This window comes from Chiroxiphia lanceolata, chromosome 1 (assembly GCF_009829145.1).
Source record: "Chiroxiphia lanceolata isolate bChiLan1 chromosome 1, bChiLan1.pri, whole genome shotgun sequence".
Taxonomy (NCBI): domain Eukaryota; kingdom Metazoa; phylum Chordata; class Aves; order Passeriformes; family Pipridae; genus Chiroxiphia; species Chiroxiphia lanceolata.
In genome coordinates, this window is record NC_045637.1 from 54242107 (window position 1) to 55395539 (window position 1153433).

Genomic DNA, 1153433 nt, shown 5'->3' on the forward strand with positions numbered 1-1153433 from the left:
TAAAGAGTCCCTCCTCTTTTGGGGGACCTCTATATTAGCACTTTTCTAGCTAAAATAATAGGACTTAGGCCCTAAATAGGCTTTAAGCCAAGCACTTCAAACATTCAGACACTTTGAAGGTGAAACTGATCTCAGCACTATAGACCACACCCTTAACTCCGTGTAAATCTTGCTAGCCAAAGAGTTAATAACTTCATTGCTCAAAGCTTGGAAAGAGGGAGAGAACGAATTAGGCAGGCTTATTGATGACTAAAGAAAAAGTTTTAAAGAAAACTAACATTTCACTCATACCTAATGTTATTTTTAGACTTACAAGGATAAAAAACTCTCTTCACAGAGTCCAGATCTCAAGACTGTAGTTAAACAAGCATAGTTATACAGACACAGATCTTTTAAATAAGTTAGCTCTGTTCCTAACTTATGAAGTCTCCCGGGAGTTCTTTTTCAATTCTCAGGAACATAATGGATGTGTTAATGATACTCTCATGTAGCTTGGCTATATTTCCCTTTATTAAAGTTATATCATCCAATTCAGACATAGTTCACTCTAAATCCCAAACTTAAAGCTCTACAATCAATTAAAAATATATTTAGAATGAGTGGAATCCAAATTACCTAGTTTCTCAAAGCCAATGTGCTTACAAAATGAACCCTCTAATTGCAGCAGGGATAAGTGAAGCTTAAAATGACATTATAAAGAAAATGCATTTTTGCCCTGTGTGGATCAACTATTTTGTGAAATATTCCCTCTCTTCTGAAGAGAGAACAAAAACTGCTGTTTCTGTGAAAAATATGGCTGATTTCACCTAGGGCAGTACAAGATGGGGACAATGGAGGGAAGACTATATGAACTTTCAAGCCCAGTATGGCAGCATCTGAGCAGTTCCCAAGTCACTAAAGAGCCAACTGCAAGGGAAGGACATGAAATGAGAGACAATAATTAGAGGACTCAATCCTTTCAAATTAAAATCAACGAGAAAATGCCTTACATTTTCTTTTTTAATTTCCTACTAGTAATTGTTTGGGCTACTTTTGTCTTATGAAACCCTCCTTTGAGTTTAAGTTGGCCCATGACCAGGCTTTCAGTTTGGTGACCCTCCAACTGAAGACTCTGTTCCTCTTTGAGATCCAGATCATCTCTGCCACATTTTTAACAGAATCAGAGGTCTTTCTGTCTTCTTGTGTGTGTTTTAAGCAGTTACCACTGACTTACAGTTAGAACTTTTTGGCATGCCTCCTTAGAGTGCAAGAGATAAGTGGGGTCTATATAAATTTTGCAGGGGGTGGAACAAGTGTAGGAAAATTTTAACTTGGAAACAAGCATATCTACGTGTATAACATTATCGGAGGGGAAATACCCTTACCTGAAACAAAGGTAATAAATTTTTAAAAAAAACTTTAAAAAAAATCTACAGAACAATTCCAGAGGAATCCACAAACCAGTAAATTAGACATGAATTTGTAAAGAAATAAGGTAACAGAAAATCAGATCAGTCTGCTCTCTCTGAAGGATTCTTGTGATCTACATGTTTAATCTTTGTGCCTCTCTCTCTGGCCCTGGTAAATAGTTTTCAGAATTAAATGGCTCCTAACTAGAAAAACACCATAAATTTCTTCAGAATTACAGAAATTTTAAAAAGATGACGAAAGGATAGAATTTTGTAATTTTCGAAAACAAAATCAGAGAGATTCATGTAATATGACTGAAAAAGAACACGGCAAAGAAAAAAATATGCAATTAAGTTTTCTGAGTGTAAAATACTAGGATGTAAAAAGAATAATTACTGCCTTTGAGGAAAATAATTCATTCAGTGAGGTATAAGTAAGAGTAATTAGAAATCAGAATGGAGAAAACCTGGGGGTAAGGCTTTTGACGAGAAGCTGTCCAAAGGTGTGAAACAGCATCCCAAAGGCAACACTGACATCCCACCACTTTACCTTTCCCATTTGCCCTGGACAAAGCAATTGAAATGCAAAAAAAAAATAAACTTGCAGTTTCAGAGGGAAAGTAACTACTGAGGAGAGGGTTGACATCAACTTCTTATCCTGTCTCAGTAGTCCCATCATAGGAAGACTGTCTGCAGGTTAGGAAAGCCATATCCAGGGCAGCAGAAGGTGGTGCACCTGGAAAAGAAGAGTTTCATGAGGCAGATTTAACACCTTCCATGCTTTATATTCTAGGACTGCATGACTGAAGCACCTGTTACTAGACAAAGGACTGTGGATTGACTATCCCTTCTGTTTCAGGCCATGCACACTGTTAGCATTGTTCTAGACAGAAATTTAAATTTGTGTGAAACATCTTTTTCAGTAAGATTTTAAAAATATTGTGCTAAGGACTGTATCAACCGTTAAGCTGTACCCTGCAGCTAACACTTTCAGCAGCAAAACACCATTTGTTAAATCTATTGTTTAACTAGATTGGGGCTGGAGGATGGAGGAAGAGTTCTATATCTGTATTTTTGTCAGGTACATACTTATTGGAAGTTTTAAAGCAAGCCCTTATGGCTATGGCTAATGGGCTTGAAGCCAAGCATCCTTCTTGAAATATACATATATTGTTTTTAAATCACTGACTGTGAATTGACTATTCAAATAACAATCTAATATTCAGTATGAAATAATAGCAGCAAAAGCTATGTTAGCTAAAACTCATCACAGCAGCTCAGCAAGATGCCTGAGTTGACTACCAAACAAGTTAGTATACAATCAATTACATCCAGATTGGTAAGTTACATTACAGTGAATTTGGTTTTATGTTATTTTTAATAATTAGTTGCCCTCCACTAAAAAAAGATGTATATAGTGATCAGATAATAGGTGATACAGTACTCCAGCTCAGAATGAATGTTATGACACTTCAAGCAAATTTTATCTAAATATCATAAAGCATCAAAGTGATTTTGGTAGAACTACTTCATTCATGTTTGTATCTCCAGATGCTCACAAGTTAATGGAGGAGTTACACGCACCATATCCTTTGGTGTAGTGCATCTTCCAAATAGCTTTAATTACAAGAGCACCAGTCCTTGAAAGCAATTTGAAAATTTATTCCATTCCTGTCTCCTTTATTCCATCACATTTTAAGTATACAGATGATTTTCGTGAATGGTCTTATTGCATGGGTTATGTTAATCAAAGACTGCCATATTAATGATTAGGTCAAGCATTATTACTGGCAGGCATTTTTGTCTTTTTTTTAAATTGGTTTTAACTGATGAATGACAAGCCTACTCAAAGAGCTTTTATATTTTATTGCTGTGATTTTTATCCAGTTCTGCTGTCTTTCCAAGTATCATTGACTATTAACAATGGTCTCTACACAGAGAACTGTAAAGAGCAGCTAATGATTCACTTTAAAATATTTTCTTTTCCTTTACCAAGAAGAGATGTAATCATCCAAATAATGGTATTTATATTGCCTCTAAATCTGCTATATATGAAATACTTTTATACTAAGGGACTTTCACTGGGATTTCATCCATTTTAAAAGAGGTAAAAGCTGAACTAATTCATAGATCTGGCTTTAGTTCAGTAGCAAAAGAAGCCAAAAGAGTCCAGCTACGGAGTATTCATCCAATGTATTGGAGAAAGTGACTGAAGGCAGAAAGAAAAAAGTCTAGCTCTTTCCAATATTTGATGCAATTTCATTTTTGAGAATTGGAAGCAAAATCCAGGCTGAAGTGACACATATTTCTATAATCTATAAATATAATTATCCTGCAGTAAAATTATGTAGATAATAATTTGTCTAGTTCATAAATATGACACAGTGTTGTAAAGCTGCATTCATAAGTCTCACAACATTTTACACCAAACCAGGTGCTTTCAGTAACTTTTGCTGGTAGTAAAAAGGACATTTCTACATATTAGATAATGGCACAGCCTCCAAGATGAATGAAGAACAGCTTTAACTAGATAGTAAATAAAAAAATTATATCATTAAAAAAAAATAAAAATCTGTCCATACATTCATGGTATGAAGCTGTCTCAGAGAGCATTTTGACAAATAATTGAAAGAAATTGAAATACAGACACTAACAGAACAGTTTCATTTCATACAAATGAGGTTTCTTAGGGAGATGATTCATTGATGCTGTACACCAGGCAGTCTCACAAATAATCTTTTGCTTCTCTCCCTTTATTTACCATTTTTGCAGGTTAGTTATCTTATTATAATGTTACAAGCTGTTATCCTCTTAAGAACCATGAATGTCTCAAGAAAGAATTAAATTATTCAAGTAAGCATACTGAGAAAAAAAGGAAAGATGGTATAATTTCAACTGCGAACCCACTAGTGGGATATAATATGCATGCAGGAGAGAAATACTATAAAAATACGGAAAGAAGGAAAATAGAGTGAACTATAATCGTAAAACTAGTGTGATAACTGCACTTGATAAGGCAGACAAAATTTGGTCTGCATAGAGAGCTAAAAATCAATAGAAAACGGAAGATTTAATAGCATTTGGAATGCATTTTAAACTAATTAAAGGGAAAAGAGTAATGAACTGCGCTGAAAGCAAAAACCATTAAAATGTGAGGACATTACAAATGGCCTTCTGGAGCTGGCTATTTCATATTTTCAGTAATCACTCTGTCCCGCAAACATAAAATAGCAAGTTAAATGCACTCATAATAAAGTTAAGCTTCAGTGCAAACATAGGGCAGGACTGCAAAATGATACAAAAATACAGATTTGAGAAATTGAGTTAGAGAAAGCCAATAAAATTTAGTAAATAATGACAACCATTTGTGCTATGAAATAAGATCTCATCATCTGGCAAAAACACAGTAAAAGAAGATCTACTGGATCCCCTCAGTATCCAACATCAGGATAGCTCTTGGAATACAGAAAGGCATGTTAGGGAAATTAGGGATTGTGGTATACCAGAACAACAACTACAAAAAAGTCTAGTTTGTTTAATCCAGAAAAATGAAAGCTGGCAGTAAACACAAAAACACAAATACAATAGAGAAGGTATTACGTAAAGAACAATTTTGTCTACTAGAAAGTAGACTAAAAATCATTCATGAAAATATTTAAAATAGAGACTAGTAGGTTCTTCTCATCAAATGAAACCTTGGAGAAATGAGGAAAAGCAAAAACAAAATTCTTTTACAGTCACCACCAAAACTTACATCTAAATTACAGTTCTTCAGTCCCTACCCTGATAGTGTTTACATGTTTACTAGGAAAGGTCGATGTCACCATATTAATTCCTCTAATCCTATTGAAATTCCTAGAATAAGATTTATGGCATCTAAGTTTAAACCTTGTAGTAGAAATATTTGCTTGTCATCTAGTCATCTAATTTCATCATCAAAGAAGAGAAATGCAAAATTCTAGAACAAGATTTATCTGGTCAGTTTGAGTGTCTGTGTGAGACAATTTTCACCCTCAAAACTATTATTCCTTTCTGTTGTTTGCAAAGAGTCCAGACAAGGAGATCAGATATTGTCTGGACTGTAGAAATGTATGTTTGATACATTGTTGGCACTGTAAAAGGATCTAAGGACTAAAATGGGAGGACTGTCTTACCATTTTCAGGACACCACATCAAAATTCAGGAAAGATAAACAGAGAAAAAACTATTTCCTTGTACAGAATCCATTTCCTTCTTAATCAATGTATCTGCTTTTACAGCTGGAAAAGAGCACATATTATTGTAATTTTACCAACTAAGATAATATTGAATTTGGAAGTCCATTGTGCCACCTCTGTGACAGGGTATAAGAGAAAGCTGTGAACAAATGATTGAAGGCTCGTTTCCAGAAATGTCAAAAATTGTTTTTTCTTGCAATATTTCCAAACTTTGTCACTAGAACTAAGACTTCATCATGACTTTTATAGCAAATTTTTATCTCTAAGTTTAAAGAAGCTTGAAACGAAATCTTTCTGTACCATGAACCACTCAACAGATTTAATTTAAAAGAATTCAGAACAAACACAGCACAATAGGTTCAACCTGCAAGGTGCTGTCAGGAAGCAGCGCTTGTTCACCACTTAAATGAGAAAAATATTATTTCAAGTGTATACAGTCCCTTCGGCTTGATAGTTCTTATTTCGTTAGGATGGTTCTAAGGACTAGAATCCCCATATGGAAAATTCATTTGATCCTAAAGATTTTCCTAGGAAACGTGATCTCCCAAGTGTATGTGTGAAGATTCCAAAAGCACATTTGCAAATGTTAGCCTAGAAAGTCAAAGTAAAAGAAATTAAAGCAATGTGGTTAAAACTTCCTCTTCAACTGGTTTGAGACAATCAGAGTAGACTGCAAAAGATTCCATGGACAGTGTTAAAGCAATCATGGTTCAAACAAACCCAGAAACTATGTAGTTTGACAGTATATCCTAACCAACTTAATGGGTTTTGTGTCCAGGGGATATTGGCTTTTGACATGCAAGCAGAGCACTCACATTTGATGAGCCAGTTTGTCATCCTCCTATGTCCCGCTCCCAAATTTCATGGCGCTGTGTGCTTCAGCACTGCCAAGTCCCACTTCTCTTGTGGCAGCAATGGATTTAAAGATAATAAGCTCAAAAAGTCTGGAAAGAAGACCAATGGCCATGATGCATTTGAAACCATTTCAACAGGTTTCTACAAAATACTGTCCCACTGGATACAGAGAGAGAAGAAATGTTCACACAACAGAGCTGCATTGTTACACATGTGCTCCAAGATTCCGAGTCAGTTTGCTAAAATAAAGGGTTACCATGCTTTCTCAGGAACAATTTGAGATTATTTTAGTGCAAATAAATACATACATGCTTATTGGGGACATGAATATCATCATGTCACTAGAGAATCTTGATCTGGTCAATGACCTTTGGTACAACTGCAATATATGGCAGTGCAATAAATCATCACAATCTGTACATTTTACAGTGACATATCAGTTAGTGGCAAAGAAAGAGGGAGTCAAGTCCAAAATCTGGCTTTTGAGTCTCTGCATAAAAGACCATCAGCATCTTGATTCACACATGCCCTGGTAGCAAACAAAGGGCTTCCCTTGGTACTTTTCAAACTCTGAGTTAATTCAAAGCTTATTTCAAGACAGCTGCAGCTGAGGAAGGAACTGCAGAAACAGATAAGGAGTGCTGATGGAAAAAATAAATCTTAAAATGGAATTTGAAGCAAAGGACCTTCTTCCTTCACTCAGCTGCTGGGAAGAAACTTAGAACAAAGTACATGCAAACCTGATGGGCTTTGCAGAGATTTAGAATTCAAGCAATATTAGAGGTACAAATCCATCAGAAATAAAAGTAAGATCTTCTGTATATCCTCTGCTCCTGTTTTATATTGCAATTTTCGAGGTTATTTTACATCCTCATTAACACATACTTATGCATAAATGCAATATTTCAGCCATTTGCTAAGTAGACTTATGTCCTATTCCATCTCATGCCCTACACCTATAAGCAAAAGTTAGAGCCAAGCTCTTTCCAAAGCACAGCACATGATAAGGAAATTCACGTTCTTTTTGTTTTCTTATTCCAAAACAAGTCACTAGGATGCATTTCTTTTAATCAGCATATTTATCTTAGGTTTTGCTAATTGCAAAATATTTTGAGCATGAAGCAGAAAGTACTCAGAGATCCATGACGATTCTTAGTGTAGTCTCCAGGAGATTTTCTTGGATTATTTTCCTTGATGGAACCTTGTGAATTCTATCTAGGGGATTTTTAATGTTTTCCTTACATGTCATAGCCTAAGCAGATCAGTAGGTAAGCCCAGTTAACTCCTGCCTGTTACCACACCTTCTGGCATGCCTGGGGTTATAGTGCAGAACTCCATAAAATGCAATTTGTTCAGGATGCCTCAGAGTTACAACATAGCTGCACACCATGCACTCTCTTGGAAGCACTGGACTTACTGCACTCCTGCTGCCTGAGCATGAACTCTACATATCTAACATGTCGATGGAGGATCAGATTTACCACACATCTGCAGGCCACTTGTGCTGTGCAAATACAATGAGCTAAAAAGTCATAATATAAAGCTTATTTCTTAGACATTTAACCCATGCTTGTGACACTGTTGTCCACAAAATTTCACTTGGCAAATGTGCTGGGAAAGGGGGGAAAGCTTTAGGTGATACTACACCTTCTCCTAAGCATAGCACAATATATTGACAGAGGGTAAAAAAGAGTTAAGGCCTCATTAGTGTTTCTCAAATGAAGGGCCTTTGTTTTTCATAAAAACTCACAATCTTGATGTGTTACACAGATGAAGTTACAGAAGTGAGAAAAACACAAGGCTTACAAGATTTTGAAGTCCATAAGCATACACTATCTATGCTTAGGAACGAAGCTGCAAACAGCAGTTACATCTGTGCAGTTTCAAATGAGAGTAGAGATGCCAGTCCTACTCATCCTGCCCTATAGTCATCCTACTCATCCTGCGCACAGAGACCGGTGTGCCTGGGACTGCTGCTCAGGTGACAGTGAGAAGACTAGCCCACTCTCCTCCACTTGTCAGGGAGGACTGCTGCCTCCAAAACTGGGGCTGCTGTCCAAAACATGCCTTGGCTAAACCAATTGCAAACCCAATACACTCCCCCACCCCTAAATATGTCATCCCTCATACCTGCTAATGTATTTTTCTCTCTGTTACAGCACCTATCAACTCTAAACCTACTTCTTTTTGTTACAGCATGACAGCTATCAGAAGTTATATGATGAGTTTTAGGGACTCCCTAAGATTAGGGAGACCATACTGACCATCAACTGAAGGCTCAAATCAGTTGCCATTTGTGCACTGGAGCATAATAAAAGATCAGTTCCTGACAGTCTTCTTTTTGTTCTTTATTGAGCATTAAGGCCACAATACAATTTTGTCCCATGGAAAAATAATACTTTTTAAATGCAAAATTTCAGTTTTACTCTATTTTACTAATTACTTTCAGTTGAGGAAGCCAAGCCTTTTAGAAGAGAACATGTACATATTGCCAAAATGTAGTTCAGGAGTTCATTAGCAGATAGGCACAGGTGTAGACCATACAATGGCTAAAATTACATTTTTAAAGGGCAACATAAAGTGATCTTTTTAGACTTTCTGAGGCTCACCCATCTTCTAAAAGCTCAAGTTTAAGGGTCTGAAGAAGTGGTCTAGTCATTTTTTTGGGGAAGATCACAAAAACCACTGTGACTAAATTCCCAGAAGCTGCAACATGTGAAACGCTAGACTTGACAATACCTTCTGAGCTTCCATTGACAAGTGGAAATGGAAAGCAGGATTCATCACATTACTTCCCAAGAGGCTTCTATGGCACAGTAAGAAAAATCTTCAAAGTGTGGGCAAAAATCCTAGTTCTTGTGAAAGCTGCACTGTAACTTCACAGTCAACATCTGTGCTGTGCTTGCTTTGGTAGCTGCCAGCAGGGACCTAAAAAGCAGCATTTCCAAAACCTTGCTTCCAAGTTCTTATTTGCCCTGTAACCAGCCTGGTTCAATCTGATTGCTGATTTTCCTTTCCTGAAGACAATACCATAGCCTTTCAAGAAATGGTGTTGGAGTGTTTGTCTGCCTAATATCCATCTTCCAGCGCTGTCAGACACCAGCACAAACCCATGTAAGAAAACAGCTCACCAAGCATGGAAAGGCAGAACCCATCCAAACTGCAAGTAATGTGGCCCAAGCAGTGTGCAGATGTGCTGGAGGCTTTTCCCCCAAGTGAACTAGATGTCTAGCTAAGAGATACCCCAACAGATAAGCAGTGCAGTTCATCTGCAGATTAGTTTGTTATAAGCCTTGCCCTCAGTCTTAAAAACACTATCAAAAGACACTGCAGACTTAAGCTTATTCTATTACACACATCTTTTTTATGCGTTATCTCCATTCAAAGAACATGTGGACACAATTTGGAAATTGTTTTAAATCTGGAAAACCCTGAGAGGCTTATGGTGTAGGTGTTATTTTGTTTCCAGAAATTACTGTAACTTATTTCAGGCATATCTTGAGACATAATAGCAGTCATGTTAAAATGAAATTGTTTTAGCTCCAGCGGACAAGGATGTATTTTTTGCATGAAGGGTGCAAGGCACCTTGACAATGCTGGTAAAAAAATAAAAAGAGATCGAGTCCTGAAGACTCTACTTAAACAAAAATTCCCCTGGATTCCATTATGTGTTGTGATACAGTAGTTTTATAACATATATTGACTTATTCCGAGTTTTCTTGCATATTATACACTTGAATGCATTTTTAATGTTAACTGCATTTTCTAATTTTGATTTTGATCAATTCTATACAACTCCTAAACTATAGCTTAGGAATTTTTGATATTACACATTTAAGGAGAATAAGGAAAACTAGAATTAAACACAGTTTCATCAAAAGTATTTTAATTCTTTTCAATCAAAAAAGTAATAGTATAAAAGATAGCTGAGACTGGTCATTTACCCATTACTGAAATGTGGATGGAACTGAGCTAGAACTTATTTTCTACAACAATTTTTTACAAGGTTGTTTTAGAAACCACCATTTAACAAAACAAAACAGAAAAATATTTTCCAATTCAAACTACTTCTACCGTGTTCTGCAGAAGGCGGGGTATAATTACTCATATACGCATTTGGCCAGTTTACAGAGTTAACACCCAGTGCCATGAAAAGAGCCCTGGAATTCTGAGAAGGTTGTGAGACCTTGGGTTTTAACACATCTTCCGACACACACAGCACCTCCCACAGCTGCATGCTGCTCAGTGCAGAGCTATGGCAGGCTCAAAGGAAGGAAAGCTGCCTCCCAAATGCAGAAGAATCACCTTCCCAGCACCATGCCTCGTGGTGATTTGTCTTCACCTTGGTATAATCTGGGTTCTTTTTATAGTAATGTCATAAAACAGAAGCTTCAAAACATATCAGGCTAACATTCAGGTTTTCTGCTCACAGTAAATGACAAAAATCACAGATGGTTCATTCCCTTTCCTCATAATATTATTCCACATGAGGATCCCAACTGCATATCCCCTTGAAAGAAAATCCAGATTCCGCTGACAACATTGCAGCTTAACAATAAAAAAACCCTCAGCCTTCATTTCCTATGACTCTGCTTCTTTCTTTCCTTTTTCTTGCCTCCCTATCAGCCCCTCCTAATGCTGACTCCTCTGTGCACCCTCCTCCCTGGCATTCCTTTCCTCTGCAGATGAAGTGGCAACCTCCTTCACCCTCTCTACACACCACTGAGGGTTTCTCTTGGAATTAGTTCTGTTTGCTTTCCTCACACTCATGCACTGTCTCTCTGATCTTTTGTATCATCTCTTTTAAGAGAATAGTTTCCTAGCAGCTTTTATTTTGGGCTAGTTACAAGAGTTAGAGGAAGGCACAAGTACTTCTCCTTTGCTTTCTTTTCTTGGCTCTGGTCTCAGTGGCACAGAGAAGGCAGCTGTAAAACTGGCTGAGGGACTATGAGGGTTTCAAATCATTTAATAAATAAGACATTCAATCAATGCAACTTCAAGAAAAACAAATAATTGTTTTTGAAAACAGTATAGAATATTCCCAATGATACAACAATGACAATTCATCTCTCTCTGTTTTCTGAAAGTATGTACGAATACGTCAAATTAGCTATTTTCTACCACCTTGGTAACAATTATGTTGAATTGATGAAACAACGTTTCTTGAGAACCAGCATGGCAGCTTTTTGGTACAGTCAAACACAGGGGTTTTATATTAAATGGCTGTAGTGAGTTGATCCAAATGTCTGCTATGCATGCATAACAGTGTGAAAGAAAAGGAAAAAATAATCAAGACTTTTTTATTTTATTTCTTAGCAGGAATGCTAGAAATTCATGGAAGAGAGATTTATACCTCATTGAATTCCGGATTGAAAGGGAAAATATAAATTAAAATGTGTAAAAAGTGTGACCCAACAGCTGCTATAAAGTTTGGAAATCACTGCATATTTCTAATGTAATTATGAAGTTTATGAAAGCTATGACATTCCCTGGGCTGGAATCAGGATGAAAAAATCATTATATACCATCTGGTAGACTCACAACTTTAGTTAAGTAAATTGATGAAAAGTCAGCCCTCCTGTGAAGCAGTTCTATGACAAAGTAGCTCTTTGCTCTTTATGAAATCGGTGTTACTTCTAGCCTTAGGTATGGCATTTAGTTAGACTGAGGGCAAGAGAAAAATTCTCTTTCTAAGGCCGACATTGCCCCCTTCTGCTATAATGGAGCCAAGACATGTAACTCTCCAAAAGTTTGCAGGCGGCTGGGCTTACCTACACAGTAAGGTGAACAACCACCTTTTTGCCTTATTCCATTGTTAAAATAATACTTGCAGTAGTTACTTTTTAGTATTTTTTCGTGTTCTTTGAATTTTCAATTCAGAAATTTTAAAAAATATTTCCTTCTCAAAAACACTTATTCTCTTTCCAGATCAGAGACCAATTACACAGGAAATGGTTTCTCCCCCTACACTTTTCTATATCTCTAAGGTCCACTACCAAATGACCTATGTAAAGATGGAGAAAAAACAGTGGGAATCCACAAAGGTGTTGTATGAAAGAGAAAATCAAAATACTCATAAAACTTTTTGAGTTTTCACAGTTGAAAAAGGGCTGGATATTTTGGAAATAATATTTTAATAGTGGATAATAATAGCTAAAGCTATGGTACTATTTGACAGAAAATCTTGATTTCATGCCTATTTTAGTTTACCACATAAAAAGTGGGCTCAAAACCCACTCAAGCTCAAAGTGCTGGGCTCAAAGTCCCCAATAGCAAGTATCATTCCACAAAAAAAGGTCTATAAATATTTCAAAATAATAAAAAAAAATGTGGAGATGGAGCTATTATTAATAAAAATAGCTATTAAATATCAACTTTCCTGACCACTTTTTTCCAATTTCTTCCTAAAGATGCCAGGAAACCTGCCCACAAACTTCCTAAGAAAGGGACCTTATCTCTTTTAACACTAGAAATGAAAACCAAAAAAACATAAGGTTCATCTGGATTAACTAGGCTGCTAAGGCAAGTTAAAATGCTGAAAATTCAGTGAACCATAGAAAGTCATTGTCTTTCTTCTAAGAAGAAGCTGATGTAGTCATCAATCCAATGTTGTTGGGTTATTCTTAATAAAGCATGATCATGCTGCTTCTGTGGATTTTAATTTAGCTAGCAACAGTAGTCTTCTGCAATTCTCAATTGTTTTAAATCTTCTGTATCTCAGATAATTTCAGTTGGTCTAATTACTGATATCTTTTCATTTGCATAAATAGAAAAATGAGGATGAAAATGTTTTGCACTTGGAGTATTCGGTCAAACCCAGACAGAGAATTAAGTATCATTTTATATTATTTATAATATAATTATTATATTTTATAATTATTATATTATTATATAATTTATAATATAATTATTTATATTTATAGGAGAAATATGAGTGTTTATAACACATCTAAAAACTGGGGCATTTTGCTATGCATTCAAAGATGATGTAAAGTTGATCCGTGGTCACTTTCATAACTAAAAAAAATCTAGTAACTCATCCAGAGTCCAATAGCAAATATTTTTCCTAAATCCATGAAGAGAAATTAATGATTGAATTGCTTTCACGCAGATGTACTGATATTTTCTTTCTTTTTCCTTGTCTATATTTGGTCACCCTCAAAGACATGTAACATTCCTGGCATATTAATATAGACAAGTTGGATGGATAAAGTTGATCCAGTGAATAAGCACACAATAACTTTTATCTGGGAGTATGGTTGAATCCTGCTGCCTGAGTCACACCGCTAGACACAATATATCTGAACAATTACTTCTGCCCACTCGTTCTTTAATGATAACAGTTGCCAGTCCACTCCACCAATATTTTTCCTGCTTAGTATCTCCTCTTCTGCTGCTTAGATCCTCCATGGTATTGCTGAAGTCTCTAAAGGTATATATAGGAACTCAAGTCAAAGATCATTTTTAAGTCTGCACATTACCAAGAAAGTCTGAAAGCCTTGCAACTAGTACGTGCAGAAGGCTGTAATCACGAAAGTGACATTGGATTTATGTGAGCATGGAATTCAAGCTAAACTGGGTAATTCATAACAAAAAAAAACCAGCTAATCACCTAATTTTAAATGTGGATTCTAAATTTTGAACGTGTATCTAGTAGGTTCTGTAGTAAGCTGGGCTGAACATTTCTTTCCTCGATCTCACTCATATAGGTTGCTTCAGCACGACTGCTATTTTTTAGAATACCTTATCAGAGAGTGACAGAAGGGCAATATACTGAAGATGAATGTACCCTACCTGAACGCAGTGTAGAGCACTAAGTTAACAAAGCACAATGGTTTGTAAATTTGAACATTCTATTTTTAGACCTGGGGTTAGTTCAGAGTATCAGTTACGTTCCTTGTAAATAACCATATCACTGAAGCTACAAGCACCAAGTAAAAAACATCATTTTAAAAGAGAAACACATTAAAATGCTGAGTACGATGTAATCAATGAATTGTAAAAAATAAATGCATGTGAAAAATGGAAATTGATTCTTTCAGTCAATTAAGAAGCAACAGGGGTAATGACGTGCACACTTAACCCTGTTCTTTCATTGCAGTAACAGAGTGATTATTAAGGTAAGATGCTATGATATGGCATATTATGTCATGATACAATCCCTAGGTTTTGCCCTCAGACAACACTAAGTGCTCAACCTCAAGAGCTGAGATGGACAGACCTGCACCAGTAAGCTGACAATAAAGATGAAATAAGCAAAGCTGGAAGAAAGCTAGTATAGAAAAATGTCCCAAACAGTACTGCATCACCTGTGTGACTGCTGGAGCAGAGCCCAGGCCTCACAGACAGCCATGTGGGGTGTCCAAACAGCACCTCCCAAAATGGCTTTTTTTTTCCGCTCTGACACAAACTCCCATTCTGGATGGGATAGGGGGACAGTAAGACCTTGTTGAGGTTCAACAAGGCCAAGTGCCAGGTCCTGCACTTTGGCCACAACAACCCCATGCAGCGCTACAGGCTGGTGACCGAGTGGCTGGAGAGCAGCCAGGCAGAAAGAGACTTGGGAGTTTGGATTGACAAAAACCTGGATTGAACATGATCCAGCAGTGTTCCCAGGTGGCTAAGAAGGCCAATGGCATCCTGGCCTGGATCAGGAACAGTGTGGCCAGCAGAAATACTTGGCACTAGTTAGGTCACACCTGGAGTACTGTGTCCAGTTCTGGGCCCCTCAGTTCAGGAAGGATATTGAGGTGCTGGAGCAGGTCCAGAGAAGAGCAATAAGGCTGGTGAAGGGACTTGAGCACAAGTCATAGAATCATAGAATCATAGAATCATAGAACCATAGAATTATAGAATCATAGAATCATAGAATCATAGAATCGATTGGGTTGGAAAAGACCTCCGAGATCATCGAGTCCAACCCTTGGTCCAAATCCAGTCCATTTACTAGATCATGGCACTCAGTGCCACGTCCAATCTGCGTTTAAAAATCTCCAGGAATGGTGAATCCACCACCTCTCTGGGCAGCCCATTCCAATGCCTGATTACTCTCTCTGTAAAGAATTTTCTCCTGATATCCAACTTAAATTTCCCCTGGTGGAGCTTAAGTCTGTGCCCCATTGTCCTATTGCTGAGTGCCTGAGAGAAGAGACCAACCCCCACCTGGCTAGAACTTCCCTTCAGGTAGTTATAGACAGTGATGAGGTCACCTCTGAGCCTCCTCTTCTCCAGGCTAAACAGCCCCAGCTCCCTCAGCCTCTCCCCATAGGACTTATGCTCCAGGCCCTTCACCAGCCTTATTGCTCTTCTCTGGACCCGCTCCAGCACCTCAATATCCTTTCTGAACTGAGGGGCCCAGGACTGAACACAATACTCAAGGTGTGGCCTCACCAACGCAGAGTACAGGGGAAGGATCACTTCCCTGGTCCTGCTGGCCACGCTATTTCTGATACAGGACAAGATCTCATTGGCCTTCTTGGCCACCTGGGCACACTGTTGGCTCATGTTCAGCTTCCTGTCAATTAGTACCCCCAGGTCCCTCTCTGCCTGGCTGCTCTCCAGCCACTCTGTGCCCAGCCTGTAGCGCTGCAGGGGGTTGTTGTGGCCAAAGTGCAGGACCCGGCACTTGGCTTTATTGAACTTCATCCCATTGGAATCAGCCCATCTCTCAAGTCTATCCAGATCCCTCTGCAGAGCCCTCCTGCCCTCCAGCAGGTCGACACTCCCTCCCAATTTGGTGTCATCAGCAAATTTGCTGATGATGGACTCAATCCCCTCATCTAAATCATCAATAAAGATGTTAAACAGGACTGGACCCAACACAGACCCCTGGGGAACACCACTAGTGACTGGCCGCCAGCTGGATGCAGCTCCATTTACCAGCACTCTCTGGGCCCGACCCTCCAGCCAGCTCCTAATCCAGGAGAGGATAGACTTGTCCAAGCCATGGGCTACCAGCTTTTCCAGGAGTATATTATGGGAGACAGTGTCAAAGGCCTTGCTGAAAGTCCTATGAGAAACAGCTGAAGGGAGCAGGAGTTGTTTAGCTTGGAGAAGAGGAGGCTCAGGGGAGAACTCATCACTCTCTACAAGTACTTGAAAGGAGGTTGTAACCAGGTGGGCATCAGTCTCTTCCCCCAGGCAACTATCAGCAGCAGGACAAAAGGGCACAATATGCTCTGCCAGGGGCAGTTAAGGTTGGACATTAGGAAGAAATTTTTGTTACAGAGAGAATAATCAGACATTGAAATGGGCTGCCCAGGGAGCTGGTGGTGTATTCGCCGTCCCTGGAGGATTTTAAGATGAGACTGGATGTGGCACCTAGCGCAATGGTCTAGTAATCACAGCAGTGTTGGATCGAGGGTTGGACTTGATGATCTTGTAGGTCTTTTCCAACCTGGCTGATTCTATTCTATGATTCTATGACTAAAACAAGCCCCAGTAGAACTCCAGCAGCTCTTTTCCCTGTAGGATCGTACCCCCGACTTTGGAGCCCTGCTGCTGCTCCAGGAAGACTGCAGGGTGCTTGCCGCTCCATCAAAGCTGAGACAGGCAAAGTGCCAAAGCGCAACAGGGAGTCTTTTTTTTTTCTTTATTTCCTCTCTAAAATAAAAATAAACACTTCTTCCGACACCAGCTTTCAGCATATACAAGGTTTGAAAACCTGCAGCTATCTTACTCTGCTTCCTTTCGCAGTGTATGTTGGCATGCCTTGTCCTTGCATATTTGCTCGCATATGAAGAGGTCAAATCCCAGATTAATGGTTGCTCCTTGCACACCATAACAAAAACAATAACAAAAATGTGGCATCCAGCTAGACTAAGTATTTGGAGTTTTATAATATTTAAATCTATATTATTTCAGTCAATAAATACTAATATATTAAATGTTACTACTAATGATAGCCATAATTAATAATTCTATTGCATCATGTTATATATTATAATGTATACTGATACTATTAATAAGTTTAATGAAATCAATATTAATATTACCTCTCGATTAAAATAATTGGCTTTTTATGTTTTAGGGTTTTTAAGTTACTTATGTAAAAACTGTTCATTCTTTGATGTCATTGTAGATGTTATGATCCTGTGTCCTGAGAATGTCTAAATAGCTGAGCTAAGTTGCCACAGACTATAAAAAAAGGCAAAAGAGAGCACTATTCCCCTTTTCGTTTTGTTGTGTGCCAAACAGAAATAGTTTGGGCCCAAAATCCTTCTAGTGTCCAAAGGTACGTACACAGATGTTTTTACCACAAATATGTTTTATACAAAATGACATTTTTGCCTAGTCGGTTTTCCACTGTTAGTTGAAATTGTTCCCAGATGCTTTGCATAAATTACAAGCTATAATTATTTTCCCTGAAGCTGATCAAAGACAGTCCAGAGAACATAGAGCATGTTTCCTGTGTCTTATTTGAGTACAGGAACAGCTAAAAGCAATCCCATTGGTGTTATGGCTCTGCTCCAAAGCAGAGATTTCTAATCATTCCAGCAGAATTTGGCACCTCAGAGGCTGTGGACACTCACACCTACGACACAGTTGCGCAATGAACATCTAGAGAAAAGATTTGGTCCCCAGCAGTGATCAGAGCCATCTTGCTGACAGGGGAACAAGGACATACATTTTATAGCTTCTTATGGCAGCCTCGTCCCCTACAACAACTTATCTGCAAGGAGAACAGAAGAAACTGTCTTGTGTCCTCTGCCTTGGTAGTTGTTGATGGTTGAGTTTTGTTTATCAGAGGCTCCATCCAAAAGATAACATACTGTGTGTAAGGAGATATGGATGATGGTTTTTGGGTAACCTTTGCACATCTGGCTATCGCTGACAGCTTTCTCTTCTCCTGCAAGTTCAGCTAGCATTGGCTGGTTTTGCCTGGCTATTGGACATTGCTTCTCATGTACTTTCAACACCATGAGCTAGTCTTCATGAAAGAAAAGTCAGCACCAAATGCCCCTTCTTTATTTTATGGTCCAGATCTCACCTTAATCAGTTACTAAGGTTCAGCTTCCTCCTTATTACATTTAACCTGACCCATCAATACAACTCCTACTCTGGAGATGTTAAAGTTCCCTTTGCCTTGTTTAAGAGTGACATTTACCAAACAGGCATTTCATATTATTATTGCACTGGCAAATATAGTACAAAAACCTAAGTTTTCAAGTGGCATGGTGCTTTTAGTCTTGAATTTGAGACATATTCACACTTTGCTATGAACTCTCTTCATAAACTACTTGATGCATTTCATATAAACATGCATGAAAGGACACAGGACAACAATGCTACTTTACACATATGTTAATCCTATTCATACTTTACACATATGAATAGGATTAACATATATCAGACTTCTGACAATAAGTAGTCACTTCCAAGTGACAGTGGATTCTAGATGAACTGACCTCTTCCCCCTTATTTTAGGGATATTGTGATAGATTCAAAGAAACCATTTTGCTTTACTTATATCTCAAGGATGTTTCGGAAACATCCGGTGCAGAATCTTCTGTTATCCCAATAGTTACCTTGTAAATGCCCTTGTCAAGAAGAGGCGTGTGCTGAAAAATTAAGCAGTCCATTAAGTCATCTAAACAGACAAAATTTTAACTAGTACAATTAAAAAGTGCAGTATGACATCAACTTTATATGGTGTACATGGGCATATTTCTGGAAAAGACTGTGCATTTATGTTGTGCAGCATGCTGCATAAGATATGTGATCAAAATGACAGGAAAGTGTGAACATGAAGAGACATACTGTAGATGCTTTTGAAAACTATCTCACAGACATCACTTTTACTCTATAATGTAATTTTTTATTCATCAAAAGAAATAAGAGAGAAAGACAAGGACATCTTGGTAGTTTAGAAGTAAAGGAATTCATTTCCTCAAACAAGGGCTAATCTCCAACTAAGAGTAAGGTCTGTCTAGAGATTTCAAGTAGGAACAGAGCATCCTTCTAAAGAAATTACTTTCCTTGCCATTCACTGCTTGCACTGGCTGGCACTGGGCTGGACTTAGTCACCACCCCACTGTAGAAAAATGCACATGTACAGTCCTACCTCCTTCATTCTACAAAGGCTTTTCTCCAAGTTGGCCTTATTTGATAGAAGAAATTGCCAAGAACAGTATAGAAAGTTGTTTGCTGCCAGCTAGGATGATGCAATTTTAGAGAGTTTGCTTGTTGTTTGAGGGGTTTTTCAACAAAAAATCACATATGAAATAGTGTAATGGAAGATTCTGACTTACAATCAGGATGCAAATATATCTAGCAAGATTTATAATAGCCCAGCACAAATGAAAACCTAGGATTTTTTAAAGTTTTGATTTTGAGCTCTCTCCTAATTCTCACTATGGAAACGTATCCAATGTACGTATGAAAGCACTGCAAGTTTATGGTAAGTGATGGAACTTTAGTCTTGAGACCTACATAGTCAACACTAGATTAATGATTTTCAAATCATTATCCTTTTCAGCCTTCCAAACCACTCTACCCACACAACCTTCCAGAACACTTTTGTTCTCCACATACTATTTTCTTTCCTTTTCTTCTGGCCCTGTCTTTGGAGCCAAAGACTCTGATAGTCTCCTTCATTCAGTATCCAAAATCCAACTGAGCAGTAGTCACTTCTCTGTACTGACAACTTGCATATATCTCAGTTTCTTGAAAGGCACATCTCTTTGCAGGATCAAGTGAAGGGACAATTTAACAAAGCCCTGAGAAACTGTATTGTATAAGAAGTTGGAAAAGAGTAAGGCTGTCTTTCATACAAGAGCAGGAAAAAACAGAGTTTTCCCATACTACTGAGTCTCTCTTATAGATCTGGAACTTCTTATTTCTTATAGAAACAGCATCAGCTGCTCTGTTCCCACAGGCATCACCAGACTCCTAAAATGATGGGGAAAGAAGGCAAAAGAGCTCTGAGTACCTCCTCTGGATTCTGTGACCATCTGTTTTTCCCAGAAGACAGGAGAGACAGTGGATTAGAGTCCTTATCCCACATCAGCATTCTTAAAACTCTTGAAGTCTATAGTTTCCAGTTCCAAAAGCAGCAGACATAATTCTAATCAAAATTGTTGACTACGGTGATTGGCAAGTGCAAAGTGTCTTCAGCTGCAAAAAGAAGTCTATCACTGTCACAGAGGTACACAAAAACAACTTCACAAAGACAACAAACACAGATGAACTTTAATTTGCAACCAAAACCAGTGGCCAAAACTAACAAACAAGAGCAGTAACTATAATGACGCTCCACTGACATTTAACAAGTTACAGGTTTGGTGTACCAGTTAGGGAGATTGTCACTACACAGACAAGAAAGATGACCCAAAGTGCACATGTACTCACTCACACACACAGGGGAGGCCTCTCACTCAGGGGTATCCAGAAGATCAATTCGCTTCACCCAAAGGGTCAAAGAATCCCTCAAGGGTGTCCAGCAGTAAAATGGTCACTCAGGAAGAGGGGTGGGGGTGAGGGCACTCAGTACTGGGAAATGTCCTTTGGTATCATCCCAAGGGGAGGGCTTCCCCTCACAGAACCACTGCTCCAAGGAAAACCACACCCAGGCCATTTCTGGCCATTTGCATCTCTAAAGAAGGGCTATGAATCTGGTGGTCTAGAGCACAAGTCTTAAGAGGAGAAGCTAAGGGAGCTGGGATTGTTTAATCTGGAGAAAAAGAGGGTTAGGGGAGACCTTAGTATTTTCCACAGCTACCTGAAAAGAGGATGTAGCAAGGTGGGGGCCAGGTCTCTCCTCCCATGTAACAAGTGACAGAACAAGAGGAAACGGCCTCAAATTGCACCAGGGGAGGTTTCAATTGGATATTAGGAAAAATTTCTTCACCAAGAGGGTGGTGAGGCATTGGAATAGGCTGCCCAAGCAAGTTGTTGAGTCACCAACCCCGGAAGTGTTCAAAAAATGTGTACATGTGGCATTTGGGGACCTGGTTTAGTGGTGAACAGAGCAGTGTTGGGTTAATGGCTGGATTCAATGATCTTGGAGGTCTTTTCCAACCTTAATCATTCTACGATTCTACAACCTGGTTGGATCAGGGCTCGTGGTCACACATGGTAATGGCCCAGAAACTTCTCTGGATCAAGGCTTCTCATTGGCTGGGGACCCAGTCTGTTCATCAAGAGGTCCTGCCTTTGTTCCTGCCACTGAGCAGGGACAGGGTGAGGTGGTGGAGGTCATGTTGTGCATGCCACAGCCATGGTGTGGTGCTATAAGGGGAGAAAATACGGGCACGAAAGGCTGAGGTCCACCATGTATCGGCTGGGAGTGAATGCGGTGTGTGTGTGCACCTGCCACAACCACAAGTATGAAACCCTGTCCCAGGATCTCTGACCCCTACATGGGCACTGAAGGCACTAGAAATAGTTACAAACTTGTCTGAACTTCAGACCTTGCCCTCGTGCCCAAGCATAGCCATTAGAAAATGTCGAACAGGCCTGGGCCATGCATGCTATTTGTTCAAGCAGCTGGGCAGCTTCGGAACATATCCTAGAGGCAGGAATGGTAGAAAAGCCCTAGGACCCATCTCTGCCTACATCATCTAGGCAGAAGTTCAGCAGAATGGTGGATGCTTTGCTCCCTAATTTTGCTTCTAACAGCCTGATTTGACCTTGCTACCAAGAAAAAAAAAATCAAATTTATTATTAATATTAATTAATAATAAAGAAATTAGACAGAGGGAACATAATCCGCTTGAAACTGATACATGTGATTCCCTCACTGACATCACAGGAAGTTATTAAGCATTAGCAGAGGAAACTAACCATAGCCTGATGAACCTCCCAGAATTTTGAGCTATAGTGTTTTCTGGCTATAGTGTTCACAATTAAAAATGTCCAAGACACTTTCCAGTGGTGGCCTTGCTACTCACCACTATTATAGAAGAGAAAAGGTCTGTAGCCACAATGCAAGAAATAGAACAGTGACTCCTGCCCATGCTAGTACTACACTTTTTACCAGTCTTTTCCTGCCTGTACACCCTGGTTTCAGGGTATTAATAACCTCATGACCTGCATAATCTAGGACTAGAGAACAGTGCTGAAAGCTATGCACTCTACATTAAGTACAAAAATATGTCCCTTTTAGAGAAGAATGACTGAATTCTACATTTGCATAATAGGAAAGCCTTCATTAAGGCCATTTAGGCATGAAAAATGGTATAATTTTTTTCAAGATCCTACTGTAAGACCCAAACTAACAACTGTTTAGTTAAATCTCACGTTTGACCTGAAGTTCCTCATAATGGCCACTGGAGGAAAACTAATATCCAGAAAGTGGAAGCCCACTGTTATACAACCCGGAAGCTCTATTTGTCACAGCACTGCTTTTTAACATACCTTAAGTGAAATCAGATAGAGATTAGTGACACTGTCAGCTAAAGCATAGTAAAACTAAAGTATACAAGCCATTATTAAGAGTAGAAATATGTAGGGGTTTTTTAAATTACATACTGATGATATTTATCACCCTTTGGGATTCAAATGTTCCTCCAAAACTGCTTATGTGAAATTGGGTTTTCTGTAATTTTCTTCTCTTTTCTAAATATGAAGTCCTTTTGTATATTCTTAAGCATAAGGTTCTCTGCATCGTTTCACATCTTCACATCACCTCTGCTACTAGCACATAAAAAATATTACCTAACAGCTACATAAGTTTGTGTTAATAAACTTTTGCCATAAGCAGGCACCTATGTAAGAGAAACTGTGGTATTCAGAGACTCTGCAGCACCTTTGTGTCACAGAAGTATTTAATAATAAGCATGCAGATTTAATGAAAATCTTTAGCAAAAAACGGTCAAACCTTTCTATTATATTACCTGGGTACAACCTCTTTAAAATAAGAACTAGAAAGATGAAAGGCTTCATTCTAGCTTGCTGTCAAGGAGCTACCAACAACTCACTTGCAGGATTTCATTTGTGGGAGATCTTCTGTAAGGCTGGAAACTTTTCCTTTGTGAGAAATCGTAGAAATCTAATGCCAATGTCACCTGAAACTAAGCAATGCAGGGGAATGCATGTTGTCCTGAGGAACAACCAGGCATGCGCAGAGGATTAACGAGACAGTAGGACTAGTTACAGCCTATTTTTAGTAGTACTTTGACTTTAAACGTATTTGTATTCTTGAAAGCTGCCTGGTATTTCTATTCAAAGAAGAGAATGAAGGCTAAAAAGCAGAGAAAAGCAGAAGATGAGGAAAGCAGATGATCCTCTCTGTTTACATTCTCTAAGGAGAGGAAACCTTGTATCAGTCTAGATTCCGGGGTTTTCATAAAGCTGCTTAAAAGGGACAGTCTCTCCCCAGCAATGAGAAATGTAGAAGAGGCCATATTTTTTGAGGTATTCAAACTTCTCTGCTGGGCCAATCCTGAGAAGTCTAGGAAGGCTGCTGAGAATTCAGGTTCCCAATTTATTTCCTTGACAACAAATCAAAAAATGAATAAGAGTAAGATGGGAGAAGAAATGAATGGGAAAGTTTCTTCTGTGTTGATGCACAGGCCAATTAAATTAAATTAGTACTAGGAATCTAGAAAACAAGGGACTAAAAAAATATTATAACAATTGTAAAAATTGCTCTGGGGTTTCCACCACTGAGTGGATTTCTCAGTAAAAAGAAATAACAATTAATTTTGCTACCCATAAAAATACAAGAACATTTATCTTCTGTTAGAACTACTTCAATATTTTTAACCTAAGACGAACATCATGTTTGCATATTTTTATAAAGGCTGCACTACATTTAATATTTCTTCCTGCATTTTCTCTTTGATTTCTACAATAAGCATTGATTAATTATTTCCTATTTTCACTGGTTTCCCTAGTATAATATATTTCAGTCCTGTTAAGTGGCTAGTCTTGGAAGGAACTGTCAATCCTGATGTAGTCTAATTTAATTTTTGGATTGAGTATTCTGATTTTAACAATTCTGCCAATTTTCACTAAAAAAAAAAAAGTATTGCAGAAAATAATTACTTTATGAACCAATTTTTTTTGTCAATTCCTATTTATATTGTTGTTATCTCTTTTTATTAGCCTCCAAAATTCATATTTGAACTACGATACCCAGAGTTCCTTTCCAAACAAGACTTTTCTATTATTCTATTATTCAGTATATTTTAGGTTGATTCTCAGTTGAAATGGAAAGAATAATTTGCCTAATATTAAAATGAAAGGCAAAGTTTGTATGATGATCTACGTTTATGCACCAGCTCACCTGTTTTTTGTTCTCTTGCCTCAATTTAGTTTTTGCATTGAAGCAGTAGTCTAAAAAGATATTCCAAAATAAAATACTTTTTCCAGTTATCCAGAAGGTTCCAGAAATCCCTATACCTAAGACTTCTTTTACAGATCTGCTGGCTGCTCATATCAAGAGCAGAGAGTCCCCAAAACAAACAGCTCAGTCTGGAGAAGTTGTTTGTGTGAAGTTGAAGACTGCATCATGATGAATATTTATATGGAAATGAATTGAGGTTGCACAGATAAAGCATGCTTCCCTGACTTAAAAGAAATGCGGTACGTGATAGATACATACATTATTCACACACAAAATAGGATCAGAATCTTTTAATAGAAATGTTCCTGAAGCCGTGTCCTTTCCCTCCGCCTAGATCAGGTCTGTAACAAGTAGGACTGTTCCTCATTGCAGAAGAAATCCGTGATGGTTTTCTGCTCTGTGTTTCAGATTGTTCAAGTCACAGTTTTAAAAGTGCTACAATTTGTTCAGATTCGAACAGTTTTTCTCAGAGTCAAAACCATATTCATGACACAAAAAAATATTACAAGCCCCTGATTCAATGCCACGGGTCAGCAGACTTTTTAAAGAAATCTTTACAAAGATATTTGAAAGAGATCATTAGGACCCTCATTGCTTTAGAGGTAGCAACAAGCTCAATGCTACAGAGAAATCAACAGTTATGCCTCTGACAACAGTGCATTATGTTATCTGATAGTACTGCTAACCATACAAAAACTTCAGTTTGGTTTGTTTTGCTTCTGCCCTTCCCTGTTTAATACAGTACCACAGAAAATTACCTTATCCCACAATTTGCATTTTAAATCTCATTCTAACTGTTTTCGTACTTCACTTGCTCAGAACCTAGTTTTCAAGCAAGCTGACCTACTTTATCTTATTTTGGTACTTCCAGTAAATTCCCTTAAGCTTCTCTATTCCGACATTGCTTAAAATGTCTTCTATATACTGGTAATCACTTCTCTTAAAGCAAAAAGAGCTACCATGACTGATGCAAGAAAGATAATCTATTAGTCCTTCTGAAAGTCAGTAAGATGGTTTTACATGGCAACAGTATGTTTCTCATTAAACGTTTCGTGAAAAATGGCTGATTTATTTTGGAAGTTAAACCAAACAAAAACATTCATGTTGAGACAGGTTTCTTTCCACAGATGCTGAACTCTAGACCAAATCCCATTTTTGCACAGTTTTAAGCAAAGACAAATACTGTCTAATAATGGGAGGTACAAGGCATCTTTAATACAAGTGGCACTAATGGCCCCACTTTTAATAAACCTATATCCTTTTTTTCATCAGGATACTTTAAGGAGACTACTCTAAGGGCTGCTATTTTTTTAACAGTATTTATATGAAAGAAGCTCTCCAAAAAAGAAGTGGTAGATGGTTTCACTGCTATCATGCTCAGATATGAGAAGTTGCAAAAAAATACCATGGTGATGAGTGAGAGATGATTTGATAAAATTAGGTTTGAATAACTGTTGTTGTACAACTATTACTTTTGTAGCTGAATTCCCACTATAAGGCTTATTTTCCCACTTTAAAAATCTTCAAGCAGCCAGTAAAAGTGGCATATAAAATTTGTGGTGAAGGTTGGAGTTCTGTGAAAACAGAGCGAGGGGGGATGGAGAGAGTTTGTATCTGTGTCTCTGTGTGTAGGAGGGTCGAGTTATAAATCCTGCAGTGTCCTGTAAAGAAGACCAGGGGAAAAGAGACAATTTTCTGTCTTTTGAGTGGTCTTCTTTGGATGACTTGAGATTTGTAGGAGGTCAGGAGATTTATCTAATCTCTGTATATTTCGCATAGAGATTTGTTATTGTAGGCTGTGCTTACTGGTAAATTTTCTATCAGCAACATAGATTCCAGCCTTTAGAGAGCAAAGCATGTATCAAAGAGCAGTATTTTCTTCTTCCCATATACTTGCAATGATACAGTAGGGCAGCACAGGCATACTAGTGTTTATTGTAAATCTTAAGAACAAGAATAATAGTATTTGTCCCACAAGAAGCAAGTAGGCTTTCGACAAGTGCCTATCAAAGAAGAAAAGAGATGTTCATCATCTGATAAATGATGATAAATCCTAGACCTGGATAAATCTTAGACCCTTTATCCGTGAGGAAAATTAACCTCGACAGGAGTTTTTCAAATATCTAATACTTGTCACAGCATGTTTTTCTATTTTTTTTTTATTCTATTGCATAGCTTTCCTCTTTAATCATCACTGAGTTCCTGAAAAATCTTGAGGAAAATATATCAAAATAATTTAGAGAAAATATCTCACTGCAGGTTCTGGGTTTATAGGTTCTGACCTCATAGCATTATACTGACCAAGATACAGAAAAACAATACGGCAAAACTGAAGTCAGAATAAACTCATTGACTGATACAGTGACTAATCAGAGCAAGAAAAGGAACGAATATCCAGCCCCAGAACAGCTTTTCCTTGTCTTTAGGATCCTTGCCGTGTCACAATTCTTACAGATTCATTTAACTGAGTCTCTTTAAGTCCCACACAGTTACATTTTCAAGGCAACTGCATTTACTACATTTGTTTGAGTTTGATCAAAAACTTATTTCTTGGTTAGAACTTGGAACATTGTATAAATCCCAAAAAGCTACATAGTATAGGTAAATATTATCAAATCAAAATTATTATAAAACTGTGAAAAGAACACAAAACATTTTCATATGAGTGTTCAGTAAATCCATAATTTCCACTCCTTTTTAAGAAACAGGGAAGACACTTCTTCATAGGAATAATATTTACAGATTTATTTTCTAGACTCGTATTATTCCTAGAAGTAGAGCCATCTCATGGACCTACCCTGCTGCTGCCAGATATGACTGGATACCACATCTAATTATTTATTTCTTAGGTAGAACTATGTATTGAAAGCAAGAAACAAAAAGCTGTTTAAAGTGTTTTACTTCAAGTTCAGATCTAAATATTCATTAGCTGTTCCCACAATTGGATGGACTCAAGAGGGTCCAAGAGAGGGCCACAGAGATGGTCCAAGGGCTGGAGAACCCACCCTGTGAGGAGATCAAAGAACTTAGGTCTCTTCTCCCTGGAGAAGGCTCAGGAAGGACCTTCTCCCTGGAGAAGAGAATGCTCAAGAGGAACATCATCACAGTATTATTGTATTTAAAGGGCAGTCACAAAGAGAAAAGAGGAGCAGACAAGAGAAGACAAGAGACAATGAGTGCAAGTTGCACCAGGACACATTTCATTTCAATGTAAGAAATAATTTTTTTAAAGACAGAGCAACCATTCACTAGAACAACGTCCCCAGCACTGGAGGTTTTCAGGATATGGCTAAACAAGGTGATAGGCTACCTTTCCCATGAAAGGTTGGACAAGAGGAACTTTTAAGGATCCCTTCCCCAGAGAACAGTCCTGAGCTGTTCTATGATTTTATGGTTCTAATTTCAGTTACCACAATGAGAATCATAGCTAATAAGTATTACTGAAAAACAAAGCCAGTCATTAAGTTCTGGTTTGGATGACTAACCCTAGAAAATGCTGAATATTTCTCCATGAAAGATTCTCCAAAGAGTATTCAGATCAGAAAACTGCATCATACTGACTTTCTCACTTGAAATTCTTGAAAATCTCAGTCCATGGTAATCCAGAAGTAGTGATGATTACTGTTCTTCTGGGGAAAGAGAGAAGACAGGCTACTTACTGTTCTTTATGAGAAGTCCGAAGAAAAAAATCATGGAATACTTCTCCCTAAAGATCCAATTTACTCTTGTAGCTCACCGAAGGATCTTTCAATGAACATACTTTATTTGACATTTGATAAGGTAGAGCATCTATATCAGTGTTTGTCAGTTCAAGGATGCTACCTATCCATAGTTGTTAATACACTGGCTGCTATTTCAAAATTTTTTATAAAGCATGCGATTTTACAGAGCATATTCTGCCAGGTCTCTTCTCTAACCCTGAATATATCACTCACCTTCCCTCTTACTCACTGAGCATACACTGTACATGCTCAGGAGCACTTTAGTAGAATAAATTTTACCTAATCTGGACTCATTTGGACAGATTATGGCATTTCTTCCGCTATTTGAAAAGCAGCTCATGATTCTGCAAATGTTGTTGTATGCATTGAGCTCTATGGATCAGCTTCAACAAACTAGGTATGTGCATTGACATTTGGGCATTAAATCCCTGACTTTCACCACTACTTTGGGTTGGGGGTTTTTTCCATGGTTTTATTGTATTGTTGGATGAGTAGCAAATTCTCTTATGTGATCCAATTACATTGGAAACTATACAGCCACTAATCCCAGGATCCTGGCTATTCAGTCCACATTGAACATTCAGATTCTTCTGATCCCAATTCCCACTCTGTTTTCAGCTGAAAGCTGAAATCTTTCACTCGCAGCCTAGAAGATAGTATATTCCTGTGGTCCATAAAGGCTTCTAGTGAAGGCACAGCAGCACTGCAATAGTGGTGAAACATCCTCTGCTATGATGTAACCGCTTACATGTTTTGCAAGAAGATCGCAACAAGTACACTATAGAGTCATGTATGAAAACATACAATAGAAGCAACAGCTGTGGGGTGGTCTTCTTGGAGCTAAGGCATCTGTCCATCTGTCCAATCTGGAAAGCATTTTGAAGAGCATAAGTGAACGTCTACAGTGTGCTGGATCCTGCTAATATTTTCTTTATATATTTCTTTTTTGTGGTGCAATCACAGACAGTTGATGCTTTCAGTTAAAAGGTTTATTATTTATTTTATGCCTAGGTAGGGTGATGTTTGGGTTCTTTTCCCAGTAAATGTTAACACACAACTCACTGTTTAGTAAGTACATATTTTACAGGATGTTTGCTAAACCATTTGACACAAATAGATCTGTCACAAAACCAATTCTGTTTCCCATAGCCAGAAACTAAAAACCATGCCCAATTTGCTCTAATTCGTTAATTGTAAAGAAGTACAGGAATGATACCTCCTTCCATTTCATCATACAGCAGTATATATAAATAGTGGCATCTATTAATACAATATTGGTCACTGGAAAAAATAGAAGATAAAACCAATGACCTAATAAGACAGGTCATTACAGAATCCAATGAATAAAGAGGTCCCTGAATGTGGTCCATGCTACTGAAGTAGGAGACTAAATTATGTCAAGGTACACGTCGCTCATAAGAGTGAACACACGACCTGACCTTTGCTTTAAGATTCAGAAACACTGTTTCATCCAGCAGCCACATGCTGCTGAAAAAGGACTGCTGAGCTTATGAAGAACATAGCGATGGATGAAGCAGAAGGAGAGCCTGTTTGAGACACGTTCCAAGTAACCCGAATTTGTCCAGGACTTCTCGTGAGAAGGGCTGCCAATGCCGTGGAACCATCTGACTTCAAGCACCAGCCTTCCTTCCAGAGCCCACAGCAGCACGCTGCTGGAGTACTACTGCTGCCAACACTGACTGAGACAGCGAGCAAACCCCAACATTGCCTATTATTTTCTCCTACCGTCGCACCCAAAGCCTTCCTCCCACGGCATCCTTAGTCAGCGCGTGGGCGCAGAGCCGCGTGTGTGTGCTCAGGGGCTGGAAGTCGCGTTGTAGCTGCGAGGATGCCGATGCTGGCGGGGGCTGCCTCGGCCTCTTCGGGGCCGCTGTCACCGTGCGGGTCCCTCTCCGCGAGAGGCCTCCGCCTCGGCTTGTCCCCCAGCGATGCCGGGGGAGAGGATGTCTGTCTGTCAGGGGCTTAACCTCGGGGAGGTGTGCGTGCACCTCCCGGGGCTCACACAGGAGGCACGGCGGCCCTTCCAGAAGGAAGGAAACAAGAAGGGAAGGAGGAAACAAGGAGGGCGGGTGGTGTAGGCAGCGAGGGGGCGAGGGTCTCCCAGCCAGGGCGCGGAGCGGGAGGTTTGGGAGACCCTGGACCCCCGAGGCGAGGTGGCGGAGAGGGGGCGGAGGGGCGGACGGGGAGGGGGCTGCGAGCGTGTGTGCGCCTGTGTGTGGGCGCGGGCGCCCCCGCCCTTCCCCCGGCGTTGCTGCGCGGTGGGCTGGCGCTGGGGTATTTACGGTAACGTGGACCCGGCGGTGGCAGCTCGGTCGGTGTCAGGTGATCGGCGCCGAGGAGCCGCCGCCGCCCGGGAGGAAGATGCAAGATGGCCCAGCGGGGCCGTGAGGGGCTCCGCGTCGCCCCTTCCCCGCCCGCCGCCTGCCCGGCCGGCGGGAAGCGCTGAGGCCAGCGCCGCCGCGATACAGCCTGTCCCCGGCGGCGGCACCGAGCCATGGGGCTCTGCTACAGCCTGCGCCCGCGGCTCTTCGGCGACGCCGGCGGCGGCGGCTCCATCTCCAGCGCCGGCGCCGCCTCGGAGCCCGAAGTGCCGGCGGAGCCTCACGCCACCCCGCAGCCGCAGCCTCTCGGCGTCCCGCTCCGGCCCGGCGGTAAGCCTGGCGGGGAGGCGGACGGGCCGCCGCTGCTGCTGCAGAACGGCGGCGGCAACGGGGCGGCCCCCGAGCGGCAGCCGGCACTGCCCAAGGCCGGCGGCCCCGGCCTGGGCGGCGGGGGAAAGGCGGCGCGGCAGCAGGCGCTGCACCAGCCGCCGGCGCTGCAGAGGACCTGGGAGAAGCTGCGCCTGGAGGAGCGGGAGGCGGAGAAGGAGGCGAGGAAAGTCAGCAAGAGCATCGACCGGGCGCTCAAGGAGCAGAAGCGGGAGTACAAGCAGACGCACCGCCTGCTGCTGCTCGGTACGTGTGTGTGTATGCGGGGGTGTGCCGGGGCGGGCAGGTGCCCCGCGGGGCTCCCCGGCAGCGCCCCCTCCGCGGCTTCCCCTATTTTCTTTGGGCACCCTCCATCCCTCCTTTGTCTCCCCGCTGCCCTCTCCCCGGCCCGGCCCTGCCCTCCCGCCCCCCGGCCGTGGCCGTCCCCGGGCTTTCTCTTTAGACAGGTTTACACCTTCTTTTCCTTTCCTCCTCCCCCTCGTCTCTTCTCCTCCCTTCTGGCTCTGGCAGTGGTTTTGCAATGGAGAACACGATCGGCGCTTGTCCTGCGAGGGCGAGCGGCTCCACCCAGGCCGGCGGGCGGGAGCGATGCGGGAGGGGGAGCGGCGGGGTCTGCCCGGGGACGGGAACCCTGCCCGGGCCGGGGGCTGCTCCCATCGCCCCCGGGGCGGGAAGTTCGCTCAGAAACATTGACCCAGAGAAAAAAAAAAAAACACAGTAGAAAGGAGGAAAAATGGCCATGCACAAGATGTGTGTAGCCTGTGGATGGTCCTACTCTGCTGCGTGTGACCAGGGATGGTTTAGTGAAGAGCGGTACAGTGGGCTTGAGGCTCCTAAATGAGAGAAGTGCTGATGAGCAATAGGCTCCTTATTTAAAGAATCAGCGAGCGGAATAAGGGGAAATAAGCGGGTGTAGGTATGTACATTCCTCAGGCATCGCCTCAACTACAAGATGTGTTCTTCAGCTGTTGGCTCTCAGATTTTATTTTTTTTTTAAGGATGATTTGTCAGCTTTTTTCCCCTCTTCTCTGAGGTGCTACGTGTGGTCTGTTATTGCCACTGCTCTTTCTAAGCATTAGTTAATAGTCCTCTCCAGAGGATTTGTACCAGCTGATACATTTACAGTATGAAAACCACAGGGGTATCTAATACAAGCATCTCATTTCCTGCAGGAAACAGAACAGTCATACTGCAGGGCTTTTTTTTTTTTTTAATGGTCTGAGCAGAGGGCTTATTTGGCCTCTTAGCTGTGGTCATAAACCTCTGTTTTCTGTCAGCATGAAAATACTGATTTGCTTTTGCATTAGCTTGCTTTGCGTGTTTTTGTAAAGTTGCGTGGTACGAAGTTTTGGTGCTTATCTATGTGCATTCCAGATTTGGGGTAGTCTTTGCATCTTTCTTTATGAAGCTCTGTTTTCATGTTACTGGACTCCCTCATTCCTGTTGGTGGGTAAGGGGAGGAGAAAATATGAATACAGCAGCACATAAAAGGTATGAGCAACGTTCGCCAGAACTGTAGTGCTCCACTTCCAAAAATGTGCTAGTACTGTAGGATACTAGTACAGCCAGTAAAAGGGAAGAGGAAGAAGATGTAATTCTCCATGGAGTTAGTAATATTATTTGTAAAATGTCTCTTCTGATTCTCAAACTGTTACAGTAATTAACTCTTAAAAATGTGCCTTTTTAAATGGAATATTAATAATTTTAATGTTTTTTCCTCCTGTAACATCTGAAAATGTGTTGTGACTAGTATGGCTACAAGAAGGCAGAGATACTGGTTGGTGGCCTTCCTCTAGAGAGCATTGTAATTGCTTGAACAAAGGGATCCTAACAAATAGATATTATGTGTATTCTATAACATGAGTGGTTGTCATAGTAAACCAGAACAGTAAACACCTGTTCAGAAACAATGCCATTTGAAAAATAAACCATCTGTGACCCTTGGCACCCTGAAAGAAACTCAACACTCTTGAGACTGTCTGTGTTGAATTTTGTATTAAATCTGTATCATAATCAAAAAAGATTCTCTTGATCTCCATATCGCTGGGAGGAAATGTTAGATTATTTTTTCAGCCCTGGCAGATCAGGGCCTGATATAAATGTTTGATTTGGAGGTAGGGAGAGCTGCAGGTGCTTTGTGTTGCTGTTTGAAAGAAGTGGAAACGCTGCTCCAGATAACAGGAAATTATTTAGAACGCGGAAGGGTTTATTTGTCAGAGAAGGAGTAAAGCAAAATTGCATTGCATAAGGCAATCTTTTTCAATCTTTCACAGAGGAAAAGACTTAGGATGTATACAGAGGCCTCTTAGAATAAAGAATATTATCATCCTGACATTTTATAACATTTCAGGTGGTAAAGAACTGGATCCCTGTCCCTAAGGTCTTCCTGGCAGAGTGAGCCTGAACAGCATACCTTTGCTAGAGAGAGAAGGAATATTTTTGTAGATCAACATGGAGGAAATGCATAGCAGAGATGAAATGGTGAATGCAGTGACAGCAGAGTACTGTCACAGAGCAAACAAAGTTGAGCAACAGCGTTGGCGTGGGCTTTGTGTTTCTTTTTTTAAACGCAAGTTTGTAAATAATAGCCTCATATGTGTTTGTCCTTGTATATCTTCTATACTATCTGGGGCAAGTTTAGAGGATATTATTGAAATTTTAGAGAAAAACACAGACTATATTTTAAGAAGCTACTACTAGATATCAAAAGGGTATGCAAATAAATGCCCTAATATAAGAACACTAAGAATCTCTAGAGTCTAAATAAGTAGTGTATTAGAAGAGAAGCTTCTTTAAATGTTTGAAAGCTACCTTTCCTTAAAAGCACACTGATTCTTTTATTCTGTGAAAACAATCAGCTTTGTGATGAGCTGTGCATGTAAGTTACCAAGATATTATGAAGTCTCAAAGGCTTTTTTTTTTTAGTGTATGTTGGTAAATATCTCTCAAAGAGCCTGTTCTTGCCTGTCACAGCTTCCCCCCAACTAATGTCTCGTGCTGCACATGATGTTTTGATGCTCTCCTCTAGCCTACATTTGGAAACACTTAACGTGTTTTGTCATAACCAGCAGTTGTGAAAGGGAGGGTGTGTGCAGTAAGTCCTCAAGATCAGCTCTGTCTGTGCCTCCCACATTAACAGATGTGTATATATCAGGTGACCGTAAAGGTGATGTAGAGGCTTTACTGCTGCACTGGAATAACAGCAAATGCTGTTCGGGTCTATTTGTTTTTCTTCTGCAAGAAAAAGAATCCACAAGAAATGGAAACCGGCTTTCCACCACAGTTGGCTCTTTCTTGCTTAATGTCCACTTTAAAAAAATCAGAAATTGTATGATTATTGAATTGATTGTTGTGCACTTGTATTATTTGTGGGGGTTTTATTTCCTTTTCTTTTTTTAAGTGAAAATGCTCACCTGTGCAGAATTTCTAGAATGCTTTTACTAACCCTGAGATGAAGATTATTTTAGGTGTACATGTTTATTGCACAGATTTACAGGGCTTGATCGTAGTCTCGTAGCTTTGATTTCTGTCTGTTTTCTGTTTGGTCTTTTTTTCTAGAGAATTGCAATCACTCTCTTCTACAGGACTCTTTTTAGCTGCTGATTTCCTAGAAACTGTAGAAACACTACAAATCACTTTATAGAAGCAATTTACGTTCTCATTTCCAGTCTCATATTTTAAACTATTTTGTGAGTAAGTGTGGTGAAGGGGAATTGGCTTTAAACAAAGTGTTAACCATTGTGGTATAATTAAGGCTCATCTAATGTTGAAGTAAGCCATAGATAGAGTTTTTTTTACTAGGTAGCTCTTGTCTTCTAACCTCTGGCTCCTCTTTCTTCCATTTATCCTGACTCTTGGTTGCTGTCCTAAGTTCAGATGACTTTCTCAAGCAGAACACATTATTTTACACTTCTCTGCTAAACTGAAACTGAAAGTGTTCTGGGTAAAAGCTTTTCTGTTCAACAGAAACTGAAAGTAATGATGTAGGGATTGAGAGAGGGAAAGTGGAGATAGTAATTTTCTTCACTTAAAAGCTACTGTAACTGCTTACCTGATATTTAAGTATTGACTTTATAGTGAAATTTAGATATATTTGGTGATGTTTATGTACAAAAGTATGTAAAACATCAAGAAACGTAACTCCCCTGAACCAATGGAAATCAAACGCAAGGATGCCTTGTCAAGCTTGGGAAACTGCTAAACAGGAGATCCCAGAAACTCAGAGATGTATAGTAAAAGTAATGCTCTTTTAGTTTTCCTAACTATACACCTAAGGACTGTTGTCAGAAATAAACTTTGTTGCAAAGAGGGTTTCTGATCTTACAGTGGCTTTTAGACTTTCCCTGTGTCTGCATAAGGCTGTGTGCTTGAGGTGTTTTTCTGTTACCACCAGAGATGATGCCCTCCTTTGTCTGTAAATGAGACTGGCAGATTTAGGATCCCTACAGCCAGGTAGTCTCAACATGGAGATAATGGATATATAATTGGTAGGAACAGATATTTCCAGGACTTTGAAATAATGGGCTGCAAATACTGACCAATGTAATAAAGTAAATGGGTTCTATAATCCCCAATCCTTTGCATCATTTGTATTTCTTCCAAAATGCTCTTCTGCTTTGGTTGCAACTTATGGCATCACAAGAAGTGGTGTATGCACTCCTCCAGGTGAGGAAACCAGTAGGTGGGAGACACCAGGAAGAGTTTAATTAGTTCTTAACTTGGGAGTTTAAGTGTACTGAAAGCAATCCCTGATTTACAATACTTAGCTTTTCTTTTTCCTGTAAACTAACAACTAGCTGCGTTTAGCCCGTATTTAGATGTTTTAACTGATTTCCGTTCTTTGGTTGATTTTGCTTGTCTTTAATCACTTAATATTTAAGAAAAAAGAACTATTTTCTTTTTCCCATGTTAAGTGTAGCAGTGCTGTGAGGCTTTCCCTGCTGTGCAAGGATGGGTTCTGCAGCTGCTACTTAGGTAGTATGAACTTTCAACTAGTAGGCAAGTTTTGTATATCAGTGTGTATTCCACAAATACTTACTGTAATATAGTGTCTTAATTAAGCAAACTATGCTGGTGTGTTCTTTGTCATTTTAAGGTCCCATTACCATTTGTAACTTATTGACTGCAGAAATTTTAAAGAGTATGTAGAACTGCTAGATTTGAATATTTGTTTTCCCTTTCTCCATGCCTTTCCCCCCCAATTTAGAAGAAATACAGTTTGAAACAGTGTTCCCATGCTCATCCCTTTCCACTGCTCAACACACACATAATTTTTTTTTTTTTTTCATTTTATTTTCTTTGACTCAGTGAAACTACAAATTTAGGGAAATACTTACTGGTGGGGGTTTTTTCCTAAAGTCATGGCTTCCTTCAGCTTACTTTTTCAATTCGGGTACCATTTGAGTTTAGAAAGTTGAATTAATTTTTTAAAAAATTACTCTTTTTAATCCAGCAGCCTGTCTGAGCTGTGGCAGAAACCTGGCCTGCCCTCTGCATACCAAGTTTAGCTTATTTGATAGTTAAACCTGTTCTAGAAATATTTTCCTTTTGCTGAATGGTGTGGAAATGGTTCTTCTCCATGGATTTTTAATAGTAGTAGAGAAACAAAATGGTGCAAATAAGATAAGAGCTTTTGCTTACCCCCTTTATAGAAGGAGTAGCAACTTCTGAGTTACCATTTTGTGTTGGAGAAGTCTTGACAATACCTTTCAGGGTTTTCTTAAATTTTGTGTGGTTTGGATCTCTTGTAGTGGCCAATAAGAGGCTCTTCTTAAAGTAGATGCTTGATGGGTTGAACAGATTAGTAAAACAAAGCACAGAGCGGGAGTTACGCAGCCTGTTGGCTGGTACCACAGTCCAAAAAAGTCCTTATGTGGCCTTCTGTTGAAGGTATAATCTATTTTTAGAGATGGAAATGTATGTCAGTAGTTATTACTTAGTATAGTCTTAATAAAATCAGCCTTCTGTAGGTACTTAAAATAGGTTGGTTATGGTTAAGATTTGCAGCCTTGTGTGGTTATTCAACCCTGGGCTACAGTCATCAACCCAGGTTTCACTTCATGGGTAGAAGCTTTGTCTTACTGTGCCATTACTTACAACTGTCTGACACAAGTGTTCTGAGTGGGGTTTTTTTTTAATACTTGGGATGTTTTCTTTTGACTGATAATAAATCAATAAGGTGTTGTGGTTTGTTTGTTTGCTTTTTAAATACCCAGGAAGGGAGGATCTGGAAGAAAGGCAGCTTCGTACCTGGCCTGTGCACATCATATTTATGCCTTTTCCAAGAGTGGATGAACATGTTCAGGACACTGACTAGCAGTATTTCGTGTTATCCCTGTAGCTGTGTGTGAAACTCCAGTGTCTTGTGGTTTGTCTGCCCATGAATATTGAAGAAAAGTATGAGAACTTAGAGCCTTGCTGAATTAGCTGTACGAAGAAGGACACACAAGTCCCACGCTTGCTGCCTGGGACAAGAATAAGTAAAAGCTACTTAAGAAAATATTTATTATTTTCTTTTTCTGTGTTCACGTGTGGAAGATCAAAAAATACAAGAAAAAAGCTACCAATTAATGTCTGTAACATAAGGCATAACATCAATCACCTGTAGTGGAAGATCTTAGTTGATAAGATCTCTTTGAAGTCAAACTTGAATTGCTTCCTCATAATCTGGTATTTTACATTTGTTTGTTTTTAAACTTAAGTTTGAAGAATTATAAATTTCACTTATATTAAAAGTAATGTCAGGTTTAAGAATAATAAATTATTCTTGCTGAAAATACCAGCAATACTGTTGTAATACTTACTGTAGTAAGTCAGTCTTCCTGGTATCTTTATTTTAGAGAAGAATTTACATCATGTGGGAACAACACGCATTTTGGAGCTTAAAAGCTGTTTAAAAGCAGAAGGCTTTTGTTTTCCCAAGTATTTAAAATAAAAAGAAAAAAAATTGAAAAGTCTTTCACTTATTCTATGATAGGCAATACAATTTTGACAGTTTCTTTTTTGAAGACTTCGTTCCTTTAAGGGGCAAAAAGGAAGCTCTTTTCAGCAATCAACTCAACCAAATTGTCTAGTTGGTCTTCAGTAAAAGAGAACATTGCTTCTCTAATTTGGGTTAGTGCATGCAATGGAGATAAGTAGCAGGCTTAAAAACATCTGTAATAAAAGTCTGACAATAAACTGAGTCCTCACTCTCTGTGGGTATCATTTCCTCACCCCCATCCTCTCTTCTTTTAATTTGAAAATACATACTTTTTGATACATGTAATATATTCTGTATTTAATTTGCCATATATGGATTAAAATGGATAGAAAGAGTTACATTTTTCCACCATGAGGAATGAAGGCTGTGTTAAACTGCTGGAAGTGTGGATGAACATGGATCCTTAGTATCAGGTGCAAGTGGAATTTATAACTTATTCACAACAGTTTTCAATAAAAGATTGTTGCTGGAGACATTACCAACTCTGTTATGCTACAGTTCTCTTCTTTTTGGAAAATTGGTCATTCTGCATCTTGACAAAAATGTAGATGCATTTTATGGTGTAAGGCTGTGCCTTCTTCATAATCATCTTTATTTTTCTGAATGCCTTACATCACAGAATATGCTGAGCTGGAAGAGATCCACAAGGATCATCAAGTCCAACTCTCAGCTCTGCACAGGATAGCCCCAAGAGTCATGCCATGTGCCTGAGAGTACCATCCAAATGCTTCTTGAATTCTGTCAGGCTTGGTGCTGTGACCACTGCCCTGGGGCGCCTGTTCCAGCCACTGGATGAAGAACCTTTTTCTAATATCCAACATAAACTTCCCCTGATACAACTTCAGGCCATTCCCTTGTGTTCTACCACTGGTCACCACAGAGAAGGGGTCAGTGCCTGCCCCTCCTCTTCCTCTCATGATGAAGTTGTAGACTGCAATGAGTTCTCCCCTCAGTCTCCTCTTCTCCAGGGTGAACAGACCTCAGCTGCTCCTCATACAGCTTCCCCTCAAGGCACTTCACCGTCTTTGTTGCCCTCCTTTGGAAACTCTCTAATAGCTTAATATATTTCTTATATTGCGGAGGACTAAGCTACAACAAAAGCAAGTTGCTCTTTTTTCTTGGGTGAGAGCACTTATTCCTAATTCACAGGTTTGAATTAATTTCATGTTAACTGTAGAATCATTTTCTATGCCAGCTGATATTTTTTCAGACAGAGGTGCACACGTGTGTCTCTCTATGCCCACAGATGACCACCAACGTTCTTGTAAAACGTAGCTGATTGCTCAGAGGAGTCTGGGTGAGTTAAACAAGCCTTCAAAAGTATGTGGTTGGATTATGTCCTGGCATATCTCATAGGCTTAAATCTTCGTAAGAACAGAGCAAGTGTAATGGATTCTGTAACAAGATTGCGTTTTTTTCATCCTTTGACTCACTGGACATTTGAATTACAAAATAGACTTGTGGTGTTATCTGCTGCCTGTTCTGAGCTTCCTGTACTTGTCTAATTCACTGTCTAGGAGAGATATGAACAAGATATTAAGCACTTCTAACGTGTACCAGCCTTTGCAAAAAATTGTTCCTTTTTTAATATTCTTATACAAATTATAATCCTAAAATACCAAAGAATATAATAATTTGTATAAAGGACATATGCAGAAATAACTAGTTCGTAATCTGAAAAGATATGAATTTAAAGAGTTTGATGAGAGGTTTTTGGGGTTTGGTTTGTTGTTTACATTTTTTTTAAGTTAAAATTTAATTTTAATTTAGTTTAAAAAAAAATCCTTCTTTCCTTTCTAAGTAGCAAGATGCTGTGGAAGGTATTTATATCTCATAATGTGTCCATTTTCCCCCAGTTACCTAATATTAAAAACTGAACAAATTAAGAAGTCCTTGATGTGTATGAGACGTTTTTCTGCTTCAGCTATGCTTAAAAATCTCATAGTGCACCGTAAGTATGCTACTGTTATGTGTGATGCTGTGCAACCTAGTTATTTACAAACAAGCAGGAAAACTGCATGAGGGATAGGCTATAACTTAAGATGACTTCCGTATCCTTTTATTCACTGGGTCTACTGACTTGTGAGCATGGCTTAATGCAGAAGAGTAACTGTTAAAACTGTTTTGCTTTTATCCCTTGAAAATATTTCCATGAAGGAAACCAGATGGGAACGACAGGATAATAATTCTGGTTTAGATTAAATAGTTGATCTTTCTTTGATTTTACATTTTGAATGAAAAGCAGAAATCTCATTCTTTAGAGTATTTTCTTAATCTTGGGATATGGTGAGAGGAGCAAAAAAACCTAACTCAACCAACGAACCACCCATTTTTCATGTAAATTTTCATGGCTTTGGTGTGTTTAGCAGAACTGTACTTCAAGTTAATATTAATCTGGATTGTCTTTATAGATGAAATAGCACTGAGAGGGGAACACAACTATCTGGCCCTTAGAGAAAGACTGGATAACAAACTGCATTTAAATAACTGCCATGCATTGTTTCTTTTAGTAAATACATTTTTCTTCTTAATTTGGGGGATATTTTGAACAGCTTTACGCTTTCTGCGATTCTTTGGTTCTCTAAAGCGTTTATTTTCTTTTAATGAAAGACAATACAGAAGCAGTAGAATTGAGCATGATGTTCCCATCATCTTGCTTTCAGATCAGGTGCAGTAGCAGTCCCCCTACCATGAGGTTCCAGGTGCAGCCAGAGTGTATAATGCTGTTATTCCAAATTCTATTGCTGCTTCTTCAGGTTTTCTTATTCTACTCAATGTCTGGATTCATGAGCTTGTTTGTTCAGTAGTGTCTTTCTTTTTTTTTTTTGATAGGGAAACTACGGTAATTATTGGGGGGCAACATATTCACTCCAGGAGCCTTCTGCTTCTTAACTCAATATATAGAGGTGAGGATGTTGACTCAGCAGAGGAGAGAGGGAAAAGAACAAAAAAACTGCCTACAGTGGTGTTTGGCTTGTGATATGCAAAACTCTCTTCTGTCAGGGGATTCTGGCTCTGGGTATATTTCAGCTATGTCTTTGAACTACCAGAGGTGGAAGGAAAACTGTTTCATGGAAAAGCTGAAATGGAGAGAATAATTTTTTTGATACTTGAAGGTACTCATCATTTAATGAAGAAGGGATCACCTGAAGAGCAGTCGACTCCAAATCAACTCCCATTTGGCAGTAGTCCTTGTCTAATTAAAGCAGATTCACAGATATGTGAATGTGCCAGAGATTGAATAATGCTTTCTAATATGTCAGGAAAAGCTAAAGCAAAGCAGTAAAAGGTCAAACAGGCTTTCAGATGTGTTACAGAAGGATTTGGAGGGTGGGCAGGGAAGACGGGACTGTCTTTCATGCTACTTCACACTATGCACAAGTATCACTGCTGGTGTTCCTAGTCCAGCATTTTCAGGAAAAGGAAACAGCGGCTCTGATGCTCGGAAATAGAATGACCAGATGTTTCACACTTGGTCTCTCTCCCTATACAATGCTTAAGAACAAGTTCTTACCTTGTTCTGCTCCAGGGGGGGACCATTCATCTTAATACCACAGTTTCTGAGGGGTTTTGTGCATTGATTGTATGAGCAATGACCCAATCTGCCAAGGTTCTGCAGCACCTCCTCTCATAGCACATGTAGACTGTGTGCAGGACAAAACAAATACGTAAACTTTTCAAGCCTGAGCAGCGTAACATTAGTACTATGTTGACTGCCACTGAAATGTAACCTTTTCTTAGTGACAGTATTTCTCTTAATACAAAGATGGCTCAACAAGTATGAGAATGAAAGTTTTCTTTTTTTTTTACCCTCCTACCTTTACTCTTAAAAGTAAGAACTTCTCTGCTGTTTTGAGATTGTTGGTTTTTTGCTTTTTCTCCCCTATATATCTGTATCCTGATAGCCTGATAAAAGGATAATTAGATAATCTGATAAAAGAGTAATTAGAAATTTAAATTAACTGTCTGTTCACATGATGTGCAAAGAAATGCTAAATTAATCTCTTGTAATCTTGTGTCAGACAAAAGCAATTTGATGATACTACTGAATGCCACATAAATAAATAGACAACAACTTTTGAGTTCAGTCCTTTATCCCCTAATGCAGATCTCTCTAAAGTTAGGGTGATAGAGACTTTGGTATTGGTAGCTGCTTCATCAGCATGAGGTAAGTAATCAAACAACAGAGCAGACTTTAGGAATTTATGAATGATTAGGCTGAAAGTCCAGAAGTGACTAGTAAGATTTTTCCATTTGACTGTCTGTGTAACCAAGAAATTTAACTTCCTTGTAATCTCTGTGCTCTAAATTAATAAGTTGCTTGAATTTTAACATATTACACTACTACTTCATACCAAGTGTTCAAGCAGTGGTCTTTTTTGGGACCCTAGTACGGAATAGGACATGCACTGTCCCACCAACCAACTTCATCTTTTGCTGGGTTGGAATTCGTACTACACTGGCTTTCTCTGGCTTGTTTGTAGCTATAAGTCAGTTATTCCATTCCTTGAAAGAAAACAGTCTGGAAAATATTCCTTAAAAGCTAAATGTGTTCACCACCTATTGCTTTTGTCTGCCTGTTTTTCCAGCATGTCAGAAGTGGGCAGTGCCTGCTTTTAATGGTGTTTTTATTAGTATTTATTTTTTGGAGGAATTATTTTTTGGCCTCATTCATCAGACAGTTCATAATATTATATATCCACGTCTTTCTGAAACTGGCAAATAAAAATCTTTGTACTCTGCCTCTGCTGATTCCAGAGATATGACCTCGCAGTGGCTCCTTGAAGAATATTATTTCACTGTACCATGCTTATCAGGGTTGCTGTTCTGCAAAGTTGATGCTCATCCACACTTCGGTCTTTTGATAAGATAGCATATTCACAGTGGTGTCTTTAATCAGTGACTAAAAGTTTACTGTAACTAGTTGATGATTCACAATTAGTTCTTGAAAACCATCTCTTATCTGATTCCCAATTCATTTAGACTCTGTTGTATCAATCATTTGTAGAATAACATCAGGCATACATGTGCTGCTTATTTATAAGATCAAATGTCCTATATTGACATAAGCCTTCAACTTAATCAACTGTGTTTGGTATCAATATCCCTCAAATATTTATTTTTAATTAGGCAAATAACTTATTACTGATTCATTGACTTTAGATAGCAGACACCAGTCCTGTGCTTGGAACATGATTTTTCTCAAGCTGTGTGTAATTTAAAAAATGGGATATCATACCTGAAAAAACCCTTTGTTTTCCAAAGCCCTTTGGTTATTTCATGGCGTAACAGTAAATGTGATTGACATTCTTTATGCTGTTATCTGTGGTGATTTGCAGAACATGCCTGGATCTTTGCTGTAAGGAGTTCTCCTATAAATATTAAGAAAAGAACTGTTTAGATCACATTGTGAAGAAAGAGGGCCAGAATCTCTCTGTTAACACAAGAGTTAACTTGTGTTGACACACAGGGCAGTATTTTCTGTTTCTGTTTTAATGTAAAGAATGTAACCTGACATTTCTGGGTGAATGTTTTTATTAAAGAATGAGGCTGCTTAATCACGTCTTGATCTAGCATGGTGTAGAAGAACATGGTTCTGTCGTGATTTCTTGCAAACTTGAAATACTTCGGAAACAGCATTATTTTACTTGGTCCTTTTCATCCCTGTATAGTATAGTATAGGGTAGTTGAAACTGTCCACTTCTCTCTCCTTTTCTTAAAAAAGAAACAAGCCGCTTATTTAAATTGATAGTTGCAACAAGCTGGAAATGCTTTATCAAAATCAAATATTAGGCCAGTTGAATATTTACTGCTACTACAGTCCAGCACGGGAGAAAAAAAGAGTATCTTATGATGTGGGGGGGTTTTTGGTTTTATGTTTTTACTGGCTGTGATCCAAAAGTGTCTTCTGTACTATGTTAGATCTTACAGGCAGTGGATTGGACCTTTTATGAACTCTGGCTTTCAAATCAACTGACTCTTGTTACTTTTTGCCTTCTTTGTTTATGGCTGGAAAGTTACTTATCATTCAGGTTTTGAAACAGTCTTAACCATGAAAGAGTCCAGCTCAAAATGTAAAACTCTTAAATCCAAACACTTAGTAAATTAACACTTATTTTGGGTCACCTGTTTGGTGGCTTTTTATTTTTATATAGCAGTTAGGAAGGATAACATCTGTTACAAAAATTGCTTATTTTCAGAATTGTTATATATGTTACATGTTGGAAATCAACTCTTATTCTAACCTTTTACTAACATAAAGGAAGAATTCTTACCTTTGTAGTCCTCTTCTTTATTAATAGGTATTTGACTGAAGAATTAAGTCTCTGTGAATGCATTGCGGTATTCTTGTTCTTTAACTCATCTTAAATGTGCACTAACAATTATCTCAATTTATAAAATACTGGACTGTCATCCCATCATAAACAGTATGGGTTTTTTTTATTCTGAGGTGTATACATTTTTTTTCAGTCTGTCAGATGGCTTGGAAAATCTTTCTTGACCCCCATCCGAGGTTGACAGTGTATTTAACATTTCAAAGGATAGCCGTTCCTCTCTGGGTGTTCTGATAAATGCTCTAACTGGAACCAGGTCTTCTAGTATTTTAATTAACTCTCCACACAGGGATCCTTCCTGTGGAGAAAACATGCATTTTCCTTTAAAAGCATTTCCAAAATAGATTGCAAGCATAAATTGTTGTGCTGATTTAAAAGTAAACTGGCGGGAGAAATGAACCCAGCTCAAGAGAGATTACAGGTCGGAGTTACAATTTACTAAAAATACAATGATACAGAGAAAACTGGTTCTAACCCCCAAAGACAGCACCCTGGGACAAGACCAGAAGAGTGTTCCTTAGCCCCTGTGCTGAGGACCACGTGGACCCCCTCCTCGGTGCAAAGTAAAAGGAAGGGAAACCTGTTGGTCTGGATGATGGTCATAGTTCTGTTGTAGTAATGATCGCCGTCCTGTCGACAGTGGCAGTTGCAGTCCTGCTGAAATTCTGGTCCGCCTTTCGATCCAACAAGTGGTACCAGAAGTCCCAAAACCTGAAGTTTATATATGCTCAAGTTCAGGTGGGAATGCCCAGTACCTGCCCCAGGGCAGGGAGTTTCTCAATGGGTGATTCAACTCTGTGAGTCATGGGGTATTTTTGGAATCTTTGATGGTCTAGGTCATTGCAGCCACCTATTATGCCAGTCCAAGGTGGCCCACTAGCAAAGATGCACCCTCAGGCTGGGTATGAAGGTGTTAATGCCTTTCTGGGGGGAGTTATCACAGCTGAGTCATTGATGTGGAAACAAAAGAATGCTCTAGTGCCTCCAGGGTTTTTTTAACACCAGTCTTGTAGCCTGAGGTGTCAGGTGTGCCCTGGGCAGCTGCTGCAAACAATCTGTTTATTAACAGTCCATCAGAAATGACATAGAGGGTGTAGAATACACAGTTTTGGTTATACCCACATAATAATAAACTGGTTCCAGCCCCTGTAACTAGGACAACTGTGGAGGAGAAAAAATAACTTTTAAGTATAGGAGCAGTTGTGTTACTGAATTTGCTGTAGTATATAAAGGTCTGAAGTTCTAACTCGGTGTACATGTGCGAGTATGTAAAACACATGCTTACACTGACAGCATAGTAAGTCTTGCTGTGACTGCAGGAATCTCAAATGTGAACTTAATTCTACAGTGTCATCATTCTGGAATTTACTGTTCAAGTTGGAAGAGGGAGCTGAAGACCAGAGGAATGGCAGAAAATGATCTTCTTGAATGTCTGATTTTTCAACTTGATTATGGTACAAGTCATCAAAAGTGCTTAAAAAGTTCTGAGTGGTTTTGTCTTCTATCATCTTCACTTGGAGTCAGATGGTCAGCATCAACAAAGACTTACATGCAGAAGTGTTGCATAGTCTGAATATGTTCCTTCAAGGACAATATTCTTTTTTTTGTTTTAGTCATGTTTGTACCTGGTTCAGTCCTTGGATATGCATTTAAATGATGGTAATAATTCGTTTATTTTATTTGAGTTAATGTTATATTTTTAAGGGCACTTTTATTCTGAACCTTAAAACTGAAAATGCAGTTTCTTTCATGAAGCCCATGAAATGCAGTGTGCAACCCCTGACTCAACAGCAGGATGCTGAAAAAATTAAGGTAGATTCAAAGCAGCAGACTACTTAAAATATTGGCAAACACTTACTTGTTTGTTTTCTTAATTTTCACTTCTGATCATAATTGTCCACTGGTATTCATCATGGAAAACTTTAGGCTGAGAGGTTAAAACATAATAAAGTCAGCTAAATAGTGTCATACAATGAAAGTCATTAGGAAGACTCAACAATAGCAATCAGTAATGTATGATTGTTCCAACTATGGTCAAGCTGTCAAATACATATGCAAAAGTTAGGCAATTCCAGCATGAAGGGTATCTGTCCAAACTTTGGGACATATGCTTTATTGCTTTATTTCAACATGTGTTATGTTGTCTTTGATTAAATGACTGTGCTTCCTTTCTCCATTCCTCATAAGTCTATGCCTACTTTATAGTATATACAGTATAGAATAAATAAGAGCAAATGAATGACATGTTGACTGCATGTCATCCTTTCTTTTTCTTTTTTGTTGTGGAATAATTCTTGCATTGTATACAGAAGTCTTTAGTGTCTTGTATGGATTTTTCCAAGGTGTGAACCACTGATATGGTTCCTCTTTTTCAGATGGAAAATCTAAATAGAAGTGGATCATGCTCAAATATACATATCATCTAATTTTCAACTATTAGTTTCAATTATTAGTTTAGATGTCTACAGGCTGGCCTACTTCTAAAATTATTTTAGAGAGCTGTTACAATAAGCTACTACCTTTGGTGTCCAAATTATTATGTTAATATTTATTAGAATTTCTGAAAACTTCTTCTCAAATTAAATAATATTGAGAGTAGGGAAACGTAACCATAAAGCTGCAGCTGTATGGCCTCCTCTGATGGCTATGCATCCAAGATGTGAAAACTCAGCTGTGAAGAAACTGAACTTTCTGGTACTAGTTTTATATCCCAGTGCCAGCCTAATGATCTAGGCCTCTTAGGTACTGGTCAAACAGGTTCCCCATTTTCACAGCACAAGAATGTCTTCAAGTTTTAAAAGTATACTGTTCCTGGTTTTCTTGTATGTGACATCCATTTCTAGTCCAGTGAAAAATGGTGACTTGTAGCAGCTGTTGATATCCCTTTGTCTCACTTCAGATAAGCATGAGATGCAGTATAGTGGCAGCAGCATGCCATGTTGGGATAACTGCCTCATGTTGTAAAAATTATCAGACTACATTGCTGCTGCAGATTTTGAGAACTGAAAAGTCTCCATCTGACCGGCTTTGGGAGCAAGAGGATAAATGAAGAGTAATGAGAGGCCCTTACTGCACCAAGCAAAGGTCTCTGACAGATGGACAGCCATGTTCCTGTGAGAGAAAATTTTGTCCCTGCTCCTTGCTGCTAATGCATGACAAGAGTGCACGGGAAAAAAAGGAAGAAAAGCTTGTTCTTGCAGTCAGTAGTCTGATTTACCCCAAGCTGAAGCAGACTACTAGTTAGTGAACTGGATGTTACTGGGTTTTTCTTGTATGGTCAAACTCCTTCATAATACTTACTGCTTTGATTTACCACCTCTGGTGATAGAACTGTTCATGTAGTGGTACAATTTTTTGTGTAGAGTTTCTGTATAATTATTAGGTTTCACTTATTTCCTTAAAAAAGTGTGATTGTAAAAAACGCGTGACTTCAGAAATATTTCTGTGAGCAGTATAAGTAATTGAAGGTGTCATCAGTGGGCTTGATAACAGTGTAGATTGGAACAAACTGGGGTCCAAATCTCATTCAAAACAAGATGCATTTTTATCTTATTATTTGAGATCCCACATCTATTCTGTTGCTCAGTGCTTGTCTTCTATCTGTGATACTATGCCAGAACTAATGAATCCTGTGGGATCTTATTTAAGCTGAGGTCAGTGTTGGATAAACCATGTCAGTAATTCAGAAATAACTGAATCACACACTGTTGTAACTTCTGGGTATTACTGGTTGCTCTAAAAAAGCCAGAGGAATTATGAATAAAGTTCAGTGACTTATCTACAAATATGGAATAAATTTAGGCAGAATTTGAGTGATTATCTAAGCAGGTGTGTAGCCAAAAAGAAGCTAGGACATGAACTGCAACTAGAGTGTAAGACCTGCATCATAATACTTAAGGTGCCAAAAGACTTCTGTAGTAGCACTCAGAAAGCTTTTTCCACCTGTATTACCAATTACCTGCTAGGTCAGATGTGAAGAACGGTGCTGCTGGATATAAAGTCACTTGTCTATGTGACCTGCTGTGCAGTCAGATGTGCAGTGAAGCAAACTTCTCTGCAGCAAAAAAAAGACATATGGTTCCTGTTTCTTAAAGAAAACTGTAACAGCCTTTTTGCTGTGTCAAATATCTTTCTTTACATCAGTTTCACCAGTTTGTAGGTACCATTGTATCATTTCTGTTTGCTCTTTTTACTCACCATTTGCTTTGCACTGAATGAAGCAGGATTCTGTAGCTAAAGTGTAGCCTTATCCCACAGCATAATTAAAACTGTTAATGCTATCTTTGCAATTTGGTGAATTGAAGGTAAACTTGAAAAGAAAACTTGTGTTAATTTTATTATAAAGGCAGCATGGAATTTTATTTTTTTAAACATGGGGTGTGCATGGTGGTTAATTTCAGGATTAGCTCATAAAATACCATATTCTGATGAAACTTGTGAACAACACAGAGGCTGGTCTGGCATTTTCATAATGGTAATCATTGTTTTTATTTCACATTGAAGTAATTTCTCAGCTTCCTGATGCTTCTTTAATAAAGAGCTGCAACCTTCACATGGCTTAGTGGATGTTCTTTATCAGTTTCCCCATCTTGCCTATGAGTGGGAATATGCAAAAGTCGACTTCTGTTTATGGTTGTTTATTTTTCAGGCCCATGTATTTTCAGTCATCTTCTGCCAGATTTAAGTTAAAATTTCTGCAAGACATTTTCCCTACTAACAGTAGGGAGTAGTTCCTTTTGGAAGGCCAAATGAAACAGAGCACTTTGATGGAGTGAGGTGCACTGGATTGGCACTCATGCATCACACCATGTTACAGTAGATGCAGATGATATGCTGTGGTTTTCCCCCAGAAAAGCAGATGCAATATTGATAGATCCCAGAATGTGAAGACATATGTCTAGAGCCTTATATTTGATGGTATTTCACTATGTAATACTCACATATTGACTGTTAACTCCTTTAAATGATTCTTGAGCTATTCTGTGACAATATATGAGGAAGATTGCTTCTTCTGTCAACAGCTCAAGGCACAGATAAACCTGTTGCCACCAACACAGTAATTGCAAAGACCACTGTGAATAGTAGTGGCGGTCTGAAAAATAAAAGCTAAACACGATCCCAGTATGGGGAAACTGGAATACTTTATTGAACACAAGAACACTATTTTAAAGGCATCTGGGGCTGGACATGTTAATGAAGGGGACAAGCTATGTTAATTAGGGAATTACACAAGTTTTTACTACCGTTGCCCAATGGGTTAAACATTTCCTTCAACCAAGATTACATAGGGGGAAAGGATTAAGGGGTTTAGACATGGTTTGATACAATCATCTCAAAAGTCTTTTCTGATATCTGCTGGAGCCAGGCTTGATCAATGAGGTAGAACTTTAACAGGTCTTGTGAGAAGGGTCCAGCTCCTTCAGATCACGAGGTTTTTGTCAGCCCTTGTTTTCCTTTGCTGAAAGCTGGGTTTGGGCTCCCACATCTGCCCCTTCTTTTTTTATTTTTCTAAAAACCAAAAAACTCAGAAAAAACTTTGATCAAACATTTGCCAATGCAAGACAAAATACAAGGGAATATAAATATTACCTTAAATGTTTTCTTTTAACTTATCATGCTAACTAAACATGAAATCTAAGCTTTGATTACTATTTTTTCTGCAACTTATCAATGCTTTGACGTATCAGTTCCGACTGAGGTAATAACAAATTCTATAGTTGCATTTTAGAAGCAAAGGTGTTCTTAAATGGATCTAACAAGAAACATTGCAGTCTTACTTTTAATACCACAAGTGAAATTAATTTTAGCAGGGAGGCTTCTTTTTTCAAGGTAATGTACAGCCTTTTACATACCTGAGATGGAAAGTATGATTATGCAAAGGCCACAGAATAGCTTGGGCACAAGGTTTGGCACTATAAAGGCATGTGAAGGAATCATAGCTGTTTTAAGGCATTCTGCATATTGCTACATAAATTATTTTTTTAAACTTAGCATTAACATTAAAAACATTTAACCAATCAAAAAGACTATCAGACATTTTTGGATATAGAAAAGTAAACAAGGAACAAAATGCAAGAAGGAAAAATTCCCAACAATGCTAAATTAAATAACCCTGGATTAATATAAAACTTGTTTAAACAACTTAACTCATTCCCATTATTTCTTATTAGAAATTACTCTTATAAAATCTTATTTAAGCTATCCTCTAAAAATCCTATTGACTTATAGGCAATTGATTTTGAACCGAACTTAATAACTTGATGACTTCAGGGTTTGTGTGCTCCTGATTTTTACTGAAAGTGGTTTTTAGTGTTTGTTTTTGAAAACTTTTATTTAACCTAAGACGTCTCTGCAAATGAAATTCTATTCAACTCAGGGTGATATGTTTTCTGTTTTTTATCTGAGTGTTTGTGCATATGTGAGGTAATGCACATTTGTGTATAAATCAGAACATATTAATTATTATGTATTCACATGCATGTATACATTCACACATTCACACTCGATGGCCATCGAACACACATCATACAAACATACCTTTGGGTTTCATTTTACAGTGTCTTTTGGTTATGCATTGGCATTTTTTGTTTCTCACCCTTAGATTACTAATATAACTATGTTTTCTGTTTTGATGATAGTATAACCTGTAAAAACATAATCATATTTTACTTCATGTTCAATTTAAATTTCAAATACATATAAACATTCTTATAGTTCAAGGATAAATTATATACTTCTTCTATTTTTAAGGCAAATATATGTCTTTCTGTGTTAATTTGGCTTTTGGACTTAGGGAAAACTGTTATTGCAAAGACTTAAAAATTTTCAAAAATACAGCTATGCATACATTTAAAAACTATTTTGGCTATTACTTATGGAAGGGTATCTTCATTCAGCAAAGGTTCTTTGCTTTCCCCACCTTCCCCCCCCTTTTTTTTTGTTTGTTTGTTTGTTTGCGGGGTGTGGGGGGACAATCTCTCCATTGGTAGCGTTTTGTTCGCCTTATACTGTGAAACTGAAACAGGTTAATAAACAAAATGGGTTTGCAAAAAAGATCAGTTCATAGTTCAGGCTGCAAACAAAAAGGAAAAAATATCAAGGAAGGGGGTTTTTGCTGCTCTGATTACTGCTGAAGTCGGCAGCTTTGTGTTTGCCCCACTTCGTTTGTCTCTGAGGTCACTGTTCCTGGGTTTCTCTCGTGCTGTTGCTCCCGGGTTTCCGCTCGCTCCCTCCTTCGCTGACGGTCCCGCTCGGGCTGTTTCCTCCCTCGGACCTTTCCCGGAGCCCCTCAGGGACTCTGTGGGATCCTCTCCGCCGCCCACGCTCCATAGCCCCGGTTTTTGCGTACCTCGTGCGCTGTTTGTGTTTGTCTTTCCCGGTGCCTCTTTCGTTTCCGGGTTCCTCCTGCCTTCTGAGTGGTTCCCGCTCGGGTCCCGCTGCTGCTTCCTCCGGCGCGGGTCTCTCGGTCTCGTTGTTTGCTAGGGCGCCGGAGGTGGTGGCCCTTCTTCAGGGACCTGCTCTGGGGTGTTGACCTCGCGCCTATGGCCGCTGCTTGGCTGCTGCTGCTGAGAGCGGTAGCGGGCGGTGACACAGGGACTTGCCGAGGCAATGCGGCAGTTTGCTGGCGCTGGCTCGCACCCTGACCCTGCATGGGGTGGCTGCAGCGGCGGTGGCCATGGTTCTGTCTCACACGGCTCTCTCCGGGCAGCGTGTGTCGGGCTGCAATGTGCCTGTGCGCTCAGCTCGGCGGGTGGGGCCCGTCCCGGGCAGCAGCTGCTGAGGTTTATTCGGGCGGTTGCCGAGTCCCACAAGCGCGTACCAAGAAGGTTGGTAACCTTCAGTTCTGACATGTGACGTTGGGCCCACAGCAACAGGTTCTGCAAGGGCTGTTCGTCAATTTTCGCGCTGTGCTGCTTAAGCTCGCGTTTTAAGATTAAATAAATGTGGTTTTGTTCAGAAGATATTTGAGTCCCCATTGTACCCTACTTATCGTTACAAAGTCTTTAAAATAATTACCCAATCCGGAGTTCGTAGTCAGCTCGCTCAGCAGTTCCCGCCTGCTGAGGACAAGTTTCCGTGCACGTCTTCCGCTTTCTCTCAGTTCTGACTACGCACACACCACCGAAACACAAGGAGTGCTGCTTCCCTTGGTCCAGCCAGCCGATGGCCGAGGAATCTTCTAAATGTTAGAAGGTTCTCAGCCCCACGGTTGTGGCGACATTAGTGGCGGTCTGAAAAATAAAAGCTAAACACGATCCCAGTATGGGGAAACTGGAATACTTTATTGAACACAAGAACACTATTTTAAAGGCATCTGGGGCTGGACATGTTAATGAAGGGGACAAGCTATGTTAATTAGGGAATTACACAAGTTTTTACTACCGTTGCCCAATGGGTTAAACATTTCCTTCAACCAAGATTACATAGGGGGAAAGGATTAAGGGGTTTAGACATGGTTTGATACAATCATCTCAAAAGTCTTTTCTGATATCTGCTGGAGCCAGGCTTGATCAATGAGGTAGAACTTTAACAGGTCTTGTGAGAAGGGTCCAGCTCCTTCAGATCACGAGGTTTTTGTCAGCCCTTGTTTTCCTTTGCTGAAAGCTGGGTTTGGGCTCCCACAAATAGTCTCTGTGAAGACGTATTCTACAGGTTGCATTCAAGATTTGTAGTTCAACAGTGATAACTGGTCAACTGTAGACATGGAAACCACAACTCTGAAGATATTTGCCAAAGTTTATTACAGCTTGTTATTTACTTTTCTTCAGTTTCCCACTCCCACCATGCACCCCTCCAGTTTATACCACATTTGGGATGAAATGCATACACTTCTCTATTGATTGTGAAATTATATTAGATGTTTGGCTAGCAAATAACAGCCATGCAATTCACTTATTTCCTTCCTGTCTCTCACTTTCTCCAAATTGCCCATTTTTCAGCAACCCCTTTTAAGGAGAATCTTCTCTGCTTAAAGATAAATAGTGAAAACATTGAGAGCTTTAAAGCCAATTCATGTACCCTTCATGTTTTCTGCAGCTGCTGTTTCTGAAGCCATATGGGAAGGAAGGAAAATTGGTGACTGTCTTTGACTTAGTGGAAATCATTGGAGTGGTGGCAGTATCTAATGATATTCAGATTTATAACTGCCTTGCTCCATTTTTTCTAAAGCAGTAAGTCTAACCAACTTTGTCTTCTTAGACAAGATTGGTATTGATTCAAGGTGCACCTGATTCCTCCTTTGCAAGCTGTTCACCTTTATGCCTTGAGCCTTCCTCTGATTTTTGGGTTGCTGAATGCATCAGATATATAGGTGAGATCAGCTTTACTCATGTAGAAAATCAGTTGATCAAGCAAACAGACCCTTTTGCTGACTGGTGCCTGAGCTTCCCTTCTGATATCCTGATTTGGTCCTCATACCATCACAAACAGTGGAATTTGCTGAAGGAATTATCCGTGCTTTAGAGATGGAGAGATTCCCATCCACTAAACTGTATGTTGCAATAAATCTCTTAGCCAGGATGTGATGCTAAAATCACATTACTTTTCAAGACACGTGACTTTGTATGTGCGATGCCTTATACCTCTCATTGCCCTGGTGGAAAAGGAGGAAGCATAGAGGTTAGGTAGTTTCTGATGTGACTGGTCTGTGGGTTCAGTGGATTTTTCTCCTGTTAATTGTTCATCAAACTGTGAAACAATCCTGTCGGTTTTCAATGGCTACACTCTCTTTTGGGTGTGGAGCTCACCTAAGCAGTTTTGTTATTGCAAAAATTATTATCTTGGGAAGAAATGAAGCTTCACACTGGCTTCTTTAGCCATTCAAAGGCCACACAAAACGCTGTGTGTTCACTTTCTCCTCTACTTGTCACCTCTCTTAGTCATTGTTTCTCCCTGTCTGCACATCTGCTTTGCTTTGTGCTTTGAGGAAAGCTTGAGTACAAGTGTTCCTATAGGTTTCTCCTCTTTGAGATATACTATTGTGCATTTACAGTACTAGTGTGCATATTAACTGCATACATCATTAATAACGAATAAATAATAAACTTGCAGGTCTTCAGTGTGATGGGGGATGTTCCTAACTTCATGAAACCTCCCTAGAGAGTTTTCTTTGAACATTGTTTTCACCTTAAATTTTGACACAGAAATAACTCGAACTGAATAAGGGATGTCAAGTTTTGAGAGAAAAAGTAAAGCTGAGAAACTTTTCCATTTTTGGATGCAAAAGGGGTAGCATATTATAACTGATATTCAAATACAGGGGATGTCATGTTTCCCTAAAAATGTTGGAAAAGCAGCGGTCTACCTTGGTATTGTTATGAGTGAATGAATATTGTCATTACATGTTTTTTCTCTTCAGGGGACAATACATCCTTGACTACTACAGTTTTGTGTATATATCAACTTGCCAGCACTATAAATGGTGTTCTGATGCACACTTGTTCTGCTACCAAAAGTCTGTCCACTCTGATAATCCATAAAATTACCACTGCATTGATGTTCTGATTTAAAAAAAGTAAGATGTGGTTGTCCTGTTACATTTTGAGAAAATGAAATAATTGATTACTTGAGACTTTTTTTTTGTTGTTGTAAATTTGTGAATAGATTTGTTTATCAAAACAGCATGCATGGCATTTAATGGTGTGGTGTTAATGAAGTACTGCTACTGTCACTAGGTATACTGGACACTTTACCAAAATTTTTATGGTTGTGTGGACTAGTAAGAAGATTAGAAGGGGACCTTTTTTTTCAATAAGACTTGGATGCGTAAATACTGTGTAAATGTGGCAGGAGGGATGAGAGCAGTGTGGAATCTCAGCTGTATACTCTCAGCAGAGGACATCTTTGCTGGTTTGGAGAGTTTCCGTGCTTGACTTGTCACTGACTTCTCCTTACTGTCACCTTTTCAAGGCTTCCAGAGGGGACAAGGAGCAATAGTCTGGAAGGGGGTAACAAACCCCAAAGTGGGACTGACCACAGAAGGGGTTGGAATTGAATAGTACTCTTCAAAAGGTGTTCTTGAGGAATTCCTGTATTCTTTGCATTTTGTCTTTGATCCTCGTGGTGGCAGCACACACCAAGAGAAAGGGAGCCAGCCTATTGCAGCTGACCTGAGTTTTTTACACTTAAAAAGAATGTGCTCGTACTTAACATTTTTAGCTTTTGTTTCCAGTGGGGCAGCTCAAAAACAGGTCAGAGCTTCATCATCTGCAACATCAGTTCGTATAAACTGCTGAGAGCCATTTAGTTGGGAGAAATATTTCCTCTCCTCCTCCCCAACCTCATACCAGCAGGTAAAGGTAGCATTCATGAAGGTCCTCAGCTATTGAGAAAACTTATGTGGCAGGGTTAGAGTTTCAGTTGTCTAAAATGTTATCCAAAGACTGTTGTAGTTGTTGAATGGAGAGATTTTTTGTTAACCACAGCACGGGTGCCAGGACTCTGTTATTACAGGCACTGCACTGCAGTGCCATAAGGTTTCCTAAATTTGCAAAGGAAGTCAGGATCTGAAGTACACCAGTTGGAAGCAGGAACGCAGTAGCAGCCTGAATGAGCGATAGAGGTGTAACTGTTGTCAAATTCATAGGTCAGGCATCCAGTGAAACTTATCAACACAAGGCAAAGAAAGAAATACTGGATGTTAGTAATAAGGTACTGGTAACCCAGTAACTGAAAAGAGCAATCACTAACACATTGAAGAGTTGGCTGCAGTTTTAATACTGTGCTAATTAAAGAAGGTAGGTGGAACTACCTTTTGATATCTGAAACAGCCTTTTCCAAAGAAGCATCACTTGGCTTGACCGTAGGCAGTCAAATTTCTTGCATTAGTCTTATTTGTTTATCTGTGAGTGAACAGTTATTTCAGGGTAATAGTGTTGGTTTGTAAGCCAGCACAGAGATGAGTTCACTTCATGTTATCTACCTGACCTCAGAATCACACATCAGTTTCTTGAGATCTGACCAAAGTTGCCAGTTATTTGTTCTGTCTTCTGTGTTTCGTTGGCGTACTGTGAAGCTCTCATCATCTATCAAACTGAAACCAATACTGTTGAAGTTCAGAAAATACTAAGAAGAAGGAAATAACATAGGAAAGGAAACAGCAGTTTATATGGAAAATGGGTAAACGTAGACTGTACGCATTTTTTGCAGGACTGCTTCTGGTATCTGAGCTTACTTTGTTTCAAACTAGTTCAGGTGTCCCTCACTCAAGTAAAGATAAAAATACGCTCTGTCTGCACTGTATTCCAGTTAGAAGAGTCAAGAAGTGGGAGATGGGTAAGAAATATTTATATGAGGTTATTTCCTGTATTTTAGAAGTGAGATAAAAGGCCAATTTATTGTCTCTACCTTCCTGAGCTGCTTAGGATAGAATGCATTTAAAAAGCAATAAAAATTGAAAGGATAGACCACTGTGCCTCTAGACATCTGCTTCTTTATCTTTGAGTCTTTATTTTAGTTGTTTGAAATCTTTTTTCAAATAAATTTGAGAGCTCAAGATGGAAATCTCTGCAGAACTAGTTATAGGACCAGGATAAACTGTTACTGTATGAGAATCAAGAGTAGGATTTTTCACTTCTTATTCTGTAAAGAACTTTAAAATACTACTAGGAAAAAAAATATCTTTTCCATATTTTTATATTGGTCCTACAAGGACCATCAAGTGCAACTCAACTAAAACAGGAGCATACTTTCTAATATGAGATAACTTGTGTATGAGCTCAGGTTGATGGCTCCTGAAGAGGACAGGCTGATGTGTGCAGCTTTTCATTTGCAGTCATGCAAGTTTAAGATGTCAGCCAGCAATTCTCCAGAAAATCACAGTGTTAGATCTTAAACCTACAGTGTTATTGAACAACTGGCAGACCTCCTTGCTTTTTTTGTAATACTTATTTTGCTTTCTTGCCACTGTCTTGTTCAAGGAAATTTTTTAAGCTCAATAGCCCTGTTTTATGTTGTTAAATGTGGTAGATTTACGAACTTCCATTCCTCAAATCACTACTCGTGTTGTAAGTGTTAATGATGGGATTGCCCTTTCATGTAAATATAAATAAATACAGTTGACTGACCTTCACTGCTGAAAAAACACTATTTGATGCAGTGTGGTTGTGGAACAGAGGTCAAATAAAGTACTCTTTCTTTCTTGGTCACTGAGATGGATATTCTTTTCCTTTGTTCATCTTGTTAATTACACAGAGTAAAACAAGTTTGTGGAAAGAGAACTTACATTAGACCAGTCAGTATAATTGGAAGTGGGCAAACTGGTGTGTACATAAAGTTTTGTGTGTTTTATGGTAGGAGCATATGTATTACAAAAGCTGAACCACCTTTAAAGAATGCAAGAGTGTGGATGGTTTTTTCTGTGTGATCAGAAAAGGAGGAATTATTTGATAGCGGGATTTTTTTTTTATCGTTGTTTGTGCATATTGTTTGTTTTGCTTTTTTTTTTCCTGAGAGTTTTGAAAAAGTAGGGTTCTACCTGCAGGGCAGCCTGGGTGTGTATTCAAGAACACATCTGGTAATAGAAAATGCCCTGAGCAAGGACTGTGTGACATTAAGTGTCCTAGACTGAAAATTCAGTGGGAAAATGACAAGATGTAAGAATTCAGAAAAGTAAGTATTTCTTGAATTTTGGGAGAATTGACTTCTCTGTAAAGCAGGTTGGTACATATACTGAAATGGGTTACTTGCTGTGTAGAAAATGCTGTTGCTGTGTAGTTGGGAGAGAAGGGAATGCTTGTGGATTCATTAAAACTAGGCCAGCAGTCTGTGCATTTATCAAATAGTGGTGGTTTTAATGTGTGCTTGATGTTGTGTGAAAAATTGAAAATTGCAGAAAATAAGATGTAATTGTTGCAGTCACTTATAGGTACTTGTGTTTATACAGTCTTTGGAAATTGTATGGTTTCTGCAGATGGGCCATAGCACTTCAACCTGTTATATGAAATTACATACTTAGTTGACTACCTTACATCAAAATGTGACTTTATAGCCCTTTGATGCTTTTATTTTAAGACTGTGCAACATACGTAACTGCTAATTGTTGAACGACACTGATTCGCAGTATTTGTAGGACGGATCATATAAGAAACAATTCCCAAGTACAGTAGGTGTGTGCTACACAAAGAGTAATTGCTTAAGAAACAGGCTGGTTGCTTCATCTGTTACATATTTTGCATTTAAAACTTTGTGGTTTCCAAACCACAATGTTTCAGTGGTACTGGCAATGTTCAGAGACTAATATTGCTTATGGATGGAGTCAAAAAGATTTCTGTACAAAATATTGGCAGCTGAGATTGGCAAGATTTACTTTCCAGACTTAGTAAGCAAATCCATATTAATTGGCACATGATGTTATGTCTTCCTTGGCTTACAGAGTATGTTACCAAAGTGTTAAGGGCAAATGTAATGGTTCCCTACTTTGTTACTATATGGTAACAAAGTATACAATAAAGTGAATATAGACTCTTTTTAATTTACAGAGTCTCCCTGTGTCCAAGAATAAATTTTTGAACATATTATCCTTTCCTATATTGTGTTGCATGGAGAGAGAACCTGTTGAACCTCCCCTCTGCTGTTCAGCTATTGAGAGTTTTGTGGAATAAAGATCTAAACTACATCCTCATGCCACGTGTCCATCTCTAAGTAGAAAATGCTTATATATAGCATTTGACAGTACCTACCTAAAGATCTCTCTCACTTTCTTGGGCTATTCCTTTGGAGAGGATGAGTTTATGAGTAAGTAAACAAAGGCTTTGGGTCTATTTTGAAATCTCTTTATAAACATATGGTCTTCTGTGTCTTTAAGATTCTTTGAGGCATAAGTTGGGACTTTAGTGTAAGAAATGAAAATGTTTTTGTTGGGTAGGAGTGATTCAGAGTGGAGTAGTTTTTTCCTATAGTGAATTGTTGCAAAATATATATATGTATATACAAAATTCTGTTTGTATATGCATAAAATATATATATATATGTAAGCGTATTGGATATAGTAAACTAATTTCTGTTTAAAAACGTAATGAAAATCCATAAGAGGCCGTTTAACTGCATCGTTTCTGAAGGACAAAAAAAAATTCAGACTAACATTAAGAAATCTGTTTTAGGTTATCTGTGTCACAGTCACTGAGCTCATGTCCTTTCCCCTTCCTTTTTGTTAATCATTCCCTCATGAGCTCCAGTCATCCATTTGGTACCAGGAGAGATCGGTCAATTCTCCCTTAGTTAAAATGCTGGATCTATAAACTGCAACTCTTAACATGTCTGTCTTGCCTCCAGATTTTTGAGACTATGTTCCCTGTAGAAGAAAGAGGATTCCTAATCCCTGACTGAAGAGTCTATCTAAGGCACAGCGTTGTCTGCTACAAAGAAAAAAAAATCTTGGAGAATGTCTTTTTAAAACCGTGAACATACCTACCAGTCTGCTTGTCTCTTTTCTGGATTGGAGAGGTCAAAACAGCTGTCTTTTGCAACCCTCTTCTTCCATGTTAGGCTGTTGGGGTTTTTTACAATCAGCATGTATCATCTTGCTTTCTTTTTTTTTTTTTTTTTATTTCAGTTTTCCTGCAGAGGAACTTTTCAACTCCAGACTGTGCTTTCTAATCTTTTTTGGAAGAATGCCTTTTCCAAATCCACATGGCACATTGCTGAATGTAGAGCAGAGATTTACTGAACTCTGCAGCTTCCTTGGCACTCCTTTACCTGCGTTTGAATATTTCTGTCTAGTAAGCCATTTTGGTAGTCTTGTGAACAGACTACAGCATTAGAGCATAAGCGGCTGTAAGCTAGATCAGTAGAATCAGCTATACAGGATGATTTGAGTAATCCATTTAAATTTACAGAAGCTTTACCTTTTAGGGGATTATATGCAGTGTTCCTATAAATATTGTGTTTTGGTGTTTTTCAGTGATGACAGTACTAAAGCAGTCAGTCTGGTTGTATTTCTCATTATTGTTGAGTCATATATTTTAATAATAGCTGTTTGTTTAGAATTTCCTAGAGTTTTTACTTTCTAAAGAAAGCATGGATAGGCAAATTAATTTTTACTTTGATTATGGGGCTATAGAGCTCAGATAAATTTTTTAGTTAAACTGTATGTGTTACGAGAGTGCTGTATTTTTCTTATGTAATCATGAAGTTGCTGTTAGTGCTTGTTACAAAAAGGTATTTTTAAAGAGTTGATGTCTCTAGAACGTACATTCAAATAAATACACAAAAAACACTGCAGGTGCAGTTTGGCAAAATGTGAAACTGTGAAGAAATGGTACCATTTTAATTTTTCTAGGTAAATTTTTCACAAAATGCCTCCTTTTTTTCCCTTTTTTTTTGACACCTCCACTCTCTTCCCCTCTCCCCAATATTATAACACATGCATTTCAACTTTTTTTGGATCCTTATAATTTGTGAACACTTGCACTATTCACACTTCCCACACTTGTCAATCTTTAGTAAAAACGCCTTCATAAGGTAGATATTATACAATTTGAAACATAAAATCCCCTTTACAATTATTTGTTATAGCTGTCTTCATCTTCATTGGGATAGCAGCGGTGAAATATTTCCCACTTACTGATTTCTCATGGTAGGGCTCTAGCAGTAACAAAATCCCTAAGACCAGATTTAGCAAGGGTGGCTGGGACTGGGGGAGGTGGGGAAGGGGAAGATGTTCAAGGAGCACCTGGGGTTGTATGAGACAGCAGTGTTTCTTTGTTTGGTTGATGGGGTGCTGCTTTTTTTGGTCTTGGAAAGACCTGGAATTCACAGATAAATTCACAGATAAAATTATGGTAGAGGAGACAGTGAACTGAGAGCAACATAGGTAATATTAAAACCAGAAAAAGCTAGTCTTGCCTTTTTCCCAGGATATTGCTTTGTTCCTATTTCTTCACATAATGAGAAGGAGGTGAACTGTATCCGGAAAAGTCTCTTCTGCCTAAAAATGGTTGTTTAAAAATCCTGGTTGGCAACCCGTGAATTCACTGTAGTTAATGGAAAACATCTTCCCTGGTGTTGGTAAAGTGAGCTCGTTTTTCTGCTACAGCCTGAGCTTTTTCTTGTGCTCGCTAGAAATGTGACACTCATTCTAATGACGTGACTAAGTGAACTAATCTCTTTAATCAACTAGTCAGATGAAATCCTGCCTACTTAGGACCTTTGGGAGAATAGTATGTGCTGAAGCCTGTTTGTGAACGTGCAAAAAGATGTGGTTTATAATGCTTTTCTTCGTTAAAATCCGTGCCAGTGAATGCAGGTGGTGTTACCCAACTTCTACCTCCTGTTATATGCAGTTGAGCAGCGTGTGTTTTAAGTAACAAGGGTAGTGCTGTTACCAGCACTGTGGGAATTCAGACTGTAGATCAGTTTTCCCTTCCAGACTTTAATGACAGCTAAATGCACTTTCCTGAAATCTTAGTGGTGTCTTATCATATCTGCAGGATGTTCTTTTTTTTCTTTTGTATGTGTGTGTGTGTGTACACCCCCTTCTTTTAAATACACTCTCATACTATTTTACTTCACTTTCTCCACTAATACAGCCCACCTCCGGTGGGTTTCCAGAACCAGATTGCATTTGTATCTCTAAGATCTTCCGGCATTCGCTGCTGCGAGAGAACTGGTGTGATGATTCTTAGGGAGCTTAAAGGCAGTCTTGAAGGGGAAGTAGGTCTATTATAAGAATAGCTTAAATGTTGCAAGAAGATCCTGAAATCATTTTATGTTCTGGAGCACTCAACACCAGTGAGGCAAAACTGAAGGCTTAAGGATTGCAACAGCCTTGGTGGGAATAGTATGTACGGGTGGGTATTAAGAAGATTTATAAAAGGTCATGGGAGACCCGAGACAGCCCATCAAACGGCAGTGACTAAGGACTGCTGAGAACCCCCCTGTGAAACTACTGCCTTAGACAGCTTTTCTTAACTGCTCTACCTTCTACCCCAAGTTTCCTGAGAGAATTCAAAATGGGCAACAAAGTAATTCCCATGCTTTGGGAATTAATAACTCTTGACTGCATGTTAAGTGCCTGGGGGTGCAGAGAGAACAACTGAAAATGGCAGTAAGTCATCGTATCAGGATTTCATAACTGGTTTTTTTTGTGAGGTGCCTCACTGTCAGGAGGGCTGGGCATCAAAACTGCCTTTAAGAAAGACACTAGCCTGTGCTAAGCCATGTACTAGCTAGAAAACTAGATTGCGTTGTGCTATGTGACATATGCCATGATTTGAGAATACTGGTCTGTGATTAAGCTGTAATGTTTTACTGAAACGAAGACTTTCTGGCCATTCAAGAATATTTCAGTTCTGCCACAAGTTAGTATTGTAACTTTTAATGAATGTGAAACTGGGGTGGTATCCTTCCATGAATTACATGAGAAAGCTATTATTGGTACTGTTACTGTATTCAAGTTTTGAAAATAAGTCTAGGAGTTGCGTTTAGTTAGCAGCATGATAGTAAATTTTCTGTTTATGAAGGACACTTGTCTCGTACAGCTCTTTCATCGTATTCTGCAAAATTGGCTAAAAATCTCTTATGGAAATAGTATGAAAATTAATATTATTAAGGCTAGGGTTTGCTTTTTTTGGGAAATAGTGTGGGTTTGCAAGGCCCTGCATAAATACATAATACATCTAGTGCTATGGTTTTGTCAGTTTTTAAACGTATGGTATTGCTCTACGGTCAATGGGCTCTATGGGCTGACTCAGCTTGTTCCCACATTATTGTTCATGGCTAACATTCCTTTTCAATAGGAAATAAAATTATCTTTTATATACATTTCTACTGTGAGAGGTTCATCTTTGTAGTCTTACACAGAAAAGCAATAATTATAAAGACTGAATAATTTCAAACTTTATGTCCTATTTTCCAAAAGAGAAGTTGCTAATAGTCCTCCGACTTAATAGATGGGGTTAATGTGTATTTTTTAATGGGACAGATTTATTTTTATCAGAGCCAAAGTTCTTTCTTGCTTAGACTGTGAATTCCATAAGGGAATAGTAAGGAGTTAAGAAGGAAACATGATGAAATGTTGGTCTTTGCATCCAAAAGAGGATTTGAGTCATGAACTCCTGACCTTGTGATCCTCAATTACTTATCCCGGGTGAGGGAAATCTGTTCTACTTTAATGTTTTTATTAATGTGACTTGGAATGAATGCAAGCATTCTTTTCTCTTAGAATGTGTTTAAAGAAAATAACTCCAGATTAAAAAATACTAGATCTTTTAATTTTTAATCTAATTTTTTTACACAGTCAGTTTCTAACAAAAAGAAAAGTTCTTAGAGAGGATTGGTTGTTGTTTTACAGTGTATGAGGAACCTTGACGGTGGTATGCTGAGAGCTGATGGCCAAGCATATTGGAATGTAACCTAATAAATAATATATGTAAGTCACTGTTATGTCCTTGCTTTTCCTTAGAGTGCCATGAAGGCTCAGTGCAAGGGTTTTAGCCAGTGGTTGCACTAACCCATCTTCTGTGGTTATAGCAAACCATCCAAACACACCACCAATTTTTAACAGACTTCCTACAAACAGTAGGTTTTGTCTTTGTTTCTAATGTATCTTCTCTTTTACCACAAAACAGGGAAAAATCAGACTCATGTTTTATGTTCCTAAATGTCTTTCTGCTAACCGTTTTTGAACACGAGGGCTGTTTCCAGGTACCGTGCCATGTTTGCCTTTATTATTTGAAACGGGAAATTTCTGTGAAGGGGTGAAGTGTAGGAAAAGCAGTGCAGATATGTTTATGCAGCTGCAAATTAGTCCCCACTTTAGAGAACTCATTTGTAGGTCTCAGGGTTCAGAGCTTTTTTAGTAAAATGTGAACTCACATGAGCATGGAAGAAGGCAAATGGAAATGAGTGCTAGAGCAATACGCTTTAGTATCACTGAAAGCTAACTCCTGACCTAGCAAAGCACCCAATTTTTAAATCTTGTTTTTCAAATTATTAATAATGCTGTTGTAAAAGCCAAATATATTTTTTAGTGTGCTGTAGCTCAAGGTCTGCTTTAAGTTAAGGTTACTTAACTTGTCATTCTGAATGCTTGTGTCATGCTTCATAAAATGTTTTAGAATTCACTAAGCATCACGTGCATTCACTTTACAGAGCTGTGGAAATCTCTGCAGGAAAACAAGTGAAGAGAGAAAAGGAAATGAAATTGTCAGATCCTGGGATCTGACCTGATGTGACCAATTGGTAGTTCCATCGATCAGGTTGCAGATAGCGTTTGCAAGGCATACTGTTGGATTTTTGCTTTGGACTGGGAATCTCGTGATTTTGTGTCTAAGATAGCAAAGAACTCTTGTGTTTGGATTCTTTGTTTCATAATATTAATGCAGTAGATTTGCATGTATTTTAGCAAATATCACTGGTCTGAAAGCTATTTTTGTCAAATGCTGGAAATGTGTTTTAACAATTCCCGAAGATTGCTTTAGAAGAAGTTTATATGGGCTGTCATAACTCACATGTCAGTTAACAACTTAACATCCTTGAAGTCTTTCTTTAATCATTTTTGCATGAAAAACTTAACTTTCATGAACAGAAATAAGCGAAATTGTTCTCATCTGAAAAGTCAAATGAACATAAGCATGAGAAACAACTCCCTAAGGGGCAGCACATCTCTAGTAGAAGAGTGCCAGTATGCTGCTGTGAATACTTAGGGCAGTGATAAGCTCTTCCTAACTCATTTTCACATTCATAAATTGAACTTAATGACATTTTCTCACTTTTTTTAAAGCGAAAACAAAGTGTTAGGTCATTCATAATCATTAATATTGTGAGCACAAAACTTAAAATACACAAAGACTGTTCTTCATGTGTTCCTGGTTGATGTCTGTGAGGGCACTTGTTTCATGCATTGGTATAAACAGCCTATGGTGGCAGGCCTGTTAGTGAACCCACTCACAGCTGCCCTTTGAATAGTAAGCTCCTTACAAGCTCTCTATATTGCTCTGATTCTGGCATCTGTTCCTCAGGCATTGTCTTTTGTGGGGGATCTTTGGCATGAGCCAGGGCTGACTTAGGATGAACTCTTCTCTGACTTTGCCCAGCACTGTTTGCACAGATTTCAGAGGTGAAAGGTGATGAACATGTACAGTAATCCTTGTTACCCAGTGAGGAAAGGTGTTACATGACCTTCATGACTGGAAGGCTGGGATATGGTGCTATGAACTGTTTAAACAACGCTTTGAAGGCTGAATTGTAGTTCTGAGACTTCTTGGAGCACTCGCCACCACCACATGTATGTGTATTTCACAGATACTGATGAACTGACGTGCATAACACATTTTAGTAGCATAGGCACCTGGAAACTGTGTCTCACAGCCCTTCAAAAATTACATTCTCTAATTATCAATTTTTTGTTGTTTATCTGGGGAATGGATTGTGTTTGGGGGGGTTTTTTGAGGCAGAATATATTTATCTAGGGCTCCTAAAGCTTTTCATGCTTTCTGGTATATACTTTGAATTTTGTCTTACATTTTATGTGTTGAACACATGATACTTGTGTATTAATGGCATGGCTGCCAAGTACAGCATGTGGGAAATAAAAAAAAAATTTAAAAATTGTGAGATGAATACTTGATTTAAACTACTTGCCTAAATTCACAGTGAAATCCTATGAAATTAGAAGAGAGAATGTTTTTCATGTTCTGTTTTGTTTTGAAGAAATGTTCAACTGCTTTAATGACTATTGCAGTTCATGAACTCATTTGCTACAGCTTTGCAAGAGAGGAGTCAAGAGTCGTAGGAACAAGTATACCTTACAGCATAACACTTGTTCGTTCCCAGAGGAAGTGGGTTTTGTCCTTAGCATGAGGAAGGAAACCCGCTGGGAAAACCAGGGCATTGTCATTTAATTGAACATTGCATCATAAAACAGATTCATGAGGGAGGATGGTATAGAGGGATTTGGAGTCACAAAGGTATCCTTAGTTTAGAAGAGTCTGCATCTTACTAGTTCTTGCGTTTGTTTTAAAATAAGGTTCTGACACATCCTAGATTTTTTTACATCAGCTTCACATGAACCATCAGAAAGGTTCTTGATCTACTGTGCATCCTATGCACACTTAAACATCTAAAGGCCAGGTGGGTGGGGCTATGAACAACCTGGTCTAGCCTCATGGCAGGGGCTTGGAACTAGGTGATCTTTAAGGTCCCTTCCAACCCAAATGATTCTATGATTCTGTTATTCTAAATTGATGTTAGAGGTGGAATGTTGTCTTCCCTGTAGCGCTTGAACCTGCAGAGAAAATACTTTGCATTAGCTGTAGAGGAGTGCGAAGCTGCGGGAATCTGGCCATTTGCTAAGGTAGATGGCAATGAGGATAGGCACTTCCACATGATTCCTCCATTTTCACATCTTCCTCTGCTCCTTACCAATTTAACCATGTTTCAGTCTTATTTCTCTCCCATTCTGATCTAAAACACAGTCGTGTCAGTGTGACCGAAAAGCCTTCTGTTTCCACTCCGCTGACCTCCTCCACCATTGTGGTGTCTGTGATTGCCACAAATTAATTCAGTCTCACAGGACCTCTCTGAGCGGATGTAAAGTGCTTATCAAGATACTGGTCAGTCTCAGGTCCACAGTTTGTCAGATTCATTTCAACTCACTTTTTCGTTAGTCTCAATCTTCTTCCAGAGATAGTTTGTCTTTTTCTTTGGCCAAGTTCTCAGGTAGCAGACATCACTCCTTAGCTGATCTGTCCTCCACAGTTACCAGTTCTATGTTCTCTCTACCCTCTTCAACTAGTCCACAGTCCCAGTAACTTCTCTTAGCAGACCCTGCTCCTGTTCTGCATTTTAACAATGCCACTTACAACTCCACAATGCTTGAACCTTGCACGGGAGACATGGGGAGCATATCTTTGTTCTAGACTTTCCTGGTCACTAATCAAGGGCAACTGCAGTTTTGGGAATACAGAATTTCTTGTGGGCTGAAGCATTCCATCTAGGGAAAGCAGGCATGTACCAAGCAGGTGCAACATTCTTCTCCTCCTTGACTCCACTTCAAAAAGGAAAGGCCTGGAAAATTGACTAATTCTGGCAGATTTTCACATGGATAGCAGATGGGCCCCATTATCTTAAAGTTTACGTTGCCCTGCAGACTTTCAAGTCTTGACTCAAAGCATATGGACGCTGAGACTTGATTATATGGTGTTTGTGAGCTTTTTTTTTTTGATTTTGAGAAGATGTCATCAGAATATATTAAACCAGCCAAAGTAATATATTTTCCTCTTTGTTCATAGAAATTACTTATTTTGGCTAAATTTTCTAAAAAGTCCATCTGACATGACTCTCAGCACAGAACATTTCTGCACAGCAACTAACATTTGTGAAGTCACAAGCAGTTGAAAGCAGGGTCTTATAATGGAAATTGTCAGACAATCTTATTAATAGGCAAGCTTGGAAGCACTGCTGCTGATCCATCTGGAGACTTTCCTAATTTGAGATGTCCAGGTGTTTTCTACCCCAAAAACTGGATATTACTCTAAACCAATATGACTCGATAGCACAGTTATTCTGTGTAAGGAGAAAGGTATAAGAAGCTATTACACTACAGCTACTGCACCTTTGAGTCCAAATGTGAAACTGATGTCTCTCTATCCCTCGGAATTCAAGGCCTCAAATAACTTAATCCAAGTTCACACTATTAACTAACTGAGAAAAGGAGTTTGGATTTACTATAGTTTCAATGCTAATTACAAACTGGTGAGAAAGCTGCAGTGTCTGTAAGGAATATCCCCTTTCCTCTGCAGTGCACAAATGCCATCTTACAACTGACTATAAAAGGAAGAGTCTTGTGGAAGTGTTGCCAGCCCTTTTCTTGTTGTGGAAGTCTTCAGTTTTGTAAACATAAACTTCCTCCTCTGAACTAACCTTTCTGTAATCCATTAAAAAATAATTGTTTAAACCACTGTTTAATCCTCTTCAATTTTGGGCAAGTATACCTTTCTTTAGTTTATCACACCGATATACTTTGTATCTAAGAGTCATCAGATGTACATAATGTTGATTTTTTAATTTATTTTTTCACAAAGGCACAACTACAATTGTTTAAGTTTTTTAATCGCATGCACACACATGACTGGAACAAGAAATACTTTTCTATAAAGCAAAGGTGGGTAGTCATTGATGATAGTCCCTAAACTTCACAGTTACATTGTAGCAGTATCTGATGTAATGCATTCGTCTATTTATATATTTTTTTAAAGCCTCAGCATTGGTAAGGTTTTATTGACAGACTAAGGACTGTAAAAAGTTTAGGAGCTACTTTTAAATATCTGCTATTAGGCAGTTCACTGAAATTTTCAAATTGTTTTTTGTAGTTTGGTAATGGATTTGTTTCATGCAGTACTGTTAGGAAGTCTGACTTAAAAAGGAGACACTGTATTTGGGTTCAGGTGTCAGCTGTAACTTCTCAATGATGCTGACAGCCTGCATATCCTCCTTAGTCTAGGAACCACAGTCTAAGCTGTTTTAAGCCAGGACACAACTTCCTGTCTGCAGGGAAATTCAGTCTTGGAAAATTTCAGGTGTTTGTCAGTATTTAAAATAATCATCATAATAAACTTGAACCTGAGTTTACATCTGTCAAAACAAAAGAGAGATCAGGTTTGTTGTTGGAGCAATGCAGATTAGGCTTATGATGATGGACTCTCTTGATTAACTGTTGAAAAGTTCCATTTTGTTGACATATTCCATACACTATTATGAAATTCAAAGTATGCTCTGCAAAGATATTTGATTTGCCATGGTTGGACTTAGAGTAAAATAAGGTGTACATTAAAATGATAAAAATACAGGGTTAGAGAAGACCTTTCAAGTAGACCTCCCTGATAAAAGGTATATTTAAGCTCTACCTGACAGACATGTATCCAACTTGGTCTTGACAATTTTCCAGTGTTAAAGATTTTTTGATGTCCTGAATTAACCTGTTGCAGTGCTTATTTGATTCTTATAAGTAAGCCTTTTCCTGGTATCAAGCTGAACTCTCTCTTGCTACAAATTAAGATAAATATTTCCTGTTTTCTCTGACTGAACTGATCAGTATCTTCTTTGTAGTAGTCTCCTGCATCTTAAAAAGTATTTTGTATTTGTTTCAGGTTAATCTCTTTTATGTTAAACACCATTCTTTTGGTCTTTCTCTACAGGTGAGGTTCTTTATACATCCTGCAGTTTTTGGACACTGTACTCCAGCACTGATTTGAGAAAATCCCATCCATTCATGTTAGTAATTCCTGTAAAGTATATTGAAGAATTAGGACCTCTACCTAATACTGGAGAATCCATATTTAACAATCAGGATTAAAACTTTGTAGTAACAGGTGGGGTAGTGACCAATGAATAACACAACCACTTCAGTATTGCCTAGATCATCTAAATGTTTTGTAAACCTGTTGACCTTTTGACATTATGGCTGTCAATTTTTGACTGTCAAGTTAGAGAAATTTTAAGTGGTCTGCTCAAAGTAAATGCAGAATAGAAACTGAAAGCTTCTTATCCACCTGAACAGTGTTGACTGGAACAGCAGTCTAGTTTGCAGTGAGCTTGGATTACTTTATGTTATCAAGCTCACACAAAACACTTTATGATGGATTAAGAAATTCCTATGAGGAAAAAACTCATATCTATGATATGGATCCTTATCTGTGTTGACATACCCAATGAGTTTTGAAAGGCAGCAGGACTGTTCATTTGTTTATTTTATAGTCTTTATATTCATCTGACATTAATTCAGTTTCAGTATTCCTGACTGTGGAATTTGTCTTTTAAGGAAGTATTCATGACTACACAGAAGATCTGGTTAGAGACAGAATATAAATGTCTAATATGCTGCTGTTTGTGGTTTATTGCCTTACTCTAGGTACCCAGCTTGTGTGTGCTGCTTGCAAGTTCATTAACACATTTCCTGCTGTTGCAGGAACCTCAGTCACTGGCGATGCCCTTGACCTTGCTGTTCTTCCTGGAACAATATAGAGTTAGGACTTTTGCTCTATTCTGACACATTCACATAGATCAGCGTGTCATGTTTATGGCCTGTGGAGCAGAGCAAGCACTACCAGCGTACTCTGGACTCTGTTGCACTAATTGCCTATTGAATGATTGTCTGTGATTGCATGAGCTTGTAACTTTGTTCATGCCTTGCAATTCTCTGCTCCTTGAGACACCATGAGATTCTGTCTAACCTTCCATCTTGAATTGTCCCTGTAGGTGATTTTATCTGGATTTTTGTTTTCTTTTAGAACTGTGTCTTTTTTCTTTTTTTTTTCCTTGGGGCACTTCTTTCTTTGCCCACTTTGTGTCTATGTCTTGAAAATTCTCTTATTTAGAACATTTTTGATATACCACTAGTTCATTCTAGTGCAAAGGAAAAAAAACCAAAAACCAAAACAAAACAGAAACACAAAAAAACCTCCAAGCTAATAGGAATCTTAAACTTTCAATGTTTCTTTCATGTTCTAATTGAAAGGGAAATAGTCCACCGTATTTAAACACAAGCAAGATTTAAGTTGTTTTCTTTAACTGAGCAGTGACTTCCTTTATGGATGGATTTGTTTCACAAAACAACATTCAGGAGCCTAACCGTAGCTGCTGCTTGAAACTGCTTAGGAACTTGGCATTCTTCCCTTCTTACTCATATTCCTTGAAAACCTTTTTCTCTCCAACTGATAATGCAGAGTGGTGAAATGTCATTCAGAGGACTGAAGTCTAGATTATACTTTGGGTAGCAACTTAGATCATAAAAATGTGGCATTGTCCTTCTATAGTAGGGCCAGATCTTGAGATTCCAAGTCTCAGAAATGATCAGGTGTATGTGTTGTAGCTTTAGGCATTTTATGCAGAAGACTGTGCATACTTGTCCTAGGACCTTTTGCTTTCAACCATGTATTAACAGACTTTATTTACACAGCACACTTTTAGAAAGCATATATTCTAAATTAATGTGGAAGGGCTTATTGAGTTTCAGAAAAAGCCCCCAGAAGTCATTAAACCATGGGACCACATATATGTAGTGCTCTAATTTTACCCACTGTGAAACAATAAATGGATGTTCTTACTGCAAATGGATCAGTGATGCCCTTGCATAATGCTAATACATTGTCCAGAAGTATAATCTTATTTGAATTTTTGTGGGTTTTTTTCTCTTTCCTGCAATGTCATCCACATTCAAAATAAATACTGATTCTAAGTTTAAAAATAACATTAGTTTTTGGATTCCTGGATGTAGTATGAACTGTACTTCCTAGTAAGATGTAACGTATGGATCTGTTCAAGATACTGTAGCACTGCAATTTTAAACTGAATCAATTAAAAAGTAAACTCAAACCCAGAATAGGCTATTCTTAGTTATACCTTTGAAATTTATTTCAGTTCAGACTGTGTTTACAATATTAATTTCCGTCATGAAGGAGCGGCAGATTTTGAAAGGCTTCTGTCCTTGCTGGCTGTAATTCATTTGGAAGATCACGTGGCTTTAGAAGAGATTTTTTTTGTTTGCTTTTAATTTGAGGGAAAACATTAAACATGTTTTTGTCTATTTTTAAAAGAACCTATAATTATGTCAAAAATAGCACAATGAAGAAATATTGAGTATGTATAATAGGTTTTTAATGTATTTAGCGTATGGGAATCTGGAAAGATTTGTGCAAGGACATACTAAATTAGTACAGAAACATGTTTAACTCCTTAAAATGGATAACACTAGAAGTCCTTTCTAGTTATTTTACAAACCACAGTGAGTAACTTGGTGAAAAATATATTTTGCTTGAACAAAACTCTGAAGTGAAATAAGTATGCCAGAACTCTAGAGAATGAGTTCCTCAGCAAGCCTAGTAACAATAGGCTTCTAAGTAATCATGTAACTTACCTGTTGCTACAACCCCTTAAAATTAAAATCCATCCATAGAGTTAAAAACATCAGAAGTATCAAAGCACATATCGCAAAATGTGCAATTATAATGTTTGGATTATTAGAAAACAGCTTTTCTGTCCATTGAAGTTACTTTTCAATGGAACAAAGTTATTCTAAGAAGGAATTAAAATTGGGAATCAGTTCAAGTCTTTCACAGTTTTCATTTTGAAATACAGGATTATCATGATACTAAATACTCAAAATCTAAGAAACTACTACTCAAAACTAGGAATAAAGAGAATAATAAATACTGAATAATAAACTACATTAGAGTGGAAAAACTTAGTTCTAGTTTCTAAGAACTCTGTGAGGTCAAATGAGGTTAAGGCCTTTTAAGATGAATTATTAATAGGCAAGGCAGTCTCCATAACTGTTTTGTCACAGCATGACAATCTAACAAACTTGAATGAGTTCTTTTAGTATCGAAAACAGACTACAAAATGTACTCATGTCAAGTTGTGCAGGTATTTGATATTAAAAAAAAGAGAGAGTAAATGTGTAGAAAAGGAAGAACTGTAATATTCAATGCAGTGAAATTTTTACTGAAGAACACCTGTGGGCAGAGAGTTGAACCAGTACTTCAGCAAGACAAGAAAAAGAAATTAGTAAAATATTGCATAGATACCTATCTCCAGAAAAACTACTGTACATTTATTAAATTAACAGAACTAGTTTTACATCATTAGTGATAAAATCATAAATTAAAGGTATTCTGATGCCTGATTTTAGGGTGTTACAATATGATATAACTACCTTGACCAACAACAGCTTCTATAGAGCAACTGAAGCAGATGCCTCAAAGCAGTAAATGTTTCAGCAATATAAGTTTAATTTTCCTGTGTCACACTTTCCTCTTCTGCATTACCTCAGGAGAAATTTCACTCTTTCCTGCCAAGAGAAGGAACACACTGGGTGTCAGAACAGTCCTACCAAATGGTCTGAATTTAGGACCTTTCCTCAGACAAGCTGTGTATATAATTTTAATTTCCTGTTACTATTATACATAGCTGTGTGGTCATTTCTCTTATAGGGTGTTCTCTGTTTTAGGCAATGTAGTGTCTGTGCAACACAAGCAGAATCACCCTCAATACTGTTGAGGGTGCATTCGGCACAGCATCACCAGCCAGTCAAGGGAGGTGATTGACCCCCTGTGCTCTGTGCTGGAGTGGCCTCACCTTGAGTACCATGTGCAGTTTTGGGCACCACAGTATGAGAAGGATAGGGAACTGTAGGAGAGCATCCCGAAGAGGGCCATGAAGGTGGCGAAGGGTCTAGAGGGGAGGTCATACAAGGAGTGGCTGAGGTCACCTGTTCTCTTCAGCCTGGAGGAGATTGAAGGGAGACCTCGTGAGGGGAAAAGAAGGGGCAAACACTGATCTCTTCTCTGTAGTGGCCAGTGACAGAATCTAAGGGAATGGCCTGAAGCTGTGTCAGAAGAAGTTTAGTCTGGGTATGACAAAAAGGTTCTTCACCAGAGGGTGGTTGGGCACTGGAACAGGCTTCCCAGGAAAGTGGTCTTGGCCTGACAGAGTTCAAGAAGCATTTGGACAATGCTCGCAGGCACATGGTATGATTTTTGGGGCTGTCTTATGCAGGGCCAGGAGTTGGACTCAATGAGCCTTGTGGATCCCTTCCAACTCACGATATTCTATGATTCTATGACTGTTGGCTCCAAAAAGAAAGTGCTCTTAAACAAATTCTCTCAGTTCTGCCTATGCATGAAACATTTTCGTGTTGGGGTTTTCTTTCTCATCTGTGTTTTCCCATCATAGATGTTTTAAACAGATAGCTTTAGTTTTATGAAATGTGCGGCAGTACCTTCCATTAAACTCTGTGAACTAATAATTGTGTGCTTATATTTGGTAAATTGTTTACTGTGCTACTTTTACCTGTATGAGGCATCATGTTTCCTTTTTTGAGGAAGTTTTGCTCACATCTGAAGCATAAGATGACTTTTTGCATTATTATCATTAACATGCACTTTTTTTCCCCTAGATTTCACTTAGTGAGTCTTTATGAATCTCAGTGTTTGTGTCGGTGCCTACAAGTTTCAAATAAGGATTGGAACTGGGTTGTAACTTGCATTATAGGAGTGTGCATAACAAAATTCATGGCAGTAACTGGTTTTATATGTAGCTGCCATAGCAGAATCCTTTAAATGTCCCCCTCCTCTTTTTTGCTTTTGTTAATGTGTGTTGGGAGACGTTGTTTATTCATTTAGGAGAGGGTTGAAATCTGTATGGGCTGACCTGAAAAAAAACAGTGTTAGGAACTGAAGTGTAAACTTAACTTTATGTTTTCTAAACTTATTTTATTAAAAATAAAACATATTAAAATATATTAAAAATATATTGTTATAGTATGGACTGGATTTGCATGTCTCTCTTAGATGTTTACTAAGTATGGCTTATAATAATGCACATTGTGTAACTTTCCTACAAAACAAAAATTATGTTTATGAATGAGAAAAGTATCCCATCTTCAAACATGCTCCAACTTTTTCAAATACCTAAGAATAGATTTTGGCAGCTGCTGACCCTCTGAGGGGATCAAAATCACTTCAGGGACAGCGTGAAGCCCTGTTTGCTGTAGCAGACACTTCATCTGTCCTCTCTGTGTGTTTTGGGCCTGGATGGTCAGAGAGCAATTGCTTTTTTTGCAATGGAAGGCTTTGCTGTGTAGTTATGTTAACATGTCCGGTATTGTAGTCTTTAACTCTCCAGCATGTAGAAACTAGGTCTTTGGGCTAAAGGATGGATATGGAATTTCCAGACCAAGTTTGCTTAGCTGCTGCTGTCAGCAGCAACAACTATGCATTCATGCCTGACTCTGACAACGTTTTCAGGGGTAAAGCAGGCTCTCGAATTTCTCTTGAGGATTTCCAAACTTTTGGAAGCTTGTTCAAGCTATGATACAGTACCTCTAATCAGGCTGCCATAAACTGAAAAATCCCAGGCATTTCTGTGCATGAGTGTAAATAAGCTGTACGGTACAGCTGCAGTAAGACCAGCAGAGGAGGAAAAGCCTCATGCATTTATTTCTGTTCAGGAAATCCCAGATAAGGATGGTAGCCTAGCATAGTCATGCAATCTTTCTCTTCCAAAGTAGAAACCAATCCTCCTCAGGTTGCCCTTTATCTCCCTGATCCCAAGTGCCCATGTCAGCATCCTAAGCCTTATGCTTTCCCACCTCTGGCTCCTCCAAATTTGAACCCCAGTTCGTGCTCTGTCACACAAGCCAATCTAACCCTATGCTCTCTCCCTTCCCACTGCAGGTCTTGCACTCTCCAAAGCAAAGCACAGTCCTGCACTCTTCCTTCCCTTTCCCACTCCCATCTAATGTGTGCAAACAAGGTCCCCATCACAATTCCTGCACTCACCTGTGGCACAGCCCCATGCCTTAGCCCTTGATGCAGCCCCGACCCCCTGACCTACAGCACTGCCTATACCCTGACCTACAGCACTGCCTATACGACGTGACAGCTTCCTCCTGTCTGTCGAGGCAGAAGTGTGGATCCCAGGCAGGCTGGTTTGGCCTGGCCAGGTGGCTGCAGGCAGCCTCGGACTTCGGGCAGCTTCTCAGAGCAGGAAGTTTTGGTTGGAGGAAGGCTGGCCAACTAGTGATCCTTATCTCGCTGCTCCTGTACAAGGCTGAGCCCAGGAGGCATTGCACTGGCTCAGTGCCCTTGCTGCAGACATGGGACAGGTAATGCAGCACAGGGCACCCACGAAGAGCCCTCTCAGGCACTGGGTTAATGAGATCCTAAAATCACATTGTGGTAAATTTGAGTATTTGGCACTAGCTGGGACATGACTACATTAAGCTGACGTTATTTCACCTGCTAAATTGTTTAAATTGTGGAGAACTGTTTATTTCTCTTTTTCATTGTAGAAAGTGGGGAAAGAATGGTGGATTTGCTTTATGAGCTCCATTACCTTTTTTTATTCTTGCAATTTTTGTTTACCTGTGTTTTACAACAAATATTTTGCAAATATGTATCAGAAGACATCACTGTGCCACCATGTCTTGCTTGCCATGTAGTTCAACCTGATGTGATCCATGACATGATTCCTGTTCAAGGAAAGAGACTAAAAAAAAAAAAACACCTGAAAATGGACATTTGAAATACACCGTGAAAGCAGGTGCCAGGCATTTACCTGGAATGAGATAATTTTTGGCAAGTAGGGACACCCTCAGCAAGTTGATTTCTTTAGTCACAGTTTGAAGACTGGCTCATCTGCTCTAACTGTGACAAGAAGCAAACTTTGTTTCTTCATCTTTAAAATAAATTAAAAACGTAAGAGCTCTCAAATGTCTTCTGCTTATAGAATCTAATTGAATTCAGCACATAGTAGAATAAAATTTTTACATGGTAAAATTGTTCTTAGTGCACTTTGTAGTATGCTGCTTTCTCAGAGAAGTGATGAGTAGTGTTTTTTGCCTTGTCTCCCACCACTGCCTGATATTTTCTTTTTGCATCCCTCAAATAACACTCAGGCCTCCTTAAATTTTCCAGTTCATTAGCTTCAAATGAAGAGAAGACAGTGAATGAATTTTCTGAAGATAGTCTTACAATGGAGATACACACCTTGATTGAAATATTTCGAAAAACAAACTGTCCTCATGGTAGAAATCCATGAGAAAGGGTTTTTGTGAAAGCTGTAATATTAGAGACATATTTAATATAATTTCTTAAATGAGAAAAACATTTTTTCACTAAAGAAAATTCTTCTCAAAAGTGCTTTAAAACTCCAAGGGCCTTAGATCAAATACTCACTCATTTGAGTCTGAAAACAGACCTAAAATAGAGTTCAAACTCCATATTTAAATTAAAAAATGCTAAATTGAGTAACTTCTTTTTATAGAAGATATGATACCTAGAGCTTACGTTAAACTTTGCAGTGAAAGCTGCCCTTACCTTACCGTGGTCTAACCATGTTGATATATTAAGCCAAACCTAAAAATATTGAAAAGAGAAGGTAGTTTGGCACACTTTATGCTTTACGTGACTTGTTATATTTATTAACTATATATATAGTTTCTAAATAAGTAGAAAAATGTGGAAGGCAAAGCTTAAGCAGACCTAAATTCCTTGGGGATGTGATTCCAAGGAGAAAAAGATACTCTTCAAATCTCTCTCCATAAAAGTAAATATTCATTAAATATGCAGAAATGAGGCATAGTTTACCCATATGCCTACTCTCTCAAGTTTTGTGAGACTCTTTGAGCCTGGATTTTCCATGTTGGCGCATAAGCTAGCCAAGCTGATGTTCTTGTCTGCTTAGGCTTGGTTTCTCCTCGCCTGGGAAATGGAGGAGTTATTAGCTATTACTACTAAAATGATATATGATTTCAGGCTATGTCAAATGTGTGACTGTCTTCCTGCTGCACTGCCTAAGGGACCCAAAGCATAGGCAGGACTCGGAACCTGCTGCTGCGGAGGTTGCCAGATGTTTGTCGTTTGCCAAATTTTAAACAATTACAAAATTTCCACCATATCTTCAGAGCACAGCTTCCTTCCCTGCCCCCTCAGCCAACTTTCCCTCCCTTCCCCCTCCCCTTCCCTTGGCTTTGCTTATAACTGTGAGCGCTTGCTGTTCCTGCAGATCACAGGCAGTGGTTTCTGCTGACTACAAACATTTATTTACGTTAAGGCATTTTGCAATGTTAGATCTACAAATGCAAGGCAGTGAAGGGTGGGTTTTTTAAAGAATGTTAACTAAAGCCTTTGAGAGAGGGAGAAATAATTTGAACCTTGAATATGAGTGAAATGTATGTGTAACAGTTGATTATAAAGTTTGTAGTTTTCAATACTGAATTGACATACATTTCAAATCCTGGTCATTTCAGTCTCCTTGCAAGACCTGAGTTAGGTTCAGCTGTGTTTTTCTCAGGAATTTGTAAAACTATTTCAGATCTCTGTGATTCTGGTGATATACAACACGAAAGAAGTGGAGATCAGAAGAAATAAGTCACACTGTATAAGATGCATGACCTTACATGAGATTTTAAATGCATTAACATTTTTTCATGAATGAAATTATTTAGGATTTAATTAGAGCTAATATCCAAGGAGGAGGGGAGAGGCTTCTAGTTACACAGCCAGGAGGTGGTTGTACAGTACAAGAATTTATTATTGCTAATTTTGTTAGCAACTTTACAGTGTTTTAATTATAGAGCAAGTGTTTAGATGCTGTCTCTAAATTCAGAACCAACCAAACAGGTATTCAGACAGGCTGTTTTTATCTAAGCATTACTGTTTCTCAAATCAGACATCCATCCAACGACAAGCTTACAAAGGGATCTAGAGACATGGATAGATCCCAGTTCACCAAAACAATGTTCAAATATTTGAAATAAGAGAAGATATTTTTGTCTATCCACAGTCCCTCTTTTGTCCACCTGTTTGCTTGTATTATATGACTAGGAACTAGCTTTGTAGCCTTTTCCTTGCTGCTGTCCTTGTATTGTATGGATGCACTTCCACACAGCTTCTGTGAAGGTGAAGCAGGACTCAGAGAAAACAATCTTTAACTTTGCCCTGAATCACGCTGAAAGCAGCTGGCTTGCTCACTGAAAGGAGTTAGATGACCTACGGAAAAGTTGATACACCAATCTTCAATTACAGTCTTAGATCTTCCTGTCCACACAAAGGACCAAAATAAGATTGTTTTGGCATCCTTTTTGTTTTTATAATCCTTATTTGTTGCTGCTTTGTTTAGCAGAGTCCGTAGTAATTACCTGAGTATAGTTCTTGTAATTTAATAGTCATCTCTGATGACCAAAGTGTGTTTTGTCTGGGACAAGAAATTAAACATTTCCTAAGAAAAGTGAAAGAGTATGCACAAATTGCAGGTTAATGAACTGGATCAAATTTTTAGGTGCACACTTATCAGTTATGTTGTTTGGTTTTGTTAACCATGAATTGTAGAGATTTTCGGAAACCTAGCTTTTGCTAAGACCTGAAAGCACCTTGTGGGAAGTATTAGCATCTCATTCCACTTCGTATTGGCCGGTTTAGACTACTTTGTTCCTACTCTAACACCTTTCACTGTCAAATAAATTGGATTATTCCTGTACATTGCTCTCTCATTAAACCTTTGTATTTCTTCTAAGTTCTTCTATACTCTCAAATAAAACTTTGGGTTTTTAAATGTGAGTTCTTGATTTAGAGGTTGTATGTATTTTGTTTGGAAGATACTTTGATGACTCTTAGCATCTGTTTTGAAACAAGCATTGAAGCACATATGAGGAATACCTCACTGAGCTTTAGCTGTATAGTTGCATGGTACAGATCTCCCAAATGTTAACTTTGAAAGAAAAGTAGACACTATCAACGCTATCTGAAAAATAACTACCTGACAACTTGCACTCTTACCAAAATCCTGAGATTTCAATATAGAAAATTCTTTGGCTTCCCAGATTTAGGCTTGCTTGCAGCTGGTACTATCAGTGTCTTCTCTGTGACCAAGTACGGTACCACAAGAAACCCAAGAAACCCAAGAAACTCTTGCCTAGAGCTTGACTCTTGTTGACTGTGTGCTTGGGCAACAGAAGATCCTCTTCTCAAAGACGGCTCTGAAATATTCTTGATACATTGAGACGGCAGTGGAAGCAAACTCTCAGTATGGTGAATCTTCTTTGATCTTCTCAACAACTATTTTGCAGCAACTATCAGTTGACATGCAGTTGCTCTTTTCCTTCAAGAACATGGGTGTGTGAGAGCAGTGCTTCCTTAGGCAGAGAAACTAAAAATAAACAAACAAAACCTATTTTTTTTCCTCTCTTTTGGCCTCTCTTTGGCAGTTATGATACAAAAGAGAATCTTCCTCTCTTTTTTGAGTTTTAGCAGTTATGATACAAAAGCAGAAAACCGAACAGGTAAAACGACATGGTATTTGCGGATTTTCAATAAGTATGTTTTTCTGAAGCTATATTGGTTAATTACACACATTATTGGAGGGGGGTTATGAGTGTTTATATTGTTTGCCTTTCTCTTATAAATATTCCTTTCCACTTCAGTTTTTAATTATGTTTTCTCAAGTATAACTATTTTTTAAAAAAATGAAAATGTCATCTTATTGAAATAATCAATTGTGATCACTTGAGCAAACATTTAAGAAATGTGAGGCTGAATAAATTAGTAATATTTAAGTATTATTCTATTTCTATTAAGTGAGGTTTTCTTATACTTTTATTTTTCTGAAATTAGTAAGTGTGTAAGTTCCTTAGTGACTACCTAAACAATACTTTTTTGTGTGTTGGTTTTAATTTTTCATTCTTTAGCATTCGTAATGCACATTTGGAGCCTTGCCAATGCAGATTCAGGCTTTTGTGTTAGATCCCTTCACTTTTCAAGTGAGTCTACACTAGCCACAGCCCCTGGGACTTAGTTTTAACTCAGAGACCACTGGTTTACTTGGTGATTGTGACTTCAGAGGAGCAGTGCTACGTGTATACGGCAGAGTACCAATAACTGTGCTCAGATGAGAAATTCTTAATTTAACAGTTCCTCTAATTTTGGTGTATATAAAGGTTAAAATAACATGCACATTAGGATTATTATTAATCCAGAGACTGTAAACGTGGTCTCCTAGTAACCTGGTGGTAGTAGGGAAGAAGCTCGGAGCAGAGCCACTTCAAAAATACACTGGTTGCCCGAGCTGAACTCATGTTGACATTTAAATAGGGTGTCATGTTCCACAACAGATGAGAAACAATGCTTGGCAAGAAGACCATTTCAAGAAGTGTACAGGAAAATGGGTCTACTTTCTCTTTTCCCAGTGGTGGAAGAGCTATTTTGGTGCTGGAAACTGTTCCTGTGTGAAGCGTATGGGAAAGAAATAACAAAAGCGTGCTGAACCTGGAGAAGGAAAAAAATTATTTCACAGAGGGTAGTGCAGAACAGCCTTAGGGCCATACTTTTTCATGGGGAAACTAGAACCTGGCCATATGGCCGGAAGCAACTTTGGAGAAGACAAATAGCTAAAATCTTTAAAAGACTGGACTTTTGGAAAGAACTCACTTGGAGGAAGTATGAACAGTAAAAGTAGTAGCTGCACTAACTTTTGCTTCTGCAGGAGTGCTGGTGGTATTCCACAGCCGAGTCATTGGCAGTAGCAGAAATAGCAGGGGTTAATCGTTAACTGGTTTGCCATTTGTCTGATTTTAACACGCTGCTGCCAGAGCAATGAAGTATATTATGAATAATATAACAAAGCAAATATTTGTAATATTTTTACTGCTAGCACAGGTGTATATATATATAGCTATTCTACTACCTGCATGTGGGACATAAACGATATAATTAGCCTATCACTTTAAGTAACAGCTTGAGATGCAAGCTGCCTCTTTGCTTAGATTACCTTATATACTCAGTCAAGAGACTGATAACTTAGAACTCGATTTTCAAAACATACTTTTTGCTCCTGGTTTTCTAAATAGATGAGTAGTAAAAGTAAAATCTTGGGCACATTGGGCTCAATAGAAGCTTTTCTTTGTCTTGGGGTATAGATCCTATTTATCTAAGCATAAGATAACTCTTAGCAAGCTATGGGAAAGACTGACTAGCTTTTCTTGACAGGAATACTTGGTCTCCTTACTTCTGCATCCTGTGATGTAAGAAAGCAGGATCACGAGAATCCTGAGAGTTTTAAGAGTAAGAATTCAGTCTTCAGTGATTTAGGAATTCTTTTCATGGGTAGTAACTCATTCTTTTATGTTTTAAAGTTACACGACTTCATGCCAAGGAGGGCAGGAAGCTGGTGTTCAGGTGATGAGTCCCTAAACATGGTAGAGCATCTATTGGGTAAGACCAATTTCTTTCAGGAGGAATCAGTTTGAGCTTGTCGCAGAAGTAGGAGTATCCTAGCTGCCTGAGTTCAGCTCAATAACCATACTGGGCTGTTAACAAGATTTAATAAACTCTGACAGGAGCAGGTAGAGGATAAATCAGTGAGACGTCCAAGAGCAGGGCTGTAAGTAAGGCAGTGCGTGCACTCTTAAAATTGTGACAACATGCCTTCTAGTTGGCCTGTGTTAAGAGGGACCTTTTTCGTACTGATGCTTTTAAAAGATGCCTGATTTGAGGTTATTTCCACTATCAATGACTTCTGGGTTTTCTTGCAATCCTAGCTTTGGACCGTGTTTTCTGCACATCCTCTATACATGTGTTGCTTCAAGTATTGATGAGCACATTGATATAATTTTCCTTTCTTACCATTCATTTTTTTAAACAGTTTGTAACCTCCAAAAAACCTCCCTCCTTTTGAAAGTGTATTTTTCATGTTTTCTCAGCCCTGAATAAGGGGTAGTATTAGGATAAAAAGGAGAAGATTATGCAAAAGAAGTTCAATAACTTGAAATCCCCGTGTTGTGAGAGTTTGCTTGGTTTGTTTTGAAAGCCAGTCCATTCAAATTAAAAGCAGACAAAACTAAATTTGGTTCAAAGTTGGCTCACCTCAGGTTTCAGCAAGAGCTGTGAAAGCCAAGTTTAAATTGGGACAGGAAGGGAGGGAATGTGGTCGATAGCCTTAAAGTTGAGCATTTTAAATAGGAAATCTGTTTATGCCTCCAATAGCACTTGCTGTTCTGATTTGTTTAGAAAAGCTAAAACAATTCAGAACAGTGGAGTTGCTTGAGGCTTTTCTGGCTGGGGTTGAACTAAACTTTGTCAGAAATTTAAGCTCATCTCCAGGCTTTGATTTATCCAGTTAAGTGCTGTAAGTGATTCCTATCTTGATTAAGGCACCATCTTGCCATTATTTTCTTCATTTTCCAATATTGAGCAAGGCATCGATATTTCCTAGTCTTAAGACTACATTACATAACTTAGTCCATGTGCTTTTCTAAGAGTAGTTCTGATTTTATTTTAAATACAAAAATACTGTTTCAAGGCAGTATTAATAACTGTAATATGGGATCACGAAAAGTAAGAATCACAAGAGGGTTTTTAGAGGGAAATACACTGATATTTCTCACTGCTGAAATGTGGCAGGGTTAGTTTGGCTTATTTTTGATAGGACAACCAGAAGAAAAAGTGCTCACTCAGAGAGATGAAAACTAAGGAGAATATAATTGCTAGATCAAAATTTTTGTCTGGGATAAACACCCTCTCCCTCCAAAAACATGCACTGAATTTTCTATAGGCAAGGCCTTTGCATTATTTATTATATTTCTTTTCATTCTTTAGCTTAACCTCCTTCTCCTTCCCTCATTCTTACATCTCTTCTTCCCCTGTCCCCACCCTAAAATGGCAAGCTTTTCAACAGAGCAGTTCTCACAGCAATCTGCTGAACCATTGAAACACTAGAGACTTAAAGCATCATCTTTGCTGGTTCACTAATGCTCCTAGCTGGATAGTTCATTGATTTATATATTACATCATGTTTATATATGTACAATTTATATAATTTGTGCAGTACATTATATTTATGTAATTCAGGCAAATAGTGGGGACAGGAATTCTATTCAAATCACTGCATTAGAAATCCAGGGGCTGCTGATGTGGAAGAAAATAACCACATCCTTTTCTCAAATAACAAAACTAAATCTGCAACTAACAAATCTGGCAGAAAGAATATATGCATATGCAATTGGGATCAATACATCCCTAATTCAGTTCATACCAAGTTGAATTTCATACATTTACTACACGTGAAGCTCTCAGTACAAATCAGATCTTGCATCTTTGGGGCCACTTTGCAAATTACTGATCAGAATATTTTAGGTATCTTTAACATAATCGCAGACAAAACTCAAGACTCAGCACCTCTTTCTAATCTGACAGCTGTAATGAGAAGATGTGCTACGTGTTAGGAGTCATAGCCCAGAATTTGCAGTCCAGATGTGGAGCATTGAGAGGAGTTGTGATGATAGTTCATGTTTTTCCAGAGTTTTATAAAAGTCAGTGAGAAACATGAGACATGTACACATGCCACCTTTGCTCTGTCCCTAATAAGAGCTAACAGCAGTTTGGACAATTTTGTGGTGATACTGCAGCCACCCTCCAGCTCTGTTGAATGGTGTGGGGAACAACTGGAGTAAGCTGGCAGAGCTGGAATTGTAATGTGATGCAGAAGATCATGCATATGTTACGAAAAAGATATGATTTCATAAATCTGTCGGCAGTGAAGGGGAGGGGATGGTGGTTTGTAGGCTTAATGAGACGTTAGTGAAAAGTGTATTGTTAGTGGCATAGGAGTGAAGAAACTGTGAAATTTGTCAGGTATTTCATTCTGCAGGGAAGAACATGGTACATATTGACAGCATTTATATCTGTAGTCCCTGAGTACCAGGAGTCTAGCACCAGGATTTTCTTTGGGTTTGCCCTAGATTGTGAAACACATGTTGATCAGGGAAGGGATTAAAAAAACTACATGAGGGTCAAGGCTTTTCTAAAGAATAGCCAAGTCCCTTATATTCCCTCTTCCCACCACAGCCAGCAGCCCTGCTCCCTTTCCTGGTTTTACCAGTAACAAAGAGTATGACACTCACATTTGAAGAGCAGAGAGGTGATCTTAAAGAAACTTAAAAGGAAACTTAAAGGAAAGGGTTACTCCAATCTTGCATTCGAGGGAAGGGAATATGGAGCTGACAAGTATTCCTCCCACTAATATTCCTCTTCTGTCAAATACCTGTATTATTTTCTTTGTCATCTGGATTCTCTGCATCTGGATATGGATCTTCCCTGTTCTCCTTTCTTCCATCCACCTGCACTAAATTTTCCTGCAGCTGAGCATCACCCTTTCATTCCCATCATTTTTCACTACAGCTCCAATCGACTTTTCTTATTACCTCTTTTCTTTACTGTTTTAATTTTCCTAGCCCTGCAAGCATGTTCATGTATGCAGTTTTTCTTTTCAAAAGTAATTTGATTCTTAAGAATTTTGTTATGTTCTGCTAGCTTTTCTTCAAAATAAAAGTATACAAATGTCAATTGTAGCATTTTTTACTGGTTTTCAATTTTCTGCCAGTCATGTTATGTAAACTGATACTGATTTACTGATTAAGCCACTTTCAAATTCAGTGCTTAGCCAGTCTCTTCCATTCTGCTCAAGTGAAAACTGATAAACTGGAAATTCATTTGGAGATGTAGTTTTTGCAGATACACTGTCTCGTGAGCATAAAGCATGTGCCTGGCTAACATTTGGACTCGAAATCTTGTTTTCTCTTTGCTTTTTTGACTGTACAATGAGTGCTATATTCTAAATCCAGAGGGAAGTGTTGAGATAGAGAATGATTTCACGATCTGAGCCATGGTTTGAAATGTCACCTTCATATTGCAGGAAAAAAATAGCAACATTTAGAAGAGTTAAATTTGGGAGGGCAAAGAAAAAGTTAGCTGTATCTCAGATTTACATATGCATTTAATTACAGATGTTCAAATTAAGAACATTTATCTTACCAGTTTCCTCTCCCTCCCCTTGCCCCACTCCCCAGTAAATGTGCGAACTTTGGAGTAATCCAAAAAAATCCATATATTTTATTTTGTTTTCTGATCTGTTGGAGAAGTGCCCTTTTACATAGAAGAACATTATCTATTCACATATCACCTTGGAAATTTGACTTTGTGGGGACAACGAGGACACATTTTCATTTTGAGGGGTTGGTAGCTGCTAAATGTGTAAAAACATTCTTAGTTCTAACTAAGAACAATCTCCAAAGTTTCTCTTTGTGTAATAGAGTTAATGATGCTTTTGTTCTTTCTGACGAAGCAATAAACACAGACAAAGCCCAGCTTGGATGCTCTGATCTGTTCCTCTGGAAGAGGCAAGGGCTTATCTTGGCAGCACAGTTTCTGCAAAGGGAAATAGTGTCTCACTCATTTTCTAGAATTCTTTGAATGTGTTTGGAGAGTAGTGATGCAAAGACAATCAGCAGGTAATTTCTTCATGTTTCAAAGGCCTTTCACAAGTTTTATTGGGGGGGTTAACTAAGTAACTGAAACTGTCATAGGGAAAATGACAGAGTATTCTCATGATATGAATATTTTGTCTGTTTATCTGTTTTAACAATGGATTTATGAGGAAGTTTTATGTCTTTTTATATCTGACAGTAGGCAAAGAAGGTATTTTGGCTACACAAATCAAGAAAAGGCTGAGGAACTTGGAATGGGACCAAGCTAGGGGAATCAGCTAGAAGATTTCTACATTTTCAGAGAGCCTGTAATTTTGGCACAGTTACAGAAAATAAGGATTTGGGGTTTTGTTTTTGAGACATGTAGTGGTATACTTGCATTTCTTTTTTTTTTTTTTAATAGTACAAAATTTTCTCTTTTTAGTGTCCAAAAGCAGTTAAATTACCTGTGACCACATTTTAAGCTCTCCTCTCAAGATCTCCATTTGCTTTTTACAGCTCTTCATAGGTTTGTTTTGGGCAGATCTCAGCCTTTTTTGGCTATGCTGATCATCACTTGAACAATTTTAAATTTAATATGTGTGGCAAATGGCATTTCAGCTACTCTTTCACAATGGTATTCACATTGCTGCTTGTTCAGCATCTCACTTGCACATTTTCCCTGATTAATGCAGTTCTGAGGTCTGGCCAGGTGCGTCTTTCTTCAGTTTTGGTTCCTTTTGATGTGTTGCATGGAATCTTCCTCCATCTCACAGTTATCTCTGCTACCTACTTACCTTCCAAAGCTTTTTTGGAATTAAAATTTTGCCTTAAATACTCATATTAATATTTGCCTTCATACCTGTGCTGTTGAGTAACATGCAAGCTAGAGCTGAAACAAAGAATCAGTAAACAGATTAGAGATGTCTCTTAAAATGTCCGTAGTTTAAAATTCAATACATATGCATCCATAGATTGAGAGAGAAAATTTGGAGCCTCCCTTTGATATCAGTACTAGAGATTCTAGAGATGGTATTTGTAGAGACTATTTTGGAAGAGGGGATCAAAAGAATGTTGAAATTAAATATTAATGAAATCAGGAGGTATCTAGGAAAAATTCTGCCACCTCCAACCTCGATGGTTGTCAGGTATTCTTCAGAGATTAAGAAAAAATTTGGTGGCTGATGAATGGTTTCATTTTTTTAAAATTATAAAACCTTGATTGATTGCCATGTTGGTTGTCTCCTTATGACCTAATTTACCTTTCCTCTTTTCTAATTCAGATCTTAGTCAGAATTGCATAATTTACTAAGTACTGCGAATATAGATTCAAAATGAATTTCTAGGTGAGCTAGTTATGTCTCAAAAAGAGAAGGAAAAGAGAGCTGCACTTCATCAGGAACAGGGCAAGAGGTCACAGGCTCAAGCTGTGCCAGGGGAGGTTCAGGTTGGACATCAGGAAGAATTTCTTCACTGAAAGGGTGGTCAGGCATTGGAACAGGCTGCCCAGGGAGATGTTCAAGGAATGACTGGGCATGGCACATAGTGCCATGGTCTAGTTGACATGATGGTGATCGGTCCAAGATTGGACTGGATGATTTGGAGGTCTTTTCTAACCTTAATGATTCTATGATTCTATTATATGGGTATTAATGAGTCCATATCTATATTAACTTGTCTTCCTCAGGTCTGGATGAGCTTCTTCATATGCTGCCTCAAGTCATCTCTGACCCTCAATTCTTTCCACTTCTGCAATCTCATGCTTTTTGGTGTCCTGTTGTTTGAAAGGAAGTCACCTGGAACAGTGGATCATAACCTGTTTTTTAGCTGAACATTGGTTGAGAAAATTACCATTTTTGTTCATTTGCAGCATTTGGGCTCTTTTAGTCACAGAACACTTTGAAATGACCTGACTAAATCCAAAACAATTAAATGACCTATATTTATCTTCTTAAAGGGAAGTCTGTACCCAAATCATTGGCATCATTGGAGACTCAGGTGATACTACAGATAAAAGATTAACCTTAAGATGTGCAGCATGATGGTATGAACATTGATGACAGATATACTGTGCAGGAAATGAATTTGTGAGGTGTGGATGCTTTGAGGTTAAAGGACTTCCCTGGAAAGCAGAAGAAACTGGAAATGGAGAAGCAGCAGCAGGGGCGTGGGGGAAGTACACTTCTTAAGAAGCGTGTATGTGGCTGGAATAGTGACACAGTAGGGTAATGGGACACCTGCAAGTTCTGTGGTGCTATAATGGATGGTTAGGTAGGGAACTACTGTTTACCACAAGTTTTAGAATACAGAGATTTAGTAGGTGAGGTCTATATTCACAGAAGTCATTGTCTTAAGGTTATATACCTCAGCTTATTAACACCAGAACTTCAGCTGCCACCAGTTTTGTCAAGGTGACCACACTAAATCAGAACTAACTAAATGTTCGGTGTCAAGTACCCCAAAGTCTTGTAGTTCTGAAGCACACTGTTGAAGTCTTCTTCACAGTGTGATCTCCTGCCTTCACTGTGAAAGCTTGCCTTGGTAAAAATAGCTTGAATGTGTAAATACAGTTCCAAGATGATCAGTTAAAATTCTCACACTGTACAACATTGCATTCTTCAACCTCATAGCGTGTTTGGCATCCACCTTTGCACTACAGGTTGTGGCTAAATCCCCCAAACTAACTGATAATGTGTTATTTTTCCCTTTCATTTAGGCAGAGAGCTTAAGGAGCAACTGTTGTAGAAACTAGTCTTTTTTTTTGCATTTGAGAACCCACAATGGACAGCACTAATGGCACCTTAGAGCAATGATTTGCTGCTCTCCAGTTTTTGGCATAGTATTCAGCTTTACTGTTACAACTGAAGAAGTTATTTTTAAGCAGGGGAAAATTGAACAAGAAAACAAAAACATTGCATGCAACTTGAGATCCCAATTTTTTTAATATGATTTACAGCTTGAAGCCCCTTTCATGTGTTCTGCAGAAACCACACTGCTGTGAACGGGGATGCTCATCTTTCAGCTAGAGCAGGCCACATGTCCTGAAGTGTCTGTGGAAGAGTCTTGGGCAGTATAATCCTTCCCTATCAAATGATAGGCATGTGTCTTCTGTGGCCAGAGTACAGACTCTTGCCTCTTAAACTAGATATGCTTTTGGTCCCTGAAGGAAACGTATAACTACTTGCTGTCCTGTAACCAAAGCGTGCCAAACATATGGTGGGGGAATATTTTTGGACCCATAAGGCATTCCTTTCACTGTGGAGGAAGGGAGAGAACTGCACAGAAGGGGTGACTGGAACAGGTCCTCTCTGGTTCACTCCTTCCTCCCACGTAGGGGAAGAGAGAGGAGGGCTTCAAGGCTGATGCTATCTGTGTCTTGAACTAGGCTTTTAGAGGGGACACTCCTTTGATGTGCTTTGCCAGTGACTCAGCAACCATACTCATATTAGTATGGCTTCACTGAAACCTGTATTTTAAGACAGCTTTAGAGGTGCCTGATGTTGCCCTGGTCCGAAGGCCCCTGTTAATTTTTATCAGAAATAATGCTTTTAAGAGAATGATTGATACATTCTGTTTCACGGACCTGTAGCATAATTGTTGATGCCATTTTGGCAACAGCTTTTTGTGCACTAAGGGGGATTTGTCATCTTCTTGCTACTGTTCTGGGGCTTGAAACTGTAAAGAATGACACAGCTAGTGATCTGCAATAAAATTCAGGTTGGTCTTTCCTTCTTTAGAGAAATGATTTATAAATGTCCTTGTTGCCAAGCACTTCATAACTATATAAGTGGGAGAACCTCTCCGTGATACACCTTAATAGCAAAATTAATGATGTTTGAACTTAAGTCTGTTTGTTAAGACTTCATTAGCTTTTCAGCTGACAAAGTGAGTGGGGGAAAATGCACTCCAAACACATGAGTTGTGCACTGGGGCACACCGGGAGACAAGCAGGCAGCTAAAGCCCCCATAGCACTGCTTTCTCACTATTAAACTGCTGTTGTTTTTTTCATGAGTTACATATCTTCTGGGTTCTTTTCACCTTTTAGTTTATGTCTGGACTGGATATTTTTGTTGTTTTAAAGTCTACATGTGTCTGATTACCATGGAAAAGTGTTTGTGCACGTGTGTGTGTGTGTGTACACCTTTTTTTTTCAGGTTTCTGTAATGTGTTTTCATGGCTGAGGATAAAACATGTGAGCTATTTTTACACAGCCATGAGTCCTTAAAAAGTCTTGTTTAGGGTTTGGTTTGGTTTGGTTTTGATTTTGATTTCAAACTGTCTTCTTCCTAAAAACCGAAATGTGACTGACTTGGAAGCCTGCTAACCATTTTGCTGTGTTGATGAAGGGCAGTCCCTATATTAAACTTTTTAATATCCTGCAGCAAATTTTTTCCATTTTTTAGGGCAAGAGTGGAATTCAGTGCTGTGTATTACAGTACTGGATTTTATTTGCAGAAGAGTCCCCTTTTAATGAGAGTAAATTCCTAGAGCTAAGAGACAAAAATCATGTTTTACTGTTTTTACTATTTGGCATGTCCTCAGACAATTTGTTTGTTGTGCTGGATCATCACGGGGTCTGTTAGATCATCTAATTGAAAAAAAGGGAGTTTGTTGTTCTGGAACATCTCCAGAAGTTGTTTGTTCCACAGCCAAGCCCCTCCTATGCTCTAACTCTGAGATCATCACCATAAGTCATGTTTCTTATGTTGAATTTATTTCCCTGTTACACACTTGGAATCTAAAAATTTGTAATGAAATATATGAAACAAAGTGTATTTTAAAAATAACAATGTAAATATGTCTCTATGGTTAGTCACCTGGCCTTCAGCCTTAGGTTGAAGGTTACTCATTCTGTACTTGAACAGAAATGCACTGATTATCATTGCTTCTAAGATGTTGGTAAGGTACTGCAAAATGGGGAAAGTTTTTTAAAATATATACATATATATACTTCTGTTTGTGGAAAAAAATCAAAATGCTTTGCTTTTCATGTTTGCACAGCTGATTTTTCAGGAACAGTAGACACCTCACAACATACTCTGTCTATTAACATCAGGCTTGCATTGTATATACCTTTGCTTTTGTTCACAATGTCCCAATTTCTTCCCTCAGCAGCTTTAATCAAGTTTTTCTTGAAAGTATATTTGAGGCTAGGGTGTGTCTGTTTTTCTGTTGTTCAGGATCATTTAAAACCTAATCTGCCTTTTAAAAAGTGCACTGAGAAATGGGGTTACTCTTTAGAATTTCATACAGTGATCTGTAAGCAGAAGTTTTTCAGGAAACGGGAGTCTTACTTACTGCTTCTTTTGAGAGAGATTTTTATGCCCCATAAATCAGGAAGGAGGGTTTCAAAGGGCTAGTTCCTATCTTTATGTAATTACATATGCTGTGCAATCTTCTGAAATGTGTATCATCTGTATCAAAAGAGCTGACAGCTCTTATCTCATGAGCATGAAAAGTCGGAGGGAGGGGGTTTCAAAGTTTATATTGTTCTTTTACGATGGTTATGAGTTCTCACAGAACTGTGTGAAATCATCTATACGATTTCCTGCAAAACTGATGCTGCTGGCACTGATTGTCGCAGTGGACAGCAGGTATTGAAGAGGCCTCAAGCAAGAAAGTACAGAACAGAGGGGTGGTTTTGAGGAGGGGGAAATTTTTAAAAAAGAAAAGAGATAAATTTATCAAAGAAGGCATCTATAAGAATCAGATAATGTAAACTTTCATAAAATAATACGTTAGTCCTGACAATTAGACTTGGAAAGCAAGTAAAGGAGATCAGGGTGCAGAAAGAAAAGGAAGGTGGTATTGCTTAATGCACTTACTTCCTATTCTAAAGATAGCTATCTAAATAAAAATGTCAGTGATATTACAGAGTAATTGTAGACAGGATGTATTGTCTGCTACAGCTGCCTGACTTTGCCTAGCTGTTGACTGAAATGAGACAAGGCATGGTCTGATCAGCACTTTCTCTGTGTTGCTGTGGAAAATTGTATGAACCCTCATTGGTGTCTCTATAGGTTTTCTGGGCTATTGTACTGAATCCTATTTGCTGCAGATTTTTCAAGCTCAAAGCAGAACAGTTCTGTGTGCCCAGCTCTGCCATGCCTCTCAGAACACCTGGAACAGTTCATATTTGGGCTGTCCAACCCATCAGGAGCTAAAGATTAAAACTAGAGTGCAGCTGCTGTTCCATCGAGCAGCCTGGCGAGGGAACAGCTTCTTCGTGTAGGTCATCTAATCACTGGGCTGTCATTTTACAGTGTAACCAGTCTTGCTAAACATATGCTGACTTTGAGTAGCTTGAACCTAAGTCTTCTGGCATTCTTAAGCAGATAATACAGGTCCTTCTTTTTCTGCCACCTTTTTTACCCCAGAATGGGAGTACCTAAGAGTAAGGTCCATCTTGCACACTGAAACTGCATGACAAAGCCTGCAGTAATTGCAGGTGGATTCCAATCACTTGAACATATTAACAGATTCTGTGACCTTAACATCCTCATTTCATGTTTGAAAGTGGTTCCTTGTGTGTTATCATAACTTTGGCTACTCTGTGGTATAGGTCTGTCTGTCTTCTGCCTTGCAGGATTTTTGAGGACATGTATGCCTGCTCTATAAGTGGGTTGATATGTTTTAATATTCTTTAATACAAGTTATAGAAGTTGGGATTAATAGTGAAAAAGAGCTCAAAAATAAAAGTAACAAAAATGCAAAACAAAATGGGGGATAGAGCTGCAGAATGATAGCTAAAATTTCACAATGTCCGTTGTAATTTCATTGCAGCACTCTATAGTGATCTTTTTAAAAGTTTCAAGCTGATGTTTATCTAAAATAATTCAGTTTGGGCATATGCATTGTCTTGTTAACTTCATAGAAATATGTACAGATTTTGAATAGTCTCTGTCTTGCATTTTGATGAAAGGTTTGGTCATTTGGAGAAAAAATGTCTGAAGTGTGATTCAGGCAATCTTTACAGGCCTTGGATCCTAAGGCAATTTCTGGTGCATTCACCAGACTTCACAGAAACTCAGCCAGTGAAGGTGAATACTCTGTCAGCATTTGGGCAGTGGGGAGTCCATGATAAAGCTGATGGATTGATTATGACACTAACTTTAAATGTATTCTCGTGAACACTGCTAGGCTCCCAGAAGAACTGGTAACCAGTAGCAGGCTGCTGCCATCATCAAAACACTTTTTAAATCTACACTCCATCCCTGAGTTGCCCTCCTAAAAAGCAGTGCTGCGACTTTGGGCTGGGTGAGTCATCCTGCTGCACCACCAGTGCCCAGGGCAGCAACAATAAGGCCTATCTGAGTTACCCTTCCAGGTCAGTCCAAAGAACTGCGTTTAGTTTAGTTTTCTGGTGAAGTAAAACCTAATTTCTTAATGTTAAACTTGCAAAGGGATTGCTTCTGAACTTGTATGGAATATATGCCACTGACATGGCTCATTCATTCACTCAGACATGGGACAGGCACACAGGTTTGGTTTTAGTGAGGTTTTTTGGGGGGAGAGAGGGGAGGTGAAGGGGTAATGGAAAGAAAGAATAATCCTAAAAGCATAGGAAAGAGAGCCATAGGAGGTAACTTCATACCAAAGCACAGAAAATCTTAATGTGTACATATTTTGTCAGTAACAAACCAACAACATACCTATTACCTTAGATTTTTAGTTGCATAATTCTACATGGAGAAGAGGGAAGCTCTTGCTTTTCATTTTTATTTTAAGGAAAATTCAGACTTACCTCGGTGTGTTGATAGGTAAATGCTAATTTTCATATGTATTGGCATCAGTGCACATAAGGCATTTTATTCAAATTTTACTAGCTTGTAGTTGTGGTAGAATTTAGAGGGGGAGGAATTTAAAAAGCCAAAATGCCAGCTTTTTTAAAAAAAATAATGTATTATCACAATCCATGTAGTGAATACATACAGAGTAGTTTACAGTTGAAGCATTTTCATTCTTTCACCTTTAGCATCGCTAAAGTTGGGGTTGCTTTCATGAGATGTGAGGATGTGAATTGCTTGCCTATATGGATTTTCTCATTGCCTGAGGTCATTGGATGGCTTATTGACCAAACTGAACAGCACTGTATTGAAAGAACTATGCCTTTTGAGTGAAGAAAAGCATTAAAATATATTAGCTTTAACTTCTTAAGAAAAAAGGTGGGTTCATAAATACCACTAAAAATGATGAACCATCAGCAGAGCTGCTAAACTGCATGCAAAAGCTCTTTCATTTGCTGGTGACCAGCAAGTTTGACTGGTCACCAGCTCTGCACCTTTACTTTCCAAGTTATTAACACATCACTGAGAATACGCTAATTTTGGCTTCCTGCCATGCAATGCAGCTCCTCAGCTGTATTTCCTGCCAGTAACCTTTACTTCCATTTCACAGTGATTTCTGGGCACTGATTATTAGATCTCTAGATGAACTCACCTTGAATCCATTTATAATCTGTGAAGCGAAATGGACATTTCAAGGGAGGAATTGATTAGATAATAATCTAATAATTTTTGTAATTGGATATTAAACATCCATGTTAGAATGAGATGCATTGCACCCCACTTTTGACTTATAATATTCAGTCTTTTGCTGCAGTTTCTTAAAATTGTTTTTGATGATAGAGTTTTGCATAATGTGTACAGTTTTAACCCTTAAATCAAGGTTTTCATGTACCAGGTAAATAACAAATTTTAAATTAAAAAACACCAGAGTGTACATTTGAAATAGAGAAAGCTGTAAAAAAAAAATTTACATTATTTTGGTATTGTATAACAATAATAAAGCATTGCTTTGCTTAGTTTATAAGTAATCCAAATACTTCCAGAGTATTGCTCAGTATAAAGAATGACTTCTTAAGTTACCATCATGATTTCAACAACAAATAGAAGTCATCTGCTAGATTTAGTTCATAAAATTTGATATTATAATTTTTAAAAAATCCTTTAATAGTTATGTAGCATTTGTATTTTTATGTCTGTCAATATTTTGAATCTTTGAAGTGCAGTCTATCCATTCAGTATTTTTCAAAAAGACACAGAGAAGAATCATAGAATCATAGAATGGTTTAGGTTTGAAGGGACCTTAAAGACCATCTAGTTCCAACCCCGTAGCCATGGGCAGGGACACTTTCCGCTAGACCAGGTTGTTCATGGCCCCACACATGTTCAAGAAGTTCCTGGCAACGACATGCCATAAATGTAAACTCCAACATTACGTAATGTACGTTGTGTACTAATACTAATTCAGGTTTCCATAGGGAACTGAAATTAATAAGAGTCCACAGGAAGGGAAACACAGAATTTGGCAGTACTGGAAGTATTTTACCACAGCACCATTTTTTTGTTAATCTTTGGTGTGTGCTCTATGCAGTTAACAGAAGTCAGCCATTGGCTCATGCTATAAATCACATAAAATTTTAGAGATAACATATGGAAAGTAACCAAGCTAAACTTGAAAATTTAGGCACTTGACTCAGTAACATCTTTTTCTCTTTTCTACTTACCTTCTTGTGGTGTGTAGAGAGAAATAATCTAACCATTCAGAGAGCTGTAAATAGCAGAGAGGGTAACTTGGGCTGGGAAAGCAGTATGGTAAAGGCATGAAGGGAGCCTGAGGAGATTCACAGATTAGTGGGGAGGCTATTGTTTGCTGACACAATAGAAGGAACAGGCTCCGAAAGGTGTGTGGACGTCTGCCATCTTCTGCTGCCTTTCCCTCTGCTGGATGAGACTTCCATGGTAGAAATAGCAGCTCACCATGATGAGGTGGAAGCATGATGAAAGAGACCTCTGAATCCCCAGGTTCCCCTCTCTCCCCTTGGACAGTTGCGCTGCTCTCTCAGCTGGACCAGTCTGGCTATTGCTGTTGATTTCTGCAGTCATGCTCTTACCAGAGCCGGGCTGTTCTGGTGGCTCAAAACTCTTGATTTCTTTCATGTCTCATTTGCACATGGCTCGCTGCATCTCAAGACAGAATTATTAGATTAGGCGAAACAGTTCAGATGGTAATATATTAAATACTTTTATCTAGTCATGGGAGAGGTCTCTTGTACTTCTCTGGAAAGCAGAGAAGTGCCTTTGATTTCTGTCAGGGAAAACCAATGGCCCTTACTTGCAGTTCTGAATACAACATTGTCCCCAACAGCCCTTTGCAGTGTTCTTGCTGTAGTAGAAACCTGCAGCCCTTGTGGCCCAGGATGACAAGGTGTGGTATGTGCTTCACCTGGTCATTGCAGGCAATCACGGGGATCCCTGGTCTGATAAATCCTGCTCCTCCTAGTCTCCTTCTCTGATATCAGCCTTCCAGTCTTACCTTCTTCATCCCTCTTCTCTGTTATCTCTGCCAGATTGTGTTCATTTCTCTTGAATGGAGGTGACCGAGTGTCAATCCTGTTTTCCACAAATTCCTGTGAGTATAACAGGAATACTTTTCTTTGTATGAGGAATACCTTATTTGATATGTTCTGGGGCTCCAATTTGGGGTGGGTTGTGGGGGCGGTGGTTCCTTTTTTGGATTTGTTTTGTTTTCATGGTCAGTCTGACAACTCATGGTCATTCTCAGATAAAATATATCCAGAAATTAAGCTTTCAAAGGGGAGGAGAAGAGCTGCATCTGAGATGCATAAGCAACTCAAATTTGGGCATTTGCTATGTATTTCATAATTAGTTTTTACAGCCTCAATAAAACTATTTAAAAATAAATGACATAGAATAAACTTCTGTCGTCCACTGTGTGCCTCTTGCAGATGTAATCCTTGAATCTTTCTGAATGTACAGCTGTTCATTCCTAAACACACTATAAATTGTTGCATGGACCACAAGCATTTGAATGGTACTGTGCAGTTTTAACCTAGCTTAATGTAAGTCATTTACATGTTGAGACAGAGCATCCCTGTGTGCTTCTTCCAAGCTCTCTTCTTTGTATACAGTGTTACACTGGTTTGTATTTCTGATAAATGTTTGCAGGGTTTGTCTGTTAATAGCTGGTTTTCCCTACATGAACAGGCAGCACCCTAAGCTCTCTAAAGGTTAAGAACAGATTTGTCAATGAAAATTTATAATGGATGATTTTATTTAAATCAAGTGTTCTCAATTAGTGTCCATGTAAAAGAACTATGTAAAAGAATACAACAGTCATAATGTATTTAATGATCTTTAAGTGGCAGGTTATGATCATATCTTCATTAGTGGTAGTAACTGTGGTGACAGTGTTGTTGACAGGTTAAACCATTTCTTACGACAATAGCTTTTGTGCTGTTGCATCAGGATGAGAAATGCAGTTCCTGAAGATTTGCATATTGTGAAGAATAGGCTGCAAAGACATGGAAGCATAATCTTGTCATTGTGTTTAGTGATGTGGGTGGCAGATTGCTATAGCTGATTCTGAGCAGGAAGAGTTTGCATATAGGTAGATTTAGAGGCCTCTAAATGTTTTAGGATTGGTGGGCAAATGGGTTGGCTAGGTAAGTGTTGTTTTAAGTTGTTAGGTATTCCAATCAGCTATAAGCTTTTTAAAACCCTCTCAGTGTTTTAAAACATACAGTGCAGTGTCTGAGCAGCTGCATTAGCTGAGACTGCTGGATTAGACCCCTTTTGCACTTGTACTATTGCTAACCTCAGACACTGCTGGGATAGTTCTGCATAGCATTGCACTCCATCATTTGGACACTAAGATTTAAAATTTTAAGGCAGTTGCAAGGCATTAAACTGTAATGGTTCCTCTTAAAGAAAAACAACAACAAAAAAGAAACCTCCACAAAACACAAACACCAAAAAACACCCCAAAACCAAGCCCAAAACAAATGTGTCTGTAATTTTGGAGATTGTACGGAAACGTGACACCGTTGTTGATCAGGCTGAAACTTTAAACCCAGAGAAAATGTTGCCATATTTTAGGAAGTTTTTTCACATTATGCATTTTTATTGTAAAAACAAACTTTTTCTTTCCCAAAGTACGTGAGAAAATACAGATTCCTCATAACTTATTATTAAATAGCTTGTTCCAAAATGTCTGCAAGTTCTGTGGACTGCTAAACCTTTCCCCCTTCTTCATGCACACACCAATGCTTTTATCACTTTTCATCCCAAGTGAAATGATCCTGTGAGAAATATTTGCTCCAAAAAATCTAATTCATGTTATACAAATAGGTGCTGGAAAAAACTTTTGATTTTATTAAAAATAAGATCAGTAAAATCATATGAATTCGAATTTCATTAACTCTGTAATTTTGAGACTAGCAGGGAATAAAGTAAATAAGAAAGCAGTTGAAAAAAGAGAAAAAAGTAGACTTACTTTCCAGAAAAGTATCACATGTGTTTACAATTGTTTTTCCCCTCTCTCACACAGATATGCAGATGGAATAGTCATCTATATAAGTAATGTATCTGCTGTGTCTTCATATCTACCATTTTATCTGTCCAGAGAAATAAATAAATTCATGTCATGAAAGAGTGGAAGTTTACAACATTGCAACATAAACCTGGTTTTGGAAAGGACCACGTGGGTCAACAAGCTATGTCTCTTCAATTATGAGCAAACACGTGAGAGCTGTTTAATCCAAAGTTATCAAAGCTTTGTACAAATATACCACAAAAATACCTATAGGAAACTTAAGATCTATGTCACAAAAGGCCAAGCGGACCATGGCTCAACAGGTATTTGTTACAAGCAGATGTATAGGTTCAAAAAGTAGATGAATGAGGAGAAAAATACTGTGTTGTTTATTCAGTCAGTTTTGATATTTTATCTGGATTTGACAGACATGCAGTCAAGCAAAAGCTGTGTTTCTGTGCTAAATATTATTGATATAAATCGGGGTGTGAGTGCATGAGGCTACCCACATATTGGCAACATTATTTCCAGAAGCCAATTTTTCCCGGTTGCTCTTGTGTGTAGTTACATGTTGGGATCTTTAAACAGGGCTAGGAAGCAGTTACAGAATTCCTTGATTCATGTTAAAGTGGATCTTCTTTATTTGTAAGAATTTTCTGTTAAGGGATACCGTTGACCATGCAGGCACACATAAGAATTAGAGCATAACTTCGAGTTTGAATGCCAGTTACTTAACTATGTAAAGACTTTCTTCTTCTTCTTTTTTTTTTTGAAAATCAATCATTTGATGGGATAGCTAAAACTTTATTTCTCAAGTGGAGGAGTTAAAACAATAATGAAGAAACTAAAAAGTATCTCTACATTTATATAAAGGCAAAGGGGTAATACAAACAAAAATCACAGGTCAGATGTGTTTGTGGTGAATGTAGAGACAGTCTAGCTCGGCAGAATGTTGTCTAATGACTAGGGGTGGAGGCAGGCACTAGTGCTGTGACTGTGAGTGTTTTGCTCAGGCGTGTGCCTCGGAGTTAAAGGTGAGGTTAAGGCACATCTCACATATGTTCAGTGTCTCACAAGTTGGTTTTCTTTCCAGTTTTTTATTCCTGTCCAAATAGGGAAATCATGATAATCAGCCTGAGCATTTACTATTAAATGCAAAATTTTATATGACAGACAAACCCCTTTATAAGCTGCAGACAAATGATTTGGCTTTGCTGTTACCGCTCTGCAAGATGTTAGTCAGCATGTGGCAGAGAATCCAGGACATGTCTCCTGTACAGACTTTCCCCATTTTTTGAACATGGTAACTTAGCTATAATTCTAGCTATTTATTGATGAATTCTCTTATAAATTAAGGCAATATTAGCATGTTCTGCCTGGCTTTATTTAAATCTGTTTAATCCTGAGGACTCTCCTAAACATCTGATTAGAACTAATTTCCCACTGCCTTAAAATGAGAATGTATTACTTTGCTTAGTTGGGGGGGGGGGGGGGGGGTGCTTCAGGGGAAGAAGAGGGGAAAGTGCCCTTGGAGCGTCCAGCCAGGTGAAATTCTCCCTAAATTGGGATATTGTCAGAAAAGTGCCTCCTGTTTTGCCAGAAATGTATATCCTGTAACAGTCTTGCAAATTCATCAAACGAGGTTTTCCTTTTGCTTATTGCAAAAGCATCCACGTCATTTTAACAATGTTATTTCGTTGTAATATGTAAGAATATTTAAACCACAGGAGGTTACTTAGTCTTTTAAATGCTATTGGGACCTTGCTGGATTTATGTTAGTTTCAATCAGCAGCTTCTGCCTCTGGTACCAACAGGTGGACACGTGTGGAGCGCTGCCATGCGAGTCTCCATAGATAAGGAATTTCTAGTTATAAAAGACAAGTAATAAACACCAGAATTATTTTACCAATAAGAATCTAAAGGGAAACCCTGAGCTGATAGCGATGACCATAGCAGAAGTTTCTTGTTCCCTCTGCTTTCTTGCAGGATATGGATGAGGAATAACTAGCTTGGATAAGGAATAACTAGCTTGAATGAAAGAGGATTGCCCTCTTTCTTTAGTGCGGTCATACTGCAAATCTGCTTTTTACCTAATGCTTTTCCATGCAGGCTTCCCCAGGAGCATCTGCCTCCTGCTTAGAGCTAATCCTTCCCTTCACAAATGCTTTCTCGGGGCAAAAGGCTATCACTGTCATTTCTGTGGGCTGGTGCCTGCGGCTTTTCTCTGGAAAACTTTTCTTTCTCTTCCGACTCCATTACATTTAGTTCACAGTCTTCTCCAAAATCGCTTCACCTCCTTTCTCCCTTTTGCTGATTATCTGTGCTGCACAGAAATGAGGCAGGTTGTGGTTTGTGGGAGAGGAGTAAGCAAGGGATAAGTTGGTTTATCAGGTGAGTTACATGGTGACAGCTGCCAAGTAAAGGAGTATGGCATGAGAATGGGAACAGTAAACTGTGTCAGGAAGCCAAGGAACTACTCAGAGCATGGCCATGCCCCTTAGCATTGCCTGACCCTCTTCTGCATAAGTGAATTTGTCCTTAATCCATGGATGTGAAGGTGATTCAGGATCAGGTCCCCAGTCACTGTGGAAATGCATACCTCACCTTCTCTGGCATCTTTCCCATCCTGCTTCTCAAAACAGATGAGCTCCTCTCAAAATTCTTTTAATGACTTTTTTAATGTCATGGGTTTAAACAAAAGGATGAAGGTTAGATTTTTTTAGCATAACATTCAATTCTCTGCAAAGTATGTGCTCTGTATTTTCTGGACTCTTACTCAGTGTTTTTAATACAGACAGAGTCACAATTTTTGTGGTTCCTTGTTCATGTATCTTATAAAACTCCAAATGTAGCCTTCCACAGAGTGTGTACTTTTAATATTTGACATCTGCAGAGAGACAAACTTACCAAAGAGAAAGAATTATTTTTCTTGAATACCTATGCAAATAGCGATTTATTTTTCTCTTTTCAGACCCTAGTTTGATGATGAGGTGGAGTAAAAACCACAGGTGCTGGTGAGTTGCATATCCTGATTTGCAGTGATGGGCTACATGAAAAAGAGAGGCCAGTGAGGAGAACCAGGTCAGGTCCCTATGGTGCTACCCACCTAGTGCAGTGCCCATACTTGGGGACGGTGTCAGCAGAGAGTTCAGAGACCCTGAGGCAGGAAGAGTGTCAAGCAGGAAGAATCTCTTTACCAGTTGCTTAGATCCCCCCTATGCTTTTAATTACCTCCGTCTTTCCATTTGCTCTTTTTTTGAGAAATGGAACCAAAGCCACAGTAGAGGCTGGGTAAAGGGAAGATGGTCTGCAAAGGGTGTGCAGGGTTTCTGTAGAGAAACTTTCTCCACCTCTACCTCATGTTTGCAAGAAAAAGCTCTGCATCAGTCCTGCTCTGGACTGGAGGGGCAAGGAACAACCAGGTCTCTCGAGCTGCATCTGTAGGAGCTCCCTGTTAATTCTCACTGGGTTTTTGTCCCTCCTTACCACAAACAGAATAGGCATGAGAAACAAGACTGACTTCGTGGCAGGGGTGGCCACCCAGTGTGGCTGTTTGCTTGAACTTGGCTTCAGCTGGTCTGTCAATCCTCTTCCATACAAGAATGCAAACATGGCCTCACACAAGCAACTTGGGCTCCTCAACATTCAGCCTGAGGTTCACAAACAGTGCAACGTGAGGTGGGAACTCGCAAAGGAAAAAAGGAAATAAGGGTGTCTCCGGTTTCCCTCCACGAGGGCTTATGATATATGGCCTGGTTTCATGATGGGACAGCACCAAGCTTGAGCATGAAGTAGAAGATGAATCTCATTTTTGCACACACTCACCCACTCAGTGTGTATTTATATTTATATATATGTGCATATATAAATATATGTATGTATGTATACATATGTTGCCTGATCTGAAGGAGCAGAGGCAACATGAAATACCTCATTTTCAGGAGGACTAGGAACTCGAGGAGGATCCCACGTTGGTTGCCTGGGAAGAGAGGGGAAGAGGAGGAAGGGTCTCTTTACCTTTGTCCGGGATTTTGTTTTTATTCCCATGTACAATTTGTACTAGAAGCTGGTTTGGTGAAGCAGCACTGCTGAAACCTTTTATAGAGTTTTAGATTTATCTGTGTGCAGAGGAGACATATTCATGTGATAGCTGTGATTTCTCTCTAGAAAAAAAAAAAAAGCTGTGTCCCAAGGGGGAGAAAATTTCTCTTGTGTTTATTATTGCTTCTTGGATTTTGTAGTTCGATTATGTCAGGATAAGTGCTGTGTTTGGGAAAAGCAAAAGGAGGGCTTGGAATATAATTACAGCCAGAAGTTCTTTCTGGGCACAGGTTTGCTTGCGCGTGTCATTCTTGAACTGTGTGATCTTTTCTCAGGAGGAAGAGACCCAAAGGGGTCATGGGGTTTTTCGAGGGAGAGAGAGGAAATGAGAAACACTTTCCCTCTTTTGGAGAAAGGTAAAAGCAGGATATACCAGGATCCTGTCAAATTCTATTTATTGGCACTGAGCCGTTTTAAAGCTGGGAACAAATCTGCACCAAAAATCCCAGTGTTAGTACGTGCAGGAAGAAAACTGCTGAGGAGAGAAGGGGAAGAAACAAGGCAGATTTAGCTCCTAGTTCTGATTGACACTAGCCAGATTCGGGACCTAGGTCTCAAACTGAGGTATTTACATAGGAAATAAATATGGCTACACAAATCTTGTGCATTATAAATTATGGCTTCTGACACTGAAGAACTATGAAAATTCAGACCCAGTGAGTGATTTCTAACCAAGACAGTTCAGTTTTGAGCCCTCACAGTGCTGTGCCAGGGAGCAAACATGACTGCTCTTCATAAAAGCTGTTCATCATATATCCTGTGTCTGACAGCCTCCAAAAACAGCAGTCATCCTGAATTGGGCTTCTAAACCTATCTGTATCTCAGGTGCTTTTTGCCTCTTCGGGCAGGAAAATATCAATAGGAAAAAAAATAGTCTGTCCTAAAAAATGCGGCTCAGTAATGCTTAAAAAAATGCATATTTCAGACTGGCAGATCCTGTCAATTTTTATTTGTGTTGCCTTCCTCCCCACTACCACTTCCCCCACCTATGTAAAAAGGAAGATAAAAACAGCTTCCAGAGCCTAGATCAAGGAGTACCATAAAACCACATATCTGGCACTCAAATTCCAGAATCTCCTGAAAACTCCAGGTACCCAACCACAGGTGGAGCAGTACCTGTTTCTTTTCTGGGTCCTGCCCTTTTCACCTTCCTCTGGTGTGTGCTCAAAGTAGACAGTACCACTTTCAGCACTTCCAACCACTAAAAGAGAGCCACTGAAAAAGAAAAAACTAAACTAAATCCGTCTGCTTGTAAAACCCAGTTTCTTTTTTGCCACCATGTGCATCTCAAGACTTTTTAGATTAAAATGCTATTTTGTTTGATTGAAGTTGATGGCAATTTCTCTTTGTTTTCAGTTGAGACCAGGATTTCACACACATATGTAGCTATCAAAATACTAATTTTTAAGTAATCCATCTTTGGAAGTATGGGGGAATAATAATATTTGGAGATAAAAGCTGAAAGTATGTCAGGACTTCAGTGTCATGCCTATCCTTTTTCTAGCGCTCTTGTGCCTCAGTGTATCAAGGATCACGTTTGAGTTGTGCAGGTGGTTTCTACCCAGTGGAAGTTTAGGAGGAGCCAGGTCCTTTACAGCTGCTTTTGCATTGAGATGCCAGTTAACAAGGCAAGAGATTTGTAGCAAGAAGGAACAATTATAAGGTTGTCTAGCTTGAAGTTTCATTTTAGGACCTAAAATGGAGGTAAATGAAGGAACAAGGATACGGTTTCTTTTTGAGATTTGTTGTTGTGGTGATATGTTATCACGTTCAGATTAAACATTATCATGAGCTGTTTGGACAGCTTCATTTTCTGGTTCAGCTGATACAGTTTGGAATATTCAGTGGAAAAAAACGGCCCGTGTGCTGCTGTGACAAGTTGTGGACAGGGACATTTTGTTTGTTAAGAAGGCGAGGCGGGGTGTTTGTGCCTGTGCGTGCCCTCTATGTCGGGGTACACGCGGGCAGCCCCCCCGCAGACCCCACCCCGCTGGCACGGGCAGGCTCCCGGCGCTGCTCCCCCAGGTCAGTCCCGGTGGCAGCCACCACCTGGGCCATGCCAGCCCGGGATTTCAGACCCAGGAGTGCCAGCCCTTGCTCTGGTAGCGGCCGGGCTCTTCCAGCACCGCCGAGGAACGCGGGGAAAGATCGGGAAAAGGCCCCCCGGCTCCGCGGGAGCAGCGCCCCGCAGCCCCTTCCCCTCCTCCAGGCCGCGGGCGGGGGGCCCAGAGGCCGCAGGTCCCGCGGAGGCGATGCCAGATCCAGGTTTTCGCTGCAGCAGCGCTGGCGGGGCGCGGGGGCCGCGGCGGCCGTGAGGGGTGGCGGGGGCGGCCCGGGGCGGGGGGCACGGGCCCCGCGGAGCCGCCCGGCCCCGGCCCCGCAAGATCCAGGTAGATCCGTCCGGCTTTTACCTTTCTCCTTCGGCTTCCCTGCGCGTAGGGCTGGTAGCGGGGCTGTTTCCTGGTCTCGCAGAAAGAGGCAGTGCTGAGTTAGGAAGACAAAAATAGACCTTTACAGAGAAATATAGGGATTGTGTGCGCTGTGGGGAGGGAGAGCGGAGAGCGGCACCCGGCTGGTTTCCAGGAGGAGCCCTTTTCTCTCCCTCTCGTTGCATGTTAGGGATTTTTGCACAGATTTCTCCCCCCACCCCCTCCCCGCCGGGGCAGGGACACCTCTGCCGCCTGCTCGCCGCATCTCTGGTGGGGAGCGAACCAGCGAACTCCGCTGCGATCGGAAAGCGGCCAGAGACCATTTTATGTGAGCGAGCCGGGGGGGAAGAAGAGGAGAGAGACCGTCGCAGGGACACACACGGATATAAAGACTTGTCTTCTGCCTCCCTCCCCCCCCCCGCCCCTCTCCCCCTTGTAAATACTAAATCTGTGAAGGCAGCGATTTGACATCCACCCTAAGCAGCGGCTATGGGGTGTTTGGGCAACAGCAAAACGGAGGATCAGCGTATCGATGAGAAAGCGCAGCGAGAAGCCAACAAAAAAATAGAGAAGCAGTTGCAGAAAGAGAGGCTGGCTTATAAAGCGACACACCGCTTGCTGCTCCTGGGTAAGAAGGAAGGGGCAGAGGTGGGGGACGGGGAGAGGAGGGCGAGGAGGGGGCATCTGCCCCAGCCCACCGGGGCGGCAGGGCGAGCGGAGAGGGGAGATGCGGAGAGGGGAGATGCGGCGTGCGCCTTAGGTATGAAAAACGTAGGCTGTTGTATTGAGCAGTGAGCGAGGCGTCCACAGATCGAGCTCAGCGCCTGAGCCACATGGATGCACACATACAGAAATGCTGCCGAGGTGGGAGATGCTGTCGCGTCCAAAAAAAACCACAAAAACCACTCCAACCCCCCCAGCCTGAACCGTGTATCACAATGTTCTCCCTTCTTTCTCTTTTAGGGGCTGGTGAGTCAGGAAAAAGCACTATTGTGAAACAAATGCGAATCCTACATGTCAATGGATTTAATTCAGAGTAAGAATTATTGACACTTTGTGACTTATTTTTCCTTAAATGTTGGAAACAGGTTAACACACAGTAGGCTAGGAAATTTCTCCTCTCATCCCCTGTGTTTTGGTGGCTTGACACTGCGTTTTGAGGGAGAGAGGCGAGTGAGAATAAGGAAATTGTTGCTATTGTATGTTTGCATTTTCTCCTTCTGGCCCCTTTACTGTATTTTACACTGTTGCTACTGCAGCGCTTGACAGGCCCCTGTGTAGCAACAACATGGCGACTACTTTTTACATAGAAGCAAATAACCAAATATTGCTTCTGTCTGTAATATAAAAATACATGTCAAGTCATATTCAGGATGACAGTGTGTGCTGTTTTTCCGGTGTTGGGGTTAGCGTAAAACTGAAACTAATTTTACATATTTGTTAGAAATCATCCTGTTTTGTGAGGCTACATCATTTTCTCTCTGAAGAACTCTTTGCCAGAAATCATTATTAATCCACAGCATTAATTTTCGATATCTGTTTGCCTTCAACTACGTGTTGTTGATTTCAAGCATGTTTACAGCATGTTGTAGAAATGACAGAATGACTTCCAGTTCCATCAGGGGAGGCTTTGCAGATGTGTCCATGATTGTCTGATTTAAAAAAATGTATCAGGGATGAATGTGCATTGCTCTTCATATTGTGCAAGAAAAGGGATAAGGGGAAAATATATTTTTATTGCCTTTTTTTTTTTCTGTTAGTATGTTTTAATGATTGAAGAGCAGATAAACAAGCGATCAGTGAAAAAAATTAAATGCAACTGACTGAACTGCTTTGGAAGAAAAAATCAAAGTGTTAATATTTCTGTTTTAATGCAGAGAAAAGAAACAGAAAATACTGGATATTCGGAAAAATGTTAAAGATGCGATTGTGGTAAGAACACACTTTATACTGTTCTTAAATGCTTGGCTTTGCTGGAAATGAGAAGGATTGTGCTCTCCAAGATTGTGATGAGAGAAATCCCATTTTGCTGATCAGATTGGATTATCTTCTATTGATCCTGTATCCCGCGTTTATCCAGATTAATGTGTTTGTTTCTTTGTTTTATCCAATTCTAGACTATAGTTTCAGCAATGAGCACTTTAATACCCCCAGTTCCATTGGCCAACCCAGAAAACCAATTTCGAATGGACTACATCAAGAGTATAGCTCCTCTTTCTGACTTTGACTATACACAGGTAAGAATACAAACCACTCATTTATTCTACTTCAAGGGGGAACATGTTGCTTCACTTTGATTTACCGAAACATTGGGTTTTTTTACTTTTTGGAAGATGGTCATGGGAAGACCTTATGCCAGCATCACCTCTGGTTAACTTTCTTACAAGACTGTGGTGGTTGCACCTGTTTTAGTGGTGCAGGGTTTTATTGTTATGGATTTATTTGCTGCTGTTTGTAAATGCTGCTGTTTCTGCATTTAGTTCTCTGCAAATTTTCTGATGCAATCATACATATTGACACATCAAATAAGACTTTGTTGAAAGCTGATTTCCTACCTGGAATTAGATGCAGGATGTTAGCCTGAGGAGTTACTGTCTACCTACAGAAAAGGATATAAAAGGAAATAAAAGGCTGGAGTAGCCTCAGTGTTGTTTCCCAGATTTACTGCATTTCAGAATGGAAGTTCGTGTAAGCAGTGGTCAAGTAAGGTGGTGGTTTGCTTCCCTGTGTACTGTAGTTGGCATGAGCAGTGATTTGCTTGTATGTAAATGTTGCCTTCTTTTGATTGGAATCATTTGAAAATTAAGGATTTCTGTATGGAAGCTACTCTTTTGTAGACAAATGAGAGATACTTTTCAGATTAACTTGCATAGGCATCTTATGTTAAATTATTATTATCTTTTTATGTTATTATTTATAGGAACATGCATAGAATGATTCATGTTTTATGCTTTATATGAAAGCAAGTGCACAGACATTCTGAATTTTATTTTTGCAGTAGCACAATTTTTAATTCGCCTTAAAATGATACTGAAAGCAATTTGTTATGGATACAGTAAGGACTTAAAAAAATCTTCACTCATTGGCTAAATGATTGTGAGTTGTACATGCTATCAATATTACCAGAGAAGGCATTTACAAGAGAGTGTCTTTAGGTTATTATAGCTTCAGGGTGGAAGGGGGAGAAGGGGAAGAGTCGTTTCTTTATTATATGACTCATATTCTCTGATGTGTGATTTTGCCTCTGGTAAACCTACCACTTTGAAGGTTCAAGATAAAGAAAAATTATCAGACATCTTGTACAGCTAGAATTTAACACAGAATGCAGATGTTAAGAAAACGACTGCAAGGTACACCCACATATTGCATAATTGCTCAATTGGTGGATGCAAGTTAGTGAAAACGAGAAACTCTTTTTAGAAATGGAATGTGAGCTTGACATGAAATATTTGTCTTAGGCAGGTATTAAAGTTCTGAGGCATTTGTTGCTCATTTTATGTGGATTTTTTTTTTTTGCTTTAATTTTGACCCTTAGATGTTTGAGTAAAATAAATGGTGGCATATATACTTTGCAGTTCTCTATAGTACATCTGTTATTTTGAGTTTCTGGGATAAAAGAGAGCTAAACTGGACTTTCCATAGGGCTGGAGATATTTTTTATTTTTATTGTTTGCAAATTTTCTCCTTTTTCACAGAAGCTGACTATATCTGGTCAAATTTGACTCACTGTTTGATATTTTTTTACAGAGGAAAATTTAGCCTTCTTGGAGGGGGAAAGAATAGGACCCAGTGGACTTTGAAGCAATCAATAATTCATTTGAAATCTTGATTCAAAGTCCGTTTTGGTTTATAGTAAAAATATTAATGTGTTTTTTAATTAAGTAGGTTTTCTGAAAATACCGTCATATTATTTGAAGTAGTGTCAATTACTACTCTTAATTAAAAAAATTAAGAAGTTGTAGCAAGTTCAAAAAAAGAAATCTGGTGCTGGTTTAGAAGTAAATATATTTCTGTGTCACTTTTATATTTTCCCTCTTGCTTTCTTATCAGCTCAATTCATAGGTTTAATATTTGTAAAATGTAAAGTATGCCTTTTTTAGATTCTTTGGTTTGGCTTGCTTTTTTTAAATTTTTCTGTGTTTAGTATGTTATTTATCTCCAGGAAGATTTGTGAGCAAGACAGATTGAAAAAAAAAAAAGTGCTATTGTGCTTCAGGGCTTGATTCTACTCCAGTTTAAGTCAATGATAAAGTAAAATTAGGTTTCCAGCTGAAATAACTTTTGACCCATTTAGTATTTTTGGGTAAGGAGAAATATAAAAATAAATACTTGGATAGTAATCAGTTAGGCATCCTTTGCTAAGCATTACTGATTCCATAATTAATAGCTGAGGTATGGAATAAGGCCTTCTGAGCTCAAAAACCAACACAGTATTTAACAGTAGACATTCGAGGTCTAATCATCCTTACTTAAAAACAGTTGTAAAGGAAGAAATGGCGACTTAGGCAACTCTGGGGTAAATTTTGACACATTCTGAAATGTGACAAAGGTTACCCTTCTTTCTTTGAATGAGGGAAGAGGCAGTTTTAGGGTTTTTAGCAATATGGATGGTGATGAGCTGTTAAAGACACTTAGTGTTGCAATATGAATTACAGATGTGTTATTTTTGGATGATATTAGCCATGTAATATATGTCATAAAAGTCAATGTGTGTTAGCTGAAGATACATTTCAGATACATTGCATGCCAAATGTGGGAAAATGACTGCACCTTACCATGAGTCTTCAAAGAGAGATCCCTGATGCAATGCAAAAACTTCACTGATGGCACAATAGAACCAACACTCATGGGGTGCTAACTTAAATATATTTGTGGCATACAGATGTGCTTGGACAGACATTCTTAAACTACATACAAATTTACTAATATACATTTACTTGCTAATTAAAATAGGTGTGTATGAAAATACTGATTTTCAATGGATGAAATCATACTCTTAACTGCAATTTATGGCTGAAATTCTGAGAATTTTGAGTAAAGATAGGGATTTCACATTAAGACTCTGATAGTTATTTAGGGTTTCTGTTTGTCTGTTTTCTTCATTGCTTAGCTTTCTACAAAATGTAAGCAGAACACTTTATTTAGTAGTGATACAAATTTTAAGACAAATAGTTTTCTCTTTACAGCCTTCTAACATTACTTTAAGAGTCTGCGGAGTACCCCTTACAATAGTTTTACTTACTTTCTAAAAATTATTCTTTAGTTTGGTTTAGTTATGCTACCTTGAAGATTCATTTATTTGATATAAAACAAAAGTTTCTTGATTTCTCTTATAGTTTTTCTGTTGTCTTTCATTACTTTTATGAAAGACTGTACAACTTTTACAAAATATTCCCTGGGTGACTGATGGGGTCCAGTTCTATAAATCATAAGGGCTAGCGTTTTTACAAAGTTAATAAATATAAATAAGTCAAATGTTCGCTGTATTTTCTTCCTTTATGTTGTGAAAGGAATCAAGTTAAATTTTATCTGACTAGTTTAGTCATTATTAGCTCCATAGTCCAGTGTAGAAACAGCAGAAGGGCTTTAACACTGAAATTGAAACATGTGCTCTATCAAAAAGGATTTTTTTTATTATTTTTGGCAAAGTGTTGATTGATATTTGCTAAAGTTAACAGGAATTGGCCTGCTCCAATCTTAATCCTTTATTGATGGGGATTTGTTTTGTCCTTTGTGAATCAGAGGGAACATATTAAGGCCATATTATGCTGGCTGTGGAAAAACATGGTGTATTATGTAAGGGTGTGTTTACTCAAGTTCATTTGTTTCTATTGAAGTATTTGAATTTTGTGGGCACCACAAAGCTGCTCAGTATGTAATTCCTTTACCCTTTGTCTTCTCCAAAAATGTAGCCCAATTAAGTTGCTTTGCACAACATGTGTCTTGGATCAAGCTCTTCTGATGAGTTGTGTGTAGGAAAAAAGCATGGAATCGTTACCTGCCACTGGGCTGTATAGCCAAGTGTTTGGCCATATGAACCAGTTACTGGTGAACATGAATCACCTGCTTAAGAGAGAACATATAAACACTTCACCCGGGTCTTGGGGAATGGGGAGAGTTTTCACAAGATTGGTTTTCCTTTGCAGAGAATGTTTTAGAGAGGCAAAACTTGAACCTTCATAAAATAGTGAATTGTGCAGATATAGCCCCTTGTGCGGATTTTAGTATGTGAGTTTCAAATATAATCTTTACAGCTATTTTATTAGTCAGGCAAGCTCTTTAATTTAGCTCTTAAGAATGAAATGTTGATGTGGGCATTGACAGTACTTTAGATTAATCAGGTCTGTATTTTGCTTTACATTTTGAGTTATTACAGTTTGAGTTCAATTTGAGGACTTTAATTTTTCTTCATGTTTTCTTCTTAAAAATTAGGACTTTGTATTCATAATATAACAATACAAGAAAGAAACAAAAATACTTTTGGTCAGAATTTGAAGTTACATGTATTTTTTTTCAAATTTTTTATGAGAGCTGGTATTCAAATTCAAACTCTTGTTGATGCCTGGTGATCTCTGGTTTTCACAGTGTGTGTCTCAGTGTTTGAAGCAACTGCAAATCTTGATGAAGTGAAGTGTATTGTTGGGCTGTAGAAAATCTTTATCCTGGATAAATAATTAAATAAAATATTAAAAACACGATAAGTATGGTTCATATATGGTTAAACTTGCTTGGGTTGTGAAGTTAATCCTGTGACTTTAGTATCCAATTTGTCTGCAAATTGTTTTAAGTGTCCCTTTAATATGTACTTGATGTATCCCAAAGGAGTTACAAAATAGCATCATCTCACATCTTTTGGTTTTCAAATAATTCACAATATTTCCATCTTTCTTGTGAGTGTGAAAATATAAAATGTTTTACATGAAAATGCCATAAAAGAGAGAATACAGTGAGCATTGCAACTCAAATGGCTTCGCTTGATTTTTCTTTCTATGTATATTTTTACTCTAGGGCTTTGTTTACCATTTTGGGCAGAATGAACACAAGTTTTTATAACTACCTGTGACAGCAATACTTAACTTTACTACGGCATGAGTCAATATTAACTTTTTAAAATCAATTAGACTTTTAAAAATTAAGTAAGTAATTTGTGGGGGTTTGTAATCTAAGATGCACACTGGTAGTTTTTCATATTTACACAAACACATCTTTTCCTATTTAAACAAACACAAAGTATCAGAAAGGCCAGGTAATGATTGAGTTGTGTAGGTCCAACAACATTATTTCTACCCTGAATTAATAGCACCTGAAGAACTAATGAAAAAGGCTGTCAGAGAAGGACGGCTGAAAACACGTTCACTATTGTAGTTGTTGGCAGCTCCTTAGTCTTCGTAAAAAGGTTAAAGTTGTCAAGAGAACTGATCCTGAAAAGTAGTGGATGTTAGGAAGAAGTAGCAATCAGGAAACAGCTGAAATTTTTGTTGTGGTAGCTGTGATGGCAGTTGTTTTCCTGCTGTACGCTGTTAATTAACAGCAGATACTGAAGTTGCGCTTTTTTCATGTTAAGAGCAGATTTTGCTGATTCCCAGGAATACTTTTCCTTCCGTATGAAATACCTGTTTGCATACAGATGTAGTGTAAGCATGTCTGCATTTCATCAAATCAGCAAACTGAGTCCCTAGTGTTCTGATTAGTTGATGTTGAAGTAAAAGTTACAAGCATTTCATACGTGAGATCAAAAAAATACTTCAGTGTTACATGTTATTTTGTTCTTATTCTCTGTAAGCATTAAGTTTGCTGTTGATAGATCAGTCAATCCTGTAGAGCTTTCAGAAATAATCAGTCATTATTTTAACTGTGTTCAAAAATATAAAAACTAGAACTGGGATTGTAGTACAAGCAAATATAGGACAATTTGGGAGGAAAAAAAGGAAAAAAAAAGAAAAGCAAACCAACAAACCTTAACACCTTTCAACTTCTCAAATTTATAATATATACTGGAACTGCAAAATTACAAAATTGTACCGTGACTGTCTTTAATTCCTATATTTGAATTCATTAATAAATACTCTGACTTTAGTGAAAACACGTGAAGCTTTAAACTGGAGTGTTTTCTGTAAAGTACAGCTCTTCTGTGAGGCTCAGGATTTCTTGCTTAAAATACACCATTTGTGTTTGGGGTGGTGCTTGCTTTAAACGAAAGAATTCCTTATGATCAAGCATAAAGTCAAGTAAGGTTTTTGCTCTAGTAGAACACTGCTCTGTTTAATAAAAGTGTAACAACATATTTCCTTCTCCCCTTGTTCTAAACTCACTGAACCACAACAGTTTATACCAATGATAAGTAAATAATTAAATTTGTATCCCAGGAAAGGAGCTCAGGGATCTACTTAGGCCCCCAACAATTAACAGTAGAAATACAGAGATTGGGAGCCATAGGAAATCCTGTACATGATCACAAATCATCTGAAGTTAATAAATAGAAGTTGTATTCAGAAAAAAAAATTAAAATAAGAAGATATTAAATTCTACATTTTTTTCTAGGCCTTCCTATCTCAATATTTTTAAGAACAGATTCAACTTTGAAATATATGGGAAAAGTTCACCATTTTCACATGTAATTTGTCTTTTATAGAGGGTTGGGTTTTTTCACAGCTTACAGTGCAAAATAATGAATTACATCCCAAAAATACAGTTACTTGAAAAAGTTTTATGAACAATGCTGCTTATGAATTAAGTGCAGTGTTACATTAAATATTACATCATCATAGTAACACCAAATTAAATGTTTGCTATCTTATATTGTGAATCTGATTTCTCAGATAGTGAGGTGGTATTCACACTTCATCCAGCCTGCCTTTATTATCATCACACAACACAGAGACTTTCACCGTGAAACCGGGAAGATATTATCATTTATTATTATTACTGCTAACTAAAACTGAAGTTATTTCTGTGGTCTCCAAAACTATTGAGATTTTCTGATATTACTTTCAAGTTTTGTACCTATGAATACAAATTAATTTGAGGGTTTTTGACAGTCAGTCCAGCATCCAGTCAGCTACTGCAAATTATTAATACTAAATATCACATTCTTCCTTTTTTTGCTACAGTTTTAGCTGAAAACTTTACATCTATTGCATTTTACAAGGATAAAAATATTTTTACATCTAAATTTGGATATTGATTTGATGGCAACGGGAAGACTAAGAACTTGAATTATCATTTTAAGTAGGAGTGACTGATTTTCCTCACAGAACCAAAAATGTATTAGAGAATGATTTATGAGCTTTAGAATATTTCTTTTTAAATCCAGTACTTTTCAGTGTACACCCTAATTTTGAATTTAAGAAAGGCAGAAGCAATAGTTGAAAGAGGCTGTACTATCCTCATCTTTGTACTGGCCACAGGTCTGTGAAGGACACTGATTTGTTTTAAACTGTGGTTGTTGGGGGGCTGCTGCTTTGAATTCCTTCACAACCGTGGCTGCTGCTAGGGTGTCTTCTGGAAGGGATTCTGCAATGTGGAGGTGGCAGCAGTCCTTCGCTGTCCCAGGTGGTAAGGTTCGGAAAGACAGCTGAAGGAATAGCATTGGTGCTTGACAGAGGTGTAGTAGCCTGGCCAGAATCACAAACTCTTTCTTCGGGGAAGAAACAGAAAAGAAATTCTTGTAATTTTTACCACTTAGATTGAGTTGTGTTGAAATCTCTGGAGAAGATTTAATTACAAAGTAGTGGATAATTTGTTAAGATTTGACGTGCACTTTAAAATGTTTGCAAGAAATTCACTTGTTTGTTCCCTTATGTGTAAATCAAACTGAATTATAATGAAAGTCAATGTAAATGCATGCAAAAGGTAACCACATTCTTAATGAAGACACACTATCCCTTTAGTCCAAGGATGATGACATTTCAGACTTTTACAAGTGGCAGTTTTCAGAAGAAAGGTATTTAAATTTTTAATTAATTGCCATTATTTATAAAGTACATTACAACAGAATTTCCATCGCAACCAAAGAAAAGGTAGACATATCAGAGTATGTTTCATGATTGTCCTTATTATCAATTAATATTTTTAATCTCCTAAGATAAGGGTAGCGGGTTGATTTGCTGCTTTTGCCATTTTTGACTACTCTGTAAAAGTAACGTGTTCACTAGTTAGGGAGAATCTTTTTTTTCTTTTTTTAACTTCAGTGGCCACGATAAAAAGGTGCAGATCGGGGATAAATCATCAGTGTGCGTCTTGTCACTGAAGCCAGTGGAGACTATGGAACAGAGGATATCACCTACTCAGATACTATGAGTGTCATTATTTAGAGTTTCAAATAAGTGAGTGTTCATCTGCACAGCAGCGAAGCGCTGCATCCCCTCTCTTCAGCACCTGATGAGATCACAGCTTCCGTTTCTGAAGCAGTGTTGAGCGTTGCCAGATTAGACCTTTGCTTGTTTTTTTCATCGCCTCCATAGCTTGTACTTATTGTCAACAGTGGATTATCCTTTTTAATGTCAACATAGTCTGCACCAACAGGCAGGATGTTCAGTTTGCAGAAGGTAGCAACCTGAGCTGAGGAATAGAGAGCAAGCTAAACAATGTGAACAGAAGACTCTATATATACCTTTCATACAATGAAGTAAATAGGTTGAAACCAAAAAGTATCATGAATAATCTTTTTCCCCTGAGTATCTAAGAAGCTCTTTACAATAAATGTAAATAGGACTCTCAAGCAGATAAAAGGCAAGAACAATGCACATTTGCAGTTAACTGCTAAAAGTTTCCATAAAATGTTTATGGTTTTGTTCTGTCACCTATGTCACATAATTTGTTTTTCTGTAGTTAAAGAGATTCAATTCAAGTTTTTAGGACCTTCTCTTTAAAAGGAGTCAGGAGGAGAATGTAATTTGTAAAACACAGTTTCAAGTTTATATTGCCTTTTACTTTGGAAGCTCTTGCAATAATTTCTTGGAACAGAGCTACCTCTGGTTGTAAGCATGCCAGCTATCACTTGAAGCATGCAGATTATGGTTTCTTGCTTTAAATCAGTAGATTAATTTTGGTTGGTTTAAAGTGTACTCTTGTAATTAATCTACTGGTATTTGTTTTAAAAACCTATGCTGGATGTTTTGAAAGGATACTTAGGCAAGAAGAATATTGGAATTTTTTCTGTTATGTCAACGTTAGAGATGAACTTTGCCTTTTAAATCTTTTAAAAGTAAACGTTTTCTGACACTTCTGCCAATTCATTCCATTTGAATTTTCTTAGTGCTGTCAGTAGGACTTAAACATATTTTAATGCAAATAATTATCCCACTGTTTTGAACTGTGAAATTGTTTAGCAAGATAAAATAGGCTAAAGATATGCAAGCCCTCTTATCTCTCTTAATTCGGTGAACGCTTTTTGATCACGTCCACCCTCACTTCCATAGGATGTTAAGTGACAGAGCTGTGCAGATCGTTCTTTTCTTAACATACACCCACATACTTTCTTTCATAGGAGCTAAATAATATCAAATTTAAGAACTGTCAAGTTGGAAAACAAGAAGAGGCAAAGAATGGTTAAATAAAAGTATGTCCTCGCTACCCTCTCTGCAGACAACTAACTGCCCCTTGCCTGCAGACCTACAGCTGACCACAGATAGCAGCAGGACCTCATTGCCAGTCAGCTCCAGAGTGCCTTTGGTGCAGGCTGTGTGCCTTGAGGAGTTCTCAACTCCAGGCAAAGAAAAAAAGGTCGGAGGAGAAATGTGAATGAAAAAGCTATGCAATGAATATACAGTCACTTCTGTGTTGTCACTGGCTAGAGGAAGAGGTCGGGTCTCACCACTTACTACTGAAACGATCTCATTAATTATCAGTTTTCCAGCAGGGATCACAGAAGAATGAAGCTTCATGGCAGGATTTGTAGCTTTAAACATTTGAGTGAGAATATTCCTTCAGGCAGGCAGGTGTCCTCTACCTTATCTTTCCATCTCAGGATGTCAGTGTTGCCTTTTCATTTTGGGAAGAGAAGACTCACTTATTTAGGACAGCATTGAACAGTAGAGCTTTTCTTTTTCCACCCCTAAATTTAGCATTTTTAATCACCGTTGTTATCTGCTCCATTTCTCCCTAGATTTTAAGAACTGCAAACTTAACATGCTGACCAACAGCAGAGTGTATATTATGGGCCAAAAGTCTAATTAGTCAGAGAATACATAAATGAGAAATCATAATTAAAAAATAATTGTATGGACTAAAAATCATGTCAGTAGAGTAAGATGGCTCTTGACATTTCTGAGAGCCAGCCACTCAAATAGCAGAAGATTTTCACTGGATTTTGAAGAAATAAGGGATTAAATTTCCTCCTTGGCCTTCAGTTCTACAGAGCAGAGTTTGATTCTTCTCACTGATGAATGAAAGCCTGACAAGAACTATAAAATTCTGTAAATACAGAAGTCACCCAAAGCAGCTATATTCCCTAGGGTCTAATCTTGCAAAGACTTAAACAGATGGATATATATGGACCTAAATGCACAGCTAGTACTGCCAGCACAGCATTTATGCAGCTGAGCTTCCGGTTATGCAGTGATAATAATATAAAAATCACAAATACTTTCAATTGAAAAACAAAACAAGGGAATCATTTTTCCCTGTTAATTTTATATTTGGGAGGTCGTTGAGCACTTTTATGGATTTTCTTGGGGGTGGGTAAAGTTGTGTAGGTTAAAGATTGGCACAGAACTTGAAATAAGCAAAATCTTTTTCAGATAAGTGACAGTTCTGTGGATGCTATTAAGCTGTGAACAGTAGGTCTTTTCAATCACCGTGATTCATTTTCATATTGTGTTTTTTTTTAATAATAATATCTTTAAAAGGCTTGCTGAACAGTAGGCTGCACCAGCATAACTTTCTGTGCAGAACGAAAGGTTTCATGCGCAGTCTTAGATAATTTACCTTAAATTGATTTGCACAGCTAATAAAACCATAAGAAAACTGTACCAGCTCAGATCATGGGTTCATTTAGCATCAGATCTCATCTCTGACCATGACTGATTGTGAAACAGGAAAAAGAGTTTAAGAAGGGGACAAGCACATAGTAGTATTTCCCACATTGATTGTCCTAGTCTCTGCAGTTTTATGGCTGAGGTATTTTTTAACTGGGAGTGGTATTTCTGTATTTAATAATTTTCGTGGATTTTTCTTCCAGGAATTTCCCTCCCCCCCACTCCCGCCCCCAACCTGTGTGAGCTTTAATTTATGGCGGTGAGTTCTGCAGTTTAAGTATGTATTGTATGAGGAAGTGCCACTTGATTGATTTGGAGAGTTTTGTTTGTTTTGTTGCGTTTTTTCCTCCAGGCTTGCTGCCCACTGGCCTTCCCTATTTTCTCTATTAGAAATATTTCATCTTTTCTACATTGCCACTCTCACTGCATGTCATATCCCTTCAGATATTTGTCTTTGTGCTAAAGAGTCTACTTAGCTTATTACATGTCTTTGCTCATTATTGTTGCTCTTCCATGTATCTTCTAGTTTTACTAGACCCTGTTTGCAATGACAAACCAGAACTACAAACAGTATTCAAGGTGTTATGGTTTCTTTTTTATTATCTAGTGGTTTTTATTGGGGGGGTGTTTTTGTTTTATGGGTTTTTTTGGTTTTTTGACACTGAGTTGATATCTTTATGGAATTATAGTAGATTATTTTATAATTCCAGGAGAACTTGAACACAGTTGCAGGTAAGAGGAATACGTGTGAAGGTCTCTGTACCAACACTAGCAGAGCCCAAAGGGTACTATTAATGATAATTATCCTTATTCTTCTCTGGTATTTTCAGACCTGTCATACATTTTGACTAGTCTGTTCAAAAAATCCACTGCATTCAGTTTTTTATTCTTTCGTGTGTAATGACATGTCTTCTCATTTGCTATGCTGCCGTGTATGACTTATGAAGAAGCATTTTTAAAATTATCTACCATGACTAATATTTTCTTCTGTGCAGAAGAACACACTTTATTTTTGTTCTTAAAATGGAAAATAAATTGGTCTTCGGCCTGATTTTGGAGAGGCAATGTTTACAGTACCACAAAGGACATTTGTGCTTTCAAATCTGCTCATAGTTCCTTAATCGTTCATTACAGTTTGCCTGATTTAGCAGAAAAGAAGACCATTGTTTGGAACCCTTCTCATTAGAGAAATAAAATGTTTAAAAATACCAAAATGCCACCTTTTTTTTTTAGTCTTTGCAGTTCCTAGTGCTGTGTGTCACTAAGAGAAAATGGTCTGAACTTTTTGATCTCCCTTGGGGAAACGCTGCAACTAGCAGAATTTTGTTATTTTTATGTCAATTTAGGTCTTACATGATTCAGCACTTGTGGTTTGTGGGAAAAAGCATTGTAGATTGTGATTAAAGGAACAAAAATAGTAAGGAGTGGCTACTAGAGAAGGCATCTCTTTACTGTTAAAATATTTTTTGATTCACTTTTTTTCATTTTTAAAGCTCTACCTCTGTTCATCGTATTTTCTCTCTCAGTTGTACTAGTACATAGTTCAATTCAATATAGAAAACAATTCAATTCTGTTCCACCTTTGAGGGTTATTTAGAAGTACAAGAAATCAAGAACAAGTTGCTATAGGATCTTGGTAATCTGTACCTTTAAGTCTGTCAAACTTGGTTGTCTCCAACAGGCCAACCAGTCATCCCCTTCTGGCAGCCTCTCAGGAATAAACAGAAAATCTCTAGGGAAGGGAATGGAAGAGGATACAGGATGCAAAAAAACTGCTTGTAGTGCAGGAAAAATTCTTTGTTGTAGTAATGGACCACAAACAATGAGTTAACTCATTCTGGGATGCATTAACAAGGCTGTTGTACAAAAAAACCATGAAGTAATTATGCCATACTCTTTTGCAATTTTGAGTCTTCAGCTGGGGTATTGTGTCTAATTTTGGGAACTGAACTTAAAAAAAGTACACAAATGGAGTCCAGAGGAGAGCATCAAGAGTAAGAGGAGACAAAGAAAACTGGGTATGTTTACTCTTGGAAAGAGAACACTCCAAGTTGAAGGGGAAAGGGAGCCAAATACAATTTTTAGTATTTAAAGAGCTGTAATTACATATTCTTGTGTCCATCTTTTCAAGGGGAGGAAATGAAGTTTAGGAGAGGAGAAAATTCCTCTCTTCTGTGATGTATGGTAGCCCCCACGTTTGGGATATTCTACAACAGTGAATTTAATGATCACAGTCTCACAAATACACTGAGATAGGACTGCCCAGTTTCAGGCGTTTAAGGCCGTGTTTTCAGTGACATGAATCACCTCATGCTCAAGAAGTTAAAAATTTCTGAAAATCTGGAAAACTTTGGAAGATACAAGGTCGTGTCAGTTGGTCTTTTGCATGTCACTTTCCTTTCAGTTCACAGAGATCCTATGGACATGTTGGTTGAAAGCCCCTGGGACTCCTTTTCTAAAACTAAAGCTTCTATAATCACATGTTGAATTAATCTAGAGACTTCATTAGTTATCTGCCTGATTTTTCATGGCCATGTTGTGTAAACAGAGAGTGATTATTTCTCTTAAATAGTGTATGTTCTTCCAGGGTGCTATCAGTCAGTGTAGCAGACTGTAATGTAGCATATTCAAAACTGTTGTGTGCTTCCACATGTTGATTGTTTTAAATCTAATTCCTGGCAAGATGCAAAAGATTTAGTACTTCTCGTGGAGAGTTACGCACAGCTCTTAATTAGCCAGGGCCTAACATTTTCTTCCCTAAAATCGGAAAAAAAATGGCTGCGGGAAGAAGTAATGCAGTCAGGAGCAAAGAGCATGCCTTCATATATTTTCAGTTAAAAACAGCAAGCAGGAGTTTTTCTTTTCATACATGTGTGCACTGGTGTGCACATATGCATTTAAGGATTAGACTGTTCCTACTGCCCTACAAGGTTCTAATCTGATCAAGAACTAGGACATCTGGTGGCTAACGGCGGGGTGAAAAATCAAGTTCAGAGGCTGGTAGCTGTAGGCCCTTGAGCATGTGGAAATGAAAATAGAGTTTGGAGAATAGAACAAGTTTGTCTCAAGTCTGTTGCACCGTTGAGAAAGTTCTCCAGGTGAAGGGTGGCAGGTGAGTAGCTTTTAAGTGTTGGTGACAGCTCCCAAGTATGGAAACATGGAAGGGCATGTGGCTTCTGTGGCAAGAGCCACCCTTGGTAGTCTGCAGGCTTTTGGGAGATGTGTGTTGTGCATTTATCTTCATAAGATGGCTTTGAGAGTTAAGACAAAGCTGGTGATTTTGCTAGTGAGAGGTTTAAAGAGCTACAGACACATATCATAGGAAATCAGGTTTCATTAGTTATCGTGCATGTGATAGCAAATTCTGTAGAAAGGAGAAACAATTTCCATTTCGTATTCCCGTTAGTGGTAGTTCTTATGTTCCTAATGAAGTGGGTTAAAGGGGAAAAAATGCTGACACTCATCTTGCAATGTTGTTGACCTGAAGGATTATCACATTGAAAGGCATATCTTTCTTTTTGATGGTTCAGTGGTCGTTAGGAGTGGTGTGATTATTATATTACAAGTATAGCCAAGTGTCATGCTAATGCCATTGCTGATCCATGCTTACATGATAGATGTAAGGTATAAATTTTAGGGGTTTGAGTCCTTGGGGAAATACAGAGATAAAAAGTATGCAGTAAATCAAAGTTTTCTTTTTCTTTTTCCCTTTATGAAACATGAACAATAAAACATCCTTGAAAATGACATAATTAGGTGGTGTTGGTGGGGAAACATATTGGTTTGCTTGGGAAATTTAAAATAAAATGTTTGTTAATCAGCTTATGAAGGGCTGCTCTATGGAATGTGAGGATGTAGTAGGGAGAAAACTCTGACAGTCAGCCTGATTTTGGGGGGAATTCCAGGCATTCAATGCTATCGAGAGTACAGTTTGCACTAAACACTCTTTGTTTGCTGTACTTAAGCACTGGCTGAGTTGTGTCAGTGCGTACTCTTTCTGGGCAGGTTTTTCCAGTGTGGAACGAATGGGTTCTTTTTGAGATCTGACGTTTCAAAACTGGAGGGCATATCACTGGCCAAGTGGCTTTGGAATTCATTTACTTTTTTGAAATGTGCTCATGTGATACCCTTTTTGTGTGTCTACATCAATTATTTTTCTCCCAAGGTTTTATACTTTAAGCAAGTCATCAGTCTTTGAATCATGTCACTGCTCTAAGAGTACATGCTGAGGAGTGCTTACTGTTTAGTTTCATATGCATTTGTTCCAGCAATGCTGCCAGGCTAAGCCATCGTACTCCTTCCTCCAACCCTCCCCCATCACTATCCACTCCGCTTTCCCACTTTTATGCCTGCACTGTGCCCTCAGCTGTGTCCTGGTAAAGCTGTTTGTTTGGCCTGACCAAATGAGGTGGAGGGAGAGGTTATTTTTAGTGCAGATCATTTCCGTGGTTTTAACTGAGGGCGGGTGACACAAAATGGGGAAGAAGAAAGCAGAGATGGGAACAAGCAGTAGGATGTAATGGGAAGGTGATGGCTATCTAAACAAGCAGGCTTACTTCCTCCACCTCTGTATCTATGGTCAGAGATTACAGTCAGACCAAAAGCCACTGTGTATCAGAAGAAACCCAGTGCAGCGTGTTGGTTTTACTTCTTCTGATGTGACGACTGACATTTCTTGCAGCAGTTAGGTGGTAGAAGAACAGGTCTGTCTTGCTCACCCTTGCCCTTTTGGATAAGTAAACACAGCTACATTCACTGCAGTTATTTCTGAACTTAACTTTGTGGACTGGAGCTTTAAGGCTTAGTCTGATGCCTTTCAAAAGCAATCCGCTCACATGAACTTGAGTATACAAAAGACTTACATAGCTGTTTGAGTCTTATGTCACAAGAACTCTTTTCTCTTGGCTTTGTTGCATAACTGCAAACCACTTCTGCTCTATTACTCTATTATTTTTACTGAAAATAGGATAGACAGATATGCAAAAATCCAGTGAGTAGTCAGTTGGCCACAAAAGACGTGGCTGGGGATGGTACCTGTAGGTATATACATTTAAATTCTGTTTATATATTGCCATGGTATTGGATCAGTCAGTGTAATAGTGTTCCTGTGGATGTGAGGTAGAAATGGAGCATTGTTCCAACGCGTGCCATGTCAGCGACAGTATGTAGAACTGAAACTATTTTATAAAGTTTGCATGGCTGTTGGAGGAGATGGGATGAGTTCAGAGTTCACAAAACACAAATCAGCTGAGGGCTCCTGAGTATGTAGAAACCCTGTTTGGCTCAGGTTCTTGAGAAGTCCTGGAAGACTGTTCAGGGAGAAGTGTTGTTATGCATCCTTGTCCTGACCTTGCCCATCTCTTTTTGGGCATCCATTATTGGAAAAGGATAGTGGGCTGGAAAGAACTCTGGTGTAACCCTGCAGAAGCCTTCTTAATTTAAGGTTTTAAGAAGTCATTTCCAGAAGAGATTACTTTCCAGTATATCCTATATCAGCACTATGCTGATTCATTTTTAAATAGATCAACTAAAAGAACAAATGAATCATAGCTGTTGTTCAGGTGAAAGCTTTACCTTATATGCCGTTGAGATTCCCCTTATTAACCCTTATTTAATTTTTTCCAGTTGCACTGTAGCAAGTGTGAGAGAGCATATTGCCTCTCTTGCCAAGAATGCATGATGGTTTTCTTTCTGGTTTTCTTTCTGTAAGTTAGGAGAGGCTTCTACAAAAAGAGAATCATCTACTCATTTCTACCAGCCTGTCCTTGTAAAAGCAGTTGTCTGATAACATGAGAGAGCCTGTGGCTATCCAGAGGGGAAACTGCTCTCAGTAGGAGTTACTGAAAGAATAAGTCCATTTTACACATACTTAGCAGTGAAGCTCCTGAAGTTGCACAACCTCTGAGGTGCTATGAGGGAGGCACACTTGCGTCTAATGCATACATTTAAAAAGCCTGAGGGTCAATTCAGAATTTAGTTAAGCTAAATTGTGTTGTTTAGGAGATGAATCAAGAGCAAATATGATACGATCTAATGTTTTGTCTTCATAAAGTCCAGTGAAGCTTTTCAGTTGAACTTTTCAACTCCTGCTAAAAATGTTAAATATGACCTCTAATATCTGCGCCTGTATTAGCTCAAGCATTAAATTATTTCACCTCTTTTCTCATGGATGAAAAAAGAGGAAGAAATACACCCTCCTTTGCATTTCCACCTGGATTTATGTAACCTGAAAAAATGGAAAGAGAATATGTCAGTTTTTGCAAAAATACACCATTTTAGCTGAGTACTTGAATAAGAAGTACTGTGTGGAGGCAAGCTGAATGCTCCTCTGCATCTGATAGTATTTGTAAGTTGTTTTAAATTGTATTACTGCCATCCTTTATCTTAGTTTCCATGTTCAGTTCTCCACAATCTGAATGCTCTGTTATCACAAGGAAAACATCCAAGTCATGTTTTGTGATCATGTAAAGAGACACATGGAAAGTTAACTTTTCTATTATGTGAAGTCAAATATTGGCATGAGCATGCTCATCACCAGGTTTGTTAAAAAAAAAATCAACTCTCTTTAGACCAGAATAAAATTACCCCCCATTTGTGTCTAAACACAAATTATCTAAAATATATATATACAAAAATATGTACAATGATATATCAATAGGAGCTAATACTGTTACTTTATTCTTCAAAGTAAGTACCAAAAAAAAAAAGAAAAAAAGAACTTGCATTTAACTCAAAACTGATTTAATTTAAGCAGGTTTTGTTACAATGTTAATTTTTTTAAGATCAGAATAAGTTTCCAAGATTTACAAAGTGACAGATAGAAAAAGTGATTGAAACCTAGCCAACTAGAACTGAAAAATAACAGAATAACTAGATTTTATTCTCATTTGCATGAATGGATGTCAAAAATATGTTAAGAACAAACAGAGTAAAACTTGTAATTGATTCATTAGGACCATTTTAAAAAATGTTTCTTAAATGTAGACAATTTAAAGGTATAGCTTTGGTGCATGGTAGAACTTCTTTACCTTAAACTTATGGCTTTACACTTTACAAGCAGAGAATGCTCAAGGGACATAATACAACTAGTTTGCATCAATTGCAAAAAAGCAAAACTATTTAGGGTTTAATAGATTTATTCTGATTTACCGAGATCTTTTTACTGTGTGTGCATGACTAAAGTATTTACTATAAGGATAGTATTTGACCAGTACAGCAGAAGTATAGTAACACCTCAGTACTGGACCAGTTTTTGAGATGTTGTTTATTATACTGCTTATTTTATTTATAGGGTAATTATATTGTCTTTCTGAAGTAGTCTGAAAGAAGTGGCAAAATATTCAGTATCGATATCTGTTTAACCACAGGAATTATGTAGGGTGTTTTTTTCATGGATGCACATAATCAACACTGCATACTTGAATAATTTATCAGAATATGTCCTTCTTTATTAGTGCTTTTCACAGTGTCAGAAAGACTTTCCTGCTCTGCTTTCCCAAATCTCCATGAGCATGCTAGATGCCCTCTTCTCCCGTCTAGGGACATCTGCCCTGGGATGGTTGAGGTGAAGGAAAAAGCATGCTGAAGAAGGCACTTCAGTGTCTCCCCTGGTTTCCTCTTCCTTCTTGTCTATCCTTGACTTGTCCTTTCCTTCCCTAGTGGGACCTGGGCAGGAGACAACCCCAAAGATGTCTCCCCAGCAGAAGGCCTCTCAGGAGTGGCTTGACTGCTCCTGCTTTTTACCACCTGGGGAGACATCACAAGAGGTCGAGTTATATTTCTACCTGACACAAGCTCTCTGGCATGAAAAATGAACTTTTGCCCTACATGTGTGTGATGCTGTCATGTTGAATTCTTTTCTGTCTAAAGTACATATTTCTCAGTGTGGAACAGTTTTAGGTAATCAAAAAACACTTTGGTAAAGGGAAGCATGTTGATAATACAAACTGTATATCAGGTGGTATGCTTAACATCTCTATTTTAAAGCTGATTGAACAAAGTAAGAATAAATAACTTCTGATGTTTACAAAAACCCTCTTATACAGATTATGTGAAAGCAAACATCTTAGAGAACACAGTCACTAAAAGCCAGGAGATTTTTATTAATTCTTTAAACCATTTAAATATAGCTTTAAAATCATATGCGCAATCTGGGCTACTAAGCTTTTACTGTCTTCCTTTAAGGTTGAGATTTAATTAAAGGTCAGTGTCACACACATTTGCACAATGCATAGTAAAACCCTGGAATGAAATGAGCCTCACTTGAACATTTGATTAGACAAGATAATGTATTTCCCCCTGGAGTAGTTTGTTATTCCAAACAAGCTCTTTAGGGAAGGAAGTTCACATCAGTTGGTAACTGTTCCTGTGGATACCAAAGAACTTTGTACAGTACACGCTACAGTAGATTGCACTGCAGGTCATTTAGGAGCTGGAAGCATGTCCTGTGTCTAAAAGTATCAAAATGTATTTTACAAAAAAAGAAAAAAAAAAGCTTAATAGCAGACAAACATCAGGCAGTGATAGTAGAAAAAAAATAGCACCCACATTTACAGAGACAGTCATGCTTTTATCTAGTCAGAAATCACACTTTTCTAGTAGATGAATTTTAGAAATGCTGTTTTACACCTTATGTGTCAAAAAGAAAACAATAAAAAAAGTTTGCTGTGAACTGACACCCTTAGATGTAATATGGAACTGAATAACTTCTGGCTTTAACTTTCTTGTAAACATAGTTGTAGACTTCAAAATTTTTAGCTATTCTGGTCTGTAGATGAGACATCTTTTTTGTTTTAATCATTACTCTATTTAACCCTTTTAGTCTTCATTCACTATGTATCTTGAAAATTTTAGTGGTGGAATCAAGCTGTGTTCATTAGGACTCAACTAAATTTTAACTTCTGACTATTTCTGGTCATCCATACAAATTGACTTTAGATGGTCAGCATGAAATTAATGTTCTATTCTGGACTCTTGAACACTCTCTAAAACAAAGACTTTTTTTTTTGTGGGATGGGAACATTCCATCCAGTTAATAAATGTTTGCTGCCGTGAAAGCAGCTTTCAAACATTTTACGATATAGTAGTTAGTCTAGTATATCTCTGGTGGGTACTTCAGTTTTGAAATCCAATTCAAATCTAATTTTGACTCTATCTTGGACTGCCATGTTGTTTGTGTCTTTGATTGCAGAAGTTTCGGTTAAATCAGCAGCCCAAAGTGTTTGTGTGTTCTGAGGTTGCTGAGACTGCTAACAAAGCTTGTACTAAGTGGTTTGTATCTTTAATTTGTTATGTGGAATTATGATGATAATGGTCATCATAGAAGTTTCTTAGATTTGAGGGAAAAGTTCTGCAAGTTTTACATAGTGTACATTATATAATATCATTATAAAAGATAATATTAAAGAACCACCCTATATAGATGTATATGAATATTATACAAATGAGCTAACATAGTTTTATATTGACATTCTTGAGACACAGCATTTGAACTTGAGTCATTAGATAGTCCCTAACTGGAAAAAGGCATATTCCGGCAGTCATCTCTGATCTCGTGTGTAATTCCAGTAAGTAACTTAAATCTCATTTCCTTCATTCTGCCTTTCTTCCTAGCTAAAGCAGAGTGCTTGGCACTCTGTATGTGCTTGGCATAATCTGCTTTTGATCTTCACCGGAAGCTCTAAGTGTTGTTTTCAGTCCTGTACAGTGTAATTTCTTCCCTAAGTAGTGGAGGTAATAAGTTCTGGTTGCCTGTGAGTGCGTTGTAGACAACCAGCCTACTTCTCCAGTGACGATAAATAGCCCATTTCTACTTTAGGTCTTCTGTTGCTTGATTTTCTTCAGAGTAGTCCCGGTCCCCTTCTAGCTGGGCAAGAGGCAGTGCATGTCAGGGCACCTTTTGGTGAATAAGTGCTGACTGGCTGGACAGACCATGTGTATTGGTCAGCAGCTAATTCAGCAAAACCTGGTAACTTGTTGAGACCATACTAAAAACTTCCCTTCAGTAAGGATGTGTCGAACCAGCTCCTTCCTCCAGCCAACAATGATCATGTTAGAGTCCTTCTTTGAGTCCTCTGCCTTTTTGTGGCATTTGGTTGGTACTGGCCAATATGTTGCAGTTAGGTAGAAGGCCTGGTTGATTGTCAGACAGATGATATCGCAGCCTAAGTTTCCATTACTTAGGAAACCAAGCTGAGGAGACTGCGTACCTCGGCAGTAGGGCTGAAACAGTTTAGCAAGTTAGGCTACAACTGAAAATTAAATGGAACATGCACATTTTATTCTTATGGTCACGTTTTATAACAGATAACCTTTGTCCTTTGATACAGTATATGGTTTAGGAACTGTGGAGTGCTGCATAATATTTTTCCTTCTCAAGGAGAATGGAAGATATGCTGCTTATAAAAAGTTTAAATAAATGAATTCTTACAAAAGATGGGTGGAATAATGGACCCGGGTGCACGACGTCGAGTGCTACGTTGCCCCAGTGCGTTGCTACGTGAGTCTGTCTTTGCTGGATGTACAGTGTCTTCTGAATAGTGTCCTGCATAAAAGTGGATCTTGTGTCATCTTTGCTAATGTATCTTTTTGCTCTTTTCAACAACTTGTAAAATATTTATATCGACTGGTTATGCTTTCATTTCAGCCCTTTCATTTTTTTCCTATGGACTTTTCTGCCAGCCTACTTCAGTCAAGCATAACATGCCTTGATTTCTGTCCTTCTAGCTGTGCAAAGAGTGCAAGACTGATTTTCAGAAGTATATGCACATTCAAATTGTACATGGCTAATTTGAGAAGGAATAGTTTTTAACTACAAAAGTAGTTTATAACTATATTTTAGATAAGGAAGTTTAATTTCCCAAAGCATGCAGTGGAAGAAGATGTTTTACATCCTGTAATTTAACAAAAGACTCTGTCTTATAGCTGCAGTATCATCAAAGAGTATGATTTGCAGGAGCACAGCATAGTGTTTGGGGCTGAAGTATATCATCACCAGTGCCAGCGAGATTTAGTGACTGCCTCATTTCTAAGGTCTCACCAGTACTAAACCACCTTTAGAATACAGTCACTACAGAAAAGAACAACTTTTAAAATAGAAAAATTACAGCATTCTTAACTACTTTTAAGAATTCATTAATTCCTACATTTTAATTTGGTATACCTTTTAAACATATATTGAAAAGTGAAAGGATGTAGAACGTGTAGCAACTTACATTATATTTCCAGGTTTATGATTTGAACTGCATGTCATTAAGTCCACAGTAAGATAATTCCTGACATATACATCCGCACGAAAAATGTTCAGTTGAAGTGTATGTTGCTGGTTAGAAATGTTTGGTGGTGTTTTTTCTTGTGATTCATAAAATGATTGTTAGAGGGAAAGAGGATAACTGTTATGAAAAGTTGTTACTACAAAATACAGAAAACGAGATCTAATGGTGTGTTAAAACAAAAATAACCCTCAGTAGCTGTTCTAAATTAAGCAGAGCTTAACAGCTAAACAGATATGCTTCAAGTTATTATTTGAAAAATTATTCAGCTGAGGTGCAATTCAGCCATTCATGTCTTTTAGTTGGAAGGCTGTGACAAAGCCCTCCAGTGACAAAACTGCCAGTGGCTTTAGCAGCATCAAGAGCCAATCAATATACACCAACATACCCAAGCTCTATTTTCATCCAAGAAAAGATACACTGTCATAGGTCTGTTTCATATAGTGTGAATTCATCATTGTCCTGGGCTGGCCAAAATAATTGTGGGTGGTACAGAATACAGGGTTGCATAGCCATCATTTTCACGCTATGCTGTTAAAAGTAGGGGAAAGTTATTGTTGCTGGAGGGGAATTTACAGAGAGTTCCTGACGGTAGGAGCACTTTAAAACTTCAGTCCTGCATGGAACTGATGGTTTGATATTTTTGGTATATTGAACAGTGTTTTAAAACTTGTTTTGATGCCTGAAATACTACATTAGTAACTTCTTCTTTTTCATTTTGTAGTATTAGATTGCTCTTTTGCATGTGAAAGTAAATAGCTAGTTCACAAATACAAGTGTAATATGATATCGCTGAGTTTCAGTGAATTACAACAGAGCTCTGCTTTTCCTTACAGCAGATAAGACACGAGCAGCATTGTGCTTTTCAGATTACTGAGCACTTACTGAATTTAGAGATGAGATTATTCAGTTCATAGCTAGATAGTTTGAAGGTATGCTTTCTTCAAACACCACAGCTCTTCATTAAAAGTTGCATTTTTCAATTATTTCAATTATTATTTCAAACATTTCAATTTTCAAATCATAGTCCTAAGTTTCTTATGGGCAAACCTTATTCTGAAAATGTTGAGTGTAGCTAGAAAAGTGAAAATATTGATTGAAAATGTGATAAAATCTGACAATAACAGTTGAGAGTGGTTATTCAGTACTGGAATTAATTTAATCAAAATCCCATTAATATTTGGAATTATTTACTTTTTCAAGGTGGACAGTGAAATTTCAATGGAACTAAGAGATGGAAAAAGGAAAAGTATGGGGGTTTTATATGTTTTGTCCTTTAAACTGTATCAACAGTAAGTGGTAGTGATTTGAAACATTGTTTTTTACGCTACAGAATTATTTCACAAAATGTGGAGATGGATTTATGCATCCACAAAAATCCATTACACTAGTCTTAGATTAACAGAGTTGAAAATAGATACACTGAAAGATTGTCATCTTCCTTAATATGATCTTGCAGTAATGTATATAAAATACATTAGGATAAATAGACTTTAATATGTGAATTTTAAAAGCACTTTAGAAAAAGAACACAAGTAAGCAGGTGTTTAATTTTTTTTTTGTATGTCTCCAGTAACCTCTTAATGACGTTCCTCCTGGCTCATGCAGTCTTTTTTTCAGTCCACTGAGTGAATAATAAAGTACTTTCCCCCTTCCTGTTCCCCTGTCAGCAGGTTTGGTTGAACTGTAACACTTCCTAAATCATTCATAAGGGTATCCTGCCATGCTTTATTAATCTGCGTGTAAGATTGCAGGGATGCAAAACGTTGTAAAATACATAGTATCATGCAGGCTCAGGCAGTCGTATGATTCCATTTTATAAGTTCATATTATTCTCCCATTGAAATGCTTTCCAAGCAGTATTCCTTTTTTTTTTTCTTTTGGAAGTCAAGTGGTGACTTTCCAGGACTCAGTTTAGTTGCTACAGCCTCTGTCTATTTTTATTCCACTTCCTAAGAAATGTGGATGTCGACAAAAGCCTTTTTCCAATCCACACATTGTCTGGAAAATCTTACATACTACATAAAAGTTAATCTACGTACCTGAAGACCCAACTTCTTCCTGAAATGTCTTGGTTCTCTTCCAGCATCAGCAAAGAAAGGTCGTAGTTTGGAGCTATCATATACAGGAGCATTGTTGAAAAAATAACTCAGTGTTTAAATTTAAACTTCATTGTTATGTGTTTAGTTATTGACCCGTGTATCTGTGAAGAGAAGTGCATTTCTTCCTTCCTCTCTCTCTTCCTCTCCCTCTCCACAAAGGGAGGTCCGGTCCTCCTGTTACCTTTCTTCCTTTGTCCTGCTCTCCCATGAAAAATAGAGCTCCTCCGCTTCATTATCATTTTCCTGAGCAGCTCAGCTCCAGTGCACTCGGTCACAAGATTCACTTTCCACTCTTGCCAGCATCCCTACAGACTTCTTTGTCCTAGATAGCACTTCCCCAGTGAGACACCAGATGACTTAAGGAGATTAGACAAGGGTGACCAGTTCTGTGGGAAGAAAGTGGGAGGTGTCTGGGCTCTGTTTGCATGGGAATCCTCCTGGTAAGCAAAAACTTTCTCCTTCCACTATGTTATCACCTATGGAAGAATCCAACAAAACTCTTTCGATGGGGATAGCAGGTTTTTGCTTGCAGCAGAAGTTTTCTTCTTGACTTGAGTCAGGGTCCAGATTAGTGGTAGTTTTTAGTCATCTGGAGATTTTCTCAGTGAGCTACTGTTCCTTGGTGTATTCTTTTTGTTATTCCCCCATAGGGGTAATTTTGCATTATACCTGTGGTAAAGTGTCAATGGAGTTTGGAGAAAAGAACGCAAATCTAGCAATATATCTAGGAAGGCCTACCTACTGCTATCAGTTTGAAAGTCTGTGGGCTTCTGAACAGAGTAGATTGATGGTGAAGGGTATCAGCACGTCTTGTGGGCATTGATCTAGTTACTAGATCAGTTGCCCCATCCCGTACAGATGATCAACTTAAAGGTTCAGGAAAATGGTAACAAGTTCAGAACTCGAGAGTATTTCAGTTTATCCTTATGTCAGTTCAGTTATGGTAGTGAGCATTAGGCTGGGGAATGTCCAGTAAGATGTATAGATCTTTCCCTCACCTGATTAATGTGCATTTTCTTGTGAAGGAAAAAAAAAACCAAAACTCTCTTTTAGAAATGTCACAGTTAAGAAAACTGTCCAGCTTGTTTCAAAATTCTTTTGTTTTAACTCCAAATTATGTACTATCACCACTGAGATTGGTGTAATCATTTTGTTAATACAGGGGGCAAACTTGGATTCAAAATAATATTCCAACAGTTAACTCTGAAGTGTTTATTGATAATCTAAATAAAAAGTAATACTACTAAAATAGTATTCTTATGTGGATTCTTACTGAAATATCCGAATTTCCTAAAGATGACAGTAGATTTTTTTTTTCTGATTTATAGATGGGCAAACTGAACCACTGGAGGTCACAGAGAATAGCTGGCAGAGCCTGAAATAGAGCTCTGGCTTTTCTACTTTCAGCTCAGTGTTCTTGTCACTGGATACCACCAGATGGTCTCCAGATTATTCAGTAAATAAGCCTCTGCATCCTCCATAAATACTCCACCGAAGCCAACTGGCTGTGTCTCACGCTTGCTAGTTCCCAGTCTGTGAGAGTGGCTGACTTGGCAGGTAATGCTGTAGCTGGCCCCACTGAGCAATCCTCTACTATGCAGGTTCACTGGTTTTAACAGGCAGAACCATCTCTTCTCTGCCACTGCTTTTAGTAACTCTTCTCTGCATCACAAGGAACTTTTTATTTTTTAGTGTAAAACTTCTATTTGTATGCTTGGGGTTAACCATCTGATTTAAAGAAAAAGATTGAACTGATAACTGCCTGCAGATGTCTGAAAAGTGTCTAAAGAAATATTTTATCTGCTTTTAAAATCTGGATGACTTAATTGTTTCTGTGTGCCTTGAAATTCGGAGGGTAGAAATATATATGCGTGCACTTGCGGCTCTCTGTCTGTGTGTGTGTAGCATAAATACCAGATGGGAGAGGACATTCATGACTATGAAACAAACTGTTTTCTAGTCTCTCTTACTTCTTCACTTCCTAGTTCGTAGGCCTTTTTTTTTTCTATCTGTTCTGGTGAGGGTTTTCATGGCTCTTCAGTTCTTCACAATTTTGCCTATACAATAATATGTGCCTCGTACAGAAGTGTCCAAACTAACCCTTATGTGTCTGCTATTCTTCTGTTGGTCAGTTTAGTAGCATAAATCTAAAGCTGCCAATGGCAGCTTTCCTCAGTTCACAGCACTGCAATTGTTGTGCTACTGGTATTTTGCAAAAACTTAACTTCTTCTGAACTAGACAGTTAGCTACAGGAGCCAAATTCAGAGCAAGAGCTGCAGGGTGGATGAGCCAACTGACTGGAATGGATGTTTAACTGATATTCCCTAAAGCTAGGTAAAGCAATTGTTGGCCAGAGGCAGGACTGCCAATTCACAAGAACCTTGGTATGCTCTGCAGGGCTGGGCTCCCAGAAACCTCAGAGTTCGACAGTGAGAAATGTTGTGTCAAGCACCTGGGAAAAAACAACCTTGAACATCAGTACGGACAGGAGACCAGCTGGCCAAGTAGCAGCTCCACTAAAAGTTATCTTGGAAGTCTGATGGAGACATTAAACATGAGTCAACAGTGTCTTGTGCATACTGAGTTGCGTTAGGAAGAGTGTCAGCTGATCAGGAGAAGGGATTATTCCTCTCTCCACAACTCTCATGAGACCATGTCTAGGGTGTGTGTCCAGTTCTGCACCCATCCAGAAATGTCAGGAAACTGTAGCAACTCCATCTCCAGTGAAGGAACCACTAACAAAGTTAGGGGGGTGCAGCACATGGCATGTGAGGAGAGACTGAGGCAGATGGTTGTTTTAGCCTGGAAAGAGAAGGCTAAAGCAAGATTTCATAACAATCAACCCCATTTAAAGGAGGAGGAGTGTTACAGAAACAGAGCCAGACCCCTTTCAGAGGTGCACGGGGTAAAATAAGAGATAACAGGCAGAACTGGCAACAAGGGAAGGTCAGACATGAGCAGGTTGCCCAGAAAGAACTGTGACATCCCCATCCTTGGAGACCTTCAAAACACAGCTGTAAATGTAATGTTGAGTCCTGCTTTGAGCAGGAGGTTGGACTGGATGATCCAGAATCTCTTCCAACATAAATTTCTCTGTGATTCTGTACCTGTACCTGGTTCGTGCCAGAGACGCGAATCCTTGTGGCATAACCAACTTTGGAGCACCTATAACCAGTGAGATTGGTCTAAAGCAGTAAGCAGCCTGCATATATTTTTTTGTTCACCTAAACTTACGGCTTGAACAACTTGAAGATGAAGCTTGTACTCTTGGTTTATAAATTTTCCTGAATTTGATGACAGAGAAAGAACACTTGTGAAATTACATTCAAGCTATATGGATGGAATCATCAACAAAAAGCATCTAGATTAGCAGCTGATGAACTTGTCATAACTCAGCTGTTTAGATCTCAGTTGTTTGAGAACCAAGTAAACCTGTGAAGAAGTGGCCAAGGGGGTGATGGTATAGGTGGTAACATAAAGCCGAGGTATTAATTGGTATCAGACTTGCTCCTCTGCTTTGGGTAGCCTAGTTGAAGCTTTTTCCACTGCAAGTACATTTCTTCTATCATCCTCACTGTTGTGTAGGTGTTAGGTGCCATCCTTAACAACCTGAAGACAGCTCACCTAGAAGTAAGATGTTCAGTTTTACATGGCCAGAACAATAGAGAAATCACATGCCACAGAAGTTACAGGTCCCTCTTCAAGGGACAGTGCCTTTAAAATGTGGCATATAAAGGTAAGTATCAAATTTCCTGCTTGAATAATTTCTTCATTGGCAGGGTCTTCCCTGTGACATTTAACTTCTGCTGCAGCTTTTCCAGGAATTCTTGTTCTTGTCTGTTGGCTGGTGGTGTCCATAACCACTGCTTTTGTCTCTCTACAACAGAGTAAAGGAGCCCAGACACTCTACTGTGAGTCCTTCCATCTCCAGAGGCTTTAACTGAAAATTGGAAGATAGGGCAATTTATTTGCCTTTGTCTGTCAGCTTCAGAGTTCACTTGGTTTAAAAATAAGTCATGAGATGGAGGTCAGCTGCCTTTTCATGCAAATCAATGTCATGGTTTCAACTTAATAATTTTGGTACTGTGCAAATTGTTGCACATTTGTTGCAGTCTGTTCTCAAGTTTCTCTCCCTGACCTCTAGATGCCCCAAAAAGTATATGAAAACTAAAGGGAGGAGGAGAAGGGAGAGAGATGTTTGTTTTAAATTCTACTTGGATTTTCAGATTTTACCAGTGTTAGTTTTGCAATTTTAACATTTCAGTTTTAAAAATCCTCAATAATTGAGTCCACTTAAAATGTGAGGACAGCAAGGAGTTTTATGAAACCGAATTAGTTGTTTATTACAGTTCTTTGTAGGTACAGATATGTATCACTCTGGTCTATGATTATTTCATATACTTAATCTATAGGAACCACAAGTAGGGATTTCCTATCACTGCTACCAAAACTGATTTTGGAATCTGCCAAGCATGTTGCCATTGGAAAATGTAGGCTCAAAGGAATAGGGATAATGTGTTTGTGGAATGCTGTCAAGGTTGCTAGCCTTAAAAGTAGACATTTTGATTCATGATACACACACTCACTTGACAAATTGTCTTGTCCCCCTGCTCTTTTGGTTGTTTTCTAGTGGCAGAATTGAAGTGCAATTTAAGACTTATTTTGAACTTTTGGAGAAGAAGATTATTATACATGAGGGAGAAAGATACAATCCTCATCTAATTAGAAGAATGTGACAGAAAAAAGTGTTAACACAGGCTTATGTCATGCTCAGCTGTACACTAAAACAGCTGCTTGCCCTAATTTAAGACTAAGAACATTGACAGTGTCCACTATAAACACTGGACCTATTGTGTTAACAGCGCAGATAACCAATAGTTGGCATCTAGGCTACTATTTTCTTCCTTCTTAATTTTTCTCTTTTTTTCCTTTTTTTTTTGTGCTGATCCTCTCCATGCAGAGCCTTTCAAAAGCAATTATTATTTTCATGCTTTTACACAAATATGCGCATGCGTGCCTTATTTGCCTTACTTTTCACTGTTCCCAAACATTTTTAACCCGAGGACATAAAAGAAGATAAGACTCTAACCTCGTTGGTTTCTTCCTACACCATCTAATGGATAAAAAAAAAATTAAGGATTCTAAATTGTAACCTTTAGTTTCAAGTGTTCTTTGCTTTAAGCACAGATTTTCAGTTTTACTGATTCATCAGTTAAATTTAGTTTGAGGTTTTATTTCTAGAGAAACATTAGAGGTGTAGTTTCAGGTATTTTCTTCAGCAACTGAAATCCTATACCTCTTCTTAAAGGGTCAAGAGCAGCTCCTCTTTTTGTGTATGGTTCTGTTTGGCAGCTGAGGCCTCTGCAAAATACACAGGCTGGCTTGAAGGGGAACCCTTCATTGGAAATGCTGAGTTCACAAAACTTTTGAGCAGAGGGCACAAAGCTCAAAGTGTTGTTTGTGAAAGAGGTCAGCAAGGTCTCCTGAATCTGCTTCTTCACTTAGGTCTGCCACATTCATAAATTGGCATTTGCTTGTTTTCCTTGAAGGTAACAGAGATAATACGAAGTTTTTCACGTAGTCTCTTCTTTCTTATTGATCTCCAAAGGGTATCTGTCTGAAAGGTTCTTTGCACACTGCGTGTGAAAACAAAAATCTGAGGATTCTACTGATCAGTCTTCAATAAATGAAATAAATAGGCTCCATCCAAAACTATTAACTCATCACGAGAAACTGAATTATTATCAGACTGAAAAACAAACTGATTTCCACATCTATCTCATTTAAAATAATAATATTTTAAAAAACCTTCTTAGAAGTACTTTCCTTTCTCTGTGGGAAGGCAGCAATGGCATGTTACCAAAAGTCATCCTAACTTAAAGGACCAGACAACTTAAAAAAAAAGAAGTCCCACCTCCCTCATCCCTTTGAAGAACCTCTCCTGTTTTATAAGTTAATGGAAAGAAAATCAGCTGGAGTCAGGGTGACTCTCCAACATTTGCCAGTTAAGGTGCATTCTCATTCCAACTCCAACATCACATTTTTATTGCTGGAGAAACTCAGGAAAGAAGGGAAACCAATCTTTTTCGATCCTGCACATGTAGAAAAAGTAATCAGGAAAACAGATAAATGACACCAAATATACTAGTATATTAGTTTTCAGTTCCCTCAAACTGAGGGGCTCTGCGTGTGTGTTACTTCAGAGAGGGAGGTGAACAACTGTAATTTAAGCTGTTACGTAGAGAAGTCGATGGACAGGACATGGACAGGAAGATACTTTATTAACATTATTGCTCAGAAGCAGATCAAATCTTTAGCTGTTGTAGCATACTTTGTGTTGTCTTCAAAGGAAAAAAAAGCGATGCAAAAATCTCAATAGAATGGAAAAAAATTTCACTGGTGTTTTCAGTTTTGCATAGTGGACTAGTTGCACAAGATGCTCTCAAAAGTGTTTTGGAGTTTCTGATTCTTCTAAGGTTTTTATAGTATAAGGGTATGAGGGTCTTTTTTCTGTTAAGCATCACTTTTTGCTAAGTTATTTTACTTTGCAGAACCTAAGATAGGTGTAAGAAGTTCCAATTGATGGAGATAACTTGAACAGCAAATGCAAACAGAATCTTCAGAAAAAAAAATTGAAACCTGTAAGATATTATCAAAAATATCTAAAGAAAAATAATTGTAAATAACAAAAAGAAGGTCAGCCAGTACTGTGCCAGACAGGGCTGCAGAAGCAATGAAGAGGGTCTCTGCAGAACTGCTCCAGTCAGAGTGAACACTGGTGCACAAGTGAAATGTTGATGTCTGCCTGAAGTTAAATAGTTGGAAAACAAACTCTGAGTTTATTTCAATGTGTTCAGGATGCTTCCTGCGGTGGGGGTTAATCTGAAATGGATGGAGAGGGAATACAACAAATTTTTTTATTGATCTAGGAGAGGAAGTTCCTATTCTAAAATCAAGTATTGGACAATTGGACCATCTAGAGACTCTACCTAGTGGAAGGATAAGTGCCTGTTAAGACAGAAAATCAGTTTCCAGATGCTTTTTGAAGGCATAGGAAAACTGTCAGCAGAATCTAAAATAAACTTCTCAAAAAAATTTCCCCTTACTATCAGGTCATACATACACCTCACAAGACTGTTGCTTAGACAAAACTTTAAAGAGCTAGAGATCACCTACAACTGAATATAAAGGAGAAAAATTGAATAATCTAAGACCATTATTATTTTAGCAAGCGTGAAAAAGAAAAGGAATTTTTTGCCTGTGCCTAGATCATAAGGAAATATATAAAGATCAAAGACAACACTTACAGAAAACTTGGAATGTTTCTGTTCACTTCTGCATGGTTGTGTTTCATTTTATGTTTATAGGACCTTAGTGTTTAAAGTCCAGGAACAGTAATCAGCTTATCAGTATAAACTGTTGGGAAAAGAAACTCCACCTCTAATATAAGCATTTTTTAAAAATCCTATCTTTCCATATAAGAAATCAGTGCAAGGTAAAACATCTTGGTGATCATTTAAGGAAAATTATTGATTGTGGTAGTTTGTTATGTTTATCCTTATGATAAATTTCCATTAATTATGAGGGATCAGCATAGATGTATTTTTTAACTCTCTCAGACACTATGAAAAGTGAAGATGTATAATACCATAAAGATAAATGAGGTAAAAGACATTGCAGCTACATGACAGTACATTTGTACATAATAGCACAGTAAAAACATGTTTATCCTGCAAGGTTTCCCCTTATTTCTGTGAGATGATTATTAAGTACTAAAAAAAAAAAAGGGGTAAGTTTCCAGCTTTAAATCTCGAAGCATCAGAAACAAGTAGGTGAGGCAGGATCCAGTGGATTGGAATGTATCCACAGCAAGTGCAGAGCAGATTTCTGCGGAGACCTAAACCTGCAAAAAGCTCAGGGATCCTCCAAACAAAGGAGACCAACTGGTTCTTTAAGGGAAAGGCCTTTCCAGTTTGAACCATTTGCTATTACTCGCTAGTTCTGGCATCTGGACAGAGTATCCCTCCCTCATACATTCCTTTCTCACTAGATATATAATTATTCCTTTACATGTTGTCATAGTTTTAAGCTTCTGACTCAGATTTCTTAAATACCATCTAAGACAACTGTATATTCCCTTCTCAGAAACAAGAGTTAAGGACAGCATGGAAGGAGACACAGTTGCTCTCCACTCTTCTTTTTCTCCATGGCTTGCTGCTCTGTGCTCAAGTAGACAGAGGTTCTCTTCAAGAGGAGGTTTTCTAAGGATTTCTTATGATACAGATTTGTGTTAATAAAAAGTTACGTCCTTTGGACTTCAGTGGCACTTTGCATCTGTCCCACTACTTCTGTGGAATCAGACAGTCACTTCCTTTGGTCCAGAATCCTTTGATCTCAGTTTTTACTCAGGGTGGGAAGACAGTTGATCTGGTTCTTTGGAATTCCTGACACAATATGGGCAAAGTCTTTTATATGCCTCTTGTTGCCTTTTTATCCATCAGAGAGCAAGGAAAAGAAAACAGTTCAAAGAAATAGTAAATATACAAACATAACCAAAATAAAAATTTTGTGACATATTTCAGTTATCCTAGGGAATTAACCAAATTTAATTGCTAAACAATCTGATTTTTTATTTTTTTTTTTGTTCCTAGCACCCTTTCCTGTTTTTTCTGGCAGATATATTTCTATTTTAGACTTAAGCTAGAACTCTAGAGTTTGAAATTGTGCACCTGTGGCATGTCACAGACTTGCAGAGTTTTTGAGGTTGAATGGGACCTCTGCAGGTCATCAGATCCAGCCTGCCTTGCTCATGCAGGACCACCCAGCACCATTTTTCCAGGATCTTTTTCAGTCATCTTCAGAATATCTCCAAGGAAGCATGGACTCCCTGGGCAACCTGTGCCAGTGCTCAAATCGCTTCACAGTAAAAGTTTTTTCTGATCTTCAGAGAGAACTGCTTTTGTTTCACTGGGTGCCCTCTGCCTCTGATCCTGTCACTGGGCACCACTGAAAAGAGCCTGACACTGTCCTCTTTGCATCTTCTCTTCAGATGCATTTGTAGGTACAGAGGAGATCTCCCTGAGCCTTTTCTTCTCCAGGCTGAACAGTCCCACTCCTCTCTGCCTTTCCTCATAGGAGAGATGGTCCAGTCTGTCCTCTCTGTGGCCCATCACTAGACCCTCTCCAGTATGTCCATGTTTCTCTCATTGTGGAGAGCCCAGAACTGGATCCAGCACTCCAGCTGTGGCCTCACCAGTGCTGAGCAGAGGGGAAGGATCACCTCCCTTGATCTGCTGGCAACACTCCTAATGCAGCCCAGGGTACCCGCTGGCCTTTACTGCAGGGGCTCATTAAAATCATTTAGAAACCTGTTGCTTTTTCCTCTAAACTTGCTTCAGAGTAAAATAATCTGGTTTAAGTTGGTTTTTTGACTGTTGGAAGCTTAAGTTTTGCATGCTTTTCGTGATTATTAGTCTGTCTTTGGGACAGTGTTTCAAATTTTTTCACCATTTACGTATGTACAGTGGTTTTGATCACTAAAATGACATGTGAAGCCCTTTTCAAGATCTGAAACTTAGGATTACATAAATACAGTTAGTAGCTGTTCCCTACACGGAAAAGGGAACTCTTTACTTCCCTGTTTCAAGCGATATTTTATATATTTACAGTATGTTCCTGTACAGGAAGGAGAAACTGGACTTGCTGGGTTTTCTTACAAGGGTTTTTGTGAATTAGTGCATTTTAATTAAGAATTCATTAGAAATCTGTAAGAAGAGTTTTGTTTATTTTGGAAGACCAATTCTAGTTGTTCTGTATTAATACCAACATTTGAAAAGGGGCATCTGCTTCCTTACTCTTATATATCCTTCTTCTTAAAAAAAGTCACTGGCTGTGGGCCCATGTCTGTGACATGTGCATGATAAAGGGGGGTACAGCTGTGGCGAAAGATATTCTAGTCAAGTCTTCAAATAGGAATCCGGCAAGATTGGAGCTGGACCCATGAATATTGGGAGTGCATTGTGTTGGGCAAAGGTTTTGGTAGCATCACGAGGTCTGTGATCATTTGCTGGGGCCCATGGACATGGAGCTGCTTCTGCTGCTTTCAGATTCAAGGGTTCACCACTGGCATTCATAGCATGACGCAGACGGAGTCTGTGTACTCAGCATTTGTCTAGAGGTTTGCTAGACAGTTTTGTCATCTGACTTCAAAAGCTCCATTGTGCTTGGTTTGGGAGGGTTACTTTGTTCATTTTTTCTTTAAGTAAAGGTAGACCTCTTTAGAAATTGTTACAAATTAGGTTTCAAGAGTGTTGTGCACCTTTTCATTTTGCTTTCCTTTTCTCCTGGGCAGGACCATTTCTTCTAGGCTTTGAAAATGAACAGCTGAGAATTTCAGTTGTTTGCGTACACCTGAAATAATCTTATTTCAGTTGGTTTATGATGCCAAATAGGAGCAGGTCTCCAACGGTCCTTTTAATTGTGGAAAAATTTGCTTTAATGGTCTGCATAGGTACGGTAATTTTTACTGATCATTTAATGTTCCAATTTAAGTCTTTTTTTTTTTTTTTTAAAAAGGTGTTTAATTAAGTAGAGCAAACCTTTGTATTCTTTCTCATTAAGATGGAAACTTAATTCTCTTAGTTTTCATGCTGTTTGTTGCAATATTAGTGACAGATCCTAACTACAGGTATGGTGTAATCAACTGAAACTATTTCAGGAACTAAGCATCAGGAGAATTAATCTGTGACAATTTGCAAATGAAAAGATTAAGATTTGAACATAAATTTTTGAAAGTATAACTTCCCTGGGAGGTGGAAAACTTTACAAAATCATGCTGCTTGCTTGGGATATCCCTTCTCCACAGAAATCTATGGTGTACTGTTGCTGAAGTGTTTTGTAGTATTATTTTAAAATGAGGTGATGTGTTCATGTTGATTTAGGAAATCTGTGTTAGAAATCTAAAGGAATTACAATAATTGCTGTCTTCAGTCTGTTAACTGAAGTTGGATCGATGAGAGCAATATCATACATGTGGAGTTTTTTTACTGCTGCATTTATCAGTACAGAGATGAGTTGGATGGGAAGAAGTTTTTAGAAATACTCGAGTCTTTCTGAAATACGTAAGGTCTTTTATTTGTGTGTGTGTATGTGTGTGTGTGTGTGTATGTGTAAAACTGTGCTTTTCCGTGGTACTTCTCTAAATTGACTTTTCATTATTTCCTTAATAAAAGAGGTAAGCTGGTATCTTCTGTTTCTTTTAGATTTGGATGTCACTTAGACTTAGGTGTCACACTTGTGCCTTGCAGACAATGCATGCTCCAAAAATACTTCATAAAAAACAGTGTGTACCACTGCAGCTGAAGAAGGGCACTTGAAACCTGAACATGATTTTGCTGCAGTGGGCTATTTTAGTAGTAAGGAAACCTTTGTAAGAAGATGTGTCTTTGTGTACCTGCATTTGCTTTGAGAAATTCAGCTGTTGAAGAAACATTGTGCTGTCTTGAGAGGGCAAGTTATATGAGAAAGTGCAAGATGGTGTTTTCATGTGCCATGACACAGTATTATTTTTTTTTCTTTCCTCTTAACTGAATTATAAGAAGAAATACTTGTATTTAGAGGGATTTTTTCTGTAAAAGCGTGGTGGACAGATTTTATTTTTGTAGCAGTGTATTCCATGTTTCTGAATACTCTGATTTAATATATCATTAAAAAATATATTTAAAAATTATGTGATAACATGTTTTGGAGATACAAGCTACACTTAACTTAGCTACTATAACCTGATTTAACTTATCTTAAAAGAATTACTGCTGTTTAAGGAATTGGTTTCCTATTGTAACATCAGAAATGCGCGTATTATATTCAGTTACGAGTTACCAGGGATTGTTCTTATCCATGTCCATCTTAGCAATAATAAAAAAGTAGTACTGTGGGGACTTACTGTGTTCTTCACTTAAAGCACCAACCAATTTTCAGGTAATTACTCTGTATTCAATGTGGATTGGACTGCAGTGTAATGTTTTACCTGTATGCCCATCATCACTAATTTTGAAGTGATGTTTTGAAATTACGACTTTTTTCTGCTTGAATTAGTCCTGGCACAAATAGTAGGTTTCATGAGCTGCAAGTGTAGAGAGGTGTGTGTTTTTCATGTTTGGAGGTGTCCATTCTTGCCTGCCAGTTCCACTGCCAGTGCGTTGCCCACTTGCCTAGGCAAATGGGAACTTCTACCTGGATCTTCAAAGCAGTATAAGGATGAATGTCTTAACAGAATCCCAGTGGGTCTTCTGACTTATACTGTAAAGTGAGAAAACTGTGAGTAAGCATTGATTTTTGGATCTTGATTTACAACAACAAGAAGTATACATACTTTTAATCAAGGATTCTAATAATTTAAGTCCCTTATAGTTTATCTGTATTTGTACACTACAAAACAAAGAGAATAGCTTGGTCATTCTAAATATACCTTGATTGTTTACCACGGTGGGGTATTGTCTTCTCTGAGGTTATATTTTGCAGCCATAAGGAAATTACTGATTTCATATTGGAATTGTAATACTCACCTTTTCTCTAATACATCGATAACATAAGAATACACATTCTTAAAAGGACAGTTTATTTGAATCAGTAAAATTCTAAAGTTCTTAATAACTTACTGATTTAAATCCCAAATGCGTTTGGAGGGGAGGAGGGCATGTTCTGGCAGTCAAGCAACACACAGCTAACTGCTCACACAGAACTACAAAAGTGATAAATATAATCTCAGTGGTTATTACAAATACAGCTGCTCATTAATTTTTCAGTGCAAGCGGCCTTTCATCTGGAAATGCTGACTCATTGAAACCAAAAGTTTTGAAGAATCCAAGAAAACTTGGAAAAGTGTTTCCTAACAAAACTGACTGTTAAGTCCACAGCCAGGGAGAGCTTCCAAGGCAGACAGTCAGAGCACTCATCTGGAAAATTCGGATTTCTGCTCTGCCTGGTTCTCAGTCAGAGGGCAAAGCGAGATCTCTCTTTTCCCAGAGGACTGACAGGACCATCAACTCATTTTCTCTGTTTTGGATAGTAAGTATAGGCTTAACTGTGGTGTATGTTGAGATAAAACATACATGCTGGTTTTTTAAGCACAGGTATCTTAAAAGACTTTGCTGCTGGAAACATGAACAAACACAGCAGCTATTCGTGATGTTGTGTCTTTTTACTGTCCAAACAGAAAATAAGGGTTGCTCTATAGGGAAAAATCACCTAAATCCATTTAAAAGTGGACAATCTGAGCTCATTTGAGCTGATGTTGCTAAAATGCCTGTTTCCTCAGAACAAAGAGTAATAACCAGGAAATAACAAGGTCAGATATTGTGCTCTTCGTCCCTTTCACTTGCTAGAAAACACTTTCACCCTCAGCTAGTTTCCTCCCAGAATCACAGCCGGCACACCAAGGCCTTCGGTCTGGAAAGGGTGGGGTCTTGGCTCCCGTGCTGCGTGGCTGCATGCTGATGTGTTGTGTTGATTTGTAATCATTTACGTGCTGCATACTTCCATACATGATCCCATAGGCTCGAGTTTTACTGTTTTAAGTATTGTAACAACTTGTAAAGGGCGGGGTGGAAAACTACTCTTTCTGGACTGCATTCCAGCAGAGAGGTTAGAAAATTTAAATAGCGAAAGAACTTCTATGCAGGGATGTGGAATAATCATGATACATTTCTCAGGATGAGGCTATGAGTGTTGGATCTAGGGTACGCTGAGAGGATGGTGTGAAAAAATACAAGAGCACTCCTGTTTCTGCATCTCAAGAAAAACATAGCCTTAAATAAAACTACTGCATAAATAAGGTCTCAAGTCTTGTATGAGAAACTGAATAAAAATAAATAAGTTACGTTCACATAAAGAATAGTTTCAAAATTCCTTGACCATAGAAAATATTAATCCTTATAAACGGAGTATCTCTTAGGAATTTTGTTGAAATAAATAGATGCCTAAAATGGGGATTCATATCTTTATTTGACATTTGTACCAGCTCCTCATCAATCCTTTTGGGCAAAGCCAGAATCAAGTTATAAAAATCAACTTTCTATTTATCTCTGCAGTTTAATCATTTGCAAATTATCATTCTTACTGATAGCATTCATAATAATCTACTTGTGTAAGCATGTGTACATTCCACTGAGTGCATTTTTGCAGTTATGTGTGTGGTTCATTTAGGATGATTAGGAATTGCCAGATTACGTATTCTTTGAAAGTTTTACAAAATGTTTGCCATGTCTTTATGCAAGCATATATAGAAATCAAGATCTTGCTTACATTCTTCTCATGCAGCGTTGTTGCTAAATTGAGAAAAATGTTGATTTTAGCTGAAGCTGAATTTTGATTTATGTTGTATTAAATAGTGCTAACTTTTGAAATGGCAAGTCAAAAGGAGAAAAATAGTTCAGTGGTGAATACTTAAGGAATATTTTTAAATTAGTATTTCAAAAGTGAGATAAAATTTGGTAGTGGGAAGGAAATGTAATAAGTACATTTTGGCTTTTAGGATTAGCAACACAGACTATTGTGTAAAGTCATTCTCTTTTGTCTCTACTGTCACAAAATCAAGGATCATTTTTTAGTTTGACTAATGATGATACAAGTTAGGAAGTCTAAAAATACCTTAAAGCCCAATCGATAAAAGGGAGATAGATTATAATAGATTATAATATGTGAGCTAAGCTGACTTCTAAAACCCATAGCATAGGGAGAGCAGAACACTGTGGGTACCAAATCTTTGAGTTTGTTAGTTTTCTTACAGAGAGCACTGTTAAGAGTCACAGGCAGAAATGAGTGTAGATCTTTCAGTCCCTCTCAACTAGAGTGCTTTCATTAATAGCACTTCTTTCTGCCTCTTGACTGTAGAAGAACTAGAAAGACAGGTAACTGTAGTGCTAAATCTCTAAGATCCAACACCATTTTTCTTGTTACCTGCCGTGCTAATTGTAGAGGACCAATGGTCCTATGAGCACTTTTCCCTTGAAAAGAAGTGTGATGCTTAAGTTGGGTGCTGAGGCGGATTTACAGAGCTAAGATTCACTTCCGTGATGAATGTTGGAAATCAGGGAATGCTTACCATTTTTTTTTTCATTTTATTCTCTCTAGTTTAACTGCTGCAGATTTTCTCCTTTTTTAATCAGCAAGGAAACAGAGTATTGGCGTAGTCTACCAGATTGATTGGATGTTCATAAAATTGTGAAGAAAGAGGAAAACAGTTTTTCAGTGACTACATTCACTCCCAACATATTCTGAGAAGCTTTTGCTTATCTCTTGCTTTTCTTTTTTCTCCTCAATACTTTGCATTGTTAAAATCTGAAGATAAACAGTCATAACCAAATTTACATATTTGTTCCCCTCCCTTTAATCAGAATATCTGCTACAAATTTTAAGTGAGTTACACATATTGATACACCTCAAGTGAAATTCTTTCCACATTAAAGCTCTTTGTTGATTGAGAGGTCTTTAGGATACCAGAAGTTGAATGAAGAAAGATTTTTGAATGCCAGAAAAAAATAATTAAAAATCACTCCTTTATGCAATACCTTTTTACCAAATACTGTAAAAGTCACAAGACAGCATCAGCCAGAGCGCTTTTATAATCGCTAGAGGCTCAGCTGTGATGGTTGTGAATTCTTGTCAAGTGAATAAATTAGCTACTAAAACTGACCTTTTTTCCTTCAAGTTTCAAAAAGTTCTTCTTAAGAATACTTAATTTTCTGTTAGGAAATTTTTTTTCTCCTATTCAGATTATTTTGAATGCTTTAAGTCTCTCCAAACTCTCTCTCTTTTCCCTCTCCTCCTAGCAGCATAGTGGAATAGGTAACCAATTTAGAATAAAAAACAACCTTCCGACTATTCCTCACATTAGACTAAGCTGCTTTTCAACAATACATCAAGTAAATCATCTTGAAAACATGTCTTACTTGAGAGCTAGCATGATAAGGAGAGGGAGTTCCCCACCTGAGAAGACTTCCTGTGATTTTTTTTTTTTCCTACAGGTTGACTGGAAGGTCAGAGTGTCTTTTCTCAGGAATATATACCTGCTTCTGAGCTGGATCCTCACTATCATAATGTGTCCAGCCTTCCCATGCAGAGCTGCAGAACTTGCCCTGAGCTGCAGCACTGTGGCAGAGCCTACCTAGTCCCCCACACCCTGTGGTAGCACCATTGCTTAGTCTGTTACAGATTTACTTGTGCTCCCTGTGTGGACAGCACATGGGTCAGCTTCTTGTCTCTCCCTGGTCCATCAGCCTTTGAGTGCCAGACAGATTGTATCAGCATCCCTAGTCCTGAGATGAGCCTATGAAGCTCCAGCAATTCATACTAGTTAATGGTATGATCCTGCTCGCTAGCTGGTACAAGAGATCTGTTAAATAACTCATCCATGTCATAGGAGCTTTAGAAATATGAGAGAAAATAAATGTTCTGGAAGTTGAAATATGCTGCTGATTTAAAACTTCAGTGCTGTTCAAGTGTGGAACCTAAACACATTCCTGAGGAATGTTTCAAAAATTTCTAAAAATTTCTCTTTCCCTAAATGTTGGAATATTACATCTGATATAAACTGAAGTATTGTCATGTTCTTCAGGCAATTTCTCAAAGAGGATGCATGTATAGATTGAAGAAAGGTTTTCCCTGCAACCTGTACTTTAGCTTGGGGGGGGGGGGGGGGGAACAGACCTGCACCAAAACAGTCATTGTAATGAGCATGTTCACATGGGGTGTTTTTGTCTGTGGTGGAGGATTCACTCAGCTGAAGGCAGATCCTTGTAAGGTCCTTGTTTCTCCATCTGCTGTCCTTGTTGGTGGCTTGTCCTCCAGAAGGTAGGGAATCTTTCCCCCACAGTGCCTGCCTTGTTTGCTTTTCCTCTTTGTCACCTTTTCCTCAAGAAGCCAGGGAGAAACTTCTCTTTACAGCTTCTACCCCTTTTTTAAGGCAAAATCTCTAGTTAGGAAATTTGATCCCCAGCATGTTTCAGTCAGAAAAGCTGATTTGTCTTTGGCAGTAAGTATTTATTTTTGTCCTAGTACACCAAAGTGTTACGATTCTCTTTCATTAGCCTGTTGCCCATAGTTTCAGTGATTTGGAGAATCTGGCTCAAATATATGTATGTATGTTTGTGTATATATATATATATATAAACTTTAATATAAAAAATGTTTCATAAGGAGAACTTGTTTTCCCAAATTGTCTCCAAAACCCATTATGACATTTGAAACTTTCTTAGGTAGTTTGTTAGGGTTATTGCATGGAATTTTGCAGACAAACTCAGAGTTATTTAACAGATCTCTTGTACTGTGTATTTCATATTTTTTTCATAATTTATATAGCTATAATTGCTTTTTTTAATTTGCATTTTAGTCATCTTGGGATAAATTCAGATGTTGAGGTCTAGTAATCCAGTGTAGGTGTGATGGGGCACCCTGTCAGTGTGCAGGTTACTCCCTATTGAAAAGCCAAAGTGTTTGTGCTTTGTTTGGTTGATTTTGGGGTGTGGGAAGGACTCATTTTGGGTGGTTAGTTCGTTTTAGAAACATATGCATTTTGCAAGAAGAATTCAGAACTTAGTTTGTCGGTGACAAGGGACGTGGCAGAAATATTCTCAGATCATATTTTTACTATTCTTGAGTTGCAAAAAATAACATCTAGCCTTATACTTAACCTACTCATGTCTATTATGCCAACACAGACTTGTATTTTCTGTCCAAAGCATTATCCAGCTCTTCAGTCCAAATCACCTCCATGGACAGGTATTTCCAGTAGTGTACTGTACTTCTGGCAATGTAATTTGCTTATTACAGTGTTGTTTATATTAAATACTGCAATAGGAATGTTAGAAAAAAATAATTTTAAAAAATCCTAACAATGGTATGGCAGATTCATAGAGTGCATGGTTCTAAAGTGTTCAGAAAATGAAAAAGTAAGATGAAACACTGGAACTGATTCCCCCAGATATTTAATAGTTTTCAGCTAACAGATGGAATAGTTAATAAAGTGGATAGCAATACACTGGTTTTCCCTCTTTTTATAATTTATGTGGTGATCCACAGAACACTAAGACTGCTTATTTTTAAAAATAATTTATAAACAAAAGTCTCAAAGACACAGAAAGTGTCTTTTTTTGAAGAAAAGGCAAGATCACACTGTATTTCTTTCAGCAAAGAATTAAGGTATATGCTGGCAAAGATGCATTTGGAGTCCATTACACGCTTGCCCTATCTCTGAATGATGCAAGCAAGATATATAATCTCAGATAAATTTAACCATCTGAAAAGTGAGTGCAATGATTTTGTTTAGAGCTGTGACATGCTTCAGTTGCAACTGAAGTACTTTGTGACCTGTGCTTGAGTCATTTTGGAAGTACACATGAGTTTTTCTTACTGTTTATACTTAGAAAGAGCTATGGAAAACACTTGTTTTCCATGGGATAACAGTGTAGAACTTCACTTACTAAATATAGATTTTTTTTTTCATACATCTTTTGAATTTCAAGTGGTTTTGTAAAGCCAAAGAGAATGGGATCTGTTGTTCTATTATTTAGTGATGTGTTTAATTTATCTCTGTTAAAGGTTTTGACTCTAAATCAGGTAAAACGTAGTCTGTTCATATGCATCAGCTTGTAATTTACTTGGGCACTGTCAGTGCCCAGAGAAAGCTTGGACGCTCCATCCCGGTGCTGTCGCCATCTCTTTCCTGCTTCTCACACTGCCTCCAGCTGGGCTCCCTCCCCAAGACTGAGACAGGTGACGAGGGTGTCCATGCAGATTGCTGCCTTTCTTGGGCAGTGGCTCTTGGAAAGGGTGGGGAGAGTGACCATTTTCAGGAAGCTCCTCCGTGTGGGGAGTGGGCAATTTCCAGGGAAAGCCAGGAGTGGCCTCTGTCATCTTCTGGTTTGGGCATCCCAGTGGTTTGGCATGACAGCGTGGGAGCCCTGGGTTAGACAAGAGGTGACTGGTTTGTTTTACAAGCCATTAGGGAAAAGTCAGTGCATCCACAAATAAAGTGCATACTTTTCTTCGAAGACTTTTTAAACTGTTACTGCTGACCCTAAATATTCTGGCTGTGGAAGAGCAGTTTGAATGTTGATATGCAAATATGCATGTGCTAACTTTAAAAATATGTTTTTTTCTGATTTTTATTAAGGTCTGAGACGAGTAGCAAAATAAAAAAGGGAAACATTTTGAGATTTCAACGCTTTGTTGTATCTGTTGGTTTAATGTTTTAACTAAAGAACTCCAAGATGAATGTGTCTATGTCTATGTTTTATAATATGTAATCTGATGATGCAGTCATACAGCGGCTGTTTTTTCTGAGGTATGTTAGATAATCTGTAGTTTTCTATCTTTGTTCCTGAAAATATTCTTTTTAATTTTGCTAAGAGCATTGTGAGCAGATCGTGTTATTTGCTACGTACGAATGCAATGTGCTATAGCAGTAAATTACATTTGGAAGTTGCTAATGTAACTGTAAATCTGAAAACAAAAAATTTCCAAGTCAGAAGGTTGACTCTGCATTTTAGAATGTACCAGATTTATACTGCACTAGTGATGAATAATTTTATATATACAGAAGGATGTTTTAGTTGTTCTAAAAGTTGCAATAAAATACATGGTTCAATAGCATTTAAAAATCAGTAACTGTGGATTATGTTTGCAAAGAGATATATTTTAAGGACTAAAATTTAACAAGGACCAATTGTTTTTATATGTGAATATGTAAAACCAGTACATAAATATAAAATAAAAATGGCAAGATGTAGTACCAATGAGGGAGCTTGATAAATGTCACCATTTCACAAAAAAAGTTTTAATAACCGTCTTGTTATAGTCACAGGGAGCATAATATACAAAAATGTGATGCCAATTGAATTACATCTCTTAAATTAAATTCATATAGTGTATCTGCATTGATCTATCAAGGTGGCATAGCTGTGGCCTCTGACCAAAGGAGTTTTTCCACCATTGTAATCATGCTTTCTTTTTGAATGATGCAATTTAGCTATCAGAAGCTCACTCCTATGAAGACTTTGCATTCACATTAGGTTTTTGCCCTTACACTGCTGCTATTTTGCAGTTATTAATTTCTCACACACTAATCAAATGTAATTATTCTAGCAAGACTTTGTGATATATAACTTATATCTGCCTCTAAGCAAAAAAAAACCCAAAAGACCAGCAACAACAACCCAAACAAACAAAAAGAAGCCAAAACAGTTTACAACTTTGCAATAAAAATTCTATTCATGTGACTGTTACCTAACAAAGATATCTGTTTCATTTCAAAGTACGCATTTATTTAATGATATTCCAGTATACCTTTGTAGTCCTCTTCTGTTGCAATTTATTGTCTACAGTATTTTTAGAAACTTAATGCCATTTTCCTTGTGGAAATGTTTAGTTCCCTCAGCTTACCTGAAGTCAGTTAACAAGAGCCACTTAGCATTTTTGGCGAACTATATTAAGTTGGTTCAATTAGCTGTCTGATCTTTGGTTTCTATTTTAGAATGAGTCTGTATAATTTATGTAATTGAAGTATGGCAAATACAATAATACATATTCTGGCTGCCTCTTGTTTTACCAAAAAAATCAAAATGTCTCTTGAATCCTGCTAGCCAGTTTACTTCAGATATGTTTATTCTTGTTTATCTTACCACTTGCTTCTAAAAGGAAAACCACTTTTCGGTATTCTCTTGATAATGCATAACTTTTAGTTTGCCAGATCATACCATTAGAAGAATATCTAGTAATGAACCAGATAGTAATTGTGCATCAAGGGACTGTCAGTGTTGACTTGTAATATAAAAGTGTATGATAAACAGATATTATTGCAGACCAGTTACTGACAATAGAACTGTGTTTCTTTATGCTATTTGAATATTTCCTTGCACACCTACATTTTGTCTTTTATGTGTACTGTAGCTATGTGGATCCTGTAGCTGTTGTTAGTCAACTGGGGCAGTGTGTTTGCCATTTTGGTTTTCCTAAAAGCGTAAAAAAAGGTATTCATAGATATCCACAGCAGTCACCATCAACTCAAGTACAACTGCTGTTGTACTGAAATGCTGTTTAAGAAGCAACATTTTCTCTACGTTTTTATACTTGTTCAAGAGAGAGCAGCAAGCTGCTCTGCCTGTGTTGAGAGGATAGTTCTGCCAACCCGCTCACCAAGAGCAAACTATGGTAAAAGCCTCGCTTTGCCAGGGATGTCTGAAGTTGCTGATGGCCACTGGAGCCTCGCGTAGGAGTTATAGTTTGTGTACTTAAAAAACAAAAGCATCAGAAGGTCCAGATTAACATGAGGGTTCCATTGCACTGCGTGCCTGGGGTTGCAAAAGCAAAATGTCCTCTAACCTTGCAGAGATTTGCTTCAGGTCTGCAGCCTACGTGCGCTCAGTACATAGTCATTTTGTGTGGGAAACCATCCATCACTGAAGGGTAGTGCCAAATGCTCAGCTGTGTGGGTAAACATTAAGAAACTAGAAACTGTACAAATACAGTGCATTGAAGATTCAGTTAATTAAAATACTTGCTTATTCTCTATCAGATTTCAGTATCGTTTCCTAAAAGTCAATGAATGTGTTAGAGAATTAAACTGTATTTTTGTAATGATTCCTGAGCAACAAAAGAGTGTAGTTTATATAGGGGATGTGGATGTCCTTTAGTTTTTAATAGAAAAGTCACAAAACTTTGTTTTGTAGATCATTGTTCTCTTGTGAAGATCACTCTGCTCTTTATCCACATTTTATTAGTTTCATGTAAGGAAACCTGTTGGAAAAATCAGCACTCTAACAAAAGAATAATAGGGAAAAGGCTTTATTATTTTTAAGTGCAGCATAAATACAGTTTCAAAGTCTGGTCCTGTAGAAAGCAAATACTGAAAGCAAAGCTTTTACATTAATTTCCTCATCTTACGTACTGAATCTGTCGTGAGCTTATCTGTATAAATAGCTTAAAAATTTATATCAAATGTTTGTTTAATTAAATTATATTGCATTAAAAATAACCTCAGTCTACAAAAGGTAGATAAGAAAGACACAGCTTGAAAACAGAAATAAGTCCATGTGAGGAAAGCATTTATGTTTAACCAAATGTGTCATACTCCCAGCATGACAGATCAAAGAACTGGTTGGAGTCTTGAGTTCTCCAAGTCAATACTTTTTTCCTTTAAAATAAAACAGCTTTTCCTTTATATACTTACAAATTTATTAGTTGCTTTAAATATAGGTATTCTCCAGATATATTGAACTATTTCAGTGTTAAGGTTTGAACTTAGTACAACTGATAAAGAATTTCACTTCTATGTTTACATACATTTTCTGGTTTAACTGCAGGAAAAATCTTTGATGGAAATAATGAAGGCGGCTCTTTCTCTCACTAGTGCATTTCAGCTTGGAAAATGAAAAAAGCTGTGGATCAATAAACAATGGATCAATGAGCACATAGAGAGGAAGAGACATTTGGGTTGTTTGTTTGTTTGTTCGTTTAATTAAAAGTTACTGGTGATTTTACTACCTTCAGTTCTCAAAAATGTATGGTTGTTTAAAGGCTGTAGTCCACAATCAGCTGCTCTTGGTATTCTTCCAGGAGATATTTAAAGAGTCAGGAATAGCCTGCATGCACTAGTAGCCCAGCCATCCCTTTCATCCATTCCCAGGAAGCAAGAGATCTGAAAAGATCATGAAATGGAAATTCCCTAGAAATTTAGAGTGGTTAAAAGACATTATTTATCTGTTTCATTTTGAAGTCAGTTGGTTGGGTTTTGCAACAGAAGGCAACAAAAGCCCTTGTCTGAATTGTCTTTGCATTGTTTCAAGGCCTTGCTGACAATTTGCACATACCTATGAGAGGTTTTCTCTCCAGATCAAGTTGAATTAAGTTAGTTCACATTTTTCTTTCGCCAGTTGTAACATCCAGTAGGTCATTTTTATTCATGTACAACCAGTCATCTTGCGTGGAGGCTGCTGATGGCCCTGTGGTGGCTCTGTCAGGCTCTACAGCACAAGTAGTATCTGAAGGAAACTGGGAGAGAAGGTGCAGGGAGGCTCCTTGGGGACTTGCATTGTGGTCTCGCCTCAGTTTTTGCAGGTTGGAGGAATCCAATGTCAATGACTTCAGACTCACTAGTTCTGTGTGTTACTGCAGTAGGCAATGCTGCAGTTGGTGGTGGTTTGATTTTAATTAACTCAAAGAAATGCATTTCCTACCATTTCTGAGATGAGTGTAAGTAATTTCTTTCTGTTTAAGGAGCTCTGGCAATATTTGCCTTTTAAACTGAAGGAATTACCTGGTTTTATTATCTCCCTCAATTCAATTATTTTATCTCATATCCCTGCTTCAACATCGTGTATTGAGATTCATTAACAGTTCTTTGGCAGTCACAAGACACTAATCATCTGTTTACAATATTGATCAGCAGCTTTGATGTTAGATTACATTTGAAGTGAGAAATAATCCTGCAGCAAATAGTAAATAGAAGACTGGGAAAAAAGGGAAGAGGCTATCTTAGGCTATGTAAAGTAGTTTTTTTCAGGTACTCTGGAAACGTCTGCATCCTAATAAGCTGGGCCCCCTTAAGTGACTTTCAGCTCTGTGGTGGTTTGAAACTCCCAAGAATCTAATTTCTAAGTTCAAGCCCCCCTCCCACAGTTTGCCCCTGTGAGAGGGTTTAGTGATGGTATGAAATTCCAACAGAATTTCCCATCCACAAGCTGTCCATTGTTTCTGGTCATCTATATTCATAAAGATAGAGATTTCTGTCTCTACAGATAGAGACTGCTGTTGACTTCCAAGCAGTTTCTGAGTTGTAACAATATTTATAGGTTAACAAAAAAATACTTAGGTTCTGATGTCTTAACAATTTCATTTGTTACTGTATATACGTTATTTCCGTATTATATATAGTAGGATGTTGTTATTGTAGTTCTTTAAAATCATATACTCTGTGGAGTGGAAATTGAGAACCAAATATTAGGAATTAAAAATCTTGCTTTTCTCAAGTTGCTAGCTAAATTTCTTCTAAATTAGTCTGAAAAAGTTGATTTCTGGGGCTCATCAGCAGTAGCTTCATGGGGACTGGCATTAGAATAATGTTGAAAATTCTATAAATTGTGGCCAAGGTTTACTTGTATTTACTAGTATTACTTCTCAGAGCCTTATTAAGACACCTTAGTCTTACTAAATAATAAGATAGAGTAGTTCTACATCCATAGAAGTTGTGAGCACATCTTCAAACTATGGGGTTCCTTTAAAATATATTACTTTCAGATAATCAAAATTACTAGTTCCTGCAGTCATATCCAGTAAATTCCCAGAATAGCTATAAAAGACAACAGCTATCAGATAGGAAAGACAAAAAAGTTTTCCCTGTGAAATGCTTATTCATATACATATATCTACACTTGCCGTTGTTAATTAAAAAAAAAATGTTTGCTGCAACTCAGTTTAGTTTAGCCACAGAGATATAATAAAGACTTGAATTTCCTTTTCCCACTGTTATAAATATTTCAGAATGAATAAGTCACTGTGCTGAAGCTAGTCCAGTTTTTGCACATTGATAATAAGGAGAGAGAAAAGTGTCAGAAGGGGAGAGGCAATGATGAAGCATTTAGATAAAATTTGGACAGAGGAGTAGAAGGCTGAATAGATCTGGCAGCAGAAGGCTGGCTTTTCCATTACTTTGTGATACAATTATGAAAGTTGCTCAAGTTGTGGATGGTGCCTGTTAGAGTCACATGATGTTGCCAGCATTTATTTCTGAATCAGATCTGTAAAAGAAAATAAGAGTTCTCTGTCCGTGCAAACCACTTGTCTGGTCGGAAATCACTCACAAATAATAAAGTGCATATTAGAGCATGAAATAGTTCCTTGATGTATGACCTTCAAAACTGGTTTAAGGAAAACAGTTGGAAGCTGTGAGTAGCAGAAACTTTTTGTACTGGAAGAATTACAAGCGGCAGGCTTGTGTTTTTACAGCTTGCTGAACGCTGTCTTCACTAAGAAACTGTATTTGCAGAAGCGGCAGGCGTTCCCTGTGGGCAGGGGCAGGAGAGCTGCCTGGGGACAGGGAAGAGCTGCATCCCTCAGCTTTGTACTCCCCTGGTTTGACTTCTTTGGGGGTGTCCCCACCATCTGAATAATGACAACAGAGGCAGACTTGCAAGAAGGGCTGAGAGCACAGCAGGAGTAAAACTTGAATAGGGGGTCGCGTTCTCATCATCAAAAGGTGACAAAATGCACATTTAGCTTTATCTCTTCAAAGCAGCGGGCGAGAATTAATGATTTTCACTGCTTGGTGAAATAACAATCCACCAGAGGATCTCAATTTTTTCGTCCTGATTTGTACCAAAGTACATCGTGGCATGGAATAGACAACTGCCTTACTATACAGCTAATAAAAAATGTGATCTAATACATTACTACTTGATTTAAAATTATAGGGGATTCCGATCCAGTTCTGCCATGTTACAGCATGTAAGTTATTATTATTGTCCTGTGTTTAGGAAATAAAAATCTTAATAATATTTCCTGCCATGAAATGCCTGAAGTTTACCAATTTATAATAAATGTCTTGCAGCAATGCTTCTCACTTCCCTCACAGTCCCTTCATCAAGGATTGCAGAGTGGTTTGTACATATTCACTGACTGGACAATATATTGACTTAAAATTAAATACAGTGTTCATTGCAGTGGCCCGGGAGTTAAACAACTGCAGAGCCAGTCAAATAATTTGAGAAGTGGTTTTTTTCAAATAAAAAGCTTTATGTACATTCAGAGAGAGATCCTGGCTCTCCAAAACCAAAATAACTTTAAGGAAAAGAATGTTCGTGAGCTTTGCATCCTCGGCACAAGATTTTTAGGTGCTACATACACTAAGCAATTCGCTTAAATTATCTCTCCTACTTTCCTTACTTGAGAGATTGGTGACCCCCTTAAATAGCAGGTAGGCAGCAATGTTCAAGGATTTGTGATGGCAGACTGAAAGTTGAAGTACACAATTAAAATGGAAACTAGAAGATTGGATCAGAGGTTTTTGTTTTTAGTCTGATAAAAGCTTCATTGTCTAGCTCAGAAAAAAAGCAACTATTTAATAAGTAGCGAAGAAACAACATGAAACTGTTCTTTGACTTATAATGCATTCTTATCTTCAAAGCCTATCTAAACCACAGTGCTGGCCCCAAAATATTGCAAAAGCACACAATCATGTTTTCATTTTTGCTACTATGATCTAAAGAACTTTCAGACCTTTTTTTAGTTCTTGACAGATACAAGTTCGAAGCATGTATTAATGCATTTCTCAGACCTTGCAGATGAGTTCTGTGATCCATGAAAGTTGAACTTGTTGATTCCTTTAAAATAAGATGGCAGATGGAACATGTTTCTAGCAGGCAGAAATAGAACTGCTAAGGCGATCAGGCTGATACCTCAACTGTACACACATCTTGGAAATTTAGTGTAGAGTAAGAGCTTAAAAGTCAAGTCACGGAAATAGTTCAAGAAAGGGATGTAGAATATATCTCTGCTGGTTGCGTTCCTGGTTTTTGAAGTCTATGAGCTCCACAACTGATATATTTTGTCTAGCGGTATCACTTGGTGGGATGTGGTGGCCATGTGAAAATGGTGCTTTTATACATTTATAAATGCTTTTTGTTGCCCCAGCTTCTTTCCTTAAACTCACAAGTCGGATAAGGTTCTCCTAGGAGGTAATGAACTAATTTTGTTTTCTTGGAAGACAAGAAGCCCCAACACAAGTTATTTTCTGTAAAGGTGGTGTTTGCCACCCTCCCATATTCGGTTCTGTTGAACTGAGGTTACGCTTAATGCAGACTGATCGTGCTTCAAGGCTGTTGCCTCCATCCTAAAAAAGGCAAAACAAGTCCAATGAACAGGGATATAAGGTAGATCCGGATGTATTATCTTGTAACTCTTTTTGATAGATCCAGAGTTAGGTTTTGGAGGAGGGTTAGAGGCCAAACCGCTGCTGTGCCTATCAGAATGAGTCACTAACTAGCAAGGTAATTGCATTGATTATTTCACACCCACAAATTACAACAGAAAATACTTTGCAGGAGATGGAGGTTGTACTTTTCCTACAGGTTTCTGTATAATTAATCTACCATAAATGGTGGTGCTTTAGAAACATATGAACCCTACTGTTGAGCATGGTCTTTGCGTGCCAGTTGACCACTCCTACATGGTTTCAGTGTTTTTCCTGCTATTACTTTAGTGCTAATGAAGGTTTTGACGACACTGCTGTTGGAAAAATTCAAGTCAGGTATTCTGCTTTTGTTTTTAAATTGTAACTCTGTTTGCCTGTCTTTGTTGAGGGCATTAGGAGTTTGAGCAGCTGCATTTTGTATACCTACAGCAAAACAGCTCCCTTGTTAAGTAGTACATTTCATAAAGGATTAAGAAGGGGAGTTGGCTGAGCCTTAGGGGACACTTTTGACTCATAAACAAGAGGCTGATTATCAAGAGACTGTACTTGTTTGTGGAAGAGGTAACTGAGCAGGCTTTCTTCTCTCTTGGGTTTCTTACCTGGTACTTCACCCCATCATTTCTGCATTAAGTCAATTTAAAAATTTTTTGTTGCTACAGCTTACATTTGCACTGAGTAGATGTTTGGGGATGAAGAGCAATTTTAATAGAAAATTACTTGCTATGCTTGTTACAAGCAAACTAGTAATAATTGGAGTCACTGGGGCAAGTTGTTGCTCACTGTCTCTTGTGGGTTTCCTGTAACTTCAGTTTATAACCACCTCAGTTAAACATTGGGTTAAGATTTGAGTTTAATGTCAGGCTCTCAAAATGAAGATTGTCTATACACTACCTCTAAATACAAAATTATGTAGGTAGATTTTTAGATTGTTTGGGGTTTTTTTTCTATACATCTTGCATTTCAGAGAAAACACCAAGCACTGAAAAATAAATACTGTACAAAAAATGGCAATAAAAGGTTGTTTGACTTAAATTCATCTCCCTGCCTGATCTGTTGCATAGCGTAGAAGTACCTTTTGTTATTCTCATGATTGACCCTGAAGGCCCAGATATTATTCCCTCAAGTTCATTCCCTCAGCAGGTTTACATGATCACTTTTATTAGGTGTTATTTGTGATATTACTGTACATTTTAAAACAAAAAGTAGATTATTATTCACTACATAGTAAAAAATCTTGGATGTCAGATTATAACATTGAGTTGCCATGTGTATTTTATAGGAAGATAATATGTGATTGAAAAGCTTCAAGAGATTAAGAGTCTACTAGGTATAACAGTACTGTTCTATTTGGAGATTCAGATATACTTATATAGGTTAAGCGTGATGGTAGTCCATAGAAATACAGACACTGGGATGTGTCTGTAGTCTCCACAGGGAAAAGAGGTTTTTTCCTTTGGCCGCATTTGTAGCTCACTAAAATTGTATTGTTCATTGTGTTTCTAAAACACAGAGATTTTTCTCTGGGTTTGTTTTCCCCTTCATTCTTAGCAGTTGTGTTGTAGAGAAGGTTAAATTTAAAGCAGAACCTACTCACAACAGCAATATTGGGGAAATGTGTCTGCAATGCCAAATGCGCAAGTCTTGAGTTAATGTGAAAATAAATATCAAAAAAAAAAAGAATCTAATGGATACAGGAGTGGATCTCTTAAATTTAAATTTAAATTGCCCTAATCTTAATTGAGTATCCAAAAACTATTTACAGCAAGAAGAGACTGTAGAGGCTTGCAAGAGAATCTTGGAGGAACAAAAGTATGCTTTTGCGTCATCCTTTTAAATTCCAGATTTTACTTGGCCAAAATATAAACTTTTTTAAATTGCCATTCTTCTATTACTTTACAAGGCTTATGCCGCAAAACCCAGCAGAACACCGTTACCCTAATCAGATTTGTGGCGTCTGCCAGCGCAGCTGACAGACCCAGGAGCCACAAAGTTTTCTGGAGCATGAGGGGAAGCTCAGTTGAGCTTTCCTTCTCCGGGGATTTAGTCGCTCTGTTCATCCCCTGGGCACTACATGGAAAAGGGCTTCCTCACAGTTCTCCGGGAACTGGAGAAAGTGCTAGGTTAGAGTTGTTCCTCCTAGTGATATCTCCCAAACTGTGTTGCCATCCATCCTCCCCCAGTAACAGCACAGCATCTTACTGCTTGCCATTGCGGCCATGCTTAGTGATTTTGGCTGCAGACTGAGGGATCTGGTTCAGTTTTGACCTCGGATGTGGTACACAGAAAAGGATGCTTAAAAGGATATTGTTCAGATTGCAGAGTCAAATGTCACATTTAGAAAACCCTGCAGGTAGTTTGCTTATATACCCTTAATTTGACTCCATTGGGTGTCACTCTTATGATCATAGAGTGTTCCCCGTTTGTTGTCACCCTTTTGTTCCACAAAACTTTTCCATAGTTCAGTGGATGAGAGACAGGGACTGCCTGTATATATATACACATGTACACCCTGCACTATGCATTGGGAAGTACAAGGGGGTACACCCTGTTTGGTAGGGAGGCACTTACTTCCCTTCCTGTATGAATTCTCTGGATCATCTTGCGTTGCAGTTGTCATTGGGAGTTAGGGAGGTGTTAGGTGGGAATTTTTAATGCACTGTGTGATTTACTTTTTGTTTGGTTAAGTACATGAGAGAAGAAGTAGTAACTAAAATTCAGAATAGAAGTGATGACTTCATTTCACACCCACAATGGCAGAACTATAAAAAATGTTTAACGTTTGCCACTTCTTTAAGTGGTTTTCAGGTAATCAGACAGGTTTAATGTGTTTTAGATGAGAAGTTGTCTTAGAGTCCCAAAGCTTAGGAGAATAAGACCATAAATTTTGGCTTGAGGGAGATCAACTTCACATTGATGTAAACTGTTGTTTTCAGGTTTATAATATAGTAACAGAAGAAATATGTGGAATAGAAAATACAGTGGAGCCTTCCACATCCCAGTTTCTGGGAGACTGAAAGGTAACATCAGGATAGGTATTAAATGTGTGCTCCATCTGGAAGGAAGATAGAAAGGAATCTTAGTAGAATAAAAATTGTATTCCTGACCTAACATGAATTTTTGTGGTTTGTAAAACAGTTAGATGAAAAGTTCTGCTACCAAAATACATAAAGATTTGTTCATGAAGATATGTCATTGTTTCATCATCACTAGTATTTATTCTCAGTTTAGGCAGCTGAAAAGTGAAATAAGTCCATTTTTTAGCTACTTGAAAATTTTTTCTAGGTGTTATAAGGGGTGGAGGTTTCTGAGGTAACCTGCAGATAAATAAGTTTATTTCCAAAATAAGGGAAATTGAATTTCGAGAACATGCTGTAACTTCTGGTAAGATAAAGTTGAAAAATGGCCTTGAGGCTTAGCTGTAGTACATCTGCATTTGTTACCTGTAGTGTTTTCCTGGAATGCATTGTATAGGAGTACATTCAACCCAGAAATTTTACCTTGGAATAGATGAGTGAAAATATTTTTAAAATGTAGTAAAAGTACAGTTTTGTTTACATCAGTGATATCAGCTCAGGGTTTTCTACATTTATGCAGATCTTACCTTATTTCATTCTGAAAAGGAAAAAGTAATTATAACTTGCTTATGGCTCTTCATGATTTTTAGATGATATGTGAATATTTATATATAGCAAAAATTATCTGCTAGTGGGAAAGAGGCTTGGGAATGCGAGGCTGAGGTTTTGGATTGTCTCAGGAAGAGTGGAAAATTTCCAGATAGTTCTATATTAGTAAATATTGGAGATGATGTGTGTCAGATTGAAGTATCACATCAAGGTATTGTACGGTGTAGTGATCACTATAAATTCTTAGGTAAATGGTGTAAATTAGTGCATCCAATGTGACAAGTGCCTTTAATTCATGAGACCTGTGACCTGTGAGACCTGAGGCCTTATCATTGACTTCTTTAATGCCCTAATTAAAATACTGCATAAAGAAATACTAGTTGTTTTATTTTAGATGTATATTAATAGGTGCAACTATTTGTATGCCTTTGTCCCTGAGGAAAAGTTTGGGTGAAACAGGTCTGTTTTGTTTATGTTCCTAGTCGTGTCATGAATGTAGGTGTTTTTCTGCTTTCAGGCATAGTACATTATTCCTGGTTCGCTTAAGTATACTAAATATTTTTAGTAGATTTTGGTGACTTTGTTCCAGTAGAGGTCAGCTGCATCTGCTTGCAAATATAGAGCATCACATTACCAGAATGATTTACTACGTCCCTGATTTCTCCTGTCCCAGTTGAGGTTTCCTAAAGGACCTGACGCATGACTTCTAAGAACTTCTGAAAAGCTGCTTTCCAGAAGTCATGCCTTTAAGAAAATCTTAGTTTGGCCATCTCAGAATGTAAGCTGCTAAGGTCACACCTTACTCTTAAAAACCTTATTTGTGTTGTCCTGACGTTAAGGTGATGTTTTGAAAAGTTTTAGTCCATCTTCCTTTATCAGTTGGAGCAAATCTGAATTCTCTGTCCTTTGAATTACCCTGGCTCTTCCCTCTGACAGGAATTGCCAGCTGTGGGTACCACACCGAGGATACTGAGGCCCCAGAGCAGGTGCTGCAGGGCAGGCAGAGCCCAAAGCCCACAACTCTGTGAGCTCACCAGTGCCTGCTTGCCGACAAGGTGGCCACGTTGTGGCCTTGGCAGGAGGAAGACGTGACAAGCATTGGGGTCTATAGGGATTGAGGAGAGGGGACCGGTTGTTGGAAGGCCTGTCAGGCATAAGGGCACTTGGTTGCAGAAATTGAAGCTGACATGGTAACTGTTGTCTGGATATTGTCCTGCGATGGAGAGGAGGTTAGGGTCCAAACGTGTTAGGCGCGCGTGAGCAGAATCCTCCTCTGCGCTTGGCAATGGGGGCCTTCAGCAGGTGAGCAGAAAAATTACTGAGGAACTTAGGGCAGATGAGAAGGGGGTTAAAAACAACTGTGAAAAGTTGGATTGTGGTACTTGGTGTCTTGAAGTGAAGCAGGATTTTTTCTGGAAGGCTTTAGTCACCTGGGAAGGAAGGATCGAGTAGCTGTGTGGGAGGCAATTTGCAGGCAAGTGTACTCCTCTGCAGTAGATCGGTACATTTTAATGAGGTAAGTATATTTGCTCCGTTTTATAGGATTTGCTTTGGACTTGTAGTCTGGAAGTCATTTTAAATAGACTGCTTTGAGATGTAGTGGTCAGGTGAAAATATTTGAAGCATATTATATGGAAACCCTGTATTTACAACATATTTGTAGGATCTTAGAAGCTGAGCTGAAAAGATTGCCTCTTTTTCAGAAGATATTTTTAAGAGTAAATAAAGCTCATTCAGAGGATGTAAAAACAAAAGTGCTGTTAGAAACTACTCTAGCTATGCAACTTTATTTGTTTGCTTATTTACTTACTTACTTGCATTTGCAGCTGTCTCTCAGTCCATCCCACCCTGCAGGAAAGGTTGCCTTCACACTGACATCCTTCTCCTCTTCTCCTCCCCTTCCTGTAGGCTGTGTGGGGCTGAATGGAGCCATTTTTTAGATGTAGGTTCCCCTTAGAGATGGCTTTCCAAGTGGGTGGGAATTCTCTCCCGCTGAAAGGGAGGAGGGGAAGGCAGCACTCAGGTCCCGCACGTGCAGCAGCGAGTGCCTGTGGGAGGGAGGACTGAGGTTGTGCATTACTGTGCATGCACCCATCAGAGGGGATGGGGGAGTTGAGTCCTTTTGCCTCAGGACCGTGACTCCTATCCAGAGTTCACTCTTTCCATTGAGAAGGCAATGCCTTTCTTTGACCAAAGATGCCAGCAAGATGCATTCAGCTGATGCCCTAAATATCAATCAAGCATAAGCTTCAAGTCTGAGACATGTTCCATGCTTTCCGGTATTTATCATTTTGACTTTTCCAGTTCTTTCTTTTTCTTGTAGTCGTGCTCTCTGTTATGTGTGTCTGCTTTCTTTTCCTCCTTATTAGTTTGATATCTTGTCCTTTCTTGAGTCTGATTTTGCTTTCCTTCTGCTGAGAGTTTATAATAGCTGTAGCATAACTTCAAAAGGTGGATCTGCAGTGTTTAAAACAATCATTACATAAATCATTAAAATAACAAAGACGAAATAAACATGTCCTCACCAAGTGAAGAAATAAATTCCAAGGGTGGTATAAGCATCTGCCGATCTCTAGTGTGACTTCCTCTCTTCTTCCAAGACTTTCTGCAAAGTTTTTTCCCGCCTGCTTTAATATCTTTTCTCTAACGTTTTGAAAACTTCTTAAAGAATGGATTTTTCTCTCTCTCTACATTCTGTACAATAAAGCTTGAAAAAAAAAAAAAGAAAAGGCATTTCTAGGGTTTTTCAGGACCTCCGTAGCTATGTTCAAAGCCTTACTAAATATTCTGTACTAGTTTGTTCTGAAAATCTTGTGTTTTGTCTCTTCCTGCAAATGTCACCAGCAGGTCACAGGCAGTTGCTGATGAGCAAAGTGTCACCTTTTGGGACACATCACAGGGTGGCATGCAAGGTTGGGAAACCCCTACAGAGTAAAAGTGAACTCATGGTGCTGCCCAGATCTTTCACTATGAGCTTTGCCTTTTGAGAGAAATTTTTAATCCTGAAAAGATGTGGGGAGAGACTGGCAAGCAGTTTCAGAAAGTTTCAGAATTCAGATGTTATGCAAAATTTTGACAGGATCATGAAATGAATAGTGGTATTACGCCCATTTTACACAGAGCCAAATTGAACTGTGGAAAAGCAATTTGTTAGGTTTCACAAATTTGTGACTAACCAAAGGGCTCTGGTGATTTATTGAAAGTGTTGAGGTGTTAAGAAAACAACTTCTGTGTTTGAGTTGATGTATTACTTTAACAATTTGGTTTGAGGGAGGAAAGAGTCATATTATAAAGGAAATATTAATTTATCTAACCATCCTTCATTTCATTTTAGAATGATGTAGCTGGAAAGACTCAGTTATGGTTTCACTTACCAGTAGTGATATAACATAAAATGGACTCCCAGCTTTAAAGCAAGCTGGGTCATTGAATCTCTAGGGCTGGGGCTGGAGGAACGAAGGAGCTGGGCAGGTAGGGTTGGACCTACCTCTCTGCATGTGTGCATTTTATACAACAGAGCTATAGCTTCACCGTCACTGAGGACAGCTTTGATTCCTCTTTCAAATAATTCTGAAATAAGCTTGCTGGCAGATATTTCTGGATTGGGTTGCCTGGGATAGCTGCTAGGAAAAGCACGTTGTGCCAGGCAGCTGTTTGGAGAAAGTGGTGTTGAGCAAAGACTCTGAAAGTCTTGCAATCAAATTATTATATTGCATGAGAAAATACTAAGTAGTGGAAAGTTGTGTTTTTCAGGAAAAATTGCACAATTTTTTTAAAGTTACAACTGGCTCTTTCTCTAGGAAACTAATGTTTATAAGCTGAGCAGCTTTTTGCGTCACTTTTATGCCTTTTCCATGACAGAAGCATAAATTCTGTTAAAAATTAAGTGAACGTGCTTCTAGGTAGCTTTTGTACTTACAGTAGATTTTATATATGAACTGGCATGAATTTTGAAGGCAGTCTTCATTATATATCATGTACCGGAAACTCAGCAGTAATTGTTTGGTATATTTTATTACAATTTTGCTAATAAATGCTGATGCCTTTTCTTCTGTAAGGATGTAATCTATCCTTCTGCAAAAGTATAAAGCATGAAGGTTAGGGGAACACATATAGATTGGGGATTGAAAAAGTGGAGAGTTGTTCTCTTATTTGTTGCACTTCTAATTTTCAGGAATTCTTTGAACATGCAAAAAAGCTCTGGGATGACGAAGGCGTAAAGGCGTGCTTCGAGAGGTCAAACGAATATCAGCTGATTGACTGTGCACAGTAGTAAGTATTTCCTTTTATGAAATTTATAAGCAAGAATGTGATCACCTGTGACAAGTTAGAAAATACGTTTATATCAGCAAGATCCAGGAGTTTTGCAATGCAGCAGTCAACGTTTTCATTCTCTGTATAAGCAGAGCATGTGTAGCAAAAGTAATTGTTTCACCGTAGTTTGCCATTATTATACAACTAAATATGCTGCCTCAAATATTACACAGCTAATAAAGATGAGTATGAAAAAATCAAATTAAATAACTTTAAGTATCTTTATTCCACTCAAAATAAATTTATATAAAATAATTTCAGTTGAAACTATTAAGTTTAGAAAATGTAGAGCCAATCTAAGGAAAACACGTTGTTTAAAATTCTGAGACCCAGACAGTGCTGAAATTGCTCTGTCTTTTCACATTCCGTTAGAACCTCTGATATTTTTATGTAACCAGATGCATACCTGCACTACTAATATATTTTCTAGGAGGAAAAAAATATAAGCAGTATTTCATTAAAGATGGTAGTACATTTGGTATTCTGTCCTTCACATACATCAGGTGAAGCGGTACATGTGTGTGTAACACAGACAAAATCTGTAAACAGCTTCAGTCTGGTCAGAAATGTTCTGACAAGAGATATGTAGTAGATTGTGAAGGTGCAAATCATAAATACATAGTACATTGATGAAAACGTATTAATCAAAAAGAGTATATTAACATTGCAGGGCTACAAACTTAGCTGTCCTCAGTAGCCACATAAGTCTGAATTAGACTTTGACTAAAAATATACATTTGATGTGAACTGCTATTGCAAAAACACATACTCTTACAGTTGCTATGTGATTTTGGGTTTTCAGAGAACACACTCAAGTGTGTTATGATTTGTCTAATTGGCACTATGGTCAGCAGCAATGCCACAGGTCTGTTCTAGCACTCGGTGTTTTGCTTTTCTGTTCTCTCTGCTCTTGGTGCTGAGCCTGAAGCAGAGGAAACGGTCCATGTCACTAAAGGACTTGTTGTGCTTCTGTCACAGTGGGGAATTTCGGTGTTGCGGGTCATAGTTTATTTTCCCTCTTTCCAGACCATTTTTGGGAAAAAATGATTCATCAGCACATGGAAGTGAGGGAAAATTAGGTATGTGCATGAAGGAACTCATTTGACCTCAGTGGACTGAATTTACCAAAACTTGGGCATTTGCTCACAGACTGAAGTGGCTAGAAGTTAAACCTGTGGTTGTACACAGATAAAATTAGACAGTTGTCCTAAAATTTGTGTGTTTCTCCTCTACCCTCACCCACCACCACCACCATCATACAGATCTGAGCTGTGCTTGCTGAAAAGTGCAGACTGACTGTTTTATGATATCTATTAATGCACTAAAATAAGACATCAGACCAAGGAAATAAAGTAATGACACATATTTAAAATAAATTAACGTCAAACTTACTTCACTGGTCAATAACAGTCAATGTGTCTCCCAATCCCGCTTTGTAAAATGGTGCTGAAAGGATCAGAGAAAACAAGGAAGACACTGAATTACAGCAATAATGGTAGTGTGATTTTCCTTTAAAAAAAAAAATTATGCCTCTCTACAGCCTTTGACAAGGAGAATGTTAAATCTCATGTTATGTCCAAAACCAAAACAGAAATGGGGATCAAAAATATGTCTAGGATTAAGTCCACTGTCCTGAAACATAAAACTGTATCCTACTACCTTTTTTCCTAGAAGGCTAGGAGAATTTTATTAGGGCTTTTTTCTATGTCTCTTCCCTCCATGTCTTCCACTGTCTTGATTTTGGTTTATTCTGAGATTATTTTTTATAATAGTAAATACAATCTTTGCATAATTCTTCATGTTCAAGGCCCTTTATGAAGTAGCATTTGATACTTAAATATTCCTTGAGTGTATCTGTGCTTTTCATTTCATGATTTACCTGAAAATGTAACAGCTAAGTGACTTAACCAATGTTTGCACGCTTTCAGTCTTAGAGCAGACACTTGAAACTCAGGAACAAGCTGTGTCATTGATCTGATTAAACAGCCTTTTCCTCACAGGTATTGATGATTTAAAACAGACAAGTGTCATCTTAATAGAAAGATAGTTGCTAAAAATACACCCTACTTTTTTCTGCCCCTCCATCATTCCTTGAAAATAAATATGACACTAATAGAGTCAATGAAAAGGAGTTTTAAAAGTTGCTGTGTTTTTGCTGCATATATGTTTTATATACTGCACAACAACAGTAGTTACTTTACCCAGAAGAACATTGTGCTAGCATTGGATGAACCTTTTTCAGGTTGGTGGGGTCACATCCGTCTCATAGCTGGCAGAGCTTGTGAGGCTGGATTAGAAATACAGTTCTGATACCTACTTACAAATTCTTTTGTGCACTTAGAAAATACTGCGGGTGAGGGTGCTATCTTTGTGGCTCTGCAGGAGCTGGTGGCATTTCTCTCACAACCTTTCTATGGTCATCTTTAACTGGTAAAGGAGGAAAGAGGAGTGTAATGCTGATACGGATGCTTACTGTGGGATTTTGAAACCTCTGCAATGTTTCCATTACACTGGCCTTAGGAGAAAGCATCCCACGCCATCAGCTAAATCCTAATCTTTTACTTGGTAGTGAAGGAAGAACACTGTTGGTAGGTCACCACTTATTTCTCTGCTTAAAAAAAACAAAGCAAACCCCAAAAAATCCCAACATGTGTTAAAAAATCATTGGACTACAAGTTGGGTGGCTGACTAAAATACTAAAAAGCATTATTAGCAAATTATAATGTCAGCGGCCAAACTTGCTGACTGTTAAATGAGTTACAAATACAGTGTATTTTGGAATAGTTTAATTTGGCTACGATACAGAGCTTCTGTATTTTTAAAACTTAACCTAATTTTCTTTATTACTGTGGGAGAAATATTTTGCTGGAATCAGAGGTAGTAGAAAGACACAGAGGCAAATGTTTTATTTACATTATGCCTGAAAGTTGATTTTCCTTGATCTTCAATGCCCTTTTAAATTACTAGGGCACTGTTCCTTCACGGGAATGAGAATGAGGGCCTGCTTGTCAGATCATTTTAATATTCTTACATGAGTCTCCGTGTATCTGCACTTCTTTTATTGTTAAGGAATACATTTAGTGCACACATCATGTTGGTGCGTCATGAGATAATTGTAATAAATACGAATCTGTGACCGAACCAAGGGCCAGCAAAGATCAGAATTGTTCTTTATCACTAGCTACAAAGACGTTTATGTAACTCTTGGAGGGGGAAGTATTGCATGGCTATCAAACATCTTATTGCCTTAATGACCTTCATATATTTCTTCAAGATTAATATCATAAAGCTGGCAGGTTATTGTTTTCCCTGTCTTCTGGTTTAATATTTCTTTCAAGTTACATTTCAAGTTTAATCTCAAAAACTGATACTTAATTTGAAAAGTTGATTTGATTTAGTAGTGTCCCCATCTGACTTACCCAATTTCATCAGGGTTTATGATGATAAATCTTACGTCTAACTTACTTTGAATTCTGTTTTAACTGTGATTTTTGTCTATATTCATATACTTTAAATTCAGCAAATTCTAGGTCTATAGGGGGTCTTCGTATTGTGATTTAGTGCTGTCTTGGCATGGAACTGACTAGTATATAAGCAATAGACAAAAATATATTAATTTAAAAATTTCTTGTGATTCTAGGACAGTGTCTTAAAAGGTAAAGAGTTTCCCATAAGATAAATACAACTCCATTTTTAATATTTCAGTTTCTTCGTACTAGTTACTGAATGCACAAATTCTATTGTATCCATGGAAGGGAACTGCAAAGCAAACTTCTTTAAATTTAGAACAGATCTGCAATATAAGAAAGATATTAAGCTCTTAGAGAGTGTCCAAAGGAGGGCAATGAAGATGGTGAAGGGCCTTGAGGGGAAGCCGTCTGAGGAGTGGCTGAGGTCACTTGGTCTGTTCAGCCTGAAGAAGAGGAGACTGAGGGGAGACCTCATTGCAGTCTACAACTTCCTTGTCAGGAGAAGAGGAGGGGCAGCCACTGATCTCTTCTCTGTGGTGACTAGTGACAGGACCTGAGGGAATGGCCTGAAGTTGTGTCAGGGAAGGTTTAGGTTGGATATGAGAAAAAGGTTCTTCACCCACAGGGTGGCTGGACACTTGAACAGGCTCCCCAGGGAAGTGGTCACAGCACCAAGCCTGACAGAGTTCAAGAAGTGTTTGAACAATATTTTCAAACTGTGTGACTGTTGGGGATGGTTCCCTTCCAACTCAGCATATTCTGTGATTCTGTGAAATAAAAGTTCAGGTATGATGGCCTTCAATTAAAAAAATGGCCCACAAAAAAAAGTTGGTGAGTAGATTATGTGTCTTTACAAACTTCATAAATTTAAGTAAATTAATTTATGTGGCAATGAAGAGATAGCATACCAAGAGGTAGAGTTATATGTAGTAACCACCTGTTTGGTGTTACACATGTGAGTTGATTTACTTCACTCTAATGCGGGTGAAGTGGATTCTGTAGGATAAGCCACCTCTCTTCACTGCAAACTGTACCATGTGCTAATTGATGGCTGCTCTAGCAATCCCAAATAAGCCACTGAAGTTACTTTTCCTTGGAAATCAAACACGTGCCAAGAGACAGCAGTGCAGTTGGAAATCTTTATAGAACCCCCCATCCTTGGGGGATATCAGGCACCCCCAGTCTGGTGGTATCTGTACCTTGTTTCAGTAAAGTAAGCATTGAGTTAACTTAGTTTTGGTTACTCCACTGTAAGTTATTCAGTTGACTTGGTAAAATTAGTCACAGTGATCAGAAAAAAGGTGTGGGAATACTTACATTGCCTAGACATTGTCAGGGAAAGGTGATAGTATTAGAGCAGAAGAGTAGACAAGCAGAACTGGGCACTTTGGAAAGGGGAGAAAAAAAACTAAAGCAGAACATCTGATTCTCTTTTTAGGTCACACAGTTTGCAAAAGACATTGTTAGGGAAAAAATAACTACTTTCAGGTTTATTGGAAGATTCCAGAGTTGAATTTTGTCCCATTACATTGACGTGAAATAACATCATGTATGTGTTAGGGTGGCCTTGGCTGGAAGAGTTGTACTTCGGCTCACTGAGTTTCTCAGTATAGAAGAAGACCAAGGACTTAAGAGAACCCTGCCCTCAGCCAGTACTTCATACCAGTTTGTCTATCAGCCTTCTTTCCATGATAAGATACACCACTTCTGATATACTTGGTAGTGAAGGCCTATGTTGGTCTCTATGCAAACATTTGGGTTAATGAAAGTTGATTATGCAAGTTCTCAGGAAAGCAAACACAAGGGGTGTAAGTCTGGCCAAAGAAAATTGATTTTATATTTGAGCTAGTATACATAGAGAAGACACACCTCATGTTATTTTTCTTTGCAGTTATTCTATCTTGGAGAAGGCTTTTGGCCAATTTCTGAGGCATCTGTCTTAGTGTTAGGTGGAGTAATTGAAAAAAAAGTTCTCTGTGTTGTTGTCAACAGATTCAGTTCTTGATGTGAGAAAATAGGTAATTTTTTTTTCAAGAGCAGCTCTTCTTGAAACCAAACATGTTTCTGACTTTCCTTACAGTCTTCTAGACATAAGATTTAATTGCTAGTATGGACATAGATATCTCTAAATTCCAAGCTGCCTTGGTGTTATCTGCTTCTTTTATGTAGTGTGGCACTGCAGTCTGGTGTATTGATATATTCTTTCTCCATGAAAGGTTATGAAGTAAATGTGTATGAATAAATGTATGATAAATTAGGCTAAACGCTATTATTATTATTACTATTATTATTATTATTAGTGGTGGTGGTGATGGTGGTGGTGGTTTTATTGTTACTGTTATGATTATCTAGAGAATATTATTTTTAAAAGCAGTGATTCTTTTTAAACTTTCTAACTGCTTATTTAAATATAGGGCAAATACTTTTTAATTAGAAAAATGAGAAAAAGAATTCATTCTAAATTTTCATGTAACTAGATTTTAAGAACTAAATTTTTATGATAATACAGGAAACCATAATATGATTTTTTTCCATCTGAAATTCTGTTCTGATTCACATATAAAAAACTCACAGTGATGATGGGATTCTTCTTAAGATCTCAGGTGAAGTATCACTTTCAAATCTTAAATATTCATTACTTAAGTTAGAAGCAAATTTTGCTGGTGAATTCATGAACAGATTTTCTCCACTTACCTGGTTTAAACTATAAACCTTACCAACCAGTAAATTGTTATTTAATGGTAGAAAAAAAGAGAGGTTATATTTAGAGAGTAATTACTGTAGCCTTTCTGATGAGTCTTCTAAACAGAGGTAGTTGCCAGATAGGACAAAAGTCATTCTCCAGTGTGTAACGCTTACATTTTTCACTGTTTACTGACTAATAGACCACACTCTTGAGAGGCAAAATTGTGGTTTCTTAAAATATGCACTGGGAATTCTATGAAATAACCTTTTCATGTGTTGCTGTGATTTTTTGTTGATGTTGTTCCCCTTTTTGGCCTCGCTTATGAAAAAAGAAAAAATCATTAGACTCTACCAATTCTGCCTTAATTTTGGTAATCAAAATGTGACTGTGATGTTATAATACTAGTAGTTATAAGTACAAAAATTTGAAAAAAAAAAGCAGCTGCAGAAACCCCCAAAATGCCTTTGTATTTTCACTTTGGAGGATGAAGCATATGAAAATACCATTCACAAATAGGCAGAATGGCATATGGGCATGTACCTGCCAGTTTTAGCCACTTCAGTTCACAAATGCCTTCCTTACTTAGAGAAGACACTAATACTTCTCAAATAAAAAATTATGCGAGAGACGATAGTTTATAAACACAGGACCTCTGCCTTTTAAAAATCAGTGTGACAAATACTTTTTCTTATTAGCTAATAACCATTGACAAAGCCTTTGAGCAGCCCTAGATGCACTGCACAAACATAAATTTAAACCATACATTTTCCCACATGCTTCTCTGTGTATGACTGGGTCTGTTTTCTGGAGTTTTAGAACTTACAAAAAGTTGAAAATGTAAAGCAGAAAAATATAAAATATTCGTTAATCTCAATTTAAAAGAGTATTAAAGTCTAAAGACAAAGTTATGACAAATGCATGAAAGTACACTTTGGCTCTTTTTAAGATGTTTTATTAGACATTTTTAGTTTCCTTTAAAAAATACAACAAAGCTGGCTTTACTCTGTTGAGGAAACAGTTCTTTCCTCCCTAGTCAACAAATTTTTCAGTTTTTCCTGAACACCTGATGAATGGTTTTAATTTTTTCCTGCCTATTTGCACGCACAGGGTAATAATAGGTGCAGGATATGTTGGTGCAACACAGCAACTCAGCTGATCCATTAAGTGAATTGGAGGATTGCAAGTAGGTCCCTCAGCTGAGTTTATCTGCATTTAGTTTTCTGTATTGGCATCCTGCATTTAATTTGGAGATATTTTTTTCCGTATCCCTTCTGCAGAGGTAAACTGCAGGCTTGTGTAATTGTATGTGCAATACACACTTTTATAGCCCAAACAAAAGTCTACTAAAGAATTAAGACACTCGGCATCACCCTCAATGTATATGCTCTTAAGGCATCAATATCCTTTATAGCGAAAACAAAGCGTTTTGTTGCATTTATTACGAAAAGAGAAAAGACTGTGTTTATTTTGCATCAGTGAGGACAGCAGTGAGGACAGACATGAATAGGTACTGGTACAGGGCTGAGTCAGTGAACTGGCACAGTGGGCCAGTGTGACAGGCAAAAATGGCCAGAATCTGGGATACTGAGCAGCAGGAAAGGAAGGCTTCTCTGTGGGACTGGACTTCACTGAGGGACATTTTGTTTGAATTTTGCATGTTAAAAATAACACATGGTCTCATTAAAACATAGGAATGGAAAATAACGAAGTTAATAAGCAGACTTTGAAAGTTGCCCTGAAAGTTTATGTCTCATCTAGAGTACAGATAACTACCAATAAAGAGAACCTTAAAACCTCTGTATTCCCTACTGGCAAATCAAAGAAAGAGTAAAACTAAGCATCGCTTACAGTAAACATGCTGATACAGCTTAACTCCAGAAATCCTGATTGTGAATCATTGTACAGCATCAGCATCTCAAAATGTCTTCAAATGAAATAAAACTGACGACGTTGGTTATCTAGAATCTGCATGCAGGATTTATGAGTAGATTTCAGAAGGAAGTTTTAGGTCATTCTGTCAGTTGTGGTGTTATTTATATGTTGTTCTTGGTTTAGGACTCTTCCAGTGTATGCGTGGGAGAAAGAGTAAACTATGACCAAAGCCAACTTCATTATATTGCAGGGAATGTCAAGAGTCACTTATATTTATTCTACTTCTCCAGCTTATGTCCATTGATACAGAGTTTAGTTGAATCTGGTAATTTACAATTTATTGTCAAATGTGTGCATGTTCTCTGTGGCAGAGATTAGTTGGTTAAAGAATACATTATCTTATTAATAAGCTTATCATTATGTAACACAAATGTATTTTAGATTTTTTTCTGTGGGGTTTTTTTTACTGTGCTCTAGAGAAAAATGTGTTCTGTATTCTGTTATCTTAAACCTAACCTACTGTGAAATGCTTGTTTACGTAATAAATTTATTATAACAGCTGTATAATAACTGTAAATTGAATGCTTAAAAAAGAAAGAAAATTTAATGGTAGATTATACAGGATACTGTAAAATTATTTACACTTGGGTTTTGTCTTTCCTTAAATGCCACATGAATTTTTCCACTTAGAGATGGTCAACTTTTCTTTTTTCAAGTAGATAGTTTCACATGGCAGGATAAAGAAAGGCCAGGAGTCATATTTCTTCCTTAAGGAACTACTGACTGGCCAGACTCTGCATACACAGGCTTCTCTGCACTAATATATGTACACAACCGTGTTTATATTAGGATCCTCAAGAAGCCAGGGGTTTGGGTGGTGGTGTTTTTCTAAATTAACGCTGCATCAACAGATTTGGAAAAAGAAAGATGGTGGAATGCAGAAGTTTGGAAATAAGAAAATAAAATACGGTTTATACTGTGCTGGAAAAGTGTAAAGACTAAGCACCTATGCTTGAAAAATAAATTTTACACCTCAGACTAAACCAAAATAGAGTCACTGTATTTGTCAGTCTGGTTGTAATCCCAATTTTAAAGCACATCAAACTGAGAGACTAAGCAGTTCAAGGGTGTCTCTCTACTTCTCATAATTAAGTTAAAGCTAATTTTGTTCATTTTAATACAAGACAACAGTGATGCTGCCAGAATTTCTAAAAAGTTTATTTGACTTTAGAGAAACTGTTTCAGTTATGTCTGTTGTAAAAGTATTCTTTCTGATTTAATTAGAAATGTTTGTTATATTGTGGGGTTTTACACAAAGTTTAAATTGAGCCTAAATTAAGCAGTGGAAAAGTAAATATCTATAAGATGTACCAGCAGACTTCTGTTTAATGGATAGACCAAATAACTGTCTTTCAGAATAAAATTTTTGAAAGTTCATTTGTTTTAGAATTTGTTCAAAAATTAATTTTTTCCTCATTTCAGTAGTCCCCTGACAATTCCTCTATTTGTAATCAAACAAGAGAAATTAATTTAAGCAGTTTTCACACCCAGGTGCTAATGCAGGAAAAGGTGAATCTTGAAATCATTTGTGTGTGTTTTCTGAGAAAAACTCTCTGATTTGGTTTCCTTTCCTGACCATTGCAGGGGGGTTGAGAGTGGGTTTTTTGTTTTTCAGATACTTTACTTCAGAAATAAATTGGACTGAATATCAAAATGTAACCTTTAAGTGCATTTTTCTGACAAAAGCCTGCTACTGCATTTCTTGGCTCTGTGTCTTTCTTCTGGTTTAGAAGAATGTGTTAGGGGTGGGAAGATTTGCATTCTGGATGTTACTATCCTGAAAGTCCAGTGGTACAGATTTTGAATAATTATTCTTCATTAAGTTTCTCCCCAACTGCAGTGTGAAGAAGTTAAATAGTGAGCATGGATGTAATTACTTGGCCTCCACTTACTTACTGTCACAACTGTGTCAGACCTATAATTGCCCACACTACTATAGCCATTTTTAAAAAATATTTTTTTAAAGAGCAGTAGAGTGTTAAGGAGCACTGTTGCCGCTGGGGTTTATTCTGTTTAGGGAGTGTAGAAATAAGCTTCTTTGTCTAGTATGACTTTTATTTTCAGCCTCCCTGAAGTTGGTTGTCCTATTACCCTACCTTTTCAGGATCTTAGAAACCTTTTTTCCAGCAAGTTTGCCATAAACTAGATTTTCACCACAAACACACTGGGTTCTGCTTTGAAAAGCTTTGTCTAAAGAGGCAGATGCCAATGAACAAACATTTTGCTACATTCTACAGAAGTGATCATAGTAAACTATAGTTCATTACATCAGCATTGTTACTTTCGTTCAAAGAAAAGAGATCAAATGTAGTCACTAGTTTTTCCTGAGTTTCATTTTCTCTTAACTGTATGAAAGTCTTTCTGTTTATTTTTGGGGGTTTGGAGTTTTGGGTTTCTTTCGTTTTGCCTCACCTTTTGTTATGCACTGGTTAGTCACCTCTTTCCTCTCATGGTTTGTAGGCAGCTGATGTTTGTAGGGTCTGACGTCAAGGTGAGAGGTTCTCCAGAGCAGGTTGTGGTGCAGAGTGCACATCGCTTCCTGTCAGTGCCAACAAACACAGGCAAAATTTAGGTTTTTGACCTGATAGTACTCCCAAAGTAATAATCAGCAAATTATGTCATGTAGAAATTACAAAGGTGAGATCTCTGTTACAGCTTATTCGTAGAAATTGGTAAACTTACTTATTAAATGCATGATTCTGTACCTCTGTTAGAGAGATCATCATAATATACAATATGTTGAAAGAATGATTATATGATGATTTAAAATTATTTTAGGAATATTCTTACATAAGTTGTGAACAAGTTATACCTATTTGGAGGATGAAAGGAAGATGTAAGAGAAGACTGTAGTTGGACAAAGATAGTAAATATGGGTTCACAAATAAAGCCAAAGTAGTAAAGCACTAAGTATTTTTTGTCAGGAATGCAGTCTCTTATGTCTCTTTAATGAAGGCAAATATTAAATGTATGAGATTGCAGAATGTCGAGGGAATTTAACCTATGTCCTGATGGAAATGAGCAGAATGGATGTGGGGGAAACCCCACCACCATCACCACCACAGGAGATCCTGGGAACAACAAAAGAGAAACTTTACTAGTGAGGTCATCTATGTCCATACCATACAAGGAGCACAGCGCAGGTGAATCTTCAGAACTTGTGTAAATATACAGTTACATTCTGAGCAATTAGCTAGTCTGGCTAAAAGGCAGTTACAATAAAATTGAAATAAGTATGGATACTGTGAAGTTATCAGAAATTTATAGAAGACTACAACTGAAATATAGGGAAAAAAACCTATAACAACAAAGAAAAAAAATCTAGCAAAAAGTAACCTTATATAGGCATTCTGTGAATTTCTTTAGAAAGGAAGTTATTGAAGGACAGTTCCAAAATATTTGATCTTCTGAACCCTTCAGCATGTGTGGTTGAGCTTAAAGCAAGTGTTTTTCTCACAGTCAAGACAGGTTTCTTCGTCTCATTCAGCCTCATTGTTTCAGAAGATGGGTATTATCTGCACTAGTAGGCTAGAAGCACAACTACACTTTTTCCCAGAGGAAAAATAGTAAAAGTTTTCCAAGTAAAAAGTCCCAGTTTCATTCTGCCTCTAATGGGATTGATGGCAGTTGTCTGTTTAGTGTGGACCTCAGAGTACTGGGGCAGGAATTTCTCTTTTAACAGGTGTGCTACTGTCCTCATTGCCTGCAAAACAGAGAATAAGCTCACTACAAAAAATGATTGTCAAGAACAGTGCTCTGTAAACACAACACTCAGTATTTCCCTGTCTACAGAAGTCCTTCAAAACCTGTGAAATAGATCATGACTTCTTCAGAGGAGTCAGTGGCTTTCTCCAACCCTTGAAAAATTATGAATTGCTGATGTTTCATCAGTTTTCTCTCTTGAAATGGAGTCAAAGTCATAGCTTACTATCACACTGTTTTGGAGAGATTTAAACATAAAAGCTGGGGGTTTTTTCTGGAGCTTTTTCACCTTACATGTGTTTAACAGTTATTCCACACAGACTAGAAGTCTTCCTAGCAGAATTCATCATGTTTGGACTTCAGTTGCATTGGCCCTTTTCCTCTGTTTAAGTATACACTGTCTTGTGGTCTTGATCTAAATGTGGTGGCTGACATATTTCCCTTTTATCTCTCCACTTACTGATAATATCTGCAGATCCGTTTCTTGCTTTACTCTGTTTTGTTTGTTCATTGTTTTATTCTTGATAGATTGACCATTTGCTATGATATGGGCCTCTGGGCTCTTGAGATAGAAGGTAATGTGTCAATTTGGTCAGTCACAGTGAGGTGTCTTGGATATCTGCTTGGGTATGTAATGTTGGCTTATCTACCTACTATTCCCAATCCTTCTTTGACCTTTTTTTTAATAATTTCATACTTTTCTACTTTATTTATTGATGTAATCAGATGAATCATACCAGCAGGAGAAAAGGGGAAGAAATGGCCATTTCTTTCAGAACAGGTGTTTTCATTTTTTTAGTAAATCCATTCTTGCTTCATGATTCTCAAGTGAAAAGAATCCATCAGAAACTCTCATTGACGTATGCTGAAAATTCCCAAATGTTGCACAGTGTGCATAAATATTCAAACTATTGACAAATCAAAGATTAAGATTTATACGCACTTCTGCTTTTAAATAGTTTTAAAGTAGGTAGGTAACATATCTCCTTCTCAGAAATAAAGTTACAAGTAGAACCTGGCTTCAGGATACAAACTTCCTAGAACCATAAGCCTTTAAAATATTTATTTGTGTGAAGTCTTCTTGTCTGTAAGAAACTACCTTTTCAAGTAAAAGAAGCATTTCTTCTCCAATTATATGGCCTCAGCTGAAGTTCTTCAAGTGCCCAGTTGGATGAGGCATTTGTGTTCATTTCTGAGGAATGTGAGGACTCTTCATTTATTTCTCTCTTGCCAAGAGGTGGAATAATCAAATCTTACTTGTTTCTCAAAGTGAAAATAGAAGAGGACATTGAAATTAATCTTCTGTTTGTTGTGTGCTGGAGACCAATAAGGAGTGGGAAGGAAAGGAAAGCTATGGAATTGCTTAACTTTCAGCATGCTTAGAACAAGAAAAGCAACAAAAATGCTTCCCATCAACAGTGGAAGGTTTTGAGTGGCATGGGCTGCGTCAGGAGACAGTGCACAGCACAACCAGGGCAACTGGCTGTGCAGAAGAGGTGCTTCCCTTTATTTGCAGCTGTGTCATTGTCTTTTTTATTTCATGATGGAGCCCCAGATTGGGTTTTGCGTTTCTTCCCAGGAGCTACTCACATGTTTAAACTCAAGACCTTTCTCAACACATCTCTCCTCTGAGGTAAATGTAATACAGTTGCAAGTATCCATTCAGATCTGTGTCTCACTCATCTGCATACCTTATTTGGTGCTCTGAGCTGGAAGTGACTTACCAATTGCAGTTTTCTGCAGTGAAAATTCCATATTTTTCTGTACATACGGTTGTGTGAGCAACAGTGCGTGTGTTACAGATGTGTAGGTAATACAGAATATTTCTCCCCAGAGAAATATTTCTCTGGGGAGAAATATTCTGTATCCAGATCTCCTACCAACTTGAGAAGGTAAAAGTGCTCTGGAAATAAACTGTTTTTTCTCCTCCCCTTCCTCCCCCCTACCTAGTTGGTGCATCAGATGGGGTTCTGCCTCTTAGTTCCTTATTTTGCACAGTTTAGTCTCCAGCTCATAAATATTTCATGGACTATTTAAGGGGCGTGCCTTTCAGAAGAGTGTGCTGAGATGTGGTATAGAGCCAAATCTGTAGCTTCACACTGTAGTCAGATAATGCAAGAGACATTCTGCAGACTTTGAAACAAGGTATGACAGTCCAGTATTGTGCGTATTCCTAGAATATCACAAGCAGCAGTGTTTTGCCATTTTAGAAACAAAAATCCTTTTAAGTCACTGCATGACATTCTGTTCTTGTGTGAGATTGAATTAGAAGTAAATTGGCTTTGGTTTCTTAGAATGACTGTGCCCATGTTGCACTGCATTCCGTTCACAAAGCTCAAGGCTGATTATTGTTCTGCTGTTGTAAGTTGTCTTGATTACAGTAAGATAAAATTATATGGAAACTGTTTTTTTCACTGATCTTATTTGTTGGTTTTACACCAGCTTATTGGTAAGCCCACTTAGTGAAAGTGTATTGGTTTGCGAATCTTTTGGCTCTTCTATTTGTAATATTCTGTTCTGTTTAAAGAATGGGACTAAATTGAAAGCATTCCTCTTCTCTTGTTTGAGTTTTATTTTGTTGGGGTTTTATCCTCTACTCACTGTCTTTTGGAAATCATGGCAGGTTGCTTTCTATTTTGCTTTTTAGTAGCTTGAGATACAGTTAGGTGCCTTTCTAAGGATCAGTCTGAAACTGTGTGATACAATGCACAGTAATGTGAATGGCCTGTTGTTAGCACTGGTTAAAAAAGCTGTGACAAATCAGCAGTGGAGATGAAGGGGGGAATTGGTTTACAGCTAGGAAAACTACCATGGCAGTGCTATTGGGCAATCAGTGTTCTCTTGGTGTGTTTTTTATTGCCCAAATGTCAGTGTTTCTCAATAGCTTGCTCATCGGAAAAGGAGTCCGGGGAATTCTCAATGTCCAAATCACAGAACATGTGCTATTGTTTGAATTCTCCTCAATTTGTGAACTGCTCACAGTAGGCTGTAATCATGTATCATGCTGATTTTTGGTATCTGTTATGCATTACTTCAGTTTCTTATGACTTTCATCTTCCTTATTTACAGAGTGGAGGCAAAAGGGCAAATTAGATCAGGAAAAAGAGCTTTGAGATGTCGCTTTGCTGGGGAGCGCATTACCTGGTTTGGCCTTGGATACTTTATCCATGTATTTCAGTTTAGCTCTCTGTGGAAACAAAAGGGTAGTGCCTTCTTTAAGATCTTGTAAAACCTGTTACCATGTTTTATATTAAAGGTTATTATGGAGGAGTCATAGGCTCTTTCAGTACAGTGCAGTCATAGATACCAGTTTGTCCTTCTCATTGCTGTGAAATAATTGTTGGTGCCTCTCTTTGCCAAAGACATCATTATTCTGTCTAGAAAATATCAGTACAGCTTTGGTACTTCCTGGAAAGTGTTTGGTGTGCTACACATACAGGTCTGGTCCTTCTCAATGCTGTTTGTACAGCACATCAAATGAACTCTGCTCCATTTCACTACAGCTTTAGATGAGAGCAAATTGAAAGTTTATAAGAACTAGGATGTGAATACTAATAAATCAGATTTAGTGAAAGTAAAATGAATGCAGCCAAAATCTTTTAGTTCCACTTTATAATTTAAATATTTTAAAATTTTGTTTAATATTGCAGATGTTTTCAAGTTTTTAGAAAAATATTTACATTAAAATTAAGAACACAAGTAAAGCAACATAACTAGCTTGTCTAATCTGTGATGCACAGATTGTTGCAAGATCCTCTAAACAGGAGGGGGAAATTTAGAAAATTATTGAACGTTTTTCCCTAACCAGCTCAACTTTTTGTCCATGTGATAAAATACACCATGTTGGAAAATGATTAGCCCATAGTTTTTCTTTAATGTTTGTAAGGACCACTGTGTAAAATGTGACCAATTCAAACATCATTAAGAACCGTTTTCCCTATCTGTAATAACAGTAAAACCGTGTTCAGGAGTCAATGGGTTTTTACTGTGTGCCAAATGTAGACAAAACCTGAGTTGTTCATTAAGAAATACAGACACCAAAGAGCTTTTAAATGTGGTAAGTCTATGACTAACATTAATGCTTGTAGAATTGTTGGGAACAATGTAGATATTTATGTAGATATTTTCCAGTAATGGCTTTGAGGGTTATTTGCTTTAGACTATGTAAAACAAACATAATACAGCCATCCAAAGTTCAGATTCAAAGCTCCTCTTAATAGAAATAGTGTCTTCCATGAAGAATGCTTGAGAGGAGCCACACTAGTTGATAAGAAAGCACTCAGACGTATTTACCTTGCCAAAGAATATTGTCTTTAAAAGGTTACTCAGTAGTTAGTTCAGAGTGCATTTCAGAAGCATCAGTGAAGGCAACAGGCCAGCATATCCATCATATCACTTAGAAGAGTTCATGCATGAGCTGTTTATCATGGATTTCCAGTGATTCAGCAGCCTAGGGAGAATGATTTGGGGAGAAAATTTGGGACTCTGAATTGTTAGATGCAATAATCTGTCTCTAAAACTGATAACTCAATGTAATCTGTGGCTATTGCATTTAGAATAGATACAGGAAGGCATCTCTTCTTTTAATAAATACAGTGCAGTTGGCAGCTTTTGAATGGAGTCTCCTTCTGTAGGATTGACTGCTAAGATTATATATGCTGTTTAGTTTCCTGCTGATTAAATTATATTACAGTTTCATCTGCCATCTGTCCATTTTAGGCATGCAAAGCAATAGACCTGGGTGGACTGTGCCTTACAGAAAGGCTTTGCCTTTTCTCTCAGGTTTTATTGGAAGAGGAGCATGAAAAGAGTCACACCCTTAATCAACATGGCTGCATTGATGCAAGGGCTCTTCCTAAGAGGGTTTTCCAGAAAGGCTCATTCTAGTGCAGACAAGGCCTTGGAGAAACATACTCAGTAATCTCCCCCACCTACAGGCTGTGGCAGGGATGACTTTTTGCATTCTTAGCAGTGGAGCAGCCCCACTGCAATCTCTCTTCTTGCAACCAGTGCAGCCACTCTCTTCTGTTGGTCCCATCTACTGCAGACAGTGCAGCATAATCTCCTTGCAGTTAGAGAAGACTTTCAGAAAGAAAAGGGACTTTTCAGAAGAATCAAAAAGCTTGTCATTAAAGTTCAAATTATTTTCTTTGTTTTGTAGTTCAGAAATATCCTTTTTTCAGTTGTCTGTCTTTTTTACTTTTTTGTTTGTGTTTTTTTAGGTCTGTTACTTGATCTGACCTTTTAAAAAGCCTCTTTTGCGTGGCTTTGATTTTTATAGGGGAATCCATTCTGGTGTAAAAACACAAACGGTGTAGGGGTTCACTTTCATATATAATACTTCATCATCTTAAAATATGTTTTTTCTTCCAGTTGCTTTGGTTGGTAGTTGAAAGCTGCTAGAAAAACATCTGCATCTTTTATTTGTGATATGATAGAACTGGAAAGGCAAGCAATTAATAATGATAACAATTTTAATGTAAACTTGTTTTCCACTGGTGAGGCTTATACTGTTTTCTTTGTCATGTAGCGAGTAGTCCCAGCGTAAATCACATCTTTATTTAAGTTTCATGTTTAAGCAGTTCTCAGAGTTGTCACTGGATTTTCAACCATCCTTGCTATTTTTAATGTGGATTTTCCAGCTGATGTTAGGAGGCTTTGCCCATATACTGGCTGATCTGTGCATGTGTGGCAGCTAGTCCTCCTAAAACAAACATATTTCTGGAAATTCAGAGGTTATTTTACAAGAATAATTTCTGAGGGCTAAAAGGTATAGCACAAATGGTAATACATTTGAATTCCACAGTAGCTGTTTATGGGAAGTACTGATTGCATTTTGCAGAGTTGTACCAACCAACATTTGTAATTCACAAATATGCCATGTCTTATGTTAATCTCACAGCATGGTACACTACCACCATGTGTATTGTATTGGCTTGCTTTTATTTTACTGCTTACAATATAGGAACTTGGGAGAAATTAAAGTCCTTAGGCCTGCCTGGCATATCTGCTGCAGCAGCCAGTTTCTTGACTACGTTTCAAGGTGACAGCCATAGCTACCACCAGACTTTTTAGTTCTGAGGAGTAGTCCCTGGCCCTCTAGAGCTGGACTCCACCACTTAATCCCAAAGTTAGTAAAAAATTGAGTTCTCTCAGTTTAGAAAACTGCAGATCACTAATAAAGGTCCTTCCTTATGCATCCTGACACAGGTGATTGCATGAGCCATGGCAGTCCTTTAAAATGTCATGCATAGATAAATTTGGTCTCTGTTTCTTCCCATGCTTGAGCATAGAATTGGTCAATAAACCTTTCTCTGTCCCCAAAGGAGAGAGGTCATTAAACATGTCTCTGTATCCCTTTGCTTCATCAACCCCAACTCTGCAGCAGATTACCAGATGGCCACAGGGCATGTTTTGTAGCTACAAGATAAATATAATGGCAAGCAATTTCCTTCCATCAGTTAGGGACACATGTATAAAAATTTAGATTTATTTGTCAATTAAAAAAAAAAAAATCCCTGAAAACCATCTTCATGAAAAACACTGCTTCATGTGCCAGATGGGAGAATGTGCTTCCCTTTTTTTAGTGTAGAGCAGCCAAAAAATGATTTGTGGTTCTAAAAAAGTTGTAATATTTGAGAAACTACAAATCAAATATATTGAATATAAAAGATTAGAGTCGTCTTTTTCTTCTGGACTTTGTAAGAAATGTGTAACTTTTGGGCAATGCCTCCTGTCTGACCTGAGATGTTGACGGGTGAGAAATAACAGCCACCCTCTTAAGGAGTTATGAAAAATACTGGCATGTGCAGTTAAACCACTTAGAAATATTATAAGGCAAGACAATGAATAGGGTTAGAGAAATGTGGAAGTTTGTAGAACTGGTGGCAATGGTTGACTGCTTATATCCACCAGATCTTATTCACAGGGGAAGTTGGAAGAAAGCTAGTTATTACTATGACTTTGTTTGCTCCAAAGGAAGAGGGCCCAACAGAAGGATGCTTCAGATAGCAGTAGTGGGCATTTTGATGTATATTTTTAGTACAGCTAAGATAACATTTCTAGAAGCGTAGCTTATGTTTAAACTCTCATTTGGGGTTCTTGGTTTGTTTCATTTTGTTTGGGAGTTTTTTATCAGCACTTTCCATGCATTCTTTCTTTCCTTTCTCTGGCTTTTCTAGCTGCTGTTCTGGAGCAGCATGCTTTTGGTTTAAGGTATTTGTAAACTTTTCAAAAAGTAAGTTTTTAATTGACGTGAACCATATTGTGTGGAATAATTGCTTGTCTGTGTGAAGATGGTTCCGTTTGCTTTTATTTTCATAGCCTTTATTTTCACAGCCTGATGCTTTTATTTTCATTCAACAATAAGACAACAAATACAATTGACATTGCTTTAAATGTTTCTCACCTGACCGGGAAAGGTATACATTAGAGGTTGTGTCTGAGGTTTTTCCTGGGATCTTCCGTGACTCTGCACACGTATTTTGTGTAGTGGGATATTTAGATAAGGCATCTGACAACTTTCATCATAATTACTATCTGGAATTAAGTTCACAAAGCCAAGAAGTATCATTTAGTTTGTAGCACGTTTTTAAAGGTGCATGTAAAAGATATAACCTGTCCTGTGTCACTGTGGGTAGGCCAGAAAATGGTTTTGGAACGCTTCCTGTATTGGCAACCACGTTACTCTTCAGAAGCAGGAGAGGGAAAAGGAAATAAAAAGGGTAATCTGTCCATATTTAACATGTTGACAAGTTTATTCTACACATGATGTTAAAAACTAAGTTGTCCTAAAAGAACCGAGAATGCCTTTAGCGGTTGGTATTTATGGCCATTTTCTTGCCCTTTATCATAATCACAGCATATGAGCTAGGTATCTAAGTAAGCAGTCAGCTGAATATACACATGGCTAGGTTATCTCATTTCTAGCTGCCTGCTCTGTTTATCAAGCACTTATGTAACGTTCAGAATTATATTAAGGCAGGGCCGAGCTTTGTATTCACGTGCTGTTATCCTGGCGCTGATAGGGAAGATGAACAGAGCAGGGTGTGAGATGGTTAAAGGGATGGCTGCCTCCACTCTCCTAATCTTAGGGCCTCAGAGCTACACCCCATCTCTCATTTGCTTTCTAGCAATTGCAGTGCAAGGCTGTGGGACTTTATGCTTCACGCTTCTATCAGCAACATAAAGGCACAAAGCTGAGGCTGCAAAGGCAACAAGTGCCAGACTGTAAACATTGATTTGAATGCTATCAAACTGATTCGAGGTTGGAGATAGACCAAGGATTTTCAATACATGTTTATAATAAAGAATGTAAACAGAATTTCGTGTTTATATGCCCCAGATTGAAAAAAAAAAAAAAAAAGGAAAAAAAGAGGCTTTTAGAGCTCTGGGTTTGAACTCCTTGAAAATAAAAGAATTCAATGGTTGGGGTAAAAAGGAAAATGACACTCCTGCGAGCATTAAATCATACCATTTCCTTGCTTTCTTCCTCTCCATCACACACAGTTGCATACAAAAACTGTGCTGCAGAGCTGTTGTTTTTCATTCTTCTCTTAGCCTGTACCCTTTTTCTGAAAAAATATGCATGTAACGGGTTTTGTTTGTCCTTTCCTCTCCTCACCATGGCAGGATGTAAAGAAAAATGGTTGCATAAAAAGATTTATTGAAGTCAGTAATTGTCTGTTCAATTAAAGACCTTCTAACAGTAACATAGCACAGTATTTTTTACATAAATAGGTTGATATAGACTCACTGTGACCATTACTTAGTCATGTAAATCATAAGCAGCTAACTGTATCCAGCCTAAACTGGTTTCAGGATTCTGTTGGAATTTTTTGGTCAATAACTCATAACCTCTCTTGAGACTTATGAAAATTCCTTTTTAGCCATGGTAGTTGCTAAGTAATGTCCCTACTTGGATAACAGTTTAGATACCAATCCTAAAATTGATAGCTTGCAAACGGACTGCTAAATTTATGCCGGGAGCCTTTCTGGACAAAGCCAGACAGTTTATTTGCTAGTTTTTACAAGAATAAAGCCTTGAAATCTCTTTCTGCTTCAGCTGCTGATAGCCAGTTTTCCTTAACTTAAAAGTTCTATTTAAAATAAAATCTGAATCCAAATTTCCTTATCGCCCTCATTACTCACTCTAAAAACTTTTAAAACAAGCCTTCCTTTTCAGTTTTGGAATTTTTATTTTTTTATTACTTCAGTGTTGCTCTCTTCTTAGATTTAAGCTGCTAAACAAATAGTGCATTAATACAGATACCAGACTTTTACCATCTCTGTTTCTGATTTGGTTTTCCTTTGAAACTTTGAAACTAACTTCAGCTCAACTGGTGACACTCCTAGACACAGTGCTATGAATGAACATCCAAAAAATTATGCTTTAGAAAATTAAAACCCCTTCTTTTGTAGAAAGAAATATAACAACTTTCTTGAACTTACTTTGATTTTGAATTTTAACATAAACTTTGATTTTTTTCAGAGAAAGATGCATTTCGGACTTATATTGTTGCAAAATGTTGTTTAAGACAGAGTCAGGTTTTGTGGCAAAGTTTTTAAAATCAGCATCTCTTCAAGGACATATTTACATGATTACTTCTATGGCACAATGAAGAAGTTTGTATAGAACATCTGAAAGCTGTTATAGCAAATAGGAGGTTTGTAATTTTACTGTAATTTGTAAACTAATTAAGAAAATCCTTACAGCACTTAACCCAAAGCCCTTTATAAATTTCTGTTCTAAATTTTAGGCATTTTTACCTAGCATACCAACTTCTTGACATTTTCAGTTAAGTTATCATTAAAGTACCGTAAAAATAAGTTAAATATATTAAGCATTATATTCTTTCCCCCTAATCACCATTAACTGCAGGCTTAAATTTTAAATTGTCGGCAATGCATTTCAGGAGGCCAAGTGAGATTAACAGCACAAGCTGTAGAATCGTACGTCGCTCACCCACTAACAGGGGCCTTTTTTTCTGCGAGTTTCCATAAATTAGATGTGGAGCCAAAGCAAGCAGAAGCTATTTTTAGTGCAGCAGCAGCAGCACTGCAGAACAGAAGCTGGCGGAGCGTCACGTGTGTCAGGCTGAATCAAAGGGAGTATCCCAGCAATGTGCTGTAAACAAAACAAAGGCGCTGTCAAAAAACAAGCTTCAGGTACCGAAAGAACCCAAATCAAAGCCTCATGAGAGAAGCAAATGCACCGACTGCGTTTCTTAGGAGATTTTCCTATTTTGCAAACATGGGAGCCTAATAAGAAGTCCATGTTTCCTGATGTCCCATTGTCTCACTCAATGCAGTCTTTACCACTAGGCATTTTATTTAGACATTTTCTCTTTTATTTAGACATTTTCTCTGTATCTTTTATCAAGTGTAATCGTTGTCTAAAAATACGTAAGCATAGCAAAAGCAGATGCATCTGTCTGCAGAGCCACTGCATAGGGGATGTCCTTGCTGTGAAAGCACTGCTTTACAGCATGTGAGATGTTGCTTTTCAGCAAGCAGAAGAGCAATATGAGCAAATACTTTACTCTTACACATGAATTGGGTTGGCATATTCATCTGTGAGGTTTTGCATTTGTAATTAGTATTTTTATTATTTTGTGGATTTTTTCGCATGAAATGCATCTGTCCTCAGAAATTATACATTAACCTAAGTAAATACTCGCTGAACCTTTCAAAGATTAACTTTTACTTCGTTTACTTTGGTTTCCATGTGTCCTCATGCTATTGAAAGCACAAATGGACTCAGTAATTTCAAGACTGTCTGTCTGTTACTTAGAATCACTTGCCAAGGCCATGTGCAATGAAAGCTTATGGTCAGTGTATAGCATCAGCTTATTGTTACTCAAGCAGTTGAGACACAGCTTTTATGAGGGTTAAAAAAGGTGTTGAAAATTTTCATTTCACTTGGTAGTTAAAAAAAAAAAAAAAAAAAAAACAAACAGGCTGCTTCCCTTCTTCCTGAAAACCATCTGTTCAGGTGATGCATCCTGTATTGATCCTGTTGCAGGTGCATGTATTTTAATGAACTACAGGGCTTGAATTTGTTGGGGTTTCTCTTTCAGGAGCCTGGGAAATGGGAGAGTGATTGTTCCTCTTACAGTAAATGCAAATAGCTATGAAAAAGTGACTTAGGGGAAAGGATGTCAGCCTAAGCTGAATAATACCATTTCCCTACAATAGCAGCCTATGCAAAAAAAGGGTTAGATGAGATTAATACACAATAGGCACATCAAGACAAATGCAAACATCAATGCCAGTTGTGTCAGCAGCGGCACAAAAGAACTCTTGAGTGCGAGTCCCTCTTGTTACTTCCCTACTGCTCCTGACCAGATTTTTCCCCTGGGCTGGGGGAAGGGTCGCTCAGGCTAACACCTGGGTTTGGAAAGAACAATGATATGGGTGAGCTCTTAGGAACCTCAGACATGGCACAAGTGCTGTATAGGTGCTGGGATTCTTCTTGATATTGTGAGTGTAATAGTCAAAGAGGAGCTGTAACCTCATCTGACCCACATTTTGGTTTAGCCAATATATTTTAGGAAAGTTGCAGCCAGAAAAAAAAAAAAAACCAACATAGAATGTAATGTTGGGAGTAGGAAGAGCTAAGAAACAATGAGTAGAAACAGTAAATCGTTAAAGAATGTTGCAAGCACGTTAGCTTTTTTTTTTAGGAAATTAGTTTGATTTTTTTGCACCAGAATCCATGTGTGCAACATTCTCTTGTTCAAAGATAGCAAAAATATTGTATAGAAATTATCACTTTAAATAGAAAGAAAAAATCAATAACTTTCCTTGTAGTAATAAGTAAATGTTTTCAAATGTCTGTAGCCAAAGCAAGGGAGCATCCAGCTGAACTCAGAATCTGCGGTTGCTGCATGAACTGAGAACCCAAGTGTCCCATGCTGCCTTACCATAAGATACAACAAGAAAATATGACCATGAATATCTCTGAATAAACCCCTGAACTTGCTTCTTGTCACACAGTTCCCTTGAACAGACACTGCGTCCTTACTCCAGTACCCATCTCTTCCCCTTCAAAATGCAAACCGCAAACACGTTCTCATGTCTGGTTTTGCTAGAAGGGCTTCTACCATTGTAACTTCAAAAAATAAATAAGCTGAAAACATTTTGATTTGAACCAACTATAAATCACATGAAAGTAGTTTGTCTTCAGCTTGAATTTCTGTAGGGTTTTTAGGTCTCAGAAAATCAGAATTTGGAGAGTAGGGGCAATTGTGAATTTACCAATGCTAGCAAAAGATGTTCTGCTTTCTGTAACAAATAACTTGCTGCTTATTCCTAGCAAATCTGCTACTTAAACAGAAGTTAGTAATCACCTACGTGTTTGTGGCCAAACTAAGTAGCCTTTGCAGTGCTGACGCTGCTTATGAAGGGCTGGGACTTGCGTGTATTGCAACCACCGCACTTCCTGTCCCAGCCCTGGGAGGAAACCAAGGCAGGCAGCAAGGGTGGGGAATCTCCTGCTCGCTCGATGCCGTGTCGGCCTTTCAAACACACACCTCACTGTTATCAGTAATAAGCAAAATAAATAAATGGTGTGCCTGCGAGGCATCATGAAGCCAAGCTGTACGTCACATCCAGCTCACAAATTATAGCTTCTACAGCTCAGCTCACCACTAAAACATCCATAAAACAGATTTTACTGAATGAAGCATAGAGCAGAGATTACTTAGGAAGTAATTGCATTGAGCTCTTAGTGATGCAAAAAAAAATTGCAAGTTAGAGCAATAGTTGCTGTGAATCTGCTAGCTACAGGGGAACTTAGAACAGATGCTACTTCACTAGGATACGGTCTTTCAATGGGTCAGTTATGACGTATGTAAATAAAAAATCTATTAAAAGCCATCATATTAACATATGGCAATATAATTGTAAAGGAAGAAGATTCTTTAAAATTATGCTGAGTTAACATATGAGTGCTTAAATTACCTTTGGCATATAGAACTGTTTTAATTGTGCAGTCAATTAAATACAACTAGATCAAAGCCTGCGTTGTTATATATAGTTGCAAAACCTATGCAAGGACATAATGTTTGTAAACAGCTTGTAGTATCTGTGATTTTCTTGTTCCACAGTCTCTGGTAAAGAAGCTGCTATACATGAGACTTAACTTTCCACACATGTATGTATTTCAGAAGTTTTTTTCTGGATTTCTTCTCGCAAGCTCATTTTCAGGCTCTTAGAATCTTTTGACACAGAGTACAGGTGCGATTGCAGAATGTCTGGACACACCCAGCCTGCCATTAACCTAACCAGTCTGGGCACCTGTGCAGAAGAAAAGAAGCTTAAGTATAGCCAGGTTTCTAACATACAAGGCTCAAGTGCTAAAGCCTTGACATAGCAGAAATACTGCTATCCATAATTGAGATGGCTAATTTAAATTTCAGTAGATGTCTGCAATAATTCTCTATATGCCTGTGGATCACCATGAAGATAATGTCTGAAATATAATTTTCTCATTCACATAGTTTTGCACCTATCCTGTGGGTGTCTTTTTTTTTCTGTAATGCGAGTTTCATAAGTTCTAGTTCAGCATTTCCACTTCTTTATCTCTTTTTCTTTCTTCGTTTCTAGCTGCCTGATATCTTGCACCATTATTCTCAACTCTCATAATGTGAAATATTGATACTGGATTTAATAATCTTGTTTCTTAACACATTTGGAAACTCCCTTTTACTTTTTCTTCAAATGTGATGTTTTTAGGAGATTCCACACACCTTGCTGAACTGCAAAGGTGAATTGCAAAGCGTGCTTGAGTTCATTCTAGGGAAGAAGGTCAGGTTGCTGCATTAATTTCACTTGGAGTAGAATAAGCTCATAGCTGTGTGTTTACTTAGAATCACAGAATCATCAAGGTTGGAAGAGACCCTTAAGATCATCAAGTCCAATCGTCCACCCAGCACTATCACTGTAACCACTAAATTGTATCACCCAGATCCAGATGCCTCTTGAGCACCTCCGGGGGTGGTGACTCCATCACTACCCTGGGCAACCTATTCCAGCGTCTGACCACCCCAACAAATTACTTAATTCCTCCAGTATCTGAAATGTGGGTAGACACCTCTTTCCTAAACTACATGCAGGACAAAAAGAAGTCTGCCTCTATGGGATTAAACATTAAATAAACTTCGTTACAAATACCCAACAGGAAGCAGAAATACCCTTATTTTGTGTAAAATAATTGAGTAAAGCATACAGGTGGTTTTTTGCTGTTGTGGATTGTCTTTTGTTTGAGTCTCTTGCGTTTTCTCAGAAATATGTAGTTATTTCAGTAACTTTAAGTAATTTCAGCTGGTTTGCTTTTAATTATGTTCATTATTATATACTACATATGGGAAGAATTGTATACTTTGTATGCAACATGCAGAAGTGGAGCCAAGGAGGTGATATTATCTGGATTGTCATCATCAGTACAAACTACAGCTCATCTGTACCCTGTTTCTAAGCAAAGCCCATGCTGTCAGCAATACGTCATGCAAAGGGTCCCCTCCCACAGCATTGTCATGCTTGTGTCATACAGCAAAACTGCTCTTGCTGACAAAGGGCTTCCTCCTTGGGGTTAGATTTGCCCCCTGGTTTTAACCCTTAAATGACAGATGAATTAAAATTGGAGTTTGTATCAACCAGCTGCCTATCTCTGATGGATTTAACCACTTAGTGAAAAATTCTGTTTTGTGTTATTTACAGTGGTGATTGTCTGAGTGGTGGCACTGGCATTGATTTACAGTGCTACATGGCAATGCTTGGCACAGACAGTTCATCTCCTTCCTCTTAAAAGTGCTTTTTATGCTCACTTTCTACTTGTTGCTAAGCTGAGATTCGGTCCTTTTTGCACAAATTCAGTAAATGGGATTTTATGTCACAAAGTAAGACAAGAGGGAAAAAAACCCAGCATTTTCACCTCCGCAGTCATCCTACAGGTAGTGCTTCCCTCAGCTAGTACTTGGCAGGAGGTTTTTGCAGATCGTTCTCAGTGGTATCAACTTAAGGTCTCTGAAGAGGATCTTACCCCATGACTTGAATAAATTGCATTCTGAAATATACACCTCTCTCAGTTGTTTTTTTCAAGATGACAAAAAGTTGTTGAGTTACAAATTTAAGACTCTGTAAGGAAGCAGAGGAATCCTGGCCATTAGTACGGAAAGAGTGATACGATCAAACAACTTTCTTAATTGCTGAAATTTTTCTTTGGATAATGAGTGTGGGCTGCAAAGGGGAAATAGTGTATTTGGATTCTAACAAGTTATACAGCAATGGCAGAAAATAGTACTTGAGATAGCAGTGAGAGCTGGGGGCCTTTTTTTGAAAGGATTGTGAGAGAAAGCATGAACTTAGAACAATAGCATTTTAGAATAAGACTGTGTAATGTAACTTTGAACTATTTATAACATGCAGAGAGATAGTGCAGGTACTTGTGTTTAGTGTAATTATGCTTATGCAATCAGCTTTTTTAGGAAGATAACCATTTGACTAGTATATTTTTGGAAATGTACTCCAGGGTGCTAAGATGTGTAGCTATATATCTGTCTTTATATAATTTTCGGCTTTAGTTCTAAATCTGTTTTCTGTATCTGTCAGGAAATGTCCTTCTACCTATAAACTATATGAGGCTGATTAATGACTGATGGCAGACAAATCTACAAATATCAAGCTTTTGGCATCATAAGTAAAAATGCCTTGCTTTTATAAGAGGGGAAAGGGGAGAAATTAATTTCCTGTTTAATTTCTAACAGATAAAACCCACAGCCTAACCAGATGGAATTTTTTTTCTACTATAAAGAAGCAAACTTTTCCTTTTTTCATGGCCTCAGTTTTGATATATTTCTATCTAAATTACTCCTTCCACAGTTTTCTTTGGCCTGCTGTGTTCAGGGATGTTCCTTCAGATGCTCAGTAGATGATACAAGAAACAGAATGAAGCTCTTCAACACCAATACAGATGTATATCAGTGTGTATCTGTAAAACTCTAAACATGTGTGGCTAGCTGGAGCAGTCCTGATCACTTGAATGTATATTCTGGGGATAGTTAGAATAAAATATATCTTGCTTAGATTTGGTGCTAATCTAATTACAGAGAATATACACTGCCTAAAAATTGTCGGTTGTGGGTTTATGCAAAATGCATTTTTTTTTCCTTCAAAATGCTACATATGTATTTCATGTCATGTCACAATTTTCTCAGTTGGGTGTAGTTTAACAATATTATTTTTATCTATTAATATTAAATCATTGTTTTCTCGTTATATCTTTCATTCCATTCCTTATCTTAACAATTTTAGTCATTTTAGTAGAAATAATGATGCCACAATGCACTGGCTCCTTTGTAGAGCTTTACTTCATATTCCTCATTGTATTGAATTGTGCTTTCAGTGTCATGCATGGGCATGTCTTTGACATTCACTATCTGTGTGGTATCTATACTAAATTTTAATTGTAGCCAGCTTATTATCAGACTTCTGGTGATAATTGGTATTAGTTGTGTTTGAAGCAGTAAATACAGAAAAGTCTAGTTGGGTCACCAGTGCTGTTCTCCTGTGTTCTACTTCCAAGCACCTTTCTCCTCTGTCATGTTTAAAGATAAAGACAGTAGTCATTCAGATTCTCAATGCAAGCAAATTTTATCTTAAAAACACTTTTTTAAAGAATACAGGTGGGGTAGGGAGGTAAAGGAGTGAGTTCCTATAGCTTAATTTATTTTTCTGACCTTTTTTTTTATTCTCCTCCTATAATTAAGCAGGACGTCGGTGTTGCACGATGTTGTATTCCTTGCCAGAACAGAAAACATTATAAGGTGAACTGAAGAATATCAATTACATTGGAAAACAGATTCTGCATGCATAATTGACAATACCTCCTAGCACTTGTGTGGCTCAAAAGACAGGTTGGCATTAATGATGGCAAATCATGGCCTAAGCACAGTACTAGCTTTCATAGTTGTTTCAACAAATCAATGTGCAGGTCTTGCTTTATAAAGCAGTGAGTGGCCTGGGGCCCCCTCAGCTTACAGACCAGCCCCTGGATTGGTGTGCCAAACGATATTGCCCATGGCAGTTACAGACAGACAGCAGGCACTGCCTAGAAAGTGACCTAGGTTATGTCTTTGTTCTAGTGTCCTCATAGGATCATCCACATTATAATAAGGAGAACTATTTAAAAGATAACATGCCACACTAGAATGAAAAGATGGAGCCTGGCTTGTTCCTGGTTGCTTGGTGGAGGTTGCAGAGGAGCCTGTCAGTGCTGGTGTGTGCTGATGGTTCCCGTAGGTCATGTGCAGGGAAAACCACTATTAGGTACAGTGTTATTTATTACATTTATTGCATCCTGTGTTAAGCATGCTGCTTGGAAGATATGAGAGAGGGCTAACAATCTGTATCTAAAGCTGTTGGATTTTAGAAAAATTACAGGTTACTCTTAAGAGCAAGATAATTACTCTTGTGGAGAGTGGCATAGGTGTGATGATTCCCCAGAATAAAAAGCCACCTCTGTACTTTCTAAGTACAGAGACATGCCATGCGATGTCATGTGCTGTTGGACAGTAGTTCTGCAGTGTTTGGAGTTGGGCTGCAATGAGCAAAGAGCGGGGTCTTCATTTGCTTTAAGGGAAAAACCTTCGTTCAGGCTCCAGACATCCAAAATTTTTCACAGATTGCTGAACTTTTAAAAAAACGTGAGCTGCTGTCCCGTTGAATTCCAAGGCAAAGCTTTTCTTGCATTGGACTTAGTCCCTCTGTAAATCTGAAATACTTAATCGTTCTGACAAAATTAAAAAATAGTGCAGGGAAGTACAAAGCTGTCTTCTAGTCAGAATATCTTACCATTTGTTTATTTTATGTACATTTGTTCTACAGTTATTAAAATGCCCTCTTACCTGTAGCTTCTGTGAGAAAGTGACTCACCTTGAAGATGGTGTCAGTTTTGAAGAAAAGGTCAGCAGTTTTTCAGTGCACTTTTAGTATGCTTCAGATTACTACTTTAGATCCTTCTGGTCATCATTTCTTTCCTACTGGCATGAGCTGTGAGTCTACGTAGTGGCTGTGTCTTGTCTAGAGGGGCAGAGGTGGCCTGGGACATCCACAAAGTATCATGGTACAACCCGTCATACAGTTTCTCAGTGCTGAGGTGGGAAGAAACATAAGCAAAAAGCATAAAAACCATTTGGAAACATCCCCATTTTCTCACTTTTGAGAAATGCCAAATGATTTGGCATTTGTCCATGTAATGTTTTGACACCAGATCTGCTCAGAAGTGCATTGCGGCACTTGAGCTGAATTTGGGTCAGAGCAGCCCCAGATCCAACACGTAACCAGTAAATGAAGATGTATGTCTTAAAGACGTATGATTGTTTATTACTTACACTTCTTGATTTGTTTTCCATTTGTTGGAGGATTTTCAAGATATTAGAAATGCTTTAAAAAATACTGAAGTTTAAAGACCGTCAGAAACGGTTCCTTTAGATCATGTGAGTATTATTATTTTTCACTTTGAATATGAGTGGAACTGAGACCTCCTCAAAAGAGCATGTTGTAAAATGGATGAAGTATCAGCATCTGCTGAGTTAAGGAATGGCTTTTGCTTTCAAAATATCGTCACAGTTGTGTTGTGAACCTGTTCTTTTTGGATTTACTTAAAATTTTTGTCAATGCACCCCAAAGCAAGGTCGTGCACTGCAAAGCAAAGTAATTACTTTTCTGAAGCAAGTGTAAACTTTGGTTGCTTTGACATCTAATGCTTGATACCCTGTTGCAATACAGACATTTGTTAAGGGCAAGAGATCAGTACTTACACTGCTGGTGTTAGGACCGGATTATGTGTAATCTAATTAAGGAGGTTACTAACAATTTGAAGGGATTATAAGATTAGCAATTATCTGTGTGTTTATTTGATTAAAATAAATGCTTGCAGATTTGGCTGCCATACCTGTGTTCTGGTATTTGGGATCAGAAATCCTGTTTAATTGGAAGTAGAAAAACCAAACAACAATAAAACTTTGTGGTTTGTTTCTGTTTCTGTGATGATTTTAATAAAATGTCTAGTCTCTAATTAATCTTCCCTCTGTTTGCACTGAACTGCACCTTATTATTGAAAGCTTTTTTGGAGAAAGGTTTTTTAGGAGAGGGAAGAGCATTTTTAAAAATACTGTACCGTTAATTTAAAATTCAGTTTTTAGGTACTGAATCCTATTCTATAGGATACTCCTCTGCACAGGGCCGAGGCTTTGTCTGTAATTTTGCAGCTTAGGTCTGGTATCATTTAGTGAAGCTTCCTTGATTTATTGTTTGAAAAATGTCCAACTGTGTGTAATTGAGAGTTTCATCTTGTTGCAGAGCCAAGATCCCAGAGGCTAAAGTGAAAGGTCCTTACTTTTCTTCACACTCTACTTTAGATCCTTCTGGCTCTACCTCCTGAGGGCACTCACTGTCCCAAGCAATAGTATGAATAACTTTCATATTAGAATTTGATTTAATTTGGACTTTCTGTGAAAGAAGGTTCGATCCTTAGAGGCCATCACAAAAGTCATTCTTGCCCTCACGACAGGTGCTGGGCATACTCCTTCTCAGCGCATATCCCAGCATCTGAGCCACAATGTCATACACTCAGTTTGCTGGGGAAAAGATAACCTCCAAGGAATTTGTTGTTCTAGGAGTGCTCACGTTTGAAGTGAGAAAGAAAGAAAATGAAAAAAGGATAAAAACGCATCTACTTTTCTCCCTGAAAAATACAAAACTTGCACCTGCCCTCACAGCTGATCTCAGGATGACCCGCCTATATGTCGCCAGCTATAAATCATTACATAAACACAAAGTGGTGGTTCCATATTTGGAGAACAAATGATTCCTGGTTTTCATTTCCACAGATTACATGCAAGCTGAAAATGGTATTTTTAATCTTCTCTTTAAAAGAAAAAAAAAGAGAGAAAAGACAACATTTTGATCTGAACTGACAAATGGCTTTGGGTTTCTGACATTTATGCCTTATTTGTATATTCCTTTTCAGACTTCTCCAGCTGCTATTGCATAAATATTCCATGTTTTTTCCACTAACTGTATGGGTGGAGCAGACAAATTGGGAAGTTCAACTTCCTCCTCAGTGCCTGTTGTTAGGAGTTTTAGAAGTTGTCCATGATTTAAAGTTGGTCTCAGTGGATTTTTTTCATAAAATTAGCTTTTATCAAGTTTCTGCCCTTACTTGCACATGTGAACATCGTACAAAGCAATAGCTCCTAGGAAGTGGCGGCGTGACTTTTCAGCTACAAAGGCTGAAGTTGTTCTGACAGCAGCACATCATTCCCTAAGGGGTGGTGATGGTAGCCATCATCCTACAAGGAGCTGCAGCTGCCAGGCTCCCAGGTGGCTCCACAGAGGTCTCCAGGCTGGTTCAGCCACTGCTGCTGTATTGCAGCACTAGCACAGCCTGTCCGGTGCTGCTCAGTGCCCTCCTTCCCCTAGCTCTCCTGCCTCAGGCCCTGAGTGGTGTGCTGGCACTGGCAGACAGCATCTCAGCATGGAGTCCATGCAGGGAGCAGCAAGGACTGCCTTTGGTGCCAACTTCTCTGTTAGACACAAACCAAGACCCCTTTGCTCCAGTTTTTTGTAAACCAGACCCCTGAAATGACAACCACCTGGTAGGTACAGGGTAGAGAGATAAAAAACAGGAGTGTAACCTAATCTTTAAAGTAACTTGAAGCAGGACATAATCGGGTTGTTGCATAATTATTTTCCTCATTCCTCAAAGCCAACTCATTGTGTTGTTGTTTTAATAATACCAATGCATTGTACACTGAGAAAGTCAAGGAAAATTGATGGAAATGTAAAGAAATGTACAGAGAGTGCAGCGTTAGGAATGCTTTTCACAAAATGCTGTGTTAATAGTAAACAGTGCTAACGTGACTTACTGTCAAATGTACAGGTAGCAGGGTTGTAGGGCTAGTTTTTAACATTGAGTTTTAGAACCCTTATTTTGTTTAAATAGGTTATAGCTGTTAAATGGAATTAGGCCTATTATTAGCAAGTTGGATATGGTCACTACATCATTCTCCTTCCATTTTTTGTAGTAACAATTCATCTTCTGGCTTCAGCTCCATGCCTTCCTCCAGCTACCTGAGGAAATCATGCAGCCGAGCCGTAGGTGGTGTGACCAATTGCTTGAATACATTCAGTGGTTAAATATATCCTGTTCTAAAATGGGCAGGATAATGGTGATATAACAAAAACATCTCAGCAGCAGCATTTGTAAAGATACAGGAATTTTCTTTTTACTGTAATGGCTATATCTAGCATTTGTATCTGCACTGCTAGACCTCTGCTTGATGTGCTTACTTTCACCTGCTAATTTCTAAGGCAGATGATCATATACAGGTATTTACCTGGTGCTGTTTTTCATTAATTGCTCCTAAATATGTTGTGCATGGGAATAAGAAGGATAACCTGTCTGCTCTAGACTACAATTAGGGAAGCCCAAATAAATTCTGGTGCGTGGCATGAACAAGTTTGAGAAGTTATCCTTTTGCTCTGCTAAAGGGAAGGCAACAGGTCTACTGCTGAATGATGAGTGAAGTGGTCCTGTTGAGTGTTAGGGGGTTAAATGCTCTGGAACTGCTGGAAAGATGTCAGTCCTCATCATCCTCCTGTCCTTTAGCTCCCAAGTCATTAATTTTTGCCCTGCTATCTAAGTTTTCTTGCCTTGAACAGTGACAAGGTAATATCCCATTCCCGTAATTCTGGGAATATGCTGGTAAACTGCAAAGCAGCCCTGCGCATCGAAGGGTTGCTCATAGAGTTTGTGTCCAGCATGACCCTTACTTTTTGTGAAGCATGTCCTTCACACAAGGTGAAAGTGCAATGGTAGAGCTGGGACAAGGATTAAGGAGTGCAGAAGAGAAATTATCTGCCACCACAATTCATAAACTGCAGCACGGAAAAAGAACTTGTACCAGGTGTTCTACAAGGTCAGCATTAACAGTTTCTTTTTTCCCACTATGCAGGAAACTGATCACCTTCCTGACTTTTCCATAGAAAAATGTTCCAGTTTTCTTAGTTTGCACTGATGACATACTTCAGGTTTTACATGCAGTCCTAGAAATCTTGTTCTCTGGTAAGATGGGTTTTAGGAGCCCTCATATTCCTCAAATGGTAGTTACCTATAGGAACTCCAGATCCTGACTATGTCTTGGAGCCTCCAAGACATTCTCATGAGAGCTGATCCTGTGATCCAAATGTTAAGCTTTGAAACCAGTGCCAGTTCTCCTGTTTAACCCCAGCACTCACTAGGACTTCAGCCATGTCAATTCTCTGGGTCATGTCAATGCCTGATAAACACATGATAGGTGAAAGCAAACAGATACACTCTTATTTTCCTCAGGATTTTAACACACTGTTCCTTTCATTTATGTGTCACCAAAAATGCACAGATCTAAAACCAGTAATAAACATGCATGTGTGCTTTTCCTGGCCAGGAGCATTTACCACCCTGAAAAATTCACTTTTCTTCATCTGTGTTTTCTGGGGGGCATTAGCATCTTCTTTTTTAATTATCTGCTTTGACTTTTAGACATGAGAACTCTTGGCAGCAAGTTCTCTTTGCACTGTGCTTGGACTGGCGCCACAGGTAAACACAAACTTCTCACGAGTTCCTTTTCAGTCTGTGTTTTGTTACCTCTGCTTCTCCTGTTTGGGGATTTTTTGCCTTCTCTTTTACCAAATTCCTATAGAAAACTCCAGTCAAACTGGTTTTTCCTTTCTGGCAATCACCATGACAGACTTACTATTCCAAACCACTTCCACCATAGTAAGTGATCTTTAATTTCCAGCAACCAGTGCTGTTTCTAACCTGGATTTGGCATTCTTCAGGGCTCACAGCACTTGGTGGATTTGTGTAGACTAACAGGATATCTACAGTGCAACCATTTTTGAAAACAAAACCATCAGTCAGAATGTGTAAGTTGCACTGAAATAATTTTTCCATTATGACAGCAGGATAAACTTGTAAGCAACAGAGGAAGCTCTGTTTGCAACATCTAGTGCAAATACATTTTGTTAACTTTTGACATCTCTTGGCACCCTTGTGGTATGTATATGGTGCTTGTAAACCTGATGCATTTTATAGCTTTGAGTATTATCAAGGCTTTTTCCCATAGTCTGGCTTTCTTGAAAATAAAAGTCCAGGTTCTTTTTGAAGAATTCACCAGAAGAGGTGGAGGTGAGGTCTTCTATGCACTTTAGTTAGTGGGATGTAAAACCAAGGTTTTGATCTATCATTCTGTCTAAAGACACATTCTCCAGGTTCTGATGGGATGCATTCTGTCTCATCTGATGTTTCAGGTATTCTCAGCTTCCCTTCCAGCACCGGTTTGTAGTTGCTGGAAGAAGTTAAACAGTTGTTTCTTTCAGACAGTGGATAAAGAGATCCTAATCTGCCGTACATCAGCTCACAAAGCAGTCAGGATCCAGATCTCTCTGGATACTGCAATATGAGCTTTCTGTTTTCAGGTTGTCTTTTGGTCCTCTTTCCAAAATTGCACTTATAATAGTGGAATGTGCTCTGTGTAGCCTTTACACAGAACTCAAATCTGTGTCTGTATAAACAGTCCATGGGTGTATCAATATGCATATAACAATTGTCTGCCTAGGACTGTCCTCTTACAAGGAAGAAGAAACTATACTGAATTCAGTGGATTCAAGCTGGTATAAATGTGGTCAGAAGAATCATAGAATCATAGAATCATAGAATCAGATGGGTTGGAAAGGACCCAGACGGGTCTGCATGTGCCAGTCTGAGACTCAGATGTTATCAGTGCTTCATTCTTAGTCTGTTTTGCAGCAGCTCCACCACTTGCATCTCTGGGAATAAAATGTCTGATCACACGCAATAGAAAAATAATGTCCCTTTTATAAGAAGTAAATAAATTACCTTTCTTCTTCTTTCTCTCTTCACCTGTCTTCTTCCCTCTTCTCTGAGATCCCATGCGGTAGAAGTTGCAGATGATGAGTCTCATTTCTGCTGGAGCCTGTTAACCTTTCTATGTGAACTACAGTTTTCCAGATCTAAGTCTTAGTCAGTGTTTATGTTAAGAAGAGGGTTAATGATGATCCCCATAGGCCTCTCACTCAGAAAGCAAAAACATCTGCTAAGCCAAAAAGTGGTTAGTTTGCTAAATTTAGAAGGAAGAAATGCATTTCCCAAAATTCACACTGCTTCTTAACAAATTTAGGGAAGCAGTGGGGGCAAGCAGTTATGGAAGTCATACTGTTTATTCATTTTTTAGTTTAGTTTGTGTATTTTCAATTAAAAATGAGATTGCTGTTATTAAGCAGAAAGGGGGTTTTACTCATATATCTGAAACATTTAATGCAGTTGAACTTTTTGTGCATTTGTTTAAGTTAATAGCTGGACACATGCCAAAGCCTGTGAAGCTTGGAGATGTTCTGCAGTACATACTGAGTACATACTTAGCGGTGGAGAAAGTGAGGTTAAAATGGATGTCTGCTAGGAAACTCCCTTAACCGAACCCATAGACCAGGAAAACTACGGATTTTAACCGTCTTTCTTTATCCTCGCAAAATGTGCTCCTGATTGCCGCCAGCAGTCTGGCTCCTTGTGGGAGAGGGTGGCCTGATGAATGGTATATGAGCCCTTGGTTGCAACCGTCGTCATCTGTCTTTGCTTTTAATGTCTTGGCCAAAGTTGTCATATGTAAATAGGGTTTAAACTGGAGTTTCCTGCTTCATGGGATTAGTGGGGCACATGTTTTTGGTGATACCAGTAAAGCATCTCACGACAGCTGTGCTCTTGATGGCTTCGTGGTGGCTGGGGCCACCGCTGGCAGCAGCTGTGGCCAGGGGCGACAAAAAAGGACAGGTTATGTGCTTCCCTGTTGAGATGCTCGTGCCACCAGCAGGTGGTACAGACACTGGGACAACAAAGTACCATTGCTGGAGTGTCTAGGAGAGATCACCATTGGTGGCCCAAGACTCTTCCCAGCCTCGTTGCCGCTCTCCCTCTGAAGCACGCTCAGCTGCGGGTGCTGCTGTGGGGAAACACATGGCTTTGCCAAAGGTTGTACAGCCCAGGATGTACAGTCCTGGCTGCCTATCGCCTTAAGCTGCAGCGTCCCCCCTCGCCAGAGCAGAGGACTGGCCAGAGGCTTTGCACCACAGATCCTCCAACTTCCCTGGGTGGCTAACGAGCCGCGGGTTTCAGGCGTGACTGTACTTTGCTCTCCCCTCTTGGTCTCCTGTTTAACCTTTTCGTCTCCTGACACAACAGGCTCGCCTTGCTGGCCGAGCTGTGAGTTGTGGGTGGGTGATGGTGCGTTTCTGTGGATAAATCCCACCCTTTTTTTGGTTATCCCCACGGAACCCTTTGCCAGCTATGGGCAGCACAGCGTGCAGTCTGCTGGGAGGCTGCCAAGAGACGTGGGGAAGTACGGGAGTGAAAACTGACCAAAAAAAAGATAGGGAACTTCAGGAGATCTTTGTTAAATTCAGGAGATCATTGTTAAATTCAGGTTTCACCGGTATTTGAGCAAAAGCCTCACGGCGAGACCCCAGCAGAGGGTCACGCTCCGGAGAAGGTGCCGGGCAGGGAAGGGCGGGAGCGGGAACGGGAGCGGGAGCGGGAGCCGGGCCGGGCAGAGGGCTCCCCCTCCCGGCCGTCACCCCCCGCTCCCTCCCGTGTCACCGCGCCTGAAGGGACCGGGGAGTGGGGTCGCGGTGCTTGAGAAACAGAGCCTTCTTAAAGCCGGGAGCACACCGGGAACTTGGCAGCCGCCAAACCCCTGTGACAAGCACAGCACCGATCCGTGGGTTCCCAACCCTTCCGAAGACGGCGCCCTGTTCCAGAAGCATCATTAGTATTTGTGTGCTTGTTGTGGATGTTTTCTTCCGTGACGGCTTATGCGACAACTGGTTCTTCAAAACTGTGGCATAGCATCCGTGAGCCAGAGCGAATCCAAAACAGGCCTGGTTCTCCCTTTTCGCTCTCACCTGCTGTGCCCTCGCACCCGTGCTGGCTCCTGGTGGGAAGCAACTGCAGAGTGGTGTGGAGGGATAAAACGGGAATACTCCTCTATCACATGGAAGTTGTATTTTAAATATATTAGTGATTTAAATTTGGCAGGAAAATCCCTAGATGCTAAATTTTGCCGAGCTTTCTGAGGGATTTCTGCTGATATTTTCAGCAAATGACTTGGGAAAATGAATCCTTTAGGGGTTAGAATATTACTGGGGGCTTTTTTTCATTATGTCTTCCTTTATGTTTTATGTTACCAAGAAATATATAAAAATCATGTGAGTTTGCTTGAAGCCCAGCCTTGGACCCTAAGGTATTCTTGAAGCCAGAAATCCGTAGTTTCCTATTTTGAATGTTGCAGGAAGAATTAACTGGATTATAATTCCTTAGCCGATTAAAAAATAAGTAAAAAGGTATTTCATGGAAAAAAAAAGAAAGGGAGGAATGTTCAAATATTGATGTTGTCCCTGAGAACTGCACCAGAAACTATTAAAAAAGGGGGAATTATTTTGCCTTTCAGCTCTCTAGCGACACGTGGGGTAGGTGTTTTCCTTGTGAAATGTCTGCCTCACCTGTGACTTCCTGCAATCCAGGGAGAGTGGAATTAAAAGTCTTAGTCCTGAATGGTTTCATATGTGTGTATGTGTGTGTGTGTGTATATATATATATATATATATATATATATATATATATGTATGGAGATTTGAGCCTGGATGAGGAGTTTGCAAAGCTCTTAATGATCCATCTGAATTGTAAAGGTTTGCAGACACCAGCAACTTACTCGAAGATAATTTTGAGATTCTTCATTCTGAGAATTTAAAGCCTTAAAAATTTGCCACGTTCCCTTTTCCTCTTAAAGAGACAAGCATTGTGATATGGGTTCAATTTCTTGTTTTTCATGGCAACTTTTTGATACAAGGCCATTGAAATGTTGAGGCGAGAGCATTAAAAATAGTTGAAGTAGACAAAGGTTTAATAAAATGTTGCATTGGTCTGTGGTTTAGCACTTCATCTTTCCAATTCTTTGGATGTCAAAATACATTTACAAATATAACATGGGTTTTCTGTCTGTCATATCATTCCCAAGACACAATTTTTCTTTTAATTGTCATTTTGTTTGTGGGGTCAGAATATCTGTACAGAGCTGTGTAGTGATTTATTCAGTGAGAAAAGAATTTTCATGTACGATTACCTCCTCTTTATTTGTGCATTTATGAATCCTTTTTTTCAGAAATTCTTATATAGCTGCTACTGCTGCTCAAATTGCCATGGTTTTTAAAGAGAATAATACTTATTGATAGTTCCCTCATGCACTGGCAGGCACATCTAAAACCTGTACTTTTGTGTTCACAGCTTGCATAATGTAAAATTTAGAGATTGCTTGTCAAAGTAAGTGTCAGCTGAGTTTCCTAGGAAACTCACTGAAGATATTTATAAAACTACAGATCAGCTTAATAATAGATATAATAATGTCAGTAGCTCATGATTTTTTAAACTTTATTGGTCCATTTAATTTGTTGGCAAACCAAGCCACTGCATTTCCAAACAGAACGGTGGAGACCTTCCTTCCAATACCTTGCCTAATTTATTTTTTAAAAAAGGTAGTTTTTACCATTCCATGTAAGAAAACATAAAACACTCTACTGTAATCTAAACTGAATCATTTATAAGTAAACCCACAATTGTGACGTAGAAATATAAATATAAATATTGTATAATATGCTATGGTTTTATTCACCGTTGAGTTGAATGCATGAGTTTGAAGTTTATTGCACATGGATGCGAAACAGTCACTGCAGAATTATCATGTATCCTGAGTATGGGTTTCTATAGAAGCTGCATAAATAGAAGACCTGTCAGGATTGTAAAAGGCATAATTCTGTGAAAATAATTATATCACTGAGCTGAAAAAAAAAAAAAAAGGATCTGAAAAGAGACAATAAGTGATACTTGGTGTCCATTTTTGTTCATTCTTCTGCGATTGTGTTTACCTCACACTGATTCCTTGAGTGGAGACATGAGCATTGCCACAACTGGGAGATATCTTTGTGCTGTAAGCTCTTGGAATTGAAATTTTAGTCATGTAAATTCAAAATTTGCTGATGTATAAATATATATATATATGTATAAAAGAATCTATAGTTTACCAGAACATAATTATTCAAAACATTTAGGATTAGTAGAAATTAACATTCTTTGGAAAGCAATTTAGAAAAGTGATTTCAGTTTTCCCATTTTAATACCGTAATGAGAATGAAGTTCATATATTTAGAAATGAGGCAGTACTAACTCCTTATCTCATCTGGAATCCATTACTTGTACCTACCATGTACATTTACCTGTCAGAACTACATTTTGATGCTGTGCTAATTAGCCAAGTAAGGAGTTTATATGAAGGATATTCAAGAACTGATTTTCTTTTGAAAAGGTAAGAGTTTAGCTGTCTTTTTTTCAGCGTTCGAAATCTCAGTGCACGCTTAATGTAGTTGCAAAACAAATCTTAGGAAGCCTGTCCCTCACACACTGAAAAGGTTAGTTTTCTGTAAAGCTACAAAATTTATCCAAATCCTAGTAGTAGCTGCATGTTGATTTATTGGATGCTAGTGATATCATTCCAGCTTGATATGGTTGCCAGGTAAAACCTTGTAAGTAATTGGATTTATTTTAATATAGATTACATGTGGACAGCAACCTTATAAGTATAAAATGTTACAGCTGCTATGCCAAATGACATTTTTTTAAGCACATGACTTTTGTCAGAGCCGGCTCTCTCTTATCTACAGTGTGGCAGTTTATGGTATTTGAAACTGGTCCTTTTACTGTGAGGAAATTGATGATTTCTAAGTGAAAGACAACTTTAGCTGATAGGTAGGACATCTAATTAGGAAACTTACATCTTTCCCAAACCTGCTGTGGATTGTCTGTAATGTAACTCTGCATTACTTCTCACTCCTCTGTTCCTTACCATAATTTGCCTGTTTGGAACATGCAAGTGCTAAAAACCAATAACCTTTCTTAAGTACCTGTTGTATAGGTGAGAGAGGTGTGAGTTAGCACTAAATATCATGTTTAATCATTTTGGATAAATTCTGCCAACGTGGTCCTGGTATTGTGGAGACAAGATGTATTGTCTCTGATTTATACCTCTACCTCTGCTTCTGCAAGAAAAACACCAATTTATGGTGCTTTGCAGGGTTTGTGATGGAGTTGTATTTGTGTACAAACACTCACTTCAGTCCACACTCTTAACTAGATCCCTGTGTCAGGCATAGTCAGTACTTTGAAATGGACTTAGAAGTACAAATATGCTAAGGAAAATTACTCTGTGTTTAGGAAGTTTCAGCTTGAAGGCATTTTTTCTTTGGGCTTTTTGCCTTCTTTTTTTCATGTCCTGTTCTGCAAGCATGAGATGAGAGTTCTGTTAATGATAGGTGCACCAGTTAAAAATGCATTGCTCTGCTCTGGTGTCTGCATTGACTGTGGGGATAACTGAAGTTAAACTGTGTTTGATCAGTATTCTCAAGGTGATGAAAATCATCTGGCCAAAAGGTTCACTCTGAATGCAACTTCTTTCCCATGGTGACTGTAGTTGACTATAAAGATGTACTTTTATATCCTTATAATAAATTTATGGGGCTTTTAGCAAGGGAGGAGGTTTTATGAAAAGATGCTTTTTCTTTAGAGTTCCTTCCATATAGTGTTGTTCTGAGGCACCCATTGTGTTGCGTTAAAGAGAGATTTATTTTTTTTAAACACTATGCTTAGCCATCACAGTTTGATCATCCAGAAAGAAAAGCTGGATATTCTAACGGTAGATGCTGCATTTTGTTTCCTGTCTGTACCAGCGGAGGCTTTAAAAGGAAAAATAGTATAAGTAAATATATATGCAGTGCATTTTCTTTTACTTTCAGTTCATATCCGTGAGAAAGTGCTATGAGAATTACAAACAGGCTTTTAGGGGGGTATTTTTTCAACTGGTCAGTGTATGTGACCCCTGTGTTAACAGTGAGTCACATTTTGAGTCAAGAGTTCACTGGGTTTTTTTTTCTTTCCCACCACAGTTAAGTGTGATATGTTCTGCATGTACACTCAAGTAAAGTTGAGGAAAACCTGCCTTTTGATAAAGAAATCTTGATAGTATTGTAGTTGGATGCTTCAGCTGGTGGAATATTCACTGCCGAATACCAAATAACAGTGCAGATATTCAAGAAAGTTTCTAAGTGATACAGGGAAGTCTAAGTCTGGGGAAAATGAGCCAGCTAGGCTCAGGTGAGATCTAAGAAATGGGTGGAAGTGAGAGAGTAGAACCTGCCTATTTTAGCAATAAATATAAAATCATGTTTTTATGTCCTTAAATGCTGCCATTCTAACATGCGTTAGGAAAGAAATAAAGCTTAAAAAAAAATCTTTTAATTAATTATAGAATGTAGTTCCCCCCTTTTGCTCTGGTTCTCTTTTCTCTTGCCTTTCCTGGCAGTTGTAAGTTTTTCTTCCACTTTATGCATCTCACTGAGTTTTTGTGACATAAAGAATCAGACTCATTAACATCCACTTCCTATCAGTTTTGCTCTCCACTTTGTGCTTTAGTTGTTGCTTGGAGGGCAACACGTCAGTCCAAACCTATTTGTATATGCTAACAAGCATTTCTGCTAATGTTACTGAGACCATAATTAACATAACATTATACTTGATTAGCATTATGCTAAATAAAGGCACCCCTTCACTGCATTTTCTATTTTAAACCCCAAAATCTCTTTTAATGTTATGTTAATCTCTTTATGATGTTATGGCATATGGTTAGTCGTAGTATTTTTTAGTGGACCTCACAAAATTATAACATTTTAACTGCATTTTGGACCCACTTGTGGGTACTGCATAATGGTAAGTGTAAAAGTGCTGTATTGAAACAAAGCCTGGGTAAAATGTTTATTTGGCTTATAAAATGTAGCCTAAAGGAATATACAGGAAAACATCAAGGCTCATAACTTTACCATTCATGTTGTGTTTTACTTCACAGTGGGAGTCTAAACTAGAAAAGGTAGTGAAAAGTCTTCTACTAGACAGTATTTTACATATCTAAGTGCATGTTTATTTTTCTTCTAGCTTTTTAGAAAGAATTGACAGCGTCAGCATGGATGACTACACGCCCACAGATCAGGTTAGTATAACTAATGGGATAGGGTCTGAACCAAGACTCTCATTCATCTGGGTGCTCTGCGTAATTTATTTTAGTCCCAGCTGCAGCTGAAATAGGCCATACGGCAGAATATCAAAATATGGTCTAGCAGTTTATGGATAGTAATGGATATTAAAGAAGAAGAGGCTTTTTGGTGGTGCAAGCTTGTCTTTTACTGTTGTTATATGTAGGTCGGTGATTCCTGTAATACATCTGTTATTTCTTCTTGCTTCCCATTCTGTGTCCTGCAAACAAATTGAATGGAAGAGAGAATAGAAAGCATAAATGTATAAGCCTACTGTTTCCTTCACAAGCCTTTGCTACACAGCAGTGCTTTATTTCAATGGTGGAGGTGATCCCAGGAGGAGACTTCGCATGTCCATCAGAAGGGTCCTTCAGAGGCAAAAGCTTGCAGTGGATCTAATGTCCAAATTCAGGGGAGAGCACCAGTGGCAGCAGCAAACTTTGTGGACTTCTTTGCAGGCATGCAGATTTCTTCTTTCTTGCCTGTGCCCATCTCCTATGGGCAGCATAGTTTCTATTTAAGCCTTATTTGCAGGACAAGACATGTTTTTTCCCAGATGCCATGACACATCTTGATAAGAGTGCTCTAATGACAAACACATTCATGTTAAGGCTGAAGTGGTGCAGCCTTGAAGTAAGAAAGGGTTTCACTATGTTGCACGTCTTCGGCTGCTTTCCCTGAGCTCTGGCTGTGTAATTTCCTTGGGCAGGATGTCTCTTCGGCAAATGTTCCTTTATTTTTCAGTGCTGCTATCCCACTGTCATCTAGCAGTCTCAGCCAAGATTGTGGGCCACGTCATAAACTGCAAATACAGGTGGCAGAAGAGAATCCCTGCACTGGATAATTTGGTCTAACCATGCAAGGTGTATAGCATATGGATGCCCTTAAAAAAACCACAACTGCCAAATCTCACTGTGCAATCAGGGTCTGAAATTCAGAGAAGTGAAGCGACTTGACAGAGATCACCTGAGGAAGTACGTGGAGCAGAGCCTGTTCCTTCAGACCTGGTTTAGGTCTATCACCACAAGCGTGTACAATTACTCTGACTGTATTCTGAAACAGAAGTCAGTAAAAAAGTAGCATGTGTTGTATTATAAGGTGAAACTTGTATTGTCAACCCAATACAGGATCAATTATTAAAGCCCTCAAGACATTTTCAGAGCAAAGCAGTAGCACTGGGATTTGCTCCATCTAGAACCTCATGGTTTTAGCATCGATATCACTCAGCTGGAGAGAGAAGTCAGTGAAGCAAAGCCTAATTTTGGCTTTCATGATTTATATTAGTGTTGCCCTGTTTCTTCCTGGGAGGCCTTTCTCTACCTGAAGCAGTCATTCATCATCTAGAAATTCTTCCAAATAATTTCCTTTGGGAAGAAATGCCCTGTGTCTCCGAAGATCAGAAGAGGCCATTGTTATTTGGCAGGCGGAAAATTTTTGCTCTAAAGGGGGGATTCTCTTTTGCTTTTGTTTTCATCCCATTATACTGTATCAGTTGTCTTGCTGAATTAACTGGTAAAAATCCCTAATTTCCTCTTTCCTCTTGCTTTCTGTAACTTTTTTTGCACCATCCAAAATAACAACTGAGTCCAAGAACAAATAGATGTCAGCAAGTGACAGAAAATGACAGTAACATATAAAATAACTAAAAGAATTAATTAAGTGGCCTTCAGCTGAGTCCATGTGGCTGCCAAAGCAGCCAAGATTTGCCAGATACCAGAGTACTTCAAGCAGTAGATGGATAGGGGAAAAAGGCAAGCTGTGCTAGTACTCTGCACCACTGGTTGCCTCCTTCATCCCCGCTTTCACAGCTGCTGCATGGCAAGGAGAGCTAAGCTGGACCAAGCAGCCCTTCCCTTTCCCCAGCAAGGGGAGTGTTCTGAGAGCAGGCAGCCATGGCTGCTCTGGGGGGTTCGTCCCCATCAGGCAGCTGGCAACTTTTTCCAGCCTCTGATTTTGTTTTGCACTGACTCCCCAAGTGGCAGCGCTGGATAGTCAAGGTTAAAAGTGCTGCTAGTGGTGACGGTGGCACATGGAGAGCTAGTTGCCTGAGGTATGCATCATAAATTGCTTTTGCCCACTTCCTTTGAGAATCAAGGAAATTACTATCTTTTAATTATTAAAAGAAAGTTAGTTAAGTTGTAAAGTATTGCTAGTTTGAAAAATAAGAAAGAAATGCCACATTTCTGTACAACCTAAATTCTGTTCCCTTGTGCTCTGTAATAGAGCTTTAATTACTCAGTCACAAGTTATTATTTCGATAGGATTCCTGTCTCATTCAATACAAAAGAGGGCAGAGTTAAGGTTGCCTGGGCAACTGTAAATCTGGAGTTTTCTAACATTTGAATGCTTGACTTTACAACATGAATAAAATTTTTCTTAGTTCTATGTAACTTCAGAATTCATTATCTGCATCTCATACTAGGTTGTATGGCCATCAAGAACAGGTTTCAATGGGCAGTAAGGAGAACATATATCGAGTCTCCTTCTTTCTGAGTGTGCAAAAACTGAATGCAATGAATCATGGTTTGTGTTTATCCACTGTGTCATTATGAACAAATGCAGATTTACCGAAAAGTTTGATTGAACCTTAATTAAATGAAACGGTTAAGACTTTTCATGGAAAATAGTATTCCAAGCTTTTAAAAGCAAAATTAGATTAGAAAAAAGCCTTACTAATCAGCTTCTGTGTTCTCATTTCCAGGACCTATTAAGATGCAGAGTGTTGACATCAGGGATTTTTGAAACAAGATTTCAAGTAGATAAAGTAAATTTCCAGTAAGTCTATTAATAATAATTTATGAATATCATAGTAATTTTTACCAACTTCGTTCAGATGTCTATGCTCATGTATTCTTGGTATAGTAGGCTTATGGTGGGAATGGATGTTTTTTATTTGGTTGGTTTGGTTTTTTAGCTCTCTTTCCCTAGGTCCTGGTAGAATTGCCTCATACTTTGCAAAAAGAGCTGATATTAGTTATGTGTATTAGCAATACTTTATTGTCGGCTTGCATGTGGCTGCTTTTACAAACTGGTTCACTGGTATAGCATTGTAAACTCATACCTTTTGGTATAAGAGCTCAGTGAGAATTCTCCCTTCTTCCAGAGGGCTACTAGCTCTGTGTTTGTTGAAGTTTTACGCTGTATCTCTGTAAAACATCTACCCTCAGGCTGCCTTCACTCACCAGTTCTTGCCCAGAAAGGTGGCAGCTCTTATAGGGCAGAGCCACCCCCATGTCCTCCTCCTTACAGAGATGCACTCTCCCCACCGCCCTTCAAAATACCCCGAAACCTGTCCTTGTTTACAGGATGTAGGTCCAGTCTTACATGCCCTCTGCACTTCTGTGACCTTGAAGAGTATATTTCTCATTTTATGGGTTCAGTAGTCTTTTCCTGGCAGAGCAGGACAGGTGGAGCTGTGCAGCTGTCTCTAACATGCAGCACAGCATCAGCAGATCTCTCTCCTCTTCAGGCAATATTTTACTGCCTCTGTCCTTGGGGCTGTCAGATTTTTAGCTAAACCCTTATCCTGCGTGCTTTGTGTGGTTTTCCTAGTGCACATAAATGATATAACATCCTATGGCTTTTTAACAGCATGTTTGATGTAGGTGGCCAGAGAGATGAGAGAAGAAAATGGATCCAATGCTTTAATGGTAAGTAAAAATATTCCATGTTTTTATTTTGGACTTACTCTCTGAGGTGTGAACAACTTATTATTCATATTCACACATAGTATCTCACTAGTACAGGAGTCCAGTGTTACAGATATTTTCTTCTGGTATTTTTGGCAGACTGGGGAATAATGGCAGTGTTAAATGGAGTTAAAAATGGAGTATTTGCTGGGATAACAGAGATGTTCTCTTCTCTCTCCTTTTTTTCTTTCTTTCTTTTGTGTGCTCTGCACAGATGTCACAGCTATCATCTTCGTTGTGGCTTGCAGCAGCTACAACATGGTAATAAGGGAAGACAATAACACAAATAGACTACGGGAATCCCTGGACCTTTTCAAAAGTATCTGGAATAACAGGTAAAGCAAACCTCATTTCGCACCCCCCCTCCCCAATTTAACTACAGTTCAAAACTCCTTGCAAAACAGGACTCCCCGTACTGTACACTCAGATTGTTTATTCAGAAACTATCCCGGTTGGGCCAGGTCGCAGGGTGCCCCCATGGTGCACACCCTTCCCTGGCAGGGACCGTGGCACAGCGATGGTGCACGTGATGTTTCACCACTCCTACCAAAATGGTGCAGTGCGTGGGGACAGCTTGGAAAAGGCAAGCCCTCCAGACTGGCTGCTACAAGGGAAGCAGGAGAGACCCCTCCCTGGTGTCACTGTGCTGCTTGGCCGAGACTAAGAGATCCTCAGAATAACATTTGATCTCCTCCTCAAACACAGCAGCAGGAACTGTTGGTGTTGCATTCAGTTCCCTCCCCTGCTGCTGCTGCACTCGATCCCCGTGTGGGCAGCCGCTTTCATAAGGCTCGTCTCTGAGAGCACATGGTATTTCTGCCTTGTGGGATGGTATTTCAGGTCTAATCTAACTGTAACTGCCATTAAGTTGCCATTCTGTCACAGTGCATGTAAATCATAGATACCTAACCAAATAGCAATCCAAATAGGTTCCTGATAGGGAATAAGTAAAAACAGTACACAGAATAAGGTGATGAAGTTTTCAGCACATACCTGTGAGGATGCTCTGCAGTGAGAAGTGATTGAAGATGAAATGAGGAAGAATGTTAACTGCAAGTCCCAAAGGCACATCGTTACAGTGATGGATTAATTGGGGAAGAAAAGAGAGATTATTTTCTTTTTATTCTGGTGTCATACAGGCTACCCTAAAAGATGGAATAACTGTGCTGATGAACAATAGTTAAGACAGAGCAGTATAGGGGAAGGCAGCTTTCCAGCCTTTTTTTTTTTTTTTGCTTCATCAAAACCAAACAATGGTTTGGTTTACCATGGTAATGTCTGTTTGTGGACTGTAGTGCTTTTAGAAAATGTTATCATTTTCCCAACTTTATATCTAAAGGATGATTTAGAAAAAAAAAATTTGAAAACTACTCCCTTCAGCAATGTCCACTGCAGTTTTTATAAATGTATTTACTGATCCTAGAAATGTAGTCACCAGCACAGGTGCAACCCGATCGAAACTATCATTTAGATCATCTATTTTTTTTTTTCTGTTGAAGCATGTTCCACGCTACTTCACTCTCTGTCCACACAGGGATAGCCAGTAAATTTTCTATGACATGATATGTTTTCCTCATTTAACATGTCAGAGATAACACAAACATTTGTTTTTTTCTTGACAGGTGGTTACGGACCATTTCTATCATTTTGTTCTTGAATAAACAGGACATGCTGGCTGAAAAAGTCTTGGCAGGGAAATCAAAAATTGAAGATTACTTTCCTGAATACGCGCATTATACTGTACCTGAGGATGGTAAGGTTTCTCCCCATGCTGGGATTGGACCTGCTGGCATGGCCCAGCCCACAGTTCCTCTCTCTATCTGTCTGTCTCTCTCACACACACACAAATTCACAAGCACACACTGTTCCTTAACATGAACTGTTGGTCAGGCAAGGAGCGTGCCAGCAGAGTAGCTCAGGCATACCCTAGCGTGGGCAGGGTCTGAAGGGATTCTGGCTGCTGTGGGAGGAATATGAGGGCCTGGCTCCAGAGCAACTGCCTCTCCCTCTTTGGGAGCAACCACCAGTCCCAGGAAGGCAAAGCTGCTGGGCATATCTCTCCCCCTACCAGATGCTTCTGTCTGGGCATCCCCTGGTGCTGAACTTTGTTAGGGATTCATTAGACTTATTTTGCAGGCATTCTTCATCCTCCAACACTGTAAATTTCAGTCTTTGAAATACTGAAATACTTGAAATACTGACTTTGAAATTCTTTGAAATACTGGAAGCCCAGCAGATCAGAAAGGGAACTTTAATGGAGGAAAACCACATCAAATAGAAATAGAAAGAGAGCTCTGACAATGAAGCAATGAATGGGTTCGGTTTCTTGTGATTTCAAGAATTATAATGATTCCTGCACTGCAATAACATATTGCATAAGTAAACTCTAGTATTATGCCAGTTTTATACCAGGCAGAGGGCTTCCCAAATGTCTTAGGTCTGTGTCCAGCAAATGTGGTAAAATTTGCACTTCCTGGCCACTAGCATCTGCCTGACCTGAGTGATGACCCTGGTGTGGTACTTGCAGCCACCTGTCACAAAAGGCTTTCATTCTACACCAACTACCACCAGCAGCCTAGGTTATAGAAGTGAAGATGCTAATAAGCTATTTTCAGCTTTCGTTCAGGTCTGGAATTTCAGGAGTGTGATTCTGAGTTTTAGGTGCAGAGGATAAATAAACTGTCCTAAAATCTGAGTTAACCTGGCACCAGTTTTGCAATGCTAAGGACTTTTGGAAGAAATCTGTCTCCATCACCTAAATTTCCCTCTCTGAAACATACATCATGTAAACAGAGTTTGAGTGAATTTTCAGCACTTTTTTATACTAAGCCAGTTAACAGAATAAAGTAGCTTTTGGTGTTTCTGAGAGGGATTTCACAGTGGATATCTAGAGTGATCCAAAGTATTCACATATGAAGCAGCTGTCTATTTTTAACCCATAGTTATTCATTTATTCTTTAATTTCAGCCATCATGGGCATGCAGCATAGAATTCCAAGATGCTGTTGATTGTGCTGCTGCTCTTATTTTTACCCCTAGTGCTGTAGATAAAAGATACGTTTCCGTGTTCTGATAAATTCTGGCCTTTACCATATTATGTTTACAAGCATCTGATTTGGTGTCTTAGGTGAGGGGGGATCACACTGACAGGAAATGAATAGGTTATCTCTTCAACATATTGTTTTTTACACTTAAGTAAATATAGTTGTTGCATGGCCTGGATAGCGACGACTTCATCTGCCAACAAACAGTACTGACCAACGAGTAACGAGTCCCCTGCTCAACAACAATTTAGTCTAAGGCCACTTGATGGACAGTGCATCTAAAGTATTCTGCTGACTAGGGGCCTGGAAATAAAATACATATATATCAAAAGATCTTTTGATGCTATCATTTTTTCCGAATGTAATCTTGGACTAACCTTTTTTAAACCCAAAACCCTGCCTTGCAGAACCTTTCTTCAGGAGATGCTGTTCTGCTGCAGAAACTGAACAGCTGCTCTTTTTGATAAAAGCTGAACCCTAACTCCCACTTGTTTTGTATCTATATGAACAAACTTGTGGATGTGAGTAAGCCTTTTTGTGATATGACCAATGACATTGTTGCAACAATTTCAGCAATTTTCAGGTTCCTAAAATATGTTGCATGCATAGTCAGGTTTTACTGTACCCTTCCATTTTAGAATTACCTACTGGGAATCTCCTGTAGATATTTAATGTTTCAATTTCTGTACTGAAGGGCTACTTCCTCCTTATTAACCCTTTTGTTACAAAAAGTAGATGATTGTTTGCTTTTCATGTTTCTGATATCATTTGTTTTTAATTGAACAGCAACACCAGATGCAGGAGAAGACCCCAAAGTCACAAGAGCCAAGTTCTTCATCCGGGATGAGTTTTTAGTGAGTAATTTTCATCTTATGTGTGATTCTATCATAGGAAATACTGACAGATGGCATGGTTTATTTAGGGAAAACTGATGGGGTTTTGCAGAAAGCTAGAAGGAGAGGACAACGTCTGGCAATTTCCTGATTCTTTTCAGCTGCCCATCTTGCAGAACCTTCCTCAGTGCTTGCGCATTTTTATGCCTATTTTATATAAAGTCACCTGCCATGCAAAGTGTCACACAGCAAGTAAGTGCCAGTGCTCAGAATGGTCATGTACAGTCCATGTGTAAGCAAACAGGCTTTTTTATTTCTTTCCTGCATTTCTCCAAGGACTTTGGCAGTGGTCAGCTGGCAAGAGGGATTGAAAAAAAAAAGTAGATTTTATGATTTTATTCTTAATTAAGATTTCTGGTGTGCCAGTTAGGAGGTTTGCCTCACCCTATAACTGGTGTCATGGCCCTACTGAGGTGTCATAAGAAAGTTTCCTTGTCTAGTCACATTTACTCTTGCAATTGAGGTTTCTTCTGAAGCTGGAACTGAAGAGGTGTTGTCTAAATTTTGAAGATAAAAGCAGTTATCAGGCACACAAACACAGCCTAGCTCTTCTGTCAGAATCAGAGGGTTTAATCCAGCATCACTTATGGCTTCACTCATAGTGAGTTGTTCCCACAGTGCAGAGCAGTAACAGAGACCAGAACCAAAGCTCATCCGTCGTGCCCTACTGGAAGAAACTATATGCGTGTGCTTGAGATAACAAATTGTTTCATTAGAATTAAGCATTTTAAAGTCATTATGTATTAACAAGTATTGTTAGGATTTACAGCTGTTGATGCACCAAGAAAGAAAGAAGCAATTAACTGTGTTCACACTTTGGGGATTTCCATTCACTGCCTTAGCCTTCCGGATTCTGAGGAAAAATGTCAGATTGCACTGTTAACATAAGAGTTACCAAAAAAACCTCACTTCAGGCCAGATCTCTCTTGTGGTAATGCTGAAATACTGTGAAGCAGGTGAGAGTATCCAGTTTGGAAGCAGGGTGGCTCTAAGAGATCTGAATTATGGAGAAACTAGGGTGAAACTCCCCACCTTTATCTATTTTCATTATTTAAAAAAACATATCAAGGGCGAGGTCCTTACCTACCATGACTCACTGGCATTACGGAAGGAGGCCACCTATGAAGTGGATAGGGGAGGGGATGTAGGCATTGCAATCACATAAAAAACCACCACGGGTGCTGGGGGTGGGGGACACATTTGGGCTGGGACCAGCACCTGCCAGGCAGTCCCTGGGGCTCAGGTGTGGGGCTGAAACAGCTTTTCCCCCATTTGCCTGCAACTGCCGCAGGCTTGGCAGAGAGCATCTCCTCCATAACGTGTGTCTCTCTCCTGGGTTTGGGCTTGGTTTCTCAGCAGGACAGAACAGAGGGATGTAGTCATCCGAACAGTTGCTTTATGCTCTTGGACTGTTTGAACTGAAAGTCGTGCTGTCAACCCCTCCCGCAGAGCAGGCTGTGTGTGCCCCAAGTCACGGGAGAGAGTGAGCAGGGGAGAAAGCCAAGTAGAAATGGTGACTTCCAGTTCCATGGGGTCAGACAAGAAAGACTGAGGTCTCAGAGGGAGTTACAAAAGGAACAGAGAAAATAAGCTCGGTACAGACTGGGGAGGGGTCTGATGATTCAAAGAAATCTGGGTTTATTATACTTTATTGTGATTTTTGGCATGGTAGCAGGTCTGCATAAGCTATGGATACATGTGAAAAGTACCACCATGGTGCTGCACCCCCTAAAACTCTGCCTGGCTGTAGTCAATGGTACTGGCAAATTTAAAGCATGTAATTTGGCTAATTTTAGAAGGGGGTTGAAACTGACCACATTTCCAGTAACTAGTGCTGCGTGGTAGTGTCTGAGTATTAGAAAGGCAAAATACATCAGCTCCTGATTTCGGGGTTGGTCTGGGGGCACGTGGCCCTTGGGGGCTTGGGCAGCAAAGATGGGCACTATTGGATTTCAGTCAGGAGAGCAGCGTGTGAGGGCTGGCTGGGCACATGCCCAGCTCAGGGCTTGTGCACTTCAGGGCTGGGCTGGTGAGCACATCTCCAAGTCCTGGAAATGTATCTTGTAGGAAATTCTCCATCCTTTAGCTGAGCCACATCATTTCTCCTCCCAGACTCTTCATGGAGGCAACAGGCTTGAGCACTTCTTTTTGAGGCTACTCCTTAGCCCCATATCGGTGTTTTGTACACAGGGCTTTCCAGCTGCTGATGTTTTGTTTGAATACATCCCCAGTTTGTAGGCAACCCCTGTTAAAACAGTGGAATGGCCACTCTAGTTCATGCTGGCTTTTAAAAAATCTGAATCTGGGAGGTGACGGAGCTGCTATTCAGACACATAGACCAGGCTTCCTCGATTCGTGCATATGGCTCCTCACTGGAAACTGCCATCCTGACCCCTGCAGTGTAGGGGTGTTAAATACTGGTATTAAATACTCCCACGTGGAAGGTGAATGTTCTTTCACTGCTGTCTCAGGGTTTGGGTTTTTTCACCCTCTGAACTGGTGCTAAGTAACACACTACTATTCAAAATGAGTTTTGCGTAGGGGCTCAAATATTGCCTTTGTCTTAAAATGAGAGAACTACAGAGCTGTCAGGTGACAAAAATAGACAAACTCCTAATATTTTGAAAATACATCCTTTGGCATGCTGTTTATGTAACCAGGTGTCACCAGAACATTGTGGGCATTTGATTGCCATAGACATCAGTGCATGATAAACACAGGCAAATATTTATTAGTATTTTTCTTGAGAGTAAGCCTTGAACTAGGTATTGAATGTAGCATAGTAAAAAGGAAATAATTTATAGAAAGTGTATGGAATACCCCTGTGTAATCAGTGTTGAATATCTAATCTTACCTAAGTCAACCTGCAAAAGTCTGAAATTTCTTGTTGACCTAATTATGTAAATCATGACTTCTAAATGTCTATAGTATTTCATATCTGTAGCTGCATGTATTTAAAAGGTCAATTCTACATGTAAAATAAATCACTGTGTTAAAAATATATAATGTAGCCAGGGTAAGATAAAACAGTGTCTTTTGTTGTTTAGCCAGTGTAATTTTGTAATAGAATTTAGAAAATATTTATAAAAATTACTATCCTAAGAACTGACATTCTGCTTCCATAACATTCCATCTATATTCTGCAAGATAATGATCTAGAATGGATTTATGTTTATCAGTCCTATAGGAATACAGAACAAAATTAAGGTTTTTTTCTTTAATATTTTTTAAGATCTTGGGGAATTTTAACAAGATAACCATGGGGGAAGTGATGCTGAAGGATAAGTTAGAAAATGCAATTCTATATGGTCTCATGCTAACTGGATTTGTGCATGCTTTATTACTCTGTGGGAACCCAGCCACTCTGGTAATAATTCCACCAGGTTCTGGGCTCAGTGAAGGTAACTTCAGGGGCCTTCAGCTTCAAGAAGCAGAAGCAGTAGGATGCTGTTCTCTGCCACTGCTTTTCAGTTTTGTGTTGCTGATTTAAAACAAGAGTTCAAAAATTTGCCACATGATGGCACCAGAAAAGAAGAGAAAATAATTCCTGGAACAGCTGCATGGCAGACTGCACAGCTGTCAGCGGCACAGATGTAACTGCACAGCAACATGCAAATGGTAATAGCTTGTGAAACTGATGATGGCATCAGTGGCTCCCACAAAGTACTAATATACTGACCCTGTAAGTATATAACTCCATAATTTTTTTTTAATCTTCATTTCAAATTTGGCATTCATATTGGACCAGATCACAGCCTTTCCTTCTTATTTACCTACTTTAGTGATCTATGTACAGAATTTCCCAGGGTCCTTGGTTCTCCATAAGTCTATAGCCTGCTAAGACATGAAACTTCTCATGGCACAGCACCTGACTCTTTTTTTTTTTGCCTTACCTTTTCCACAGAGGATAAGTACAGCGAGTGGAGATGGCCGGCATTATTGCTACCCACACTTTACATGTGCAGTGGACACAGAAAATATCCGCAGAGTGTTCAACGACTGTCGAGACATCATTCAAAGGATGCATCTCCGCCAGTACGAACTCTTGTGAGGGGGATCACCGTGGAACCTGTGGTTTTAAATTCTTTGCTCCTTACTCTTTCTCTTGATACTACCCCACACAGGGTGGAAGAATATACTATAGAAATGTCAGTCTCTTCACTTTGTTTACTTTAATTATTTAACCTTAAAGCTGATTTGAAGCAAGTTTGGGTTATTTTTCCTTCATGCTTTTTGGGACTATTTTTGTGCTTTATTTTGACATGCCACTTCTTCGTCATTCCACTAAGCCCCTCGGCTACCTCTGTTCCCTTAGGTTTTGTTTTTTTAAACTGAACGTGACCTGCTAAATTTTTTCCAGCGGGTTAACCTCAGTTCAAACTGGTATGTCAGCTGGATGACACTAAAGTCATACCTATCCCTCTGTGTGGGTTTCCTTTTGAACATGACATTGAAGAGTACTTGATGGGTGAAAAAAAGATTAATGCACTTTGTATCAGGTTATTAAATACTGTTGAGGAAGTAGACACACAATGTAGCAGCACCACAATATTTATTACTCTGTCACAGTTTTTAGCATTTCTGAGTTGCAGGTCAACTGATAAAGTGACCTCCTCTTTTAAGCCGTTACTGGCACAGGAAGTAGAGTAGATAATGAGAGGAACAGTGAAGACAAAGCAATTTTTCTGGGGTTTTGGAGCTAAGTGTCTCTGCACACCTCAGGCATTTGAATTACAGCTACTTTTCAGCCTGTTGCATCTAGGCAGAAAATTTACCACCCTCACTTATGTTATTTGTGCTGTCCACAAATGATCCTTTTAGTTCCGATCATTCTTGGACAACAGTCCTCTCCCTATATATATATTTTTTGTTTTATTGCTGGTTTATTATATTGTACAGACTGTAAAATGTAATATTATTTTGTACAACTTTATTGAAGAAAAATACTTGTAGAAGATCTTTGTGCCTTGATTATGGCTGTACCTGTAAAATGAGCTAAGATGTAAGTATGTTTTTGATTGCGCTGTACAGCTTGATGTCAACCTTACCTTCAGCAGTGACTGGAGGTAAGAACTTTATCTGTAGAGTTTAGGGGTTTTTTTCTGGTTTATATAAAAATGCTCTTTAGTATAAAAATTATAAATTATGCAAATTAACCACTTACCTTTCCAAGTAAGGTATTACAGTCACCGGATGTTGCAGCAAACATGCCTTTCTCTTTTGAAGTCTCAGCTTTAAAACATTGGAATTCATTCAAGTGTCCAAATTGCAACCTGGTGTTGTTTTAATGGGAACCAAGGATTTAGTTTTCCTTTTTTTTTTTTTGTCCTTTATATTTAGAAAATATGTTTGGTAATTCTTTGGTCATTCATAGAACTTCACAATTGCACAGACCGATTGTGAATGTGTAAAGCACCATTATATAGAGCTCTTCAATCTTTGTACCAACAGCAGCTTTCATTGTGCAAGTAAATATCAAGAAAGAAGATAAGAAAAAAAAAAGGTGTATAAACCCTTGTGTCTGGCCTAAGAGAATTACAAGATGACATTTTTATTTCTCTTTTAATAAAGAGACACATTAGAAAATTGTTTTATTTTAAATATTGTAGAATCAAAATGTGTGAATATTTCTCAAACTTGAATAATTTATGCAAATGACATTCTCAAAACAAGTTGTGGTACAGTACAATATATAAAAAGCAAGAATTGCTGTAGCAATAAGGCATGTCCTTTTTAGTAACTATAACACTGCTTTATATTTTATACATAGGTGTTTTATGTCTGTGACTATATACTTTTCCTGTGTCCAAGATAACCTGTACAAATGTCTAAAATTACAGTTGCAATAACAGAAACCTAGAGAAATGTTAGACTACATTACTTTATAGAGTGTTTTACCACACTTTGGACCATTCCCCCCACTCCATTTTAAATTTAGGGAGAGATTAAGAGCTAACACAGTCCCCCACACTGGCATAAAAATTAGTAGGTTTTATTAACTTTTTACTGTAAGTATCATTATTAGTTATAAACCCCAATCAGACCTCTTTTTAAATTCAGACTACAGACCAGTTGAGAACTTGTTTCTAGTTAAATATAAAACAGTCTCATTTTAGATACCATAGTATGACCATTTCTTTTCCCAGAAATGTGTTATGTTCAATTTAGTTATATTTCCCAAAAAGTGAAAGGCTGGGTGGAATAAGCTAATAGTAAACAAAATTCCCAAAATTCTCTCACTTCTTTCCCATGCCAAAGAAAGTAATAGAGCGAATAACAAAAGATAGTCTTTTTTTTTCTAAACTATCTCCAGCACAGAAGTTCAGGTTAGAGCTCCCAGCCTCTGCAGGAACATCAGCAGGAAAACTGGTTCTGGTGTGAAATAGTCCCTCTGTTTTTTCCAGGGCAGGTGGGGAGCAGCAGTAGGTTTGTCCACCTTCCCTCACACAGTGAAGATGCTGAGCTCAGATTTTATCTTCTCCATGCTGACCCCCAGGCTGGGGCCTGTGGCACAACTGGTGGCCTCGGCCTCTGGTGCAGTTCAACATGTGACATTACAACAAAGTCAACAGGACTTGGCACCCTGCAGGAATCTAAAATAACATGCACTCCTATCCCTACCTATCCGTAGACTGAGGGCCAAGGCATAGGATGATTTTACTGCAGCTGTATTTGACCTCCCTTCTTGCAGGAGATCAGAAACTGGAGGGCCCCTCACCACACAGATCTCTGGGATGCAATAGGGCCCTCTTTTTTTAAGCTCATCATAGCACATCTCTTTGAAAATAGCAGCTTGAGGTGTCACCCTAATTTTTTTTAAGCAGGTTTTAAGTGTGTATCAGCAAACTGGATCCACGAGCTTCTTCCCTTTGTTGTCTGGTAGACGATAACTGCAAATTACAGTCAGCTAACAATTTACTGTGTCAAGAACCAGAAGATCTCTTGTCCCAAACCACAGTCCCCTTACAAATGACACCCTAAAAAGGTTATGGAAATCAGCATCTCTCAGTGCTGATGCATCTAGTTTCTGCCTGACCCTAGAACACAAGCATGACGTTAGAAGGGCCATGCAGCAATAAAACAGAGAAACGTTTCCAGTTTGCAGGATTCAGCCTCCACCAGGGTAAGACACTAGTGCAGACAAGTGATGAGGCTATAGGATTTACATAATGTACAGTTACACTTTTAATATACATATTTGATACAAAAATTATAGCAGGAAAAGGACTCATTTGATTGTCGAATACAGTATTTTTGTACAGCATGAAACGTTCATTTCAGTTAATTATTTATCCTGTAGTAGTCATATCAGCTGTATAGGACTTCTATGGTATGTATAAATGCAACCTGCCTTCAGACTAGCAATCAAATTAGGTCATTTGCTGGCATGAATATAGTCTGATGTTTGACTGTTCTCAGCTTTGGTATTTCAGTGACTGAATGCAGATGTCTGGCTCTTCATACTGCTTTATGCTTACTGATTAAACGCTGAGCAAAATAAAACGGTGGAGTGAGAAGCTGAACATGAGCTAGTATCAGGATCACAAACAGAGCACCTGCTGCACAGTATATAGTAAAGACTCTGCTCTCATATGGAAGGAAGCATTTTTGGAGGGAGAAGTCAGTTGGTGTTATGCTGCCCTGGAAAAGAAATGAAGACTGTCACTTTGCTGTGTTACAGTGGGTTCTAAATCAGAAGTAAACACCACGGCTGTCAGATCTCCAATTTCTAAATCCTATGTTGGGTGGCAAGGGTTGGGGCCAGTTTCCTAGTACCAGTGCCTTCTCCAGGGGGCTGAAGAGTCCATACCTTGCGGTGCTGGGCACTAACTGGAATATTCACCAGGCCAACATGAGCCCAGAGGCCAATCTTCCCATCTAGAGTAAACAGAGAGCTGGGCTCCTCATCTGATTTGCCTTCAAGAGAAGCCTAACTTTAGCTGCTGTAAATCCACCTGGAAGGAGCCTTTCCAAGCTAAAGTTAGGTTTTGTGAATGTGCCCCTTCCTCCTCCAGAACCCTCCTCCTACCCAGTACGTGCTGCAAAAAACCACGTTGGCTAATCCAAATTATAAACATGAACTTCAACAACAAAGAACTTCATTGGGTTTTGGCTTGACTTTGCAGTTCAAATTAAAGTTTACAATGGACTGAGGCTGAGGAGTTAAAACAGTAGTGAAGATGATGCAACTTTAATTAGCCAACCTCTCGTTTTGCAGTGAAGATGCACTGTCTGGTATGTGCAGAGAATGTGTGTAGTTTGAAGGCAGCTACTCTCAGGAATATGGAATAAATAGAACTACTTTCAACAACAAATATTAACAGTTGCATAAAATGAATTTAGAAGTTTGGGGTTATCTGTGTATTAAGCAGCCTAAACTCAACACCAGTAAAAAAATACATAAAAGATTCCCCCCTCAAGTCACAGACTACTCTGTAAACAGATAGTAGGTTTTGCTTCTTACTCCAAGTTTTTAGGAGTTCTGTTTTGTTTTTGAACTTGGGAACTAATTGATTTACCTCTAAGGATATACTGAGCACTGGAACTGCCTGCACAAGCATAACCAACACACTGTACAAAATGTGAATTGGCAATGAGGAGGCAGATTGTGGGCACGTCACAAACGCTGTCACTGCGTGAAGCGGTTAATGCACAAGTCTGAAAACCATCATCACCCTGCAAAGAGTCTGAGGTGGATCCAGTCTTGTTTTCACAGTTGGTAAATCAACCACGTCAAACTAGTCTTTCTACTGTTCAGTGCACAATACTGATTATTTTTACAAGTCAGTAGTTTACAATGCACCCTCTTTATAAGAAAATGTTAGATGCTTGTACCCATATACTAATTAGGTCTTCAACAGCATTGCTTTGTACCACACAGAACATGTGGCTCCCACAGATGTACTTTATAAAGTGGATGCAGTGTACTGAGTGGGTTGGGTGGGTAGGCAATTTTTTTTTTATTTTTTCGTTTTTACAGGTAGAATCAGTTTTAAAATATAGCTGACTGCCATGTTGATTTATTTATGAAAGTTATCTGACAAAAATAAAAAAAAATTAAAACTTACCATGATGAAACTAGGATTGTTTCTATTCCTCCAACTGAATGACGGGACGCTGATTTCTGGAATTTTCCCTGCATGCAGCACTTCACAAGCACTATGTGTGTGCCCACTGAGAATCAAACGGGGGTGAAACCACCATATCAGCTAGAACGCAAAATGATAAAGCACAAAACTTAAGTCGCAGCTAAAAAAAAAATGTAACTTATAAACCCCTTTTTTTTTTCTTCAAACAGAGTGAATTTATGGCAATTCTAATATTCTTACAAAGTGTTTTATGCAAAGTTATGTTTTCCAGTAAGAAATGTGTTGGTATTGCAATATTAATCACACCCATTTGGCCCTGATCCCAAGTTACTGGGCTTTTATTTTTTTTGCCATACAGATCAGAAGAACAAAGGCAACATGTTGTTGCTATCACAAGTAGAAAAACTTTGGGTTTAGTAAAGCAATGCTATTTTCTTGTCTAAGGAAGAATTTTGTACTGACAGTCTTGAGCGAAAACATTTATGCAGAAGGAAAAAACTAGTGACCATTAGGTTTTTAGGGAATGCCTTATCTTTACATTTTCCTGCAGTTACTAACTCAGCAAAAACAATGCTTTCAAAGTATTGGAAAACTGGCTTTCCACCAGCTTTGTCAGCATTTGTATACAGTACAGAAAGTACAAAATTGTAAAGTGGAGGTATCAGCACTGCAGGAGACTTGAGAGTGTTGGGACTTATGACCTATGCCTGGGAAACCCAGCAGGATCAAGGTCATGATCGCGACGATTCTCAGAGGAGCCGCTCTAACAAGCAGCCTCTCATAGACCTCATTAGAGCAGGAGCAGGTGTGGTCAGTTTGTCCCAGCTAACAGCCTTACCACAAGTTTTTAATCTATTTATAGCTACACTTGTGTTCCCCTCTCACCTACCCACCAATACTCAAGTTCCCAATAAATCAAACCTTTTGTGATGCCTCTTGAGACAGTACATCATACTTTTCTTTAAAGGGGGTGTTCTTCTCCTCTGGAGGAGCAGAATCTTCTCCACTGCATTCAGCATCACTTTTCCGATAGAGAGGGTAATGCTGGGAGTAATTAAAAGAAAGGACCAGTTGTTAATGATCCAGCCTTTCTGGAAGAGTAATAAATACACAAAAACCCCATGTCAACATGATGCCTCCCTCCACCTCTAACATACCTGTAAAAGAATGGGTTCTGAAGCTGGAAGCTCTTCCACATCACTGCATCTTTTGTTGGAATGATTTGGTTTCTGTGAATAAAATTAATCCATAGATGGGGTGAAGGTAAATTAAGCAATAACTGAGGGGTTGGAGGGGGTTGGTTGTTGACCTTTTTTAAGGGAAAGCAGTTTCAGCTAAGAGTACAGTGTTTAAGCACTATCCACCGTATGAACTTCTGAGAGTCTCTGCTGTGGAGTGATGTAATTCCCTGTTCTGTATATGCTGTAAATATGAGAAGGTGAAGAGGAATGAAATACAAGAAGCAATTGGATTTGATGAAAAAATAATACAATTAAAACATTACTAGGCTATCAAGACAGGACTGCAGTAGAATCAGGAAATTAAAATAATAGGCTAGCTTGAAGGCTATAAAACAGAATAATATGCATAAACATAAATGCACGATTATGTATTTTAAATCAAAGGGAGGGTTACAGAACTTCTGCCTTTTTTTGGAAGAGGAAATGACACCCTCTGTTGGCAACCCTGACAAGGAAATGAACACGTTAGTGCAAAGCAACACAGTTAAGTAAAAATGGTAAGAGAGAAATGAGGAGAAAGATTTGCTAACAAGTTGCAATATGAATTGGAAACATCTTTTTCAGGAGAGTCTTGGTTAGCCTGATTATTGCTACAGTATCAGTATTCCCACTGTGGTAACTATGTAGCGGCAATATCCCACTGCTGGCTGTAATCAGATCTTCAATAAACTCTTACCTGCAGGGAGCAATTCAGTTTGTGAGAAAGTGCCACAAGCTTTGCCTCTGAGGTACTGCAGACAGCACAGCCATCACCGTCCATGGCTACACTGTTCACCAGGACAAAGCTGGAAAAGACCAGGGGGTGGGTGGAGAGAAGTGGGGAGGGCAGGAAAGCATTTCTTGCTCAGGCACACATGCTGGATAAACTTTATTTTATAAAATGCAAGTGTTTGAAAGTTGGACATAGCTCAACAAAACAGCAGAATGTAACAGCTTCTGAAATCCCATGCTAAAAATCCTCCTCTGAGTATCTGCACTGTAGACACTTCTCTGTCTGGTAGGCTGCTTTATAATCAGTTCTTAATTAGGTGGCACAATATACCTTATGCTTCATGTTTACACATCAAGATATTTTCATATTTTAATGGATATTCAAGAGGTATTCTAGAGTGGAATGTTAGAAGTTCATCACTAAGCTGAATTCTAAGGGAAAGGAGAACTCACTTTTCTCCCCACACACACTTTAGACCTCAGAGACAGAATTTTAGACATTCAGTTTCTTCAGAGCAACTGAAAAGCAAAACAACACTGCATTTGGCTGGCTACCCCGAACAAACGTAGTTTTGCACTTTGCAGTCTCTAGCACAGGAAACAGGATTGTATTTGTAATAGAAGGTTTCCCTGTAGATTTCAAATCACCTTTGAACTTCTGCCACAAGATTCATAGCCATTTAGTCACACATTCAGGATCTGAGATATATTCCAGTTCAATTCAGTAAGTTTTACAGACACAAATGAGCTGAATGCCTTCACTTAAGAGATACCAGTCAATACAAAAAAAACCCAGTTATTCTCTCTTAGCAAATTAAGCTTTTATACTACACATTTGTTGTAAAATAGTTTATCTCAGAACTTTTCATTAATAGTGCAGCTCATTTCAGTTAATGAACATGATACCAGACATACAGTCTGTAACTACACGCACTGCTCTGTTTTATCAAAGGGGAAGTGGAGATGTTCCTTAATAATTATTTTTACAACAGCTGAAATACATATCTAGAGCACCCCACTTCTGCATGATAAACTACAGCTTTACAGAGAGCACGCATGAAGCTCACAGATCTTCCTAAAATAGACACAACCATTTCTAGACCTGTTGAGAATATTTTTCACATTTGCTTAATTAAGGAACTGCAAGTTTTGAATCTCACATTTACACGAGCAATTACAACCATATGACATGTGCCAAATGCAGAGTGGCAGTGGGCCTTCCCCTCGTATATCTGAGCTTTAAAGACAAACACCTTTCCGCAAACTCACTCTTGGCTTCCCTCATCGAATTCCTGCATGGTATCTGAAGGTAACAGGGCACACAGCAGACGACTGCAGCCACAGACACACATCTGTGAGAACAAACTCTGAAACTAGCCCTACTCCAAGCCAAAACCAGCTTGTGCATTATTACCCCACCCTGTGGAAAACCGTGGAAAAGCAACTGCTATGTTCCCAAATTCCTCAAACGAGTTAAGTTCTGCAGAGTAAAGAAGTTATTAAAATTAATGAAACTTTTAATTTGTAAACACAGAGGAGGTTGGTTTGTGTTTCTTTATGAATCCTTTTATGTTTACAGCCATGGCTCATTACCAGCTGCAAGGAAGTATAAAGGCAAACCAAAGAAATGGATTCTGGCTCCACAGTACTTTTCCATTTAAAAGGAAATTGTTACCATTTACCCATCTCAAAGTACAGCTTCCACTGTATATCAAACTACAGGTTTGTACAAAGTGTTTTGGGGTTAACATATCATAAGGTAGATGATTAGAAAGGCTCTAAGTTAAGCATCCCCATACTATTTCATTAGAAATTCCACTTCTGGTTTTCATCACTAGTCTGCTAACTCTAAATCACTGCTCTAAATATTGAAAAAAAATTTAAATATACTCACTTTATTCCTTTCCGAGTTATTAGCTTTCCTGAAGTCAAGTTGAAAACCTTTTCAAATCGATTTACCTTGTAGGTAGTCATTCTGTGTCACAGAGCAAAAATACAACTGAGGTAAGAAATTGGCATTGGAACTCATCTGACACAGTTGCTTTACAGGTTGTTGGTCATTCATTCATCTTACCGCTCCATTATCCAGCTCACACATTCATTCAGCAAACTCACAGGGATGCTCTGACACCCCTCATGTCCTCTTTCCCTGTCCCATCAGGGCAAGCACAGCAGAACGAGGGCACTCACACTCTTCTATGCCGAGGTAACAGGAAAGGAAATAGCTCCCACTAAACACTTTTCTGACAAGGAGGCCCAACACAAGGATTCCAAGCCAGCACAGAAAGATCAGCTCTGAACAACTTCTTGTATGGTCACAGAAGCATAAATGTAGCCTGAAACCTGTTTTGTGCACAGGTGGATGTCTTTTAAGGTCTTACCCTAAATTACAATCCTTTCTGATTACATAAAGATCAAAAACTTTCCGTATAACCACAAAACAGGTCGCTAAGACACAAAACCAGTTACTGTATGCATGCCAACATTCATTCGTGGCACTTGGGTACTCCTTTCACTGACAAGACTTACTCATAATGAAATCCAATGTCATGATTCCCAACGATGACCACTAGCTCAGTAGAAACTGGATACTTGAACATTTTCCGAAATCTCCTGACATCATCTGCCCATGCCTGCATATGAAAAACAAAAGGAGAAATTAATGCTGTTCCACAGTATCAAAGGGGACCACTAGTAGTGCAGTGGGTTTGCACAGCAAGGTTTTGTTACTGGGGGGCTACAGGGGTGGCTTCTCTGGGAAGCTGTCAGAAGCTTCCCCTGTGTCTGACAGAGCCAATGCCAGCCGGCTCCAGGATGGAGCTGCCAGTGGCCAAGGCTGAGCCCATCAGCAACAGTGGCAACACCTCTGGGATAACAGTAAGGAAGGCAGAAAAAAACCTGTGCAATTGCAGCCAGAGAGGAGTGAGAGTATGTGAACAACAGCCCTGCAGGCACCAAGGTCACTGAAGAAGGAGGAGGAGGAGGAGGTGCTCCAGGCACCGGAGCTGAGATTCCCCTATGGTGCAGACCATGGTGAAGCAGCCTGGCCTCCTGCAGCCCATGGAGGTCCACAGAGGAGCAGAGATCCACCTGCAGCCCATGGATGACCCCAGGCTGGAGCAGGTGGATACCTGAGGAGGCTGTAACCCCATGGGAAGCCCATGCCGGAGCAGTGTCCTGGCAAAATCTGTGGTGAGAGGACCTAATGCTGGAGCAGGTTTGCTGGTAGGACTTGTGACCCTGCAGGGGACCCACACTGGAGCAGTCTGCTCTTGAATAACTGCAGCCTGTGAAAGGGGCTCACATTGGAGAAGTTGGTGGACTGTCTCCCATGGGAGAGACACCACACTGAACAGGGGAAGAGTGTGAGGAGTCCTCCTGAGGAGGAAGGAGCAGCAGAGACAGCATGTGATGAACTGACTGCAACCCCCATTCTCCATCCTCCTGCGCTGCTGGATGGATGAGGTAGAGAACTGAGAATGTCATTGAGCCCAGGAAGAAGGGATGGAGGGAAGGTGTTTTAAGATTTGGAATTATTTTCTCAGTACCCTACTCTGATTTGACTGGCAATAAATTATTTTTCCCCAGGTCTCTTTTGCCCATGAGGGTAGTTGTTGAGTGGTCTCTCCCTATCCTTACCTTGACCCATGAGTCTTTCTTGTATTTTCTCTCCCCTGTTCAGCTGAGGAGGGGAGTGATAGAGCAGCTTTGGTGGGCACCTGGCATCCAGCCAGGGTCAGCCCATCACAACAATGTAATACAGAAGCACACACTGAGATGTTAACATTTTGTAAGTTTTATATGAGGGGCAAAATTGTCACGATACTACCAAAAATGAACTCATATCTAAAAAACTAGAAACTTCTACCAACAACAGGACAACTGTAGCAAAAAAAACCAAAGCCTTGCATACCTAGTCTGCTTTCTTCTGTCATCCATTTCCTTCAAGAAATCCTCATTTTTTGAAATAAGAGAGCTGATGATGTCATACCTGAGGTGAGCTCCATTTGCCTTCATCAAAGATATCTCCCAGAATAAAAACAATATCTGGCTGCAGTAACCATAAGGCAGTTTGGAAAGATCTCTCCATCTGCCATTCCCTGAAAGGAAAATACAGAGCCAGTCATCACTGCCTAACCTCTGGATCCTCAACTCTGAATACACAGACACAGCCTGGCAACAGGAAAGGGAAAATGACTTCCACACACTGAAATATGAAAATATAATACCAAATTCAAATTAAATACTTAGAAATCAGCTTTAAGTACAGTAAGTGCATCTTACCTGGTCGGTAATTCTACCACAATACAAACAGGACATGCAAGAAGTCATGCCAGCTTGTTTATTTTTTTCATTACAATTCCATTAAACAGCAATTAATTTGAACAGTGAATTACTATCTCATTAGCTACTATTAAAAATACTAAAACTAGGATAGAGGTTATTAAAAAAAATTAATAATTACCTTCTTAGTTTATCAAACCAATGTCCTTTGATTTCACCAAGTAGGTGAGTATCAGCTAAAATCATGGCCTTTAGGACTGAAGCTGAAGTCTCTTTTTCACCCATGGGAGCTCCACCTTTCACTTCTGGCCAGCAGCATTGAAAAATCACCACATAATAAATTAAAAATTCACAAAATATGAACACTGAGGTGACAAAGCCCACGAGTTTCAGCAGAAAACAGAGCCTCTTCTTCAGAGGAAGATTCTTCACAGTAGTCGAGCTATAGCTCAGCATTGCAGCACCAGCATAAGATTCAACGGCTCAGTTCTCCTCTCTTGGATGAAAACAGCTAGGAGTAGTCAAAGGATCACATTGGGTGTTTTGTGAGTACAAAATCCCTGTGGAGAAAATACAAAATAAAATATTCATTAAGTCAGTATTCCCCGTGGAAAACTACCATGCAAGGCCTACAGTGTTAGCTTCTTGTCACCCTGAAAGATTTGGGAATGTGTAACTGACCTAAAAAACAAAGTTGGTCTTCTCCTTCTGATACACAGACAGCCATGCCACTGAGCACAGAACTGCACTCTCTCCTACCAGGACCAAGGAAACCAGTTTAAAGCCAGCCAGGATCTTGGTATATGATGCCTTTTTTAGAACTATACAGTGAAAACACTGTGAGTAGGGGTCAAAGATAGGTAACGACACAGCTTAGCTTGAACAGCAGCAGCAAAAACAACAAAAAAAAAATCCATATAGAATCATTTAGGTTCAAAAGAATTCTAAAACTGAGTCCGACCCTTAACCCAGCACTGTCAAGTCCCTCACTAAACCATGTCCCTAGGTGCCACATCCACACATCCTTTAAATACCTCCAGGGATGGTGACTCAATCACTTCCTTGGGCAGCCTGTTCCAATACTGGACAACTCTTTCAGTGAAGAAATTTTTCCTGATGTCAAATCTAAACCTCCCCTAACTGGACATGAGGCTGTTTCCTCTTGTCCTATCACTTTTTATTTGGTAGAAGAGACCAACATCCACCTGGCTACCACTTCCTTTCAGGTAGTTACAGAGGGCAATAAGGTCTCCCCTCAGCCTCCTTTTCTCCACCCTAAACAACTCCTGGAGGGCACCTTCTGGCACAAGTACATAAGATGACTACACCAAATTAATTCCATTAGCACTTCTAATATGTCTTCTTGTTACAATCTCCAACAACAAAAAGCAATTGAGTATCCCAGAACAAGTTTACAGGAGCTTTTCAGGAACACAGGCACAGATACGCGGCTATCTCGCTAACAATGCTTTGTTTCTAACAAGAGGAAAACAAGAAAAAACCTAAGCCTCAGAAACAGAAACTGCACTACAGCTATAGAGAAACGTGTGTAAATGAACCTAAATTGGTAAGGTAACTGTATTTATTGCTTTCTTGCACCTTGCATAGCTTGTAACCCAAGCAGGTAACTTTTGAAACTACAGAATTTTTTTTCTGCCCTGTTAAAGGCTAATCCAAAACAAATGTCTTCACTCCAATAAGCCACAGCTGTAACAGGGCTTATTGATTGTTTCACTTGTCTACAAGCATTTAAAAGGAGCTCATTATTCCTAGTGTAAGGAAGAAATGCCCCCTTTCACCGTTCTCTTTCTTCTACAGTCCTTGACATAAACACACTTTTCCAGTGGAAGTGCCTACAGGAAACAAATGTCCCACCTGAGAGAACAGAGATACAACCCTTACTTCCAGTAAAATCACTCAGCTTCCACGTGCAGCCTCTCGGGTCTCACTCTGAACAGCACTGGGTGTCTGAAAACCCCACTCTTTAAAGGTAAACTGTGGCACAGTTTACCAGGAGAACTATAAAGACGTTACTTCACATGCCCATGGACAAAATTCTAGAGAAAACCACAAAATCTTGTCACCCACCCAAGAATGGGACTGCAATTTTGCTTTCTGCAATAGAAAAATCCTAACATAGTACTAATGTACTAATGTACAGGATGTTAGCAATTACTGGACTCAGGACTCAGTGACTAGCAGCCCATGTGCATTTGAATTGACTAAATCTTGATTAAAACTGTGAATATTCAGTGCCTTTGACTCTTAAGACCTGAAGTGTTAGGCACATTAGGACGAAATTACAGAGCCACACAAAACTGGATCTTTCTAAAATTCTGGCCTCAGCTGTATATAGAATACAGAATAAAGTTAAATTGCTTAACTGTCCCATGCACTTGCCCGTTTGATTTATGTCTCATGGAAACTGAAAACTGACATATGATTATTACACTATTTTTCCTACCAAAACCTCTGTTTGGTAATAGCCACTTATTTTCAAACACAAGCTTCCCATATCAGCACTATTCAAGTACTTATTCAAGAAAAAAAAAATCATTAGACTGCATCATGAAATATTTCTAATATGCATTATCTAACATTAGCATGACTAATACTTAATTGCATGCAATTCAGTTCTATCTAAACTTGATTTAGCTGGAGAAAGCCATCGGTCAGACGTCACAATTCCACAATACAGTGGAACTACACATAAAGCATGATTAACTTGTTTAACATTCATCTCATCTGCACTTTAACTAGCAATCAAAATCAAAAAGACCTTGTCTGTACATCTCACACCAAAGCAAGATTAAAGCAGAAGTATCTGTTACCCGACACAGCAACAAGGACAAAAGACAGGTAAATTCTTAACTAAACACACAAATTTATATGGTTTATCCTGCACAAACGGCACCTACCCCAGAATTTGGAAGTAGACTTTGGTAGTCCTAGACAGTCTCCTCTTCCAACAAAAACAGTACTAATCTGAACAGAAATTGCCAGTAAGTTGTTTAACTTGTATTAAGCACGCCCAAAAGAAAAAAAAAAATCACATCTTCAAGAGCAAAATGATCCCATCAAATGCAAGGAAAAAAAACCCCTGCAATTAGTAGAAAATAAAAATATCTTCAAGGCAAAACTGCATTTTCAAAAGTCACAAGCAGCAACTGCCACAATCAAAGCCACAGAGCCGGTTATTTCCACATATGCTCCCTCTCCCATCATTTCTGCTGGTAATCGTTACTATTCTGGGAGTTGTGCCACACATGTGGAAGATGCCAGAGGTCTCCCGTCTGCACCCTACATTTCCAGCGTTCCTGATAGCAAAAGAAAAAACAGAAAGGGAAATTTAAAAAAAAAAAAAAATCATAGAAAGTCAGTGATGCAGAACGAGCTGAAAGGCAACTGCTACTACTGGTTGAGAGAAATCCTGCCCACCTCGCTCTGCCACCTGCCAGCCCATGAATGTGGCTGGACAGCTCCACGCATCCCAGGGAATGTGGTTTACTTGGAAACCAAGCACATGCAGCAGGGATCTGAACCTCACATCCGGGGACCCAAGGAGCGGAGAGCCACAGCCTCTCACCCGTGACAGTGAGGCCAAAAGTGATGCTGTCAGGCTGCACACACACTGCAAGATGGAGCTGTGGTTCTGCCTGTCACTGCAACAGTGCGTTGCTACTCCTCCCCCTTACATGGCTCATTGTTAAGATTAGACTAGAATCTGGTTTCCTAGAGCTTGAGGACCTTAGTTATGAGAAAAGACTGCAGGATTTCTCACTGTTTCTCGTTCTAAATGTATGTGAGTGGCCTGATGCGAAAATGAGTTTTAAAAGTTTCAAAAGTTCATCACAAAGGTGATTAATACAGTATTTTCACCATATTAATTACCTTCAATTGTTTGGGCAGAGAACTGTATAATGAAAAATATTCTGATCTTCAGTAGCTGGCAAACAGTAAAATTCTGCTAGTCACAACGATTTTTTATGCAGTCAATGTATACATTCTTTCGGCAGCGGAGACCCTGAACTTTTCCTCATCGACATGTTTGAAGAACGATTCTGCATGACATTTAAAAATCAGCCTGTGGACAAGGGCTATTACTGATTAATTTAACAACAGGACCAAAGTTTAAACATGCTAGAAGTATAACTTTATACCACAAAACTGCGGGGAAAAATGCTCCAGTGATTAGCACCGATTCCTTCTCCAGCATTCATGTCTATTTTGCTTATTAACAAGTTAGAAACATTTTTGCACTTATAATTCTTCCACTATACATGCTATTCTTCTTCTTTTCTTCCATCAAGTTTACTGCAAATGCAGACTTCCATCACACCTCTTTTCTTTCCCTTTTCCATCTCAGTTCAGAACATTATCCAGCTTTAATTTACAAGTAAGCCGAGAATGAAACAAGGGAACACAATGCTCTATAGCCAGAGCAGGAAGCAAGGAGTTACCTTCTCTGTCACTTAGTCAATATGTAACTCTGAACATATCATATGCTTTGAGGTAAATTTCTTTATTAATTTACAACTACATAAAACTGTCCTAACAAACCAAGTTGGATACAAGAATCTTAATCCTACTCCTAGTCCTACCCCTCATATTTTTATGAAGCTGAAAAAGCTGTATTAGGTTATAAGCAAGCTTAGTTTTTGTAGCCTTATGATAGTTTTCACTTAATTCTTCCATCGCAATGCCACAAAGCTACAGATTTCAGAAAACTTTCAGAAAAATACAGTTCTATAATGTAACTATGTTAAACTTTTGTGAAATGTAGTTACAAACAAGTTCAGGTTCAAAATCTCACAAAGTTCTGCAAGCTAACTTGCAACTGGGAGTTGTCTCTTTTCATGCCAAGCTCTGAACGCGGTATTTTTGCCTTGTGAACTGTGACTCTCTGTACTCCACTCTCCTTTTTAGCTCTTCAAATACCAGAGCTCTTCAAGTACCTCACTCTTCAATCAAATAAGAGCTTCTGATGAATTCTTCTTTTGACGCTGCAAAACAACTTTCTGACCCATCCTTCTGAATACACTCTTTCTTTCCAATTCTGAACCCTAAATCCTTCCTTCATCCACATATTTTAACTTACTTTTGTGATTAAAGAAAAATTCCAAGGAGAGATTTAGCATTTTTCTTTTAAGAAACCTCTTTGCAATGATTTAATGATAAAATTAATTTTTGTCTGCATTAGCACATCCTTAGTGTTAAAATTCACAAAGACTGCCAAATCTGCACATCTAATTTGATTTAGCTTACAGAAAAGGATAAATTGGGAAATTCAAAGATTTTGTCATATTCCCATAAACACCCACAATCACTCCTACAATGAATGTATTTCATAAGTGTGAAAGAGAAGGCTTTGAAACTTAGTTGAAGTTATACAGACCACAGTTTATTTAAAAACCATATAAACAAAAAATCAAAGGCACAAAATACAAAAACATTTCAGAGAAGCTTGTTAGGATCATATTAATGAATCCATAACATTATCAAAATGAGGTACCACTTAAGCCATGGTAGGTTTAAATGTTGCAGTAAGTATAAAAAAAAAGTGGAAACTCTACTTGCCATTAAATTAACCAGTAGTTACAAATGTGCTGTAAAAGGAAGCCCATACATTACACTTATTTGTTTCAAGCACTTTTCATACTCATAGTTCAGTTTCAGACATTCCTGTACAGCATGCTTTAGATCTTCTACCTCTTCAAAAAATTCCTAGGAAAATCAAAAAATATTCACCTTAAACTTTCTTTCAAAGACATTCTCAATAGGAGCTAGTCAGCATTTCAGTTCCTCAAAAGTTCAAAGACACCCTCCATATTTTTATTAACATATGATTGCATTATGCAAACACAGCTATGGTGAAATACAGCAATTAACTATAACCTCAGGTAACAATGTAAAACTCTGCCCCGAACACACAATGCAAGCAGAATTCAAGTTATGTTAGAGCCTGGAGTACAGACTGATAATAGGAAAGACTAATTAAAAAAAAAGGGAAAAAATGTTGACTTATCAGGCAGCTACAAAATGACAGTCCAGAATGACAAGGGAATAGTGTCACAGTCCTCTGTGCAAAAACACAACTACACCTCTCAAAATCAGACAGTAGCAGAGAGCACACCATTAACTTCAAGAATCCAAAAGTTGCAAGGCTATGAATACGGACAAATGAGCAAGGAGAGAGATGAGGAGAGTATACTAAGGAACAAGAAGTTAGTATTTGAAGAAGACAACACTGAAGAGCTTAAGATGGAAAAATGGATACCATATTTAGATCTAGAAAGATGTAAAATCTTGTTAGACCTTAACTTTGTAAATTCCTAGTACCTACCCAGAACTTCAAGTACAACTACGTTGTGTTAATGAATGTCCTATTTCAGATTAGGATCTATTATTTCTCACTACAGTATGTTAAAAAGTTTGATTTTCATATTCAAAAGGATAAGATTTATGATGCATTAAACTTGACATAGCCTAAAACACTATCCAACAGGTTCAACTGGCTCAGATAAAAGCAAGTGACAACAAAGGAGGGGAAAAGAGCAATATGTAAGGCTACACAGAACATAAAGAGACAGGCCAATATGAAATCCACAGAAAAAAAGTTCTGTTGAACATGGAATCATAGAATGGTTTGGGTTGGAAGAGACAAAGATCACCTAGTTATAGCCCCCCTGCCATGGGCAGGACACGTTCCACTAGATCAGGTTGCTCAGGCCCCCAGCCAACCTGGACTTGAACAGTCCCAGGGATGGAACATCTACAGCTTCTCTGGGCAACATGTTCCAGTGCCTCACCACCCTCACAGCAAAGAATTTCTTCCTAATATCTCATCTAAACACACTCTATTTCAGTTTAAAGCCATTGCCCCTTGTCCTGCCACTACATGCCCTTGTGAAAAGTCCCTCTCCTGTTTTCTTGCAGGCCCCCTTTAGGTACTGGAAGGTGCTATGAGGTCTCCCCAGAGCCTTCTCTTATCCAGGCTTAACAACCCCAACTCTCTCAGTTTGTCTTCACAGGAGAGGTGCTCCAGCTTATTTAATGTCAGGCTGTGTCACTTCCTCATATTGATCCTTTTGCAATTATACTATCCCAGAATGGATAACTGAGCACGTAGTTCTAGTTAGACTTAATTCAAATACAAGACAAACTCAGATTCATAGAAATAATCTTCATATATGGAACAATGTTTTGTTCAGCTCCTGCAACTCAAGTCTGTTGAGCAATTCTGACTCTTTGTAAGTGAAGTCAGAAATTGCAGGGAAGTATATGGACAGAAAGTGGAGTGTAATTACTGAAGTCTTCATTTCACCAACCTTGAAAACTCCTATCTACCAAAGTAACAATGTATCTACCTACATCCATCGGTATTTGACATTTTCTCCTGCCTATTCTTCTTTTTTTAATTAATAGCTACATACATCTTAAATAACATACAGTGACTTAAAACTACCTAAAAAAGGGTCACTGATAAAAAGTTATGACCCCAGATCTACGTATTTCTCTTCTGGAAGATGAAACTTTAAGCCCCAAGTTGTCCCTAACTCCCAAACATGGGGATCTAGAATTCACCCTGGCTCAGTGTTCTACCACCTTCACACCCAATAAACTACCATCATCTTTTACTGCTACCCCTTAATGAAAGCTAGCTTAAAGTTATTTAGTTTGTGAGAAAGGACTGCAAGGTAAGAAAACAGATTCTAAAAAAAAAAAAAAAAATCCAATACAAGACCCGAGAAATAAGCAAAAAACAGTTTAAACAAGTCTGTTGCTGAAAATAAAATCTTATGTCAGCACATTAAACAGAGCCCTCTATAGTTAGATAAGATCTCTTCGTCTTCTTACATTATTTCAGGAATCACCAAATTTTTGCACTTTCACTTTCTACACCTATCGATCTATCACAGAAACTTCAAAGCCTCTGCCCTCCCCAAGCTTGGAGTTCTGTCAGAAGCATAAATTTGATATGTTCAGGAGAAAATAGCTTTCTTTTCACTGAAATTATGAAGCAATAAAAGTGATCAGTCAAAAACCTATTTTTATTCTCTCTGCAAGTACCTGTTGGAAGAAATTAAGACTGTACCAGCAGTTACAATTTTAATGTCAAAACAAGCAATGTCAAAACAAGCTGAGGCAAATAATCTTTCATAAAGGAATTCAAATAGCCCAAACATTAAAAAAACAAAAATTCCACAGCTATGGATTAAAACCAAAAATAAAGCCAAAACCATAAAATTAAAATTGCATTACTCCTCTTCCTTAGCCAAGCAGCACCGTAGGACATGAATGTTTCAAGGAGCCATTCATTTCCATCTCTCTCAGAATGCTATACACTGATTTTTTATGTATTTGGCTTGATAACAACATATGTTCAGCCTAAAGATGTTTTGGTTCAGGCAGAAAAGTTAGTTTTTCAAAAATCACCTCCTGTTAAACTTGTCTTAAAATAAATTACCTTGTCTAATCCAGCTAATTCATTTTTTAGTGCTCTCTTTTCTGCAGACAACTTTCCATTTTCTTTCTTCAGCTTTTTAATCTCCTTCAACAATAGCTCTACATTCAAATAAAAAAATGTGCACTTCAACCAATACAGTCAACCTCCCACTCACATGAATCATACGACAGCTAAAGAGCTGCCTACCTTTTGTGATATTAGAAAATTAAAGTATCTTTTTCATAAAGTGATTTATTCTTAAGAACTGGCCCAGAACATACCCAAGTACTATGAAAGACAGCAGGATTTGCCAACTGGATAATCTGAATCTGTCAGATTCTTAGAATGGAGGATTATTTTACTTTAAAATCCACAAAACATACATCACATGCTTCAATTACCTTTTTCTGACTTACAAGAGGGTCACATCAGCCCTTGCTGACCGCACATTTCCTGAAAATTATGCCTACATTATAAGATCTCTTCCACCTCTTTTCTATGCTTTGACGTAGAACAGGATTGCACCTTAACCTGTGGATTTACTTGTGAGGAAGAACATGCTGAAATCAGTATTGCCTAGGTTTGTCCAACATTTTAGGGCTAAACCCAGGTTATTTTATATATCAGTGTCTGAAAACCAAAGAATGGTGCAGTAAACATTATTACTAAGAGATCTGCATATGTACATCTTACCAGAATAAAGAATAAATAGCTCTAAATACAGCCACACACTCCTACCCATGATTTTATCAACCTACCAATTCCAGAAAAACAGCAAACATTTAAACACAAACAAATGCAAGGCTGAATCCTAGACTACGAGATGCCATTTTTACATAACAGGTTTTCAAAAATGAAAAGAACATTTTAGCTAATGCTGGTTAAAGTAGAAGAATGGCCTCAAGGTCAAATGAAATGCATTCTCTCTGATGGGCATACTGGAAGGAACATGATCAGAATTAAGGGCACCATTACCTAAATATTTACTGCAACAGGATTCCTTCTCTTCAGAAATGTCCCTGTGAGAAGTTATTCCTCCCTCTGAGGTTCGACTTCTTTTTCCAGAAACAGCACTAGTTTTCCAAGAAACCTTTTTACATTCCAGCTGTTCAATTCTTTGCCTCTGCTCTTGAAGATTATGCTCTAGCTCATGAATTTTAATCTGTTGAGAAAAATTTTTTAAAATGCACAGAAAAAACACAGTTCAACTGAATACCACTGAAAACACATTCTGAATACAAACCTAGAGCTTTCATTTGCTGACTTAAAACTACATTCATCCAAAGGGTCTGAAAGGAGAAAAAAGAAAAAGCTTCACAGTAAGTGAAGCTTTGCACACATCAAGTGTTTTAAAAAAATCTGCGAGCACATGCTTGCAAGACAATCATGGAACCACAGAATGGTTTGGATGGGAAGGGACCTTAAAGACCATCTAGTTCCAACCCCCCTGCCACGGGCAGAGACCCCTTCCACTAGACCAGGGTGCTCAAAGCCCCATCTAAACTGGCTTTGAAAACACTTCTGTGGGGGAGGGCATCCACAACTTCTCTGGGCAACCTGTTCCAGAACAATATAAATGCACAAAGATACTAAACCTTCCCTCACAGCAAAGCATACCTTCATGGCAGCAATTCCCAACTTCTAAGAAAAAGTACCTATCATCCAAATTATAATGAATACTAATTCACAAACAAATAAAGCACAAATGAGGAAATGAGACTGGTCACCTGCAATGCTTGATCAATTGCCCAAAGAGGCAATACCCACTTGAACCACTAGAACCACTCCTGGTCACGCAACTCTACCTTCTCTTCAGTTATGATGTTAGTCTCTTTGCACAGCAAGCCCACAGGTCTTGCTACCTGAAAGAAGACTATTTGCCTCCATTTGGTTTGCTACTGCTGAATTTCTGAAATAAATCAGCTCTTGACACACATAGAAAAATATCAGGGCAAGGCAGGTCAAAAGATGTACATACAATCGGAAGGACAGGTAGGGAGATGAGTAAAAAAAAAGCAAGGAAAGGGGAGACAGCTTTCTGCTACCAGAGGCAAAAGTTCATTTTCAAAGGGAACTACAGGCTACTCTCCATTATCTCAACGTCATGAGAAACAAAAATAAGTATAACAGGAAAAGCATGATCTCATTTCACAAACGCAAGAAACACTTTCCAGTCTCCCTAAAAGCTTACGTTTGGCTATTTGATACCACCTCCTACAAATTCTACTTACAGTGAGATTTTTAATTGCTTCACTTTGCTCCTTGTTTTTTTTGCTTTCTCTAACGTAACGTTTCTGTAGCTCATTATACATATGAAGCAGTCTAAAACAGAAGAAATGCATAAATTGCAGTAAAACACAAAAGCCAAAAAACATGCATCCCTTATGGCAAAGGTATTAGAGACACCTCACAGAGATCACTTGGGCTGTAGCTGCACTGCAGAGACTTGTAACAGAAATATTTAAGATGGGCTTGAATGAAGTGAGACTGTCAACACGGAAAGAGAAAGCACCAGAAAATAACAATAAGCAAGTTAAAAGAATGGTCTGTATGGATGGCAAAGAATCCCTTTCACTCAGCCAGACTGAAGACCCTGTTTTGTCCAGCACACATGGCCACATTCTGATTAAACCTCAGTGAAAATGACTCTTTGATGCAAGACCTATACAACAGCAACAGGAGGGTGGCAATGACTGCAGCGTCACATATATAATTCCTCTCCCTGTTAGAACAACAGGAATAGCACAAGGACACTCCTAAAGGATTTTAAAACATTTGTCCAGAAACTAGTTTCTTGCCACCAATGAAGAACCCATAATGAGGACACATGAGGCAGAGTCCCCAGCTCTCTGTGTTGCACAAAACATCTCATTGCTTCCAAGTGTGTAGCTGTGAGGATACGAGTGAGTGAAATCGATGAGAAAATGAGTGAGTGGGCAAAAATCAATGTAAAATAAACAGATTTGGGATCTTACCTTTCTCTTTGATATTATCTTGCATAGACTTCTGCTACACTAATTTCCTGCCATATTATATAGCATTCAGTTTCCATATATGAGGGCCAGAACATAACTGACTACATTTTTCCTATTTTTTTCTAGTAATTCATACTAAGTCATGACTGCGCACTACAAACAGGATGAGCTAGACTGTAGTACAGCACAGCTTTGTAAAACAACATACAAACACAGATGCTAGAAAAAAAAAGGTATGTCAGGTTAACTGCATCCTAATATAGCACTTGATTCAAAGACTAACTTGGACTTCTTCCCCATAAGCATCTAGGTACTCAATTCCAGGCCAGAGCCAGTCACCCAGCCTTCCTATGTAGTTTGCAAAGAGAGTCTGGTACACTGAAAAGGTATTTAACAAAATAAAAATACACCAAAAAAAAACCCAAAACAAAACAAAACAAAACAAATTTTTAAAAGGGCGTTCTAAAGACACCTAAAGGAAAGATTAAAAACAGGGCACTTGGCCAAAAAGCCGTAGGGACTGCCTCAGTCTGTGTAAGATCCACAGCCCATTTATGTAAGTGAACAAAAAGTAGCCTCAGAAGAGATGGAGCAGCTTGTTTTACAGTCAAATCACAGAAGAATGGAACAATATTTTATGTCACTTTCCTAGTTATTAAAATATTTCAATGTATATTTTATCAAATAAAAAATGCATCTTTGCATCAGAAAAGCAGTTACAAGAGTTTCATTCTAGCATTAATTGGCAAACTACAATAAGTAGTGGCTCAACTCTAGAATTAATTAGACTGAAGAGTAAAATCACTTCTCTGGCTTACTTTGAAAACAGTATCAGCCTATAAATTTTATATACACATAAAACTGAGCTATATAAAATGAGTTAAGAAAGCTGCCACAAAATAGAAGGTGGCTAAAAAAAATCAACAAAATCTTAAAAAAAAATCTACACACACATAAAGGAGTTTCCTGGCTCATTAAATTTTTCTCAATTAAAGATTTGAGAAAGAAATCCATTTTGTTCTTTCTTTAGTGCCATTTTCAAGTTTAATCTAAGGTTTTGTAAATCCTTTTAAAATGCAAATGATTTTCCACTGTTTCAAAGGCTGAAAGTCACCTCACCTCCATAAGTTATAAATTTCACTGACTTAACCATGAACAACATATTCTACCCTACAGAGAAGAATATTTACTACTGTGAAGAAGCAGCTTCCAAGAACTCACCTGACACTGTCACACTCTAGAACAAAATCCTTGCTGTCTCCACCCTTACGCCATAAATGGGTTTCTGTTTGAACCTGAACACTTAATTGAAAGAAAAACAACAGCTTAATAAAATTAGATTTTACAATTCAATTGGATCAAACAAAACAGCTGAAAAAAAGCCAAGTTACTTTGCAGTTTGATTTTACAGTAGAGGATCATAAACACACCAAAATTTAAACTTTGACGATTTTTGCAGACCACTACTTAAATCCTGGCAGGACACTATCCAAAACACTGGCACTACAGTTTTCCAGGTCCAAAGGTCTCGGTTTCTAAATCTTTTAAATGGCATTGATGCAATTTAACTATCTTACTACTGTTTGGTGGAAAAATAAATGTATAACTCTTTGCAGTTAGACAGAGAGTACGTTGGCTAAGCAGGTGTATTACTTGTTGATATTAAAACTGTTTTTTCACTACAATAATGAATTCTGTACAAGTTGCCCCAGACAGCATTTGTTCCTTTACATGCCTCAAGCATCTTCTACCTCCACCATCCTGGTCACAGATGGCCCCTCAAAATATGTGCACTAGATAAGGCTTAGTTCATCTGAAAACATGAAGGTAAAAGTCCTGAAATGTTGCACTTCTTTTGATGCAAAAAGAAACATTTGACACTTCTTACTCTCTGCTTGTGCCACAGTCATGCATTAACTGCTGCAGATGCAACTTTTCTTGGATCTGACCCAGATTCTTTTCTAGCTCCTTATTTTTTATGTGTAGTCTTTTCACCTTCTTGACTAACTGTTCATTTTCATCACTGAGCTGAAAAGGAAGAGAATTTAAAAAAAATAAAAATCAAGAAACATTTTTAGATCAGGTATGTAGTAGGCTGATAACATTAAAATTCTCTCCCAAAAGCTTTACTACATTTATCTTAAACTAACTACATTTATCTTAAACTATACAAACATATAAAGGAAAACAGCAGGAAAAACAATTGGGTTCAAATTTTATGAAAATTTGACTAAAACAAACCTTCTTTAACACGCATATTAAAGGTTTCTAATATATGTTCATAACTCATTAAGGAATGTAGGGAACTGGCTTTGTATTTAAAATTAATCACAAAGGGACAAAACATCGGAGTTTTCAGTTACAGTGCTAAACCATAAACATCAGCTCCACAACTAAGCTCATGTTTATGTTATTACCGGACTGCTGAACCTCGCCCAGCAGTATGCAGTCATACAGACAATATATACAGAAATATATATATTATATATAGCAATAACTAACATATAAATGTACGTAAATATATAAATATATTAGTTATTGCTATATTATATGTAGTAATACATATTACTATATTACATATAGCAATGTAGCATATAGCATACAGTGAACTTGCCACCAGCTGCCGCAAGAGAAGAGCCCTGAAGAAAAGATACAAGGACTCCCTGAAACAACATCTCAGCCTTGGCCATATTGACCACCATAACTGGTCTACTCTGGCCTCCAATCGGGAGGCCTGGAGACATGCCATCTATAACGCTGCCGTTTCCTTTGAGAATGCACACAGGATCACTCTCGAGGAGAAAAGACAGCGCAGAAAGAATCGTGCCTTGCAGAATATACCACCTAAGGAGTCTTTCTGCTGTGCCTTTTGCAATCGGATATGTCTATCTCGTATTGGCCTCATAAGCCACCAGCGTGCCTGTAGCAAACACGGATAGAGCCTTCCTAAATCTTTGTTCGCGAAGCCCGGCCATGAATAGTAATATATAGTATATATAGCACATATTATTGCATAGGATATATAAAATACTATATAATTATATAGAATATTATATAATTGTATAGAATATATTATATAAGGCAATATATAACTATACTATAACACAGTTATATATTAATATATTATACTTCTATATATACAGTGTATATTAATATAATACTATAGCAAATATATATATATATATATTGCGTGTGTGTGTGCGTATAGATATAGATGTAAATTATAACTCTATTGCCTTAACCCAGCGGGAATTAAGTAAAAGAGATGCTACGTGTCAGCAGAAGGAAGCGCAGAAGGCACCGAGACCCCGCGTTCTGCCCTAAGCCTGAGCTTTGCCCCCAGGGCAAACTGGCCGCTCCCGGCGCCGTGCCCGGGACGGGACGGGCCTCCGGGGAGCCGGGGCGGCACTGCCGAGGGCCGCACTCACTTGGAGGCACCTGTGGACGGCGGGCAGGGCCATGGGAAGCATCAGGAAGGCCGAGACACCGGGAAGGCGGGAGCCGCCGGGATGGCCCGGCCGGATATGCTGCGAGCAGGGACGTCATAGCCGAGCGACCGCCGCGGTTCCGGGGATACCTGGCGCCATCCCTCTTTCCCGGCGAATGGCGGCGACCCTCTGCCCCTGGAGCCGCCCTAAAAACACCGCAGTCTCGGCTTGTCGCTTTTAAATTGTCACTTTTAAATTGTCACCAAGTTTCACTCGGTGGGATTCCTGGGGTGTCCTGCGCCGGGCCAGGAGGTGGGTTCGGTGATCCTGAGGGTCCCTTCCAACTCAGCAGATTCAATGATCCTGAGACTTTCTGTGACTAACAGGTACCGGGTGGGTGGGATTGAGAACGCTGCCGACCACGGACCTGCACGGATATATTTGTACACCAACACACACCAAGTGATGTATCTCTGCAAAAGCAGGTGCTGCATCTCCTGCCCCCAGCACAACGGGTACAGGTTGTTCCAGTAACATCCACCGAGGCAGGAGAAAAGAGCATGCCTGGTAATGCTGCTACCCAACGAGGTGGGGGCTGTATCCTTGGTGTTTGTGGTACTTTGCTATTGCTACTGTTTGCTGGGCTTTGCCTTTGGGTATAAATATCTAAAGGGAGGGCATGCCAAGAGGATGGAGCCAGGCTCCTCTTAGTGGTGCCAAGCAATAGGACAAGAGGCAACGGGCAGAAACTGGTGGAAGTTCCACCTGAAATTGAGGAAGAACTTCCTTACTGTGCAAGTGACCTCACACTGGAACAGATTACCCAGAGAGGTTGTGGAGTGTCCCTCACTGGAGATATTTAAGAACTGTCTGGACACAATCCTGTGCCATGTGCTCTGGGATGACCATGTTTGAGCAGGGAGGTTGGACCAGACGACCCACTGTGGTCCCTTCCAACCTGACCCATTCTATGATTTGGTCTTTGTATTTTGCTGTATTTTTGGCAGACAGGTTAGAGGGCATACAGGCAGAATGAAAGCATTCCACCCTCATGACAGACTGTACCTTACAGACACCATATCAAGAGCAGGCACTCACCAGCCATGAGAAGTTTACCCATTCCAGCAAGATTGACCCAAGGCAGTGACTACTGCCTGCTGGTCTCCCTAGCTTTTGCTATTGGCAGTTTAAAACCCTTCCTGTTCCTCTCTCATTTGCTAGGTCTGAAATCTAAGTCTTCATTTGTTCTCTGCATCTCCTGTCTTTGTACAAAATGTTGCCTCTCTTGTTTCTTAAAGCACATCACATGTTCCCATCTTTTTTTCTTTTTTGGTGTAAGATGTTGCCAGATGCCACCCACCCCTTCATCTTGACCATTTAGCCCACCTGACTGCAGAGCCTGGCAAATCTTTCAAAGACTCACAGATTCATAAAGATCATTTAGTCCCAACCCCCCTGCCATGGGCAGGGACACCTCCCACTAGACCAGGTTGCTGAAGGCCTTTTCCAGCCTGGCCTTGAACACTGCCAGGGTTGGGGCATCCACAGCTTCTTCTGGGCAACCTGTTCCAGTGCCTCACCACCCTCACAGTCAAGAATTTCTTCCATATATATAACATAAATTTCCCCTCTTTCAGTTTGTACCCATTACTCCTTGCCCTATCACTACAGCTCCTAACAAAGGGTCCCTCTCTGGCTTCCTGTGGGCCCCCTTCACATACTGGAAGGTTGATGTGAGGTCTCCATGCAACCTTCTCTTCTCCGGGCTGAACAGCCCCAACTTTCTCAGCCTGTCATGCCAGGGAAGAGAGTGGGGAGATGACAGCAGCTCAACACTGCCTACTTGTGAGTCTACAGTTTACCAAAAAGTGGCACAAGACAGGTCGCAGTAGGCTGTGAGTGGAAACTGTAATCAGATTAAGGGAGGTGGCACACAGCATTGGCTCCAGGGCATCTCTCTTCCTCTACGCCACCCAGTCACTCATCTGTTCAACTTCTTGAACTTTGCACAGGGGTCACAGTGAAGGATAAAAGCCTTGTCTATATTCAGCTCAGCCTTCACTGTGCTGAGCTAAATGGACACAAGATCCAAGCTCTGAGGCTGTCAGCAACCTGAAAGTGCATGTGAGGGAAGGACATGCCTGTGGTGTTAACTGCTGCCAGGAATCCTATTTGTGAAGATTTCTGAGTTGGTTCCACAGTTGCAGAAGTAGCCACCCAACACTGCTAATTCTTGGGGCCCATGACAAGTCACCTTGTCCCCAAATAGCCTGGCATCAAAGTTGCTACTTCAATCAGCAACTAACATTGAATGAATTAGCAACTTGCAGTTCACACTATGGAAACCAGGAGGTCACTTCTTGATACAGCTGGGTACAGCTACTAGCCACAGTAGCAGTAAGAAAAAATAAAACTGTGTGGCATAGGACCAGCCAGCAATTGAAATGGTGCTGCAGAGAAAGGGAAGTCCCATTTTCAGATGGAGTAGCAATAGCCTGAGATGCAATTATTCAGTTCTATTCTGGTTTATCCAGAACAAACAAGATCTCAGGTGAGGAGTCTATAAAACAGGAATAGAAGTTACATACAGAAGAAAATACAGCATATTATATACAGAGGGGTTGAAATAAGAATCATTTTAACTGAGTTTATCTTTGGTTACTATAAAGGACAGTAGTAATTGTTTCCTGTGTACTGCAGAGGAGAATGAGCAGAAATAAAGTTACTTTCCAACAGAGATTAGTTCAATTTGCTATCAAAGAAAAAAATACACATAGTTCTCCCTCACTAGGTATTTTAATAAACACATCAGAAAATGATCAGGCATTACTTTGAATACAGGTATACCTAATATGCACAGCATAGTGGCATACAGGAAGTACACAGACCATTTTAAAGTCCCTTTTTGGCTAACATTTCAATGATTCTATGTTACTAATTTAGAAGAAAATGCACTCTGGATATATAATAGTGATTCTGGTATTTTGCAAAACTTTGTAAATGACTACTTCAGTAATAATTTTTCCAGTGGCAAAGGGAAGATGTTGTGTAAGACGTGCACCAAAATCATTGATTTGTCAGAAAATGTATAAGCATAGGATTACCTAATGCAACCCTACTATAACTCCAAGTGTAGCCTTTTCTTCCCCACAGATTAAAAGTCAGTGTGTCCTTTCAACCCTCAGAGAGACCTGCCATCCTAATCAGATATCCCAGGAATTAAAATTCTCCTGTGAAAATCTACAGCCTCTGTAGAAACTTACACAAATTTCACCTGCCCCAAATTAATCTCTTCTATTCCATCCAAAACAGCTGTGTCAGCAACGACTCTCAAGTCCCTGTCAAGCTGGAAGATGGCAAGGCTTATGTGGTTTTTCTACCCAATATGTTCTTTGGCACAATCAGTGCTGCCAATCTCACAGGCAAATGCCAGATCAAAAATCACAGAACAACCTTGAGCAAAATGGCCCACATGGGAAAAAGGCCTTTTTCCCATCTTGTTTTGATCTTTAGTCACAGAGTAATAATCCCATTTGTGTTCAGGAGCCTTCCCTGAAACAGGGAGAAGCAGTCTGGCTTTCCTGGGCCTTGGCACAATCACAGAGGGCAGCTAAATATACAAGTTCAGAATTCAGTTCAGAACACGAACATTTCTTGCATATCATGAGGAAAAGCACCAAGACATGACTGGATTTAAGATGACTGTTTGCAGAATTGGAAAAAAAAAAATTTCTCTTAATATGTGAGGAAATCAATGTTAACTTAAAGCTGACAAAACCGAACAGAGGTAATATTTACTAAACCAAATTAGGCCTAATGAGGATCCCTGTAACAGCACACTGACAGAAGTTCTGTATCCCCCTCAGTGACAGAAACTTCAGATTATAACAGTAGGTTGTTTTCAGTGGATAATGTTCAATGTTTTCAGTGGATAATGTTCAAAAAACAATACTGGCGTGCATGTGGCAGAGACAGTCTGCTGCTTGTCCCTTCAAGGCCAGGGAAAAATACCTTATTATTCTACACTCATGGGCATGGTCTAGGAAAAAAAGTAACAGCTTAGGACTGCATTACCTTGTCCACAGAACTCCCTACAGAGAAGAAAAACATCTCTCTATGTAGAATCAAAGGCATCTACACATCAGGAAAGCTCTCTCAGCCATATCTCCTGTAAGGGAAAATTTCCCATCATGACAGAGCCAGTCTGAAAACTCTAGAAAACACTGAAGGATGCCATTTTACCAGTAGAGCTGTCTGTCAGACCTTGAAACAAAAAAAAAAAAATCTCAATTTCCACATTAGCCAGCCCCTGGGATACATCTGAAGGTAGAGTCCTGCACTGCATGTTTGAGATTGTTGGTTAGTTTGTGGTAGGAGGGAAAACGTGGACAGTGTCCGAGCAGTTATCCCTGGGCCTCCTGGACACAGAGGAGAAAGATGGTCAGAATGACTCTGCATAGCAGAAAGGGAACATGTAAAACATCTAATACACACCATTTAGAACAGTGCATTAATCAAGCATTATGTCATACATGACTTGTTAGCGAGCATTAGGAAAAACTGTGCCAGTGTTAGGAATTTCTGATTGATGGAGCAGAAGTGGGATCAGCACAGCTCTTCTAGGGGGTAAAGAAGAGAAAGCATCTACTTACTATCTACCTTCCCTTCTTGTAGGCAAAACAAAAATCTGGACTAAGCATCCTCTTTTATCAGCTATAAAATCTCTCACTGCAACATTACGATTGCACTAATCTATAACATCATAGCAGTTTACACAAACAAAAAGCTTCTCATCTGGGTTACCTCTTAAAGGCAGGCTCAAACTATATGCTTTATGAAATTCCTGATAAAACCTCCAGGGAAAAGGGCTAGAGACAGTAAACAACAATTTTATATGACTAATCCAATATAATCCTATGCTGGGTAAAAAAGCCATCTGCATGGATTCCTACTGAAGTGCTTTAATAACAGCGCAGCAAGCCTCCGGCTGTCATGCTGAGGAAACGCTCTTTCGCACTCAGGCTAATAATTCCAAAAGATTACTTCCTTTTTGTTTTCTTCCCCTCCCCCCCCTCTGTTTTTATTAAAGCTGTTAGACACTTGTTCTCCCATTTAAGTCCCTATTGGGAGATCATCCATCAAACCTGTGAAGTGACAAAGATCCGCACTGGAGGCCATCTGAGGATTCCACGTTTGTGGCCAGTCAGCTACGGAGAGGTCACTCTCTCTCTGCAAAACTACAACCTATTTTATTGCATCACCGCAGCCTGCAACTACTGTCCAAGAAGAGAACAGCAAGTTGTTTGCTGAGGCAGAATTAAACCAATTCCAGCTGCAGCAGCTTCCCCCGAGTGACCCTGGTTTTTGCACCACCATCTGAGCAGACCTCAGCGGGGATCCCTGTGTGGCACACAGAGCAGCCGCGCCAAGGAACGCAGCGCAGCGGTTTGGGGCAGGAAGGGAAGCTGACTACCACCTCCAGCTGAGCCACACCTAAGTCAATTAGGGCTTCACACCCTGGGAGAGAAGGAAATCCATGACTAGTCTCCGTTTTCTGCTCTGAGGTCAGAGAGAACAGGTTTTCCCCTCCACTGAGTGTTCATTGTCTCCGGGAAGGAAGTCCAACATCTACACAAATCTGGCAGGGGCACTGGAGGATTGAGGCAGACAAAGCACCCAAGAAACACTAGTATTTCAGGTTCATCCAGGATGGGCCTATTCCAAGTGGATGAGATTAAACACGTGGCGTGTGTGTAGGTTATGAAAGGCATGTGAGAGGAACTGGCTCGCGTTTGGGGTTATGAAAGATCAGAGGTTATGAAAGACCTTGGCAGTTATGAAAGACGAGCCGAGAGTCTGATCCAGCAAGGCAGAGAGCAGCCTCAACCTGCTCGGAGGTGAACGGATGTTCAAAATCACCCAGCAGCTCACAGGAGGAAGCTCACACTGCCTGGGCAGGCCTAGGCTAAGGAGGGCTTGAAAAAAACATCAGAAAAGTAATATATAGAATGTTATCACAGACTAGCAGAATGACAAAGAGATATATTGCCATCTGTTTATAGGACTTACAGGCAGGTCTATTTTTTTGCAAAGTTTTTTGAAAGGTCTTAAAATACTAGCTGCAGCTACTGATTTTATAAGAAGTATTCTTTGCTGGCCTTCTAGTTCTGCTTTAAATCTTCTACCTGCATAAGCCACATAGCTGCAATGAGTCTGTAAAAAACGGGGGTTCATTCAGATATTTTAGCCTCTGAAGTTCAGCCTCTGGTGATGGTATTATGAATATTCTACCACCAGAATGAAGAGAAGGTTGGGGAAATTTTACTAGCCAAATGCTTATTTTCCAAATGCCACTCAGACCCCACTTAGAGAAAGGATATACTCTTGCTTAGAAAAATATTGAGGAGAGCACTTCCCCACTTTGCAACAGTACTTTTCTGTGATGATGATTTTCTGCAGTTACCTTCAATGAGGATACTTCTGCATCCTGCCTACTACACTATAGTTCACACTGCCCTGCTTTTAAAATGTGAGTTAAACAGACCTTTCAAATGCACCTGTGGCAGCCTAATCACAACAAATCTCCAGGTATTCAGGCAGACCTGAGACATATGGGAGGAAACCATCTGCTTTACATCAGAATGGGACCTAGCCAGTTTCAGCAAAAGGTATAGACTGTTTTTACTGTTGGTGAATTCAGTAACTAAAACTTTTTCAAAGAAAAACACACTTTTATTGTGGTCTGAGATGCTTCCCTTAACTGTACATTTTCTAATTTACATTTTCTAATTTACCAGAGTTAAAGCTGTCTATGCTACATCTCAGCAGCCCACAAACCTCACCAGGAAATACCTTCACCCATCTGCCCCTGCACAGAAACTCTCTAGGGAAGGTCCTGAAGCCACCCACAGCCATGCTCAGCATGGCAGCAATGAAAAGCACAGACTTCCAAAACCTGGAGGAAACTAAGGTTAAGGAAGAATCCAGAGCAGTTCTGTTCTATACTATATTGCATGTTTGTAGGGTTATTGCACTGAAGGAAACTAATCTTACATAAGGACAAAACAGGTACATGTTTGAAGAAACAGAATAATCAGTCAGCAAAAAGATTGACAAATATTTGGTGAGGATTTCTTCAAAATATTTCATCATTTCATATTTAAGCTAAACTTCCAAACTTTGCATATTAGTTAATTCATCTTCTCAGGGTTTGTTACCATTGTTTTTTCTAATTCAAAATGGGAACTAAAAATTGTTTCACCAAGTAGATTGACAGCCTTGCTGTCTTTGTGCTATCCACAGCCAGAATAGCACAATTTACAAATTTAAAGAATGAAGTTGAATTCTTGTGCTACAATCCATGAAGTCCAGTCACTTGCTCTAGAAGGAAAAGGTCCAAGTGTTTTATTTTAAGAAGTGTCTATTATTTTTGTGAACTACATATGGCAGGAGTGTCCCTCTCATCCCAAAGTCATCTGTGTCCTACAAGATAAACAATACAAGAAAATAGATCTAGACTTAGGGTCTGTTATGTTAGCTAAAATGCCCAAGTCAATTTAATTTAGCCTAGACTCTAGAAGAATAATTAATTTTGTGTTCAGAGGTAGTAAGTGGTGGTGTTATGCAGTTTTCTTCATGCAGATGTGTTCACCACTAAAGCATATCTATTCTAGCCCTGAAAACGAAACCCTCAACCACAAAGCAGGTGGTAAAGACAATAGCAGGTTTCATACACTCGATGTACTTAATGCATCTTTCAAAAAGCTACGCTGATGGACCCAATCCCTGGACTCTCTTTTTTCCCATTCACTGCCAAGTGTGCATCAGAACAAGTCATTTGGAAAAACCTCACTCTGACAGTTAAAGTGTGTGTTCCCAACACTCCCTCGGTGTTTTAAGTACTACAGTCTGACTGCTCTATTGCATAAGCGTGTATTCATTGTGGGCTGCCCTCCTTCTCCAAGGCGGACCCAGAATCCCTCAGCTATCTGTCCCCTACTCTGCCGACTCAAACGCATGGCAATTTGGCTTATACAGATTCTGGAACTGTGAGTTCTGAAATCTCCTCATCCTTGATAAATCCAAAATGACACACGAAGCCAAGTGAAAAATCTGAAGGTCAATGTATTTCTCACCACACATGTGAACTCTCAAGCACTGGCAAGCTGCTGAACTTTAAAACCTGAACTGCCCTTTCCACTCCCGAAGCCGCTTTTCCCCCACTTTCCCTCTTCACTCCTGAGATGGCCGATGCCAGCCTCCAGCTTTTACCCCAAAGTCCCGGTAACGCTGACAGCCGGGCCCCCGTTTTCCGGGATCGCCCTGGGGAGACGGGGGCAGCGGTGCCCCTCCCGGGAGCACGGCGGCTCCTCATCTCTTGGCAACCAGGAGCACCCCATCCCTCCCCATCCCGGCGGTACCGGCGCCATGTCAGGCGGGGCGCCGGGGCACGGCGATGGCGGTGCGGCGCATCCTGCCCTCCGCATCCCGCCCTCCGCGGCCTCGTCGCTGCTCCCCGCGGCACCCCCCGCCTCCACCGGCCCTCCTCCGCCCCGGGGGCTCACCTAGAGTCAGCGCCCAGCAGCCGCGCCTTCCCCATTGAGCGCGGCGGCCGCCTCCCTCCGCCCCGCTGCGCTCGGCGGGGCGGTGCCGGGGCGCGCAGTGACAGCGCCGGGCACCCTCCTCGGCGGGCGCTCCTGGGCGGGCAGCCGGGCCCCCCGCGCCCCCCGGCCCCGCTCCGGGCAGCGCAGCCGCCGCGATGAAGCCGTGCGAGGAGGACGAGGAGGAAGGGCGGGCGGCGGCGGCCGCCGGCGGCGTAGGGGACCCTTGGCAGGAGTGCGCGGAGGTGGCGGTGCAGCTGGCGCGCCGCGCCGGGCAGGTGAGACGGGGCCGGCACCGCCGGGACGGGCTGAACCGCCGCGGGGGGAGCTTTCTCCCGGCGCGGGTTAAGGAAGGGCCGTGCGGGCACAGAGCTGGGCAGGGGGAGGAGGACGGCAGGGCTCGGCGCCCGCTCTGCCGGCCCACCGCCGAAGCCCTCGGCCGGTTCCCTCTGCCGCGGGAGGGATGACGGCCCTGCGGTCTCCATCTCTCGGGGGGCCTCATCCCCTGGGGGCCCCATCCCTCGGGGCCATTTCCCTCGGGGGGCCCCGTCCTTCGGGGGGCCCATGCATCCGGGGGCCCATCTTTAGGGGCCTCCTCCCTTTGGGGCCCTATCCCTCGGGGCCCCCATCCCTCACGGGGCCCCCGTCCCTCGGGGGGCCCCATCTCTTGGTGCCCCATCCCTCGGGGGCCTCTGTCCCTCGGTGCCACTTCCCTCGAAGGTCTGTGTCCCTCGGGGCCAACATTTGTTTTTGAGCAGCCTGTGCAGAGGAAAATAGTCATGTTGGGGAGGTTTTGTCTTGTTATATATAGCACAGTGTTCAGAGTGACTGAAATTCACTTGCTGGGGACAAGTCAGCTGTGTCTTCGGCAAAGATATTTAGCTTATTTCAAATCCGTGTTTTGACACAGCAGAATGTTAATCATCTCAGGAGACATCCTGGCCCACACTGTATGCAACAGCAAAATTTCCACCAGGTCTAACAGATTCAAGAAGTAGGATCAGCAGATTGTTTGGTTGAGAAATTGGGTAAAACACAAACACGAGTGACATGTATTTCTTTCTTGCTTCCATTCTGCTCTGTTTTGAAACAAACTTTGTACCTATACACTGTGATTTAAGGGGCCCCCCTTTCTATCTTGAATCCAGGACCCATAACTTTTCCTTAATACAGTGTTAAACATATTTTCTCCTTAGTAGAAAACATGCACAAAGATGAACAGAATGCCAGAGGAGAGGAGACTTGCTTTAATAATGCAAGGGCTAAATGGATAATCCAAATCAGGATGACAGGTCATGCACTCACAGACTCTCAAAACAAGAGTTTCTCCAGCATACTCATTCTGCCAACCATTTCACAAGAGAGACTCATGACTTGCTCAAGACTCCACACCTTGTTTCTCAAAATATCAATTTGTAAAGACAGCTGTAACCTTCTCTAGTCATTTCACTCAGTCAGAAAATCACAGCACCTTTTCCTAGAATAAATAAACATCCCAGAAGACTATTCCTTGAATCTTTTTAGTTCACAGTTTGCCATTTCTATCTTGCAAGTGGCAGGAAATAGCTGATTCCTTGACAGGCCAAACTTAAGCCAGCCAAGGATGTTGTTTAATAGGACTTTGGAAACTGGGTATTTTTTTAGTGTTATTAATTTTGTCGCAGTAAGGATTGTTTTTGTTACAAAAGGCATCGGAGATCCTTGTAGCAGAAAAGGTGCAGGTAGGGCTGTATCTTCTATTTAAGCGTCAATCCAGCTATTGCCAAAAGAAGCTACAGGTAAGGATGCAAAATGCAGTGTAACATGGGTTTAATAGGACTGGATTTTTGTTGAAAACTGACTGATAAAAATGGGGGTTATTTTCATCAGCAGTTTTCTGGTCTCCCCTTTTGGCTTACACAGCTGTTTGGTTTATATTACATTATGTTTCGTGAGTGTAAGTAAAATACATCTCCTTTCCACAGATAGGCATCTGTACTCTGTAATAGTTTCTTCTGAACTTAAAAGAGCAATAAAGAAGTGATTGCTTGAGTATGTGTCAAAAATTATGTTGCTGGAGTAACGAATATTACTAGGTTAAAATCATTGCCTCTTTGCCCATCCTGTTACTTAGTTCTCTTACGAAATATCACAGGCTCTCATTAAATATATAGGGACGTTTCATATTGAGAATGGCCACGATTTTGTAATCTCTGTAATTGACCTGCTTTAAAATTATGTCTAATTCACTCTATAAGGCCACATGTAACTGCACTTTTTCAGACTTCTCTTTTGTTTTTTCTGGGAGTAAACTCTCCTTGCTATGTTCGCTTGAGTACACCTGTAGGTTTAATATGACTTTTTGCACAAGAAAAGCAGGCACAACTAGTCTCTGCACCTTTGATAGTATTTGAAAGCACCAACTAATACTTACACAGTTCTCTCGAGTTGCAGAATTGGAAGAACTTCACCAAAACAATCCAGGTGAAAAAAAGAACCTGACACTAGAAGATAGCACGTTGAAGCCCACACAAACTACTTTTTTTCTTTTGATTTTCTCTTTTCTTTTCTTGCTGTAAAATCTCTGTAATCTAGGGACAGTCCATAATACAGTGATAAAATATAATAAAATACATTTACAGCCAGATTACAGGATCTTGGCTACCAATTTTGTTGTATAATAGTGATAAGATGCAGTCATCTCTTTCCATTTCATCAACCTGTAGTTCCTTTGGTCTTCTGCTTACCTGATGCCTGTGACCTAGAGTGAGACTTTTATGGAGCTCCGTGCCCAGCTGGAAAGACCAGGCAATTACAGGAGGTATCTACAAACCTTATTGTAAGGCTTCTGCAAGGAGACGAGTTGAGTGATGCTCTCAAAAGTACACTGAGGCACCGGGCTCTAACACTCTGTAGGCAGGTGATTTTCAGGGATTATTCAAGACAAATTGGATTCTGGGCTGTTCTGAGCTATTTGATCATTTTCTAAAAAGTAAAAGTTGTTTCATCAATTCTGCAGGAAATGTGTTCTTTGTGTGCAGCTCTGGCTTGGACTGCATACGTGTACAAGCTGGAGCAAATGCATATGAGCTCCCTTTGTAAGAGGCAGAGTTAGACCCATCTGTCCCGCGACATCACCTGGTACTGCGGATAAGACTCTAAAGATGTGGTGCCCATTTGTGGCTGGTGACCTCAGCCCAGCATCATGACTTCTCTCCTGCTCTCGAGGTTGCACAAAAGGTGGGGAGAGGCAGTCCAGTGTTGGGCTGGTAAATGTGTGTCATGCCTCCTTGGCATGGGCCCACAGAGGAGATGAATGAAAAGACCATCGGCCACCACTTTATATTGGAGTCACACTCCTGGTGCTTCCCACCTCCAAAGTGATGGGAGCCTCATGCTGGCACGTGCAGGCTACCAGGGAAATGGACAGGGTTAAAGTTAAAAATGGTCATGAACAACTGGGTAAAGGATCAGAAATGAGAAATGTTAAATTTGAAGCTGAGATGTGCAAAGGTCTGTATTCAAACAGGAGCAATCAAGTGCTGGAGCATATGATGAAATCAGCTTATTGCAGAGCACATCCACAGGAGAGAGGTTTCATCTCAGCTTTTCTTTTTGCAGCAAAGCTCAGGTGTGATCTCACTGCCCTGCTGAGCAGTAGCACATAGTGATTTGAATGGCTGCAAAAACATCCTCAATCTACTATGTATTAAAATGGAATAAAAGTCAAGAACTTGGCGTTGCAAAGAAGAAATTAAAATCTTCTTAGGTTCTGAGCAGTATAGGCAACACAAAAGTAAAGAAGAGCAATTAAAATAAAAGGTATCAGCATAGCAATTTCTTTTAGAATACACAACTGAGGTAGCTTGAGTGTTTTGCATTCTGCTTTGGACCGAAGAGAAGCCCAAGGGCCTTCCTGGAGCTGTGCTTTTATGCTTCTATGGTAAAACATTCAAGAAAACCACACAGGGCAGTGAGGGGAGTAAAAAGATTAGGTGTGGTTAATATTTTGATATACAATAATAAACTTTAGTACAAACTCAAACTGAAAAGTATTACCTGCCCATACAAGCTCAGTGTATAGGCACAACTGGTGTTTTATAGCTCACAAAAGAGAAACATTTGTCCAGATGCTTTCTGGACTAAGGCAAGAGTCAGCAATACCCATTACTTGTCAGAACAACCAGCACACCCTTCAAACACATTATTTCGTACTGTGAAAACCAAGAGCTGAAACTGAAATTTGTGAGTTTCTGGTTACCTTTCCCATGCATAATACGGCAGAACTGTGTTCTGTGGTCATCGAATATTTCTCAATGGTTTTAAAATACTTTGATCAATGGAAATTTAGATAAACAATTGACAGGACTTGGAATATTAGTCTTGTTGCTGCTGGGTTTTGATAATATAATTCTACACAAATAAGTAGTACTTAACTTCTGCTTTGTTTTGGTTTTCCTAATTTCAAATAATTTATCATTTTTACCGGTTAAAAAGTGAGTTATCTCTTTTTGTGTCCTGCTCCTTTATTTTTCTTTTTAATGAAGAGGTGGGGGAAAAAAAACACAGAAAGAAAATGGGGAAAATGGGAAAAATCTTTCATTAATTGTTTTCCCATATGTGCATTTGCACTTGATGTGGTTTAGTTCAGAGTTCAGAGCTTGTAACAGTAAAACCCTTGAGAATGAGATAAAAACTTTTCCAGAAGAGAGTCCAGGTTTAGATAGTTGGTTTCATATCTGGGGAAAAGTCTAAATTTTTGTTTTTGTTAAATATATAGCAGTTCTTTGGGAACTAGTGGGTGGTCAGTATTTGAAGTTCCAAAAACCAATGAGAAAAAAAAAACTGTGTGTCTTTGTTGGCAAAGAAAGAAACTAGTGGAGTTTGCCTTATTGCATGTCTTTTAAAGTAAGAGAGCAGTGGGATATTAGCCCTGTAAATTAAAAAAAAAAAAAAAAGGAAAAAGAAGTTTCTGTGAAAAAAATCCTGAACCTCAAGGGTTTTTCTTATCTTATATATTTTTTTGGAATTTTCTAAATCATGAGGACTGCTATCATCCTTTTATTTCATTAGTTGCATCCCAGTCATCAATCCTTTTCTGAACTGCCAGGAGCGGTTTTTCCAGAATGATTCAAAATGCCTTGTTCCCAAAAAAATACTCATTAGCTCAGAAGGATTTTTCATCAAAAGAATTAGAACAGCCTCTGGTAGAATTAGGCCTACAGCTGTTTTTCAGGATTAGCTTTATTTTTCAGTAAATATATTATTTTAGTATGCATAGGCTGAGTGCCCAACAAATCTGATTTATGAACTTCTGTTTCAGATTATTAGGAAAGCTCTCACAGAGGAAAAACAAGTGTCCACAAAGACATCTGCAGCAGATCTTGTGACGGAAACTGATCATTTTGTGGAAAATTTAATTATTTCTGTTCTGAAAGAGAAGTTTCCCTCCCACAGGTGAGTGCCTATAGTAAGACACTAGCAATGACCTTTGTTTGTCCTTTCAGTGCTGCATATGTGACTGGCATTTAAAGGGTATTTTAAAAGTCTGTATATCTTTCTTAGATATTAGCCTACTGTTGTTGGACACTTTCATAGGACTCCTATTTTTAAAAAAGTACCATTTCTCTATACTTAGTGCTTTATATTTTCTAATATTTATGTTTCTTGATATATGTATTTAGTAGCAATGTTTCCCCTGTAGGGACATCATGTGTGAAGGTTTCATATGGATCTCCATGATTTTCAGACTACTGATCTGTTCCCTGTTGTATAAAAATGATGCTAAAGATATCTATAAAAATATAGCTGAAATATGTGATAGCAAAGGTCTGAACCTGCAGACCTTTCCTTCACTTCCTTTTGCCATCATACACACGTTTGCCAGGTCAGGACAATATCATATTTAATCATATAGAATCCCAAAATCAGGGAGAAGCAGGGATTTTTATCATCATCATGATTTGGTGCCTATACATAAACAGGTTATAAATTACTACATGGGGTGTTAACCCAAGGTTTTAAAAATGGATCAGATTGTTGACTCCTCTTGAATTATTCTGGCCAACTTGAAAATAACAACTCTCACTGCATGCACAGGTTAGAGAGAGGTTTTGTATTAGTTGGCCAGGTTTGGTTGGCTGCAGAGACTCTGCAATTGATTTCTACATTTGACTTCAGTGGATAAAATTCATCTTCCCACAGAACCTGTGTGTGCCTTAATTACTGTGTGACTTCCTTCTAACTGCGTGCGTCTCTGGTGCAGATGAGCCTTGCATTCTAGCGCTGTGCAGAAATCAACAAAGAAGAAAATCTGGAGGGCTCAGCTACTAATCTGATTGTCGGCGATGCTGCTGGGCAAAAAAAACACCACCATAAGAAGGAGCAGAAAGAATATTTTATACTAAATATGGCTTTCTAAACACGTGTTGTGTGTGATGGCATATTGAAGCAGTAGTACTGAACAGCATAATGTGTGGTTCTTGGCTGTGATTTGCTAGGGAGTGCCAGGCTTTACAAGCCTGTCATTTGTGTAATATTCCTTCTACTATTGCTGGCTGTGCTCTTTTCTCATCTCCGCTCTTACATTAGGTTTTTTTTCCTTGAACAGTCTGGCAGAGAAAGTAAAACATACACATTTCACATAAAATAAGAATTGTCAGAAGCACTCGGATTACTCGGAATGGGAACAAAAGTTGTAAGGTCAACTTGAACCCAGGAACTGAAAAATCCTTGACTCTGTCAACTCCTCACAATTAACTTCTGACTTTATAAGTAAATGAAGGAATTGCCATTTCTTCAAGACAAGTATTTTTTTTTATATTTGCCGTAGGTTTTGGATAGAATTTATTCAGATTAAAACTAAATTTAATTAGACTAGATTAAAACACTTGCAGTGAGGAGTCTACAATAGCAGGCAAGGGTTAAATTACAGTGCAATGCAAACATTAAAAGATCATTTAAATTGCATTCAGTCTTTCCCCTAACCTGGCTGTTGAAAGCAGCACTGAAGATTTCTGTTATTTCTTCTTGTTCTAAATCATCTTGATTCTTATGGTCTCTGAATAAAAAAAAACGTATTTTAGGAGTTAGAAAAATGAAAAGGGATCTTATTAGAATCTGTACCATTTGCACTGTGGCAGTGATGAGTCTTGACATATTGAAAATGTACTCAAAAGTAAAGAGAAATATTAGGAAAATCTGTTCAAAAGGTAGTTCTGTCCCTTGTTCCTTTCTTCTCTCTTCTTGGCTGAGTGATATATATCATGTTCCTTCATGCTTCACTCAAATTTTCATCTGTGCTCGCTCTTTAGTACTCTGTTATGGTCCATATGCGTCTTTTCAAAAGGATATTTTTTTCTGATAAGTCTTTGAGTTGTGGGTAGGCACAGCCAGAATACCAGGGGCTACTGGTTGAAAAAGGCTATCCTACCATTTACACGTGTTATTGTTACACAAGCATCCTTTGTATTATTCGTGGCCTTAAATCTGTAGACATTAAAACCAGGACACAGCAGCTAAAGAGGGTGACATCCAACCCTAGCTTCCCAGCTTTCTGCCCTCAGAGCCCCATAGGGGATTAGGTGAGGGACAGCCCCAGCTTGAACCTCTTATACCTCACAGGGTATCACTCCTGCTGCAGTTTATGCGATGTTACAATTTCCCTGCTGTTCCAGCAATGAATTTCAGAGCGGCACCATGGTATGAACAGATGTACTCTAAGGCTTGGCTAAAATTACTAGACTCATTTTCAGTGGGAGTAAACTGTAATCCAGATTTGAAGAGAGGTCGGCAGAGCTGGCAGGATGTCATATGAAATTAACTGTTTTAATAAGATGGCTACCCCTCCCACTTCTCAAGCTGTTCCTAAGATTTGGTCTCCAGTACTTCACGCTGAGTGTTTTGCTTAGTTTGCGGGTTTTTAGAGGACATAGAACGACGCATTTGATGTTGACCTTGAGGGACTCTCACAGTTCCCAGTGCTGTAGAGCAGCAAGGGCTTTTTTTTAACCTATCAGCCCAGATTTCATAAAATGTGCACCTAATTTGTCCTACATTTTGGAAAAATTGCCCTTGAGCATGAAGACTTTTATCAATAGCACTGCTGTGCCCCAGCTTCATTTTAGCATTTCTGAACCCAAGGACTGCAGCATCACACCCCCGCTGTAAGAGAAAGGTGAGGGACAGGCTTGCAACACTTGAGGGCAAATCATCTTACACAAAAATACTCCTGTCTCTAAAGAGGTTCTCATTTCACCTTTCTTTGACTGGCAAGACAGTGGCTACAGTTCAGGCTCTGGCAGGGGGAGCTGGCAGAAGGCTGAAGCAGAGGCATAGTTTATGTGGAAGGTGGACAATCTGAAATGGGATGTAAGCTGCTTCAACTGCAAGATGAGCTTCCTCTGCAGCTAGCAGCACAAAGTGTGTGGTTGGGTTTAGGTGCTAATTACAGGATTTTTAAAAGCCAAAGTCAAATGATACAGCACCAACAAGACAAAATAATGGAATATTTACAGCGAGGAGTCTGCAAAGTGTTACGTTAAACTGAGAATTTCAAACACTTGTTCAAGTATTTCTCATTTCTCAGTTGTACAGGAACATTTTGTCCTTCAGTTGTTATCTTTAAGGGAGATGAAAATAGTAACAAACACTTCCTAGTTCCCTTTTCATACCGACTGGGGGTCCATAATGCCATCAAAATAGTCTGTTTCTACAGAGGTCAAGGCAGAGTAACATTTGGAAAAGTCAAGAAGTCTCCTCCTGTGCTCTCTGCAGAACATTTTAAGCTCATGGTTGCAATTGTTATCTGGAATCATGCAGTACATGGTGAAGACACAAAAGAAAATAGCTGCTGCTCTAGTCCTAGGGAGGCAGCTGTTTCTGCAAAAGACATTTTCTCTTTATTTTATCCATTTTTTTTCTGTTTGTGTCTTTGAGATAAGCTTTTTTGTCCTCAGGTATTTGCAGGAACTCTGAATACCATTACCAGTTGTTCGAATGTGAAACCACCAGCCAGATTCAGTACTAGCAGTTGGATTCCATACCTTCTGTATATATAGGGCTTTATGAAAACCTGTGAGAGCAGCACCTGCACAGCTCTTATAGAAAGAGATCCTTAGCAGTTTGTGGGACAGCAGGGATAATTAAGGTCAACAGGAAATATGCCAGAACTGGATGTTTGTTTCCCAGGGAAAAAGGAGAAAAAAATTGCTAAAAGAAACTGGGACAGAACAGAAGAGAATATGACCTCAGATTTCATTTTGTGCCTTATGCATCCAAACAACAACAACAAAAAAAATAATAATTTGTTGATTTTTTTCTGGGTCATGGGAAAAAGAAAGTTCAGCTTTGTAAACCTTTTAATTTCCTGAACCAGAGTGTAAAATTCAAGTAGGAGCGAGACTGTGGATTTTCAAAAAGTGCATTATTTCCTGCTGACTGAATTTGACTGCAAAAGAGAAGGAGGTACAGTTTGCAGTTTATATTACTTACTGCAAGAGACAGGCCTAACCCACAAAATTACATTCTGCATAACAGAAATCTTCTAGAGTTCGAAGGATGCTAGTTCAGATCCATTTCTGCATTCATTTTCATGACTTTCTTAATGATATATTGGGAAAGTGAAAATAAATAGAGTTCTTTTTTACCATGTAAAATAGTATGCTATAGATTTGAGAACTCTCCTTCGAAGTCTCTATGAAAGTTCCTAATTCCTAAATTAAAAAAAGCAATATGTGTGTTTACATTTATGCAAAAATGTTATATATAGAGAGAAAAATTATCTCTTGAAAGATGGAATTGTATTTTCCAAGTTACATATGTAAGCTAATGTTCTGGGATACTTATTTTATCCCATACCAAATGCAGGTTTATTGCAGAAGAATCCACTGCTGCAGGTTCAAAATGTGTCCTCACCGACAGTCCGACCTGGATTATTGACCCTGTTGATGGAACGTGCAACTTTGTGCACAGGTAAATGGACAGTGAACCGGGAAACACATCAAAAAGCAACATGTAGCTTCTCACAAGTCAACCCTTCTTCTTGGAGGTGCTTTACCATGGTAGGTTTGTCCCTTTGACTCACAAGTAGGAGTCATCCCTTTATCTCTTTGTACCTCGCATAGTGTATCTGAGGGAGGCTGTGTTTGTGCTGGGGAGAGCTCTACACTGTTATCTGAAGGTAAGCTGAAGTTTCTGCTGACTGCCTAATGACCCAGAGCTCTTGCCTCACAGCTCGTTTATATATATAACCACATGTGAACGTGCAGAGACTTGAGCTGAACTGGAGGAACAAGGCTGTGCTATAATGACACTTGGCCTAACGCCTTATGTGGCTTTTACACATTCCTTTTAGGAGTGGTGTTTTCTCCTTTTCAAACACAAATGCTTCATTTGTCCCCGGGAAGTACAACTACGGCACGTATGTAGAGTAGAGCTGAAGACTAAGTACAGAGATACTGGTTTTAATTTTCTAAAGTACCTCTGCAAAACGAAATCTAGGGGTCATTACTGCAAAAATGAAGAGTTTTAATTCATCATTTGAATGCTAGGAGTTGTAAACTAATGACTATTCATAATATTTCTAAATAAAACTCTTCACTATGCTCTACCTTACAGTTAGTGGCTGAAAGTAACTGCCTGTATCATAAAAAAAAAAAGGCATTTCCTTGACTTTTAGTGCAATTATACAGAATTCAAGGGAAGGTGGGGTGTCGTGTGATGATGTTTCATGCAATTAAGTGAAATTTCCTCTTTCTAGCAGTATTTTCTGGACTTCTGAAGCCCTTTTTAAAACATGTTTTTAAGAAATGAATTTATTTCATCGTTTAAAATGCAAGAATTATACCGTAATCAAAAGGACCAAATTAAGTACATGATCATCACTTTGCAAAAAGTGAGCGTAGAGGAACTGGTTTCTTTTTATGTTGATGTTAGCAGCAAGTTATCTCCATGCTACTTAGTTGCTGTCTCAGATGCATAACTTGAACAAAATGTGCTCTTAAAAATGATGGCTTGTTATAACGTTAGTGATTTTATACTGGATAATTCAATTACACTAAAGCAAAAAAATCACTAAAATATACAACGTGTTTAATATAAAAATTGTGATGTCTTCATGTGTTTACTTCTTGCCTTCTCCAATGTTGTTACATTTTTAAAGGAACTGACAAAGTTAAAGAGGCTGACAAAGGAGAAATAGTACAATGTCAAGTGCATTTTGCCACAAGTAAGCTCACAGAGCTCCACGTGGGGTTTTGTTGCCTAAGGGAGTTGCATAAGGAGTAAGTTGAGAGATTTTTTTCATCCCTAATACTTCACTGCTTATTTTTCACAGATTTCCAACAGTGGCAGTAAGCATTGGATTTGCTGTTAACAAAGAGGTATGAAGTATGTTCTTTAAGAGAGTTGGCTAGAAGCCTCAAAACCATGTGGGAACTTTAAATAAAAAAGTTTTAAAAAATCAGTCACTACTCAGGTTTTTCCATGCTTTTTAAATGCATCTGATCACACTTTACTGATCTAAAATCTTAGTCCTGCAAAAGTTACGGATGCAAACTGGCAATTAAAAGAGAATTCTTATGAATTATTATAAATATTATAGGATTTATGTGGAGAAAAAGGGAGTACTGGTGTGAGCAAGGTTATGTTAGACAAAAATCATAGTAAGTTCAATATAGTGCTGCCTCTTCATAATTTGAACATATCTCCTGGTGTTCTTGTGTTATTTTTATTGCTTCTTTCCTGCTAGCAGTACCTGTGAAAGCTAACTCCTGCTATGAATCAATTTAGAACTGATTTTATGAAGAGTGCAAAATTATGGGCCTAGTTCATTTAATCTGCCTTTATATTTTTCTTAACATAGTAAAATATTTACCACATGAGAACTTGATTACAGCAAGGATGGGAGATTACCTAGACTTCATATGTGCCATATTGAGTTTCCTAGCTGTACTCATTCATGCTAGTGCCTTTTCTCCAGATGTTGCCAGTATACAGTTTGATATATACAGACTAACTAGCTATTCAAATTGCCAAGGAATGTGCCTCTTTCAGCCTAACTCAACAATCTTAAAAATAAGTATAGCTTTAAGTGAAGCCAGCAAGAATTCTGTTAAGTAACAACCTAGTTTTCAGATGTGCTAGTACCTCATACTGATTTAAACAGAATAATGTTGTGTACTTCTTTGGTTAGACTTTTCAAACATGGAAACTGCAGAGAAATACTTCCATGCTTTTCTGAAATATATTCATTCCCAGAGGTCCTTTTGAATACTACATATTATTACCAGACAGTTTTCTCTAATATTTATGTTTTCTAAAACACCGTCATGATTTTGATGCTGCGTATTTTGGGTTATGTAAACTAAACAAAGCTGAAACAAAAATAAAGAATGATGTTAAATCTCCCTCAGTAAACAAATGGAAAAAGCAGAAAAAAGTAGTAAACTGAAAAGGAGCCAAAGTACACACAAGGGAACTGGCCTGAATATAAGCCTTGAATGTACCGAAGAAATTCCTGCAGATGTCTTCAGGGAAAGACACTATTAATAGTGTGTTCCTCAAAAAAACCCCTTGGTTTAGATGGGACCTCAGGGTAGGGAGTGAGGACAGTCTATTTCCTTTGAATTGTCTTTGATGAACAAGGAGTGCAGCAGGAGAAGATTTCGAGTCTAGAACATCTGAGATGTTTTCTTGACCCTGTTGCCAACTTCTGACACCTTGGGCAAGTCACTTAGTTTTTGTGCACCTGTCCACCCCTAAATTAAATAATGCTAATAGTACTTATCTAGGGGTGATTTTCAGAGCTGACCTTTGGAATTTGTGATGTGCTTTAAAATCTTGTGCTGAAACCCATTAAAGTAATGGAAATTTTAAATACCAAGGGTCAAATTTGGACCCTCTTCTCACCAGTAAACAGAATCTCCCACAAAAATTCCAGTGTTGCACATTCTTAAGCTTTCATTGAGGGTCACAGTATTTGCTATTTCTGTCCAAATTCCTTCTCTTGCAGTCCTGTGACTTCAAGAGATTCTCACTTTTATGTGAAAACAAAAGAATTTTGCAGAGAAACATTTGAACAAGTGACCAGAGTGTACTGCTTTGCTTGAAAAGGCAGGCAAATTAAATGCACCACGAAAGTTGAAGTGCATACAAAAGCATCCACTGTTAATGAACAGTGTGCCATGGCTTCTGATTTAGATGCTTGACTGATCAGGGTCCAGCCAAAGTCAGTGGGATTACTTCAAAGTGTAACTGCTCACCAGTGAAAGCAAAGCATTCAGAATCTTACCTTAGAGGACTTGCATATTTTCAGTAAAGACATACAATTGAATTTGAAATCAACTTGGCACTTAAGCCATTCTCATATGATCAGAAACAAGCTGCAAGTAAGAGTTTAGAGGATCAGGAACACATTGCATTAACTTTTCTTTATAAACTGAATTTTATATGACCTATATCTCAATATCACAGTAATAATAAAAATATTCCAGTTTATTAGCATCAATATAATCTTTGATTATGTGTACCAATTAAAAATATTGCTGATCTTTCTGCCATTAGTAGTTGTTTATATTTATGATGAGTAATTTGAGTTGCATTCATTTCTTTCCTTTTCAAAATCTTAAAGCTTGAATTTGGTGTAATTTACCACTGCACTGAAGAACGATTATACACTGGTAGAAGAGGTCAAGGGGCATTTTGTAATGACAAAAGGCTTCAGGTATCAAAAGAGACAGGTTGGTCTAGATTTTGTTAGAACTCTAAAAGGAATATGTTAATTTTGTTTCAGAGTTGTTGCAAATCATCATTAGGATAATGAACATCATTATCCTGATGGAAAGTATTTCACCTGCATGATAATTTTGTTGTTTTGTGTTTGTTTTTTTCTGAAAAACCACAACTTTCCTCCTTTTCTTTTTAAAATATACATCTGAATATGAACTATTTAAATAATCCTAAATAATTTTGCTTCACAACCATTGTTTAAAATAAGGAAGAATGTGTAGATTCACCAGTTTCATTCCAGCTGTACACTGGCATAACTTTTTATAAGCAAGATGCAATGGGAATGGTGAATCAAATTCACAGTACTATAGCGGCTGTTATTCACTTATTCTCCAATAAACTTTTATGTCACAAAGTGTATTATGTCTGTAGGCATACGTGCTGACAGTAAACTAAAGGATGCATGTTTCTTTAGGGGTTCTCTAGCAGCTTGCTCTTGCATGTGAGGTGTTTCGATGTACAGGTAGCCAGCAACACCTCGTCAACACTTTAATAGAATTCTTTTATTGGTGAACCAGGTCATAGATCTATCTGTTTGCCTAATGATAATAGATAACAATAATCTGATGTGTGTAGAGAAGTTTTCTTTTAGTCAATTAAAATGCAGAGGAGAGCATAACACTCAGTTGTAGGCAGAAGCAGACATATGCCAAAAATGTACATCACTGTACACAAGAGATGGTAAAAATTTCTCCCCAAAGAGATTTAATTAGCTTAAAACACAGTAAATTCAAGCAATTTAACCTGGAGATTTCCTTAATACCCCAAGCAGACCCTGCATCAAAATTTCGCTGAAATTTGGGAAGTTTGGCTATTCACCTAAATTAGTAGTAATCTGGGGTCTCCCTATTTGGAGACATGGAGCAATATGTAAAGTCAATGACCCCTAAGATTTTCATCACTAATTATACCTCACATTTTTGTCAGTGCTCAAATATCTCATATTCCACAAAAGCCCACGCTGGCAGAGACTTATTAGGAAGAACTAGGGGTGCTCCCAGCTGGGCTGGATGAACCACTGTTGAAATGGCTGGACTTTCTTTTGCGGTCGGAGAGTTCTGGTTTCCAGTTGATCAAGGAGCAATTTTGGCACATGTCACTTCTGTCTTCCTGCCTCTGGACATCTGATCTATGTGGGTGTCTAGAACATAGCAAGGGAAGTAGACCTTCTGCCCTTCCAAATGCTTTGAAATTTTCTTTCGTTTTGAGATATGTCATTTGGTTGTGGGAAATTTTCACCAGTGAAGCTGGATCTACTTTAGTATCACTTCTACTGATGTTTTGGGTGTTTTAAATCACAGTTGCTCTGTAAGGGCTGTGGCTTCAGTGAAATGAACCAGCCCTGGAAGAGAGACTGTGTTTCCCTGCACACACCACTGGAACTGAGGTGGCCATGATGTGTTTGAGATCCAAGCTGTCATGTTACTTCCTGCCTTTTGTTTCAGGAAATGTGACCGTTGTATAACATTGATGTACTCTGTACATTCATTGTTCAGATTTAAACAACTGAAATCACAGCCCAGGCAAACACTGTTCTTTGTAAATGACCAATTTTTTAGAGGTCTGGTATGGGAGTCCAGGGAGCTGGGATACACTTAAATGAAGGATCCATTTTCCCTTTGATCTTGAGTGATACTGTCTTCTCATGCTTAGATTCACATCAGGCCTTACATGTGCTAATACTATAAATGTATTTTCTTTTTTTAATCTCTTGTGGTCAACAGAAGTGCTCTTTTCCTCATAAATCTATCCATATCACTGTTAAATCTCTTCTACCAAACCTGCTTATTTTTTGGCCTCTGTCAGAATGAGGAATAGTCAGTAAATTTGATCTTGTATCTTGAATTCCTGAAATCCCATCGAGTCTTGTGATCAGCCAGCTCCTTTTCCTAAGCAGACACTTCCTTCTTACTTGCCTTAGTCTCTTCAACCAATTTCTCCCTGTAGCCTTGATGAAAATCAGAGATCCATTTATGCATTAGAAATATATTTAATAACTCAAAAGAACAAGTATCTTAGTCACAACCTAACAATGACTGGTGTGGTGTGAATGCTTGGTGCGTTTTAGCAATGAGGTGTGCATTAAATGGTCTCTAATTGTAAATTGGGTCTATTATGGAAAATAAGCTAAGGCAGATTGCTTTCACCATCCAGAGTTTTCAGTAGTAGCTAAATAACAAATACCCTACAGCATGCCTGGATTGGTGGTTTTATATTTTAATGCAGTAGCTTAAAAAATGGTTGTTAAGTCTATGTTCCTATGGTTAAGATTTGTGACACCCGGTAACTTTTAATCTAATTGCATACCTTTTACTCACCAACCATTTTACCACATTGCTTGAATCCATAATGTTCATCTCCAATACTAAATTCATTGGCAGCCTGGGTAATTAAATGTCTCACTCCAGCCTAATTTGCCTTCGAAAACCTCCTTGCTACGTCTGCTGAGAACTTTCAGCTTATGCAATTAGCTGTAATAAGCAGGTAGATGTTCCCTATCTGAATGAATGCCTCGCCTCTAACCCAGGATAGAAGGTGACACCTGACATTGGGCACAGCATAGTTAGTGAGTAATCAACCGCTAAACCTTTGAGTTTTGTCATCTCTCTAATGCCTCTGAGTTCAGCTGGCACAGCAGAAGCAGGGACACTTGGCATTTGATCAACCACCTCCACCTACATTGGCATACGCTTGTTATAGACTGGCAATATTGAGATGTCACGTGAGGACTACTTCAAGAGCTTTCAAGTCACTGTGAGTCTCTCCTTTGACTGTGCACAAGGCTGATACCTTCACCTGCTCTAGGTCAGAATTGCCCTTGCTGAACACAAGACAAACAGAGCATTCATATGTTATTATGAATAAAGATACTGCTTTAGTTTGTGATAAGAAGGGATTTCTTTTAGTCATAAAGTGTCTTCAGTCTTTGAAATGTTGAAATGAGCTACTACTGAGTGACTGGTGATTTAGTCAGAAACATTTTTTTCCTCTTACTGTGCTCCTAGATGTTTAGAATTGGTTAACAAATTACAGTAAAATTCCCTATTCAAGAACCATCCTGTTTTTAAATATGAATATATTATCATCATTAATAGTTACTAGGTCACTGGATTATTTTTAGTCGACTGCTAATATTAGTGAATTTGCCAAAAGGTGACCAATCAATGAAATAAAACAATGTATGGAAAGAGAAGGAATGTAAGAATGCATTCTTGGTTTTAACCTTCCTGTTCTTTTTCTTTTAATATACTTAGAGCAGACCATTTGATATGAAAAACCTAATTTTGCTTGAATGTTTATGCAAAGTTGCCACTTACCTATGAAAGAGTTTGGGGTAGAAAAAGGGACATGAAAATTATTTTTGTGTGAAAAGTCCATTAGTGTTTAACTTAAAAACGAATTTACAGAACCTACCTGGAAGCTGTTGAATTAATGGAAACATCTCCCTGCCATTGCAGATATCTCGAAGGCCTTAATTTTAACAGAAATTGGTCCAAAACGTGACCCTGCAACTTTGAAATTGTTCCTTGGTAACATTGAGAGATTGCTCAAGGCCCAAGCACATGGGTAAGATACTTTACAATATATGTCTCACATTTGTGATGAAAAAGTCATTAAAACAAGTAGTTTTTTTTAAAAAAAAAACCAACCAAACAAGTGTGTTGTACATTTTGTGATCTCAACACATAGGTTGAAATGAAAGGCATTTTCTTCTTTTTGTTACCATGTCCCCTTCTCATGGGGTTTAGGGTCCGTGTCATTGGGAGCTCAACCCTGGCTCTGTGCCACTTGGCATCCGGCGCTGCAGACGCCTATTACCAGTTTGGGTTACACTGCTGGGACCTGGCAGCGGCGACTGTCATCATTAGAGAGGCAGGTGGCACTGTGATAGACACTTCAGGTGAGCATATCCTTGTTTTCACTGACGTTTGGGGGATTGAGTGGCTACTTCAGGGCAACTTGCTACCTCAGAGCAGTCCTTCCCCTGTGATTCTATCTCGTTTCTCGCAGTATTCTGTAGAAGCATCTGTGCTCTCCACTAGACTGGCTGGTTATTCAGGACACACTCATGTAATTCCAGCCTGGGGTTTCATCACATCGAAGGTCTTCTGAGTCAAAATGTATTTCCATGACTTTGAGTAATTCCTTTAAAGCATCATATTTACAGTAAAGAACCAGCCCAGGAGATTGGTAGGTGTGCTCAGATTCCAAACACATTCAACAGACGCAACCTCCCAGGAAAGGAGGACTCTGAGGTATAAGTCTGAACATATATGACTGAAAACTAGTCAGAGGGAGTGAAGGACAGCACAAGCTCAGGATTATTACTTTATTCATTTAGATGGTACACATCTCAGAGTAATGGTTTACTGGTGACCAATACCTGGATACTTTGGAAAGATCTGGCAGATTAAGAGAAAGGCTATGCTGAATGAACTAATTTCTATTGTACCCCTTCCTGTTGCTAGAAGGGAATATTGCATTTATTGTTGGATGCTGAACAAATCTAGGCATTCACTGCTTCTCTTGCATACTTTGGCTCTGTACCTAGAATTTTCCAAAATAATTTTTTGCTGGAGATATCCAGACAGGAGTTGCCGAGTTAAGTTGTTCTTCCCACCCCAAAAGGATCTACATAAGAAGTTGTTTCAGTGTTTTTTGAAGCTATCTAATTACAACATGGCTTGTATTTAAGACAGTTCTTATTAATCCTCTTGTCCTCAGGGGGACCTCTGGATCTTATGTCCTGCCGAGTGATTGCTGCGGGCACTAGAGAGATGGCCATGTTCATAGCTCAGGAAATACAAACTATTCACTACAAACGGGATGACGAGAATTGAATACCTACATCATGGAGTTCGCCCTCCTGAACCATGTAACTTTTGCCAGATGGGTGGCTTAAAGGGTATGTGATTTGAGCAGGATGCTTTCTGTGGAGATTTTCCGTGTCAAATATTTTTTATAAATTTATTACGATGTGAGAAGGCATAGGGAGATTTTTAAACCTCTAAGAATTGTGTTTCCTTTTTAATATGTATCTCTTTCAGCAGTATCTTTTTTATAAGATAGTGTATTTTACTGGTAGTAAATTAGTCTCAAAATTAAGTTGTAATTTCATATCTGTGGGGCTGATATTTAGTCTTTTGTAACATGCAGCTAAAAATGGAACTTTATTTTTACAGATGCAGATCTCAGGTAAATGAGCTTTAGGACTGTAGTAAAGGATGAGTAGTTAAGATGTGTGCCTATAATACCCTTGTTCTATGATACTTAAGAATGCAATAAAAATGACATTGTTGTTTCCCAACTACGTCATAGCTATATATCCATATATGTACATGTATGTATGTTTGTGTGTGTGTATATATATATATATATATATATATATACACACTTATACATGTATATGCATGTATACACACACATACTCACGTGCATATGTTTATATATATGGATATCCTGGATGTTTACAGCAATTTAGAGAATGCATAGAAGAAAGCTAATATTGAAAGTTATTTTCAGGTAAAGAGTACAGGTTACTTAGGTGATTCTGGTCAGGGCTATCCAAATGGCAAATAGCAGAGCTGATCATGGAAAATGTTTAATTATTTTACAAACTGTCCAGCTAGTTTTGTTTCCCTTCATCCCTCTGCATGGGTATAAATCATACTATCCTACAGGCCTCTGTAAGATACTCCAACCTGCAAACACTTACTACCATAGAGTAATTATAGTTAAAACCAGGAATACTGAACTCAAACTGAGCTATTCACAGTATTAACTATGACACACAGTAGGAGGCCAGCAGAATAGAGCACAGTGTCAAGGAGCTGTTGATTTTAGAGAAACTTTGGGCAGAACAGCAGGATTTGGCCCCTTACAGGCAAGTGATTAAAAATATGCACAGAAGATATGCTTGCAAAAAGTTGTAAACCACATGCCCTTCTTGCACAAAGTTGTAATCACACTTTTTGATCAGAAAAACCTGTAAAATTTGTTACGTAGGTTTCCCAAATACACAGTTGTTCTCTGTCATTGTATCTAGCCAAGGTTATAATTTCTATTTAGATTATGTTTTAAATAAGGAGCACAGGGAAAGTACAAGTGTGTCCAGAAAAGTAGTTTATATAAAATCACTTCTATTTTATCTTCAAAAATTTAATTAAGAGGTATCTCTTTTTTTGCAAGAGTGCAAATTAAATAAAGGAATGAGCCAAAAAAGTTGGTTAAAATTTTGAACTTTTTTTATACACTGCATGTGTAGACTTTGTAAATGTGTTCAGATATCTGCCTAGAACAAACTAAACAGTATTTTTTAAAAATAACCTTGTGTGTGTTTCTTGCAATGAGAAATGTTTTTCACTGAATATAACAATTCTGTGTGAATTTTTGATGCTTTTTTTCATGAGAAATGCAAAGTATTGACTGTGTGAAGAATGTCTAAATCCAACTAAGCATTTAAGAGCTGATGGTTCTTACCAGAAAACCAATGTTTTCCGTCACAGTGATCAATGTTTTGTCACTGCTCCCTTTTACCCCTTCCATCTCTTTTTACCCTCCCCCCACCCCCAATTTGGAAATGAAGATTGTAAGCCCTCTGGGGCAGGGACTTTGGCTCTGGGTTTTCAAAGTGCTAATAGGATGAGATTCTGGTCCACGACTAGGCACTGAGGTGCTATAATAATACAAATAATAAATACTAATAGGCTTATTTGTCTCTTGTTGACTCTTCCCCCACTTTCTGAGCACAGAGGAGATCCTAGTGACAGATGCAGAGTTTGGTGGCACTGCTCTGATCCCAGGGTGCTTAGCCTTGGCAGCCGTGGGAGCAGCTGGAGCTTTACTCGGGCTTGTGCTGTGACTGTAAGCTCTGTAAGGAAGCTTATGCTGGCAGGGAGTCAAGTGTGGTGCAAGCTCGGCCCCACTTCATCCGCTCCCCCTCCTAACCCTGTCCCCCACCATTGCTCTGGGAGAGGAGCATGTGTGAGAAGCAGCTTCATGGCTCCAGCGAGGTTTCCCAGCAGCTCAGCCCACTTGTACAAAGAAAGTCTCTGACCCAGTTAGGGCTGGCATGCCTTGGTGTCCCAGAGCTGGGCAAAGCAGGGGAATCTGTGCATCGACTTCAATGGCACATGCCAGGAATTTGCAAAGCTGGGAGCCAAGCGCGGTGGGAAGGGAGAGGTGCAGAAACCCATTCACAAGTTCTCATTTGTGCCCAAGATGCAGTTTTGGTTTTTATTTGGGCTGTAGTTCAAGTATGTTAAACTGGCAGTGTGTATGTGGAGCAACAATCCTGTCTCCCTCATCTCCTCTGTCACCTATGTGCCAGAACAAACATTTCTGAACCCTTCCAGAGGACCAGATGAGTGAAGTGATCTGCCTGTAAATTACCCCAGTAAACAAAAAAGGATTATTTTCCAGGCAGATCGTTTTCTCAAGCCAATTCAGCCCCTGGCCACCACAAGCAGATGACTTCAGGCACCACAGGGGGCAGCGAGGGGGCAAGCAGGACGGCTGCCTTCACAGAGGCAGCCACAGTACAACAGTTCAGACTTTGCATCAAAATGCAGCCTTAAAACTGTTTGACTACACATATTGACTGAAATAAATTGCACTGGAGTTTCTCCTCCCCTCCTTTTCTCTTGGTAGCCAAATGAAACTTTGCTCAGCATGCATGTCCAGCAGTTCTCCTTGTGAGTGCGAGCATTCATTGCACAGTTAGTGCAGCACGTTAGCAAGGAACTTAAATCCCCCCAAATGCTTGAACATGTGGACTCTTTTCCCTGCCAGCTGTTGTAAAATGCTTCGACTGTTTTCCTCTACATACATTACAGAGCACATAATGGATCCAAGATGGATGAAGATTTTCTCCATGGACACCGGCACAAAGACGCCTGTGCTCTGAAAAGCGAGTACTTCCTCTGTAAGCAAATGGTGCTCAGCTTACTGGAGCTATCCCAGTTCATGTCTGCATCTCTCACCAGCTCATTGGTGGAAAACATTTTATACCTCCAGTCTTGCTTATCTAGTCTCAAATGGTGCTTTCTGGTAGAAAAAGGAGTGAAAATAGCTGTAAACTCCAGGAAAATGGTCGGTGGCTGATTCCTTTGCAGTGTGTCTTGTTGAGCTTTTCAGATTTTCCAGAAAAAATGTCAGCATGTTTCATATGTGCTGAAGGACTGATATTTGCTCCTTGATTATACTAGCTATTAAAGAAATACGCGTGTATTGGAGCACTTACCTAGGAGGCCTCAGGCAGTATTCTCCATATTTCATCAAAAATTCGGTTCCTGTTGGGCATGGCTTCAATTAAAGGAATAAAAATATCACTTACCAGTAGCCATTCTGCTATCGGTATTAGAGCTATGCTGTTCCCTCAGCAAGATTGGATCTGTTTAATGTCTGTACAGGAGGTGTGCAAGGGATCTTTGAATAATGAAATAAGACTTAAGCCACTATATCAAATTAACACAGACCACACCTTTTTCCTGGTAACTTCCTAGAGCTGCCAAGCCTGTTTAAATTTTTTTTTTCCTTTATGCTAGTAGGGAAACTGTGTACAAAAATGTGCTCTGCTTCAGTAGTGTATCGCCTGACTGAAAATGTAGAGATGTCAGAATTATGGTCCCTACAGCAGTTTCCATTTTACAGCATGTTAAAGGTAAGCCTTTCATAAAACATTTCACCAAAGCCAAGGAGTGCAAAAAAATCATTCACCAAGAGCAGAAGGAGGAATTTCCATTTTCTTTTAATCCATGCACCAGGCATGACAATAGCACTATAGGATACTGCATTTAATATGCATGCTGTGTTCAAGTAGCAGAAGAACTAATTCTATTCAAAAGAGAAATGACTGTTGACACCAACTCTGGATTTCTGTGGGTTCTGCTCCTGAAGTTTTAATTTTAAAATGCATTACAACAGTGGGTTTGTACTTCTCTCCTTTTCATCCCATTATATTTATACAGTGAATTTTAGAGTAAAATGGACTCTAAATTTTGTGACCTTTCTCATCACAGGAGGTATGTGTTTCACGGCATGGAGGAGAAGAATGCTTTATCTCAGCATACTAAATGTTACTATTTCAATGACAAAAAATCATGTGTTATTTCCCTTGTGTACTGTTGTGAAGTCCTTGCATAATAGCAATGTGCAGCCATAGCTAGAGACCCACTTCATACAGGTGGTATGAGAATTGATCAATGATCAGAAGACTTTTTAATTGCAGTTGCTTTTGTGCAGTTGCTGAAATCCATTAAATCGTGCTGAATACTTCAGTGCATACCCTAATATGCAGCATTTATACATTCATCCTCTGCACCTTCTTATGCACACTGCCAGTGTATGCTCCATTAATATCATAACCTACTACACTATGCTTTTTCAGTTAGCTACTGACTTTCCGCTTTATTAAAAGCTTTTTTCTTCTAGTGAATATCCAAGATTTTTATAATGCAGCCATTAAAACTATTGCTTTCTAATTCACTGCAACAAACAGATTCCAGATTGAGTGTGAGTCTTCCTGCCAACACTGGATGAATGGGATAAATCAGTGGAGTTGTACCTGTTTGCAGGAGAAAAGAAATAGCCAAAATCTTGTCTTGAAGGCAGAATTTTCTATCTGATCACAGGGAGGGAAAGCCTTCTCTGGCTCAGCAATGCCTGGTTTGCAACATGGAACATTAATCAGCTCCAAATCAGTGTTTTCCTCCTCCTAGCAGATACTGTCAAAATCAGTGCTGATGGATGTGTTCCAACATTATTTGAAAAAAATACTATTCATATACTTCATACAGTCTTATATTTCAATCTTAATTTAATGGCAGAACAATAATATTTTATTTATATATGTTTATATATATATATGAGATAGATTAAAACTGAGTCCAAAATAAATTTTTTATCTACAAATTACTCATGCAAAGGCTCACAAAAATTACCTTAAAATTTCTGAGTGTTTGTATCTCCAGACACCTGTCACAATCAAAGTGTTAATCAGTGTAAAGAAAAACATTTACTTAGAGATGTTTCCTAAGGTAAAAAGGCTCATAGACACATTTTTTGCACAGAAAGATTATGTGGGGTATTAAAGAGGTCAGTAGGGAAGGGATAAACTTTATCACATTAAGCTGGAAACCTCTTTAAGTGTGAAAGGTCTGTGTCCTTTGACAGTGCTTTGGTTTTGGCTTAAAATAAGCAATGGTGGTACTTGAATTTAAAGCTATTTGAGAAAGCAAACCTACATATGACAGTGCACTGTTGCTGTATCAGTGATGCAGCAGTCCTTTGAAATACTGTGACATTAGTGGTCACCTATAAGACCATGAATTGGATATATTTATGGTGGAAATACAGGTTTATTCTATTTTGAAATGAATTCAAGCATTATCAGCCAGGCTATCAGATAACAGGGAACTAAAATCAGAATTCCAGCACTTTTGTTTGTCCATTGCAGTAAGTGTCTCTTTGTTTTCCTGAGAAACACAGATATTCTCTCTTGCCAAGCATTGTTTATTGTTGGTCATGTTGAGCAGTACAACCAGATGATGCCACTGAACCAAATTTAAGAAAATGAGGCCCGAAACCTCTTTTGGCACAAGGGGTCACAATTTCAGTGATGTTGTGAAGTTCAGAGCACAGCATGACTATAATTCAGTAAAATTATCAATTGTCTTTGTACTGAAATAACACCTAAGAGTCTTCTGTGATACAAACACGTACGTCCATCAGGTGGCACATAGTCAGGGTTTCTGGAGACACTGCGTGATTCTAAAGTGTTACTTCAGGTGGTCAGTCTGCCTCAGGGTCATGCTTAACATTTCAGACAGCAAATAATGACTCTTTTACTGTAAAATATAGTCATTACTATACATGCACGTAGAAACTTAGAAATTTAATGCTGGTTTGCTCCTGCCTTGCACCTAGTGTAATCATTTGCTACTTGTAAAATTGCAAAATTTGTAAAAAATATTCTATATTAATAGAATATTAGTATTTTACCTTCGCTTTTCAAACATAGATGTAAATACACAACATACAAGGGCTCACCAGTTTTTAATATATCATTTCTAATGTTTAGGAGAAAATCACTCATAATTTACTGGAGTTTTTTTCGGATGTATGTGCCCCTGCAGTATTTCATCTATACATAAAACAGCAGTGTGAGGAAGAATTAGTCTTACAAGATGAAACCTGACTTCAAAAGAGATTAAGGCCACTTAATTACACCAGGCTATCCCCCACTGACTTGCTAGTCTGTAGTAAATCTGAACCTAAGTGGACATCTGGAAACAAACAACAAGACATAAAAGTCTTTCTAATTCATATAGACCTTCTAATAATTAATATAAAATTTTCTTATCCTGAGTTTTATCTAATACATCCTTCTACAATTATTATATTGAAAGATAAGAAGAATTATTCTTAAATGTTTTATAAAGTCAAAGGAAAGATGGATTTTACATCTGATAACCTATCAAGAAACAAAAGACCTTATAAATTCCTCATGTAAGCATGTGCAATTTAAGTATCAGTTGAATTTAGGCTCACCTCCATCACACAAAGACTTCATCATGATAGCATAATTTATAAATACAAAAATGTCCATGCTACATTCTTGTTTATATTTTGCAATGTTATTCTTTGTCCTTTGAAAACTAGCATTTTGTACTGTACTATATACAAGTTAAAGATTTTCTCTTTTTTTTTTTTTTTTAATGAATACTAGAAATCAGTGATCACAGAAATAAATAGACCAGTGTGTAAATCAGAAAAAAATCTCAAGTATTGCGAACTTTCATTTTTAGGTACAAATATGTATTATCATTATTATTATAATAATAGTAAAAGAAAGAAAGTCTGTGTGGTTCTATCTGTAAATAACTTTCACATTGTACACATCTCTCAGTTTAAGCAACTTCTGTGAGCACACGAGCTTTAATCAAACTATTTCTCTTCTCACTTCTACTCTTCATGAAGAAGATACTGAGAAGTAGAAAATCCACTCAGGAGGCAGTAGTCAAACTTCACACCCCAAAAGGATGGGATAAACACTACAAGATAGCCATAGAAGAGTAGAATTTCGTTTAAACCTGCAAATTGTGCATAGTTCCTTCCTTCTCCCCACTGACAGAATTGCAAAATCCAGACTTTCATTATTGTTATAGCTCCTTTGGATTTCACTTCCCATTTACTCCTGCAAATCAGTTTATCCTAATAGCCAGCCTCACAAATTCAGTCAGTACCCTGAGTACACACCCAGGAGTTTAGCTGGCCACATCCAAGGCGAGCTGGTATGACCTGTTTTGAAGAAGGATCTGAAAAGGCAATAACGAGGCTTCTCCCCATGGGAGCTCCTTTAAAGCTGAAGCTCTCCCTCTTGAACCAGACACTTAAAAGTCCATGGTACCTGATGGGATGCACCTACAAGTGCAGTGGGAACTGGCTGATGTCAATGTGATGCCACTTTTCATTGTCTTTTAAATGTTGTTGTGATCTGGGTAGGTTCCTGAGCATTCGAAGAAGGCAAATGTCACTCTTGTCTTTGAGAAGAGCAAGAAGAAGGGCCCTGGGAACAACAGGCCAGTCAGCCTCACCCCAATCCGTGGGAAGACGACAGAGCAAATAATCCTGGAAACCTGATCAGTGGCACAAAGTCCAGCAGAAACCAGTATACTGGGTTTGTGTGGCAAGGTTTTGGAAGCAGGGGGGCTGCAGGGGTGGTTTCTCTGAGAAGCTGCTGGAAGTTTCCATGTCTGACAGAGCCAATGCCAGCCAGCTCCAGGACAAACCCACCACTGGCCAAGGCCGAGCCCACCAGCAGTGACTGGCAGTGGTAACACCTCTGGGATAACAGATTTAAGAAGGGGAAAAAATTACTGCACAGAAGTAGTTGCAGCCAGAGAAGAGAGGAGAGAGAAGCAGCTGTGCAGACACCAAGGTCAGTGAAGGAGGAGGGGAAGGAGGTGCTCCAGGTGCCAGAGCAGAGATTCCCCTGCAGCCCATGGTGCAGCCCATGGTAAGGCAGCTGTGCCCGAGCAGCCCATGGAGGTCCACAGGGGAGAAGAGATCCACCTGCAGCCTGTGGAGGATCTCCTGCTGGAGCAGCCAACTGCCTGAAGGAAGCTGTGACCCCATGGGAAGCCTGTGCTGGAGCAGGCTCCTGGTAGGACCTGTGGATCATGGGGAGAGGTGCCCACACTGGAGCCAGTTTGCCGCCAGGACTTGTGACGACACCACAGGAGACCCACACTGGAGAAGTTCATGAAGAACTGTAGCCTTTAGGAAGGGCTCATGTTGGAAAAGCTTGTGGAGGGACCCTGAGGAGACAGGAACAGCAGAAACAACATGTGGAGATCTGACTGCAGCCTCCATTCCCCATTCCCCTGCACCACTGGTGGGGAGGAGGGAGAGAATCGAGAATAAAGTTAATCCTGGTAAGGAGAAAGGTGTAGGGGAAGGTGTTTTTAAGATTGATTTTAATTCTCATTATCGTACTCTGATTTGATTGGTAATAAATTCAATTAATTTCCCCAAGTATAGTCTGTTTTGCCCATGATGGTAACTGGTGAGTGATCTCTCCCTGCCCATATCTCAACCCATGAGCCTTTCATTATGTTTTCTCTCCCCTGTCCAGCTGAGAAGGGAGTGGTAGAATGGCTTTGGTGGATATCTGGCATTGGGCCAAGGTAAAACCACCACAACTAGTCACTAGTGGAATATCTCAAGGGCTGGTGCTGTGTCCAGTACTGATTAACCTCTGTATTAATGACCTAGAGGATGGGACAGAGTACATCCTCAGCAAGTTTGTAGATGATATAAAACTGGGAGGAGTGGTTGATAACATCAGATAGTTGTGCTCCCATCCAGAGGGACCTTGACAGGTTGGACAAACGGTAAAACTGGAACTTTATGAAGTTCAGTAAGTAGAAATGCCAAGTCCTACATCTGAGGAGGAACAACCCCATGCATTAGTACTGTATACTTCAGGAGCTGACAGGCTGGAAAGCAGTTTTGCAAAAAAGACATGGTGGTCTTGGTGAACAAAGTTGACCATGAGCCAGCAATTTGTCCTTGTAAAGGAGTCTTACAGTGCCCTGGGCTACACTGGGAGAAGTGTTGCCAACAGGTTAAAGAGGGTGGTCCTCTCCTTCTGCTTAGCCTTGGTGAGGCCACTTCTGAATTGCTGAGTCCAGTTCTGGGCTCCCCAGTACAAGAGAGAGATGGACATACTAGAGCAAATCCAGCAAAGGACCGCAAAGATGATTAAAGGCTTGGAGCATCTGGCACAGGAGGAGAGGCTCAGAGAACTGGGATTGTGTAGCCTTGAGCAGAGAAGGCTCAGGAGGATCTCATCCAAGTACACAAATATCAGGCAGGAGGGAATATAGAAGATGGAGCCACACTCTTCTCAGTGGTGTCCAGTGACAGAACAAGGGGCAATGGGCACAAAATCAATTAAAAGAACTTTGTTTAACCATACAAAAAAGATATCCAAAACCCTACTGATCATGGCCCTGAGCAACCTGCTCTAGCTGATTCTGCCTTGAGCAGGTGCATTGAACTAGGCAATCCCCAGAGCTGCCTTCCAGCCTCAGCAATTCTGTGATTCTGCAATCTCTCCTGAGGGTTTGTTACAGGACTCTTTGACAATATCTTTTCCAAGACACAAAGAAAAAAGATCAGCACCAGATGTTAGCAATAAACCACTGTTCCCTGGGATGTCTGGAGATCTAAGCTGATCTTCACTGTTTTAAATCTTAAAAAAAGCAAACTGAACGACGTGTGCTGGGTAGCACCAGTCTGTAACCAAAAGATGGACAACTCTTCTTTGCAATGCAAAGTGTGATGAGCAGTAGCTCTCTGCCATTTCAAGTCTGTATTGAAAAGCAAGGTACTCAGGGAATCTTAGGAACCTGATTTACTTCTGTGCTCCTTTAAAGTCTCCCTTCAGGTTTACCTTAGGTAAATCAATACCTTGAGTGAAGTAGAATACTAAAAATAAGCAAAAATTGCCCCACTTGACCAGTATTGCTCCTACAGGCCTTCATCATTTCCTGTTGGCTTAAAAAATAAAATAGATTGTTTTAAACTGTTCCAGTTTTGTGCATACATCAAGAACAGAGCTCGCTCTTAGAGCCACCTGCTGACAGCCAAGTATATTCATTTTACATTGAATTTGAACTCCTGACTCCGTTTCCAATAAAACAACAGTTCTTGGTAATTTTTTTTCCTGTCTCTTTAGCTGTATCATAGGGCTTTGAGGGAATGAAATTAAAAAGCAGGTCATTAAAAACAAACATAACTATGCAGAAGCGCTGTTGAATCTTTAAATGTTTGCAAATCCACACAGATACTATTTGAGAGAGATGCCATTTGGCAGTTACCAAGACAGTTAGATTTTGATTTTAGAGGGCAAAATTGTCCCAATTCTGTTCAGTAGTGAAATGAGCTTCCAAAGCAGGACAGCAAGCAGCAGGGTGTGACACAGCATATCTCTGACCTGTGTCTGGGTCAAGAATGCGATGGAGCAGCTGTCTCTGAAAGGCATAGTCAAACCTGTCTGTCTTCAGGCCAATTATTCAGTCTGCTCTGCCTCATGCACCTGGGGACATTTCAGGTGCCATCACCTGTGCAGGCCTCAAAGGCCATTATGAAACACCTGCATTCAATTCCTTTTCAAAGCAAACAGCCAGTGTATGTGTTGATGTGTTAGGTGGCAAGTATGTATGATGACTTAAGGCCATGAAAAATAGAATATTTGCTGCAAATCCTGATGACTGTGTTTGTTCATTCTGCTTGGTGTTGTAGAAAGAAATGACAGGGGTGCATATGCAAGACCCTTTGGTCTCTATTTATTTCCTTCTCAGGGCTGTAGGGAAGCAGCCTCCCAAAACCAGATGCAGTTATTGATCTAGTAACATTTGATTCCTTTCTGCTCTAGTTGTCCTGAAATGTCTCTGGTGTGACTAGTAGGCAGCTGCTGCCTGGGGCTGCACCAGCCTGTCTTGTCATCCCGCACCACCTTGCAGCTCAGGGATTGTGGAACTGTAACTTGTCCTAACTGGAGTCCTGCCCTTACAAAAAAACCCTTTCCTGGAGGCTGACTCAGCAACCCTGGCTTGCAAAAAGTGGCAGCTCTACAGTGGGATAGGTTTGGTTTCTGTGCCTATGCACCCAGGTCCACACATCCATAATGCCTGCTGTTTGCACACTGGGCATACTGGAGTTCCCCCATCCATCCCAATCAGCTGGCCGGAGGGAGTGACAGACTCGCTCTACACCTCTGGCATTGCTGATGTGCTGCAATATAGAAGCACAAGAGGAGCACTTTAAAAGCTTGCCCTACAGCTCTCCTTGAGCTCCGTGAGAGGCATTGATTTCTGATCACACGTTGCTTTGGTTAACGCTTGTCAAGCAACACATAGTCACTGCATACTTAATGCTTCCGTGCTTTTAAGAGTATGTGTGTTAAGAGGGAAAGACCAAGCACATAATCTAAGAAAGGATTCATTCTAAGGGATTGTGGGTCTACACATATGCACTGTAAGAAGCAAAATGAACATTTGACAATGAGAGGGAGGAGCCAGCATCACAGAAAGGAATGTGCTATGCAGAAAAGTATATATGAATATAGTCAATATGTGGAAACAGGGTAAAGTGCTTCAGTGATATCTGTGGAAATAACATAAAATACAACCAACCTGGTTGTCCAGGCTGTCCCAGGAACAGCATCAATTTTAGACCAAAATGTCATATTGGCCTAGTAAAGTGTGTCTCAAAGCAAAAGTAAGTAGGCAGCATCTGGCAGATCTCAGCAGAGATGGCCAAAGCCTTCACAAGACGTCTGCAGCCAAGAGCCCTTGAGAATCTACTCCAAGCAGATCCAAGCTCCCAGGTCTGTATTCAGCCCAAACACAGCTTGCTCCAAGGACCTCTTCCCAGAGGATGTAGCTCAGAAGGCAGACAGAGCACATATTTCAGCCATATCCCTCATCCCTATGCTTTCCCTAAAAATTGAACTTAATTGGCATAAAACTCACACAGTTAAAACAGGCTGACCTTTTACCGTGGATATGCTTATGGCAGTATACTGTGCACATAAAAGTATAGCTTGATCTCTCCCCCAGCAGTTCCCAAGAATGACTACATCAGCATTACTTTCTTCTTTCATTAAAACGAATTAAAAAAAACCCAAACCAAAACTTTCAAAAATTATGAGAAGGCCAAAGTTTAGCTGAGAAAGTAGGTGAGACTCAGACCTTGGCTGAGTGTCCATCAAAATCAACAGGGGTCTTTCCATTCACTTAAAGTGTTTTGACTGAGCTCTAAGTGAAGGGGGGGTTGGAAGGTAGCAGACTCTGTGCTGATTACCCAATAAACAAAGAAGTGTTTTTAATAATCTGCTGCCATCTGTCTTTGTTTTGCTAACCCACTCAGCTGGGTCTGAACAGAAAACCCACCAATGATTAGAGAATTAATTATTAAGAGAATGATCTCTTTGCATTTCTCACCTTCAGCAAGATGTATCCCCATTGATCATGCGGGAGATTTCCTTGCATGATTACAACAAACCACCATGACATTGAGAGCCTATGGCTGTTACATAAATATGTCATGCAAGTTATAAAAATAAGTAGATTTCTTCAGCCTCAGAGAGCTGCTATAAGATTTCTGTTGTATCTGTTAGAAACAGAAAGGCTCAAATGTGACCATGAGATAAGGCTGGCAGCCCCAAATCCTCCTCAGTCTACTCTAAAGTGATGAACAGCATAATTTCTCAAGAATCATCCAGACGTAGTATCAATGCTCTAGCACCACCATAAGTGAAAGGGTATAGTAACTTTGTGCTCTGAAGTGTTGTGACCCACAGGTATTACCCAGTGGTCAGAATCAAACCCAGCAAAGCCAAATCTGAGGGGTGGACAGGTCAGGTAACAGCTACATGGACTGAGGCCAGTGAGGGAGGCACAAACAGACACCTGAGGTCATGAGATAAGAGATGACAAGGACTTTGGAGTTGAGGTGGCTGGGGGCAGGGAGTTGCAGTTGAGCAGTGGTAGAAACAAGAGGAGAATAGCAAGGCCCAGGCGTTCAGACCAGAGAACTATCAACCTTACAGCATAAAACCATTCTCCTCCTTCTGCAGCCTGACCCACATAAAGGCAGTGAGTGTTGGGGTGTTGGGGTGCACCACAAACCAACCCCATGGCTAACAACTGCCCCTATTGCTAAGGGATTATAAAACACATACGAAAATAGTCACAGTGTAAAAAAAAAACCAAACAAACCTGCTAGAGTCTGAGGGCTGACTGGATATTTTGCAGAGATGGGTACAGAGGCAGCCAGCTCTGGTCAGAAGGCATTTAGATCCTAAGTCAGGTTTAGAACCCAAATTACATCTGACGGTCACTTGACCTTGAGAGCTCTTGCAGCTTACCAAGAGCCTTTTTGTCCAGGGAACAAAGCGCCTGAGCAGAATCTAAAAGCAGTGAGTCATAGCAATATTTTCTCAGTCTGTTTCAATCTGTGTGTGATCCTTAAAAATTTCTTAGTGGACCTGCCTTGGAATTTCACACGCACATAAATTACTGTGTAGCATCTGCAAATCTAGTTCCTGTTTGTGCATCCCTTAAAAATGACTGATCAAACTCAGAGGTCTACACACCTCAGGCAGAAAGACATGCATTCAAATGCAGTGGGACCCTCAGGAAAGACACCCCTTAAGCTTTCTGTCTATTATTGTCTTAGTCTTTACATTTTGGACAAAACCAAAGTACGATAATTGTTACTTTCAATTAAACCTTGAAACACCTAATTAGAGATACAACACCTAAACTAGAGATACTCCTTGTCTAAGAAGATTTTTTAAATGTAGGTATTTAATTAATTAGTGCAGCTACCAAGGAAGCATGAGCTCACAGGTCAGTTGGCGATTTAGTAGTTCTGGAATGCTGACTGCAGTCTGAAGCAATTCAAGCTCTGTTCTAAAAACCATAACACAGGTGTGCACCCATGGGACAATTCCACACCTGATAGCCTCTCATTTTGTGGTGAAAAGCCTCATAAAAGAAAATTCTAATGCTTATAAAATAAAAATTCATATTTCTTCTTGAATATTTTTTCCTTCCTGTGGAGACTACCACTAAACCAATAATAAACTGTAAAGATATTAGAAACAAAGCAAAACAAACAAACAAAAAGAGTGGTTTAAATTTATTTGGATATATTTTTGATGTTGCAACTTTTGAAATGTAAAATAAAATACTTCAGATAACCTGTGGCATGATCAGAATAAATAAATATTAAGTTTCCAGTACATTATCTTCAATAATGAATCTCATGGGCAACATTTCTTCTTTTCATTACTGCCATCACACTGATGCACTCAATAAGTCAGCTTTCAGCTAAATGCTGCCCACAAATATGTGCAATTCATTCACACATACACTGTTGCAAAGGGAGTAAATGAAGGCAAAGCCTGACCTTCTGATTTTAATATCCCATCTAGCTATAAAACATCTACATTTAAATTTGTGTTCCAAGTATTTCACACCACTGAGACATTCTTGGCAGAGTAATTTTTCTTATGTGTACAGCATTTGCCCACCCATCAGCACTGTCTTGATCTTACTGTTAAAATCGTTGAAAACCAAAAAGAACAAAATAAAAGAAAATACCCAGCCATGGAATCTCATAATAAAGAACGGGATTTTTTCTGGGCCAGATGATTCGCTGCAGCAAAAGGTTAGTCTTTAATTCAAACATTGGAGTCTTTGCTAGCCACAGAATCATTTCCAGCTAATTACAGAGGATTTTAATTGGTCCCAAAAAACGTTCCCAGCTTCTTTGGCCTAGCCTTGCAGAGCAGTGAGATCACCTTTAGGAGGAGCCTCATCCCCTCCAGTACAGCAAACAAAACCACTCGGTGGTTCCTGCAAAGCTTTAGATATTATAACATAGTTTCATTAACAAATATTCTGAAAAAGACAAAAAACAATAAAAAGCAACCTCATGAGAACTTTTACTCCACAGTCTTTTCTCAAAATAACCATCTGTATCTAAGCCTTCCATGACAGATGCAGGTCTAATCTGCTCTTAAAAATTTTCAGTGATGGTGCAGTAGTGGTTAACAAAAATGTTAAGAATGAACAACCAAATCTTTAACAGAAACAGCCTGACAGAAATAAAACAGAACCAGAGTCAGTGGAGATAGAAATCTGCTGAGTAGTAAAAGCAGTTTAGAAGTAAATATTATTTTGAGGATTAAGTGAAGAATAGAAAGTTGGTTCTCAATTAAAGGGATGAGAAATAATTAAACTTACTTAGGGGTGGTCACAACAGTGGCTCTAACAGAAATCAGGATCAGACTTAACCGAAAATAGGAAAAGGTAGAAAGCTGTACAGAAGGTTAGCTTTTGCAAATCTAAGTGAACCCTTCTAATCTGTTACCTTTGTTGCTAACTCTGCTGTAAGTACATCTGTTCACTTCTTGCATTCCCCTATTAGGTCAAAGAAGAAAAGGTAGAGATACACTTTATTCTGCATTAATCGTTTTCATGTAATTTGTCAGTGCTTTAAGAAATAAAAAGAAACTCCAAACTGATCCTTAGTGTCCTGACTTGTCATTTATGTTATTTGATCACTGGCCCAAGCAATGTCTGCATCTAATTGACCCTACATTTTCTGTTGGCAATTGATCCCACCTAATGACAGTCATCTTAGAGGTGAAATATCTCTTAATGGATGACTTAATTCTCCTTTCCTACTGGTAAAGGCATAGAGGAAATGTTATTCTGTTTCCCTTTACAAAGTTCTCTAAGATCATTGAAGCCCATGATTCACATCTACACCCAACCTTTCCATTTCCCAAACCACACAGCCCATATACCTACCATGTTTTTCTGCATGACTGATCATTCCCACTTTGAGTGTGTTCCAATCTGTCAATTTTTTCTTGAAGGGGAATAAGGAAAACCTGCGTGCTCACCAGTGCAAAGTTGCCAGCTAAACTACTTCTAGTGCCTCCTCCTCCTCCCTGTTAAACGTGCCATATGCAGACTTCTGTTCATACCGATATGACCCCTGTGAGGAGTGACTTAAGCAAACTCGTTTAACTTGAACTGCAGTGGAAATGTAATACATATGGAGGCAGTCACTGCACTCAGCAAAGGGACAGTGAGACAGTAGTTTAGCGAGAGGGATTAACACAGTTGCTTATTTAACTCCACCTCTAGAGTTCATTCCCTTCAACATCAGCCACGTACTTTGTCCCCTGCATGATTAATGTTTTCAGTGACGACTGAAGCAAATGTTGCTAAGTATTCTAGCCTCCTCACCTCAACCTACGGTCCATTTTCTCTCCCTGTAAATGAGTGGAGTAATTCTGCCTCTTACAGCTATTTTCTTTATACTGAATGTTATCTTGTCACTTCTGGGTTTTATGAGATCTCATTTTATTGCCCTGGTCTGCCAGATTTGTCTCATGCTACTGTTTTATACTCTTCCTTGGTAGGTTCTGTGCACATCCCATCTGTGTGCTGTCTTGCTGCTGTTCAAAGACACTTCTTTAATGAGGTGCCCAGCTCCTAAGTCAGTGATTTTACCCATCTGATGGTCTTACTGTTGCTTGCTCGGAAAAAAAAAAAAAAAAAGGAGTATTAAGGCAGCTTGTAAAACTACAGGTAATACTATTCTCTCCTTACAGATCAGGACAGTCTTCAAAATGACATGTTTTTCCTGTTACTCTTGTGGATCTATGTTTGTATTAGTTAAGCATCTGTGTTTGTATTAGTAACGACAACTGAGGCACTAGTGCCGATGAGGAATGTCTCTGCAAAACACACTGTTCCTGTCTCAGAGCTGTGTCAGCCTTGCATCGGGTATGTCACCTCAGGGGGATGCTTAGCAGCGGCTGCGCTGGTTGGATGTCTCTACAAAGACCTTTGGGAAGAGGCACATGGCCAGAGGAAAACTAAGCTTCTGCAAGACCAAAATTTCCACCTCCTCCAGATATTTGGAGACTCACCTGTTCAGAAAAATCCTTAGCTGGTAAGGACCCCAAAAGCTGAGGACTGAAGAAGACATCCAGCAGATGTCAGCCTGCAGGCTAAAGAAACCTGGACAGTAAGAGGTACTTTGAGTGGTTCTTCCTGTCCTAAACAGGCTAGTTCGGGAAAAACAATACAGGTAACCAGGTAACGAATTATTCCTGACCTTGGGGGTAACCTGAATGCTGGTGGCAAGCGCCTCTGGAGTCATTCCCTGATCAGCCGTGGCAGAGTTTCCTGGTGCAGATGCTGGCCCTAGGTCAGGCTGTTGCCTGAGAGGCAGGTTTCAATGCTCACAGGTTTCAATGTTTTCCCTATGCAATAGTGGTTGGACAGATGTAAACAACATCCTGGCTCCAGGGCCCAAAAGAACCGTATTTGTGCTCACAGACATACATGAACAGGAAATACTGCCTTGGTACTTGTGTAGTGAACAGAAGTCGCTGCTCTCCTGCCTGTAGGAGTAACAGTAAACACCCTTACTGAAGCTACTGTAAACATTAATCCGAGCTGTAAGCTTATTCACAGGCTCTAAAATCAGAAGCTGAGATACTTAATCTGTTGATTTGCTTTAATGCTCTAATGCTCTAATGCTCTGACTGTTACTATATTAGCTGTATCCAGCCACAATGTAGCATGCACCTCCGATACACACTGAACAAAATCCTTCTCGCTCCTTTCCCAGGTAAAGTACAAAGCACCTGAAAAAATACTCCTTCCCGAAGTGCGCTACCTCACACCTGTTCCTGCATCCCCGCTGGCGCCATGGTGCTGTGGACAAGCGTTAAGCCCAGCCAGGACTGTTTGGGCAGTGCTCCCTCTTCCCAGGGCACGGCTCCCACTGTCCCCGGAGTGAGGGAGGGCAGGAAGGGCCGGGACCAGGAGGGGCCACCTCCACCCGGAGGAGGAGCCCCGCCCGCTACACTTAAGCACCGTGACCGGCGCTGCCCCGCGGCCGGACCGGCCATGGAGGTGGCGTGGGATTTCGTGATATCGCTGCTGCGGTGAGTGCCGGGACACCCACACCCCTTCTCCATCCCCGCTTCCCACGCTGATCCCGGCGACGGATCTGGCTGCCGGGGGATGCCCAATCTGAACAGCTCTTTGTCTGCTCTAGCGCTTCGGGAGCAAAGGGCGCACTGGGAGCGCGGTGCGAGGGCGGCCAAGGCGGGCGGGGCTCCTGGGGGATTAAACCTGATGGGCCCTGAGTGGGAGAAACAAGTCGAGACACTCTCGCAGCCCTGCAATCCTTCTTTAGGAAGAAGTTCTTGACAGAGTCTCAGAGCGACTGGGCATTGGAATGGGCTCCCCAGGGAGGTGGTGGAGTCATCGTCCCTGGAGGTGTTTAGGAAAAGGCTGGATGTGGCACTCAGCGCCATGGTCTAGTAGACAAGGTGTTAAGTAAAAGGTTGGACTCGATGATCTCAGAGGTCTTTTCTAACCTTGATTCTGTGATCCTGGCTGAAATTCTGCTGAGGGAAGCGCAAGTGGGAGCCTTTCAGTTTAAACTGCCTGCTGAGGTGCAACGACCGGATGCGCTCACATCCCGGCATCCGAGCCTGCCGCCTGTGTGCCGGGAACTGGCGAGTCAGGAGCGGAGCCTCCATGTAGCCGGGAGCCGCTTGTACTCGGTGACAACATTACCACAACCCCTGGCCTCCGCTTGCGTTCCAGGCGTGTCAACCACATCCATGGAGGTACAGTTCTGTACACTACCCAAAAACGCATCCACTGCCACCTGCGGTTCTGGTATCTCCACAGCTCTTGTTTAATTAGGGAGACCATGGCTGCCATCTAGTTGAACCTTAAGTCTCCTGACTAATTTCTGACCCTTTTCTTTTTTTCTTTTTTTTTTTTTAACTTCACTGTTCCTGACGTTGCCATTTGCCAGTGAACCCTAACCTAAAAAGCAAACTGTGCCGTATCCTGGAACCACTTGTGTTGTGCAACATTGATTTTTATGAGCGAGATTCTTATACAAACATATGGGGCATGTTGCAACCAAGGGTAAATAGTGAAATATGTGTGCAGGGCTCAGGGCAGGCTTTTAATCCCTGGATTCTCCTAAAAAAATGAATTAATCTCTTCCACCAGTTTTGACATTACAGTGAATGTTTGTAGCAGTATCTGCGAGTCCCTCTTTAGCAGATTGTAGTTATCCAAAACAAACTAGGTAAGATGCTAGATTTTGAAGATATTTGATCTTTCAGTTAAAAATGTATTTTTGTTTTCCACAGACATAGGATTTCTCTTCCTTTAGGGAAGAGCTAGGACTTGATTCTTTCAACTTTAAAGAATAATAAAAATATGTGTATAAAAATAAAAAAAAAATGTGTATCTAACATGTCACTCGACTTTATAATAAAACCAACTATACCTTAGTTTCTTTCCACCACTTGTTTCTTGACTTAGCTTGATCAGCTTTTAATAGGAAATTATTTTTGGTAACTCCAGTCTAGCAGAGGAATTCCCTGCATCAGGAATTGGTTTGTCTGGGTTTTGAGGACAGCTGCAACAAGAAGGGATCTTTTTAAGAGCCCTGGGTGTAGGCTGGCCTATTTGAGTCTATAGTCCGGGAAAGAGAGTGGTACACTAAACAAACAAACAAACAAAAAACCCAAACACAAACCCAAGCTTTCAGGAATTGACCCAGAAACGGAAGAGTTCGCATTCTGTTTATCTGGCTTTATTTAATCATACTGGCTTTTGTCTCCTAATACTTCTCATTAGCTGAAACCTCAGCCTGCCCTAAAGCTCAGACTCACTGCTTCGTAAGTAGCCTTAGTTTAAAGATGATATTGACAGGTCTGATCAAAATGTAAGTGTAATGTCGTCAATGTTAAATAAATTCTTAAGACTTCGACTCCTGTTCAGTCACTGTCTGGTGGAGATAATGAAAGTCCTGGTTTATTAATCTGATTAGTTTGGGTTTTCGTCTCTGACTTTTTAAATCTGATAGAATTAGGCAGCAGTGTGAGGTGATTGATCTTGAACCCTTTAGGAACTTCTGCTCAGAGCTTTAACGTATGGCTTGTATAGTGGGTTGTGGTAATGCCTGAGGTGAACCCTGTTAGCTTGAGTTCTGCCATGAGCTGTGCCCCTAACACTTTTCATTCTGTATTGGCACGTGTGTTTTGGCTGTTTACCTTATGCTTTGTCTTTTGTGAATGACAACTTGGCTTAAGTAATGGGAAAGCAAACTTTTCAATGGGTCTGGTATTGACTGTCCCTAAAAAAAAAAAAAAAAAAATTGGCAGTACTGTCATATACATCACTCAAGTAACTATTCTACATACAGATTTTCAAATGTGTAAGAGGGAATGAGATGTAACTAGCTGTGAAAGCTCTTGAAACCTGAGAGCTGCATTTTCTAACGTCAGGGTGCCCTGTGGCATCCCCAGCCCCAAGGCAGATGAGCAGGCTTCCTGTCTGAGGAAGAGACTCAGTGATTCAGAATGCAAGCTGCCCACAGACCAGTGGGGTGATTGGGGGACTATTAACTTAGTCAGCGATGAGATTGACAAACACGCCCTGTCCCAGCAGGCTTCCCTTCTGTGGAGCTTCAGTGCCTTTGTTGGTGCTACTGTCACCTTGTCCTCCTCCCTGGTCTTGACCCTTCTCCAGGAGGAATAGTGCTTATTAGCTCTTTAATTTGAAACAATGCTTGTTTCCTGAAAGCCATGCCGACTGCTCATCCTCACCAGCTTTGTTACAGGAAGGGGAGAGATTTACATCAGCCATGTGTATATATATGCCAAATGTTGAAAGCTAGGGACCTAGTGTATAGACAGCACTGCCAAGAAGATGTTAGCATAAGCTAGAACAAAACTGTTGAACGTTCTCATTCTCCTCCTTTGAAAAAATTAAGCTCCAATAATGCCAAAGAGTTTTTGAAGAAGGGAAATTTTGGTGTAAAAAGGAAAGGCAATAGCCTGAACTGTGGCTCAGAATGAGAGCAGGAAATAAATTATTTGCTGAAATCTGAATCTGTTCAGTTACAAAAATTGCTTAAAGACCAGATAAGAGGTTTGGAAAAGATAGTTAGTCTCCATGGTCGGTGTGGATTTTTGAAAAAGATGTGACTGGGACGTTATTAGTTGAGTAACTTTATACCATTTCATTGCTGTTCTAGGAATTCCTGTATTCACTCTCTGGCTGCAGAAAAAGGCTGCCAGTTCACCCCTTTACCCTCGGTGAAAGTGTCTGAGAATAGATTTTCCTACATAGAGTTGACCTTTTACACCTATGTGGGAGAACAAAATAGGGATGCATCCCTTTCCCATCCCTGAGCAATTCAGTATTAAGGAGCAAAGGAGGTAAAGTCCAGGGGTGTGGCAGGCAAAATATTGTCTCCCTTTAAAAGATGTAGAGATCAATCCTTTCTTTCCAGGTGTCAGGCAGAGCATCATTTTTGGCAAGCTGATTACTGAATTAGCCAACGGCACTTGGCAAAAAAAGTGGCACTAAGTGTAGATGAGAGCAGGTCTGTACCTTGTTGTGCGAGTAGGCAGTTACCAGTGTCGTGTGCTTGGTTTACCAAAGGTAAGCAGTCACTATTAAAGCATGCAATTGCCCAGAAAATCTAAAACATCTTTCTAAAAGTGTTTGAATTTTTCCAGCCTCTCTGGCAACAGCCTGCTCCACCACCATGTATTTATGTACTTGGATCTAAACTTTCATTTCATTTGACTCCTTCTGATACATTAGGGCACAAGTCTTAGTTTATGTTTTTCAGAACTCAATCAAGTTTTATAGGCTGTAGATATAATTTACAAGATAAAGGCCTTGGCTGTTTGTAAGTCAAGCATAACTATATTGAAAAGCTCCACTTGGATTCTGACAGTAGGTGTTTTGAATATGGGTAATATGTTCAGTCTTCCTAAAGGAAACTCCTATCTTAACACATAAGGTTACTTTCAACTAATTATTTATCTCACTGCATTTTTATCTTGCAGGTAAAAAGAATAATCTAAGTGACTGAATGCAGTAAGAGCTGCTGCCTTTTTAATTCAGTATTAAAACCCATCAGCTTCACTGCAATTGTGACCTTGATGTCAGCTGAGCTAGAGGTGGCCCACATCTGCTTGAAATTGTTTTAAAGTGCTTCCAAACGCCATGAGCAAAAGAGAAATATTCAGAGACATATCTGTAGGGCTGTGTAGTACTTAGCTTTGAAAGGAAGCTCCACTGGTCTAACATGATCTGTGAATTACTCGTATAATGTGATTATGTCATGGAACTCAACAGTCCTCCTCCTTCTCGCACAACTTGACATGACTGGTTTTTTATAACTATGTTGAATTTTTGTTTGTCTTAGATCTTTGATATCCATGGGAGCATCTGTAGGAGCCATAACAAAACAGGCCCTGTTCCCTCCTCTCGTGCCTGCAGGGCGACCTTTCCGTGTGTCCAATGCCTCCCGAAGCAGGAGGAAAGGAATTGTTGCAAGCAGTCTGCAAGAGCTCATCAGCAAGGTATAGCAAACAGTCCCACTCTGACTGAAACTTATAGTGAAATACAGTGTCCCAGAAAGACAAACCACAGACTTTTTTTTCTAAAAACCATTACTGGGGAAGTTTGGGAGACTATGTCAAATAAACAAATCTTAATATGAAATAATGGGCTCTCTTTAGAATGCTAAAATGTACTGATTTTTTTTTTTCCAGACTTTAGATTCCTTCTTTATATCTGCTAGAAAAATTACTCTGGTTTTAGAGGAAGATGGCACAGTTGTGGACACAGAAGAGTTTTTCAAGTCCCTGGATGATAATACACACTTCATAGTTCTAGAAAAAGGACAGAAATGGGCACCAGTAAGTGTTGACTTCTTCTTTCTCAGTTGAGTAGAAGTGGACGGAAGAATGTTTGTGGCTGCTAAAATTTTTGGAAAGAGGGCAGAAGAGGAAGAAAAATTACCCCAAAGAAGTCAAGGTATCAATTCCTTGTTGAGCCTTCCTGGGCAAAAAATCAAGTCCATATTTTTTATTTTCCCTTGTTTGGACGTATTCTGTTGGCGAAGATCTACCAGGAATTGATATAAAACATTACAACTGAAAAGAATCGTAGGGAAAATACCCTGCTTTTAGAGAAATAACTTTGTTCTTTACTTACTTTTTGTAACATAAAGAAAATTAGGACCTTGTGTTTTTTAACTTAATGGAGTAAATGTCCTTAAAAGCTAGCTTTTAAAACATAAAAAATGGCCAAATTAAGCTATGTAAAGCAAGCTCTGTCTTGTGAATGTAGTAATAATTTAGTGAAGTTTAGAAAAATGCTTGTGTTTAATTTTACAAATAGCTAAAAGCTGGCATTAGAACCTTGTGTTAGTCTACAAGCTTCAAGATGTTTTAAGAACTATTGAAACTCGCTAGCTTTAGCCTTCTAATCACATCAATTCAATGTCCAATTAGTGGTTTTGTGGGGAAATAGTCATCTGTACATTAATAACATAGTCAAACTCTTAACTGTCTTTCCTTTACATGGTTGTTGCTAGAAAGCTAGCATCATTTTTTCTACTAGGTGCAGAGCTACCTGTGGAGCTGTAAGCAGACATACCATTTTTATGTTTGTACACATATGGCTCAGTTCTGTGGCCCTGTTTTCTCAGTCTCCTGCTGCAGTGTGGGCAGTCTGGACATTTTCCCCCAAGATATCTCACTGGCTTATCAACCTGCTACATCTGGCCCATGAGCTCCAAGAGCAAAAAAGAAGTTGTAGCCAGGGTGTGATTCCACCTTGCTCCTTTCCCCTCTATCCTGTCTGGCATGGCAGCAGCACAAGTTTGAATGCAGCCCCTCTTCAGTATGTGCTGAGTGACAGCAGAAGGACCGCTTCAGCTTCACAAATCATCTAGAGTGCAGCACCAGCTGTATTATGCTTTAACCAAATATTCTGGATGCCAGTAGGGAGGGTCTAGGAGGGGACATGCTACCAAGTACACCAACTACTTCTACATATTCCAAAGCTGTTGTTGATAGGGGACCCTATTGCTGGAGTTTGGAGGCTATCAAAGTAAAACAGGCATAAAACTGCTGGCTAATGATATACTGCTGTGTTTAACTTTGTCTGACTTATCATGACACTGTCTGAGAGCTGGGGTGACAAGTACAAAAAGCCCCGGTCTTACGCAACTTTATTGCTTCATTTAGCATGCAAAAAACAACCTGACAGCTGCCAGGCCATTAACCTTGAGTGGAATGTGCTGAGCAGAGGATCCTGTGTATCCACTAGATGTCTCTGTAAATATGGATTCTCTTCACTATTTTCTTTTTGGTTTTCCTTTCTTGAAGCACACTGTCAGCCCTGCAGCAGACAAGGACTGCTTTCGATAAAGGAGGCTGGATTTAAGGTGGAAGATGACTTTCCACGCTCCTTCTCCCTTGATTTTTCTCTTAAAAACTCTTTACTAAACCCTAGGCCTAATCAGCAGTGGTTCCCTCCCTGTGTTTCTTTTTAGTAGGAAGAAAAAGAGGTGTTATGAGCCAGGGGTTGATATGAGGACATGACTTTTCGCATATGATATTTTTGTAGCTGTCTCTAAGAGAGCTCATCAGTACTGTCTTCCTTCCTAAACAGAACATCATCCTGGTTATTTAGTGACCTGCTTCAGTGTAGACTAACTGTGCTGCCTCAGATAGCAACTGGAAAGTACCAGGATAAATAAGTGGTAGGAGCACTGTCCAGTGTCATTACCTGTGGCTTCAGTATACACTGAAGAAGCTCTACTACAGAAAAGAAATATTCAGGAGGTGTTATGTCACTTGAACTTCTATGTCCTTTTGGAATAGCTTCAAAATCCTGGTCAGGACTTGAACAAAATTACATAAGATACATATTTGCTTTTCTTTGTGCTAATGCTTTCAATTCTAGTTTAGAATTGACCAAGAGCTAACCCTAAGACTGGAATAAGCAAAGCTTCTTCTGAAAAGCTGCATTGTTAACAATTTTCCTGCTGTAGTTTCCTGCATTGTGGTACAAACTGTCTCTCTTTCTTTTAAATTAGACAAGAAATGGAGTAGCTAACATCACATTTGATCTGTACAAGCTGAACCCTAAGGATTTTATTGGCTGCTTAAACATCAAGGCGACCTTCTATGAGATCTACTCTGTCTCATGGGATATCAAATTCATGGGAGCAAAAAGTGTATTGCGGTAAGTATGTTGCCACTACTGATCAGGTGTATGTGTTAATATAAAATCTCTGTTTGCTATTGGTTCTGTGAAGCAGGTGTGTTTATAAAGTTAGTATTATTAAAGTTAGTTTTATTATTTCTTACATACTGGCCAATATGCTGAATCTTCCTTTGAAAGGTGCATAGCTGATTTGTAAAAACTTCCTATAGCTTTTTATGGTGGAATCTTAAATTTCTCCCAAGGCCAAAATCTTATCAGCTTGTATATACTGCAAGGGTGTAAGTGTAATATCTTTGTTTTGCTGAGAGAATTTCCCCAAACTCCTTCGATTTGTTTGAAGAATGCAGAAGGCTGAGGAAGAAGCTCTTTGAAGGGAGGACTTCCAGGGAATGAAATGAGAGGAATTTGAGATCTAGTGTTAAAGCTTGCTTGGACTTTGCAATTACTGTCTGCCAAATTCACCAGCTGAGCTACATAGAGGCAAAGGAAAATGGAAGAGATATGACACTCTATCTTAATGTGAATTTGTCATCTGTAGTAAGACACTGACCTCACTATTCTTAAACCAAGTGTTCTGGAGGCAGACTAATGGAGCTTATCAAGGACCACTGTCTTCTGCAGGACTAATCTGTGGTGGGTTGTGAATTTGGTAAAACTGGCTGTTGGGAAATGCTGTCTTATTCAGGGGCAAAATAATACCTGTCTTCTCCATGGTTTGCAACAATGAGTTAAAACTTGGTGCCTTGTCAAAACTGCATCCTACCCTGGTTCAAGAAGATTCCTGAATTCAGGTACCTTCGACATACTTTGACAGTTTTTTAAGCTGCAGCCCTGAATTTCTCTATGTGACTTTTCAAATTTTGGTTGATACACAGTGGTGTAGCATTGCTGCATTTTATTACTCGAGGACAGATCTGACAGACATAAATGTATGTCATAAGCAAAGTTTTCACTTCCCCTGAGTGACAAGTAGTCTTTAGCTTGAAGTCTTTAAGTATTCCCTCCTCTCTTGATGCAGGTATGCTAATTAGCATTGTAATGCTAATCTTGTTCCAGGTCTTTCAGTCTGACTGACCTCTCCCACTCTACTTGGGGGGTCCCTTGCTTAATCTTTCAGGCTACAGCTGGTGTGACTGTAGATGAGACTGTCTCTGGTCAGACTGCAGCAATGATCCAGCTGCATGCTACACCCACCTGTAACACTGGCTTTGTTAGGGTTTCTTCAAAGCAAAGGTTTGCCCTTGGACAGCTGCACTCCTCTAGTTCCTATGTTTGTCAAGTTTTCTGAGCCAAAACAAACTCTAATCTCTGGCTGCCTGCTATGGAGCTGAGTATCAGCACTGGAACTTGCGCTGCTAAGGAGAGTTTGAAGTGACAATTCTGCCTCCCTGCCAAGACAGGGCAGCTGCTGAGAAAGGAGTGGTGCTGGCAACAGCTGAAGTAGCTGTGGAGTTCTTCTGGAAGCACTGTTATTTTACACAGTTGAGCTGTAAGGGAAGTGCCAGTGGCAAGGTGGGAAAACAGTCTGCTAGCAAAGGACAGGGGTGACAGAAGAGATAACCTTGATACCCTTGAACATAAGACTAGTACGGCCTGTCTTGGCCTGCTGTTTAAATAGGAGACAGATGATGTTAGGTCCCTCTGCTAATGAGTTCCAGATTGCTAATTTTGATGCCCTCTCCCTGAGTCCACTTGCAGAGTGTGAAGGGAGAGGACTTAAAAAATCTACAGTTGTTCATGGGTGGGAGGGACTGGAAGCCTGCCAGATCTGATTAGTGCATTTCCCCTAATGGTGTCTCCCTGCAGTGTCCAACTGAAGGATCAAATGTCCAGTTCAACAAATAACTTGCTCCATGGCTTAAGTGGCAACTGCTCTTGTGTGCAAGTGACACACTGCAGCTGCTCAAAAGTTCAGTACCAGATCCAGCTTTCCTTACGACTGTAAAGCTCCTTGGCCTGTGTGATGGAGGAAGAACATGCTGAAATGGCTCATTTCAGGGAAGCACAAATAAGTATACAGTGTTCTTGAAAGGCTTCCCAGGCTATAAGTACAGGGTATTCTAATCTTCTGAAGCACTGGATTTTGACTGCAAACCTTCTTTCATCACAGTGGGGAAAAATGAATTTGAAGGAAGAAGACTTTGTCTTTTCTGCTGAAGATCAAAGGACAAGTGAATAGCAGCATGCATGTTTTCTCAGACAGGAATTCAGAAAATCTTCCCCCCTTTTTTTGCAGAAGAGGAAGGCTAGTCTGGTTGCTGCATCTTCAGAAACCAATCCCATTCCGGGTTTGGAATGGCCCCAGTTCTTGTGTATCTCTTCCCCAGTCCCTCAGCCTCATGCTTGTGAGGGCCTACTTAACTTCTGGGGGATAAGACTCCAATATAGCTCTTAGTACTGATATCCCCATTGTTTCTTGGAGAATGGAAGGAAGATGCACCTACAACTAAGATGAATAAACAACCATTCAAATATGACTATTTCTATTCCTCTGTGATCCAGTGATGATCCACAGTTTATATTGTAGACCTCCAATGCTTACCTGATATTAGCTTATGGACCTACACTGATTCTTACACAGTATTATATATTTGAATGATGATTCTTATTTAATCTTTTAAAAATAGAATAGCTGTGAAGAGAGAATTCTTAAAACTTGTAGCTTGGACAGCCCTACTTCATCTGGCTGCACCAGTTTTGCTGTTGGGCGTCTATTGTAATATGATTGTTCAGCTCCAGATCTAATCAAGTTCGATCTGTGGCTTGGAGATACATGAAGAATTGCATAAATGACCTAAAGGTGAGACATGAGGTGGATTTATGTTGCAGGAGTGACATGAGGTGGATTTATGTTGCAGGAGTGCTGTGGGGCTCCCAGGCAAAGTTGTCTTCTGTGGTGTTCTGGTAGTTTGAGTAGTGGCTTTGCAGAAGGCTTGTAAATGTCTAGCAGGATGATAGCCTGCTCTGTTAAATGTGTTTTCTAGTTGGCAGAATGAACTAGTTTTTTGTCAATCAAATATTTTTTCTAAAGAAGGTATAAAAATGACCAGCTGCTCAGAAGTGAGAAGGAATGAGAGTTTTTAAAAATATCAACTTGACTGATAAAGGTGGTGTAGGTGGAAAGGGGTAATGTCATCTTGCTGGTGATTTTTTCTTAAATAAATGGCTTTTCTTCTAGGAAAGTGCTTCAGCTAATATCCCATGCAGCACAAATAGCTGGACAGTTTCTTCTCTACACTGGAACGTTTTTGTTGCAGTTGATGGGTGAATATGATGAAGATGACATGTGTACAAGATCAAGGCGGGAGTAGTGAAAACAGCTGCACCTCTGATATCGGATCCTTTTGCTTAAAGGCATTCTCTTACCCAGTTTTGATTGTAATAATGTTATAGTAGGGGGATGTCCACTAATGTGAACATTTTTCCCATTTGGGAATGCTTGTAGGCCTTAGTCATAAAATAAGTGTTTGATGTTCACAGACTCTTAACAGCTCAAAAGGTGGGTGCCTAACATCTGAGAGCTTGGCAGAAGGAGAGAGGGCAGGTTTTTGCCCCAGCAACTCAAAATGAAGAATAAGTATACTTGGTAACTTGCATGATTTGTAACCAGTGGAGTATTTTTTGCACCAATCAAAACATGGTTTTGTTGTTTTGTGGTTTTTTTCATGGCTGTCTACTTGCATTCTGAACAGACTAGGCTGTAAGGTGGGGGCAAGGGGACTGGTTTTTTTTAATTTGTTTGTTTGTTTTAATCCTTAACAGTGCTGGTATTAGTGTCAAACTGGCATTGAGGTACAACAAGGTGAAGTGTACTTATTTACTCCTGCTAACAATGGAACTACATAATACAACTTCAATTCTAGTTCAGTGACTGACTACTCTCATGAAATCTAATTGGAGATTGTGCAACTACTAAGCAGAAGCTTAAAATTTAGCCTTACTTCCCTTAAACAAGTAAAATATAAAAACATTTCATTGTAGCTCTTAATATTTTTCTTCAAATCTTCAGGAAGTTCAGGTTATTATGCCTCATACCAGTTGAAGAACCTGATGTATTTCTTTAATGAATGTCATGTCCAGTTCTGCCTGAGTATTGAATAATCTGCCATGTTTTCATAAATCTGTCTTCTAAGTAACCTGCTGCAGCTTCCTTCAGGGGTTAAACCATCACTTCTGTAGTTTTCACTGTTCAGTTACAAGATGACACTACTTCTCAAGATGTGCTTGTAAGAGATGCTGCATATTTTGATGCCCTGTGTTCAAGGGAGAGCAGCAGGACACTATCTAGTCTTGCATAACATAAATGTATGCTCTAAAGTGAATATTTGCGGTATTATAGTCTCCCAAGACAAGCTGTATTAAAGAGCAAAGTAATGTTTACTGAACTGTTAGTATGACCAGATTTTAGCAAGCTTTTCCTCAACAGCGTAAAAAGTCAGAAAATGATTAGCCTTAGGCATCTTGTGTCAAAATGCAAAGTCACATTGGTGAAGGCAAAAAGCCCAACTTTCACTGTTTGTAAGTGTGGCTTTTGAGTTTTTTTTGCTTGCTCACGAAAAATTTTAGTAAGACTAAAAGCTGTTAAGGAAACAGTAAAAATAGAGGTCTGATGTGACAGTAGATTCCACCTAGTAAGAGAAGCTCTGGTGCAGAGAGAACAAGCGTGGAAGGGGAAGAAAGCAGTGGGAGTGAAAGGGACCACTATGGAGCCCACAGTGCTTGCCATGCCACTGAGGCAGGAATCCATTAACTACGTACATCAATTGCATTGATCAGTTGGAAGAAAATCTAATCTGCTAAAAGAGAAGCAGGAGGATTGAAAAGATGAATCATCATGGTTGATGGGATCCATTCTGATCTGTCATCTGTTCACTTCAAGTGTCACTAACATGGGAATATTGCTCAACTTCATATGCTTATTTTTGCCTTCCCATTATGGATGTGGCTTAGCCAGATCTTTCAAATCACTGCACTTTCAAATCACTGTTGTGATGAAAAGCAGCCTAAATCCAAATGTTAAAGGGACTGATGGACACAACTTTGGTAGGCCTCTGCCTGTCTCTTCAGTAATGGTAGTACAAATAAGTAGACAGCTAAGAAAAACCTTGGGGTTTTTTCCTGATTTCTGTTTCCCATCTACTTTTGAGTGTTTGCTGGAGGAGGAGAGAGGGCATACTGCTCAGATAAGAGGAGGACACTCTCCTAGTTTCTCACAGGGAAGAATTCCTGTAGCTTGCTGCACTGTCATGTGTCCTTCAAAAGAAAACAGTAAACTATTCTGGGAGTAATGAGAAAGAGATTTTATTAAAATGGAAGCTTTATACTTTATTGTTCTTAACACCCCCTGCACAGATGATTGTTGCCATGTTAACTGTTGGCTCTCCCTGTCAAGGAATTGCATTTAACTGACTTTGCAAGGACTTTGTAATTAACTTTTTTCAGCTTTTAAGGACCACTTATTCTATTAAAACAAACACATTTCTTGAAAGCAAATTCTATGAAATGCTTCTAAGAATATTTATCTTGCTAATGGTGGGAGCAACCAACACTAAAAAAATAAAATAAAACCAACTTGTATAGTTCATTACTGCTTTTTTTTAAGTTGCTTCTTCAACATCTGTAATACAAAAGCTTTTGCAAGGCTGAACTGTGCAGACCTCAAATTCCAGCCTTCTATAGCCAGAGGCAATTGTTACAGAACTTACACTCCATAGTTTCCAATGACACTACCTGGGAACCTAACAGCGATTTGAAATGCCAACTTTTTATGAGTATGCAATGTTTTTAAGCAGTTGCTGCTGTGACAGCTTAAACTGTCAAAACTTGAGCTGCTGAAGGTCATATGAGAAGCAGTCTCCATCTCAGAGCACTTCCCTCCAATGCAAAACGCAAACTGCTGAACAGAATAACTCAGCTTTGATATTTTCTCAAAATGGGAGAAGTGTCTTGGAAGTTGTGTCTAAAATTCTTTCATTGCTTCTTTCACAGGCTTACTATTTGGGGGATGATATTTACTACTGTACCAACTTCCTTCCGGAAATAAAGTTTTGGCTTTGGGTCAAACTGGGCAAGTTTGTCATTCTCTGAGTTGGAACCAGTTTGATTGTTTTTGGTTTTTTTTACAGACTGCTTAGGAAGCATAACTTTTACTTCAGGTGTATATGGTACACAGCAAAGAAAACCTTCAGCTCTATCTACCTTTCAGAAAATTATATACAACTGTTGTACAATATCTAGCAACACTTAGAAAAACTAAAAGCACAGGCTCTTAAAGGCAGATATGTAGAGCTGAAGCTAGATTTTTCTACCTGATGTTTTTAGCTTTAGTTTTTCTTTCCATAAACTCAGTTAACCTGCACTTGTGACTGTTGCAGACAAGGCTGGTAGCAGTGACACGTAGAAGGTGTGAAACATGTTTACTGCCTCATTGCTTTCACTGACCCTTTTTGCCTGTCGCTTTGCATCACTTACTAACAATGCACTAAGTCATACTCTCTAGTTACCAAAAAAGGAATTTTCACTGAAGTACATGATCTTGTTGACTCAGGCACTGTTCATGTTCTGCAGGCAAAACAAAGTTGCTCTCTTCATGACCAGAATGAAGAATCTAGTAGCTTTTTTGTCTACATAATTTATCATTACTTCATTTCCTTCCTTTCATAAACCCATGAAGTTGTTGCTTTCTTGTACCTTCCGATTCTTTCAGGAGAAAGAGGATTACAAGCTCTTCAGTCCAGGGAGAGAGGAAAAAACAGGGTCTGAATTCCTTAGATCATTTGGAATATGCTCTAGGAAACATCCTGCACTCCTTCCCTATCATTCATTTCCAGAGAAGAGAAGGGTAAAGAAAGGAAAATAGGACTTTGAGCTGAAAGTTTTTTCAGTGAAGTGAGTAGAGAGGTAGGTGTTCATAATTTCGGAAGTGTTGGAAATTCTGAATATTAACTGTGAAGATAACCACATATGCTAATTTGTAACTGACTAAAATTACAACTTCTAAATCATTTCAGTATGTGTCTTCCTGAGATAGCACTTGAACTAAGGGCACAAGCTTCTTCAGTAAAAGTAGAGTTTAAAGCCAAAGTACAAAGTATAGTTTTTACTTGATTCCTCAAGTTTTATTAGAGGTCTTAATGTGATTAACATGCCACTTCAATTATATATCCTTGTAGGGCTTAGAGTTTATCACTGCTTTCTCTACCTTACATCATCATATATGCAGTTAAGATATTTTAAGCATGAGGAATGTTGTTTTGCTAAAGGAAAATACAGTATTTTACCATTTCACAATTTTCAAGCCCAGTAGTTTAGCTTTCTATGAAAATTGAGATGGGTGAAAATTGTGACACTGATGGCAATATTTTCTGCTATGTGGTGCCAATTTTAAGGAACACTGTCTGTGAATAAATAAAATCACATGGTGGCATTGGATGTTGTCTCTGTTCATTTCCATAATAACTTATTCCTGAAATAATCATGAATGTTAGTGAATCTATGGTCTGGCAGTTTCCAAAAGCTGGACTGTGGCAGTGAAGTAACTGGATACTATTATGTGGTTCTGAACTCTTTACTTTCTACTGCTGACTCACTTTCTGGCCTCAGAGAAACTGTGCAAACTGTGTTTCCTTTCATACAAAAAGAATGCTTTCTTCCATCTTTTACAAAAGTTGCAAAAGACTAGAAAGTACTGAGGACGGGAGATAGAAGGGTTCAGTGATCTCTGGTGTTCACTAAACACAGTTAGGATTAAGAACCTCTTTTAATAATGCCTCACAAAAACTTCCTGCAGTCATTTACCTACAGACAGAGTAGTAGACATTTGATTGCAGGGGAAAAACTAATTTAGTTTAGTGAAATATCATATTTGTCAAGTTCAGGATTAGATGAAGCTTGAGGAGGAATAGCATGCAAGTGTGATTTGTCTAGTGCTGTTCTATCTAAAGGGGCAGTTTTGCAGAATTTGACTAATGGGCAGTTCCCTCTTGTGGGAGAAACAGGTCTGATTTCTTGCTGTGGAAAAGCACAAATTAGAACTGTATTTGGTTTAGCGGCAAGGCTTTGGCAGTGAGAAGTGGAGGGATCCTGTGGGCGGGGCCTCTGTAGTACAGAGCTGCTTCCAAAATGAACCAACAATTGCCCAAAGCTGAGCACTTCAAACCAGTTCGTGGTGTCTCTGAAAACATATTTAAGACAGCATGAAAAATTCTGTGCAACAGCTGTGAGAAAGAAGTGAAAAAAATGTAAGAGATAACCTGCAGACATCAGGGTCAGAAAAGAAGGGAGAGGAGGTGCTACAAGTGCCAGACAGAGCTTCCCCTGCAGTCTGTGGAGAAACATGCTGGAGAAGATATCCACCCAGCCCATTGAGGACCCCCTCCCACAGCAGGTGGACATGCCATGAAGGAAGCTGCAGCTTGTGGAGACCCCATGCCTGAGCAATTTTTCTGGCAGGAGCTGTGGCCAATGGGGGATCCACACTGGAGCAGTCTATTCTGAAAGACTGCACCCTGTGAAAGGGACCCACACTGGAGCATTTTGTGAAGGACTGTATCCTGTGGAAAGGGCCCATACTGGAGCAGAGGAAAAGCGTGAGAAGGAAGGAACAGCAGAGAGGAACTATTGTGGGCTGACCATGACCCCCAGTCTGCACGAACAGGGAGAGGAGGTAGAAGAGTTGGGAATGAAGGAGTGAAGTTGGGCTTGGGAAGAGAGTGGAGGCTGGGGAAGGTGTTTTTAGTTTTGTCTTTGTTTCTCACCATCCTACTCTATTTTTAGTTGAAAATAAATGAATCTTCCCTGAGTTGTGTCTGTTTTGCTGGTGTCAGTGATTGGTGAGGGATCTCCTTGTCTTTACTTTGACCCACAAACTTTTTCAACTTGTTTTCTCCCCATTTCCTATTCAGGGGATAAAGTGAGAGATCAGCTGGTAGGTGCCTGGCAGACAGACAAGTTTAACATACCACAAGCACAACACTCTAGATGTAAGAATAAGCAAAAAACCCAAGCTATCTGTGCTATCATGACCAGTAAAATTGGAAGCAAATCTTTTGGAGTGGAGTGTTTTCTGAATGGCTTTTCACAGCAATGTTTGCAGAGAAAAAATCCAGTCATACACAGGACAAGGTTAATATTTTCAGTTTATTAACCTCAAGCTCAAGCATGGATTTTCTAAGGTCACCCATCAGTCTAAATCATTCATAGTAGGCCCAACTCCTAATGTGTTCTTGGTGAGGAATATTTATTAATAAGTATCAATTACCACTTGAAAAAGAACTTTGAAACAGTACTCTTAGTTGTTTCATAAAGCAACTAATGAAATGGAACACTAGAAAAGAAATATGTCTTAATAGACTCCAGAATCAGGATAATACATTCCATGCAGTTCCAACATGAAATGTTAATTGATCATTAGTTTTGTAAAAAGTCTGCTTCAATAATTAGCATACATTATGTATAGATTAAGTTTGGTGGTTTTTTAAGTAATGTAACTTATCACAGGTTGTTTGTATTTCTGTCATGTGTTTAAAAAAAAAAAAGAAAGAAAAAGCTTACATCCTCAGACAGCAATTCTATTTAAGAAAACAGTAGTCTAATGATGTGGATAGTCAGTCTATTGAAGAACCAGAGAAATCTCAGACATCTAAGAAGTCCTTTAAAGTCTTAAATATAGGTATAATTATTTCTGACATACTTTTTAATTACATTATGAAGTCCATAATCTTTTACGTTAAAAGCACTTCTAATTACAAAGTGTCTTCCCTTGCATAAGTACATGGCTTGGTTTGCTGCTGCTCTTTATTAAGTAGTGTTTTCAAACGCTCTTCTCCCATCTCAAAAATAAGGAGAGAATGTACAAAACAACAATAAATAATCTTATTTAGGTATAAGGACCACTGATTTATTATTGAGCTAGTCAAACTGATGTCTATGGTAATCTCTATTTTCTTCCTGAGAAGCTAAATTACAAATGCCATACTTTTAGATTCCTGTACAAAATGTGCTCTCTCAGCTGCAGCTTTCCTGCTTTCTTGCCCACTTAGAGAAGTTCCCTAGCAAAGCTACCTCAAACAGTTGCAGAGTGTTGGTCTAATTTGCATGCAACTCCCCAAGTGAGCAAGCTTTCCAAATAGAAGTCACTATCTTCCAGAATAACTGATGTGTTTTCAGAGACATGGATTGATTGTTCAACAATAAATCCATTTTATCTGAAATCAGAAAGTACTAAATAGTTGCTGCAAATAGCTAGCTATTCCAGTCTCCCAGAAAAGCCATTTGATCTCTGGATGGGATGATCAAGATGGTTTTCCTCCTTATCATAAACACTTTCTGCAAACTACATTAGGATCAGTATTTCATCTACATAAGAAAAGTACAGTTTCTAATAGTTTCACCTCTGTGACCACTGAATTTAGTAAACAATCCTCTCCATTTCTTCTGGTCTTATCTGGCCTTGACACAGTACCGTGTTCAGTTTTCCCAAGAGCTGTGATCAGTGAAAACAAAGTAGGTCTTGTCACTAGCAGCATCAGCAGTGGTTAAAGGCAGTAGCAATCTAACAGATAAAAATCACTTTTGTTTCTCTGACTTCTACCTCTCCAAAGGGTTATTGAGTTGGTTTGGGGGGGGTTTTGTTTGGTTTGGTTTTGCCATTTATTCCAGCTGCTACATTCTATTTTTCTCTGTGTCTGATGCCATTACCTTGATGTCACCAGCTTCAAGTACTCAGTTCCTTCAGCTATTTTTCTATACCTTGCTCTGGTGACCCCTTTACCTGTTATGTTGTTTCTCTTGTGGCCTTCCATCACCTATTCAAGATTCCTTCTGGGCACATTCAAGCTAAAAATGCTTCATGACTGAGAAGAGAAGGGGGGGGGCATGAGGGAGTGGATAGGTATTTAAGCAAATATAAGTTTTTAGAAAAACATTTCTATCTGTCTCGCTCTAGCTGTAGTTCATATCAAGTCTTTTTACATAGAAAGAATCAGCCCCTTTTTTTATGCAGCCCTTTTAGCATAACTGTTTTCCATACTTACCAAGCTGCTGTCCTGAGATAAAAAGCTTCTGATTACTTAGAGCTGTGCCCTGTTCCTGACGGATCATACAGGCCACATGTGACATAAAGTCCCTATTCAGCACCAAGTCAGGACACCACAATGAAATAATTTTGCACAACAGAGATGTATCTCTCTGCAAATCTTACATGCACAGGCAACAACTGTCTCCATACCCTTCCCACAAAGCAGTGGCATTCAGTTGTGCAGCCAATGTATATTGTAACCCCCTGTACTCCTGCATTCTGGCGCTCTGCTCAACAAAGGGACTATGAAGCCCATTATTCACCAGGCAGAGGGTTGAGTCCTGGCCCTGGGCCAAACTGACCTCTTACATTCTTAGCATTCACAAGCCTTTAAGTCATGAATATGGTAATGCTGCTGACAGGCTGCCGTCCACGGAAAGGGGTGTACACCCTCTGTCTCACTGCTGCAGAGTGTTTTTCTAAGAAAAATAATATTCAGCTCTCTGTGTGTGAATGTTGACTTCCCCTCCTAATTCCCAATCCACAGCTCTTGGAGTACCCTGCTCGGAGAGGGATGGTTCGGCTGCTTTTGTGCCTTTAGTACCAACACATTCCTTCAACGGCTGTACCCACCCACCTCTGACAGTGCTGGGGACTGTGCTGTTAAAAATAAGCCAGGCTTTGTCCAGTAGTAGTTTGTGTTGTTTGTCCTGGGGCATGTGGACTTGTGAGGAATGGTGCTCTTCTCCTTACAAATGTAATCTGAGAGAATCATTTGTGAAGCAGGCTAGAAGCGGTATGTTGATGTGGGAAGGACACGTGTGACAGATGACTAGGATCTATGCTGGTGAAGGAAAGGTGGCAGCCAGGAGCCACTCACCTCCTGAGAAAAAGGGTAAGGAAGAAAACTGTGACTAACCTGTGAAACCCAAGACCTGACCAGAGCAATTTATAACTGATTTTAGCTGCAAACCTACTCTTACAGAAGAAGTGGTTCTCACAGTGAGATGAATCACTTTTACTTGGAAAGCTACAGATTTCATCTCAAATATATGCTTTGCTTAGTAAGTGTCAAATAACTGGCAGTCTAAACAGGACTCCAGCCCTTTGTCTTAGAGGTCAATTGTTTTTTCTTCTTTCTCAGAGAAAAAAATCATGAAAAGTTAAGTTTGTACAATAAAACCCACAGCTACTTTTCCCCCTTCCCCTCCTACCTGTTGCAGTACACATCTCTGTTGCAAGGTGTTTTACTCAAGAGTCTTAAGGAGACTCAGCGGGATGGAATAAGATGCAGGTGCTTTAGCAACAAAATACAAGAAAAGTCTAGATGAGCTCCACTGGTTGTGCTTGGACCTGCTCTGCTTAATTCAAAATTAGTCAAAAGACATCTTACAAGTAGTGTGAATAGTTCGATGAAGGAAAAAGCTCAGCAGCAACCAAGAGGGTAAACACAACTGTAAGACTTACTAGAAAATAAAGGGCAGGAAGCATAAAACAATGGCCATGATTTAAATACTGTTACTTCAGTTCCCTAGACACTGCAGTAGAGCTAGTAAACATAAAGAAGGGTGGGTGATAAGCAAGGACTATCACAGGAGTTCAGTGTCACCCTCTAACATAGGGAGACTAATTAGCTTAATTAGTGTAATACTTTCAGCTCAGAAAACCTTGGACAGATAGGGGAAATAAAGAACAAAACAAATGCTAAAACTTTCACCTTACACACAACTACAATGGTCATTAGGAACTGGTAGTCTCTGTTCCTCAGAAAAGAAGAATTATGGGGCATCAATTTAAGGCATCAACTTTACAACAGAAAGAACTACTTTTTCACAGAATGAAATCCAGTTGTGCATGGCAGGCAATGCCATAGGACACTTTGGAGGCTGAAAGTGTAACTGGGTTAAAAAAGCAATTACATAACTTAAAGGATGCTTTAAAAGGATTGTTAAATATGATGGTCCAGATCCATCCTTTGGTTCAACAAAGGCTTAACCACTCATTGCCAGATGTAGAAGGGCATTTTTTGGGGAAGAATTACCATATTCTTTCCCTAGCAGCCTCCACTGACTACTGTCAGAGATGAAATTCTATATTAGATGGATCTTCCATTTAATCAAGACCAGCTGCTGTCACTGTACTCATCTGGTCAAAAAATGCATTTTCTCCTGATAGTCTTCAGCATGACTTCTGGTAAATAGACCTTTTTGTCCTCGTTCTGATATCTCCCACACTCAAACCCCAGAACTTCATAGGTAAGTTCTGCATTGTATTGGCATCTATTCAGAGCTGACTGAACTCCAAAAGCAAGTAATCTATATCTCAGATATAGATTAATAAGTAATCTGTATCTCAGATACAACTGTCCTCTTACAGTTGTATCACTCACTCACCCCATGATACAGATAATGGAGTGTATACATTCCAGCTGAAATATGTTTTCACTCTGTCCTCCAAATAGTTCAGTTCTCCAAAATCTTTGATGTGCAGAGAGGCTGGAGAGTTGAATGTAGATAAATTCCTGCCCTAATTTTGTATTACCATACTCTTGGTTGTAGCAGTGAGAAAACATTAACCTGGCTACTTTACTGACTCTGTTGAACACACAGTGCAGCCCATTCTCTGGCTCTGTTTGTTTATGTAGTTAAGTGACCTATTAGAATGGAGGTTAAAAACAGCCACATCAAACACACATTCTGCCTGACAAAACAGGCAAGTACATGCTTCCCTCTTCTCCGGGTGCTACAGCTGTTGCATAAAAATCACTACGACCAACTCTGCAAAAAGTCCTGGATGAGTAATTGTTAGCAATTACTGAGGCTAAGCATAGGGAGAAACAGAGGGCTGGAAGAAAATACTTGTTTCCAAAGGACAGAAAATGTGCTACAAATCAAAAGATAGTAAGTGCTGGACAGTGCAAAAGCACCTGAATTCAAGCACATTAATATTCAGGGTTTGAGTTAAAGTGTTTTCCATTCATCTTGTCAACTAGTGATAAAAGTGTACAAAAATACAGCTAGAAACTCCTTTGGCCAAGATGATGGAATTCCTCCAGTGTCACTTCATAGTCTCTCAGACTTTGCACCAAAACATATTTACCCCTGACTTGATGTAATGACCTCTGCTTTAACATTAAAAGTTCTGGCCACATCTTGTGGGCTAAAACACAAACACTAGTATTATCTCCACTGACAGGTACAGTTATACAGCAGCTACATGACTAGCAGCATTAAAACAATCCCCTGAGTACTGTGTTTGAGCATAGGTGGCAATTAGTGACATCACAGCTCCCACAGCAACAACTTTAATGGGCAGCGGGGATGACAAAGCAAGAAACTGTTTGAGGACCATATGTAATATAATGTTTTTTCTAGGCAAAATATAAGTGCAAAACAACTGTGCTAAAAGTGTGTGCTGGTGTTCGCCTTATTAGACTGTATGCTTCTCTGTATCTGTCTTGTTGTCTCCCTTCCCCTTTTAAAGGTTTTTGTTGGGTTCTTGAGCTGTTTCTAGATTCATTTGCAGCTGCAATATCTCTGGAACTCACGTGTTTCTTGCAGGTTTTGTCATAAGAGGCTGATGGAAAAAGAGGTGGTGGTGGAGATACATAGACACACACTTGAACAGGAGCATGACTTTCCAGGCTTGGTTTTCTCAGGAAGTCAGGAAAAAAATAAATTAAAAAACCCCTAAACCCCAAAAATCAACCAACCAACCAACCAAAAAAATTCCAGAACAAAACACACACCCCGAAAACCAACCAACCAAACGAAACACCAAAATACCAAAAAAACCAAAGCCAAAATGGCTTAAGATTTTTTTTTCCTTTTTTAACTTGCATGAAAATCTTGAGACTAAAAAGCAAAGACAGGAACTAGCCTGATCTTGAGACCTTCCTCCTAAGAGTCACCATGGAGTTAGTAGCATTTCCTAGGCTGCTACAAGCTGTTAGAATAAATCCACCATGTGGATGATATTTATTACTTTAGTATTTAATGAAAGTGATAACAAGCTTTGTATCACTGGACAGACCCTTATTGATATTCTTAAGTATCAAAATACAGCATATTTATCATTCTGAAAAAAGAAAAGAGTAGCTAACGTGTTAGCTGTTCTGCTATGACATGAATTTCTCTCTAGTCCTTAAAAACTGCAGTAAATAGAAATAGTCCTAGCAACAACAGTGATATAAACACAAATGTGTTTCCTGAAAAGCAGGAAGCAGCTTAACAATCATATCATGTGACTAGCTAAATAGAGAAGAACTTTGCTGGGTTTTTTCCAGGGCATTAGAGCAAATTTCCATGTGACTTTGTGGGACATGACTGTTGCTTGAGCTGCTATTACTGGAAAATCATTTTACTCTGCAGCATGGGCACTTCATACGTTTTGTCCTGCCTTGTGAAGTTCCTCATCTTGTAGGAATCCATTTCTATTTAGCCTGTGCATGAGCAATGAGTACGTGAGAAAGGCTGAAGAAAGAACACTGAAAGCTCTGCAACCCCACGTGGCCCCATCAATTGGTCTTGACTGTGAATGTACGCAGCTGTTTCAAGGCCGCTGGGTCTGGCACAAGAGCAAAATGAGTATTTCATCTGCTGTTACTCTCTGATACATTGCTAGTTCTGACTAACAGGAAAAAAGAACCACGTGGAGTCTGTCCATCACATTGAAGCACCAAAGAGTTGTCCAGTGGAAATGCTTTTCTCTCTTAGAAATGGCAGACTAAACCAGATTTGGCCTAGCAGCCAGATCTTCCTAATCCATGTCCTGTCTATCATAAATGGTCATGCCGGTCCCTAAAATGCAAAAATTGACCTCTTCTAGTATTTAGTCTTGAGAATATAAGTGATGTAAACCGATTGTTCAAGAGGTTGTCTGGAGCATGAGTTTGCAAGCTTGAGCTGATAGTTTGTAGCTATTGTGACATTCTACTAATTTTTCTAGTTAAATACATGAATTGATTTTTTTTAACAACAGAAGTAAAGTTAAAATTGCAAAAAGAAGTAAAAACAATGAAGAGAGTAAATCTGCAAGTGAAAACTTAAAAAAAATCTCTTCCTATTTTGTGCATGGTGAAAAAAGCCATACTTTATGTATTGAATTAACCCATGAAGTGAGTGGGAAGTAAAAAAATACTATGAGTTATGAAGGTTAGAGGTCTATATATATTATAGGTATCTGAGAGCCAAATATAACAAGTGAAAATCCATTGTACCGAATCAACAGTGTGTTTCTACATTAAGTCTATTTATAGAATGAATATTATGGACTCAGTCAGATGAAGCACCTAGAGAGAAATCTTTAAGGATATTTAGGTGCCTTACATTTCCAAGAGGTGTTTAGTGGTGTTTTAAAGTACATCCAGAAGTAATCCATAGCCGTTAAATACATAGTAGGATTTTGAAACACCTAAGTGCCTTTAAAATCCTAGGCCAAGTCTGTGGAGAATTAAGGAGAATGTGCAGGAGAAGGACAGAGGTTATAATGGCACCTCCACCTTCTAAGTCAGCTAAACTACTGCGTAAACACAAGCAGGGATGAAAAGGATTTGAAGGCATATTTACATTCAGTGACCAACAAACATTGCTTCTTTCAGATTACTAGCAGTAAAACATGGAGAAGCTGCAAGTTGATTCAGGTCTGACTGAAAATTAGAAGTTGTTTTATGTAACTGTAAAATTTGTATATGTGAGATGCAAATTTGTTGGGTAAACTGTTGCTCACCTTCATCACCTGCATGGTTCTACAGTCTTACACATACTACAGTGGGTTACTTTCTACGTGTGGGAAACTGGCTGAAGTTTTGGCCTCCAAATGGTGTTTAACCGACTGCTGCTCCCAAACAGTAGACAAACCTTTCTAAGATGATAGAAAGTGGCAGTGCAACCATGGATCACTGTATATAGACAGGAGTTACTGTCTGCGATGGTATGGGAATATTTAGGAGAAGGAGGGGAAGAGCACCTTTGCAATTGTAGAAGATGACTTATGGGATGTTTAGAGGAGGAATCAAAGGTGGGAAAAAGGGGTGGTAAAGGTGGTTTGATATAGAAAAATAAAAGGATATAGGGCTAAAATGACCTGGTTAGGTGTAAACAGGTTGTTAGTATGCTTTTCTGGCTATGCCTTGCGCCTGATCACCTCAGTCTGTTTTGTTTTATTAAAATATATTTTAGTTGTTTTTCTGGGTGAAAGTGGCATCTATATTCCATGTGTATGTGTGTGCATGGTAGTCTGAGTGTCAGCAATTAGAGGAGGGGGCCACAAGTCACAGGGGCTTTTGCATCTTCCATGAAGTAACTGGAGAGACCAGAGTGCATACACATTATATGCATCTCTACATCAGTGAGTGGTCACTAGTAAATACCAAGCCAGTCTAGCTGGGAGTCAAGTTTTGGAGCAGCCATAAGTCCAGGAAAGATACTGAAGAGACCAGAGGATCTGTAAGGGGGCTACTGGAGAGACAAAGGGGTCCAAACCACCTACTGGGGGACTGTGGTGGGGTCAGCTACTGGTAAGGTCACAAGTCTGGACCACCCAAGAAACTTATTTGCCTGTTTGTGTCTCTGTGTGACATAACTGAATATCCAGAGGTCAGCCACTGAACAGGTCGAGTGTCCTAAGACCAGCTACTGGAGAAGGGAGCCATAGTTTGTTGTGCATGTCTTTATGTCTGAATACCAGCAACTGGGATGGAACTGTGGACCTCTGGGATAACATTTCCAGGTGCCAGCAACCGGGATGACTTGGGATCCAGGGGTTAGGTACTGAATAAGAAGAGTGTCTAAGACCAGCTACTGAAAGGATCCATATTGTATAGATATATACAAATACATATTTATTTTCCATTAATGGGCTTCTGTCCTGGTCAGCCAGAGAGGGGAACAGGATGAGGCCATGAGTGCTGTTTGTATTTGTATGAGTGCTGTGTTTTCTGCCTCTGTCAGTCAGCATGGACAGTCATATATGTATGTGTATGTGTGTGTAAGGAGGTGTGTGTCTATGTGCATGAGCCTATTGGGAACACACACTCAGCCTTACCAGTAGCCAGATCTGGGAACCAATTGAATTTTAAAAACTGGCATACCAGCAGAAATGATTGCAACAGGAGAGTTGATGGCAAGTACGAACAGCAAATGGGAGGATTTGCAAAGCATAGGGAAAGCCAGGCCTGGAAGGCATATTCAAGGACAGACATACAGATTCAGGCAAAGTCCAAGACAATCTCACTAATCAGGCTGCTGAATAATGACTTGTTCATGGATCTCTTCCAAAAATGCAGATCACACAGAGAAGGACAGTTCAGCAGAGAAGAAGGTACATAGTGTCCAGTCCTCTGCTGGTGGATGCTTGCAAGGCAAATGTGCTGATCTTCCAGCTGCTTCGCTGATGTCAAAAAGCCATTTGACTCAGCCTAGCATGATGGTTGCGGGCTACTCAGAGGTAATTTGCTAGAAGCTGCTAGCCCTGCTGAAAGACATTTATGGAAAGGCAAGGTTGGAGCCCAGAGCACACAGTCTAGCTGACATTGGTCATGTCACACCAACATAAGGGCAGGCAGGTAGGAGGTGCCTCCGAAAATACAGATTTGGGGTTATTTGGAGGTTATGTATTGTTTGGTGGGGGCTAGCTTGACTGTGTTCAAGTTATAAAGAGTACCCAAGATTGTTCTCCAAAAGATCCCAGCTGGGCCACCTTTGATCATGTAGATAAGGAGGTTCTATAACTCTGGCCTAAGGGCTGCTCTTGCACAACAGCAGAGACTAGGTGAGGCAGTAAAGATGTACATGGACAGATGAATGCCTCCCACCAGGGTTATATACTGCAATAGGCTATGCAGGCAATGGCATCCCATGGAAGAGTCACTCTGGCATCAAAGCAGGTATCCTTTACCTGGGAAACCATGCAACATTTACACAAAGGGACTATAAAGCAGATTCAGCAACTGTGGGAACTTGTTTCCTCTCTGGAGGGGAAAGAAAATCTTCTTTTTCACTAAAAATGAAGCTATTTAAACCATGCATATCCCAGGGCACGCTCCGCATTGTGATGACACGAGCTTTCAGCAAAGTTGCTCTGCAGAGAGTGCTTGTCATCCCAGTTAGAATTTTCAGTAGCAGCTTATCTTGTTGGCAAAACCAAGTCGGAAAAGAGCGCTGCAAAGAAGATGGTCCTTGGCAAGGCACAGAGAAGGGCCACTCACTCCTTTGGACGCTGCCCCATCAGCGAAGGCTGCGATTTGCCCAAGGAACGACCGGAGAAGGCGGCGATGTCCGCCTGCAGGACAGGGCTCCCAAGGGGGGTGGTGAAGATGCCGGACCCACGTTTGCCGAACTGAGTTTGGGTGAGCAGCAAGAGGACTCCTCGGGACCCCCACTGCCGACGAGGACAACGCGAGCGGTTGGTGTCACCCGGGGGGTGGCGTGGCCGCCCCTGTCCCTGTCCCGGCGCGGGGCCGAGGGCGGTCCCGGCCGGGGCGGCCGCTGAGAGAGCGGCGGGGGGGGGTGCGGGGAGCCCATAAAGCACCGCCCGGTGGGCCGGCGCCGCGCACTGCCGGGCAGGGCGGCGGGACAGCGGGAGCACGGCTGGGAGAGCTGGGGGCACAGCCATGAGGGAGATCGTGCACATCCAGGCGGGACAGTGTGGAAACCAGATCGGGACCAAGGTGAGCCTGAAGGGGAGCCGCTGGTTGCCCGCCGCTGGCGGAGCCTATGAGCGCTCGGGGGACGCGCCCGGTTGTTCCTCGGGCCTGTGGGACCTCTCGGGGCTGGGCCGGGTTGGGCTGGGCTGTGCCCCCCGCCGCCCCCCGCTCCCCTCCGGCCGCCCGTGCCCCGAGCGAGCCGCTGCCGAGCGGCGCCGGGCGCGCCCGGGGCACCGCGCATCGCACCGCTCCCCGTGACCATAAAAGGCTTTGGGAAGTACCCAAACCAGACGGGAGCTCTTTTAAAAATTATTTTTAAAATTATTTTTGCGTTGAAACCGTCCAGGCTGCGGTTCAGGAGCGGGGGGCGGTGACCCAGCCCGAGCGGCCCCTGGGAGCGCTGAGGCGGCCCAGCCCGCCCGGGTGGGGAGCGGTGCGGCCGCCCCTGCTCCGTTGGATTTGAATCCTGGTGCCTGCCCCGCTCCCGCTGGCGGCGCGGGCAGGGAGGGGCGGCGGGCACGCCTGGAATCCGGCAGCTGCCGCGGGGCCGCCGCCCGCCCGGGAGCTGGGCAGGGCCCCAGTGCTCCACAGGGGAGTTCCCAACCCACTTCTCGCTTTTCCTCCCTTAGTTTTGGGAAGTAATAAGTGATGAGCATGGCATTGACCCAGCCGGAGGCTATGTCGGTGACTCAGCGTTGCAGCTGGAAAGGATCAATGTCTACTATAATGAATCATCTTGTAAGTGTGGGACGGGGAGGGGAGCGGGACAGGGGACTCCGTGGGAAGGGGCACAGGAGTCTGGAAGATAATTGCACATCTGTCCGCCTTCCTCGCATTCCATTATGGGTTGTGCCCAGCGCAACCCACTACACACAGAAAATACTATCTACTTTCTTACAAAGTGTTAAGGTAATTGGGTGTTGTCTCCGCACACAGAGAGAAGTGGCCCAAGGGACTATCCTTAGGGTCTGGATGTAGACATTTGTTTTTTATTTAGCACAACGGTTTGCTCTTCTAACACATGACGCATCATCAGATGCGTCTTGTCAATTACCTCAAATTAAACGGTTGGTTATATGAGCCTGCATCCGTAGTACTCTGTCTCTAATTTCATGAATGAGAGGGTTGGGCCATAGGTAATAGAGAACTGAACAGTAACTCATTAATAGGATGCCGGAGGCGTCCAAATCCCCTGAGTCAGTCTGGTGTTGGAAAGTGTTCACAGTGTAAAATGGAGATCTTGAGTCCTTTGGTCTATTGACACGAACCTGCAAGTGTGAATGTTTCATCTTTTGTCCAGCTTGGGTTAATTCATATTATTTAACTGAGTTTGCTTGAACAATTTGATACAGATTTTTTTATTTTGTGCTTTGTGGTAGATATGCTGTTTGCCATGTACACCAAGTAGCTCTTTTCAGTGGATGAGAATCCATCAAGCATTAAAGTTTGTGAGAAGTATTAGGATCATTTGAACATAAACACTTTACTCCCCCTGTTATTCACAGAAAAGATTACCTACTTTGTTATAAAGAACACGTAAACTATTTTTTCTGATCAGAAACTTCCCTCCCTCATATCTATTGCTGATAAAGAGCTTACAGAATGTTATATACCATGTATAGAACCCAGAAGATGTCAGCTCTGTTTTTCAGGCTGTACTGATTTGTTGCTAGAGTGCTGGGTTTTTCACCACCATGACTTTCTGTACAGGAAGTGCTTATATATGTATGAACTATGTATTAGAGTAACAGTATGAGACATATTTCTGTATTAAGGGCTATAACTGTGTCAGAGCATTAAGGGCATGCTTACTTTTTATTGCAGCCCAGAAATTTGTACCAAGAGCAGTCTTGGTGGACTTGGAGCCGGGAACCATGGATAGTGTGCGATCCGGTCTTTTCGGTCAGCTCTTTCGGCCCGATAATTTCATCTTCGGTATGTGGATGTTACTTTTTAAAAAACAGAGCTTTTTTTCCTGTAAAAAACAAAGAAGCTGTTTGATTAGCAAGTGAATGGTCAAAAAGCATTTAATCTCTTTATTCCAAAGTGATCCTAATGATAAATCCTAATAAGCTAACAATGCGATTGCAGTTATCTGTAAGTCAGTCAAAAGATCCCGTTAACTGTAAAAGTCATTCTTCTGTTAAATCGTTCCTTCAATTAGCAAACTGCTGAGAGTTTCCTATGGTATTCAGATAAAGTACATTTGCTTTCCATATATGTGAACTCCAGAGAAATCCTGAGGCCACTTCTTTACAACAAAATGTATGGAAATTCTGCAGAAAAATGGAGGGGGGGGAGAAAACCTCAACCACAAACCAACTGGACTACTGTTCACTTGAATTCTTATTAAATGCTTGAGCACTGAATTGTTTTTAGGCCGTGTAATTAAACTTTTTCAGTAAATCCTTACAGTGGAAGAAGACCATCTGTAACATGGAAAACACTGTCATTACTGGTTTATTTTCCAGCATAATGAGAAGCAGTCTGAGAGTATGTGGAGAACTGGTTTTGCAGTGTTCTTGCAGAGGGTTGGTTTTGCCTTTACTGTTCTGCTTTGGAATTCTGTGGTACTTTCCATCTAAGCTTAAAAATGCATATTACCCTTTCTGAGCAGCCTTATGAAGTACACAAGCATTATCAGTTCCTTTGCACTAAAGGAGAAACAGCATGTGGAAGTTAAGTGATCCACTTTCTGAAACGGGAAGTCTGAATGAAAGCTACCTTGAGAACTCTCACGTCCTTTTGGTTTTCAAGTCTGCACTAGCCACAGACATTTCCTTCTGACAAGGCAAGCTTAGATTGGAACTTAGTTTGGTATATCATGTCAACATAAGGAAGGAACAATGCCAAGGACAGACAGAGAAAAGATAAATGTTATTTGGGTGGTATAAAACAAACTTAAGTCTGGGTTTTTGCTGGTGAGGTGGGAAGTAAAGAAGCCATGCAGAGTTCCTTTAAGTCTTTGACTCAAAACTTTTAATGCTATCCCCTGTTGTTCTCCTGTAAATTCCATGGCAGGGATGTTAAGGGTCTCTTCCAAAGGATCTCTGTTACAACATGTAGAAGTAAGCTTAGGGAGAAAAGCCACAGACATAGTCAGCTTTATGAAGTATGTTTCTGTATTCAGATTTCTCCTTTCATTCCCTTTCCCCTGCATGGACCACATAAGCCCTCTGAAAGTGAATTCACCTGACCTATGGAAATACCTGAACTGGAGCTTTGGAGTTTGGCACCCCACCAGTAAAACCAGAGCAAAATCAATTCAGAATGTCTTCAACAATAGTCCTGTTAACTATACTCCCTTCCTGCCAAGATAACAATGAACCAACAGCATGTGATCAACTCGTATCTGACAGAGGCCCCTGCCAGCATCAGGCACTGTCCTCCCAACCTGCTGAATAATGTAGAATGGCTGAGCGCTGAAGTAATGATCTTCTGTGTCAAAAGCCAACAAAGCATTTTGTTTTCTCTTTTAAAAATCTGGCCTGGGCCCACAAAGGATTTTGTGGTAGAAGCTGGCAGTCCCACACTTGCTGTACCCCAGGCTGTTAGGGTTCATTCTGATGGAGATGTTTTCCACCTCTGCAAGTAACCATGGACCGTCAATCAGGATTTCATGGAGGTATACTGAGTACACGGTCGCATATTCCAGATATGGGAATTTATCTCAGACCAGCAGGAGATTTGAGATGGATACAAAACAATCCTTATACTTTAATGCTTGTGTTGACAAGGTAGTGATCTGAAACGTGAAGAAGCACAGTGGAATGATCTTGCTGTATGAGCCAGCAGGTCTCCTGGCCTTCTAACAGCATACAGTTGCCCACCAAGAACTACTCTGAACTCTGGTGTATCTCTTCCCGTTAACCAGTTTTCATTTGTACATTTTTGCATTTGTCTTTCTTTTTTGTGTACACCCTTGCTAGATTTGCTACATAGATACCACTTCAATTTAAATTGTATGAACTGGTGGGAGCAACCACAAAATGGCAGTCAGGCAGTCACAGGCAAGTTCTGCAGCAAGGCTGTTTACAGTAGGCTTCTAAGCATTAGTGTACAAACTACTGCCCTTTCTTACCAGGTTTGTCTTCTGTTTGAAGCAGTGAAGAGAGGAAAGGAGCGAGAGAAGATTGCAGAAAACAGTTGTCATTTTAAGGATTAAAAAATACATTAACTATTCACAAATGGCTCTCTGCATGTGCAGCTCAACCTGAATGTCTCTGATAACCCTACAGTGTGCTGTAAAAAGAAAGTGATAGAAGGATCTGAAGTGCCAAGAGTGCAGATAGGTTGTGGGGTTGCTTCGTGTAGACTTTAGATCCTGGCAAACGTACAGTGAGAAATGACAGAGGCAGTATGCTAGAGATGGGCTGCATACAATGCAGAGCTTCCAAGACTGGCAAAAGGTTTGCCAAGTCCCAAGTTTTGTGGACACAGGCTTGTTTTCCACGTAGAGAATTAAGTCCTGGTGGAACTTGATAATTTTTGTGTTTGCTTAGGATTTTCAGAGGTCAGGTAGGTGGGCACCTGATAAGTGGAGGCCATCTAGTAGAGTTTTGCAGGATAGGAGTCAGGATTTTCAGGTATGTGGCAGTCTTGGCACCTCCAGACCACACTGTATTGTCATGGAGCTTCCAGGGCTTATTTTACATGTTGCATGTGGTGGTAGTGATGGTCTTACAGTGCTGTAGAGCTAGTGGGTCTGGAAATATAAGATTACTGGGTATAAACAGCAGAAGATCTCCAATGAAAATGTCGGAGACCCTAGGCACATGGCTGACTAGTGGAAGAAGAGCAATGTTATCACGGTAGTAGCCAATAGAGGGCTGGAGGGAAGCCATTAGTTTTGGTGTTGGCAGCCGCTGGTGCAGTTCCATGAAGCAGTTTAGATACAGAGGTTGTGATAGTGCAATAGAGAGGGTTGGTATGGCAGTAGTTGTGTGGGCATCCTGGAATTTGTGTGATGCAGAGTAAGGCTGAGGGAGTCTAGTACACTGGAGGGCCCAAAGGAGGATATGTCCACCTCTGCGTTAGTCATGCTACCTTCTAAATTTTGCAAACTTAATCTGCAAACAAAGCAAAAGCAAGTCAAATCAGTTTCTACTGATTTTTTTTTACCCATGAAAATAAAATTTTCACATCTATTAGAGTAATTGCCATTCTCTTCTTACCTTGTGTTTTGTTCCTATTCCCTACTTCTTATGTTGCTGCCCACTGAGGAAGAACAACACATTGTTTACACAAGGGGCAACCTATAAGATAAAGTCCTAAACTCAGAAGGATCCTAACAGAACTAAATTCTGCATTTTGGAGTGATGTCTGTTTGTGTGCATCCTGACATGCTGCCCTATCTGTAGTAGGGGATCTGCTCAAGCAGACTGCAGATGGTTACAAACATATTTAATTCTGGAAGGATATTAGTATGTGCTTTGCCCAGATGGACAGGAAGTGGTGAGCTCCCTGGGCTCAAAGAGTGAAAAATATAGCAGCATACAGAACAATGCATTAACTAACCAAATACATCATGAGGAAACCAAGCATTTATGCAGTGAAAATAAAGTGCATAGTATTTAAAAAAATATCCCAGCCAGCAGTTTCCCTGGTTGATGTGTTTGGCACCAACACAGCGCACTGGGAATTGAAATGAGACATGGTAATAGGAAGGGAGGAGAAGGTCTTGGAGAACAACCCAGAATTTGTGAGCTATACGCTTAATTCTGAAACTACTGCTCTTCCTGAATACCACTCACAGGAGTACACTGAGTGAGTTCAGAGGCACAGTGTATGTATATAGTAGTCACTGTGAGGAACAGGAATGTTAAAAAACCTGATCCCCCGTTTAATCCTCCTTGTTATCTAAGTAATAACAAAATGGTGGCATAGCAAATGATCTGGACTGTCCATCTTAATAAACTGAGTGGCACACGAAAGGAAAATAGCCTTGTGGAGGAAAAGAAGAGGTTTATGAAACATCAGTAATCCAATTTTGCAAGTTGCTTTGCACATCCTGAAGAATAGTGAGTTTGTAGGGAAACCAGTAAAACCTAAAAATCACTTAACTTCGAGGTTTTTGAAGTAATGGTCTTGAAGCTTCTGTTGATCAGTATTTTCATTCATGAAATTAAAAAAGCTATAGTTCCTGATATAACAAGTTAAATAGGACTTGTGAAGCCCAGCTTTATTTTTGAATGACAGTGTTGCCTCTGTGCCTTGTAGAACAGTCCAAGAACCTTTCGTTTAGAAATATATATCTGTGGTTTAGCTTTGTATGCATCATGGTCCTTATAGACAGGAGGTTCTTTAATATTAAACAGTCATCTTGCGTTTACAGAAAAATCAGGATTGGAAGTGTAAAAGCTTTCAAAAGAAGGAGTCAAGGGTACCTTTGCATGTATGGAAGGTAAAATGCCAAAAAAGAAAAAGAAAATGCCCAAAGACATAAATGAAAACTACCAGATACTAAAAGATTTATGTTGATACTTCCAGTAATAATATAATATTACATTTATATATATATATGAGAGTAGGCAAAACTGAAGACCACAGTTATCTACCTGACAGATTTATAGCAGCTTTTGTTACAGATATGAATCCATTCAGCATTCAAATATCAAACCTTACCAATAATTTTATGTATTTTTTTTCCTGTTGTATGTTATTTTAGGACAAACTGGTGCAGGAAACAACTGGGCTAAAGGACACTACACAGAAGGGGCAGAGTTGGTCGACTCTGTACTTGATGTAGTAAGAAAAGAGTGTGAACACTGTGATTGCTTGCAAGGCTTTCAGCTCACTCATTCCCTGGGAGGAGGGACAGGATCTGGCATGGGAACCCTACTCATCAGCAAGATACGAGAGGAATATCCGGACAGGATAATGAATACCTTTAGTGTCATGCCCTCTCCAAAGGTTTCTGATACAGTGGTGGAGCCTTATAACGCTACGCTTTCAGTCCACCAGCTGGTTGAAAATACAGATGAAACCTACTGCATCGACAATGAAGCTTTGTATGACATTTGCTTCCGCACCCTGAAGCTCACCACTCCAACATATGGTGATTTAAACCACTTGGTTTCTGCTACCATGAGCGGGGTAACTACATCCCTGCGTTTTCCAGGCCAACTAAACGCTGACCTCCGGAAGCTGGCAGTGAATATGGTCCCCTTCCCACGCCTTCACTTTTTCATGCCAGGCTTCGCTCCTTTGACAGCCCGAGGCAGCCAACAATACCGAGCACTCACTGTTCCAGAGCTCACCCAGCAGATGTTTGATGCCAAAAACATGATGGCAGCCTGCGACCCAAGACATGGCCGATATTTGACAGTGGCTACCGTCTTCCGTGGTCCCATGTCCATGAAGGAGGTTGATGAGCAGATGTTGGCCATCCAGAACAAGAACAGCAGTTACTTTGTGGAGTGGATCCCAAACAATGTCAAGGTGGCAGTGTGTGACATACCTCCCCGTGGCCTCAAGATGGCTTCCACGTTCATTGGCAACAGCACTGCTATTCAAGAGCTCTTCAAAAGGATCTCGGAGCAGTTTTCGGCCATGTTCAGGAGAAAGGCCTTCCTCCACTGGTTCACAGGAGAGGGAATGGATGAAATGGAATTTACAGAAGCAGAAAGCAACATGAATGACCTGGTTTCAGAGTATCAGCAATATCAAGAAGCAACAGCAAATGATGGAGAGGAAGCGTTTGAAGATGATGAGGAAGAGATCAATGAATAAAGAAATTAAGTGTGCAATTTTTTTCCAGACCAAGTTCTCAATTCTCAGTTTCTGATAATTAGGCTTGTAAATCCATATTTATGTTAAAAAAAAAAAGGAGGAGCATGAATTTCAGATATTAGAGGTGCTCTTCAGAGTCCATTGAGATCACTGAGAACATTCAGCATTTCTGGAAATCGGGCCATTTCTATTCATGAGACAAATGTAAGGCATTCAGTTAAGGCTTTGGCCTAAGAGTCTGAACACAGAGATTGCTAGTTTGGGATCTTTATTTTCCAAACAGGTTGTCATCCCTAAAGTTGTAGAAGAGAAGATGTAAAATAGGCTTGAAAATCTACAAATTAGAGCTGCGCTATTTTCATCCAATTATGGGTAAGAAAGTCTTGTGGGTCAGAAGCACTCATTCTGTACCAGATGTACACTATTGAACTGCCAGAAACAAAATTTATGCATAATAAAAAGAAGAAAAAGGTTTTTCATATTCTGTACAGTAACTGCTGACAGTGATATTTGATTCCAGTCCTCTAAAACCAAAATAAAAATTATTAGTATCCTCTCAAGCAGAAGTGTTTTGGGTGGTCAATGCTACATAAATATCCAGTGAACTGCAGGCTAGAGGCTGGATTTGTGACTTGACCACAGATTATATATATGAAGTCTATCAATTTGTAATGAGTTCTTCATGGATCCCCTGGATTTAAAGTGACACCCCAGTATCTTGCTGGTCCCCTGTCTTTCTGACAATCACCAGTTGCAGGTGCTATTCCTATCCCTATTCCACCCAACCCATATAGCTGAAATACAGATATTCTACAGATGATGGTGGGAGAGGGGATGTAGGCTATGTGTCAACAGATCTCATTACCTAGGTTTGTAAGTTCAGCACACCTATAGATGCTGTGCATGTCTTGCTACCAAGATAGGTTAAAATAACTGGACAGATTAAGGTTGAAGTACAAGAGCATTTATCCATAATATTCAAAACTGCTGGCAAAATTTAAGATGAACAACAGGTTTATCTGCTCACACTAAAGCCAAACCACAAAGATCTCTGCTTAAGCCAGCTGACAAAGTGGTTGTTGGGCATTTGCTCTTTGTGCATGCTTTACGTTTCTGCTCATATCAATTAAACGGCCCTTCTCCATTAGAGAGCCTCCACCAGAGAACACTCTGTCTACGTGGAGTGTCTTATTTAGGTCAGTTTCTAGGCAACAGAACAAGCAAACAAAGGAGAAACCCTCTGGAAAGCCAAACTTTAAATGTTTCAGGAACTCTTTGTTTTTTCTTCTTGCCTTCAGAAGCACTTTCCAAGCAAAACGTGTTGCTCAATACTTAAAAAGGCACTTTACAAACATAGTGTAATTTCTAAAGATCCACTGCTCCTGACAACATGATGTTTTGTTAGTTTGGGATTCAGGGAATGACACAGTGTTTTATGAAGTATATGAACCAGGCTACTGTTAATCACTTGACCTGAAGCTGTCTTCCTGATTCTATGCTACATAGAAATGGAACTAAATTAGCTTTAATCAAGTACAAGTTTTTCATGGTAACATAAAATGACTTCAGGGGTTGAGACACAGCTGCTGGAACATACTGACCAAATTGGCTTTGGCATAGGGGTGTAGGCAGAGACTGGCTGATTGTCTTTAGGAGAGTCATAATGGAGGCAGCAAATTCACAGGGGCCACGTTTGTTGCAATGTGTGGTGATGCCTGAAGGATTTATGAACAGCACTAGAACACCTTTAAATATGCATTTTGTAAATGTGAGATGTGGCTATGTATTAATCACAGCATGAGATAAAGTTATAACACAAAATGCCTTAAAGAGAATTAACATGTAGTACCAATACAAAGCAAAAGCAAAATCCACTGGGAATAAAGCCATTAAACTTCAAAGTTTAGTTGATTCTTTGTAAATGGCAGGCTATTGTCTTCGCAAGGGAGGAGAATGCATTACAGGCTCAGAGCTTGCTATCACACAGCTTTCCAATTAAAGCACTAGCACTGTTACTTCCAAATGAAATAGAACTAACCATCTTACCACTTGTGGAACTGCATTTTGTTATAATACAAAATTGATACCTAGGTCCAAGCCATAAATTTTGATATTACTGGGGGGGGGGGAAGTTCATACTTTAAAAATGCTAGGAATCTTGGCATTCCTAAATAATTGAGTTACTCACCCGGTGAACCAGCCTGTTCTTTATTGCTTTTTGTACACTTGATGCAAAATGCAGAATATAGACTCTGAGGCTGTGGAATCCAGACCTGACGATGTTCTCTGATCCTGCTTTGACTCACCCAGTTTTTCACATGTGTTTACTTGCAACTGTTTGGTGTGAATTTCTAGAATGTGTGGAGGAATTTCTAGAATGTGGGGGAGGAAAACTAATGCCCTCTTTAGAAAAAAAGAGACAAATCTTCCATTTGATCTTAGGGGGGAAATACCCAAGCCACCAAAATGAACCCAGGAACCAGTGGTAGGAACATCATAGGAGGACTGGCTTACATATAGGCAGTAAGAGAGCCATGAGAAGCACAGAAGCTTCCTGTTCCTCTTCACTCAACCAACTCTAATCATCTTCCTTTCCTGACATACAACTGAAAATTGTTTTAGTAACAGGCTTAGTGAACAATTCCTCCAGCTGCCCTTCCTTTCAAATAACTTCCTGCTTTTTCCTTGGAAATCTCTGATTTTGGAATCTGCATGCTCAGTCTCACCTAGCTTTGTTCCTCTTCCTCTCACATTCCTCACCTATGTGTTTTTCATTTCCCCTCTGAATTTTCAGCCTAATCTCTTGCACCTTTTATTTCTCTGGCCTGGCCCACCTTCATTTTCTCTCTTTTTTACTGCTTTGCACCTGGGCCACAGGAAATACCTAGAAGCAGGCTGCTGGGACAAGCCAGACCTGCGGAAGCCTGGAAGTGCAGCTCTTAGCACCGCCCAGATGCGGACACCTGTGTCAGCGTTAGGATGAGAAGAAAAAATAGCAACTTACATCACTTGAAAACAGGGAGTGGGTGAGGTGTGGCATGGAAAGAAGGTGTGGTATTGGAATCTAACCTGATGGGCCAGCTCCTTTGCAAAGTTGCTCCAGGCAAAGGCAGCAAGGAATTGGGCAGGCCCTTGGCTTCAACATAACAGCCCTTGTGCATTCCACCTTAACCAAGCCACCTTAGGCTCTTCATCTCTCTGCATCCCACAATTACTGCTCTCCATTCCTTTTCTTGCACATGTATCGCCTTAGGAAAAGGTCATCACCTCTTAGGGACAGTCAGGTTGGGAAAGAGGGTCTAGATCTGCTCCTTCTCCCAGCAGTGGGAGGAACAGGAAACTCAGCAGCTCCCTCTGCACCGCACAAGCCCCTGCTAATTAAAGCAACACTGCTCAGTGTGTTTGCAAGAAAAGTTAATCCAGCATTATTGGCAGCCACAGCCCAGACTAAACTTGATTTTCTTGATTTACGTTCAGTCACCTGACATCTTAAATTTGTGAGGAGAAAGCACTAACTGTCCTCTTCAGAGAGGCCGGTTGGGTAGACTGCTTTTTTTTGTTGTTTTTTTTTCCATATCTTTGTTTTGATTCCAAAATCCTAACAATGTCAGATTCTGTAATTTTTGGCACAAAATATTAGGACCTTCTGAGGTAAGGCTAAACAGGGAAATTAATGCTCTAAAACAAAGGAGGGGTAAGGCCACTATAATGCACTTAGTAATTGCATGCTGCAACTAAACAAGAGTGGAATTTAAAAGTACACAGCACAAAGGGAATAAGAGAAAACATTTCCTGCAGAGGAGACAATTCTTTCACAGTCTGGTAGTGCCATTGTGAGGAGTCAGGTTAAGGGTTTTTGGGTTTTTGTTGGTTGGTTGTTGTGTTTACTGTTGGTTTTATTTAGCAAGGAATGAAGAAATGCAGAATTCTGGCCTTTACTGTATAAAGACAGCTAGTCCTCAGCACTGGGTACAAACTGCCTATACCAAACAAGAAGTGTTGAGCTAAATTGAGGGAGGGAGAATAGAACAAACAAGGCACTAATACAGAATACATGTAAGATACAACCTAGAGCACACACGCAGAAATCAGTCACTGCTTTACCATGTTTGCAAGATTTAAGTTTTATAAAACAACTATTGCAATAAATTATGCTAAACTTTGACTCCAGAAATTAGGAAATTAAGAAATGAAGTTTAGTTTTTTCAGACTGCTTTCCTGTTTCTCCTTCATTCTACAACAAACTCAATAGGGATAAACAGACGTGTTTAACAACTAAAAATGCCCAGTAAATATGCCCTAGATTGCTGTATTTGCTGTTTCCCTTGTTCCTCTTCTCTGTAAAGCCAGACAACATCAGAGATGGAAAAAGCTTCATTGTGAAGGAAAACAAAATCCAAAATAATCATTTCCATAAACAATTTACTTCAAATACCTTGAGCAAAGGCTCTGATCTTTCAGACATTTTCCTTTGTCCTCCTACTGCTTTCCATTATGTTGCAATATACAGATGGAATCAATCACTAGTTATCTCCTTAAGCTGCCCTCTGACTTGTAAGCCTTAAAGAAGTTTTAGTCCAGCAGAGAAGCTTGGTTCATTTTCCTTCCCCACTTAACCCCCAACCACACTTCCCTATCTTCTCCTGGGATGGGGAGATGGACGCTTAGTTTTTGAAGACCTGAAATCTCCAACTAATGAATCCTTAGCATGCAGCAGACAACCAGAAGCAGATTATTAAGACAACTGCATTCAACTAAGCAGAGGAAAAGAAAAAGCCCCATAGCTTTAGTTTAAGCAAACCAATATGAAACTCTCACAACCTCTGGGTTTGGCTGCTGTTTTTGGCATTTGTGAGCACAACCTTGTTACCCTAATTTAAGAGAGAAAGTTTTGTACTGGTCTGAATTCTATACCAAGAAAATATAAAAAAAAAAAATAAATAAAAAGGCAAGCTTTGTTCAGAAAAGTACTGTTTTTATTGACTCAAACTGTATTTACACAACACATTCATATGTTCAATATTTTACAGAACTCTGTAAAAAACTGACTAGTAAAACTGCAGGAGCCAAACTGAGTTTAATTTAAGACACTGAACCATGAGTACATTTTAAGGTATTTAAGCAACTGTCCAGTTTCAGTGTCAACTTACATGGCAGTTGTCTGTAGACAAACTCTCTAAAATCAAAATGAGGTGAGGGGGAAAGAGTCAGATAGTTTTGCAAAGCTAGTACTTTGTAAGACCAGACTTTCACATTCAACAATGCATTTTGTATGATTCTGTTATACTTTTTTGAAACAGGTCATATACAGGTATAGTTTAGATAAATAATCAAAAAACCCTTTGATTTTTGTAAGCTTACAGACATTTTAAAGAAAAGAGAGACCAGTGCCACAAAGTTTGTGCATGAATCCAAACTGTTTCAAAGTTTGAGAGGCTCAGTTCTGGCATTCCATTGCAGCTCAAATCCAATGTATGCTTCTTCAGCTGGCAAATGAAGGATGATCACCTTTTACCAGTGAGCTGATGATCTTGCAAACATACATCGAAGCAGAACATCTTTACCACAAGAGATCACTCTTCCACTCATTCATAATACAGTTTGATTGAATAAATATTTCTTTGTTTCGAAGTAGAAACTCGGTGAGTTTGCTTCTCTTCCAGAGTGCAAGTCAACTTCAGCACACATCTCACAGTTAAAATGGCATCCCTCCTCTGATCTGCCTAGCAACCTGTTCATCTGTTGTCTCCTCTTTTTCTTTCTCACGTTCTTTATTCCAGTCTTTAAGGCCTTCTGGTAGTGAAGTATCCTCATCCAAACTTCCTGTACCTTCAACAAATTCTTCGTAAGTAGACTTTTCTGCAAATGGTCTTGGACCAAGCAAGTCTAGCATGTCGCTTTTATCAAGCACTTCCTTCTCCAGTAGTCGCAGGGCAACCTGGGATAACAACAACTTATGTCAGACATAGAATCACAGAATATGCTGAGTTGGAAGGGGCCCATAAGGATCATCCAGTCCAACCCTTAGCACTGCACAGGACCATCCCCAAGAGTTACACCATGTGCCTGAGAGTACCATCCAAACACTTCTTGAACTCTGTCAGGCTTCGTGCTGTGACCACTTCCCTGGGGAGCCTGTTCCAGTGCCCAACCACCCTCTGGGTGAAGAACCGCTTTTGAATATCCAGCCTAAACCTCCCCATCACAACTTCAGGCCATTCCCTCAGGTCCTGTCACTGGTCACCACAGAGAAGAGATCAGTGCCTGCCTCTCCTCTTCCCCTCAGAAAGTTGTAGACTGCAATGAGGTCTCTCCTCTGTCTCCTCCAAGCTGAACAGACCAAGTGACCTCAAATACCTAAGCTGACTGTCCTCTTTGGAAGAATTTAAGGCAGTTTGGGACCAAATTTGGCACTGATTAATTTTGATAGAAAAAACAGGTTGTTCAGAGTTCACCAAATATGAGACTTTTTTTTTCCCCATGAGCATTTAGGTAGCAAAAATACAATTTTTTTAAAATCTTACTTTGACAAATATGAAAAGCGCCCTCCCTGTGAGCCACAGTTGCTGCTATTGTTGCTTCAGAACAATTGTTGCTGCTGCCAAAAGGCTCTTGATGCAAGACATTAAGCTATAGATGAAAACAAGCCTTCCCTTCTGATCAACCACGACAGTTCAATCGGGCTGCTGTTATGTACAAGCTAAACAGCACCATAAAATACCAATGTGCACAATACTCTACCAGGGGAGTTTGCAATCTTGTTGGATCAGCAACTGCATTGTTCAGCACAAACCATATTCAGTGATATTTTTTGGGATGGTGACCTACTACAACACCATTTACGGAACCCATACAAACTTGCCTTGTCAATAACTCTACCAGATGCCTAGCCTGGAAAATTATCCTTTTGCTGTATCAGGCTCTCTGGCATGGAGGAAGAGAATATGCACAAGAATAATCTCAGCTGCAGTGAGGGAGATAACAAGCAGCCAAAGGACAAGAAAGAAAAAAGACAGTAAGGTAATTTTTATTAACGTTCAAAAGGAATTCAGAGAGTAAGTTATAAGAATTTCCCTTCTTACAGAGCTTCTTTTAGCCTAATGAATTGGAAATCTGGTATTTTGTCTTTGGGTTTTTAAGTTTCATATTTGTCTAGTACATCTACTAAACCCTTCTTTAGCAGACAGACTCTTTCCTCCAACTTTCCAAATGAATAGTGACCACATAAATCATATTCATGAGAAGCTCAGACATGTTCCAACACAAAAGGAGGTTTCTACTTACCTGCGTCTTGTGACAAACTCTCACGATTACATCAATTGGTTTTTGAGCAAACTTCCTCATGTTCTTTCATAGTCACTATTTTAAATCTGATTCGGTTCAGTTCAGGGTTTGGCCTACTAGCTGGAACCCAGTGGCTAAAAATACTGTAATGCTCACCTTCTCCACTTCTGCTTTCTTCTCAGTTAGAAGATTTAATGTTCTTTCATAAGCAATGTTAATTAGTGACCGCACCTCTTCATCTATCAATCTGGCAGTTGCCTCGCTGTAAGGTTTCTCTAATACCATGTCTCCTTGACGAGGGAGGTCAAAGGAAATCTGCCCTACTTTTTCATTCATACCAAACTGAACAATCTGAAGAAAAAAAGAAAAACAAACAAACAAACAAAGGCGAGACAGTAAGATTTTAGGGTATGTTGATGTAAAATATGGTAAATAAAACTGAAAGGATGAAGTCATTCTGCTATGACCCAATCTTTTCCTCTAAAACCAACCCTTCCCTGAAAACTCAAGTCCACCTAAGTTAATGTACCTTACTTGACTTTCACTTATTTCTTTTTATTGATTAAATTGAAAGACACAAGTATCACCATTTCAAGGTTGTTACTAGTGACATACGTAGTGCTTTGCTGTTTAAATAGTAAGATATTACACAAGAAACACTTCAGCCTTCATTAATCAGTAAAACTCTTTTTGTTTTACCAGAAATATAAGCGTTATTCCAATTGAAAATACTTCTGAAGTTTAGCATATTCCACTCACTCATAAAGATCAGTTGACTTAAGTACTAAAGTAGAGGGTCTTTAAGCTTTTGTCTTATCATGTACAAAACTCAGATGCTATATTTCATCCCAAGACACTCCTCTACAAAGGGGAAAACTACTCTTATCTTGCTTGACTCATTACTGAATATTGACTTGTTCAGTTGCCAAATAGGGATGTTTTAAATTGCATTTTGCTCCAGCAAAGGCAGAAGCAAGTTCAAACTGCTATTTATTTATTCACTCCATGGCTACTATCAATTTGATGGTTACTAAAGCAGCACTTCTCAGTCTAGCAAGATCAATATAGGTACAACAAAGAACATTCAGAATTCAAAGAGATCTCAGCATGAAAACCAAGCATTTTAACCTGCTTCCTTAAGAGAAGTTTGATACGGTTTTTTTTGCTTAACATGAACAAAAGCCTACACTTAAACTTTTTTTAATTTAAAACTGAACAAGAGTCACTGAAGATCCTGTTAATAAAATTAACAGGACATCACTGCACATTTATTTCCAGAACTGGGGTAACAAGCAGCACACCAGAGACCAGGAAGAAGGTGAGATTTGGAGGTTGGGGATAAGTGTGCAGGGGAAGAGAAGCATACTCCAAAATGTCAATTGCTCACCTTGTGAGTGTCTTATAACATCTTTTGTGCTGATGCAGGAAATGTAGTAATGCACCCGTGTGTAGCGCACAGCTACACTTAGGTGAGTCACTGCATTGATAAGATTTCAAATTACTCATCTCCATTAGTTAGTATGATACAAACACAAACTGATGTCTTAATTTCCACAGCCTTAACTGACAGCAAACAGTGGCTTAATACAAGGTTTTCTGGATTTTAAGTGTGAACCCAAATTGGGTCTTCAAACCGGGCAACTGTAAATGTAGGATGAGATGATAAAATCTGAGCACTAAATTTCATTTTGAAAGTATAAAGTTTCCACCTGTATTTGAATCCAGTTGAATTCAACTGCAACCTACATGTACCTGTGGGCAGATGTAGGACAGTAATCAAAGCCTAATGCATGGACTGCTGTGGTAAGACAAATAAAATACTTGAGTCATCAGCATAATGTTTATTTATCTAATATTTTCTGAAACTAGGCTTTTGAGGGACATACCTGATCAGATTACATCATATCAAATATTACTGGCAGGTAGTAGATAAAACAATACAGCATAAAAAAAAAAAGTCTCACTTAAGCCCATACCTGAGCATATGCACTCTGGGTCACCTTCTTCAAGTCATCTTGGGCACCAGTTGTTATCCTTCCAAAGAAGATTTGCTCAGATACACGTCCTCCCAGAGTCATGCACATTCTGTCAAGTAGCTGCTCTTTGGTATAAAGATACTGTTCTTTGGGTAAATACTGAGCATAACCCAGTCCTTTACCACGTGGGATAATAGATACCTACAATCAAAATTAACAGACTGCTAGAACTAAACAGTGTTAGAAAACATAAAGCATTCTTCAGTTTGGCTTAATTTTTTATACCACAGCCTATACCATACTCACCCTTGAGGTTTAATTCAGATATTATTTCCATTTACAGTTTTGCCCCCATTGTGTTTTATCCTTAAAAGCCCTGGCTAGCTCTAAACTGGGATAACAACTACTAGAATATCTGGAAAAGAAAGGTAAGACCACTGTCATATCTTTTGTAAAAACTGTATGGGATTTTAAAAATACTCTAATTAAAATGCACGATTCCTTGAGAGTTACATATTGAGCATTATATATTCTGTATCAGACAGAATACAACAGCATTTCTCCATCTCTAGCATTCTGAACAGTTGAAGGAGTTTCCACATTGAATAATGCTTTTCCTTCCAGCAGTAAATTGTACCAGATTAATTTTAAGCTTGAGATTAAATTAAAAACCTAGCTACACAAAACTATGAATGTTAAAGCAAGTTTGAGAGATTGGGGTGATTTTTCCTTTATATTCAATCTGTGTATTCAAAAAAAAGGCAAAATAAAACTAAAATTCAGCCTTCAAATGATAATTTTTATATTTATATTCCTGAAGATAATTTTTATAGTTATATTTCAGGTTATATATGTAACCTGGTAAGACTAACTTAAACTGCTGATACATAGTGAAAGCCTTAGAGAAAAAGCAGCTATAAGGCAGGTAGATCCTCCTCATGGGAGGATCAGGTCTCTCACTTTCCAAGGACATTTATACTACATACTGTGTAACTGCCAAGTCAGAAAACAGTGAAGAAAGTTACAAGAAATGAACTAAAAAAAGTACCCTAAAACTGACACACAATAATTTTTGCGAGATTACATATTTTAATACCCTCTCAACATTAGGGGGGAAAAAAAAACAACCTACAAAAGAAAAAGATGTTGTCCGTGCTACTGTTAAATTACTGGTTCAAATTACTTTCCTTACCTTTAAGAGTGGGTCAGCATGTTCCAAAAACCACCCTGCAACTGCATGCCCTGCCTCGTGATATGCTACTGTCTTTTTCTCCTCCGGTTGGAGTACTTGAGTTTTCTTTTCCAAACCTTTATAAAATAAATTTGATTAATAGTTTCAGACACACCTTTCTCCTCTGAAATCCTTTACCTCATTTAGAAAGATGGTGAGCAATGCTTAGAGGCCATGTATATGACCTACTGAAAAAAATTTAAAAAACCCACCCCAACCTTGCAAGGTTTAGAAATTTACATCTTCCAGGTTTCAGTGTAACCTTGTCCTTGATTAGACTTTCTAGTTTGAAAGTAAGTTCTTAAGAGTATTCAAACATCTAAAGAAAACATTTGCACTTTAAAAATCAAGTAGTTTTCCAGACTATTTCAGACTAGCAGCAGTCAAAAGCATCCCTAAATTCAAACAGCTTTTCTTCTGGTCATTTTGAAGAAATTAGAAAAGTGTCCTGATGGAATTTCTCTTTGTACCCCTTCCTCTACTAAAGAAGTCAAGAATATAGACAGGATACTTCTTTTCTAAATCTCAGGTGTTTTTAGGAGGGGAAAAAAAAGCAACCTGGAAGACCAGCAGAAAGACTCAAAGCATGGCTTTCTGGGTATATATATATATATATATATATATATGTATGTATGTATAAAAAAAGGAAGTTTCTTGTCCTGTTATAATTTTTGAGAAACAATTGATGCGATTCACTTACCTCCAATAACTCTTTCAATTGCTTGCTCAAAATGCTTTTGGTTTATAGCATCTGAGAGATGCCTTGCAGCAATTAAAGCAGCTTCATTACAAACATTAGCAATATCAGCACCTAAAAGCAGAGAAGGCATGAATTACTGATAATTTGCAACAATTTTCTCTGAGTTTAGCATAAAGATAACCTTACCTATAACTACTTTGCCATAAATTCTCACAGAGCTTGAAAAATAAACATAATGTGCTCTGAAACAGCTTAATTATTCAAGAGATATTTAAATACACATACTATGGTTGTAGGGTTTAGGATTTTTCTCATAGGTAGACAGCCAGAAAATAGAGCTCATTACCAGTGGAGTACTTGTTTGATATATTCTGCCTTCATTTTCTGTCTGCAAAAGACTATACTTAAACTAGCATATATTTAGCTGCATAAATTTCCTACATGTGAATTCAGTATAGCTCAGCTATTGGCTTATCTCTAGAGGATATCCCTTCACATTACTGGTTTCAAGCCAACCACTTGTTAACACTATTTACAGTAACATTATTGAGATAACTTAGTTTCAACATTATCACTGCCAGAAACACTGACAATCAGATCTCAGAAAGCCAGTTTAATATAGACCAAGAAAACAGTGAAAAATTCAACTACTGGCCAACCCAAATTTTAAATTAACTACATTACAAGCCAGTAATAAGAGTTCTCATGTCCATTCCTAATTCAACACAAGGTCACAGTCCGTTTCCAGGAAGCAGTTTTTAAATCCAGAAACAGAAATTCCTTTACAGAATATGCACACTAATTCCACAAAAACAAGTCTTCTCTACACTTTTCAAGAAGGCAACAAACAAATCAAAGGACAAATAAAGGAAGAACACACGAGTGACAGCAGTGAGAAACCTCTCGACTGCTTTTACTGAAGACAGAAGAAATTGCCACTTCGTAAATTACCCTGATTGAAGCAAACAAAACTTAAGACCCTCAGAAGTCTCCTACTTGCTCAAACAGGCAAAAAGAATTTCACACTGTACCAGTAAATATGATGAAATAGAATGTCATCCAGAAGATCAGGTGAAAGAAAACCAGAAGTGGTAGGGAAATAAAATATCTACAGACTAACTGGTAAATTGAGAATAACGGCAGCATTAGGAGTTACTTACCAGAAAATCCAGGTGTAAGTGATGCAAGCTTTCTTGCTAGGTTATCTTTATTTAAGATACTGTCTAACTTCAGAGGTCTAAGGTGAACTTTGAAAATGGATGCTCTTCCTTTTATATCTGGGGGTCCTTTAAGATAAAAGACATGATTTTACTTTTCACACACACACACACACACATATATATATATATTCAAATTGAATGTGTGCAAGGAAGTTACTTATATAAAAAGCTGGAGTGACTTCAATGGTATTCCACAAACACAGAAGGACACAGCCATGCAGCTAAAACTTACCAATGTAAATCTGCCTGTCAAAGCGTCCTGGTCTCATTAGAGCAGGGTCTAAAATATCTGGCCTGTTAGTACCTGCCAAAATTACTACATTTGTGGTTGTATTAAATCCTGTTGAAGAAATGTAATAAAGAGAAAAATCTGTATAAGTATAATTTCCATGAGTAAAAAAAATAAAACAGTAATAAAAAGACTGTTCACTTTACAGGGTCATGTAAGAAGTTTGAACAAATGATCTTAGAGCTGAAAATATATCTATTTATTACAGCATTGTCCAGCTTTTCATAACAAGCAAGAAAATGGCCTTGGGCTCTGCTTTGTGAAGTACTATATCAAATCCTGCTTTATCTTCAAAATACAATAATAGATTAACTGCTCAGGAAATTGCAGAACCAGCATGGCTAGTTGTATTTTTTTACAGACAGACTGATCTCATGAGAAGAATTTTTTGGTCTATTCAACTACAACAAAGAGTTAGGAGATGCAGAATGAGAGGGGTTTTTTCTCTGAATGAATTTTAGTAAAACACCAGGTTGCAGCAAAATGAGTCACTGTTCTTCATTTTAGGAAGCAAGGAAACAGAGAAAATTTGGATTTAGGCTAGAATCCAAATCTTGGTTAACAGGTCTGAACAAGCATATTAGTTCTTTCCCATATACTTGTTATTATAATGTAATATTATACATTAAATACTTACCATCCATTTCTACTAAAAGCTGATTGAGTGTGTTCTCTTGTTCACTTTGTCCCCCAAAGTTGCCCCTTCCTCTCTTTCTTCCTACTGCATCTATTTCATCAATGAAGAGAATGCACGGGGCATTTTTACGAGCCAGAGCAAATAAGTCTCTAACCTTAACAGAAGAACAGAGTATGCATCAGACTGGTTTGTAACTGTTTAGAGCTGGGGGGAGTTGGTAGGAGGAGAAGAGGCACATCAGTAACAGGATCCTTATAATCCAGTACCATTCCCAAGACTCCAGCCAGCAACCAAGGCAATGATAAGTTACACTGTAGCTGCTGCTCAGCAAGAATCACCAACATGAAGGCCCACTGGCTGCCAAATCCTTTCTCAATCCATAAACTGAGAACATCAAACAACTTCGAAGCCTTAAGAAATGACTTTTCCTGCATATCTGAAATACATCTTCAGCGATAAAAGCCTCCAAACTTCAGAGATTTAAAGCAAGATTTCTCTTTTAAGCTCTTCTTTAACACACAGTATTGCAGATAGGACAGGAATGCTACCATGCAGTCATTGCTCATACCGAGGAAATAAAGTCTTTTTTTCTGTAGTTGGAACAGGGTGATGCAGCTCCTACATGTAGCTCTAACTGAAGGCTTACTTACAAGCCACTACCACTGTACTTTAACAATGTGCTTTTACAAATACTGACTTTTAGCCCTCCTGCCTCTCCCTTACATGGGCTAAAAAAAAAAAATTAACCTCCAAATGTTTATTTGGAAGTTAAATTTATTTCTAGAAATCTGGAAAAAATGGGCGAGACATGAGTAAATAGCTGAAATTTTTTTTTAGACTTTCAGATTCTAAGTAAGATATTACCTATAAAATTCTACTGTGGTAGTTTCAGCATAATGTGACTTTTAGATGCAACATGCAATGCTGCTCTGCTTGCAAATGTATCAGAAGGACTTCATTAAAACCAGTTCAGTGAGTCAACAGGTCTACAACTGAGGAATCGAACTGGAGCAAACAGGAACTGAAAAATTATGGAAGAATTTGGAACTGATTGAGAATTATATGCACTTCAGAGCTTTACTACTTTATACATTAGTGAGGCAATCAGAGAAGGCTTCTCTGATGAGAAACAACGTACAGCATATTTAAAGAGATGCAAATTTTAGACAGTACACTCTACCACACCAAGTCAATCAGATATTTTGAAAAAAGTACAACGAAGGAACATGATAAACCAGGAAAAAGTGTTAGATGCTCAAAGTGAGCTATCTTTTCACTGGAAAGAGATTGAAATCCAGAAACATACAACTGTTTTTCAGAAGGAAAAGAACTAGAAGTTTCCACAATGCATATACACTAAAAAAGCACCAAAGAAACCAGGGCTGTGTAAGCGGTTTTAACTCTAGCACATCCCAATTTAAAAATGATGAATTAATAGGAACTGAAACTAAAATACTCTCTCATGTTGTTTTCTACAGGTATCAGAAATCATCAACTGTGTTGAAACCTCAATTCACAGCCAAAGTTGTGCCAAATGATTTCACTGGGGAGTAAAGCTGATAATCATTTGCACAGACCAGTACAAAAAAATTTAAGTCACTTTGCTTTGGGACATGTCAGGTACGTACTGACAACTAATGTCAATGTAGTCTGAGTATCACTATTATTTTAGGATACTTAATACTTTCCCAAATTTTTATTACAGTAAAATATCATCAGTAACTTGTTTATACCACTTAACATGTTTTTAATGAGCTATTTTAAGAGAGTTAAGGTAAAAGTGCACAAAAAGTATTAGACAGATATATTTTGTTATTTAAATCACCGGATCTCCAGAAATCCATCATTAATTCCATGACCCTTGGACTCCTATTTCAACCAGAATTTTATTTGTGTGTTCTAGACAACTCTTCATAGCTAAGAGTTTGAAACTACAAAGAGAATGAAGTCCTTCAAAGAAACAGGAATGATTTAGAGCAGGAGGAGGCATTCCCATAGCAGTAGTTAAATGAGCTATGTATTTCTGACCCAGCTAGTAAATTTACGTCAGAGCAGAGCTTGCAGAGTTCTGTTCTGTGTTCTTAAGCTTCTGAGAAGCGGTAAATCCTTAATGGCCTGCAACCAGATACTGAACTGCATTAGTTTCTTTTATGAAAGGTATTTCTATGATTGTTGTGTTTAGACAAGAATCTGGCATCGCTTGTAAGCAATCTGCATAGAAGAAAGAACTTCAGCTGTAATCAAACAGTTTGTCTCCCAAACTTGAAAACATCCTTTCAACAACCAATACCGAAAGAAAAGAGCGAGGCCAAAGACTTACTCGAGCTGGACCCACACCAACAAACATCTCCAAGAACTCTGAGCCATTGACTGTGATAAATGGTACATTAGCCTCTCCAGCTGTAGCTTTAGCTAGAAGTGTTTTCCCAGTACCTGGAGGACCTGTCAGAATTGCCCCCTGCAAGAGAAATGGGTATATTTTCCTCACGAAGAAAACAACCTTAAGCCTATGAAATATCTTAAACTTTAAGATCTACGTATCACAATGTCGAGTCCAATGGCTTTTCTTCCACCACAGTCAAAATTATGCAAGGAAACAAATTGAAGATTAATATCTCATTTAAACAAGCAAAAGAAAAGAAACAGATGCAATATTGCTGGCTTAGATTTACAGGAACAGTGTTTTCTTTGACTGACGTACTAAACAAGAAAAAAAAAAAAGGTATGTCATCAGGTGGACTCCCATACCAGCATAGCCAAAAAGCAATTCTATAACAATATATGCAAGAATGATGCTACACATGTATGTGACATATCATTTCTGATTCACGTGAACAGATAAAGTATTCCACAAGACAAGTCTTCTGGCACCACAGTGACACTGCTGGCACTTAATGCCTATTTATTTTTTTTCCAATTGTGACAAGAAAGAAGCTGGAAAGCATTGCATTCTAGTACAATTTAGAATACCAAGGACTACCAAAAGAATAAAGTCTTTATCTGCTAAGTCACTAATCCCTTACCTTTGGAATTTTTGCTCCCAGATCCTCATATTGTTTAGGATTTTTCAGAAAGTTAACAAACTCCATAATCTCTAATTTGGCCTCCTCACAGCCAGCTACATCTTTGAATTTAACGTCTATTTCATCCTTAAGAACTTTGGCTGTGGTTTCACCAACACTGAAAAGTCCACCCATTCCACGTCCTCCCCGACCTAAGCCTGCAGGACCTCTTCTTAATGTGTACAGCAAAGAACCAATAATCAGGATTGTAGGCAGCAAACTCAGGAGAAATGACCTGTGGAGGAAAGAAAAACAAAGAAAAACACATATATCACAAAATCCATTACTGCATAAAACACATAAAAGATGTTAGTTCCACTGTAAACAAACACATTCAGGACTAATACTCGATTAACTCCTAATACTTTTATTTCTGCAGGGTTGTTCACACTGGGAAATAACCAAAATGAAATTGAGAACAAATTGTTATAGTGACTGTTGCTTGTTTTTAAACCGAGCACATCAAGTGACATTGATGAGTTTTACAGAGAAAAATTGCATTACCTAATAAACAGAAGTATCTCATTTTTGCAAAGGTAAATTCACAGGACTAGTTATGCAATTGGTTATATTCTCAAAATAAGTTGTATTAGGTTGCATATAATCAGCATATGCTACAACTTGAAGCAGAAATTTCTCTCTAAAATACATACTTGCTCTTCTTCCTTTAGGTCTTTCTCAATTTTTTTTACATTTTCTTCTTCTTTCTATGTCTCCATTTTCCTTTTCAAGGCTACAGAGTTTTTTGGGGCTTCTGGTTTGTTGGGGTTTTTTTGTTCTGTTTTTTATTATTCATTGCCCATTATCTTTCACAGTCTGTCCTCCAGCTTTCTAGCACAGCTCTGTACAAGCCAAAAATCCTAACACAGTCCTCATTATCATAGTATCTGAGCACTGTACAGATTTTGTCTGTGGAAAGGAACAGCTTTAACAAACAGCTCACAAGAGGTTCTATCAACACTCAGCAAAAACAAAATGGGGAAAAGAAGCACAATCATAAGTGAGCATAGAATTTCTAAGCTTTACTGATAACCCACATTTCTGAGATAAAGAGGAAAAGAAATCTAAATAAGTGCCATCTCTGGAGCTCTACTGCCACGCTTGGCTGACTCTCGCTCTAGTACATGTCACCAGGAGGAAGGGCTTAAGTGAAGAAAGAAGTAACAGTAAACAAACATTTATGTAATAAGAAGCTATATTTAGAGTAAGAGGATATGGATTTCTTCATAGACAAAGTACTGAACAGCTTCTCTTACAGTTAACCCTCAAAAATAAACCCAAGCTGATTGTTACTCTGATAATACCACCACCTAGAGAAGCCTAGGGCACGTGTATTACAAACCTACTCTACTGTAAACACAACCATCTTTTTATCAGAGACTCTTTTAAAGCAACTTCTTACCCATCGCTTTCTGTGGAGTAGACCACAGGCAATCTGTTCTCCACTTCTATTCCGAGATCTTGCTGCACAGTTTCGAGATTCCGTTCGAAAGTGTCCACACTACCGATATTAAACCAGACGTACTGTGAGAAAAAAAAGCAGAGATCACCACAAAGTGCCCTACCTTATTCCAGCTTCATTACAAGCCAACTTCTAACATGTACGCAAGAAATTATCAGACCAGATTCAGAGCAAGTTTAAGCTGCCTGGTCAAATGTGTAATTGATGTAAGAGGCCCATAATAAATCTAAAGCCTACCAACCTGAATACACTGTGTATCATTACTTCTGCAGAAATCACAACACCTGATAGTTTTGGGGCACTTTAAACAAACAGAAATCCAGGCATTTTCTCCAGAACAAACAGAAGGGAGCTATACAGTAAGAATAATACAGAACACTGAACCTGGAAACACAGCAGTCATACAACTTATTATTTCACCTGAAGGTCTCGGCCCTTCTGATTAAGAAAAGCAATTCTCTACTTTCAGAGTCTATACTAGCTTTAAAGTAAGCTGTCTTCACAAAAAAAATAATGAATTTTATCATCCACCCAGAAAAAAAAAAAATCCAGACATTACTTTCAAAGTATTGTTTGGTTTTTCAAGAAATCTCCCCTTCTGCCCTATGACCTGCCTGATTTGCCCCTACTTACATTAATATTGAAAAATTAAAAACAGATTAGTTCTGAGTATTAAGTGATTGAGAAACTAAGGCAACTGGTGGTATGTGGGTTAAAGAGTAGGTATACTAATAAGCCACACTGAAACTCACTGATTAAGTAACTACTGCAGATTTCACTTTACCCTGAAGGGACTTGCAGACCTTATTTCAGGAAGTCAGCTAAGAAACCTCCATCATCTAGACAACCTGATAAACTTCTCTGATGATTCTTCTAAATTTTCCACATTGTCTATCAGATATTTATCTACTTTTAATAGGTTCCTGCCACTGGGTATTATTCTTTGGAGAATTTTTGCCTGCATTACTTTAACCCTCACTAGGGAAAGTGATACTAGAAAGGCAACTCCCTGAAATAAGTACTTTGGAGACAAAAATTAAACATTTCTCTTTGTGTTCTCAAATAACTGGCTAAAAACAGTCTGGAGTAGAAAAGATCCAAAAGTATGTACAGTTAAGTCTGGGATTTTCTTGAGCAGATGAAAAACAGCAGCTAAAACTACAGAACCTTCAGCAGAGTTTCTCACTCTTCCTGTTTACATGTCTATATTAAGAACACGGTGCTGGAAAGGAACTAGTTGCCAGAGTTTTAAGGTATCTATGGCAAAACAACTGGTACAGTAAAGTGAAAAACACACAATGTAGGATAATGTAATAATAAGGCAGAAAACATATTTTAGACTGAGATACTATTAATGCTCCAGACCAAGCTTTTCATATCAAACTTTACCTAAAAAGACTGCTTTGCTGTTTCTAGTGTCTCATGTATATGTACTAAAAGCGTTTACCCATTCGTGAGGAGACTTTCCAGGAACAAAGATAACTCTCACAAAGCGCTTGTTCACCACTTCAAGTCTGTCCACCTGTAGGAAGAAAGAACAAAACTTGTGTGAAGAGCTCACAGTCACTGCACTTCCATCACAGCTAAGAGATACAGATACCACAAGTGAATCTTTCTGTTTTCCAGTAAGGAGAATAAAATTAATCTTGTACATCAGGATGGTTCCACAATCTACTGTTTGCCATTAGGAATCATGTATGGAGTCAGGAAGAAAGGAATACGGGCACATTAGAATTTAGATTGAAAGACTGACCTCACAGCCTTTTTTCAAGAAAAAACCCAATGCATGCATCAGCAAAAATCACAGTTACAATGAAATAGTTAAACAATACTTCACTGCTTCAGTAGTCATACACTAAAAGCAATAAATTATATGACTCCAAACTCTTACAGCAGCTTCCAAAACAGACCAAACTGAACAGAATGAAGGAAAGCTTAACTTTGCTCTTACAATTGTTTACCCCAATATAAAAAAAGACTTCCTGTGCTACCATACTAAACACAATTAGCATCAGTTAGATAAAGAAGTATTTAGCTGAGGTAACACCATATAAACTAAACCCAAAAACTGAACCGTGGCTTTGCAGGTATATACTATAAAGTTCTTTTTCAGAAGTCTCCTCAAATGGTTAGTTTCTTGAATTTGACAGGGTCTCTTCAGAAGACAGCTGAAGACTTTTCCACTTTTTCTTTCCATTAAATAACTGGCTTCAGCATCTTTAAAGCATTTAAAATTAGCACTGGTTCTAGAATTTGGGCCTGAATTGAACACAGATTAGTAAGGTTATTCCCTGAACTTGCTACATGTGGTCGTTTCTGGTAGAACTAAAGCAAAACATGAGCTAAGAAGTCACTGTATATAGAACTAACCTGACTTCATGCAACACTACCTGAACATCTTTGTTTTGAAAAGCTTGTAACCCCAGTAGTGTGGGCTTCTCCCCATCACTATGGCAACCAAGAGCATTTGATAGCTACATATTTAGTTTATCTGAACATCCAGACTACATCTTACAAAGACACGAGAAACTTGGTTTTGTGCAACAGCCTACTTTTACAATGCTTTTCTGCAACAGGGCTTCAGGTTTTGTTCACTCTAACAGCTGAACTAATCTTTTTACCAAGCTAAGTGTCCTACTGCTTCACAACAAATACAATCAGTAAGGTTTTTTTTCACAAGACGTACACATAATCATCAATTAAGGACAGGGCTGACTGTAAGACACAGTCTAGGCAGAAAGGGAGAAGCACACAGAGCAGTTCTGCACAGATCAGTAAGATCAAGAAAGGTAAGAAACACCCTGTTTAGCAGTTTACTGAAGTAATGGAGGGGTAGGAAGCATGCTGTTAACAGAAAATCCCAGCTCTGAAACCTAGAGGAAGGAGGAAGCAAGCCAATGCTTTCCTAACCTGTAGGTGAAGCTACAAGCTGGGAGGGAACAAAGCAAAGGACTAGTGGCTCCTGAAGTGGAAAAAGCCTGTGTAAGACACCATCTCCTGAGCTTCAGGGCATCACCAACCTATTACTCCAAGTGTGGAAAGCTGCCAAGTTCTACAGAGAGATAGGACACCGATGATAAAATTGATTGTTCCAGTAGTAGCTCCAGGTAAGAAGAAATAGGAGAGGAGAAAACAAAGAGAGGAGGCTATTTTACAACACAGTTAGACTAATTTACTGTCCTTGAAGGGACAATTCATTGTCCTTGAAAGGATTCTTCCATTCCCCACCCTCACCTTTCTGTTCACAATGCTGCTTCTCGGATTCCCTGAGGAACTGATTTCAGGCATAAAACAAGCAGAAAACCTTTCCCTTCAGAGGGACAGGCTCATGGAAGTGCTTAAGGTTAGCAGTAAGCTTCTTCTAAAGGCAGCTGGCATGCCTGTTTAAGCCATTAGGTCAGCTTACCTGTACTACAAAACCATACCCTGAGAGCATGCAGCTACACTGCACCTTCAAACCAGCATCCACATGAGCTACCCAACAAAGAAATTTTGTCCTGAGCTGCTATTCCCTCTCCTCCCTTGAAATTACATCAACCTCCACACATCCATCCGGAACATCTGATTAGGGAACTGATTAAAATAAAAGCTAATCCCTTTCTCCCTCAAAAGTTACTCTTGAGCCAGTTCTCACTCCACAGACACATGAACACAAGCGTAAGTGGGGAGGCAGAACTGAGCATTTTCAGCACATTGATTTTTTGTATTGATTCCCCTCACTACTCACCACTCCTTTTGAAAGGTAGTTGTTGACAAAGTCTTTCCATGTGATTTCTCTCCCAGGGACCCTGAAGAAGAAGTAGTATACAACCATTGTCCAAAAAAAAGAACTTCCCACTACATACATCCGAAACTCCCTGACATCCCATGGAATGTCACCCTAGGAAATGGAGAGGGGAAAAAAAAGTTTTAGAGTCTGTAATACAGTAAGTAGTTAACAAACAGGTTCTAGTAGCTCTTTCTGGCTTCTATTCCCTGCCCTCTAGGTTGCCACAGAGAATGTCAAACAAAGGTTTACTTTGTTGTATGTACACACTTCAGTAACTTCAGATACAACTGAGGAATTACAGCACTAGTAGAAAATCTTTAAGTGTTTTACAAATAGTAATTGAACAGTTTTGATCTGTGAAGTACTGGTTTTAGAAAAAAATTTGCCATCAGTCACATGACCTTCAGGCCTCCACTCTAAAACAATTATTCTTGCTCTCCGGGACTACATGCAATACTGGGGAAAAAAAAAGGAAAAAAACTAACAGGAAAAATCCAAGAAGGAAGAAAAATATTATGTGCCCCAAGTAAAATCAGAAAAATATTTTTATATCCCTGTACTGTCTTTGTGCTACAGCTAATGGCAATAAATTTCAAAAAGAAACTCATAAGTACTCCATTAAGGTCTGAACAAGTAAGAGCAAACTACATTTAACTAGCATTGTGCGGTCAGACAGTTTTACAAATTGACATCGTGAAACAAAACACAAAGCCTTTAAAGGCCTGGGGCTCCTCTATAAGAATACTGACTACTAGCAACGACACTCACATAGCTTAAAATTCCATTAACATTCCTGAACCAGAGGCAGATTCCTCTGGAATCGTACACAAAAAAGTTAGTTATCAAAGGCACTGAGTAGGGAGCCACCTAGAGCCAGGTACCATGAAATGCTAGGCACAGGAGGCTTAAGGAAGATTTAGGCAATCAAAATATGGCCTTATAAAGCAGAAAACATGCAAGGTTGTTTCATGGAGATAAGACAGTAACATAAAGATATTTTAAAGTCAAAACCTTCTGTAATCTGGTCCACCAGTTAGTGTCTTCTTTCTTGCCACCTTTTTTTCCACCACTGCCACCTCCTCCACTACTACTCCCACTAGGCTGTCGGGCACTAGCCTGCTTTGCTTCTAACAAAAAAATAAAGAAACATAAAAAAATTATCTTTTCATCTTATATCAATCTCACACTATTTTTTGTTAGTTTTAATATTAAGGAGTTATTCTGAAAAAATGTACTAGTCTGCAATGCTACAGTAATTAGGTGATGTGAGAAACATTTTCCATAGAAAAACAAATAGATAAGATGTCTGTCTGCCACTTGATGGACTATCTCACACAGTTATAACCAGAAGAGAGGTCTATTAACTGATGGCACTTGGGCATCCAGAACTGAAGAGCTGTTCTGGATCCTCACCCAGAGTGACAATTCTGGCTATTCCATACAACAAAATGGGTATTTTAGCTGGTTCAGGAAAAGCTGAGAGCTACACACAGAGAGAACTTCTGAATGCATGGCTAATGTCAACTAATAGGAAACAGTAAAACAAGAATTTAAGGGCAGCATTCCAACTGAAGCATGAGAGAAAATAAATACTATTCCAGAAGATATTTATTTTGCTTTCATATCATGTATAATAAAAACACATCAGTTTGCACTTTTAAACTAATCTGGTACAGAAACATCTTCCCTGAAAAATAAAGAAAAAACTCAAAAGCCAAACCCACAGTTGTTACGCCAAAATCTAATTTAATGGACACACGCTCCACAAAGAACTGAAGTCAAGCAGCTTTTTGTACCTTTTGTTTCTGCAGGTGCACCTTTAGTTCCATTAGCTTTCTTCCCATCAGGAAAATATTTTTCAAATCCTATTAAGAAAGAGTTAAGGAGCTCATGATTGTTTTTTATTTCACAATTCTGTCATCGTATTTCAGTAGTCACAACCTGAATGTATACAACAGCAAAGAAGCTAGCAACATATAGACTGCAAAAATAGCTTTGTTCCTGTCTTTTTGCTGAAAAGCTCTACCAGGTGCCCAGAAATAAATTTACTACTGTTGACAAGAAAATGTCACATGTATTTAATAACCTAAAGTTACCTTTTTAACCAGAGACAGACAAGCTTAGTTCAACAGAAAATTGCATTGCATAGCATGAAGTTAAGCAAACCCCTTACTCTTTAATAGCTCCTAAAAATCCCATAAATCAATGTTCTATCTTAAGATTAATGGCTGGTTAGTAGAACTTACTTCCCCACAGACAATAAACCTGAATAGCACACAAGTGCAGTCCTCAGCAAGGAATGCAGTCTGCTTCATTTCACTGATCAAAGCTATAATCACCTTTGGGAGGTTGAGAGAAAAGTCTTCTGCAAGCAGCGATTACACTTGCCAAGATAGTACTTCTGTCAGCAGTAACTCCAGGGGTAACTTTTTCACAGAGCTGAAAGATGAAAAAGAAACATAAAGCAACAAAGAAGGTGCCACAAAAACCTTCAAGCTTTCTAGTAGTCCTTAAATGCAGCTAGTCAGAGAGTACTTTACAACTGGAACTTTACAACAGCCTTCATCTTAACTGCTGTGAGTCAGAGTGTAAGACAATGGAAAAAGAAGAGTTAATTGAGTAATTTCTACACCAAATAAATTTTTATTCTCATTGTTAAGAATAGAATTTCATCTTTCATACAAACAAAACCGTCTTTATTAAAAGAGAAGAATCAAGCAGGAAACACTACAAGCTATGAACATTAAATACATATTGATTCTGTGGGAAATATTTCATAATACTAGCTGAATGACACTTAAGTGCAACACTAACTGTGACTGTACAAGCATGAGCCACACAATACTGAATCATGTTTTGTTAAAGAATTGCATCTTTTTTTCAAATAGTTAAGAACTTCTAACTTCTGATTATGAAAGATCTGCTTGAATCCAAAACAAAGGGATGTGGCAGACAAGAAACCAACACAGAGAAGGAACCTCAGTTCAAAAAGAAGACTTAAAGCCCTGAGTAGGTAAACATCCAGTTATAAAACCACAACAAACCCAAGCCTTGTTCTAAGGCTAATTGTTTACTGTTATTCATCATTTAAGTATGAGGAGGGAAATTTAAAGAAACTTACTAGTTCTTAAGAAACTTTTTGTATCATAACTGAATACTTAAAAACAGAGTAAACTGCAATTTTATTAAAGAGAAATCGTACTCGATTTCTTCAGGAAGGACATATTTTAAATAAAATACCAACTTGTCCCCTTCATAAGGCTTTCCCAACACTTCTAAGAAACAAAATATTATGCATGCCAAGATTTCCCCACAGACTTTCCTTCTGCCTCCATTCCCTTCCACCCCATAAAGGCACTCAGACTCCTGTTCTTTTTGACCAGAGGCTATTTACCTTAAGAGCCAGAGAAATACTAAAATGCAAGAAACAAATGCCACCAACTGAAAAACAGGTCCTGAAAACGTGACTCAAAGTATCCTTGCAAGATAGCAAACACCCATCTAGGACTAACACCTCTGGGACTACATCTGTGAAGGAAAGCCCCATGTTATAGTCAAGGTACAATGGTTGTAACCAAAACCTATTTTTGCATATTAAAGAAATTTGCAGAATGTTAGATTGCATGCTAAAAGTACCCCAGGAATACAGATGTACTATTAACTGAATGCTAACTCTCCTCAAGTCTTCTGTCTGGGAGCTTCCCCCTCCACTCCTGATTAAATGATGAAATACATGAGACTTATTTCGAGCAGCCATGTAGTTCCACCTGCTGGAACCAAGAGGAATACCAAAACGTTCTTATTGCTTGCTTTTGCTGTAGACTGAGCTAAGAATTCTTGGGCTGCTTGATCAAGCCATTAATTTTGTGCCACTGCATGTCTCTCAATAAAATCTGATAATGAAAACCCAAGAGGAAATTTTACTGATCATGAAAAGCAGGTGCAGTGCAGATAGTCTGGAGAGCAGCTCACATAGAGAACAGCTACTAGGTTCAATACATCACGACCTCCAGCACAGGCAATTGCATCTGTGCTTCCTAGAAGAGGCTTTAGGACAATGGTATGCATCCACGTGTGCAATAAAATAAAAACAGCTTGCCACAGACCATCTGTAGTTCAAATACAGACAGGCAGTGAATATTGCAGCAACCAATGAAACTCCAAGAAACATCCTAGTTATAATGGCTTTTTTTCTATGTCAGTCTCCTACAACACCCAAAAATTAGGGAGTTAATTCTTCTGCAAACTCAGAGTACTTTTTATTTGTAAAGAGAAACCTTTGCTCCAACTAAAATAAAGAAACTGCTCATGTTTAGAAGAAAAGTTTAAGTAAGCTAAACCCAACTGCCTGGCTCGGTTAAACCAGCATGGGTTTACTACAGCATTAAGTTATAGTTTCAGTGAAGGAGAGAGAAGGGTAAGCAAATGGAGCTTTGAGGAAGATCTGAATAACAGGACTGGCTTGTTGCTAAATTGTCTCTATAGATCCTAAATTCCATGAATAAATGTGCAGTCACCTGCCAAGTTAATATGCAGAGAGTTGAGTGCTTTAAAGTTGTTTTGTGAGAAAAGGGAACAACTGATTTCATGGCATACTCAGTAAGTCACCTGACTGCCTCCAGAAGAGATGTCTAAGAAGGGACCTCATAAATGTCTGTTTGAAGTATCTGAGGGGAGGGTGCCAAGAGGATGCAGCCAGGCTCTTCTTGATGGTGCCCAGCAATAGGACGAGAGGCAATGGGCAGGAACTGATGCACAGGAAGTTCCACTTGAACATGAGTAAGAACTTCTTTACTGTGCGAGTGACTGAACACTGGAACAGAGCCCAGAGAGGTTCTGGAGCCTCCCTCACTGGAGATACTCAAGAACTCTGTAAAACATCAGCACAAAAACTGATCATATTGATCCTGACACAGGGCCTGTCCCTGGGTTGTCTGGCAGTGGGAATGCCACAACAGGCTTAGCTGATATAAGAACACCCACCCCCTAAACATCAAAGGGAAAGCAAACACAGCACATTTTGACTGGATGCCATTTCAGACTGTCTGCTGGGAAACTCTGCTCAGCTTCTCTCAGTCAGAGATAAAAACTGTCACAGCATATAAAGCAAAAAAAAAAAACTATCTGTTTTTTTCTTTAAGGCAAACCTTGTGATACCTTGCTAAAAATCAAGACCTTTTTTTTAATATAAATTCTAAATAAGCAAAGTATACAAAAGTTAGTTTTACAGTTAAAATAACCCATAAAATGTTACTACACCAGAGTGTAACATAAACCCAAGATCATAAGCAGAACTACAAGTCTACAAACCTTTGTAAGCATATTCCATTTTTTAAAAACTGAGGCTACCCAAGGCAAGATCAGAAAATCTACTTGCTTAGCTATGCAAGCAAAAGACAAAGAATCCATTAATTCTAGAAAGTTACAACCTTACAGTTTTATCCATAAACAAATTCTAAATCAAAGTAAAATTAAGCTAAAAGTCTTAATTATCTAACAGCCACCAAAATATTACATAAAAGCATATTGGGGGGGAAGGGGGATGGACACAACAAAAAGCTGGTAAAGAAATTCAACTTAATGCAAGTTACTTTTTACAAAGGCAGACAGTGATAGGAAAAGGGGGAATGTTTTTAAACTAGAAGAGTAGAGATTTAGATTAGATGCTAGGAAGAAATTCTTTACTCAAAGGGTGGTGAAGCACTGGAAAAGGCTGCCCAGAGAAGCTGGGATGCCCCATCCCTGTAACTGTTCAAGGCCAGGTTGGATGGGGCTCTGAGCAATCTGGTCTAGTAAGTGGCATCCCTGCCCAGGGCAGGGGAGTTGGGACTAGATGATCTTTAAGGTCCTCTCTAATCCAAGCCTTTCTTATGCTTCCAAGCTGCTAACTTTTTTTAAAAGAAAGATCAATTAAAAAAAGTAATGTCTTTTATGAAAACAAAGTTTCTCGGTTTGCTGCCTACACACACAGCCAGATGCTAGAATTAATACAAAGACCCCTTCCTAAATTCAATTCCAAATAAAAACTCATTAAATTTTATTGAAAGAAATAAGAATTAGTTTCCTGAGAGATTAGCAGCACTGCTGACAGTGTTTTATTTATTGCTGTAATGATGTTCAGCTCTGATTAAACAAAACCACAAATTCAACATTAAAACTGAACCACATATTCGTACTGGGGACTACGTTATTAACACCCTTCTGTGTAGTCATCTCGCAACTACCACTATCCTGGCGATAACCTCCACACCTACAAATGCCTGATTGTTCGCCACTCTATGGGAAAACAAAGCAACCCTCCCAAGATGCCATTGGAAGATGCTGGAATTAAGCATCTCCCTTTTCCCAAGCAGCAGCACAGGCCTGTCATTCCTCCAGTGTGTTAGGGCTGTCAAAGAGGGTAATGCACATCTTGTACTAGCGAACATAAAGGCCATTTTAGTAAGAATGAACACCGAGCCATCACGATTTACCAGGTAATTGGAGGAACTTTTAAGTTAGGTGGGACACAGGACTTGGGAAGTGAGAACCATCCCCTGAGAAGACAGGCTGAGAAAACTGGGGCTGTTCAGCCTGGAGAAAGTTGCGTGGAGATCTCACAGCAACCCTTCAGTATCTGAAGGGGGCCTACAGGGAGGCTGGAGAGGGACTCTTCATCAGGAACTGGAGTGACAGGACAAGGAGCAGCGGGTACAAATTGAAAAAGGGGACATTTAGGTTAGATATTAGGAACAAATTCTATACTGTGAGGGTGGTGAGATACTGGAACAGGTTGCCCAGAGAAGTTGTGGATGCCCCAACCCTGGCAGAGTTCAAAGACCATGCTGGATGGGGCTCTGAGCAACCTGGTCTAGTGGGAGGTGTCCCTGCCCACTATAGCGGGAAGTTGGAATGAGATGATCTTTAAGGTCCCTTCCAACTCCTAACACTTTATGATCCTATGAATACCGGAGGGATGCAGCAGCAGCAGCAGCAGCTCTGGGGTGCCGCTGCATATTCCTTCAGCAAGAGGACCCAGGAGCCCGCGGTGCCCGCAGGTTGTCCCGCACGGACCCGGTGCCGCTACCGGCTCGGGGTGCACCACGCTCAGGCCCACCCGCCCACCCACCTCCCGGCCCTGGCTCCCCGCCGCCCGAAGGGCCGGTAGCGAGCAGGCCGGGGGCCGCCTCCGCCGAACAGGATGGGGACGAGCCAGCGAGGGCCGCGGGGCGCGGCGAGGAGCCCCCAGTCCCGGGCAGCGGGGCGCCCCTCCCCGTGCCGGGGCCGCCCGCTGCCGCCGCTACGGCAACCGCGGCCCTCCCCTGCCCCCCGCGCTCGCTGCTCACCTGCGCCAGGCACGGTCGCGCCCTGCCCAGCAGGCCCCTCCCGCAGAGCAGCTGGTGCAGCGGGGCCGCGGGCAACCCCCGGCGGCGGCCGCCCCCCGCCAGCAGCAGGTACCGGTGCGCCATGGCCGCCCCTTGTCACCGCCGGGCCGCGGGCCCTGACGTCATCGCGCCGCCCGGGCACTTCCGCCGCGTCCGAAGGGCGACCCCGAGCCCCGCCCCCCGGGAGGAGCCCCGCCCTTCGGGGCGGAGCGAACGAGACGTCATTGTCGCCACGCCCACCGCCGTCAGCAGCCTGAACCCCGCCCCCCCCGGGGCTGGGCCGGCGCTTGTCGCAGAGTCGGTCACAGAGTCACGGAATTAATTGGGGTGGAAAAGAGCTCCGAGAACACCGATGTGACCGGAACACCACCATGTCAACTAGACTATGGCACTAAGTCCAACGTCCTGTCTCCTTAAACACCTCCAGGGACAATGACTCCACCACCTCCCTGGGCAGCCCATTCCAATGCCCAAGCACTCTTTCTGTAAATAAATTCTCCCTAATGTCCAACTCTTCCCTGGTGCAGCTTAAGGCTATGTCCTCTCGTTCTGTCGCTGGTTGTCTGGGAGAAGAGACCGATCCCCACCCAGCTACAACCTCCTTCCAAGTAGTTGTAGAGTGATACGGCCACCTGAGCCTTCTCTCCAGCCTAAACAACCCAGCTCCTCAGCTGCTCCTCATAAGACTTGTGTTCCAGAATCTTCACCAGCTTCGTTGCTCTTCTCTAGGCCTGATTCAGCACCTCAGTGTCCTTCCTGAACTGAGGGGCCCAGAACTGAATACAGTATTTGAGGTGTAGCCTCACCAATGACTAGCACAGGGGGGCAATCACTTACCTTGTTCTGCTGGTCACACTATTTCTGATACAAGCCAAGATGCCATTGGCCTCCTTGGCCACCTGGGCACACTGCTGGCTCATGTTCAGCTGCTCTTGACCAGCACTCCCAGGTCCTTTTCCACTGGCCCGCTTTCCAACCACTCTGCCCCTTGCCTGCTGGGGTTATTGTGGCCAAAGGGTAGGACTCGACACTTAGCCTTGTTGAACGTCATGCCACTGGCCTCGGTCCATCTATCCAGCTTGTCCAGATCCCTTTGCTGAGTCAAGGGCAGGGGTGACGTGGCAGGGCACAGCCCAGCCCAGCCCAGCCCGGCTGGCGCCGCTCAGCAGGGCGGGTTCCCCCGCTGCTGGGGCCAGTTTACCCTGTGACAGTGTCCTGGTGATGGGAAGTAGAAAATCTTGTGTCCTGTTTTTCCCCCACTATGTAGGGCATTTCATATTGATGTGTTCGCTGTAGAATTACTCTGTGCAAAGTCCTCCAGGTGAACTCGGGCTTTTGGCGTCATCACTGTTGAGGAAACATCCCAGTCTGACCGTTCACGACACTGGCAGTCACACTTCCAGGGCCACTGTTACTGCTGGGACTGAGCCTGTTCACAGTGGGCAGCTCCAGTGAGCCCACAGCTGCCCCACTTAATTCCCCACAAATCCCATCATATCCAGTCAGATCACGTTTCCTTACCGGTTCGACCCTAGGTTTCCCTCAGCAGAGTCTCAGGTGTCTAGTTCCATAAAGCAAGTTATTCATGGCGCACAGAAACAACTCGAGCTGGTGCATCTGAGGATGGACCCCCAACAAAGGAACCCCTGGGCTTTTACCCCCTCACAGTCCTAGCTGCCCACAAGTCTCTCTTCCTCCTGGTGTTTCCCAGTGTCCATTCACCTGGCTTCTGCCAGTGGTCTTCATGACCTTTGTTATGTAAAGGTTTGGCATGTCATGGTCTCTTGTCTCGGGTTCTCACCCAGAGCTCAATCTGCTGCTTACAAACCGAGCTACCTAAACCAGCTGTATTCCTCAACAATCACTTTGCCTCTGGGTACAGCCCCACACACACTGAGCTTGGCAGCGTGTCCCCCCCAACCATGGCTGTTATTAGCATGTTTAAAACAAAACTCCTATGCTGGTAGTTCACAGAATCACAGAATGGGTCAGGTTGGAAGGGACCACAGTGGGTCATCTGGTCCAACCTCCCTGTTCAAGCAGGGTCATCCTAGAGCACATGGCACAGGATCGTGTCCAGATGGTTCTTGAGTATCTCCAGTGAGGGAGACTCCAGAACCTCTCTGGGCTCTGTTCCAGTGTGAGGTCACTGGCACAGTAAAGAAGTTCTTCCTCATATTCAGATGGAACTTCCTGTGCATCAGTTCTTGCTTGTTCTCTTATCCTGTAGCTTGACACCATCAAGAAGAGCTTGGCTCCATCCTCTTGGCACCCTCCCCTTAGATACTTCTAGACGTTGACAAGGTGCTCTCTCAGTCATCTCTTCTCGAGGCTGAAGAGGCTCACCTCCCTCAGCCTTTCCTCATGAGATAGATGCTCCAGACACTTAATCATCTGTGTTGCTCTCCGCTGGACCCGCTCCAGGAGCTCCATGTCTCTCTTGTCCTGAGGAACTGGTGGTGAGGGTTTGTGAGGGGCAGGGGGATCAGTCAATCAATGCTAATGCAGAACTGCTTTCTCAGGTTGCACCTTTCCAGGGCCAACAGTGTCAGGGGAGGTTAGGTTGGATATTAGGAAAAGGCTCTTCACTCAGAGGACGGCTGGGCACTGGAACGGGCTCCCCAGGAAAATGATCACAGCACCAAGCCTGACGGAGTTCAAGAAGCATTTGGACAACGCTTTCAGGCTCATGGTATGCTTCTTGAGGTGTCCTGCGCAGGGCGGGGAGTTGGACTTCTCTGATCCCTGTGGGTCACACCCAAACCAGAATATTCCTTAACGCTGTGACTCCACAGCCCAGCCCGGCCAGCCGGCGCCACGCTTTGCGCACGCGCAGTGCCGCTCCTCCGCCTCCTCCACCGCGGGCGGGGCGGGGCGATGACTCGTGTGCGTGACGCGCGCGCCGGCCCGGGCACGCCCCGCCCCGCCCCGCCCCCGGCCGCTGCCGCTCGCCGGGCCGCGCGAAGCCGTCAGTCGGTCGGTGCAGCGTGAGCAGCTCCAGCCGCCTTCCCGCCTTTCCCACCGGGCTCTGAGGGGACACACCGCGAGCGGCCATGAAGATCTGGAGCTCGGAGCATGTGTTCGGGTGAGGGGGCCGGGCGGGAGGGATGGGGGGGGGGGGTCGCGGCGAGACCCCAGGCCGGGCCACGCGGCGTAATCGAGCCCCGCCGGGATGACGGCGGAAACGGGGAATGCCGCAGGAGGAGGAGGAGGGGAGGCCGCGGGCAGGCCCCGGCCGTGCCGGTCCTGCATCGCCTCGGGCTCTTACTTGCGCGGCCAGACCCCGCGCCAGGGCTTCCAGCACCTCGGGAATAGCATTCCAACAGGGCAGAGTTGTAGAGCCGGCCCGGCAGCGTGATGGCTTGGGAGAGGGATGGGTGTTCAAGGAAAAATAACTTTCACGCTATAGAAAAAATGATCTCAAACTCCTGACGTAGTGGATGATATATTCCAAAAGGTATGGACAGGGCGGCTGTGTACCTTACCTGCCGGGAACTCCCGCTGAGGCGCCCAGCAGCCTGAGGTGCCCAGTTCCCTCAGTAAGTTTGCTTCTCATTAATGCTTTTCTGCATTGGACATGGTCCTGTCCATCCGGTTCCACCCTTGTGCAACGAGGGAACAACCCGGAAAATTATCAACAGGTGTGTGACAGGCTGTGTCGGGGAGCAGACGTGGAGGATGCAGTGCCGGTGCAGCTCTTTGGATGCCACCACCACCTCTGATTAGACTGCTGCAGGGTCTTAAAATAAATTTTGGAAGCCTGAATAGCACCGGGGGTGACAGTTCTTAAAATATTTACAGAATATCCCAGATGTGTCGCTTTAAACTTATTTAATTACGTCAGCAAAATTCGTAGCACTGATGTAGTTGTTCGGGGCTCAGCTTCATCATCGGTCTGGTGTAAGTGAACTGTAGCTTCTGACATGAAATGTCAGGCAGAGGGAAGTAAAGGCTGCTAGTGCACGGCACAGCTTCTGAGTTTGAGATGAGTATCTGTCGCCTAGGGAACACAAAAGCTATTTTTGTCATTTTCTTGTCAAGATCTGTATTAGAACACCCCCATCTTATGGCATAAGGTGTGGAGGTGTAGGTAGTTCAGTTGAATGGTTAATAAAATATTGTTGAGCCTTATCACATCTCTGACTCAATCCCTCAGGGACACTTGACAGAAATTTGACATTTTCAGTTTGTGTATCTTCTGTTAAAGGAGATGAATAGTCTCTGAAGATAACAAGAAACAATCCTCCTCTTTCTGCTGTTGGAGTGGAGGGCTCTTATTTTTCCTACCTGCACTAATAAAGCTTTCCAATGCTTTTCTTATTGGAAAAAGAACTTATTTTTCCAAGTTTCTGTATGTTCTTGCAGTCCTGTACTGTTGGTGCCCTTCTGTGCCAGTCTATTTTAAGACTAAAAGTAGTGTTGTCAAAAATAAAATCCATTTAGGGCCCTAAGTGCAAGTCTTAAGTACAAGTTGGCACCCCTAATCTTTCTTAGGTTGGATACCAATTGTTGAATTTTTAAACATACCTTTAAAGGCTATAAACTTATCATTGCAGATCAGTCAGTTATTCTGAATATAGAAATAACTACTTAGGGACAGAATTTCTGTAGTGGATGAAGTCCATGATTTCTGTAGCCTCCTGTGTTTCAGAAGAAAAAGAGCGATGTGGGCAGCCCGGCCTTGAATAGCAGGGCTGCTGTGATCCCAGGGGTTTGAGATTATCAAAACTCGTTTCATAAAAACAGTTCTGTACTGAGAAGAGTATCCAGAAGTGTAATTCATGCTAACAAACTGCTGGAAGCAGTAGTACAGGTACAGACATAAGGCTGTTGAGCTGTTGTGGTTTCTAAAAATCTGTTTCTTTATTTTAAACTCCTTGATAATTTTTTTTGTTGTTGTTGAATTCAGTTTCACTTTGCCTTTTTTGCTATAGGAAGCTAATGGTTTCCACTTCAGTTTATTTGGTGTCCTTAGAATTATAGAGGAATTTATGTTGGAGTGAACTTCTAGTCCGGAGGTCATCTAGTCCAGCCCTCTTCTCAAAGCAAGACAAACTGAAGTGTGAGGTCAGGTTGTTTTCCTGGAATGAATTGAGATTTCAGCAATCTCTGTGGGCAGCTGCCCTGTCAGTGAGGGGTTTCTGCCCACCTAATAGGAATGTCACTTTTAGCAATTAGCATCTGTTGCCTCTTGCCCTCATTTCTGTTAGTTTTTGGTTAATAATTCTTTTTTTCACTCTGGAAAGTAGAAGTAATTTTTTTTTTTTCTGTTTGTGCGTCAATACTTTCTTATTGCCCTTCCAAGCATAACTGTATTCTGACTTCTGGAAGCTATAAAGTTGTACAGCATGTGCCATATTACACAAACTAGATCCTGATTTAGTATTGTTTGAATACTTGTGATTGAATACAAGATAGTTACAAACATTCTCTCCCCTTCTTTTTACAGACATCCCTGGGATACAGTGATCAAAGCTGCTATGAGGAAGTACCCCAATCCGATGAATCCATGTGTGGTAGGAGTAGATGTCCTTGACAGAAGCCTTGATAACCAGGGGAGGTTGCACAGTCACCGTCTTCTCAGCACAGAGTGGGGATTGCCAAGTATTGTAAAAGCTGTATGTTTTCATAGTCTTCATGCTTTATCAAGGGTGTGGTACACTTTTATGTCATTGTCTGAATTGGAGCTGAATTCAGAGTAAAAGCTTAATCCCTAGGAAATGTCATCCACAGGTGTCACACAGGCTACAAGTAGCATTCTTGGTGATGAGAATACTTTGTAAACTTTATTATGCCCATAATGTGTGTATGTCTGTAAATGCCTCCCGGGCTGGTCTGTGCCATGCTGTAGGACTGGTACAATCTACCAGGGTGAAGTCTTGCCACAGGTCATGGTTGTTGGTACTCTGGATTTATTTGGGGTCACTGAGAACATGGCCTTTATGAGTTTCAAGGTTCAGTTTGTTTGTTTAATTTCGGTACTTAACTTTTTTTTTTTTTTTTACCTTCAGATTTTAGGAACAAGTAGAACTCTGACTTACATTGAGGAACATTCTGTGGTAGATCCAGTGGAAAAAAAGATGGAGCTTTGCTCAACTAATGTGAGTGGTGGCTTAAAAAGTTTCTGGTAATTAGTTCTGGAAGTTAGATGTTTTGCTCTTAACATTTAGATTAGAAATGTGTTTGCATTGTTCATCGGAAGGTAATAATTTCCGTATCTTAGTGTCTTAGATGACTCTTTTTTTTCCTCTCTTTCTTCTCACATATAGGAAATTTAAATACTTCAGGATCAGACATTTGTGATTCTGTTTTTAATGCAAAATTATTTCTTGGAATGCATGTAAAATAGGTTGACTTTTAGATCAATGAGTTGTTATACATTACACTGCCATTACAACAAAAGTTTCAATGTGAAATGCCTTTTTTTCATAAAATGTAAATGAAGTATTAGGCTATATTTTGGTATCCTTGGAACTCATAACTATCAGACTTAAAATGGGGTTGTCTGTAGGAGAGCCTTGTCTCTGTACAAGAGGCATTCTCTTTCATGAGTATTAATTTTCTGTGTAGTCCCAAGTAGTGGTATGGTGGTCTTGGTCTTGAAGAGCCTCTCTAAACTGCTTGCCATAAATCAGACTGGAGATTCAGAGAAAACTGCTTGTGTTTTGTACAAATGTGAACAGGAACTTTGATGCAATTAGATCGAAAATAGGAGAAGGTGCATCACCCTATGTAGGTCTTTTTATTGACTGTGTTCTGAGTTCTATATTCTGCTTACACTGCTGACACTAAACTGAGTGCACTATAGTAGTGCTGCTAGTAACAGAAAAATGAAACGTGGGAAGGGAGGATTTCAGCTCTTGTTTTCTTTTTAAGATTACTCTCACAAACTTGGTATCTGTTGATGAGAGACTGGTTTACACGCCTCATCCTGAAAACCCTGAGAAGTAAGTAAGGATATTTGTGTGCATCTTTGTGGATAGGAGACATTAAGTTAGTCCAGTTCAGTTTAGGTATTAACCTTTCTTTATTCTGTTACAGAACTGTGCTAACTCAAGAAGCAATTATTACTGTTAAAGGCATTAGCTTGAGCAGTTATCTGGAAAGCTTAATGGCGAACACAATATCTTCTAATGCCAGAAAGGTACATCTTTATTCTGTTCTCTCCCTCTCTCCACCCACTCCATTGTTCTTTTTGTTGAAATAGTAATTGTCAATTGTGTGTGTTGAATGCTGTATTTAAATTATCTAAATTTTATGCACAGCATTTCAACTGGTTTTTGTAGGACCTCAGTAAGTAGAATATAATTTCCCACAGTATGAAAAGGTGTCACTACTGAATCTTTGTTTTTTAACTAGAATTGCACAGCAGAACAAACAAGCTTCTGTGTGTATGCTACAATTGCGTATAGAATATACATTTTGTTAGTTGGGTTTTGTTTTTTTTCTGCAGTACCTTTTTAAACACTAACCTCCTATTTCCAGGAGTTAGTGCTAGTAAAGAATGTAACTTCACTTTCAGCCTTTATAATCTGGATTTATCAGTTAATGCCAGCATATTTTCTGTGCTGCTTTGTCAGTTCTAATTACTATCCATTATTCAGCTGTCTCCTTGCCTTTGGCTGAAAGTAATGTAGTGTAAGCAGAAGCATATTCTTTGAAGAGGTGAGACTGTGCTGGCTCTCCTAGGTAACACTAGACTGACTCCTCTGTCTTGTGCTTGCACAGGCAGAGCTATGGGAATGCTTGGGCACTTTGTCCTGTAGTTGTTTGGGGAAAAAATGGAGTTGCTAGAGCAGCATAGGCCTTGCTGCCTAACAGCAGGATGAGTGCACCTGGAATTTGAGTTTGTGCTCTGCATTGCTGGAGAAGCTCAGCACAATGGGAATCTGGCCCAGGTAACTCCTGCTATGCTGGAGAGCCTGTGCTTTGGCCAGGCCTTGGTCATTGTGAAAGATTTTGCTTGACCAAGACAATGTAAGCCAACTTGATAAGAGGCATGGAACAACTAGATCAGAGAGGAGAAAGCCTCCTTTCCCACCCTTCTGTGTGCTTCTCCTAAAGTGAGAAGAAAACATGTTAAAACCAGGGGGTGGGGAAGGAATGATGAATCATTTCTAGACACTGAAGATTACCTTTACCTAGTTGAGTGCTCTCTAATGGAATGTATTTCAATTAAATTACAGTTCTGTCCTGATCTGGTCTCCATTTAAAAGTCTATGGAGGGCACAGCTCCAGCTAGCTGGCACGTCCACATAACTAGGCACACTCAAAAACACTGTCTGAATTCCTCTCGTGGCATCTGTCTCATTTGCATGTCTCTGTTGAACTTGGATAAAGAGTGTAAATATTTCTTGGTGTCTGTTCAGGTGTTGCCTGTGTGAAAGCTCAATTTCTTTTAAAGATTGTTCTGTTCTGCCATTTTCAAGGAACACGCTGGCTCACAAGCTTCTTGCAAACCAGAAAGACTTTGTTGTCCTGTGTGTTTCACTGAAAAGTCTCTACAGATTTTTAACTTAGCAGGAGTTTGTACTTGCTGTTACCAGCCCTTTCTTTGCTAGCCAGTAACCTACTGTGCTACTACGAGCTCTTCTTGCATGCTGTGCTGTGCCTCTGTGCTCTTAGCACTCCTCTTAAACTTCATGAAAGTTGCTGAAAAATGTTTTGTCTTTCTGAAGAAATTGGAATTATTGAGAGTTTGCTCTGAGGTAGAGGTGGCAGATGACACATTATTATTTTTAATGACGATGGAAAAATCATTTGCCATATGTTGTAAATCTTTTTTGTGTTACTCCAGGGGTGGGATGCTATTGAGTGGATAATTCAAAATTCTGAAAGCGCTCTAAGCTAACAGTTCTCCACACCTACAGTTTGTACTAACTAGTGGTAATGCCAGCATTCTTCTTGGTACAGCACTTCAGCTTTCTAGCAAATATGTGCATGGATTGTTGGCACGTGGATTTCATAAGTTAACCTGCATGTATGTTTTACACACACTGCATACAGGAATGGCAGACATTCATTACACTGCAGTTGTAGAGGGTGAGAGTAGGTCCAATCCAGACTGGATCCATGATCTGTGCTTATGCCACTGGACAACCAACTTGCTGCAGCCATGTCTTGTGCCACACAGTCTTGCTTATGGTTTGAAAGTGGAATGATGATGACTGCAGACAACCGGGGATGTGAAGGAGTCTGTCCACAAAGTGTTTGATCTGGTCCTAGTTTCTGTGATTTCAGCATGTAAATAAATCTGGTACCCAAAGAAATTAATAAATTGGTTAGTGAGTGGAATTGGCATTATGAAACAGAACTGTGTTCTTACGTTATAAAACTGATTTCTTGAAACAGGTTGCCTAACAGGGGTAATCTTCTGCATAGCAGAATTGTATTTGCTTTTCTTATGCCTGGGGAACATTGTTGCCCTTCTGAGGAAATCTGTACAAAGCTTGAAGCTGTCAGGGTGCCAGACTGTTCCTGCTCTTCACTGGTCTTGTAGTTATATTCATTTCGGTGGTGACATGTCCCTGCAGTGATGTGCCTATGAACAAATCTGACTTCAGGGTTGAGAGAACTGAGTGTACTTGCCTCTTGTGATACCTCTGTGCAAATTGTTTTCCTTCTACGAGTCAGTGTAGCTTGTCCTTGTCATTCCTGTATTGGCTTGTGCTTCAACTAATAAGATTTCTTAAAAAAAAAAAATATATCCATTATGCTGCTTCTCCTAGTTAAAAAAGTAGGGCTTTCTACAGTGCTTACTTTGAGATCTGTGTACGCCATGAGTGTTTGCTTTTAAGTTCTCATTCCACTAAGCTGTTTTTCTGGAAAACATCAACTAAAAAGGCTCAGCATTTATCAGTCACTTAAGCTCTACCAGCAAATCTTCATATGCAGGGCTTGTTCTGCCAGACACTTCATGCTGCTGACATATGCAATAATGACTAATACAATATGCATGCCTGGTTATGAATGTGCTTGCTTACTGACTTACTAGAGAACTTGTACAATATGAAATTTTATAGACCAGTCCTCTGTCAGATTTTTTCTGATAACTGGATGATTTTATAATACTTGGAGGCTTTGCATCTGGTTGAGGTTTCTAACTTCATTTCCTATGCAGAATATTCCTGAAATCTTCCTTGCCAATATCACAAGTTTATTCTTAGCTGCAAAATATAGCATACAGTATATGTGAGTCTAAGGACATGCACAGACCTACGTAGTCTCAAAAACTGAAGGAAATATCTTGGTGCTCCAGTTGAATGTTGTGGATTTTTAAAAATTATTTAATCTTATCAACAAAGATATCGAATAAAACACAATGACGTGATTATTTCATAGTCAGGGCCAGAGAAGAATCTCAGCCTTTTTCTACTGCACATTTTCTGTGGCAGGGATGTTTGACTTCCTGACAAAGTCTTCTTTGTGCAATTAGACAAATATAACATCTAAGCTGTTGCTGTCTCACTCAGTTCTCTGTGCCTATGCCACCTCAGAGAGGACATTTAAACCTGACTTTTAAATGTCCAAATGCCAGCTTACTGAAAGATGATTCCTCTTCTCTCCCTAACCCACCCTCCCCCTTCCCGATTTTTCCTTGGGAGCACTCCTCTCAGCTAATTCACAGCTAGTTAGGACTTGTTGCTATGCAGTAGCCTGCCCCTGTCTGGGCGGTTTTATGCCTGCTTTGCTGGTGTTCCCAGGTCTTGCACAGCATGTGGAGAAGGTGGAAGTTATCACCTGCCGAAGAACAGTTGCTTTCATGCTCGAATGGAAAGACCTCAGAAGTTAAATCATCCCCTTCTAGGGTCTTCTTCAGCAACCCGTGTTTCAGTCAGACAATTTAAATCATGCTTTCTTCAATATTATTAGTAAATAAAGGCGTATCTTGAACTAAGTTAACTTAAACATACCAGTTCTTGAGGTAATTTGGGGTGGAGCTGAATCTCCCTTTATGAGTTCTGACTGAGAGCTGAGCACTTTATTCTGATACCTGCATGACTTTTCTCAGTCTGAGGACTGGCTGCCAGTGCAGATGTAACAATTAGTGTTTATTCTCATTTATATGGAAAACCCAAAGAGAAACAGAGTCAGCTCTTCACCAAGCTTAGATAGGGCTTGAGATAAATATGCTCTTATTCTTAGTAAAACTTTATTTCTTTTAAGAGGTTATACCTCGCAGCCTCGATTGGAGCTTCTGATATTATTCCAGAGTAATGTTTCTAGCCTGAAAAAAAAATCCTTCAAGAGTATATGTGTGTTGTTCTGACACTTTTTTTTCTTAGGTTTTCAAAGCTGCTTATGCTGATTCTTGTTCGTGTGTAGTGGTTCATAAAAGACAACAGCAGGTTCTGGAGACTATGAGGTTTCTGTGCACTTTATCACCTGTAATGCACGCAACAAAATTAGTACATCACAGTGTGGAACAAAACTGTGTGTGGAGAAGGATGTTCCCCTCCTTTCTATCAATCTCTGCAGAGGGCTTGAATACTGAGACTCGCTCTCATGAAGATTTAGGACTTTTGGGGCTCAAACTTTTATCTGCAGAACTCTAGACTTGACCAGGGCCATGTGGCTCCCCCTTGCTGCTCTCCACTGTTCATACTTATTATTCTTAGTAGAGTAATAGAGGTGAATGTCTCTTGACCTCTCTTTAAGTGAAAAGAGGCCAAGTGGTTTCCTGATCTGATCCCATCTGCTGGCTTTGGCAAAAGCTGCTGTTCTGATTGCAGAGCTCTGAAATCTTGCAATTCTGTTTAGTTAAAGTACTTTTTATTTTCTTGGCTTCGTTGTGCAACTGGCTGTGTTTTGTGGTCATCGGGATGCAGCTGCTGTAGGGTCTTCTTAAGGTAAAAGGTTTTTGACAGGCTCATTGTGCTGGGTTCCCCAGCTCTTACTAAAGCACTGGCTGTTAGTTCATAGCTTTGGGGCACTCCCATTCTGAGGACTGAACAGGGAAAGATCATACCTTGATATAAAATGTGCAACTCTAGTCTCTCAATCAGTGCGGTTTAGGTGCTGAAATGTTGCTGTGCATGAATATAGAATTCAGTGTGAGTCCACTTCTGAACTCTTGACAGATATCAGATCACTTAGTTGCTACTTCAGAGAGACTTGGAAGACTTTCTTTGTCCTGGCTCTTCTCAAAAACAGTCCACATAACTTGGTTAATGAATCCGAAAACAACATCTAGATTTTGCCGTAAATCTACCAATATTCTTTCAGTGTTGGGAGCAGCAAACAGTAAAAACAGAGATCCTCTTAGGTAAGGAAACTTAACTGCTGATTTAGGCTTTTTGCCTAGGTGTACTACTGGGAGCTCACGGTAGTGAGCTTCTGTCTGAGGGATTAAACAAATGCCTTTTCAGTGAAGTTTCCATGAGAAGATGGTAAGAAATTATCGATATAATCTGTACCAAATTATGCAGGGCATGAAATTAATTTTAAAACAAGTCCCATGTCTGACAGAGGAAAAACTATATAAACATGAGCAGTGATGGTGTATCTGTTCTGATCCTGAATTCCAGTATTTTTTCTGGCAGGGTCGGGATGCCCTGGAGTGGGTGATCAGCAAACTGAACACAGAACTGGAGGAGCTGAAGTCAACACGCGAGAGCATGAAACCAGCCATGGCAGCAGCCTCAACGGAAAAATAAAACCAAATGTTTGGTTTCACCAAGTAAAACCACATAACTGACAGAAAAGTCTTATCCTGCAGACTGCTCCCTTCCAAGGCTGATCTGAAGAGGTTTTGTATATTTATAAGAATATTGGATCAGTGGACAAGTAACCTCATCTGTCATCTCCACAGCAGCTCTTGTTGCCTACTGAAGATTAAATTGACCTCCTGCAGATGCTCTTTTCATTTAAACCATTTATTTTTAACACTGGAAACAAAACATTAAGCACATTTAAGATGGCCTAAATGTGCCTTTTTAAACAAAGATAGAGAGTATGTTATATTTGCACGATCTCAGTTTGTCTTACTCAAACTTGAAAAGAATGCATGTGTGGTATTAAGGGTTTTCCATGTGAATTTTTGTTCTGTGAAGGGCTGATAGGTCCTAGAGCACTGAAGTTTGTCTGGTTTGTAATGTGATAGTGTCTTATGACCAGTTAAAGGGAACTACGTGAGTCAGAGCATGATACTGTAGCATTAGACACTTATCTAGAGGATCATCCCGAAAGGCTACAACTTGTGTGGAACTAACACTTATGCTGTTTAAATGTGCTGCCGGAATGTGGCACCAGATACTTTACCTCTTATGTTTGTATCCAAACAAAGATAAAAGTTTCTATTGATGTTAATAACCTAAAATAGTTTTTTTGGTAGGGAAAAAGTTATAATTTATTTTCTTATTTATTAACTTGTTCTAGTTCCTCCCCTCCCTATGAGGACACGAGTAGTAATTCCTGGAAGGTGCTGGAAAATACTTATTTATCTCTAAGAAGAGTACTTGTAGGCTACTTGAATGAAGAGACCTTGCTGTTCCACTGGTCCTTGCTCTTTACATCATGTCTTAACTGAGGGAGAAACTGATGCAATAACCAGAAGAGTTGAAATGAGAAATGAGCAGGAAATTTGAAATCCAAATGGTATAAACAGGAACTTTTCATTCCCTGAATGGAAAAAACAAGTACAAGAAAACCAAATGAACTCTCCTTCTTTGAGTGCATTCTGTAAATGAATTTTTTCAACACTTTTCCACATTGGTACAAAATGGTTTTAGAATCATTTTAAATGCTTCTCATTATCTGGAAAAATACTCCAGTAATTGCAGAAACTGTTTCCTATAAAACATGCATAAATACATATTGGTAATGGTCCTAGCCTTGTCTGATGTTTACAAAATTGTCATGTTTGATCAGATGTAGTATATATTTCTTAGACAACCCTCTTAGGGCATTTTAACTTATTTTTTGGTATGCACACAAAGTGAAATAAATGTTGCAAGGATGTTTACTCGTTCAAGTGGTATGCATGTGCTTAGGAAGCTGTTCAAGAGCATGAGTAACTTCTAAAAAGCTAGAAGAGTAAAATGTTGGTCACTCTTTTGATCTGGTAACTTTAAAGTGTCTGTAGCTTAAGGGAATTTTCAGCATTCATATTCTGGTTCATTTGAACTTTAATTTGGGTGTAACTAAATTACATATCCTAATGAATAAGCCTACTTTAAAAGATATGTATATTTGTTGAAAGCAATTAAATGAATAGCTGATATTTACATTGCTCTTTTCATGTGGACCTCAAACCCCTCTTATTTTGTAACAGAAACTTGGAACCTAAAGGCTGATAGCAGCCTGTTTCTGGAAGATACACTGGATAGCTTTGGTGCAGGTCAGTTGTTGTCCCCTTTTCAGCAGAGTGATGCCACAGAAGGTGTTCTAGCTCCTGGTGGTGTTCTGCTAGGAAGGGGAGTGCAGCCATGGCAGAGCTCTGCAAAAAAAAAAGAAAAGGAAAAGTTGAGTAAGTGTGTGTGCCCTTGGAAACCTGCGCTGCACCATTTCTGTACACGCCTCCTGGAGGTGATGAGAACATGACTGTCAGCAGGGGTAGGAAGGTGTTTGGAGAGGTTCATGTATTGCTTTGGTTTGGAAGAAGAGTTGTCTAGAGCTGCTTTTTGCATCAGAAGTGAAATATTTGCTTGGTATTGTCTTAAGGCTGACTGACTTGTGTTTAGCACCGTCCAGCACTAGCTGGCTTCCCAGAAAAGTCACCATAGGCTCTTTCTGGGTCTGAATTTCTCTACCACACCATAGGGTCAATACCAGTTACACATCAGTTTCCTGGATTACTTTCTTGGTTCTGGGCTGCTTTTGCTCCACGTTTTGTCCCATTTAGGAGCTGTATGCCTAGACACTCGGTTTTCCAATCTGTCTGCTGCTCCACTTGCCAGGAATCAGCACCTTTCCTACTTGTGCTCAGTCCTCTTCTGCTTTTCTCTTGGCTAAATGGTAGTGGGGAAGCTCTTTGGGTAGGAAAAAAGACTAATTTTTTCTGGAGGGCAGTTGTGTCATCCAGCTGCCTCTCTCCACTGCCAGACAGTGCTGCTGCCTCTCACCTTGTCCTAGGGGTAGGTGACACTTATGCATCTATGGGATTATTGTTCTTCCTGTGGTTGCTCATTGTGTACAAGGGACATTGCCAGGGTGTACAAGGGACCTTGCAGCAGTGGTCACACTGGGACGAGGTGGGCTCCAGTGTTTAGCAGATCAAGTGGTTCTTAATTTTCGATAAGATTTCCTGGACAGTTTCACCCTTCTGCTCTCTGTCCATCTGATTTGCATATGAGGCTCCAATCCTTCTTCTCCCTTGACCATGTGACTCTTCTCCATGGGATCTAGTGGGATCTGTAGCTGTGTATGCTGTGCTTAACACTGTTTTTGCAGCACTTCAATTCCCACTCAAGTTTTTAGACTGTTATAGTCCAAGTTGACCCTTGAAGCAAAAAAACCACCCTGCCTTTGGAATTGTTTATCTTTGTGGTTCCTTAGAGAAACTCTTCCAACTTTTCTTTCTACACTGGAAATGGCTAAAAAATATATCTGAAGTCAGTTTTTTGTCATGTGCATTGACTGAGGTGTCTGTCAAAGGTGGAAAGCTGCATGTGAGAGAAAGTGCTAGGCTGCTTGTGGGGAGCTTTTGGGATTGATGCAGGAGGAAAAGGGCACGGAGGAGGAAAAAAATGTATCAAGCAGAAATGGTGTGAAGTCAACACCCATTAACTTGGAACGATCTTGAGGTGCTGGGGACCAAGCAGAAAGCTCAGTGCTTATAACTATGCTGATTAATAGTAACAAGTGCCACTTTGAATAAGAGTTCTGCACTTGGGGAGTTGAAAGTAGAATTAAAGTTCAGCTTTGTGAGTTGGGAGAGGGAGGTTGTTTGCTGAAGCTGGCAGTTCAATGTTTCTCAGCCGCTGGGTTGCAATTTAAGGGAAAGGGAGTATAGAGGGTTGTGATGCCGGGGGTGGTTTAAGAATTTAGTGGTGGCATATCAGGTCTTCAAACTGGTTGGAAATGTGGCTGCTCCCCCTGCCCAGTACCTGTATCTGTGTTGCACGTGCCTGCTGTGGAAGCAAGAAGCTGGGGAGAGCTGGTTCCTGAGGCAGTGGTGGTTCCCAGAATGTGGCAAACGGGGCATGTTAGCTCTTGGCTCTGAAGGGTTTTAAGATGTTGAAGATACCAAACTTGAGGTAAACTCTGGTTTCTGGTTGATGGTTTTCATGCTAGTGTAGACAGGCTTGTGGGTACAACAAAAGGCACTAACTTAAAACAGTGTAGTCAAATGGTCTGGTGTGTAAACTATCCTTTTAATCTTTTCCTTGATTTGCCCTTGTGCCAGTGGGAATCTTCCGTGCTCCTCCATGCGTCTTACTTCTTTTCCCCCATCAGGTCAGCAGGCACGATGGGGGAAGGATCATATTTGCTGACACAACAGGCAATCCCAGTGAAACTTGTGTATTCTTGAAGGACTTGCCTAACTTAAGCAAAGGCACTGATCTGCAGCAGGAGGGGCGTGTGGCAGGGAATTGTAGTATAGCACATACTGGGCATTAATGTATCTGACAACCTAATTAAGTAGCGCTGAGTATGGCCAGTGACATTCCTTGATGTGACACTTTGCATTCAAATCTTCAGGTGGAGCAGTGGGTGGGTAACACCCATCCTAATGCACCTTCCTAGATTGTGAGCCGTGAAGGGCAGGACTGTGACGTGTGTATGTACGCTATGGTGCTATCTGAAGTAAATGACATGCACAGTTTAAAAAAACACTTCTGAGTATAACTATTTCAATATAAAATTGGCTGTTGCTTTTCAGAAAAGGTTGCAGAAAAATTGTTTGTGTTAGTCTGTGCTGGGTGAGCAGCAGGACCCAGTACCAGGCTCCCTGAAGCTTGCTGTAAGCCACACATCACAAACGCTCTGCAGGGGTCCTCTGGTTGTGGACTGGTAACTCCATCCGGGACTGGCAGCTGCTTCATTTTGCATTAAAGCAGCAAAGAGGCATCTAAAACTATTAGCCTTGACTTGTAAATAAGACCATATTTATCTAATAAACCATCTTCTTACCCCACCAACACTACTCGCCACCTGTAAGGATCATGCAGGTTTATAGGCTGAGCCTTTTAATCGCAGCTCCATGAAGCAGGTCATGCGTTCACTATGGATTCGTCCAATGAAAAGGCATTTTTGTGAAGCACAAGTCCTGTCCTTTTAATTTTTCCACAGCTGAGGTGATTGAGGTATGATTCTCACTTAAATGGAAGGCACCTGAAAGTAAAATGATCAGAAATGGTCCTAATCTGGGGTCCTGCTGGTACAATACCTTCCCTTTTACTTCACTATAATTTTGTCTCTGACCTAGTTAAGATCTGCAGCAGCTGAGGTTCAGGGCTCTACCTGGCCAAACAAATGTGGAATATGCCCTTGCCCGCTGTGCTCTGTAAGAAATGATGCTCGTCAACTTTACAGTTTGCTCAAGAAAGTGAGAGTAATGTAGTAATATCCAAGAGCTTTTTATTAGTAATGCATAAACACGAAATTGCATTTCAGTACCACATAACATGAAAACAGGATGACAATTCTGTTGCCTTTCTCTGTTAGAGCTGATGCCCCTGATGTACCTGAAGCCACACAGACAGTACATGCACAGTGACAGCACAGAAGCAGGAGAAGTTCAAAGGGGAAGGGTTTGTGCTTTGGGCCTGTTCATGTCCAAAAAGTGCATCTCCTGTTTGGGTTTTCCTTTATTAAAGAAGGGCACTGGGGAAGGGGAACCAGCTTTAACAGAATAAAGCTCAAATACACTCCTGACTCTTTGTTTTGCTTTCTGATTCACAGGTAATGTAACCACCAGCCCCTTCAATAGAAACATGCTCATCTTAAATATCTAAGCTGAAGCTGGGCCTTGGCTGCCTCTCTATAGACCTGTGTCAGCTTAACTGGTGCTCATTTCCACTGAACTGTGGAAACCAGCCTCCTGCAGAAGTTGCATCAACTCCTGCCCATGTCCTTTAATTCTAGATTTAGCAGCCTCTGAAATCCAGTTTAACAATCCCACATTGCAATGTCTGGCCTACAGCCTGTCCTGCAAAAGCCAAAGCATTGCTCGTTCCCACTGTTAAGCACTGATGTGACTGGTTAGAGAAATGCAGGGAGGACCTGAAGCTTTGTGGAAACGTTGCAGCACGGGAGGCATGAAGATTGTGTGTTTTTTTTTTCATACTGGATGCACTTTTTGTTTTAACTGAATGTCAATAATCAAACAGGTCTTTTTCAGCTGTGAGCTGACAGTAGTAGCCTGGCACCTTGGAAGTCTATCTGCTTAACAAATGTGTTTTTTAATTAGCTATAGTAAGGTCTATTCCAAAGGGTCTGTTCCAAAGGGCTTCCTCTAGAAATATTCTACAGAAACCATCTCAACAACCGGTTGTTACTTCAGGACACAGAGCCCAGAATATCTGCATATCTGACACTCAGTTCAGCCAGGCACTGCCACTTCAAAACAGCCCAACCAGAGAAGAAACTGTAAAGTTACTGAATTCTAGTTTAGTGCAAATAAACAAACTAAGCTACTGCTGTGTAAAATTTGCCGTGTCTACTTGATACCTATTTAGCTCCACCTCCTGATAATGCCCCATGACATTTGCTGAGTGCAGATCTACCATGGTCAAATTCATTCACAAGTCTTTGCTTATGAAGTTTCAACTCTCTGGAATTCCTTTCACCTGGAAGTGGTGCTAATTGCTTTCAAGTAGTGAAAGCACTGCAGGACCCTTTCAGCTCTGACACTGAACACTCAGCTCTTCAGCAGCAGCTCTCAAAATTCTTTAAACAGTTGTAGCCACTCTGAAGTCCCTGTTTTTGCAGATGGGGGCCCGGGGACATGGGTCATGGACAAGCTCACGGCTTGTGCTGGGTCAACTGAGGAACATGAGCGTCTCTGGGATTTTTCAACGTCAAAGTGTGGGCACAGGGAGGGCCACAAACTGCCTCTGTCATGGGCTGCTGGAATTCATGGGTGCTGCTCAGCTCCCAGCAGGAGAGGACTGGGGTGCAGGATTCAATGGAGCTGCCATGAATGAAGTGCTTATGAAAGGCCACTCACCAGGAAGGAGTTTCTGTATCACGTCAGGCTGAGCCAATGCCCCTCTGTCATGGTTCTCCTACCAAGAAATTTCCTGTGAATAGTAATTTCAGGTACCCCAAAAAAAAAAAAGCTGAAACACGGTAGTAAAAATCAGACAGAAACAACAATAGAGGTTTTTATAGCTGGAATCATTATTCATAAACATTCTCAGATTGGCCTTAAGGTACACACATACAAAAGAGGAAATAAACCAGAGCAGCTCCAAGTTATGAACATGGCGATAGTATAAAATTTTCTGATAACATGAACATAATCTATATGCTGTAGCACCAGTTGCAGCACCATTCCCTCATGCCTGTGTGCTGTCACTGTTTCACAGATGAGACTGAGCTCGTAAGAAAGACATTCCTAAATGGTGTACAGAGCTGCTAGATGAGGTAAAGCATGAAGGAAGCAATCAGGAGCTTAAAGCTGGAGCTTCTAAATTAGTTTTAACCTATAGAGCATGCAGCCAGTATTAACCAGGGGATTGATGCTGAACTTGCCTGGGGAAGGAGGGAAGCTTGGGAGAGAACAATGTACTAGTTGTGATAAAAATGTCTCTACTTCTGGTTTAAAAACAAAAACCAATCCATCAAAAACTCCTCCAAAAGACTGCCACCATTTCTCTCCCAATGATGAGGGAGGGATGGAGATCTCCCAAAGCCTGTACCACATGCAGGACAAGCACGCTGCCTCAGGTACAGCCTGCCAGTGTTGGAAGAAGCAGCACATTGGTAACAGAGGGATTTGGCTGGAAATGATGACTAGGAGCTAAATCACATCACTGGGGTTACACAAGCAGTTTTATTGCTATTCTAAGGGTACTTGACATGTTTCCATCCCTTCATGCAGCCCAGCCAGTGTTCAGCTGTTATGCAATCATTTTCATTAACAATTCTTTGCCAAAAGAAACATGACTGATCTTACAAAATTATAAAAGCACGAAAAAGAGAGAGACAGAACCTTTAAATCAGCTTCCACATGAATAATTAACACAGACAAAGGTTATAATGGAAAGGCATTTTATTTTCACCAGGTAACACTCCTCCATGTATAAAGGAAGTAATGGGGAAAGAGAAAAAAACACAACAACCTCCCAAAACACTACTGTCACCATGAACACTTGAAAGATCAGGTCTGAGAGCTGCAGCAAAGGCCTGCTCACGTCCTCCATCGCCTCTGTGAGGCAGAGCTGGTTTTGCATTCCCCACAACCAGGTTCACGTACAAAACAAGACTGATGCTGCCAGAGGCATTTTTAGCTTCTTGGGTCTCCTATGACATATTTAAACAAACTTTGGGCATACTAATAAAGCTAAAAAAAATGAAAATAATTTAAAAATTCATGGAAGGGAGCTCACTGTGCTAGTCCTGCATTCATTTCAGCAGTAATTCAGTCCAGGATGTCTCTTGAGTGCAAACTGCATTAGGGGGCTGAAAGCATCAACTCTAATAAAAGATAACAGCCAACACACATATAAATAAGACTCATTTCCTTTTTTAAAACAACATAGGAAAGTCAATTCCCACTGCATGATTGATGGAGATTTCCTAAATATTAATAAATATATTACAGATATTTACAAGCTTCTGGTTTCATCCTCTGATGCTACTGTGAAGTTCAGACCGTAAGTAGGACATGCTGGGCAGCACCGCGGGGTGTGCGGGCAAATGGCTGCAGTAGATTTGGGATGCTCGCGCAAGCAGCGAGATGGAAAGCTAAAAATAGCCCACTCCGCAGAGCCAGGCAACCAGGGAGCTGAGCTCCTTCAGGCTTTGTGTGACAAACCAACCCACTGCTTTTCCTTTTGCGGAATGAAATGCCGGGATAATGCTGGCACTTGTGCCAGGGAGGAAGGGATGGGAGGCAAGGGGAGAGGCAGCTCTCCACACCATGTTTTCTGGAGTCTGCCACAGAGTGTGTCAGCAGCCTGGAGGGTTTTTTCCAGGGAAAAAGGGAGGTTATCCAGGCATGGCAGCGCTGTGTGAGCAACAGGGAGCAGTTTGTACAACCACTGCGTTGTTGTTCAGTGTCTGTGCCCTGCCCAGCATAGCTGAGCCCAGCCTGAGCCAAGGACTGCTGGGCAGCCTGGAAAGGCACAATTGCAAGGCTCTGCTGCTGCCCCAGAGCCACCCCTGAACACTGCCAAGGTGGAGGGGGGCAGAGGCATGAAGGACTCATTTCCCTTTGCACACTCAGGATTTACTTAGTCCTTCATCTTGCCTGCTCTACAACATCCTTAATTCCTCTCAAAGAGGAAGATAAACATGCTGGATACTCTGCACCTCAGTGGCCTGAGGACAGCAGAGAAGAGGACTGTGAGCAGAGGTCTGAATGACGGTGGCCAAGGGATTTCCATGAGAAAATTATGACAACAACAACAGGGTAGATGCAAAGTGAGATTTCCTGCATTTCTTTCGGTCTAGTTTCCCTGATGCTCTGTGCAGCCAACACACTGCCTGGTTTTGGCACAAAAACAAGAAAAAGTGCTGATGTGACTGAAGACAGGAGACCCTTCAAGCAACGGCAGAACCTTTCCCATCAGCCTGTCTCTGCTGCTCACCTTCTGCAATCCTACATACTTATCTCATGCCATTACTCTAGGTGCTTTAACACGCAAGACGTTTTTCCAGAGGTATCCCGAGGAGAGGGCCATGACACCTGACTTTACATGGGACAGCTATGAGGGAGAGTTAGCACTGAGCCCTGCTTTTCCTGTTTGCATTGGTTCAGAAAAAATTAGAAACTATTCCAGTAAGCCCTGCATATGCAAAAATTCTCATTTTTCAAGGGGGTGTTTAACAAAAAATAGGGATGGAAGAGTCCCTGGGAAGGTTTACAGAGCGTGTGCTTTTCAAATCAGCTTAGAAGAGATGACATGGCTGGCTGCTCCTAAGGCTGCAATGTGACATGCACAGAGACTCTGAAGGGGAAGCCTTGCTCCCCTGGGCAGCAGGAGGCTCCCGCAGTGGGGCAGCAGCCCAGCTACCACACTGGAGCCGACCAGCCCTGGTGCCTCCCAGCCTCAGCACTGTGCCTTGCCAGGGCTGGAGGGGCAGTCTGCCTCTTGGGCTTTGTGGACAGGGGAATCTGTTTTGATCAATATATTTTTAAAATCATGTTATAGAAATATAGTCCCAGCTACTTTGGAGCAGTTCTGAGGTATCATTAATCTGAAGTATAGAAATGTTAATAAATAGATCTGACGCTTTGCTGCTATGTCATTCTATAATACACTGCTATATAGATATTAAATATGCCCCAGGGTATTAAAAATTTATGAAAAAGTTACAGTAGTTGATTTTCAAGTATTAATAACTTGGCTATGTTAGCTTGTTTTAAATACCAAAAAGCTCTGGCCCCAAATTATTGACTAAACCCTGGCTATGCCTGAATTAAAAAAAAAAAAGTAATTTGAATATAAAAAAAAGTACAAAAAAGCACGAGATGTCAGTTGATGTAACATCGTTGGAACTTCTAAACAACTAGTCTAGCACTGTTTTGTGAGTGAATTAGAAAGGGGAAAAGAATGAAAAAAAAAAGATTAAAGGAAAAAAGAGGTCGCTCCCAATCTGAGACAGCATTGTCTCAAATTTCAGCAGAACATGAATTTTTACAGCCAAGTTACAAACCCCATAAAAAATGGGGTTACTAGTGGATATGCTGTCAGACAGAACTATAGCAGTTTCTGTGTGCTCCATTATAATACAAATTTACACCTTACTCACTGTTTTCTCTGAGTAACCACAAGAACAACTTTACAGGTATTCAGTTAAAATTAGAAGCCTCCCTTATTTCCCGTCCTCCTCATAAACTGTACAACTCTCTCTACTACTAAAATTCACTGCTACTAGTAGTCATTATCATACATTCAAGATAGAAAGTAAACTACTAAAACCTGCTCAGGAGACACTTAGAAGTACACTAAGGCTTAAAAAGTAGAGCAGCTCGGGGGTATGGCCAACCACATGAGTGAAGAGCTTTGTCGCCTGCTTTGGCCCAGGACACAGACACTGTAGGGCCCTGTGCTGAACCCTGATCTCAGAGCAACTGAAACGGTTCCAAGGAAGATGGTTTTACCCAGAGCCGCTCACACTCGGTGTCTGGTGTGCGATACGACCCTCCGCTGTTTCAACTAGGACGTGAGCACAACGAGGGTGGCAGCGCCCGTATGACTTACTGTTTGCTACTGTGCTAACACTGACACTTGGTTAGGTTTGGTTCCCCGCTAAACACGCATTTTCATCTCATCTCCTGAAAAATGATTCAAAGCATGGTTAAAAAAAGATTGAAAGCAAGAAAAGGCTTTCTAGTTTCGACGCACACGTACAAAAGAGGCAACAATTTCAAACTACTGATTTTCTTCCAGTGGGAGCAGCTGACCCATTGCATCATTCTGCACAGATCTAAACATAGCGTCCTGTGTCTCCGGGAACCGCTGGAGTAGGAAATCCTGTGACCTAATGCAAATCCAAGCCAGTCGAGTGAAACGAAGCAAGGGAATTGATAATCCGTTTTTCAGTGACCTTGCCCATGGATGATGACCTCATGAAGACAAAAGCAAAGAAAAAGGCACATGGCTCAGATCTCATTGATAGTCCTTTCGGAGGGGCAGTATTCAGAGGTTCCCGGGGATGACACGTAGAAGGACTGCGTTTTCCTTTTTAATCTGGCTCGCTTGTTGGCCAGAGATAGGCTGCGCCGGCTTGAATTGATGATTTCTGAAATAAACTTCTTGCAGTCCACGCAAACCTCCATTGTGCTCCAGTCCTCCATTAATTCTTTGGGAAACTCTTCATGTGACTTATCCACAGATTTGGACCTTGAGGTCAACCTGAAAGGCAAAAGAGCAGCATCTATCATTTTATTCATTTTAGCACATCAGAAAGGTCTGGATTTGAATTTTCCTTTCTTCTGACCCAAAAATGACACCAGGAGACCAAATACTGGAGAGGAAAGCTTCTGCCTGAATTGGCAACACTGCAGGGTATGTGTAATGTTTACAACCTGTCAGAACCAACTTTACTAATAACTAAAAACACATGATGTTTTTGGCTAATCTACACAGGATCTTAGCACTGGTGATTAATGCAGAGGATTTGTCCATTAGGTTCCCTCAAAAAGGAGCATTTCTTTCATATTTAATTTCTTGGATTAGCTTTGACAACCATCTGTGTATAAGACACAAAACCAACAGATAATTTGATAATATCAAAGTGAAAAAAATTGTGAAAATTTGAATTAGAAAAATTAGAAAAAATGTAAATCTGTGCACAAGACATCACTGAATTCCCACTCAGTGTGTGATTCTCGCCTGAGAGATTTATCTCCTTCACATCACACGTTAAGTATATTTTTGCAGAGGTACTACAGAAATACACTTGTCCCAGACTCATATTATTTTTCAACTGTAATGTGAAAAACGTTTAAGAAGACACAGTTAGTGTTGCTATTTCTGTAAATTAAAGCAAGAAGTAGAAGACACCTGGCTTTTCAGGCTTCAGAAGAGTTACTACAAGCATTAGAAACATTGACAACTACCAAACAGGTAGACAGCATCTTAACGATTGATAACCTCGTATGGAATTTACAACAGACACAAGTGAGCTCGGGTTGTTTCTCACCTGCTCCGCAGTGAATGGTGGTGACTGGTAGAGGGCTTCTCTGGCCTCATAAAGCTTTCTCCTCTTTGCAAGGTTGAAGGTCCCAGCGAGAAGATGGGGAGAGTAGAGTATGGCTTTGATGGCAGTCGCATCTGTTGAAAACAGCAGAAGGAACATGCAGCATCATTACAAAGATTGCAGCTTTTTAGAAAGGCTCTAACCGTAAGTTCACTTACTTACTTTTTTGCAACACTGTGAGCATACAGGCCTGTGTAAGAAAGAAAGAGCATGAGTCAATCCACCAGGAAAAATAGAGATAAGAGATAAATTTTTCAGGAGTTAAAATCCTCCCCCATCCTCCCCTTAAACAAACATTTTCATTTTTAAGGCTTCTTTGACATAATAACTTCAAATCAGAAAAAGAAAGAAGAAACACTAAACTGGAAATACAGCTAAATTAAGAAATAAATTAAAAAAAAAAAAGAAAATAAGCTGTTTTTCCTCTAAAGAAACCTCCTTTGGTGAGACACTAACTCAGTGGCTACATAGATCTCCTGACTTGTCTCACTGTTCAACTAAAAATCTACAATTTTGCCTGCAAATGATTCCTTCTCCCTTTCCCCTTGTCCCAATACTTAAAAAATAACTCAGAAGGTAAATTGCCTTGAAATGTTTTCCCCAACAACAGAGGCTGTGGAACTGCTGACTGGGGAGTCTGAGTAAATTCCAACTTCTTTCCCATAAGCATAAAAAACAAATGAGTGTTTCCCTCACTTTCAGTCAAAAGTTTCAGTCCAAGGAAGCAATTCTGTCACTTAGGAAAGAAATATTTTTGCACAGTTTTGGATTTTTTTAACATAGACTGTTACAGAAATAAACCCAATCAACAGTAGACAGCAGAAATTTTTGAGGTTTTCTGATGTATAAACCAGTAATTTTCCCTCTGAAATGGTACCCATTTATTAACACATATTAAATATTTACCTCTTACAGAACTGACAAGTGTAAGACCAGGTAAAGAAAGAAAACCTTCTTGTTCGACAGCAAAAGCAGAGCTAAAAGAAGAACAGAGGAATCCACAATGTTAGGTGAAGTCACACACAGTGATGACTTCATGTACCAGTTGCTATCAGCAAGATCACAGTTGTACTACTACATCCAGTTCTGGGGTTCATACTTCTAAGATGATATTGAGAAGAAGATCCAGAATTTTATCTTCATATATTTATGAAGGAGGAAATTAATTAAACCATCAACTTACTTTGAGATTTGATAAAAGCTCATTACTAAGCTTTATATATCATGACAATAGGCAACAACTGAATCTAAGATTCTTGTTCCTCTGCCTTGAATGTATTAAATTTTTAAAAGAAATCTGCATACTAGAGACAGGTAGGCCTGTAGGTAAAATACACAGCGAAGTCAAAATACACTTGCTGGAGGTGTTCAAGAAGCAGAAGTCAAAAGTAGGGGAAAAGGGCACTGCTTCCACTGGTAAGTACCAATCTGCAGTTTACAGAAAAAAATGCCTCAGTGAATAGGTCTCTAATATTAAACTTCCTTCTGGGGGTCACATGTCATCTGACTTCTCTGAAGACTTTTATTTCCTCTATGCTTAATAGTAAGGATTCATATATGAAGAACTTGCAGTTTCCTACTGCTATCTGTAACCAATCCCGCAGAAGGTATGGGGACAGAAATCACTTCAGTCAATGAAGTTTTAAATGGACACATACAGATACACTGTGATAATTGCAAATGCTACTGCATTTTTATAGACAATCTAAACAAACAAAGTATTTCCATGAAAAGTTTTCACGTTTCTGCATGTACTTCAAGGCAGCTGACCCACGTGTTATATATTTAGGGGGAGTTTTGGATAACTCTTCTTTCTCTCCAATACAGGATAAGAAACAAATGTGTAAATGGGAAGCTTGTGCAACTGGCCTCCCTCAGTAACCTTTGGAGCCTCCACAGACTCAGCCCTACCTTTCCTTTTTTGAGAGCAGTGTAGACATCTTTATACTGCTGGTACTTTTCCAGCTCTGCCTTCACCAGCACCTGACGGATGTGCATGACCTCCTCCACTGTCAGAGCCAGACATTCCACTGGGTAACAGAACTCCTCCTGGAAGCCAAAACCCCCATATTATTTCAAAGACAAACAGTTTCTTCCAGACGCCAACCTAGACAACCACCTGGTTAGTAACTCCAGAAACAGGGGGTTTCTCCCTTCAAACTGGAATAGCACTGGCTCTTTCACGGGCATCACGTGACTACCAAACCATTGGAAGTGCGTAGGTGGTATTATGTTCAACCTTCCCAACAATGACAGTTTTCTTAATCTTTCCTCCTCAAACCACTTGATCCTTCTCTCCATTTGTCTTCTATTACAAAGATTTGTTTCCAACCAATAAACAATCAGATTTATAATTTGAAAGGGAAAAGGTAGTATGACAGATGGCATTATTTTATGCATATTGTTTGAAGTAAACATAAAATAATTTCTCTGAGACTTTGTGATGCCCGGAGTGGCCAAGAAAAGTTGTTAGTAGCCCATTCTAGCAGAAATTTTTATTCAGTGGTACCACATCTTGGTGCTCACATTATCAGAATTCCACCAAGACTACATAAAGTTACATCAGTTCCGGCAGAAAAGTTCTCCTCTCGGGACCAGGAAAGTGACAGCAGCAATTTAAGCTTTAGAAAATAATCTTCCAATATCAAGCAGGTGAACTGGTTATCCAATGTTGCATTATTAATGGTAGAAACTCAAATAGAGACTAACAACACAATCTTCCACTTACAAAATTTTGCATTTATTCCGTATTAGAGCATTTAGGAGAATATTGAATGGAGAACTCCTGAATTTGGTACCAGGGAATAAAAAGCGCCAACCCAATTTGTAATCCAGCCCAGTAGTTGATTATACATTTCCAAGAGAAAGACAGAAACCTCTGTGGGAACTCCCATTGCTTTATGCTTAGCGAACCTTTTCAAGTCAGCCCAGAGGGGCTACTGTGTGGTAATGACAATGACATGCAATGCTCTCTGAATAAATGAAGGAAATTTCTCTTGTAAATACAAAGACATGGCTGACAGTTTGGAGATCTCGTTTACAAATTGAAGTGATGAATCGGATTAGTACGGAAATGCTCCATTTCCATGTACTCAGAGGTCTGTTCTGTCTTTCCATCAGATTAAAAAGAAAATCTTTCTACGTTGCAGACCTGGCAAACATTAGCATTTAGGAACCACCACATTTTTAAAAACTTGTTGTCTTACCCATCTAGAAAGGGAACACAAAGAAACTTCACTCTGTTTAAGGTACCCCAAGAAAGACTAGAATTGAGTTACATTTGTTAGATTTGACATCTAAAACTTTGGGGTGTGGAACACTAGTTTTCTGGAAAGAACAAACTATGTCAAAAGCAGTTGCAATTTGCTCTGAGGTGTAAAACTGCCCAGCCAAAACAAAGTAACTTCTGTTCCTTATGAACAACTTTACAGCTAACCAGCAGCTCTCAGCATTTAGTTCTGGGTTCTTCCCATAGCAACTGCCTTGCTATGGAGAAGGCACGGCTGAAGGCTGGGGCGAGACGGGAGAGGAAGTGGGTGGGAAAGCGGGATGCATACAATGCCAGCAAACCCCCTCGATTCTATATCGTGGGAGACTGGGAAAAACTATCCGAGGTGAATGAGGCTGACTGCATGCTTGTAATCAATCAGAGCTTTAAGTCCTTTAGAAATACATTTCTTACTTGAAGCTCTTCCTATCCTCTCATGAGAGCCCATTCCTTTACTTTACAGAACGATGACGGCAGGGAATACTGTTCCTTTGAAGAAAGTCTGTGGATCTGCTATAGGTGTAGAGCACGTACTAGGGGAATAGTGTGGGCCTGTTGTTGTACCAATCGAAAATGAATATCATTAAAATAGGAATAGCCAGCAGGTGACAGGGGAAACATAGAAAATGTTCACATGTTTAAATGCTAATGTTTTAATTCCAGAGGTTACACAAGGACAACAAAATGTTAATGCAACATTAAATGAAAGATAAATACTCTGCCGATTTCAGAAAACTGCTTGGGTTTTTTTGTCCCTTTTCAGAATAGAAATAAGTACACCAGAAAATTTTTTGTTTCTACACTACCTCTAAGGCATTGAAATTAATTAAAATTATGCTAAGCACTGGTTAAACTTCATTGAACAATGATGCTTTGGAGTTATTGCTCAAACTTCCAACAGTAATATGCACTCAAATTAGGCAGGTCCAAATGAGAGCACTCTCTACAATACTTGCATACAACAGAACACAGTAAAGACAAAATATGGTTTGAATGGTCTTGATTTTCTGGAATAAAACTCCATTTTCATTTTAATATTAAAGACAAGTCCATATGCTTACTTTTAAAGGGGAAAAAATATTACTTAAAAATACTGTTTTGAACTTGAAGTTTCCATGATCGTCTTGAGAACTGGCTTAACACTAACTGTGCAGTCACCTTAGAAACACTGTAATAGTTTAAGGTGTATATGTGTAATTTCTTTTGCTCCGGAAAAGCAGGTAGTAAGAATTGCATATCCATAATATGAAAAAAAGTGCTTTGTAGGTCATTCTCAGCATACACACATCTAATAGGTCCTTATGACTAACACATTTTTACTCTAATGTATTCCTTTTAAAACTTCTCACTAAAGGATGTCACTAGACATTCAAATGAGCAGCATATTATTAAACTGCAAAATGAACAAGTGTCAGATTTGCCTCTAAATTCTGCAATTCACAATTAGCCAAGCACTCTAAACTCTTGTTCCTTTTGCAGACTAAAAGTTTTTAGAAGGTCAGTTGGATATCTCAACAATAAACTCTCCTGCAAGAAGTTTCACCCTTCCACTTAGTGGTTGGGACAAGAAAAAGAAGGAAAAATTAAATTATTCATGTTCAATTCTACATTGGGGTAAGGAAAAATTAAATTACTCATGTTCAGTTCTACATAGGGGTAAATGAATTAGTTTTCAGTGGATTTGCCTTCCTTGGTACATGACTCTGAGTTATTCTGCAAGTTCTGATACGTAAGTGTGCTGAGGACCAAAACAATATGTAGGTGTTTTCAAGTAAAGCAGATTGCAAATGCCCTTCCATTCTATATAGTGTATCTTGGTAGAAACATAAAACCTAATTCTTTTCAGCATAGTCCATGGATTACAATAGTTTTGCTCGATTTTTGCTGTAGGATCTTCATGTGCTGTAATATTTAAGGTCTGTCCCACTGATAATCTTGTGATGTTGCATTTTTAGTTTGCTGTCCTTTCAGAACTGATTTCTTTTCCCCGTGAGGTGATTGAAGACACACAGATATCCTACACACATTTAAATCAATGTCAATCAAGTGCAATGTCCCAGCCTGAGCTGTAATTCTTGCCACAGCTGAGGAAGTGCTCCCCTAGCAGGGAACATGCTGGTGAAGGTGATTTCCAAAGCCAGCAAAAAGAGGCAAACCTTTGCGGGTTTCCACCTGCTGGCAAAAGCTCTCTCACAGAGATAGTACATAGCCCCTGCCACCCCACACATGGCTGCTTCAACGGGATGAGAGCTGAGCAGAGAAGCTGCTTGCATAGTTGAAAAAAGTGGTCTGAAAGTCATCCTTGGAAATAAACTGGTTATCCTAGGAACCTGAACAATAGATAGGAAGCAGAGAAGCGAATGCTGTGTATAAATGAAACCATTAGCTTTGGTCCTCTGGGTCATGTAAAAAAATAATGATGATAATAATAATTAAAAAAGCAAACAGACTACAAAGGCATCCATATGTACATCTCAGGACACTGACTTCATCTCACTGATTAAGCTCCAAGTCAGCTCACTACAGTAAGCATACCACCAGGACTGCCCCCCAAAATCACTGAGCCACTCTGCTTTTCCATGTAGCACTGATAGGGTGACACACCAAAAGGACTATGTTTGGCACTTTTCCAAGCTTGTTTCCCCTCCCCACCTACTTAGGCCTAACTCCCTCTATCTGATGAGATGCCAGTTCACAAAACCATCGTTAGTATGCAAGACAGACCAGTTTCTTGCTAATCCTGCTAAGAGACTGTAGCAACCCCCTGACTGGTTTCACTGGCATCGAAGGCTATTTATTGACGAGGCCTCCTTCACCTCGGAGAGAAACCGAGGTCACAGGAGCTGGTGATAAGAACTGAAATTCCATCAATCCTGAAGGAAGGGATCAAGAAGCGTGATGTCAAATAAAAGATAAATAATATTCTGCACTTATTGAGAAGCATTCACTCCTGGAAGGGCAATTTTACATATGCAACATCTGGCACAGGCACTGGAAGGTTGGCATCCCTCCGGGGAAGGAGAGAGTTGCAGAAAGCTGAAGCTTTCTGGAACTGGGCCAGTGCCAGCATATCAGAACTCATCTATCAAAACGAAAAACAAGAGTATTGTGGGAGTTGTCTGTCACACCCTAGAGGGCACTATTGTCAAGTTAAAGAATTAGGTCTCTAGACATCAAATAAAATAGGTTCTTACTAATGGAACATCATTTCACTACTATCTTTCCTTCTTTCTCACTTCAAAGCCAAAACCAAGGTAGGTGACAGTTCTCTGAAGATTTAAAAAACCCAAAAAAACCCCCCAAAAAATCCAACTAAAAAAATGACCAAAACAAACAAACCAAGCTCCCCCCAAACACAAAAGAAACTAATAAAACGCTTCCTATCTCTTTCCAGATTAGCCTGACTTATCTCATGGCTTTTTCTCCCTTTTCCTTTAGTATTTTTCAAGGGGAATGGAATAACTCAATTAGATTTTCTGCAATGGTTTTATTTTGTATGTATTTTTCTAGGCATATGTCAGTGAACAGACTGACAGAGTATGCACGTGATGAAAAAGATCCTGGTGAGAAGTTGGTTGACCTATTTCAAATACCGGCCTCATGTGAGATTTTTAAGTTGGATGATCCTCTCAAATACACAAGATTAATATTACGATGTAACATAGATACACTAAAAGTAGAATGGAGCAAATGTATCAGTATAGCATATAATGCTTTCTGAACCCCTCCTCTCTTTAAACTACTTGTCTGTGAGTAACTCTAGGCCTACCAGAAAATAAAGCTTGGGTTTCCACATACAGTGAGTGGCCAGCAGGAAACCCATTTTATGTGATAGTGTTTTCAAATGCATGTTTGAAGGAGCCCTCCAGCTTGGTTCTGCTGCAATATGTTCTGCTCCAAGTTCACTTTGGCAGATGTCTACTTGTGTTGTGCATTTATCAACACGTTACTACCTGACCTTCAGCAGGAATGAGGAACTACATTCTACCTGGAAGGATGTAATCAAATCCAGCAGACTCTCTGAAAAGGGAAAAGACTTCATGGGAATATTTGGAGATATTTTTCTTGTTACTGATCAACTTCATCACGTAATAGGTTTGGATCCTGGTCATCATCTCTGGGGCCAACAAAAATGCTCTTCAAAGCCTGTTAATACCACTGCACTACAAGACTGGGCAAGTGAATATTACCTTCCTTTCAAAACTAGGATGTGTTTATCGATTTTCCTATTCACCAGCACCTCATGGGGCATACTTTGAAACCCTGCTGGTAGGAAAAGAGACAAGGAACATATCCTACATGAAATCACAAAGCACTAATCAGCATGTCAGCATAAATGAACCAGGATTTCATACCCTTTGCTGTTTGTACTCTGTTGGAAAACAGTTCTCAATTAAAGCTAATTGATCAAATGCACTGTACTTTCTTTTCAAGCACAGGTTTTTGCCTCAGTAACTTCAACAAAGCAACACAGACAAACCTTGATTTGGACTACTGAAAGAGCTTTCATATATATAAACATTACCATGCAAATTCTTAAGGTGGGAAGAAAAGAAACCATTCCATTCATTCAGTGATTAACAGTAATACTTCCAACAACTAAAAAAATTCCCCCAAATCCCAAAATAGATCCACTGCTTTTGAATTGTCACTATTCAAGTGGAAAATCGGTAAGGTGAAGTTCATTTGTTTTGGTAACATTCTGAAACAAAATCAAGACACGTGGCATTACCCGGAGTCCTAATCAAAGTGCAAATGTTTTCTGAGGCACCTGTACCTGGGTTTTTGGATAAATATGCTAGAGAGACAAAGTTCAAATCTTGATTTCAAAATGTCTTTAGTAGCCAAGGGCTGTTTCTGAATTGAGTTTTCTTTGAGTCAAGCTCTAATCACACTGAAGCCAAGTTTTTATTTTCATTATACTCTTAGCATGCCTCTTTTTCTCTCTCCTACCACCCCCTCCACTTACAAGTGACCTGGAGCTCTGTTTTGAAGGGGGTAGGAACTGTCTCACATTGGTTGGTGTTTCCTTTTCAATGGAGTGTCGTCTCTGAGGTGGCTGCCGTCTCTCAGGCTGTGGTGTAGATGATATGGGCAAGAACTTCGGAGGCACTAAGGATTCAAACAGCATAAAAAAGTTAGTTCTTGTAAGGGAGACTGTTCGTTAACATTGCTCAGCATCAATCCAGCCACTGATTTGCTAGAATTCTTACTACTGGTAGCTGAAGTTATACATCCATACTCAGAGCTCATACTCAGAGACAGGTATCCCATTCATCACATCTTACAGACTGAGAGAATAGGAATACTCATAAAACTAGCAAATAAGACACACTACTGTCCAGTTCCCATGGTGTTTCAGGATATTGGCTTATTCTGCTTATTTCACCATCATGCACAAAAAATACATGCACGGATTGCAGGTTTCGTTACAAAACCTTTCCAGTGAAACTGAAACACTTTGAAACAAATGAAAAATACTGTCACACAATAAAGGCTACAACAACTGAATACTTGAAAGAAAAAAAGACCAGATGTTCTCCTTTGGTCTGTAAATAGTAATACCCGTGATTGCTGTATGTCTTTCAAACAAGTACATTCACTGCCATGGTGACAGATATGCAAGAAACTTCTGAATTTGTCCCAGGTTAGAACATGTTTTTGCAGCAACAAATTATTTTATGAGATGAACAGAGCTAACCTATCCCTCCATTCACTTTTTGACTACAGTTTTACATGGAGTATGAAACCTTCTCCTTCACAAATTGGTCCGCACATAGTGGGGAGTAAAGGCTTCCAATTGTTTATCACATTTGACCCATTCAGCACGTTCTAGGGTTCAGCTTTAGAGGATTATTCCATTAACAATGCTCAGCTTTAGCCTTCTATAAAAGTTTCAGATGAAGTTCACAGCACAGAAGACAACAGAAGTGTGTAAAAGCAGCCACTGGGCTCTCTCACAATAACTTACTCTTCCTGCTGCTGGTGCCTTCTTGAGAGGGGTCTTCCACTTGTGAGGGGGAGATGCTGCTGCTACTTCCCGACTTGTGCACTGATTCCTCCTGTTTGGCAAGAGGAAAAGAAACAGAATTCCTCAGGGACTGTTCTTAGTTCTTTTACTGCTTCTTAGTACACAGAAACTGTAAGCTATCACAGATATTTTGCACCATTCAATCACTCAAAGCCCTAGAAGTCCTGAGAAAAACATTGACTCTGCACAGTACTGAGCAAATGGAAACTTTATTTCTTGCACTAACAAGGAATCAGCATTTAGATTTCTCTAGTCGCCAAAGGAATGAGAGCCACTCACGTAAGTGACTCAGGTAAAGAGAAACTAATCTGATTTGCACTGCACTGTTTCTGTAATTCCCAATCCTGGTGCATTTCTCCTTTCTTCTGTATTTAAAAGAAATCTCATTTACTATACAAGCGTGCTTCTTCACAACAGCCAAATGCAACTCCAGCAAGATGAAGGAAAGTGAAATGGGCTTTGACTAACAACTTTCAACTAGCTAAAGTATTATGTCACCCAAATTATTAAATCCTTTGCTTTCACCTAAAAACTGTCTTCAGTTGCCAGATTGAAAGTAAAGATACAGATCATCACAGGAGCCTCCCAAAGAAACAGCATTGAAGGACCAAGTGTGAATGCTCTTTAGCTCCAATGATGTAAGTTGTCAAGATATACAGATCAAACATGTGACCTGCTCTAAAATCCAGCAGGTGGCCGAACCTCTCTCTCACAATTTCCTTAGTTAAGTGAGCTGAAAGCAGGAAAACCTCCACTGGCTGAAAGACTGCCTTCTTTGGCAACAGCCAGTCAGACAGAAAAGCTGGCAGGATCACCTCAATGAGCACCATGCATCACAGAACAGAGGCCTCTACAAGTTCCCAGGTATTCCTGGTTTGTCATTTCAAATTACTACTTCTGTGCACAAACACGTGCACTGAAAATGCTATTGTTGCCCTACAGTTTCTCAAACATAGAAAGCTTTGTTCAGAATGAAATCTTGTGTAGGAAGTACTGATGAATCATTGTACTTATTTCTTCATATCTATACAGTAACTGTTGACTATTATGGTAGACTATCTGACATTTTACATTTGAGGTTGGATCAACAAAACATCCAAAACTATGCACTTCTTCATAGAGTGCTAAACAATTATAATTTTACAGGTACTGAAAAGCTGCAGCTTTAAAGGCATCACTCTAAAACATGTAACTATGTTACAGACATGATTTTTGTCCAGATAGATGTAGCTTCATTAGGAGATACAATTTTTATATCTGTTTTAAAAAATCACTATCAGATTGCTACTTCTTCTAGCCACACAAAGCAAAACAGCACTTCCTGCTCCCCGCCCCTTGGAAACTGGGCGATGCAGAAAAAACAAGGACAGAAAGAAGTAATGATTCATACAGCATTCATCCTTGCCAGTGAATGGGCATAGGGCTGTATCAGACCTTCCCTTTCACCTCTATCTGGCTACACTGATGTTGGGATGTAGCCTGCATCACAACACAGCTGAAAGAACAAAGGAGATTCAGGATGAAGAAAATGTGTCTGCATCGTAGCTCATTTGGAGGTCCAAAGCTTAGCAGTGCAGGTATTTCCAGCCTGTAATTTAGAGCATAGTCATAATTTCCCTCCCAGTGAGTAGCTCTAAATAGGTCAAGCCCAATTCAAACTGCAGTCAAAAAGGTGGCCGAGTCATTTACAGGCAATCAGGACAACACAAATGCTTTTTCTGTGTGTTACATGCAAAGTAAAAGTCAGGAAACAAATAAGACATTTTGACAGAGTGATCTTCACTTTCTTCAAATGTTCTATCTCCCACCCCCTTCATCAGCTTGAAAATTTCACCCTAACTCCCTTCAGTTTATTTTCACTACTTTAGCACTGTTCCTGAGCCCCAGCCAGTATTCTGCTTCAGCATCTTCAACATCTCAGTTGCTTCACCAGTTATGTCTGTTGACTCAACCCAGTACAGCATGTGTTCTCTGTGACAGCTCGATGTTACTGATTTATTTTCAATTTATCTTTTGCTGTATGTTTCAGAGCTTATTCCATACCACTTTGCTTGCCTACACAGTATTCCCTAATCGATAGCCACATTCAGACATCTTGTTTTTCCCTCCTACAAGAATTATTTCACATTTCCCTTTACATAATTTTCTTTTACTGACTTCTGCTCATTTTTCTGTGTGGAATATCATGCTGCATTAGCTTCAAGGACGCACAGAAGCTGTAAGTTCAAGATCCAACTCTCACTGACAGGTCTTAATATTCCTGCATTCTGCCCAGCTTCATTTATATTAACAAAACCTCATGTAGCCTCTGTTGTAATCTTAAAGACTGATGAGTGATTTCAGAATGCAAATCTCTTCTGCTTTCAGAACAGATGTATCAAATTATGCACCCACACAAGTCACCCACAGGATAACCCCTAATACAAAGAGGACCAACCTTTCACAGATCAAGAAAGTATGCAAAGAGATAAATTTCTCCCCACATATATTTCTTCCCAGGCTCCTTTTCAGCTTAGATGCCTTTGTAACCACCCTGTCAGGAAACCCCTCCTTCCCCATTTACAAGAGAGAAAAACAGTCAGGGAAGACTGCTTTCCCCAGGCTAAAATTATTCTCTGTGAATAAAGCCTGCCTGCATGAGCTTTCCAGACAGCTTAACTTTCAGAAAGGTCCAAACTCAATTAATAATACTACTGGTCCAGAAGACAAAGCTCATTCTTGAGGATGTAATGTTGGTACTTCCTGAAGATCATATATAAGGCAGCTTTGAAGCTAAAAAGCTTTTTAAGGATTTCTCCTTTTAATGCTTTTTTAAATCTTTAACTCTCAGTTTGAGAGAGGATGGATTCAAAATTATTTCTTCATCTGAGTGGTACGTGCTTGTCCCTGTCTGTGAAACATTTTTAGGGTGCTAGTTCCCAATCTTATATAGCAAATTAATGCACTGACATTTGCAGCAAACTGCAACCCCTCTGGCACAGCTGATGCTCTTCATTTAACAGCTGGGAGGGTGAGGCTGGCCTTATATCTGAGTCCTTTAGTGACAGCTCCTCTATGGGTGCCAGAAGGGTGCAACACATTTTCCTGAATTCCCAAAAGCATAATTGCTAGACACACACTGTGGACAGACACTGGACACTATGGAAAGTAAGTAAATACTGGTTTAAGGCCGAAATTCCCTTTTAACACTTTAAAATAATATTCTCCTTTTTTGAGATCTGATCTAAGATTTTTGAAGTTCCATGGGCTGACAAAGCAGTCACAGAAAATTCAGATTATAATCTGCAAAGTCACTTCTCATCTGATCAGTTCAGCAAATTAAGAAATAAGACTCAATTCTGACAAATCGAGAAGCAAGTTGTGTCCTGATTTTTTACCTCTGAATCTGAGCTGTCAAGTTCAGCCAATGTGGGAGCTTTAAGGAGTCTCTTGCGCTGTACTGTTACTTGTGTGGTCCCATTCTGCTTTCCTTCTGGTGCCAGGCCACCGTTCACTACAGAGGCATCCACTGCTTTTCTTCCAGCCTCTGGCGTTGGCACATCTAGCAAAAGAAACAGAATAATTGGTGTTTGGAACTAATACGTACTTTGCCTTCTCAAATCTTACTGTCAAGGCAATACACACAAAAAGAAAAAAAAAATCATTGTGATAGTTATATGTGTGCAATTATTCTACTTTCAGCAGTATGCTTCTCGGAGAACTACGGGCAATGGCTTGTGGTACAAAAGCAGTATGAAAGAATGAAAGCCATGGAAAAAGCAGCAGTGCATAACAGCATAACACTAAAACCCAACCTCAGAAGAACACCAATCAACTTTAAAAAAATCGCTTGTGTTAAACCCGAAAATATTCTTCCTTCAATGTATAACCTATAATTAACTATATAACAAGTACCAGAAGAATGCACAACCATATCTGGGCAAGTGGGTTTCCAGTGAATCTGATGACAACACCACACAGAAATTAGGAGGTTTAGCATGGAGTAAACCCTGTTTTTCCTGTGAGGACAGAATTGCACTTTATTCTGCAGTATACAGAAAAGGAATGAAAATGAGGTAAATAATAAGCATTCATCAAACACATGCACAACTCTTAGGCTTGCATGGCCATTTGTATTAAAAATATGTCTGTGATGTCAGACCTTCATGTAACAGCAGAAACATGAGGTTCCAGCTCTATTTTCATCTACATGAGTTTTACAAGGATGTAACTCCACAGAGTAAATTACTTGGGATTTCTGCCAGTGTGCAATGAAGATGCATCTCAGATAATGTAAGATTTGGGTCTGCTGTGCTTAGCCTAGCTTAGCTTAGACGTTAAGATAATGACCTAGGCTTTGATATTTTAGAAGAGCTTAGAGTTTGGTCTGATAAATCAGTTTTATCCCTGTAAAAGTACAAAGTGCAGTATTCCAAGCTGAAGAAAATTATGTTGGAGGGACAAGGAAGAGAAGCTGTTAATCTCTTATTTGCATGTATGCCTAAGCATCTGGTCTTTCTACAAATGTGTTTTTCTACTCATGTAATTATAGGACTCCTTCCCCAGTCTTGTAATAACAAAGTACCTCTAGCTATTATAAGGGTAATGATGAGTTATTATTCCCATTTTTACACATGGTGAAAAGAGGCACAGAAGGTCAAGACTTGTACCTTAGGTTACTGGGAGGACTGTGACAGAGAAACTATATCATCCAGATATTCAGAGTGCCAACAATGTAAGTACTCACCATCATCTGAAGTTACTTACATGTTGTCCTGGTATAAACAGACAGTCACTGCTGCTACAACACCATTTGAATTAATAAAGCCATCTTTGCACTAAGTAAATTAAAACTACAGTCTAGACAAAGCTCAGCTACAATAGCAGGTCTGTTTTACAACACTCTAACCAGAGCAGCTATTGAAACAGAATGAGAGGAATAAGTTAAATCAATATATATTTTAAAGAATTATTCAGGTTATTATTGTTAAATGCTGGAAACTGAGCTAGAAAGGACAGGAGATATATTACAGTTCCTCTATAAATCATACCTTCAACTGGGAGTACAAGAAAAGGCCATTATTTGGCCTATTAAAGTCATAGTGACATTCCAAGCCTATGAATCTGTGTACTACAGTGTCATTACTGCCTTCAGGTCCTCCCTACAAAGAGCTGCAATCAAAGACTTAGACTCTCTAACCCTTAGTTCCTATCTTCAAAGGCTTTGCTAATGGGTGTCCTGACTACCACTATGGCTTATAGGTCATGGAGTTTTTTTTCCTTCTAGATCTCTGTGAGTACAGCATGGGCGTCCTCCACATCAAATGCATTCCTGCTCTAAGAGCTGCTCAACGCAATCCCAGAAAGGGACAGCAGGAAAATAAAACCCAAACTGCCTCCCCTCACTGCTGCCAATGCCACTTCTTGAGACCTCATAATTAGCTGGCACGCAGTTGATTGAAGAAGCTCTGGGTTTCCCAAATGAGTAAGAAAAAGCCTCTGACTTGTCTTTCGATTGCACAGGGTGGTTCCTGAACAGACTGTCCAGGGAAGCAGCCCCAGCATCACCACCCAACAGCCAAAGGTGTTGCCCCTTCTCCCCTAAACCTCTTGGGTGGTGACTCTGCTGCCTGATGGTAGGGTGGGTGAAGAATGGCCTGTAAGCACTCTTGGACTCACTGGGACAATAAATGATGGGAAGGCCAAAGCATAGCCCTCCTGCCAAAAAATAAAACACACAATAGGTCTGGGGAAAGGAAAGAGGGGGAAACACCCACTAGACATGCCCTAGCACTATGGCAGATGATGGAATGTGTTTTCACATCATAAATTCTTCTCTAGTAGTTTTTTGTTTGTTTGTTTTGGGTGTGGGTTTTTTTCCTCTAAAAATTAGGCCCAATTTCTTTTAAGCCCCAGAAATGGAAATTTCTGGTCCATTTTGGAGGTAATTTATGTAGCCAATCACTACCTGTGAAGCCAAAACCAGTTGTGATTTGAAGTTGCACATGTATGAATTGTTCACACATATTTCTGAGTTGTTCATATGTTGGTTCGAGTTTTCTTCAAACACAAGAGAAGTTTTAGGTGAATCAAGAAGACAACCCAACATAGTATTTGTTTTCAAGGGCTCTTCAGCAGGATATATAATTTAGCACCATACTTTCCTTAAAAAAACCAGGGAGTTTTTACCACTTGTAAGCACTAAAGAATAATTAAAAAATAGAGTAAAATTAGAAAAGCATCCAACCTATAAAATCCATTTGGTCAATCAAGTTCAGTTTCTCATTCTTGCACTTGCAGTACAGGATACATATGAATAAATGGATTATCATAACTGAAGAAAAACATCATGAAATCTTAGTTTTGACAAACAGATTTCAAGAAAAATAACTTGTTCCATAAATAAAACCTGAATTTGTTAGCAGACACAGACCAAAAAATGACTACTCTGTTTAAGCTATTTTAGTGATGTACTCAGGCAACAGAAACATTAGTAGGTAGCAAATAACTGCACATCATCATAAACAAAATAAAATTTATCAGGATAAACAAGGCAGAAAAAACAAATAGACTAATGTTTATAAAAATGAACGTGACAAAAGAAATCAATGGACAGTTCTTTGAAACAAAAAACTAAATTTATTTTTTTTCAGTTGATAGGAGTTCACAATCTCTGGTTTCACAGATGTTTTGAAGATGATTCCAACGACATTAAAAAAAGGCTTGTGTCTGTAATGGCCCGAGGTTAAGAATTTATTAGAGAGTCAGACACACTGAGAGAGTGTCACTTCTCCATGTTTTCAGGCAGCAAGTACAATGAACAGTACCTGCAAATCGGATGAATGTGTCTGCTTTCTTTTGAGTTTTTCTCTAAGCTATCATTATGACAGGCAAATCAAGAGAAGGTCTTGATTTGATTACTTGATCATTCTGTTGGGCTTCCCTGACTAGCTTTAAGACAGGGGAGACAAAAAACCCCCACCCTAGGATAATATGAAATGAACCTCTATTTACGTGTAAGATTATGTCTCTTGAGAAACAAGGAATTAAGCAGACCACAAATTACATGCAAACCACAGCAGTCATGTAACCATATGCTGTCTGCCTCCTAACCAGCTCTCCTTGGCAAAGAGTGACAAGAGAAACATGAATTTGCTCTAGACAGCAAATATACTCCTCAAGATTATAATATTTTACACTGCATTTAAAAGAAGGCTAAAATGGATTTGCAGAATTAATATAGGTTTACTTTTTGCTTGTTAGGATCATGATATACTGGGTATTCTTATATGATGAATAAAGGTAACAGAGATGTGCTGCTCCTTTCAGTGGACTTAAGACATTGAAGTCAAACATGAGAACTAATAAATCAGTGTAACAAACTGCCAGCCCTTTGCTGGTGTTTTCATCATATTGTGTTATCTAAATTAAGAGTTTATCAGGAGCTGGTGGAGTCCTTCCTCACACTGGTCTGAGGCAGAGATGATCTAAAAGTAATAATTCCCACGAAATCTGGGTTTAAATGCTTCAGTTTCCTTTTTTTTCTTCTCTCCCTGCACACTCCCCAATGTCCAAATTGTTTCTGAAATAACAACTTTGAAGCAGCCATGCATACAGCTTTGAGGTAAGAACTGGAGTGTTAAAAGTGGGAATGATTGATCTGCATTCAACACTGCATTGAAATTAAACTGCTTTTAAGGTGTTTTTCTATTACAGGAAGAAGGCAATGACTGTCTCGGTCTCAGTGACTGCCCTGGTCCCTACCTGATATCTGAGTACCTCTCAGATATCTCACTACGGGTTACTCCTATTCTACCAGTAGGAAACAGCAGTGTAAAAGGAGGTCCCAGGCACCCCTCCTCTCCTCTTCATGAGAGCAGCAGGCAGATGTCTGGGGCCAGGCACTGTGACATATCAACTACACCAGCTCAGTGCCAGTAAAAGTCTTTTCAGCATTGGTCTGCATCGTTCCCATCACAGATAGCATGCATAATATAAACCTGCACCTGTCCTTTAGCACTTAGTAGGAAACACTTCTGTTTTTCAGCTGGTTTGTGGTTTTTTTCATGACAGCAATTCCATCAAGCGGAGAGTAATGAAAGCAGTGAAAAGGCAAGTGTGTGGAAACAGTGATGAAAGCACAGTACAGCCTCTCTGCCTCCAAAATAATGAAAAAAGTAAAAGCATGCAAACCATTCAAAATTACTGCTTATCTGCTTACTATCAATATCCCAACCCATTTAATTTGCTTGTACTGCTCATCTGGTGTCTCACATCTATCTAACTGGAATGTTTTAATCACCAGAATTTACTTCTAAGTACAATTTATCAGATCATTCAGTCACGCCATACTTGCTGATAACTACATGATTTGAAAAAACAAAACCAATCACATTTGGGAGGTGGACAAAGAAACCAGGAAGAGTTCTTCAGTGGTCAGTCAAAAAGAGCAAATCAAAGTACAGTACAGATTGCTAAAGCTACTTCTTTAAAATAAAAACAGGATGGTGATGAATTAATAGATTATGAAGGGAGCTCTTGCAAAACATTGTTGGGATTTAAATAAATGAGGATGTCTCAGAATTCTTAAAAATAAAAGGCAAAGGAAGAAGCAGACAGACACGTGTCAAAGGACAGACCTGAACATTTCTCTTTTGTTGGTCACTGGTACATTCAGTTTTATAGTCTTAAAACTGATGGGACTTCTGGTGTATCTGAAAGTAGTGATACTTCTTGAAAAACTAAAGTTTGCCTGTTTATGCTACTACCTGAGGCCCTGGGGACCCTGCAGCTTTTGGTAGAGTAAAACATGATACCATGTACATACGTAATTTTAATCCCACCAGACAGCTGTAGTAGCTGTACAATGCACCATGAGTGTAAGGTTTCACAGAAAGGCTTGAGCTGGATTAACAGCTTGTCACCACCTCTGACAGGGAAAGCCTGTTTCTTCCTCCCTTTCACCCATGCTCATCACCTGCCCTCCTCAGCCAGCTCTCTGATCATCTGATCAGACAGTAAAAGGGTTTAAATCACTAAAAGAGCAGAAAACCAATCTGTTAAAAAATTAAAGGTATTTGTTCCTGGCTTACATGGGTGTGTAATACATGTGAATAAATGAGCAGGGTTTGCACAAAGGAGGAAGAGGAATCTCATGCATAGAGGGGAGCTTGGGAAGGAGAGAGAGCAGCCAGTCCCTCCACCCTGCTCCACAGTGATTACTTGGCTCAGCCAGAACAGGGAACCACATTCATGGGTAGGTCACTTGTGGACTGTGTTCCCATATTGCATAGCTATTTTAGTTTTTATGTTATAGTTATTGAAAAACCTCTATATCGTCTTTCTAATTCACAGTATGCCAGCATTTCAGTCAGATTATGCCTTTCTGTGGGGAAAACAACCAGATGAGGCTAAAGGGTGCATGGAGAAACTGAGGATGAGAACTCTGCAAAAGTCTCAGATGAGATGTTTCTACATACAACTCAAAGGAAGGAGGGGAGCGGGTACAGAGAGCATGGATTTATTTGGAGACTCTTTTCGGGAGTCACCTAAGGGAAATTAGGTAAGAGCTAGCATAAGATAGCTAGCTCTCCTCAACAGATAAACCTTTGGGGCTGATGTTGAGTATTTCCTACATCAATGATGGAATCTTTGAGCCTGAACATCCTGGAAAGTTAGTGTATAATGAGGAAGGAATGAATTTATTTTCTGGCTAGCAGGCACAGACTCTATCTGACACAGCTGTTTCTCAAGTAGAATATGTTCATACAGTTACTGCATGTCCTAACTAATGGCTTACAAAGAGGAAACTTGAAATTTGGTATTAGATAGTTGATGAAGGATCAGTTATTGAATCCCCTGTAACAGTTATTACCAGCAAACCTTATCAATTTATTTTGCTAATCAATAAAGAAAGAAGGTTTAGCCTCTTTTTTAGTGAACCTCTTTGATTTCACAGCTCCCAAAGCTTCTAATGTAAAGACACACAGAAGAACTGACAGTTTCTTTCTAGATCAGTATACATAGGTATATTTCATTAAATCTAGAAAGGTAGATGAGTTCAAAGCTAGTTTCTGGATCCTTGTGAGAAATGAAGTACTGTAAAAGATGGTATAGTCAAAAAGTCAGATTAATAAATAAAGCAATCAGACTTGAAGGTGACACTGTATTCTGTAATCCTTTTAAGAGTCTGGAATTGCTCTGGGCCACTTTATTTTGGTAATCTGTTTAAGCAGAATTCCAGCACTCTATTTCAGGTGAAATGCAGATGTTTCCTATACCTAGGCAACGTTTTGTGGCAAGGGAAATGTAGGTATCAATAGCTAATTTATATAAATTTTTTATTTTCACTGACCATGTATTGGAAGAATCCCTTCAAGTTTCTTTCCTAAATGTGAATTCAACAAACAGATGGAACAAATTTCACAATAAGCACAATAATCACAGGTCAGCTGGTGTAGGACATTTTACCTGACAAGTCAAAACTGTAAGACATGCTAAGTGGCCGGATTGCTGTAAAAAAAAGAAACAAAAACAACAAAACAAGAAAACGATTCAGCTATTAGAAAAGCAGAAGGATAATGAAAACAAAAGATTAACTCCACTTAAGACATTTTGGATTCTGTTGTCTAAATCCAAAATGTGTCAGACATACTACTGCTTCACTGTAGTAAAGTTCAAAGTCTGAAAACTACAGTAGCATAAATGGGATATGCAAACAGAGCAATTATAAATATATTAGTATAGTTATAGAATGAGATCTTCGGAATTCAATAAATCAAATATCAAAACAAGAGGTAAGTATCTTAAAAATTTAGTATTTTCAAATAAAATGCTATGAAAAAGGGAAAAGGGAAAGAGGAGAGAAAGCTGAAAAGAAAATTGAAAGCACAAAGCCACATTTCACACAAGTTTCAGTGACCTGAAATAAAGATATTTCTAATTTTTTTAAGCATAATCTCCAATGATTATAATTAAACTAATAAAGAGAGACATTCAAGCTAAGCTTGAACAGTAGTTTTCCTTGAAGAGGATGGAAAAAAAGGCCAAAAAAAATCTGATTTGTGCTGATTCCTGCGCTTTTCAAAAACCTCAGGTGCACTTAGCCTTTAAAATGTATCAGTAATATTCTCTTCTTCCTGGGCCTCTAACTATTTTATTGCTAGATAAGAAAGTGGTCAGATGTTCTTTATATCTGGAAAGACCTATCTATATTTCCAATTAAACAATGTAATTCAGGGAGCAGACACTCAAAATAGTACTCAACTGAAAATAAAATTTCAATGCACTAATCCGGATAAGCAGGCCAACCCCAATGACAAGAATGTACAAAAATGTTAAAAAAGAGCTTACATGTCTTACTTGACAGGTGATAAACATGCAAGTCGGTATGAAAGAGCCTGTCAGCCACACATACCACTGCATTAAAAGGTGTTTATAAAAAGGTTATACTGGGACAAGTTTTGCTTATGAGAATAAAGTGGTGAATGCCGTAGGTGGCTGACTCAGAGCCAGATTTGGGAGCTGGTATTTTTTCTGTAGTTCATTAACTAGACAACATCGGCCATACATAACAGCTACCGAAGCACTATTTAAATCCCTGTCCAAACTAAGCATTATACATTTTAAAACATAAGGGTGTTTATCACCTCATGCTGAATCCTAACTGAAGGTCGATAAAACACGCACATGAAGCAAAGTTTTCTCTAAGTTCCAATAGCTCCACCTGCTTGAGTCACAGATCCATGCTTTTAATTAAAAGGACATGTACCTCAAAGCTGTGTTTGTCTTGACAGTTTATGCTGATCATTTTATGAGGTCATTTGAAAGCTCACTTCAGCTCCTCCACTCAAAACACTCCCTTTGTGAGAATAGCTACCAAGTTGCAATCACCATTTCCAAATAAGTTTTAGACTGAGAGTGGCCAGCCAGAGGCTGCCTTTTCTCAGTGGCAGCTCAGGGTACAGAAGGTCTTACCTGTACCATGTGTTGTGCAGAGCAGAGGGACAAAGCCTGAGGCTGCTGGGAACACATGCTGTAGGTACACTCAGACCACAGAGGAGGAACTGCAGGAGTACAGCCCCCCTCACCCCAACAGTCAAGTGTAGTTGTGCTCTTGACTGCTATAAACTGAGCAAAAAGGAGTAACTGTGGGACACGTGAAACATACCTTATGCTCCCAAATACTTCATTCTAATGTGCTTTTTTTTCCCCCCTCCTTTCTAATAGCAACAAATATTTCTGTCCAGATGGTGTAAGTGTCCCATGTGGTGTTAGATTTGTAATCCTTAAGCCTCATTACTTTACATGTTGTTACACTAAATTACATTCAGTGGTCATTTAAACTGCATGGCAGATCTATTTGTGCCATACTGAATGCCACCAGCATTACTCCATTCCAATTCTGCACAAACACATTCTACTCTAAAAGCAACTTTGGGCATAACAATCAGTTCAATGTGAGAAAGAACAAAACCTCATATTTCAACACAAGAAAAAATTATCTTAAAGACCTGTGATCTTTTTACTTCTTCATGCCAGCAGCAAATATACACTCAGGAAAAAAAATTGCATGCATCCCTTTTTACACCTACAGTAATATGGCATTTAATCCAATCAATTCACTGGACTTAAGAGGAATTACTAGAGTTCCAAAACACAAAAATTTAATTCTTTAACAAAAAATGAAGAATTGGTGGAAGAGAGGTATCCCTCACTGGAGGTCATGCCCTAAAATCAGTTCAGAAGTCCTAACCAGTGGTAGTCCAAAATTTAGCATTGGTTTTAGAAACTGTTTACTAACCAAATTGGATGTCATTTATATCAGTTAGAAATTGTAAAGATTTATTAGATCAGATTTGCTGCCCCTGAGATGACATGATAGTTCCCAGATGGAGAACATTTGAAACACTGAAATTAAATGTTCAAAAGAAAAGTGAGGAATCATTCCACATTTTTACAAGCTTCCTACATTTGGAAAAATGTGTAGGTCTATTAGAAATGTTAATTGATAGGGCAAGCATAAAATTAATCCAAACCAGAAACTGGAAGGCCCAAAAACCCAATATTCAAAACATTGTGCTTTTAAAAACGCACCCAAGCATTCCCCAAACTCCATCAAGCACTTCAAAAACAATGCAACAAAGCAAGACTGATGAAACTGTTTTTCTCCAGAGACAATGGGCTGTCACAATCCACTTGAATCTGGACCAGTGCCTTTGAGCACGTGGAAAGCACAAATATTTTGCAAAAAGCAGGGATAGACAGTACGTACGTGGGTTATTTCATGCTTTTCAGATGTAAGATGCCACATTTACTCTTCAAGAATCCAGCTAGTTTGGTTTTTCTGATACAGATAAATACCACTCTCTTAAAGCAATCAAGTCACTATATAAGACAATATTTGTCATTCTTTTGTCATCAGAACCTGGTGATTGCTGCACAGCACAGTATTTTGTATAATTTCATAGCGGGTTGTTAAATACGCACTGCAGAAATTAAATGTTTTGCAGTGCAAGTCTGAATTATTTTCCCACTAAAATGATCTACAAAGACATGTTCCACAACTTAGAAAATGAAGTAAACATTCAGATTCAAAGTAAGTGCAACAGATTCAGCAAACACAATAAAAAATTAAAATAAGGAAGTTGATGACACTAACAACAGGAAACACAGAGAATAAATTAATTAAAAACAACATGTAAAGAAGACTTGTAGATATGTAAGGCATACTGCACTGTGGAGAAGAAAAAACTGTTCCATTCTGAGCAAATCTAACATTAGCTGTCATGTGCAACAAGCAATATAATACCATTAAATTTGTCTAATACTTACATTAAAAACTTGAATGGAATCAAACTGAACCATTCGGTTTCGTATTTTAAAATATAGCTTAGCCCAAAAATTGCATAGGCCTAGAAAATCCTGCAGGTTCTTTCTTTTTCTGAAGCGTTGAGAATAATTTTATCCTTCATGACACCTGCACAGACATGGCTAATATTGCTGCTTCTCGTGTGGGAAGTTTTCTGTGGATGCTGCAGGCAAAAATTGGCAATGTGCTTACCCAGCCTGCTACGCCTTATCTCATCAGGTGAGACTGGACGTAACTTCCTCTCCGCCTTGATTTCCTCCAATATCCTTTCATGAAGGCTGCGTGGCCGTGGTGGGGTTGGTTTCAGTTTCCTTGCCGAGGCCTTGGGATATAAATATAATCATATTTACATGAAGAACTGCTTCCTTGAAAGTAGATGTCACACTTTTTTTGAAAAAAATGTGGAATGTTGTGATATGATTTTTACATGCACTCAATTTTAAACCTCACATAAAAAAATAGGGGTTTATTTCTCCCTGATGCATCACGATTTCCCAGAGATAAAGGGCTGCTGGTAATAACAGCTATTCATTGGTATGTGCAAGATATTGCACACTCAAGATCCTGTTCTATATATACAGAAGACAATATTTTTGAAAGCCTATGGCAGAAAATGTGGTATTTACATATTCATTGGACACAAACATGCTTTAAAAAGCCACAATTTTTGTTAGGAATGAAGCCCATTGGATTACATACAGGATTTAATGGAGGTCGCGATCGGATGAAATCCAGGATTATTTCATGGGCACTCTTTTTTAATCGAGGTGGGATGTCACCGTTGACCTGGAAAGGAGAAAGTGAAACATATATTGTTGTGTTTTACATTCACAGTCATGCAGATGAGAGAGTTGAAAACTCACAACAAGCCTGACAGAGCTGGCAGTGTTCTGACACCTGCACCAGACGTAAAACCCCACTGGTCCTGAGCAGAGCAACAATCTATATGCAGAGCACAGTCAAGCAAAAAACCATACATAACAGCTTCTCAGCTTTGCTGATAGCTGCAAAATAACCACAACTGCAGCAGCTTTAATCAGCAATATTTAGGATTTTGAAATGATGAAATCAAATGTCAAGGCTGCAATCGTGTCTATGGGAGAAGTACTTTTCCTCTCTGTAAATCATAAATTTCTGTAGAACAGGGGCTGGGTGAGGGTTGTTTGCTTTTTTGTTTGGTTTTCTCCAAAGACACAGACATTTCTTTCTCTGAGAACTCATTTAGACTTAAGACATCACAGGAAAGAGTCATCAATTCACTATATGTATAGGATATAAAAGAAGGCACTGGAAGTTCTCGTATCATATAAAGAATGTATACATTGTAAGCTGGGAATAAATGTATGGATTTGCTTACAAAAAACACCTGTCGGGGTCAGTTGGCATACAGCACAGTGCCCAAGCACACTGTCAGGGATGAGAGAGCATCCTATGTCATACATCCTTCTGGCACCTCCTATTACCACACAGTAGCTGGCTATCAGCCCTGTCCTCCAATTTGACAGAAATTCCCATGACCATATATGACATGAAATACATGACTGTATTTCTTAGACCAACTGTCCTATATTTCAGCACTTCTTTTTATTTTCTTAAAGGCCAGTTGTCTCATTTCTTTGGGAGACTCCATTCACACAAACTCTGTAGCCAGAAAACATATGTAAAGACATATCTCTGGTTTGCCATATCACATGCCCTTTGGCTATCCAGATGGAATGGTGCAATCAGAAAAATGGGTTTAAATGCCATATTCACCTGAATATGATCCCTAATTGAACTTCATCAATGCCAAGCAGCTTCTGTACAAGCTCTGCTCACCTCAAGCATGCCCTGTTTCCAGGCTGAGGCCAAGTGACAGCCTCCCAGGGAAGATTCATCCCTTTCCCTCTAAGGAAGAAGATGTAGAGACCCTCCTGGGGAGCACTTAATTGCCTTTCCGAGGACTCTTTCTGGAGATATTCTACCCCAGACACCCCTACCCACTCTATTTGTGGCACCCTCCTTAGCTTCCTTAGAGTGAATTTCATGTCGCTTGGCAGAGAATACCAAGTTGCTAAACCCTTCAACATGCATCATCTTCTTAAAAACAGTGCAGAAAAATTAAAATGGAAAAGGTTTATACTTAATGGTGATTTGACATTTCCTGATGAGAAGAATATTTTTTTAAGCGGTGTGATTGATTTCTTCTCTTTAAAGACTGAGCAATTTTTTGAGGCCAGAAGGCTTTGGAGGATTGTTAATGAAATGAGAAGTCTCTCTTCCCTGAGTTACTGTTCATCAGATGTCAAAGTTGATAGCTGAAGCTGAGAATTATTACCATCAGAACAGCCGTTTTGTAAACTGATAATCTCTGTTCTAGCCCTGGGGAACAACCCTCTCCGTGACAATAGTAAATAAATAATACATGGCTCTGAGCCTTTCACCTCAGGGCACTCTAGGCCCTGACTTAATGCCATCAGGGTATAATTAGTATCAGTATTACCATCTGATTGGAAAAGAAGAAATGTACGATTTGCTTAAGTGATTTTCCACAGGATACATGGGGAGCTGGTGGTAAAGCAAGTGGATGTTTCACAGCCAACAAGCCAAGAGAGTGGGAGCACCCACAGCAGAACCTTTGGCGCTCAAACAAGATACTGATATGGAAGATACTGATATGGAAGATACTGAAGAGAAGCTTTCATCCTCTCTGTCCACACTAGATCTATTTATTTACTCAAACTAACCCTCTCTGTAATGAGCAATTTCAAATGCATTCTTTACTTTTACTTAATTAAAATTCATGGCTCTTGATTAAAGTCTAAATCAGAGACATTCCACAGATGCAGCCATGATACATGCAGGAGAAAAAAATCACCAAGGAACAAATTTAGCTCCTTTTTTTTCCCCCCCACATACCGGATTGGTCCCAGCTGCAAACCAGTAAACACTGTAAAACTATACTATACTAAGTACTGTAAAAACACTGTAAAACTATACTAAGTTTTCATGTAAAACAGCTTTTGTATAGCAGTATGCATTAAAAATAGCAGTGTGGAGAAAGCATAACCAATTATTATAAAAATCAAACATAAATGTGGACACCTGCACATAAAAATTAGCATGTAATCATCTACTCACAACCTGCTACCATTACATTTTAATATATAAATATGGATTTGCCATTTAAAAAAATAACTGCAAATAGTACTTAGTTACCTTTGGGTGAAGCCCAAAGCCTTAAAAATGGTGATTCCAAACAAGAAGTACATTGCTCATAACTTTCAAAAAAATAACTTCATTTATCATTGACATTTAATTATTTCAGCCATTTATTTGTCTCACTATTAAAGCTGTCAGCATTAAGTAGGAGAGTGCTATCTCTAAATAATAGCCAATATGAAACTAATATTGTTTTGTACTATCTAGACATTTCCATTTAAAAGGAAATTGCATAGACACTGATAGAGACAGAGGGGGCAGGCTACATCATTTCCAAAACAGCTCATGATAAAATTTTATGATGAATTAAAGTACTATAAGTAGATATACATTTACCATCTTGCATTATGCAGACAGTATAGTGTTTTAGTTAACATAGTTGTCATATAGTGTGTATGTGACACCACACAGCAAGCTCAAGCAGCAGCGTCCAAGAACGAAGCGCTTTGGTACTTCCCATTATAAGGTATTCACGCTGCTGCTCCTGTACATCTACTGTAGAAACAAGTTTATGATACCACATGATAACCACAGTATTTACACAGAGTTACCCCTTTGAATATCCCTAAAGCACAGTTAGGAGCTGTAAAACTCCCTGCTCTACTTAGGATGACTTCTAAACTTCTGTAGAAGAGTGACCAAGTTGGAAAACGAAAAAGCGGCATTCCCTGCTGAATGCAACTGAATGCCACTCAGCACAACTACGTCAGACCCCTGTGTTTACAAGAACAACAGACTCTACAATGCCCAGCTGGACAAACTGGTCAAAGTCCTTTCCTCACATTCTCTATGTCTTGCTTGAAACATATGAAATCTTGCTTATGAAAATACTGTCCACACACAGCTGTTACTGCAACTAAAGTAAGTACTGTAAGATGCTAAATACTGCAAAGAAATAAATGTTTTCAAAAAACACACCAAAACCCCTGTTACAAGATTCTCAGCTTAGACATTCAAATTACTGGATATTTTTTATATTAATAGCTTCAGCCTATATATTTAAATTCCCCTGTTGCAACACGGCCAAGCTAATACCACTGTCACAGTTGTTTGTGAAGAGCCTGAATATGAAGACAGGGCCCTGTTACCTATAAAGATGGATTGCTCAAGAAATACAGCGAATGATGCACATCTTGGAGGGGGAGAGGTGGGTAGAAAGGAGAGCTAATTGTGAATCACTGTGAAATTAAAAACTGTAGCTCAACACATATGCATAATAAAGAAAAATCAAGCCTGCAAGAGCAATACAACTCTTCAATTTCTCCATTAGTAAATGTTGACTCTACCCACGTTCACAGTTTTTAACTTTTGTGGGAGTGGGTGCTCCATGGGAGAAAAACACTATTAAATCTCTCCAGGTAGATATTTAAAGATCACAAAATGCCAGAATGCAAGCTATCTTGCTCCCACAGCAATCACAGAAATGAGGACTCTTACATCCACATGGAGAGATGACAAATCTGGAATTATTTTCATATGTCCTGAAATAGAAATGCCAACGTCACTGAAACAAATTAAACCAGTTATTTACCAAAAGCCCAGAATCTGACAATCTTCAAAACATTTTGAATGTTTGCACTATGACGGAAGGTGGGTGAGAACAGGCAGCTCCAGTTATTGCTGTCTGTTAGTGCAATACTTTTGACAGTCTGAAACACCAAAATACTTCCTAATAGGAACATCTGTTCCTTTCCTAATTTTTGCTCAGAGTACTGAGCAGCCATGGACAGATCTTTTAAACACAGCATCATATTAATAAAAAGAACAATGAAGATTTCATGTTGCATCTGACTTACTTAAAAAATTTACTAGCCTCTTACCATTAGTAGCACATGTGTTTTCACAAGCTACCAAGTCTAAAACTACTACCTATAAATTGAAAGCAAAAATTGCTTTTAATAAAAATTTTGCCAAACATCCATTTTGATTGATAGAAAGAAACATAATCCGCTTTTTCTAGACTGCCTAAAAATTAAGATTTAAGATTCTTGTCCTTTTCTCCTCTTCTCAAGAGCCACAATGATTTTCTCTGATGGGAATACATATAATCAGCTTTGACCCATGATAGTCAGTTAAAAGATGCTGTGTATGCAATCTAATGAAACCTGTAATTCTACGTGAATCCTTCAGGCTCTGTGCATTCCATATCAAGCTACAGTCTTATTATTGAACATGCTTTGCACAGTTTTCTAGCAGACCCTGCAGCAAGATTCAAGTTACTGAATTTAAGGTTTCCAATAAGAAAGAAGTGATTTTTCTAGCACCATGTCAGGAGCAGTTGTCAGACTGAGCCAGCAATTCCACCACAGGTACTGTACCTGCAGCAGATTGTAATCTCAATTCATGTTTATGCCCAGAGTTCACTTTGACAATCTATCTCGTTGACAAGATAGCAGGCCAAAAATAGATCCTTGCAGGGATCTTGTACACAGTGAGAGCCTGGATGAGCAGAGGAGCAGCTGTGCCTCCAAGACATACCATATAATGAAGAAAATCTTTTCTGAAGAGGCAGGAGCTTGCTTAGCAGAAGATGAATTAAAAGCTAGTCTGACAAAAGCAAAATTAGATGACCCAGGGGTTCCCATTCAAACAAAATGACTATTCTGATTGCATACAGTAATCAAGGTCCTGAGGGGACTGTTCCTCTTTCGCAGCGAGTAGAAAGAACACTTAGCACAGTTCTCTGAATTGTTAGGGGAAAGACAGATAACATCATTACCTGGGTTCTATTTTACCCTCTTGATTTAACATTTAAGCAACATCTGCTGCAGAAAATAAATACAATCAGATAGTCTAAATCCAGATCTCAATTAGAAAAGTACTTTCAGCTCAAACATAAAAGCCATTTATGCTACACACTTTCTGCCTCTCTCATCTGTCTTCCTCCCCTCCCCTCTGATTTTTTTTCTGGTGGAATCATGGCTTTCTTACTATCAAAGATTGTGTGAGAATTTGTCAGGAAGGAAATACACCTGAACACTGAATATTCTAAGACAATGCTTCCATTGTAACTAATGACAGGAGAAGATAAGTAAATACAAGGTATAAATATTGATATTGACCAAATATATGCCTCTGAAAAAGGGATATTAAATGTCCTTCTAAAGATAAGGACCCCTTGAGATCGATTGCTAGCTTATCAGGAAGAACTTCTTAATGCTGAAAAAAATATAACCCAAAAGGACAGAAAGAACGGGAGACACCAATAAATATCAAATTGGTTCTGATAAAAAGAGTACCTGAAGTCAATCTTACAAGCATCTTTATGAGAATCTAGGAGGAGGAGATTCATGAACACTCTCCAGCTTGCTTTGGTTTATTGTCTTGACTTGAAAGCAACAGTAGAATATGCTGAAAATAACTGAGCTCAACTTCTAAAAACGGAAGATTTAATTTTTTTTACATTGAGAATTCCTTGAAAATTCATAACAGATCTTGATAAGTTCTCAAGCACCGTGATACAGGCAATAGATAATATAAGTTTTCAACCTGTGTAGGTTTTCCTTTCCCATCACACTATCATTCATGGTAGCACTTTACATTCTGGAATTCCAAAAACTATATTGTGAATAAACAGTAATGTTCTCTCCAATGAGAAAAGTCTAAAACAGTCTCTCAGTGGAAAGCGTGACAGGACTTTTGAGATGACTCTTAAGGTTATCACAAAAGCAACGCAAGGTATTTGTTCAAGCATGTGATGCATAGGCATGTCTTTCATAATCGTAAATGCCTGCCACATGGAAAACAAAATACACTACATGTGTTGGTTTCATGTTTTCCCTCTCAATGCACTATGAAAATTTAAGATGCCATTTAAAACCCATGAACATTAGTATCTGTAAGAAATAATAATTTCAAGATACTCAGAAAAAAAAAAGACAAGAAGAAGATAAAAGAAGGAAAAGAACATTTCAGATTTGACAAATTCTAGTGATTCTCTTGACTTACCATGACCTTCCTTAAGGTGTAGCGTTTGGATCTAATATCATCCATCAGCATCTCATAGGGTGTGAGCTGATATTCTATTGGGAGCGGGTTGTACTGACGCTCTTGAACTTTCTTAAGTTTAACACCATTCCGTAAATCTCGCATCACTTGCACCCAAAAACGAGCCTGAAGGGAAAAGAGAGAGAAATTTTATTTGATATCTTACCCTTGAATAACAACTCATATTAAATCGAAGTTGTTTGTTTTCCTTCCAGGGCACCACCAAATATGTACAGCTGTACTATTTTATTTTTAATACAACAATCAAAACCCATTTTATTTTATATAAGCCTATTTTTAACACTCGTGAATGTAACAAAACTTTGTTGCAACTCAGCAGACTCACCTCAAATACAGAAAAAGAATTTGAAATTCTCATACTTTACATCTATATTCCCATTTCAAGTATACTGCAAGCATGCCTTTAAAGTTTTTAGACTTATACCTAATACTATGCAAATTAAAACAATGACTGAATCTGAAACATTGTTGCCCAGAACTTCATTGCAAAATTTCCCAGTAGTTGTTCTTCAAACAGAAATTTTGGAATGGACTCCAAATCCTAAGGTCCAGCAATATCTTCTCAGTAGTCAACTTCCTTTTGCTCTGCCTGTAAGAGCAACACACACTAATACTTCCCTCTCATTTTCTGGGAAGCAGGATGGCTGGAGAGAAGAAAAATAAAAAGTGGTGGATAGAAGACTGGGAAATTGAAATCAAGTCCTTTAAAGAACCTCATAATATTCATCTATGAACTGGCAAGAATAGAAACTAGGAAATAAAACAAGCTACTTCCTGGTTAAGAGTTTCCCTGTAACCTTTTTCTTTCATCATTGGAGAAACTCAGCTCTGTCTACTCCCTGGCTGCCCCTCTGAAGGTGAGTCAGCATGATTCCCGTCTAAATATCCAGTCTCTTTAAACTGCAAAAGCTTCTCCATGAAAGCAGCCTAAAGGAAATGTATTGCTTCGATACTTCTATTGTTTCATCTGTCAGGAAATGAAAGTTGAGACTCATTTGGTTCTTATTTGTCATGAGTTACTATTAATTCATACGGTAAAAAGAACAGAGACTGATTTTAACATAGTACCATACAATGGTTTGGGTTGGAAGGGATCCTAAAGCTCATCTAGTTTCAACCCCCCTGCATTGGGCAGGGACACTTTCCACTAGATCAGATTGCTCAAATCTGTTCCTGTGCTCCATCACCCTCATTGTAAAGAATTTCTTCCTAATATCTTATCTAAATCTACTCTCTTTCAGTTTAAAGCTATTCCTCTTTTCCTATCACTACAGGCCCTTGTTAAAAAGTCCCTCTCCAGCTCTCTTGCAGGCCCTCTTTAGGTACTGGAAGGGTGTTGTAAGGTCTCCTGGAGTCTTCTCTTCTCCAAGCTGAAAACCCCAACTCTCTCAGCCTGTCTCCACAGGAGAGGTGCTCCAGCCCCCTGATTATCTTCATGGCCCTCCTCAAAACTCACTCCAACAGGTCCATGTCCTTCTTATGTTGGGGAACCCAGAGCTGGACACAATGTTTCAAGTGGGATTTCATGAGAGTGGAGGTAATGACACCTTAAGTAAGCTTTATAAAGAAATATAAATTACTAGTAATGATGCTGAATCACTATTTAATTGTTGTCTTACCCAGTCAGCATTTTTTAAGTCATCAAGATCTGTACTGGATTCATCACTTCCCTCTTTGTCCATTTCTTGAATCTTCTTCAGGTTCTGCCAACGAAAAGGAGTCAATGAATGAATGACGGCGTTACTTTCAAGTAAAATTTCAGCCTGATTTTTGACATCTCTTGTATCAGGTTGTTTGGGTATTCTACTGAATGTTTTATGACTTGAATAGTAATACTGTAAAAGTAACTTGAAACACTATTTGAATGTATTTCTCTTCCTTGAAAAGTGTACCTTAAATACTGGGCAAAAAATGTTAAGTTTTGAGTATGAAAGTACTTCAGGTACTAACATGCTGGAGGAAAAACTATACATGGAAACTTTAATCCCTAAAATTTAGCTATGCACAGAAAAAAAGCAAACAACCACCTGGCAGGTCTGTTAAGCTACAACACAGAAAGGTAAGGATCCCATTCATACCAAAATGATTGTTATTTGTTGAATTCAAGACTTCATTTTTTGCAGAAGGAGAAATTCCCAGAATATTAGTTGTGAGGAGAAATAATCTACGAGAAATCCTTTACACTGAACAGACTTGTATATATATTGTAATTAATTAGTCTGTATAACACGGGTATAGATTCTGAAATATCAATAATAAAATCATGTAAGTAAGAGAAACATCTTTCAAAGATGAAAACTGTTATTTATGGACAAGATCAGATCATGAAAATATGGAGAAGATTGTGTGTAAAGGGGCAAAAAGAAGCTTTCATACAAATAAGAATGTGAAAAATGATTAAAAGTTAGAACACACCAAAAAACAGGCAAGCTTGCATACAGATCAATGCAAGAAAAAAATTTGGAAGGCTGTGGGTTTACGTAAATTATTTTTAATGCATTAACTCCTGCATATTCATAATGTTATTTTATTTCTGTTTATTTCTGTATTGAAATGTTCTGGAATGAGCAGTACAAACAAATTCTCAATGATCTACTTTACTTTCACAGAGGGTTTTTCAAAAAATCTTTAACAATGTTTAATTTGATCTTTTTTCTACATACTCACTAGTATATTCAAAATGGATAGTTAAGTCCTCTGCTAACTACTTCTTTATTTTATGAGACTAAAGCAACAGATCAGAGGTCTGACAGACATATTTATCAAAAGTATATTTCTTACTTTTAAGCACTCAAGCTCTTCCTCTAATGGTACTGAATAATCAGTCTCAATTCAGCTTCTAAGTTTTCAAGAAAAAATAAAAGCAAACATTTTTTAAAACTTTTTTTTTCCTGGGAGTAAAACTTCCAATTTCCAAACTGCCAACACTTCAGTGTAAGAAATGGAAGCATGGGAAGAGTGCTTAACTTGCACATTTAACAGCACAAGTATTTCCCAAACCTGGCTACAGAGACAGCAAATGTGAGTCAGCTACCACAGAGGTTTTGGAAAGAGACCAGATGGGTTCTTTATTGTCTTATTTAATAAGCAACACAATCGATTTCACATCAAGGAAGAAATACTACCATTACCCTATATAAATAAAATATATAATTTACATGAAGACTCTCAAAACCATAAATCACCTACACTAACAGAAGCAGACAGATCACAGGACAATGTGGGAACATTTTGGCTTGACTTGCAGTATCACAACAGGATACCCAATTGGGAAAGAATGTTTTCATGGAAACTTGTGTTGTCCTGGCGCTGTGGTCAGCAGTCAGTCTGACACTTACAGGCAATTGCCCTTTCCAAGGGAAAAAAAAAAGAAAAATGGAAAGAACAAATAAAGGCCTTGCTTATATGTATGTTGCTATCCAGGGTTTCTTCTTTTCTGTATCACACAGTTGCAATAATAATTTCAAATACAGTATCTGTGAACTGTAAATTACTTGCTTTCTAGCAAACTGCTAACATTTATTGATAATCTGCAAAACATAAAATTGTTCTGATACTTTCTCCTTTTCCTCTTTGTAACCAAAAGGTAACTTTAGTAAATGAGCTCACAAATGTCAGATTTGCTGCTCCTTTTCATACTGCAAGGTACACATTAATTTTTAAAAAAATAACGTATTCCAGCTGCTTAAGCTATACTTCAACTGTTCAACACGATTGGTGACAATTACCCATCTCAGCAACCATGTTCCCTTACCATACAGTTTTCTGGGTTGCTTTATGCCCAAAGGCTAATGTGTTTGACTGACATAAATATTCCATGAAGCTAAAAAGATTACAACCTGTTTTTCTTAACAACAGAAAATAAGAAGAGGGGAAAAAAAACCCATGAGCAGCTAAAAGATCTTCTAAATAAGGCAACCATCTAATTAGTTTCTCTGGAACATAGCTAGAGGGGGAGTTTCTACTCGAGAAAGCACAGGTGTAAGTGATGCTGGCTACCATGCACTGGAGAGCTGCAAGAGCAAAACCTGCCAGCCAGGAGATCTCTCAAAGTGCAGTTTATAGTACAAATGAATTGGTACAAGCACAGGCTACTGCCAAAGCCAGGCTTCTATTATGCCCCATTCTCATGCTTAGTGCTCTGTCTGCTGCCCTTGTATCGGCAGACACCCATTTCACAGGGGTGGTTCAATCCCCTTCCTGGCACCTGGCTCAGATCCCTAAGTGCAGCCCACTATGCAATCAGTGGGAGAAGAGCATAAAATAAAGGAATTTCCATCATTATAGAAGTTACAAAGCTTTGGTAGACTTGGGAGAAAATAAATCAGCAAGTGCTCTATCCTTGCATGTAGTTCTTAGGATGGCTTCTTTAACTCTTCCACATCTGCCAGGTACTGCTTAGGAAGGAATAAATTCACTGTGACAAATGATTATGTTTAAACTCCTACACTAAATGGAACATTAGGATTTCCCTCCAGCACCTCCAGCCATCATCAGTGGGTTTCTGCCTCTGTTTCATTGTAAATAATAGAAACCAACACATTTAAAATACAATAGACCCTTTATCATAACACAGCTGTGATCCAAAACCTGCGACTAACCTCAGCTGCTGTAGCCACTTGTACTTACCCTTGGGACAATGCCTTAAGAAAAGCTATTACAGCAAAATAAATACATGCCCTAAAAGAATTTCCATTTCCGAAAGTAGTAACATCTTAAAATGGTTATTCTAAATAATCTAAATGATCCCAGAACCTCAGATCCATACCACAGACCTGATTCAGCCTGAGTGTTTGTTCAGGAAATAAGGGTTAGAAGTGTACAAAATGTGTTTCAAGAGCTTACCCTTTTTTTTTAAACCGTTATGGCATTTGGCCATTTTTTTAAAAGACTGCATTTTGTGACAAAAGCTAGTAATAAAAATATCAAATGTCTTCAAACCTCTTGCTGCACTATTAAAAGCAGGCACTTGATTTGCTGCTGCTGCGTGGCCCACATTTGAGATGCACTCTTCTGTGCTCAGTGACAGATGGGAGTTTATATAAGACACTTGTCAGCACAGTGTCAAAGACTTGTTTCCATAAAATGCTCTCTAAAGCACAATGCTTCAATGAATATGGTATTCTAGGGAATTCAGATCTGAACTTTGTCTTTCACCAATTGCAGAACACGGGCTACTGCAGTTTCCAGTTTATACTCTTAATTAGGAATGATTTTTTCACTAATTGAATTGATTCTTACTCACTATCTGTGAAGCTAATAAAATATTCTTGCACATTTAGGCTCAATTTAAAAATATATAATATGCACATGGGGAAAACCTGCTTTTACATATCTTCAGCTATTCAAATTGGGTTTAAATTCCAAGGGCTTGGCCAGCAGCATTACTCTGGTTCTTTGAAAAGACCCAAATCCCATGTGATTCAAACATGGGAATAGGATCAGTTAAATCAGTCCCTGAAAACCTCTTGAGTTGATATCAGACAAAAGTTTCACATATAGTGGTATGGGTTGATGCACTTTGCTCAGTTCTGGAGAGGGCAATAGTCCCCATGCTGCTCAACATAAATATGCTGTTTAACAGGAGGAAAAAAACCCAAACCAACTGCATGGAACACTGATTGAGTGACAGTGCCTGCACCACTTAAGAAAATAAACCCAAATCTTCCCCCACCAAACACTAACCGGCAACATTTTCCTGTATTATAAATCTCCTAAACTGAGGGATCAAAGAGATCACAATGCGGCCGCAAGCCTGACAACAGTACAGTTGCAAGAGTGGAGTCACTGGAGGCCTGGAAGTGTAGACGAAAGTGAAGTTGTGAGCAGAAAAGTTTGTGAATCCATTTCTTTCTCCAGCTGTGCTTTCTGAAAATCCAAGCAGCAAGGCATTTGACAGCTTTCACAGTCACAAGACTTTTAAGAGTAACTTGGCTAATGACTGTATTTCCAAAATAAGTTAGCCATTAACATTATTTAGGTACCTATTAACTATATCTATTATCATATTTTGTACAAATAATACAGCAGTATAGCCAGGTTAAATGGAAAGTAACACCTGACTTTTTTCATTAACTGTTTTCCAATTGAATCTTTGCATGACATGAAACTAGGAAAAATGAATGGAAAAATTTAATTTCTATGCATGTACTTAATTAGATTTGTATGTTTACATTTCATACAGATCAGATTGAAATATATCCAGGTAGAGTGAAAGAATTATGTTTTTACATCAGAAAAGACAGAAATGTTTTAAAAGAACAGTACAAAGATGACAGATTGGGAGCTTTCTCTGTGTTCTACCAAAAACTTAATTACAAGGCACACTGTGGATAATGAAATTATGGATGAGTTTTTGATAAGCATGGACTTTCCCTGCAATCAGAGATGTAGGCAATTATAAAAATATACAAAGTCTTAATTAGTCTGGAAGGAATATTAATCTTGATGGTTTAGGGTGTACATCAATCTCTAAATATTTCTGAGATACTGGTACCAGTCACAGAGTCACAAAGTGTTTGAGGTTGGAAGGCACCTCTGGATTCAGCTGGTCCAGCCCCCCTGCTCAAGCAGGGCCACACAAGGCCAGCATCATGTCTGTTCAGCTTTTAAATATCTCCAAGAATGGAGACTCCACAATCTCCCTGGACAACCTGTGCCAGTGCTCGGCACAGCTGTGCCACCCTCACAGCAAAAAAAGTATTTCCTGATGTTCAGAAGGACCCTCCTGTGTCTCACTGTGTGTCCAGTGCCTCTGGTCTTGTCACTGGGCAGCATCCTCCCTTCTAGTATTTGTAGACAATGATGAGATCCCCCTGAGCCTTCTCATTTCCAGACTGAACAGTTCTGGATCTCTCAGCCTTTCCCCACAGGAGAGCTGTTTGAGTCCTTCATCATCTTCCTAGCCCTTCAGTGGACTCTCCAGTATGTCAACGTCTCCCTTGCACTGGGGAGCCCAGAACTGGATGCAGCACTATAGCTGTGGCCTCCCCAGTGCTGAGTAGAAGGGAAGGATCATCTCCTTTGGCCTGCAGGCAACACTCCTCCTAATACAGCCCCGGACACCAGAAGGCTCCTTTGCAGCAAGGGCACATTGCTGGTTCACTCAGCCATTAAGTGCATATGGAACATTAACTCCAGAAAAAGGCAAAACCGGGCAGTAACGGGGAGCTGAAGGAGGACTAGGGCAGATATCCCATCAACATATCAACAAAGCAGGTCCTTAATGTGGACAGCATCACAGGTGAGTCCCTTGTATGATCCAGAGAAGCAATTTCTGCATTCCTTTGCTTATATAGTCTCTCCCTGCCTCTCTCAGTCACAACTGATGCCATTTCTGAGCAACGTGTGTGACCTTCAGATACTTCACAGCAGGAACATTTGCTTTATCTCATGGACATAATTTACTTGTGCCTACAGTTCTTTCCATGGCTAGGTGCCAGCAAAGGTTATCTCAATGACTTCTGGATGATCCTGAAAAAGATGAATCTTTTCTTTTACACAGGTCCATTTTTAGCAGTTACTGTCTTGCCCCTTGCCACACATATGTGCCTTTCCTCTACCTTGTGGACCATTTTTCCCCAAAACAATTTAAAAAAAAATTCTAAGAAAGGGGGGAAATCCCCTTTCTGCAGAATTTTCCTACTGCAGTTTTGAAAGCTCACTTCTTGAGATGAAAAACAAGCTGTACTCCATCTTTTACTCATCATCTGTAAACGCTTAAACAACAGGACACAGACTTAGGTGGTCTTGGCCCATCAAAAGACCACTTCTGGATGACATCAGAATGGTACCCAGGGTGGGTCTCCAATAAGGGGACCTTTCACAGAGCCTAAGCAGCACACAGATGCTGCCAGTAAGCTGAAAAAACACCCCAGTAAACTTGCAAGAAAAATTTCACCTTGCAAAAAGATATTAGATCAAATTAATTAACCAAATTTCAACCTCAATGGAATTGCTGCTGCTATTGCACAGAAATATTTTTACTAGTTACCCTAATGTTTAATTGTTTAGTTTTTTAAACTCTTGCAATAGTAGTATCACATCTTTCTCAACTCTGGGCTGTCCTGTGCATCCACTACACTAAATGTTTCATTCTCTTTAAGAATGAAAATACCATCTCCATGTCTTCAAGTCAGCTTTACTGCTGACCTTTCATACACAGGGAATCAGACTGGAAATAACCACATGGCATCAATTATGTGACAAAGTGCCTTAAACATTCTATTTGACATCCACTGAGATGACCTGAACAGGTCACTCATTGCTTCATCATTTCTGATTAATACACTCACCCAAACGCATGCCAGTAAAATTCTTACTGAAACTACGCTCCATTTGCAATATAACCAATATAATGGTGACGTTCACATGATATACTGGGGAGCATGTGACTCCTCAGTATATATATTAGTAATAAAACATATTATGACCCTATAGACCCACCCCTCCTACCTCCTGATCTATCCCTCATGAAATCCTGCAACTTTCAAGATACTGACACGTTTTTTGAGGGGAAAATTGACTACAGCATCACAGCAGTATTTTTTTTCTGCCTCTTGGACAGTTTATTTTCCTTCTAAACCTGTAGCATCAGGTAGGTCAGATTTGGTTCTCTCCAAGCAAGTGAATTTCTGCAGATAAAAATTCTCCCTCTTCCACTACAGCGAAGGTGGTTGTTTAAGTGTTTACTGAGCAAAAAACCACGAACCTCACATTCTTGAGAAACAGATACCCAGATGCCATTCCATGGCCCTAGAAGGAATCCAAGTAATTTCAAAGTAATTTTTATCCATAGAAAAGCTATTTTAAGTAATTTTAGAGGATATCTCCCCCCCTTTTGGTGTTTTTAATTTCATGTCAATCTCACATCCGCAACTGTGTCTAGATCTGAGGGATTCTAAAGCAGGATCTCCAAATAAAGCTGTTACTTTTTAAAATAAACTAACAGTACAAAATTCCTGACATCTTTAGTGTCAAAACCACAATATTACACAGTATAAGTTTGGGGTTTTTTAATTGGAGTTGATGTATGTAACTTGTTTTTTCCCCACAGTTATCTGCCAATGCAATCACCACAAAGTCATGAAAACAAAGTGTCCTCACTGAAGTATTCTGCGTTTATCTCCTTTATACTAAATACTCATATGACAATAAAAAAACAAAGAAAGATCTTTTTTACTCAAAGAGCATTTAACTGTACTCCTTGTGACTTAAGATTCTGCTATGTATTTGCGAGACAGAAGAGTACATAAACAATACCACAGCTTTTACTGGCACAAACCTAGTGTGATCATATGATCCCTGCTTGCCTCAAGTATAAACTATAGAGGCCATTTTAAAATGGTATAATAAGATTTACAGCATTCCACGTCATATTTCCTTTATACTTGATTTTTAATTTTGGACACTACATTATTTTCAAAATTAAATACCTCCCAAATCTATAGTTGGATAAAAGCTACAACCAAGGATCAAGCACATCATAAACCCAAAGTATTCAGATTCCAAAAGCTGCTTCCAAGATAATTTTCTTCTTAATTTCTGGTGTGCTGAGGGGCTGATCCAGAGTAAAACGAAATCAAAAGGTCAAAATTCTGGCCCTGGTAAAGTGCAGCAATATAACTCTTACTGATTCAGTAGGGCCAAAATTCCATCTACAAGGATTACTTCCTTTGACCTAAATGTGCTTTGAATCAATGCCTAATAGCCTGTGAGAAGCAAATGTTTTCTTTCATTTGGGATTAACTCATAGTATGCTCTATGCTGTGATCAGATGTTGTTGGGTTTTTATGCTCAATTATAAGGTGATTAAATAATTTGCAAATTCAAAATGTCCTACTTTTTTTTTAATACTTTTAAAAAATTATTGTTAAGACTTGATTTTAAATGGTTATAACTCACAATATTTTACTTGGACATTGACAACAGAGATGCCTTATTACTGCTCACTGTGGCTGAGATGTTCAAGAACTTCTGGAAACATAATTCCTCTCTCAGCAGAAAGAGGAACTCCAAAGGGTCTTATCTTTGAGCTTCAACATTGACTTGCAATAGCTGCTAAATGAGGTACTTCCAGCACAGGTCCCTCAATTAATATACAGGTAGTTAGAAGCCAAGATGTGAAATTAATGATGTCAAGGTTCAAGAGACAAAATTCAGATTTAGCATGGAGCCACTGTATCTTGACTGTTCCCTGTATCAGGGGCACTGGATGAAGAAGTCCTGTAACACAGGCACTTCAGAAAACAAATGGCTCTTTAGCCATGCTGACACTGTCGAAATTATCCTGGTATGACACTGCTTCAGTTTAAAAACTGCTTTCCATTTGAGTAGGACTGGAGGAGATTTGGAGATGAAACTTGACCCCGTGCAGCAAAAAAAAAAATCTCTGAAGGATTCTCCCTCTTGGATGATGCATCTCACCCAGGAAAGAAGGAGCACCAGCCCCTTACGCCTCTGACTGGTTTGCATCTTCCACCATCAGTGTGAGAATAAAAGCTCTCTTGTGCTGCTCTTAGGCTCATCTGACCCTTTGATGAGCTGATCTAGCTCATTAACCTGACAAGGAATAACTCCTCTTTTTTTTTTGTTTTGCTTGATATTTGCTGGGTTTGTTCCCTAGATCCAGAAGAAGGAAAACAGTGGGAGCATGTGTGCGTGGGTGGAACAGCTCTGCCTCTTTCAGCAGCAAAATTTTTAGGTCAGCCTGTAAAATCTTATCCTGCTTTTCAAAGGTACTGTAGATCTTGACTTAGAAAAGAAAATCCTTCAGGGATTTATTAAAGGAAATTATGAAAGCGCTGTTACTTGACAAGTTGGCTTTGGTGAAGAAATCAGCTTTAAGAAGCATGTTTCTCTTCCTGCTCTCCCCCTCACCCACCAGCTTTCCACCGTTACCAGCACCAGCACTGTGTAACTACAATTGTTCACAGGGCCATTCTGCAGCTCAGATCTGAAACTACCTGCATTAAATATCATCTTTAAAGTCACTCTTCAGCCAGACCATCTAATTGCAGTGGTTCACAGAATGGCCTTTCAGCCAACAATAACAGCCAAACAGGCAGTGAACATAAGCATTGTGACCTGCAGGCGAAAATTTTTCTATTTTTAAAGTTGGCTCTGCAGTGAAACCAATGTGACAGACAACAACCCAATCATACAGCAGAAGAGAAGTTGCTGACTGAGGACAAAATACGAGCAAGAAGAATTTCAGACAATTCTCAAGCAAAGAGAATTCCCTCGTGAGAAGGAGCTGAGGAAGAACAAGCAAAGCTCTGACACTTCACAACATCCCTGAAACACCAGAGAAGCTTTTAGACTCAAATACATTGCATACATGCATGTAGGAATGGGTACATGTATGCAATGTGTTAATCTCCAAGAAAATCTTCTGTTTTACTCCCAAATAGACTAGTCCCAATCCATAACAAATTCTACAAGACATCTGTAAATGGTTAAAGGCCAAAAGGAAAAAGAAAATCTCAGCTGAAGAACTGCTCTCCCTAAACACTACAGATCATTTCTTCAAGCATCTGGCATTCCTTGCTAGCTGGGTACTGAAGTGATTTTGTAAGCTGAATTCACACAGGGATGAGCTCAAAAGCAGATAATCTTCACAGACTGCTTACCTCTTTTGCACTTTTAATTTTGGCCAAGAAAGTGTACAGCTCCATTGTTTCAGCAAACAGAGCCCGACATACTGCTTGATAGTGGTTCGGAGCCTCTGATCGGGTTGGCAGGTGGGCAGCACACAGCTAGGGAGACAAATAAATAACAATATCAAAACAACGCCCCACTGCTTTCATTAATGCTACAGAGCATGAGAAAACATGAAAGTGAATGCAACAGAATATCAAGGGCACAAGCATCCAAGAGACATTTCAGTTTAGTCAGAAATTGGGATGTATTTTCTAGACCTTCATTCTTATTTATTTTATGAGAAGAGCTCTGTAGGGATAGTAAGGGGACTGGTTGATCACATTCTGGAAAACTCTGAAAACCAAGACATTGCCTTTTCATTACCAAAAAAACCCCTCCAAACCTGCTAAACCTGTAAAATTCTGAAAGCCTACTGAAATCACTAATAATCATGCACTATTACTGATAAGCAATCAGTCCAGAATTGCTTTTAGAGTAAATCATGCAGTTCCCATTTCCGACAAGAGTTTCACTGAGATCGGCCATTGTATTTCAAACAGAGAACCCGAATGTTATTAGTAACATTCTGCTTCAGGAACATCCAGCTTCTACTACTGTAGAATAGCTCAGCACAGATACTAATAGTTGTAATATCTTTTTTCCCTAAGTCAAATCCATCACCTGCAAGTTTCAACATGGAAATCTCAGCTGGAAATAGTTAGAATAAAATAAATAAAATAATTTGTTCCCTAAACACCTTAAAAAAAACCAACAACAACCCAAAACCAAAACTAGAGTATCCATATCATATATCATACTGGTCTATATATTAAAATAAAAGAAAATCTTTACCAAGGTCCTAAAATTTGTCTTGTTACTGCAGTTTTATAGTAGCTATTTATTATATATATAGCTGTAGGTATAGCTATAGAGCTAAAACCAAGAACAAGCCAAAACCTGAGGGTGGCTACATTCAAATCTCCAGAACTAAAGCTTGAGACAAAAGCCTCTTTAGCAGAAGAGCCCTTAATTAGCCTAGTGGCATACTTGTCTAAATCTCTCCTGTTATTACAGTGAACACTGTGGTTACAAAGGGCACGATGCATGTAAAGCCCAGGCTGTTTTTCCATATTGCTTTCCATTTGACTTAAATCCATATTGCCACTAAAAGGTGAGGTCCTGTGGCCTCTAGCTGTAAGCATCCACCGATGCCCTTATGCGGGCACCAGAGTTCGTGCCCTAATTCAGAAAGGATTACTCATTTGGACAAAAATTAACAATGTGAAGGAAATGGAGCAGGAGACAATTATTCTCCATGGCAGAGATACACTTGTAGTAGTGCAGGCAAAAAGGAGCAAGGAGAATGCACTGCTGGGGTGGGAAAAGGGAGGAAGGGCTGAACAATTGTGTTTGAGTACAGCCAGACTTAGATTGGTTCAATCTCACTGACAAGTTGCTTTCTGAGGTCATAGGTCCCTTGCTGTCTTTTATGTCTTCCCATTAGAATAGCAGTGCAGAGTTCAGTGGTCAGATTTGGCCAATTCCTTTGATAAATTTTTACAAGCACAATTTGGACTCCCGCAATGTCCTGTTCTGATTACTGTATGTACCCCTCTCTCTCTCTCTATCTCTTCTTTTAGTTGTAAAAAAGAATATATATAAGGAAAGTTTATATATGTGAGTGTATAGTTTCATTCCTTCCTATATACTTTCCTTATATGTAGGGAATGCAAGGCAGGTGTTCAAGAAATTGCCTTCCTTTCAAATTTTATGTTGTTTTATAATGGATGGGCAAAATTTTCTTACAGTCTTCAAATTTATTTCTGGATAATTGCATGGACATAGTAGACAGAAAAACCAACCAAACAAAATCACCCTTTCCTTTTTTTTCTTTCTTGTCTTCGTTTTTCTCCTCCCCTTTTTAAATTTTTTTTCTTTTTTTTTTTTCCTTTTTAACAAATCAGATCAACTCCTTTGTGCATAAAGGGAGAAAAACCAAAAAAGATGCACCTTCAATGTGTGCAACAGTGACAACACATACCACAAAGAGAGAATCTATTAAATATTTCCCTTAACTTAATGAAAATATTAGAATATTTAAAAGAAAAAATTATGAGTATGGTTAATTTGTGTTCCTTTTTCTCAGTAATGAATTATGTCCTTACCTGCCTTACTATGTTTTCAGTAGGCTATTTCTGGTTATTAATTATTGTACAGATAAAAGGGTTTAATTCTAAAATACACCACTTACAATAATAATAATAATAATAGCAAAAGCAATTTCAAAAAAGGTCATAAAATGGTATAAGTCTTCATAGCTGAGAATAAATTTTATTATTATACAGATTGAACACAGGCTTTTAAGAATGCTTTTTTTCTTTATTCAGAAGCATGTTAATTAGAAACAATTTGCATCAAATATTGAGAAAGTTATTGAAGTGCAGTGGGACAAGTTCAAGCAGGGGATGGATATAATCTTGATTCTATTATTGAACACAAAGTAAAGCAAAAAAAAAAAAGCCTGTTGCTGAAATTAGTTACAAAAGCAACCACATAAAAAGCTGACCATTTGATTTGCAAACGTTACGCTGCAGGTATTAAAAGAGGGCCAGCAGCTCCTACTACCTTTCATGTTCTGAAAAATCTAACTCTGAGTGATCTTATATTATGGGAAGATGCATTACATAATACAACTCCTCATGGTAATATTAAGTCAAGCAACTTAACATGAATTTTTTTGATTGGGGAAGGTAAGCCTGAAGAAAAAGGAAAATGTAAATAAGACAGACTGATTTTCCCCCCTTTCATTGTAATATATTGTAGTTTCATGTTGTTCAGAAGGCCTGACAAGCTATAACTTCTGCATGAAAAAATACCACAAAATCTAGGCAGGCAAGGCAAATCAAGCATGAAATGTCACTTCTAGCCTGAGTTCAGGATATTTGTCCACTTTAAAAAAGATTTAAAGTCTTTAATTTTATGGTAGTAGTGTTTCAAAAGCTATGTTACTGTAACACACACAAAAATTCCACTCAGAATGTTTTAATAACTGAGATGTGAAAGGACAGCCACCTAATAAACTCCTCCTCTTACCATGTCATAGCAGTTCTGGTGCAAGAAGGATTAAAATCAGGTCTGCAGTCTTTTCCAGTCATTTTGAGTTCATCGAGGAAAGGAAGCCTCTGTATGCTGCTTATTCTGACACTTGCCTTTTCATCCCTCATGATACAACTTAAAACTACCCTAAGGGGAATGAACGCAAACAGTGCCCAGAGCTTAACACAAGGGCTGTTTGTTCTGTTTCCAAGAAGTCTCAAAAAGTATGTCTCAAAACAGATTATATGGTCTTTGCAAACTAGTGAAATAACAAAAATACTATCAACTAGTGAAACATTAACATTAACTAGCTCAGTCTGTAAATATTTCCATTTCCAATAATTGTGAAGAGCTGGGATTTTTTAATTTTTTTTTTCCTAACTGAGCCTATCCAAAACCCCAGCTTGACCCAAAGCATTCAATCTTTGCTTAGATCACTAAGAAGATTAGAGGCTGTTTCCATCCACATTCAGGGTTCACAGGAAAAAAAGGCATTATGTAAATATCATAGCCTTGCCAGCTCCTCCAACTTCATCCTCAGTTGACTAGGAAACAGGGTGCACCAAGCCAAAGCAGCACTAACAGGAATCACAATTTAACCATCTGAAGAGATCAAACAGTATTTCTTGCATTTGCTTGAATATATTCCAGCACGGCCTCCATAAAATTACAAAAAATACAACTGACTCGCCCACTAAAATGCAGGTAAGTTTTGTAAAACCTTTTAGGCTAGATATATACTGGAAGCTTCATCAAAACACCGGGGCTGCTGGAATTAAGATTTCAAAAGACAAAAAGTGTTTCCACTTGCAAACATCTTGGACAGAGGGACTGTATGAATGCACCACAAAGAAGAAAAGGATTTCTTTTTCCCATGGGCCACAAAGAGAGGCTATTGATATTATGCAAAACATATTACCAGCCTGCAAATGCCAGACTTGTTAAGTGTTTTGAAAGCCTTGGAGTATTAACATAGACTTAAAAGATGTACTTTTTCTTAAGCAACAAGAAATTACTTTAATGAACAAATGATTGAACATGCAACTCTACTAGATATTTGCCTCATCCTTTACAGTTTGGTACTGCAACACGTTCAAAAAATGCAACTCAGGTTGAGATGCCTTTCCAAGTCAAGGTTATTTTCTGAAAGATTTTATCCCCATGAAGATAAACTAGTATTTATGTTTAGGGGTTTTTTTCATATATATGCTTTTTCGCATTGAAATGAACTTTCAAGGAGCTATATGCCTTACAAGAGAACTCTTACCAAGACAATACCTGCATCTTTGTAAAACTCAACTGTCATGGTTTGAGAATCCCAAAATCCAATTCCCTAGTCCAAACCCCCTCTCACATCTCAACCCAGTGTGAGATGGTTTTCCAGACACCACACAAGACTCAAATGGGGGAAAGGGAATATATTACAATGACTGTACAAATAAATACTACAATACATTATATACAATCTTAACTATTCCTACCATGACATAAAAGTATTTACAATGGATCAAATCTCTTCTCCCCTCCAAATAGAAGTCCAGGAGGGAAGAAGGAAATGATCTTTTCCACTTTCAGAGCAGCAGTCTCTAAGGCAGCAGGCTCTCTTCCTCTCATGCAGCATCTGTATCTGGATCTCTGCCAGTACACACGAGGGGGTATCCAAGCCCCTCGGCCCGTCGTCTTCAAGCGAGGGTCTCCTCTTCTGTGGACTGCATAGCAGGGACAAAACTCGCGTCACCACGTCATATCATGGGGCATAAGACCCCCATGAACGTCCCTTCCTCAGGGGATTCACCCCTGAGTCAGAACATCTTGGGCAGCTTTCAGTTGAAAGCCTTTGCCTCAAGAGTTCTACCAGAGCTCCTGTGCTCTGTCTCAGGCTGCCAGCTTGGTAGCAGCGGCGAGGGGGGGCCAAGGTCACCCCCTCTGCATTCCTTTAATCGTCCCGGTCCAGCTTTCCAAGATGCCTGAGCTTTCAGCTCTTTTCTGCAGTGCATGTTGCACTTTACCCCTCCCTTCTAGGAAGTGAGGGGTCTCCAAGGAGTCTGGGGTCCTTTGGTTCAGTTCTTACCCCAAAAACTCTGTCTGTAGAGCTTAGGTCTGCTCTCTCTGCTGCTGGTTCTCTTTCTCTCGGACAGCTCTGTGTCTTCCTTGGCTGCATGTTTGTTGCTGCTTCTTCAGTTATCTCTTGGCTCTTAGCCACAATCTCTGGACTCTGCTGCTGCTCTGTCTCTGCTCACTCACAGTGGAGAAAACTTCTTTAGCTTTCAGCTACAGGTACTTAGCTCAGCCTTATGCTGTTCCAAGTCCCCCTAGCCCCCCCAGCCGGGGGCTGGGGGGCCAGAGGCCCCAAGGGACTCCGAGCCCCTTCCTTGTGGCCTTACAACATGGCTACTTCTTCTACAACAACTACAACTAACCTTCTCTTCCGTTCTGCTTGTGATATGTTTATATTTTGCAGAAGCGCTCATTGGGTAAAACCTCAAAACTTCAAGGGTCACCACCCCCTGGGGTTTTACCATTTTATAACTGCAGGGGGAAAACTGTTTCCCCCCACCACATCAATCAAGCATTTTGCTTTGCTTTATTATCCAGAATAACACTAAGGAATGGGCTGTTCAGAGGAATAAGTGTTTGTCATGAGTTTGTAAGATGTTTCTGCTTGCTAAAACCACCCCTATGCATAGTACCCATGACTTGAGCACAGGCTTTCACAACACCTGGAGCTAGTCCACCTGCTTCCCAGCAGTTCAGAGCTGCTCTCTCAAACTTTTCAGGCAGAGATTTGCCCCTGGCTCTGCCACTTGTAACTGCAGTGGGTCAAGGACTAGCTGATCCCTCTGATACAGAATTTTAAGGTAATACTACCGAGGTAAGACTGTGATAAGACAAAAGGGATGGGAGCAGAGTTAGCTATTAATGCACAAAATAAGTTTTGTGGAAATTGAAGCAAATTGGTAGTGCACCTACATCAGTATTTACATGTTCTCCAGCAGTCTGTAAGCCCTTCCTTTTGTGATGATATCTGTTGTTTTAATCTTGTTTTTCATCGCTTTGAGGTGGACAAGAGAAGAACTACACAGTTATCTACTTACATAAGTTCTAAATTTAATGGTTTAAGTGATCCTCCCCATAAAATGACTTAATAAATACATTCTTGCTTTACTGGTTTTCCTTTCTAATATAAAACCCCAAATGCAGTAGCAAAGGTTTTGCATTTAGCAATAACAGATACAATCTGATGAAATAGTGTCCTTGGTGGTTCTCTCTTTCAGGACTGTAAAAAGAAGACTACCATGTAGCTGCTGAAATTAAAGCCAAAACTGCAAATGGGAATCAGATTATGTAAGAATTGAAAACAGTGCTTTGCATAAGATCTTGATCCTTAAAGAAATGTCCACTTGTGTGTATCATATAATCATCACCACTTTAACCTCCCTCTGCTTTGCAAACTCTGAGGATTAAAGGCTTGAGCAAATTATTTATATATATGCTGAAATGTCAAATAGGAATGGACTAAGATGTGTTTACAAATGCCCTCCTGAGTCAAAACTTAAGTCAGCATGGAAGTAAAACTGAAAGACTCTTGTCATGTGGGTAGACTGTGTTTGGGAAATGCTGCAGTGCTGTTTTGTATGCTGTAGTTGTTTTTAGAAACTCAAATCAAAACATGAGCAATTCAACAATGTTGAGGATGAAGCTGTTGCACAGTAAAAGACTCCCACTATTTTCTTCTGAACAGAATATCTGTCCTGACACTGTTTCCTTCAGGTACTAATTGCCTTGAGGTACTGAGCACCATGACTCTCTTTTTTTTCTTAAAATCTTACACTTCACAGCTATTTGAAGAGTCTTAGCTACGTTTCCACACTATTAGACTGAATTGAAGCAGTAATGAGAATCTTGATAAAATTTCAACAGACGGCAACTGCAAGACTAACACTTCACAGAACTGTCTCACTTATAAACTTGAACCTTTTCCAACAACAGAAACAATTAAAGGTGAAGACAATTTGTACTCTGTTACATTCATATGATACCATCTTCAGGTAAACGAGTCTTACAAATACTTAACACAGTTACAAACACTCCTGAAAGTATTTAAAACTTACACTGGTGTTAAGAAATGGAAAGCAAACTCCAGTATATGTTACTGACTACATTTCAATTTTTAAGTCCAATCCTGTATTTTTCATGCTCAGTGAACACTATTCTTACTCTTTATTAGCTTTCTAAGTACAGAATGAAGACCCTGGCTATCAAAACAGACTTCAAATGAAAGTCAACCTATGTTTTTGTGAGACAATGATTATTTCCACTGGACATTTTGACATTAATTTTTCAATGACTGACTAATTTTATGTGCTAGTGCAGACTTCTTGGCAAAGCTGTGTTTGTATAAATCCTCATTTCTTCTTGAAAACTACTATGCTATTTTCACCCCTCTAATACAGCCCCCTGCATACAGCTGTTTCTGGATTCTGTGTTAGGTGTATTGTTACACTGTCTTTACACAGTGGACTAACAACATCCTGCTTCTCAAAGAGGCTTGTTTCAAAAGAGCCAATTAAGTGAAAACCAATTCTGCATTCTCTCTTAGTTTCAGAGAAACTGTGCTCTGTTGTTTCTTAGCAGAATAATGGAGGAATTAATAATATAAATATGCAGTAATCTGAATTTGCTAGCTCCTGTTCTTTGACTATTCAGTGGAACATCAATGGGATTATTCATGAGCACGGGAAAAAGCTACCATTTATATTTTTCCCATTCTTCCACATGAAATGTCAACCCCTCCAACATTTAGCAAAACCACTAGGTAGCCTGTCAGCAGCAACTGTTTTCTAAAGTTTTCTGCTTCCGAAAAAGGCAACAGCTCTGTGCACATTCGGCAGCTCTCATCTGTCCACACATGCACCTGCATTTCCTGCAGAAGCAGCAGCGTGAGGGATGAGATGGAGGCATCTGGGTAAGAAAACTGGCTTCAAAAGCAGAGTAGAGGTGTAGATGGGGAAACATGATAAAACTGGATAATTAAAAGAGAAGGGGAGTGGCTGTGCATATTCACAGGGCTACCTGTAGTTATTTAGCTAACAGCCCATTAAGCTGTGGAACCACCCTTCACATTATTAAATAACTTAGACCTAGATAGCAAAGAGCTGTACCCCTGTAATGCCACTTTGTATGGTGCTGTACCCCTGTAATGCCACTTTGTATGGTTGTCTGACATGCTCCTCAGGCCTCCTTAGGGCTGGAGGGCACCTTCTTAGTGGGACTACCACTTCTGTTCAGCAGAAAAGAGAGAAGAGTTGGGTTTGTACCAGGATGCTTGGCATACGCAGTGGAGAATGAGAGCAGGACAGATGCCCTTCTTTCTTCCCTTCTCCCCAACACTCCACACAAGGATATAAAGTAGTCATTACATCCAGGGTACTGCTTGAAAAAAAACAGAGCATCTCCGGAAAAACAGTAGAAAATAGTGAAATTTTCAAACAGCATAAATGAGAAAACTATTTTATCAAAAGGCAACAGAAGATGGTGGGAAATTACTCTCAAATTAGAAATCACAGTCACACATAGAAAAGGAAGGGGAGAAGAGTGCAGAAGAGAGGTTTTATCAGTTTTTTAATAATGCCCATCAATCTCATCACTAAGGAGCTCAGATGTTTGCACACTTACTGAGAGACAATATATTAATGTCAGGCAGTTTATTCATGAGCCACTTAAAATCCAATTAAAATATATCAACTAAAATAAAAACATGCACTTTCCTTGGCAGCAATTTACTGTTCACATACAGATCTTTAAAGTGTATGTGTGTGTGGGAAGCTTGTTTATTTTTATGTAAATGCGAAAACTTCTCTCAGTAGGCATAATAATAATTTGCTTTCATGTTTTGTCCTGAAGCATGACTTTTTTATTCGCATCCAAAAAACCAGATTTCCAGCTGCCTAACCGAATAGACAGCATTACTAAACATAGAACGCTTTTAAACTTCACTCCCAATGAATAAATCGAGTAACTTCTAACCAGTCTCATTTATCTTTCATTAGACGTCAGTGTATGGAAAGCTATTCTATTCCTTCATGTATGCCATACTCCTTATTTGTTAGTGCCTTTGTCAGGGAAATCAGGTCTTAAACTCTGATTGCATGAAAAAGGCCTACAGAAAAATTCCTTCTCTTCCTCTTCTAGGCAAGCATGCTTAACGCTTTTCTCTTACAATTTATAGCTACTGAATCTACATTGCAATAGTCTTATCAAGTGAATCAGGTATATAACTGTTAATAGTACTTAAAACACATGCCACTCTAAGATAGGTACGAACAAAATTAACCCACAGTTTATTGATTACTTGATTAAAAATTAAATATTGTAATTTTGATTCAAATATATATCCTTGCTTATTCAAGCAGAACAGATACCCAATGAATCAGAATTTAAAAGGCATTATTTTCTCCTCAGTTCTCACTGTCTGTAGTGCTGGTGCCCTTTTTTTGTCCATTTCCTCTATGCACACTCCATTCTTGGAAATTGTCTCCAGTATGGTAATTACTAGAAACCGAACTACCTGGAGTCAATGGCTGTGACATACACCCTGTATTATAGGTGGGATTAACCACCTGTAGGGACTGCAGATGATGTTTCTACTGCCCTGACTGCTCAGAGGCTCGAGGGATAGACAACTTTGCTGCTTTGCTTTGGCTCCACACATTTCTTGCCAATGGTAGCAACAGGAGTAAACCACCAACCTTTCAAGTATTCTAGGCCACTTCACGTATCCCAGACTGCACTGAGTCTACACTGTAGTGCTGTAGGGGCTCTGTCACAGCCTTGCAGTCCATGTTTGCATATATTCTCTCATTCTTGTGACATTAGGAATTATTAATTTTATTTTGCCAGTGCATCTGAGGTCAATGTAAAGCCCGCTGATCTGGTCAGGAATCTTTTCTGATCAGGAAAATAAAAAAATTCTGGATCAGAGCCACAGCTGACCAAATCACAGCATATTTTTCCATCATGTCCCTGATCTGTTAGTCCATTTGCACTTCTATCTGTTAAAAAGATCTTAGTCTCCATATGAAAATTCAGAGTGGAAAATTGTACTGAATTATTATGCATCTTGTAGTAATACGTAGTTTTCTTGAAATCTTAGGTCCTGAACTCATACAAATAGATATGAAATGTAAACTTTATTATTTCTAATTAAGAGATTGTGAAGATTCTAGTATAATCCAAAGGCTGACCTCTTGCTCTAATCTTAATATACACTGGCTTTTTAACATCATGACTCCTTCGAGGGGACAGCAAGAGTCCTTGCTTCTAAAAGGGATGAACAACACAGACCTCAACACAAGACGAGAAGCCAAAATATAAAGTAAGAGAGATTGTTTGCTAATAAACTAAATACAAGAACATTTCTTCCCCTTCTCTTGAGTTTGGCTGTTCTTTCTAACAGTTATCTTGCTTATTTCAAAATATGCCACTTGTAGAAGGATGCAAAGCCCTGCACCTGGACCAATCTCTGATGGCAAAAGCAAGAACAGTTTGTCATATTTTCAAGAAAAAGCTACTTGTACTTTCAAATGCTGAGCATTCTTTTGGAAATAAATTCAATTGCACACTCAGAAAAAGATGCATTGGAAAACATATACATAGTTTAAAGTATTTGAAGAATCTTCCAACTCTTATTACCTTGGTTTTAATTAACATGAAATAATTTTGCACTTTAGGTTATTTCAACCACATCAGATAAGTCTTAACATTCTTATCTAAGAAGAAACCTTGTAGAAACAAGTATGTTCTTCAGTAAAAGGGATGTGTCCTCGGCAAAAAATAGTTAAAGGAAAAAAACCCAAAAAACAACAATAAAAAAATCCCCATACACCACAACCCAGCTACCAGCCGCCTCTTCATCAAAATCTTTTTATCTGAAGGAAAAAAGAGAAAATGAAAGGGAGCAAGTAATTTTCCTAGTTCTCCAGTCAATTGCTGCATGACTGCCTTGTTTTCAAACACAGCTCTTAAAATAATTAAACTATTTTGTGCCAAGTACTCTAAGGACCTGCACCATAGATAATTATTTACCTGTTCTCAGTTACACATCATGAAAGATATATCTCTACAAGTCAGGCAGGAATTCCCAGATCAGTTCTTCAACTTCAAAGCTAACTTTAAAAACCCTGGCACTTGCAGAGGCATCTACTATATGTCTATTGAAATAGATGCTTTTATATGATACGTTTACCAATGCCTTCCAAAGCAGAAATATAAAAGGAATTAAATCTCTGGAAGGTAATTAATACTGTAGTGACAGTCCATGGAGAGTAAGGTTATCAAAAGGGTGATCGTGGTAGAGCACTCTCCTGCATGTAGTCAAAGAACAATTGTTACCCTTGGGCAACTCTTTTCTGTACTGACATTTTTCATTATAAAATCACTTTTGAAGGCTGAAATTCAGGGCAGTTATTTTTAAAATAAACAAGACTTTAGAGCAAAGTACAAGTAACTAGAAATGCAAATATATAAGTCTATTTCAATCATTGCTACCTTCAGCAAGATGAATGCCAGTTTAACGTCAACTTCATGTAGAAGAAGTTGATAGCAATAGATAAAAGGCTAAACCTAAGACACTGGCAAAGGGCCTCAACTGGAGTTTGTTGACAGCTCTGAATTGAATTTAGGATGCACCATCACATCTACAAATAGTCTAGTGTAAAACTTATGAGTGTTAAAGATTACAGATTGTTCTGCCAGCAAAGATAGCTTAAAACATCACTCTCCTGTCAAAAAGCCCCAATGTAAGTGATTCTAAAAGACTTTTTGCCAGTATCTTTAACTATACCTCAGTGTCCCATGAGAAAGACAACTTCAAATGGAACCTGGGAGGGGAAGGGAAGGTGGGGGGGCACTCAGTTCCCTCAAACTCTGCGTGACACCAGCAGGGAGCTGCCAAGAAACCACTCTGCTTGCAGCACCTTCATTAAAAGCCCTAGATAGCTGCCAAATTAACCTCAAAGAGAGGTTATCTTTATCTGTCAGAGTGGTTAAGAATATTAATAATCATTTTATTGTGGTAGGCATGTAAGACAATAGAGGATAGTGGTGGGGTTGCCCAGTTATCTTGCTGGTTATCTCCCCTCAGCAGGTTGCTGCCCTACACCCAGGCAGAAGTAATATCTGTGGGCAGATTACAAACCTCTTGAGTTTCATCTTTACAGCAGAAAGTGTCCTGAACACAACATCCATCCTGTTTTACCTGCTCCCTTGACCATAGAACCATGCTGAGGGCAGATGGGTGCCATCCATTCCTGGCCACTGGGAGAGCCCTGGAAGGAGCAGGCACATTCCCTCTCTTCCCCTCCTTCAGCCACTGGTGGCAAAAAGTGGGCCCAAGTAGGAAAGAAAATCCACCATGAAGTGTTCAGAGGTACGCTTTTTGCAACTATTTTGCAGTTTGGGTTTGTTTTTTTAGAGTTTCGGGTAAGGACAGATTTCAGCATTTCTGCTGAAGGTGACACCATGAGGCCAAATGTCTCTGGCAATCAGACTCTTCACTGGAAAGTCCCTAGCAAAGTGCCTTGGCTCTGAACATAGTAAGCACCATTGTCAGGGCAAGAAATTGCAATAAACACCCCTCCTTTGCTCACTAACACACTCAAATGTGAAAAGGACTGACATCAGCCTTTTAAAACGAGCACAGTGGTTACTTTCAAAGTAAAGCTGACCACGTGTTGACCTTCAATTACACTGCCTCCAATCAGGACAACTGTTTAAGGCACCAAATGACATCACTTTAATTAATGAAACCTGTCTATCAACATAATTCACTTAAACACTTGTCACATTAAAAGCTGCTTTAAAATTACTTTAAAGGGATTTACACAAACTGTCCCCAGCTTTCTGCATCAAGCTAAGGTACAAGAACCCCTTCACTTTCTGTATAGGTTTATAAGAAATTAAACACAAGGGCAAACAGAAGGGCAAAACTAACTTACTGAATGTTTTTATTTCTAAACGTGTATTGCCTAGAAAACATATTATCTCTTTATTTTTACCTCTGAGCCATTTAAAATATTTCTACTGTGACACGATTCTCCTGTACAGACATGAAAAGACTTAATAAATCATGTTGAACTTTATTTTTCTTTTTTTTTTTACTATTACATGCTACCATAGAAGTCAAAGATTTTTTAAAAAACAAATCCTATAACTCACTTTCTTCACTTAACACCATCGTGTTTTCAAACATTACCTTATAATCTTTCCTTTTTATCCTTTTTATGAGGATAGTGATATCTTACATTTACCTATGCAAGTGTATGTGTCTGAATAAAATACATATATGGGGGCTTGTTACATGTAGTATGATATAATAGACTGACTGATGTGAATTGATTAGAAGACACCAGTTCATAAAGAGATTTGGCTTCATGAGAATTTTCTGATTTAAAGCAAGTGTTGGTCTTAAGGCTCACATCAAGAAATCTTGGTATGCCGAAAAGGAAAAATAAATACAATTGCTCATTAGAACATTCTTGTCCCAACTCCAAGTTTGCTTTGTCCTAAGAGAAAGCAAAAAAAAATCCCAACCACAGAACTCTCTTTTAGCTTAAATCAACCAAAGTATCGTGGAATGCAATATCTTTAAAACAAATGCCTGTTCTTTCTAGGGCTTAAAATCAAGTTTCTAGCCTCTTTCTCTGAGATGCAAATAGATAAATAACAACAAAACAAAGGGGTTTGTTCCCTCTTCAGGGCAAAGGCAAAAGAATGCCTCTGTTTTCCATGCAACCAAGCTTCCCAAAGGAGTCTTCCTAGTGCCTTCTTTGCAGGCTTTACACAAAGCAACTCAGAGCAGCATACGAAGTATTGCCACCGCATACAGCTGTCTTCCCTTAGCACAATGCCTTAGCTCCCTGTCCTTGTCAATCCCTCAGATAAATATTCCTCTTTAAATGGTTTAGTTTGGGTCTCCAAACAGCAAGCAGCCATGGTTGCTACTTGGTTCTGCCAGTCTGCTTTGCCTCCCCACATAAAATCTCTGAATTCCCAAGCTCACTATAGCATTCAGGCTGGTCTACACTTCTCTCCAATAAATGCTCTGCCAAGTTCAGTAAATTCAAGGAATTTTTCTCTTGGTACCATTTTATTCTGTTGCACAGGTTATCAGGAAGGCTGCTAGATTAAAATCTTCAAATAATTCTACACGACTACACACACATGACTCACCTAGACAGACACACAAGTTTCGGGATGGTACGGCCCGAGTGATGCAGTGAGGCAAAGCTAAAACTACATGAGAAAAGCACTGAAGCCATCATCCAGAAGAATACTGCTTTTCCCACTGTGTTATTTTATTAAGAAATATTTACAAATCAATCACTTAAAACACACTCAGAGCTGTGCACCCTGCAGAAGATAATCTTTTGAAAGCTACCCCTAAAGACTGCTTCAGTTACTTATTATTTAAGGATTTTGCAACTTCATGTTTTAAACAAAAACTTACTGTAAAAAAACTTCTACTAAGAAATGCAGAACTTGTCCAGTCTTCAGACCAATCTTTGGGATAAATATGATATCCTGCCTTTCAGATTCAGATCTTCAGGAGTCAGCACAGTCTAGCAGAAACTGTTTACTTCTTTGTATCAAAAGGCCTTATCTCACTTAAATATTTTTACAAAACACGGCATGCAACACTAAGCAAAGGGGAGCAGAAAATAACATAATGGGAGCAAAGTAATCAAGAGCATACTAAAAGAAAAAAATCACACAGCTAAAATAAAGACATTATTATTTTGGACAATTAGTGGTATTTTTAAATCAATTCTATGAACTTTCCTCCAAATTTTTAATTTCTTTTTATACTGTTACTGGCACAGAAATAAATGCACCAAAGGAACTTTGCCTCAAGCCTAAGGCTCCCTCTTGAATAATTCAAAAGCAAGAAGATCAGAGTGGCTTAATTAAAGGGCCCTTGCTATATTTCTTTCTTTTTCCCATGTTGCTGTTACAGGACAATGTGCCTCTAAAAGGAATTAAGTAATTTTGTAGCATCTATTTACTTTCATTTTCTTTGGCAATGCAATTATGTCATCCTTAAAGTGACTCTGAAGTAGCAATATTGACAACTGCAATACATATAGTTTTTTATGATACTGCTATCAGCATGAAAAACTTATGAGCATACTCAAATCCAGGGATTTGTGTCCTGGCAAGAAGTAGAAAAGGTAAAGCTTCCACAGCTGCTTTTCCTCTTAACTTCCCTCCTGAATGGAATGATGGATTCTAAGGCTCTAACACCTCAGAGATGTTAGGGACTCCAAAATATATAGCGGACAAGCACGTGGAGACTCTGCCATTGGACCTTTCCTTTCAGCATCCCAGCTAAATCACTCAGCCTAATTAAGAAGTTCTCCCACCCCCCATAAATCCTGCTTCTCTCATGCCTGTAGAGCACTAGAGCTACAAGAACAAGAGCTGCATATGCACAACATAAAAACTACAGAAACAAGTTCATCTGTTTTGAACATGGTCTGCAAGGGCAGCAACTGGGAACCTTCAATACTTAACACTATATGAGAGAGAGAATTGTACAACAATTTTGCATGTCACCATTGATTTACTTGTCTACTAAAACATACATCACACACATAGTGTAAATAATACAAGAGTCCTGATAAAGTACCTGGGATATCCCCTATGGCATGCTGGCATTACACGGAAATCAAAGAACGCCTTACAGACACAATAGAAGATATCATGTCAATCTGTACAAGAATGGCTTGCATTTTTAAAAGTAGCAAAAGGAGTCCAAAGAGCTAAAAAGCAATTGACAACACCACAAACATCCAAGGTGGCAAACTCTACATGGGTGGAAACGATTCTGACAAGTTGAACCCTTGCCAAATCCTAACGTAAGACAAGCTGCTGTCCTGGCTAATTTTTCTGAGCAGATCTACTGCCTTTACCGGGCTGACAGCGAATCTGAAAAACCCATCACGGCCTTCTGTGCACTTATTAGTTTTAACACCTAGAGAGGGGAAGAGGTTCAGAGTTGGAGAGAGAGACTCTCAGGCAGATTCCTTCAGCATTGGTCAAGTCAGCCTGCGTTGCCTGGCTAAGCACTGGAGTTAATCAGTAGGGCAGAGAAGATGTGGGTTCCTTTTGTAATGGTGGCTCTGCTCTTTTCTCATTTTATTAAGGGTTGCTACAGCTTTACTGTGTTAATTGACCATTACCCTGATTTCCAGTCATTAGTTAGAATTTCAAATTAATCTGATCAAACAAAACATACCTTGTGAAAATAAACACTCATCGATCTACTTCAATCTCCAGGGTCTATTTTAGGCAGTGCAGGCTCACACAGGTTCTTTGATATTTCAGTGTGTTATTTCTAACAAACCGCTTTGCACATTTTAGACATTTGTATTTTTTAAGGGGTAACTGGAACTCTGTCATGAAAAATTCTGCATTTTATGCATTAAAGGACACCATTACCACCAAAGACTACTTCTACCTCCACTAAAAAATGGAACTATATTTTTACCCCTGTATAAGTTATTTATAATAATTACAGCATAAAATAGACAGGGAAAAAAGTCCCTGCCCTATTGTACAACTTTTACATGCATAAGGGCCACACACAAATTTCAGGTGTTCTCTAATCTCCCCATACACAAAAATAATCTGAACACCCCATCTGTGTTTCCTGTTTTTGTTGGACAACTCCTTGGATTCCTCAGACTATTTTAGACCTTAGACAGGTTATACCAGTATAATTATGTGAATTATGGGTACAGGGGTTTTTAACCAATGTAGATCTGGTACTGTGAGCCATAAATCACTCAGAAAAGGTGATTCGGTTTTGTCTCCCAGCCTGGAATAAGACACTCAAATCTAAGTCCACACTGATGGAAGGAATGTTTCCAAGAATAACTAAAGTCAGGAAAACAAAAGCCTTTCTTTTTAAATGGAAAGACCAAAGTCACAAGGGACAACTTCCTTCCAAGTACATATGGTATAAGCCCTTCATATCAAAACCCTACTACTATAATTAAATACTTTTATTTTAAAACCAAAACCATGGAGATATTGCTCAAATGTTACATAGACTCAAACATGCATAGAGACACTTCCACTCTGTTTTGCACAGTCTGTCCTCAGCTCAGTACAGAAGCTTCAAACACTGACTCCTTCCATGGCCCAGCCAGCAGCACAGTTTACTCTGTCAGTCCTTCAGTTGCACTTGTACAATTGTTTGAGGGGTCTTGCAGCAACACAGATGAAGGAACTGACAGAGTTAAAGAACGAAGCAAGATAAATAACTTGGGATGCTTTTAACTAAAATATAGGTGACACGGATCCCAGCCAAGGTGACAGCACAGAGAGAAGAAACACTGTGGTTTGAATTAGCAACCATAATGTACAAGGCTTGCCTGGACAAGAGAAAAATAGCAGGTTTACTGCATTTCTAAGACAAATTAACTCAAAGAATGGTGAAGGAATAAGAAAATGTCTGTGGATGGGTTCCATTCAGTTAAGATCTATATATTCCTTTGCTAACCCAAACTCAACAATTGTTTTGTAAAAGCCCCAAAGGGAACGATTTTAAGACCCTGAGCAGGTCTCTAGGACTTCACTGCTGAAGTCAGAGATCCCACTTTGTCAATGCAGCAGAGAGAAAGGGTGTCCAGGGAGTGTGCCAACACAAGCTGTCCACCTATTCAGAGCAGTACAATAAAACTCCACCTTCAGCAACCCAAACTGCCCAGAGGCATCCATCTGGGGATGTCCTGTCATAGCAGTATGATAGGGGGCTGTGTTTACAAAATCACTTTGGGAGATTTTTGAGTTTCTTTCTAGCTTACAAAGAGTTAAACTGCAAAAAAAGGAACATTCAAAGGAGAACCTACCTTCCTCAGAACTTAAGAGATACAAAATCTAGATGGTTGCACTTTCAGGGACTCAAACGGTTGGGACAGGAGATTTCTCAACATTACAAAAGGGTCTCAGACAGCAGGTCTGTGTGGACAACTGAAGATAAATGGGTAGAAGATAATAAATTTTTGGTCAAGACAGCAAGTACGGTGGCAACAAAAGTGCACAGAACCGAAGAATTCCAACCCACTGGAATTTCAGTTTCTCTTCCTGCCTCAACATATGGAGGCACAGATCGTGTTTTTTTCTAAAATAAGATCTACCAAGACAAAGACTAGCATGTAAACATTTGAGTACACTAAGAACAAGAGAAGAGAGAGGATCAATTATTTTCTTTTTTGAGTGTGAGAATTTTTACAAGTGGTCAATGATGTTACATTTCTTTTTAATATAAAATGAACTGACAACATTTGGGGCATTAGTTACCATCTCAGTAAGTTTCCAAATCTTCTCTGGCTGCACACAGAGTTACAGAATACAGTGCAAGTTGCTTGTTCTGAAATGAAACATAAATGCTGTTCTGCAGGCTCATACAAAAATGCTACAGCCCATCCAGCCTTAAACAGAATTACACAGAAAACTGCACCTTACTAAACTTACCCTCATGGACTAGGAAAAATTATGAGCCTTTGAATTCCAGTAACATGAACTCTTTAACTGTCTCCCATAAACAAACACCCTGACTTGTTTTTAAACGCATTTTCTGGTTCCCCTTTGACAGGTTCCCATGTTATACTTACATGGAGTCATACCATCTGTATGATAATAATGCATGTCCTCAAACCCAGAAGGGAGTCTCCAAAACACTTAGATCTAAATGTAGATCTTCTTATCCTGCCCATAGTTGCATTGAGGCAGGACATACTTTTCTTTTCCTCTAAAACTCTACACATACCATAGATTGTTCTGTACTACCACCACAGTACTCAAAACAAAACAGAAGCAGATCAACACCACCACTGTAAATCTCAGTTCCTTCCAGCTGAAAGGAGTCAGTCATATACTTGAACTACTAAGACACATGAGTCACCTAGATTTGCAAGTTTTTTATCTCATGACCATGCCAATGATTAAAACATCTGAAATAGGGGGTGGGGTTGACAGAAACAATTTATGCTTCCTCTCTGCAAAGCACAAACATCATTTTCTATCAATAAAAGTATTGCAAACTGTAACCTTGTTTACATTTCTTATAGTGAGATAACACAATACTGAACATGCTGCTCGGAAAATAATTTTCATGCAAATTAAGTCATGGAGATTTCCTAGGTAAGAGTTTTGTTTACGATGGGACCTAGGCCATTCTTCAGCCTTTGTGAAGCAGCAGTTGCATGACAGTTAATTTTAGGTCAGAATCAACAGACATTATTATTGAACTACCTAAAAGTGATTAGTTAGGTAAGACCTGGGACCTGAGGCCACCGAGCGCCGGAGACCATCCACTTGTATTTGTATCTTAGACAAGAAGGTGTGGCTTGGCTACAGATCAGATTCCTGTTAAAGTTGAGTTAACTTTCAGGACAAAAGGTGAACGTAAGTAAGAGCAAGATACTGGTTCATGAAGAGCACTGCCTCCTTATTAACCTTCTATGAGACCTGCAGAAGAAGGTAGCAGAGGCAATGATGAAAATTAGTGTCATGACTTGCAGGTACTTCTGACAACGCCTACACAACACCTTTGCTCTGAAGAAGAGCTGAGGTGAAGTCTGGTTAATACTGGCAGTAGCGATTTGGCTACACTGATGTTCAAAGCTGGAAGAAATGACAGGGCTAGGGCTAAGATGGTAGTTCAGCCCAGAAACCATCAGCACATAATAAAATGGGCTATCAAAGCATTATGGGGCTACACTTACATCTAGAATTAGAAGAGGGTGTTGACCTAGAACAAAGTATAATACTGGATCTGGGTTTAGGGTTGGGACTCAGGCCAGCAAGTATTGATAAACTGCAGCGTAGAAAGTGCCTCCAGGTTAAGATGAAAAGTGGTGTTGGCTTAAAACATCTGACTGCAGAGATCTGTGGGATAAGGAGTGAGATAACATTAAGATTAGAGTGGAATTAGGGTTTGAGCATACTCTGGAAGAGATTGATAAACTGCATCATCTTGTTTCAGTATCAGGGAGGGCCCCACGCCACGATAAAGGTGCCACATGACAGGACTTCACACACCCTTAGCAAGCCCAACACTGCCCAGCATGCCAGGCCTTCTCTGTCTATATCCTCTGTTGACCAAGGCTTCCCAAGCTGCACATGCACATGTGCTGTCAACATGATGCATTCCTGATCCCTCAGGATTACTGTATATGTACACTTGTGTCACTGTGTACATGCACAGAGAACCTGGCACTCCCAAGATGTACAGATTTCCTGTACGATGTGTACACACAGGAGATCAGGCAGGGAAGAGGAAACAAACAAAGAAAAGCATCTGTCTGAAAACATCCCATCTTTACTGTCTCCATTTCTCCCTTCATGTGCAGTAGGGCTGCCATATCAGAAATACATCAAAGACTAAAAGCGTCTGGCAGCCAATGTCTCCTCTCTTCATAGATGTATTTTTAAAAACAGGAGGTCAGGTCTGGACAGCAGGTTGGTCCTGCCAAGAAAATCAAAAGCTAAATCAGCCAAATATACTAAGAAGCAGCATAAAAGCTGGTCTGTTCTTCTCCAAATAGGAGCTTTTCCAGTGATGATCTTGGCAGTACCATTTAGCACTTACCCTTTTCCCAGTTCTCGGGAATAGGTGTCCACCACATTGCTGAGCATTTTCCAGGTCAGGAGATGATTCAGGAATGACCATGTCTACTTCACAGCACAGAAAAACCTGACACAAATCTTACCTATCTCTGTTTTAATCACAAAATAGTCTCACCCACGTTAGTGATTAATGGTGAAAAATTCAGTCTTAGTGGCAGGCAGGCCTTGGACCAGACAATAACATTTTCTGCAGAAGCAAGAACATTTCAAGGACAAAATCATGTCCAGACTGGAGACTACATAGTTTAAAACCTTAAAAATCAGTATTAGTAGCACACAGCCCATCTCTACAATTTTCCAGGCTTGTAATTTAGAGAATGCAGAGTAGGCAAGAACAACAGTTGCTCAATTCAATGAGCAAACCTACTTCAGCATTCACTACAAACTGAGGAGGAAAAAGCTTCACAGTGAGTCTTGCCAAGAAGGAATTACAATAATTGAGCCTCATGGTCACAAGACCACACACTACTGTTGTGAAACAGTCACTGGGTAAATAAGGGTGTATCTTGTAACATTTTAACACTGCTGGGGGAAAAGAAAAAGCCACATGCAAAAGATGGTCTTACCCCTAAAAAGATATGAATGCAAGCAAAAAGGATCTTGCAAATTCACACTCATGTCAAAAATGCGGCAGAATGATGCTGCTATTCTAGTGCTGTCAATGCAGTAGCGACACAGAGTAGAGAATAAAAGCAATTTACACAGTTATGCCTGCAGCACATAATTTAGGCACAAGCAACAACAGCAAGAAAAGAGAATTCATTCCAAAGGATGGAGGAGTAAAAGTCAGGATGATGTAAAAATGACAGCTGAACTTCAGTTCACTAAGAAGTCACAAAAGCAGTACATGTCCAGAATGACAAAAAATCCTTAGCAAAACATGATGAAAAAATAAAATGTAAGATACTGATTTTAAAACATACAAACAGGCAGGTACCTCAGACTAGCAGAGAAATTCACAAAGCCAAATGAAAAGGACGCCATTTGATGACCTTAACATTTGAAACCTGACCTAAGATTTTTTTATCACGTTTGTATTTCAGGGATGTGTACCACTGTACCTAAAGGAGCTCAGTGAAGTTTTTCAAACTTATCTTTTCTTGTTTGCAGAAATCAACAAAGAACTTGCAAAATAATCACTTCCACAAAGCCACTGCTCTCAGCTCTGCATGTACAAAGGTCTCGTCTGCCTCTGCACTGAGTGAAACTTCCTCTTAACAATCCAACTTTGATTGTCACACCAACCCACAGCATTTTACCAAAGTGGGCTAGAAGAGGATGTATTCCGTCAATCTTCACCATTTCTTCTACACTGTCTGGTGCAGTTTGCATGGGGCTTAGCAGGGTGCTGCTGGCCCCTTCTAGAGAAGGTGACTGGGTGACAGGGAGTGGCAGGGGGAGGAGAGAGCAAAGCACCTGTGTGCAGCAAGGACACAGACTCAGCAAGGCTGGAAGTGGCAGAGGCTTGAAGGGGAGAGCACTTCAGCCAGCCAGGTCCTCCCCATCACAGGGGAGTGAAAGGCCATTTTATTAATTTCTCCCTCCAACCTCTGCTTCTCTGAAGGAGGGAGAAAAACAAAGGGATAGAGTGTTTAGCATTATTTCTGATGCAAGGAGGATGCAATAGCATCTTAAACAAAAGTTACTCCTTCTCCAGTCTCCTAAGAGCTCCACTCTTTACTGTCAAGCCATCAGAACAGGAGGGTTTTAATGGGATATTGTTTCAGTGTGCTTATGCATCCTCATGGACTATCTGGGACATACTTCTAGTCTCAGCTTCCACTACACTCTTAACTTCTGTGGCACACACTAAGCTTCTTATTCTTAGACACGACTAGCATTTATGAAGAAGCACTATAAAGGGTTCAATCCCTTGGTACAAGTTTGCATAACATTTTCCTGTATTCTCAGATTATCTATGAGGTAAAGCAGTTAAACAATTTTTTTTCAAAATCCCTGCTTACTAATAACTTTGTCCATACTAAGAGCTCATTGGGCTCTAAAACTTGCACAGAAGACTACTCTGTAGAAAACAGACGGCTAATATTTTTAAATGATTATACACAGTAGACCAGATAACATTAAACAACCTGTTGCAATTAAAATTCATAAGCTATATTTCCAAATCTCACAACTCAGGTAAAGAACTACAACCATAATGATTACCAACGAAATAATGTGCCCTGACTCACTCCATATAAATAGGCTATGCTTATAAAAGTACTCCTCTGCTTCTGCAGGGGAGGGTGGCAAGGGAAGAAACTGATAAGAAATAATTAAACTAATTATGTGCTAATGAAAAGGTGTATTAATTGAAACATACTATGAAGTATCCAAGTGTACAGAAAGAAATTCAACAGGTGTTTACACTGGAAGGCTGACTATCCAGTGCAGAGATGAAATCGGACTGTGATATTTATGGTACATCCAATGCTAAAGTTCATAATGGGTTTTCTGTGGTTTACTGTCAGACATGAAGTACTACTGCATCTCATATCCACAAGCAAACCTTACAGAGGGACCAGGAAAATCAGAAAATGATGCAGCCAGTATCACACTGGACAATAACATGGAATACAGACTTGTTTTTTCTTATTGACAAAACCAGTGAACTATCATTTAAACTGCCCATTACTGTACCTTCATGACATCTTTATAGGAATGAATGGCCTCAATTTCCTCTTTGTCGTCCTCATTGTCATCCTCCACTCCTTCATCCAGAGCATCATATCCTTCATCCCTACTCCCATCTGTTTCTGTAGTATTAGTCATGTAGTCAATAAGCTGCTCCAGTGGAGGACTTAATTCCCGCTCTTCATTGTCCTTCAAACCATAGTCAAGGGCTTTATATATAATAATCCCTAGTGATTCAATAACCTATAAAAGCAAAAAAAGAGAAATATTTATTAGTACCATTTACATGGACAAATAGGTCAGTCTATGAACACACTATTCTGGTATTTGCATATTAAACTCAGCAACTGAGAGGGCAATAAACATCAAAATCAAAGAAAAAAATTACCTAATAAAATTACTCTAATACCTACAGCAGCACTTCAATAATATAGCACAGACTATGCAAGAGCAGGTCATACCACATACCTACCACTTTCTTTTTTTAATGTTTGAAACAAAAAGTCATAATTTAAAAACAAAGCAGGACCTTTTTAGACTATTTTCCCTTTTTTCTTCTAATATGACAAACCTCAAAGTAACATTCCTCTACACTTTGTAGGACTATATTGCATGTATAATATCTTTTTTTTTGTGGGGTAGGTGGGAAGAAATTAAAAGAAAGAATAAACTAACACGAGATGCCTCCCTCCTCCCACAACTTAATGACACTTGGAAACTGCCCTTCAGTTTCTGCAACTCTTCACTGACCTGAGAGGTGTCTGGACACAGCTGTGGCCATCCCAATATTAACTCTCTGAGCACTGGGACATCAGCCACAAGAACTCCCTTGCCTGTTGCACAACTGGTGGAGACATGCATATTCCACTGAAATACCAACAACTGTATTCCTTATTTGTGCTCTGTCAAGAGCAAAGCCAACCAATGACCTCTTAGTCATAGTAAGCTAGCAAAAAATTGTCAGGAATATCCCAAAATGCTAAATGCACATATTTCTCTCTTAGCATTAATTATTTTCCTTATGAGCAATATTGAAGCTTCTAGAATTTTAAAGATGCAAAGAGATGGCATTTCGAACTGAGAGTTTGAAAACTGGTATTAATGAAGAGAGAAGGGAAAATGGGATTGCAACAGTAAGCCACAAGAAGGTAATGTCACTGCTGGGAGATCCTTGTCTGACAACGGAAGTAGGACTGGAGTAATTGCATGTAAACTCTGATCTTCCTTGTGTGTTGTGATGGCTAGCATGTCACACAAATTAGCAGACTCCTATGTAGGAGTAGTTGGCACTACTAGTAGGGAGCAACTTTAATAACAGAAGCATTTCTAAACATACCAAACCTTGGGATCAAATGCCTTTTTCTCTCATCTGGCTTTCAGTACTATCCTGGTCAACATGCTTTTTATTGCAGATTCTGAAATTCTTTTGGGGTAAATAGGACAACACAAATGGATTCTTTAAATATTAAATTTTACACTAGCAGCTTACTTATTTCAGCACAGCAAAGTATTTTTGGTCTGAGAGGCTGGAGTTTAGCAAGGGATTTTTTCAGCTCAAAGAACAGCTTCTGACTTGGGAAATGCTAGTGAGACAGCAAAGTATACCAGGGAAGCATCACTGCATTCTTGCTCAGTTCTCATACCCTTCCCCAGACTTCTGCCATGACCCACTTTGGAGACAGGACACTGCATCATACAGACCTTAAAAACAGCTGTAACAGATCAAACATGTTTGCAGTATATCTGGCTCACTTTTACGGAAGCTATTTTGTAATCACTCTCTTGTAAAACTTGCATTGTTATAAAAATAATCTGAAAATGTGAAAGTTTCACAGAATAAAATCTATTCTACTGGTAGATGTGTACTCAGATGTATACGAGTACAATCCCAATATACACCCCTTCAGCAACCAAAAGAAGAATACCGAGTTAATTCCAATTTGAAGGACACCAAAATTAAAATGAAGTAAAACTGAATAATCACTTTGATATTTTTAGCACCTGGGAGTAAGCACAATGTGAGTAATTTCTAACTTCAACAAAATATATATTTGAAAGAGCTTAGCATACATGAGGAGGACTGAAATGTCCAAATTAGATGCAAAGAAAATTATGTCTGGTGCCATGCAGTGATGGCTGTTGAACACAGCTTCTGGATTTTGCTACCAACAGTTCAAAAAAATAGAAGGGGGGGTGGATAAAGAAAGTGCACTCTCTCTGCCTCCTTCTGTTTGGGAAGAGGATTAGGGCATTCAAAAGCACCGTGGTTAAAACTGGATGACAGCTGCTGCTTTCTTTGATGTATCAGCAGTGGAGCTTTTGCAGTTCAGTAATACGGTTTGTACATTTTTTTGTACTATGAACAGATTTCATAATACATGCTAAACTCACACAATACAAAAGCCTGCAATGGCACCAATTCAGAGCTATAGTTCAGTCTCTCAGCTCCTTATTTAGGACATGTGATCAAAAACATATTTCCTCAATGTCTGTCAGAATCACAGATTTTTCTTGCTGAAAGACAAAGCAGCAAACATATTAACTAAGTAACTTTGCTTTGACTTGCATTAAAACTGAAAATATTCAGCGCTTTCAGTAATACTGGTTTACCAAGGATCTTGTAAAACCACCCAATTGCCATATGAATATCAAACAAAAGTCACAGAATTGTCAGCGCTTCTTCCCAAGAACAAAACTACTAATGCAACTTTACATAAATAAAACTTTTACGTTTACATAACTAGAAGCATAATATACAAGTCAACTCATTGATGTTTAAAAACGAGTGCTGTCACTTCGTCTGTAATAGAAATCAAATGCAAACAAAAAAAGGAAAAGCTTTTCACAGCTCAATGGATGAACTGATAAATAAGCAGGGTTTTTTGAGCTGCATAATCAAGGACACCACTTCCATTTTTTTTTTTAGACCATCAATTATTTACAAAGAAATCACAGGTTCTAAACTGCACTGTTGGCTAATTTCACACAAAATAAAAACTTCTGGCACCTAACAAGTGAAAAGCACCAGCACAGCTTTCAATTATATGTGAAAACAGAGCTATAGTAGAAAAAGCAAGAGTAAGAATGGACTTAGCAAAGCTTTTTTAAACCAGAGTTGTACACTGACATACCAAAACAACTGCATGACACTGAAATAAGTGTCAGCACTAATCATAAATTATGCTCCTCAATTCAGGTGAAAAAAAAATAAAGCAAGATCTGCACCTTGAATTTTAGAACACATTTGTTCCTAACTGATTTAAATTTTGGCAAAGGACCTGACCTTTGCAAATCAATCAGTGGCTAAATAAACTTGAAAAATAAACAAGGAAGCATTATTATGCTTTACACCTTCTCACCAAGTTCTTTTGAAAGTCATGGCTTTAGACCAAAAATAAACCCAACCAAACACACTAACATTTCCCACAGATTGAACTTGTACTTTGCTGTGCTGCAATCATTAGTGAAAGGGGGATTTTGTCCCACTGTATTTCTTCAGTTTCTACTCCAGTCTGGACTCATGTTATACAGTTCTTTTATAATAAATAGTGATAAAGTTGGTGGAACACTTTGACTTCAAACATGTTGTAAAAGCAATATCCTCACGCTCCTTTTACACACGCAGCAAAAACAAAACCCAAATCATTCAGATTATTTTCATACACAAATACTGCCTGGAACTTTCCATTCCACATACCTTCCTCCAACACATTAAGGCATGCCTCCTGGAAAGGGGTTCATGAGGGTTTTAATCTTTTATATGACCCACGTTATGCTCTTCCATTGAACACCTCCAAGTTAATATTCTCAAAACCTCTTCAAATATGCTGCCTTTGTACAGGAACCAAACACATTTGAGTCTTGCAAAGGTGAAATTATTGCGAGTACTACACTTTGAGAAAAATCCTTTTTTTCCCTCAACATATGTGTCTCCCTGACTCTTGCTGAAGCGTAGATAACAGTAGGCAGAATCCACATGCCATTTTCCCCCCTCACAGCACACACAACAGGGCTCTGTCTGAGCTTTCATCCCCTTCCTAGGCTTGCCTCAATTTTTAAACAAACCAACAAAGACTAAGGACAGGCTTGTACTTACAGCAGCAAAGGTGGGAGTTTTTTTCAGCTCAAATGCCTGTCCCTCTCTAAAATTTTCCCTTCCTCCAAAAGGCACTCGAGTTTTGTGTCCCTAAATTTGGATTAAAGATGCCATAAAACTCCAGTTACTAAGGTGAGTCAAATAACTTTGAACTTTTCCACATGGACATCAGATATGGCCAGCAGCCACAACAACATTTGCACTACTACTGCACTGTCTTTTATGAATTCCAGTATTTTTTATTAAACATGTGTACTACAATTACTATTTTAAGTGTGCCCAGTTTTTACCAGCAGATCTCCAACACACTTTATGAAAGAGAATCACTCTGCCTCACAGTAAGAATGCTGAGAAGTCCGGGGCTGATGTTAGCCTAGGCACTCCTTAGGGACAAGCTCCTCTCCACCACCAACTCTGCCATCACCCCTGGTATTAGGCAGCACTTAGTCAATCTGCAAAGAGTAACCTGTCCTACTGCTGACTTTAAATTAGCCTGTCAGGAGCTCCATGCTGTGCTTCCGGAATCATAACACACGGCATAAACATATGCATAGACACCCTTGAAGTCAAGAGTTATGTATCTTAAATCTATGACACATAAGGAGAAGACATATAAACACACAAGGTTTTGTGATCAAATTCTGTAATATGGTCCAAAAGACTGGTATGTTAAAATGTTATGTAAACCCAACTTGTTCCTCTCTAGCTAGATGACAGAGGGAGAAAGCTTTTGCTCTCGTCTCATTTCCATTTGTTAACAAAGTAATTTGTTCTTTCTTGGGTGTCCAGTTATGGAAGTGAAAAAGATCATGCTTTTAAGAAAGGTGAACAAATAAAGGGGTTAGGATAACCCAGAGTACGTTTTTTTGTTATTTATCTCATCCTGAGATGCCCTGCATAACTCTCAACAGCACCCCATGGAAGAGCATGTCTAAATAGGACATTTTGAGAGGTGTGTTGCTGTCAGCACATACCTTGGGTATACTAATGTAGTTTTCACCACAGCATTCCCCAGTGGAAACAGTGTAGCATTACCCAGGTTTTAATGGCTGGGGACATGCCTAAATTTAAATATGACCTTCACTAAATTAGAGCAACTTGCAACAGACTGTCAAATGAGAACAGCGAAAAAACTTCCAGGTAAGCAGCAACGATTTGGACTATTTCAATGAATCAGAGAAATCACTCATTTCCAAAGAATAAAGACATAAGATACAGCATTATTTAACTTCTGGGTGATGTTGGTTTGCTGCTGAAATAACGACATACTGATTTCTGCAATATAAAGAGCCTTGCTATTTAAGTCAAAGCAGTAGTGACAGCAAAGAAAAAAAACCAGAGTACGTCAGGTCTCATAGAAAATAAATGTGAGACAGAATTAAATAAACCCTTTTAACAGGATTAGGTCTGGTTTATATATGTTCAGAGTTAGGAAAATTACTGTATTCAGCCATCTTTCTCAAAATGGTTTTATATTCTGAGTCTTTGAATGCACTAAGTGGGCAGAGAGACCTACTTACTGAATTCTTTGTACTATTCAGGTGTACATTAAATAGATTCAGTGCAAGAACTTTTGCTCAAAGACACAGAACAAGCCTACAACATACAAAGGGGATGCTGGCTTTTTTGTGTTTTGTATTGTTCCTCCCAAAGAGAATTTGTGAAAATTGAAACAGTTCAATGTTGTTGGACACTGCTGCCTCTAAGAAAGTAGCAGTAATGTAACTGTAAGCCTGTTAAGGATCAAGTGTAATACAACTCTCCAATTTATTCAAAGATTCTGATAATTATACACGTTTCTCAGTTGTTCAAGTTTCACTACAGATAGTATCTAAGGAGAACTATAATTTATTAGCATAAATGAAAGCAGGATTTATTCTATTGTATCAGTCTCAACTTACATTTTATCTGCTGCATTGAAACATTGAAACAAAACTGTCAATTTTCTTCTAGTTTCTGTTCATACCTTATAATTCCCAAGATCATGACAAATCATTACTGTTACTAAGGAATTTATTCAACCTGAAGGAATTTCACCAAAGTGACAGTTCATCCCCCAGAGAAAAACAAAATTAAATTCCCTGATTTAACTGTGAAGACTCCAGTAATGGCTGAAGCTTCAGTAAAAGAATTAGGTGCAACAATTAAGTAACACAGATGGTGAAAGTAATTTGAAAGTTCTTAAATACACCTCTATTCATACCCTGGTTTCAAATACAGGTCATGTTATCCTGATCCCATTTAAATAAGAAGAGTATGTTTTTTACCATAAGTTAAAGATAGAAAATTCAACCATGTCACAAACTTCTGTTCTAGTTCTGTTGCCTTTCTTTTTTTTTTTTTTAATTTTAATTGATGAAATATAGTTAAACATATATATACATATAGTTTTTTATAGAAATAGAAAGCAATCAGACGAACTCCCCAGGTAAAGCAACAGAAAGAGCAAAGACTTCGGCTGACTACCAAAAATATAATCAGGCCCCAGAAATGCCAGTGGGCTCAAATTGTGTAAGAGACAGAAATTGCCACTTGTTACATCAGCCTTTTGAATAAAGCTTTTTCTAGATTACATGACAGTATCAGATCAGCAAAAGATTTTGTACTGACAGAGAGAAGTAACCAGCTCAAGGAAAACTGGTATAAAGAGGAGTGAGACTAGTTCAGTAGCTCTGATTCTGAGAACTTGTGTGCGACTGGTTTAAATTTGGCTGACATTGCATACCTGCCTATGGTTTGTCAGACAAGGGATAGAAGAAAGATAATAAAAAGCTTACAGGAGCTTTGATTCAGTTCAATTTATGGTAGTCATGAAGCAATGCAAAATCAATGCAACTTTTATTCAAAATATCTATATAGTTCAACTACTCTACTCAAAGAGTCAGTTTGCATGAACTTCTCAGCCTTCCCACACGGCTTTCCTTAAAACCACTACAGGCTTGTCCCCCATTTAATTAATCCAAAAATTAAAGTGAGTAAACACCTGCTGCAATATAAACCATTTGTGCCCCTGTGAGTCAAGAACTTTCTCACACCTATTTTCCCCAAAATTAACAACTACAAAAGCCAAGCAAACAAAATACCGGTACAATGATAGCTATTCTTTTAAATACAAATTCACGATTAGTTAAAGTTTTACATTTGCATGCATGTCTCACAAGCTTTGGAGCAGCATCTCACAACAGACTTTATAAAAGTTAGGCTGGTTTCACCGTACTTGTCAGAGATATGTCTGCATTTCAAGCGCGTAACAGATGATGCACTTTGTAGAAACAGATGAAGCACCTGAACAAGTTTACACAGAGTTGGGAACATGACAAGTCTTCTAGTTTGACTGTAGCTTTCCTAAAATCCATCATCTTCCATTCCTGAAAAAGTATGACCTTCTGCCTTCTAACAGACTTCTCTTGTCAGTCAAATTGTCATAATTCCAAGGTTTCATGTCTAAAATCAATTAGGTCAAGAAAGAAGCCTAAATGTAGCCACTCAACAGGTCCTTTTCAAAGTGATGTGCCACTAAAGAAGGCTGGTACATGCTGCTCCTTTCTACTGACAGGAGTATTCATTAACCACATACAGAGCAATACTAATATAATGCTGCTTGTCTTAGAGGTACTGAATATTGATGGCAAGACAAGTAACCACCCATAAGAAGGTTGTCCTTTTCATCACTGCTGAAGGAGAAACTTCAAAGACGTCTGTGGGATGTTGTATTTATTATACAGTCACCTAAGACAAACCATGCACAGTTAGCTCCTCCACTATCTTGTGGAAGATCACTCAGTCATACCTAGGCTTCTTTCCTAAAGAAACTGATGGGAATTCACACATATGGTCTGTGAACAGAAAGCCAAAAAGTTTGAGACTCTTACTAAGATTTTTTTTTAGACATATGTGCAAGAAAACTTGAGCTTGACATAAGGACGTAACTTGATTATGAAGTATGTGAATATTCGCATGGACTATCATGATAGTAGAAGGAATAATGTGTGCCAGACACATTATTCATTTAGGTCACATATGATTTGCAAGTACGTCATGCAAACATAATACTGCAGGCTGATAGAGCTCTGCAAAGCTCCGGATTTTATGAATATTATTCCATGCCTTCTTCCCTGTAACCAGCAACATTGGATAAAAGCATTTGGATCACTGGCATTCAAACAAATATTCCTGAAAAATTGAATGCCTAAATGAACATAAAATATTTTAGTAATAAGCAAGGGGCATTACTGCACAATTACCTTTGAGTTCTTGTAATGGACTTGTTGGAAAGACTGGTATTTGCTAGAATAATTCAAGAAAGCACCAGCAGGCATTGTTGACAAGTTATCTACCTATAAGAAGATGTAAGCCTGGCATTATTTTTTAGGTCTGAAATTCAGATACAGTCATAGCATGGGAGGCTGACTTACCCTAAAACAAAGAGCAACAGAACACGTGGTCAAAACTCAGCAAAAAGCTTATCACCTGCTCTCTGGGCTGCAAAACCCCAGAGAATGCATTTATGAAATGTCACTCACAGATTTCTATTTCTATTTCCTTCTGAACAATGGAATCCCCACAGAAGAAATCCATATTAAGACACACCTCTATCACAGATAAAAGATTTTGATATATAAAGGATACGATTTATAACCTCAGGCACGAAGTACCTCAGCACAAGATATTCCAGCACCTGCCAGCTCTCAGTCATCAAAGAGCTGAACTGTGACAGTTTATTGTCCTTAATGGAATAGCCATATTCCTGGATTATGAATTGCTGAGCATTGTTTTACTGCTCTCTGCCAATAACAACAATATTCATTTATTCTAGTACAGCAATGATAACAAAGATTTCCTTATAGTCACAGGTCAAAAGTGTTACAATATTAAAAAAAAAATCATACTTATTTCATGTTTCAATTAAAAAAAAACCCACACAAACAAAACCTTTCCAAAAACCACGACAAAACCAAAGCATTCCAGACTGTCTGCAGAAACCTCTTTCACACAGCCAGATTTTCTACAATGCTCAGCACTTGATCTTCTAATAGAATAGAGGTATTATCCAGGTAATTCATTTAGCTGCTTAGGTAGCAGTCGAGTTACTAAATATCCAGCCATTGGTGGAGAGGGATTAATTCCAACACTTCCATCTATGAAAGTTGCACAGGTACTTGGGAACAAAACCAAAACAAAAAAAAAGAGGTATATGCATACCAATTAAGTAGATTCACTGCCTCAAAATCTATAATGAAATTCTGAACTTGGGTGTACAGGGATTATAAATCCCTTTGAACTTCGTATGCTTTGGAAATGACAATAATATTGCAATATTACCCTGTCTTTCTAACCATGTTATTGTCCTTTAAATGACAGAAAGGGATCTTTACCTGGAAAAAGAAAGTCAAGGCATTATGTTCATACTGTGGTGAGTTTCCTGACTTTTTGAAAACATCATACTTTTGGGGTAAAATATCAACAAAAATTAAGGGTTTATAATGTCCAGATAAGTGTTGTCACAGCACCTCTAAGTCAGAATTTTCTGAACACAAAACAGCCAAAGAATTCAAATCCTAAATTTAGTCTCACCTTTACACTCCGAACCTCCCAGCAAAATAAGCTACACTGCCCTTCCTAATCACATTGCAAAACACAGGTATTACCTCTTCTATCCAGTACTTGAGCCAGTTTCAAATGTCAGAAGAGTATAGGGCTGAAGGTCCATCCTATGGGGTCTTCCTCATCGCTCTTTTCTTGTGAAACCTCACACTGATCATTTCCCCTCTCCTATAACAGTTTTACCACCTGTTATATGAGGATATTGACCCATTTTCAAAGCCTTGGATGAGAAATGCTGTGCAAGTCTAAATTATATTTCTGCATGACATGCACAAAGGCTTAAACTCAGCTGGAAGTGTCTCTAATCATCCAGTTTTCCCTATGAGTTTTGTTCCCTATAAAGCAGGGAAAGGGGAAATGAAGAAAAGTACATGCCTGAGGTTAATGGTTAGGCTTGTCACTGAGCGCAATGCAACACATAAAACTGCTTTTCTTGAGAATAAAAAGCAGGACGCAAGAGTGATTTATTTAAATGTAAGTAGCACAGGTAGCCACAGAAAACAGCTATTAAGGTTAGACTATCATATTGTTCTAAACTTCACAGGACATAAATTCTGACAGCATCATCCCTTTGTTTTGTTACACCTACCAGTCTACACCCTAGAGAACAAATGTCCTGAAGTTTAAGAAATAGGGAAAAAGGCAAGGTTTTTATGAGTCTTGACACCGTGGCTTTAAATTTTGATCCTTAGTTTAACTAAGTACCCCAAATTATTTGTAACATCCTTTAAGATTGTAGCATTTTACAAACTCTACCATATTCTACATACTCTTTTGGGAAGATGTTTTGTAATACACGCAGCATGACAGTTCTCATTACAGTTCGAAAAGAAATTGTCTGGTAATTATTAGACCAATCAAAATGAAAAAAGGTTGTTTCTTCAGACAGTTCTCTAACAAGTGAAATAATTTTCCCAGAATGAATAAAAAAATAATAAACTTTAAACCAAAAACAACAGGAGCAACAACAACAAAACAAACAAAAACAACCCCACCCAAACACCCCCCTCTCCCCCCAGTGTAATAGTCAGAAAGTCCATTATAGATGGAACACTAAATTCTGCCAGAATTTCATAGGAACCCCAGCTTTGGAATAACAAAAGACATTCCTGCCCACCCAAGAAACAAGCTACTCAAAAGTAATCTCCTTAGACTGGAGAGATATCCATTTGATTCCATCAGAGAATCTTTTATTCTTGTTCTCTTATTTTGCAGCCCCCCAAAATTTTAAGAAATTAAGAATAAAAGAAAACGATCACTGTATTACAAACATATGCCTAGATTTCTTTGACTAAATGAGCAGTCATCAATACTCTTCAAGGAGTTAAAGTTCTTCAATTAAATCAGTTTGAAAGAGCATATAGTCAACTACCTCCAGTATTTCAAGTGCCACTGAACAATTTATATCTGTAAATTCTGTAGCAGAGAGTGAGAGTAGAATGTGGTTTTATTTTCTTCTAGTTAACCCTTTGTCACAGATTATTTTTCTCCTTTGTCCAGTCATATTATACTTCACTAACCTCTGTGTTCTCATGTAAATTACCAAACAGGTAGTGACATGTAAACTTTAGCTTGTTTGAAGGAAACACCTCACAAAGGAGGGGATTTTTTCCTAAGGATCGGGACCACAAGTAAGTGTCAGACAAACTGCAATGACACCATTTCAGAGAACACTGGTTGTAAGGAATGACTATTACTTGCCAAACCAGAGGAGTGGATGGGTGTCATCCCCATCGCCCCACCCACCCCCTGCTAACATCACAGGGCTTGTGTTGCAGCGTGGTCTGCCAGCTCAGAAAACTGACTTAGCTGGGAGAAGTCACATTTTCCTGACCAGCTTAGGAAAAAAAAACAATCAAAAAAAACCAACAAAGCCAAGCCCCAACTCTCTGTGCTACCATATACACTCTCTATGCATGTGCATATGCACTCTCTGTGCTACTATACATCAGTGCTGGCTTTAGGCCAAAAGAAAGCACAGCACAGCAGAAACATCAAAGCTATTCTTACACATAAAAGAAATGTCTATTTTAACTGGAGGAGCTAAAATTAGCCTTAACAAGGAGTGACTGCATGATTGTTTGCCATAATTATTTCACATATGTTGATAAAATGCTTGGCATAAATATAACCCTTTATCTGACAATTTTTCTATCTTTTTTACAATATGTTGTCATCTCTAATCTCCAGTTTTAACCTATGAACATTGATTTTTACCAAGTACTTGTTATGCCAGTTAGAGTTAGGATGGGGAAAAGCTAGGAGGTTTTCCTTTGTATAGTTAAGATTTAAAAAAAAAAATAAATTTTTTTTATGTCTAACTCAAATCATAACATTATTTTAAGCTAAGATTCATTATTAAGACAACTCTAATAATGTTAATAAGATTTCAAAGTGGAGTAAAATGCTCCAAATGCAGTGTGTTATTTTAGATATTTTTTTAAAAATCAAATTAAACAAAACCCCTTAAAATCAAGTTTCCAAGGGGTTTTCCGTTACACTCAAAGGTGTTTTTATGGAGTAATATATGACATTCCAGCAAAGCCCAGGTGCAAAGGAACAAGCAGACTGGAAACGCAACCTTCCCTGCTCACTGCCCTTATCTAATTAAGCTAATACAAGTATTCTATCAGAAGAAATTAAGCTTTTCTCTAGCCTAGAAATCTCTCTATTTTTAGATGTTTATAGTAATTTTAACACAACTCCCAGCTAAAACACGTATCCCATGAACTGACCAACCAATGGGACTATGTAAGTGTCTGACCTAGAAACTTGTACCAAAAAAATATCTTTTTTTTTTCCTTATGCATAAGATACACCTCATAATGTGGACTACTACTCACTGGAAAGCATGGCCTCAGGGTGAAACTTCTTCCAGCAGGCAGGGACTTCAGTAGTTGCTGCTCTTTTGGGAACACTACATGAAATCTGTAATAGGCGGGATGGCCAGCAGCCATCACAGATACAGATGGTAACAATTTCTGAGGAATTTTTAACAGAAGGCAAGCCTTAATATTCTTAGAGCTTGTGTGATATTTGCCATTTGACCACAGCTAATTTTTCTGGACTGATTTACAGATGCTTCCTCCACACCTACTTCATCTTACTATGAAACCTAGAGTTAATTCTCTACTGGAGCATTTTGCTCTTTTCCAAAGTTGAAAAAAATGTTTGTTGAATGCTGGCATTAAGCTGTTCACAACAGACCACTTGTCACTGTTTTCTAAGGAGCAGCAACCATTAAACCTAGGAAAGGAAACCTGTGATGACTATCAGACATACCAGTCTGCTACAAACATTTACCAAGTTGGCAGCATTTGTTACCGAGGGCCCACTTTTATGTCCCTTGCTCTGTCACATTTTTGGACTGCAGCATTAAAAAATACACTGTGATCTGTTAAAAACCCCATTTTCTTTCTCTTCCATTACTCACTAATTAAGAATTAATTGCTTACAAATTACAAATGCATAGAAACCAGTCTATTTTTGCATTCATTACCCATCTTGTGATGTGCATGCAACTAGGTGGAATGATGTTTCAGGCTTACTGTAGGTTGCTAAAGTGAGGTAGCACATGCTTGGATAAAGGACCCACAGTTACTACAGACTAATACAGCACTTCAGTTTTCAAGTAAAATGGGGTTTTGAAGTGAGACTTTCCACCATCCCTCTTCTGAGCTTCTGGGTTGCATCATGGAATACTGTGCAAAATGGGGCTCCTTTTGGATTAGGCTAAAACACAAGATGAAATCCAGAAGTTCACCTAACACACTCATTTTGTTGATGGCACACTCAATCTAAGGCTTTCAGAAGAGAGTTCAATTGAAATAAAGTCACTGGGATATGTATTCCACGGGCCCTGGGTCCTCAATACAAACTTTGTTGCTCTACAGACTTGTAACACACTATTTGTTAATTCAAAAGATTGAGCTGAGACTGAAATGTCATAAAAACTTTTATGCAAGACTAAAGAAAAACTGAAAAGTTGTAAAATAACCACAAAACTATTAAGCCAGTACAGAAAGAATAACAACAGCCAGTATCTTGGGCCAAATTTTGTAATACAAAAGCTGTGCTTTTAGTTGGGCAGCTTATTTTCTGTTTTAATGGACATTTATGGCAGGTGGATGAACCTCTGGGATGTCTAGGTCAGCACACATATCCTGTGATGAGAATCTAGCAACATCTGAATGCTGGTAGATGAGTACCAATCCTGGCTGAATGAGTACCATTATGGCTGGATATGCTACGATAGGGGGAGACAGTTTAATACTATCTACATTATCACTACTTTTAAGCTAGTACATTAATGTTAAAGCATTCTACTTTGAGTCAATACACACAATCAGCAAGGTAATGGGGAAAAAAGACCATTGATATGGTTTGAAGCTGGCTTCCTGCCAAGTCTCCAAACCTTACCACAAGAGTTCCACACACCCCCCCCGCAAACCTCAGAGAGAAGAGGGAGAAAAACAACCAAGAAAACCCGAAACAAGAGAGAGACAGCTGAAGTGATATATATAAATATATTTACACTTATGTTACAATTATATACAATTAAAATATATACAATTTCACAATGGAAAGGGAAGGGGGAAGGGAAAGGGAGCAAAACCAAAATAAAAAATATATATATATCCCAATCAGTAGCCCAAGATCTAGTAACTAAAGAGTTAGCAAAGAAAATATCCCACCACTCTCCTTGGGACAACTGAGAGTCGCTCCGGTACGATCGCCGGCAACCTCCGCCTCCCAAGGTCAATAAGGCCTTACCAGGCCTCGCTCCCCAACACGGCAGACTCAACAGCAGGGAACCTGCACCTCCAAGCCGCTGGAAGGAAAGAGAGCGAAGGCCTTCCCTCCTTTCTTCTTATAGTCTGGTTTATGTAAAAATCGTAGGGAATACTGGGTAAATCTGGACCCTTCCTTGGTAACAAACTGGTCACCAAGGAAGGCCTAGCCCAAACTACCACAACCATGTATTTTATATCCTTAACCTTAATCTCAAAGTAGTTTGGAAAGAGAACACAAATTTAGTAAGGTAAAATACTTTAGAAATCCCTTTAAAATACTCCCTTGCAATAGAAGTGAAAATATTGACAGAACAGGAAAATTCTCTTTAATATGAAAACCACAGCTCTGTTTTGCAAACCTTTATCCTCCCATAGGTGTAGTACAAGATGATGCCTTTCACCAGTTTTTACAAAGCGCAGTACATTCAATCAAAGAGTACTTTCTGGTTCCTCTCCTACACTTTGGCTTCTCTTCTGATGGAAACTTCAGAAATTCTTAAAATTTCTGGAGTGAAAGGTTAGCATAATTACAAAATATTTTGAATCCCGCAGAACACATGGAAGAGCTAAAGTTTCTTTTAAAAACAGAAATGTCAGTAATTCAGACATTCTAAACAAAATAGCCTGGTTTTCCTCCTTCAGCATATTTTCTTGCTGATAAAATGTTGTGAAACTGCAAGTAATTATCATCAGTGTAAAACTACCAGAGGAATCTAACAATGACCATAATGTAACATACCTAAAATAGAATATGGAGCTTTGGATATTAAAATGTGAAATAATACAAGTACATGTACACTGCAATATAAACTAACACCTGCTACCCACTTTTCTTTACCCTGTGTGAAGGAAACCATATGCAGATTAGGCAATGGATATTTTAAGTTAAAAAAGAGAAGGAACCAAAAACTAATGAGTAGTCTAACACTAATGACAAATGTTGTTGGTTTGGGGTTTTTTTTAAATAAATATACACAGTGTGCATATACACATTGCTCAGCACTGTCTTCTTTTAGAACATTGTCATGGTTTGAGATAGCCCAAATTCCAATTCCCTAGCTCCATCCCCCCTCCCACATCTCAACCCAATGTGAGATGGGTCTTTTTTCCAGACAAAACACAACCAGACTCAGAATGGGGAAAGGGAATATATTACAATGACTATACAAATAAATACTACAATACATTATACACACGACTACAACTATCTCTACCATGACATAAGTATTTACAATGGATCAGATCTCTTCTCCCCTCCAAATAAAAGTCCAGGAGGGAAAGAAGGACAGATCCCTTCCAGTCTCTCAGGGCAGCAGCTTCTTCAGAGTAGCAGTCACTAAGCAGCAGCATCTTCTAAGGCAGCAGGTTCTCTCATGCATGCAGCTGTTGCTGGATCTCTGCCAGCACTCACGAGGGAGGTATCCAAACTCTCCCTCGCGGCCCCTTGATTCAGGCAAAGGGGTCTTCCGTGGGCTGCGTTCACCCCAGACAAAGGTCGCTTTACCACGTCATATCACGAAGCACAGGGGGTCTTCGTGACGGTCTGGTATCTCCAGGAGATTCAAGCTCCTTGCAGGGCCTCTGTGCCCTGTCTCAGGCTGCGAGCTTCTTTGTAGCTTGCAGCAAGGGAGGGCCCTCAAGGCCAACCTCCCCCACTCCGTCCTGGCTGAGCTCTCAGGATGTCCGAGCTTCTCAGCTCCTCTCTCTCTCTCTCCGCTGCTGCATGTACTTCAGGGCTCCTCTCAAATAGGAGTCCATCTATTCCTCCTTCCAGGAGGTCTCAAGGGAGTTTTGGGGGGTCTGGTATCAGTTCTTACCCCCAGAACTCTGTAGAACTCAGCTGCTGACTCTCTCTTCCTCGGCTCTCCTTCCAGTTCTTTCTCTGGTCAGTGCCGGCTGCTGCTTTCTCCGGCCACTGCCCACGATGGAGAAAACATCTCCCGGCATAACTACAGGCACCTAGCCCAGCTTTATGCTGTTCCAGGTCCCCACAGGCCCAGCTGGGGCTGGGGGGCCAAAGCCCCCCCCCCTGTGGGGCTCAGAGCCCCTTCCTCGTGGCTCACAACATGGCCACCTTCTTCTCCCCCAAACTACAACTCTTCTCTTCCGGTCTGGTTGTGATATGTTTACATTTTTTGCAGGAGCGCTCATTGGACAGAAATTCAAAACTTCCAGGGGTTTCCACCCCTTGGGGTCTACCACTTTTCTTATCCTCTGGGGGAAAACAAAGTCCAAACCACTACAAACATCTTCGCTTCTTAATGCAGGTCCAATTTCAATAGGATCACAGATATTGAAATATGGATGAAATAAGGTTATAGCTATATGCTAAACATTTACAACATCCTGTGAATAATTAGGGCATTGTAATTATAACCTCCCAAGTCACACCCTTCCCACAGAACATTCTTTACATCTATGTAGTACCCAGCTTGCCAGTCAGGGATGTCCTCTCTGCTTAGTCTCTACCTGCTGAACAGAAGACTGTCAGATGGAAGCGATGCAGGAGAAGGGATTCACTATGACTCAGCCACTTCTACAACCAGAGGGTGCTTACATCTTCTAGTACCTCAAACAAGGGATTCAGGAAGGCCAGAGGGATTCTGGATTCCCTGCACTCACCAAATCTAGTCTGTCTTTCCACTTCAAGGTTAAATACTCAACACTTTTCAATCAGCAACTGAAAAAACAGCAGCTTCCCAAGGAATGCCAAACGAGGAATGCATTTAAATTCTCAATGTTTTTCCTTTCTCCTCTGCAAAATGAAATCATGATATTCTTTGCCTTATAGAGGTAGGAAAGGAGGTATATGAAAAGAGCTACTAACAAGATGTGACATGCTTGATTAAAACACATTAGGTATGATATCACATCATGATGTGATGTGATATGATACGATAGTGGAGCAAAAATAATCAAACAATAATAAGCACTTGCTTCACGACAACAAATATTATCAGATTAATTTGGATACAGTGTAATATTTTTAAATGTCATCTCACATTAGTCGATCACTCTGCTCTTCAAAAGTTCTCTTCTTTAAACCACAGATGTTGCAATAGATTAAAAATTCCATACAGGCAAAACGCCCACATTTTTACTTACATGACCCTCATCTGAGATAACCTGCTTCCTACAGGAAATGTGTCACCTCAGAAAACCTGCAGATGTGGTACCACAAATAGGAGTAAGGGAGCTTTTGAGGGATCAGAATCAGGGGTGGAAAGGGGGAGGGGAACTGCAAGGAAACAGGATGCTTAAGAGCAACCTACACCACATACAACCACTCACACTCATACATATGTGAAACCGCACTGCTGAATCTCTGTGGGAAAAGAAAGAAATCAAAAAGCCAAGTGAAAACTGATAACTTGGGTGAAATGCACCTGAAAATAAAGCCATTATTTTGATCCATGGTCTCTAAACCAAATGGTATTGGGAACATAAGTGGACGCAGTGCTCTAAGCCATCTTATCACACAGACTTTTACCAAGGAGATGCCTCTCAAATGAGCCTTTATTCCAGAGGGAAGATAAATTCTGAGCAGATCAGCATTTGTCCAACATCACCTCGAACAGTTTGCCAGGCTGAAGCTACACTACAAGAGACTATAAAGGCCTCTAATGAGGACTTGACTCACAAAGCAGCATTGATGTACAAATCTACATTACAAGTAGTTATTGTAGTTATTTCACAATGCCCAGTCTGTGAGATGCAATCTCAGGTGGTCTACACCTGTTCTGCAGGGCTACGGGCTGTCAAGGTCAGATATCTGGAGCTGGTTGTAACTTGAACTCTGTCGGAGTTCAGATAAATGCAGTTAAAGAGAGAAGAGAAAGCTTTAGTGTCTCCCAAGTATCCTATTCCAACAAAGAGCAAAGGGAAACAGAGAGAAAGTTTGTGTTAGCAACACAGGCTTGTCTCTGTCTTTTTTCCTTCCCTCTCCTGTCCCCAAACTCACAGGCATTGTTAGACGTCTAAATTTAGTTTCAGATAGCAGATGTCTTTTTCATAGCTCCTCCAAGCAAAATGAAATAATAAAAGGGGGCTTCTTAAAATTTTAAAGGGCAGAAAAGAGTCTGTCGAATCTCTTGCTGTTACTGTTAATTATGAATACTGAACAGATGCAATTAGAACCAATCATACAGAAAAACATATGTAATCCATGCCTTTGGCATAGTGTGAACCATGCAAGGGGCAATGAAGCAACCCCCTGCTGGACACTTTAATTAATTTTATTTTAAAAGGAATACACAGATCAGGATTTAGCAAGGATAATTCTAGGAGCTGATATAAGATCATTGTTATAAAGATTAAGCTTTAAAACCACATTACATTTTGAGACAGTAGAATGCCTTGTCATGATACATGAAAATCTTCTTATATGAGCAGAAGAGACTTCCTATTGTCATGGAATGGGCAACACTAATTTTGCCATTTCCCAGCTTTCACATGCATGAGTTCATAGGTTTTATTTGTGAAAGCAAGAAAGGATTGTGGGGGAGCTAACAAAAATGAACTCTGTCAAAGCATTACTATAAAGACACCTGTAAAATTGCAATCTTCAGCCCAGAGCCTAAGCACAATACAAGGCCGCTGTCTTCCACATGGACTGATTTATCCTTGGCAGCTATTTGCAGAAGGAAACAGTCCTCCCTGATACTTCTGACCATAAATACTTCAAAAGTACGGCGCCTGTCTCTCATCCACCCCTGTGCTCTTCAACCCATTCTTTACCCAGTTTCTTCCCGTAATGAAAAAAATGAAGATATATTGTGTTGAGCTCAGGCAACCCTTTGCTGGTAAAATTTCTGTCTCCACTGACTGGAAGACTGGCTTAAAACATACCTGCATGTCCGTGGCTTTGGTTTCAGGAACGACTTTTCTTAGCTTTAATAAAATCTTCCACTATTTAGTCACAGTAGACATTTAATGAATGCCCACAAGATCTGCTGCACACACTTAGTACAGTTAATCCCAAAATTTTATCCCTCTCTTTTCCTATAAGCCTCCATTGTCAATTAAGTCAGAATAGCAGAGGTACTAAGCCCCCAGAGTTGAAATGGGAACCAGTGAAAGCTGCACTCTCAGCGCGTCAAGCGCTGTATAGCATTAAGTACTCTGAGAGCCAAGTTCTAGGTATTTGAGACTGGATACCTAAAGTTAGATTACGTGTATGACAAAATGAAAACATATTATGAAAATATACATTTGTAAGACCTTTTGAAATCACAGCAATTGATATAATGGCAAAGCCCATGTCAGAGCCAAGCGTTCTTTGAAATTTGATTTGAATGTTGCAATTATAATATAGGATGACTGTGAAAATCCTGTGGAAAACCTGTAGGATGATGCAAACACTGAAAGAAACCAAACTACTCTTGCAAAGCCACCACTGTCAATTATGGGCATTCTTAGTTTGTGAACTCCTGAATTTACACCCTTAATAATCTTTTCCTTTTTAAACGTGTGTGTGTAGAAATAGCAACACGCAAAGATCTTCCTTCAAAATGATGTCTTAAAATATATGTGCCTATAACCTACTTCACTAATGTTTCGATGTGTGCGCACACGGTATATGCATATGTGTGAGAGCACATGTGCACAGACATACAGAAACAGCATTACCTACAGCAGTAAACAGTTTCTCTGTCTATCCCCTGCCATGGCTTTGAAGCTAAGCTGCTTACTTTAAAGAGTTGAACCTATTCTATTTACTCTGGAAGCTTATTAGGAGCAATTTTACACCCATAACTGTTAGAGGGATAAATGCTTTAAACAAGCCAACCAAAACAAATAATAGGTTTGCCTTTTTCTGACGACTAAAAAATATTTGACGTCCTGTCTAGTGCCTGAGTATTTCAAAAAGTAGAGACCAAGCCTACACTTCAGCAGTTTCATTCCTTTGGGAGAAGATTCCATAGAGACAACGTGCATCCTTTGCGATAACGCTGCGTGAGCCCATTTAGGGCTTTGAACATAAGAGCACGATTTATAGCCACACCCAGGATGCAACTGGCAGCTGAGCGCAGTGCAGGGCGTAGCCACGGCACTAAGCGCTCTCACCAGTGAGCTCCACAGAGTCACACTGCGACCTGTCCCCTTCATGTGGCCTCTTAGTCATGCAGTAAGGAGCTACAGGCACCATACTCCAGTCCTTGACAACAAGAGTACTAACTACAGCCAAAGGAGCAGTCAAGAGGAAGGGGTTGGGAGCCCCAACAGCAAAAGGCATCAGATGTCAATCATTGACACTTCTTAGCAGCTTGCTTTAAATTAAAACTAATTAAGTTAAAGAAATTATGCAAGCTTTTCTTAACTACCAACAGCTAGTACCACCTACAAATTTCAAACATTACGTCGGTTCCACAGAGCTTGTGAAAATCAGCTTATGCTTTTTTAATGCTTAATTTTAGCAGGTCTTCTTTAGAAATGTTTTACAGTGTGATTACACAAATCGTAAATTCAAGCACAGTTTGAACATAAAGAAGTTCCACTTAGGAAATGTGACTTGCAAAGGTATTACATGAAATTAATTGGGAAAAAATAATCACCTAGAACACAGTAATTACATTTTAAAAATGAAACTCTTAGCCAATTCATAGCTATCCAGAATTAGGGAGTTCACAGCTAATATATCTAATATACTGCTGTTCTTGATGTTCCTTTTTTGGGGAGTTTTGGGTTTTTTAAAGGAACAGCTATAAGGCCTGTTAAAGTATAACCTTTATAATTCTATTGCCCTTTCAAATTAATGATGCCATACAGGGAACAAAAGAGCAATTATTTCTAAATAATTGAGAGATAAATAATTTAAATTTAAATAATTTAAGAGAGATAAAAATTATTTAAATTAGCTCTTAATAAGATCACAGATGAACATGTGAACTTCCACATCTCTCCAAGGATATAGGAGAAGAAAGGTACACATTTCAGTCAATATAAGCATTACCAGCAAGCTGAAATGAGAGATACTTGTTATAATAGAATGGTTTAATTTTTTGCACGTTTCTACCGTGTACCTGTTCATGTCAAAACATTCTGTAGGACTCCATTTCAACATCATTTCAAACACTTTTGCCAGCAATTGCTAGGAAAAAAAGTCAAGAGTGATTGTACATGTCCTGTTCAATTCAGATCGATTTTAAATGTAATTTTACTGAATTTTGTGAGATTGGCACGTACAATAGCAGGAGAAAGTAATTTTGGATATAAATGCAAGTATTCCACCTCATAAAAAATATCATCTGAATATTAATGTTATGAGTATACAGACTAAATAGCATGGAAGAGGATTTCTTGGGGGCTTTTAATTAGAGAGTTTGTTAGTAAATACACAGAGTAGCACCATAGGAATTTTGCTCTGTGCCTCCAAAGGCAGGAAGGTCAAGAACACAAAGCTCCATTTTTATGAGCAGGAAGAGAGAAGGCTAAAGAAAGCATCATAAAAGGATTCCTGCCACCCCCCCCACCTTGCTTTCAAAAGAAATAAGGGGTCAGAGAAAAGCTTGGTTAACTTCTAACCAACACCAAAATTTCTTTTGTTCACATAAAGAAGCAATTTTGTTACACTAAGTACCTCGACTATTTTGCCTCTACATTAAGAAATAGTAAATCCCACCAGTATCCTGAACATTATCAGATTAAAGATTGCAAAACAAAGGATGAACAGAATATCAGAATAACCACCAGTAAAATGAATGATAAAGATCTTTCATCTTAAGCACACAGACCTTCCTGCAGAATATGTCCTTTCATGGACATTCTCCTTTCCCAACATGACATGCTGTTTCCATGAGCACTAATTCAAAACTATTGATGCATCTCATACATCTCCACCTATTCTAAGAGCTCATTTAAAAAAAGTCTTGCTGAAGTAATCCATTAAAGTCTCCAGAAGAAAAAGAATTACATGTGTGCTTACAACAGATAATCAGAGAATATGGGAAAGCCTATTTTACTGTATAGTTCAAAAGCTTAAAACACCTCCTCATTACAATTTCATTCCTAATCATTAAAATATCCTGTATCTTTATCATTATACAGTTCTTATATCTTCATAATGCAACCTTTCATAGCAGTTTGTTCCCTAGATCAGGAGTTGGCTGTGGATAGGCTGAGTTTCCTTTCTCCTTGACTTTACAAAGTCCTGAAGCTCCTCTCCCCTCCTCTGCTCTAATTAGCCCTTTAGTGTTATTTTACAGTCTCTTAAAATATAACTTTTTGAGAAATATTATTTAAAAATCATAAACCCCCAAGAATTAAAAAGACAAGGAAAATAATCCCGGGATGAGAGTGTCCTTATTCTTTTATTTTAGATGGTTGGGTGCCAGAGCATTTGCCATTTGCCATTAGAGGACAGGCAGATGGACGAGGCCTTCTTCAAGGTTGGAAAAGAGAAAATTTGAGGGAGCAAAGCACAGCCTGGCAATATCTGCAAGGTATTGAGCTGAGAATTCAGCTCTTCACTGAATTGCACAGTGTGAGAACAAGAGACAATGATCATAAAGTGAAATAGGAGAAGTTCAAATTAGATATAATGAAAAAAAAATCACTTTGAGGACAACTAAGCCCTGGAACAGGCTGTCCAGAGATGTTGTGCAACTGCTGTCCTCGGAGGTTTTCAAAACTCAACTAGACAAAAAGCCTCAAGCAGCTTAGTCTGAATTGAGAGCTGACCAGAGGCCCCTTCCAACCAACTGGTTCTATTTGGAAATTTTTAGGCAAGCATTTCTCTTTAAATTTTAATGTTGTGCCTACAGTGGAAGCAGCAGTTTGCCTAATGCAGTCATACTGATGGCCATAAGCTGACTTGCCAGCAGCAGCAAAAGCAGAAATGAGGAATTTCCTTTTTATAGAAATATGATGATTAATTGTCATACATTTATGATTAAAAAAAAAGGCTGTTTCTTAGAAGACTTACAGGTTGTCAGTATTTATTAGGTTTTATCTTTTCTTAAGAAGGAATCTTGCCATGGGCAGAAATTCATGTAAATGCACGCAGTATTATTATTTCTTTTATGGTGTAAGTGCTACTGTTTTATTTAAATGAAAACATAAAAGTCATTACATATTTATGTATGGACATTTTGGAATAAAGTTGTCTACAAGATTTGTGTTTGGTCTGGCTAATAGACAATAAAGAATTTTTCTGGCAAACTGATTTTAAATTTGCACATGACAATTCATAATTCACAAATTGATAATTTATACAGTCTTAAAAGTACAGTTTATATCAAACAGAGTGAAAATAATTACCTAAAAAAAGCCTCCCCCTTTTTTTAAATAACAAATATAAGCAGTTACCTTACTTAAATCCCTCTGGTTTTTTCCTACTATTATTTTATATGACCAGATGATAGTAACGTACTATAACGAACCTTCAAACACTGTGCTAAATTATAATATGGGAAAGTAACCAAACATATCAAAGGACTAAAAATCACTAAAAGTCTGTAAGATCCAGAACCCACTCCTGACGTAGTAAATCCTTCTGTGCCACCTGATTCAGATGTGTGCTGTGCAGCACCAAACATTAATGCATCCATCCTGATTCCAAAGGAGAAGACCAACTTGAAAACAGTCGACCTTAACTGAAGATGGGGTGGCACCACACCATATTTGAAGGACAGCAAATAGACATAATGAGGAACACAGCTAGGAAGATTCTGGTGTATTCAGAATTCCTGGGTTATGTAGATACTTTAACAAAAAGACCAGTTATTGACTAGTTTGATAAGGTTTGCCTCATCTGAACAATTAAATACTCTAATTGACTCACGGAAGTGCTGCTGTTTGACAGAACCCACTCTCTGAAACAGATGTAGAGTTATATTAAAAAATCCAGGTCACCCTCTCTACTCAGTAATTGCGGAAGGCATGAAATGTTAAAACATTATTTGTTAAAAGCATAAATTATGCCGATGTATTCTGATTTTGCCAGATGAAGGTTCAATTTCTGGATATGATCCAGAAGTGGTTCATAAAAAATACCTTGATTTCTAAGCCCCCAAGAAGAAGAGGCTTCATTACAAATACATAACTCTTCAGATTATTCTATGCAAGGACACTTGTTATTTTGCTGTTCTTGATGCCAATTTTTGTAGCATAAAATGGCTACATCTTCTCCCATTTTTTTTCTAAAATATTACGTTTACTTACGATAATATGGTATAGCATATTTTAGTTACATCAGACGAATGCATGTTCTAGGCAGTCCTTGGGGTTTCAATAAACTTGTATTGAAAACTTTTTAGTGAAAACCTAAAGATGAACCCTTAAAATACACAGATCTTGGTTTAAGACAACGGATGAGGTCAATAGCACAGCAGGTATGGAAAACTATCTAGTCATATTTGTACTAAAACCTGTTCTGCCTTGAGACATCTTTCTAATTGCACTTGAAATATTAGTTGCCAGTTCATAGGACTTCATCCAAAGAGTCATGCAATTTAGTCTGTTCCTTACAGTTACAATTTCTGAGTTGTGCAACAGAGTTTAGGGATTTTTGCTTGTTCATTTTAAAGTGGGGATTTTTTTTAGCCTTTAAAGTTCAAGTAAATAAAAACTAAAAACCAAACCCCAGGAATCCTAAAAGGCTTGGAGCTTTAAAGAGGAAATTAAATTCAAACTCATGAATTTCTGAGGGGGGAAAAAAAGGGTTTTTTAAAGCCTGACCCAATTTCAAGTGCTTGGATCTTACACTGCTGCTTTGCTTCATTTCATATTTATTATTCCCATAGTAATCATTATATAACTTCTCCTTTTTTAACAGCTTCAGATTTTCTAGGGATGCTTACGATATACAGGCTCTATATACATTTTACATCAACATTTTAAGTGCTAGGGAGGAAAATGAAAAAGAAGGAAAAAAGCCAAACTCATGCTATCCCACTATCAACATTCTAATATCAAACATTAATCTATCTTTAAACAGCAGTCAAATCCTACCCAAAAAAGTATAGTATTAGTAGCAGTTATCATTATAACAATTTCCCAGGATCTAACTACCCAAGGCCAAAACACATGACATTACAAAAACCAAGCTTACTGTACCCTGTCTTCTAATCACATGCAGTAAATTCACAAGCTTTCAAAGAATTTAGTTAATGTAGCATCTAAAATAAAAGCAGAATACAAAGAAAAAAGAGAAATACAGCATTCTTTAAAAATCATTAAGCATTCAAGAAACACTTTTTACATTAAACCTCTTCTAAACTTAATCTTAGATAGTTTTTCACTACATCATGTCCTCAGACATAGACCAGCACCCCTTTATTGCCTCCAAGGAATTTAAAGAATTAGAAAATTTTATCAAGAGGATTGAGTATTTACAGCAGAGGTGGTAGATCTGTTGCATTACGCTAAGCCAAAGGCATGAAAGGCAACACCTACAAAGCAAAAGATAAGGATTCACATTCCTTCATAACTCTTTTATTTAACGATGAACATTAATCTTCTTTCTTGGTAGGGAGAGCAAGAAGGAAGAGGAGCGGCACAGGAATAAACAGGCAAACCAACAGGAATAAACAAGCAAATCAACTACTTCTCTAAGAAGAAACCATCTAGTGGGTGAAAGGTGATGGTATAACTTAGATGGACTTTTTTTTTGCTTCCATTTAGAAGGGACAATTATATAAGATTTCTAAAAGTCCCTTCTATCTACATGTTTATGATTCTGTGTTAAATACAGCTTCAGGCAGTTATAATGACCAAAGTCTCCCACCCTGAGTATGCAGATGTCATGAGACCTAAGAAATAGAATGTTTATATTGTTCTGATGAGACAGCAATATCCTAAAAAATATTTTTGCCATTCCTCCTGAAAGGCAGACAAAATTTATTTATAGCACAGTATTATTCTCCTAGAAGCTTATCTATCTTGTAGAATTTCATGTAAGAACTGCAGTGTTGTAAGAGTTTCCACTTTCACATTCTGCTGCTAACAGAAGAAAATGAAGCTTCATCCTTGGTATGACAATTTTTGACTTATCATAAGATATGACATTAGTTTGGGGCACATCTGTTAGGTTGGCACACAGAAGTACTTCTATTGCAGAGTGACTTCCTTGGGAAAGTACATTTACATAATCTTACGAAGTTCATACAAAGATATTGCTTCCTAACTCATGTTCAGAGGGCAGCCCACCAACATTATGTAACAGGGAAATAATACTATTTAATAATGAAATCGCAAGTCAACTCATCAGATTTTTTTCTGGCTCATTTCTTGTTTTTTTTCTCTCTGAGAACTGCTGCAACAGGAAAAATCATAAAAAGTCATAAAAAGAGACAAAAAAAAGGAAAAAGCATTTTGCTAAAATAATAAAATCAGTCATTCCCTGCCTCCGTGATACTTTTGAGTCCAAGCACTTGGAATATTTGGATACAAAAAAAATTGTTTTCATGTAATAAATGGATATTTTATGTTCTTGTTTTTAATGAAATTTCTGTATTTGTAAATTAGCAGCATCTAGTTAGAGGAGCCAGAATAGCAGAAAGATGTAAAAAAAGGTGGCATCAGATGATAATGGGGTGCTCACCTTGGAGGATTTCTTATATATAACCAGTTGACTAAGTTAACAGATTCTTCATTCTTCATAATCATTCAATATGATTCTTTTATTCAAAGAGGGCCCACATGGCTCAGATAAACACTGCCATCTTCTCTGCTGAGCTTTTCTGAAATACTGTCTTAGTAATTTAGAAGTGGAAGATTTTTTTTTTTTCCGTTCCTTTGCCAGTTTACAATGACATCATAATGCAAAGCTATCTAATAAATATTCCTAACTGAAGAGCTCCACAGATACATGACATATGTCATCATTCCTCTTTGGGGAGCAATGAAAACAGGCAAAGGACTATTTTCTGTGTTCTGTAGAGTCCAAAATCAACTTTGGTATGAAAGTAGGGCTAGTTTTGACTAATACATAAACACTATGGAAGTTACAAAACTGATGTTCCTTGAAAACAGCTCCCAGTTTAGATGTTGCAAGAGGAGAAAGGACATAGTATTGACTTGTTATATATCCTTAGAAAGGTCAGGCTTTTACTGTTCCTGTTTACAGCTAGTGAAGCTCCCTCTCTGCATGTATTACCTTCTCTTCTGAGAGAGAAGGGACACAAAACGTATTAGTGTGTTTTAAAACTGTTTTTACACTATGCGGTGCTAACACTGATAATGAAAGTAAGTGGGGAGCACTTACAGTATCAGATGAGATTTAGTATTTGTTGTAGTATTTTTGTTGGCCAGGGAGTTTAAACCTGCTCTTTTCTGACTCATAAAGTAAGCAGACTTACTTTAAGTAAGTAATAATTTCTAATTTCTATCCTCAGAAGTTGAGTGAAAACATATCTTTCCAAATATAATTTGCTATTACATGAAACAATTGAGATGTTTGGTTTCCGCATAAGAATTTCTCTCACTCATAAACAAGTCCCGGACCTTCAAGTAAACAGGCACAATGATCCCAGTAATAATCTAAATTTATACTGTGACTAGCTCACAATGGCCACATAAATCAGACATCAAGGGTGGGAAGATGAAAAAATGGATCGGCCACAGCCATCCAATTGGCTGTTTGGTGGCTCTTCTACAGATACCAGCCCTGTCATCATGGGCTGGGGAGGGGATGCAGATGTAAAATACTGAAACAAACCTGGAATTAATTTCTCAGACACTGGGGCACGTTGACTCCTGTCAGCAGTTAAGGCATAGTAATGCACAGGGACAAACACAGGACAACTCCTTAGTATTTACTTTGATATCCCACTATGATACTCTCAAAAAGCATGAGGCATTAGAGCTATGGAATTTCCAGATCATTCATATATTTACCCTAAAATCTTTTGTATTCTGTGTAAACTTATACTCATGTATAAGTTAGTAGCCATTGCTGCAGGGACAGAAAAGAAGTGCATGTATCCCCACCTACAACGTTAAACATTCATGTGTGCCTGTATTTTCTGTAGTGTTTTTTTACGCTGTGATCATACAGGGAAAGGAAATATGGTTCCCTGTTACAGAATGAGTAAAGGAACTCGGGTGAGGAAGCAGCAAGGGCAGCCACTTCCACAAAAGAAGGCAAGTCAGGAGCAGAGGGTGACCACAACAGAGGCAGGGGCAGTGCCCTCAATGACCAGGGACGTGGACCCAGGTACCCAAACAGGAAAAGCAGAGCAGGTCTGGCCAAAGAAACCAGGGTCAGCCACAGTCCATGATCACCCAAGTCATTCCACGGTGACGAGGCAGGTTGGAGGCTTGGCCAGGAAGGTAAGCCAGTGGGTCAGGTCCAGCAAGGGATGTGGCTGGGCACAGGACAAGCTGCAGCGTAGTTCAAGAGACAAAATGCAAAGGCTCAGCTTAAATGTTCCTTTAGAGAAGGTAGGAGGACGCCTGCAACAAGCCTTCCCATAGCTCTTCGACGTGGCTGTTTTCACAGTCAGCTGATCCGAGGCTACAGCTGTACAATAGCAAAGCAGGTTTTGGCCATGGGCAGCCCATCCCTACATCAGAGGTGAGTGCACAGGGTCCTAGCATGGGGCACTGTGCTTTGGTACCAGGAAATACCTAAACACTGGGGGGAAAACTGTGTATTCTTCTATTAAAAATATGTGGTAACTACCAGAAAACAAAATGTTACTGAAAAAGCAGATGTCTGAAGAAAAAGAAGAATCCAGCATTCAGACATAAGGTAAGATATATCAAGACATAATCGAAATATTTATGGACTTTGAAAGTTCACTTGTGAGAGAGTTGCACTGGATTCTAAATTTATCTTGAGTTTTTCTGACCTATGATTCAAAATACTAGTCATGTTCTTCAGAAAAAGAGAAACTTCATCCTACCGAATGAAGAAGATTTGGCAATTTGCTCCCTACACTTGTTTCATAACTGTGCATGAGACCTACTCACAAACCCATGTTATTCATTTTTGTGTTGTTCATTTTTTAATTAAATTAAGTCTATTGTACTTGGGAATATCCTGGAAAATGCTTGTAATCAAGTCATTGATGGCCTTGTGTGAGAGAACAATAGCCTTTTTAATCCAATATTGTTTACGTAACTAATACCAATTAGGTCCATCAACAGGAACACATAAACAAGACCCTCCTTTAAAAGAAATTATACCAACAAGTATTGCAAGAAATGCTGAACACAAACATGCACATGATTTTCACATTCACAAATTAGTCCTGGATATCATGTTACTGTGACTCCTACACTGGCAGACTCCTTTTTGGGTAGCACAAATTCTCCTCATTATACACGCAGGGGCTGTAGCAGCAGTATCCTCATCCTGTTTGGACTCTGTCCTTCTATGAGCCTCTTACTGTCTTTAGAAGGAACTAACCTGGTTTAGCAAACGATGGCTCATTCCTCCTGGCCATTTGACCATCCTACACGCCCAGTGACACTGTGAGTCAGCTGGCAGTCTGTGTGGCCAGGGCAACAACTCCACCTCCTCCCCGAAACCTCGCTGCACTGACACCTCATCTCCCTACGCGAGGTCAGTGTGGGCGTTCCAAGCTATTAAAGTATTTCAGGAGTTCCATGAGTTACTCACTCTCATCTCTGAACCTGGAAAACAACCAAACTTCCTTTCACTCAAATACTTGTAGAGGCTAATGCAGAGTTAAAATAACCCTGACTCAAAAGATTCAAGGAGCAATAAAAAGGATTGATTTACACACAGGGATTTGGTCTTTTTTACATAAATTATGTCATTACTCCAACACGAACAAATCACCAAAGTTTTATAAACATATATGTTTAGGCTGGTTTAAGAAAATGAGCAGCTAAGAAAAATCATTAATACCTGAGAAATACATAAAATCTTTGCTTATCTTGAAGTTTTCTTATTTTTAAACTGAATTGTCTGTATAGGCATATATATGAGCACATATTTTATATCACATGTTGCTTGCTGTTAGGCAGCTGCCTTTCTATAAGAAATAAAATAATCTCAGGTATACAAAATCTATACTGGCAAACATGTATCTAAATTTGAGACATCCATATGGGGGGAAAAAAAAGATACAACAAAGGGAGAAAGATCTAGGATATGCAAAGAGCTCTTAGTTTATGTAGAAACTGTCCAGGCTCATATGCCTGGAAAACATTCCATCACCAGCTTCACTGTAAGTAAACAGTGATACAATCTAAATCAGAAAATGAAATATATCCAGCTGTCTAATGACATTGGCTGCCTTACAGTCATTTTAAGATCAATTAAATTTGAAAATGGCTACATTATGGTAACACATGTTGGGTATTTTAAACATTACAATCCATAAGACTCATTAAGTAACAACAAACTTTATGTAACACTAGGTTCAGTGAATTGAAGTCTCTTCTAAAACTTGTGATCAGTCACAAGGCTCTATGACTCTTGAGATTATCATTTCACTTAAAGGGAAACTGGTTTTTTTCCAGCAGATATTTACATATTCCAAATGAGCACATATCTACTTACCATACCTACTTAACAAAAAGCTACCAAGTTTCACTTTACGTTTTCCTTGTGCAACACACGCCAATTCCTGATGTTGTTTTACATGCCTGCGAAGCAAGCAATATAATACTGCTCCTGATGTATCCACTCTGTTTTCTTTTGTCTGCTGTTTCACCATGACAAAAATAAAGATGGGTATGTGTTTTTATTTGCTACGTGTGATAAAACATGAGCTTTGTATCCAGAAGATAATAGCAATACCTTAGAATTATTTGCAAAGTTTAAATAAGATTACTTATTGTCTCTAGTTTTAACAGTACTCTGAGAAGGAGCTCATGCCTTTGTCTTTCATGTTGTGCTGCCACATCAATGCTCTGCTCTGAGCACTAAGCTCCATGCCCTCAGTATTTCTCAACATGCAATTCAAAGCAAGTGCTGGTAGATTAAAGACAAGACAACAAGAATGTACTCATACCTCTGAATTACATTTTCAAGTAAGTACAGATACCACTAAGAATTTATTTTTCTGTGTTTGGGTGGGTGGCTGCCAGCATATATGTTCTTAACCAGGAGAGTGATGAAACAGAGGAGCAGATTTCCTGAAGCGGTTGTGGGATCTCCAACCTTGGATGCAATCAGAACTTGACTAGACAAGGTCCTTATCAACCACACTTAACTTGAAGTTAGTATTGTCTTCAGCATGGTGGTCATCCACCCCAGATGACCAGAGGTAATTTCAAATGTCCCTTCTAAATATATTACTCTATGATTCCACAACATTGTAACTTCGGCTGATTTCAAGCCCTGTCTTAAAAATTCACACTCATTAAAATGCAGAGGCCTTCATAGCTGTGAGGATCCAGAGCCTTAGCAGACTCCTTAGCAAACAGCATTCTTGCCAGTCTTCAGCAATGCCACACAGCCTAATGAAGTTGCAGATCTCCTGGTGACCATGCTGAAGAAGTCAGTGCTGGAAACCTTCCCAACATCGACTCTAATGCAGCTAACACTCTGCTGAAACAAATGGCAATAAGCAATACCAGCACGACCACAGCTAACAGAAATCTGTCTTGGCACAACACATTAGCTACGTCAGAAGGATTTGAGTAGGGATGGCCAACTGCCACATTTACTCACTCCACAGTGGAGACAAAAAATCTGAGAGATAATATGAAGGGCTCAGACCTGTGAATGTTAAAAGACAATTTTTCACATCCAGAGCAAGTTAGAAAGTTCATAAACTTTATGTATCCACAAGGAAAACACAATCAAATTGTCTGTATACGAACAGTTGCCATAGGATCTTCAACGTCTCCTCATAAATAACATTGTGGTTAACATAAAAACCAACTTCATTGAAAGACACACAAGTAAATATGTTGTCAAAGGTACAAATTCAATACGATGTTGCATCTTTCAGTCTCATGATATAACAATCAGATTGTTTAGCATCTTATGACCTAGGAGTGTTCTCTGGAGGCTGGAAAAGGACAATGCCTGTTTTTCTTGATGCTAGAAATCCTGGAAGACGTTCTTAAGTTATTCACTGTAATGGAAGAAGCTGTGGAAATCAAAGACTTTGTATAGTAATTACATCTCTAAAACGGACTGCGGCAGCACGAGTTATTCCCCCACTTCAGTGTCAAGAGGATGCAGTGCCCCACAGCAGGAGTCCTCGAGGTCACAGGCCTCAAGGAGGTATTAAGAGGGATACAGCATCCACAAGAGTCAACTGTACATTCAGGATCCTGACTCTCTACAGCTGTAGGTGTTATCAGAAGGTGCAATGGCAGCAGCAGCTAGGTTTAGGGCAATCAGAATTTAGCAGGATTTGTGGCTGAGGACAAGTGTTTGTTGTATCCATCCATAGATGATTCTTTTGCTCAGACTTTTATTTGCTCAAGATACCCTCATGAGATTGCAGGTGAAGCCTGCACTACAATGCTGAGGACTCCTGCCATTTGCACCCCTAGGGCCATGGCAGAAGTGGGTTGAGACAGAGACAACAGTGGAATTAGCCTGGAACACCCATGGGGCCAACATGGTTTAAAAAGCCACCCACCACCCTTACCAGGAAGGATTCTGCAGATGTGGGCTTTGCAACAGATGCTCCCTCTGTTTGTGGGATTTGAAACCACTGACAACTCTGTTTAGTTACTGGATCTCTCCAGAGCAGCAGATAGTCCGAGTGTGGGTGGCTGACAAGAAGTATGCTTTGAGGATTCTGTTCTCTGGAGGCAGATTGCTGCTTACCAGCAATTTAAGAGAAAGCAATAAAAAAAAAATAAAAATAATAAAAAAGAAATGACAGACTGGGATCCTCATTCACAGAGGAGCTAGAGAGATCTGGCACTAAGAGGTGACAAACAAAGTAATTAGAAAATAATTACTTTAAGGGAGAAAGAGATGTAAAAGAGTAGAAGTGAGTCTAGATAATTTCAACTGAATGGATCATTAAAAAGTAAGTTCAGAAAAGAACATGTCCACAATATACAGTTCCTGTTGTGCTGGGTGATTGAGAGGGATGGGCACTCTCTTAATGAGATCTGAACAAAATCTTCACTAGATATTTGTTCCTGTAGCCATTAAACAGGGAAAAAGCACAGTGATCAATACTTTTCTATCTTCTCTTTAGAAAGCTCTGTGAAAACTTGCTTTCAGACACTGTATAAAATCTGTAATGGGTCATGTCAAACAAAACCCCGATGTCACATAAATTCAACCAGTGGTGAATAGTATCTTTGAGTTATACACAACAAAAATACAAATGCAATCATCCATTAATCTGTTGAAGCTTCCATGCCAAGAAAGGAAATGCAAGACAGTGTGTATGTGTGCCTGCTGACTGGTAAAATCCATCTATCTAGATATTCACACAGACATAAGATTGAAGAACCAAGATCTTCATACATATACAAAGCCATCTTTTCCTAAAAACAAAAGGACGAGCCACTGACAGGAAAATGCTTGGAATCTTATTAGTTTGACACTTTGTGTTTCCATATGACATTTGAAATGCTGGAACAATATCAAAACGCTGTGTTGCACTATAAATCCTTGTGAGGTTCAGGCTGGTTTAAATGATTATATCTTTATTCAAGATATATCTGCCGAAAAAATGATACAAGTCCTCTGAAGCAGAGGACTGAAAAATTTTGTGAAATTAAATTCTATTTTTAGGAATAGAAGCTGCTCACTTCTAACATTTTTTTTCCTTCAAGTTCTTTGTCCTACTACTTATCACTATAGTACTACAACATTGTGAAGCTAAACATTATTTTATCCACATGTGAATGATAACAGACCTCATTTGTTTCACTGCCTTTCCAAATGCTGCAGTAAAGTTTCCTTATTCTGTATTAGTTTTCAATGCTTCTTTCCTTTATTACTGGAAAAGTTTCCCTTTCCTCACATATAAATATGACTCCTATTTCAAATCCCTCCAGTTTGCTTTTTTTTCCTTCTTTGAAACTATTAATTTTTATCTTTTTCAAAAACTGTACATCTGTTTTGAAATGCTTTTTCTGACTGAGTGGTATACAAGAAATTTTTGGGTAAGTTTGTCTTCTGTGTAGGAACAAAGCTCAGTCTATCTATTGCCAGAAAGGAAACAATAGAAAGTAAAGTCTGCTTTTGTACTAGTATGGCAACATCTACATGTGTAATCCTGAAAGATAAGAAATTTATTTTGAAAGAGAATGGGCTACTGCTTCTATAGAATTTTAATGTATTTAAGAAGTCTACACAGGAAAGAAGGAATAGCCTAGCCTGAAAGTAAATTCCTAGTATCTTGATGAAATATCTCACAGGAGCATTAGTATTTTCTCGGCTGCAAAGTAATGGGTATGTAGTTCAGGTAGTTAAAATCTGAAAAAAGATTTTTGGGGTTCTGATTAAGACTTAAACAATCTAGATTCTACGTTGGCTCCTCTATGGAGTCCAAATGTCATACTGGGCAAGTTGCCTAATGTCTTCAAACTAATTTTTCTTTCTCTAAAATGAGAATAACATTAATTTTCTCCCACCAAAACATTCATCTTGTCTACTTTAGTGTCCACATAATTAAGTCACTGTGGCAACTCACAGAACCACAAGTTCATCACGCACCTCATTTACTCCTGGTCTAGGTTTTAAACTATGAAGTCTGCTACTATATTTGCATATATAACTAGCATAACAAGACATAGAAATCATCTAAGGGATCTGAGAGTTGCAGGCAGACAACACTCCAGAAAACTGGGAGTCCAGGGATTAAAGAGATCTTAAACTTTAAACAAACATTTTCCTTGTGTAGGGGAATGAAGTACTTTAAATTGAAAAATAATGTTGTTTTAATCCCTTTAAATAAATGGCAAAACCCTCCCCACCACAATGGCATGTTTTTCTCCCTTTCTCTCATTTAACAATTCTTATCTATGTTTTTCAGATTAACTTTTTATTTAACATCCAGTAATGAGCCCAAAATATGAAAAACAAACAGTATTCAAATAGATTTTCCCAGTGCCAATGCTTTAAATGTTACAGGCAAAACCAAGCAGCTGACTCTTCATAAGCATGCAGTGTTACTGTTCAAATGTCCTTTATGCTGTGCAATAAAAGCACCAGACTTTGCATAAAGAAAGAGCCTGCAGGTTCAGGTTCAGCACTAGCTCTGGTTACCAGATTTTAATGAGAGATGACAAAAGTAAAGACAAAATTTTGAAGAAGAACACATTATAATAAAAAGGTTTTTTTAGTAAATAAAAACACAGCAGAAGTTCTTCAGTACATTCAGTAAAATGAAAGCTAAAAGTATTACAATAAAGTAATGCTGGATGTTATTATTCTGGCCAACAAAGTTCATTAAGGACATTATCTCTGCTAGTGTACAGATAGTTAAAAAAAAAAGGGAAAAGAACTATTTGCTATATGCCTTACCAGTTGTAGATTAAAGCAAACTCCAACAGCAAACAATATAAAGCTATAAACAAGAACAGCCCTGTAGAAAATGACAAGGCAAAAAGGTGGCCAAGGACCAGAGACCAAGACTACTTCACTGTTTTCATGCAGTTTCAACTGTACTTATTTTCTGCATTCCCAGCGAAATGAAACATTTGTGGAAGACCTAGGAATTGTAGCTTTCACCCGGAGAACAGAAGTGAAATACTCAAACACTCAAACACTCAAGCACAAGCAACATGCTCAGGAAAAAGAATGTAATCTGACACGCTACAAAGTATAGTCAAATTTACAATCACCAAATGGTGAAGGGGCTTGAAATATCCAGTTTAGAAAATACATGCATGCTTTTCATCTATGTTCTCTGAAACATTTGTAACAGCTGTCCTTCAAAGCAAACAGAACTCATGGCACATCTTCCTAAACAAACAAACCAGATGGAGCAATTTGTTTACTTTGCAATGAGTGTCTGCTCCAGACATACAACAGTAGGAAGAACATACTCTGAATGCGTAGGTCACAGGTAAAGAGAAAAGCAATCCCAAAACCACAATGCAATCAAAGGAGAGTCTTTCAAAAAACTTTGAAGAAATATTTTCCTCACTGCCAAGAAAAGAGTAGGTGGCAGGCAGTGCGCATTAGCCAAGACAACCTAACACAAAAAACACAAAGCCTGAATTATCATCTTTGCAACAGAGAAGAGAGGGGTGCTTTTAGCAGATGGCAATTAAGGATTTGGCAGGCATCTGGAGGAAAGGAAAGGGTGTGAGTCAAAGATAACGGTAGTATCACAAGTCCAGATAACAGAGAAGATAAAGACACAATGAGAAATACACAACAGAAAAATAATGAATTCAGAACATGCACTAATACCAACAGAAGAAACAAGCAGAAAAGCAGAGAGCTGTGAAAGAACACATTTGGAACAGAGAGTCATCTCAGTAACGCTGAGAATCATCAAATATTGGGTAGAGGCAGTAACACACATGCAAAAGCGGATGATTAACTTTTTGGTTAGGGAGAAACAGAAATAAAGGAAGTTAATGAATGAACTATAAAAGATTTTGAAAGAAAGCAGGAGAGGAAGGCTTGGAAGTTAAGATACAGTGAGAAATGGTGACAAGAGACTTGGACAAGGGTGTTTCAGGCTTAGGGACTAACAAGTGGAAGAGAAAAACTTATCAGTTTAACAGAACACCCTTACTTTCTTAAATGAAACAGGAGTTAATCTACTAAGTGTGAACAGCTTGTCTTGTCCTAGTTAATTATTTAACCTTCGCTTCTTGCTGAGGGTGAAGTACTAAAAGCATTACAGGTGCTTCATAATTACTACCAGTTAATAGAAGAAAGGGACGTGATGAAATACACATTTAGAATTCAGTCTAATTTTATGTGTGTGTTTAATTTACCCTTTGCATTTCCTTTTGGTAAATAGAAGTATTTTGCTGCTACAGCACACAGCAATACTAAATGATAATTGAAGAGTTCAGCATGGAACATCTTTTACAGTCTCTCCTTCATGCTATTAAGGAGAGATCTTGGAGCTTGCTTTGTTTTCTCGTGATTGACATTACAGACATGTAAGTGGCAGACAAAATTAAACAGTTTAAGATGAAAATGTTCACACTGGTAGGTCATGGGGAGCACAGAAACTTACCAGTTGCTAGAAAGTTCACTCTGGAACAAAAGCTCAAATGAATTGCAGTGTGTCAAGCCAAACAAAAGAAAGTACAAAACTAACAGAAAACTCCCTTTTGCCTCAGTGAGCCCCTAGACCAACTCAATATTGTCTCTGCCAAAAAAAGCACGCAGTGCTGCACACTCTCACGACTCAACTGCAAATCTTGCTTTGTTTAACGTCTCAACTTCTCAGGTCAAGTGATTTAGATAAAAAACTACATGTAAGTGTTCGTGTGAAGACAACATTTAGTCACAGAACTGCAAAGAAAAAAATTAATGTATTTGAGTAAGCATTAACTAAAAAGTAGGAACTAACAAAAAAATCCCCATAATATTTTCAAGAGATTGTTTTCTGCTGATCTCACTGTATGTTAGAATAAGCCTTATGATTTTTGAATGCTCAAAGACAGTGTTACCGGGAATTTCTGCAACCACCATGACCTGCCCTGTTACTAATTAACCTACTGAAAATTGTATCTTACTAAAATTCCAAATAAATGTTACTCTTAGTACTTTCCCTTAGTAACCTTTGGAAATTCCATGAGGAGACACCACATTTCTCCTCCCTTCTGCAATAACTGGAGCTTCTGCATGTTCACAACCGGAGGACGGCAGTTCTTCTTGCTCCCAGCTGAGAAACAAGATAGCAGAAAGCAGCAAGAGAAATTGAAGACTAAATAAAAATTAATCACACTGTCTACTGTTCAGTCTTTACACCATTCATAATGTTATTTTCCCAAGTATAAACTGCTAGGGGTTCAACACATATGAAAAGTGGCTAACAGGAATTTAAATGTTAAAATGTGATCTACTTCATACAAGAAGAGTTTAGATGAACTAGATCAGTATTCCTAAGCACATTCAAAGCACAAATGACTCGATATTAATATGTTATCACTGAAAAGAAGAGTGTATGTGTCATTAAACAAAGCAGGTGGGAGCATTAATTAACAACTATTTTTCTGACTTTAAATCTCTTCACATTTTGAAAATAAACTTACTGATATTGTTATTTTCATCTTTCAGGTTTTGTCTCATTTTCCTAATGGTTAAATTTAAAGCAATATTTGCTTTTAAATTGCAAAACCAGCACCTGGTAACTGAACTGCTGAAGCAAAAGTAACTGTTTCGTTCCCTTGAGTTCCTGTCCTCTTTGACTACTGACCAAATTCAAAACTGATTAACAAGAAATTAGTTTATCTTTGCTATGCCAAAATTAGCCTAATCCAGTAATGCATGTTATTGTTGAAATAATGCTACTTAGGATCTTTATGTTAGAGGCATAGAGCCAGTAAACACAGCCATTCAGAAATATAAAAACTGGACATCAATTAGGAACGCATACGCACACAAAAGGTCTATTTGTATAGAACCATAACATTTTACCAAAAAAAAATTAAAAAAAAAATCAATAATTCAGTGTTTGTTCTTTATAAAACACCAGTAATACCCACTGCAGTCAGAGGAAGTTACTCACGTCCTGCAGTGAGATAGCTACAATATCAAAAGTAGAACATCTGGAAGACAAAATGCAGTAAAAAATGAATGCAATATTATATTCAAATACTTAGTCAACTCTCCAAAGTGTTCCTTGCTCATCTGAAACAAAATAGGTGCTAAAGTCTGATTTCCCTTGGCTTCCCAAAAATCAAGCCACACACTGAACCTACTCAGTAATCCCAACTTCACCCCTGCAAGAGTAAGTGCTATGTGGACTGAAGTGGTGCAGGGAAAGAATAGCTGTAAACAACAGGAAATATTCAGATATTGAGCTGCTTTGTGTCCTTTTCATTTGCCATTTAACCTACATTTTACGTACTTTATTCTCATCACCTGTATATCTTCTGTATACTTTTCACATTGTGGATGTTGAACTTCTGAGTGAATAGAGACCTTCAAGAACAGAAGGTCTGAGTTGGGTTTTGTCCCCTACAGATCAAAAAGCCAACACTATCAGGTCAAACTTATCACTGAAATTGAACTTACGGAACTCTGGGGTGTATTCTACCTCAGTTTTAGAAATGCCTTAGGCAAAATACTTAAAGAAATAACAAAGAACTCCCTCCATGCAACTGCTCTGAGAACTATTATCCACTTCTGTTCATCTACAGAAAGCATACTCCTTGTTTGGATTATGTTTTTACTATTAACTATTTCGTAGTTAACAAAGAGGCAGGAAAACACAGCACCTCTAACAGAAAATTCATAAGTAGCAGAGTTCATAGAAAAACAATGTCATATAATCTCAGAAGCCTTTGAGGGATTTAGCAGACCAGAAATGTAGTTCTAATATTTGCTATAACAAGCCAAAAAAAGAAAAGTATGGAACACAGCATTCTTATTTCATACTGATACTCTAAACTCGTCTTTTATTACATACAACAACAAAGCAGGACAACACAAAGGGCCATTAAATTGTACATATGCAAACAACATCTGAAGCCTAATTTTTCCCTGCAGTTTGAATAAGCCATCAAATTACTCTCTTGGTCTGAACAGACAGGCAAACACGTTCACTAGCACTGGTTTACTCATAAAATAGCACCTTACAGCTAATTGATGTGATAGCTATCAATCAGTACATATGATTGCTGCCACAGGTATGCTAACATGCCACTGATACAATGGGTATCTTGTCAAGCACAATATAATAGAATTTATATAGAAAGGGTTCTGCAAAAACTAAAGACCTGTACAAATTATCTTATTCTTCCAAAACTCTTGAGATGCCTTTTAGAGTCATTTAATCTATATTTGCAAATTTTCCCATTTAATCCCATGAAAAAAAAAAAAAGGTAATTCTGTAAGTACCACAGGGTAACTATACAGGGAATATTTTTGTGCTTTGATATTTAAAAAACAAATGAACAAACAAAACCTAAAAAACCCCCACCCACCAAACTCCCCCAAAAATCAAAAACCACCACCACCACCTAACGTAATGCTCCATGCTCTGTTATTTGTGCTTTTCAAAGGCAAAACCTTCCCTGGAGGGATCCAAGTTACCATAAGACCTAGTTTTCCACCACCCATTATCTGAAATTGTCAGAAGACCAAAGGCTGAAATCTTCCTCTGTACTCTTCCTCAGCTGACTGAGAGGTTTATAGGTGGTATCACTGGAATGAAGATTTCATCATAAATCCTGTGTGACTTTAGGGTGTGTAGATTAATAAAGGCACATCATATTACCTGCAAAAAGCCTTTACAAGGAACAGCTGAATTCTCTTAGAGACTCTAGACAGATGGCAGGATTGTACTATCACTAAATCAGCTTAGTCAAATACATTATTAGTTCTCCAGTCCAATATTTGCTGCGTATTCCTAATTAAATTGCTGAATGAAAATGGCAATGTGCCAAGCTTATAGCAAGTAAACACGAGAAATCCATTTTTTTCCAAGATCGATCTCCTCCTGATGTGCTAGAAAACAAAGCTTCTCTTGAAAAAGCAGTTCATTATAAAACACTATAGATCAAAACATAAATTCTACTTTTTTGTGTGTTCACTATTTAATCAAATGTCTGTTAAGCTGCTTCTTTGTGACTATGAAGTATTTCAGGAAAACCAGGAGGTCAGACTGACTGCCACAGAATCCCCACATACATAGCATAATGGTCTTTCAGGTATCTAAAATAACAGGTCCCTTCTCGGCTGGACGCGCAGCTTCTCTGAGAGATAATTCCATCATCAAGGGATAAGTGCTTCACTCATCAGAACTGCCACATAATGGTCAAGCACAAATTAATGCTTGCAAGAAAAGATGTATGATTCTACTTCAGTTTCTAGAAGGCAATTCCAAGTGCTTGCTAATTTTCCCCTTAAAAGCACAAGGAATCAAAAGCATTCATAAAATCACCAAATTTGTAATCAAGCATTCACAAAGAAATTTATTTCTTCAGTACATAATCAAAACTTATTTTGATGGAAGTCACGCTCAGTCATATTTTTCTAGGATAAATGATTCTCAAATATTTTTGCCTGTCCTCTGTTCAGTGCCATTTCTTCTCCCTTGTCACCCTAAGGTTAATGCTCAGGAAGGAGAACAAAGTGATTATTACTGTGCATGACAAGGATTGTTTGCTGCAGCAATTACTCCTCAATCAGAATGTTACTTTAGTTTACACTCAACATGGATAAAAATATGAACCCTAGATATTAGCATATGCTAAATACACATTTTACACTGCTTGAATTATGAGCAGGTAACACACTTTAATATAGATGTGGCATTATGACACCTCTTTTGAAATTCTAACATTCTGTGCTATTAAATACATGTTCTTATTTTCATCTGCATGAGAGAAGTGGTTGATTTTATTCACATCAATACACTGAACTAACAGGTATATTCTCATTTGTATCAAAGCAAACACTGCATTCTTATAACCTATATATTTATTTCCCTGAATGATTATCTGAAATACAGTCAATGTTTCAAGTTTCCAATGAAAAGGTTAAAAGAATTATCTCCGCAGACAAGTACCATAATTTTTACTGTATGCTGAGATTTTTAATCTGATAGCTCATAAATAGAATTTGCATATAGAGCAGACAAAGTCTCCCTAAAACACTTCTACAAAGTGGTTTGACATAAACTGAATGGTGTTGAACAACTTATGCACCATTGTTTGGGACAGGCCCTTTAACTCCTTTTCGACTCCTTAACAAATGTGAGAGGCTGCGTGTATCTTTATATTAGCGTATGTTCTGGTTAACTGCATTAATCATACACAACAGACCTGTGCTCAGTTAGGTGGGTCTTTTCAAATACAGGCAATTAAACCCTCCTACATATGAATCACTTTGCATTCACAGAATACTTTCTATATGAGCACTAAATATTTACAAACGAGGCTGGCATATTTTATATAATCTTCACCACCTCGGCTGAGATGACTAAGGAGAGCTATCATTATGTACATAACAGAGTTACAGGCAGGTGCAGATTACATAGGGTCACCTTATTCCTTATTCCCATCTTTCCATTATGGCTATGGCAGCTGGACTCTGAACTTGACACACCACTCACATTGCTAGCTTGAAATAAAAGGTATGTCAATTCAGGATAGTTTACAGGATGTTTTGCAAAAAAGTTATGATTGTTATTAGTTAAGATTTTATGAAGTTTCCCACATATTCTATATATTCAATTAGGCCATACTCTCTCACACAGGAATCACAAAAGTGAGATGAGTTGTCTCTGCTGAACTCCTGGTTCTGAAAAACACAAACATCATCAACTTCAAGTCTAATGCTGCAACCCCAAAGGAATTTTGGAAAGGAAAAAGCCACTGACTCCTTCACAGACTCCTTCAAAATGACAGAGATAAAGAGAAGAGTCAATATGCTAATGGTCACAGTTTCTTATTAGAGACATTTTAAAAGGAAGCCTCTGTCTCATGGGAAATTCTAATCTGATTTTCTTTTCAACTATCAACAAAAAATATTTTTGAAATATCAAAATTAAAGAACTCTTTTCCCATGGAAGATGAAGTATAACATATCCAACTGACTCTTACTAGACATTTTCATTTGAAGCAAAAGCACTTTTACTTTCCCAAAATGAAGTATTTTATGTTTTGCTAAAAATATTTTAACAGGGATTTATTATCTGCATTTTTAGTGTTAGGGTCTTTCATTACCTTCCCTTTAAAAGACACAAAGCAAAATTGTAATGATATTTAGTATGCAAAGCAGATGACACAATAGATTATAATTTGTAAATAAGGCATTAGATTTGTGAACTGAGATTTTACAAATGCTGAAACAAAATCAGGATGCATTTCCTTAAACTGAACCACAGAAAGGAATAAAACGCACCTACTTCCAATTTCTGTACTTGCATGTGTTAAGAATTACTCCTTACACCATATCCTGCAGAAAGTATGTTTTTTGATTTATTATTGTTAATAATACTTCCAAAAACCTGGATGGCATTAGCACTTTACCATTTGTAGTTGCATTAGCTGGCCTTTCATTTTGTCTTTAAAGCAGCCATTATCATGCACAGTTTATCTCTGTATAAACCACTGGGTAACAGCAGTTTGTCACCTTTGTATATATTATTGATGAGAAAGCAGACAACCCATCAATTAAGATGCTTCCCTTGTCCCATCTCCAGGCTCACCCTGATGTACTGATGGAACAGTTGAAGTAAAAACTCAGTTTTACATTTCAAAGAAAGTTCAAAGGCAGTGAGAAAAGGCTACCCTGCAAAGGACACAGAAATTTGATTTACTGCTGGAAAAGTTTATTTAAGGAGTAGACTGTATTATTTATTCTGCATGATAATAAAAATTATACTGTGACTCCACATCTTGTTCAACTAGACGTTCGACTTAGTTTTTCTTTCAGTCTTGTATTAAATCTATGAATCTGACAAATGATAGTTTGAACATTCTCTTCCAACACAAGTCACAGCTTAGTATCAAAGATACAGTTAAATAATAGCCAAGATATAAATGAAGCAGATTTAAATGGATGTGTTTCTACTGCTACCCCAGCAAGACATACAACAATGTATCTTGTGCCCCAAAACATTGCCAAGTGATCAATTAAAGAAAATATTAAAAGTATCTGAAATCAGGATGTCTTTAAATGGACAAACAACCCTGAGATAACTTGTATTCTCTGCTTCCATCCAAATTCTCAGGTTGTCAGTAATCACCAAGCCATTCCATAAACGCTAAGTATTTATTCCATGGCCTATTAGTCCTTTCTAGAATAAGTAAAACAGGAGAATTTATCCAACAGAAGTTACCTAAATGAAATATTCTGCTAAAAAAATATATATTTTTTAAAGAAATTAGTATAAGATGAAATTACATTGGCTGCATAGCATATCTCTCGTTTTTGAAAAACCACACAGCCTTTTTTTCCTCTGTTCCTGAACATAAATAAGACTAAATATCCCATGTTAAGACACATTTATGCAGCTGTCAACAAAAGTTATCAATGCAATACAAAGTACAACTTTGCAATGGTAACTACACAGGATAAGTGTACCACATCTACTCTGTAAGTTAATGGAAAAGAGTTGAGCTAGATCAGCACTAGTAGACAAAACAAAATATTTCTCTTACCTCCATTTCTGTGCAGTGTAAATGGCCTGATTTACCTGTAACAGAAAAAAAGGTTTTCAGATCAAGTAAAAGATTATGGAAAAAAAAACCCTGAAAACTGGAGTCTTTTTTATTTGAGTAATTGCCACACATTCTTTGTCTTACTTGAATCATACATTTCAATAATGTCATTATTATGAATGCATCACAGAACTAACAAGAAGGCCCTACCCTTTTTATTTGGATCCTTCACAATACTCCCTTTTAAAATATGTGTGTTTAATGTCTTGGTTCATTATTTAAATTGTATGACTGATGCTTGGCCACGGAGGGAACATGAAAACACACTGGCTTAAATTAAGCAGTAGCAAATAGTTATTTCAAGAGAAAAAACAACATTAATTCATAAACCAGGGAAAAGCCACTGTTTCATCTAATACTTCTGGGATATCAAAGAGTTCAACAACAACATAAAGTTCAAGCAAATTAAAGTTGAAGCATTACTGTACTATTTTTATAAGTCCCTCTTGACAAGTTTTGCATTTCCTCAGCATTCAGGAGCATCACTTTGGAATTTGTGTAATATAGAGAAATTAAGTTTCTGAACTGTTTCATCAAATTGAAATCTCAATTTTCCCAAATACAAAACAGTTTCATACAAAAGTGGCTTGACAGCTTAAAAAAGAAGACTGAAATTTCACAGCATATTAGGAAACTATCATATCACTAAAAGCAGCAAGTTTATAATTTTGTATTAATAATACTTATCAAAGTACGGTGAAGTAATTCTGACAGGATGATTTTCTGCTGGAAAAATTACATTCAAGAAAGTTAAGTATTCCACAGAAATCTATCCATTTGAAAGGGGACCTACACAAAACCTTAATTTCAAAACATACAGACGGTTGAATTTTACTCTTTTTGTCTTAGCTTTTCGGCTGCATTGCACTAACACTGCTAGTTTAAAATCTGTGACTTTGGGCCCAATGGCACAGACCCCAGGAAATGTGTGGTACAGTCCTGAGTCCTCACATGCTCAAAAACCAGAACAGGACGCATTCGCTTGACTGCGCGCACTCTGAGAGTGTGTGTTCCACGGGATGGTTGCCAAGGATTTACGGCAATAGTTAGGAAAAGTCTGCAGTTTGTAGCCATAACTGGAAAGACTGTTTTATCAGACTGGCTGATGAGCCCAAGGAAGCTCAACCAACTGGTTAGCACAATGTTTGCACAGAAGAGTGATCATACTGACTCCATGTTACATGAGAACAACATGCAAAACACTCGGCACTGAGGGAGAGTCACCTGCATAGACAAAAAGCTTAATTTTTCATACTGAACTGGTCACCTTCCCTTCAAAACTAAAGGTTAAACACATCTTGAATGAATAGGGAACATCCACCTAACAGAGTGAAAGTTGTTTACCTTCCTTTTGAACTGTTGCCAGTGTAAGCTGAATGCTTAACTCTGGTGTCTGACTTCAAAACAAAAAGCAGAAGAGTGACTTAAAAAGGCGGCTTTTGCATCACACATTATCTTTTCAAAAGGACTGGTGTCTCTGGTTGATTCACTTTGAGATTCACATAAAATGTTTTTTTCTGTTTAAAATGGTAACATTAATGTGATTGTTATAAAATATAAATGGGAGAAAATTACTGAGAATGTTTTTTAACTACCCCTAGGATTATTAGCAGATTTACTAATATTAGGGACTATTTTTGTGGAACTCCAATTACAGATGACCAAAACAATGTGTCTCCATTATAGAAGATGATATAAGACTAATTCACAGAAATGTAGTCAAGATAGGAAAAAAAAATAGCACATGCTGCCTTTTTCGGATAAAGGTGTTCCTTATTTCATATATGCTACTTTCAAAATTTGCTACCGCTTTCAGAGTAAATCATGACTCATTTTTTTGTTTTATTATAAAAATATAGGGAACACTAAACTTAATTATTTATTCCTATTTATTCCATTTTAAAAAACAACAATATTGTCATGATTGCATGTGCTGTGGCAGGAAGGGGAAATAACAAGTAGTTTAAGCCTCACACCAGTTCAAATGCACCGCAGACAGTATTCTAGACAGGTGCAAACTACTAAGTGACTTACAACATTATAATATATGCTGTGTTATGGTAATTATTAACTATACCATTCCATGTGCCTCTGTACAGCCTGAGTCCAGCTATACACTTAGCAGATTTCCCCAAGGTGTTTGCAGTGACTTGTGGACACCCTCCACCAGGCATTTACTACATTTCAGAAGAGATCATTAACAATACTGTTAATGCACTTACATACATCTATCAAGATTGAAATGAATTAGCTTTTATACGGCCCCTACAAATCAATTTACTTAAACTGGCTTTATTTATACTGGCTGGGGTAGAAATTTCTTCCCTCTTCAGCTGACATGACTGAATAAGCAGAAACTCATAAATGTACCTAATAGTCACACTTTCTTCATTTGCACTGCAAGAAGAAAAATCCCTATAAGAAGTCATAGAATAGTCTCTGTCTGCAAGCACTATTAAGTGCTGCTCTGATAAACAGGCGAAGTCTTGAAAAATTATTTCAGGTGCTGCTTCTTAAGATAAATGCAGACTTCTCCAGACTTCAGAACCATTCAACTAGATATTCATCTGTGTAGCTTCTCCACCACTCTTACTGCCAAAAAAACATTCAACAATAATCTTCCGTGACAGCTTTCAAATAGCAGCTAATATATTCATTACTAGTAAACAGCATAATTCTAACTGTCAACTTCAGTTTATAAACAAACTACAGTTTGGAAGATTATATGGTTTTTCACCCCCAGCTTGCTGAAATGCAAAAAGTGAAGTTTTTGCAAGAAGAAAAGTGACTTACATTGGAGGTTTCCTGTATGTCTGAAACTAGTCTTCAGAGACACATTTGCCAGGGGAAAAAAAAAAGAAAAGAAATCCCAAACCTTCACAAGCACTTTTTGTTCTTAAAAATTTCTATTTAAAAATTATTCTTATATCAAACTCTCAACAAAAGGAGTCATGACAAACTTTCCTCAAGCACTAGGGAACACTGTCTCACCCCTTAGGGCAGGAGCTTCCTGTACTGCTGCCACTGGTAAGAAACACACAATTAAGACTGAGTTTTGAAAGAAAAATATATAATTCAGTACGTTAGAATGGATTGACACAGAATATTTGTAGGAAAGCATGTGGAATGTGCAAAACCATTTGCAATCCCATCTGAAGAAAAATTATGGTACAGAGTTGACGTTAGTGATGTGACACCACATTCACATGGCTGCTGTTTCAGCTATAACCAGCTGCTCTAAGAGCCCTGGAGCTCAGAGCATCTCCCTAGCCTTCCTCTAGTGTCTCAGATTCCTCTGCTCAGATCCACAGGCATTTCCTTCAAGAGATCTTCTTGCAGAGTTGAAATTATAAGCACTGATTTTCTGGCAACAGTGTGGCAACAAACCTGAAACTCATTTTCTGTTAAAGATTATAATTAAATGTCACAGCCCACTTCTGCAGGTTTGGAGTGAAATCAAGCTGCTGTTGCCACAACAGCAGAACCCAAGTGGCAGCAATGACACACACTGCCTGTATGTACTAGAGGACAGTGGTAAAGGTGGCCAAAGAAGGAACATAGGAGCTAACCTATAGAAAGGGAGCAAGGAAGAACATGAGTCACTAACTCGATCTCCTTAAATTGGACAGTCTTCAGTCACTCTCCTAAGCTAACAATAAGTTGAATTTGTATTTGCATTCTAGCTTTTATATCTTCAAGAGGCACTGTAGCTACAACAATAAGCTTTCCTCTGCCCTTAAGAGAATAAGGAACTCCTCTAGTGAAAAAAAGCAGTTCAGATTCACATTTCATCATCTGACTGCAGAAACTGGAGTTTTGGTAACTTTTGAGTTACCAAAAACCGGAGAGCTGGTAACTAATCTGAAACTGGTCAGATTAGTTACCAAATCTGACAAGTTCATCAATACAAGAGTCAAGATGAGTACGAATAAAAGGAAAAGGAATGAAAGAAGAAAGCAAAGGTAACCATGCAACACAAGGAAAAGAGATGAATACGCAAAGAACAGGATTCATAATTAAATGAAGGGAGAGGAAAATATTGATGTAGGAGGAGAGAGCCAGAATTCTGGCTAAGGACGATATTACAAGATAAACTGAGAAGGACAATGAAAACTTGCATGATAAACAGAAATAGGAAAAAAAAGTGACAAAGACAAATATAGGGAAAGTGCAGTTTATGAGTAAGACATCAGGATGCAGGGAAGAAGGTCAAGAAGAGTGAGAACATGAGCAAATGGAAGAAAGCAGACTGGATTAGGAGAGGTAATCAGAGACCCCTCAGAGCAGCAAGCACAGAACCCCATATTTTTAAGAAAAACACACTTTGAGGAACAACATAACCTTCCTTTAAACTGTAATTAGAAGGCAACGAGAAATGAGATGAGTTTTCAGAGCTTGTGGCTTTTTGGTTCTGACTCATGACTTCTGTATCAGCCTACCGCTGATGACTTAGTAATTACATGGCTCATTTTTCTGCTTGGGAGAGGAAAGAAAAAGAAACTGTAACAATTGTAAGGGAATATAAAGAAAATTCTTAGAGAAGTTTCTAGACCAAAGGCAGTCAGGATTTTCCTTCCCTGTGTCAATCCTTTTTCATGCCTTCATTTTTCTCCATTCAACACTTCACTTAAGTTACTCCTCATTTTGTACAGTCAAAGGCAATCTTCTTATAAATTGCTAAGAGGTCTTATGTGTTAATACCCTGTTAAATTTTGTAATAAAAATATTTTTAAATTGCAAATTAACAAATCCATGTTACCTTAGTGCTACCTTCTAATAGATAATTAAATAGTGGCTCTTTGTCTTGTCTCATTTCTACTCTGCACAAGCCTGTGCTCACCATACAATTTTTCTGTGTTCCACTGCTCACCTTCTTTAGCAAACCTCTAAGCTTCCCTATGGATCACATCAATTTTTGTTACTCTAAGAAAATACTGTGGTAGATCCACATCTCTGAGTGCTGCTGAGCTCCATTTGTAGTTGCCAGTCTCTTCTGTAGATGTGTAAATACAGATATTACATTCACTTTCCTCTGACCTGTCCAGATATCAACCCTTCACAAAAAGTGTGAATTTGCAGAATTCATGTGTCTCAATTTTTATTTTTATTTTTTAAAATTTCTGTTACTCTAATCATACTGTAGTTTTTACTGGAGCTACCCAACTGCCTGCTCATCCAATAAGTAAGTGTGCTCCTGGCAGAATTCTGACTTCATTGAAGTCACCAGCAGTTTCTCCCATCATGTTTGACAGATCTGGAGTTTCAAGCAAGTTACAGCTTTTCTAAATTGATAATACAGCACTGCTGGATCTGTTAAGAACTTTCACCAGTTGTTAATAAACTTTCTCAAGTATACGAAAAAGGAGTTCTCTTAATTCTTCTCTACCTTGGCAATGTCTTTGCAGTCTTGTATTTACACTGTACAAAGTGACTCATCTCCTTTTGTTCCTCTTAAAGTGCACAGTAATAAAATTCAGTAACACACTCACAGTTGCACGTGTCACACATAAGGTTTTATCAGGAATGGTACAATATTCCCTTTGTTTCCTTACCAGATCCAATGCTGTAATGCGATAAATTAATTCAGAAACAAAGAGTAAACACTCCTCAGTTTCCTTTTAACAAATATGAAGAAAAAGCTTCCCCAATTTTATAAAGATATGTTCATTGCCAACATGGAACCAGGATATTATGTGCCTTTAATCCTCTTGTCACCTGCAACATACCTACTGCACACTTGGCAAACACGCTCACGTTTAGGTAAGGCTCATTCTCAACACTGCTGCCATGCAGATCATTTGCACTGCCTATCACTCTGATCACATCTTGCTCTCTGAATCGTCCTGTTCAAGGCACTTTCTCTCTCTCCCTCTGTCACATCAAACACCGCTACCGTCTTCATTTTCAAAGCTCTTCTTGCGTGACCCCCAGTCCTACCCATCACTTCTCACCGGCTACTGTGGGGTACACAGTCACCTCCAGCCAGCCCTGAAGTTGGACTCCATCACCCATGGTTTTTGCCAAAAAAAACCCCATCTTTGTTCTTTCTCCAGTGATGCCACACAGGGACATGATAACTCTCTGCAACATCATGGCAGATGTTTCATTTTTTACTCCACTGCTAACAATGACAACTAAAATTCCATTTTCCTTTCTACAGCAACATTTTTACTGCATTAGCCAGGAAAGCCTCTGTTAAAGTACAAATGTGTTATCTTACTTAAAGTCATTATTAATATCAGGAGCCCATAATTCCTGAAAGTTTTTCTTTCAAAGTTCTTATTTTTTCCTTAGGAAAAAGTGTAGTTTTCAGACAACACCAAATCAGACTTCATTTCTTCACTGCCTACTTACCATCTTCAACATTTCTCCATACAAATATAGGTATTTGTATGGAGAAGTGGTCACATACCATTGTTGGAAATTTCCTTCCATTTCTTTTGTGCGGGCATTTGAAATACGCACTTTTTTTAGTCAAATACATTGTTTTGTTATGCTGAGGTCTTTCCTTCGCTTATTTTGTCCTCCTCCACCAGAGTTGCCTACAATAGGACCTCCAGCACCTGTGATATTCACAGAGAGCCCATGCAACCCCTGGTGCCCAGGATGTATCAGCATAAGCCATGACTGGAAGTTTTCCAGTTCACACTTACGTACTGGGAACCACTATGATGACAGAAAGTCTGGCATAAATGAGGCCTAAGCTTTCTTTTTTCGCAGATCAGTAGAGCAAGCAGAGATAAAAGCATCAACTCACCAAGGCTCCTCTGTGCTGTCTACTACTATTTTCTTCCTACCTTGACTTACAACATTAACATACCTATATAGATATCTATCTTAAAACTCTTGAGGGATAAAGTGAGGCTCAATACATCAAGTCTTACTATTTTTTAAATACAGATGTGTCTGAGTAGCATAGAACTAAATCCAAATTCAGAGTATAATTAAGTCAGCATTCTAGAGGTACTATTCACTCTAGCATTATTCATAGCAACACCTCTTTTGAAACTTAAACAGCAAGAAAAGCAACTCTCATCCATCATTTTTCAAAGGGGTCAGTAAAACTAGAAGGAAAGTGTCAGTACATTCATTTTCCTCTAAAAATCATGCCTATTTTTCCTCTTGCTCCACAAGCGACTGAGAGATGAGAATGTCTTGATGCACACAAGCTGAATTTCCATTTATTCATCCTATATTTCTCCACACTGCCCTCCAATACTTGGGCACACAAGGGTGTAAGAATGACACAAAAGTCATTAAAACTGCCAAGACAACATAAACTATTCTTCTCCAGCATGTCTCACCCTGAGCCCTCCAAGTCGCGTGAAAGCCACCATGCAGTCAACTTTTCTGTGATCTTTTTGATTCAAAGCCAGAATATTCATTATGCCCTCCTGCTGAACATCCAGCAGATTGCCAAGAGAAAAATCTGCATCATACGTGCTTCCGATAGGACCAGCAGTAATTTCCCTCTGTGCTTTCTCTTCTAAGGCTGGAGGACAAGGCAAAAGAAGGGCCACTGACACTAATCCACAGAGGTGCCATCTCAGGAGAGAGAGGGAAGGCCGAGGAGCAACACATTCATGCCAGCCCTCAACAGCCAGTGGATGGAAGTCAGCCCAGCTTGGCATTCAAAATACCCGTCTTTGCCCCTTTCCGAGACCCTCACGGCTGTTCCTCCTAAGGAGCTCAGTGCAATCCCCAGAATCAGTGGCCGCCTTTGCTAAGTCAGGGATCTGGCACTAACAAAAAACGTAGGGAAAACTCTCATTTTACCAAGCCTGCTTATGCCCAAAACTGTCCTGCAGGAAGGAGGTGGCACAGCCAGTGCACTGAAAAGCAAGAGCCCCTTATGCAGCTTGTAGCAACAGCTCAATGCCAATGAAATAGCCTCCTGTGCCCTAAGGTATCCTGATGCCACTGAATACTGGGCATGAGGTCTATTGCCAGCTCTTGTGTGGGTTTTCTATTCCTGTATCTATCATTTCATTATTGCTCCAAGTTTATAAAAGCGCGTTGTAAATGTGGTTCCGCAAGAGAGCTCAGGGAAGTCAAACCACATGTTTACCCCGAATGTTTTAGCTCATTCAGAAGTAATTTTTTATTGCATCTGGCACTTCACGAGATGTCACTCTTACCTCTTTTCGTATAAATTGCAAGTAACAAAGAGATGGCTAAAACACCCATTAGTTAAAATACATTCTACTCTATATGTCCAATTTCGTCGTGGGTATTTCTAAGCAACCCAAGTTTCTGTGGTACTCAGATGTAACAGAGTTACCATGATCCATACTAAGATGACCACAATGAGCATTTCTTTGTTTTTTTTGCACTTTCATGTTTCTTTCTTACTTTGGTTCTGGAAAAGCAATAAGGTTTGCGCTGCTCTGTAAAAACATCACTTCATGTGCGTCTCTAGAGCAAACTCTGTGACACGGCTGCGTTTGCTCCTGACTTCGCCCGAGCCCCACTGACAGGCGTGACTGATCACATCGCTCTCCACAATCCCAGACAAAGCCCGAATGTTCGCTACCCAAAGACACCATTCTTCGGGGACTCCTTTATTTGCCCACACAGGATTCTGTTGTTTACTAAAACAGAAACTAACAGCCAATATTTGTTCCTGTGAATTATCCAAACCTATGCACCAACCTACACAGCTATACATTTTTTATGTATCGCTAGAACAAAACAGCTTTACAACTCAGAGCTTTAACTCGAAGAACCCCTATTGCTCTAACAAACCTCCTGACACGGGCATTTAAATCTAAATTGTCTGAAATACAAAGGCAGAAAAACAATTAGCAGGAATCCTTTCTGATCCTCCTTTTGCCAGGGATTCAGGTAATATTAATGGTTACATCAAAATGATTAAAGAAGTAACATTTTCATCCTCAATATTTTTACTTCTTTTTAACCAAAACCTTGTTTTTTTAACAAGGTGACCAAATATTAATAGATCACACAGATAACACTGGAAAGATCTGAGAATCAGTCTCTGGTTGTGGTTAAGGACAGTGATTCAACTCCAACAGTGTTTTTCTGCCCCACTATCAGCGAAACTCATCTTTGTTTCCTATCTCAAGGACATTTTCTTCAATTTCTATATATTGTTACTTGGAATTTCAAGTATTGTGCATTAACTAGAAAACTGCTTCACAAGAAACTGCTTTGGAAAACTACCATCAGTTTCTACATAATCAGTACTTCTTTTTAAGAAAACTTCTAATTTATATCTCAGGAGTAAAATTAATGTGACCAGACAGCTTCAGGGCCTATGCTTCGCTGTACTGCTCCCCAAGACATAGCACCAGTGCAATGGTTCTTCCTAAGCTCTCACTGCTACAAAGCAGAATATAGAAGGCTAAGAATAAAAACCCATTTGAGAGGCTCAAGATGAAATTGTCTCAGGAAGCTCATTAATCATCACCTCAGAGAATGCAGTGAGCAATAAGGAAAACAACTGGAACATTTCAAAAGATACCAACCAGAAGCAAGCCTACTGTCAGCTCCTCAATATTCAGTACAGTGAATTACCAACATTCACTGTACCACTTATATGACAGTTTCCAGTGAAAAACTGCTACAGGTTTCACAAATCAAAGAACATACAAAATCCTTTGTGAAAGCTTGATGGGTGAGCCTATATTTCCATAGTCTCTTCAAAGTTTGGGAGATAAGGAAGGCCAGGAGCAGGGAGAGGACCCTAGAAGGACTATTGCCTCCTTTCAAATCCAGGCACCTACCAGCCTGCGGCTGATGGAAATGTGGGATCACTGAGTACGGTTTAGGGACATCTGGTAGAAAACTCCCCTCCTCCCCTTTTCTATTATATGCACCAGAGAGGGTACTCTCCCTGGGATAGCTTCCCTCTCTTGCTTTCCTGGGAGGTCTTAGCACACTGGTTATCTTCATTTATGTTAGCCAATATACAACATAAAGCATACAATAATAAGGTTAAAAAAAAAAAAGAGAGAAAAATAGACAGGGCTGGAAGATAAAAAAGGTCTCTTCCATCCAAAAATTTAAATGCGGTATCAACATACGCAGGTTAGCACATGTTAACTAAAACATTTTCAAACACTAATGCAGATGTGACATGTAGCTTTAGCATAAACTAAACACGCTGGATATCAGTGAGGGGCCTGAATGTTATATCTGGGTTTATCCAACACCCTCCTACAGGAGGCAAGAGGAAACAGAACAAGTCCATCAATAGCAAGGAAAGAAAGCAAAAAGAGAAAGAAAGACATAGTAAACCAATATATTTCCTCCAGTCGGAAAGAGAAAGGAAGAAGTCTGATATCATCTCAAAAGACTGTTAGCAAAAGCACCACACAATAATGCAATACAGAACTCTTCAATGCACTTGTGACATGCAGATGTCTTGGTCAGGAAAGCATTTTCCTGGAATTTCTGGTGTTGGTCTGGCGTTTAAGTAACATTACAAAGACTCATTTTTAAAAACAATTTTAAAAGCACACCAGATCACATTTAAATGGGAGTCATTATTAGACTCATTACAATTGTAGAACAAAATTATGACGCTTCTTCCACTGCATATATTTTCATATTTGCATGTACCTCTAGCTCCAAACTGTATTACTGCAAATCTCAGCCAAAAGACTTTTCAGACAGGCATTGTATTAAAAGGCTTCATTAAATTGTAACACCAGGCATAATATACGTGTTCCAAATGCTGAGGGCTCCATTAATCCCATTTTGTGAATTTACCACTGCCTTCTGCTTCACTCAACTTTAAAATGCCGAAACCTCTGTCTCCTCCGAAAATTCTGTGACATTTAACGTGAACTAGGCTGTTACTGGGGAATATCACCATGTGTATGATAACCGACCACATCCCTCTGCTGTCCGGCTTTAATTTCTTTTCAGAAATCAAGCTTTACTTCCAAGAAAAACTACTGCTTTCCGCATTCATAATCAGAAGCTTTGAAATGCTGAAAAAGACTTGCGCCCTCATTTTCCTTTCTAACGCAAGATACGCTTTCCTGGGTATTTTAGCGAAACAGATGGTAGGTGCTAAGCCCCTGTACAGGGCTTTCTCACTTACTTAATGTCAGCACACATCTAAATCGATCTATTTCTATTAGGTGCCTTTTGATGCCAAGCTGTTTCCGGGAGACCCTGCGGGATGCAGGGCACGGCCGGAGGAGCCCCAGAAGCAGGCGCTCCCGGTGCGCGGATGACACGGGATTACGCACCAGGAGAGACGACGCAATTACAAAACACCGAACCCGCATTCGCCTGCCCGTGCCCGCACGCAGGCGACCGCATCCGAGGCGGCGGGTTCTACCTTTCCACGCACGACACCCAGATCCTGCAGGGACAAGGACACACACACACACACACACAAACACGCGCACACACGCAGACCCCCCCGCCGCCCCCGGCACGGCCGAGGAGCCGAGCGCTCGCCCACCGCGACCGTCCGGCGGGAAGGACCGTCCCCTCCCGGACAAAGGCTGATGGAGACGGGCGGCCGACCCCCGCTGGTGCCGCCGCTGTGCCCGGGGGCTGAGCGGGGCCGGCGGACCCCCAGCCTTACCTGCGGCGGGCGGGGGCGGCCGCTCGGGCTCGTCCTGCTCCAGGGTGACGGCGCCGTCCCGCCAGACGCGGAGGTGCGCGGCCGCCGCCCCCGGCCTGCCGCCGGGGGTCTCTCCGCGGCGGGCGCGGGCGCGCAGCGAGGCGCAGCACTGGTAACATACGGCCCACGCCTGCTCCTCGTTGATGGGCTGGTTGTAGAGCCGCAGGATCTCCTCCAGCGACAGCGCCTCCGGCTGCCCGCTGGACCCGCCGCCGCCGTCCTCCTCCTCGTCGGCGGCAGGGCGGGAGGCGCCGGGCTGGGGCTCCATGCCCTGCGTCCGCCGCGGTGCTACTCGCTCAGTGACCGGCCCCGCCGCCGCGGCAGCGGCTGCTGCTTGCGCTGATGATGCTGCTGCTCGTGCTGCTGCCGCCCGGTCCCGCCGTGCTCATCCTCCCCGCCCCGCCAGTGCCACCAGGCCGCCGGACGGACAGCCCGGCCCGCGCGGCAGGCAGGCAGGCAGGCAGGCAGGCAGGAGGATGGATCCAGGAACCAGGCGGGAGGAAGGCAAGCAGCAGAATCAGCGCCCGGTCCGCCCGCCGCCGCCGCAGGGGGAGCGACAGCTCATAGCAACGCAATGGCGTCCCGTCCCCGCCCGCACCCGCCGCCGCCCGGCGCCGCAGCGCCCCCTGCCGGCCCCGGCCGCTACGGCGGGGAAGGACAAGGCGGGATTCACCTCAGGGCTACCACGGCAAGCAGGGCTCGGGATCTCCTGGCGAGATGTTGGGCTTCCTCCCCTGCCCGAGACACGGACAGCAGTGTGGTGTTATCCCATAACCCTCGGGCCGATCTTTCTGCGCCGGGTGTTGGTAACAACCCCCGCAGAAACGAACAACTCCCCCCGCAACCCCAACTGTCAAACACTGACACCAACCCACATCATCACGGACATGGCGAAACGTATCAGCCAGACTCCGCTTTCGCAGCAGGAGGGTGGATTCCTTTGAGTCCCAGGGTCTGCCCTCGCAACGTAAACACTTCCTCCGGGAAAGCTCCATTCTCGGCAGCAGCAAGGCTGGGAGGGTACACAGGGAGGCTGGCAGCAGTTGAACCATCACAGTCTGGAAAGGGAACAACAAGGGAATCGTCTTCCAAGCAGCTGGGAACTGACGTCCCTGCCCCTTAACACACCTGGGCACCAGAAGGGCACAGCCCTTCGTGCCAAGGTTCTCCCCAGGTAAACGAGGAGAAAAACCTAAAATAACCTAACACTCACACCGAACACACAGTGCTTTTCTCTTTAGCATTTTACCCCTCAGATGTGAAAGGAAACTAAAACTGTCCCGTTCGCACCCGCTCCACGTGAGACTGGAGGGTGTGACGGGACAGCGCGGAGCAGTGCCCCCTGTCGCACAGTCGGGATAGCGCCTGGCTCCAGCCAGTCAGCTGCTCTCCCATTTCGCTTACCGCTCCTCTATCCCCTTTCACTTCCAGATGTTCTCAACGCCGCAGCTTTTTCCCTCCTGCAGTGACATACAAGTGTGTAAAATATAGCGCTGCATATAAGATACAACTAGTACTTAAATAAAGCTGTTAAATTTAGTGATATTCACCATGTAATATGACCCAGCCTTTCCTGTTACATTGGATACAATGAAAAAAATCCTGTATGCTGTGTAACAGGCAAATGAATACATTTTGATCTTTCAGGTATAAAAAGAAAGATAACACAAAAACAGATTTGTAAAGTTAGCAGCAGGGCCAGTAAGTACATAATGTACTACTAAAACTCCAAGTTAAAACCCCAGTCCTACAGTATTTAACACTTCTTAAAAAACAAAACAAAACAAAAACGGTGTCACACTACCACACTGCCGATTAAATGTACATGCAAAATGCCAACATCCACTCCTGCTGTATGTGCTACAAGCTTCTCTAGAATGAGTTAATTCTTTTTACTCCAGCACCAGCAGAAAGAGCTGTCTCTCTCTTACAAGTAGAATGAAAGGAGGTGGTCATAGGCTATCACAGACACAGAATGGCTTCTACAGAAGAAACCAAACAGTTTCAGATCTTCCAGCCTCATGGCTGTCTCCTGGAGTCCACATGCTGAAAAATCTGAGAGGCACGATACTGAGATGTTCAGTAAGTCCAACTGCTTACCATTTCACAAAGCATGAAGACTAAAAGATACTCAGCAAAATCATCATCCACAGGTTTAACACAGACAAAACCACAAATGGGTAATTGAGTTCAGATCTGAGTGTCAGAACTAGACAAAACCACAAATGGTTGCCAAGCAAAATGGCCTGGCTACAACTTCTATCTCAGAAACTTCCTAAGATAACATCAGAAAAAAGGCACCACTTCATCTAACCCATCACAGCTATTCACATGTTCAGGTATCCAAGTCTTAATATATATTTTTAAAAATAAAACCATAAATTACTAAATTCATAGATTAACAAGATTACCTGCATCTGACTGAACTGTTCTCAGAAGCGGAATGTAGAAGTTACTGCTGTGTCCAACAGAAGTGCAAATAAATTTTTGTTGTAGAAAGGACATATGCTTAAATGTCAGTATTACTGGATCTCAGTCACTCACAAAGTATACCGTGGAGACTACAGGGAAAGGAGAGGTAGAAGGGAGTTGCTTACTCTGCTGAGGTAAACCAGATTTATTTCTAAACGAACTCTCACACCAATTCAGAACCGCAAAAGAGAAGCCAGAATTTTATGCACACATTTTAGTAAACTGACCCACTTTCCTATAATTATGAAAAGTAACTTTTATTGTAAAGAATAATAAATTTTCTTTATAAATACAATCAGCACTGTGTACACAATCCCCTTCAATACACACACCGTGGTATTCAAAATCAGTGGCATTTATATAAAATACAATACTAGTTTTCAATTGCAAAACTTTATACCCACATGCATTATTTTGCAGATCTGAAAAGGTATGAATAATTTCGGGTTTTTTCAAAGGACAGAGCGGTATTTACAAGCAAACATGATCCAAACAGCACATGCAGATTCAGGGTATGTAAACACTCGTACACGAACTGCAAGTCGCACTTGGTCTCCCCTACAACAGATTATTTCTTCACAAAAAGGAGACCTGTATGACAAAAAAAAAAAAAACAAGAGTAAGATATTATTAAAGCTTTCAATTACATAGTGCAATTTTTTTCCAATATGACTAACACTTAAGTAACAATGAATGTCATGAGCCTATCATTACAAACAATAATATTATTCTATAGTGCAGGGGCTGTTGCCTTGGAGGAAAACAACACCACCACTGATCATTTTTAACAAGTACTAAGAAATTAAATAACTTCTCGTTCTGTAATTTAATCCACAAGAAGTCTATCATCAGTGAACTCACCAATGTAACCTAAAAGTCTGTAGCCACTACATATACCATACAACTCTTCTTACAGCTCAAACCTAAGGAAATTAACTTTCTTTAAATTTCATTATTTAAAAAAAAATCTTTACATTAAAACTCACCGAAGACACGTAGCAAATGCTCTCCTGCCATTTCTGTGTACAAAATGGATAGGAAACCCTTTGAACGTGTGACCATCGGGTACTGCTCTTCTTATGGCATCTTGAAACTCTTCATTTCCTGCAGAAACACCTGTTGTGCGTTCAAGCTCATAGGCTGCTAATGCTGGTGACAACACATAGGAGAGCTGGTCATCCCAAACAGTAGAAAGGCCAAGATCCTGTGAGGCAAGTCACAGAATGATGACAACTGTGCAGAAGGAACATTAGGATATGCCTAAGCTTGCCTACTGAGCAGATTCAAATAAATACAAGAATCTTTAATTGGTAGTTAACAGCAGTGAACCCATGAAGCAGTACGATTTGTAGACTGACTCACACACCAAGTGGAAGAATCAAACATGACCAACAAAGTATCATACATTTAGCAAGGAATGAAGTTAGACTACTAGACTAAAACTTCAGGCCAGCAGAGTTGAAGCTAGATGTTTCAGCTACAGTATCTCTGAATGAAATGTAAGGAGATATGCATAAATACACAGAAAAAATATGGAAAAGATCAAGTACAATTCAACTCACATTTTTTTAATGTCTCACATAGAAAACCCTTTCTGAAAAAACAGTGCACAACAGCTCCCCAAAACACAAAGGCATGTACATGCATCTTCTTCCTACCAGCCCACAAATGCCAAGAAGTAGAAAAATTTACCATCCATGTATGTATTCAACACCACATGAGACTCAATACTCTGATAATTGCTTGCCACCCCAAAGGTTGAGCATTGTGTGGGGAGAAAAACAAAAACAATGCAAAAACCCCACTAAAAACAGACATGAGCTAACAGAGACTTAAAATATCAACACCCTCACATCCAGCACAGAAAAGAGTCATTTCTGGCACATCACGCCTTGTAAAAGTCCTGGTAAAGGATGAAACTAACTTCCAGAAATATCTCCAATTTTGCAAAGCAATTAGAGTAAGCTGAAAGTCTGCTTTTATCAAGGGACCAAAAACATTTCTGCTGGATAGGCAAAGCCCACTAACAAACACATTGGATTTTCCCGGCGCTTTTACAGACCGCTCAAAGGCAGTTTGCAGCCCACACGTGAGGCTACGAATCACCGCTGCAAACAATAAGTATGATGTCTAAGCCAGCTCAGTACAATCTTTCCGAACACTTCCTTCATTTATTTCGCTTTTCTCATACCACATTTCTGCAAAAGCTGATGGAAAACACATTGCAAAGATACGAGTATGTGAACTAAGAAATGGCTATCCACAACAAGCACACAGTTAACACGTGGACATTACTGTGCCAGATCAATGACAACCTTTCTTACCTTTCTGTGTTCAGAGACCAGTATTCTCAGCTGCAATTCTATCTCGTTGCTTGTTACTGCAGCATCTATCGCAGAAGCACACAGAGGAGGAAAAGGGGGAACTGAAGATGTTGCTCCAGGAGGGCATACGGATTTTATGGCTTCTCCACTCATGGGTTTCCATTTAGATTCATCGTGCAGGTCAAACACGCAGACGTCCACAGCGTCAGAGGGCTGACAATTCCCAAAGAAATTCTGGTGGTTGAAGACACAACCTATTGTGCGATAAGGATACAGTGGCTTGGGTTGTTCAACTAGCGGCGGGTCATCAGGGTTGATAGGTCTGTGGATGTACCTAATCAAAAAGATTCGATTTCTTATTAATACAGCTTATTTCAAGGCAAGGAAAAAATATTAAGGCGGGACAGATACAACCATTTCTCCTTTAAAAATACAAGCCACATATTTTTTTTTTTCTCTAAAAACGGCATCCATTCGTTTACAGAAAAGTAATTATCCACATTTTGGAGGTATAATATACAATGAAAAAATAAATAATTTTTATTCTTTAAATCTAGAAAAATAAGCTGATTAATCCAGCAGATTCTCAACAGCAACTAAATTTTGCAACTATAACAACATATAGTTTCCCCACTAGTCACCACATTTGGAGAAATACATCTTCAAATGCTAATCATAGGATACACAAACAGTGGCAAAACAGAATTGCTTGTTTTCAGCAATGAATATAACCTGTCCTAGAAGCTTTAGAATACCAAAGAACTATGTGTGCTCTTCTCAAATGACTAAGCAAGAGAAAATCTCAGAGAACTTAAAGACATTTCTGCAGTGGGGAAAAAAAAAGTAATGTACCATTGATTTCACTGATGAAATTAGGAGAAAAACAAGGATTTCTAAACAATCATGTCAGATTTCGTCTCCTTTATAAATAATGGCAGCGACAGCATCAATGGCTTTCAGCTGCCATAATACACAGAATGGTTAGGATACAGTTTTAAAGCCACTGAAAACCATATTACAAACTGTTGAAATATTCCCCCTCACCCTGAACCAGTTATTTTATCCCAAGAAAAGCAGGACACAGGAAAAAGAGTCAAAGACAAAGGTCACCTGTGTTACACGACAGGGTACAAAGATTAAAAAAACGAAAAAAGCAACAACAAAAATAGCCCATGCAAACCTCAATTACATTGTTCGGTTTTCTTATTTTCCTTTTACTCACCTATGTCCTGTTAAGCTCTCCCAAAAAGTAATTGTTCCATCAGTTCCACAAGTCATTACCCAAGTGTGAGGGACTCCTTTTGCTTTTGTTCCAACACACACAAAGGCTTCCAATCCAAACCCAAGAAGAAGACTGCACAGAAGGTTAGAATGATCTTCGCAGTCACCCTAGACGGTAAACATTAACAAGCTGTTTTGAGTATCAAGCAGGGATAAAACCTTAAAGAAAGAAAGTGGTGATATTTCTCTAGCAACAGTTGAACAAATCATGTTTCTCTTCTGTTTATCTAAAGCATGTGTCAGAAGGCAGGATTTTACAGTTTAAACTTGACAAGTTTTAGCTTTCTAAAGTTTAGTTTCAGAATAAACCAGTTAAAAATGTATCTTGTAACGATAGACTATTTATATAGTTTATTCAAATATAGTGTATGATTAAGACTGGGAAACATTTCCTACAACTATAAAGACACCTTCAAGTAACCCAAAATGAGAATCTATCGACCCGTGACGACAAAACTGATGCTCTAATTAAATGTAAAAATGTATATCAGGCAAATATCCGAGGCAAGACTAGAAATTACAAAATATTTTCACACAGTTAGGAAATTTACTCACTTAATAAAATGTAATTCTACTGTTATTTCACCACCTTGAATGTGCTGTCAAAGTTGACAAATGAAACAAAGATAAAACAAGGTTCCCCACAGATCTAACTGTAAACCACCTGGAAGTCACGTGTAGTTGCCTTTCCCTTCAGTCAGAAAAGCATCTCATAAACACATTACTACCACTGACAATTCTCAGAAAACAATTTCCAAATGCTATGTCTAATATTCTTTGTCTCTTAATTTTTTCACAAATGTTAGAGGTAAAGGAAGAACAAAAATTGCTTATGCAACGGAGGCTTCGTAACACAAAGCACAGCATTCAGAAGTAGAAGAGTAAGGCTCTTTAGTAGAGTAACTATTCAGAATATTGAAAATGTAAAATTCAGAGTTCTTGGGTGTATCTTCCACTATCATAGTGCACAAGGGAAATATGCAGAAAAATAGGTTTGAACAAGTCTATAACGAACCTGTGTTATTTTAGTAATGCCGTACCACTTTTCACAAGAAAAGTAATAGTGGCCCAGCCTGTGTCTCAGGGGCTAAATTCAGTTATCTTCTATACAGCTTTCTACCTCTGTCTTGAAGAAACACCTGTCTCTGTGCCTCAAACTTGAAGTCCCTATTGTCATGCCCATCTGAAAGCCAGTGTGTGGCCAGTGCTGCCTTTATATGGTACTTATGCATCATATGATATTGAGGGACAACAGCCAATGCCTGTTCTGTGGTCTTGGGAGACAGGTCTAAAATCTGTGACACAGCTCTTGCTTCCATGAACACATCTTTTTAATACAAACACATCAGTGACATTATTTTTGAAGGCAGAAGTATCTCCATGGCAATGAAAAGCACTGACCACCTCAAAGAGGTATTAAAAACAATCACTGTTACTTTTATCCATACAACAGAACTGTAATCCAGATGAGTAACAATTAGTTTCATTTATTACAGTTATATGTAATAAATATAATAAGTATCAGATCAAGAACTAGGCTGAAACTTTAAGTGAAAACTCCTATTTTGCAAAAAATGGAATGTAAATGCTGTCAGTATATTTTAGCCCATCTCACCAAAAAAAAAAAAACAAACAACCAGCAAAAGAGACTTTTCCTACTCTTCCTGGATTAGTCAAGAATTCAGTGAATTCTGCACATTAGTCCTCCATGCGAGCAGGGATTCACCAAATAATTATACGTGTTCTTAGAAATGCAATTGAAGAAAAGCAAACTCACTGCCAGAGATGTATTGACAAATGGACCCCAACAGCAGCAGTAAAGGAAGTCTGTGCCAAAGCCTTCTTGTCTACTATTTAACGCCTGTCTTTAAAAAGAACTTAAATTACTGTAACAGAATCCTCCAGATTTTACTTAATCCATGAATTTGCAGCCTGTTTCAAATTACTGACTTCAGTTAGAATACGACACCTGCTCTGCTGGGTCACACAAGGAGCACTTTCACATACCTTGTTTCTGCATAAAAAAGCGAGGAGGGTGCACCACTGCTCTTGCTTGCCACCCCCTCCTCCGATGACGGGAGCTCTCTCATAGCCCAGGACACTGACAAAACGTGCTGCCTGCCGAGGCGTGTCCAGCAACCGGCCTGCTCGGAGGGGTCTAACAAAGGAACACACCGGACGGTTCACTCCATTTTCATCCTGAACACATGTAAAATGGGGTTATTGGCCAGCCACTCGAGTAGGGCAAAGTATTCATCCTAACTTAGGCTGTATTTTTTTTTTTTTTTGGCTATGGGATATACTATCCCTGGAATAAGGATCACTCACATACCAGCAAGTCACAAAAATACTTCCAGAATCAAGACACAGGACCAATAAGGCAACTTATTTAGAGACATTAATAGTTAGATTTTTCTGCTGGTTCTGTCACTCGTAGGGCATTCTGGACTAAACGTTTGAACATAAGGAACAGCACAGGCTGTAATTTATCTTCTTAAATGTGAGGAACTGTTTGTGCTCCACCCACTATCAATTTCCACACTATCATCAAGCACAAAAACAAGCCAAAACAAAACTCCACACACACCAAATCCCACAGCAAACAAACTCCCTCAAAAAGCATTAAAGACTCAGCAGCTGATTCTAGAGTTTAAAAGGTGTCTATTTGCTTCTGAATTTGAATTCCCTACCTCTTGTCATAATAACAAGCAATAAAAACTACTCACAATGAAGTAACTAATATTAGCAATAATACTAAGAACTTCTAAGTCCTTGGAAAAGTGAAAAAATAAGATGACTTGAGAAAGGCCTGGTTTATTACATGCTGCAGGCAAATACTATGATTATCAACTACTAAAACCATTTCAAGAAGTATAGAACTCTTCTATTCCTCACTGAGCTAAATTGGTACTTTTATGCTCATCTATTTTAGAAAGGGATCAAAGCCTTTTAAATCTCTGCAGCTTCAGGAAATTAAGGTCTCATATTTTTACTGTAGTCACATATTGTCCCTTTTAAGGTTTTGTAATGCTTTTCCAGCAAGCTGGTGGAAGAAAAGCAGCATTTATTTGAAGCTGACTGGAATCCTGTTGAAAATTATTTCACAGCTTGAAAGCAATACCCCCCCACCCCCGGCAGGATTAATTTTTTAATACAGTTTCATATATAAGGCCTGTTTCTGCATTACTCATATGAAACTGGATGATAACTAAGTTATCAAACAATTCTAATTTTCTCAGAAATGAGAAAGGCCATTAAGGGCAGTTTTACTAAGTTTTGCTATAGCCAGTGAGAGACTCAAGATAAGCTCTCTATAGGTACTGAACTAGCAAGAGCCTAGTTTCCATCCTATTACAGATTCGTTTCTCTTTATACCCTGCCCTGAAACCCTTAAGCCTTTGTCTTGTGTCTGTTAGGAAGGCAGTTAGTTTTCTTCATAGCAGCCCCAATGGTGCTGTGTTTTAGACTTGTGACCGAAACAGCGCTGGCAACACACCGGTGTTTTAGCTGCTGCTGAGCAGTGCTTGCACGGTGTCATGGCCTGCTCTGTTTCTCATTCTGCCACCACAGAGCTGTAGGTTCAGGATGGACAAAAAGCTGGGAGGGGACACGGCCAGGACAGCTGACCTGAACTGACCAAAGGGATACCCCTTGCCATATAGTGCCATGTTCAGTAATAAAACTGGGGGGGGTGGGGAACAGACTTTTTCTAAACTTGCCCCTGCTTGGAGACTAGCAGGGCATCAGCCTGCTCGTGGGAGGTGGTGAGTGACTGTCTTACTGTTTTCCTATTCTTCCTTTCTTTCCTTCAATTACTAAACCACCTTCATGAATTTTTGCTTGCTTTTGCCCTTTTTATTCTCTCCTCCATCCCATGGGGTGGAGTGAGAGAGTGACCGAGTGGGAGCACATCTGCTGGCTTGGATTTGGAAGTTCACACCACTACTGAACACTCCCAGTACAGCCGGGACAGGACTGAAGGGAAAGAGGAGGCACAGATTGCTTCAGGACACTACTCTGAGATAAGAAGTTAACGGTGCATTAACTCTGCTAGGAACATGGCTACCACACAAGGATCATACCACTCCTTATACTGAGGGATAATTGCCAAGGAGCAACTCTCACAGTAATTTATTAGACTGCAATAATTTTGGCTGTAGCTATTGTGTGACATTAACCAGACACACTGCTTTACAGATCACACAGAGCTCAGATATTGTGTGGATCTGTTCAAATACATCTAGTAAGTCTATTTCTTATAACTGTTTCACCTGGAATAAAATTTATCTGAAAAAGTTTGCACAGATCACTCAACTTTCTACTATTTGTGAGCATTCAAGGAAAAGACTAAACAGGCTTTTTCACTCATACATTAGAGGTAGTTGGAGCAACCCTTCTGTCTGCATCATGCTACTGAGCTTCAGTACACAAACAGAAGTTCAATCCTTACAAACTCAATTTTTCGACACACCACATGTAGTTCTGTAGTGAATTTAACCATGTCATAAATCTATTCAGATTCTACAGACACGTAAAGCTCAAAATAAAATAAAAAAGGACAACTTAGAGAAAGGAGTGGTCTATTTGTAAAATTTACAAACCTGTGCAAAAATCTTTACTAGCCTTACGTTGTGTGTAGGCCTAATCTGCAGGTATTCTCTCCACCATTGCTTAGCATATACAAGAAATAAACGTTCTTTTTCTGCTGTTTTCTGACGTTCCAAAGTGAACTGCAGGTAAGAAAAACAAAACCAAACCTACACATACTAATTCCAAACAGGAAAAAAATCCCCAACCCATAATCAATAAGTACCTTAACACTACCTCTGGCATATGTAAAATAAAGCTTAATATTTTAAGTGTGCCATGCAAATTCTGCATATTTTTAAATGGAAATTCAATTCAGAAAAACCTTAAGTTACATTTCTTGTTTGTAAGCTCTTACATTAAGCTTGACTGAAGTAGTGTTCATCTCAAGTGATGTGTTTCTGTACAGAGGGATTGCTCAGATTTTGTTGTGCAGAAGAATATCTGCATGCACATTCAGACCAACATTTATGGGTTTTCCAAGCAGAATAGCTGACTTGAAATTATTGTTGCACATGGGACAGGGAGCAAGAAACATACTACCTGAAGAAAATTAGGTATATTGCATCTTTCTTTTTTTTCTCCTTAGTTTTGATACAAGTAATTAGAAAAACTACAAAAGTAATATTTTGAATAATGTTCAGTATAGACAAAGTAGTTTTAAAAAAGTAATTATATTTAAATTTAACAGGGAAAAAAGTATCAAATAATAAAAAAATCAACAGCATTCAGCATCTATAATTCTATACTGAGCTTGCCCTCCTCCCCCAAAAAAAGAATAAGTTAGCCCTCCCAGAACTTACTTGAGTACTTGTTATTTCTGAAGACAGCATCTTATTTAGCTGTGGATACATTTCCAGTCTGATATTTAAAACACCAACAGAAACATTTGATTCTGTACCTTTGAACCAAAAAATAAATTTTCATCAGTTCTCTCATATTCAGTTTACTTAGATTGTTTCAGCCCGGCAGGGGCAAACAACTAAAATAAATGTTAGACATATAATCACAAAAAGTAATTCAACTTCTTTCAATATTGGCGAAATGAGAATCTTTATTTAAATTTCAAACTCAAATGAGGCTGTATGAGAGCATAATCTGACAAAAAAAAGCACAGATGTATAGATTCAAGAAAGTTATCTAAGGCCCTATTTGCAGCCAGTACCAGGATGCATGAGACAAATAGTGTTCTAGAAATGTTTAGAACAGGCATCTAAAATCGAATTGGAGAGTAACACACACTGTTAACATACCTATTCCTACTGATTACACAGGCAGCTCAAATTTAAGTAGCTGGAAATAAGTCAAATTCATCTTCCCCAAGATATAGTTCATTATAAAGGACCCCAGCTGTCACACCAAGAGATTAGTCAACATAAAAAACCTCCCCAAAACAACAAACAAACGAACCAGAAATCCCCCCAAACTTAATGTTCTTGCCTAATGCTGAAAATTTAAAACTACATGAACAATCAGAAGCATTACAAAATGGATTATAGATGGGATTATAGGCAATACAAGCAACAGAAGCAGCATGCTTTGATGTTCTTGATGCATTTTGTACAATGACAAGACTTTACAAGAGGAGAGAAAGCACTGGATTTACTGCATTGATGCTTTACTACTTGGAAAAATGCTAATAAGAAACAGATTTAACTTGCTCCATTATGTGCTATGCATTTCCAAATCATTATAAAAAAAATATCACAGAATGGCCTGGGTTGGAAGGGACCTTAAAAGATTATCCAGTTCCAACTCCCCCACTGTGGACAGGACACCTTCCACTAGACCAGATTGCTCAGAGCTCCATCCAGCCTAGCCTTAAACACTTCCAGGGATGGGGCATCCACAGCTTCTCTGGGCAACCTGTTCCAGTGCCTCACCAGCCTCACAGTAAAGAATTTTTTCCTAATATCTAATCTAAAGCCATTCTCAGTTTGAATCCATTTCCCCTTTCCCTGTCACTCCATGCTCTTGTAAAAAGTCTCTCTCCAACTTTCTTGTAGGCTCCCTTCAGGTACTGGAAAGCTACTATAGGTCCCCCAAGCCTTCTACTCCTCCAGGCTGAACAATCCCAATTCTCTCAGCCTTTCCTCATAGGAGAAGCTAACAAACATAGTAGCAAATAAGCTTACTAGATTTGTATAGGCTGGATAAAACATGGCACCAAATCAAATGCTCTCTAAAAAGAATGCAGGGAATAGCGATAACAATCAGGAATAATTTAGATAGTATATCCAATCTTCAGAATATTTTTAAGGTATAATTCAATCTCTTTTGAAACTATCAAGAACTGCTCAACTACCTAAGAGGAAGAGAAAGTGGGTTAAAGAGTAGTCAAATGACTCAATAGCTGTTAGTAAACTATGGGACAGCTACCCATTAGGAAGTGACGGAAGATCTACTCTTTATTCGCTAAATCATAATATCCTAAAAACTTAGGTTGGAACTCCTGAAAAGGGGAGTGGGGACACGTGATACACAAAAATACACATGTATATTAACTGCTAAGCACCTTATCAAAGCCACTTCCATCAGAAAACATGCTTTCAGCAACAGGAATAAATGGGAGCAGAGCAGAGATCCCTTTCTCTAGAACTTGCTGGTTTTCTGTGAAAGGCACACAAGCCAGATTTTACTCTGCAGTGCACCAGTCAGATATATAGTTCTGAAGACGAACTGCTGCTTTTTTGTTTGGCCAGTTTGTTTCTGAAACCTTATCCAGGTTGTGCAGATAATAAGCAGTGCGAGTTCCAAGACATTTGGCTCAACATTACACAGGATCTGGAATATTCATTTCTAGCAGCGTGGTAACAAAAACCCCCGACTATTAAATTTTCTAGACATTTTCTAAGGATACTATATAGTCATACTTAGGAATTAAACTAAAATTGAACCAGATAAAAAAATATTGCTTTAAGCTTACAACCAAGCTCAGCACCCAAGATTTTCAGTGATCGTGTTTATTATTTACCCTTACCTACACCCAGGAGTTCAACAGCAATATTTGTTATGCCATTCTCTGCAGCCAAGACAGATCGCCATTCCAAGAAATAGGATGCTACTAGTGTGGTCTCACCAAATGTGTCTGTTTTGATCAGAACCATATGCACTGGATCACATATAGATAACATAGTAGTTGCATCCACCATTTTACTTCCATCACCTGCCATTATTAAACCAAAATAAGACCGCAAAAATATTATAATCCCAAATTAAATCCTCAAAATTAAAAAAAAAAAAGGCAATAAAACGCAATTTATGCAATGAATATAAAGAAAAATCTTGAGTCCAGACACGTAAGCAATGATCCCATCTTAAAACCAAACCAAGCTTAGGACAGAGCTACAGAAAGATCACAGTTAATTTACAGAGGAGATAAAAAGTTTCTTGTAGTTGAGTATTCCAATGTACCAGTTCAGCTACACAAAAAAATTAAAGCAGAATTAGCATTCAAGAAAATAAAGACTATTAAAGCGCCTCTAAATGAAAGCAACTGAAAAATATTCTTTAAGTTGGAGTGTCATGTCAACTTAATAAATATTAGTATTTAGGAAAAACTTGCTCTCTAGTTAAGCTTGACTCTGTGATATAAACTGCTCCGTGAGCAGCAGAATTAACTAAATCTGATTTTCGTTGAATTTACTGTCTTCTCCAAGCTCAACTGCAATAACTCTGGCTTTCTCTCTGTTCCATGATATTCCATAAGGCACCGTACAGTTCTACAGGATTCAGAAAACATCCAGAAATCTTTTCATAACCTACTTAGCTCATTTCATGTTCCCTGGGTACCAACAGAAGAACAACAATACAGGCTGTGAATGACTGGCTCTTCTGCAGGTGTCTGCCAGCTGGGAGGCAAACTCAACTCACACTGAAGCTTTTCCTTCCACGTGTCAACAAACTTGTATTTTTCTTCTTCACTCTTCAGCACAAAGTTCACAAAAACCACAGCCACCTTAGTATCTCTTACATCTGTGAGACTACCACCTCACCGTCAATTACGGATAAAGTTGGTCAAATTCAAGTTATTTTAGAACAGAAAAGAAGGAAAAGAGGCAAGAGCAGAGAAAGATCTACAAGTGGCATAACCCAATACAATAATCAGTTTCCTTAGGAAAACACGATAAAAAACGGGAAGAAAATCCACTAAATAACATCAAACGTATTTCACAATAAATCTTAAGTCAGAAAAAATCCCAAAAGCATCAGCTTTAAACTCATAATATTCCTTACCTAGGCTTTCCTTGTGTACTTCAAGTAAGAAACCATCATGAAAATCTGGCTCGCAGGCACAGGGTACAGGTTTAGAACGGAAGCGTTGGTTTCGAAAATGTAAACACAGAGTGAAGGTGGAACAGATTTGGCCAGGCAGAGGCTCTGGTTCCTGAAGATGTTCCAGAAAAGCCTTTCCACCCAAAACCTGAAGGTAAAGATACCTTCGTGTTGGGTCAATGTTTGCTGTAAAGCGTAGCAATAAAAATGAAGAGACTACAAACAGATCTCAGAAAGCTTAAATTGTTAAGTATGGGGTAACTAATAGGAGACCGGGAAACAAAAGAAACTTTTTTGAAACAAGTGTTGAGGAGACAATGTTTTTAAAATGTATCAAAGTTATCTTAATGTAAAATAAATTAAATCATGAAAAAGTCACATTTAATGCAACACTGATTGCTGCTGCTTACATGAATTTACTTCCTGTGGATAAGCAGGGCAAACCCACCTTTATGCCAGTTCATATTGGATTACTAATTCAGAGTGCAAAAATCACAGACTTCAAATTCCTCTCAAAACTATGATCCAAACATTTAAATAAACAAGAAACATACTTTTTTTCAGAACTGGTGGTTCTCTGTCAACAAAATGCGTTGATGGTTTTGGAGCTGAAGTCCTCTCCTTTTCATTCACATCCTGGAATTACAATTAAGACTTTTTAAGGAGCCAAGGGATGCAACAGTGCTCTTACCACAGTCTTCTAAAAATTAAAGAATCCTCCATTTCAGCTGAATGCCATTCCTTAAGTATGCTCCCTTTCTAGTACTTGAGGTATAACGAAACTGAACAAATATTTTCAATGCAGTATTATCATTAAACCAATTTCAGCATATGCATGAAGCTTTCCTGCTACTATTATGTCACAAATCAATAAAGCCATTAAAAACCTTCAGAAGTCGCAGATTTCCACTTCGTCAAAACACCACATCCGTAAGAGGAATAAGCAAAAATACTTTCACTCTTCAAAAGCTACTTACAGTTACAAATTTAAGTTCCTTCATAACATCATCAATGATTCCTCGTTGTCTTAAGGCTTTTATCAGATCTTCTGTGGATAGCTGCTGATGCTCAGGTGCGAGCTCTTCACGTATAGTCTCAGCTAGAACTTCTCGTATCCTCCCATGGACATCCATCTGAAGGAAAATTCACTGTATGTTACAAATACAAGCTCTTTACATGGTAGTGGCTATGACTTAACAGTTAAGTCTGTAAGAATTCTCCTGGGAACAGGGAATAACTATACCAAGATATTGCTCTTTTCACAACTAACCAAATGAACCACTGTGCTACAAAAACAGCCCTTCAGGAAAAAAAATCATGAGCATACCAAACCTGAGCATTTTCACTTCTCTTTGACAGCATCCTTTGCGCTGAACTTCCTTCCTTACAAAAGGGTCTGCAAATCCATCCATTATAAAATGGTCATTGTTCCAATTTCTCATCTCCCTCATAATTCAATCTCAGTATAATAGTTTCTCATTTTTTAAGGGAAAAAAATACACTTCTATATACTTGTAGGTAAGGTACAAAAGTAGTAAATCTCCCTTGCACGCTTCCCCTACACTCAAAGGGAAGTCTGAGAATGTCTGCCCTACATCTGAGCTGTGTAACTTACATGGATCTATAAACCTGTCTCTCACACAGGAAGGATGTTAAGGACACAGATGCTGGGACTTGAAATAGAATCACAGGATGACTTGGGTTGGAAGGGACCTTAAAGATCGTCCACTTCTAACTCCCCCCTGCCACAGACAGGGACAGCAGATTGCTTAGAGCCCCACTGAACCGGCCTTAAACACTTCCAGGGATGGGGCATCCACGACTTCTCTGGAAAACCTGTTCCAGTGCCTCATCCACCCTCACAGTGAAGAATTTCTTCCTAATACCTAATCTAAAGCCACTTTCTTTCAGTTTGAATCTATTACCCCTTGTCCTGTCACTACATACCCTTGTAAATAGTCCCTCTCAATCTTTTTTGTAGGTTCCCTTCAGGTCCTGGAAGACTACTGTAAGGTCTCCCCTGAGCCTTCTCTTCTCCAGGCTGAACAATCCGAATTCTCTTAGTCTTTCCTCACAGGAGAGTTACTCTATCCTTCTAATCAACTTGGTGGCCCTTCTCTGGACTCGCTCCAAGTACCCCGTTCTGCTGCACGACAGGTGAGGAAATTCACCGCTGTACCAACAAGCCACAGATAAGTTACAGCATCGGTATTTATTTCCCCGTCAAGACTCTCGCTCAAAAAAAGCAACACGAAAACGACATAACGGTGCCTGGGAACCACCTGCAGAGACCGAAGTTGGGAAAACAAAGCGAGCGCGTCCCGCCGCCGCCTCAGCGGGCGCTGCCGCCACACACGGCGGGTGACAGCGCGGGGCTCCGCGCCGCCGGCTCGGGAGCCGGCACGGCCCCCCAGGGGACAAGGGAAGTCTCTCCGGCGCCGCACCGCGGAGCCAGCCCCACCTTGAGCAGCTGCTGGTGGATGATCTGCTTCAGCTCCGAGGCTTTCTCCGGCGGCAGCGACATGGCGGAGCCGGCAGGGTAAGCAGCGCCAACCGCCTTCCGAGGGGCGCGGGCAGCGCCGCCACCGCCCCCTGGCGGGGACACGCGGGCACGGCGTCCGGGCCCCGCTTCCTTCCTTCCCTCCGCTCTCCCCGGCCGGCATGTTTGTTCCCTGCGACCGCGGCGGGGGTTCCGCCGCCTCCGACTTTAAAGGCTTCACTCTGCTCATGGTGAGTCGCGTTTCTGTTCCGCCCCCGCCCTCGATGGGTTTGAGGGGTGGCTGCCCCGGGTCCTGGCGCTGAGGGCTCCACTCCTGTGAGACGAGACAGGAGGGGCTCGGGTCTCTTCCCTGCCCTGCCCGGGGTCATCCCTGGGTACTTGGCTGCGGGGTAAGCGGAGAAGGCTCTGGGCAAGCGGTGTGTGTAATCTGTGGAGTGTTGTGCCGAACAAAGGAGGGTTTGGAGGGCGCCTTCCCAGGGCTGTCTCCAGCAGAGATTGGCGCGGTCCCTTCCGTTTGGGTCAGCTTCTCCCTCCGCAGAACCCCGGGTTAGCTCCTGTCAAGATGTTACGCGCCGAGCTGCAATAGCTATATACAATTTTAGAGCAATAGCTATATGCCACTGCGCTAAAAATTAATATGCCCTATGTGGTTTTGCAAGATTTGTAGCACCCGTGGGTTGCCACTGCAATAAAAGGTTGTGGGTTTTTTTCATTTAGGTACGATATATAAATGTTTCCAGTGTAAAAAAATCCTCATTTCTGCTATATTTAAAACTGGGATTAGGATTGTCATAGGAGGTGTTTTTATCCCCTGATGTTATGAGGTCGATCTCAGGTAATGGTACCCGAAGTGACCATGTCTCTGTGAAGCGAGAGCTCCAGCACAGGCTGCGATGGGACAAACCCCATCATTTCTCCTGCCTACATCACTCCTCTCCCTTTCCTGGGTTAGTTAAAGGTACGCTTCCCACAGGCTGGGATGACTCTGCAGGCTGCGCGGGAAGTCATTCCCGGTCAGCTGACAAGCGGCAGGAAATGCATCACTGCTGTTTCCTTCGTGTGGGAGTAACAGGGTTTTGGATACCGGCCAAAACTTTGCAGCGACGCGCAAAGTGCTGTCGCGTCCTCCTTCACCTTCTGCCAGCATCAAATTCGGTGTCTCTCCGCAACGGGCAGCAGCAATTCGTAGACTTGCTTATAAATTAGAGGAAAGAAAGTGAAAGTTTTAATGTTGTCTTCCTGTAATAGTTTCTTCGGGAGGACACAAACTCCTGAATTTCTCTTTGTGTGCCATTGGACTGGGTCGGTATATTCGATCAGTATCTGCCCCAGTAGGTGATAACGGCACTGCCTGTGAAATTAATCCAAGGGGACCCTTAGCATTTTCATCCTTAAAAAATGAAAAATTACCTACTCTTGTATATGGGTCAATCTGAGATTTAGAGGTTTAATATATAACGTCAGCATTACCATTGGGTGTCACATGAGGTTTGCAAGTCTCACATCAGTTTCTTCAGTGGCTTTTATGTACTCTCTGTCCAAAAAAAGGGGAGGGGGTAAGTTTTCAAGCCTGTGTTTAAGTTTACAGCGAGATGGGATTATTCACAGAAGTGGCCAGGGGTTTTTTTGTGGGACAGGGACCAAATTCTGTATTGATAATCTGCTAAGAAGTAAGTCACCTTTGTCAGAGGATGAGCAGCTGCTTTTAGAAATCACGTTTGACCAGAATTGAAGCAATTTTAACTTTCACTGTTTGAAGAGCACCTTGTATCATCTGTAAAACACACTGTAATTTGGTACAATTCTGTTACTTCAGCCAGCAGTGTCCGTGGGAAATGTTGGTCAGCTGGCAGTAGATCTGGTGATTTCCACACTTGACATGACTAAAGTTGGTTACTTCTACACTGATTGCCTGGTGCCAATGGTTGGAAATAACCCATATGCAACAGCAGAGGAAAACTCAACGGAGCTGAGTATAAATGCTGAAGGTGGGTATTGAATGCTGAAGGTATTTACAAGGTGCTTACAAGAACATCACGTTTTCTTTTTTTTTTGTTATTGTTACACTTTGCTGATGTACTTAAATTAAGGTCAGTAATAACAACCACAGTAACCTACAGGTAAGAATGTATTTACTTTTTACGGAGGAGACTGTACCTGTTGTTATTTTGGAAAACCAATTTGACATGTGGAACTAGTAAGAAATATTGAATTTCAACATTATTGCAGTGCAGCCAAAACTTTTTGTGGTGTTAATTCAAAGTAACATCAACTCTGCACATACTTCAAATAAACTGTTTGGATGCAAACTGAATTTCTGGTGTAGAAGGATATTTGTCTGCTCTCCTTCCTTTCTTCCTACTTACATTTACCTTTTTCCCTATGCAATGTTTTTCCCTCTCCCCCCTACAAATTCATAGTTTCTTTCCCTACATTGATCATTGTATTTAATTTTTTTATCCTCTTAAATCACAGAAATCTAAGGATAATCTGTCAATCTTTGCAAAGCTGCAAAATCGATTGAGTCATTACCAGTGGCAGATCTTCATATATTTTTCTTCATTTAATCCTTTAAATTTAGTACAAGTTAAATAAAGGCCAGTGAAGACATTGTACAAAAATACGTATTTTTAACATTGTGTATATTGTCACACTTTCCCATGTGAATTGATAGCTGAAAGGTTTACTATCCTGAGGTTTGTAAATTGGATAAATCTTGATATTTCTAAACCCAGATCTCTTTCTCAGTTTCTTCTTAACAAGACCTAATTATTTCTTCTTGTAGTGTATTCCGTACCTTCAAAGAAACTTGTAGTCCTGCAGATCAGATCACCTTTCATAAAGGTAAGTATGTTCATTGATTGTTCTTACTTCACTATTTGGTTTTAAGAGTTCTGCTGGCAAGCAGTTCAAGTGACCTAACAAAATTATTTTTCTACTTCATGCTATATAACACCTTCTGCAGTTGATATGATTTTACTGATCTCCGCATTCAGTGACAGCTGAGCTTTTGTTTTGTTTTTCCAAGCCCCAAAACAGCCTGTATGTGGTCGAAGATTTTAGTATAAATATTTTCTTATTAACAGTCTTGAAAATACAAAATTATCTGGGGTTTGTCTGGGGTGGGGTTTTTTGTTACATTTATTGGTTTTGTGTCTTCTTTGTAATAGCTTAATTTTTTTGTGTCACGCCAATTACTTATTTCATAGCGTTCTATATTAATTTAAACTGCATTCATTGTGTAAAAAATGAAGAATTTAGAATTACTCATTAACTGGACAGGGGCTGCTATTTAAAATAAGCAGAATACCATGCCAGAAAAATATTTTGTGGTGCAGTTTTTTAGCCGTTGAAACTGTGCTAAAATACTCTGTGATCCTGCCATCCCATCTTACTCTATAGCTTTTTCCATTGGTATTAATGGCGCACAAAACAGGTGGCACTGATGTTGTTAACGTGGTCTAAATGATAATTTTTGTCATTCTTCGTGTAGTTTTGATGAAGTGAACAACCAGGGCAGTGCTCTGCTTTTTAAAAGTATATCTGGGACTGAAGACTAAGTGGATATGAAGAAGAATTTACATCACTGTTAAACGTTATATGTAACACCTTATATTACATTTTCCACTTTTTTTTCCTGTGTCTTTGCATGAAGAACAAGTACAGGCCGTTCTGTGAAGCCCTGCTTTCTTGGGTGAAAGGCAGCAGATGTGCCAGAGTCGTCGTTCTGTCGAGCAGCCACGCGTACCAGCGCGACGATGAGCAGCTTCTGGGGTATGTCTGTGTCTTTAAAAGACCTAATGGATGTTTCTGTTCTTTTGGACTGACGTGTTTCCCTCCTCTGAGTACTTTTGGCAGGGTGCTTTTGCTTGGCTGTGTACAGAGGTCATGAAATGCTTAGTATACTATTAAAATTTGATGTTATACAGGATTATTTTATGGAGGTCTCTGAACTTTAAAATTACTGATCAAATAACAAGCTGTAAGCAAATTGCACTTGGCCTGCACTGTCAGGCAACAGAGCCTCAGTTCTAACTTCTTGTGGTTGCAAGCAGCATCAGGCATCAACTGCTGACATACAGGTCACAAATTAGATTTTTAACAGTTGATTATAGTATTGGTTAGTTTCTTACCTCTTCATCATCATTCTGTGTTTTGAAGGTTTTCTTTAATACAGTAAGTTGTCATTTTATTTTTTTTAATAGAAGTAATCAGTTATTATTTGTTGGGAAGCAACAGACTGTATTTTTTTAGATATTACCCATTTAAAACCTAAGTATTTCTCGCTTATTGAGGGCATCATAACTGGTGACTTAACAGAAAACAAATAAAATCAGCATTTTTGCAAAAGACCAGTTGTTGTCCTCAGGCTGTATAAATGTGTAGGGCCTTAAGGGAGGTTTAGGTCTGTTGTGCACAGAAGTAGTGGTAGTTGCGTACAATTGCAGGATGGCCAGCTAACATGGAATGAAATGAGAGGGACTGATGGTTATTTGATGAGGTCTAAGTCATACATTGTGGTGATTTAACCCCCCTCGCTTCCCTCAGCACCACAGGATAACTCCCTTATCACTGATTTACTAGTGTGAGCTTATTAAAAATACTGTATCATGGTGAAGTCCAAGTTTACCCAGACTTGAAATTAATCATCTCCTATCTGAAGGAAGAAAAAGCACATTTTATTTGTAAATAATTTTAACAACCATAAGCAGTTCTCCTGTGTATGTGCTTGTGTATTTGGTACTTGCCAGTTATTTGAGCCCCTAAAAAGTGGGTACCACCTTAGTTCTATTTGTGGCAGAAAGGTGAGTAGTTTGTACTGTTTTGAGACCACAGACTTACCTTCTAACTTTGATTTGAGGAGGGAGGGAATGTCAGAGGAATTCTGCAAGTGTGAGGTCCTCAATGCTTGCACCTTCTGTCTGCCACAAGTAATAACTTCGGTAATGTCTTTCCTTGAAAGACTTAATGTGTTCTTGATTTGTTTCTAGGACACCACTGCGCTACCTACTTACACCTGATCTTGAGAAAGCAGTTGGAGGCCTTATGCAGGAGCTAAACTGGAAAGAAATGGAAAAAGTAGCGGCTTACCCTGGAATAAGTGATACAGACAAAGTTCTGCATATTCCTGGAGGTGGCATCACAAAACTGTTGTTTACTGAGAGGTGAGTTGTCTAAAGATAAGCACAGAATGATATCAGTAGTCTTGTTTTTAGTACTTGGGTAAAATTATCTTTTAAACTGGTGTGTTACAGGAAAAGTTCCTCTTTTCATAGAACAGGATTTTATAGAAATAGAACTTTTTCCAGGTGAAGCCCATAATTAGGAGGGGGAGAAAAAATGGGAATTCTGCATCATTTAAGTTAGAATATGATAAAAATATAAGGGAATCAGCTTTACAGTTAAATTCACAATTAATCTAGTATCTGATTTTATAAACCATAATTTGTTAATAGCAGAATTCCTGAACCTGTCATACTTTAACTAAAACGGTTTCCTGTGACAAGTGGTTCCATCAGCAGTTGAAAAAAAAAAACCCAAACCAAAATCACAAACAATTCTGAGCACTAAGAATAAGTTAAGATTTCAGGGCCAGCAAACAATTAGATTAAAGGGTTTTGTTGAAAGGTCTGTGCATCAGAAATTGTGCTGAAAGCATGTCTTGAGTTTTTATATTTTGGATATTAATACTCAGTATGGCACTGTGTAGTTTTTTTGCAAAAGATACTTGTTTTGTAAGGGTCAGGTGGAAAATTGACTTTTATTTTTAGTTATTATTTTTGACATCTGTCCACACTGTTGCATCCAACAGCAGCAGAGTTACTAATACCATGCTTACCTATGTAATGACCTCAGTATGGAAACACTATAGAAATGTAAAAGAAAAGACCTGCCAGGACTTAAGGGGGAAAAAAATCAAAAATAACAATCTTAATATGCTAATGAAAAAATGAGAGTATTGTGAGTAATGTAGTGATATGCAGCCTGCAAAACTGCTAGTTTAAAATACACAGAAAGGTAAGGAGTGATTCTATCTGTATAAACGCCCCACCAGCACAAAGATGCAAACTAAGTATGTAAAAGAGGCACTGAGTACTCTTGCAAGACGTAGAATTCCTGCCTTGCAAGTTAAAGAACAAATTCAAGACTAAGAAAAAGGGCATGAAATGTGAAAACGCAATCAAGGAAGTCTGGAGGAAAGAAAATCTGTCTATATATGCATACATTTTTACTTTTTGGATTTGTTTTTTAACAAGCCACATGCAGGTTGTTGTTCCTCTTAATACATAAATATTGTTCTGAATCTAAAAAAAGAAATATAAATGCCTGCTCATTTTTGTTACAGCTGTTCAAAGGGAATTCAAATGGCAGTTCTTCTGAAATTTTGCTCAGAAGGGGACAACATTCCTGATGCATTTGTTCTTGTTAACTATCTTAATGAATGGCTCCAGCTGGTTAAAAGTGAAGTAAGTGCTGTTTGATCTAGAGTTCTTGCTTTCATATTTTATATCCATTATTTTCATTTTTCCTCAGTACAGAACTTCAAAAATGTTATTCAGATGAATTTTAGAAAAGTTAAATATGTTTGGTCTGCGTTCATTTTGGCTCTTGGTCATCAAGGATACACCAAATTAAATATATATTTTGATTACAATCTCACTGGGAATCTCCCCACTTGAAAAACCAAAAAAATTGGGTGGGGGTTTGATCAAGTTCTATCGTCCAGTGCCCTTCGCTAAAGCAACCCACCATGACACTGACACTTGTACTGCTGCTGGTTATTTTAATACCTGTGCCAGAGATAGAATTACATCATTAGTACTTAAAGAATTATTCTGGTTTTGTTGCAGAGCAACAATTCCACAGATTCTTCTTCTCAATGGAAGATACCAAGTTCTTGGCGCTTACTTTTTGGCAACGGTCTTCCACCTGCACTCTTCTGATCGATGCTGAACTCTCCTGTGAGTCACGTGCGTGGTCACAGACATCCCTTGAGGTGGTGATTACATAGCAATTGCCAAGCAACAGCAGCTTGCTTTGTTGTCTGCATAAATGCTTTATTTAAGAAAAATTCCTTTTGCGTGTGTGGGTAGCTGAAGAAATTAAGGTAACTTTCACAAATTGACCAAAGAAATACGTTTTGTACAGTTGTTTTATTGATTAACTTTGGTTGAAAGTTTTTTCTAATAAAATATTTTTTAAGAAACCTTTTTCTTTAGTGAAGTGTTATTGCTATGGACAAGCCTGTGGTGCTCCTCCTTAAATCAGCTGAGAATCTGAGAGTGATGTGTAGGCATGGATTTTCTTATGAAGATAAAACTCTTCTCTTCCATGTCAACTGGGGATCTTTTTTTCAAAACTTCGTGGTGATGTGAGTGAAGGTCAGAAGTGATCTGGTTTTGCCTTCTTTTCCTAGTGCTGCAGCGGTAGATTCAGCTGGGGAGACTGCAAGCAGTATAACAGGCTGTTCTGGTTTTTGTGGTCTGCTTAGAAACAGAGAATGGCTTGGGTTGGAAGGAATCTTAAATATCATCTAGTTCCAAACCCCCTGTCTTGGTCACTAGACCAGGTTGCTCAAAGCCCCATCCAACCTGGCCTTCCACAGATGGGACATCCATAACTTCTCTGGGTAACCTGTTCCAGTGCCTCACGGTAATTTCTTCGTAATATCTAATATCCTAATATCTAATCTAAACCTACTCTCAGTTTAAGGCCATTCCCTCTTGTCCTGTCACTACATGCCCTTGTGAAAAATCCCTCTCCATCTTTCTTGTAGGCTCTCTTTGAGTACTGGAAGGCCGCAAGTAGGTCACGCCTGAGCCTTCCCTTTTCCAGGCTTCTCTTGCACTTCCAGGGAGTGCTGAGATGCTAAAACTACAGCTTTCTAGGTCGATGAGCCTTCTTAGACTGATTTGAACATGAATACAGTGCTCTGAGACATAAAGGAATTGGATAACAGTGCCCTGAGAGCAGACAGTCTGGTATCTGTGTGTTTTATAAGCTTAGTCTGAGACAGCAGTTGTGTGATGTGCAATTCACGTGTTTTGTTGTATTAGGTTATATGTTCAATATTGATCTTTTGGAAGTGCTTGGTCACATCACCTTATTTAAAAGCAACTCTTGAACTGATAGTCTCACATCCATGATTTAGTGTTGAAAAGCATTGTGAAAAGTATTGAAAATATATAACCAAAATATATTTTTAGGAGTTCCCGCAGGTATCCAGACTAATAAGCTGTCAAGTCAAAATGCAGCAGCAGTCCAGGAATGCAGACAAAAGGCCATGTGTAGCACAAGGCAAGTCTGGTAAGTCTAAAACTAGTTGGAAAAACTAACCACATTCAAACTGAGCCAAGTGCATAAATTGCCGTGAGGCAGAAGGGATAAAGGAGCACAGTCACTTCCCTCTTTATTCCCAACACTTGTGCTGGGAGGCACAGGCCAGCTGCTGTGATAGCAGCTTCTGTGCAGAAAGCAATGGATGTGTAATTGTCCGTCACACAGAAACTCCAGGTCACCAGTGTCCTGCACTGCAGGAGCTCTTGCCAAGCACCAGCATCGGCCACCGATCTGAGGCAAGGTTCAAGGTGGGCTCCATGCTGGACAGGTGAAGACTGACTCTCAGGCTCTATTTTTCTTCTCCCTCTTCTTCCCCTCTCATCCCTAATTTCCAGCCTAATGGGTGTATAGCTAACTGCATTCCAGTCCTGCACACCGATTCCTATTAGTTCTGAACTTTGGATTTACATTAAAATAGTTAACTAGAATGACCAACTGGAAAGATTTGATAAGGGTGATAAATCTTTTCATACTTTTATACCTGTGCCCTAAGAGCGATTCCTTGGAGTGGAGGAGAAAAAAGACAGAGCTGAGTATTGTTAAAGGCTAAAGAATTCCTTGTAGCCTTTAAAAAGTGCCTACAGGGTGTATATAGAGCAGGGGGCAGATCAAGTCTTGGACTGAAGGACCAGACAGAAGCGATGAATGGGGTGTTATTTGCTCCACAGTATTTTTCTTAAGTGAGCCACAGATGTTCAGTACCTCCTCAAGAAGCACAGCCGAGTGAAACCTCGAGAAAGGAAAAGGAGAGTACTCGGTACTGGGAGTACTCTCTGAAAGAGAAAATCCTCAAGGCTTTCCTGTTCCCTGTGGAAAAGGTATAGGACAGTTCGACGTTTATGAGGAGAGACAAGAACACAGGCGGCCACCAGATGCCGCTGCAGGACGGGCAGCGACTACCCTTGGCGGGCCAGAGCCCTTCCCGCCTCCAGAGCCCCGCGAAGGGCGAGCAGCCCACACTCTGCACACACCGAAGCCTGCCTGCAGAACAGGGCCATGGCTTTGTCCTGCTGTTAAAGAGGACTACCAAAAATAAAGACACCTCTGCAACATTGCTCTTGAACACGGAATGAAAACTGGCAGCCAGTAAATCACAGCTTTTTCATTTGGAAAAAAAATGCCATCTACAAGTCTGATTCTTCTAACCCCATTTCTTTAAAGGCTGCAATTAGACATTCACTTGTCCCTTTTCTCTAAAGGCAGCCTCTCCCCTTCCTTCACCTGCTTAAAAACATTGTCCCAACAGTGGTCAAGAAGTGCAGCTCGTGTAAAAATAACTAAACAAATGCATGGGGCAGAAGTTCCTGGGCCAGTAAGCCAAGACTTCTGTCACAAGGCAGCCCTCAATCAAACCTGACAAAGCCCTGGTTTAGGATCAGCTATATCTTGATGCCCTTTGCTGATTCATCAAGTTGGCCTGACATCAAATTTGATCCATCAGCTCAGCAGCTGAAAACCATTTAAAAACTAAGGGCAAATCAGCATTTTGATAAGCATTATTCAGCCCTCTATGCCCCACAAGATAAACTAGTTGCATATATGATAGCTCTAATAGCAGCAGGTAAAATAATGAAGCATGTGCGTGTTTCCAGTAGTCATGCACTGCATGCTTACTCACACCTCCAAGAGGGGAAAAATAATGAAAACCTAAACCACAGCCCAAGGTAAAAGGCATGAACAGCTGCAAGCCTTATCCAAAGACATTCCAAGCTATATAAACGGGCTCTGTTCCTGTATTAAACAATAACAGGGTTTACTGCAGTGGTTTTGGCAGAGCTTCATCTCTTGTTATAAACACTCCTGGTCTCACAGCTGCACCAACTTGAAAATGAAAGCTGAATCAAGTCACAATGTTCTCTCCTCCAACACTCGCTCAGAACAATGCTAATCACCTAAAGAAACAAAAATATTTGGACAAGCCAGACTCTGGCAACTCAGACTATTTGAGGATGGTGTCAAGCCTGTCTTTAGCTCAAGTAATTGCATTAACTACTCCCCTGATTCAGCTTCCCCTTCAAGTTAAACACAACTCAATATGATTGCTTTCATGCATGGGTCTTGAAACCAAGTTCTGCTAAGATTTCAGGCTGCTGCTTATTTTAGCAAAACTTGCTTCAGTTGGCCTAGATTTCCCCCCTCTTCCATGATTTACTTTCAGTAACTGTATGATTTTTACAAAAACCTGTTACAAAAATATGCACAGTGCAAATCACATATAAAACCCCACCACATGCCAGTTCAGACAGTCACAGTAACTGTATATGTTTTTTGTGAGTTTAGGTTTATCTGAAACTGTCAGAGAACATCAAGTGCAGAACTGAGGTCAGCTCTGTTACAGAAGGCACAGGGCTGGAAACACTGCTGACCCTGTTGGAAGAACTCCTTTAAGCAACACTCCGGTTTACCCCTTTCCAATCCATCGTGACTTTGTCAGGGAGAACGCTGACAGAAGGTGGGATACGTGAAGGAAAATACTGTACATACAACACATGGCGATGGCACAATCCAAAACCCGTTTAATTACAGACACCATTGACTTTGTGCACTTTGCACCTGGCCCTGAGCTCCTGTTACACAGGACCGTGGGTCATGAGAGGTCAGATTTCACATCCGTCTTCCCTTTAAAGCATCACCAACAAAACACTTCCCCTTCACAAAGTTACTCTGAACATCTTGTGCATATTTTATAGCAAACATAAGAAGGATTACCAAACCAACCGGTCAGATTAATAAAATAATAATCTTAGTGGTGTATTACAAAAGAAATGTGCAAGATTCCTCCTAAATCAAACTACAATACTTAGCATTAATGGAAATATTTTTAAGCACTTTCTAATAATTTTGCCATTTTCCAGTTAAGACAGGTATCAGGAAACCTTAAGGCAAAAGGCTTCTTTTTCCACAAAACAGGCTCTTAATGGTTTCTCCCTAACATAACGTGCACACAACAGCATATTGTCAATTTAAAAAAATATTTAATGCTGCCAAGAAGTATAAAAATACAATAAGAATGGCAGTACAAAACAAAATATTTCCTAATTTATTTCTTTTACATCTTTCTACATTAATACAGGCATTATAAAAAACACAAGATGGCAAATTATTTTGTTTTGCAAAGTAGCACACGCTGCTGGTGGTCTTCATCCCCTCGGTGCAGTTTACGCTGTAAACAGATAACTGAGGTCTTCTTGGTACTTAACAGACCTCACTTTTTGTTCCCGAAGAGGGGGCTCATGTCTTGCTTTGCATGTCAATAATTTGCAGTTTATAGCTGCAGAATATTCACAAGTCTTGAAGGCTTAGGTGTCAGTCAGTCTCGGCCTGCGACATACAACCAAAAGAAAGTCACCGATTCAGTACAGAGTACGGGGAAAAACAACAACAACAAAAAAAAAAGAACTAAGAACCGACAGCGGGTTTGCAGCCCACTGTCAATACCAAACAGCTTCTCATGCATTCCCTGGAGCAACTACTGCCTCAGAGCAAGTACTCTTGGAAAGCTGTTGCTTTTCCAGAAGGTATTTCCACATTACAGTATAAGGCACATCCTTGCTGGGGATTTTCAAGTACAGGTCTCAGTCCAGCAAACCCCTTCCTCACACATTTAACCCCAAGCACTGCAGAAGTCTCCTTGGGCCTCAGTGGGACTATGGCAGGCTGCATCTCAAAACACACCACCTCTCACGGCTTTGTAGGCCACCCCTGGCACAGCGGCACAGAAATAACCGTTTACAGGCAAAGGTTTCCTGTAGTGAGGAAGACATCCCAGCACTGTACGTTCTGCTCTTAGGCAAGGTAAGTGTCTACTCCGAGGAACACAGAAAGACACCTTGGTGTTCACGGCACCACACCCCCAAGCTACTACAAGTAAAACAAGTCTGAGTTCTGCGAGCACTACACTGATTCATAATGCAGCTTTCCTCGATCAGTTATGACACACTGAAAAAGGGCTTCCAAGTATTTATCCTTCCAATTTAAATAAAGACTCAGACAGAGATGCAATTTTGAACACATTTATTTTTCGTACATAAAAATGAAAGACTGACTTAAAACTTCAGGGGCAAACAAAAAAGCCCAGGAAGACTACTGTGTGTTACGTCAACTTTGCAAATACCATCCTCTGGCTTAAGCCATTCGGCCATGCAGAAGACTTCCTCTTTTGTCACAATTAATATACTTTCTCGTGCAGTCCTCAAGTGTCTCAGGTTTTACTATAATGCCAAACAGCAAACTAAATAATTTGGTTTACATTCATTAAACATAAAGCTAGCCAGGCTTTTTAATTGCCTGCACGATCCAGTCACACATACATGCATACACATTTATGCCTCTTCCCTTTTCAGGGAGATATAAACCGATGTCAGTAAACCATTTTACTCGAGGTTTAACAGAATAAGCTACGTTTCACTTGCAACATCTCACTTCCATAAAATAAATCCATAGGTTTTTTTAAATTGCTATTTCACACTGAATTAAATTATTTTACTTAATACATTTCAAGGAAAATACAGATGTACCGTCACTCTAAGTGGACTGTCCCTGCACCAAGAACATAAACAGGAAACCTAAAGAACTAATTCCAACTTTGCAAACTCCTTGCAATGGAGATCCAAATGTTTGCTAGGGATTTTTTTAATGAAAATGTGCATAATTTGTACATGTGTGTTCATCTGAGAGTCGAACATTGTTTGATCAAATTCAGAGATGCCCACTGTGCATCAAAAATTTTGACTGATGCACTTCCAGAATAGAGGGGAAAACCAAACACAGTAACCCTTTGAACCAAGCCCAACAACGTTTTAGAAGTAGCACAGGACCAGCCAGCAGCTTGCCAGAAACCAGGGTGGAGGAAGGCAGGAGAGGGGGCAGAAGGCACGTCCTTCAATTTCACCCTTTAAGCATTTCCTATCATAGGGGTGCCTGGGATCAGCAGTTCTTCATTTTGGCCCATAGTTGTTCCTATTTAACCTCCAAGTTGTGCAAAACTGCTGCAAATTTAAATCCCACAGAATTACAAAGTATCACAAAGGCTTAGTGTGCAGCAGCAACAAGCCTCCGCCAGATTTTGGGTTTAAGGATTAGTGATGGACCAGGAGGAAGACTTTTATCCAAATTATTTCCTGAAGTGTACTAAGCAACCTGTTGTTTGCTTGTCCTTCCTATTCTCATACTGCCATGAACAATTCACTGTTCAAAATAGTTTTATCCAGGACTTTTATCGGTTCATCTTCCTTAAACTATTAACAGTGAAGACTCCCAAGGTACTTGCAGTCACAGAACCAAACTAAACTTTTACAGAACAACTGCTGAATGTGCAAGTCCTGCTTTATTGCATCAAGAAGGTAAGAGAGCGTGAGGAGATGCAAGATGGCCACCTCCTGCCCTGTTCCACCCTGAAATGAGGAATGTTTGCTGAGGATCAACAAAACTGAAAAGCCAGAATTTGGAAGATGGAATCGGGAAACAACTCTAGTGACAACTTGACAAGTTGCAGTTAGAGCTCAGTGCCTGTAGAATACTGGTCGCCCAGGAAACCTTTCTCATGCCAAGAGAAGGGAAACAAATGACAGTGTGATATCAGTGAAGGTTTCGCCTGCACTTTTTCCTTAGCTGCTTTTAAGTACTTAGAATAAAATCTGGAATATTTCTGTTACAAAAGCATTTAATTACATTCCATGTATTTTTCCATAACCAAAATATATTTATAAGGCACATACATTTACACCTACTAACAGTTACAGCTGATACTGAAACACCTGTCTTCTCAATTTAAAGAAAGAAAAAAAATCTTCTGACAGTCTTGTTGGCTAAAAGTTACTGTGGTTGTAAAAATGGTGAAACACCTTGAAATATATGAGCTGCCTGCCTACACTGTGTCAAAGCAGTCAGCAAGTCATTTTGCTGCTAGGGCTGCACATTTGGTCAGCAATGCCACAGAACAAATTGTCTTGTTCTACTGACGCACAAGTTCCCGAATTGAGAACTGTATGAAACTGCACTTGTTTTCCTGATCTGGACCCTTTAGCATTTGTTTACTATATAAACACTATATAAACAGCGTGGTCCAAAACAGTATTAGCTATTGCGAAATGAGAATTTCAAAGGGTAAACTGTACTTAGCTTTGTGTAGTAAATGTCAAAGTAACTGGGCTCCATGCCTCTTACGTTATTACCAAGCTTGGATGTTCTGAAAAACTTTCCAGTTAATTCCTTTGAATAAGGAACAAAGTAACCATCCAGCTCTTTTAGTATTTTTCAGCAATAAATCCAGGAAGCACTTTACAAAATGGGAGGGGGGGAAAGAAAATTCCCAAAACCCCACACCCAACAGAAAATAACCAAGCTTAAGAAAACAGAAGGAGAAAACATGACTTCTCTGAAGTCACCCAACAAGGCAATGCTTGAATAAATAAAATCCATATTTCAAAGTACAATCCAATCCTACAAATTATTAGGTCTCAACTGGAACAACAAGCTACATACAGCCACATACCATCTGTACTGCAAGGTAATTTAAAGCGCAGAAATTGATTTGTGTTGAATTACTATTTAGAAAGTGTTATTGTCCAAGGAATGGAAAGGGAGTGCTCAGTAATTTTAAAGGGGCTGTAGCACAGGTATTTCCAAAATATTAGTCATCAAGTGTCTCTAATACAGTGCTGGAGAAACTGAAAAGCAGTTCTAGACTTTGTGAAGCCACCAAAGTGGCTCATACAGGCAAACAAACTGGGTATAGCAGAACACTACCAACATTTCTTTCCTATTAAAGCCACCCTTGGAAGTCCAACTATAGTTTCCTTTGAATGTGCTTTCTACACTTATCGCTGATGAATGAATTTTATTCTTTCTAGCAATTAAAATCTATAGACACACAAAACATTATGTCTCACATTTAATGGAATGTCAGAACTTGAAATGTTGGTCTTCAAACACTAGCTGAAGTCTGAATACATTAATCAACAGTATGATTCTCAGTGGGGACTAAGTTCTCAAAAGTCTTAAAAAAAATTGAATTTCTATGCCTTACTTAAATAATGAAAACTACAAAAAATAAATAAGGAATGCAAATTAACAGAGTCGAAATTGGCAAGTGCTTCATCAGACCCCTAGCTGCTCATTTCAAACTGGAGAGACAAAATATGGGGAATGGTTGCACTGTTCTTTTCATGCACAAATTATAATTACATTTAGTTTCAAAATGAAATTCTTTTGGTCGGAAATTTGTACAAACTGAGCTTTTAAAAGTACAGTGAACTACAAAAAGATTAAATATGCAATTATAAAATATATTTATCCTAGGTTGTAAGAATATAAAATGTTTAAGTTCATGTCACTAGTACATTACACATATTTAACGATAACTTCTTTGCATTAATAATGTAAATGATACAACATTGTTTATTGCTTACGTCAGGCATGTAAATTTAAATCCAGACAGCCTTCAGTAGCTAAACCTCCATGGTTCAGCTTTGTTTAAGATCTGGTAGAACACCATTTTAAAAAGTGTATAAACAGTTGCAGCAAGTTTGCACCTGCTCATATAAACAAAAACCATCAACTCTGTTGGGGGGCAGCAGTTCATTTTTGTAAGTACCTGCAGTGGAAAGTCCTGAGATGTCGACATGGAATCAAGTTTACATCACTTCTCTACTGTATGTAACAGTCTGTACCCATTCCAGGAGTAAGGAGTTTACTGCTTAAAGTCACACCCCTAGTCATTAACTTGCAGCAAAATTAGCTGTTGGAGCAGTCACACTTACTGTTTACTTACAAGGAATGTTCTTGAAAATACATTTTCCAGAAAGAATAAGCACCAACTAAAATCAGTGTACCAAACCCAATCTTAGTGAGAATAGGTTTCCAATATAACCACCTTTTTCTTTTTCTTTCAGTCTCATTTAGCTTCTGCTTCATCTGCTGCAGCTTCTGTGCTGTGTTTGCTTTTCTATCCTCCCGCAGTCGTTTTCGGACAGAACTGAAAGAGAAAAAAAAAGATAAATCTTACACTGTAGAACAGGAAAGGAGGCTATTACAATATTAAAGCAAACCTCTTTCCAACACACTCCCTATTGTTAATCCACTATTAGCATAAAGCAGCAGTATATATAATTCAAGCCAAGCAATCTTTTATGATGTTTTAACCACCTTGATGTGGAGAGTTTCAGATCAGTGAAGCCCCATGAAGTAAATGACAGATGTAAAGATGTACACGGCACTTGACCTACGTTGTTCAACAAAGAACAGATGGAGTCAGCTAAATTATCTGAGCTTAGTCTTTCACCCCTGTCTGTGCCCCATTTGGTGGCAGAGATGTTTTAATGGAGGCTGGTTTTGTATGCAACGTCAGATACTACGTGCAAACATTCATAGTGTGTACATGGGTCCCTCCACTGCAGAGTTCATACCAGCCTCAATGATACACTGATCCAAACCAACTCACGCCTGCATGCAGGTTTAATAATAACCCATCTCCAGTTGTGAATCAGATCTTGATAAAGGACACAGACTGAAAACCCAGTTCTGTGTGTTGTTACACTGTCAGGGCCACCTTTTAAGTCTTGTCTCCAAAAGTACCCTCACGATCTCTAAGACAGCCATGACTACGGCACAAAAACCCATTTTGATTGTCCAACTCCTTAGCACACAACCACCACGCTCACACCCACACCCCAACCCACTTGTGAGAGGTTCCTTCAAACATCTACAGAGCTGCTGTCACTCCCTCTCAAAAACACTCATGAAGACATGGAAAGACAAACCCATCAGGGCATTTAGCGAACCAGAAGTTATTTCAGAATTCCAGCCTATCCACACTGAACTGCTGTGTTTTGTCTCAGGCTGCAGCCCTTTGGGACAGACACTGCCTCCTCCCGTGCACCGCACGGCTCAGGTCAGCACAACCCTGACTGGTTTCTGGATCTCTGGTTATGGATCACCATTTGGTGACCCCCATGGGGGCCGGCCCAAGTGACACAGTGCCTCCCAGCTGAGATATTTGTACTTGTGAGGCAGAGACACTCGAAGGAGAAAGACAAATTTACATGACAGCTAAACCACAGAAAGCTACTCACAGTGGTAGATTTAACATGAACAGAGGGTAACATACCGCTCCAATGATACAATTTCAACCACTACACAGAAAGTGGTAGGTGATCGAGCCTTTGTGTTTCTGAGGTAACATGGATTTTTTAAATCAGAAGTTAGCATTGTATTTAAAAATCAGTATCAAATTATTTTTGGCAATTTTAGGACCTAATTCATGCTGCACAATGGAGTTCACTGACAGTCTGCAGGAAAATGCTTTCAAGCATGAGGTTTAAGTGCTTCAGTCAGAGACATTTTCTTCTCTTGACCTTTCAACAGTAAAACTCTATCACAAGGAACAAATGAGGTTGTATTTTTAAAATAATTAAATAAGATAGTCAAATACCACCATTCCTTCCTCTCTACTGAAGAAAGATCTTGAAATTTTCTTATAATAAGAAATAAGCCTTTTGAGAGAGTGTATCTGCCTTCTAAATGTTTTCTTTATCTTGCCTACCTTTCAGTGTTCCCATCTGTGATATCTTGAACTTTAGTGGACAGGTCAGTGTTTACTTTCTCCATCTGATCTTTGTTCTCCAGGCCTATGCTGTTCCCATTGTACTTCTCTGTGGTTATTTTAGCTGGGTGCGGAGGAGACTGCTCGGAATGTGGTGCTTGGTCCTCCTTAGAGAGCTCCTTCCACCGTTTCTGCAAACAAGGAGAACATATTTCAAACATTCCCCTAACACTAAAGACAACCCTTGCTCAAGTTGTCTTCAAAAGAACAGTCACAAAAGTAGATTAAAAGGAACTACCAGATCAAGAAAATAACCAGCTAGATGAAGAAATAAGGTTAGGGGAAGATGCATCTTCTCCAACAATGATCAATGATCCTTTTTTCTGTTTCTCCAGGATGATGCTACTAACTTTAGGGTTTGTATTGTCCACAGTAGCTCCACAACTAGGAAGCAACCTGTCTTTTGTCACCCAGCACTGTCCAGCACTTTCCATCTCCTTCTACTCACTAGAGGCCTACACTGTGCTCTTACCTTTCATGGTTTCAAAATAAAACAGGACTTGCATGCAAGAACTGTCTAAAAAGAGAGAACTGGGAAAATTTCACTAGATTTATTTATGCCAGTTGCATGCAAGAACTGTCTAAAAACAGAGAACTGGGAAAATTTCACTAGATTTATTTATGCCAGTTGCAGACTACTATTTCACATTAGCCCAAAGATCTACTGCATCATAAAACAGTTATTCACCTTGTTTTGAGAAGTAATTTAAACAAAGATGGAAAAAAAAAATTGGAAGTAAACCTGGTTTGCTAGATCTCTGCCCTAATGAGTAACTGTTCTAATGATGAATAGTCTGAAGGACTTTTCTCACACAAATCATTCAGTGCCTATAAAGACACAGAATACCTTGTAGAAAAAAAAATCAGTTACTTTTAAAAGTCTACGATAGGGAGGATGAACTGAAAATTGACTCTTCTCAAATCTAAGTGATAGATTCCTGTCTGCAGCATGAATTCAAGACTGATGGTTTAAACTAAATATCAAACTCAGACAGTGATATAGAAAAGCCAGCCACTTATAAATGGACTGCTGGCAGAATGAGTTTTAACAATGAACTGATTTCTCCATTGCAAAGAAGCTTCCAGTACAGATCTGAAATTCACAAAGGGACTAGTCTTGACCCAAAAAATACTTAATTCTCAGAGGTTTTCTTTGTTTTGTCTTAAACAAACATACAAACAAAAAGAAGCAGCCACTGACAAATGGAAATCCACTTAGCAGCTCCTCCTTACTGTCACAGAAAAAGGCCTTTTTGGAAGACATATTTGTGTCCACAACAGACTTGCTGCCTAAGACAAATACTGATTACACCTGTAGTGATAAAGCCACACAGCAAAAACTGAAACCAGAGACAACTTTACTGCTCTTGTCATACAGAAGGAATTTCTCACCAAGAATTCTATTCTAAACATGTAATAACAATTGCTGAAATGGCTGGTAATTCCAAGTTTAAATACGTACGACAAGACTGTGTGAATGGTAGGACCAATTAAATAATGTACAACCTTAAGCAGACAAACTGCATGCACGTTGCAGTTGCAGCCACTAGCTGGCAGCAAGTTAAGGTTGTCTTTGCATACTGACTTCCAAAACCCATGGCTATGTCAGAGATGAACATTTGGCTAATGTTATAATAGAGAAGCAGTCAATAACTTCATGCCCTCCCCGTTATTAGCAGACAGAAGTGAATACCTCTCACGCTCTAGAGAGTACAACTGTTCCATTCAGGGTCAAAAAAGCAGCCTATCTGACCTTGAAAGGAGAAACACTCCTTTTAAGTACTGCCAATTGATTTTCTGCATGTGACCCTGAGGCCTAAAGAGAAAAACACCAGGACAAACGCCTGCAATGCAGGAAACACTGGTTTAAGAAAGATCATCTGAACGGTCATAACAAGAAAAAGAGAACAAATGAGAAGTGTGCCTTCTTAGGCATTCTCTTACTATGAAGAAATAACACACTTGAACCTGACTGCTCCCTTGTATCCAGAAATGAGAAATCCTGTGATCTAGATGGCTAAGTGTGGGAACCCGACCTGCTCACAGTGTGGACCATGGCTTTGTAAAAAACAAAGCAGAAAAATACTTCTGGAGACAATACCTCATACCACCAGAAACTGCTTCCAGAAAATAAAGACACTAAACTGCTGTTAGTACTAGGATGAATCATGAAGTCTTCTGGGCATATGGCACAGGTGTCAAGACTAGCAGAACACTGTCCCAGGTGTTGATTAGCAGTTGTGCAAAATTATTTCTAGCAAGTCAAGAAACATTTGTTAAAGAGAAGAATTAGACAACTACCAGAACCACAGAGGAGAGAAAACGTGGTTTAGCTTATCTGCTCTATTCATGATTTTAAGAAATCAACAAAATAAAAAAGCATATGAAAGCAGAATTAAGTCTGCTTCGAAGCCTCTCCTCCCAGTCCTGCCTTGCTCCCAGCTCCAGTCACTTAACATCGCTGTAGCTACTGTTATGCCTGCAAGGCACTCTGATGAAACAGTGAGATAGGTAATTTTTTTTTTTTGCCCCAAAATTCATTATATTTGGCTAGATTCTACTAAATATAACACAGATTTTAAGGGACATGAAAAAACACGGCAACTTTAGTAATAAACGTTATCTGTGGCATCAGGCAACTCTTCTGTTGGGAAAATACATAGCAAGGATCAAGAAATTCTAAAAAAGATCCTTGCTATCTTCAAAGTAGTACTGGTCATTACTTTTGCTTCTTAGTATTGAAGACACAGATTGAACCTTCTTTTTCTAAACATTTGTACAGACCAATTATTTTTGTATTTTACTGAAAAGGGGACATATACATAGGATTAGAAGTTTAGTTCATAGAAGGCACTGAACAGATGTCCTCTGACGCCTCCTAGGCATCTATTGTAAAAGATTAATTATTTAAATTCCACAAAGTTACATATTTTAAAATAATTTGGAGCTCATTTTTTACTACTGTTGCAGTCTGCTGTTTAAATACATAGACCTATACGTTTACCTGTATAGTTGAATCCCCCATTATAAATTTTGCTCCTTCTATTACAGCCATATATGAAAATCTTAGTTGATCAGGAGTCTGAATAAGTCCCATTCGATATTTTCTCATATCCAGTAACACCTTCTTAATATCTACAGAAAATGGGTCCTTTTTTTCCATCTGTAAAGAAAGTTACATTGAAAAGTATCAATGGTATATAAAAACAATTGCAAGTGAAAGTCATAAAATTCAATCTAAAAATCAATTTCTTCATATTATGCTTATATTGGTTATATAGAAAATTAACCACTCAAATGATTTCTATTTTGTTTTTACAGATAAAATGCAAACCATCTAATGAAAACTTATTATGAACAAATTGATGATCCTGTATTAACCAAATAAATTAGTACTCTAATATTGAATTTTAAGTTTAAGTTTTAAACTTAAAAAATTTAGGTATGCTTGATTTTATTCAGGCATGTATTGAAACTCTGAAATAAGACTATAAGAATCAGAACTGTAAAGTAGTATTTCCTGCTGCTCCTGAATGGAACAGCAATTTAGACAGACTGAATGTGGCAGAAGTTTCCCTATTTAACGCAGAATCCCTAATCCAAGCAATGCACACACTTGTCCCTACATTACATTCATGGAGCGTTTTTAAACATATATCTGCACTTCTTATAATGTTCACTATAAATCATCTAATACTAAAATATATTTGCATCAAAATATACCCATTTTCAAAAATGCATCAAAAAAGAAAAACTGAAGAAAAAAACAAAAAATAAGTTGAAAGGATCTAACCAAACCAAAAGACAATTCTCTTGTCACTTAAATGAAATCCTATTTCACCTAACCCCGTGCTGTCCTTTTCACTATTGCCAAGCACAGACAAATAAAAAGTCTGTGCCTGGACTTCAAAATCCAACAAAATTCTAAAGCGATTTTAAATATTATTTAACATTTAAAGTCCACTCATGTCATGAGCAATTTTGATGATGTAGCTCACTGAGTAAACACAGAAATCTATACATCCATGTGACACTGCAACTGGCTGCCAAGCCCCATCTCCCAGGGGGCTGCACAGCAAGGGAAATTCTGCACCACTCTTCATTACATACTGCAGGAGATCCAAGGACGTGCCCAAATTCTCATGCTAGTTCAGATAACAATTTTCTGCACTCTTAAGAAAAGGGGCCTGTCAGACCTGTGAGATATTCTATGTTTGGAGAAAAAGACTTATAGATTTAATTATCTCCATATATATTCACAAGCTTAACTTTAAACTTATATTAAAAAAACCAACCAGTCCTCAACCTTTTCTAAGCACATCTTATATAAAAGGGAAAGAATGCTTATTATTTACTTTCCAGGAAGCTTTGAAAATACATAATGTACTTGAAGATGGATTTGTAAATGCATTTCAAGAGCCGTGTTTTTAAACCGTCAAAATATGTGAAGAAAAAGAAAGCACGATGTCTTAATTAAAGTTTCCACTGGCATGTCATTAACTTCAATGTTTTTAAAGCCTTCTGACCAAAAAGCCCACATTGGGAAGGGAGGCAGGGTGTCAGGAGAAGGGAAGAGGTGACAGAGCAAATAAGCGAACACTTACCAGAACCAGACAAGTGTCTACTAATGAAAACGTGCCAGAACGTCCTATCCCTGCACTGCAGTGAACTACTGCAGGCCCGTGTTCAGGACTCAGTGAACCAGACTCTCTGACTTTAAACAGGAAGTTCAGGAATGAAGCTGGGGATTCAGGAACTCCGAAGTCTGGCCATGTGGTATAATGAAAATGAGAGATCATCCTGGACTCACCACTCTAGAAGTGAAAACAAATAAAACAATACAACTAGGAAGTGTTCCTCTTTTGTTCAGTTCGCACACATTTCCCCAATCTAAATCAATAGTTATTTTCTATTTTAAAACTCCCATTTAGACAAACCATCCCGTAACTTGCTTGAAGCTGGATGACAACCAACAGTGCAAGCTGAAGCAGTTTTTTATCCGAGTTGGCCGTTTCCTCCTTTCCAATTATTACCATACCCATTTTTTTCTTCTTCTCAAACTCCCAATATATTTGGCTTGCTTTACTACTTACTTCCAAATATCCTTCCTTTTCTACCATTAGTGCAGTTTAAAGGCTGACAGCAGTTATTAGACAACTAGAATTAATACTACTGAAAAAAGTCCACATCAGCGTTGTATACACTCTCCACTCTTGCTCAGAGCAAGTTTTAATGCCAAGAGGTATCACATCTCCTTTCTATGAACCACATTACTGTGAGGAGCAGGAAGTGTTATGGAAAAGGCCTGTAACAACCCATACAGCAGGACGTCTAGCAAGACTTCCGCAGGACATATTCAGTCTTAAGTAAAAAAGGAGGATTCCAAGATCATACAGTTGCTTTAGAACCACACAGTTCCTCTCCTAACACGAACAACTAACTGCAAGTACTGAAATGACAGCAAGAATATGTATATAAAATCTGGATTATATTTTTATGGAACTCACTTCAGACTTGCTGTTAAATGCTACTCCTTGCCATGGTGATTCTGAGACAAACTGATCACTGATTTTAGCTCAGGAATTTTGGAAATGTTCAGTTATTTTTACCTTCTCTCCATTACATCAAATTTTCCACATAGACTGAAACCTACCTAAACCTTGACAGAGTCTGAACACGGGAAGATTTAAAATACCAATGTATTCTAGAAAAGTTATTTTTCCTTCTTCAGCAACAATAAAACACAGCCTTAAAATTAAAATAAACTCTACTGTTCTTCATCTGCTCAGTCCATTTCAACTTCTTACCAGAGACAGCTTACGAAACTCCTTTGTGAAACTGAAGTAATCCAGTTCGTGGTTACCCCAGCAACAAAAATACTCTCCCGTTTTGTCTTTTGCCTTCAAAGCCTAATTCTGCAAGACTGCCAGTATTTTCACAGAAAACAGTGAATATTAACACAACTCCAGTGACTCTCAAATGCACAGTTATCTTCCAGAAATATTTTGTCTTTTGGCTAAGAGTTCAACAAAGACAACAGAGTGTGATCTATGGTATTGGTAAAGTGAGTTCACAGGAAGATTTCATGTGGAAAAAAGACTACCAAGGCCTAAATTGTGTAAATACACTGGGAATTTCCTTTGTCTGAAGCAAGGCATTAAAACAAGAGTTTGCATTTTCAACTGAGATCTTCCAACTGTTCCTCTGTACCTAATTTTTTAAGTGGCGAGTTAACTCACAAATCAACAGAAATGACCTGTTTGTTTAAAAAACATGAAGGAGACAAATTTTTAATAAGAAATCTGGAAATAACACTCAAGCAATTTCCTCTATTTCTAAGAAAAATAATTCATCACTTTAGAAACAAAATGAAAAAGAAAACTGGAGAGGTGAGCTAAATGCACATATTAGGTAAAGCAAAGGTCAAGGTTGTTCCTTGTGAATCTAGACGGTCTTTAAGTGGCAAATGATACTCCCTTCCCGCAAGACTGTTAGACAGCATTACAGATGAAAACCTCCCTTACACCTCAAGAAGGCAAAAATGCCTTTTTTGTCATTTGGTATGTGGGGTTTGTCTGCGTAGCGGTGTTTTCCCCCCACTCTCATCCTCTAACAAGCACTAGCATCCTCTTCCTAAAAAAAAAAAAAAAAAAAAAAAAAAAAAAAGTACTGCTTCAAGCACATGGCCAAGTGTCACCCTGCTTATACACTAATCTGAAATAAGTATTTCTAAAAGAGAGATTAAACAGTGCTGTTGCACATGTCACTCAGCTCTAACCCACAGAATTTTGTTTTCTTTCTTGCATGAAGGCTTTGTCCATCCCATGATTTTCCATCCCTTCAGCTCATTTTAAAAATACCTAGTCTCTTCATCTTTCTACAAGAGTCCCATTGCAGTACCCCGGAACCAGCTGGTCGTCTCTGAACTTGCAGTCTCAAATCCCATTTGAATATTTCAAACCTCCCACATTTCTCACTTAAACAGAACGGCTCTTTCAAGTGGTGCTTGGCAGTCAAGCTGTACAGCTGAAACACTGCCTTTGTGTGGGTATCTGTAGCACCCTTTCTTGAAGAACTCCCAGTCACTGAGCCATGCACCATAGCTATCGCTTACATGAAGTGACTTCGGACTGTAACGAGAAGAGTTTTGGCTTGCTAAAGATTCACAACTGTTGACGGATAAGAATTCACATTTAAAGAACAGCTAACTTCAATTTGAAGTGTTACCAGGAAGTCAGCAAGTCTTTTAAATTAAAAAACCCTGGACTTCAAGGTTCAGGCACTAATATAAAATTTTATGTGTTATACACAACGAACACATTTCTGCACAGTAATTGAAAACCAGCTTGTTCTATGGTAACCACAACACAATCTTCCAAGATTTATTTCCTAAGACTAGCTACCAAAAAAAAAAGCCAATAATTTTTCAAAAAAATTATTCAAATCATTCTAGTAAAATTTTTAGGAACTACTGGGATAAGCTTTCCATTAATTATGTGTCACACTGTAACTTTCTCAGGGTATCTGGGTTGCCACACCTGAAATTACAGAAAACAAAAAAGTTTTCTTTCTCTAAAGACCAATACTTATAGTTGTGACCAAAAAACCAAAAAAAAAAAGCTAAAAGCAGCAATAAAGAATATAAAAACATATTCAACACAAGATGGAGTCTTTGTTAGATATTGACAGCTAACTTGAGAATCTCCACATAATATTGCCACAAAACTTAGCAACGCTATCCAATAGAAGGTTAGTTTACAAATTTAACAAAAGGCTCTCAAACACCTGACTATCACTTCTACAATATGCTGGGACACTTTGCTTCAAACCATATACATGCAATAGCTTCACACATAAATGCCTACAAAATTTTAACATGAGCACAGTTTCTTCCTTCTACCCTTATTTTCCAACAGAGGCATAGGTTTGTGGAGCCTTCACAGTAAGTCTTTGCTCAAGGCGAACTCTGAACCTGAGCTATTACAGCAGAAAGCAGCACTCAACTTGCAGAAGGGCTGACGATTGACACTGACAAAACCAGGGAGAACACACAATGAAGCATGGTGGAAGGCAGCTTCAAATGCCTGTATTCTAAAATGCAGACTGGGTCAGGCAAAAAATAAGGAAATTCCACAATAATCACCAGCAAGACAAAGAACATTGGAAATATTTTCAAAACTTTTGGAAAGGTACCAATAAACACCATTTTCTCTCCAAAGTTTTACCGGACTCTGCCAGCCCCAATAGCAAAAACAAATGTTTGCCTAGAACAGATAGAAATGAATCAAATACCCAAATGCTTTGCTCTAATCTTAAAAAAAGAACACCCTCCCAACCTCACCTGTACTTCCAAGTGCTCTTTAAAAAAAATCGACAACAAAACAACCAAATATTCAGTGGTTGTTTCATTGGTAACAACATTAAACAAGCACTTTACTCTTCATACATATGTATTTTGCTTATGTCTTAAAAGAGATTTGCTGCAGTAAGACAAATATACTTCAGCTCAGAATGGTTATATTATAAAGACAATTTTGGTTCTGTTTTCAAGGAAATGCTAAAATTTAAGTATTCTTGGCATTCAGAGTATATTTTGTTCATGAGTCATCTTATATTCCAGGCATCGAGTGGCTAAATGTCTTACACTCTGCCTCCACCAAAGGCCCCTCCAGAGTAACTTGCATAAACACAGTTAAGCTCACATTTCAAGTTACTGTGAATACTCGGTTCCCACAAGTTTTATGGTATAATTATCAAATCCTTACAAAAGGTTGCATTTAACATTCATAGTGTTAGTCTAGAAACTATGCAGGTTTTTTGTTTGAATAACCAAGTATGTTTTATTTCTTTTAGTGTTTTATATAAAGATTATTCTTTGGAGTTAATATGTGTAGAGCCTTACAAGAGTGCCAGGGTATTAAAATAAAAATTCGATACAGAAAGTTTTCTAGGTATTTGTGAAACTGATTTACGCGACATACAAGAAACTCTGCAGAGTGCCAACGGGGACTGCTGGTCCAAAACAAACCCAGAAATTTAAGTGCTCAGTAGTTCCAACTCAAAAGTCTACTATAGTATATGTTGTGCTGTTCCTCAAGGCATTTCTGCATTTTCCAATTAATGTTATGTTCAAACATACACGTGATGAAAACTGCATCCTTTGAAAACAGGAAGTTTAAGAGTAGGGGCCAACATCTGCCAAATAATTCCACAAAAAAGCCAAAATTTTTGGTATTTAGGAAAACTTGCATTCAGCTTTCCAAAAAGGAGAGTTATTCTTTCTCAGGCACTAGCTTGCAAGCACTACTCCTCTTTTCTTTGCTTTTGCTGTCATTGAACAAACTACTAAACAGAAATTCTTTAGGTCAGCAGGACAGTATTTCACAAAGCTCTTCTTACGAGGAAGAGACCAAGGAACAACATGCCAAGTTTTATCACGTTGATCTCATGAGGGAGGTTTTGAATTAACAAGACAATTTTGAATAAAACTTGCCATAGTAGCACTTAAGGCAAGATTTATAGGGAGAGAGAATATCTTACAAGACATAGCTGGAACAAACAGACAAGCTCTTCAATCCTGCCTTCCGCTCTGAAACAGAAGCAGCAAATTCCAACCCAAGCTCAGGCCAGGAACAATTTTTTTGAGCTTAACTTGGTTAAATTGTCAAAGCGCTTAATTTTTTAAGAGAAAAGGATGGTTGGTCCTGTGGAGCAAAAGGGGAGGTAAGCAAGAGGAGATGAAGTTACCTATCTACAGATGGTAATCACCCCTCCCCCAAAAAACTTAAGACAGCTGGATTGAATTACATGGAAAATTCAAGTTCCACTAAAAACCGGTCATTATTAAGTTGGATTTCGGATAGTCAAAGGAAATCAGAATTTTCAACTCCTGTGTTCCTCCCTTTAGGTTAATTCTTACAGCTCCTCTTAGAATCACCACTACTATCAACCACAATTGAGCATCCTAAGGTGCTGCCATACGGAAAATATAAATATAAAAATGCTGAAGATGTTATCTTTTTAATGTATAAGTTGAGATCTAACTTGCTTATATTCCACACCAACATCTATAACATCCTCAGAAGCCAAGTGCATTAAAATTCCCACTGCAAAAGCTCAAACAAACCTTGAGTGACAACATGCTAAACGGTTCTCACAGTACACTTAAGCCCAAAAATATGAGCTGTATAGACTGAGAAAAGCTTACGTTGATATTTTCTAACTGCAGTAGATGTACTGTGTAATAGGATTTGACGTCTTCAGATACCAGCCTCACACGGAAACCTGTTTCACTGAATGTCATAACTTCTTCTTCTTTTGTTGGCCAGTATTGTGCACACTTCACCTATTTTTTTTTTAAAGGAAGGAAAAAAAGAAGGGGAAAAAAAGAAAAAAAATCTGGTTAAATATCCTAGTATCTTGGGCTTTGCATGTGCAGATTTTGAGACCCCATTATTCAACACAGTAGACTCAAGTACCTGCTCCCAGTTTGAGAACTCTCAAGGTCTGTAATCCATAATGTTTACAGCCAAGTCACTACAACTGCTTCAGTGGCTATTATGCATTCCAGCTTTATCTGTTTATGCTTTCTTTCACTGCAGGGCTAACATGTTTTGAGATACATCTTAACCCTTCTCCCTCTCCCCCTCTAGTTCTCTACAGGGAACTGAGACCTCTGTTCAGCTGTTTCAGCATTTCCTCCCCCCATTTCTGACATGCACACCTGCACGTTTACAGAACTCTTCTATCACATCCAGTTCTCCCCAGGCCTGTGGTACACTGGAAGGTTCTAATGAAACAGAGGATAAGCGAACAAAGCAATGCAAAACCATTGTCTTTTATTCCTCTTGCTCTGCACTCAAACTTTTTGTAGGAAAATTTTCGCACAAGAAAATAAGTGACTTTTTAGAAGACCAATCAAATCTTCTTCACTAACTAATCTACCCTGAAGAAAAGACATAAACCTCAAATGACATGTACTTATAACTAAAATCCACAGTGCTCTTATGTGCATTAGCAGAAAAGCTGCATCATAGCAGAAAGTTTTTGTATTCTGTATGTATACCAACTGTTCATCAGTTCTTGGGCAGCAGTTTGTCTTCACTGTTACAGCCAACATCCCTATATTACAAATATACTACTCTTCAGAGGAATCAGCTTTAGAGGACTTCATCTAAAGATACTTTAATTCAAACTTGTTTTCCCACCTTCCATTTTGTTCCAAGAGCATCTTATGCTGCCTCTACTCCACACTATTTCTATCTGCATATCCTCCTTTCTCAGAATGTTACTTTCACCTTTCTGCATTCATCACCAAATGGATGCTATTTTCACCAAACTGAACTTTAGGTCTTAGCTCCATCACTTTAATGTTACATTCAATACACATGCTGTACACCAGTGAGAAAGTTTGTTAGTTCTTTTAATGTAACAATCAAACACCGCTCAACTGTATTAAAATTACATGGCTTTACAACTTTAGGCCTAATCTCACTTACTGATTCTTTTTCGACAATTCTGTTCAGCATGACAACTGCTTTGGTTTGTTGTTGCCATACCATCAGCCAAAAATGACAACAGGTATTAGGTAGAGGACCCTGTGTAGTAAAGAAAAATGGGCATGAGAACACATAGGCAAACCGGTATTTGAACACAGTTAATAGTTCACTGTGGAAAAGAGGAATAAGTCTTCCTCTGAAAGTTTAAACAAATTATTAATAGAATTATAGAAGTGGCAGGCAAGAAAGTAACCACACTGTCCAGACCACTACAGGACTTGAAATGGCTGTGTATTTTTTTTTTAAGAAAAAAACCAATCAAACAAAACCAAACAACAGAACAATAAAAACTCAGGGAAAGCATATTTGGGTTGAGCATCAATACTACTTTGCCGTTAGAACTAAAACTACTGTTCAGAAGGTACAAGATGAATTAAGGGGTTAAAGTATTGTTGCAATCTATTTCCTAAAGAACTGAAGAGCAAGAAATACTTGAAAAGCTTCATACGCAGTAAATTAATTATACTTCAATATTCCCTTTAGCTTTTCTTAAAATATAAAATAATCTGATCACAGCTACATCACACAGGTTGTTAATATGAGATATATGTAATACATACAGACAAGGAACCATCCAAATACAAATTACAACTGTATAAATCCCCCTCCCCTAGATTCTCAATCCCTGTAATACTGTAGTAATTGGTACTACTCACCTGTGTTAAAATATAGTATCTCTGGGCTTCTTCTATGACCACTAGGCTGGCATTGATATAGTCATTCTCGGTGTTCTGGAGTTTTACACGACTGTGATCATCTAAAATTCAAATAAAATTAAGAATTAATGATGCATGCATCTGGATGAATACTCTCTCACAGGCAAGTTTAGGTCTGACAAGCAACTTGAAATAAATATTGCAGTCCTACCCAAGCAGTAAACTGTTTGTATATGTGAAAATAATTTCTCATCTATCTTTGATAACTGCCTCTCTCATTCTCCCCTCAGCATTACATGGGAGTAATTTCAGGCAGCTATTACTAGCAGATGCTCAGAAAACTGGAATACCCAGTTTTATTTAAAAAAACAGCCAAACAAAACAACCCTCTCATACATGCCAAAAGATGCTCACAGCCATCTCTCAACAGCTGCATTTCCTTAATACAACAGCACCACAACTCACACCAGGCAACGCTGTCCTATCACATCAGATCACTCCACTGCATGGTTTCCTTTGTGTTCAGAATTTCAAAATTTTTGGTGAAGTTTCATAGGTTGAGGTAGAATCATAAAGAAAAACCTCACACAGCTAAAAAAACTCACCAAAATGTACTTGCAATAATTCAAACTAAGCACTGATCAATTTAATTTTCCCTATGAGTTATTGTCAAATACTGTACAATATAACAATAATAAAGAAACACATGCAAAAACGTACATAGTTAACAAATCTTTCAATTAAATGAAGCCTAATCTAATTACATGGTTTCAGTCTCTCACAATTACATAGGCAAGACAGAAGATTCTCCTATTTATGGCAGAGGCAAGTGAAGGACTCAGTTTAAAATTCTAACATTAATATGAGAAAGATGATCATACTGTCAAGCTCAAACACTGCATAATAAAAAGTCATTGTGGCTGTTCCTAGAACCTTTTAGTATCTGATTTATCAGCCTCTAGGAGACATTTAGGTAATGAGACTTGTTCATAGTAAGTAATGCTTCAGCCATTTATTGGTCACTGTATTCAATAAAGAGCACTTTTAGTTTAAAATCTGTACACAGCTACATGCCAGAAAATGAGATCCAACTGACTGCAAACCTCCTGAAGCTCAACAGCCTCAGCAGACTGTTTCAGAAGAGTAAATAAAAAAACAAACTAAAATGAATTTAAGATACTTCAACCCACAAAACTCAACTGAGGCACAGACTGCTGTTAAAATGCCAGCCCACTTTTCCCTCTCCCTGCACCAAAAGGCTAACTTCCTTTTGACAGACATCTTGGGAAATGCACAAAATCATGAGTTTTCACACGAGCAACTTCCAAGTATCAAATTCGGCACAGCTATGACAACTGAACTCATAGCCAGGCTGTACAGCACAAGGCTTATCTCAGAAATCTACGAATATAACCTTGCACAGGAAAAAAGCTGATGGCAATCAAAAAACAGTCACTGAATTAAGACTCTTGTTCTACAGACTGCTCATATGATTTTATATAAATACTTTCCATATGTTTGGAAACCTGGGAAAATACACTTACTAGGTTTTGATCTGCTTTTATACTCTCCCTCATCTATCTACTATTGGCAACTGCCAAAGATGATCTTGCTGGATTAAAGTAGAGAAGTCAACAGTAAAGTACAACTATTTTGTTGTTGTTCAAGGACTCAGATTTGGGGTTGTTACCGTGCCTCCTTTAGGTCCTAGTTTTTACATGCAGTCACATACAAACATGCAGAGAACAGAAATATGCTGAAAAATTCTTTTTAATATAAAAGCATGAGAAATTTACTGGGTTAGTCTGTTTTTATTAGCATTCCAGTTGTAAGGCAACACCATCTTGACTTTCAGGAGTCTTTAAAAAAAATTATGATACCTCTGTGTGAAGAAAAAAAAAATATTATCAAAGCCAATACACAGTAAAATTAAGACACGTGCATTTTAAAGTAAAATATATCTCTTTGTATTATTTTGCTGGGATAGGAAAGCATTACTCTTTCCTTTCATGTATCACTTTATCTGAAATGTTTCTACTGGAGAGAAACCAAGAGCGCTGTAAATATTACATGTCATTTGCCAACAGGAAAAACTTAAGATCTTGTTATAGTAAATCACACATACCGGTACTAGTGTTCTCGGAAAGGTGACGTCAGCAAGCACGTTAACAATTTAATCACCCAGCGGCAGCTGCTGTTCTGCTGCCCGGGGGAGATAACTGCCCAGGCTCTAAGGAGGTTTCCTACTTTAATCCTTATACACACTTCCAGCTTTATTTTTTGCTTCTTATAAATTCTGCTTTGTAAACATGACAAATAACATTCTGAAAGTTTTGGGTTTTTTAAAGTCCCTTTAACAACTAATTCTATGCACGGACAGCCTCCCTCTTCCTCCCCAAGTAAAACAGAGGCGATCCAATAAATACTCTGGCACACAGTCCACAGGACAAAGACAGACACTAGGATATATTGATTTCCCTACTTTCAAGGGAAAAGGTTCTTAAAGGACACAATGACCTAGAAACCTCATTCAAACCCTGGCTTGCTCTTCTGAATTAAATGAAGTAAGCCAACTTTTGACAGTGAGTTTGCTGTAACACATTTCCCGTATGTAAATCGTTTCCAGTTACAAAGTACCTAAGATTTATATGAATGATAAACCCATCTTAAATCTTTAAGATAAATCTTATCTTATACGTTGCCGACCCCACAACAGCTAAAATACAGTAATCATTTTCTGAAGTGCTAATTCCCCTATTTCAACAAACTATGCAGCCCGAAAGGGAAGTGGAAATCTTAAAAATTATTCTCATTCTGGCTCTTGCACTGAGAAAACCCACTCCCAGAACAACCCTATCTGAGATAAGCAAACTCTGATTACCTACTTCCAGTGAAGCCCTGTCCAACTGATATCACTGACAATACTCCCCATGTTTCAAGTGAGGCCAAGACTTCACATTACACATCAATCAGCCCACTCCCTGCTAAACAGAAAATGACAGATCCTGTTAAAACCGAGATAAAACACATTTGGTGTTTGACATCATGCAGTTCTTGCAGTTGGTTAATGAAAGGCTTTTATTTGAAAACGACTGTGTTTCTAGAAGTGAATCTACTGTATAATTTTAAAATTATCTTTTATCCAAAAGACGTTTCTGGCCCCCCAAATATAGAGCTATTAACAATAGAGGAGGACGATCCACTTAGTGGATTAAAGAAAGTCATAAATAAAACATGCAGCCGTAAGCCATCCCAGTGACCCTGCCTGACCCTTTCCCGCCTACCAGCAAATCCCCTCCATTTCACTAATCTAAATTCAGTCTATCTGAGCCGCTAAATTATTCAAATTACAATACTCTATCACTAGACTTACAGTCTCAAGGTATAGAGGTAGCCTAAGGCAAAGGAAAGCCAACGTGACTTTTCCCCACCACCCTGTCACTGGTTGTACACAACACATGCCATCATATCAATCATGGCCTAGTCATGACCGAAATGTATTCATACCGAAATACACCCGTAACTATGGCCCAGGATCCGCACACTTCTAAAGATGGTGAAAGGCAATCTTAAGATATGCTAAAGTTTAGATCAGCATGTGCTATAAAGTTTCCGTCTTCCCTAACCCCAAAGAAAGAAGGATCTCCAAAAGCGTCACGTTGAGTTTATTTTACAATATTTCTGGTAACAAGATGTTTTACAGAATTATTGTTGGCTTCTAACATGGACAACAAGAAATGCAGCAGGCTTATTTTGGACAGAAATTTCCCTGTTCCCAGCACATACACTCAAAACAGTACAGAAAGGTAACATTTCCGCAATGACAATTAATCAACACCATGTGCAAAACCATTCAAATCAGCTTCAACGCTGTTGCCTGTAAAGCACAATACTCTTCACGTTCCTCTCTCCCTGGCCAACTGCAAGCCTATGGCTGAAAGATCTGAGAGAAAGTCTACTCATGGCCTCAAGAATAAAGCAAGTGAAATCACTACCTTGCAACATCCTCCAACAGCAACATGATCTATCAGGCAAAAATGCTCAGATGACCCAGGATATTGAGCCACACACCATATTACAAAGGAAGGCTGAAGATTAAACTGTGTAAACCCCCATCTACCCTCCAAAAGCTAAAGGAAAAAAAATCCTGCCAGTTTTGCTGAGGGGATTTCCTTCTTGCCTCTAAATCTGGTAACACAGTAAGCAGATGTCTGAAAGGTGTCTACAGTCAATCTGAGACAGTTTCATTGAAGGTATTAATAAAGAATAACAACCTCACAAGTTACTTTCCTCTCCTAACGATGTTTTCTGAGAAATGGTTTCATCTGTCCGGAAATGACTGGCTGTCAAACCAAACCTATTTCGGATTAACTTCCTGTTTCAATAGTATGACATAGTCAAAATATTCCTCTCCCTATTCTAGATTAATACCAAACTGCTGGACTGCTGGAATTTTTAACTAGGTGGTAACTCTTCAGGCTTTTACCAAACCAAACTTATACACACTATAGCTCCTTAGCCAACAAAAACGGACAGTAACAAAAACACTTATGAAACTGGAAACTATGTGAAACTCAGCTGTAATGGGCAGAGATGATTAGCCTTTCCCAGCTAACAAAAATTAATTTTTACCTAGAAATGTATGTAACAGACACAAATTGGTTTCAGTGTACTTGTCTCATGCATCATGGTTGAAACGGGGCAAACTAACCCAAAGCATTTTTTCCTGCACTTGTAATTGGCATATTTTCCATAAGACAGAAAAATCCTTGCATTTCCTCTTGCAGACACACCACCTTGGATTTTAGGCTGGTTCGGCCACTACCATGGTTAACAAACAACTTTCTCAGTGCCAGGGAGAAATAAAATGTTTTCATCAAATAACGTCTTACAACATGGTTCAGTGGCTGGATCTTGAAAGTCTAACCGCTTGTTTTGAAGGCCTCTGACTTTTAGAGAATACTAGTAACACCTGGTTTTCACTTAAACACTGGTAAAAAGTGGTAAGATTTGCAAAGTGAAGGACCAAAATTGTCCTCAAGATTGTGTGAGACTGAGTTGTCTTGCATTTCTGCAACACCAGCTCCTTGCATTAGATGAGATGTGTTCACCACAGTGACCAAACCATACAGTTTTATCCCAGCTGCTTTGAAATTTAGGTACTGCTTGTCTTGAAATCTTACTTATCATATATTCCCTGCCAAATCTCTTTCTCCTCCAACTCTAATCATTGTTACAGAAGCAATTATGAGTCATATTTAAAAACACAGATGTAAGATTCAAGAGAAATTAGTTCAAACATAGTGTTTTGCTCTGTTCTCATACAGCCTTGTTCCTAATGCCCAGTTCTGTAGGGTATCTCAGTGGACTAATTCAAATCTTCTTTCTTTGAAAAATGCTAAAAACTGAGACATTCCTCATAAATTTCACCATCTTAATTCATTCATCGTGCTATACTTCATGTCAACTAGTACGTAATGGCTCTAACCCTGTCCTGAGCCCCACTACTTGCTCAATACCAGATTTTATCTAACTATCTGCTTTTGCATAGGGGCCAGGAATTAACAGAATCATATAAATTTCTTCCTCCTGACTAAACACAGATTTCAGAAGCAGGCTTTGCCATAACTAAGATAGAGGCGTTTGATGCTCTTCATCACAGTAAAAGGCATGCCAAAATTAAAAAATTTTAAAAATCGTAAAATTTTGAGCTCCAAATAACTGTAGGAGATGAACGCAAGTCACATCTGTAAGGTATTACTGGAGGCATTATTAGATGCTACTTAAATAATAAAATGTATTTTTATTTATTTTAGAAACACTATATTTAAAAAGAAAGAAAAAAGCACAAATATGTTGAAGGAAACTTCTACTCTCTTGGCACTAGTGCCTAAGAAATTAAATCCATGACTGGGAAAAATGGTAAACGCATGGATACAGCTTCTGACACAGAAGTAGTATAGGATATTAGACCCAGAAACAGAACCTGGGTCTCCTGGGAGTTCAAATCCAACTTCCTGCCTTCTCATCTTACAACTCCCATCCCAATTTAGGTATGAAACAGAAAGTGAATAAAACATGATCTACTTTGGCATCAGTAAGATGCCAATGCTGTGCTGTAACAGGACAGTAAACCTGGGACACAGAAGTACCTCTGCATAGACCAACATGTGTCCAGCAAGAAGCCTGTCTCCCTTTGCTGAGCATACAGTTGGAGTTAGTGAGCCTTGCCTTATCTGAGGTACCTTCTTCAGAGTTGTACACTTTTCCAATGGAATGCCCTGCACACGCAGCAAGGAGGTCATGCACTGAACTCCTAAGTTCAGTTTCACCAGCCTGCAGCACCAAGATTTGGCATCATGCCATTTGAAGAGAATTCACTGTGCCAGTGAGCATCCTGGCAGCAGCCTAAAGAGCAGCACACAGCACTCTATCTGACCAGCATGACTCAATCCAAGACCCCTTCCATGTGATTTTGAGAAGTGCCACACACACGCTGTTACCACAGCTTTCAACTGGAAACACGGAGCTCAGCACTTCTCCAAATCTTACAAACAGGTACTCAATCGAGAAGCTCCAACGCACCAGCAACCCTTCAAAAACTCTGGATCCAGTAACAAGGCTTTTACGACCCTTTGGTACTCAAGAGGCTTCATAATGAAGAACACACAAACATTTAATCTGTTCCAGTTTCAATTTACTGTAGAAAAATTAAGGCTGTACAGTTTTTTTCCCCAGCCTTTTTTAAAGTGATTTATGATAGCGTTCTCCAGCCATAACTACATATTGGTAATCTTTTGTTCACACAAATGCTGTTGAAAAGAAGCCCACAGCACCTCTGTAGCAGAGAAGCTGGTCTAAAAAAAAAAAAAAAAAAAAGGTGTTTTCACATGAGACGCAAGATCATTATGTCACAAAGACCATTTTACAGCAGTTAGTAAAGTACAAAGCACCCCATACCACATTTACCATACAGACAAAAATTACTAAATCTCAAGCATTTTTTAAAGTAACAGTAGAAACTGAGTAGCATTTAAACACAAAATATTAAACAAATAATTTCCCTATGAGAAAAATATCTTTAAAATATTACTTTGCGGCTCACAAACATTTACTTATACACTAATACCTATGGTTTGCAACGTTTTATCACCATTCAGCACAATGAGTTTAATCTGCAGATTTTCTCCCTCCTGTTACATACTTTCGTGTACGTGTTACCAAAAAAACACATTTATCATAGGATACATGCCTACAGAAATAAACAAAATGTAAAAACCACAATGACCATGACTTATTAGCTTCAGTGTTTAAAGTCAACAGGATAAGCAAAAATGTCTAGAAATATTACTGTAATTATTACAGAAAAGATACTTACATGGACTAACATCTCTGTATCTGTTTCGATTTCTGTTTTCTGGATATTTTGCAACCCTGTGAGGGTAGTCACTGGATTTATGCCGGATTTCCTTTAAAAAACAAAAACGTGCAGTTAACTTATAGCCAGCAAGATGATTAAGATGAATGTTTTACACATCCTATTAATTAATCACAGTTATTAATAATTAACATTTTAAAGCCAACTTTTATTGCACCTAGTGCAATTTCACTCAGAAAATGTGTCTCATTCTTGGCCAAGCTGTTGTCATTTAGATCTTCCTACACTTGGCTGACATAACCAAACGAAGATAAGCACAACTTGCTAAGCAACTGATGCACCAGGATCAAAGGGGAAAAAAACCCAACCAGATATTTATTATGCTTACAGTTTACCCTCTGACTTCCATGTTATCTCCACAGCAATAAGAGACTCAGATGGAACTTCCACCAGTATTCCTGCTGGCTCCTATACACTGACTGGCAGTTTAAAGCCCCACAAAGGTAACTGAACTCATTAATGATTTTATGGCTGCTGTTAAGAGCCATATGATTATTCTTGGTGGTTTGATGGTTCATCCCAAACAGTCGTAGTTAAACATGAACCAATATAAGAAAGAACTCTAGAGTCACAAATATCAGTGTGAAATCACACCCTGCTTCTCCCTATGCATTAATACAAATCTTTCAATAATATGTCAGATACTCAAACAGACTCATTCATACGCTATTTTAAGGATCATACTGTTCACTTGTTCTGAATGTTCAGCTTTATTAATTTTTTTGCCTCTAAGTGCATCTTTTCCACAATTTCACTAAGATATACAGATTTACCTTACGTAGACAACTGAAAACAGCCTCCAATATATTCAACTCTGTCTTTGCATCTCTGTACCAATGCCATCCCAGCAGAGATGTTGCATGATACAGAATTAACAGTATTTTACTTGGAATTCTCTTTTTGTTTTCAGATTATGTTGCTGCATTTGATCATTATGTCCCAAAGGGCATTTAAACTTCTCATTACAACTGAGCATTCTTTGGTCTTCTCAATGTTTCCACTATCTTTGTCTTCAAATTTTCTTAATGGCCCAGTCTATTCCTGGACAATGAACACAGCTGGAAAGGACTTCAGCGGAAATCCACCATACAAAAGAAAGCTCCATTTTTTAGCATCTGGTGCATGACCTTATTTTAAGTGCAGGACCAACCTGTAAAGAACATAAATCCCAATGTGGAGAGGCAACTGCCAAGCACCAGTGCTCCACATATTTCTATAAAAATCTCTTGATCTATTAGGGTTTTTATTTTGATACAGCACACTGGAGTTTCTCTGGTTTACACGACTGACAAGCTTTGGGAGCTTGCACATGGAATGAATGGATCTGGCAGGCATTCACACCCCAGTTCCCATGAAATGTAAATTTTGTATTACTCAGTAACAGGATGCAACATATTTTGTTTTTAAAAGCACTGGCATCGTGGGTGCACAGAAGCACACCTGCACTTAAGTAAAGAAACATTAAACGAGCTGGAAACACTACTACAGTGACGGGGGGGAGGGCAGGCTTGCTATAAAGAAACAAACCTAAGGAAGTTCAATGACCATTTCTAAAATCAGTTTTCCCACATAATATCCAGCCATGACACAGAATACCCTGAGTTGGAAGGGATCCACAAGGATCATCAAGCCCAACTCCTGACCCTGCACAGGATAACCCCAAGAATCACACCATGTGCCTGAGAGTGTTGTCCAAATGTTTCCTGAACTCTGGCAGGCTTATATTAAATGTTACTTATTTGAAGTACAGATATATTCGAAACCGAAATATATGAAATATTGAAATTATGTATTTGAATCACATATAAATCTAATAAATCCCTAATTTAACAGAGAAAAAGTACGATGTGAAGTCAGCAAAGAGAGCTTTGTTTTTTGGTTCTTCTTCCTAATTTTTGAGAGTGCTGTAAAATATTGCTAGCACAAATAACGGCTCTAGTGATACTAGCTGACAAAAGTCTATTTTATGGAAGTGACTGCTGTTGAAAGTTCGTAATCTCGTTGTTTCAACACAGAAAATGCAAATACTGCATCTTTTGAGAGGCAGCCGCGCAGGACCCCCGCAGCAGCAGCCAGGCTTTGCCAAGGCAGCGAGAACGGGCGCTGAGGAGGCAGCGCGGGTGCCTGAGGAACCGCGCAAACCCAGGGGCGACACCGAGCCTTGGCCGAACCCACGTTATGGGGCACAGCTTCCCCCACGTACCGCAGACCGCGGGGGTCCCGAGCGGGCCCCGCTCGGTTCAGCCCCGGCGGCACCGACGCTGAGAGGCGCCGAGCCCGCGCACGCGCCCCGCCCCGCGCCTGCGCGCCGCCGCCTCCCACACGCACCCCTCTCCCGGGGCCACCCTTCATGCGCATGCGCGGCGCCTGCCCGCGGCTCCGCTGCGCGCACCTGAGGGCGAGAGCCGTGCTGGCCCAACGACTTCCGCTCTCCCCGCTGCTGAGGCGGCGGCGCGGACTGGGCACGGGCGCTGCCGGCCCGCGGCCCTCTCTGGCCCCCGCCCTCCTTCCCTCCCGCTCTCCGGCTGGAGCCGACCATCCCACTCGGCTCACCAGATAACGCGCCTGCCAGTCGTTCGTGGCGTCGATCTCCTGAAACTCCTGCTCGATGGCGGCGGACATGATGGCGGCGGCCGGCAGGGCACGCGAGCCTGTCCGCGGGAGGCCGGCCAGCGACCTCGCAACCGCTCGAGAGCTGCCCCCCGCCTCACGGGAGCGGCGGGCGCGCACATACGCTCGCGACCGGGTGTACCGGCGCCCGGCGCATGCGCGGCCCTCGCCCCGCCCCCCGAGGGCCGGTGTGCCCACGCCCCCCGAGAGGAGGAGGCGGTATGCACCTGGGGTGACGTCACAGGGGGCGGGGTTGTCCTGCGGCAGGCCCTGGGTCTTCGGGGCTTCGAGCGGTTGTTGTCACAGGATCACGGAATTGGTCGGGTTGGAAAAGACCTCTGAGATCATCGAGTCCAACCTGTGACCCAACACCACCTTGTCAACTAGACCATGGCACTGAGTGCCATATCCAGTCTTTTCTTAAACACCTCCGGTATGTGACTCCACCAACTCCCTGGGCAGCCCATTCGAGTGTCTAATCACCTTTTCTGTGAAGAAAGTCTTCCTAACTTCCAAACTAAAGCTCTCCTGGCGCAGCCTGACGCTGTTTCCTCTCGTCCTGTCACTGGTTGCCTGGGAGAAGAGCCCCATCCCCACCTGGCTACAACCTCCTTTCAGGTAGTTGTAGAGTGATAAGGTCTCCCCTGAAGCCTCCTCCTCTCCAGTCTAAACACCTCCTGCTCCTTCAGCTGCTCCTCACAGGACTTGTGCTCCAGACCCTTCACCAGCTTTGTTGCCCTTCTCTGGACCCGCTCCAGCACCTCAGTGTCTTTCCTTTATTGAGGGCCCCAGACCTGAACACACTATTTGAGGTGTGGCCTCGCCAGTGCCGAGTACAGAGGGAGAATCACTGGTCCTGCTGGCGACGCTGTTCCTGATACCGGCCAGGATGCCATTGGCCTTCTTGCCCACCTGGGCACACTGCTGGCTCATGTTCAGCCGCCATCGATCAGCACTCCCAGGTCCTTTTCTGCCGGGCAGCTTTCCAGCCACTCTGCCCCCAGCCTGTCGCGCTGCATCTCTGTCCCGATGTCACTGAGCGGACACGGCTCTCTGAGGGTGCATGAGCGCTTCCATGGAGTCCCCATCCCGGCTCAGCGCCGCACCCCCCGCGCTGTGCTCCGTCGGCAGCCGCCCGTTCTCAAAAGCAGAAGTGTCTGTTCCATACGGACGTATGGAACAGACAAATCACGGCGGGGCTCGCCGTCCCGAAAGCAGAAACGCCGCGTCCCGCCGCGATTGCCTCACTGGGACAGGGAGTCCCTCAGGGAGCAGCTCGGCAGACGCCGAGCAAAGCCGAGGGCCGGGCGGGGGCAGCGAGCGCTGCGGGGCGCGGGCGGCGGGGGGGAGAGCGCCGCTGGCCCCCGGGCAGAAGAACAGCGCCTGCGGCTCAGCAAAGGTCGCTGGGTAACGCCCAGAGCCTTAAAAATGTGTTTGTGAATTAGTGCCGCAAAGGGGGACTATGTATCATCAATGTCTATAAGTATCTAAAGGGAGGGTGTCAAGAGGATGGAGCCAGGCTCTTCTCGGTGGTGCCAAGCAATAGGACAAGAGGCAAGGGGCAGAAACTGACGCACAGGAAGTTCCACCTGAATACGAGGAAGAAATTCTTCACTGAGTGGGTGACTGTGCACTGCAACAGATTGCCCAGAGTTTATGGAGTCTCCCTCACTGGAGATATTCAAGAACCGTCTGAATGTAATCTTGTGCCATGTGCTCTGGGATGACACTGCTTAAGCAGGGAGGTTGGACCAGATGATCCACTGTGATCCCTTCCAACCTGACCCATTCTGTGAGAGGTTACAATGCCTCCCCAAAACCTGGTGACAGCCCTGCCCTCCACCCTGCTGCCTCCTCTCCCATGGGTCCCTGTCCTGAACCTTAACTCCTGGCACTCTCTTTTCCTGTGGCAGGCTCTCCCCAACTCTCAACATGGCCTCTCATGGACTGGGAGGTTTCACAGGTAACATTTGGATATGCCCTCTCCCACCCTTGAGGGGCCTCCACCCCTCACCGGGCCCCAGCTGCTCCCCTGCGCTCTCCTGCTCTGTTGCCACTGGGCCTCCTCCACCCTGGGCCCCCTCAGAGTGTCCTGACACCAGTCACGTACACACAGGCAGGGGCTGAGCATGTTAAACATGGTGTGGCTGACACATCTGAAGGAAGGACGCCATGCAGAGGGACCTGGACATCCTTGAGAAGAGGGCCCTCAGGAACCTCATGAGGTTTAACAAGACCAAGTGTAAGGTGCTGCATCTGGGTGAGGGCAACCCCTGGTATCAACACGGGCTGGGGGATGAACAGATTGAGAGCAGCCCTGTCGAGAAGGACTTGGGGGTGCTGGTGGATGAGAGGCTGGACATGACCTGGCAATGTGCACTCACAGCCCAGAAAGCCAGTTGCATCCTGTGCAACATAGCTGTGCCCAGTGTGGCCAGTAGGTCAAGAGAGGGGATTCTGCCCCTCTACTCTCTGGTGAGACCCCATCAGGAGTACTTCATCCAGCTCTGGGGTCCCCAGCATAGGAAGGACATTGACCTATCGGAGTGAGTCCAGAGGAGGGCCACCAAGTTCGTCAGAGGGATGGGGCACCTCTCCTATGAAGAAAGCCTGAGAGAACTGGGATTGTTCAGCCTGCAAAAGGGAAGGCTTAGGTGTGACCTAATTTGTGGCCTTCCAGTACCTGAACAGAGCCTGCAAGAAAGATGGAGAGAGACTTTTTACAAGGGCATGTAGTGATAGGGAAAGGGGGCAATGGCCTTAAACTGAAAGAGAGTAGATTTAGGTTAGATATTAGGAGGAAGTTCTTTGCTGTGATGGTGGTGAGACATTGGAACAGGTTTCCTAGAGAAGTTGTGGATGCCCCATCCCTGGAAGTGTTTAAGGCCAGGCTGAATGGGGCTCTGGAGCAGCCTGGTCTTGTGAAAGGAACTCCCCTTTCCATGGCAGGGGGGTTGGAAGGAGATGATCTTTAAGGTCCCTTCCAATCCAAGCTATCCCATGATTCTATGATCTATAGCCTCGATGATAACCAGCTGCACAGTCCTGCATGTGGCTGTGCCACCACTGTGGTTCCCCATTCAACTAATAGTTTTGAAACGGACTTCTGGTTTTGACATCCAAATACCTGCCATTGAATGCTGTTGCATTTCTATTCTGTGGTACAGTGCTCCAAATCCACTGGCTGATGTGCTTCCTCAAGTCCTGCAAGAAAAGCTCATGTCCTGGACACCAGCGGACTGCACACTGGACACTTCAGGTGCCTCTGAAGCAAAGCTGAGGGGACAGTATGAATCAGTAAGTTCTTAAGAAGTTTATCCAGGTAACTCAAGGAAATGTTGCACAAGATTTTCTTAAACTGTGGTTTCAAGCTTTGAAATTGATATAGGGAATGGCTTTCCTGGATTTTTCTACCTGCAAGACTGAGGCACAGGTCATGTCTGTAGTTCTCCAGTGCTCTCTAGTTAATCAGTGTTCTATATGTGATCTGTTTTGAAACAAGTAAATAAGACAATATTTGTGAATTATGTTTATGATTTTTGAAGTACAGAGAAGAATCCAAGTGCCCACCCTTGAGGTAATGATTGGTTTTCATTTGAAATAGGTTTCTTTGAATTCATGTTTCAATTAATAAAATCATTCTGAACCTCAGAAAACTTACATTGCACAAGTTGAGTGTAAGAAAGTGAATAGATACACAGAAACTGTCTGCCAAATAACAAATTTCAATAACAAAATTAAAATATACACCTTCCTCTTTGATTTTATTCTTTGGTAGGCTTTTCCCTGTACATAAACTTGCTGACTAATCTGTATTTATAGCATTTATGACATGAGAAGCTTGTGCTTGCCACCGCTTGTGATATTTGGGGATGTAGTTCATACGGGGACAGCAATGTACTCATGTTGTTAGGAAAGGGAGTTTCATGGTAGGAACTATGTTTAGAATCTGTAACACAAATGAGTGCCCAGAGACAGCTCATGGAAAGCTGGTTTAAAAAAGCAATAACTTGTAAACCAGGAGTTTCTGAAGAAATTGCCATTGTCTGGTTTTGGGTTGTTGTTTTACTGCAAATATGCTGAAAATGCTGTACCAGTTCTCTGGTTTTTTGGGAAGTGAGGCCAGGATAGGTCCAAGACTACAGTTATAATGGTCTGTGGAGGAGAACTGTATACACAACGTAAAGCAAGTACACTCATTAGAAAACTTTATTTATTCTATTGCCAATAGTGTATTCCCACTCTGTATTAGCTGTGCAGCCAAACCCATATGAACTACTACATAAACCCTTAAACCCTTGAGATAGCATGAGACACGTGCAAAGCAGGATAACATAGTTCCTGGAAAATCTGGTATGATGTTAGTGTTTTCTGTCTTAGTATAAACACAAACAGGCAGTTAGTGCAATGTTTTCTTATTAAAATGTCTGATAATTTGAGAAGCCCCTTGCTGCACTGACAGAACAGTCACCCTAAGGTAGTCGGTATCCACAGCAGTTCTGATTTCAAAATTAGCTTTGGTGCCCTTGAAGACCAATCAAGTCAATTTTAAATGTTTTTTGTCCAGTGACCTTGGCTGAACAATTAGCTTTAGTACCAGTCTGGAATGAACTAAGTGTTTGTTCCTCCATGTGTACTTTTTTGGTCATTCACTGGAATTACTTAAGCACCATTTATTGGAAATGATCTGGTTTGTGCTGCTTTTCTGAGAACCATTTTGGATATTGGTAGGCTAAGAACAAATTCTTCCCTGAGGTGGTTTTGTTCACAAATACACTCCACATCAATTTTAGCTGTTAAGGAAGAAAGCTGTAATGTGCTTAAGCTTGCCACGATGTGAAAGGATGAGAACAAATAATTACTGATTTAAGTCTTGTAGCCCAAGGCCTAAAGGAGAACAGGATCCTCCCTTCCCCCACGAGCTGGATAGGACTTGAAACCCAGAAGGGCTGGCCACTTTCTGGCATCTGGTAGGGAGCAGGAGAAGCTGGATGAAAAGGTCCAATGGTCAGGATGAAACAGATTTCATTTATTGTGTGCATTTACAGTGTAGCCATTGTATTTCAGACTTTTGGGAACTGTATTCCTTGTTCAAGTGAAAGTTAAAATTCCCATTACCAAAAGTGGATGTCAGTGCAAATACTTCTGAACTATATTGTTGCTTTCCTCTCCCTGCCCAAAACTGTATGCTGGCATACAACAAAAGGAAAAAAAAAACAACAAAAAACTCCACTGCAAGCCCTTCAAAATGTATGTAGCAAAATGCAAATCCTTGTAGCAGTGCCAGGAGCAGAAGTGCAAGGGGCTCAAACAGGTTTGCATTCAGCTAAGAGACTGTGTCGCATCAGAGGTCCACAACAGTGGGATCCTAGTGTCTGATAAAAACCAGTTCTGTAGTAAAAGTGATGGGAGTATGGAAGAGAAGGGCAACATAGCTGTGCCCAGACTATAGGATTGCCCAAATTGTTGCCTGGAGTTCTGTGTAGAAGAAATTCATGGCCAAGGAAGAAAGGAAATACTAAGGTCTACTAAGGAAGTCTGTTTCATAGGCCAGAGATCTGTGCCAGTCTGTATGGCCCTGGACTCCTACGGTGAAGCTGAAATACTTGTGGAGTATGAAAAGAAAAGTGTAACTGGCTGAAGTGCTGTCATGAGTGAATGGACACACTAGCAGGCAGAAAGGGCAGCTGGCCAGGATGTCTGAGGGGTAGAACAACTTTAGGCTCTGCTGAGGCTTTTTGTGCCCTTCCAGCAACCTAAGCTGGGGTGTGCAGTCAGCCACAAAGCCTAATGCCTATGAGTCAATGCAGGGGGTGTGGGGTGCAGCTACGGGAAGAGGAGGAGAACCAGTTGCCAAGAGAAAGATGACTCTGAGTTGTTATTTTTCTTGCTTGTAGAGAGGATCTTGCTTGCTGGGAATGATTTGTCTGTTACTTGATTTTCTGTCCCTCTTTCCTTTTCATCATTAGCTATAGTGGAATTTATTGAAGTCATGGTTTGCAAGTGAGAAAGTCTAATTCACTGAGTGTCCAGAGTGGCTTGATGTCATTCCACAGTCCTGGCTAGAAGATAACTTTTTACTAGAAATGGCACCTATAGAAACTGCCTATAGCTGACATAAAGTTTTCACATTTGTTTGAAGGTCACTGGTTTATTAGATTTAAAAATTATTTTCCTCACAGACTGGACATGGCTGTTCATGCTTAGACCATTCTAATCTCGCAGTTATTATTTCAAAGCATCACTTTACCTGCATAATGGTTAAAGAAGTATCTAAGCAGCAGTTCTGGAAACACCTTTATGTTGCCCAGTGAGTCTTTAACTCACATTCTCTTACAATTTTGAAATCATAGTATCATGATCTTGTAGCTTGTCTGTAGCACAGATTCTGTATTTTAGTGGTTTTCATGATTGATTAGATATATGTTCATCTACATTCAAGATTATCTTTCAAATTGCAAAATGAAGGGCATTCTTTGAATTACAGCTGAAAAGATTGTGATGCACCAAACCACTGTTATTTGCTAGGACAAGTTCTGGTAAGAAAATACTTTTTAGCAAAAGAAGACTTTTTACTGAGGAGTAACAATAAATGTGTCTGTTACAAATTTGTGTTCTCAATTTTATATTCCAGGTTTTATTTGGGTTTCCCGGCATCTGAACAGAGCAATTATGACTATTTTCAAGGGTGTAAAAATCTCCAAATTGTGTTTGCCTTTTTTTTCCCTCCAATAGCTTGAAATAAAGTAATAAAAGCCCTCAGATGTAATCCATTTTGTAATTTATATTTCTGCATTAGACAACCTGAAGGGCCAGTAACAGGAAAGGGTTTTCTTTTACTACTAGCTGTAATAATGATTTAAAAAATCTTATTATTATCAACTTCATAGAAACTTAAATTTACCATATGGTGGTGGGCCTTCAACATGTGTTACAATAATTACTTCTGTCTTTCCTGTGCTAGCAGAGGTAGGTCTGTGCAAGGTTTGTGATATATTTGCCTGTTTTTAAGTTGACATTAATATATCCAATTTCATACAATTTCCCGTATAAACTTGTCCTGTGGAGATAATGAGCAGTCCTGTAGGAGCCACATTCTCTGAGTCACTGTTTTGATGGCAGGGTTCCACGAATGTGCAGCTAGTTTTGTCTGCTGAGATGTCCTTTGGTATGCTACATAGAACAAGGTGTTCACACTTGAGTCACTGTGGAACAGCATCGGATCTTGTGAGGACCATGAAAAACTAGATAAAAATTCGCATTGCTACGTTTACATCGCAGGGCAGGATTGTGATAATAGATGCACCTCTCTTTTTCCCTTGAAGTAAATCAAAAAGCAAAGAGGAAAATACATTTTGCCTGTATATGGCAAAGAGCCATGAAGAAATTTTTAATTTTTCACGTAGTATGATTTCCTACAAAAATCAGTTAGTAGTGCATATAAAATTTATCTTTCCTTTTTTTTTCTTTGATAATGTCTCTTATAAAAATGTCTTTGAAACTAATCTGCCAAAGTAAGGAGTCTTAAAAAAATCTGTTTTGCATAACAAGTATGATAGAATTTCTGAATGTATGCTATGTTGCCTTTGGTCCAGACATTTAAAACCTCTAATTCATACCCTTGTGCATGTGAATGGGCTGTAACTGCTAACCAATTTGTTTGTTTTCTCAGAGAAAGAAAAACTGAATGTAATGTACTGAAAGAATGATCCATAACACACGTTTTCCAATTGGAATGCTGTCAAGGTCTGTAACATCTTATTTTAGCCAGTGGAACAGTTCCAGCAGTTCAAGTCATGACATGACCACTTACTGGAATTAACAACCTGGGGAGAAAAATGACCTTGTGCAGAACGTGTCCAGTATCAAAACTGCTGTATGAAAGTGTCTGGATCTTTTGAATTTTATGTCTTTTCTTTTTTCCCTACTCTCTCACAGTGTACAAAGAGACATCACTAGTCATCAAACAATACTATTTTCCTTTTAAAAACTTTCTGGTACCATTCCTCAAGCAGACCCCCACATCTTCTTTGGTGGCAAACATTCATACCCTCTAAATACACTGGAGGCAATTTATCCCAAAGAAAACACATAAGATGTCCTAGTACACCATTTTCTTTATTTTGCCACATTCTTATATCAGAAACGTCTTGCTTGTGTCTTAGATCACTCAGAGTCAAATTCTTCTCATGATTTAAATATACAGTTATGTTACTAACACAGATTTGCAGTAATGGAACAATGCTACAAAGACATAACAAAACAAAGTATGTTGTTAAGATTATATTTGTCAAGAAATATCCTCCAGGGTCACTTTAGCATCTCAGGTAGCTTCTACCTCCGATTCTCTTACACTGATTTTGGAACCTCTATTCACTTGAAATTTATTTTCATTATCAAAGATGGCTGTTTTCTTCTTACTATCCCTTTCTTAAGCACTGAGCAGAAATGATAAGATGCAGAGCGAAAGCAAAGGCGTTTTCTTCTTTTGTGTGCATGTGTTCAAGACCACCTTAGTTTTGCCCTTTGTTTTTCTTGATTAAGAAAGAACATTTAGTTGAGTCTGGTGATTAGATTCCTGAAAGTGATACTGTGAGGAGGGGATTAGGAGATACGACTGCCATAAACCCATGTCTGCATACCTTAACAGGTTGTTACATTAACATTTATATAATAATTCAAATGGTCCTGATTTCCCTTTTCTTCTCAACATATTGGTAGTACCTTCTACATACTATCATCAGAAGTTATAAATGCACAATCTAATTTCTAGATACAAAGTATATCTTGGCTGGTAAATGCCATACGAGGAATAATATAGAATCATAGAATAGAATCATAGAATCAGCTGGGTTGGAAGGGACCTCCGAGATCATCGAGTCCAACCCTTGATCCACTACCGCTGCGGTTACTAGACCATGGCACTAAGTGCCACATCCAGTCTCTTTTTAAAAATCTCCAGGGATGGAGAATCCACTACTTCCCTGGGCAGCCCATTCCAGTGTCTGATTACCCCCTCTGTAAAGATATTTTTTCTAACACGTAACCTAAACCTCCCCTGGCACAACTTGAGACCATGCCCTCTTGTCTTGCTGAGAGTTGCCTGGGAAAAGAGACCAACCCCCACCTGGCTACAACCTCCTTTCAGGTAGTTGTAGAGAGTGAGGAGGTCTCCCCTGAGCCTCCTCTTCTCCAGGCTGAACCCCAGCTCCCTCAGGCTCTCCTCATAGGACTTGTGCTTGAGTCCCTTCACTAGCCTAGTTGCCCTCCTCTAGACCTGCTCCAGCACCTCAATATCCTTCCTGAACTGAGGGGCCCAGAACTGGACACAGTACTTGAGGAGTGGCCTCACCAGTGCTGAGTACAGGGGAAGAATCACTTCCTTGGACCTGCTGGCCATGCTGTTCCTGATATAGGCCAGGATGCCATTGGCCTTCTTGGCCACCTGGACACACTGCTCATGTTCAACTTCTTGTCAATCCAATATGACAGCAGCTATCATGAAATTAGAAGTGGGATGTATTATTTGTGAAATGGACACATACACAGTCTTTGTTCTAGAGGAATGTCTGTTCTGGGGAAAGTCAAATCCTATTATGCCAGTATTTCTTTGTCCCAAGAAAAGTGGTAAGGATAATGAAGTGTTAAGGACAATTCTCACCTAATTTCCAGAGTTTTAGCAACCTTGGAAAGTAGGATGAGACAGACAGCTGAAGGAGGTAACTGCATCAGTCATTACAGCTAATTTTGCTGTCAAATAGGTGTCAACGTTATGCAATATTACAATAGAATTTACACAATTCTGTCACAGCAAGTGGAATAAATCCTGACTATATTTGGACAGGAGATTCCAATGAAAAATTATTATGTTTCTAAAACATAAATATATATGCCTTCTCTTTCTTTTATCTCTCACTTTCCTTAGAGAGGAAGTATTTGGGACTGCTTTGTTCACACAGAGGAGTGACTGGTTAATAAGTTCGATAATTGATTAGATTAATGAAATCTATTCTGCAAGTTATACACCTCCAGTTACTCTAACTGGAAACTTACATGCGCAGCATTTTATACAATAGTTTTTGTTATGCAAGTTGCACATAAGTATACCTTTAAATCTACGAAGTGTTACCCAATGTGATGGAAATTATATTAGCTAGAATTACCAAGTGCCGACTTTTATTTTTCTTGATAATTTAAAAATATTTCTACAAAAAGTAAGGCAGATAGTTTTAATGATCATGCAGATAACTGCATTATTAACTCTTGGAAATGTACCTCTTTCAGGATCAGATTATAGCATTATTAGGGAGAAAATGGAAACAATATTTTTGCTTTGACTAATCTGTGCAAGTCAGCAGATGGTGGTTAAGTAGATTCTGTGCACTGTTCATTTGTGTGTTTATACTCTGTGCATAATACTTGTGTATATAAATATCATCTGTTCCTGCTGTCCTCCCACAGAGCACCACAATGTGCCGTGTACTTTCTTTGTATTTCAGATATCTCAAGGGCATGGGCTCAAGAGTTATTCTCAGTACCTAGGAACAGTAGATCAGCCACTCACCAAAGATGCAGGCATCTGAAATAATTGTATTTCAGCTTGTTCAAAAGCAGATACTTTGGGGAAAATGTTGAATAAGTTGTGTGGGTAGAAATTATGTCTTTTAGGCATACATTGTTTCCTCCTTTACATGGCAGTGGGTTACTTTGGGCACGAAGCTGGTAATTACCTTGCTGGTAATTAGTATGACTTACCTGACCTTTGCTGAAAGGAGCATTCACTGTTCAGCAGTTGCTAATAAGCCTCCACAATAGAGCTGTGTGGGATGTTCAAAGTGCCAGTAATCCTAAGGCATGTTGTGAACATGCCTCAAAATACTCAAGTGCTCTTTTCAATGCGTTCATATGGTGGATGCTCTCTCATCTTTGGGCTGTATTTCTTTTGGCATGTGCCTTGAGTTTTCAGTTTAAGTACCTGTCACAACACAAACATTCCTTGTTCCTGTAAGGCCAAGTGACCATGCTAATTTGTCCATAGAAAAGAGACTTAACAGCACGCAGACCTGATTTTTCTCTTGCAACAGTGAAATTTTAAGATTTAGAAATAATTTAATTGAAAATACGTTAACATAAACTATGACCATACAGTTTACGCAATAACAATTTAAAATTACATAAATTCTTTGCTGCAACTAATGACTGGTCCTTTGAGTAATCTGTCCTCATAGCAATTCATGTTGGGAATTTCTCCTTGTTATGATTTTGATCTGGCAGCATCACTGGGTTGAGAGATATGATGAACAAAGTGGTTGGTGATTAGTATCAAGCCAATGTACATTTTCTCTTTGAAGGGAGTGCACCCTTATAGCTGCTTGTGAGGCAGCGTTTTTGTTAGCGAGAATTTTACTGGCAGAGGAAAAAATTCCAGTGAATGGGAAATTAGTTTTTGTAGTCATGTGTCTTCCAGAAATTCAAATATGCTTCCCCTGGAATCTTGTCTGGTATTTCATTACATGTTCTTAATCAAGATGTTTCAAATGGTTTGAAAACAATGAACTATTATTTTTGTCAGAATAAATTCATCACATTTCCTTTCAGAAATGTCAGAGGGAGGAGGAGTGTTTAGCAGAACTCTAGGGAGCCTTTCGGTGTTCTCTCTACTGGAGTCTGAAATGTCACTGTCCATTTAACATTTGCTGATATATATTATCTGGACTCTGCCCCCAGACTGTTCCTTAGCTAAATAAACTCCATCTTGTTATGCCCCACAATGATCATATATAAGCTATATGCAGCATATGCAATTCATAAATAGGTGATTCCAGGTCTATAATATGGTTTCCCTATACACCATGTAGAAATTTGAAATTTGAGGCAGAGAGACAGGGTCTATTCTACATAGGAAGAAATTAAAGTGTCATTTAACAGTCTGAAAATCTTGGCTATGCCCTTTCAGAAATATTCCTTGAACTCTGAAGCTGTCTGTAAGTACAGCCTCTTGCCCTAGCTGAGATTCCTGTTAGACCCAGAAGAGAAAAGATTGTTATTCCTTACTTTTAGATACAAGAAAATGGCCCCAAGTATTATTGTTTTGTTGAAAGTCATAAGTATAAGGCTCTTTTTGGGATGGGCCATGAGTTTGTTCAACTACTGCAGAGTTATATTAATGTCCCTGTACAGCTGCTTAAGTATATTTTTTTTAATGGGTAATCCTGTTGTTTTTGGAGAATATATGGTTTTCCTAAAATGCTAATTTCAAAAGCTCTTTAGCCTATTATAGCTAAATATCATTTTAATGAAGCATGTTTGTTACACTTCCCAACAACAAAGTATTGATCATGTAACAAGAGTGACAAGCAAGTTACTTCCATAGTGAATACTGCATTGTGTTGTCATCTTTCAAACGGTGTTGAAACCACCCTGCTGCACTATGAGTTCAGATTTGTACCAGACAAACATTTAGATATTATGGCCTAATATAAATACTTCTTCTTTTTCCAATTGAAAAAAAAAATTCTTGAAGTCGTTTATTTGTACTGACAGGCAATGCTGTTTTAACTTTAGAGTCTTTATTTTATTTCAACAGGGAATAGCAGGGCCAGCTGCAGGTACAGGCAGTGTAGGCAGGTTGCCTATGGATGCAGATGTTCAGGGCGGCACAATGGTCCCAATAAAGAGCAGCCAAGTTCTACTCTTTCTTCTGCCAAGGCCTTTCTCCTGTGAAGAGGAATACCATGACTCTGAGCTGTTCATACCATGTGAATAACTGATTTCTACCTTCTGACAGCAAACTCTCTCAGCCTGAGTAATTTACACTTTTATACTGTAAGGATGTATGTGTTATATGGTATGTGTGCATGCTTTAGACTCACTCTCAGAGTGAGTATGCACCAGCTGCAGTAGCAAACCTGACTCTTCTCACTCGGTCCTATCTCTGCCCCGTCCCTTCATGGGAGCAGCTGAGCCCTGGCAGCAGTGTGGGAGATGTAAATGATGAATTATTTACTGCTTGAGAGGTAAGGGCTGTGGGCAAGGAGAGGCACAATCTCCTGAAACTAGAGACTGGAAGGCTGGGATCCAGATGAAGTAGGCCTCTTAGTTCTACTCCTAGTCATTCAAAACCCCACTGAATCTTCTCAGTTGGTTTCAACAGTGGATCTCCCTACACCTCCCTCTTCTCTTTCCTCCATGCTCTTCTTCACGCACATCCACCTTCCACCACCTCCATGTTCTATTGTATACAGACTCTACTACTGCTGCATAATTCAAATTTTCCTGTCAGTGGAGGTGCCTTGAGTCAGCTCCAGTAACCAACCACTTAAAATTTTCCAGTCTATTAAGCAGATCACATCAAGTTGTATGCTCACTTCAAAAATGGAAGAAAAACTCCAAATAAAGAAAAAAATAATCTAAAGATATACCTCTGGTAAATGAAATTCAGTCACATACAGGATGGATGGCATCCCTGTGTAACATGGCTCAGCCCTGCTTCTGTGCCATTCGTCAGCTGTGCCTCCGCCTCCAATCCCACAGAGCAGGAGTGATGAGGGAGCTGGCAGAGGAGCTCACTGAGCTCTCTCCATCACTTATCACCAGTCCTAGCTAACTGTGGAGGTTCCAGATGACTGGAAGTTGGCCAGTGTGATGCCCATCCATAAGAAAGGCTGGAAGAAGGATCTGGGAAACTACAGGCCTGTCAGCCTGACCTGTGTGCCTGGCAAGGTTATGGAGCAGGTCATCCTGAGTGCTGTCACCCAGCACCTGCAGGACTGCCGGGGAATCAGACCCAGCCAGCATGGATTTTGGAGGGGCAGGTCCTGCCTGACCAACCTGATCTCCTTCTGTGACCAGGCAAGTTGCCTGGTGGATAAGGGAAGGCTGTGGATGTGTCTATCTGGACTTCAGCAAAGCCTTTGACACTGTCTCCCACAGCATACTCCTGAAAAAGCTGGCAGCCCACGGCTTGGACAGGGGCACTCTGTGCTGAGTTAAGAACTGGCTGGATGGCCAGGCCCAGAGAGTGGTGGTGAACGATGCTGCATCCAGTTGGCAGCCGGTCACCAGTGGTGTCCCCCAGGGATCAGTGTTGGGCCCAGTCCTTTTTAATATCTTTATTGATGATCTGGACAAGGGGATTAAGTCCACCATTAGCAAATTTGCAGATGACACCAAGATGGGGGAGAGTGTCAATCTGCTGAAGGATAAGAGGGCTCTGCAGAGGGACCTGGACAGGCTGGATTGATGGGGCGAATCCAATAAGTTCAACAAGACCAAGTGCTCAGTCCTGCACTTTGGCCACAACAACCCCATGGAGCACTAAAGGTTGGGGACAGAGTGGCTGGAAAGCAGCCAGGCAGAAAGGGACCCGGTGGTACTGACTGACAGCAGGCTGAACATGAGTTAGCAGTGTGCCTGGGTGGCCAAGAAGACCAATGGCATCCGGGCCTGTATCAGGAACAGTGTGGCCAGCAGGACTAGGGAAGTGATTCTTCCCCTGTACTTGGCACTGGTGAGGCTGTACCTTGAGTACTGTGTCCAGTTCTGGGTCCCTCAGTTCAAGAAGGACATTGAGGTGCTGGAGTGTGTCCAGAGAAGGGCAATGAGGTGAAGGGTCTGGAGCACAAGTCCTCTGAGGAGCGGGGGTATGTCCTATGAACGAGCTGGGGGTATTCAGTCTGGAGAAGAGGAGGCTCAGGGAAGACCTTATCAGTCTCCACAACTACCTGAATGGAGGTTGTAGCCAGGTGGGGGTCAGTCTCTTCCCCCAGGCAACCAGCAGTAAGACAAGAGGACACAGTCTTAAGCTGCACCAGGTGAGGTTTAGGTTAGACATTAGGAAGAAGTTCTTCACAGAAAGAGTGGTTGGGCATTGGAATGGGCTGCACAGGGAGGTGATGGAGTCACCTTCCCTGGAGCTGTTTAAGGAAAGACTGGATGTGGCACTCAGTGCCATGGTCTAGTTGACAAGGTGGTGTTGGGTCATGTGTTGGACTCGATGACCTCAGAGCTCTTATCCAACTGAGTTGATTTTGTGACTGCCATCTGCGGCTCCATCCCATCGGTCGAAGGCTGAAGAGGAAAGGCTCTAGGATTTGCTCCTTCTCTCAGTAGCACCGCTCTTTCCCCTCACAAGCAGACTGCTGAAGGAGTTTGCTCATGTGTGGGGTCACTGAGAGACTACTAACTCTTGAAGGCAGAAGTCCTTCTTCAAACACAGTTCACCAAACCCTGTCTGACCCCACTATCCAAATGACTAATTACTGTAGTAACTGGTGGTACTGTGAAATCTTTTTTTAAAGTAGTGAAAAATTCGTGTTACCACACACCACTGAAGGTATTAAAGCCTTTCTTAGCTTATAAACAAGCATACACAGCCATTTTGTAAGCAACAGCAATAATATTGCATTTGCTATTATATCATAATTGTAGTCTGTAAAAATTATTTAACTGTTAACTTTGTCAGTGTTCATACGTTGTCTTCTACTTCTGATGTTTCTTTCCACACACCAAAACAGATGGAGGAAGGCCACCGCTGCTAAGTTTAGACTTTTCTGTCTGTTCTTACTGCGAAAACTCTCAGGGCCAGCTATTTTCTACTTTTACTCCTACAAGCTGTTTCTATTTCCCAGCTTGAGATCACTAGTTTAAAGATAGCTCTGATGTAATTATACCATCTGAGATCAACCTTCATTTTCATCTGTTATGAAGCCATCAGTATTCCCTTCCTAGCTCTCAGTTATGTTGCTTGTCAGCCTGTCATTTCAATTTTCCCTTACATTTCTTTGCACATTCATATGGCTGAGAATAGTTTTTCATCCATAAGTCACTTACTTATATATAGTATCGCTTCTGTTTCCCCTTAACTCATCTTTTATGTGCTGCCACAGCTATACTTGATCATGACTGGGTAGATGCTTTCCTCAAATGTAATTTCTCAGGCTAATAATTATTATTTTGCCTACTTAGTCTTCCTGTACTCTTTTTTACGTTATGTGCTAAAATGTAATTTTACAGTTGGAGCTTATCTTTTTCTTGCATCTTTGTAGTAGTCATTATTTTAAATAAAACAGTGAGTTTTTAAATCCAGATTGGGACATTCTATTGATTTCCTAGCAAAACAAATAATTACAGGTTGTAAGTGGAATTCAGACTGCAGCAGCAACAAAGCAGTGTGACACACAAAGGTTCACTGTTCTGCTTTCTTTAAGTGCCTGTTCTATTCTCAGTTTACTCACAAAAAGACTTGGGGACTTTACCCTCATTTTTGCCCATGAAATCAAATTTTGCTACTAATTTCTTGCCATGATCTGCCAGTCACGCCTGGTAAGTGATCCTCTTAATTTGACTTACATTCATAACAGTAATGGCTGGTATTCTTTTTCCTCAGCAGAAATTCATCCCTCATCTTTCACACAATGCCATGATTATGTGTGCTTTCCTCTGAAACCTCCACCTTTAGAGTTCCAGTTTGTATGACACTGTATGTTACACATACAAGACCACTTGCTAACATTTTCAAACTCTTTCTAATTGTCAAGCTCCAGATTCTCAGACCTATGCAACCTCCTAAATGACTGGGTTTACCAGATTCCCCCCTCCCCCATAATCTAATTGCTCAATAATACCACGTCGTATTTCTACAGTGTCTTAATCAAATCTCCAAATCACAGATGCTATTTTACTCCCTATGGGATATTATGAATTGTTGTGAATCCAGTTTTTAAGTTAAGGAAAACACGGTACAGAAAATTGTCAGGATTTCACAAGGTCAGGTAGGTCTTCCCTGCCAACAGTAACATTTTTAAAAGCTCATCAGGAATGGAATCTTAAACTATGCTGTTTGCTGTTAGCATGATAATCCATGATTGTGTGTAACAGACCAGCTTCTAGTGCAGACATGACCGAAGCATGTGACAGTGGTAGCTACATAAGACAGACTTCCTCACCCTCTACCCTATAGCAATATAAACATCCTTAATGCATGTATTTTCTTTAAATCCAAGGCAATGTCAGTTATAGTAATTCTGAATGAGAATATCTCTACCAATGCTAATACACTTACACTGGACTTGGAGCAGAAGTAAATTAAGTTATGCAGGTTTATATAGTCAATTTGAGAACATAATTGGCCTACTGTGTCAAAAGTGAAAAACTAACCTTATTATAGATGCTTTTACTTCTTCTCCTATGCTGTGGTTCAGACATAATACTGAACTCAAATGTTAAAAAGTACATACCAGGATTGTGATAATTCAGTGCGGTCTTCCTCTGCTTGTGATTAAGCAAATAGTAAGGTTAAAATACAACTGTCTTTTCCACCTCATGCACACCATCACCATGAACAGAGTGTTTTTCCTTACTATTCAGCTCCAGCTGTAAAAGGAAGTCCGCGAGGTTAGCTAACAGTTGAATCCTAGTTCATGGCTCAGTAACTGGAAGCTGCAAATTTCCTGTGGTTTCCGTGAGTTCCAGCATGCTTCCCGTTATCTTGCTATGGCACAGATGTCACCACACATGTTCTGGTTACCATCAGCAGTAGATGCTTATGTCACCCTGACCGTGGGCACGGTGGCTGCCCACCACTGCTGTGCAGAGTGGATCATCCTATTGTGGGCCAACTTTACTACCTTCGGGATACTCTGGAAATGCAGCAGAGAGCTGTGGCACTTTTCTGTATCACTCTGACGCAATGCCTTGCTTTCTGGATTTTTTTACACCACTCAAAGGGGAATGTCTCACTTGACAGTAATCTTGAATTTGCTATTAATTTCATCTAGAGATAAATAAAAAGAAATTGAAGTATTTATTAATGAGATTAAAAATAGGCAACAGAATACCAAAGGTTTATACTAGACCTATGTGAAGAAGTAAAAGAAAAGCATTTCCCACCACAAAACCACACATATTATTCATACTATTTCTTTCTGATTTACCATAATACCTGTGGTGGTTTCACTCTAGGCCTTCCTGGAGACCAACTTGTAGCCAGGAAGGAACTAGAAAAGTGATCACGGAAGTATTCCATGCTATTCCTTTACGTAACTTGAGGTATAAATAAAGCCAGCGGGAGGGATCTCGCTCTCTTCCTCTCCGGCGAGGTTCGAGAACGGTGGGTCCCTGTTTCGGTCGGGTTTATCTGGAGCCGAGGCCTACAGTGACTGCCGTTATCTGCCCGCGTGAGGGGAGAGCCGAGGACCGTGTCTGGTCATCCTGCCTGTTCGAAGGGAAGTGGTGAGATTTTGCTAGTTTGCCTTCGGCTGGCCGTTTGACTTGTTTGGTCCTTGCCCTTTTTGTCCTTCTCCCTTTTCCCCCCCCCTCCCCCCCCGGTGTGTGGTATTCTCCTTTTGTGTATCTGTCTCATATGTAAAGTATATACATATATATATATATATATATTTTGCTATAGCTTTGGCTGCTTGGTTTTTTTTTTTCCCCTTTTTCCCTCTCTGGGAGGCGGGTCCTTGTTGTCGAGTTTCGGGGGACTTGGCGGGAAGCCAGCTCGAAACTTGTACAACATTTTTGGTAGCAGAGGATGGTTGTTTTGGTTAAGTTTGGCTTGTTTTGATAAACATTTTCCGGGAAGACAGCCAAGTTCGGTGTTGTTTTGCAAACCAATCTATTGTTTTGGGAACAGGTCTGGGAACACTGCCAGAGTCTGGGAAAGCAGCCAAGGAAACTTTGTTTATATAAACAAAAGTTTGTTTTGGGATCAGGAAGAAATAATAACAAAAAACAATGGCTATTTCATTAATTTGTCTTATAATTCTAGCCATCTTTACACCTGTGTTAGGCTACTCTATAGGGAGACGTCCAGACCTTGAGGATGGATGGAACGAATTGCTTCCATCCTTTAATTTTGACATCGAAGGTTTGGTAAAGGAGATCCCCATGGTTAAAATTGGCTCTAATTACTATATAAATCTTATTGCAACAGTACTGTCATTGATAAAGGTACTGGAAGTGCTCCTTAAACTTGGAAGAATGGGGTTCCGTTGCTTTCCCTCTTGTAGGAAAGATCACACCTCAAAGGGACTCGCTGGAACTTTGGAAAGGGCTGCAGACAGGCCAGTCTCCGGGTGGCATGGAGCTTGGGAAGATTTCGGTAGATTAGTAGGACATGTGTCACCCCCCATTAATTGGGAGTTTACACCAGAACAAATGTTTGATTCTGGTGAAATGGCCCACTGTTTGGCAGAAGGGTGTTTTTCCTACAAAGATCCGAATATGCAATTCTCCGCTTTGTGCTGGGGCCTGGCTAATGCTTATCGAGCTGCCATAGACCACCTTCAGAGGGTTAAGGTTGACACAGAGACCCAAACCACGCCACTTGAAACCAGTGATGTCCCTATTAGGTCCACAGAAGTTGGAGTCCAAGCACAACTTGAAGTCAATACCATCTCTACTAAGTCCACTAGGACCGGGACTCAAGCTAAGAACCGGAAGGTCATCATTGCCCCTGTGAAGAAGAAGAAGACGTGGGTAAGGGAGATCAAGGAACTTACGGACCCATCTCCGCAACCAGAATGCACAGAAGAAAGAGAAGAAGAAGAAGAAGAAGAAGGAACAGAGGATGTAGTGAACGAAGGAGCGGCAGCAATTGGAGAAGGAGCAACAGCAAGTGATGAAGGCGCGACTGCGAGAGAGGAAGAAGTGGTTGTGACTGAGGAAGGAGCGATTAGAAGAGAAGAAGCAGTTACCAGAGAGGAAGAAACGGCTACACGGGAAGGAGCACGTCCAAAAGAACTAGGGGCACGCCCAAAGGAATACAGAATAGCATCAAGAGAAAAGAAAGCAACAGTACAAACGGTCGGTGGTATATTGTCGCTTGATGATTTATATCCTGACTACACATTCAGTATTACAAAAGACGCAAAGAAGGAGCCAAAGCATCCCCCTCAATTGGAGGGGGAATTATCCCTACCCCTCCAGACCCAACCTTCTCTTGGAGGTATGAATGATTGGAGGAGAAGGCCCTTATCTCAGCACGCGGAAGATTACTCACTACCTCCACCCGCGGGGTATCGCGAACGACACAGGAGTCCATCCCCATGGCGTGAATGGCATAGAAGTCCATCTCCACGGCGTGAACGACGCAGAAGTCCATCTCCGCGGCGCGAGCGGCGTAGGAGTCCATCCCCACGGTATGAACGACGTAGAAGTCCATCTCCGCGGCGTGAACGGCGTAGGAGTCCATCCCCACAGTATGAACGGCGTAGAAATCCATCTCCGCGGCGTGAACAATATAGAAGCTTATCCCCACAGTACGCCCAGTCTCCACCTCCACATGAGAGATATAGGGAGGAAGTGGGAGCAGTCCCACGTAGGAGTGGAAGAGTAAAGAGAGAGGTGGAAAAGATTCTACGTGGGAGAGATGGACAAGAAATAATGCGAGAAAGCGAAATTACACAATCACTGACCACAAGAGAGCTTCGAGATTTACGGAGAGATTATATGCGCTTGCCTGGTGAAGAAGTCCTCACCTGGCTGGTGCGATGCTGGGACAAAGGAGCTGATAGTCATGTAATTGAAGGTGATGAAGCACGACAATTGGGATCCATTGCTCGAGACCCTGTGATAGAGCAAGAAATGGGGAGGGAGAAAATGGCGTCCAGCCTTTGGCTCCGAATCCTCCACGCGGTGAGAGTGAAATACCCATTTAAGGAGTCCCTGAAGAGTTCTTCAAGAAGGTGGAGGACTGCAGAAGAAGGCATCCAATACCTACGGGAATTGGCCATGCTGGAGATCATCTATTCTGATCCAGATTATTATGACATCCAAGTTCCTGAGAATGTTCCATGCACGCAACCAATGTGGAAAAAGGTAATTCAAGGTGCCCCCAAACCATATATTTCCTGCTTGATATCCGTATATAATCCAAAGATGGAGGAACCAAGCGTGGACGCTATGTGTGCTTGGATAAGAACCATAGAGGAAAATATGGAAGACTCCTTCAATCCCCTCTACCGACGCACCTACGATAGGGAAAGAATGGAGAGAGATTATGAATGTTCCAGATATGAGGACGACCTTAGAGACAGAGAGGACAGAAGGTATAGAGATTACCAAGAAAGGCCAATGGGAAGATCACGGTGGAACCGACAAAGACGACCTCGGCCTAGACCTCGATCCTGGTCTCGATCTCGCTCACGGTCCCTGTCATTCACACGTCGAAGGAAAGAGAACTCTAAGCGTTGGTCACGTAACCAACTATGGGCATACCTTCGTAGTAAAGGAGAAAACATGAAGAAGTGGGATGGTGAACCCACTTCTAAGCTTGAAGCTAGAGTGAGGGAGTTGAAGCGAAAGAAGACTGACAAGAAAGTTGTCTATGTAGTAGACGGAGATTTCTTAAAAGAGAAACTGCGATCACCAAAACACGAGAAGATGGAGGTCCACTTCGACAACGGCAAAAAGTCTAAGAAGTCAAAGTCAAGCTCTGACGACGAATGCTCTGATCAAGACCAGTAGAGGGGCCCTGCCTTCTGCCAGGAGAAGGAGAGGGACCAAGAAGATAACCGAGTTTACTGGGCTGTGTGGGTTCGATGGCCTGGCACATCGGATCCTCAGAGATACCAGGCCTTGATAGATACTGGAGCCCAGTGTACTGTAATGCCTTCAGAGTGTAAGAGTACCGAGACTGTTACTATTTCTGGAGTGACCGGAGGGTCTCAAGAATTGTCAGTAGTAGAGGCAGACATGAGCTTGACGGGAGACCAATGGGAAAAGCGTCCCATTGTGACGGGGCCAGAAGCCCCTTGCATCCTTGGTATGGACTACCTAAGAAGAGGATACTTCAAGGACCCGAAAGGGTACCGGTGGGCTTTTGGTATAGCCTCGGTGATTGAAGAGGAGTCCAAGCAGTTGTCTGCCCTTCCTGGCCTCTCAGAAGACCCTTCCATTGTAGGATTACTGCGAGTTAAAGATCAAGAAGTGCCAATAGCCACAACAACTGTACACAGACGACAGTATCGGACAAACCGAGATGCTGTGATCCCTATCCACAAAATGATCCGAAAGTTGGAGAGCCAAGGGGTGGTCAGCAGAACCCATTCACCCTTCAACAGCCCCATCTGGCCTGTGCGTAAATCCGATGGAGAGTGGAGACTGACTGTGGACTATCGTGGCTTAAATGAAGTTACGCCGCCGTTGAGTGCTGCCGTGCCAGATATGTTGGAGCTCCAATACGAGTTGGAGTCCAAGACAGCAAAGTGGTACGCCACCATCGACATAGCCAACGCGTTTTTCTCCATTCCTTTAGCGGCAGAGTGCAGGCCACAGTTTGCTTTCACCTGGAGGGGCGTTCAATACACCTGGAATCGACTGCCCCAGGGGTGGAAACACAGTCCAACCATCTGTCATGGACTGATCCAGGTCACGCTAGAGAAGGGTAAGGCTCCCGAACACATCCAGTACATCGATGACATCATTGTATGGGGGGATACAGCAGAAGAAGTTTTCAAAAAAGGACAGACGATCATCCAGATTCTCCTCAAGGCCGGTTTCGCTATAAAGAAGAGCAAAGTCAAGGGACCTGCCCGAGAGATCCAATTCCTAGGGGTGAAATGGCAAGATGGACGACGTCAGATACCAACAGACATAATCAACAAGATTGTAGCAATGGCTCCCCCCACAAACAAGAAAGAAACCCAAGCTTTTCTGGGAGCAATAGGTTTCTGGAGGATGCATATCCCAGAATACAGTCAGATTGTGAGCCCTCTTTACTTTGTGACCCGTAAAAAGAACAATTTCCAGTGGGGTCCTGAGCAACAACAAGCTTTCAGGCAGATCAAGCAAGAAATTGCACATGCCGTGGCTCTTGGACCAGTTAGAACGGGACCAGATGTAAAGAACGTACTCTATTCTGCAGCTGGAGATAAAGGTCCCTCCTGGAGCCTCTGGCAAAAGGTGCCTGGCGAGACGCGAGGGCGACCACTGGGTTTCTGGAGCCGAAGCTACAGAGGTTCTGAGGCCAATTACACCCCTGTGGAAAAAGAAATCTTAGCGGCATATGAAGGTATACGAGCAGCTTCGGAGGTAATCGGTACTGAAGCACAGCTCTTCCTGGCACCCCGATTACCAGTCTTGAGTTGGATGTTCAAAGGGAAGGTGCCCCCTACGCATCATGCCACCGATGCTACGTGGAGTAAGTGGATAGCCTTGATTACGCAGCGTGTACGATTGGGAAGCTCAAATCGCCCTGGAATTCTGGAGGTTATCACAAATTGGCCTGAAGGTGGGAACTTCAGTCTGGCAGAAGAAGAAGAAGAACCAGTGAGCCGAGCTGAAGAAGCTCCACCATTTGATCAGCTGCCAGATGAAGAAAGGTGTTATGCCCTTTTCACTGATGGTTCTTGCCGTATTGTAGGAAGGAACCGGAAGTGGAAAGCAGCCGTTTGGAGTCCCACCCGACGAGTGGCAGAAGCTGCCGAGGGTCAAGGCGAGTCGAGTCAATTTGCAGAGCTCAAAGCCGTCCAATTGGCCCTGGACATCGCCGAACGAGAAGGATGGCCGAGACTCTACCTCTACACAGACTCGTGGATGATAGCCAATGCTCTGTGGGGATGGTTAGACCGATGGAAAAAGATGAACTGGAGGCGTGGAGGAAAACCCATCTGGGCTGCTGACTTGTGGCAGGACATCGCTGCCAGAGCGAAGAGTCTGAATGTGAGAGTCCACCATGTAGATGCCCATGTGTCCAAGAAGCGAGCTAATGAAGAACATAATAACAACAGAGAAGCTGACCGAGCTGCACAGATAGGGGTGTCACAAGTAGACCTAGACTGGCAGCAGAAGGGAGAGCTGTTTCTGGCTCGATGGGCCCATGATGCTTCCGGTCATCAGGGCCGAGATGCCACCCACAGATGGGCACGAGACCGAGGGGTGGATTTAACCATGGATATCATTTCTGAAGTTATCCATGATTGTGAGACCTGTGCCGCTATTAAGCAGGCAAAAAGACTGAAGCCCCTATGGTATGGTGGACGATGGGATAAGTATAAGTATGGAGAGGCATGGCAGGTTGATTATATCAAACTGCCACAGACTCGCCAAGGTAAGTGCTATGTACTTACCATGGTGGAAGCAACAACGGGATGGTTAGAGACTTTTTCGGTGCCCCACGCAACGGCCCGGAATACCATTCTGGGCCTTGAAAAGCAGGTCCTGTGGAGACACGGGACCCCAGAACGTATTGAGTCAGACAACGGGACTCATTTCAAAAATCAATTAGTCACCACTTGGGCGAGGGAACATGGTATCGAATGGGTGTACCACATTCCTTATCATGCACCAGCTGCTGGGAAGGTTGAGAGATATAATGGACTATTGAAGACCACTCTAAAGTCATTAGGAGAAGGAACTTATAAAAACTGGGACAAAAACTTAGCCAAGGCTACCTGGCTAGTTAACACCAGGGGTTCTGTCAATCGAGCTGGCCCTGCACAGGCAGAATCCCTTCACATTGTTGATGGAGATAAAGTTCCAGCGATCCATTTGAGGGGAATGCTAGGGAAAGCTGTTTGGGTTACCCCTGCCTCAGGCCAAGACAAACCCATTCGTGGGATTGTCTTTGCTCAAGGGCCAGGACATACGTGGTGGTTAATGAGGAAGGATGGAGTCATCCAGTGTGTGCCTCAAGGAAATTTAGCCTTGGGGAAAAACTAATTGTAGGTCCTAAGTTGTGTTTTTACAGGAAGCCAGTCACCAGATGAGAGAGAGAGACCTGAACTAAGCTGATGCTGGTATCCGGCGATGAAACAGCCCAGTGACGAAACAGCCATAAATCGAAACTGTAATTGTGACTGAGGAGACCAAAGATCTGGACTGAACTGACATCGGCATTGATTTTCCAACGACGAGACAACTATGCTATATATGCGCGGGATGTAGGCGAACATGAAACATAGGTGTTACGTAAAGAAATAGTATGGAATAAGGGGTGGAGAATGTGGTGGTTTCACTCTAGGCCTTCCTGGAGACCAACTTGTAGCCAGGAAGGAACTAGAAAAGTGATCACGGAAGTATTCCATGCTATTCCTTTACGTAACTTGAGGTATAAATAAAGCCAGCGGGAGGGATCTCGCTCTCTTCCTCTCCGGCGAGGTTCGAGAACGGTGGGTCCCTGTTTCGGTCGGGTTTATCTGGAGCCGAGGCCTACAGTGACTGCCGTTATCTGCCCGCGTGAGGGGAGAGCCGAGGACCGTGTCTGGTCATCCTGCCTGTTCGAAGGGAAGTGGTGAGATTTTGCTAGTTTGCCTTCGGCTGGCCGTTTGACTTGTTCGGTCCTTGCCCTTTTTGTCCTTCTCCCTTTTCCCCCCCCCTCCCCCCCCGGTGTGTGGTATTCTCCTTTTGTGTATCTGTCTCATATGTAAAGTATATACATATATATATATATATATATTTTGCTATAGCTTTGGCTGCTTGGTTTTTTTTTTTTCCCCTTTTTCCCTCTCTGGGAGGCGGGTCCTTGTTGTCGAGTTTCGGGGGACTTGGCGGGAAGCCAGCTCGAAACTTGTACATACCCAAGACTTCTGTGATCCTAGATATATTGTGTTCATGTTACATTATGGGAAAATCCCTCTTTTGATGTAGCATGTTAGCTTTTATAGCAAATTTTTTTATAACATTTGAAATCTTCCTGAAAAGGTCTAGAGAGCTTTGATCTTATTCAGCAGATTTTATTTTACTTTCAATCCAAGAGATAGTCTGGCCATTTAAAAGGATTAAAACAAGCATTGTTTCATTTCCCAGAAGATGTGAATGCCTCTTCATTAGACCGGATGCCTTTCACCCGACTTGACTGTCTATTTAATGACTACTTGCCTTAACAAAGGGTTTATCTTGTCCCCTCTTCCCTTTGTTATTTCTGGTTTTTCACTATGAAGCATTTCCTCTATTGAACCTTCATTCTGTGTCAGACTTCCTACTAACAAAAACCATCTGATACATATGTCTACATGAGGTAAATATATTTACATCATTCCTGGATATTGACTGAAATCAGATACAACAGTAAATTAACATTCTGACATTCTGGGATGACAATCCCCCACATGTTTCCTGGATTTTTTTAAGTAAGTCAAGATTTTGGACCCAGTCTCTAAATAAATCTAAACTGATTTACCTGCTTTGAATCAAGAGAATGAGGTCAGGAGTAGGCTGTAACTAAATTAACAAATAATTTGTATGTGTATTAAAAAAATAAAAAGATTTTTTTTTTGCTTACTGACCAAACTAAAATGTTAGAAAAAAAGCCTAATTTTGATTTGAAGTGTTCAACTTCCATGTCTTGTCAAAAAATCAAACATTTCAGTTCAAACAAAATATATATATATATATATAATTTTAATAATATATAGATTTACACATTTATATATTATTCAAATGAAATAGATTGATGCCAATTATTTGTGTCTGACAATTTTGCCCTTCTCCAACTATACTGATATTACTGGCTGAAGAAATAAACTGAATTTAATCAGGTGAATATTAACCCAGAATTTGTAACATACTCTAAGTCTTGATAAAATCATTACTAAAAATTGCAAAAGAACTGGATTTTGACAGCTGAATCACTGACTGGAAACAATTCTTCTTAGAAAAAAAAAGAAACACAATTTTTTATAAATATTACCAATGGTTTACTGTAAAAGACATTTCCCAAAAAGAGCTAACAAAATCAACTGTTCAGATACACTGCCACGAACTAAAGAACTTATAAATCAGCTTCAATGTTTTTATTAGGCACTGTCTCTCCAGCTGTTTGAATGAAGCAATAATTTAAGTTTCAAAGTACAAATGTCTCTAATTCTGCTGAAAGAGTAAAAAAAACCTTTATCTTTAGCAATCCAAATAAATGTATTAATATTATTTGTTGGGTTTTTTTGTTGTTGTTTTATTCTTACATATGAGAATAGCACTTAATATCTCTCTAATTACAGCACTGGAACTATCAGGAACAATCACATATGCTTGCTTCTCCTATTGTATTACTTAAATTTTACCTATTAGAAAATAGTGAAACGTCAACCTCCAAAGTGCACATTGCATGGGGAAAAAAAAGGTACTTGTACCATGGCCTTACAGTCCACAGTAAGGGTTCCCTCTAGGAGAAGAATTGTGCAATACCAGTTCATCTTCAGAAACGAGAAAACGTTAACCTCTTCCTTTCATTAGCTATTTTTTTAAATGCTTTGCAAATTTTCTGTTATTTGCAAAATCCAACCCAAATTTTCCACTAATATAAACAGCTAAAATGTAGATGTCTAAATTTTCTTGACAACAACTTGCAAATTCTTCTTTTCAACTCCAGCTGTTGTTCTCCATTAAGATTTAGCTCTGCAGTATTTTAAAAAATACCATTTTAAAACTATCATTGGCTAACTTAGATAAGAATATAAAACCAGGTAGTAACTTCTTTTAAATCCTTCCATATTTGCTATTCTCTGTAATTGAGAACATTTTGTATCTTATTCCCTGTACTTGGCCATGAAAATACTCTTCAACATGTTATCATTTCCTTACCTGGTATCATTAAAAATAATTAAGTCCTAGCATTTTAAAGCCACAGTGTCCCTTCAAGTCCAAGTTTGGTGTCATTTCTCTTAATCTATTATCATTAATCTATTTTAATTCCTTATCAAATTTGAGTACCAGCATACCTAGTCTTAATATAAGGCCTGACAATGAAACATCTGCATTACGGTGTTAAATACTTGCATATTAATAATGCAGGTTATGCAGAAACAGTGAAGTGATCCCTATGGCATGTGATAACAGCAGCTCCAACAGTACCTATGGAATATAGTTTACAGTGTGTAAAAACAAATGCATTAAATATCAAACTGTCAGGTTTACTCTACAAGCAGGTAATGGTTTCTTTACAATCCTGTGAAGTATTTGGACATCCCTGAATAAATTCTATTCACCAAGTGGACAGAATGTGACTTTCTCATTGCCACAACTGAACGTGAAAATTTTAAATGAGCTTGGGAGAATCAAAAATCCTTTTGAAAATGGTAAAACTAATCTCCTGTTAAAGCTCCAAATACCAAAAATGTTCTAGGAAAGGTCTGAATCAGACTTGAATCAAGAGAATAAAAATACATCTGATTTCAGGGAACTTTCTATTTCATAGAATCACAGAATATGCTGAGCTAGAAGGATCATTGAGTCCAACTCCTGGCCTTGCACAGGACCATCCCCAAGAACTTACACTATGTGCCTGAGAGTATTGCCCAAACAACTCCTGAACTCTGTCAGGCTTCATGCTATGACCACTTCCCTGGGGAGCCTGTTCCAGTACCCAGCCACACTCTGGGTGAACCTTTTTTTTAATATCCAACCGAAAGCTCCCCTGACACAACTTTAGGCCATTCCCTCACAACCTGTCACCGGTCATCACAGAGAAGTGATCAGTGCCTGCCCCTCCTCTTCCCCTCATGAGGAAGTTGTAGACTGCAATGATGTCTCCTCTCAGTCTCCTCCAGGCTGAACAGACCAAGTGACCTCAGCTGCTCCTCATATGGCTTCCCCTAAGGCCCTTCACCACCTTCACTGCCCTCCTCTGAACACTTAATAACTTAGTATCTTTTTTATATTGTGGCACCCAAAACAGCTCACAATATTCAAGGTGAGGCTGCCCCAGTGCAGAGCAGAGCAGGACAATCCCCTCCCTCAGCTGGCTGGCGATGCTTTGCCTGATGCCCCTCAGGACATGGTTGGCCCTCCTGGCTGCCAGGGCACTGCTGACTCATATTCAACTTACCATCGACCAGGACCCCCAGGTCCTTTCCCATGGCACTACTTTTCAGCATCTCATTCTTTTTCCTTCTCTACTTAATGCTGATTGGAAAACTGTATCATAAGAATAAGGTAATGAAGGTGTCCTAATGACTTCAGTACTGTTTTGGAACTGAAATATAACAACAGTTATATAACAACTGAAACATAACTGTGTTTGCTGTTGTTTATTTGTTTATTACCACTACCATAATTTCATTATTATTTAGTTTTTCTCTTAAATCTATTAACTGCATTATTGCTATTTGGATTGTACAGAACGAATTATTTTTTCTTTGTTAATATTTATCAGCCATTGTAGTTATCTTCAGAATAGCCAGTAAATAACATGGCTTACAGATGAAGTATTTCTTAAAAAAAGATGCTGGAATGGTCTTGTGCTCAGTGATACAATGAATGAATGGTACTTAAAAAATATTAGCACTGTAAGCTGCATGATCCAGTTTGTGAGTTGATACTGCAGGATATTGGAAGACGGTGCTTCTGCTGGTGAGGAGCTCCCTGGAAGGTGGTAGGTCAGCAGTGAGAGTGTTGAGTTCTCATGAGTCTCCATCTGCTTTCAGTGAATTCATTTTGCACTGACTACAGGCCAGTAATTATCAGTCTATAGCTCCTGCCCAGAGCTCAGTCACTCAGGATGAGTTTTCTACCATGTGAAAGTCTCTGTTCTGCTTCTACTTCATAGGCTGGATCTTATTCACCTTGTCTCACTTAGAATCGTAGAATGGCCTGGGTTATAAGGGACATTAAAGATCCTCTAGTTCCAACCCACCTGTCACGGAAAGGGACACCTTTCCAGGTTGCTTAAGAGCCCCATCCAATCGGGCCTTAAACACTTCCAGGGATGGGGCATCCACAACTTCTCTGGGAAATCTGTTCCAGTGTCTCACCACCCTCACAGCAAAGAACTTCTTCCTAATATCTAATCTAAATCTACCCTCATTTTAAGGCCCCTTGTCCTGTCACTACATGCTCTTGTAAAAAGTCTCTCTCCATCTTTCTTGCAGGCTCCCTTCAGGTACAGGAGGGTCACAATTAGGTCACTCCAAAGCCTTCCTTTTTGACAGGCAGAACAAACCCAGTTCTCTCAGCCTTTCCTTGTAGGAGCTTCCAACCTGCCTGGGGATTCCTCCCCTGCCTGCATCGTGCTTCATCTTTCTTATAAAACCTTCCAAACTTATCTCTTATATACCTCTCCTCGAGAAGCAGGTCTCACATTGTTTCGCACCGGAGGGCTCATCTGACAGCGTCCATCAACACAGTAAATTATTAAAGAAGCAAATGCGGTCCATCACACACTGCCGCGCTGAGAGTTTGCTTCCTTATTGACCTGTATTGTTATGGCGAGCTCCTGAGCTTTCGGATTCGCACTTTGAAGGGATTTCGCTCCATAGGGCGCCACACGCAGCGGCGCTGTTAGCAGAGCCTGCAAGCCCGGGCTGGGAACCACACAGAATCACGGGATCCATTTGGTTGGAAAAGAGCTCTGAGATCATCGAGTTCAACCTGTGACCTAACACCCCGACGTCAGTTAGACCACGGCACTGAGTGCCACGTCCAGTCTTTCCTTAAACACCTCCAGGGACGGTGACTCCACCACCTCCCTGGGCAGCCCATTCAAGTGGCTAATCACCGTTTCTGTGAAGAAATTCCTCCTGGCGTCCAACCTAAACCTCCCCCGGAGCAGCTTTGACACTATGTCCTCTCGTCCTGTCGCTATGGGAAGGGCCCTGTCGCGGTGGGTCGCGGCTGGAGGGGGGTAACTTCCCGGGGAGGGCCGCCCTGCCCCGACCCGCGATAACCCCTCCGCCCCACCGCGTCCCAGCCCCGTCCCGTCCCTTCCCCGCCTTGCCCCGGGGGTCGGGCGGGAGCGCGCAAGCGCGGGCCCGCCCCCCCCCGAGCGCGGCGGGCGCCGGCGGCTGCGCGCGCGGGCGTGTCCCCGCCCTCCGCCCCGCGTGGCGGCCGCGCCGGGATGTTCGTGGCGCGCAGCATCGCGGCCGATCACCGCGACCTCATCCACGATGTGTCCTTCGACTTCCACGGCCGCCGCATGGCCACCTGCTCCAGCGACCAGAGCGTCAAGGTCAGCGGGACCCGCCGGGCCTTGTGCCGGCGACGGGGGTGCCGCGGCACCAGCGGTGCACGGCCTACCGAGGAGCCGGCGGGGCCGAGGGGCTGCCGGGGGCTCGTCCCGCGGGAGACACTGGCACGGTGACGGGCTGTGGGTCCAGGAGGCTGAGGAGGCGGGAGGCACCCGCACATAAGGGCACGTGTGTTTGTGTGTTTGTGTGCGCGAACGCCTGTAAACACGGGAACGCCGCTTCCCACCCACGGCTCCACCTAGGAAAACATTCCCGAGCTCTTGTGGCTGCGGCCGTGGCGCTTGTTCTGTTGATTCAACTGCAGATCTGTATTTATTAACATTAAGGGGAGAGACTACTGCTTCATAGTGTAGCGCCGATAATCTGTATTTATTAAGGGAAGAAGATGTTATTTCATAATTAAGTGCCAGTAAGCAAAAGGCTGAAGTTGAAGTGCTCACGTGTGCTCTGGCAGATGAAGGAAACTGTAAAATTTTTTGCATATCTTAATTCCTTTAGAGGAAATAAAGTAACAGTTTATGTTTGTTTTAACGAAGAGTTGACTGCCTTTTCCCTTTTTTGTGCATAGCGAGAAGACAGACAAAAATTCAGGAGTTACAGGGGTTACGCGGTTACGTGGATATTTCTTACTAAGAAATGTAATTTAAAGAGCAGTCATGTTTTTCGTTAGATCGGGTGGATGGCTGAGAAAATGTGGGGTTTTTTTTCCGTAGAAAGCTGCGTCACATTTAGATCATACTTAAAAACAAGCGAGCAGCCCCTTCTCCCTCAGCACAGATTAAAAAGCAAATAACCAACTGCAACAACAAAATAGTCCCCCCCAAAAGTAAGCCAAAACCATGTAAGTCTTTGGTTTGGACTGACTACCTAGAACTTGCAGCCTAAAAAGGATGTTGTTAAGAAGGATGCCAAGAGGTAGGTAGAGTGCAGTGACTATGTTCTTCAGCATTGTAATGTTACTTTCCAATCATAACTGAATCCTTTATGAGACGGTCTTCAGAAGTTTTACTCTAACCAGAGTTTTACAGCACTTGTATGTGGCGTGGCTCTTGTTCTCATTATGTGGGCCCTGTGGAATAGGAGTTGGGGAAAAGTTACAGAGTTGGGCTCCAGTAAAGCTTTAAAGTGAACGAGTGTCAAACAGGAGTGGATGGCAGACTTCTACAGGTGTCTTTCATTTGTTTATGTTCATGACTTCTTTCATAATTTTTCAGTAAAAAAATCATAAATATGATGATGTATAGTAAATCAAGAGAGGGGAAGGTTCGGCATGTGGTTATAAATCAAGGCAGAAATATTAGAAAGAGAAACAAATCTATTCTCCCACTACCTTGATTCTTTTTGCTGTCCTGCTGTGTCTTTGGGATGGGTGCTGGGTGCTGCATTAGGGTTTTGCAGCCAGAGCTGAGCACCAGAGGACAGTCAAGGCTCTAGAGCGAAACTGAGTAGTGTACTTTTGGAACAGTGAATGAAGTATGGGAATGGCAATAATTTCTCTTCCATGTAAATTACTTTTTTTAAAGATAGGTGTCATACAATAGTGGATTTTGCAGGTGATGCCTTTTCTCCTGACCTGTAGTAGGGATATTTTCAAGGGTGAGTGAAGTGCAGTTGTGTACTGAGCCAAGTACAGTTTTCCAGATGAAAACGTCTAGTGGTATGCATGTATATTCTTATTTATATTTTTTGATGTGTATATATATATATGTATGGCTGTGTTTTTAAGGTACTATTTAGTAAGCTTTATTTGCAAATTGTATGATTGTGTTTTGATTTCTCAATAGGTCTGGGACAAAAGTGAAAATGGGGATTGGCATTGCACTGCCAGCTGGAAGGTTTGTATTTATAAAAATTACACAGACATAACCATAATTTATCCTTTGTTTTTGAAGAAACATGCTTCATTTCTGCTGACTTATATAGTAGAAATAATTTTGGTTTTTTGTAGATTCTGTATGTTTTACATGAAATACTTTTTCTCTGCTTTTATAAAACATCTCTAATGCCTCTCATTTAAAGCAGAGGCTAACATGCAGTCTTCTGTACTTAGTTATGTTGTCAGACTTCGGTATCAGTAAACATAACTGTAACTGGTTTAGGGAGTTGAAAAACAGTACCTTTGTTTTTAATTGAATATTCTCCTTTTTGCATATAGTAAGACTTAAAAAAAAAAAAAAGGGAAAAAATAAAAAGGAAGAGGTCTGACTGTTAAATGTTACACTATCTAACCTCTGGGTTTTTTTCCTCCAAAACCTTTCTGAGAACTCATATAGAGACTCTGCTTCATCTGGATAATTAGTGCATTCAGCTTCTGAATTGTCCTTAAATTTGTATTTATTAGGACCACAATGCATTCATACCTGTAAATGAAAATGCAAGTGAAGCATTTGAATTCCCCTTCTCTAAGAAAAGAAGGTTGAATAGGTAGAAAGAGGAGCTTCATATTAAAAAGAAGATAAGCAATGCTCTACATATGCTTTTGAAAAGTTTAGGCAAGCTAGAAGTAAGCATGATAATGGCTGAAAATTGACCAAAACCAAAGCACAACTTTTTGCGTCAAGGCAGAATCTTAGTTTGGAACTTAAAGTAGTAATAAATAATGTTTTGGAAAACACTTGTAATAATTGCCTTTTAAACACTTATTAATAGCAACAAAACCTTGCAGTGGTGGTTGAAATAAATGCAACAGCTGCTGTGTAACTTGGTATAAAAGAACGGAGCTTTCAAAGGAATAGGAATTCCCTTCTGCAGAAGCTCGTAAAAATATATAGTCTGTTGGACTAATGCAGTAAGTATGCTTCTCTACAGTGTTTTGTTGTTCTCTTGCAGACCCATAGTGGATCTGTGTGGCGTGTGACATGGGCACATCCTGAATTTGGGCAGGTCTTGGTTTCCTGCTCTTTTGATAGAACAGCAGCTGTATGGGAAGAAATTGTGGGAGAGTCAAATGATAAACTCCGAGGACAGAGTCACTGGGTGAGAGTTGTGTTTTTTTCTGTTAATATAAAGTGTTCCTGATTTTGCCTATGTTTTGTTCATTTGTGGCAATACTCCAATATAAAGTAAGTATTTTTACAACATTTGGGGAAAACAGCTAAATGGCAACATTCAGGCCAATCACTGTCACTGTTACTGGTGTTTCATAATAAGGTGTTCGCTGGCAAACAACTTGCAAACGTGAATTTCCATCTACGGTAGAATTTAAGTTCTCAAACAAGAGCTCGTTCAAAAATGTCTCATGCTGGTCTTTTTCGTCTTTCAAACAATAGATCAAGGTTCTTTTGGGAAATAAAAAATTTTGCTCAGAAGTAGATTTTCAGGATAGCATTTCATCATGGGAATTTTAGATCTAAACAGACTATTTTCCAGCTATGCTTTACGTGTAGTACTATTCCTGCCTCTAATGTTTTAAGTTGCTAAAATACCTGAAGTTTTCTACTTTCTACTAAAGTTTTCTAATGTTAAAATACATATTGTGAGGAGTTGGATTGTCAAGACTGTTGGCACCCAGTGGATTATGAAAGTTCACTTCTATGTGCAGTTGTGATCATAGTTTTCCGCTCAAACCAGGCTCAGCCAGGCTCTCTTGGCAGGAGAGGAAATTACTTGAAAAAGAAATGTTTACAATTTTTTCCTCTTTAGCTGTTCATCCTATCCAATGCCTGCTGCATTTACCTGTTCCCTTATCAGAAGCACTTATTTCGGTGCTTCAGTGAGAAAATGCTTCATGATAAACTTCAACAGTGCTGAATTTGGAAAGTGGTGTCCTTAGACAGGGCAGTTAATGTTGTCACCAGTATGAATGAAGAGGATAGTATGAAACTGCCTCTGGCCAGTACTTTTTTATTTTGTGCTTATATTACATGGTGATGCTTTTTTTTTTTTCCTAAAGAGCATAATCTGAACAATTCCTTTTGGTATCAGAAGTGTGATATCACAGTGAGGTATCTCTTCATGCTTGAATTTGCATCACTGTAATGATGATCTGTTATTTCTCCAATTTGTTGGTGAACAAAGATTTTTTTTTTTTTAAAGTTTTTGATGGAAGATGTTAGTGATCCTATGAAATGATGTTGTCAGACTTTGTTTAGCCTTCCTTAGGGAATAAATTTTTGATGGAAATTTCTAGCATTTCTCTGTAGAATCTCTGCCTTTTCTTTGCAGGTCAAGAGGACCACTCTAGTGGACAGTAGGACATCTGTTACAGATGTGAAGTTTGCTCCCAAGCATATGGGTCTTATGTTAGCAACCTGTTCAGCAGATGGAGTTGTAAGGATTTATGAAGCTCCAGATGTGATGAATCTCAGTCAGTGGTCACTGCAGCATGAAATTTCATGTAAGCTAAGCTGCAGTTGTATTTCTTGGAATCCTTCAAGGTATGTTATTAAAACTATAGGTTTTACTTTATAACTGCTTAAGCAGAGGAATGAGTTCTGAATTTTTGTGGAATAAATCCTGTGGAGAAGATTGAGTGTGCGCTTGGGTACATCTGAAACTTTCTGCTGAAATTTCTTTTAATAAAACAAGTTTGTGAGAGCCAGAGAAATGTTACAAAAAATCCTCCTATGCTCTGTGAGGAAATATTCCCAGTTTAATTATTTTCAACAAGTAGCAACCTAAAAAGCTACAGAGTGCTTTTTATTTATCCCATAAAACTTTACTGGGATTTTGATAAAAGAAAGTGTAAAGGAACAATTCCTGTGTTTTTCTTCTTTCATTTAGAATGATGTTGCAATAGATAATAATTTTGAAAACTCCAAGAAGCACATGAACCCTACCAGTGCAGCAGAGTAAAAGGAGCCACAAGAGCTTCCTATTTGCTAGCACAGATATGAAGCCCAAGAGTTGTTCTTTTAGTTCTGTCCTCAGGGGCTCAATGATGTACTTAACCTTCTTGAACTGGACAGAATCAGAGGGGAGTCCAGTGGGGTAGTCCCTATCCAACAGAACACTTGAATGCAGAGGTTCTCCTTTGCTTCCCGTCTCACATCCTCCCCCAGCAATAACAGGAGGGGAAAAACAATGCAAGGCTGAACTGCTTTGGATTCTGTTCGTCCAGAAGCACTTAATTGCTTCCCCTGTAGACATAGTATTGTGTCCTGCTGATCCAGTTATTCTTCTATTCATTAGTAATAGTCTGTGCTGGAGGTTCAGAGTACATACAGGCTTTCACTTCAGTGCGTGGAATAGGGTTAAAAGTTGATTTAAAAACTATAGTTCATATACATTTAGCTTGTGTAAGCTGTCTTCCAAAACCTGAACAAAATGACACTAATCAGTCATTAAAAGCACTGCAAAGAGTGCAGACTGTGCCATGAAACTTGTGGCAAATGCTAGACTGCACCATGCATATATGAAATCAACCCTGCTCTCTGGGAACATCATTTTGAATTGCCAAATAATGTTTCCTAATCATTTCACCATGGTGAATGTATATAGTGGGCTTTTAAAACATCAGAGTGGAGATACTGGTAACTATGAATAGCACTTAACTTGTTTCCTTGTGATGTTTTCCCTTGTCATATTTTTTTGTTATTGTTTTGGGGGTTTTTTATAGTGTTTTAAATTTAAAAACTGCTTGGTGAACTTTCGTGGAATCATTTGTGAATTTAACAGTATTTGTTTTTGCGTTTTAGCTCTCGAGCACATTCTCCAATGATAGCTGTAGGAAGTGATGACAACAGTCCAAATATATTGGCAAAGGTTCAAATTTATGAATATAACGAAAATACCAGGTATGCTAAATGACAATGTGTAACATTTGTGGGATCATAAAGTAGTTTATAATATATGGTCTTTTATTTCTGTTACTAGATGTGAAGTAGTAAATGATAATAGCTTAATTTTGTCTATGAGCCATTGGATGGGAAAAGAGAGGAAGACCTCAGAATGGCAGCTGATGTTTACAAACATGATATTGATAATTTTATTCCATGTCAGTGAAGAAATGCCACTGTTCTTACCAGAATTTTAAAGGAAGAATTGTTTCGCTGTCTCCTAATTTATATTCTTAATTTTGCACGTGGAATTAAGAGGACAAAGTTGAAATTTGAATTGTGTTGCACGAGGCACTGTTTTGTTCAAAGACACCTTCAAATGATTTTAAAGGCATGATTATAATAACAGAAAGTCCTGTGAATTTCTAATGTTCTGTGAAAGTTCACACAGTCAAGAGTTCACAGAACCAGAAAAGGCCAGGAAGTGTGTGCACCATCACTTCAGTTAAATAACAGAGAAATTGTGTTTGATTCAGAGTGATTGGTGTGGGAAAAGAGCCAGGGTGTTTTGTGGATTTATGCCTACCTTCAGACAATGCTCTCCATGCATTAACAATAAAGACAAGTTGCTATAACTTACCTGGTGGTAAATAAAAAAATGGGATACATGTTTATCATACAGCAGAGGAGGCAGGTAGCCGTCCGCTTACAACAGAAAATGTAGTAAGTTGCTGAGATGCAAATTCCCTTTAGATTTGTGAATGGAAGAATCTTTTTATTTCTCTTTTCCAACTGTGGACGAAATGTTCTTTGTACAGGAATCCTTGCTTTGTTGTATGATTTAGCATACTGGTTTTAGTGGTTACTGTATCTGATGTATTCGATTTCTGAAGAAATCAGCTTGAAATTATTACTTACAATTTATTTTAAGAAAATACTTTTGTTTTTGCAAGTCTTATGTATACTTAACCCTTTTTCCCTGTTCCCCTGTGTCTGGTTTATATAACCTGCATCACTGGCAGTTTTGATGGCATTAAAAGTTATTTTCCTATGCTGTACAGAAAATATGCAAAAGCAGAAGCTTTGATGACAGTCACAGATCCTGTACATGATATTGCATTTGCTCCAAATCTGGGAAGATCCTTCCATATCTTGGCTGTAGCAACCAAAGATGTACGAATTTTCACGCTAAAACCTCTAAGGTGAGCTTAAGAGGAAGATGGTTTGTTATGATGTGATATTATGGTTTTATTTTAGTAGTATCTATGAAGGAACAGTAGTAACTTAATGTATGCAGGATTTTTTTTTAGCAGCCTGATTTTTAAGATGACAAGATTGTGAGCAAGTCTGTAATTTTTGTCTAAATACCCTCTTAGCACTCCTCATCTAGTAACAGTTGTATAAACTGCTTGAAAGATGTATCCTCTCTTCCTGTCATCATGTTCAAACCCAGACCTTTGAACAGGTGTGTGCAGAACTATCACTTTTCTCTTAAACAGGAAAGAATTGACTTCATCAGGAGGATTAACAAAATTTGAAATTCATATTGTGGCACAGTTTGATAACCACAACTCCCAGGTGTGGCGAGTGAGCTGGAATATTACGGGCACAGTGCTTGCCTCCTCTGGTGATGATGGCTGTGTTAGGCTCTGGAAGGGTAAGGTTACCCACTTGACATATATTATATTAACTTTGTAGTATGCTGGATATACTGGAGAAATTTTACTCAGAACATAATTTTGGAGGGAAAGTTCATTTTAGATTTGTGAATTTTTTTATATTTGTGTTTACATTTCAGAAAAAGAAATAACCTTCTGTGCTGGAACACTTGCATGATTTAGGCTGTTGCAAATAGTTGTTCCTGTACCCTGAAATTGTTTCACCAGACTAGAGCTATATAAAATTTTAATTTTACAAAGTAACATATGTACTGCATTACTGTCTTTTTCTGATGCTAAACCCAGAAAATGTCACAATGTTCAGGCAAACTGGCTTTTTTTCAGTTTACATTTCCAAAAGCAACAGCAAACCCACAAAACCAAAAAAAAAAACCTGCTAGTTTCCTTATACATTCGCATTTGTTTCTCAGTATTTTAGTAGTGAAAACTGAGTTTTAAGTTGTGGATAGGCAAAGAGTGTCAGACAGCTAAAGGGCCAGATCCTCAGCTATTTGGAATTTATATTTTGGCATTGAAGTTCCATTCTGATTCACACCAGGTGTATGGTAGTTGAAACATATTTGTAGGGAATGCTGAGCTTCAGAAGAGAAACTAACAGTTTTTATACATCTATATTTGCAGCTAATTACATGGACAACTGGAAGTGTACTGGTATTCTGAAAGGTAATGGGAGTCCGGTGAATGGTAGTTCTCAGCAGGGAATTTTTAATGCCTCTCTAGGTTCAGCCAATACAAGTCTACAGAATTCACTAAATGGATCATCTGCCAGCAGGTAGGTTAATTAGTAAGGAGACAGAGTTTCAGTAAATGGTCTCTTCTCTGAATCTTCTTAATTTCACTTAGCTTTCATGTTTGTTTTACATTTTTTCGAAGTGCAATACTTCTGCAGGCTTTTCTGATTTTGCTTTGTGGTGTTGTCTTGCTGTACCACTGTTAAGGGGAAAATGAACAAAACTGTAAGCCACACTGAATCAGAATGTGTAAATAAGCAATGTAAACAACTATTTTCACTTCTAGTCCTTTCACATTATTAAAAACAGCATTTCTGAAATAGTTTCAAAGAAGAAGCTTCATCATAACTGCTGTATAACTGCCCTTTTGCTTTAGATTCATGTTTAAAAGTGAAGCAAAAATACCAGCAACAAACTCTGTTTTTCACTGGGGTAATGTAGCAGAAGGGAAGGAGGAAAAGCTACTTCATAATGTATGGTTTCAACAATCAAATACTAGTGTTAGTTTACTTGCTTTTTGCAGGTGTAGCATCAATTTTGTGTTTTTTTTAATCTTCCTTATATGGCATTTGTATTGCAGATAATTTGTTTTAATCTCTGTTAGGTTTTTATTCTGTAATAATTGCTGTTTAGTAGGTAAATTTAACTGCCTCTTCTGAAAAAGAAACATTTAAATTTGTGCACACCGAAATGTAGAAATACACTGAGCCCCTCCTCTGCATGGCGGAGTCTGTACAATCAGCTTTACAGGACTGTAAATCTTATGTAAGGACTAGATGTGGCCAAATTCTGTAGCCGCAGTTTCCAAGTTTTGTGGCCACCTTTATTTTTTTTCTATTGCCTTGGCACAGCTTCCATTTCCATCCGTGTGCAGCTACTCATGTGGCTTTCTTTCGGTTTAAAGTGCTGATCAGTGAAGTTTGCTTTTGGAGAGCAGCACTGTGTCATCATTCCCTCGCCTCTCCTTCCCTTTCAGCAGTCAATCCTGAATGCCAGTTCTGGCTTCCAGATCCCTAGCTGTGTTGAGCAGAGGAGGGCTTTCACATTTTCCTCACAAGATAAATGGGACAGCAAGGGGTGGTAATGGTCCCACAAAAAAGGGCATCAGAATCGTATTGGTCATCTGGTTCCATGTTCTACTTACAGTGTAGCAAAAAAATGCTGAAATACAGCCCTATCTTGGGAATAGTATATTCAGAGCTGTGTAACTCTTTGTTTGGGCTCCTGTGGGGAACTACAGGCTATTTTATACTCGTTTTGCATAGGGTGTGGTTTCCACAATCTCCTTATCTAAAGTGTGCTGCCAGCAAGGCTGTCCTTCCCTACCCCACCCCTTTGGTGGTGGTTCTCCTGTCCCTGAAATTGGTAGTAAGCCATTGTGAATCTGGAACTTCTAGCATTATTTTTAGACTCCCTCAATTGCTTTGCATTTTGGAGGGTGTTTTGTTTTTTAATAAATTATTTTTGGCTCCAATTTGTAACAAAACGTTAATTCCAAAATTATGTCATTGGCTGTGGAATTCCCAAACATATGGTGTCTTGTCCTAGGATTGAGCCTTACTATAAAAAATATACGCCTTAACTCCATGTTTTTCTCTGTATTAACACTGCCTTGAATTGCGTGAGCACAGTTGTTAACTTTTGTATTAGTGTTAAGACGCTGATAAAGGTTGATGTATCGACATTGAATAGGTATCTTACACATAATTTATTTTGTCTGTGACTGTACATGCTGTTTCAGTGTCTATACATTTAAACACTTAAAACAGCTAAAGAATATGCAGATCTGAAAAAGTTTGTAAAAGCACGATCACCGCACTGGATTTGTACTCAAAATTAAGTTTCAGAACAGGTGATGTAGATTGTTGCGAAATAAATCAGTAGGGCTATATTGTTATGTTGATGTAATTGCGTGTCTAGATTTATGATACAATTTCCATTCTCCATTTGTATTATGTCCTTTTTAACAGAAAGCAGAGCTGATACCAAGCTAACTGGAGTAACTTTGGTGTTTTGCTGCTTGTTGCATGCACACAGGAATGGAAAACGAACTCCTTTTTCCCCTCCCCAACGCCGTTTGACCTCTCCCAAGACACCAGCAGCCTGCTAACTACTAAATGCTGTTCAAAAAGCCTTTTTAAAACACGTTGTGTACACTTTTTTGTACTAGCCTGCACAGTTTGATACTATTGGAACTCCTGATAGAAAAATATTTGGAGAGGCTTCTTGTATTGGAAAAAAACCCATAAACAACCCACCCAACCCCCAAAACTTTCATCAGAACGTATTATATGAAAGCTTGTCAAATTAAAAGACTAGTTCATGATTAAAAATGAGAATTTTTGTCCTTGATTGGGATGGGAGGAGGGAAATGACCATTATAATAACTTCCATTAAAATTGTTTTGAGAACCAATTTGTTTTGCATTTCATAGCGTTCAGCATTTGATTAAGATTCCTAAACATTACAAGGTTGTAACTGCTTTGTAATATATGAAACTGTTAGTTTAAAAGGAATAAGAAAACTGTTTTGACAATTGTACAGATGGTAGCTATCAGTAGTTTGGGTATTGCTTCATTTATATCCCTTAGTATGACTTCAAATAAATGTTTTATGAGTACTGTCATACTTTTGTCATCATAAGAGAAGTACTTTTTCTGATATGTATTTGTACATTCCTGTGGTAATAGTTCCATGGAGTACCTAAAATTCTCTAAACATAGTATCCTTAAAAAATGCAAACACTTCAGCCATATAAAGGTAGAAACCAAAATACAGCTTGTTGTGAATTGTCCCTTAATTTCATTAATTAGTTTAAGAGCTGTTCCTTTCTGTAAGTCCACAGAACTGTAAACGAGAGAAAACATCTGTAGGTATCTAATATAATTATGCTAAAATGCACAAGTGTTACGGGTAAGTTCTAATAAAAACAGCAGCAAAATGACGTGAAGTGGCATAATTCCGAATCTTGCGCTCACCAGGAATCTTAAATTTACTCTGAGGATTTTGCAGCAATATGTAAATACATACAAAGGCTGTATTTCATTGAAAATAGTTATTCTCTATAAATGTGTATTAATGCAAAAACAATGGTGGTTTTACGTCTATTCTAGAAACGCTGTGAAGTTACTCTGAATTAGATGCATATGCAGAAAATGTACTTTGATAATATTTAATGTATATTTTGTGTCACAAATGAAGTGTTACTGAAGGCTGTTAACAAATCACAGAAATTCTGGGAGAATGAAAACCTGTTAATAGCTGTACCACACCATCCTTTTGATTTCCAAAGCAATCCATTCTTTTGTAAAAATGTATACTAGAACTATGACTATAGTATTCTTTTCTATGAATTTCAGTGGGAAAGACTGTATTATTTTGCTTTAAAGAACAATTTCCAGATTTGTCTTGTTTTGAATTACAAGCCTTGATTTCTGCTATTATGTTCTATTGGTTTTGGCATGGATATACTAAAGCCTTTTTTTTTTTCCAGCATGTCTTTTCTCCCCTTTGGTTCTCCTTGTATTTACTACCTTTCTCTTTTTTTCTTGTTTTGTTTTTTTGTTTTGGTTTGGTTTTTTGTTTTGGTGTTTTGTTCCTTTCTTAATTGTTTCAGGTATTTCTTTCCCCCTCTGGATTCCCCACGGGCTGGATCGAGATGGTCCAGTCATGCCCAGCTCCTTCCTCCTCCTCCTCTGATAGAGCAATCTTGCGATGCTGACACTGCCAACCTCCAGTATCCTCACCCTCGCAGACGATGTGTATCTCGGCCTCTTAATCTATTACCTGAGAATGAAGGGGTTTAACATGTTGCTTTAAATAAACTCTGAAGGGCCTTATTCTGGTGTTTGTGAATGCTTCCATTTCTGGCTGCCTTTGTATTCCTTCTCTTGTACAGAAGATTTTAAAAAATTTGGGACATTCATGCATGTTTTGCAGAACAAACAACAAGATTTAGAACCTGTTACTTGTGTATCAAAGGAACATTTTAATTTTTACCCTTTGAAGTATGGCAACACATACAAACAGTATTAGCCATGAGCTATTTATGGAGTGGCTGCCTTCGATGTGCCTGTCCTTTTTTCTTTTTTTTTCTTTCTTTTTTTCTTTTATGAAATCAGTTCAGTACGGCTTTAATTTTTTCTTTTTGTATACTGCACTGACACGTGAAACACATTCTCAAAATTAAATGTGCATTCAAGAAATTGTTGAGAAAAGTTGATACTGGATCAGCTCATAAAAGAAACAAAACCATTCCTGTGTATACTGCAGCTAAATAATTTGGCGCGTTTGGTTTTACTTTAGAATTTTCCATCTTGCTGTATAAATATTTAAATTTTATAATTGTGTTTGACTAATAAACTTGTTCTGAAAGATCTGTATTTGTACAGTTTTCCTTGTAATAGGTTGTTTTTTTTTTAATATGTTCCTGATGAAGGAGGGTTTTGGATTCAGGTGTCCATTCTCCTAGCTCTGCTTTTGTGCTGTCACGTGCCATTCCAGATGTGCAGCTGCATATTACATGTGCAGCACACAGAATGTGCTCCAACTTTTCTAATGGACGTGCTGAAGGTTTGTGGGGACTGCTAGAGCTGTTGGGTTTCACATTATCTCATAATTCTTTTTCAGTGACTGAATTAATCACTTAGGACTTTTTGAAGAAAGAGCGCTGACTTAAAAGATGTGTTCCAAAACAGGAACATTGTTGCTGTGTAGCTGCATGTTGGCATTGACTCAGATGTTGGTGCAAGACAGGTGGGAGGGTAACTCTGGACAAAGAGAATGTAGTAGTTCTAGGGAGTAGCATTACTGTACAGGATATAATTGCTAAGCTTGTTTGGCAGATCTCGGGGGAGGAAGGAAAAAGGAGGCTTCTGTGCAGCAGAAATCCAAAGTGTAATAGTGTATTTCAGTGTGCTTCAGAATGGGTTTATGATATTTCCTGGAGTAGAGCACTAATATAAGGTAATGGAGAGGGCAGCCTGCATCCTTCCAAAGTGACAGCAAGTTCCTGTGAGTTTTACTTGTATTCTGAAAACTTTATTTGTTCAGATCCACCACTTCTGTTTCCTTATTTTTCTCTGAGGAGTCTAGTCTCAATTTACTAAAAAACCACGAGGTACACTGGTGTGGAGGAGTGGTTGCTGACGGTGTGTGAAGGGAGGCTGCTGATACTTTCCAGCCAGCAGGAACAGAACTGTGGAAGAAAAAAGTTCTATACCTTTTTACCAGAAAAAGTAAACACTTATAAAACTGTGCCATACTTCATAAACAACAGAAATGCTACACGATTAGAAAATAAAGTTTAAATGGGGGGTGGGAAGTAACTATTCCTCTGGGAGAGAATGAATAATTAAAAAAAAAACAACCAACAAACCTTTCAAAACTATTATGCTGGGATTCATTCCTAACAGCTGTTAGGAACAAACTGTTTCTGGGTATGCCAGCAGCAGAATGTACTTTTGAAGGTTTAAGCCACTTGCAGAATTTCTGTCTTAACCCTTTAAAAGATCACAGAATATCTAGTGATAGTAATAAATGACAATTTTTTTGCAGCTTTTGTGCATTTTTGCAGCTTCTAGTGCATTTGTTTACAGTTTAGTCAGCATGGTCACATTATTTTCCTCTGTGATGAGCACATATGGTCAGATATCCTAGTTCCATTCATAATTCTTACTAATGGAAACATGCTATTACAGCTGCAGTGCACACAAGTCATGTTAGGATGACCTGGCCAAGTACTTTGACCTCTACAAATGAACTCAGGCTGGTTTTGTGGCTCATGCCTGCCTTTCCCCCAGCCTGTTATTTTGTACTGACCTCTCTCCAAACCTGGGCCCTTCAGTCCCTGTCTTTGGCTGTCCACCTCCTCTTCCTCAAACTCATGCTTCCCTCTTTATTCGTCTGTATTGCTTCCTTGACTCAAAACTCTGAACTGTACTTTCGTGCAGGATCTGGGCCCTTGGGCATAAGCAGCAGAACCCCTAGAAGGGAAGGCAATTATAGAAGGGCTTAGGAAGGGATGATTACAGCAGGTACTTGCGATATTTTAAATGTATACAGCACTTTGTAAGGCTTCTGTCCCTTTTCTTCTGAAAGAAGATACACATTATCCCTTATACTCTTTCTAGACCACAGAAAGAGCACCAGTTGTGCTTGGACCGCATCTCAGCTTGAACTTCTAGGACTAGAAGTTTTTGGTCTTGTAGTAGCCTTTAGGCTTTGGGGTTTTTTTCTTTTCATGTGGTGGTTTTGCTTTTGTTGTTTGGTTTTGTTTTGAATGTATTTGAACACAGTACAAACTTCTGATGGTGTTGAATGTGTGGTTTTTGCCTTCTCCATATCAGGAATACAGCTGTAGAAGTGCACTGTAAAAATGTCCTGGATAACACTGAATTTTATGTAGATCTGTTGTTGTCATACACACACACAACATACAGACTTTGGAAGGCACCTCCTGCCTTCTCATCCTCTACTTAAAAATCCCATTATATTTACTCTTCAAGATGGAAATGAAGTTTTCCATGTACTGTATATAAACTGAACCACAAGAAGTTCCACCTCAACGGGAGAAAGAACTTGTTTACATTGAGGGTGGCAGAGCACTGGATCAGGCTGCCCAGGGAGGTCATGGAGTCTCCCTCTCTGGAGACATTCAAAACCCACCTGGACGCGTTCCTGCTCCAGGTGACCCTGCCTTGGCGGGGGGGGGTGGTGGTGGACCAGATGATCTCCAGAGGTCCCTTCCAACCCTAACGATTCTGGGATTCTGTTGATCAGCCTCATCTAAGTGACTCACGTGGTAAAAACGGGACATGTAAACAGTGAGGAACACAAACAACGTCTGTCTTATAAATAAACAAAAGTCATATAAATTAGTCCGACTGAAGCTTTTTTTTTTTCGTTTTGGGCGGCTGTGCCCTGGCCGAGACAGCCGGGCCAGGTGGGCTGGTCCTACTCAAGACATCCCGGGTGGGATGCTCAGCGGCCTTTTCCCTGGAAGACCCCAAGCTACTCGCCGGTACCAGGATCCAAGCCTGGCCGGCCTGAAAGCAAATACCGGAAACAAAACAAACCGATGTTATTATCTCATTCCCAAAACACCCCTCAACGTCCATTATGCCGGGAAACATCCCGCCCTTCCCGCTTCCCGCCTAACGGACGCCAGAACGCGGCAGGGGGGGCGGGGCTGGGCGGTGCCGCGCGCCCTTCGCCCAATCAGCATCTCCGCCGTCCCTCCCCAAACTGCTCCCCCGCGGCCGTGTCCCGTCACCGGCCAATCGCCGGCGCTGTTTGGGGCTCTCCCATTGGCCGGGCGGGAGGGGGGGCGGGACCGGGAAGGTGTGGGAGGTGCGCACGCGCCCCTGGCGCTGGGAGGGGGTCGGTCCCGGTCCCGCGGTGGTTCCCGCGTCGCGCCCGGTGAGCGGGTGGCGGTGCCCGCCCGGCCTGCGGGGGCGCTGCGGCGGCGGCGCGGAGCGGGGCGGGGCCCGGGTTTTGGCGGTCGGTCCGTCCGCGGGCGCTCCCGCTCCTTCGGGGAGAGCGGCGGCGGGGGGACCCTTGGGAGGGCAGAGCCCACCAACCCCTTCCTGTTTCGGGTACAAGAGGGTCGCCGGCTCCCAGCTCCGGCCTGCGCGGCGGCGCGTTGCCGGTGAGCAGCCGGAGCCCTGCCACCGCTCCCGGGCCGAGCGGCGGCCCGGGGGGACACACGGGGGTTGTGTCGCCTCAGGTGCTCGCTGCCGGAGCCAGGGAAGCAGGAAAGCTCTGCCTGCCTCGGTCCGGGCGGCTTTACAGCCTAAATATAGGCTGGCGCGTCTCGCGGCGCCGGCTCTCTGTAGCTCGCGGGAGCGCTGCTCTTTTCTGGCAGCCCAGGAAAGCTGTAAAACAAAGTCTTGGCGGGAGAGGGTCGGGAATGGTTCTTAAGCACGTTTGTGGATGAAGCGAGGTGATTACCAAAGAACATCGGCTGTGAGGTGTGAGTAAAGCATGTTGGCTTGTGTAACTCTGTGTCTGTGTTGCTCCCGCTGCAGATGCTGCCGGGCCGGGGCTGATGGTGTGGCCAGGCCGAGTGCTGCTGTTCTGAGCAGCCTGTGCAGAATGATGGAAGACTTCAGGAATATCGCCGACGAGACGCTCCCGAGCTTCTTGGGCTATTCCTTGAACAGCAGCGCGAGTGTCGCCTTTGAGAATGTCACTGTCGCCTCAAACCCAGGATTACCTGTGGCGGCCTCCACTGTTGCCAGGAGCCAAAAGGGGTGTGACAACAGGTGAGACTGCTGGTAAATGCCACTCAGCAGGGTAAAATCCATTTGAACCATTTGAAACGTTTAGCTTTTTAAAGGAAAAAAAATCTTTTTACAGATTATTTGGTAGCTGCTAAAGCTATTTACTAATCAGTTGCACAGTAATTGGTAAATGTTGGTTTGTCTGTGTTACCAATGAAAAATCTACATGAAACTAATGCCTAATAAAATAGTTAAAATTTATTGAAATTACCCTTTAAAAGAGTAATTTCGTTTTTAGACTGATAACAATCAAGTTTCTTTTAAGTCAACTCTCTTAGTATAGTCAAGTTTGAAGTACTATAGAGAATAATATATTTTTTATGTATGTGTTCTCTTGACTCTGTTAACTGTTCATCGAATTTACCTGAATCTGACTCATTTTAGAAAGGGTAACGTAAGAACTAGAGTTATGGATAAGGATGAAATTCCTAAGCATGAATAATTAATTTAACACAATTTATAATGTTTTGCTCAGCAAGGAGTAGAGCAAAGAGTAAAATTAGAAACCTTTGCTCACTTAACTGCTGTCCTGTGACTTAACAAGAAGTAGATCAGACTTAATACTCTGGTCTTTCCACAACCAAAAGGTGGTTCCAAAAGGGTACCACTAACCATTAAAATTATAATGTGGTATTTTTCTAAAGAACTGCAGAAGGCTGGAAGAGATCATGCTAAAATATTAGAATAACTTAACTTACAGGAGATAAGCGGACATCAATATGATTTTTTTTATACCATTCTTTGGAAAACAGGCGCAGTGCGTATTAGAATGATTCTGATTCTGATGTGTGTTTTTCCTATCCAAATTTACAGGCTTTCTGATAACTGTGCATCCTATTTAGATGGAAAGCATTCATCTCCATCAGGATCTTCTCACAGTAGTCAGTCAGGTCCTGAGCCAAAGCAGGGACTTGCTCTCTGCTTTCCTGATGATGTGTAAGTAGATAATTAAAATCTAATTCTGTTTTAAAGTGCAGGTACCAGTGTGTAGAATGTAATTTATATGTACTATAAGCTAATTATGGACTACTTCAGAATTGAATTGCCCACCTCAGCAGCAGCTTTTGCTACTGGCCTGTTGATGACTATAACTGGAGAGCTCAGCTGTGCATTAGCCTGTTAGCTTACAGTGTTTGACAGACGGGGCAGCTTTTCCTACTAAAAGAGGGATAGTGGCAGGCCATGTGTAATCATCCTGTGCAGTGCTGCCACTTAGCCTGAGCAGCATTCTGCTGTTTGATTGACTAATTGGGCTTCAGGTACATGACAGGAATGAGTGAAGTGATGTTTTCTAAACTGTGAGATTCTGTTTTGTTGTCACACTAATGAAAAATTTCCTAAGCATGAATAATTAATTGACTTATTTGAATCTGACCTGTATTTACCTAGTTTACTTTACAAATCTGGAATTAAGCTGATCTTTCTGGTTCATGTCATGTGTGTGAATAATATCTTGCACTGATTTAAATCTGCTCTGAATAAGTATTGTGCAGTTTGCATACAGAAAGGAGCATCAGTTTCTATTAAATTTACCTTCCTTGTAGCCTCAATGATTGCTGTTTTGTAGGAAGTAACTAATGTCAGTGATACAATTGAGGGAGTGTTACTAAGCGGTGGAAGCGTTGGAAGCTGTTGCATAGGTTATTCTAACTAAGGTCAAATTTGTTCCTGTTGCTGTGATGGAAACTGCAATGTGTGTCTTTCTCACGGATAAAATTGCAATCTAGGCAGTATGCCCCTATAAAAACAAAGAATATAAGATTTGAGAGGGAGTCAGTGTCTTGATTGTACTGAAGTAAAAAAAACCAAACACCACAGAACATGGAATAGTTGCACGTTAGGCTTTCAGAGTTAGTTTCATTTATTTATCTAAAATGTTGAAGCAAAAGTATGGTTCAGTTCACTCAATGTGGAAATTTTAACATATGACATAATTAGCTTATCTACCTGTGTGGAAGTTTTGTAGAACCAGAAGTGAAGAATAACATTCCTGCAGAATTAAAAAAGGTGTTACTTAACTACATATAATTTCAGTAAGTCATGTTCTTTATAATTTAGTCCTTAATTTAATATTACAAAAAGTTTGCTGATACTGTGGACTTGGGAAAATCTTCTCTAAGATTTGACTTTCTCTCAAATGGATCATGGAACTTGCTCAGAGTAGACCCTTTGTACAGAAACAAAAGAGAAGAACAAACAGGTAGAGAGGCATATATTGCACGAAATTTAACTATTTGTTTCACAGTTTAGATTGTGAAACTGAAGTCCTTGTAATCTTGATATTTTTTTCTTTATTGTAAAATGACAGGTCTATAGAATCTCTGCTCTTGGAAACAGCTGACTGAAATGAGGCAATTGGAGAATTTATCAAATCTTTCTATAGAGAGATGTTGTATACTCATGTTGGTCTGTGTAGCTCACTGATTTTTAATATCTTTTTAGGGATGTTGCCACACAAGTTGTAGAATCTCAGACAACTTGTGTTAGTTTGAAAGAATCCCACTCAATGTATGGAGAGCAAGATCAGAATGTCACTGAGTGTTCAAGTCGCAGTCAAGGTACCTCACGTGAAGTCTTGCCACCTGAGCGATTGGAAGGTATTAAATTTGGGGAAAAATTTTATACTTATTGTCATTGTAATTAGCTTTTTATGCTACAGATGTCTTCTCTTGACCCTTTCACTGTTTTATGGCAGAGTATAAACAGGTTCTGAAAAGTAATCTCTTGGATTTGAACAAACTGAAAACCGAGAAAGCTTGTAGTTGCCTTTATGTTCTTGGATTTTTCCTCAAAGTACAAAGCTAGACAGGAAGCTGGTGAAAATAATGTTTGCTGTAGAGCAGCATAATAGAATGCAACTAGTATTCTGACTTAATTCCAGGAACTCTGTGGAAGAAGTGTATGTAACTTGTCCTCTACCCCTTCTGTTTTAGTAGGTGTAAGGCTGTGAGATTGTATTTTAATTATCTCTTTTCTTGCCCTATTCCAACCTGTAATAGAGGTTTTAACTGCAGCTATACGATCTGGGAACATACTCTTCTAGTGAGATGATGAATGAAAAAGTGGTTTCAGATGCTTGCCGTGAGAACTATAGTTTGTTTGAAGCATGAACAGAGAGAGTAGTGTAAGCAAAAGAATTTTCTGCAACTTATTTTAAAAGCATGGCTATTGATATTAAACTTGTTTGGGGTTTTTGCTAATGCCAGTCCTGTGATTAAATTCTACTTATTCCTTATAATTTAATAAATAGAGTTAGTAAATATATGCTTCTAGTAATTACCTTTTCTAAACTTCGAGTATTTGTGGAAGTTTTTTGTGAGGTGAGTATTAGTAATTTTGACAGAGAATGTGTTCAATTAGAACGTACTATGATCTTTAATATAAATGGACCTTTATGAAACACACTTCTAACAGGGAAGTGTTGACTTCAGTCACTAACTGCTGTACTCTTGAGGAAGTGGCAGTAACTGTGGCAACAAAATCATGGTGCTTTGGAAAAATGGGACTGCCCAGTGTTTGGACTTGATAGTAGCCGGTTAGACTTAGTTGCTTGGTTTTAACTTATTGTTTATTCAAGATTTAGTATCCTAGTCTAGAAATTGCCTTTTATTCACATCTGTTACTTAAGAATTAGGAACCTTTTTTTGCTAAAATCTGTATGTGCGTGTCTAAAAGGTTCTCTGTCTTGTTTGGATTATGAGTGGATGTAACACAAAGACAAGTGGAAGCTGCTTAAAGTGATCCAAAAAAAGAATTGGCCCAGTAGGTGAAATGCAATAGTGAAACAGAATGCTGCTTCTTACTTCTGCTAGTGCAGCCTGGGACTCCTTCCTTTTTTACTCTGCCTTGTAGAAAACCTTAAGGCAATAATTGTCTTTCATAATTTTTAGAGTTCTAACCCTGATGAAGCCTTTTTAATTACTCACAGATAGTTTATGCCATTGTTACAAGAATGTGTAAGCTTTAGTGTTGGTAATATGTATGTTTCAGGGTTATTTTTGTGGTGTGTGCCAGGACCTTCAAGAGGCTCGGTCTGCTGTCGTAGAGAATAGTTGGCACTTAGGAGTATAACATGAGAATATAATAAAATACTGATTACACTGCATTCCTTTGTTTCAGATTTGCCAAGTGGAATATGTTTTCTTCCAGACATTAAGAATAACCAGGTAAAAGCTTTTCTAAATACAGTGAAATTAAAGGTTTTCTAATATTAATCTTGTAATTAAGCCTCCCAGACCTTCTGTGCGAGGAGGATGGAGGGCATTGAACTGTGTTTATTGTCTTGTATCATGTATCCCTTAAGTTTGTAAAGGTACTGGCATGCTGGTTGTGTCATGCCTCTCTTTGCCTCCATTTTGCAGATCACTTAATATAATAAGTACCATGGCAGCATCAGTCCATCCAATCTTCCTCAGTTGTGAAAACTGTTGTTTGCTCCTAGCCTCTGCTGTCTTATAGTCCTTTGTCAATGTAAGGACCTTGCATTTTATCCCGTTGTAGTTAAGCTTAGTGAAAAGCCTTTTGAGGAACTGTTTGGAATACTTTTGGAAATTGAAGTAGACAGTATCAACCTGATTTGACTTGCCCCTGTATATGTTTGTTGCTTTGAGGACTATGAGTTTAGATGACTTCTTCGCTGTCCTTAACATTAATAACTGCACCATTTAGAAGAACACAATCTTCCTGCTACCTTTGTATTTGTGCGTGTGTATCTTTATCCCAGAGCTAGCAAATAGCTGCAGGTGTTGACAGGTAGGGTTAGGCTTCAGCTCTTTTATCTACTGTGTTAGAGAAGCTGACAGCTGTGAACACAGAGATACAAGGCAGACAGGAATGGGAGATCTCCTGGTCCTTGTAGAAAATATGTGTCGAGCTGCAGCCAAATGCTGTCCAATATGTACTCCTTAATATGTCAGCTGGCATTTGCTGAATTCATTTAGTTTTCTTGCATTCTGTTCTTGTAGGGCCCACAGTGGTCAGTGAGTTACAATCAAATGCTCTCAAGCTGTCTTCTAAAAACCATAATTCAAGTTCCCTTCAAATTCTTTGCTTTCTAAACTGTGAATTTTTGCTGTCTGTCAAAGATGAATCTGTTAATCACAAAGAATGTGAGACTAAATCCAAACCAGACATTACATTGTGCTGTTTTTAAAAATCATTCAGATATAGAAAAGATAGAACATTTACAGTTAGGTAGATTCAGCTGAAATATTACTTTATCGGTAATTTCGTGTGCTCGTTTGGAGAAATTTCCAACAAAATTGGATGAACAATTGCTGAGGAACTACTGTTTTAGCGGCATAGGAAACTATTGAGACTTGTCTTTGTACTTTAAGTTGGATTGCAGCTCAATAAATGGAGGAGGGCATTTTTTTCTAGTGTAAACTCTTTAATGCAGTGGTTCAGTACTTTAATTTTGAGGTCTTTTAAGTTTGGTGTCATACAGATGCTTTTTCCCCTCTTTCCCTCTTTTGATCGCTGTGTTTCTTACATGCATCCATTCTGGAAGCCAGCAGGCAAAGTCCATTGGAACTAGAGTGTTTGCTGGGATAAGTAGGAAAAAAAGTGTATGTGGAGTTTTGTAATATTATTAACCTCGTTAGTTGTTTATTATTAACTGAATTTATACAATAGCTAGTAACTCCCAAAAACATTTCTCTATGGGTGCTTTTCACAGATTGGTCCATCTGAACCTTCTGAAAAGTTGATAGAAGGTGAAATCTCAAGTGATCACCTTAGCAATAGCCTTTCAAGTTTTTTGGAAAATGAGAAACTCTCATCTCTTCCAAGTTCAGACGAAGATGCCACTGGTAAGCGTGTTTATAACCCTTGGTAGTTGAGTCTATAATTGTGACTCAATGTTATTGCATACTTTAGAAGGAAGATATTGTTTTACTGAAGTATTTATTACTGGTTTATGCTGGATGAAGAACTAGTGTAGCAATATGAAACAAAACTCTCTTCTTTGGAAAGCTGACTATTTTAAAATTGCAACAGGACTAGGTGGCTGTGGAGTTTGTCAGAGAAGTTCACAATTGGAATTTTAATCTAAAGTTAAACAACAGTCCTCAGGTACTGTGAATCAAAAATACAGATAGAAATGTGGGCTTTAATTTAGTAAAGTGGTAACCCTAGCTACAGTTTCAGTTCAGCTTGGTAGAGATAAACTTCTGTGGTGAAGAGCATGCAAGAAAAATTGTGTCTTGGAAAACTTCTCACTTGGCAAATAGGAATAGTATTGTTATCAGTAGTAGCACTTAACATTTTTTGCCACTGAAATATAGAATATATATGTGTATGTTTCAGTCACTTTCTGGGAAGTTTTAATAATGTTATATACATTTTCCTTTTAATTTATAAGTACATATATGATTTACTAGTTGGGATGTGGTGGTGTATAGATGTGTGAAGGAAGATGAGTTATTTGATAGCCTGGAAGTTAAAATGGTAGCTTGTGTCATCTGGTTTTGCTGTGTATCACTAGTTATGTGGTAATGTTTCTGTGACCCAGTTATTTTAAGGAAAAACAGGATAATTCTGATCTGACTGTGTGTTGTGAAACTCAATGTATTAGAAATTATGGAGCTGTTTTGATAGTATGTCAGGTGATATAACATGACCATTAAAAGTAGTTATTTTCTTCTCTTTCAATAGATGATGATATTGATGATGCGGAATTCTTTGATAACGAACTAGAAGCCTATTTTGAGCAGCTGATAAAACCAGAAATGATGAGAGGAGACACCAACCTGCAGAAACTCTCAGAATGCTGGCGAGCGCTGAAGCTTTCTGAAAATGGCTTATTTCAAGTAGGTTTAAAATTCAAAGCTCAGTGTACCAAATGGTCCTCGAGCATGTTAAACGAACTTTCAGTAGCTAAATTTGTTGCTATTCTTAAATAGAGCTAGTTTTAACTGTTTGTTTTGGTTTATTTTTTTATTTCTATAGCTATTAAGGGACTTCTTTCCTATCATACAGCGAGTTTATAAATACTCTCTTTGATCACTCCTTTTTTTTAAGTCTTGGATAGCAATGTCCAAAGTGTTATTAAGTGCACAGCGTCACAGACTTGTGTTTCCAGGAGAGTGAGTCAGTCTCTTAAATAATTGGTAAGTGTGTGAAAGGTAAATGTAGGGCAGCAACTGGCTGGCTTGTGGTTTGCCTTTGAGCAACGGTTAGCTCCCTTGCAAATAGGTTGCCAGGGATTAAGTGCCTTTCCATTTTCTTGACTTTGCAACAGTGGATGCAATCCTGGCAGTCTCATGCTTGACCAGAGTGGAAAAGTGTGATTGATTTTAAACAGTTAAATAAACTGTAGCTTCTGAAATTTCAGAAATTTCCCAACTGACATCGATTTCCAGGCTGTGGGAAGTGATGTTAACCCTGTACAAGTAGTTGGCATAGGTTGCCAGTTGCTGGTCTATGGCTGTACATGAAGAAAGGGATAAGTGGTTTAAAGAGTGAGAATAACAAGAGTTTTACTCTCTGATCTCAGGTCTTCTCTACTGGTGTAAGATCTTCCTGCTGTACAGTGTTGTAGATAGGCAGTGGGGCTCTGAGTTGGATTTGGAGTCCTCATCCAACAGTGGGTAACCAGAAGGGAAAGAGGAGTAGCACACTGCTCATGTTAGAGGGAACGAGAGCATACAGCAGGAAAAAAGAAGGGATCCTTCCATCTTCTTTCTGCCTTTGGAGGCAGGTGCATGGATTGGCATAGCCAGGAACTATTGTCCATGGTGGTGGTGCTGGCAGCTAGAGATGCCTATGGCAATGGCACAAGTAAACAAAGTATGATCATATCTTTACTACTAGGAAATTTTTAAATTGTAAAAAGCCTGTTAATTTTTTTCCTTTGGTATATCTATTCTAGTGTAACTTTAATTTTTTTTTTTTTTTTTTATTTAAAGGAGAACTTTCAGGATTCTGCCAGTTACCAGGCTGTGACAGGAGTAGACTCTGGAAATGCTAGTGATGAAGATTCACAAAATGAAGGATGTCCTGTGCAAAGAGAAATGCTGCCTAGAGCAGTACAGCAACTGGTATAAAATTGCCATTCAAATTCCTGTTAATCTTATAGACTAAGGCTATAGTAGAAGATGACAGTGTGTTTGAAAACTTGCTAGAGGTTGAACTAACCGCACAACCTTCCTTTAAAATAATTTAATAACGCCACTTGGTTTTTAGATTTTTTTTCGAGCGTAGTTAACTTGGAATGTTTTGTATCTAGAACTGTTAGTACAAATAGCTAACAACCACACTTCTGACACTTTTCAAATGATTATTGTTTTTGAAGAATTCCATGACTACTGGAGATGTGCTGGATTCCCGCCCTGCTGCTGAGTTGCGATTAGATTCACTGTATCTCCAGTGCATGGACAGTCGAAAAGCTGATGTCTCAGACGTCCTTCCAAAGCAAGAAGTACAGTCCTCTGACTGTCAGGCTGCTTCTTCTGATGCAGAAGTACTAAGCACAGCAAGAGGGTTTTTGGGGCATGGCGCCACTCCTGAAGTTCTTAGTGCAAATGCACCTCAGGCAGAGGCACCTGAATGTGAAGTTGGTCTTCCTGATGCTTACCTGTCACCAACTGGAGACAGCTCTGAGAACTTAAGTTTAGGTGCAACAGACAAAGGTAGGCTGCTTTAAATACAACCCATCTATGCAATTGGGGCCACACTCTGTTGCATGGAAAAAGAAATAAATTGTAAGCTAGGCATTTTTCTTCGGCTGTGGGAGTTGGTAATAAAAAACAATGTAGCATGAATAAATTTTGAGTTGCTTTTGTTTTAAGAAACACTTGTATGTTGCACTTAAATGTTATTTTTTGCTGATGAAACTAGTTTAAGCTTGCAGTTGCAGCAACTTGAACTCTGGGTTTTTTTAAGCTGTTGCTGACTTCTGGCAAGGGAACTTAATCTAGATTAATCTAACTTTGGTCTAAAATAAGGAGGTTTTACTGCATTCTTTTTTATTTTAATCCACAGTGTAGCATTTCATATATCTTTCAGGTGATTTACCACACAGCGTTGTCTATCAAAATGAAGAGGGCAGATGGGTGACTGATCTTGCATATTATACTTCATTTGATGAAGAACAAGATTTAAATCTGTCTGAGGATGATAAAATAAATGAGGAGTTCATTACTGGCTGTATGTAGTCTTTTTTCCTTTTTAAATAGCTCTTGTCTGTAACAGTGTTAAGTAAACTTTCCTTTTTTTTTTTTTTTTTTCCCACTTCAACAAATCAGTATTTCGTGTTTTAAAGCCTCCAGGCTTTAGATACTACAAATTATTTGAAAGTTGATGCTGATAATAGCCTACAGTCATATTATCATTATTTATAGCTGATAACTTCTTTCCATATTTCTTACTCTTCACAGGAAGGGTGTTTTGAAACCAAAGAAAAAGCATTCTAACATGTGCCACTGTAGACAAATCAATTCCTTAGCACAAAAATGTCATCTAGTCATCTGTTTTACTAGATAGATTCAAGCAATGTGTGCAGTAGTATTTCTCCTAGTCTCTTATAATTTCTAAAGCTGATGTATGTATGGGCTACTGTATTCTCAGCATGTCCACGGTCCACTCAAGATTCTTCTTTCTTTCAAAAGAAAATGCTGTGTATGTTGTTGTTGAAAACTGTTTATTATGAATGAGTGATCAAACTGGTTGAAATAATGGGGTTGACTGGTTCAAATAATGTTTTTCAACACCATAGTGGTTTTCTGCTGGTTCAAGCAAGTATGATCCCATCTGGGAAAAACTACCCCATCTGCTGTGTCAATAAAGTAGTGCTCTTCCTTTATTTTTCAAATGCCATTGTATTTCTGACACATTCTTGCTTTTTAGATGTGCACTGTCAAATTCAAATATTAGACTGTTGTATAAATTTTTCCAGGGCTGTTTAGGTTTTTCCCACCTGGTGGGTTTTTAAAGCAATTCTGCTTTTGAGCCAGTTGGCTCACCTCTTTTCATGGTAGAGGATAGCACACTTACAAATTCAAGATTGTTAGCATTCTTCTGGCTGCTAGTTTGCTTGTCTGTCTGCAATGCTCAAGTGTGGAGTTGGACAGCTGTAGAAGCAGAAAGGAAATGTTGCATCTGATGCTTCTGAGTCTCATGACATCTGTCTGTCAGCAAACTATGCATACAGTGTATTCTTGTATGGAGTAGTGCAGGATTGCTCACTTGAGCGTTGAGTGCTTCAAAAGGTCTCCAGAGAGGTGTAATGCTTATACAGAGGATTAAGTAAGAACTAATATTGACTTAGAGTTCAACTGGATATCACTATGGGTCATTTATAGTGCCGGGTTGCCTTGAGGAAATATAGTTGAATTGCTCAACTTTTCGTGTTTCAACTTTGTTTCTTTTCTCAGAGCATGTATTGCAGCTTCTCATAAGTAATTTTATGGACAACACCTGTGTTCACTTTACAAGTTTGTGTCCATTCTTGGCTTTTGCCTCCATTTGCCCTGTGTCCTCTATGACTAGGAATGCTCTGTGTACAAAACTGCATATTTTAGAAGTTTAGGTGAACTTAATGATACTTTGAAGTAAGGGGGTAGAGCAGTACCTCTTGATCAGTCTTCCACATAATTTTGCTGAGGAGACTTCAGGTGTTCATTGTTCTGTAGGTGGTAATTGTGCAATTAGTACAATAATTTGAATTCAAAAGTAACATTGATTTATTTGGCCTGTTTAATTTGCATAGGTTTTTCATGAAGTGGTACAAACCAGTCTGTTTCTTTGCTCCAGTTCACACCTTGATGAAGTAAATTTCAATCCCAAATATAGTAGAAGTTCGTTCGGAAGTAGCTACATGATGCCTGATTCTAGCTAGTATGGGTAGCATAACTTGTGAAAAGTTATAGTTTAGTTTGGGGTTAAGGCTGTAAGAGGCTTCCTTTATTCACCCCTAAGTTGATTAGGTAAATGCTGATTTTGGCTCGTTAAGATCCAGTGAGTACCCCTTTAAAACTAATTTTATATAACTTTCTCACCAAAACAGGATGGAGTAACTCCTACCGTGTCTCAAACTGTCTCAGATCTAGAATTATATATGCAATAATTGTCCATCAGAATTTAGTTTAATGATGAAAAATAGTAATGATGGCACTTAATAGCTTATGCCTTATGTTAATAAATGTTCTCTTTGGTTTTAAGCTGAAGCAGCAGCTATGATTGCACAGGATGAGGAAGAATTTGAGAAAGCACACAGACTTGTGCAGGTAACTATGTCAGTGTAAACATAATAGTTCTGTAATTTATTTACAAGTTACAACTTCTGAAATCTCTTTGTCTGCAGGCAGAAAGAGTAGATGCATCTGAATTAGCAAATACTTCATGGAAATCTGCTAATAGCTGCATTCAGCTGAGAACGTCTGATCTTGATAAAGATGCCAGTTATTTACGTTTGTCTTTGGGGGAGTTCTTTGGTCAGAGATCTGAAGCTCTTGGTTGTCTTGGCGGAGGCAGTGATGTAAAACGGGTATGTATCTTAATGTTGAGAGACAACAGAAGGAGAAGAAAAACAACAACTAGCACTGCTTTTCTTATCTTGTAACTAATTCTGAGAACTGGTTTTCTAAGTTGACTTATAAAGGAAATTTTCTGTGTGAGAGAGATCTGGACTGACTTTAGTTTTCCACTTGGAATTTGTGATGTGCTGACCGATGTTACTGATGAATGTTGATCTTCACAGTCTGGTCAGGAACTAATTATGTGTAGGGTTAGAGGGAGAAAGGTACACAGGGCACATGTTGGAGGTTCACATAATAGCTGAATGAAATGCTGCTCAGACAGGGGTATTTGAACAGTGAGGGCATCATTGAATGGCTGTTGATAATTGATGTGCTCTCTAGGGAAATGCCCAACTTCAGTAAAAGTCATCTAGATTTGACTTACCCATATCTGTATGCTTCTTACATCTATGGGATACCTGGCCTTTCTCTCATCTGCTGTTGGTAAACAGGATCCTCATCTGTGTTGCAGAATAAAAAATGGGAAAGTGTGTACTATGGGAGGAAGAACACAAGTATGCTTCTGAAATTCACTTGTGTCCTGATGAATTGGTAGAGTTGGCATGTTCTGTCCTGGTGCATTCTGAGGCTCCGTGGCAGAGCGTGACTCCAGGCAGAGATGATGAGAGCATGTGTACTTTTTTTTTGTGTAACTGGTGTAACTAAGTTGTGTCCTGGTTTCAGTTGTGATAGTTAGTTTTCTTTTTAGTAACTGGTACAGTGCTGTGTTTTGGATTTAGCGTGAGAACAGTGTTGATAACACACTGATGTTTTGGTTGTTGCTAAGTAGTGCTTGGTGTAAATCAAGGACTTTGTAGTGTCTCATGCACTGCGAGTGAGCAGGTGCAGAAGAAGCTGGGGGGGAGCATGGCCAGAACAGCTGACTTGAATTGGCCAAAGGGATATTCTGTACCACAGAACATGATGCTTGGTCTATAGACTGGTAGGAGTTGGCTGGCAGCCACAGATGACTGTTCAGGGACAGACTGGGCATTGGTGAGTGATCGTGTTGTGCACCATTTGTTTCTTTGGAGTTGCATTCTTTCCTCCCTCCTTTTCATTGCAATTACTGTAGTTATAATTTATATTTTGTGTCAATTATTAAACTGTTATCTCAACCCACAAGGTTTACCTGTTCTCTTCAGCTCTTTCTGGTGGTGGTGGGAGTGAATGGTAGAATGGTAGAATGTGTGGTAGAGTTGCTAGCTGGGGTTCAACCATGACATTTGTTAGTTTATTTTATGTATATATATATATATATATATATATATGGGAAATGTATGTATTTGGATTAGGCATTTGCAGTATTAGGAGGCACATGTTATTTCTTACTGGTATGAGAGCCAGACACCAATTGGGCAGGCACTGTGGGCTGAAACTGCTTTGCAAGCCCACTGAACCTATTTGTTAGTGATTAAATTTACTCATGCTGTATTCTGGGGTATTTTTTTTTTTATAGCCATCTTTTGGTTACTATATTACATCTCCGAAGAAAAGGCAACCTGTTGCTTTGCTAAGGCAGTCTGATTCATCAGGAGGAGACACCATCCAAGAGATTTCACAGTTGTCTGAGGTGCTCTCAGGTAATTATGGAGCAGCTCTTTTTTTCTGTAGGGCATTAATGGAGCAAGTCTATCCCAGGAATGTAAGTTTTTAGACAATTTCCTTGCTGTTAATTAACTCTATGTCTTTTTTGTTGTTGTTCTTAGATGACCTAGAAGCACAAACAAAAGAACATGCAAATTCTACTAGCTCGGAAGATTCGAGGCATAGGATGGATACTGCAGCTGAAATACATAAAAACATTAATACAGAAACTGCTACCAAAAGTGAAGCAAAGGTATTTGTCTTGTATTTTTCTCTAAAGTGCAATTGTGAACTGAAAGAAAATTCAACTGACTCCAATTATTATTGTTTCTTTGGTTACAGCTAAATTTGGACTTTCATATCAGCTCATTGCTTTTTATATTGATCATTTGAATCCTAATAGGTGCCACTGTTTGTTAGGATGGTTTCATTAGAATAGCATGATCCTGTAGTGAGCCAGGTGTTACTATCACCATTTTGTTTTCCTTTTTCTTCCAAATTCACTTGTGGAGTTGTTAGCCTATAGTTTTTCAGAGACTCGTAGGCTATTAACATTCTGCCATCAGGTTTCTGAATTTCATCTGCGTCTTGCTCTTCTATTTTTTTTAATGAAAACAACTTGTCTTTACCATAGGAATAAAGTCTCGTAGTTGATAGAATTTAAGAATATCAACATGGTGCAAGTCTAAAAAAGTGTATTTTCAAATTGGTAATCCTAGATACCTACCCTAGACACCTACCTTCTCTGCCTGAATGTGTCACCTCCCTAAGCCTGCTGGCAATGCTCTTCCTAAGGTAGGCCAGGATACTGTTGACCTTCTGTGACACAAGGGCATGTTACTGGCTCATGGTCAACTTCCTGTCTACCAGTACCCTCAAGTCCTTTTCTGCCAAGCTGCTTTCCAGCTGTTTGGTCCACAGCCTGTATGAGTGCCTGGAGTTATTCCTCCTCAGGTGCTGGTCTTGACATTTCCCTTTGAACTTCACAGCCCATTTTTCTGTCCTGTTGAGGTCCTTCTGAATAACAGCTGACTCTCCTGGTGTACCAGCCACACCTCCCAATTTTGTATGATGATGAAACTTGCTGAAGGTGCGCTCTACCCCATCATCCACATCGTTAATGAACTTGTTGAACAGTACTGGCCACTGTCTTGATCCCCCAGGGACTCTACCAGTGAGTGACTGGCCTCCTGGTGGACTTTGTGCTGTTGATCACAACCCTTAAACTTGTCAGCCCAGCCAGTTTTTGGTCCAGTCACGGTCTACTTATCTGCTCCATACTTTGTCCATCTTTTTATGAGGATGTTGTGAAGACATACATGCATATCTACAGGAGGACAGCTGTTTTCAGTTCTTGCTGAATGGGTGTGTGTCTGAGAGGTGGGAAGAGACTGGTCTGGACGTGACTCTCTATGTACTCCATGCTCTTTGCTAAGCACAACTGATGTGAAAACTAAAGAACAAATCAGACTTAAGTGACAGAGAAAACAGTAAGAATAGCTTTGTCTTCCCCCTGTAGAGAGGTGGATGATTTAAAGTTAAATAGGAGTTTACTGTATATTTGGTCATGGTACCTTCTTTGCTGTTTGTTTTCAATGGGTTTTTACTCCCAGTTCTTCCAACTGAATTAAAGCTTTTTAGGATTTAAAAAGTTTTACATAAACTAAGACTTCCTAGCAGGCAATCTTTATTTAATCTTTAAAAAAAGCCTTTGTGGAGTAGACTTAAAAAAATCAGCAGAATAAGAATTATGCCTATTGCAGTGTTCCTTCTTGACAGACGATTAAAAATGTGACAACTAGAAATGTTAATACATTACCATATCCCAAAATGCAAAATAATTCAAGCAAGCAAACAAAATACAGAAAACAAAACACTAAACAAAAAATTTCTTACTGTGGTGCATTTTTGGTTTGTTGTAGGATGGAACTCATAAAGACAAGTTTGAGGACGGCTTATCTAATCATTCTGACTCTGTCCTGAGTATTAGCACAATTGCAGCTGCTATTGCTAATGCTTCCACCAGTGCTGAACCTTCCCAGCTAGCTGCTATGATGATGGCACTCTCTAATAAAAGTAAAAGAACACATTTCCTTCCTGGAATTGTTAAAGAGACGGAACTCTCTGCTACTCAGGTATTATCCAGCAGTGATGAAAATAGTGTATTTGATATGGAAAAATACCTCAAAAAAACAGATGAGAACGGACATGAAAGTGAATATGAGAGTATTGTGAAACATGAGGCATCTGTGCAGAACCTTATCTCTGATACCTTGTTACTGGGTAAAGATAAAAGTAAGGATGCTCTTGCAGAAGACTTGATGAATAATCATAGCAAACAGCAAGAAATAGAAAAACGATTGCTGAATTATCTCAATGAAGGAAGTGATAGTGAGAATTTTTCCGGTCTGTCTAGTGTTCCCAACCATGAAGACGTAACTGCGGATAGTGTTAAATATTCAGAAAAGTTGTCAGATGTAGTAAATAGTAAACATTTACAGTCAACGGGTGCTGATGTTAGATCAGATACACTTAATGGAAATGAAGCCTACACATGTGGAATTCCTTTAGCAGTAAACAGGGAAGTGGCACAGAGAAGTCCCCTTGCTTACCAGAACAGCAATCTCAGTAGTAGATTTTGTATAAGAGAAGGTGGAGAAACAGTAGATCAAGCAACAAATGCTGTTCCTGAGCCACGTAATGGTTTGTTGGAGGGAAGTACAGGAAATACTCCGTGTCTCAGCAACTTGAAACCTACCAAGCAATCTATTAGATACGTCTCAGTAAGTCCTACAAATGCAAAGCCTACGCAGAAATTGGACAATGATGAAAGGAAGCAAAATGCAGAAATAGAGAAGAGAAACAAGGATGCTGATACTGCTTGTGGTGGGAATGGAAAACGTGTAACTTTTCAGAAGCTCTCCCCACCTTCCCAGAATAGTACTGGTAAGTAAACCTATATAAATGTAACCAGTTATTGAAAAGGCTTTCTTTACAGTAGACATGTACTTAAATAAATACTGTTATTAAATTCTGTTTATTTGATAGACAATAAATCTGTTCTACCTGAATGTGACTTACAGCATCTGGAGGATGAGCAGTATAGCTTCAGACCTTCAACTTCACCTCTGATTCACTCTTCTCCTAGTGAGACTTCTGGAACAGCATTTTCAGGGTAAATTCTTGGTGCAGGTTATAAGAATTAATGGTTTGTGAGGATTGTTGAGGGATCAAGTTCTATTTTAGATGTTGTAGGTTTATAGAAGCTCATTATTAGGCTAAGACTTCATTCATAGACTAACCTTGACATTCTATAGACCAATGAAGATGTGTATTTTAAACTTATAAGTATTTCACTCCGTTTGGTTTTCTGATTCGAACCATTGCTTGCTGTGAGAGAGGATGGGTAGAAATATTTATATTGCTTTTGACCACTTTGTATCTTGACTGATAGTTCTGTCTAAGGTTTAAAGTTTTCTTTGCAACTGAAGGAGCAACATTTTTTAAATGAGCTTCCATAACAGTAAGTGTCATAAGCTGTAAGATTACAACTAAATTAATGTAGTCTTAAACATATAAACATGACCAGTAGCTAATAATTATGTGCAGTCTCATAAAAAGACAAGGCAACTGATTTCTTTGACTTAACTTTTAAGTTCACTGTTTGGTATCTAATTACAGTTAGTGTTTTGTACATGGTATTAGAGTTGTGGGCTGTTGGGCGTTTCTCAAAAGTTAATATGTGCAGTAGTGTGTGTATTCTTTCAGACATGTTATGTGGATATTAGGATTTCCAGTTAAAATTGTGATTTTTCGTTTCTACTGACTAAGTTAAACAGAATGCTTAAGTTGACTTTTAGAATAGCCTAGCTAATGTGTAGTATTGATTTTCTTGAGGGCAGCATTAGAAATATATTCTAATACTCTCATACTTTGAATCTGTTTTTCAGGTCTGAAAAGGACTTTACTTGCCCGTCCCAGTATCAGGAATCTTCTTGCAAGGAGAATGTACTACCTCAGTCAGTTTACTCAAGTCCAAGCATGAGCAGATTGACATATGTCTCTGCAGCCAGCAGTACCCATAAGAACACAGCAGCAGTACGTAGTCCAGAGACATACTGGGTAAGAAAAACAATACTTTTCCTGGTTTAATTCTTTTTCTGTAGAAATGTTTATAAATACATAGTTTAGCTTGTACTACTTTTATTCAGGACTGAAACTATATTTTTCTACCTCTGACAGTTGTTCTGATTGTTTTTATTGCTTTGGAAAAGAGTGTACTCTGAGACTGAAATTTGTGTTCAGACTTGCAGTCTTATGCTGATTACAATAATTGGCCATCTTTTATCTGAGTTTATGCATTCCTTGGATCTGAGATCTTTCTGTACTGTCTCCCCTCTTCCAAAGTGTGTAGAACTGTGGATGGAGCTTTAAAAACCAGACAAACAAAAGCTGAAAAACCTCTGTGACTGCATGGATATCTGAGTAAATAGAAGTGACTACATTTATTTTGTAATGTCTTTGTCAGTTGTGCTTTTTTCTAACACAGGAAATAGAAATGCTATCTACTATACCTTCTCCTTTCATTTGCAAAGGATGAGTCTTTTCAGGACTGATGACTAGTGAAAGCTTAGTGAAGCCTTCTCTTCCTCCTCTAGGAGCACCAACAGCAATGTGGCTTCTTCCTGATCCTTGGAGCATGTGTGTGCTGGCCTATGGCCCATTTCGTTCTAGGTCTAGTTGCTCGAGTTACACCGGAAGTATTTGTTGTTTTCCATCTTGATTTTTCCAGTGGGAATCACAGCCCAATAGGAAGGAACCCAAGGACAAATTTAAATGGGTGTTTTCTTGCAGTCCATGCTGGCATAGTGTCAGCTCATAGGTCTGTTTTTCACAGATTTGCATACAGTTCTTGATTACTGTTACCTCATGCCCATGGGTGACTCTTTGTGCTTTGACATAACTGGCTGCATACTGGTTTGTCCCTTTGTCTTGAAGAGATATTGCTGTTTAAGTAGTCTTTGTTCCCCAGGGTAGTTCAGAAAGGAGATCCTCAAGGACTTTGCCAAAGATTTACATTTGTATTATGAGTACATTTGTAAGTCCCATTTATAATGCCCCACAGTGTTAATTTATTCCTTTGTGTTAGGAATCTTTTATGCTGAGAGGGAGTGACTGATAGATTTTAATCATTTGTTCTTGTTGAGAGCCACTTTCTTGTCTCTTGCCTGAAGCTTCTACAGACAAGAAGTTGTTTGTATTGGTGTTACTCTCAGAATACTTACTATAGCACAATCTCTTTAACCAGTGGTGCCTTTTCCCTTTAACATTAGGGTCAGGTTGTCAAAAGTGCATGTTTTTTTAATTTTTTTAAAATTTTTTATTTATTGTTTGGTTGAGTTGGCCTGGTGAGCTGTCTCACCTTGGGCAGCTGCTCTGAATGCCCTTTATAAAGGACTGTAACTTGCAGCTTACTCGTCTACAACAATCTGAGCAGTTATTTTATTGGTCTTTCCCCTTCTTTTAAATGCTACTCCCTGCCTCCCAAGTCCTATTTACTTAAGATGAATAATTCTTTATACTGTAGATACTTTTAATCCCTTTGTGTAGCTCTCTTGTTCCTGTGTCAAAATTTTCTAGGTACACCTGTCCTGAGCTGATGTCTGATTGCTTTGATACCACACTGTCTAGTTTTGGTTCTGAAACTTTTAAAAATTATTTTGAAACTCCATTTTTGAAAATGGAATTTGTGGTATAGGTGTACTTAACAAGAAAAAAATTAAACTTTGTAGCACATCTAAAGAACACTTTCATTTTCCAGATTGGTAGGGGACCTACCTGGATTTGCATCCATGCTTCCATTGTGAAGACTCTTAAGTGTGATGCCAGTTGTGGAAGGGTGATTTTTCCTGTGGTCAGTCCTCCTCTACTGATTAGTGTCCATGCTATTGTTAGTAGCTACAAACAGTGCATGAGAGGGTGTAATCACTTTTGCTCTTGACTGTTAACCCTCTAGGAGAATCCTTGAAACCCATTGTGTGTATGCATATTTATGATCTGTACTTCTCTTTCTCTTGTTTTGATTTCCACGTGAAAAAAACTCAAGACTCTGGGACTAGGAAGAACTGAGAATGGGGGTGAGGTGTGCTCATTCCAGCTATACCATGAGTACCTGGCAAAATGGAAGGTCTCTGGACTTGAATGGTTTCTTTGTGTGAGCGCACAAAGAACATGTTTGTGCCAGTGCAGTTTCATGCATCTTGATTCCTTTTTGATTAGTGACTTGGTTCAAGGCCATTCAGCTCTTTCTTAAAAAGCTGGCAAATATGTCTAGTGTGTTATCAACATTGTTTTGGATACAAATCCAAAAATACAGCACTATAGGGAGTGTTGTGAAGAAAGTTAGCTATCCCAGCCAGACCCAGTAGAATGTGACTTGAGATAATAGATTGCAGTTGCAGGTTTTCTTTTTCAAGGCAAAGGGCCACAGTTGTTACGAAAGTAAAACTTCTGACAAGACTTGGCAAACTTGACTATTTGTATTGAATGGCAATCCCAGTAGTGGTCAGACAGGAAAGTTTCCTTAACAGGCAATACTAATATTAAGTTCTGTCTTATGTACCCTGCTTGTTTTTCGAAAATATGCAGTACACATGTTACGTTTGTTTACTAGGATGAAAATGCTAGTGAACTGAGCACAACAATAATTCGAGCCAGCCCAACTCCTCCACGGGAACATGCAAAGGAGAATCTAGAAGACCACTCATGTCAAAGAAATAGAAAAGAAGCAGTACCTAGTATTGACCAGAAACGAGAAGAAAATGAACTTGTGGGTCTTCAAAGGAAACTTGATAATGTACTGGATCAAGAACTGTCTGAAGAAGGTTTTCCAAAGAATGAAAAGCAGATTGCATCTATTCCTTCAAATGTACCAGCAAATCATAAAGAGCCAGACCATGTGAAATCAGCTTTACCAAGTAAATCATGCACCTTTCAGCCTCATTCGGTCAGTGTTGATACACAAGAAGTGTGTCAGGACCAAACAAACAAAGCACAGAGACAAGGATTACAATCTGTGAATGTATTACCTGTATATTCTGGATTAAACACTTACATGCCATGCAATCAAAAGTCATCTGGTGAACAGTATGTTCCTATTTCAACATTTAAATCCCATGTCACTACCTCTGAGAGTCAAGCAATTCCTTCTTCTGTTCCCCCCTTGCTTGCAGGGCATTCTCTTGCAACAACTCCATTTGCACAGCAGCATCTGGGAAATATGCTGTCTTCTGGAAATACAGTTCTGTCTCAGTTTCACGGCTGCATCTCTGCAGGTTTTGGACTTACAGCAGGGCTTCCATGTTCCAATATCCCAGCAGGACATGTTGAGAATCCACTTACTGTAGGAATTCCTTTAGGTCCAAATATTGGTCCTGGCTCTTTGGGTGCAGCTTCACTTTATAATCCACACTCTACTGCATGGAATAATAATATCTTAAATATAAAATCATGTACTGGACAACCTCTTGGAGCTGGTAGAAACGAGTGGGAGTTGTCAAAGTCACCTGGTATTGGTAAGTGTGTTTTTTACAGTGTGTTTAAAATATAGCTGTAGACAAGAATGGTGATAGCAATGTTGCTTATATTACGGTAAATAAAATTAAGATGACTGCTAAGTTTAACTGCAGTTATTGTTTATGCAGTCTTTGTTATTTAAAAATCCCCTATTACTAATTTTCTGTTTAATGGTGTTCTCTGAATTCTTATGGTCTCCCTAATAGTCTTAAAAGACATTTCTTATGATGTAGAAGAATTTTAGCGTTCTTCATCATTGAGTAGTTTTGTGTTTATGTTAAGGGATCTAAACTGTCTTTCATAAGAGTAAGATAAATCCTAGCTGCAGTTCAAACTAGGCAAGACCCTGGAAATTCCACTGTATTTTATCAGGAAAGTAGATGACGTTTCTATTTCCAGCCTAATTTGGCATTAGCAGTCTGTTAAGGCCAGAAGTCCAAGGAGGAGACTGGAGGGCTCAAACTGTTTGCTGGTTATAAAGGGGAAAGACAAGCTACCAAGGATCTTCTGACCTTTCTGCTGTTACTCTGTATTTAGACCTAAGCAATGCAAATTACTATTTCATTTTAAAGACTTCTTTTAACCTACAATCTTCTTAGTTGTTTTCTGCTATACTTTTTTCCTGGCTCATTCTTTCAGTCTAAATGACAAGCTAGTGGGGTTGAAGATTTGAATTTGTGACAGTTTGTAGCTTGTTTTTTGATTGTTCTAAGTCATTGACCTTGTTAGTGCATTTTAAAATAGTGAAATTTGAACTTCTTACTCATTGCCTGTATTTATACCAACAAGATGTCGTAATACTGGTATTCGAGTTTTCTGAGTTGGGCTAGTACTGATTCAGTTGTGACCAATGAGTAATTTATGAGTTGTGTATACATATAATTGATGGGTGTGTATGGAATGTGCTATTTCCATAAATACTTATTTCTGTGAGAGTAGAACTTTAAGAAGCAAATTAGAAACGATTGAAATTTCAAATTTCAGACTTGTGGAAAACATCCTTATGAGAACTGTTAAGAGTCAAACATTTCTTTGCCGTAATGAAGCATTTGTCGGATAAGTTCATAAACTTGACATAGTGGCAGCCTGAGTGTTGTTTTTCTTCTGAGTACTTGAAACTAACAGGAGCATATTTTCTTCTGAAGGACATGTAAAAGTACCAGAAGAACTGAAGTTCTCTAATGCCTGTTGTGTGGGAATTGCATCACAGACAGTTCTTAGCATTTATAATCCAACTGACCGGTGGTTGCAGGTCAGCATTGGAATACTCAGTATTTCAATTAATGGAGAAAAGGTAAGAGATTTTTTTTTTTTTTTTAAGCTGAATAATACTGTAATCTTATCAGTTGTCGTAGGTAAAATTAGAGCTCTCTGTACAGATTTGTAATTTCTCCCGTTTTATATTTAATATGCACGAAAGCAGTGCTGCCTTCTCTCAGCCAGGCCACCTGACTTACTCCAACAAGTGGGCTTTGAGAGGTAAATGCCACATAACAAAATTGACTTGTAGAATTGTACTGTGTGCATGAAGTGTGGTAGGTTTGAGTTTACTGGTTCCCACCTTTGTGTATGCAAGAAAAGGCAGCCCTAGGAAAGAAAGCATCCGCACTGAGAACTGTTACTGCTAAAACATTTTTGGCAGTTTGCTCCTATTTTTCTTGAAATCATGACATCTTGAGTGATGGAGAATGAGAAATATTTGGAGCAGGTTTCAAGCTGGATGGATTGTTCTGTAGGTTGTAGGTAGCTTGTAGTCCATAGATCAGCTGTCTTGCACTTTAATTTTGTTAAATTTTATCTGCTTCTGTTATCATAGTAATGGTTCCAGAAGTAAAATATCTCAAGAACGTGACAGTGAGTTAGATTAAAGGTCTATTAGTATGATTTAATGTCTTTTACTGATGAATACACTTAGTAGAGAAGAATATAAGAACAAACAAACATAGGGTACTCTGAGCTTCTGGCAGTTTGATACTTGGGAACTTTTGTGTTAGATGTTATTTCCGTTCATAATAGTTTCTGGTGGACTGCCCTTTATCTAGTTATTCTGCTGAAATTATGTAGTGTTGTCCATAGTTCAGTTGTGGATTGTATGTAGTATTGCTGTTTTCTTGATTTAAATCTGGTTCTTGCTGATTTTGTTTGGTCTGTGTTACTGAGAAATAGCGGACAATGATTCACTTAATATATTGCAGCTTGTAAGTTTTATAAATCCTGATCGTATCCCTCCTTAGGCATGTTTTTCCAGCAGATGTAGCACATGTCTTTCCAGGAGTGTGACTTGTGGTTTTGCTCTCCTTCTTTCAGAATGTTTCCTCTTTAAAGAACACCAAACCACACTTTTGTGTGCATATATATTTATACACGTGCTTATGAGAGTTACAATTTTTTACATGTTTTTCTAATCACTCAGTATCATGAGGCTTTTATGCAGCTATTCTAACCTGAGATTCTGTTGTATCAAGAGGTGATTATTTTAGATGAAATTACTTTACAGTTGTTTCCAGGAATAAATGTTTGCACGGTATAATTAAACTTCATTTTTTTCAGTCAACTCTGAGATACATGGAGTATGCATTACAGTCTGTCTTTCCTGCTTGAAAATTATCTATAAATATGTTCAGAACAGAAATTTTAAGACACTCACGCTGGGATTGACCAGTGGCTTACATACACTGACTTTCCCATTACTCTTCCACTATAGCTCTTCCTCCCATCTCTGATGGCAGAAAACACCAAACGGAGTTGGCTTTGTTTATTTTGCTGCTGTTCTTTCTCAAAAATCAGAGTTTCACTTATGAATTCATTTTCCCAGTGTCAGTCTTTCACTAGAAGCTGGAAAGTAATCCCAGCAATTTTCAGGCTGACTTATTTCTTTAAATTAAAAGAAAATGCCTACAGTTGAGTGGGATGGAAATGGGACATGAATATGAAAATGCATTAATTAAATGGAGGGAAAACATATACGAAATGTCTGTGCTGAGCAGTGGTGCCAGATAAATGTGGTATTTGGAAAGAAATCACCCTCTGGCAAAAGGCCTGTTGAAAATGACAGGTATTTTCTTTTTCAGATGGATCCTATGAAGTACCAGTGTCTAGTTTTCAAGAACACAATCATCGTAGGATCCTATTCTACCAACGATCTGAAAATACTTTTCTTACCTTCTCATTCGGGGATCTTTCAGTGTATCCTCAATGTTTCATCTTGGCCGGTTGCTGCAGATGCAGAGACAATTGTTCAGTCAGAAGCTTTGGCAAGTAGAGTAGTTCTGACAGCAGTCGCTGAAAATCCTCAGTTAGAAGTAAGTAGCTGCTGATTGTGGGTCTTTTGTTGTTGTTGCAATTTTATGAATAGTTTAATGACACTGGAAAATAATAGGAATGCAGGGTTGTTCCCAAAGAAACCTGGAATTTCATATGCTTTGAGTGGGAAGAGAATACAATAAAATGTTGGAGAAGCTTATTGCTGTCTGGGAAGCTCTAGTTGTGGAAAAGCACCTACTGGACAAAAAAAAGGATTCTGACTGAAAAGAATAAATTAAAATGTATTACTTTTTCATTGTTAAAACAGTGGATAAGATCTTAAATGTCTAATGCTTCCTAGGTATCTGCTATGTTGGGTTGGGCATTAAATGTAGCAAAAAGCATTTGTTTCCAATTATAAGGATTTCTTTTTTTTTTTTTTTTTTTTTTTACATCAAGTAGACTTTATCTTGGTTTCTTATTACTTCCAGCTTGTTTATGGTTGTAGAGAATATTTTCTTATTTTGGATTAATTAAAAATTAAAGGTAAGTGGATGTATAAAATGCTTTTGTGTTGAGTCTTACCATGAAGAACAACCAGGTAGGAGACAGTGTGACATTAAGAATGAAATCTGGCTTTGTGTAGAATGTAAGAGTATGGACAGGCAGAAATAGGCTTGATGATACTTTTGGAGGTTCCTGAACAAATTACCTGATAGTCTGTGTCATAGCTGATAAAAGTAAAATTTTCAGTCATTAGCCACAGCTTACAATTCTTTTTTCCTTTTAAAGTGGTCTGTTAACTTTCTTTGGGATAAGTATGTTTTAAAGTCATGAATGTACATGAATGCATATAGTTTTTAATATCTCTTCCATAAATTTTAGTCTATTTTTAATGCATTTTTTTCTATGTAGTTTGTGAAAGTCCTCCATTCTCTATGTTCTTCATGGGTTCATTCAAACTTGCTTCATATTAAAATTAAACCCTGTGCTCAATCTCTGCATGTGTTGTTATATTCTTGAGATTGGAAAAAGTACCAAATAAAAGCTATATTTTGCTGCAGATCATAACACTTAAATGTTTTTAAACTAGCAAAAATTAACTTCCTTTTAGTAATTTTCTTAACTTTTAACTTGCTGAAATGGCTTTTTAAGTATCTAAAACTGACATTTCTTACTTGTTAACAATAATCATAGTTTAAACTTATTGGTTTTTTTAAATTAGCCAAAATAATTTGATTGTCTACTGGGTTTTGGTGGGTGAATATTGCACTAAGATTGGCTTAATTAATTCAAGCAAAATATATGTGAGATAGCCAATTGGCTGTAACCTCTTTTAATATCAAAGGAAACACATTTCTTAGACTTCTCTTACCCCAGTAGGATGTTTGTATTATATGTGGATATAGCATTAAGAGGATGGAATAGGTGAATAACATCCTTACTTTCCTGGTGCTTTTGTATGGTAGTGTATTTTGGAGGTTTTCCTTCCTTCTGAATTCTTCTTTGTTTTAAAACCAGGTGGAACCAGGAAAAGGAGATTGTCTGGACTTTGGTGACTTAACTTATGGCAGTTGGAAGGCTCTTCCCCTAAAACTTATCAACAAAACCCATGCTTTTGTGCCAATTAGACTTATTATTAATGCAGTAAGTACAGTAAACTTCCCGTATGTGCAAGTTAACATCTTGTGATACTGAATTTTAATACTCAAACACTCACTTTATGTTATATATCATTAAGAAATATACCCTGGACACTAGATGTAAGATTCCCAAGAAATCTTTGATTAGTCAGGAAATAAATTGGTTTTGCAGGTTAGTGATCTGAGTCTGCTGTAGTGGTACCAAAAACAGTGCTGCTGGGATAGGTGTGGTTTTCTTGTTTCATGTGTGTTTGTTAGTTTTTGTAGCCTAGCAGTGGGCTTCTGCCTCTGGCTCTTGCTCTGATAGCACAGGGCAGCTGATAGCAAAAGGGTTGTGTTGCCTAAACCTTCCCTCTGAGAAGCTGAAGATATATTCCACTATTGAAATGGAACAGTTGACTGTTCAAAGAAGCAGCCAAGCTTGCTGCTAGCAAGTTTAATAGGAGCAAGAGCAGGACTCTTTGCTCTATCAGCTTTGTGTCCCACTAGAGAATAGCCTGTATTAGAGGCTACAGGATTCTCCTCTCTGTATCTCTGTGGTAATGCAGATTTCAGGTTTTTGGCTAGGCTGGCTGCTGATTTGTGCTGTGGGAGGAGCTGGCCTTGTTTCTGTATGTGGGATAACAAGAACGGACTGGCCTTACGTTAGGGTGGATTGGGTTATCATGGTGACTAATGATATTTGGTCTTCAACAGCCAAACTTCTTGAAAGCTTAAGCTAAGCAGATTCTGCTTGTCCCCTTTTGCTGCAGAAGGATTGCCTACTAATTTTAGAGGGTTTACTGGACTATCATATACTAACTGAAACTACAGGCTAATTTTTGATATTTTTTTTTTTTTTCCCCCCAAGCTACTTGGATAATTCAAAATTGTTTTGCATTTCTAGGCTTGGTCAGCATTGCTGTTAGTGACAATAAGAGATTTAATACTTGTAATACTTTATTCCTTTGACAGAACGCAGTAGCTTGGCGGTGCTTCACCTTTTCCAAGGAACCTGTTAATCCTTCTGATGAACAAATGGATGCAGTTTCTCAGACAACAGCTCCATCAGTTGTAAATCATGTGATACATGCAAGCTATGATGGGCAAGTGAGTAGTTTGTGGTTGGCTGATTCTTCCTGTACTTGCTGTCTGAAATGACAGTGCTGAATGTCTGAGTTCACAGTAATGATTTCTGGGGAATCTACCTCTTTGAGCAGTACAGTTTTGTTTAGGTTTTGTGGGTGGGGTTTTTGGTTGTGAGTCTTTTCCTCCCCTCTCTTAATAGTTCTCTCCCTCCCATTAAGATGTCAACCAAATTCTTTTTCAGGATCCTGAAGCTTTGACAGTTTGGGTTCTGTTCCATGCACCTAAGAAACAAATTTCTTGTTCAGGTACAGCAATTTAATTTTCATTTTAACTGAAACAGATTTTACTTTTAGATGTGTGTTAGAATTGCAGGAGCAGGCTGTAAACTTCAGATGAAATGGTCCATCTTTGGTTTATGTGTCCTAATATTTTGGGTATCACATTCAGTTTTAATAACTGTAGGAAACAGAATACTTCTATGTCTTAATTCTTTATATATTATCAGGGACATTTATGCTTCAGTATGAAGCTGCACAAAGTTTGTACTGCAGGATGCATGGAATTTGGGTTATTCCTTTTGCTGAGGGAATTAAATCATCACTAAAGAAAACATTACTTTGGTTGTAAAATAGATAAATTTGAAGAAATCTCTGAATTTTTCTGGCTTCCTGGATAGAAAATATTACACATATCAATTAGTTTGGCTAGTATGGTAGGATGGGGTTTTCTTGTTTGCATTAGGGACAATTGCAGTCACAGCTGACAGAAAAGTAAAACTCTCAAGTAAGATCCTGTGCAACTTTAAAGAGGAAAGAAAAGTGTTGCCAGGGTAATGGGAGAGCTTCTGTTAATATCACCACAACATGAATATGTTAAGATTGAGCAGTAACTTGCTTTTGTTACTCATGAAATTGTTTCTAGATCCCTTGGGTCCAGCGGATGAGTTCTTGGCAAGAGTGGATGTGGAAGTGGATAGTCCAGGACCTACCACTGTCATTACAAGTGTTTCTCTCCGAGCAAGAGCTGGAACAGCAAGGATACATGCTCCAAAAGATTTACAGGTTTGTTTGTGTTTCAAGAACCATTTGCCTCTTTCCTGCCTCCTATTTTTGTAATGTTCGTTTTTATTATGTATGTATATATACATACATACACATTTACTTTATTCTTACAGAAAATACATCTGTCTACTAGTGTGGGTTCAACAGCCAAACAGCAGCTGCCACTGAAAAATGCTGGAAACGTTAGTGTATATTTGAAAGTTAAGGTACGTTGGTTTTTCCATCTTGAAATCGTGATTTTTGTGCTGTTAATACTATTGAAACTAGAGTTGAGCCTTGGGGTTTTAGCTCAGCTCTGTGGCTTGACAAAAGGTTTATAAGTTTATGTAAAGAGAATGAAAGATAGCAAAAAGATTGACTCGTTATTGGAAAAAGCATATGGATGTTCTGTTGCTCAGCTTTGGTTGTATTTGTTTTAACAAAAATAACTTCATGATTTATACTGTATTTTAACAAGTATATAACAGGTATGTAAAAGCTGTGAACCCTGTGCTGCACAGCAGGTGTTAACTAGGTAGTAGAATAAAGCCTGTTTGGAGCAAAGACAAATATTATCTTTGGGAAACATCTGTACTTTCTGACAAAGGTGCATCAGTTTTCAGTGTATATCTTGCCAACCCAAATACAAAGCGAGTTCTTTTCAGGTATGCAATGTCTTTACTTGACTTTAATTTTTTTAGAGAATCCATGGAAAGTATGGTCCCAGGTAACTAAAATGAAAGGGAACTAAATACTTTTGAAACTAGCATTTCCAAGTCAACAGAAGGAGCAGTTGGTCCCATTTTACATAAGAAAAAAATGAAATGGAGAGTTGTGACCCCATCATTTTTCAGATCAGAGGCCACAGAAATAGGATGTATGACTAGTATCACAAATGCCACATTATGTGATGATACTGGATGCTAATTGATAAAGTTTTGGAGATTCTAGGTGTATTTGAATTGTCTGAACTACGGCAGATGTACTACCAAACTGTATTGCATGTTGTAGAGATGTTTATTCCCTTAAAATAAGTAAATAACCCTCCCTTTTCCCCTTGCATGCTTTCAGACATCAGATCAGGACAGCTGCTTTGCTGTTGAACCCGAGGGCCTTTTCCTTTTTCCTGGAGAAGAACAAGCAGTGACTGTCCTGTTTTTTCCAAAAAACGTAATAACTACAGAAAGGTAATATAACAGATTCTATGCTGCCTGTGTTAAACTGAGCTACTTTTGACATTAGGGTAGTGAACAAATTGAAAGTTTACCTGCAAGAGAAACTTTGGCTTCAGTTGTTTTCACAATAGTCCTCATCCATTACAAAAGGATTTTTGCTAGGGTTCACCTTTTCCATAGATTATTTGCCTCTTCTGCTATGTATAACTTAATGAATAGGTAATATTTCCCATCAAGAAATATTCTGAGATTTATTTTGTATAAATAAATGTAGCAAGTCCCTGAAGCTCTTTATATGGTTTCTAAAGTACAACAAAGCTTCAAAATACTTCAGAAGCTCCTTCAGTCACTTCCCTCTTCATCGGTCTGCTGAGGCAAGGGAAATGTTATTTTAATTTTACATATGAAAAAAACTCAAGCACTGATCAGGATCACAAATATTCATCAATTATGCCTGCCATAATCAAATAAATGTTTGACTGCACATTCTGTACAGCATTGTACACGTTTCTTTTGCAGATGTACAGCATTTGTAGTTTTGCACATAGCACTTGTTAAACTTCATTCTGTGAAATAGACTTGATGGTTCAAGGCACCATTCTGGTGCCTTGTAGGAGTTTTTGGCAATGACAGGCGTCTGATTCATTTCTCCAGAGCAGCCTTTGCTCTTTTGTTATATGTTTTCCATTTTCTGCTCTAACTGAGCAAGAATGGACAAAGGAGTACCTTCAAAATATGTTAAGCTTCACTATCTAGCTTAACCAGGCCTACCCAATGCATTAAATCAAACAATGAGAAGTTATGTGCTAGTGACAGTATGATCCTGTGGCCTTATGCATAACTCCTTTGCTTTGCAGACTCAAGGTACTTGGGAGGGTTGGAAACTTTTCAATCTACATGCAAGTGCTGCCAAAAGATTAATAAAATAACTCAGGCAATAACGAGGCTCCATGTTGCCTGCTGGTGGGATGCAGGGCTCTCTGTCAGCAGGCATCATAGGAATTCACTGGCATCTGGAATGAAGGTTCTTGAGTTTCGTTCCTGGTGTGGAGCATGTCTGTGCTATAGCAAATGCTTCAACCTATTATTTAAAAGCTTGATTTCCTTCCTTGATGCTCTTGTGTATTTTACACTTATAAAAGTTCAATGAAGTTTCTCAGGGTATTCAAAAGGCATCTCTTTAATCTACACAGAGACAGCTAGACTTTGTTTCTTTCCAAAATCAGACTCAAAATAATCAGAAATTAGCTTGGACTAATTTACCTAGCTGTAGTCTCTGAAATGCTGATCTGAACCATTTTGAGATGAAATACCTTGGAAGATTGCATGAAGTACATGTGGCATGCCTATTTACAGCCCAAAGAATTTAAATTTGCTATGCCTAAAGCTGACCTTTGTCATAAAATAAAAGGAAGTATTTGTATTTTCCCCTTAAGAAGGTAGTTTATAAAAACCTATCTGTAATTTTTTTTTTCAGTTGTGTTGTTTTCATCAGCTAATCTTGTTCTGTTGTGGGATTTAAATTTATTTATTTATTTTTAAAGTACTTTGAAAATCCTTGTGCTGCCATCTGGGCCTCAGTATGACGTGGTGATAAAAGGTGAGGTGGAGTCTGAGAAAAATAGACTTGTGTCTACAGCTACTGGGTGCTCAGACATTCCACCCATTCTCTCCAACAAACAATTCATTGCCTGGGGAGCAGTATCACTCGGATCATCAGTGTAAGTATAAGTTGAACAGCCATTCATATAGAATATTGTGTTAAATATTTTATATTGCACTTATTTGAAGTGAAATTTCGTATTCACATTAATAATCCACAGGTGATAAACAAAGCTGTTTTATTCCTCGAGGGAAGCAGAGTACTACAATTATTTTTCTTGTGCAAGAAATTTTTGGAAACAAACTGTGATCTTGTTTGACCTTTGTGTATTCTTGAGGACTCTTTAGCTATCATTAGAATAATATCTGATTCTGTAAGTTTAGTATGTCTTGTAAGTAGAAATTAGGTGAAAAATATTTCCCATCTAACTTAATCCTTCAGATTAGTTCTTGTCTGGATTTTTTAGGTTGCAAGTTTACAGTTTCAGTATTCTGTGATTTAATGGAACTGTTCATAATTTTCAGGACATACTTTGCTTCTTTTGTATGTAAAGGCTGCAAGTTTTACAGATCTCTGGACTTCTAATAAGTATTACTTTAGGGACTAATCCACTGTTGGTTGATACTGAACTTTTTGAGGAATCCAGTAATGTTCCTGGTTGTTTTAAAAGCAATCCATGTTTGCAGCCAAGAATCATTTCTAATAGCTACATTTCTGTTTGTCTGTTTTTTTATGATAGTGTTTCTAACATAGTAGTTTTGGCTATCTGATGTTTGGGAATTACTACTTCTTTCCTATATACTGCTACCTTTTTGTTTTCTGTTCCTCCTGTAAAACATTTCTGATGAACCCTTGGTTTTAGGAAGCTGAAGTGATTTTTATAATTTTGTTCCAACAGGGTACAAAACAGTGTCTGCCACTGAAAATCAAGGAGAGGCTTTGCTCTCAATCTGTCCTTCTCTTTGAGAAGAGACTGTATGATCGGTTCTCTTAGGTTTTTACCAGTTTTAGCACTTGTCACATCCTTCTGTAAATGTTTTTTGACGTGTTAAAATGACAAATGCACTTGCTCTTCTTGCTGGAGATGTTTCCTACCTCTGTTGAGGAAAGATCTGAGTATCAGAAATCTGGTCAATGGTAGGATGTATCAAAGAGAAAAGAAATTGCTTCTTGGTAAACCTGATTCTGTCAAGTGACCATAACTTTCTGTGTTACAATTAAATTGAAAAGTACATGAAAAGGAAAAGTTATCCTTAATTTCCTTAATTTAGTTTTTTACAACTGTTCCAGTGAAGCTGCTCTAGACTACTCACAAGATTGTTTCTGCATAACTAAGTGGCTCTGGATAATTTAATCATAACTGTGTCCTAAAGTGAGAATTTGTAAGAAATTTTTGTATTGACACAACTGCTGCTTGTTTTAAAAGTTCAAGCTAAGTACAGTACCTGAACTTCAGAAAAGCTATATTTTATATATATATATATATATATATATATATATATATATATATATATTTGGGGATTGTTTTACTATGTGAGTGTTCGTGCGTTATGGTGTATAATATTGTAGGATGTGTAAGTCTGAGAATACAGAAATAACTTTCTAGCTAACATATTCTGTTTTTCCAAGAGGTGACTTTTTTCTGTTAAATTACTTCAAAATTTACTGTCCCATTTCCGTTGTTTCCATGAAGAAATACATGCAGTTAATTTGTATTTGCTGTAAAATCTAACTAAACATCTTTTTCAGACAGAAGAAGTTAACTCTAAGAAATGACTCTCCATCTGTGACCCAGCATTTAAGACTGTTGATAAGAGGCCAGGATCAAGACTGCTTTCAGGTGGCTGTCATTAAAATTTCACTTCAGTGTTTGACAGTTATCAGGCTGTGTTTACCCTGAAGTATGAGTAGCCTATATATTTGTTCTGAGACTGCCAAGATAAACATAGTAGCAGAGTTTAAGCTACACTGGCAATCTCGGGAACTGCAGAGCGCTGCTGCAAACTGGAGCTCATCTTACAGCTCTTTAAGCTGTTGTGTCACAGCAGAGTCAATACTTGGTGGAGCGAACCATCAGTGGCCCCTCTTGTAAGAGGGAGTCCAGGCAAAGACAAAGAAACTGGAATGAGCCTTTGGGAATTACTGTATCTAAAGGGTTTTTTTGTTTTGTAGTTCACATGTGTTTCTATCCCCATTTTCCCTCAAATGTTCAGATTTTTTTGGATCTAAAATCTTAAACTGAAAGAGAATGCGCATAGTGCTGGTAAGGTTCAGCACTACCATATTGGGGATTGAAGACAAAAAACTGTCTAAACTGAGAGGCATTGACATGCTCCTTGTGGGAATATGGAGTATCTTGGACTTCTTTGTCTTTTTCATTGCATCTTTAAATATATGCCATTAACTGAGTTAATCTGTATTTCGAAGAAGTTAATTTTGAGTTACTAGTGTAGTAAGTTTTGCTGCTATGTGTTTTTCTTGTTCTAGTCACTTCTAATGTCTTCATTTTTATAGCTGCAAAGTATATTTGGATCAGAAGAACGCTTCACTAGTCACTGGGAACTCAAAATCCGTCCCAAAGAAGATACTAACATATACTTGATGTTTACACCTACTCGAGTAACTTGCTGCTTTGCAAAGCTGGAAATCAAACAGCTGGGCATTCGATCACAGCCAGGAATTAAATTTACTGTAAGAGTCCCAGCCTAACTTCTAATAATTTTAAATGTACATTTTTCATAATTAAAATCTAGCACTTAATAGCTGTTTCTGTCAAAACCCTGAAACTTCAAGATACAAACTATGGGTATCTGTACATTTGTTAAAGATTGTACGGGCACTAAATTTCACAGTTGGAACATTAGCATCAACTTTGCATGTATTTTTTTTCCCTTGTGAAGGAAGAAGAAATGTTTTATGTACTATATTAAAAATAGCCTAAGATTTTAACTCAAAGTAGCAAAAAATCTGAACTTGTCTTGTTCTATAAATAGGCCTTAAATGAACTTAAAGTAGAACTTGAAAAAGATGGAATAGAGATGTAGGCCTTTCTAGTTCATGCAAAGTCTTTTAAGTTCACATTTTAAACACTGTCATTTGTTTTTCTGTAACTTTATGTAGTTTTCCATAGTCGTACGAAAGTTTTACTAATTTTTTTTTGTGGTGTTTTTTTTTGTTTTCTCTCCCAGATACCATTGTCTGGATATGGAGGAACAAGCAATATAATTTTAGAAAATGTTAAAAAGTTGTCACATAGTTACATGGTTACATTGGATGGATTAGTGTCGGCAAGATTGCGGAAAGCTTCCTTCCATGTAAGAAACACGGGTTCTCGGGCTGCCTATGTTAGAGCACTGTGCTTGGCAAATGTACAGACCAAAACAGTGATGGATCCTCAAGTAGTGATTGTATCTCCAGACAAGTTTGTACTAAGAGAAGGAACACATGAAGTAAGTACAGTACTTGATTCTGAGCATATTGTATTAATTAAAATGAAAATAAGTATGATCAATGAAAATATCTGACTAGTTCCGTATTAAAATCTCACCTAACTTTTATTAAGTCCTGTTTCACTTGTATTGCAGTAATTTGTTGACTCATATTCCAAACATTCATACTAACAATAAGATTTTCTTTTCCTGAGTATGTTATCTATTTATTTTATCAGGTGGTTACTGTAACATGGAATCCAAAGGAAACATTCCATACAACAAACATGCTGGTATCAACAGTATTTTTTTTTTGTGGAGATGAAGTTTCTAGGCAGCAGTATCGCAGGTAAGATGTGCTTTGCTATTGTGACAGATGTTTAATAAGAAGTTAGAACTAGAGGTGTGTGCTGCCCCAAGTATGGTCTTAACATGCTTCCCAAAATAGCAAGAACAAACTCAAAGACAGTGATGATATGGAAAGATCTATTAGGTGTTACATCTGTAAGTTGTTGATGAGGGATTTGGTTTATTCGTTTGGCTTTGCTTACATACTGTAGCTACAATCCTAGTTAAGAGTTTTATTCCTTTACCATTCTTGAATTCAAGTGTCTTGGGTTTTGGGGGTATGTTTTCTTTTTTGTATCAAAAGAGATTTGTGTGGTGTCTCTTTGCAATACGTATGTAACTTTAGTTTTGAAAGAAAAGACTCATAAAAGGAATAGTACTGAATTAAGTTTTGAACAGGGTTCGCATCTTGGTTTGCTGAATTCTGTTGACGAAGACAGTATTTGAGTAGATGTGTATTTGAGGGAAATAACATCCACATATGCTCATAACACGCTAAGGGAACTTGTAGCAAATATTTTGCTGATCTTAAATAGAGGCAGTGTTACTCTGAATTTCATTTTGTATGACTCAAACACACAAAAAGGGCAAACTCTGCTTGTAATGACTTAAGTGGCGCTTTTTGACTTGTGCTGTTTAGAGTGTAGTGCAGAATGATAGGACTACATAGAGCACTAAGGTGCTGATAATCATAATTTAGTGCAAAACTTCAGAACAACATTATTTCATGATGACTTTTAAATATGATTGCCTGACAATGTGTGAAAGTCATTGTATATATTGTTATCAAAATGAGGTATTAAACATAGCTGAACTTACCTGCATGACTTTAAATAAAAAGCTCATGGCATAGTTGCATTTCTGACCTTAATAGGAAACTGGTTTATCTTAGATATCTTAGAATATGCTTGTTCCTGATTTTTGTATAAACTCTTTTGTGTAAGGCAATTCTCACTATCCTGGACTCTTTTGTATGAGGCAGTGTTCACTATCATGGAATTCTCCAAAGGCAAAAGTATTTAGGGAAAAGTTTTGATCTATAGATCAACAGAAAACCCATTTAGAAGCCCAATGCAACTACATAGGTAGTGTTGGAAACCTTTTCTATTTAGATTCTGGATGTTGGTATGTGAGCGAAATGATTTGTTGTTGATTTTATTAGTCAGCAGGCATGGCATTTTGTTCTTTAAAATAGTGGTCTAGCTGGTTGTTTATTGGTGGGAGGTTCTCTGAAATCTGCCTAATTATTTAAAAGAGATGTGTATTTCTTGTGATGACTGAGTGCTCTAAGGCAGTTAAACCCCATTCTGTAATTGTGCTCTAGAATAAGAACGTGATTTGGGACTTAGGGACAGCAATATGAAATGAGTACTCTGCCTATTGTGCCAACTTGTGCCTCAAGTTTTTCACTCCAGTATTATATATAGTCAGCAGCCTGGTAAGTAGCTTAGAACTGAGAGTTAGTAATGCTGAGATATTCTTTCCCCTTCCATGGCTCTGACCCTATCTGAGTGCCAGATTTCCTCTTGCTGACCTGCAGCTTCCCATTTTTATGGGACTGTTTATATCCTTGTGCCTCCCAGTCTTTTCTATCCTGTTGGCAGTCATGCTTCTTGGCTCCGTGTTCCTACTGTTGACTGGCACCTGCTGCCACTCTGACATCGACTAGTGAATTTTTCCTCTTAAAAGGTTTTCACTTGTAACCAAAATAGCATTCTGTGCTTCCTGTGGTGATTGAAACATCACTCAAATGCCTGATGTACTTATCAGAAATTTAGGTAGGTATGACTGACAGCAGAGAACAAGTGTCATGGAAAGACAAACACATGGTAACCATTATTTCAGTGTTTTCCTTTACTCTGCAGCAACAGAGTAGGTATTTCTTTAACCATTTTAAGATTGTGAAAAGGCTTCAAATGAATGCTCACAGATTTGAGTTTGGTGTAGTCAAGAAATGATTGAGTGAAAATTATGCTAGATTCTTACCAATCTTATCAAACTTTTCAAACTGTTGTCTCTAGTACTTTTTGAAATTTAATGACTCCTATTTCTTTCTGTCTTTAACAGAGCTGTGAGGTATAAACCTGAGCTAGAAAAACACATAATTCCAGAAAACAGCTTATTAAGAAACATTGTATTTGATGAAGAATTTAAAGGGGAGCAGCTTGTGACAGAAGGTAAGCCTGTAACTTCTTAAAAGAAAAGTCTAATATTTGTTTTTGGGTGGGAAATGTGCTTTTGGCTTGAGTCCTAGTTACTACTTCGCTATTTTTCTTTATAAACTTAGAAATAGAATTCTCAGTTTGGACAGATATATTGGGCAGAGTTTCGTTGTGTTTTCTCTCCCCTGTCCAGATGAAGTTTTAAGCCAGTGTTAGAGTCTAGGCATCCTTGTTTATCTCTTATTGCCTTACTGTGAGAGTTTTGCTAATGGTAGCTTAATTTTTTTGTCCTTCCTGTAGAAAACAAGGCCCTCTTCTTGAATCTTAGTGGAGTTTTTTTTTCTCTTTTTGAGGGCATACTTTCCTGACTTTGTGAAATACAGCTCTCATGTGTTCTTTCTTTACTCAGTCGACTGATTTGAGGTGAAGGCCATTGTTATAAAAAAAGCCAGGAAACAGACTTGTACAGCACTGCAGATACACCTTCAAGGCGAGGTGCTGGAGGAGTAGCTCTTAGTAAACTGGGTTATTTTTACTCATTTTAACAATAATACAAATTTCAAGCCCTTCCTTATCTTCTTGTCACCAGTGATGTCTGGTGTGAATAGTACAATCTTATTTTACACAGGTTATTTTTCACTGACTTTTCAGTGGGAATATCTGCAGAATTGTTTTTTGTTACGTATTATTATAAGTCTAGTATTTCGCAGGAACTAATAGTAGTACCTGGAATTAAGAAATAGGATTTTTTTCTCTTCTGTAAGGTGCTATCTTTTAGTTGAAAAGTAAGTTATTTTTTTCAAATCTAAATGCTTCTTTTTCTTTTTGCCCCTTTTAAACGAAAGATTGTTGAAGAGATGATGCTGATAAAAGCTTGAAGAATAGGATACCTTGGCTCTAAGGGTTACATTAATGTGAGGTTGGATCCCTAGTTTTGGTAGTGCCTTTTCTCTTTTGTGCTTTAATCCACAGAGGTATTTGAAAAAAAAAAAATGAAGAAATTGCACTCTAGTGTTAGTGTTCGAAATAGTGTGGTGTCAGATTTTCACTAGTCTGCTTGCTTGATCCATCAGTGTGGTGTGGTCTAGGGCCAGTGGCTGGAGGATCCTTGTTGTACCTGTATGTTCCCAGTCTTGAGTCTTCATCCTGACCAGCAGAGAGGGAAGCAGGATGAGGCTGTTGGTGCTGTTTATGTTTGCTGAGTGTCTCTGTGTTGGTCTCTGTTGACTGGCTCTGGCTCTTGAGTTGCTTACTGGGAACACATGCTCAGCTTTGCTACTGGTTGGACCTGTGGCACATCTGCGAGGCTGCCAGACCCAGTTACTCCCTAACACTAATGTGGTTTGCTGCACTAATCAAACACCCTTTGCATTCCGATCTAATATGTTTCTAGTTATTAAAGTATGCTTCGATGACTAACTGAACAGAGGCAGTGGTTGTTGCTATTTAACATCTCACAACTTTTTATTCTAAAGCTGAAACGTTTCGTGACTTCAGTAGTTAGGTTGTCAAAATGAATTTAGTTTTCAAAGCGTGTTAACATCTTGTCTGCAAATGGACGTATCGTTAAAGAGGAGGGAAAGAATTCTTATCAAGTAGTATTTGCAAGATCCTCTTGCCCATTTCTAGGTATCATATGATGTACTTTGCTATATTTTATAGTGCTTAAGCTTTTGTACAGAATCATTTTTGTGTGTTGTGATTGTGAGGGTGGCACCATCATGCTGTTTGTATGCTGTGATTTGGGTCTGACACTTTGGGTCTGGAATTGTGTGCAGTGTGACCTTGGCATTTTAGCTTAATGATACCATGAATTAGCCATTTTGATATTTTAAGTTGGAGAAAATGAGATAGGCTCTAAATGTTAAATAGTTTAATGGGTTATTTGAAATTTGGGATTTCTTGAACTCAATGGAATTCCATTGGAGGGTGGGAAGGGGAATAAAAGACACTTTAGAGTAGAAATAATGGTCATCCTAAAGAAACAATATACTTTCAGTCCGAATTTTCATATATATGACAGAATAAATAAACTATTTCTTCCAAAAAACACATTCTACTAGACACCGTTTTGCAAGACAGCTTTGTTAACATTTAAATTCTAACTAAAAGCACTAGTCTACAAGAGATGTTGATCTGTCTTGTCTGTAGGTCAGTTGTAGTAGCTATATACAGTATTAATTGTCCCTTGTATCTACTAAGTAGCAAAGGAAATACCAGTTGAGACAAATGTATCCTTTGAGAAATGGTCACTTCATTCTGCTTGTTCAGCATTAAATGGCTCAAAGCAAAGGAGAAAACTTGACTATTGAACATTTTAATGAAACTTTTGGTTATTTTTACATCATGCTCTTATGTTCCTGACCTTTTGGTGTTAGATTGAATAGACTGAATAATTCTCTAAAGCTGAATCTCTTTCTGTGAAGCCTTAGGAATGTATTGGTCTTATTGTGAGGGTAAAAGATAAAACCTAACTTTAATAATTAGTATATACCATTTGTATACAGGTGGAAAAGATCTATCTTATAATAAAAAAGTTAAAATTGGCACATATTTGGATTTAAGTATTAAATTTGATGTTAATATTGAGTTATGCCTGATAACTGATCTTGCAGGAAGTAATTTTTGAATGATCTAGGATATCTTAGCTGACAGATTATTAACTAGGTCTTTGTCCTAAATATCTCTTGTGTAATTTCTGGGTATTATAGATTTGTTCTTATTAGATTTGCTCTATTACTCTCATTTTTAGTATGTGATATCCCACGGGAGACAAATGATATCTGTCTTTTCTATGCAAATATGCAAAAGGTTATCCTTTCTGTGGTTGGATATTCCACTTATGATCAGCACTCTCCTGGACGTCATTTGGAATTGGACAGGTAACCACAGTTAGTAACTGTATGTATGTAACTTCTTCTGGCGAGAGTGGTTAAACACTGGATCTGGTTGCCCAGACAGGCTGAAAAGTTTTCATCTGTGAAGTAATTAAAAAGCTGACTGATCAATGTTCTGCTGTAGCTGACTCTCCTTTGGGCAGTGATGTCGGGATTAGGTGATCTCCAGAGGTTCCTCCTGACCTCCAGCATGTGTTGCACAGCACTCTGTGAAACACAACTTGCATTGACTTATTCCCTGTGGTACTTGTTTCCTCTATACCTGTTTTATTCAAATTATTTTACATTATTGTCTCCTGAAGATAACTGTTTATTTTAATACCTTCCATTCTAAATGGGACCTTCCAGTTCCAAACATTCTGTGAAAAAGCTGTGTCATTATATAACTGCTGAATTATTTTTTACTTAATAATGGAGAATTGAATTACATTGAAGGCCGTGTAAAGAACATTGTCCTTCATAAATAATAAAAATTTTAAGAAATACTAAGAGTAGACTATTATAATGACTCATAAGTTATTTTTATTACCGTTTTTAATACAATCTTATTTTCAGGTTTGAGAACGTTGTCAGACATACCAATGCAACTCTGGATGTTCTTCCTGTTAAAGGACCTCAGGGTCCTTCAGTATCTGTAAAAACTAATGATCTGGTTCGGAATAAATCAGACACTCAACAGACTTGGGCTGTTAAACCTGACTGTTTGACTTTGACTTGTCCTTCTATTGGTAAGTATTTTTTAAAGAATAGAATAGAATTGCCACTGTGGTATTCAGATAACTGTACTGCATACTGTGTTTGGAAACGTGACCTGGCCAGTAATCTTCTGCAGTAGTTAATATCTAAACAGTAAGCTTGGTTTGAACACAATTTTGATTCAATTGTCAGAGGTTGTGTGCTCCGTGTGTGTATACATATAGTAGGCACTGCATACCTATGAAGATTTTTAAAGCATTGCGAAGGTAAAATTAGGGCAGAAAATATTTTAATTGGTACATCTCTCTATATTGGGCATTTTTCTGAATTTTTGTACTACTTTTTTTGTTTTGGTTTTTTTTTTTTTTTGGTTTTTGGGTTTTTTTTGTATTACAGGTGGAACAGCAGATACTAGACATGTGCAAGTTGTCAACAATTCCAACAGAACGTTGACATTTGAGCTTTCCTGGCCAGCTCACTGCCTTACTATAACCCCACAACATGGAGTTGTTGAGCCAGAGTAAGTTTCTTTCTATATGTTCCTTTACGTGTGAAAGTGTGAGGAGGTTTTGGAGGAATTTATTTTTAGTTAGTTTAGGAATATAGTTAATTTAGGAATTTTAGTTATTTTTTTAGGAATTTACTGTAGTTTGCTTAGACTATGCCCTGAAACTAACTATTTTAGTGCAAGGTTAATCTTTTTATCAACTAACACACAAATCTAGCTTTTATATTTTAGGACCTTACCCTTTTATGGTTCTGTATATAGACAGTGTTCTTCTGTCTCCCACCTGGATGCCAGGAATTTTCTATGCCTGAAAGTGCTATTATTATTATTATTATTGCATAACTTTTCAGGAACTGGGTGTTCATTGAAGCTGAAGATTTTAAGATCTCCTTTTGCAATAGTTTTTTGTTTAAAAGTTGCCTGGGTGTTTAAAAACAAGAAAGACTTCCTCCCTTCCCACAACAAACAACCCCCAAAATAGCAGTTTTTATAAAATGCTGATATTCCTCAAAACTTGATTGTGGGATATTTTTTTTTTTTTTTTATTTTGGCAAAACTGGGTTTTGCCATTCAACCTTTGGCTTCTCAATGAAATAATGAAAAGTATGAAAATAATGACAAGCCAGTGTCTGCTTGCCCATGTCTTAATTAGCAGTATTTTGGCACGGTAGTCATAATATCAGTGCATATGTGTATGAGACTTTTCACAGATGCCAGCAAAGACTTTCACAATTAACACTTGGAAGTTCTGCCCACCTCTCCCTTCTAAATTTATGGTGATTTTTAAGGTCAGTTCAGAAAAAGTTTTAAGACCTTGTTATTAGACTCATCTTCAAAAAAAAAAAAAGTCTCCCACAGTAACAATAGGTTTTACTTTCAGAGTTGTATTTAAGTAGTTGCTTTTAATTTGAAGACATTTGCCCAAACATACTTCTCTTCAGTCCTGCCTCACTGACAATATTTAAACACTTAATGTCATATTCAGATAGATGTAAATTGCTGGGAGACTTTCATCATTAGTGAGAAAAAAATAAATAGGGCTCCATGGAAGGACTAGGATATCTACCTCATTGCAGATTCAATCAGTGCCAAGAACAAACGGTCTTAAAGATGTAACAATGAACAACTACCCAGTAGCTGTGAAAGTAAGGATGTTTTGAGTGTCTCATACCCTACATTCAGGACTATCTGTGGAATGATTTCTTAAAAAGAGGGTATTAAAGGGCCTTATGCAAGCAGTTTTCTTGCAATGCAGATTTTTAAAATGTGTTCTCTTCATTGGAAAAGAGTGGGCTGAATTCTCACTTGTTGGGTCCAAGAAACTAGTTTGGATCAAGAACAGAGGTCCACAAGTAGGAAACAGATCCGTGGGAACAGCTGACTTAAGCACAGCAAGCTGCATTTGCCCAGTTTTCTGTTTTTCATGACCATCTCCCTGCAGTGCCAAGAGCAGTCAGCCAGCCAGGATCTTTTATACTATGCACTGCAATGGCTGGAGCCGACGGAATTCTTGAACTGAGTTAGGCCATGAAAGGAGAAGGTCTGATTTCTCAGTGAGGGTGAAAGAAGGTCCTAGGGATCAAGGACTGACTCTGTCATGCTAGAGCGAACAGATCACACTCTGTTTCACCTTGACTAAACCCCTTAAGTTCTGTGGAATGAGCTAAAGGAGATCTCTAACCTGCCTGAATGTGGAATATCGAAAACCTGGGTCCCTACTGAATTTGGTACCATTCCAAGAGATTTCTTCTGAAAATGAGCTGAAGCTAACCTCTGATAATGTTGTTGTGCCTCAGTGTTGAGAGTATTGGTAAGTGCTGGGAAAGGAATTGCACTTTTGGAGTGGGAACTGTTGAAATCTCCGAAGGCTGCAAGAGCCACCTTTGGAAAATGTTTCTTCCCTAGGCTCCTTTCCTTTCCATAGCAATAGAAGTTCTCAAAGGTTATGTCTTTAGGTTGACTGTGACTCTCCTGAGAGACACGTGGTTTGTGAACCCATGCAAGTTGGATTTCTGTGAGTAGTTTGCAGTAAATGTCCAAGACAAGCTGGTTAGGAGCAAAGGCAGGGGAATGGTTTCTGGTAACAGATACTGTGTGTACTTAAGAAAGCATATTCTTGTGAACATGGTTGTACATGAGAGAGAACCATAAGTGTGACTGAAAAGATTCTGAAAACTGCTAAAATTCAAAAAGAGTCTCAAAATTCTTTAAGGAAATACCAGTATCCAGATTTGATATTTAAGACCGTTAACATCTGTTAGTTGAAATTTGTAGAGATGGTCATATTGTGACGGTGATTACGGAACTCATCTTGTTCCTATGCTAAATTTTTCAAATGTGAAGTGCTGTGCTAATGGCATATTAAGCTAATTCTTCAGGTGTAGCTTGAGTGTTTTTGTGCACATACAACTAATGACCTTTACTTCAATGATTTTGTACTTATTTTTCAAATACTTCATTACTTAACTATCTCCCCTTTATTTAAATGAATCTAGTACAGAGTATGGAACACTGTATACCAAAATTTGTTCTCACTGATTCAATGACTGCCTGACTTCATTACTACTGCTACTTGATTTTTGGCTCTTCTGTGTCTTCTACTCTAGATAACTACAGGAAGCATCGATAAAATTGAAAGGCTTTTTTTTCCAGGATCAGTTCTGTAAGGGAGGAAGGAAAGCAATCTGCTTCTCTAAAACTAGAGTTAGTTTAAAAAATTCTTGAAATGCAATTTCTGCAGTATACTTTGTTTGAACGCCAACATTCCCTGGTTGACTAGTATTGAAGCTTTTTTTCCTGAAGCATATAGTTACATATCTACTTTACGTGGCCTGTCTGGTTGTATATGTTTAACAATAGATAAGATTTATTTTTTCCCCTTTGACCCTTATAAAACCATCAATGACAGGTTTATTAAATGTGTTAGCATTAAGTTTCTGGCTACTAAAGCTTAATAATATATTGGATATCTGAATACCTTAAATTTAACTACCTCTAGAGCATCTTCACTTATCTGCTATCCTAGAAGTGCATCCTTTTTTGATGGGTAGTGAGATCTGTTGTAGATACTCATTCTAATATGAGGAACATGAGGATCATGCTAGCTGGCTTTGGTTTTTTTCTTCATTAGGAGCAGTGCACTAATTCTGGTGAGTCCTAATCCTGCACTTGCCACAAAGCCTTCATTAGTTCCTTGGAGTGGCCTAGTCTATATCCATAGTGGTAATGGACTAAAGGTACGTGGTTTACTTGAGACTTGACATTGTAACTGTTTATTTTACTTTGCCAGATAAGGTCTAATAATGTTGCTAAAACCTTTTGGGTATGAGTCAACTTCCATTATTCATTCCAATTTGTAAAGTTCTCTTTAAAAAAAAAAAAAAGAAGAATAGAAGTAGAGATGCTGTTTTGCAAAATGAGACTCTTAGTTCATTCATCTCTGAAGAAAAACTTTGTGAATGCTTCAGCTGAATTGCCAACAAAATTGCATCTCTACACCCACCACTGCCTTAGGCATCATTTTCTAAAACACTAAGTGTATGTATGTACACATGCACATAAAAGTAGTCTATGTCATGTTTTAAAATAAAAGAAGCTAAAAGAGGTTATTGGACAAGTCACCATAGCTTCTTTGGACCTCCCATAAGGTAAACTTAACCTTCTGGACAACAAGTCTGTGATAAAGAGTGTCTAGAACAGGTTCTTGCTCTTCATGGATTTTAATCCAAGACTTTTCCCTGATTGAATTAAGGCATGTAAATAAAATTTAAGAAAGCCAACAGTTTCTTCTTTCATCAGTATAAAAGCAGAAGGACTCCTTGGTTATCTCTCCCAAAGAAAGAGACCTCTTTTTTTTATTTTTACAGCCCGTATGTATTTTGGGTTAATTGTAACAAAGCATAGAGAGAGAAATAAGACACTGGAAGGATAAAACACTGTATCTGCTTTCCTTCTTCATGAAGGGAAGTGAGCAGTTGGAAGCTACCTTAAAAAAACCCAAACAAACAGGGAAGTTGTTGAGAATGAAATGATGATGATGCACATATTTAACTACGTTATGCTCTACAATATGAGAAAAGGATTGAAGAAATCTAATAGGACAAGTATAGAGAATATAGCAAAACCAATCAAATTATAAGAGATCTGGTAGTTGATAATGCTTTTGCCATTTATTTGCTACCTGTCCGAATCAGCAAAAAGTATACTAAGGTTTTACTAGCATTAACTGAAACTTTTTAAAGTGCTAATTATGTAGCAGAAATGAATATAAAGCTCATTCTGAATGAGGCAGCCCTGTTTCCATTCTCTGCAAGCAGAGAATGTTGCAGGAGTTGTCAGTTAAACTAGTTAAAATTATTATTCCTGTTGAATTAAAATGTGTAGATAGCAAGTTTTCAGTAAGTGTTCCTTTTCTCGAGTTAAACTTGTCTTAGAATCTTTAAGCTTTTGAGGCTGGAGAAGACCTGATTTAACATATGAGACCTTTCTTCTGTTGGAATGTAAAGCTGAGCATGAGCTCTTACAGCTCAGGGAAATAGAGCTAAATGTTTTGATTTGTTAATATATCAATATTCACTGTTTAAAACTTTGTTTTTCTCCAAATTGTGCAAAAGTTTGTTAAAGTGCATATTCAAGAGGCAACCACACACAGAGTGTCTGGAGCAGACTTTCCATGTAGAAGATGTGATATATTTACTCCACAGTCAGAAAATCCTGGTAGTCATGTGGAAAAGCCTCTCTCCAGACTCCCTCTAACAAAAATGGAGATAAAGAACAGAAACATTGTTTTTCCTAAAACAAGACCTGGCCAAAGCTCAGGTAATAGTGCTTACTTATTAAGTACAACATCTGTAATATCATGTGTTCAGAGATTTTGTTTACTGTACTACATGTTTGGAAACTTGAGTGCCTTGACTTTGATTTTGTTCCTTTAGTCTGATAAGTGTGAATGTCTAGTTCCCCCCTTCTTGTCTTTAGTTTCAAATGCTGGGTTTTTTCGTTGTTTTTTTTTTTTTTCTTATTTGTTTTTTCTCCTTATACAGTATAGTCACACCTTTTTCCCACAGAAAAATTTGCATACAGACAGGTAAGTTGCCAGTTTTTTTAGTGATGAGTACAGCTCTACTGTGCCTGGGCAAAGAGAGCGTTCTAAAGTTACTGCGTCTAGTTGAAGCTCTTTTGGCTCAATGCACTTTAGGAGTAGATCCATTCTCATCTGTGTTTATGTCCCTAAGATGTAAGATAAATCTATCTGTGTTTAGCAGAGAAATAAATGTTCTTCCTTAAAACAGGGGGAATATCAGCTATGAGGCTGTTTGTCGTTGTCTTGGTACACAGTGATCGAGGAGGACACTGTTGATAATGGAGTCTGAAATGCTCAGTCTGTACTTTTAATTCCAGTAATGCCTAAAATTCTCAAAGTAACTCTATGAAAGTGTCATTCTGTTATCTAGATACCAGATTTTTTTGTAGCACTTACTTCTCTAGGTAAGGAGGGATTTCTTAATGACTCATTGACATTACATTTTATCCAACAGACTTAAGATCTTTCAAAGCTTAATTTATCAATTATATCTGGAGGTTTTTTGCTAAAATTATGGAATAGGGCTGTAATATAATACTTCTCTCCTTTTTTAATAAGTGTCCTATATATTGTATATGTGCAGCTAAACTTCTGAAAGTGCTGCTCTAGACTGAGATGATCTTGTCCTGTTAATTCTTGCTAAGTAACAAATCCATACTAGGATGAGAATGGATTTTTTGATGCAATTTTATTTGGTCCCAAACTGGAATACTCTGAGGTTTTTGTTTCTGAATGATCAAATAATATCTTGGGGGGGGGGGGGAAGTTGGGTATCTTTTAGCTCTTTGTGGTGTGTGGTGTGGTGGTTTTGGTTTCTTTTTGTATACTGGTGTGTGAAGGTATCTGTCAAAAACCTGAATGCAATCAAGTGAGACTGTTGGAGGTGACTTAGATCTCTGCTATTTGTCATGTTCTGGGTTTATAAGAACCTAACTTCTAACTATCAGCAATGCAATGACATACCATTCTTTGATATGCTTCAGGTTCTTTTAGAGGATTATGTATTATTGTTGGAGGGTTATCGAGGGTGAGATTGAGGCTTCACCGTGTATCTTGTAAGCATCATCAATAAGATTCTTCCCTAGAAAACTTCCAAATTTCTTCTGCATAAGCTTTCAGGAATTTTATGACAGCATGCTTTGTTTGAGTCTGCTCTTGGAGTTGTTACCATGCAAACTGTTTGCATTAAACTTGTTTGTCTAGAAACATAGTTTCTGCTTAAACTCTTTCTCCTAGAGATACTTGAACAAAGAGATTTAGTATACTAATCTGTTACTTCTCTTTCAGAGAGCTACTTGGAAATGGAGAATAAAGGGGATGAAAACGTGAAGTGGAATTTGTCATCTTTTGCACCACCTTATGTTAAAGTGAGTGAATGCTTGCATTGGGAGTTTTATGCAAATCTCTGGGCGTTCTTTAACTCCTCTCTTCTTGCTTTCTCTCAAGAAAGAGTATATATTTGAGCGTGACCTCAATTACAAAATTTTTTTCTCTCGGCAAAGTGTTTTCCTCCTTTTTCATCTCTAATGTGGTTCCTTGACTGTGAATCAGTCAGTGGTCTGTGAGACAGTTTCTGGTTCATTTACTGGCTTACAGAGTTTGCTTGTGCTCATACGGTATCACCATCCAGATTGCATTAAGTAAGCAAGCACACATGAAAGACAGGTGTCTCTTTTTGGATCCAGAATGCTAGACTTGCCTTCTTTTGAGACCTGTGCTGCTGAAAGTGTGCTGTATGTTGTATCTCTGCAGGTAATTTGAGTTACATCAAGGATATTTTAATTACAGTGCTGTTGCCTGTGCAATTACTGTAGCTGTACTATTGATATTTGTAAAAGCTTCCCTACTTTTTTGGTAGTCTGAAATGCAGTGATGATAATTTTATGCTAGAATTGTTGTGGTCCATTCTCATGAAATTATGAAAAATGGTTATGTAGCACTCTTAGCATTACCCGATAAGATGGAGTATGTCATGTTCCAGGCACTGCACCACTTTGAACTGTGTCAGTAGTCATGGTGACTGCACAGACGTAGTAGTTTCAGTCTTTATTAATTTGCTTTTAGGGAGTCAATATTACTTGTTTACTTGAAAGCAGCTTGATTGAGTGTATTTTCCTCAGCCCTTTGCAAGGGTGTGTGTGGGTGTATTGTGGTTTTTTGTGTTTTTTTTTTTTCTTTGCCTTCTGAATCTGACTCATACCTTTATTTACAGGATGTGGATGGAAGTGGTAGTGTTTTTAGGGTTACTTACTCTGCTTTCAACTGTTCCCGTGTTTCTGGTACTCTTGAAGCTCACGGACAAGAGAAGGTAAACTGACGTATAAATACTGTATCTCAATTGTAAAATAGGATCTTAAATGAGAAATAAATTTTATCTGATAACAGTTAAATGTTGCACTTTCAGTATTGGGTTCTGGAGTCTGTATCAAGTAGTCAGTATCTGCTTATCTCAGCTGTTATAATGTCAGCTGAGTTGATTCTAAGAATTCATGCAGTCAAAGTAGTTTGATTTCAGCTTGGTGGTGTGTTTGTGTTACTGTTGGGGGTTTTTTAAGGCCAAATTATTTTAGAACAGAAAATTGTTTTAAATGTTTTGTAAAAGTCCAGCAGAAAATCTCAGATAATGCTGGGTTCTTATGAAACTGACGTGAGAACTGGTTTCCCTTCCTTAGAAACATTCCTGTCATACTTTTTTAAGAACAGTTGTCTGTTCCTAAAGTTGGATTTCATTTGACTTACAGTTGTATCTCCTGGCCAGTAGAGGGTTTCATAACCACAATTATAAAGCACATCCAAGGACATACTGAATGGGTTTGTAAGGGGCTTCCCTTTCTCACCTTCTCCTGTGTAGTTTTATCTCTTCCTCTTCATAAACACCTATCCTGTAATTGTCATGGACTATTATGACATTATTTCTATGATGATGCAATTCATAATCTATTTAGAAGAGTGAAAAACTTACTCCTGTCCAGTTTCATAGTAATTCCATAGTATTGCAAACCATTATTTGAATTTAAACAGTTGTGCTTGCCTTAGCAATCCTAGTTCAGGCCTATTTGAATAACGTTTACGTTATTGGCATGTCAGGCTCTTGGCTGGAGCTGATAAGGTACAGTGCTATCATGATGTGCTGTTTTTTGCAGTGGATATGATATTTGGCTAATTAGATATAGTTGTAGTGATCTCTTCTAATCTGCTGCTCTCCTTCTCTTTCTTCCCTCAACCTCAACTTTAAAAACAATGCAAGTTTATTCTTGAATTAACCTGGTACAGCGCGTTATGGAGACAAACCCTTGTTACATAGGTGACCTTTAAGAATGATCAAATTCATAGTTTGCAAGATGGTTTAAATGTCAGGCCTTCTAGTGAATTGTAGCACAATGTACTTACAGACTTGGCACCGGAGGAGTAGATTTGTTCACAGCTTAGTTGACAGATGAAGGAAGGTATCGCTGTTTTTCAGCTGCACGTATTTCCCCTCCTGGTCCCCTTTTCCTCAATTTTACTAATAGAAGTAATTGTGCAAGCACTTGCTGACTTTGCTTAAAGCAGATAGCTGAACTCAAATTTTGTTTGAAATTGCTTGCACAACCTGTTTCATTCAATATTTTCTCTTGTAGGCAAAGGAGGACTAGTTTGTTTAGTTGTATTGTTTTCTGCAAGATCACCTGTGTGTGGCATGTATGTTCTGTAGTGTGTAAATTTTCTGCTGGCTGAACCATAACTTTTTGCAGGTAAAATTGTAAAGATGTCGGGATATTTTAATAATCTTCTGCAAAATTTTTCTCTTTTTTTTTGTAGGTTGCTGTAATCTTTTTACCTAGAGATAAAGGGGATTACTCCCAGTTCTGGGACCTTGAGTGTCACCCAGTTGAAAAGCCTAGTTGGAAACATAAATTAAAATTTCAACTTTCTGGGACAGTGAGTATATAAAATGCTATAAATGCTGTCTTGAGCAGAAATTTTTGATAACATCTTGATTTTACTATACAGTACTCTTATACTCTGGTATATTTTGAAAAATCCCAACCTTGCTAATATTTTTGTTGGGCTAAATTGTGTTGTTTTTCTTATGTTATAAAAATACATTCTCTCTCTTGCTTATGTGATATGCTTATGGCATTATCTTTTGCCATGTAAGATGTAAAACTTTATTTTTCTCAGAGTAAGTAGAGAGAAAAACTTACCTTCGGGAGGAGTTGTTTCTGTAGGTAAAGATTTTTTTGTATAAGACACTAAGTGGTTTGGTTTTATCTTTGTAAATAAATAGCAAAGTAACTGCCCTTTGCTATATTATGTAAATGCAATTTTGGAATTTTCTAATATCCAAATTGGAGGTATCCACATGTCTCTAAATGAACCTGTTTCAGTATTTTATCAGAGTAACAGTGTGGGTGGGGGTGATGCTGAGATTTGTGTATGGAGGCAATTGGGTTTGAGCTCTCCTCTGCTGCCCTTTTGTTCCTCAGCTCAAACTTTATAGTAAGGCTTGGAAGAAGAGTGTTAGGATTTAGAAGTGGTTTTCTGTGCTCTCTCTCCTTACTTTGCTTTTAATCCCTACCTCACCCTCCATACAAGAAAAATTTACATAGGACAGAGGATTTACCATAAGCAAGAATTAGTTCTAATGATTAGTTAAATAAGCTCAATGTGAAGAGCTTTGTACATTCAATATTGCATGATTGCTATATGTGCTTTGCTGTCCTTTCCAGAGGGTTTGACTTGAGTTTTCTCAGAAGCCCAGACAAAGATTTGGGATCTTTCTGTAGAGAACCAAGGCTGCTGCAGTAGTAGGAACCTTACTTACCCTTCTTGCTGGGATACCTTACATTTTATTTTGTAGGATCCTTGTTCTTTCCAAATTAATTTTGTTGAAAAGAGTGCTTGTAAAGAAAGATGGTTAAATAACTTTTGACTTTTGGCATAAAAGTCCTGTATAGTGTGTGGTTTGGGAGGCTTTTTTACTCAGCTTTCATCAAATTCTTTGAACATAATTTCTCTGAAAGTGAGGAAAACATCTAAGTCGCTTGTCTGTTTAAAGTTAGTTGAAATAGAGAGAAGATTAATTCTTCAACAGAACTCTAGAGTTTTAAAGAATTCTCTTCTTAAAACGTGACTAATTGTCAGAGCTTTATAAATCTTTGAGCAGCATAACTTGATATTAATGTTTTTGAACTACTGTGTCAGATTTTTCTTGATTTTTTTTTTTTTTTTCCCCCCCAAAGCTGTTAACAATTAGATCTTTCTAGCATCTCTGCACATGGGAAAAATTTTGTAGAAAATACTTGAAATGCATGTCACTATCATTTTCAGAAAGACTTGAAAAGGAAGAACTTTATTTATCAACTACAGTAAGGAACTGTACATCTGTTTGGGAGAAGGATCTACACAGAACCTTTACTCAGATTGTTGCAGCTTTTAGTTGAGAAGACAAGTCAATTATAATCTGTTATGTCCTAGGAATCAAGGGTTTAGACAGTGTTACTACAACTTTGGAAGGGACTTGAAATCTGGTGGTTTTGCTGAGGCAGAGGGCTACAGCTGTGGTTAATGTGACTTTTGATAGAATCAGGTAGGAAGAGTTGACTGACTGTCTTTCAGAGTGGCATTTATTTATAGCACCACTTCAGAAGAAATGAAAACTTTGGAAGAGCTCAGGAAGGAACTAAAAGAACAAGGTTAAGTTAGGAAAATCAGTGGCACATACCACTTTTATTTTTTTCCTGAAAAATTAACTAACTGTACCTTTGATTATGCGCTCTGCATGTGTTTGCGGTTCTCACTACTGGAAACTGTAATCAGGAGCTCAGATCATCATATCTCCAAAGCTGGTCCCAGAGAAAAAGAAATGAGGGATTCTATATGTGCTTTGCAGCCCCAACCTCTCAATACTAGTCATTCAAACTTTGTTTTTTCTTTTCCTGAGAAACATTAGTTGGGCTGCTGTTGGGGGTTGTTCTAAGATCATTGAGCTAAGAGTGACTGTTGCCATTGTGCACAGAAATCTTGGACTGGTATTTTGGTCTAATTATTGGTCCCTTCTGGGTGAAGTAGCAAGCACCTGCCACAAGGCTGGGACAGCACTGAAGTCCTGTCTGCTCTTTTAGCAAGTAGAAAGTTGAACTTCATAAAGAACCCCTGCTATTGTTTGAAGATACCGCAGATGTTAAGTGCGTGCCATTTTTTAATTTACATGGTTTATATACTTTAAAAAGTTATGCAGTTACATAGCTCATGTATCGTTTTGCAGCAAACTGAGATGCTTTTATGCTTAACATAAAACTTACTGCTAACGAAGAGTTCTTGATTTGATTACTATTATGAGCAGCACAAAGCTTGATCACCTTTGGGTATTCCCCTCCCGTGAGGGGAGGGGAAAAAATCTTTTTAAACTCTGTGAGCAAAATAATTCCAATTTTCAAGCTATACAAATTTTTGTGCTTCTGAGGTGGATTTGGGGCAGCAGAACTCAATTGTAACCATTTGGAATGGTTACTGCTCCCATTTGAAACAGGAGAATTCAGTACAGGCTATGGTAAAGCACACAATACTTCAAGATGCCCTTAAAAAGACTAGGGTAACTTCTGATAATTTTCCGTAATGTACCTTATTCTCATGCAGTCAACTTACCTTCTGATAAATCAGAACTTGAATGATAACAGAGGCATGGTACCCATAGTTTTTCACTACATGGAATATTAAAAGCTCTGGAAACAAGACACGTGCAAGTCCTTTCTTGTCTTTATATATTGGGGTCTACTGGGGTTCATGGGTTATTTGCAACTGAAAAATATTCTTTAAGAATTTTTTTTTGGCTGCTGCTATTTCTGACAGACTGATTAGCAGCTCTTTCAATAGAAGAAATGAATGCCTAAAAGACAAGTTTGTCATAGCAGCTCTATTGAAGATGAATCTATTTTTTTCATCTTCCCTGCGTAAGGGAATCAACTGCTTGTCTAAAACGTCAGCACCATTTCAGAAATTGACATAATGTTGTACAACCGAAAGTGTAGGAGGTTCTTTCGGTTCTTTAACTTTGTTTAAGATGTTGTGACCCAAGGGACTCCAAGCAGTATCTGGCTAGATTCGTTAAGCAGTGCAGAATTTGAAATTGGTTATTTTGCTAAGTATTTCCTTAGGGTGATCTGATCTCCTTGTGTTAAAATACACTAAATAGGCATCCTGATGATGGTAAATATTTTGGCCTAATTTCTGAGTGTACGAATACTCTATAATGCATTATCTGATTCTGCCTCTCTGGAGAGGCCTTTCTTTGAGAAGGATGTATTGTTCATAATACAAAATTATTACAAAGCTTTTTTCTTGTTGTGAGAATTCAAATTATAATGCTGACTTATGCCTTCCTTCTTTTTGAGCAGTTGTTTAGCCAGCTTGGTTGTTCTTGAGACATATGGGCAGAATATCTGCAGAGGAATTGGGGTTTTTTTTGGCTTTTAGTAAAATCTTTGTTGCTAGCAGCCTTCTTGAGATTCCACCTGCACTGCTAGTTTGTTGTGAACTGTCTTGTAACAAATAAGTATTCGTAAAGCACAGAAGCATGTTAAAGTATTCCTCCTGAGTTATTGCTTTTATCTCAATGATCCAGACTTTCCTTTTCCTGGAAGATTATACTTTAAATGAAAGGTCTTGGATTGGGTAAGGGGAATGACTTATGTACCGGAATACTTAAATACTTTTGAATGTGAAGTTTACAGGCTTCTCTGTTTTTTGCCAATAGGGTGCTAAACCAGAAAGTGCAGCTCCAGTTGTGGAAGCTTCTGCAAGTGCCCTTACAAAAACTGAGCTGCCAGTTATACCAGAAATGAAGGTTTACTCTGAAGGACACACAAGAATAGGGTATGTATGGACAAAACTTGAAAACAGTGTGTCTGCAACTGGGTAAAAGGGTTAGGGGGTGGAACCCGACCCCACAACCAAAACCTGTTTTACTATTGGGACATCTACATGATGGAACAGGCTGCACAGAGAGGCTGTGAAGTCTCTGTCCTTGAAAATTTTTGGGATCTAACTGGACAGCCTGGTCTGACCTCACAGCTGACCCTGACTGGAGGAAGAGGTTGAACTGGAGACCACCTGAGTATCTTCTGACCTGAATGACCCTATGATTCCAGGTTAAAGAGTAAACAGCTGCAAAAAACAGACTTGCCAAACCTTTTAATGGCTCTGTATTGTTCAGTCTCATAGGCTTCTCCTTTTCAGTTTGGTTTCTAAGTTGTTTGACCATGATATGCTGTGGTAAATGAACTGGTATCGGCAGTAGAATTTTGTGAAATCTTTTTCTATATTTGCCTTTTGGAGACTCCAATTGACTATAAAGTCAATTCTGAGAAAACCACTGTATTGCATGTCTTAACCTTGCTCTTCTTCAGTCTTAATTAATTTTCAGTTCTTTTCCTGTGGGATGATGTGAATATGTCAGGGGGAGTAAAATTTTTTGGTTAAACACGGCATCTCTGAGAAGAGTCTAGTTCTCAAGTAAAGCATATGGAGGAAAAATTCAGACTTTGAAAGTGTGTATAGGTAAATGACTGTATGCCACATGATGTTTTCATTATTCTTTCTGGCTAAAATATCTTGCCTATAGAACTTAAGGTGAGAGAGTTGATATTTTCTGGATCTTTCCATTTTTTCTGATTTAATCTCAGAAAATACACCTGTTATCTTTAAGCATGCAATCAATATATCCAGATCATATAAGTCAGAAATGTTAATATCTTAAATCCCTTTTTCAAATTAGACAAAAGGAGATAATTCAAGGAGTATATGCACCACAAGACCTCTACGTTTTTCCTCCAGCTAGAGTTGGGGAAACATGTACATTAAAGGTCAACTTACGGAATAATTCGCTTAAAACACACGTGGTAAGTTTGACAGACTTTATCTTAAACAGATAGTTCAATTGCACCGTTTTTTGTTTTTTGTTTTCTTTTATTCTTCACAAAGATTGCAATAGTACAAGTCTTAGTTTGTTAGTTTCAAAGGCCAATACTTGAAGGATTTTAGTCTCCTGCAATTTTCCTCTTTTGTGACTGAATAACTGAGTGTATTTTTAATATGTTTACAACTGAAAAAATAATATAGGCTTGTTATTATTCTGATATAGTGATTTAATTTCTTAACTTCATTAAAATATGGAGGTAAGAATTTTTTTCTTTTCGCAAGTGTGGGCATTCTTTATTTTTACACCATGGGTCTGTGTACAACTGTATTTTGTGAGTGACTTGATTTATCTTAAGCATGTCATAAATTGAATATGATAGGCATATATATAGTGCACTTTTAAGCATTTCATATTAAATTACAGCTGGAATTTTTAAGTCCCAGAGAGCCTTTCTACATCAAGCACTTGAAATACTCTCTAAGGTGAGTAATGCATATGCTAACATTCTCTCTCTCCTAACAAAAAAATTAACCAAGTAATTCAGTAAGATAAATATCTTATGTATATGTACAGTGCTAAAATATAGATAAAAATATTCTTGTCTAGGTAAAGGGTTGGGCTTTTTTGTTGCCTTTTTTTTGGTTAAGTTTTGGGATTTTGTATGAGGGTTTTTTGCTGTTTGTTTTTTTTTCTTGCCAAGCTGTACTCTCTAATCTTGGTTAGAAGCAGAATGAGACCACACAGTTATTTCTGCATCTGCCAATTTCTTCCCTGCAAATTGTTTCTAACAGTGCTGCTGCTTTTAATGTTAAGCTTAATGCTTCATGTAACCATTTGGCATGCTGTGCACAATCAAGTCATTCCTTCCATTTATACTTTCTGCACAACAGACCAAGCAAATTGCCTTCATCATGCTTCTAATTTGACAAACCTGCAGAGCTGCATCAAAGACTCTCTGCAAATACGAGGTTTGAGCAGCCAGTGGAATTGCCTGGTCATACCAAGTATTTCAGCATTTTACCTGCATAAAAGAAATTTTTGAGTTGGTGGTAACAATCCCTGAAAATAAACCCAGTCATCTGTGGAGTTCATTACAGCAAGTATTTGACAGTAGTATTAGTCATCTCTTCCAGAAGTATAGCATCTCACATGCTCATCTGCAACAGTGGGATTGTCAGGAAGGCAGAAATGCAACCATTTCATTAGAAGTTTTACAGCATACATTCTTGGTGTTTGGACAGGGTCCCCATTTTAAACACAGGGAAACTAGGAGTATACGGGACAAAAATTGGGAGCAAAATTCTAAATGGAGCTAGGTATTCTGACTCCTAATCTGCTTGGCATTTACTATAAAGACAGGGCTGTAGTGGTGTTAGCCAAAGGTATTCAAGGTATTCTTAAGGCCACTTATCAATGCAAATTGTTGTAACTCCACTTAGGCATGTGTCCCAGTGTTTTTATTTAACTGTCATTTTTAAAAAATATTTCACATGAGATGGCACAGAAGGGTTTTTTTATGGAGGTAGTGACCAAGATAAAATCTATCCAAATAAAGATAACTAGCTAGATCTGGGTCTGTACACCTGAAGACAAAGGACAGGATAACTTGATTTTGTCATCCTTGACAAAAAGATGAGTAACTTCACTGGAAGACACTCTGATATTTCAAAACTATTCTCGAGAAATGCTGTAAAAGCTATTTGGTGTATTTTCTGTAAGAAATTATGAACTCCTACTGCATTTTTCTAAAGTAGACTTAACAAGTTTAAAAGTCAGTCTACCTTTTTTTTTCTAATAACTTTGCCTTTTTTCTTTGGTTGTAAATACTGGCCTTTCCTAGCTTTTTAAAAAATAACTTCTCTGATGTCAACATATAGCACTCTGAAGAAGCTCTCCCATTTATGAGCATAAAGCAGAGAATTACTTGACTCGGATAGATGCTTTTAAATAAGTGTTAAAAGTGTTTTAAATGGCTTTTGTTTAAGAACAGCGTCAGGGAGGCTATTAAGAGCCAATGTTAATGTTTCCTTCTAAACTAGATCCTTCTGAATTTGGACATCATATGAAGTAATGTTCAAAACTAACTGGATAAGAAAACTGCAGGAACTCGAAATGTTAGTCTGTAAATAAGAGTGTAAAAATGGAAAGTACCACCTACCTATATGTTTTTTACCAAAAATGTGTTAGGTAGTAAACATGGTCTGTTGCGTGCTGTGAATTTTGAGGTCCAAATTTGAAAGCAATCCTGAGTAATCAAGTTTTACATCTGGATAATGAAGCTGCAAGTTTGTATTTAATATCGAGTCCGACCTTCAGAAGTTGTTGGTACAGTGGCTTTGCCAGTTCTTCGGTTGGTTATGTCATCACAAGTACCAACACAGAATTTTGCACTGCTACAGAATTTTGTCTTGCATCTATTTTTTTTTTTTTTTTTTACTGCAAAGAGAATGCTTTTAACAAGATAGCTCCTAAATGATACAAACATATGGATGAAATATGAAAAAACACTGGACTTTTTAAAAAGTGTTTGGCTAAGTTGGCTAACTACCAAGATGTTATGCCTATTTTAAAAAAGTTTGAAAACGAAGGTGTTTCTATTGTATTGCTTTCAGAAACCATCTGAAATAAGTTGATTACAGGGTAGCATATGTTTTAGATAACAGTAAAGGTAGAACTGTTTGTTTGGAGGTTTTTTGTTTCCAATAGCCATCCTTCTGGGGTCAGGGGTCACTATTCATTGATGAGCCATCTGGTTACTATGGCTTAGATAGTGCTTACCCATGTTGTTCCTTTTCAGCTTACCTACTGCAGTGTTTAGTTTGTCTATGAAACAGGCTTCAGACATGCCTGACTTTTCAGAAATACCACTTCAAACTGGTGCAACAACCTGTAGAGGCCATACAGTATTCAAAGACTAATTTAGTTGCAGGCATAATGGGAAGTTTGAAATAAAATAAAAGGTTTTTTTTAATAAGAGAAAAAGAATTAATTGCAGGGTAATTCTACTTGTCCTGACGCTATTCTTGACTAGTTTCTAGCTACTCTACTTGAGAAAAATGCTCCAGGTTGCTTTGTTTCTAAGAACATTTATGCTATGTAGTAGCTCAAAGAGCTGTTGTATCTGGAATCTGAGCTTTCTAGTTTTGTTAGCTGAAGAAAATGAAAATAGCATCTTTCCCTTTGGATTAGGAAGCAAGTGTGGTGAGTCTTATCTCAATTGTTAGAAATCAACTGACTGCTACAAAACAGACTATGTAATGTCTGACTAATTCTGCTTTTAGGGAAGAGTGATAATGTGTTTAGCACTTAACAAATGGACACCTGAGTTTAGAGGTCAAGAGGAATTTAATATAGCTGTCATACGCTAAGAAACTGCTCTGCCTTGAGTACCACTGAGGTTATATAGTACATAATCTGGAAATAAATATTTGACAGCCAGATGTGGCCATATCTTAAAAACAGTAATACATAACTTACTGTTGAGTTTTTGATAGTGTAAGTCTGAGTTTGGTCATATTGTTCTTTTTAAGTGTTATGTAGTATGTAAGGAAGCATACATATATTATTATATATAGAATTCTGCAGCTCTCCTGGCTTTCTACTGAATTTACTTTTATTTTTGTGAATTCTTAAGTGGCCTAGTTATATGCAGCTTCAGACTCTATTCCTAGTAAAATTTGTGTTTTCTGACATAATGCATGTTACAGATTAAGTAGTCGTACTGATGTTCTTCACTTAAAAAAATGGATTTCTTAAAAATAAGCTGAATAAGTATCTTCAGCCTGTATATTGTAGATGGGGAAAGAGACAAAGCCTGCCAGATTTGTTATACAACACTTGGCAATCAAGTATGAGATATGAAACTCTAATCTGGTTGTATTCCTTTGGTACGCTGTTGATTGTGGTTCAGTACAACATATTTAGTGCTTTGTTTCTGTATTAACCTGATTGAAAAAAATACAGTACCATACCAGTCTTTATTCTGAAGGTGTGTATTCTTCGTTGATTGACCAGGATCTGGTAAAAAAAAAAAAAAAAGAAAATTTAAAAACAAAACAAAACAACTCACAAAAAACAAAGAAGAAAACAAAGTACATTTACTAGCATGCCTCTTTTAGCACTAAGGGTGGTACTAGCAAATAAGGATTGTATGTAGGGCCAGTATTATGATTTTCAAATGTAGGTGGTTAAGAACACAGACTGACTATGATAGGTTGAATTAGTGTAGAGAAAAGGAATATGAAAAGGTAGGAACAAAATGAGAAAAAGTAGGGGATATAAGCACATGCCAGAGGGCTTTAAGGAGAGAAAAATGAAAGTACAATAAAAGTTCTTTTTCTACTAAGTGATGCTGTTCATTTTTCCTTGTTCCAGTATGTGCCTGTTACTGTTACCTGTCTCTTAGTGCTGGATATTTCTATTGCATGCCATGGAATCCACTTGGCTGCCACTCAACATTTCCAACTTACTGCTTGTACAGCTTATATTTTTAAATTATTCAGTCTAGGCTTTTGACAGTTGACAGAGTGACCCATTACATTTGGTATATTTTTATGCAATCTGAGTAGAAGAGGAATTATATAACCTAAAAAGGTGTAAAAATGTCTAAAACACTCTTTGAGGATGGGTATATTGATTTGCAATGATTCAGCAAAATATTTCTTAATGTGGAGGCAATTAAAGTAATGGAAAGTACTTTAGTATCTTCAAATATGTGGAATTCAAAACATGAATTGAAAATTTTAAGTGTATTTGAAACATGATTTTTCAAGGGAAGAAATGCAGTAATTATGCTCTAAATATAGTTTACATACTGTCAATTTTATTGCAAAGACCAAACTCATTCAGGTAAATTAGCAGCCTTAAAGTATTGTAGTACTTTGTATAATCAGTAGGAAAAAATGACCTTTATGATCAAAGTCCCTCAGAAGAAAAATAGATAATTAAATCTATAAAAATAAACTTGATGATCCAGTGCACATCTGATACACTGTTTTAGTGAAAATGAAAAGTAGACAGGAATTTGTCTGTCTGTTAGGATTAACTCATTAATTAATAATGAATATGCCCCTAATTGCCTTTTTGTAGATCCCATCATTACATCAATGTGCCAGTCCAGTTCAAGCCAAAGGCAGAAGGAATATTTGAAGATCTCTTCGTTGTGCTGACGATGGAATATGGCCCAGTTAATATTCGGCTACGTGGTAAAGCTATTCCAAAAAAATAGTCAGAAGAATTTTATAAGTGTTTATAAGAATTTATAACAGTTTATACCACTTAAGATATTCAAAGGTTTGCTACTATATTTCTGTACCAATGTCTTACTTGTTTTGCCCTGTGATGCTGCTTTGATGGAAAGAATTCTGTAAGATAAATGATGGTGCTTGTTTTACAAATCTGTTTTCATAGTAAAAACATTGAGAAATAACATTGTATGTTTTAAAGTTATAATTTTCTAATTTATGTTTCTGCACTTTTGATGAAAATGGAAGTTTTCTATTTTTGCATTTATTGGGAATAGCTAGATACTGATATATTTTATTTTAAGCATTGTAAATACAGAAATAAAATCTATGTGTAAACAGTTGATTCTACCTGATTTCTGGTTTTGTTTAGAGGATTCTTTGCTGAGGGTAAGGGATCAAGCTGCCTACTCTTAGACAGTGCTAATTTTTTGTTGGGGCTTTGGGGGAGCAGGGGGAGGAATTGCAGTACAGAAGCTGACCTGTAAATATTGTGTTTCCATCTCGTGACACTGGGACCAGATCAATGATCTGACAGTCAGCCCCTAGCTTTTTACACAGTTCATTGTGAAAACAGTGTAAATTTTAACATGAGCAGTACTGCCTTCAGCCCTCCAGCGTGGTGCATCTTACCCAGTGAGTGTTCTGTCTCTTAACAGTCACAAAAAAATGTTCCTTTGGAAGATGACATAAGCCTGGCTGCTTACTGGTTCAATTCCATTTCCTCAGCATCTTCAATCATTGGATTAGGAATGGGAAGTAGAATCCCACCTATCCCTTTTTTCCATTTATTGGCCTGTTTGTGAAATTACCTGTTCACATTTTTTAACCCTTTTGATACTCTGTTTCCACAACTTCATGTGGGAGCAAGCTCTGAAAGTTCACTGTATACTCTTTTGACAAAATTTTTGTTCTATGATAAACTGACTTATTTCTAATTTTGTTAAGTACTCTCCAGTTTGTAAATTGTAGGAGTCATTGAACAACAGTTCCACAATCACCTTACCCATTGTTACCATGTCACAGAATCATGGAATAGTTTGGGTTGGAAGGGACCTTTAAAGGTTGTCTAGTACCAACCCCCTTGCCATGGTCAGGAACATCTTCAACTACACCAGGTTGCTCTGAGCCCCATCCAATCTGACCTTAAATGTTGTTTCCAGGAATAGGATGTCTTCACTGCTCTGGGCAACGTGTTCCCAGGACACAATTGGCTTTCTGGGCTGCAAGTGCACATTGGTTCATGTCCAATCTCTTATCCACCGGCACCCTCAAGCCCTTCTCAGCAGAGCTGCTCTCAATCTGCTCATCCCCCAGCCCGTGTTGATCCTGGGAGTTGCCTTGACCCAGGTGCAGCACCTTGTGCTTGGTCTTGTTGAACTTCATGAGGTTCCCATAGGCCCACTTTTCAAGCTTGTCCAGGTCCCTCTGGATGGCATCCCATCCTTCAGATGTGTCAACCACTGAGCTTTGTGTCATCTACAAATTTGCTGAAAGTGCACTTGATCCCTTCATTCACGTCATTAATGAAGATATTCAATAACACTGGTCCCAATACAGATCCCTGAGGGACACCACTTGTCACCAGTGTCCATTGGAACTCTCAGCTGTTGACCACTACCCTCTGAATGTGACTGTCCAACCAATTCCCTATCCACCAGACAGTCCACCCATTGATTGAATCCATCTCTCCAGTTTAGAGAGAAGGATGTTGTGGGGGACTGTGTCAAAGCTTTACAGAAGTCCAGATAAATGACATTTGTAGCCCTTCCCATGTCCACTGGTGTGGTCACTCCATCATAAAAGGCCACTAGGTTGGTCAGGCAGAACTTTCCCTTGGTGAAGCTGTGCTGGCTGTCCTGAGTCACCTCCTTGTCCTCCATGTGCCTTAGCACAGCTTCTAGGAGAATCCGTTCCATGATCTTCCCAGGCACAGAGCTGAGGTTGACAGGTCAGTAGTTCCTGGGGTCATCCTTTTTACACTTTTAAAAAAATGGGTGCAGTGTTTCCTTGTTAACAATCACCTGGGACTTCACCATCATGACTTTTTAAATATCATGTCCTTTATACCCTGTGGTGCTGTCTGCTATTTTATTTTTGTAGCATGGAGCTTCACGTCTGAAATTGCTTTAAGCTAGAAATGTAGCTTTCTGACAGCATAGTTCTGTCATAGTTTATATACCTTATTCCTTTCTTCAGATTGGTAAAAGTGTGAGTGAAATTCATTTTGGTAGGAGGTTGTTTAACAGCATTTTCAAACAACTGAAATTTGAAATAACAGGGAGGAAAAACTTGAAGTACCCTTCTCATTGCCTTTGATATATGCCATCAGTATTTAGAAGTACATGAACGCTGCTGTTTCTTCATAAAACCTCGTTTCTCAGCAGTCTGGAAACCAGGAAAGGAAGATTTATTAAAAGGAATTAAACTAGAGAAGTCTTGCCACCTTCTTATTCTCCCAACACGTAAGCTCCTGTCTATGAGATCCTGTTACCATGTTCCTCTTTCTCTCTTTCTGCCAGATGTTGCTTGCGTGTTTCTTTAGTTGATGTGTACTTCTGAATAGAGAATTGGAATAAAGTGAACCTTCTATCTGCTGCTTCACCTCAAGAGGCTTGGCTGCTTCATTTGAGAAAGACCTTAGGTACAAAAGCCTATGTTTGTGCAGTTTTAGAAGCACAATCAGAAGTCTCTTTCAAAACTGCAAAAAAGACTGAGCTGCCTTTAAATTACAATTAGAAGCCCTAAGTTTGGATAATTATGTATTTGTTCTAGATTCAGAATTGTCTTTGTGTGCTGTTCCTATAGCAGACCTGATATCTTGGACTCTGTACACACTTTTGTTATGGGCTTTTCTTGAGATGAGAAGAACTGGGAGGAATGGTTATGCATTTTTTTCCTGTGTTGCCACCTGGACTGGATGTGAGAGAGGAAAAGGGTGCAGGATGTGCTGCTGTGGATACTCTGGTGAACTGTGCTTGTGTGCACAGATGTGTAAGTATGTGTATGGGTGAAACACATTTAGAAGAACAAGTATGAGCAAATGATCTGCCCTTGTTATCCGAGGGAATCCTGATTTCCAGGTGATGGTAAATATTTTGGCATCTATTTGCAGCCCAGTGTGCTTGTTTTACTCCTAATAACAACGACTTCCTTTGCAGTGTGAAGTGGAAGTTACAGATTTGTAATTCTATATCCAGATGCAGTACTGGAGAACATCCGTAGAGCACTTGTACCAAGAGTTGTTTTGGCTATTTGAAATATTTTGCCATACTTGTATTTATAAGACAAATCAAAATGTAAGAAGGATAGGTAATCTTTTAATATTTTAACTCTTCTACTCCCCAGGCTGCTGTTACACAAATATTAAAAAGAAGTTTGTATTAGTACTACATGATGGGTAATTAACCAAGAAGAATAATTCTGCTGAAGAATATATTGTGCATGACTCCCCCTCTTCCCCCCAGTTTAAGTACCCCAATACTATTTTGGTACGATTACAACCATCACTGAATGTATTTGCAATAATTGCCATCTCAAGACTTGACTTTGGCATGTATGGGTAAAGGAAATTTTCTCTTGGAAAAGATACGCTCTAGCGTGTGCAATGCAAACTCAAGCCCAAGTCTGATATACAAATGATTTGCCAGTTCTGGATAAAGTCTTTAACCAGTAATGAAGGTGCAAGAGCTAGAGCATAGCCATTGTATTTTTAGTTACAGAATGGAAACATCAGTGGGATTTTAAAAGTCTTGAGGAAGTCATTTCAAACTGGTTCCATTCCCAGCCCATAAACTGAGACTATTTCCTTTCCCCATAGTTGCTTTATTTATATAGTAAATTCTTGTAGTCAAGATGACCTTGCTGTGAGTTGTGCAGTGCTTACTACAAAGTCCTGATTTCTGTCTCTACATCTTTTAGGGATACAGAAAAATAGAACAATTCTGACCAGTTTTTCAAGACTGCAGATTTGATTAAGAGTTTGAACCATAATACTTTTGATAAAATAAGCAGAATTGGTTTTAGGTATAATTCTTCTCTCATTTTGCTCTTTGTCAATTTTGATACTTTTTTCAATTTTCTTGTGTTGTTGGGTACAATCTCTTGTCTCAGACTGGCAAGACTGACTCAAACTTCCCGAGCAGCAAACTTTAAAAAATCCCAAACAAACCTGAAATGATGTCTTTTTAATTACACTCATCTTACTTGTTTTTAACACCAGTCAGAGAGAAAATTAAGAAATAAATTATTTTTAAAAGTTCTTTTAGTGTCTAGCACTGAGGATGTCTTTGTACCTGCTCAACCTAATTGGGATATTACTAATCATAATTATTCAACAGCTTTGTAAAGTTTTCACATCATTGACTACAAATGGAGTTATAATACATTCTGTACACGTGCTTCAGTGTGTTTTGGAGATTGTTACCCTGGCATCTGAAACTAATTAGCGTTCAGAAAACCTAGTAAAGGTGCATATCAAGGCCTGGCTGTCTAGAAGATTATTTTGATCATATAAAAGGTTAAAACGGTAAAGAGAATTTTGTGAGTGTTTTTTGGTGTATAAAGTAAGTTACTGAGGGCAGTGGTGGCTTTTTGAACTAGAGCACTAAATGCTTTGGGGCATTTCTGTTGTAGAAATGCCTGATAAGTGAAAGGCTGGTATATTCTTGCTCCTATGATTTGTGGAGGAGGTGGGTGGCTATGGGGCTGACGAAGTTCACTATGAGTTCAGTAGGTAATTGTATTTTCTGCAGGTGAAGCATATCAATTTTCTATATTGCAGCATCTTTGAAAATGAAAGAAGGAATTATGGGAACAAAAGTCCTTGGAAACCAGTGAGAGAGTGGGCAGCTGACCTAAGATCACTTGTCCCTAGGACTATTATTGAGTATCCTGACTTTTAGCTATCTTCTCCCTTTTTTCCCAAAAAACCTAGATAACAGAACTTTGTGCCTTACTTTTTTCATTGTATAGCATAAATGAAGAATATACATCTTATCAGGAAGACAGGCATGACTTTTCAAACCTAATGCAATGTGCTGAATCTATAGTAAGAGTAAAAACCACCTTAGTTGCAGCATAAGAAAGTTAAGACAGAAAATGAAAATTCTTCTTACCATAACATACTGTTTGACCACAAAGCTTCCTTAAGTGTATCCTTCAATCCTGCATGCTTTATTTTTACTGTATGATTGTCTGAGCACACTCTTACATGAGCATTTTTAGATGTAAAATCAGACGGATATAAAGCACTTGGATTAATTTTGTGTAAGTACTGTCTCTGAAAACTGGATGCTTGAGTGGCAAGTTTTGGCTCTAGACATTTCCAACGTGGAAATGTTGTTTTGATTTTTGCCCCTTCTTTCTGATTCTAGGAATGTTCTAGTTATTTGTAGAGCTGCTCGAGAGCTCAGAGAGTTGCAACTAAATTTTTATTCTGAATAATCAACATATTTAGAAAAATTGGCTTTATCTCTATTCCAAAATTCTCACTGTTTTTTTTTTAATGGGGAGAAGAAAGTCATTGCTGACAAGATGAAGCTTTTAATGTATAAATACCACTTAAAACCATGCAATTTTTAAATATAAGACACTTTGTAAAGCACTCTTAATATTTTTCTTGATTAGCGTATTCATTACTGCTATTGTATTACCCAATTTTTCATAATACTAATTCATGTCTTTCTGGCTCAAAATGCTGTATTCTGAAATAGTTTGTCCTTGATTCCAGGGGCAGTTTTTTTCTGGGAATGACATTTTCAGGTATAGCTTTCCTCACAGACTCTCATCTGTAGCCACCTGCCTAAATCTGACAGTTGAGCACCAGCTGGGAGTTATGACCCGGAGAAGCATAAAAGGGCTGGAGTGAGACAAAATGGTCCATCAAGTCCTGCTTGTAAGTCAGGTCTCCAAACATGCATTTTCCACTCTATAAATTAAAAATTAAAATACTAATGGGTGTTCTTTTGTATTCACCCAACAATTGGTTCATTAGGTAGGTATGTACAAAGAGGCTCTGCTTGTCAATGCTGTTTGGCTCTAAAAGGAGGCGAAATCGGTAGGGGTTAGGCTAGTCGTGAAATGCCCCCACCCCTTTTTACCTTCCTTCCATGTTTGTTCTGTAAGGCTGGCGGTAGGTAATACTCATCCTGCATAGAGCTGGTTTTCATTGTGAGTATTCTGTCACTAGTCACAGCTGTCAGGTATGTCAGTCATGTAGTATTGTGGTGGTGTCAGAGACATAATCAGAGAGATTAGGTGGACACAAAGAGCTCTGAATGAGGTGGTAATTGCGTTCAGGGGGAAAAGAGACTTAAAGAAAGAAACTTTCCTTTCTCACAAGATCCATTAAAGAGGTGACAGCTAATATATTAAAGCTGGAACAAGATAATTGTGGTAAGAATCTTTGTGTGTTCTCCCTAAAATGCAATGTGCTCACAATAAATATTCAAATGCTTATTTTGTGTTGTGAATACCAGATAACCATTTACAGTGAAATGCGACCTCTTTCAAAAAGTTTAAATTCATTGCCAAGAATGTTCTAGGAACAGTTATAAAACTCAAAAGGAATATTGGTGCTATACTGAATCACAAAAATGCCATCTTATGAAAGCTTCTTTGCAGGGATTTTCTTCAAATTGGTCTAAGTGGTGGAAAAGAAATACTGAGATGCCAGCCATGGGCTGTGCTCTTCCAGACTTTACTCTCTTTGAGTAGTACTTGAATAGTACTTCTCCCCCTCCTCTCTCTCTTTTTTTTTTTTTTTTTTTTAACAGACTACTTGAGTATCTGTTTACATTACACTTTTGCTGTATTAATGCCATGCTTCAGAATTGCTACTTACCCTTAAGATCCAGGAAGAAACTTCCCTTCCCCTTCCCATTCCCCCTCCTTGTTTCCCTCTCTACCTTCTTCTGAAGCACAAGTGTCTTCACAAGGTGTATAATGGAGCTGTCTTTGGCAACAAAGTCTTTTAAGCACCTGATCAGTGTATCTTGCTTCCTGTATCTACATTTGAGGTCGAGTCCTCTGTCCCCTCTGAACAGGCAGAGATAAGTGTTTTGGTGTCCTCTTCATGGTTTGAATGTTTCCCGTAGTACCTCTGGAAGCTCTTTAAAACCTCAGCTATTGTAAGGACTTAGGAAGCTGTTGATCTCTATTCCCTCCTGCTCTTATGCAAGGGCTCACATATTACCTATTTGGATCATTTGATGTGGGACAGTGGATTCCTAGCCAAGTAGAATGCTAGGAAAAACAGCTTTTGGAGTATTATATATTAACAGAAGAGACATTACATAGACCTTCCTGAGTTAGGAATTAATTCCATTGCTGGTTGTGATTGTGGAAAAATAAGCTTCTGTGACCAAGCCCATGTTCTTTATATTTCCAGTGAAAAGCTACATTGAGTCCCTGGCATTGCAGAGCTGCTGATATATTGAAGGGTTAAACTGAAATCAACAGGACTGCTGAGTATTCTTTATTACCAATGAGTATAAAATTGATAAGTAATGAGTATAAAAACTAAAAGCAAACACTAGTGGTAAAATCAGTCCCACAACAAATTTAAATAGTATCAAACATCATCCATCCGTTGTACCACTTGCCCTCAGAAAACACAAAAACCAGTTTAATTTCTGTCCATTAACTTCTTGCTATTTTACTAGAGTTTCTCTGTTGACTGAAGTAAAAATCCAGTCTGACAATGTTTCCTCACAGAACTCTCACACCCTTCAATGATGACTGTATATGTACAAGAATTGCCATATTAGACTCTATTGTGATAAAATTTCATTCAAACCAACACTTTTCCATCTTCTTTTGCAGCACCAAGTTCTAATAAACCTTACAATATATTATGAGGTGATAGTGAGATAATGGTATTAGCAAATCTTATTTGACTGATTCTTTGTATAAATGAAAGTAGTTTAACATTTCTTGTGGTATTTATAGCGGTTTTCCAAGCCTCATTTTCTTGCTGGCTGTTCTGATTGATACTGAAGTGGGTTGAGAAGAGTCACCTCGAAAGACAGGGAAAGATTTGACACATTTCTATTGTAACAGTCCTGCCAGTGCTTTTAGGATAGTTGAGCCACCGTGTGTTGGTATAATGGATTGATCAGTTTGATTCTTTTGCTACGGGTAAATCACTTTGATGCAGGTTAATTCAGGCTGTGTTTACAGAGGTTACTCTGATCCCTTTTTCAGGCTACTGTATGTGTTTTCAAAGAAACAATACCCAAAACCTTTAGAGAATGAAAACCCATTCCTCCCTATTTACAGAGTGGTATTTTTTTCTTTCAAACTGGAAGCCTGCAATATAAGTCTTTGGTTTTCATCATAATCCTTTATGAGTTTTAAATCTACTTTTTAAGTTGGCAATTTTAAATGGCTCCTGGTGAGTAGAGCCCTGGTGAGCTTCAAAACCACACACGGTTTCAATGAAGCTGTGTGAACCTGCTTCAGAATCTCTGCAAGTTTTCCAAGCTTTTATGCTCTCGTATGGTTTACAGACAAAAACCTACAGGGGTCCCATTTAAAGCCTCCTAGCAGCTAAAAGATAGAGAAAAAATGGCTTTTAAAAAACCTGAAGTACCCTCTTATGAGTGCATTAAAAGCAATTTTGTTTGCTTTCCACTTTCAAAATGCTTCAAGCTGCCAAAGACGCGATGTTAGAAAATGACTCATGAGTACTAGAGAGAAATAGTCTTTGAAAGTTTGTTCATAGTAAAGGATGATAGCTAGGCAAGTGGAGTTTCTATATTCAGAAAGAAGTATCTTGTGTCCTCATATTGCAGGCTTTTTTTTTCTTTCTCAATAATCAGTTCTTCAGATGTTCTTCACCTTTATCTTACAGGTTTTCAGCAATTGTGTGAAAATCAGCTCAGAACTTCAATTTATTTGTTCCTGTGATGCTACCTATCAACGTTTGGAGACCAGGACCTACATGGAGAGGGAAGGGAATGCCAAAGCAATGAAGGCTCATAATTTAACTGACCTGTCAGGTAAATCAGGGTGTGTCACCCTGTTGATTGTCTAACAGTCTGTACTGTAGGGTTTAGGAGATGTTAATATTGAGTTATATTTCTTTTAAATTTTCATTGCAGTGTTTGGTATTGGAGTGATTTCTTGATTTTCTCTATGGGAAACACTAGGTGCAAAGGCAATGTATTAAAATGTCCTTCTCACTTTTAAAATGTCCTCCTCACTTTGATATTGCTACAGCTCCTCACAGTTTTCTGTCTCTTGCTCTTCCAGTGTAAATAAAGACAGTGTAGAGTAAGTAGACTTTCTAAAATTCAAGAATGTTTGGACCTTGTGTTCTGTTCTAAGCCTCTCTTGAACAAACATGCTTTCCTTTCTAAGTTGTATTGCTGAGTCTTAGGGAAAGAAAGTGTTTAAAAAGGTTCATTTAATGGAATCTAGAGATGACTTGACAAAACAAATTTTAGTGAACTGTTTAAGTTCATTTTCTAATGATTTAAACAGATGTTACTTTTAAGAATCTCTCACAAACCCATGCCTTTTGAGGGCTTACCTTGTGTACTTTATGTTTTCTTCTATGGAGTAAACCACAATTGTGCATTAGGATCAGAGGGGCATTTCCCAGGTATGGTGCAAGCTCAGTTTTATTGCAAGTAGAAGTTTTAGAGGTGTAGATTATGTCAATATATACATGATCATCTCAGTATAATTCTACAATATAGTTAAAATCCTATCTTTTTCTTTGGTAGTCAATTGTACTGGCAATTAAAAAAATGTCTGTCTTGTAAATGTAGCATATTTGATATGAAAAACCGTGGAGGAAAAGGACTAACAACATTAAATTTCAACGGTTTTAGTTTAAATTTTAAATCTACACATCCACCAACCACCTCTTAGCTTTTTCCCTAGAGAGTCAAAAAGAAGAACGGAAAATTTTGATGGACTTGGATTTTGACAGTAGCTGAAAATGGAATAAATATTACAAGAATTAAAGAACTACAAGAATTAACTGGAAATACAGAAGTGGTAGTAAAAAGTGTCTGAGCCGTATTGTCCTTGTGACAAAACAGAAAGCAAGATGTGTGTGAACAGGATGTGAACGTAACCTAAGATCATGAGATAAAGATTCTTACCTAGTTTTTATTTGTGAAAACATGACCATGGGCCTAAAAGTTGTCTCTGAAAATAATGCTGAATTGCAGACTAGCAACCTGTTGTGTAGTTGAATACTAATTGAAGAGGTTTGGTGTTTTTAGAACTCAAGTAAATTAAATGTTGGAATGAAATTTTCAAGGCACTTGCATGCCTAGAACAACAGTTGGTGCTTAATCTCACCGTTTAGTTGCATAAACCATTTAATGCAGGTGAATTTTGTGATTCCCCAAAACTTACTTGCTGCCCCTTCACACCTGCATAGCTTTTCCTGGGCTCAGTCAATATGTGTTAAGTAGCTTGTGTATGTTAGGCAGTTATTTCAAAGCCTCTTGCATATGCTGCTTATTTCTTGCATAGTCTCTATAGTTTCTGTGTACCCCTTTCCCTTGTGATCATCCCCAGAGTCCTCAGAGGAATTACTACCATAGCTCCAGGCATCTCTCTATGGCCTATAGAAACTAGTCTGTTAGGATTTTTGGTACTGCTGTAAACAGGAAAAGATGTTGGAGTTTAAAAAAAATTCCCACCATCTCCAAATCAAACAAACATGACTTCCCCCCAGAAGAATTGAGGCTTCCCAGAACTGCCATAACAATACAGGATTATTCAAAAAAAGAATAATCACTAGCACTTGTGCAGAAGGAGTGTTGTTTGTGGATTAAGTAGAAGATGTTAGCTCTAGCTACACAGATGAATAATAACAATTTTTCTTGATTCTAGCAATGTATAGAAAATAAACTGCCATTTAGAAGACTAAACTGTAGTTTAATGAAGTCAGGGACAGGAGTTACTGTCTGATCATGCTATGATGCAGAAGAGGTAACTGCCCCTCAGCTGCTTGTCACCATCTTTTCAGCTGGTGATTATCATCATCTCAGATTTGTTCATTGTGCGTGTTGTCATTTTCTTACATGTCTGCCAAAATGAGTTAGGTTAAAAAGATTTTTTTTTTTTTTTTAAGTTAACTTGGTTCACTTTGAAGGCAACAGATTGTGGAACATTTGTAATAAGAGCCCCTCCAGCAGATAATCTCAAGCAGAAGGGTGATGACAGGTGGCTGGAGGTTGTAACCTCTTCTGAGCTGGAGGAGTTTCTTAAGACAAATTAGTTATTCCAAAACTTGGGTGGAAGCAAGCATATCTGCGGCAGGGGCAGGGGTCTTGTAGGCAACCCCTCACCCTGCAAAGCTGCTTCTGGCACTTCTACAGCCAAGAGCCACCCATGCTGCTGATCTGCTCCCTTCTATAGGCATGTGACTTAGAGCAGGGTGTCAGTATTTAGAGCCTGTTCGAGTCAGAAAGACACGCTGGAGTGGAAAGCAGGCCAGCTTGGAACAGTGATGCTGAGTATGAGGATGCCTTTGACTGAAGACCAGCCCACCTACAGGTGCCATTTTTCTGAACTTGATAAAATTGGGCTGAAATCCAGGTGCTCTTACCCCCTACTGCAACAAAAGGGGGGACAACTGCTGCAGGAGCAACAGCAGAGCCAGCGGGGGGGGGGTGGTGGTGTCTGTTAATGCCCTGGAGTGCACTACAATTCTTGAAAACCTGCTTTCTCAGTAATCCAATTTATATATGCTGAAGTGGTAACATGAAGGTTGTCCTAAGATGCTTTTAAGTTAATTTGGTAATGTGGGAGTTGCTAAAGCATTTGTTCTGCTAGATGCATGAGTTGAGGACTTATTAGTGTGGGAGGCCGTACTTCGTCTCTGCAGAGGAAGAACTCTACAGAGCTTATCCTAGTTAATGTATCTCGGGATATGAAACATTATAAATATTGATATCTAAAGGAGGCAATTTATGGTTCCCTTTGCCAAGGATTTGCCCTACTTGTTTATCCAGGCATAGGATGAAGTCCATTTTCTGTGTCAGTATGATAGGCCTAAGATCTAGCAGGTCAGACTGATATATGGTCCCTCAAATGGATCTTCCTTTGTACAATTTGTACTCAGTCCCAAAGTCCAAGAAGTTATGTCAGAAAAAGCAGATAAAACAGCAGTACCTGTAGAGTTAGGTGTGTGAGACACAAACTCTGAAACAAGAGGCAAACTCAGTATTTTAGATGAAATACAAGTGGAAATAATGTGAGTACAAGGGTAGGACTGCAATCCTAGGACACAAGAGTATGAACTGAAGGAAAGGTGAAAAGTCTGTTCACCTGTTCTGGCTTAGTGTTGATGTGCAACTTGACATCCAGCTGCGAAAAGAAGAAGGACCTGTGGTGGAGACAGTGTTTTACTTGGGCTTGCCTTCTGTAGTGCTTAGGGCACAAGTCTAATCTTGTAACTCCACACTACTGAATCTGGCTTTAGTCACCAAGAACAGTGTGTTCTCACAAGAACTTCAGGCTTCTTAGTGGGACTTAGAGAACAAACATGCTGGCTGTTTAGCAGCATCCTTGCATCCAGATGACTAGTGCTATTTCAGTATCAAGCTGCTGTAGATTGTCAGTCTTGATAAATTGAAACTCTCAAAGCGCTGAAGGGTGACACTGTTTCTGTTGTAGCTGACTCGTGATGTTTGTTTTAGAAACAACTGAAGTACTCATGTCGATTCAAGAAAGAATGGTAAGTTGCTGAAACTATCTATTTACTGGGGTGCATCTGAAGGAAAGGATTTTTCTTTCATACAGCTATTGTATCTGATCATCTCTCATTCACTCTCTCTCTTCATTTAGAACTCTGGAAGGAGGAGCAACTTCAAAGAAAGTTACTAGCTTAAAAACTGTATTGAATGGTATTATCTATTACAACAGAGATTTATTTATTGTATGACCACAACGTTTTCTTCTAAAAAAACTCAGTCCTAAACTATAGTAATACCATTTCTTTCTGAAATTGTCCTTGCTGTAATTTACAAATCTAAACATTTTTTAGTCAAAAACCTGCAGTTGAACAAAAAGCTACATAAAGAATGTCTGTGTGGAACTTACAAGATGACTGTGCAGCAGAAAATATCAACACCAACCATTAAAGTAAATGAGTGTTCCTGAAGGTGCAGCGGAATGTTCCTGACTAAAAGATATCTTTAATCCCTTTCTGAGATGGAATTTTGCAATGCAGCTGAGGGCCAACTGATTGTAAAAGGCTTACTATGAGGCTGAGACATTGTTGGGTCTGGATACTCTTTGAATGGCATCTCGATGTCAGCCTAGCCTCGTGCTGATTTTGCTTTCTTTCTCATTCTTAGGGAATAGCTAAGTGACACACATTCTTCTTCCTGTTGGTGAGGTAAATTGTAAGCATCCCTCTAAATTTTCAGATTCACCTGCTAGAGTGATCTGTCCCAGCTGTGGCAATGCAAAGTTTCTTTCATGCAATTAATGGGACAATTATATTAGAATGATGAGATCATGCCTTTTGCTGAAAAGAATAGAGATCTTTCATGAACAAAGAGAGCTTTATTTACATCTTTACAAATAAAGCACCATTTTATTCAGTGAAAGTGGGTGACTGCTACTATTTGGGTAGGCACAGCATGGCATGAAGGTGAACTCACTCTGTAGAGTGGTAGGTAGAACTTTGGGGTGGCTGTCTTGGAAAAAAATTAAAAATGTTTTGGGCTTTTTTCCCTGCTTGCACTGACTAGTAGACTAGTGTACAGGCACTTCTGGTATTGCCTAAGAAAACTGAAGACTGTTGAAAGTAATTTTGTTTGTTTGCTAAATAAATGTAGAAAACCTATCTTGGTCTTTTCCAGTGTATCAAGACTTTTCATGTAGGTAGATAGCGTGCATGTAAATCAAAGTGTAGTGGTGAACAGTTCTGTACTCTGGGGGAACTACTGAGACTTAGTCTGATAAGTTATGAGCCATATCTAAACAGAGACAAGTATTTTCATTCTTGATTCTTCAGGCTTATCTGTTTGTACCAGAGAAACCTCAGTGACATTGCTAAGAAAAATACACAAGTCTGAGATATTTTTACAATTCTTTCTTTAAGCTGCAAAGCATATTTTTTCTTTCAAAAAGTCATTTGGTGAATACTAATTTTACTCTGACTTTTGACACTGTTCTAAATGACATCTGAATTTCATATAAAATCATATGTCTAGTACAAAGCTGAGACTGCCCAGTGACAAATAAATTCCTATGCTCATGTAATTCTCTTTTAAGAACAGACAAATCACAGCTATACTGACTCGAAAGTGGGTTTGGTTTTGTTTCTGGTAGCAGATGTGATTCTGAGGCTTCTTTAAATGATCTCAGCATCTAGCCCATGCCTGGATCATTGCAGTTAACTACCAAGTAGAGCCTATGGCGGTTCATAGGAGGACTTGTGGATGGTGAGAAGTCTCCTTGATATTGCTACAACCTTCACTGTATCGGCGAGCGGTCTGTGAAACCAGAGAGGCCCCGTAGGTGAGAGGGTCGCTTGGAGCCTCTTCCAGAAGCAGCTGGGCAGCCTCTGGCTGCATTCCCCATGCAACTGTTCAAACGGTCCAAGCGCTGACGTTCCCTGCCAAAATCTCCCTGCTGCTGTTGGGCTGCGGTGCCAAGAATGGGATTGAACAAAACAATATCTTCTGTGCTCTGCTGCCTTGCCCCCAGCAGAAGGGCAGATTTTTGTAGGGAGAAAGGGCTTGGAGATAACACTGTGCCTGTTTCCCTGGGGGGTTCTGAGGTCTCTGTGTGACCTTGCTGCATGGGGTGTAATTCAGGTTTTGATGTTGGTCATCTCTCATGCTTTCAGAGTAACAAATGGAGTAAGCAGAGAAATAAATAAATAGCATTGTAAAAGCAAAGATTAAAGAAAAATGAACATGAAGCAGACAGTTCTAAAACCTGAGAGCAGGAAGAAGCTTTATTGTCTTATAGCTGTCCAGTTTTGAAGTTTGGGATAGTGATGTGCTAAAAGGCTGTGAATGGTGTAGCTACAAATAAACCATAAACAGGTTTTTATTTGCCCATGTAAGCACAATGGTGAAAAGTGTCAAGTTTGAAGAACAATGACATCATTTCACACATTTTCACCTTGCCAGAAAGACAGAGCTTGAAGAAGTGGAATTTTTTGGAAAAAACGTAACTTAGATTGGCATAAGCTACAGGTGCACCTGTATTTTATCAAAACGTTGCCAGACTGTCTGACATAATTTAAGTGCATGTATGTTGAGAGTATACATACACGAATAACCTGCTCAGTCTCTGACTCCTTGTTTTAAGTAAATTACTCCAAGTCAGCTGTTTTGCATTAACTGCCTGCTTGCAAATTGTTATTGTCAGGTCAATATGAGCTAATTCCAAGCCATTTATTTTCTTGGTTAAGGACCAACTTTTGCATGCATTGCTGGGGCAGAGTATACATTTTATAGAAAATAACTGAAGATTAACTGACTTATAGTATGTTTGACATCCTTGCTTGACTTGTGACAACTTGATCATGAATTCCTACTGCTGGAGTGTGACATAGTGAATATGATACTTAACAACAGAAAGATGTTAATCTCCACAAGTGGGGCAGAGTTTCTACCAAGGGGAACTTCTTTCCATATGTATTGCTGATTCATCCTTTGAACAGCCTCCATTCTATGCAACACAGTGAAAACTACTCTAGAAACGGTAACATGTAATAATAGGAAATAAACAAAAATAGAAGTTAATGTCATAGTGTAAATTGACTCACATTTCTGCAAATGTTGGTATTATATCAGAAAAACTTCCAAAGTTGCATTACTCTGCAACAGGAGTTTTTCAATGCTAGGATTGTAATCCGTCCTTTCACATAACATTTAAAAAAACTCCAAAACTTTAGTATACGGCGTCACTACCTATTGTGTAAATAGTTTTCTAACCTAGGAAACCTACTTCCATTTTCACTTGTGAAAGTCTGTATAGTCTGTAGCGTTTCTAATCTGTTGCAGAAGACTGTTCTTGAATATAGTGCTTTCCTACTCCTTAGATCTGAGTGAGAAATACACAGGTGGTTTTTGTACATCTCATGTTAAACTTCTGCATCAGGGTATCATTTTTAAAACATGACAGGGCACATCTCAGTACTTTAACACTCACTAGAGGGATATGTGTATGACCTGTTAGGCTGGTACATATAAAGATAAAATCGAGCTTTGAAGTTAAAATTTTGAGATGTAGAAACTTTTTTTTTTTCCACAAGTTTTTAAGACATTTTTCTAGTAGTGTCTTGTTTAAAGTGGTTCAGCTGACAGTGAAGAGCGCTGAAGATGCCAGCCAAAGGGATCGTCAGTGTGTTAAAGGAAAAATGTAAAAATTTATAGTTTTTATGTACTTTGCACTTTTGCAACTTGTTATATGATGCTAAACTAACTGGAGAAGAGCCTTTTTAATGGCTTTTTTTTTTCTATTGGCCTCTGTTCTTGGTGTTTGTATGGTATGTTAACATCTGTGGGTAGCTTGCTAATAAATGAATGGTCAAGGAAATATCTGAGAGAAGACACAGCAAGTTATTGGAGGAATTCCTGTTCATGCAATCGTACACATATCTGAGCATTAGAGAACAGTTTGTCTTTTTGCAAGTTGTTCATGATCTAGTGGTTGAAGTTTGAATGCAGGAATGAATTCTGGCACTCAGCCTTCTCTGTAGTTGTTGTCTATAGAATAGGAATAATGCTTGTGTATGCTTGGGTTGGTGAGATTGAACTGGTTAGTGACAACAAAATGCTTTGAGAGGCTTTAATGGAGGGCATTAAACAACTGCATGCCATGAAGATTTTCAATATTAAAAATATATTACAGGTGACATGCAAAAGTAGTGGGGAATATAAAAAAAAGTCACTGGGTTTCATTTAACAATAAAGAGCAAAGAGGCAGTTTCTAAAATCCCTTTGAGGAGGAGTAAGCTAGAAGGTAATAATATAACAGTCTTAGTTGCAATATTTCTGTAAGCAGTTGTAAAAACATTTTTTCCAGACATGAAAAAATGCATTTGCTCAGAGCAGCAGATGAAGCAAAACAGGCATACGGTCAGCAACAGGTTCCACTTGTTCTCGTTCCAGACAATATGGATATGGATTCAGTGGTCATTGTTAGCCTAGAGTGCCTGAAGGTGATGTAGAGTTGCTTCTTAGGCATGAAAACCACTCAGCTACTATACTATATGACAACATATGCAATTTGAATAGTGTTATTAGTCCAACCTATTTGCTTTAATTTTGTCTTCTGTGGTGGTAAAGCCTTCGTGTTTTTCAGTACTGCATTAATGCAAAGGCTTTAATTTAAAAGAAGTCCAAAAGCAGAGAGGGGGAACAAAAGGAGAAAGAGAAAAGGAGGAGTTGTAGTAAGTGGACACTGGGAACTTCTCAGAGCTCTGCAGCTTTATCCTTGGGGAGAGTTGAAGGGCAAAACTAAAAGAAATTTATTGCAGTGTAGGGTTCTTAAAATGAAGACAGCCATATTTTAAAGTTTAAGCATTGACCAGGTGCCTCTGTACTCTACTAGGGAAACAACGAAGATGGTCCTTATCACAAAAAATGAGGGATTTTTTAAAGTGTTTAAATAGAAAACCAGAAATATTCTGAGAAGCCTTGAAGAAGAAGACTAGAGTGGCTTTTAAACACATGTGGATGTGTCAACTTACTGGTAAGGATTTGAAAACTAGGAATATGGGCAGCTGAATAGGAATTATTATATTAGTGAACATAAAACCAGAAGGTTATAGATTGCAATACTGATTTTACTATTACAGCTAAGCATAAGATGATGATGCTTTTTTTGATTATCAGTTCTACTGAAATCTCATGTGATTTCCCTCTTTTCATGTAAGACTGTCCAAAGTTTCGGAGTTTTTGCGCCATGACTTCATTTGATGTACTAGATGGGCACCACGTTCTTTATTAAATATTTCTTCTATGGGTTTTCTGTGTGTGTGTACAACAAGTCTGATCGTGCTTCTACTGAAGTCAGTGGGATTTCTGATGTGGACCTGAAAAGAGGATCTTGTCCAGCAATATTTGTCAATTCTTTAATTTAAAAGTGCTTTGCAAGCTAATTGCTCCCCTCACAACTAACATAAACCAGTGCAGTATGACTGGTAGCTAAGAAAGTAATTCCGGATGTGTTTTTGGAGAAAAAGAGGGGTTTGGTAGTACATTAAATCAAAAATTGTAGAATAAGAAGCAGTGAATAGCTTCTTTGTGGTCCAGTAGACAGAATGCTGTAGAGTAAACCAGGAGAATTTGGATGAGTTCCCAATTATGCCTGTTCTCATAGTACATTCTTAAGGCAAATTGGATTTCTTTTGTGACTTAGATTCTGTATCTGTATCATGCAAATACTAAGGGTTGTCCTCCAACACAAATTAGTCTTAGACTTGGGAAAACAATTGAAAATATATTTTGGAAATTGTATTATAAACAAAATCTTGTATCTTTCACATAGTGAAGACTTTTATTTTACCTATTTGTAAATTGTTTGTAAATTGATGACAACAGAGTACATCCTGTAGAACAGCCAGGTTAAAACATGAATTTGTTTCTTATCTGATGATCAGATGTTGTCTAATTGTTATATACATTATTGACTCTATATAATAAGATGTTGTCTTGGGTCATCCAGCCCCTCTTACCAGGGAGTGTAATTTCCCTCTTCATTATGGTAATGTACATGGTATTTATTAGCTTATGAGATACGATCTGATTCCAGTCCATTTCGCTTGGTTATTCACAGAGGGTTTTCACATCTTAACTGTCTTGGCTGATTTATCAGAAGCTAGAGGTAGACCTGGCAAACTGATCTGTGCTGACTTGTAGTGAAGGTTTTTTTTTGCTTTAGGCCTTCTTTTAGGAAAAAGTGGGGTGATGTTGCTGCCGTTGTAGTTTGGAGAGTCTTGGGGGTGCTTGTTCTGTTAGCTGTGCATCAGTTACCCACTGTTTTTTACAAACTCCAAATTCACCTGTGCATTGGTGAATGAATGTCAAGAAATGTCATTGTGACTGACAGTGTGATCTTTAAAATTTCAATGAGAGATATAAAATATGTGTCCAACTGAGATTTCTGCCATGCGCCTTCCAAGCTCTTAGGTTACTTACTGTGTGCAGTGCAGTAAGTACTTACTATAGTTCCAGTCTGGACTTGGCTGATTGCTCTCTCTATAGTATTGTGTAACGATGTCCTTTCCAAGGCTTTTTATTGTCAAGAACAGAGAAATACATGCTCTGTGACATTACGCTGGTGTTGAAATCTGAGGATGCAATCCGGGTATTCATAGCACTCACTAAGTTTACAGAGTGAGATTGACATCTGGGGACGGGGTCTGCAGGTGTGTGGGTGGAATTGGCAGATAACAACATGTTGCAGAATGTGTGTGTGTATGTGTGTGCACCCATGAACAACAAACTGGCTGGAGTCTAATTTCTGTGAATGACTAGAACAGACAGAGAATTTTCTACAACAGCAAGATATTTTGAGTAATCTTTCTTGTGCTGCTTTCCATACATACATACTTTTTCCTCCTGTCATTGCTTTAATACCTGCCACCTAATTAACAAGACATATGAAGTGGATGGTGTGGTCACTGGAGTGACACAATTTCACACCACTGTGACATGTTGGAAATACAGTGTGGGTTCTGGACCCCTGTGTCTAGTCAAGAGGCCCTACAAGTAAGTCCATTTGCACACATCTGGTGGGGCACTGAGGTGCACGTCAAGGCCTTGCACCTCTCTGAAGCCCAGTGCAGACTGAGGCCCCCATCCCTCTACCACTGAAACATTAGAATTTACATTAAGATTTTGAAGCACTTCGGAAAATTTCAGCATCTTTTCCTAAAATACTTGGCAGACCTTTTTCCTTCAAAATGGCCAAAAATGTAATGGCAAGCTTGTGGAATGTTTCTTGTGTGTTACTGATTTTTAAAATTTTGAGGAGATTTGATTGCTTGCCATTAGTTCCATAAATTGCTTAATATAGAGATTTTCTTCCCTGGTGTACTCTAGTTAGTCTAATCAGGAAGGAGAGTGGAAGCCCTTGAAAGGAATGACCTTCTTGGGAATCATCCAAGAGAAAAAATATAACTTCCTGGCTTTAGGAAGAGAGAATTGTTGTATTTTTCTCTGTTGTAATGCTTCCCTCACTAGATTCTGCTGTGATAAAAAAACAACAATAGCAAAAATGCACTAAACCACCAAAACCAAGGCCCCCCCACTCTGGGACTTGATCGAGTAGGGTCTTTTGGAAGATGGCATATTGAAGATGTTTCTATCCCTGTGTACTGCAGGGTGCCAGCAAGGTTGCAGTCTTTTTTTTTGTGAAACAGCACCAAGTTAGAATTATGAGCAGTGCTTATCTGCTCATGGTGGACGACTGTGAGATGAATCTGGATGACCTGTTGGGTAAAAAACCCTACTGAATACTCTTCTGACTAGTTTTAGGTGCTTTATTTGTAGCATGCTTTTATGTGTAGTTTAGCAAGACTGGTTTATTACATGTGCCCATATGTTATTTGTCTATGTTCTTACTGCGGTTTGAGTGTTTTTAATTTCTTCCTCCTTGTTCTCTCGGTGTAACAGATAATAGGAATCAGTAATACTTGAAATATACTGATCTGTGGCTTCCTGGTGGGAAACAAGATGAGTCACCAGTAACTAAAACCAACAGCCATTATGTCCCTAGATTCAAATTTGTTCCTCTCAGTCTAATTGTTCAAATACTTGCTTTTCCCACTGACTTCCTCCCTAGCAGTGCAGCATGTCTTGCAGACTGCCAGACTGGGAAGGAAGAAGGGATAGCAGTTACAGCATATGTAACAAGCCCAGACAAGGGGCTCAGAAGGGATGGGTATGGACACTCAGACTAAGTGCTTCACCAGGCTGTGTATCTCCTACCAGATCTAATAGCATGATTGGGCCAAGTATTTATTATAGTCAGCAGAGAACCTGTCTGCCAGGTTGCTTTGGTTCTTGTATTGGGGTTCTGGACATGGCAGGGCTAAATGGTGCTCCTGTTGTTAAGCTCCACCCTTAGGAACACAGCACCTTGGTGTCTACCGGTAACATTGAAGTAACTTTTACTGTCAGATGAATGATAAAGTAGTAAACAAAACAACAAATCCCCCAACTGTTCAAATATTAACTATATCATTGCTGTGTTTAGAGAGGAAGATGAAGATAAGAATTTAAATCATACACAGATCTGCCTACACCTTAAATCAGCTGTAAGAACTTGTTTATCCAGGAAATGAACTGTCAGGATGCCTGTGCAACCTCGTGGATACTGTCAGTATGGCTTTCACTGAAGGGATATTTTTGTGGGGTTTTTTGTTTGTTTTGTTTTAAGGTAAGTTTCTTCATAACCAAACTCTCCTGGGATTCTTTTTAGAGTGAAACCTCTACACAACTCCAAGATCTCCTATGAGATCTCCAAGATCTCAGGGAAAAAATGTTAATGCTCCTCTTTAACTATCTCTCTATGCTTCAAAAATACTGACATTCTTCAGACACTTTTAAGTGGAGCAAGACAGGGAACAGAACTTCTAATGGTAATTTTGGTGATCAAAAGGTAAGGGAATTTGTATATCTGAGGAATTGTTGCCCACTGGCAACAGTATATTAGGTTGCAGATTGTCTCTTCCAGACATACCTTGGGTAGGTGTGGCAATGGATTTGCCATATGTAGGATGGAAGAAGTCCTGTCAGAGATGGACTAGTGAAGAAAAAGAAAACAGCTCAAATGTTATAGAAGCAGAAGTTTTTAATGTGGTTTAAACAGGTTTCAAAATGGCTTTTGCTTTTTTGCAAAGTCATTGCCCCTTCTTCCTGACACCCCCTGTGAGGGACTTGTCTCCCATAGAGGAGTGTCCTGGGAAGGTGTCTTGAGGTGTTTCTTATTGGTCCTTGTTAACCCCTTCCTATTGGTTGTTGACTTTTTACCTGATTGGTTTTTTCTATGTGACCCTGAACTTGTGATTGGTCCCCTTTTGACCCTCCTAAAAGCCTTATAAACCCCTACCCCACAATAAACTTTCTCTTTCGTCCGTCCCTCCTTAGTGGTCTGTGTGAGCTCCTTATGGGGTCGTCAGGCCACATGGCGGGGGCAGGGGGGAAGAGCATTCACCTTCCAGGTAATGAGCTGGCACCCAGAGCCTGAAGGTCTCCCCCTCCCACTAATCCGTTGTAGGTAGGAACAAGAGTACCAGCAGTATAGTGTTCTTGGCATTTCCTTTTCCAGACGTGGATCCATGCATGGTGCTTTCTGAGCATGTGCATTAGTCTATGCATTTTCTCTCATTTTTGCTGTCCTCCTCCTACGTGCCCAAAATATCCCAAATTGCTGCCAGGCAATTTTTTTTCATTCAAGAGGTATTGTATAGAAATAATTTGTTACTTAGTAGGTGATTTTGTTATGCTTTACAAAGTTTTCCATGGGTCAGGATATTCCTCTGCACACGTCAAGACTCTCTTGGCAGAAGTGAATGAATTCTGGTCTTCCTTGAGAAGTCATTGAAGGGAACACAGCTGAAGCATGTCAGACCCATTTGTTGTGAAGCATATACAGATTACCAGGGCACTCTTGGAAACGGAGCACTTGACTCTTGATGGGTTACTACAGAGCAAATTTGAAACCAAGGTTCTCCCAGTTTGCTAGACTATAAATAAATGTTATAAATACCAAGTTATGGATTAACTCCGTGATCTTTTGATGATTTTTGTAACCTTCAGGACAAATAGCTCCAGTATATTATCCATATTACTGGAAGCTCCTCCTTTCTGTAGTGTTTGATGTTCCTTTGGCTCCTTGTGTCTTAATCCAAAATACATTTGCTAAATTTGTCTATCACTGCTGATCTGACCGTTTCTCTGTTTTGGAACTACTCTGGTAGTTCCCCATTTCCAGTCACATATGGTGACTCGCAGCATGAACCGCAGGCCATCACCTCCGTGATCTTCATAGCTTGGTGCTCTGAATTCTGGGTTGGCAGATTCCTGGCTCCTTCAAGCAGACTTACGTCTTCCTTCCAACTTGCAACTAGGGCGAGGTGAGGCAAGCAGGGAAACAAGCACATTTGAGTCAAATATGCACCTGCTTAAAGTTAGCAACCATTATAGTTCTTCATGTTAGCTTGTCCCTGCTGTCCTCTTCATTCTTAGGGTTACAGGTATAACTGGGAAGGGAAAAGTCTTCAGAGTGCATCATGGATGGGAATGTGGACTGAGGCCGATGGTCTAAATCAACAGAAATCACAGAATGGGTCAGGCTGGGTCTATAGTGGGTCATCCCGCCCAACCTCCCTGCTCAAGCAGGGTCATCCCAGAGCACATTGCAGAGGATTGTGTCCAGATGGTTCTTGAGCATCTCCAGTGAGGGAGACTCCACAACCTCTCTAGGCAATCTCTTAATCTGTTCCAGTGCTCCCAGAAATAGGGATTTTTTTTCTGTGAGAATTCTGTGTGTAAATATTCCTGCATGTAATCGCAACTTTGGTTGTTACACTTGTTCCCAAGTGGCTTGGCATAGCTGAGATTAAGGTGGCCTTTTTACTGGATGATCCATACCACAGCTCTGCAACCCAAAGGATATTAACAGGAAGAGGGGGAGGTCAAGGGCTACGGAATGCTTGATGGCTCTATGCAGGGCTGCGTTACAGAGTCTGAGATGGACAGGACCTGCAAGTGAACACAGGCAGGGCAGAAGCTGCCTTGGGTTCGTGCCTGCTGGGCTGTGACATGAACTGGGTTTTCCTGTCTTGCAACATTTTTTGAAATGCCAAAAAATTTCTTGTTCTGCACAGGACAAAGTGTACTTTTTTTGCTCCCCCCTCCCCGCACTAGTCCTGACCTTTACAGAGGTGCAGAGGCAGGGACTGCCTTGTGGGCTGCTGGGTGGGTGGTGGGGCTGCCTCGTGGGGACTGGGTGGGCTGGCGGCTGCCCCCTTGCCAGGAGTTCCCCATGGCCTGTGCCCTCTCTGCGTGCCCGGTGCCTGGCTGGGAGCCAGTGTGGCAGGAGTGGCACTGTTCTCAAAGCAATTCCAGCAGCGCAGAGAATCAGATTCACAGAATCATTATGGTTGAAAGGGATCTCTTGAGATCATCTGGTCCAACCCCCCTGACAAGGCAAGGTCCCCTAGGTCAGGGGACACAAAATTGCCTCCAGGTGGGTTTTCAGTGACTCCAGAGAGGGAAACTCCATGATCTCCCTGGGCAGCCTGTTCCAGTGCTCAGCCACCTGCAGTGTAAAGAAATTCTTTGAGGTGGAACTATTTCTGTTTTAGTTTATGGCCATTGTTTGTCATCCTGTCACTGGGCATGACCAAAAAGAGTCTGGCACCATCCTCTTGGCACCTGCCTTTGAGGTATTTTTATATTTATATATATAATGAGATCCTCTCTCAGTCTTTTCTTCTCTGGACTAAACAGGCCCAGCTCTCTCAGTCTTTCCTCATGAGATGCTCCAAACCCGTCATCATCTTTGTGGCCCTCTGCTGGACCCTCTCCAGTAGCTCCTTGTCTTTCTTGCCCAGAACTGGACACAGTACTCCAGATGTGGCCTCACTAGAGCCGAGTAGAGGGGGAGGATCACCCCCCTTGCCCTGCTGACCACACCATTCCCAAAGCACCCCAGGATACCATTGGCCCTCCTCCCCACAAGGGCACACCGCCGGCTCAGGGTCAACTTGTCATCCACTAAGACTCCCAGATCATTCTCTGCAGAGCTGCTCTCTAGTAGGTCAGCCCCCAACCCGTACTGGTACTTGGGGTTATCCCTCCCCCGATTCAGTACCCTACGCTTGTCCTTGTTGAACGTCACCCGATTTCTCTCCTCGAAGGAGAGTCCCCGCCGGAATTTCGTGCGCCCCCCGTCGCCGTCGGGGGCCGGTGCCGGAGCCGAAGCACATCCGCCCGGCAGGTGTCAGTGTGGGCTGCGGGGCCGGGCGGGAGCGCCGCCTCCCCTCCCCCCCTGCCTCCCGCCCCCCCACCGGCGGCCCCCGCGCCCGCCCGCCCGCCGGAGCCAGACTCGCTGCAGACAGGCGGCAGCCAGCGGGGCGGGCAGGGCGGGGGGAGGAGGAGGAGAGGCTGGGGATGAGTTGGAGGCAGGCACAGCCTCAGCGCAGGGAGAGAGGCTGCCGGAGACAGGCAGGGGGAGGCGGCGAGGCGCTCCGGAGGAGGCCAGCGCGTCGCGGGGGCGAGCGGCGGGGGCCGGCGGGAGGTGAGTGCCGCCCGCCGCGGCGGGGACGGGGGCGGGCGGGGGGCGCCGCGGCGGAAAGTGCCGGAGAAAGTGCGGGGAGGCCCGAGTTGGAGGTCTGGGAGCGGGCGAGGGACGAGGCGGCGGCTGCCGGGGGGCTCCGGCGGCGCTCGGCCACCCTCCGTGCCGCGGCGGGGGCAGCCCCGGCCCCCCCGAGCCGCTGCCGGGGCCGGGCTGAGCGCGTCCCCCGCGGCACCGGAGGGGCAGGTGGGGGCGCCGGCCGGGGCGAGGGGCAGCGCTGACAGGTACCCCCGGGAGCGGGGGGGGGGGCAGCCGGGGAGCCCCGCTGCCACCGTCCTGCTCCGCCTGGCCCGGGGAGCAGCCCGGAGCGGCCGCCGGGAGGGGAGACCTCCGGCGCTCCGCAGGAGAGGCGGAGACGAGCGGGGCTGTGGAGCCGCGGCGGCGGGCAGGGCGCTGGGGAACAGCGGCACGTCCTCTCCGGCTGCTCCGAAGTGGATACTGGAGCTCCGTCTGGCCGCTCGGCTCGGCTCGCCGCAGGGCTGGTGTCGCAGCTCGGGAACAGCCCGGGAACGGGGGTCCTGCCCGGCTCCGGAGGGGACCCTGGCGGGGATGCCCGGCCGCGGTGCGCGCCCAGCGCCGGGCGGGCAACTTTCACGGGAAGGCAGAGCAGCAGTGCGGCTGCCGGGCTCACGCACCAGTGACCTATATTTAATGAAGTGCCTTTTTTTCCCTAAAAAAAGAAAGTTTATAAGCAGAAGTCTAGCTTTGCCTGCCTGTATCAGACTCCTGCCTGCATTGCTTGCATTAAAGATGTGCGTCCCAAATTTCTGAATGGTGTGCCACGTTTTCTGTCATGTAGGTGGGTAGGTAGTTATGCGTAGGCTACGGTTTGATGCTTGCTGAAGAGGCAAACGCACCGTTTTGTCTAGCTTTAAGTTCACTAAAGAACAAATAGGAAACGGGCAAAATACAAAAGTAACTTCTGTTTTCTTAGGAGATCTTAAGACCTAGAATGATACAGATTTTGGTAGGATTCAGAAGCTTTTTGGAATAGCAAATGGTGGTTGTGCAAGAGAGCAGAAGTCTGGTGAATAATTTCATATGGTGTTAGAAATAGCGTTTGGTGTTATAAAAGTTTGCTGATCTAAAACATGGGCATCTTCTCGTCAGGATGAAAAGTTCCTTTAAGAGGTTTGTCTGTGCTTGCAAACAAAAAAAATTACTGCATTAGAATGTTTATGGACTGGAAAGGTGCATCATGTAGTGCATGGAGCGAAATGTCTACAGCATTGTGCATCTGAGACTAGCCAAAAAGGAAGAGAGTTTTTGCCGGTAAGAAAGCCTGAGGGGCAATTACTGGTAGGCACAGGTGAGGTAAGAACATAGATGCTGCGTAATATGAGCAATGTTCCTTGCTGGTCCTTCAACCCCTGGATATATTGGTTAGACAAAACTTCTATTCTACCTTCCAATTTCATTTCTAAGATAATGTTTTGGGAAATCTGTTATTTTTTCTGCAGTGATCCAGAGTTGTTGGAATAACATATGATGCACTGTTGAGTAGAATTAAATTACTGCGTGTGTTGCACACGTGTTTGGTTCCACTAATGAGAATATAAATATTATGGCTTTGTGACTGTAAGGGGAAGTTTTGCTGGAAAACCAGTGCACTAATGGGAGGAGCCTAATCAGCCTCCCCTCATCCACATTAGCTGAGATAGTGATGATACATCTGTATCTGTACTGGTGTTTTAGCACCAGGTATTAAGTTACTGTGATACATAAAGTGACCAGCATGAGGAGAAATCAAATTGGAAAGTGTCAACTATATAGAGTTATGTATGGAAGTAGAAATGCATGTTTTTATGTAATCTGTGTTTATAGCAGCATATTTAGTTCCCACTCGAGTATGTGAAGATCATAGTTGCATACACATAAGGCATGTCAATATTCTCCAGTAAATTCAGGTTCCAGTTAGGGCCTAACTGGTGATCAGTGTGTAACGCAGAATGAGCGAACAATGTGAGACAGTATATCTCAGACCATTGTTTTTTAACTGAAAAATCGCAGGCACTAGGCAGCATTTGACTGATGGAAGTTTGAATTCAGTCTTCATCATCTTAGACTTGTTACAAGAAAACTTGTGGAAGTAGAAGGAAATCATGATTCAAGGTTGAGGCACAGTTGCATTAACTTTGATAAGACTAAAACTATTAAGGAGTAGCTTAACCTAAGAATTTAGAACTAACCTGTCCCTTTGTTATTTTTAAGTAGGTAAAATGGTATTTGCATAGGACATTAAGGTGAGACTTGAAAAGATGAGTTGTTAGTTTTTTCTGCATTGAAGGTGCACTTTGGGGGGGGGAGGAGGGGAAGAGAAATTTTCTGATTTTCTTGACCAAAATTTACTTCTCTTTTTCACATCCGCCCTGCAATACTCTGTCTAGTGGCTACTGCCCTTCTGACAAGAAATAATTGCATGTCAAATGACACCATCTGAAATAATTTGGAATACTTTCAGGATATGATGTGCCTGAGAGAAGTAAATGATTATTGAAATAATAGAGAAGTACCTTAGAAGTAATTTAATGTAATCTCTGAGAGAAATGAAGTGTTAAAAAGTGGATGTCTGTCCAACAGCTCTTGCATCAGGAGTCATGGTTGTTGCATTCAACTTGTGAGCGGTCTTGGAAAAGTTTTTTTTCTGTCTAGTTTCTAATGGTTCAAAACAGCTCCCTGCAAGTGAATTGCCAGTTACGGAATGCAGATACTTCTAGGAGTTTGGAGATGAATTTTTCTGCAGATTGATTCTGTGGTAACCGTGAAATTCTTCAATGGCACCAAGCTAGTATCAGCTGCTCGTTAAAGGCACTGATGCCAGAACAGTGGTGCATCAGTTGCTGGGAATCCAACCCTGTAGTGAAATGATTCATACATATACATTTTCTTTTCTCAGTTGACAGCTAAGTTTAAGAATAGCCGTCTTGCCCAGAAGGTTGATATCTAAGCAAAGGCAGCCTAGATAGCTAAAAATTTCTTTCACACCAAACATAATCTTAGTACACTAAAACATTTAAATGGGATTGATTTTAATTGATTCTTGCTGAATCTCTGATGCTAACTGGTCATTATAAAAGGATCATGGTGTTTTGGAGCTGGTATCAGGAAGTCAGCAATTTTTTGGACAAAGATGATGAGTTTGAAGTAAAGATTTGAAGCAATTTATACTAACAATGGATAGTGATATCTATATGATAGCAGATTACCTGAATAAGTTCTTGAAGAGGATTGGATTCTCTGGATGTAGAAGCCTGCAGAAACAGCCTTGAAATGACACATTTCTCCAGTGTACTTTAAATTTATCTATGTGCTGCATGAGCAGAATATTCCAGTGAAGGAAAGCTGTGGACCTTTATTTTTTTCCATTGTCTCCTTCTGAACCTCATATTTGAAAAATAAACTTGATTTCTTTCTTTTACAGAGGAGTTTTATTTGCTGATTTCTGAGACAGTCAGTTGAATAATAGTTACTGTAAGGGGAGAGCAGTAGAAAGAATGCTTGCAGGTGAATAAGAGTGAGCAAACATTACAGTGTGTTCTGTATTTCATGCTGGCAAAATGTCTCCATATTCGTCATCTATATTTATTTAATATATGCGTTTCAGTAGCGTATGCCTTGATTTAGCATATTTGGAATATGCTGAGTGTAGATGCATTTTACTAAATGCTTTTTCTCATTGTTTAGTTAAGCAGTGGAAATTTTCAAGCACCCATATCATCATTCATTATCACTCAGCATAATAATGGATAAATTTAATCTTTCTGATTAAGATTATTTTGGTCACAAGAGACAAGGGGCTGAAAATGAATAATTTTCTTGATGTTGTACTGTGTCTGTGTTTTTCATATCTGCTGTTCTTTTCTCTAAAATCCTGCTACAGACAACACTCTGACCTTTTAAACTGTGTTCGAATGATCTTGCTCTACATCAAACTTTTCTTTCAGGCAAGAGACAGAAATTAAGAACAATCTAAATGCATTTTTTCTTCTTATTGCCAATGGAGAGCTTTTCTAGATTTGAAGTAAGTTTTCTTTGTGCCAAATGGTTGACTTTTCTAGAATAAAATCTCTCTAGGGTATGCAAAAAGTCCTCTGGTTAATATATTGGCATTCCCAGAACCCACTAAAACTTAGGCAGGTTGCCAAACACCACTTAATGAGGATGCCGAATGTCTGGCACAAATCTGCATGAAAACTAGCGAAGAAGCTGGAGGTGGAAGTGCATGCGGTGGGGAGAGGGCTGGGAAGGCAGCACATCCACACCCATAATTTATTTTTAATGTCTGCATTTTACAGAAAAACTAGTCAGAAATCCTTACCCCACAGGGTTTTGAAAACTCCCTGGGGGCAGGAGTCTGGGTCCTTCAAATTGAGGGAGCTGTGTTCTCATACAGTTTTATTAGGAAAGCAGTTTATGAGTTTGGGGGGTTAGTTTTTGAGGAGAGCATCAAAGAGGATGGGCAGTGATAGTGGTCTTATGTTTTATTATCTGCTAAAACTGAAAAGCATTTGAAAATGTTGTTAGACAATTTGGGGAACAATGGACGTCACTGGTTGCCAGAATCCACACAGAAAGACTGTTAAAGTTACATGGCAGGGATAAATAAACCACTGCTGCTATAACACTTTTGCTCAGTGTAAACCTGTAGTGTGGGCTCTGCCTGATGACCTTGTGCTTATGTTTTAGTACATGTTAAGTAGAATTGCAGGTGTAATAGATTCTCTGATGGCTACATAACTGTTACAAGAATCAGTCACGCACCAAGATGGGGCCACTAAAACCAGAATATACTGGTTAGTGTTGAATCAGATGTTTAGTCTTAGAGGTTGAATCTGACTGAGCAAACTTAGTTGTATTCTGATCTGAACATTATTTCAGACTTTAAAGGGACGAACATTTTCAGCATTTTTCCCAGACTTTAGTCTCTCCGAGCCAAAAAAACATGGGTCCTCTGTAGACAAATTTATAAATAGACATTTGGTTGGTAGGCATGCCTGAAAATATTTTTTAAATCCAAAATAATTCTAATAGTTTTTTTGCACATGACTGAATTTGGAAACGTGTATGCTTAGTACTTGCTTTTCAGTACAGGTTTCAGTTGTGTGTTTTACCATTTTGGAAAACTCTTCCTCTCTAGGGAAATTTTATTCACTAGAATAGTGGTGAGTACTTGGTGAATACTGTTGGGTAGTACTAAACTGAAACCCAGATGCTCCTATTTGATTTTGTTTGGTTTCACTAAGGTGAGTTGAAAAATGAAAATATTAAAGTCGTTGGACTTCAGTGCTGGTTGCAGTGGATAAAAGGACAAGTGTATTTTGCCAGTTGCATGGGGATCTTTGCAAAGTTTTACCTGTGTAGACGCTGACTCCTGACTGTCTATAGGACAGGGAAAACAAATGATGAGAGTGGTAGACTGTGTACCCACTTTTCTAAATTAGCATGTGTTTAGGATTAGTTCTGAAAGGTGGGACAGTATTGTGTAGAAAAGATGCACTACTCAAATGCTGCACATGAGAATGGAGTGAGTTGATGAAGTGTCTGTAGGAATGTGATTGTGTTTCCATCTCCTAGTGTTCTTGATTTCTTCCATGCTAAACACCTTTTTTGTTGAAAACTGGTAATAAATCTGCTTCTGAAAAAAGGTAGTCATGATAGTGAACGTGTATTGCCTGTAAGAGATGAGTTTGGAGATTTCAATTCTTTTTGAATTCAGTGTTTCATTTAGTTCCTATGTTCTTAAATTGTAAAAGATGCACTGACCTTTGGGGAAGATGTGCTTTTTTGCATGTTTGTATGATAAGTATCTTGAAGTTTGTATGATTCTATCATAACCTTTGATCACTGAGTGTATTTAAGTCATGATTTTAGAGGACGATACAAAGTTCTTTTAGTTTCTGTTAGGAACAAATGTTAATGCGTAATAAAATAAGTTCTAGAATCTCTCCCACATTGATAAGAGACTGGAAAACAGTGTTTTTTTCTGGATAAACCCTGAAATTTACTCAGAATTCTAAAATAAGTGTTGACTCATATGCCTAGTATTATCTAGCATATGCCAGTATAAGGCTACTGTGTTTTGTCTTTAATTTTCAGCACCAGTACTTGCAAGCATCTTCAAACAGTACTCTGATTTTAAACACAAGTTGCACTCTTCTTGATTTCAAAGATTATTGGAAGGAAAATGTGTGATTCTTTTTTAATTACCTCTTTGTGTTGTGTGGCTGAGCCTATTATTTTGGTTTCTCACACCTGTAACCTACTTGTTCTTCCTTTCATAGAGGGAAAGGAGGGGGCAGTCTGTGACTGAGATATGAAGCAATCTCTAACAGCCGCCTTCTTCCACTGAGACTTTCATGAAATTTTTACTGTGCATTAATTAAGAGTGATCCATTATTACTTTGGACTTGTAAACACCTTTAAACATTCCATTAGGTGTTAATGACACATGAAGCAAGAATTAATATGGATTTGTTAGTCCTGTATCTAGTAGGGATGTACTTAGTATATGTAATTGCCTAAATGTAACAGTGTTTCTTAAACTGTTGGGTGTAAATAGTATTGCTTCATTTTCTGCTTTTGCTTAACATTAGTCATTGAGTCAAGTCAGGCTAATTTGTGGAACATATTTTGGACTGTATTATATAGAATGTCAACTGCATGTTTGCCATGGTTTGCTTGGGATTTTTGTAAGACAAAAGTGAGTTGCCTGACTTCTGCCCTATGGGTCAGAGTTAAGGAGCGCAGCAGAAGGTGTGGGAGAGAAAACGTGAGGAACCCTTATAAGTAACCTAACTTAACCTCCATAGCTGTTGCTATGTTGGCCAGTGCCACTGTGTAGTTGTTTTGTTTTACAAAAGGTTTGCATTGACTATAATTCCTCACCAAACTGACATGGGTACTGGAAATGAAGAGGAAGTGGGTTCTATGAATATTTCCAACGTGGATGTTTTCTGGTTTTTTTTGACCCTCTCACATTCCTCTTACTGTTTTAATAACCTTCCTAGCACATTTCTACAAACAGGTCATTTGAGATAAACTTCTTGCAAGTACCCCATTTTCACTTAAAATATCTTAAAGTATGAGTTATCCTCATTTAATTGAGAAGCCTCTAACATGTGATCCATCTATCCAATTAAAGCAGCTTGTATAATGTTGATTACAGGTAGTATTTGGTGTCTGCTTTTACACAGTTTATAATAATAATTTTTGTAAAAAATAGCTGCCATCTGTTGAACAAAAATACTGCCAGTGTTTGTCAAATGTGTGCTTTATCTGACCTGTTCTACTTAGCACCTTATGGCAAAGCTTTATCATAAAAGCATTCTAAAAATATTTTTATTCTTGCCTTATTAGATTGATAACAACAGTGGTATAACTTTTTAGTGTAGGGATTAATGTACCAAGGATTAGGGAGATAAACCTCTCTATAGTTGCAAGAGGAAGTCACCTGCAGTTACTACAGAGATGAGGAAAACTTGCAGCTGTAGGTGAAAATCACTGTTCTGTTCTAATGATCTTTGCAACCTTTTGATGAAAAATGCTGGAATAATATAAATTTTCTACAGCAAAAGGTGCCAATAATCTATGTAGGCTTGTCTCCTTTTTCTCATGGATGGTGGCTGGGCAAGTAGGTAAATTTCAAGACAGAAATATCACAGTGCTGATGTGTGTTATTGCTGATAATGCATAGTAATGAGTTCTAAAGTGTTTGGTTAATGATTCTTAATTTTGTTTGAAATTACCTAAAAGCATAGCAGACCAAAAGGAATTAAAAGAAGTACAGAGAGGAATAAGAAGGCCTCTATAGTTTGTAGAGTGGGAGTTAGGTGTGTTAGGTATTCTGAAAGTGTCTTTTGAAATGTTGAGTTCTCTCTTCAGTTGAATATGCACCAACAACAGATTCTGCCTTTTCCCATTCCCTGTTTTCCCCTGGGTATTATTAGGGATTGGAGATAAAAGCCTTTAATCATGTCTGCATGGAGACACCAGAGCAAATCACTTGAAGTGTTGATTCAGGACGTATATGTTAAAGTATGTTAAACTTGTGTGTGAATGCTCTGTTGAATATAGAACAGCCTTATATATTTAGCTTAAATCAATCAAAGGTCATTTTACATCTGATGGAGAACATAATTTAGAACATAAGTTAAATTACAGTGATCTAAACCCATCTGTGAATGAATGAGAAGCTTTTGACAGAGATTTTTATCATGCTGTAACTTCAGGGTTTTATACTGTACTTGATTTATCACAAGTTTCCTCCACGTCACTTGTTATTGATCAGTTTTCATGATGCTGCCATTAAGAGGCATTTTGGATGGAGGTAATTGCAAACTTTCAAGTGAACGTAATTTATTCAGAAAATGGCAGTTCATTGAAATTGGGATGTTTCTTTGCAAATATTTTAGATCTGGCAAGCTTTGAAATCAAAATAAGACGTAACCTGTCTTTGATTCCTGGTAAACTTTCTTTGGCCAGAGGCCTGGTGTTGTCAGGGTTCCTGTCATAGAGCTAAACTGCCAAGGATCTCACTTTGTGACCAGGGATGCTATGATTCTAGAAACATGTGGTTTCATTGGATAGCCTGCAAGAGAAGTCTGCTGCAAAGTCAAGTGCTGAAGAAAGCCACGTGGGCTCACCTCATATTTGGGGACCTGAAGTGATCCTTTATATCTACCATTTGAAACTGTTGGTCTTTTAAAGATTAAAACTAAGAAAAAAATACATTCTGTTTGACAGTTGTAAAATTGAAGCCTTCAGAAATTACGAGTTCTATGGGGTTTGACTGTTTTGAGACAGATTAATAATATTGGAGAATATCTTGCAGCCCAGAAATGTCTGGTTCTAGTCAGAGCTTTGTTTTATTATGCTTTTGTGGATACCAATTAATATCTCCCCCCCCTTTTTTTTTTTTCAATCTGAAGTTCATCTGATGGAATATCTCAGGGGAAACCAAACCTCTGTTGCCTGAAGTCTTTGATTTACCCTTTGTCATGTCAGCCCTGACCACAGAGGTTTGCAAGTTGCAGTTCCCTGTGTCTTGCATAGGGAGACTTACATAAAGGAAAGAATATCCTGAAGCTTTTATGTGCCAACACATAAAAATGAACAATGAAGCATATATTCTTCAGGGTTCTGAGAAAGAGGGGAGATAGGTGTTATCTGTTTTTCTGTTTTGTCCAGCTGAACTTGCCTCCCAGAGGGAGTTTTGTTGCAGAGAAGAGGAACTGTCCAGCTGAAGTAGTTGCAGATGCAGTGTACATAGGGGGAAATTCTGTTCTACCTACACCCTTTTGTAAGTGACCCTTACAAAATGGAGACTTTTCCTGGACATTCCTCTGGAGCTCCGTGTTGTGATGGAGGTAGTGATTAGGAAAAGGCTACCTTGTCTATTTATAGATGTTCTGTTTTATAAGATGATCCAAGGATTACTGTATTCACCGTGTAACAAAAACCTTCTGAACTTTCAATTGGTCAAGAAGATAAAAGCCACACTAAAAGCTGTGAAGGAAAACTTGAAAATCTGATTTCAATACATGGAAATTATTTTATGGTTGAAGATACTGAAAGCACAGTTGTCCATTTAAAAAAATAGGAGACGAATTATGCTGTATTAGCTATTGTACATTTAGCTGAATCTTTCAAGATGTTTGCATGCTTGTTAAGGTCATGGCCACTGCGGTAGAGGCAGATAAATTTTAGCAGCTTAAGCATCTCCCCAGCTCATGAATGTAGAGAATTCCTGATGTATTCCCAGTCAGTGAGTTGATTTGGTTTTGAAATTGAAAAGTTTTGCCACAGAGTTATAATAGTCTCAAAGATGTAACTTTCTGGCTTTAGATAGTATAGCAGATATTAGAGATGAGAAAATATGTATCAAGTCCTCTTCCTGGCAGATTGAGTCTTACATTTGGGTGAGTTGAGGAGTAAAGTTCTTACTGAATGCTAAGGATAGTCTCTTCGCAATGTAAAAGTGTCAAAAGAGTATTTTTTCCTGCTTCTGACTTTGATGAGTAAAATACGCCATAGTACCCTTATGTACTCGAGGTGTTCTCAGGTATCCCTGACACCAAAACAAATGATGTGTGCAACTGGTTCTGTTATCTCCCAAGCTCCCACATATTTCTGCTAGTTTTCCTGTTGCTCCTATGGCTAGATGTCTCTCTTTTTTTTTTTTTTTTTTTTAACTGTTGGGTAGTCCTTTAGGATACAAACATATCTGTAATGTCTAAATGGCTTCCTCTTCTTGCCTTTCCCCTTCCAACCCAAGCAAGAAATTCCAGATGGAAGCTCTTTGGTGTCAGTAACAGCTGTACAGCAGATAATTTTTTGCATCCTTAGAGCTGTAATATTTGTAACTCCATATATGTAGTTATGATATACATTTACATTAAGGATCTTCCGGTCTTTTAAGTTTCCTCAAGGCTCTTCTAATCATTCTTGATACAGCATTTTGCCCTATTTTCTGTTCCTGGTTAGAAATAGCTTCTTTCAGCATAAAGAAGTTAAGATATTCTGTTGTAAATTTGATTTTTAGGAAGCCTGAATATTTTAGAGTCTTGTGTTGTGATTCAAAAATTGTACTCTGTTCTTTCATCTCTAGGATTTATAATAAGGTGTCAGCAATGATCTAGTCCATCTGGGAGCTTGCATCAATGCTTGGGAGAGCCATATGTGTCTGCCTCAAACAAGGCTATAGAAAAGTGTTCCACTAGCAACCAAGATGTCATCCATCTGCTAGACAATCCTGTAGCTAGTTAGCTTAATGACGTATTTATTTGACTAGATGTTTCTGCGTAGCAGACTCCAGCTTTCCTCCCTGTCCAAATTAATACCAAAACCTCCGTGCTCTGGAAAAAAAAAAACCCTGCCCATTCTGGAGAATGTCAGGAAGTTTGTGGCTTGATGGATTTCATCTATTTATCTGCCTCAGGATGTTGCACTCTCAAATTCCGAGTGAGGAATTGTTAGGAGATGGCTCCAGCCTTCTTGTGCGGGGAGCCCATGCAGTGCAGGTGTCTGGTGGCAGAGGGATCAGCAGACTAGATGCGAGGCCCGGGTGACCTTAGACGCGTGTAGAAATCCAATCATGCTGCTACTACTTTAGGGTATTATTTTAGCACACGGAGCTGTGCGAGGATTTCCTCCTGCAGCGGTCAGAGCTGGAATTGTCATAGTAAACATTTTGCCCAGCTACACAGAATAAACCGGGTGATTATTTCACTTGGTGACTTTAACAGACACGTTTGTTCAAGATAAAGAGGTTTACAGTCTTCAACATATACGTTCTAGATATTTGTATTCTCGGCTGGCCCCGCAAAGTCAGAGCTCTGGGAATTGTGCTCGAAATATACTGTGGAAAGACCAGCTCTGTAAACTTCAGATACTCTGCATTCTTACTGTGGTACAACAGAGCACATTAAAGCTGACTGTCATTGATTCCTTATTTTTCCAGACACTATCCTACTGTTTCATTTTTTTTTTTTTTTTTGTAGTCCAAAGAGGCTGAGTTACTGTTGCAAATTCTAGTCTGATCTGATTTCTAATCTCTATGAGTCAGAGTTGAGTTGAGAAGGGGACAAAACAACAGGAGAAGTGCAAATTTAGATGAAAAGAATGTTTTATGTTAATAGCAATTATATTAACCTGCGTTGGGGCAATCTGGTGACTTTATTGTGGAAAAATGCATATATTTATTCAGACCACTCTAGAATCAGATCCATCAGTAAATCTTCATCCATGTCTTGTAAAAGAGTTTACATTCAGCTTCACATTGATTTCAGTGGACATAGAGAGACTGTCGCAGCCTTTTCTGGATACGGCTGTTTGTGTGATTGAGGCCAACATGGTGCTACCTACTGAGTTTGGTAAATTTTACCTGACAGATGTTGTTTAAAAAATAGCAGGTATCGATACAAATACTTAGTGAACTTCAAGGGGAAAAAAAAATTGATAGTCAATGCCAGTCCTAAATAAGACTGAGAAACAGATCCTAAATAAGGCACAGAAAAAAATTTGCTTTCTTGGCTGTACACTAGAGACCTCTCTTCTTACAGGTGTAAAACTTTTTTTTCTTTCCTTTTTTTTTTTTTTCTGTGAGCATAATGGCAGTTCTAAACTGAAAAAGTAGGTGAAAGTAAAATCAGGACAATTCCATGGAGGAGTGTAGAGATTGAAGAGGTGAACTGTACTCACTCTTTCTTCATCTTCTAATGCTACAAAGAGAGTTGTAGAATAATTCAGGTCAGAAGAAACCTTCTGGAGTTCTTGTCCAACCTGCAGTAATAGGACTAAGGCTTTTCTGAAGAAATACTTTTAAATCTAGAAATTGTTATTTAGATCTTAATATTCAAAACTTGAATTTTTTTCATATGTTTTGAATTGCTTGTGTTTGGGCAGAAGTGCAGTAAAAGTCAAGTAGAAGAAATTAAAGTATGAAAAAAGAGAATCTTAATTCTAAAGATACTAAGTAAATGCCAAAAAAGAGCAAAGTTGACACAAACTCTAGTTGCAAGTGGGAGGGAGTGACCATCTCATGAGTATCTGAAAACTGTTGCATGTGTTTAAAGTAAGCAACACTTTTTATTTCCTTGAGGTGTTCTAGATAATTGGTAAAGAATGTTACTGTTTACCTTTTGAGAAGGGAAAGAGATGACAATTCTTCACTGATATGAATTTATGTATATTTATTTGTATTACTTTTGTCAGAGGGCTACTTGTTAAATAAAATAAAAGCAAAGCATCTTTCCGCATCACCTTATAAAAACATAGAAGTCTTCTCAGAGGTAACTCTAATGGATCAAAATAACTTTGAGTAAGCTTTTGGAGAGAAAGGAATTTTACATCTTACTGGAAAACTTACAGGATCAAAACTTGATTGTTTTAAAACACAATGAAAACATCATTTTTGTACTTTTCCACAAAAATTACATTTGCATTGGTCTTTAGTCTTGTATGATATCATGCAAAATAAAATTTAAAAAAATTATTGGAAGTCATATAGCTATGAAGTATTGTAAAATTTCAATCTTTTCAGTTTTTATTTTATTATTGGTGTCATCAAAAGGGTAATTTGCAGCAAATATTTCTGTTTTGATGCATTGTATTTTCTGATGGAAAATGGATCCGCAAGAGTATTTCTAACAAGAACTGATAACTTCTTGTTTGGGAGATTTGCTTTTTATTATTTAATTACATTTATTTGTTTTGGGTTTTTTAAAGTTCCTTTACTTTCTTTCCATTTCCATTGCAAATTTGGAACTTGATTAGGGAGATTGCAAAACCTCTGTTGTTTTGAAGCTTCATTCTGTTCTCTTGCTTCATTCTCTTTGTATTTTTTTTACTATGTAAGAGAATATATTAATGTATAGAAGAAGATGGAGCATCTTCGTGGTTGATCTCAACTGCTGGATATCTTGTGTGTGACTCTACAGCTAGCGATATTAATCTCCTTCATTTCTTACATGTACAGATACTGTGCAAGACCTTAATTTTTATTTTTTTAGTCTCCTACTGCTGATTTCCCAGTCCTTTTTACCTGCTGCTAATCCTATGTAGTTTAACACTTCCTACGAATGGAAGGGGAGATTTATACAGAATCATTTTGAACCCACTTTATGTTTCTGTTCACTTATAATTGAGGTGAATAGTAAACCAAATGAGGTTTTGCTTCTCAGGTGTGTAGCACTGGCTATGTCGGTTCTTCGTCCTGTTAGCAAGTGTTTTCCTTCTTTCAGCACTTCATATGTGTAGATGAATATGTTTTTCTTGTTGTTATATGTTCCTGTCCAGTGATACAGAAATGCTGTCTTACAAAAGAAGATTATGTGCTTCACATCTACTGAAGTAATAAACATAAAACTGGACGGTCTTGTCCGATTTAATTTATGTATACTAAGATAACGTTTTAACACATAACGATAAAAAATAAAAGGGATGCAGGAGGGTGGTACATCTTCCTGGAATGTGCTGTGCTTATTGCTTGGATCTCACAGTCATAGTTTTAAGTCCTTGTCTTTGTATTTGGATACTCAGAATAGGGTTAAAAAAGAGATATGTGATATTTGACTTGGGAAAGTCCTTATGCTGAGTGATTTCTCTTTGGCACTATTATGTGTTATAGCCCTTATGCTACTTAAATTAAAAGAAAAAGGCATAGAAAATAAGTGAAAAAGAGTGTCTTTGACTTTTGCCTTGAAAGCTTGAACATATGATAGGCCTGAATGCTGTAAAAGCCAACAGGCTCATTTCAACATTGATCATTGGAGGCTAAACGTTGAATACACAATTAAGGATGGACACAATGTCCAGTGGATGGACATAATGTACTTTGGTAGTGGAACAACCTATAGTGAGTTATCACATCAAAGCCTGATGCACTAGAAATGGTAAATGATACCAAAACACGTACCTGCTATTTAGGTCTGCCAAAGCAATTAGCCACCTTTTACATTTCTTTTTAGCTGTCTGATTGCTGGCACAGTATAATTTTTTTGTTCAAGGTTTTTAAAATAAATTACATGCTACTGGGTGCATTTGTTTTGTGAATGTCACTTTTACAGTCAAAACCTTATATGCCGCTGGATAAACATATCATGTTGTAATTAGGTATGTCTGTGTTCACCAAAACTGTGTCAGAATGTAAAACCATCAGATTAATTAAAGTTTGATTAAAGTGGCACAAGTACCATTATGCAGTCTCCTTTGTACTGGTTTTGTGCCTATGCTGTGAACACTGTATTCCCTTTGTAGTGTCAAATGGTCCTGCAAAGAGCTGGCCGTGAAATATTTTTTTTTTCATTTTTTGTAATTAAAAATAATTACTGAGCAATTACTTGTGTTAATACCTGTCTGAAAACATTGTTTTATCTGCTAATGTTAAATAAAAAAATTAAGTGATGTGATTCATGATCTCCGTCTTCTTTTTAGATAACCTGTAAAAGGTAAATGGTACAAATACAATATCCCATATAATCGAAAGTTATTGATAAAATGGGGTGGAATAATACAGGTAATGCAAAACCCAAACATGCTTATAATGCTTATAAATATGTTAATTAGCAGATAGAAAACTTGAAATGAAAGTTCATGAATGTTTGAAATCCAGTATGAACTGCAGCAAGGATGTAAAAAAAACCCCCAAAAACATTGCAGAGGTTTCTAATAATTTTACAAAAAAATATTAAATGATTGTTCTTTTCGCATGAGCAGCTGTTAGATTCATGCTATCTCAAATGTTTAAAGAAGAAATAAGACTCCATTTCCTGCCCATACATTAGTTAATTAGACTGGCTGGTGTAGAATATCATCTGCCAGAACCACCATGATGGCTTCTAGACCTTCTTGTCACTGTTACTTTAATTTTCCTCTCACTGCTGTTCAGGCTATTTCTCAATCCATTTCCACATATTTTGGGAATCTTAGCTTAGTAAGAGTTTCCTGGGTGCCAGATCTGAATTTGTATTTTTGTGAATATTCATGTAGCCTTCTTGTGTAGGTCACTTATGGGTTCTGTACAGGATGTAGAGGTCATGCCATCCTGCCAGTGCAAGAAATGTTGCCATGATGGCAGAAAAGTGTCAAACTTTGCCACCTGTTTGTCACCAACTTTGCTCTCACTTTCACTGAAAACTGCAAAGGAGGTCAGACATGAATTGTTAACAGGCAATGCTGCTTATTTCACTGCAAGAGAATAGTTTGGTCCTGTGGTTTGAATTCTACATTAAAAAAAGACAGAACATCAAACTTCCCAGTGACCTCTTCCTGTCCCTAAGTCCAGGTTAACAGTTGTCATGAAAATGGGGAAAGTAGAAGAGATGGAAATTTGATTATCAACCAATACAGTGTTTTCCCTGATCAGTACTTTTTAGGTATTTTAATTTTTTATAAAACATGATCTTCCTCTCTCCCCAGTTCTTTTCAACTTGCCAGATGATTGAGCTTAAATTAAGTAATTCCTAGGTATGATTTTCAGGGAAACAAATTTACTGGTGCTAACTCTGGAGGAATCCTGTGCTGATATTGATGGCTGGCTGTATTAATTGGCAGGAGTACTGTTCTCAAATGAGATTATAACCAAGAAAATGTGTTGACTATTCTCAATACGGATTCTCCTTTTATACCCAAATCTGTGTTTGTAACTGAAAGTGTGGGATATATTCAAATTTGAACTTCTGTTCATGTCTGTGAAGGGGGAAATGTCCTTATGTTTTAAGTTACTGCATATTGTGTCTGTGCAAATATAAGTCTTCTTGATGTGAGGAGAGTTACTGAACACATCAAGATTTACTCTGTATAAAGCCTTAGGAATGCTCATCTCGGTATTTTATGATTTGGGGTGTGTATAAGAAAAAAAATCTGCTTTTACTTAAGGTTAGTAGATTGTGTAGAAGAATCCCAGCAGCTACATAGTCTTTTGATTGTGGCTATTTGAAATGGAAATGTTAGCAGTGTAATTTTAGCAGTGCTCACAGATCTGTGGTGCTTTTCTTATATTTTATGCCAGATATAGAAAACCATTAATTTGCTTTCAGGAGGAAAGAGTCTTCTCTTCTAAAACCAGGACCACAGGGACATTAATACAATGTGACAAAATTGTTCATCGCTCAAGCTTAGGAATTGGTATATTGTGAGCATCTAAGAATCTTGTTTTATTGTTAGGCATCAAAAAGTGCAATGTTTAAAGTTGAAATTTTGAATGATGTTCACAATGTATTATTAAAAATATTGAAAGAAGCTATGACTTTTAACAGTAAAAAAGGGAAGAAGTATTCTATAAGTTTTAATATGAAATGATAATTAAAAACAACAACCCAGGCAACTGTAACCTTCTTCATGATATGTGTTATTCAACCTGTGGTTAAAAATAAATATAGAAACTTAAAAGGAAAATAAACATTTCTGAATAGATTATCACTGGCCCTGTTTAATGCAAAGAAATTATTGGTTGTGAAATTAGAGAGGTTACTTTGCCACGTGTTGAAAATAACCTGAGAGATAAAAATAAAAGCGCAGTGCTTAAAGAGTAGAGGCCAGAAGATTTAATCGCGAAGATTTAAATCTGATAAATGCGTGTCTGATGCCTTCACTGAGCTGAGGAGCTGTTCCAACATAGGTATGCAGGCAACAATACTCTTGTATCCCTGGAAATGCAAATTTGACAAAAATGCCTGTTGTCCAGAAGGACTGTTTCCAGAAGGACTGTTTCCAGTTTGCCAGACAACTTCCCCATGTATCCCTCAGGATGGCATACAGAGGAGGTTATTTATGCACTGATGTTCTGTTCTTCCCTTCCCTTCTCTTCTCTACTTGCCTTTCCTTCTCTATTGAGTTTTGCTGCCAGTGAGCTATTCTAGTTCCCTGCAAACCGAGTTAACAAGAGCTAATGTAGGTACTTTCAGGTAGTGTATTCCCATCTGCTCTTGCAACAAAATAAGTGTTCTGACTAAATACTGTAAATATTTATGAAGCATTCCATCAGAGGGGAAAGATTGCATCTGAGGTTGGGGTTTAGGATATAGTTGCTTTCTCTTAGTTTAAAGCAAGTGTCTGTTTAGAGAAACGAGGAGATAAAAGGCAGATGATGACTGCGTAGGGGAGCTGTATGTGCATGGATACATATGTATAAAGAAAAAATTAGTCACGTGGATCTTTAAAGTCAAATGACTAATGCTGTCTGACTCTAAATCCTGTAGAGTATTCTGTGCGCAGTTACCCTTGAATATCCTTACCTCTGTACTCTTCTGTTCTCCCCTGCCGAGTGAGTACCAGTCAGGTGGGAAAAATGCTTTGGGCAGTCTGTTATGCTGTTGTTTCAGCCTGTGGCTCATATAGACCTCAAGGTGATTAGTGACAGGGAGCACATTATATCTGCCTTCCAAGGAGATGTGTGTTGTTTTGTCTGTATACATGCAAACAGTCGCACTGTGAAGAGTCTGAGTCTGGGATTAATAAGAGGATATCATTATTTCATTATGTTGATCTGCTGTGGTTGTTTGTTTGTTTTTCTTAATACAAAACACTTATTTTGAGGGAAAAATAGAGTATAAGAAAAATAGATGTAATCCTAAGGTACTAGGTTTTGCAAAAGCTAATCTGCATATTGTCAGGCTTTCCCAACAGCGACTTGTGGACATATAGGAACCTTGTGAGTTATGGATCTTCGGCATGACTCATGTTGCAATATGTTTATTGCTATCATGCTTACATCACAGAGTCAAAAAAAAAGAAGTCTAAGTGTCTGTTCACTTTCTCTCTTGATATCAGGCTTGACCTAATTTTGGGAACATATTCCCTTTTTCCTTACGCTTCTTCATAGGATATGTTCAGCACCTGACTGTTGTGTTCCTTTGACTTCCATTTCTCTGGTAACACAAATTCATTGCATTATGATGTTTTTGGGGCGTTTTTGCCATAGATATCTCTGATATGTAAAAGATATCTCTGATACGTAAAATCCAGTTTTTGTCTATTGAAACATGTGCTTTCATCAGTTGTGTTACACATACCATACAGTACTTTGGAGTGGCCATTGTCGTCAGGTATTGCACAGAAGTCCAGTAGGGCAGGAAATCTCGTGTAAGGTGGATTGCTCCGTGAATCCTTCCTAGTTTCTGCTAGGAGGATCTTTCGGAAATATCCAGTCTCCTTGGTTTGATTGCCATTGTTCTGGTGGCAGTCTGACCCTGCCCTCAGGAAATACTCTAATTTCCTGCCTATAGACGTGGCCAATCTGGTCAACTTTTGATATTGACTGTGACATTTTGCTGACAGTTAAAGCATTTTGTAGAAGAGGAAACTGTTGTCTTGACAACTAAACTCCAGCTAATAATAGATAACTAAAGAAACCAAAAGTCCAAATATATCATAATTCTTACAAAATTCAAGCTTATTCTTGAGTTTGAAGGCTGATCTCAACACAAGTGTGTTTGTGTTTTAGATCTGTAGCATAAAGAGCTCAGGCTTCACTGTGGCACAATAGTTTATAGTAGAGTTTGTATGTATATGCTAGTTTGTTGCAGAGAAGACTCTTTATTTGCCCTGTAATGGTTCTTACATTTCAGTGAATTAAAATTTCGAAGGTACATTGCAGTTTGGGAATCATCATGTCAACCCAATGTACTGTATATGCTTCAGAAGAACACTTGGTGATCCAAGGATATAGACTCATTGTGATTTTTATCCTCCACTAGAGGATTAATAATTTCCTTTTCCTCCCCCACTTACTCTCTGAACAATTTTAAAGTTCAATTTCCAATATGATTTGTTTTCTTGTTGAGAGTTAATAGAGTAGAAGCAATGGCATGTGTGACAGTTGCAAATATTGGAAAAACTGTTCGTATGTTTTATTTTACTATTTCACTTTGGTTGTTTTTTTTTCAGTGAACCCATTCCAGTTCGTTTTAAGATGAAAGGGACTCGCCTAGTCTTCATTAGCTTGTACTTAGTGTGTAGTAGCAAGTGCTTATAGGCAATAGTAATATGAACAGTATACAAACTTTTATTAAATAAAATATTAGACTTTTATCTATATTTTTTCCTTTCTTCGTTTTAGTTCTCTGTTTTTTTTTTTTTCCCCAGAAGAGCCAGATAACTCCGCATCATTTCTGCTGTGCTAATCCGTCTTCCCAGAGCAGAGTGTGAATAGACCTTACAACATGGACTTAAGTTCTGATCCTCATTCTGAGGAGGAACAGCAGCTCTGGCTCAGCATTAAGTTGTTCCTCTGCATGTAGAGTGCTTTAGAGGAGGTAGCATTAAGAATTTATTATAGCAGAAATGACATGTAAACATCATGTTCAGTTAAGGCACAAAAACCCAGGAAGACTCTCAGGTTACCTGAAGAACTTATCTGGAGTGGAGAGAAAGGACTGTTAAACAGCAGTAAAGACATCCTCTGTGGGACTGCATTTTAGAGTGGGAGTTAGTGTAAATGAGTTTGGACAAGCTCACTTGTTGTGGTTCCATCTGTGGTTTTAAAAGAAAGATTTAATAGTGGGATCTATTTTTTTAACTGTTTGTGAAAGAAAGGGCATTGTATTTAAAATCACATATGCTGGTAGCATTACTCCTCTGCTGGAACTTTGAGAGATGAGCTCTGAGTGAGTCTCTTTTATTACAAAATGCCTTTGTTTAGAGATATATCATTCTTCTAGTGCGTAACACTGTAGGTGATTTGAGGTGTGATCTGACACTATAATGGTGTTTGTCTCAGACTAGAAGGCCCCCTCCCTTGCTCTTCATCCCTGTTTGCATTCTGTTGTTGAATAGCTGACTTAAGCTTTGGATGCAATCCGATAAGCCCTTGGTTTGTGATGTGCTCTGTTGAACCTGGAAGGGAAGACTCTTCTGCAAAACTACTGTTGTCCAGAGAAACAGTCCAAAAGCATATTAGTGTCAGCTTTCTAATCTCTGGCAATATGAATAATCACTGCAAATTTTTTGGCATAAATTTGCAGAGATGGGAGGTGCTTTGGGGAGGTGCTGCTCAGACCGTGATGTCCTCTCATTTAAATTCATTGTAGAAAGGTGACAGCTTTTCTCATATTTTCTTGAAATGTCCATTTTAAATCTGGTGATGTTATGAAGAGAAAGTCAGCGAGCTGATGGTAAGAGGTGGGGGTTTTGAGCTTCCATGCTTCTATTTCTGGAGGATACTGATAGTGTCATTTCTTTCCCCCTCAAAAGATTTGGAATTAGGCAGGAAAGAAGATTTGTATGGTTGCTTTCCCTTTTGTTTGAACAGCTGTAAAAGTATTGATTCAACAGGAGTTAAGAGGAACAGGTTAGTCACTTAAATAGAACTTTTCGTCTTTTGTTTTTGTAGGTGATTCTTTGGACAGTCATGATACATAAGTCCTTACTGTCTTAATGAAAATAACTAGGCTGTATGGACAAAGAACTTAAATCTTCTAGGTTATGCTTAATGCTTTAGTTTATATGCCTTTAAGACTAGTATCAATCAGCTTGAGAGAATATTTTTCACATAAAAAGTGTCTGCAATGTTTACCTGCACAAAATACTTGCTAGTGATCTTCGGGAGAAAAAAAAATGCAAAAATAGAACACTATTAAGTAAAAATTAGTATAGAGAAGAAAATTATACACTCAAATTATAACAGACTGAGCATTTGAGTAGCTGAGGTTTCCTGTTGTTTTTAGTTAGGTAAGACCATTCCAGTTGTTTGTAACTTTCTCAGATATGACCCATTGGAGCGAAAATTTTACATCCTGGTTTTATGATTTGGACTGATTATTTGGGCTGGAAAGCTTCTGAGATGCAACAAATCAATGGAAGTATTTCTGAGCATGAATTTAGGAAAGAAGATGATCACTGTCGTCTCAGGGGGAAGGTCTCACCCATTCGTGACTGTTTTCGAGGGAAGACTTTACATTTGGTGGTTGACCATTGCTGGAGCTGTGCTAGGACAACTGTTGCAGTGGTGTGCTTTGAAGTGGGTTACTGGAAGGGTCTGGATTTAGACTAAACCTCCAAGCGGGAATGGGAAGGGAGTTACTGTTAATGCAGGTCATTCCCACCATACAATTAAAATGCAACCCTGCAAGTGGTCCTGGAGGCATGACTGGAGTAGGGGAAGAGGAGGAAGGGTCAGCAATCCACAGGCTGGGAATGGAGTGGCCAGCAGGAGTGAGAATCTCTCAAGCAAGCGCGCTGCTGAAGCCACTCTTCCATCTAACAGGGCTACCATGGTATGTTTTACTTGGAAGCATCTTGTTGAAGAGAATAAATTGTACTTAAACGAGGATTTCTAGCTAGGTTGAATCTCACCGTCAGCACTTTGGGAGCACATATGTATGTGTTCTGTGATCTTGGTCTTTCCCAGACGTATGGGAACATAGAGCCCTCATTTGTTTGAGGAAAATATCTCTCCAAGGGTCCTAAGTCCTTCTGCGTGTAAAAAAACTGCAGGAGGCAAAAGAAGGAATTTATAAGAAAAATAACAATAAAAAAACCTATTTAGAAACAAGGAACCTCTATAAATGACCCACTCTGGGACTGGTATTACAAAAATGGTTGTTTGGTTGTGTCAGGAACTGGAAGTACCTGGGTTTGGGAGTGAGTTGAGGAAGAGTGATGTGAAGAATAACTATGGAAAAATAACTCCTTACCATACTGCATGACAGCAATGGATGGCAATTTTTTTTTAATAACTGACTTAAAACACATGAAAAAACATCCCCTTTTGTTTGAGTTATCTATAAAGTGCTGGTCAGTGAGTTCAGTTAGGCCAGGCTTTCACGTAAGGGACTTAGGATGCAGCTGATAAGATAAATAGCTTCTAACCCTCTTGCTCCTATGCCATTTGTTAACTTTATGCTGCATGTTCTTGCAGGGAACTGTGGATTGCTTGTTGGGCTTGAAGACCTGCCGAATCCAGAAACGCCTGGATTTCTGTTGTTTAACAGAGGAAATGGCTAAGCTAGTGGAATTATTTCACTTTAAGTTGTCAGGCTAAATGCAGAAATAAACATTGCCTGAATGTTAGACCAAGAAACAGAAAACCCAAACATGCTGCTGTAAAGCTAGCCAGTAACCTGTGGGATTACTCCCAGTAAATAACAACATATGCTGTCATGTAAAAAGTGGAAATGGATCTGGAATGGTTGGTTAAAGCAGACTTCTGTGCATCTGTCACATGGGCTAATAAGTAATTTATCTTTGTTCTTTTGTTTATTAAGGGTGGCCCCATCAAAATGTCAATAAATATTGTTAGGAACATAGAGGATCCATGTGGTTTTTGGTGGATCAGAGCCAGTGGTGTGTCTCCCTCTTCTGTGATTGTAACAAAGAGAGAAGGAATACTGAAGTACGAACAGGAAGTTCCAGTGTGCCTTTTGGGTACTGACTTAAAGTACAGTTTCAAATTAAGGTTATGACTTTTAGATGTGAATGCAGTGCAGAGAGGAACTGACCATCTCTGAGTTGCACTGCCTTAGAAAGTGCCCACCCACTCTGGAGCTCATGTTTGCAGCAGCCACCACTCCGTAAAAGTGACTCTTTCAGATTTGTGCAGCTCAACTTTTTGTCTTTAATCATACTGTTATGTGCTGATCACTTCAAATTTATTTTTCCCAATAGTACTAAAGTACACTGGTTTTTAAGTATTAAAACTATGTCTGCTGTAGTGTAGCCTATGGTATTTTCGTAGCCCTCTTACATCTAATGCGTATTTCCATTAAAAACTGTGTCTCCTGTGCATTCTGGTTTTTTTTTTCAGCTTCATTCCAGTAGCTGGGTAGCCTTTCCCTGAAAGTGTCTGAAGCACCAGGATTCTTGTTCACACTCTGCTTCCTATGATGAGCTGTGTAAGGCAACATCTGTGCAGTGCAGAGAGAGCCCCCAAAAGAATACGGGTTGCATCTGCCTCCCTTCTTATCTTGGCTTGCTTCTCTTCCTCTTCTGCACACAAGGTCTGTCTCCCTAGTGCCAGTCTGCAGTCTGCTCATGAAATTGGGGTCAGCCTCTGAGATACTCCACAGTGACCAGTCTATGACTGGGTAAGAATTAGTCAGGTTCATTCTGCTCTTAGTAAAATGTAAGCAAGGTGGCGACTCTCTGAAGAGTGAGAGTGGAGCTGCTCTGTACAGCGAAGGGCTAGAGAGAAGCAGTAAGTGAAAGGGAAATGAAAAGGGCAGAGCAGGAAAGAGACTGATTGAGAGAGTGCTAAAGGTCTGAGGTGGATGTGGAGAAACCAATGGATAAACCAGAAGACAAGAGCAGTGAATTATGACTGAAAAACTGTAGATACTGTTAAAAGATATCCAGAAATGATGGTGAGTGGAGTTCTGTTACATTTCAGTTGTTTTTAATTCTCCAAGTCAAGAACCTTGGTTATAGGTGACTTTCATCTATAGTTTACTTAGTCACATCCAGCCCAGGCCTGAAAACTCTCACCCTATGTCTGATGTCATGTTTTGTTCTCGGGTAGATGTTGTACGCTGGTCTTAGTTCACCAGAGCATTTTGTTCCTTCTGCAATGAAAATGAAGAATTAAATATGAAAATGGGATTCAGAGCGGTCAGTACTATGGCTGTGAAGGAGCAAGTAAGAAAAAGGGGTGTTTTCATTTTGTCCAACAAATGTTGGACATTTGCCAAATGCAATGCTAAAAGCTGGAGTCTTGGTGAGAAGGACCACACTGGGGGAGTCTTCTCCAGCAGTGGGTGTCCCTGCAAGCTGCTCTTCCTTTCTCTGCCTGTGGCTCTTGTGTCAATTTAAACAGGAAGGCTGGAGAGCCCTTCTCTGAGACTTGTCTTTACATTGTTAATTAAGGTATTTTCCTAAAAAGTATGATTGGACTAAAGGACTTCAATTTTGCAGAACTTTAATTGCCCTTTCATTGAATGGCTCTGGTCATTAGTGCAATTGTAATGGGTTAATGTTCTTTGAGGCTAAAAATGAATGGCTGTGGTGGGAGAACAGTCGTCTTTCCCCTGTGTCATGCTGTAGACAGACTGCTACTTCTCTTGTCAGCCTCTGATGTAACTTAATTAATTGTAGTGGAATTACTCCTGATCTATAATTAAGTGAGAAGGAAATTGAACTGGACAGTGTGAGAAGTTCCCTGTGTTGTTGCCTGCAATTTTGAAGAGAAATGGAAGAGTTCACATTTCATTACTGCTAGTCTATCACCTTGAACATGAAATCCTTCCAACTAAGCACTCTTTCGGTTAAAAAAAGTTACTGGGTGTGGTGTGTAGGTCAAAGGTTACTCTCTCTTTAGCCAGTTACTTAAGTCCTGTTATAATCTTAAGAGTATACCAGAAATTAAGTTGTGGAGTTGAGTTCCCTTTTTTTTTTTTCCCCTTAAGACATACTGTGCTAATATCTTCCAGTATCACCACATAAACCTGCAGTTAATCACTGCAGGATCCTCACTGGTGAGATGGTCATACCAAAGACCTGCCTACTGACATACTTGTCTGCCTTCTGACTTTTGGATTTGCTTTGTCACATGGGGAAACCATGTTTCATGTTTGGCTGGAACTGTTATGTTATTCTTTTCAGCGGATGCTCAGCAGATCTTTTGCTATTTACGTGAAGTGTTACACCACGAGAACCACCCGTGTGAGGGCTTCCATACCAGTGTATGACATGGTGGTTATATTAACTGTAGGGAATACAACCATTTCTGGTGTCCCTGGTAGGGTACGTGTCCTTTACACAGGAGCAGCGCAGCTCTGACGCCGGAAGCCTCCCATTCATATTTGAAGTTAATTATAAAGAGATGACTGGAAAGAAATTACATAATATCTGCCATTCCTCAGGGCTCACATGGAGCTTGTTATCATCAAGAGTATGCCAAAGGTAGTAGTTCTCTAACTGCTCATTTTTCATGGACATTCTGTGTGTTAGTTTTACTGTTCTTATTGGACATATGGATTAATTTTTCAAGTTCTTTTGTAGATCTTGGTTTAGGAGTCTTCTTTGTTTATCATATCAAGAGAATTTTTAGTACTCCTTCTCCCCAACTTTAGAACTGTAATGAAAATAATTTGTTATCTCCGTGAGGAAAAAAGTGTATTTGGCCAAAGATTAAACAAAAAGATAACTTTGAGGATATATAGTATGAGTTAGAGCTTGAAGAAAAGTAAAATATGAATGACTGACTCCGTTGTGTGTATCCCAAAATACTTGCCTTGTTCTGTGTGCACTTAGCCTCTTTTTTGGTTTTAATTTTTGGAGTAATCAAGTTCCAGCCTTACTAATATTACTAAGATATCAGCGACCCCAGTTATTGAATATCTGATGTTTTTAATTTTTAAGTTAATTTCTCTTGAAATTCAGTTAGTTACTTTACTGTGCCATGGATTCTCAAATTCATCCATTCTCAATAGCTGCTCCTGGTGGTCAAAATAGGAGCACTTTGATTATCAAATACAGTCTCCAAGACTGACACACGACTTCATCTTTTCATTTTTTGACTTATCATAACTACTGGTATGTTTTCTAAGTTAAAATACACGATCTAGAGAAAATGACATTGTGAGTCTGTATTTCCGTGGATAAAAAATATTTCCAGAGTAAAGATGATGCTAAATATTTCATTTGAAAATAGAAATAGTTTTACCTTGCAGGTCAGTAACTTTATTTTTGTCTTAAAAGTAATCCCAATTGCTGTATGAAAGGAAAAAGAAAATCAATTGTTGTGGTATTATTCTGCTTAAAAAAATAAAAGATCTTTTAATAGCAATGAAGTTGAACTTTAAACTGATATTTAGCTTCTAAATTGTATTATTTAAATTATTTATACACATACATATGTATATTCTACTCTGCTCTGGTGAGACTCCCACACTGTGCCCAGCTCTGGGGTCCCCAACATAAGAAGGATGTGGACCTGTTGGAGCAAGTTCAGAGGACGGCCGCCAAGATGATCAGAGGGGTGGAGCACCTCTCTTATGAAGCCAGACAGAGAGTTGGGGTTGTTCAGCCTGGAGAAGAGAAGACTCCAGGAAGATCTTATAACAGCATTCCAGTACCTGAAGGGAGCCTACAAGAGAGCTGGAGAAGGACTTTTTACGAGGGCCTGTAATGATAGGACAAGAGGAATGGCTTTAAACTGAAGGAAGGTCAGTTTAGATCAGACATAAGAAAGAAGTTTTTTACAATGAGGATGGTAAAACGCTGGCACAGGTTGCCAAGAGAGGTGGTGGATGCCCCAGCCCTGGAAACATCCAAGGTCAGGTTGGATGGGACTCTGAGCAACCTGATCTAGCTGAAGATATCCCTACCTGTGGCAGAGGAGTTGGACTAGATGACCTTTAAAGGTCCCTTCTAATCCAAACTGTTCTATGAGTCTATGATAAATCCTTATCTAAAAGTTATTCCTTACTGTTCACTTGGATAAACGCATTCTTGTCAGAGTGATGCATAAATGGTACATTTAACAGTTTACTAGGTGCAAATTTTAAAATACGTTTTCTGATAATAAAATATATTTTTGGTAGTGTTTATATGCTGTCACAGAACTCTGTTCCCTTATTTTCTGTAGCTGTTATCAAGTGTTTGAGATTGATATGCTTGGGAAGGTGGTGAGGGTGCTATAGAGAAGCTTAAACTTGTGATGAAATATCTATGCTGGGTGGTTACAATTTTGTTTAAGCTTGGTAGAATTTGGGAAGGGTGTGCATCATGTCTAGCAATGTGAGATAACAAACAAATTTCCGGTTATATGCAAGGCAGATTCTCAGCTGTTGGAAACTATCACAAAGCAAATTATGCTAATAGAAATTTGATTATATTTCTCTGACTAGTTGAAAATCTGTCTTTCTGTCTATTCCCAGAGATGCTGCTGTGGTGTCTGTTGGATTTGACCCTTTTTTATTAAGGAATTCTTAGTGTTTAAAAACTGGTAAATGAGCTTCAGATGAGCCTATCCTCTCACTGAAGTAGTGATTCTCACTTTACTTCTACCCTTTTTACGGAAGTATAACTTTTCTTCCTATTGTTTTTCCGTTGGCTCCATCAGCATCCTTTCAGGTCACACTTCAGCTGACTTAGTCCAGTAGTGCCACTCAAGCTCCAGAGAGAACAGCTATTACTCAGTCTTTTTTGCAGAAGGACAATAAAGAACAAAATCATGATTTGACGTATTTAGAAAAAGGATGCATTTTATGTGTTAGAAAAACATTAGATGCTATGTGTAGATGTGTAACTATCATTTATATTTTCATTTATTTTTCAAAATTTTATGTCCAGGGTAATTTGAGACCACTTCTACATGATTAAAATAATTTAGGCTGTAGATAAGGCACTGTAGATTAGTACTAGTTAAAGATTCAGCAGTGAAAGTTTATATAGGTGACCTTATTTTTGCCAGAGTTTTTGGACTGCAAGTGGCTAATCTTGAGTTCTACACAATGTCATTTACTATTAGCTTATTCCTAGAGAATTATGAAGTTACCATTTTGAAATGTTCTTCTAAACAGTATTATATGCAAGAGTTAAAAGAAGCAAAGAGAGGTATTGTATTAGAGTAATTCTCAATAATAATTGATTTGGAACAAAACCATCCTTAATGATAAGTGTCGTTTGAAGATGACCTGTGATTACAACCCACAGTTTTGCTGTCATTTAAGCTAGAGGGGACATGTGTTACTGCCTTGCTCAATTGATGAGATTGGATGGATGATTGAATGATGAGACTGCAAGCCAGGTCTTTAGCTTGTCAACTCATGCCTAATTCACAATGGCAGTGTGCATGGAAGGCAAGTGTCTGTATCCCGTCATATTTAAGATTCTAGTTGCAGCCTTCTTTCTGTGTTAATACTGTAGATGCTCCAAAACAGACCAGAGAAGGAAAAGATGGCTGTGGACAGAAACTGGCAATTTTTGTACACAATGCTCACCTTCCCCCCCCCCCCCCCCCCCCCCCCCCCATTTCCTTATTTTAGTGTTTCCATGTAGAAATTATATAATAAGGAAGTGTTATCCGTTAACAAAAATATTTAACTGTCTGGGAAAACAATCCGTGTTTTTATAAAATACTTTTTCAGTTCACTGCCAGCCTTTGCAGTTTCCAAAGCTTTTTGAATCTTTTATTTTCCCTTTTCCTTGGGATTTTCACATTTCTTCTGTTCTTGCCCCCTTTCTCTCACTTGACTCTTCATGTCATATATGTTTCTATCACTGGCAGTTGCGTTGGTACCACTAACAGCTAAAGTATCTTAGTCAGTCCTAACTACTGCATGCAGCTGGCTAAATTGCACGTAGTTCCATATACTAAAGCTGCTGAAATCTGTCTAGTAATTAAATGTTTTAAGATGTTTCCTAGTGACAGGAAAAGGAAAGTAGCTATCTGAACCTGTTTGCTAAATGAACATCACAAAAAGGCAAGTTGTTAAATGATCATCAGAAACGGCAATGAAAATGATGCAATGAGAGAAAATAGTTTTAAAGTGTTACTGGTAGGTTAAAACAATTCAGGTGGAATTCTGATCTTCTAGAAGCCGGTATAATTTTAAGATCCATTTTTATAAGATGCTGAAAAATTCAGATGCTGTAACCAGTGAATCACTTTTCATGTTTAGGTGATTTAAAAAGTGAAGCTCTTTATGATAAAGCTCTTTAAGATGAAGCCACTTAGGAGAAGATACTCCATGTACGTAAAACTACTTCTTTTCACCCATGTGGTTTGCTTCACTCTCTTCCTGGTGATTGTCACACCCTCCATGTCACAGATGACTCTGTAGAACTGGTTCACTCCCTGTCTCTCAGCCAAAAGGAGTTACCATTCTTCCAGCAGTCAGTGGCAATTGGTGGTAGATTTTTCCCGAGGTACCATATGCTATGAGGCAAATACTTGAAAACAGCGTAAATCGTGACATTAGCTAGTTTTCAGTTCTAACAAGTTGAACAGATACCACTTGTGCAGATGCTCTGTCATTGTCTCAGGGGAGCCATCGGTCTGTGAGCACATGTGATGCAAAGCAGCCAACTGAGGGCTCAGACCCCTTGCAGCTTTAGTGTTGCTTTAATTCATCAGACTCGTTCCACAGTTTTGTTTTACGGGGCGTATTACGTAAATCATGTATATTATTGGTTCTTTAGATTATTTGTGTTTTCTCTAGCTGGATGAGTAAGTATTATGCGGGAGATTTGGGAGGTTGCATAAGCTGCAGAACTTAGAAACGTGGTGAAGTATCGTGACATAGTTGAAGTTGTTATACCATGCTGTGCTCTGTGTGCATGAAGCTGCCTTAATGCAGCTACAAATGGGAAGATCGAGCACATAATTGGTAAATTCCTTTGATTTTACTTTTTTAGTAAACTGTATAATTTTTCTTCCCTATCTCAAAGAAGAATCTAGCTTTTGACTCAACTGTACATACTTGTTCCTTTAGTCCTTGAAGGGTGGAAGTTGCAACATGTGACACATAACACAGTCTTCATCGAGTTGTATGTTACATTTTATATGCATGTTTGGCATTATCTATATATTGATTATCATAACCAAAATAATTTCACGTATAGGTTTTAAGGAAACATGAATACACTTTTACTATTTTAAAGAGATCCGTGGAGTCAAATTAGGACACATACTGTCAAAACTGTAGAAATGTACACAGTAAAAATGATTACATTTGCATTTAGTTTGATTCACTACAGATTAATAAAATGTACCAGTCATGATATGGTGGTGTGACTGCCCTATTGGAAAAGGTCTTTGAGAGAAGAGCAGCAGGAAGTATAGAATATATGTGATGTATGCAGAATATTTGTAATATATGCATATCAAATGATATAGTATGTTAAGTGCAATACAGTGCAATGGGAGTATTTTTTAATGTAGTGAGATACAGTTGTGTTAAAAATTTGCATAACAGATACACATGGGGGAAATCTAGAGTTATTGCAAGCAGTTTGACAACTATATGTATAATTTCCCCCCCCCCCCAATTTTCTTTAAAATATTTTTACTTGTGTATTTTGCTTTCTTTATTTTGGCTTTTTATTTAACAATATTTAGTTGGACCTGTACAATACACATGTGAAATGATTTGTTGTCAGTGTTTCTATTATAAAGTGCATTGTGTAGCTCTTGAACATAGTCTGATTTCTTTTAGGTAAAGTTGGTTGCTTGTGGAACATGTTCAAACCACAGATTCCTACACACCTCTAAAGAGGACTCTTGGAAGAGAAACTTAAGTCATAGAGTCATAGAATCATAGAATGGTTTGGGTTGGAAGGGACGTTGAAGATATCTGGTTCCACTCCCCTGCCGTGGGTCGGGACACATTTCACTGGACCACGTTGCTCAAAACCCCATCCAGCCTGGTCAAGTCACAGGAGCATGTAATTTTCATTAGGGCTGGGCTCAATCTGTGGGGTTGAGAACTTTGTTTCTGAAATAAATTTAGGACTCTCTGAGGTGGATTGGCCCTGACTGGATGCCAAGTGTCCACAAAAGCTGTTCTATCACTCCCCTCCTCAGTTGGACAGGGGAGAGAAAATATGATGAAAGGCTCATGGCTTGAGATAAAGGCAGGAAGAAATCACTCAGCAAAAAAGATTTGACTTGGGGAAATCAATTTCTTACCAATCAAATCAGAGAAGGGCAATGAGATATAAAAACTAAATCTTGAAATACCTTCACTCCAACCCCTCCCTTCTTCTAGACTCAACTTCACTCCCGAATTCTCTAGCTCCAACACAGCCTTCCATCAGTGTGAGCCCTTCCCATAGGCTGCAGTTCTTCACAAACTGCTTCTATATGGGTCCCTTCCATGGGGTGCAGTCCTTCAGGAACAGGCTGCTCCACCGTGGGTCCCTCACAGGGTCACAAGTCCAGTGAAGCAAACGTGCTTCAGGGTGAGCTCCTCTCTCCACAGGGCCACAGGTCCTGCCAGGAGTCTGCTCCAGTGCAGGCTTCACACAGGGTCACAGCCTTCTTTCAGTCTTCCACCTGCACCGGGCTGAGGTCCACCATGAATTGCAGGTGGATCTGTGCTCCAGTGTGGACTTCCGTGGGCTGCAGGGGCACAGCTGCCTCACCATGGCCTGCACCATGGGCTGCAGGGGAATCTGCTCTGGCACCTAAAACACCTCCTTCCCCTCCTTCTTCACTGACTCTGGTGTCTGCAGGGCTGTTTCTCTCACATATTCTCTTTCCTTTCTTTGTCTGAAATTGCAGTTTTCTTCCGTTCTATAATACATTATCCCAGAGGCTCTACCACTGTCACTGCTGGGATCGGTCTTGGCCAGCAGTGGGTCTGTCTTGGAGCCGGCTGCAATGTTGACATGGGGGAAACTTCTGGCAGCTTCTCAGAGAAGCCATGTCTGTAGCCCCTCTGCTGCCAAAACCTTGCCACGGAAACTCAGTGCAGACTTTTAAAAAAATTCGGTAGCTTAAAACCTTAATTGGGAACAGGATCATAAACTGGATGGAGAAGAGATTCGGTGTATGTATAAAGATACCTTAATTTGTGTTCTTCATGCTTAGTTTAGCAAGGATTAAATAATTGGCTGTCTGAAAACTAGTGGTGAGTTGATACCTTGTTTTCTGTGCCTTTGTCAGTCATAAGACAACACTGGAGTTACTTCACTATTCTAAGTTAGTGTAATGCACACAGTATACTTGAGAGATTTAGGAAGGTTGAGGATTTTATGTAATACATCTTGTGTACTGGTGTATTTATGAAGCAGGAGTATTTTTTGCCATCTGTGCATTCTGTTTGTATAGCACTAGACCAAAAAAAGGAATCTCAGGAAATGGATATCTTTAATACACCATCCAGGAGTGGCTACTAATTTCCACAATTTTCAGGTATAAACCACACTGCACTTCTGGAGGCGTTTATTAGCTATTTGAAACAATATGATACATAAATTTATATTTTTTAAAGTAAACCCCGTGCTTCTCAGTATGGCATCAGTTAGCACTCAAAAAAACGTAATCTTTCTTCCTGTGAGCTTCTTTACCTGGTTTTATTTCTAGACATTAATATCCAGTGCCTTGGTATCTTGTTAGAAATAACAGGCAAGATTTCAAGGTAATAAGCAGTTGCAGCCCTTTTTATTTGACAAATGAATGCTTTTTTCTGTACTCTGTCCACAGAAGATTTCTTTTGCCCCTCAGGTTCAGATCTAGTGCTGTAGCTGCATTCAGGTGGGCTAGCAGGAATTGTATGAGGATTTGCTCCATGTTTTCTTTGCAGTGGCAATGTAGGGCACTGATAAGATTGATCAAAACCTTTTCGCTCAGAGCAAGTTAACTTGTATCCTGCAGATCTCTCATGGAGCCTGCTCTTATCCTTCTCTCTGTCCGACCCTTATTCCATCATACTTCCTTGCAGGGTTCATTTTCTAGATTGAAAAACAGCAAGTGCTGTATATTTTAATCCCTTAAATCCCTTTTCTGTTCTTGTTTCATGGATGGGCTTAGCACTATTTTCTACAGATGCAATGAAACATCCTGTTGCAACCTCCCCGTGTTGGTCACTTGACAGCTCACTTTTTGCGTTCAAAACAATGACTCCTGATCTTCTCTTGCAGAAACCCTGCCATGATTGCTGTAATCATAGACTGTCTTGAGTTCTTATTAACACAAGCGTATCACAGTTTTAAACTATGTGTATATATTTGAGTTACAGGCATTTTTTCTGCAACTGAAGAGTCTCCAAAGGGTGGTGAAGCAGCTTCTCAAACAAAGCCAGCAATAAAGCTTGACTGGATGATCCTAGCAGATAAAGTAATTGGTCTATCTGCAGTTTGAAAAATCTCGCACAATCTCTACCACCATGCCCTGATTCTTAATGTTAAAAACAAAGAGTACTTCCTGCTCAGTCTCACAGTTGAACCTGCTAAAGAATGTGAATCTGATAGTGAGGTTGTATTGTGAGGGCTACTTGTGACACATATTTGCCAAGATTACACAACTGTTTGATGTTTATGTGAAGTATTTAATTAGCAAATGTTTTAAGTTGAAAACATTTTTAAATTGTATAGGTAGATTGCAGGTGAAAGCTCTGATGAATGAAATGCATTACCAGTTTGCTCTGCAAATCTGTTTCTAAAATCCTAAATTCTAAAATACATTTTAAGGATGAACCAAGAAGGAAGATCCTTTTTGGCTGCCTGGAACAACCTCTGCCATTCTTCTGCACCTGGACTCTTCTTCATCCTCTTCCTCGCTTCTGTTTCTTTTTTAGCCCCATTGTTTGAGAACGGTTTCTTTTTCTCTGAAGTTGTGCTATAAGAGCTTTGTGGTGTACCCTGTCCTGTTTTGCCATAGCTTCCTACGTGTTCTCCATACGCTCCTTTCATTCCTCTCCTGGAATATTCTGATGGCAACTCCCACTCATCACAGCTGCTGCCATTTTCCCCAATGTACTGCAGTAAAAAACTGGAAGGTACCAGTTTCAGGACTACCTGTGGAGCTTGTAAATTTTGGTCTCTTACATATGGTGAATGAGATTTGAAATTCAGCATCAGAGGTGGGAGCCTCTTCTCCTCCAGGTGAAAGATCAAGAGTTGCTGCAAGCAGAACAGTGCATCTTGTGTGGACTGGCCCCTGGGGTCAGCTCTAATGCCCAGCTGACTGCCCTTGAGTCTGTGGTGGGGTCATGGATGTCAGCGTCCTTTTATTCCACTTCATGTCATGGGCCTGACTAGCATCACTAGCGATGGTAACATATTGACCAATTGTGGAAACACATCTGGCACCTGCATTCTGAATAAACCATTGTAGGTGCATGGATGAGGGCTTGCTTTGGTTGTACTGCATCTGTGCAGCAGTCTGGTATGTGAAACGATCCAATGCAGCTGCTGTTTTGCCATGCCTAAAGTGCAGGACGGATAGTTCTACTTCCCAGGGAGGCAGATATGTGAGTTCTAGGTTATGTAGAAGTATCAGTCCTTGCGGTGAGAGGAGAACGTGGAGATCTGGGAGCCCTAGGTGCAACTCACAGTTCCTCTAGGAGGAAATTTACTTTGTGAAGGAAGGTTTCTCTTGCACAGTTTGAGCTTTTCCCTAGCATATGGGTAGGTAGGAAGAGTTTGCCAAATGTGTTATAGTTACATAAAACATGCAACATCTGACAGATACGGAAAGGGTTATAATAAATGATTCCTTTACACTCCCTCTTTGAAAAAGCTAAACAAAAAGGTAATATAAAGCCCATCAGATTTTCTTTCCATTTATGAGGCTCTGTATGTTAGTGTAGAAATTCTGCCTCTGAGCATGGGCTAACAATGGCTGAATGTATTTGAGATCTTTCTGCTAGGCAAGTACTGTGGTGTTTTGAATGACAGTGTTCATTTTGGTTTATTTGCCTTTGCTATTAATGTCTGTGTATATGTAGGAGATTATTTCTAATATCTCCATTTCCAGTCCTGCATCTGCTATGACCCAGAGATAGGAGAGGCTGCTTAAGGTTCTTAGATTTTTTGGTCTCCTTTCTCCCCTTCTGTCTTCCCCATTTTTAAAGCTGTACTAGTTTTCCTGAGGGATAAAGTGAAGTTAAAAAAAAGAAGTAGAGTTGTATTTAGGAGATGGGAATTATTTTGCTTTACTGGAAATATTTAGCTAAGTTAGTGGTTTGGAAATATTTTCATGAGAACTGCTGAGCTAAAAGTTACTGAGACAAAATTCCATAAAAATAACTCTGAACTCCAGTTTATAACAAAGTCATTGTTGGCAGCCTTCTGTTTAAAAACTTTCCACAGCTGCAAAAAAGACTGACTTATGGATCAAAGTGATCTGAATTTTTTTTTGCAATTAAAAAAAGTTAACGTTTGGATTTGAACCCCACTGTGGAGGGGTTCATTTCCATTAATTTATTACTCTGTATCCTTAATAAGAATGACACCAAGGAACAGAGGATGGGAAGAGACACTTATTCCTATTTAAAATTGGTTCCGCAGGATGGAAATTTGGCAACTGATGTGGAAACTAAGCAAATCTGTTTACAGAGCTCTCTGCCTCTCTGTATAATGAAACCAACAAGAAAGCTCAAATAAAGAGAGATTTTAATGATGAAGCCGCACTTTGTTGAAATTTTTCTTTGTGCTGTTTTCTAGGTCTTTTTACCTCGATAATAAACTTGTTATTTTGTGGGAGACAGAGTGTAAATTGAGAGTACCAGCACCCAACTTGTGTCCTGTGCTCTTCAGAGCTTCTGACCACTGTTCACACTAATGATCCAGGTACAAAGAGTCTGGAAGTGGTGATATCAAAGAAGCTGAGGGTTACAGATAGCGCTAGGATAAATGGTAGGAGAGAACTTTAATGAGAGGAGTCACTGCAGGTTTCAGACAATAATTTAAGGGTTGGGCTGTGGCTACTGTTAATGCAGGAACACATGGGAGTAAGTGGAATCAGTTTCCCATCACTAACTCCTACAAATCCCTGTCATATCTTTTCAGAATTCAGATGGGTGTACCCACGCCCTCTGTGGTGGGCTTAGCAGGAAACAGCTAGGATGGGAGGTTGGAAAGACGCTTTCCTGCACCATTAACTTAATGATCAGCAAAAATGAGCAAATAGGGCGATGGATATTAGTGTATTAATCTAGTAAAGAATAGTTGCAACTTGAATAAGATCAAGGAGAAAACTTGGGAGAAGCTGTAACTTGCTGACTCTGAAAATTTTCTGAGACTATGCAGTTGCTGGCAGTCCTACACATCTGGCAGAGAGCAGGAAAATATTTTAAATTTTTAAAAAATATTACTTATTTTCTGACCCTCAGATTAAAAATAGTTATAAAATTGAATAAAGTCTTGTCTTTACTGAAGAGGAGAAATTGTTATTACTCTGCTTGTGCCACTTCTTGGTTATATATGCAGCCATATATAAAGGGGATAGGTTGGCAGTACCTTAAATTCCCTGGATGTTTGGCTTCAAAATAAGCAAGTGGTTATGGATTTTTCTTTTTAATCAAAAGAAAATCACATTCCTTTTTCCCTAACATCTTGTCTGCAAAGATGCAGAATTTATGTATTACAAGGATAATATCTACTTCAAAATGCAGTTTTTACAAATGCGTTATTGGAACAAATACAAGCTCTGTGAGAAGAGTCAACTTTTCTTTTACAAAGGGAAATGCCGCCTTTCAAAATAATTGAAGCTGTTTGAGGGGGTGAATGTGCAGGTGAATTAGAAAGATCTGGATGTCATTCAGAGGTATTTGACAACATTCTGTACCAGAAAAAAACCAAACAGCTGTGCATGAAGACGGAGAGTCATGTCATGGACTAATATGTGGGTAAAAGATGGGAAGAATAAGGTAGTCCCTTCTGACAGTCACCAGAGTAGTTGGACTGGTTGATGCATTCATCATATAAAAAGTATACTGAAAAGGAGCGCCTTGATGAAGTGAGAAAGGGTGCTGATGATACTTACCGGCTCGTGGTAGTAAGGTTGAAGTGAACCATGAAGAATTGGAGTAGTGCCTGACATGGTGTGTGACTGACAGGCAACAAAAATTCAGTGCAGATAGATGGCAAATGGTCTACGTGGGGAAAAAAAATTACTGTGATTCTGCTAAAAAATGGTGAGCTTTGAGCTGACTGTTACCATGAGTGAGTTATGATAAACAGCAGTGTAAAACAGGAGCTCACTACTCTACACTGATCAGAAAAGCAAATCCAATGCTACGAAATATTAATAAAGGAATAGAGAATTAAAGAGATGGCATCCTTGTTGCCACTGTGTAAGTTCATGGCTCACTAGCATTTGTATCATGTGCAGTTCTCATCCTCTCAGCTCAAAAACAATACAGTAGGATGAGAAAAATTTGGAAAATGCATCAGTTTTAAGAGATACAAAAAGGCTTATGTACACGGGAAATAGGGATTCTTTATCCTGTCAGGAAGAGACATTAGAAGATATTCTTGAGGTCTGCAGTATTATGAGTGGTGGGAAGAACCTGCACAGGTTCCATTGTTCATTGTCTCTTTCAACACGAGTCTTAGAGGAGGCATCAAATAAAATAAAAGCAAAAAGTATAGGTGGGTCTTCTTAAAACACTGTACCAAAGACTATTATATTTGCTGAAATTTTACGTGGGTCCACTTTCTGACAGTATGGAGTCTCAGGTTTGGTGCAAAAAAGCAGTTGTTCATGCAAAGAAGGCTAGGGGCTCTCTGCCTCAGTATTGTCATCTTAGCAACAGGGCATGGTCTTCTTGCATATGCCTTTCCTAGTTTTGGAGCTCTCACTGTACCTTGCTGAAACAGCAGGACTTCCATTGAAAGCAGAGGAGTAATGACAACACTAAGAGCTTTTATCTGTACTTTACTGGGTCAGGTAAGCTCATTTTGCTTCTTACCAGACTACTCACTCAGTAGCAGCATACATATTCATGTTCTAAGTGCAGACACTTGCGTGTCTTTTGCGTAAGTTCTGTGTTTTATGCCTTCATCCCTCTCCATCCCCAGTGCCTGCACTGTATTCTGAACCTTCACTTGAGATGTTGACAGTCTTGGCAGCCTCATCAGGGCTGGCCTCTCTTGCTTTGGCTGTCACATCTGTGCTCCTTGTACTATAGCTGGTCTGGGGATTTCTGTTTCCTGGACCAACTGGAGAGTTGGGATGTGCATGCATGAGACTCCATTGCTCACTGAATCCTGACGGGGGACATGTGGTTTTACCTATTGACTCTGCTCATAGCACTAGGAGACCTTCATTTGTTTCTATTCTGATGGACACTTTCTCTTTTAGGAAGCCTACAGCATTGTTTGTGAAAAGGGCTGATACTCTTTTAGGTTATGCAATGGCTGGTGTGATACCTGTGTGTAATGGACTGGTGTGTAATGTTTTGCTTCTGAAATGAGAGACAAATCTGAGGATGGTCTTGAACACAGTTGCAGAGAAAGAACAAATATCAAAGTTTAATGGGAACCCAGGTTTCCTGATGGTAACTTGTTGTGCTAACAGCAGATTCATTTGTTTCCTAATTAATCAGGAGTGTTCTTTTTATTTCAGCCATCTGGTGGAGAGCATGTTGTTTAGCTTCTTGCTACTGCAAATTGGAGCTACACAGGAAAAAGGATGTTTCAACTTCTGTTTTTGGCTTGTTTTTCAAGGTTGAGTCAGTATAGAGCACGTTGAAACATACAGTAATCAGTTGCAAAGTTCAGCTTTCAAGGACTGCAAAAATTTAACTTAAATTGTCCTTCCTGAAAGGACAAGATGGTGATATTGATGATTTAATTGCTTATTATTACTTGTTTTATTCCACATAATCAATCATCAAGACAAAAGCAAAATTTCCTTAGTGAACTGCAGAACTATTCTAGGATCCCAAATTTGTTATCACTTTGTAGAGAACATTCAATGTTGCTTTTACATTTCTTCTTTGGATTAATGTCAAAAGCATATTGCCTGTCAAACAATTTGTTGTTGAGTGTACCATTAGCTTGCTAACTCCTCGCAACGATTTTAAAACATTGCATTTTTTTTCCCTCCAGAAGTCCCTTTAGCGCAGCCTTTCTTTAGAAGGTATATTGTTCTTGTGGAATATTTTCCGAGGAGCAGTCTGTCCCTATGTGATGTTTACTGTATTTTTGCCTTGCAGCCAGCAGATTTTAGTACAAACTTGCCTGGGGGTGGCCTTGTCCTATTTTCCTCTTAGATGGTTCTGGCATTTATAGAGCTTGGGAGATCGTGCTTCTGAATTTTCCAGTCTGAAGAGCTCAAGCCAAAACAGCAGGGGAGATAGCAAACCTGTACGTTGTTTGGCTTACAGCAGCTGGGCCTGTTTTTCTTTTGACCTAAAGCAATGGTAGCTTTTCTTGTGTTTTGTGTGGAGGAGGGGGAAAGTGAAGAAGAGGAAAGCTACGTGAGGAAAACTGCTTTATCTCTGTGCTTGGAAAAACCAAGCCTTACCCCTGCCCCCACCCAGCAATACTTCTTTTTGCACCCCTAGCAAAGCTATCTCCAGGCTACTTTTCCATTGCATGTAGAGATTGTTTTAGTTGGTTTGTGAATACTGATGATTCATGGGAGAAGGAACTGTGCTTTGTCGTAATATTGCATTAAGAGTTTTGCAAAACAAACTCTTTTTATGTTGCAGTACCATAGTGCTTGCAGATTGCACTTTTCTGTTAGGGGACCAGCATCTTTGCAGTTTTCGGTGACATTTGATAGGTTCCTACCAACGTGTATTTTCTCCCTTAAGTCTTGGTCACTGAAAAAAATACTCTTGTGAAGTAGGGCCCAGAGTCTCCACTGGGAAATGAACTGTGATGAATGATTGTGGGAAAATACGAAATACCCTGTAGATGGGTGGCTCAGAGAACATAACAAGTCTTTTGGTTTGGCCTTGTGCTTGAAGAACCCTTCTTGTCTGTAAACACTGTCTCTGAAGTCATTCCTGCTACATGAGGTTTCCTGTGGAAATAAGTTTCAGTGTTCATGCCTTTGACGTGTTCTAGTCTTATATTTATCAGCAGATGTTGCAGTTAAGTTTTGCATTTATGTAACAGAAATATTTAGTTGTGCCACAGAGTGAATATTTTCTTAGAGGAATGCGTTTGCATGTGATTGTTGGAATCGTGAGCTTATGAATTCCAGGAGCATGGAGAGTTCCCTAAAAAGTTTGTGAGAACAACAGAGAGTGAGTGTTGAGGCTTAGTACGTTTGAAGTGCAACACAGAAGAACACACAGCATGAGTGTGCCAGGAATTTCCGAGAAACTCCCAGTGATTAAACCAAATTAAAAAATGTCATATCTCTGAAGATTGATAAGATTGATAAGATTCCTGTCTGTATGTCTCCACTAGTGCGGGACAACTGGGGGACAGATCCTGAGCCCCCTCAAGCTGAACATAAGGGGAAAGAAAAAATGTCATGCTTCTCTGTGTTTTAATGTTTTCTCCCTTTATGTTACTACATAGTTTTTCCTTACAGATATGTGTGGATCTTCATGATGCCTGTTGTAGGTGAAACTGTTGTTTCTGCTGTAGTTCTGGCAAGGGGTGGCAGTGCAGAAGCTACACGGCTGCTCCTTTTGTGAGGAAGCTGTTGACCAGCTTCACAGTGCAAATTCTTATCCGGAATAAGAATTTTCTTAATTGGCAGCTTTGATGAATTTCGCTCCTCCCCTCTTGTCCCCATTTGCAACTCTCTGAGTTGGTCAGTCATAAACCTAAATCATATTTCATCCTAAAGGGAATATTATTTGTACCTGTAAATGGATGCAAGAAGCAGGGAGAACGTTAGAGCAGGTGCATGTTAGCCTAGAGCTTTCTCTTTGGGATAAGAAGGGTTAGCAGAAAATTGATGCTGTAGAACCAGCGTCTCCAGTCTGTCTTGGCTGAGCATTGTGAATGCCTCAGGCTGTCAGAGTGGGACAGGAAGGAGCTGAGCCTTAGAAAAATATACTGGCTTCAAAATCATTAGGTATTACGTAGACAAGTACTCCAAATTTGCCTAACTGTTCTATATTTGTTTTCCTCTCTTCTTTCCATTCAGCAAGTCCAAGTTGCAGTATGAGGCTTTCTTTCCTTCACAGATCAATTTGTTACTAGTCACCTGACTGAAAGATCCTCACGTTGCAAGTTTCATTCTTTGTGCATAGTGAGATGGTTTGAATTAGATAAATTGAAAAATAAATCATATTCCATTCTGATGTGATAGTTTACCTGATTTTCCTTTCATAATCACCTTTTTTCAGTACTTTTTTTTTTTTGTCTCACATGAACTTCTACTTTTTGTTGCATTTTGTTCTACAAATCTCAGTACTGAATTGTCTTCCTCTTTTTTCAGTGGTTGTCCAAATTCTGAAGTCAAAACACAGAGGACTGAGTTCCCTCTTGGACTTTAGTGCTGCTCCTCATCTTACTTTGTCACTAAATGTAATAATTTCTATAATTTGTCTTCTGATATTTAATACTTCTATTGCCCTTAGGATAGATTTTCTTTCAATGTTAAACTTACTCATGGAGGCTGTAATCACGACTTACTAATTTCTCTCTTCTTTAATGTTCTCAAGAATGTCTTCCTTAACATTAGGTAGCAGATCTGGTAGATTTTTTTACTGGTATTAATTGCTGCATAACCAAGTGCCCTTGAAAGTCAGTTATGTAAATGAACAGCCTTGAGCTGGCTGTAAGAATGAAGCTGGCTTGAGTTTTAATTTAATAATTGAGGAATTGGAACATAAAATGGTTCTTTAAATCTAAAATAGGATAGAGTCATATTCTTTATTAGACAAATTCTAATTGCATGAACTATATCAGCAGTTTAACATTTAGTTTAGGTGATCACTGCATGCAGGTGAGCACTTTAGATGGTTATTATTAGGAAAAAGCTTTGCATTTGGTTGCCTTAGGTAATTTTAGTTCAGTATTTTGAAAGAAATTACTAGTTTGTTGTGGCTTTAAAATAACAAGTAGTGTCTTTCTTGGAATATATTCTTTACATCTGGTTTTTTTCCTTTCTTAAGTTAGCGATCATAAAAGTCGCTGTAAAAATTAATATATTTTTCCTGAATATGCATCATACGTGAATCTCTTGCCTTATTAAAAAGTACATGAGTTCTGGACAGTGGAGGGCAGGTACATCATGTCCCATTGGGTAAAAGTTATTTATTGTTACATACAATATATGCAAAAACTGGTGGATGCGACGTTATTTGCAAATACAGGCTTGGCAAACCTCCTCTGGAATTCGGAAAGGGTTTTCCAGCTCGACTTAGTCATTTTTTCCCAAATGTCTTGGCATAACTGATCACTCAGGAGTGACATATGGTAGAAACATGCTCTAAGGGACAAGTCTCCCGGATGGCGCACAGCACCACACAAGATAGACAGATGGTGGCTTATTCAACCTTGGAAAAAGTTTAATCCTACATATTGGCACGTCAGCCTGGGTACTGAGAGAGAGGCACACACATGCCTGTGAAATCTGAGGCAAAGCTTTTGTGAGTTTGCTTGCCGTTACTGAAAGAACTAGAAAGATTGAGCTGATACTATACTGCATGAGTATCTGCAAATTAACAGGCTCAACAGGCTATCTAGAAAAAGTGATGTTCCCTAGAAAAGTGGAAATCCCAGAGGCAGCAGAATACTGCAGAGAATAAAATTTGCTGAACTTTTCACAGCTGTTTCTAGGTTAAAACATGTTTATTCAACAAAGCTGGTGAGTACTTACCTTAACTTATTCACCAACAGCTCTTGATTAATTGAAGTGTCTAATAGGAGAAAGGGTATTTTATGTTTTTCATGGTTTTACTTCTGTCTCAGGGCTTGGTACAGGTTTTGTGAAGCATATTACCACTTCACAGCACAGAAACTATAACCTTTCTCTTAGGTAGATTCAAACAAAAAGTTCCAGATTTCCTGATGGTAAATTTAAATTTACAGCAGAAAATGAAAACTGTACATTGCAGGTTTTTTCCTAAATAATAATATGAAGTCAGACCTTTCACTCTAATATCTTTGTATTTAAGACAGCGAAGAGAGGGACAAAATATCTGACATGGAGTTATAAATCTGCTTTGAATTCTTTCTGGAAACCAAGTAGTGGTTGATTGATTGATTGATTGATTGATTGAATGAACTTCTGGAGTCAGGGCTGTGTTCAGTAAGGATTTTGAAAATCCTGACCCACTGAGAAGATAAAGAATTGCCAAACTTTTCCCCCACTTTCTTTTTCTTGTAGATCACACTCCATATTCACAACTAGAAGGAAAAGGAAGAATTTCCTGACTCTCTGGATTTCAAGGATGTCATTATGTTGTATTGGATGAATTTAAACTAGACAAGACTTCTTTTTGAAACACTTCAAGAAAGGTAAATGTGATTCAAACAAGCTAATCTTTTGCCAGTAGAGGAATAGTTTGGTCAAATTAATCACATTCTAATAACATTTCAGCCGTAGTGTACCACAACATCATGATCTTTCGTTTACGTGTTTTAGGTGTTGATGTGTTTGTATAGATACATATCCATATATGTAGCTGTAACTAAACCTTACTAGTAATTTTTAGATGTTGGAAGATTGTGATTTGTCAACCCTTGTATGTTTTGTGGAAATATCTTGTTTCAAGCAATTCTCTTAGGTGAAAGAGGTGGAGAAGGAAGAGGGGAGAGACATGAGATGCCCACAGTAGCCAGCATACTGGTAATTGCATGGATGTGGAGGACGCAGTTAATGTTTCTATTCTGCCCCGTGAGAAGAATAACTTGAAAATGAGATCCTAGTCAGTGAACTGTAAAGTCAAATGGCTCAAGCAGCATTGATTGACACATACATTTAAAATACAGTGTGGTTTGAGAGACACAGAGGGAGCTGCAAAGACAGACTAATTCAGTAAACTATTCAGAATATGCATTGAAGAAGTAAGAGATGTCAAATTCTTGCATTCAGCTGAGGATGCTCTTGTGTAATATAAAGATGTGCTTATTTTTGGGCTAGCATAAACAAAGATTCACTCATCCTGTGGATGTGAGTACCCTTCAGGTATTTAATTTTTTGTCACCCTTTTCTTCCTTTTGCTGTGCATCATTATGAGAAATGGTGACTATAGCATAGCCAACCTGAAGACCTACAATAATTGCTGCAGAACTAGTGTGCTTTTTCCATTTTATCTTTTTCTATCTACTATAACTAACTATTATAAGACTTAGTAAATAAAAATTTTAATAATTCTATTTTGTGCTCAAGTCCACAGTCAGAAAAATGTGACAGACATCAGTTTGCTCTCTTCTAGACCCTGGAAGAGTTTCTTACATACTGCACGGAAGCAGTGAGTGTTTTGGTGACCCATCCAGTCCTCTGAGACAGAGTCCTACCTTGGTGTCAGGAAACATGCCTGTGGGCCTTCCAGACATTGTACATTTGTGTGAGAGAGAACTATAATCTGATGAGATGATTAAAGTTCTGCAGATTCACAGCTGACACCTTTTTGACCCAGATCTAAAGTTCAGACTCAGAAATACTTCAGTCCCTTGAAATTTTAGGTCATGCTTCATAGAATTGCTGTTTTCATAATTTATAGGCTGAGCGTGATCCTATCATTGTTGGATTGCTGAACGTCGGTGTGTGTGAATCAGCCATCTGCTGTCAGGGCTGAGTCTTGTATCTCCCTGGCCAGTGACAGTGGAGGTCATTAAACCATGACGAGACTTTGTCAGATGGGAATGGTTCAAGGGAACAACATGGCTGTGTCCAAAAAAAGCCACTTCTGCTTACTGGTAGTAATGACATTTAGAGGACTGAAATGGAGAAAGAGAAGTTTTAATAGAGGAATGGAGACTTTGTGAAGACAGAGATGTGAAAGGCTTGGATGTTTGAAAGGCACAAAGACTGGCTTTTGTAGCAGGCTTTTCAGTTAATCCTGGAACCAGATGAGGAATAGAGAAACTGTCTACATAGGAGAAAAGCAAACTTCAAGATTTGTAAGAGAAGCTGCATGGAGTCCTTGGGTCACTGACCTAAGAGTGGTAAGGAAACAGATATAAAATGCATGTACGTAGTCTCATTTTATTTTGTCTAGACTTGCATACCTTGTACACTTCCCAAGTGGAGAGTGATTTGGTATTTTGGAACTCGTACAAAGCTTGTTCATGTTTTGCTTCAACCAACAAATGTCCTGGAAACCCAGCATACCTGCAAGGTTAGATCCTTGTGTTAAACTTGCTGTGAAATCTGGGCAGGATGTGGGTTAGCACTAATGATGGGATCCCGTGCCATCTTGCTCTGCCAGGTCCTGTTTCTTTGGAGATACAGCAATCAACACCAAAGAAAAGTCATGCAGAAACTGAGAAAAATATTTAGCAGGAAATAACTGATCCAAACCAATGGAGACCAAAGATGGTTGAGAAAGGCCAGACACAACTGTATGTGCACCGGTGGGGATTTTACCGTACTAGTTCATGCAAATTGCTGCTGGGCTATTGAGAGTGATTCTGAAGGTAAGGTTGAGCTGAAACTTTAAAAATCAGGACTAAGACATCTTGCTGCACACCTCATGGAATATGTTTAGGCTTTATTGGTTGCTGCTGGTTCAAAAATGTGCTCTCAACAGGTGTAGCCAAACAGGAGGAAAGAACAATTTAAAAATCCTTATATATGCAGTAATCCAGTGGTAGAAAAAGGTGAAGTTGTAATTGTCTTCTACACTTCCCCCCCTCCATGTTGGGAGAATTATTTTTAGATACTAATTTCTAATTTAGTATTTAGTCTCCTTTCTTTCTCTTCCTCCTCCCCAAAAATCTCCTCAGACTCTGATGATTTAAAAATGATACCATGCAGAGTTGATGTAACCATATGTAGGTTGTGCATTGGAGGTGTGATGTACCTCTCTTACAATCTTAAATGCAGGTAAAGCTGAAAATGGCTGCGTTCACTTTTATGCTGTCTATCCCCCTTTGTTCTCTCTCCCTCCCCCTTCTGCTTGTGCTCACTTGCTCTCTCTTTAGTATAACACAGTTGAACAGCAGTGAAGTGTAAAATGTGCTTTTGCCAAGGTCAGTTTCTTGTGATTACTCGCCTGTGGCAACTTATGCCAGTTGCAACAGACTGAGTCTCAGCAGTCCACAAAGTCACACTGGTGCTTATGCAGAGGACACCCAGTGTAGGTTATAGTAACCGTAGTCTGGAATAGCTTGCAGTGCTGCTGAATTTTAGCTGCTTTATTTAACTCTTCCGATGTAGCTTGCGCTTGCTTCAGTGGTTTGGAGTCTGCTCCATGAAACGCTAGGCTGTCCTGTGCTCTGGAGACCCTTCAGGAAGATTTTGGGTAGATTAAATTCTTGTTGTTAGAAGTTGTTTCTTTTCTTATGGTGCATTGCTCAAATTTCAGGAATTATTCCTAAATGAAGAGAAGATAAAATAAAGCATCATGGACACATGCATCTTTTTTTCTGTGATTAGCCTGCTTTTGGAGAAAATCTTATCAAATACTACCCTATTGACATTGACACAAGAGAAACTGTGTATCTACACAGTAAGAAGTATTATAGAAAAATATAAGAAGTAGTTTTAAAGCAAAAATTTAAAAGATGATGACTTAGTCTTGGTACTGTCTTTAAAAATGTACACATTCATAAACATCAAATATTTTTTTGTTTAAAAGCTAAAAATAATTTTGACTCCTGTGACGGGGGAATGAATGTGAGATTCCAGAACATTTTTTTTAGGAGATAAGATTTGTTGGATCCCATTTTGTTGTGCACACTGAATGTGGAAGTGGTAGGGACCTCCACTTTCATTCTCCTTTCTTACATGGGAGGAACCATATCCCTTTATGGAAAAATGCTATATTTAGAACAGAAAAGCAAGGACTTCCTGTGTTGTTGGCTTATTTGTACTATCAACAGTATATATGATTTTAAATTCATTCTGGAAATACTTACTTTTGAAAGAAACATTTAGCTTGAGCTGTGTGATAGTGACTTTGAGGTTACCTGTTTATCACTACTGACAAGTAGAGAGGCAGTAAAGAAATCTAGATGATCAGCTGAAGGGTAGAGCTGAACTTTGGTGACCTCTGAAATTCAGTTAAGTCCAAAATTTCATTGCTTAAAATTGATTATGCATTTGATTAATTTTGAAAATATGTGTTGCTGTATTAAGCGCTACTCTCTCATGTTTGCTTTGGAGTGATTCCTGAGCACAAGTAAAATAATGGCTCAGCAGTTGAGTCTTGATCCTATAAACACCCTTGCACAAAGCACACAGCAATATTCCTGTTGTGCTTAGTGAAACTCCCCACAAAACAAGGTGAGGATTCAGAATTCAAGTCATTTGAAGCTCCTTATGAGGACTTAATCCTGTATTTTCTGTTTAGTCTTGCTTTCAGGTTTACAAGAAGTGTTTTTTATCAAGGAATATGTTACTTGTTGCTTTTTTGCCTACATGGAAGACAGTTAACTTAATATTTTGTTTCAAGAGTGACATTTGCTTGTTTGGTTTTCATAACCTATGTGGTTCTACTGCTATTACAGACCCTATTCCTTTGCTTTTAATAATGTTTGTATTGGCCCAGCTCTTACGGAAGAATGTGCTATGAGAGCTGTATCTAGACTTTGTGAAGACTGATCTCTGTACTCCCTTTTAAGTTGGAAATTTATGGTGGAGATTAGCAGTATATTGTGTGTCTATACTGTGGTATATAGGCCTGTAGTACTTAGAGTGATAAGTGTTGTCTTCTCATTGTTAGAGGAACAGTGGAAATGAGTGTTCCCTGTAGGAGGAAGCAGCTGTACTAGAAGAAGCTGGTCTTCAGTCAGCTGAGAAATGAGCAAATGGGTGTTCTTGGGTGCGGTAGTATAGAAAAGCTGCATTGTCTGTGCTCACCAGAACCTGTCGCAATTATTTCCTTTTATCTTAAGGAACTTGAGGAAAGGAAAGAACTATTCAGGCACTGAAGTTTTTTTTGGAACATTCCTAATGATGCTCCTGCAGTGGGTTGCTGCTGTTGCCTGCTCTGAGGATTTCCTCATCAACATGTTAAACACGAGCAAGCAGTTGACAATTGAGATGGAAGAAGTCTGCACAAAACGCTGAACTCGTTCAAAATTCCATGCAGAGCTCCTAACTGACTTTTAAAAATTCGTTAGAACTTCACTGCTTCCCAAGTTCTCACCTCCTGGGTTCTGGGTGATAACAGAAATGCTTTGCTGCACATGGTAAATGTAGATGTTGTGGGTATTTTTGGACAGGTGAAATTCCAGAGCCCTTGAAGTCTTTCAGGATTTGCGGCCAAAATTTTTTTTCTTAACTCATGGATGGAGATCTGAAAGCTTGTTAAGGGATTTATTCATACAATTCCTACTAGTTTTAAAGGAAGTTCTCTATGTCGGTGTCCTGGTCAGCTTTGAAACATTTACTGAGCTAATATGGATGGGTGGAAATACGCATTTAACATATGGATAGAATCCTACTTTTGTAGGATTCTCCAATTTGTGAGTATCAGAAGACATTTCCCTTTTTGAAGGCAACCACTACCCTCTTGTAGAAGTAGGAGATTGTCACCTACTCATTGCTTTATTAATTTTATTAGAAGCAAACTAGAGAAATGAGTAGTAAATTTGTGTTGTGCAGCAAAACATTTCTTTTTTTTTTTCTCTCCAAAGTCAATATTTCTTTTCCTTTTCTTGGCAACAGGAGTAGTATCTCCTCATTACCATTCTGTTCACATTCTGGAGACTATCTGTGAACTAGGAGCCAGGTAAAGAAAAGTCAATAAATTTAGACAGAGAAAATATTCTCAAGTTCCTTATAAAAGATCTTTATTCCAAATAAAGATCTGAGTTAATCTGAGGGAGCACTAACTTTGTAAGTTATCATGCATACATCCTTTGAAGATGAAGGGGAAACTAGCTGATAAATCTCGAGGGGGTTTTTGTGTTTTCTATTTTAATGGCAAGTTTATCTTTAAGCTTCTAACAGCTTTTAATAAATGTTTTACATTTCAGTTATGACAGGACAGTATTATCCTTATAGTTTTCTTTATCAGATGGGAAAAATTCAATGATTAGAAAGTGGGATCGGGAGGCAGGGTTTCTTACGGTTTGTTACTTATGGCTTTGACACCTGAATCACTGCATGGACTAGGACAGTCTATAACATGACTTTAGCTTCCCCATGGGAAATACTGACTATAATTTCCTGCCTCATGGGTGCATATGAAGATTAACCTCATGGAATGAGTGAAGTATTTATTAATAAATGGTCGTTACTGATATGTCACTTACTTGTTCATAGCAGTGACATTGCTAATATATTACTCCTGAGGGGAATGTAAATGAGCACATAAACCAAAAGACATTCATTCAAGTAATTGTCATCACCCTGTTTAAATGCATGTTCTGTTCAATAGTGTCCCTGTTAGTGCTCACTGTTTTGATGATTTAAAAAATACTAAAGAGGAAATACCACCAAATACGAAGGGAAAACTCAAGGTCGTGCTTACTTGTTCTGTCTTCACATCACAGTGGCTGAAGTGTCTTTGATAATCTTTCTTTAAAGGCCTGTTAATTGAGAATATAGGTGAAGTAGCATGCATTTAAATCCAGCTACATTTTAGAAGTTTAATCTCGTTGCATGTTTTCTGCAGTACAGGTATGATGTATGATGAAGCGTCCAACAGCAGCGTGGCTTTTTAGTTTTTCTTTTATTTCTCATAATTTTCATAACTGAGGTTAAAGAAATAAAATATTTTGTCAGTCTGTTTCTAGTGTCAGAGCTGCCATTTGGTCTGTGATGAGAGATGTGAGAAAATGAATATTACTTTACATTCCTTTCAGTGGTCATTTTGAAGGATGTGATTGAACAGCAAGGTCATACAGCGTTTTGGAGGAGGAGTTTTCTTAGATTCTTTTATTATTTTATTTGCTCCTTAATGAAAAAGGCCCCCGGATCTTTAGGTTTTGTTTCTTTGTAGATTTAGACTTCTTTATTTTTTCTACTATACTTTAAATATTAAAAATAACCTTGTGATAAATGTCCTTTGGGCTTAAAATGGAATTACGTCACATAGCCTCTGTTTTTGGGTTGGATTGGAAAGAAAGAAATGAGTTAAATATGCAGTGCAGAAGATGGGGAATATACTTGAAAACCCAATTTGCTATGAAAGCTGAGACCCAGAAGTCATTTTTGACATAGTGCTTAGTATCTGATCTGTAGTTTTAAAGTGGCAGTGGTGATCCTTCTTGCACCTCTCAGTTCTCTGCTATAATCTCATGGGACTCATCTTTTTTTTAACGTTGTAGTCCAATTTACCTAAATGTTACATTTGAAAAAAAAAAACAACACAAAGGGCAAATTAAGCGGCTTTATTGAATCCCAACTGCTTTTATAAATTTGATATTGGCAATGACTGAGTTGTGCCATGAAGGTCTCATTCCCTTTGCCCCAGTGGTGGACACTGGAGTTTGTGCCCCACAGCTGTGCAGAAGACAGCTTAGGAATGCAGTCCGACATGTCCTCTGCAAGATTTCACTGCCTGCAGGAGCTGCTGAAGGTTACTGGTCATGGCTTTATACCCTCGTGGTGAACATACATAACAGAATTATTCAGAACTGAAGGGACACAGTGAATTTATTGTTATATTTTTGTAATCGGAGTTTGAGTTTCTGTATTACGTTATTGATGGAGCTTTTTCTCTCTCAAGAATTAAATCTGAAGCAATGAGTTATGAATCATACTTTGTGTCCCACTTACAGGCTAGCTTGACTCATCAATGAATTTTCTTCTGGCATGATTTGGGGGAATTGCCAGTTATTTTTTTCATATGTGGCTTTTAATTATTGTTGACTGTTGAATAAAGATAGAGATGAAGCAGTCCAGCTAAACACCTGATTTTATTTAGGTTTGTGCTTCTAAAGAGTCACATCATACAATGAAGTATTGTATGATTGCATAAGAGAAATAGTGGGCCGTGGTTTTCTGATTCTTCAGTGTTAATATCAAACAAGAACAGTAACAAGTAAGTACTAGGAGCTCGTTATTGTGCTCAGGATTTCTTTGACTTAATAGTTTTCAGATAATTAAGATACATTTTAAAAAAAAGTTATCTTATGTATGAAAAATATCTCCTGCAAATAAAGCCCCAAGCACAAAGCTCTTGATTTCTAGATTTTCTTTAAGCTACTGACGATATAATGATAATATGCATTTGTACACAAATTACACTGGTCATGTAACTTCTACCATACTTAATAGTCCTTATTTTATTGGGTAACATTATTTTTAGTGGTACAATTATCTTGTAATATAACCAGACACACAACATTTTCAGTGCTAATTTTGTGGAAACTTGAAAAGCAAAGCTCAACTTCAGTAGTGCTTTCTAAGTTTACAAATATATAATAATGTAGAATTAACACACTAAAGCACTATAAGAATATTTTCTCTTTCTAAGAGCAACTGTATTTTTTTTCTATATTAAACTGTTTTGTACTTATTTTTTCCCTATATCCAATATCTAAATACTCTTGATGTCTTTTGTAGAAGCTATAAGAGCTTTTAGTTAGGATTCCCAAGGCTTTTGGTTTTATTTGCATACATTTGTTAGCCTCAGTAACTGAATTCTTATATGCAAACAATAAATAGTTTAATCTATTTGATATTCTGTAATCTCTCCTTCTCACTATACATTCGTTGTCAGAACTTGACTCAAGGGCTGTGTTTCATGCAGTGAAACACTTCTTCCCCTATCATCTGTAAGATGAAGCTTTATGAGACATTTCCTTAAGAAATTAAAGTATGTATTTTTTCTGTTGTATATGAAGACTCAAAATCTATATCTTCACTCCTTGAGCAATGAGTAGATACTTTATCCTTTAACTGAAATGAAATTCTGAAGTATCTTTATTTGATGATTTAAAAGTTGTTGGAGCAACAAGAGAAGGCAGAAATGTGTGACAGATGTGTAGGATATCCACATGCACAGACTGTGGGCAAATGAATATATTGTAGGTAAGATGCATGGATTCTCTCTGCAGGTACGTGAGAACCCAGACTCTTCTCCTGCATCCTGTTGGCATGTGGTCATTCATCTGTGGGGAATGAAATCCACATGGCTAAATCAGGCTTCTTAAATTATTGGCATTAGTTTGAGCCAAATATTTCTTTCGCATTACACAACGAATGGGAAAACTTTCCTGCCAAGGAAGGAGCAAAACTGAATGATAAATGTGGCAGTAGTATTTACTGTAGAGCTTTTCACCAAAGTATAATCTTCTCTCATAAGACCACCTCTTAATTGCAGGTAACTTTCTCCTCCTTTCAAACTGACCAAACAGCTGTCCTTAATTCAAAAAGTAAAGAAAGACTTGCTCTCAAATTCCCCATTTCTGTTCTCTGCTGGAGGCATCCAGTTTTGTTGATAATGATCTAATCTGTTGCATAACCGGAGAAATACTGAGCCTGCTGCCATAGCCTGCTTCTTTCTTGGCACTGTTGGAAGGCTTCAAAGAGAGTCTGAATGTGTGAGGCGACTGCTCTACCAGCAAGACCAAGGGGATCAAAGCATACATTTGGAAATGGAAAACAACAAAAAGAGAAGCGGTTAACACAGAGTTGCAGTCCTGAAACTGAAACCGGTCTCACAAGAATGAACTATTTTGAAGTTGAGGATAATTACTATAAATTCTATAGAGCAGGAAAAGATCAGGAATTTTTAAGGAAAATTCATCAAGGTTTTATTTTGTAGTATTTTGATACGAGGAAGATTATTATTCAAAAATGGATGTGTTGACAATTATATGCAATTTAATTGGTTTTGTATGATTTTATGTTGCATCACATTGCTTTCTTGGCTTCTCTAGTGTTTTCAAATAGTAAGTTCTTAAATGAAATCAGTTGAAAAATTGCATGAAGAAAAAAGATTTGTAGGAAAGTTTCATGTAGGGATATTCTTTGAAGGTTGGACAGTTGTTTCAAGATTGCATTTAATGATCTTGGGAAAAATAAAGTGGTTCGTGGTGTGGAGGATTTTTTAATTTTTTTTTAATTTTTTTTTATTTTCAATTTCATAATAAACGGAAAGAATTTCTTTTCATATTATTCCCCCGTGTTTTGGATGAAAATTCCTGATTGCTCAGGAGATATCTAATTTATGAGCATTTAATTTATCTTTCAGTCATATTCATGAATCAAGATTATAATTCCTTGTACTTTAAGTATGGTTTACATTACAATGCAACATTGGTTTAAACTAATCCTTTTTCTGTGTCAGATGTTAAATTTTTTTTTGCATGCAATTCTGAATGTTTGTCTTTAATTTCATAGGAAAAATCTTAGTATTTACCTGTGCTAATTTATTAAGGTGCCATACTGGATATGTAGGAATCTCAGCTCCATGTTCTTAGGAAAACTTTCTATAATATAAACAATATTATGCAAAAAGAAACTGTGGGACTTTCATTGTACCAACTTTAGAAAGTGTCCTTATCCATAGTCTATTTGTCCCTGTCATTTACTGTGCTAGTACTTTGTGGTTTTTATGATAGGGGAAATGACAGTAACGTGCTTGTTCACACTCATTGACTCCCTATATAAGGGAGGCAAAGGAAAGTTGGAGGTACAATAAGTTTACTCTCCCTACTGTCCTTGTTACTGTGTAGTCTTCCGTGTGATGGACCAGTGTTAATGGTAGTGGTTATGCCTTTTTTTTCCTGTGGTGGTCTGATGACTGGCATGTGTATAGTGTTTCTTATATGCTGTGAATCCTAGGAAGAACTGCAAAGCACGGTGTGATTACTCTTGATAGAGATGCACTAAAGCATTGCATCCTGATAAAGTGGATGATACTTCCCACACATAAAATCTTTGAAATATTGTTTAACTAGCATTTTGGTCTCCAGTGTTAGAAAAACTCCATCACTCCCTTTTCCCCCTCCTCTTTAAGAGCAGATTCCTTACTATGTGTATTTGCAAAATTTTAAGTTCTAATGATACCTTATCTTACTAGTTACAGGAGGCAACCATAGTTGTGGTGATGACTGCTTCCTTGGACTACTTTGCCCTCTGTGGTGGTGTCTGTTTCTTCAGTGATCCTTCCTTGTGGGGTGGGAAAGAAGGAATGCTCAGTCAGGTCAGAGCCTCTCAGCTGCAAAACTCTAGCTACATTTTAAAGAACATGAGCAATCTGTATCTTTCGAAAGATGTGTTGGATGTATTCAGAAATTATCCTGAGGGTCAGAGAGGGTATTTTACTTACCCAAAACTACCCCATACCCTTTCTTGAGAGCATCAGTCTTTGAAACTTTTCTTATAAAGTCTATCTTTTTAACATGGACCAAACAAGATATTTTTCTTTCCCCTCATTCATGAAAGAGCTGAGTTGTTCTGACTGAAGTTAAATTACTGTAAAAATTAAGACTTAAGGCAGAGACTCATCGTAAAAAAAAATAATTCAGATACATTTTTAAAGCTTAGTAGTTTAAAGAGATGGACAGTGCTCTGATCCCTAATTGTAATGCTGAGAATCAGCTACATTGATCCTATCTCTTGCTGGAGAAGCATTATCGAGTTGCCATAAAAAAGTTACTTGGTACACGTTAAATAGCTGTTTAATCTTTTGTTATATTTCTGTCTGTTGTTTCCTTACTAGTAAAATAGATCAGTGTCAGTGAAGTTGTATATACCTAGAGGAACCTCCTCTTGTCCTCTTTTTTGGGTCATTGAAATCTCTGCTTTTGAGAGGCTTTTGTACTTTGTTTTCATGTTGAGGGTATTTTTGACAGGGAGTCAATGCTCAGATTGCAGTTTTAGTTACTATGGAGAAACTTTCCCACAGAAAGGCTTATGCTCTATTTTCTGAAGATGGTTAAACACTGAATTTGCCCAACTTCCTCTTAACCTGCAGTTCTGAAGTTCATTTCGTACCAGTTTTCTTTAGACTGAAAATTCTTTTGACTCAGACATGCTTCCTTTTAGCCTTTGCAATCTGTAGTGTCCTAATGGAAAAAGGAAAAGATGAGGATCAGGACAAAAGAGAACTATATCTAAAAGCCTGCATATGACAAGGGAATTGAATGTAGCTGTAGGCTGATTGTTGGGTTTTGTTGAAAGAGAACTATCACATGGCTGTCTTGGAAGTGAGTTTATTGGAGATTTCTGGTATATACTGATGTATGTCAGTTCCTCCACTTGTGGATTTGGTTTCCCTACGAAGGTGCTAGATTGTGGTGGTTTTATGTTGTGGAGCTGGTAAGAGTTGTTTAAGTAAGTTTGTTTCCATGGGGAAAAATTTCTGGATCTGGGCTGAATGGCAACAACACGTATAATTTGGTTTGTATGTAGTTGTGAGTTTTTTTTCTGATACTTTCTGTAGTTTTTCTTTGTGTCTGCTGTATTGAATACCGTTTGAAGAGGCAGCTACATTAAGGTGTACTTCAAAGTGTCAGAAAACCATACGAAGCTGAGAACTTGATCCAGAAATAAATTCTGAAAGATTCTGAAAGCATTTTATTTTCACCTGCTCTGTCAGTGTCTTTGCCAGATGAATGCTTACTCTTAAGCCCACTGTTCTCAGACTGGTTAGATTGTGTGATTTTTATTTTTTTTCACCTCCTCCAGCAATAGGAAGGCAATACTGCAGCCTTTGAAAGGCCCAAAGGTTTGATAGCATTGTGCTGCAATGCAGGCTTTCCTCCTGATCCTGTGCAGTCGCTGTGATGTGAAGGGTAGGAACCTTTTCGTCTCATCCTTTTATTTCTTTAAAATCACCCATTAAATACCTGAGAGAAAGCAGACTGTTGGGAAAAAAGTTTTCCACATAATAAGAAAAGTTGGAGAAGAAGGCATTCAGAGAGGGAACAGTTTTCTAGGTTATGCCTGGAGGATTATTCAGATTCAGGAAAGGCTTCAGAACACAGGGCTCAGCCTTAACATCCTTTCAAATTCTTAGCTAAACTAAAGACAGATCAATTTCCCATCAATTGTCTATAAATATAGAGGCATTTTAAGGACCCTTTCGCTGGCTGTTGTCAAAGTCTAAGGCCACAGAAAATACTTTCTGGTCGCGTTTTTTTCAAGGCGTTATATTGGATGGGAAAGGAGTAGACTTCTACAGAGGATCTTAAGGTTTCAAAAATTGGAAGAATAACAATGTTATCAGATAACCCATGAGGAAACAAAGACATAAGAACTGCAGGTCACACTGTAGCTAATCTTCAAAGGTTGGGATTAGAACCACCACGGTTTTTTTCCATCTCCTCTTTTTCCTGTCTCTGTAAATATAGACATATTTTTAATCTGGAATTTCAATACTGAAATCTTTAAATTAAATCTGAAGTTCTTAAACTGTGAGGAATTGTTTCCTGAACAGATGATGGAGCAATCCTGAGGACTGCTGGGTTTTGCTTCCTCTTCCTCTCTTTTGTGCCCCGTCTCACTGAGTTTTGCAAGACAAAGCTCATAAACTCTTCCAGAGGATAAAAACTGAAGCTTCTTGTGTATAATCACGAGCAGCAGGCTGACAGAGACACTTGGTCAAAGTGACAGTTATTGTGTATAAGAGATTAGTGATAGACAGGAAAGATTTTGTTATTTAGTCTTGCCCAAATTGCGAACATTTTCAACTGTGTGACCTTTTCTAGTTTAATTAGTGTAAATCTTAAAAGCACAGGGCATCATGATTGCAGAAAATAAATGTTGTTCAACTGTATTACAGACCTTATCCCCTGAATTTGGTATGAGATCTGATGTTCCCTGCTGGATTTTAAAAATGAAATTGGCTCTTAATGAAGGATCATCTTGAAAAATTGAATTCATATCCAAGTTTCTAATGCCAGCCATATCTCTGGTATTTTTGTTGCTGCTAAGTCAACTTGTATTTTTTTTGTAAAAGTCTTAGAAGCATCAACACTTCCATTAATGTTTATAAAGAAAGCAGCAATTCGAATACGCGTGGCTGAAAAAACATTTCCTGCAGTTTTCCCAGCAAATTGCAGGCTCTCTTGAATATTTGGTCCTTAGAAAATATATATGAAAACTGAATTATTCATTCATATTTAGCAGGGACAAAATACTGAAGATTCATGATGCCATGAAGCTTAACTAACTCACTGTGTTGTGCGGTCATTTAATAACTTCTGATAAAGTTTGTGTAGTTTTTGTTCTGTCTTTGGGAATGCAGTTTATTTGCTTGCAAAACAGTGGCTGTATAATAACTGCAGATAGACTGTGATAGCTTGGGATGTTCCTATCTCCTCCTGTCCAGTCTTTATTGCAAGTGTGTGTTACAGTACTGCAGCTAAGTTAATTTCTCCTTTATGTTTATCATAAGCTTTTAAATACATATATACTGTATTAATTGACATAAGTTTTAGGTCAAACCTCAGTATAAAAGCTTGGAAAATGTAGATGAGCACAATTTCTGCTTATATTTTTATTGCTTCTTAAATGTTTTCTTAATAGTTTATAAAAAGTACGGATACTGTTCTGATGGGAAAAGTTTTTAGGACTTTGTAACTGATTTAGAATTGTGCACATGTATTTGTATGATGTTCATCGAATCAGAAGAAAAGGAGTTGTAAGCCATTTTGGAAAAAACTATTGCTTTTTAATAGTGTTTTTATATTTATTATGCAAACGAACTTCTATATATCTTATGTTACTTTCCTGAAGTACTAAGAAAATAACATTTTTAGGTAGCGATTTAGTTGCTCCATTCTGTACTTACAAAAGGGTTAGGTGTGGGAATGTGTTTAGTAGGGCTTTTTTTTAATGACTTGGCATTGTGTAGTTGAATAAATAGTTTGCATTTGAAATGTGAAAAAATCAGCACCACTTAGGTGCCTTCACTCTAACAAACTGGTCTACCTTTTTGTCTAAGGTAATTCAGAAGAAGTGTGTTTATATGCATGTGAGGAACACCAGTATCCATGTGACAACAAAAAGGATGTCTTGCATAAGTGGCTGGCCATCTTTAAACTTGTTCCACAGTGGGTCAGCAGTTTTGCAGAGCAGTGAGATTTTTGAGGTTTAGAAGGCAAATCTTACAAAAACTTCACTTTAAAAAAAAGTAGCTTTAAATCTGAAAGAATAGTTAATCTTTCCTGTGTACCTTACATTTAGACCTTGTCTTACAGCTCCTCAGCCATGCAGTTGATAAAGGAACTAGACCTGCCCAAGGCATCCATGTAGCCTGAATGTTGGGTATGACAGCATCTTCTCTAGGAATGTGTACAGGTCTCCCAGATGGAGGTGGGTAGAGGTATTAGCGTGACTAGATCCTCACTGCCTACACATGAAGAACAACTTTTTTGTGTCATCTGTGGTATTTTGACATTTTAGTTATGGCAGATGTATAGTAGAGACAACCAAAACTTTCTGGTTTTCCCATACAACTTGGCATACAGATTAGGGAACTCCTGTTTTGAACTTCGGTACAAAATGGAAATCCTGTAGCTGTCAGCTGTTTTCAGACATAGATCTGCACTTAGTGTGCTATTAGTAATTTACTATTGTCTCATTAACTAGTTGATCCTTTTTCCTGTTTTAGGTTTTATCTTATTTGGTGATGTGATTTTGTTAAGACATCATTAGTTTGATCTCCTTTCTAAGGAAAATTCACAAGACTGGATATTTTGACACCAATTTTTTTCAAACATCATGCTCTTTGTAGAAAAGCACAGCTTAACTGACAACAGCCTGATGATAAAACAGTTTGCTTTGAAATGGGGTTTGGTTTAGAGCAGGAAGGGCTGATGTGGCCTTGTTCAGGGGAAGATGATGAAGGAGCAGGGAATATATTTCCTGTGTCATTAGGAGACCTTATTCCTTCCCTAATTTTTCTTGGTTTTGTTGATCTGCTTTTGTCTCTGTTACTGAAGATGTATTTCACTTCCTAAGTTGGGCTTTAGAGTGGTGTTCAGTTCAGTACATATTTGTTCGCATTGTTGGTTATTTGGAAGAAATTGGACTTTTGTGGAAGTGAAAAATGTCATTTGAGATTTTTTTGAACTTGGAACTTTTTAAAATCATTGTTAATAGTGGTTTTAATTTTTGGGCAACTCATCAGTTGAATGTGTTTGTGTGAACTGTGTATCTCTTCCATACCTTATATGTGCTGCTGCGTGGATCATGTTGTCCTCACTAATAGTAGACTCATTGAAATAGAAAATATTAACAATAATGTCAATTACCACAAAAATGGCAAGAGTTTTCATTGGAAGAGACACAAAACCTTGTGCTTCAAGGCTTAACAAATGCCTAAGACACAAATCAGTGAAGTGGGGAACGTTTTTATACCCGTGCACACTGATGGGTCTTAATTTGTTTCTGAACCACACAGTTATGACTGTTGTCTGAAGTTATTTGATTAAATAAACTGTAAGTGTCTAGTATAGCAGGATCTAAAGAATCCTAAAGGATTGAATATGGCAGTTGCTCTGTTTTTGTGATAATATTACCCTTTGCCCCCTTGTTTATCACCTATGAAATTGATTACATTTTCAATGATATGAAATTATTATTGCAGGCTTAGTCTCCAGATGCAAATTAAACTTTTGATTAATTCTTTATTGATTTCATGTGATGTATGAATTTCAGTCAAAATATATGAAAGTAATATTTAAAAATGCCATTTCTGTAATGTAGTAGTGACAACACAGGCTATTTTGCTGCTCTCCTGGTGATTGAAGAAGCATGGTTTTCTTCCCTTGGTATGCAATAAACCTTCTGAGATGCATTCTGCCTGGAGAGCATTATAGCTTAAATAACTGTGGAACTGTAATTAAATACAAATTGCAGTGCTAGTGTGCACACAACAAATTATCACTTGATAGAGGTTTCATGGTTCTGAGGAACTCTTTTAGATGTAGGTAAATTTGAATGCTCTTGCTTTAATTCTGCACTTCTGTTATAAAAACTTACTGTTGCCAGCTTTCTAGTTTTTATTTGTGCTTTAGTCTTGTTTGGTTTCCAAACAATTTGTCTTTTATTTTTTTTTTCCCTTATCTCAAAACTCAGAGAAGCACTTGGTCATGTGTTTGCTACTTTCTTAAATCAAGTCTTGGTCATCAGGGCATGACTCTTATTCAACTGTACTGCTGGTCAGTTCTTGGGGGCTCATTGAGTTTGCATTCAGTAGTGAAGTGTTCCAGGTTATAATAGCAACCTTTGCCATGCACTGACAGTGTTATACATTAATAGTATTTATAAAAAAATGATACTGAGGAATAACCCTAGAAGATAAAGAACTTGTGTTTCAGCATGAGGTGTTTCTTCTAAAATTACTAATTATAATGTTGAGGATGAAATTAAAGAGGGAGATATACACTGAAAATACAGGACTTAAAAAAATTAATATAATTTTTTAATTTATTTTCATTTAGCTTTTCAGTTGCTGACTTGTAAACAGTCTGCTTGCTTAATCTGAAATAAGCCCATTTGGTACAAAATGCACTTCAAATTTCAAAGCATTTACAAAGAAGAATTCTGAATAATCAGGCCTTTGATGGTACATTAATATTTTATATTCAACTATTTACTAATTGCCAAGGATATTTTTTCGGTTTCCATTTCTTCTGGAAAATTAAAATATTTGTATGAGCTTTGACAGACTGCTGCCAAAGATCTTGTCCTCTGAAAAATTCTTGTAAAATGAGATCAGTCTGGCTGGGATTTTGTAGGGGGCGTGTAGCTGTTCGGCACTAATGTAGCTAGAGGTGGTGGGGTGGCTTTATACATGCAGAAGGTTGTTTCTAGTAATCCTTCTTTCTTTCTATCTTCTTGATGAAATATTAAATGCTAGGTTTGGATTTCATTTTAATACATCTGAAGCTTGGTCTTATTAATCAGAAGGGCCAAAGTTTGTATCTGCTGGAATTCTCTGGAAAAAATGATACATCTTTCAAAGCTGTTTTTTTTTTCTAAAATACCACTCTAATTTAAAGAATTCATGTCAAGCTTGTAGATCAAAGACAGACTGTATAGAAGCACATTGCTGTATTACTAGATACTAGGGGAAATATATCACAAGGAATGCATATTTAAAAGGGAATTCTAATAAAAAGAAATGTATAGATCTGATGATCTTGGAGGGCAGGCAATGAGAATTGCTTGTCTCCAGCCTGGACTTAAGTGCATTAAATAGCTGAAATACCAATTAGGAAAATGGACTGGGTGATCAAAATTTTTTCATTTCAAATGTTGAATCTTCTGCTTTCTCTTTTCCTATGTTGTGCCCAGGATTTTTATCCATCTAGTGATTAAAAAGATTCCGGCATGTGTAGTAGAATGGTAAGTTCAATAGCGTATCTTACAGTACTACCTAGCAAAAGTTTTATTTCATTATTTATCATCACTATTCAGATGATGGTGACTGTATGTGTGTTTTCTTTCTTTGTTCCTTCATTGTTTTCTCTAGTCTTTTTCAGTGCATTACTAGAAAGTGTTGTTTTAATGTATTATAAAAATTTCATTAATGTGTCCTGTTACTGTTAGAAGATTTCAGGCCCAGATTATTTTTTTTAGTGAATGTATTTTAGTTACAAACATTTACACTTATTTTTCCCATAGTTCTCTGTAGCTACCAGACATATCATATGATGTCTTTCAGCTTTTTCGTATTTCAGCAACTACAAGACACTTGTGGTTTTGTGCTTAGAGCCATTCCAACTATCAACTTTTTTGACAGCAATTATTCTAAATCCACTTCAAACAATGATGAAGTTGGTCACAGCTTTGTCCAATTCAATATGCAGGAATTCTTTTAATTTTCTACGGGCCTGAGAAAAGGGTAAACTGTATGGTGGCATATGTTTGATCTTTCTGTTTTCATTTTAGTTACTAAGTGTTACTTTTTCCCTAACATTTCTTAAAATGTTTTCCAGTCCTGTTGGATTCTTGTGAGGTTGATGATGTCCTGTTCTTGGTAGCTTTCTGTCTTTAGTTTTGACTTGAGTTGCTGGATGAATAACTGCTGAACTGAGAACACTGCAGACACAGCTTTTAGAAAATACATATTTTTAAAATGCAGCCTCTTTCCTTTTGATAAAATCATGAATTTCATTGGTGTATAATAACGAGGTACATTATTTGATTAGGCTTTTTCCTCTGTTCCCCTCCCGCCCTCCCCCCTTAAAGAAAGAGCCTGTAGAGTAGAATAGCGGTTGGGGGAACACAAAACAATTACAAATATTCTGTGTTTTCCTTTAGACTACAGCGGTTTGTCATATATAAGGTGCTTGAAACTCATCAGGTGCAAACCTACAGCTCAAATATGGACTGGAAAAAAATACCATACCTCCCACTGAAGTGCCTGTTTATAGTGCAGGCTAACCTTAATTTTGTACTGCTTTTGGCTGGTCAGCTTTCTATGGGCAAAATGACTGAGATGTTAGCAGAAGGAGAGAATGTGTGTTGAAAAACTGAAGGAAAAAAGCTAATAATTTCCTGCACCTGACCTCACAGAGAAACCTCTTTCTTCCCCCAAACCAACCATCGTAAAATACCATAAATTTTCTCCACATGTTCTAGCTGTGCATAAGCAGATGCTACAGAACATTTGAAGCTGTAACAAGATACCTTTCATCCTGAAGAGTGGGACTGAATTTCACCTCGTTCTTTTCTGAATGTTTTCTTTTGGCTAGACATTCAAGTTGTATTTGTTTTACTTTTCTTCCCCACAGCATATCTGCTAGTGAAGGGTAATGTTGGATGTACATTTCAGCATTTAATTTTTTGGCTCAATGACCCATAGCTCCTTTTGTTGATGTTTTGGGGAGGGAATAGATTATTGTTAGTGATATGACTTATATATGAGATAAACTTCTTCATCACTTAGTGCTCAAGCCTAAAGAAAAAGATGCAGAACAAAGAAGATGGAACATTAACTTGCAGTATTTATTCTGAGATTGATGTATGTGAGTTGAATTTGGTTTCTCTATGTAACATTAGTAAGAATTTTATAACATAGACATGATTTGCAGAATTACATAAAATGTGTCATACTGTGGTATGGTGATAGGAATGCCTTTTAAGAAAAGTAAGTTTTTGTAATAGGAGGATAGGTTATAAAAATGTTAAACTAAATAGGTAAGTTCTAGGTGCAAGTCCTTTGGGAAGTGCTGTTACACTTGGGATACAGTCAATTCAGTTTGCCTCTGTTTGCAAGATGAAATTCTTCTGGCTTGTTTAGCATCTATTATTTAAAAAGAATGTCTCGGGTTCCTGCTAACTCATATCCTTGAAAAAGTCACATCCAGATCTGGAAGAGCCAATCTCTAGTATTGTAATCACCAAACCAAATTCTTATCCTTATACTTGAAAAGTGAAGAATGCCTGTTGTCCTTCCTTTTTGAAGCAGTGAGCTGTGTTGTGTCTTAGAGCTAACAAAAATGTGCCGTTGAAGGCAAAACTGATCTTTCTTCAGGAGCACCATCAGTGTGTTTCAGAAACTGGTGAAGCCAGTCAGACATTGGCAAAAGTGCCAAGGAGCAAGGGCAGCTTGTAGCCCAAATTTGTGCTCATTTACTATGTTTAATAAAACAGGAAGGAGAAAAAACAATTTTTCATTACTAAAATTTGAAAGTTATATTTTGAAGCAGCTTGAAATGTTGTTAATAATTATGAACTAGGTCTGTACCTAGTTTTACACCCCAAGCTGCTGTGTTACAGAATGATTTGAAGTAAGATTGCTGTTTTTGATTTGAGCCCTCCTACCTTGTTGGCAAGATGATCTTGTGAGTGGAATGGGTGAATCCTCTACTCAGATGACCAAGATTCAGATACCACCAGAAACATAAAATGTGGAACTGGTTGTCGATTAAGGAGAAAAAATCTCTTACAGGCCACTGCCATCTTTCTGTATGACCTCAGATCGGTTCATCAGCTCTTTTGCTGAGTTGCCTTTGTGTGCAAAGGGTTATGTTACTCTTTGGGCCAGATTGCCTCTCTTTATATACCTGTGCTGACTGATTTCACTGAGGTTACTTCTGGTCAGTACAGATGTAAGGTGAGAAGCAGGGTTTCTGTTTACATTGTCAAATACATTTGATTTCTTTTTAAACTTCAGCATTCAGCTTGTATGTAGAATATAGACCAGTATTTTCTTAACATGCAAAGTAAGAAGGAAAAAGTTAAGATGCTGAACTCTTCAGAATATAAGACTGCGAGCAGGTCAAAGATTAATGTACTGATAGTTAAGCTGCTCTGGAAATTAGTTTCTGCAGTATACAGTGCTAGCCGTTACATGCTGATGAATTTTGGGTATGCAGAGGAGCTCCTGGATGTCAGCGAGAATGTCAGCAAAGTTGTTTCACACTTGAGGTCTGTCCTACAAGGAAAGGCCATTGCAGTCCACAGCGTTCCTCCTCTGGATATGCTAATGCACTGTGAAAGTGCACATCATGCCTGGATGGGCCCTGCTGATAAAATACCGCCTGGAGATCTCACAAAGTGCTAATGTGTCAAAGTGCCCGCAAGCAGAGGGTGAATAATACCGCTTTCTAAAGGTCACGTCTGTTGAAGTTAGCTGGTGCGTCCTTCTCGCGTGGGGCTGCAGTCCACTCTGAAAAGTTCTGTTGTTCTTTGTAATCTCAAAATCCACAGTTTAATGGGTAGAATCAATAGGGCTGATAAAAGTGTCTTAATTTAGACAGCGGGAAAGAAAAGCAAACATTGAAAGCCTTTAAAGCCTTAAAACTGGCTCTTTGAGCTGGTACGGCTATCTGATTTCAAGTCTTGTCTACTGCAGTGTTCCCCAAAATGTGTTACCTGTTCTGGGAATTGCCTTATTCACATTTCCAATCTTCCTTTGTTTCTTTACCTTCTAATGACAGAAATGCTTCCACTTCTTGGAATAATTCCAGGTAGTTACATATGACTGTGCCAAGCAAAGTTAATAGTTATTCTCGCTAATGGATGGACATTTTTAAAAAATACAAACCCCCAAAAAACCAACTATCTTACTTTTTTTTTCTATCCTACGTTTTATAGTAATGTTCAACTCTCCTATTTAAAGCCTTATGACTTTTTTCCTCTTAGGCTTTTAGTATTTAATATAATTCATAAAATATTGTGAACATGGTGTATAATTTCTGTACATAACATTAAATAATAAAACAGCTGTAACTAAAGTATAATTTCAAGTAGCTTACCTATCATTATGCTCTTGCAATTTTATTTGAGACTTGGTTATACTTAAACATCCCATAAAACATGTATATGTAAAAGTTATGTGTTGATATAGCTAAACAAAAAACAATCTTCAAATAACATTTGGCCTTACGCTTGTCAACTATTTTTAGTGTCTTGCAGGACATTTGTATTCATAGACAACCTCTTGTCCTGAACTTAATTGTTTATAAAGGTATGTGTCCGTCATGCAGACTGTTTAATTTCAGACTTAAATCTGTGAGTTCTTGATGCTTTGGATGTGCTTTTTTTCTGCTGCGAGGAAGAAACATTTCCTATTTTTTCAGGAAAAGGTTTATCTCATTGCTACAGTCTGAAGCAAAGCTCTGCAAAGAAGAAATACTCTTCCTCCTTTTGTTTCCTATTTTGCTTCTGTACGAATAACTGTTCCTTTACCCCACTTGTTTAGTTTAGAAGTTCTGGTTCACCAGAATGGTCTGTTCTCTAAATATTTGCTTAAAAAGCAAAAGATTTTGGTCTGCTTTTATGAGTATATTTAAGTAATGTTCATTTTTCTGTTTGACCACTGTTTTCATTGCTAGGCATTTAAAGGATAGATGAAAGTTCATCTTTCAGGCATATACTTCACTGGTTGTTTCTATAAACCACAGCTGTTGCTTATTTAAGTTAGGCAAGCCATTGTCCAGGGTCACAGTGTTCTGTTTGTCTTTGTTTTTTTCCATTCCTGATATCTGTTTAAGACTGGTGTGTTGGATAATTCCAAGTTTGGTACCTTACGTTTACATTTTCTTGTCTGTCCTTGAAGTGTTCTGTTAGAAAACCCAGTGGAAGAGCAGCCAGCATCTCCAGTGCTCTTATTTTCTACTGCTCCAGAATCCCTGTTCTCTGGATTTGCAGGGAGCTGTACTGGATCATGGGCAGCTTGGGCCTCATCCAGCCTCAACTGTTCTGAAGGGTTGAGAATCTGAGGACAAGGCAGAGACTTGATTTTTGTCAATTTATTTGCATGTATAAGACTACAACTTAAAAAAAAAATCCAGCTGACACCCTCCTTTCTCCTAGGACTTGATGTTCGAGTCCAATTCTCATTGAGTGCACTAAGGCATAAAGACAGATAATTCAGATTACTTATTGCTTGGTACACCAAGAATGGCGTATCACATGTGACTGTGTTTGACCATAGCTTTTAATCACATGAAAATTTGTGTAAACGTGACATTTTAAAATGTTTGCAAATTTAGAATAGCAGCAAAATAAAACCTGACATTGGTTTGTAGTAAAAGTAAATAAAGTATCTTTCTCTCAGTATCCAGTGTGGATAGGTATAATAATTTTTTTTCCCTGGAATTCTTGTTAAATGCTTCATTGGAAAACACAATAAACTATGCCACTTCATTTCACTTGCTCAGTGTTTGAAGAATGCTGTCTAACAGGAGAATAAATTTGATTTAAAAACCAAACCCTTGCAAAGTAGTACAGACTTGATAACAGTCAGGACAAAGATGGTGAAAATGGTTTGAATTTACACAAGTAAATTGCGAATAAAATTTGGAGTAGTGTGGGTATATGGTAGGTGAAGTTATCATGGTGGGTGTACACTTGACTAGCAAGATAGGAAGTCCAAAAAAGATTATTTGGTATACTGAAAGTAGGACACTTCTGCCTAACATAGGCCATTTGGTCAGCTTAAACACAGTCTAGGAAGCCTTTACTCTCTCAGCAGTTGACTGATCCAAATTCTTAATTGTTCTCACATATTATCTAGCTAAGCTGTTTGATTCTTTACCTACATGTGAGGGTTTTTTAGCCTGCGCTTCAGCAGCTTCCTCTTTTCATTCCGGTGTTTTGGCAATTCAGCAAAGATTATGTGTACACCTGGTAAATCATCTTCCCTTTTCTCTTAGCATTAGAATTGGGAGTCTCTCTTTGCTTTTGTTAAGCAAAAGCCAGTATCAATATTAGGTTTTCCAGACATTCTTCTGAGTTAGCCACAGAAAACATCTTCAGTAATTTTCTAGTAACGCAGGCTGGGCAGTTGGATCGGCAGGAGGTGAGACAATAACGTTCCATTTTATATTGAGGTTTATAGTCATGCAGAAGTAACACATGAATGATTTTTTAATGAATGAGTAAGCAGTTGGCAGTTACAATTGATACCTTGTATTGATACCTTGTTAATTATCAGCTATACATGTTTTAAAGAAAACACCATGCCAATTGCTAGCCACCTTTTGTTTATAATCATTAATAATATAAAATTAATCTAATCTGCAGTGGATATAGAAACTGATAATCTATGTTAATCAATTACAAATGAAACCTTACTATTTGGTAAATCTGACAATGATCACCAGAAATAATTTCTAAAGGGAATATATTTTTGAGTAATAATTTTTTTCCTAAACATTTTTGTTGGGAATTGACTGATGTTAAAGATATTCAGCATTTTTACCTTTTCTTTACTGGGGTTTGTGCCTTTTTTTTTTTTTTTTTAATTTTTCTCTCTTAACTAAAGGGTAGACTTCTCCAGTATGTTTTTGGGTGGAGAGGAGGGGTGAGATTGGGGTGGTGGTGGAAAGGAAAATAGGATTGAAGCATAATTTTGGGGAAGTATTTTATTTCTAGACTGACCACTATTTTGTCTCCTGCATTAAGTGGTTGCACCTACTTTCCCCATCCTTTTGCTTCCTGGAGGGCTCTGCTTGAAGCCAAGATGACCTCCCTGACCACCCTTCACCACTGACCTCTAAGCTACCACTCATACCTAGGGGTTTAAATGTGTCCTGTCCATGGAAGGTTGTATTTGTCCTCTCACAGTTTTTTTCCGACTTCCTTACTTTCTTAGGTGTGGGGAAAATTCTGGTACCATGTAGACAGCAGCAGGTGATAGATTTATGAAGTGTCTAAGTCAAAAGTAGCAGGAGGACTGTGATGATGCTGCATAAGGCCAGAAAGGAAATTTCCTGGGTTATGGAGACACAGATTCTTTCTATTGGAAAGAGTGCACACCTCGGTAGAGAGCATGAAGGACTGTATTTTTTTAATCAAAGAAAGAAAACCCCAACTTTTGTATTTGTGAAGGAGCAAAACGATTGCACTTGCATCATTTGCAGACGCTGCTGTGGTGGCAGCACCCGCAATGAAAACAAGGCTTCTCTGCTTTGATACTGCTTTGATAGTGGTTTGTACTTGCTTGTCCAGTAATTAATGCTCTTACAAGAGAAGTGTGTTGTAGCTTATGAAGGGCCCAGTGAGCATGTTTATTACTGATCTAAACTTAGAGAAAAGGAGATATTTTGAAAGAAAGTAGTTGACTGTCACAGTTGGGCAGACCTTATATTGGCTGTTTTCTCAGTTTGATGCCATATAAAAAATTCAGTTTGAAAAGAAGTAAACTTGAAAGGAAACCTTAATATTTAACCCACAATGTAAACAAACATTTCATTCTGTGTCTTTATGAGCTTCAGTCCTGTTTCTCATGCATGAAATGCTCCTTCTGATTTCCTTCACCTTTTCCCTTTTGTGGTGTTTTGGTGGGCATAACTGTAAAATATAGCTAGCGAGAGTCAAAAGTCATGACGGAGTCACACAGAGAGCAGGAGAGTAGCAGAGCTTGGGGCTCAGCTTGTGCCCCTGGATTTTAGTGGGTTTTTTTGACAGGTGCAGTTCTCTCATGTCTCCCACAGAATGTGTTTCCTTGCCTTCTCTTCTGTGCCTGTGATGGAGAAGTGAGTTGATGTGCATCTGCCCACTTTGTCAAGATGCACTTTATGAGTAAGGAAGGGCAAGGAGAAAAGTGTGCCACTTTTTTGTTAGCTTTTGATGCTGTTTTGATGCTGCTTGACTTGGGAATCTCTTTAATGATGATACTCTAAATATTAAGGAAGAATGTCCTCATATCTCCATTGAATGGAAGGGTTGCTGTGCTCAATTTGTTTGCTGTAGTTGTAAGCTCTCTGGAGTAATGACCTTTCTTATGTGGTTTGTAAAGTGCTGTGTTTACTCGAGGTGTCCTGCAAATTGCTGTAAAAAATAATACTAGGGGTAATGTACCAGCACTTACTTCTTATTCTTTTTCTTTGGCCAATGTAATAAAACAATACTATTATGATTGAAGAAGGTACTGAGATAATGTAGTCTAAATACTGTTGTTTTTAAGGAAATAGAAACCATTTGACAAATCTTTAAAGTAAAATACTTTTTTTTTAATTCTGTGATGATGGTTATGTAAACGTGGGTTTGAAAAATTCTGCTCTCTTATAGGCGTTAACATAATTTTGAGGATGTTTAAAAGTATTTATTTAACATGTCCATATAGACCAGTAGTGTCTCAGGCACATGCTCTTTAAAAGCTCTGTCATTGTTTGCTTCAGATATCTATGAACATAGGAACCAAAATTGGATTGGTTGCAAATGAGTAAAAAGGAAAATATTTAAAAATTTGATCCAAGTTTAGTCACTTCTTTTAAAAAATGATTAAAACAAAAAAGGTATTTTTTCCCATTTTGAAACTTAGATATTGGGTTTTGCAGCGTTTTTGGCAGCATTTGGTGTTTTTTATGACTTCGAAATGCAGATTCATTTGTTTACATGATAAATTCAGTTTTCACTGAATGGGAAGGTGGGATGTGTACAGCTCTGCTGATTCAGAGGGCAGTTGTAAAAATGCTTCTGAGGCACTCTGATTAATTTCTTAATTTTTTTTAAAATGTCACGATTTTGGGAATTGCAGCCTGTGCCTTTTAAAAGATTGAGTTTTGCGATACACAGAGTACCAGGTATTGAACAGAGACTGATATTGAGTGTCTGCTGCTGTTCAGTAGTAATGAATCCGCTTATGAATGTCTGTGGAAAGTTTAAAGGTTATTATCTCGTGTTTGTTTACTTTGTAAAGATAAGATTTCAGAGAAAATCGAAGGGCACTGTCTGAAATTCCCAGTCACTGCAGTTCCATGGAGAGCATCGATCCCTTCCTAGAGGTTGCTGGGGACTCATTGTCTCCCTGTTCATAGGCTGCTGATGAAATCTCCAATATTTCAGGTTTGCGATTCTTTTATTGTTGTTTTGGCAGTTTGTCAAAATTAAATGGCTTAACTAAATCAATATGCTGTCTTGCTCGGTAGCATCTGCATTTCACATGTCAAGATATTTTGCATTTCGAACGTAGTCACAATGGAATGAGCCACAACGATTGCAAAAAGAGCATTTTTGCCCTCCAAATCTCTCAGACCGTAAGGAAACTTTCCGGCAAATAAACTTTGCTCTGTTATGCAATCACAGCTGAGATGGGTGATAATTGCACACATGTGCCCATGGGTAGGAGTCTGTCGGTAAAGAATAGATGCAGCAAGGTCAGAGGCAGAATATAAGCTACAGTGACAATGAATTTTACTTAATTTAGAACAACAGTTTGTGTATTTGGCAGTGTTTATTGGTTAGACAATTAATTGCATAGTAAGGAATAAACAAACAACTTCCTCTCAGTTATGATGGCCTCTCTTTCCATGGGGTGACTGAGCTTTTCTCACCAGTTTAAGTTGTGGTGATATGTGCCTTTAGATACATGTTTATCATTAGCTAAAATAACACAGCTGTTAAGGAAAGGTTTATTGCCATACTTGTTCTGCATGCTAAGCACATTCTGTGTACATGTCAAACAAAATGCCAATTTAATCGGCCCCCTCAGAGTCTCCGAAGGAGTGATGATGAAAGTTTGGCAAGTTTACTTGCGCTGTTCTGTATAAAATCTGCTCGGCCATTATCTCCAGACACTTGCAATATGAAAAATGCCAATGGTGTTTTTACATTCTTAGGAGACTAATAAGCTACAGATGTCAAAACTGTAAAGTTGAACTATCCTAAGCATGTATGAATATGGCAATACAGTTTTTTTTAATTTGTGTGGTGTTATTTCTAATCATCATAATAAATAAATTTAAATATTGGAAATGTGTAATTATCGAATGTGTATTTTAATGCTTCACTAGTGTGCCGTGAGGTGGGCAAGGGGATTTGCCCTCCTGTAAGTGGCCCAGGCTGAGGGCAGCAGAGACTTGAGAGGTGTGCTGCCTGTTACTGCTCTACCACATGCCGTGGGTACTTGCTTTTTGGTTTGACTCCAGAGACTTTTTGAGCTAGAAAAATCTAATATGGGGATTTAGTTGTCATTGTTCTACTAAGAAGCAATATAAAGCCAAAAAATGCGCTTAGTCCTTGTTTTAATCTGTTGCAGTTGAAAATAATATGATTCCCCTTTTAATGACAGATGTTTTCTTTAAGAACACAAGTTTTTCCACCTTTAGCTGTCACTGTGTTTTTGTAACCTGTAAGCTGTGTTTTAGTACCCAGAGCTATTTGTATTATTTTGGAATGACTACTGATTTAGTTAAATTATTGTCTGAATTGAGAACTCATGCTGTAAGGGAAAATTAAAATTCCGTATTAAAACTAGGAGCCATTAATTTGGGCTCAGTTTGTTTTGAGCAGAAAACCACCACAGGAAGCAAACAAAAGGAAAATGTCCTGGTTTGAACGCATTTGTCTACATCTTTACCTGACACCCTAATAATAAACACAGCAGGTTGGCACATTCAAGTTGTCAGACATATCACACCGTGGTGAAAAGCTGTCTGTCTGTCTGTTGCGGAATAGATGGAGCCCAGTGCAAATGGTCAGGATGATCTCCCTACTTCTGTTTCTGCTGTCAGTTTACTTTTTGCTTCATTTAACTACATTAACTCTACTGCACACAAAAATAAAACTTTCTTTTTTCAAGGCAACATCTAAAGTATTTAATAATACACTTTATAATTTTCTTTTTTACTTGACATCAGATGACAGTTTGAAGAGCTTAGGCTGAGGGAAAGGGAAATTCAGGCTAACATTTTTCACAGAGTCTATTTTGGGCATCAGCTCTGGGTGCCAGGCTTTAGAGGGAGGCTTTGACTTAAAGAGAAATCCTGTGCTCTTACCTTGTGTTCACTCAGGTTTGAACTACAGGATTTAGCACCTCTGTCAGGCTTTAAATTTTTCAGACCAAGTACCCCAATTTAGTGACTCTTTTTAATAAACTGACTTACATGGGCTGCCAGAGGTCAAATGAACCCACCCAGAATCAGGCAAGGCAAAGAGTTGTCTGAATGCCCAGTTTTGTGCTTAACTTTCAAAACTGTCGTCTTGGGCCTCTCAGAAAATCTCTTCTTTAATGACAAGCCAGGAAATCTTTTAACCAGAACTGAACTAAATGTTTATGTCCCCCTTTTAATGCCTTCCAGACTAATAGTAATCTTTAAATACTATTTTTCGTATACGAGTTTCCTAGATTTGCTGCCTTTCTTTTTCTGCCTCGTTTAATCAACCTAAGTAAATATTTAAAAATAAGGAGTAAAATATGTAGTACTTAAAAAAACATGGATAATTTTGTTGCCATGATTGCATGCTTATGCCAGTGTATCTCTAATCAGTTAAGTTTTTCTGTCATAGTTGAGGAATAACTTGGTCAGGATTACTGAGTTCACAGGACAGCTAATGTACTTCCATGATACAGCCATGAAGGGTGTGATACTTCCATGAAGCCAAATGGAAATGTTTCCATTATAAGGTAAGGGAGAGCAGTGACTGATCAGCATGCTTAATTTTGATTTTTTTTTTTTTGTTAATCCCTGATCAGATAATTGCTCAAGGAAGTTGCAAAGCCAGCAAAACCAGCTATATTATTCTCAAGGGCAAGGTAGCTTATTGATATTTCAAATGTCAGTCCTCCAAATGTATGGAACTAGTTTTCTCTGTGTACCACACTTCTGCTAGCAGTTAAGAATTAACTACCTTCTCACCCATCCTGAAAACTATCGATGTCGATCTACCTAAGCACAGCAGCCAAGTGATGCAAAACCTATACCCAGTTTTGTCCTCCCATCCCTGCTCTAAATGTTACCAGGATTTGTGTGCTTATAGTAAAGATTTTCTTTGAAAATGCAACTTAAGGACAGTTTGAAATAGGTTAATTTGTTTTAAAATACTAGCTTTTCCATTCACGTGGGACTAAAGTCTTTGCTCCTGGTAAGTTACAACTGAAAATTACTTGGACTGGGGGTGGCTATTAAAAGAAGCAAACAAACAAAGAAAAATAAAAGGAAAAAAGAATTAACTTCAAATTAGTGGATTTAGCAGAGTTGAGATGACAGTGTCCTGTTAAGACCATGGTATGAAGCAAAACCTTGTTTAAGCAGCTGTAGGAAGCTTGCACTTTCCTGTAGTGTGTCTTAGTTTTAAAATCTTTGTACTTGTTTGCTGGGAGCTTTTGTTGTTGTTGTAGTAACGATAAGCGACATTACCTGGGAAGTGGGGACGTTACTAGCAAATAAATAGTGAGATTAAAAGAAAAAAGCATGTTTTATACTTGTTGAACTAAGGAGTGTATGACTACGTGTGATATTGTAAGCTTGAATTCTGGCTGCTGGTAACAGTCAAGTACAGTTGTATTATTGTGGTCTGGAAATGTGAAATGTGGATGCTTTTAGTTACCTGGCAGTGTTGTGTTTTGATGAAGAAACCAGTTGTTTGCTCTTGCCTGTTTGCTGCAGGAATAGAGAGCTGATGTCTTAGCAGGAAGGAAAATAACAAGAGCGAATGTGGAAAAATATCTTAGGTATTGCTGTATATGGTAGCATGTGTGTTTCAGGTCAGTATTATTCGAGCAGCTGACTGTTTAGATGCTGGCTGTGATATTTTTCTGCTCACAAAAAACTTCTCTTGAAACCCTTTAATCACATCACCTGTAGGTATGCACAAGTTTTCTATGCAGAAATATTTACAAAGATGAATTATTTAAGAGTACCTTTAAGAAGACATTTCACAGCCAAGAAATACCATGCTCTCAGGCACATGGTGTGATTCTTGGATTGTCTTGTGCAGGGCCAGGAGTTGGACTGGATGATCCGTTTGTGTCCTTTCCAACTCAGGATATTCTATGATACCATGATCCTATAGGTGTACTTGCTAGTGGATGTAATCGTGGACAAATTTCTATGCCACTTTAATGTTGATAGTAGTGATTTTCCTTTTTTGCCAAAAGTAGTTTTGCAGAGTTACAGGCAGCCAGTTGTATCTTGCCATATAACACATTCCTCTAAAAAAAGACTTATATAGGGAAAGGTCTTGATCTTGTCTGGGAACGGGATAAAGATCTTTTCTGCGGAGCATGGTGATTCACCTCTCTGTGCTCAGTGAAGCCAGCCAGCCAGCAGGAAGCTGCTGAGCTGCTGAAACTTTCCTGCATAAGCTCTCAGCTCCGATAAATACTTCTCTACTCCTTGATTGGGGTATTGTTCTTAGGCATCAGAGCCTGGGTTCTTACCATGCACCTCTACCACGTGTGTAAGAACACAACTTAGTGCTGGGGGAAAAAGTAGCTGAAACATAGGTTTTGTTTAAGCATTGGGAAGTCATTAGTCATTCTTACTACCACTGACTGCAAAGTGTGATAATGTAGTATCCATTTCTTTTGAAAACCCTCTCCCATGCTTATAAGTCTCCCCTGTTGACTTACAGTGAAAAGTAGCTGTTATCAAAGATTTTTGTCCTCTAGTAGGATGAAACTTGTGTCAGTTCAAGGAGAGGATCATTTTAGCAGGGGAAAGAGGCTACTAAAAGCTAATGGGGGTTCTCTGCTTGGTAACTTCTGCCAGGGGCACTGTAGTTTTCCTTCTTGCATATCAGCTAAGGAAAGTTGAAGAAGTGTATTTGTGCGTGTGCATTTAGAGACAGCCTATCATCAAAAACCCAAGGTAACAAAAAAAAAGTTTCTAAGAGGGCCATGTGATCTTTCTGTGGATCAGCATACTGGGAGTGTAAGCCCCGATTTCAACACTAGGGAGCATCTAATAACATGTTACAACATCTCATGACCCTGGGGTATGTGACAGGCATTACAACCTGTCTGTGATGTTCATTGTCCTGCTTTCTGTAGCTACTAAAGAGGTACAATCAACTGCAACACTTGTTGATAGTGATAGGTGCAGTCTGCCAGTAGATGGTCTCTCTTTCTTCAGTAGATAGAACTCTACAAGCTGCTTTGGGCAGTCCAGAGATAGAATTATTAAGATAGATTAGATAGAATTATTAACATAGATTAGATCCTAGATCCTCGGAACAGTTGCTTTCATGACACAAACTTCATCTGAAGTGAATGTCTTTGCAGAGTTGACGGGAACAGGGGCCATTCTGCTTCTTCACTTGTCCTCTCATTCAGTGTAAAGCACCTCACATATGGTTAAGAGAAACTCAAATATGAGACAAATCATTATTGGATACATGAAGATGTTGAACCAAGTTTTTGTGATAAAGAAATGTCAGGTGGCTCAATTTGTGTCTAATCAGTATGATTGTTACTGAGCACAACTGAGTCTGGACAGCTTGTGGCTCAGAGCTTGGTCTTTCATGGGCCTGTCCAGAAGGAAGGACATGGGATTATGGTGCCTGGGTGGCTGTAGTTGCAGGGAACTGTAGTCTCAGACACTCCTCATTGAGAGAAGAAGCAACAAGCCTTCTTGGGATTTGTGATCTCCATAGGTTGACTCTGACAAGAATGCCACAAGCTGTCTTCTATTTTTGGTCACTCCCTAAATTAGTAAGGAAATCACTGACCCTTGGACTTTACCTAGTAACAGTGAATGCTTGAAGTCATACATTTGATGTCTGAGAGCCTGAGAGGGAGACCTTCTCAGGATTTGTGTTCTGCTTCAAGTTTCTGTTATTTCAGTGGTGACCCTGAAAAACCTTCGTTTTATAAGCAGAGAGAAGACACCTGCTCCACATCTGTTCCTTCTTTTCATCTGCCTTCTAAAGCTCTTCTCATGTTGTTACAGTTACCCATCTTTGGTGTTTCTTGGCAAAAAGTTTGTGGTTCTCAGTTGTCGTTTCAGGAGACAAAAGGATAGCGAAAAATCTTCTGTGACTAGCAAGATAGTGTTAGTTGTGGCTTTTGGTGGTATTACTTCTACTGCAGAGCATCTTACAGCCTTGGGCATTTGGATAATTTTGACTTCTCTCCTGAGCTCTCCAACCATTTTTATATTCTACTTGAGCATGAGAGAGGCAGGTGGGCACTGCTGCATCCTTCTAAGATCTGTTTTAGCTGCAATTTATGAAACAGAAATGTATTTTTTGTCTTATTCCTCACCCCCAACTCTTTAAGTAGCTTTAATAAGAAAGAAAAAAATAGTAATACGTTCAGGGGATTCAGTGCTTATAGCTTTCTTTGCAAAATGTTTATTGAAAGTATCAAAGGTGCAAACAATTATCCTTGGTATTCTATCTTTGAAATTTAACTTCAAAAGTGATCTTGTCAGGATTCATTGCTTTATAATCTATAATCCAGTTGAAAATCTAGTAGCATTTATCTGTGTGGAAAGCAGAAAGTCTTCTCTGACTTTGTGGTGGCTTGTAAAAAGTGATGCAAACCACCGTGATGCTTTCTAAAAGTCTTGAGACTTCAGTTCCTCTGGAGTACTCTCTGATTGACCTGAGTCCTGGGCATTTAGTGGATGTTAGAAGAGGGGTTTAATGCCTCTGAAGGATGTGTATAACTGAGCTCTGTAAAGGTGTTTGTGTTTCTGGAATAGAGCCTGCGTTGTTCCATTTTTGACAGAGTAGATGCTTTGCAAGTAACTGCTCTATTTTCTGACAGTAGTTTTTTGAGCAGACAGAATCCTGCTGAACTGATTCTGAACTTCTAAATACTGTTTGATAAAGCATAGATGCTCATATAGATAAACTGTCTCAATAAAAAAGGGTAAGATAAAATTAGTATTACTTTTAATGAGATAATCTGCAGCAGTGTCTTTAGTTAACCAGAAGTATGTAGCTTGCATTTCAAATCGAAAAAGTAATAAAGTCAAAGGGTAGTATACTCTTGTCCATTGGGTTTTGGATGGCAAATATGTCTGAAAGCTGTGATAGTCTGTGATGCCAGGATTATTTTAAAGAAAAAAAAAAAGCATCATGCGATTGACTACTTGTGCAATCATCACTTTGCCATGTAGATCAAGAGTACCTGCCAAACATGTGGGAAATGTTTTTGAAGTGTTCTGGGGTTTGAAAACTTAGAATTATGGGTGTTGTCTTTCAGAGGTCTTTTAGTTTAAAACTAAGAAATGGGATCATACACCATGGCAGAGTGAGAGCAGTGATGGAGTATTACTTTTATATGGTAGCATACAAAAATGAACAGGAAGCTGGAAATCTCATTATTCCAATAGTTTCTGAGTGTTGGAAGTTCATCAAACAGTGTCTGTGAAAGAGAGAAGAAAGAAAATAAAATGGGTGCTATAGCTCTCTGTTTTTATCTCATGTAAGAGTAGCAGCCATGAAAAATCCAAATTTCTGGAGAAGAAGTAATATTTATTATAGAGAGCCTCTAGCAGCTGAACAAAACAAACACCCAGTAGCCTATACAAGGAAGATTAATTAAACCAGTTTATTTGTGTTTATCTAAAATGGTCAGGATGAGTACAGACCCGACTCACCTTTCTAGAGTTCCTTCCCTTGTATGGGAATACACTCTGATTCAGACTTGGGTTTTCATTGCATATATCTTTACTTTGGTAGCTATGACTTCCAATGACTACAGTAACCCAAGCAACTTCTTCCACGACAGGATGTTATCTAATTGAAAAGAAAGGAGCCAGCTGAACTGGATTTTACATGCCTGTTACTCCTGCCAAAACCCAGATTAGCACAGACATCCCAGGGTCTGGAGGGTGTATGTAGTTCATGAAATGTCCTGGATTTTCAAGGATGTCCTTTTATCCATCTAAAAAATTATTTGTTGCAATTCTTCATTGGTTATTTACATTGGTTGTAAGCAAAGGAGTGGAGCATGACATGGGTGCCGGAGACTGCTCTGCCTGCCCATAAGTGCTGATCACTGCTCCTGGCTGTCAGTTTCCCTGCATCAAACATTCTAACACCTGGATGAGTTAACTGTTTGTAATTATATGACAAGTAACACTAGTTTTCTTATGTAGGAAACAGTAGTCATTACAGAAATGAGTCACAGTACCATGAATGGCAGTGCTCAACAGCTTTTCAAACATTAGACCTTATATAGTGGAAAGGAAGAAGCCTGGTTCAGAACCTAAAGAGGGAGAGCAGTACCAAAACAGTGATAAGCTAAACAAAAAATTAGGAAGGACAGGTTGGAAGATAAGTGTAGGAAAGGCAGATGAATCACCAAGTTGATGAGAATGACAGACTCTGTGTCATAGCAAATGCCTGTTCCATGAACAAAAGAATTAACAAGGTAGTAAATGTTGTAAACACATCTTATATAAGACCTAGTGTTTCGTATTAAAGAAAGGTTTATTGTGATTGCTGTAATGACATTTGTGTGAAGAAGAAAGGAATTTTTGAATAAAAATTTTGTCCAATTTTTTAGTGCCACAAGAAGAGACATGATTGAAAAAAATGCATTTAATTTTGGAGGAAGTATTTGACTCATTCTCTGAAAAAATTGCTATGGTGATAGCAAATTAAGCGTACAGAGTATTTGGGTTATTTATAAAGTCAAAGAGACAGGTCACTCCAAACTGTAGAGAATAATAAGGATTAAAATGCTATAACATTAATTTTCCAAGTGTAAGCACTGTAGTGTGTGATAAGAAGAAGCTGCACCATGAGATTAAGCCTTATAAAGCTCTATGATAACTAGTGCAACCAGTAGGAAAGGCTACTGTTTACTCTTAGAGCATTTTTATTAATATATATTAAAATATTGGTTGTTTCCAGGTGGATGAATCTGTCTTGCATTAGCTGAGACACTTGTCACAGTTTACCAAATTCTCTGTAAGCATAAATAAACAAACCCAATCAGTCAAGATCACTGCATCGCAAAATATGCTTTATTTTGGCAAGTCTTCTTAGTTTTAATTGCATATGGTCTCAAAGTTGAACCCTAAGGTCTAGAAACATTAAGAAAAATTTGAATTGGAGTTTAGACTTCACAGATTTTATTTTCTTAGTTAGAAAATGCTTCCAGACTTTGGCCTGCACCACATATTTATTCATGAGAAAGCAACAACCCTTTTATATTAGGTGTTATATAAACACGTGTCAAAGACCCAGCATTATTTTTTATTGAGCTGCAAATAACATGTGCAGTTCGGAGTCAGTTTTTTTTTATTTACTGAATGCTGCTGGCATGCTGATCCCCAAGCTGAATAGGCAAGTCAGGGTCTGCAGTGAGAGGAGCACACAAGCTTCCAACAAAGGAAAAAAATGGCGGAAAAAATACTCTGCTGGTTTTTTTACTCTTTCTTTGCTTCTCAGCCTTCCTAGTTGAAAGAGACTGTATATGAGGTGCTCACCTTAACAAGTAATTCCTTTAAGGTAAGTATCATTATCTGGTGGTACAGCAAGGGAACTCAGAGTCTCAAGGAACCCATAGCCCTTGAAAGTGCTCGGAGGAGTTCACCACGTGTCTGCAAGGGCATCCTTCCTGAGATATTTGCAGCTGTAAAGCCCTCCCACTCCTTGGTTTCTATTGGGAATGCAGGGCTCATTGACCTTTCATTTCAGGGAGTGCCTCTGTTAAGCTCTAAGCTTCTGGGTCTCTTCCATAGTCTCAAATAGGAATGATTGCCTTCATAAGCAGATTTTGTAAATATAGGTCCTAACCAGCATTGTAGACTTTTTTCCTTCAAAGAACAAGTAAAAAGTGCTAAGGCTACACCTGGAATTTGAAAAAGAAAATTTTGAATCTGATTTAGAATTTCCTGGAGGAATATGGCTTGAAAAATCTTAGAATTTGGATCTAATTTACAGCAAAACCAAAAATTGCTCAGGAAAGACAGTTGTCAGTACTTATGAATCCCGCTCTTCAGATGGTTATGATTTGCCATTTTCTTCTGTTTATTTTGGACTTTTTCCCAGTCTGGAGTAGACCAGTGTAATTTATTCAGGTATATGCTTTCTGTATTAATTCTGAAAACTGGTTAGACTTTTTTGTCTTAGCATAATGTTGATGGCATTCATAATAAATACAAATGAGTAAACATATGAGAGTTTTTAAAACATCAGGTTAATCGCAATGTAAACATGTAGTGCACTGGAATATTCAAATGGTTTTCCAGTCTGATGGATTTTTCGTGCTCATTGCATTAACCTTTCTTCCAGTTGTAGGTGGGAGAACCTGGTCCTTGTGTTTGTAGATAGTCTTTTATGGTTTTACATGATCAGTTACTTGTTAACTTTCTTAGTCAGAAGCCAATAATTTGTAATGTTACTCCTTAAAGGCTGTCTGTGATCTCTTTTTTCCAAGAGCATTTGGCACTATTTTTTTGTACTGTCTTTTTAGGTAATATGGTTTTGTAAAAGACAGTTGGAAAATTTTTGCTGGTTTCCCATTTATCGCTTGTGCTGTAGCTTCCAGGAAATTAAATGGGTACTATGGGTTTGTATAATGCTTGATCCTTTTCCTTGGCTTTCTGTTGTATGATGTAGTTTCATAGTCAGATTCTGAAGAGAGGAGAATAATTCCAGGCTTTTTAAGATCACCCTCCTGCTCACTGGAAGGCGAAAGGGAAAAATCTTCTGCGTGCATAGAAATGAATAAAGAATTTTCTGCACATCAAGTTCATATTTTCTAATGTTTGCTTTTTGATCCTCCGTACATCCCTGATTCAGAATTTAGTGATGGAGAAAAACTTCTATGTGTGTTATTAAAGATAAATTATATTTCTGTTCCTGGGAAGGAGGTATTCAGTAGCCTGTTAAAAACTGACATTTCCTCTGCCACGTAGATTTGGTTGGTTTGTTTAATGGAGCACTTAAGTGATTTTTTATGCATTGGGATTTTCTCCAGCATTGAAGATGATTTTGTTCAATTGGATTTTTAAACATTTGAAAATTGGAATAAGAAAGGAAACATTGTTTAGGGTCCTGGCTGGGATTTTAAAAACAAGAACAACTCGTAGCATTCCTTATTAAATTTAATTAATTGCTACTTGTGGGCAATATGGCTGAGTTATTGTTGCAGTGAGACCAATAACTAACATAATTTGGAGTTCTCTATGTTCAGACCTCAGTTAGAGCTTTGCCTATGAGAAGTTTGATTATTTAATTTTAAAAAAGTGTTTTTCTTTTATTTCAAAAGGGTATTGAAGAACATCTCACTTGTGGATTTTTAAAACTTTTGGTGTTTCTGTTGGCTGAATCTTTGGTAAGAGTTTAGTCAGGTTTATTGGCAGTTAAAAACATCTTTACTATTTAGTACCTGCTTAATAGTGAGATACATGCCATTAATTTGATCTCAGTCTGTTTTCTACAGCACAGATGTTCACATTACAAAAATCATTATTGTCTACCACTCATCAGTGCTCCTATCGGAAAAAAACAATATAGGAGTGGGGAAATAAATGGGTGTCTGAAGTCTCATCTTATTCTAGGGATAGTCTTTCCAAGTGCACCATAAAGGGGGCTGCGTGAGGAAACACATCTTTGGTGCATCTGAGATGTCTGTTCCACAGCTAAAGGGAGTACTCGAGCCTGACCATTCACTCACTCGGCACCAGGCCTTTATGCATTGAATAATTATTTTTAATGAATAGCACGGGGAGTTAAATCCTTATGACTTGGTTATTTCTCAAGTGAACTGGAAATCTGTTTCCATAGTGAATGTGAAGTAGTAATTTGTGACAGGAGTTTGAAGTAATGTAGTTGTGCAAGCCTTTTTATGCTCAGATGAAACATTCCAACCATTTTAGAAAGGTTTGCGTTTGCTTATGAGAGAATAGAGCTTAGGAGTTCCTTCTGACCCTTGCCTGAAAATTGAAGTGAACATACACAGTGGCTAAGTAAGCCCTAAGTATTACTGTATTAAGTGTGCATGCTTGGAAAATGTATAAAACAGAAGATTTACTGATTTCTTCAAGCTCTGTCCTCATTGTATAAGGCATGCTCTTGAGCATACCTACAAAATTATGAAATGATTGTGGTTCCCCTAGGTAAAATTCTGGTCAGAGTGAAGTTATTAGTAAAATTCCAGTTGAATGAGATGGGGGCAGAATTCCGCTGACACACGGGACACTTAAAATACAGTGCAAGGTTAAAAAAGAAACCAAACCCCTAATTCATATTTGAAAAGTATATATTGTGTCTGTCTCTGAAACTTCATATCCTTATCAAAATAAAACTTATTTACTCTTCTTCAAACTAAGTCACATCTCTCTTCAGACAATATTACTATGTTAAATGAGAATCAGTTTGTTTATAGAAATTAAGGCTCACTGTGTTCAGAAAAACAATTGATAATGCACTAATAAACACCCCTCCAATTTGACAACCTTTCTGTGTCCATTTATGTTTCCTCTGACAGGATAGAATCAGTCTTTTGGCACAAAGTATTCAAAGTGTTAATCCTAAATAGGTGAGCTCTTCTTATTATCCCCATTCAAGTAACCATATTTTATAAAACAAAAGCCTTTCTTGGATTTAAAGTCACTTGGCAACATAGATTTTTGGTTTTAGTTTGTGCTATATGGTGACTCATAAAAAGACTTTAAAAACCAAGGTGGAGGTGCTGCCTCTGTTGTTTTCTTGTTCTGATGAAAGCAGAGCTGTCAACTCTCATACTATGTGTAAAGGGACTATGGAGAAGTGTAACCCAACTCGTCACTGAGACTGCAGCACAGAAAGAAATCCCTTACAGCTTGATCCTAAGCTTTGGACTTAAACACTCCCTGGGACAAACCACAAACCCTGCTACCAGTTTGCCCTGGAGAGTCAGGGAGGAGCAGCCTCCTGTCAGACCTTCAACTTCACAGTCACTGCTACCTGAGAGAGACGTGCTTTGAGCCTGAAAATCATTATCCTTCTCACTCTTAGGGAGGACAGGGCAGTAGGCAGTGCTGTGTCCAGCTGGGACTGAATTATTAGTGTAGTTGTAACTCATGGTTGGGAAAGTGGCCCCACTGGTATGTGGACCAAATCTTCAGAGACACCTGTGTGAGCCCGTGAAGAGGACTGAAGGGCGCAAACCATTTTGCACTCTATAGGTGCTGTAATCTGGAGGTGGGAGGAGGCCCTGACTGTCTTTCACCTTTGCTGTACAGAAGTGAGGAAGAGGGGGGAGAAAGTCATCACGTGTTTTCCCTCTGTCTTCTCAATGCCAAACCAAAACCCATTTCTCAACTCATAAAGAGAAACAAGACAGGCTGAAGCTTTCTGGTTCGGTTCTTCCGTATTTTAATAAGAGGGGTTTTTTTGGTTGTTTTTGAATAGCCAAACTTTATTTCTCCCTACTACATGGAGAGAACAGACTCTGTCTCAGCAGAGAGGAAAATGCTGCAGCTGATCAGCTAACAAGGTTAGAAAGCAGTGCTCATTACAATAATTTCTGCTGTTCACCGCTGCTTGGGGAAATAGCTTTTACTGGGGATTGTCCTGTAGTTTTTGATAAAAGGCATTTTTCTTGATAGTATTTTAGCAGTTTTCTTTTTGTTTTTTTTCTCCCCGTTCTTGCCTTGCCTTCATTTCTGCTACTCATTTCTTTCATAATTTATCTAAAACAGGCTTTCTACTAACCCAGAGAGATCATACCCTTCAAGGCTGAATTGTATTTCTTAACTCTCGTACTCCTCCTGGAGAGCTGTCAGGAGGTGGTTTTACATTTGGAGCAAAGATGGCTTGTTTCACCTCAGCAAGTATTTTTAGTTAAGCATTTTTCCTCTGGGCGATTTCAGATGGTCTCTATTGGATCTTTAGTAACATACTCACTAGTATGTTTTATTTCAAGTTTTTATTTGTAGTTTTGCTATAATTTGGAAATAGCCAGAGGCTGTACCTTCTGTAAGAAAAATATTTTCATCTTCCTTAACATGAAGGAACTTGCTCTGCTAACTGCATTTGACTTAATGTCGTGAGTTTAAACAGTACTCTGAAATCTGTTAATCAGACCTCTGGTTTAAAACAACAAGGGCATAATTCACAAGTCAAATTTAGGTGGTAGTATTAGGTAGTTAGGAACTGGGCTTAATAGACTCTGCTGTTGAACATTTGGTTATGACTTTCCTGGTTGATAAAATGATTCATTTGAGATTCTTTGGTGTTTATTCCTCACATTTGCTAAGAATTGCTTAGCTATGAACTCTAAAAGCCTGATCAATCAGTTTGTTAAAAATTTGCCTAATAAGGTGGTGATTTTTTTTTTCCTGTGTGCTGTGATTTATTTTTGGCCTTGTGTTAGGACCAAAGAAGGTTTTTTTGCATTTCAGCATCCTCCTATCTGCTATTTCTGGCAGATCATAAGAGCTTTAAGAAATACTTTTGTTGTGACCCATGTCCTCGTCACACTCCCTTCTCCTGGTCTGACTGTATTGGGCAGTGCAGTACACGGCAGAGAGTCACTGTGGGTGACTGGCTTTGGTTGGTAAGGCAGCATACCTGTTCCTCTGCCTGCCATAGCAGGCTCTCTTATGACTAACCTCATGAGAAGACAGAAAAGTATTTGCCCTTTCTTTTGACAAGATGTGGAGGATCCTGTTTCTCCCACTTTTCTAACTAGAATAAATTCACGTGTTGAAATTTTGAAATTTGTTGTCTTTGGTTAGTGGACTCTGCAGTAATTTTGTTGTCATGCCGACACAACGGAATCTTGACAACATCTATGTCTGCCTTCACCCTAAAAGCAGGCAGGAACTGTGTAGCATACATTTTTTCCTACTCCTGTACTGTGAGAGTGGAAAATGCAGTGCCTGCAAGGTGGTTGTTAACCATGGTGGTCTTGGTGATGGCTACTGAGAATACTCTGAGGATACTCCTGAGATTGTTTTACATCCTTATCTGTTGAGAGTAAAGAACTACACCCTTGCCACATTAAATTAGTTCTTAAAATTCTTTTGCATAGTCTTGTAATAGACTACATTAGTGTTACAATACGTTAGTGTTGTTCCTTATATGTTATTTCTTCTGGGGAACATCTCTGGGGAAAACCTCCTCCTCTGAGGTTTTAAGATCTTCTTGAATGTCCCAACTAGACAGGAACAGGCTTTTAAACTCAGAGGTTTCAAATCTTCCACATACATATTTTACATCTACAAGGAAATGCATCAGATTTAATTGTAAACAGCTCATGGGTTCTCTCTGTGTGTTTGGATAGGTTGTGTGTGTTCATATAAGAATAATGTCTTGATTACTACCTAGTTTATTGTCTCAGGATTTACACTCATATTCATTTTTCTTTAATATTAATGAAAGTTTTAGCTATTAGGGGAAATATTTCTCGTAGAAGTTTTCCATGGAAGCTTTGCTAATCTACAGGCTTCCAAAAGTGAGAAGGGAATGTTTGTGAACTATACACATGTGCAAACTGTAAAACGACTGTGGTAATCCAACTACTACTCTTTATTAAATATTTGCTATTGTATGATTGTTTTCAGCTGCATATCACTTCACATGTCTTTAACTTTTAGACTGAAGTTTTCCATGCTGGTTGCCTACATTCCAGTGTGTTTTATTTTAGTCAAAATGCCCCCGAAGTTTACAATAATGGGATTAATATAAGGCATACTTTTCATGAGTGAAAAGGAGGTACTCTGGCAAACTTTTCCTGAGAAGATTATGGTCCTTTCTTGTTTAGAAATTTTGCAGAAATTTGTTTTTTCCTTCCTAACTTTCCAATGCTACCAATAAATACTATTAAAGTGTTCCTTGTCTCGCCTAAGTGTACCCACATCTAACTGATGCAATAAAGAACTCTGTTAAAAGCCCCTGAGGGATACATGGTTCTCCTGTCAGAGCAGAGTCTGAAGAGAATTGTTAACCAAGACTGAGGTCGTGTGCTGAGGATAAGGAGGAAAGGCAGTATCAGACACGCATATTTTATTTCCGAAGGCATTTTTATCCGGGACTGTGAGAAAAGCATAAATTCTTTAAAATGAATGCTGTGCTGGGGAGTACTGGGAAGACAAAATCAATATGAAGAGGTCTGAGCTTCTGGACTGCTGAACTCCAGTAACAGCAGGACTTCGGTTGTCTTGAATTCTGCTGCAACACCTGTCAGCTTGATTAGCTTAGTGCATATTCCCAAATAGACTGGGAATGACATGATCATTTTTAGGAACTTGATTTGAAAATCTTAATAATGTTCTCTGTACTGTGTCTTCAAGAATTTGATCAAAATAAGAAACGTTTTATCACGTTTTTGTCAACACAATGCAGTCACAATGTTGTGACTCCACTGTTCAAAGGTATCAGAGCCAATGGAGAAATTTCACAAGCCTTATCAGACTCTAACTAGAAAGGCCACCTTTTTAGCTTTTTTTTACTTCTCGAATGTGTGTGTATTATTTTTAGTCACATTTTAGAAAAGTTAAAGAGCGATTTCTTAATTAGTTTTAATCAGTTGACTGTGTTCTCTTGAGCATACAAGGATCTGGGTAGAAATAGAGGAAAAATTTCTTTGCGTTTACCTATCTCTAAAATGATTTGAGTGAGATTTTATATTTTGAGTTATATTTTATAGGGCTTTCTACACTTAAAAATGAGTTAATATTCTGGCAACTAAGTGGAGAATATTAATTCCACATACTTAAGCAATCATTTTTTTGCTTAGGGAGTTGGGTTTTAGAACTAATTGAGTAAATAACTTCTGTTCAAAGAAGTTCTATGAAGAAATGAAAGTTTAAGTAATTCTTTTCACTGTTTAAGAAAAAAAAAAGTTATTTGCCTTTGATGGTCCAGCAAACCTGCATGTGCTTCCCATCCTTTCTTGTACCCTTCTGGGAGAAACCCAACATGGGTAATGTGTTGGGATGCAGCGCAATTAATATATACTAAGAAAAAAAAACATGGAAGAGTGTTGCCAGTCAGTATGATTTCAAAAACAGGTTGTGTTCTCGATTCACTTGAAATAGTTTGTTTACAAATTTAGGCCCAGATCCGACAGTTGGGCATCCTGCATGAACACACCAGCAGTGCTCAGCATCATACATTGGGAAAATGCAGGCAAAAAATAGCATTGCAGTGTTGCTTCTGAAATGCTGTAATCATCATCTGAGGGTTTGACCAAGTGCCTTGTGCTGTGTTACAGATTGTGTTCCACATCTAGATGGACATCTTTGGGCTGGGCTCCAGATACATCGGGTCCCCACTGATGATACCCCCCATGGATCCTTCCTGGTGGGAGTAGGTGGAGTTGGGTGAGGGACTGGTTCTCACCTGTGTTTCTCACCTGGGCACTAGGGACCAGGAAGGGCTCGCTAGTACAGGCAGCTTCATCAGCCTCAGGAAACTTGAGATGGAATTGACTCCAGGTAAGATAGTGCCTCAGGGGCTAAAACAACCCATCCCAGTTATGGACCTTTATACTGTTACAGCTGTGTTAGCACATTCACTAGCACAGAGATTTTTTTACAGAGGAGGAATAGGATTGTGCCCTAAGGGATTGTTATGGTGATGGTGAAAGCTGCTGGTATCAGTCTGGATTCTGCTGCGTGTGTGTGTTCTTTCATGTCTGTCTTCAAATCCTGCAAATGGCTGAATCCAGATCAGGTTCAGCTCTAGTTACAGGATAAAGATTGATGTAAGCTATAAAGTAGCCAGACTACTGTATGAAATACTAGAGTTTGTTTAAAAGTTGGAAAGTTCCCTTGTTTGCCAGCTGCTGCTTCCAGTACTGTTTTCTTAATTTCTAGTAGCACTCTTCAGACTTCAGAGACCACTCTTTGTAGTGAGGGAAATAGTAGCACAGTCAAGCCTATGATGCTTCATGACTTCAGAGAAGATTCTTTCAGCAGTTTTATTAGTAACGGTCTCTATGGAAAATAGCAGCGATCTTGTGAAAGAGACCTCAAGAACTATCACCACCTTTATCACTGAAAAAGTCAAGTCTTGGTCTAATGAAAATTTTTTAAAATAACCCCCCCCCACTTGACTACAATGAGCTGATGCAGGCAGTATAGTAATAATGATAAACTTTATAAAGCAAATTGTCTCTTATTGATGTGCTGCAAAGCACTCTAGATATTCTCAGTGCTCAAATTAAGCTATAAAAGATAATAGAAGAGCTTATAAAGTTTCAGCACAGTGAGTGATTTGTTTGTTTTAATCATGTGAGCAGAGGGCATTTGCCCAACATCTGCAGCATTCCCAAGGGGAATAGGTGCAGCAGTTACATTTTACATTTTCACTGTCATTATAGAGGTGTGCTTTTTTTGCAGCTATGTTATAGTGTACTTTGTAGATTGTAAGTAAGTTTTGAAGTTAAAAACTTCGGTAGGGAAACAAAACTAAAAGTTTACTTCTGCTGTGATTCAGCTGGTTGCAGAAGTATATACATTTGTTTACATAATACATTTGGAAAATAGTTGAGGGCCATGCCTTTTTAGTGACATCCATAATCTTGACGTAGTTCTCTATGGACCACATGGCTGTTACAAGCAGTGATGTTTTATTGATGAGCTCATCCAAGGAGCCAAGAATCAGTTGGAAACAGAGACAGAGTGACGCTCCTCCATTTCAGATGATCTTTTTGCCTTCCCAAAACCAAGTATAAGCAAATGATTTTGACACGTGGCTGATGGCCACCCTGTGCTATCACCCATCAGCCACCCAGCCTTAACTTCCATGTGCATGCTTTCCTACAGAGCATGTATAACAGTGAAGTAGGGAATTTTTCGTCCAGCTACGTGGAATAACAGAGAACAGCCTGAATTTTAAAAGTTAGATGTCAGGTATTGCTAACAGATTTTAATTTCAATGCTGTGTGTTTATTTCCAGATATTTTTGTAGCTCTGCTTTCCCTCTATTCCATTCACGGATCTCAGCAAAACCACTTGGCGAGGACTGCATCGTATTGTTGTGAGGTTATTTTTTCTTTCAATGTAAATTAGTGTTCTCTTTAAGCAGAAAAATGTCTGCACAGATGCCATGAAGTGGCCTAAAAGAACATTTATTGCAGACATGGTGTGCCTAGGGATTTTTACAAAGACATTTACACGCAACTCTGTACACCAATACAGACAATTTTCAGCAACACTTTGTGTAGCTCTTGCAGTGATGAGAGGTTTTTGCATGTTGCTGACATATAAAGAGGCTGCAAGAAAGCTCCTCTGAATTGGGACAAGGAATGTGTATTCATTCATTAAGAGAATGAAAATAACTTTTTTTCCCCCTGATATCACCACTTGGCAGACTGTTCATGGGCTTTGAACAGAAAGATTTTTTAGATGAGGAAAATCTTTCCAGTGTTATTTGTTTTTTTAATTTAGCAGCTTTGTCTGGTTTTTGAAGGAAGGATTAAAATAAAATCAGGAAACTAGACCCCTTTCTCACTTGTAGGGGTGGAGGTTTATCCCAGCTGTGAGTACTATCAACTTCTCTATAAAATGCTCTTGCGTTGCCCAACTTCTCTTGTGTGTTTCAATTAATATTTGGCATTGTCAGTTCAGATTTGTTATAAGTGCAGTTTGGCGCCTGAATATGGAAGGCGAAGCATATGCGTGCAAAAAAGGCATTTAGTTGAAAACTGGAGTTGAACTGCATTCAGTTTTTGCCAATGCTGCTTTTAAGTTTGTGCTATTTTAATAGTTTCCTGAAGTGATAGTGTTACTAAAAAAATACCCCTCTGAACTGGCATGTTTGCTTCTAGCCACAATGTAAATTTGGTTTGGTTATTTGTTAAAAATCCATGTAGTTCTCTCTGCAAATGCATATTTGATAATTTTTTTTCACTGTGAATTCTGTATGATTTTAATAAAAAAGCCCAGAGCCTTTTTTTAACTCTAAAATAAATGTAGAGCTTCATCATCTCATGAAGTCTCAACAGACGGAAAAAGGGGGTTACATCCATGTATTTTGATGTATAACATGATGTAACGGGCAAAACCTTTGACTTTTAGAATTGTGAAGATAGGTGATCAAAAATGGCCCATTACAGATCCGTAACGGGTACTGAATTAACATGCCGGGGTTGGTAGGTTTGATTTTAGTTCTGTCATCATGCTAGGGAACAGATTTTTTGCATCGTTTTAGTTGTTTTTTCTTGCATGTTATTTAAAAACAGAGCACCAATAAACCCAAGACGACGAGCGTTAAGCTAAAAGAGGTAAGAAGAGTCAGAAAAATGTCTAGGTAAATCGGAATTAGTCTTGCTAGCTTATGCATTGTACTGGAGAGCAATTTATTCGTTCCATAAAATGGGACTCTGAAAAAAATTCTTCCATTTGCCATTGGCAGACAGACCTGGTGCAGTTCCTCTGGGGTTGTTCCCTCAGTGACAGTAGCCCTTGATGTTTGTCTGCTGTCCCAGAAGATAGGAGGGCAGGCAGTGGTCCCTGGGGTATGGTGTATATATCCCTTTGAGCCGGAGGTGGGATGGTGCAGTCAAGTCTGCGTGTCATTGCCAAGTGGAAGATTCCATTTTACCTGTGGGTTCTGGGATGACCATCCTCCTTCAGAAACATTTTCTGACACCTTCATGTTCCCTTAGGGTCAGGGATATGAAGAAATACTGCATAGCCTTACAGAAAGACATAGCCTTACAGTGCCATTTGCAGGATCAGAATACAGCCCCACGGATTTTGCATTTAAAAAGAACGCGAAGCATAGATATTTAGTTTGATGGTAATTAACTTTGAACAGTGTACTGAAGTATTTGGCACATTTAGAAGTGTTTTAAAATCAAGGTTTCAGTTTGTTTCTGAGAAATTTCGTAGTTAACCCAGTTTCTGCTCTTGATGCATGAGTGACTGGGTACCATATGATAAACTGTGTTATATAAGATGCTCAAATTGTTGATCCAAAATTCTAGCTATTTAACTCTTCTGGGATCTTAGTGTTTCTTGTTTTATTTTTGTCCTGTTTTCTCTTTTCAGTATTTGAAGTGTTGATATGAAGCCCTTTTCTGCCAGCGCTGTTAGCAGAAAGAACTTATGTACACCCATCTGCCTGTTCCTTGGGCATGGGAATGGGTTGCACTATCAGGAGCTTTTAACTGTGTAGTAGATTATTACAGGTGGGATTTTCCTACTTTTCCCTCTGTTTCCTCTAAATAGGTTTGTGTCTTGCAGCAGGATATAGTGCAGTAAGAATCATCAGCATCATTGGTTCCAGCTGCTTCCTCAGCAGAAAAACTACATTTTATTTGGATGAGATTTGCTGTCTCTGGAATATTTTGAAAGGAAAACAGTTTCTCCCTTTCCGTGAATCTTTCATGCCCAGATGTTTGGGTTTTTATTCTATTTTATTAAAAAGTCCAATACTTTCTTAACTGTAGGGCTGCAATGCAGCATGCAGATGCTCCTGTTAGAGAACATTCCATGATATTGGAAGCTTAATTATCAAAGGGACAAAGTCAGACTGTCATTATATTTTCCACTTGTTTTAAAAGGAAAAAAGGTGAAAAGTAGTCTTTTTTTTATAGTAAGACTGATGATAGGTTAACAGCTGGAAAATACAAAGCTGCAACTCTGGCTGAACAAGGAAGATAATGATTGTTCATCTGCAAATATCATTATTTTCTTCTAATATGAGATTGCAGTGTTTCCGTTTGTGGCTGTGAAGCTTTAATTACAGTTCATAATTATTTATAAATTACAACTGTGTAGGCCCTTCCTCTAGGAATCTGTGTTTATTGCAGAGGGTTGTGGCGGGGGAGAAGACTGACACGTAGGCTTGAAATACCACACAGTAATCTTATGGATATTTGAAAGTAAACTATGGGGTTCGTACTTAAAAGGATATTGTGAAACACAAAACCAGAGAGATCAGATTTCCCTAAATACATAGATAGTATGAGAAGAGAACAGTTGAATGGGATGTTTTCTTGAAAAAAACCCAGCCCAATTGTCTTTGATAAAAATACCAATTTTTTACTTGTTTAGTCAACCCCTCCCATTATTAAAGAAGGTGCTGTCAATGTTGTGTTGCTGACAGGCTTCGGTTCCATGCAGTTCCATACCTCAGTTGCATGCAGACATTGTGTATGAGCACAGCAAGAATGATTTTAAAATACAAGGGTATATTAAAATATATCTGTTATTAAAAAACATTGGTAAAAAATTAGGTAAGGCATTAGGTTACGCAAACACACACATGGTGTTCTTAGAATTACAGCTGAAGTGAGTGAGTTGAAATTCTCTTACATTTATGCTAAGCAAGAACTTCTCAGTTTAGGGAATTTCACAGATTTAACTGATAACAGCAGTACTTCCCATGCCTTTATGCAGTTTGTTTATGTAAAAAGCTGTCCTCCAAGCAGAAGAAAAAATAGCCTCTTTGCTTTTTCTATGTTGAATAATGAGAGTTTTGTAGAGAATGAACTGTGTAGTTCTCTGGGACATGAGATTTAGCCTATCACCTCAGGATACTGCTTTCCAACTGTGCTCTCCCTGTGAGTTTTTGTGTTCTGTCAGTGGTTTTCCAACAGATTTTTTGAAGAAGGCCAGGCTTAAAGCAGAGTATGTGTTGTTGGTATTACCTGAAAATAAAGAATCATTGACCTGTTACTTAGTTAAAAGAATTTCTTTGGCATGATTTTATGGTGCTAATAGAGTTGGTTTGGATTTGCATAATGATATACTCTCTCGAGAACAAATTAATCAAAACTCTGCTTTAGCATTTACTGTCTGTTTTACCAGCAACACCTCTGTTCCCTAAGCATTTTATAGCTCCTTAATCCACAAGTAGAAGTTATATGCACTTTACTGACAGGATGGGAAGCCTGGAGAGATCAAATAACATGACAAGAAATATGAAGTCCAATGTACCAAGTCCAAGAAAAATACAAGAAACATTAACCCATTATTTTATTCCTTTCCTCATTTCCATGTTGAAAGTTGGAGTAAAATTGTGTTATTAGTTGTAACTAAGATTTACTGTGGCAATTATTTATGCCCCATTGACTATGGTCTTAGAAGTGCACACATGTAAATGCAGAAGGAGCACTTTCTTCAGTGTTGTCTAGATTATTTAGTAATAAAGCAGAGTTCATTTTCCTTGGTCTGGCATGGGCAAAACCACCATGGACATAGGATAATGTTTTGCTTGAATATGGCTTCTGAGACATATTTATCTAGTTATCTAGTGTCATTCAGAGGATAACATTCAAGTGGATGCTCTGCAAAGCAGAGCATGTGGAGACGATGTTGAAGCAACGGTTTGGGTCTCTGGATTGTTTAATTGAGTTCAGAGCTCAGCATGATGGAGATGCTATTTAAATTTATCGGGTTTTTAAGATATTGGTCAAAATGGAGACCTGGTCTTAACAGAGGCAAACAGGAGGTTAAAACTTTTTGCTTCACGTGGGTTGTAGTTTAGTGTGAAAATCGAAACTGGTAGAGTATGGATCAGCAAACCTCAAGATTTTTCAGTCGTCTAAAATCTGGTGCAGTTCTTATAGGAGAAATTTTAGGTATTTGTTATAACAAGGGTCCTTTCTGGATGTAGTCACACATCTTTTCAAGTTTTCTGCTATACTAAAAGTGAAACAGATTTGTGCAGTCTTAAATAGTTGGACACCTTCTTTAGGTTAGAAGAGGCATACACTGAATTGCACAGACTGCAGTTATATTGCAGAATGCCAATGTCTCCAGTGTCTCCCAATAGTGCTGGGAACACCCTGCAGCTGATGTGCTCAGTGCTGTCAACATTTTCTTCAGATTGAGTATTGCTTGTCTGGGTAATGTTCATTTGCGTTTCTTCGTGCAGCATGCAGATGATGTTGGCTCCTGAGACACTGTCAATAAACCACATGAAATTCTGTGGCATGGCTTGATTCACAGGAAACCAGAACTAGCTTTGTTTAGTACTGTGTATAAAATACTAGTGGACTTTTCTCTTATGGTCCTTGCCCTCCTGAACAGTTCACAGCAGGTGGACCTTAATTGCAGTGACTGATACAGCCTTCGAGAAAGTTAGAAAATTCTTATCAGTGATTGTTCAAATAATATGGTGGCACTTTATGCTAATTCATTTGTATAATTCATGTTTTACTCTTTAGCAGAAGAGGGCCCAAGTGCATAGGATGCTATATCCTTCTTGAGAGTGGCTGAGCATGCTCGCTTCCCAGAGGTGTATGTAGCAAACCCAAGTGCTGTACAAGGAGTAGTTATATTCTCCAAGATAGTAGTTTTGTTCTTCAGCAGCTTCCATGCCCCTTGAGTGGCTCTTCAGCATCAGTTCATTTTTCATTGCAGTTAGCACTGTTCTCTTCTGCATTTTGCATTTGTAAAAAGGAGCACTGTGTTGTGCTTTTTCATTCATACCAAAAGTTTTGACAGAAATTGGAGTAATGTTGGATAACTCCTTCTATTAATCTCTGAATTTTCAGATTGCCATATATGTTACTTCCACAGCCTACAATACTGTGGGAGTACTGTGCCATTCCATGTCCATAAGCTGCTTGAGATTTTCACATGAGAGATAATGTCTTCTGCATTTTCTTTCCAGAACAATCAGAGTACAGATATTTCTACCTTGAGAAACAAAGTGCAGCTTGGCTAGATCCACACAGTCTGCTTTTAATGAACAGAGTAGGTATGTGTGTTTGTATCTTTATTGTGTGTAATAGGAGTTTTGGCTGGTCTAACCAATGCAGTGGGAGAGGTTGGTATCATCTGTGCACCCTTTCTGTGATGGATGTGATGCCCTTGCCCAGAAGATGCTGTCAGTGGAAAGTGGAAGGCTGCCACTGGATCTGCTAGGGATGATGGATATATTTAACATATATTTAACATATGTCATAATTGCTGCAGGAGAAAAGCACTGCCCATTTGCTTTTCTTATGCAAGGTGTATCAGTGGTGATGGCTGGCACCATGTGCTCCTGTTACACCTAAAAACCTAAATAAAGAGCTTGGGCAGCTTGCACTGGCTGATGGAAAGTTAGGAATTGTGTGATGCACGCTTGGGAAGTAGAGAGCTTGTAAACAATATACAGTGATTGTGTCTGGGTAGTGGGTTCTCAGGATGAGGTGAAAGGGAGCCAGAACAAACATTTTGTTGAAGTGGCAGTGGATTTCTGTGGGAGTGGAGAAGGAGAGAACTGTATCTTCCATCTTACGCGTGGCTCCACACTGATAATGGTCTAACAGCAAATCGGCAGTGGCCATGTTGTGTTCTTCTAAGGTGTTACCTCCTTGCTCGCACATCCTACATGGCACAGCAGAGTTAAATGAGTAACTTCCCTATCCTACTGCTGCTTGTCGGGGTGGTCATGTTCTGCAGCTGTGACTCACAACCACAGATTTTCCAGTGGTGTGCAGGGTTGCTAAATACCCTTTGGAGTGTAGCTGGATGTTGGATACTCAAAGTCTTCAGATATGCAGAATCCCCATGGTTTCTGGCAACTGCTCATTTCTCCTACAAGTCACAGAAACACCAGTCAAAAACTTGTCATCTTTTTTTCAATCTGTTTAGTGTAATTTTTGCTATTACCAGCCATCTGCAAATTCAAATATTAACCCTTTGTTCCTCTGCAAAAATATTGAGACTGGATTCTGCTCTTACTACCTTTTTGTTATTTTGGCAAATAAAATTCAGAACTCAGGTTTTTCTTTGACTGGTCAGGTTCATAGAGCAACATGATTAATGATTTCTCTTGACAGCTTCCGCTAATTATAGTTTTATTAAGGTCCAAAAATATACAATACAATCTTCTTATTTGCACTGTGAAACACAGCTTGTACAGCTTCTCCCAATAATTATCTCATCCAGATCCAGTAACTTGTCACAAAGATCTTAGTACTAAGTTTTCCACCGGGATTTTACTGCAGTCTGCCAGCACAGCCATAGTAAAATGTATGGCTTTTTAGTTTGTTTGCCAAGATAGAAAATAGGGGACCCAAATTAATTATTTCACTTAACAAGATTAATGGAAGGAAATGTGTCATACTCCTTTGTGTTATCAGTTATTTATAGGATTTTTTTCATGTGAAATATACCTTGCTATCTGATTACTAGAGGCTATTCACTTTGTCATGGAGGTACTAAACAGACCAACTTTTTTTTTCATCAGTTCAGTTTGTTGCTTCATTCCAAAAAGAAATAAATGGGAGGAAGAGGAGGAGAAGAAGTGTCTGTACCAAAACATTCATCATCTTTCTTTTAAACTGGACCTTGTCTGTAGTGTCTTTTGCAGTGGGTGCTGGCATTGGGGATATATTTTGCTTTATAGAACATTTTCTTAACAGGCTAGAAAAAAACGCTGCTGGGGTTTGGCCGTGTTCCCTCTTTTCAAGACCAGTTTCCCGCTTCAGCTAATGCAGAAAGACTACACCTCACTTCTGTTGTCCTCTGTTTGCCCCAATTTGGGGAGTGCTGTAACAAAAATGAAGTAAGAAGAAGCTTGGACACTATTCCTAAACAAGCTTAAGAGTATCTGAAAATGTCTCTAGGAATATAAATGCATATAACTTAACATACAAACTCATTTTGTATGTCACTGAAACGCACCAAAAAAGTGAAATACAGCAACTGTTTGAAAAGTCACAACTGACCTGTACAAACATTGAAGGTAGAAAGTAAAAACAAATTATCTGTATGTGTGTGTGAAAAAGATGCAATTAGATAAACATATTTTGAACATCTGGTTTTCTGTTTGATTTGTGTATGGTCTCCTGTGGAAGTCACCTTGAGTTTTTTAAGTGGTCTTTGAGTTATGGATTTCTCAAGAACCAGGATTCACTTAGCACTGATGCAATGCTATATTGGAAGAAAGACAAATTATAGAAGTAAATAAAATAAATAAGGATCACACAGTAAAATGCAGGCCTTGCCACTGAAAAAGATTAGGTATGATTGGTAGATATTAATATATCTCTATGAGAAGCAAAACCAAGGCCTGGAAAACTTGGTAAGTACAAAAGGAGTTGGAGAGGTGAGCTATATGTGTGCACAAGTGCTTCATTTTAAATTGCTTTAGCAAACTTTAAAATGTATTTTTAAAAACCCAGTTTTGTAACAACAAAATATCGCAAATGTTTTTCCAGCCAGAAAAGATACCTTAAAGATATATCCAAGTCGATGCTGCCTTAACATATAGGAAGCATAGACATTACTTCAGCTAAGTGTTTAAGCATGTGAATGGTTCAGTACTTGTCTGGGCTTCAATGAGATGACTTATTTCCTTGAATTTGGAGACATGCTTAAATCTCCCGTTGAGCTGGAGTCATGCTACCAGCTCAGCCCGCCTTGCTTCTGTCCTCCTTTCATCCATGGAGAGGGTCGGTGCCGGCAGCATCCGACCTCCCACTGGGGTCTGCCCTTGTCGGCACCTGCCTTCTGCAGCGACCACAGTGAGAGCAGGGCAGGGTAGCTCAAGCTCTCTCCCCTTTTACACTTCTTTCACCTGAAAGCTAGAAATTCAAGCACAAGTCCTCCCTTGATTAAATTAAATTAAACCACTGTTTATTATTTAAATTAAACAAGCTGTTCAGTAACTTTCTCAAAAATGTAAATGTGTGGGCTTAGTCTACAGATAGTCCTGTTAGGAAATGTGTTATACACCTTAGTGAAATGCTGTACTTTAGCATCCTAAAGGATGCCAAGGGCTATCACAGGAAATGCTTCCCATGACTGTAGCCCCTCTGGCAGCACATCCGATGAGTTCTTAATGCCTGTGTGAGAACCAAAAGCATGTGGCCAGAGAAGCAGACTGTATATAGAGAAAGGAAATGGAAAAAAACCTCAGTCTGTAGCATTTGCATGTCAGCCAGTGCTTTTCAGTTTTTCAAGGCATTACAGAAATATCAGTATTGGAAAAAACAGTATTTCACTTCTTCTTTCAGTGCAAGTTCCTCCAGGCTTGGTCCTGGCTGATGATTGCACAATACTTCATAAAATGTAGATATTAATGCAGGATTTAATTGTACTCTTTGCTTACTTTCCTCTCTCCGATTCTTTTTTACAGTGACCCTTTATTAATGCTGCATCTTCATATGTTTAGAAAAGAGAAATAACAGGTTTACTAGCTAAATATACCATGAGAGTATGGTCACATAAGGTGTTAAATAGTCAAAATATTTGCTGTTTGCAATTTATGTGAGGTTCAGATGTTGATGTCTTTCCCAGGACCAAATCTGAAAAAAGTGGAGAGGATGAAAACAAATGGATTTGATTTTTCTCTAGGTATTCCATCATGTAAGTGCATAATAGCTGAAAATCTTTATGGCACAGCTACATATTGATACAACACAATGGCTTGCTTTGGTTTGCTTCTGAGACTCATATAACACTGCAGTGGATGAATAAAAGCAGAAGTGGAAGCAGAGTTCCTGTTGCAATTGGAAAGGAGGCAACAGATGGAGCAAAGTGAAAATCTCTGGTCTTTCATTTTGTCTTGCCATCTAATCAGTATAATGGGATGTGTTCTCACTGGGGTCTCTGCAGGTTGTGAAAAATAAAAGTAATATCAAAGATCACACCTTATTATAGTTCTGCCAGTATTGTTTATTTTCTGCTCTCTTTTTCAGATACACATTTTCACTTTTCGACCCTTTAAGCAAGTTGGTTTAGCATTTTTGCACCACGCTAGTATAAAAGGATAAACACATAACTTCACTGGAGCTGGCTGAGCCACACTGAAATGTGACAGCAGAGGTCCTGACCCGTTCCGTGCATACAAACATGCCAGTCTGTTAGGAAACAAACACAGACTTCCTCCCTTTAAACATAAGCTCAGCTTTAATGGAAAATTTCTGCATAATGTGAAGTACAATAGAAAGGTCATAGCTCTACATGCTGAATTTGCTGTTTTCCTGATTTGCTGTGGTATGGGCTGGGCTGCTTTGTCATCTGGATGCATTTGTAATCTGAGAGACTTGAAATTCTTGTGCAAATGGGACTGATTAAAGTCTGCCTAATGAAACTATCATTAAATAGCCTACATGGCTGTAAATATGATTTTTTTAATAAGTACTGAACTTGGTTTTGAGTTGTGATGAGGCCCAACAAGCTCTAGTTCCTTACATCCTGCCAGCCACCTCTGAGTTCATTATCTGCCAGAGGAGAAGAGTGCTTTTGCAGTGATAGAAAATGATCACTTAGGGCAATCAAGAGATATCAGTATCTAATTTCACTTGAGTCCTTAAGGGAGGACTTAAACCTGATGCAGTGCACTATCTTTTAAATGTTCAGGTCTGAATGAACTCTGTAAGTGTTTCACTGTCCCGTAATGTTATTAAAATTACATCTTTCTGTCTGAAGAAGCAGTGGTTACTGAAATAAGTGTCATAGAGTTTCTTCAGCACTATTGGGTTCTTAACTAGTTCAGCAGAACAGTTGAAGATGTGGAAAATAATTATTCTTTTAATAAAATGTTAATTTTCAGGAAATATTTTACTCTTCTAAGAATCAGAATTTATTATATCTACTGCCTAGGTGTAACAATAGGAGAACTTCCCTGGATGCTAAGGTGTTAGTGCACGTCTCGTGAACATCTCTAAGATGGGGAGATGGTAATGTTGAAAATAGAAGGCATCAAAATTGTGGATTTGTAAACCAAAATCAGAAGGTACAAGACTGGAAATGCGAATGCAAATATGGACCTGCTTTTATAAATATAGAAGAAACTCGGGCCTCTAGAGAAAAAGCTTGGGAAATGAGTGCAGCGTCCATCTGCAGTCATTACAGAATAGTTAGCACAATGTTAAGACTCAAAAGAAATATGTGCTGCTGTGTATGTATATTATACTTGCTCAATTGTATGTATTTTAGAATAATATAACCTCATATGAAATGGTTATTAGTTGCATAGTGCACTTCAAAGGGTTGGAAAAGCGTCTCAAGGACCTACATAACATTCAGGAATAATGACATTTTAAGCACTATTCTAAAAATTTTTATGCAGTGTTTTCTGATAGAAGATACTACATGTAAAGGCTTTTTTTTTCTTTTGCCTTCTTAATTTCCACTTTCTTCTCTATTAGGTTGAGATGTTTGGGTAAGAAATGGGGAAAACATCTTAAATCTGTTCTGTAACCTCATTTGATTTGAATGCAAATTGCTAGATTTGAATACAAGTAACTAATCAGTCATTCCTGTGCTGTGTTTTGAGACAAAAACGTGTGTTCTTCAGTAATACTGCATAACAAAATTTGGGGGAAAAAAGGCAGCAACATCATTAAGATTCATCTTTGATAGCAGCTAGCTTTCATTCACGGTGTTCTGAGGGAAATGACATTCATCAGGTGTCAGGCTTACTTGGCTTCAGTGACACACCTGAGAAGAGATCCTTTCTTCCCCCAAAGGCAGATTCCTAATGAAGCCCTTGAGGGCCGGCTGACTGTACCCCAAGGAGCATGTGAGTCCTCTCTGCAGTTATGGACCATCTGGGATATTCAGACTTAGCTTCAGGTATAAGCTAGTCTCTAGATCTTGCAGGTCAGGGTAAAGGGTGAAGTGGCTGGGTAGCAAGTGGTGGATTATTCTCACCTGCCTGCTGAGCTGGGTCTTGCACTGTTCTCTGAAGCAGCGGGTGCTGGGACTGGCAGTGACACTGGCATACTCTGATGTGGGCTGTTCCAGCTGGGGGACCTTGAGTCCAATCCAGCACTGCAAGCCCTGGCTGGACTTATATCTAAAATCCATTAGTAGGTCATAAGATCATCACAGATGTAGTTTCAACCTGACTGTGCCACTGAGTTGGGAGATAGCGAGCCAGGCATCATTATGTGAGGGAACAGGATGTCTGAGGAGGGAGTGGGTTCTCCTCCAAGTCCTCCTTTCTTTCTTATTTGTTTTCTAAAATAATTTTCTCCCTAAACGTGTGCCTATCTGCTGTTTGCCTTCACCCCATGAGACTAATTGTATCCTGGTTTTTAAAAACTGGTTGTGGAACAACCGTGGGTTTCGGTGAGCTGCAGGTATCGATGCTGTGCAGAAGCAGCAGTATCAAGAAAAACGTAACCACCTTTCTGTTGTGTAGCCTGTGGGTGTTTTTAGCCTTACCAAATGTCTGAAGGCATCTGAATTGCGTCATCTGTTTTACAACTGAGATTTTAAATAGATAAGCACCAGCAAGACATAAAAAGTTTGATAATCCACAGCAAGACATACAAAGGTTTTTAACCACAGAAGACTGTAAGAACGGCATATATAGTGTTGGCACACAGCATTCTTTTTTCCTGCTCCAGAAAAGGAGGGAAGCAGCTCCATGAAATGCTAATAATTTCACTGAGGTTTTGAATAGACTAGACTTGAGAGCCTTTAGTATTTTTCCTTTTCCCTTTTAACTGCAATTTTGTTATTGTATTGCTGCCCCCATCTCTGCTAAATATGGCTTTTGAAATGTAAATCATATCATGTTCTCAGAGATGCATATGACACCCTCAGCACTGTTCCTCTTTGCACTTCAAAGAGCTGTGTGGTCACACTTTGCATCTCAGCAAAATCGCAAGATTTGCCTTCTTTGCCTCCTTTAATGTGTACAATCAATCCCTGATAATGTATTTTGGGTTTTTGTTCCCTGGAGTCTGTTAATTTTAGTGTTGCTACAGGTCATCAGAAACATAATCTCTTCTTTTTTAATTTCTCAGTGAGTGTGCCTGAGGGGAGAGGAACACAAGAGAGGAGAGACAATTGAACATCACCATTGGCCAAGACCTGAAAAAATGTTGCTGGATGAACACAGGATTAGAACTTAATTGTAAAAGACAAAGAAAGTCTTGAGAGGCGATTTGCTTCATTTTCACATTCATCATGGCACAGATCCTCTGGCTGGCTGGTTGATGGAACTGTCCAACGCTTCCTATTTAGGTTCAGTGCAGATCCCTTCTGTGTACAGATTGAAAGACCTGGGATCAGGTGGTAACTGGATGGTGCCAAATATGGAAATGGAAAGAGAAATGGACTCCGATGAGCTAAGATGGAAGTGACTTGACAGCAACAAGCTCAGCAATTGTCTCCAGTAAGGACAGGTTGAGACGGGAATCTCAAGCTTCGCTGGGAGAGCAGTATGCAGGAAGCTGGTTTTCAGGCCACAAATGCTTTCACAGGTAAGGATTTCTGTTCTAGTTTAGCTTACAGTTTTGGGACAGTATGCTGGAGTTTAGAAAATAAATTGAATAAGTCCCGACAGCTGCTAACATCTTGTAGTACTTTCGGTTTAAATAATATTTTAAAACAATTCACTTGAAGACCAGTTCAACATTTGTATTAGCGGTGAGGAACACAGTTATCTAGGTTTCAGCCTTCTGAAATGGATGGCCACAAGCCTTAGGGAAGGTTTAACTCAGCTTTCCTTGTTAAAGTACTCATTAACGGCTTAACTCTGAGTGGTCTCTTGAGTCAGTATAAAATGTAATCTATAAAGTTGCTCTTGAGCTCAACATGGGAGTTTGGTGGGGCTGCAGGATGGACATGGTTCGTATCCGGAGGCTTCTCAGTAATATGTCAGTGCTGAGCTTTATCTTGTCAGCCAGAGCACATCTCTGGGCAGAACTTGCCAGGTACCGTCTCCTTGTACTCCCTCCTGCCCCACACCATTGACCTGCTGCAATGCTTGAACTGGCAAAACTGGAGGGTTTAAATGATAACTACTTCAACTGAATCTGATGTATTTCCCTGTAGATGTATTGAAAATAATGTAATGAGAAAGAGGATGCCAAGGTGGTGTGTCCTTCTGAGAAAAGCTCCCTCTAGTGTAAAGTCTGCTGGAGTTCATTCAGTGCTTTGACAGTTTGAGATGGTTTCTGATTTGAGATGTGGGAGAAGGAGAAGAGGATCAGAGGATTCTGCTGCTTTACTTCCACGTCTGCTGGCCAGCTGAGATGCTGGGAGAAATGCATAGAAAATCAACTGGATCAACTTGTTTTAGTAGGTCTAGATAATGGATTAGTACCACAGTGAAAATTAGTGATGTGCAAGACATTTTTTTTTTCTAATTTAAAATTTTTGCCTTTCGAAGAAGTTTTTTGGATTCTGGGTTGTATGTATTGGAAGATCATTTTCTGTCTTGGGCTGCTTGCTGTTCTAGGAGCTCTCCCCAGGAAGGACCCCCAAAACTCTTTATTTCCATGTGGGCAGGCTCCTACTTTGTTATCTTGCAAAGCAGATCCTCCCTCAGAGGCTGGTCTCATCCTTCTGGCTGCAGTGGGTGTGACTCTGTGTCCAGCTGTGCACACCAGCACATTGCTTTGGAGCAGTAGTGCAATTCTGAACTGTCTCTGTTGCTTTACATTGCCTTGATTTACAGCATGGTTTCCGTGCGTGTCAGTGAGATGTGTCCTGAAGGAGAGGAAGCAGGAAGCTTTTCTCCACATGTGCTCCAGTGTTGATGGGACATGTGAAGTCTGGGACCACTTCAGGGCCCTCCTGCCTCCGTCTAGCTAGCAGCACACTCCTCAAGCTGCCCACTGCCATTCTGGTTCTGTTTGTCCTTGCTGCTCTCTGCCAGCCCTCAGCTCATTCCTAAGAGTTTTTTGTCACTCCTTTGCTCGGTACCGAAATTCCTACTGTGCGGATATCTGTTTTCTTCCTTACTCTGGCTTTCTGCTTTGCTGAAAACCCTATTATTTCTAGCACCCTTGCAATATTAGATTATTTTCTCTCCAGCTTTGTGCTCTTCTGACACAGTGTTTGCTATCCCTTAGCTCCCAGAAGTTAGAGGTTGTTGACACTGTGACTAGGGTGCTTGGGCAGCAAGGTGTCAGAAAGATTTGTAACCTCATGACTGCTGGTGGATGGAAAAGACCTGGCAAATAGTGCTGCGTAAAGTTCATGGAGATGAAACTAGGGTCCCTGAATAGTCAGACTGTGGTGACAATACAGCAGATTCAGACCTATTCTGGAGACTTAGTAGCATGAAGGTTGCTTGGTCTCCCATAAGGAATTCTTGTATTCCTTTGCAATTGCCCTCAGGTAAAGATGTTAATATACATATTAAAATCTTGGCAGCTATACTAAAGAATTCTTAAACGTTAAATAGCACCATACATTCAGGAGACTTGTAAAGGAAACAGGTTGAAATACAGTTTCTTTACATGAGGAGAAAAGTTCCAACTTGTATCAAACTGATATCCATATTTGCTTTTTGGAGACCTTTCTTGTTCCTGGTTAGATTTATATGATGTATTCAGCAATAAACAGTGGGTAGGTATGTATTTCTTAGAGAAATTCATTGGACAGTGTTATGTTAACTTTAGAGTTGCGATAAAAATGCAGTGGCAGGTGCATATGGTTGCTCCTCTGATCCTTGCTATAGTGCTCCTTTTGTTTTATTGGAATGCAGCTGTAGGAGAGAATAATAGCTGCTAGTGGCAGAGGGGGCATGACCACACATTGAAGGGAGCTAATTTATACAGAAAAGCTTTGATATCTGAAACTTGTGCGGTGTCAACACTGAATCTAGCCATGCTAAGTGATAGCAGCTATTTCAACAGTCAGAGTAATCATTTCAATTTACAGCTGACCAGAGTGCTGGCAAAAGAAGCCCGGGACGACAGTGCCTCTGTGTAGCCACCTTAGGAGTATTTAATAAATCTCCTTTCCACTTTGCTAATTGCTGTGACCTGGAAAGGCTTACAGTTATGGCTAGGAGATATTTTGATCCTGTCTATATGCTCATTTTACTGGCACAGATGCCAAAGCTGCCCTTTTTTGCAGATGGCTCTTGTCCCAAGAGATGGGCTCATCCAGTCATTTTATCACATACTACCAAACAATAGCGTTTGGTTAGAACCTTTTCACTTTACTGGCTAAATACTAAATTCAGGAGACCATGCAAATATAATAGGTTCAGGATTACCCAATGTAGAAAAAGCAATGGAAGGGAAGTGCTCCTAGGCTTGATTAGGAAAGAGATGGCTGAACCTGTGATGGTAAAAGGCGATTTGAGTGATAGCAATCATGAAAGAGCAAGCTTATCATTCTTCAGAAGGGTAAAAGGGAGAACTTGAGAATAAAAGGAATAGTATGCAAGAAAATAGATTGCATTCAGCTCATAGAACTAATAGGTGAAGTTTTTTTGGGAAACAAACCTAGGAAATTCTGGCAATTTGTAAAGGAATTAACTTTTTCTTTTCCAGTCATAATAAAGAATATTAAAAGCACAGATAAAAAGTGTAAGAGGAGACAAAATTGTATGATCTGAAAATTGAGGACTCATACTGAAAGCGAAAATTAGACATGCTACTACAGATGAGTGTAAAAGAAGATTAGAAAAATGCAAGGACCAAATCTGGTAGGCCAACTCACAGAACGAAGTACAAAGGGCATGGTAACAAAGAAACGTACTACATTTTAAGTAGTAATAGGAGGAAGTCTGAGTTTCTGGACTACTAGCTGAGAGGGAATGACAAAACTCATGACCTCATGGTGCAGAGAAAACCGAGAGTTCATGTAATGTTTTGCCAAAAAGAGTGACCTGTAATCAAGTGGCAAGAAAAGAACTGCCACCTTGAAAAAGGTAAGAATTCCAACTATAGCAGGAAAAGAGCAGGTTATAAACTAATGAGATAGGATAGTAAGTATTTTAGAACAAGTGGAGTTTATTAGATTATCTCTGCAGTGTAGGGTGAAATAGCTGAAGCAATGTCTGAGCAATTAGTAGCTACACTGGAGATTATTTGGAGGACAGTTTAGGTTTGAAAATCTGGGAAAGGGCACACTCTGCACCTACATGTGAACATTTCTGGGTCCTTTGCTGTCCTCTTTGGAGTAGCTAGCCTATCTGAAATTTTGGGGAAAAAGGTTTGAATCAAATAGTCAACAGATTTTTTTTTTAATAAATAGCCTGTAGATAATAATATGAGAAATGAATTTGCTTGCTTTTTCTTTTTTCCCAGAAGGTACCTTGTCAGTGGAGCCTAATTTTCCTGTAAGAAGAAAATAGTATCTCTAGATTTTTGAAAGTCTTTTCACACTTTCATAAACAAGGTAGCAATATGGGCTACAAGGTGGGTACACAGTTGGCTGGAAAGCTGTTCTCAGAATAATTACTAGTGATTCATAGTCAAACTAGAAGGATCTGTCAAGTGGGATTCTTCTCTGGATTGCCTGAAAATATTCAATATTTTAATTAATGATAGATGATAGAATCTGCATGCAAAATTTCCAGATGACACCAACCAGGGAGAGGATGTAAGCCCTCTGAGCACAGGATTAGACTTCAAAATAATGTAATATATTGAAGAACTTATCTAAAATAAATATGATGCAGTTCATCAAGGACAAGTTCTGAGTTGTGGTTGGGCAGGAATAATCAACTGTGCAAATCAAAATGCAGAGTAACTGGTGAGACACCAGGTCTGTGGAAAACAGATGGGCAGTTGCAAGAGTTCTGAAAGTGGCTATGAATCAACAATACTATGCCATGAATGTTATGCTAGAATATATGGACAGAAGTCTGTATGCAAAACAATTTTCCACTCTGCTTGCCATTTGTGTGGCTGGTGTACTATTTCTGTTCTGAACAGCACTCTTGGGGCCTGTTGGAAGCATCCAGAGAAGAGCAGAATGAATGGCCAGAGGTCTGGAAGACATGAGCCTTGAGAATTGAAGAAAGTTACTAGAGCAGTAACTCTCAAACTTTCTGCAGGTGTTTTTCCTAGCTTTCCAGAAGCAGTACAGATGTGTCCAGAAGCAGGACATCTGTCTGATGCACTGAGCTACATGACAAGATGCGACTGTGATACAGCAGCGCTTTGGAGTGATGGTCAGAAGGACCTCCTTGCTTGCACTCTTCTTAATTGCCATGAAGTTCTACACCTTCTGCCTTGGCCACTCTCAGTGCCATAGCAGTGGTGGGGATTCTGGACAGCCACGGTCTGTTTGTAAATCAGCCACTTATCTTCAGTAGTGTTTTGAGTGCTGGTTTAGGATAACAGTGTGATTCTGAAATCAGCTCTCCATCACTGGGGACTGCGTGGCACAGGGACATACAGGATTATCAAAGGATAAGGAGAACACTATGTGATAGATTAGGAATCAGTGTATGAAGCCTCCTGTATGAAGCCTCCTCACCTTGCAAGGTCAGTTTAGGCTCATCAAGTTTTTATTAACTCCATCTCAGCTCAAGCTCTGTCAGACCTGGGCTGACTGAAGGCATTCCTGCCTTGTGACGCTCAGCACTGCTAGAGGGATTATTAGCTGTGGCACTGTGGAAAGCAGAATAAATAGTAAGAGGTTGATCTGTGCAGTGGGCCACTGCCCTTCAGTCTAGCACTGACTTTTCCTGTCATCTTCTGATCCCGTTCTGCCATGGCTGCATATCTTCTCCCTCATACCTTTCCCTGTGGAAGGGATGGCACCCTCAGATCTTTCCATAATGTCTCAAGGTCATTGTCACCAAAGCTTGACCTTGAACTGTATCCAGAGAGACCAAGTTACTCCCAAGGAGCAACTCCTCAACTTGGCTGATACTCTCCCTGGCCCTGCTTTAGCAGAGAAACAGAACTCATCTGTTCGGAGATCCTCATGCTCATAGAAATACTGCTTGGTGGAGTTTCTCCAGTCCCCCACCTCTGTGCTGTATCCCCCAGCACTCAGGACTTCTGTTGCATTTCTTATCCTGTGTTTCATGCTGTCCCAGCCTCTCTTCGCCTCTTCTCCCATCAGTGCCTACACCCCCTCTCTCTGTTATGAGACTCCTCCATTCCTCCCTGTTTGGACATCTGGTTTCACTTCTGTTCCAGATTCCCTACCCTTCTTGTAATCTTCTTGCTTTTCACTTGCTTTCCTTCACCTTATTTTGTTTCCAGACCTCTCCCACTTCCAGACCAACTCACTGCAACCTGATTCCTTGTTGTGCAAAAGCCTCTTCCCCTCTTTTCTAGGCTCAACCCTTCCTCTCCTCATCTACCCTTCTCTAGGGGGAATACCTTTCTGGATTCCATAACTCTTCTGGTGGTTTGTGTGGAACCTTTCTTTGCAGGAAGGCAATCTGAGAGCCTGCCATTCAGTTTGGCTTCTCTTTCTGCATCTTGTTTTGCTTAACTGCTGGCATTTTGGGTGGAGATGTCTCTGCCATGGGGGTGGTAGTGCCAGAATAGGGAGGCTCCTTGAAGGGATTACATGGGAGACTAGATAAATTGCTCCAGCAGATTGCATATGATCTAGTTGGCTATTATTCATTTAGAGAATGGAAGAGCAAAGGAAGATGTGATAACCATTTAAAAATATATGGAAATTTCATGTAAAGAGGAAAGTAATAAAAACTGTTTTCCAGTTCTGCTGGGGATAGAGCATAAAGTAACAGTTAAGCTTACTATAGTGGAGAGATTGAGGTTAGACATTAGGAAAATCTTTCTAATGGTAAGGATAGTTAAGGACTGCAGCCGATTGCCTAGGGAGGTTGCAAAGTCTCCGTCACTAAAGGTTTTTAAGAACAAGTTAGACAAATATCTGTCAGGAGTAGTTTATGTATAGTTGATTTTGCCCTGGGGCAGGGGAATGGACTTCATGAGAGCACTTCCAGTCTTTCTTTTCTGTGATTCTGTTATTGCTGGTTCCCTGGATAATAAGTGTACATTTTTAAAGTTAGTAACCCACCTGTACTACTCTATCATCTCAGTGTTTAAGTAGATTCTGTTGAGCTCTTGGAATAATTGATAAAGGATAGATTAAGAGTCGTGGGTGTTTAAAGTATTAACTCTCTTTTTGCTGGAGCATTACGCTATTGCATTCCTTATAGCCTGGCCTTCTTTAGACATGTTATTTTTGGGGTGTGTGACATATGTTTCTGTGTCTGTGCAACTTGTATAGAAATATTTTAATGTTACAGAAATACTGCATCTTCTCTTCCATTTTACAGTATGCAAGTATTTTAAGAAACACTTTTGCCACTCTTAGACAGTGAGCATATTTAAAAGGTAATTTTTAAGAATGAAAAATAGGACAAAGCTAAAGTAACCACCCCTTGAGGTTGTTTTCTTTATTATGAATAAAACTGTGTAAAATTTACTTAGCATCAAATATATAACTGGTATATCTGCTGCTGAAAGTAGCCTTCTTCCTCAGAATTATAATTGAGGCTCAATGTAAAATAGTAAAACAGGTTTGAAATGTCTTCTATTAAGCATATAATGTAATTAATATTGAAAGCAGTTGAAAACTCATTTATACATTAATACAGGTCTCCCACATTGCTGCTATCATTATTTGCATGATTTTTGAGTACAGATAAACATTTCATTTAAAAAATGCAACTTGAATATGTAGCAGAGCATCCTCCCCACTCTCCATTCCAGTTTTGTTGTCATCTGCCTCATGAAGCTGGTGTGACCTTACTAGAATCTCTGCAATTTTCTTAACAATTGCGTTCTTATTTTATGGATTTTCAAGGTCACTCACAGATAACGCTGACTGTCTCTTAGTTCTTGGGAGAGACAGACTGCTTTTTACAATGCCCTTTGCTCAACACACAGATAGTAACAGATCACATTCCATTGTATTCCTTAGATATTTTATTTAGGGTGTGCAAATTTTGGACTACAGATAGTATTCTCAGCAAAAACACATGGAAGAAGATATAACCTTAGTCTCTAAGAGTTTCCTATCTAAATATGTTGCGTTTAGTAGCATTCAGCAGTACTTTTTTAAGTATAGTAAAGCACAGTTTGGAAGTCTCCTCTTCAGGGCTAAGCACTTTTAATAGAATTACAGAAGAGTGTGAAACTGTGAAAATCAATCAGCGAGCACTGTTGCCATGTGACAGTGATAGCTTTTGGTCACAAACGAGTTCTTCTGTTGTCCTGTAGATCAGTGACTAGAACAACAATGCTTTCCGGTTTAGGTTGTCCCTCAAATCTAGGAGGTTGGCTTTTAAGTTTTGATCCCAAACTTTGTGTAGGTGAATCATTGTGTTTTCTTCTTTCTTTCCTTTTGCCTCAAGAAAACAGATAGTTCTCCTCAAACTTCTGGTTGGAGGACTGTAACTTGCCTTTGCAGATTGAACTGTGGCAGTCCTTATGCAAATAGAGGGGCATGTCACAGAGGCAAAAGACTTCACATTTTAAATGCTTCTCCATTCAGATTTATATTTAACTGGGGTACAAGACCTTCTTCCCTATTTGCTTGTTTCAGTGAAGCACTACATCCTTTTCCACTTGCTAAAGGGAATTTGGATGGCAGTCACTTCCTGAAGGTGGCCTTGCCATGAGAAGCCACCTGGAGCTCAGTGAATGGGGAGTCAGAGAAAGGCAGAAAAGAAGCAAAAAGACTCTAGAGGAAACACAGTGGTGTAGTGCCCTGTGAAACAACTTGAGGGTCACTGGACTTGGAAAAGGATCCTCCCCAGACCTGGAGTTGCAGACTACTGCATCGCTGTACTCCATTCATATCAAACATCATCCTAAAATTATTACTCTGACCTGGAAAGATTATTTTTGTAATTTTTAATTAAATTTTCATTCATATTTGAGTTAATTTAAATTCCATTTAGAAGTCCTTTAAGTTTCAGTCTAGGTGTAGTCTTGGCTACACGTGCACGTTCCACTTTTCTTCTGACCATCCAGAGCCAAATGAAAAGCAGAAGATTGGGCACACCAGGGCAAAAGAAGGTTCAAATTGAGAGAAACATCATGGCCAATGCTATTATTAAATTTATTTTATGAAGTAGTGTGTTGCTGGAAATGGCAAACTTCTTCCCAAAGTGGGAGAAAATGCTCCAACATGTTCAGGGAGAAAGTTAAGCCTGGATCCTCACCTTTGATAACCATTTTTAGCGGATGATATTCAGCTGTAGCATTACCATTTGCAAAGCTGACGGTTCTTTGGAAATGCCCATCTGCCATTTCTCATTTCTTAATAGTACATGTCACGGTGCCTTCGTGTGGTACAACTTAATCAGCCAAATGGCCAATTCCAGACTGAATATGACAATAAATTTAGCTGTAAATATGCTATGTTTCAGCATTTAATCATAATAAAAAGGCAGACTTTTTGAAAGAACAAATGGATGCATAGTCCCTCAAGTAAAACTCAGAAAATAAAAAGCAGTGACAATTGATTGTTAATTTGACAGTGTATACTTTCTGTTAATTCATTCTAATTAACTAGGTAGCCTTTTTTTTCCTTTTTTTTTTTTTTTTTTTTTAAGAGAAAAGATGGGATATGACACTTGGGCTGTGCCCATGGCTGGCTGAGTTTATTTTTGTTGCTGAAAAGGCCTTTTGCATGCTGCTGGTGTTCCCCAGCAGCAGGAGTGGTGCTGCTGCCTTGCCTTGGAGCACCAGCACGAGGCAGGCTGGAAATGCATTTTGTTACAGACTTAAAAAAAGCTAAAAGAGGAAGCCTAAAACCCAAATCAGTGCAAAGCTACTGAAGCACTTGACCGTGCCCTTTTGGAAGCTGAGGAGGTACAGTGGCCAAGTGGAAACATAAGCAATGTTAGCCAAACCCTAATTTTATTCATGTGAAAATGATGCAGGATGTTCCCTGCACTTGGCTCCAGGTGGTGGTGTTTTGAGTGAATAGCATGAGGTGAAGCTTTGGTCTAATGTTTTGCTGCTTGGTTTTTCTATAATGTCAAGCAGGCCCATTTGACTTGATATTCTATCAATTTTTTGTTACCATAAAATAAATAGTATGGATTAATATTATGTTTCTTTCTTGTATGCTGTGGTAACGCCTTTAAAAGTCAGAGATTGCAGTCTGGGTAAACAGAGATGTGAAAGTATTTGACATTGCAGAATAAATGTGGTGAAAAAGCCTGAAAGTTACTGAGGAGAACATAATACCCTATATACAGAGTTAAATGCTGCATTTACTTCTCTGATATTTACAACCTTTTGCTTTTTAGCAAAAGAGGCCAGGAGGCGTGGGTATTTATTTACTTAGTAGGCCTTTTTTGTTGCTGTTTGGCTTGGTTTTATGGGTGGACATAGTCCTTCCTCTGAGCCTTTCTATGAATGTACGTGTTCCAGTGCCTTTATCGGGTACATCTCTCACCCTGAAGCTTGGCTTTCTTCACAGAAGGACTTCGTTAGGGAGCAACACGGATCCACCCAGGCATGCACCCCACGCTGTGCCTCTCCCTGGCTTTCTCCCCAAGGGTTGCCAAACCTCTACTCCAAGCCCTTTCTAGAGGGATACTCACACCCTTTTTAATTACTACTCAGCCCTCGGCAACAGCGAAAAACCAAAATGTTCAGTTTCTAATAAGATCATTACTTGCTAATATGGTGTAGCCTTCAAGCCCTTCCAGCCTCTTACAAATACCCAAAGACACTCTTTTCCCTGTGGGAATATGTCACAAAGCTGATATAGCTGTAGTAAGATTGCTGCTTTCTGAGCCCCCTGTTTTCCAAAGCCATGTTTGTGCTGATTTCTGACGAAGGGGACTTTGAGCAGGTGGACTTTGACAGAAGTATCTGTCAAAGAATCTAGAGCCCAGAAACTTGGAGTTTGATATCAAACTAAAATTCCTCTGTATCATGTTTGAATCCTTTCCACTATAATGTATTATGATCACCCCACTGTCATTTGGACTATAAAACTTACCCAGTGGTTTGGCCTGCTGAATCCCTAAACTTTCTTTGAAAGCCATCAAGATGAGTTTCCCAGGGGTTTGAGCAGATGTATCAGTATGTGGATGGCAAGCAGGGACACTCCTGCTCTCCACAACCACAGGTTCGTCTCCACGCTCTCACATGCCAGGATTAACAATCTGCTAGCAATGGAGAACAGATTGAGCAATATGTCTTTCATACATTGTGGGGTTTGATTTTATTTCTTAATATTTTTTATGCTGTTATGTCCTCTGCTTTCTTGCTTTCTTTACTAGAAAGTCTCTCCCTTCTGATTTAAGGGCAAGAATAGAGGAAGCTTTGTTTGAGGAGTGAGGAGTTAACAATGAAGATTTTTTATGATGAAAACACCCAAAAAGAATCCTAATCTACAGCCAGCATCTAAGCAGCATCTTCTTCAGTCCATGTCTCTGAGGATAAACTCCTCTCTGTTGTTAGAGGGTAAAATAACTTGGTTCAGTGCCATTTGATGGCTGACAACACTGCATGCCTGTGTTGTAGGTGTACATATGCTGAGGTGATGGTAGGAGGACCCAGAACAAGGTACTGGCTTCAGAAAAGCCTGGAAGACTGGCTTGGATATGAATTGATCATGAATTGTCTGTTTTTCCTGGAGGCTCAGATTATACAAACCAGTAATTTATACTGGCTGAAGATGGATTCACAGCCTGGCTGTGTACTTGCTTGGTCCTTGATTTAAACGAAAAAATTGGAATGTGTGCATGAATATCCATTCTTTCCCCTTTCTGAGCTTTATTATTCTTGATTTGTTTATCTCAAAAGAAATACTTACAGGATAATATCTGCTTCTGGTTGCTCAAAGCGAGAATTTGAAGAGACACATGACTTGCCACAACAATGCAAGAATAAGTTCAGAAAAGCTTCACTCTTCTTAACTCAGGATGTAGGTGACATCTGTGAACTGAAGATACTTTTTTTTTCTGTAGCGATCATAACTTTTGTGCCCAAACCAGTGCTTTTTATATAAATTGTTGGAAAGTTTCTGTGTAGTAAAAGGAATAGTGATAAGTCCAAACAAGAAAGCCAATAGGTATGATTCTTGAAGATGTTTTTATTCAGCGCCTTCTCTAGTGTGTGCATGGAATAAATGCCATAACATTAACGTAGTGACTTTTATATAATCTCTCAAGTATGTCACTGTTTTAAAACCATGTTATTCTGCTTTTTTTATATAAACAAGTTAATGTTCTGTCAGGCATATGACTCCTGCTTGTAATGATCAGTGTTGCACCCAAGAACCTTCAACTGAGAGGAGGACCTGCTCTGCCAGAACAGTGAAGGTCATCTCCTTTTAAAACCTCAGCATCTAAAAAAGGCAAGATAGAAGCAGAAAGAAAAAGTATTGCTCTCCTGGGTTTACAGATAGACAACTAAGTCACAGATGAAATACTGGCAGGGAGCGAGTTAGGGAGATTGGCAGATCTGAGGATGAAAGCTACAGCCTCTGAATTTAAACCCGGGATGAAGGGTGAGATTATAACCAAAAGCATTAATGGACCTAATGCACTATTTTCGCATGTTTCCTCTGTTGTATCTTTGTACTTTTTACTTGCTGCCATGAGGAGAACAACGTAAGTCAGTAGGATTTCTTGTGGAAACTGCAGGCTTGCTTTATGCCAGAATTACTGGAAAAAATTTCTGTGAAGAAGAATTACAACTGCCTATAAAATATGTGACACAAACAACCCTTCTCATCTGTGAGTATTAATTGTGCATTGAGAAGAAGGGGGTGCTGGGATACCAGACTGCTCGAAGGATATGGAGTATTACTTAAGGGCTTAAAAAAAAAAAATCTGTCATTGAATTGCCAACTAGAGAGTAGGATTATTAAAATTTGTGGAAAGAAAATTAGATGAATACACATAATGCTGTCCATATTGGTTTCACTTCTTTTTCAAAGATCTTTAAATGCAAAATATGACTTCATTAATGTAATGCAGGCAGGCTTATTGGTTTGTTGCTTTATATACGTATGGATCAGACAATGTGGTATCTTAAGACATATTTTGAATAGCCTCAAAAGGCCTGTTTTTTATGTAACTTGCTTTATCTAAAGGAAAAAAGGCAAGTTTTATGGAAAGATCAAATTTCATACTACAACCAGTGGTCTGTTTGGAAGGCAAACAAACAAGATGCCAAAACCCACAAGTATTCGGGCATATGAGCCCTTCATCTCCAGGAAATCTTTAAATAAGCATTCAAGATTCTTCAGTTTGCTGAGGGCCATCTTCTGCTGCATAAGCAAAACAGCATTAAAACCAGACATGGACAACCAGTGAGGATAAAATTCTCATACAAGTGAAATTGGCTGTTAGCATTTTGCTTTAAGTCAGTATTGTGGTTGTGAACAAAATCCCCCAGTTGCCCCCATTTGTGGCACTGTGGTTCAGCTCAAAGTACAGTTTTGTTGCTACCAGAGTAGCCAGTACTGCTAACAGAAGGCTAGAGAAAGTGCAGTTGCTTTTTTCCAGCTGTTCAGTACCTGTGACCTAACAAAGAGGCAATGGGATGCTGGATCTCTGTTAATGCAAGAAAGAAAGAAAGAGAAGTGAGACCTAGGGACAATGTCTAAAACTGAGGTGGTCTTGTGGAATTTCACACTGAAAGAAATACGTGGTTGAGCCTGCCACCTGGAAAGAGTGTTCCTGGAGAGACAGAAGAATGACATCAAAACCTGACTTGTGATGGCTGCAGAAGGTAAAGCTGAAGATAAAATTAGATGTGCGTACAGTGGTTAACGTGATTCTTTTCACAGTGATTGCTGTCATTTCAACCACACTGAAGTTCTGCCAACAGTGGATTAGAAAAACCTTTGAATACTTGTACAGGGAACAAATTCTTGAAATCTTATCCTTAAACTGACAGTCTTGAAACAGTTTCAAGTGGGAAAGAGCTACTTTCATTTTTGAGAAGAGTATCACAAATCTAGTGTGCTCATTCTTAGTTTTTATGTTCTTAAATATAGAGACACAGTCAAAAAGTTAGATCAATGTGAGACTGTGTAGACATTACATGATGCCAAGCAATGAGTTCCCAGGTATCTATAAATAAACTCTTGGTGCGCTCCCATTTTCCTTTCTCTTGTCTTCACTATTATCCCACGTGCTTGCCCCCAGGCTTTCTGTACTTTTTTTACAGAGGCACCAGTAGTAATTCTCTTTTCCTGAATATTATTCTTGAAGAAAATAGATCAATTATGCAGTATAACGCTGGTTACATTACAGCTAATAGCTATAGCTGTTAACCTCACGTGTTCTTTTTACCTTTGTGGTAATAATGAGTCATTAAATTAAGTGGAGCAGTAATCCTTGAGATATAAAAGTAGAAATCATTTTACAAAGGCATTCCGAAGTGAATTCTTTTATTGATTAATATTATGCAATATTGTCAATATCATATGACTAGTATGAGGTTTAGGAAATGCAGCTTAAACTGTGAGGGTAATGTGTAGAAAACCTGCAGACCTTGCTGCAGCAGGCACGCCTTTGTTGTGCTTGAATCTTTCAAGATTGTTCTTTGAAAATTAGAAACAAAGAACAAGTTAGTCTTTGTATAAATGGTACAAGAGATCCCATTTTAATAGCACTTGAACAGTTGTTAAGAACACTTGGTTTTGCTAAATGCATCTACCAGAAGAGACAAAATTGAATAATATGTCCAGTTCATTTAGAAAGGAGTGTTTCATGTCTCGTAATGTTGAAAAGGGACCAGATATGCCTTTAGTACAAGGGAAAGGTACATTACTGCTCTGGTCCACTATGGAAATGTATTTTCCAACCACTGTGTAGATATTCTAATGTAGTAGTTAGTAATCTTATCCGACACTGCTATCATTGTTGATTAAGAATGATTGAATTTTTTACTGTGAAGTGAGACAATAACCCTTCCCTGCCCTACCCTGCCCTGCCCTTCCCTTCTCTTCTCCTCCCCCTTTCCTTCCCTCTTCCCTCCTCTCATCTTCCCCCTCCCCTTCCTCCTTCCCCTCTGTTTGTTCTGCAGCTTTGTTGAAAGTGATTCTGTTAGGATTTGTTTTCTTTCCTCTTCTTCTTCTGTCAAGTTTTACAGCAGAAGCAGACTCCACAAGAAGTTACTGGGGTTATAGCATCTGTTATTAGATTTCTGTATTCTGAACAGGTAATAATCAGTTAAGTTTAGCTGTCTGAGTTTGTGTATTAGGAAGAATTAAGAAGAACTGAAACTGCATCTTTAAAATAGCAAATAGTTTTATATTAGAATAAGAAATTAAAAGAATAAAAATTGAAGGAACAAAGGCCAAGATGAAGGTGATTGGAAAAGCTATGAGATTATCATGCTGAAGATATGACATAACTTTGGTTTTTAAGTCTCAGTAGTAATAACATGTAGTTGCTTTTTCTCTGTGTGTTTTCTCTGGGAAAAAAAAAGGTGACTGTTTTTTACTTCCTTTGATAATGTAATTGAAATTTGGAATTATTACTTTCTTAATGGCTCTGCATCTTCTGACCTACTCTTGTAGGTGTCATGAAGAGTAAATTGCATATGATTTAGAGTTTAGATATTGATATTAGCAGGTGTGTGGCTGCATAGTGTGTCAAATGTAATGTTTATCCTTAGATTTATTCTGCTGGACTTTATTAGATATTTGGAGCTTCAGTTTCCCCATAATGACTTGTGCTGACATTGGAAGACATTGCAATTCTGATGATCTCATGGGTACTCTTGTTACTGAGAAGAGCTATTCCATTTGCTGTGAAATATATCATGTGGAGCTATACATCCCTGTATTAGTTCTTTCTACAAGGTGTTAAGTTATAGGGGGTGGTATTTTCTTTTATTAGACCATCTGATTTAGTTGAAGAAAATAGACAAGCTGTGTGCCTTACAACTCCTTGTTTAGGTCTTTGAGAAAAGATCTTGCATGCTCCAAACATTGCCTGTTTTTTACCAGTTGTATCTGTTGATCAATTAAAAGATAACTTGTCTCTTTTTAAAGCTTACCTTGATTAAACTGCCATGTCTACAATAAACCACAGCTTAGTAATTTCAGCCTTTGCCTTTCAGGACACATACCCTTATTTTCTTTGAAGTGTCTGAGTTAAAGTTACTTTCAGCTATTTCACTTTGTGCCAAATTCTCCCTTCACATTTTTTCACTCTGGGTATAGCCAGAAGGGCTGACTCTTCTACCTAAGCTCAAATCAAGTTGTGCTAAAAACCCGATGAAGCAGTTGAGCCTGTGATTTGCTTTTTGGTTTTTATGTTGTTCCCATCTCTGAGACTTCACTACAGACCTTATTGGTAGCTAAAGTATTTGTTTTATGACCTGTCATATGTGATTCAAACAGTCTATTTAAAGCTTAGTTTCATGCTTCTCAGTCAAATCACCTTGGCTTCAGGGGCACACCATACAGCTTTGCATCCTAGTGAGGGGAATTTTCCTAGATCAGGTAAGTCACTTTCTTCTTTGTAGCATTTGCAGTTTTCTGCCAGTTTGAATGTTCCTCCTTCTTCCTGATCCCTGACTCCTTTCAGAGCTCTACCTATGCTCCACTAGTAACTTTGCCACAGCAAGCTTTTGGGGACCAATGGCAGTGCACACAATGGATTCAGGATGCAGACCAGAAGTACTGATCCCTGATAGCTGTCCTGTGCATATGTCACATTTCTCACCTCTCTCTGATGACCGGTCCGAAAGGGAAGAGCCTTTGGATAAGACTCACCATCTCCTCTCAGGGGTTGTGATCCAGCTGGTAGCTTGAGAACCTGACTGTATGGGTTTCTGCCTCTTCCTCATGGAGAGGAGAGCAGCGGTCAAACAGGAGGCTTTACCAGAAACAGTCAAATCCCTCTTGCTGCAGCTAACAGCCAGACAGATTGGCTTCTGCCAGCTCTGACTGTCCTGCCAAGACCTGTGGTTCCTGTGGATGAGCTATGCTAAGAAGTGATTGGAAGATCCCTTCTAGCACTGTATGGACTGAGGGTTGTGTATGGGGAGGGGTGTGGGTGTGTGTCTGTGTGTTTTGAGTTACAACTCAAGATTTTATTTGTTTTTTAAGACCACTGTTTTTCTTCTAGGAGGACACATATTGTCCTCCCAGACAATTTATGTGTAAGGAGCCTTCTTGCAAAATCAGGATTCTTTCTGTCATCAAACTGTCTAAAGGGGCTCTGCTTATGCCATTTAACACTTTCCACTGTGGGGCAGCAAGGTATGCAAGTATTTGTGATTCAAATGTGTGTAAAGTGATGAAAATTTATCGTTACCAGTTAGGAGCAGAAATGGCTTGGGGATCTTGAAATCTTGGAATCTGGGCTTTAACATCATGTGTTACTCTTCAGTTAAATATTTTTTTTTTATAAAGAATACATGGAGAGCTTGCAAGAGCCATCATGTTAAGAGAGTTTTGTTCTTGGTGGTTTTTTTCAACTACTTAAGCACATTTTACCTTTAAAATTGCTGCTCCAAAAGCCTACTTTTTATAAGAAAGGAAGTTTTATTGATAAAATGGCTTTTTTTTTTGTTTGTTTCTGCAGTAACTTTCTTTTAGCATTGAACTAGTAGTCTGGAAGCTTTTCTGAAACAAGATTTTAAGGCAAAGATGTAATAAATTTCACATTTCATGAGGAAGGAAGGAGATATCTATGAAAGATCTAGAAATATCAACTATAAGGAAGATGTGTCTAAGGTACTAAGTGCAGAATGACTGAGGACTTCTAAGAAACTTAAAGTTTCAGTGTAATTTTACATCTAATATTTTATGCCATTGTCAAATAATGTACTAATATCAATGACAGACTTTTCAGCAATCATTAAAATGTTTGCTTTTCACACTGAGTGCAGTGGAGACAGTTTCCATATGACATTTGTATATAATATGCCTTATTTCTATCACGGCAAAACCCAACTATGGCGATTCAACATCTCAGGCACAAAATCTTCTGACTTTCGTCTTTTCATTATGTTTGGTACTAATTTGTGTGTGTATGTGATTCCTTAAAAAATGGTTGTGAATATTTTTAAGGTTGAATTAGTTTTAATTCTGGAAGACCATTGTCTGCTGGCTGTGTGTGGTAAAAAGGAAGGAAAAACACATGCATTTTCAGAAGCTGACTGGCATTGCCAGCAAAATTATGACCTTGTCAATATTAGTTTAGTCTGAAAACTTGTGTATCATAAGGATGTTTTCTGCGTGGTGAGAGAAAGAAGGATATCACTGGATGCAAGATGGAGGGGAAGCTGACACTCAAATAAAGCTGTCTCCTTTTGCCCTGCAGGTAATGTAGCATGCATCAGGACTTTGCTTACTGCACAAGGTGTTCTCCTTCAGTACTAAATCTGCCAGCTCAGTAAATCCAAACATGCTTAATTATCCTGTTCATTTTTCTGTAATAGGAGAACTGGGAGAAGCACCTGGATCTCTCATGTGCTACAAATACGTCTGCACAATTTATGACTATTACTGCAGGCTTATTTTCATCAGCATCGGGCGCTGCTTGGTCACTTGGAGTTGGGGAGCATCAGTTGGCATGGAACTGGCACACAGTTGCAGAAGTGCATGGTCCTTGTTGTGAGGTGTAGTCCTAAGTTCTGTTGAAATTCCTGTTATGGTCCTCTTGCAATCTTATTGAAACTGGGCTGTTGAGAGATGTATTATCATGACTGCGTTAGTGACTGAAGACACAGTGTCAAAGGGAAGTGCATTTGAGCCCTTGACCCATTGGTACTAGTGGCTGAACTGGCAATAAAATAAAATGGCTGTTAAGGTTTTAATACCAATTTAAGCCAAGAGTTACTGGTCTCTGTTCACATGTAGGTCCTCTTAAAATTATCCTTCCGTAGCATGCTGGAGAATAGAATAATAAACCAAAGGCAGTCTGAAGCTAGATTCAGTTGCCTAATTGTGCTTTTATTTTTGTTCTTCAAAACCTTTCTCAGGTTCAGCAGAAGTCTCTGAGCAGTTCTTTCAAACCTTCACACCTTTCTCATAAATTAGTAATTTAACAGTGCAATTATTTTTTCTGTTCTGAACTATCCCAGAGCCATCATGAAATGATGGCTGTCTGAGACAGGTCCAATTTCATGGTCTCCAGGGTGGAGAGGTGACAGGGTCATGGACAGTTGACATAGATTGTGACGCACAGTGTTTTAGACAGAGCTCATGGCAGCTTTCCATCCTTATGATGCCTCACATACCCTGCTAGTATTCTTTTCCTTCATGCAAAGATAAAGCATTTTCATTTTTCTGACTACTTTAATTTGAAATATTTAGGGAAGATGTCACTGGGGCCAAAGACATCATTGTATATTGGTGCAAGAAATTTATAATCATTCTTCCTCATTGAAATCCTGATCTTTGCATTCTTGTAGTGAATATCTGCTTTATTACCAACTTCATTCAATACAGAGGTTAGGTCCTGGCAAGGAAGAATATGGATTACTCTTCTAAGAGAATATTGCTCAGGGCTTCTTCTTCAGGTGCTGTTTCTGCCTCAGGAAATGAAAGATAAACAAGGTAAACCCCCACTGACCACTGCAGCAGTGCTAGTTGTACACTGACTTAATTGTTGTCTGTGGATAGTTGAAAAGAGATGCTTAGAACCATAACTGAACAAAAAAAAAGTGACTTGTCATGCATGATGAGAAATAAAAGTGTTTTGTTTTACTTTTTCTTTAGAGATAAATGTTTGGACTAAATGGAAGTGAGCAAGAGCATTATATCTCATCTGATAGCTCTCTGGGTGGCACAATTGAAATGGTTTCCATTGAGAAAATCTGTACAGATAACAGACATGAATTAATAGTTGATGAGATTTAAAAAAACCTAACTACTACTACTTCTTCTTCCTCTTTGTCTTCTCCTCTTCCTTCTCTCCTCCTTCTTCCTCCTCCTCCTTCTTCTTCTAAAATATTTTTACTATAATTATTACTATTATTATTATTATTATTACTCTAGATATTCTGAGAAGAGCCAAATAACTTGCCCAGCATTATATAGACTCTGGGAAACTGCAGCTAAGAAAAGAATTGGAACCTTTTTGTTTCAAGATCTTAGAAAATCTCCTGTGACTTTTCTGAAGGAAAAATTTCTAGAACTATTACTTAAGACAGCATAATAGTTTTTTCCCCTGGATCTTTTGGTACACAACTTTATGCATTCCTTTCATGCTGCTCCATGTTGTGTTCTTTACAGGACTTGAGTCTTGAATACTTTGCAAATGTAATAGTGCAGTTCTGCAGGCAGCTCTCTTGTACAGCAACCAGAATAGCCAGCAAATCTCTTTTCTCCTGAATGTTATATGAAGATAATTGAGGCCAGTCTTCATGTTTGGCCTGCTGGTTTTGTATGTAGACATCAAGAAGCCGGAACATTGTAGTACAGTCTGTCAGGAGTATTACATGTGTGTTTGGAATGTGTTTTTGTGCCCTGCATTGCCTAATGCACATCAGACATTATATAATATATTGTTGATACATGGATTCAAAATCAGATGATACTCTGTTTAAAATAAAAAATGTGTTTTCTATTGACCTGTGGAAATTTCCTTATAAAACCAGCCAATGATTTTTTGATGGTTCTACATTGAGATTTTGAACTCTACATTGTCCTTGTGTTTAAGAAGTATGAAATAATTCCCAGGCTGAGTACTTTGTGAAGTAATCCCTGGATCAATACATCTTAGGCCAGACTTTGCTTCAAACCTTGGCCTACAATGCCTGTGCTTTGAGTTTGCAAGGTACTTACCTATATTTTGTAGAAAAAGAAATTATTTTATAAGAAAAGAACACTCATGATTCTTTTGTTAATCAGGTTATGCTTTCCTTGTTTTCTTCTTGATATGTGGCTTGAGAGAGAAAAAATATTTAGAAGGCATTTGCAGAAGTCTTTATGCAAAAGACAAGATGTAGGCTGCTGATTGCTAGGCGTATGATATAAATAAGCTTTAAGTGAAATAAATACATGAAGCCCCATTAAAGTTGAAGATATTATCGAGAGAGTTTTAAAGTGATTTAAGGAGTATTCCTCTTTCATCTCTAGGTACTTGTAGTATGAGAGAATGAAATACTTAGTGTTTTTAAAAAACAAGAAGAGGAAAAACATTCCTCTCTTTTTTTAATCTTACTTTTCTGTCTTCCTGTATCTCTCTCTATATATTCATAATATCTCTCGAAAATCTTAATATATACAGGTCACCTTTAGCATCAAAGAAAAGAGTAAGCAAGATATTTAAAATACATATTTAGGAGTTGAATTCAGTGAAGCAGAGTTATCATTAAAATCCATGTGATTAGCCCAAATGTCAAAAATGAGACAGATCCACTAAACTTCAGTGTATTATTAGAAGGATGTCTAGCCTGCTATATCCATTGCCCATTTCTTTGATGCTTATAATTTTAATGCTAGTTTTGTTGACAGTCAAGGTATGTGAATTCCTCCCAGCATTGGCATCATCGAATAGAATAATTTTTTACCCAGTTTTTGTCTGATGTAATTACACTTCTAAAAAGCTATAGGCTGGTGATTCTCTGAAGGACCCCAATGTTCTGTTTGGAAATCAGAAATAAAATTAATTCTTTTCTTTAGCTATTCCTTTGTGAGTGTCTCTCTAATACCTGGCATTTAAAATGTTTGCCCTAACTTATTTATATAAGTTTTGCAAAGAACATCATCCTACAGCTGCATTCCATAGAAATCACCATGTAAATCAAAAACAGTGTCCTGAGAAATAACATTGAGGAATGGGGTTTCTCAAAACAAATTGCATCCATCTTGGCTGATAACAGCAGTGCTGCCACAACTTTGCCTTTCAAGAAGAGTAATCAGATGCTCTGCTCTGTCGTATCACGACTGTTGATGTTTTAGTCACAAGAGAATGTAATTTTTCTTTTATTAATGGTATGCTTAATGTGTGCTCGTAGAATAAAATTTTTTCATTCCGTATTTTAAGCTTTGACAAAAATAAAACTGAGTGTCTGAGGTCATATCTGGAACTCTAGAAAACATGTTTAAAACAAAACCATATTCTTCTCTCAAAAGTGCTACCATTTCAGCTTTCAATTTAACAACAGCAATATGTTCTGAAGATTGTAAATTATTACTGTTATACATGCATATCTGTTATGATGCATGCCATGTACCAGTAAGTATGAGAGTGTGTGTTTACTGTTTAACACAGATAAACTTCTCAAAGCCCCTTTACACATAGGTCGTTTAAGGAATTTTTTCTTTTGTGTAATCCTGATCTATTATGGAAGGGGCTTCCTACCCTTTTGAATGACATTTTATCAGGGTCTGTTGTCCCGCTTCTGTCTCTTAGGGAGTAGGGCATGTTTAAATAATTTACTATCAACTCAGAGTTACTGCATGAAGTGTAAAAAGACATATTTCAATATTATTTCCCCACTGTTGTTAATTACAACTTGTGTAGCTAGTTTGTTCCTAATCCACTGTAACACAAAGTACAAAGGGCTTATGTAAACTGTTGCTGAAGTACTTTAGGTGAATGCTTTTTGTTTAATATTGCATAGAACAGGTGATATTTGCAGACTGGAAGCCACATTTCGGCTCAGACCTTAGAAACAACTGATTTGATGCACAAACATTAAAATGTACTAACGTGTTCACAGTGTTCATTTAATTGTAGCCTTTGTTATGTATCAGTAAGTAGCTGAGAGATAAATTGGACTAATTAAAAATCAAAGAGCCCTGTATTAGACTACTGTAGAGTGTCTCTCACCTTTGAGTTTGATCTCCAAATATTTGTGGGCTAGATTGCTCTTTAACTTGCCTTGGTAGCTGCTGAACTTTTTTTTTCTTTCTTGAGGATGTGTGATCGCTCTTTTTATATTCATCTACCTGAACACAGAGTCTGCAAATCTATTTAGGAAGAGGTGAGCATGGTTAACTTCCCAAACCCAGCTGAGCCAGGAGAGTACCAGGCTGTTGTGGATTCACCCAAACCATGTGTGCAGGTGTCAACTATGAAGACAAACCCTTACCATCACACCTGGACACCCAGGCATCATCAGTTCTCCCTTGGTGCCTCACTCTAGTGTTTTCTCACAATCCCAGCATTTAGCTTGGGTCAGGTCATCCCCTGATTCAAACAGACATACCAAAAACCTCCTTGGTTGCTCTGTCTCGCACGTGGATGTGAACCACAGCTGATGTTGAAGGAAGGCTGTGTCCTCCCTCCGCCGGCTGCCCTGCTGGGCAGAAGTGCTGGCCAGAAGTGCTTCGTTATGGGGACACTGCTCCAGCTTGGTTTTGTTTTTGTTGCTTCTCACATGCAATATAGTCATGGCCTGAGCTTGTGAACTAGAGGCTCTGTTCATATTGAAGTTTTGCGTTGTGTCAGGCTGGTACTTTTATTAGGTACTTTTTCACTTAAACATTCAGTGTATCTGCAAAGCTGAATTCGGTTTGGGGAAGGAAAGCTGTTTGCTTTGGTTTTTTGTACTGTAAAGCTTCCCAAGATTATGGATGGTGCATGGATAGACTCAACATCACCCAGAATCATGTTAATAATATGTTCACATTCACAACCAGAAATGCACTCTCCTAAATGCACTGTCACTTTTTAGATTATACTGTTTCAACAACAGAAAGATCGAGATGGTAGAGATTTCCTTGGGCTGCCTGTATCAGTGTTTTCTGCACAATCTACTTTGTAAGCACTTTAGCCATGGAAATTTGCTAAATAATCTTGGTTAAATAGCTGCTACGTGGTAAAATATGTTTATGATGCTTAAACAAAATTGCATAATTGTAGTCTGAAATAATATTTATTGAAACTTTGCTGCTTAGGTTACTAAGTGAGGCACTCTAAACCCATAAAATACTGGTTTTACTCTACTGTGTGTTCACATTCCTTCTCTTGTCTGTCTGTCTTGTGCACTTGACATTGGGAGCACTTGTGGACAAAAGAGGAGCATCTGGTGGCTGTTGTAATGGCTGTACTTGGTAGCACGTGGAAGTGAAGTGGAATTCTTGTGTGAAAAGGAGAGGGAGCAGAGCTCACCTCCTTTCCCCACCGTAGTTAATCTGCCTCTTCCCATGCTGTCCCAGTATGGTTTGGGCTGTTGCTCTGCCGGTGGTATCACTGGAGCCTCAAAGTGTCTGTACCTTTTAGTTATTTTGCAGTGCTGGCAGAGACTCCCCTGATGCAGACAATGGAAAGATAACTGCTGGTTTTTTAGCAGTTTTTATTTCCATAAAAGCAGAAGAGAATTTTCAAGGACAAAGAAGAGGCACTTCCGTAACCCCGAGGAATGTTCTTCCAGTCCGTCTTCACAGACCTGCTGCATGCAGTGAACATAGGAGAGATTCTCCAAGGCATTTATAGTGGAAATCGTTAGGCAAACCAAATGACTACCAGCTCCACTATATGGAAGTGCATATAGATGGGAGTCTCTATACACTTGCAGTGCAAGTCATACCTGAGAGGAAGTGTTCATGGAAATTGGTAGAAAGGAAAAATTTTCTAATAGGAAAAACATTTATTTTGTTTGTTTGGTTTTTTTTAAGGCTTAGCCATAAAATCCCAGCCTTCTGGGAAAGATACGAAGGTGAAGAAAATGTGTAACTAATTTTTAGTTAGAGATGAATGAGGGAAAAGTTAGGTAACAGTTGATACAAGACGGTACTAGTTTGTAAAAAACATTGTCTATGCTATATGATGCAAACGATTGAGAACAATCCGTTTCCCTGTAATCTAGGTATTATTTTGGTTATATTTTTTGTTAGATGAACACGGAGGCACAGTGACCTGAGTTAGACACTTTTTAGCTAATTAGACTGGGTGAAATCACTTTTAAATTACAAGATCTAACAGTGACAAGGTATTTACTGCAGGAACATGCAAATCTCTGCAGATGTGGATTGGAGAATGTGATCTAGATGATAATAAACTTGTTATTACTCACATTAGTGTTCATTGCACAATGAGAAATGAAAGGAGAACTCTGTCCATTGAAATCTGGAATTCATGTTTCAGTGGAAGCTCCATAACTATCCTGCATCTTGGCACATAGTAAATATTTATTTCTCCTTTATTTTCTGCACATTATGCTCAGGAAGATGTATAAAAAAGTACTTTAATCAATATTAGGTTGACATCTTCTGAACAGCCACCTGAAACACAGTATACTCTTGCCTGCATTATACATTAGTTGTATGAAAAGTCCCGTTCTTGGATATGTTCTCAGACTCTTCCTTGGTTCAATATCATTACACAATTGCAGATGAGAATGGTATTTATTCTGTATTTCAGTACCTCCTAGGAGAGCTAAATTAAAACAGTTTCTGCCCTACAGGAGTCACAGTCTTAAGTAATCTAACCTAATTTAATAACAGAGAACAAAAGACAGAACTTTTTCCAACCAGTCATCCCCTTTCCCCTAGCCCCCAGATAATTGTTGGGTGTTGCAGTAAGTGTTGTGTCCTCATCTGAGCCCATTTTAGGATTGCAGTCAAAACTTAGCAATGCATCTGTGAAGGGACTTGGTTTAGTCTGTATATCCCTGGATTCAAGGGTTGTGAAGTTGCCTGATAAAACGGTCTAGTCTCAAGCTATTTGTAGTGCAAACAATATTTCAAAGAAAAAACAAGAAGCTGCTAAAGTAACATGATTTTTTATTTTAGATTCCTCTACATACCCAGTACTCTACAAATGTGATAAGTGGCACTGCTTGTGATTATTAAAGATTTCTTAAGATGAAAACCAACTAAGATAATTTTAAAATATTTACCATAATTCAAGAATTCTTTGAATTATGATTAAGGAGAACGAGATGTTAAGAAAATCTCATTTGCAGATACCCTTCTTATCTGCACTTGCCCATGATAATGACATTGTGCTTGACAAAAATTATAGGGTACGTATTTAATGTATTTTTAATCGTCTCCTCACGTAATTTCTCAACTGAAAACGAGAGTGTCATTAGCTGAGTCACCAGTGCTCCTTCCCTCCTTCTCCATACTTGATTTTGAAAACTCTGTTAGTACGTATAGAAATGTAAGAAGGCAGTGGGGCTCCCGAGGGGTTTGTCAGGACAGACTCTGGCAGCCGGTGCCCATCCCACTATCCCATCCAGGAGTAGAGCAGCTGTGGCTGGAGAGGGTGTCACAGTGCTTTGGTGGGGGTGTAAAGGATCTTTACACTCCCACCAAATGTGGAATAGGGGACGCAGTTCTCAGGTTTTGTGGAGAAGGTCTGGTGTTTCAGTACTCTGTGGGCATAAGCGGGCAGAACGTTGCCAGATCAGGAAAAGCAAGTGGGTAGATGGGCAGAAAATGCAAACCTGTACTCATACTGCCTTGGCGTTTTATGGAAAGGTAAATAGAACAGATCATTTATGAAGGTGGCAATAGAAGAGGCTTTCCTTTATTGGCCTTTTCTTATGATGGCAGAACTGGCAATTTGGGTGAGCCTGACAGTCTCTGAGATGACCTTGGAGAGGCTTGTCTGTTTGTGATGAGTGCTGTGATAGGAAGTGTTGTTTCCTCGTTCCTGGGGAGACATGCTCAGGGAAGCTGCTGGTTCCCCCTGCGAAGCTGTGGAGACTCACTGCGTGGGCAGGATGGAGGCTAAGTGACAGCAAGTCTCCTGAATTTAGATTTCAGTGTTGATGAAAACTCTTTTCATAATGCCTCAATGGCCTCCAAGAAGAGACCTTTCTTTTCACACCGGAGACAGGTATATATAGTGAAGAAAGATCACAGGCAAAAACCAACCTCACTGACAAATCTCAAAGAAAAAGGAGGTCTTTTGGTTGCCACCATGACTCCTGGCGTAATTTTGTTACCTTAATTAATTAAGGTAAGCTTGGTGAAATGTCCTAATGCCCTAAAAGTGAACCAAACAATAGATTTCACTACCTGTGTGCAAGAATATTATGTTTGCTTCCTTTAGCTACTGACATAAATAGTAACTCATTAAAGGGCATAGCTCCAGGCTTTGCTTTAAGAAGAAGATGAAAAGATAATTGCTGGATAAGCAAGCGGGCATGGGGGACTGCAAGAGTGTAGTAGCTGAGCAAATGAGACTGGTTGTGAACTAGTAGCAATCTTCTTTCAATCAGCCCGGTTTTAAGGCTGTAATCTCCCCTGGTCAGAGAAGGTCTCTGTCTCCACGATGCGTGGCTCCGAGAACAGCCTCGGTCCTGCGTGAGGCCGTGGGCACCGAGGGCAGGCTTCTGGTTGTGGCTTACAGCTCTGCTTCTTACTCTGCATAAGCTGATCCGCTTTCATTTTTGCTGGTATTCTGCTTGACATTCTTTTTGTGAAATGCTTTTTTGTTTTGTAAAGACCTATTTATCCCTCCCTTCCGTGCACCAATGGAGGTTTATTAGATCGTGTGGCAGCCTGCCATCTTCCTTATTAACCAAGCTTTTTCCCAAATAAACATGTTCCTTGTGTGCATGTCTCCTATTTATGATTTACTTCCCATTATAAAGCTACAATCTACAATATTAAAAATAATACACAGACAGATGTTTATGAGAGGTTGAACAGGGTTTTATTGTACTGACTCTGGTATTTGTGGTTTATATTTCTTTAATCTCTAGCAAAGTATGCTTCTTCCCTCCCTCTCCAATTTACTACTTCTGTCTCTTATTATCCTTTTAACAGGTGATGATGCCCTTTAAACATACTTTCTTTTAGGCTCTTACATGCTGCAGTATGAAGAGGAGTAAGAAGAAATATGATGACATACTTAAAATGGAGTCCTTATGTAAGAAATTAGAAATTAGACCTTTATTCTGGAGATCTAGATCCACCCGAAGGCAAAGAGATTTTCACCTTCCACTTACATGACCTCAGTAGGGTATTTGATCACCCTCTGCTGGCCGTGCTGCCCGGGCTGCTGCCAGTCCATTGGATTTTGGGAGAGTGCCTTTACGCTTCGGTTAAGTCCCAGACATCACTTAGGATTTCATTTTGTACATTCAAGCGCATTACTACAGTTTAGTCACAACAGTCTGAAATCACTGGCTGCATATATAGTTTTTTATTTTTTATTTGAATGGATGGAACAGAATTCTGCCCCTGGGTCAGATAATCATCTCAGAGCCATTAAATAAGTAACTGTGACATGCATCATAACAGTGGCCTAAGCCACCATATTTTTTCAATATGACACTTTGTTGCTTTTTTTTCTTGGCCTATGGTTGGACTTGCATTAGAAAAACAAACAGCACTTAGCTGTAATTAAAAATGCCCTACGGTAAGCGGAATGACAAAACAATGGGAATGCTGTTCATATGGATGAAGTCAAGTGTAAATGAAGTCTAAAAGAATTAAGTTGAATGCAAGTATAAAATTATCTTGTTGGCTATGCACAGAAAGCGTAAAATAAGCCTACCCAACACATCAGATCTTGCATTTCACAATAAAAAAAATCTGATCAGGGGAGTTTTCTGTATCATGATGCATACCCATCTTTAGCTGTTCAACAGAAACATAACCTTCAATTACTATTTGAAACTATTTGAAATGAAGTCATATTAATTAGTAATTGTATTTAATTATACATACAAGCATCTACCTTGAACATGTGTGCAATATACTTATTTGTACTACTTGCATGAAGTTTCTAAAAAATAGGAAATGTTCATAATAGTATTCTTAGCATTCCTTTTTTTTTTTTTTTCAGGGTAGTCTAGTTCTACCTGGAAGTATGTTTATTAAAACTTTATGTTGAAGAATCACTATATCATAAAGATAAATTTTTAAATTATGCTCCAGACATAATTATGAACGTAATTATAAGAAGGGTTTGATTTTTTCAACCTCCAGTAGCTGTCATCATGCTTCAGGTTTAGCTCTAGTCAGAGTCTTGCTGACCAACCGACTGATGTTTCAGTAATTGCCACTTGAAAATGAAAAGGGAAACTGTCTAGCTTTGAAACATTATTCATGAAAGAAGGATCATGCTGGCTTGTTTTCAGAACAGGAGCTTTTACCCCTGTTCTTGTCTAGACAGGCCAAGTACAAGACTTTGTACTGAAAAGGGCTCTCTGGTGTGTCATTAGGCATATTGGTCTGGTCTGGACTGGTCTGGATTTCCCTGTTGGAGTGTTTTGAGGTCACTCCCTGTATTTTGGTACAGACCTCTGCAGGTTTATTTCAGTTTGATGAAACTCTAATATTTGCTTTCTACTATCTCTTTCAAGCTGCATTACAAGGAAGGGTTCTTTTCTGGTTTTAGTAAAAGCAAACACTATTTAAATGCATTTACTATGCAAACTAATTTAAGGCACTGAATTTTGTTTACAAGTTACAAATACCAGATCCTAAGTATATTCCGTGTTCAGAAGTATCTGTATATTCATTGAATAATCTGTTTAATTAATTTGTCCCATTTCTACAATACATTTTTCCTTTGAATATTTCCTTCAGACTTCAACTGAACGTGATTATGCAGGCTAAGTTTTGTACTTTTGTGGCCTCCATTAGATATTAAATTTTTTTAGATATAGAAGTTATTTTTGCACATGCACGTGTGAGGAAAAAAAAAGGAGGTCTCAGCACTGTGCAGGCACTGCTCAGCAATAGCCAAGACGCTGTGTTTTATCGACAGTGTTTTGATCACAAATCCAAACTGCCACCATAGAGGCTGCTGTTACGAAGAAAGTTAACTCCATCCCAGCCAGGCCAATAGAGGATGACTGCTTCCTTGGCAAATAGATTTGGTGGGAGATCACAAGGCAATATGATTTTTGACATGTCCCCTTTTAAAATCAACACACAATTCCCGTGGTACCACGAGCAACCTTCCAGTCAATGTGGGCACATCAAATGAGGACAAGAGGCCCAATGACTCTTTTTTTTTAATGCACCTTGACAGTGGCAATTTTCACATATCTGAGGGAAGAAGGAAGTAGCCATAACATTTCACAAGAAAAGTTGATTGAGTCTGGTTTTTGAATCCAGGTTTCAATGTGATGTGTTATCTATGACAAAACCAAAAAACTCCGAACCAACACATCTTACAGCACAAATTCTTTCCTCTGGTCAGTCCTCTTACGATAATGTTAGTTAAAACGCAGAACTTTACGACTTTAATAATGCTACTAAAACTGTAATGCTTGAGTCTTTTGTCTGAAAACTGTATAATCTGGTGGCAAACAGAAACCAAGCGTTCTTAGCTTTAATTGCTTTTGAGTTTACATCTTGCTTGAGCATTTGCTGTCAGCCATAGGGGAAGCATGGAAAGCATTACATTAGGACTCAACACAAAGGCACTGGAAAGCATTAAATAGTGTAGCCAAAGTAGCATGGCAAATATTCTAACTTCAAGCAATATGGTGTTTGACATTTGTCTTTCAAATAGAAGCATTATGTTCTTTACCACTCTGATTTCATCCTGTGCTATATTCCTTTTCTTGTTCCACTTTCTTAATGAAATTGCAGAAACGAGTCCTAAAACATTGTAATTATTGTATTGCTAATATTGAGGCTGGTCTTTTAAGTCTGCTTTTGAAAACTAACTGTTAATGACCCACTTAGTTCCTTGAGTTTCAAATTCATTTGGTTATGAATTTTTTTTTATAGTCTATACTCAAAACATAAAATCTAAGCCCTTCAATGCCTCTTCAGTTCTGTATTGTAGCAGGGAAGGACAGGGCAGCAAAAGAATTGGGTAAAATACTTTGTTTCTACAGTATTTTATTCTACAGTTTTAATAGTTCAGGTACTACAGGGTTACATTGAAAAAGCTTAAAGTTGAGGACCTTATTTAGACAAATACTCACTAATTTTGTAAGTGCAGTTTGACCAAGTGAAAAAGAAAAATAGAGTTGTTGGTTTTTTTCCCCCACAGGAAATGCTTGTTTTCCTTGTGTAGCATTTTATGCCTTTTATTTATATTACTAAGTAGCATTTTATATGTTACAATGTTGATGCATACATTTTTTGTTGCAGCAGGTTCTTGCTGATATGTGTACAAAAATGTCATTAATATTCTTGAAAAGTGTTCAGAGTGAAGTTTGCAAATCACTTTTATCTACAAAAGAAATTTGCTAAGAAAAAATAATTTTTTGCCTTTCTGAAGTTTTTTTTCCTCTCCTTTGTTATTACCCTGCTTACGTTACACAACAGATTCATGTGAGTAAGTATCACACCACAGTAACTGGTTTAGGGGCTTTTTAGAATTGGAGGTCCTGTCGTATCAGTTCAGAGTAAGTGCAACTGCTGTTAAGATTAGAGGAAAGTCTCTCGCTGATCTTGTTGAAGATTAACAAATGATGTCTCTTTGCTGGGAAGAACCAGAAAATCATCATTCAGAAGCAGAACCAGCCAACCCAAACTGCAGCCTTAGGGAAGCCCAGGGTTCAGGGAACGGCGCTACTCTAATAAACTACTTGTGAGTGTTTCTGTTTGCTTTGCTTCTGCTTGTGAATGACAATCACCAGAATTTGTCAACATGCTGGTAATGTAATCATTAAATTATAATTTGTCTAGATATAATGTGTCCTCTGTTCTATATGTGTAGTGTATTTAACTTTGGAACAAGCCTAGTGAGAAAGCTTTTTATGATTGCATTTATATTTTTGTGAACATTTCTTAATTGCAACTTCAATATTTACTATGAAGCGTACTTTGTGTCATAGGAATTGCTCTCATGATAGAATCATATTTAGGGGAAACCGTTCTCTTTTTTTGGTAATGAAAAAAATGTGAAAACTGTATCATTTCTGCATATAGCATTCACTTTATAGGGTTTCAGAAGTTTATTAATTTTGTAAAGAACACTAGCATGTGGGAGTTCAGTGTGCAAACATCAAGCACTTGATTGCAATTAGCTGGGAGACTGGCAAATTGTCTTTGGGAGGGTAGTTAGGGACTAATTGTGTCCAGACAGGATTGGTCCTGGTTACAAACTGTTGCTTTACAGCTGAAGCAAGACTTTTTTTAATATGAGACAGTTATTATTTTTATTCATAGTGCTGTCTTTCCCCAAATATGCAAGGTGCCACACAAACATGTATAAGAACATGGTCTGTGTCCAAAGTGAGCTGTAGTCAACATGAACTATAAAAAATATTGCTTATTTTTAAAACAGTTGAATTTTGCCAAATGGCAAATCTGGTTTACTAGTGGATTGATTCTGATGATCAGGAATGTGTATTTATCAGGCATGTATATTTATACATGCAGTACTATAAATACGATACGGTTTATTTTGGTGCTGAAGTGCCAAAGACCCATCCACTATTACAGCACTTGCATGAAATATATAATCTTTAGTATCAGCCGTTCTAGCACTGAAGAAGGGTAGGCATCAATTTTCTCATACATTTTTTTTTTATTTCTTTTTTTGCCTTTCAGAGTGCAAATTCACCTGCGCCAGTGGTAAATGCTTGTATCTTGGTTCATTGATTTGTAACCAACAGAATGACTGTGGGGATAACAGTGATGAAGAGAACTGCCTGCTTGTAACAGAGCATCCACCTCCAGGCATCTTTAGTTGTAAGTACTGGCTCTTTGTGTGCATCCGTGTATGTATGCACATACAAGTCTGTTTGGAAACTTGGTCTGCAGTATGATATCAAGGGAGGGTGAGACAGAGAAAGTAAATACTGTTCTTCTCTGCACTAGCACGCTTTCTCTAGGTTTCTAAACATGGAAATTTGTACCTATGCAAAGGGAGTTTGTGTTGCAGACACTGAGGTTATAATCATGTGGATCATATGTGGCCTCTGAGAAAGACGGTGTAATTAAATAATTTGTTTTCCAAAGTTCTAAAAAATATTTTCTGCTTTGTCTGTGTAACAGTCTTTATATGCTACTAAGACTATTAAGAAAGTTGTAATCTTTCCAGTCATCATTCCTATTGATCAAATACATTTTATTGGTGCTGAGATCAGCATCATTTGGTAGGTCACTGACCTTTTGTAGGTATATATTTTATATATTTAAAATAGCTTTAGTTGCTGTTCTTTAGTGCATAAATATTGCACACAATGTGCTAGAGTTTATCACCAGAATTGCTTTTTTAATACTTTGCCCTCAGTGATGTACACTGAATTCAAACTTTGATTTTTGCTTTTGTTTGTTCGGCAATAATTTATTTTCAAATCACAATTCCGCTTTCTGGATGGGGGGTAAATTTTCCAATAATGTTTCTGATGTACAACAGAAGTGATGTTGTGTTACTATTGCTTTCCAAATGGTTTGGTTCTGCCAATACTGACATCCCTCAGCATGCTATTTCACTTCTGGTTGTGACTATGGCTTAGGAATATCTGTGTTGTTATTAAAAACAGGAATTGTAAGCAGCATATATCTGTAATTTTTGTAATGAATGCATGGGCCTATAAGCAGGATAAAATCAGTGTAGCAGATTCATAATAGAAAGTCAAATCAAGTGTTGAATATATGCTTTTCTTCCTCTGCCTTCTAACCTCCAAATGAACATGTTCCTAAATGTACACTAAATTCTTTTAAGTGTTTTTATACTTTGTGGTACTTTGGTACCTTTGCAGTGATTTCAGTGGCTTTGAAATAAAAACGACCTATATATTCTTTTGTGCTATTTCATTTTATTTTTGTTTTAATTTGTTTGGTTTTTAATGGAACTCTCTCCAAAGCCCCAGGACAAGTTGGTGATGGGTCCAGACCAAAATGTCATGTATTTGCCTATAACCTTGGCTTTTGAGTTGTAAAAAAAGTTATACCTTATTATTTCTTCATGCAAAACTTGCAAACGTATCTTTAAAGTTCAAATAGATGAATTTTTTTTTACTAGGATACTGTACAGCTCTTCTCTTAAACCAAGCCAGCACAACCATTTGTCCAAAAAGGGCCATGAAAATCACAGTGGTAGCAGGTGGAGGGAAGGGCTTTGGTGACAAGCAGCAGCTGGGGCATTGCAGATGGTGGCCCTGCGCAGCTGCAGTGTGACGGTGGCACCCTGTTGGGAAAGCTGGAACTTTCCCAAACCTTCTTAAACATGGGGTCTCATAACCTAGACACTGGTGGTTTTTCAGGACCCCTCTATGTTGGTGGCTGTCATGCAGTAATCACAGCAGCGTGATCCAGGATCTGCAAACTTCCTGGTCTTCCCCTAAGTCACATCTGTCCCCTCAGGCATTGCTGTAGCTCCCGAACAGGCATGTTTGTGCCTGAAGACAGGTGTGCCTGAAAGGGGAGCAGTGCTGGTCAGCTGGCTAGTCATCCCCTCCCCTCCAGCAACAAAGTTTATCTGGACCAAGCCAAACTAAATGTGTCTCTGAAAAACCTTCAGCAGCAGGTTTCGTACTGCTTTCATTGCAGTTGGTGTGTTTCACGATCCTGTCTCTGTAAAGTCATGCAAGTCAAGGTGGCAGCGTTTTTCTTAGTTTTCAATGGACTTGGAGAAAAATAGCTTCCTCCTCAAATCAGCCTTTTACAGATGTGAGGACTCTTACCACTCATCTGTTAGTTTCCCTCTGTGAGAGTTAAAAAAAAAAGCCAAAAAAACCCCAAACCCAGAGTTCCTTTGTATTAATTGTTTCCTTAAATCTGTTGTATTCGTTCATTTTCTGATTCTTTCTAAAATATGGTGTCCAATAGTCCTGCTATTTGAGGCTTCCCAAGTGCTGAGTGAAGAGGAATAATTAGGTAAACAGTCTTATTAAGTCCTTCAAGAACTGCATTTTGCTGGTTTTGCAACAGCGTTGCAAATGAGGAGTTTGTAGAGGAAATATCTGATGCATTGCTAGGAGCATTTGGAAGTGTTTAACTTTTTGCTTACCTTGGAGCAGAGAAAGAAATTCATTTTTTTGTTGCATTTGGGGATATTGACAGTGTCTGTACTTTTTCATTGCAATAAGGACTGTGTGACAAGTGCTGGTAAATAAAGGGACTTCAGTTTTAAGTAAAAAAAATCAGATCCTGGTGAAACAGAATCCTAATGGTGAAACAAAGAGAAAAAAGATTGAAGCCAGATGGAAAAATAATACAACCATAAACAGTATTTAAGTTATATTTATCATGTTTAGGCTGTTAAACTGTAGAAACCAGTGCCACTCAGTAATAGGAAAGAACATTATTATGGACATGTCAGTTGGTTGTGATGGCTTGTTCCAGCTTTGAAAAAATGTTTTTAGAATACTTGCTGAAGTGAGGTCCCCAGGCCTTAAAGGGATGACATGTTGAATTAAGAAATGTGTGCATGCTTTTGCTCAATGATTTTAATGGGGATCCCTACCGGAGTACACCCGAGTGTATGCTCTTGAAATGTCCCAGCTGAGGAGGCTACCTCTCAACATAAAACTACATACATTCATTGGCCTCTAATTAGTAATAGGACAGTAATACAGCTCAATAAGAAGAAAACAAGTGTTGAAAAAAAAATCACTTGAATCTCAAACCAAGAATTTCTTTCTGATCAGTGTTATATATCAACTCTGTTCTTACATCTTCTTGCTTGTGTGCAGTTCTTAAATGGAAAGGAAATTGTTGAAAGGAGCTACTTTTAATTTTGTGCTGGTCTACATCCAAGCAGCGTGGCCTGTTTCTCTCATGGACTGCCCTTGCCTTTACCTACAACATGTTTTCACTACAGCGGTATGCCTTCCCCTCAGCTGTTTGTTCAAAGAATCCCTTTCTCATGCTGTATTCAAACCTTCTATCCTCCTGTGGTGGAAAAAATATTCATCTCATTTCACAGTTATGCACAGACTGCCCCCAAACAATGTCTAGATAAATAAATTTTCATATGAAAATTCTGCTTTAGTTTATTTAAGCAGTATGTGCCATGTTAGCAGTAGCCCATATTTCCCCGCTACTGAAGCATTTCTCATTTGTGTTCTTGCCAGCAGCCAATTCCAGAATGTCTTCTTGGATCTTTTTGTTTAATTTAGTTAAGTTGCATGAGCAATGGTATAGAAAGATAATTTTTTGTGGGTGATCTGCTTCCTGGATCTCATGATTATAGGAGATACTATCTTACTGTGTTGGAGAAGTTTAGATCCCCTAGACCTAGTGTTCCTCTCTCCTTGCCATTCTTATGTATATTCACTGTGATAACTGTTAATTCCATCTTTTAACCAACAGAATGGTTGAGGTTGGAAGAGACCCTAAAGGTCATCTAGTTCCAACACCCCAACTGTGGTAGGGACACCTTCTACTGAAACAAGTTGCTTAAAGCTCCATCTAACCTAGCCTTGAACACTTCTGAGGATGGGGCACCCACACTTTCTCTGGGCAAGCTGTTCCAGTGTCTCCCCACTCTTGCAGTAAAGAATTTCTTCCTAATATGTAATCTAAACTTCCTCTCAGGCCATTACCCCTTGTACTATCACTACATGCCCTTGTAAAAATGTTGCTACCAAACTCAATGTCTCACGTGTGCACAGTAAAATAAAACGTGTATTTCTGCAGCCCTTTTTTTTTATTAATTTTGCTTTGCTGACTTGTACATAGGGCTTCCTTATGCTGCTGTGTGGACAATTTATTCTGTATAGCGCAGAGAAATCAGTGGGCAGCTGAGGGAAATCTGTACCACATCTGAGGTGTGTGAGAGTCTGATTTTAGATGACACAAGTGTCAGTCCAGCAAGTTGGTCAAAATACATGCTAAGGCATTTAAGCTGAGCATGTCAAGGTAACAGATTGCCTGGTATATATTGGGACTCAGGTTTGGTGATGCACATTGAAGCATGCCTCCCCTCCTCAGAGGACACCCCAGTATTATTGCACCTTTCCCTGCAGGTCGCTTTCTGCATAGCCCACATCAGCTTTCAGTAGGGCTACTTGTTTTTATTTTCATCAGCTATAAAGACTTATTGATTGAGATAATGGAGATGACTGTTCTTTTAACACTACTTGGAGGTCAAGGGTGTACTAAACAACACAAAGGGGTGATAGGAAAAGTGAGGTGAAGAGTGGAATTTTAAACATTGCAGACTTGGCCCTGGGAGCAGCTTGCTGCTCCATGTGACCTGCAAAATTTGGACTCCCAAGAACTGAAACAATGTGGCTGCTTCTAGCAGAACACAGTTCATTTGCTTGAGCATTTCCCTTTGTTTCACAACAAATGATCAGCCTGCCTTGTCCTGCTAAAAGTAAATTAGGTTTTGAAATGGGAAGCGTAGTCTGTTGTCTGCAGACTACAGTGTCCAAGTCATGTCTCATTGAGAAGGGTTGTGATGGTGGAGATTTTAGTTTATATAATTGTTTGGTAGAAAACAGTACAGGTAGTTATCTTTGCTGTGATCAGTACGTGTTTGTGGGCATATCAAACACAAATATTGACAGGCTTGAGACTTTACAGGAGAGTGAAATAAGTGAGAATGAATCCTTCTTGTCATGTGCAAATTATGTCTACATCAAATTTCAAGTTGTCATCATTGATGGAGGTGATGTGTCATGGCTGTTTTGGCATAGAAGAGTTTGCTGTAGGAGTTCATTTTCCTCTGCAAGGTAAAAAAACCCAAACAAATCAAATATATAGCTCTCCCTTTCACCACCCCCACCTACTGCTGTCAGCTCTGAGCCTTGTAGGGATCTGCAGGGGGTTGGAGAATGATTCTGTTTTAAAAACAAAAAGCTCAATCAAAGGAAAATATTTTGTTTAAAGAGACCTTTGGCATCCCCCTCTGACTGTGACACCGAATTTGTGCAGATAAAAACAACCGCTTAGATTTACATTTTGATTGTGCTTCTGCTTTCATGTGTGCCGGGCTGTCCCACTTCAGGTGAAATTTATCCATTTCTTTAAATATTTAGCAGTCTAGCGTTGATGTTAATGAAAGTCTGGCACTGCTATTTTGAGCATTGCAACAATGATAGTAATTTTCAGTGTCAGATTACTGCTTCTCGGAGGAAAAGGGAGATGGGAGGAGGGAAGAGCAGGAAAAAAAAAAATTGTTTCGGCTCTAATAGAGTTTGTCATCAGCCTGGCTGTGCCAGACAGATGGATCATGAATACTGTCTAGACGCTCTCTGCCTGAGTGGAGCTGTGGTCTCTAAGGACAAGCAGTGAGACGCCGGCTTAAGTGACTGGGGAAAGTCAGGACGTGCTCCCCTCTCACCAGATAGCGATCTGGGCTGATCCTGCCCGGCGGTGCTGCGAGCCGGTCAATACCGATCTCAGCTGAAACTTGGCTATTATGGGGCTTTAGGGGGGAAAGGAGAGGGATGTTGTTACGACGGTATTGATTTCAGTTGCATCTGCCCAGGGACCGCGGGGTGATTTAGCCGGGAGTATAGATCTCGGGAGGGGGGTGGATTGGGAGAGCTATCATCTGGCCGTAAAGCATATGCCATGAAACTGCACAGTCACCTGTATTTAGCGATTGCTTTAGTCACAGTATATGCTTGAAAATGCTTACTTGCTTGCTTATGTTTTCTTTATTTGGCCCGCTTGTTCAGAAGGATTCATTTCTTCTCCCTACCCGGGGCTCCCTATGTCCCTCGCTGTTAAGATGAGGTTACATGAGGCTGCCTACAGTTTGGAAAGGAGAAGCTGTGGTAAGCAGGTGAGACCCATAGCCTAGGGCAGATCTTGTGCTGTTTAGTGATCTCTCGTGTACTTATCCCTTCTCTGTCACTAAGCACAGTTAATGATAAAGAGATTTCTAATGTAGACAGAGTGATAAATATTTTTTGACGAGTGGAGTTTTAACAAAAACTCAGTGTGATTCGTATGCTCAAGTATTTAAAAAGCAAGAGGTTCTCTGGGGTTCTGATTATGGAACAAACCACATTGCTCTGGATTTCAGTTCTGTGTATATGTAACTGAATACTAAATACATATTTTTATTTAGAAAATCCAGTTGGTTTTCAGCCTATAGTGCAGTCTTGTTTCTTGAAGTGCTATAAGTAGATTCTGTGCTTTGTTTTGAAATAATTTCGTCTTTACTTACTTTTGAAGCACATCATGGGATGTTAGCAATTAATAGAAGCTTGAAAATTTGAAAAAAAAGTAAAACATTAAGGTGACTCCTGTATTTTCCCTTATTATTTTGTATGTATTTTTTAAAACCACTTTATTCTCTGATGTTTGATAAATGGAATAGAATGCTGATCCCATGAATTCTGTAACAAAACTGTGGTGGAATTCAGTAATGCTGGGGGTTTACCTGTTCTTCGTCTGGAACCTTACACTGTTTGTGACTCGGACAAGCCAGACACACACATATGTGGCCAATAACAACCATGAAGTATGCTGGTAGCACATCAGGTGTTTCCATCTGCTTACAAACAGGGCTGAACTCGGCTCCTGGTAAGGAGTTTTCATGTCACAAAGTTTCCGCTGAACATGAATCATATTTTTACAGTTAATGAGAAAAGAAAGAAAAATTCACAATGCTGTGCTGTTGAAAATGTGGGAATCTCACTAGCTCTGAAATACTATTTTAGTAATTTGCAGACTATGTAAGTCAGTTGTATCACATTTAATTGAGATCTAGAAAAAATGTTTGTTAGATCTGTTTGTGTTTGCTCTTCATACACATTTCATTCACCCCTCCTCCGTTCCTGTTAACTTTTAGGAAACTTCATCCAGTACTACACATTACCCTTCAGTACAATTATGCTGTGTAATGCTGTGCTTTCTCCTGTTCCCTTTTTTGGCTACTGATTTCTTATAGATGCAAAAGAGAATTTTAAGTGCTGAACCTGTAGCTCAGTACTGTATTAAAATTCTCATTCAAAGACTGACTAGCTTAAGGTTGGAAATCCCAGAGCAGTAGTGCCAAGCACAATGTGACTTTTTATCTTATGGATATACTTGACTCTGCAAGAGACCAGAACTCCTCCTGGACCACTGGGAGGCTGGGAAAAGACCTCCCAGAGACTGTGAAGGCACCCTTTTTACACACTGTTTTCTGCACCAGAAGTGCATAGTAGCATAAACGTTTCGTCAATGCTGGCCTAAAACTCAAGTATGAAAACCACACTACAATCACAGATCACAGGCACAATCTTCCCCTGGAGAGTGGAAGAGAATAAACTGCGAGGCAATTATTTTCAGACGTTATTTCACGTACACTTAGTAGGTGCTCGAAGAGGACATCAGAAATCATATAGAGTGTAACTGAGCAACTTTTGTTACTTTTATTTTCAAGTCCACGTTAGTAAGTATTGTTCACTGCTGCCCTTCCTCACTATATTTTCATTTGCAGGTGTCACATGATACTGTGCACTAGAAACTGCCTAGCTAAACCTCTGTAAATTTTAGATGCTGTTCTGAATTCCTGCTATGTGAATTTTAAAGCTACTGCTTTCCCCATCATTCATTCAATTCACATTGGTTATTGCTGGTAAATGCTCATTAGGAGTACTGCATTTGTACTGTGTTTGCACTTGGCTAGTAGAAGAGTGAAGGAGTACTCAGGAGTTATTTCTTCTGTATAGCATTGGAAGCTGTTCAGGTGCTTAGGTAGTATGAAGATAACTTGTATTTTCATATAGTTTAAAGTTTTTTGTGAGTTGTGTTTTTTTAAATAAAATTATTAAAAAACCATGTAAGAAAGGGACACAATCAAACTAGATGACCTTCCTTTTCTAGCAATGCTGCAGCCTGTGATTTGATTGCTTTTCATTCTGCATGCGTGTCTGACCATTTATCTTGAGAAACTCTTCATCTCCCTGATGAAATGAACCACCTTAATTTTTCTTGAGCAGGCTCATTGTCTCCTTCTGCTTTAAAGGAACAGATGAAATGAAGGTGAATTGGGAGTTTGCTTGTAAGTTCTGGTATGAATAAATGCACTCTGAAAACTTTCTGAAGTTTCTATGTAGATTAACCTACAGGATAGTGCTCAAATTGATGCCTGTGCTTTTCAGTGATCTCTACAGTGGTCTGTATTGTGAGTGAAATGATGTTTTTCACTATCATGGAGTGTTCAACCAAAGCATGTTGCTTTGGTCATTAGTGTGCAGGCTGGAAAGCCTGAGAAACTCTTATTTTCTCAATGGTTTTGCAAGCTCTTGAAACTGGAATAAGCCACTGTTACCTCTTGTGGTTGCTCCCTCACTTGTCCCTGTGCAAGTGTTTGAGAAGCAACACAGGAATTGGGTTGGTGACTGGTCTGATTTGGATGAACTCAGAGAAACTTCCACTTTGTTTTGGCTAATGTCATGTCTTTGATTCTGTTCTCAGCTCAGCTGTGCAAACTTTTGTGCTTGCACAAAGCAGGGGAAAGTACAAGTGTCTCTGTTCAGTGGTGCTTTATCTTTGACTGGTTTAAAGGTTCCATACCTTAGTCCTTGCCTCTTTACAGTATATGCTAAAAGACCTTTCCAGTATATGCCAAAAGAGTTTGGGAATTAAGAACTAACTGTTGCTTTCCTTTTTCACCAATTCTGAAAATCTTATCATTTGTCACTTTTTGCAATAGCGAAATGAAACAGAAAAGTGAAGCATCAGAATGGGTCTTTCATGACCACCCATGGGCCTGGGTTCATTCAAAATGAATTCCGTTCTAGGATGACGTAATATACCATTTTGATAACCAAGTCCAGTTTGGCTCAAGTCATGGGGCTTTATTAGAATAATGTTTGCTAGTTAAATGAGTACATAGGAACAGCTGTCCTGCTTCAGATCAAAGGCCCAGCTAGCCCAGTACTGAATCTGGCACTGGCCAGTTGCAGATGCTAAGTGAAAGAGAATAGGCAAATTAGATTAACAGTTGTACTTTTTCCCGTAAACCTGATTCCTTGGAGGAATGCTGCACTGCTTTTCATGAAGAGCATGGGATTTATGTCCTCTGGAGAGAATTTGGTGTTTAGAAAGGGCAGGAATTGAGATAAAGAGAAAAAGTCTCATTTCACAAGTGTGAGAATGAGCGAAGATCCACCAACCCTTTGCTCACCAGTAGATGTGTGGGCACATTGGTTACTTTTATATGCAGCATATACTTTCCATCTTAAGGCATTCTGAATGTAGGACACAAGCTAGAAGGTGCTGAATTTATGTTAGCCGGAAAGACTATTTGCTTGGGTCTTTTCGCTTATTTTGTGAGGAACAGATATTTTCAATTTCTCTAGGCTTACTGTTTTTTTTCTGAGTGATGTTGGGAGTTTTTTTAGTCAGGATTTCTGGACTGCATGACAGCTTTATATTTAATGGTGAATCAAGTTCATCTTGTGATCAAAGTAGGCTTAAATTTGTCTTAGCTGTTTAAGAAAACAAATGCATGCACAAAGTTTACTGCATGTAGAAAACACAGTTGTCACCTGTGACTGTGCAGCACACACAGGCATTAAATACTGTGGGAGTACGTGTGTATATTGCAGCAGACTTGCACTCGTTGTTTTATGTACGTGCATGTTGTATGCAAACCTACGGAGGGAATACAGACTGGTTAGCGTTAAGAAAAATATCATCAGCATAGAAATATCTGTATGTCAGTGTGTCAGCTTCTGTGAAAACACAAATGGGAATTTCTGTCTTTGTTTAAAAATAGCCAGTTTTTAATTACAGTTTTAGGGTTAAAATCAAGGCTAAAGTAGAATTTCACATTCTGTTTAGACCATCAGTGACACAGTTGACCAACTCTTTATACAGAACCACTGTTAGGAGCTAAAGAAAAACAGATCAAGACAATGAGTTGTTAAATGTGTTTTGTATGTGTTAGATGACTTTTCTAGCTTAACAATGCAGTCTAGGAGACTAGAGATGAGAGTAACACAGCATTAGTCCAACCATACACGATAACATCACAGCTCTACTTATCTTTCTAGCAGTATTGCTACACTGGTAGCTTCCTCTTTCCTTCTCAGTTTTCTCCTTGTTCTTTCATGCTGTTTGGTATCACTGTGTCATAGTTTCATGAAAGCAAGACAGATTAAGGATCTAGGGGGTGTAGAGATAATAGTGACGCACTACGTGAATACCGAGTCTGACACCTAGTAGCACCTTGATAGAAATGGAAAGCTGTGATCACAGTATTAAAATATGCTAACAAGCTGAAGGAGCTAATGGGCTTAATTTTTGCAGTACAGATGTTCATCTGACACTTGTGCTGAATGCAATAACAAATGTGTGGGGGCTGGTGGTGAAATTATTGTGTTCTTGGCAGCACAGTTCTCCAAACCAATTTTTCTTTCTTGATATTTTACAAAGATTTAGAATGTTCTTTTTTGTCCAAGATAAAAAATGTATAAACGAATTGATATGACTAAGGCTCGTCTTCATTCACACAGGGGGTTCTGAGAGATTTGGTGCATCCATGTGTTTGGTGGTGGGGATTGGTTTTTCAGTTCTTGGATAGTTCACGCTCTGCATCTCCTACTAAATTTCAGATAGTTTTATTGTTGTTGATTTCAAAACCTAGTTCATCTGGCTGAAGTAAACCATCTGTTTTGAGAAACTGTAGAGCCACAGTCTGATGTAAAGGTCATCTCCCTGTGTTTTCCAGAGGAGAGTCAGTAGTCTCCTGGAGAACAGTCACAGTGGCCTGTTTTCCACTCCAGTACGTCAGCCTGATGACCCATCTCATGGCATTTCACGTGTTCACTCTCTTCCTTCGTGGTCAATGCTTTGCAGCTAATGCAAGAATGATACTGCCATTTTGCAGAATCCTTCAGCTGTGTCAATAGAAAACAATCTTGATTTATTGCCAGGAGATTCAGATATTCCTGAAGAAATTACCTTTCTTACCAGTCCAAGATTTGCTAAACATTGTTGGGAATCATTATGTTGCAAACCTCCTCTTTTTTTTCCCCTCCCTGACAAAGGTACTGGCATGTTTGTTTTAATTACCAGGATGAAAGGTGCATGTGGCTTTTGTTTGTAGTAAGCTGCTGCTCTCACTGTGAATACCTGTCACTTTTGATAGGCTGCTACAATCTAGATGATCAGTCAACTGACCCTGAGTATTTGGGGCTGGTGGTGCTCCTCCAGCAAATGCATTTGCTATGTTATGTAACACAGGTTTCAAACCACATCCCCTTTTGACAAGTCTCTTAGATAATGTATGAGGAAAAGAAATTTCACTGATGTTAGAAAACTAAAGGAAGGACTGAAATGATATGAGGATTGGAAGACTTGGCAATCAGTGAATAGGTCTCTCCAACAGTTCCAAGTTTGCTTGGCATCTCTGCCACAAACTTCCTATACAATCCTGATCAAATCATTATTTGTTTTTTCCTTAATTTCTTTATTTAAAAATGGAGATAATGATGTTCATCTGCTTTGCAGATTAAATTTTTATGTGGTCAAAAAACATGCAAAGAGATGTTAAACTGTAATAACCTCAGAAAATGGGTGTTATGTACTGGAAAAAAATACAATTATAAGCTGACAGAGAGAATAAAATTAGAAAGTCTGTGCTTTGTGTTATACGTTAACATTGACACTTGCTGTCCAATATTAAGAAATGTATATTTAATTTTTCACTTGTATGTCAACATCTAAGAGCAAGGAAATAGATATGCATGATAGTTTCTAAGTTGGTACATAATTTGCATTAAAATGTGACTAGAGACAGAAGAAGAGGAGGGATTTTCATCAGTCAACTACAATTCCACAATTAGAACAGAATATCTTAAAACATGGTGAATGTAATGCAATGTAATGATGTTTGGTGGTGTTTTAGTGAAGTTTGAAGAAGAAGGTCAGAAGAATTTAATCAGATGAGGTCAGCAGTCAACAGGATGATGGATGAAATTCAATCCTGATGAATGCAAAGTAATTCATACTGGAGGGCAAAGTATTAATACATTTTATTAGGTCCTAATTAATTGTGTAATTTAGGAAAAGGACCACTAAAAAGCATCACTATGAAAGGCTGAATGAAGACCTCTTCAGAGAATATAGTTGTGGTCAGATAAAGTATTTTGAGTCAATAAAAATAGGATGTGAAATGTTATGATGCTGCTACATAAATCAACATTTCACCTTTATTTAGAATGCTATCTTCAAGTGTTGCTGTAGCACAGAAACATGTTGTGGATGTAGAAAACATAGGAAAACAGCAGAAGGAAGTTGTGAACAGACCTAGATATGAATAGAACCCAAAAAGTTTGGAATTGTTTGCTCATGAGTCCAGATAAAGGGTGGGGAAACAAAAAGGTACACAGAACTATGGACGTGGAACAGAGGTGGCTCAGGCACTTAGGCTGTGTGGTAAGATTAGAAGATCACTCAGTACAATTCAAAGCTGATACAAAAGAAATTTTTTCACACTTTCTGTCTTTAGGCTGTATAGCTCATTACCATACAATGCTTTTGAGGACAGGATTTAGCAATATTTAAAGAAAGGAGGACACTGAACGCTGAGTCCACTTGTGTGTAGTCTATCCAGAGGGGAGTAGTTAGGAAACATATAAGGCTGAGGTTTCAGGCATTAAATTAATTTCTAGCTATAAGATTGGGTTAAGAGCTTGAGAGGACATTTTCTTATTCTTTTGGAGAACTGAACATCCTCATCCAGGAAGACAAGCACATAGGTTCCTAAGTGGGGTGTGAAACTGAACTCCATGGTAACGGGCTTGGAATACTGTTCGTGGCAGCTTTGATCGAAGTCCTTACGTGCAGATTCCCTGACTTAAGTAATTTCTGATATTGCATGTAACAACCCTCTGTCATATCTTATAAAGCAGAAAGCTGGACTGTCTTGTCTATCTGTTTTTCATAGAAGGTGGTTAACTAGTGAGGCTGGCACATTGAGTTGCTCAACAAGTGAAAACTGTGGTCTCTCAGTCAGCCTGTGCTGGATTGCCTATTGCACACCACGCTGTAGCCCTGGGAGGGGTGTTGAGCACATCCCCAGCGCAGGAGAGCACAATGACTGGAAGAGTGTACTAGGAATTGCAGAGGAAGTCTGTTTAAGCAAGCAAGGTTTGGAATTAAATATGTTGCAATATGGATTGGTATTTGATTCTTTGAAGTTTCCTATGGCTCTTCCGTCCATTAGGCTCATGTAGTTAATAAACCAGACATTGAGAAATGTCTGCTCCTTAAACAAGATGTACTGAACTTCATATGTAAATGCTCAACAGTAGTGGACGACATTTGTAGATCTTCTAGCAGGAGGTGATAACAGTTTCTTTGCTTATTGCAACATAAGCTATTAATTAGGACTTTCAGAGAGAAATGTGTGTAGGCTGTGAACATGCAGAGTGATACAGAGAGGTGGGAAACAGATGTGTGGTCACATATGCACCAGCCAGCTATTACTCAGATACCATCCCTCTGCTAATTAGCAGCTGGAATGTTGAATAACGTTGGTGTTTGTGCGATTGCTTGAGTGCAGTCTAGCATCTGGTTTTCACACTTGTCTTAATCGCTACACAGTGATAAGTAGCATGCTTCAATTAAAACTGTTTTGAAAGTGAGGTATCTAGAACTTCCTAGTTACAACAGATTAATTTCTTGGTGTAGATTACTGTAAGTTTAGGGCCATCAGCTTTCTATACCCTCGAAGGGCCAGCATTTAGGTTAACACTGGAGAGGAAATCTGACTCATCCATTTTGCTCTCTGTCATGCTAATGAACCCAGTCTCTGCCATCTCAACTTCAAACTACCCCCTTGGTGATTCTCACTGTACCTCTTTCAGTGACAAGTCAGCAAAAGCAGCCAATTTCTGAGCTGCTGTAGCTGGGGGAATTACTTGATAATATTACCTGTATGACAAGAGGCTCCTTAGGAAAACTGTTGCAATTTATCTAAAGTTTGTATTTTACTGTATTATCTCTAAGATATTTGATACAAAGTGTTAGTATTTCAAATTGCTATACATCCTAAAAATACATGTATGCCTGCACATACACGTGCATATATTCTTAGAACAGACTTTTTTCTTTTGTGAAGTCCAGATCCATGACACATTTCAGTCCCGCACATCATTATAGGAACAGGCAATACCAGACAACACAATTATTGTTGCCACACTGGGTGTATAAATTATCTAGTGCTCTGTACTGTGCTTTATTCCAGGTAAAAAGACACATCTGTAGATCAGAAAGAGTGACTCTAAATTTGATGCCAGAACATAAATGCAGAGATGATTTTTCTCTGATCCAGTTTCTGCATTTGTAAAATGTTTCTCATGCTTTTCTGAAACAACTTCCTTCCTTATCTGTATGAAAAAGCTTGTGAATTAAAAGAGCGCTTCTAATCTTCCAGGTAGCTGGGGAAATAATCCCTCTTACCCCCCTCCTCTTCTCCCCCTCTTCATCTTCCCTCCCCACATAATGCTAAAACACTGTTTTTCCTCCCACAGTTGAAAGGTGTATTTTGCAGAATACAGATGAGATATTTGTTGGCTAGCAAAAAATAAAGCAAAACAAGAGACACATCTTTCAAGTACAAATGGAGCTTTAGAGATCTCTGTTGGAGAGCCCAATTTCTATGTGAGCACAACTGTTTCTCCATATTGCCTGGAACACTTCAGTTATATATTTGGCCACACTTTCTATTATGGATTCTCTAAAGACATAATTTGTCAAGCTAATAACTGTGTACAAAAATGTTTATGCACAATAAAAATGGGTTTCAGAGACTTTTGAATTGCATCCACAGATACAAATTTTTGCAGTACTTTGCGATATACTACACTGGATTAGCTAATAGTAATAATAATAAATAGGATTCCTTTCTCCATTTGGCAGGGTTAACTGAGCTTAGCTGCTTTGAACCATATCAGTTAGATTTTTATTTCTTTTAAAATATTTCTAAATTTTGGCCTCTCTAGTGAAGAAGCAGAAGTATTATTTCAATATCAAGATCTTGCTTGCATAGCATGTTTTCATTACACTGGTGGTCTCTGACTGAAAAAGAACGATCACAGACTTTATAGCGTATTTTTAACTAGGTGGATAAATGTTTATTATAGGAAATGTGTGTATTTTTTTAAATCTAGGTAGAAAATTTACCTTAGTAAACTACAGACTGCATAGGTTCTTTATAGAAATTATTGCCTTTAATTATGTTATATACCATAGTCAAAAGGTATATTTGTCCCTGATTTCAACGGCAGTTAAGTCATCTAAAGTAAGAGGCTAGACATACAAATGTGTTCTATATGTGACCATAGTAGCTATTTAAGTGAAGGATTTAAGCAGACAGAATGTAATTATCCCTATTGCAAGACTAATACACAAGGGAAAAATGCCATGGGATTTTGTAATAGTGACAAGTGGTCAAGACATTACATTTATGCTTTGCTAGTTTTACCAGCTGTGTCTCATTCCATTATTCAGACAGATAGACAGACAGACACACACACCTTTCTTCTAATTAATTATAGTTGTTGACCAGTGGAGGGGGAGGGGGAAACAACTCCAGAGATGATTTTCCAAACAAAATCTGATTCCAGAGTTAGGCCACCAACCACTAGAAATCTGCAGATGTGAAATAGGTTTTTGAGGTTTAAAAATATGTGTTCATCACATGAACCTGAAAGAGAAATGCAGTTATATTACATATTATACATATTATATGTTATATCACATATATAATATGTAATATATTACATATTATATATGTGATATTCTTAGTGATCTCCTTATCTCTGTAAAAAAAAAAGAAAAAAGAAAAATAACTTATGTTTGTCTGCCTCATGTTGTGTCTGAAGCTGCATCTATGCAGGATTCACAGTGATGAAACATTACCCTGAGGGAAACAAGGTGAAGGCAGGGCACTGTGTTTCAGAAACAAGGTTTTAGAGAGTTACTTACAAATGGGCAAGTATAGGTGATGATACCACACAACTTGCATTCCTAATCTTTAGAAAACCCCTTATATTTCACATGGCATAATATTTCCTTGCCAACGGTGCCTCACTGTGATGAAGTACAGCGTTGTAAGGGAGAGCTTGCTGACCACAAACACTGGGAAATTTGACTGAAATGAAAAAAGCTACAAATATGCGAGTGTTTGAAGATGGTAGAATAGTGTTGTTTTGGGGTCTTTTTCTTTCTTTGGTAGAGGGCTAAGGTAGAAGATGGTCTTTTCATGGTAGTTGGGTATAAATAGGAGCAAGCATCTAATCCTTTCGGTTGCAGAGCTGTGTGTTTTCCATGTGATTTAATCACTTGCTCTCCTGAAGACATCAGCCCTGGTCTCTGAGTCCTACCACTGGCCTAGGAATCTTGTCAATATTTTATTTTTCTAACATAAATTAAAGCCTCGTCTTGACTTTGTAGCCTCTATTTGAGTCCTTCGCAGGCTGATTGCTGGCCCTTGGCAACCATAGCATGTTGAAGTTAGTCATGGATAGAACACATTTCATGGACATGAAGCCCTCACCACACACTGCAGTTTTGCATAGTATTTCCACTGGTTATAGGAATAACTATATTCTGACAGAGTTTTTAATTTGTTACATTACATGTCTGTAGTGTACATTGCCTCGAGGAGGTCCCTTAAAAGCCTTGAGACTTCCACAAAATACTCCATTGACACACTTAAACAGTGACAATCCTTAGAAAAAGCAGTTGAGGCTTTCTAGGTGTGTCTATGAAGGATGGAGAAACAGGGACAATACTAATCTGAGAGTGAACAGATTGGGTGAGATTTGGGAGAGAGACTAGAAGATGGATAACTTGTGGTAGGCAGAGTGAGGCTGCCTGACGAGTCAGTCGGTGGGAAGAAAGCAGGAGGTGTGGCAGGTTGTGGGAAGAAAAAGTTGCTGGAGTTCCCAAAGACATCGCCCTGCCTTGCATAGCTATCGCCATCTGAAACTCACTGCATGTGCACATGTGCCGGCCACCCTTCCTTCCACCCAGCATGTGCTGATTGTCTTGAAGTCAATTTATCATACCTCCCTGGTTTTTTGGTTCCTACTATTTCTGCAGGGATCGTGTAGCCAAACCCTCATAGTCAGCTGTGGGGCTTATGGTCCTGGGTTTGCAATCAGCCACTCTGTGTGAGTGTGTTAATAGCGAGGATGTCGCTCCAGGTGGAGCACCGCAGATTCTCGTTTATTCACATACAGGTTATTTAGAGCACCTGATTGCACTTGTTGTGTTTTCATGAGGAAAACAAGAAGCAATAATTTGTCGTTTTAAAAACCTTGTAAAAGTAATTGGGAAATTAAGCGCTACAGGATTAGGGTCCTAATTGCTCATATATGGTGCCTCAGCTCAGGTTAGTGGTGAAAATAGACCTTGTTCTTTCTTACTTGGCATCATTCCTTTCACTCCTAAATTAGGCAGTGTTTAAAAAGACCCATAACTGGAGTTGTCTGGGGCCCTTTGATAGGGCTGGGTGGGAAGAACCTCACATTGAAATTATCTGCATTATGAACTGAGTCTAAAGAAGCTTTGTTGATTTAGCTGTGCTGTATATCTAATGATTCATTTTGTATGTTACTTTCATAAGAACTAAGTACAGAAAATATTCTTAAATTAAGAAAGAAAAGGAAAAAAAATAGAATGTTTCCAGCACTGTATATATTTCAGACCTATGGATGACTGGCAGATTAAATACCAAGAACCTGGCATAGCTCTGGTTTAGCTGCAGCTCCGCTGATCATGCTGATGGACCTGAGGACTAGGGAAAAAGACAAGTTAGAGGTTATTAGCACCATTGGTGGTGAGGAGGGTTAAATAGCATGGAGGAAGCTGTGTTTTAATAGTATTTGTGTTTTTAGTATAAGTTCTTTCATGTCTTCAGTTACTTCAGCAAATACCGTAGAAGAGGTTACTACTTTTCATTTTAATTTCAAAAGAGGTTGAGAACCAGACACACAGAACACATCCAGGGAGGCCTGTTTAATGTGGACATTCAGAGTAGCAAAATGGGAGCCTGGTAGCATAAAAGAGTCTCTTTTAAAGAGTTTCTTGATGTAGCTAATACATATCACAGCAAATCTGTATATTGGATAAGCTTCAGCAAATTCTGAGCTGGAAGAGAAGGATGTAAGGACTTGCTGATTGAAGGATGATGATTCTCTTAGTGGAGAGATACACTGATAACTTGAACTGATGCTGAAAATAAACATGTTGAAAACAAATAGTGTGGTGATACCAGTTGAGAAGACTTGAATTCATGCTTGTAAGTAAAAGTACTAAACTTAAGTAAACTGCTTCCATTCACTGAATCATACCTACTGTGTCAGCTGCCCACTGCTGAGGAAAGCAGTGAAAGGGGCTCATTAGGTCTGGCTTCGTCTCCCTTTCATTCAGTTGGCACCAGAGCTGGAACTAGCCAGCAGTCTTCCCTCCTTCTTCTTGCATCCTGCCATCTTTTGATGTTTTGCCTCCTGAAATCCTTTTTACCTTCAATCAATCCACTTCCTTCTGGGCAAAGTGTGGGTGTTACAATGTCCACTGTCATCTGGAAATTTGACAGCTTTGAGCTTCCTTGCTTTATTCAGGCACTTGGAGAGGGACAACAAACCAGCAGGGAAGATAAAAGGAGTAATTTAGACTTCAGTTTCAGATAAAAGAGTCAAGTTTGGTGACATATTCTGGTCTAACAGTTTTGCTACTGTTCTTTCTGGCAAAATATATTAGAATAAAATGAATAACGAAATATTCATGCTTTGTCTGCTGAATTTTTATCCTGTCTCTGTGTTATACACCAGGTTTTGAACCATGTGAAGTTTAATGAAAAAAATTATCTGGCAGTTTGGCTCCCTTCTGCGTTCTCCCTTCTCTCTTCCTCTGTTGGGTCTGGCTGAGATGGAGTTAATTTCCCCATAGCAGCCCTCACAGTGCTGTGCTTTGCATTGGTAGCTAGAAGAGTGTTGATAATACACTAGTGTTTTGGCTACTGCTGAAAACCCACTACACTTCCCTTTCCGCTTGCTGTTCTTTAAAATCATCCTCCCTGGCTGCTGGAGGAGTTTTCGGGAACCAGCTCAGGGTCAAAGTCTGGATTTAATAGACCCATGTCAAGTCACAGGGTTGCTTTGCATGAATTTGCTACTGTCTAATGAGCAGTTCCACTTTAAAAGATTTATATTTTATTTTTAAATGTATTTATGCTATTTAAACTTATTTATATTATCTCCTTAGTAAGAGGTGGTCTCTACAGTGTGATGGAAGGGGCTGTGTTTACTGAAGAGCTCTACAGAGCTGGAACTCTGCTTAAAAAATACCCAGTTTATCCCAGAAAACTATTTTCTGGAAGCTTAAGAAGGTTTTTTAGGAGAAGGTCATTTGAGTCTGTATTAACTTGAGCTGAGTTCTACAAATTTTTTCCACAAAACATAATATAAACTTTGTACATTCCCAGTGATAAGTCAGATGTGACAGCGAGCTCAAGAAGAGGTTTGTACTCTGGGAAATGAAAATCAACTGAAGCTTTTTGAATTTTTATAGGTCTTCTCAGAAATGGGGTTCATTCAGCATCTTTTGTTAAATTCTCAAGGATGGCACTAGTTCTTAGAAATAGATATTAATTAAACTGCTAAATTGGAAAGGGTATAAGAGGAAAAGGGGGGTAAAAAAAAAAAAACAAAAATTTTACAGTGTGTCAGATGAAGTTTACGCAAAAGGACAACACAGTCAAGTTAAACTAAATACTAAGCAAACTAACAAACTAATTTTAATTAAAATTAAGTGTGATTGGATTTAAGTCCTCCTCATTGCTCATGAAGAAATGGATTTGTACTTCCTACACCATGCCTGCATCAGTGTTCCTGTTTGCTAGATTTTAGTCATCCAGTCCAGAAAGAAAAAAACAACAATTGGAAATTGATTTCTTTGAATTATTCTTAACATTTTTCAATAAAATGAGCACAATCAGTTTCTTCCTTTGTTTTTTTCTTGGAAAACTCCATTGCATCTGTGTTGATTGGATTTAATTTCTTTCTTTAGATTTGCCTCCTTCAGCTGATTACAAGGTAATACAGCATGGTATTTTTTTTCTAAGTTGACTTAGCACAGACCAGTTTTGCTGCCTGAGAAGTGTCATCTTTCACCTCTTACTAATGTAACTGCACTTCAGTATTTACAGGTTATATTTTCTTCTGTGGTTTTTTTTTAATTACTGACTGCAGGAAGGCCAAATTTACACTTACTTTAGAACAAAACTACTTTTATAAAAACGTACTGGAAAAAAAATATAGTTTTGCAAAAAAAGAATGATTATAATGAAACTAATCTTCTCTCCAGGAGCCTTCCATGTGAAGTGCTCCAAAATTATTTTTCGATCTGGCTTGTCCTCATATTTTATTGCTTTCTTGAGTCCTCAGGTTTGGACTTGTGTCCCAGTTCTTTACTGTTAAAAAAATAATATTCTGGTCAGGTAAGCATTTGTTACTATGACCTTGTAAAATAGGTTGTTTTTCAAATCTGTATGTATTCTGAGCCAAACAGGAAGACTAAAAACTTTTTGATTAGGATTTTGAAGTGTGTATTGACATAAAAATATCCACAGTACCTAAACTGGTAAACTGTAATATATTCAACACATGGCAGTAAAATTTTTTTCATATTGGAGGTGTGATTATGATCTATAGAGTAAGTGCAACAGTGCTAATTGAGATGTAAAGTTCTTTGCTGGAAATAAAAATCTGTCCAGTCACATGATGTCATTGCATCCCTCATTTTCATTGGGTCATGCATGTCTTCCAACTATTTTCAAAAGCACTGAGCATCTTCAGATTGGTTGTTATGTTCTTGGTGCCTGGGAAAGTAGCCTTCAGTCTTCTGGATCTGTGACCACCCTACCCATCATCCACCAGTGATTGTCCAGTTATAGAAGATCTAACATCTGCTTTTTCATGGAAGGGGATCAAAGAGCATCTATTAAATTAGAAACTTTCTGGTTTAGGTTTGTAATGATCTCTTAGAGAAGCCATCATGAAAGCAGTTTTCTCCAAGCTAAAATATGTAGGTTGGAGGAAAATTACAGAGAGGTATATTGAAAAGCAAGAAAACATAGCTGGCTCTTAAACAGCTGCTGCTGTCCTCTGTTGTTAATGATCAGAACTGGCAGTACAGAAGAGAAATAAAAGGAGGAAAAGCCCAGCAGCTCCTGAAGCAAATTTAAAAAGCCAGGGTTTTAAAATCTGGAGAAAGGGTTCCCTTAATAGGGAATAAGAGGGCTCTCCAGCATAGTGATCCAATACTGTATTTTTGCATTTTAACTGCTTAACAAACCAAAACATCCTCCCCAATACCAGGAGCACCACAGATTGCTCCCAAACCCAAGCCTGTGGAAGTAGAAGCTGATGGTAGAAAAAGCCACTTGATGTGAAAGAGCAAAGGGGAGTGGTCGAGTTCATCTGGTGGGACTTTACACTGGGTGCCCAGTCTTTGTGTAACTGAAAGGACTTTGCATAAAGGACTTATTAATTTAGCATGTTCCAGGAAATCTGCATTTTTTTCATTTTATTTAAGTTCCTTGTACACTGACGCACATATTCCTGGAAAAAGTCAACATCAGCAAGCAGGTGAGTGGGTCAATTTTGTTGACAAGTGCCAGTGAATGACCGAAGAAGGAAATATGTAAAATGAGAATGGGAGAATGACCTGCTAGTAGACAGCAGAATTAAAGGAGAAAGATTTGAGACAATTGAGTGAAAAAAACAGGACAATGTGTACTTAAAATATAAAGACAACAAACTTCCTCAATGCCTATATTGGGTTGAAAATGTATATTAATATGGAAAAATCTTCAGAAGAATATTTTTTGGACTTTTTTCATCTTACAAGCTCTGTTAGCCACAGCCAGTGGTGTGGTAGGTTGTTTTAGCTTTACATGATAATTGATATATTTATGTTGCAATATGTTTCTGTCAGACCAGCGCTCCAGCACTTAAACACTTAAGCTGCACAGTTTAAGGAACTTCACTCTAATGGTGTGTGCATTACTTGTCAAAGGCTACTAGGGGTCTGAACACCTCTTTTACCTGTTTCATGTGCATATATGTGTATGAATTCACATATGCATATGTTTATTGTATTTTATAATACAATAAATATTGTACAAAAAAGTAATATAAAAATAAACTAATACAATATAGTTACATATAATTTAAATTTTTACTCAATATATAAAATAATATAAGTATTGTATATTATAAATAAGTTTTACTGTATCCAACACCATAGGTGAAAACTTAATTGATAGATGTATTCTAAACACTGTAAGACTGTTATAACCCAACTTTTAAAATTCATGGAATGACAGCTATGTGAATAGTAATAATTAATATATCGGTCTTTATATTTCTGTCTACTCAGAACAATTTAAAACACAGAATAGAATTGTGATAGCATAGTATTTTTTTCAGGATGATTAAAGCTTTTATTAATATCCAGTGGTTTTAGGTGCTAGAGCAGAAAATGTTGTAATTGAACGTCTTGAACGGTTTGTGTCTAATTATAAAGAACACTGTGTAAGCAGAATTTAGTACTTTTTTGGAAGTTGAGGTTAAGGTTAAGCAGGAAGGAAGACTGGGTAATGAATTTTCTGAGAGGAAGAAGAGATAAGTGGTACATAAATATAGCTTCCCCAGACACAGGCTTTGTGTTGGACTACCTGACCTAAAGCTAAACTTAAGCAAATTTTGGCTGCTACTGTGCAAGATCAGAAAAGCATCCTGCTCAGAACTGGCATCTGTTTGATAATTATGTTGTGGTTGTTCAACACAGTCTGCTGCTGGAAAAAGGTATCACATTTGGCATCTGTTTGTTCAGTGTTATTTCACCTAGATTAAAATAGAGACTTCTTTCTTGTTCATAGTGTTTGTACTGTTGCTACTTGGATTTCTCCTGCTCTATAAGACCTGGGAAATGCCTTCCCTAATGAGATGTGTTCAGTAGGTTACTCTGATTCTGGTCAGGAAGAACTGAGTAAGAAAAAAAGAAAAGCCCACTTAATTTTCCATTGCTTGTCTGTTCAGAAAATCAAAAAGACTTCTTGTCTCTGCTTTGATGTGCAGAGACCAGACTATTGCAAAAAAATTGCCTTTCCCTATCAAAACCACTTTAAATTACATGTCTTCAATCATCTTGAATCATCTAGAAAGAATAATTTTAAGGCAAGTTTGGAGTTTCCCAACAAACATAAGGAAAATGGGATGGTGTCTCCATTTATTCTTAGGAAATATTAGTTTATGGCATATTTACATTTGCTAAATATGTGAGAATAAGTACAAAGGGCGAGTTCTGCAATCCAGAAGTTTCTGACTGTTGGTTGTTTGGGGATTTTTCAGTAAGCATGTTGGCTCTACTTGAGTTTCCTGCACCTGGTTGTAAAACAATAGACAATACAACTCCTATTCCATAATATAACCTTCCAAAATTTTGAAGTGTGTTATAAATAACTTACTGGTAAGCCAGAACAAGATTAACATGTTCTTGCTGTTACTCTTCCTCAGCATAGGCTGGAAAAGTTTATGCACAGGAGTAGTTTTAAAGTTGATATCCTGTCTTTGGTTTTATTAAAATGTTAGTTTTTAACAATCCCTTATCAAGTTACTTCCGTCCTTCTGGAGAGAGAAGAGGACTCAAGCATATGCTTTTTTTTCCTTTTCTCCCCCTCCTTCTTCTTTCAAGCTTCAGATACCAGGGATTGTAAAGGGTTAGGGAAGCTTGCTTCAGGTGTGGGACAGTCAGGGTCTGTGAGCAGCGCCCTGCAATGGTCTGTTCCCTCTTGTGTCACTGCTCCCAGCCCAAGCTGCCCCAGGCAGTGAGGGATAGGTTAAGGATCACTTGTCCTCTCCCACAATGTTGATGACGTTATGCAAACAGCTACATCAAGAATTTATTTATTGATCTTGCTTTTTTAAAGAGGAAATTTAAGGAAAAAAACCTGACAGTATAGAGGGGGAAAAAAGGCAGAAGAATTTTGGGTCCTATGAGATAAGTGTTGAATGCTGCTTCTTTGCAGAGAGTACAGGAACACCAGCTGGCAAGACATTTATTTTTGCTTCAGAATGTATTTGAACAGTAAACAATTTAATAAACTTTCCTTTTTAGTCATTTGCAAGCCTTTTCTAGAAGACAGCTATAAATTGTGTGAAATTATGTCTCTGGTATGCATCAACATTTTTGTTGTTTAGAGACTTCAGTGGGTTTTTGTAGATCTAATAGTAGTATTGACCCCTTAAAACAAAAGGGCTTAATATCTTTGGGTGAGAAAGTGAATGATATTAACCATCTGAAGTAAATCTCTTTACTGTTTTGAATTTGGAGAAATCTGCTACTTTCAGACTGAGAAAGTGTCTTTTGGGAAGTGTTTTTTAGTGTTCTGCAGTAGAAGAGGGATCTGGAGCTACCAGAGAGAGTCCAGTGAAGAACTGTGAAGATGATGAAGAACTGGAGCATCTCTCCTATGAGGAAAGGCTGAGGGAGCTGGGACTGCTCCGCCCGGAGAGGAGAAGGCTCAGGGAGATCTCATCAGTGTATTTAAATACATTGAAGGAAGGGTATACAGAAGATGGAGCCAAGCTCTTTCCAGTGCTTCCCAGTGACAGGACAAGAAGCAATGAGCACACATTGAAACGCAGGAGGTTCCCCCTGAACATCAGAAAATACTTTTTTGTGGTGACCGAGCACTGGCACAGGCTGCCCAGGGAGGCTGTGGAGTCTCTATCCTTGGGATTATTCAGAAGCTGCCTGAACACAGTCCAGGCCACCAGCTCTGGGTGGCCCTGCTTGAGCAGGGGGGTTTGGACCAGAAGACCTCCAGAGGTCTCTTCCAACCTCAACAATTCTGTGATTCCATGCAGCGATGCCATATCTTTAAAGGAGTTCTTTTATACTGATTTTCCTCTCTTCTTTTTTATCTTCCTGTCTCAAAGATTTGCTTTATTTGAAGCAGTTGGCTGCAAGCCAATCTAAACTTATAGTCTAGACAGATAAAACTGTTATTTGCAGTTTATCTGACTTGCAGTCATGGCAATTCCACAGGTGCATAGAGCAAGTTTGTACTGGATTTATTTTGCCTTCCCTCTTAGCTTATGCCTGATTTGCCTATGCAGACTGTCCACTAATGGCTGAAACTCGTGAATCAGTGTGTTTATACAACCTAACATCAGAAGATGCACTCATGGGGATGCAGTCACAATCACTGAGATACCCCAGCTAATTTGTTAAGTATCAGAAGCATGATTGCACTAGCCTAGGAAAAAGCCATGCTAATGTGGATAAATAAGTCTAAGGTAATTAATTGCTCATGTATGTTACGACTCTGTCCTGTGTAAGACAGTCCTAAAGCTATTGTTCTGGAGTCTGGTATCTACCCTCATTTTATTTCAACAAGTTCAGTCTCCCAGGATGTAATGTAGGACTTATTTGAACAATTTTGCTGTTCCTAAATTGAAATAGAAAAAAAATAACAGTGATTGTCCTGATAAACCATATCTTAATTGACCCTGAGGAAGATGGTTTCCCTAAAACAAACCTGAGTTCTGTTATTAAAGGAAAAGGAATTGTTAATGGAAATTGGAAGGACTTTTCATTTTGTTCCAGCAGAGTTCTTAATTTTGCAGGCAAAAATAGGAGCAATTTTTCATCTGTCAATAGCACTTCTCTGCATTCTGGCTGAATCTGGGAGTAATGGCCTTCTGCATCATCTCGTTTACTGCTCCTGGTTGAAAAATGTTACAAATTCAGTATCAGATTAGACAGACATATTTGTTTATAAAACCTATGAGGCTGATGGGATACCAGTTTTCCAAGTGGTTCATAAATAGCAGTATTTTAGGCTGGGGTAGAGGCGTGAATGGGGAAGCTTCAGAGGGAGAGAGCGTAGAGCTGTGACCCAGAGCTGCATTCATGCATGAAATGAGATCTTGCACAGTGGACATTCTTATTTTGGCTAATGTAGCCCCAGGCAGAAAATTCTCTTACTGCATTCTTGAAAGAGTTTGTTTTCCCTTTCCTTTCTCTTTAACCTTGTACATTAATTATCGCTTTGCAGTTTCCGAATGGTAAATTGGCCAACTTATAGACAGGAAAGTGCATATTCCTGTAGTTCAGAAACAGTGAATGCATGCTTTTTCTGCCAGCATCACTGTACCCAGAATAGTTTCCTACCCTGGCTGCATTTTCCTCAAGAATTAGTGCACCTTCTAAATGTTGTCCTGTTTTTGAGGACAGGGTTGTGTATTGTGAGATTTTGGTCCGTTGAATTTTTTTGTTCGTATTTTCTTCACTTTTAGTTTATTAATAGCTTTGCTTTTTCTGATGGAAGTATAGGGAGATTCATCAGCACATGCAGATATTGCATGAAAAATAAAAATTAGTGGGAGTAAAAGGTACATTTAAATTGTCAGCTAAAATCACGTTTAGAAATTTACTACTCTTGGAAATATTACAGCTTCTATATAAAAGCAGGGAAAAACCCAAATGTCTTGGTACAAAGGCTCTGCAATAGTAAGTAAAATCAGTCAGTAACATCTGTTACTGCCAGGAATGCTTAGATTAGTTGAGTTCAGTTAGAGCACTGAACTGGGCAGCTTCATACAGTAAAACTCAAATAGGCATTGATTAATATACACTCTGAATTAACTCTTGATTCACAGTGTTCACTATTTTAAATACATAAACCAAAGACCATCTTAGAAAACAACATGTTTCTGTATTCCTCTTAATATTATAAGAATCTTCAGATGTAAAATTGAACTCCTGTTCAGCCTTACCAGAATACAAGTTACATTTGGGTTTCAAAACAAGTTAAATGGGTTTTTCAATCCCAGGCTAGTTTTCAGTGGCCTGGAAACCATTAGTTATCTTCTGAGAAAGTAAACCAAGGATGAAAAGAAATTGCAGGTGATGTTCCATGCGAGTAACATCTAAGCTGCATTGGGTGGTTCTGGATTTTGCCTGCCTACTGGTGGTATGATGTTTGGGATATGAACTGTTCTTTTGAAAAGGGGGAAAAAAGAAGAAAAAAAATAGATTGGTTATTGGAAAGAGGCAGTAAAATAGATAAGTCAGTGCCAAAGCTTTTGCCTAATTTTATTTTGAAACTCTGGGGCGGGGGGGGGGAAGGAGTTTTAGTTTTCTATGTCAGTACAGTGATAGTAATGTTGCCAGTTGCTCTGAAGCTCTGCAAAAGACATCTGATTTACTCTTTGAAGTACCTGGGGTTTGTGTTGCTCTTTGTAGTACTTGTGTCTCCTGACAGCTGACTATACTTGCCTCCTTTGGTCATGTTAACTGCTTCACATTGCAAGCGAAGTTCTCTACACTACTGTTTTGATAGATGTTTACTAGGGCTGGCTGTTAAATAGGTATTAATTTCTTATGTGATAAAATGGGGATTATTGCCTGTCTGAAGTCATCTGTATTCACTGTGTATCACTATATTCCAACAAAATGTTTAACTTGAATTCCAGAAAATCATGCAGCACTTAATCTAATTCTCTTGTCCATGCACTTGAGTTATGTACTCTGGATATTTTTTTAGATTCTTTTTAAATAGAGGTAGTTACCATGCAAATTACTGAAATACAAAAGTGAATCTTGTACCTGTCTGCATTTTAGGCCAGAAGAAAAATGATTAGTACTGCTTAGAAGTGCTAACAATTTTTATTTGTCTAAAATTAAGTCTTCTTTAAAAATTGAATTTTTGTTTGCAAAAAACTGTTACAGATTTCAGACCTCCTTTAGACAACTCTTGCTGATTTCAAAATGAACTTTGGAAACAATTTCCACTTTATTTTTCACTCTTTTGTTAAAACATGAAGATTTTAATAGGAAAAAACTATGATCTTTACCTACAACTAGCTCCAAGGAAGATACTAATTACAGTGTGTAGAAATACTTCTTTGCACTGTATATCTGCTTTACTTAAGGTAGATCTGGTCACAGTGACAGCTTGACAGCTGTTGTAATTGTTCTAGGGAAGCTGTGGGAGAAAATTTCCAATATCATCAGATAGACAAGAAGAAAGAAGTCTGCAAGAGGGAAGGAAATTGAGGAAATCTGATCAATCTGATTTGAAGATCCCCATTTTTCATTTTGGTCTCTTTTTCTGATACAAAATCTATCCAATTATTGTTTAGTTTGTGAGTAGATACCTCCTCGGGGTGGATTTTGGCATGATTTTCGTGCTGTATTATAAATACTGGCATCACGTTAATCTATGCAAATCACTGCTCAATCAATCTGAGCATCTGTGGTTGATTAAACAAAACATGTAGGTGTGAAAGCATTTGCATCTCACATGCTCTGCTGGATCTGGCAGAGGCTGAGGGGAGTGTAAAGGCAGGGAGAGAGATTTGTCACTGCAATGCCTGCCTGGCAATTTGGGGTTCTAATTGTGACGGGTGCAGATACCTGCGTGGGCTGAGTCTTTGGAAAAAGTGGAGGTTGGAGAAGCTTAGCTTCAGCCCAGCTGCTTGAAGATGTGAATCCAGCTCAAACTCAAACCTGTTTCTGTGTCTGCAGTAGTGTTAAAGCTCGGATCTGGGGGGTTACAGCTTGCAGGGATGTGCCGGGGGATCCTGCAGTCACACCTGTAGCCATCCCTGCAGATACCAAGTTGCCAGAGGTAGCTGACCACCAGAGAAGTCTTGGGATGGCCATGCTCCTGCAGCTCGTGGATAGTGAAGTGGGCAGCACTTGAGAGGATCTGAGCAAGGTGGTGAATGGGAAGTGCCTTAAGGTGGTCTCTAAGAGACAAAGCACAGGGTAGCTGGACCCTGCCAGTCCCTCAGGCTTTTATATCATCCACAAGTGGCTGCTCTTACCATTGTTTTTCCTCAAGTTTGTTTATGGTCTGCTTCTGTCCCTTCTATGTCTGGGTCTGACCACTGAGAACAAGAGTAATGAATAATAGAGGAAATAGGTTGTGTTGAGTGAGGAGAGTAGGGGGAGAAGTGGACTTGCTAATAACTGATCAGACATAATCATAGTTTGGCTTTTGTTCACTACACAGTGGTAACACTGCTCATACAAGGATGAGGAGAACCAAATTAGTCTGTGTCAGCAAACAGTTGAGCAACAGAGAGCCCCTGGGTCACTGCCTGGGAGATCCTCAGTGTCCGCTCTGCTGGGCAGGGAGCTTACACGAGAGCAGCTCCCACGGGGACAGTGATGATCAGCTGGGTTACGACTTGCTGCCCAACCACCTGCCTGTTGGTGGAAGCACTTCCATCTGTATGACGAGAAATCACTGAGGAATAATTCACAGTATTCCGTTGACTCTACAGTGAAGAAATGTTCCTTAAAGCAAATACACAACTTAGTGAAATCGAGCAAAACAGTTATTTAAAGAAACACTACCCTATGAAACTGAAAATTTCCCAATGCTGAGTCACAGAGATCTAAGGTAGCAGTGCATCTTCAGTTCAGGAGAGATGTCAGCTCTCTACAGTAAGAGGATATTTAACTGAGGTTTACAGGTTTTGAGTTTGTCAGACTGAAGAACAGTTTAGAGTGAAGAATGAACTGTTTTCAGTCCACTGAGGAAAGCCGGTGCTGGGTAGTGGGGCTGGCAGATGGAGATCTGGTGATCTCCAGAGCAGTGATGCTCACCTCGATATGGTGTGCTGCTTTCTAATCATTTGGTACTTTCATAAGAAATTTGTTTCCAAAATTAAAAGTCTATTTGAGCTACAGTTCCTTTTAAAATAGAAACACCCTTCCCCCCCCCCCCCCCCAGTAAGAGCAGGTAAATATAATTCAGTTGAGTGATTGCGTGCAGAAGTGCCATCTTCCTTCTAAACCTACAATGGCAATATAAAATTTTAGTGTCAAAATCACATATTGTGCAAGAAGTGCAAGTAAATCACTTATTGTATAAGAGCTGAAATAGCCTTACTTAAAATGATTATTGGCTTTGAACTCTGGACTTTGGGCAAGAAGGATATGCATTTCTGTCCTCTTGACTTGACCTCTTGATGATGACCTTGAAGTTGCTTATACAAAGGTGTTCCTAACTTTCTGATTTTGATCTTGTCTTATGGTATTTGTTTCTTTTCTATTGGAAAGCCTGTCTGCTAGCATCCTGGGATTTCATGAAGATTTCAACTCTTGGGTTTGAAGAATGCATTCCTAACATTCCTGAAAAATGCTTAGAAGCTGTAAGTGCTCACAATTTAGAATGAAATAAAATGTTCAAGTCCATTATTTATTAAAAGAAATGTCTGGTTTTATGTCAAATGTGAAATTTCGTGGAATCTGACTCATATTCTGGAGTATTTGTTGTTGGCAGTACTTCAGTGAGTAGAACATATGGACACTGCTACCATGAGCTTGCCCAGCATTAATGTCTCGGCAGCAAATACCTTTTGTGTAGCTGGTCTTTGGGTCAGGTTGAAGTATCAACTTCTTTGCTGTAACAGTCAAGAGTGCCAGCTGGGCTGATGGCTTTGTAGTGTGGACACTTGTACAATACACAGAGAGGTGAGATCTCATGCAGGCTGTTCAAAAGCTATCCACTTGCAACAATTTTAACACTGTTAAAGCCGATGCTGATACAGGATATATTCAGCTTTTCACTTCTGCCTCTTAATTCTTATGAACACTCAGATCTCTCTGGTTTATCACTTTTTTTTTTTACAGCTCTATGGCCAAACATTTTCTTTGGCTAAGTGCAGAATAATTAAGGTCTGTCCATCGTTTATTTAACTTCAGTGTTATTGTTCCGTAAACAAGTTTCTCCACATTTCCTTATGGTGGCAGGTACCGACTGTCCCTGGCCACTGTACAGCTGCAGAGTTGCCAGGGAGAACAAATAGGCCAATATCTCCACGGCTGACTGGTTAACATTCCTGTTACAGGGTCACTTGTACTATTCTTTCCTCAATTTCCTTATTCTCCTGAGACTGTTGATCTGAAACTATCATTTAATCTATAATGGAGAGATTATAAGAACCCAGAATCACAGCTGGTATGAATACTGTCAATTTGGGATGGTTGATGGAAGTTTCATGTCGTCAGTCAAACCACTTGCACCCTTTTCTTCTCCTTGTTTGTGACCAGGAGAGTTGCATATGTGTACATATGTATTATATACCCCCTCTTTGCCCATATGTAGTGAACAATGCCATTTTGTTTAATCGTATTGTTCTGCATTATTCACCCATTACTTAACCACTCTTTCATAAAGAGGTGATGGCTTTTTGTCCTTCTCTTCCTTGTATAGCAAGCTCTGCCTTAATTTGCAAAAATGACATGAGTGAGAATGTCATAATGTGCCTTTCTGATGCCTCTCCCAACGCCTCTGCTGAACCTTACTGACAGATATACAGTGTAAGCTCTGCTTCTTCATTTAGTATGGATCATGTTGGCAGAGAGATCAAAGAGGAGGAATCTTGGGAGATGCCAAACAATTTTTAACTGGCTTCTTACAAAAGCCAAGGGTGTTATTTATTGTATATACATAAGAATAAAAATACTTTTTGTTCCACCTTTCATCAGCTCCTTCAGTCCTTCTGTGTAACTGCAGAAAATTTTTGAGTTTACAGGGTTGCCACGAACCATGTTTTTAATATCTTTCAATATATATTTTATTAAACATTATTCTTTCTTTTATTTCCTTAGTTGAGCAAATACTTCATCATCCCATCCTAGTCCCTCTGCCAAAAACCTTTATAGTAGCTCCCACTGGTGACAGCCAACTTGATCAATCATCGACTGACCTGCTGAACTCTACTAACAAGGCATTTATAACTACACCATCCTTTTTTCTTTTTTTTTTTTTGTTGTAATTTTATGGCTTGTCTCAAGCAATATTTGCCTTGCTTTGCACAGGCTCCAGAGGATAATTTTCAGAAATCTATTTGGTTTTGAGTTTTTGGCTAGCATTTAGAAATATGTTAAGGTATGCAAAATTGTGTCTTCTATTTGTAGTCCTCTGCTGCATCTGTTTGTATACAGGGTGGCTCATGTTAGGACACTGGGTCAGAATGGGCAAGTATTGGTCAAACAATGCCCAGATAAAAGCTGAAGGGATGCCCAGGTGTTTTCGACTAAGAGATCAACTTTGTTATCTTTTGTTCTTGTTTGTTTTCTACTAGAAAACAAATTTTCAGTGGCTATGAATATTGGCTGTGCCATTTTCCTTTTTTTTGGTCTATCTATGTTTTTAGTCAGAGGAAAACAGAACTTGGTACGTGAACTCCTACCAATTCCTGACAGCCAGTGTATACTCTTCCCTAATTTTGCCTTAAGAGTTATTAAGATGCCAGATTTTTTTCAATCTCCAGTAAAATATGCAATCTTAGCTTGTCTAGCAAAGCTATTATTGTGACCTCAACCAAACCTATATGTTACTTTCAGTACATTTTTGATTTAGAGTTCGATATGTCATTGATTTAGAGTATGTTATTTTCCAGAGAACAAAATGTCATTTGTTATTGCCTTGCTGTGTGTTTATTTTCTAGGCTGATCCAGATTCTGTTTTCTATTTACAGAAGTAACTGAGGAGTATTGATTCTTGTCTGTGTTGGCATGACAGATCAACCTCTTGGAAATATCACTGAAGTAAGAAATTAAATCCAAGCAGTTAGATTTTTACTCTCTTCATCCTCCACTGAGTACTTTAAAAGCTCAGACTTTTTATATAAGCAACTGAGGGGAGGCAGAGTCACTGTTGAGTGCATTGTTGTTCCCCTGTAGCTTCCAGATGGTGAGGAAAGTCCCAAGAAAAATGTAGGACCAGCATGTTCTGTCAAAGTCAAGCTTGTGTCTAGACAGGGAAGCTTATGTAAGGCAGCAGGAGAGGAAGGGGGCCTTGTGTAACTGCTGTCCCTGGCAGATAAACAATCGGTACAGTACCTGTCATGATTTGGCCCATAGAGGCTGACAACAAAATGCACTTTTTGTGCCTTTTAACTTAGCTCGCTCCTCTGACTTGCAGCTCGAGGCCGTTCTCTTGCCCCGGTGTTTTTCTCAAATGCATGTCTATCTTCCAGTTATTACTATTTTATTAAAGGCTTTACTCTTCCTACTTAAGCTGAACCACTTTTTGTAAGAACCCATATACACCTGCTCAGCTAATTTAAGACAGATATAGCAAGTTACCAATTTTATATGGCCTTGAGAGGTTGTTGATGGCATTTGGCAAACAATGCAGACAATATGCAAATCACCAAAGGCAGCACAGAGTCTTGTTCATAAAGGTAAATTCTGCTGTAAGGTAGCTTTCTAGTTTGACTTTGAAAAAGTATGATAGTATAGTATTAAGCTCTTGGTGTTCTCTTAAATGTACTTCAGGCAGCATACCTCAGTACCTTATGGGGATCTCTGGCACCCCTCTAGTGCTCAACTTAATCTGCATCTGTGTTTTGTTTTGATTTTCCTCTGGCTGAATGCAAATCTCTGCTGGTGAGTGCTTTGTGTTTTACTCTCCCTCTTGCAATAGTTTTGTCTTGATTTTGGAGCTATTGTCATAGGTGCTCTATGTGTTTATTTCTGCTATAAAAATGTGACTAGCAAGGGGAAATGTTTTTTCCTTTTTATGTGGCTACAACCTCTTCTACACTCCATGTTCTGGCTTAACTTGTTTTGTCAGGTGTTGCCCTTAGCTTTGCTCTTTTCTATACATAAAATTTTCTCAATACAGTTTGTTGGTGCTTTGTCCTCAGGCGGACTAATTTCTTGGAGGTAGGGTCAAGAGTCAAGAGCCCAGGCTTCTATCACAGCCACCTTGCAGTGGGAACACAGGCTAGGTAACTTGATGGTCTATGGTCCTTCAAAGCCTTCTCACAGTCTTGACTCCCTACTTTGAATGCCCAGAATCACAGACAGGTTTTTTCTGCAAAAGCATCTTTGGGAAGTCAGCTTATGGAGGCATAGGCAGTGCTAGGACATGTGTGGTTGTATCTAATGTTAGAGAGAAAGTAGTGACTGGCTTTTTAGTGGTGTTGTCTGCCCCTGTGGGAGAGTCATTCAGGAATGTTTGAATCAGATTTCCAAACCTTAAAGTAGGTTTGGGTGATGCTTTGCCCTTAGATAATATGTCTTTTTTTCTTTCCTCTTTGAATGTAGCTTTAGTCCCTCCATTATTTTTCTCTACTAGAGCATGTCGTGTAGTTAATCTCTTCCATTTTGTGAACTATTTTATACAGTTTTGTGGCCTTTCTGACACTTGGCTTTTTTTTTTCCTAGACAGACTATATATTTAGTGCCACTGCCTTTTATGACAAACTCAAGGAAAATATAAGGAAAATTCCTTTCTGAAGCTCTGGAAGAAAAGAAAATCAGTTCTTTTTCCTTGTGAAAAGGAATTTGTACTTTTTTTTTCATTCTCTATTACTCACCTAAAATAGTTCACAGTTTTTGAAACTTCATCTAAAATAAAGTTGCAGATATCTCTGTGAAGAGTAAAAATACTATCTTGATCAGAGAAGGATACTAACAGTGCCAAGACTCGCCCATGACTCTACAGGATGAAGTTACCCTGTTGAGGTATTTATTGCCCTTGTGAGGGAATCAACACACTTTTTCACCTGTATATTCTGGGAATGGGAGCACGCAAGTTAGAAAAGAAAATGTTAACCCATCTTATATCTCTAAGCTTCAGATCAATACTTGAGCATTTGTGTGGAGCAGAGCTACTCCCTTTGCCAACTCAGGTGGGGAAATTATGGTTATGATATATGCCCAGGAACTCACATATTTTTTTCCTTCACTGAGGTCTACGAGCAAATTAACTGCAAAAGGTTATGCCAGTGTTTCCTGCTCTAGTAATACACCCCTCCTCTGGGAGGATTAGAGGGCTGTGCCAGCTGTAGGGAAGGGAAGGAATAGTGATGACTTGGCGTATTGTCTCAAATTAATTTAATGTGTATTCAGACACTGATGTATGTACTGAGTCAGATTGATGGCTGTCATGCACATTTAGCAGTTTAGTTTGGAGAGGGGCAGGGGTTTACTAGGAATAGCCCTGGCTTAAGGAGGGAAGAATCTAAGGAATATACTACCTCATGCACTTTTTTATTTCAGTGAGTTTGCTTTTTGAGTAGTACTCTTCTTCCTTTGATCACGTCCTTGAGCACCTTCCCCTTGTACACGCCTCTCTGCCCCACTGCCTTCCAAATAGTTCCTGTGACAGCAGATACTCAGACTGAAAATGTTTGCCATAATTCATAAGTCAAAGTACTTTCAATCCCAGAATAGAGGAGACTGCATGCAGACTTCATTACACAGTATTCATAACATAAACAAGCTTGCAATTATGTCATAGCAACAAGCACTGTGCTTACATGAAAGTTTGATTCAGGTCTCCAAGAGTGGAAGACCTTTGCATCCAAAATATCACAGCGACCTACTTCTCTGAAAGTGTGCCCTACATAATTTCAGAAATTAGATATGACACCAATATAGTAGGCCACATGGTGCCTTTTGCTGGTGTAGGGTGAACAGTGGGATATTCTTGGGGCCACACAAATGTCTGTCCACTGACTAGGTGAAGTCAACTCATTATTAGTTGGTGTGAGGTGTAACATTTGTTTTCCTGATGTTGTGAAGGCAACAAACTGAATCTGCCTGTTGTTTTAAAAAGGCCTTTGCTAATAGTATGGGCATGATCCTAAAAAGTTTTAACCTTTTTTTTTTTTGACCAGTGCTGCTTGCCTTCAGTTGTTGCTGAGAACCCTAGAGGCTGCATCTGAAATTATTAAAAAACCTCAGAATCTACCTCTCAGTAATTCATAAAGAAAGATGAATTTCCCAGGAGCAGTTAGACATGTTTAACTGATCTGATCCTGAGCTTCCAGAGCAGGATTATTTATTTTTCTGGTGGTGCTTCCCCAGACTGGCTGCAGAAGTTGTTAGATGTGTGTGATGTGTGTTACTGGTGCTGTGTTGGGGCCTTTGCCATGGTGTCCCATCTACTAATGGGGATGCAGCAGCCAAGGACAACAGCATGGACCATTCCTGAGGGGATGGGAAGGGGAGGCGAGAGGAGCAGGCAGAGGTAACGGCAAACTGTGAACCTTGCTTCTTGTTGGCAGTGGAGTCATCATCCAGCAGCTATCTGAATTTCAGTTCACATTGGGATGGCAGAGGAGGTTCCAGGACAAGATGGTGCCTTATTCAGAAATCAGCTGGTTTTGTGGTCTGCACTTCTTTAACATCTGGTCCTTGCCAGAGTGCTGGATGGGTTTTGTCTATGACAGTTATAAGCAGCACGTCATTTGTCACTCTGTTGTAACTTGTTGAATTGCTGTGCAGTAATATCCCTCCCTGGCATGGCACCCACTTGTTATTTATTTATTTACATATATGCATCCTTGTAGAAATTGCAAGTGAAAAATAAAAAAATTACTGAAGGATCTAATTTCAACCCTTTCTCCATAGTTTCTGTATGCTTCTCCTCTTAGTGAAAAGATAAAATTCTTTGATGAAATTTCTTTTTTCCTTTATCTTTTTTTTTTAAATAATACCTTTGGAGTCTGTGCAAAATAAGCTTTTCTTCAGTGCTCTCTCTGACAACAATGTCGTTTTCCTGAGGACTGCCCACATTTTAGGTGTCTGCTGCATAGATTTTCTGTGTAATAACTCTTGTGCCAACCTGCAGACCTCAGCTGAAATAAATACCCATCTAACAAAGTTCGGGCTGAGGAGAAGCAGCAGTTCTGCTTCGGGTACACTGAGGCAGTTCAGGTGGCACGACTTGACCTGTGCACAGGACAAGGCTTTGACAAGCAAAGCACAATGCATGGACCATAAAGCATGCAATGGAGGGGGTCTAGAGTTCCTCCCAAAGAGGGGCTGTGCCGACATGGCAGGCTCCTTCTTCAGGCTCCACTCCTGCCAGCCTGTGCAAGCATTGCGGGTGGTTATCGCTCCAGACAAGTTGGCATCCCTTACAGCCTGGTGTGTGTGTTTATTAGGTGGCATCCATGGGGATAATCTCATTTTGGCTTTTAACCATAAGGTAAATGTTCAGTGACCTTCGGGCAATCTGTGCGCATATAATGCCGTGTGCTGTCAGCTACTTGATACTGGCAGTGATAGTGTTTCTGGCAGAGCCCCCAAGGTGGGAGCCCTCTTTGTTTGGGGGCTGCCGTGTTTGCAGACAGACAGGAGTATCTTTGCCTGCTGCCAGCACAGGAGGCACCTGCTGATCGGAAACTTCTTTCATCACAATGTTTAATTTGCTGTCTCACAGCTTTTGGAAAGAGAAGCCTTTCATCTCTCGAATTTGGAAAGGAGTGATATGATTATATTAAGCAGATGATGCCTATCTGCAACTGAAAAGGGGGTTTGTTTGGTTTGGTTTGGTGTTGTTGTTGGTTTTTTTTTTTTTAAGATGGCAGTTACAGTAAAGTGCAGTGCAAGCGGCTCAGCTGCAGACATGAGATGAGTCAGATCTGGATAATTACACTTCTGTGGAGAGTACCTGGGCTGTCCTGAAGGTTCCCTCTCCAGAGCTGTCTGGTCTTGCTCCTTGCTTCTCTCTAGACCAGAGAGAGAGGCTGCATAAGTCGAGTGTAGCTGTCCTGAGTAATGTAGGGTAGATTGGTTTGGGTTGGTTTTTTTTGTTGTTTTTAGGCAAAGCTGCTGTTTGCCCTGATGGAGCTCACTCAGGCTTGAAAACAGCATAAACACTGTGGGACAATTAGCACCTAAGATGTTCCTACTTCATTGTTCAACCAGGATCTGTGCTGATTGTGATTGCCATTGAATGTCTGCTTTGCATAAAACTTGAGCCCCTGCACTGATCTGACATAGAGTTCTATTAGATTTTATGGGAGGGTGGCATGCCTATACCATTTTGGAAATGTTGTGGTCCTCTTAGACTTGTTATGTCATAGAATACATGCCCTAAAACTAGTGCCAGAACACTGAACTCTCCTTGAAGAATGTTTTAGGGATGGACACATAATTTGAGCTGATAACCATGGATGGTTGTGATGATTAAAATATCCCTGAAGGTTAGAATCTGTCTTATTGATTATACTGGACAGTGTTTCTGGGTGGTGATGCCAGTTTGAATGCTGTTTGGACACAAATGAGTCTTCTCTTAATGTTTTATAAGCAGAGCTGTTTTGAAAACTGGTGGCTATGTGAGTTGTTGGGTTTTGGTTTTGTTTTTCTTTGAAAGGAGTTTGTTTTCTCTGTGCTTTGCATTGTATCTGGAATTCAAACTAGAATAGGAACATAATAAAAGTCGTACTCGGTCAATGACTTTCAAGCAAAGAAGGAAAAACTGCTGAATTTTGTGTGTGGTGGGTTTTCTTGGATTTTTGGGGTTCTTTTAACCTGAAACACCAGCTTCTCTTATCTGTTTCCCTTCTCTGATTCAGGAAGGGAGTACTTCACCCTCAAGCACAAATACATATACCCACAGTCCCCCAGGTCTTAAAGGTTTTTCACCAATTCCATTTTCTCTTCGCTGTTGCCTGAGGAAATGAAGTGGTTTGGCTGGCTCAACCATTCCTTGTTTTTAGTATTTCCACAGCTGCTGGCCAACTACGTCAGGTTTTTAAGGTTAATTTGACTTCACTCTTCAAGACAACTGGCAGGGATGTGGGAAGAGTGTGGGATGTGGCAAGCAAGTCTGCCAGCTTTCTTAAGGCTGCAATAACAAAACCCAGTGTAATCTTGAAGGTCATATTGCAGCCTTTCCTCTGCTGTGGTCCAGGAAGGTTTTGGGGGCCTAAGGGAGTAAAATGTCTCACAGAGTTTTGTACTAATTAATGAGAAGAACACTGTTTTGAAGAAATCAGTTTTATTTTATTGTTGCTCTACATTTATGAGTTTGGTTAATACGGTATTATCATATCAATAATGTATAGTTGTAGCACTCTGTTTATGACCACCTGTGCACATCGGTCTGTAAATAACAAAGGGAGAGAAGCTCTCAGACATGCAGTGGGAGAATGCTGTTCATTAAGAAATCATTGGGGACAAGTAGCTTAATGCTTCCAACTAGCTAAGGCATTTGAATAGACACAGTGAGATATATAATGAAGATTAAGCGGTTTAATATTAAACTGAAAGTAACAGTTATATATGGTAGAAGAGAATGGTTTTGGTGCTCTTTGTCCATGGAGAAGCCATTATATCAACTTCACAGAATTTAGAGCCTGAAGGACTTCATTAGATTGGCTAATTTTAGGATGTAAAAGGCTTTGGAATTCCGTGTATATACTCTTCATAATATTGACCCCAGGAGTGTTATTTGGATTAAATTGTTGCATGCCACATTCAGAAAATAAGTCAGAACAGAGATTGCATCCCATCTGTATAAGCTGATATACAGGCTCGAACCCAGTGATTCACAGACTGTGCTAAAAAAAGAAGCAAAAGTGTCATTAGACCATTGCAGGAAAAATCCTTTAGGGTTCCAGATCTGGGGAGATGCTGTCAACATAACCAGGTAGAGCCATAACACTCACCAGATTAAGCACTGCCAGAGTAAAATTATCTATGTTACCATAGAATATCGTTCCATCCTGCCTAGTGACTCTCGCTGTGGCATAGCACTTTGGAGGACTGCTCCAGTTTGCAGAAGAAAATAAAACTGGGATGCACAGCAGGGGAGAATCTCCTGCCTGGTGGCTGAAGTTCTGAATTGTGGTTGTCATTGTTGCCTTCTGCAGAATGGTAAGTATTAGTAGCAGCTGAGTGTGGTACTATTAATTATATTTATCTTTGGTTTAATATAATAAGAGATTGAATAAGGGGGATTCATGGCTTCAGGGGGTAGAGCTGATTGCTGTAATTATTTAGCATGGCCTTCCCTGTTAAGATTTGGGCATTTAGTTTTTCCTATAAGTTTGTCGAAAACCTATTTTTTAGAGAGAAATATAGTCTTCAAGACTCCATGTGATGGTGAGTACCACCTGGAAACCTGTTCCAGGGGTTTAATTACCCACCCTACTAGAAAATTCATCCTTAAGTCATGGTAATTTATTTATTCTAGGTAATAAAGCCATTGGGGCTGTCTGTCCTTTTAGTATGTATTTTTACAGGGCCTAGCTCAAAAGGATCTCTGACTCCTGATGGGAGCCTTGGTGCCACCAGAATGTGCAAATAGCTTGTTAGCTGGGAAAAAGCAGACTGTGTTTCTCTTCACTCTGATAGTCTTAAAGAATATAAGATTAAGGAGTTAGGTTCCTCGTTGCAGTGATTTCTTTTTCTTCCCTTGTATTTCCGTCCCCTTATCTTATAGGCTATATAGTGATGTTTTCAGTAAGGGATTGAGCATTGTTTTCATTTCTGCTGTTTTCTGGGGCTGGCACTAAAAATGTTCCCCTTTTTCAATTTGTCAACTGCATTGACAAATTACCCTTTGGCAAAGAATATAGCACGGTAATTTTGTAGTATAACTCTTCTATCAGTCTGGCTTCCTTATTTCTGCCAATGGTATTGCTGGAAAACTCAGAGATACAACTATGTACTTTTGTAAATATGCGAATAGGAATGTTGATCCTTGCATTAAAAAAGTGTTTTAGAATAAATTCTCTGGTTAGGCAAAGGAATAGTTAAAGTCTGGAGGAAGTATGCAGCATGACTGCATGTTTGTCTGATTTAGGGCTGCTGAAATATTATCTCATATAGGTTGGGACTAAAAAGGTGTTAGGCTTTTTGAATCAGCTGCCAGCAGCTCCAACAGGCTGTTGGAAAGCCAAGGATTAGTCAGATGGAGGAATGTCTTGGCCAAAACACTCTTTTCTCTGGCTAAACCCACTCCCTTGGCAGTGTCACATTGTATTCTTATAAAAGCTGCTGTGGAAGCTTGAGGCCAATGCAAGATTTCATTATGAGTATTGGATCCTCCTGGGACCAGTAAATGTAGATGGAGAGCTCCTTTCTACTCTGGAATGTAACGGTGAATGTGGGCCATTTCTAGGACATTTTGTTTGTTTTATGAACCTGCTTCTTCAGATCCCCTCTTTGTTTATCCAATCAGTATAAATGACTTCTTGACAAGGTTCCCAATTCTTGACAAGGTAAGTGGTTTTGTCTGTCATGCATTAAAGCAAAGGACTGATGGCTCCAAACAATAGACATGTTGTTCCCATCTCAAGATGTCAAGTGCAAGCGTCTTTCAGCTGTGATTACTGGCACTCTGTCTTTGGTTCCATCTGAGATCTCTTAATCTTTCCTACAGTTGGGAGGACAGCTCACAACAAAACATTACCTAGCAACAAAAATGCCACAGGTTGGTTCAGGGAAAGCAACGGAAGAGTTGTTATTAATCATGCTGAAATGATGCATTGTGGTTTAAAAAATTGGAAAGGAAAGGCCAGATTAAATATTGACATGTAGTATATTCCAACTGTGTTAGCTTTCACTTTGGCTGACATGAAAATGTATGTTCAGTGAAAATGGGAAATAAAAACACTTGTCTATGTTTTCCTGGATATCCCAAAGTGAAATAGAAAAACCAAAAACCAGTGATCTGTTGCCTTCCAAATCTGAGAGGCTGAAGAGACTTCAGTTCTGGTCATAAGGGCTACTGGAATTTGAGTGTAAAGTAAAAAATATCATAGTAGGGAAAGACCTGAGTCTTACTAGCAGCCTACAATGTGCTGTATTTAAAGAGTAAATTTTGGTGCATTTCCATCAGATGAAAGCCTGACTTTGTTTTAGCCATATCTATTCAATGGCAATAACTTCACAAGGCTAAGTGAGACCTTAATCTAACAGATCTCTTTGATCCTCTTGTCATAGGCTGAGTTCCACTAAAGATTCTAGAGAAGGGGTGGTATCTGAGCTGCTACTGAAAATATAAATATAAAATATAGTCTATAAACTTATGGGAAAGAAATATGATTAGAAATGAGGGAGGTACTGTTGTATGGGGAGGTGTTTTGATGTTAAACTGTACTGTTCTGGAACAGTTGGGGAACTTTCCACTTGGTGCTTTCTCTAGAGGTGGTAATTTGGAAGCGATCGGCGCACTGAGACGTGGGTAGTGTGAGCAAACAGTGTCACGAGTGGGCACGGGTGGGTGGTTGAAATCGTAATTCACATTTTTTCTTCAGATGATCTTCACTCAGCTGAAATGGTGCCAAATCAGTCGGTCTGGTTTTGCTGAAGCCATTATTTTCCTGGTGGTAACTTTTCACTGTGGCCATTATTTGCTACATGTGTTACCTGCAGGCGATGAGCAAGGAAGAGCACACAGATCTGTGGAAGGACGAGATGAACTGGAGAAAGGGCTAAAATAATATTAATTTCTATCACACCTTCTAAGTTAATTGATTAGCACAAGGATAATTAGTTCAAGGTATAGCTGTCAGCGTCCCTTTGAAAATTAGAGCTCCATGTTGACAAAAAAATTACTGTGTGTTTTTTTACTGCTTTCAGTAAACAAATGTCTTGTATTCATCAGCCTAAGAAACAACTTCAGAAACAACTGCTTCCAGTGAACTAACTTGTTCACCTTCTGGCGAGAGCCTGGTTTACAGTCTGTATGTGCAAACTGGAACACTTTAAGCAGAACAAAAAGAAAAATTATTCCCTGGAGACTTAAGATTGCTGCGTGATGATATAAACTTGTGTAAAGTTTTGAAGTGATGCACACAATGTTCTTGTCAGAGTTTTTTTTAAGCTGTTGTTGTATCCTTGTATGTAGTTGAAAAATGTCTTTCCTCTGGTAATAGCCATAGTTTGTTGGTAATGGCTTGTCAGAAACACTGTTGGTTCATAAAGATTAGCTATGTCAAAATGTCTGCAATGCTTTTTCTTGCTTGTCTGCTACCCAGAGAGTACAACAAAGGAACACAAAACAGGGGATGGCAGTACATGGCGAGGAAGCAATCAAGGCATTTTCTTCAAAAAGTAATAAATGATAATTCTGATAGTCCTGGACAGCTGCATGGTAGAGCCGTATGAAGGAGCCTTCTCAAAATCAGAATCTTGCTCCTCATTGAGGGGCATCCCAGAGAAACCAACTCACTAGTTTGTCATCAAGGATACATGGTGATAGATCAGGCAGTAGGATATTAAGAAGGGTAGAAAACCAGTTTGCTTGCTTTCACAAAACCTCAGCATTAAACAAAACTTGTGGCTTTATGTAAAGGAAGTAATTAGGGGATATCTTGTGTTTGGTATTTGAAATTGCACAAAGTTAGTTAACAAATTAAGAAACAATTTGAATATTGGACTTTTTGTGCTATCATCAGTGAGAATTGAATTATGTCTTGATGCTCTGAAAGACAACAGGTCAATCTCAAAACAAGTTTTATCATGGATCTCTGGACTGTTATGTAGTCTGACCTGCTGGTGCAAAGTTGCTGTTGAAGATGGAGTGAGAAGCTAAGCTGTACAGGAGTGTGAACCATATAGCAGGTGAGGTGTAAGCTTGCTGAGGAACACAGTTTAGAGCTAATTCAATCTTGTCACAAATTTCTGCCACACTTGATAAATAATATTTTTAAGGAAATATTTCAATTTTTAAGTTGTCGAAACATTTCATTTCAGAATTTTTTAAGTTTAAATTTCACGTATTTTTAGAAGACAACATATGTTGAAAAAGATTTAAATACTAAATAAAAAAAAGAGCTTTTTTGTTGTTGGTTACTCACTTAATCATTATCCTCAACTGAATTTCTGTTTGAGCTGAAGGGAGCTGAATATTTTCTGTAGTCCAATTAGGACATGGTGAATAAGAGATATTTCAATTACACAGAAGCTTTTTTGCTCTCGGGAAAGATCCATCCACCTGGATTTTCAGTGATTGCAATTCAGGAAAGCCATGTTAGAGGCTCTTTTATTTCCTCCCCCTTTATCTTCTTCCTGCATTGCTACTGTAACAGGTTGGGGGAGGAAGGAGGTTTGGCAGCAAGTAAGAGTACTTGTCACCACTTGAGGGAATTTGGGAGAATTTCTTCAGCAGATTGGAGGGAACAGTGTAAGGTCACATCAGCCTAGAGGTATGTGTGAGCTTTGCTGAGTGACTTTAGTGGTAGATGCCCTTAGTACACCCTGTTGTCAAAATCCTCGAGTCTTTTTTTTTTTTTTAAACTACATTCTCCTTGTGCCCCCGTTGTATCCAGCAGACCTCCCTTTTCAGTTATCAAAACCTTTGCTCAGGAGTGACAAAGTGGCCCCATCCCCTCTCTCCAGCTGCTCCAGTGATCGCAGAGGACATACATGATCATGGCTTGCATCCACAAAGTGCCACATACTTTCTGTCACAGAGAGTTTGGCATACCCACCAATCTGCCCTGCTCTCTTTCCTCTCCCCGAGGGCAATGTTTTGTCTCAAACTTGGCCTGTTCCAGTGCAGACTGTTAGCTCTCCTCAGAGCTGGTTTGTGGCGGGGACACTAATTTTTCCATCTCTTCCTCCCTGCTTTTTTTCAAAGTGATACAAAGCTGCTGTCGTTTTATTGAAAAATAAAATCAGAAGCACTCATAGAAACATGTTCTTCTTGTTGACAAATATGAAAATTTATTGAGCCTGCGCATCCTTGGGAAGGCCAAGGGTTGTGGCAGGAATCTTGTCTGAATTGTGTCTTCTTTTTATCTTGTTGTGGGACTTTGTCTCTAGGGTAGGAACTGAAAGTGGCTAAATCTCTGCTAAGAACCTCTCAAGGGAGCTTTCAAGGAACCTCTCAAGGAGAGAATGAGGGACGCAAGGGCATAAAACTGAGGTATTATCAACCTGTCAGGGTACTGGCACTCAGAAGCAGCTGTCCTTGATTACTGTCTATCAGTGACATCATGACTTAAAATTGGACTTGCTGAAAATAATTCCAGTATTTTAAAGTGAAATTGTCCCTTAAAAAAGATGCTACCTGGAGGGACCTAGAGATGAGAACCTGTTTTGTTGGGTTTTTGGCAGCAAATAGAAGGAGGCGAGGACGTGTGTTAGCACTTTGGTATACAGTGCAATCTGGTAATGTCCAATACTTGGATGCCATTACTGTTCTGCAGCCGGCATATCCAGCCTTTCTCTAAACAGTCACATTTTTCTGCTACAAAATATTGAAAATTTATTTTAATGTGTCACCTGTCAAATCCATGCTGGTCTTTTTTTACCAGGGCATGGCCTCAGTTGAATATGCAATATGTGAACATATTCCTATCAGGAAAAGCAGTGTGCAGGGCACGTCTGTTACCTTTGTCTTGTCAGCTCAAGTAGCTGAGGCTTGCTGGGCAGAGAGTCTTGGTCCCAGTAAAACCAAGCCTACAGATTTCTTTTTAGCTATGCTTTTCTTCATAGTGAGGGGAGACTTTTTTTCCTTCCAGGTTGGATTTGTGTTTCTGCCCATCCCCAGTGCTGAAAATGGGCTTCTTTCCTCATTCTTTGGCTTGTAGTCAGCTTGGGAATAGTCACCACATTCTTGCCAAAGAGAGTCACGTTCCTTTCTAGCTCTAACAAAGGTCTCTGGTTTATTCTCTGTCTCAGGTTTGTCAAATATCACTGGCATCTGGCACACATGAGAGGAAGGCAGGCGTGCCTCACTTTGGTCTGAGGATATTTACATAAGTTTCCTCAATTTCAGTTCTCCTCGCTGTTTGCCATAAAGAACTGTCTGGAAGAAACCATGATACCTTCTGCCTCTCTTCTTCATGCAGATTTTAGTCTTTCTTTACATAAAGTGTTCTTTTCATGGTAGTGATGAACCAGAAACAAATTCGTAATGTAATTGTAATGCCTGAGCAGTTTCGTCAGCAGAACCTACAAAAAACTTTTTTGAAATAAGTGTATGTAATAAAAGTGGATAAGTCTGTATTTTATCTGCCCTGGATTGGCTGAACCCCACGGGAGCTAGTATACTACTTTCATGTGGTAGACCATGTGTTATAAATATTAAGTCTGGTGCAAGGAATGGTTACGGTGGAACCAAATGGAACAGCATGGTTTGAAAGGATGACATGTCCTAAAACACGAACAAATGAAGAGCTGGAGTGCAGTCTTTAGTGTGTGGATGCTGATCAGAAGTTGTAACAGATTTTAAACTGAAATGCTCATCCATCTATATACAGCTATCAAATGTAAAAGAATGAACTCACACATATCCTCACCCTCTTTGATGCTGTATGATTTAAAATATGTGCTGACGTTCAAGAGATGAAAAGTGAGACAAGGGAAAAAAGTAGTTTTAATGCAAGAGATATGCTAGCAGTTTTCAAAGATTTTGATCAGTTTTAATACTGAGAAGATTGTTTTAAACACAGCTTTTGAACTGTATTTGCCAAAACCAAACTTTTTGCCCTTGTCTCTGTGTCTAAGCAAATATGAGCCTACAATAAGCACTGTTGTATCCTCAGGATATTGTTTTCAAGTAGACTGTAAAGCTCAAAAGCAAGTGATCCAGAAACTGAAAATGTGGTATACTGGGCAAAGTTTGGGGGAATTAATTTTTTGAAGGCACAGATAGTCTAACTGATAGTGAAATAAGAAAATGATTAAGGCCAAGAATTAGTCACTTTGGGGAAATCTTGGTTTGCAACCCTCTTCTCAGACCATAAGTCGATGTCCTCCTTTGTCATGAGACCTTTCCCCTGCAACTCTTTGCCTATTTTGGAGCCACCATGTCATGGAGAATTCATTCATGTTGTTCCTGCAGGAATGTTCCACTTCTCTCTTGCTACTTTTTGCAGGCTTTCATGCTCCTGACTTACTTTAAACATCTCTTAAGTTCTAGAGCTCTGGCTGTGTTTGTGAAGCTCTGAGATGCACAGGCGGATCCACATTTCTTGTTTATCTTTTCATTTTGACCTTTCACAGTTTTTTCTGCATGAGGAGAGAGCAAAGAGGGTGAAAAGACCACTCTGCCTGTTTGCTGGGCAGTATTTTGTGGAAAGTTTTGTTTCGATGGAGGTTTTCTTAATTTTTGACAGTTTGAGAGAAAAACTGTCTGTGTTACTATGCAGGTAAAGCAGTGCCTGCATAAAAAGCACTTGAAGATGACCACAGTATCGCAGTACTGAATGGAAGGTGGGTTTTATAGTACAATAAGGAGGGCAAAAATGTGTGCTGTGAGAGGAAGAGGGGATCTAATACTACATAAATGGACCAGAGAAGATAACTGAGCAGACAAATGCCTGATCCTTCATACAGAAGATGAAATGACAAAGTGGAGGTAGCATTGAGTGTGGGGAGGAGTGTGAGGGGGAAGAAGTGCTGCAGCATGAAGGCAGCCTCACCTGGAGCCCCATGCTCTCTCCATCCTCAGCGTTAGCAGGTAAACTCATGCATATTCATAGTGATAGAAATAATAACAATAATGAAAATTGGTAGCAAAATCAAATTAACGTGGTCTCCTGCAGCAGAAATATTTACCCGATGTGTCCTGCCAGTTACAGAGATTGGCATTAAACCTAGACATTACCTCATCTTCCTGGGCAGACAGCCTATTTCTATGCTAAGCAAGTCTGCAGGAGTGAACAACTGAATACCTGCCTGATTAGCTGTGCAGCAGCAGATCCTGGTTAGAAGCGATTTCCCTTAGCGCTTTCTCTCCCTTTTGCTTGCACGCTTGCTCTCTGCAAGGTTTGTCACCGTGCCTTATCAAGCTATGTTTTTCATCTTGAAGGGCACATTGCAGGGGAGATCGGCCAGACAGGTGGGCTAGTATAGATGCTGAACCAAATCAGAAAGGTCAAGAAGAACAGAAGGAAAAAAGTGTGTATATATATGTGTGTATATCTCCCTCCCCATCTCTGCATGTGTCGGTGCCAGCTAGGTGAAACTGGATTAATGAGGAAGGGAGAGATAAGTGCTAAGAGGATTGTGCTATAAAAGGAGATTTTGGGGGTTTTGAGAACAGATGAGGGTTTCTTTATGAAAACTTTAATTGGCTACCTTAGATCATTTCTTTAGCTTTGTTCCTGGGTGGCAAATCATAAGTTTCCTGCTGGGCGTAAAATCATAGCATAATTATGATAGTTGGCCTGTGTAGTGTGTCTTCTATCACAGACTCTCAGCATGCTGTATATTCCTTAAAAAATTAAGCCTCATAATGTATTTCAGACAAGTAGTCTGACAAGTAGTAATAAAAATAGTAATGGGAAAAAAACAAAGTGGAGCAAAAAAAACTCCAGCAAAAATAACAGTTGCTTTTGTTACAACACCTTTAAAAGAGCATCATACTCTTGCATCCACCTGCTTGACTACTGCTACTCTTTTTTCCATAGCAAGGTTCAAGGAGTCTAGGGTACAATATCACTGTTACTGATTTATTGAAGTCCTCACAGTAATGCCTTTGTGAATTCAAGTGCTGCAGATGTCTATAGGTCACCCCTATACTTTGGTGTTGGCACGTCAGTATTTTCCCATGTATGCATCTGTTTCCATTTCAAACCTGCACGAATCTGGACACTCCACAACCTTTGTCCTTTTTTTTCATTTGGCTCCATTGCTTATATGGAGAAAAGTCACAGTGAAATGAAGCCTCTTCTGCTTTGATGTTCATAAATCTGAAGTCACTCCACACAAGGGTAGTATTTATACAGTGGTTTTCTTATCTGTTTTGATCAGTGGATGTATTTCTAAATTTCTGTTTGCTCAGCTGTTGAAAATGATGATGAACTACCTCATGGAGAAAAAGTCTGAGCTAATTGGCCTCTTCTACCTTTTTTCTGTCCTACCAAAACATATGTGGCTTCTACTGGACCTGCTCTACTGAGTGGCCAACCTCTGGAAGTAACTTTTCTCCTTAGATTTACTGGTCCTAATTCTGAGAAAATGTATTTCAAAACATGCATGATTTTCCTGGAAATGGCATGGGGTCTGAAGATGTGCAGTCCAGCACCAGTAGGCCTACATAATGGCTGAGTTATTTTCCAGAAGAGGAGTTTTCTGTTGGTAAACAGCAGCAAGTTGCTGTCTCCTGAGTGTTTTAAAGGAGGAGAAAAACCTTTAAAAAAATTTTCCATATCCTTTAATGGCAATGATAAAGACATTATAAGAAAACAGAAGTGGACACTGATTCTCCACTCTCTAATTTTTGGTACAGCTGAATGTTTTAATTTGTAAAGCTGTCATTTTGGTGAAGTGGCAGTTAACATTTCTGTCAGAAATGTCAAAGGAAGCTCACAAAGGAATAGGGAACCAGGTGCTCAACCTTGCTTATGAGGATTTTGTCATTGTTTTAAAATTTCTTGAAACAGTAGCACCATCTTACAGTGAGGGTTTAAGAGGCATAAACAAGATGCCATCAGCAAAAATGGGAACAGTGTCCTGACATTCCTCAAGGGAACAGTAGGAGGTTATGGTCCTCTGGAGCAGAGAAGGAGAAAGATGTTGGCTTGATCTCAGTAACCTATGTCAAAGTTCTGCATTTCATCAAAATATCTGAGGGAGTTCTCTGACCTAATTGGTTCTTTTTTTCCTCAGCAAAATAAAAGATAATAACATTCTATATTGCGTTTCAAATATTTCATAGTCAAACAAACGACACTCTCCTGTTGCTAGTGATTTGGCCTAGTTTGCTATAGGCAACCTGTTTCAGACAGGTTATTTAAGTGGTAAAAGATTCGCAAAGTCAGATCGTCCTCTTTATGAAAGTACAAGTAGACTGCAAAGATATTTCTAGATGTTAATTTGTACCTAAATTATAAAAGTCATTGGGCTTCTTGAGTTAAGGATTGAATCTTTCATAGTGTTGGGGCCAACTAGTTTGTTGGAATATTGAGCTGCCTAAGTTATCGAAGTATACAAGCATTAGCTTGTCAGATAGGCAAAATGCTAGTACTCTAACCATGAGTTTGAAGGCGTCATCTCCATTCCCCTTGTGCCTGCAGGCAGGAATGACTAACAGAAGACAAAAACAGTAGCTTATTTCTGAAATAAAGTGGCATTTTCCATTCTGTCATCTGCAGATGAGAAGAATGGATGTTGAATTATGGCACTGCTCTCTAAATCTTTCTCAAGGGAAAACAGAAGCGGAACATAATCTTCAATTTTTTCAGAATATTTCCTCACTTAAGGCAAAAGAAAAAACATCATTGCTTAAGATAGGACAGAAAATATTATGTTATTCCAATAGTTTTGTTCGGTGCCACCACAACTTGGGCTGCTTTTTGACCAGTGAGTGAACAAATTTTTTTTCAGTATGTTCCCAATTAAATTTTCTTTTTCAGTTCCAGGACTCAGACAAAAAAATGTGCAAGCCACTGGTTACAACACTTCTCTTTGGCAAGCACTTTTGCTTCTACTCAGAAAAAGAGACGTGTCTAGAAGTTGTCCTGTGGCTTATCTTTTGACCTGACAATTTACATCTCCATCTAAATTGGAGATGTAGCAGGTTGCCAGTGGGATGGTATGGTAGATTCCGGAATCATTATCAGCAGTCTCTCTCTGCGTCAATATGACAGAAAAGGGCTGGCACTATATACCTGTTGGCAAATGAAGTTACTTCCTCTTTAATATATATCCTTCATGGCCTTGAACTCCTAGATCCATTGAATGAATGATGTGATCTTTGGATTAAGCAGATGTGTCCTTTCACATGATGATTATAAACTCATGAGCCTCCACCCCCTCCCTGAACTGTAATCTCTCATTTTCTTGACTTAACTGTTTTCTCTTATTTTACCACTTCCCTACAAATGCTATGATCTTACTCTGTAATGATACTTACCCTGTTGCTGTTAAAATGTAACAGCTATTCAGTTTTGCTTACATAAACAGATAAAATACAGTAAATCAATCAATAAATAAGGAACAAATAAATAAAGTGCAAGCTTACTTTTTTTTTAATAGCAGTATCATTAGCAGTAGCAGTTGTCAGATGGATATGCAATGTAACTGCAATTCTTTAGCTTACTGTTGTCATCTACCCATCAGCAGTTCAGATCATATACTACTTTGGATATTGGTAATCTGATTTTGCCAATTCCTTCTTGTTTTAGTGGTAAAATTGCAGCTCCAAATAAACAAGGTCTCTTGGCCCATTACATTAGAACACAAAACTAAAGTGTTTCCTGTATGCCTTTTGTAAGAGAAGAGGGGTTTTGCATATTCTTGAATGGCAGGAATTTAAATATTTTCATGTGTTTTGCAGACAGAAGTGGAATAGACAGCGCTCAGATCTGAGAAGAGACTGTTGAGTCTTTGTTTACCATGCTCTATTAGTGGCACCCAGATCTCTAGAGAGACTGCATGGGAAGAGAGACAGCATCCTCGACATCCTAAAGTTTGAGCTGATCCACAGCTGCTGAGGTCTTGGTGTTTGTGGTGGGAGGCTGCAGCGTTGCCCATGATTCACTCTGAGCTCGGCAGTGTCATCTGTGGTCCAGCACAGATGGAGAGCAAGAGTCAGAAAACTCCTCCAGCTGCAGGGAGGGATGCTCAGCTGCTCTCCTGGGGAACAGAGATACTGAGCACACACCTCCACTGAGCCAGGAGCACTGGCCGACTTTCATTCTCCACAAAGCTCAAATTACTTTTTTAGCACAGTGCTGTGTTTACCAGATGCTGCTAAACTCTAGATATTTTCTTCTGCTAATGTTTCAGATGCTTACAAGTAAATGAGACTTGTGTACTAAAATCACTGCAAAACATTTTTTCCCTGTTTAAAATGAGGCTTCAGTGACTGACTGTGAACACTCTGTGCGTGTTTGTGTGTGTGTGTACGTGTGTTCACACATGCATGCATGTGCATGTAGATGTTCATTTACCTGTTTGCTTGCCTACTTCTCACCCTTTGCAACAATTTCGGAACCAAGAATTCCCTGAAAGAGGAACAAGTGTTAGAGATGGAATGGTTCCTTCAAAAGTGAGAAACTGGGGACAGAGAGACCTTGTGCCGTTGAATGAAATACTGCAGGAAGAGCCCTGTGCCTCGTCAGCACCAGTCTGGGCGAGAAGGGGTCGCTGTGGGTGCTTCAGTTACTGGAAGAACTCTTTTTTGGTGCTTGCATCTTACAGAATCAGAAAGCTCTGGGAAATCAGGTGTCATTAGTTATGCTGTTCACAGACCCATGTGTGATTTTAACATTTCTTTTGAAAAAACATGGAAGGTGAATGAATACTGCCATATCGGTATCTTCAGAGTTGTATGCTCTCTGATAGCAAAGGAGTTTGAATAATAGCCATATATAGGCAAGCCTACATCTCAGCAGAGCTCTTCAGCAAGGCAGAGTTGCTGCTGCCCACAAAAGCCCAAATGTACTTCCCCTTTCATATCCATTTATTCTTGTGTTTGTGAATCAGCCAGGAAAGGAACTTGCCAAGTTAAATCAATTGTCATAGGCCATGTTCTGGTCACCTTTGCTCCAGGAGCTAAACTTGGACCTCAGATTTCTTTATTATAAGCCAAAAAGCCTTCAAGGTGACAATTAATTTCAGTTATTACCAATTAAAGATGGATTTGAATTGGCAATTTAGAAGCAAAATACTGTGTTCTGACCAGTTTGGGGTCAGGAGGAGGGGGGAGTGATGTGAGTCCAAGGGTCCTTTTTTCTTATTGAGACATTTCAGGTGTAGTTCTAGTGAACTGATTTTCAATTCACAAGATCTATTGTAGATTTTTCTTTTTGTTCATATTTCTGTATTTTATAGTTAAAAACAAAGATCGGACTTTTAAGTAACTCAAATACTCAAAGACAGTAGGTTAAAGTTATATTAGTGTTTTTTTTCTTAAGCTTTAAAAATTGGCAGAAAAGATGGTTAAATAAATTATATTACGGTAGTGAATACAGAGTTTTATTGAAGTGGTTTTGCAATATCCTATGTGCTTAGATACACGAAAGAGGAAACAAAAAGTATGAACTAAATGCTTTAGCTGTTACTCATCATTAAGGTGGTGGTGTTGTTAGTACATGTAAGAATTTATGGGGGTTTAGGGCCTGTTTTTCTTTTTAAGTTGCCATATTAGAGAATTCTGAAAGCTCAGTTTAGTTACTGAAACATGCATTAGCCTTGGCTCTAACCAAAGGGGTGGGCAGTATTTTTCAAAAGTAGTGGTAAGAATATGGTATAAAAGAAAAGGCATCAGCCTTAGAGAATTTTTCTCTGCTAAAGGGCTGCCCAAAATATTGATTTTATTTTTCCTACTGACTTGTTTCAAGTCTGTTGATTCATGGCATTATTTAGGCTATATTTTCTGATCTTGCAAGGTGCCGTGGAATGTACCTTGAGAGATGATAAAATAGTATAAATTGAAATAAAAGGTGAATGTTGAGTGAGAGGTTAAGTAAGGAGAAGAACATACTTTTCCTAAACTCTTCTATTTGTGGAAAATTAGTAAGTCATAATTTGCAGAACATTAAATGTGTTCATAGATCTCACTCTCCTCACAGTGTATATCTGTCTCCATATACACATAGCTGTGTGTGGAATCCCCTCCATCACTATCCTTGCTCAATTAAAACTCTCTTTACTTCTAAGCAGATTTAATGAATTCACCAAAGAATTCATTAACATCAGTGGAAGATGAAGCTGCTTCCTGTAGTAATTTTTTTCTGGATTGCGCAGTGTTTGAGAGTAGGTAAGAGGGCTTATGTGAGGCTAGGAATGTAGTAGAAAGCACATGTGAATAGATAGAGATATGTGCATGTATTTTGATGATCATACATACCTGAGACTTCATGTTTCTGTGTGAATAAGAGTCCCTTCCAGTGAAACCTTCCACTGAGGTTTTCTGGATGTCAGGCAAAGAGCTTTTTTGCGCTGTGACCTTGTGTAAATCACTGCTCTTTGCATGAGTAACAACAGATATACAGACAAATGATGATGTGTTGAATGAGGCTGTTTAACAAGTTTAATTGAAACATCTTATGTTGAAGCTCTTAATATAATTCACAAATAGCAATTTAACTACTGTGATAACACTGTTAAAGTGGGGTTGATGTAATTTCACCTCCATTTTTTAAACAGCAGATGAAGTGAGACATAGAGAGATTGTGCATGTTTTCCTGTATTCTGCAGGTAATTATCATTAAAGTTGGAATCCAGAGCTTTTAACTCTAAAACCATTAGAAAATTACTATTAGACCATTGGTAATGCATGCACTTACTTGATTCAGCTGTGAATGCTGTTATGTGTTCATACGTGTTATGTAATGTTGAAATCCAGTTACATAAAGCTTTAGTGCATGAATAGGGGAAGATTGTGTAGAGGGAAAGGTGAAATGTCACGTCATATTGGCACGCTGCTTTCCAACCTGACTTTTGACTTGGCACATCTACTTAACTGAAGGGCTGCATTTTAAATTTACTCTCAAAATGTCTGTGTTGTGCTTTATACAAAGACAGTGGTGTGTGATCATACATATGAAATTAAAAATGTGTGGCTAGACGTGCAGTTGGGTTCACATTGCCTTCACTTCAGTGAGTTCAGATTTGAATACCAGATCTTAAGACTCCTCTGATGCTGTTTGGAAGTGAAAAAAAGTCTCCTGGCCAAAAAGAAAAAATCACTCAAGTACAATTAAAAGAGACATCAGACAGGTGAAAAAAACCCCAACAACAAATATTCTGCTTTTGAAAACAGAAAACTCGTGTCGTTACTGTAAAGGGAAAGTTTTGGGACTGTAGCCCCAAGTTTATGTACATGATGCTTTAAATGTGTGGCTGTTCAGAGCACCCTATGTCTTGCAAATGCTTTTCATCAGTTTGTTAAATGTATTTTAGGCTCTGAAAGTCTCAGGTGCAGGGAGAGGTAGTAGAGAGGAGTGATTGTAACAGGTATTAACATTTGCACCTTTTTTTTGCTCAAAGCTGAGCAAAGAGACGTTACAAATCACTGAGTGTTAGAGAGAAAAACACATTCATGCTAGCGAAAGTGTAATAAAATTTGATGACTAAAGCAGTAAAAGTGGTGAATTATCTTTATTGCTGAAGTTCCAGGGAAAGGTTGAAGTTGTGTAGCAAACCTTTATATCCTATGTCTTTTCCTTTTTATTTGCTTATCAAAGCAATGCTACACAAAAATGATGTCACTTAGGCACACACTAGCCTGCAGTCACTCATGAAATCTAGGTGATGCATCATTTCACTCGCTATGATGTAATCTCTGACATGATTACATGCTGGGTAAAAAGCCTCTTAGCACTGAAAGCAATCCAGGAGGATTAGATGCATTGTGAATGGTGAAGCATTTCCCTTCTTAGAAAGAAAGGAAACGGAATGGCTCAAAAAGGAATTTTGTTGCCAGATTTTGTAGTTCCAAGTTTTTGACTTATAGTAAGAGGTTCATATTATCATAAGGATCATGATACCACATGTCCAGAGGTGTGGCATGTACAATGGATATTAGTAAAGCAGGAGAGAGATGGTAAGATGTGAGTCTATAAAGAGCAGATAAGACTAAACATTTCTCCTGAGATTTTGTTGCTTGAAATTTTTATTCACATAAATAAACAGTGCCTGGCTATTCCTGATTTTTGGTTTTGGTTTTTTTTTTTTTTTTGATTATTAATTAGTTATTTGCTGAGAAGATGGTGGTAAAAACAGTCATTAAAATGAAATTTTGAAATCACTGGATGATGGTGCTGATATACATTGATGTTATGTAGGTAGGTACAGATGAACAGCTCAGACTGTATTGAGTCCTAAAGTTGCTACATCAATACTTATATTCATCTATTCAGGTTTAAATTATCCAACTTTTTCACAGAAAAAAAAAGAACCTTCATTACCAAGTAGATCCAAGTGTCTGTAAGACTCTTCAGTCTGGATATGTGAGTGTGCAGTTCTGGTATTCGTAGCTCATCATTTCCAGTTGGGTTTCAAGGACTGTTCTGAAAGTCCCAGATGTGATGTGTTCTTTAAGCTCATCAGTGCTAAGTAAGGGCATCATCCCATGGTACTTCTGCTGGGGGTGGGGTGCTCTGTGTCTGGCTGGGTCAGGTTTGGTGGTTAGGTCCCTGCTGGCATTCAGACGTTGTCAGACATGAGAGTCGGAGAGGACACAAGGCAAAGACAGCTGCATCATTAACAGCGAATTCAGGGTCAATACATCATGCAGTGTTGGACGGTTTTTGGTTGGTATCTAATGTCCGGACAGTTATCTCTTTGCCAGAAAAGTGTTTGATGCCAGTTTAGGATGATGAGCTTCTTCAGACGCAACATATGTAGGTACCAGCTCTCAGGTTGGCAGTGGCTATTTGATGGGAACACGCTTGATTCCTGTGCATTTGAAATTCCTGCTGAGTTACACACATTTGCAAATCTACATCAATAAACAGTATGATGTGGGTGAGCTGTTTAGAAAAATATTTGTTGAGTTTCTTTGGAGTTGTTCTTAATACTTGAAACCTTAAAGATGCAAGTTCCTGTTAGTAAATCAAGGGCTGAAATTCTTCATTATAATGTTGGAAACAAATTTGAAAAAAAGATAAATTGATTAAATCACATTCAGTAATTATTGGTTAGGACTTTTCAAAGAATAGCTTTGGAGGCCAAGAAGCAGTTCAGCACTGAGTTCCCTTCCGGGCCACTCTTTTTCCCGGAGTAACCATGGAGCTTCTGGTTTTTGACAAGTGGAATTGAAACATCAAGTAATCTCCTGAGCTTCATCTCATGTAATGTACTGCACTGCGACTTTTTTTAGATGGTACCTGTTAGTAAGCAAATGAAACATTTGCTAAACTTGTTTGGCATTAAGTTGGGACATGCAAAACGTTTGTTGGAGTGTTGGTTTCCTACTTTTGGTTTCCTTTGCTGTCTAAGAGGGCAATTGAAGAGCGGTTCTACCAAATTATCCTACATGATAAATTTTGTTTGTTAAAAAAACCTCATGGCTTTCTGGTATCATTTATGTTAAAAATCGGTGCTCTAAGAATGTGCGAGGGAGTGGCGATTGCAGCATCTTGCGCACCTTAAATTCTGAGGTGTTGCCTTTGGTAAGGAGAAGCTCTGTACTGAGAATGAATGCAAATAATTGGCACGTTTTATTTTCTGTCATCTAAAAGAGTAGATACCAAAGTATTCATCTGGTTAACACTTCATCACCGCTTAATTATATGTGGTATTCAGCCTCAGCTTTAAATAAAGGTGGGAGGGGAACAGCATCAAACAAGTTTTTTGACCACTTTTGTGATTTCCTTCTTGACATGCCCTCTTTCTATACAAAATTCTGTGAATTTACTATGAGTGAAGTAGTTTTACCACCTTCCACCCTCTGTAAGTGTTTCTTAAGGTTTTTATGTTTTTGTAGGGATTTTTAGAGAGGAAGGGGGTGGGATAAATGGCATCCCTACAGGACGGAATTAAGCTGAGTCTATTCTCTCGCCATTTCCAAAGCCTTTTTAACATAGAAATTTCATGTCAAACTTGGTCTCTGAATGTCTGTGCTTTCTAAAGGTCCTTCTATTTACAATACCTTAGAATTCTTTCCCCTTTTTTTTCTTCTTCTAAACTGTAGTTACATTCTCTCAACCATAACTCAAAGTCAAATGTCTTCCTTTTGTTTGGAGAATGGTGCTATATTAGAAATGCATCCGATGTATATATTATGAAAGCTAAACGGTTGGGAGAGGAAGTGTGTGTGCATATGTCATTAAAATAATTTAGAAAATGCTCTGCTTTGAAAGTCTAAACCTTATTCAAATGTAGGTTGTGTAGTCTGCTTTTGATTTCTCCAAGATCTTATCCTGTACATTTTCTACTGTACAAATAGAGAGTCCCAAAAGAGGTATAAAGTAGCTTCGTGTGTGTGTATGAATTAATTTTTCTCCATTTAAATAAGTTGTCTTTGGAAGTGCCTAGTACACTGTATTAGATCACTGTGAATCTAGGCACTGCTTATTCTGTATTTGAGAGGAAAAAAAAGGAAAAAGTTTTATTAAAGCCACATCTTCTCAGGTTTGGGTTGCTTAACAGGTAAAACTATTCCTGGTAGTATATAAAGACCTATTGAGGAGGAAAGGAGCACAGGTCTATGTTACCTGTCGATGGGCTGTTGAGCCGTCTTCGATTTCACAGCCAGAGCTGAAGTTTGGCTGGTGCAATGCATGCTTATATCCTAATGAGTCTGTCTTTTCTGTAAGGGTATTACTGTCTGGTTTTGGAAGTAGAAAAAGGACAGAAGATATATAAGCTTGCGGTTTTATGTTTTTAATCCTGCTTTTAATATTTTCTCAGGCAGCTACTTGCTTTGTATTGAATTTTAACAACTTGGATTTTTATTTCCTTATTAATCTTGGTATTTTTCATGTAGGTTTTTTTGCTGTTGCAGTGCTACTCTGTAAGCACCCAAATGTAGTTGCAGCAACACAAAATCCAGTTATTTCTGTTAATATAATTTTTGCCTACGTAATGCATATTTTTACGTTTGAACATCTTTCCTGTCCTCACAGCTACCTATATGGGGCTCTGCTCAGATACATCTTGGAGATTTTTTGTAAGCCAGTTATTCTTTATGCCATTCTCACCGGATCCTAAGAAATGGGTATTTTCAGGCAGCATGTTGGAGACAGGGAGAAGTTGTGGTTTAAGTTCCTCAGCTCTCTTTAGCTGAGTATGTTTTGAGGAATTTTTCTTTCTTCTGCATGTTTAAGGAGACTTGAGGCTTGTCAACCTTTTAAAGCTGGACAAATAAGTAGGGAGCTGTAAACATTTTTCTGACCCTCCTTCCTGCTGAACCAAGCAGAAATTCTATAGCAATGAGAACCTGACCCATTATTTTGAATAGTGATGTTAATTGTACCTCATCATCCATTTCCTAATCAGGTCATGCTTTATTTTGTTCGGTTTAAATTATCATTCAGATTTGGTTAACCCAGGAATGCAGAGCAGTGACATTATATACTTAGTTAATTTAAATATCTTAAGATTCAGCAAATCGACCTCTAAATATCAATACCAGAATGTTGGAGTGGCTGCAGCATTCTTTCAGCATTATATAATTTTTATAGACTTGATTGCTCATATTATTGTGCTTTTTTTTTGGTATAGTTCTTCTCATTTGTTCCCAGGAGAAATTTCAAGTCAAAATAGCAGAGTGAGCAATATTTTCAAGTGCTTCAAATGGTAAAGAAATAGAACAATTTCATGAGAAGTTGTTTTTTTTTTTTTAATTTGCGTATCCAAAAGAAAAGCACATTTGAAGTTAAATAGCAGTGTATATTCTTCAGGAGTTTTGAAAGGTTCTTTGACTCCACCCAGTCAAAAGCCCTTTTGGTAATCAGCAACCTTTCCGTGATGTGGAATGGATTCCCCACTTTCTCTGTCAAACAACACATGATTTTGCATTTACCTTTATTTTCTTGCAGTTCATGTGGTATTAAAGCCTTCTCCTGTGTTTCAGTATAGCACTTAAATACAGCTGGGTTATAAAATTAGATGATCATTCTTGCAATAATTAGTCTGCTTGAATTCTTACAGTGTGTCCAATATCCTTGGCATCTCATTGCCTGTGTGAGTCTCTGCCCATCAAAGAACTGGTAGTTTAATGAGATGGATTGCAAAAATTTGTTTTTCTCTATTTGCTGAAATGCTGCCGGTTAGATTGGACCCACCAGTCTTTGTGGGCTATAGAGAACCTACGTGGCAACCCATCTCACCTGGCCTCTTGCCAGTCCTGAAGGACTTGATAGCTTTTCTGTTTTTTGTCTTGTAAAAGGCTTTGTGCTTCACTGGTAGTAGCTGCTGTGTCAGGACCATTCTGGCAGATCTGCTGGCAAGTTAATTATCACCGGGTGTGTCTGATTTTTGGGGGCAAAAAAACACTGTAAAGTGCTAACTGTATGAAGAATTTCAGCAAACAATTTCTCATCTGCAAGTGAAATACTTTTGTTGGCCTAGTGTGGTTTATGCTGAGCCAATGATAATTTTTTTACTTGCTCCCCACGCCATCTCTACTTAGTATAAATGAGAACTTTGTAGTAAAAGGATAGATTAATAATTAACCCTTGCAGAGTGCCATGGCAGTGTATTTGGCATCTATCTTATTTAACATTAAATGCCCTCTGGATGTCTCAAGTATTTGTCAAGTTTCAACTCAAGTTGGCACTTAAACCTGAAGTACTAATGTCTTTTAGTTTTTGTTTTCATGCAGTGTGTCTGTAGGTCATTCAGTACTGCACTCCTAATAACATGATCAAGTTGATACATAGAATGTATCTGAATAAAGATGAAGGAAAATAGAAGTGAAATAAAAATAACACTTTATTTACAATAAGTAGCCTCCTTTTAGTAGGAGCAATTTTACTGCTCCTATTAAGCTTTTGGTTTCTCTTCTGTTTTTTATCTACGTGATTGTTTTGCTGCCTTTCATTATAACTGATTGGGTAACTGACTTTTACTTTGGAAAACAATGGAATTTTTTCACATTAAGCCAAAAGCAAGGAAAGACTGCAGAAAGTCAGGACACAGTCAGAACACAACCTTGTTTTGGTTTTGGAATAGAATATGTGGAATTACAACTGCAGGAAGAGTTTGAGAAGTTTCAGAGGAATTAGAATTTTTTCAAAACATCTTCTGTTTCTATTCACCATCTCATCTAACTAAAATTCACTTTCGTGTTTCAACTACTGTCATATACTTTTCTCTTGCCCTGACAAATACAGTCTTGCTCATATCCATGGAAAATGCTCCTGCAAAAATTGTTGTCCCAGCTTGTCACTAAAGTTGGTGATGAATGTTGGCATGACTGGTTGATCAGAGACGGGAGCTGATATTTCAGAGAGAAATGAGATTTGATAGGTAGGAAATGAATAGGTCTTGAAAGCAAAGGCATGCAATTTATGTGCTAGAGATTTTGTTATGGAGGAAGGAGAATTGGTGGAAGGATTAGAAGAAGAGTAACACGAGCAATCTTTCCTTAGCTTTGCCCTTTCGTCACCAATGCTTTTTCTGGAGAGCCCCTGTAAACAATTCTCTGGGCAGTCACAGTATCCTTCTCAGAAGTCTCCCTTGCTGTTTTGTCTGCAGAAACTTGCGGTGGTGAGGTTGGGTTATTGTTCTGACTTCCATCTTTGGATGGTTTTCTTGCACTCTTGCTCTCTTTTAATGTTCATCTTGTGCCTTCTGAGAGACTACAGGGCTTACGCAGCTGGTAAAGGGAGCCGTTGCTAGCAGCCCTCTCTGCAACAAGGCTTATTCATCAGACTTTGCATACAGGCAAAACTGACATACTTAACCCTTATCTCACAAGCATCCTCTCCAATCCTCTGCCTACATGTTTGCCTAGTGATCCAGCCTTAAAATTACCTGGATGACCTCCCACATAAATCTTGCCCCAGTCCAGCAGTCCCTATCAACCCTCTGCTTAGCAGTTTGTTGTTCTGGACCTCCCTTTTCTGATCAGTCTCTGCAGCCTTTTCCTTAGCCATAACCCCTGCAGTATAGCCATCTGTCTAGCTCAATGATACTTTTTTACTTGCAAATCCCTCTTCATCCCTGGTGAGTCATGTAAATCATTTAGCACACTGCTTGTGTACTGCTCTTTCATAACCATATAAAGAAAGACAAAAAATGGAGATTTCAGTACACAGCAGGGTCAATGGAGCCAGGAGGAAGGGGTATGCAATGAGGTGAGGTGATAGGTTATGGAAAAGGAATATTGGCGTCCTGCACTCAGAGAAAGGTAGTCAACTTCAACTACCTGTGTGGCAGATTAAGAGGAATAAGGTATAATAGAGCCTTCTGCCCCTGCAGAGCCACTTCTGGCTTGAAAGGATTTTTTTTTTAGCTCATAGGCATCACTGTATAGGAATAGCTGAACTCTTTTCTGGATTATTTCAGCAATGCGATCACTTGTCATGAGCACTGAGCTATGTAGGGCCTGGTGGCTGTGGGGCTGATTGATTGCAGGACATGGCTGTTAGTGCACTGACCTCAAGCTCCTGGTACCTTTGGTACATAAGGCACAGATAACTCAGCTCAGGGCTGGCCTCTGTGCCTGACCGGAGCCACCCTCTCCCTCAGTTTGCACAGTAGTGTCCCAAAGGGCTCATACTGAACATGAGCTTATAATAAGCCCTGACAGCCCAGCATGATTCCTGTATTGTGCTCCACCTTTTCCCACTGTGAGTTTAGTGGGACTCTCCTTGTTGGGTGCCGGGGCTACAGGGTGTTGTGCTCCTGCTGAGAGCTCATCCTGTTGCTGGAGAGGTGATGAGCACTTGTCACACTTCATTGTGGCTGGGTTTGGTCCTGTGTTGGTTCTGCAGAGATGAACAATCTTTCTGGAACATCCTTGGCCCAATCAAACAGATAGATGAGAATGAAAATCTACCCTAATTGTCCGTAAGTAAACCATTACAGTTTTAGAGGAATGTTTAAGGAGAAAATAAAGTGTTACATTTTGAGCTTCAGCTTGATTTCTCATCGTGATTGGCTTAAGCCCAGAAGTCAGACACTTAATATTCTTGCTGATTTTTTAACTGTTGCAACTCTGGACAGCCTTTTGATCTGTACAGATGTCATCATACGCTTTGTGAAATTCTTACCCTCAGCAGCCTTCAACAGCCAATTCTATAATCATCTGCATATTGCAGGGGAAAGTGTTTTCTTTCAACAGTATTTCTCAAGGCCTGGTAAGCCTTGTTTTACTTTAGATTTAGTTTAGGTTTGATCAGGTTCTGTGTCATGCTTTGTAGAGATTGCAGAGTCCTACAATGGCATGGCTCTGTGCACCTAGAATAAAGACACATGGTTTATGGTATTTTTCATGCCTAAAATAGCGAACAAATACTAATCCTCACAACATATGGAAAGGCATCTGTTTTGAATCTGTGAAGCTGAGGAGGGGCGGGGGGAATTAGCAGAAACCTGGAAGAGAGTTCCACCTTTCAGCTAGAGTTGTTGGTCTGTTAAATGATGTGACCAGATTTCAAATCAGAGGACACTTTAAAACCATGTGAAACACCTGACCCAAGCTATTTCACAGAGGATTGTTTCTAATTATTAGTGAATATCTTAGATGAGCACAAGTTGGAAGTAAAATTGATTCCAAGCATTAAATCAAGAGAAAGTCCCTTACGCTGACTGCAGAAGTTAGACATTATTCACGTTAATAAGCACAGGAGAAGGCACATTCTTCAGCTTTGTTAAGAGGAGAAAAGCATTGGTGTAGATGTTCCTCCTAACTTCCGTGAGTCTATGGCAACTATGACACACTCAGTTATTTTTGGTTTAAAATGTTGTAAACAGTAAGACGTGAAACACCTTTTTTGACAGCATAATGCGGAATGGAATAAAATCTATTGCATCAGAGAGGTCCTAGTATGGTATGCGTGGATGTTAAGCTACCTATGACATAAGCTCTCTTCTTACTAGGCAATTGAATCATTGTCTAGGATATGCTAAAATTCCTTTGATACTTTACTGACAAAATTGAATCTTATATCAACTACAGTTACAATTATGCTGAAGAATTAATTTGATAGTCTTAACTCTTACATTATGGCATGCCTAATTTTGTGTGTGTAGCTCAGGCTAAAAGGAGTTGCAGATGTGTTATGGGAGCTAAAGCTACGTGCTGAGTTAAGACATGATCTGTGTCTAAGTGTGGCTGGGTCCTGTTGGAAGGCTGGGAAACAGAATAGTCCTTAAATATTCCTTTGAATAGAGCCTAATTTTCATAGATTGGATATGTTTTACTGAGCATTTTGGAGAGGTTTACACTTGAGATACCGTTTTCCTTTTTTGATATGTCTTGAATATTGAGAAAGCTTTTATCTTTTGCTTCCTGGCTGAAGTTAAGTTTAGATGATGCTGTGAATAGAGTGTGTGCCAATCCATAATGAAATTTCCAAGTGCAATTTATGTCAGGCACACTGCTTTGACCTTTCTGGTTTGTTTTTGTAGGAGATGTGCAACAGCAGAGTCTAATCTTCCTCTTTCTAAAGTCAGAGCTTGTTTGGTGAGGTTTTCAAAATATTCCAATCTGATAAACCTATCTGGCAAGATTTATGAACCTGTTACTATTCCTTAAATTAACTTAAGACATCCCATCATCTTGATAATTATGCTTACACAATATCATGTTGGCCATTAATTTGATTTCATATCTAGCTACACACAGTCTTTGAAGAGTTTTATGCAACATGTGTTTGTGTACCTTTATCTGTAGTATTGAGATACTTACATGAAAATTGTTTATGGCCTTATCAGTTCTTGGTAGGGCATGATATGTCTGTATGAACTGCATGTGATGGCACTCTGTGCTTTCCTACCTCTGCCTTGTCTTCACTGTTCTGTAGCACAGGAGAGACCTGGGACTCTTCAGGAAATATTAAGTAGGGTAGCACATTCCTCTGAGGACTATTGTGTATATAGAGTTGTTGGTAACTGTCAGCTTCAAATAGTGCATACAGTCTTTTAAGTAAACAAATACTAATCACCAACAGACTGCAGACTCTGTAAAACAGGGAGTAGTATTTATTTGGCTTGTTACAAATAAGTTTTACGTAAAGGCCTTGAGTGAAAAATATTTTGATACACGCACAATCTTACCCCTGTGTTGCTGTTAAATATTTACATTTCTATGCAAGGCTTCACCCTGGTAGTATATATATCAGCAGACACATATAAATACATTCCATGCAGTGATTTATCAGTCTATACAGTGTTATTGCATAAGTGTACACTATACAAGTAACATGTCAGCCTGACTTTGGAGCTTGAGCTTGGTACCATATGAGTTCTCCCAAATGGCTATAGGGTCCAGTAAACTAACAATTTATCTGGTGTCTCCACAGTGGAAAGTTTTCTGTGCCTGATCAGTGACTGACTTGATCAGTTGCTACTGAAGCAAAAATGTCTTTCAAGAGCCTTGCTAAGCTGTGCTCAAACAGCAGTTGCATCTCTGCAGCTAGGGCAAGCCAGAGCTATCAGTTCTGCAGAAGCTGCTGAAAAACACTGCATCCTTCTCTCCAGCCCTGACCAGCCCAGGTCTCAGAGGGGGATGGGGTATGACCTGTGACAAGGATTGCCCGAAGTGAAAACATCCACGAAAGCTTCAGAAATGGTTAGCAGCACCAGTACAAGGCAGTACTTGCCTCACACAGGTTTTGTAGGGGCACAAGCTCTTCTTAGCTGAGCAGCTCTACTTTGCTTACTGCTAGAAAGGTTGAATTAGATTCCACTACTCCTTCCTACTCTCTTCTCCCTGATGAAGCTGGGCCCTGCTGTTGGGCGCGGGGCTGACGTGTCTATGGCCGCATTTTAAGGACAACATCTGTATTTCTTTCTAACCATTTAAATGTATAGTCACTTCGATGAGGAAGACCAGGCTTGCTAACCTTCTGCTTTGTGGTCATTGTCTAGAGATGTGTTGGGCCAGGGAAACTAGCTTTTGGAAAGCTTGATGCAGTTTTAATGGCAGCTGTGCTCCACTCCCTGAAGCTTTATTTCTGTTTGTTTGTTTCTGGTGTCTGTGGAACAGATTATAAACTGTGAATGAACAAAAGTGGTGCAGAGCATAGCACAGCTGGGAGGAATCCTGGGTATATTAAAAACAAATGGGAAATAAGACATTGACAAAAATCTAGAAAAAAATGGACTACAAGTCTCCTGTGAGTCACCTGGTTGGCTTACCACCTCTAAATTATTTCCATGCAACAGGTTCAGGGGGGATAGAACTAACAGGCATTGAGAGTCACAAAGAATTCTTTGTATGATCATAACTATTTTTAATTTCCATCTTAGAAAAAAGTGTGCTTTTTATTGTTAACGGTATTTGGCATGATAGCAGCTTTATAGAGAGAAGGAGGACTATGAAAAGGATATACCTGTCTATGTCTAATAGAGATAAACAGATCCCCTTCCTACAGGAAAAGCACCATTCCTGTTCTTCCATGGTGATCTGCCAAATGGACTGGGTGGGAAAAACTTCCCTGCCCTGTTCTTTGCTCCTGCCTGTGGTGTGGCTTTCACCAGCAGGCTCTGCTGCTCTTGGCTGGAACTGCTCCGGTGCTTGTGGCAATGATACCCTGACAAAACACTGTTGACTTAAATCAAACCGGCATCCTCCCTGTAAAAACAAAGCTTTCAAGTGAGAAGTAAGTCTGCTTGCTTTAATCTCTTCATGTCTTCCTCTCTGCCTTCCCTTTTAAATTAAAGTGCGCATCTCGATCTTCTGTCTTACTTGGAAATGGAAATCTGAAGGAGTGGTGGGGGGGAGTGGAGAAATAATGATGAAGGAAGAGATAAATGTAGCAAAGGTGGAAGTGATAGTTTATTCATGGCGTTACATCTCTCTTATCTTGATCTGGCCTACTTGAAGACTGGTTTTTTTCCCCATCCAGGCTCCTTTGATGAGTGTTGATAGTTCTCTCCCACTGCTGTGGCCGCAGCCTGATCCTCTCGCCCCACTTCCCTCACAGTCAACATCCACAGGATGTATATTATAATTTGTGTGGATGGAAGTAGAAGCAGCAAAAAATAACCTTCCCTGGCATAGTAGGCAAACCATCCATCTGTTTTCCACCAGCTCCTACATCTCCTGTTTCTGAAGTTGCTGCACCTATTTTGCAGCTGACTGCCAGGCTCCAGCTGGAATCAACAACTCAGAGATTCTCTTCCACTTTTTATTACTTTTCCTTCTGTGAATGGCTCCATAAATGCAATGTAGTTCTGAAGTTCTGCTGATTTTGATTATTACTCTTTGATTTAGAGAAGTATGAGACTTATTTCCTTTTGTTTTGTTGAGAGACTTTCAAAGGCAAGGCAATTCAGAGATAGCTTTCCGTTCTTGCTGCCAATTTTCTCATGCTATTGAGGAATTCATTTAGGCTTAGTTTTGGGCAGGGTGTGTTGGGGCTTTTGTACCTCTCTGATATGGCTTGCACCAACTGTTAAAAGTCATGAGCCAGTCTGTCAAAATCATGATTACCTTAAAGATCATGAGGTTATTTTCTTGAGGCTTTGCAGCCTACTCAGGCTTTTCAGGCTTTTCTATGTAAGCTCTGCTGGAGGCCTTCTTTAATGGCAACTGATTCCAAGGTAAACAGTTGTTTTCAATAGTTAGAATTTTAAATAGAGCATCATGAGACAATAAAATTTCAAGGGGCCATGCTGAGTCTCTTAGAAGCTTTACAGTATTTTAAGTACTTTTGTGAGATATTTAGAGTGGCACTCCCCCCCTCTTCTTAGCTGCCTCATTTGAAGCAGTTCACACAGCTTGCAACATGGCTCTGTTAAGGTTCACAGAGACTCCAGCTTCTTTCCTGTGTGACCCAGACGTTCTGTCCCCTGAAATGTGCCAGACGGACAAGAGGTTACTTTGAGAAATAGTTCGCACTTTTCCCAGACTCTGTTGCTCAGCTTCTCAAATATGTAGCTGAGGTAATGTCACTGTAGATAATAATTTGTACATCTTTTCCAAAAACTGAATGCCTAAGCTAATGAAATCAAGAAACTGCCACAAACTCATTTTTTTCTCAATGTTTCCTTTTGTCACTGCTTTAGGAGCATTAATTGGGGCTGTTTCAAAGTGTAGAACTGACTTCTTTGACTGAAACAGAAGCAAAGAGCTTCCTTACCAGTGTACGAAGAATTTGCTTGAAAGTTTTCTGACAGTAGCAAAGCACGTTATTTTTTTTTGCAGCTGAGCAAGGTTGTGTTTCCACTCGCACTGAAATTAGTGTTAGTTACTATGCAAACGCCATTTCAAATCATGCTGCTCTGTTTTAAGGCACTTTTTATCCCCCTTATCGAACCGCAGTAAAATCCTTTCTTTCCAGGTATCTTTTTCTCAGTTGTAGTGTAACAATAATGATTGCAAGGTTAATTACTCTTTGCATGGTGTCTTCTGACTATGTTAAACATTTACAATAGAACAAAGTATTCTGCTGTAGTTCATTACCGTGTGCTTTTGGAGGCTTGGGTTGGAGTCAAGGATAGTTGAACCTACCGAAAGCTCTTAGGAAAACTGAAGAAAATGTGAGTTGCAGTGCAGTGCCTACCAGAAGATTTTTTCATAGATGTAGGTGGAACTGGAAATGAATCAGGTTATTCCCAGTTTGTTGGATCTCCTACATAGTCAACCAGAACCTCACGTGGGGAGCCACTGCTTGTACCAAATTGTGTGTCTGTCATTCTTGCTTGGTGGAATTTACACTTTGAGGTACTTACAGGTGTCAGCAGAGGCGAGCAGAGAGTCTTCTGTAATCTGACAGGTATGCTTAGGGAGGCCCAAGGTCAAATGTTTTCTTCAAAGGTGACAGAGGCAGTTTTCCATACTCAGGTAAGCGCTCTCTGTTTCGGAACGGTTCTTGTTAGTGTTCTCTGATCAACTTTTGATTCCCCCCCACCAGTGATTTAACTTCTGCTTAAAGGAAAAACATTTTCAAATTCTTATTTCTTTTTGGCTTTGATAGCAATTTATTGTTCTTATTGAAAACTTAACACCTTTTACTGCAATTAGAAATAGGAACAGAAACTCTCTAGAGACAGAGTGCTGTGCAATAGTAGAAACTGTGAAACAGGGCAAGGTAGAATAGAAAACAAGTCATAAAATGGCCAGGCAACCTGTGTGCTGTACAGCTGCACAGAAGTCTTCAGTCTTTGCCTCAACATGTTGAAATGAAAAAAAAACAACCAAAAACAAAAACAGAAGAGGAGGAACAGAGCAAGAGAAGGAAACAGATAGAAAGTGAAGTGACTTTCTAACAAACTGCCTGAACATTAATACCAGTCTCCCTGCCTGATCTAACCACTGACTTTAACCCTACCCTAAGTCCTGTTCCATACTTAAGAGCTTCAGTCTTAAACTGAAGTGTATTTGTACGTAGCCAAGCCTATGATTTTCCCAGAGATACTACACACTGCATAAAGAGATGTCTCCTTTGTTAGTAATTTCTTATCCTTGGTAGGATAGTCCTGGCTGAAGTACAGTTTTCATACCTTCCCAGTGACTCCTGCTTACCCCAGCTGGAGGTGGAGTTGAAATGACAGGCAGATGTGCACCAGCTCTTCCCTGGCATATCCTCTTTTTTTCAGATATTTAATTTAAGGCACAGTCGTCACTTGGGATAAATGTGAGACATTCAGTACCAGCAACAGGGAAGGCCTGGCTTTGGTTTAATTTAACCAGACACTGCGATAGACTGGTCTCAGGGGCAAGGAGGCAGTGGGGCTTGTATCACCAGCTCTCTCAGCTTGCATCAAATCTCTCTTTGAGATGTCTCCTTAAGGACTCTTCTCCCAGGCACGGGATTATAGTTTACTGAAGCCCATCACTTTTAGTGAAGATTGCGAAGAATGTAATTGGTTTCATTTTACACAAATTCAGTGTGAATTGGATGAATTACAAATCCAGTGAAGCATCAGGTACCCCGATGCTATAAAGAAACATAATTTAATTTTTATTTCAAGATTCATTCTTTTTAAATATTTCAGGTTGATTTTTCTATCTCTTTTTTGTTTGTATATTTTTTAGGTTAGAAGCTGCCTCAGGACATTATATATGCTACTGCAGTGGCATTTCTTAGCAAAGCTCAAGGGAAGTTTTAAGAGGTTGCTGCCTCCTGAGAGTGTAACTCAGTAAGACAGTGGCTTCCTTGGTGAAGTCAGTGCAAGAGCCTTCTGGCTCTGCATCTGCCTGCCACCAGTGAGGTTTTGGCAGAACGACTGTTGGCAAGGCTGAACTGCTGAGCCATCGCTGAAGATATCTGCGCGGAAAAACAACTGTACAGGGAAAAAAATACTGGATATTGTTACACTCGATCAGTTCAACTACGTGTTTTATAGGATGGTGGCACAAAGAGTTGTGGTGGCTAGCTGTGGTGTGAGTCCATGTGAGTGGGACCCTTTAAGCCTCAGCTCAGTGCCCTAGCCAGCAATCACCAGATGCCTGCTGCTCAGACATCTGAGTTAGTTTAAGCACTAATGGAGGGAGTGTGTTATGGAAATACCTTAAGCCAACCAAGACACAATTACAGGCTTCTGAGACTTCCACCAGTTGTCACATATTCCCCAAGTTAAAGTTTTCACATTAAAATACGTAAATGTTAAATTAATCAGACTGATTACTGCATTCATTTTCAGAAAGATGGTTAGCTGTTGGTATTTGTGGATTGCTGATTCATCTGGGAGATGCAATGCAGCAGGGAGTGTGGATACCTCCATTGGAAAAACAGGCATTTAAAGCCTTTCTTCTCTTCAAATATACACGTAACAAAAAGACTTTCTGAAAGGTATTCAGTGCTGGTTGAAAGCAGAAGGTGTGTTTGTGCTGCAGGTTGTTAAATGTATTTACATCCCTTTTTGGGAACTCAGTGGGAACTGCGCTGTGGTTATTTATTGGTCTGCTTCAACAGCTGCTGGTTGAAATTAAAGAAAATCTATTGCCACTATTTGCAAAAACATTATAGATTGCTTGTGCTACAATGAGTTATGAGAGGTAATTTGAGTGAAGCCCAACACATATCGGTAGCTGTAGTATGTCATGGGAAAACACATAGTTTGCAATATTCAGATAATCAATATGAATGGATCTGCAGTTTCTTAAGATATAAAAATAGTTTTGTTTGAACTGATCTCTCAGTTTCCTTTGGGATTTCTCAGGCCTGACCAAAGGGACTGAAGACTCTATTTTCATATTTGAGTCAGTGGTGGTGACTTCAGCTGGTGCCTTCCAGCCACTCTTTCCTGTCCTGAGCTGTACAAATACAGGTGTTTTCCACTATTGTGAAGTATTTCCGGGAACTTATCTGGCAGAAAAATATTTGGAAAAAAGCAAAGAGCATTAGAGCCAGTGCTGATCAGTCCACCTACCCTGTACTTTAAGCAGACACTTCCCCAGATTCCCATTTTTTCTGGCAGCTTGCAGTTCTCAGTCAGTTCTTTCAGGTTTATCTTCAAAAGGAAGAAATGACATTGTCAAAAAAAGATTTGTATGCAAGTCCCTCTGACTGCAGGCAGCATACAATGTGGGAAGCCCTATGAAAATAGAAAGACTTGCTCCTGAACACTTGCTTATGTTACCTTGCTGCAGCAGTGAACTTTTGGCACTTTGTCCACATCTTTTCTGTTCCCTGGAAGCCTTGCTGCTGGAAGCTTTGCTCTCCTTTTTTCATTTCTTTCCTCTGAAGTGGCCAGAGAGGCCACATCTGAAAGGACAGTCCTTGCAGTTATTGATGGGTGCAACTGTTGTCTCATCCAGGATGTTCCTCCTTGGTCTGCTGACTGTAGTGACAAGGCTGTGGCACACAACATTTCAGAAAAATGAAGAATGCTGAATAAATAAAAGTACATAACATAAAATGGAATTTATAGGTCATACAGGCAGCTAGCCAGATTATAATGTGTGTGAGAATGTGTGTGTAATTATGTTGTTTCAAAAGTAGAGCAGGGACTTTCCTTGCATCATGTTTAATTTTATTCTCCACATAAAAATATATTGTTGGAATTCATTTGGTGTCTTCAGTGATATTTTAATTTACCATTGCATGTAAGGATAAATTAACAGTTGGACAATGAAGTCTTTTTCTGCTATGTTTGGTAATGATCCTCATCAGTGAGATACTGTGTTTGGTTTTAGTTCTCTCACTTCAAGAGACAAAACTGAAGTAGAGAAAATTCTGAATTATAAAAGATTTCAAGTAGGTAACCATAGAGAAAAGACTGAAAAAAGGAGACCAGAAGGGACGTAAGTCTTTGATATGCAAAATGTCGATATTTAAGGGTCAGCAACCAATGGCTTGCCATAAGTTCCAGAGGAATCAAAGAAATCAATTTAATGTGCTACAGAGGTGATTTTGGCTAAAAGTCTGTAAGACCTTTCCATTGCTGAGATGATAAAACATTATCAGTGTCTACCTGAGGGTTACTCAATGCAGTATCCTCACAAGAGGTGAGAACAGCTTAGATAATCATCAGTGACGGGCAATGTGCATGCGCTTGTTCCTACCTTAGAGTAGGAGGATCAGACTAGTTTAATATCCAAATTTTTCAGCCCCATATTTCTATGTTTTTATCCACGAATAAAAAAACCCTCCAGCACCCTGTGGCTAAACCAGAGGACTTTGTTAGATCACTGTCTGCTTTCCGTGTCTAATTTTATCCCTGTCTGCACTCAAGTCTTGCTCTCTACCTCCGGCCACATGTTCTTGCCCACTTCCTTGTGACAGTTCTCCTACAGCTGCATGGTGACCTAGACTGCAATGCTGACCCAACAGGAAAGCAACCCAGTAAGAGGGATTAGTTTAATGTAATTTATTCAACTTATGTAGCCATTCAGTAGATACAATGTAAACATTTATAGTGGTGATAGCTTATACTTACATACTCTGTCAGGAATGTTGATTAATGGACAATGCAGGAAACAGCATCAAGTCTTCTGAAATTTTCTTTGGGTTGAAGAAAATGATTTTGGGAAGTCATTTCACAATTTTATCTTGTTTCCTCGTCTGCAAAATAAAAATATTTGTCTAACTTGGAAAAACTGTTGTACAGCATTTTGAATTAAGTTTTTAAGAGTGGGTGAAAGTCTGAAAATACTGTATTTTTATTTAAAGGTCAAACCAGCATTTTCTGATAACTGTGGTACAAAATTAACTTGATCTGACACAAATTTTTATCTCTATATGCCACAATAATTTGTCTTCTGTGAACGTAGGCAGTAGAGTCAAGGTATCCACTCAAAGAGGAATTTCTTAGACATTTATCATATTGAACGCAGTATTTTCTTATTTTTATTCTCACTGTATAAGAAGAGTATTAATATTTTCCCAACAGTTTTTGCCCTCGCTCTGTAGCAGTTTGTGGTCAAAATGCATTGAGTACCACAGAAAGGGTGCAAAGGTTTGAACATTTCAAAAATGCAAGCTGTAATCAGGGGACTGCGATCATGCTGTCTTTCTTCTGCGCAGAGAACTGAAGAGTTCAGAGCCCCATGAGCTGTAAACACACTGTGTCATCCCTCCCTAGGCTCTAACAACAACATGAAAGTCCTGATTGGTGTTTTTGGCACGTTTTCCTGAAACCTCCTTGGTGTTGAACCTACTAAGGCAAAGGAGTAAACAGCTTTTGATCTTGCATAGCTGCAATGGGAACAAGAGTCTGGAATACAAACACGAGTTCGAGTTGGTTTTAGGAGCAACTCTTGGTAGCCCGTGGGGAAGAGTTGTGCTTTTCCATTGGCAGTGATGGACTGCGTACTGGTAAGATGTGTCCTGTAAATAGGTCTGATAAGTGTAGGCTTCCTCCTGAATTGTTGGAGTGTATAGTATGGTCACGTAGGGGTTTTGGTACACAAAGAAGTCAGGTTAGCTCTCATATATTAACACTCGGGTCAAATGAAGCTGTAAATACCAAGCTCATACACTTGTATGATGCTTTATGTATGGTTTGGCCAGTGTGGTGCAGACGTTCTGGATTACAGCTTGAAGCTGACACTGCTCAAGACTTCACTGAAATGTCACTGTTTGATTCTTCCTGAAGTTAATATCCAATTTATGGTGCGTTGTCATTCCTGGATTATAGTTACCAACTCTTACAGTCTTCCTCTGCAGTCATGCACTGATTTGCATTTTCTTCAAAACCTGCCTTCCAAAGCTACTGATTATAGAAATACTTAAGAATTTTGGTCTCATTGTAAAAAAGGTTAATTTCCAGCTCTCTCAGTTGCAAAGAAAAGCTTAAACACATGATCCCTGAAGGCTTTGAAACTAGATAAAATCAAAGAAAAAAGATGTAGGAATATTTAAGCTCTCCTGATGTAAGTGCTGCCACAATTTCGGAATAGTTTGAAGTGGTAACTCATGTTATGTTGATTGATTCCATATAATATTAATTTGTTAAATATCTCTCTGTGTATTTGGCTATGTTTTTATTTAGTGCCAGTTTCAAGACTTAAAAAGCATGACTCCAGGCTCTGGGCATTTTTTTCCATTGATGACAGTATGTTCAAATACAGAGAATAATATTAACAACAAGAAGTTTTTTTCTTCATGATCTTACTGATAATGCCTGTAAGTATATTGGTAACTTTTTTCCTGAATTTTTCAGATTTTCTGAATAATACCTTTAAATGTAATTAATAGGCTGCTTACCTCTACTTCACATTCTCTCCTGAAAGTTGCTAGCCAAAATGAGTTGTTAGTGTAATCTCCCCAGCATCACATCTGTGCTCTGTACCAAGAAAGTCTTATGTCATAACTGTTCTTGAAATGCAGTTGAAAACCATCTGGATTTTCCAGTTAGTTGTTTGCATTTATGGTGAGCACTAGGAAATCCAGCGAGAACTCTGCCAGACTGTGCTGAGAGAGGGCCAGCCCCCAGACAGACCCAATGTGCAGTTTCAAGAATTTCCTATAGAATTTTGATGATAAAAGAACTGCTAAATTTGAACTAATGAGAAATAAACGTAGCTTCAGAAGTCATTGACAGATCTAACTAAACTCAGTCAAAAACCCCTTAGTTCTGCTAAACTGTAATGCAGTGTCTTGACAGCTGCTCTTGAAGCTGCTCTTCTGATCAGGAGTTCCTTTGCAACCCTTTTTTGCAAATTTTCTCTTTGGGAGAGAAATCAGAAAGTTTTATTACATGTAGTGAACCTACTAACAACAAGATGCAATACGAATTCTAAATTATTTTAACTTGGCAGCACCTTTTTCTTAGTTATTTTTTGACTCCATTAATGTACCATTATTAACTTGATGGTTTTTATGTAAGCCAAGTTCCCCGTTTTAAAAAAAGTGAAAAGGTGATAGTTCCTCTGTAGCTGTATTTCTTACCAGGCAAGTGCAAATGTGGTGATGCAGTGATATGGCTATCCTGCTTTTAATGTTAGATCTCTAGACAATACTTCACTACAGGGTGTAGACATGCTGTTAGAGGATCATGTTTCCATAAAACAACAGAAGCTTAAGTTAGTTCATTAGGTTTGCTAAAACACGTTTGCTTCCCCATCTTAATCTTGTTTTCATTGGATACAATCAAATACTTTATAATTCAGATAACAAAGTATGTCAGCAAGTAATTGTATTTGCAAATTTCAGGACATAATTATGTGAGCATATGCAAAATTGTGGGCAAGGAAAGGGTAACCCAGTTAAGACGAGACTGAAATTTTGACTTATTATATATACATACTGTTTGAAACAAAGACAGAGAGGTAATACTTTCCCTGGAAAGAAAGAAATCAGTATGGGTTTGGCATTGCTCTTTAATGTGCTTTGCCAGTACAAAGGACTCAAGGTTTTTTTATTATTTTGATCTTTTTCCAATTAAAGTTTTCTTTTTGGGAAGGTGACAGAAATCATTTGAGAACAAATTGAGAAATAAGAACTGTAATGATACTAAGGCTTTTCTTCTGCTTAGAAATTAATATTTAACAACTGAAGTGAAGAAGCTGGAAAATAAGTTAAAACCTCTAAATCAGGAAAATAACCTGACCTGTCATTAGTATTCAAGTATTCTTCAAGTATTCTTCCTTTAGTCTTCTCTGTCCTGACTACAAGCCCCCTGACCAGAGCTGAGCTTCTGTTCTAGGGAGAGGGATGCTGTTCCCCCATGAGTCTGGTACATTTTGCCTCAGAATGGGTCAGAGAGGCCATTTCAGAGGGACTGGAAGCTGCCTCCACATGCCAACTCCACACTGCTCCTAGCCTCAAGCTAGCAGCTGAGCTGAAATCTCTAACTCCAATTCCATGCTCAGTAGCACTGGTTATGCACTGGGTGGTCAGTTTGGGTCTATTTTTGGGATATGAATAAGGATTACGTGTTTCAGCTGTCTGCACCTTTTGTGTAACACCAGCCTTCTTTCCTCATTTAAAGTCTGAGCTGACAGAGAAATGTGAGTGGAAAAGGTTTCTGAAATCTGTGGTTTCTTAATATCAGAATAGTAAGGTTTGGGTTAGGTTGCAAGGCATTCTGACACAAAAGTCTCGTTTATTGCAGAATAAAGTCTCTGGAGTTTAATTTTATTTGCATGCCACATTCCTTAGAGCAAATAAAAAGTGTGAGTTTTGAAATGCTTTAGATGGATTTTTCCCAAGCCTCAAGAAAATCTGTGATCTTATTGTTCATAACTCTGTTAAATTCCATACTTGGACTGTAGATGACAAAGATTGCCTCTGCACCTCTCACAGCTCTGTTAAGTCTACATACATAGTTTATTCTGTCAAAGATTTTTTTTCTCATCAGGGCTTGTCGGTGCAAGTAAACAGTTTTCACTGTTATGGCAAACTGTTTTGTGACAGCCTCAATCTTTACCTGTTTCGCTGGTGAAATCTGGTATAGTACATTTTTGACTTCCATCTGATTCTCTGATGATATTTAGCCCTATTCTCTGCTGTGCTACTTCCTGCTGCTTTAGCAGGAACTGTTACCTTGAGCTTTCCATCTTCAGAAGCTGCTCCTCTGTTATTCCTCTCTTGTGAATACATCCTGAGATTGGAGCCTGTTACAGAAGGAATAGTGCAACCATATACAGAGAGGCTCTGTTTGGCCTGAAAAGGTTGCAATCTAAAAATGAGCTTGATGATGTCTAGACAAGACTGTAAGTATTTAGTACCTTTACAGTGCTTAGCATCTTCAAAGCACTCTGCAAACATTAACTGATTAACATAACTGCGCCATCTGTTTTGATGTTTACATTTTGTGCAGGCAAAATTCCTGCTTTGCTTTATTACCTCTTGCAGGTATGTGGCTGTCATTATTATGGCCCTTTAGAGGATGGTAAAGTCAGGTCCATGCATGTCTACAGTAACATTTTGCCTTAAAACTCAAGCCAGTGCCATTGGGGCTCCCCTCTCTGACCTGGCTATGACGATTGGGATTACTTCCCTCTGAAATTTCAGCCTCTAGTCTAGAGAAATTGTTGTTCCCATGGCTGCCCGAGGCTGCTGCCTCCAATGTTGCTTTGCTGCTGAATTTAACTGTTTTCTCCCCAGCTGTGGACAGGCAGGGACACATCCAGCCATGTGGGAGCTTCTCTGCAGAATGCTCCTAGATAGGCAGCTAAAATATCATCTTGGGCAGAAAAAGTGATAGAAACCATAAAGATAGTGAAAAGAATAGGAAACCTTTTGCTTAGCTTTTGGCAAAAGGTTGTTTTTCTCTCCTACTCCAAGAAATGTAATTTTTTTTCTTCTTTTTCCTACTTGATAATGGAGATTTTTTGTAACTTAGGGGCTGTACTGATGAACTAGTGTTAATTTTCTGTTTCAGTTTAAAGTTCTTACTAAAGATTTAAGCCAAGTCTGTTCAAAGACTGATTTAAATCAAAACACTAGTAGCACTGGCAACCATCAAAGCTGAAAAATCTTAAACCAAACACAAACCACACTCTTCTTTTATGTCTTATTTTCCTTTTCTTTCCAACTCCTTCCCATTTCAATGTTTCACTGCCTGAATGGTGTTTCAGGAAGATCGCATGATTTACAACTACCTTTATTTCCAAGTTATTGCAACTTCATTTTGCAGGAGAACTGTAAAAGAAACAGTGCTCTTGCTGTCAGCAGGGAGAGACCAGCAATGCTTTGATTCAGGGAAAAATTGCAAAGACACTCAGTGAGAGAAGTGAATCGTGAGAGATGTGTAGCGAGGCAGTGCGCTGGCAGACTTTTGCGTCAGTGAAGGAGTCATCCTTTAAAATCTCAGATTAAACTCAGATTAAATTGTGCCATGCCATCTTGTGGGAATCAGCCGTGACCAAGAGGAGACGTGGCGGCTGCCGGGCGCCAGGGAAAGGCCTGCTGTAGTTGCACCTCATTTCTAGATTGCTCTACGCAGAGAGGCAGACATCACGCACGGTCCTGGAAGAAGCTCTTTCACAAACTCGATGTCTGGCATAGTTCACACCATGATTTAAGTGTGACCTCAAGGCATTTGCGGGGAATATCTTTATAAAGACTATGACGAATGTGCAAGAGACTCACACGGACAAATTTTTAGTTAATAAATCAACAAACCTGCAAAATGAGGATAAAAATATGTTGAAAGGACAGACTTGGACAGGCCTGGATGATGGGTGTGGCTTTTCTTCACACTAAATATTTTTGCAGCATTTTTTTGTTTGTTTGCATACTCGCTTCTGGTAAAGACATTTTGCTATGCTTGAAGACTAGGATACAGCCGTGGGAACAAAGCTCTGACAAAATGGAATTCTCCTGTGTCAGGCTGAGGTATCAGAAAAGCTGATGTCAAATGCCACCAGGCTCTGACTGGAAGCCTTTATAGAAAGGTTGAATGTTTCGTAACAGATAGGCTGTGGAAGTGGCTTAGGAAAGGACTGTGTCTTGTGGCATCCCTGGAGTGAGGTAGTCACAATTATTCCTCTTGAACAGAACTTCTCACTTGCCAGAGCAAGGCTGGAAGGAGCCAGACTCAGCCATGAGCAACTGGCTCTGGGTGGCCCTGCTTGAGCAGAGGGGAGTTGGACGAGATGACGTCCAGAAGTCCCTCCTTACCTCAAACCTTCTGTGGGTCTGTGATTCAGAGCCTTTCTCCTATTCCCTCCCACAGTTTCCTCCTGACAGTTTGGTTTCTTTCATGTATATGCTGTAGTCCCTGCAGTAGGTTACTCTGGGAAGGAAGAATATGAATACAGAGAATTGCGGATGTTGTAATAAAGTTACGTGCAGCCAATTTTACAAGATGGAAGAGTGCCTCCTATGAACCACTGAGCATCTCAGATGGAAGGAATTACGCATTGAACATGAAGCACTCTGTTAGACTCAGTGGACTCTGGCTTTATATAAAAAATCCCACAGCAAGCGGAGTGAATTTTGCATCTGACTAACTCAATGGAGAGGAATTCTACTCCTGTCTTCCCTATGATTGCCCTTATTAGTCCAAACATTTCCCCCCTCCCCAAGAACATAATAGCATTTTTATATTCTGTAAAGGAAAATGTTTCATATAATCTATATTGATACTTCTGTCATCTTAAATGTGTTTCTTCCAGCTTTTTACATTCTTATGGTCCTATATCTCATCTGCTTTTTTAGTCCTAGTCTTTCCTCCACTCCCTAAGTTTTGGGGGAATGAAATCAGTGTCTTCAGTTAGGGTGTAATGAGATCCCATATGGGGTGGGGAACTTTATATTTTTTGGCAATTTACAAGTAATTTTGTTTTATTCTATAAAGTAATGGTGATAAGCAATCAATGGCCTTATATCTCACATGAACAAAAAGGGAGGAGGTCTCTCTTACTGCAGCACCATGAAATTTCTGAAAGTCCATATAAGATGAAAAATATTTGCATGTAGGCACAGAGGGAAGCATTATGCAAGCATCTAATTGCAGCACTCCCTGCTGACTGTTTTTAATGTGTTGGTTTTATTAAGCATTCTTAATAAGATGCTAGACTTTTGCTTAGGCAAAAAATATAAGAGAAACAGCAGTTTCAATTCTCAGATTACTGGAGTGCATGCAGTTGGGAAAACCTGTCTGGATGCAGCAGATGAAGTGAATTTGTTCCATCTGTGAAAAATAATAATAAATTGGTTTTGTGGTCCTGCATTGCCTGACTTGCCTTTTGTGTGTGTATGAGTGTAGGCGCTTGTACGTATGGCTCTGTTACATCTTGAAGTTTTGGTTTCATGCGTTATAGTATGCATTGCATATGAAGGATAACGTTTGCATGACAAATTGCAGACCCATATGGCATGGTGTTTTAACATCCTGTACTTTTAGGTATTTTCAAGGAACTGTGTCTGAGGGGGTGAAGAGGGGAATCTGCTGGTGACTTCTCCCTACAAGTGACTTCTCTTCAAAATGCTGCTGTCAAATAAAAGTGGTCATGGTTCAGTCCTAAATCAGAATGCAATATAAAAATGACATATGTAATTTGGTTCTATGATTCTATGATTTATCCCACTAAAGAAATTCATAGCTTTGCAGAGAAAGAGACAGTGTTTCATCTAGTATGGGAGAATCCAGATTTACAAGTCTTTAATGATGTGCCATTTCTGGTTGGGTTTAAGATACTGCATATCATGATTAGCCATCTCAGTAGCTCCTCTTAAGCTCCTCACAGTTACAGCCTGACTCTGACCAGGTCTGTGGTAACCTGTGGGCTTTACTAAGGATAGTAACTAGTAATGAAATTAATGCTCTTTAGTGCTTGGCTCAAATAGTTTTTAGGGACATGAATGAAGCAAGGTGTATTACTATACAGATTTATCAGCTTTCACTTTAAATTACTTCTAAAATGCATTCCTGGCTTTGTCTTCATAATGAATGTTTCCATCCCCACTTGTGGCTCAGAAACCTTTATATTTGGGTACATGATGACTTACTTGTTCTGCACAAATCTCATGGTTCAGTTCTCACAACAGGCTAAATATTTCGCTTAAGGTAATTACCTGACTTCAAAGGAACTTTCATAGAAAAGTAATAATATCAAAAAGAGCCTATATGCTATAAATAGGGTATAAAATTCCACATTAAAGATGTGTGTATATTACAGGAATCTTCAGAGCAGTGTGAAATATAATTAGGGCCTGCTACGGAGGCATAAAATTCTCAGTAATATGTGCTAATCTTATTTGCTTGGAATGAGGTGGGAATATACCTATCAAGACATCTTTTGAAATATTTGAATTCTTTACATCTGAACTCCCAGTCATACTTGTCTGACTTGATCTTTTCTTCATTGTCATTTTTCCATCCTGAAAGGTTTATTTGTGAATAAGCTTTCTCCTCTGCATGGCCAAAATCAGAAGTGTGGACTTTCAGTAGGACAATTAGAATTTTAGTGAGATGTAAAATGCTTTTTAAGAAAAGAGGAAGAAGAAGTAACATAAACAAGTTCATATGTGATCATGTGCTCTTCACAGTGTGTGTTGATTGCCTTAGCAGTCCTGTTGTAGTTGAAGGCAAGTCAGGTCCTTCAATGTTGGGCCATTGCTGTTGAAGCCTGTTGTTTACAGCATCTCATTCTTTCTACAAATAGAAGTCTATTAGTTAGAAAAGAATATTTCTAATTAACATACAGCTTTTCTGAGGAAAATGTGCTTTATTAATGTCCTCATTTCCCTTTTCTTTCCTCACCTCAAACTAAAGTATTTGTCCAGCGTACATCTACAGGGATAATGGTTTTAATGGAAAGTATTGATTGGGTGCATAAGGGTTAGTACAGGAATTACTGCAGGAATGGTCTGCTCCCAGTGCTGGCTGTGCAAGCAGCTTGAGAATAAGGCAAAGAATTGCTTTTGTCCAGAACAGGAAAATTTCTAGTCTTTTGTCTCTGGAATTTAAAGCAGCGCTTTTGTTGGAAGGTATTGCTGCAATTGACATTGAACAGATGGACAAACTCAGAGAAGGGCCAGTGACTGAATCAGCAAATTAACTATGTAGGGAGGAAGGGACCAAGCTCTCCTGTCCCTGCAGTTGCCTGCTGGACCGATGGCTGCCTTGTCTGATTCAGCTGCCTGAACAGAAGACAGTTTGGAGCAGCACTGCTTTGGGTATGGTTATGTATTGAGACTTCAAAATGTAGTCACTTGGCAGAATACTGCGTTTGTAAACTTGCTGTTGTTTTAGTGGGAGCAAGGGAAACAGAGTTTAGGAGGAACTGAAAATTAAATGACAATCAAAAACAGAAGTTTACACCTGTCTTGTGATTTATTACAGGACTTGTAGTAATCTAGAGTGAAACCAAAACCAAGTTACCTGAATTACTGTTTTTCATTAGTTCCCAGTTCATTTTAATCTTTGTACTTCTGGGCAGACTTTTGCTCTTCTGGTAGGGTGTAAAAGATTCTGAAATGCTCCTCAAGCAGTGCTTGCCACCACCAGTTGCCATTGGTAGTCATCTTTGTATCTTGCTGCTAAAATAAAATCAAAGTCAATATATACTCACTATTTTCTAGTAATATGTTCTCTCTCGGTAGTATTTCCAAGTGGCAGTAGCAGTACCTGTAGTTGAGAAGGAGAGTGGCCTCACTTCAGTTGTGCATCTGCTATGGCAAAGCTCTATGAAATATTTTTCTGTTGGGGAAAAAAAAAGTTTTACAATCTAATGATCTACCTTGTTCACTGTAAAAATTTCTGGAAATCTGGAAACTTCCAGGAGGAAAGCAGGCTGATTTCCTCCCAGCATGCTTGCAGGCAGTGCAGTGAAGTCTGGGGACCTGCATTTGCAGGGCTCTCCAGTATCTTGCTTGGGTATGTCCCTTGTGAAGCTGCATTGGACCAGGACAGCTCAGAAGCCTGGGGGTCTGCAGCACTTCTGGGGCACCCCAGAAGCCTTGAAAGCTAGCCAAGGGAGGTGATTAAGGAAACCCAGCTTCTCCATACTCAACCTTCTTTGAAGTCAAGAAAGCCAATTTATTTTGAAAACCCCAAACAGGACCCCTGTCATGAACAGTTTTGTTTACAGAAACCTACTCTTAGTACCACCAAAAATAAAGTTTTTCAAATTTGGGATGAGTCAAAAAAAGCTCTCTGTGTGTGCGTGTTTGTTTTGGGGGGATTTCTTAAAAATTTTTTTAAAATAGAAACTTGGATTCTGGAACTGAATGGATCTGGACTGAGTTTTTTGATGAGGAAGGTGCATCCACACTTATTATGTGATGTCATAAGACACTATTTTCAGGCTACCCCTTATTCCAGTGACTAAACATATGAATTTAATATAGGATCATTATTTTAGCATAAAAAATTTTCCTTAAATCTGGTGTCTGCAAGCTTAAGATGCAGAGGGACCTTTGCAAATAAATTATTCTTATTGTTTAACTGAAGAAAAATAGGATGGTTGGGACCATTCAGGACATGTGTGCTTTCAAGTTCCTCCTAAATTTTTTCCTTCTGACTTAACAGAACAAAATCAGGAAAAAAAAAGTAATAGGTTGATACCATGCAGACATAATAAATTATGTTTAATTTAGATGGGTTCTTCTATCTCTGCATCACCATTGCATTGTTTACTTGGGAAAGAAGACACAGTAATAAACAAACAAACACAAAGACTTATGGCTAGTGACCGCCCGTGTATCACTTAGCAACATCAATATTTTTGTGCACAAATAAAGGTCTCCTGCACGGTGCCTGCTGCCAGCATGTGTGTGTGTGTGTGTGTGTGTGTTGTGTGTGTGCGTGCGTGTGCCTATGTAGCACTGACCTTGTATGCAGAGAGATCAGTTTGTCAGTGATTGGTCACTCCTTAATTTGGATGTCTAGACATTTCAGTCCGCACGAGCGAAAGGCAGACATCTAAAGACGTGAGAAGAGATTCTAAGGGATACTAGGACCTTAAAATAATTCCCCGGCAAACTGCAAATGTATTTTGTTCATTTTAAAAATATATGGTGTAAGTGATTGAATGGAACACATGACTGAAGGCTTTATTTTTTATTATCACAATTAATATGCTGCTTCGATGTTTTCATGGCTGTGATATAAATAGATAAAGCTTCCTTAAAGGTTATCAGCAAATGCAAGAGAGTTAATGTTATGATTGGTCTGCTGGCTGGTAATATGTTTTCTTTATTTGCTGAGAACCAGAATCCAGAATATTTAGAAAAAAATTAACTATGTTTAAATGAACTGCCAAATCTTAATTTATAACGTTAAAACTATAGTCAGGAAGGTCCTCTCTGAGAATGTCCAGCTGAATAGAAAATTATTGTCCACCATCTGCGTTTTATTCAAAACCTCTCTATATGCAAGTGAACGTGCTTATATCCACACGTAAAAAGGACTCAGTTCTGCCAAACGTTGAAAGACCTCAATTCCCACTGATGCCACTGGGCATTTGAGTGCTTCCAGGGCATTAGCCCTATATTTGCGAAACAGTGTGAGGCAGATACATTTACAATGGCCCAAATTTTCAGATGCACTTTAAATATATATACAAATGGGGCAAATGATCACCTAGTTATCGTATGCATGGATGGTTGTGTTTGGGATATTGGATATTTGTATGATGAATTAGAATTTTGGTACAAAAAGTTTAAATTTAGAAAGCCTTTTCTATTACCTTAAGAATATTTTACTGGAATAATGCGATCTAGAATATGACAGAGCTTGAAGGAGCTATTAGTATCTTTTGGAGATCTGTTTTAGTTTTCTTTGGTTTTAATCCTTTCAGTCATAAATCCCAGAAAACAGCAACTGGTGCTTGAAGAGCAACCAACATGCAGAAGCAGGCCCTCTGCAGCACTGCAGCAACAAATTATTTTAAAAATAAAGTGATGCAGTTTGATTTCAGTACTGGTGTTGTCTGTCCAGTATCAGAGTATTCCCGTGTGGGAATAGGTGTAGTGGCATCACAGAGAAACTTCTATACCACTATAGATGCATCTGTATTATAGGCTGTGCTGGTGTGAACAGTTTAGGTAAGAATCACACCCGTAACTGAACCAAGTGTTTTGGTGCAGAAACAACAGACCAGATCTCAGAGCTAGTTTGTACTGGGAAGATTCACAGTACAGTGTTAGCTGAGTGGTTACCTAGCTGTACCTCTAGGGATGTGACACTCACACCCCACCTTCCCTCCCCCTCAAATCTGTGAGAGCAATTCATTTCAGCAAAAGAGTCAATTTATTTTCAGGTAAGTCTTAGCTTTAATTCTGTGAGGAAATTGCACCTTTAGAATAACTTCAGGTTGTCTCTCCTACAAGATTTCCCTGTTCTTTTCTAGTTTGTTTTTTCCTAGTGTTAGGCTCAAATACTAATAGCAAACTGCATTACCTTCTGATTTCTGTATCAGATATAAAGAACTGCCTCCCCTGGGCAAACATTCCTAGATTCGTGTGGAGGCAGAGAAAAAACCCACACAGACATGTGATGGCAAAGCACTGACACTGGCAGGTCTCTTGATGTACAAGTATTGTCTCATCTGGTATATCTGTCCCATTCTTAGAGGCAGGCCACAATTACTGTATATTCCTTCACCTCTCTCTATAGCAAACATTTTCTCTATGCAACTAATTAACATATATCCATACTCTAAACCTTGTTGAACTTGCACTACTGATGAAGCTTCTCCTGGAGCATATTTAAATGTGCCAGGAGGGCGTTTAAAAACGGGGAAGAAAGTGAGGTGTTTTTTTTAGAAAACTCTCTTAAAACACTCTTACAGAGCAAATTGTACTGTAAAAATCATTAATTAGGTAAAATAAACAGCAGTGGGGTTTTCCATCACTGACTTGCCCTTCTTATGTGCTAGTGTGTTAAAATGTTTTATTTGCAGTATTGCCTGCTAGTTCCTGTGCTTTTATTGCATATTCCACGGTTTTCTGCAGCATTCAACTCTGAGATGCTCATGATTATCTGAGAAGCTTACCTGACTTGTTAACACACAGTAGCAAGAAAATTAATACAAAAAAAACCTCAGTGAGACGTTATGGAAAGAGAAGGCAATATCTACTTTAAAAAAACCTGATTTTCATGTCCCACACTTGTCCTCTTATCATTTTCATTCCCACTCTTACAACCCCCATGCTTTTAAGAAGGGGTTAAGAGACGTGTGCCCAAGCAGTGATCTGGCCAGGATCAGCTGTCTTCCTGGAGGACACTCACCTACTTCTCACCATGTTGCTTGACTTCTGCATCTGCGATGCCCTATTTTTGATGTAGGTCTTCTCTATCCTTTGGCAGTCAAGCATATTATTATGGTGTGTCCTTTCGCTTGTGAGTCTTGCTTACCTAAACCTAGGTGGATCTTAGATTGCAGGCTGTTTCCTGGGTTTGCCTGCTGTCGGTGTCTTTATGGCTACAGTCATCTTCCCTGTTGGATGAACAGGAAGAGAAGTGGCACATACAGCGTGATGCAACCTCACTGCCATCCTCCTCCTGTCAGGGCACAGGTCTTCTGCTAATCCATGCTGTGGGCTTCCTAGGGCACAAACTTCCTGGTCCTGATGCAAACACCACATTCCCCAGTGCTTACCTGTTTGTTTGTTGTCAATGTGTCCATGGTTATCAAAATGTTTCAGGTTTTTTCTTAACTTCGCTCTATTGCCCTTCCTGTTGCTTTTACTGATAGACATTTCTGTCCATACATTCTTCAGACCAGTCTTAATATTTCTGCTAGAAATGGTACAAAACAGAAAAAACAACATTCTAATGGGGAATATTTGAAACTATGACTTAAAGAAGTGCAAATCAAGGTATCAGTTGAAATATAAATTGTACCTAGTGTTTTTGTAACGTCATGATTTTGTGTCTGACTGTCATTTGGGTTTGGCATATCTGTAATTTGGGTTGCCAGTATTACAGCTAAAACAAGCCAACTAGGACATTTTAAAACACTACATTTTCTTGTAGTCTAGAGATATTTTTGCAGGCAGTCCAGCCACAGCTAAGGGTCTCTGTAGGCCTAACACAATTCAGATGCTGCTACTTTTCGGTCAATCTTAGAGCTCACTGGCCCTGAACACAGTATATGAAGATTACTCTTTTATTGGCCAGATTGCTGCCTTGTGCAGTCACTTTGCTCCCATTCCTGTGCTGCCTTCTGTGGTTTTGCTAGCTTACCTTTTTTCTGATCCCGTTCACTATGTGGCTGCTCATAGGTTTCTACTGCTACAACAGAATGAGTACAGCAAGATAGGGAATACCTGGAAGCTGTTCATCAGTCTGTCCTGGGACTTTCTTATCTATGTCCCTGGGTGCATTACATCAAGAAGGAAGTACTGAATAAGTACCCAGCACCCGTAATGCAATATCCTAATATTCAGAAGCTTCCATTAAGGTCACTTGTTTTTCAGTCTTTGGAGGTATATCGCTAGGAATTATCCTGTCCTCTGAGATGCTAGTGCTGAAATATGAACTGATGGAAATGTGAATAAATTGTATTTTTTGGATGCCCTCCATGGTTTCATGTATGTGACTGGACATACTATTTAGCTTGGTTAACCTGGGCATGTAACTGAGCAGTTCTATAACTGGTCAGCTTTAGCATTGGTGCGTTCCATTTGTTAAAATTATATTTTATGCTAGCAGACGCTTGCCTAACTTTTGCATTCATTTAGTAAATGTACAGTGTGTTGCCATATCATGTCCTTTGACAAGGTATTACCCAAATGAGCTCCAAAGAATTGTTTTAATTCCAATTCCTCCCTTTTTTTTTTTTTTTTTTTTTTTAATTTTTGTCTGTAGTGTTCCCAGCAGTGCAGTAGCCAGGATTCGATTTCTGTCAGAAATGATACTGCTTCAGTCTCGTCTCTGTAAGTCTCCGCAGGGAGGTTAGAGGGTGGTTATCCTCCGGCTGGTCTGGACCTGATCCAGCATTCAATGAGAATGCAAATCCCCTTGAAAGCAGATACCTTCTCTGCAGCGATACTGCCTTTATGTGCTTCAGGAAGCTTATGATAAGTTAATATTTACATCAAAATACTGTTATTTTTTAAAGGTACCCAATCTATTGCGCTCTGAAAGCTCAATAAATGTGCCTAATTCTTTTTTTTCCCCTTTTCAACAAGACAAAAAAAAAAGAGTATATGTAACAGGACTCAGCGCCTTGCCACAGCAGTGTAGATTATTGTTACTGCTTTGTTGGAACAGAATTTTGATTGTCAAGGCTTTTGCTACAGTTCAGCACATTAATTTTGTGATGTGAGGATTCCACATCTTCCTTGTTTTTTGAGGTACAGTGTGGCAGGATGAGCTTAAGCAAGCTGGGTTTTTTTGCGCATCCTCACTGTCCGGGTACAGAGGCTTTGGCCAGGAGGCTCGATTTGAACAGGCGGAGCGGCTTTTGAGCAGATGCAGTGCTAAATTGCAGGAGTGAGGACAGAAAGCCCAACGCCAGTTTTGTGGCCCAAGATGCCTACCCCCTCCTTTTGTAAGAGGGCTGGCGAGCCATGTGTGCCTCGCAGGGCCAGCTGCTGTGGGATGGAGTGTGGGCTGTGGGGCAAAATGCGCTGCCAAACTCAGGGGATGGCCAGGGCAGCGCGGGTGGGATGCCAGATCCCCGATCCCCTCTCTGCCGGCAGCGCCGTCACGGGAAATGTTCCTGCCCATGCAGAAAAGTCTTTTCGCTCATCCGCAGCCAAGCACACTGCCCTTAAAGCGGCCGTAAATCAGCCACTCTCCCCCCGATTCAAGTTTTATCTTGCTGGGGCCGTTCAAAAATAACCCGTGCGCGGTTGCGGAGCGGTGGTTCGCCGGGCACAGCTATTTCCGTGCGCGGCGGCCAGCGGGGCTGGCGGGCATCGAGGGGCGGCTATAAACGCCCGGGGCTCCCACCTCCCCGCGCACCAGCCCCTCTGTTGATCGCTCTGTTGTCACTCCCTTAGCGACCGTCGCCACGTCGCGCCTTCGCGTCCTGCCGGGCACCCCCCTCCCCCCCGGCTTCCCGGCTCCCCGAGGCCGGCTGTCATGTTTCCAGAAAAAGCCAGCCCCGGCGGGGGCCGGGCCGGGGCTGCGGGACCCGCGGCCGGCAGGTGTCCCCGGCGCCGGCCCGGGAGCGGCTCTCGCCACCGCGGGGCTCCCGCGCCCCTGCCCCCGAGGGCTCCCTCCCTCCCCATCCAGCCGGGAAGAAATAAAGCAGTTTTCCGGGTTCGGGGAAAGAGGTGGGGAGGGCTGAACCATCACCTGTTGGCGATAAATAAACATAAGTCAAGTTCCCCATAGGGTTTAATAAATTAATTAGTAATTTGATTAAAGCGTAGATATTTCATAACTGTTTAGTCCCTTTCTTTACACGCCACCCACTCCCCCACCGAAGCCTTCCAACCAGCTCCTCAAAGCTGCCTAAACTGACAACGTTCTCCCCCACCGGCAGAACTTGGGGGGAAATAGCAGAGAAGGTCCCCAGCTGTGGAGCCTGCAGTGAGGACCCAGTATCACCAACCATTTTCCGTCAGCAGGAGGCCGACATCCTGTAATCTAAACGGGAGGCTAAAGAGGAGGGGGCAGATGGCACCTATCTGAAATGCCGCTGATACCTATCCTAGCTTGCCAGATTTTCTTCACTCCTTGTCTGCTGGCATCACGTTTCACCATTTCAGTCCCTGTTCAGCATGGTGTGTTCCTGCTCACCGGGTTACCTGCAGCATCTTCTCATCCCTTCCAAGAGCTGAGCCTCTTCGTGCAGGTATCCTTCTCTCAGTGGTCCCCAGACACCCCTCCCCAGCTAAAAGCCCCTCTGCAGTGCTTGCCAACACACCTGGGGCTCAGCTGGTGGTCCCAGTTACATTCCTTATCATTTACCACAGTGGCTGTTTTCTTCTTGATAAACCCTTCCCACCTGCAGAATAGATCTTTCACTTCACTGAGACATATCTCTGATAGGCTGCATTTTAAAATGTGACTGTTAATATATTAAATTTAGCCAGATTTTTAGGATTTTTTCTCTTTTTTAATGTTTTTTGTGTAGACAGAGGATCTCTGTCTACTCAGTTTAAAAAATGTGAACTGGTCTTTCTCTGATCCATTGTTTGATTTTGGAAGATTTTGACTTTTGTAACTGTGCAGAAGATGTCACCTCAGTGAGCCTCAGCTCAGTGGTAAAGTCTCTATGGCCTAGTTTTTGGAAATTATGAGGATCCACTGATTCCTGAGTAGTCAACGGGAAGCAGAGTGATGTGCATCTTTGAAAAGCAACCTTGTGCCATAGAAAAATTATTATTTTAAAAAAAAGTGTACATGTATGAATATGAGAGTGATAGGGTACATTGCTGTGACTGTGCCTCAAACTAGCTGAGAGGCTCAGAAAGTTAGAGGCACCATAAAAGTTATACAGAGTCGATATCATCCCTGTGAGAATTTCGATGGCACTTACTATGAAGGGGCACCTGAGTTCCAGGAGAGATTTAGTTTTTGGGTTTTAACTCTTAGCTATTATTAAAAACTAGAACAATATTTTAAATCTGGTTGGTTTTTTTTTTCTTTTTTAACGGGAGGGGGAGGGCTTTAGCAACTCTTCTTATTGTGTGTATTGATGTAATCTCCAGAGAGGTTACCAAGGTTAGATTTTTGAACAAGACAGTTCTGTAGATATGTCATTACATATTCAGAAAATGCGAATGCTGAGTTCTTTTGAAATGAGCACTTCTGAATGCTGAGCACTTCTGAAAATGTGTCTCACTGTATGAAATTACTGTGTCATTAAAAAAAAAAAAAGTGGCAGTCCAGGTAACTCAGAAGATAAAATGATGTTCTGCATGGCTTGAGAGTAAGGACAGTCAAAAAATGAGTGTTGTATAGTGAAGGCAAGGAATGTGTCATGCTTATGGCTTCTCCAGAAGTCAGACTTTTACTGCCATTTAGACACAGCCTTTTTTTTCTCTTGGCTTTGCCACTTGCTTTCAGCTGGTGCTCAGGACAGTGGGTTCATCTTGCTGTGCCTGTTTGCCAACTTACCCTTTGTCTGTATCATCCACCGAAACTTTAATTAATCATGGCTGCACAATATGTGTGGGCTACATGTGGCACTGCAGGGACTCGTGGGTGCTGTGCTGCCACGTGCAGTGGTGTCAGTGTGGGGGTTTCCTTTCTTTGATACCGCTGAATTGGAAGAATTTCTTCAGCTCTGTGTGTGTCTGTGTGCGTTCTGTATATGTAAAGAGTGATTATAATAGTCACCTTATCTCACAGCTAAAGGACTGCATCAGAAAACTGTTAGAGGGTGGGTTATTGGCACCAAACATTTTCTGTCAGTTTGCAGTTCTTCAGTCTGAAAACTCAACCAGTTTACGCTCTGCTTGATTAGATATACGTCCAAGATATTTTCTCTGTTGTTCAGAACAAGTAATTTTCAGGGGAGAAACCATTCTATCCTTTCTTTTGACCTTCTTAGTTCTGAGGATGCTGATTTGTTAACGATTCTAGATGATGGATGATGCCTCTACAGAGATGGTTGTGTAATTACCAGAACCTGAATGCATTCATGCTGAGAGACCATATAACATGGCAAAACTAAGACTGTAAAGCCACTTCACGTGAAGAATTATTTTTAGGACATTAGAATACAAATTTCTTGTTTAGAACTTTTCTACAGTTGTCTGTTAAGTGCTTTTATAAATAAATAACTATTATGGCCTATCTCATTGCCAATGGAAAATGGAGGTATGAGGATCAGATTTATTTGTGACAGAGGTACAGACAAGAATGAAAGAGACCGGATTGCTTCCAAGCTTCTGTAGATTTCCTGTCCATTGCCATACTGGTTGGGTCATGTTGCTTCTCACCTAATGTTTTTGTCCCTGGTAAGCTTTGAGTTTGAACTGGTGGTGGCTTGTCATGCCCTACTGTCATTAGCATGTTTGTTTGAGGGGAGGAAACCCAAAAAATGAAGAAATGTTATCTTGAGCCTTTCTGAATGTCAGTATTCATTCTTAATTGAGCTTGCTTTAACTTGCCTTAGTTCTTCTTTGGTGTGGTGAAGAGTGTTTAAGTATATTGAATTTCATGCTGTTTGATGTAGCAATACACATTAACATATGGTGAGGAGTAGATGTAAGTATATTGTGCTATTCTGTCTTCCATAACTAATATTATCATCTTGTTGCCACCTTAGTCTTAGTTCCTTCCAATTTCTTTTGTTTCAATCACAGGGAACTCATAATGTATACGTCATGTGGTCTGTATGGCAACCAAAGATCCCAGTTTGCCCAGTAAGCTGGTGGTGTTGGTAATGGTCTTCAATATCAGGGTCAGGAAGACTCAAGCACAAAACTTGTGGGTGGTTTCTTTTTGTGCAGTACATGCTATTTAGATTAGTGAAAAGATTCTAGAAACCTTTCTTTCTTAATTTTGTTAATGTACTTGCTTACAGTGTAATCTCATCTTGCATCCATCTGAAGCACAATACTGACTAATCTTTTCATTTGCTTAACCTGTTTACTAAACCCTGAGTTTCTCAGAGCAACAGGGATGACACACGAAGGCGACTCAGGTACAGTTTAAGAATATAGAGTAGCCTGGAATAAAGGGCTCAAAAATAGCAAGTAGGAGAGTTATTTACAGCAATTTAAGCTAATCTGTCTAACTGTGTGGGGAAGTTGAACAGATAGCCCTCGCATGACAGGGCAGTGATATTCAGCATGAAAGCAGTGAGGGAGCTTTGCAAGAAGAGATCTAATACATCTGTCCTGTGGTGGCCTTCCTTTTGAAGCAGATGTCACTAAAATACAAAACTCCAACCGCATGAAATTCATGAAGAGGCAAGGGCTTGCACCACTTTCTTCATAGACAGTATTAGTTTGTTTTTAAATAGCTTTAGATTGCCACTTAAGATATGTGGTGTTCCCGTAGTTATGTTAGTGTACAGACTGAACATCAGGGTCTGTATTTTAAGTTATTTACAGGTATCTTAAAATTGACTTTTGGGGATGAGAATGCTCTTCCTATATCCAGAAATAAATTACTTTGAGAAAGGGAGATAAACATCTATTTGACTGTTTTAATCCATTGAGCTTAAGTATTATGTCCTTCTCCTGCAGAATATTTTTCTCCAACAATTTTTTTGAGCTCACTTTACTCAGAAACTTAGTTCTCTGAACAAGGGAGACTGGGAAACTGGCATTTGTAAAAAATATGGTTATAAAATAATAAAACCATTTTTAAAGAAAGAATTTTACTCAGTTGTAATTACTGTTTATTTTCCTAGTTTCAGAAAATCTCCCATTGTTGCTTTTCTACATATGAATGTAGAAACCTTATAATGTAAGGTTGAAGGCACTGGCAATGTTTATGTGGTTTTGCATTTTTTGTTAGTATTTTAATTATCATCAGTTTCTCTAATCAGACCATACCATTAACATTCCTTCTACTCGATGCTTAATGGGAATCAGAGTTGAAGTTTGACGTGAAACAACCTCCTTTGTTCCTCCTTCTGTGTCTGCATATGTAACTTACACACATACACACACACATCCTTTTTTAATTAGTAAGTAACAGTGTTAAAATTTTCTGAAAAAATGATAAGAAGGTGAGAGAAAGTCCATAACAAAATGATAGGGACACACAGCCCAAAGAACTGAATGCCTTGATGCAGAGGACTTCTTTCATTGGGCAGACACACAGTGTCCATCACAAGTACTACCAGCACTTGGACGGCTCATGTAAATGTTGTAGTTCTTTGAAAACCAGTAATACAGTACTAAAAAGTGAGGGTGTTTTCAGCTTAATTTAATTATCAGTTACTGTGTTCTTCCTTTGAATGACCTGCCTTTGGTAGCTCGACAGCACCTTTTTTGTCCCCTCAGAATTTTCTGTGCTGTGAGCTGTGCCCTTACAAATGATTTGAACTTGTGGAAGTGGCAGGGGCAACTTTCGGAAACATGTAGCTGCCAAGTTTCCTGTGATGTGATCTTAAAATAGACCAGACTGGGAAAAGAGGGGAGGGCTGTCACCAAGTGTGCTCCGCATGTCAGGACTGTTTTTACTTGATCTATATCGGCTGGTGAAGTCCTTTGTGAGCAGAAGAAAGAACCTCACCCCCACCCATTTCCTCTTTTCAGGCTATTTTGGGCTTGCTGTGAAGTTCTCAGTGTACTTTCTCAGCCAGAGCAGCATTGTGAGCTCCTTCTGGTAAATCACATTTTCGGGTTGAGGTGGGGGTTGGGAGGACTATAAGGAGGAGATAGGAATTTGTCTTTAAACAGGTTGGGGGTTTTTTTTCCCTTCATGTGTGCAAGAAAATACTCATTATCCCACTGAATGTCATTGAAGTTTCCATGGCATTCCAGTTTTTTGACCAGGGTTACCTTGATAGCTTTCACTCATGCTAGAAGGTAGTATTGACATTTTCTCTTTTCTGTTTTAAGGAGTCATGAAATTTAACGAAGAGCTAGTCCCAGAAAGAGGCATCAGGATCTTAAGGAATTTGTAGAATATTCAAGCTGAGTGTTCTTATTAGTGCACAGTTGAAAAATGCCACTGCGTAAACATACATCACTGATCTATTTCTGTAGTGAAGCAATAGCCTAGTTCTCTTTTTTTTTTCCTCTGGAGTTTCCACCAGAATAACTCAATTGTTTTTGCTGGGATTATCGTTGATTCAAACCACTATGGGAAAAACCAAAACTGGAGTCCAATTTCTACGTGGATGTAAAGAGTCTCCTCTCCTTAGCACATATTCCCAGAAAAGCATAGGGGGCAGAAAAAAAAATTCTGAAAGATGATGTGGAAGTGTGGGATAACACACTCAGATTTCTCTGCGTAGAAAAGTCAGTATGGTATGAAACATACAGGTGTAAGAAAAGAAACATATGTGGGAAGGGTTTAAGGAGTTTTGTCACTTGTTTGGTTGGAGCTTTTTTCTAGGTTTTGCTGGTTTTTGCAGAAATGCACAGTCCTGCAGTTCCTCAAGTCCTCAAGACTGTTACTACTTGAACCTACTGAAAGTTGAGCAGTTTGGTGGAAGATTGTACACACTGCAAAATTTTCTCTGTGTCGTTGTTCTCTCTAGCTTAATCCTAGGGAATGTTTGATTGAAAGGCTGTACTTGATTAAATGTAAGCATTTTTTCAGACAACCCATGAATAAAAGTCATCTGGGAAGGGAAAAAAATTACTGATTTGATTCTTTTTTTAATCTCATTAAATTTAAAATTCAAGAACAAACCAGGAAAAGATTATTTGGATCTTCATGGATCATAGTAAATCACCATAATGAAAAAAAACTCCTATACCTCACATTTAGTATTTGGAAAGTCTTTCAGGTTTGCTTTCGGGGAAAATGCTCCACATGCAGTCACATGTGAGGTCAATTGACAGTTCTGACTTTTCAGCATGGACTGATATGTTACTTTTTTGTAATGTAAACACAGCAGTTTTCTGAGTGTGTGCATACCCCCAAACAGATACTTTTTGCTACCATTTTAAAAGGGAACAGGTATTTTCCAGAAGAATCAGATGTCTTTGTTTTGCCCCCGAATTATAGTTCACTATTAAGAAATAGTCTAAATGCTTCAAATGTCTTTTATGCTTAAATTAGACCTGAAGTCCTTGGGGGAGAGTTGAGACGGAAAGGAGATAGTAATTTTGGATTTCTGTGTGACTTAATCTTGTGTTTGTTTGCTCAGTATTAAAATCCTAAGTAAAAGTCCATGCTTTAGCGTTAACACATGAGAATGTTTTGCAGATGTATGAACTTGAAGTCAGAACTGATAGCACCGTGTTACCCCGGCACTTTTATGTTGTCCCATTTTTTCCCCTGTCTGCAACATCTTATTTTCATGGCAGGGGCAGTTCCTTAAACTCTCTTGCCGTTTTTTTCATCACCTGATGGGTTAGAGCAGCGCACATTGCTATTTTTTTTTTTCTCAGAAATATGTCATTGAATCTTGCTCCCTTGTCTGTGCACCAAAACCAAAGTATGTTTTCTTCAAGAATCGCTACCTTTCACACAATGGTCCAGGATACCAAATTCCTAACTTTTTCCTTAAAATTCAGAAAGCTTCAGCAAGAACCCAGAAACCTTGGTGGAGTGGGCAGAACAGTCCAGCTTAGGTTTCCAAGCCTGATTTTCACAATGTAACTTGTAGTTTTCCTATTTGGCTCTCAGGACTAGTTCTGGAGTCAAGTATATTATATTTAAGTTATCTCAGAGCTTACTGCATTGTGGTTGTGGGTTGTGGGTGGGTTCTGTTAGTTTGTTTAATTCCTTGCTGCTGAAAATCAATCCTGCAACCTCCTGCTGCTCACTTCTGGAATAAAAAAAAAATTAAATAAGTGGCATTTTCATTTTGCTATGGTGATATATTTTGTTAAGAGGTCAGTCAAGAGACCTTCCATGGATGTGTTTTGGTAAAAAAAAAAATCATATGAAATAGCTCCTTGTGAATATTTCTCTGGAGGCAGATTTTTTTATGGTGGCAGGCTATGGAGAAGGATGGCTGTCAGGGCTGGGTACGCAGGGCAAAACACATAGGGATTCTTTTGTGGGGTGGGTGAAGCGCTTCTGCCCTAGTGAGCCCAGCACAGACAGCCCGGCCCACCTCGTGGCACTTTGTGAGGAGAGTTACTGTAAGCAGACAAAGTGTAGAGGGTCATAAATTCTGGGAGCATCAACATCTTAGTCGGTGCCAGTCTGCGAGCAGGAACTTTCCTCAGCCAGGCATGGTTCCAGGTGGCTGGAGACAAGACAGGGCTGCGTATTTACAGCCCCAACAGCCTGTTGCTAGAGAGAGCTGCCACTGTGCAAGAGCCCTCGTTTGTAGTAGCTGGGTTGTGACATTAGCATAAGATACTTTGTGCAGCTGGGCCATGCCAGTGCCAGAGACGAGTTCCATGGTACGGGCTGACCCAGCTGCACTGAAAGTCTCATTCTTTTCTCTGTCCTTTTTTTTTTTTAAGATCAACAATGCAATGGGAAGGTTACAGCTAATGGGCTCTTGCACCCACGTGCATAAAATACGCAGACATTAAGCAAACACAGTTCACTTCTTTCTTTCCTTCTCTTCAAGTATTGTAAGGGTTTCTTCTTAAACATCTGCAGTTGCCCAAGATGATTTCTTGCTCTCCTAAAGGCAGAAATTGTGGTTAGGAAAAAAAAAGTGTGCTTGTATATGTAGACATATATATGAGAATAAAATATGTCCCTGTTGCTATTTCAGTTCTGCTTAGGGAAGAGCAGTTTTGAGTATTGAAGTAATGCAAGCTGAACATTTTTCTAATGAGCATCATTTTATTTGTGTTGGAAATACTGAAATAATGCGCATTTCACAGGTCAGCAACTAAAGCCCAATTACATACTGATTTGTAGATTGCCCAATTGTGAAGGGGCAGCAGTCAGCTTTTCTTTCCCAGTCTAGAGTGTCTCACAGGTATATATTTACAATTCCTACACCAGCTTCATAAGCATAAAATGAGATCTGATTCTCTTAGTTGCCTTGAGGGTTTTCGAGTTTGGGAATGGACTTTGTTTCCCAAGTTTGTCTCTAATCCAATAAAGAGGTTTAAAGCATTACTGTAAAAGAATATATATAAAATGTAGTTAATTAATATTGAATAATGCTGACAAAAAAGTGAAGAAACTTTTTGTTACTATTCAAAAGTGATTATACTCTGAATCAGAATTTACCTCAGAGCAAATTGCCATTCTAAAACATTCAAAAATAATTTGCCAAGACTTTAAAAAAAAATAATTCCTTAAAACAGTAATGTTAAGAAAAATCAACAAATTGCATCTAATCAAGAAAAACTTCCAGTTCTTTTTATTTGTTTACTGGCTTTTTATTTTCTCTTGGGAAACTCTGAAGCCAGATTTTCAGGCTATTCTCTGCAATTATCGGAACCCGGAAAGATTAGTTTTTAAAAGAAAAGCCAAGTTTCTCAAGAAGAAACACTACTCCAGGAACTGGGACTTCTAGAAGAAAGAGCAAATGCCGCAGTATTTGAGATGGTTTTGTTGACTTTTGACTTTCCCACAGGCCAGAAGAGCCATGGTCCTTGACAAACAAAAATGATAGTGGATGGTTCCCAATAAGATGCCCTTGTGAATGTCCTAATGTTGGCAGTCACAGGTGTGAAACGCTGAGTGTTATCAGTCCCCAGGGAGCAGTGACAAAGAGCTTTGAGGAGCAATGAGAAGGCAGGAGAGGCCAGTTTGTCCCTGGTTTTTTAAGTGGTAGAACATGGAGCGATGTGAGAGATGAAGGGTGGAGCTGAGTACTTGCATGAGTAACATCTGCAGGACTGGGCCTGATCCTTTTCCCACTGAAATGAAGAGGCATCTTGCCAGCTCCAGCACTGGGACCAGGATCTGTACCAGCAAAGAAAAGGGAAACTGATTAGGCTTTTTCTATGGCCTGCTCAAGAAGGAAGCAAAAAATAAGAAAAGGCTGAAATAGGTGAAAATAAATGATACCATTAAAATAGACGCTTTGGCTAATACCCATAGGGACCTGTTTTGTGAGTAATGTCTTTAGTCCTGCCAGTTTTCCTTCAGACATGTGTGAAGCTTCGTGCTTGGTTGGAGGAGTCAGTCTCTGGGTTTGGAGGTGTGGGACATGAAGAACTGGAATAGGAGATAGATGGCCACTGGCATTTCTGTGGTGGGGTTGCCATGAGGGCAGGGAGAATGTTTTTCTCAGCTTGGGAATGTTGCATTGCAGCTTTAAAAAAATTGGAAATACCATCCTCATGACCTGGATCTTTTCCCTAAGCTTTTCTTTTCTTCTTTTTTATTATAGTTAATCTTATTTCTAAATACCAATTTTCTTTCCCCCAGGGAATTCAGTAGGTAATGTCATATTTCCCTCTTTCTCTAGCCCAGTTAAGTTTTGAGATGCTTTTTCCTTTCTGTAGAGGGATTTTTGGGTTGTGTGTTTAAGTATGGTAAATTAGAGTAGAAATAGGTCAACTGATTAGTAACTGCTGGTTTGCCTTTAAAAGCAAATCACATTAAAAATTATTCTTCCCATTTCTCAGAGTATGTGCCAGCTATGTGTAATTTTAGCTTGTGGTAATGGCAATGGATCATTTGGGGCAAGGGAAAACAAACCCTCTGGAATCAGAATAGAAAGTAGAGTAAGTAAAATAATGGAAGCATATGTAATTATTTCCTAAAAAAATGTAATGCTCCAGTGAGGTTTCACGAATTTCACATGTAGGACAGTTGCAGCTTTGAACCTAGTGTATTTGGAAAATCACTTATCTTGGTAGCACAAACATAACTCATTGACTGATTTGAGAACTTTTCTGTTTAAATTAAATAAAATTTTCCTATTTACTGTTTAGTCCCTGGAAGCTAGTGGGCCATAAGCAGAGCTGTTACAGTATTGGCACATTTGAAAACATGCATTTATATTGCCTGTAGAGTTTTTAAGGTATCAGATCAGCTTGTAGTGATAATACCCACATTGTGTTAAAGCAAACTCGAGGGTAAAACATATGTACTTGGCAGTCCTCAGACAATAAAGCTGTATGTTTTACTGCTAAAATTTTGTCTTCCTACTTCAGCACTGTTCGTTTTGGGTAATCTTAAATATCACAACGTGCTTTTCCAAAATTGACTGCAATGATTGCGTTGAACCTTTTGATAGACAAGCCTCATTTGTAAAGGAGAGATTATCAGTGACTTGTTTGCTATACTTCTAAAAATTAATTGCTTGGCATGTATTTCTGAACTGGTTGGGGAGCTCCTTTAAACTTGTCATACTCTGAAGTTCTCTCCTAGTTAATGGCTGCGGCTTAGTCTGCACTAGAAAATGGCACATCAGCAAGGGTTGTTCGTAAATCACTCCCCTAACACATTCAGCTGTGCCAGCAGAAGCTGGAAGGTAAATGAAATTATTTTTAAAAAATTTTTTTGCTGGTGTAGCTTGTTCCGTCCAAGAGACAGGTTTAAAGTGTACTGTCTGAGGGCTTCTTTGCACATGTAGTCTGTGTAAGGGTAAGAGACGGTCAACCGGCATAACTTTATGAACTCCGTTAAATTTTCTCATGCTAGAGATATTTCCAGTTGCCCAGATGTCTTGTTTTCGGAAACCCTTGCCAGCCTTACTTAGATCCAAGCAATACAGTGCCTTTTTAGAAGTGAATTCATTAAGTTAGTGGAGTCCCCTCCTTGTCCTGATGAGTTAAAGGGTATTTCTTACAATCAATCTGATCAGCAGAATATAAGTTGCAGTCTGATCTGAACTCTAGTGCTGACCTGGCTTTGGGCACAGCATCGTGAAGGCACCTTCCAGGGCCCTTCCAGCCTAAAAGGATTCAGTGGCTCTGGGCAGGGCTGTGCCAGTTCATGGGCAGTGAATGGTACAGCATGTGCTGTATGCATCAGAATGACTTACGTAGCTTTCACAGATGCTGGCAAGGTGAGCCAAGAAAGTTGCATAAATGGATGAAAACAATTTCTTTGTGTCATAGGTGTTTTCTGAGTGCCTGGATCTCCCTTCTGCTTCATCTGGTGATCACTATGGTTCCTCTGCACTTTGCCATCCCTGGAAAGTTTCAAAGGTTCAAGGCTAGCAGTAGAAGCACTTTTAGACTCTGAAGTGTTGTTACAGGTCCTGTTGTTTTTCTGATGCTGTATCTTTGACATGCAGTGGTGCTTGCCATGTAGAACAGTTGTGGTTGATCTACCATCCCTCCCTTGCACTCAGTAACCTCAATGAGCTAGCAGTGTGAAGGAAAACAGTACAAAATTCCCCAATTCCTCTTTCAGTGTTCAAAATTATGGTTTTTTTATGATCCTTTCCTTCTCTTTGGCACAGAGGTGATAGTCCACATGGATTTGCTGAGTGTGGTCATGGGGTGTTAGAGAGGAGATCTCTCATCTCCTGCTTCTTTGTCGCTGTGCTGGCACCACTTATGTTCCACAGTAGTGTGGTGCCTCTCCAATTTCCTGTCTCTACATGCCAGATCATGGGAGTTAGACTGTCAGCAGCGCTGTACTGGGGCCGGAGCCAAAGAAGAGGAGCAAAAGACGTGAGCAAAATTCTTTCCTTAGGTGAAGCTCTGCACTAGGGGTCTTAGGTTATTGACTTGGAATGACTGACCTAAGTCTTTCTAGCAATTTGAAGGTGGGGCTTGTAACTGGAAGCCTCGCGTCCCTCTCTTTTTTAAACTATTCTATTCTAACAGTGTTGCCATTTGAGCTGGGTTTGAATTCTGTGGAGTCTGCAAGGCTGTGAAGAAAATCTTGGAACTCCTGTCTTGCTGTCCTAGTGATCCAGTGTTCACTCAGATTTCCCATGTTGTTTGCCAACTCATTCTGAGACTAAAACTAACATAAAGACCCAGAATGTTCCATGTAAATGCTCAGATCCTGCAGGAAAAAGTTCTGCAAAGCAGTCTAAATGGTAGTAGGAACAATGGCTTATTTTGAGACTTAAGAGACACTCAGCAGTAATTTGGAGACTGTGAAAGTCTGAGATTGCTAGCACTGAACTAGCGGTAGCCAAGCAAGGTTCTCTGCAGAGTTACAGTTCTGGCGAGCTGGACCCTTATGTAAGCGGGAATAACCAACCACAGAACAGAGATTGCTCAAAGTGCCTCACAGTGGCAGAATTTCATTTGTTATTAATGAAATTGATAAGTTTTGTGGTCCAGTGCAACTTGAGAGAGAGCACTAGTTGGGCTGCCTACGGTTTTTGAAACTCCCTTTACAAGATCACCAGCTACTACAGAGAGCTGTTTTCCAGCTAGCATGGCACAGGCAAACTTTCCTGTTTCCATCCTTGAGGTTTCTTACAGATCCTGCCTGTTCTCCACAGGTCTCCCTTAATTACTGACATTCTTGCTGGCCTTTTTATTTGATGACTGCCAGACTGTCACCAGATCCCTAATCTCAAATCCATCAAAGGAGTAGCAAAACCCAGCTCACTTACAAAGGCTGTTTCATCCTTTCTTTTGTGACCTGACTTAAACTGGGGTTTTCAGGATGGAAGACTGGTTACCAATTTTTTAATGCCGTGGGAATGGTTGTCTGGGAATAGCTTCATAGTTACTCTCTTATGATCCAAAATAGGTAGAATCATGGATATATGTGCATCTACTTGTGAGAGAAGGCTGTAAGGCTTTTGGTTCATTTAGGTTTGGGTGATGTGGTTCATTTCTTTTTGTTTTTACTTTATACTGGAAGAGAGATTTGTCCAAATTTAACAGTAATCCATGATCTGGAGGCAGATTATGTTTGATAATGCCCTAGTGTTTGTAGAATGATTAGGTTTTTTATTTTTGGCGAGTCTCTCTTGTGATGGGATCTGTGCTTTGGGGCTGCACTCTTTGCAAAACTGAGAATGAAGCTCTACAGGGCTTAAGGTAAATCAGTCTTCTTCCTCTTGCCTCCCATGGTGAATTGCTCCGGTGGTGGTTACATAAGGCAACCCAGCTGAGCAAAGCCGCAGTAAAAGAGAAGCAGCTTGCTACTCACTTTCTGTCAAGTTGCCACACTCCTTCTGTACATGCTGCTCTACACCAGTTGCACATTACCGCAGCAAATAGCTTCCAAAACTCCAACAGTTCTTTCTCCCGTGTGCCTTTGCTTGTTAGCATGGTGGAAAAGCTTTTGTGCTACTGCAGCGTAGCTTGTCTGCTGAGAGACACAATAGAAAGCAGTTTCATAGTATCCTTTTTTATACTTTGATAGCCCTGGCTGGCCCTATGTTTCTGCTCCTGAAAAAGGAGTGAATTGAGTTTCTGGAAATGTGAGCAGTCATGGTCTTGAAGTTGAGCAGCCTCATTTGAGGCATTTCCACTGAGGGCCAGATTCAGGACTTGGAAGTCTTTGGGAGGAATCTGGAAGTTTTTTGCTGGAAGGGCATGTGGAAATCCAAGGCAGCATTATTTTTCCAGGGTACTGGATACAAGTAGCCCATCAGAATAGGGAACTTTTCACCAATCCTCATTTACCTTGTGTTCAGAAATCAAGACTGTGTTTTAACAGGTTGTAAATGAGCAGTTTTTAGGCAATTTGAATCAAGTGATGTGCAAGGCTCACCACATCAGTGGCACAATCCCTCTTCCAAGTAGAACTAACTCGCAGCTGCCCTGCTCCTCCATTACATAGGGTGTAGGTTTCCTGTTGTCCCACAGTGAAGGTAGGAGGAAGTATGCCAGAGCATGACAGCTCTGGCTTGCAAAGAGCTACTTTTTTGCTGTTTCTACATTGTTCGCTCCGAGTTAGTGAGATACCTGCTTTATAGTGGTGGGGTACAGCATGAGCCTCCGCTGGCATGTTCTAGCTACCTTCCTACATAATTGCTTTCATCCAAGTTGTACAGTATGAGGAAAGACTTGGCATTGTCATCCTGACTTACCAAATTTTGTATTAGTCATGTCTCTTTGGGAGATGGTGGCAGTTCTTCACCTCCCACGCATAGCCTACATACAGGCTTTTACCAGGCTCAATATGGATTTTAAAAAAATATATATCCTGATTCTTCAGCTCATTTAACTGCAATGGCTGTAATTCATAAATGTTACAGTTTTGTTTGTCTGATGAGAACTGTAGCCTGTGCTATCAATGGTATTTTTTGCTTCCCTTCCCCTTCTTGCTGTTGCGGTAGGGCAAATTGCATCATTTTTAATAAGATTAGAGCTATTTGCATTTTAAGGTGTTCAGGGTATTAGCTGGCAGTGTGTCAGTTTAGTCTGTCTGAGCTGGCTTTGGTCACCTCCCATAAAGGTTAGAGAGTTCAAAAATATTGTGCCTGGTTGAACTGAGAGTCTAGACATGTCTGGAGAGATCCTTAGTTTTCAGGGTTTGTCTAAGCTTTGTTTCAATAGGGGTGTGAAAGCTACCAAAAAAAATGACAAGCTAACACAAAGGTTTGAAAGTCATTTGAGTACTGTGTGGGTGAGAAATGCCTGTATCTGTACTCTTAGTCAAAGAACAGTAAAGGGCACACACTGAAAAAATAAAGAGCACTGTCAAGCAAATAAAAGGCCCTTTATTTGTGTGTAGAGATGGAGAAGGAGTTTGGGGTTTCTTCTTGTTTTAACGATAGAAACTTAGGTGTGCCATTCAGACCTCTGTATGCCAGGTTGTAGTTTTCTGCATTTGGCCTGATTCATGCAACCTTTCCTTCCCTTCCCTAAGGCTTCGAGACTGAAAGAAAAGAGGAATATGCGAAGTATTATTCCTGCAGGACTGCACAATTTGCCACTTCTGGAGGCCCAGCTGCTGGTGGTGGCCCTGTGCTCCATGCAGTTGTGACCATACTTCTGTCCTGCTCAGGGACCTTCCCTGTGCACTGCCTTTTGGTTCAAGAGGGCTTTCCCCGAAGACCTCCAGTTCTGTGCCTTGAAAAGGCATGTTTCATTTTCTCCCCCAATTCCAGTGAACCTCTTTCACCCTTTGAGGATAGAAATACATATTGTCCAAGAACATGGTTTTCATGGGAAGATATCGAAACAAGAAGCAGTACTGCTCCTATACCTAAAGCTGTCCTGAATCGTGGAGAGTTTAATGGGTCTTGACAGAAGTTGGATAGTTGCCTGAGCCTTGACAGATGCCCCTGTGTATTGTGTCCTGTCTGGAGGAGTCACTGTATGCTGGAGTCATCGTACCTTTTGAAGCGGTACTTTGAAGCGGTGGTTGAAGTAGGAGTGCTAAGGATAGGCCATGGAGACTGCTTTTGCAGTTGATGACAAAAAGACAAAACACTGGAATTACACACTGGATTTCTTTTTCCCCCAAAGCTTGAAATTTCTCAACTAACAGATGAAGTAACCTGGGAGAAGGGCAAAGGAACAGTAACATAAGCAAAATATGCCTGCTGAGGTTTCCTAGAGAGGAATTAATGCAGAGCAGAAGCTATTTGCTTCTGCAAGTTTCTACAGGCAAATTATATTCTTGACCACTCTTCAGTTCTCATGATAGTTGGAGTATTTTAAAACTTTGATTCCTGGAACTGTACAAATGAGAATGTCAAGTTTCATTTAAAAATTACAGTAAAACATGTTTCTAGCCTTTCAGACTGCAGCCAAATCTTTAGGGTATGGCCTGAGTAAACTCAAATATTTCTGAACAACAGAAAACAATGGAAATGTATTTTTTTAGTCTTGGGATTAACTTTAAGTGGGCAATACTAGAATTGTCAAACCTTCATCATCAGTAGTGCTAAAGGCTCTTGAAGGATTTAACCACCTCAGCAGTTATGTTTAATTTGAAGTGTGGAGAAGAGAGCAGCCAGTTCATTTCCCTAGTTATTTTGGCACCATTGGTGATATATTTGTGGGTTTGTATATTTAATATAGGCTTTGATGTTTTCCCTTATGCATCTTTTTATTATATAAATAATGTCCTTGTTTCTTGGTGTTTTTTGTTAGTGTGTGCAAATACATTCATCTTTTGTTTCACCCTTCCCTAGTGACCTGTTACATTTAGTTCTAGGATATGCAGAAAGGAAATAATTAGTCTAACTTTGATCTGCCCTTGAAATTGAGTTGTGCTTTTAAACCACTATAGAAAAAGAACAGTAAATTTGTTTCTGCTCTCCTCAGCAACATAGCATAGAGTGAATCTAAGCACTGTAAATTATTTTACTGTGATAGCCTAAAGAGCCACTTTTTAATAAATGAGTTGTTGATGGAGACTTTTCTTTCCAGTATGGAGATGCTGCAGACAGGGCAGTGGTGTGCCAGAAGCTCCTGAACTGTGAAATCAGGAGAGACTGTTAGATCATAACTTCTGAGCACCTGTGTGGGTGCCTGCTCCGTCTCACCTGCTTACTTTCATATAGTCCTTCACCTTAATTTATTTTTCCTTTTTAACATTGAAGCTTAGTTTGTTGATGATTCTTTCTTTTTTTTTTTTGTTTTTTTTTTTTGCATTTTCATATTCTGCTTGGCACTGAATGAGCAAATTATTAAAGGTTCCCTGGTCCAAGGAGCTCTGGGTGGGGGGAAAAATCTGCAAGAAGTTATTTGAAATGGGCTGTGAAATTTGCAAACTGTTATGGGAAAACTAGGTATAGTTTTCTGATTCTGGTTTCCATAGCCTAGAAACAAAGCAAAGTTTGGGAGATAGAACAAAAATGATGCAGCTTTGAGATATGTTTTTTCCAGCTGCTGATGGTGAAGGAGAGCCGTGGGTAGTACACCACAGAATTTGAACTATGTGTCCATCTACTTAATTTACTTTTACTTGACCTTTTTGTTTTTTAAACCTTCAGTTATCTCCTAGTGTGTGTTGTTTTTTGAGACACTGGAAATATTAAAAGTTAGGTAATAGGACAATAGGAAACAGTTTTATTTCTGTTAGTATCTGCACCTTGGTTTTTACCATTTCTTTTACTGCTCGGAAAAACAGAGAATAGAAATTATTTGGAATACAGAAAATACAATGGTTGCTAATTTCTCCTGCTACTCCCCTTAGTCTGGCATTTACTGTGTGTGGCTTGGTGGGAGATTGTCCTAGTGCAATGGAAGACTGTCTAGGTGATTCACTAAATGGTCTCTGATCTATGAGAAATACTATTTGCTGTCAAAAGTCCTAAAAAGGCTTTCCTTGGAGTGTTTTTTTGGGTTCTGGCTTTTTAGCTTTTTTGCCTTTTTTTTTTTTTTGCCCCCCCCCCCCTTTTTTTTTTTTTGGCTAGGCAGCTGTTGAGCTAAGAATGCCCAGAATTTTGTATAGTGGATGTGAGCATTTTACACCTTAATCTCACTTCCTGTTTCGTAAGCAATTCATCTTTTTTGTCATAGTTCCAGACCTCAAGATCATAGGACTGTCTTTTTTTTTAATTATGCAGTGCTCAGGCAATGCAGTTGTGATTCTTGATTGAAGGCTCTTTAAGTTCCCGTAATAAAAATAAATGGCGAAAATGCAGTAATTTTACCAAGATGTTGTTTAACCAGCATGGGCAAAATGTGAAACCAAAGTCTTTGTAGTTAGTTGTAATTAAAGATTCCACCGTATAGTTTGTGCTATTTTTTTGTTATTATTTTTATTTGATTGTCTGTTATTCCGGAGTGATGTTCTGTCCAGTGCAAGTATTTTTGTTCCCTTTATCTGTTAGCTGTGTTTTCTGACCAAAGCCATCATGTATTGTTCTTTTAAGATGAAATCTCTTGTGTTCTACCCCAGAGCTAGACGCAGTAGTATATAAGAGTGTCTTAACACACTTCCTACTATCATGATCATTATTTAGGTTTTTCAAAAGGCATTTAGGCCTTTGCTGAAAGAGGATTCAAATGTGTATAGCAGTGGTGGTTATTACTCAATGTTATATTTGTCCAGAAATACATCTGAAAGGTAGAGATGTTAATTTTAGTTTCACTGAGTTTCCCAGACTGGAAACTGAATGTAAATCTGAGTATGTATCCCTCTCTTGTGTTTTGCCTCTAGCAGCTTTTAGAATCACAAATGCACATTTTTAATGACTAAATGTAACATTAACAGAGAGCCATTCTGCCCCAGTTGTTTCATCGGAAAATGGACTTGCTAGAGACTGCTTTTAAGTAGCCACATCTATCTAATCAAGGTTTCCCTCTTCCCCCTGGAAAAGAAATGTTAAAAAAGCAGAGAAAATAAAATTATTCATTTGTCTGCAAGCTTTGAAATGGCAGCTAGAATTTAAAGTAAAAGGAAGAGGTCATGGTGTGTGGCTGCACAATAGTCACCTTCCTCCAGAAGCTGGTATTTTGTTCAGCCCTACCAGAGGTGGGCAGGAGGTTGTACAGTGCCTCTGGGGCTGGGACCCAGCATTGGTGTTGCAATGGGTAACCTGCTGTATTCTCTGGGCATGGGTGAAAACACTGGCAGAGGTGAAATACTGTAAAGGATGAAGGGGTACCTTTAAGTTACTATATTGTTCTTCCAGTTTTTAAATAAAACCCTGTCCCATTTTAGGAAATTAACAGTGAAACAAAAATATTTTGGAAAGCTACTGTAGCCTTTCTGTCCATTTTGCATTTCTGCACTCCCTAAATATGGAGTGCCACTTTGCTGGACTTTGGGGCTGGGAGTGTAGGCTTGGCTGTGTTGCTACTGCGTGTGTGCTCCTTGCAGCTGACATTTGGAGCAGGCCCATGCCTAGATGGTGAAACTGGCCTTGGGCTGAGGAACCCAGGGGAAGAGCAGCTTCCCCATGTGGGATTGGTGGTCCAGCATCACTTTTCTCCCCCAGCATGCTGCAGTGGGGAGCTTGTGGCTTGCAAAGAGGAGGACGATACTTGGTGTTATCCTGCATGTACCTTCTGGGAATTCCTGCAAAGAGCTAGCCTATGGCATCTTCCTCCTGCGTGCAGAATGTGTATCTGAGTCCTGTTGGACAGACTTTAGGGTTTGGGGGAGTTCAGAAGGGCAAATAGAGCTTGGTCATGTGGCATCAGCTCCTGGCATCTTCCCTTTTCTTTCTCAGTAATGTAAAACTGATCATCTCAAATGAAGTGGTTAATGTAAACAGTTAAAAAAAAAAAAAAGAAAAAGTACACTGCAAGGTTGATGTGAGACAAGGCAGAGAACCTCTTGACTAACTGGAGCACACGGGTGATTCAGAAAGCCATGCAGCCAGCTGGTGATGATATAAAGCACAAGGGATTGTCTCTTCTCTGTTCCACCTGTGCTGTCAGGCTGGAAATTTTTTGCCGGATGGCTGTCTGCCGACTCAGTGAAAGGAAGGCTCTTTGGGTAGTCAGGGCTTTCACACTGCTGCACCTTCTGACCAGGTTCATATGGGGAAGGGAAGAGACCTGGGGTGTGAGGCAGCACAACTGCTTTTAAGGGTATGACCTTAAAGGAAGAAGAGTTGGAAAAGCCAAGATAAAGAAAGCTCAGAACATCCTTAAGGCTGCCAAGCCTAAAATTAGATGCAGGCTAGGCTTTGTTTTCCTTGCAGGCTCACATGCCACATGCATCTTCCCTCGTTGGCCTACTCCGAGAGGACAGCGAGTGCTGACGTCGAGGAGCACTTGACTCCCTGGGAATAGGTTTCTTGTGACTTTCTGTACTCCCCATCATCACACGATGGGAGCAGGTGGGCGACACGGCAGAGCTGCTGTCACGTGCGGGCACACGTGGTGTGGTGCTGCTGACAGCAGCTATCCTGGGACTGTTGCTATTGACAGCCAAAGCGTTGTTGACTGCAGGGAGGATCAAAATTATTATTGATGACCACATGAGGTATCAAGTGCAGAGCTGATGTGACCACATGAGGTATTAAGTGCAAAGTTGACGTTAGGAGTCCATGCACAGAACACAATTCACCATGTCACTTACATGGTGGTTTAAAGTGTGGGCAGTGGATTGGGTACAGGCAGGAGAGGGATGCTGGATACCACGTCCCAAATGCATGTTATAACCCTTTCCTCATAGGCTGTCACTTATATTTGGGTGGGCTACATATTAACATTTATGCCCAAAAAATCCACTCTCGCCAGATGAAAACAAACTACCAAAGAAACACCAAACATTTGGGTATAGCTTGGCCATTCAGGGTGGGCCAAAACAACATTGGGAGCTTATACTTGGGGCTGCACTTTGGTGCAAATATGGCCTGATTCTCATGTCAGTGCATTAAAATGGAGTAGTATGACCGTACAGTCACTAGTGTTTAATATGGTGTATCTCTTAAGCAGACATGCTGTTAAACCAGACTTACTCTGTGAGCTCTGAAACAGGCTATCTTAATTTTATTCAGAATTCACTCAGCACTGTTGTATCCACATTATGCAGCAGAAAAGCCGGTTAAGATTTGTGCTCGCCAGGGAGCCCTGCGACTGAGCAAAAGCCTTTCTGATCTCTTTGCCAGGTTGCTACCAACTCTGCATTGCAATTTGGGCAGTCTTGGAGTGGAGTGGTACAGGTAAACTAGACTGCGGTAGTACTTCTGGCATCTCTGCTACAAGGGACTGATTAACCCAGGACATCTCAAGAATGCAGAATTTCTTTTTTCATTTTGCTTCTCCTTGCTTGTCCTTCTGTTTCACCCAGCTGCTTAGGGAAAGCAGTGGTTTTCCAGCTGCCTTCTTTAATCCCCTTTTACTGGACTGCAATTTTAGCCAAGCAATACCTACACTGTAAAGGGGGAGAGGCACCGAGTATAATGCTGCACTAGGGGGTTTATGCTTGTCTCCTTGCTTGCTGCATACCCAGGATAAGTCCTAGCTGTTTCTCCAAATCCCTGTGAGTTTTTCTTCAGAATGAAGTGATTAACTTCTGCTGTAAACTTCCCCTTGTCTAGGGCATCCAGGCCTTGTACTGAGCTTGACAGCATTCAAGATCTCCTGCCCACATAGACTATTAGGTTCTGCTTATCCTTCGTTTCCACTGCCTGGTGAAATATTAGATAACGGGGAAAGAGCTTATCTTACATGCGTCTGAACTGACAAATATGGCAGCCTTTCAGTAAAAAGGCTAATGCAGACAAGGCCTTTTTCCTGGCTGGAATAAGAATGAGGCCGGCGCTTGTCTTCTGCCGCTGACAACGGTCAGATGTGTGCAGCATGATTTCCATAGCATCCAGACAGTCAGAGCACCTAATATCTACCTGTCTAGTCAATACATCAGCTTTGCTAGAGTGGGGAGCTGAAGTTTGTCATTGAGGCGGGTTTCTAATGCAGCACGAATGGATCTTTCAGCTGTACTCCAGGGTAAACATTGTAAGCCGTGCAAATTTATTTACCAGCAGTGACAAATAACTGTGTCAGTCACTTTTGTTTTCTTCCCTAAATAAGATATTCTTTATAAATGCCTCTATGGATTTAATTTTTGCAGCTTTACGTGTGGGGGAGGGGGAAACAGGAGGATTTCTTGCTGGTTGAACAGATTAATATTAGTGTTTATTTCCCTCTGTGTTTCTGCACATGAAAAATTAGTTTGTGTTTGGAATCAATTATCTTAAAGGTCTTTTTCAGCCTAAATGATTCTATGATACAAATAACTTTCAGAGAGACCCATTTCAAGATTTAACAGTTTGAGGGTAGCATCTGGGAAACACTGTCCTGATGCTGAGGGGAGTTTGGCTTAACAGCACAGCTGAGAAACTCTGGTTTGCTGTGCCAGGGCTACCTGGAGGGGGAAGAGGAGCAGGAAGGAGAAGGCTGCTTTGCACACAGGGTGCTGAGCAAGGCCTGTTACTCGTTTCAGAAGTTTCTTGGCTCATCTCAGGCACAGAGCTGTGCTCGAAATTTAACACTTCCATTTTGAGAAAGAATACTTGCTGTTATAATGTGGCATATTTCTGCATTGCATTCATACAGATATTTTGGGAAATTGTTTTCCCAGCTGTAAATTCTAAACTGTACATTTGCTTTTGAATTCTAAGCCACCAGCTAAACCCCAAAGTGTCTGACAACCCAAAAAAATGTAGATCTAGTGGGACAAACTGGTAGCCTTTTTAGAAACGAGGGAATAGAAGTTAATGGGTGGTTTGCTGCAGTATGGTGAAACACAAGTGTGCTCTGCATGGAGGAAGTGGAAAGAGTTGTTAGTTGGGCAAGTCAGACACACCTAGACAGCATCCTGAGCTGCTGCCAACCCACACAGGGGGTTTGGATCTTTTCCAGGCTTTGTTCCTGAAAATAAATTGTTCAATGGGAAACTTTGAAGATTGCATTGACCAGTGAGCTGTGCCTCTGGCTGTGAGCTTTAAGGGAGAGAACTCAAGCTTCAGATTTGGGCTAGAGGCTCACAGAGAAGAAGCTGTGATCAAAGTTTAGCCTACATGTCATTTGTTTGCAGGAGATGGTCTACAATTTTTTGTTGTTTCTCCTTATAAATGGGATCTATTTTGGCCTCAGAAATTTGAGAAAGGGCTGTTGATCTGATTATTTAGTTTAGCTATTGACTTGCTTTGTAGCCACAATTCATATAAAATGATCACCTCTGTATCTATTTCACAGGAGCGAAGAAATTAGGTAACATCTATAAACCATGCAGAGTATGTAAAACAATGGAAATATGTGAACTATTATGTTATTTATTTAGTGCTTTGATAGCCATGTCGCAAAACAAACAAGGAGTTGGGGATATCTTTTGGAACAGAATATACTGCAGTGCTTGCCTTGATCTGCATTAGACATCTGCACTGTGAAGTACAAGTGATGCTCAAAGAAGCACTGAGAAAACAAATGGGTTACAGAACTGTCGTGTTAGAAATGACAAAATGTGTAGGCAATAGAGAAACTTCAGTTTCAGGCAGAATTTTAAAGTATTAACTGAAGAAATAGCAGAATATAGCAGAAAGGATAAAATACGAACATTTTGGAAACTGGGACTCAGTTCTTTATATGACAAAAATTCACACTGTGCTATAAAAAAAAAAAGAGCATTTTTTTTTTCTTTCGCAGAAAAACAGACCCTCAAAATTTTGTGATTTAACACTGGGAACCACAAGTTTTGCCTCTAAAAGTACAAAAAAACCACTCCAAAACCAAAAAAACCAAATCAAAACAAAAAACCCCAAGCCCAAACCGAAACAAAAAAACACCTTCCTGAAAATTTTTAGAGTCATTCAGGTTTAAATTGGCTTTGAGGAAGATACCTACAATGAACAAATGGTCCTCATCTGAGCTTTCAGAGCAAGAAATATGAGAGGACATGAAGAAAGAAATTGCCAGAATCTTTTAAAATTCAAAATGTCTAATCTGTCTGCCCAAAAAAGGATAGATTCAAGCTGAGAACCACTTTGGTTTGTGTGACAGATTCATGTTCCTTATATGCACAGCCTTGGCTTGAGCAATTCCCTTCTTCCCACCTTAGGTGTGTAAACCAGAAACTAGATACATTGACAGCAAGGTGAAGTTATTCGGTGTGTCTTAAAAAAACAAGATAAGCACTGGAAAGGGTGTGCCGTTTCCAATTAATTTATCAAAACTGTGCTAATATGATGACATGCAACTTTCAAGGCAGGAAATACAGCAGGTAAGGTATTGGCAGCAACTCATCCTCACCGTCCTGAGTGTCATATGGCAATATTTCTCAGACTTCATCCATGAGCCATCAGTGATGGGTGCACTGAAATTTCTCCTGTGAGACCCTATTGTATACCTACCACAGCCAGGGGATTGGATCCCTGAGGACAGAGGTGGGCTGGGAAATAAACTTTATGAGGGAAGTAATTGCAAGTTTGTGCTGCCCTTGGTTGAGACTACAGAAAATAGGAGTGGTGCAGGATGTACAGGGGAGTATATATTGCCCTGCCTGAGGGCAGGGGCTGTGTGGCCAGGTCTCTTCCACATGCCACATGTGTGGTCCTCATGGTCTGGCGTGCCCAGGCATTGTGCACAGGAGAGAGGGTGCACACATGCACACAGGTGTTTGATGAAGTCTAGCACGCAGTGTGTGGGGGAGGCTGGGATCCTGTGTGCAGGTGGCCAGCACTTGCCTCCGATGTCAGACGCATCCCAGACTCCGCATGCTCGCTGAATATGCTCTGTGCTGGCAAGCTACACACTCTCACGAGTCATTTGTCTGGGACTTATGAATGGCAAAAAGCCTGGTCTGAGCTGCTATGCAGATCAGGATGCCGGCGTCCTGAAATCCTGGACAAATCCCCTTAGCGCTTTTGGTAAATCTGCAGCTGGGATTTAACATTGTGACAGCACATCCTAAGTGTGGTAAAAATAGCCTGTCTCCCAGCACTGCAAACCTGACTTGTGCCCTACAGTTAATGGGTGAGCGGTCAAGGCTGCTTCTTGAATCATTGCACGAATGCATGAAGCAGTGCTGGTGGCAGGGGATCACAGAGCAGCACTGCAAAACGCTTCCCTGGCTCAGGCCAGTTCTCTGCAGCTTTGACTTAAAACTCAGCGGATCAGAAGTGTGGCAGAGACCCCTGATCTCAGACTGAAAGAGATGCTGGAGGGATCTCTCTGCCCTTTGCTTCTCCAGAAGGCTTTGTCTGCCCTGCGTTTGCCTGGAGGCAGTCTGCAGGGTGTGCTGTGTGGGCAGTGTGTCCCCTCCTAGGCTGGGCAGAGAGCTCAGCCCTTTCCCTGGAGGCTGCATGAGAACATGGGTTTATTTGGTTGTAACCCTTTACCTTAATCCTAATGAAACCCATTTTTTAATTAAAAATTAGGACAGCACCGCATGTAGAAGCATCAGTAGTTTTGCTGCCCCAATGGAGTAACATGGAGAAGTGAGAGGGAGTGGATGTGCTTTTCCCACTCTGCATGGGCATACATGTATGGGACAGTACAGTTTCTCTGTGACCCTGAAAACAAGTATTTTACTCTCAAAACTTCCTCTTCAACAAGGAGATTCACCCAAAAAGCCTTGCTCCGCCCAAACAGGATGTAGTGGTATCTCTTTAGTGGGTTGCACAAAAACGCTACTGGTGAGTCAGTACAATGTCAGATGTGCAGTTGTACAGAGTGGGAACATAGAATGAAGTAGTTTGAAATGCAGCCTCCCATCCAAAAATACCAGCCAACCAATTGTAAGACGCATTAGCTGTCAGTTCTCAGTGTGTCTGGTGAGATTTCAAACAAATTTTGGATTTTTGCTGTCACACAGAAGAAAATGCCATTGCAGCCACTTAGGACCAGCCTCTTGCTTGCTGGGAAAAGGCATCTGTCCATTTACCACTGGGCAGATTTTGGAAATGCATCTTTGTGATTTAGGTGCTCACATGTCATCTTCAGAAGCATCTTATTAGTCCAAATTACATCTGGTAGTGGTATTGGACAGTGTGTGAAGGCTGAAGTAAGCGAGGCTGTGCTCTGTGGAAGCGCCACATAGGTGCTGCTGTGGTACTGAGGAGAAGAATGAGGATGACAGGCAGGAAGAGCTGAAGGGACTTGCCTTCGGTCACTGGCAGGTCTGTGATGGAGCTAAGGAGAGAAGCTCAATCTCAGTCTGATCTTGTAGCTAGTAGACCACGCATCTCCTTAAGCATCTATGCTGTATCTTTGGGGCAGTCTTGTATATTTCGTATATATATAGGGTAATTTTTCTTTTCTTATTTCCTAAAGTCCTCCTATGAGACACTTCAAGTTTAATTGTACCCTACCTGATCCAGTATTATGCTAGGAGTACAGGGAAAATAGTGGATGGAGGAGCAGTGTTAGAAAGCACCTCTCAACCATTACTGAGACCCCAGCCCTGTTCTGGAATCTGTTCAGAAACATCCATCCCTCTGACTGCCTGGGCTCAGTAACATCAGTGGGACTGTGCTACTCCACATATGAAGCAGCACTGCACTGCCTGTATCATGAGGCAGCTGGTTTTGTTTCTGGCTCTTGGCTTCCACCCTGAAATGATGGTGTCATTGAAACTGCCTAGAGATACAACAGTTACCCCAGCCTTACAGAGGGTGCAAGAGGTTGGTGGCCTTTGTGTGGTAAATGGTCATGCTGCCTTCCTGTCATCTGCAGTGTCTTAGAAGTGGCTTGAGTTTGTATATACCATTAATTTTTCTAAAACCAGGGATACTGTCATTGCATTGGGGAGGATTGGCCTCATTTTATGTAAAGTAGGTGCAGACTTAAGCTTCATATTGAGTTGCTAGGGTGCTGTCCATCAAGTGATGTTTGGAAATTGTTTTTTAGAAGCTATGCCAGTTTTGACATGCTGCTTTAATATTTTTCTGGCTGCAATAGGGCAAGACATAGAAATCTTATGTTGTCATTGCAGAGCTGTGAAGAGTTCTTTTTTCCTTTTTTTTTGCTTTCTCTCTCTTGCACTGTGTCATATGGAAACCAGATCAAGATTATAAAATTATTGCCCACAAACTGTGATCTTTCTTCTCTTTTGTGGTGAGAACTGACAGGTCGGTGATGGCTTGGTGCTGTTGGTACTAGCTGTTCATGCCGCATGCATTTGTATGTATCAGGAAGTGCCGAACTTGGCGTTCTTCTCAGTTGGCACACAGGCTGGTGAAACGTCAGATTTTTAATTGTGATAAAGTTCACAGAAGAAAAAATTATGACAGATGTTTCCTTTTGTCAGAGCTGAACTGAATCATTAAAATGTGATATGATGTACTATGAACGAGTCAGTGTAAACACCATCCCTGTGAACATGTCAGAAGACTGAAGAACTTAGACCATTCATGGTAATGTTAAAAACCATGTGGTCTGAATGCTGTATTACCAAGCTTTTCTCTTTAAATGCAGAGCAGGAATCTTATGAATTTTTATTGCCTTTCTACAAAATGAAAAGATAACATATTCGGCTTTGGTAAAAATAGCCTGGTATCTTCTGCAATGTGGTTGTCGTTTCTCTGGTGGTTTACTCAGAGGTCTGCTTTTCGCAAGCAGCAGTGAGGTATCCCATTCCCATTGAGTGCTGAGCTTGCTCGCCTAATTCCCTCTTTTCTAGAAGATGTATTTTTGGGAAGTCTTACTCCTTTGCCAGTCTGAAGGAAGTGACAGAAACGCTGCTGCTTGCTGAGGAATGCCTGTGATGATGCGTTAAAACTGGCTCCTTGTAAGTGGTTATGGAAAAACTTCAGGAAGCATTCAACAACTGACATTCTCTGTGGACTTTCTCTGCTATCTCCTCCTCACATCTCCTGCGTGAGGATTATTGTCCACACGCTCACTTAGGTCATTAGTCAGCAAAGAAGTGCATTAGAAACTTCACGATGCTTCTCCGTGAGCTGAGTACATTTTATCTGCAGTTATTCTTGCTGGCCTAAAAAGGCTTGACTAGATTCTGATCTTATTCACAGTGTTGTCATTTCTCAAGATTTTGCCGTAAATTAAGTGATTTTCCTAATGCTTCATCTGCTGAAATCAAGCATGAGTGAATACCTTCATTTCGACATAAAGGTTAAAGAAACTCTGGAAAGGTGTATCCCAAAGGGTTGTTTTACATCACTCTTCTGATTTCTGATTTGAGAGAACCTGACTTTACAGTTTTGGAATTCTGCAGATTGGGAAGAGATTATTATATCATAAAGAGGATTTTAAACTATAGCGATTCCAAATAATTTTGCACATCAGAAATCTCAGTTCTCATCTCTTTTGGGGAGTGCACTGCAAGTGAGGTGAATGTGTTTTGCAGATGCATTTTAAATACTCTTAAACTGTGGCCCTCTTCTCCAGATCAATTACATTGATCGATTGGGGAAAATTTGCATTTCTGTGTGTGGATGTACACAAATTGTATGCAAACCATTTATTTTTTTTTAAGTGGGACTGTAGAAGCTGGAAATAACGAACTAAGTAATGTGATAATAGTTGTTAATGGCAAATCATCTATAGTTTTTGCACCATGGCAATTTGTGGAAATGCACTGTGCTTTTTTAAGTTAGCATAAGTTTTTACACCTTTCTTGCACCATAGGAACTTAATCCATCATGAAACCTCGTTAGGAGCTTCACCATTGTATCCTGAGGCAGATGTGAAATTTGTGTGAATCACCGATTTGCGATCAAGCTGAAGGAAACTGAGTCTACAGATCTTAGGAAAGAAGCTGCCCATTTGGGATGCATTTACACGGCTCCTTTTGGATAAATCATTAGTGCTATAAACTATCCATTATTGTTAGGAGAAGAAATTTAACAATGCAAATAAAACAAAATACTGTGGCAGAGCAATTTTATGCTTGATTGTAATGTTTAATGGCATGTTCTCATAAAGAGATTTTTTCCCATCCTTCAGACCTATCGTGTCTGTGACTCACTTGATTTCCGATGGTTTGAACTTCTCTCATTTTATTCCTAGAGTTGTTTTCTCTAGAGCAATTTCTGTAAACGTGCTGCAGCATGGGTCACCCAGGGTTAATTTCCCTTATGATTACACATCCAGACAGCATGTATGTAAATGCTGCAAGACAAATGATAAGAAAACTGCAGGATGAAAGAAAACAAATAAAATTCCTTTGTTTTGCATGTAGATCCATTTCTCAGTAATGCAGTCTTTCCCTTGCTCACTTTTAAATGTTAACACTAGCTTATATTGGTATTATAGTTCTTTAATAGCATTATTTTTCTGTCATCACTGACCCTAAATTTTGCATTCTGTTGTTTCTCTCTTCATCTTTTACTTTCAGGTACTAGACAGCACCATCAGTGAGGCAGAGCTTTGTATCTCTAAACGAGCTGATTATATTAATGTCAGAAATAAAATACAGCTCTTCACATTCTACTTGTATTTTTAGTACCTTATTGTAATTCTGGTTCTGTTTTCCCTTCTTATCTCTGTTCTGTGTCTTGCCCCTAGATTTCTTTTTTAGACCAGAGTTGCTGAGTTTTATTGTGATCTCTAAAGGTTTCTGCACTGTCCAACTTTTTGAAGTCATTCCATACACCTTAATCAGAAAGTACTAAATATCTTGATATTCTGTTAATCTGCAGTCAAGTGCCTGTTTTTTTCTTTTCCTGTCTGCCAGGAAGTTTGTTGGCAATTGAGATTTATGGAGCGAATAATCCACCTGGCAGGAGACTTGGTAATTCCGAAGATGTTCTTTAGTGGAAGAAGGAATGTTCCTTTGTTTGTGTAAAATACGACTAATAGCTTATTTAGCAACCTGTATTTCTACAACAGGGCTTTCAGTTTTGTGTTGGAGGTGGATTCTTGCATATGCATAATTCTAGCACCCATGCTAATTCTGTCCCTCATTTAACTTTCATCCCTTCATGTAGAAGGATAATGGATGATGTGATCTCTCAGCTTTTTAATGTGGTCCTTAGTGCATCTCTTCTAGCTCCTGCTTGAATGGGGAAACAAAAAGACATTAATGAGGGATGATTCTTTCCTGTACTTCCTGGGAATTGCCTGGAAACCACGGAGAGCTTAGGCAGGGTAGTCATGCTGCAACCACTGAGACTCCACAGAATCCAGTATCAGGTATTAATTGCTGGAAGAACTCTGAATAACAACAGGATAAAAAAAATACAGTGTGATCTTTTCCTGAATTTTCTCTTACTTAAATAGCTTGTTTTTATAACCACTTAGTAGATTTGAGTTCAAAATACCCCAAAAGCTATGGAATGTGATAAAAATGAAGGATGGAAGGGGTTGCAGTATTTTCAGGGCAGCAGATTTTGTTCACTAATTTTGGATAGAAATAAATGGTGGATTGAATTACTCAGTGACTAAAATACATGGAAGCCCCTGTATCACAGTATTCACCCTAATGGATACTTGTGTGAAATTTTGGTTCTCGGCCACCTGGTTGCTTTGTCCCTTTAGGGATATTTTCATGGTCTGATTAGCCTGGGTAGATTATCTCCCTCAGATTTACAGCTGCCTTTCCCTGCCCAGAGTTTCTCATTCCTCATGCATCAGCACCAGGAAATTCTGTACCTGTTTTTCAGCAGTGGCAGGGGAGCATCGAAGTTACCAGCAGTGTAATCTCCAGGGTAAACAGGGCCAGGGTATTATGCTCACTGTACCATTTAACCCTGCTGGAGGAGGCGACTGTAAATTGCCTGTGTCGAGCCAACGTGCGAGGACTAATAGAACTGCAGTGGGGATAATTCATAAGTAGATTTTCTCACTCGCCAGTGTAAACAGAGCCAAGGCTAGTCAGGTCTGAAACGGTGATTACTTTTAAATCAGCATGTTATAATTCAGTGTCCCTGATTGAACCCTCCTTCCAGTACAGGAAAACAAACCACTACATGCCTGGCCAGCACAGGGACCACTCAGGCTGTGCAACTAACTGTGCATATGAAGGACTCCTTCAACTTCCTAATCCTTCCTATTAATGCAGAGTAAAGAACAGCTTTAACAGGGAGTTAATTTAGAGGCCTTAAACACTGCCTTATTACCTCCACCAAACTTACTTCTTTTGGGTTGTTTTGCTAATCTCTCCACAGTGCTTCCATCTGTTGTCCCTTGCACCTAATCACATTACACACAACATAATACATCTACATACGTATCTGCTGGCAAATAAGTTACTTGAATTTACTGCCTATGAGAAAAGCACTTTTCCTTTCCCTGAGGTGGTGCCATTCTTCTGTAAATGTGTTAAGTTCTGACAAAGTTCTTAACCTATAAACTCCAGATTTAACCAAAAAGGTAAAATTTCACCCCAGGAGGTGGCAGTTTGAGCGGTGGGGGCATGAGGCGTTCAGTAGGTGCATCTGCAGTTGCCTGAAGCCTGTCCAGGTCCAGAAATGGAGGTGGTCCTGGTCTCCTGCTCTGCCCCTCCCTGACCATCGCTTTTATCCTTTTTTTGTGTTGGCATCAGTGTTCACGCAGCAAGCAATTTGACTTCTTCCCCTGGGAGCAGAGACCTGGTCTGGCTTGTTTGTGCCTCGGCCATGTTACCATCTGCAAGTGCGCTGGGATGGTAGGAAGAAGCTGGGGCCGTGCTGCCACGGCTGCTAGCTTGGCACAGGGCTCAGACTGGATCAGGCAATGATTATCTGGGTAGTTCCAAAGACCCACAGGGCTGCTGTGTGGGCACCACAGCCTGGCTGGCCAGGGAGTGAAATCATGGCTTCCCCATGGCGGGCATGTGTTGCCCCAGCATGGCTTTGACCATGAGGCATCATCCTGATGCTGCCTGCAAGAGTCATGTGAAGACACGTGGCCCTGCGTGAAGTGTTAATGGTTGTAGATTTATGCCCGTACCAGGTGGATTTTGGGCTGAAGTTACGCACGTGGCTCCGAGCTGCATCACAGTGCAGGGAGGGGGAAAGCACCTCTCCACACACACCTGCCATCCACATTGCCCAAGTGAGTGACCCCAAGGGGTTGACTGCAGGCAGGAGGAAACACACCCTTATTTTCCAGTTTCAAGACTGTGGTTTTTCTCTTGCTCTTCAGAGTAAGGGCTGGCCAAGAGCCTGCCCACAGTCAGTAATGTCTTTGGAAAAGCAGAGAAAAAAAAGGGATAAGTAGCAGAAACATGAAACTCATATTGAGAAAGCAGCATGTTTTGGTCACCAAAACATGACTGTGTTTCCTTACACTTGAGATTAACACCTTTACTAATAGTAAAATAAAAAATATCAGGTTTTGTTCTTGCGGGTTCCAGAGTGAGTTTTTTTGTTTTCCCAGTACTGACCTGAGGAGACAGGTCAGTGAACGCATCCTTTATAAAATTTCACCTAAGTGTTACCAAGTTTAACTAGCCCTTGGCTTTATCATTAATATGCTAGACTTCTAATGGCTTGTGGAGGAGCATTACAACTCTGTGTGCCAGAGCCTGCTTAAGGAACTTCAAGCCTGTAGCCAGGGCAGCCATCCTGCTCAGAGGTCATGGTAGAGCCTGCTACTGGGAGGGGAATGTCAGCAGGAAACTGGTCCCCCATCCTTGTTGACAGATCAGCTTTTATGGGCTGTCTGGCATTTGGTGCACAGTTGTTCAGTCCCTAGAGGGCTTGATTTTCATTAAAAAGTTCATGATAAATTCTTAATAAATAAGTGTCGAGCCAAATATTATTCTGAGAATGTTCTCAAGGATGCTTATCAGGTGCACTACTAATGGATACAGAAGTCTGTAACCATTTTGGAGTCATTGTGCCTGCACTTGTACGATAATAGTAAATAACTTTTGGTGGGTAGGGAAGTAGTGGGCTAAAGAGGGAGTAAAGGATGTGATTTCTCAATCTATATGCCGAATCCCCAGTCTTGCCAAAGCAGTTGTTTTATGCTGTAGGTTAATGCCCTTCAGAAACTGAAAAGACTCTAAACACACATGCTTCAGTTGTAGGAGACCGAAGTACAGCATTAATGCCAATATATTAATTTGTTTTGTTTTCTGCTTTCTTTGTAGTCTTTAAACTACACTCATCTAAAACCAGCTTCTCATTTTAAACATAAGGTTGGGGAATGATATATGTGGGTCAGTCTTTGGTTCAGAAACTTTGTTTTACAATGTCCTTGACAACAAAGAGTTTGCAACAGGAAGGTAATTGGCCTCAGCAGCAACTCTGTACACACAGAGTGGGTATGCCCACATAACAGCCATGTTTAGAAGGCCTGTCTGTTGAATTAATTGTTTTCAAAGTAGTCTAGGGACAGTCAGATTGTAGTTTTGAAGGTGCTCCATATCTGCTATCTGTACTGAATTACTTCTCTCTGCTGGTAACAGTGCTGTAGTCGGTTAATACTCCACTTGCACAAAAACATTCCATCGACATATAACTTAAACTCATTCTGCTTTTCTAGGAACTCTCAAAGGATATTTATTTACAGTCCACAATCACTGTCCCCCAGCTTGACTCTTCTGTTTGGATTGAGGCCTTAGACCTTGCAGTATCAAGCTAAACGTCAACAACAGTTTAATAAATCCAGACAGTGGGGATAGCCTGTAACCAATTGAGAGGGCCCTGTTATGTGCTGTGGATATATATAGCAGGATATGTCTCCCTAATATTTTTAGCCCCCTGGCTCTTCATAGTGCTAGCTTGATAGGTGACCGCAAGCAGGCCTACTCATCTCAGCCTTTTTCCCCTCCTGGCTTTTGCTCCTTGACTTTGAGTTAGGAGATAATTTTTTTTCTTTTTGGAGGCTGGTCCATGGGATTTGCAAATATGAAAGATGTGAGGAGCAGTGGGTCTGACTGACCCCCTGGAGTGTGTCCTGGGGGCTTGGACCGTTGTGTGTGAGGGAGAGCGGTGCTGGTGTGAAGCTGATCTGAGCAAGCCCAAGCCCAGCTGGGAGAGGGGCCGAAGCCTCACCAGTGCTGAGGCCCAGGCTCCTCTACTTTCAGGAGCTCCCAGGTGCTGGCCAAGTGTGGACCAGAGGGTGAAATCTCTTTTCTTGCTCATGTAGACACAGAGCAGTCTTATCTGGTGCTTTGGGGATGTCACCATAATCCAGAGAAGTAACTAGGAACAGGAGGAGGCTTGGCCATGCTGGTGAAGCCAGTATAGGAGGAACATCCTGGGAGTTGAGGGACATGGCACTAATAAGGGACATAGTGCTAATGGTGCTTCCCAGTGTGGCAGGGACACTGTAGGACTGTGCTGCTCCTGTGAGCAGCAGCTGCAGGGACAGCCTTAAGTACCTGCTACTGGCCTCCACTGCAGTGCTCTGAGTGTGAATACAGGTGTAGACAGACATGGGGAACACACCTGCCTGGGTTCATCAGCCAGAAAGGCATCAGAAAGGCTGGCTTAGTGGGAGGGAGGGCTGAGGCAGGCACAGCGGCTCAAGAGCGGCAGCGAGGTTCAGGGGCAGGCAGGCACTGCTGGAGCTGGGAGTTTCACAGAGCTGGTCAGGCTGGAAGGCACCACAGTGGGTCATCTGATCCAACCTCTCTGCTTAAGCAGAGTTGTCCTAGAGCACTCGGCACAGGATTGTATCCAGACGGTTCTTGAATATCTCCAGTGAGGAAAACTCCAGAACCTCTCTGGGCTCTGTTCCAGTGTGCTGTCACCTGCACAGTAAAGAAGTTCTTCCTCATACTCAGGTGGAACTTCTTATGCGTCAGTTTCTGCCCGTTGCCTCTTGTTCTGTTGCTTGGCACCACCAAGAAGAGCCTGGCTGCATCCTCTTGGCACCCTCCCTTTAGATATTTGCACACATTGATGAGTTCTGCCAAAGAAACACATATGAGACTGGAGCCCATGTCCCCAAAATCTCCCCGGTGTTCTCCTTTCTCCTCTTCTTCTATTTTTCTTTTATAACTCTCGATGTTACAGGCATTGTTCCTTCTGGTGGTTATTATTTTACAGTATTGCTTCAGGATGCAGCTCCCTAATATTTTACACACGCACGCACACACAACGCACACACAACGCACACACATCCCGACTCCCCGTAAGACTTTGGGTAAGGAAACCGCGGCCGCGCAGCTGGGAGGATTCCTGCGATTACTCTCGCTGGCTGTGTGGCGCTGGGGGCGAGATTTCCCTGCCTGTGCCCTTCGGAGCGCCAAAGCCCCGGGCGGCTGTCCCGCTGTTCCCGCAGTCCCTCACTCCCGGCCGGGTGGGGCGGGGCGGGGCGGGGCGCGCGCACGTGCGCGGGGGCGGTGCGGGCGGCGGCGCAGGCGCGGGCGGGCCGGGGCAGGCGGCGGAGCCGGGGTGCCCGAGCGCCCGCCGCGCCGGGCCGGGCTTAAAGAGCGGCGGGGCGGCGGTGCCGGGTAAGCTACGCACCTTCCTCCGGGCCCGCGCTCCGGGCCCCGCGGCGGGGCTCGGGGAGCAGCGGGGCGTCGTCGCCTTCCCGTTCTTTTTGTTCTCGCCGGTCGACGTTTATTTATTTATTTATTTATTTATTTATTTTAGCGTTGGGGTTTTTTAATTTTTTAGAAAAAATATTTATTTTTTTATTTTTTTTTTTCTATTATTATTCCTTTTGCTCGGGACGCGGATCCCGGCGGGCCCCTGGTGCCCGTGCGTGCGCGCACCCGCGCGGCGGGGGGCCCGGCGGGGCCGGGGGGCGGCGGCTGCGGTCCGAGCGCCGCGGAGAGGAGCGGGCGGGAGCCTGTCCGTCCGTCCGTCCGTCCGTCCGTCCGTCATTCCGGCCCCGCGTAGGGCCCGGCGGGCCGCCTGAGGACGGTGTCTCTCCCCCTTCCCCTCGCTGGATGGAGCCCGGGGCCGCCGGTGATGCGGGGGCTGGCGGAGCGGCTTGAGCCCCCCGCCCGCCGGAGGCGAGCATGTCCAGTGAGCGGCTTAACAGGACAGCGGTGAAGGATGCGCGGTTAAAAGACCTGTTGTTGGAAAGAGGTACCCGCGTGTCCGCAGGGGCAGGGATGCCGCGGGATGCGGTCCTGGGTCACCGGGCAGCCCGGCCCGCCCGGGGAGCGCCCGCCGGCGGAGCCGCGGGGCGCTGGGCAGGATGCGCCCGGGCTGGGGGGTCTCTCTGCGGGGGAGTGCTCGGGATGACGGGCTTGTGTAGTTGCTGGTAGGGTTGTAAATTATTTATCTCTTTTCATGCTTTTCTGAGAAGGTGTTTTCATTCAGCGTGTAGTTGTCTTTTCCGTGTTGGGCGTTTACCCTGAAACACTGTGTTTTGGTTTGTTTTTTTTTTTTTTTTTAAATTGTTTCCCAGGAGAATTTTTGTTAGAACGATTGATTCTGGCGTGTAAAGAAACGGATATATGTGAGCGTAACGGACTTGGGGAGGTAAAACAATATAATTTCTCTTCCTGAACCCCCCAAGCGGCCCCCCTCCCCCCCCGGTCTCTTTTCCGAAAGGAAAAGTAGGCAGGAGGAGATGCCTGTCTGGAAGGCGGTGGCCCTTCGCGCCTGGCAGGTGTTGGGCAGCAGAGCAGGGGAGGCGGTGGGGGCCGGGGTGACCCAGTGCCTGTCAGCAGCCGCCAGGAACTATTTAAATGGCCTTGATCAGTGCCAGCAAATACAGACTGCTGTTGCACTTGTCTCTTTGCTTTTTCCTGTTAATAACCTAATGAGCAACAGGAGTGTCAGTCTGGAGGAAGAAGAGATTAAAAATTACCTTTCTTTTCCCTGTACTTTCCAGTGAGGAAATTGTTCTGAGCCTCAGTAAGGTGTTTTGTTGCAGTTTAGTGTTTGCAATGTAAAGCTGGACTTGGAAAATCTTTTGTGCTCACACCTGCATGCTCTGTTTTTTATTTTCTTTGTTATGACCATGTTTTAGTCAAACACTTTCAAATTATTCCCTCCCAAGGGAAGTGCTTGCAGACCAAATAATTTATTTCTAGTGGAGAGGTACTGTCCCTTGCCACTGAAATGCAGGGGCCTTGATAAATTTAGAAGACTCTGCCCTTGGCAGACAGAGAAGTAACATGTCATTCCAGTGATCTCTGCATTCTAGGAAAGCCTAAATCAACATTGCTTGTTTTGCATGTTGCCCTTTAGCAACAGTCTCTCAATTTCCAGTCTAAAGTATGACGTGGACCCAAATAAAAGGTTTGGGTGAAGAAACCATTTAGTACTTCAGTAGCCACAGAATGTGAATTGCAGCAGTTGTCAACTGTGTAAAGTCTGTATTCTGCACTTCTGAGCCAAGAAAAACTGGTTTTTACTTAAGTGTGGTTTTGGTGGGTTTCTTTTTTAATTAATTCTGTGCTTCCTGCTTTTTGATCTTTTGGTGCTGACATTGTTAACTTGTAGTTGCGGAAGAGAGGGGGAAAAGAAAGGTTGCTGCACTGCATATGGGATTGATAGCAAAAGCAGAACATGAAACACTGACTAATCAAATTCTTTGAAAATGTTAGTGGTCTTAATGATGAGTGGATGGTACTTAACAGCAAAGAGAAATTAAGTGATAGGTGTATTTTTGCCCTTTACTCTTAGCTTTAAGTGGGTTTAGTTACTCCTACTGAGGAGACTGTGGACCCTCAGCACTTAGATGGTGGTGTGGCTGTGCCTGCTGGTAGCTTGTGGCAGACAGGTGGACCTTGACACCAGCCTCCACTAGACACCAGCACACTTGCAGCATCTGTGGTCTGAAGTTTTGTTCAGAAGAAATCTTAAAATAATGGAACAGCCTTGCATTTCCTTTAGTTCTATCACAGGTTCATCTTGGGTTTTATGTGTGAATGGCATTTTTCTACCTCAGCTTCATAGTCATATTGTGTCTGCCCAAATGTGCTGCTGTCACACAGAAGGCTGAGAGTCTCTACAAATTGGAGATCAGAAGGGGAGAGGCTTGTTTTCTGATATTTGCTTTGTCTTTTCATCTTCATATGTCATTGTCTCTCTTTTCATATTAGCTTTTTAAAACAGAAATTTAATATTGGTTCCCTGAAGTTCATGGTTTTGCATTCAAAAAGTATTACCCTTTTTGGAAAGTACTGAAACTGAGCAACTTGTGCTGCTTACTTGCTTTTTCTACCAGCCTAGCAACCAAAGACCTCCTCCCATTAACTGGAGTTGTCTTTCAAGATGAGAGCATTCCCTGTGAGCAATGCGGTTTCCATAGAAATATCAGCAACTCAGTAACTCCAAAGGGCAATTTTTCCCCTTGTGTTGCTCATCCTTGTTGCTCCAGTGTAACCAAAAGGGTGCAAGAGTGACTCATTTCTAAATATATTAATATTTGTAGTTATAGGCAGGGCTTCAGATAAGATGATGGGCTCTGATGGGCTTCATTGTAATTGTATCTCTTGCAACATCCGAGGCCCTGGTTTCATTTTTAACCACAGTGGAACATACCTTGTGTTAGAGTATCAGATCTCTTTTTACATTTTTATCTGAACGGGTAAGTCCTAAAAGAGTTAACTTTACGCTAGTTGGGGGGGAAGTTAGTAATTGAAAAAGGCATTGTGTAGATTCAGTAGGATAAAAGTTTTCCACTCTAGTTAGATAGCTTTCATGCTATTTAGTTGATAAAAAACTAAGAGTAGTGTACTAGATACAATGTCCTGATTCCACTCTACATGACCTCTGCTCTGAAGCTTATGGAACCCTCTGGACTCTATTGGCAGTACAGGTGGCTGTTAAAATAGGAGGGGGGGGTTGTGTGTGTGCGGTTTGTTGGTTTGTTTCCCCCACACGGTGAAAACATGTTATCCAAAAGGCTTGTCTGTGGTGTTTATGCTGAGGAGTTTATTACCTGAGAAGGCTGCAGAGAAAGATCACCAAGAAGCTTCTTACTTGTGACCTGAAACCACTCATACCGATCAATTTGCTCTGACAAAAATTAGATCATTTTCATACATCTTAGAACAGTTTTCTTCACCAAGCTTTGCAGAATAGACAGCAGTAGTATCATATACCAGATCAATCTTGATGAAATAATGAGGGTTTTTTCAGATTATTGCTTTGATGGTTAATTTTGTGTGTTAATGACACATTTACCTCTTTTTTTTTTTTTTCTTTGTTTTAGCTGAACTGGAGTTTGTTCAAATCATCATTATAATCGTGGTTATAACTGTTATGGTGGTAGTGATCATCTGCTTGTTGAACCATTACAAACTCTCGACACGCTCTTTTATCAACCGACAGAGCCAAAGCAGAAGACAGGAAGAAACTTTGCAGACGGTGAGTATGAGCCCCTTGCACCAAATTCTTTTTCCTTGTGCTGTATGGGCCTGCAGCAAAGCCTTCTGAGGAGCTCTGGTACAGGGAACTGTTGGAAAAACTTGATATCACTTGTAATACTGCCTATAGTTAGGTCTCTTGCTGGGGTTGTCAGTAGGAAACAAAATCAAAACATAAATTTAAGGCATACTGTCTTTGATTATTTTTAGAACCTGCTATGTTTTATGTAGCCTGTGTTCATTTTGCATTTGGAGGCTCAGATATGACATTCTGTTTGCTGCTGCTGTAATTTGAAAGGGCAGTGGAAGGGTAATGACTGGAGATTACCTGGGTTACAAGGATTTCAAATACACCTTGTTGTGACTTTCTGTATATTTACTGATACCCTGGAGTTTTATCACTCTTACTCTTTTGTGAAGCTGCAATAGCTGTTTGCTGGATCCAAAGCACTGTCCCAGTAAGGGCAGGAAAATGTAGTGTTTGTTTCACTCAAACACATAAAAGAGACTAGAAAAAGGATCCCTCCAAGGACTTGAAGTGTTTAAGATGTGTTGTTACGGAGTCCAAGACTTAAGATGGAATTTCAGTCAAGACTTGTTAAGGCTGTATTTAGTCAACCCAACAGTAAATGGGCACCGAACTTGCTTTGTGAGCCTGGAGTTTGCTGAGTGGGATGCTCTGCTCCTTTGTGATGGTTAACCACAGAGTCTCCCTGACCTTGGAACATCCCCCTGAAGCTGAAGCTGTGCAGTGTCCTGTGGTGTTGGAGGGAGGTCCTTTCTTCTGATGTGCTTTTCAGTATCCCCAGAGTGGTGCCCTTGGCCTTTTCGCTGACAGCAGCAGGTAAGAGGCCATTTTGGAGGGTAGCCTTTTGATGGGTTGAATTCCTGGTAACAGCATTGGGTTCACACCTTCATTTCACTGTCAAAAAAAAAAAAGTCCTGATTGTAACCGAGAGATGTGGTCCAGTAATGGTTTATACCACTTCTAATTCCACAGTCTTGCCTTTTTATCCATCCCAGTCCTAGGTTTCCTCCCTCTTTGTGCTCCTTAGGGAGCTGCCAAGGTCATGGTGAGAGGCCTCAGGGAACCGCTCTGGCTGAAGGCTAATTGGGTTTTTTTGGTTTTTTTTTTCCTTTGTGTTTTTTTTTTTTTTCCCTTACAGTTAGATTTCAACTAGGTCAGTGAGGGAAGTGTCCAGGCAGGGGAGGGAGCACTGACAGGAGGAAACAGGGATGCCACAGCCAGGGCTGGACCTGAGAGGCTGCTGTAGAGCTGTATCCCTGACAGTCTTGACAATTGTCAACTCTCTCCTGAAAGTCAGCTGTAAAATGTGACAATGGAGGGTTCCCAAAGCTCTTGCTTAGCACATCACCTGTACCCTCTTGCTGGGGTGAATATCTCTTACCTTGGAGGCTGTGGAGGGGGGCTTCTAGGAAAGGAGCTGCCTCCTCAAGGAGAGGTTGCCTCATTCCTTAGCAGTTTGATACTGTAGGAATGCTTAACTCTAATTTGGTTACAGATGAAACTGGAACTGTCATACCTTAACATTGTGGACTTCAGGGCTGGAAAAATTGGCTAGATTAATTTGAATGTTGCTTTGAAATGGACACTGTAATTCAAAAATCACACTTCTGTCTGAAAAACGTTGGCTATAATTGCTACAAATGCCTAAAATGAAATAGTTTCAGATAAATGAAATGCATTTTCATCTTCACAAATCTTTTAAAACTGCAGTAAGCTGTCAAATGCATGAAGTAACCCATTATTTCCTTTGTATGGTTCATTAGTATTGTCTGTTATCAGAGCCAGTGGTGGGTTTTTTTCTCTTGTGCACAAGGGAGAAAATATCACCTTCTTGTGAAGAAGAACATGCAGTTTGGCAGCAGGAACTTGGAAGGCACTCTAGTATCCAGAACTGCTTTTAAATAATTTTTAAAACACTGACTCAGTTTCAGTTTGACACCCTTATAAGTAATGATAATCATAGCCATGTGAGCACTTTGTGGGAATCGATGATTGGATGGCAAGAACTGGTTACTAATTCTTCTGAAAACCTTCTGGTATAGGTTTGTCATCACTATTACTCATCTGAATTTCTGATAAACTGAAGCTGTTCTTACAAGAAGGCCATACTTGTAGGGGATGAGGCTTTAGAGGTCTCTGAGTTCAGATGTCAAAAACATTGAATTTTCCTTTGTCTTGGGTGTTAAAAGGAAATTCTGGTAGAAACTGGCTGTGCAGTACAAACTTTTAAAAGTGGTGTGGTGTGTGAGGGTCAGAAAACCTCTGTGATGAAGAGCTGAAAACGACCAGTCTGTTCTCATTGTCCGTAGTGGAGTAAGTCACACAAGAATGGACAGTGTGAGCAGTAAGATGCAGGTTAGATTATGTACTTTTAAAATATATTTATTTTTTCAACAGGCAGGCCTTGTTCTGTGTGCGTGTGCTATCCATAAGCAGATTCTCTTCCAAGGGAATATGTTTTTAACAGTATATGGACTCTGAAAACTTAATTGATTAAAATTAAACTAAAAAATTAAATGTTTATTAACTGCTAATGTCTGAAGAAAATATTAGTCTGACTCAGGCCTTCTGTTGGTGGAGAAATAGTGAATGGAAATAGAGGAAATTCAGATGTATTTCTTGAAAATGGTAAAGCAAATTAATTGACTCTTGGGTAGTTCCTGTGGTGAACTATGAATTGAACACCCTGTCATGTAACTGAGGTAGCAGAAGTATATCAAGGTGTAGAATCCAGCCTTTCCTGTTTAGATGGGGCTTTTTTTTTTTTTTCATCCTTTTGTTGCCTTGAATTTTACTTTTCTTCAAGCCTGTCCTATTTCTAGATAATCATGCCTTCCAACAGCTAAGTGGTGGCTGAATTGCACACGTTTCTGGCTGTATAAAGACCAACTATTGAACAGGTATATCGCTCATTCTGGTTCATCTACAGAGTGTAGTGATCAGATAAATTAGCTGCTGCCTTTATTGCCAGCCTCACCTGTAAAACTCATGGGTCAGGCCTCAGAAATAATGAAATAAAAGGTATTTGTGGGTTTCTTTTTCTGGTTGAACTTCCTTCATGTTTTAAAGAACCAAACAAAAAGACCAAAACAAACATCCCCAAACAAAACAAACGTGATTTAAAAAGTATGGTAATGAGAATTTCAACTTCCAGGCCAAGTTGGAAATTAGAGTATTAAAAAGATGAAATATCACTGCAGTCACAAGTGTTAGTAACATTTGAAAGACAGAAAAGGGACCAATCATAGAAAAAAAATTTTCTCCTTGACAAGCACATGCTAAAAAGTCATTGTTGTGCACCTGTCCTGTCAATATGCTATTTTGTGTAACCACCACTTCATCTTTATCTTTTTTCCTTTTTTTTTTTTTTTTTTTTTTTTTAAATTTTTATCCCCTCTTGAGTCTCATCTTCTAGTCTTTTGCCTGGTCTTTGGTTTTTTTATTACCTTGGTTACTGTGCTGAGGCCTTAAACAGTTCACAGCCAAGGACAGGACAAACACTGCTCAGGAGCAGTGGATGCTTCTGCAGCAGTGCTGCTGAGGATGCTGCCTGCCCTCTCCTAGTGAGGCTATTAAACACTCCAGTCTTGTTTTAACATTAGCAGAAGTAAGAGTTTTGTGGTCATAACTGTGAGAGGTGGAATGATGCTGAGTGACAACTATGTTGATGTGAGTGGCAGCCTGAAGTAAGCCTGCAAGGTGCTAAATGGTGTCCATATCACAATGGATAAAATATTGAACAATTTTCCCCTGCTGGCTCATCCATCAGCATTTGGCTTCACAGCTGGGAGCAAGCCAAGGTTTGCAGAACACCTGAGAAGGATAAGAAGGCTGCAGGGTGTGGAATATACCAGGAGCATGCTTAGGGCTGCTTTACTAGGACAAGACAACCTCTTGTGGAGGAGCAACTGATGCTACTGGCAGTGGTGGGGGGTTTTGGGGCAGGGCCATGTGGGAGCCTTAGAAAGGCACATCCATGCACAGGGTATGTGTGTCTGATATTCCAGGGGAGTTACATTTTGCAGCATTGCTGGCTGTGCCTTGAGAGCGTTGCTGCTAACCAAAAGAATCCTGTGGGAATGTAGGTAGCCTCAGCTGAGCTGCTGCTATGGCACTCTGCTGTTTGCTGGGACAAAAGATAAATCTTGCTTTCCTGATGATTAACTCTTAGTGTCATCACCAGTGATTTCCAGGGGGACATTGATGGGAAAGAGATTAACTAAGTGACTTACAGGGAGGTACTTAATGAGCTTCTGATGTTCCTAAATTCATTCCTTCTTTCCATCCTGGTGGCTTCTGTCTTTGCATTGTCTTCTTTTATAAAGTGGATGTTGAAGGAGTACTGAACAGTTGGACTGCCCCAGGCCTACTCCTGGCAGCAAAGTCCCTGCATCCATCACATTAGATGCTCATCCTGGCCAGCCCCTGCCTCCCAGCACTGAGGGCAGCACTGCTGCTAGGGCTAGTCAGCTTGCATTATAACCTGCATTGATAATGGTGGTCTGGAATGCCAAGCTCCAGGAACACAGCTTAAGAAATACTTCCCTCTGTCCTGTATCAGCTATTTCAGAATAAAAGGGGAACATCAGGAGGGTGACAGAAAATAATCAATAATAATTGACAGCTCAGGGATTTGTTAGTAATTTCAAATGTTAGTCTTTCCTGTTGGTCTTAAATTGTTTCCTGCTCATTTTGACCTTCCTTTTGTCCCTGGTAGTGTCCCTGGGCCACTCATTCTCACTTTCTTACTGACATATGCAAAAGAAAGAAAATCCCACTGGGAACAAGAACCCAGTCTACAGCCAGGAGAGTGTGAATGCTGTAGATTACCCTGCTTTGCCAAATCTTTTTGTTTCTACCAGTCATCAGTTGGCAGGGGCTGGATGTGTACTGTATTCTCCTGCTGTCTCCTTGAGGGACACAGGCTTGCCTTTCCTTAGGGGAATGTTGCCAGGAGGGACAGTGTGCATGGCTGCCACACTTTGAAGTCTACCATAGTACAGTCAATGTATCTTTAGTAAGGGCAGGATTGTCTGGGAAATCTGCAGGTAGGACTAGAAGTGAGGAGCCCTGGCTCTGGGTGGCTCCTGACTCAGTGTGTCATCTTGGGCAACTTGCTTCATCTCCAAAAGAGGACGGGATAATAGTACTTATTCCCTTCAGTTGAATGAAATGAAGATTACTGGAAGTGATGAAGTGCTGTGAAGTTGAAGAAATAAAAGTTTTAAAGCATTAAGTAACAGAAATAATTGCAGTAAGTGTAGGGAGGCAGATTACATGTGAGAGATCTGGCACTCCATAATTCTCTAGTACTTCTCCTTGGTACTATGCACTGCTCTGCCAGACACCAACACCTTTCCTCCCCTTGAGGAAACACAACTTTTAGAGGAACAAGCAGTCCTGCTGCAATACTCGTCATTCAGTTGGGGACAGCACAATAGTTTGTTTTGCTTGTGTTTGGCAGGGAAAATGTTGCCATCTTCAAAGCTGCGATGGTCTGTAGCGCCCAGAAGGAGACAGGGAGGAACAAGCCCCTGTGCCTTCCTGGAGCGTTTTCAGCAAGCCACTGCTTTAATGTGGTGTACTGTACCACCTAGGGCCAAAATAGGAAACTACAGTGCTGTCTGAAACATTTCACTTGCAAAAGAAGCATATATATTTGTGTGTGTACACTAATATATGAAAAAAATAATAAAATAAAAATCTGAGTTAGGGAGAAAAAAGGAACCTTAATGATTTTAATGCATTTTAGACAGTGGAACATTGACTTTTGTTTCTCAGGAAACATAATTTCAGGCTGAGTTCTATTTCTCAGGAACTTAAAAGTGGAGAAAGCCTGAAAATCTCCTTAACAGTCAGGAGAAAAGAAAAGTTTGGATTATATGGGATTGTCATGGTTTAACCCCAGCTGGCAACTAAGCATCACACAGCCACTTGCTCACAGCAGGATGGGGGAAAGAATCAGGAAGGTAAAAGCGAGAAAACTTGTGGGTTGAGATAAAGGCAGTTTAATGGGTAAAGCAAAAGCTGTGCACACAAGCAAAGAGAACAAGGAATTCATTTACCACCTCCCATGTGCAGGCAGGTGTTTGTCCACCTCCAGAACAGCAAGGCTCCATGACGTGTAATGGTGACTTGGGAAGACAAATGCCATTACTTCAGAAGTCCTCTCCTTCCTTCTTCTTCCCCTATTTCTCTATGCTGAGCATGATGCCATGTAGTGTAGAATGTCCCTGTGGTCAGTTGGGGTCAGCTGTCCTGGCTGTGTCCCCTCCCAACTCCTGGTGCACTCCCAGCCTCCTCGCTGGTGGGGTGGGGTGATGAGCAGACAAGGCCTTTACACTGTGTAAGTGCAAACACATCCCTGTGTTATCAACATCATTTTCCTCACAAATCCAAAGCATGGATGAAGAAAATTATCCCTGCTGAAATAAGGGATCCTTTTACTCTCTTACAATTTAAGAAGATTTTGTTACTAAGTGTAAATTTTTAGCTATAACTTCTCCTGACTTAAAAATTATTCTTTTATTAAGTGTTTTTCCTGCTCAGCTGAGACAGTTAGATGACACTGGGCTCCAGTGTTTAAAAATGTCCTCAAAAAGTCATCTTCCTACACTGTTTAATGCTAGAGGCTCTAAACCTTTGTAAAATACAAAATAGCAAATTATCTTAGGCTTATGCAGTCTCCTAAGCTCTATATACTGAGTTAAATAATCATCACCATAAGATAATTCACCATAATTAACTAATCACTCAGCTGGATTTATTAAATGATGCTGTTATTTAAAAACCTAATTGCAAAATTAATTTCTGTAAATTGTTGTGAAATCCAAAATGGCAAAGGTCAGCAAAAGACATAGGTGGATCCCTAAGATTGTTCTTGCTTGGTGGTGTTTGTAGGTGCTAGGATTTTCATTCGAAAGCCTAACAATGTTAAAGATTAATACAATATAGATAATAAATGTATAAGCTTTCTCTGCCTGTTACTTTTAAGTATTGAAGCTCATGCCTGAAGACCTTTAATCCCTTCAAGAAGGAGCAAGTTGAGGTGGCTAGCTACTGAGTAACTATAAAGAAGCAGGTAAATGAGGTACTGCCCACATCAAAAAATGGGTAAATTGGTTTTGCTCAGGTTTAATCTTATTTGTGCATTCCTGAGAGCTACTTGTACAAATCTCTGGGCATTTGGTGTGAGGGGCCATCGAACAGAACTGCCAGCAAATGAATGTGGGAGCTGGGAAGTGCCTTGTTGGCTTAATGCTGGGTGGTGTGGTACTAGGGCTGGAAGTGTGTGCCAGGCCTGGTGGCTGGTTAGCTGTGGTGCCAATCCATATTGCCTGTGCCTGCTTTTGTCTTGCTCACAGGGTGAGAAGTGGGATGAGCAAACGGTGGAAAGAGGTCAAAAGTAGTTTTTTCAATCGTTAGACCAGTCTACCTTGTATTTTGAAACACAAAGAGAGAACAATATCAGGAAATATAAATACAAATGCTGTCAGTTCTCATCTGATTTTCACTGATCTGAACACAGGGAAGTATTTTAACTGTCAAATAAAGGTTTGTAAGTAAAGGGACAAGGAGAGAGGAAGAAATAGCACTTTCCCTCAGTGTAAGTCACCCCAGATTGTTCATGGTAGTTACATCATATTATTTCTTAAATCTACTTCTTGGGAGAAAAAAGGTCAGGGGTATATTTTCCTTCTGCAACACTTTCTTCTCCTCTCAACCCCTGGACATCACCCCAAGAACAGTGGAGTAGGTGGGCACCTACCTTTGGGTTAGATTGTATCTACCCAGTGCAGAGGAGGAAGGATTTCCCTGAAATAAAGATTTTAAGGTAGATAGTATGTCTCATGTGGGGGATGCAGCAATTTCAGGAGGACAGAAATTCCAATGTTGGGTCAGTTAGTCTGGACTTGGTGATGAGAAAATCCTGTACTACGGTACTGGACCAATCATGTAAGCATGGTGAGGTTGGTCTGCATGTGCTTTAGGAGCCTGGTATTTTGGAAGTGTGGGCATGCTAAGCATGTGTTACCCAGCCATCTGCCTGGGGAGTTCTGGCTCCTGGGATAGAGATCTTACTGGGGGTTGGCTACTGCCAAATGATTTATTCAGCCTGCTGCTCTGTCCAGAGGAAACATTAGGGAAGGGGGTAGATACAGGTAGTCTGTGTGACATACTGTCACAGAAACCATGTTGTTACACATCCTTACATCCTAAGGATCTCACAGCCTCGGAGTTCAACTGCATCCCAAGCTACTGCCTTAAGTAGTTATCCCAGAGTGGGGATAGCCTTGGGCTCCTTTGGTCTGATCCTCTTTGTGTGACTATCCCAGTGCCCTGGGCACACTCTGTGGGTTCCCTGTAGCAGCTGCAGTGCCTCTTGTGCTGGGATTTAGGCATCAGCAGTAGAAATAACAGGAAACTCCTCACTTCCAGCAAGTTGTTTCTGTTAGGCATGTCTGGTACCAGATCTGGGTGCCTTGGCTCAGTGGGCGGATCCCATTCCATCACCATGCAAGGAGTTTTTCTCCATATGCTGCACCATCTCCCTTGGCTCTTCTTACTCTCCTGTCTTTGGGGAGATGGGCTGTCGGATGGGACGTTCCACTTCCATGTAAGGAACTCCTTTTCATAAGGGAGTTTAACTAATGTGAGTGGTGGGGGTAGATTTTATTTCATTCTGGGTTGGGTCATTGATTTTGCCTTTTTACCTCTCTTCTGAGCCTGAACACATTAAAGTTGAGACTAAGACAGTTGCACTAAGCGTAAAGCTACACACTGTCGTGTTTTTCAAACCATCACTCAGGAATCTGCTCTTGGGCTGTGTATGGCCTGTAATTCAGGGGCAGTTAATTGAGAACTTCAGCTTTGACTAATATGTCTTACTAATAGTTGGAACAGGCTTGGAGCCTGTTGGGTCAACTACTGATAACCTGATTGTCTTTAATTGTGCAGACATACCCTCAGATATTTCAAAGTGAGGGCATCTGGGTGATGGAGAAATGGAAAGGAAGGTGGGTAGAAGTATGTATATACATGTATATATACAGTTAGTTACAGTTTTTTCTGTTGGCAAAACTTGTCAAGGCACTGAAATACATGGATCTGCATAAGATTTGTCTTTCATATCAGGCCCTTTGCAAAGGAGGATACTTGGAAAAGTTGTAAATAATTGCAATTGTCAGCCTCCCTCTATCTCTACTCTCTAAAGCTACAGAAGAGAATTGTACCAGCTTTGTTATTCAAAGCATTTCCCTTAACAGCTGAATCCTGTGGGAGATTCCTCTTAGAGCAGCTTTCCTCTTCGGTGGACTCTCCTGACAAGATCACAGACGGCTTTTGGTCTCCGAGTGTCATGATGAACATCTAGTTGGGTCTATTTTTATATCTGAAATATGTTGAAAGATGCTATGGTGAGAAGAAGCAGTACAGTACTCTATACATGGTAATGCTTTTGGGGACAGTATACATTTTCCTTCCAGTTCTTGAAATTTCTTTTATCTGTAAAACTCGAATTAGCATCAAGAAAAGAGTCATGACCATTTTGATTTTCTCTTTGTGCACCAAGATTGAAGTTGTGTGCCATATAGTTGCTCTGATGTGTCCTTTCCTGCTTCAAAATTTTCCAATAAAATACATTCTTTGCAGGAGTTACTGATACTCTAAGCAATTAATTAAGAAAAATAATGGTACACCTTAAGCATATTCCTTTATTGACATACTGTTCTTCACCCTTTTATCTGCCATGAGTGCTGGTACAGTGTCAAAGCAGTGTTTCGAGGCATGAGGAAGAAAATACTTTGGCCTGAGAAGGTAGTTGGAGAAGTGGTTGAAAAGGGGAACTGGCAACTGAAACTTCAGCTCCTTGACTATCTATCCTTTATGATGGGAATTGAGCAACTGACAGTGTTACCAGGGTTTAGCATGACTGTCGCTTCCCTGAAATTAGAGATGCCAGGTTTTGTTGTGAACTGTTTTGCCTCTGGTGTGTAATTGGGATCCTGGCTGGCAGGTCAGCTTTGTCAGACCTGCCAGCCTTACTGACGTGGCCTCATCATGGGCTGGAGGTGGCAGGTACCTGTTCAACACACAAGTGCTGAAGTATCTCCTGTCATCTCCGCTCGTTGCCACATTCTCGTACCTGCAACCAGTTTGCTGCTTCCATATTGAGGCAGGATGGTGATGTGATCTATTAATTTTTCCTCTGTTGTTTTCTTCCACATTTCAGGAAGGGTGCTTGTGGCCTTCAGAAAGCTCAGTTTCGCGCCAGGGTGCTTCAGAGGTACTGACAGATTTCTGACTATCTTCACCAATGTGCTTTCTCTTTCTCCTGTAATGTGTATTTAGTTCCTTTCAAAAACATGCATCTGTTTTGTAAAGAAAGCTTTTTCAGTGCAGTTCACGTAGTTGTGTGAGCCTGCCTTAACTCCCATTTCATAAATGCCTCAGACCTTTTCATTAAAACAGTGAAATTCTGCCTACCTGACACCTCATCTCCATCAGCAGCTACCTGTGTCATGTAGGTATTCACAAGTAAGTGGTGGAGGTGTGTCTCTTTCATGCAGTGGCTCAACAATTTGACATCCACTGGAAGCTGGGAGACCAGTTGCTCTTGTCCCAGAATTTTTCTTGGATTTACAACACATATCCTGTCACCAATGTCTCCCGTCTTCTTCCAGCTAGTTCATATCCCTGGTCTGTGTAATTATTTGTGGGTGTATTGCTCTGAGTGGTCCAGCTGTCCTGTGACAAACAGCAGACCTTCCTCATGGTTGGTCCTACATCTGTGAGGATCATGGGCTGAGAACCGGCTTGGATCCAAAAAAGAGAAGAGCAGTTTGGTAGATCTGGATCTGAGAAGCTAATGTGTCTATGTGTATCTGGGATAGACCAAGTGAGGAGCAGTAACACTTTACAGAATTCTTGAACTTTTCCTTTTGTAAAGCCTGATTTTCTCCAGGGTTTAATATACCAGGGACGTTTTTTGCATTCACAGTGCAGAAGCTTTGTAGGTCCTCCCCAGGGGCTGAGTCCTGGCTGAGAACTGAGGGAGAGGAGGACACCTGATACATTCTGGTAGTGAAGGCGTGAGCTATGCTGGGCCTTTACAAAATGTACTAAAATGACCATCTGAATTCTTTGGTGATGTGTAGGGTATTACATTAACACGACCATCTGAATTCTTTGGTGATGTGTAGGGTATTACATTAACACGAAGTAGGAGATGGAGGCTCAGACTGCAGCTGAAATTCAGTAGTGGGACATTGTTGTAAAACTAGTCAATTGTCAAGACTAGAGAGAATTTGTTTCCTCTGTTCAGAAACAGAATAATTTACTTTTGCTTTGGATGTTTTAATGTCAGAAGGTGTGTTGGGTCTTGGTCTTCCTTCGTGAAGCTGTTCTCAAGTGTGTTAGCTCCTTCCTGCACCTTCTACCTGTTCTCATGCATGCATGTGGGAGCACGTGTGCACAGTATCTGCTGGGTTTAATCTCTAAGATGGGGGGAAAGAGAAGCATTCTGCGTTTCATCGGTTCTTTGTAAATGTGGAGCAACCACAGCGCTTTGCTCAGAGGTGGAGTCATGTGTGTCTCTCTTCCTGTTTCAGATCATGTATGCTCCAAGGTCCAGGGACAGGTTTACCACCCCATCTTTTATGCAGCGGGACCGTTTCAGTCGCTTCCAGCCCACTTACCCTTACATGCAGCATGAGATTGACCTCCCTCCAACCATCTCCCTCTCTGATGGGGAAGAGCCTCCGCCGTACCAAGGCCCATGCACCCTGCAGCTCCGGGACCCAGAACAGCAGATGGAGCTCAACCGGGAATCCGTCAGGGCACCACCCAACCGAACCATTTTTGATAGCGATTTGATAGACATCTCGATGTACAATGGGGGCCCCTGCCCACCAAGCAGCAATTCGGGCATAAGTGCAACCAACTATAGCAGTAATGGAAGGATGGAAGGACCACCCCCGACGTACAGCGAGGTCATGGGGCATTACCCAGGCTCCTCTTTTTTCCATCACCAGCACAGCAACGTGCCTCCTTCCTCGCAGAGGGGGAGCAGACTTCAGTTTCAGCAGAACAATTCAGAGAGCACAATAGTCCCCAGCAAAGGCCAAGACCGGAAACCAGGAAACCTGGTCTAAAGTTACTCGCCCAGGTGCATTTGAACTGAAGACAGGAGATCCAAGCAGGGTGGTGGAGGAAGACTCCCACGCTCCGGTGCACAATGTTGTTACGTTTCACGTGGTACAACTTAGTAAAACCAAACGTGCAAACCAGTTCTTTGTTTCTGATTCCTTTCAGGGGAATTGCATGCAAAGCAGATTGAAAGAAATACAAACTTCCATTCAGTTTGTCTATGAGCAGTGTTTCAGGGGAGGGGGGGATATATTATTTTTTTTTAATAAACTATTTCAATTATTTAATTCTAAAAGTTAGCACAGAAAGGAAGGCTTGTACAGCCTGTTTTATACTCACTGAACGGCGGAAGGAAGAAGGTGGTTTTGCTAGATAAATGGGGGAAGAATTGGCCAGTTTGCTTTTTTTTTTTTTCTCCCAGGGTGTGGATTTTTTTAATATGAAACAAAATTCCTGTTCTGTGTGCCAAGGTATAAAGTTGAGAACTTAGATGAATGCAAGGAATTAATTTGTGTTGTGATAAATGTGTTTTAAAAGGTTGCACTATCTTAATGTTTTAAAAAAATATATTATGAGGGAACTGTTTTATGTGAAGTTCTTCTATATGTTGTCTTTTCACCTGTGGAATAATGATAGAGCTCCAGAAGTAATCTGGAGGAGTTTCCCCCCCTATCCCTGGGTTTGCTAGAAAATGGGGACAGGACTTAGCCTAACATCTCTTGACTTTTACAAATCAAGAAATACAGGGACAGTTGTCTTTGCAATAATTTGCATTCAAATAACAGTGCATCAGTGAAGTGTCTTGGAAACTTGGATGGAAGAAGGCAAATATGAAATCCCAGCATTTTCCATCACTTAAGGTTTAGCTATTTTGCAGTGTAGACTATTTGTTTTGTAAATGGCAAAACAAAAAATCCCAGATGTGTTAATTTGTATTGATTCTAACTAAGTGCTGCCATTCTATTCCTTTTCATAATGCAGTATCGCCAGTACTTAACTGTTTTAGAGATTTTTGTCCTCACTGTAGCCTGAAATGTATTTAGTTACATATCATGACATTATGCAATAAATTGTTTGAAAATGCAGGGTGGGTTTTTTTCCCCTGCAACGCTGTTAAAATATGTGAGACTGTTGTGCTTTTCGCTCTCCACTTCATCCTTTTAGATGCTGAAGTTCAGTCCTGGAAATCCATCATGCTGAAGTGAAGGGGGACTTTGTATCTAAAATTCCCCGTGCTGTTTCTGCAGCAGCACCAAGAGCCTCCATGACAGTGGTGCCGGCTTCTGTGGCATCCCTGGCAGTGACGTGGGAGCGCCAGTTATTCTCACTGCAAACTCGTTTGCTCTGGGCCCTGTTGCAGAAACCCTTCTCCGTGCGTGTCATCTGTCTGACGCCAGCAGGACTGCGCTCGTGGGTAAAGATGACTCACATATTAACCAAGTGTCTGTAAGCCCTAGTTTTGCTATACTTGTCTGAAGAGTAGTTGGAAAATGTTACCTTGCCTGTATCGTGGCGTCTGGGGTATTCCTCCACTGGCTATTCCCATGTGGAAGCACACACGGTGCCAGAAGGTGGTTGACGAATGGTGATAGTGGCATCACAAGCACATGAAAAAGCACAAATTGCACTTAAAATGCATTTCGGAAATGGATTTAAAGTAAGAATCTTTAGAGTCTTGGCTTGAATAGTTTCTAATACATAGGTGTATATGTGTCATAGACCTTTCCACTTTAAAATCTTTCACTTTTTTTCTAATTTCCTAAGCCCCGTGCTTGGTGTTTCAGGCAGCAGCTGCTGAGTGCCCCAAGGGCACTGGGGAGGAGTGGAGGAGTACTGTGCCCTGGTCCCATGGCTGGAGGCTGAATTTCTGCAGGACTTCTGTACACAGGGGGCTCTGATAACTGAAGTGCATCTTTGATCTATGCAGAGTTTTAATGCCAAAACAGTGTGTGTGTGTCTGTGTGTGTGTGTTATATGGGCCTCAGTGTAGATTTGTTTTCTTCATAAGATAATTTGATTTTATTCTAGTTTAGAAAATGTTTGTGTAACTGAATATGCAGCCCCATTTGTCTCTGTAATTGTTATTTTGGTCTGAGTCATGCTGGTAATGCAGAGTAAAGCTGCCTTTTAATGTATGTATTATTTGAAGGGAGAGATAGAGATCATGTGATGGGATTCACTTATTTGTTTTCCGCTCAGACCCATAGGACAGGTGTTTAGAAGATGACTAGGCGACGGTCAGTCAGCTAGGGCTCTCATCATGTCTGGTTCCTGGGAATAAAAGCTGTGAAATTAGATTTTTGCGAACAACCTATGAACATAATTCTTATAATTCAACCAAAAAAAAACCTGAACAGAAGACAAAACCAGCAGATGTTGGTTTTGGTCTTCAGTGACTTTTGTCACTTCATAAGCGAGCCTTTAAGCCAGAGAATGCGTGTGCCTACACAGATACTGTGCTGTTGCCTAAATGAGGATTATTTAGCCGAGAAGCCTTCAGGTGAAAACAACTGGAACTCAGTTGTCATGGCAGAGCACACCTGGATGGGGCCCTGGGCTTGGGCTGGTTGAGTACCAACTTTTCCCCATGTGCAAATCTCAGCAAAGCAAGCCTTGAAGTTGCTTTCAAAGTCACCTCTTGGAAACGTACTTTCTTTGAAGATAGCCCTTTGCTCTCTTTTGCCATCTCTGCATGCCAGTGGTTTTATGCACTTCCCATTGACATCGTCCAGTATGCTGTCTCTTAATTTTTCTTGGCTGAGAAAATTTTTGTTTGCATGAAAAATGTAACCTGTTCCAGTTTCCTTTAGAAAAGATTAGTTTAAAAATAACTTAGTATTCGCTTACCCGATAGTTGCATTTCCTTTTACATCTTATCATTCTCATTGTAAAATCATAGAATATGCTGGGTTAGAAGGACACCCATCAGGATCATCGAGTCCAACTCCTGGCCGTGCACAGGGCACCCCAAGAATCCCACCATGTGCCTGAGAGCGTGTCCAAACGCTTCTTGAACTCAGTCAGGCTTGTTGCTGTGACCACTGCCCTGGGGAGCCCTTTCCAGTGCCCAGCCACCCTCTGGGTGAAACACTTTTCCTTGATATTCAACCTAAAGCTCCCCTGACTCAGTTTCATGCCATTTCATCAGGTCCTGTCACTGGTCACGAGAGTGAAGAGTGCCTGCCCCTCTGCATCCCCTCATGAGGATGCTGAAGACTGCAATGAGGTCTCCCCTCGGTCTCCTCCAGGCTGAACAGCTGCTCCTCATACACCTTCCCCTTAAGACCCTTCACCATCTTTGTAGCCCTCCTTTGAATACTCTCTAATAGCTTAATGTCATATTCTGCTTTTCCAGATGTAGTATACTGACACTATACCTCTCAGCTCTGGAAGTGTAGTCACTTGTTGACTTGCTATAGGTGAGCTTGCAACCTGCTACTTCTGTTTTGGGACCTCTTGTATTATAGGAGTAAATATGCTATTTTCTGATGAATATTAGTGCTCTCCAGTAGGAGGACTGTCAATAATGTAACATTGGATCAGTCTGTTTTTCTATCATTTCTTCTGTTGCAGTGGGAGAGAATCTGCGCTTGCGAACAGAACATAATGGTAGAAGAAATACCAGAATTAGATAGCAGCATTGATCTTTACAGGCTTAGAAATTGGAGAGCTCTGAAGATAGGTAATTCTTTGAAGCATTTATGGAAGATGCCCTTTGAAAATACCCAGAATTAATTGAGGGTATTCCAGAGCCACTCAAATGAAACTTTGTATAAATTATAAAGATTTCTGCAAACATTGTAGTATTAATTGTGTAGATTTTACCTCCATACAGGTGTTTTGGTTTATGTGTCTCATGCACAAAACCTGCATAATATGTGTGTGGAGTTTTCTGTGTGATGGATCATATTTGCCTGAATTCTGGTTGCACCTTCCAGCTTTTGCCCACTAAACCGCGTTCCCAAAATTCAGTACAATGATGTCCCTACTTTAGAAATTTTCAGGTTAAAAGATTATTTTTAATTTTAAATGTGCTTTTATGAAACAAAGCGTTGTGACCTCTATCCTACTGTAAAGGTTAATTTTTCTCTTACATAGCTTGGCATGGCTCCCTTCTTGGTGCTAAATATGCCCCATCTTTGGTGTTTTCATATGATCTTTCAGGGCTAGAAAAGGCAGGAGGTTTAGCAACAGAACAAAAAGGTTTCTCTCCCAGTTTACCAATGGAGCACTCAGCACTTAGCTCTAATTCTGTATATATGTTTAGCACAGTTGTGGTTGGGTTTGTCTCAGTGCTGTACAAGCAGACTATATGTATGTGATGCTGCTTAAAAAGTGTGAGTGAGGGTTGTGAAAAGTGGTACCCAGCCAACAGTGCAGTGTTCAGATCCCTTTCCTGTAGTGTGTGGCATGTGCAGAATTCATGGTACTTTGCATAGTAGGATGTTTTTGTTAGGGAGGATCTACTTAAGTTACTCCTAGTCTTGTCACTGATGAACTCTGCACTAGTCTCAGTCTGATGGGACTTTATTACAGTATGATTTTTTTCCTTTTAAGTATGAAAAGTCAAACATATGCCTCATGTACAAGTTTTTGATGGTTACTGAGGAAGATATTTGCATTCCTGCAGTCGTGGAATCTGCAGGAACCAGGGGGTCAAGCTGTGTTTCATTTGGCTCTCTGTTATTGCTTACCCACTTCTCCCATCAGTTTGTCCCAGTTGGCAACTGCTTCTGTTATGCCAAATCTCTGAATATTCATATTGCAGACCTGACATTTTTTAAAAACTGTCACTGAGATTTTGTTTTTTCTTCTGTGAATGTGGTGCAGGGAAGGGTAAGGAGTGAAATTGTTTATCAAAGAATGCACTTTCTTTGCAATAGGGAAGAAAGCCTTGTCCTGCTGGAGAGTCCCATGTGTAGGTGTCTGAAACAGTGCTATCTGAGGCAGTTGTTTCTAACCCTGCCAGGTAGAGAGTTATTGGACCTTAAAACTGACACTCTGATCTGTAAGAAATGTTTGAATGGTTTGGAGAAGATTGATTGCTAACCTTTTTCTGACTCTCAAGTCCTGAATGTTCATGTAACTGAGGTAACCTGATTTTGTATGCAAAGAAAAAAGCATGCTGTTAAAAATAGATATGCTCCAAAATTTTTCTTTGCTTCCCCCCCCCCTCACTTTCCCCAAGGATAAACAATAGGCTTGCTGGCACATTTGAAAGTATTCAAAGTATTTGGAATTATTCACAAGTTCTCTCTGGTTGTTATCATTAAATCAAGTCCATGCATATATGTGTGTCTACATACATATCTGCGTGCAAACTTGTCCCCTTGATGATCTCTGTACTAGTTGCTATTCCATAATCACCTTCCAGAAGTGCTTAATGGCTATATATTTTGCTCTCAGGAATGACCACAGGTGATTTATCTAACTGCTGGAAGCATGAAGAATATCTGCTTTTCAGTCCTATAAATGTCATGACCTATGTTTTCATCAGTAGCAGAGTTTCTGCTGCACCAGTTCTTGCCTGTCACCTGGTGCACTAGTGCATCTTCCATCCAACAGCTGTTTGCTTTTGGGTGAGCTTCAAAAAGTCCTCGTGCTTTGCGATAACGCTAATGTAGACCTCATGTATTGATGTACAGGAAGGAAATGTACTTAATGTATTCTAAATCTCAGAAGCATATTTTTTCAAACCTAGCTGATGCTGAGAACTGAGTGATCCTTCTGTACAGTGGGTTCAGATGAAGGCTGTCTTTTGATTACATGTTTGTTTTTTAGATAAAGGCTGTTGCACATAGTTTAATTACACATATCTGCTCTTTTCCTGCACTGTGTGGCCTGCTTGCCAACCAGTGCAATTACAACTTTTCTCATAAACTAACCCCAAATGTATCAATCATTTCAATCCCTGGAAAGAGAGACTGTTACTGAGTTCTCCGAGACCTGTTGAGGCCTTTTAGAACATGGAGGAGTCACTTGTGAGGCTGTGTTGAACTTAGAGAGTTTTCCTGTCTGAAGACTGTTCCACATGTTTTGTTGGGAAATTCAAGTTTTGAGGCTGTGTCAACTGAAAATATTGGTTGGTAAGATGTATTTTTTTTATACTTAATATATTGTTTGCCAGCCTGTGCTCGGTAATCAGGGGTGTAAATTACCTTTTGACCCACCTCTGATTGACATTGTTGTGCTGGCAAAAGCCCCACTGGGCACTCTTGCACCAGCAAAAAAAGAGTAATGTTCTTGGTACAGCTCTGGGGAATTAACAGAAGCTGTGCCACTGAGTTCATCCTCCAAAACTAACATCAGACCTGCATTGCTTCTTCCCAACAAACTGTAGCTGTAGGTGTTTTGATGAAATGCTTTGCCACACTAGTAAGTATCACAGACACACAGTGGAGGAGCTTACTGGTTGTTCCTTGAAATCACAACCACTGGCATCAAAGATATTTCAGGGCTGCTTGAAAGGGAAAACCAAGGATGATTTTTTTATTGAGAAGTGTTGCAAACTCTTGGCTCTTCCTTCTGCCTTGCTGATGTCTCTTCCATTTGTAGACTGAACACAAGCAACCTGGGTATTGCTAGCATTGCTTTCCTGCTATAAAAGAGCTTACCTTTTTATGTTGGTTAACAATAAAAAAGCAAAACTGTAACCTAGATATACTTCCCCTTTCCTCTGACAGCTGTGTGCTCTGACTGCCAGAGGTGACGCTGTCACTTCTTTGCTATATTGCTGCTGCTGCTGTTTTAAGTGGTTTGGTGTGTGAGCTTTCTGAAACAACCTGATGTGTGTAGGATCTCGTGGGTGACGAAGCTGTCTCTCTTCTTCCCTTTTCTCCTTGGTTTGTGCTTGTCTGTCTGCTGTGGTAGGTTTGTTAATAAATTATATATGTCCTTATTAGATATAATTTTGAGGAGGTTTGCATGTCTGTAGTTAGTAAGCAACTAAGGTGCCTCATGTTCAGGTCTGAGCAGATAGGAATCCCCTTGCACTTGAGAGGGCCTGATCCAAAGCTGGCTGAAGTTGGTAGGAAGACTCTTGACAGCTTCAGGGGGCTTTGGATCAGGCCTTACGCTCCCACCTTTGTTGTGCCTCACTTAAAATGGTGCTTTTTCAGTTGTCTGTCTTTTTTTCTGGTTTGTTTTTTTTTCTTTGTATGGTGCTGTGTATAACTTGAATATATTATGCACATATCCTACCCAATGGGTAGAACAAACAAACATACAAAAACAAATAGATGTTGTTAATACTGTAAAATAATGTATAGATTATACCAATTTTAACACAAAAAATGGCATAAACTTTGTGAATGCCAGCTTCTGTGCTTGGTCCTTTTTTTGTAAGAAAATCTGCAAATGAATGCATAGAAATGACAAAAAGTCTATGTATTTTATTTTCCTATTAAATATCAATATAATATCATAAGGGAAAAAGGTTGAACAAATCCTTTTTGACTAGCCTGTGTATAGTGATTGGTTGATGCATCTTTGCTGTGAAGATTTGTTCCTTTTTTTTTTAAATGTGTCACTTTAAAGAAAAAAAGGAAAAAACACAAAACAAACAAAACCTCCACAGCTTTAACCTTGCAACTAGATGCTTCTTGTATTGGTTGTTGCCTTGCTATTGCTGAGTTGGATCAGTATTAGTAACTATTTCTCCAGCAGACTTATTATTATCCATGATTACCTTTTTTTTTTTGATTTTGGTTTTTAACTTAGAAATGGACTAAAACCTTTCAAATCTTTTTATCCACATCCTAGATTTGAAGTGAAGCTCATACAAGTGGGAACTGACCCAAACCATCCCTGCAAAATCAAAAATAGGCCAATGAGAGTTCTGTGACAACAGCCAGCCCTTGCTCTGTGCCCATGACTGGTGTGTGATCCTGCCACTACAGACTGTCTTCAGGCTTGGTGTGTAGCTGTGAATTGTGCTGTTGCGGGGTGTGAGCCTTAAGGGTGGACGAGAACAGCCGCAGTCGGTAGCGAGCTGAATGCAGGGTTTGAGTGTGAGCTTTCGAGTCAGCAGCTCTGCTGCTGTGTTGGCCTCTGACAGCAATGGCTTATCCCAGTTTCATATTTAAGATTACAGAGAAATGCTTAAACCTGTTCAAACCCAACCCAGGAAGTGGTGTGGAAAGCAATTTAACACTTTAGCTTTCTGCCAGGCTCCCTTGGCAATTTGGTTCTCCCCCGGCATCTCCCTGCGTTTGGCTGTCCATCCCCGTGTCCCCTCACGCTCTTCAGTAAAGCAAATACCTCAGGAAAACTCAACATGAAGTTCTAGTGTAGAGACTTGCAGATGCTGTACTTATTTTTCTAAACTGTTTGTTCTAACTATCCCAGGACAGTAGTTGATATAAAAGTTTATTGGTCCGAGACAGACTAGTCCTCTCACAGATGGATACTGACTAATCTTTCATAGATACTCATGTCTGTAGGTAGCTTTTTTATACTCGTCAGGCTTTAACTACAGACATAAGGTAGCAGCGTGTTGGGTTACGTTTGAGATGCTGTTTTTGTTTGGTTTTTCAGATGACTAGCTAAACGCTGTGCTAAAACTCAGGGGGTCCTACCTGGGCCCAGTGAAGTCCGTAGTGAGGCTTCCTCTGGTTTGAGTGGGCTTTCAGTCCAGTCCATCATGCTGGAGGATGGTGCCTTGGAGCACAATCCTTCACTGCTTCCCTCTCAACCTGAAACATCAGCTACACCTTTGTCTGTAAATATCTTTTTAAAAGCCCTCACAGGAGTCCTGTATCTGAATGTTGATCATGGTTGTTTTGGGTTTTTTTGTTTTTCTTTTTTTTAAAGAAGTGTCTGAGTTTTTTTATGGCCAGTTCTGCATCATCGAGCTCTTACAGGTAGCTTGTATCCACCCCTCTGTGTGCTGAGCTGTTCTGTCAGTAAGCATGTACCATAAGTCAATATGCATATTTTATGATTGTCACTTGTTAATTCATTTATTGTTTGTCAGGGCATGGAGTAATTGTTTTGGAAGTATGCCTTGCCTGGCCACCTTCACGTTTCTGTTTGCACTGCAGTACCACTTCTGTGCATGAAGGAGGAAAAACAAACAAAAAAAACCCAGCCTTGACTAGGAAGACTGTACAGAGCAAACCTCCTGCTGGAGGAATCTAGTGTAGGATTTATCATAACAAAACTTGCATATTGAGTGGACCAAACATGAGCATGTCTCCTTTTAGAGGCACTAATTTGCTTTGAAGCTGCAGTGAAAAGAGCAGACTATCTATTAAGTGTATTCACAGCTGTGTTCACGCTTTTCCATTTACCACAAAGCACAGCAGGCAGCCTTTAAAAGAACTATAAGCGGAAGTTAAGAGAGCCTCAGGCATCATAGACATGGACAGCAAAAAATAATAATAATAATAATTTTAAAAAGTCACTTTAATATTCTTTAACAAAGCTTTTCTACTTATAGTATAAAGACTACATAAGTGTTGATAGGGGTTTTATCTTTGTATAACTATCAACTGCCCAATGCTGCTGTGCTCAGAGCATTTCATGAGGGTATATACATCAGTCAGGCTGTTACACTCAAAATTAACCATCAGATGCCTGTTTTTAGAGTGTTACCCTTTCTTTGTTGTTTCTTGCTAGTTATTTTACAGTGTAAAATGCTTTATTGCTGTATGGATTTTTTTTTTTTCTATTTCCAACCTTGTGGCTTTCGAGATCACATTTTCAACACATCTCTTATTTTTGTCCATTTTCTTTCAAGCTATTCTGAAATATGTACAGCACTATCAAAAATATTTAATCTTTCTTTTAAATTTTATTGTAAAAACAAAGCTGTTAAAAACAGTAAGTCTTTTTACAACCGTGTTGGAATTTCTCAATAGCTGTTCATGTGATGCTATGACAAACCTAGCTTGCTTTGGTTTTATTTTTTTTAATTTTATTTTCTGTTTAACACAATTAATTTGTTGCTTATTTTCCACTGTAACTCCCAGTTATATACAGGAAAAGATTTCAACTGTTGTGTATCTGACTCTTTTAATTGAGCAAATGGTGATGTCCTAGTTTTTAGACCTAAGGTCTGTTCATTGCAATACTTTTAAAGGAAGATGTTGCTCTAAGTGCTGTTGTTAGTTTTAAATACAGATTTTATGCTTGTTCTTAATATGCTGTGGTTAAACCATGGCACAAAATTATTAAAAATTATTAAATGCATTTGTCTCCTGTTGAATTTATTTTCTCTTTGAAGTGAAAAAACAAAAAGGTTGAATCACTAGAATGGACTTCTGTCGAGTTAGTCCTTGTCTTTTTCCCTTGCTGGTTTGCTGCTGGCAAGCAGGTAGCTAATAATTAAGGAATCAGAGGGTGGACTCAATCCTTGAAGCATATGTGAGAGCCCTGGGAAACGGATGCCTGGTAAAGGTTTTGTATCAGTGTTCTGCCCTTCAACCTTTGATGATTAATGCTGGGATGGTTTCAGGCATTTCTGCCCTACCTCTCTGCCATAGGATGGGCTGTAGCAGGAGACAGCCTGTTACCTGTTGTGCTTAAGTCTAGGCACTTAATCTAAGCCACTCGTGATTTCAATTCCTTTAAGATAACAATTCCACCTCAATGTCATTTAAAGCCCTGGCTGTTGGTGGCTGCCTCTGGCACAGCAGTGCTGACTGACCAGCTGGGGGATAAATGGTGGCTCCAAATCATTTGAGTTGCAAAAGTTCGCTAAGAAATGAAGATGCAAAATATGGTTTGTGGGAGGGGGATTTACAACCTGGTTTAAGAAACCTGGGGCATGCTTTGGCCAGTGCTTAAAGCAAGACCAGTTGTGGTCCAGTAATGGGAGGAAGAGAGGGATGAAATGGTTAGTAAGAAACTAGATGAAAGGGTCCTGTGAAACACCCAAAAACTTGTCTTTAGTAATACAGATCTTTGCAAGGTAGGTCAAATGGTGCCTGTCACTTTGCCATAATAAAATATCACTTTGCCATAATAAAGCCTAACAAAACTGGGAAAGAGCAGCTAATTTCTGTTAATAAGTGTAAAGTGATGCTTTATTTAGCATGATTATTAATGAAATAATTATCTTGTTTTATACCTGTACTTGCTGGAGTTTGATCTCTCTGTTGCCGAGATGCGATGCTGTGTGGGAGTACTTCAAACCTGGAGCTTTCTTGCAGTTCTTTTCCAGGAAGAGGTCTACTTTGGGAGCCCACTGTGTCTCAGCCCACTTCTGATACCCTGCTTTGGAGCAGCCTTTATAATACACTCAGGAACTGGGGGGGGGGGGGTGGGGTGGAGTGTTCTCCTTGCTGCTGTTCTTTTCAAATGCCTTAGTTCTTTAAACGTTACAGTACTTATTTTTGGTTCAAAAGTAACCATTTTCTTTCATATAACCACCCTGAGTTTGTTCACCTCAATCTACAGCATTTTAATTCTTTAGTATTTAGAAAATTGTTAGTTCCTAAGTCCTTAGAAGTGCTCCAAATCTCCAAGCTTCTGCTCCTCCTCTACTGTCTGAACCTTGAACTCCCTGGAAACTGCATTTTTTGATCCTGCTTTGATCTTTTACTTAATCTGGTTTTAATTGTATTTATATTTGGTTTATAATATGCCATTCTGTTTGATTGTGTTTTAATATCTCTGCCAATGGTTGCAACTCAGAGCTCAGTTATAAATGGGATGTCTCATCTCAGTAGGGTTACTTTTTTTCTGCTAAAAGATTAATATAATGGCTGCTGCAGTCCTGTGAAACCTCTAGGTCTGGCTTCCAGGCTCCCAGCAGTATTGCGTCTCATTACAAACACCCTGTTTTTAACATCCCAAACCCTTTTCTTCCAAAGACCCCTCTGTAATGAGACTTCGTTACTTAGGCAAAAATTAATTAGGCTTCTCTCATTATCACTGTTTTGATCGGTTGTGCTTTAAATGAGTTCTAATTAAAATGCACATTTTAAAACCCTTACTGCTGAACCCTGCTCTTATAGCTCGCTTCTACTGCAGTGATGCCCTGCTTTTGTGCAGTTTGCATTGTGCTGCTTTTGCAGAAGTCTAGCATTGACTAAGAAAAAAACTTGCATGATTTTTTTTGCTTGTTTTCTACATTTTTTTTTTCCAGACTGACTGCCAAAGGATTGCTCCTGAGAGCCTGAGAGTGGGGATTAGAGCTGAAATACTGAATTCTTTGCATGTGGTAAAATTGATGAGCTGAGTTTCTCAGTGTCCTGTATGGTCAGTAACACTACTTGTCCCCATAATGTTCCAAAACATAAGGGAGAAACCAAATGCTGTATTTGCTACTATTTAACTGCAAATTTTTGCTTGCCTCAGGTGTTCCAAGTTGCCTTTAATACATTATTTAAGTTGGCAGGACTGCATGATCCATCCCAGTGATAACTGCCACGTGCTAAGCTGGAGGCAGTTTTATTGGGATGCCAGTGGATGTGCTACCATGGCTAGAGGGGAGCATGTTGAAGGCTGCCTCTCCCTAGTAAAGGTACTAATGTGTAAGCCAGGAGATGCTTACAGTAAAGTATTTTGTATCCTGTAATGGTTTCCACTATGAAATGTGTTGCAGAACAGCAGCAGAAAGGTGCTAAACTATTTTAAAGATGAGGAAACACATTGAGAAGTACGTGCCAGATCTCAGTGCAGCCTATGGGGATACTAGGAATACCCTTTCCATCACCACTGTTCTCAGTCCCTCCTCCACCTGTGAGGTGCAGTTTCCCTCTGCTCACTTCTACCATGCACATATACCTGTCTCATACAGAGCTGTTTTTCTGAGTTTGGCTGATAGTCGCAGGGCTTTGAGCAAGCAGCGAAGACATAGCCACCCCTTGTCCAGAGAAAGAGGGCACCTTTTTCGTGGAGGCCAAAATGCCACCCTTGAGCCCCAGGAGCTCTCATCAATGCCAACACCAGATCATTCCAGATTAATTTAACATTTGCAGACATTAGAGTGATTGACAGTCGAGTTGAGTGGAAAATTCCAGTTTAATCCTGCTCTCTCTGTGTGCCACAGACATGGGCTCAGACAGCTTGACCTACATTTAACCCTGGGCAGCAAGAACTCTTAGGGGAAAAGAAAAAAAAAGTCATTTTCCTCTCAAAGCAGTGAGAATGTTCCTGCTTTACATGTCCCTGTGCATATGCATACACATGTAATTGTGTTACAATGCTATTTCATAAGCTGACCCAAGTTTGCCCTAGTTGACTTTACTTGGTGAAGAAGACATACAAGTCAGATTAAAAGCACAAATGTGCTTGCATAGCCGTTCAGCAGGGTTTATTGCAACAGCAAAGTGTATAGGAGCTAGTTTTTTCCTGACAATGGGTTTAGGATTGTAAGTGCTATAAAATTTGCTTACAGCTGCAAACTTTGTAGCTCTCAGGGAAAAAGCTGATGAGCTGGTAACTTCCACTAATGTTTTGTCAGGAAAAGCCTAACAGGTAAGGCTTGACTGACAGAGTCAGTCTGGTTCCTTTGGCCCCGCTTCTTCTGCAGATCAAAGTGCTGATAGCAACTTTGACTGTATTTGTTTTGGGAAGTCACTGGTGCAGTATTGGGTGTCACAGCCTTTCAGCAAGAGGTGCATTGGCAAACATTAAAAGCCCTGTGACTGAGTGATAACTATATTAACTACTCAACGTGCAACCCCACTCACCTTTTACAATTATGCTGTATATTCTGCTGATATTATACCTTTAGATAAGATAATATGCATGCTGGCTCCAGGCACTTCACTGTAAAATTGTGCTCTGTCAGGAAAATGGTATCAGGTATGCTAAAATCACAATCTGACAGTAGCATAGGAGAAGTAAAGTGCCTGTCTGCAGTAAAACTGTACTGGAGAGTAAGTCATGCAGCTGTAGTTTGAGTGCTGCTTGTGCACTGATAGTTTGACTTTTTTTTTTTTTTTGAAGGAAATTGGCTGTATGTGGGTATATTCTGTGCAGAGGTGTGCAAATCACTTAAATAGAGGATTAGTGCACAACAATAGAAATTATAGTTTTAGTGACATCAGGCAGAACTTTGAGTACTCCTTGTATAAAATTATACTGTGTTATCTTTATTTTCATGGCTTTTCTAATCTGATCCAGGATAAAAATTAAATGCAGGTCTTTGTCAAACTGAATCATTAGTCATTAGTCAGCCAAGGCTGAGAAATTTCCCTTCCTCCACTAAAATTCATTCCAAGTGTCTCCTCCTGCATTAAAACACAGCTGCCCCATTAGGGCTGAAGGCCACAGCTGTGTGCAGGCACCTGCTTTTGGGGGAAAGGTGCTCCAAGCCGGCACTCAGGGAGTGCCTGGATAAAGAACAGCACTGTTGGTACAAATGCGCTGGTGGGAGGTGCTTGTCAGTGCCAGCTGAGGGTACTTGGTGCCACTTACTGCAGAGTCTATTAAGCCTGAAGGGCAAGTGAAGCATCACTTCTCATCTCTAACTTCTCTCATGTTCTTTGAGATCCATGTCCTTATAAGCTCTCTGACAATTCTTTTGGCATTTATGGACAAATCCCTATGAAATAATAAAAAACCCCACGTGGTAAACTTGCAGCTTGTGTATTTAGAACCTAGTGGTAGATCTGCATTTTGCCTCCATCTGCTTTGAGATCCCAAATGGGAGGTCACCAGTAAGCACGAGGGCCAGGTCAAGGAGGAGTTCGCAAAGAGCCTGTACTGTCTCTCCATGCCTGCTTTAGGTCACAGAGGTTGCCCATACACCCTGCTATAATCACTAGTGCTGGATCTGTTCCACTACTAGTCACCCAGCAGTACAGTTTTGATTCACATTACTGCATTCCAGATGGATTCAAGCACAGCATCTCAAGTGGAACTGCGTCAGTTTTATGACTTTAGTCTGATTGCAAGAGTATATAAGATCCTTGATTCAGCATGAGATTAAAGGAATGAGTACACAGACTATTTGATACTGTAATGAGTCAGACTGACAATGAAGTTGACTAAAAAACTGTACCATGTTCAAGCATTTTGAGACCATACTGCACTGTACACGGTAGGAAGCCATGGCAAATGTAATCTAGTACTAAGTATGCTAAACCTGGGTTTACCCCCTTGGAGAACCAACATTATCAAAACAGTGTTTGGCAGCAGTCTAGTCAAACAGCAGTAGTTCAGCTACTCCAGCCACCTAACACAGTAATATCAATGCATAGTTCATGAGTTACTCCTAGAATCATAGAATTGTTTAGTTTGGAAAAGACCTCTAAGATCATCAAGTCCAACTATTAACACTACCCAGTCCACCACTCAACTATGTCTCTATGTGCCACATCTACACCTGTATTTAAATAATACTTCCAGGCATGGTGAATCGACCACTTCCCTGGGCATCCTGTTTCATCCTAGGGAATGCTGGAGCCCAGAGGTTACAAATGAGATGTTGCCAGCATCACCCATTGTTATCTCCATGAGCTCATCAGTGCTACCTTCTCAGAGCACTGGGACACACGGGATTGCCTGAACCTTTGTTTTCCTATATTGGAGTGTTCTTTATGGCAGCGGACAAGATTTAGAGAAGTGGGGCTCCACCTCCACAGGTGGGCATTGTCACAATCACCCTTACCCTTGGGCAGAGAGAGCTGCACTTGTTGCCATGTCAATGAGGAGCAAGTGCTCTCTGAGCTCAGAGGAGCTCATGACTCATATCATGAGGATGTCTCCTGTCTGGCACCTCCAAAGCACAGAGCAGTTTCAGTTATACCAGTTCTGCACAGAAAAAGCAGCAGATTTGTGACTCAATTTTTTTTTTACAGTACCTTAAAAACAAAACCACAAACTTAAGAAAACTTTTTTAAAACAATGCTGGAGAATTTAACAGAGCTAGGGTCTCCTCTGCTTGCAGTTTAGTCTCTTTCTGGCCACTCGGTCAGACCCAGAAGCAGCTAAAAATCTTTCTTTAATTATGTCTCTTTATGAAAGTCTTCCCCTGTTGTATTAAGTCTGGATTTTTTGTTTGGGTTTTTTTTTTCATTCCTAAACAAGCCTGAGTATCCTCCCCTGTGTTCCCTCCTCTGCAATTGTCCAATCAATTCATCAAACTCAAGTGCAAACTTAACACTACATGTTGCCCTGCAGGCTTATGAAATCAGGGTATATCCTTTCTACTTAAGAAGATCATAAAAACAGCAGCTAATTGCCAGGGGATAATTACAATTCCCTAATTATTATTGTTGCTGATGGTAAGTGATGAACAAGGATGAATGCGGTGCAATGCTCTAAGCTGACGCCCTGAAGGGGACACAATGAAAAGAGTGTGCTTCACCTTTGCCTCCATCCCCATCTTGGGCCACTATTGTGGCTCTGGCCTGATACTGTGTCACGGCTTTGGTTCCAGCCCTCCTCGGGAGGCTCGACTGCACCTTCAGCTTGGTGGTTAATTTCAGCTGTGGTTGGTTCTGGTCTTTGTTCAGGACATTGTTTTGACTGGCCCCATTTTCAGCCATTGCTTCAGTTCCAGCCATTGTTCAGGGCAAACTTTCAGCTCATGTTGGGCAGAGACTTCAGCTCCAGCCTGATGCCAGGCCATGACTTTGGCACCGTCCCCCTGTCAGGCTATGACTTTGATTCTGATCCCATCTCAGGCCACAATTTTGACTCTGTGTCCTGCTCAGGTTGTAAATTCAGCTCTGGCCCAATGTTGGGCTGCAGTTTCCACTCAGCTCTATCTTTGTCTGCAGCTTTTGCTCCTGACAGTTTCAGGCCAGTACTTGGGCTTCAACTTTGGCTCTGGCTGCATATCATGCTGTAAGTTCAGCTCCAGCTCCTGCTCTGGCCCTATCTTGGGCCACAGCTTCAATTCCAAGTTGATATCATGCTGTAACTTCAGCTCTGGCTCCTGGTTGGGTTGTGATCTTGCGTCTGGTCCCATTTCAGGCTGTGACTTCAGGTCTGACCTCTGTTCAGGTTGTGAGTAAAGATCAGGAGCCATCTTGGGCCATCACCATGTTTCCTACCCCATCTTCAGCAATCATCACAGCTCCAGCCCCCATCCTGAGCCACAGCTTTGATTCTGGCCCCATCTTGGGTCATGAGCTTGTCCCCAGCCTGATATTAGGCTGTGACTTTGGCTCCAGCTCAGGCTCCCATGTCTACTTTGCCCCGATTGGTCTTTAACTCTGCTCTGCCTTGTCTTGGTCTGTGACTTTGGGTCTGGCCTGATATTGGGCAGCAGCTTTGGTTCTGGCCTCTGCTTGGGGTGTGACTTCAGCACTTGTGCCAAATTGAGCTGTTGACCTCAGCTTTGTAGAGATATTGGAGTGAGATTTTATCTCCTGCCCCATCTCAGGCAGCACTTTCAGCTCTGGCCCACCTCAGGCTGCTACTGTAGCTCTGGCTCAATATTCAGCCAAGATTTTTTGCTTAGCCCCATCCTGGACTGAAATTTGGCTTCAGCCCCATCGTTGGCCAAACTTTGGCTTTGGCCATTGCTCTGCTGTGTTGCATTCTTCTTTGGCTCTGTTCAGACTTTGGCCCTGACCCCTCCTCAGGAGGCTATTGTTTAGGCCATGGCTTTGGCTCTGGCCCCATCTTGGCTTGTGACTTTGTCTCCAGCCACATCTTCATCCACAACTTTGGCTCCGTCTATTGCTCAGGCCACAAATTTGGCTTCATTCCCACCTCAGGCTGCTGCTTTGGCTCCAACCTGATATCTGATTGCAGTTTTGTTTCTGGCCCTGTATTGGGCTGTGACTTAAGCTCTGGCCTGATATTGGCCAGATACTTTGCCAGTGACTTGATCACAACTTTGGCTCTGGCCTTGCTTGGGAAGCTATTGCAGCTCTTATCTTGGCTGCTACTTCAGCTCCAGTCTCATATTATATTGTGACTTTGGCTACTTTATGATCCGCATCTTTGTCTCTGGTTCAGTACTGGGTTGCAACTTTGGCTTTGATCCCTGCTTGGTTCATGACTTCTGCTTTAGCCCGTTTCAGGCTGCAGCTTTGGCTCTGACCTCTTATTCGGCAGTGATTTCAGCACTGTTTTATTGCAACCAGTGGTGGCTATTTTCAAGCCACATCTTCATCTTCTGTCCAACATGAGGCCATGACCTGGGCTCTGAACCAGTTTTTGGGTCATGACTTCAGCTCCAGTCCCATATAGGGCTATGAATTCTACTCCGACCCCATCCTGAGATGCAGCATCAGTGGCACTGCCCGAGACAGGTCTGGCTTAACAACGGGTTGCTACTTCACTCCAGTGTCTGTTTGGTTTGTGACTTTAGCTAGGGTTGGATAGCAGGTTGTGAGTTTGGCTCTAGGCCCATGTCGGTCTATTCTTCATCTCAGTGGCATCTCTGGTCATGATTTCAGCTCTGGCCCAATAATTGTCTGTGACTTCAGTTTCTGCCCTACTTTGGGCCACCACTTGCCTCCAACTCAAATTTGGCTCTGGTCCATGCTCAGGCAGCAAGTGCTGCTCTGGCTGCTGTACAGGCACCAGTGTAGTCTCTGGTCCCCATCTCTGGCCATGGCTTTGGTTCTAGTCCATCATGGCTTATGATTTTTTTGGCTCTGACACTACGTCAGGTGGCAACTGCTGCTTTGGCCTGACACTGGGCCGTGATTTTTGTTCCAGTCTCTGTTGGGATGTTACTTTGACTCTAGGCCCATCTTCAGCTGCTCTGGTCATTGCCTGGGCTGTGGTTTTTGTCTCTTGCTTTCTTAAGCCACAGCTTAGGCTCCAGCCACACAGTGAGTTGTGGTGCAGGCTCTGGCTCTGCATTGGTTTGCAACTTCAGCTCCAGCCCCATCTCAGCATGATTTCAGATCTGGCCTCTGCTTGAACCTTGACATCTACTCTAGTTCCATCCTGGGGCCTCAGTTTTGGCATTGATTCCCTGCTCTGATCACAGCACGTACTCTTCTCTTGGGTTGTAACTTTCACTCTAGCCTTACATTTGAGTGCTGTTCCAATTTCAGGTTGAGCCCCATCGCAGATTGCAACTTTGTCAACTATCAGGCCGTAACATTGGTTCCAGGGCACTACTTCAGCTTCTGCTTGGGCTGTGACTTTGTTTTCAGCTTCTGCTCTGGCAGGCACTCAGTGCCTTCATGTATGTACCTATTGCAGAGGTAAACAGGTGATGCTCTACAGCAGTGTTATGTGTGAGGCAGGGAGCAGACAGAAGCGTGGTAAGTTGCCAAAGCAGCTATTTCTCTGCTGTACATGAGGTGACAGATGCCTTAGTCCTGGTCTCACCAGACTGTTGAAATTTTGCAGAGGTGGAGGGACCCCAACCTCCACCCACCCCTCTAGGACCTGAAGGATAGGTAAAAGGACAGCCTGAGGATGCTGAGCTGCCAGGGGAAAAAGGCAACCCCTTACAGCACTGACCGAATGGTCCTGTGGGCAATGGAAGGTGCTGCTGGGCTTCTACCTGGGCTTTTCACCTCACCAAGGACTCTTGCTCAGGTCCCCTGTGGGCTGCCTCAGCGCCAGCTCTAGGTGCTGCAGCCAAAGTGTTTTGCTTTCCCAGGCCATGGCACCTGCTCCTCTGTGCTGCCAAAGACACTCACTGATGCTGCTCCACCTTGAGCGACACTGCTGCCACAAGTGTGCCAACTTTGCTGGCTTGAGCACCAGTAAGAGAAGATCCTGTGTTGTCCCCAGTTTCCCCCTTCCTTGCCCCAGCCTGTCAGCACAGCCTGGGCACACTGCCCCTCCAGCCATGCAGAGTCACACTAAGTCTTACTGTCACTAACATGAACTGCACCCTAGTATTGTGGCACGACCTATGGAAATGAATTTATAAGAGAGATACAGGATGAAAGTCAACTTTATGCAATAGTTACAATTGCAGTGCAGCTGGGTACCCGCTGGGCACCCAATGGAACAACATTCATTCACTGGGGTGCCCAGGAACTCGCCAGCTGGTCTCTGCACTAATGAGGCAATGCATTGATTCCAGATGAGGCCAATTTGAGACAAGCTCACCAGTACAACCAAGCATTTGACTAATTGTCACAAAAGCTCTCCAGGTCAGATTTTCAAAGTCCTGAAGATTTCCTCTCCCGCTTTGTACAGATCGATCCACGTAATTGTGTGCTTTGTTAATTGACATCCTGGGTGGAGGATGTGGCTGTCCCAGAAACTTAAGCTTGTTCATGCTGCAAAATTGACCGAACAGTACACAGAGGAGGCACTTGCCAATAGTCACTGGGAGCTGTCCCTGCAGATGCAGAAATGGTCATATAGGACAGTCAACTGCACGTAGCTTTTGAACTTAGCATTAGTAGTGATGGATCATGTAAGCACTGGAGTGGTCACTGGCCAGCTGGACAAGGGGAAGGGCAAGAAGAGGGGGGTACCCTGTGTAATGAACAAGTTCTAACATGCCTGAGGGCTACAAACTCATCAGAGCACACCAAGGTGCCCCTGTGCAATCCCTGCCACATGCAAAGAAGAGATGGATCCTGTGAGCTGCATCAAGAGGGTCCCACATCTGGCCCCAGACTGAGAATGACCATGCAATATTATTGAGACAGACTTCAGGCTTTGCAGGATTCTGCAGGACACAGGTAACACTGCCCCCAAAAGCAGAAAACCAGAAAAAATGCCAACATCAGGAGAATGTGTGCATGGGGACAATAAAGAAAAGGACACCAAAACAGAAAAACAAAATAGCATCTCTTAACTCCAACCCTACAGTAGTACTTAGCATCATAAGAGTTCACAGAAATATTTTTTTTAATAATGTTTATCAGAAACATGGCACTTTACATCTTTAGGTCACTGAATATACAATGATTATTCCTCACAACATCCCTGTGAGGTAGGCATTAGATTGCAGTTACTATATTTGACATGTGGACAGAGGCAGAGAAGTATGTAATCAATCCTGCACAATTAAGTTAATGAAGCTCAACTCACTTAAACACGGAGAGGCCCTCAGTGACTTGAATGAAAACAGGACAGTGGGACAGAGCTGATAGTTCATCAGCTATATTCTTTTACTGTAGTCAATTACAATGCTCAGGGTCCAACTCTGTTGCTTCCCCTTAACCCCCTGCAAAAAAGCACCTTTATTAAACAACATACACATGCAGAGTTGCTACCAAGTGAGATCTGTAGTAGAAACAGGAAAAACACACTTTCAATTTAGCCTTATTTGAGTAACACTGAGAGAAGTCTGCCTGCCCAGTCAAATAGAACAGTTTCAACTTTAGTTCTTTATGACATCTTTGAGGCAGCATTTCAGCCTTCAGCTATGAGTGTTTGCTTGACTTAAGAAAATCTAGGGGGAAAAAAAATTTGGTAGACTGTGATCACTGTCTCAAAAATCATGCTTATTTTACTCAAATTGTTCTACTGAAGTCTGAATGATTTCTGAATCATAGGAGGAACTCTTGGGTTTAACTCTAACTTTCTACGTGTTTTAAAAGCCCCTTAGTACAGCAATTTCTCAAATAAACTTCTCTTTCAAGCTTTCTATTTGTTTCAAAAATGAAATAGAGCAGGTTTTTAAACTTTAACACAATAAACAAATCCTAGTTTTCAATATACAATTATTGATTAATTTCATTTAGTGACTGTAAATCATCTTTAGGAAACAAAGTATACTTGACAGTATGGCTACAGTGATTAATTTATCTTCCTATAGCTTTCAGTTGAGATTTCTGAAAACATGCACTGTCCAAGAAAGATTCATAGTCTCAACCTGTAAACTATCATAGCCCAGCTGAAGTCAGTGTAGCCATTGTAATTCATTCTGGCTATCCTAGGATCAATCCATCGATTCCTTCATGTGCAGTATCAGTGACAATGGTCTGTCTCCAAGCTGAGAGATGATCACGATTGAAGAGGCTTGGGTCCACATACTCTAAAAACCTAAATATGTTGCCTTTCCCAATAGAGAAATCTTCATTCTCATTTAATGGAAGGTTCAGAGTCTAATGGAATAATGGCTGTGCACTACGATGGAAGAAGAATAAAGCAGTGGCTTTTGGCAGAAACCATCTCCATTTTGAGAAGGAGGGTGTGAAAAAAAAAAAAGAAGAGGGAAGAGTAACTGTTAACACTATGACCAATGGACATATTAACTTCTAGCATAAGATTCACTTTTCCTTCTGTAAACTGAGATTTTGTCACAACCTCTCCCCCAGGGAACTTTAACCTTTAAATCCCCATAGCAATTGTAGTCTCCAGACAAAAGTTTAAAAAACCAAAAAGAACAAAAAGAAAAAATGAAAAAATGAAAAAAGCTCAGAAGTGCACTTTGCATATCCTGCCTCACAAAGGGTTAAAGTGCTGTTTGATATATCCAAAAATTAAGCATCTCTTCTACTCCTTTATTTTTTTAAATGAGACTTTATCTTTGGTTTCTTGTATCTTCTCTGTAATTTTATCCTTTGTTTCCTCCATCTTCTCTGTAATTTTATCCTTTGTTTCCTCCATCTTCTCTGTAATTTTATCCTTTGTTTCCTCCATCTTCTCTGTAATTTTATCCTTTGTTTCCTCCATCCTGTCTTGCAGATATTCCTTTACTGGTGGTGGTGTGGATATGTAGCCACTCTTACGTAGATATTTAACAGTGATGGATGTTCCTCCCAAAGTCACAGTGTATCTGGCAGGAGTTGCAATCTTAAAGAAATCAAAGAAGACACTACATAAATAAAGCAGGACAATAACATACAGCAATAGGTATTTTTAATGTTGAACATTTATTTTGACCAGTGTCAACTTTAAAGATATCTTAAATTTATATGAAAATAAGCCAATTTACAGAGCATCCTCCAGAAATGCATACCTTCTACTTAAAGTATCATTTTGACAGAGCCAGCAAGGGCATTAGATTTCCATTAAAAAAAAAACAACAAAAAACACCACCACACAAACCCTCCCCATGCAGCTTGTGGGACAAGCTTTAGGCATCTCAGAATGCAATTCAGAACAAACAGTATGTGAACACTGAGTTTCTTCCAACACTGTCAAATCTCCCAGCTATAACAACATCCTTATATTTAACCACATTTATTTATTGGTCTTCTTTTAGGCACAGGAATAATTGTGAAGAGTAGTACTTTCACATTTTGTTTGGGAAGATAACCCCTTTAAATAACAGGTAAGAAGCACATCACATTTGTAAACAAAACAAATAGTGGCGTGTACAGCAAATACAATACCTTGTTTTCACATGCTCTGACATGATTCAAGTTTCCCAAACAGAGACTATGCACATATAAAGTAATAAAAAGAAACCCAAGCTTGAATGTAACTAATTGATTCAAACAGGCAATGAAAGTACTTGACAGTGACGAACAACTAAGGTAGAAAGAGAAACTAGAGAATCCTCTAGGATAAAAATAACTGTACTTCTATCTGGAATTCAACGAGGTGTTTAGACTTTACCTCTTTGTCCCTGTTAACTATGTCAGGGATACAGTAGAATAACTTAGTTGTAATTAAATCTCAGAGGGCACACAATAGTTCTGCAGTGAAGAAGTTATTTTAGAAATACATATAGACTCCTTGAAGGACACACAACACATACCAACTTGCATGTGAATATTTTTACTACAAAAAGGAATGCTCAAGTACGTGTAACTATCAAAAAAAGTTAATGAGCAAACCCTGTTTAGTTCACCAGGCAAGATTTAGAGCTTATGTACAAACTATACTTACTTTATACAATGCATATGCAGTTAGTGCATTTCCGCCCTGGGAATTTTTCAGGATGCTCGTTACACTGTCTGGTAAGCCAATCAACTCTAGGAATGGAACAACATTCACCCCACTATAAAAGAGAAAGAAGTTGGTAACTTGATTTGGAATTTGAAACCTGAACAGTTATTGAGAGCACTATTTCCATTCTTTAACTCTATTACACAAACTTTGTAATTTGAGAGCAAAGCGTTTTTCTCATCTAAGCAATATACTTACAGGATTTATATTTCTGAACAAATGGGCAAATTAATATTCTTTCAGCATTCCAAAAGGTGACCCATTTATATTATCCCTGTTGGGTTGAGTAGCTTCTAACTCACCTGTGTCCCAGTTTATGTTTGAAGGTAAGTAGATATAAAGGTGGTAAGACAGCTATTCAGGCTCCAGCTGTGCAGGCTCAATTTCATGTTCTGTTTTGCCTAAAATTAATTACTTTTTTTTCTTTTTAAAATTTCAGACAACATTCTCCATTGACTTTCAAATATATCAAACAAATGGAATGCGGCAAAGGAAGAGGAAACAATGTGTTATATGGACAAGACTTCGGGGGCTTTGTGCTCAGTTGCTCTACCTTGTCAACATAAAGTGTTAAGATGGGTGGAGGAAGCTCTTATCACAATTTCTTTCTATTTAAAAGTCAGGGAAGCTAACATCAGCACCAAAGGAAAAAAGAAAGCCCATCTTTATATTACAGTAGAAAACTGTACATAGAAGTTACAGAAGACCTGAGTTTCCAATATTTAGAGATGCTGCATTATTAGTATCATTATCCATTTCTACCTAATAATTTAAGCTGCCTTCTGAGCATGCAGACACTTTAGCATCAGGAACAATAACAGGTAGTAATTTACTAACAGTTACTAGAACCTACAATCTGAAGGCCTATTGCCAGAGCAGAAAATGGAGACCTAGTAAGATGTGACAGACAGCGCTAACCGTGCTGTTTCATAAACTGCCACTGTTTAGTCTCGTATCATGAGCAGTCATTCTGAAAGTTATTTTTCCACTTCAACAGGGTGCTGCTCTTCTGGCATGACAAACTGAAGCTTTGTTATAATTAGTTTCTAGTTAAATATTTGTTTTCCTCTGCCAAATACCTACTTTAGCAGCTAGCTTTAGAGTTTCAAGAAAAGTAGTCTTCACTCTATCTGAAATGTCTGGATGTAAGCATCAACTTGAATTCATCCAAAGCAAATATTTTTATAGCTCAAGACCTTTATTCCTCTGACATGAGCTAAATTTAGAATGACATTTGGATCTATAGCTCCCAGAAAGGGCAATTATGCCAGCTGGTTAGAGTAACTAAAACAAACACTTGTGCAGTAAGGCATTCTGATGTCAGTGTCCCATCCTTGCCACCACGAACTGTCCTTGTTTCACGCTTTCTATTATTAAATATACAACATTAGCAGTCCAGAGATAAACATTTGCTCATATTTAGCAAATTTAGCAAAACTATTTGCAGATAGATAAAAACCTCTTTCATCTGAACTAGCAAACTAGCAGCTTACAGTTGATGTAGTGATGTTTTTCTAATAAATGCCATTTTCCAGAGCAGTATCTGGACCATGCTATAACTAAAAGAAACTAAAATTAGAATACTTAATTTATCTTTTTTTTTTTTTTCAACCACACAAATATTTAATTTCCAACTAAAAAGTCTGACCCACAGTAGCAATTTTTTCAGTGGATGGTAGGAAAGACAGGAAACAGAAATAAAAAAGAAAGGATATAGATAGATTGTGAACAGCTAAATGAGGTTAATGATATGAAAATCCAGTGATGAGGGAAGACTGGGGATGAAGCAGGGAAGAAGTGGTGAAATACCCCGAAGTCCAACAGCAAAAAAAGAAAAGGTCTATAAAGATCTCACATAATCAGGATTCCAAATCCCTCTCTTTACCTTTTAAGAGGTTACTAATAATTTCAGTGCTGTTTACATCCATGCATAATTCTGGGGAGATAAGCATTCCTTCAAACATTGGCAACACACTTGGTACACAGCAATAACTGGATGACAGCAGTATGTATGTGACACTCTCATGAACCCTATATACTTTCAATATTAACCTTATACTTTAGTTAAAATGTAGCCACATTTCCCCATTACATATAAAGGCACTTTTTAACATGCAATAATAATTTATATGTCCTTTCACATGTGCAAGTCAGTCTCAATTCAACCGTGGTATTGTGCATTGCAACAAAATATCAACTTACTTCATGGCTGCATAGTAAAAGGATCCAAACCATACAGTGGAAGTCAGAAGATGCACTGGAATCATGACTTTTCCATACTGTTTAAAAGTTTTCTTGAATCTCTGAACGAGACTAATTGATTTATCTTGTAATGGATCAGGATCTAAAGGATCTGACTCTGCAGGGCTCTGCTTGGGTGTATCAGTGGCCGAAGGCAAGGGATTTCTCTCTTCTTTGTGAGGAGTGTCTGCTGGCTGTGATGGAAAAGCAGTTTTCTTTGAGGCAAAGTGTGCTGCACCCGCATGAAGACATCGTTTAGGGGGGTCCAGTGCCAAAATCACTTTGCATCCCACATTAGACAACACGGACTGTCCTTTTAAGCACTGAAGGACAGCAGTGTGAGGAAAAAACCAACACGTCCCATGCGCCAGCTGAGATGCACCATGTAATAGATTCCGCTGCATTTTGACAAACTGTCGATGAAGTTTCTAGAGAGAAGAAACAAGAGTAAACACGCTGCATTTTAATAATCTGATTTCTGTCTGCTCCAATGCCACCTGAAATTCTCAAATTTTAAATGGTTTTCTATTCTTCTGCTTAAAAAAGGGCTTCCTTATCTTTCTTTGAAGAAATTGTTATCTTCCAGAGTCAAGGAAATAATTTTATATCTCGTTTCTTCAGCATTCTGAACTAAAATGGCCCCTTCACTTAACATACTCCTCACTGCTAAGATGCTCATTCTACTCTCTAAAAACACTTTTAGGTGTTTAGTGCTATCTACTGCTTCTGTCTACAGAATCTTGCACAGTTACTGAAAAGTCACACTTGAAACTTCACTTAGAGTACCAACTGATAGCTTGAGTGATACTTTGAGCCTACATAAATGCAGTATAAACTCAATGAAGTGAGTGCAATCAAAATTAATTTTTGGTGTCAATACATTCTTAGTTTTGGTATAATTTTTCATGTTCCATACTATTTTGAACTAAAAGTTCATACAATTAAAAAATTCCTATGAAAGTAATTATTGATAATCAACCAATGCCTTAACAGTAACAAACCTAATTGTAACAAACCTGACAGTATACATCTACCAGGAAGCAGGAAGGTACTGTTGAATATTATGCATTAACATGAGCAAAACTGAACTGCAATTTTCCAAATACTACAATGCAAAGAATATTTTAAAATGGTGGATAACCCCTGTTAACTTTATGATTTTTGAATACTTACCAGTTACTCACAAAAGTTCAAAGAACTACTGAGAACTTCCCCACAAAGAAAGTCGGCATGCATAGACAACAAGAAGTAATTTTTCCCCCCAAAAATGCATACTTTGAACTAGTGAATAAAATACTCTCTCTTTTCCTTTATCCAGGGACTGCAAGTTACAGACTAACTTTCCTTCCCTCCAAAAAAAAAACAAACCTGTGACACTAATTGATGTAACAAATGCCAGCTAAGTTAGTTATATTACAAGTTTTGAATTTTCTATTTTTACTTGTCATAACATTCAAATCATTCAAATTTAATTAAAACTTCATGTCTGCTTCCCCTTCTCTTATAGCTTTAGGTATGTTTCAGTCAGGTGCTTTGATAGTGAATTTGTCTGGGCTGCTGAAAACAATCAATACTTTATAACATAGGCAGAAGTTTGAAAAAAACCAAACCTGAAATGATACATACCCTTTATTACTCCAGGTATGCAACAAGAAAAGTAGGTAAAGGTTTGTATCTTCAAAAAGTTGCAACTCTTCCACTAGTTTGCCACCTTTCAAATATATGTCTTCAACACATTGATGACTCTGCTGAAGTAAAAAAAAAAAAAAGGCACATTTAGAGAAATAGCAACAACAGCAAACTAATAGTATGAAGATTTTTGGTCAGCCTGAAACCTTGCTTACCGAAGAAGTTATGGTATAAATTCATCTCTGAATACTGACATGCTAATGGGAGATTTTTTTCTGTATAGCTTAGAAGTTCCTCAGCTGTGAATTACTGTTCTCTTCCAAGAGAGGAAAGTTTCATAATACAAATGCATTTGTTGGAACATTCCTGACTGTTTTCTAGGTATTTTTATGTTATTGTTGTGCTTGAATTAACTGCAATTACTATAATTACAATGTTTGATGTGAGAAAAAGTGGAATGGTTTCAAACTCCCTGGGCACCTTTACCTTGTTTGTGAAGGACAGAAAGCCACTTTTGTTGAACTCATACTAACAGAAGGTACTGCATCAATAGAGGAAAGAGGAATTTGTGTCTCTATGTAAGGAAGCTGCTACTCAGTCCTGTTATGAACTCATTGGGAATCAAGAAGTGCTGCTACTTACGGAGCAGTAAATCAGCTACAGGTACTGGCTCTCAACGAGTCAGTCTTCTGTAGGGCTTTACTGGAAGCAGCAACTGCTTGTAATATCTCTTGTTTTACAAGAAGCAGAGATTCTTGCTGAGTTCTTAAATCCAAATGCAATTGCTTCTCAAAACAAGAAGTAGTGAAAACACTCAGCAAAACTCAAGTGTTCAGATGGCACTCTGCCATATGCCAACTACTTTTACTGATTTATAGAAATTATAACAACAAACTTGAAGATGACAACTACATTCCTAGCCTATTGCCACTCACACTTCTTTCCTGAGGGATAATGCTCTCCAGAGAGAACTCTTTTCCCCTCTCACTAATAGTACACAACACTGACCATCTGTCCTAAGATTTTCACAATATCCAGCCAGCAGACTCAGCAAAGGATACCCATCTATGGGAACCTGGGAGCTCTTAAGTCAGACTTCCACTGTTCACCTACTTTCAGTGGATGGTACCTCATTGAAAAATACCTGTACTAAGCAAGCTTTGAGAGCGGCCACCATGCAGCATGGGGGAAACCATGCTGAGCGCTCTGATTTCGAGTCATAAACATTGCAGCAGCCTTGGCAGAACATCATTCTTCTGTACAGGACCAAGAAACTGAAAAGCATTTTTTCCATTCTATGCAGTGTGTGTATATACAGTAGCACTTCTCAAGGCACCATTTCTAGGCTTTGCTGTCCAGCACCTATTGAGAGCACAAAATTAACTCCGTGTAACACCTCTGACTCATTGCAGTGGCTGCAGAACACTGGGGTATGAAATGGCTTCCATTCTCCTTAGTGTGAAGGAGCAATGGGTCACCACTATGTGTTCAATGCTCACTTGTCAGTACTAACACAGTTGTAATCAATAAATGAATTTCAAGGCCTTTGCTCACAGAGTTACATGCACTATATAAGACTTAAAAATAGAACGACACCAATGGCTTTAAAGCAGAGCTTCCAGGGCTATTACAAGACTTGCCATGCCACCTTTTTTTTGGTTCTTATATCCTCAGATGGACTTGAAACTCATTAATTAAAGTTTTTTTACTCCATGATGCATGACCTGGCTAGTCAAAAGGAAGGTTTTGTAACCATCTAAAGTAGATCCTGAAAAGGTTCTGCACCTTGTATGCACAGATAGTACAGTTCTAGCTAATATTCTGAGCAACAGTTTACTTTAAAAATGTGGAGAAGAAAAATACCTTGATATATAAGAAAAGGTTAAGATATGATAGTGCTTATGTTTTAGAGAATAAAAGAAAACATGTTTTTTGAACCGAGGTTAGAATTTTCCTAATGATCCTACTGTGATTCATAGGTACATGCTTTGCTTATCTAAATTAATAAAGGAGAGAACTTCTGAAGTGTCAATACATTCATGATTACACTGCCATCCAGAAGCACTACAAGACTAAAGGAAGGAAGTATTATAATGGTTACAGGAAAGGCACATGAACAAAATAATAGATTAATATAACGTATACTCTGTAAATTGATTTTAAAGAAACAAATATTTTTAAAGGGTTGATGAGTGCAGCTGCTCAATTGTAATATTTTAATTACTTGGCTCAACAATGCAAACAAATCTTAAAGAGGACAGAATAAATTTGGTTGGAGGTTGAAATAAATATGAAAAATAAATATGAAATAAATATGAAAGTAGCTGTTTCATCGCTCTAAAATATGAAATAGAAGCTCCAGACATTAAACATCTTGTCTGTGGCATGAGAATTTGGGGGGGAAAAGAGGGGATGCAGGGAGAATGGTGCTTTAAAGCCTCTTAGATTTCTATATTAGTTTTCTCTTAAAAATGCGACAAAGGAATAAAATATTATGTCTAAGGACAAATACAGCTTTTCTCTGCTCCTGAATAGATACTAGTTAGCCAAACCATGAAATGATATACAAACACTTGTGGGATAAGGTCTCCTCTTCAGCACTGTCATATCCCTGCTAACTATTTATTAGTATCTCCAGCTGGCTGTAAACTGAGCTGTAAAGATCTTGGCTGTTCAGGCCAAACTCCTGGTTGGGATTCTTGGATGTTCATTTAGTTCCTGAAGGTACCTCTGCCTCATGGCAGGCTGTTTAAAAGGCCCCTGAGAAAAGGGAGTGCTCTAGTGACCTCTTAAGGAAAAGTATAGATCAACTTCTCATTACAGTGCTGGAGATTTTGTTTAACAACCTTTGCTATTTCTGTTTTAATTTAGATCAGCTTTGGCATAAATCTGATATACTGCAGGAGCACGCTAGCTCTTGCTTCCCAATGATAACTAGGAAATAGATATTAGACTTGCTTTTTGTTCCTGAGGACAACACAAGTTCAGGATCTTTTAACGTCACAGAGCTGGCCTATGTGACTATCGCAGTCATTGGCTTCGGATGTGTTGGTAACATTTTATCCAACAAAGATACAGGGGATCTTTGGAAAACACAGAAGTAACAAGCCCGGCCCATACGGCTACAGCAAAGGCTGCTGTGGATCTGCTGTTGGAAAGAGGAATCATGCCAGAGATGCTGTCAGATGAAATTTTCATCAGGATAATTTGTATAATAACAGGTACCCTGTTACAATTAATGTTTTTTGACCTACCAGAGACATTAAAATAGAAGAATGGGGGCGGATATAAGATGGCAAAAACCTTAGTGTAAGTTCTTTTGTAAAAGAGGTCAGAAAGCATCTGAGGGAATTGAGGGCATAGTATATATAGAGAACACTGGTTTATATTCTCAGTTATACTAGAAACACTCTGGACATAATATGTAAATATGGATGACTTTAAAGCATTTTCACTTGTTTTGTTACTATTTGAAAAAAGAACATTAATTATACCACAGGAGAGTTCCCAATGAAAATCCATGAGCTTTTTCCATTCCCAAGGCACCTTTCTGTGAAACCAGAGAATTAATTTACATTCTTGTCATTTTTAGTGCAAAATCAAGAAAACTTTGAGGGTTATGTGTGGCAGACAGAGAAGAATTTTGAAAGGAAACAAACCAAGTTTTCAGAAATCCTTTTCAACTCATCTTTCAGATTGCATAAAAAGCAAATACAGAGATCTCATCCAAGCAGCAAAGTTTAATAAATAACCCCATTGTAATGCTTACTTTTTTATGAAATATAATAAGAAAAATCAAAGCTTGTTTTCAGATTTAAATTGTTCATTTCAAGAACTTATTGACAGTATATTAAATTTAAAAAAAACCATCTTGCCAAGCTTATAAACCAAAATAAGAAAACCACGACTGAACTGAAAACATACATGTTTTGCCTAAAAATATGGGAACACATTTTAAAATCACTGTAATACTAGTGCAACACATGCAAAGCATAATTTTTCTTAAACTCAGTGTAAAATATAACTATAAAACTCTTGGTAAATGCAATGTGTCTGCATAGCATGCAGTCACTAACCATGGACAGGAAAATGGCAGCATATAGGGACTTTTTAGGCTTCGTAGTAGTACTTGGAGTGTATGAATGAACATGATTTAGAATTCGTATTTCAACCTTTACTACTTTTGCAGTGTCTGTTATTCATTCTAAACTAAGAAACTTGCTTATAATTTGAAGTTTGGGCATCACTAGCTGCGTAGTTTTGTCTGCGATTCAGAACTATCTAAAAAATATAACACCATATTTTAGGTTAAAGGGAGTAACACAAAATAAATCATGGTGAAATTTATTTAAATCTTGGTTAAAAAATCATGTTAAAACAAATGAAGAGTAAACCCTTCCAGACAAAAGACCCTAAAACATTAGCTCCACCCTACCTGTATCATATCTAACTTCTATAATATCTCACTTAGTAAATGCTATGCTATAATTTTTTAATCATATTACTAATTTTGATCATATTACTAAATTCAATAGTGATATAAGTGGAGAGAAGCCAACAACTTTTTTACCCTTATTTTATCTAAACTACTCTTGTTCTTGTTAAAACAAACTTACCAAAGTCAAGAAAGTAGAATAAACCCTCACAAGGTCCTTGCACACAGAACAATCTTTACTATCACAATCTTCTGACATCAAGTATTAAAAAGGACAACAAGAAGTTGGGTTAGGAAAAATGAAAGATCTTGTAGATGTGTATAAAGTCTGAAATTGGATTCAGAAGACAAAGCAGGAGAACCTAATGCAACGCCTGTGTGTTGAATTATACATCTGGAATGCTAAACAGGAGCCTTAATAGCTGATCTGCATCCAGTCAAGATGCCAGGAAAGTCTGTTTTCCTCTGTGTTGGAAAGCATTAGATCTTAAGCTTGCATGTAGCTAACCATTATATGAAAGTGTGAATGCTCTCTCTCGAAGGCTTCTAAAAGAAAGTATCTCAATCCTGTCATTTGTAGTGCTTTCTGCTCTTCAGAACTATGTTTTTAATAACCGGTGCTATTAGATCTGTTAACTCTAGTTTTCCTGCTTTGCAGTGCTATGCTGGTTCCTTGGTTCACAAGTTCCATTCTGCCCTCTACTGAATTTTTATGTAAGTACAACTCAGAGTGGTACTACAAAAGGTCTCTACTTGCTGTGATTCCTTCCAACAAGCGTAAATTTGCTGGCTCATCCTCAGAATGTAGGTACATGTCAAGGAAAGGGGAAGAACTTGCTTTTTAAAGTGCTCTATGATTTGGATTATTTTTGTCCATTCACCACTCTACAGATATGTTTGCAATAAGCAAGTTAGAGAAGTTATGCCTATAGACTTTAACTAAGCTTAAAAATAGGTATATATATCTATGATAAAACAGGGTAAAAAAATCCTTTGTTAGTTCAAAGCAGGGACTGTATTCATGAGCTTCTTCACACAACCTTTCACTTTAGGCTAATGATCAAAATAAGATCCAATTCTCTCTACTTTCTATTCTACTCGTGGGTAATAACTCTCAATCCTAACAGCCTCTTTCATCCTTGTATCTCCCAAGGTATCACTAGTTCATTACCCTCAAAACACTTCTGTTTTTCTGTCAGAGGGTTTTTAACCACAGAGGCCTTGACATGGCAAGGGGCATGTGTGTGGGGCATCTCTGTAATGCTGTGGTTTAGAAAGCAGTGGAAAGTTTCTACTAAATAACTAAAGGGAGCTGCAAAAGGTCCTTCATATAAGCAAGCCTCAGGTCTGCAGTTTCCTGCATATGACTGAACTCTCTCAGAAAAAAACCCCAAACAACCCACAAAGGAACTGATAAGGGGTTAGACGCTAAAATACACAGATCAGTTTTCTTCACTTCTCCAAAACATTGCTTGAGAATCTCTTAGTATTCTCCCTTGCAATAGTACACTGAATTTTGACAGATTCCTCACCTTCAGCTTTTATTGAGCATCTCAAGAGTTCTGACTCTACATTTTAACACATGCTGAAACACACTAGAAATATGGTTATTAGTTCTACGTTCAGAGTTCAGATACTTCTTTTATCAAGTTCTGCTCTCTCTCGTTACAGAGTTCAGAGCTGCTGTGCACATCTCACTAACAGAGCCACCGATTGATAACAGAGTCAAAAGGTTACAGACAAAAACTGAACTCCAGCTTGCTCAAGACTTCCTGCTTCTCGTAATTTGGATTCTAATTGCCAAGCTCATTTTTTAATTCATAATTTTTCCAGTCACTCAGCACTTCACTGACATATACAATTTAAATTACAATATTTAATTTAAACAGCTTCTTTAATTATAATAAAATATTTATTCCTGAACAGTGTAATGAAACAATTGAAGACACACTGCAGATACAGTGACTTTCAAAAAAACAAACTGTACTAACACAAATAAAGTTCAGCCTTTTTGACCAGAGGTATTGGGTTTGTGCAGCAAGGTTCTGGTAGAGGGGTGACTATAGGGATGGCTTCTCAGAAGCTGCCAGAAGCTTCCCCCATGTTTAACAGAGCCAGTGCCAGCCAGCTCCAATACAGACTCACTGCTGGCCGAGGCTAAGCCCACCAGGGATGGTGGAAGTGCCTCTGGGATAACACGGTTAAAAATGAAAAAAAAAAATTGTTGCACAGATGTAACTGCGGCCAGAGAAGAGAGGAGTGACAATAAGCAAGAGAAACAGCCCTGCAGACACCAAGGCCAGCAAAGAAGGAGGGGGGAGGCGGTGCTCCAGCTGCACGAGCTGAGCCCGTGGTGCAGATGGATGCCTGAAGGAGGCAGTGACCCTGTGGGGAGCCCACACAGGAGCATATTTGCTGGCAGGACTTGTGACCCTGTGGGGGATCCATGCTGGAGCAACCTGTTCCTGAAGGACAGCATCCCATGGAAAGGCACCTACACTGGAGCAGTTCATGAAGAACTCATGGGAAGGATTCACATTGGAGAAGTCTGTAGAGGACTGTCTCCTACGGGAGGCACCCCATGCTGTGGCAGGGTAAGGAGTAGCAGAGAATGTGTGATAAACTGACCATAACCCCCATTCCCTGTCCTCCTGCACGGCTGGGAGGGGGAGGAGATAGACAACGGGTGGTAAGGTTAAGCCTGGCAAGGAGGGAAGGGTGGTGGAAAGGTGTTTCTAAGATTTGTTTTACTTCTCATTATCATACTCTGATTTGATTGGTACTAAATTCAATTAACTTCCCCAAGTCGAGTCTGTTTTGCCTTTGACAGTAACTGGTGAGTGATCTCTCTCTGTCCTTAACTCACCAGGCTTTTGTCGTACTTTCTCTCCTCTGCCCAGGCAAGGAGGGGAGCGATAGAGCAGCTTTGGCGGGCTGGTAACCACAGAATAAGATCTTAGGTATTCAAATACTTTATCTTGACTAATTGTAAAAGGCATTTAATAGGAATATCCTTAAACTTAGATCTTAGAATCAGCTTTGTACAGCCTTCTGCCTCACCTTTCACGGTGACTACCAAATCTGTTTCTTTTCTAGCCTTGATAAATGCCATTTTTGCCATCTTGGAACATTACAGTCTTGTCGCACTGGTTTTTTTCCCTTCATAACCCAACAGCAATCAACAGTATTGTCTGTAATAATATATTAAATGCACATTATATTATGTAATAATTTTATAAAACACTTAAAACAACGACCCACACCAAGTACCAAGTCTTTTACTCATCAAATTCGCCAAAAATGCTTCTAAGACTTCCAAAAGACATCCTCAAGGAAAAACTACAAAGCCTTACAATTAGAAACAAAACAGGAATAAGAGTAAACCAGCATGAAACTGGAAAAAACATCCCAGCTTTCACAAGAATAGAGCTCACAGTGGAAGCAATAGGTTCAAGATTTTTTTCTTTTATTCTCACACCACATTTATTTCACATTTTCAAACACTGAAAAGCTGTCATTTTTCCCAGCAAAAAATACAGAACGTTCATCTTTCAGCAGAATTACTGTTGGCAGACGTTCACTTCCAGTATAAATCTTTTCTAAATATTCAAAGTAAGTGTTGAATTCTCTGTTGTGAATTCAAACTTCTCCATATGGGGAAATATGTGCAGTATCAATCAGAATATCTTGAAAAATTATGTGTGAAGAGGCTGATCATAACATTTACAGAACACACACACACACACATGCTCAAAACTACACTCTTCATCTAATTTTCAGTAAATGCTATTCCAACATGTCTACAAATGGATGTGAACAGTTCTTATGAAAGAAGTATTATTTTTGTTAAGGTCATGATCCCCGAGGGGCTAAACCTTCTTGCCCGCTATTCAGTTGACTGCCTTACACAGCAGCTTTTGAATAGAGGACTTGCAAAGAACCAAATGACAGCACCTCCAAGTGTCTGAAAGTGCACCAGACTCAGAGAGCCGTGTCTTTACACCAGAAGGAGCTCTGATGGGACTTTAGTAATGGGACCCTAATAACATTTCCACTCATAGTCTGAAGTAGCAGCTTTACTACATTGCTGAATTCAGACTGAGAAAGGAATCCCATTTCTGCAACAGTGCAACCTTTGAAAGTACATTGCATTCTGCCAGATGTCACCAACAAAGTCCAAGGCTTGTGTTTTGCACAGAAACATCCCTCATCAGAATGTACTATCCTATGGCCTGAGATAGCAGGAAACAAAGGATGCCATCTATTTTAACATCAGCAAAGCCAATTTTTAAATCCACAAAATATTAAGAGCAAGTAATTAACTGTCTGACACATGCTGCGGCTAAGCACTACTGCTGCAGTTAAAAGGTAAGTGCCACCACATCCTACTAAAATCTTCCACCAGCTACTTTTGGGAGACTCACAGAACTTCTGTGAAGACCCTCATATATTTTTATTCATAACCAACAAAATTCATCCATTGGAAAAAAAGCTACTGCTTTGTTTTATAATTTGTTCATGAGCACCTGACTGCATGAAGCACCATTCCCTTTCCTCATCCCCCTCTTCAAGGACAGACTATGCAAGTTCTAAAAAGCTGCAGGGGATTGTCTGCTGCAACACTCTACAAAGCCACAATCAAAGCCACACAGCTTCTTGTTTTGTTCATATAAGAACTGTCACACGTGGTCAAGGTCTGTTCTCGGACAAGATAAAATGGCAGACCCAGGTAATTAAAATTCATAGCCCACCTAAGAGTCACTTCCGTTTTCTGATGTGCACAACCAGAATAAGACCTAATTTTATGATTCAGATGAATTTGTTTAGAAGAAGCAGCATCACATCTGGAAACACAACAAAACATTTTCAGGTTTTTCTGTTAAATCATACACTGGGTAGCTACTTTGAAGAGGATGAGGGGAAAACTGAGTGTTGGAAGGCACTGGGGTAGAAAGGACTGGAGATATTTAGAGGAAACACAAAGTTCCAACCAGAGTGAAGTTCTGTTGTATAATCCCAGTGCCTTAAAGGAGACAGGGCTTCTGTCCTTAGCAGACAAAAGTGGGAGGACAGACATAAATAGACAAACCAATCTGGCCTGCTAACACCTGGTTAAACCATAATTTTCCTGACAGTTTGAAGTGATACATTTTTGACTTAATATGGATAAAATATGTTGGACTTAACACATCTATACTGGTACCTTCAAGACTGAACCTAATTTAGGAAGGTAGAATCACAACAGATCATATGGATTTTTTAACTGAATAGTAACTTTTTACTCTTACTGGAATTTTTGTATAGTGACAGGGACATATGACTTTTAGAGGTATCATGACTCTACACTTAAGAAAAAGTCCTGTAATTTCAGCAGTTCTTTTGTTGTTGTTATTGCCATACTGCACAAATAATTTGTTTCAAGTCAAAGAATCTACTAGATGTATATCAGAGTCATTAAGAATCCCTGACCCCAAGTTTGATTCTTTATCTAAACTGGTGGAACTAGGTAGTTACCTATCAGAATATCAAGGTAAAATCTTTTTGGTCTATTCTAATGACACCTGACTGTCCAGGGAGATTTCAACTGTATTTTAGGCCCAGGCCTCAGTTCTTTCAGTGATTTTATTCCATTCCTAATACTGAAATATTGATGATTGATGATGAAATTGCTTCACCATTCAACTTTCAAAATAATTTTACCTTCAACTATCTGGGTTCACAATGTATCAATATCATAAAGAACTCTGTTGGATCATCCTTCTAATCTGCAAGACTAACTGACTGAAAGGAATTTGTTGGATTCAACTAGCAGTTTTACATTCTAAAAACCAGTGATCTTCCTGCTTTTGTCATTGAATTTGTTGGGGCCATGTCTTCAAGACCAGACAGAACTCCCTACAGATCCAGAAGTGTGCCAAGATACAAACTGAGGGCTCTTATCTGAGATTAGGGGACATTGAGAATTCCCTGTCTTGCAAAAACAAACTTCAGTTTCTTAGTGACACCTATAGAGCTAGGTCAGCTAACCTGCAGAAAGGATCATCTACAGCAGGAGAATTATACAGAACCTTTTAAAAAGGTTCGATCAAATCTTTTCTCACCAGCTGCCATAGCCTGTGAAGTAGACCTGCAGACAGTCACATCAGACAAATCTTTAACTTCTTACATTTCTTACATGAATTTGCCTACTCAGTTTTTGCCATGTGTCAGCCACCTGGTATCCACCTAACCAAATTATCAAATTTTTTTTTTTTTCACTCCCTGATGGGAGTGCTTCTCACATAGCAAATGCTGCCACAGAGGCCAGTCATACCCTTTTTACCTCAAACAGCCCTTGAACAGAAAAGGAGATAAATACCTGCTGTCAAGACCACAGGAGATGGCTGGTGGGGACATGTTATCCTCTGTGCATGCAATTCCCACATAGGAGCAGCTGCAAGTCATATAAGCTAGTAGCACAGGCAGCAAAACACATTCCAAATGGGGAACCTTCTCCCTATCTCTTCCCGAAGCAGCAACACTTTGAACATCATTTTACATTTATACTTGTAACAGCAATGACATCTTGGGGATTAGATAAATTGAGGAACACTTTCAGTTTAAGAACTGACTTTGGTAAGAAATTCTAGGATACTTCATGTACTACTGTCCAAAGTAATGTTTTCTCTTTTGGGACAGTTAGTAGAGGACATTTCAGAAATGGACATAAGTCAGGTTAAACATGTAGTTTGTAATACCTGACATAAACCCACTCAACAGCCTTAACAAAAATTCTGATGACTTCTCAGTCCAACTCCCTGGATATAGTTAATGATCAGAAGCAGATTACTAACAAGAACCATAACTAACATCAAACAATAAAACACTTTTACAGCCACTTCAAGCAGTCTAAAAAGCCAAGACACAGACAGATCGTGGGAGAGAACCCCTCTATGGGGCACAACCCACCTGCTGCCCTTCAGTGGTACCACGGAATCATGGAATATCCTAAGCTGGAAGGGAACCCACAAGGATCATCGAAGTCCAACTCCTGGCTCCGCACAGGACACCGCAAGAATCACTCCATGTGCCTGAGAGCACTGTCAAAACTTGTTGAACTCTGGTAGGCATAGAGCCGTGACCCCTTCCCTGGGGAGCTTGTCCCAGTGCTCAACCACCCTATGGGCAAAGAGCCTTTTCCTACTGTCCAACCAAAAGCTCCCCTGACACAGGTCCAGCCGTTCCCTCGGGTTCTGTCACCAGAGAGCCGAGAATGGAGTCGCCCCTCCGCTGCCCTTCGTGAGGAAGTCACGTAACAGCCCGAGATCCCATTCCCCAAACCCACTCCTTCCCACTCTGATGCCGCAGCAGCGGCAGCCCAACACGGAACACCCAGGCCCCTCGGCTCTGTATTTACAGCTTCATCTTTCTATCAACAAACCAACCTCCCACCCCGCTTCTCGTGTCGCGGCCGACATCTCTCGCCGCCGGACAAGACGGAGTCGGCAGAGGGCAAGCAGCCGGGAGGGAGACGCGGGCAGCACAACTCCCCTACCAGCCCGGGCGGGGGGGTCCGCCGAGTCCCACCGCTCCCTCCCTCTCTCCCCACCCGTTCCCATTCCTATTCCCGCTCCCGTCCCTGCCTCGCGAGTACCTCGTGCCAGGCCCCGCTGCTCCTCACGGGCCCCGTGACGGTTCCAGGCGGGCCGCTGCCGTCACACACACACCGCCCGGGCCCCCTCCCCTCCCGCCCGCCCCGCGCAACGTGCGGCAGCGCCCGTCCCCACCGTCACCTTCAGGCCCTGCGGCGGCCCCGCCTGCGCAGGCGCCGGACCCGCCCCCTTCCGCACGGCCTCCTGGGGCCCGTAGTCCCTGTACCCCGGCGCGGCCTCCGCCGCCTCTCGTGGGACCGTCAAGGCTGGAAGAGACCTTTAGGATCAGCCAGTCCAACCGTCCGCCCGGCCCTGCCACTGTAATCCCTAAACCATCATAGAGCGCCAGATCCTGACGCCTCTTACAACACCTCCAGGGACAGTGATTCCACCATCTCCCTGACCAACGCCTGACCACACTAACAGTGATTTTTTTTTTCCCTAATATCAAATCTGAGTCCCTCCTGTCTCAGCTTAAGGCTATTTTCTCTGGGCCTCTCACTTGCAGGCACGGCAGAACAGACCGGCTCCCGCCTCACTGTACCCTCCTTTCAGGGAGTTGTAGAGAGCGACGAGATGCCCCTGAGGCTCCTTTCCTGCGGGCTAAACACCCCCAGCTCCCTCAGCCGCCCCTCACGGGTTCCCCAGGGTACACTGCGCGCGCGCAGAGCCCTGTTTTCCCACTCCTTCCTTTCATCCCTTCCCCCGCTCCATCCCCCGGACGTGACGCTCGTCACTTCCTCAAACAGGCATGGCGGAGCGCTGGGACGGGTGAGTGCCGGGCCTCCCTCCGTCGCTCCCTCCCTCCCTCCCTGCCTGCCCCCGGGCGGACCCGCGGCGGTGCCCCGGGGCGGGCGGGGTGAGCGGGGCCGGGCGGGCGCAGGGAAGCGTCGGCGCCGCCGTTAACGGGCGAGGAGGCCCCGAGGGCTCCCGGCCGCCTAACGGGCGAAGGGAGGGAGGGAGGGAGGGGAAGGAGGGGGCGCGTCCCGAGGCCGGCGGACCCGTTCGCCCACTTTTCTCCCCCTCCCCTCTCCCCCCCTTCCCCACGCTCCAGGCATTTTGAGCTCTCCGGCTGTTCCTGCGAAGGAGCTTCTGCTCTCCCTGGGCGCTTGGTTGTGAAAGTCGGATCGTTTCACAATTTAGCCCATCAGACCATCTGCTTGGAATAGCCGCGTGAGCATAAGGAAGGGTGTGCTGCTGCTGCTTTGGAGACTGAGTCAGGTGCTGCGGCGTAGTGGAGAGATTGTTTCTACAAGTTGCACTCTGAGGCCATCTGTTTTGAGGAGAGCTGCTCTGGTGTCTCTATGTAGTGGCCCCCTTAATGGATGTGTTCTGGCAGTAAGAGGCGAGCCTGGATACGGTGGACTGTGCATGGTTTTTGTTATGGATTTGCCAAATTTTTGTTAAGGAGTTGCCAAGTTGCCCCCTCCTGTGTCTTACTACAAAGTAGATGCCCCGCGTCCTGATGATGGTGTAAATAAGAACTGGTGAAAGAAGAACCAGTGTAAAGAAGGCTAGGATGTGCCACAGACCAAATGAGCTTTGTGGCAGTGGTTTGCAGCCCTACGGGCTGTGTGGGTATTTGTGAAATAGAGATGTGGGAATGCAGTTGCAACTGAATATTCCAGGTTGGCTTGGAGCATAGTGGGTATTGTTGACAAACTGGAAAATCCACAACTGATATGAAAACTTGCTAGTAAAAAAACATCTTGAGGACCTCCATTTTAAAGCATATCAGGTTAAATAATGAATTTATTAATTTGAAAGAACTTGTGTTTCTAAACAAAAAGTGATTTGTAGGTTACCTTTTACAGGGAGGGAAAGAGGGAGTTTACAGTCTCAAAACCAATAACATGTTGCAGTTGAACCATATACTTAGGAAAGATACTTAGGAAAGGCTCAAACATGAAGAGTAAAGATATATCTTAATTTGATCTTATAAGAGTACTTTGAAATTCTGAGTATTTAATTGTGCTGTCTTTATGAAATAACTAGTCAAATTTGAAGTCTATATGTTGTCTAGGGCAAAAGCATGTTATGCTTTTGTAATGCCAGTGTTACGTTTTAAAGTCACGATTGTAACCATCAGTAAGTGAAATTCAACACTGAAAATCTTTGGTGTTTTGTTTCTTTCCCTTCTATAGATTTCCATTCTGATCAGTGGACAAGGAGACTAACCAGCCAAAAATGGCTGATATAACCAAGACAGAAGAACATGAAGTAGAGAAGAGTTTGGTTGAAGAAGTGGAAAAAACACCTGGTACTTCAGAGTCAGATTTGGGTCTTGGGCATGGGGGTGAAGGTGACAGTTCCACCTCAGGTACAGTGCAGCCTGCTGCAAATGAAAAAGAAGTTGGTCATGGTGATCACGACAGTAGAGCAAAGAGGAAGAATTTAGATTCTGCAGATGAACCTCCGAAGAAAATAGTGAGTATCATTTATTTTGAGTTGTTTTCAAATCCTTTTTTTCAAAGCCTTAGCTCAAGAAAAGACTGAAAATATTTATGCTAAGCATATGTGAACCAGCACGAAACACCAAATATCAAAATATGTGGGTGGCTTCCTAGCAAAATAACAGGTGCACAAATTATGTTGTCTTCACAGAAGAGAAAGAGGGCTGGTAATCAGAATGTTAGTCGCAGTACATGCTTAGTCTAATTCTAAGACTGTCCTTCCATCATTTGTGTGGTAGCAGTCTGGTAGTGTAGGGTTTACTGGCATTAGTCCAAGTCCTGTATCTTGAACTCAGATCTCGTGTATGTTGTTAAGCTGTGTGTTAGAGCAGTTAAGCTGTGCTTGGGAGGTTCTTCCATAAGATAATTTTGTCCTTTCATTTCATCGGTAAGATATTGTATAGTTTACAAAACTCTGCAAACTGCACCCTCTGTGATATAACTTAAGTCTAATTTGTTTAGAAAGTGAAGTACTGAAAGATTTAAGATTTTTAAGACCACAAAAGTAGCAGAAAATATATGCCCTTTTAATTGGGAGGGTGAAAACGGTAATGTTTTATACGATGCTGTCGCTTATTATGTATGAGCTTGTAGAAACCAATGCTTTAATATCCAGTCTAATTTTGACCTTTTGGGATGTTTAAGTGTAGTTTGAAAATGTCTTTGACCTAAAATTTTGTTTCTCTGTCCAGAATTTTCCCAGGATGTTAATTTATGGCTAAGCAGTCCGGTAAAATAAAGGGTGCCCTTCGCTGTGGTAGAAACATTATGAACCCTTTCATCTTTTTAACAATGTGGGATAAGGTTTAGATGAACAAGAAGTACATTGTTTTTGTGTAACTTAAGGGTGGAGAGAAGTGATTGAACATATCTGGCAGCATCTAGGTGTTGTTGCTGATGGCTATTTGCCACTGAGATGTTAATGGTTTGTATGAGTATGTCCCCCACACTTGTCTAAGCCGTTCTAGCTTATGTCACACTCAGTTGCCATTCAGAGAGCCATCTCTGCTTACCCTAAAAAAGAATAGAAGTGGTCAAAATATTTGTTAGTATCAGTCAGCCTGGTTTGGTAATAAACAGATGATGGGGTCATGGAGATTCCAGACAACTACATCTGTATTCGTTCTGAAGGTTAGCAAATGTATATGAAACACTGAAGAATTCACTTGTTACCTTAAAGTCAGTCAAACCTTCTTTTCCCTTGAGGAACAGCTATTTGAATAGTAAGATCCTGGGAAATTGGCTTTTGTAGTCAACTCTGGGGAATGCTTTTGATGGTTGTATGGATTTGTACTGTCTGGGCTTTGTAGCATGTTTTTTTGTTTTAAATGAGAATCCTTCATTCTGGTTTGTACTGTTATTTCAAATGCTTTTGTGCCTCACTGAATTTGTGTTAGTTCTCTGTGTTCTGTTACTTTATTTATAATTTATTTTCATTTCATGTATATAGTCGAAGATCATTTTCAAGGTGAAGAAATGTTGGGAGCATAATATCTGTGTGTAGATTGCTTCTCTTTGTAACATGGGACAGAAATCTCTTGGAGTATTTAAAGTTAAGGCTAAATCAAAGACATTTCTGTAGCTAATTGTAAAGCATGAGATAGAATATATTGGTAAGTGATTCCTCATTCCCTTAACATGGTCTGCTTAAAGCTCTGGCAGTGGGGTCCATCCACTTGGGGCTTTATGCAGCATTGGCTAGTTGGCATTTTGATTAAATTGGCAGTTTATACACTTTTGTCAATGAAAACACTGAATTTCTGAAACAAGCTCTTTGAAGAGTCTTCAAGTTCCTGGAGAAGGAACATCCTTTTCTTCAGTCCCAGGCTTAAGGGAAGTGAAACTGATTCTTTGAGAGCAGTGAGAGTATTAGAGAACTGAAAGTATTTCTCTGAGGGAAAGATGCTGGGTATCATCCCTTAGAAATTACTTGAATGAACTGAAAAAGGGATTATATTTTTAAAGGACATGAGCATCAGGAGACATATGGGAAATCTCTTTATAATGATGGTGCTCCTCATAGTATTGCTTGTTTGCTTTCTTAAATTCTTGAACATGTGTGTCTTTTGATTAAATGAAAAAGTAATAAAGAGAATTCACTGCTTGAGTCTCTTCCTTCCTGTCATTTCTGCAGTCTGAGATAGGCCACGGGCAAGCTGTAGCTGCACATTATAATGAACTTCAAGAAGTTGGATTGGAAAAACGTAGCCAGTCTCGCATATTCTACCTCCGAAACTTTAATAATTGGACGAAGAGTGTCCTCATTGGTAAGCTTCTTTGATTCATCACTTAGGTCAGTCAAGGCGATTGAGTAAAATGTAACCAATTTTTGTATCAAAATGTAATTTTTTTTGTTTCCCTACTTGATTGACAGTCTCATAATGCGTAGTAAGTTTTTCAACTGCAGTGAAGTGTTTATATTTAATTTGAATCTCTGTGATAGTGTTTTATATTGTTGGAGTGCCAAACATATGGTAAAGTTTTAAAGATCAACTGACTTAAAAAGCAGAAAAAGTTCATACTGGAAACTGTTCTTTGTGACACTTTTGCAGAGAAAAGTACAGCTTTACATCATAAAGAATCGAGCTGTTCTTAGATTGAGCTGTTCTTATTATTTAAGTCTAGCTCAAATAATTCATTAGGCATTTTCCCAAAGCAGTCTGGGCTCTGGTCTTGGTTAAACAGTTCTGCAGGAAACTTAAACACATAAATATTTTCTCTGTCACCCATAGTCAGTGGTTTAAGAGATAAAAAACTAGAGGATGCAATTCTTTAAAAATCAGCAGGTTTTCATTAGAAGGCAAAATCCGCTGTCCCACAGATTAATTCCTAAGTGAGAAAACAAAACCATCAGATATCTGCCAACAAAGGAAAGAATTATCGGCACAGCAACACAGGTTCACGAAGAGGGATCTGTGCCAGGAGATGTTGGCACCATTTGTCTCAGCATGCTGCTTTTTGTTGTGTTGTATCAGAGCAGTTAGAAGCAATATTTAGATTTATATAAAGCTGTTCCTGAAGCCTGTGTTGAAGCCTTTCTGTCACAGGGAATTTCAGCAGTGTGGCTTTATAGCAGTTGTATCAAAACATATTTCATGTCTCTTACTGTGAAGAAAAGTTGCTAGCATGCTGATATGTTTTACATAATATGCCAACATCAGTCAGAGCAGAGGGAATCTAGACAGAGTGGAGACAGAAGAGAAAATGAAACTGGTATATGTAGGGTAAAAAGGCGGTGAGCAAATAGGTAGTGTTATTGCAAGGCCTGGGAGAGTCAGTGGAAAATTTGTTTTTGTAGAGTGACCAGGAAGAGATGTTGTTGTGGCTGATGCATTTAATTGGCTTTTACTCTTCTGCAAAAGGTTTTCTCATACTTTCAAATAACAGCTGCCTTCATTGTAATTGTAATGAAAGGGAACCCTGTTTCCCTACACATTCACAGGGTGGTTGTTTAGCCATGTGCAGTTTTGCCTCAACCAGGGAAACAGTTCAGAGCTTCAGTCACGTTACACACAGAGCACATTAAGCACAGAAAATATTCATTATCTTCTCCATAGTTTTAAAAGTTTGTGGTTCCTTTCATCATTCTAGACATTTAAGTCTAGACTTAAATGTTAACAAGACTTACAGGCAAAGTAAGGTCTGAGGTGTTTTAAAATTCTCAAACCCTTTCGGTCCTTTAGGCTTCTATGTGCAATACAAGTGAAGTACAGAGATGTGTATATATGTTTCCTCTTTTTATTTTTCTAGGTGAATTTATAGACCGGGTACGACAGAAAAAGAATGATATAACTGTTCTGGATCTAGGATGTGGCAAAGGTGGAGACTTACTGAAATGGAAAAAAGGCAGAATTAAAAAACTTGTTTGTACTGGTAAGAAGACATAACTTTCTAGTGAAAGTACATCACTGTTTTATGGGAAGACAAAGTGCATCTCCAGTATTTTATTTTTTTTTTCCACTATGCCCTAGAATGCAATGAACATCTTTTGTCAAAAAATCTTATTTTGTGTTTTAACCTGAAGACATTGGCTTGATTGCCAGCAGAAATACAAGAATCATTGGTTTTCTGTGTATTTAGCTTTCAGCTCAACTCCTAAATATTAATTAGTATCACTAAAGAAACACAGAACTGCCATAGGTTGTCTTAGGCAAAATGTGGCACTCAGGAAAACGTTGACATTTTGTATTTTATGTCTTATCTCCCACATCTGATCTCTTGTAGTATTTTTAACTGTTCTGAAAACACACACAGAATTTAAAAAACAAATAAACCCCACAATATTGTGACAAAAAGTGGTCTTGGGTGTTAAAATTTTCAGACTAAGAAAGGGGAAAGAACTGAAAGCTAAATAAAAAAATCTCATTTGAATAATTTGCTTAGATATTTACAGGAAGATACCATCTTCCTTTTTCCCAAAAAGTATCCCACGGATAATCAGAGGAAGTATTACTTAACTTCATATTTAATTAGATACTAAAAATCCATAAAATTCCCATAAGTGGGAATTATTCTGGGTATTCTACATTTTGCAGTACTTTCTTGCATTTTTCAATGGGCAGTATTCAAATACGGTTAATTCATTTACTTAAAAAATTCTTATGTAAATTCATTGCATATTGTCAGAAGCTCGCTGCCTGAGAAAGGAACAGTTTTAGAATTTAAAAAAATTTCTCATGATGTAACATATCAAAAATAATTGCATTTCAATATCTTTTATATTTGTAAGAACAGTAAGAATGAGAATCCCTGGTACCTGAACTGTTTTAACAAAACTGAAGATCAGTTTTTTATCCCTGCCATATTGTACCTTCTGTGTTCCAATAATCATTCCACTTTTCTTGTCTGGAGAGCAGTTTATACACCTCTTTTTTTTTTTTAATTATCTTTTCATACACAGATATTGCTGACATTTCTGTGCAGCAGTGCAAGCACCGATATGAAGAAATGAAAGCCCGGTGTCGATATAATGAACACATTTTTGATGCAGAATTCATACAAGCAGATAGTACCAAGGTACAGTTTCTGTGCTTTGTATTATTTTGGAGATTTAACGTTCTTTTGTTAAGTAAGTGTAGGAAGTTGATGGTAGTGCTATAATATTTTGGCATATATTTGTTTAAGATCAGATTATTGTACTACCAGGAGAATCAGCCATATGAGTTACTGGAAAGTTGCTTAAGATGTAGTTAGATGCGTTTTACTGCTGTTGTACAGGGTAATATTCTTGAAGCCTGAATGTCTTTTTCAGATAATCAATCTGGTGATTTCAGTCTCTTTTACTTGACAAGGGGAACACAACAACTTCTCACCTCTGGAGTTTCTGTGAGGCAGCATGAGATGTTGGAAACTATCTTGGTGAATGTTTTTTTTAAATAATGGAATAAATAAAGGACCTTTTCTGATTTGACTTGTACATTTTGCTTATGCCATTTTATTTTTCTGACTGCATTTTAGTTACTTGTATCTTCAAAACTTGTATGATAGAACAGGTTTCTTAGACTGTCAGGAGGCAATGGTGAATGCATTTCTGAGGCTTAGGAGGCGGTCTTGTAGCCAGAACTGCTTTTGCTTCCTAGAAATGCAGGTTGAGAGTACCCTGCTGATTGTAGGCTGAGGTGCAGAACCTACCTGGTTCCAGCATATCTATGGAAAAGCTGAACCTGTTCTCAGCCTTGTAGAAAGGGTTGTTTGCTGAATTCTTGGTTGTCTTTCCTTCTTCTGAGAAATAGTCTGTTGCAGGTTCATGTAATTTCTCTTGGCTCAAAGTTACAGTTAGGGGAGAGAGTCTATCCTTGCACACAAAAGTTCATTTCCCTGGCTTTGTGTCTCTATCATGAATGTTGTATATCCTGCAAAATCTCATTCTTTGAGCTCTCTAATTCTGCCCACCTCTGTTTCTCACTTCCTTGAGTCTTTCTTAAAATGTGGAGGAGGATTAAATGAACAGATAAAATTGCTACTGGTACGTGAAGTGTCTGTTTTTATCTTGCCATGTGAGGAATGTTGACTGTGGCATGAACTCTAGTGAAGTTTAGGAGTGAGTGAATGGGTGGATGGAAAGTGTGTGAGAGAAGAGGAACTTGGATAGAACTGTTAAGTATGAAATATTTTAAATACAGAATGCATTTCTTGTGTCTTGGGAGAACTTGTATGCTGCTGTGTTGTTTATGGTGTTGCTACTAGTATTGTACAAAAGAAGTCTGATCAAGAAGACTTAAAAGAACTGCTGAGTACAGGGTCAAACTTTGGCAGGCTTTAACCTGACAAATTCCAAGGGCTTCAGGTTCTTCAGATTTTAGTTACTTGCTCTGGAGCGGGCAGGAGCGCGTTAGTACACATGTATGTATGTATGTGAGAATACAGACAAATACAACTTGGTGGTCAGAGCAAACCACCATATTTAAAACAACTCCTTCTCCTCTCAAATATATGGTTAATGGGTCAATTCTCATTCTCTGAGACTTAGTAAACTGAAAATTCATTTTATTACAGTAGTTTTTTCTGGTTAAACGGTGGCCAGTTATAAACCCTCAACAGTAAAGAACCTGTGGAAACTACCAGGTAACTGTCTTGGGTTTCGGCCTTTTAGGTGCAGTGGTGTTACTTGACAACATGCAAATAATTTGAGGACATGATAACTTTGAAATTGTGTGTATTCTTGGTGTTCCTAAATATTGTGTATGGTTTTCTGTGTAGCAGAGAACTTTTTCTTACCCTTACCTTTTTCATCTTGTCCATGTTAACTTGTGAAGGAATGAGTGCTGAAAGGAAAAATTTAACAGGATTATGGGCGTAGTGTGTTTGTTGGAAGATTTAAGTGAATCATGCTTGTTTCTGTAGCTTTTGTTTCTTTTAAATCTATTTCAGGATCTCTTGTCTTCCAAATATAATGATCCAGATATGCGCTTTGACATTTGCAGCTGTCAATTTGTTTACCATTACTCATTTGAGACATATGAGCAGGCTGACATGATGCTTAAAAATGCTTGTGGGAACCTCTCTCCTGGAGGTTATTTCATTGGCACAACTCCAAATAGCTTTGAACTTGTGTAAGTACTTTTATATTCTATTAGTCTTTCAAAAGACTGTGAAGCCTTGTTAAGTGCTAATTGTTCTTGCAGTGCTCCAATACATTTGAGCAAACAAAATTTTTTTGCAACAATTTTGGATTCTAGTCAAAAAAATCTCACTCATGGAGCTGACTCAAACAGGTAAATCAATACTAATCCTTGTCTCTTGCACCCAGGCTCTTCTGGTATAGGGAACAGGTCTTCATACACTTCAGCCCTCTTTAGTGACTTAAATAGTGGCAAAATGGCTACAGCCCAGGGAAAAACTGTCAGGGTTTTGTGGTTGTTCCAAGAAGCCTGTCTTGTCCATGTAGGTTGTCTGGGCTAAAGATTAATCTTCTAGGTCCATAAAGTCCTTCTTGTGTTGTATAGGAATGATAAACTGTTCAAACCTAGCATGTGGCTTTCTTTCATTGTTTCATTTCCTTATTAGATAAGGAAGGTGGGAAACTAGAGAGATCATTGAATATTCTAGTACTGGGAGAGACACTTTCAGGCCTCTTATGTGTAGTTTTCTCTGCCTGCTAAATACTGGTCAATTAATGTTTGTTTGTATCTCATTTTATAGAAAGAGACTTGAAGCTTCAGAAACAAATTCATTTGGGAATAATGTGTACAATGTAAAATTTGAAAAGAAGGGAGACTATTCTTTATTTGGCTGCAAGTATGATTTCCACTTGGAGGAAGTGGTTGATGTCCCTGAGTTCTTGGTTTACTTTCCATTACTGGAAGAGTAAGTTAAGTTTTGAATTCATTATACAATGACAGCTGTGGAACATAATAAATATTTGTTTAGTTTATATGTTATTGCATAACACTTGCAGAAAATAATGTTTTGGTTTTCTTATTGTATTTTTCAGTTCTTTGGTTTTTTTGTTGTTGTTCCACATGCAGAGGTTTCTTGCATTTCCATCCACAACCACTGTCCATTGCACGCAGTTGAGGGTGCTCTGGTCAGAAACTGGGAAGACTTGAACTAGGTCTCAGACAAGAACATCTGTATCTGATACGTTTGATCTGTCACCAAACCTTTACTGCTGTCAACTTTTTCTTCTTTGAACTTAACTTCCTGAGGGGTTTCTTTCTATGTTTTTTTTAGTCCTTCAGGAAGCTTTCTTTTGTGTCCTCTTCATTGTGATGCCTCTTTCTTGTCTTCTACAACTTTCTTTGAATGTTTGTAGAATTTTTCCTATGACTTATTTTTTCTTCATCTCTGAGCATACAAATATTTCCATGCTGGGGCTTTTCCTGCCATTCAAGCTCAGAATGCTGAAACAATATTAAGCTTTCCCATCAAGCCTGTATATTCTCGCTTTATTTGTAGTTCTCTATGAAAAATACCAGCATCTGTCACTGACAGCTATAACTGCAGTGTTGCATGTCCACAGTGTCTACATATAATTGAGATGTAAGGCATTAAATCTAATAGAAATAAGTTCTTGAAATATATCCCTAATATCTGACATGATGGATACTGCAGGGAAAAGAGTGTAGTCTGTCTGGAAGTTCTGTATTTTGGGAGAAGAGTAGTTTTTCTATTAAAATGTTTGTAAATCACTTCTGCCTAGATTTTTTTTGTCCTAATTAAAAAAAAAAAAAGTACAGTTTGTAGTGGTACTGCTGCTTTTTTCATCTAAATGTCTTAACTAAAAAAAAAATTCTAGAAAAAGTGTAATCCTACTGAATACCATAAGATGTCACTGTGGCTTAAAATTGTTCCTTTGAAAATAAAGCTACAATAATTTTGAGGCTTCCCTAATTAAACTTATTATTTTGACAGAATGGCGAAGAAGCATGGTATGAAATTAGTCTATAAAATGACATTTCGGGAATTCTATGAAGAAAAAATCAAGAACGAGGAGCATAAAATGCTGTTAAGGAGGATGCAGGCCTTGGAGGTAAATTTGGAGTTGACTTGTTTCATTTTAATAGCATTTACTTCTTGTTAATTATTTGTGGAATAATGGAAATTCCTGTTGTGAACATTTTGCAAATAATTAGGGACTACCAATAGAAAGAATTTAATTCCTGGAACTGAAAGTGCGACTGTGGTGGGTTGACCTTGACTGCCTGCTGGACACCCACCAGCCTCCTCTCTTGTTCCCTCTTCCCAACAGGATGGGGGAAGAAAATAGGAAAAAAAACCCTTGTGGGTCAAGATAAATTCAAGGAGATTACTTAGCAATTACTGTCACAGACAAAAACGGAGTAAACTTGGAGAAGAATAATTTAATTTATTGCCAAAAAAAAATAATAGGAAGGTGAGAAACATAGACAAACCTAAACATACCATTGTCTCACCTACTGCTTGTTCCCAGACTCAGTTTCACTCAGCTGTGCCCTGAGGTGGCTCTGTTGGAGCTGGTGGAACCAGCTGTGTGTGTCCTCACAGAGGCCACCTCTGCAGCCCCTGCTGCCATCACTGGGCACCAGCACCCCATAGAGTGATTCAGGTTTGGAAGACAATATTTCAAGTTTGAGGCAAAGTTTTCATTTTTATGAAGTAGGAAACAGAAGCACAAGAGTCATGCCAGGTGTCAGATAGTGGTGACTGTAATCCATTTCTTCCTCAGCAAAGAGAGACTGAAAGCTCTATCTTTGTGCAAGGAATATTGAGTGAAAAGACAGAAAGGAATCTTTGTAGGAATAAAAAGACAGGCTGTGTTCATAGAAGAAAATGGTACTTCACTGTAACCAAGCTTATGTTTTGCCCAATTTTTTTGCATATTTTATCTTCAGGCTCTTATCCTGGATGACTTTAGCAGCTTCAGAGAAGTTTTTCCATGCCACCTCTGAGGCTTTGGTTTTACTCACAGTTCTCTGTGCTTCCCTTTTCCCCCAAACAGTAGAATTCTTCAGCATAAAACTATCAAAGTCAAGTATCTGGTGACTTACTAAATTGAGTCACATGGGCTGCAAGTGAACTTGACTGTCCTTGTTGACTCTGAAAGTGCCAGTGCTGTGTGTGGACTCACTGTCAGTAGCATGGTGACACGGCCTTTGACATACCATCTATGTTCTTAGAAAAGTGAGAGTTATCTGAAAGTAGTGGCCACTTACAATTGAGGACTGAATTGTTACATACAGATTGTTTGTAACTGGCATCCTTACTAAGTATTTCTTAGTTTTGAAATTAGTTGTATACTAATTTCCTGGTAAGTAGGGAGTATCAGACCGGTTCCTTAGGGTGCTATAAAGAAGAGACCTAAATTTAAAATCTTCTTTAAGAATTACTGACTTCTGTTCTGGACTGTGTTGTGACAAACCCATGACTGATGTGATTAATGTATCTTACTATGCAATTAATGTTTTTTCTTATGTTTCTTATGTTTTCCAGCCATATTCTACATCTGGTGATTCCAGGCTTGTTTCTGATAAACCTGATGATTATGACCATGCAAAAGAGTTCATGAAAGATGGCAAGGCAAAGTTACCATTGGTAAGTTTCTTCATACTTCAGTAGAGCAAGTGGTGTCTAAAATTGAGGTCTTGACCTTTCGGATGTGTGGTGCCTTCATTTCAACTGCAATAGAATTAGTGTGAATGTCTCTCTGCATGTGAAAAATTGTAGAGCTGCAGGATTGAGGAGTTAATTTAATCTATATCCTATACTCAATCAATTTCACTTAATTTGGTAGCTATTAAGAAATTTGTAATATTGTGAAAGGGAAAGGATATTTCTCCATCTTCTTCTTTCTAACTGCTCTTAATTTGAAGAATCTTCTTATGTTTCTGCATATCCACACTACTGATTTAAAGTTTTAGTTCCAATCCTCTCATAGGAAAGTTGAAAACTTTGTTCATGACACCATACATATTTGAAATCATCCTTTTCACTGTCACAGATACAGCATGGGGCTGGTCACCTTGAAGTTTTTCCACTTGGATGTTTCTTTTTTTAATCATTGGTTCATCCACTGTTTGTGCTCTGAATTCTTGAGGATATAGTCCTTTTACTGTATATATAAAAACATATAAAAGTCCTACATCAAGAGGGAAAACCCCCCTGCTTTCAGTATTTGAAATCTAAAAATTTTAAAAAGCAAACTGCTTCTTTTAAGAAATAGGCTTAAGAACATGAGAGTGGCCAAGTCAGACCAAAGACTTTTTTTGCCAGATGCTTTTTTTTTTTGGTCAGGGTTGGTGAGTGGGTAGCATATGGACTGAATTGTGTCCCCAGTGAGAACTTGTGGGAAGGAGATGGAGTGGGCAGAGCAAAAAACCAGCTTGTTGTTTTTACCTGATGTTTCTTAATTGGTGGGGTAAATGGCAGTAGCTTTTTACTTGTGGGCTTGCCCTGATTTTGTGTGGTTGACTGAGCTGGGAGTAGATTTCCTAGGTTGGCTGGCAGGCTGTTTTTTCCAGAATGTCTGAGTTGGACTGGGAGATAGTATCTTGCAAATAGAGTTTCTTTGGGCTGTGGGGAAGTATTAGGTGGAGGCAGGCAGTGTTCCTGGGGAAGGTGGCAGCACCGTGATACAGGACCTTTTCTTCACTTCTGCACAAGTGTTGGGTATCTTGGGCTGGAAGCAGCAGCTTCAGCCAGGTCAGGTCACACTGATGTATGGTGATGTATGGTGATGTATGGTGATGTATGGTGATGTATGGTGATGTATGGTGATGTATGGTGATGTATGGTGATGTATGGTGATGTATGGTGATGTATGGTGATGTATGGTGATGTATGGTGATGTATGGTGATGTATGGTGATGCATGTTTGTGCATTGCAGAGGCATCCAGACCAACAGACTGTTGGCCCATTTTCCTATACCTGGGTGATTTAGGTGTGTTCCATTGTCTGGGGTGTTCCAATTCATCCCCATCATAGTTATTGGAGTTGTAAGTATCTGTGGTCTACAGTAATGCTCTTCTTGTCCCTAAATAGCCAGTCAATGTAAAAGATTGATTATCCTGAGTTAAATCCGTGTTTTATTGCTTCTTCATTTTTGTTGAAACTATGGCTTTTTTTGTCGCCTTCTAGGGAACCTTGAGTAAATCTGAATGGGAAGCAACAAGTAAGTAATATTTTTGAAAACTCAGTATTGATTGAATAACTGCTATGGAAAGTGTGTAAAATAGCCTGTTGGTTATGGAAGAAAATACCAATTTTAAATGTAACAAGATGTTATTATTTGTGTAATTCAAATGCCTGTGGATACATTATGTAGTGCACACATCTCAAGAAATTGGGAGGAAAATGCATAAAATAGTTAAAATTTTGTTGTTGGTTTTTTTTTTAAATACCTCCTAACACACAAACTTTTGGGCTAAAATAGTTTCGGACCTATCCTTTACTTGGGATGTTGAAAAATGATACCAATGTTAAAGAATTATTTTGCTAGTGTTAGAGGATTAAATACTACACTTCTGTATGGTACACTTGGATATTATACCATTATCAGTCAACTAGGAAACAAATTCCAGTTGGGACATACATTCACCAAAAATAATACAAACCTGTTTGGGGAAGACAGGGACCAGAGCTTTACTCTTTTCCTGTAGTGATACATATATCAGGAAGAAGCAATTAAAACATGAATAGTGAAGAGGTATTTGAATGTTTTATAAAGAGAAGAGAAAATTCAGTGCCTCAGACACTGCAAAGGCATTAAATATATTTTGAAATTATGTGAGCACAGGTCATGGAAAACGTTTTATATTGTATTTTTCCAATGTTGAATTCAAGAAAAACTCAGTTGTAAGGGACTGACAATTCTAAGGATAAAAATTGATTCCTGGAGAGATTTTTACTCAATTCTGTGTAAGTGCAGCCAATCAGCATTTGCATTTTTGCAGACCATTGTTCTGATTGTTTTAGTGATTTGAAAGCAAACAAAAAATGCTGTTTAATTCACAAATGAAAAAATCTTCAATCTGCTTTTTTAAATTATTATTGAATTTTAAAAGACGTGAATCATAAGGAAGATATTAATTCCAGGAATGTAGAAGTATTATGTACACTATTAATCGAATTGAGAGGAGCTTTTTATACCTTTAGAAGTTCAGTGGTTACCGTGTTTCCTAAGTAGTCTCATTTTCCAGAGAGATTTGGAATACAGAGCTTCTGATAGCTTGCTCATTGCGTGGAACTTTGCTTTGTTGCTGAGGAATGTCTGATAGGCTTGTCTTGAAAGGTTTGCAATGTAGCTATGGCAACTCATCCATTAAAATAAAAGTGGAAATCCATAAATGTTTATTAGACTCATGGCCTCAAGTAGCTGGTTTAACGTGTCTGTCTGGTATGGAGCACAAGAACATCCAACTTGCTGGCATTGATTATGTGCCAAGTAAGAGTTTTCCAAGGGTGCTGGTGTGGACTTTACGAATATCCATTACTAGAATCATACTGTTCTGGACTTATAATTTCTTCTTTGTCCATGAAAATTTTAAAAGCAAAATTAATAATATGTGTCATGAGTTTATTCACTTTTCAATTAAAAAAGAAGTTGATAATTTCACCCCTAATTGTCCATTACTGTGTGTATGAAGGAGTCTTAACTTACTTGCATGTGCAAGTGAATGTTAATTATGTGTAGAATGGCATAGTACTCTATGAATTCCATTCACATTTCAGTAATATCATTAACTGAATACTGAATTAGTGTTGCATTAACCTTATCTGCAGTACATAAAATATGTTGCTTTTGTGCATTCTGTGCTCTATTGTGAAAACAAGTATGTTAGACTTGAATGCTAGAGTTACTCATTGGGAAACCATAACATTTTTTATCATTTCAGTAATCTGCTAACAGGTCATTTGGACAGAATATCAACCTGATAACGTGGTGAGAACTTAATTGAGTTGCCAAGGAAGCAGAAACTTTAAATACTCGCATTTTCTTTTTTAGGTATTTACTTGGTATTTGCATTTGAGAAGCAGCTGTGAAACTTCACATACCGGATGCAGCAAGAAGAGATCATATCCATGTGCAAGTTGGAATGGTCAGAAATCCATTGTGGCAACTATTTTTTTATTTTTTATTTTTTAATTATCAGAAGTGTGCAGGACACTACCAAAAACTAGAGCAGCTCGTGATTCAGAGTTACATTGCCTGTCTGTGACAGATGGACTTGTGTGTGTATATATAAGAAAGATTCTGAACTAGTCTTTTTAAGCATTTGTAAGCAATCTGCATGCTCTCAAAACTTGTGTTTGAACTGACACAACTTTGTTAGACACAAATGTTTTGTTAGTAGACGTATGTTTGTGATTACAAGCCTGACCCTGCACTTTCTGAAGCTGATGGAAAGAAGAGTGTTGACTTTGATGGTGCAGAATGAGGGCCTAAATACTGTACTGCAGAGCTTAGTTAATTCATAATGAGATTTATTCAGACATAGAGGGTATGTCTACATTGCATGCAGAGCAAAAAATACCTTAGTCAGTTTGAGTACCTCCGTGCTGTGCTCGAGCCTGCAGTGTAAATCTACCTTAGTGGTATTCACGGTGTAGTTTACATGGTAAAATCACATGATGTTCTTGTTTTTCCTGCTTGCTGATACATAGTGTCACTTCATGGTGCTTTCACAATTAAACGAGTTTGTTCTGTACAAAACTGCTCTGAACGTACTCAATTTCTAATGTTTTAAATCTCTGCTTCGTTTTTCCAAATATGACTGTGTGGTAATCGGTAACAGCTGCTGAACTTAAATTACTTTAAGTTACAACATTTTCTATTGTATTAAAGACTCTCCTGACTTTTTGGTAGTTTTAATGTTTCTTGAAACTTACTAGGCAGATCTTAGGATACATTTCTTTCTTGTTTCATAAAATTCCAAGTGGGCTTGGCAATAGGATGTTGGTAGTGATGGGGACCTCATTGCAGTCCTTAAGGCATTAGAAACGTGATCATGTCGTGGATCATGAACCAGAAGGGGAACCTGTGGAACATTTGAGGATAACAGCAGTTCACTCTGGAAGGGAGGGCTGTGTATGTGTGTACATACCCTGGTACATGTGGGTAACAATCCCCAAATTAAAGGCAAATATTTTACTTGGGAATATAATGTAGTGATAACAGTAGACAGAACTGTGCCTCACTACCATCTTAACTGCTTGTTAGTCTCAAAGCTGGATTAGGGATTTCTGGGGCAGTGTTTGCTCAGCTTCCCAGTGCTTGTAGCCACCAGTTACTGAGAAGGCCTGAATACTTCATGTTTTTTCTCTCTGTTTTTGGCTAACAGTAGCTGATGGCTGCTGTTAGCTACTATAGTTTATGTAGAGATGAAATGATGAAATTCTGATGGTATGTGAGTATTTTGAAAAGTTATAATAAACCTAGAAAAGAACATTTCCATTAGAGTTAAGTATTCAAATTGAGTTTGTAGTTGTATTGCCTTCTCCCTGTAATTGGGTTATGTTCTTTCCTCCCTGACTCATTTTTTTTTAATTGTATAGAAGAACACATATAACCTTCACTTCACTGAAGCAGTAGAATTAGTCGGTTCTGCTGCTGAAATTAAGAAGATAAGACTTCCTTGTCTGCTAGAATTAGTACTCATGAAACTAGCTGAAAAATGCTGACTTTAGAAGTGCTGAAGTGTTTCCTTGAAAACTGTGTGCGTCAAAGCTAGTTTTGTTAGATTTCTTGTATCAAATTCCATTTGAAAGTATATTGTTATGCTATTTTTGGAAGAAATAAGAATAATAAAAAGAAAGGGAATACAGTGGAGTGTCTTTCCTCTTTTAAGCAAATCTCAGCATATCACATAGTCACATAATAGTTGAGGTTGGAAGGGAACTCTGGAGGACATTTGGTCCAAATCCTCTGCTCAAGCAGGTTCACTAAGAGCTGGTTGCCTAGGACCATGTCCGGAGAGCTTTTGAATAGCTCCAAGAATGGACTCAACAGCCTCACTGAACATCCTGTGCCAGGGCTCGGTCACCCTCACAGTAAATATGTCTCCTGTGTTTCCGTGTGTGCCTATTGCCTCTTACCCTATCACTGGGACTTTACATCCCCCCTTGGAGTATTTGTACACATTTATAGGATTATTCCCCTGACTTTAAAAGCTAGACTTAAAATCACAGAATGGCCTAGGTTGGAAGAGACCTTAAATATCATTTCATTCCAACTCCCTGCCTGTGGGCAGGGGCACCTTTCACTAGACTGGGTTACTCAGAGCTCCATCCAGCCTGGCCTTGAACACTTCCAGGGATGGGGCATCCACACCTTCTCTGGGAAACCTGTTCCAGTGCCTCACCACACTCATAGTAAAGAATTTCTTCCTAGTATCTAATCCAAATCTACTGTCTTTCAGTTTGAAGCCGTTCCCTGCTATCCTGTCACTACATGCTCTAGTAAAAAGTCCTTCTCCATCTTTTTTGTATGCTCCCTTTGGATACTGGAAGGCTACTCTAAGGTGTCCTGGTTTTAGCTAGGGTAGAGTTAATTTCTCCTCACTAGCTAGTACAGTGCTGTGTTTTGGATTCAGAATGAGAATGGTGTTGACAACACACTGATGTTCTGATTTTTGCTAAGTTTATTCTAAATCAAGGACTTTTTTTTCCCCTTGTCACGTGCCCTACCAGTGGGAGGGAGCAAAGCTGGGACAGGTGCCTGAACTGACCAAAGGGATATTCCACGCCATAGAACATCATGCCTGTATATAAACCGGGGGGAGTTACCTGGAAGAGGGACTGAGCTGGGTTCAGAAAGAGGGTCTGGCATTGGTCAGCAGGTGGTGAAACAAGTGCATTGTGCATCACTTGTTGTTTGTTTCCTTTTTAATATTATTATTATTATTTACCATTATTATAGTATTTTACTTTCTTTTCAATTATTAAACTGTTCTTATCTCAACATACAAGTTTTACTTCAATTCTCCTGTCCATTCCACCAGGAGAGGGAGAGAGAAGAGGGGTTGAACAAACTGCATGATGCTTCATCTTCAACTGGGCTTAAACCACGACATGAGGTCACCTCGAAGCCTTCTCTTTTCCATGCTGATCAATCCCAATTCTCTTACCCTTTCCTCATAGGAGAGGTGCTCTGTGCCTCTAATCACCTTGGTGGCCCTCCTCTGGACTCGCTCCAACAGATCAGTTTCCTTCCTGTGTTGAGGACCCTGGAGTTGGGCACAGCACTCCAGGTGGGATCTCACCAGAGGAGAGGGGCAGAATCCTCTCTCCTGCCCTGCTGGCCATGCTGGTTTTGATGCAGTCCAGCACACAATTGGCTTTCTGGGCAGCAAGTGCACGTTGCTGGGTCATGTCCAGCCTCTCATCCACCAGCACCCCCAAGTTCTTGGCAGAGCTGATCTCAATCTGTTCATCCCCCAGCCTGTGCTATACCAGAGGTTGCCCTGACCCAGGTGCAGCACCCTATTAAACCTTATGAGATTCCCATGGGCCCACTTCTTCAGCTTGTCCAGGTCCCTCTGGATGGTGTGGTGTCCCTCAAGTGTGCTGCAAATCTTACATGTTCTCCCGTTGAAACACCTCAGTAGTTTAATTTACATAATGAGCATCTCAGTCCTTTGGCTATGACTGTTTTCCTTTTGAGTCAGAGTCTATTTAATAAAGCACTCTCTTGTCTAATATCTTTTTTTATGAAAATAAGTGATTATGTGCTGTATACTAATTGCTAAACTGTATTTTTAAAGAATTTGAAAACCGTTAATTTAGGGAATGTTAAGCTGGGTAGCAACAAATTTAAAACATCTGCCGAGTATTTAAGGGGCTGATAATAAATCCCCTTTTGCAATCCACTTATTGCCAAAGTAATAATGCTTCTGGAGGAAGAAATGGCTCATCTAATATCAAGCAGGATTAACAGTAGTCCTGTAATCTCAGTTCTTGGTGTTCCTTGTATGCCACAAATGAGAACCTCTGTATGGAAGTGAGGGAATGAACAATCTATATTGTATAATATGAATGCAAATAAGTGTTCTGAGTTTTCAGAAGTGTGAAGCACAAAAATCAGGTAATTTAAGTGCCAAAAACTGTGGAGACAAGTGTGGTTTTTGAACAAGAAGCCTCACTTGAGATTTAAAGAGAAAAGTCTGAAATCTGAATCCTTTCGCTGATGACATTAAGAATGCTGTGTACTGAACAACAACTGCTATAAATAAACTATATTAATAACTGTTAATATAGTTTATTTTTTCGCAGCTTCAGTGTGCAGCGTTTTACATGGATGTGCTTGTACTGGTGAAATGGCTTTCCTTTAACCTGCCTTACAGCATAACCCTGTAATACATCACACCCCTGTAATACATCACTATCATAGATTTATGTACTGCCTTGAATGTTTCTGTTACTTAGAGAACAGATGTAAGGCAGAACAAAGCTAACTTGATCAATTAGATTTTGATAACTTAAAGGGTTTGTGATGCCGTTTTAATGGAAGCTGTCATCCTTTCTTCATTTTATTAAAACTGTTTCTCAACATTGTTGTCTTTTTATTTGCATTAATGTGTCTCCCAGCAACTGAAATCCACTTTCAGGGCAAGATATTTGAGCATTTAAGGTCTAACTGATCTGTGCTGTTAATAGTTGAAGCCCAAGGAAAGAATAATTTTTTAGTTCATAGGCCACATTGTTTCAATGCACAGGTTCATAAGGGTTGTGCTCTCTCCCTCTGAGTCTCACAATCTTGTCTGAATTCATTCAAGTTGTGTTTCTGACAGTCTAATTTGATCACTAATTGCAACTAAACTGCAATTTTACTCTCTTAACAGTGGAATGAACATCACCGTGGGATTTAGAGTGACAATGCTCACATTGCTGGAGTCATACTTTCTCACTCCCGCCCTAGGTTCTTGGCTCTTCTTAACTTTTACAGCTTTTTCATAGTCTTGGAATAAGACTACTCAGCTGGTGACTTACTACCTCCCAACTAGTAACATCTTCTTTCTCACTTCTAAATGGACAGTGATGGAATTGTTCTGACTTTAGATGCAAGACTAGTCTTTGTTTGTAAGTTTTAAACTAAAACAACCTACATTAAATAATAAACACAAAGAAAGCCTTGGTTTATATATAAAATACAGCTTTTAAATATCTAATTTTTATAGTCCAAGCAACTTCTCTGTGGAGCAGTATTTTCTGGTAGCAGAATTATTCTGAATTCTTTGGTCCAGGTAGTCCTTTTCTTTATTGGTTCACTTTGACTCCTACAGTGTACATCTCTGCAATAGACAGCTAGAACTGAAGCCTGCTTCTTTATAAAAGAGCTGTGAGCTGAACAAATAACAATAATTACAGGGTTGGAAATTGTTGGCTTCCTTGTATAATTTATAAAAGATTTAATTAAATGTTTCTTCAGCTAGAAGCAAATCACTGCTTCCTCTTAACAACAGCCTCAAGTTAAAATTGGGCTTCTTTACAAATATGTAGGAGTAAAATGGTAGAAACTAGAGGATCTGGTCTGACTACCGAGAATCTGAGCCTACAGGAGGCTTTTAGGCAAAACCATGGAACCTCAACTGTGGTAACCAAGAGGCTGATTATATAGTGTACAGTTTGTCTAATGCCCGTTTAAGCTAAAAATTATATAAAATTTAACACAAACTGAGAAAAAGACATAGTCCTAAGCTTCCTTAAAGATATACCTGTCAGTGATTAGGTTAAATATGTCTTTTTGCTTGTGGGTTGTATCCCTAGCTTGTGGTGTGATAGCACTTGCGTGTTTGATGCTGTACAGACAGCTGAAAGAATAGTTTATCCTCTGAAGACCAGCCTTTAAATTAGAAGAAAATGGTTTTCTATGTTACCCTACCTGGATGGACATTGCCTATACTAGTACTACGGTTTTATGCCTAAATAAAGATGAATTGATGTTTGATTTTAATTCTGTAAGAATATTTTGGCTATTTAATAGAATCATGGATAGGTTCATGTTGGAAGGGACTCCTAAGATCACCTAGTCCAACCTCTTTGCTGTGACCAAGGACACCTTCCACTAGACCAGGTTGCTCAAAGCCCCATCCAACCTGGCCTTGAAAACTTCCAGGGATGGGGCATCCACAATTTCTCTGGACAACCTATTCCAGTGCCTCACCACCCTCACAGTAAAAAATTTCTTCCTTATATCTAATCTAAATCTACCTTCTTTTAGTTTAAAACTCTTATGTCTTGTCCTTTCACTACAGGCCCTTGCAAAAAGACTCTCTTCATCCATCTTATAAGCCCCCTTTAAGTATTGAAAGGCCTCAATAAGGTCTCTCTGGATCCTTCTCCAAGCTAAAGAATTTTGAGCAAAGCAGAAATATTTTATTGTATGTTTGTGATGAGTTGATCCTGACTGGAATCCAGGTGCCCACCAAAGCCTCTCTAGCACTCACTATCTCAGCTGGGCAGGGGAGAGGAAACATAATGAAAGATTCCTGGGTCAAAGAGAAGGGGAGGGAGAGGTCACTCACCAGTTACTGTTATGGGCAAAACAGACTTGACTTGAGGAAATTAATTGAATTTATTACCAATGAAATCAGAGTCAGATATTGAGAAAAACTAAATCTTAAAACTTCCCCCCACACATTGCTTCTTCTTAGGCTCAGCTTCACTCCCAAATTCTCTGCCTCCTCCCCTCCAGCAGTACATGGGGATGGGGAATAGGAGTATATGGAAATACAAATTATAAAATTACTGTTGTTTTATGAAATTAATCTGCTGATGAAGATGGGGTTGCTGTTTGTCCTAGTTAGGACAGCTGAGACCAGTTCATCACTGGATGGGTGTAACCCAAAACTGTGTATTCTATAGCCTTCCATGCCATTTCCCAGAAACTGTTATCAGTGAACCATTTACACTATCTGCACATAGAGCCTGACTCCTCAGGCTGTAAACTAGGTGTTAAGAGGCCTGCGAGATAGGAGTTCCTCTTGTCCTCACACCCATTAAGGAACCCCCCACCCTGCGGGAGGTACTGAGCATTCCTGCCTGAACTGGAGGATATATAATCTTGGAGTCTTGGGACCTTCCAGAGGAAGACTGCAGACCACCACTCTCAACCAGACTGCAGACCACCACTCTCGACTGGACTGCAGCCACCACTTTTCAACCAGAATGCAAACCATCACTCTCGGCTGGAGTGCAATCACCACTCTTGACCAGACTGCAACAGCACTCTCACCAACAGGTTTTCCCCTCTCCTTTTCCTTTGGACTCAGGGGGCCCAAAGAACACCACTCTGTTCATGCCCCAGGGTGCTGGGTTATATATTTGGGTTTTGTGGGTTAAAACCAATTGTTTGTCTGTATAATCGTACTTATTGTATTATTTTATTAAATTGTTATTCTGACTTATAATCTCTCTTTTGAGTTGAGTTCATTTCCCCTGCTGGTTTACCTTTAAACCAGCACACTGTTCTACTAATTACTACCAATATATTAGAAAAAAAGGCAAGAAAAAGTAAGTTTTATGTTTTTCCTCTTCAGAGGTTTCTATTGACTCCTGAGGTAAATGGGAATGAAATATATAATTTGGCCGCTGCCTTCAGTTTTTATATGCCAAACAATTTTGTGCCCCTCTTTCCTAATGAGGGAAGAGAAGGAAGATGTCCTGCTGGTAGAAGTCCATTAATTCTGTAGCATTGTCACCTGTCATTCTCATGGCATTATTTAGGAATCTTAAGACAAAACAATGGAGTTTTATAGTGGCACCACTTTTAAAAGAGTGCCTGAAATGTTGGTTTGTTATTAGACTTTCATCTACAGGCTGCCTGACAGAAGAAGTCAGTGTATTAAACGACTTTCCTCTATTCTGACATTACTTTTTTACTACAATTTTTAATTTTAGCCATCATTCCTGTTGTCAATTTGTGCTAACTTCAAAGATGACTTAGGTGCACTGATGAAGAGCATCTGCCATGTCTGTGCACCTGTGACTGAGTCACAGATGGAGGTGTAGAATTTTTGGCTCAACAATTGATTTCATTAGGTTTTGCCTTAAAAATGGTTTGTACAGGGTAGGGCACTACACTTTACAATAAATAGAAGAGCAGACAAGAGGATTTTTTTTTTTTATTTCCTGGGTTTCCTTTTTCTCCATTTTTCCCTATTCTGCTATCAAATGCAATACTGAGTGTTTTTCAAGTCTCCTTTGGGAGTTGATCAGTTCAATTATTGTAACTGAGAATATTTTGGGGAGAAAAAAATTATTAATAAAATGCATTTTCCTTCCAATTGTAGTGCAGAATAATCAGTGCCTGTTTCTTTATTGTACTTGAAATGAATTTCAGTCTTTGGTGGTCACTGCCTTAAATAATCAATTGCTATTGTATAAAACACATCCATTTCATATGGGAAAAGACCATGGATCCTCCAGCACAAATAAGACTGATGAAAATATGCATTACAAAGTAATGTAAACATTCTGGGTCTAGCAGGCAAGGAATTTTCCCATAAATTGTCCACAGTGGGGAAAATATGACATTCTGCTTGCAGATTCAAGGCCAGGAACAGTTCATGGAACAGAGAACATGAACTTGTTGTGCTTTGAGTAGCAATTTCTACTTTAAATTAACATCTTAAATCAGGTGAACATTCTTTCCTCTCTTCTTGAAGATGCACTTGTCTCCAGACAATATCTGTGGTCTTGCTTATCATGCTTCTCTCAGAGCTGCCCTTTCTAGTTGCAATCTAACAGTTTTATACACTGAAGCATGTGTTATAAAAAGAAAAATGAATCTTTCACAAGGTCACCTTTCAATCATTTGGTTTGCTGAATCTCCTATGTGGGCATGAAACCAAATCCTGATTGATTGATTGCCCACTTCATCCAGTCAGTATAAAGCTGGCTGCACTCAGTGTGGTGGAGAAAAACTAACTCATAGTCTGGATTTCTGTATTCAGCTGGTGGGACTAACCACATGTCTCCTCAACCTAATTGAAAAATGGCATTTACTCACAAGAGGATGTGTTAATTTTTCTTTTCTCTCAGTAACAAACCAACCTGACTAATCTTGAATTTGCACTTACACAGTGAAGTATTTGTTTTACTTCTGTCACCTTGAAATTCTTTTTAGATTTAAGCATGTTAGATCTAAAAACATAATTTGCTTTGATCAACTAAGGCGGTGACATTTATGTAGAGACCAATGACAGGGTTGTTTGTAAATCATTCACTAAGACCACTAAGACTTTCTGCAACTCAACCTTGTGCTGTGGGGCAAAACTTTGTTCTGTTGTCTGGCTTGCTTGGCACAGGATTATACAAGATTACACAAAGGGCTAGTAATACAAAGGTTTTAGATTTCTAAAACTGGATGAGGAGGAGTTTTAAGTATTTGAATTTGAAATTGTGATTCACACACCCCCTCTCAGCAGCCTCAAAATTCCTGTAGAAATCCCTTCCTCTCTTTTTGACTCTCTCCTTTTCCTTGCTTTCCCCAAGTTTTGCCTCTCATGTGGCTGACTTCTTGAGAACCCTGGTCCAGTTGGGTTTACTCAAACCATATTGAGCAGAATAAATATGGCCTAACAGAGTCTTTTTTTTTTTAAGAGTGACTTCCTTGCCATCACTTTCTGCGAAGAGAATGGACAGTAAGAGAGTTAGGGCAGAGGGGCCAACATGTTAGGAGACAGAACATGTTAGTTAATATTTATACTACAAAACTTACATAATTCCAGCTGAAATGCAATTTTTCTTTTAGTCACTAGAATCAGCTACTAGGAACTAAGACAGAGAGTAGCTCAAATTAGCATGAACGTTTCCTAACTAGTCAAATAAACAATAAAAGAATTTCCCAGACTCTTGTTTACTTACGCTTAATAAAGTGTGAGATAATGAATTAGGACAAATTGCTTATTAACAGGCAACAGCTTAGTCAAGGCAATGTGTTGTCATGAACTACCAGAATGAGGTATAGGTGTCTATAAAAATGTCAGGTCCAAGTTGAAGCCAAAGCTTAGAGATTAGTTTATAATCACTTTTGTATTATACAGTGAATAGTTTTTACAAGTAATTGACATGCCATTCAGTCCTGCTGTAATTAAAGAATACTAATGAGACATGCCAGGCAGTGCTCTGCTGGGCAATTATACCAATTCATAAAATGACGTATGGCAGGCAGCAGAATGAATGCAGGGTAGACACACAGACCACCAGCAAAAGCTCAGGAGTCTGGGAAATGCTGAGTTAATACAACTACATGAATAAGTAATTGAATTCTGGTATCTATTGATATGCTGACAGAGACAGAAAAAAGTGACTCAGCAAAGGCTCTGTGTGATGTTGCACACAAGAATACTACTTCTCTCCTGTTTGCATGACTGATTTGGTGAGCAACAGGTTTCTAGAAAGCAACAGGGGTGCTCTGTAATGTTTTAGCACTGTCAGAGGATCACTTAAAGGCCGTTTGCTTCAGCTTTAGCTGCTGGTTGTCGTCTACCATACATATAACACAGCATTTTTTTTCTACCTGTACTAAGCATCTATCTGTTTAGTCCAGGTTGGTTCTTGTCTTTCTGTCCTATTCCTATGCATTCAATTGCATTTGTACACAGTACTGATCCAATAGTGCGTAAAATTTCCTGTTACTTCTTTGCTAGAATGAGTTTCTCTCAGATCCAGTTCTTCATAGAATATAATTGCAGCATGCCTTTGTTGTCATTTTCCCAAGGCCATAGACTTTTGACTTAGTTCTTTGTACAATGCTTATATAGAGAGTCAGGCCAAATACTTCTTCAGCTCAAATACTGTAACCTTTAAACAGAGCCTTCCTTGCTCAAATCTGCATCAAAAAGAGCTGGCAAACCATGTTCTGTGAAGGTACTCAGAAATAGAAGCAGGGCAGGAAAGGGGAAAATGAAGTTACCAAAATTTATTTCATACTTTCACTAAATTTTATTTATAATCCTCCTTTAAGTCCTTTTATTTCTTTCCAGAGGTCAGAAAAGTACAGAGGAAGAGATCAGTAATTTTAAATGACATTTTATTATGAATTATGAATCATTAATCTATTTAGTTGATGAACACTTTTATTAAATGAAGGACATAAGGTATTCATAATTTTTACTCTGCTTGGGAAAAAATAAGTCTAGGGGAAGTGCTTCAAGGAGCACAAGCTACTTTGTGTACAACTCAAGCCTATATGCAGATCTCCAGTTTGTAACTGAAAAACAAGGTACCTGCAACAGAGCAATCTTCTCTGGCTGGAGACTTGCTGTACTTAGAAAGACAATCCCTTATTTAGGCAAGACATCCTCAAATGGCAGAGGTGAAGGCAGCGGGATCATACTGAAATGAGGGGAGAGGGTGTTTCCTTGATGTTTGGTATGTGACATATTCTATAGTCTCAGGCTCAAAGGCAGCATTTCTCATGCCAAGTAATGACAGTCATGAGAGTTGTGTGGAGCAGGAATAAACATATGCACAATGTCACTGTTGTGCCTGGTACTCAACACTATAGAAAATTATGGTTAAGCTACAGTTTTATTGAGGGAAAGAGCATAAGCCTGTAGGTATTTTTGCAATAGATCTACGTCAAAATAAAACTCCATTTATTTTCAGTTCTAAAAATATGATATCTGTGAACAGTTTTCTTAAACTTTGTGAGTCTGTTGATGATTGAGTCTCTGTCATGCTTGCTGAAAACCTTTGTGTAGCATGTGCTATTGGGATGAAAAACCATATGAAATGAAGATCAAGCTTCGATCTGACTTCCACTGTGGTCAGGGGAACTATTGCAAGAGTCTTCTATAACTTGCCCCTATTTTTCTGAAAATGTCCTACAGATATGCAAGAGAACCTGGGTGTATCCACATTGGGTGCATTGTGTCTGATTCCAAACTGAAAACAGATACTTGGGAAAGTTCATTTTATATTGTTAGCTGTCTTGATTTAAAAGTCAGTTGGTCCCTTGTCTTGCTGATTTCAGCACTAATTTTCTTTTCAGTTGCTAGAAACCAAATGACACCTCAACACTTGGAAACCATTTCTGTAAATCATGTGGGAATTTGAGGCATATTCAGCAGAAGAATTTGCCAGGAGCCATAATTCAGAGACAAACTCATTAGTGACACAAACAAATTACAACCTGACAGAGGAAAATGAGTCAAGTATAAAATAATAGATACTTCCTTAATCACATCAGAACGTTGACATATCTGGAAGGATACAATAGCAATATGGTAGTAGGTTTTATTAGTAGAAGAGATATTTGGCTGTTGCATTCCTTATAATCATGTTCAATGTATCTTTAAATTCTGCTTTTTACATTAACCATTCTCATCTGGTGATACAATTATTTTTGGTGATCCTCATTACTTGAAACTTTTAATAATTTTTCAGTTGTAAATCATGAGAGTGATCCATGTATCATATAGCGTCTGTTCTGGATGATATTTAACTCAAAAGGCTTCAGACACTTGCATTTGGAGTTTTCCCTTTCCCTTTCACAGCAACAGCAACATTGTGAGTACTGTATATTTAGGCTGTGTATGTCTACTCTATTGTATTGTGAGTACAGTAGTTTTAAGTGTAATAATGTAAAGACTCTTAAAGGTACGCATCCTCTATCTTCTTTAACATCTCTCTTCAGCTCCCAAAATAAAAAGGGCCGGGTATTTCCAAGAAGGCTACAGAGCTAGGGTCTACCTTTGCTTCAAAAGAAATGATGATTTTTTTGTCCCTAGCCTTTATAGGCTCCTTTTAAAATTTTAAATTCTGACTGTTTTCAGTGGGGTCCAGTGTGGAAAATACTGTGAAAAGAATAAAGTTTTGTTACAGACTTTTGGGAAGCAGGAATAGATGGCAATTTGGACTTATCGTAGGCTGTGTTTAGAGGTTTCTTTGCCCTTTCCAGTTTCTGATGCTACCAAAGAAACTCATTTGAAATGATGCAATCAAGGCTTCTTGTGCCAGAGGTGGCCTATTTTTGCTACCCTAAGTGTGTTTGGCTTGTTAGTGGAGGCACTATGTCTTCTTTCTGGAGAGAGGTTAACAATCTAAAGAAGTGGTTTGTAGCTGTCTTTTGTCATAGGTCTGCACAATTATTCTGTCAAGCTACTTCACAGTTCATATTGTTCCTTGGTGTTGATTTTGCACAGATGGGATGTAATCAGAATGCAGGCTCATCATATGGTTGTATTAATTCTGAGAAGCCTGGTTGATACACAGATGTGACTGTTGAAAAATGATTTGACCTGTTTTGGCACTTGCCTTTGTCCCTTTGCTGTGTGCTATCACACGTCCAAAAGACAGTTTTGTCAGTTTCTTAGTAGAGATAAAACCAGTGCTGCTTAACCTGGGGGCAGCATGATGTAATGTGTTCTTTTTATTCAGTCCCCTCTTTGTCAGCCTAAGACCAACGTCAGGTTTCCTGAAAGCAGCTTTGCATCAGAGATCCACACTGTCCAAGTCCAAGGCAGTGGCTGCATTCCCCTAAGTTAGGGTAATTTTTTTCTTGTCTACAGGGTTGCCCTCACAAAAACCATTGAGGAATCCAGAGAACTAGCAAGAGCAGCACACTTTTCCAAGAGTCAAGATTACTCATTAAGTGAGGGGGGAAAAGTGCTTTGTGACTTGTGCACAGCCTTGCAAGGTGGTAATGCCCATCCTAGTAAAAGTTAGGTACTCTATTATTCACACAAATTAATGTTTTATTTGCCTTTTTTTTTTCCTCTGTACAGGGTGTGTTTTCTGAGACTGACTGCATATCCAAATACTGGGTTTTAGACTTCTCCAATCTCCCTCCTAAAACTGAATTAATGTTGAGAAGTAGCGTTAAGAGTATCGCTGTCCCTTGGTATCAGAGTGAGGAAAGAGAAAGTACTGGTACAGGATCTGGCTGAGATGGAGTTCCTATCAACCCCTATGGTGGTAGAAATATGTGGAGAAAGGATTTACCGGATTAAAGTGTAGTAAAACCTAATAATTTAGGTTTTTCTTAAAAGTAGAAATCCAGTGTCTAGTTGTATCATTAGGCTCTGGTATTAAAGCCTTACAAATTCTAGACTTGTATGAAGGTATTTTTCAAGTACAATGCTGTAATGCTTTAAGTATTTGTAGTGGGTTGGTTTCTTGGATTTTTTAGGCCTTCCTTAGCAACGGGGTCAGACATCTAAGGAAGTATTCCATATCATCTTTTTCCGTAACATGACATATAAAAAGGTGCAGATAAGAGAGTTCGCTCTCTTCTCTCTTCTGGTGGCTGAACGTAGCAGGTCTCTCCGCAGACGGTCTTGCTTGTATAGGCCAGGGCCTGCTGCTCAGACCTGCTGTTATCTCCGATCTCTCCGAGAGGCGTGGGGGAGTTGTCTGCTGCCTCGCACAGTTCTGCTGTCCCGTTCAGGGAAGTATTTAGTTACTTTTTTTGTATTTATTCACTAACTGTATAGTAATGGGTATATTTAGAAGATATTTAGTTTTAGTTCTTTTACCCCTGCTTCCCTCTCCCTTTTCCCTTCCCTTCCCCCCCCCCCCTCCCCCCAGGAGCTCCCTGTTGTGTATAATATATTCAAATTGTATATATAATTGTAAATATATGCTATATATATATATATATGATATAATCCCGTTTCGTTCAGACTTCTTTCAGGTTTTTTTTCTGTGGTTCGTTTTTTTTTCCCTCGCTTGGGGAGAGTGGGAGGGGGAAGGAGACAGCCTGGACTTGGCAGGAGAGCCAGGCCAAACTGATACACACATTCCTATTGGGGGCTCATCGGGGATATTTTGGTTAAGTTTGGCATGTTTTGAAAACATTGTCCGGGAAGACAACTAAGCTCGGGTTTGTTTTGTTCACAAATCTATTGTTTTGTGAACAAATCTATTGTTTTGAGAACAAGTCTGGGAACACTGCCAGGGGCCGGGAAAACTGCCAAGCACAGTCTTTGTTTACAAAACAATTACTAGGAAAGCAGCCAAGAAAACTTTGTTTATATAAACAAGGATTTGTTTGGGAACACGGAGAAAGAATAAAGGTAAACAATGGGAACTGCTAGCTCTACCTTCTTCAGCCACTACCACAGGAGCTCTGTAGGTGGCCCTAACAATGACCTCAAAATTGACATTGCCTGATGGTCCCATAGCACAATGGTTCTTCTTTTAAAGGCCATTCTACCCATTTTCTTTCTCATTTTGGCAATGTTTGTGCCTGTCCTGGGCTATCCCACAGGGAAATGTCCAGACCCAGAGGATGAACGTTACCAATACTTTTCTTAATTTCGACATCAAAGGCCTGGTAAAGGAGATCCCCATGGTTACAATTGGCTCCAATTATTATCTAAATTGTGTTGCAACAATACTGTTATAGATGAAGGTAATGAAATGTTACTTAAAATTGGAAGAATGGTGTTGTATTGCTTTCCCTGTTGTAGAAAAGATCGCACCTCAAAGGGACTCGCTGGAACTTTGGAAAGGGTTGCGGACAGGCCAGTCCCTGGGTGGCATGGAGCTTGGGTAGATTTTGATAAATTAGTAGGACGTGTGTCACCTCCCATTAATTGGGAGTTCACACCAGAACAGATGTTTGATTCTGGTGAGATGGCCCGCTGTTTAACAGAAGGGTGTTTTTCCTACGAGGATTCGAATATGCGATTCTCCACTTTTTGCTGGGGCCTGGCTAGTGCTTATCGAGCTGCTGTAGACCACTTTCAAAAGGTTGAGACCGGAACCAGAGCTCTAACTATGCCACCCGAGACCAGTGATGTTCCTGTTGAGTCCACAGGAAGCGAGGCCAAAACACACCTTAAAGTCAATGCCATTTCTACTAAGTCCACTAGAACTGGGACTCAAGCTAAAAACCGGAAAGTCATTGTTGCCCCTATAAAGAAGAAGAAGACGTGGTGTCATGGTTTGAGAGCTCCAAAATCCAATTCCCTAGTCCAAACCCCCTCCCACATCTCAGCCCAGTGTGAGATGGTTTTCCAGACACCACACGAGACTCAAATGGGGGAAAGGGAATATATTACAATGACTGTACAAATAAATACTACAATACATTATATACAGTCTTAATTATCTCTACCATGACGTAAGTATTTACAATGGATCAAATCTCTTCTCCCCTCCAAATAAAAGTCCAGGAGGGAAGAAGGAAAAGATCCCTTTCTACTCTCAGAGCAAAAACGTCTCTAAGGCAGCAGGTTCTCTTCTGTTTTCCATGCAGCAGCTGTAGCTGGATCTCTGCCAGTACACACAAGGGGGTATCCAAGCCCCTCGGACACTCGTCTTCAAGCGAGGGTCTTATCTTCCGTGGGCTGCATTCACCCAGACAACGGTCACATCACCATGGTCATACCATGAAGCACGGGGGTCTTCGTGACGGTCTGTATCTTCAGGAGATTCAAGTCCCCTTCACAGAGCTCTGTGCTCTGTCTCAAGCAGCGGGGGGGGGCCCAAGGTCACCCCCTCTGCATTCCTTCTGAGCTTTACAGCTCCTTTCTGCAGTGCTGTAGCACTCCACAATTCTTTCAAGTAAGAGTCCATCCTCCTCCTCTCTCTCGGAGGTCTCAGAGGGGTATGGGGTTTTATTTCAGTTCTTACCCCAGCTTCCTCTCTCTCTCTGTAGAACCTAATTCTCTCTGCTGCTGGCTCTCTCTCGGCTCTCCTTCCAGGAGTTCTCTCCGTGTTGCTGCATGCCTGTCGTTGTTGCTTGGTCTTATCTCTTCTGGCTCTCTGCCACCGTTTCTTCAGTCAGTGCAGTTCTGCTGCTGGTGCTGCTGCTCACAGTGAAGAAACATCCCCCAGCTCTTAGCTACAAATACTCAGCCCAGTCTTACACTGTTCCAAGTCTCTGTAGCTCCCAGCCCCCCCTGGGGGGGTGCTCCTGCCTCTCTGCTCATGGCTCTACAACATGGCTACTTCTTTGATGCCTTAAGCCCCTAAGGGTTTTTTATTTTTCTAATGTTTGTAAGCCTTGTAAGTTTTATAAGTAGACTCTAAAAGCAGTATCCCTCACATCCCTTTCCCTTGTAGCACCCTTGTTTACACATTCCTTAACCCTCTTACCCCATTCTATGCACCCTATATCACTCCTACCCCCGAATCCAGTAGGAATGTTTAGTCTTTTGTCAAGGCAAGGCCTAGATTGTTTGCAGAACAGCATATCAGGGCCTGAACAACAAAATGAAGTCAAGAATTAGGTAACTATGTACCTTTTGTACTCTGAAGAAGACGAAGATTGGATGAAGAGAGGGTCCCAAAATACACCCCAGACCCATTTCTCGGGGGTGGACCCTGGGTGGTCCAGAGTAAAGGCCACAGGGGGGACACATTTGGGATTGGATGGATGGTATTATAAAATGTAACATCTCGGGCACAGTGGGTGCGCGCGTTGTAACATCTTTGCCTTGGCATAATAAACCCTTTCCTTATCTCACCCCTAATTAACTGCTCCAGAGATTTTTTTGAAGCACCTAAGACCCACAGCATCATCTTCTACAACAACAACAACTACCTTCTCTTCCGTTCTACTTGTGATATGTTTATATTTTGCAGAAGCTCTCATTGGGTAAAACCTCAAAACTTCAAGGGTCACCACCCCCTGGGGTTTTACCATTTTATAACTTCAGGGGGAAAACTGTTTCCCCCCACCACACGTGGGTAATGGAAATTGCAGAACCTACAGACCCATCTTCACGACTGGAACGCATGGAAGAAGAAAAAGAAAGAGGAGAAGAAGAAGAAGGAGCAGAAGAACCTATCCAATCCATGCAGGAAGTAGCAGACAAAGGAGCAGCAGTAATGGAAGAAGGAGCGGCAGCAGTGGATGAAGGAGCGGCTACAAGTGAGGAAGGAGCGACAGCAACGGATGAAGGAGCAACTGCGAGAGAGGAAGGAGCGAGCAGGTGAGTGACTTGCTGTGCCTGGTAGCAGAACTTAAGGAAGAGGTAGAGAGATTAAGGTGCATTAGGGAGAGTGAAAAGGAAATTGACTGGTGGAGTCAAACCCTTTTGAACCCTAAGGAAGTCAAACAGGAGACGGCGAAGCCCTGCCCCTCCTGCCATAAGGCAGATGGAGCAGACCAAATTGATGGGGGGGAATGGAAACAGGTCCCTAATGGGAGAGGTAAAAGAACTCTCTCTCGACCCCTATCACCCCCCAGGGTGCCCTTGAAGAATAGATATGAGTCCCTGGACCCAGACAGTCGGGTAGAGGACAGCCAAGAAGATCTCTCTGGAGAGCCTCCTGGTTTGGCCCTGTCTAATAGATGGATTACAACCACAGGTATAAACCACAGGTGACTCCCTTCTGAGGGGAACTGAGGACCCTATTTGTCGCCCAGACCCATCCCAGAGAGAAGTATGCTGCCTTCCTGGGGCCAGGGTGAGGGATATTAGTAAGAGACTTCCTGAGTTAATTCAGCCCTCAGACTATTATCCACTGGTGGTAGTCCAGGCTGGCAGTGAGGACATTAATCAAAGAAGTGCCAGGATAATTAAAAAAGACTTCAAAGCACTGGGTCGGTCAGTTCAGGGGACAGGAGTACAGGTGATATTTGCCTCAGTTCCTGTACTATCTGGGATGGATAAGGAGTTAAATAAAGAGTGGAGTAAAAAAGCCCAACTCCTCAACAGATGGCTAAAGGATTGGTGCCACTGTCAAAATTTTGGTTTCTTTGACCATGGGGCAAACTCCATGGTACCTAGCTTCTTAAAATCAGATGGGATTCATCTTTCTAGGAAGAAGAAGAGGACCGTAGCCCATAAGTTAGCGAGGCTGATCAGGAGGGCTTTAAACTAGGTTTGAAGGGGGAAGGGGTTGAAACTGGGCTCTCCAGTGATCAGCCTAAGGATGGAAAACCTGAGTTAAGAATTAAATCAACAGCCCACCTGAAGTGCATGTGCACTAATGCACACAGTATGGGCAACAAACAAGAGGAACAGGAAGCCATTGTGCAGCAGGAAGGCTATGATGTAGTCGCCATCACAGAAACGTGGTGGGATGACTCGCATGACTGGAGTGTTGCCATGGATGGCTACAAGCTCTTCAGAAAGAACAGGCAGGGTAGGAGAGGTGGAGGGGTGGCTTTATATGTTAGAGAGTCTCTTGACTCTGTTGAACTTGAGATCAGCAATGATAAGGTTGAGTGCCTGTGGACCAGAATCAGGGGGAAGACCAACAAGATCGACATCATCATAGGTGTCTGTTACAGACTGCCCTACTAGGATTACGAAGGGGATGAAATATTCTACAAGCAGCTGGCGGATATCTCGAAATCGTCAGCCCTTTTCCTTATGGGTGACTTTAACCTGCCGGATATCTGCTGGGAGCTCAATACTACAGAGAAGAGGCAGTCTAGGAATTTCCTGGAGTGTATAGAGGACAATTTCCTTCATCAACTGGTAAATGAACCTACCGGGGGTAAGGCCCCGCTAGACCTGCTGTTTACAAACAGAGAGGGGCTGATGGGAGATGTAGTGGTTGAAGGCCGCCTGGGAAATAGTGACCATGAAATAATAGAATTTTCAATTCAAGGAGAAACAACAATAAAATCTCTACGCTGGACTTCCGGAGGGCAGATTTTGACCTATTCAGAAGTCTAGTCCAGAGCATACCCTGGGAAACAACCCTTGAAAACAAGGGGGTCCAGGAGGGATGGATGTACTTCAAGCAGGAAGTTTTGAGCGCACAGGAACAGGCCGTACCAGTGTGCTGAAAGGCAAGCCGGCAGAGAAGACAACCAGCTTGGTTAAACAGGGAGATTCTGAAGGAAATCAGGCACAAAAAGAGAGTTTACCGACTGTGGAAGAAAGGGTTGGCTACTTACGAAGAATTCAGGAAGACAGCTAGATCATGCAGAAAGAAAATCAGGGATACAAAAGCGCAATTTGAAGTTAAATTAACCACTTCTGTTAGGGATGGCAAAAAGTCCTTCTATAAATACATTAATAACAAAAGGAGGGGCAAAGAAAACCTCCATTCTTTGAGGGACTTGGAGGGAAACATAGTTAATAGAGATGAGGAAAAGGCTGAGGTACTTAACACCTACTTTGCCTCAGTTTTTACCAGTAGGACAGGTGGCCCTCCAGGCAACTGGCCTCTGGAGCTGGTAGACAGAGATAGGAAACCAAATAGTCTCCTTGTATTCCAGGAGGAAATAGTTAGTGACTTACTGAGTCATCTGGATCCTCACAAGTCTATGGGACCAGACGGGATCCATCCTAGGGTAATGAGGGAGCTGGCAGAAGAGCTTGCCAAGCTGCTCTCCATCATCTTCCAACAATCCTGGCTCACTGGGGAGGTCTCATATGACTGGAAGTTGGCAAATATCACCCCAATCCATAAAAAAGGCTGCAAGGCTGACCCTGGTAACTACAGGCCTGTCAGCCTGACCTCGGTGCCTGGCAGAGTTATGGAGCAGATTATCCTGTGTGAAATCACACAGCAGCTACAGGATGGACAAGGGATCAGACCCAGCCAACATGGGTTTAGGAGGGGCAGATCCTGTTTGACCAACCTGATCTCCTTTTACGATCAGGTGACCCACCTGGTGGATGAGGGAAAGGCTGTGGATGTGGTCTATCTGGACTTCAGCAAAGCCTTTGACACCGTCTCCCATAGTATACTCCTGGAAAAGCTGGCAGCCCATGGCTTGGACAGGGGCACTCTGTGCTGGGTCAGGAACTGGCTCGAGGGCCAGGCCCAGAGAGTGCTGGTGAACGGAGCTGTATCCAGTTGGTGGCCAGTCACCAGTGGTGTTCCCCAGGGGTCAGTGCTGGGCCCAGTCCTTTTTAACATCTTTATCGATGATTTAGATGAGGGGATTGAGTCCATCATCAGCAAATTTGCAGATGACACCAAGTTGGGAGGGAGTGTCGACCTGCCGGAAGGCAGGAGGGCTCTGCAGAGGGATCTGGATAGGCTGGAGAGATGGGCTGACTCCAATGGAATGAAGTTCAACAAGGCCAAGTGCCGGGACCTGCACTTTGGCCACAACAACCCCCTGCAGCGCTACAGGCTGGGGACAGAGTGGCTGGAGAGCAGCCAGGCGGAAAGGGACCTGGGGATGCTGATCGACAGGAGGCTGAACATGAGCCAGCAGTGTGCCCAGGTGGCCAAGAAGGCCAATGGCATCCTGGCCTGGATCAGGAACAGTGTGGCCAGCAGGACCAGGGAAGTGATCCTTCCCCTGTACTCTGCATTGGTGAGGCCACACCTTGAGTATTGTGTTCAGCTCTGGGCCCCTCAGTTCAGGAAGGATATTGAGGTGCTGGAGCGGGTCCAGAGAAGAGCAACGAGGCTGGTGAAGGGACTTGAGCACAAGTCCTATGAGGAGAGGCTGAGGGAGCTGGGGTTGTTTAGTCTGGAGAAGAGAAGGCTTAGAGGCGATCTCATCACTCTCTTCAACTACCTGAAGGGAGGTTATAGCCAGGTGGGGGTTGGTCTCTTCTCCCAGGCAACCAACAATAGGACAAGGGGACATGGGCTCAAGCTCTGCCAGGGGAGGTTAAGGTCAGAGATTAGGAAGAAATTCTTTACGGAGGGGGTTATCAGGCATTGGAACGGCCTACCCAGAGAGGTGGTGGATTCACCATCCCTGGAGGTTTTTAAAAAGAGATTGGACGTGGCCCTTAGTGTCATGATATAGTAATTAGAGTTGGATCAGGGGTTGGACTTGATGATCTTGGAGGTCTTTTCCAACCCAATCTATTCTATGATTCTATGAGTGACTGCAAGAGAGGAAGAAGTGGCTGTGACAGAGGAGGGGGTGACTGCAACAGAAGAAACAGCTGCCAGAGAGGAAGAAGTGGTTGCAAGAGAAGGGGCGCGCCCAAAAGAACTAGGGGCGCATCCAAAGGAAAGTAGAGCAGTATCAAGAGAAAAAAATGCAACAGTACAAATGACCCATGGTATATTTTCACTCGATGATTTATATCCTGACTACCCATTCAGTGTTTTGAAAGACGCAAAGAAGGGGCCAAAGCGTTCCCCTCAACCTGAGGGAGAATTATCCCTACCTCTCTAGACCCAAACTTCTCTTGGAGGCGTGGATGATTGGATTAGGCCCTTATCTTGGCACCTGAAAGACTACTCACTACCTCCATGAGCTGGGTATGGTGAATAATGTAGAAGTCCATACTGATGCCTTAAGCCCCTAATGTTTTTTTTTTATTTTTCTAATATTGGTAAGACTTGTAAGTTTTAAAAGCAGCAACCTCCCTCCTTTGTCCCTTGTCCCTTATCCTTTTCCCTCTAGCACCCTTGTTTATACGTTCCTTAACCCTCTTACCCCATTCTATCCTCCCTATATCACTCATAGCCCCAAATCTAATAGAAATGTTTAGTCTTTTGTCAAGGCAAGGCCTAGACAGTTGACAGAACAGCATATCTGGGCCTAAACCACAGAATGAAGTCAAGAATTAGGTAACTATGTACCCTTTGTGCTCTGATGATGGTGAAGGTGATGAAGTAGGTGGTCCCGAAATGCACCCCAGACCCATTTTCAGGGGGTGGACCCCGGGGCGGTCCAGAGTAAAGGCCATAGGGTGGACACATCTGGGATTGGATGGATGGTATTATAAAATGTAACCTCTCGGGCACGGGGGGGCGTGTCTTGTAACATCTTAGCCTTGGCAAATAAACCCTTTCTTATCTCACCCCTAATTAGCTGCTCCGGGAGATTTTTTCAGCACCTAAATCCCACGGCAACAATACCCACAGTATGAACAACGTAGAAGTCCATCTCCACGGCATGAATGACGTAGAAGCTCATCACCATGGCATGCCCAGTCCCCACCTCCACTTTAGAGATAAGGAGAGGAGGCAGGAGTGGCTCCATGTAAGAGCGGAAGAGTAGAGAGGAAAGTGGAAAAGATTCTACGCGGGAGAGATGGGTAGGAAATAATGCAAGAAAGTGAAATTACACAATCACTGACCACAAAAGAGCTTCGAGATTTACGCAGAGATTACATTCACTTGCCTGGTGAACGAATCCTGGCTAGTGCGATGCTGGGACCATGGGGCTAATAGTCACGTGATTGAAAGTCATGAAGCATAACAATTGGGATCCATTGCCCAAGACCGTGTGATAGAACAAGAAATGGGAAGGGAGACAATGGAGTCCAGTCTTTGGATCTGAATCCTCCACACTGTAAGGGCGAGATACCCATTCAAGGAGCCTCTGATGAGCTCTCCAAGAAAGTGGAACACTTCAGAAGAAGGCATCCAATACCTATGGGAATTGGCCATGCTGGAGATCATCTATTCTGATCCAGACTATTATGACATCCAAGTTCCCGAGAGTGTTCCCTGCACGCAGCCCATGTGGAAAAAGGTAATTAAAGGTGCCCCTAAACCGTATACCTGCTGCTTGATAACCACATATCATCCAAAGATGGACGAACCAAGCGTGGACACCATGTGTTCTTGGATAAGGAGCATAGCAGAAAATCTGGAATACTCCTCTGATCCCTTATACTAACCCAGAATGGAGAGAGATTATGAATACTCCAGATATGAGGATGACCCTAGAGACAGAGATGACAGACGTTATAGAGATTAGAGAGAAAGGCCAATAGAACAATCACGGCAGGATCGATGAAGATGACCTTGACCTAGACCTCGATCCTGGTCTTGGTCTCGCTCACGATCTCCGTCATTCACACGTCGAAGGAAAGAAAATCCTAAGCGTCTGTCTCAGTCTGATGAGACTGGAATGTTTGCTAAAGAGGATGAGTTATGAGATAGACCAAACTTCTCTCTCTCAGCAATTGTAAATTCAAAAGTAAGGGGCTTTAATTGAGGAAGTGTGGAAAAAACAGAAGAAATAGCAACCCTTTATTAAAAGATATATGTATGTTGGCAAGAACAGTGACAGAATACAAAAAAACTAGACAATAGTCCTGTACTCAAAAGTCCCCTTCAAACAAAAGAAAAAGGTCTGAATACTTCTCTGTCTTTTAGCGCAGTCCTAATCGTGGCCTGCAGGGGTGCTGTTGGGTTGCTGGAGATGCAGAGCCTGCAGTTCTCTGTGGTGACCTGCCGGGGGCACTGTTGGATTGCTGGAGGTGCAGAGCCTGCAGTACCCCGTGGTGACCTGCAGGGGGCACTGTTGGGCTCTGGTGGTCACCATGCGGGGAGGGGGTCTGGGGGGTGGTCTCGGATCGTGGGAAAAGCCGAAAAAGAAAATGGGGGGACCCTTCCCCCAATGGAAGAAAAGGGGAAAGGAAAGCAGTCCACCCCTAACGAAACTCACTGTTGTTCCCAGGTGACAGTGTCTCAAGGCTCCTCTTCTCTCTTCCTCAGTGAGCACAGAGCTCTTTGATGAAAACACAGTGGGCTCCGGCTGGAGTCATGAGGCAGTGTGCAAAACCAGTCGAGACCAGTGACCGGCTTCACCAGGACAAGAAGCCAGAAAAACTCGGCTTCCAGGCTTTTTTCCTCCAAAGAATGCCTGCACACAGACTCTGTCTCCATTCAAGAGAGAGAACTCAGCAGTCTGCCCCCTCCCCTCTGAGCAGAGCCAGCCACCCCCTCCCAAAACTCCTCCCCTCTCCCCCCAGTCTCTGATGGGCCATCAACTAGGAATGTGGTCCAGCCAGCTAGACCCTTTGTAAGGCTAATTGACCCCTTCCCCCTTTCCATTCAAACTCCGTCTTTCCTACAGTGCGGGAGCAGGGGGAAGAAAAATTCCACTCTTAAATTTATGACCTATACCAGCGTAGGACACATAACCAACTATGGGCATACTGATGTCTTAAGATTCTTTTAGTTTTTTGGTTTTTCTAATTTTTATAAACTTTATAAGTAGTTATATAGTAGAAGTAGATTTTAGAAGCAGCAGCCCTTATTCCTTTACCCTTTAGCACAGTAGTTTACACATTCCTCAACCCCTACACACCCCATTCCATGCTCCCGTATCGATATCCCCTGAATTCCAGAAGAAAATGTTTAGTCTCTAGTCAAAGTAGGCCCATTTTGTTTAAGAATACTTGTGCCTTTGCCTGAACCGCAAAAGTACAGTCAAGAACTGGGTGACCGTGTACCCTTTGTGCTCTGAAGAAGATGAAGATGATGAAGAGGTGGTCTCGAAAAGCTCCCAGCCCCAATTCCAAGGGGGTGGGATGGGGGTGGACCAGGGCAAAAGCTATGGGGTGGAAACACTTGGGATTGGACAGACAATATTATAAATTGTAACACCTGTACACGACTGTGCACTCACATCTTGTTATTTCATTAAATCCTTTTCTTATCTCATCTCCAATTAAATTGCTTTGGAGTTTTTTTTTCCTCAGCTCCTGCATGCAAGAGCTGTTGGCCTGAATGGGGAAAAGACTGGACCTGGACTTCTTCAGATCGGAGGATTGGAGGACATTTCATCCTGCAAAAATACTAAAAGCCGGCATTTATTTGGAGAATTTGGATAATTTCCTCGCTGATCTGAGAAACCCTAGTGCCCTAGAACCCCAGAGGAGGTAAGATAAGAAAAGGTACTTTTGATTAGCAGCTGCAAAAGAGTTTTGTGTTTCCTGGGAAATAGGAAAATACGGTAGGACTGGAAATAGGCTTGAACTTGGGTCCAGAAGCTGTGAGAGTCAGTTTCCAGTAGGCGAAAGGGTTCGCCAAGGCGGTTGGACCGCCCAGGTGCAGGTCAGAGCATATTCACATCAGCCTAGGGCTGGCAAGCTTTCAAGCTTTGGGTTTTGTTTCAGTCTGGGACTCATTGGAAAAGGAGGATGCCCCTTCTACAGTGCTCTGTTCTTATGATGAGCCAAGGGAGCTGTGTAGCTAAGTGGTTAAAGTAACAGTTTTGTAATGATAAGGTGACAAGTTCATATCCTGGTTGGTTGTTTGCTTGTATTTTATTGTCATGGGTTGTGTGGATTCAAAGGTTAAGATTCTTAAGGGATCTCCTCTGAGTTTGGTTTTGAAACACCGGAGTACTTTGACCAGTTCTGAGACAACTTTAACAAAGGAAGAACTTTGTAGGCTGTCTGTAGATGCCTGGCCTCTTTTTGGACAAATGAGAGGGGTGACTTGGCTGGAATTTGGTCCTCTTGAACTGGACACAGTGCTCCAATTAATTTCGTTTCTTCATGAAGAACAGAGATGGCAGGAAATTCAGTATGCAGAGTTGTTTATGTTTCTATCAACATGTCCTGGATTGGGAGAGGGAGATACGAAAAATGAATGCTCAAAAGAGACAAAAACTTCAGAAATGGCTTTAGAGAAAGGGAAGAAGAAAGATCAAGTTAAGGCTGCTCCTGTCCCACGAATTTTATTTAAAAACACTGGGGACGATGATTTGGATCTGTTAATATCGCCCGACAGGAGAGAAAATAGCCCAGGGGCTTCACAGGCAGGACTCCCTGCTGCTGCAGTGGGGGGGGGGGCTGGAGCTGCAGAGGTGGAGGCCTCTGGACCAGCTCCTGCTGGACAGGCAGTGGCTGGGCAGGCGGGGGCCACTGGAGGACTCCCTGGTGTGGCCACACCGGGGGGAGTTGGGCAGATCGGGGCTTCCGGAGGAGTTGGCTTGGGGGTGGTGAGAGCTGCTCCGGGCACTGCCAGTACAGGGTCTGCTGTCATGGCAATGACATGCGGCGGATGGAGGGGCCCCAGGAACAGTGACAGGAGTAACTCCCAGAATTGCGGGAGGGGCAGAGGTGGTGCTGACAGGCGGGGCCTCTGTCCTGAGTGACCTGGGGAGTGGGGCTGGAGCTGCCCCCTTTCCTGCGCCTCCCCCCACAGAGGGGGGGGGCAGTCCAGCTTTATGGAAGTGTGGGGGGGGAAGAGGAACCGAAAGAGTTTTCAATCTCTGCCTCTCATGAAGAGGCAACAGGGACGCAAAAACGGGACAAGACAATTTCAGCTGCTGAGAGAAGGTAGAAGTGAAGTTTACCCCCATTTGATAATGACAGAGCTGATACAGGCACAGAAGAAGAAGGTGAATCAAGCGATAACTCGGGGGAAGGAGAAGTAGATCTTCCTATAGTAAAACCAAAGACAAAGGGGAAGAGAACCCATGAAGCGTTAGCAGCCCCAGACCTGATAGCTAGTAGGACAAGAACAAAGGATGAGTTGCCGTTAGAAGCCCTCTTAAGACGAACTGTAACCAATCAGGGCACAGTATTAATAAAAGTTCCTTTCTCACTGTTTGAGTTACAACAATGGAAGGATTCTGTGGGGGCATATAGAGATAACCCAGAGAGAGTAGCAAACTCTGTCCAGAGAGCAATCGAAACTCAAACCCCTGACTGGCATGACCTGGAAGTTATGATGGATACTTTATTAGATCAAGCAGAGAAGGAGATGGTAAAAAGAGCTGCTCGAACTGCAATTGAGATGCTAAAAACCTCTGGGCAGTTTCCAGGGGAAGATACTAAGGATATCTTCCCCCTGAGGGTCCCAAATGGGATCCCAACATACCAGTAAATTTGGGAGCATTGAAACGTTATCAAGACTGGGTAATTTATGGATTCCAACACGGGGTTCCAGAGGCAATAAACTGGTCAAAGTTGTATGAAGTTAGACAGGATACGAATGAGTCGCCCACAGATTTTCTGAATAGGCTGAAGGATGTCATAAGAAAATACACTGATAGTGATACAGAGTCAGACCTGGGGAAAAAACACCTGGTGTATTTGTTTGTAGGGCAGTCTACAGATGATATAAGGAAAAAACTGCAAAAGGCAGGTGGTGATAAAAAGGATATTGGTGAGTTATTGGATATAGCTTGGACAGTATATCAGAATAGAGAACAGAAGATGAGAGCAAGGGTGATGGAGCTAGAAAGGGGTTATTAAGAACGTCGTAAACGTAACCACAGGTCTAATCATCAACAGGACAGAGCAGATGATAGATGTTCTTATTGTAAAAAGAAGGGACATTGGAAAAGGGAGTGCCTGGAGCTGAAGAAAATTGAAAACCCTCCTCCCCCTCCACTGCCAGCCCCCCAGCTGACTGTGAGTCAGAATGCATGAAGAGGACCGGAGGTTTTTTTCCCAGCAGAACCTCTGGTTACAGCTAAGCTGGGGGGGGAGGATGTTGAATTCTTGGTTGATACAGATGTGGCATATTCTGTATTAAATACTCTGGAAGGGAAACTGAGTCATGAGACTATAACTGTGGTAGGCACTACAGGGGTAAGTGAAACAAGGCCATTTTTTAAATCTTTAAGATTTAAATTGGGCAAGCACTGGGTAACTCATCAATTTATTTACATGCCAAATTCTCCTAGGCCTTTATTGGGTAGGGATTTATTGGAAAAATTAGAAGCTGAAATTAAATTCTGCAAGGGGGGAGAAATAAAAGTTATAATTCCGGATACTAAATATATCGAGGCAGCTGCTTTCTTTATACAGGAGAATCATGGAGAGATTCCTGCAGAAGTTGAGAATGCTGTCATTCCTTTAGTCTGGGCCAGTGAATACCCTGGGAAGTCTAAACAAGCTGAACCAGTAAGCATCACACTCAGACCGGGAGCAGCCCCAGTAAGGCAAAAGCAATATCCTTTGAAACTAGAAAGCCGAAAAGGCTTAGCACCTATAATTGAAAGGTTTCTTAAATTTGACTTACTGGTGCCCCAGCTCGGTGGGTTGGAAAGGGATAGGGCACTGCAAAAAGGACTAGGACACAGTTGAGGGTGAGGGAAGCAATGCCAATTTATTAAGGGGAAACACGGACTTATATAGGGTAATTTAGGGGTTGGGCTCAAGCAAGGGGAGGAGGGAAGGATTGACAGGTAAGGAGGGATTGGGATTGGATATTATAATAAGGAAGGGTGGAGATTTCGGGTATCCGGGGGAAAGGACCAATGGGAGCTACCTCTGCACTGCGGCAAACTGCAACCAATCACAGGCAGAGGAGCGGGAAAGCAGGGGAGAACAACAGGTTCTGGCGGGAAAACTGTGAGGGGAGGAAGAAGACAACATGGAGGATTTGATTTAAAAACAACAACTGGGGATACAAACATATTGATAACTTCATAATAATAAATTGGGGGAAACTGTAAATAACCGGGGATAACAGGTGGTAACTGTCCAGTCCAGTGGTGGCCTTTTTAGGCTGTAAATGTCCATTATAGGCGTGAATAGTCCTTTTATGATTCGTAAACTCTCCTCCACGCTTGAAACCTTTCCCATTCCTCTCGCAGATGGCTCTGGTCGTCCCCAACATACTGGTAGAATGTTAATCCAGATTTAATACCCCTATCCTACTGGTGAAAAAGGCTGATGGCAAAAGCTATTGGTTAGTCCGAGATCTTAGGGCCATCAACAAAATAACCGAGGATATCTATCTGGTGGTAGCCAACCCCTATACCCTATTAACCACATTGACAGAAGATCTAGGGTGGTTCACTGTACTTGATCTTAAAGATGCCTTTTTCTGCATTCCTGTACATAAAGACAGCCAAGAGCTTTTTGCTTTTGAATGGGAAAATCCTGAGACAGGGAGGAAAATGCAGCTGACCTGGAGAGTTCTCCCACAAGACTTTAAAACCAGCCCAAATATATTTGGGAACCAACTGGCAAAAGAACTGGAGGACTGGAGAAGACAGCAGCAAGGAGTTGTCCTGCAGTATGTGGACGACATCCTAATTGCAACCAAAAGCCGGGACCAATGCATCGAGCTCACTGTAAGTCTCTTGAACTTTTTGGGGCTAAGTGGGTATCGAGTCTTGTGAGAGAAAGCACAGATAGCCAAAGAGATAGTCATCTACCTGGGGCTTGAAATTTATCGTGGGCATTGGCGACTCAGCACAGACCGGAAAGAGGCCATTTGCCATCTCCCAGAGCCCCACACCATACGAGAGACGCAGGCCTTCCTGGGAATGGTAGGATGGTGTCGTCTGTGGATAGCTAACTATGGGTTGCTAGTCAAACCTCTATATGAAGCCCTGAAAGCAACCAAAGAGGGAGTCGTAATGTGGACAGATGATACCAGAGATGCATTTAAACAGCTAAAACAATCCTCGATGTCAGCTCCAGCACTAGGATTACTGGATCTAACTAAACCTTCTGAACTGTTCACACATGAGCAATTGAATGTCGCTCTGGGGTATTATCACAAACTCTGGGAAGCCAGCGAAGGGCTGTGGCTTATTTCTCTAAGCAGCTGGACAGTGTTAGCCAAGGGTGGCTGGGGTGCCTGCGAGCCGTCGCAGCAACTGTTATCCTGATCGACGAGGCCCGGAAACTTGCCCTTGGGTAGCACATCACTGTGTATGTACCCCATGCACTTCAAGCTGTGCTCGAACAGAAGGGAGGCCACTGGCTGTCCCCCAGCAGAATGCTTAAATACCAGGTTGTGTTGCTGGAACAGGATGATGTTACTTTGAAAACAACATCTATTGTAAACCCTGCTATGTTTCTATTCTCAACATTAACCGTCAGTGTCCCCAAGCATGACTGTTTACAAACTATAGAGGAAACTTATTCCAGCAGACCAGACCTGAAAGATGTGCCTCTGGAAAATGCAGACTGGGAACTGTATACAGACGGAAGCAGCTTCATGCAAGATGGTAAGCGCTTCACAGGGTATGCAGTGATGACCAGAGATGAAGTGATCGAGGCAAAGGCCTTGCCAGTGGATGTGTCATCTCAAAAGGCAGAACTGATCGCACTGACGAGAGCCTTGGAACTGAGCGAAGGAAAGAAGGTAAATATCTGGACTGACTCAAAATATGTATTTAGTGTTGTACATGCCCATGGAGCCATCTGGAAAGAGAGAGGACTACTGACAGCCCAAGGCAGTGGAGTCAAGCATGCAGACCAAATCCATGCACTCCTGCAGAGTATTTGGAAACTGGAAGAGGTAGCTATTGTGCATTGTAGAGCCCACCAAAAGGGGAAAACAACTCCCGAGTTGGGAAATCATTTTGCTGATCAAGCAGCAAAAGGGGCTGCAGAAAAAGGCATCCTGGCAATAGTACTGCAAAAAGAAATTGATTTAACAAAATACACCCCTAAATATGATGAGAAAGACAATCAGCTAATTAAATCACTGAAAGCTGAGATCAAGGAAGGGGGATGGGCTGTTACCCCTACTGGACAGGTTGTAGTTCCACCACTGCTCCCTTAGAGAAATAGCTCTACAGGAACATGAGGCTACCCACTGGGGAACAGAAAACCTTCTAAAACATCTAAAGAATACAGTAATAGGGACAGGTATGACTGAAGTTGTGCAGTCCATGGTAAGTAGGTATGAAATCTGTAAGTTAAACAACCCTGATACAACTAAGAGAGTAGTACTAGGAGTAACAAAGGCTGGAGACCAACCCGGAGATTACTGGCAAATAGATTTTGCTGAGTTACCAACATGGGAGGGGTACAAATACGTACTTGTGTTGGTTGACACTTTCAGTGGATGGCCTGAAGCATACTCCTGTCGTACTAACACAGCGAGGGAAGTGCTAAAAGCTTTGCTCAACCACATAATTCCAAGATTTGGGGTTCCTCTAGGAATGTCATCAGATAGAGGAACACATTTTATTGAGACAATAGTGAAAGAAGTATGCTGCATCCTGGGAATTGTCTGTGAACTACATACCCCCTATAGACCTCAGGCTAGTGGCAAAGTTGAACGAATGAATGGTACTCTGAAAATGTAGATTAGCAAAATTTGTCAAGAAACATCTATGTTGTGGGTTCAACTTTGCCACTAGCTCTGCTGAGGATTTGTATCCAGCTGAGGTGGAGAGATAACATAAGTCCATATGAAATACTGTATGGAAGACCATGTCAGGCACCACACATACCAGGGGTCGTACACATAAGAGGGTGAGCTGATTTACAAAAATATTTGATTGCTCTAGGCTTTACTTTACAGAAGCTCCAGAAGGTCATCGAGTTATCCAGACCCATAGGACTGGACATTCCTGCTCATCCATTCCAGTCAGGAGACTGGGTCTACATCAAGTGGTGGAACAGTGACCCCTTGTGAGCCAAGTGGAGAGGACCATACCAAGTTCTGCTGACTTCCCTCAAAGTTGCTGGCAGAGAACCTTGGTTTCACTATTCCAGAGCCAAAAGAGCACCAGCTCCTGGAACAACCAGCCAATCAGAACCGGACACCGATGAAGAAGATGTGGCATAGACTGTTTTTGCTGTGTATTCTGTTCGTACTACCGGTAGCTATGAACTGAGTTTAGGATCAAAAATTGCATGGGGCCCTAGTCCAAAATGTGTCTAAAATTCTTCAGAAAACTGAATGCTGGATTTGTACACAAGTACCAGCAATTGATGATGAGGATAGTGACTGGCCCCTAAGTGGTATTTTACTAAATGGGACAAACTTTGGTAAATCTATGATAAATCTCCCAGGAATTTGGAAGCCAGTTACAGAGGCTTATTATCCAGTGGCCCTCAGTAATGTGATTTCTAATCAAAATGTTGTTCCCTGCATGACTGTAAATGCTACAGGAAAAATCATTCTCCCCCCCTACTGTGATAAAAACAATTCAAAGGAAGGGGTAAACCCAGAAATTGTTGCAGGGATGGCACAGTTCCCTTTGAAACTAATTCCTTCCCAGGGTTCAGGATAGTACTGGATCTGTAAAAAGGAGGCCTGGAAAGTTTTGCCCCTTGATAAAGATCGGACCTGCGCCCTAGGGGTAGTAATCCCAAATATAACAATTCTCGACCCAACTGATGAACAGGAATGGGATAAAACCTATCCAAAAAGAGTCAAAAGAACTAACAATCCTCTTATTGAGCGCCCTACAATTTTCCACAGCGTAGTCAGAGCCTTAGTCCCATCTTTAGGAGTAAGCGAATTGGAAAAAGCAATTGTAAACATTTCAGCTGTTATGGAAAACATTCAAGATCACACTTCAGATGCAATTGAAACCCTAAAAGAACAATTCCAAAGCTTGTCTCGTAGTAATACAAAACCAAATGGCCCTCAATTTCTTGCTAGCCTCACAGGGAGGGGTGTGTAAAGTTATCAACACCAGTTGCTGCTCTTACATAGACCAGACTGGTAGAATTAATAATGATTTGGTCGCAATTTGAAATCAAACCAAAATCTTGCACCAAATATCTCTGGATGATGTCTCCCTGGGTTTGAGAGATGTCCTCCACAAACTCACTTCATGGTTACCGAATTGGACTTGGATGAGACAACTGTTTATTTTAGTAATGTACATACTTAGTGTTAGTATAATATCTCACTGTATGTACCAATGTTATAGTTGTTGTAGGTGTAAGTAGTAGAGATTGGACAAGACCTTTGGGTTTTGTCCAGTCTCTAAGGTGGGACTGATGCCTTAAGCCCCTATTAATTTTTTATTTTTCTAATTTTTGTAAGTTTTACAAAAATGTATTCATTATGTAATTATGGAATGTATTCATTATGCAACCATCCAGACAGTTCCTTCTGCAATTCCCACCTGATGTTCTTATGAGGAATAACAGTGCCCATTAGAGACAGCAAGAGGGGGTGTGTGTGTGTGTAGGATGAATAAGAAGACCCAACTATCTTTTGTTGCTGTTCCATTGGGATGGAGTTCATATTAGCCCATATGATGCTGTGCTTTGCATTTGTGACTACACCAGTATTGATAGCACACCATTGTTTTGGCCACTGCTGAGGAGCGCTATCACAGCATCAAGGCTTTCTTTCCAAACCACTCCTCCAAAGACCAATAGGCAAGGTGTTGGAGGGGACACAGCAGGTAAACCAACATCAGCTGACCAAAATGATGTCCTGTACCATATGATATCATACTCAATACAACAAAGCTCAATTTTAAAAGGTTACTGATTTTAGAAATCATGTTTTGTGGCATTTACTAGAAATAATATTAAAAGATCTGATTGTTTAAAGATGACCTGTTCAGCAGTCCTTGAAAATCAAGTCCCTCTCAAAATTCTGCATATAAGAATGAGTACATAAAGCTGCTTGCATTAGCTCCTAAATTTATTTGTGCAGGTGGATATTTGAACAGCAGTGTGTACCTCCTAACAAAAGTAATAGCAAGATGAGCAAGTTTGGAAGTCTATGATACTTTTCTTTCTGATGGCAAAACAGGTAAATTACAGAGCTATAGGAAAGATTATTGCTGGTGACTATCTTTATGTTATATATTTGTACTCCATCTACTGAGCAGTAATACAATGTGATTTTTCACAGCTTCTGCAGGCTTGTCTTCACTCAAGCACATATAATCATTACAGTGGTCTACTTCGTCATAGATACACAGCATAATTTTTTGCCTCCTTGGGATACAATTAAACATTTGTTGGGTATTGAAGATTCTGTTTATCAGTGCATTGTTTTAAGTTTTAAAATTTGGTGGCTGTGCAATTAGTGTAACCAAGTGACAGCTGGAGTGCAGCATGATTATAATTCTTGGTTTTTTGGAGGCTATTAACAGTGAATGGGGAAGGTGCTAATTACTGTCGCTGGTTGCAGTGCACTACCTAATTTCTTGCCTTTGCTAAGCTTGCAGAGGAACCTAGATGTTTTTTTGGAAGTTTGGCAGTGTAAATTCAGTGCTAACTTCAGTGGTGTAGGCAATTTTGTAGCAAATTTGTCCTTGATACCTCTTTTGTCATTGCTCTTCCAACTTCAGGAATAGAAGTATTCTTTTATTACTGTTGACTTTGTAAGAAGCAGTTTTTTGGCCAGCCTGGGATCACTTTTTATGTATTTATTAATGTCTAGAAAGAAACAAAGGCAACCTAGAGAAAAAAGAAGCAGCCATTATTTTTTCTTTCCCATTTATATATTTACTAGAAATGATGGGGCAGAAAATCATGGGATTGTTGTGTTGGTTTTTGCTGGGATAGAGTTAATTTTCTTCATAGTAGCTGGTATGGGGCCATGTTTTGGATTTATGCTGCCAACAGTGTTGATAACTCAGGGACATTTTCTTTATTGCTGAGCAGCACTTGCACAACATCAAGGTTTTTTCTGCTTCTCCTATTGCCTTAACAGCAAAGAGGCTGGGAGAAAAAGAAGTTGTGAGGGGACACAACTGTGAAAGCTATGAAAGCTGACCCCAACGGACCAAAGAGACATTCTGTGTCATGCTTAGCATATAGAACTGGGGGAAGAAGAAGGAAGGCACAGGGGATGTTTGGAGTGATGGTGTCTGTCTTTCCAAGACACTGTTAGGCATGATGGAGCCCTGCTTTCCTGGGGATGGCTCAACTGGGAAGTGGTGAATGAATTCCTTGTTCTGCTTTACTTTACCTATTAAATTGTCTTTATCTCAACCATGGGTTTTCTCACTTTATTCTCCTGATTCTATTCTCTGTCCCCCTGGGAGCAAGCATCTGTGTCGTGCTTAGTTACCAGCTGGGGTTAAACCACAAAAATTGTATAATCTAAAATGGAGATGAGGAAGAAGATCTGTATTACCTCTTCAACATCAGTAAAACAACCTACCCTTGAAGAGAATATCTGATTTTACAATTCCACACCGGAATAATGTCAAGGATACCTAAATCATCAAGGTGGTTTTGAGTAACTTTCCACAACTACTTGTCAAGGCAACTTCCAATAACTTCTGTGAGTAAAATACTGCTGTGATGACCTTTAATTATAGCTAAAATACAGGGAGAGGCAAAGGGAGTAATTCCTGGACAAGGCTTCACTCACACCTGAAAGTCACATCAACCCATTCAGTGCAACATTCAGCTTCCATTTGTTTGAATCTGTTCCTTGAAACTTTTTTATATTCCTAATCTGTGGTCAAAGTGCCCTTGAAGAGAAAAAGTCATATCAGAAAACAAATTGTTTTGAACCACTTAGGGCCAAATTTACCATTATATCCTTTAAAGATTGGGTAGAGTGTTCCTGTGAAAAGCTGGAGGCTGGAATTTTCGTTAAAGCTGTGGCCTGTTGATATTATGAGAGCTCCCATTGCTTTCTCTGAAATCAGTCAGTATTTCTGAGTGTAAGGATAGGTCACTGTGCTTTCTCTGCCAATAACAGTTAAACTAGACATGCTACTAATTCATGATTTAAGGTAAATGTATTCAGAAGTATGTTTATCTTCCATCACTCAGCAAATTTTGTCTTAAAGTTTTCTAGGGTTTTTTTGCTTGATTTTAATTGTAAATTCCCAATGTGACTTTTGTGGTTTTAGAAGATAACTTCAGTCTTGTATACTTATTTTTTTCTCCAGACTGAAAGCAAATAGTAGAATTTCTTCTAATGGGAAGCTTGAAATTTGCAAAATGCTATTAGTTTGTTCACGTTATTTCTAAGAAACAAGCCTACTAATCTTATGGATCAAGCAGAGGGCACTGGCTTCCCAAATGCTCATTGAAACAGAAACTATTAATGAAGTAACTTTTTAATTGGGATCAACGAAGGAAAATTGGGGATAGTGGAATATATTTACATGTGTTCCTTTAACTTCTCACCCCTGAGAGAGAAAGGCAAGTGACATTATAGATATTGTGTACTAGCTGCGGTTTCCTGCTTTCTCGTGCTGCAGTTGCACTGTCTGAATGTTTTCTCCAGTCCACTGTGATGATCAGTCCTCAACGTGTGTCTGCTCCTGGCACAGATACAACACTTTACCTCTTAACACCTTACATATCTTATATGGAGCACAAACTGGAAAAAAAATGATATAGCAGCAATCAGAGGCTAGCAAAAAGCTATCTTATTAACTCAAAAACTCTGACTTTCAAAATAAGTGGTAAAGTTTGTTTGTCTGCTTTTTTTCCCAAGATGCAACCTTGTACTGTATTGTAACAGAAGCTTTTCCCCACAGATCTCCTGTGCTGCTCTGGAACCACAGGCTGATGCTCACTTTCTCACCCACAGCATTGGATGGAACAGTGGATGATATAACCTCGCTGAACCACTACCCTGTCCTGTTCTTGAACAGGCCCTGAGACGAAAATCCACTCCTCAGTGAACTTCAATGTCTGCATGTCTCTTACAGAGCAACCTAATTGTCTGCATGTCTCTTACAGAGCAACCTAATCTCATGCGAATAGGTGAAACCTTTGGCTGCCAGCAAGAAGCACTTGAAAGAAGCATTAATTATTAATAGTAATATTACTTTTTTTTTTTTTTGGTAAACAACAAACCAAGGGCAGTTAGTGCTAAAAGAAAAAAATAAACACAAAAAGGTATTTAGATACAACAGTGGTTTCCAGGGAGAAATACCATAGCACAGATTCTCTTAGAAAGCAAAAAGATGGTGTATTTTAATCAAGATTTCAGCATCAGACCTAAAAGAAGGTTTCTCTACCCCTCAACAAGGGCAAAAAGTGCCTTGCTGACATAGTCACCTTGCCTTTTTCAGGCAGCAAATAAAATAGTCTGAACAAATACATCATTTTTCCTCTAAGAGGTTGTATGAGCATCCAAATGCTCAGTTTTACACAGGGCTTACCTGTAGACAACAGTTGTTTTGTATTAGTGTCATTAGTCATGTGAAAGTGGTACAGCTTCTCGCTGAAGGTGTAGCTGTACTGTTACAGACCATTTACAGATGCAAAAAGACAGATGTTATACACAGAAGCATCTCTACCTATTCAAGTACAGTCAGGTGTGCCAGGTGAAACTGTCCTGGCAAAGATGTCACATCTCTAATTGATATATCTTTCCTAAACTAAATGTAGAAAACTGAACTGGAATTCGATCTTCTGATCATGATTGTGTCTCCTCCTTAATAACGGGCTGTGCTTTGGTAGGTACAAAAAACATCTGCTATGCCTCTTTATTCCTGCTAACAGACGTCATTTGTTAGCAAACACATCAGATAACTTCAGAGAACTTTAGTTATACCAAAGGAATAGGAAGGATACAACTTCACACCCACCCACCCTCACCAAAACCAAGCAAAAAAAAAAAATTAACCCTCCAGGTGCCAATCCCTATTATATTTTCATAACTCTAGGCTGGAAAACACGTAGGGCAAGGTTTTCTAAAATGTATACCTGGAGTTAGCCTTTAAGTCAATACTTAATGACCCAAACATATCTCTTTAGTGTCAAAAGTAATAATCATTCTGCTGTTAATGAAAATCTATTCTGAAATGCCTCTTGGAAAAAAATCAAGAATTCAATGATTTTGTAGGTCAACTTCAAGAAACATAAATAATCAGAAGTTCAGAATAAAGTAAAAAATGGGCTGACAGAATAGAAATTTTGGACAGGGCTAAGATATTAATATCCAATGTATTTTTGTTTTATTGGCTGGGTGTGGTGGACACATATTCACATGCAAAAAGCTTTATTAACACAATTGCAAGTAGTTGGAACATTAGCCTACAATATTAAAATTGGCAAGAATCTGAGCTGGAAAGGATGTAAGCGCTGCAGTTTGACATGGCAGTAAAGTTACTGTTCCGATCCTCTGTTAAGAATCTGTCTGTGATGCAAAGCTCTGAAGCAATACAGACTCATTCAGCTAGTTCAAATTTCTTTAAACAATTTTGATAGGTTAACTTGATAGTGGCATTCTTTAGGGCAGTGCTTGAATTGCCTGTCCACCCTGTTCCAGCTCTTTATCAGGTCAGGCATTGATTATCCCACTGCAGAGCATAAACACTACACTGTGTGCTAAATCCAGCACAGACCATAAGGATAAAACCCATATCTCTTCCACAAAATCAGGTGTCCTGACCTTCTTCTCACTGCATCCTCTGACTTGTAGGAACATGTAATCTCAAGCAATTCCCATGGCCTTCTTGTTATTTTTTGGCATTTTGCATGCTCACTGTGTTAATCTCAAAATAATTTAAAAAGATGCTTCTTGCATCTAGTTACTGACAAATTTACTGTCTTTTAGAAAGACTTTAATAAAGATGAAGAGGTGAAAATTTCGTTAGTTGATTAAAATTTGTCTCACAAAATCTGGAATATTAAACTTTCATTTGCCTTTGCATTTTAATTAATTTTATTATTTATAACTGAGAAGCACTTCAATTTTTTTTCTAGTCTTGTTTAGTCTGCTGAGAATAGACTTTTATAAACCTGAAAAAAAAGACCGTATGCTGTTGTTTTGTTTTCTCATTACTATTGTCTCTTCATTAGTAGTAGTTAATTTTAACTCAGCACCAAAAGGTTGCAAACTTCAAACTGAACATGCTCAGTGAGATAATTGATTTTCTCTAGTTTGTTTCTCATTGTGTATTAAGACAAATCTCCAACTGTCCTACTGCTAAGCCTGACTTCAGGTTGTATTGGTAAGTATACTTTGTGTTGCCTGTTTTTCAAAAGTGATGATATCATTGAACTTGATAATGTTGGTCCTGCAGGTCAATACTAATTCTGTTCCTAAAATTGAGATGTATACTAAGCAAGTGCATTTCTTTCTCATTTCTGGAAATGAGGCTTCTTTTGGTTCATTGTTTTAATAAGATCCTCTGAACTTGCTCTGCCTGCAAATTTATTCTCTGGAGAAAAGTCAGGAGACTTGCAAGTTCTCTTTGTCCTGATTGTTCTTATTGATCTAAACCTTTGGATTAACTTGTCCCCTTCCCTTAAATAAAAAATATTTGCATATCTATATCTAAATTGACTACACAACTGCTACTTTCCCTGAATCTTCTTTTTTTTTTTTTTTTTTTTTTCCCCCCAGAAGAAGTAAGTTCTTTGCTACAAATCTGTGCATCTGTAAGTGTTCAGACTATAGTTGTTCCTTGCTGGCTTTCAGGGAATTTGTCACATGAGCTAGTCATTGACAGACCAGTATGTAACTGCAAAAATATACTTGGTTTTGCAAATCAGAGCCATGTTCTGTAGCTGCATGACATTAGTGACATTAATGGAGTCATACTAACAAGGGCAATCCTTGCTGTTTAAACTTCTTTTACGATGTTGGTGGGGGCTTTATATGTCCATGAGACAGGACACATAAGAGTACACAGCAGTACAAACATAGTCTCTAGAACTGAAAGGTTATGTTGATTTTGTGATCAAACTGCTGCTCCACCAATGTGTCTTAATATGGGCATGTGGAGCAGGAGGTCCTGTCGTGGTGATGTTCTGCTGTAAGATCTACACAACTGCATCTTCCCTCTCAACTCCCTAGGAATTTTCTTGAACAGTACTTGAGCTTTCTGTCTGTCAGCCCTGGAGACCATGAGGGCTGGTGACTCAAATACAGATTCACAGGAAAAATTTAGTTTGATTTTTCCTTAAGATTAAAGCTTAATTTTTTTCCCCAGAAGTTTGAATCATCTATCTTTCATCCCCCAAATGGAAATATTTCAATCCCTGCTTTCAGTCAGCTATAGAATTTGATGTGCATGTTGGGCATTCAGTGGCTTTAATAAGCATGAGGGTCACTTTTTCAGAGATGCAGGTTTTCACCACTTTGAAGTCTGTGATGTTTAGCCAGCTTCGACCTCCACACTGCAATTAATGAGAAGCTCAACAAAAGAAAGTGAGAAAAGTTGTAGATGCTGAACAATTTTTTTCTTTTTATTTATCAGCCATTAGAGATGTAGAAATGTAATTTAGTTGAGAAATCATTGTATAGTCCATCTTAGCTCTTGCAGAAATTGCTTTCCCAGTTGATCTGATAGCAAGTGATTTCTTGGAGACACAAATCTGCAATTTCTCTTAGTCTGAGTGATTAACCCTTACACTGGGCTTTCTGGGTTAATTTTCATCAGAACCAGGGCTTGCTCTAGAGACTGTCCTCTCTCTGAAGTCATACTATGTTTCTTGCATTGTGGCTCGTTTGTTTGGCAGGGGGGAGAGTGGAGGGGAGGGGAGAAAGGAAAGGTTTTTTTGATCATGTTTCAAAATGTGCCAAAAGGAAAATGTCTTCTGGTCTTCTTTTGTAACTAAGCACTTTGTAAGCCCAGGAAAATCAGAAACGTATATCATATCAGCAGCCTCACCAAATCAGTATGACAAGTATTTTCTCAGGTTCTCCTTCACTTTTAATGCTGGATTAGACATCAGGGTACGTGGTTCTTGCTTTTGTGAAGAATTAATGATGCTTGAAATCTTAAATGCCAGGAATCTTGGGGGCTTATGAGAATCACTTGATTTCTGTACGTCAGCAAACAGCTTGCCATTGAGGAGACTGTTTTCGTGTAAACTAATTTAAATTCTCAATGGTACAAGTGAATGCACTGGGCACTGCAGTGTAGAAGATGATGTTATGGGTTCAGACACAATACTGAGCTACTTTCCTTTCTACAGATCTGTTTATTTCCAGCGGACATAATTTGCCTTTTTAATTTTGACATCTTTTCATTTCAGCCATAGCAATACTCTACACTTTCACTCCTTAGTGGGTGAATTCTAGAAGAAAAATAATTCCAGCTTCTGAAAAATGTCAGGTTTTTTTTTCATTTAGGATACAGTGATTGAAAAAAAATCTTGACATTAAAAAAAAAAATACTGTTTATTGCAAGCCTTTATTGTAGGAAAAATCAGGAAAAGTAGTATAGTAAGAGTCTGACAGAAAAAAATTGAGTTCTGAGCTAAATGGCTATTATTTAATTCTAATTTTTGGTGGATTTAGACACCTTGTTAAATATGAAATTGTTGCATTTTTTATCAGCCTGAACAGAGAGTGAGGAAAGAACCTCTATATCAGTACAGAAACCTTAGATTAACACTGAATACTACTTCTTAAGAGGCAATTGTTGATATTGCTGCCATAGTGTTCTTGAAAAATTGCCTCGGAAGCACATATATCTATGTTTAGTTGTCATATGCATTGAATAAGAGACACTTGCACTTGCCATGATAGGAACTGCATGCACACGTTACCGCATCTGCAGTTTTCTCTGTGTAGCAATGTCTCTTTGTGGGTATAGTGAATTAATAATTATTCTCACTGTGTCTTCTTGAGGTTTTCCTTGAGCTCTTTTTTTACCTTTCTGTAGTCATGCTGTGCTGAAATGCCAACACCTGACAAGAGAGACAGCACAGGACAAAAAGGCACTGAGTGGTCAGGGCTCTCTGCTCAAATCAAGCAGCCAGCTCTGGATGGGAAACACGTCACTCCCAGGGAAGGGTTCATGTTGAGCTCCTGTGCTGGGAAGAGGGAAGTAAGCTTTTTGAGGGATCTCTTTAGACCAGAAGTTTATAAAAAAAACCCCAGAAATCAGAATCTGTCACTCATTTAGAGGAATGTATGCTTCTTTATCCTGAAATAAAGTGTATTTGAGTATATATTTCACACTAAAATAAAGTAGGGAAGGATGATCTAAGCATAGTGCACTGTGTTTGGAAGGTTTGCTCTTTGCTAGTGATTTCTATTCTCTTGGCTTTTATCTATTAATGTAAATATAACAATGTGCTCAGACACTGTGCAATGCCTGTTTGTATATGTATTTTCACATTTGTTTCATGACGAAGATGCAAACTCTAAACCAGGGAGTTCACAACTTTAATGAAAGTTAAGGAAAGGTGGAGTTAAACTGCAAGAGAAGCCGAAACTGGATCATGAGAGAAGACAGAAGAGAAGGAAAGCCTGAATTTCAGAACTGGTCTGTATCTTAGGGATGTGTGAAACTACACTAGGGCAGAAGAAAGACTCCTGGCTTCTCATCAGCCTGAGGAAGTTTAAGATTTAGTGTGTAGGTCATGTGCTAGTGATACAGATGAGAAGAATAGTGAATTATGGCTGGCTTCTATGGTCCTTTAAAAGGTCTTTGCCATCGAAAGGATGGCTCTGTTCCTTGAGCGAAAGGAAATAGCTGGTAAGTTGCCACCACAGAGCAGGCCTCTTAAAAACAGAGAGCCCCATGCCCATCCCAACAGAAACAAAACATGTCTTTGGTTGTACTGCTTCTTAGATCCCATCAAGAAAATTACAAATAAAGTCAGCTGTTTCTTGCTGGGAAATGATGGTGGAGCACACCTGCAGCAGAAAGATCTGTTTGTAAATATATATGTATTGGTATATGGGTGGTTGGAAGATCCACCTGGCAGCAAATGTGTTCCTAACACTGGTGTTACAACTGGGCTGGAAAAATGGGGAATTGTCAATGTGAAGTGTCAATGTGAAGTTGTACGAGATGATTATTGTAGGTCCCTTCCAACCGAACCATGTTATGCCATGCTATGCTATTCTAAAGTAATATCTAGGGCTTTTCTGCTCAATATTAAAATATGATTTACTGGAGATTTGGTATATTAAATCAACTTTCCTTGAATTGCCTGGGATCATCAGCAAAGTTAAAATATTTAACACTGAAGACTGAATTGAAGACCAAGGAGCTGAATTATATAGCAAATGAGCAACATTTTATACGCAAAAAAAGAGATTCTCATGCACAAGAATTTTATGAAACAAATGAACAATATGCTCTTAATGTTTGTCTTTGCCATACTGACAGATAAACTTGCAGAAATAAGACATGAAACATCTCAAAACATGTCATTGAAGTAACACTTTTAATCACTAATTTTTGATAATTGCACTAATGAATGAAGACACGTTAAGTACTCTCTGTGGTCTAGCAAGAAATACTTGCACAGAATCACAGAATGAGTCAGGTTGGAAGGGACCACAGCTGGTCATCCAGTTGAACCTCCCTGCTCAGTTGGGATCATCCTAGAGCACATTGCAAAGGATTGCTTCCAGACAGTTCTAGAATATCTCCAGTGAGGAAGAACCCACAACCTCTCTGGCCTCTGTTCCAGCACTCAGTCACTTGCACAGGAAAGAAATTCTTCCTCCTATTCGGGTAGAACTTCCTATACACCAGTTTCTGTCTGTTACCTCTTTTCCCATTGCTTGGAAACACAGAAAAGACCAGGCTCCATCCTGTTGACATTATCCCTTCAGATACTTACACGCATTGATGAGGTCCCCTCATCTCTTCTTGAGGCTGAACAGGCCCAGCTCCCTCAGCCTTTCTTCATGAGAGATGCTCCAGTCCCTTAAACATCTGTGTAGCCCTTTGCTGGACCTGCTCCAGGAGCTCCACATCTCTCTTGTACTGAGGAGCCCAGAAGTGGACTCAGCACTCCAGACCTACACACCAGGGCGGAGTAGAATGGAGAGATCAGCTCCCTTGACCTGCTGCCAATACGCCTCCTAATGTGCCCCAAGATCCCATTGGCCTTCTTGGCCACAAGGGCACACTGCTGGCTCATGGAGAGCTTGTTGTCTACCAGGACTTCCAGGTCCTTCTCTGTAGAGCTGATTCCTAGAAGGTCAGCCCCCAGCCTGTCCTGGTGCATGGGGTTATTCTTCCTCACATACAGGATCCTGCATCTGCCTTCAATGAATTTGGGACAGTTCTTCTCTGCCCATCTCTCCAAACCATTGAGGTCCTTCTAAAGAGTTTCACAGCACTCTAGGGTGTCAGCCAGTCTTCCTAGAAAAAAGTATCTAGTAAGAACCTGCTAAATGGTTTGTTTGCTTTTTTTCTTTACCCCAGTCTATTTGTAGATTATTGAATTACCCTTCTGTCAGAAAGTTTCCACAATCTTCTGCTGGTCATCAGTGCTTTGTGTAGACTGCAGCTGGCAATTTTATGTGATTCACCAGGTCTGTACTTCTGACCCACCCTCTAATAAAATTCTAGGGGATGATTCATTACTGGAATTGGCTCTAATTAGAGACACATAAAAATTATGGTTACTACACCTCTTATTACTCTTTTACAGTTTAGGAGGCTATTTACAGCATCATCCACTTAAGTTTATTAAGATATGTCTTTCTTAACTGCCTTATACTCTTTCTCAGCTTTCTACTCTAATGTAAGGAGCACCACAAATAGGTACTGAGAGTGACCAGAGGTGATCTCAGTTTTGAAGGCTCAGATGAAAGGGTTGATGGACAAAAGTGCTAGTGTAGTGCAGTCATACTAAGTATGGCTGATCCTACCCTCTAACAAGGCACAACTTGTGTGATATTTTGATGTCTTTTCACGGTCTTGCTTTTCTTTTTGAAAAAAAAAAAAAAAATTCAAATGTTGATTTGAAGATTATGGCCGTGATGTAAAAGAAAGTGTTCACTATGCCACAATTTACTGCAAAGCCTAACTTTTAGGTTTCCAACTGTTCCCTTGAAAAGCAAGGGGACTGAACTACAGTTTACCACCACCTCATCCAGGCTTCTTTATTTAAGGACAAGAAGTAATGATGCTTTTTTTTTTTTTTTTTAAATTTCAATTAATTACCTGTCTTTGTTAGAGGCTAACTGGATGGTAATGCTGAGGAGGTAATAGTGGGGACCTTGATGAGGCTCAGACAAGGCTACTCAGCACAGAGGTCAAAAGAAATAATTTTCTCAGTCTGAGAAATTAGAGAACATTTGTTATGTGATTCAAAAGGCCGTGATCTTCCCTTTTGGTGATCCACGCCTTATCTCTTGCAGCAGTCTGTGAGGGATCTCTGTGGCTGTGAAATATGCTAATGCAGCATAGGCAAGAAGTAGAGAGAAGAAGGATTTCATAAATAGGCCAAGAGCAACAATCCAAAGCAATGTTATGAAGAATAAATGTATTTTCATCCAATAGATAAAAGTAGCTTCAGAAGGACACTGGAATTGAATTGCTTGAATGTAGTAGCACTGGACAGGTTTGGTAGATTTGTATTAACATCACTAACACTCATCTCTGAACCTGTTAAGATCAGAACAGATTAATACCAGAATGCATCTGAGCGTAACTAGCTCTTCTTACAGAAACATCTTTGGGGGCATGTGCAGGTTCTGCTGTTGGCCCCATTTATATATTTATTGATAAAATTAGTTATCATGCTGTTGTGAATTGCATGCAATTCCCTGCTGGTTTTGACATGGTATAACCTGACCTACATGTCAGGGTAGTTCCAGTGGATGTGCTGGATGAAGGGGAGCTCTGGCATGATCGCCAGTGGTGCTGACAGCAGGCAGGGACTGGCTCTTTCTGCCAGGGGCATTGTTATGGCCGCTCTTGAAGCCTAAGAGGCAGATATGTATCTTAAGCGGCTTCTGCTCCCTCTCACCACTTCACAATTGAAAAAAATGGCATCGGACAGAAACAGGCCCTGGCATCTCTTTCTCTGCTGAAACCCTGTTTCACTTCTTTCTTCTGTTCACTGATGTCTTTCTGTAACACTTTCTATCTCTTTTCCTGGAACCCAAAGAAATTTCTTGTTGACTTCAGTGAAACAGGGGATTCTTGCATTTAACTTCTTCCTTACACCATGTAAGATGTTACATGAAGTATATAAAAAAGACCTCTTCCTAAGGATACATTTTAGTGTCCCTTTTGGAATGACCATGGACCTCAGTAGCACTGTCAATGGCTCCAGGTCCAGGCTCCTTGACGTATGCCCAGCTGTCCTTGTTTCTGTGCTGCAGGGAGACCTGTGAACCTGTACCCCAAGGTTCCCATTCAACCTCTCTTCCTCTTTGCATCTGTGAAAAGAATATGGTAGACTGAGAACAGAACAGGGGCTTCAGTGTATTCCTCAGGGTGCCCAGGTCAGGTCCTGTACTGTGTTGGTACAGCCTATAGCTAAATACCAGTTCAGGCTTTGTGATGCATAAATTACCGTTTGCTCTCACTGACAGTCCAGACATGACCTTTGTGACCTTGGAAGACACTGTTGGTAGAGTTAGAGAATTTCTTTAACTGAACAGTCAAGGGAGCTGAACACTAAAGTCATGAACATCTGAAAGACAAGCCTATTAATTCAGGAGTCCTCCTGCTGGAAGGCGAAGGCATTCTTGGATTCTTCCCAAGGGAATCCAAAGATCTGCTCCTGTACCCCTTTACTTAAAATCCTCATAACTCACTTGCATGCCTCCACCCACTGCTACTTCATGTCCCTTTTGTTACTTGCTTGTCAAGCCATAACATTTATAGCTGTTTACTGCAGCAATATAATGACAAAATTCTTTTTTTTGGGGTGGAGTGGGGGAGGGAAGTATTTTTGCATTTTATCATCTAATATAAAAAAAATACATCTATACCACTACCCATTTTGCAGGCAGGCAATTTTTCTGCAAGCTTTGTAAACAAGGGAGTTACTTTGCATAGCATAGATTGTACCAAGATTTATGCCTGCAGTGTCTGGGTTGTGGAACAAGAATCTGAAGGCTGATTCATAATTTTTATGTGAGAATCTTGGCATTGCTCTAAGGAATAACAGCCAAACCATCCAGTCTGATGTGTGATTTATTTCTTGTAATTGGCTGGTCTACCAAGTCCTACCAGGTACATTGAGAACTTTTGTAAAGGCAGCTAAGCTGGTTGCCAAGAGCTCTGTTAAACTGAACATACAGAGAAATTTGTAAATGGAAAGAATAGAATAAATAGAATAATAAACAACATCAATAACAAAGCAATTTGCTGCAAGAGCCGTAATTGGAAGTGGAAAGAGCACAATGTCTGCACAGTTCTTTCTAGATATAAGAACACCAAAAGAAGTAAAATTTTACCGTTAGGTATCTGATTTTCAAGGTCTGAAATGGGAAAATCAAAAGCTATGCAAAAGATAACCAAAAAAATGCTTTCCATTAAAGAACAGGAAGAGAACTGCAGATGACCCTTCTCTATACTTTTCTTTTGGGCATAGCAAAGAGCTATGAGCTCAGAATTGGCACACAGGTGAGATACAGCAGGGAGTGTGTGTGTTGGCTAGCTGGCATCCACTCAGATTGAACAGCTGCACTCGAGCATAGTTTGCTACCTCTAGTTTGTGATAATCTAAATTCTCTTTCCTGTACTGGGGAGAAGGCATAGGCAAATTTCATCTCCTGACTATAACTGCATAATACTCGAGGAGACATTTTACTCAAAATAATTAAGATGCTTTTCACTGTCACCGTTGGTGCAGGGACTATTTGTACATAAGAATATTTCATACAATGGTTTCAATGCATAAACTTTAGCTGAACATTGAAAACACAAAAATGGCACAGAATATACCAGTAAAATTAGTGTTTGGTGGTGGTGACTCTTTAAAAAAATATTATAGGTTAAAAGTGAGCATTTGAAACTGTTATACATGGCGAAAATAACTCAACCCACTAATTTGTGGAAAAGTGGTGACTTGGAGATGCAGAGACTTTGTATACCGAATGGCATTTGACTAGCTGGTTAGTAACTAACATGGAGGGCATTTGACAGCGCCAGGAAACTGTGTGCTTTGCATTCACCAGTCTACACACAGAAGCAGGGATGATTTGTTAAAGACTTGCACTGATTTTACCACCTTTTGGTTAAGGCCCAGAAGGAATATCAGCTGCCTGACTGCTAGACCCACAGAGGAACTTTAGCCATCAGAATATTGAGTGCTGAGTTTAACATCTCTTAGGTCCCATGAAACCTTGGGGAATTCACATACATTTTTGGGAAGCCCTGGCTTCTGGCATGATACTGTGTGTTCCTTCCATTTCTACACTGAAATCTTGGTTCTAGCGAGGCGGACAGAACACAACCATTTATTTGTTCTATTTTTTTTCCCATGCAAATTATTTGAATATATCTTATTGGCATGATGGGTTTGACTGCATGTTCCCTGAGATTTGTAAGAGTTGGTTCTTATTTCTGAAAAAACCCAAAACTGAATATAATACAAATGCTTACAACAGTAATAAACCTCCCACTTCAATAAGAGTCTTCTGTTCTCACCCTTTTTGGAGCACTATTGCAGCATGAACTTATTGGTAGTGTACTAGCAACAGCAAAGAAAACAAAAAAATAAAAAAAGAAACAACTCTATGGCTTTAGAAAGGAGCATGCCTAGTACATTTCCCCCTTTAATATTATCGAATGGTCATAATGAATTTCAGATCAGAATCACTGTTCAGTTAAAGACAGGAGAAGACCACTAGATGGTGGTAAAAAACCAATCCTTTGCTACGAGATCTGTGGAAAGAGAAGTCCAGAGGGGCAAAGAAGGGGAGGAGGAGCCACAGTTTGAGTACTGAAGTCATTATTGCTTGGAGTCTATAAAAAGGCAGTTGCACAGTAAGTAATTTATACGCGATCAGCTTTGACTCTATGGATTTGCTCATTCCTTTCCCTCTATTTTTTTTTTCATCTATTCCCACCAAGGAATCCCCAGCCCCAGATGTTGGGAGAGGAGGGGGGCTGAAACTTCAGCTCTCTGGAGGAAAGGTTGCAGGCGATGAAGAGGAAGAGCAGCTGAAGGAGCAGCTCTGATAAATAGGTACAGTTAATTCTTCACTGCAAATAAAAAGCTACTTTAAAAACTGAAAATTGTTTAGCATTATATGCTTTGAATTTTATTTGCAACAAGTCACTGACAAACAGCTCTAAGTGTTCCCCTTATTAAGAACAGAATGGCTTACAACTTGTCCTGAATATTGTCATTACAAAAAAAAATTGAATAAAATATGAATGATCTGGAATAGAAAACTTATGCTACAATGAATTCTACCCACACTAATTCTGTAACCTTAGTGTATCCTGAAATGTATGGATTTGCCTTGGTTAGGTGTTTAATACCATTAATGCTTTTAAATGAGCATATTAGTATTGCACAGATAAACTGTTTATAGCAGAGTTCGTGCAAACTTAAGAGTACAAAGGTCAGGAAAGCATTTAATTATATAACTGAAAATATTCAATTCTTAATTGTGACAATGATCAAAACTTCTATATATTGTATTCAAGTGAGCGGTTTCTGCTGGACCTAATACTACATTCTCCTACATTTCTGGAGTCTGAGAGTCAGGACTGTGAAAACTGCTTGTTTGTTTTTTCAGCAGAATTTCCAGGAAAATCTGGGGGATTATTCCAGGGGACCAAATAGAATAAACAAAAGAATAAATGAAGGGTGGATGAATCTTTTCATTAGTTTGTCGTTTTAATTTCCTGGTAAGGATGGGTAGAAAATCTCTCAGCTAACCAAAGGTTAATTTAGAATCAGTAGAGGAATACGCTGTGGAAGTGGCAGGACATGCACGAGCCAAATTAAATAGAAACAGGTGATATTTATTTTGTCAACTTCTGCCTGTACTCATCATAATATATTTTTTTTTGACAGGATCTTTTATCTTTTGGAAAATGCATTTATCACACTCCTCGGCAAGCCCCTCAGAAGGAATAGAATGTGTTAGCTTCCAGACATGAACACGTCCTCTCAATTGTATGTTTCTGAACTAAACTTGAGTGCCTTTGGTAGCAACTTTACTGGGCCTACTGTCAAGAGCAAGTCATCGCCATGTGAGCAAGTGGTCATTGCAGCTGAGGTGTTCCTAACTCTGGGCATTGTAAGCCTGCTTGAAAACATCTTAGTTATATGTGCAATAGTTAAGAACAAGAACTTGCATTCACCAATGTATTTTTTTGTTTGCAGTTTAGCAGTGGCTGACATGCTGGTTAGTGTGTCTAATGCTTGGGAGACCATAACAATATACTTAATAAACAATAGACACATCATTATGGAAGATGCCTTTGTCCGTCATATAGACAATGTCTTTGATTCAATGATTTGCATATCTGTGGTGGCTTCCATGTGCAGTTTGCTGGCTATAGCAGTAGACAGATACATCACTATCTTCTATGCCCTGCGTTATCACAACATCATGACAGCGAAAAGATCAGGGCTTATTATTGCATGCATCTGGACTTTTTGCACGGGCTGTGGCATTATCTTCATTCTTTATTATGAATCAACTTATGTGGTCATTTGTCTCATCACTATGTTTTTTACCATGTTGTTCCTCATGGTCTCACTGTACATCCATATGTTCCTCCTGGCTCGTACTCATGTGAAGAAAATTGCTGCTTTGCCTGGGTACAACTCTGTCCGTCAAAGAACCAGCATGAAAGGAGCCATCACTCTGACTATGCTTCTTGGTATCTTCATTGTTTGCTGGGCTCCATTCTTCCTTCATCTCATCCTGATGATCTCCTGCCCTCAAAACCTCTACTGTGTTTGCTTCATGTCTCACTTCAACATGTACCTCATTCTCATTATGTGCAATTCAATGATCGATCCCTTGATCTACGCCTTTCGTAGCCAGGAAATGAGGAAGACCTTCAAAGAGATAATTTGTTGCTATAGCCTGAGAATGGTCTGTGGTTTGTCAGACAAATATTGAGAAAGCAAAACCAAACCAAGGAAGAGAATAGAAATGCAACATCTTACCGCATCTTATAACTCTGCTGAAATGCCTATGGAACATAGTTTCTCTGTTCAGCTGTAATGATTTCTGCAGCAATCAGAACCTATTTTTTAACATGTGATTTTACATTTCTTTGCCTCCACATACCTCTGTCATGCTGATGGTAGGAGCTACTCAGTGCGTCTCTAAAATGGGGAAAAGAATATTTTGAATCTCATTTACTCTACCGAAGGCTGGATTTTGTTAGGGGATTATACAGGGAAAGCCATATTTTCTTTCTGCTAAATGCAATGAGTGAGACCTGCCATGTGAATGAACCCATCATCCTTTCAATACATGTTTCTTTTGATATTATCTTTCTCTCTAGGAAAAAAAAATTGTCTCTCTAGGTAAAAATAAGCCTGGCTTATTTTGATGTCTAGAATTACCAGATGGTGTTTTTTATTTTTTCTTTTTTTTTTGCTATTTCTTTCTGAAGATATAAAATCAGAAAAGTAGCTCCAATTATCACGCTTCACATACCTTGGTCAACAATTATGACCAATATACATGCACATATCAGCAGTCTTGTATTCCAGTAATGACTGTTACTGTCATAAAATGTGTATTATGTAAGAGGCCTGTTTTACCATGAGATTTTCCAGGTTGGATACAGTACTTTGTCATATATGACTATCTGTGTTTTAATCCCACTGATGCGTGATGTATCTTAGATGGATTTTAAGGCTGAATATGAAGACTGAGCTGATTTGAGTTTGTGTGTTTTCTTTATTCACCAGGGCTAGAGAGGTAAAGGGTACATGACTCTAGATAGTCGTGAAATGTTTTGTGAAGATCGAAAGACTTGGGTGAGTGCCTGCCTTTGAACAGACATCAGAAAAACCTTTTGGCTGTGAGGAGCCTCTGTTACTGGAGGAAGTTGTTCTGTAGATTGTATATTTCAAGCTGGGAGAGAAAAAAAAAGTTTGATAATCAAAAACCATAGCAGGCAATGGCAAAAGAGGGATTTCAAAACTTCAGGCACGTGTAGCTATGACAAAGAGTCCTGACTTTTGCTCCCCAAAGCAAGCAGATTTTGTCTTTGTTGAGAGGATTCCAGGCTGAAACTCTCATGCCTTTTGTTTGAGTAATTTGCATCTAGTCATGCTTTCATAAATGTGCTGTTCTGCAACAGCTGTGTAATGTACAAAATGTTGAATTTATCACAGATGAAGGAAGTGGAAGTATGGCATTGATCTCTTGATGAGCATGGATGGTGCATATCTTGCACTGTGATTTAAGCTATGAAAATATTTCAAGTGGTGGCAACCCACTAACTAGATATCAGACAAAATGGAAAAATGAGCTATTCCTTCTGAAATCTGAAAGAATAATGCTTGTTATACTTGGTTTAGAGATGCAGTAAAACTCTTGTTCTCAGTAGAAAGAATATGATTTACTCCATGGGTGTTAGGTTATACCTTCAAGGTGAAAGTCCTGATTCAGTTATAGGAAATTTTTTACGATAAGGGTGGTCAAACATAGGAACTGGTGCCCAGTTGTTGTACAAACTCCACCCTTAAAGATATTCAAAACTTGACTGGACACAGCCCTGAACAATCTGGTCGAAGTTGAAAGGTGATTGACTTTGAAGTTGGCCCTGCTTTGAATGATTAGGAATAGATTACCTCCATAGGTCCCTTCCAAACCAAGTTATTTGGTTTCTATGAAACAGTTTGCATATTATGATAAAATGATAATTTTTCCCTTCTAATTTTATCTTTTGTGTAAGAAAAATTGTAAGATATTCTCCTCCAAACATTTAAAAAGATAGAGCGCTTGTGTTTTCATTTGCTTTGGAGGTCTCTGACAGGGGAAGTAAGGTGTAGCTTTAGCACTAGAGTTATACATTTTGTATGCTGCACCTTAAAAGATATTATTCCTCCAGCTCACACTTGTCTCACTCTAACATGAGTGGGAATGTTATTGCCAGTGAAGATATCTTATTGCGCTGACTGATATAATGGTTATATCAGTGCACTAGGTTCTGGAATCTTCCTTCAGCTACATCTGAAAATAGGATTTCAGAGATATGTTTGTGGTCAGTAGTGAGAATCTTGCCTTGTTTCAGTCCATCTCTTAACCCCATCCATAAATAGCACCTAACTATGGGCTCTTGCAACTAGGAATGTAAATGGCAAAAGGAGGTAGCTCCATTGCATAGTGAAAGGCACCAGCTGATGTAAATAAATCATTAAATCCTCACCAGGTATTGCAAATAAGACAGTCTTGTACATAATTGGAAAACGAGAAAGGGGAAACCAAAAGTGTAAAAGCTTTGGGTGTTTTGTTGAATTGTACATTAATTTTTTTGTTTTGTTTTGTTTGAAGTTTGTTTGATGTATAAACACAGACATATGAAGAAACTATTAAACTGGATTGCTGGAAAACCCATTGTTACTGGTTATTCATTGTAACGCGTCTGCTACCTTATAGATTATTCACAGAGGGAATATTGCATTACAGACTTTCATGTCTCAATTTAAACAGATGCCTTATTAAGAAACACATTCTGAATGAGAGTTACAGACTAATACAATGTATTTACATCCATACCTATGTTCCTCTGGGTGTCAGCATCACATCTTCATTATAAGCTTTAGGGGTGGGGAGCCGAAACAGTTTAAGGGTGAAATGAAAGTATTTGCAAGAACAGATTAGAACAGTTCCTGCAAAAAAGGCTGATTCAACTATAGGAATGCATATAAAATACATATCTCTGGAAGACCATGACACGCTTTAATATGTTTCTTTCTCCTGTTTAGCTGCAGAATAAAAGGAACATTTAGCGTGCTCTCACTTCTCTCAGAGCCTAGAAAACACTAAGTATTCTGATAGACTGGGGCAAGCAAGCATTGGGTAATTAGGAAATTTGCTGTCAAGGGACAGTCATGAAAAAATTAGTTGTTAGGTTATCATTGCACCATGTCCCTGCAATTAACAACACTACTCTTGCATATACAGCCAGTCAATTATGGTTTAGCTTTAGCAATTGGAAAAAACCCATCAAATCACACTATTTCTGTCCCAGAGCTCCAAACCCAATTTATATTGCCCAGTGTTACTTTGATGACAGAACATTTCACTGTTTTTAACTTGTGTATTTAAAAGCTTTTGATAAGCAATTATTTGGATCTTACTTCTGTTGCAGGTGGGACTTCCACAAAGTCACCTGTATTTTAAGAAGGTTAGTATCAGCAGGAATATTAATAGAAAAAATCTGAATCTTTTCTCCAGGCCAAGGCCTGAATAAAGTACCTGAAAATACCAGTTTTTCAAGAGCCTTAACATCTCCTCTAAAACAAAACAGTCATAACTGAATGGAGCAAAGAAGTTGTTTATGATCTGGGACTTTAAGGTCCTGCTTCCCAAATGGGTACAAATCTGTCATAAAGGACTCTAATTGCTGAGTCCCACTTCCTCTGAGTTGGGACTGGGAGGGATGATTGCTTTCAGCTCTACAGCCTACACCCAGTGTGTAACCAGTGTTATGGTACAGACTAATACAGGCCTGTGCCCAGTGTGCAACCAGTGTCCAATGGTTCAGACTAATACAGTGTGGAATCCTTTTGAGAGTGCGTTGTACTTTCATTCCCACTGCCTAGGCTTTTCCTTTTAGAAAACCTTCTCTGAGTGTCTGTCTGGAGACTTGAGTTGTGTTTTTTGTGAGTCCTGAGCAAATAAGTGCAGAAACCACAGGAATTTCCTGCACACACAAACTTTAAGAAGGCAGAAAAGATTTGTAATCTTTGGGAAAAAAACTCCCCCATACAGTCTGCTCTCTGAAATCTTCAAGGACTTGGTTTTACCGCAAAGCCTTGTTGGGGATTCTCCTGCCTATCTTGCTGTAAATACTTCTGCTTCTCATCAGCTTCTTGCACAGAAGACCAACTCGTGGTGACCACTGCTCTGTTCAGGAATTGCAATGGATGGTCCCAGTCTTCAGCTGCTTTGGAGTGCAAGCCCAGTTAGACAGAGTGGGTAAAGAAGACATGGGAACATAGATGTGGAAATGAGGATCCCCACATGAGGGACAGAAAGTCATGCAGGCTGTGGTGGAGCTGCCTGCATAAGTCCCTGTGCTAGGTTATCTCCAGGTGAGATGTTCTCCCTCCTTTTCTAATCTTATCATCTGTTACAACCTGAGCTGTGTAAATCTTGGATTTCATTTCTTTTTCATACAGGACAGAAAAGGAGAATCTGAGGTATGTGTGTGTGTGTGTGTGTTTATACTTACATACATGCCTACATAAATTCTTACTCGCAAATATAATGTACAATCACAGATGACATCAACAGATGAAACGTATGTGAGAATGTACAGTTTCTTTTTCTCTGACCTCCCTGCTCCTTGTCATTCTGTTATTTGTTGCACTACTTTCTAACCTGCAGTGTGTTTCTCAGGTATTTCCTCTACCTGTGAACAAACTAGCAACAGTTTAAATCTGAATAAGAAGGAAAAAACCTCAAGTACTTTTTACATCTCAAGCTTTTCAAAATTACAGCACATCAGTGTGACAGAACAAAGAGTTCCTTTAGCACCTGTCACACTAAAGATCTGGTAAATTAGTTAAATTCTTGTGGTCCTTAAGCATTATTCCTACAACATTTTTTTTTTGAGCTGCTTGCCTAAAAAGCCCTAAAAATGCATGACTAGCTGTGCTGAATACTGAGAGTGGAGGGTCTTCATCAAAATAAAGAACAGCTTTTTATGGACATAATGAAAAGTCTGGATACATATCTGGTAACCCTCTGGAATGCTAGTAGAGCTTCCAGCAAGCTATGGTTCAGGGTATTGGACAGGAGGTTATATTTACAGCTTTATAACTGGGCTCTCAATGAATGTTTCTTATATGAATTTATCTAATCATTTTTGTATCTCTTTATTTTAATTTGCAATATCTTGTTTCCAAGGTTAGACAATTTGAGTGGAAAAATTATTTTTTTCCTTTATGAAATATCTGCCTGGAAGTTTTCTTCAGTGCCCTTACGTCGTAAAGAGAAGAAATAACTAGTCCCCATTCACTTTCCCTGTTCCATTCATTATCCTACTCGCTTATATTCCTCTATAAAGTTTTCTTTTTTCCAGTGAAGGATCCTAGCCTATTTAACTTCTACTGGTATCTTCATATATTGTTGTTGTTACGTTGTTTTCCTAGATCTACTATATTCTTTTTGGCTTGGGGGAGGGCAAGGGGGGGAGGCAGAGAGGCAAACGATAATCCAGATCTAGATGAAAACTACATTTCTCTAGTACCAGACGATGCTGTCTGTTTTGTTCTCTAGGCAGTATGTAACAATACACTTTCATTTAGTACAACATACTCCATAATGTGGAAAATTTCAAGATCTCTAAAATGCTTATAGTAACAAATACTCTCTGTTCTCTAAATAGGCTTTAATTTTCAATGGTAAGGGTACATAAAATATATGCAAAAAAATACATTGCTTAGGAGTGCTTCTGTGTTTCTAGGTGCAAGTACCTGCCTTGGCTGTGCCCCAGCTCTGTAGCAGAACTCATCTGCTGGACACAGTTTTCATTTCCCTATCTCTGATGAGATGAAAGCCTGGCCACTGAGGGTAGAAGGGCCTTTTAGTGTGTCCCAGCCGTGCTCCTGGGTGGCTGAGGATCAGGGACCCCAACTTCAGATACAAACCTCTCCTAGAAGCTCTTAATTTCTTTGAGAATATCATTTGTGCAGCTACCTCCAGATGGTGATTCATCACTCCAATCCTTTCAATTAGGCTGGTTTTATACCTGATTAAAGCAAGATGAGAAATGGAATGATGAGTTGTGTACGCTGGGTCCAGATGATTTTCAAAGGCATCAAAAGAACTTTTTTAATGCCCCATTGCATTAATGCCTTAATTAACAGCAACAAACCAAAACATAAACCCACAAAGAAAATGACATTAATTTTTCTCCCTAGTTTGCCAGTTTTTAACAAGACACAGTTAGTTTTGGCAGGCAGTAAGCAGAGTTGCCTGTGAATTATTGGTTTTCGTATTTTTCACAGAAACTTTGTGCCTGCTTCACCTACCCTGAAAATATGACCCTAGGAATGCCTATTATCTTTGTTTTATGCCTTTTCTTTGTCATAGCTTTGCTCTGAACTGCTTTCTGGAAAGCTTTGCATGGGTTTTGGGTCTGGACATAAGTCCCTGAACTTCTATTTCCCCGCACTTCACAGTGCCGGGAGAGCCTTACACAGACCTTACTATTATTTATTCCTCACAGGTTTCTTGTGGTTTTTAAGTCAGGGGAATCTGTCCAGGATATTCATACACTCAAAGAATACTAGGAAATATACTTTAATTTTGTTTTACATCTATAGCAATGTCATTATTAGTGGTGCCAACATTGACCTCAACTCAAAGATACTTCACTGAAACCAAAAGTATCTCTTTCCCAAACGTTTTTCCCAGAGAATATGAAGAAATCTGACTATAACAAGGAGAGTAGATTCCTGCTCTCTGCTCACGGAGCGGTAGGTAAGTGGTGGAGCTTGGGCAAACAAGCATTTTAAATATTTGTTAAGTTCACACTTGACTCTTACAGAGAATGAAAATGAATTGCCTTTTCCTACTGTGAGGACCAGGCTGCATTAAAAAATGTCCTGGTAGACACACTTGTGCCAAATTCAGTTTCAGAGGAATAGAGTCAGTGGGTGCTGGAAACTTGGGTTAAAGTCTGTGTGCAAGACCCTCACTAGGTATGATCGAATCCCATTCCACTGGAGTGTTTTGTCAGACATCTTCTCCCCACAAAGATATATAGTAGGAACTCAGGGTGTGGTACATCTCAAGCTCCTTCCTCTTCAGAAAGGTAAATAACAATATTTTAAACATTAGTTTAAATCAGAATGTCAAGATATACATTTATTTCTCATGTTCCTTAGACCAAGAACTCACCAGCTTTCCTCGGTGGGCCTTCCAGATCCAGCGGTCTGGCTGGGGGGCTCTGTAAAATCAGGTCATATAGAACCTGCTTAACTCACTTGGAAAAAGTGGGTTAAACCTTTGACTTCTTCTGAGCTTAAGTGTCCTGCTTGGTGCTCACAGTTTGAAAAGCAGGTGCTTAAAAAACCCTCCTTTCAAATGGCAGAGAAAAGAGATGAATCACTTAAATTTCAAGTGCAGTTCCAATGACAGTTCATGTCCCTGCATAAAGTGCATAAAAAATGAAGAGGTAGGAAGTAAGTCCTTGAATGAAATCCAGGTTTTTCATCTCACAGTGAAACTCTAAATATTCAGATTTTCACTATGAAAAGGGACACTGGTACGGCCAACTCTGAATCTGGAGGAAAACTTTGTGTGCCACGGCTCGCAGGGATAGAGGGAATGGGGACATGGCACTGCAATCAGGTTCGGGACACAGTTGAGGTGAGGGAAGCAATGTCACTTTATTAAGGGTAACAGTGACTTAAATAAGGTAGGTTCAGGGGGTGGACTCAGGCTTAGGGAGGAGCATAAGATGGGCAGCTCAGGGAAAGCAGCGATTGGGGGAACAGGGAAAGATGGGTGGTAACCTTGGGTTTCCAGGGGAAAGGGCCAATGGGAGCTCTCTCTGCACTGCAGCAAACTGTAGCCAATCAGGTGCAGAGGAGCGGGAAAGCAGGGGAGAACAAGGGAGTAAACAAGTTTAGGCGGGAAAAGTGTGAGGGGAGAAGGAGACAATATGGAGGGTATAAAATTTTTAACAACAAACTGGGGTACATGGAACTTCATAGCAATACAGCCATAAACTGGGGTGAACAGGGGAAAACTGTCAACTCTAGCAAGTGTCTAATCCCGTATAAGAATGTCCATTTCAGCAGTAAAGTGTCCATTCAGTTCTCGTATATCTTTCTCCATGCTTGGTATTTTTCCCATTCTGATTCCTCTCCTCCAACATTTGTGAGTTAAAAATTCACTTGTATGAATTCATATTTGGTATGTAGCCTGCTGGGTTAGTTACACTCTAGAAAGTCTAACATATCCTTTGGTGAAACAAATGGAGAAGCATCTTTTTGGCTAATTTTGACAGAACTAATGTGTAAGATGGCATCTACAGTCTATGGCCCTTGGTGTCTCTGTTACCCAAAGCAGAGGTTCTCAGCTTCCAGAAAACTGAAAGGTGCAAGGACTTTAGGTACAGCAAAGGACAGGTGAATTTGGGCTTCCAGCTCCTCATGCAGCTACTTTGTTTTGTTGGCCACATGCCTGATGCTTCAGTCACGTGCAATTAATAAATGAACCTAGCTGTGGCATTTTAAGCAATAGACTGGACTCTTATTTAGAGTGGGGGATATTGAAAATATGTCCAGCTTAATTAGGAGGGAATGGAAAAGAGGAAAGCCACCCTAGATCTACCACATGGGAGACAGCCCTGGCATACAGACAAGTGGGGGATCAAAGGCCTATTGCACAATGTAATGAGTAAATAGATGACAAATTCAACATTAGCTCTGGTGGACCTTTAGAGGGGAAGGCAGGCAATACAAGGAACACTGTGTGTATTTCAGATGACCTTTTGTTGAAAATGTCAGTTAGCAGACTGTACTGAATTTATAAAGAGGGTCAGAAATTACTGGGCTGAATAATGAAAGGTTTAATTCTCAGGAAAGAAACAGAGTGAAGATACAGGGAGGCTGGGCGCCTGGAATTACACATCCTTTAAAACTTTGCTGAATAAATAATGGCCAGTGAAGTGCCAGCATTGTTAGTGCTGTGAAAAAATAAAAGCATCTAATGACATGGATATGGCTAACAATAATGAAGGAAATCTGTGGCAAATTAACAGAGCTAACGAAGAAGAGGCCTTGCAGAGCTGGCTCCTGGACCTTGTCCTAGGTCACCACTGCCTGCAATAGCTCCCCCTCATACAGGCTCCAGCCCTGGAAGGGGGTGTCCATGGGGCCTTCTGAAGTCATGCACTTCAGAAGAGATATACTAAGCCTTCTCCACAGAGAAACAGGAAGGCATTAAACCATCTCCAAATTGATTTTTGTTTTGTTTTGTTCTGCAGTTTATTTTTCAATTATATTTTTGATCTTTCAGCTTGACTGGGTAAAATAACTTCTGATCAGAGCTAATTAAACAGATATTTAGAATTCAGTAGCATCTCCCTTCTGAGAGCCTCAAAGTATTTTGCAAACACTAGTGAATGAAATCTCAAACTGTTGTTGCAAGAAAGCTTGCAGAAGCATACCATTGTCCTGAGGGTAAAGGTAGGGAGATAAAGATGAGGTATTCTTGAAAGTAGAGCTCTAAAATACTGGTTTCGTACCTTTGCGGTTAAGTAGTACTTAGCTTTTTATTTTTCTTCTCGTTTCTCAGCTATGGCTTGTTGCCTCTGAGTGGCATCTTTGTAGCAGGTCTGGAATGTTTTTGCAATGTGAAAAACTCTGAAGCAATAACTATGATCTCTGAAGCTTGATTAAATAATTAAATACATTGCTGTTGGAGTCCTAAAATTCCGATACCACAAAAAGAAACTACTGGGTTTAAACAGAAACTTGGGGCTACAAAGGCTGGGGAAAAAACCTGCATTTGAGGACCAGACAGGATGTCACCTGTTTGGAATGTCCTGCCAAGATACAGAGACACTGTGCTGTGATGTTATCAAGCCTCTACATAAAATCCATTGTTGTTTTCCCCCTCCCTGTGTATGCTGTGTAGTCTGTAAACATTGGATATCTCTCCCCCAGGTAAATCCCCAAAAATGTAGTCCTAAAATAAGTGGTTTTTCCCCATGATGTAAGCGCTAAACCCAAAAGGTGTAACTTGGGTTTTTCCCTTACCTCATCCTTATAAAACCCCCTGTTTTACAGGGGCCCCCCTCTATGAATATGTAGATGTCAGACCCTTAAAATATCAGCCTGTAAGTCCAATAAACCATTCCAGATTTCTGCCTCCACCTGGGATTGTCTTAGTGTTATCGACCTGCTATACATTGCTAAAATATATATTAAGGATAGGGAGTGGGACACTGTGACTTGCAGGACAAGAAAGTGTCTGGAGGCTTTTTAAAACTGAGAGCACTTTGCATGCTAGTAATCCCTCTTACTAATGCATCCTTACTCCATACTTTAGTAGAAGTTAGTGATAAGCACTGCTAGTCCTTCCTACAGGAACACTTTGCTCAGCACTGCAGAAACAGACTAAATTTAAAAAGGATTCATTCTGCAGGAAACAGAAAACCAGTGATGGATGAAAAAGAATAAGTCTGATGTCTTTGATTACTCACCTTATATGCAGCCATCTGGTTTAAAATCCCCTTAGCCTATCTGCAGTCATATGATTTGAGGTCATCTTTTTCAGTTTGCAGGTTTTCCTTTTAAAAGATCTCTAGTTAACTGGCACCTGCTGTTCATTAGCTTTATGGCAGCATTCTTGGTTTAGTCTCCAATTCAAGCCAATACATAACAACAGGCTACTCTTCACTACTGCAAACTGTCTTTCTGAAATCTGTCGGACTGCCTATTTGATGATTCTAGGATAAGGGAACTGTGCTAGAGATCCCACTACTAGACCCGATATCCCTGCAGAACACAAGAAAATGTGACACAAGGACTGACTTGAGGGTCCCAGGAAACCTATCCATCTAAAATATGGTGTTGTCATTGCGCAGGTGTAACAGCCAGCTGCTGACAGCAATGTCAGTGCCTGTTGTACTTCCCACAATCTTGGCACCAGCTTGCTTAGAACTTCTTTAAACGTGTCTTCATCGAGGCCCGGTTCAAGAGGTAGATGAACCCTGGGTAAATTGCTTAGCTGGATCAATGTCTTCATGTTCTGTACTTGACAAATTCAAATGCCTAAAGAAATTAGATGACTCATCATGTAATTTGTTTTTGCAAAGTGTCATTAATCTCTACCACTTCTTCATATGGTGTACATATTTTATTTTGGAGCTAGAATGAAGCAAGAAAACAGAAATAAAAGGACTATGTATGCACTATCAATGGAGTAATTTTTTCCACAAACATAGAAATGTGACTTTTCATGTCTAATGCCACTATTGTATTAAAATAATAAATCTAGAGGCCGTGAAAAAAATAGTGAGGAATTAATACACCAATCATTTCAGTGCAGAAATCAGAGGATGATATTTTTATGGTCTTTATTATGAAAGTGAGGCTGTTGGATTGTCTTAATCCATTCTGGTCTTAAAATGTTGAGATAAGTTTAATGATAAATTAACAAATATTCAGGACTCTTTCCCAAGAAATCTACTGAACAGTGATGACTCTGTTCTTCTTAAGGTGTAAATTAATACAGTCCAAAAGAAATCTTCCTACGTTTACAAATGTGAAGGTACATGCTAGATGCTTTCATCAGTTCAGGTTAAGACCAGAGCATCAGAAATGTATGAAATCTAACTCGAAGATTGAGTCAGAAATCAGAGTACAAGTGAACAGCCTGAGCTGTGAAATAGCTTTATGCAAAATTCTGCTTGAACTGAGAAACACTGATGGAATAATTAATTGATAAAAAAATCCCATACAAGGAGAAAGAATAATTAAGATTGTGGAATAATTTATGTTAAAATTAGTTTATCCAGGTCTAGCAGTGACATGACCCATTTAATTCATCATTTAATTTCCTGGAAATTTTAGCCTTATTTGAATCAACTATGATTAACCTTATTTAGTTTTGCATTGATTATGGTTACTGCATCTCTAATCATCCATAGCTTTGGCTACTTGTGTATTTTTCTTGCTTCCAAAATATTTAATGTAGGTATCAAGGAATTACAAAATTTGGAGGAGGTAAAATACAAGGGAATAATAAACATCACCTTAAATTCATGTCTGCCAATGTTCATGTTTAAATTTCCACAAGTGAAAGGATAAGACATCATCTTAGATATCAATTCAACCATTAGGATGAAAACTTGTGTAAATAAAATTGTAAAAGATAAATGAAAGCATAATTACTGATTTTGCTGGAAGAATTTCTTTGGGCCAAATTTAGAAGTAAGTATTTAATTATGGGTTCTAGAGCTGTTCTAAAGTTTTCAAGAGTATGTTTAAAATTTAACTTTGTTTGAGCAGAAATTCCTGTTTCATACTAACATCTATGATGTCTGGATAACATTTTAGTATATATATATATATATATATATAAAAAACCATAATCTAGTGGTTTAAGACTTATTTCCAAACAGGTGCCTTTACTTTCTAGTGCTTCTAGTGCTTCCTGTTTACTCAGATTTTCTTTTTTAGTGGGTCCTCTTAAAATTTATTTAAGGTTGTCTGATGCAGACTGTTTGCCAGATTTTCTGTCTGCAGAGCAGTGGTTACAGAGCCACTAGGAGTTACCAGCTCCTTGATTTGTGGTATTGGCACAGGGAGGAGCAGTGTGGGGTGGTGTGATACAAAGACTGTGATTGAGATGTTAACTGGCAAATGTATAAATAAGCATCATGAATCTTTATGCAGCAGGCAGGATATTTGGAAGGAAAACACGTTTCAGATGTCATCTGATGGTTCTTTTTTTTTTTTTCCTCTAGGCAAGATGAAAACCAGGGAGAACTGTAAAGAAACAGATTAATTGCAAGTTGTATGAATGGTATTAGGCTGATCTCCATTTTACATACATCATTATACAAGCTGCGAATAACCTATAATAAGGTGACAAAATAAAAGGCAACCTGGAGATATTTCCCTCTGTATGACTGTTTCTTTAAAATTCTTACTGTAATGTTGAATTATTCTGATCTAGATTTTATTTATCCTAATGAACTCAAAAGAGAACGAATAAAAAATACCCGTTATGCCTCAGCCTTTTTTCCCTCAGACTAAAAGGGAGTGGAAATGTGATAAATACAGGGTAGGAATTTCCCAAAGACAATCTCAGCTGTAGAATGACATTAGGCATAAAATATCCTTCTTATGATGGGGGTCCCAGAGCTGGATGCAACACTCCAGGTGGCATCTCTTCCATTCAAACCACAGCTGAATGAATATCTACAGGACAAACAAGCTTTTATGAGATTTTTAAGGTTATGATATATATTGTGCTTAGTAACTCACTTTTATGAAATGTGACTGTGTCATGGTTTCAGATTTAAATCTCAGGCTCTGCCTGGGATTCTGAAGTGGCATGGACCCCTTACCTTCACAAGCATTCCCATACAAAAGTAATTGAATCTAATGCACTTCACAGAATGATTTACCTTTACCAGGATAGGTCAGTCCTGGAACAGCAAAAGCTTTTATCGAAAAAGGGTAAAAGGTGATAATTTAGTATATTTTCCATCATACTTTTTGCTTCAAATGTTCTTTCAGGAAGCTTCACTATTTTTTAAAATGGAAGAAGATATTTCTTCCTATTTCTTCCTGCTGACCCTTGGGTTGTCTTTTCATGAAATTTTATTGAGAAAGAAAAAATTTAAAAAAGAAAAAAAAGGGAAAAGTAACAATTTTCTTTCTTTGGTTTGAAGGAGGGTGTTGTTTGTTTGTTTTTTGTTTTGCTTCTTTTAAATAAAAGTTAAAATTTTGAGAGGGCTAAAAGTTCCTGTTATTTTCTCTGAATGGACTATCTATTCTTTTACAAGCTCTACAAGATCCAAAATTATTTCATCTGTAGCTTGAAAATGATTTGGTCTCATATAGCAACTTGCTTCTTCATGAGTTGAAATTCTGTTGCTGTAACTCAGGTTTTGATAAACACTTTCATAACTAAAAATCTCTATTTACCTCATAACAGTCACAGGAACATCTGAGCAGTAGTTGCCAAAAGGAAAAAATACTGTGGATCTCTTTTTCTTACAGATTTGAACGCTGGATTCCATAACTGAATGGATTTTCAATAACCAATTAAATTGATGCAAAATGTCAGACTCACATCTTCCATGTTTAGTTATTTTTTTCTGTAATTATCAGGAATAAAATATTTCCATCCAATAACTCTCTTTATACCCTGAAAGTTACACACGTGAACCTTCTTAAGATATGGGGGGGTTCTCTGTGTTTGTCTAATTCATTTCTTCTGTAGGAGAACAAAAGAGCAAGCTCTGTTTGTCTGAAAACGCATTTTAAAAGATGTTACCACTGAAGGAGCATGGTCTTGTGTTTTATATTTCTTACTAAAAATCAGTGACAAACCAGTTAAGATTTAATTTTTAAATTACGCCAAAGCTTTTTGGATCTAAAGGACTGGATTTAAAATATTTGTATGTATTTAGGCCTATCATTTTGCTACCTCCTTTTACGTTAATTGAAAGATGGCATCACTTGGTATTTCACTGCTATTTTGCTACAGAGGAGGGAGCTAGGAGATTTTTCTGGAGAGGTAGATTTTGCAACAAAGATCAATCTTTCTTTAAAGACCAGTAACAGAGTCAAAACATGAAACCCGTCTGTTTCTTTTGAATAATTCTGCTTCAGTGAGTAGCTAATACCTGTTAAATAACTCTCAAGAGGATGTAGTATAGATAATTTCCTACAAATGGCAACTTTGGAAAGGAATGTGGCTGCAGTGGAATATGGTAATACTTTAGACAGCTGTACGAATATCTGCTGTGGTGGACTTCTGCCAATGTATCTTAACCCAAATTTGCAAAAACACACTTTGTTCCAATGCTGATCCTGCTAGATTGGCTGAACTGTATTGACATCTCTTAAGGGTCATGGCAGAAAGATGATACCATTTATTTCTCTTCTGTATGAGCTTTTGGGTGTCTTGCCTCAGAAACTACAGCTTCTTCCATTTGACAAATGAGGAAGTATAGGTCCTTGACTGTTCCTAATGTCCCAGCTGAAAGTGAGATACAGTACTGGGAGTCAAAACAGGAATACCCATCCTGTTTCTCCACTTTCACTTAGTGAGGTTTTGTGCAAATTCACTTCAGTTAAATGCTGTCTCTGTAGATCAGAACTGAGCATATGAAGAAAAAAGCATTTTTGCTCTCTCCTGTCTATTGCATTCTCAAGAAAACATCTATTTGTAACAATGTATTTTTGTATAAAGAAACAGTAAGCATAAAAATAGAAACCTCCAAAAATCTGGAGGTTTTAACCTCTCCTCCTCCAAAAGGATGTGTCAATCTTATTTCTACCCCTTTATGGGTCTCTTTTACGATAATTTACTTAATTCATATAACATAAATTATGTAACATAAATTATGTAACATAATGCTGTATTTGGTAACTAGTACAGTTGTACTCTCCAGTAGTAGAGGATATATTAAAAATATATGTGAAAAATCCATAGATGACTTAGAATTTGAAGTTCCATCTTCAAAAGCAATGAGGAAGCCAAATTCTGAATGGAAAATTAATGGTACATTTTCCCACATTTTCTCTTCCTTCAAGATGGCTTAGGTATTTTTTGAGACAGTTGACCCCACTGACCAAAGGGATTTTCCATACCATATGGCATCATACTCAGTGATAAAATACTCAAGGAAAGAAGGACAAAGAGGAAACATTCAGAGTGATGGTGTTTTTCTTCCCAAGTCACTGTTACATGTGATGAATTTCTGCTTTCCCAGGGATAGGATGGCTGAACACTTGCCTGTCTGTGGGAAGGGGTGATTGAATTCCTTGTTTTGCTTTGCTTCTGTGTCCAAATTTTGCTTTATCTATTAAACTCTCTGTACCTCAACCCACAAGTTTTCATACTTTTACCTTTCCATTCTCTCTCCTATGTCACTGTCGGGGGAGTGAGCGAGCGGTTGTGTGGGGCTGAGCTGCCACCTGGGGTTCACCCGGACAACTGACTACTTAGAACAGAACAGGACTGACTTATATGTAACCAGCAGAGCTCTTTATTGCAAGTAAAACTCTGTGGAAGAATAATTTCCTAAGGCAAATTATGCTGTTGCAGGTCTAAATATTGCAGGGTGTTGAGAGGTATCTCTGCAAAACTCTGCCGAATTCTCTGGCTCTTTGTGGCATTCTGAGTCAAAAGAAGAGTTTCTGTTCTCCACAAAGCCTTTGTTGTGCAGTTGGAGGTAAGGGGATTATACAGTTCCAGAAATAAGTAGATAAAAAGCTGAATACAGTTTCACTGTAACATGACTAAAACAGTGACAGAGGCACTTCACAGCTCGCAAGTGCCCCATATTATTTTGAAAGCATGACACTGGAGTTCATTCTGACTTTGCATTCTTGCAAAAGCTGAAAGAAAAGGAGGAAATTTCCCTCAAGCAGTTTTGATCTGCTTGAGCAATCCAAGTGACAGAAAGCTCTGTGATGAAAGGTGAAGTTGTCAAAGATAATTCAAGAAGTTCAGGGAGAAGCAGAGAAAATAATGAGCTGACCAGGATGACGGCATTCATGGAAGGATAGAGGGGCCATCATAAATGAACTAGACCCCTTTTCAGCTTCTCTCCTTTTTGTTGTCCTGTTATGACATGGTCAATGAAGATTATATATTTCACACTTCAGAACTCTTCATATTTGAAAAATTAAGTTATCTCTTTATTAAGAAATCTCTGTCTCACAGAGCAGCTGCTAGCATTCCAGCACATGCAGACAGACTGACTTATTTTTTCACTTCTCTTCTGCAACACATGCTGTCTTTGCCACGTTCTTTATCACACCTCTTTACAATGGTTATTTTTGTTGAAATGGGTGTTTTTGTGAAACTTATTTACAATTGAGGGGGACTAGATAATGTAAAGGGTATTAGCTCATCAAAAAAAGTAGTTTAAGTCTCCCCTGGCTACTTTACTGCTACAGCATGTTAGATCTTGATGCTCTTTCAGAATGCAGTTCCCTGAATCATTCTTGTTTGTATCACTGCTGACTGCAGGGCAATGGCTGTTGCTACCAACTTCCCTTTGTTAACTTCAGGTTTCTTTCATGGTTCATGGTTTCCTCTACATGGAGCAAACTGGAGTTTTTTCCCTAGGTTCTTCTGGTCTTATTTGACTCAGTGAGCTAAATAGTTTCATGTGTTTATGCACAGCTCCTGTCAGGCTACTGGCAGCGTGGCTCTGACTCTCTAGCCAATCTGAATTTGGATCGCTGTCCTTGTTCTCCACTTGTGAATGTCACACTTTTAGGTCTTTTCTTGAAAATGAAACCAGCTTTCCTAAGTACTAGTATTTGTCCTTCCTTCCTTCCTTCTGTGCTCTTTTATTCCCTACTGTTGTGGATTGATAGAGTGGTGTAGTTTTTTCCACATGTGGACCAGGTGTTGTAAGCAAGGAATTCTTTGCTGGAGTACTACCTAAAACCAGCTACCAATTGGAGCATAGTAAAGCAGGATGACTGGACATGCATCTATGGCCAATGTCATGCCACTTATGAGCGAATGTGGGCAGCTGCTGCATAGACACAAGCTGATGATGTCAGTTCCTCATGATCTAGAGGACACTACAAGATTATCACCTGTAAGTCACTTGTCTAGAAGATTCAAACTAGCAAGTAAAGATCACAATGGATTAAGACACTGTTCTCTGAGCTTTGCTTTATGTGAATGCAAGAAAGGATGGACTCATGGTAACACTCTTGCTGTATTAGGGAGATACAGTACAATGACAAGTCTGTCCACAGGGAAAGGACCCATCTCAGCAGGAAACATTTCCTATCTCCTGTTGTAGAATTGTTTGGGAAGGAAAGGAAGCTTGATTTTACCTTTGCAACCCCTGCTGGGATAAGATCCCAGTAGTAACACACAGGTAAGAGACAGGGGAATAGGTACTGGTTGGGAAGTAGTGTCTCCTTGGTTTGGAGTTGCCAGGTCTTTAAATGTCGCTTCCCAATGACTCAAGACTGACTTCAAGCATCAAAGTTGGAGTGAGTGCCGAGTGGGAGCATAGGCCTGTACACTGAAATCCCACTTGTCCCAGAAGAATTTGTCTCTTTAGATCATTAGTAGTGGGAAGAAATGGGAATGCAAACAGACTTAAAAGCACAATACATTATCTTTATGCTGTTGTGCCTAAACTAAACAAATCTAATGAGAAATAATAATAATAATAATAATAATAAAAGAAGCTGAAATATATCTCCCTGAAATAGAGATATTTATCTCTGGCTGGGTAAGAGACTAATTAGTAACTATTCACTCTGGCTTCTGCAAATTTAGTCACTCTTTTTTTTTTTGGCTGTACTATTAGGTTTGTTTTTTCTACTCTCTTTCAAAATCTTTAGTTACTCAACTACTAGAGATGGAGAGTTACCAACCTTTGTCCCCATGATATCTACCTTCACATTATCAAAATGTACTTACCCTGTTCCATTCATCATCTTAATAATATTTATAACTTTCTACTTCCTGAAAAAAAGTACAGATTTTGAACTGTTTCTGTTTGAAACATTTCAGTTTTACTGCAATCTTTTACAAATAAAATCAATGGAGGGTTTTTGCAAGAAAAGTAGTTTCCTTGCAGAACACTATTTTAATTATATGGGGAAAAGTAAATTTATACACAAGAAAATTAATCTATGAAGTTCTTTTTGAACAATTTAAATTTTTATTATACTACTTGTCAGAACAGGAGTTACAGTGGCTGGGAAAGCAATGAACGTATCTGCCATGGTGATAATGATGGTGTAAGTACTTAGATTCAATCTGACATGACTAGGTAGAGAAAGAGCTTTTTAATCAACATGGCAAAAAGGAAATGGAGAACTTATTGTTTTCTGATAGCTTTTGATTTAAGTAGATGTAATAAATCTTCCAGTGAAAGATAAAGAAAAATACTTCATCTCTTACCAACGTGACACATCTGTTAGTATGTCAGATTCAGATGTGTCTTTTAGAAGGGAATACATTACCCCCTTTAATGTAGATTCCATTATTGTTCCTTGGTTAATTCCTTGGTTGATTTTTCCTCTGTAAGAGATACAAATTTTTCATCTGTGTAGCTTTCAGAGGTCAGGCAAAATAATGACTTCTCTGCAAAATAGGCTAGGGATTTCTTTCAGTAGTCATTTCATTGGCTTTAAATCAAGTGCTGTCATGGCTGAGTGTATAAAATTATACTGTGCTTACCTTGAACTGCAAAATACTAATGCTTTTAAAACCAATGGCCACAGTAAGAGATTGTGAAACTCCTGTCTGTAAAAGAGACTAATAGAAGCAGCAATACCCTTACATTCTAACAAATAAAATAATGTGCCAAAATGAGGTGAAGATATAGCTTTACCCTTCTGTTTTGAGAAATTTTGGACCTTTCCCTGAACTGCAATTCTACCTTTGGCACCAACATGAAAGCTGTTTTCATTAATATAATAATTTATTACATTCACAAAATCTCTGTAAATAAAAACTGTGGCTATAGTTACTCGTAAGAAGATTCTGATTCTATATTTCAACATTCTTTTTCTCTTCCAGTATTTGAATCAGTAATTCTTTATATTTTTTAGAGGTTTCCCTTCATCATTATGGATTTGAACCTCATCAGTGCTGTAGATGACAACACTATTTCTGTGTTTTGTTTCTGTTCCATTGTGCACTAAAGGATGTGAAGTCTTATCTCCCCTGTAAGCCACTATCCCTTCATGTCCATTTGTTAGTGGGAAATAGTCATTGTCTTTAGTGCTTTGGTCATATTGACCCCATTACTTGGGCTGTTTGTTTGTCCTTCCCAAAAATGTATTTTTTCTTACTTCTCAGCTTCTGAGGCTTTCATACTGCTTTACTGAGTGGCTAACTTTGCTTCTGAAGTGGCAAAATAGCATAATAATGATGGAACATTATCTATCTATCTATCCATCTGTCTATCCTTTTCTTTATTAATCTGACAAGCGATACGTATTGGTGATTTAAATGCTAACATCTCATCAAACACATCTGAACCTCTGGATCAAATTTTTTAGGTGGCTATTGTTAATCTTCCTAATTTGTCCACATGTGCAAACAGCTCTGTGGAACTTCATCCCATGTCTCAAATATGCACAAACTGCTTCCAGCCAAGAATATGTGGTTTAAAATCTCAGTCAGTTTTGTGGAGACAAAGTTCTGAGATGATCAGTGAAATGTCAGAGTAACCCACTGTTTCTTTTCAGCTGTTTTCAGGCTAGGTGGAGCTCACTCCCTTTAGATGAGGCAAGAGGAGTGCCCTCTGTAACACGCTCCCTTGAGAGCCTCTGTTTAGACCAGAATCTGCATGGGTGTATGTTCGTCTGGCTCTTCCAATTCCTCCCTGCAGCAGCACAGACACTTGTGACCTTTCTAAGGGACCTAAAGCCATATTGGTGCAATAGCTCAATTCTTTTATAGGAAACTTGTGCAACCAGCAGAGAACTATAGTTGGGAAAGACATTTTTCCTAGAACAAAAGGGTACTGAACAACAGGCATCTGTATACAGATCCAAAGGTCATGGGCTGCAAAACTAAGGACAGACTTAATCTAGTTGTGAATCAGCATGAAAGACATGCAGTCCTTGTCAGTTGTTTCTCTTGTCCTGATGGGTTGTCAATTTATCATTTCCTCATATCTTAAAGAAAGGGTCTACTTGCATTTCTCCTCCCTGTTGTTTGCTGCTGCCTGCTCAGCCTTGAGGGTGGGTACGATTGCGGTAATTGTGGTTTTAGTGATTGTTGCAGTCCAAAATTCGAAATTTGAATACCAGCAAAAAAGGAACTGCTAGGATTAAACTGGAAGCCTTGGGCCACAGGGGATGGGGAAAAACCCACCATCTAAAAGACTAGACAAGATCATTGACATTAATTCCTGTCTCCCCCAGCAGGATATGGAGAGAGACTGCTGTGATGCTATCAGTTCACTCAAAAGCCCCATTGTTTTCTCCTCTCACTGTGTAATCCCTATTTTGGAAAAGCCAGCCATTCTCCCCCAGTGTAATACTGTTTACTGGAAATATCAATTCTTTTCCCCCAAATGTAAACACTGTATCCAAGAAATGTAAATCCCTTTTCCCCCTTATATCACCCCTGCTTCTGGAAATGTTAAAGGATTGTGGATTTCCCTGGCATAAACCAGCCTCCTTATTAGCATGTTAAGCCCCCAAGACCCTTAAGCTTCCATCAACGCTGCCTCCGTACAATCCTTAACATCCGCTGGTCAGATTATGTGACCAATATATCTGTACTAGAGCAAGCAGCTGTCACTAGTATTGAGGCCATGTTGATGAGAACACAGCTGCGATGGGCAGGGCACGTCTCAAGGATGAAGGACCACCGCCTCCCTAAGATCCTGCTCTATGGTGAACTTGCCACTGGCTGCCGCATGAGAGGAGCCCCGAAGAAAAGATACAAGGACTCTCTGAAACAACATCTCAGCCTTGGCCATATTGATCACCATAACTGGTCTACTCTGGCCTCAAATCGGGAGGCCTGGAGACACGCCATCTATAACGCAGCTGTCTCCTTTGAGAACTCACGCAGGATCACTCTCGAGGAAAAAAGGCAACGCAGAAAGAACCGTGTCTTGCAGATTACACCATCTAAGGAGTCTTTCTGCTGTGCCTTTTGCAATCGGATATGTCTGTCACGTATTGGCCTCGTAAGCCACCAGCGTGCCTGTAGCAAAAGTGGATAGTGCCTTCCCAAATCTTCGTTCGCGAAGCCTAGCCATGAGTGTGTTTAATAAAGCATTCTAGTTTCTACCTCCCCGATCTGGGATCGTTCTAGTCTTTTTGGACCCGTTACAGGTAATTTGTCAAATGGCCTATAAAACGTGCCAAAGATAATACACAAATTTATTTTAAGGCAAATCAGGACACGTATTTGAATCTTGAACATATGCACATACATTTGAAATGTAGACAGCAAGATGCGGCCAGGGAGTGGAGAGGAAGCAACGCTGGCTGAAGTGTGGGTACTGCCTTCCACATATTGTGGCTAATTTGCTCCCCTGGAAGCACATATTTGAAAGTGTATTTCAAGTATCTGTTATTTACCCTCACCATTATACTTTGCTACAGCAGTTTTCCCCTGAAGGGATGCTACTATTCCTTGAGGAAACTAGTGTACTGGCTGTTAAGTTCCACACCGTAAATCCACTGCTCTTGTTGTATCTCTTTGGTAAAAAGAAGAGTCAAAAACCAAGAGTTAGAACAATCTTATTAGAAAGGCCCTGTATTTCAAACAGGTGCCAAAATCCCATAAAAAACCATGAAGATGTCAGTCTACAGCATTAAGCATTAAAACTAGTTAATTCACTGCTCTGTTTATTGCAGGGATGATTTTTCTACCTTTAATGTCTTTCTTACAAGGATGAACCATGTTGACTCACAGTAGTTTTCTTCCCTCCCTGGAATTCCATCAGCCTGTTACTTATCTTCTCTTTCCTTACCTCTTCCTCAGAAATAGAAGCTGGCTGCATTCTGGCCTGTATTTCCAGCTAATAATGATTTTCTCCTTTAATTTAATGCACTAATTCCTTTAAAGAACAGGTTTTTCTCAGCTGCAGAGACTTACTGTTTTGTGTGTTTGTGTACTGACAGCAGAGAGTTCCTATTTCTTGGGGTCTTTCACCTACAGTGGTGAGGGTGGGATGACAGGTTTTGCCGATTTTCCTGTAATGAGGCTCAAATATTACTATTAATCAGGCCAACCTAGGCTTTTATGGAGGAAAACATGAGGGAGCTCCTACCCTTGCTATAAAAATATTTCCTCCTCAAAATATGTCCTCCTGACTTTTCAATGTGTTTATTAATCAGAGGACCTTCCCTGTAGCTAATATTATTGTAATAAATTTGAGTATTGTCATTCAAGAAAATACCCTGAGGTAACTAGTCTAGGAGAGCAATACTAAGGTTTCAACTTGTAACTGATGAGAAAAGTGGTGAATAGGTAATGAAAAAAGGTGTAGAAGAATAGGTCTTGAAAGCGCACTCTGATTTTTGAAAAAGTGATTTTTAAAGGGCACCAAAATGTTGATGGATAAAAGCGATTCTAGTAAAAGCAGGCTACAACAGATATTAGAATATCCTTCAAAAGCCGAACATTTCAAAAATCAGAGTGCACTTCAGGTTATTCACAGATTGCTAGACTTGAAGCAGAAATATTAGAATTAAATTCCTCTTTTACCAATTATATACTGTTTTAATTTTAGTTCCTAATATGCTGCCTTTAGTCCTTTCTCATTTCTTATTTCTTGATTATTGTGCCAAGGAACTTCTTGCAACCAACAGTATTGTGGCTGCTGTGGTGGTTGACATTTTTCTTTTGATAAATACAACACTGTTTTTACTGTTGCTAGACAGCAACTACTAAAATGAAGCAGTTAGTTTCTTTGACTTTTCTTTCTCTGAAGGTTTGTCTGCTGACAACTCCTTTGCTCTGTGTCCCCTATGCTGTAACTGGCTGCCTACCTGACAGCAGCTGTCACGCTTTGCTGCAGATGTCTGTGCACTTTGGAGAGTGTGGCTTCTCCTAGCCATATCCACTCTCAGATCCTGGAGGGACTGTAACCGAGTGTGCTGCAGGTGCTAGCAAACATCAGATTTCTCTTTTGTGAGAAAAGCCTCTTCTCCTCACCGCTGCCTTAATTAATGAAGCTTTGTCCTGGGTACATAAACTCACAGGCTAGGCAATTTGCGTTGCAATCTATTGTGGAGAAGTTGGTAACTGGTCAAGTGCACAAACCAGTCCAAGTATGCCTTTCTAGGACTTATTTAGCAGACCTGAGCAAAGATATTTGTTGAAGAGATTCACCAATGGATAAAAAAGTGTGCCTCAGCTTGAAATTAGTGTAAGCGAAATTAGTCTGATGTAAAACCACTTTCATTTTCTTATTGCTTCATCTGTGACCCAAAAATACTGATATGAAAGTATCATTAACCGAACAGATGCATTCTTCAACTGCCAAATTCTATTTATGACTCTTATTTTAGGTATTTGTTTCAAAACATTGCCAGTTGGTACAGCATATTCCTTAGGGAGGATGCTTTGTCCTCAATATAGCCAGAAGACTGGAAGAATAGACTGACTTAATTCAGAATACCTTTTGTTTCTCCCTCATTTCCTTTCTCATTCTTCCAGGAGAACATTTTCCAAACCCTTAAACTGAAAGCTTGGTCTTCTCCAAAGCTAACTGCAGGCAATGATTTAATGAAGTTATGTCTCTTTTTTAGGGAAGAAGTTCTCCATTACCAGTTTAGTGTAATACAGAGGGTCATCTGAGCTCGTGTTCATTTGCTTGCAAAGAAAACAGAAACAGCTATAGGTGTTCCTGTTTTGGGCACCAAATTCCACTGAATTTTATTTAGCCCTCATTTTTCATACTGCTTTTTATTCACATTTTCTGTTTCAAATATAAGAAGACAAACATTTGAATAGACTAGTGAACATTAGTACAGATATTACATTAGTTAATTTTAGTCATTTAAGAAAAATTTTGTGATCATGCCTCAGTTGCTGGGAGGACAGTCAGCTGAGGAAACTATACTGTGAGGTGCTTACTTATTGAGGGGATATAAAGCATTTTGCAGATATAATGCATGAAATATTTTTGAAACCTCAACATCTGAAATTCAAATGACTGTGCAATATGTTTTAAATTTTAAAGTACCAGGTTATTTTTGAAATACCAGAAGCACCACGCTTAATCTGACTCTATTATGACTGACCTCCAGACATGATACATTAACAGGGACCAGGATCATGGCAGGCAATTTTATGATGATAATTTAAGGAAGAAACTGAACAATTTCAAAAGGAAATGGAAAATAAATTCATAATTAAGCCATAAAGCACAAACATTACCCTTGTTTACATTATAGATTCTTCAGGACCTGTTTTGAATTCCTTCCATGAGGTATGGTATCAGTTTATTTACACATATCCAAAGAAATAATACTTTAAATCAAATGGATGCAGGACTGAGACTGAAAGCCTATGGGATTGAGTTGAAAGAATCTGCATGTCTGTGAAGACATCCTTTGGGTATGACATTGATTTAGATAGCCACAGCTTTGCCATTCCTTCTGGGCACCAGGCACTCCTTCCATCTTCTGCCACCACTGATATCCTTCCTCCTTGGCAGCAGTGGTGGCTGATGGTGCTCAAGATAATTTTTCTCTCTTAGTCACCTCTTCACTGGAATTTCTGAATCAAGTGCTCTTTTTGTCATGTGGTACTGACTGCAATTCTGACATATGTCAAACAGAAATAACTACTTCATGGGCTATGTCACTTGTGCCTACTCTTTACATCTTGTTTAAATACAGTCAGAAAATCTTGCCTTTGACATGCTGGGACTGGCATTGATTCCAAAAAAGATTACAGGGTTCAAGCTTGAACAACGGTTAAATAAACAGCAAATATCTGGAGCATTTTGCGAACACTCCTGAGCAGCTGTCAGGGAATATTCTGTTTAAAAAGTTACTGCTCTGCATTTTCAATATAAAATATTATTCTCGAGTTCTTTTTGGCACTGTCAAGGCAACAGTGCTAAGCTCTGAGACCATTTTATTATCACCTCTCTGCTTAATTCAGTTTGCCTTCTAACAGAGTTTTCACCCAGTTTTCACCATCTGATGGCAGAAAGCTGGCAGATTGTACTCAGAATACAAAGCCATGTATACCTGCAAAGTTTACTCCCGTCAGCTGGAATGAGAGGAAATTTTTTTGGTGTATCCCAGTGCTTCGAGGTAAAAGGATGCCCAAGGCTTATGCATAGAACCCAGTTCATCATTATTATCTGTGGTTTATTTCTTGGTTAGTTTAAGTCAGCATTTTCCTGTCAGTGTAAGAGCACTTAAGGTTGCTTCAGGTTGGGATGTCTAAGAAAGCCAGTGCAAGTTCATGAAACTAGTCTAGTGCAAGCCAGTTCCTTCACCTATGGTTTGCCCATCATTGCAGTTCTTCTGCACCTGATCCCTAGACTAGAAATGTTAATTCTTATTCATAGGGGGATTGTGGTGTCTTGACTTTGGCTGGCTGTCAGGTGCCTACCCAGCCTGCTCTCTCAATTCCCCTCCTAAACAGGACAGGGCGAGAAAACAAAACGAAAAAAGCTTGTTGGTCAAGATACAGACAGAAAGATTGTTCACCAGTTATTGTCATAAACCAAACAGGCTCAACCTGGGGAAAAATTAATTTATTGCCAATTAAAACAGAGTAGGATGGTGAGAAACAAAGACAAAATAAAGACCTTTCCCCCACCCTCCCCTTCTTCCCAGACTCAACTTCATTTCTTAATTTCTTAGTCTATGTCATCCTCTGCCCCCAGCACAAGAGAGAACCAGAGTTGTGGTCAGTCCATAGCAGTTACTCTCTGCTGCTCCTTACACTTCATGATTTTTTTTCTGCTCCAGGATGGGTCCTCTCCATGGGCTGCAGCCCTCTGGGGTAAACCTATTCAGCATGGGTTTTCCACAGGTTCCTTCAGGAAATATCCACCTGCTCCAGCATGGAGTCTTCCATGGGCTGCCGTGTGAATAACTGCTGTGGCATGGTTGTCTCCAAGGGCTGCAGAGAAATACTGCTTCACCATGGTCATCTCCACATGCTGTCAGGGAGTGCTGCTTCAGCACCTGCAACACCTTTTCACCTTCTTTTGTCTCTCACCTTGGTATCTGTAGGGATGTTTCTCTTGCATTTTCCCCTACTCGTGTCTCATGGCTGCTGTGCACTTTTACCTTTTCATAAGCCCATGTGCACAGAGGTGCCACTGTCTTGACTGCAGAGCTCAGCCGTGCCCTGTGGTGGGTCTGTTGAAGCTGGTGGAACCAGCTCGGTCCCATGGAGGAGTCCTGAATTCTTCTCATAGAGGGCACCCTGCAGTCTCCACTGCCAGTGCCTGGATATTTCCACCTGATACATCAATATAGAGTGGAAAATGCAAGTTGAAGAAATCCACCAATTATTCGTTGTTATTGCAAATCAAGAGTAAAAGCAGTGTTCTGGACACCTTTGCTCCTTTCACTCATCTCTCAATATTTCTTTTGTTTGTCTGACCCTGAATGTTGCTTCATTTCTTCTTCTCTCTCAGCTCTACACATTTCTTTCCAGCAATACAAGATGAATATGGCCTCTCCACCTGTTTGTTTCTCTGTTCTACTTACTTCCATGCTGTGCCACCCAATCCTAGAAATGACTTGTTTCCCTTCCCCTGTCTCTCCTGACCTGACCCTGGCTTTGCTGGCAATATTTCCAGCTTGGCAACCCAGGGACCCTCTGTGTGATGAGCTTTCTCATGCCTCTGGCACTCCTGAGCCACCCAGGAAAAAACCTTCAGTTTAGAAACAGGCTGAACAAATGATTTAGTTTATTTTAAAAAATGATTATTCTTCATCAACCATTTTCCCTGGGTCTGTTCCCAGGTTTCTAACTGCCCCTAGTGCCAGCTCCTCTAATGGGACATGCTACCAGTCTCAGCCCCTTATTAACCATCCAGCTCTTACTTTCAAGGCTGTGCTTCTTTCATCTGCCTGCTCATCCAGTCTCTTTCAAAGGCTCTACTGTGATCTGTCGGGAAGCGTGGATGAGAGCCTCGAAGCCACCGTCAGTTCCTCTCGGCTTGCCCTCTGACATGGACTGCTCCATGCTGTGCTGAAGCACTTTTTTCCCCTCTTCCTTTTTTCTCGTTGCACAGACTGGCAGTTAAAGACAGGTTTAGCTGTAACACCAGATATGATTACCCAAACTACCAGGCAGTGGTCTCATTTCTCAAGTAAATGAAAATGTAGGGCTGTAGACTGTAAGACTGAAATGGTGCATCAGTGAAGCAACTCTGTAGATTGCTCTTTAAAATTCAAGCGAAAGTTCAAATGCATATTTATCATGGTGGATAATAATAATTAATTTTGAAAGTGAGTAGCTGCAGGAATCCCTGGACTGGTAAGCTAGTTTTGAATTGGAAGACATCTAACCTGTACTTTCAGTGCCACCAAACACTGAGACACAATTTAAATTGTCATGCACAATTACCCAGAAAAACAGACGTGATAGGATTTTAAAGGGGCTGAAGACATTTCTTGCTGACACCAAGACTCCTTGCAGAGCCGAATGCTCTCATGCCATGATGATGCAGAGGCTCCTGGGTGGCTTCAGACTCTGTGAAAGTGTCTCTTAACTGCCTGACATTGTAAGAGGCAGAGTCAGGGCATTGTGGGGGCCAGTGGCCATGGGGCTCCTCTGGGATCCATCAGGGCAATCTGTCTTTTTGTTCTGGAAACCTTTCTATACAGCTTACTACAGCTGCAATCTCAATACAAGTACCCACCCAGGTCATGTGCTCCATCTTTGCCATCCTCAGTCAGGTTGTCAGAGGGTGTGAAGTTGATGATTGAGTAACTCCTCTTGTTCTCAAATGGTTTTTGACTAACTCTACCTTTATCCAGATAGTTCATACAAAGTTGAACTATCTGGTTGTAGCAAATGGTAGCATAAAGGTGCTGATGGAGCAATCAAATGTGGCATAACAAACCCATCTCATAGTCGTAATGTAAAAAAAAATAATTATGGAAAGCAATAAATAATTTTAGTTACTCAGTAGGCATTTGTACTCCAGACAGGTTATCCAGAATTACTTGATAGTTAATGGTCACTCATTAGACTATGTATGACAGCTCAACAGCCTGATCTTTGTCTTATATAGGTGAGGGGATTTATGGACATGAGAAAACTGCTTTCAAATGGACATGAAAAGTTTTCTTAAGTGGTCACATTCTATTCTCCAGAATTGTACTTTGAGTCATCCTCTTTGAATCGGAAGCTCTTGACAGCATTGTATCTTTTGAAAAGATGCCACTTCAAACGAAGGCATATTAAAGTGCTATTGAATGATACAGATGCAATTGGTGCTATCTGCTGCAATTACCTTGGAGAGAACTAAAAAACATACCCTACTTAGCTACAATTCTATTTGAATAAATGTATCATATTAAGAGTTTAATTTTGTTTGAGAAACTGAAATTTTGTTCAGCTAAGAGGAGTCTAAGGCACATATTTTTCTAAAAGTCTTGCCCAGGACAATAATTCACTGAAACAAGATTTTTTCTCACATGAATAAACCTTCAACTATATTTTCTCACAAAACCCCTGTATTTGTCTTGCTAATTTGTGAACAAAATAAAACTGCTCTGCAAGTTTGTCTCTCACTGTCATCCCGACTGTTCCAGTGGAATTAATTCCCCTGGGTGTCTTTATCAGATTTGTTCACTTTATTACTGAACATGAAGTTCAGTTCAAAACAACAAAAACAGAGGAGGAGCTTTTCTTATTTGGTTTTGCAGTAAGTGACTAGGAAATGTTTTGTTGCCAGAGGCTATGAAGTTCTGTGGATGCTTCCAAATGAAACATTGATTGTAGTGTTGATTGTGATTTTCAAAGGACTAGATGTTCCTTTCAGGCTTGTTAGCTTCTGGTAGGATCCAAATGAACTTTTTTCTTTCAAAGCTAAGGTACAGTTCTGACTCCCAAACATTTGTAATTTAAAGCTGGGCAGATGAAGGGAAGTCCCAAAATCTGAGGAAAGTGTTCACTGTTATACATTAATATATAAGAGGAGAATTTAACTAATAACTTCAGCACAATATGATTAAAGGTTCGCAAATCATAGCTTAAAGAACCTGTTCAAAGAGCAACATAGGGAAATATATGAAGATATTAGTATGTGAGACAGAGAGACTTGCTTGGACACTGCAAAACAACTAAAATGCAAGTCAATTTTAGTCAACTAGGAGATATTGTATGGAGATTTACCCATCTGCTGGCATGCAACAAATGTAGGCAGACTGAAAAAATAAAATCTTTCTAGAAGCTTTTTTATACAAGAATATTTTGTGCTCTTCCTGACTGTTTGTCTCCAGAAAGGAAATATTTTCAAGAGAATGCTTCATTTAATCATAACCAGTGCAACCTGAAAAAAAAGGTTTATATGTGTCTTTTGAATTTTATATTGACTCTTTTACCATAATCCCTGCTTTCATCTTGAGATCTAATATTGTAGACACAGATTTCAGCTGTATTGCAAATGCAGAGAAGATCTGTCTTTCTTACAAATTCACCCAGTAAAAATGGCAAATTCTGTTGTTTCTAAGACAAAAATGGAGAACAACAGGCAGTTCTCATCGTTTGCAACCTGGCTACCTTGCAGCTTTTTCCCAGTCTTGCTGGTTGTCTGGGCATTAGAGGCAGACTCTAACAGTAACAGCCATCAAGCGTCAGGCATCATGACAGGAACACATGCTCCGAAGCGTTGATCTGACTGTATCCACAGATTAGACCAGGTAGGCTACAAAGAACAGGCAGTTAATTTCTAGTGGGAACCAGTTCCGGACAGTGCTTGAATCTCATGGTAGTAGGAGATCCAGCATGAGTAACTGTAGAAATACTTTTAAGTCAAAGAAAACGATGTGGAATAAAACCTGCAAAAAAATTTTCTACCCAAGTGTTGTCGCCTTGTTTTAAGAAGCTAGATGGAAAAAAAAATCTCACTGGGCCCTAACTTGCATAACCATGACTGCTCTGTGTTTTGCAGATAAATGGTGGCTGGAGGCTTGGTGATGGTGCTGGGAAAGACAGTGGGACAGTCAGGGAAGGAGTGGGCAGATGTTGGGTTACTGGAGGACAGTTTGCTATACCACTGAAGTAGGGCCAAGAGGAGTGCGATCAAAGGTGTGCTTGTAGGATGGATTTTGTTTGGTCAGGTAGAAGCCCAGGTCCTTGTTGCAAAGCAAAATGATGGCAGTGATGGGAGATGGGCTCTGGCTCCAGGGTCTGTGAGTGATCACTACTCCTTGTCTTTGCCCTGGGCCTGGGAATGTTGCAAAAGGTGATTGGAACCAGCCAGCTCCCGAGGCTTTTGTGTAGCTGAGGGTAGTCAGATGAGGGCTGAAGGCAGCTGGGTCCAAGGTGACCTGTTTCCTCCAGACCAAACCACACTTGTCTGATGACTACCCTGGGCTGCCACATTCTGGTGTGGCTGAAGAAAACAGTAGCAGGTGGCACCATCTGAGGTCTGCTGTAGCCATGACCTTGTTCACCCCCAGCTTTCCTGTGGATACCTTTCTAAGATCTAACTACCAGAGTCTCCACAAGAGAATGAGTCCTTAGCAAAGGACTTTAAATAGAATTTCAATGTTATGTTTTACTGCTGAATTTTGGATTTTGATATAACTCTGTCTTGGATGCTCCCCATTGCAGGGCTAAATGTATAGTGCTTTCTTTAATGATTATTTCTCTATGTTTAGCTGTTATGAGGTTAACATTTTATCATATAGTTGCATTATCATTTACATTTGGAGAGTTCAGTACAAAATATCCTCTTCTCTTGGACTTACACTCCGAAAATTGTTTTGAAACTTAGAGGTCACTAATTGCATGATTTTAAGGAGACTAGATGATAAAGAAGAGTCATGAGTTCACTCTTTCAGCAAAATCTGTATTTTCTGCTTAATCATAGACTTTTATACAAATGCGCAGTTTAGAAATAAATATTCATTTCCCTGCAATTTAAACAACAGAATTTTAAAGTAGTATACACCTTGAATTGAAATTACTGATATAGAGTGAGTTGGCTCATCTCTGTGGTAATGTAACACTGGATGCAGAAGATTTATTTTGAGTTTTCCTGAAATGACGAAAGATAGTTAAGACTTTTTTTTTTTTTTTTTTTTTTTGTTTTTTTTTTTTTTTTTTTGTTGTTTTTTTTTACTTTCATGAACATTGTCAACAGAATTAGCTTAGTAATATCTCTGGAGGTCTGCTTGACAAAATTTGTAAGCATAGTTAGTTTTTATGTATTCTTTGGTTGCCTTCTGAAAAATCACTGGCAATACACTGCAATGTACAAATTATTACTGTGGGCATACTTGTTGGTATTTTTGACTCCGCAAACTGATGTTGCACAGCACTCCACAGGTGCTTCTATAATCTTAATTTTTCACTAAGTGTTTACCAGTTCCAGTTCCAGTTTGACCTGGAACAGTAGAACATCTTCTTAAATGTACTCCTCAATTCTGGGCTTCGGAATGCAAAAATCATAGGATCAATGATCGCATTGCACATTATGAGTGTTCCATTCACATGGAAAATGGACATGTAGCAAGCACAGTAAGGGTTATGTGGGCAAAACCTTGCTAAGAGAATGTGAAGAACAAAGGGGGCCCAACAGCAAAGGAAAACTCCAAGAAAAATAGTCAATGTAATTGCTCCTTTCATGTTAGTTCTCTGGTGGACTGTGCTGGTGGGCAGTGAGGCAATCATTTTAGCATGAGATCGAGCCAGGAGGAACATATGGACGTAGAGGCACAGTATAAAAAACATCATTAGAGGGAACAGGATAGTGAAGGGAATGACTGTTGCAGCTTCATAGGAGAAGAGAGCAATGGCAATGCTACTGCCAGCACAGAACGTCCAAATGATTGCCAAGATAACCAAGGCCCTTCTCAGTGTCATGATGTTATGGTACCGCAAAGCATAGAAGATAGTGATGTATCGATCTGCTGCAATAGCCAACAAGCTGAAAATAGATCCCAGTAAAGACAGAATGAACATGGAATCCATGGCATCATCCAGTTTTTTCTCAAAGTCCCCATGACGTGTCAGGTATCCCATTTTGCACAAGATGATAAAGATGTTCTCCAGAGTTTTGTACAAACTACCTAACATGTCTGAAATGGCTAAACTGCAAATGAAGAAGTACATGGGCAAATGCAAGTTCTTATTTTTAACAACAGCAATAAGGATAAGCAGATTTTCCAGTATCCCAGCAGCAGCAACAGTGAAAAAAACTTCCTCTGGCACCACAATCTGGATGCAGTCAGTGACATTTAAGGAAAAATCACTTATATTTTCAAAGGAAGGAATGCTTGTCTGCCCTGGGTGTTTGTTTAAGTTGAAAGGCCTCTCGGTGCTCATCTCTTCTGGTCGTGGAAAGATTCTGGATCGCTGCTTTTTAGGTTTGGCTTTATTCTGAAGCTGACCTCTGAGTCAGACCATTCTTCTTTTGATCAAGGTTTCCTCCTTCATGTGAAGCAATTTTAAGACTTACTGAAAGATTTGGAATTTCTCCTGCAATAAAACATGTAGAAACATAAATATCAAGAAGAAATTTGCCACACAGATAAGGCAAAAATAGACATTTGAAATATCACCTCCTGTGATGGAAAAGACATATATTATCCCTAAAGAGAGGCACAATTGGATTAGATAAAATAAGGCCTGTTCAAGGCTTCACAGAACCTTAGAGAAAATCAAAGTGTAAATTATCTCTTAGCTTCAAAGTAATTTTAAAAAATAGATGTAGTTTTCTTTACCAATGGGCATACCACATTTACTGAACTAATCTGACAGACTTCAAGAGTTTGGCAATATTTAGTGGCCCAGTTGTTTTCTTTGAGAAAGTCTGGCATTTCTCGCATGATTTGCAGTTTAATAGACACAAATAAGACCAATGCCAAGATAAACTGTTGTCCAGAACAGGAACATGTTTACTACCACACTGTTGATGGTGCAATGAAGTACCCTTAATTTAGATGTGAACATTTGTAAATATCAATGTTTTTAGAGGCATGTTAGGCAGTAGTGAGAGGCTTCCTTTTAATTTATATTGAAACTGTAATTTCATGAAATTTCATGAAAATACTTCTAAGATCCAAAGTACAATCTTTTCTTTCCTGTATTTTACAACCATCTATTAGACCAAGTGTTTATTTCAGCATCAAGATGATATTTTCCTTTCTCCATAATGATCCTGATCTAAACTACCTCAAAGCATACATGAATCTTTAAAAAGAATAGGCTTTTTACTTTTTTCATTAATGTTTAAATAGATACAATATTAATTTAGCTCAGATATGACCCATAAATTATAAGACATATTTTTTCCTGTCATTTTTATAGCCTGTCTTGCAAAACACACATGCAGTTGCTATTCGGAAAACCCTCTTCTTTAAAGAACTGATATATTTTTCACTGAAAGGATTGTCAGACTGCCCAGAGTAGTGGTTGAGTCACCATCCCAGGAGGTATTGAAATGATGTGTAGATGTGGTACTTGGGGGCATGGTTTAGTGGAGGACTTGGCAGTGCTGGGCTAACAGCTGAACTTGGTGATCTTAAAGGTTTTTTCCAACCTAAATTACTCAATGATTCTCCCTCTGTTTTCAAGTTTAAAACAGGTTTGTTTGACACTTTCATACCAATAAGTCTTAAAATTCCTTTGGACATTTGTTCATCGTCAGGGGTGCTGAATACCATAATACACTGTTACTATTCCAAAGGGAGAAGTCAAAATTGTAATTGTTTTGCATGTAAACAATACTGTCTGCAAGTGTCAATATCTGTTACCAGGGCAGCTGAACTGCTATCTGGATGTGATTAGCCCTAATGGACATGGATGTGTTTGGTGTCTTTTCTGTGGAAAACAGGTTTCTAAGTTGTGTTTGCTAATGTCATCTGCTGAGATTTCCAGTAAGGTGCTACTTGTGGTATAGAATGCTGACATTTGGACCACCTGCCTTCATGAATTTGATTGAAACAAGCTCACTTAAGGAAAGTATTCAGGAGAGTACCCACACATATGTGAAAACACAGGCTGTGTAGTGGAATAAGTGAACTGTATTGCACTGCAGCATGCATGAACATTCCAAAGAAAATTAGGTCAGCACCTGTCAGTATGTGAAGGAAGGAGTTAATAACAAGAAAAAGAGACCTGACAATGTCTTTGTAATGATATGCTTTTCCTATTCTCACCTAGAGCTGCTGTCACAGTTAAGTTTTATGATTTCTAATCTAGCAATCTGTTTAACAATTTTCACTCTCTACAGAAAGACAACACAGACACTTCAGACAAAACCTCATTTCAATTGGATTTAAACAGGGGAATCAGTCAGCAAAAATATGTTTATGTCACTGTTTTCTCAGAACTGTTTTTTCACAATGCTTCTCTTGACAGAGTCATATCACTGAAATAATCTGCCTGAAAAAACATGAAGCTTCCTTCACTGAAAACATATAATATTATGAATGGCATGATATATCACATCTGCTGCTTATAATTTTACAGTGATGCTTTAGTAAGTACAACACTTGGGCAGAAGAGAAAACTTATAAGGTCTTTAGTGCATTTACAGTAAACTGAATAATTACATCACTTAATGTTGTTTCCAAATAATAGAAAGCCAGAAAAAGACATTCTTGTTTCAGAGAGTCTCATTTCAGCATATTGCACACTGTTTTATTAGGTTTCCATCAACCTAATTGCATTTAAGGTCTCATTTAAGGTCTAGGGATAAGTTTTTCTGACTAGCAAGAAATGTAAAACACTCAAAAAACAACAAATGATAACAGAAGACCTTTACCTCTGAAACACATTTGCAAATGCAGCTGTATAGCAAAAAATGCAAAAACCTCAACCTATCATTTTTCATGTTAACATCATGTCCTGGGGCAGAAATCATCAGGTCAGTAACACTGGATACTCAGAAATACTTTTTATCTGGAAAGAGGCAGTCTCCTGAGCAGGTATAATGAGCTGATAGCAATGGTGAAGTTACTAAAAATGCATATATTTGTAATATTACCAACAATTTCTATTCAGTTTGTAGTTATCTAAAGCAAGACAAAGCAGTAAACTGGGAAAATGGAAGCCGGGACCAGAAATTGTACTGACAATATTGTACAAACTTAGGAAATAAATCAAAGTCAAATTAGCTATCAATTGTATTCGTCACCATGATTACAGTGTGACTCTTTAAAACACTCTTGTCACTTGGAAAGCATATTTGCACTGGTTTATATTACACAGCTAAGAGTCAGCAGTGGTACTTCTCCTGGTACAAGGCTGAGAATGCATCTATGGATGCTGGGAGCTCCCAGTACTCCTCAGGATCAATCTTGGACAGAAAGCACAACTCTCTCCTGTGTGCCCAGTGCCTACTGATAACTAAAATACAATTTTTTCTATGGTAGAAATGCAATGAATTAGCATCTGAAAGGTCTGGGAATAATAGGTCTGCACTTGAATTTTTTTTTAATTGGGTGAAAACTTATTCATTAAATAAATAAACAACACACTTCCCCTCAATCCCAAAATGTTAAATAAACTGACCTAGTCAGCTGTTCTAGTAATAAAAGTAATTTCAGTTGCAAGCTATAATGATAAGATAAAGAAATTATATACCCTAAATACTGTATTAAATTCCAGGTATTTTTTTGCATCTATGATTTTTTTAATAGCAAACTATATATCCCTTTATCAGAGAGATCCCAAGGTGTACTTGTTCTTTAAATAGCTGGCACTAAATAAAATCAGAAAGGGTACTGAGTAGTCTCTTCAGATTTTGGACCATACAAAACAGCTGAGATAACTAGACAATTGTGTAGATGCAACGATTTCTTTCCAGAACCATTAAAGGTAATAATTCTCTGTTCTATGCTTATAAATGTTTTGAAAAATGTAATTCATTAGGAATGAAACAGAATAAGTGGTTTGTGTATCAAACACAGTATATACAGCATATTTCACAATCCATTCAGTATATACAGAGGTGTTTATTTGTCACTTGAAATACTACGACTTTTTCTCAATCCTAAACTCTCCAATATATTAGCACTTGCCTCTGATGTCATTATCTCTAGCATTTAATCTCCAAAGCTATCCAGTGTATAAACTCTCACTGTTTTAAATAAAAGTACCTCTATCTTTAGGGTACCTGGTTCCCCTTCTAAAACTTGGTCCTAGTGGAGCTGGCTATGCTGCCTGGTGCTACTTAGGATGACCTTCTTTGAAAATGCCAGACAAAGTCCCATGGATGGGAACTATGTATTTTTTCGGTCAAACCAAGCCAAAATGTTACAATTTTTTATCAAGATACATTTGAAAAAAAACTATGGACAATTACCTTTTCTCTTGTTTTCAGCTTTTCCAGGTGTACCAGGCATTTAAGAAGGAAACAGGCCTCTCAAAAATATGAATGTGGAGGTTTAATTTTTAAGAAGCTGTCAAAAAAGTGAAATAACAACTTTTTTTTTCCTTTTTTTTCTATTTTCTTCAGTAGGCAGGCAATGGCTTTCAAGGGGATAAAGGCGACTGGACCTTTTATAGGCAGGTGAGCTATGAGGACAGGAGGATCCTTACACTTGCTAATGGGCATTTCTTTTCGTCTACCAGCTGGGCTTAGCTCTGAACAAGAAAATAAGTGAAAAAACCACACAGAGCCCAATTCTGCCTTGTCCTGCACATAGTATAGTACTTTACAGTTGTTAAAAGTAACTGTGTAAGAAGAATTACTCTACGATATATAGACTGCTAAGGATCCTGTTAGCTTCTCTACCTCCTGTAGCTTTTCTGGCTGTAATTAAAGTGAGGGTCACTGGCTATCTCAGAGTACTTAAACTATCTCACTGAATTCTGGGTTGACTGTACTTAAGGTACCTCAGCATGGCCTGTATAAAAAAACCTGAACAGAAACCTTTCTGCTTGAGGAACTGTAGCAGATTATTAATGAAACATCCTCAGCTTCAGTTGTTAAACTCTTGAAGGGAAGAGTTTCCTCAGATAATCTCGATTTTAAATCTCTCATCATTTATTAAACAGACCCAAATAGTGCAGGAAGCATCCAAGAAAGTTGCTAAAATTTAGTGGAAGCACAGTTTTTCAATAGTGTATAAACATTCTTCCTTTTTGAAGCAATTTATGAACATTTTTTTTTTCTTTCTGGAGGAGAGCTGACTGGTAGCTTTGTGAGAGGTTACGGTTTCACAGGAAGCTCTGAGCCACCTGAGCAACTCACTGCGCTGAAAGGCAAATTTCCTGCTCTCCCTTTCTACCTACACTTCTTTCAGGTTATCTCCTGTTATCTCCCTGGAGCCTTCCAAACCTTTTCTTCCCTAAACAGCTATGGCAATTATTATGTGTATGTATCACATTTTCTCCTTACGCCAGGGTGTACCCTGAAAAGGGGGTATGCTGGTGGGGCTGACTGGTGCAGGGGCTGCAGCACACTGAACTGGCGTGCCTGCAAGCTACCACACCTACCAATTTGCTCGGGGTAAACTAACTCTAACTTTGTGAGCATTATGCCAAAAACTATGTTTCTACCAGTGCCAAGACCATGCTATTTCTATCCAGCTCTGACATCCCTAGCAGCATAACAATCTATGTACAAACACCAGCATGAGTAGTTCCTTGCTAGTGAAACTTGAATGCCAGGGTTCCTCCTCTATGAAGTCTGATTAACCAGATCCTTCCTCTTAGGAAACTTTCCCAAAATTTCCTTTGGGATTCCTGCTGAAAGTATTGGTGTTTCTCATCAGGAACTGAAAAGGCAAAAAAATTGTCCATTTGAGAATTTTCTCTCATGCAAAACTAAAAGAATCTATATTTCAAAAACTTTGTTCAGCAGACACTGAATGAAACAACAGCTGTGAATGGGAAAAGAGCAACAGCATTAATTTCCATCCTCTTCTGAATGTGAACAATTTCAGTCACTGGCATTTAGGTGTAACAGAAAGATCTCTTTCCAAGGAAGGTCTTTCAGAAACTTGAGTTTCCCCTGCTTACTGTTGTAGGTACATGCTAGAAAAAAGTACCATGTAGTCAGAGAACAGTGAGGTAGCTGGACTCTTTGCTTATGTTTCATTTTTCAGATGCCAGAACCTGTATCTTTTCATCAAAGTAAATATTGTTCAAGTCAAAAACTAATTTAATACAGAATACAGTAATTGTAGTTTTGATCTAATATTTTTCCTTTGAAGTATTTTAAAAAATTTTTTATTCTTTAAAATTACAGTCTAGGTAAAACAATATTAAATAAGGGTGTGTGAGAACAGTTAGGAAAAATTAAGATACTATGAGACCTGGTGTTGTTTTATCATATCATATTTTGAAATTTTATGAACAACTGCAATTAGTATCCATAATGGATTAGATAATTTATTCTTTTGCTTTGATCTCCCTCTAGTGTTCTGGGGTTAGCCAGGTGTTAATGACTGATTACAGCTATTCTGATGCCTACTCACATGTGTGGACATTATATTAAACATTTTGTTGCCTAAACTCAAGTTCATGTACTGTCATCAGACCTAAACAAATGCTTTTTGTACAAGCGTGTTCTCTGCCATGTATCTTGGAGATTTACTGCATCAGAATAATGAATATACATCCGGTATGATTTCAATGTCTACTACGTTCTTAGAAATAGCTTTACACTGACAGAGACGGTACTTTCTGAAGAAAAGAGCAGACACAAAAAAGGGAAGAGTATACATACACAAGCTAATTACAAAAAAAATGTTGTTGTAAATAAAGCTGTACATATATCAATTGGGCTAATTGCTAGCAAAATATTACTCATATGATTAGAACTGTGGCTTCCCTATAAACAGAATTTCTAGAGTGAAATATTAGGCTTCTAATTTAGAATTAGAAGCCTAATTTAGAATTACTGAAATTCTAAAGGTAAGATATGAGTGTATATGTTGATTGAGAATTCTATATAGTATGTTTTTCCTGAGTTTGAAAACTGTAAGAACTTTCTGACCAAGTCATACAGTGGAGGTCTTGCAAATATTACAGCTGAAGAAAATTTAAAAGTTTGGTTTACTTCATATGAATACTTCTTTTACTTTTCCCCTTAAGATCAGCATTGAAATAACACAGTTATGTGTTCATTAATGAAAAATGCCACTATCAGGAAAGATTTCCTTATTTGCATTTAAGGTTAGGTATATTCAATATGCTGTGATTTTGCTCCCAACAATGGAAAATAAAATAAAGCATCTAAACTATGCAGAAAGTAACTGGCCAGGATTACTCTTCTCTGTATGGTAAGAGTGTAGCTTCATTAAAAACATGCATATCCCTGGGTACTTCAGCAAAGGTACTGAAAGCAAGAAAAGTAAAAATGATTAAGAAAAGATGGTCTGAGTTCTCAACATACTAAAAAAAATCTTTACAGTAGCAGGGGGGAAAAGGAATTATTTAGGGTGTTTATGAATGAAATGTCAAGAACTATTAAAACAACAGAAAGAAAAAGAACTTAAAGCTGAAAAGTCAAGAAATGTTTTCTTATTGATTAACTCCTTGTAGCAGTATAATTTTTCACATACAATTGCTGCGACTGTAAGCTGTGCTGTTTCCAAGTACCTGGAACTAAAAAAACTGCATAGTGTTGGAGGTTATATAAAGGCACTTGTTTTGTCATGAAGCATAAACACAGAATACTCACAAAGTCATTAGTGAAATAATCCTTTTCATGTAGACAATTTATTGAATGTGAGAGATCTATAGAGAGATAAAACCAGGACCTGTAGAAAATCGCTAGTTGTAAATGAACTAATGTACTTCTGACTGGTGTTTTGCCTCTTTATCCAGTAGTTACGCTTCAGAGGGATCTTTTCCCCAGCACAGACAGCACGTTGTGCCCTGCAGATGGGGAACTTTTTCAAGTCATTTAATACACAGCTATCAGGGAAGAGAATGAAATTCAGTGAAGATTTCCCGTCTTTGCTGCTGGACAGTATAAGTGATCATGAGAGTTGTTTTTTTCTTTTGCTCTCCATAAAGCTAGTGTTGCTTTGTAAAGTTGTGATACATTAAGAAATATAATTACTGTGATACACTAAGAAATATAATTATTAGTCTATTGCAATTTTGAACAACATACTCTATCTAAAAAAACAAACAAACAAACAAAACTTGCTGTGCCTGATGCAACTAATTGCTTTGGAAGTGATGCACTTATACTCTTTGCTAACACCCTTCACCCTAGTAGATCAGTCTCAAGCCACTAGAGTGACTTAGTGACAAGTTGAAAATATATGTTTCTTTATTAAGATTGTAATGGGATGATTCAAGTTTCTTTGAAATATTAGTTACTGTGCCCCAGACTTTGTAGTCTGCTTTTATTACACTATTCTTTCTTATTTGTTTGAGAATAAATTAATTTTAAGTCTATATATAGCTGTAACTTTCTGCAAGGAATGAAAAATTATATTGAATTTGAATACAGGACAAATAGCTCTTTGGATCACTGTAAAAATAATCAAGAGGCCTTCAAGTGACATTTCTGGAGGCCACCACTCTGTTCTTACCCTTTCCAGTAAATCATTGTTTGCCAGTAATAATGCCATCACAGAAATGTTATCAACAAGTATCAAGGAAACCTCTTTTACACAAAAGCATTAACCATTTCTTGAAAAAGAAGTTCTGTGTTTCTACTCTAAAAAAGCGGTACTCCTAGACTTTCCTTTAGGACTCATTCATCATTTCTCTGGCTGTGTTTGTTTCAGTAGTTGCAAACAAAATAATAGTCAAAGTAGATGGCACCATTAGAATAATATTTAATATTTTTAAATGACAGAAAACAAGAATGTGGATTTATAGCATTTAAGTACATTATCTTGTAAACCCAGGTACATCTTATTGAAAAAAATATGCATAAAAGATAAAGTATCTTCTTTCCTGAGAATCACTTAAAAGTGCCATTGTGCTTTTTATCTTGCTACTGAACAAGTAAATTTATATCTCTTTATACTAAAAAGTAAAAATAGTGAAAAGACAATTATTAAAAAATGAATTCAATAGATGGTTATTTTCTCTGGGAAATGTGTGGGCTGAGCAGGCTCAAGAAAATACCTCTTCGAGATGTGTTTTTTCAGAGCCATCTTCATCCCATATGTCTGAGAGGGAGAATGAATAGAAAAACAAAGGTGGAAAGGCTCAAACCTGAATTTTGCAAGCCCATAAAAATCTGCTTGCATTTGGAGTAGTGGCCACATAAAACTTTACGCTGGTTGCATGTCTGCATTCAGTGCTAGAACAGCTTCTGTTATGGGTTGAAGATGATACAATCTCATTGAAAAAGGTGTGCTGTCACCCAAAGCCACCTCTGGAGAGGAGTGGGAGGTTTATGAAGAGACCCTAAATTAGGTCATTCTAGCTTGTCTTTTCCATGCATTAACATATGGAGCCCCCAGGGCAATGATGCTGTGGTAGAACAGGTATTTCTGCTTCTTCACAAGTACCACAGAATTACATGCATATATCGGCGTGTGTGTGTGTGTGTACATGTGGTACACGTACAAAATTTGGCTTCTGCTTCTGGTCTGAAAGAAGTAACGAGGAAAATCGGAGGATTAATATTAGTTCAGGTGTCTACAACAACATGTGTAAATTATAGGCATTTACTGTGCCCCAATTTTCCTTGTGGTTATCTGCTTCAAGGCAGAGACTGCTGCTGTCCACTGCCTTCCTCTGCTGCGGATTAACTATCTCCAAGTATTGGCAATTAGAGTGCATCAAAGCACACAGTCTACTGAGAAATCTATAACTACCAGGTAGATCAATGGAATTATTCAATGTTTACACTTGAGTAAGTGAGAACGGAATTTGGTCTCCCTGAGCAGACTGAATGAAACAAAACTATACCTGACAGCAGTAGCCCTCCTTAGATAATTCCCAGTCCAGATCCAGAAGAAGATTCATTGATGACCAGTTAAAAGGTTTCTGAGGGATGTGTGGCCTCTGGCTGATGCAGTGAAAAAAAACAGATGAAGAAGGAAAAGCAGTGTACAAAAGATAAGAAACATTTCAGTAGAACCTTCTGTATAAATTAATTTCTTCAGGTGGTAAAGTAAAAAAATCTTACTCAAGCTTCATACAAGAGGTATAAAACCTCTGCCAAAATTTTGCTTTAAAGAAGAATGTAAGATGAAAGATTTTAGAGAACATTAGAAATATGACACTTTATTCCACAAATAACATTGCATTTTTCACTATTTTATCCAAGGAGGCTTTCTGACATTAGATATATTTAGTAAACCTCCACTTACCTGCTAGAGAAACAATGTGTGAGTCAGTTTGCTGGTAACTCTGGGAGAAAGATTATTTATAAAGCTAAGGAAACCAGCATAGTCTTTGCGTAAGGGAAAGACTGGAACATCTAAATCAAAGAGAACGACATTTGTTTCATTGGCATAACCTTGAATTAGGGTCACTTTAAAATAAATCATCTACTGTCTCTTGAAACATTCATAAGAAAGAAAAACAAAATATGCCCAGTGAAAGGAAAAATATTTTGCTTCAAATGGATTACCCTTTCAGCCACTCCTGATCTTTATAACCTCCCCTCCTAATATTTGGCAGGAGGAGTCTGTAAATCAAGGAGACTATTCACAAAAGGACCATAATCCATGTTATAAATAGTATTTAAACAGACAGGTAGGTAGCTGAGATGTCATATGATGTTCATTGCCCATTAAGATGATTGTCACTGTGTTTGTTTTTCAATCTAACATCTCTACTAAAGACCCATCTGGTGGCTGAACTGAAAAGTTAGTGAGGTAGGGAAAGCTCCAAAAGTTCAACTGTATTAGTCTGAATAAATTGAAGTGATAATTACAGAGAACTGTAATTCAGGCCATGAAGGTAAAAGTATGTATTGAGCTTTAACAATATTCTATAAAGAGCTGGTAGGCCCTATTACTGAAACAAATAGGAGGGAATAGCATAAGTGAGTTACCTTAGGGAAAGAATTCACAGTTGAATCTATTAATTAGCAATTAAATAGCAATGCCCACAAGCAGAATTATATTCTTAACAGTATAAACTGAGAAAATTTGTTTGCTTCCAGGGAACCAAAGGAAAGTTCAACTCTACTACAGAAAGGATGAATTCAGGCTCAAGAACCAAGGATTGAATTCATCTGTGTGCAGAAGGACTGGTAAAAACACAAACCCTTTTCAATAAGTAGTTTGACAGCTCTAGTGAGAGTCATTTGGATCTCTGGAACTTAATTATTAGAGACAAAAAGGCTTAGCAACACATTCAAAGGGAATATATTCGAATATATTAATTATCTTTGAGCATCCTTCAGATTGCTGAGGAGGAAAGAACTGTCTCACTCTTACTCTTTCTGTCCTGAGTTGCACACAGGTTTCATCTTTGCTTTTAAATTCCTTTTCTTTAGAGAAGTTGGGCCTGCTGAGTGCCATTGTGATACACAAATGGGTCGTGGAAGAATAGGACAAAGTCAAGACAACTGATGTCACAAGAGTGCAGAACATTTTTTTACTATTTGTTTTCACTTGCATAGTCCAACATTTAAAAAAACTCCTTCAAATGTACCTGGTTATGGTCCTAGCTCTTGAGTGCCAGCTTCAGAGGTACTCATGCTTTATTGTGTCAGGTGATTTTTCTAATGCTAATGTTTGTGTTTTCTGTTTTGTGAAGGAAAGGTATGTAAATATGAAAGGACATGTTGGAGACAGGCTAAGAGTTATTTGATTTTTTTTTAAATATCACTATGTAAAAACAGATGTACTATGATGAATTACAATGAAAAAACAGCTAGAATTGCATGTCATAAATAAAAAATGAATCCCTGTTATCGCACTGCATAAAATATAGCTTTTCTATTTAAGGATCCATTAAATCAGTAGATAATTCTAGTTTGAAAGATGAAAAATGCAAACTAATTAGAGAATGACCTTATCACCTGACAAACTTCTTACAGTGATTTTACCAGTTCCGTGCTTAAACGACTATGGCCAATCTAATAGCTGTATTGCATAAGTTTTCATCCCACTGTGTTTCATTTCCCAAGAGCACAGCAGGAAATAAACAGTATTTTCACAACATGTGAAGAGACAAAGAGATCTAGAAATTGTAGCAGTAAAAAGCTCTATAAATAGTCCAGGCTTTCAAGGAGGAGACATGATTGGTAAAGTTGACTAGAAGAAGTGTGAGTGAAAACTGGGGCCTCAGGCCAAGAGAAACACAGATACTATTTCCACAGTATACATTTTTTCCCATCTAGTAGACAGGGAGTACATCAACTGTAGTTGATTATCAATATTAAATACTTAGCAAAGTCTCAGATTCTGTAACCATGACCTTTAGCAAAAAAAGGAAGCATGGATTTAGCCTGCCATTTGATTCTTGCTTAAGAGCAGATCTGTTAGGTCCTTTTTCATTTCATGCCATTCTCAGCATGCTGTGCAAACTTGGAGCTTTGCATAAAAGGCAACTGTTAGGCTACTCTATTATCAGAAAGCAAATAATAATCTTCTAGAGACAGATGGCTTAAGGAAACATTAACAGGAGAAGAGGTTTTTCTTAAGCAGAAGACAGACTAATCGTGATTGTCTGGTAAATAAAAAATATGTAAATATTTGCAAAATTATTACTAATAATCCAGTATTTGCACAAAAACACTCATCATTTTTGGGTGACTTGTAGTGTGAAAAAAAAAATTAAGTTTTAGGGAATTTCTGGAGGTAGACTGGTAATAAACTCATCCCTGAGGCAGTGCCATATGGTCTAACAAAGCTCCAACAAAAAGGACTCAGTCAACTTTTTCAGATGTTAGCATGTTTTATCTTGCACACTGAAATACAGCAAGTGTGATGATAAAATCTGGTCTTAAAATGCCAGTAGAGAATTTTTTTGACGAATCTGGGTTAGATAGAGAAGCCCAAGATGCCATGCTGGTGTAGCTCTGTCTCCAGCCATCACATCGTGCTCGGTTCCCAGCACCTCACAGCTGAACACTGTTGAACATAAATGTATGGTTACAGTGCCACACCCCAGGGAATCTCAATTTATTCATTAGTAAATACTTGCAGTAGCAGCAAAGCTACTACTGTTATTTTCTTGCACTGTGTCGTTATATCTAGTGTATTGGAGCGAGAGGAAAAGAAGAGCTGGAGCCTTCCTAGCTGGTGTGCCCTTGTTTAATGATGTGTGGAAAGGGCAAGTCATGAACCAGCAGCTTGAGGGGGAGTGGGTAGTGGTGGCATGACCCCTTCACCAAGGCAGGCTGGAGGGAGTAGTAAAAGAAGGTTGGGGGAGATAAGGTTGGCTATGTAATTATGGTCTCCTCCAGATTTCTTTAAAACGGAAACCTAGTTTTCTGATCCTCTTACCTTCCTCTGAGGTTATGAGCAGTCAGTTTCTGGTGTCAGCCCAAATGGGAAGCTGCACTTAATTTTACCAGCCCAAATGTCACAAGAGTGCACTCTCGGCTTTTCATTTCAGAGGCCTCACACGTGTATTAATGCAAATTCTTGCAATAGAATTTTTTTTGCCCTCTTCAATTTTTCTAAAGGAAATTGTCTGTTGAACTTTGTTAAAACCAACAATATAGTCAAGGAGTGTATTAGACTCAGTACATGTAAGGGTTAACTGCAGTTTCATGGTCTACTTAAATGTTAACACTTATTTTTAAATACTTGGATTTTCTATTTTTATATTGTACTGTTACAAGTGTTTTGGGTATAATATTGCTATTCAACATGAAAGATTAGAAAAGTTTTAAAAGGAAAATCTGGCATTACTTTTGCTGTGTGAGATGGTTTTCATGCACGTAGTGCAGTGGTCAGATGCTTCTCAAATACTGGTGTTCAAGCGGACAAAACTATTTTCTGTAGATGTTCAGTAATTTCAATCAGAAAGTCATGTCAGGAAAATTTAGTAATCTTTTAAAAAGTACATTAATTTCTTCAAAAATGAGAACAAGAACAGTTAAAAGGAATATATATTTTACTAAGAGTCATTGACTGTCTAGGATAATTCTCCTTTTTTTCTTTCCTAATTACTGTTTACTTTCTCCTCTTTTCCCCTTTATGGAGCTTTTGGGGGACATTCTAACAAAAGAAAACCTAGAGGGTACATTTGTTAAGTATTTTCTGCATGATTATCCACTATCAAAATTAATATTTAATTATTTTCACTTTCAAAAGGCAAGAATTGTGGTGCATAACAACAGGCTTTTCAGTTTATAAATTTGTTTGTGTGAAGAACTTTATTTTCATGATTGTCTCCCATTTATTTAAATTCCTTAACTTCTTTTTGCTTTTTCTCACTAATTTTGCTTTTTCTCACTAATTTTGCTTTTGCAGTACTGCCAACTATATAATTGCTCTTGATGTAGTTTTCAGTGAAAGCTAGTTTAATTGACACAATTGCCTTTAAAAAATAAACATATCATTAATTTTGCTTTACACTTGGATAAATGACAACATTTGCATGTAGATTGGGATCATTATACTTTTTAAGAAGTACCTGTAAATATGGTAAAAAACTAGAGATATTCAGTATTATATGAACTTAAAGCCAATAAAGCCTTCAAGATAGATACAATTTAATTTTTTAACAGGTCTAGTCTTTCAAAGTTCAGGAGAAGCAAATACCTTAGAAGGGAAGTATCTAGGACTCAACATTCTCCTCTTCCAGAACCTCCTACAAGGCAGGAGAACTTCCCTCTCCTCTTTCTATCCTTATTTATGATAAGCATTGGTAATGGCAGACTGTGGCACAGGTCAGGTTGTTTTGGTTGGAAGTCTTTCTCAGGATTGCTTGTTTCTTTTATTATTCACTGCCCGATAGGGAAGCTGTGTTTTATTGCTTAATTGCAAAATATGCATCACCTTAAAGACAACAAAATGAAGTTTCATATAAAGTGATAATCTCTTGACTAGGTCTTCTAGTTTGCTATTAACAGGCAGAAATTTTATTTTTAGTTGGTGCAGTTAATTTAAAAAAACCCTCATAAACTTCAAAATAATTCGCATAGAGAAATAAAATGCAACATGAGAAGTTTCTCGATTTGAAATTTAACATTATATTTGACTTTTTATTTCTCATTTTAAAAAAATTCTGAAGAAATCTGAAAGTCTACATAAAGTTTTATGTCTTTGTGTTTCGTCTTTAGGTAGGAGAAGAAACATCAATGCCTTTAACACTAATTAAAGTTAACAAATAAAAATATGGAAAAGAGTAAGTGTAATGACAGGGATAAATATTACGAAAACACACTTTCAGGACAGTAAAATAATTTGTCCACTTGTTGAAATCTCTCGCTGATGATTTGAGATTGAGGAATTGCTTCAGCTGTTATAATTTTTCTTTCTTATCTCACTCTCAGAAAAGGCTTGAGCCTTGGAGTCCTCAGTGGAACTGTCTGAGGGCAAGAGCAGCACTAAGTCTGTTGTTGGTACTGAGCAGCAGGGAGGAGAAGGGTAATCCTTTGAAAAAGCAGGTTGAAGAACTTTTATTTTCCTTGTTTCGTTTTGTGCAGAGGTTTCATGTTAGACTGAGACAGCATCCTTATAATCCTAGGTTTGTAGCTGCACTTAACCTGACCACGTGTACTACCTTTTGTTCTATAAAATTCTGATTTATCTTTATTCTTGAAGCTATGACAGTAGAGTGAGCTGAATGGGAGGAACAACTTTGGAGAGTGGAATAATGCAATTTAAAATATGACCTCCTAGTGTAGTGACTGATTAGGTGAAGGAGGATTCACTGGAGTGGCAAAGACAGCTCATGCAATCTTTATTTCACTTAAACCCAAAAAGATAGACAGCTGAAAGTGCTGTTAGTGCTGAAATATTTTCATTTACTTTTTCTGATGACCATTACGTCTCACTACCTGATAAAAAAACCCACCATTGTCCAAATGGATTTTTAAAAACAATTTATCCGGATGGTCCCTAAAGGCATTGGCCACTGTTGCATCTCTTTTTTTTAACTTGGACTTTTTTTGACATCTAATTTTTCTTACATTTCATTTACGCCTTTATGAATCAGGTAATTTTTTAAAATGCTATTTATATACTTTCATATTCTGTTTAGTGTGAAATTATTACTGTCTGAAATAACATACTTATAATTTTTGGCATGCAAAGAACAGAGATAATCAATATAACAGCTTTGTCTATTGTTTTTCTCTGTTAAGACATTATTATTCAGCTTTTGCTTTAGGTTTTTGGTAGAAATTGATAGAAAAAATATTTCTTCAGGCATTTTTAGCTTTTTTTTCTCTGACTATTAATTAGTCTACAGCATGCTTTTACTGAATGCTTTATTTGTTTAGTGTGACAGAAAATCAACAAAGACTTGCATTTTTTTCTCAGTCTAGTTTATACCTACCTGCCTATAATTCCCACTAAATATATTTTCCATTGACAGTGTTTGCTTATCTGTTATGCATAATTGAAAAGCCTCTTATATTGTTCATTTGTCATTCTCAGCCAAGCATGGGTATGGACACTTGGAGCAAAAGATTGAACATGTTTGCATTTGTAAATTGAATTCTTTGTTCTTGTACTAATCTTCACAAGTGACATTTAGGCTCATTAAAAAAAAAAAAGGAAGAAAAAGGGAGAGACTGTTCCTGCCACACCCCCTCTCCCCCCTAGCCCCCATTTTAAAAAATCTTACTTTCATTCCAAAGCCAAAATATAGTTGGTCTTGGTAGGAAGTGGGGGCAGTAGAGCTTGTGGAAGATTGGCTTTTACTGTTCAGTACTGACTGTTTAATTTTTGTAATACAGTCACATAACAAATCCAGTAATGAAGGTATGCGAAAGAATAGATTGACAGCACAAAGCTTCATCAAAATAAGAAGGTAGCATAAGAAGACAATGGACAGAAAATGACGAAGATTGGCTTCGACACATTGGCTTGGTCTCTACTGCTCCAGTGTCTGAGTTCACCATCTTCAACATGTTTGTCTGCATAGTATCGTTGAGGTAAGAAAAGGGTCTCAACTCATTTTTTCTAGTTGTTTCTGCCAATGGGTAATTGAGTCATGGAGAAGCCGAGAGGGACTTTATGGTATCTTTGCAGTAAGACAAAAGCTCCTTAGGTCTAATTTTAGACTAGCTATTAATATTACCTCAGCCTTTGTGAACAGCAAAAACTGCCCAGAACTGTACTAGAAACTGAGTTTATATGGGCAGATGAGCCCTTAGACCCCCTCACTGCATCCTGCTGCTGTGCATTTACAAGTCGCTTGCATGAGGCTGTCCTGACTTCAGCATTGGCTCCCTGCTGCTGCCATGTCCCAGGGCAGAGCCACAGCAGTGCTTCTTTCTGGAGCTGGTTTGGCCACTTTCCTCTCTAAGACTAAAACAAGGATCACCACAGCAAGAAGAGAGGGGGATGATGATGAAACAGAAATTTCCAGGAACTCTCAGGCAAAAACCAAAGGTCCAGCTAGTGAAATATTTTACTTACAGTAGTAATCATTGGTGGATCAGTTCACTGGATTTTGTTTAGTAATTACACTTACTAAAGTGTACTTAGTAAGCTTGAGATTTTTTGGCTGGGTTTTGGGGTTTTACCTTTTTTATAGTGTGGTTGTCTGGCCTCCCTTTGCACTCATGTAAACTTTTAGCCTTCAAAGAATCCTTTTGCAATGTGTTCCTCAGGTTTATGACCTGTGGGATAATTTTTTTCTGCAGGAAGGATGTTTCACTTTTATTGTATAGAACATGACTCGTTTTCGTTTTATGAAGGAGAAGTTGGGTTTTGGTGAGGAAGGAAGACAAGGATAAGGGCATATTAAATATTGGATGATGTCCCAGTTCAGGTTAATTCCCTTCCTATGATGAACAGTGAGCTTTTCTGTACTGATCTCATGCAGTGGGGTTCTGTTTTGTTTTTCTTTTTTTCTAAGAGCTGGACTTTTTTTCTGATTTCTGGCCAGGAATATCTTCTTCCCTAGCTTCAGCATAACCTTTCGAAGTGTTTCAAATTTTTGAGCTGCTTAAACATCCAGGAATTATGTACTATTTAAGCCTCCGAGAATAAGTAAAACCAAAGCTTAAAAAAAATACAGATGCTATAAATAGTTTCCAATCCAAATATCCATGTCTGTAGACTGATGGTACAAAAGAAAAGGTGCATATCTGCACTAGACATTAAAAAGAGTGGGCTATGTTCTCTTGTCTCTTCTCCTCACCAGGAGGACTTTCAGCTTCCATCAGTCTCACTTATGGAGTGCAGGATCTTTACATCTCTGCACATGGTATCTTTTTTCTCCATCTCTAACTCTCCCTCTCACTCCTGCAAAAAGCTACTTGCTTTTGGCTTCAACCCCTTTTTGCCCAATTACCTCCCTGCTGTTCAGTTTTATATATCTTTTGTCAAGGGATTCACCTTGCTGTCTTGCATTCTCATAACTAGCAGGTAGTTTTCCTTGATGTACTTTGGTGGTGTTGGTGTATTTTGTTGCCCAAGGGCTTGCTTTAATTTAAATGCAAGATTGTCAAGGCTTAATGAATAGTGTTGTTTATGGTCTCGTCAGCCCTTGGAACTGCATTCTAAATTTAATTAAAAAAAACCACAAAGAAAGTAAACATTAGAAATGTGGGGATTCTTCATTTTTAATTTGACCGTTAAGATAGAATGAGTTTTCAATACTAAGCAGTTTATAGGTGGCAAATGGAAAAATTTCCCAGATCATTACATGTGTTTAACTAGTTATAAACTACAGTAAAGATCCTATAACAGGAAATTCGAGCACTGCAAGTGGTGAGAAGTTCTCAAGGAATGCTTCTTGAAAAAAGCCACCATTGAATAGGGTCACAACAGCCTGGACTATTCCTGCTAAGTTGCCTGTCAGGGTCCAAGGCAGCCTGCAAGGCAGAGCCAGAAAGAAAAATGGCCCTGATGGACTTGCCCTTATACATGGTCCAACCAAACTCCGTATATGCTGATACCTCACAGTATTTACAGAAATGACGACTACAGAGGTGGAATTTCTTTCTTCCTTTCCTGTCTTCAGCCTCTTCCCCCCAGCCTTCCTGAACTTTCCGTGAATCAGGAAGGCAAGTTCTGAAGATACCTTGTTCCATAGAACAATATCTCATACCCATTCTCTGAGAGACAAGACCTAAAACCTTCCAGTACCTACAGCTATGGCATTTACTGATCATAAAGTTCGACTTTTTAATTTCTGTTACATTTTGATGGGCTTATCACTGATATTTAGTAGAAGAACAGACAAAGAGACATCAGGTTTCTCAGCAAGAGGCCATTACTACCCCAGTCCTTTTCTTCTTTCTGTGATTTCAGCCATCAAGTTGAGTAAAAGAGCCAGAAGAGAGACCAGGTTGTTTCCAGCATCCCTCTCTTTTCCACCAATGGGCAGTGCAACTGAATCACCCTAAAGGAACATAAGCAGATGTGATGTTCTGCACCATTCATTCATTGTGGTACAATTTATATGCAGTGTGAACACAGAATGTATTTGTGAGGTGGGTCTGCTATAAAGAGGGAAGCATTGGCACAAGTTGACTGTGATCTTGAAGTTGTTGAATCAAACACTTTTAAAAAAAAATCAGTTGAAAAAAGATTTTTCACACCAGGATTATTAAGTGAAACAGCTAAAATTGAAACAATTCTAAATACATCCAAGAAGCAGAAGAGTGAAGGTCTTGTAACAATCACATTGATCTGGAAAGTTAACACAGAATCCTGCACTTTGACATTCATGTTTGGTCTTTGATGTTTTGTATTAAAGAAAGCTCCCTCCTTCATCTTTTTATTCAGAAAATGTTTTTCTTTAGCAAGTGATGTGTACTTTACCTTTTCATCTTATCCACTGTGGTTCAGGGCTGTTAAAGGACTACATTTGCTCTCAGCGGAACTCAAAATAGCTTGCTCTTTATTCAAAAAGAAGGTGCATAATTACACTAAGCCTGAACAATGGAATAGTTCAGAAAGTGAAATGATAAACACCAACACAAAAAATTTTGTATGGTTTCACACATCCAGTGTACTGATTATGAAAGTTATTTCTATTTAGAGTTATTAACGATAATTCTGCCACAATAATTTGCTTATGGAATACAAGGTTAATGAGAGAAACAGCAAAATATGACAATAAGGAACAGTGCATAATTAATCAAAATGTTATTTAAATCTGAACTTTGAAATAATTTTAAGTATCACCTTTTAGGATAATGATATGGCAAAAGGGAGAGGGAGTGCATTTTGCCATCTGTGAGAGATTCATATTCTTGCAAATGCCCATGCACAACTATAAATACATCTGAGAGTGATTTTGGTACTGGAGTGTTGCTAACAACTGGAGTTGAAGAAGTTATTTTGTTTTTCCACTAAGAGGAGTCTGTGCCAGATGAGGAAATACAAGATGGTCAACAAGAAAGAGCTCGAAAAAAGAAGTGAAATAGGTGGTCATTATGCTAAGAAAATATGAAGAGTGTCTTAAAAGAAAGATTTCTGTAGATTATGTCCATCTCTTTTATTATTTACAAACCTGTCTACTTTGTAAAAGCAGCATTGCAAAGGGCATGATTGTGCATGCAAGATATTGAATAAATACAAAAGTTTTCATAAACTGTCTGTACTTTATGGATTTTGGAATAAAAAGTGTTGCATGTAAACTCTAAGGCCTCACCACTGCTAAATTGAAAATTAGGGAGATAAATCTTATCATAAATGCAAACTATCCACTAGGAGCCATTAGGTTCTTTCATAAAAGCAGTTGTGTGTTCAGAACAGCAACAGCAGTGCAAGGCTTGCTCAAGAAATGTGGAAACCTGTGGTTTGCAATTACAGCTGTTTGACAATTTGGCGCGCAGTGCTACAAATAGGCATTACTTTCCAAACTGCCCTATGTGTCAAGCGTTTACCAAAATATGCAATTTCTAAAGATATGTACAAAATATTCTTTAACTTCAGACTACTTACAAAGAGTTGAATGAATAACACAGTGTAACACCAGATTCTATCTCATTTATCCAGACGATGAGAGAGAGTTCAGGGGTGATCTGAATACAGCTTGTAGAAACATAAGTAGTAGTTTCAAAGTAAACAATTTTAAACATCTGAACAAAGTACAAAGTACAAACTTGCAGATGGATATATTCAGATTCTCATTTTCTTTTTTATAGTTAATAAGAGGGGCAATGTGTGGAGGGTAATGTAGTGATAATTTAAATCTATGGCCTGCATTGTGCAGGGGGCCAGAATGCATGGCCCTTGCAACATAGCTTAATTACTAGCTATTGCTCCAATCGGTGATATTAGCCATAAACATCATATTCTCAGAGGTATTTAGTCACTGATTTCAATGGAAGCCTGGGTACATCCCACTTGACACAAAGTCCATTGTCAGAGTGTTCTTTGGATGTTTTGTAATTGGCATTTCTCCAGCAGCAACTCTTTATGTGACACAGAGCACTAGCAAGGTCTTACCCTGCAGTGGTAATGTCTAGGAACCACCTATAGTCCTCACAGTATTTAAAAAAAATGTTTTCCAAGTCAACTGGCAATGTTTTAATATGATGTAGCAAACTAGATATTTTACAGGTACAATTCATAATGACCACATGCTGGACTAAATATTCTGACTTTTCTTAGGGGATTTCTATTTGTGTAGCAGTTCTGACTAGTTTTGGGTTTTTTCCTCCTCAAGGGTAGGAAAAAGGCTAGTTCACATGAACAGTGTTTGCAGTGGGGCCTTTGTGTGAGATAAACTTTTCAATTGACTACTATCACTATAGACAGTTTTATAAATTTCACTTTAATTATTAAGAAAAGACTAATTATTTCTCTGCTTATTCCCTAAATCTCTGCTTTAGGTAAAGGTTACCAAATTATATTAATAATAATTTAAAAATATTCTAGATATTTCCAATGGAATTCCGAATTCCAGTGGAATTTAAATAGCTCATAACAGACCTTTAAAAATAGATTTCTGAGAGGGTCTTTTCATGCTATGTTAATGTCTTCTTTTACAAAAAGTGCAGTTCCCTAACATACAAGTTTGAAAATATGTAACCATTTTAGACTTTTGGCATTGTAGCTTTGATGAACACTTGTACATCAATTTTGCATTAAATGTCTTATTTTGACTTTGCTGGTCTCTAAACTGTCTCTTGAGCAATGTGGTAGCATTTATGAACAGTGATGAGGCTGGGTTGAAACTGATAGCAAAGTGCAATGACTTCATTCTGTCGTGAATTGAGATGCCTGTATTAGCATTTGATGTGTGAAATGCATTTTTCAAGCTTCCTGGTACTTAAACATTTCTACTGCAAGTAAACTACCTCCAACCCATCTTGGGATTGATTATTAACTGCTTTATGGGATGAAGTCACAGTATTGTTAATGGCAAACTGCACGGATTGACTCTGAAAGATTCAGCAAGAAAAGAAGATTGCATTTCACGTACTAGTTTTTATGCAAATAGAGAGAGCTGGAGAAAATTTCTGTGCTACAGTAAATGAGAACAACTAACTTACTACATGGGGAGTGGTTGCTGATAATACTGGTTTTCTTCCCCCTCCACTACACTCTTGCTTCTTTGTCAACCAGATTTTTATTACAAACATCAGAGTTTTCCTGCTGGACCGTGTCTTTGAATTGCAGTATTTGTTTCATCTGACCCTTGTGTCTAAATGGATTTATGTGCTGATTGAAGAGACAACCCCTTTGATTACATTCTGTTGCAGAGAGAGGCATACAAAAAGTATGATTATGTGAACTCCTGTATCAGGCTGTAGCTGGTACATGAGATATGATTGCAGGCAGAAACAGGCTCACCATCTCTCTGCATTCAAGTCTCCCTCTTGATTAGAAGCAAAAGGGATAGATTATCCGGATGCAGAATCTAAGCTAATAGCCTCACTTTGGAGTTGATTTGCAGCTGATTGAATGGAAGAACAGGTAGAACTGGCCTCTGTCTGTCTGTAAGATGCTGCACAGACATATTCACCATGATTCTTGCATCGAGATTCTTTCCTCCTTAGTAGGTTAAAGCCTGTCTTATAGGAAGATGTCCAGGCTTGATTAAAAAAACCCCAAACAACCACCCACCCACAACAACTCAAAACTCTAAGTAATGGAGAATTGCCATCTGTTTTCTAGTTTTATAGTTTTTATATATGCAATTACGCAAAGGGCAGGATCCCACCAGAGTCAAAGAATACAGCTGTGGAACACAAACAAAATCCAAGTAGAATGTGCAAACAGAAAACTGTTTCTTCTTCTGTGTGTTTCTCCTCCTTGCTGAAACCTGTCATCCCCTCATTAGCTTCTGGTGAACTAATTGCCTTTAACCAATATCTATTATTTTGTATATAGAATATTATATTCTTTTAGAAGTATAATTCTGGAAAGTCAGTTCAGAATAGCTGAGACTTCAGAATATACTGGGAGTGTAATGAAAAAACACCCCTTTTTCTAACTTCTCTTGGATCTGGTAGTCAAGATGTGATATTTCATAAGTACCATTGTAAACATCTATAAATAGTTCCAAAAAGAAGAAAAAACCTCTTTGAAGTAGTGTCACAGTAGCTAAGTATGAAAAATAACAAACCACAAGCAAATTAACATAATTAGATAATTACTGAATTTATAGTTTCTATAAGTCCTCTATCATTTGCACTAATACTGCATTAATTCTGTATTCTATTATAAGAGAGTGAGAGATTATAGATCTATTATTAAACACTTATTGCCTTAGGCCTTTCACAGACATTTTTTGTGGACTCTGCTGTATTAAGTTTAAAATAAGTATTACTGAATTGCACTGACAGTTGGTTTGGCTAGCTCCAAAAACTAAAACTAACTCTGTAAAACTACAAAAAATATTCAGAAAATAGGGTTAACTAGTCTATTCCCAAGGCAGAAAGACCTACACCTATTCTGATTTACACAGGTTACTTTTCTAACTGCTAATCAAAAACCTATATTTCTGCATATGTCTCAACCTCCTTAAGTGTTGCTTTTCACTATTGCTGCTGTGAGAAAGTGTTTCCTCATATGTGAATTATTTCCTTTTTTGCAATCAAAGTCAGAGTGGTATGGAAATAGCATGAGTTGAAAACTGAAATTTTGTTTTGACAGATTTGTTCTAACAGAATGATTACTTTTTCATATTAAGTGCCTACTTTTCCCTTTCATAAGAGGAAAATGAAAAACAAAGTAAAAGCAAACAATGAACTGTGAATTACTTTGATTTGGAGAGACTTGCAGCATGCTGTGAGAGTTTTAGGTCAGCCTTGCCCTGATCCTATTTTTTGTATGGGGCAGGCTCTTCTTACATACAATATTCTTGTAATTCTTGGTAACTAATTGAATACCACACACTGTTTCTAGCCATTTTACCTCTGCAATCCCATTCATTTAATTATCCAGGGATACTAGAAGCAGTCTAGAAACACGGGATGATAAAAAGACTACATATGTCAAGTTCATTCCACTGCAGTAGATGGAAATCAAGGAGAGTACATCAGGAAGTCATGTATCAATTAATTTTTTGTCTCAGATTACAAAACATTTAACATTCCTCTGACAGAGGGGGTTTGACAGCTATGACTGAAAACACGACCACTGAAAAATCTACCATGGATGAGAGCAGAGAGCTCAGGGGACACAGTCAGTGTGTTAGTACTGGTACACAGTCAGAAAAATAACAGTCCCAGAAAGCAGTTTATGCTCAAGGCTGCCAAAAACCAGACAACCCAGCGGACATCCTCCATCCAACCTGTAGAAGTCAGATGTCTCATCTGACGTGTGATGTTATGTGTGTGTGTGGGCAAGCTGGTGTGATGGCTGCACTTGGCCCCCTTAACTAAACTAGCAGTAGTTTCGTAGAGGTTCCAGAGGAGGTAAAGACGTGAGCCATAGATGGGTAAGAATTTCCCTTTAAAACCCACAAAGGGCAAAGTGACTTGATAAATATATGAGCTTGGAACATGGATTTTGTGATTAACACATGAATAGTGGATGGTTTTTCCAATACTCATTTATCAAGGAGAAAAGAAAATTGTGGGTACATGCAAACCCTTCCTGACATAACCACTTTAGCCCATAAATATGACAGCCTAAGAGAGTCTTCTTTGAGCTCTCCCTGCTAGGCAGCATGGCTGCACAGCGATCTCACCTTTAGAGCTGGGATGCCTCTAAAAGTTGCTTCTCGAGGCAGAGAAAGCTTTCTACTAACAACAGATCTTCCGATGAGTGCAATCTGAGTTCTCTGTAAATTGCAATTGGACTGCATGCCAGTGACTTTCCCCTTGAGCTGGGACACCTTTCAAGGTCTGAGATTTCTTCCTTGAGACTGAGAGATTCTTCCTTACCCAAGGAAAGAGAGATCTCTCATTTGCAGCAAATCCTCAGTAAGTAGCTAATAGAATGCTAAATTAATACTGATGAACTCCATGTACTTAATTCCTTTAGATACAAACCTTTGCCCAGCTCCAAGATTAAGATTGGACTTAACCACACCTAACCTCCATGAGGAGTTTAGAAAGTGAGGGGGTCCGCTCCGAATCTTGTGACTCAATAAGAGTCTCCCTTTCCCTTTTGCAATTTTGGTCTCTGTTTATATCATCCTAAATTGATTCTAGCTTAATTTTTTGTATATGTTTGATCCACAAGGTAAGTAAGAAGGGCTTGTAAGAACAGTCTTAATCCATGTAGTAGGAAGCAGAAAGGGTAAGAAACAAATCAGGGGGAAAAGTAGATTATGACAGAGAGCAAAGAATGAAAAAAGGAAGGAATAAAGGCTCAAAGGATAGCTTGGAGCTAGAGGGAGAAAGAGCAATTCTGAAGCACTACAAGGTGCTTTGGGATTACTGCTACGAGGTGCTACAGTGATTGTTGCTTGGTGATGCTATGTCTGGAGACACACCATGCATGAACAGCTGTAAATAGATAACTGTGGCAAGGATGACCTGTGGCTTGGTGGGTCTGGAAGAGGAGTTCAAGAGGTGAAACGTGCAACTGACATATCAAATATCCGCAGGAAAGAAGGGTTGCACTTTGTTTGCTTGCTATATGTCTGTGCCAGGGTTCGCTTCTTTTCATGGAAAGACTAGGAGCAACAGGATTCCTTCATGAAAAGGGCTATGAGTTCATAGGGCTCTGCTCTGTGAAGTTTCCCAGATCACCTTCTATGGAGGATTTTCCAGATTGTGTGTGGGGTGGTACCTTGGAATGCTAGAAAGCCTATCGGGATTCCTCATTATCTTCTGGGTTGAGGGGCACCATGATTTTGTGTGTTGATGGGACTTGGGCATAGGAACACGAGGGTGAAAAAAGAGAACAAATATAACATGAGCATATTGAGATTTCCAAGGCAGGGTATTGATGGGGAGGCATGAACATAATGCTCACAGGCCATTATGGTCGGCATATGTCAATTTATTATTTAAATCAGTTAACTTTTATACAGTTTAGTTTGCTCAGGGTACATGTTCATAATAAGATGATTGGATAGCTCAGTCTGTGCACGCATCTCATGTCCCCAGTTCATTGGACCTGTTGTTCTGTCCACGCGACCTGAAATCATCCTTGGCATAGAAACCTCTTTCTAATTAATCTGCTTTTAGGGTTTTACTAAACTTGCAGGTGTTTCATTACCTTCAGTTTCTCAAGGTTTTCTTTCTATAAACATATTATGTTCTCAAACCTTATAATTAGACACACAGCTAACACGTATAAGCATCACATATTTTCACACAGTCTATAAGTATGAATAAGTATAAACAATACAGCTTGTCACTTCCATGGCAAGCAAGGCCTACAGAGTGCAGGAAAATTGTTCATTCTCTCTGTCCCGGCAACGGCAGGGATCTGAGACTGATTACAGCTACTGTTGCACCCTACAGCTGTCTCTTATGTGGTGCTGTATTGCGTTTAAGTGGCAAGGTTTTGGTCTCAGAAGAGATCAAGAGCTGCCTGCCCCCATGTTGGACATAGCCAGTTCTGAATAGCTCCAAAATGGATCCATGGCTGACCAAAGCTGAGCCCATCAGTAATGTTGGTGACACTGCTGTGAAAACATATTTAAAAAAGGGCAAAGAATGTTGTGCAGTAGTTGTGAGAAAGAGGAGTGAGAAAAATTTGAAAGAAACAGATTTTTTTCTCTGTGAAGTGCTGTTGATTCATCTTGCTCAAATCACCAAGGAGGAGCTCCAAAGATTCCAGGATTAAGCAGCATGTGATCACTGATTCTGAGAATATTGTTGTGGCCTGAACCATGGCACAGTAAGAAGGACCTTTGAAGGAGAAATAGATGGCATATAATTTATCTGCCCCTTGATATTGCAAAGGATTAAATGGAGCCTACTAATTTCAGCTTGTGAATGGATTTGTATCTGTTATGAGTTTATATGAGGGTAAAGAGAAAATAAATATTGTTTCATCTTCTGCCTGTTATGTGGTATAATGATAAAATATTTGTTCAAATGACAAATGATTACTAAATGTGTCAGAGTGAATTAAATCCTACCTTGTATGAGCCATACTGCACTCCAGTGATTTACAGTGTAAAATCACTATTACCATATTTACAAATAAGGCTTTGGCCCCACAAAACATCCTTTATCCATTTTAAAACTATGTTTTGAGGCAAACTAATTAATGACTCACGGAGTGCATCAAACCCCATGAAGCACTTCAAAAGTCATAATTTATGTAATAAAGTTATAAAATTGGACTGTGTTCTAACTAACAACATAATCATATATATGAGATGCTTGCCCACAGTTGTCATCACTAACACCAGAATACATTGTCTCTGATTATAACTCAAGTAAGCATAAGAGGGGTTTTAATGTTAAACTGCAATGGGCAAAAACTAGGTTAAACATTAGGATCAGGGTTTATGAAGTCCTAAACAATGCAGTGATCTGTTGGGGCAATTTATACTAACATCAGAATTAGGAATAAAGAAATATTATGACGGTTCTGGTTGCCTCTACTTCTGCAAGATTCTGCCTTTTTTTTCTTCTTTCTTTTCTTTTTTTTTCCAGGAAAGTTCCACAACAGTTTTCTGCCGGTCATACAAATCTAAGCAATTACGAGTTGATCATTAGGTCAGATCCATAATTCAAAGTCAGAAATTATAAGAATAGCAACTGCTTGGAGCACAATTATCAGTTACTATGAGATTTGGCATAGTACTATTCCTTGGACAGGAACCTGTATACTGAAGCAGAGGAACAGAGTTCTGATCTTTGTTCCGAAGAGAAAATGTATGTTTAGAAAAGAAAAGAAAAAAACAGTCTAGGCCAAATAAAAATGGAAGACAGGCCAACAACCCTCTCTTTTTCCCAAAAATACAATAACTTTGCCTGGGAGGCAACAGTGGAGGTCATCTGAACTGGCCCCATGCTCAAAGCAGTGTCAATGTAAACCTGGTTCTACATTGCAACCTGCAGTTGCTCAAGGCTGTTTCCAGCAGAGTTTTGAATAGCTCTGAGTGGAGACTTTACAACTCTTCCGGTTAACCTGTAGTAGCATTCGACTGCTCCAATTTAGACATGTTTATAATGTATGGTATCAAAAGTTCATGCAAGGGTTGCAGTGGTGCTTAACTATCTTGAGAACTAGTCTCAGAAAGTGTTTTAATCCTGTCGATGAGGTGATGAAATACAGTCTGATAAGCAAATAATTGCATTTTGGTGGTAATGCGATGAATTTTTTTCAGAACTTATTCAGTATAGTGACTGTGAACTGAGTTGAGACGAAGCACCTGAGGCAAAAGGAGCACCAGCAATTTTTTAAATAAATCCTTCTCTGATCTTCTTTTAAAATTCTTTTTTGTTAACTCGATTAACTACAGAATGCTAATGACCAGTGTTCAGGCACTTGACATCTAGCTGTGTAGATTTTGGTTTTAACCACTTTGTTTATTACCACTAAATCCTAGCAAAGAATATAGATATGAGAACTTATAACACTATTTTCCCATGTAAATTGTTGCTGATATTTTTTAGGATTAATACTTCATTGTGAGTGGGTAAAGAAGAATGTTTAGGCACATACATATGCTTATTTCTTTGGGATAAGTTATAAACCTCACCATTGAAAGCATTCTGAGATGCCCAATTTCAATTCATTTTTCAATGTCACAGAAAGCCTACCAAAAAATAGTTCCAGAAAAGCAGAAACTATAGCAGAGTTCAGATATTACAAAATTATATTCACCCCAGCAATATATTAGTTTTGAAGTTAATTCCATTTAAATGGTAACACTTTAAAAAATAATAAATTGAGGAGAGAAAAGTATTACTAGCTTCTTTATTGCCTTTAATCATACATCTAACCTAAAAGGGGTTTCAAATAGGCATTAAAGCACAGATTGCAAAGATAAGTGTTTTGCAATAAAGACATAAACCTTTGGCTCATGAATGGGAAATGTTAGAAGCAACAAGTAATCTGACAGCTGCCATTGCCATTGAGTGAAGATGAGCTGCCAGTTGGATACAGCAGTGGGCAAACAGGAACTGAGATGTCTCCTGGTCACATATGGATGGTCATCCACTTGGCTATGTGGCTTTCTCTGGATGTGTGCCATTTACTTGCACAAAGTGGAATGAAGATGCTGACAGGAGAGGCTCAGAGCAAATACAACACGGAATATATAAAAGTCTAACCAGTTGCCAGATAGTTGTTCATATGTGGAAGACGGTCTCCTGTGTCCTACCTGAAAAATGCCTGGCACTGTTGCATCAGTTAATCCCTGAACTTTGCTGCTGGTTAGCTGAACTGCTAACAGCTGCTCCACAGGTTGCTGTGGAGAAGATCCGTGCTGTAAACAGCACTGCACAGAATGCTGGGTGAAGCAGCTGTAGAATAGAACAGAATAGAACATTTCAGTTGGAAGGGACATGCAGCAATCATCTTTTCTGATCACTTAAGGGCTGACCAAAAGTTAAAGAATGTTTTTAAAGGCATTCCCTGAAAGGCTCTTAAATACTGACAGGCTTGAAGCATCAACCACCTTTCTAGGAAGCTGTTTGACCACCCTCTCACAAAGAAAAACTTCCTAATATCCAGTCTAAGGCTCCCCTGGTGGAGCTTTGAGCCATTCACATGTGTCCTATCACTGGATACCAAGGAGACAAGCTCAGTTTTTCCCACTCCACTTCTCAGAAAGCTGCAGAAAGCAATGAGGTCTCCCCTCAGCTTCTTTTTCTCCAAACTAGACAAGTATAAAGTCCTTAGCTACTTATCATGAGACATGCCTTCTAGCCCTTTCACCAGCTTTGTTGTCCTCCTGTGGATGCATTCAACTACCTGAACATCCTTATTAAATTATGGGGCCTGGAACTGTACATAGTTCTAATCTAATCGTATTGGGTATTGTCTCTGAAAGCCTTACAATAATTTCTACATTTTTAATTTATTAATTCCACAAATTGCTGTTTAAATGCTCCTGTGAATTAGTGCAATAATGTCAACTGCCTGGTCAGAAACTACAAACTAAACAAGATCTTTCGATATTGTCGCCTTGGTGTTTTTTTGATTTTTTTAATTTTTGTAGATTTTAGAAGTAGCTGTATTTGTTATATCCCTTACCCTTTAGCACAATAGTTACACATACCCAACCCTATTACTCCGTTCCATATAAATTCCCCCTAAATTCCAGTACTATATTTAGTCTCTTTTCCAAGGTAGACCTTCATTCTGTTTAAGAACATCTGCACCCTGGCCAGGACAACAAGATATCACCCAGGCAAAGCAACCTTCAGACCCAGAACTTTGGAAAGCCTCCAAGGACTGTACATGCTCCAAGGAAGATGAAGATGAGGAAGAGGGGGTCCCAAAACTCCCCCAGACTCAACTCCTGAGGGGCGGGTTAGGGGGTGGAACAAGGCAAAGGCTGGAGGGTGGACGAACAGGGATTGGATGGACATCATTATAAAAATTGTAACCCGTGGGTCAGCGCACGCACATGGTTTGTATTTCCAGAGCCTGAGAGGCTTCATTAAAACCTTCCCTTATCTTACCTCCTACTTAATTTGCCCTGGAATTTTTTCTCCCTAGGTCTTTTAGGCAACAACATGATTTAAAATTTACCTTTTTGGCTTATTGTTTCAAATTACAATCTTACCCTCTCAGCCCATCAGGTGCAAAAAATTAAAAGAGAGTTGGTTAATGTGCTAGCCCAAGTTTCTAGATACTGTTTCCCTTTCCTTAGGAATAAACCTGAGCTTTGATATCACTGCTTTTATTACAAGGTCTAGCTGGTTATCATTCTCCAGCTGTTCCCAGCTTGAAGAGTCATAAGCTGTCAATTGACTTGGAAGCATTTTTCTTCAACGCGTTACTCTTCTTCAAGTCTGAAATTTTCAATATTCTCCTACCAGGCAAAGGTAGCTGTAATAGAGGAAAAAACCATGCCAGTTAGAGAATGGTTGTTGTGCTTTAATTTTTTTGAAGATGTTCCCCAAGAGCAATCATTAGAAATGAACAAGTACAATGTATTTTAACCCTATAAACTATTAGTTTCTCTGGCATCTTTTTTCAGAATAGCCTTTAAATTACAAGATAGCTCTAGTTTGGCAAGCTGCTGAAGGGGAACCAGTTGTCTAAACAGAGATGTCTAGTATTATTTTAGGTAGTTGTGTAAGATATCCCTTCAGGTCCCCAGTTACAACGCCAAAAGCAAGCAGATCGCAGTAGATCTTGTGTCCTATCTATCATCACCACCACATCATCCATCAGATGATGTGGAGTCTCAGATGACTGCAAGTGTTTAGGTAGCTGATTAATGAACTAAGATTCCAAAGTCCAAGCAGTGGGATCTAGTGAGCTATTTTACTCATCCTAACAAACATACCTACCTTTGGTCAGCTGAACATCACTCTGGGGTACACTAGACTAGCCACTGACTGTAGTGGAAATGCAGACACATTGCCCATACCTGGATACCGATCTTCCAAATGCATACCTGTAATGAGGCTTACATGTATGGAGTGTCTCCCTGGTGACTGCAATCACTTTGACTGGGTTCCCTCTTCCCCATCCTTTGGATAGGTTTGCACACATCTTTTTCCTGCTTTCACTGATGGCTGTGTCAACAGACACACAGACTTCCTTGCCTGACCTAATCTGACACTTCCACTTCTTCTGGTTCAACAGCTGAAAATCCTATGATTCTTGAGAAAAATTTAAGTTGCCTTTTGTGAACTAAAGAACCTGTTCTACCAGTAATAAAAGAAGAGAAGGCTTGAGTAAAGCCTATTAAAGCAACTGAACTTTATTTCATATTCATAGCAGCATTTCAATGTTGATGCATTTTCAGGGAGTGATATGTCTGAAATGACAGTACCTCTACATGAATGAGTCCTTCAGAGTGCACTTAGTGATGAAGTAATACTTCACAGCCTGAGCTAATTAATTCCCAGTTCAACCTCTTCCCCTCTCTGCTCCTTCTACTGGTTATGAGGCTCATCTTCTGTGCCAAAGTGGTTCAGCTAACCATACTGTTAGAAAATTAACATTGCAATAAAAAATTAATATCTTTATGCTAAATTAGGGAGCTGACTCTGCTGAGAAAAATAGCCACTCAGCACCCAAGCCAGTGCAGTGTGGGGAGAAGAGTGGGGTCCTGTAACTTGCATTGAGGAAGGGCAGGAAGGTGGTGAAGTAGGACATCAGGTAGGCTGCTATGTGCTGCCTCTTCTTGGAGATCCTACTAGATTCTTTTTATTCTAGTTAATTTTAGTCAGGTATTAATAGGTAACATGCACCCTGCAGTTTTTCATGTAAAAATTACTCATTCTTTATCCCAGCACTAAGATTCCCTTTGTTGTCAAGCTGTTCCTTAGAAAATCTGTCCCTAATTGTGTGCACTTACTGGAAGTGATAAAATAAATACGTACAGGAGAAAAGAAATGTTGGCATTTTAAATGTCATAGTAAATGCTATTTCATGTTAAAGACAGTGAAGTGATAGGATGGAGGCTTTCTGTAGGGTGAGAAAAGAAAGCAGGTAATTTATGAACAAGTAATAAATGCGAGAACACAGTAATTTTCCTTTTAGTTTTTCATACTTATCTATTTTATTTCCATGTGAGAATATAAGTAAGCCAAAATAATTTATTTAAAATGTGAACAAAAATGAAAGAACTTTTCCATTAGTCTCTCTACCTCCTCTTTGTTTCCTTTTTCATATTTTAAATATTAGCTTTTAAGAACCCAGCTCAAAGCTTACGTATGTTGTAAAATCTCTGATTGTATTGTTGCACTGAACTTATTATATTATAATAGAGGAGAGGCTTGTACCCATTTAAGGATTTTTTTACTGCAGGATAATTAAATTACCTACTAGACTGACATAAATTGACAGGTACAGATTATGTCTACAAAGGTTGCTCCCCCTGATTTATATTCACATAGCTTTAACAGCAAAACTTCGTAGATTGCTGTTATTCAAATGAACAGTACCTCATTCAATCAGAAATCTTGTAGAGTGGGGTATTGGTATAATTTTTCACAGTGTGCAGTACTGTAATGAAAGCAGTTTCTTACACTTTAAGAGACACAGTCACAGACTGCTCTTATTAATATTGAATCAAACATGTTCATCAAACACTTGTTTTCTCCTCATCAACACAAAACACATCTATTTCATGCAAAGACTCTGTGATTTAAACTGAGCAATCTCCATCATATTAATGCTTCTGGCACAATTTCTGCTAAAATTGCATCTGAAATGATTTCACACATAGAAAAGGAAAGTCTGTACCTATTATTTAAAAAAACCCAACTGCAACAAACAATAGCAACAAAAGCATAACAGAAAAAGTCCACTATAGAGCCAGTTCTACTCTGTGCTTCAGCTGTGACAGAAATGTAAATCAGCATCATCCATGGGATGTCTTTTTGGGGTATATTCTCTTCAGCTAGGACCAGCAGAAAACTCTGTTTATCTTCTCTGTGAATGCTATTCAAAGATGCAGCTAGCAATCCTGTACAAATGGGGTATGAAACCAGAGTATGGATCCTGGCTTTTTATCCAACCAGCAACTTTAAATGAAGCAAGCATTAAGTGTAGTGATGGAGTATTTTACAAAGATGTCTTAGATTTTCTGGGAAACTGTTTTCCTTCTCATTTGTTGCAAATGTCCAACATTAGCAACAATAGCATCAATAGCAATTGTAGAAGAAGAGTTACTGGAAAAAAATAAATGCACGTTGCATAGCAGTGGAGATAAGGAAAAGACTGAAGAATCTGGTGGAGGTTTTTTTCTGTTTGTTTTTTTTGGGGGGCAGTGGGCATGGGTGTGGGGTGGGGGAGGTGTGACGGTTTCGTTTTCTTTCCTTTTAAATTATATAAAGGAATTGTGATCAGTTGCTTGATGCAGTAGAATAGAAACACACATGCACATGTCAGAATATGGGAGTACAAAACTTTGCAGAAGGACCAAGCTGTGTCTATGACAGCAGCAGAACCTGCTGATGTTATCATTGTGGTGATACTGTGTCCGTTCTGATATCCCCAGCTTGTTCTTGGAGTACTGGTGAAGGTGTTTGGCAGGTCTGCCCTGGATGAGTGTGAGCTTAACAAGTCTTTTCAACCCAGCATGTTCTGCGAAACATGATCCCACAGGTAGTCTTAAATCCTATTTTCGCTTGGATCTAGTAAAATCCCCTGCATTGAAACTAAATAGAAACATTCAGTTTTGTGGGATTTTTTCATGTGTTTTTGTTTGTTTGTACGTTTATTTTTTCCCAAACACATCCCTATAACATCACAGCACTGAAGACGTCACCCTGGATGAGTTTTTGTCCCTTCATTTGAATCAAATTTATGTAAATATGCTACTGAAATTGTCTGTTACTACCTCATAGCATGTGATTTGGAGGATGTTCACAGAATTAAACAAAAACTGCTGGAAGTGTAATGAGGTACCTTTTTCTGTGAAACAAAATTGTTGAATCTCACAGGACTTTGCTTCAGGAAATACAATTTTCCTATGATATTATTTCATCATTTCTAAAAGATGCCTCCCACTTTTACTGTGATTAAGTACAGAATAAATTTTAAAAGTTTATCTGTTCAAAGAAAGATCTTTTGATATATTTGACATGCAATGAGACTGTTCAGATGCAGATGTTTGTTTTCAGACTACTGAAAATATGTTTGGAGTATCAGTCAAGCCAAGTACTTCCTTCCTCTCAGGAATTTACTTTAGCAATCTTTTCAAAACAGCTTATTGCTTTTTAAATTATATAACATATTTAATAGAAGTCTATAGCCAATTTTTTCCTATGTTTTACTGGATGTGTAATTTAATTTCATTAATAGATGCAACAGGGAACCTGAAATTCACAAGAAAATAATATTTCATTTAAAAAAAATTCTATAGAAATTTGGTAGCAGCCAATAAATCTAAATCTAAATCTAAATCTAAATCTAAATCTAAATCTAAATCTAAATCTAAATCACAGAACAGAAACAATATGAGAAGTAAACTATTTTTTCCTTTTTACCAAAGTCCAGGTCTGAGAGATAAAATTTCTTTTCTGTGTATTCATTTTTTCAGTGCCTTGCTCCACTGCTCTCCCATAGCTTCAGCTGCTGATTGCCAACATTGAATGAATCCTCATTCTACTTATCATGATCAAGATTAACCTTTCTCCAATGAATTCACAATTCCAACACTCTGTTTAGCTCAAAGACATTTTCTTAATTATTTTTTACCCTTCATTTGCTTCAGGTTCTCCATGCCAATGCCTCCTCCTCTCTGCTCATGAGAAGACTAAGTTATTATACCTATCTACTGCACCCAATAAAAGCAAATTTTACGTGGCAATAGCTTGGGGATACATAGAACATAATTAGTGCTGCAGATGTCTGTGAAGATTAAGACTGCTCAGCTCCTTTGCTTCAAAAAATGCTCCATAGTACTACTGATTATACCATTTGCTTCTTGCATTTTGTTTGCTTGAGATGGAAGACAGACAAGTAGCTGTAAATTTAAGGACTGAAGACAGAGAATCTCACCACTGCATTGTTTTTATTGTCTAGGCTAATTTATATGGCAACTTTATTGTCTAGGCTAATTTATATGGCAATTTATGTGCAATTTATGTTCTCTGAAAAAATCTGAAGTAAACCCCAGTGTTAACTCTGATTTCAGTGGAGATAAAGCATCAAGGAAGATGACAAAAAAAGTCACATTGTAGTGAATCTTTTGTTGCAAGGCTGCTCAGTGTTTATTGTGAATGCATGGTTTGTCTCTGAATGAATCCAGAAGCTGCCTGTGTTAAAATATCACTATTTACAGACATACTAGCACTGATATATATCAGTTATATATACATAAATAATAGGAGAAATGGAGAGAGAGATCAAAGAGAGAGATGGTAATGTTAGAGAAATACTGAAGATAAGAACCAGGAAATTTTGGATCACTCTGCTGTGCAGTCTGGCAGATTTAACATCTCAGCACAGGACAACTGTGAAGGAATAGTCTGCAGAAGGAAGGTGGCTTGGAGATAATTTTTGTGGTTCTTGTTTGTGAGAGAGTAGAGTTTTGCATATCCTTACACGAGGTCCCTTGATGGTCCCTTCTGGTAGAATTACTGAAGCCCATTCACTTCAGCCCACTTGAATCTCCTCTAATATTTTTAGGTGATACAGACATCACTCAGGCTTGTTCTTCTGGGCTCAATTATCCAATACGATAGCACCAAACTTCTAACATTCCCTCTTTTCTGCCTCTGTCAAGCTGTCCCTCAAAATATTGGTGTGTTGCTTTAAGAGGGTATGAATGAAGAGGCTGGTGTTTTTAGGCTAACTACGACTTTGTGATGTGTTATTTGTAGGTATCAGAATTGTTTGAAAAGTGTTTCATTATCAATTTTATATGAGTTCCTGCTAATAATGCAACTGGATTAAAACCCACTTCAGTAGCTGGAAGGATACTTCGACATGGGAAGATGTTTGGTAGTGTTTTCCTGTGTGGCTCCATGGAATTTCCCTGGACAGAATCTCTTCTCTTACAATATCTAGAAACATGGCACACTCTTGATTCCTGCCCCCTCAGAGTTAAAATAATGTCATGGTTTGAGATTTCTCCAAAATCCTAATTCCTTAGTCTAAACCCCCTCCCCCATCTCAAACTAATATGAGATGTTTTTTTCCAGATAAAACACACTAGACTCAAAGTGGGGGAAAGGGAATATATTACAATGACTGTACAGATAAATACTACAATACATTATATACAATCTTAGCTATCTCTACCATGACATAAGTATTTACAATGGATCAAATCTCTTCTCCCCTCCAAATAAAAGTCCAGGAGGGAAAAAAGGACAGATCCCTTCCAGTCTCTAAGCAGGAGAATCTTCTACAGCAGCAGTCATCTGTCCTCTCCACATGCAGCAGCTGATAGCTGGATTTCTGCCAGCGCTCACGAGGGAGGTATCCAAGCTCCCTCAGCCCCGTCGCCACCAAGCAAGGGGTCTTCCTCCGTGGACTACGTCACCCCAGACAGAGGTCGTTCCACCACGGTCATATCACGAGCACAGGGGGCTTTGTGACAGTCTGGTATCTCCAGGAGATTCAAGCTCCTTGCAGGGCCTCTGTGCCCTGCTTCAAGATGGTTGCCACCTTGGCAGCAGTGCGAGGGGGGGGAAAAAGCCAAGGTCGGCCCCCTCTGCATTCCTCTCCGTCCCAATCCAGCTTCCCAGGATGCTCTGAACTTCTCAGCTCCTCTCTGCAGTGCATGTTGCACTTCAAGGCTCTTTCAAGTAAGAGTCTATCATCTTCTTCCTTTCCAGGAGGTCTCAAAGGAGTTTGGGGGGGTCTGGTACAGTTCTTACCCCCAAAAACTCTGTCTCTCAGCTGCTGGCTCTCTTTTTCCCGGCTCTCCTTCCAGGAGTCCTCTCTGCGGTGCTGCATGTTGTTTCTGCTGCTCCTCCGGTTCAGGTCTTATCAGTTGGCTTTTAGCCATAACCTCTGGACGCTGCTGCCGCTTCTGCTCTGTCTCTGCTCACTCACGATGGAAAACATCCTCCAGCTCACAGCTACAGACACATAGTCCAGCTTAACACTGTTCCAAGTCTCTGTAGCCCCCAACTGGGGCTGGGGGGGGGGGCAGAGGCCCCCCCCCAGAGGGCTCCTGCCCTCTCCTCGTGGCTCCTACCACATGACCACCTCTCCTACAACAACCCCAAAACTACAACTCTTCTCTTCTGGTCTGGTTGTGGTATGTTTACATTTTGCAGGAGCACCCATTGGACAAAACTTCAAAACTTCCAGGGGTTTCCACCCCTTGGGGTTTTACCATTTTCTTAGCCTCTGGGGGAAAACAAAGTCCAAACCACTACAAATAAGAAAGACAAATCTTTCCGTATCTCAGGTCTTTTATAGATTATTCATGCCTAAGAGTCACTGAATGCTGGTTCTGCTTGGAAGTTGGACGGATGCAAGGTAATTGCTTCTTTCTTGCTTCAGTAATGGAAAGGTTTAAGGCTTCACTTTATGAGATTTCCCTTTCAGAATATATCAAAATATCAGAAAAGTAAATTTAGGGTCTACAATTTGTGATTATATTTTCTTATCAGTAACAGTGTGACAGATTCATGGCTTACTGTAAAACCACAAATTAGATTCAAAATAGCAAACTGAGGGAAAAAATCTGCTCAAATAGACAACGTCCAGTCTAATGGAGTGCCAGATTTAGAACGTGGTTATTAGATACTCCTAATATGCAAATAACAACAGTAATATCTTCATAATAGAAAACACAGAAGTATTGTGAGAGATAAGATGGGTTTTAAATAAAATCTCAATTATGTTACATCAGGTGTTAGCATTTGTCTGCTTTGTAGTGCACTTGGTGCTTTACGAATATTACATAATGAAAATCCCACTTTCATCTGCTGAGTAGCTATGAGTATAATTTTGAAAACTTCATTTTCATGAAGAGGCTCAATTGTATACTTACTGAGTAATGCAACCATAAGGGAAAATTAATCATGAAAACACTTTTACTTCTTAAAAAAATCCCACGAAACCCCAGAGAATATAATTTTCAAATAGCTAGTATTGGCTCATGTCAGTTTGAATCCCTTTTATCTTTTGACATAACAGTCAGCATAAGCTAAAGCAAAATGTACCTATCTATCCATCCATCCAAGAATTATGTCTAGCTGACTGTAGCTCTGTGCTACTATGTTTAAGGGTATAACTGTCAATATTATCTTCCTCCAAGTTATGTTCTGTGGTTCCACAGTCTGGTTTGAACTCCAGGACTTTATTTATATTAACATTGTTTGACTTCCTTTTTTGCGTGATACATTTATGAAAGGTAAGGTGCAGCTCTTGGCTAATGAAGTGATGCCTCAGGTGTGAAGGACAGTGCAACAATGGTGTAGAATCAAAGAATCACAGAGTGATCAAGGTTGGAAGGGACCTCTGGATGTCATCTGCTCCAATCTCCATGCTCAAGCAGAGACACTTGCATCTATTGCCCGGGGTTTTTTAACATCTCAAAAAATGAAGACTCCACATCCTCCTTGGGTAACCTGTGCCAGTCCTTGGACATCCTCACAGTAGAAAACAGTTCCCTGATATTCAGAGGGAACCTCCTGTATTTCAATTTCTTCTCATTGTCTCTTGTTCTGTTCACCAGCATCAACCATTCCTGCATTTTTCTTGCATCTAAGCCACCTGAGTTGGAGATATGAGCTGGCATATCTGGTTTGGTGATGCATGTAAAGACATCAGAAGAAGATTTCTTCACTAAGTTCCACCATGTTCCACCATGGAACTTGTGTGCTGAACTGAGGAACAATCTGATACTCTTGAACCAGATTTCAGTAAAATGAAAATGTTCACTTTTTTCTCTGCTTGTAGAAAGGAGACTTAGAACTGCTGCAGAAACAAGAACAGCATATAACTACTGTTATGTTCTTTGTTTATTGCAAAATTCCAGTTTAAGGGATAATTCAAGGAGTATATCTTTTGCAAAAAAAAGCTCGAGATATTATTAGCTGATGTGAAAGCTTAACCTCAAAAGTAGAAATAGTCTTACTCTAATGAGCAAATACAACAACAAGACAAAACAACATACTATACAGTCGAAACACTGATTTATAATGCACTGTGGATCATCATAATTTTTTCCCTTCATCCATGTAGAATTGTTCAGCTGAGTTCCCCAACTTCCAATTCTAAATACATACGTATAAATCCATACATAAGGTGATACATCTTTACTAAATCCCTTTTCAGAGCCTTTAAAAGCTCATGCCTACATCCTTAAAATCCAGTGAAATTTTCCTAACATCACTCACAAGATGTGCTCTGCAACAGTAACCCTGCTAAAGCAGGTAAAGCTATACTTGCTGAATAGCAGTCATAAAAATAAAATTTAAAAAAAAGAAGGAAAAAAGTGTGTTTATGTCTGGCCAATATTTCTTGAAAATAAATATTTTAAAAGGTGCAGACTGTGGATAGACAACTAGTGAGCATCTGTGCCTATGAAACAACAAATAAGATATTCAATTTTGTTCTTGGAAAGAAGAATCTCTGAAAACTAAAATTGAAGGATGAAATAAAATGATCATATAATTTAGCTGTATGCAGGACAATATCGTTGTTGACTACCAGTGCATGAGTTATATAGAGCAACCTTCAATGAAAACTCAATCACTTTCTCTGTGTCTGGCAGTTGTTATCATGGGAAAGGCAAAGACAAAAGCCTAATAAAACAGTACTGTAGAAAAAAAGAAATTCTGATTGGATTGTCTTTTTTTTTTTTTCTGTGTGATGCACTGATGGTGGGAGATACAGAAGAAAATTATCGTGCCAGCCATATGTGGGTGTTTGATTATTTGCAGTGATGGCAGTAATTGCATTTTATTTGGGCTGGATAATGTTCATTTTCTTCACAGCCCTGAGTTGGAAGGACAGCATCTTCTTGCACAGCAAGATATTTTTAATCTGACACTAATAATAAGGGAAACATTGCTAGTGCCCATGGTTGCTTGTTTGATTCTTCCTCTTTATAAATGTAACCCTTTAATCCTGAATGGCTTGGAAAATGACCAGAGGGTGTGCATAAATTTGAGATTCATCTCAGGGAGTCAGCAATTTCTTCCTTGATGAAAGAGAAATTTTGCCATCCAAAATAAAGAAGAACTCTATATGTAAGTAAATGAATGTCTTCTCTAGCACACTTTGGTCTTTCTTGGATAAATGATTTTAGTTTTATACAGCACTCGTGTGCAGGTAATTATTGTACATATTCCACATAAGACAGATCCAGACATATAAGATGCCTTAGAATTTTGCAAAAATTCCTGTGTAGTTCTAGAATGAGAGGTCTCCTAGCACAAATATCCTGTTTTCTTTAGCAACACAAATTGTGTTAAAGCAAGGCTCTTGACTTTAAAGATAAGAGCAGAACTTATTCAAAGCATTTCAGTTTTTGTCTGTGGGAGGTTACAGTTCATAGACATCTGAAACATGTGAAAATGCACTTAATGCTGTGTTCCATTACACTCAAAATCATGGTATGGACAAAAGGAACCAAAACTTGCTTATGGAGTTGAGACATTACTAGTTTAACTGTGTAATCAAAATAGAACAAGTTGTTATGAGTGCAGTTGCTATGATACTAGCACTCATAGTCCAAATAAACCTAGAAAGGTCTTATTAGTAATACAGTGCAAAATGTTACTCCAGAACCTCCTAGCATCAACACCTTTTCTTCAGCTGAAGGCAAAGTTGACCCTCCAATGTTGCTTTTATGATGTCTGTAAGCTGATATTTCCGACCACCCTAGGAAGACTAGGAGGGATGCTTTAGAAAGAGCTGGCAGTGTACCGGCATCTTCACAGGATAAACGGGATGTTAATCTCGTTTGTCTTTCTCCTCAGTATCTAATCTGCTTGTTTTATTTTGTTTGCTTTTTTTTTTTGTTTGTTTCTTTGTTTTCCTTAAGACTGGCCCCTCGCATGCTCTTTTTGTTCACTGTTTCCCAGTTAATGTGTTTGCTTTCATTCTTCTTGTTGTCTTTGAAACCAGTTGTAACTAATTCACAAGGCTGCCCTCCCATAGTGACTATGGTGTGACCACTGTGATTTGTGTTTGCAGTCTGAGACCTCCTGCCATCGAGTGTGCCTGCACTCTTCTCCTGCACATCGTGTTCTAAAGTCATGGTTCCAGTCACCACTTCTTATTGCACTGCTTCTTGTTTCGATCAATTAAATAATAATATAAATTTAAGCAAATTACTTGACTGATAGAAAATTACTGTTGCAGCTAAATGAACCAAATGTTTTCATGCCAAGACCAGCTCAAGCACGTCCTGAGACCCTGAGGCATGAGGTAACTGCAAAGCATATAGACATTTATTAGACATGGTAAAGTTGTATTTGACAGGCTCTGAAGTTAAATCTGATGATCAGTATGTGCCATATCCTGATGGTTTAAGACATCTTTTTAAAAACAGATATTTTGGTAGAAAAAAGAAGTTTCCAAATTTTCTCTTGTTCACATTTTCCTGTTTCATGAATCAATTTAAAACAATGTAATAGAAGAGCCTGAAATATCATTCTAATTTCTTTCTTCTCTTAATAAAGTATTTTTAAATTGAGCATTCATTTGTACTTACGGGCAATTCTAAACACTTTTCCCATTTCCCTGAAAATATTTATCAATATATTAACTAATTTCCCTCTCCCATAATTTCATTTCTACTACCACCTTTTTTAATTTTAGAAATAAAACAAAGCTTAAGCTTTATTTCAGCTTAAGCTTCTATGTCTGTACAATTTTGGAATATTTTATAAAAGAAGTCTGAAATGCAATACTTTTTTATTGTGTTTAAAGCAAGCATGCATCATGCTTTTTCATTTAATATTTACAACACTCTCTCCTCTCACTGAGAATGTTACAATGGCACGGTATTGCACTGTGAGATTTTTGCAAAGATTAATGGTGACCTTTTGGACTCACTCAAACTTTGTATTTTCTATGAATAGCTTTCAGTTCCCTGGGCTGATTGACCACCCCGAAAAACCACAATAGAGCACAATAATGTTTATTCAGTGTTTGCTCAAACAGTGACAGCTAGCCCGGGACAGTCCTACAACTAATGTTATTATTAATAATAATTCAATATCTCAGGAAGGATTTGCTGTTCTATGAGTGAATGACTGTGTCATAGGTTTACTTGTTCTAAAAAACCAGGCAGGAAATTTTTCTTTCCCCTGCATCACTGTAAAAGAAAGATGTTGAAAGAGGGAGGGGAAAGGTGTTTGCCTAGGGTAATTGACACACACAAAGGAACTAACCAGTAGATCTGCATTCCAAGCTGATGGCCCTCTGAAGACTGTGGGGAGGGGTGATAAGTTTTTTTTTCTCTCCTCAGAAATGGGAGGTACTGCACTTTTGCCTTAACTCAGGCAAGGTGTGTGTTGGAGGGGTCCCAGGTTCAGTTTGTTTTTCAGCCTGGTCATCTGGCTGTTTTCTGACCCCCGTTTGCCTCTGTTTTTTCTGAGCTTTGTTCTGCCCCCAGCCCAGACCTCCTCGGAATTCACTGGAGAGGCTTGGCCCATCTACAGAGGAACTTTTTGGGGAGGAGGTTGCCCTCTCCCTCCTCTGCTCCCATATTGTCAGCCGTGTGTGTCCATCGACGAAAGGGGAGAATTCCTGGCCACAGCCAGCTGCAGACAGTGTGAGTTTTGTGGGAAGAGCCCCCTTTTCCCTCTTTTCCCCTTCCCCTTCTCGGTGGAGGGGGAGGACCTCCATTTTTTGGCTTCTCCCACACACCAGGGCCCCATGCGGCAACCACCAGAGCCCAACAGTGCCCCCTGCTGACCACCACAGAGCAACTGCAGGCTCTGCTCCTTATTTTTTGCCAAAAAATTGCACCAAAAGGCAGAAAGTATTGAACTGTTTCCTTTTTGAAGGGGACTTTCAGGTAGAGGATTATTGTTTAGTTGTTTTTTTGTTCTTTTGTTGTTCTGCCAATACACATATATCCTTTAATAAAGAGCTATTATTTTTTCTTTCTCCATACTTCCTCTATTGGAGCCTCTTAATTTCAGATTTACAATTGCTTAGAGGGAGGAGTTTGTTGTTCTTCATAACTCATGCTCCTTAGCAAAACACTTCAGTTTCATTAAACTGAGACAGACTGTCAGTTGTTTGTTGTTGCGGTTGACAGCAGGTCTGTCAGCAGCCTGGCACTTATTGACGAAGCAATAGACACAAAACAGATTACAGTATACCCCTGAAAGGAGGAGAACACACAGCATGCAGAGAAATGTAGGCAACTTTCAGAAAGGAAAAAGATGGAAGACAGAAATAGACTTCCTGTACCTTCTGCAAGTCGCTGTGACTCTGCTCTAGCTGGGTCATGATGACTCGACAAAAGCTGTGTCAGCATGAGTTTGCTATTTTGCAGCCAATCCTGATGTATGTGTACATGAAGGTACCAATAGTAGGTTGACATGTGTATTGTGTGAAAAATATAAGTGTCTGCAACCTGTTGCAATAAAGATCTTCCAGCCTTTTTGCTATCCTGTCCCTACTTTGGAAGAAGATTCTGTGTCGCTTTGGCCATCTCAACATAACAGCGACAGTTTGTGACCCCTCACAAACCTCGCCTGGGAATGATTTGAGAGAAGTGTGAATCTGTACAGTCCAGACGGTACCAGACACAGTAAGCATAATTATGACAGAGATATCTCAGTTGTAGCATCTGTCCCCCTTTACTTATACATATAGAAGTAATTTTATACTTCATAATCTTTTTCCTTCTGTTTTATGGAAGTGATTTAAAGGCAGTTACCACACCAATACTCCTGTTTAATCCCTTTCCTACAGTACTGTGTATTTGCTTGACTGTGTCTGGTAAAAGTCCAGAGTCCATGAATCTTCCAGGTCTTTCAAATCTAAGTTTCAGGTTTCATGACTTTTCTCTCACTTTTGAACATTATAATTGTGGCACTCTTGATTCTTCAGGTCGTGTCATCTGAGCAGCCATGTAGGTTTTTTGTGTGTAAAATGTCAGTCTCAAGCTAGCAGCACATGGAAAAGTGCAATTTAGTTAACAACCTTCATCTGCGTTTTTCTTGACAGGATTAATCTTGCACCTCATATTTATTCCATACAAATTGCACATTAATAACTTCTCTGGGTGTCTTAGGAAAAGCCTACTCCTGTTAAAAGTACTCGTACTTACAATCCCTTGTCTGTGCTAATTGCAATCCAATAAGAAAAGTGCTAGGAATTGAATTTCTCATTATCTGGGAGGTATTTAAGTTGCAGTATGGAATGGAATTCAGTTCTGCCTAAAAAAATATAAATGTAAGAAAATTAACTGTTTGGTAATAATAACAATTATACTCAGTATGCATCTCAGCGAAAGCAAAGTCTTTGTTTTTCTTTCCCTCACATGACTTTCCTTTCAGTGAGAGCTGAATCCAACCCTGCTACATGGACATCAAAAGTTCTGCAATTGCATTCAATGGAACATTTAAAGTTCTGTTGACTCCTTGGAGACAGAGCTTGCATCAATATGTATGGCGAGAAGATGCCTTGAAAACAAATGGGAACTGAATATTTTCATAGCTGCTTTTAAAGCAGTACCCTACTACCATTACTGTTGCAATCTCCAGTGTAAGGGCATTGTGTACTTAATCTCCATAATCTAATTCTGTTTGGTGAGTAACATTTTGTATTCTGATACAACTGTTTGGTAGATTAGAAATAGAATATTCTATATTGAAGTGTTGCAAAGTAAAAATGTAGATAAAGACATCTACTTAGGCTTCTGTGTGATTTTTCTTTTAAGCTGGACCAATCTGTTTTATTCTGTCCATGACAGGGGTGAATACTCAAAGTGTCAGCATAAGACACAAAAGTTTTCTCCAAATGTCCGGTTATATGAAATCTTGCTCTCAAGACAGTTTGTCACTAACTTTGAAAAGGTTTACTTTCTTTCTGATATAGAAAAATTAAGAAGAGGTTAATGCAGGATTTTAAAATTTGAACAATAACTCTTAAACTCAGAATTGTAATCACTTTTGATGTGAAGTTGAATCAAACCTACAATCTCCTTGAAATTTTACATTCTTATTTTGCACCTACATGTCTAATTTTATCACATTTAAACTGCATAGGATGGAAAAATATATCCAGCTAGGTACTTCAAGGTTTTTCCTGGTCTTCTATTAAATGAAGAAAATCCTTTCTGGTTCTCCTGTTATCCTGTATAACATTATCATTGCTCCTTTTATGCCTCCTCTGTAATCTAAACAATACAAACTTTTTTTATTTTGTACTACACAGAAATCCTGCAAATTTATTTCTCTCTGGAAGAAATGGGCTGAATATTAGAACTGTTTATCTCTTTGAACATCTGACTTTATACTTCATAATGCCTTCAAAGGTCAGACACTCTCCTGACACTGCCAAATGCCATTAGGTAAAAAAGATCAAGATTATATACCATGACCTTATTTGATAATGCATGCATTGTGACACTTCTTGAGTCTGTGTCAGACAACCCCAAATCTCACAGTTTTAACATAAAAATCAAGATATGCACACATATGGGTAGAGGGGTACAGAACAGTAACCAGAAACTCATATAGGTGAAACCTAAACTGTTTTAAAGGTAAGTAAGCTCTTTTGGTTTAGCCTTGTGAAACTTGTTAGTAAAAAACATGCCAAAGATGACAGAAATCCTTTACAGCTAAAATTTCTAACAGTTTATTTCCAAGTACACACAGTGGGCCAAATTCTTCAACTGAGCTAAGGAAGGCATTAAATAAATCGGTTAGCTGGTGAAAAAAAGGAATTTAAGAACAAACATTCAGAAAAACAATGCAAGAAAATACCTGACTGGTGCTTGCAAAGTCATCAATGTTCAAGCTTTGTGTAGTTTCCAGAGTATCTACAGTTGTGTTATTGGACTTGTTGAACCTGTAGAGCCTCCTCAGTAGGATTTCTTCTGGCTGAACTACCTGGTTTGGCACCTTTCTTTGACTGATTCTTTCAACCTGATAAGTAAGGTCACTTGGTTAAGATCAGAGAGTCTCTGGATTATTTCTGTTTTCTCACTGATGTTGTCCAAGATAAAATGTGCTATTAACTGTGTGAAAATATGGCATCTCAACCCACTCATGCAGACTCTAGCTTTAGGATTTAATTTTTCAAGTGCCTATCTGAACAATGAGGTGAGAAGAGCACGCAAGAAACTTCAGCAGAAGCCAGCTTTGGCTAGGTGGTATAGAGCACTGGCATCTTGAATCCCTGTCTCTTACACAGTTTAAGGGGAACTTCAGCGTCTGACTGTACCGACTAGTGGCTGGGCACAATATTCTGGCTGATACCTAAGTGTTCCCTTCAGTGGATTCTGGCCTTGGTGTGAGCACAGAAAGCCTGCAAAGAACTGGTCTTTACCAATCTCCCTTTGTACACTTGAATCACTGTAGTAAAATGTGCTGAAAAAAGGCACTAGAGTGATCAAGTAGGTAGAAGAAAAAGAAATGAGAGCATGGTTCCTTACTTACTGAAACCCTTACTACCTTACCTTTTCAGGCTGCTTGAACAATTATTTATTCTCTTCGGGAGAATATTTATTTGAATTTACAACTGTTACTTCCATTTTGATGTTTCCTGCCTATTTGCACTGCTCTATACTCCTTTGTATTGCCTTCCTAAAGCATATAATTTCTTCAAGGTATTTAAGATATTAATTCATTTGGAAACCTTTTTCTAATTATTCTATCATGTTACAACACTTTGACTAAGAGAGAGCATAATGTAGGTACACTAGATTTTGAGGAAATTATTTTGGAAGAGCTAGAAATTCTGCATGCAACAAAAGTATTCTTTCAATGTAAGGGAAAGTACGTGTTGGTTTTGACACTTTCTTTTTCTTTTGCCATTCTTTTCCTATATTGCTCTCTCATTGCTTTCATGGCTGTTACCATAATTTCATTCACTTGCACTAGCATTGTGCTAGCCACTAACTTAATCCCTAATAGGAATCCCATCTATCTACATTAATTAATTGACCTAAAGAATAATACAGAAGATGCTTCCATTTGCACATCTATTCTTCTCTCAAGTAATGATGGAGAAGCTGGCAGCTCTGTGTTTATAATGTGATCCCTTTCCTAGC

The 1153433-nt window shown here is 39.4% G+C and overlaps 20 protein-coding genes and 4 long non-coding RNA genes across 59 annotated transcripts; 13 read left to right on the forward strand and 11 right to left on the reverse strand.

Moving 5' to 3' along the window:
• Positions 1 to 30771: 30771 nt before the first annotated feature.
• On the forward strand, positions 30772 to 224544 carry GNAL (G protein subunit alpha L). Of its 5 annotated transcripts, none has more exons than XM_032713549.1 (12): positions 30772 to 31446; positions 106079 to 106151; positions 106993 to 107047; positions 107233 to 107352; positions 166222 to 166319; positions 209299 to 209353; positions 212098 to 212171; positions 212988 to 213046; positions 213300 to 213420; positions 214708 to 214838; positions 216915 to 216982; positions 220926 to 222622. In XM_032713549.1, exons 1-12 carry the CDS (start codon positions 30987 to 30989, stop codon positions 221070 to 221072), a joined length of 1461 nt encoding a protein of 486 aa, XP_032569440.1. In that variant the 5' UTR covers positions 30772 to 30986; the 3' UTR covers positions 221073 to 222622. The 5 variants fall into 5 exon arrangements, with proteins under 5 accessions (XP_032569440.1, XP_032569455.1, XP_032569450.1 ...); XM_032713564.1 differs by lacking the exon at positions 30772 to 31446 and adding an exon at positions 104150 to 104711; XM_032713559.1 differs by lacking the exon at positions 30772 to 31446 and adding an exon at positions 105111 to 105743 and having other exon boundaries at positions 220926 to 224544.
• MPPE1 (metallophosphoesterase 1) lies at positions 222355 to 255840 on the reverse strand. 3 transcript variants are annotated; one of them, XM_032713596.1, is made up of 11 exons: positions 235265 to 235677; positions 234249 to 234403; positions 232528 to 232906; positions 232054 to 232162; positions 230592 to 230695; positions 229957 to 230037; positions 228028 to 228136; positions 227268 to 227339; positions 227032 to 227154; positions 226090 to 226230; positions 222355 to 224662 (listed from the first exon to the last, which is right to left on the reverse strand). In XM_032713596.1, the coding sequence occupies exons 3-11, from the start codon at positions 232800 to 232802 to the stop codon at positions 224480 to 224482; spliced, it is 1197 nt and encodes a 398-aa protein (XP_032569487.1). In that variant the 5' UTR covers positions 232803 to 232906; positions 234249 to 234403; positions 235265 to 235677; the 3' UTR covers positions 222355 to 224479. The 3 variants fall into 3 exon arrangements, with proteins under 3 accessions (XP_032569487.1, XP_032569506.1, XP_032569496.1); XM_032713615.1 differs by lacking the exons at positions 234249 to 234403; positions 235265 to 235677 and adding an exon at positions 255760 to 255840; XM_032713605.1 differs by lacking the exons at positions 234249 to 234403; positions 235265 to 235677 and adding an exon at positions 234222 to 234242.
• On the reverse strand, positions 237591 to 247312 carry LOC116800068 (centrosomal protein of 290 kDa-like). Of its 2 annotated transcripts, XM_032713638.1 has the most exons (7): positions 247196 to 247312; positions 245656 to 245795; positions 244989 to 245069; positions 243024 to 243114; positions 241768 to 241954; positions 240814 to 240911; positions 237591 to 238070 (listed from the first exon to the last, which is right to left on the reverse strand). In XM_032713638.1, exons 1-7 carry the CDS (start codon positions 247235 to 247237, stop codon positions 237942 to 237944), a joined length of 768 nt encoding a protein of 255 aa, XP_032569529.1. In that variant the 5' UTR covers positions 247238 to 247312; the 3' UTR covers positions 237591 to 237941. The 2 variants fall into 2 exon arrangements, with proteins under 2 accessions (XP_032569529.1, XP_032569536.1); XM_032713645.1 differs by lacking the exon at positions 240814 to 240911 and having other exon boundaries at positions 237952 to 238070.
• Positions 255771 to 276274, forward strand: IMPA2 (inositol monophosphatase 2). The gene is made up of 8 exons (XM_032713628.1): positions 255771 to 256073; positions 261098 to 261231; positions 265642 to 265746; positions 267110 to 267155; positions 269405 to 269513; positions 273021 to 273129; positions 273312 to 273463; positions 274288 to 276274. The coding sequence occupies exons 1-8, from the start codon at positions 255954 to 255956 to the stop codon at positions 274401 to 274403; spliced, it is 891 nt and encodes a 296-aa protein (XP_032569519.1). The 5' UTR covers positions 255771 to 255953; the 3' UTR covers positions 274404 to 276274.
• A 16207-nt stretch (positions 276275 to 292481) lies between these two features.
• CIDEA (cell death inducing DFFA like effector a) lies at positions 292482 to 305301 on the forward strand. 4 transcript variants are annotated; one of them, XM_032704534.1, is made up of 6 exons: positions 292482 to 292615; positions 296929 to 297085; positions 297278 to 297424; positions 299614 to 299762; positions 302923 to 303080; positions 303519 to 305301. In XM_032704534.1, the coding sequence occupies exons 1-5, from the start codon at positions 292578 to 292580 to the stop codon at positions 303053 to 303055; spliced, it is 624 nt and encodes a 207-aa protein (XP_032560425.1). In that variant the 5' UTR covers positions 292482 to 292577; the 3' UTR covers positions 303056 to 303080; positions 303519 to 305301. The 4 variants fall into 4 exon arrangements, with proteins under 4 accessions (XP_032560425.1, XP_032560434.1, XP_032560422.1 ...); XM_032704543.1 differs by having other exon boundaries at positions 305097 to 305301; XM_032704531.1 differs by having other exon boundaries at positions 302923 to 305301.
• A 14003-nt stretch (positions 305302 to 319304) lies between these two features.
• On the forward strand, positions 319305 to 327696 carry TUBB6 (tubulin beta 6 class V). The gene is made up of 4 exons (XM_032704374.1): positions 319305 to 319429; positions 320035 to 320143; positions 321230 to 321340; positions 326073 to 327696. The coding sequence occupies exons 1-4, from the start codon at positions 319373 to 319375 to the stop codon at positions 327134 to 327136; spliced, it is 1341 nt and encodes a 446-aa protein (XP_032560265.1). The 5' UTR covers positions 319305 to 319372; the 3' UTR covers positions 327137 to 327696.
• A 2481-nt stretch (positions 327697 to 330177) lies between these two features.
• LOC116788431 lies at positions 330178 to 353620 on the forward strand. Its single transcript, XR_004357637.1, has 3 exons — positions 330178 to 330190; positions 336116 to 336121; positions 353431 to 353620. It is a non-coding gene; the product is annotated as an uncharacterized LOC116788431 (long non-coding RNA).
• On the reverse strand, positions 332091 to 356309 carry AFG3L2 (AFG3 like matrix AAA peptidase subunit 2). The gene is made up of 17 exons (XM_032691269.1): positions 356092 to 356309; positions 351106 to 351205; positions 350563 to 350631; positions 349778 to 349893; positions 348725 to 348877; positions 346445 to 346519; positions 344938 to 345059; positions 343497 to 343770; positions 342794 to 342931; positions 340474 to 340627; positions 339780 to 339887; positions 339488 to 339613; positions 338328 to 338438; positions 337589 to 337704; positions 336397 to 336597; positions 334577 to 334771; positions 332091 to 333074 (listed from the first exon to the last, which is right to left on the reverse strand). Exons 1-17 carry the CDS (start codon positions 356212 to 356214, stop codon positions 332832 to 332834), a joined length of 2424 nt encoding a protein of 807 aa, XP_032547160.1. The 5' UTR covers positions 356215 to 356309; the 3' UTR covers positions 332091 to 332831.
• A 2764-nt stretch (positions 356310 to 359073) lies between these two features.
• Positions 359074 to 373336, forward strand: PRELID3A (PRELI domain containing 3A). Its single transcript, XM_032713424.1, has 6 exons — positions 359074 to 359215; positions 361580 to 361748; positions 362142 to 362231; positions 363007 to 363077; positions 363172 to 363274; positions 368673 to 373336. Exons 1-6 carry the CDS (start codon positions 359184 to 359186, stop codon positions 368784 to 368786), a joined length of 579 nt encoding a protein of 192 aa, XP_032569315.1. The 5' UTR covers positions 359074 to 359183; the 3' UTR covers positions 368787 to 373336.
• Positions 373337 to 375392: 2056 nt separating this feature from the next.
• Positions 375393 to 503506, reverse strand: SPIRE1 (spire type actin nucleation factor 1). The gene is given in 17 exon segments (XM_032713387.1): positions 375393 to 380099; positions 380890 to 381020; positions 381109 to 381136; positions 381853 to 381923; positions 382858 to 382995; positions 389184 to 389326; positions 390186 to 390276; positions 393623 to 393786; positions 404287 to 404416; positions 404794 to 404880; positions 411244 to 411408; positions 412923 to 413006; positions 422934 to 423059; positions 446374 to 446610; positions 491014 to 491048; positions 502640 to 503024; positions 503026 to 503506. Coding segments are annotated over 17 exon segments (2310 nt in total). The 5' UTR covers positions 503068 to 503506; the 3' UTR covers positions 375393 to 379846.
• Positions 503507 to 505274: 1768 nt separating this feature from the next.
• CEP76 (centrosomal protein 76) lies at positions 505275 to 520208 on the reverse strand. Of its 2 annotated transcripts, XM_032713399.1 has the most exons (12): positions 520079 to 520208; positions 518595 to 518750; positions 518172 to 518253; positions 517579 to 517803; positions 516323 to 516508; positions 514146 to 514243; positions 513357 to 513485; positions 510763 to 510954; positions 508697 to 508863; positions 507475 to 507808; positions 506137 to 506354; positions 505275 to 505741 (listed from the first exon to the last, which is right to left on the reverse strand). In XM_032713399.1, the coding sequence occupies exons 1-12, from the start codon at positions 520139 to 520141 to the stop codon at positions 505603 to 505605; spliced, it is 1989 nt and encodes a 662-aa protein (XP_032569290.1). In that variant the 5' UTR covers positions 520142 to 520208; the 3' UTR covers positions 505275 to 505602. The 2 variants fall into 2 exon arrangements, with proteins under 2 accessions (XP_032569290.1, XP_032569292.1); XM_032713401.1 differs by lacking the exon at positions 505275 to 505741 and having other exon boundaries at positions 506214 to 506299.
• Positions 520209 to 520212: 4 nt separating this feature from the next.
• On the forward strand, positions 520213 to 527328 carry PSMG2 (proteasome assembly chaperone 2). The gene is made up of 7 exons (XM_032713411.1): positions 520213 to 520347; positions 521934 to 522105; positions 522903 to 522961; positions 523773 to 523891; positions 525109 to 525282; positions 526464 to 526584; positions 526969 to 527328. Exons 1-7 carry the CDS (start codon positions 520279 to 520281, stop codon positions 527059 to 527061), a joined length of 807 nt encoding a protein of 268 aa, XP_032569302.1. The 5' UTR covers positions 520213 to 520278; the 3' UTR covers positions 527062 to 527328.
• A 4087-nt stretch (positions 527329 to 531415) lies between these two features.
• Positions 531416 to 560487, reverse strand: PTPN2 (protein tyrosine phosphatase non-receptor type 2). Of its 2 annotated transcripts, XM_032688001.1 has the most exons (10): positions 560264 to 560487; positions 557651 to 557741; positions 550273 to 550373; positions 549557 to 549655; positions 548266 to 548403; positions 542663 to 542872; positions 541063 to 541221; positions 537999 to 538189; positions 536331 to 536432; positions 531416 to 531778 (listed from the first exon to the last, which is right to left on the reverse strand). In XM_032688001.1, the coding sequence occupies exons 1-10, from the start codon at positions 560330 to 560332 to the stop codon at positions 531757 to 531759; spliced, it is 1182 nt and encodes a 393-aa protein (XP_032543892.1). In that variant the 5' UTR covers positions 560333 to 560487; the 3' UTR covers positions 531416 to 531756. The 2 variants fall into 2 exon arrangements, with proteins under 2 accessions (XP_032543892.1, XP_032543883.1); XM_032687992.1 differs by having other exon boundaries at positions 531469 to 536432; positions 560264 to 560486.
• An 883-nt stretch (positions 560488 to 561370) lies between these two features.
• LOC116786891 lies at positions 561371 to 574010 on the forward strand. Of its 3 annotated transcripts, none has more exons than XM_032688016.1 (3): positions 561371 to 561727; positions 563488 to 563617; positions 572907 to 574010. In XM_032688016.1, exons 1-3 carry the CDS (start codon positions 561384 to 561386, stop codon positions 573084 to 573086), a joined length of 654 nt encoding a protein of 217 aa, XP_032543907.1. In that variant the 5' UTR covers positions 561371 to 561383; the 3' UTR covers positions 573087 to 574010. The 3 variants fall into 3 exon arrangements, 2 of the variants coding, with proteins under 2 accessions (XP_032543907.1, XP_032543917.1); XM_032688026.1 differs by lacking the exon at positions 572907 to 574010 and adding an exon at positions 566290 to 566895; XR_004357107.1 differs by lacking the exon at positions 561371 to 561727 and adding an exon at positions 562113 to 562567 and having other exon boundaries at positions 572907 to 573011.
• A 16412-nt stretch (positions 574011 to 590422) lies between these two features.
• LOC116792334 lies at positions 590423 to 590946 on the reverse strand. The gene is made up of 2 exons (XR_004359077.1): positions 590754 to 590946; positions 590423 to 590626 (listed from the first exon to the last, which is right to left on the reverse strand). It is a non-coding gene; the product is annotated as an uncharacterized LOC116792334 (long non-coding RNA).
• A 109-nt stretch (positions 590947 to 591055) lies between these two features.
• On the forward strand, positions 591056 to 603731 carry SEH1L (SEH1 like nucleoporin). Of its 2 annotated transcripts, none has more exons than XM_032699200.1 (9): positions 591056 to 591203; positions 593007 to 593057; positions 594052 to 594198; positions 595387 to 595598; positions 596859 to 596957; positions 598001 to 598141; positions 598439 to 598596; positions 599240 to 599390; positions 602966 to 603731. In XM_032699200.1, exons 1-9 carry the CDS (start codon positions 591093 to 591095, stop codon positions 603153 to 603155), a joined length of 1260 nt encoding a protein of 419 aa, XP_032555091.1. In that variant the 5' UTR covers positions 591056 to 591092; the 3' UTR covers positions 603156 to 603731. The 2 variants fall into 2 exon arrangements, with proteins under 2 accessions (XP_032555091.1, XP_032555098.1); XM_032699207.1 differs by having other exon boundaries at positions 591057 to 591203; positions 601320 to 603731.
• A 2991-nt stretch (positions 603732 to 606722) lies between these two features.
• Positions 606723 to 667666, forward strand: CEP192 (centrosomal protein 192). Of its 2 annotated transcripts, none has more exons than XM_032701806.1 (44): positions 606723 to 606768; positions 607377 to 607613; positions 608445 to 608567; positions 610074 to 610228; positions 611751 to 611797; positions 613309 to 613441; positions 614286 to 614440; positions 615539 to 615670; positions 615925 to 616261; positions 616638 to 616778; positions 618792 to 618856; positions 618934 to 619116; positions 620607 to 620730; positions 620857 to 620987; positions 622657 to 623680; positions 623783 to 623909; positions 624685 to 624856; positions 627408 to 628308; positions 629455 to 629603; positions 631381 to 631611; positions 633074 to 633199; positions 634150 to 634284; positions 634505 to 634568; positions 635185 to 635324; positions 635438 to 635530; positions 636375 to 636490; positions 638023 to 638199; positions 639831 to 639921; positions 640596 to 640772; positions 641270 to 641530; positions 641749 to 641858; positions 643925 to 644034; positions 646772 to 646901; positions 647472 to 647644; positions 648009 to 648132; positions 651251 to 651356; positions 652734 to 652938; positions 654491 to 654570; positions 655416 to 655511; positions 657005 to 657124; positions 660942 to 661060; positions 661962 to 662085; positions 662529 to 662587; positions 667194 to 667666. In XM_032701806.1, exons 2-44 carry the CDS (start codon positions 607444 to 607446, stop codon positions 667330 to 667332), a joined length of 7575 nt encoding a protein of 2524 aa, XP_032557697.1. In that variant the 5' UTR covers positions 606723 to 606768; positions 607377 to 607443; the 3' UTR covers positions 667333 to 667666. The 2 variants fall into 2 exon arrangements, with proteins under 2 accessions (XP_032557697.1, XP_032557706.1); XM_032701815.1 differs by lacking the exon at positions 606723 to 606768 and adding an exon at positions 606961 to 606997.
• Positions 667667 to 692561: 24895 nt separating this feature from the next.
• On the forward strand, positions 692562 to 967037 carry LDLRAD4 (low density lipoprotein receptor class A domain containing 4). 8 transcript variants are annotated; one of them, XM_032691842.1, is made up of 7 exons: positions 692569 to 692599; positions 735786 to 735916; positions 794212 to 794670; positions 826472 to 826612; positions 953590 to 953744; positions 964003 to 964056; positions 965381 to 967037. In XM_032691842.1, the coding sequence occupies exons 3-7, from the start codon at positions 794631 to 794633 to the stop codon at positions 965921 to 965923; spliced, it is 933 nt and encodes a 310-aa protein (XP_032547733.1). In that variant the 5' UTR covers positions 692569 to 692599; positions 735786 to 735916; positions 794212 to 794630; the 3' UTR covers positions 965924 to 967037. The 8 variants fall into 8 exon arrangements, with proteins under 8 accessions (XP_032547760.1, XP_032547733.1, XP_032547742.1 ...); XM_032691851.1 differs by lacking the exon at positions 692569 to 692599 and adding an exon at positions 722401 to 722418; XM_032691869.1 differs by lacking the exon at positions 964003 to 964056 and having other exon boundaries at positions 692562 to 692599.
• On the reverse strand, positions 908248 to 914801 carry LOC116788807. 2 transcript variants are annotated; one of them, XR_004357770.1, is made up of 3 exons: positions 914422 to 914801; positions 912537 to 912676; positions 908248 to 908472 (listed from the first exon to the last, which is right to left on the reverse strand). It is a non-coding gene; the product is annotated as an uncharacterized LOC116788807 (long non-coding RNA). The 2 variants fall into 2 exon arrangements; XR_004357772.1 differs by having other exon boundaries at positions 914727 to 914794.
• A 19650-nt stretch (positions 967038 to 986687) lies between the features above and the next one.
• On the reverse strand, positions 986688 to 1005699 carry FAM210A (family with sequence similarity 210 member A). Of its 7 annotated transcripts, XM_032691947.1 has the most exons (6): positions 1005539 to 1005599; positions 1000966 to 1001096; positions 993468 to 993589; positions 991803 to 992269; positions 989541 to 989652; positions 988200 to 988499 (listed from the first exon to the last, which is right to left on the reverse strand). In XM_032691947.1, exons 4-6 carry the CDS (start codon positions 992243 to 992245, stop codon positions 988200 to 988202), a joined length of 855 nt encoding a protein of 284 aa, XP_032547838.1. In that variant the 5' UTR covers positions 992246 to 992269; positions 993468 to 993589; positions 1000966 to 1001096; positions 1005539 to 1005599. The 7 variants fall into 7 exon arrangements, with proteins under 7 accessions (XP_032547801.1, XP_032547838.1, XP_032547859.1 ...); XM_032691910.1 differs by lacking the exon at positions 1000966 to 1001096 and having other exon boundaries at positions 986688 to 988499; positions 1005539 to 1005655; XM_032691968.1 differs by lacking the exons at positions 1000966 to 1001096; positions 1005539 to 1005599 and adding an exon at positions 1005678 to 1005699.
• Positions 1005700 to 1006191: 492 nt separating this feature from the next.
• On the forward strand, positions 1006192 to 1023730 carry RNMT (RNA guanine-7 methyltransferase). Of its 3 annotated transcripts, none has more exons than XM_032691818.1 (11): positions 1006192 to 1006307; positions 1007681 to 1007963; positions 1010124 to 1010256; positions 1011740 to 1011862; positions 1012890 to 1013005; positions 1014860 to 1015041; positions 1015631 to 1015795; positions 1016843 to 1016960; positions 1018400 to 1018501; positions 1020045 to 1020078; positions 1021912 to 1022767. In XM_032691818.1, the coding sequence occupies exons 2-11, from the start codon at positions 1007724 to 1007726 to the stop codon at positions 1021947 to 1021949; spliced, it is 1251 nt and encodes a 416-aa protein (XP_032547709.1). In that variant the 5' UTR covers positions 1006192 to 1006307; positions 1007681 to 1007723; the 3' UTR covers positions 1021950 to 1022767. The 3 variants fall into 3 exon arrangements, with proteins under 3 accessions (XP_032547709.1, XP_032547702.1, XP_032547717.1); XM_032691811.1 differs by lacking the exon at positions 1006192 to 1006307 and adding an exon at positions 1006459 to 1006757 and having other exon boundaries at positions 1021912 to 1023730; XM_032691826.1 differs by lacking the exon at positions 1006192 to 1006307 and adding an exon at positions 1006459 to 1006725 and having other exon boundaries at positions 1021912 to 1023730.
• Positions 1023731 to 1058301: 34571 nt separating this feature from the next.
• MC5R (melanocortin 5 receptor) lies at positions 1058302 to 1075300 on the forward strand. Of its 3 annotated transcripts, none has more exons than XM_032702115.1 (3): positions 1058302 to 1058762; positions 1070833 to 1070947; positions 1071788 to 1075300. In XM_032702115.1, the coding sequence occupies exon 3, from the start codon at positions 1071870 to 1071872 to the stop codon at positions 1072845 to 1072847; it is 978 nt and encodes a 325-aa protein (XP_032558006.1). In that variant the 5' UTR covers positions 1058302 to 1058762; positions 1070833 to 1070947; positions 1071788 to 1071869; the 3' UTR covers positions 1072848 to 1075300. The 3 variants fall into 3 exon arrangements, with proteins under 3 accessions (XP_032558006.1, XP_032558015.1, XP_032557995.1); XM_032702124.1 differs by lacking the exon at positions 1058302 to 1058762 and adding an exon at positions 1060882 to 1061046; XM_032702104.1 differs by lacking the exon at positions 1058302 to 1058762 and adding an exon at positions 1068717 to 1070745.
• A 3195-nt stretch (positions 1075301 to 1078495) lies between these two features.
• LOC116789309 lies at positions 1078496 to 1080212 on the reverse strand. Its single transcript, XR_004357975.1, has 3 exons — positions 1079823 to 1080212; positions 1079621 to 1079726; positions 1078496 to 1078668 (listed from the first exon to the last, which is right to left on the reverse strand). It is a non-coding gene; the product is annotated as an uncharacterized LOC116789309 (long non-coding RNA).
• A 24374-nt stretch (positions 1080213 to 1104586) lies between these two features.
• Positions 1104587 to 1116710, reverse strand: MC2R (melanocortin 2 receptor). 2 transcript variants are annotated; one of them, XM_032692992.1, is made up of 4 exons: positions 1116623 to 1116710; positions 1115142 to 1115241; positions 1112941 to 1112996; positions 1104587 to 1105781 (listed from the first exon to the last, which is right to left on the reverse strand). In XM_032692992.1, exon 4 carries the CDS (start codon positions 1105626 to 1105628, stop codon positions 1104663 to 1104665), a length of 966 nt encoding a protein of 321 aa, XP_032548883.1. In that variant the 5' UTR covers positions 1105629 to 1105781; positions 1112941 to 1112996; positions 1115142 to 1115241; positions 1116623 to 1116710; the 3' UTR covers positions 1104587 to 1104662. The 2 variants fall into 2 exon arrangements, with proteins under 2 accessions (XP_032548883.1, XP_032548894.1); XM_032693003.1 differs by having other exon boundaries at positions 1115142 to 1115237; positions 1116623 to 1116708.
• Between the last annotated feature and the right edge of the window lie 36723 nt (positions 1116711 to 1153433).

Coding starts and splice junctions, on each gene's coding strand:
- CEP192 (XM_032701806.1), top strand. CDS start 607,444: ATGATGGAAGACTTCAGGAATATCGCCGACGAGACGCTCCCGAGCTTC. Junction 629,604..631,380: donor TTTCAATTAATGGAGAAAAG/GTAAGAGATTTT, acceptor TTTCTTTTTCAG/ATGGATCCTATGAAGTACCA. Junction 646,902..647,471: donor CGTCATTTGGAATTGGACAG/GTAACCACAGTT, acceptor TCTTATTTTCAG/GTTTGAGAACGTTGTCAGAC.
- MC2R (XM_032692992.1), bottom strand. CDS start 1,105,628: ATGAGCACCGAGAGGCCTTTCAACTTAAACAAACACCCAGGGCAGACA.
- PTPN2 (XM_032687992.1), bottom strand. CDS start 560,332: ATGTCCGCCGCCATCGAGCAGGAGTTTCAGGAGATCGACGCCACGAAC. Junction 549,656..550,272: donor GATACTATATTTTAACACAG/GTGAGTAGTACC, acceptor TTTACTACACAG/GGTCCTCTACCTAATACCTG. Junction 538,190..541,062: donor TGGGGGATTCAACTATACAG/GTAAACGTATAG, acceptor CCTTGTTTGCAG/AAACGGTGGAAGGAGCTCTC.
- PRELID3A (XM_032713424.1), top strand. CDS start 359,184: ATGAAGATCTGGAGCTCGGAGCATGTGTTCGG. Junction 362,232..363,006: donor TGGAGCTTTGCTCAACTAAT/GTGAGTGGTGGC, acceptor TTTCTTTTTAAG/ATTACTCTCACAAACTTGGT. Junction 363,078..363,171: donor CATCCTGAAAACCCTGAGAA/GTAAGTAAGGAT, acceptor ATTCTGTTACAG/AACTGTGCTAACTCAAGAAG.
- LOC116800068 (XM_032713638.1), bottom strand. CDS start 247,237: ATGCTTCCCATGGCCCTGCCCGCCGTCCACAGGTGCCTCCAA. Junction 245,070..245,655: donor GACTGTGGCACAAGCAGAGA/GTAAGAAGTGTC, acceptor CTTTCAATTAAG/TGTTCAGGTTCAAACAGAAA. Junction 240,912..241,767: donor CTGTTGCAGTAAATATTTAG/GTAATGGTGCCC, acceptor ATTTGAATGTAG/AGCTATTGTTGAAGGAGATT.
- MC5R (XM_032702115.1), top strand. CDS start 1,071,870: ATGAACACGTCCTCTCAATTGTATGTTTCTGAACTAAACTTGAGTGCC.
- RNMT (XM_032691818.1), top strand. CDS start 1,007,724: ATGGCTGATATAACCAAGACAGAAGAACATGAAGTAGAGAAGAGTTTG. Junction 1,007,964..1,010,123: donor ATGAACCTCCGAAGAAAATA/GTGAGTATCATT, acceptor TCATTTCTGCAG/TCTGAGATAGGCCACGGGCA. Junction 1,013,006..1,014,859: donor TACAAGCAGATAGTACCAAG/GTACAGTTTCTG, acceptor AATCTATTTCAG/GATCTCTTGTCTTCCAAATA.
- LDLRAD4 (XM_032691842.1), top strand. CDS start 794,631: ATGCAGGAAGCTGGTTTTCAGGCCACAAATGCTTTCACAG. Junction 794,671..826,471: donor GGCCACAAATGCTTTCACAG/GTAAGGATTTCT, acceptor TTTGCCTTTCAG/AGTGCAAATTCACCTGCGCC. Junction 953,745..964,002: donor AGGAAGAAACTTTGCAGACG/GTGAGTATGAGC, acceptor TCCACATTTCAG/GAAGGGTGCTTGTGGCCTTC.
- GNAL (XM_032713549.1), top strand. CDS start 30,987: ATGGGGCTCTGCTACAGCCTGCGCCCGCGGCTCTTCGGCGACGCCGGC. Junction 31,447..106,078: donor GCACCGCCTGCTGCTGCTCG/GTACGTGTGTGT, acceptor TTTCTCTTTTAG/GGGCTGGTGAGTCAGGAAAA. Junction 107,048..107,232: donor ATGTTAAAGATGCGATTGTG/GTAAGAACACAC, acceptor ATCCAATTCTAG/ACTATAGTTTCAGCAATGAG.
- IMPA2 (XM_032713628.1), top strand. CDS start 255,954: ATGAAGCCGTGCGAGGAGGACGAGGAGGAAGGGCGGGCGGCGGCGGCC. Junction 267,156..269,404: donor GATTTGCTGTTAACAAAGAG/GTATGAAGTATG, acceptor AAAATCTTAAAG/CTTGAATTTGGTGTAATTTA. Junction 273,464..274,287: donor CACTGTGATAGACACTTCAG/GTGAGCATATCC, acceptor TCTTGTCCTCAG/GGGGACCTCTGGATCTTATG.
- TUBB6 (XM_032704374.1), top strand. CDS start 319,373: ATGAGGGAGATCGTGCACATCCAGGCGGGACAGTGTGGAAACCAGATC. Junction 320,144..321,229: donor CTACTATAATGAATCATCTT/GTAAGTGTGGGA, acceptor TTTTTATTGCAG/CCCAGAAATTTGTACCAAGA. Junction 321,341..326,072: donor GCCCGATAATTTCATCTTCG/GTATGTGGATGT, acceptor ATGTTATTTTAG/GACAAACTGGTGCAGGAAAC.
- LOC116786891 (XM_032688016.1), top strand. CDS start 561,384: ATGAGCGCTTCCATGGAGTCCCCATCCCGGCTCAGCGCCGCACCCCCC. Junction 561,728..563,487: donor GGCTCAGCAAAGGTCGCTGG/GTAACGCCCAGA, acceptor TCTGTGGTACAG/TGCTCCAAATCCACTGGCTG. Junction 563,618..572,906: donor TGAGGGGACAGTATGAATCA/GTAAGTTCTTAA, acceptor TTATTTCAACAG/GGAATAGCAGGGCCAGCTGC.
- CEP76 (XM_032713399.1), bottom strand. CDS start 520,141: ATGTCGCTGCCGCCGGAGAAAGCCTCGGAGCTGAAGCAGATCATCCAC. Junction 518,751..520,078: donor TCCACCAGCAGCTGCTCAAG/GTGGGGCTGGCT, acceptor ATTTTCCTTCAG/ATGGATGTCCATGGGAGGAT. Junction 506,355..507,474: donor TGGTCTCTGAACACAGAAAG/GTAAGAAAGGTT, acceptor CTTGCCTCACAG/GATCTTGGCCTTTCTACTGT.
- MPPE1 (XM_032713615.1), bottom strand. CDS start 232,802: ATGCTGAGCTATAGCTCGACTACTGTGAAGAATCTTCCTCTGAAGAAG. Junction 227,340..228,027: donor AACTGAATTGCTCCCTGCAG/GTAAGAGTTTAT, acceptor TTTTATTCACAG/AAACCAAATCATTCCAACAA. Junction 226,231..227,031: donor CTCAAGAGGCATCACAAAAG/GTTTGATTTATT, acceptor TTTGCGTTCTAG/CTGATATGGTGGTTTCACCC.
- PSMG2 (XM_032713411.1), top strand. CDS start 520,279: ATGTTTGTTCCCTGCGACCGCGGCGGGGGTTCCGCCGCCTCCGACTTT. Junction 520,348..521,933: donor AAGGCTTCACTCTGCTCATG/GTGAGTCGCGTT, acceptor CTGTTACTTCAG/CCAGCAGTGTCCGTGGGAAA. Junction 522,106..522,902: donor GCTGAGTATAAATGCTGAAG/GTGGGTATTGAA, acceptor TTCTTCTTGTAG/TGTATTCCGTACCTTCAAAG.
- AFG3L2 (XM_032691269.1), bottom strand. CDS start 356,214: ATGGCGCACCGGTACCTGCTGCTGGCGGGGGGCGGCCGCCGCCGGGGG. Junction 340,628..342,793: donor TTGGTGTGGGTCCAGCTCGA/GTAAGTCTTTGG, acceptor TCTTCTGTTAAG/GTTAGAGACTTATTTGCTCT. Junction 334,772..336,396: donor CCCAGAGTGCATATGCTCAG/GTATGGGCTTAA, acceptor TTTTTTCTTCAG/ATTGTTCAGTTTGGTATGAA.
- FAM210A (XM_032691910.1), bottom strand. CDS start 992,245: ATGCAGCGGAATCTATTACATGGTGCATCTCAGCTGGCGCATGGGACG. Junction 989,653..991,802: donor TTTTACTATGCAGCCATGAA/GTAAGTTGATAT, acceptor TCTCTTTTATAG/TGGGGTGAATGTTGTTCCAT. Junction 988,500..989,540: donor CTGCATATGCATTGTATAAA/GTAAGTATAGTT, acceptor GATTTCTTTAAG/ATTGCAACTCCTGCCAGATA.
- SEH1L (XM_032699200.1), top strand. CDS start 591,093: ATGTTCGTGGCGCGCAGCATCGCGGCCGATCACCGCGACCTCATCCAC. Junction 594,199..595,386: donor TCCGAGGACAGAGTCACTGG/GTGAGAGTTGTG, acceptor TTTTCTTTGCAG/GTCAAGAGGACCACTCTAGT. Junction 596,958..598,000: donor GAATATAACGAAAATACCAG/GTATGCTAAATG, acceptor TATGCTGTACAG/AAAATATGCAAAAGCAGAAG.
- CIDEA (XM_032704531.1), top strand. CDS start 292,578: ATGGAGGTGGCGTGGGATTTCGTGATATCGCTGCTGCG. Junction 292,616..296,928: donor TTCGTGATATCGCTGCTGCG/GTGAGTGCCGGG, acceptor TGTTTGTCTTAG/ATCTTTGATATCCATGGGAG. Junction 297,086..297,277: donor TGCAAGAGCTCATCAGCAAG/GTATAGCAAACA, acceptor TTTTTTTTCCAG/ACTTTAGATTCCTTCTTTAT.